At 41.0% G+C, this 1,153,433-nt stretch overlaps 3 protein-coding genes, 3 long non-coding RNA genes and 1 other non-coding gene across 8 annotated transcripts; 2 read left to right on the forward strand and 5 right to left on the reverse strand.

Annotated features, from left to right (window-relative positions):
* Nucleotides 1-42,560: 42,560 nt before the first annotated feature.
* On the forward strand, nucleotides 42,561-45,080 carry LOC133829222 (uncharacterized). Its single transcript, XR_009891626.1, has 3 exons — nucleotides 42,561-42,623; nucleotides 42,725-42,755; nucleotides 45,014-45,080. It is a non-coding gene; the product is annotated as an uncharacterized LOC133829222 (long non-coding RNA).
* A 247,816-nt stretch (nucleotides 45,081-292,896) lies between these two features.
* Nucleotides 292,897-293,867, forward strand: LOC133832600 (uncharacterized). The gene is made up of 2 exons (XM_062262919.1): nucleotides 292,897-293,235; nucleotides 293,406-293,867. Exons 1-2 carry the CDS (start codon nucleotides 292,897-292,899, stop codon nucleotides 293,865-293,867), a joined length of 801 nt encoding a protein of 266 aa, XP_062118903.1.
* A 355,247-nt stretch (nucleotides 293,868-649,114) lies between these two features.
* LOC133829223 (uncharacterized) lies at nucleotides 649,115-652,013 on the reverse strand. The gene is made up of 3 exons (XR_009891627.1): nucleotides 651,949-652,013; nucleotides 651,061-651,127; nucleotides 649,115-649,370 (listed from the first exon to the last, which is right to left on the reverse strand). It is a non-coding gene; the product is annotated as an uncharacterized LOC133829223 (long non-coding RNA).
* A 171-nt stretch (nucleotides 652,014-652,184) lies between these two features.
* On the reverse strand, nucleotides 652,185-655,075 carry LOC133829224 (ribosome biogenesis protein BOP1 homolog). Its single transcript, XM_062259075.1, has 5 exons — nucleotides 654,991-655,075; nucleotides 654,409-654,510; nucleotides 654,045-654,201; nucleotides 652,925-653,058; nucleotides 652,185-652,282 (listed from the first exon to the last, which is right to left on the reverse strand). The coding sequence occupies exons 1-5, from the start codon at nucleotides 655,051-655,053 to the stop codon at nucleotides 652,223-652,225; spliced, it is 516 nt and encodes a 171-aa protein (XP_062115059.1). The 5' UTR covers nucleotides 655,054-655,075; the 3' UTR covers nucleotides 652,185-652,222.
* A 95,947-nt stretch (nucleotides 655,076-751,022) lies between these two features.
* LOC133832601 (uncharacterized) lies at nucleotides 751,023-755,279 on the reverse strand. Its single transcript, XM_062262920.1, has 7 exons — nucleotides 755,248-755,279; nucleotides 753,602-755,153; nucleotides 752,877-753,505; nucleotides 752,512-752,796; nucleotides 752,327-752,432; nucleotides 751,800-752,236; nucleotides 751,023-751,482 (listed from the first exon to the last, which is right to left on the reverse strand). The coding sequence occupies exons 1-7, from the start codon at nucleotides 755,277-755,279 to the stop codon at nucleotides 751,023-751,025; spliced, it is 3,501 nt and encodes a 1,166-aa protein (XP_062118904.1).
* Nucleotides 755,280-1,077,861: 322,582 nt separating this feature from the next.
* LOC133833575 (small nucleolar RNA R71) lies at nucleotides 1,077,862-1,077,967 on the reverse strand. The gene has a single exon (XR_009892948.1). It is a non-coding gene; the product is annotated as a small nucleolar RNA R71 (small nucleolar RNA).
* Nucleotides 1,077,968-1,133,802: 55,835 nt separating this feature from the next.
* On the reverse strand, nucleotides 1,133,803-1,135,835 carry LOC133829225 (uncharacterized). Of its 2 annotated transcripts, XR_009891629.1 has the most exons (3): nucleotides 1,135,780-1,135,835; nucleotides 1,134,393-1,134,507; nucleotides 1,133,803-1,134,131 (listed from the first exon to the last, which is right to left on the reverse strand). It is a non-coding gene; the product is annotated as an uncharacterized LOC133829225 (long non-coding RNA). The 2 variants fall into 2 exon arrangements; XR_009891628.1 differs by lacking the exon at nucleotides 1,135,780-1,135,835 and having other exon boundaries at nucleotides 1,134,393-1,134,841.
* Nucleotides 1,135,836-1,153,433: the final 17,598 nt, after the last annotated feature.

The following is a 1,153,433-nucleotide window of genomic DNA, read 5'->3' on the forward strand; positions in this document are numbered from 1 at the left end:
TAAGCTTTAAGCCACCTTCGTCCACTTCCTCCCACGATTCAAGAAGCTATAAAGAGTTACAAACATGGTTGGTCGATCGAGAATCAATAATCCAAACAGATTTATCATTCTCTAAAACACATGTTTCTAAGATAAATGAACTATAATCATTACCTTTGTTTTTCGCTGCTAGAAACTTGGGGCAATCTCGTTTCCAATGCCCCTTCTCTTTGCAGTGAAAACATTTATCTTTACCGTTCTTGTTTTTCATGTTCTCCCCCTTAGGTGTCTGTGCACATGGTTGTGCACTCGTCTTTGCAGCCTTTGCAGGCTTGGGGTTGTTGTTTTGTCCACCTTTCCTCTTGTTTCAAGCTTTCGAAGACAAAGCTGGGTTAGCTTCATCCTTAGCTAGATCAACAGCAACATCAGTGGTCTTATTTTCTCCTCCTCTACTAGGTCCACCCATGATAGCCTCAAAATTCTGAAGCTCATTCATGAGCTGCGTCAGACCATAGTTGAGTTGATCATGAACGTGCAGACACAGTGCCATCCGAGAATTCACGGTACCATCACGTACGTGTGGAGACGGTGTTATCCAAGCATTTACGGTGCTATCAAGAACGTGCGGAGACGATGCTCGTTCTGGGGATTCCTCAATCATGACGAACTCGGAGTTGACACCAATCAACTTTTTCTAGTGAGTTTCTCCATCGAAAGTTGAGAAAGGATGGGAGTATACACAGACACTACTTAACTTAAAACTACAAATTATCAATAAAATAGAAATCAATCACATTTGCTCAATAAAACTTCTATTCACACAAATTTCAAGAAATAGCACAATATATACCAAAATATGTAAGATATGAGAAAAAAATACCAAAATAATCATATCTCTATTTCTTTAGGTTTTTAACTAATCTATGATATCCTTGTTCCAGTTGGCGAGAGTCAAAAATACCACTAGTTAAATAGAGTTGTAAACTCATTTAATAATGGACACCACTATTAACAACCTACTATTCGATCAAAATAAGAAAACAAAATCTCTTATTTTATGAGCTAGACCCACGATTTCAATAATCATAGATTTAGTTCTAGTAGTCACCGTAGGGGTGAGTCTAGATGAATTTGACCTATAATTATCTATCTTTTGAAATCTAACCTTGTCAAAATAACTAATGAACACCTTCCGTAGGGGGACGAATCAAAGCGCCTCGAGGCCCCATTAAGCTATTGACTATGTTAAACCAACAGTGGAGATCGAATAAAATTCTTAAAATAAGCTCATTTTAAAATTAAAAAATAGTATTTTTATTATTTATTTTTAGAAAATTAATGACTATGGTTTTCCAAAAAAATAAACAGATTAAAATTTTTAAAACCAAAGTCCTATAATTTCATAGTAATTCTAAAGTATCACATTGAAACAAATTCAATTAATTTAGAATTAATTTGTTGCTAATCAATATTTAGGTTTAACTAATATAATGAAACTATACAATTAAGTGCAACTCAAGTAAATGAGCCTTAACAATTGGGCTTGTATGGAGGAGGGCTAAGTCCAGTATGTCGTTCCTACTACAAAGGCCCCCTATCTTCCATAAAAGGTCTAAAAGACAGGAATTTAAACCTTCATTTTATTAATTGTTATTAATTGATTAGGCCCACTATAGTCATGCAAAGCAAATAGGCCTTCACAAGTGGAATCACCCACAAGAGAGGAATTTAAACTTTACATTTTCTAATGGGCCAAAATAAAACCTATCATTTTATGAATATTTTATTTGGAAAAATACCATATATCTAGCAAACATATGAGCCGCTATATGCATCTAAGCTCAATTGCAAAAATACCACAATTTATTTTTGATTTGCAAAAATACCACAATTAATTATCTATATTTTATAAAAAAAATTAATTAATTAAATTTTTACAAAAAATAAGTCAATTTAAATGAAATTTAACAACAATTAACAATAGTTAATTTAAATTTCATTTATCAATAATCAACTTGGTTTTAGGTTAATTTGAAAAAAAATATATTAATTTAATTTAAATAGGATTCATCAACAATTAACCAAAGTTAATTTAAATCCCATTTATTAAAAAAATATTTTATTAATTGGCTGAAAAAAATTATATTTTTCAAAATTTAACCAATTTTAAATTTTAAAATCAATATCTTAACTATTTTCCAAAAATATCTTGTGTTGTTACAACTATTAGCTAATATTTTAATCATTTAAAAATAAAATAAAATATAAATAGTTATAACAATCCTAAAATATCTCAAAATAGTTAAATCAATTTAAATATCCATAGAAATATCTAACTAATAATATTCAAATTTCAAATAATTTAAATATTAAAAACTATAGAATAAAAAGATATTTATATTTTCAAATAAAGATTTAATTAAAAAAATAAAAAAGTTAAATGAAAATATCTTAAATATCTGATATCATAATTCTAATATTTTAATATATTAAAATATTTAAAATTAAGTTGTTAGTCTATTTTTAAATTTGAATTTAATTCTTTCTAGAAAATACCTAATTATTTATATCTCAACTAACAAAAATATCTTATTTAAAAAAAAAAATTAAATGACAAAACAAAAAGATTATAAATAATAAATTTCAACAATTTTAATTATTTTTTTTAATTTAAAAAAAAAATTGGATGAATAGTACACACGGTACTGTTCACAGGTTCCTGTTCATCGCGTGGCGTGCGCGTACACATGGGGAGCCAGGCTAATTTTTTTCCAAATTTTTTTTTGAGCAATTTTTCAAACCAAAACCATTATCTAATTAATTTTTAACATGTTTTACACAAAATAAAGCATATATAAAAATTAATAGCATAGAAAACACAACAAAATAATCTAAAAATTGCTAAAAATCACATAAAATCAATATGCTTCATAAAAACATGAAAATCCATCCAATTATTCAAATACATCAAATAATGCAATTTTATTCATGTTCATGCATGAAAATAAAGATTAACAAAGGCTCTGAGGCCAGTTGTTAAAAAAAGCTTATGCAGGATCTTTATTTATTTTCATGAATATCTAATATTAAACAAATTAATACGAGACAGCCTAAAACATGTTTCTAAAATTGAATTCAAAGATAAACAAAGAATAGAATACTTACAGTATACGCGGTGGAATGAAAGAGTCCTTCCTTCAGTTTCTCTAACTCTTGTATCCTCTCTGTCGCAGAGTATTATTAAGAAACTGAACCGATCTTCTATTTTCTTCACAATCTTCCAATGTATCCTTAGAACCACCTAGACTAGTGTGGGCAATTCTCAACACATGAGATAGACACAGAGAGAAGAAGAGAAAATAACAAAGAGGCTTAGAAAAGGGCTTGTGTATAGAGGGAATCTAAAACAATCACAAAATCTGACTTGTGACTTATCTTTTGACTTCTCTCTAAGCACTCCTTTTATAGACTTAATTAGGCCATTTAAATTAATTAAAAAAATCAATAAAATAATAGCCATTTTGAAGCCCTAGGACAAAATTATCATGGGCTATAGGCCCGTGAAATTTCCCATTTGATTATAAGCCCATTGGACTTAAAATCAAGGCCTTTATTATTTTCTATTGATTTATTTAATTAAATAATTCTTTAAATCATTTATCAAATTAATTATTTATAATTTAAACCTTGATTTAAATTTATTTATTAATTTAGATACCAATTTATCTTAATTAATAAATCTGCCATAATTTCTCTTTTCTTCTCAAAATTACACAACTCTGTGAAACTATCCAAAATTGACATGGTCCACTTTGATAATTCTAATTGATGATTAAATCAATTAATTGAGACTATCTAGATGATTTTATCTAAGGTACAATGGGGACCATGGGCCTATGAAATCAAGCTCCAATCAGTTATCATAAATCTAACACATAAATTTACTAACTTATTAATTCCTCGTTACTCAACTATAGACTCGGAATTACACTCTTGAATTCATAGAACGCTCTATACAAATATAGATATGCTATTTATTATCCATTGTTACAACCATAATTGTCACTCAATTCCATATAGACGGTCTACAATGAGATAGGACTAAAATACCGTTTTACCCCTCATTGTATTTTATCCTTAAAACACTTAGTTCCCTGTAAATGATATTTCAGTAAACTAATCTAATTACTGAAATGAGATCTCTATCATTTAACTCCTTGAATCAAACTAAAAGGAAACCATTGTTTCACTTCTTCATCAGAAGCTATAGATGTTCTTATCTATGATTAACACTCCCACTCAATTATACTACCGAGTTCCCAAGATGTAAGTATGGGCTAGTCCGTAGGGTAAGCTGGTAACGAATAAGTCAAAGAACTCAAATAATACAATCAGTTAGAATACTAACCACTCAGAATTGAGATTGAATTGACCTATGGTCAACTATATGATATGACTAGAATAGATAATAATGGTATGTGTTATCCCCAAAAATTGGAGATCGATGACGTGGCAGTAGAGGTGGCAAGTGGCAGTACATTGTCCGTAAAGAGACACATTAATAAGTCAATAAGTATATTGGCTCCTCAGAGTTGTGATAAAGTGACTTTGCTTAGGAGTAGCTCAGTAAACCATGTTAGACCAGAGATGTGTCATGCTAGACCAGTGTGCCATGTTAGACCAGAGATGTGGCATGCTAGACCAGTGTGCCATGTTAGATCAGAGACATGGCATGCTAGACCAGAGTGCCATGTTAGACGAGAGATATGGCATGCTAGACCAGAGTGCCATGTTAGACGAGAGATATGGCATGCTTGACTAGAGTGCCATGTTAGATGAGAGATATGGCATGCTAGACCAGAGTGCCATGTTAGACCAGAGACATGGCATGCTAGACCAGAGTGCCATGTTAGACGAGAGACATGGCATGCTAGACCAGAGTGCCATGTTAGACCAGCAAGTGCATGTCCTACCAGCAAGTGCATGTCCGACCAGTAGAGGTATGGCCGACCAGAAGGTGATATTCATCAACTAGGTAGTGCAGACTACGTCAAGATTCCCAGAAACAGCTTCAACAAGAATCGGTCTTGGCATACGCGGGCATCTCTCATTCTTCCCAAAAATTGGTTGTTCTGTTATAGTTTGAATATTTTTGTAATTTAGATATAATAAATATAATGAAATATCCCAATTCTAGGGGAGAGCAGATATAGGATCCTAAGCCTATAAATATATGGCTTATGGGATTAGAAAGGGCTTCTTCTTCTTTTTGGGGACTTTTGGAAATTTTGGGTCTGAACTTTCTAGAGAGAGAAAGTGCTTGTATCTGAAAAGAATTCTTGTATTCTTGTAATCTATACTGAAGAAACTCAGTTGGCTCAGTTCATCTGATCTTGAGTACATATCTATAATCACAACTCTAAGTGGATTAGGCTATTACCAACATATTGGGGCTGAACCACTATAAAAATTGCATGCGTTATTTACTTTCTTTATAAAACCGTCTATGTCGTTTAATTTCTCTTGAAGGTTTTATCGTTTTTGATGTTCTCACGTCGTTGGCCAAAAACGCGGTACACAGTATGTTTACTTATCTTATCAACTGTCAATATCGGTCATGTCCGATGTAACATACACATCTGATCTTATCTACTTTGCTAATGTTCTGGAAAGAACATAACACTGTAATGTGTAAGTAGATCATATCGTAGATTGGCAAGTCAGTGTAAATCCTGTGCACTGACTAATCTTAGGACTAACTTATTTTGAACATATAATCATATTTATATTCCACTGTGATTACGTCACTATAAATAAGATTAGCTATATGCTCAGGATTTAATAGAAGTTTATATTAAACAAATAATCATGAAAATAAAACATGTGAGCAAAGTGATTAACCAAGTCAAAAAGTGATTTCTATTCTTTTATTGATAATAAAATGAGATTACAAAGAATTTGGGTTTTAATTAGGACATAAAACCCCAACAAACTAGACATCAAAATGAAGCGCCCTCAAGGCCAGATAACCATCGCGCCTGGGGTGCACAGAGATGATGAAGAATTTGACCATGATTCGCCCTTCACAAGGGAGATCCAGGCTGAGCAAATCCCCGCCAACCTCAGAGAGCCTCGCATGACTCCATACGAGGGTACTATGGACCCAAAGTAACACTTAGACTACTTCAATAACTTGACCAGGTTAAGAGGGGTCAGCAGTAGATTCAAATGTCATTTCTTTGTTGTTACACTTAAAGGTGTCGCATACAAGTGGTTCAAGAGGTTAAGGCCAGGAACAATCAAGTCATGGTAGCAATTCTTTGTCCAATTACCAGCCTCGCTAACATTAAGCAAGTCAAAAATGAAAGTTTGAAGAACTATATCCATAGGTTCAATATAGATGCAACAAAGGTGGGAAGTTTAACCAAAGCGAAGCTCAAGATGGTTATGGGGTAACATGCTGAAAAGAGAAGTTTCAAATTTAGATGATTTCTTCGAAAGAGCACGGAAGTACATACTTGTGGAAGAGGGCCATAAGAACTCGCATGTTAAAAAAAGAGAACCTTCCTTCAGTCGCCCTACAACCAATACGTCTGAAGATTCCATATAGAAGGGGACGCAGTGCTAGAGGGGACACTGACCAAGTTTATAATTGGATAAGGACCATCTAGGCATAAAAGTCCCAACTCGAGGGCAGATCACTTCAAAAATTGTAAAAAGGTCTCAAAGTAGACGCTTGCAAAAAGGGTCTCAAAGTAGACGCTTGCAAAAATGGCCTAAAAGTAGACGCTTGCAAAAAGAGTCTCAAAATAGATGCTTACCAAAAAGGGTTTCAAAGAAGACGCTTGCAAAAAGGGTCTCGAAGAAGATGCCTGCAAAAATAGTACTATGCCTAATGACGAGAAGGACGCTTCTTGCAAGAAATAATAAGCATGTGGAAAAGTATGTAAAAGGATAACTAGAACCCAAGGGGTCAATATATCCTTATAGATACAATCAAGGTGCACCAAAGAGAGATCTACCGAACCCCCTTTCGCGTTGGTTCCAAAGGACCTCGAGCATGATAAATACAAAAAAATAAAATAATAATAATAATAAAAAGAATAATAAAAAGGAAGAAAAGATTCTACAAGAACGCCTAAACGCCCCCTATAGACTGGGAGGCAAGTGTGGATGCCAAAAATCCAACAAAGAAAAAATCTATTGTCCCTGGTTGGAGCACAGGGATAACAGTCACTTAGCATGTTACTGGGCTCGTGCCCATAGGTCTCATGAGACCACGTTTTGGCCAAAACTCTTCAAGCCCTGTAAGTCTCTGCCTTTCTGGAAACTAAGTAACCTTATGCGAAGGAACCACGCACCATTACGCCTGGCGATACCCGCATGCTCAACGAGATCATCCCGCCTCACATGCAGCCAGGAGGGCCTCACGCGCACGCTGGTGGCCTAGTACACATGCTGCTATCTTCGCCAGGAGGGCCTCACGCGCGCGCTGGTGTCTCGGCCAGGAGGGCCTCATGCAAGAGCTAGTTTCTAGGCCAGGAGGGCCTCGCGTGCACACCGGTGTCTCGGCTAGGAGGGCCTCGCGTGGGTGCTCCAGCCGCCCATGCACCTCTCCTCGCCCGCCTCAATGGAGACCCCATGGTCCTACACATCTATGGGTCTCGCCCGAGTGCCGTCTCACATGAGTGTTCCAGCCACCTCGCGCCTCATGTAGCCGCGGCCCCCGTCTCCCGCTTAGGTGATGCGCACCTATGGACCTCGCCCAAGAACCATCTCGCACATGCGTCTCACGGAACCCAAGCAACTTTGGCTTGATGGTCTGGTTGCCTCCGTCTCGCGCTTAGGTGATGCGCATCTACAGACCGCGCCCATCAGGGCCTCACGCCCCTCAGTGCCTCGTGCCCATCAGCGCCTCATGCCCCTAAACGCTTCACGCCCATGAGGGCCTCGCGCCCTTCAATGCCTCGTGCCCCTCAACGTCTCGCACCCCTCAACGCCTCGTGCCCATCAGCGCCTCGCGCCCCTCAGAGCCTCGCGCCCATCAGGGCCTCGTGCTCATCAGGGGTGTCGTGAGGGCCTTCCCTCACAGGCATCTTCGAACCATGTCATCCGAGGCAGCGCATAAGGGTTTCAATACATTAAGCTCGTGGGAATAAGGTGCCTTGTGAGAGTAAAAACTCACATATGACTCATAGAGCTAGTACAGGTGTGAAATACACCTACTAACCAAGAGGAATTAGAGTACGGATACGACGTCCATGCAAGACAAGTAGTGGCATTACAAAAATGGAAGATGGTGAGGACTCCCTCAGCACACTTATGAGGTTTGTGCCTAACAAGTAGTGGAGGCATAATATGGTACCAAGACAGGAGTACTTTTGCAGGCCCCTGACACGTACTAGAGCAGACCACCACTTCTTCAACACCACTACGACCTGTGCCACAACCCTGATAGTGTACCTATGTACCATCTTGTCCCTTGGGACCACAATGTACCAGGAGCAATTAGAGCTCCAATATAAATAGACTTTCACCCCTCCAGCAAAGGGGTTGAAAAACTAATTGTATACTCAGGCTATTGAGCAATATATAAAGGATTACTCCATTGTTGATATGTGTTTTACCTTTTCTTAAGCTTATTCTAAGTTCTTATCTAAATATAAATATCTCCATAGTTATCTTTCAGTTTTCCAATCTAATTTTGTTGACGAGATTTCACCGTCAACAGATGGCACAGGCGAAACTGAAGGAACTGAAGATACAGTTACAAGAACTTCTTGATTTAGGGTTCATCAGGCCTAGTTACTCGCCATGGGTTGCTCCGGTTTTGTTTGTGAAGAAGAAGGATGAGACTCTGAGCATGTGTATAGACTACAAGGAATTGAACAAGTTGACCATCTAGAATAAGTACCCTCTACCAAGAATCGACGACTTATTTGATCAACTGTAGGGAAAGACAGTGTTCTTGAAGATTGATCTTCGATCAGGTTATCACCAGCTGAGGATCAAGGATGAGGATATACCGAAGGTGGCCTTCCAAATGAGGTATGGGCATTATGAGTTTCTGGTCATGTCGTTTGGTTTGACCAATGCTCTAGCACCCTTCATGGACCTAATGAACAGGATATTCAAGGACTTCTTGGATCAGTTAGTGATTGTCTTCTTCAAAGACATCTTAGTGTACTCCAGTTCAGAGGTAGAGCACAAGCGACATCTGTGACAGGTCTTGCAGAGATTAAGAGAGCACAGGTTGTACGCCAAGTTTAAGAAGTATGAGTTTTGAATACCATAAGTGGCATTCCTTGGACATATTGTTGGTGAGGATGGGATTAAGGTTGATCCATCTAAAGGGGAGGCGGCTAGAGATTGGCTGAGGCCAAGGAACACCTCAGAGGTTAGGAGTTTCCTCAGGTTAGCAGGTTATTATAGACGGTTTGTGGATGGGTTCTCGAAGATTACTTCATGATTTTGTGTGATTAAATGGTTTTATTCATGATTTTGTGGCATACGTGATTATATGGTTATATGGATATGTGATATGCATGTATATGAGTATTAGATATGCATGTGGGCCCTTTTAGCTTATAAGGGCATATTTGTAATTTTGGCCCGTTGAGGGCATAAATGTGATAAATTGTTGAGACCACATTATTATGTGGATATATTTGCAGTACATAGCTCAAGACGGTCCTAGTGAGCGGATTGGCCAAATAGACACGGTAGGGATTTATACCGGCTTGGGGGAGCCTGGGTGTATTTTTGGGAATTTAGAAAATATATTTGGGATTATTAGACATTGGATAAAAAATTGGAAGTTAATTTGAGGACGAGAGTCATTGGTAAATGTTAGGAGCATTGGAGGAATTAGCGGGAACTGGGGAGAAATGACCCATTTCCCTTAAAATAATTAAATAATTTTGGATTATATGGAGGGGCATAAAGGTCATTTCATATGTAAGGGATATACTCAGAATTATTATAACAAAACAAAAGAAAGAAGAAGCCTCCTGCTCATTCTCTCTCTCTCTCACTCTCCCTTATTTAACATTGAAGCTAAGGAAAAGGGCAGAAGGAATTCAGACTTAAGGCTGGAGTTTTCGAAGGGAATTCAACTGGGAAAAAGCTAGGAATTGAAGCTGGAATTGGTGTGGTTTCAGTCATAGTTGAGGTATGGTTTCAATTTTAAATTTCACTGTGTAGGGCAGAGTAGTTTGAGGCTTGGACCATGTGTTTATCATGGAATTTTTATGGGAATTTAGATAAATTGAAGCTCTGGAACTATGGGTTTTAAGCTCAAAATTTGGAGGTTGAAGTTTGTGAGAAGTTAGTCATAATTGAGGTAAAATTCGAATTTCCTACCTTTTAATTGTTGGATGGATTTTGATAGAGTTTATTGGGTGATAATAGGTAATGAATTGGGATAATGACTTTGGTTTTGTTGCTAAGGTTTTAGGGATTAAAAATGGGAGTTATGGTCTGGAATGCGTAGCTGATTTGGTATTGATTTGAAGGGATTTGCAGGGAAAAATTCTGGGTCAACGTTGGTGTTCTTGGCTGAGGAGAAGGAGGAGGCCATGTCGCGGGCAGCCTCCCCTTTTGGCTGGGTTCCTTCCTCTCTGACTTGGGGGCAGGTCGCGACCCGCCTGTGGATTTTATCCTTAGAATTATTTCTATAATTGGTAAGGCTCGGGGTTCGAACCTAGGTGCTCGGGACAATTTCTACTACCCTGTTTAGTAGAAATTGAGTTCCCGGAGGCTAGTTTCTGTCTCCTAGGTGTTTTATTTTTTATTGGAAGTTGATGGATACCCATTGGCCCTAGTGGCTATGTTTATCGCCAAGGCTCGGGCCTGAGGTTCGTGCTCGAAACCATTTCTCTTTCTCCGCTCGGATTTAAAGGTAAGAAAACTGCACCCTTTGTGTGGCTGTGTTGGGACTGAGATTCCCTATATTTGAATAAAAATTATGCATGATTATTATATGCCATGTTAGCATGAAATAAACGACCTAAGAGAGTCGAGACTGATATTTTCACACAGGACGTGGCTCGCCCATTAAGAGCTGAGGTCAGCTAGGTAATCACTGAACTCGGCCTAAGCGAGCTGGAGTCAGTGGGTTAAATAGAGGGCACGGCCTAAGGGCGTCGACCCTGAGAATTCTATGATGAGTATTAATATGTTTGCCATTGCTAATCTGTTGCTTGTAATTTGTTAAATATTGGGATGAATGGCTTGTGAATCATTGATGGTCCTCCCTAATTAGGTGACAGTTATCACATGCTAAATAATTGATTAACTATTTTTATTGATCATTTGATTGTTATTATTTATTATGCTTTGCTATATGGTTTTCTTGCTGGGCCTTTGCTCACAGGTGCTACGTGGTGCAGGTAAAGGCAAGGGTAAGATGGATCAACCATGAGTTGGAGAGCTTTGTGGGCAAGGTGTACATTGTTAGCTGCTCATCCGCCACGACTGAGGGATTTTACAAGGAAAGAAAACCTAAAATGTGTAATTTTCCATTAGAGTGGTCTTTGCTTGTATTTGGATCCCATGTACTAAACTTTTATTTAAAAAAAAATTATCGGTTTATGTCCAAAATCTTTTAACCCAAACTTTTTTATGACTTTAGGAGCATGTTAACAACTAAACAACTTAATTAGCAAGTCTTGCACTACTTTAAACACACAGTGTATCGGTCTTGTTTACCCAGGGCAATACAACAACTATCTAACACTCTGCGATAATATTTCTATTCTAGATGAATAGGGACGTGAGATATTTTCTTTATGTCATGATTAGGGAAGCATGGTGCAGTGTTATTTAGTAATATAAGATCAGGGTTGGATCACCTTCTAAAGTCACAACTCTCTATTCCTCTATAGGATAACTATTTGAGACTCTAGCAGTAGTATTTGTTAGAACAATGACTAGGGTAGGTTGGACAGGTTTCTAGTTCATAATAAGGTCTACTTATAGCAATGTTATCTAGTAATAATTTCTCACGATAGCACCCTGTTCAAAATTCACTACTAGATTCTAGTGATAGTATTGGTTTACTAGGATACGTTGGAACGGTTCACTATGACATAGTTAGGTGTGCTTAGTGCAATTTTATCTAGTAATATTAGCTCAAGACCGGATGCCCTTCTAAAGTCTATATTATACCATCAAAAAATGTATTGTACAACTATTCGAGACTCTATGATACTATTTGTCATCTAGGAGAATTGGGACGTAAGATTTTTTCCTTATCTCAAGATTAGGGATGCTTGCAGCAGCTTTATTTAGAAATATAAGATCAGAATTGGATCATCTTCTAAAGTCACAACTCTGTATTCCTCTAGCGGTAGTGTTTGTTAGCATGGTGACTGCAGTAGGTTCAACCATTTCTAGATCATAATTAGGTTTTCTTAGTGCAATGTTATATAGTAATAATTTTTCGCGATTGGACCCCCTTCTAAATTCACTGCTATGTCTTACTCTCTAGGACAATTATCTGAGACTCTAGCGGAAGTATGGGTTTACGAGGGTATGTTGGAACAATTCATTATGTCTTATTTAGGGATGTTTAGTGCAACATTATCTATATATATTTTATCGGGATCAGATGCCCTACTAAAGTCTATATTTTATAACATAAAAACATAATGTACAACTATCTAAGACTCTATGACACTATTTGTGTTCTAGGTGAATAGGGATGTAAGATTTTTTCCTTATGTCATGATTAGGGATGCTTGGTGCAATGTAATTTAGTAATATAAGATCAGGATTCGATCACCTTCTCAAGTTACAACTCTATATTTCTCTATAGGATAACTATTTGGGACACCAGCGGTAGTATTTGTTAGCACGGTGACTGGGGTTGGTTGGACCGATTTTTAGTTCATAATTAGGTCTGCTTAGGACTATGTTATCGAGCAATATTTTCTCGCGACTGGACCCCCTTCTAAATTCACTATTGTCTTTTACTCTCTTAGGCAACTATCTGAGACTCTAGCAATCGTATTGGTTTACCAGGGTAGGACATAATTAAGTATGGTTAGTGCAATATTATCTAGTAATATCAGGACAGGACCGAATCACCTTCAAAAGTCTATATTGTATAATCTCAAACCCTATTGTACAGCTATTCAAGACTCTGTGATACTATTTGTGTTCTAGGTGAATAGGGACGTGAGATTTTTTCCTTATGTCAAAATTAGGGATGCTAGGTGCAATGTTATTGTAACGACCCAAATTTACTAATAAGGCTTAAGGCCTTGATTAGTGTACCGGGAGGGCATAACTGGAATATATGTGACTTAATGACTTAAAGTATGTTATATGATTAATTGAATATTTGAGATGCATGACTATGTGTATAAGTATGCATGTAGGCCCTGATTAGGTTAGAATGGCATAATCGTAATTTTGGCCCGTTGAGGGCATAAATGTACATATATGTGATAAATTGTTGAGACCACATTATTATGTGTATATATTTGTGATCTGTGATTCGAGACGATCCTAGTGAGCAGGTTAGCGAAAAAGTCACGGTGGGGATTTATACCCGGCCCGGGGCGAGCCTGGGGCTATAAATGGGAATTTAGAGAGTATATTGGGGTCTATTTTGATATTGAGGAATATAATTGGTGATTAATTAGGTATCGGGAAGTAAGCGGAAAATATAAGAGAAACTTGAGGAATTAGCGGGAATCGGGGTTCAATTCCACCACTCCGTTTGGTGGAATTAGAGCTTCCCGAGGGCTCAGGATTGGTCCCGAGGTTAGGTTTTGGACTTGAGGTTTGATGATGGTTCAGACCTATGGTTGTGACCAGGTGCGAGCTAGGGTTCAAGAGGGATCGTGCTCAAGAATCAAAGTAAACAAAGCCAGTAAATTTAAAGGTAAGAAAACTGCACCCGGTTATATGTTTGTGATGGGACTAAGTGCTCCCGATATCTATATAATGTCAATGATGGTATTATGCCATGGGACAAGTGATAAACAGCCTAAGAGTGCCGTACACATTAATTGCGCATAGGGCGCGGCTTGGCCACTGGTAGCCAAGGACAGCTTTATATTCACTGAGCTCTGTTTAAGCAGGCCGGAGTCAGTGTGATAAACAAAGGGTGTGACCTAAGGGCGCTAACCCTTGTTATCATTTGTAAATTGGTGATTGATATGAGTTAACATGTTTAGTTTGTTGAATACTTGATTATCATGAATGCTTATACGATTGAGAACATGCCTATGTGATATGAGATATTGGATTGTCTGTTAATTGCTTGTGCTCTGTTATTGTGTTTTCTTGCTGGGCCTTGGCTCACTTGTGCTACGTGGTGCAGGTAAAGGCAAAGGTAAGTTGGACCAACCCTGAGGTGGAGGGCAGCGGGGCAGAATGTACATAGTCAGCCGTTCAGTCACCATGGCCGAGGAGTGAATCAGGACAGGGATTGCTTAACTGTCCATTTTGCCTCAGTATGGCTAATATTGTAATCAAATCTTGAATCTTTTGCAAATGGTTTTAATTCTATTGATATAGGGATCCCGTGCAAACAGAGAACATTTTATTTATAAGAAATACTGTTTTCGAGACCAAATCTTTTAACCTTAGTTCCACAATAGTTTCAATAACACGTTTTCAACTTAACGACTTTATTATCAAGTCTAGTACTTTTGTAAACACACAGTGTAATGGTCTTGGCTATCCATGGTGTTACAGTTATTTAGTAATATAAGATCAGGATTTGATCACCATCTAAAGTCACAACTCTGTATTCCTCTATATGATAACTATTTGGGACACTAGCTGTAGTATTTGTTAGCACGGTGAGTGGGGTATGTTGGACCGGGTTTTAGTTCATAATTAGGTCTGCTTAGAGCAATGTTATCTAGTAATATTTTCTCATGATCGGACCCCATTCTAAATTCACTACTATGTCTTACTCTCTAGGACAACTATGTGAGATTCTAGCGATACTATTTGTTTACTAGGGTATGTTGGAATGATTCATTTTGACATAATTAGGTATGCTTAGTGCAATGTTATCAAGTAATATTTGCTCAGGACCGGATCCCCTTCCAAAGTCCATATTGTATAATCTTAAAACGTATTGTACAACTATCCGAGACTCTGCAATACTATTTGTATTGCAGGAGAATTGGGACGTGAGATTTTTTCCTTATGTCAAGATTAGAGATACTTGGTGAAATGTTATTTAATAATATAAGATCAGGATTTGATCACCTTCTAAAGTCAAAACTCTGTATTCCTCTATAGGATAATTATTTGGGACTCTAGCGGTAGTATTTGTTAGCATGGTGACTGCGGTAGGTTGGACCAATTTCTAGTTCATAATTAGGTTTTCTTAGTGCAATGTTATATAGTAATAATTTTTCGCAATCGGACCCCCTTCTAAATTCACTGCTATGTCTTACTCTCTAGGACAACTATCCGAGTCTCTAGCAGAAGTATTGGTTTACGAGGGTAAGTTCGAACGATTCATTATGTCTTAATTAGGTACTTAGGGCAATGTTATTAATATTTTCTCGGGATCAGATCCCATTCTAAAGTCTATATTGTATAACCTAAAAATGTATTGTACAACTATCTGAGACTCTGCGACACTATTTGTGTTCTAGGTGAATAGGGACGTGAGATTTTTTCCTTATGTCATGATTGGGGATGCTTGGTGCAATGTAATTTAGTAATATAAGATTAGTATTGGTTTACAAGGGTAAGTTGGAACGATTCATTATGTATTAATTAGGTATGCTTAGGGAAATGTTATCTATTAATATTTTCTCGGGATCAGATCCTCTTCTAAAATCTATATTGTATAACCTAAAAATGTACTGTACAACTATCTGAGACTCTGCGACACTATTTGTGTTCTAGGTGAATATGGACATGAGATTTTTTCCTTATGTCATGATTAGTGATGCTTGGTGCATTTTTATTTAGTAAGAAAGATCTTTTGTAATATACGATCTGGATTGGATAGCCTTTTATACTCACAACTATGTATTGCTGTATAGGATAACTATTTGAGATTGTAAAGGTTGTATTGGTAATTACGGCGACTAGGGTTGGTTGGAACAGATTTCTAGGTCATAATTAGGTCTCCCTTGTGCAATGTTATCAAGAAATATTTTTTCGGGATTGATCCCCTTCTTAATTCACTACTACGCCTTACTCACTAGAGCAACTATCTGAGACTGTTGCGGTAGTATTGTTTGACAAGTGTATGTTGGGACGGTTCATTTTGTCCTAATTAGGTATGCTTAGTGCAATAATATCAACTAATATTCGCTCATGACCTAATCCCCTTCTACAGTCTCTATTGTATCAACTAAATACGTATTGTACAACTATCTGTGACTCTGAGTTACTATTTGTGTTTTCTAGGTGAATAGGGACATGAGATTTTTTTTCATTATTTCATGATTGCAGATGCTTGGTGTAATGTAATTTCGTAATAAAAGATCTGGAATTGATAACCTTCTAAAGTTGCAACTCTGTATTCCTCTATAGGATAACTATTTGAGGCTCTACCGTCAGTATTTGTTAGCACATTGACTAGGATAGGTTGGTCTAGTTTCTAGTTCACAATTAGCTCTACTTAGAGCAATGTTATCTAGTAATATTTTTTTGCAATCGGACCCCCTCCGAAATTTACTACTATGTCTAACTCTCTAGGAATCCTATCTGAGACTCAAGCAGTAGTATTGGCAAACTAGGGTACATTGGAATGGTTCATTATGTAGTAATTAGGTATTCTTAGTGTAAATTTATCTAGTAATATTAGTACGGGTCTGGATCCCCTTCTAAAGTCTCTATTGTATCAACTGAAAAACCTGTCGTACCACTATCCGAGACTCTGGGATGCTATTTTTGTTCTTGGTGAATAGGAATGTGAGAACTTTTCCTTATGTCTTGATTAGGTATTCTTGGTGCAATCTCATATAACAATTACAATTTTAGTAAACTAAGATCAAAATTGGGTAACCTTCTGTAGTAACAACTCTGTATTACTATATAGGATAACTATTTCAGACTCTAGCGGTAGTTTTGGTTATCTTGGTGATTAGGGGAGGTTGGAATGGTTTGTTAGGTCATGATTAGGTCTCCTTAGTGAAATTTTATCTAGTAATAATTTTTTGGGATCAGATCCCCTTCTCAATCACTAATATTCCTTACTCTCTTGGGTAATTGTCTGGGACTGTTGCGGTAGTACTATTTCACTAGTGTACATTGGAACGATTCATTATGTCATAGTTAGGTTTGCTTAGTGCAATGTTATCTAGTAATATAAGCTCAGGACTGGATCCCCTTCTAAAAACTATATTGTCTAACCTGAAAACGTATTGTATTGTACATCTATCAGAGACTCTGCAATACTAATTGTGTTCAAGGTGAATAGAGACGTGAGATTTGTCCTTGTGTCATGATTAGGGATGCTTGGCGCAATGTTATTCAGTAATATAAGATCAAGATTGGATCACCTTTTAAAGTCAAAACTCTGTATTCTTCTATAGGATAACAATTTGAGCCACTAGCGGTAGTATTTGTTAGCACGGTGATTGGGGTAGGTTCGACCGATTTCTAGTTCATAATTAGGTCTAGTTAGAGCAATGTTATCTAGTAATATTTTCTCGCAATCGAACCCCTTCTAAATTCACTACTATGTCTTACTCTCTAAGACAATTATCTGAGACTCTAGCGATAGTATTGGTTTACTAGGGTATGTTGGAACGATTCATTATGTCATAATTAGGTATGCTTAGTGCAAGCCTTCCAAGTCTTAACTTCAGTTATACTTAGCATAAAAGAATCGTATACATCCTTTTCCCTCAGCCAAAACCATCTATACCACTGCCAAAAGACTACCTTAGCCCTCCACTAATATCCCTTCCTAAGTAAACCTCAAGGGCATATTTGTCCTTTTACTAGCTTTACAATTCTACCACTTCTCCAACAAAACCTGTTACTCTCTATGGTTACTAACAGTTACACAAGTTACCAAATCACCAGTTACCATTATCTAGCTTCCTAGGACCGTCTCGGCACGTGCATCACATTGATATCACCACAACCACATGGTACAATTCACATAGCATAATTATCACATAACATAACACACATAGTCATATATCATACTTAAAATCTTAATCATGCATCTTAATCATTAAAATCACACATATTTCCCGTTATGCCCTCCGGGCACACTAATCAAGGCCCTTAAGCCTAATTAGTGAATTTGGGTTGTTACAACTATCCCCTCCTAATGAGAATTTCGTCCTCGAAATTTACCTGAACAATTCGGGATACTGATCCCGCATCGCTGACTCAAGCTCCCAAGTCGCCTCCTCAACCTTACTATTCCTCCACAACACTTTAACCAAAGGAATTGTCTTGTTCCGCAACACCTTATCTTTCCGGTCCAAGATCTGAACTGGTTGCTCTTCATAAGCCAAATCTGCTTGCAACTCCAAATCTTCATGCCTCAATACATGAGTCACATCTGAGACATACTTCCGGAGCATGGAGACATGGAACACATCGTGAACTCCAGACAACGATGGCGGAAAAGCTAACCTGTAAGCCACCTGACCAATCCTTTCCAAGATCTCGAATGGTCCAATGAATCTAGGGCTTAGCTTGCCCTTCTTTCCAAACCTCCTCACCCCTCGCAGAGGTGAAACTCGAAGAAAGACGTGTTCCCCAACCTAAAACTCCACGTCCCTACGCATAGGATCAGCGTAGCTCTTCTGCCTACTCTGAGACGTGAGCATCCTAGCCCGGATCTTCTCTTTGGCCTCACTTGTCTTCTATACCATATCCGGCCCCAAATACCTCCTCTCACCCATCTCATCCCAATGAATGGGTGATCTACACTTCCTCCCATATAGCATCTCATAGGGAGCCACTCCAATCGTTGACTGATAACTGTTGTTGTACGAGAATTCAATCAACGGAAGGTACATACTCCATGAACCCTCAAAATCAATCACACAGATCCTGAGCATATCCTCCAATACCTGGATCGTCCTCTCAGACTGTCCATCAGTCTGAGGATGAAAGGCTGCACTAAACTTCAACTGAGTTCCCAAAGCTTTCTGCAGGCCACCCTAAAACTTAGAACTAAAAATAGGATCCCGGTCTGACACTATAGACTTAGGAACCCCATGGAGACGTACGATCTCCCTCACATACAACTCAGCATACTGATCCACAGTATATGTTGACCGCACTGGAAGGAAATGAGCTGACTTGGTGTATCTATCTACTATCACCCACACCGAGTCATGAAGTCCAACTGTCCTGGGTAAACCTCCTACAAAATCCATGGTAATGTCCTCCCATTTCCATTCAGGAATACCCAATGGCTGAAGCAACCCTGCTGGTCGCTGATGCTCAGCCTTCACCTGCTGACAGGTCAAACATCTAGCAACGTACTCCACCACATCCTTCTTCATCTCGGGCCACCAATACAAAGTCCGTAGATCCTGATACATCTTCGTGGTACCCGGATGAAGTGAGTACGATGTCGTATGAGATTCATCTAGTATCTCCCGTCTGATCCCCTCATCAGCTGGAACACAAATCCTTCCCTGATACCAAAGTAAACCAACCTCAGAAACAGAATAGTCCTTAGCTACTCCAGCTAAGACATCCTCTCTAACCCTCTGCAACTGAATTTCCATCCACTGCCCCTCTCTGACCCGCTCTAGCAGGGTCGACTACAGAGTAATATTAGCCAACCGGCCCACCACCAACTCTATCCCTGCTCTAACCATCTCATCAGCTAGCTTTCTTGAAATCTGAACAGAACTATACAACCGACCCGGACCCCTGCGGCTCAATGCATCAGCCACCACATTGGATTTCCCTGGATGATAAAGAATATCACAATCATAATCCTTTACCAGCTCCAGCCAACGCCTTTGTCTCATATTCAGGTCCTTCTGTGTAAAGAAATACTTCAAGCTCTTATGGTCAGTGTACACCTCGCACTTCTCCCCATAAAGATAATGCCGCCAAATCTTCAAGGCAAAAACCCTTGCTGCCAACTCCAGGTCATGAGTAGGATACCGCTGTTCATACTCCTTCAGCTGTCGTGACGCATAGGCTATAACCTTCTCATTCTGCATCAATACACAGCCTAAGCCCAACCTCGACGCATCACAGTATACCACAAACTTTCCTTCCCCCGAAGGAAGACTCAACACTGGCGCTGTAATAAGTCGTCGCTTCAACTCCTGAAAACAGTCTTCACACTTGTCTGACCAGATAAACTTCAAATTCTTTCTTGTCAATTCTGTCACGGGTGCTGCTATCTTCGAGAAGCCATCTACAAACCGCCTGTAGTACCCTGCTAATCCCAGAAAACTACGCACCTCCGAGGCATTCCTTGGCCTCGGCCAATCTCTAACTGCCTCTATCTTAGACGGATCAAACTTAATCCCATCTGCACCTACAATGTGTCCAAGGAATGTCACTTCAGGTAACCAGAACTCACACTTCTTAAACTTAGCGTACAACTGATGTTCTCTCAACCTCTGAAGAACCTGTCGGAGATGAAACTCGTCCTCTGTCTCTGAACTAGAATACACTAAGATGTCATTGATAAAGACTATAACGAACTGATTCAGGAAATCCTTGAACACCCTATTCATTAAGTCCATAAAGGCTGCTGGGGCATTGGTCAAACCAAAAGACATGACCAAGAACTCGTAGTGCCCATACCGTGTCCGGAAGGCCGTCTTAGGTATGTCCTCATCCTTGATCCTCAGCTGGTGATAACCAGATCGAAGATCAATCTTTGAGAATACCGTCTTACCCTGCAGCTGATCGAACAAGTCATCAATCCTTGGTAGGGGATACTTATTCTTAATTGTTAACTTGTTCAATTCTCGGTAGTCAATACACATCCTCAGAGTCCCGTCCTTCTTCTTAACGAACAAAACTGGAGCACCCCACGGCGAGTAGCTAGGTCTAATAAACCCCAAATCCAGAAGCTCCTGCAACTATATCTTTAACTCTTTCAATTCCGCTGGTGCCATTCTATATGGTGCCCTCGACACTGGCTCCGTCCCTGGTGCCAACTCAATAACAAACTGAATCTCCCTACGCGGCGGCAACCCAGGCAAATCCTCAGGGAAAACATCCAAGAACTCACAAACCAATCTGGTGTCCTCTGGTCCAACTGGTGCGACTCCGGTGGTATCCACCACACTACCCAAAAAGCCTATACATCCAACCTGTAATAGATCTCTGGCCCTCAATGCAGATATCCTGGGTACGCGGGGTCCATGCACCGCTCCCACAAAAACAAAGGGATCCTCGCCCTCTGGCTCAAAGGTTACCATCTTCTTCCTACAGTCAATGGTAGCTCCATACCTAACCAACCAATCCATACCTAGAATCATATCAAAGTCCTCCATACTCAACTCAATCAAGTCTACTGCTAACTCCCTACCATCAACTAACACTGGCAGTGCTCTAATCCACCTCCTAGATACTACCAGTTCTGCTGTAGGTAATATAGTTCCAAATCCTGAAGCACTATACTCACTAGGTCTACACAGTCTATCAATCACCTTATCCGATACAAATGAATGCGTAGCACCAGAATCAATCAAAACAGTAAAGGGAGTGCCAACACTAGAAAGCTAAGCTGTCACTACCGAGGGACTAGCCTCGGCCTCTGCCTGCATCAGCATGAACACTCGTGCTGGAGTCAAGCTGTCCACCTTTCCTGTCTCCCCCTTCTTCACCGTCGGGCAATCCTTCCTGAGGTGTCCCACCACCCCGCACACATAGCAGGCCTTAGCCCAACACTCGCCCGAATGGCGTCTCTTGCACCTCGTGCACTCTGGATAAGTCCTCCATGAATCTCCGCTTCCCTGACGGCCACCCTGAGTACCCCGACCTCCCCTATCAACCTAGAAGCGATTGGAGCAACAGGAGTCTTTCTTTTCAAATCACTGGAGCCTCCGCCCCTACCAGAACCAGAGTATGGAGGCACCGCCCTGCGGCCCTCCCTTCTTGCAACACTATCCCTCCATATCCTATTCTCCGCTTCCTCAGCGGTAAGAGCCCTCTCCACAGCCTGGGCATAACTAGTCACTCCAGGAACTGTGGTAATTCTTACATCTCGGGCTATCATTACATTCAGCCCTCTAACAAATCTGTCTAGCCTGGCTGCATCAGTAGGAACAAGATCTGGTGCGAACTTTGCAAGTCTATCGAACTTCAAGGCATATTCTGTAATTGTCATACTGCCCTGAACCAGCCCCACGAACTCATTCACTTTCGCTGCCCTGATGAAAACGTTATAATACTTCTGATTGAACAAATCCTTAAACCCTTCCCAAGTCAATGTAGCAACCTCTCTAGTCTGTGATGCCACCTCCCACCAGATTCGGGCATCATCTCGCAGCATGTAAGTGGCACAGTCCTTCCACTCTCATAAAATCAAGTATGGTAGTGATCAAAGTCATCCACTGTTCAGCTTTAAGTGGATCTGGACCACCCTCAAAAATCGGGGGTTGTTGCTTCCTGAACCGCTCATACAACGGTTCCATCCTGTTCCCAACATCAACTGGCTATACCACAGGTACCAGTGCCGATGGCACAACAGGGGCAACACTCCCAGATGAAGCCTGCTGCAGAATTCAGATCTGTTCGTCTTGGCTCTGAAGCCTAGCTTGCATTTCTGCCATTAACTGCTGCCAGTTCTCAGGGACTGGCGGAGGGGTCGGGCCCTAGTCATCATCTCTAGCCCCTGACCTGCCGGATAGTCGTGTGGATTTCCTTGAACGCATAACTATTCAAGTCAATCTGCAATCAACGACTCGACAATTAGGCTATGATGCAAGGTAATAATCTTTCCATAATCCATCACTGAAACTCCACTCATTCACAAGCAATCAAAGTATAGCAATTTATCCAGATATTCATCCACATGCACAGCAATGCTAGTAAGCACGCCTCAACAACATCATGCAATAGTCAAGGGCCAGGCCCTATCAATATCTCATGCTCCCTATTCATCGAATAGATATCAACAATCATATCTCACTCAAATCATTTAAGCACATAATCATGCATACACAATTACCAAATCCTGAGTTGAGCTTGTCTCCCGCGGTGAATGTACATATCCAGCCAGTCTTCAGGACCCATAAACCGAGGACGCTCTGATACCAAGTTGTAACGCCCTGGATAACGAAGACCGTTACACTGTGTGTTTATAGAGTGCCAGACTTGCTAATCAAGTCATTTAAGTAAAATCGTGTCATTGAAACTGTAAAGGAACTAGGGTTAAAAGCGTTTTGGTCTCAAAAGCCACATTTTCATTAAAAAGTATTATCTGTTACATGGGATCTCAAAAATATTATGTTCAAAGACCGTTTACAAAAGACTGAGGGTTTATGTACAACAACCGGCCATACTAAGGCAAAACAAGCAGTTAGGCGATCCCTGCCCTGGTCCACTCCTCGACTGTGGCGGTCGAACCGCTGGCTATGTACATTCCACCTCGGAGCTCTCCACCTCAGGCTTGGTCCAGCTTTCCCTTGCCTTTACCTGCACCACGTAGCACCCGTGTGCCAAGGCCCAGCAAGAAAACACAACAACAACAGAGCATAAACAATTAGCAGACAAGTCAATATCTCACATTGCATCACATAAACTCAGACATATCATCAGTCAGTATAATCAAGTATTCCACATACTAGGCATATAAGTTCATAACATACACAGTTTACAAATGATAACTAGGGCTGGCGCCCTCAGGCTGCTCCCTCCGTTATCCCGTTGTTCTTGGCTACCAGTGGTCAATCCGCGCCCTATGCGCTAAAATCATGTACGGTACCCTTAAACCGCTTTTACATGTCCCATGGTGTGATACCAACATTGACACGATGCAACTTTCGGGAGCACTTAGTCCCATCACAATCATACAACCGGGTGCAGTTTTCTTACCTTTCAATTCACTAGTTTCCGATGCCATGAAGCCGCAAGCACGGTCCTTTACCCCGAGTGTAACTCCCCAAACTCCAGGGACCGTTACGATGTGCCTTGTAAACAGTGCTAAACTCGCTAATCGAGTCATTTGGCCAAAATGTGTAACTAAGTATGATTAGCGGTTTAGGATTTAAACATTTTGGTTAAGATGTAACGTTTCACTAGAACGTTTAATATATACATTGGGATCCCGGAAATAAAGTTTCAGAGTTTATTACAGAAAATATTTACAACAGGCCGTACTAAGCGGCAAAACAGGGTTCAACCCTAGTTCCACTTTAAACCTCGGCCGTGGCGGTCGAGCAGCTGCACATGTACACATCATCACCTAAGCTCTCCAACTCAAGGATGGTCCAGCTTCCTCTTGCCTTTACCTGCACCACGTAGCACCCGTGAGCCGAAGCCCAGCAAGAAAACACAGTAAAGCATGATATAATATCAACAACGATCATAATAACCATTCAGGACTATCAGTCCAAGCAAATAGGTGACAATAGCTAAAAGTCACAATAATGAGCATCGCTCTTTCTAGCCATGTGACGATAGGGTCACCAGGGCTCAACTGATAAGTGATCCTTTCGTATCTTTGATTAGGACAGGTGCATGGTGAATGGTCACCAACATAACCTTCCTCCCAACCCTAGAGTCTTGCCATGGACAACGTCCCTTGGCCGTATGACAAACACTCACCGGGGTCATATACCTTGGCCATAAACATCTGGTCGTAGACCAGGCAAGCGCTTATCAGTTCTTCGACCTTAGGGTGGGTCTGGCATTAATGCCATAGAGCCATTCAATGCATGATCATCGACCTTAGGGTCGGTCTAGCATTAATGCCATAGAGCCATTCAATGCATAATCATCGACCTTAAGGTCGGTCCCTGACTAGTCAGTGTCGATCACAAGTAAGACATGCCACCAATTACATATTTCATGTTCCATATCCATAAACGAGGTATTTAGCATGCTTACCAAACAGGTATTAGTGCTATTAGGGCCATGCATAAACACAGAGGCTCAAGCTCTGGACAATATCGTACTCAGTATATAAAGCATGTCCCAATCACATGTTTCTCATGCATCATATGCAATATATCTAGCAATCCATCATGCACCAATAACAGCCATGCATGTCATGTTTAATAGTCAACCAACATGCATCAAGAATAGCCATGCATGTCATACATAATAATCAACCGACATGCATCAATGAGAACCACACATGTCATACTCATTAATCAACTAACATGCATCATAACAGCCATGCATGTCACATATACACAGGGTGCAGTTTTCTTACCTCAAGTTCAAGCGAGAAATATGATAAAGACGACCCCTGAGAACGATCGGTCTTTAGTTCCTTAGCGGTTACCTAATCACAACCAATTATAACCTCCATTAAAGAGAATCCACAATAATAGGGTCTTAACCTAAGCACCATCCTCGGGACCTCGAAAACATGCCCACACGGTGTGTAGAATCGATCCCGGGCCTTAAGGATTGAAACCCCAAGTCAAAAACCCCTAAAAACACTCAAAACGGGGTTTGGAAGGAACAGGGTAGCGCTACAGCGCTCAACCCCTAGCGCTACACCGCTAAACACAGAACCGCCCAAGTGCCAGAAACCCTCCTGAGGAGCGCTAGAGCGCCCTAGGGTGGGTGCTGTAGCGCTACCTCCAGCCCAAAACATCCCTGAACCGACCTTCTTCATCTTCTTCGATTCTAACTCGATTTCCAAGCTTCCAAAGCCTATTCTTGATGCCAAATAAACCCAAAAACCATCCCAACACACCCCAAACATCACAAGCATGGGAACCCTAGCCAAAACTCCCAACAAAAACCATGAATTCACCCTAAACATTTCAGCTGCAAAACAAAACCAAAACAGAGCAAACCAGAGAAACTATGGTTAGAAACTTACCCAAAGCTTGGCTTATGATTGTCTTCAATAGTGGAACACACTCCCAAACTCCCAAGGCTTGCTTCCCAAGCTAGAATCCTCAAAATTGGTTCAAAAACCACAAAGAACAGTGAAAAGAACAAGGTACGGGAGAACTCTAACATATACTCTGTTTTCCAACATTTTCTTCAGCCAACAAAGGTTATATCTATCCTAGGGGTGAAATGTCCATTTTACCCCTAGGTCAATTAATGGTTTCTAAAGACTCCCAAGGGCATTTTTGGTACTTCCCTCCTAACTCGTTAATCATAATTAACGCTCTCCAATTCCCGCTATTCTCAAAAATCATAAACACCAATAATTCACAACCCGTTACCCTTTATCTCCCGGTAACGCTCTAATCATTAAAATCACCCCGAGACTCAACCCAAGTCCCGTCACTTAAACCTGTTGTGACTAAACCACTAATCAATAATCTACGATCGTCTCATGTCGAACAGCTCGAACAAACCCACATCATAATGTGGTCTCAACATATATCATCGACATGCATACAATTAACATTATATCATAATATAATTCTCATAAACATGCATAAACACATTTAACAGTGTAATTAAACAATTATGGCCCTCCCGGCCTACTAATCCAGCCGTTAAACCTCATTAGGGAATTTGGGGCATTACACCGAGCCTCTCCAAAGACCTAATCACAACACAAATGAAACATCCTTTGTCACTAACCAATCCAAAACCACTTCCCGGAACCAATCCCACACTCTCGAAATTCCCCAAATCTCTAAAACAATGCACCAAAGACATCCCCCGAACCCTCGGAGCAAAGGCTCAAAATTTCAAAATCCCATGTCCTGAAATTGGCCTAGCGCTGCGGCGCAGCCCTATAGGGCCGCAGCGCCCAGCAAGTCAGAGAACACACACCACCAAGAAACAGCCTTGCGCCGCGGCGCTCCTTCGCGAGCCCAGAATTCTGGGTTTTTCCCCTGCGTTTTCCCGAACCCAAATCACCCCAAACTTATACCTAAGCCTCAAAACCAACTCAAAACCCCAAATAAACCTTTCAACAACCTACAAACATAGTAATCCAGCTCAGTTATACAACTAATCATAGAATTCACACTTAAATTTCAGACTCAAACACTTAAACCAAAACTTGAGAAAAGTACAAACTAGACCTTTAAATCCCTAAATCATAACAGCTATGAGATTACAAACATGTTTAATACCCTTACCTCAATCAGAAATTCAACTTGAGCTTCCTCCAATCCAAGCTTTAAACTGAGTTTCCCCTTGACAAACCAGCTGAGTTTTTCATGCAAAACAAGCCATGGCAATCTTCAATTCCTTCCAAAATCAATTCAGAACTTAACAAAAAAGGGACCAAATCCTTACCTCAGTATAAACCTTGATATGTGCTTGATTCCACACCCTTAAGCCCTTCACTAGCCTCAAAGAACACAGCTCAACTCCTCTTCCACTTTGCCTTCTAGGTTCTTGATTCTCCCTTTCCTTCTTGATATTTCTAGCCTTCCAAGTCTTAACTTCAGTTATACTTAGCATAAAAGAATCGTATACATCATTTTCCCTCAGCCAAAACCATCTATACCACTGCCAAAAGAATACCTTAGCCCTCCACTAATATCCCTTCCTAACTAAACCTCAAGGGCATATTTGTCCTTTTACTAGCATTACAATTCTACCACTTCTCCAACAAAACCTGTTACTCTCTATGGTTACTAACAGTTACACAAGTTACCAAATCACCAGTTACCATTATCTAGCTTCCTAGGACCGTCTCGGCACGTGCATCACATTGATATCACCACACCCACATGGTACAATTCACATAGCATAATTATCACATAACATAACACACATAGTCATATATCATACATCAAATCATAATCATGCATCTTAATCATTAAAATCACACATAGTTCCCGTTATGCCCTCCAGGCACACTAATCAAGGCCCTTAAGCCTAATTAGTGAATTTGGGTCGTTACATAGGTATTCTTAGTATATTATTATCTAGTAATATTAGCTCGGGACCGGATCCCCATCTAAAGTATATATTGTATGACCTAAAAATGTATTGTACTACTATCCAAGACTCTGCGATACTATTTATGTGTAACACCCTGGATAGCCAAGACCGTTACACAGTGTATTTATAAAAGTGCTAAACTTGCTAATCAAGTCATTTAATTAAGAACGTGTTACTAAAACTATAATGGAACTAGGGTTAAAATATTTTTGTCTTAAAAATCACCTTTCTCAGAAAGAAACATTACTTCTTTACACGGGATCACAAAAATATTAAGATTAAAACCATTTACAAAAGATTCAAGAACTAAATACAATATTATCCATACTAAGGCAAAATAGACAGTTCAGCGATCCCTGTCCTGATCCACTCCTCGGCCAAAGCGACCGAATAACTGACTATGTACATTCAGCCCTACAGCTCTCCATCTCAAGACTGGTTCAACTTGCCTTTGCCTTTACCTGCACCACATAGCACCCGTGAGCCAAGGCCCAGCAAGAGAACACAATAACAGAGCATAAGCAATCAATAGACAATCCAATATCTCATATTGCATAACATATTCTCAACCATATAAACATTCAGAATAATCAAGTATTCAGCATACTAAACATATCAACTCATATCATACACCAAATCACAAGTGCTAACTAGGGTTAGCACCCTCAGGCTGCACCCTCCGTTATCCCACTGACTCCGGCTCACTTAAACCGAGCTCAGTGAATATTAATCTGTCCTCGGCTACCAGTGCCAAGCCGCGCCCTGTGCGCAAATATTGTGTATGGCACCCTTAGGCCGCTATCACATGTCCCATGGCATAATACCATCATTGGCATTATATAGATATTGGGAGCTCTTAGTCCCATCACATCACAAACATATAACCGGGTGCAGTTTTCTTACCTTTGGATTTGTTAGCCTTGATCACTTTGATCCTTGAGAAAACCTAGCCACAATCATAGACCAAAGTCATAACCAACTCTCAAGTCCGTAACCTAGCCTCAGAACCTATCCCGAGCCCTCGGGAAGTCCTAGTTCCACCAAACAAGGTGGTGGAATCGAACCCCGAACCTTTGAAAATAACCCTAAAACCCCTTTCTGGAAATAGGGTAGCACTACATCGCTCTAAGGAGGGTGCTACAACGCTACAAGCAGAACCAAAATCCCCCAGAATGCATGGCGTAGCGCTACATCGCCCAAAGGCTAGTGCTGTAGCGCTAGTCACAGACAGCCAATGCAGCACTTTTCCTTCCTGCGATTTCCCCGAGCCAACCCTTACCAGAACTCTTCCAATTCTCAACCAAACTTAAAAACAAGCTTATTAACACACTCCACTCATCCCAAGCATCCCAAATACTCAAAACCCAATCACATGCATCCCTAATCTCAAAATTCACCATAGTTGCTCATAGACTTCTGAAACTCAGCAAAGACAATCAAACCTTCAAAGTTTAAAGCTTAGAATTTTATACCTTTGATGGAAATTCGATCTTAAGTTGCCTCTAGACCTCCTTAGCTTGCTCTTCCTCAATCCTTAGCTCCAACTTCCCTAGAATTCCCCACCAATTCAGCTAAGATACCTTAGTTAAAAATCAAAACCAGAACTGAAGAAACTTCAAAGTCTTACCTATAGTGGAAGGTTTGTTCTTGCTAAACCCTTGCCAACTCTTCAAGCCTAACTCAGAAACCTTATGGCTCAGCTTGACCTAGCTCTCCTCTGAATTTTTCTCCAAGATCCCTCAAGAAAATGGTGGAAAATGCCCAAACCAACCTTGCCTTCCTTCCTTTCTTTCTCTTTCTTTTCTTTCCTTCTTTTTCCTTCTTGTCAGACTTCTATTGTATTCTACAAACTCCACAGAGCATCAAGCCTCAGTAATACCTTTCTCTAAAAATTCAAATGACCATAATGCCCTCCCACTTAATTCTAAATCCTTTAATCCACTTAGGGGCATTGTAGTCATTTTACCCAATACTCGCTAATTCCTCGAGTGTCTCTAACATTTTCCGCTTACTTCCCGATACCTAATTAATCACCAATTATATTCCTCATTATCAAAATTAACCTTAATATATTCTCTAAATTCCCATTTATACCCCCAGGTTCGCCCCGAGCCGGGTAGAAATCCCTGCCGTGAATTTTTCGCTAATCTGCTCACTAGGATCATCTCGAGTCACAGATCACAGATATATCCACATAATAATGTGGTCTCAACAATTATCGCATATATATTACGATTATGCCCTTCTAACCTAATCAGGGCCTACATGCATACTAATACACATAGTCATGCATCTCAAATATTCAAATAGTCATATAACATGCTTTAAATCATTAAATCACATATATTCCAATTATGCCCTCCCCGCACACTAATCTAGGCCCTGAAGCCTCATTAGTAAATTTGGGTCGTTACAACTATCCCCTCCTAATGAGAATTTCATCCTTGAAATTTACCTGAATAACTCGGGATACATATCCCGCATCGCTGTCTCAAGCTCCCAGGTCGCTTCCTAGACCTTAGTATTCCTCCACAACACTTTAACAAGAGGAATCGTCTTATTCCGTAATATTTTATCTTTTCGTTCCAAGATCTGAACCGGTTGCTCTTCATAAGATAAATCTGTCTGTAATTCCAAGTCTTCATACCTTAACACATGAGTCACATCTGAGACGTACTTTCGGAGCATAGAAACATGGAATACGTCACCACGATGGTGGCAAGGCCAACCTGTACGCCACTTGACCAATCCTTTCCAGGATCTCAAATGGTCCAATGAATTTAGGGCTTAGCTTGCCCTTCTTTCCAAACATCCTCACCCCTCGCAATGGTGAAACTTGGAGAAACACGTGGTCCCCAACCTGGAACTCCACGTCCCTACGCATAGGATCAGCTTAGCTTTTCTGTCTGCTCTGAGAGGCGAGCATCCTAGCTCGGATCTTCTCTATAGCTTCACTTGTCCTCTGAACAATGTCTGGCCCCAAATATCTCCTCTCATCCATCTCGTCCCAATGAATGGGTGACCTACACTTCCTCCCGTACAACATCTCATAGGGAGCCACTCCAATCGTTGACTGATAACTATTATTATATGAAAATTCAATCAACGGAAGATACTTACTCCATGAACCCTCAAAGTTGATCACACACGCTCTGAGCATATCCTCCAACACCTGAATCGTCCACTCAGACTGTCCGTCAGTCTGAGGATAAAAAGTTGTAATGAACTTCAACTGAGTCCCCAAAGCCTTCTGCAGACCACCCCAAAACTTAGGAGTGAAGATAGGATCCCGGTCTGGCACTATAGACTTAGGAACCCCATGGAGACGTACGATCTCCCTCACATACAACTCTGCATACTGATCCATAGTATATGTCGATCTCACTGGAAAAAAATGGGCCGACTTGGTTTACCTGTCTACTATCACCCACATCGAGTCATGAAGCCCCACTATCCTAGGTAAACCTCCCACAAAATTCATAGTGATGTCCTCCCATTTCAACTTAGGAATACCCAAAGGCTGAAGCAACCCTGCTGGTCGCTGATGCTCAGCTTTCACCTGCTGACAGGTTAAACATCTGGCAACGTACTCCACCACATCCTTCTTCTTCCCGGGCCACCAATATAAGGTCCGTAAATCTTGGTACATCTTTGTGGTACCCGGATGAAGTGAGTACGGCGTTGTATGAGACTCATCTAGTATCTCTCGTCTGATCCCCTCATCAGCTGGAACACATATACGTCCCTGATACCGAAGTAAACCAACATCAGAAGAAAAATAATCCTTAGCTATTCCCGCTAAGACATCCTCCCTAATCCTCTGTAACTGAGCATCTGCCAACTGTCCCCCTCTTATCCGCTCTAGCAGAGTCGACTGCAGAGTAATATTGTCCAACTGGCCTATCACCAACTCTATCCCTGCTCTGACCATCTCATCAGCTAACTCTCTTGAGATCTGAATGGAGCTATATAACTGACCTGGACCTCTGCGGGTCAATGCATCTGCCACCACATTGGCTTTCCCCAGATGGTAAAGAATGTCACATTCAGAGTCCTTTACCAACTCCAACCAACGCCTCTGTCTCATGTTCAGGTCCTTCTGTGTAAAGAAATACTTCAGACTCTTATGGTCAGTATATACCTCGCACTTCTCCCCATACAAATAATGTCGTCAATTCTTCAATGCAAATACCACCGCTGCTAGCTCCAAATCATGGGTAGGATACCGCTGCTCATACTCCTTTAGCTGTCGTGATGCATAAGCTATAGCCTTCTCATTTTGCATCAACACACAGCCTAAACCCAACCTCGATGCATCGCAGTACACAATAAACTTCCCTTCCCCCAAAGGAAGACTGAACACTGGCGCTGTAATAAGCCGTCGCTTCAGCTCTTAAAAACTGTCTTCGCACTTGTCTGACCAGAATAAACTTCAGATTCTTCCGTGTCAATTCCGTCATCGGTGCTGCTATCTTCGAGAAGCCCTCCACAAACCGTCTGTAGTAACCCGCCAAACCAAGAAAACTCTGCACCTCCGAGGCGTTCCTTGGCCTCGGCCAATCCCTAATTGCCTATAACTTAGATGGATCTACCTTAATCCAATCTGCACCCACAATATGTCCAAGGAATGTCACCTCTGGTAAGAAAAATTCACATTTCTTAAACTTGACGTACAAATGATGCTCCCTCAACCTCTGAAAAACCTGTCGAACATGTAGTTCATGCTCTGTCTATGAATTGGAATACACCAAGATGTCGTCAATGAAGACAATAGCAAATTGATCCACAAAATCCTTAAACATCCTGTTCATTAGATCCATAAAGGCTGCTGGGGCGTTGGTCAAACCAAACGACATGACCAGAAACTCATAGTGCCCATACCGCGTTCGGAAGGCCGTCTTAGGTATGTCCTCATCCTTGCTCCTCAGCTGGTGATAACCAGATCGAAGATCAATATTTGAAAACACCGTCTTACCCTACAGCTGATCGAACAAGTCATCAATCCTTGGTAGGGGATACTTATTCTTGATAGTCAACTTGTTCAATTCCCAGTAGTCTATGCACATCCTCAAAGTCCCGTCCTTCTTCTCCACAAACAAAACTGGAGCACCCCATGGCGAGTAACTAGGCCTGATGAACCCCAAATCCAGAAGCTCTTGTAGCTGTATCTTCAATTCTTTCAGTTCCGCCGGTGCCATCCTATATGGTGCCCTCGACACTGGCTCTATCCCTGGTGCAACGTCAATGACAAACTGAATCTCTCTACGCGGTGGCAACCCTGGAAAATCCTCAAGAAACACATCCAAGAACTCGCAAACCAGTTTGGTCTCCTCCGGCCCTACTGGTGAAACTCTAGTGGTATCCACCACACTAGCCAGGAAACCTATACATCCACCCTGTAACAAGTTTCTGGCTCTCAACGCCGATATCATGGGCACGCGGGGTCCATGCACCAATCCCACAAAAATAAAGGGATCCTCGCCCTCTGGCTCAAAAGTCACCATCTTCTTCCTGCAGTCAATGGTGGCCCCATATCTAACCAACCAATCCATACCTAGAATCATATCAAAGTCCTCCATACTCAACTCAATCAAGTCTACTGCTAACTCCCTACCATCAACTATCACTGGCAGTGCTCTAATCCACCTCCTAGATACTACCAGTTCCCCTGTAGGCAAAATAGTCCCAAACCGAGAAACACAATACTCACTAGGTCTACACAATCTATCAATCACCTTACTAGAAACAAATGAGTGTGTAGTACCAGAGTCAATCAATATAGTAAAAGGAGTGCCAGCACTAGAGAGCTGACCTGTCACTACCGAGGGACTAGCCTCGGCCTGCATCGGGGTGAACAATCGAGCTAGAGTCAAGCTGTCCACCTTCCCTGTATCTCCCTTCTTCACTGTCGGACAATCTTTCTTGAGGTGTCCCACCACCCCGCACACATAACAGGCCTTAGCCCGACACTCGCCCGAATGGTATCTCCTGCACCTCGTCCACTCAGGATAAGTTCTCCATGTTTTACCGCCTCCCTGACGGCCTCCCTGAGTACCCCAACCTCTCCTTTAAGGACCAGGGGCGATCGAAGCATCAGGAGTCTTCCTCTTCAAATCACTGGGGCCTCTGCCCCTACTAGAACCAGAATACGGAGGCACCACCCTGCGGCCCTCCCTCCTCACTTCACTCTCTCTCCATATCTTATTCTCCGCTTCCTCAGTAGTGAGAGCCTTCTCTACAGCCTGGGCATAAGTTGTCCCTCCAGGAACTGTTGTAATCCTCACATCTCGGGCATTCATAGCACTAAGCCTTCTAATGAATCTGTCCTGCCTAGCTGCATCAGTAGGCACAAGATCTGGTGTGAACTTTGCAAGTCTGTCAAACTTCAGGGGATACTCTGTAACTGTCATGCTGCCCTGAACTAACCCCACAAACTCATTTATCTTTGCTGCCCTGATGGCAACATTATAATACTTCTGACTAAACAAGTCCTTAAATCTTTCCCAAGTCAAAGCAGTAACATCCCTAGTCTGTGATGCTTCCTCCCACCAGATTGGGCATCCTCTCTCAACATATATGTGGCACAGGCCACTCTGTCATGTCCTTCTACCCTCATAAAATCAAGAATGGTAGTAATCATGGTCATCCACTGCTCAGCCTTCAGTGGATCTGGTCCTCCCTCAAAGATTGGGGGCTATTGTTTCCTGAACCGCTCATACAACGGTTCCTACTTATTACCAACCTCAACTGGCTGCACTACAGGTACCACTACAGGTGGCACAATAAGGGTAACACTCCCAGATAGAGCCTGGTGCCACAGAATTCGAATCTGTTCATCAGTTGCTGCCAATTCTCAGGGACTGGCGGAGGGGTCTGGCCCTGATCATCATCTCTAGTCTCAGACATACAGGCTAGTCGCGTAGATTTTCTTGGACGCATACTTTTCCAAGTCAATCTGCAATCAACGACTCGACAATCAGACTATGATGACAGGGTAATAATCCTTTCATGATCCATCACTAGAACTCCAATCATTCGCAAGCAGTCAAGATATAGCAATTTATCCAAATATCAATCCACACCCATAGCAGTGTTGATAAGCATGCCTCAATAACATCATGCAATATTCAAGGGCCAGGCCCTATTAGTATCTCATGCTCCCTATACATCAAACAGATATATATAGTCATATCTCATTCAAATCATTTAAGCACATAATCATGTATACACAATTACCAAGCATGTCTCTCGCGGCGAACGTACATGTCCAGCCAGTCTTCAGGAACCCATAAACCTAGGATGCTCTGATACCAAGTTGTAACGCCCTGAATAGCCAAGACCGTTACACTATGTGTTTATAAAAGTGCTAGACTTGCTAATCAAGTCATTTAATAAAGAACGTGTTACTGAAACTATAATGGAACTAGGGTTAAAATATTTTGGTCTTAAAAATCACATTTCTCATAAAGAAAAATTTCCTGTTTACACGGGATCCCAAAAACATTAAGATTAAAACAATTTACAAAAGATTCAAGAACTAAATACAATATTAGCCATACTAAGGCAAAACAGACAGTTCAGCGATCCCTGTCTTGATCCACTCCTCAGCCAAAGCGACCGTACATCTGACTATGTACATTCAACCCTGCAACTCTCCATCTCAGGACTTGTTCAACTTGCCTTTGCCTTTACTTGCACCACGTAGCACCCGTGAGCCAAGGCCCAGCAAGAAAAAACATTAACAGAGCATAAGCAATCAACAAACAATCCAATATCTCATATTGCATAACATATTCTCAACCATATAAACATTCGGAATAATCAAGTATTCAGCGTACTAAACATATCAACTCATATCAAACACCAAATCACAAGTGATAACTAGGGTTAACGCCCTCAGGCTGCACCCTCCATTATCCCACTGACTCTGGCCCACTTAAACCGAGCTTAGGGAATATTAAGCTGTCCTCGGCTACCAGTGGCCAAGCAACGCCCTGTGCGCAAATATTGTGTACGACAGCCTTAGGCCGCCAACATATGTCCCATGGCATAATACCATCATTGATATTATATAGATATCGGGAGCTCTTAGTCCCATCACATCACAAACATATAACCGGGTGCAGTTTTCTTACCTTTTGATTTGTTAGCCTTGATCACTGTGATCCTTGAAAACGATCCTTCCCAAGCCCTAGCGCGAACCTAGCCACAATCATAGACCAAAGTCATAACCAACTCAAGTCCATAACCTAGCCTTGGAACCTATCCCGAGCCCTCGGGAAGTCCTAGTTCCACCAAACAAGGTGGTGGAATCGAACCCCGAACCCTTGGTGAAAAACCCTTGAAAATAACCCTAAAACCCCTTTCTGGAAATAGGGTAGCGCTACATCGCTCTAAGGAGGGCGCTATAGCGCTACAAGCAGAACCAAAATCCCCCAGAATGCATGGCCTAGCGCTACAGCGCCCAAAGGCTAGGGCTGTAGCGCTAGTCACAGACAGCCAACGCAACACTTTTCCTTCCTGCGATTTCCCCGAGCCATCCCTTACCCAAACTCTTCCAATTCTCAACCAAACTTAAAAACAAGCTTATTAACACACTCCACTCATCCCAAGCATCCCAAATACTCAAAAGCCAATCACATGCATCCCTAATCTCAAAATTCACCATAGTTTCTCATAGACTTCTGAAACTCAGCAAAGACAATCAAACCTTCAAAGTTTAAAGGTTAGAATTTTATACCTTTGATGGAAATTAGACCTTAAGGTGCCTTTACACCTCCTTAGCTTTCTCTTCCTCAATCCTTAGCTCCAACTTCCCTAGAATTCCCCACCAATTCAGCTTAGATACCTTAGTTAAAAATCAAAACCAGAACTGAAGAAACTTCAAAGTCTTACCTCAAGTGGAAGGTTTGTTCTTGCTAAACCCTTGCCAAATCTTCAAGCCTAACTCAGAAACCTTATGGCTCAGCTTGACCTAGCTCTCCTCTTAATTTTGCTCCAAGAACCCTCAAGAAAATGGTGGAAAATGCCCAAACCGACCTTGCCTTCCTTCCCTTCTTTTCAGACTTCTATTGTATTCTACAAACTCCACTGGCATAAAGCCTCAGTAATACCTATCTCTAAATAGTCAAATAACCATAATGCCCTCCCACTTAATTCTAATCCACTTAGGGGCATTGTAGTCATTTTATCCAATACCCACTAATTCCTTGAGTGTCTCTAACATTTTCCGCTTACTTCCCGATACCTAATTAATAACCAATTATATTCCTCATTATCAAAATTAACCTCAATATATTCTCTAAATTCCCATTTATACCCCCAGGCTCGCCCCGAGTAGGGTATAAATCCCCGCCGTGACTTTTTCGCTAATCTGCTCACTAGGATCGTCTCGAGTCACAGATCACAGATATATCAACATAATAATGTGGTCTCAACAATTATCGCATATATATACAGTTATGCCCACAACGGGCCAAAATTACGATTATACCCTTCTAACCTAATCAGGGCCTACATGCATACTAATACACATAATCATGCATCTCAAATATTCAAATAGTCATATAACATTCTTTAAATCATTAAATCACATATATTCCAATTATGCCCTCCCAACACACTAATCTAGGCCCTTAAGCATCATTAGTCAATTTGGGTCGTTACATTATGTTCTAGGTGAATAAGGACGAGAGATTTTTTCCTTATGTCATGATTTGGGATGCTTGGTGCAATGTTATTTAGTAATATAAGATCAGGATTGGATAACTTTCTAAAGTCTCAATTCTTTATTCCTCAATAAGATAACTATTTGAGACTCTAGCAGTAGTATTTGTTAGCACGGTGACTGGGGTAGGTTGGACCAGTTTCTAGTTCAAAATTAGGTTTTGCTTAGTGTAGTGTTATATAGTAATAATATTTTGCGATCGGACCCCCTTCTAAATTCACTATTATGTCTTACTCTCTAGGATAACTATATAAGATTGTAGAGGTAGTATTGGTTTACAAGGGTAAGTTGGAACGATTCATTATATCATAATTAGGTATGCTTAGTGCAATGTTATCTATTAATATTTTTTCGGGATCGGATCCCCATCAAAAGTCTCTATTGTATCAAATGGAAACCTATTGTACAACTATTCGAGACTCTGCAAAACTATTTTCTTTCTAGGTGAATAGGGACGTGAGAAATTTTCCTTATGTAATGATTAGGTATGCTTGTTGCAATGTTATTTAGTAATTAAGATCTTTAGTAATATACGATCGGGATTGGATAATCTTCCATAGTCACAACTCTGTATTATTCTATAGCACTACAACAATTTTGACTATAGATTACGGTAAAAAATGACATATATTAAAAAGTGTTATTAATGGACAAATTAAGAAAAATACGCTTTTTTTTCAGAGACAATTTAGGCGCCAACTATTTCATTTGCCGCCTAATGAAAATTCTATCTATCCCATTTGCCTCCTCTGCCCTCTCTTTCACACTCACTCCATCGACTCTCTTTTCCCTCACGGCATCTCTCTTGCTGGAAGTAAGAACCCAAGAGTCTCCTGCCTATGGAAAGAACCCCTTCATTCCATCTGAACCTCTTTCCCCTTTCCCTCTTTCTCTCTTCAATTTCGAATGTGTGCTCCTCTCAGATATTAGGGTTTTTTCTTTCCCTCTTTCCTCTTCAAAACCTCACAATCGAAACTAAAGATATTATATTTCCTAAAATTTGCCCACTTGTTGCTGCTCCATAAACCCCCATGCACTAGCACCAACTTTCGACATCTTCTTTGGATGGGTAAGTTTCTACACTTTTAGTTTCAGATTTTTGGCAATTTCTCCCTTACGTTGCTATGTATCTATATCATATAAATATATATATATAAACTGACTCCGTAGCCTCCACCACTTCGACAACGGCGACAACGGAACCCCCAGAAGAGGCCAAAGAGACACTGCAGACAAAGCTTGAGTCCGAGAAGCCTGCTCCGATTTCTTCCAGGGTATCTTTTTTCTTCGTTATCTGTTATCTATATTCAGCAGTATTTTTGTAAGTATCTATTTCAAGATTTTTTTTTTTTTGTGTTGCTTCAATGGAATTATGGACTTAGCAAAACAAATTTCTACTTTTGTTATTCCTTATGGTATGTTCAAAACGTGATTTTAAGAACGAAAGGGAAAAGCAAGATTTTTGTTATTCCTTATTTTTCTCTCTAAAACCTAGTCTCTCATTCTCTCTATCTCTCTATCACAGTCTCTCGGCTCTCTCTCCCTCATGCCTATACTATCTAGTTTGAATATAAAACCATGAGTAAGCCTACTGAAACATTTTAGTCTCTCGTCACTCTCTTCTGTTGAGTCGCTGAAGCATTATTGACAATGCCCCTGCTGAAGCAAGAACCCGAGCAACCCAGCTGCTCAAGAAGCCGTACTTCTCTGTGAGTTTTCTTTTCCTTTTATTTTTTTAGATTTCAGTTTAATATCAAGAAAACATTTGAATAAATCAATACATCTATTTGTTTGTGTTGGAATTGTCTACCTCTTTTATTGTTTGAATCTTGTAATCGATCCCTATGTGTCAGAGCAACTTAACATTTTGATTTTGGGATTGGGGTCGTGAGTTATTCTCTCTACTGTCTGGTGTTGTTTTCTAGTTTGCTGGTGTAGTTTTCCTTTTAACAGGGGTATGCATTGTTGTAGGCATTGTGAACACCAATATAGAAAATTATTGAGGTGGGATCTGCTTAATGTTTGTTTTCCAATTGAACAGTTCAATCTTCATATGTTTAATTTTTTTTGAGTTATGTGATTGTTGAATTTTTTTTTTTTTTAGTTATGTGTTGCATATTTAGAGTGCTTTTCTAGTAAAATGAACTGTACTGAACTTAGAGACAAAACATTTGGTATAGGTGCTGCTTAGAGATCCATTCGATGACAATGTAATCCCCATTGTAGAGGAACTTCAAAGACGTTTACCTTTAACAAGCGTCAGTCCTAAAGGCCATGGTGAAGAAGAAGAGAAAGCCTCAGGGGTAAGAGATGAAACTGAAACCAGCGAAGAAAATGGTAAGCCAATCCATAACAAAATTATGGTTTTATGCTTAGTAAAATACAAATATACTGATAATACATATTGATATACATTCACTGTATTCTCTTAATGGCAGCAAGTTGTTTGACAAGTTTGATTTTATTTGCACTGTATTCTCTTTTCTTATTTATAGCTTTGGTAAGTTATAGTTTATATGATAGTTATGGGATTGGCTTTGCATTCACTTGTTATATTATTTATTTATTTTAGTTTTCATCTTGCAGTTGTTCCCAAGCTTTGTTGGAATCTTCATTTTGTTTTCTATTATGCTTATTTATATTTGGATTTCTGAATTCTGTTTTGTTCATGTTGATTATAGTCAGTAATGATTTGGATTCACACAACCGTAGTTGCTGATATATTAATTAAGATGTGGATTCATATATAGAAATTGGCATATATTTTAGAAAGGATATGATCTTATTCTTAATAGTGCCTACCCTAAAGTGAGAAGCTTTTTCAATAACCTCTATTAAAACCTAACAAATCAGTGTAGATAAAATTAGATTATCACCCCCCACTAACACATCCTTCTCTGGGTGTCAAACTGGAAGTACAAACTAGAATTTGAACACTAAACTCTAAATGTGAATTAGTTGTAGCTTTAATAGATCTTTATGCTACTTAAATTCTTCCATGTACAGTTTTGAGATATTGTTGCTCATGTTGGTCTAATATATATGCTCATGCTTAATGATTTTTGTTGAATTTGATGTTTGTGGTTATTTTTTATTTAAGATATATATTGGTTTCTTTAACTTTTATTTTGCTTGAATGCATTTTTAATTGAAATCAAAAGTAATTTACTACCCATTGATTCCCATGGTCTTCTAAAGTAGCATCTTTCTGATTATAATGTATTGTATATATATATTTATATGTTTGGTTGGTTTATCATTTGCATTTTAATTTGGAGAAGCTTTTTTCGGTCATGCTTTGTTGAAAACTTAACGAAATTGACTACCACATCTTTTTAGGCTTTGGTATTTAGCTGCTATAGTTCAAAACAAGATAGTCAAGTTATATCTTATGCTCTTTGTAGTTCAGTCCAACAAGTAATCAATGCTCTATATTTTTTTTAAGGTGCAACCTGTTGGCATAATCCTTTTTGTTGCTATCATGACTACACTAGGCATGATTCTATAGCTTGATTTCTTATAAGTTTTTCACCATGTCATTTTGACTACTGATAGCAAAACAATTTTCTTGCAATTTTAGATACAATGATTTTGAAATTCTTTTTTTTTATTATTTTTTTCTACTTTTGAAATGGCATGTTGCTTGCAAAATCTTAGGAGCGACAGACTTTTCTAGTTTAATCAATGGCGGTCCCTATTTTTTAGATTGCAACATTTAAGTGATGAGTATTTCCTTCTGTTATGGTGTATTCAGTATTTCCATCTGTTTTCTGTTAATTTTGTTTGCTTGTAGGGTTTGTTTTTGTTTACAGCTTGCCTGCAGCTACATTTTGATCTCTGTTTTAGGCTCTTGTTAGTGGTATTTTTTATGCTCTGCAGCTAGTTTTGTTTTCTGTTTTGTTTTATGTTTTTATGCTCTACATTTTGATCACATGCTTTTAACCTTGGAAAAATGGCACTACTAAATTTCTTTTTATTTAAGTCTTTTAACTCTAAGGCTAAAATGGTAGCTACAAAGGGGATACCTCCCAAAGACTAGGAGCCTAAGACAATTGGCATCTAATTATGTATCTGAGCTCTATTTATATGATCTTGTTTACTTTCTGACCTTAAATTGAACCTAATTGTTTCTAGATTTTAATCTACATGCTCCTTTCATTATTGACCCCTTTTCATGTGTTTTGCAGAATGAGAAATTGATTATGTGAGGGTTTTGAATGGAGCCCTTCCAAATGATATGGGAGTTTTAGGCTGGTGTTTTATTCCAATTGATTTCAGTGCAAGGTTTTTCCACTTTAAATTTTAGAGGTTTTTGAGTAGTAAAATCGTGGAGCAAATATATTTTCCCTCATATTGCTTCTTTGAAAGATGAACTTGAGTGTTGCTTTGTCTTGCATTGGTGTTTGGACTTGTGAATGATGATAAACTGTAATAAACTTTTTTAATGGACTGAAGGTTTCATTAGCAGTAGGAGGTTTTGAAGATAGTATAACTTGTAGCTCTTCTGCTGTCATGATGAATTTTTAGAGAATAGTATATCATCACATCACATGTTTTCCAAATTTTCATCAAATTACTCAATAATACATAATTAATAAACCCTGCATACATAGTCACTTAAAGATAATTGCAAGTTCTATACTATATTTTCTTTGTTCTACATGTCTTTCCGATTACTCAATGAAAATAAAGCTTCATTATTATTTCTCTATCTCATTTTAATGCTCTTTCATTACATGGTATCACCTCTCTTTTCATTAGATCTTTCCATATTTGACTTATTTAGTGAATTATTTGTTTACTTTTGTGTGTGTCTGTCTCTGTCAGTGTTGGATTGATTGTCTTCTGATTGTTGCCTTATCCAAAATATAGGTTTAGCTATCTGAGCAGGGAGTACAAATATTTCTTTTGGGAAGACAATCTAAATCTCAAGGTATATCATTTAGCTCTTTTCGATTAGCTCAATAAATGATCTGTTTTGTGTGTTGCTTTAGTTTAGAATTAACTTTAATTAGTTGGCTCATGTTTCTCAAGGCAATGGAAAGCTCTGGTGAGAAATTTATAGGTGAACATGACTTCCAAAATTTCTGTAAGATGGATGCACTAAATGTGCACACCTGCATGCGTTGTGACAAGTCATTTGAAATTGCTCCTTGTGATGTGAGGTTAACATTGGTAGATTAATTCTCTGTCATTCATGTTGAAATTCAATAGTTAAACCTGACCTTTCTTGCCTAGGTTATAATTATCGTTGTACTTATTGATTTATTCTACTTGTTTTAATGTTCATCTAAATTTATGATCATTAGATAATCTTAACCATCTGTACTTTCTGATTTATTCTACTTGTTTTGATTTTCATTAGTATTTATGATAATTAGATGGTGTTTAACATAGAATGGTTTCTTCTTTGAAAGTGATGCAATCATGTTTAACAAAAACTGGTGGTTAACCTCCCACAAGTAAAACATGTAACTGAGGGTGCAAGAACTATGTGTGAGAACTATAAATAACAGTGGTCAAAGCTGAGTAGAAAATAGTAGTAGTAGCTTCTAAAGTTTGCGATTGTAGCTCTAGAGACATACCTATATTCTGGGTTTCACAAGCACCAGCTAGGGAGCATACTTGTGATAAAAGCATGGTTCCCTGACTGCAAGTGCAAGTTGCTGAATGAACTTGTCTTAATGGTATTTAAGTGTCATCAATTGAACTGATTACTGTCATATTAAATAGTGTACAACAGAAATTCAAAGTTTTTACATCAATTAGATTTTACTTTTGAATTCTCAAACCTTTTTCTAATGTCACTTGATCACTTTTGCTGTTCGATACTCATGTAAATTTGCTTCCAATTTTTTTTAACGAAAGAGGGGGAGGAGGAGTGTGTGTGTACATGAGGGGGTTTACCTTCTAGAATGAACAAAATTTATCTACCATCTGTTCTTTTAAAATAATGTTTGAGTATTGCTGAACTTTTTTAGGTTTCAAGGAAACCATATTTGGGAAATTAAAATCAAAGGTAGTGCTTTCTTGTGGCACCAGGTCCGATGCATGGTTACAGTACTATTAATGATTGGCCAAGGTTTTGAATCTTCTGATGTGTGTATCACTTGTCCTTTTAATTGATTTGTTTTCAAATTTTGTTAACTTTGCTTTTTTGAGTAGTTATTATTGTCCAAAGGAATAGTCTTAGCTTTAGAATAGAAGTTAATTATTTCTTAATAGTAGCATATATAAAAGCTACTATGTACAGTTTTGCAAGCAACGTTTTCATTCAATACATAATTTTTCTTCGCTTCTTAATACTGGTTTCTCTAACTAATACAATATATGTTTGTTCATTTATAGGCCTGACTAATCAATCTAATAAATCAAACGGACATTTGATAATTCATTGTGTTATTTTGTTTAAGGAATATTGTTGAGTGATAGTCTTTATAATGTGTTTATGATTTATAAATGCTTTAGTGATTCTTGTAAAGCATTGGATTGGTAGCTAATTGCAAGAGGTATGTTATATTTGATTTATTTTTTTTAATTTTCAATATTTTATAATTTTTAATAGAATTTGTATAACTTTAGTAGAGTTTGAATATCTTAGATATTCATCCGTAGTGAAGTATGTTCTGGGAATTCTGTGTTCTGCGGTGATAACGGAAGGTTGAAAACTTGCATGTGTTAGTAAAGTACGTTATGAGAATTCTGTGTGCTGCGGTGATATATGGATGAAAACCTGTTTGTTGTTTGATTTGTTTGAATTGTTTGTGTTGATTGTGACAGATGGCTAGGCTAGTAAATTAGGGAATATGTTGTCGATTTTTAGTAGATTTTTTATACATAGTTTTGTTTTGTATGCTTATTTTATTTTCATCATTTGTATCTTTTATTAAAACAGATAGGCACAATATGGAAAAGGAATGGATGTTAGCCAATAGGTTGTCAGTGGAATATATAAAATTGGTCGATGAGTTTCTTAAATTTAGTTTGGATCATGCCAAAGATCTAATTCTAGTTCATGTGTCTATGCTATTGGGTTTTCTTTATAAATTAGTTGTTGTATTGTATATATATATTTATATGTTTGGTTGGTGTTTCATTTGCATTTTCATTTCATAATCATAAAGTGTTTGAGCTAACTTTTCTAATGAGTATTTTACCAAGCATAAATCTTCAATCTTTCATGCCTATGTGCTATAGTTAGTGTCATTGCATGGCCATCTTATAAAGTCATAATGAGATTATTTTAACTTTCTTTCTTTTTCTACTCTTTTAGTTTACTATTAACTCTAAGTTTAAGCATTAATTATTTAAACTCTTGTGAAGCTAAGCAAATCAACCTCACAACAAAGTCAAGTGCACAATGGAATGGATGATGAATTGGAGGGTGGAGCAAGATTTATGGTTTACTTTTTTTGTATTTTGTTATGTTTCTCTTTTTTACTTTTGAAGCAAAAGATGTGAAGACTATAGAATTTTATTATGTATGCTTTCAAACTCAAGTTAGAACTAAGAACTTTTGAAGTGGACAGTGTCATCATGGTTTGAAGTAGTTTGTCTTCAAATGTAAAAATACTCATGGTTTATCATATATATTGAATATTTTAGATTTTTGATCTATTTAATATTGCACTTGTGATCAATTGTGATTTTTTTAATCAAAATACAATAATAAAAACTTTTTACATCAATTAAAAATGCATACTACAAAATAACAAAATGTTATTACTGGGAGAATTTACAATAATTATGGTTGTTTTGTATAATATATTATAATTGGGACAAAAAGTTATGATTTATATAATAGAATGAATTAAAAACGTTATAAAATGATCAAATATAACAATTTTCACAACAGTTGGAAAGTGTTATGCATAAAGTGTTATGAAGATTAAACTTCAAATTTATAACCCAATACTCAAAATGAATGTTATTATTTGAATATTATAGCCACTAAAAATGTGTTATTGAATAGTTTAAGATAACATCGAACATAACATTCGAATAGTGTTATAGAAAAGACAGGACTTTTAATAACAGGGGCTATGTTAGCGTTTTCAGAAGCGTTATCAATACTCCCGATTAGCAGTTTTTAAGTGTTATGAATACTATTTTTTCTTGTAGTGTAGTATAACTATTTGAGACTCTAGTAGTAGTATATGTTATCACAGTAACAAGGGTAGGTTGGAAAAGTTTTCTAGGTCATAATTAGGTCTCCTTTGTCCAATGTCATCTAGTAATATTTTTTCGGGATCGATCCCCTTCTTTATTCACTACTTTGCCTTACTCACTAGAGTAACTATTTGAGACTATTGCAGTAGGATTGTTGGACTAGTGTACGTTGGAATGGTTCACTATGTCATAATTAGGTATGCTTAGAGCAATAATATCTAGTAATTTTTTCTTATGACCTGATCCCTTTCTAAAGTCTCTATTGTATCAACTGAAAATGTATTTTAAAACTATCCTAGACTATGAGATACTATTTATGCTCTAGGTGAATAGGGACATGAGATTTTTTCCATATTTCTTGAATACAGATGCTTGGGGCAATATTATTTAGTAGTATAAGATCAAGATTAGATAACCTTGAAAAGTCACAACTTTGTATTCCTCTATAGGATAACTATTTAAGACTCTAGCAGTGGTATTTGTTAGCACGATGTCTAGGGTAGGTTGGAAAAGTTTCTAGTTCATAATTTGGTCTACTTTGTACAATGTTATCTAGTAATATTTTTTCACGATCGAACCCCTTCTAAATTCATTGTTATGTATTCCTCTCTAGGAGAACTATTTGAGACTCTAGCGTTAGTATTGGTTTACTTGGGTACATTGGAATGATTCATTATGTCATATGTAGGTATGCTTAGTGCATTGTTATCTAGTAACATTAGCTCAGGACCGAATCCTCTTCTAAAGTCTCTATTGCATCAACTGAAAACGTATTGTACTACTATCCGATACTGTGCGATAATATTTGTTCTAGGAGAATAGGGATGTGAGAAATTTTCCTTATGTCATGATTAGTTATGCTTGGTGCAATATTTTTTAGTAATTAAGATCAGCAGTAATAGAAGATTCGGATTGGATCACCTTCTAAAGTCACAACTCTGTTAGCATGGTGACTAGGGTAGGTTGGAATAGTTTTCTAGTTCATAATTAGGTCTACTTAGTGCAATGTTATCTAGTAATATTTTTTCGCAATCGGACCCCCTTCTAAATTCACTACTATGTCTTAATCTCTAGGACAACTATTTGAGAGTCTAGTGGTAATATTGGTTTACTATGGTACGTTGGAACAATTCATTGTGTCATAAATAGGTATGGCTAGTGCAATGTTATCTAGTAATATTAGCTTGGGACTGTATCCCCTTCTAAAGTCTCTATTCTATCAACAAAAACTTTGTGTACACCTATTCGAGTCTCTACGATACTATTTTTGTTCTAGGAGAATAGGGAAGATATTTAAAAAATTAATTAATTTTTATTAAAACCTAAATAAATTTTGAGAATTTTATAAAACAACCAAAATATAATATTAATTTAAGTTTTTTAATAAAAAATTAAGTTTAAAAGTTTTTTACAACCTTTTTTATAACTAAAAAATAAAAAAATTAAATAATCATATTAATGGAAATTAGGATTGATAGCTTTTCCATGTAACATCCTGTATTTTGAACACCAATAGTAGACAGTTGAAGCCGATGTAGAATTATGTAAAATATTATTTCGATAAATAATATTATGTGAAATTATGCTATTTTGTGAATTTTATAGGCTTGGTGCTAATTTTATAAAGGGTTTAGGCCTATGCAAAAAAAAATTGGTGTTGGACTGAGTGGAAAACCCTAATAACGAAAATATATCAAATTAGGTAAAATGAGGAATACTATAGCATAAAATATTTGGCAAGTGGGATAGTATAGTCGAGCCACTAAATTTAAAAAAAAAAATTGATTGAGGATTTAATTCCAATCTACCGGAAATAAGAATGAAAATTCTTGCCCGAGCCACTAAGGGTATTTTGGTCAATTTGAGTAAATTACAATAATTATGTGTTATGTGACAAAATTAATTTTTTGGTCACATTTACTTTATATTAGCCTGGAGATATTTAAAAACTATAGGGTAAAAATTTGGTTAAATTTGGTGAGTGAAATTACCAAAGGGTCCTTGAGTGCATTAGAAGTGAGTTAAGAGGGGCAAGGGCATTTTAGTCATTTCCAAAGGTGGAGAGAGGGTGTGATGGGTGTCTAGGCTATGCCCTAGTGTACTCAAGTGTCTATGACACCTAGCCTAGGAAGAGTTAGAGGCTTACCCACCGATTGGCTAAAACCACAATCATTTTCCCTCTTACACATCCAATCACTATTTTTCTTAATTACTTTTCTTTTTCCTCAAAGAAACAAAAAGGAACTCTCTCCATTTCCCTCCCAAAATCGAAGCTTGCTCCCTCTTCCCTCCATTTCTGCCATTTTCTCTCTCTAAGGAGCAAGAGCACTCTTTCCCCATTGAAGAAGAGGAGAAGCCCAAGAGCACACTAAGGAAGAGCAAGTTCAAACCCTACTCTTTTTCTTTCTCCTCTCTTCTTCTTCAAATCAGAAACCCTAAGGGGTGGATATGCATGCATGTGATTCAAATGGCCACACATGGCATGGATCTTGTATTCTAATGTAACGCCCTACTTCCTTAGAGCCATTACTAAGTGAGTTTAAAACGTGCTTTTAACTCGCTAATCGAGGTTTGAAGGAAAACGTGAAATCAAATCATAAACAGACACATAAACTTTGAAAATAACTCCATTTATTGAAAATCATAAAACGTTTAAGACTCGGGATCCCAAAATACTGTTTATAAATATTTACAACTCAAAACATACTTAAAGTCGACTATACAACAAAATAGGGTATTTTACAAGCAACTTCCAAAAATGCCCCTGGCCGTGGCAGCCAGGCAGTATTTTGGGATCATGGTCAGTTGACTTTCTCTTTGCCCTTACCTGCACCACACAGCACCCGTGAGCCGAAGCCCAGCAAGAAAACTCCAAATAAATATATAACATATGCATATAAACCACTCAACATATAACAAATTCGCCAACAAGCTAAACACATACGGCCAAGCCGTCCTAGGCGCTTTACCAGGCCCTGGGTTGCGGTCTACACCGTAAGGATATCCCAGGTATCCTTTAGGGTCTTACCCTGGAAACTCGCACTTCGCGTGCTAAACGCTGCTCCCGGCCCCATGCCGTTCCCGGCCTTCACCATTCCTGGCCCTAACCGATCATTCACATATATGCATACACATCATAATTAAAACGTATCTTAAACATGTACTAACAGAATCAATGGGCAACACAAAACACATAATCATATAGGGTTGCGCCCTGCAACACAACTATGGGGCCTTGCCCTGCTCTATGGGTACAACAGCTTTCTTATCTGTGTCCCGAGCTTCTTGAGCACTGAACCCTCGAGCACGGTCCTCTAATGCGAGCCTCACTAAGAATCTAGTCACAACACATAAATAACACTCCCATTACTAATAAATTCAAAAACATCTTCTGGAACCAATCTCGAGCTCTCGCGACCTCCCAGATCCCCACACAAGGTGGCGGAAGCGTCCCTTGAGCCCCATGGGCAAAACCCTAAAAACTAAAATTTCCCCTGGCCAGAAATGGCCTAGCACCGCAGCGCTAGCCCTTAAGGGCCGCGGTACCCAGCGTGGCTCCCCTCCCTGATGCAACCTAGCGCCGCAGCGCAGAAGAATAGGGTCGCGACACCCCTAGTAAAAATTTATTAACCAATGTTTTTTTTTTCAAAATGCGATGTCTCAAAAAACTAACACGAACTCAATTTTAATTAAAAGTCCAGGATACAACCAGGACCAAAAAAAGGAAGTTAGTAAAAATTGATTAACCAAGGGATTTTAATAAAATACAATAGCTGCCAAAAAATCTAAAGCGAAGTAAGTTTTAATTAAAAATTCTGGAGACAACCAGGTCCAAAACCTGAAAGTTAGTAAAAATTGATTAACCAGTGTTTTTTCTAAAAAATGCGAGGTGTGAAAAAACTAACACGAACTAAGTTTTAAATAAAAGTCCTGGATACCACTATGTCCAAAACATGGAAGTCAGTAAAAATTGATTAACCAAGTGTTCTTCTAAAAAACACGAGGTGTCAAAAAAACTAACGCGAACTAAGTTTTAATAAAAAATCCTAGATACAACCATGTCCGAAACTTGAAAGTTAGTAAATTCTGATTAACCAATGTTTTTTTTAAAAAACGCGAGGAGTGAAAAAACTAACACGAACCCAATTTTAATTAAATGTCCTGGATACAACTAGGTCCAAAACATGGAAGTTAGTAAATATTAATTAACCAAGTGATTTTTCTAAAAAACACGAGCTGTCAAAAAATCTAAAGCGAAGCAAGTTTTAATTAAAAATTCTGGAGACAACCAAGTCCAAAACCTGAAAGTTGGTAAAAATTAATTAACCAGTGTTTTTTCTAAGAAAACGTGAGGTTTCAAAAAATTAACACGAACTAAGTTTGAATTAAAAGTCATGGATAAAAGTCATGGAAAAAATTATCAAAAGTTTTTTCTAAAAAACGCGAGGTGTCAAAAAACTAACACTTACTAAGTTCTAATTAAAAGTCCTAGATACAACCAAGTCCAAAACATGGAAGTCAGTAAAAATTGATTAACCAAGTGTTTTTTCTAAAAAACACGAGGTATCAAAAATACTTACGCGAACTAAGTTTTTATTAAAAATCATGGATACAACCAGGTCAAAAACTTGGAAGGTAGTAAAAATTGATTAAGGCGAGGAGTGAAAAGACTATAACGAACGAAGTTTTAATTAAATGTCTTGGATACAACCAGGTCCAAAACATGGAAGTTAGTAATATTTGATTAACCAGTGTTTTTTCTAAAAAATGAGAGGAGTCAACAAACTAACACAAACTAAGTTTTAATTAAAAGTCCAGGAAACAACCAGGTCAAAAACATGGATGTTAGTAAAAATTGAATACCCAGTGATTTTTATAAAAAACGTGAGGTGTCAAAAAGCAAACACGAACTAAGTTTTAATTAAAAGTCCTAGATACAACCAATTCCAAAACATGGAAGTTAGTAAAAATTGATTAACCAAGTGTTTTTTCTAAAAAACACGAGGTGTTAAAAATACTTACACGAACTAAGTTTTAATTAAAAGTCCTAGATACAACCAAGTCTAAAACATGGAAGTTAGTAAAAATTGATTAACCAAGTGATTTTTCTAAAAAACACGAGGTTTCAAAAAAACTAACGCGAACTAAGTTTTAATTAAAAATCCTAGATACAACCAGGTCCAAAACTTGGAAGTTAGTAAAAATTGATTAAGGCGAGGAGTCAAAAAACTAACACGAACGAAGTTTTAATTAAATGTCTGGGATATAACCTGGTCCAAAACATGGAAGTTAGTAAATATTGATTAACCAGTGTTTTTTCTAAAAAAATGCGAGGATTCAAAAAATTAACACAAACTAAATTTTAATTAAAAGTCCTGGATACAACCATGCCCAAAACATGGAAGTTAGTAAAAATTGATTACCCAGTGATTTTTCTACAAAATGCGAGGTGTCAAAAAACTAACACGGACAAGGTTTTAATTAAAAGTCTTGGAGACAACTATGTCCAAAACATGGAAGTCAGTCAAAATTGATTAACAAAGTATTTTTCTAAAAAACACGAGGTGTCTAAAATACTTACGCGAACTAAGTTTTAATTAAAAATCTTCGATACCACCAAGTCCAAAACTTGGATGTTTGTAAAAATTGATTAAGGCGAGGAGTCAAAAAACTAACACGAACGAGGTTTTAATTAAATGTCTGGGATACAACCTGGTCCAATACACGGAAGTTAGTAAACATTGATTAACCAGTGTTTTTTCTAAAAAATGCAAGGAGTCAAAAAACTAACACGAACTAAGTTTTAATTAAAAGTCCTGGATACAACCATGTCCAAAACATGGAAGTTAGTAAAAATTGATTAACCAGTGATTTTTCTAAAAAATGCGAGGTGTCAAAAAACTAACATGAACTAAGTTTTAATTAAAAGTCCTGGATACAACTATGTCCAAAACATGGAAGTAAGTAAATATTGATTAACCAAGTGTTTTTCTAAAAAACACGAGGAGTGAAAAAAACTAACGGGAACTATGTTTTAATAAGTATTCCTGGATACAACCTAGTCCGAAACTTGGAGGTTAGTAAAAATTGATTAAGTTGAGGTGTCAAAAAACTAACACGAACTAAGTTTTAATTAAATGTCTTGGATACAACAGGGTCCAAAACATGGTAGTTAGTAAAAATTGATTAACCAATGTTTTTTCTAAAAAATGCGAGGTGTCAAAATACTAACACGAACTAAGTTTTAATTAGAAGTCATGTATACAACCAGGTCCAAAACATGGAAGTTAGTAAAAATTGATTAATCAGTGTTTTTTCTAAAAAACGTGAGGATTCAAAAACTAAACGAACTAAGTTTTAATTAAAAGTCGTGGATATAACAGGGTCCAAAACATGGAGGTTAGTAAAAATTGATTAACCAATGTCTTTTCTATAAAACGCGATGTGTCAGAAAACTAACATGAACTAAGTTTTAATGAAAAGTCCTAGATACAACCATGTCCAAAACATGGAAGTTAGTAAAAATTGATTGACCAAGTGTTTTTTCTAAAAAACACGAGGTGTCAAAAAACTTACACGAACAATGTTCTAATTAAAAGTCCTAGATACAACCAAGTCCAAAACTTGGAAGTTAGTGAAAATTGATTAAGGCGAGGAGTCAAAAAACTAACACGAACGAAGTTTTAATTAAATGTCTGGGATACAGCGTGGTCCAAAACATGGAAGTTAGAAAATATTGATTAACCAGTGTTTTTTCTAAAAAAATGCGAGGAGTCAAAAAATTAACACAAACTAAATTTTAATTAAATGTCCTGGATACAACCATGTCCAAAACATGGAAGTTAGTAAAAATTGATTAACCAGTGATTTTTCTAAAAAATACGAGGTGTCGAAATACTAACACGAACTAGGTTTTAATTAAAAGTCCTGGAGACAACTATGTCCAAAACATGGAAGTCAGTAAAAATTGATTAACCAAGTGTTTTTCTAAAAGACATGAGATGTCAAAAAAACTTACGCGAACTAAGTTTTAATTAAAAATCCTGGATACCAGTAGGTACATACCATGGAAGTTAGTAAAAATTGATTAAGGCGAGGAGTCAAAACACTAACACGAACGAAGTTTTAATTATATGTCTGGGGTACAACTTGGTCCAAAACACGGAAGTAATTAAAAATTGATTAACCAGTGTTTTTTCTAAAAAATGCGAGGAGTCAAAAAACTAACACGAACTAAGTTTTAATTAAAAGTCATGGATACAACCATGTCCAAAACATGGAAGTTAGTAATAATTGATTAACCAGTGTTTTTTCAAAAAAATGCGAGGTGTCAAAAAACTAACCCGAACTAAGTTTTAATTAAAAGTCCTGGATACAAGTATGTCCGAACACATGGAAGTAAGTAAATATTGATTAACCAAGTGTTCTTAGAAAATACACGAGGAGTGAAAAAAACTAACGCGAACTAAGTTTCAATAAATATTCCTGGATACAACCTGGTCCGAAACTTGGTGGTTAGTAAAAATTAATTAAGGCGAGGTGTTAAAAAACTAATACGAACAAAGTTTTAATTAAATGTCTTGGATACAACCAGGTCCAAACTATGGAAGTTAGTAAAAATTGATTAACCAATGTTTTTTCTAAAATATGCGAGATGTCACAATACTAACACGAACTAAGTTTTATATAGAAGTCCTGGATACAACCTGGTCCAAAACATGGAAGTTAGTGAAAATTGATTAACCAGTGTTTTTTCTAAAAAACGTGAGGTTTCAAAAAACTAAAAGAACTAAGTTTTAATTAAAAGTCCTGGATACAACGGGGTCCAAAACATGGAGGTTAGTAAAAATTGATTAACCAATGTCTTTTCTAAAAAACGCGATGTGTCAAAAAAACTTACGCGAACTAAGTTTTAATTAAAAATCTTGGATACCACCAAGTCCAAAACTTGGATGTTTGTAAAAATTGATTAAGGCGAGGAGTCAAAAAACTAACACGAACGAGGTTTTAATTAAATGTCTGGGATACAACCTGGTCCAATACACGGAAGTTAGTAAACATTGATTAACCAGTGTTTTTTCTAAAAAATGCAAGGAGTCAAAAAACTAACACGAACTAAGTTTTAATTAAAAGTCCTGGATACAACCATGTCCAAAACATGGAAGTTAGTAAAAATTGATTAACCAGTGATTTTTCTAAAAAATGCGAGGTGTCAAAAAACTAACACGAACTAAGTTTTCATTAAAAGTCCTGGATACAACTATGTCCAAAACATGGAAGTAAGTAAATATTGATTAACCAAGTGTTTTTCTAAAAAACACGAGGAGTGAAAAAAACTAACGGGAACTATGTTTTAATAAGTATTCCTGGATACAACCTAGTCCGAAACTTGGAGGTTAGTAAAAATTGATTAAGTTGAGGTGTCAAAAAACTAACACGAACTAAGTTTTAATTAAATGTCTTGGATACAACAGGGTCCAAAACATGGTAGTTAGTAAAAATTGATTAACCAATGTTTTTTCTAAAAAATGCGAGGTGTCAAAATACTAACACGAACTAAGTTTTAATTAGAAGTCATGTATACAACCAGGTCCAAAACATGGAAGTTAGTAAAAATTGATTAATCAGTGTTTTTTCTAAAAAACGTGAGGATTCAAAAACTAAACGAACTAAGTTTTAATTAAAAGTCGTGGATATAACAGGGTCCAAAACATGGAGGTTAGTAAAAATTGATTAACCAATGTCTTTTCTATAAAACGCGATGTGTCAGAAAACTAACATGAACTAAGTTTTAATGAAAAGTCCTAGATACAACCATGTCCAAAACATGGAAGTTAGTAAAAATTGATTGACCAAGTGTTTTTTCTAAAAAACACGAGGTGTCAAAAAACTTACACGAACTATGTTCTAATTAAAAGTCCTAGATACAACCAAGTCCAAAACATGGAAGTTAGTGAAAATTGATTAAGGCGAGGAGTCAAAAAACTAACACGAACGAAGTTTTAATTAAATGTCTGGGATACAGCGTGGTCCAAAACATGGAAGTTAGAAAATATTATTAACCAGTGTTTTTTCTAAAAAAATGCGAGGAGTCAAAAAATTAACACAAACTAAATTTTAATTAAATGTCCTGGATACAACCATGTCCAAAACATGGAAGTTAGTAAAAATTGATTAACCAGTGATTTTTCTAAAAAATACGAGGTGTCGAAATACTAACACGAACTAGGTTTTAATTAAAAGTCCTGGAGACAACTATGTCCAAAACATGGAAGTCAGTAAAAATTGATTAACCAAGTGTTTTTCTAAAAGACATGAGATGTCAAAAAAACTTACGCGAACTAAGTTTTAATTAAAAATCCTGGATACCAGTAGGTACATACCATGGAAGTTAGTAAAAATTGATTAAGGCGAGGAGTCAAAACACTAACACGAACGAAGTTTTAATTATATGTCTGGGGTACAACTTGGTCCAAAACACGGAAGTAATTAAAAATTGATTAACCAGTGTTTTTTCTAAAAAATGCGAGGAGTCAAAAAACTAACACGAACTAAGTTTTAATTAAAAGTCATGGATACAACCATGTCCAAAACATGGAAGTTAGTAATAATTGATTAACCAGTGTTTTTTCAAAAAAATGCGAGGTGTCAAAAAACTAACCCGAACTAAGTTTTAATTAAAAGTCCTGGATACAAGTATGTCCGAACACATGGAAGTAAGTAAATATTGATTAACCAAGTGTTCTTAGAAAATACACGAGGAGTGAAAAAAACTAACGCGAACTAAGTTTCAATAAATATTCCTGGATACAACCTGGTCCGAAACTTGGTGGTTAGTAAAAATTAATTAAGGCGAGGTGTCAAAAAACTAATACGAACTAAGTTTTAATTAAATGTCTTGGATACAACCAGGTCCAAACTATGGAAGTTAGTAAAAATTGATTAACCAATGTTTTTTCTAAAATATGCGAGATGTCACAATACTAACACGAACTAAGTTTTATATAGAAGTCCTGGATACAACCTGGTCCAAAACATGGAAGTTAGTGAAAATTGATTAACCAGTGTTTTTTCTAAAAAACGTGAGGTTTCAAAAAACTAAAAGAACTAAGTTTTAATTAAAAGTCCTGGATACAACGGGGTCCAAAACATGGAGGTTAGTAAAAATTGATTAACCAATGTCTTTTCTAAAAAACGCGATGTGTCAAAAAAACTTACGCGAACTAAGTTTTAATTAAAAATCTTGGATACCACCAAGTCCAAAACTTGGATGTTTGTAAAAATTGATTAAGGCGAGGAGTCAAAAAACTAACACGAACGAGGTTTTAATTAAATGTCTGGGATACAACCTGGTCCAATACACGGAAGTTAGTAAACATTGATTAACCAGTGTTTTTTCTAAAAAATGCAAGGAGTCAAAAAACTTACACGAACTAAGTTTTAATTAAAAGTCCTGGATACAACCATGTCCAAAACATGGAAGTTAGTAAAAATTGATTAACCAGTGATTTTTCTAAAAAATGCGAGGTGTCAAAAAACTAACACGAACTAAGTTTTAATTAAAAGTCCTGGATACAACTATGTCCAAAACATGGAAGTGAGTAAATATTGATTAACCAAGTGTTTTTCTAAAAAACACGAGGAGTGAAAAAAACTAACGGGAACTATGTTTTAATAAGTATTCCTGGATACAACCTAGTCCGAAACTTGGAGGTTAGTAAAAATTGATTAAGTTGAGGTGTCAAAAAACTAACACGAACTAAGTTTTAATTAAATGTCTTGGATACAACAGGGTCCAAAACATGGTAGTTAGTAAAAATTGATTAACCAATGTTTTTTCTAAAAAATGCGAGGTGTCAAAATACTAACACGAACTAAGTTTTAATTAGAAGTCATGTATACAACCAGGTCCAAAACATGGAAGTTAGTAAAAATTGATTAATCAGTGTTTTTTCTAAAAAACGTGAGGATTCAAAAACTAAACGAACTAAGTTTTAATTAAAAGTCGTGGATATAACAATGTCCAAAACATGGAGGTTAGTAAAAATTGATTAACCAATGTCTTTTCTATAAAACGCGATGTGTCAGAAACATGGAAGTTAGTAAAATTTGATTAACCAGTGTTTTTCTAAAAAATGCGAGGAGTCAAAAAACTAACACGAACTAAGTTTTAATTAAAAGTCCTGGATAAAACCAGGTCCAAAACATGGAAGTTAGTAAAAATTGATTAACAATTGATTTTTCGAAAACACGCGAGGTGTCAACAAGCTAACACGAACTAAGTTTTAATTAAAAGTCCTAGATACAACCAAATCCAAAACATGGAAGTTAGTAAAAATTGATTAACCAAGTGTTTTTTCTATAAAGCACGAGGTTTCCAAAAAACTTAGGTGAACTAAGTTTTAATTAAAAATCCTGGATACAACCAGGTCCAAAACTCGGAAGTTAGTAAAAATTGATTAAGGCGAGGAGTCAAAAAACTAACACGAACGTATTTTTAATTAAATGTCTGGGATACAACCAGGTCCAAATCATGGAAGTTAGTAAACATTGATTAACCTGTGTTTTTTCTAAAAACTGCGAGAAGTCAAAAAACTAACATTAACTAAGTTTTAATTAAAAGTCCTGGATACAACTGTAGAGTCCAAGAACTTTACATAGCTAGTTAGATAGTAGTATTATAGTATTAATAGTATTATCTTTATGACTGTGGATTTTTGGTTCAGACCGGGAATTATTTGGACACTCATAGTAGTACTTGTAGATTTTTTGAGCTCAACCTATAGTTTAAGAAAATTAATGTTAACCTAAGGTTTGATTAATATGGCTGATATTGAGGATAATATTTATTATACTATAAGGTTTAGATAAGAACCAATAGGATTTTAAGCACATGTTATGTATGGGTGATTAAGGATTAAGTATTTTGAGGATTAAATTTAATAAGGGTAAAGTTTGAATGCTCTAAGGTCAGTCAACAACTTTGAATACGTTTGAGGGCTTAGTCAAGGCTGTTTACTCAATTTGAATTAAGCTAAAAATGTGTAATTTCGTGTCTAAATAATCAGCGAATGCCGATATATCGCAGCTATAGGGGGCGATATATCGCAGCACGTAGATACGGAAAACACGAAACGATGCACGTTTGCCTCGGGCATAATGGTCCCGGCGATATATCGCCTATAGGGGGCGATATATCGCCTCCTTCAGCTTATTTTGAAAAGTTTTGAAATTGTTTTCCATTCAGCCCTTCAACCTCTTGATAAGTCCAGCACCTTTTTGAGCGAGTCTTCAGCCTCTGCTAAACAACAATTCAAATTATTTTCACCTAAAAAGCCATTATTTTTATTCAAGTAAAATTAAGATCCTTCATTCCTAAACTCTATAAATAGGACCTAGTACCCATCCATTATTCATCTTTTGCTCTAAGTTCAGAGGCTGCAAGTTGCTAGGTGAGTGTGAGAGTGTAAACACTTGGGTGGGAAATCATAAGCTTGATCATCATAAGCTTATCAAACACTTGGGGAAGTAAGGTTTCATTGTATTTCGGTTCGAGATTTAGATTGGTCTTACAAGTCTTCAAGGTAACCCAAACTCTAGTTCGTTTATGTACTTTTTCTTTAAAAGTTCTCATAGTCTTCTACTTATTCTAACCTTATTCTTATTTTGGTTAGGAAATCTAAGCACTCGCACATAAGTTTTTGGTATGTATTTTCTTAATGGTTTAGTCCTTCCATTCCTTTCATTTCTCTTCTTCACTATACTCACTCTTTTTCAAATGGTTCTTAGGAGTGTTCCAAAGTCCCACCTCTGTCCTCTTATCCCGGTATTTTGGTAAGGAAAATAGGATAGAATTCATATGTTATATGTTTTATATGTGTTATTTTATGTTTTTATGATATGAAATGTGTTATGATATGTATGTATGTAGGCTTGGGCATATGACCCATATGACTAACAAGACCTCAAATAGATTATGGGCATATGACCTACTTAGCTAGTAGGACCCCACTAATCTAATGGGCATATGACTTGTTTGGTCTATGGGACCCCAAGTAATAATGGCCATTATAGTATGTGTATGATATAAGTGTTATGTTATGTTTTTATGTTTCTTATGAAATTTATGTATATGAACTATGTGTTAGATTTTCCTTGCTGGGCATTAGGCTCATTCCTTTTTGTTTATATGTGCAGGAAAATAGCTATAGTGGCGGGTAAGGTTCGTGGATGCTTGGGGAATGTGTATCGGTGATGAATGGATTCAAGGAGTCGAGAGTTCGATTTCGAGGATGTAGTCTTTTATTTAAGGTATATGTGTAATTTTTCCGCACCTATTTATCTAATTCCTTTTCATTTCAATTAAGTTATGTTTTCTTTTTAAAACAATGGGATCCCATATCCTGCTTTGAGTTATGTAAGTTTAAACATTGGTTTTTTACAAGTTTTTAATAAAGTATGAAGTTATGGTATTTTCACTTGTAAGTTTTATTAACGATTAGGGTCTATGTATAGTTTTCGTTAATGGTCCAAAGTCTAGAGTAGTTGGGTCATTACAACAACCAGGTCCAAAACATGGAAGTTAGTAAAAATTGATTAACCAGTGATTTTTCTAAAAAATGCGAGGTGTCAAAAAACTAACACGAACTAAGTTTTAATTGAAAGTCCTGGAGACAACTATGTCCAAAACATGGAAGTTAGAAAAAATTGATTAAGGCGAGGAGTCAAAAAACTAACACGAACGAAGTTTTGAATTAAATGTCTGGGATACAACCTGGTCCAAAACATGGAAGTTAGTAAATATTGATTAACTAGTGTTTTTTCTAAAAAAATGCGAGGAGTCAAAAAATTATTCTAGACTCTTGGACCATTAACGAAACTATACATACAAATTCTTACTAAAACTTACATTTGCGAAAATACCATAACTTTTTTAGAAAACTTGTAGAAATAAGAGTTACTTACATAAAAACCAAGAAGGATATGGGATCCCATTGTTTGAAAAACAAAACATAACATGATTTATAAAATAAAGGGATTACATAGTAAGTGCGGAAAATACATATAAAGACCACAAACAAATGACTACATCCTCGAATTCGAACTCTCGACTCCTTGACTCCATTCATCATCGATACACAATCTCCAAGCATCCACGAACCTTACCGCCACTAATAGCTATTTTCCTGCACATTTAAACAAAAAGGAATGAGCCTAATGCCCAGTAAGGAAAAATCTAACACATACTTTCACATACATAAATTTCATAATAAACATAAAGACATATCATAACACTTATTACATACACATACTATAATGGCCATTATTACTTGGGGTCCCATAGACTAAACAAGCCATATGCCCATGAGATTAGCGGGGTCCTACTTGCTAAGTAGGTCATATGCCCATAATCTATTTGGGGTCTTGTTAGTCATATGGGTCATATGCCCAAGCCTACAAACATACATATTCATAATATATTTTATAACATATTTCATAACATAAGATAACACAAGCATATAACATATAGATTCTATCTTATTTTTCCTTACCAAAGTTACCGGGATATGAGGACAGAGTTGGGACTTTTGGAGTACTCCTAAAACCATAAATAACAGGGTGAGTAGATTTGAAGAAAAAGAAAGGAATGGAAGGACTAAACCTTTGAGAAACATACTTACCAAAACTTATGTGCTCAAGAACTTAAATTTCCTAACCAAAATAATGATTAAGGTTAGAGGCTAAGTAGAAGACTATGAGAACTTAAAAGAAAAGTACAGAAATGAACTAGAGTTTTGGGTTACCTTGAAGACTTGTAAGACCAATCTACACCTCAAACCAAAATACTATGAAACCTTACTTCCCAAAGTGTTTGATAAGCTTATGGTGATCAAGCTTATGATTCCCCAACCCAGGTGTTTACACTCTCACACTAACTTAGCACTTGCAGCCTCTGAACTTAGAGTAAAAGGTGAATAATGGCTGGGTACTAGGTCCTATTTACAGAGTTTAGGAATGAAAGGATCTAAATTTGACTTGAATAAAAATAATAGCTTTTTAGGTGAAAATAATTTGAATAATCGTTCAGCAGAGGCTGAAGACTTGTTCAAAAGGTGCTGAACTTATCAAGAGGTTGAATGGCTGAAAGGAAAAAGAATTCAAAAAATTTTGAAATATATTGAAGGAGGCGATATATCGCCCCCTGTAGGCGATATATCGCCTGGGCCAGTATGCCTGAGGCAGTCGTGCATCGTCTCATGTTTTCCGTATCTACGTGCTGCGATATATCGCCCCCTATAGCTGCAATATATCGGCACACGCTGATTAATTAAACACGAAATTACACATTTTTAGCTAAGTTTGAATGGAGTAAACAGCCTTGACTAAGCCCTCAACGTATTCCAAGCTGTTGAGTGACCTTATAGCATTCAAACTTTTACCCTTATTAAATTAAATCCTCAAAATACTTAATCCTTAATCAACCATTCATAACATGTGCTTAAAATCCTATTGGTCCTTATCTAAACCTTATAGTATAATAAATATTATCCTTAATATCAGTCATATAATCAAACCTTAGGTTAACATTAATATTCTTAAACTATAGGTTAAACTTAGAAAATCTATAAGTACTACTATGAGTGTCCAAATAATTCCCCGTCTGAACAAAAAATCCACAGTTACAAAGATAATACTATACATACTATAATACTACTAAATAATTAGCCAAGTAAAGTTCTTGGACTCTACAGGATACAACCATGTCCAAAACATGGAAATTAGTAAAAATTGATAAACCAGTGATTTTTCGAAAAAATGCGAGGAGTCAAAAAACTAACACGAACTAAGTTTTAATTAAAATTCCGGGATACAACCAAGTCCAAAACATGGAAGTTAGTAAAAATTGATTAACCAGTGATTTTTCTAAAAAATGCGAGGAGTCAAAAAACTAACACGAACTAAGTTTTAATTAAAAGTCCGCGATACAACCAAGTCCAAACACATGGAAGTTAGTAGAAATTGATCAGCCAGTGATTTTTCAAAAAAACACAAGGTGTCAAAAAACTAACACGAACTAAGTTTTAATTAAATGTCCTAGATACAACCAAGTCCAAAACATGGAAGTTAGTAAAAATTGATTAACCAAGTGTTTTTTCTAAAACACACGAGGTATCAAAAAAACTTACTCGAACTAAGTTTTAATTAAAAATCCTGAATACAACCAGGTCCAAAACATGGAAGTTAGTAAAATTTGATTAACCAGTGTATTTTCTAAAAAACGCGAGGAGTCAAAAAACTAACACGAACTAAGTTTTAATTAAAAGTCCTGGATACAACTAGGTCCAAAACATTGAAGTTAGTAAAAATTGATTAACCAGTGTTTTTTCTAAAAAGCGCGAGGTGTCAGAAAACAAACTCGGACTATGTTTTAATTAAAAGTCATAGATACAACCAAGTCCAAAACATGGAAGTTAGTAAAAATTGATTAAGCAAGTGTTTTTTCTAAAAAACACGAGGTGTCAAAAAAACTTATGCGAACTATGTTTTAATTAAAAATCGTCGACACAACCAGGTCAAAAACTTGTAAGTCAGTAAAAATTGATTAAGGAGAGGAGTCAAAAAACTAACACGAACGAAGTTTTAATTAAATGTCCGGGATACAACCTGGTCAAAAACATGGACGTTAGTAAAAATTGATTAACTAGTGTTATTTCTAAAAAATGCGAGGAGTCAAAAAACTAACACGAACAAAGTTTTAATTAAAAGTCCTGGATACAACCATGTCCAAAACATGGAAGTTAGTAAAAATTGATTAACCAGTGATTTTTCTAAAAAATGCGAGGAGTCAAAAAACTAACACGAACTAAGTTTTAATTAAAAGTCCGGGATACAACCAAGTCCAAAACATGGAAGTTAGTAGAAATTGATTAACCAGTGATTTTTCAAAAAAACGCAAGGTGTCAAAAAACTAACACGAACTATGTTTTAATTAAATGTCCTAGATACAACCAAGTCCAAAACATGGAAGTTAGTAAAAATTGATTAACCAAGTGTTTTTTCCAAAACACACGAGGTATCAAAAAAACTTACGCGAACTAAGTTTTAATTAAAAATCCTGGATACTACCAGGTCCAAAACATGGAAGTTAGTAAAAATTGATGAAGGCGAGGAGTCGAAAAACTAACACAAACGAAGTTTTAATTAAATGTCTTGGATACAACCAGGTCCAAAACATGGAAGTTAGTAAAATTTGATTAACCAATGTATTTTCTACAAAATGCGAGGAGTCAAAAAACAAACCCGAACTAAGTTTTAATTAAAAGTCGTGGATACAACTAGTTCCAAAACATTGAAGTTAGAAAAAGTTGATTAACCAGTGTTTTTTCTAAAAAGCGCGAGGTGTCAGAAAACAAACTCGGACTAAGTTTTAATTAAAAGTCATAGATACAACCAAGTCCAAAACATGGAAGTTAGTAAAAATGGATTAACCAAGTGTTTTTTCTAAAACAACACGAGGTGTCAAAAAAACTTACGCGAACTAAATTTTAATAAAAAATCCTGGATACAACCAAGTCCAAAACTTGGAAGTTAGTAAAAATTGATTAAGGCGAGGAGTTAAAAATCTAACACGAACGCAGTTTTAATTAAATGTCTGGGATACAACCTGATCCAAATCATGGAAGTTAGTAAAAATTTATTAACCAGTGTTTTTTCTAAAAAATGCGAGGTGTCAAAAAACTAACACGAACTAAGTTTTAATTAAAAATCCTGGATACAACTATGTCCAAAACATGGAAGTCCGTAAAAATTGATTAACCAAGTGTTTTTCTAAAAAATACGAGGTGTGAAAAAAACTAACACGAACTAAGTTTTAATAAAAATTCATGGATATAACCAGGTCCGATACTTGGAGGATAGTAAAAATTGATTAAGGCATGGTGTCAAAAAACTAACATGAACTAAGTTTTAATTAATTGTCTTGGATACAACCAGGTCCAAAACATGGAAGTTAGTAAAAATTGATTAAACAAAGTTTTTTCTAATAAATGCGAGGTGTCAAAATACTAACACGAACTAAGTTTTAATTAGAAGTCCTGGATACAACCAGGTCCAAAACATGGAAGTTAGTAAAAATTGATTAACAAGTGTTTTTTCTAAAATACGTGAGGTTTCAAAAAATTAACACGAACTAAGTTTTAATTAAAAGTCCTGGATACAACGAGGTCCAAAACATGGAAGTTAGTAAAAATTGATTAACCAATGTTTTTTCTAAAAAACGCGATGTGTCAAAAAACTAACACGTACTAAGCTTTAATGAAAAGTCCTAGATACAAACAAGTCGAAAACATGTAAGTTAGTAAAAATTGATTAACCAAGTGTTTTTTCTAAAAAACAAGAGGTGTCAAAAAAACTTACGCGAACAAAGTTTTAATTAAAAATCCTGGATACAACCAGGTCCAAAACATGGAAGTTAGTAAAAACTGATTAAGGCGAGAAGTCAAAAAACTAACATGAACGAAATTTTAAATAAATGTCTTGGATACAACCAGGTCCAAAACATGGTAGTTAGTAAAATTTGATTAACCAGTGTTTTTTCTAAAAAATGCGAGAAGTCAAAAAGCTAACACGAACTATGTTTTAATTAAAAGTCCTACATAAAACCAGGTCCAAAACATGGAACTTAGTAAATATTGATTAACCAGTGATTTTTCTAAAAAGCGCGAGGAGTCAAAAAACTAACACGAACTAAGTTTTAATTAAAAGTCCTAGACACAACCAAGTCCAAAACATAGAAGATAGTTGTAGAGTCCAAGAACTTTACTTAGCTAAGATAGATAATAGTATGATAGTATTTATAGCATTATCTTTGTAACTGTGGATTTTTGGTTCAGACCGGGAATTATTTGGACACTCATAGTAGTACTTATAGATTTTCTAAGTTTAATCTATAGTTTAAGAATATTAAGTATAACCTAAGGTTTGATTAATGTGACTGATATTAAGGATTATATTTATTATATTATAAGGTTTAGACATCAACCAATAGGATTTTAAGCACATGTTATGAATGGTGATTAAGGATTAAGTATTTTTGAGGATTAAATTAAATAAGGCTAAAGTTTGAATGTTATAGGGTCAGTCAGCAGCTTTGAATACGTTGAAGGCTTAGTCAAGGCTGTTTACTCCATTCAAACTTAGCTAAAAATGTGTAATTTCGTGTTTAAATATTCAGCGTGTGCCGATAGATCACAGCTATAGGGGCGATATATCGCAGCACGTAGATACGGAAAACACGAGACGATGCACGGTCGCCTCGGGCATACTGGCCCAGGCGATATATCACCTACAGGGGGCGATATATCGCCTCCTTCAGCATAAATTCAAACTCTTTTGAATTCATTTCCTTTCAGCCATTCAAACTCCTTCAACAGTCCAGCATCTTTTGAACGAGTCTTCAGCCTCTGCTGAACGATTATTCAAATGATTTTCACCTAAAAAGCCATTATTTTTATTCAAGTAAAATCAAGATACTTTCATTCCCAAACTCTATAAATAGGACCTAGGACCCAGCCATTATTCACCTTTTACTCTAAGTTCAGAAGCTGCTAGTGCTAAGTGAGTGTGAGATTGTAAACACCTGGGTTGTGAAATCATAAGCTTATCAAACACTTTGGGAAGTGAGATTCTATAGTATTTCGGTTGTGGTGTAGATCTATCTTACAAGTCTTTGAGGTAACCAAAACTCTAGTTCATTTCTGTATTATGTTATTTTCTTCCTCATAGTCTTCTACTTAATCTCTAACCTTAATCTTCATTTTGGTTAGGGGATCTAAGTTCTTGAAGCACATAAGTTTGGTAAGTGTGACTTTCAATGGTTTAGTCTTTCCATCCTTTTCATTTCATCTCCTTTCTTCTTTAGACTCACTCTTTCTTATGGTTTTAGGAGTGTTCCAAAAGTCCCAACTCAGTCCATTATATCCCGGTAACTTTGGTAAGGAAAATAGGCTAGAATCTATATGTTTATGTTTATGTTATCTTATGTGTTATGTTATGATATGTTATGAATATGTTATGATTGTGTATGTGTAATGACCCACTACTCTAGACTATTTGGACCATTAACGAAACTATACATAAAACTTACATTTTTACGAAAATACCATAATTTATTGAGTAACTTGCAAAATAAGAGTTATTTACAAATAAACAGAATACTAAGAAGGATTATGGGATCCCATTGTTTTTAAAACAAAAGATGATTTAAAATAAAAGACATTACATAATTGGTGCGGAAAATACACATAAAAACATAAAATGAGACTACATCCTCGAATCGAATAACGCTCGGCCCCTTGACTCTCAATTCACCATCGATACACATCCTCTAAGCGTCACAAATCTTACCGCCTCTAAAGCTTATTTTCCTGCACATAAAACAGAAAGGAATGAGCCTAATGCCCAGCAAGGAAAATCTAACACATAGTCATACACATAATTTCATAAGAAACATAAAGACTTAACATAATACATATAACATACACTTATTATAATGGCCATTATTACTTGGGGTCCCATAGACTAAACAAGCATATGCCCATGGAATTAGTGGGGTCCTACTAGCTAAGTAGGTCATATGCCCATAACCCATTTGGGGTCTTGTTAGCCATATGGGTCATATGCCCAAGCCTACAAACATACATACATATCATAACACATTTAATAACATAAAACATATAGATAACATAAGCACATAACATATTGATTCTAGCCTATTTTCCTTACCAAAGTTACCGGGATATGTGGACTGAGTTGGGACTTTTTGGAACACTCCTAAAACCATAAGAAAGAGTGAGTCTAAAGGAAGGAGATGAAATGAAAGAGATGGAAAGACTAAACCATTTGAGAAACATGCTTACCGAAACTTATGTGCTCAAGAACTTAGATTCCCTAACCAAAATGAAGATTAAGGTTAGAGATGGAGTAGAAGACTATGAGAAAATAACATAATACAGAAAGGAACTAGAGTTTTGGTTACCTCAAAGACTTGAAAGACCAATCTATACCTCCACCGAAATACTATAGAACTCGCTTCCCAAAGTGTTTGATAAGCTGATGATGTTTAAGCTTATAGTTTTCTCAAACCAGGTGTTTACACTCTCACACTCACTTAACACTAGCAGCTTCTGAACTTAGAGCAAATGGTGAATAATGGCTGGGTACTAGGTCCTGTTGAAGGATTTTGAATGGCTGAAAGGAAATGAATTCAAAAACGTTTGAAAACATACTAGAGGAGGCGATATATCGCCCCCTGTAGGCGATATATCGCCTGGGCCAGTATGCCCGAGGCGACCGTGCATCGTTTCGTGTTTTCCGTATTTACGTGCTGCGATATATCGCCCCCTATAGCTGCGATATATCGGCACACGCTGAATAATTAAACACGAAATTACACATTTTTAGCTAAGTTTGAATGGAGTAAACAACCTTGACTAAGCCCTCAACGTATTCAAAGCTGCTGACTGACCCTATAACATTCAAACTTTACCCTTATTTAATTTAATCCTCCAAAATACTTAATCCTTAATTACCATTCATAACATGTGCTTAAAATCCTATTGGTTGATGTCTAAACCTTATAATATAATAAATATAATCCTTAATATCAGTCACATTAATCAAACCTTAGGTTATACTTAATATTCTTAAACTATAGGTTAAACTTAGAAAATCTATAAGTACTACTATGAGTGTCCAAATAATTCCCGGTCTGAACCAAAAATCCACAGTTACAAAGATAATACTAAACATACTATAATACTACTAACAATTAGCTAAGTAAAGTTCTTGGACTCTACAATTCTCCCCTACTAAAACGAATTTCGTCCTCGAAATTTACTTACCAAATAACTCTGGATACCGGCCTTGCATGTCCTCCTCCAACTCCCACGTTGCCTCACGTTCAAAACTATTGCTCCTTAGGACTTTGACTATAGGAAAGCTCTTGGACCGTAACTGCTTCATCCCTCTATCTAGGATGCTAACCGGTCGTTCCTCGTAACTTAAGTCTTTCTGGAACGCTATGGTATCGTACTTGAGGACGTGAGATGGGTCTGACACATATTTGCGTAGCATCGAAATGTGGAAGACGTTGTGACTATCGGCTAGTGCTGGCGGTAGGGCTAGTCTATACGCAACTGGCCCCACTTTGTCCAATATCTCAAAAGGACCTATGAATCGGGGACTGAGGTTGCCTTTCTTCCCGAACCGCTTGACACCCTTCATAGGAGATATCTTCAGGAAGACTTGATCTCCAACTTGGAACTCCACATCGCGTCGCTTGGTATCCGCATAGCTTTTCTGACGGCTTTGAGCAGCAAGCATGCGCAGTCTAATAAGCGCTACTTCTTCTTGAGCTTGTCTAACTGCTTCGGGCCCTAGAAGCTGCCTTTCTCCTACCTCGTCCCAGTGCAATGGTGATCGGCACCTTCTTCCATACAGCAACTCATAAGGTGCCATCCCGATTGTTGACGGGTAGTTGTTGTTGTACGAGAACTCGATCAGCGGCAAGTACTTTTTCCACGATCCTCCAAAATCAAGCACACATGCGCGTAGCATATCCTCTAAAATCTGAATCGTTCGCTCGGACTGCCCATCTGTCTGAGGATGGAAAGCTGTACTAAGACTTAACTTAGTACCCATGGCTTGCAGTAAGCTTCTCCAAAATCTTGACGTAAACATTGATCCTCTATCTGATACTATCGTCTTGGGGATTCCATGCAATCGTACAATCTCTTGGATGTAGATGTCTGCATATTGGTCTGCCGTATAAGAAGTCTTAATAGGCAGAAAATGAGCCGACTTGGTTAGTCTATCTATGACTATCCAAGCAGAATCATGCTTCTTATTCGTCTTTGGCAGACCCATCACGAAGTCCATGGCTATGTCGTCCCACTTCCATTCCGGTATGCTAAGCGATTGCAATAATCCTGCAGGCCGCTGATGCTCCGCCTTCACTTGCTGGCATACCAGACACTTAGATACATACTCCGCTATGTCCTTCTTCATCCCTGGCCACCAATAGACTGCCTTGATGTCATGAGTCATCTTGGTAGACACTGGATGAACCGAGTATGGGGTGCTGTGCGCTTCTTCTAGGATCGTCTTCTTAATACTTTGATCATCTGGCACGCATACCCGATCCTTATATCTCAATAAACCTTGACTGGATATTGAGAAATCTATAGTCTTGCCTTCTCTGACTGCATCCATGTGTGTTGCTAGTGTGCTATCATGTCTCTGACCAATCTGTATGTCCTCTAGCAGATTCGATTGGATAGACAAGTTAGCCAGCTTGCCTACAACCACTTCTATTCCGGCACTGATAAGCTCCTGCTGTAGCGGCTTTTCTATTCCGGATAAGGCTGCTAAGTACCAAAATTTTTTCGGCTAAGTGCATCGGCAACTACGTTTGCCTTCCCCGGGTGGTATAGGATTTCGCAGTCGTAATCCTTTACTAATTCCAACCACCGGCGCTGCCTCATGTTAAGCTCCTTCTGAGTAAAGAAGTATTTTAAACTTTTGTGGTTCGTATAAATCGCGCACCGTTCTCCGTAAAGGTAATGGCGCCAGATTTTTAACGCAAAGACCACCGCTGCCAACTCCATATCGTGAGTTGGATAGCGTTGTTCATACTTCTTTAACTGACGTGAGGCGTAGGCTATCACCTTGTCATTTTGCATCAGTACGCATCCCAATCCTAACTTTGATGCATCACAGTAGACAACGAACTTGTCGTTGGGTGTTGGGACACTAAGTACTGGTGTTGAGCAAAGCTTATCCTTAAGCAACTGGAAGCTTTCCTCACACTTATCACTCCAGTTAAAAAATTTTTGCTTCCGGGTCAGGTTGGTGAGTGGAGTGGCTATCTTAGAAAAGCCCTCTACAAACTTTCTATAGTAACCTGCTAGCCCTAAGAATCTTCTTACTTCTGACGCGTTCTTTGGCCTAGGCCAATCCTTCACGGCCTTTACCTTCGATGGATCTACTGCAACTCCGTCTTTCGATATGATGTGCCCGAGGAACGCCACTTGCGAGAGCCAAAACTCGCATTTCTTGAACTTCGCGTAGAGTTGGTGCTCCTTCAATCGCGTCAAAATCATCCTCAAGTGTTCCTCGTGCTCCACTTCATCCTTGGAGTAAATTAAAATGTCGTCAATGAACACAACGACGAATTTATCCAAGTAGTCTTTGAAGACCCTATTCATCAAGTCCATAAACGCGGCTGGCGCGTTAGTAAGACCAAAAGACATAACAAAGAACTCGTAATGTCCATAACGAGTCCTAAAGGCTGTCTTAGGGATATCTTCTCCCTTTACCTTGAGCTGATGATACCCGGACCGTAGATTGATCTTAGAAAATACAGTCGCACCTCGGAGTTGATCAAACAAATCGTCTATCCGAGGTAGCGGGTACTTGTTCTTGATCGTTACTTTGTTCAGCTCACGATAGTCTATGCACATCCGCATACTCCCGTCGTTCTTCTTCATGAATAGTACCGGAGCTCCCCATGGTGAATGGCTTGGCCTAATGAAACCCAAGTCTAGGAGTTCTTGTAGCTGCGTCTTTAACTCCTTGAGTTCCGTAGGTGCCATCCGGTTTGGTGCCTTAGAGATAGGCTCGGTGCCTTGTACTAATTCTATCGTGAAGTCTATTTCTCGATTTGGCGGCAATCCTGGCAAGTCATCGGGAAAAACTTCTGGAAATTCTTGTATAACCCGAACATCTCCAACTTTAAGTGATGTCTCCTTCTCCACATTCGTGATGCTGGCTAAGAATGCTTGACATCCTTTCTCCATCATTTTCTGAGATTTGAGAGATGACACTAACGGGGTGCGTAGTCCTGAAGCTTGTCCCATGAAGCACAGTTTCTGGCCGTCAGAAGTCTCGAACACCACCTTCTTGCGTTTGCAGTCGATCGTTGCGCCATGCCGTGCTAGCCAATCCATGCCTAGTATGACGTCGAAGTCTTTGATCACCAGCTCTATCAGGTCTCCTTCTACTTCCTTGTCCTCAATCTTGATTGGTACGCCTCGTACAATTCGTGATGATAGAACTACTTTGCCCGAAGGCAACTCGGTTGCAATCCTAGTTTTAAATCTTTCACTAGGTTTGTCTAGTTTATCTATCATTCCTAACGAAATATACGAATGGGTGGCTCCCGAATCAAATAATACATGACATAAATTATTGAGGATGGAAACCTGACCTGTGACCACCTTGTTGCTAGCATCCGCCTCTCCTTGGGTTAAAGCAAAAACCCGAGCAGGAACCATCTTTTCGTCCTTCTTCCCTTCTGGCTTTTGCTGAGGACAGTCTCTTTTAAGATGCTTTTCTTGACCACAGTTGAAACACTCCTTGGTGTTGGCGCGGCATTCTCCAGGATGCTTCTTCTGACATTTGGCACATGGCGGATATTCCACGTAGCTCGACCTATTTCCCCCATTATTTGGTCGTGCCCTTTTATTGTTGTCGGCTTGCTTGTTGTCAGGATGCCTTCTCTTCTGTCCGTTACCGTTGTTGTTGGACTGATTGTTGCCGCTATTGCTAGGCTGATTGTTGTTCCGACTGGCCTGAGGTTGGCTCTGCTGTCTGGGTTCAGGCTTGCTTGCTTCTTCTTTGCCCACGTTGGCCTGCAACCTTTCTACTTCAATTGCCGTCTCTAGAACGTCGGCATATGAAGTGTTTCCCGGGTTTGCTAGTTTCACGCCCATCTCGATCTTTGGTCGGAGTCCTCTCATGAATTTGTTCACCCTCAGATAATCGGTTGGAACTAACTCTGCCACGAACTTGGCTAAGCGGTCAAACTGACTAGCATATTCTGCCACTACTAAATTCCCTTGCTTCAGATTGGTGAACTCCTCAACTCTCGTAGCAAGTACCGCTGAATTGTAGTACTTCTTGTGGAAGAGCTCCACAAATCGGGTCCACGTCATGGTGGTAGCATCGTGGGATTGCTGGACCAAATCCCACCATATCCTGGCATCTTTCTTGAGTAAAGACGAGACGCAGGATATGCCATCAGCATTACTGAGGTTCATGTGGGCTAGGATCGGCTCCACATTCCTTAGCCATTCTTCTGCTTCAAAGGGGTCCGTAGTCCCTTCGAAGTTCGGAGCGTGCTGCTTGCGGAACCTCTCGTACACTGGCTCCATGTGCTGTACAGGATGTGGAGCGTAATTCGTCATAGGCCATCCCCCATATGGACCAACTTGTTGGGGTGCTGGGGCCATTGGCTGTGGCTGTGGCTGCGGCTGTGGCGGAGGCTGAGGCTGAGATTGAGCCTGCTGGCGTTGTTGCTGTAGAAGTTCCTCGACTTGTTGTCGCAGTCTGGCAATCTCTGCAGTGTTGTCGACTGGCTGTGCCGGCGCGTTGCGGCGAGCAGTAGCACGCACTCCCCTTCGGCGAACGGTAGGGACCGCATTGGTCGCTGGACCATCGTTGGAGGCGTTTCCATTGGTGCGTGCAGATCTTCAGAGAGACATCGTAGTAGAGTTCTAACAGTTGAAAGAAACATGTTAGAACTTTTCGTACTAGGCTCTAAGGCAGAAACTTATTCTAAAACAAACATATCTTGGGCCTATTTATTATGACTTCTTATGAAAAATTATATAGGTCTTTATTTATTTTTTAGAGTGGGTTTCTCTACTTAGAAAAACAAGTCATCTTTATTTTCTAAGTGTGTTTCTAATCATCCTATATGACTTAATTCTCAGGCTCGAAACTTATCTTTGTTCCAAAGTTAACCATATTGAGGGAGGGCTGGGATCAGTAAAATCGTTCCCACTACTAAGGCCCCCTAATCTCAATAAGGAAACCGGGTTCATTGATTTGTATCCACCCTCACCGAACTTAGTCATTATTCATTTTATTTAGTATTTATTATGATTGCGAAAATAGAATCAAACTCACACATGATATTCAAATAGCATGTTTATTCATTTGGAAAACAATTTCACTTATTACAATCAAAAGTAAATAAAACAAATAAAAACTACTAATCTAAAAATCGGGATCTTCTACATCCGATCCGTCATCTAGCATATCATCATCTATTTGTTCATAATCATCATTGTCATGAGCATCAAAACGTCCTATAGGAAGGTTGGTGAGAATCCTATTCTTTTGCTCATTGGTGAACTGAAACTCAATTTTTGAGGTGAACCTAACTAAGAGGAAATAGTATCTCATTGCTAAGGGTAGTTCATCCTCCTCATGCATCTCTTCCCATATCTCTTCTAATGCTGCTATTACAGAATGAAAATCTTTAAACAACCAAATTACTAATACATATTGCTTGGTTGATCTTAGCATTATTTGTTTAGCCTCTTGAAGGCCACCTATCTCTTGGTGAAACAAAAGCAACCTTCGAGTAATCCTTTCTAGGGCTCCTACGGTGTTTCTTGGCTCCCTTATTCTTTTTAAGGCCTTAATGGCTCGGATATCTTGGTAGGTTAAAGCTCCGTTCATTCTTAACTGAAACATAAACACTAAAGTTGTTAGATATACACATAAGTAATGTAACTTGTAACTTAAACACTTACTTGGCGGTCCGATTCGGAGCTTTGAGCATGTGTATCGAGGAGAACTTCATGCGAAGGAACCGTTGTTCTCTAATACCAACTGTAATGACCCACTACTCTAGACTATTTGGACCATTAACGAAACTATACATAAAACTTACATTTTTACGAAAATACCATAATTTATTGAGTAACTTGCAAAATAAGAGTTATTTACAAATAAACAGAATACTAAGAAGGATTATGGGATCCCATTGTTTTTAAAAACAAAAGATGATTTAAAATAAAAGACATTACATAATTGGTGCGGAAAATACACATAAAATCATAAAAACATAAAATAAGACTACATCCTCGAATCGAATAACGCTCGGCCCCTTGACTCCATTCACCATCGATACATATCCTCTAAGCGTCACGAATCTTACCGCCTCTAAAGCTTATTTTCCTGCACATAAAACAGAAAGGAATGAGCCTAATGCCCAGCAAGGAAAATCTAACACATAGTCATACACATAATTTCATAAGAAACATAAAGACTTAACATAATACATATAACATACACTTATTATAATGGCCATTATTACTTGGGGTCCCATAGACTAAACAAGCATATGCCCATGGAATTAGTGGGGTCCTACTAGCTAAGTAGGTCATATGCCCATAACCCATTTGGGGTCTTGTTAGCCATATGGGTCATATGCCCAAGCCTACAAACATACATACATATCATAACACATTTAATAACATAAAACATATAGATAACATAAGCACATAACATATTGATTCTAGCCTATTTTCCTTACCAAAGTTACCGGGATATGTGGACTGAGTTGGGACTTTTTGGAACACTCCTAAAACCATAAGAAAGAGTGAGTCTAAAGAAAGGAGATGAAATGAAAGAGATGGAACGACTAAACCATTTGAGAAACATGCTTACCGAACTTATGTGCTCAAGAACTTAGATTCCCTAACCAAAATGAAGATTAAGGTTAGAGATTGAGTAGAAGACTATGAGAAAGAAAATAACATAATACAGAAAGGAACTAGAGTTTTGGTTACCTCAAAGACTTGAAAGACCAATCTACACCTCCACTGAAATACTATAGAACTCACTTCCCAAAGTGTTTGATAAGCTTATGATGTTTAAGCTTATAGTTTTTCCCAAACCAGGTGTTTACACTCTCACACTCACTTAACACTAGCAGCTTCTGAACTTAGAGCAAATGGTGAATAATGGCTGGGTACTAGGTCCTATTTATAGAGTTTGGGAATGAAAATATCTTGATTTTACTTGAATAAAAATAATGGCTTTTTAGGTGAAAATCATTTGAATAATCGTTCAGCAGAGGCTGAAGACTCATTCAAAAGATGCTGGACTGTTGAAGGAGTTTGAATGGCTGAAAAGAAATGAATTCAAAAATGTTTGAAAACATACTGGAGGAGGCGATATATCGCCCCCTGTAGGCGATATATCGCCTGGGCCAGTATGTCCGAGGCGACCGTGCATCGTTTCGTGTTTTCCGTATTTACATGCTGCGATATATCGCCCCCTATAGCTGCGATATATCGGCACACGCTGAATAATTAAACACGAAATTACACATTTTTAGCTAAGTTTGAATGGAGTAAACAGCCTTGACTAAGCCCTCAACGTATTCAAAGCTGCTGACTGACCCTATAACATTCAAACTTTACCCTTATTTAATTTAATCCTAAAAAATACTTAATCCTTAATCACCATTCATTACATGTGCTTAAAATCCTATTGGTTGATGTCTAAACCTTGTAATATAATAAATATAATCCTTAATATCAGTCACATTAATCAAACCTTAGTTTATACTTAATATTCTTAAACTATAGATTAAACTTAGAAAATCTATAAGTACTACTACGAGTGTCCAAATAATTCCCGGTCTGAACCAAAAATCCATGGTAACAAAGATAACACTAAACATACTATAATACTACTAAACAATTAGCTAAGTAAAGTTCTTGGACTCTACAGTATGTTTGTAGGCTTGGGCTTATGCCCTATTTGGCTAACAAAACCCCAAAAAGATTGTGGGCATATGCCTATTTAGCTGGTAGGACCCCACTAATCTCATGGGCATAAGCTTGTTTAGTCTATGGGACCCCAAGTAATAATGGCCATTATAATAAGTGTTTTATGTGTAATGATATGTCTTTACGTTCATTATGAAATTTATGTGTATGACTATGTTTTAGATTTTCCTTGCTGGGCATTAGGCTTATTCCTTTCTGTTTTATGTGCAGGAAAATAAGCTTTAGAGGCGGTAAGATTCGTGACGCTTAGAGGATGTGTATCGATGGTGAATGGAGTCAAGGAGTCGAGCGTTATTCGATTCGAGGATGTAGTCTTGTTTATGTTTTTATGGTTTTAAATGTATTTTCCGCATTTTCTATGTAACTCTTTTCACTTAAGTTATTTTCGTTTTAATGACTATGGGTACCCATATCCTACTAAATTTTATGAAAGTAACCTTTGTTTCTACAAGTTTATAATAAATTATGGTATTTTCGCAAATGTATGTTTTAGTAAGACTTTGTATGTATTGTTCGATAATGGTCCAAAAGTCTAGATTAGTGGGTCATTACAGTTGGTATCAGAGCAACGGTTCCTTTGGATGAAGTTCTCCTCGATACACACGCTCGAAGCTCCGAATCTGACCGCCAAGTAAGTGTTTAAGTTACAAGTTACTTTGCCTATGTGTATAGCTAACAACTTTAGTGTTTATGTTTCAGTTAAGAATGAACGGAGCTTTAACCTACCAAGATATCCGAGCCATTAAGGCTTTAAAAAGAATAATGGAGCCAAGAGACACTGTAGGAGCACTAGAAAGGATCACTCGGAGATTGATCTTGTTCCACAATGAGATAGGTCACCTTCAAGAATCTAGGCAAATTATGATGAGAGCTGCAGAACAATATGTCCTAGTAATTAGGCTTTTAAAAGATTTTCCTTCAGCAATTTTAACTTTAGAAGAAATATGGGAGAATATAAATAATGATGATGACTTACAAGCAGCCCTAAGATATTATTCTCTCATACTTAAGTTCACCTATGATTTAGAGTTTCAATTCACTACTGAGCAACAACATAGGATCTTCTTGAATCTTCCCCGAGGAAATTTTGAGGCTCAAGACAATGATGATTATAAGGAGATAGATGACGATATGCTAGATGAAGGATCGGATGTAGAAGATCCCGATTTTTTAAAATAGTTAGTTTTTGTTTTATTTATTTCTTTGTTCTATGATTGTAATAAGTGAAAATTATTTTTCCAAATTAATTTCATGTTATTTTATTTTCATGTATGAGTTTGATTATATTTTCACAATCATAACAAGTAATAAATAAAATGAATAATGACTAAGTTCAGTGAGGGTTGATACAAATCAATGAACCAAGTTTCCTTATTGAGAGTTAGGGGGCCTTAGTAGTGGGAACGATTTACTGATCCCAGCCCTCCCTCAATATGGTTAACTTTGGAACAAAGATAAGTTTCGAGCCTGAGAATTAAGTCATATAGGATGAGTAGAAACACACTTAGAAAATAAAGATGACTTGTTTTTCTAAGTAGAGAAACCCACTCTAAAAAATAAATAAAGACCTATATAATTTTTCATAAGAAGTCATAATAAATAGGCCCAAGATATGTTTGTTTTAGAATAAGTTTCTGCCTTAGAGCCTATTAGGGTAAGTTCTAACAAGTTCTCGACTGTTAGAACTTTTGGTGAAGATGTCGCTTTGAAGATCTGCACGCACCAACAGAAACGCCTCCAACGTTGTTCCAACGACCAATGATGCCCTCCAGTTCGCAGAAGAGGAGTGCGTGCTACTACTAGCCGCAACGCGCCGACACCGCCAGCTGACAACACCGCGGAAATCTCTAGACGGCGATAAAAAGTCGAGGAACTCATGCAGCAACAACGTCAACAAGCGCAGACTCAGCCTCAGCCTCCGCCACAACCGCAGCCGCAGCTACAACAAATGGCCCTAGCACCCCAACAAGTTGGTCCATATGGGGGATGGCCAGTGACGAACTACGCGCCACATCCAGTACCGAATATGGAGTCAGTGTATGAGAGGTTCCGCAAGCAGCATGCTCCAAACTTCGAAGGGACTATAGACCCCTTTGAGGCAGAAGAGTGGCTAAGGAATGTGAAGCCAATTCTTACGCACATGAATCTCAGTAATGCAGACCGCATATCCTGCGTCTCGTCATTACTCAAGAAGGATGCCAAAATATGGTGGGACTTAGTTCACCAGACTAACGATGTCACCACCATGATATGGACAAGATTTGTGGAGCCGTTCCACAAGAAGTATTACACCTCGGCAGTCATCGCTAATGGTAGAAGAATATGCTCGTCAGTTCAACAGATTAGTCAAGTTTGCACCAGAGTTGGTCCCAACCGACTTTATGAGGTTGACCAAGTTCGTCAGAGGACTTAGACCAAAGATGGAATTAGGGGTTAAGCTAGCAGACCTGGGAACTACAACCTATGCCAATATTCTAGACACGGCAATAAAAGTAAAAAGGATTCAGAGGAATGTTAGTGAGGAGAAGAGGGACTAAACGATGGTTCCAGACCAAAGTCTTTGCCTTGACTCAAGGAGGAACCCATGCTAGTATCGAGCATTTACAGGTCAGATCCTATCCTCGATAGTATATGTTCTAGTATCGGTTGATTGGTAGCAGTATACTCGTATATCTCGTTAGGAATGATAGAAAAACTAGACAAACCTAGTGAAAGATTTAGAACTAGGTTTGTAACCGAGTTGCCTTCGGGCAAAGTAGTTCTATCATCACGAATAGTACGAGGTGTACCGATCAAGATATACGAGTATAAGAAAGGATGTCAAGTGTTCTTAGCCAGCATCACGAACGTGGAAAGGGAGACGCCACTTAAGGATGGAGATGTTCGAGTTATACAAGAATTTCCAGAGGTATTTCCCGATGACATGCCAGGATTGCCACCAACTCGAGAGATAGACTTCACGATAGAATTAGTACCAGGCACCAAACCTATCTCTAAGGCACCATACCGGATGGCACCTATGGAACTCAAGGAGTTAAAGACGCAGCTACAAGAACTCCTAGACTTAGGCCAAGCCATTCACCATGGGGAGCTCCGGTACTATTCGTGAAGAAGAAGGACGGAAGTATGCGGATGTGCATAGACTATCATGAGCTGAAAAAAGTAACGATTAAGAACAAGTACCCGCTACCTCGGATCGACGATATGTTTGATCGACTCCGAAGCGCGACGGTATTATCAAAAATTGATCTACGGTCTGGGTATCTTCAGCTCAAGGTAAAGGGAGAAGATATTCCTAAGACAGCCTTTAGGACTCGTTATGGACATTACGAGTTCTTGGTTATGTCTTTTGGTCTTACTAACGCGCCAGCCGCGTTTATGGACTTAATGAATAGGGTCTTCAAAGACTATTTGGATAAATTCGTCGTTGTGTTCATCGACGACATTTTAATTTACTCCAAAAACGAAGTAGAGCACGAGGAACACTTAAGGTTGATTTTGACGCGATTGAAGAAGCATAAACTTTACGCCAAGTTCAAGAAATGCGAATTTTGGCTTTCGCAAGTGGCGTTCCTCGGGCACATCATATCAAAAGACGGAGTTGCAGTAGATCCATCGAAGGTAGAGGCCGTAAAGGATTGGCCTAGGCCAAAGAATGCGTCAGAAGTAAGAAGCTTCTTAGGGCTAGCAAGTTATTATAGAAATTTTGTAGAGGGCTTTTCTAAGATAGCCACTCCACTCACCAACCTGACCCGGAAGCAACAAAAGTTTAACTGGAATGATAAGTGTGAGGAAAGCTTCCAGTTGCTTAAGGATAAGCTTTGCTCAACACCAGTACTTAGTGTCCCAACACCCAACGACAAGTTCGTTGTCTTCTGTGATGCATCAAAGTTAGGATTGGGATGCGTACTGATGCAAAATGACAAGGTGATAGCCTACGCCTCACGTCAGTTAAAGGAGTATGAACAACGCTATCCAACTCACGATATGGAGTTGGCAGCGGTGGTCTTTGCGTTAAAAATCTGGCGCCATTATCTTTACAGAGAACGGTGCGAGATTTATACGGACCACAAGAGTTTAAAATACTTCTTTACGCAGAAGGAGCTCAACATGAGACAGCGCAGGTGGTTGGAGTTAGTGAAGGATTACGACTGCGAAATCCTATACCACCCGGGAAAGGCAAATGTAGTTGCCGATGCACTCAGCCGGAAAAGCTATGGGAATTTAGCAGCCTTATCCGGAATTGAAAAGCCGCTACAGCAAGAGCTTATCAGTGCCGGAATAGAAGTGATTGTAGGCAAGCTGGCTAACGTGTCTATCCAATCGAATCTGCTAGAGGACATACGAATTGGTCAGGGACATGACGACACACTAGCAGCACACATGGATGCAGTCAGAGAAGGGAAGAATACCGATTTCTCAATATCTAGCCAAGGCTTATTGAGATATAATGATCGGGTATGCGTGCCAGACGATCAAAGTATTTAGAAGACGATCATAGATGAAGCGCATAATACCCCGTACTCAGTTCATCCAGGGTCTACCAAGATGACTCATGACATTAAGGCAGTCTATTGGTGGCCAGGGATGAAGAAGGAGATAGCGGAGTATGTATTTAAGTGTCTGGTATGCCAACAAGTGAAAGCGGAGCATCAACGGCCTGCAGGTTTATTGCAACCGCTTAGCGTACCAGAATGGAAGTGGGATGATTTAGCCATGGATTTTGTCACGGGGCTACCAAAGACGAACAAGCAGCATGATTCCGCTTGGATAGTCATAGATAGACTAACCAAGTCGGCTCATTTTCTGCCTATTAAGACTTCATATACGGCAGACCAATATGCAGACATCTACATCCAAGAGATTGTACGGTTGCATGGAATCCCCAAGACGATAGTGTCAGATAGGGGATTAGTATTTACGTCAAGATTTTGGAGAAGCTTACAGCAAGCTATGGGTACTAAATTAAGCCTTAGTACAGCTTTCCATCCTCAGATCGATGGGCAGTCCGAGCGTACGATTCATATTTTAGAGGATATGCTACGCGCATGTGTACTTGATTTCGGAGGATCGTGGAACAAGTACTTACCACTGATCGAGTTCTCGTACAACAACAGCTACCAGTCAACGATCGGAATGGCACCTTATGAGTTGGTATATGGACGAAGGTACCGATCCCCGTTGCACTAGGACGAGGTAGGAGAAAGGCAGCTTCTAAGGCCCGAAGCTGTTAGACAAGCTCAAGAAGCAGTAACGCTTATTGGACAGCGTATGCTGGCTGCTCAAAGCCATCAGAAAGGATATGCGGATACCAAGTGACGCGATGTGGAATTCCATGTTGGAGATCAAGATATCTCCTATAAAAAAAAATGACAAGCGGTTCGGAAAGAAAGGCAAGCTTAGTCCCCGATTCATAGGTCCTTTTAGATATTGGATGAAGTGGGAACAGTTGCGTATAGACTAGCCCTACCACCAGCACTAGCCTATAGTCACAACGTCTTCCACATCTCGATGTTACGCAAATATGTGTCAGACCCATCTCACGTCCTCAAGTACGATACGATAGCGCTCCAGAAAGACTTAAGTTACGAGGAACGACTGGTTAGCATCCTAGATAGAGGGATGAAGCAGTTATGGTCCAAGAGCTTTCCTATAGTCAAAGTCCTATGGAGCAATAGTTCTGAATGCGAGGCAACGTGGGAGTTGGAGGAGGACATGCAAGGCCGGAATCCGGAGATATTTGATAAGTAAATTTCGAGGACGAAATTCTTTTTAGTAGGGGAGAATTTTAGAGTCCAAGAACTTTACTTAGCCAAGATAGATAAGAGTATGATAGTATTTATAGCATTATCTTTGTAACTGTGGATTTTTGGTTCAGACCGGGAATTATTTGGACGCTCATAGTAGTACTTATAGATTTTCTAAGTTTAATCTATAATTTAAGAATATTAAGTATAACCTAAGGTTTGATTAATGTGACTGATATTAAGGATTATATTTATTATATTATAAGGTTTAGACATCAACCAATAGGATTTTAAGCACATGTTATGAATGGTGATTAAGGATTAAGTATTTTTGAAGATTAAATTAAATAAGGCTAAAGTTTGAATGTTATAGGGTCAGTCAGCAGCTTTGAATACGTTGAAGGCTTAGTCAAGGCTGTTTACTCCATTCAAACTTAGCTAAAAATGTGTAATTTCGTGTTTAAATATTCAGCGTGTGCCGATATATCGCAGCTATAGGGGCGATATATCGCAGCACGTAGATACGGAAAACACGAGACGATGCACGGTCGCCTCGGGCATACTGGCCCAGGCGATATATCGCCTCCTTCAGCATAAATTCAAACTCTTTTGAATTCATTTCCTTTCAGCCATTCAAACTCCTTCAACAGTCCAGCATCTTTTGAACGAGTCTTCAGCCTTTGCTGAACGATTATTCAAATGATTTTCACCTAAAAGGACATTATTTTTATTCAAGTAAAATCAAGATACTTTCATTCCCAAACTCTATAAATAGGACCTAGTACCCAGCCATTATTCACCTTTTACTCTATGTCCAGAAGCTGCTAGTGCTAAGTGAGTGTGAGAGTGTAAACACCTGGGTTGGGAAATCATAAGCTTAAACATCATAAGCTTATCAAACACTTTGGGAAGTGAGATTCTATAGTATTTTGGTTGTGGTGTAGATCTATCTTACAAGTCTTTGAGGTAACCAAAACTCTAGTTCATTTCTGTATTATGTTATTTTCTTCCTCATAGTCTTCTACTCAATCTCTAACCTTAATCTTCATTTTGGTTAGGGGATCTAAGTTCTTGAAGCACATAAGTTTGGTAAGTGTGACTTTCAATGGTTTAGTCTTTCCATCCCTTTCATTTCATCTCCTTTCTTCTTTAGACTCACTCTTTCTTATGGTTTTAGGAGTGTTCCAAAAGTCCCAACTCAGTCCATTATATCCCGGTAACTTTGGTAAGGAAAATAGGCTAGAATCTATATGTTTATGTTTATGTTATCTTATGTGTTATGTTATGATATGTTATGAATATGTTATGATTGTGTATGTTTGTAGGCTTGGGCTTATGCCCTATTTGACTAACAAGACCCCAAAAAGATTGTGGGCATATGCCTATTTAGCTGGTAGGACCCCACTAATCTCATGGGCATAAGCTTGTTTAGTCTATGGGACCCCAAGTAATAATGGCCATTATAATAAGTGTATTATGTGTTATGATATGTCTTTACGTTCATTATGAAATTTATGTGTATGACTATGTGTTAGATTTTCCTTGCTGGGCATTAGGCTCATTCCTTTCTGTTTTATGTGCAGGAAAATAAGCTTTAGAGGCGGTAAGATTCGTGACGCTTAGAGGATGTGCATCGATGGTGAATGGAGTCAAGGAGCCGAGCTTTATTCGATTCGAGGATGTAGTCTTGTTTATGTTTTTATGGTTTTAAATGTATTTTCCGCATTTTCTATGTAACTCTTTTCACTTAAGTTATTTTCGTTTTAAAGACAATGGGTAACCATATCCTACTAAATTTTATGAAAGTAACCTTTGTTTCTACAAGTTTATAATAAATTATGGTATTTTCGCAAATGTATGTTTTAGTAAGACTTTGTATGTATAGTTCGATAATGGTCAAAGAGTCTAGATTAGTGGGTCATTACAATAGTAAATATTGATTAACCAAGGGTGTTTTCTAAAAAACACCTGGTTTTAAAAAAACTTACGAGAACTAAGTTTTAATTAAAAATCCTGGATACAACCAGGTCCAAAACACGGAAGTTAGTAAAATTTGATTAAGGCGAGGAGTAAAAAAACTAACACGAACGAAGTTTTAATTAAATGTCATGGATACAACCAGGTCCAAAACATGGAAGTTAGTAAATTTGATTAACCAGTGTATTTTCTAAAAAACGCGAGGAGTAAAAAAACTAACACGAACTAAGTTTTAATTAAAAGTCCTGGATACAACCAAGTCCAAAACATTGAAGTTAGTAAAAATTGATTAACCAGTGTTTTTTCTAAAAAGCACGAGGTGTCAAAAAGCAAACTCGGACTAAGTTTTAATTAAAAGTCCTAGAAACAACCAAGTACAAAATATGGAAGTTGGTAAATATTAATTAACCATGTGTTTTTTCTAAAAAACACGTGGTGTCAAAAAAAACTTACGCAAACTAAGTTTTAAATAAAAATCCTGGATACAACCAGGTCCAAAACACGGAAGTTAATAAAAATTGATTAAGGCGAGGAGTCAAAAAACTAACACGAACGAAGTTTTAATTAAATGTCTAGGATACAACCAGGTCCAAAACATGGAAGTTAGTAAACATGGATTAACCAGTGTTTTTTCTAAAAACTACTAGGAGTCAAAAAACTAACCTGAACTAAGTTTTAATTAAAAGTCCTGGATACAACCAGGTCCAAAACATGGAAGTTAGTAAAAATAGATTAACTAGTAATTTCTCAAAAAAATGCGAGATGTCAAAAAACTAACCTGAACTAAGTTTTAATTAAAAGTCCTGGATACAACTATGTCCAAAACATGGAAGTCAGTAAAAATTGATTAACCAAGTGTTTTTCTAAAAAACACGAGGTGTCAAAAAAACTAACGCGAACTAAGTTTTAATAAATATTCCTGGATACAACCAGGTCCGAAACTTGGAGGTTAGTAATAATTGATTTGGGCGAGGTGTCAAAAAACTAACACGAACTAAGTTTTAATTAAATGTCTTTGATACAACCAGTTCCAATACATGGAAGTTAGTAAAAATTTATTAACCAATGTTTTTTTTTCAAAACGCGCTGTGTCAAAAAACTAACACGAACTCAATTTTAATTCAAAGTCCTGGATACAACTAGGACCAAAATAAGGAAGTTAGTAAAAATTGAATAACCAAGGGATTTTTATAAAATACACGAGCTGTCAAAAAATTTATAGCGAGGTAAGTTTTAATAAAAAATTATGAAGACAATCAGGTCCAAAACATGAAAGTTAGTAAAAATTGATTAACCAGTGTTATTTCTAAAAAACGTGAGGTTTCAAAAAAGTAACACGCCCTAAGTTTTAATTTAAAGTCCTGGATACAACGAGGTCCAAAACATGGAAGTTAGAAAAAATTGATTAACCAAAGTATTTTCTAAAAAGCGTGAGGTGTCAAAAAACTAAACGAACTAAGTTTTAATGAAAAGTCCAAGATACAACCAAGTCCAAAACATGGAAGTTAGTAAAAATAGATTAACCAAGTGTTTTTTCTAAAACACACGAGGTGTCAAAAAAACTTAGGCGAACTAATGTTTAATTAAAAATCCTGGATACAACCAGGTCCAAAACATGGAAGTTAGTGAAAATTGATTAAGGCGAGGAGTCAGAAAACTAACACGAACGAAGTTTTAATTAAATGTATTGGATACAACCTGGTCCAAAACATGGAAGTTAGTAAAATTTGATTAACCAGTGTATTTTCTAAAAAACTCGAGGAGTAAAAAAACTAACACGAACTAAGTTTTAATTAAAAGTCCAGGATACAACCAGGTCCAAAACATTGAAGTTAGTAAAAATTTATTAACCAGTGTTTTTTCCAAAGAGCGCGAGGTGTCAAAAAACAAACTCGGACTTAGTTTTAATTAAAAGTGCTATAAACAACCAAGTCCAAAATATGGGAGTTAGTAAAAATAGATTAACCAAGTGTTTTTTCTAAAAAACTTTAGGTGTTAAAAAAACTTACGCGAACTAAGTTTTAATTAAAAATTCTCGATACAACCAGGTCCAAAACTTGGAAGGTAGTAAAAATTGATTATGGCGAGGAGTCAAAAAAATAACAAGAACGAAGTGTTAATTAAATGTCTTGGATACAACCAGGTCCAAAACATGGAAGTTAGTAAAATTTGATTCACCGGTGTTTTTTCTAAAAAATGCGAGGAGTCAAAAAACTAACACGAACTAAGTTTTAATTAAATGTCATGGATACAACTAGGTCCAAAACATGGAAGTTAGTAAAAATTGATTAACCAGTGATTTTTCTAAAAAACGCGAGGAGTCAAAAAACTAACACGAACTAAGTTTTAATTAAAAGTCCTGGATACAACTATGTCCAAAACAAGGAAGTCAGTAAAAATTGATTAACCAAATGTTTTTCTAAAAACACGAGGTGTCAAAAAAATAACTGGATCAAAGTTTTAATAAAAATTCTTGGATACAACCAGGTCCGAACCTTGGAGGTTATTAAAAATTGTTTAAGCCGAGGTGTCAAAAAACTAACAGGAACTAAGTTTTAATAAAATGTCTTGGATACAACCAGGTCCAAAACATTGAAGTTAGTAAAAATTGCATAACAAATGTTTTTTTATAAAAACGCGAGGAGTCAAAAAACTAACACGGACTCAATTTTAATTAAAAGTCCTGGATAAAATTAGGTCCAGAACATAGTAGTTAGTAAAAATTTGTTAACCAAGTGATTTTTCTAAAAAACACGATGTGTCAAAAAAACTAACACGAACTAAGTTTTAATTAAATGTCATAGATACAACCAGGTCCAAAACATGAAAGTTAGTAAATATTGATTAACCAAGTGTTTTTTCTAACATACACGAGGTTTGAAAAAAACTAACGCGAACTAAGTTTTAATTAAAAATCCGGGAAACAACCAGGACCTAAACGTGATAGTTAGTAAAAATTGATTAAGGCGAGGTGTCAATAAACTGACACGAACTAAGTTTTTATTAAATGTCTTGGATACATCCAGGTACAAAACATGGAAGTTAGTAAAAATTGATTAACCAGTGTTTTTTCTAAAAAAAACGCGAGGATTCAAAAAACTAACACGAACTAAGTTTTAATTAAATGTCCTAGAGACAACCAGGTCAAAAACATGGAAATTAGTAAATATTGATTTACCAAGTGTTTTTTGTAAAAAAACACGAGTTGTCAAAAATACTAACGCGAACTATGTTTTAATTAATAATCCTGTATACAACCAGGTCCCAATCTTGGAAGTTAGTAAAAATTGATTATGGTGAGGTGTCAAAAATATAACAGGAACTAAGTTTTAATTAAATGTCTTGGATACAACCAGGTCCAAAACATGGAAGTTAGTAAAAGTTGATTAACCAATGTTTTTTCTAAAAAATGAGAGGTGTCAAAATACTAACACGGACTAAGTTTTAATGAGAAGTCCTGGGTAAAACCAGGTCCAAAACATGGAAGTTAGTAAGAATTGATTAACCAGTGTTTTTTCTAAAAAACGTGAGGTTTGAAAAAACTAACACGAACTAAGATATAATTAAAAGTCCTGGATACAACGAGGTCCAAAACGTGGAAGTTAGTAAAAAATGATTAACCTATGTTTTTTCTAAAAAACGCGATTTGTTAAAAAACTAACACGAACTAAGTTTTAATGAAAAGTCCTAGATACAACCAAGTCCAAAACATGGAAGTTAGTAAAAATTGATTAACAAAGTGTTTTTTCTAAAACACACGAGGTGTCAAAAAAACTTACACGAACTAAGTTTTAATTAAAAATCCTGGATACAACCAGGTCCAAAACTTGGAAGTTAGTAAAAATTGATTAAGGCGAGGTGTCAAAAAACTAACACGAATGAAGTTTTAATTAAATGTCTTGGATACAACCAGGTCCAAAACATGGAAGTTAGTAAAATTTGATTTACCATTGTTTTTTCTAAAAAATGAGAGGAGTCAAAAAACTAACACGAACTAAGTTTTAATTAAATGTCCTTGATACAACCAGGTGCAAAACATGGAAGTTAGTAAAAATTTATTAACCAGTGATTTTTCTAAAAAACGTGAGGAGTCAAAAAACTAACACGAACAAAGTTTTAATTAACAGTCCTGGATACAACTATGTCAAAAACATGGAAGTCAGTAAAAATTGATTAACCAATTGTTTTTCTAAATAACACGAGTTGTCAAAAAAATAACTCGAACTAAGTTTTAATAAAAATTCCTGGATACAACCAGGTCCGAAACATGGAGCTTAATAAAAATTGATTATGGCGAGGTATCAAAAAATTAACACGAACTAGGTGTTTATTAAATTTCTTTGATACAACCAGGTCCAATACATGGAAGTTAGCAAAAATTTATTAACCAATGTTTCTTTTTCAAAAGGCGATGTTTCAAAAAACTAACACGAACTATATTTTAATGAAAAGTCCTGGATACAACCCGGACCAAATTAAGGAAGTTAGTAAAAATTGATTAACCAAGGGATTTTTATAAAATACACGAGCTGTCAAAAAATCTAAAGCGAAGTAAGTTTTAATTAAAAATTATGGAGACAACCATGTCCAAAACATGAAAGTTATTAATACTTGATTAACCAGTGTTTTTTCTAACAAATGTGCGGTTTCAAAAAACTAACACGAACTAAGTTTTAATTAAAATTCCTGGATACAACGAGGTCCAAAACATGGAAGTTAGTAAAAATTGATTAACCTATGTTTTTTCTAAAAACCCGAGGTGTCAAAAAACTAACATGAACTAAGTTTCAATTAAAAGTCCTAGAAACAACCAAGTCCAAAATATGGAAGTTAGTAAATATTGATCAACCAAGTGTTTTTTCTAAAAAACACGTGGTGTCAAAAAAACTTATGCGAACTATGTTTTAATTAAAACTCCTGCATACAACCAGGTCCAAAACTTGGAAGTTAGTAAAAATTGATTAAGGCGAGGAGTCAAAAAGCTAACACGAACGAATTTTTAGTTAAATGTCTTGGATACAAACAGGTCCAAACACATGGAAGTTAGTAAAATATGATTCATGTAGAGTCCAAGAACTTTACTTAGCTAGTTAGATAGTAGTATTATAGTATTTATAGCATTATCTTTGTAACTGTGGATTTTTGGTTCAGACCGGGAATTATTTGGACACTCATAGTAGTACTTATAGATTTTCTAAGTTTAACCTATAGTTTAAGAATATTAATGTTAACCTAAGGTTTGATTATATGACTGATATTAAGGATAATATTTATTATACTATAAGGTTTAGATAAGGACCAATAGAATAGGATTTTAAGCACATGTTATGAATGGGTGATTAATGATTAAGTATTTTGAGGATTTAATTTAATAAGGAGTAAAGTTTGAATGCTATAAGGTCAGTCAGCAGCTTTGAATACGTTGAGGGCTTAGTCAAGGATGTTTACTCCATTCAAACTTAGCTAAAAATGTGTAATTTCGTGTTTAATTAATCAGCGTGTGCCGATATATCGCAGCTATAGGGGGCTATATATCGCAGCACGTAGATACGGAAAACATGAGACGATGCACCACTGCCTCGGGCATACTGGCCCAGGCGATATATCGCCTACAGGGGGCGATATATCGCCTCCTTCAGTATATTTCAAAAGTTTTTGAATTCTTTTTCCTTTCAGCCATTCAACCTCTTGATAAGTTCAGCACCTTTTGAACGAGTCTTCCGCCTCTGCTGAACGATTATTCAAATTCTTTTCACCTAAAAAGCTATTATTTTTATTCAAGTAAAATTTAGATCCTTTCATTCCTAAACTCTATAAATAGGACCTAGTACCCAGCCATTATTCACCTTTTACTCTAAGTTTAGAGGCTGGAAGTGCTAAGTGAGTTTGAGAGTGTAAACACCTGGGTTGGGGAATCATAAGCTTGATCACCATAAGCTTATCAAACACTTTGGGAAGTAAGGTTTCATAGTATTTCGGTTTGAGGTGTAGATTGGTCTTACAAGTCTTCAAGGTAACCCAAAACTCTAGTTCAATTCTGTATTTTTTCTTTTAAGTTCTTTTAAGTTCTCATAATCTTCTACTCAGCCTCTAACCTTAATCTTTATTTTGGTTAGGAAATCTAAGTTCTTGAGCACATAAGTTTTGGTAAGTATGTGTCTCAATGGTTTAGTCTTCCCATTCCTTTTCATCTCTTTTTCTTCATTAGACTCACTCTTTTTCATAATGGTTATTAGGAGTGTTCCAAAGTTCCAACGCTGTCCACATATTCCGGTAACTTTGGTAAGGAAAATAGGATAGAAATGCATATGTTATATGTTCTATATGTTATCTTATGTTTCTTGTGTTATGATAAGTGTTATGAAATATGTATGTTTGTAGGCTTGGGCATATGACCCATATGACTAACAAGACCCCAAATAGATTATGGGCATATGACCTACTTTGCTAGTAGGACCCCACTAATCTCATGGGCATATGACTTGTTTAGTCTATGGGACCCCAAGTAATAATGGCCATTATAGTATGTGTATGTAATAAGTGTTATGTTATGTCTTTACATTTCTTATGAAATTTATGTTTATGACTATGTGTTAGATTTTCCTTGCTGGGCATTAGGCTCATTCCTTTTTGTTTTATGTGCAGGAAAATAGCTTTAGAGGCGGTAAGATTCGTGGACGCTTAGAGAATGTGTATCGATGATGAATGGAGTCAAGGAGTCGAGAGTATGATTTCGAGGATGTAGTGTAATGACCCACTAATCTAGACTAATTGGACCATTATCGAAACTATACATAAAAACTTACATTTTACGAAAATACCATAATTTATTGAGTAACTTGAAAATAAGAGTTATTTACAAAGAAACAGAATACTAAGAAGGATTTTGGGATCCCATTGTCTTTTAAACAAAACAAGATTTAAAATAAAAGACATTTCGTAATAATGCGGAAAATACACATAAAAACCATAAAAACATAAAAGGAGACTATATCCTCGAATCGAATAACGCTCGGCCCCTTGACTCCATTCATCATCGATACACATTCTCCAAGCGTCACGAATCTTTCCGCCTCTAAACTTATTTTCCTGCACATAAACAGAAAGGAGTGAGCCTAATGCCCAGTAAGGAAAATCTAACACAAAGTCACATACACAATTTCATAAGAAAACATAAAGACTTAACATAATACATATAACATACACTTATTATAATGGCCATTATTACTTGGGGTCCCATAGACTAAACAAGCATATGCCCATGGGGTTAATGGGGTCCTACTAGCTAAGTAGGTCATATGCCCATAACCCATTTGGGGTCTTGTTAGTCATATGGGTCATATGCCCAAGCCTACATACACATATACATATCATAACACTTTTAATAACATAAACATATAGATAACATAAGCACATAACATATTAATTCTAGCCTATTTTCCTTACCAAAGTTACCGGGATAAAATGGACTGAGTTAGGACTTTTGGAACACTCCTAAAACCACAATGAACAAGGGTGAGTCTAAAGAAAGGAGATGAAATGAAAGAGAATAGGAAGACTAAACCATTAAACGAAAATATGCTTACCACCACTTAAGTGCTTAAGAACTTGGATTCCCTAACCAAAAATAAGAATAAGGTTAGGGGACTGAGTAGAAGGTTTTGAGAAAAGAAATAACATAGAATACAGAAAGGACTAGAGTTTTGGGTTTACCTCAAAGATTGCAAGATCAATCTAACATCCACCGAAATACTATAGCACTCACTTACTTCCCAAGTGTTTGATAAGCTTATGATGTTTAAGCTTATAGTTTTTCCCCAAACCAAGTGTTTACACTCTCTCACTCACTTAACACTAGCAGCCTCTGAACTTAGAGCAAATGGTGAATAATGGCTGGGTACTAGGTCCTATTTATAGAGTTTGGGAATGAAAATATCTTGATTTTACTTGAATAAAAATAATGGCTTTTTAGGTGAAAATCATTTGAATAATCGTTTAGCAGAGGCTGAAGACTCGTTCAGAAGATGCTGGACTGTTGAAGGAGTTTGAATGGCTGAAGGGAAAAGAATTCAAATGTATTTGAATTCATGCTGGTGGAGGCGATATATCGCCCCCTATAGGCGATATATCGCCTGGACCTTTGTTTCCGAGGCGACCGTGCATCGATTCGTGTTTTCCGTATCTACGTGCTGCGACATATCGCCCCCTATAGCTGCGATATATCGGCATACGCAGAATATTTAAACACGAATTTACACATTTTTAGCTAAGTTTGAATGGATTAAACAGCCTTGACTAAGCCCTCAACGTGCTCAAAGCTGCTGACTGACCCTATACATTCAAACTTTTACCCTTATTTAATTTAATCCTCAAAAATACTTAATACTTAATTACCATTCAAAACATGTGCTTAAAATCCTATTGGTTGATGTCTAAACCTTATAATATAATAATATAATCCTTAATATCAGACACATTAATCAAACCTTAGGTTATACTTAATATTCTTAAACTATAGGTTAAACTTAGAAAATCTATAAGTACTACTATGAGTGTCCAAATAACTCCCGGTCTGAACCAAAAATCCAAAGTAACAATGATAACGCTAAACATACTATAATACTACTAAATAATTAGCTAAGTAAAGTTCTTGGACTCTACAATTCTCCCCTACTAAAAAGAATTTCGTCCTCGAAATTTACTTACCAAATAACTCCGGATACCGGCTCTGCATGTCCTCTTCCAACTCCCACGTTGCCTCGCGTTCAGAACTATTGCTCCATAGGACTTTAACTATAGGAAAGCTCTTGGACCGTAACTGCTTCATCCCCCTATCTAGGATGCTAACCGGTCGTTCCTCGTAACTTAAGTCTTTCTGGAGTGCTATGGTATCGTACTTGAGGACGTGAGATGGGTCTGACACATACTTGCGTAACATCGAGATGTGGAAGACGTTGTGACTATCGGCTAGTGCTGGCGGTAGGGCTAGTCTATACGCAACTGGTCCCACTTTGTCCAATATCTCAAAAGGACCTAAGAATCGGGGACTGAGCTTGCCTTTCTTCCCGAACCGCTTGACACCCTTCATAGGAGATATCTTCAGGAAGACTTGATCTCCAACTTGGAACTCCACATCGCGTCTCTTGGTATCTGCATAGCTTTTCTGTCGGCTTTGAGCAGCAAGCATACGCTGTCTAATAAGCGTTACTGCTTCTTGAGCTTGCCTAACAGCTTCGGGCCCTAGAAGCTGCCTTTCTCCTACCTCGTCCCAGGGCAACGGTGATCGGCACCTTCTTCCATATAGCAACTCATAAGGTGCCATCTCGATCGTCGACTGGTAGCTATTGTTGTACGAGAACTCGATCAGCGGTAAGTACTTGTTCCACGATCCTCCGAAGTCAAGTACACATGCGCGTAGCATATCCTCTAAAATCTGAATCGTACGCTCTGACTGCCCATCTGTCTGAGGATGGAAAGCTGTACTAAGACTTAACTTAGTACCCATGGCTTGCTGTAAGCTTCTCCAAAATCTTGACGTAAACACTGATCCTCTATCTGATACTATCGTCTTGGGGATTCCATGCAATCGTACAATCTCTTGTATGTAGATGTCTGCATATTGGTCTGCCGTATAAGAAGTCTTAACAGGCAGAAAATGAGCCGACTTGGTTAGTCTATCTATGACTATCCAAGCAGAATCATGCTGCTTATTTGTCTTTGGCAGACCCGTCACGAAGTCCATGGCTATATCGTCCCACTTCCACTCCGGTATGCTAAGCGGTTGCAATAATCCTGCAGGCCGCTGATGCTCCGCCTTCACTTGCTGGCATACCAGACACTTAGATACATATTCCGCTATGTCCTTCTTCATCCCTGGCCACCAATAGACTGCCTTGATGTCATGAGTCATCTTGGTAGACCCTGGATGAACCGAGTATGGGGTGTTGTGCGCTTCTTCTAGGATCGTCTTCTTAATACTTTGATCGTCTGGCACACATACCCGATCCTTATATCTCAATAAACCTTGACTGGATATTGAGAAATCTGTAGTCTTGCCTTCTCTGACTGCATCCATGTGCGTTGCTAGTGAATCATCATGTCTCTGACCATTCCGTATGTCTTCTAGCATATTCGATTGGATAGACAAGTTAGCCAACTTGCCTACAACCACTTCTATTCCGGCACTGATAAGCTCCTGCTGTAGTGGCTTTTCTATTCCGGATAAGGCTGCTAAGTTCCCATAACTTTTTCGGCTAAGTGCATCGGCAACTACGTTTGCCTTCCCCGGGTGGTATAGGATTTCGCAGTCGTAATCCTTTACTAATTCCAACCACCGGCGCTGCCTCATGTTAAGCTCCTTCTGAGTGAAGAAGTATTTTAAACTTTTGTGGTCCGTATAAATCTCGCACCGTTCTCCGTAAAGATAATGGCGCCAGATTTTTAACGCAAAGACCACCGCTGCCAACTCCATATCGTGAGTTGGATAGCGTTGTTCATACTCCTTTAACTGACGTAACGCGTAGGCTATCACCTTGTCATTTTGCATCAGTACGCATCCCAATCCTAACTTTGATGCATCACAGTAGACAACGAACTTGTCGTTGGGTGTTGGGACACTAAGTACTGGTGTTGAGCAAAGCTTATCCTTAAGCAACTGGAAGCTTTCCTCACACTTATCATTCCAGTTAAACTTTTGTTGCTTCCGGGTCAGGTTGGTGAGTGGAGTGGCTATTTTAGAAAAGCCCTCTACAAACTTTCTATAGTAACCTGCTAGCCCTAAGAAGCTTCTTACTTCCGACGCGTTCTTTGGTCTAGGCCAATCTTTCACGGCCTCTACCTTCGATGGATCTACTGCAACTCCGTCTTTCGATATGATGTGCCCGAGGAACGCCACTTGTGAGAGCCAAAACTCGCATTTCTTGAACTTCGCGTAGAGTTGGTGCTCCTTCAATCGCGTCAAAATTATCCTCAAGTGTTCCTCGTGCTCCACTTCATCCTTGGAGTAAATTAAAATGTCGTCGATGAACACAACGACGAATTTATCCAAGTAGTCCTTGAAGACCCTATTCATTAAGTCCATAAACGCGGCTGGCGCGTTAGTAAGACCAAAAGACATAACCAAGAACTCGTAATGTCCATAACGAGTCCTAAAGGCTGTCTTAGGAATATCTTCCCCCTTTACCTTGAGCTGATGATACCCGGACCGTAAATCGATCTTAGAGAATACAGTCGCGCCTCGGAGTTGATCAAACAAATCATCAATCCGAGGTAGTGGGTATTTGTTCTTAATCGTTACTTTATTCAGCTCACGGTAGTCTATGCACATGCGCATACTTCCGTCCTTCTTTTTCACGAATAGTACCGGAGCTCCCCATGGTGAATGGCTTGGCCTAATGAAACCCAAGTCTAGGAGTTCTTGTAGCTGCGTCTTTAACTCCTTGAGTTCCGTAGGTGCCATCCGGTATGGTGCCTTAGAGATAGGCTCGGTGCCCGGTACTAATTCTATCGTGAAGTCTATTTCTCTAGTTGGCGGCAATCCTGGCAAGTCATCGGGGAAAACTTCTGGAAATTCTTGTATGACTCGAACATCTCCAACTTTGAGTGATGTCTCCTTCTCCACATTCGTGATGTTGGCTAAGAATGCTTGACATCCTTTCTCCATCATTCTCTGAGCTTTGAGAGATGATACTAACGGTGTGCGTAGTCCTGAAGCTTGTCCCATGAAGCACAGTTTCTGGCCGTCAGGAGTATCGAATGTCACCTTCTTGCGTCTGCAGTCGATCGTTGCGCCATGCCGTGCTAGCCAATCCATGCCTAGTATGACGTCGAAGTCTTTGATCACCAGCTCTATCAGGTCTCCTTCTAGTTCCTTGTCCTCAATCTTGATTGGTACGCCTCGTACAATTCGTGATGATAGAACTACTTTGCCCGAAGGCAACTCGGTTGCAAACCTAGTTCTAAATCTTTCACTAGGTTTGTCTAGTTTATCTATCATTCCTAACGAAATATACGAATGGGTGGCTCCCGAATCAAATAATACATGACATAATTTATTGAGGATGGAAACCTGACCTGTGACCACCTTGTTGCTAGCATCCGCCTCTCCTTGGGTTAAAGCAAAAACCCGAGCAGGAACCATCTTTTCGTCCTTCTTTCCTTCCGGCTTTTGCTGAGGACAGTCTCTTTTACGATGCCCTTCTTGACCACAGTTGAAACACTCCTTGGTGTTGGCACGGCATTCTCCAGGATGCTTCTTCTGACATTTGGCACATGGCGGGTATTCCACGTAGCCCGACCTATTTCCCCCATTACTTGGTCGTGCCCTTTTATTGTTGTCGGCTTGCTTGTTGTCAGGATGCCTTCTCTTCTGTCCGTTACCGTTGTTGTTGGACTGACTGTTGCTGGACTGATTGTTGTTCCGACTGGCCTGAGGTTGGCTCTGCTGCCTAGGTTCCGGCTTGCTGGCTTCTTCTTTGCTCACGTTGGCTTGCAACCTTTCTACTTCAATTGCCGTCTCAAGAACGTCGGCATATGAAGTGTTTCCCGGGTTTGCTAGTTTAACCCCCATCTCGATCTTCGGGCGAAGTCCTCTAACAAACTTGTTCACCCTTAGATAGTCGGTTGGAACCAACTCTGCTGCGAACTTTGCTAAGCGATCGAACTGACGAGCATATTCCGCCACTGTTAAGTTCCCTTGCTTCAGATTGGTGAACTCCTCAACTCTCGTAGCAAGCACTGCTGAATTGTAGTACTTCTTGTGGAAGAGCTCCACAAATCGGGTCCACGTCATAGTGGCAGCATCGTGGGATTGCTGGACCAAATCCCACCATATCCTGGCATCTTTCTTGAGTAAAGATGAGACGCAGGCTATGCGGTCAGCATTATTGAGGTTCATGTGGGCTAGGATCGGCTCCACATTCCTTAGCCATTCTTCTGCTTCAAAGGGGTCCGTAGTCCCTTCGAAGTTCGGAGCGTGCTGCTTGCGGAACCTCTCGTACACTGGCTCCATGTGCTGAACAGGATAAGGAGCGTAGTTCGTCATAGGCCATCCCCCATACGGACCAACTTGTTGGGGTGCTGGGGCCATTGGCTGTGGCTGCGGCTGCGGCTGTGGCGGAGGCTGAGGCTGAGATGGAGCCTGTTGGCGTTGTTGCTGCAGAAGTTCCTCGACTTGCTGTCGTAGTCTGGCAATCTCTGCAGTGTTGTCAGCTGGCTGTGCCGGTGCGTTGCGGCGAGCAGTAACACGTACTCTCCTTCGGCGAACGGTAGGGACCGCATTGGTCGCTGGAACATCGTTGGAAGCGTTCCCGTTGGTGCGAGCAGATCTTCGGAGAGACATCGTAGCAGAGTTCTAACAGTTAAAAGAAACATGTTAGAACTTTTTTCCTAATAGGCTCTAAGGCAAAAACTTATTCTAAAACAAACATATCTCGGACCTATTTATTATGACTTTTTATGAAAAATTATATAGGTCTTTATTTATTATTAGAGTGGGTTTCTATACTTAGAAAAACAAGTCATATTTATTTTCTAAGTGTGTTTCTAATCATCCTATATGACTTAATTCTCAGGCTCGAAACTTATCTTTGTTCCAAAGTTAACCATATTGAGGGAGGGCTGGGATCAGTAAAATCGTTCCCACTACTAAGGCCCCCTAACTCTCAACAAGGAAACCAGGTTCATTGATTCGTATCCACCCTCACCGAACTCAGTCATTATTCATTTTATTTAGTATTTATTATGATTGTGAAAAAAAAATTTCAAACTCACACATGATATTCAAATAGCATGTTTATTCATTTGGAAAACAATTTCACTTATTACAATCATAACATAAAAGTAAATAAAACAAATAAAAACTACTAATCTAAAAATCGGGATCTTCTACATCTGATCCGTCATCTAACATATCATCATCTATAGCCTCATAGTCATCATTATCATGAGCATCAAAATGCCCTCTAGGAAGGTTTGTGAGAATCCTATTCTTTTGCTCCTTGGTGAATTGAAATTCAAATTTTGCGGTGAACCTAACTAAGAGGAAATAGTATCTCATTGCTAATGGTGATTCATCCTCATCATTCATTTCTTCCCATATTTCTTCTAAGGCTGCTATTACAGGATGGAAATCTTTAAACAACCTAATCACTAATACATATTGTTCTGTTGATCTTAGCATTATTTGTTTAGCCTCTTGAAGGCCACCTATTGCTTGGTGAAACAAAAGCAACCTTCGTGTAATCCTTTCTAAGGCTCCTACGGTGTTTCTTGGCTCCCTTATTCTTTTTAAGGCCTTAATGGCTCGGATATCTTGGTAGGTTAAAGCTCCATTCATTTTTAACTGAAACATAAACACTAAAGTTGTTAGCTATACACATAGACAAAGTAACTTGTAACTTGTAACTTAAACACTTACTTGGCGGTCCGATTCGGAGCTTTGAGCATGTGTATCGAGGAGAACTTCATGCGAAGGAACCGTTTGCTCTGATACCAACTGTAATGACCCACTAATCTAGACTAATTGGACCATTATCGAAACTATACATAAAAACTTACATTTTACGAAAATACCATAATTTATTGAGTAACTTGAAAATAAGAGTTATTTACAAAGAAACAGAATACTAAGAAGGATTTTGGGATCCCATTGTCTTTAAAACAAAACAAGATTTAAAATAAAAGACATTTCGTAATAATGCGGAAAATACACATAAAAACCATAAAAACATAAAAGGAGACTATATCCTCGAATCGAATAACGCTCGGCCCCTTGACTCCATTCATCATCGATACACATTCTCCAAGCGTCACGAATCTTTCCGCCTCTAAACTTATTTTCCTGCACATAAACAGAAAGGAGTGAGCCTAATGCCCAGTAAGGAAAATCTAACACAAAGTCACATACACAATTTCATAAGAAAACATAAAGACTTAACATAATACATATAACATACACTTATTATAATGGCCATTATTACTTGGGGTCCCATAGACTAAACAAGCATATGCCCATGGGGTTAATGGGGTCCTACTAGCTAAGTAGGTCATATGCCCATAACCCATTTGGGGTCTTGTTAGTCATATGGGTCATATGCCCAAGCCTACATACACATATACATATCATAACACTTTTAATAACATAAACATATAGATAACATAAGCACATAACATATTAATTCTAGCCTATTTTCCTTACCAAAGTTACCGGGATAAAATGGACTGAGTTAGGACTTTTGGAACACTCCTAAAACCACAATGAACAAGGGTGAGTCTAAAGAAAGGAGGTGAAATGAAAGAGAATAGGAAGACTAAACCATTAAACGAAAATATGCTTACCACCACTTAAGTGCTTAAGAACTTGGATTCCCTAACCAAAAATAAGAATAAGGTTAGGGGACTGAGTAGAAGGTTTTGAGAAAAGAAATAACATAGAATACAGAAAGGACTAGAGTTTTGGGTTTACCTCAAAGATTGCAAGATCAATCTAACATCCACCGAAATACTATAGCACTCACTTACTTCCCAAGTGTTTGATAAGCTTATGATGTTTAAGCTTATAGTTTTTCCCCAAACCAAGTGTTTACACTCTCTCACTCACTTAACACTAGCAGCCTCTGAACTTAGAGCAAATGGTGAATAATGGCTGGGTACTAGGTCCTATTTATAGAGTTTGGGAATGAAAATATCTTGATTTTACTTGAATAAAAATAATGGCTTTTTAGGTGAAAATCATTTGAATAATCGTTCAGCAGAGGCTGAAGACTCGTTCAGAAGATGCTGGACTGTTGAAGGAGTTTGAATGGCTGAAGGGAAAAGAATTCAAATGTATTTGAATTCATGCTGGTGGAGGCGATATATCGCCCCCTATAGGCGATATATCGCCTGGACCTTTGTTTCCGAGGCGACCGTGCATCGATTCGTGTTTTCCGTATCTACGTGCTGCGACATATCGCCCCCTATAGCTGCGATATATCGGCATACGCAGAATATTTAAACACGAATTTACACATTTTTAGCTAAGTTTGAATGGATTAAACAGCCTTGACTAAGCCCTCAACGTGCTCAAAGCTGCTGACTGACCCTATACATTCAAACTTTTACCCTTATTTAATTTAATCCTCAAAAATACTTAATACTTAATTACCATTCAAAACATGTGCTTAAAATCCTATTGGTTGATGTCTAAACCTTATAATATAATAATATAATCCTTAATATCAGACACATTAATCAAACCTTAGGTTATACTTAATATTCTTAAACTATAGGTTAAACTTAGAAAATCTATAAGTACTACTATGAGTGTCCAAATAACTCCCGGTCTGAACCAAAAATCCAAAGTAACAATGATAACGCTAAACATACTATAATACTACTAAATAATTAGCTAAGTAAAGTTCTTGGACTCTACATGTAGTCATTTGTTTATGGTCTTTATATGTATTTTCCGCACTTACTATGTAATCCCTTTATTTTATAAATAATGTTATGTTTTGTTTTTCAAACAATGGGATCCCATATCCTTCTTGGTATTTATGTAGGTTACTCTTATTTCTATAAGTTTTCTAATAAAATTATGGTATTTTCGCAAATGTAAGTTTTAGTAAGAATTTGTATGTATAGTTTCGTTAATGGTCCAAGAGTCTAGAATAGTTGGGTCATTACAATTCACCAGTGTATTTTCTAAAAAATACGAGGAGTCAAAAAACTAACACGGACTAAGTTTTAATTAAAAGTCTAGGATAAAACTAGGTCCAAAACATGAAAGTTAGTAAAAATTGATTAACCAGTGATTTTTCTAAAAAACGCGAGGTGTCAAAAAACTAAAACGAACTAAGTTTTAATTAAAAGAACAAGATACAACCAAGTCCAAAACATGGAAGTTAGAAAAAATTGATTAACCAAGTGTTTTCTAAAAAACACGAGGTGTCAAAAAAACTAACGCGAACAAAGTTTTAATAAAAATTACTGGATACAACCAGGTCCGAAACTTGGAGGTTAGTAAAAATTGATTAAGGCGAGGTGTCCAAAAACTAACAGGAACTATGTTTTAATAAAATGTCTTGGATACAACCAACTCCAAAACATGGAAGTTAGTAAAAATTAAATAATCAATGTTTTTTTATAAAAACGCAAGGTGTACAAAACTAACATGAACTCAATTTTAATTAAAAGTCCTGGATAGAATCAGGTCCAAAACATAGAAGTTAGTAAAAATTTGTTATCCTAGTGATTTTTCAAAAAAACACGATGTGCCAAAAAAACTAACATGAACTAAGTTTTAATTAAATGTCCTATATACTATCAGGTCCAAAACATGGAAGTAAGTAAATATTGATTAACCAAGTGTTTTTCTAACATACACGAGGTGTGAAAAAAATTAACGCGAACTAAGTTTTAATTAAAAATCATGGATACAACCAGGACCTAAACGTGGGAGTTAGTAAAAAATGATTAAGGCGAGGTGTCAATAAACTAACACGAACTAAGTTTTTATTAAATGTCTTCGATACAACCAGGTACAAAACATGGAAGTTAGTAAAAATTGATTAACCAGTGTTTTTTCTAAAAAACGCGAGGCGTCAAAAAACTAACACGAACTAAGTTTTAATTAAAACTCCTAGATACAACCAGGTCCAAAACATGGAAATTATTAAAAATTGATTTACCAAGTGTTTTATGTAAAAAAACACGAGTTGTCAAAAATACTAACGCGAACTATGTTTTAATTAAAAATCCTGGATACAACCAGGTCCGATACTTGGAAGTTAGTAAAAACTGATTAAGGTGAGGTGTCAAAAAACTAACACGAACTAAGTTTTAAGTAAATGTCTTGGATACAACCAGGTCCAAAACATGGAAGTTAGTAAAAGTTGATTAATTTTTTCTAAAAAATGAGAGGTGTCAAAATACTAACACGAACTAAGTTTTAATTAGAAGTCCTGGATAATACCTGGTCCAAAACATGGAAGTTAGTAAAAATTGATTAACTAGTGTTTTTTCTAAAAAACGTGAGGTTTAAAAAAACTAACACGAACTAAGATTTAATTAAAAGTCCTGGATACAACGAGGTCCAAAACATGGAAGTTAGTAAAAAATGATTAACCTATGTTTTTTCTAAAAACCGGAGGTGTGAAAAAACTAACAAGAACTAAGTATCAATTAAAAGTCCTAGATACAACCAAGTCCAAAACATAGAAGTTAGTAAAAATTGAGTAACCAAGTGCTTTTTCTAAAAAACACGAGGTGTCAAAAAAACTTAGGCGAACTATGTTTTAATTAAAAATCCTAGATACAACCAGGTCCAAAACTTGGAAGATAGTAAAAATTGATTAAGGCGAGGACTCAAAAAGCTAACACGAACGAATTTTTAATTAAATGTCTAGGATACAAACAAGTCCAAAACATGGAAGTTAGTAAAATAGGATTCACAAATGTTTTTTCAAAAAAATGCGAGGAGTCAAAAAACTAACACGAACTAAGATTTAATTAAAAGTCTGGGATAAAACTAGGTCCAAAACTTGGAAGTTAGTAAAAATTGATTAACCAGAGATTTTTCTAAAAAACGCCAGGTGTCAAAAAACTAACACGAACTAAGTTTTAATTAAAAGAACTAGATACAACCAAGTCCAAACCATGGAAATTAGTAAAAATAGATTAACCAAGTGTTTTTCTAAAAAACACGAGGTGTCAAAAAAACTAACGCGAACTAAATTTTAATTAAAAATCCTGGATACAACCAGGTCCAAAACATGGAAGTTAGTAAAAATTGTTTAAGGCGAGGAGTCAAAAAGATAACACGAACGAATTTTTAATTAAATGTCTTGGATACAAACAGGTCCAAAACATGGAAGTTAGTAAAATATGATTCACCAGTGTTTTTTCTAAAAAATGCGAGGAGTCAAAAAACTAACACGAACTAAGTTTTAATTAAAAGTCCGGGATAAAACTACGTCCAAAACATGGAACTTAGTAAAAATTGATTAACCAGAGATTTTTCTAAAAAAGGCGAGGTGTCAAAAAACTAACACGAACTAAGTTTTAATTAAAAGAACTAGATAAAATCAAGTCCAAAACATGGAAGTTAATAAAAATTGATTAACCAAGTGTTTTTTTAAAACACACGAGGTGTCAAAAAATCTAACGCGAACAAAGTTGTAATAAAAATTCCAGGATACAACCAGGTCCGAAACTTGGAGGTTAGAAAAAATTGATTAAGGCGCGGTGTAAAAAAACTAACAGAAACTAAGTTTTAATAAAATGTCTTGGATAGAACCAGGTCCAGAACATGGAAGTTAGTAAAAATTGAATGACCAATGTTTTTTTATAAAGACGCTAGGTGTCAAAAAACTAACCTGAACTCAATTTTAATTAAAAGTCCTGGATAGAATCAGGTCCAAAACATAGAAGTTAGTAAAAATTTGTTAACCAAGTGATTTTTCACAAAAACTCGATGTGTCAAACAAACTAACACGAACTAAGTTTTAATTAAATGTCCTTGATACAACCAGGTCGAAAACATGGAAGTTAGTAAATATTTATTAACCAAGTGTTTTTTCTAACATACACGAGGTGTGAAAAAAACTAACGCGAACTAAGTTTTAATTAAAAATCCTGGCTACAACCAAGACCTAAACGTGGGAGTTAGTAAAAATTGATTGAGGCGAGGTGTCAATAAACTAACACGAACTAAGTTTTTAATAAATGTCTTGGATACATACAGGTACAAAACATGGAAGTTAGTAAAAATTGATTAACCAGTGTTTTTTCTAAAAAAAACGCGAGGATTCAAAAAACTAACACGAACTAAGTTTTAATTAAATGTCCTAGAGACAACCAGGTCAAAAACATGGAAATTAGTAAATATTGATTTACCAAGTGTTTTTTGTAAAAAAACACGAGTTGTCAAAAATACTAACGCGAACTATGTTTTAATTAATAATCCTGTATACAACCAGGTCCCAATCTTGGAAGTTAGTAAAAATTGATTATGGTGAGGTGTCAAAAATATAACAGGAACTAAGTTTTAATTAAATGTCTTGGATACTACCAGGTCCAAAACATGGAAGTTAGTAAAAGTTGATTAACCAATGTTTTTTCTAAAAAATGAGAGGTGTCAAAATACTAACACGGACTAAGTTTTAATGAGAAGTCCTGGGTAAAACCAGGTCCAAAACATGGAAGTTAGTAAGAATTGATTAACCAGTGTTTTTTCTAAAAAACGTGAGGTTTGAAAAAACTAACACGAACTAAGATATAATTAAAAGTCCTGGATACAACGAGGTCCAAAACGTGGAAGTTAGTAAAAAATGATTAACCTATGTTTTTTCTATAAACCGGAGGTGTGAAAAAACTAACAAACACTAAGTATCAATTAAAAGTCCTTGATACAACCAAGTCCAAAACATAGAAGTTAGTAAAAATTGAGTAACCAAGTGCTTTTTCTAAAAAACACGAGGTGTCAAAAAAACTTAGGCGAACTATGTTTTAATTAAAAATCCTGGATACAACCAGGTCCAAAACTTGGAAGATAGTAAAAATTGATTAAGGCGAGGACTCAAAAAGCTAACACGAAGAATTTTTAATTAAATGTCTAGGATACAAACAAGTCCAAAACATGGAAGTTAGTAAAATAGGATTCACAAATGTTTTTTCAAAAAAATGCGAGGAGTCAGAAAACTAACACGAACTAAGTTTTAATTAAAAGTCTGGGATAAAACTAGGTCCAAAACATGGAAGTTAGTAAAAATTGATTAACCAGAGATTTTTCTAAAAAACGCGAGGTGTCAAAAAACTAACACGAACTAAGTTTTAATTAAAAGAACTAGATACAAACAAGTCCAAACCATGGAAATTAGTAAAAATAGATTAACCAAGTGTTTTTCTAAAAAACACGAGGTGTCAAAAAAACTAACGCGAACTAAATTTTAATTAAAAATCCTGGATACAACCAGGTCCAAAACATGGAAGTTAGTAAAAATTGTTTAAGGCGAGGAGTCAAAAAGATAACACGAACGAATTTTTAATTAAATGTCTTGGATAACAACAGGTCCAAAACATGGAAGTTAGTAAAATATGATTCACCAGTGTTTTTTCTAAAAAATGCGAGGAGTCAAAAAACTAACACGAACTAAGTTTTAATTAAAAGTCCGGGATAAAACTACGTCCAAAACATGGAAGTTAGTAAAAATTGATTAACCAGAGATTTTTCTAAAAAAGGCGAGGTGTCAAAAAACTAACACGAACTAAGTTTTAATTAAAAGAACTAGATAAAATCAAGTCCAAAACATGGAAGTTAATAAAAATTGATTAACCAAGTGTTTTTTTAAAACACACGAGGTGTCAAAAAATCTAACGCGAACAAAGTTATAATAAAAATTCCAGGATACAACCAGGTCCGAAACTTGGAGGTTAGAAAAAATTGATTAAGGCGCGGTGTAAAAAAACTAACAGAAACTAAGTTTTAATAAAATGTCTTGGATAGAACCAGGTCCAGAACATGGAAGTTAGTAAAAATTGAATGACCAATGTTTTTTTATAAAGACGCGAGGTGTCAAAAAACTAACATGAACTCAATTTTAATTAAAAGTCCTGGATAGAATCAGGTCCAAAACATAGAAGTTAGTAAAAATTTGTTAACCAAGTGATTTTTCACAAAAACTCGATGTGTCAAACAAACTAACTCGAACTAAGTTTTAATTAAATGTCCTTGATACAACCAGGTCGAAAACATGGAAGTTAGTAAATATTTATTAACCAAGTGTTTTTTCTAACATACACGAGGTGTGAAAAAAACTAACGCGAACTAAGTTTTAATTAAAAATCCTGGCTACAACCAAGACCTAAACGTGGGAGTTAGTAAAAATTGATTGAGGCGAGGTGTCAATAAACTAACACGAACTAAGTTTTTATTAAATGTCTTGGATACATACAGGTACAAAACATGGAAGTTAGTAAAAATTGATTAACCAGTGTTTTTTCTAAAAAAAACGCGAGGATTCAAAAAACTAACACGAACTAAGTTTTAATTAAATGTCCTAGAGACAACCAGGTCAAAAACATGGAAATTAGTAAATATTGATTTACCAAGTGTTTTTTGTAAAAAAACACGAGTTGTCAAAAATACTAACGCGAACTATGTTTTAATTAATAATCCTGTATACAACCAGGTCCGAATCTTGGAAGTTAGTAAAAATTGATTATGGTGAGGTGTCAAAAATATAACAGGAACTAAGTTTTAATTAAATGTCTTGGATACAACCAGGTCCAAAACATGGAAGTTAGTAAAAGTTGATTAACCAATGTTTTTTCTAAAAAATGATAGGTGTCAAAATACTAACACGGACTAAGTTTTAATGAGAAGTCCTGGGTAAAACCAGGTCCAAAACATGGAAGTTAGTAAGAATTGATTAACCAGTGTTTTTTCTAAAATACGTGAGGTTTGAAAAAACTAACACGAACTAAGATATAATTAAAAGTCCTGGATACAACGAGGTCCAAAACGTGGAAGTTAGTAAAAAATGATTAACCTATGTTTTTTCTAAAACACACGAGGTGTCAAAAAAACATAAGCGAACTAAGTTTTAATAAAAAATCTTGGATACAACCAGGTCCATACTTGAAAGTTAGTAAAAATTGATTAAGGCGAGGAGTCAAAAAATGAACACGAACGAAGTTTTAATTAAATGTCTGGGATACAACCAGGTCCAAAACATGGAAGTTAATAAAATTTGATTGTAGAGTCCAAGAACTTTACTTATCTAATTGTTTAGTAGTATTATAGTATGTTTAGTGTTATCTTTGTTACCATGGATTTTTGGTTCAGACCGGGAATTATTTGGACACTCGTAGTAGTACTTATAGATTTTCTTAGTTTAACCTATAGTTTAAGAATATTAAGTATAACCTAAGGTATGATTAATGTGACTGATATTAAGGATTATATTTATTATATTATAAGGTTTAGACATCAACCAATAGGATTTTAAGCACATGTTATGAATGGTAATTAAGGATTAAGTATTTTGGAGGATTAAATTAAATAAGGGTAAAGTTTGAATGTTATAGGCTCAGTCAGCAGCTTTGAATACGTTGAGGGCTTAGTCAAGGCTGTTTACTCCATTCAAACTTAGATAAAAATGTGTAATTTCATGTTTAATTATTCAGCATGTGCCGATATATCGCAGCTATAGGGGGCGATATATCGCAGCACGTAAATACGGAAAACATGAAACGATGCACGGTCGCCTTGGGCATACTGGCCCAGGCGATATATCGCCTACAGGGGGCGATATATCGCCTCCTCCAGTATGTTTTCAAATGTTTTTGAATTCTTTTCCTTTCAGCCATTCAAATTCCTTCAACAGTCCAGCATCTTTTGAACGAGTCTTCAACCTCTGCTGAACGATTTTTCAAATGATTTTCACCTAAAAAGCCATTATTTTTATTCAAGTAAAATCAAGATATTTTCATTCCCAAACTCTATAAATAGGACCTAGTACCCAGCCATTATTCACCATTTGCTCTAAGTTCAGAAGCTGCTAGTGTTAAGTGAGTGTGAGAGTGTAAACACCTGGTTTGGGAAAACTATAAGCTTAAACATCATAAGCTTATCAAACACTTTGGGAAGTGAGTTCTATAGTATTTCAGTGGAGGTGTAGATTGGTCTTTCAAGTCTTTGAGGTAACCAAAACTCTATTTCCTTTCTGTATTTCATGTTATTTCCTTTCTCAAAACCTTCTACTCAGTCCCCTAACCTCATTCTTATTTTGGTTAGGGAATCCAAGTTCTTAAGCATATAAGTCGGTAAGTATGTTTTTTTATGGTTTAGTCTTTCCATCCTTTTCATTTCTTCTTCTTCTTTCAACTCACTCTTGTTCATTATGGTTTTAGGAGTGTTCCAAAAGTCCCAACTCAGTCCATTAAATCCCGGTAACTTTGGTAAGGAAAATAGGCTAGAATCAATATGTAATGTGCTTATGTTATCTATATGTTTTATGTTATAAAATGTGTTATGATATGTATGTTTGTTTGTAGGCTTGGGCATATGACCCATATGACTAACAAGACCCCAAATGGGTTATGGGCATATGACCTACTTAGCTAGTAGGACCCCACTAATACCATGGGCATATGCTTGTTTAGTCTATGGGACCCCAAGTAATAATGGCCATTATAATAAGTGTATGTTATATGTATTATGTTAAGTCTTTATGTTTCTTATGAAATTATGTGTATGACTATGTGTTAGATTTTCCTTGCTGGGCATTAGGCTCATTCCTTTCTGTTTTATGTGCAGGAAAATAAGCTTTAGAGGCGGTAAGATTCGTGACGCTTGGAGGATGTGTATCGATGGTGAATGGAGTCAAGGGGCTGAGCGTTATTCGATTCGAGGATGTAGTCTCATTTTATGTTTTTATGATTTTATGTGTATTTTCCGCACCAATTATGTAATGTCTTTTATTTTAAATCATCTTTTGTTTTTAAAAAAAATGGGATCCCATAATCCTTCTTAGTATTCTGTTTATTTGTAAATAACTCTTATTTTGCAAGTTACTCAATAAATTATGGTATTTTCGTAAAAATGTAAGTTTTATGTATAGTTTCGTTAATGGTCCAAATAGTCTAGAGTAGTGGGTCATTACAGTTGGTATCAGAGAAACGGTTCCTTCGCATGAAGTTCTCCTCGATACACATGCTCAAAGCTCCAAATCGGACCGCCAATTAAGTGTTTAAGTTACAAGTTACAAGTTACATTGTCTATGTGTATAGCTAACAACTCTAGTGTTTATGTTTCAGTTAAGAATGAAAGGAGCCTGAACCTACCAAGATATCCGAGCCATTAAGGCCTTAAAAAGAATAAGGGAGCTAAGAAACACCGTAGGAGCCCCAGAAAGGATTACTCGAAGGTTGCTTTTGTTTCACCAAGCGATAGGTGGCCTTCAAGAGGCTAAACAAATAATGCTAAGATCAACCGAGCAATATGTATTAGTAATTAGGTTGTTTAAAGATTTTCATTCTGTAATAGCAGCATTAGAAGAGATATGGGAAGAGATGCATGAGGAGGATGAACTACCCTTAGCAATGAGATACTATTTCCTCTTAGTTAGGTTCACCTCAAAAATTGAGTTTCAGTTCACCAATGAGCAAAAGAATAGGATTCTCACCAACCTTCCTATAGGACGTTTTGATGCTCATGACAATGATGATTATGAACAAATAGATGATGATATGCTAGATGACGGATCGGATGTAGAAGATCCCGATTTTTAGATTAGTAGTTTTTATTTGTTTTATTTACTTTTGATTGTAATAAGTGAAATTGTTTTCCAAATGAATAAACATGCTATTTGAATATCATGTGTGAGTTTGATTCTATTTTCGCAATCATAATAAATACTAAATAAAATGAATAATGACTAAGTTCGGTGAGGGTGGATACAAATCAATGAACCTGGTTTCCTTATTGAGAGTTAGGGGGCCTTAGTAGTGGGAACGATTTTACTGATCCCAGCCCTCCCTCAATATGGTTAACTTTGGAACAAAGATAAGTTTCGAGCCTGAGAATTAAGTCATATAGGATGATTAGAAACACACTTAGAAAATAAAGATGACTTGTTTTTCTAAGTATAGAAACCCGCTCTAATAATAAATAAAGACCTATATAATTTTTCATAAGAAGTCATAATAAATAGGTCCGAGTTATGTTTGTTTTAGAATAAGTTTTTTCCTTAGAGCCTATTAGGAAAAGTTCTAACATATTTCTTTCAACTGTTAAAACTCTGCTACGATGTCTCTCCGAAGATCTGCACGCACCAATGGAAACGCCTCCAACGATGTTCCAGCGACCAATGCGGTCCCTACAGTTCGCCGAAGGGGAGTGCGTGCTACTGCTCGCCGCAACGCGCCAGCACAGCCAGCTGACAACACTGCAGAGATTGCCAGACTGCGACAACAAGTCGAGGAACTTCTGCAGCAACAACGCCAACAGGCTCAATCTCAGCCTCAGCCTCAGCCACAGCCGCAGCCGCAGCCGCAGCCACAGCCAATGGCCCCAGCACCCCAACAAGTTGGTCCATATGGGGGATGGCCTATGACGAACTGCGCTCCATATCCTGTACAGCACATGGAGCCAATGTACGAGAGGTTCCGCAAGCAGCACGCTCCGAACTTCGAAGGGACTACGGACCCCTTTGAAGCAGAAGAATGGCTAAGGAATGTGGAGCCGATACTAGCCCACATGAACCTCAGTAATGCTGACCGCATATCCTGCGTCTCGTCTTTACTCAAGAAAGATGCCAGGATATGGTGGGATTTGGTCCAGCAATCCCACGATGCTGCCACCATGACATGGACCCGATTTGTGGAGCTCTTCCACAAGAAATACTACAATTCAGCGGTGCTTGCTACGAGAGTTGAGGAGTTCACCAATCTGAAGCAAGGGAATTTAACAGTGGCGGAATATGCTCGTCAGTTTGACCGCTTAGCCAAGTTCGCGGCAGAGTTAGTTCCAACCGATTATTGGAGGGTGAACAAATTCGTGAGAGGACTCCGAACAAAGATCGAGATGGGGGTGAAACTAGAAAACCCAGGAAACACTTCATATGCCGACGTTCTTGAGATGGCAATTGAAGTAGAAAGGTTGCAAGCCAACGTGAGCAAAGAAGAAGCTAGCAAGCCTGAACCCAGACAGCAGAGCCAACCTCAGGCCAGTCGGAACAACAATCAGCCTAGCAATAGCGGCAACAATCATTCCAACAACAACGGTAACGGACAGAAGAGAAGGCATCCTGACAACAAGCAAGCCGACAACAGTAAAAGGGCACGACCAAATAATGGGGGAAATAGGTCGAGCTACGTGGAATATCCGCCATGTGCCAAATGTCAGAAGAAGCACCCTAGAGAATGCCGCGCCAACACCAAGGAGTGTTTCAACTGTGGTCAAGAAGGGCATCGTAAAAGAGACTGTCCTCAGCAAAAGCCAGAAGGGAAGAAGGACGAAAAGATGGTTCCTGCTCGGGTTTTTCCTTTAACCCAAGGAGAGGCGGATGCTAGCAACAAGGTGGTCACAGGTCAGGTTTCCATCCTCAATATTTTATATCATTATTTGATTCGGGAGCCACTCATTCGTATATTTCGTTAGGAATGATAGATAAACTAGACAAACCTAGTGAAAGATTTAGAACTAGGTTTGCAACCGAGTTGCCTTATGTCATACTAGGCATGGATTGGCTAGCACGGCATGGCGCAACGATCGACTGCGGACGCAAGAAGGTGATGTTCGAGACTCCTGACGGCCAGAAACTGTGCTTCATGGGACAAGCTTCAGGACTACGCACCCCGTTAGTATCATCTCTCAAAGCTCAGAGAATGATGGAGAAAGGATGTCAAGAATTCTTAGCCAACATCACGAATGTGGAGAAGGAGACATCACTTAAGGTTGGAGATGTTCGAGTCATACAAGGATTTCCAGAAGTATTTCCCGATGACTTGCCAGGATTGCCGCCAACTAGAGAAATAGACTTCACGATAGAATTAGTACCGGGCACCGAGCCTATCTCTAAGGCACCATACCGGATGGCACCTACGGAACTCAAGGAGTTAAAGACACAGCTACAAGAACTCCTAGACTTGGGTTTCATTAGGCCAAGCCATTCACCATGGGGAGCTCCGGTACTATTCGTGAAGAAGAAGGACGGAAGTATGCGCATGTGCATAGACTACCGTGAGCTGAATAAAGTAACAATTAAGAACAAATACCCGTTACCTCGGATTGATGATTTGTTTGATCAACTCTGAGGCGCGACTGTATTTTCTAAGATCGATCTACGGTCCGGGTATCATCAGCTCAAGGTAAAGGGGGAAGATATTCCTAAGACAGCCTTTAAGACTCGTTATGGACATTACGAGTTCTTGGTTATGTCTTTTGGTCTTACTAACGCGCCAGTCGCGTTTATGGACTTGATGAATAGGGTCTTCAAAGACTACTTGGATAAATTCGTCGTTGTGTTCATCGACGACATTTTAATTTACTCCAAGGATGAAGTGGAGCACGGGGAAAACTTGAGGATGATTTTGACGCGATTGAAGGAGCACCAACTCTACGCGAAGTTCAAGAAATGCGAGTTTTGGCACTCGCAAGTGGCGTTCCTCGGGCACATCATATCGAAAGACAGAGTTGCAGTAGATCCATCGAAGGTAGAGGCCGTGAAGGATTGGCCAAGGCCAAAGAACGCGTCAGAAGTAAGAAGCGTCTTAGGGCTAGCAGGTTACTATAGAAAGTTTGTAGAGGGATTTTCTAAGATAGCCACTCCACTCACCAACCTGACCCGAAAGCAACAAAAGTTTAACTGGAGTGATAAGTGTGAGGAAAGCTTCCAGTTGCTTAAGGATAAGCTTTGCTCAACACCAGTACTTAGTGTCCCAACACCCAACGACAAGTTCGTTGTCTACTGTGATGCATCAAAGTTAGGATTGGGATGCGTACTGATGCAAAATGACAAGGTGATAGCCTACGCCTCACGTCAGTTAAAGGAGTATCGACAATGCTATCCTACTCACGATATGGAGTTGGCAGCGGTGGTCTTTGCGTTAAAAATCTTGCGCCATTATCTTTACGGAGAACGGTGCGAGATTTAGACGGACCACAAAAGTTTAAAATACTTCTTTACTCAGAAGGAGCTTAACATGAGGCAGCGCCGGTGGTTGGAATTAGTAAAGGATTACGACTGCGAAATCCTATACCACCCGGGGAAGGCAAACGTAGTTGCCGATGCTCTTAGCCGAAAAATTTATGGGAACTTAGCAGCCTTATCCGGAATAGAAAAGCCGCTACAGCAGGAGCTTATCAGTGCCGGAATAGAAGTGGTTGTAGGCAAGCTGGCTAACTTGTCTATCCAATCGAATCTGCTAGAGGACATACGGATTGGTCAGAGACATGATAGCACACTAGCAACACACATGGATGCAGTCAGAGAAGGCAAGACTACAGATTTCTCAATATCCAGTCAAGGTTTATTGAGATATAAGGATTAGGTATGCGTGCCGGACGATCAAAGTATTAAGAAGACGATCCTAGAAGAAGCGCACAGCACCCCATACTCGATTCATCCAGGGTCTACCAAGATGACTCATGACATCAAGGCAGTCTATTGGTGGCCAGGTATGAAGAAGGACATAGCAGAGTATGTATCTAAGTGTCTGGTATGCCAGCAAGTGAAGGTAGAGCATCAGTGGCCTGTAGGATTATTGCAACCGCTTAGCATACCGGAATGGAAGTGGGATTATATAGCCATGGACTTCGTGACGGGTCTGCCAAAGACGAATAAGCAGCATGATTCTGCTTGGATAGTCATAGATAGACTAACCAAGTCAGCTCATTTTCTGCTTGTTAAGACTTCTTATACGGCAGACCAATATGCAGACATCTACATCCAAGAGATTGTACGATTGCATGGAATCCCCAAGACGATAGTATCAGATAGAGGATCAGTGTTTACGTCAAGATTTTGGAGAAGCTTATAGCAAGCCATGGGTACTAAGTTAAGTCTTAGTACAGCTATCCATCCTCAGATTTTAGAGGATATGCTACGCGCATGTGTACTTGACTTCGGAGGATCGTGGAACAAGTACTTACCACTGATCGAGTTCTCGTACAACAACAGCTACCAGTCGACGATCGAGATGGCACCTTATGAGTTGCTATATGGAAGAAGGTGCCGATCACCGTTGCATTGGGACGAGGTAGGAGAAAGGCAGCTTCTAGGGCCCGAAGCTGTTAGGCAAGCTCAAGAAGTAGTAACGTTTATTAGACAGCGTATGCTTGCTGCTCAAAGCCGTCAGAAGAGCTATGCGGATACCAAGCGACGCGATGTGGAGTTCCAAGTTGGAGATCAAGTCTTCCTGAAGATATCTCCTATGAAGGGTGTCAAGCGGTTCGAGAAGAAAGGCAAGCTCAGTCCCCGATTCATAGGTCCTTTTGAAATATTGGACATAGTGGGACCAGTTGCGTATAGACTAGCCCTACCGCCAGCACTAGCCGATAGTCAAAACATCTTCCACATTTTGATGCTACGCAAATATGTGTCAGACCCATCTCACGTCCTCAAGTACGATACCATAGCGCTCCAGAAAGACTTAAGTTACGAGGAACGACCGGTTAGCATCCTAGATAGAGGGATGAAGCACTTACGGTCCAAGAGCTTTCCTATAGTCAAAGTCCTATGGAGCAATAGTTCTGAATGCGAGGCAACGTGGGAGTTGGAAGAGGACATGCAGAGCCGGTATCCGGAGTTATTTGGTAAGTAAATTTCGAGGACGAAATTCTCTTTAGTAGGGGAGAATTGTAGAGTCCAAGAACTTTACTTAGCTAATTGTTTAGTAGTATTATAGTATGTTTAGTGTTATCTTTGTTACCATGGATTTTTGGTTCAGACCGGGAATTATTTGGACACTCGTAGTAGTACTTATAGATTTTCTAAGTTTAACCTATAGTTTAAGAATATTAAGTATAACCTAAGGTTTGATTAATGTGACTGATATTAAGGATTATATTTATTATATTATAAGGTTTAGACATCAACCAATAGGATTTTAAGCACATGTTATGAATGGTAATTAAGGATTAAGTATTTTGGAAGATTAAATTAAATAAGGGTAAAGTTTGAATGTTATAGGGTCAGTCAGCAGCTTTGAATACGTTGAGGGCTTAGTCAAGGCTGTTTACTCCATTCAAACTTAGCTAAAAATGTGTAATTTCGTGTTTAATTATTCAGCATGTGCCGAGATATCGCAGCTATAGGGGGCGATATATCGCAGCACGTAAATACGGAAAACACGAAACGATGCACGGTCGCCTCGGGCATACTGGCCCAGGCGATATATCGCCTACAGGGGGCGATATATCGCCTCCTCCAGTATGTTTTCAAATGTTTTTGAATTCTTTTCCTTTCAGCCATTCAAATTCCTTCAACAGTCCAGCATCTTTTGAACGAGTCTTCAGCCTCTGCTGAACGATTTTTCAAATGATTTTCACCTAAAATGCCATTATTTTTATTAAAGTAAAATCAAGATATTTTCATTTCCAAACTCTATAAATAGGACCTAGTACCCAGCCATTTTTCACCATTTGCTCTAAGTTCAGAAGCTGCTAGTGTTAAGTGAGTGTGAGAGTGTAAACACCTGGTTTGGGAAAACTATAAGCTTAAACATCATAAGCTTATCAAACACTTTGGGAAGTGAGTTCTATAGTATTTCAGTGGAGGTGTAGATTGGTCTTTCATGTCTTTGAGGTAACCAAAACTCTAGTTCCTTTCTGTATTTCATGTTATTTCCTTTCTCAAAACCTTCTACTCAGTCCCCTAACCTCATTCTTATTTCGGTTAGGGAATCCAAGTTCTTAAGCATATAAGTCGGTAAGTATGTTTTTTTATGGTTTAGTCTTTCCATCCTTTTCATTTCTTCTTCTTCTTTCAACTCACTCTTGTTCATTATGGTTTTAGGAGTGTTCCAAAAGTCCCAACTCAGTCCATTATATCCCGGTAACTTTGGTAAGGAAAATAGGCTAGAATCAATATGTAATGTGCTAATGTTATCTATGTGTTTTATGTTATTAAATGTGTTATGATATGTATGTATGTTTGTAGGCTTGGGCATATGACCCATATGACTAACAAGACCCCAAATGGGTTATGGGCATATGACCTACTTAGCTAGTAGGACCCCACTAATCCCATGGGCATATGCTTGTTTAGTCTATGGGACCCCAAGTAATAATGGCCATTATAATAAGTGTATGTTATATGTATTATGTTAAGTCTTTATGTTTCTTATGAAATTATGTGTATGACTATGTGTTAGATTTTCTTTGCTGGGCATTAGGCTCATTCCTTTCTATTTTATGTGCAGGAAAATAAGCTTTAGAGGCGGTAAGATTCGTGACGCTTGGAGGATGTGTATCGATGGTGAATGGAGTCAAGGGGCTGAGCGTTATACGATTCGAGGATGTAGTCTCATTTTATGTTTTTATGATTTTATGTGTATTTTCCGCACCAATTATGTAATGTCTTTTATTTTAAATCATCTTTTGTTTTTAAAAAAAATGGGATCCCATAATCCTTCTTAGTATTCTGATTATTTGTAAATAACTCTTATTTTGCAAGTTACTCAATAAATTATGGTATTTTCGTAAAAATGTAAGTTTTATGTATAGTTTCGTTAATGGTCCAAATAGTCTAGAGTAGTGGGTCATTACATTGATTTACCAGTGTTTTTTCTAAAAAATGCGAGGAGTCAAAAAACTAACACGAACTAAGTTTTAATTAAATGTCCTGGAAACAACCAGGTCCAAAACATGGAAGTTAGTAAAAATTGATTAACCAGTGATTTTTCGAAAAAACGCGAGGAGTCAAAAAACTAACACAAACAAAGTTTTAATTAACAGTGGTGGATACAACTATGTTCAATACATGGAAGTCAGTAAAAATTGATTAACCAAATGTTTTTCTAAAAAAGGCGAGGTGTCAAAAAAATAACTCGAACTAAGTTTTAATAAAAATTCCTGGATACAACCAGGTCCGAAACATGGAGGTTCGAAAAAATTGATTATGGCGAGGTGTCAAAAAATTAACACGAACTAGGTGTTAATTAAATGTCTTTGATACAACCAGGTACAATACATGGAAGTTAGCAAAAATTTATTAACCAATGTTTCTTTTTCAAAACGCGATGTGTCTTTAAAAACAAAACATGATTTAAATGAAAAGAATTACATAAGAAATGCGGAAAATACATATAAAACCATAAAAAGGTAAAATGAGACTACATCCTCGAATCGAATAACGCTTGGCCCCTTGACTCCATTTACCATCGATACACATCCTCTAAGCGTCACGAATCTTACCGCCTCTAAAGCTTATTTTCCTGCACATAAAACAGAAAGGAATGAGCCTAATGCCCAGCAAGGAAAATCTAACACATAGTCATAAACATAAATTTCATAATAAACGTAAAGACATATCATAACACTTAATATATACACTTATTATAATGGCCATTATTACTTGGGGTCCCATAGACTAAACAAGCTTATGCCCATGAGATTAGTGGGGTCCTACTAACTAAGTAGGCATATGCCCATAATCTTTTTAGGGTCTTGTTAGTCAAATAGGGCATAAGCCCAAGCCTACAAACATACACATTCATAACATATTCATAACATATCATATTTCATAACATAACACATAAGATAACATAAGCAATACACATATAGATTCTATCCTATTTTCCTTACCAAAGTTACCGGGATATGATGGACTGAGTTGGGACTTTTGGAACACTCCTAAAACCATATGAGAAAGAGTGAGTCTTATGAAGATGAAGAAATGAACATGAATAGGAAGACTAAACCATTGAGAAATATGCTTACCGAAACTTATGTGCTTAAGAACATGGATTCCCTAACAAAAATAAGAATGAGGTTAGGGGACTGAGTAGAAGGCTTTGAGAAAGAAAATAACATGAAAAAAATGAAATAGAGTTTCGGGTTTACCTCAAAGACTTGCAAGACCAATCTAACCACAACCGAAATACTAAAGAACCTTACTTCCCAAAGTGTTTGATAAGCTAAAGATGATTAAGCTTATGACTTTCCCACCCAAGTGTTTAACTCTCACACTCTCCTAGCACTTGCAGCTTCTGAACTTAGAGCAAAAGGGGAATAATGGCTGGGTACTAGGTCCTATTTATAGAGTTTGGGAATGAAAGTATCTTGATTTTACTTGAATAAAAATAATGACTTTTTAGATGAAAATAATTTGAATAATCGTTCAGCAGAGGCTGAAGACTCGTTCAAAAGATGCTGGACTTATGAAGGAGTTTGAATGGCTGAAAGGAAAAGAATTCAAAATCGTTTGAACATATGCTGAAGGAGGCGATATATCGCCCCCTGTAGGCGATATATCGCCTGGGCCAGTATGCCCGAGGCGACCGTGCATCGTTTCGTGTTTTCCGTATCTACGTGCTGCGACATATCGCCCCCTATAGCTGCGATATATCGGCACACGCTGAATATTTAAACACGAAATTACACAATTTTAGCTAAGTTTGAATGGAGTAAACAGCCTTGACTAAGCTCTCAACGTATTCAAAGTTGCTGACTGACCCTATAACATTCAAACTTTACTCCTTATTAAATTTAATCCTCAAAAATACTTAATCCTTAATCACCATTCATAACATGTGCTTAAAATCCTATTGGTTGATATCTAAACCTTATAGTACAATAAATATAATCCTTAATATCAGTCATATTAATCAACCTTAGGTTAACATTAATATTCTTAAACTATAGGTTAAACTTAGAAAATCTACAAGTACTACTATGAGTGTCCAAATAATTCCCGGTCTGAACCAAAAATCCACAGTTACAAAGATAATACTATAATACTACTAAACAATTAGCTAAGTAAAGTTCTTGGACTCTACATACAACGAGGTCCAAAACATGGAAGTTAGTAAAAATTGATTAACCTATGTTTTTTCTAAAAACCCGAGGTGTCAAAAAACTAACATGAACTAAGTTACAATTAAAAGTCCTAGACACAACCAAGTCCAAACCATGGAAATTAGTAAAAATTGATTAATTAAGTGTTTTTTCTAAAAAACACGAGGTGTCAAAAAAACTTACGCCAACTATGTTTTAATTAAAAATCCTGGATACAACCAGGTCCAAAACTTGGAAGTTAGTAAAAATTGAGTAAGGTGACGAGTCAAAAAGCTAACACGAACGAATTTTTAATTAAATGTCTTGGAAACAAACAGGTCCAAAACATGGAAGTTAGTAAAATATGATTCACCAGTGTTTTTTCTAAAAAATGCGAGGAGTCAAAAAACTAACACGAACTAAGTTTTAATTAAAATTCCGGGATAAAACTAGGTCCAAAACTTGGAAGTTAGTAAAAATTGATTAACTAGTGATTTTTCTAAAAAACGCGAGGTGTCAAAAAACTACCACGAACTAAGTTTTAATTAAAAGTCTTAGATACAACCAGGTCCAAAACATGGAAATTAGTAAAAATTGATTTACCAAGTGTTTTTTTAAAAAAAACACGAGTTGTCAAAAATACTAACGCGAACTAAGTTTTAACAAAAATCCCTGGAAACAACCAGGTCCGATACTTGGAAGTTAGTAAAAACTGATTAAGGTGAGGTGTCACAACACTAACACGAACTAAGTTTTAATTAAATGTCTTGGATACAACCAGGTCCAAAACATGGAAGTTAGTAAAAGTTGATTAATTTTTTCTAAAAAATGCGAGGTGTCAAAATACTAACATGAACTAAGTTTTAATTAGAAGCCCTGGATAATACCAGGTCCAAAACATGGAAGTTAGTAAAAATTGATTAACCAGTGTTTTTTCTACAAAACGTGAGGTTTGAAAAAACTAACACGAACTAAGATTTAATAAAAAGTCCTGGATACAACGAGGTCCAAAACATGGAAGTTAATAAAAATTGATTAAGGCGAGGAGTCAAAAAGGAAACACGAACGAATTTTTAATTAAATGTCTTGGATACAAACAGGTCCTAAACATGCAAGTTAGTACAAAAAATGCGAGGAGACAAAAAACTAACACGAACTATGTTTTAATTAAAAGTCAGGGATAAAACTAGGTCCAAAACATGGAAGTTAGTAAAAATTGATTAACCAGTGATTTTTCTAAAAAACGCGAGGTGTCAAAAAACTAACACGAACTAAGTTTTAATTAAAAGAACTAGATACAACCAAGTCCAAAACATGGAAGTTAGTAAAAATAGATTAACCAAGTGTTTTTCTAAAAAACACGAGGTGTCAAAAAAACTAACGCGAACTAAGTTTTAATTAAAAATCCTGGATACAACCAGGTCCAAAACTTGGAAGTTAGTAAAAATTAATTAAGGCGAGGAGTCACAAAGATAACACGAATGAATTTTTAATTAAATGTCTAGGATACAAACAGGTCCAAAACATGGAAGTTAGTAAAATATGATTCACCAATGTTTTTTCTAAAAAATGCGAGGAGTCAAAAAACTAACATGAACTAAGTTTTAATTAAAAGTCCGGGATAAAACTAGGTCCAAAACATGGAAGTTAGTAAAAATTGATTAACCCGAGATTTTTCTAAAAAACGCGAGGTGTCGAAAAACAAACACGAACTAAGTTTTAATTAAAAGAACTAGATACAACCAAGTCCAAAACATGGAAGTTAATAAAAATTGATTAACCAAGTGTATTTTTAAAACACACGTGGTGTCAAAAAAACTAACGCGAACAAAGTTGTAATAAAAGTTCCTGGATACAACCAGGTCCGAAACTTGGAGGTTAGTAAAAATTGATTAAAGCGAGGTGTCGAAAAACTAACAGGAACTAAGTTTTAATAAAATGTCTTGGATACAACCAGGTCCAAAACATGGAAGTTAGTAAAAATTGAATAACCAATGTTTTTTTATAAAAACGCGAGGTGTCAATAAACTAACACCAACTCAATTTTAATTAAAAGTCCTGGATAGAATCATGTCCAAAATATAGAAGTTAGTAAAAATTTGTTAACCAAGTGATTTTTCTAAAAAACACGATGTGTGAAAAAAACTAACACGAACTAAGTTTTAATTAAATGTCCTTGATACAAGCAGGTCCAAAACATGGAAGTTAGGAAATATGGATTAACCAAGTGTTTTTTCTAACATACACGAGGTGTGAAAAAAACTAACGCGAACTAAGTTTTAATTAAAAATCCTGGATACAACGAGGACCTAAACTTGTAGGGTAGTAAAAATTGATTATGGCGAGGTGTCAAAAAATTTACACGAACTAAGTGCTAATTAAATGTCCTTTATACAACCAGGTCCAGCACATGGACGTTAGCAAAAATTTATTAGCCAATGTTTTTTTTTTCAAAACGCGATGTGTCAAAAAACTTACTCGAACTCAATTTTAATTAAAAGTCCTGGATACAACCCGGACCAAATTAAGGAAGTTAGTAAAAATTGATTAACCAAGGGATTTTTATAAAATACACGAGCTATCAAAAAATCTAAAGCGAAATAAGTTTTAATTAAAAATTATGGAGACAACCAGGTCCAAAACATGAAAGTTATTAAAAATTGATTAACCAATGTTTTTTCTGAAAAAACGTGCTGTTTCAAAAAACTAACACGAACTAAGTTTTAATTAAAATTCCTGGATACAACGAGGTCCAAAACATGGAAGTTAGTAAAAATTGATTAACCTATGTTTTTTCTAAAACCCAAGGTGTCAAAACACTAACATGAACTAAGTTTCAATTAAAAGTCCTAGATACAACCAAGTCCAAAACATGGAAATTAGTAAAAATTGATTAACCAAGTGTTTTTTCTAAAAAATACGAGGTGTTAAAAAAACTTAGGCGAACTAAGTCTTAGTTAAATATCTTGGATACAAACAGGTCCAAAACATGGAAGTTAGTAAAATATGATTCACCAGTGTTTTTTCTAAAAAATGCGAGGAGTCAAAAATCTAACATGTGCTAAGTTTTAATTAAAAGTCCGGGATAAAACTAGGTCCAAAACATGGAAGGTTGTAAAAATTGATTAACTAGTGATTTTTCTAAAAAACGCGAGGTGTCAAAAAACTAACACGAACTAAGTTTAAATTAAAAGAACTAGATACAACCAAGTCCAAAACATGGAAGTTATTAAAAATTTATTAACCAAGTGTTTTTCTAAAAAACATGAAGTGTCAAAAAAACTAACGCGAACAAAGTTTTAATAAAAATTACTGGAAACAACCATGTCCGAAATTTGGAGGTTAGTAAAAATTGATTAAGGCTAGGTGTCAAAAAACTAACAGGAACTATGTTTTAATAAAATGTCTTGGATACAACCAGGTACAAAACATGGAAGTTAGTAAAAATTGATTAACCAGTGTTTTTTCTAAAAAACGCGAGGTGGCAAAAAACTAACACGAACTAAGTTTTAATTAAAAGTCCTAGATACAACCAGGTCCAAAACATGGAAGTTAGTAAATATTGATTAACCAAGTGTTTTTTCTAACATACACGAGGTGTGAAAAAAACTAACGCGAACTAAGTTTTAATTAAAAATCCTGGATACAACCAGGACCTAAACGTGGGAGTTTGTAAAAATTGATTAAGGCGAGGTGTCAACAAACTAACACGAACTAAGTTTTTATTAAATGTCTTGGATACAACCAGGTACAAACACATGGTAGTTTGTAAAAATTGATTAGCGAGTGTTTTTTCTAAAAAACGTGAGGTGGCAAAAAACTAACACGAACTAAGTTTTAATTAAAAGTCCTAGATACAACCAGGTCCAAAATATGAAAATTAGTAAAAATTGATTTACCAAGTGTTTTTTGTAATAAAACACGAGTTGTCAAAAATACTAACGCGAACTAAGTTTTAATTAAAAATCCTGGATACAACCAGGTCCGATACTTGGAAGTTTGTAAAAACTGATTAAGGTGAGGTGTCAAAAAACTAACACAAACTAAGTTTTAATTAAATGTCTTGGATACAACCAGGTCCAAAACATGGAAGTTAGTAAAAGTTCATTAATTTTTTCTAAAAAATGCAAGGTGTAAAAATACTAACACGAACTAAGTTTTAATTAGAAGTCCTGAATAATACCAAGTCCAAAACATGGAAGTTAGTAAAGATTGATTAACCAGTGTTTTTTCTAAATAACGTGAGGTTTGAAAAAACTAACACGAACTAAGATTTAATTAAAAGTCCTGGATACAACGAGGTCCAAAACATGGAAGTTAGTAAAAATGTATTAACCTATGTTTTTTCTAAAAACCCAAGGTGTCAAAAAACTAACATGAACTATGTTTCAATTAAAAGTCCTAGATACAACAAAGTCCAAAACATGGAAGTTAGTAAAAGTTGATTAACCAAGTGTTTTTTCTAAAAAACACGAGGTGTCAAAAAAACTTACGCGAACTAAGTTTTAATTAAAAATCCTGGATACAACCAGGTCCAAAACTTGGAAGTTAGTAAAAATTGATAATGGCGAGGAGTCAAAAGGCTAAAACGAACGAATTTTTAATTAAATGTCTTGGATACAAACAGGTTCAAAACATGGAAGTTAGTAAAATATGATTCACCAGTGTTTTTTCTAAAAAATGCGAGGAGCCAAAAAACTAACACGAACTAAGTTTTAATTAAAAGTCTGGGATAAAACTATGTCCAAAACATGGAAGTTAGTAAAAATTGATTAACCAGTGATTTTTCTAAAACCGCGAGGTGTCAAAAAACTAACATGTAACGACCCAAATTCACTAATAAGGCTTAAGGGTCTTGATTAGTGTGCCTGGAGGGCGTAATGGAGATTATGTGTGATTTTGATGATTTAGATGCATGATTATGATTTAAAGCATGTTGTATGACTATGTGTATTATGTTATGTGATAATTATGCTATGTGATTTGTACCGCGTGGGTGTGGTGGTATCAATGTGACGCATGTGTCGAGACGGTCCTAGAAAGCTAGATAATGGTAACTGGTGATTTGGTAACTTGTGTAACTGTTAGTAACCATAGAGAGTAACAAGTTTTGTTGGAAAAGTGGTAGAACTGTAAAGTAAGTAAAAGACAAGTGTGCCCTTGAGGTATAGTTAGAAAAGGATATTTGAGGAGAGCTAAAATGGTCTTTTGGCAGTGGTATAGATGTCTTTGGCTGAGGGAAAAGGATATATACAATTCTTTTATGCTAAGTATAACTGAAGTTAAGACTTGGAAGGCTAGAAGGATCAAGAAGTGAAGGGAGAATCAAGAACCTAGAAAGCAAAGTGGAGGAGGAGTTGAACTGTGATCTTTGAGGCTAGTAAAGGGCTTAAGGGTGTGGAATCAAGCATATATCAAGGTTTATACTGAGGTAAGGACTTGGTCCCTGTTTTGTTAAGTTCTGAATTTGGTTTTTGAAAGAATTAAAAGATAGCCATGGCTTGTCTTGCATGGAATTCAGCTGGTTTGTCAAGGTGGAATTTAGCTCAAAGCTTGGATTGGAGGAAGCTCAAGTCGAATTTCTGATTGAGGTAAGGGTATTAAACATGTTTGCAATCTCGTAGCTGTTATGGTTTAGGGATTTAGAGGTGTGGTTTGTACTTTTCCTAAGTTTTAGTTTAAGTGTTAGAGTTTGAAACTTAAGTGTGAATTCAGAGAATAATTGTGTAATTGAGTTAGATTATGATGGTTATAGGTTGGGGTATGACCTATTTGGGGTTTTGAGTTGGTTTTGGGGCTTAGGTATAAGGTTGGGATGATTTGGAGTGATTTGGGTTGGGGAAAAACGCAGGGGAAAAACCCAGATTTCTAGGCTCGCGAAGAAGCGCCGCGGCGCGAGGCTGTTTCTGGGCAGAGTAGGTTCCCTGACTTGCTAGGCGCCGCGGCTCAAACTTGCTGGGCGCCGCGGCCCTACAGGGCTGCGCCGCGGCGGTAGGCCAATTTCAGGACATGGGATTTTGCAATTTTGAGCCTTTGCTCCGGGGGTTCGGGGGATGTCTTCGGGGCATTCTTTTAGGGATTTGGGGGATTCCGAGAGTGTGGGATTGGTTCCGGGAAGTAGTTTTGGGATTGATTAGTGACAAAGGATGTTTCATTTGTGTTGTGACTAGGTCTTTGGAGAGGCTCGGGGTAGAGGACCGTGCTCATGGCTTCGTGGCATCGAAAACTAGTGAATTGAAAGGTAAGGAAACTGCACCCGGTTGTATGATTATGATGGGACTAAGTGATCCCGAAAGTTATATCGTGTCATTGTTGGTATTACGCCATGGGACATGTAAAGGCGGTCTAAGAGTGTTGTACATGATTTAAGCGCACAGAGCGCGAATTGGCCACTGGGAGCCAAGAACTTCAGGATAACAGAGGGAGCAGCCTGAGGGCGCTAGCCCTGGTTATCGTTTGTGAATTGTCAATGTTATGAACTGAAATGCCTAGTATGTGGAATACTTGATTATATTGGCTGATGATATATCTGAGTTTATGTGGTGCAATGTGAGTTATTGACTCGTCTATTAATTGTTCATGCTCTACTGTTGTTGTGTTTTCTTGTTGGGCCTTGGCTCACGGGCGCTACGTGGTGCACGTAAAGGCAAGGGCAAGCTGGACCAAGCCTGAGGTGGAGAGCTCCGAGGAGGAATGTACATAGCCAGCAGTTCGACCGCCGCGGTCGTGGAGTGGACCAGGACAGGGATCATTTAACTGCTGGTTTTGCCTTAGTAAGGCCGATCGCTGTAAATAAACCTTGAGTCTTTTGTAAAAGGTCTTTGAACTTAATATTTTTGGGATCCCATGTAACAGATGAAACTTTTTAATGAAAATGTGGCTTTTGAGACCAAACCGCTTTTAAGCCTAATTCCTTTATAGTTTTATCAAGACGATTTTATTTACATGACTTGTTTAGCAAGTCTGGCACTATATAAACACACAGTGTAACAAAACTTGGAAGTTAGTAAAAATTGATTAAGGCGAGGAGTCAAAAAGAAAACACGAACGAATTCTTAATTAAATGTCTTGGATACAAACAGGTCCAAAACATCGAAGTTAGTAAAATATGATTCACCAGTGTTTTTTCTAAAAAATGCGAGGAGTCAAAAAACTAACACGAACTAAGTTTTAATTAAAAGTTCGGGAAAAAACTAGGTCCAAAACATGGAAGTTAGTAAAAATAGATTAACCAGAGATTTTTCTAAAAAACGCAAGGTGTCAAAAAACCAACACGAACTAAGTTTTAATTAAAAGAACTAGATACAAACAAGTCCAAAACATGGAAGTTAGTAAAAATTGATTAACCAAGGGTTTTTTTAAAAAACACGAGTAGTCAAAAAAACTAACACGAACAAAGTTGTAATAAAAATTCCTGGATACAACCAGGTCCGAAACTTGGAGGTTAGTAAAAATAGATTAAGGAGAGGTGTCAAAAAACAAACAGGAACTAAATTTTAATAAAATGTCTTGGATAGAACCAGGTCCAAAACATTGAAGTTAGTAAAAATTGAATAACCAATGTTTTTTTATAAAAACGCGTGTTGTCAAAAAACTAACATGAACTCAATTTTATCTAAAAGTCCTGGATAGAATAATGTCCAAAACATAGAAGTTAGTAAAAATTTGTTAATCTAGCGATTTTTCTAAAAAACACGATGTGCCAAAAAAAACTAACACGAACTAAGTTTTAATTAAATGTCCTAGATACTACCAGGTCCAAAACATGGAAGTAAGTAAATAATGATTGACCAAGTGTTTTTTCTAACATACACGAGGTGTGAAAAAAACAAACGCGAACTAAGTTTTAATTAAAAATCCTGGATACAACCAGGACCTAAACGTGGGAGTTAGTAAAAATTGATTAAGGCGAAGTGTCAATAAACTAACACGAACTAAGTTTTTATTAAATGTCTTGGATACAACCAGGTACAAAACATGGAGGTTATTAAAAATTGATTAACCAGTGTTTTTTCTAAAAAACGCGAGGTGTCAAAAAACTAACATGAACTAAGTTTTAATTAAAAGTCCTAGATAAAACCAGGTCCAAAACATGGAAATTAGTAAAAATTGATTTACCATGTGTATTTTGTAAAAAAACACGAGTTGTCAAAAATACTAACGCGAACTAAGTTTTAATTAAAAATCCTGGATACAACCAGGTCCGATACTTGGAAGTTAGTAAAAACTGATTAAGGTGAGGTATCAAAAAACTAACACGAACTAAGTTTTAATTAAATGTCTAGGATACAACCAGGTCCAAAACATGGAAGTTAGTAAAAGTTGATTAATTTTTTCTAAAAAATGCGAGGTGTCAAAATACTTATACGAACTAAGTTTTAATTAGAAGTCCTGGATAATACCAGGTCCAAAACATGAAATTTAGTAAAAATTGATTAACAAGTGTTTTTTATAAAAAACGTGAGGTTTGAAAAAACTAAAACGAACTAAGATTTAATTAAAAGTCCTGGATACAACGAGGTCCAAAACATGGAAGTTAGTAAAAATTGATTAACCTATGTTTTTTCTAAAAACCGGAGGTGTCAAAAAACTAACATGAACTAAGTTTCAATTAAAAGTCCTAGATACAACCAAGTCCAAAACATGGAAGTTAGTAAAAATTGATTGACCAAGTGTTTTTTCTAAAAAACACGAGGTGTCAAAAAAACTTACGCGAACCAAGGTTTAATTAAAAATCCTGGATACAACCAGGTCCAAAACTTGGAAGTTAGTAAAAATTGATTATGGCGAGGAGTCAAAAAGCTAACACGAACGAATTTTTAATTAAATGTCTTGGACACAAACAGATCCAAAACATGGAAGTTAGTAAAATATGATTCACCAGTGTTTTGTCTAAAAAATGCGAGGTGTCAAAAAACTAACACAAACTAAGTTTTAATTAAAAGACCGGGATAAAACTAGGTCCAAAACATAGAAGTTAGTAAAAATTGATTAACCAGTGGTTTTTCTAAAAAACGTGAGGTGTCCAAAAGCTAACACGAACTAAGATTTAATTAAAAGTACTAGATACAACCATGTCCAAAACATGGAAGTTATTAAAAATAGATTAACCAAGTGTTTTTCTAAAAAACACGAGGTGTCAAAAAAACATACGCGAACTAAGTTTTAATTAAAAATCCTGGATACAACCAGGTCCAAAACTTGGAAGTTAGTAAAAATTGATTAAGGCGAGGAGTCAAAAAGATAACACGAACGAATTCTTAATTAAATGTCTTGGATACAAACAGGTCCAAAACATCGAAGTTAGTAAAATATGATTCACCAGTGTTTTTTCTAAAAAATGCGAGGTGTCAAAAAACTAACACAAACTAAGTTTTAATTAAAAGACCGGGATAAAACTAGGTCCAAAACATGGAAGTTAGTAAAAATTGATTAACCAGTGATTTTTCTAAAAAACGCGAGGTGTCAAAAAACTAACACAAACTAAGATTTAATTAAAAGTACTAGATACAACCAAGTCCAAAACATGGAAGTTAGTAAAAATAGATTAACCAGTGTTTTTTCTAAAAAACGTGAGGTTTGAAAAAACTAAAACGAACTAAGATTTAATTAAAAGTCCTGGATACAACGAGGTCCTAAACATGGAAGTTAGTAAAAATTGATTAACCAATGTTTTTTCTAAAAACCGGAGGTGTCAAAATACTACCACGAACTAAGTTTCAATTAAAAGTCCTAGATACAACCAAGTCCAAAACATGGAAGTTAGTAAAAATTTATTAACCAAGTGTTTTTTCTAAAAAACACGAGGTTTCAAAAAAACTTACGCGAACTAAGTTTTAATTAAAAATCCTGGATACAACCAGGTCCAAAACATGGAAGTTAGTAAAAATTGATTATGGCGAGGAGTCAAAAAGCTAACACAAAAGAATTTTTAATTAAATGTCTTGGACACAAACAGATCCAAAACATGGAAGTTAGTAAAATATGATTCACCAGTGTTTTGTCTAAAAAGTGCAAGGTGTCAAAAAACTAACACAAACTAAGTTTTAATTAAAAGACCGGGACAAAACTAGGTCCAAAACATAGAAGTTAGTAAAAATTGATTAACCAGTGATTTTTCTAAAAAACGTGAGGTGTCAAAAAACTAACACGAACTAAGATTTAATTAAAAGTACTAGATACAACCAAGTCGAAAACATGGAAGTTATTAAAAATAGATTAACCAAGTGTTTTTCTAAAAAACACGAGGTGTCAAAAAAACATTCGCGAACTAAGTTTTAATTAAAAATCCTGGATACAACCAGGTCCAAAACTTGGAAGATAGTAAAAATTGATTAAGGCGAGGAGTCAAAAAGATAACACGAACGAATTCTTAATTAAATGTCTTGGATACAAACAGGTCCAAAACATCGAAGTTAGTAAAATATGATTCACCAGTGTTTTTTCTAAAAAATGCGAGGTGTCAAAAAACTAACACAAACTAAGTTTTAATTAAAAGACCGGGAGAAAACTAGGTCAAAAACATGGAAGTTAGTAAAAATTGATTAACCAGTGATTTTTCTAAAAAACGCGAGGTGTCAAAAAATTAACACGAACTAAGATTTAATTAAAAGTACTAGATACAACCAAGTCCAAAACATGGAAGTAAGTAAAAATAGATTAACCAGTGTTTTTTCTAAAAAACGTGAGGTTTGAAAAAACTAAAACGAACTTAGATTTAATTAAAAGTCCTGGATACAACGAGGTCCAAAACATGGAAGTTAGTAACAATTGATTAACCTATGTTTTTTCTAAAAACCGGAGGTGTCAAAAAACAAACACGAACTAAGTCTCAATTAAAAGTCCTAGATACAACCAAGTCCAAAACATGGAAGTTAGTAAAAATTGATTAACCAAGTGTTTTTTCTAAAAAACACGAGGTGTCAAAAAAACTTACGCGAACTAAGTTTTAATTAAAAATCCTGGATACAACCAGGTCCAAAACTTGGAAGTTAGTAAAAATTGATTATGGCGAGGAGTCAAAAAGCTGACACGAACAAATTTTTAATTAAATGTCTTGGACACAAACAGATCCAAAACATCGAAGTTAGTAAAATATGATTCACCAGTGTTTTGTCTAAAAAATGCGAGGTGTCAAAAAACTAACACAAACTAAGTTTTAAATAAAAGACCGGGACAAAACTAGGTCCAAAACATAGAAGTTAGTAAAAATTGATTAACCAGTGATTTTTCTAAAAAACGTGAGGTGTCAAAAAACTAACACGAACTAGGATTTAATTAAAAGTACTAGATACAACCAAGTCCAAAACATGGAAGTTATTAAAAATAGATTAACCAAGTGTTTTTCTAAAAAACACGAGGTGTCAAAAAAACATTCGCGAACTAAGTTTTAATTAAAAATCCTGGATACAACCAGGTCCAAAACTTGGAAGTTAGTAAAAATTGATTAAGGCGAGGAGTCAAAAAGATAACACGAACGAATTCTTAATTAAATGTCTTGGATACAAACAGGTCCAAAACATCGAAGTTAGTAAAATATGATTCACCAGTGTTTTTTCTAAAAAATGCGAGGTGTCAAAAAACTAACACAAACTAAGTTTTAATTAAAAGACCGGGATAAAACAAGGTCCAAAACATGGAAGTTAGTAAAAATTGATTAACCAGTGATTTTTCTAAAAAACGCGAGGTGTCAAAAAACTAACACGAACTAAGATTTAATTAAAAGTACTAGATACAACCAAGTCCAAAACATGGAAGTTAGTAAAAATAGATTAACCAGTGTTTTTTCTAAAAAACGTGAGGTTTGAAAAAACTAAAACGAACTAAGATTTAATTAATAGTCCTGGATACAACGAGGTCCAAAAATGGAAGTTAGTAAAAATTGATTAACCTATGTTTTTTCTAAAAACCGGAGGTGTCAAAAAACTAACACGAACTAAGTTTCAATTAAAAGTCCTAGATACAACCAAGTCCAAAACATGGAAGTTAGTAAAAACTGATTAACCAAGTGTTTTTTCTAAAAAACACGAGGTGTCAAAAAAACTTAAGCGAACTAAGTTTTAATTAAAAATCCTGGATACAACCAGGTCCAAAACTTGGAAGATAGTAAAAATTGATTAAGGCGAGGAGTCAAAAAGATAACACGAACGAATTCTTAATTAAATGTCTTGGATACAAACAGGTCCAAAACATCGAAGTTAGTAAAATATGATTCACCAGTGTTTTTTCTAAAAAATGCGAGGTGTCAAAAAACTAACACAAACTAAGTTTTAATTAAAAGACCGGGAGAAAACTAGGTCAAAAACATGGAAGTTAGTAAAAATTGATTAACCAGTGATTTTTCTAAAAAACGCGAGGTGTCAAAAAACTAACACGAACTAAGATTTAATTAAAAGTACTAGATACAACCAAGTCCAAAACATGGAAGTAAGTAAAAATAGATTAACCAGTGTTTTTTCTAAAAAACGTGAGGTTTGAAAAAACTAAAACGAACTTAGATTTAATTAAAAGTCCTGGATACAACGAGGTCCAAAACATGGAAGTTAGTAACAATTGATTAACCTATGTTTTTTCTAAAAACCGGAGGTGTCAAAAAACAAACACGAACTAAGTCTCAATTAAAAGTCCTAGATACAACCAAGTCCAAAACATGGAAGTTAGTAAAAATTGATTAACCAAGTGTTTTTTCTAAAAAAACACGAGGTGTCAAAAAAACTTACGCGAACTAAGTTTTAATTAAAAATCCTGGATACAACCAGGTCCAAAACATGGAAGTTAGTAAAAATTGATTAAGGCGAGGAGTCAAAAAGATAACACGAACGAATTCTTAATTAAATGTCTTGGATACAAACAGGTCCAAAACATCGAAGTTAGTAAAATATGATTCACCAGTGTTTTTTCTAAAAAATGCGAGGTGTCAAAAAACTAACACAAACTAAGTTTTAATTAAAAGACCGGGATAAAACTAGGTCCAAAACATGGAAGTTAGTAAAAATTGATTAACCAGGGATTTATCTAAAAAACGCGAGGTGTCAAAAAACTAACACGAACTAAGATTTAATTAAAAGTACTAGATACAACCAAGTCCAAAACATGGAAGTTTGTAAAAATAGATTAACCAGTGTTTTTTCTAAAAAACGTGAGGTTTGAAAAAACTAACACAAACTAAGTTTTAATTAAAAGACCGGGACAAAACTTGGTCCAAAACATAGAAGTTAGTAAAAATTGATTAACCAGTGATTTTTCTAAAAAACGTGAGGTGTCAAAAAACTAACACGAACTGAGATTTAATTAAAAGTACTAGATACAACCAAGTCCAAAACATGGAAGTTATTAAAAATAGATTAACCAAGTGTTTTTCTAAAAAACACGAGGTGTCAAAAAAACATTCGCGAACTAAGTTTTAATTAAAAATCCTGGATACAACCAGGTCCAAAACTTGGAAGTTAGTAAAAATTGATTAAGGCGAGGAGTCAAAAAGATAACACGAACGAATTCTTAATTAAATGTCTTGGATACAAACAGGTCCAAAACATCGAAGTTAGTAAAATATGATTCACCAGTGTTTTTTCTAAAAAATGCGAGGTGTCAAAAAACTAACACAAACTAAGTTTTAATTAAAAGACCGGGATAAAACTAGGTCCAAAACAGGGAAGTTACTAAAAATTGATTAACCAGCGATTTTTCTAAAAAACGCGAGGTGTCAAAAAACTAACACGAACTAGGATTTAATTAAAAGTACTAGATACAACCAAGTCCAAAACATGGAAGTTAGTAAAAATAGATTAACCAGTGTTTTTTCTAAAAAAACGTGAGGTTTGAAAAAACTAAAACGAACTAAGATTTAATTAAAAGTCCTGGATACAACGAGGTCCAAAACATGGAAATTAGTAAAAATTGATTAACCTATGTTTTTTCTAAAAACCGAAGGTGTCAAAAAACTAAGACGAACTAAGTTTCAATTAAAAGTCCTAGATACAACCTAGTCCAAAACATGGAAGTTAGTAAAAATTGATTAACCAAGTGTTTTTTCTAAAAAACACGAGGTGTCAAAAAAACTTACGCGAACTAAGTTTTAATTAAAAATCCTGGATACAACCAGGTCCAAAACATGGAAGTTAGTAAAAATTGATTATGGCGAGGAGTCAAAAAGCTAACACGAACGAATTTTTAATTAAATGTCTTGGACACAAACAGATCCAAAACACAGAATTTAGTAAAATATGATTCACCAGTGTTTTGTCTAAAAAATGCGAGGTGTCAAAAAATTAACACAAACTAAATTTTAATTAAAAGACCGGGATACAACTAGGTCCTAAACATAGAAGTTAGTAAAAATTGATTAACGAGTGATTTTTCTAAAAAACGTGAGGTGTCAAAAAACTAACACAAACTAAGATTTAATTAAAAGTACTAGATACAACCAAGTCCAAAACATGGAAGTTATTAAAAATAGATTAACCAAGTGTTTTTCTAAAAAACACGAGGTGTCAAAAAAACATACGCGAACTAAGTTTTAATTAAAAATCCTGGATACAACCAGGTCCAAAACTTGGAAGTTAGTAAAAATTGATTAAGGCGAGGAGTCAAAAAGATAACACGAACGAATTCTTAATTAAATGTCTTGGATACAAACAGGTCCAAAACATCGAAGTTAGTAAAATATGATTCACCAGTGTTTTTTCTAAAAAATGCGAGGTGTCAAAAAACTAACACAAACTAAGTTTTAATTAAAAGACCGGGATAAAACTAGGTCCAAAACATGGAAGTTAGTAAAAATTGATTAACCAGGGATTTTTCTAAAAAACGCAAGGTGTCAAAAAACCAACACGAACTAAGTTTTAATTAAAAGAACTAGATACAAACAAGTCCAAAACATGGAAGTTAGTAAAAATTGATTAACCAAGGGTTTTTTTAAAAAACACGAGTAGTCAAAAAAACTAACACGAACAAAGTTGTAATAAAAATTCCTGGATACAACCAGGTCCGAAACTTGGAGGTTAGTAAAAATAGATTAAGGAGAGGTGTCAAAAAACTAACAGGAACTAAATTTTAATAAAATGTCTTGGATAGAACCAGGTCCAAAACATTGAAGTTAGTAAAAATTGAATAACCAATGTTTTTTTATAAAAACGCGTGTTGTCAAAAAACTAACATGAACTCAATTTTATCTAAAAGTCCTGGATAGAATAAGGTCCAAAACATAGAAGTTAGTAAAAATTTGTTAATCTAGCGATTTTTCTAAAAAACACGATGTGCCAAAAAAAACTAACACGAACTAAGTTTTAATTAAATGTCCTAGATACTACCAGGTCCAAAACATGGAAGTAAGTAAATAATGATTGACCAAGTGTTTTTTCTAACATACACGAGGTGTGAAAAAAACAAACGCGAACTAAGTTTTAATTAAAAATCCTGGATACAACCAGGACCTAAACGTGGGAGTTAGTAAAAATTGATTAAGGCGAAGTGTCAATAAACTAACACGAACTAAGTTTTTATTAAATGTCTTGGATACAACCAGGTACAAAACATGGAGGTTATTAAAAATTGATTAACCAGTGTTTTTTCTAAAAAACGCGAGGTGTCAAAAAACTAACATGAACTAAGTTTTAATTAAAAGTCCTAGATAAAACCAGGTCCAAAACATGGAAATTAGTAAAAATTGATTTACCATGTGTATTTTGTAAAAAAACACGAGTTGTCAAAAATACTAACGCGAACTAAGTTTTAATTAAAAATCCTGGATACAACCAGGTCCGATACTTGGAAGTTAGTAAAAACTGATTAAGGTGAGGTATCAAAAAACTAACACGAACTAAGTTTTAATTAAATGTCTAGGATACAACCAGGTCCAAAACATGGAAGTTAGTAAAAGTTGATTAATTTTTTCTAAAAAATGCGAGGTGTCAAAATACTTATACGAACTAAGTTTTAATTAGAAGTCCTGGATAATACCAGGTCCAAAACATGAAATTTAGTAAAAATTGATTAACAAGTGTTTTTTATAAAAAACGTGAGGTTTGAAAAAACTAAAACGAACTAAGATTTAATTAAAAGTCCTGGATACAACGAGGTCCAAAACATGGAAGTTAGTAAAAATTGATTAACCTATGTTTTTTCTAAAAACCGGAGGTGTCAAAAAACTAACATGAACTAAGTTTCAATTAAAAGTCCTAGATACAACCAAGTCCAAAACATGGAAGTTAGTAAAAATTGATTGACCAAGTGTTTTTTCTAAAAAACACGAGGTGTCAAAAAAACTTACGCGAACCAAGGTTTAATTAAAAATCCTGGATACAACCAGGTCCAAAACTTGGAAGTTAGTAAAAATTGATTATGGCGAGGAGTCAAAAAGCTAACACGAACGAATTTTTAATTAAATGTCTTGGACACAAACAGATCCAAAACATGGAAGTTAGTAAAATATGATTCACCAGTGTTTTGTCTAAAAAATGCGAGGTGTCAAAAAACTAACACAAACTAAGTTTTAATTAAAAGACCGGGATAAAACTAGGTCCAAAACATAGACGTTAGTAAAAATTGATTAACCAGTGGTTTTTCTAAAAAACGTGAGGTGTCCAAAAGCTAACACGAACTAAGATTTAATTAAAAGTACTAGATACAACCATGTCCAAAACATGGAAGTTATTAAAAATAGATTAACCAAGTGTTTTTCTAAAAAACACGAGGTGTCAAAAAAACATACGCGAACTAAGTTTTAATTAAAAATCCTGGATACAACCAGGTCCAAAACTTGGAAGTTAGTAAAAATTGATTAAGGCGAGGAGTCAAAAAGATAACACGAACGAATTCTTAATTAAATGTCTTGGATACAAACAGGTCCAAAACATCGAAGTTAGTAAAATATGATTCACCAGTGTTTTTTCTAAAAAATGCGAGGTGTCAAAAAACTAACACAAACTAAGTTTTAATTAAAAGACCGGGATAAAACTAGGTCCAAAACATGGAAGTTAGTAAAAATTGATTAACCAGTGATTTTTCTAAAAAACGCGAGGTGTCAAAAAACTAACACAAACTAAGATTTAATTAAAAGTACTAGATACAACCAAGTCCAAAACATGGAAGTTAGTAAAAATAGATTAACCAGTGTTTTTTCTAAAAAACGTGAGGTTTGAAAAAACTAAAACGAACTAAGATTTAATTAAAAGTCCTGGATACAACGAGGTCCTAAACATGGAAGTTAGTAAAAATTGATTAACCTATGTTTTTTCTAAAAACCGGAGGTGTCAAAATACTACCACGAACTAAGTTTCAATTAAAAGTCCTAGATACAACCAAGTCCAAAACATGGAAGTTAGTAAAAATTTATTAACCAAGTGTTTTTTCTAAAAAACACGAGGTTTCAAAAAAACTTACGCGAACTAAGTTTTAATTAAAAATCCTGGATACAACCAGGTCCAAAACATGGAAGTTAGTAAAAATTGATTATGGCGAGGAGTCAAAAAGCTAACACAAAAGAATTTTTAATTAAATTTCTTGGACACAAACAGATCCAAAACATGGAAGTTAGTAAAATATGATTCACCAGTGTTTTGTCTAAAAAGTGCAAGGTGTCAAAAAACTAACACAAACTAAGTTTTAATTAAAAGACCGGGACAAAACTAGGTCCAAAACATAGAAGTTAGTAAAAATTGATTAACCAGTGATTTTTCTAAAAAACGTGAGGTGTCAAAAAACTAACACGAACTAAGATTTAATTAAAAGTACTAGATACAACCAAGTCCAAAACATGGAAGTTAGTAAAAATAGATTAACCAGTGTTTTTTCTAAAAAACGTGAGGTTTGAAAAAACTAAAACGAACTAAGATTTAATTAATAGTCCTGGATACAACGAGGTCCAAAAATGGAAGTTAGTAAAAATTGATTAACCTATGTTTTTTCTAAAAACCGGAGGTGTCAAAAAACTAACACGAACTAAGTTTCAATTAAAAGTCCTAGATACAACCAAGTCCAAAACATGGAAGTTAGTAAAAACTGATTAACCAAGTGTTTTTTCTAAAAAACACGAGGTGTCAAAAAAACTTAAGCGAACTAAGTTTTAATTAAAAATCCTGGATACAACCAGGTCCAAAACTTGGAAGATAGTAAAAATTGATTAAGGCGAGGAGTCAAAAAGATAACACGAACGAATTCTTAATTAAATGTCTTGGATACAAACAGGTCCAAAACATCGAAGTTAGTAAAATATGATTCACCAGTGTTTTTTCTAAAAAATGCGAGGTGTCAAAAAACTAACACAAACTAAGTTTTAATTAAAAGACCGGGAGAAAACTAGGTCAAAAACATGGAAGTTAGTAAAAATTGATTAACCAGTGATTTTTCTAAAAAACGCGAGGTGTCAAAAAATTAACACGAACTAAGATTTAATTAAAAGTACTAGATACAACCAAGTCCAAAACATGGAAGTAAGTAAAAATAGATTAACCAGTGTTTTTTCTAAAAAACGTGAGGTTTGAAAAAACTAAAACGAACTTAGATTTAATTAAAAGTCCTGGATACAACGAGGTCCAAAACATGGAAGTTAGTAACAATTGATTAACCTATGTTTTTTCTAAAAACCGGAGGTGTCAAAAAACAAACACGAACTAAGTCTCAATTAAAAGTCCTAGATACAACCAAGTCCAAAACATGGAAGTTAGTAAAAATTGATTAACCAAGTGTTTTTTCTAAAAAACACGAGGTGTCAAAAAAACTTACGCGAACTAAGTTTTAATTAAAAATCCTGGATACAACCAGGTCCAAAACTTGGAAGTTAGTAAAAATTGATTATGGCGAGGAGTCAAAAAGCTGACACGAACAAATTTTTAATTAAATGTCTTGGACACAAACAGATCCAAAACATCGAAGTTAGTAAAATATGATTCACCAGTGTTTTGTCTAAAAAATGCGAGGTGTCAAAAAACTAACACAAACTAAGTTTTAAATAAAAGACCGGGACAAAACTAGGTCCAAAACATAGAAGTTAGTAAAAATTGATTAACCAGTGATTTTTCTAAAAAACGTGAGGTGTCAAAAAACTAACACGAACTAGGATTTAATTAAAAGTACTAGATACAACCAAGTCCAAAACATGGAAGTTATTAAAAATAGATTAACCAAGTGTTTTTCTAAAAAACACGAGGTGTCAAAAAAACATTCGCGAACTAAGTTTTAATTAAAAATCCTGGATACAACCAGGTCCAAAACTTGGAAGTTAGTAAAAATTGATTAAGGCGAGGAGTCAAAAAGATAACACGAACGAATTCTTAATTAAATGTCTTGGATACAAACAGGTCCAAAACATCGAAGTTAGTAAAATATGATTCACCAGTGTTTTTTCTAAAAAATGCGAGGTGTCAAAAAACTAACACAAAATAAGTTTTAATTAAAAGACCGGGATAAAACAAGGTCCAAAACATGGAAGTTAGTAAAAATTGATTAACCAGTGATTTTTCTAAAAAACGCGAGGTGTCAAAAAACTAACACGAACTAAGATTTAATTAAAAGTACTAGATACAACCAAGTCCAAAACATGGAAGTTAGTAAAAATAGATTAACCAGTGTTTTTTCTAAAAAACGTGAGGTTTGAAAAACTAAAACGAACTAAGATTTAATTAATAGTCCTGGATACAACGAGGTCCAAAAATGGAAGTTAGTAAAAATTGATTAACCTATGTTTTTTCTAAAAACCGGAGGTGTCAAAAAACTAACACGAACTAAGTTTCAATTAAAAGTCCTAGATACAACCAAGTCCAAAACATGGAAGTTAGTAAAAACTGATTAACCAAGTGTTTTTTCTAAAAAACACGAGGTGTCAAAAAAACTTAAGCGAACTAAGTTTTAATTAAAAATCCTGGATACAACCAGGTCCAAAACTTGGAAGATAGTAAAAATTGATTAAGGCGAGGAGTCAAAAAGATAACACGAACGAATTCTTAATTAAATGTCTTGGATACAAACAGGTCCAAAACATCGAAGTTAGTAAAATATGATTCACCAGTGTTTTTTCTAAAAAATGCGAGGTGTCAAAAAACTAACACAAACTAAGTTTTAATTAAAAGACCGGGAGAAAACTAGGTCAAAAACATGGAAGTTAGTAAAAATTGATTAACCAGTGATTTTTCTAAAAAACGCGAGGTGTCAAAAAACTAACACGAACTAAGATTTAATTAAAAGTACTAGATACAACCAAGTCCAAAACATGGAAGTAAGTAAAAATAGATTAACCAGTGTTTTTTCTAAAAAACGTGAGGTTTGAAAAAACTAAAACGAACTTAGATTTAATTAAAAGTCCTGGATACAACGAGGTCCAAAACATGGAAGTTAGTAACAATTGATTAACCTATGTTTTTTCTAAAAACCGGAGGTGTCAAAAAACAAACACGAACTAAGTCTCAATTAAAAGTCCTAGATACAACCAAGTCCAAAACATGGAAGTTAGTAAAAATTGATTAACCAAGTGTTTTTTCTAAAAAAACACGAGGTGTCAAAAAAACTTACGCGAACTAAGTTTTAATTAAAAATCCTGGATACAACCAGGTCCAAAACTTGGAAGTTAGTAAAAATTGATTAAGGCGAGGAGTCAAAAAGATAACACGAACGAATTCTTAATTAAATGTCTTGGATACAAACAGGTCCAAAACATCGAAGTTAGTAAAATATGATTCACCAGTGTTTTTTCTAAAAAATGCGAGGTGTCAAAAAACTAACACAAACTAAGTTTTAATTAAAAGACCGGGATAAAACTAGGTCCAAAACATGGAAGTTAGTAAAAATTGATTAACCAGGGATTTATCTAAAAAACGCGAGGTGTCAAAAAACTAACACGAACTAAGATTTAATTAAAAGTACTAGATACAACCAAGTCCAAAACATGGAAGTTTGTAAAAATAGATTAACCAGTGTTTTTTCTAAAAAACGTGAGGTTTGAAAAAACTAACACAAACTAAGTTTTAATTAAAAGACCGGGACAAAACTAGGTCCAAAACATAGAAGTTAGTAAAAATTGATTAACCAGTGATTTTTCTAAAAAACGTGAGGTGTCAAAAAACTAACACGAACTGAGATTTAATTAAAAGTACTAGATACAACCAAGTCCAAAACATGGAAGTTATTAAAAATAGATTAACCAAGTGTTTTTCTAAAAAACACGAGGTGTCAAAAAAACATTCGCGAACTAAGTTTTAATTAAAAATCCTGGATACAACCAGGTCCAAAACTTGGAAGTTAGTAAAAATTGATTAAGGCGAGGAGTCAAAAAGATAACACGAACGAATTCTTAATTAAATGTCTTGGATACAAACAGGTCCAAAACATCGAAGTTAGTAAAATATGATTCACCAGTGTTTTTTCTAAAAAATGCGAGGTGTCAAAAAACTAACACAAACTAAGTTTTAATTAAAAGACCGGGATAAAACTAGGTCCAAAACAGGGAAGTTAGTAAAAATTGATTAACCAGCGATTTTTCTAAAAAACGCGAGGTGTCAAAAAACTAACACGAACTAGGATTTAATTAAAAGTACTAGATACAACCAAGTCCAAAACATGGAAGTTAGTAAAAATAGATTAACCAGTGTTTTTTCTAAAAAAACGTGAGGTTTGAAAAAACTAAAACGAACTAAGATTTAATTAAAAGTCCTGGATACAACGAGGTCCAAAACATGGAAATTAGTAAAAATTGATTAACCTATGTTTTTTCTAAAAACCGAAGGTGTCAAAAAACTAAGACGAACTAAGTTTCAATTAAAAGTCCTAGATACAACCTAGTCCAAAACATGGAAGTTAGTAAAAATTGATTAACCAAGTGTTTTTTCTAAAAAACACGAGGTGTCAAAAAAACTTACGCGAACTAAGTTTTAATTAAAAATCCTGGATACAACCAGGTCCAAAACATGGAAGTTAGTAAAAATTGATTATGGCGAGGAGTCAAAAAGCTAACACGAACGAATTTTTAATTAAATGTCTTGGACACAAACAGATCCAAAACACAGAATTTAGTAAAATATGATTCACCAGTGTTTTGTCTGAAAAATGCGAGGTGTCAAAAAATTAACACAAACTAAATTTTAATTAAAAGACCGGGATACAACTAGGTCCTAAACATAGAAGTTAGTAAAAATTGATTAACGAGTGATTTTTCTAAAAAACGTGAGGTGTCAAAAAACTAACACAAACTAAGATTTAATTAAAAGTACTAGATACAACCAAGTCCAAAACATGGAAGTTATTAAAAATAGATTAACCAAGTGTTTTTCTAAAAAACACGAGGTGTCAAAAAAACATACGCGAACTAAGTTTTAATTAAAAATCCTGGATACAACCAGGTCCAAAACTTGGAAGTTAGTAAAAATTGATTAAGGCGAGGAGTCAAAAAGATAACACGAACGAATTCTTAATTAAATGTCTTGGATACAAACAGGTCCAAAACATCGAAGTTAGTAAAATATGATTCACCAGTGTTTTTTCTAAAAAATGCGAGGTGTCAAAAAACTAACACAAACTAAGTTTTAATTAAAAGACCGGGATAAAACTAGGTCCAAAACATGGAAGTTAGTAAAAATTGATTAACCAGGGATTTATCTAAAAAACGCGAGGTGTCAAAAAACTAACACGAACTAAGATTTAATTAAAAGTACTAGATACAACCCAGTCCAAAACATGGAAGTTAGTAAAAATAGATTCACCAGTGTTTTTTCTAAAAAACGTGAGGTTTGAAAAAACTAAAACGAACTAAGATTTAATTAAAAGTCCTGGATACAACGAGGTCCAAAACATGGAAGTTAGTAAAAATTGATTAACCTATGTTTTTTCTAAAAACCGGAGGTGTCAAAAAATTAACACGAACTAAGATTTAATTAAAAGTACTAGATACAACCAAGTCCAAAACATGGAAGTTATTAAAAATAGATTAACCAAGTGTTTTTCTAAAAAACACGAGGTGTCAAAAAAACATACGCGAACTAAGTTTTAATTAAAAATCCTGGATACAACCAGGTCCAAAACTTGGAAGTTAGTAAAAATTGATTAAGGCGAGGAGTCAAAAAGATAACACGAACGAATTCTTAATTAAATGTCTTGTATACAAACAGGTCCAAAACATCGAAGTTAGTAAAATATGATTCACCAGTATTTTTTCTAAAAAATGCGAGGTGTCAAAAAACTAACACAAACTAAGTTTTAATTAAAAGACCGGGATAAAACTAGGTCCAAAACATGGAAGTTAGTAAAAATTGATTAACCAGTGATTTTTCTAAAAAACGCGAGGTGTCAAAAAACTAACACGAACTAAGATTTAATTAAAAGTACTAGATACAACCAAGTCCAAAACATGGAAGTTAGTAAAAATAGATTAACCAGTGTTTTTTCTAAAAAAACGTGAGGTTTGAAAAAACTAAAACGAACTAAGATTTAATTAAAAGTCCTGGATACAACGAGGTCCAAAACATGGAAGTTAGTAAAAATTGATTAACCTATGTTTTTTCTAAAAACCGGAGGTGTCAAAAAATTAACACGAACTAAGATTTAATTAAAAGTACTAGATACAACCAAGTCCAAAACATGGAAGTTATTAAAAATAGATTAACCAAGTGTTTTTCTAAAAAACACGAGGTGTCAAAAAAACATACGCGAACTAAGTTTTAATTAAAAATCCTGGATACAACCAGGTCCAAAACTTGGAAGTTAGTAAAAATTGATTAAGGCGAGGAGTCAAAAAGATAACAAGAACGAATTCTTAATTAAATGTCTTGGATACAAACAGGTCCAAAACATCGAAGTTAGTAAAATATGATTCACCAGTGTTTTTTCTAAAAAATGCGAGGTGTCAAAAAACTAACACAAACTAAGTTTTAATTAAAAGACCGGGATAAAACTAGGTCCAAAACATGGAAGTTAGTAAAAATTGATTAACCAGTGATTTTTCTAAAAAACGCAAGGTGTCAAAAATCTAACACGAACTAAGATTTAATTAAAAGTACTAGATACAACCAAGTCCAAAACATGGAAGTTAGTAAAAATAGATTAACCAGTGTTTTTTCTAAAAAACGTGAGGTTTGAAAAAACTAAAACGAACTAAGATTTAATTAAAAGTCCTGGATACAACGAGGTCCAAAACATGGAAGTTAGTAAAAATTGATTAACCTATGTTTTTTCTAAAAACCGGAGGTGTCAAAAAATTAACACGAACTAAGATTTAATTAAAAGTACTAGATACAACCAAGTCCAAAACATGGAAGTTATTAAAAATAGATTAACCAAGTGTTTTTCTAAAAAACACGAGGTGTCAAAAAAACATACGCGAACTAAGTTTTAATTAAAAATCCTGGATACAACCATGTCAAAAACTTGGAAGTTAGTAAAAATTGATTAAGGCGAGGAGTCAAAAAGATAACACGAACGAATTCTTAATTAAATGTCTTGGACACAAACAGGTCCAAAACATCGAAGTTAGTAAAATATGATTCACCAGTGTTTTTTCTAAAAAATGCGAGGTGTCAAAAAACTAACACAAACTAAGTTTTAATTAAATGACCGGGATAAAACTAGGTCCAAAACATGGAAGTTAGTAAAAATTGATTAACCAGTGATTTTTCTAAAAAACGCGAGGTGTCAAAAAACTAACACGAACTAAGATTTAATTAAAAGTACAAGATACAACCAAGTCCAAAACATGGAAGTTAGTAAAAATAGATTAACCAGTGTTTTTTCTAAAAAACGTGAGGTTTGAAAAAACTAAAACGAACTAAGATTTAATTAAAAGTCCTGGATACAACGAGGTCCAAAACATGGAAGTTAGTAAAAATTGATTAACCTATGTTTTTTCTAAAAACCGGAGGTGTCAAAAAATTAACACGAACTAAGATTTAATTAAAAGTACTAGATACAACCAAGTCCAAAACATGGAAGTTATTAAAAATAGATTAACCAAGTGTTTTTCTAAAAAACACGAGGTGTCAAAAAAACATACGCGAACTAAGTTTTAATTAAAAATCCTGGATACAACCAGGTCAAAAACTTGGAAGTTAGTAAAAATTGATTAAGGCGAGGAGTCAAAAATATAACACGAACGAATTCTTAATTAAATGTCTTGGATACAAACAGGTCCAAAACATCGAAGTTAGTAAAATATGATTCACCAGTGTTTTTTCTAAAAAATGCGAGGTGTCAAAAAACCAACACGAACTAAGTTTTAATTAAAAGAACTAGATACAAACAAGTCCAAAACATGGAAGTTAGTAAAAATTGATTAACCAAGTGTTTTTTTAAAATACACGAGGTCTCAAAAAAATTAACACGAACTAAGATTTAATTAAAAGTACTAGATACAACCAAGTCCAAAACATGGAAGTTAGTAAAAATAGATTAACCAGTGTTTTTTCTAAAAAACGTGAGGTTTGAAAAAACTAAAACGAACTAAGATTTAATTAAAAGTCCTGGATACAACGAGGTCCAAAACATGGAAGTTAGTAAAAATTGATTAACCTATGTTTTTTCTAAAAACCGAAGGTGTCAAAAAATTAACACGAACTAAGATTTAATTAAAAGTACTAGATACAACCAAGTCCAAAACATGGAAGTTATTAAAAATAGATTAACCAAGTGTTTTTCTAAAAAACACGAGGTGTCAAAAAAACATACGCGAACTAAGTTTTAATTAAAAATCCTGGATACAACCAGGTCAAAAACTTGGAAGTTAGTAAAAATTTAATAAGGCGAGGAGTCAAAAAGATAACACGAACGAATTCTTAATTAAATGTCTTGGACACAAACAGGTCCAAAACATCGAAGTTAGTAAAATATGATTCACCAGTGTTTTTTCTAAAAAATGCGAGGTGTCAAAAAACTAACACAAACTAAGTTTTAATTAAAAGACCGGGATAAAACTAGGTCCAAAACATGGAAGTTAGTAAAAATTGATTAACCAGTGATTTTTCTAAAAAACGCGAGGTGTCAAAAAACTAACACGAACTAAGATTTAATTAAAAGTACTAGATACAACCAAGTCCAAAACATGGAAGTTAGTAAAAATAGATTAACCAGTGTTTTTTCTAAAAAACGTGAGGTTTGAAAAAACTAAAACGAACTAAGATTTAATTAAAAGTCCTGGATACAACGAGGTCCAAAACATGGAAGTTAGTAAAAATTGATTAACCTATGTTTTTTCTAAAAACCGGAGGTGTCAAAAAATTAACACGAACTAAGATTTAATTAAAAGTACTAGATACAACCAAGTCCAAAACATGGAAGTTATTAAAAATAGATTAACCAAGTGTTTTTCTAAAAAACACGAGGTGTCAAAAAAACATACGCGAACTAAGTTTTAATTAAAAATCCTGGATACAATCAGGTCAAAAACTTGGAAGTTAGTAAAAATTGATTAAGGCGAGGAGTCAAAAAGATAACACGAACGAATTCTTAATTAAATGTCTTGGATACAAACAGGTCCAAAACATCGAAGTAAGTAAAATATGATTCACCAGTGTTTTTTCTAAAAAATGCGAGGTGTCAAAAAACCAACACGAACTAAGTTTTAATTAAAAGAACTAGATACAAACAAGTCCAAAACATGGAAGTTAGTAAAAATTGATTAACCAAGTGTTTTTTTAAAATACACGAGGTCTCAAAAAAATTAACACGAACTAAGATTTAATTAAAAGTACTAGATACAACCAAGTCCAAAACATGGAAGTTAGTAAAAATAGATTAACCAGTGTTTTTTCTAAAAAACGTGAGGTTTGAAAAAACTAAAACGAACTAAGATTTAATTAAAAGTCCTGGATACAACGAGGTCCAAAACATGGAAGTTAGTAAAAATTGATTAACCTATGTTTTTTCTAAAAACCGGAGGTGTCAAAAAATTAACACGAACTAAGATTTAATTAAAAGTACTAGATACAACCAAGTCCAAAACATGGAAGTTATTAAAAATAGATTAACCAAGTGTTTTTCTAAAAAACACGAGGTGTCAAAAAAACATACGCGAACTAAGTTTTAATTAAAAATCCTGGATACAACCAGGTCAAAAACTTGGAAGTTAGTAAAAATTGATTAAGGCGAGGAGTCAAAAAGATAACACGAACGAATTCTTAATTAAATGTCTTGGATACAAACAGGTCCAAAACATCGAAGTAAGTAAAATATGATTCACCAGTGTTTTTTCTAAAAAATGCGAGGTGTCAAAAAACCAACACGAACTAAGTTTTAATTAAAAGAACTAGATACAAACAAGTCCAAAACATGGAAGTTAGTAAAAATTGATTAACCAAGTGTTTTTTTAAAATACACGAGGTCTCAAAAAAATTAACACGAACTAAGATTTAATTAAAAGTACTAGATACAACCAAGTCCAAAACATGGAAGTTAGTAAAAATAGATTAACCAGTGTTTTTTCTAAAAAACGTGAGGTTTGAAAAAACTAAAACGAACTAAGATTTAATTAAAAGTCCTGGATACAACGAGGTCCAAAACATGGAAGTTAGTAAAAATTGATTAACCTATGTTTTTTCTAAAAACCGGAGGTGTCAAAAAATTAACACGAACTAAGATTTAATTAAAAGTACTAGATACAACCAAGTCCAAAACATGGAAGTTATTAAAAATAGATTAACCAAGTGTTTTTCTAAAAAACACGAGGTGTCAAAAAAACATACGCGAACTAAGTTTTAATTAAAAATCCTGGATACAACCAGGTCAAAAACTTGGAAGTTAGTAAAAATTGATTAAGGCGAGGAGTCAAAAAGATAACACGAACGAATTCTTAATTAAATGTCTTGGATACAAACAGGTCCAAAACATCGAAGTTAGTAAAATATGATTCACCAGTGTTTTTTCTAAAAAATGCGAGGTGTCAAAAAACCAACACGAACTAAGTTTTAATTAAAAGAACTAGATACAAACAAGTCCAAAACATGGAAGTTAGTAAAAATTGATTAACCAAGTGTTTTTTTAAAATACACGAGGTCTCAAAAAAATTAACACGAACAAAGTTGTGATAAAAATTCTGGGTAACAACCAGGTCCGAAACTTGGAGGTTAGTAAAAATTGATTAAGGCGAGGCGTCAAAAATCTAACAGGAACTAAGTTTTAATAAAATGTCTTGGATAGAACCAGGTCCAAAACATGGAAGTTAGTAAAAATTGAATAACCAATGTTTTTTTATAAAAACGCGAGGGGTCAAAAAACTAACACGAACTCAATTTTAATTAAAAGTCTTGGATAGAATCATGTCCAAAACATAGAAGTTAGTAAAAATTTGTTAACCAAGTGATTTTTCTAAAAAACACGATGTGTCAAAAAAACTAAGATGAACTATGTTTTAATTAAATGTCGTAGATACAACCCGGTCCAAAACATGGAAGTTAGTAAATATTGATTAACCAAGTGTTTTTTCTAACATACACGAGTTGTGAAAAAAATTAACGCGAACAAAGTTTTAATTAAAAATCCTGGATACAACCAGGACCTAATCGTGGGAGTTAGTAAAAATTGATTAAGGCGAGGTGTCAATAAACTAACACGAACTAAGTTTTTATTAAATGTCTTGGATACAACCTGGTACAAAACATGGAAGTTAGTAAAAATGGATTAACCAGTGTTTTTTCTAAAAAACGCGAGACGTCAAAATACTTACAAGAACTAAGTTTTAATTAAAAGTCTTAGATACAACCAGGTCCAAAACATGGAAATTAGTAAAAATTGATTTACCAAGTGTTTTTTGTAAAATAACACGAGTTGTCAAAAATACTAACGCGAACTAAATTTTAATTAAAAGTCCGGGATAAAACTAGGTCCTAAACATGGAAGTTAGTAAAAATTGATTAACCAGAGACTTTTCTAAAAAACGCGACGTGTCAAAAAACTAACACGAACTATGTTTTAATTAAAAGAACTAGATACAAACAAGTCCAACACATGGAAGTTAGTAAAAATTGATTAACCAAGTGTTTTTTTAAAAAACACGAGGTGTCAATAAAACTAACACGAACATAGTGGTAATAAAAATTCCTGGATACAACCAGGTCCGAAACTTGGAGTTTAGTAAAAATTGATTAAGGCGAGGTGTAAAAAAACTAACAGAAACTAAGTATTAATAAAATGTCTTGGATAGAACCAGGTCCAAAACATGGAAGTTAGTAAAAATTGAATAACCAATGTTTTTTTATAAAAACGCGAGGTGTCAAAAAACTAACACGAACTCAATTTTAATTAAAAGTCCTCGATAGAATCATGTCCAAAACATAGAAGTTAGTAAAAATTTGTTAACCTAGTAATTTTTCTAAAAAACACGATGTGCGAAAAATACTAACACGAACTAAGTTTTTATTAAATGTCCTAGATACTACCAGGTCCAAAACATGGAAGTAAGTAAATATTGATTAACCAAGTGTTTTTTCTAACATACACGAGGTGTGAAAAAAACTAAGGCGAACTAAGTTTTAATTAAAAATCCTGGATACAACCAGGACCTAAACGTGGGAGTTAGTAAAAATTGATTAAGGCGAGGTGTCAATAAACTAACATGAACTAAGTTTTTATTAAATGTCTTTGATACAACCAGGTACAAAACATGGAAGTTAGTAAAAATTGATTAACCAGTGTTTTTTCTAAAAAACGCGAGGTGTCAAAAAACTAACACGAACTAAGTTTTAATTAAAAGTGCTAGATAAAACCAGGTCCAAAACATGGAAATTAGTAAAAATTGATTTACCAAGTGTATTTTGTAAAAAAACACGAGTTGTCAAAAATACTAATGCGAACTAAGTTTTAATTAAAAATTCTGGATACAACCCGGTCCGAAACTTGGAAGTTAGTAAAAATTGGTTAATGTGAGGTGTCAAAAACTAACACGAACTAAGTTTTAATTAAATGTCTTGGATACAACCAGGTCCAAAACATGGAAGTTAGTAAAAGTTGATTAACCAATGTTTTTTCTAAAAAATGCGGGTTGTCAAAATACTAACATGAACTAAGTTTTAATTAGAAGTCTTGCAAAAAACCATGTCCAAAACATGGATGTTAGTAAAAATTGATTAACCAGTGTTTTTTCTAAAATACGTGAGGTTTGAAAAAACTAACACGAACTAATATTTAATTAAAAGCCCTGGAAACAACGAGGTCCAAAACATGGAAGTTAGTAAAAATTGATTTACTAATGTTTTTTCTAAAAAACGCGATGTGTTAAAAAACTAACATGAACTAAGTATTAATGAAAAGTCCTAGATACAACCAAGTCCATAACATGGAAGTTAGTAAAAATTGATTAACCAAGTGTTTTTTCTCAAACACACGAGGTGTCTAAAAAACTTACACGAACTAAGTTTTAATTAAAAGTCCTGGATACAACCAGTTCCAAACCTTGGAAGTTAGTAAAAATTGATTAAGGCGAGGAGTCAAAAAGCTAACACGAACGAAGCTTTAATTAAATGTTTGGGATACAAGCTGGTCCAAAACATGGAAGTTAATAAAATATGATTTACCAGTATTTTTTTTATAAAATGCGAGGAGTCAAAAAACTAACACGAACTAAGTTTTAATTAAATGTCCTGGATACAACCAGGTCCAAAACATGGAAGTTAGTAAAAATTGATGAACCAGTGATTTTTCTAAAAAACGCGAGGACTCGAAAAACTAACACGAACTAAGTTTTAATTAAATGTCTGGGATAAAACTAGGTCCAAAACAAGGAAGTTAGTAAAAATTGATTAACCAGTTATTTTTCTAAAAAACGCGAGGTGTCAAAGAACTAACACGAACTAAGTTTTAATTAAAAGAACTAGATACAACCATGTCCAAAACATGGAAGTTGGTAAAAATTGATTAACCAAGTGTTTTTCTAAAAACCAGGAGGTGTCAAAAAAACTAACGCGAACAAAGTTTTAATAAAAATTACTGGATACAACCAGGTCCGAAACTTGGAGGTTAGTAAAAATTGATTAAGGCGAGGTGTCCAAAAACTAACAGGAACTATGTTTTAATAAAATGTCTTGGATACAACCAGGTCCAAAACATGGAAGTTAGTAAAATGTAAATAATCAATGTTTTTTTATAAAAACGCAAGGTGTACAAAACTAACATGAACTCAATTTTCATTAAAAGTCCTGGATAGAATCAGGTCCAAAACATAGAAGTTAGTAAAAATTTGTTATCCTAGTGATTTTTCTAAAAAACACGATGTGCCAAAAAAACTAACATGAACTAAGTTTTCACTAAATGTCCTATATACTACCAGGTCCAAAACATGGAAGTAAGTAAATATTGATTAACCAAGTGTTTTTTCTAACATACACGAGGTGTGAAAAAAACTAATGCGAACTAAGTTTTAATTAAAAATCCTGGATACAACCAGGACCTAAACGTGGGAGTTAGTAAAAATTCATTAAGGCGAGGTGTCAATAAACTAACACGAACTAAGTTTTTATTAAATGTCTTTGATACAACCAGGTACAAAACATGGAAGTTAGTAAAAATTGATTAACCAGTGTTTTTTCTAAAAAATGCGAGGTGTCAAAAAACTAACACGAACTAAGTTTTAATTAAAAGTCCTAGATACAACCAGGTCCAAAACATGGAAATTATTAAAAATTGATTTACCAAGTGTTTTTTGGAAAAAAACACGAGTTGTCAAAAATACTAACACGAACTAAGTTTTAATTAAAAATCCCGGATACAACCAGATCTGATACTTGGAAGTTAGTAAAAATTGATGAATGTGAGGTGTCGAAAAACTAACACGAACTAAGTTTTAATTAAATATCTTGGATACAACCAGGTCCAAAACATGGAAGTTAGTAAAAGTTGATTAATTTTATCTAAAAAATGCGAGGTGTCAAAATACTTACACGAACTAAGTTTTAATTAGAAGTCCTGGATAATACCATGTCCAAAACATGAAAGTTACTACAAATTGATTAACTAGTGTTTTTTCTAATAAACGTGAGGTTTGAAAAAACTAACACGAACTAAGATTTAATTAAAGGTTCTGGATACAACGAGGTCCAAAACATGGAAGTTAGTAAAAATTGATTAACCTATGTTTTTTCTAAAAACCCGAGGTGTCAAAAAACTAACATGAACTAAGTTCTAATTAAAAGTCCTAGATACAACCAAGTCCAAAACATGGAAGTTAGTAAAAATTGAATAACCAAGTGTTTTTTCTAAAAAACACGAGGTGTCAAAAAACTAACATGAACTAAGTTTTAATTAAAAATCCTGGATACAACCACGTCCAAAACTTGGGAGTTAGTAAAAATTGATTATGGCGAGGAGTCAAAAAGCTAACACAAACGAATTTTTAATTAAATGTCTTGGATACAAACAGGTCCAAAACATGGAAGTTAGTAAAATATGATTCACCAATGTTTTTTCTAAAAAATGCGAGGAGTCAAAAAACTAACACGAACTAAGTTTTAATTAAAAGATTGGGATAAAACAAGGTCCAAAACATGGAAGTTAGTAAAAATTGATTAACCAGTGATTTTTCTAAAAAATACGAGGTGTCAAAAAACTAACACGAACTATGTTTTAATTAAAAGAACTAGATACAACCAAGTCCAAAACATGGAAGTTAGTAAAAATAGATTAACCAAGTGTTTTTCTAAAAAACACAAGGTGTCAAAAAAACTAACGCGAACAAAGTTTCTAATAAATTGTCTTGGGTACAACCAGGTCAAAAACATGGAAGTTAGGAAAAATTGATTAACCAAAGTTTTTTTTATAAAAACGCGAGGTGTCAAAATACTAACACGAACTCAATTTTAATTAAAAGTCCTGGATAGAACCAGGTCCAAAACATAGAAGTTAGTAGAAATTTGTTAACCAAGTGATTTACCTAAAAAACACGATGTGTCAAAAAAACTAACACGAACTAAGTTTTAATTAAAAGTCCTAGATACAACCAGGTCCAAAACATGGAAGTTAGTAATTATTGATTAACCAATTGTTTTTTCTAACATACACGAGGTGTAAAAAAAACTTACGCGAACTAAGTTTTAATTAAAAATCTTGGATACAACCATGTCCTAAACATAGGAGTTAGTAAAAATTGATTAAGGCGAGGTGTCAATAAATTAACACGAACTAAGTTTTTATTAAATGTCTTGGATACAACAAGGTACAAAACATGGAAGTTAGTAAAAATTGATTAACCTGTGTTTTTTCTAAAAAAACGCGAGGTGTCAAAAAACTAACACGAACTACGTTTTAATTAAAAGTCCTAGATACAACCAGGTCCAAATCATGGAAGTTTGTAGAAATTGATTAACCAAGTGTTTTTTCTAAAAATACACGATTTGTCAAAAATACTAACGCGAACAATGTTTTAATAAAAAATCCTGGATACAACCAGGTCCGAAACTTGGAAGTTAGTAAAAATGTATTAAGGTTAGGTGTCAAAAATCTAACACGAACTAAATTTAGTTAAATGTCTTAGATACAACCAGGTCCAAAACATGGAAGTTAGTAAAAATTGATTAACCAATGTTTTTTCTAAAAAATGCGAGGTGTCAAAATACTAACACAAACTAAATTTTAATTAGAAGTCCTGGATACCACCAGGTCTAGAACATGGAAGTTAGTAAAAATTGATTAACCAGTGTTTTTTCTAAAAAACGCGAGGTTTCAAAAAACTAACACGAACTAAGTTTTATTTGAAATTCCTGGATACAACGAGGTCCAAAACATGGAAGTTAGTAAAAATTGATTAACCAATGTTTTTTCTAAACAACGCGATGTGTCAAAAAACTAACACGAACTAAGTTTTAATGAAAAGTCCTAGATACTACGAGTTCGAAACATGGAAGTAAGTAAAAATTGATTAACGAAGTGTTTTTTCTAAAATACACGAGCTGTCAAAAAAACTTACGCGAACTAAGTTTTAATTAAAAATCCTGGATACAACCAGGTCCAAAAGTTGGAAGTTAGTAAAAATTGATTAAGGAGAGGACTCAAAATACTAACACGAACGAAGTTTTAATTAAATGTCTTGGATACAACCAAGGCTAAAACATGGAAGTGAGTAAAATTTGATTAACCAGTGATTTTTCTAAAAAACGCGAGGTGTCAAAAAACTAACACGAACTAAGTTGTAATTAACAGCCCTATGTAATGACCCAACTACTCTAGACTTTTGGACCATTAACGAAACTATACTTACAAACCCTTAATAAAACTTACATTGCGAAAATACCATAACTTTTTTAGAAAACTTGTAGAAATAAGAGTTACTTACTATTGACGGTAAGAACTCGTCAACGATTGATGGTTAGAAAACTTCAATCTCTATACTATAGAAAGATTTGAATTAGATAGAAGGAAGTGTAATCAGCAGAAGAAAACTCAGGCAACAATGAAAACCAGAAACATATATTTCTTCAGTCTCATTCATACACTCAGTTTTCCAACCCCTTAGCCTGAGGGGTTGGGGCCTATTTATAGGGGGGCTCTATTGGCCCTGGATACAAATAAGTCCCAAACGACAGGGACGTACACAGGTACTCTGATAGTGTAGTGGCTCAGGGCGTAGTGGTGTCTACCCTGATGATGTCAGAGTTATGGCCTAGGAAATAGTACTGTCGGTTCTGGCGTATGGTCGGGGGTGTCCAAGTGGTACCACTACTCTTCGTACAGGTCCGTACCGCCACTACTCTTCAGATGCAGATCACAGGGTCATGCCTCTGCTCTTCACAACCGTACGCCCCGTGTCACCGCATGTGTTCCGTACTCGGTCGTCCTCATCAATCCCCGTTCAATGCTCCATGTTCGTTTGTCATATCAATAAGGTTCCTCCAAGTGGTCCCCATGCCTATGTCAAGGAGGCTTCAACCTATGCGTGTCCTGAGAAGCCAAGGCACCAGGGGTCAGGGCCAGCTTATGCAGGTCACATTGACACGAGGCTCGCAGCATGGGGACCATAACAAGGTCACACCCTCGCATAGCGAGGGTACCTCGCGTAGCGAGGCTGGTCCTTTTCCCTCGGGTGTAGGCATGGCTCGGGGTACGGGCGCCACAACAAGGCAGCACCCTCGCATAGCGAGGCTGCCTCTCCTCTCACCGGGTGCAGGCGTCGCGAGGCTATTGCCACGGATGCCACAACAAAGCCTCACCCTCGCATAGTGAGAGTGCCTCGCGTACCAAGGCTGACCTTCTTCTCCTGAGTGCAGGCGAGGCTCAATGCCTGATGGAACGGGGTGCACGCGGACGACCAGCTGGGGACCCTCGCATAGCGAGGGTGATGTTTGGATTGGCAAGCGGCCGAAGGCCCTCGCCTAGTGAGGGTTACTCTCTTATCACCATCATGTGACGCCCTTTTAGGATGTCTCGTAGTATAGAGCTTCACTCGTGAATAGAATTCACAAGGAAAAATTTCCACATTTACACTTCCCCCCGAGTCTATAAGTACACTTTCAAGTGTGGTTGTAGACTTTCTCCATTTCTTTTGCTTGACATGCACGACCAACCTTGGGGGGCTTAGCCTTAGAAATTTTCCAACGTCGCTCGAAGAAGCATGAGGTGAGGTTTGGAGTCGTGTTTCTTTTTAGTGTCCAAAGAAACACAATTGCCACCTAACACTTGGGGGATCCATGAAAGTTCCTAAGATTGCATAAGGACCAATCATCCTCCATCGCGGATCCCAAGGTTACCCATACTCTTGATCTCCACCATTCATAGGGAAATAGATCCAATGGCTAGGGAGCATTAACTTTCCCTATAAATACTCCAAGGCTTGCCTAGCCTAGTGGCATGCTCTCCAACTTATCTTCAAGAGTTCAACGGTTCCATCCTCCTCCAAAGCATTCTTGAGGTACCCTTTATTTTATTTTTTTTGGTTATTCATTTTCTTTTTCTCCTTTTTTTTTTACATAAATGTTTTTTGTTTCCTTTTCTTCTCTAGCTTCGTGGTGACGCTGGGCATTCCCTTGCTCCAACGGTCTTGCTCCTGCTCCTTCGCAAGTCTACCCTTGCGCCCCCTCAGATCCGTATTCCCACAGGTATGTCCCCTTCATCTCTTCTCCTTTTTGTTTTGCAATGATTACGCGAGGGTAGAATTGATGGTTGCACGACACTCATTCTTCAAGGTTTAACATTTTCTTCGCATAACCTTTCCAGTACCTATACACAGGCCCTTTTCTTATACCCTCACACTCGTGTTGTAGATATAGAGTCGCCCTTATGCGTACACGCCCTCGTGTCTTAACTTGTCCATGGCGTCTAGGAGATGTCCCGAAGGTCCGTCTAATGTTGAATTTATTGAGTTGTCCTCCTCCGACTCGTGGGTCGACGCACGTAAACCCTCTAACCGCGAGGGTGTGCGGGCGCTCTACCTCAGGAGACTATCTTACCTCAGACATAAGGCGTACTGTCTGGAGAGGGAGCTAGAATCCCATCCCGGGGACGCGGATTCTGATCTCTCCCCCCGGCAAGCGACATACATTTCCCAACTACAATCAATCTTCCATGATTGCCTTTCCGAAATTGCTTGCCTAGAAGAAAACTTGCCCCCTGAGCCTTTTTCCATTATTCATGACGAGTCTCCTGATTATGGGGATTCTTCTTTTGAAGGCGGTAGTCGTGAATTGGTTGAACCAGAGTTCCTTTCCATGGTGCTGCCCGTGCTCCCTCTCCTATCCTATGTCTTGTGCCCTAGGGTCAAGCAAAGATGTGGGGGATCTTCTAGGACCCTAAGAAAGTCTGTTTCTCATAAACTTCCTATTTTTGTCCAGGTACCCGAGATGTCGAAGAGAGCCTTGGACACTTCTGATGAAACCGGCAGGTCTACCGTTACCCTGAAGAAACTGGGCAACATTCTGAAAGCCCATAAGTTACCCTTGAACCTCAAGTTCGTTATACCAGAGCGCAAGGAACGCGCGTCCGCACCGCCAAAGGGGTTCGTGGCATTCAGCGATTCCATAATCCGATCTGGTGGAGCTCTGCCACTCCACTCTTTCTTCATCAAAGTGCTGGACTACTTTGAATTGGCGCCACTACAATTGTCCCCCAACTCCTGGGTGATGCTCAGCTGTCTATATGTGTTGTACCATCAGGTGTACTCTAGGGGGCCTTCAACAAGCGAGGTTCATTACTTCTTCACCCTGAGGGAGAACACATCGGCCCCCGGGTTATACCAACTCCAGAAAGTCGCAGCCCTTAAAGGGAGTTCCCTCTTCGAGGGATCTATTTCCAATAGGGGGGCGTGGAAGTCAAGCTACTTCTATACTTATAGTGGGCAGACCCGATACTCTAGCTTCAACATCCCACGTAAGGCTATCCTCACCTTGATCCCATATATCATAAATTTCTCTTATTATTCGAATTCTCTCTTTTTTTTTTATAGTTCTTCTGTCTGTGGTTATTTCCTTTCGTTTGATGGCAGGTCTCTTAGGGGTTGTTGGTTCCGACTTGAAACGGTCGGCTCATGACCGAGTAATACAAATCTAGGCCATGTCGAGGGCATGCAAGCACGCCAGCACCCTTTTCACAGAGAGCAATCTCCACTTGTACGGGCTGCTGACCCCGGACCAGAAAGTTACCTTATGCTCCATTTCCTCTGAATCTAAGGATCCACGCCCGGCGTCACTTGACCGTGCGCCACCTGTCCCTGCGGGTCCATGCCTTACGTCACCCGACTCTGTTGATCCACCCCCAGCGGCCTTGTACTCGAGAGTCCGTGGGTATATGGTCACAATGAAAGGAATTATGATGAAGCAGCCGATAGGGATTATGTCTATTCCCGGGTGACCATATGGACGTTGAGGAGACCGTGGTGTCTGAGAACTACTCCTGCTTGTACTCTGTTGCTGGCAGGGCTAAGGGTGTAGCCGATGACGGTCATATCGGCGGTGCTACCTCTCGGATGTCGCCGTTAACGCCTGGCGGTGAGTTTGCCTTCGATGCCCCTGCCCCTTGCCCCTCCGTGCCTAGGAGGAATTTTGTCATTCCTTCTTTCGATAGGGCTCCTTCACCCCCGAGGAGGCATCCTAGGTGGGCATCCACAGGCGTCTCTTTACCCCAGGAGACGACTCCGCACTCCTCTGCTCCCCGCACCACTGCAGATGGGTCGGGGCCTGCTCGGTCCCCCTCCTTGCCAAAGCGGGCCTCGGCAGGTACTCACGCCTCTCCCGGCCCAGCTCATGTTTCTATTCCTGAAGATCATCCTCTGGCGAGCCAATATGGGGAAGCCATGAGCCATCACTTGGGGAACTTTCCCAAAGGTGAATGGGGGATGCTGCACGATGTCCCTGAGGCTCAGCTAAAGAACGCCTACATGCGAGCCTCCCTGCAGGTAACTGTCGTGATACTTGGTTTATTCATTTATGCTGGCCATATATATACTTTTTATATTATTTCTGGTATTTCGTCTAACCCTTGAGGCTTTGCTTTATATCCTTGCCCTCACTCAGGCTTCCATTTTGAACCATCGACTGCTCGCCTCCCACTCTTCATCGGCCCAACGGTTGCAACACGAGCTTAAGGAGGCACTGGGGAACCTATCGGTGGCTCAGACTGCAAAGGATGCCTTGTTAAGTCAACTGGCCGAGGCGGTATGCCAGAGGGATACCGCCTTGGCCCGGGCTGCATCAACCTCTTATGCCAACATTCAGCTAGAGGCTACCATCCAAACTCTGAACGAGAGGATTGCTGTGCTTGAAGTTGAGCTTATGACCGCTGAGGATTGCATAATCGAGAAAACGTTGCATGCTGTCTGGAGGACTAACCCCGCCGTTGATTTATCTTCTTTTGGGGATTATGCCGTCGAGAGGATTTCTAAGTGGCAGGGTCGAGGTGGAGATTTGTAGGTCCCCTTGTACTCAGTCTATGCATGCTTTGGCTGTGTAATCCCTCGCACCACTTCTTCTCTTTTTCTCTTTCTTTTTTTTTATCAAACTTAAGGGGCTCTGGCAAGTCCCTCTTATTACTATTGTTCGTGGGCTATATGTTTTTCTTTGATTTGATGAAGATAATCTTTCTGGTGCACCTTGATTATACTTGTAAGGACACGTTAACCCGTTGGGTTTTTGGGGTCCTTTTATGTTCTTTGCACGCGCTTATTACTTTTTTGCGAGAAGCGTCCTTCTCGTCCTTATACATAGTACTATTTTTTTTCCAAGGGTCCCTTGTAAGACCCTTTTTGGGCTAGCCGGCTTAATGGCCGATCTAGACTTATCGGGTGATTCCCTCCTTACAGCCTCACCTCTTGGGGTGTCGGCCTTTCATTGGAGGTCATCCTTTTAAACTGCTCCCTTGATATTCATAAGGGTAGCTAATCCTTTTGAATATAAGAGATTTTTTTTTTGTTTACTTTTGTCGTCCTACCCCCCCAAGTACCTGGTGAGATTTATCTTGGCGGGGACTTTAGTTGATGCTTGCACAAAGAAGTAAATAACATACGAAGTGGAAAACAGTTTCATTCATAGTAGTCAGATTACAACGATATATAAATAGAGAAAAGGCTTACATCTACTTGGGAGGTTATCTAGGTAACCTCTTTGATTCTCGTCTACTAAAATAGCCTGCAACAAACTAAACACAGCTACTACCTGCATCAGGCGTAGGAGTCTTACTACTAGTCTTACCCGGTTGGGCCCTTCACGATTCTGGGGTCTAGTTCCTGTGGGTCTGTGCCCCCATGCACCACCATCGCCATCAGTTCTCGCAGTTTCACAGGAGTGTGAAGGGTGGTGTTATAACACTCTCTAGCCTCTCTTTGTTCTCCCTTCATGCCTGCTATCCCACCAAGAGTTGGGAACTTGACGGTGAGGTGATATATTGAAGTGATTGCTTTAAATTCTCTTAGGGATGGCCTCCCCAATACCGCATTGAAAGCCGAAGCACAATCTACTACGACAAAGTTTGCCATGATCGTGGTCTGTCGGGGTTGTTCTCCCATGGTGAGTGCTAATTCGATCACCCCTAAAGGTTGTATCGAGTCCCCCGCGAACCCGTATAAGGAGGATTGACAAGGCTTCAAGTGCCTGATGCCCAAGCCCATCTTCTCCAAGGCGGGGCGATATAAGATATCTATGGAACTTCCATTGTCTACGAGGACCCGATGCACCCACAGGTTGGCCAACTGAATTGTCAACACCAAAGGATCATTATGGGGAAAGTACACCCCTCGTACATCCTCCTCTGTAAAAGTGATTGAGTCATTTTCTCCTTTAAAGCTTTTCGGGGGGCGCTGTTCCAGACTCATGACACAGGGTGGTGGACTTCGCCTGGCTTCTCTAGCGTACCTATCTCGTCCTTTCCGGGAGTCTCCCCCAAGCCCCGGACCTCCAAAAATAGTTCTCACTTCTCCCTGGATCTCCGGAGCTTCTCTTTGCGTCTTAGATATTACTGGTTCGTCCTCCGACTTCGGCCTTTCTCTCCTGACATATCGGCCTAGGTGCCCCCTGCGGATGAGCTCCTCAATTTCTTCTTTCAAATGAATACACTCTAATGTGGTGTGACCAATATCCTTGTGGTATTGACAGTATCTATTAGGATCCCTCTGGGACCGATCCTTCCTCATTGGTGGGGGCTTCTTGAAGGGAACCCGCCTCTCGTTGGTGAGGTAGATATGCTCCCTTTTATCCGTCAGGTCCGTATAGAAGGTATAAGCCATTTGCCTAGGGTCGCTTCCCCGCATGGGCTTTCTATGTTGATCATCCCTCGGCCCTTCGTACGCCCTCTTCTTCTTTGCACCATTCGACCCTTCATTAGTTGGGGACTTTGCAGGGGACTCACACTTTCCCGCCTTTAAGTTCGCGTGGCCATCCTCTACACGAATATTCTTCTGCGCTCTCTCGTAGAAGTCATCTAGGTCTGTGACTTCCCTTTTGAGCATATTATCGCACAATTTGCTTCCTGGAAGCACCCCGACAGTGATGGCCATTTTTAACTCTCTGCAGGTCAAGCTCCCCACTTTGGATGCTTCCATGTTGAACCTGTGGATGTAGCTTTTTAGACTCTCATTTTCGCCCTATTTTACATTGGCGAGGCTGGTGCCCGGCATAGTATAATCACGCACGGCATGATGTTGTTGGGGAAACTCATCTGAAATCTGTTGCCAAGACCTGACAGATCCCGGTCGAAGTCTCTTAAACCATTTGTATGCGGGTCCTTTCAGCGTGACTGCGAAACAGTGGCATCTAGCCCCGCTACTTATCCCCCTTAACTTCATCAAGTCATTGAATGCGTCTAGGTGGTATTTGGGGTCGGTGCTTCCTTCATACGGGGTCATATGAGGCTCCTTGAAGTTGGCTGGGAGTCGGATGGCTTGGATCTCTTTGGTGAAGGGTGATTCATAGTCGAACTCCTCCTCAAGGCTTTTCCCTCCAGACGCGGTGGAAATCTTACTCCGCAGGCTCTTCATCTCTGTATCGAGGTACTGCCTCCTCTTCTTCAGGGAGTCTCTCAACATGGACGGGTAGACACCTTCCTTTCCTTCGCCGTCCCGGGGGACAGTAGGAGGGGTAGTCCTCTTATCCGCCCTCTTCTTGTTGAACTCCTCTTGTAGATCCGAGGGCGTCCTCTTTGAGGTGACCTCGATGTCGTTGCGAGAGCCACCATTGTTCCCTTGCCTTGGCCCCTGGGGTGGCCTCGACGGTCCGGGACGCTCATGCGGCTTCTCCCTGGGGGTGTTACTGGTGGAGTGTCTGGTCCTCCCGTCGTCTACTGGGACAGTGGTTTCCTGACCCTTCTCTTTCCTCTTGGGCAGGGTCACGTTCGACTTACCTTGCAACAGGGCATTCAGCACCTCCTGCATGTTCTCCAGGGTAGTCTCCAGTCTTTGGTTTTTACAGTGCAATTCACGAATCTCCTCTTCGTAGAAACGAGATTTGGAACTCGAGCTCACGGAATGGACCCGCGGTTGCTTATCATGTCTACGCATCGAGGGGCCCGGGTCTTGCTGGCCGAAGTTCGGTACCTGTGGTGGTTTGGGAGGAGGGAACTCGTTGGCATTCCCGGGTGGTGCAGTAGTTGTCCTTGGAGGATTTTCACCGGGCGGGATGGTCGGTGACGAGGCCTCCCAGTCATTCTCGTGAACCTCAGGGTCCCTTGAGGGCTCTACGTCTCGGGGTGGAGGTGGATCCTTCGTGGAGGCCTTCAGCTGGACTCCGGTAAGGTGGACCTCCACATCTCGAGGCTCCCTGAGTCAATTCGAACGTCATGGCATTTCTCCTTGCCGGAAGTAATGGCAGAACAGTAGCTTGGTGCTTACTTTCCCACAGACGGCGCCAAACTGTTGACGGTAAGAACTCGTCAACGATTGATGGTTAGAAAACTTCAATCTCTATACTATAGAAAGCTTTGAATTAGATAGAAGGAACTCTAATCAGCAGAAGAAAACACAGGCAACAATGAAAACCAGAAACATTTATTTCTTCAGTCTCTTTCATACACACAGTTTTCCAACCCCTTAGCCTGAGGGGTTGGGGCCTATTTATAGGGGGGCCCTAATGGCCCTGAATACAAATAAGTCCCAAACGACAGGGACGTACACAGGTACTCTGATAGTGTAGTGGCTCAGGGTGTAGTGGTGTCTACCCTGATGGTGTCAGAGTTGTGGCCTAGGATATAGTACTGTCGGTTCTGGCGTATGGTCGGGGGTGTCCAAGTGGTACCACTACTCTTCTTACAGGTCCATACCACCACTACTCCTCAAATGCAGATCACAGGGTCATGCCTCTGTTCTTCACAACCGCACGCCCCATGTCAGCGCACATGTTCCGTACTCGGTCGTCCTCATCAATCCCCGTTCAATGCCCCATGTTCGTTTGTCATATCAATAAGGTTCCTCCAAGTGGTCCCCATGCCTATGTCAAGGAGGCTTCAACCTATGCGTGTCCTGAGAAGCCAAGGCGCCAGGGGTCATTGCAAACTTATTCACGTCACATGGAATCAAGGCTCACAGCATGGGGACCGTAGCAAGGCCACACCCTCGCATAGCGAGGGTACCTCGCGTAGCGAGGCTGGTCCTTTTCCCTCGGGTGTAGGCATGGCTCGGGGTATGGGCGCCGCAACAAGGCAGCACCCTCGCATAGCGAGGCTGCCTCTCCTCTCCCCGGGTGCAGGCGTCGCGTGGCTAGGGGCACGGATGCCACAACAAAGCCTCACCCTCGCATAGCGAGAGTGCTTCGCGTAGCGAGGTTGACCTTCTTCTCCCGATTGCAGGCGAGGCTCGATGCCTGATGGAACGGGCGCACGCGGACGACCAGCTGGGTACCCTCGCATAGCGAGGGTGATGTTTGGATTGGCAAGTGGCCGAAGGCCCTCGCCTAGTGAGGGTGGCTCTCTTATCACCATCATGTTACGCCCTTTTAGGATGTCTCGTAGTATAGAGCTTCACTCATGAATAGAATTCACAAGGAAAAATTTCCACATTTACACTTACATAAAATATCAAGTAGGATATGGGATCCCATTGTCTTAAAAACAAAACATAATTTAAAATAAAAGGAGTTACATAGCAAGTGCGGAAAAATACATGCAAAACCATAAAACAAGATTACATCCTCGAAAATCGAACTCTCGACTCCTTGAATCCATTCACCACCGATACACATTCCCCAAGCATCCACGAACCTTACCGCCACTATAGCTATTTTCCTGCACATATAAACAAAAAAAGGAATGAGCCTAATGCCCAGCAAGGAAAAATCTAACACATAGTTCATATACATAAACTTCATAAGAAACATAAAAACTTAACATAACATTATACTTATATCATACACATACTATAATGGCCATTATTACTTGGGGTCCCATAGACTAAACAAGTCATATGCCCATGAGACTAATGGGGTCCTACTAGCTAAGTAGGTCATATGCCCATAATCTATTTGGGGTCTTGTTAATCATATGGGTCATATGCCCAAGCCTACAAACATACATATCATAACATAAGAAACATAAGATAACATATGGATTTCTATCCTATTTTCCTTACCAAAATACCCGGATAAGAGGACAGCGCTGGGACTTTGGAACACCCCTAATAACCATTATGAAAGGGTGAGTCTAATGAAGAAAAGGAAATGAAAGGAATGGAAGGAATGGAAGGACTAAACTATTGAGAAACATACTTACCAAAAACTTACGTGCAAGCTCTTAGATTTCCTAACCAAAATAAAGATTAAGGTTAGAAGGCTGAGTAGAAGACTATGAGAAAGAAAATAACATAATACCAATGAACTAAGGTGTAGAAATACCTTGAAGACTTGTAAGACCAATCTAAACCTCAACCGAAATACTATGAAACCTTACTTCCCCAAGTGTTTGATAAGCTTATGATGATCAAGCTTATGATTTCCCCACCCAAGTTTTTAACTCTCACACTCACCTAGCAACTTGCAGCCTCTGAACTTAGAGGAAAAGATGAATAATGGCTGGGTACTAGGTCCTATTTATAGAGTTTAGGAATGAAAGGATCTTAATTTCACTTGAATAAAAATAATGGCTTTTTAGGTGAAAATAATTTGAATAATCGTTCAGCACAGGCTGAAGACTCGTTCCAAAAGGTGCTGGACTTATCAATAGGTTGAATGGCTGAATGGAAAAAGAATTCAAAAACTTTCAAAATAAGCTGAGAGGGGCGATATATCGCCTGGGCCAGTATGCCCGAGGCAGTCGTGCATCGTTTCGTGTTTTCCATATCTACGTGCTGCGATATATCGCCCCCTATAGTTGCGATATATCGGCACACGCTGATTATTTAAACACGAAATTACACATTTTTAGCTAAGTTTGAATGGAGTAAACAGCCTTGACTAAGCCCTTAAACGTATTCAAAGCTGCTGACTGACCTTAGAGCATTCAAACTTTACCCTTATTAAATTTAATCCCCAAAATACTTAATCCTTAATCACCCATTCATAACATGTGCTTAAAATATTATTGGTCGTTATCTAAACCTTATAGTATAATAAATATTATCCCTAATATAAGTCATATTAATCAAACCTTAGGTTAAAATTAATATTCTTAAACTATAGGTTAAACTTAGAAAATCTACAAGTACTACTATGAGTGTCCAAATAATTCCCGGTCTGAACCAAAAATCCACAGTCATAAAGATAATACTACAAATACTATAATACTACTATCTAACTAGCTAAGTAAAGTTCTTGGACTCTACAATTCTCCCCTATTAAAAAGAATTTCGTCCTCGAAATTTACTTACCAAATAACTCCGGATACCGGCCTTGCATGTCCTCCTCCAACTCCCACGTTGCCTCTCGTTCAGAACTGTTACTCCATAGGACTTTGACTATAGGAAAGCTCTTGGACCGTAACTACTTCATCCCTCTATCTAGGATGCTAACCGGTCGTTCCTCGTAACTTAAGTCTTTCTGGAGTTCTATTGTATCGTACATGAGGACGTGAGATGGGTCTGACACATATTTGCGTAGCATTGAAATGTGGAACACATTGTGACTATCGGCTAGTGTTGGCGGTACGGCTAGTCTATACGCAACTGGTCCCACTTTGTCCAATATCTCAAAAGGACCTATGAATCGGGGACTAAGCTTGCCTTTCTTCCCGAATCGCTTGACACCTTTCATAGGAGATATCTTCAGGAAGACTTGATCTCCCACTTGGAATTCCACATCGCGTTGCTTGGCATCCGCATAGCTTTTCTGACGGCTTTGAGCAGCAAGCATACGCTGTTTAATAAGCGTTACTTCTACTTTAGCTTGTCTAACAGCTTCAGGCCCTAGAAGCTGCCTTTCTCCTACCTCGTCCAGTGAAATGGTGATCGGCACCTTCTTCCATATAGCAACTCATAAGGTGCCATCCCGATCGTCGACTGGTAGCTGTTGTTGTAGGAAAACTCGATCAGCAGCAAGTACTTATTCCATGATCCTCCGAAATCAAGTACACACGCGCGTAGCATATCCTCTAAAATCTGAATCGTACGCTCGGACTGCCCATCTGTCTGAGGATGAAAAGCTGTACTAAGGCTTAACTTAGTACCCATAGCTTGCTGTAAGCTTCCCCAAAATCTCGATGTAAACACCGATCCTCTATCTGACACTATCGTCTTGGGGATTCCATGCAATCGTACTATCTCTTGGATGTAGACGTCTGCATATTGGTCTGCCGTGTATGAAGTCTTAACAGGCAGAAAATGAGCCGACTTGGATAGTCTATCTATTACTATCCGAGCGGAATCATGCTGCTTATTCGTCTTTGGCAGACCTGTCACGAAGTCCATGGCTATATCGTCCCACTTCCATTCTGGTACGCTAAGCGGTTGCAATAAACCTGCAGGCCGCTGATGCTCCGCTTTCACTTGCTGGCATACAAGACACTTAGACACAAACTCTGCTATGTCCTTCTTCATTCCTGGCCACCAGTAGATTTCCTTGATGTCATGAGTCATCTTGGTAGACCCTGGATGAACTGAGTACGGGGTGCTGTGCGCTTCTTCTAGAATCGTCTTCTTAATACTTTGATCATTTGGCATGCATACTCGATCCTTATATCTCAATAAGCCTTGGCTAGATATTGAGAAATCTGTAGTCTTGCCTTCTCTGACTGCATCCATATGTGCTGCTAGCGTGTCATCATGTCTCTGACCAATCCGTATGTCCTCTAGCAGATTCGATTGGATAGACAAGTTAGCCAGCTTGCCTATAACTACTTCTATTCCGGCACTGATCAGCTCCTGTTGTAGCGGCTTTTCTATTCCAGCTAAAGCTGCTAAATTCCCATAACTTTTCCTGCTAAGTGCATCGGCAACTACGTTCGCCTTCCCCAGGTGGTATAGGATTTTGCAGTCGTAATCCTTTACTAACTCCAACCACCTGCGCTGCCTCATGTTGAGCTCCTTCTGAGTAAAGAAGTACTTTAAACTCTTGTGGTCCGTATAAATCTCACACCGTTCTCCGTAAAGATAATGGCGCCAAATTTTTAATGCAAAGACCACCGCTGCCAACTCCATATCGTGAGTTGGATAGCGCTGTTCGTACTCCTTTAACTGTCGTGAGGCATAGGCTATCACTTTGTCATTTTGCATCAGTACGCAACCCAATCCTTGCTTCGATGCATCGCAGTAGACAATGAACTTATCGTTGGGTGTCGGTACGCTGAGTACTGGTGTTGAGCAAAGCTTATCCTTAAGCAATTGGAAGCTTTCTTCACACTTATCATTCCAGTTAAACTTTTGCTGCTTCTGGGTCAGGTTGGTGAGCAGAGTGGCTATCTTAGAAAAGCCCTCTACAAACTTCCTATAATAACCTGCTAACCCTAGGAAGCTTCTTACTTCAGATGCGTTCTTTGGTCTGGGCCAATCCTTCACGGCCTCTACCTTTAATGGGTCTACTGCAACTCCATCTTTCGATATAATGTGCCCGAGGAACGCCACTTGCGAAAGCCAAAATTCGCATTTCTTGAACTTTGCGTAGAGTTCATGCTCCTTCAACCGCGTCAAAATCGTCCTCAAATGTTCCTCGTGCTCTACTTCATTCTTGGAGTATATTAAAATGTCGTCGATAAACACAACGACGAATTTATCCAAGTAGTCTTTGAAGACCCTATTCATTAAGTCCATAAACGCGGCTGGTGCATTAGTAAGACCAAAAGACATAACCAAGAACTCGTAATGTCCATAACGAGTCCTAAAGGCTGTCTTAGGAATATCTTCTCCCTTTACCTTGAGCTAATGATACCCGGACCGTAAATCGATCTTTGAAAATATAGTCGCGCCTCGAAGTTGATCAAACAAATCGTCGATCCGAGGTAGCGGGTACTTGTTCTTAATCGTTACTTTGTTCAGCTCACGATAGTCTATGCACATCCGCATACTTCCTTCCTTCTTCTTCACGAATAGTACCGGAGCTCCCCATGGTGAATGGCTTGGCCTAATAAAACCCAAGTCTAGGAGTTCTTATAGCTGCGTCTTTAACTCCTTGAGTTCTGTAGGTGCCATCCGGTATGGTGCCTTAGAGATAGGCTCGGTGCCTGGTACTAATTCTATCGTGAAGTCTATTTCTCGAGTTGGCGGCAATCCTGGCAAGTCATCGGAAAATACTTCTGGAAATTCTTGTATAACTCAAACATCTCCAAGCTTGAGTAGTGTCTCCCTTTCCACATTTGTGATGCTAGCAAGGAACGCTTGACATCCTTTCTCCATCATTCTCTGAGCTTTGAGAGATGACACTAATGGGGTACGCAATCCTGAAGCTTGTCCCATGAAGCATAATTTCTGGCCGTCAGGAGTCTCGAACATCACCTTCTTGCGTTTGCAGTCGATGGTTGCGCCATGCCGTGCTAGCCAATCCATGCCTAGTATTACGTTGAAGTCCTTGATCACCAGTTCTATCAGGTCTCCTTCTAGTTCTTTGTCCTCAATCTTGATTGGTACGCCTTGTACTATCCGTGATGATAGAACTACTTTGCCCGAAGGCAACTCGGTTACAAACCTAGTTCTAAATCTTTCACTAGGTTTGTCTAGTTTTTCTATCATTCCTAACGAGATATACGAATGAGTGGCTCCCGAATCAAATAATACATAGCATAAATTATTGAGGATAGAAACCTGACCTGTGACCACCTTGTTGCTAGCATCAACCTCTCCTTGGGTTAAAGCAAAAACCCTAGCAGGAACCATCTTTTTGTCCTTCTTCCCTTCTTGCTTTTGCTAAGGACAATCTCTTTTACGATGCCCTTCTTGACCACAGTTTAAACACTCCTTGGTGTTTGCGCGGCATTCTCCAGGATGCTTCTTCTGACACTTAGAACATGGCGGGTATTCCACGTAGCTCGGCCTATTTCCCCCATTATTTGTACGTGCCCTTTTATCGCTGTCGAACTTCTTGTTATCCGGATGCCATCTTTTCTGGCCGTTACCATTGTTGCTGGACTGATTGTTGCCGCTATGGTTGTTGTTGTTCTGACTGGCCTGAGGTTGGCTCTGCTGTCTAGGTTCAGGTTTACTGGCTTCTTCTTTGTTTACATTGGCCTGCAACCTTTCTACTTCGATTGCCGTCTCAAGAACGTCGGCATATGTAGTGTTTCCCGAGTTTTCTAGCTTAACCCCCATCTTGATCTTCGGGCGAAGTCCTCTAACAAACTTGTTCACCCTCAGAAAATCGGTTGGAACCATCTCCGATGAAAAATTTGTTAAGCGGTTGAACTGATGAGCATACTCTGCCACCGATAAATTACCTTGCTTCAAGTTGGCAAAATCCTCAACTCTTGAAGCGAGTACAGCTGAGTTGTAGTACTTTTTGTGGAAGAGTTCCACAAATCGGGTCCATGTCATGGTGGCGACATCATGCGATTGCTGGACCAAGTCCCACCATATCCTGGCATCCTTCTTGAGTAAAGATGAGACGCAGGATATGCGGTCCGCATTACCGAGATTCATGTGCGTCAGAATCGACTCCACATTCCTTAGCCACTCTTCTGCCTCAAAGGGGTCTGTAGTTCCTTCGAAGTTTGGAGCGTGCTGCTTGCGGAACCTCTCATACACTGGCTCCATGTTTTGTACTGGATACGGCGCGTAGTTCGTCATAGGCCATCCCCCATATGGACCCACATGTTGGGGTGCTGGGGCCATTTGCTGTGGCTGCGGCTGCGGCTGCGGCAGAGGCTGAGTTTGAGCCTGTTGGCGTTGTGGCTGCAAAAGTTCCTCGACTTGCTGTCGCAGTCTAGCGATCTCCACAGTGTTGTCAGCTGGTGGTGCCAGCGCGTTGCGGCGGGCAGTAGCACGCACTCCCCTTCGTCGAACTGGAGGGACTTCATTGGTTGCTGGGACGGCGTTGGAAGCGTTTCCGTTGGTGCGTGCAGATCTTCGAAGCGACATCGTAGCAGAGTTCTAACCATTGAAAGAAACATGTTAGAACTTTACCTAATAGGCTCTAAGGAAAAAACTTATTCTAAGCAAACATATCTCGGACCTATTTATTATGACTTCTTATGAAAAGTTATATAAGTCTTTATTTATTATTTAGAGTGGGTTTCTATACTTAGAAAAACAAGTCATCTTTATTTTCTAAGTGTGTTTCTAATCATCCTATATGACTTAATTCTCAGGCTCGAAACTTATCTTTGTTCCAAAGTTAACCATATTGAGGGAGGGCTGGGATCAGCAAAATCGTTCCCACTACTATGGCCCCCTAACTCTCAATAAGGAAACTTGGTTCATTGATTTGTATCCACCCTCACCGAACTTAGTCATTATTCATTTTATTTATTACTTATTATGATTGCGAAAATAAAATCAAACTCATACATGATAATAAAATAGCATGTTATTCATTTGGAAAAAATAATTTTCACTTATTACAATCACAAAATAAAGAAAGAAATAAAACAAACAATGAAAACTACTATTCTAAAAATCGGGATCTTCTACATCCGATCCTTCATCTAGCATATCATCATCTATCTCCTCATAATCATCATTGTCATGTACATCAAAATGTCCTCTAGGAAGGATTGTGAGAATCCTATGTTTTTGCTCAAAATGTCATCATTGCAGTGAACCTAACTAAGAGGAAATAATAACGCATTGCTAATGGCAGTTCATCCTCATCATTCATTGTTTCCCATATTTCTTCTAAGGCTGCTATTACAGGATGGAAATCTTTAAATAGCCTAATTATTAATACATATTGTTCCGTTGATCTTAACATTATTTGCTTAGACTCTTGAAGGTGACCTTTCTCTTGGTGGAACAAAAGCAGTCTTCGTGTGATTCTTTCTAGTGCTCCTACAGTGTTTCTTGGCTCCCTTATTCTTTTTAAGGCCTTAATGGCTCAGATATCTTGATAGGTTAGAGCTCCATTCATACTTAACTGAAAACATAAACACTAAAATTGTTAGCTATACACATAAGCGAAATAACTTATAACTTAAATACTTACTTGGCGGTCAGATTCAGAGATTTTGAGTGTGTGTATCGAGGAGAACTTCATTCGAAGGAACCGTTGCTCTGATACCAACTGTAATGACCCAACTACTCTAGAGTTTTGGACCATTAACGAAACTATACATACAAACCCTTAATAAAACTTACATTGCGAAAATACCATAACTTTATTAGAAAACTTGTAGATATAAGAGTTACTTACATAAAATATCAAGTAGGATATAGGATCCCATTGTCTTAAAAACAAAACATAATTTAAAATAAAAGGAGTTACATAGCAAGTGCGGAAAAATACATGTAAAACCATAAAACAAGACTACATGCTCGAAAATCGAACTCTCGACTCCTTGAATCCATTCACCACCGATACACATTCCCCAAGCATCCACGAACCTTACCGCCACTATAGCTATTTTCCTGCACATATAAACAAAAAAAGGAATGAGCCTAATGCCCAGCAAGGAAAAATCTAACACATAGTTCATATACATAAACTTCATAAGAAACAAAAAAACTTAACATAACATTATACTTATATCATACACATACTATAATGGCCATTATTACTTGGGGTCCCATAGACTAAACAATGGCATTTTAGGAATGAAAGGATCATAATTTCACTTGAATAAAAATAATGGCTTTTTAGGTGAAAGTAATTTGAATAATCGTTCAGCAGAGGCTGAAGACTCGTTCAAAAAGGTGCTGGACTTATCAATAGGTTGAATGGCTGAATGGAAAAAGAATTCAAAAACTTTCAAAATAAGCTGAGAGGGGCGATATATCGCCCCCTGTAGGCGATATATCGCCTGGGCCAGTATGCCCGAGGCAGTCGTGCATCGTTTCGTGTTTTCCGTATCTACGTGCCGCGATATATCGCCCCCTATAGCTGCGATATATCGGCACACGCTGATTATTTAAACACGAAATTACACATTTTTAGCTAAGTTTGAATGGAGTAAACAGCCTTGACTAAGCCCTTAAACGTATTCAAAGCTGCTGACTGTCCTTAGAGCATTCAAACTTTACCCTTATTAAATTTAATCCCCAAAATACTTAATCCTTAATCACCCATTCATAACATGTGCTTAAAATCTTATTGGTCCTTATCTAAACCTTATAGTATAATAAATATTATCCCTAATATAAGTCATATTAATCAAACCTTAGGTTAAAATTAATATTCTTAAACTATAGATTAAACTTAGAAAATCTACAAGTACTACTATGAGTGTCCAAATAATTCCCGGTCTAAACCAAAAATCCAGAGTAACAAAGATAATACTATAAATACTATAATACTACTATCTAACTAGCTAAGTAAAGTTCTTGGACTCTACATCCTAGATACAACCTAGTCCAAAACATGGAAGTTCGTAAAAATAGATTTACCAGTGGCTTTTCTAAAAAATGCGAGGTGTCAAAAAACTAACATGAACTAAGTTTTAATTAAATGTCTTTGATACAACCAGGCCCAATACATGGAAGTTAGAAAAAATTTATTAACCAATGTTTTTTTTTCAAAACGCGATGTGTCAACAAACTAACACGAACTCAAATTTAATTAAAAGTCCTGCATACAACCAGTACCAAAATCTGGAAGTTAGTAAAAATTGATTAACCAAGGGATTTTTATAAAATACACAAGCTGTCAAAAAATCAAAAGCGAAGTAAGTTTTAATTAAAAATTCTGGAGACAACCAGGTCCAAAACATGAAAGTTAGTAAAAATTGATTAACCAGTATTTTTTCTAAAAAACGTGAGGTATCAAAAAACTAACACGAACTAAGTTTTAATTAAAATTCCTGGATACAACGAGGTCCATAACATGGAAGTTAGTAAAAATTGATTAACCAATGTTTTTTCTAAAAAACGCGAGGTGTCAAAAAACTAACACGAACTAAGTTTTAATTAAAAGTCCTAGATACATCCAAGTCCAAAACATGGATGTTAGTAAAAATTGATTAACCAAGTGTTTTTTCCAAAAAATGAGAGGTGTCAAAAAAACTTACGCGAACTAAGTTTTAATTAAAAATCGTGGATACAACCAGGTCTAAAACGTGGAAGTTAGTAAAAAATGATTAAGGCGAGGAGTCAAAAAACTAACACGAACGAAGTTTTAATTAAATGTCTGGGATACAACCAGGTCCAAAACATGGAAGTTAGTAGAAATTGATTAACCAGTGTTTTTTCTAAAAAATGCGAGGAGTCTAAAAACTAACACGAACTAAGTTTTAATTAAAAGTCTTGGATACAACTGTGTCGAAAACAAGGAAGTTCGTAAAAATTGATTAACCAGTGATTTTTCTAAAAAATGCGAGGTGTCAAAAAACTAACACGAACTAAGTTTTAATTAAAAGTACTGGATACAACGAGGTCCGAAACTTGGAGATTAGTAAAAATTGATTATGGCGAGGTGTCAAAAAACTAACACGAACTAAGTTTTAATTAAAAATCCTTGATACAACAAGGTCCGAAACTTGGAAGTTAGTAAAAATTGATTAGGATGAGGTGTCAAAAAACAAACACGAACTAAGTTTTAATTAAATGTCTTGGATACAACCAGGTCCAAAACATGGAAGTTAGTAAAAATTGATTAACCAATGTTTTTTTATAAAAACGCGAGGTGTCAAAAAACTAACACGAATTCAATTTTAATTAAAAATCCTGGATAGAACCAGGTCCAAAACATGGAAGTTAGTAAAAATTTGTTAACCAAGTGATATTTTTAAAAAACACGATGTGTCGAAAAAACTAACACGAACTAAGTGTTAATTAAATGTCCTAGTAACAACAAGGCCCAAAACATGGAAGTAAGTAAATATTGATTAACCAAGTGTTTTTTCTAACATACACGAGGTGTAAAAAAAACTAACGCGAACTAAGTTCTAATTAAAAATTCTTGATACAACAAGGTCCGAAACTTGGAAGTTAGTAAAAATTGATTAGGATGAGGTGTCAAAAAACGAACACGAACTAAGTTTTAATTAAATGTCTTGGATACAACCAGGTCCAAAACAAGGAAGTTAGTAAAAATTGATTAACCAATGTTTTTTCTAAAAAATGCGAGGTGTCAAAATACTAACACGAACTAAGTTTTAATTAGAAGTCCTGGATACCACCAGGTCCAAAACATGGAAGTTAGTAAAAATTGATTAACCAGTGTTTTTTTTCTAAATAACGTGAGGTTTCAAAAAACTAACACGAACTAAGTTTTAATTAAAAGTCCTGGATACAACGAGGTCCAAAACATGGAAGTTAGTAAAAATTGATTAACCAATGTTTTTTCTAAAAAACGCGATGTGTCAAAAGACTAACACGAACTAAGTTTCAATGAAAAGTCCTAGATACAACCAAGTCCAAAACATGGAAGTTAGTAAAAATTGATTAACCAAGTGTTTTTTCTAAAATACACAAGGTATCAAAAAACCTAACGCGAACTAAGTTTTAATAAAAATTCCTCGATACTACCAGGACCGAAACTTGGAGGTTAGTAAAAATTGATTAAGGCGAGGTGTCAATAAACTAACACGAACTAAGTTTTTATTAAATGTCTTGGATACAACCATGTCCAAAACATGGAAGTTAGTAAAAATTTATTAACCAATGTTTTTTTATAAAAACGCGAGGGGTCAAAATACTAACAGGAACTCAATTTAAATTAAAAGTCCTGGATAGAACCAGGTCCAAAACAAGGAAGTTAGTAAAATTTTATTAACCAAGTGATTCTTCCAAAAAACGCGATGTGTCAAAAAAACTAACACGAACTAAGTTTTAATTAAAATTCCTAGATACAACCTGGTCCAAAACATGGAAGTTAGTAAATATTGATTAACCAAGTGTTTTTTCTAACATACACGAGGTGTAAAAAAACTAACGCGAACTAAGTTTTAATTAAAAATCCTGGATACAACCAGGTCCTAAACATGGGAGTAAGTAAAAATTGATTAAGGTGAGGTGTCAAAAAACAAACACGAACTAAGTTTTAATTAAATGTCTTGGATACAACCAGGTCCAAAACAAGGAAGTTAGTAAAAATTGATTAACCAATGTTTTTTCTAAAAAATGCGAGGTGTCAAAATACTAACACGAACTAAGTTTTGATTAGAAGTCCTGGATACCACCAGGTCCAAAACATGGAAGTTAGTAAAAATAGATTAACCAGTGTTTTTTTTCTAAATAACGTGAAGTTTCAAAAAACTAACACGAACTAAGTTTTAATTGAAAGTCCTGTATACAACGAGGTCCAAAACATGGAAGTTAGTAAAAATTAATTAACCAATGTTTTTTCCAAAAAACGCGATGTGTCAAAAAACTAACACGAACTAAGTTTCAATGAAAAGTCCTAGATACAACCAAGTGCAAAACATGGAAGTTAGTAAAAATTGATTAACCAAGTGTTTTTTCTAAAATACACAAGGTGTCAAAAAAACTAACGCGAACTAAGTTTTAATAAAAATTCCTGGACACATCCAGGTCCGAAACTTGGAGGTTAGTAAAAATGGATTAAGGCGAGGTGTCAAAAAACTAACACGAAGTAAGTTTTTATTAAATGTCTTGGATACAACCACGTCCAAAACATGGAAGTTAGTAAAAATTGATTAACCAATGTTTTTTCTAAAAAATGCGAGGTGTCAAAATTCTAACACGAACTAAGTTTTAATTAGAAGTCCTGGATACCACCAGGTCCAAAACATGGAAGTTAGTAAAAATTTGTCAACCAAGTGATTCTTCCAAAAAACGCGATGTGTCAAAAAAACTAACACGAACTAAGTTTTAATTAAAATTCCTAGATACAACCCGGTCCAAAACATGGAAGTTAGTAAATATTGATTAACCAAGTGTTTTTTCTAACATACACGAGGAGTAAAAAAAATAACGCGAACTAAGTTTAAATTAAAAATCCTGGATACAACCAGGTCCTAAACATGGGAGTTAGTAAAAATTGATTAAGGTGAGGTGTCAAAAAACTAACACGAACTAAGTTTTAATTAAATGTCTTCGATACAACCAGGTCCAAAACATGGAAGTTAGTAAAAATTGATTAACCAATGTTTTTTCTAAAAAATGCGAGGTGTCAAAATACTAACACGAACTAAGTTTTAATTAGAAGTCCTGGATACAACTAGGTCCAAACACATGGAAGTTAGTAAAAATTGATTAACCAGTGTTTTTTCTAAAAAACGTGTGGTTTAAAAAATCTAACACGAACTAAATTTTAATTAAATGTCCTGTATACAACGAGGTCCAAAACATTGAAGTTAGTAAAAATTGATTAACCAATGTTTTTTCTAAAAAATGCGATGTGTCAAAAAACTAACGCGAACTAAGTTTTAATAAAAATTCCTGGATACAACCAGGTCCGAAACTTGGACGTTAGTAAAAATTGATTATGTAGAGGTGTCAAAAAACTAACGCGAACTAAGTTTTAATTAAATGTCTTGGATACAACCTGGTCCAAAACATGGAAGTTAGTAAAAATTGATTAACCAATGTTTTTTTATAAAAACGCGAGGTGTCAAAAAACTAACACGAACTCAATTTTAATTAAAAGTTCTAGATAGAACCTAGTCCAAAACATGGAAGTTAGTAAAAATTGGTTAACCAAGTGATTTTTATAAAAAGCACGATGTGTCAAAAAAACTAACACAAACTAAGTTTTAATTAGAAGTCCTAGATACAACCAGGTCTAAAACATGGATGTCAGTAAATATTGATTAAGCAAGTGTTTTTTCTAACATACACGGTGTGTAAAAATAACTAACGCGAACTAAGTTTTAATTAAAAATCATGGATACAGTCCGGTCCTAAACTTCGGATTTAGTAAAAATTGATCAAGGCGAGGTGTCAATAAACTAACACGAACTAAGTTTTTATTAAATGTCTTGGATACAACGAGGTCCAAAACATGGAAGTTAGTAAAAATTGATTAACCAGTGTTTTTTCTAAAAAACGCGAGGTGTCATAAAATTAACACGAACTAACTTTTAATTAAATGTCCTAGATACAACCGGGTCCAAGGCCTGATACCTAACATGTAGGATATAAATCAACGTCAATTTTGGTGACAACCAAAATGAATATATGTACCTCAACCTAAGAATCGTTTCCTGTCTCGAGCAAAATAACCTCGTACTAAGCATATTGGAATTATAAATAAACTATCTCGAGGAAAATATCCTCGTACTAAGCCAAAAATGGCAAATGTTTACAACAAAAAAGTGTAAAAATAAACAAAGGAAAGAGAAAATTAATGTAACGCCCTACCTCCTTAGAGTCGTTACTAAGTGAGTTTAAAAACGTCCTTTCATCTCGCTAATCGAGGTTTTAGATCAAACAGTGTAATTAAGCTATAAACAGAGGAAAAACTTCAGAAATAGTAATTTCCATAGAAAATCATAAAAGGTTTACACTTGGGATCCCAAAATACAGTTTAGAAATGTTTACAACATATTAACTAAACCAAGTCGACTAGACTACAAAATCAGAGTTTATTTACAAGCATCTCCCAAAATCCTCTGGCCGTGATAGCCGGGCTGGCCAAACATTTACACGCCGCCTCACGCCTGCCGTACTCATGGTTGGTTGATCTTCTCTTTACCCTTACCTGCACCAGAGAGCATCTGTGAGCCGAAGCCCAGCAAGAGAACCCACACACAAATATCATATGCAACACATATATCACGCATACAAATAGGCCACCTATTGGCTAAACACATACCGCCTAGCCGTCCCAGGCGTTTACCAAGCCCTAGGTCTGCAGACCATTCCGTGAGGATATCCCTGGTATCCTTCTAGGGACTCGCCCTGGAAACTCGCACTGCACGTGCTTAACGCTACTCCCGGCCCCTTACCGTTCTCGGCCTTGCACTCAACATGCCCAATGCCGTTTTCGGCCCTTCGCTGTTCTCGGTCTACACCGTTCCCGGCTCAAGCCGACCATTCACATCATAATACACATAGCATAACAAGCAAGTATAGAATTCTAGCATAATCAGATAAAGGGCAACGCCCTACAGTTCTAACATATTGGGCTCTGCCCTGCATGTCAATCCATTCAAACACACTGGGCTCCGCCCTGCATATCAGTCCATTCAAACACATTGGGCTCAGCCCTACACACAAGCTCTATGGGAACAAGGGTTCTCTTACCTGAGTTCTGAGCTTTGTAAGCACCGATGCCCCGAGCACATCCCTCCAACGTGAACCTCGCCGAAATCCTAGTCACAACACATTAACAATGTCCATCCATCAAATTCTAATCCAACAAATAACTTAGAGCCATAACCCTAACCTCCGGGTCCTTGAATTCTATCAATCCGGGTGATAAAATCCATCCCGAGCTTTACCCCTTTAGTTCCCAAGCCTAAAATACCCTTAAAACTCAAACTGGCACAAAGGGCCACGACTCTACCCTCAAGCGCTGCGGCTAGCCTCAAAACAGAGGTTAGCATCCCATTGACACCCACATGGGCCGCGGCGTGCCCACCAATCGCCGCGGCGCGCTTGAATCCTCTCGGCCTCCCATGGCCGCGCGCGCACGGGCCGCAGCCCTCACCACCGAACCCAGAATTTCTATCACTTTCTTGCATTTTTCCTCAAGCTAGCACACTTAAACTTGTCTACAAGCTCAGATAATTAACACAATCACTTCAGCTCAATCACAGCAACAAAACCCCATTGAATCCTACTCCAAAGCTCAACTAAAGCACTTAAAACAGATCAAACTCAACCAACATGCAACTCTTACAAACCAGCAGCAAATTTAAACATAATCCTATAATTAAAAATTACCCCTTGCTGAACTCAATCCTTGAAGTTGATCCTCAATTCCCCAAGCTTCAAGCTCCCAAGTTTCCTCAGCCCAAATCCTTGCTTAAGGTAGCTTACACCAAATTCCCTTGAGTTGTTTCTTAGAGAGTGAAAAAAAAAAGATGAAAATGGTAAGAGATGCTATCCTTAGCTGAAAACAGAAATATATATGTCGGTTTCCCAAAGCTTCTAATTAATTCCCCCTTTTTGTTTTATTCAGCTTAAGTCTATGTGGTTACCTCAAGGCTCGGGGTACCGAAACGTCCCCGAGGGCAAAATGGTAAATTTCCCCAATATTCCCGCCTAGACATTCTATCCTCAAATATATCTCCAAATATTTATTTTCATGTCCCGATAATCCCATAACACACCTAGTACTCAAATTACCCCTCGACTCGTCCCGAGTCCGAATCTCAACCCCGTTGTGACCCTCTGGCTAAGCGCTCCCCAGGACTTTCTCGGATCGTGCTGCACAGACATATCACACATATGACATTTATCACATTCATGCCCCTAATATCCAGACAGGGCCCACATGCACATTTAACTCACTAAACACACATCACTATCATATACTCACATTAATTCATCCATTAACATATTAAAGCATATTAAGTCATTTATTGCCCTCCAGGCACACTAATCAAGGCCCCAAGCCCGATCAGCAAATTCTGGTCGTTACAATTATCCCCTCCTTAAGGAAATTTCGTCCTCGAAATTACTTGAACATCTCGGGATACCACTCCCTCATCACTGACTCAAATTCTCATGTCGCCTCCTCCACCTTGCCGTTTCTCTATAGCACTTTTCACTAAGGTGATGGTCTTGCTCCGCAAGACTTTGTACTATCCCCTCCTTAATATAATTTCATCCTTGAAATTTACTGAGCACATTAGGCTGTATTCCTCATACCTCTGATGACAATTCCCAAGTTCCAATGCATTTACCCTTAATCATTAATAATACCCATGCGCGAGTACAATCTTGTTCCACAAGATCTTGTCTGATAACCATACTTTCTTTAACTTTTACTTATACATTAAATCTACAGAATTCCAGTGTCTGCTTGGTTCAAAACAATCTCTTCGTTGATTAATCTTAATGCCAAAATACTTATGAATCATCATCCTTACCAGGATAAGATCAACTTATAGGCCCACGGCCAAATCCTTAGTATGACTTTAGGACTCTTGTCGATCCCTTTTTCTTTCCTTACTATCATACTCTTCCTCGCTGCTTAACTTGGAGGGATATACAACTCCCATTCTAGAACCCCGTACTCCAAAGTTAACAGTTTACAGTTCCTATAAAATTTCAGATAGGCAGACATCCCCCGCCCTAAGAATTCCAACATCCTCTTTGCTTTTCCTCAGAATTATTACTGAACCGCAGTGTCCACTTACTCTTAATTATTTGCTTTTATCTTACCAAGTCTTATGCCTTGTCACCTTAGCTGTACTCCAGCATCCAATACTGTGACTGTCTCATCAAAGAATACACCTCCTTTGATATTCTAAAAGTTGCACATTCAATGCTTAAACCCTTAACATAATTGTTAAGCCCTCAGATTGATATCCTTTCTGCAATCAATCAGTAATTGCAGATTACTACTCTGTTGTCTTCGATCTCAGGTCCCTTTCCATAACTTAGAAACCATAGGGTCTCAATTCATCATTACCAATGCCCTATTTCATTACCAATTTATACAAACCAAAGTATGCTATCTTATTCAGCTGAGTTACAACTCTTCCCCTGATCCATCACCTTATTTACAGTCCAATGTGATCCATTCTTATGATCCATCATCGCATTACTTTACTTTTCAATATTCGAGTGTCCCAGGTTCTACCATCAACTAAAACCTCCCAGTACCACAAACCCTAGGAGGTGAAACAACACCCACTTATAATTCCCATCTCCATACCAAATTCTCTTTGGACCATTCATCTGGTTCTTGTACCTTATCCTGTATAATGCTCGTAGGGTTCTTCCCTGTTTCCACAAAACCAAAGCACCGGGTTCCATTATCCAAAGAAAACATATGTGTCCATCACCACACACTAGCACTATACCAATTTCAATTGTTATCCTGTCGAATCCATTGTAACCTGTGGCGCTCTTCTAACTGACACACACCTTCCAAGTGAGAGATCCACCTCATATTAAATCTCGTCCTTGCACAGTCGAAGACTTATAACATCAACCTTCCATCTGCTGTGTTTCACTAAATTTCAGTCTCAAGATTATCTTTCTTACTAACAATCCAACACTCAAGTACCTTATGCTATGCATAACTGTCAACTCAACGTTCCAAGTATATCAACCATGTTTCAATCTTTCACCTCCCGCGAGGTTCAACCTAACCTCGTGCCAATCTGTGCCTGGGTGTGCCCAACCTGTGGTGCACCCCCACAATTCCATACACTCATCATAGATCAGATCCTTTATGCTATCCCTTAATACTTAACCATAACACACACATATATCTGCATCACCAGATACCAATCAACTCTTACCTTGTCTTCTGAATTCTGATTTGACACCATTCATTCTGTCTAGCCTCAAGTTTTACTGTTCTTCCCATCTCTGATGTAGTTGTCTGCGGAGACACTTATGCAATAGATGACGCGCTTGCCATTCTTGTTATGCTTTCTATTCTTCAGACGCTCTTCATTAACTTCTTCGTGACTTCAGATCAAATCTTCTCATACCTGTTCTTTCTTCTTATAGCTCTACTCTAAGTACTTCCAACGAAACCCAAACTGACACTTCGTAGAATCTTACCTGTGACCCTGCTTCCTCGGTACTAACGTCTTTAGCATAATAGTCATTTGCTCTCCATTTCCGTCTGGGAGTAGTCCATATATACTGCTTGTGCACTTGAAGGGGACTTGCCCATACCGTTATAATATTCTCTACTTAAGAACTTACCTGTGCTGCTATAGCTTGAACCATTTTAGAATCATTGTTACCAACTCCGTACACCTTACTCAGTACAAAATAAAAACTCCTGAATTGTTTCTTTCCTTGATTTCCAGCTGGTAATAATCAGGTCGTAGATCAACTCCTGGAGGCATTGTCCCATCTTGTACCCAATATCAGACTTTTCATTCTTAACCGTTGATGCCAACAATTCTCGCCATATAATACTCTGACTACTCCAAGGACAAATTTCTTTAATTGCTTCAGGTAATTCTTTCTGTCAGCCAGTGCCATCTTCCACAACATTCCTGATGCCAAATCTACCTGTAGCCCGACTCTGTAATAACCCCAGTCTTTCCTTATATACCTATACAAGTTCCCCACTCATTAGCTCAGTTTCTGTAATGACCCACTAATCTAGACTAATTGGACCATTATCGAAACTATACATAAAACTTACATTTTTACGAAAATACCATAATTTATTGAGTAACTTGAAAATAAGAGTTATTTACAAAGAAACAGAATACTAAGAAGGATTTTGGGATCCCATTGTCTTTAAAACAAAACAAGATTTAAAATAAAAGACATTACATAATAATGCGGAAAATACACATAAAAACCATAAAAACATAAAAGGAGACTATGTCCTCGAATCGAATAACACTCGGCCCCTTGACTCCACTCATCATCGATACACATTCTCCAAGCGTCACGAATCTTTCCGCCTCTAAACTTATTTTCCTGCACATAAACAGAAAGGAGTGAGCCTAATGCCCAGTAAGGAAAATCTAACACAAAGTCACATACATAATTTCATAAGAAAACATAAAGACTTATCATAACACATATAACATACACTTATTATAATGGCCATTATTACTTGGGGTCCCATAGGCTAAACAAGCATATGCCCATGGGGTTAATGGGGTCCTACTAGCTAAGTAGGTCATATGCCCATAACCCATTTGGGGTCTTGTTAGTCATATGGGTCATATGCCCAAGCCTACAAACATACACATATATCATAACACTTTTAATAACATAAAACATATAGATAACATAATCACATAACATGTTAATTCTAGCCTATTTTCCTTACCAAAGTTACCGGGATTATGGACTGAGTTGGGACTTTTGGAACACTCCTAAAACCATAAGAAAGAGTGAGTCTAAGAAAGGAGATGAAATGAAAGAGATGGAAAGACTAAACCATAAAAAAAACATACTTACCGACTTATATGCTTAAGAGCTTGGATTCCCTAACCAAAATAAGAATAAGGTTAGGGGACTGAGTAGAAGGTTTTGAGAAAGGAAATAACATAAAATACAGAAAGGAACTAGAGTTTTGGGTTTACCTCAAAGATTGCAAGATCAATCTAACATCCACCGAAATACTATAGCACTCACTTACTTCCCAAAGTGTTTGATAAGCTTATGATGTTTAAGCTTATAGTTTTTCCCCAAACCAAGTGTCTACACTCTTACACTCACTTAACACTAGCAGCCTCTGAACTTAGAGCAAATGGTGAATAATGGCTGGGTACTAGGTCCTATTTATAGAGTTTGGGAATGAAAATATCTTGATTTTACTTGAATAAAAATAATGGCTTTTTATGTGAAAATCATTTGAATAATCGTTCAGCAGAGGCTGAAGACTCGTTCAGAAGATGCTGGACTGTTGAAGGAGTTTGAATGGCTGAAGGGAAAAGAATTCAAATGTATTTGAATTCATGCTGGTGGAGGCGATATATCGCCCCCTATAGGCGATATATCGCCTGGACCTTTGTTCCCGAGGCGACCGTGCATCGATTCGTGTTTTTCGTATCTACGTGCTACGACATATCGCCCCCTATAGCTGCGATATATCGGCATACGCTGAATATTTAAACACGAATTTACACATTTTTAGCTGAGTTTGAATGGAGTAAACAGCCTTGACTAAGCCCTCAACGTGCTCAAAGCTGCTGACTGACCCTATACATTCAAACTTTTACCCTTATTTAATTTAATCCTCAAAAATACTTAATCCTTAATTACCATTCAAAACATTTGCTTAAAAATCCTATTGGTTGATGTCTAAACCTTATAATATAATAATATAATCCTTAATATCAGACACATTAATCAAAACTTAGGTTATACTTAATATTCTTAAACTATAGGTTAAACTTAGAAAATCTATAAGTACTACTATGAGTGTCCAAATAACTCCCGGTCTGAACCAAAAATCCAAAGTAACAATGATAACACTAAACATACTATAATACTACTAAACAATTAGCTAAGTAAAGTTCTTGGACTCTACAGTTTCCATTCAATCTAATTAAAATACTTGAAATGATATCCCTTACAATCCATGGCTGTCTCTTAACAGATCCACTTTCACTCTGCCTCATGTTGAGACTTCCTTAAGACAAACTCTATTGTTCTCACTATGAACTTCTTAATTACTTGTATCCCAATTCATCTGCCAGAAGTTCCTTATTTCTCCTCAATAAATGCTCTTATCCTTAGCTTCTCACATAGCACCCTTGAGGCAAACTCTCTATGTATAACTCCCTCTCAGAACATTCTCAACACTGAGTTCCTACAGCTCGTTACATGACTAAAACATAAAACATCCGGTTAAATACTCATCTTCGAGGAATCGGCCTCGAACTTCGAGTGTAACGAGGCATTCTAGTCTTTCGTTCCCTCACTATGGAAAATCCATCCTAACATACCAAATTATTTCATTTAGAAGTTGTGCCCTCACCCGACATCCTCTTAGGTGGCATCCTCTCCCTCAGGTGCATACTAAATAACCTCCCTGGTTCCTATCACCATCTTGATAACTACCTTTTCAATCACAAATTAGGTGCCCTAGCACTGTCTGGGGTCCTTCTACCTCAAAAACTAAGAATTTGTCCTTACTGAATTCTACCAATAGAAGCACTGTCTTTCACATCCCTTGCCCCGTAGCACTCATGCTCTTTACCTTATTCCACAGATCTCAAATAACATGACTCTCTCCGCTACTCAAATACCACCGAAGATCTAATACACTGGAGCAGCCCTGACACCCTGAACCATTCCAAAATTTAATCCCTACACGGGTCATTATTTCCAACCACCACCATTAGCATAAATTTCCAAAGTAAGATACCCAACTCCTAACACCCACTAACACAGGCTGTCATTGTCTTATCATTCCAAATCAAGCTCACAGATTTATTAATCTCCTCGTCCTTATAACTTCTTTTATTGAATCCCCATTTGAGTTCTTTCCAACCCATCATGCCAATATCTCAACCTGAACACCACTTTCTAGTGTCCTCCTATCACAAGTACTTAGAACAATCCTTTAGTTATGACCTTTCACCTCTATATAACCCAGAATGAAGTTAACTTTGTCCATCCACTAAACAATTCCTAGGCAATCCAAACTTTCCTCTCCAACCAGAGGTTAACGCCTCTTAAGCCTTCCAGTTACTATTATTTACCTGTCTGTATCCTTATACCGTATCGATACCATTTACTCATATGCTAGCGGAGATCTCCGGACTTTCAGGGTAGATGGAGATTTCCATCGCCAATTATCATCTGCAACTCTCCTTTGTTACGATGCCAGGTCTACTTAACCATCCCAGATGCAAACCATCTGAGTTCATCCGCCACCGCTGACTAAACTTCTCTACCTTGAGGTTCACACTCCGAACCAAACCACATCCAGGTCCAAAAATCACAATATTCATACACACATAATGCATATCAAGCCAAATCCACAATACCATACATTTAGCTAGCCAATTAAACCACAACTAAGTATACTCATGTTTCATTATGCCTCCTATAGGCCAATAAACAGATTTTACATATGGATTCAGTTTAGGCAGTTAACCACACACACTCAACATGCAAACCATTCTCCCAACATTCATCCACATGCATTAGCAACGCTATTCAGCACACTTCAATCTCTTCATGCAATAATCAAGGGCCAGGCCCTATCAGTATCTCATGCATATGTTAATTCATTCATCATGCTCTATATATGAAATAAGCACGCAAACAGGGCATTCAAATACTTATTCATACATATTAACCAATCTTACCAACCAACCCTGAGTTAAGCCTGTCACTGACTGCATGTGTACATGTTTTGTCAATCTCCAGAACCAATAACCTTCGCTCGCTCTGATACCAAGTTGTAATGCCCTACCTCCTTAGAGTCGTTACTAAGTGAGTTTAAAAACGTGCTTTCATCTCGCTAATCGAGGTTTTTGATCAAACAGTGTAGTTAAGCTATAAATAGAGGAAAAACCTTAGAAATAGTAATTTCCATAAAAAATCATAAAAGGTTTACACTTGGGATCCCAAAATACAGTTTAGAAATGTTTACAACATATTAACTAAACCAAGTCGACTAGACGACAAAATCAGAGTTTATTTACAAGCATCTCCCAAAATCCTCTGACCGTGACAGCCGGGCTGGCCAAACATGTACACACTGCCTCACGCCTGCCATACTCATGGTTGGTTGATCTTCTCTTTACCCTTACCTGCACCAGAGAGCATCTGTGAGCCGAAGCCCAGCAAGAGAACCCACACAAAAATATCATATGCAACACATATATCACACATAAAAATAGGCCACCAATAGGCTAAACACATACGACCTAGCCGTCCCAGGCGTTTACCAAGCCCTGGGTCTGCGGACCACATCGTGAGGATATCCCAGGTATCCTTCTAGGGACTCGCCCTGGCAACTCGCACTCCATGTGCTTAACGCTGCTCCTGACCCCTTGCCATTCTCGGCCTTGCACTCAATGTGCCCAATGCCGTTTCCGGCCCTTCATCGTTCTCGGCCTACACCATTCCCGGCTCAAGCCGACCATTCACATCATAATACACATAGCATAACAAACAAGTATAGAATTCTAGCATAATCAGATAAAGGGCTACGCCCCGCAATTCTAACATATTGGGCTCGACCCTGCATGTCAATCCATTCAAACACACTGTGTAATGCCCTGGATAGCCAAGACCGTTACAATGTGTGTTTATAAAGTGCCAGAATTGCTAATTAAGTCACTTGATTAAAATTGTGTTACTAAAACTGTAGAGGAACTAGGGTTAAAAATGGTTTGGTCTCAAAAGCCACATTTTCATTAAGAAACATTATCCTTTACACGGGATCCCAAAAAGATACAAGTTTAAAGTTCGTTTACAAAAGTTATAAGGTTCATATATGATAACAAGCCATGCTAAGGCAAAACAGATAGTTAGGCAGTCCCTGTCCTGATCCACTCCTCGACCATGGTGGTCGAACAGCTGGCTATGTACATTCCACCTCGGAGCTCTCCATCTCAGGCTTGGTCCAATCTGCCTTTGCCTTTACCTACAGCACGTAGCACCCGTGAGCCAAGGCCCAGCAAGAAAACACAACAATAGAGCATAAGCAATCAACAAGCAAATCCATATCTCACATAGCATCACAAGTTCTCAAACTTATAATCATTCAGTATGACCAAGTATTCAGCACACTAAGCATATCAATTCATATCATTGCACAAATGATAACTAGGGCTAGCGCTCTCAAGCTGCTCCCTCCGTTATCCCACTGACTCCGGCCCGCTTAAGCCGAGCTCAGTGAATATTCTCGGCTACCAGTGGCCAAGCCGCGCCCTATGCGCAAATACTATGTACAACACTCTTAGGCCACTTTACATGTCCCATGGCGTAATACCATCATTGACACGATACAATTTTCGGGAGCACTTAGTCCCATCACAAACATATAATCGGGTGCAGTTTTCTTACCTTCCAATTTACTAGCTTTGATCCCTTGACTCCTTGAGCACGATCCCCCTCGAGCCCTAGCGCTCACCTAATCACAATCATGGGCCAAAGTCATTATCAATACTCAAGTTGAAAACCTAGCCTCGGGGCCAATCCCGAGCCCCCGGGAAGTCCTAGTTCCACCAAACAAGGTGGTGGAATCAAACCCCAAACCCTAGGTCAAAAGCCCTTGCAAATAACCCTAAAATCCCCTTCAGAAGGCAGGGTAGCGCAACAGCGCTCATGGGAGGGCGCTACAGCGCTACAAACAGAAGCAAAACCCCACCAGCAAACTTGGCCTAGCGCTAGCCTTTGGGCACTGTAGCGCTAGTCACAGACTGGCCAACACCAGTTTTTCCCTTCTGAATTTTCTCGAACCAACCTCAACCAAAACTCCTCCAAATCCTTCCCAAACCCAAAAACAACCTTATGACCATACTCCACTCATCCCAAGCACCACAAATACCTAGAACTCAAGCACATGCATCCCCAAACTCAAAATTCACCATAGCCACTCCTAAGCACTAAAACTCAGCAGGAACCAGCTGAACAACAAAGTTGGAGTTTAGAATTTATACCTCTGGTGGAATTTCGACCTCAAGGTGCCTCTAGACTTTCTTGGCTTGCTCCTCCTCAGCCTTAGGCCTGAATTTCCCTAAAGTTCCATCCAATTCAACTTAAACACCATAGCTCAAAAACCAGAAACAGAAACTGAAGAACTCGAAAGTCTTACCTCAAGTGTTGATGAACCCTTGCTAAACCTCTGCCAATTTCCCACACTTAGCTTAGAATCCTTGATGCTTAGTTTATCCCAGCTCTCCTCTGAGCTTTACTCCAGAAATCCTCAAGTAACAGGTGAAGGAAATATAAACCGACTTAGAGAACTCTCTCTGCTTTTCTCTCTTTCTTTTCCCTTCCTTTTCCTTCTTTTTCAGACTTCTACATTTCTCTACATGTCCCACTAACATAAAGCCTCAGCATATCTATTCTTTACATGCCAAATGACCCTAATGCCCTCCCCTTTATTTCTAATCCTTTAGTCTACTTAAGGGCATTTTAGTCATTTTACCCAATTCCCGCTAACTTCTCGAGTGTCTCTAATATTTCCCGCTTAATTCCCAATACCTAATTAATCACCAATAATATTCCTAAATGTCAAGATAGACTCCAGTATATTCGCTAAATTCCCATTTATACCCCTAAGCTCACCCCGAGCCGGGTATAAATCCCCGCCATGAATTTTTCGCTACTTTGCTCACTATGATCATCTCGAGTCACAGATCACAGATATATCCACATAATAATGTGTTCTCGACAATTATCACATATATCAAAGCAGTTATGCCCATAATGGCCAAAATTACGATTATGCCCTTCTAACCTAGTCAGGGCCTACATGCATACTAATACACATAGTCATGCATCTCAAATATTCAATTAGTCATATAACATGCTTTAAATCATAATCATGCATCTTAATCATTAAAATCACACATAATTCCCATTATGCCCTTTAGGCACACTAATCAAGGCCCTTCAGCCTCATTAGCAAATTTGGGTCGTTACACACTAGGCTCAACCCTGCATATCAGTCCATTCAAACACATTGGGCTCAGCCCTGCACACAAGTTCTATGGGAACAAGGGTTCTCTTACCTGAGTTCCGAGCTTTCTGAGCACCAATGCCCCGAGCACAGTCCTCCAACGTGAGCCTCGCCGAAACCCTAGTCACAACACATTAATAATGTCCATCCATCAAATTCTAATCTAACAAATAACTTAGAGCCATAACCCTAACCTCTGGGTCCTTGAATTCTATCAATCCGGGTGATAAAATCCATCCCGAGCTTTACCCCTTGAGTTCCCAAGCCTAAAATACCCTTAAAACTCAAACTGGCATAAAGGGTCGTGGCTCTACACTCAAGCGCCGCGGCGAGCCTCAAAATAGAGGCTAGCATCCCACTGACACCCAAACAGGCCGCGGCGCGCCCACCAATCACCGTGGCGCACTTGAATCCTCTCGGCCTCCAATGGCCGCGCGCACACGGGCCGCGGCACGCCCCTCCTAGGGCTACGGCCCTCACCACCGAACCCGGAATTTCTATCACTTTCTTGCAGTTTTCCTCAAGCTAGCACACTTAATGCTTGTCTACAAGCTCAGATAATTAACACAATCACTTCAGCTCAATCACAGCACCAAAACCCCATTGAATCCTACTCCAAAGCTCAACTAAAGCACTTAAAACAGATCAAACTCAACCAACATGCAACTCTTACAAACCAGCAGCAAATTTAAGCATAATCCTATAATTAAAACTTACCCCTTGCTGAACTCAATCCTTGAAGTTGATCCTCAATTCCCCAAGCTTCAAGCTCCCAAGTTTCCTCAGCCCAAATCCTTGCTTAAGCTAGCTTACACCAAATTCCCTTGAGTTGTTTCTTAGAGAGTGAAAAAAAAAGATGAAAATGGTAAGAGATGCTATCCTTAGCTGAAAACAGAAATATATGTCACCTCGGACTAAGCGCTCCCCAAGACTTTCTCGGATCGTGCTGCACAGACATATCACACATATGACATTTATCACATTCATGCCCCTAATATCAAGACGGGACCCACATACACATTTAACTCACTAAACATGCATCACTATCATATACTCACATTAATTCACCCATTAACATATTAAAGCATATTAAGTCATTTATTGCCCTCCAGGCACACTAATCAAGGCCCCAAGCCCGATTAGCAAATTCGGGTTGTTACAATTAAGCCCCTCCATGGTGCTCTGAGGATGTCACCTTCTTGGTCTCCTGCCCGCCAGCGATGGAGGCTTCCCGCATCTCGGACTGCTCTTGCTGTGCTTGGGCCTTGAACTTCTCAAGGTAGAGATCTGACATGCCAAATTGAAAAAAGGAGAAGCTGCCTTCTTGGTTAAAGTCCCAACAATGATAGAGCATGCTCTCCATGGAGGATATTGAGGCCACCTTTTTCCTGTTTAGTGACAGCCTCCGCCTCCAACTGCTTGGCCTTAACCTCCACGAGCTATGCCTGCATGGTAGCCAGGGAAGCCTTTGCAGCCTGCTCGCCTTCTTGGGCCGCCGTCAGGGCAGCTTTGGCGTTTAATTCGCCTTGTTGAGTAGCTGTGAGGGTAGCTTGGGTAGCAAACATGGCGGTCTGAGCTTACTAGAGCTCGGTATTAAGCTCTTCATTCCTGGCCCTGGCTCAAGTTATGTTGCGATGTTGAGCCAAGACCGCCTGCAAAAAGTAAGAAAGCAGTTAGGCACATACTAGGATAAGATCCAAAGAATATATTAAGTCAAGGAAAGGCAGCTTACTGTGAGGTTCATCCCAAGCGCGGATTCCATGACATTCTCCGGGCTCCTTACCTCAATCTCCCTCAGGTCCGTCGGTGTGGCTTTATAAATGTGCTCCACCGTGTGGTTCGCCGTCTCATAGATAGTCCCCCGAAAAGTGTCTAGAATTTTCTCCAGGTCCTGAGCATTGGCCGGGATGTGTACGGTGGTGGCCAGGATGATCGGAGCTAGGGGATCAACTGGTGCTGTCTTGTCCCGGGCAGGATCGGAAGGAAACCGGGGAGGAGATGGAGGTGGACCCATTTTGTATTGAGTAGCAGCAGCTAAAGCTGTCGAGCTCTAGTCTTTCCCCTTAGCCGGGGATTTAGAGGTCGTTCCTGCCACGGGTGACACTTTCTTGGATAAGAACCAAGGTTTCTTTACAGTCGGCCCCGAGCTGGATTTCCCCTCCTGGAACATTGCGTGAATGTCGGGAATCCCTTGTTGTGCCATCTCCTCACCTGAAAAAGAATGGGAAGTACGTAAGTATGCGTATAAATTCCTTAGTGTACAAAAGAATGTATATGCAATATAATAAGAAGTCCTACCCTCCGATCTGGAGGAGGAGTCTATTGCCACGACCTCCGGCCTTGGAACCGCTATAGGAGAAGGGGAACCTAAATCTATAACTTCTTGGATTAGAGGAGGTTCGGGCTCAGATTCTACCTCGGGGCTGGATTCCTCTACATATTGCCTAAGTCCAGGGGCAAGGACACCTTGGAGATGGAAAGGCCATGACCTAAGGTTGGTCCCATACTCTTCGAAAAGGGCCAACCTAAAGGAGAGGGTGTTGTCTACAACAATAGTGCCCCTAGGATGGCCCATGTTGTGGTGAACCACTAAGTGATCCATCCACTGAAGCAAAGTTATATTACGGTCAAGGTCATTAGGGTGGCGGTCCACAAGCTGGTTTGGGTTAAATCTAACTAGCCTAAGGTCAGCGTAACCCTATCTAAATCCCTAAAGGGGTATGGGTTAACTTGGCCGGAGGGACTGGCTGCTGCCCCCGATGAAGCTCATCCCACGTCTGGGTCTCGAGCTGCCTCAGGAGCTTGCCTCTTTCGCACGAGCGGCACCTCAACCTCTTCTTGCTCTTTATCATCATCGGCCTTAGCACCCCCATCGGGGATGGACGCTAGCTCGCGGGCGCCCCGGTCATTAGCCCGAGTCCTCCTCAAGGCCAAGGTCTGGCCTACAGCAATCAACTTACATGCCAGCATCATGTCATTAGACATGAGCTGACAGTAATCCTTCTCTCTAGATGGAAGCCCTACCAAAGTGTCGCATTGACCACCAAGGGTCACTGATTTGGCCGTCCTTGCAAAAATGTCTGCACGAAGATACTCCAGTCAGTAACACGCGAGAAGACTAAGTATGAAAAGAATAATTAAGCCTGCTATGAAAGGAAAGAAGACTTACGAGGATGTTTGAAATATCGGTGTTTGCAGTTGTGAAACCCATTCAACATAAAGAACTGGTCTTTAAAGTAGTTGTGGTGGCTGGGCAGCTCTATGACTGCGAGTGTGTTCGGGAATCATGGGGAAGGAAGGTCCCTGCCTTTAGATGCTCATCACTCCAGGTCACAAAGTAATATTGGAGTGGGGCGCAGCTCCGTTCCCCTTCAAGTGGAGGTTGAGCAATTAAGACGCCAGTCCCGACCTCGATGTTGTGGGACAGTATAATGTTGTTGACCCTCCCTTGGGTCGTGATCTTGGAGGCTATCCTCTCCGTCTCTAAGAAGGCATAAGGTGCGACTACGACCTCCTCCTCCACCACGGGGCCTAACTGAAGGATAGGGGATTCTGGAACGACCTCCTTTCCCTTGCTAGCTTGCTGGGATGATTAGCTAGCTACATTCTTCTTGGACGCGCCTTTCTTGGGTGCCATTAGCTCAACTATCGAACAAAGAACGATGGAACTCTTAGTGGGCGACCTAGAATTTTTATATAGGCAAGAAATATCAAAGAAAGGCTTAGGATTCTAACACGTGAGCTGATGCAATCTCAGTTCACGATGTGGTGCCATGCGCTACCTATGCTACGCACCTAGGTTTCCTAATAAACCCCTGATATTTGGGGATCCGTATGTTAGACAGTCAGACCACTACTTTCCTTGGCGGGGCAGTTTGGGCTAGTACCACCCTAGAATTGTAGCCCCTAAGCAAACTAGCGTCGAACCCTAAAAAACCTTTCATCTTCTATAAGCCGAATGGGTATTTCCTAAAATTATCGAGAAATCACCCAAAAATTACCTAGTTTATGAACATCACGATCGTCAAGTCATTTTAGGGCCTACTCAACAAACCTAAATCAAAACCTATGTACCAGAAATGTTTAGAAGCAACCTAATGTTAACGACGATGAAGTGCATATCGCCATGATAAAAAAAAAAGGAGAAACACGCGAAAACAAGAAAAATAGAAAACTTATAGTGTATTCTTCGACGAAAGGAATGTGCAACGTAGAAGGAGAGTTCCTGGAAAGATCCTTAGTGACTGGGTTTCTGAAGGTTTTGGTGGCAGACTTCTGGAATTTTATGAGGATAGGAAGAAGGGTTTTTGAAGTACAGAAGAGAGAAAATGAGGAAAAGTTTCGAATGAAAGGTGATGAACACTGAAAAATTGCCAGCCCTATTTATACGTAATAGGCATAAAGAAACGTGGACCGTCCGATAAAGCTAATGCGAGATACGAGGGTCATGTTTCACAAGATTAAATGGTGATAAAAAGGTGGCTAGGCTAACTAAGAATATTACTAAAGGATATACCAATTGTTATTTCCTCTGCGAAGGCAGTGCGACTCCCCAGGTATTAACACGAGTTGAGGAGTACAAAGCATTAAGACATGAGCTGGAGATGCATATGAAGCACACCGTCCTTGAGGCGAGCTGAAGTTATGTTCAGGTCAGGGTATGCTATAGATCTGCCATTTCTAGGAACTTTTATAAACCAGAATACGTTATATATAAACGTGTGTTATCAGACATCACATGTCCGATTATCCTTGAATTCTCGGACATGTAATATAAACGTGCGTGATTAGACATCACATGCCTGATTACGCCAGACGACCCATGATCATTTATACCTAATGATTAGACTATACCATAATGTAAATTATAATATTCATCATTTATTTAAGACAAGTGATGGGAAGGATTTGTATTCATGTGATGACCCCGACCCCTATCCTGGGATGGTTCTTCTATAAATACCAAGACCTTGGATAGGGTAGGGGTTGGCTTCTTTCTCTATATTGCAATACTCTGCAAAAATATGGAGAGAGATATACCGTAATAATATCGACTCTTGGAATAGGAGGATTTTAGACTAGGGGGATATTTCATTTCTAACATCCCTAAGTGTTATTTTCCTAATTAATGTTTATCCTTAAGCATTAATTTGTTCCAGCTAATTTTGTAATACACTATTGGCGAAAAAACTGCGTCAACAACAACTATCCCCTCCTTACAGAAATTTTGTCCTCAAAATTTATCTGAAATGCTCGGAATAAGAATTCTGCACAACTGATTCCAGTTTCATAGGTTGTCCCCTCGACCTCACTGTCTCTATAACATGCCTGAATCCAAGGTATAACTTACTTCCTCAGAACCTTATTCTTTTTGTTAAAATCTGAACTGGCTACTCCTAAAAGGATAACTTAGCCTCAATCTCCAGATTCTCATAACTTAACACATGAGTGTCATCTAACCCATCCTCTACATAGAAACATAAAATACATTGTATACAGCTAACAGTGCCAAAGATAAGGCCAATCCAAAGTCAACCTGATTGATCCTATTCTAAACTCAAACGGTCATAACAATCTTGGGCTCAACTTGCCCTTCTCTCCTCACCCCTTTTGATGGTGATACTTTAAGGAAGATACAATCTTCTACTTGGAACTCCTTGTTCCTGCTTTTCAATTCAATAAAAGTTTTCCATTTATTCTGAGAAGTGAGCATCCAAGCTCTATCCTCTAATAATCTCAATGGTCCCTTGAACTACCTTAGGATCCAGACATAACATCTCACCCATCTCATTCCAATGAATGGGTGATAAACATTCTCTATCATACATCATCTCATAGAGTGCCCCTCTCATACTGCATAACTCTCTCTGATTTACCATGAACCTGAGGATAATGAACTGTACTAAATTCCATCTATATGTTCATGGCCTTCTGCCACCCTCCCCAAGACTTGGAAGTAAAAATTGAGTCCTCATCTGATAAGATAGACCTTAAATTACATGAAGGCGCACTATCTCTCTCACATAGAGATATGAATATTGATCACTTTGTTACTTGTCCTTACTGATAGAAGTGATCTCACTTCAAATACTGGTCCATAATGACCCCAAACCAATTCACGCTGTCCCACTAACTTGGGCAATCCCACTGCGAAACCCATCGCGATGCTTTCTTATTTTAATTATAAAATACTCAAAGGCTACAACAACCTTACTAGTTTCTGATACTTTATCTTGACCTGCTAACAGGTTAAGAACTTTGCCACGTATACCATTATGTCCCTCTCCATCTCAGGCCATCAATATAAAACCTTCAAACACCGGTACACTGTCAAGATGCCTAAATGAAGAGAATATGAGAGTAGCATGAGATTCATCCAGAATCTCCCCATTTAATCTCAGTTTCCATCAAATCCAAAGTCTGACCCATATACCATAATAAACTCATATCTGACACTGTATAATTCTTAGCTAATCTAGCTAAGACATTCACCTCAATTCAGCAATCTGTGGTTCACTTAAATGTCTTTCCATTGATCATTTCCAAAATAATAATTTCAAAAGTAAAAATGGCCACTTGGCCCACCAGGAACTCTATTTTAGTTCTAGTAAGATCCTTTAACCAACATGATGCATAGGCAATTCCTTTTCCCTGTCACTGAGGTGTTAAAACAACCTGCAAACTGATTCTGATCTTTAAGAAGACTCTGAACTTTTTCCCAAAAGACATATAATGTCCTGCCCATCCAAGGAAACTCCTGCCCTCTGAGGCGTTCCTTGACCTTGAAAAATCTTCGCAGAGAATATACCACAATAACATCATTCAAGACGATCATAAATCCAATTCAAATTATCCTTGAATACTTTTTTCATCCGATTTATAAAACAGCTTGGCATCAACCAAATTCTCAAAACATACTCAGCACTCCTAGTGCCCTCATCTAATATAACAACAATCTTCTGTGTATCCTTCTACTTGATCTTCAGCTGGTACTAACCAGATCAAAGATCCACCTTGGAAAATACCAATTATCCAATAATTGAGCCTTAAGTTCTTACGACTTTGCTGAAGTCATTCAATGCAGTGCCCTAGATTTGATTCCATCACTGGCACGACCTAAGAGGTATCCACCACACTAGCTAGGATTATTATGCATCCTCCTGCAATAGATCTCTAGCTCTTAGTACTGATGTCGTCAACATACAAGATTCATGCACAGTGCAAACTACCACAAGGCTTCTCCACTGTCAAGCTCAAGAGTTACTATCCTTTCCTTGCAATCTATCATTGCCCCACACTTACTTAACCAATCCATATCCTGGATCATACTGAAGTCAATCATAACCAACTTATCAAACCAACTAATGAGTCCTTTCCACAATAATCCACCTCATCTCTTAAATCAGCAATACAATAATACATTCCCATCACCACACAACCATGTCATCTACATAACAACTCTATGTTTCTCTATATGCAACAAACAAAGAAACTACATGGCACCAAAACCAGTCAGCAAAATACAAAATCTGTAATGACCCAAAATTACTAATAAGGCTTAAGGGCCATGATTAGTGTGCCGGGAGGGCACACTTGGAAGTTATGTGGATTAATGGTGAAAATGTATGATTATGTGAAAAGCATGCTTACATGATTATTTGGATAAATGTGATGCATGACTATGTGTATTAGTTTGCATGTAGGCCCTGATTATGTTATAAGGGTTTATTTGTAAGTTTGGCCCGTCGAGGGCATAAATGTAAATATTTGTGACAAAATGTTGAGACAACATTATTATGTGGACATATTTGTAGCTTGTGACTCAAGGCAATCCTAGTGAGCGGTTTAGCAAAAAAGTTACAGTGGGGATTTATAACTAGCTCGTGGGAGTCCAACGGTATTTCTGGAAATTGGAGGAGTATATTGAAGATTATTTGTTATTGAGAAAAATAATTGGTGATTTGTTTGTTGTTGGGATATAAGCGATAATTATTAGGGACACTCGAGGAATTAGGGGAATTGGGAGAAAATGACTAAAATGCCCTTGGTGTGGTTTAAGGCGTAGGAATTAATAGGAGGGAAAAGTGGTCATTTGACTGAAAAGATATAAGTGTTATGTTGTCTTTTTAGCTTTACTAGACACTGTAGAAAGTTTCAGAAGTTAAAACAAAGAGAAGAGAAGGAAAGAAAGAAGGAAAAACAGGGGACTTCCTCTCCCTATTGGTTTGGCCATTTTTTTAACCATTCTTTGTGGGTTTTGGAGCTGGAATCTCAAAGTAAACTCAGGCTAGAACTTAGGGCTAAAGACCTTGGTGAAGCTAAAAGAGTTAGCAGGGATTAGCCACTCAATTGAGGTAAGTTTCAAGATTTCTGATGAGTTTTTATGAGTTTTTATTGAGGTGATTTCTAAGCTTGAGTTTTGAATGGAATTAAGGGAAATAAGCTTGAGGAGTTGAAGGGCTTGAGGCTGGAAGGATAATAGAGATAACCTAGGGTCAAAATTCTCCAAGGTAGGTAACAAATTCTGGCTTTGAAGTTCTATGTCTCTGAGTTTCTGGTAGAATTCTTGTGTTCTTGGGTTAATTGTTTGTCTTCTTAGTTTGATGATGGATGTGGTTAAGTCTTGTGTTATTGGGTTGTGTGGGGGTGAGACATAGGTCATGATAGACTCAATTTGGTGTGTAGTTGAGGTTTGGAAGGGTTCCAAGGGGTTTTGGTTCGAGGAAAATCGAAGGAGGAAAAACAGGGTGTTGCTGGTCTGTGACAAGTACTGTAGCGATAGCCCTTGGGCACTACAGCGCTAGGCTTGGGTTTCCTGGTGCCTTTGGCTCTGCTTGTAGTGCTATAGCGCCCTCTTTGAAGCGTTGTAGTGCTACTCTGTCTCCAGAAGTGGGTTTTTGGGTTATTTCTTAGGGTTTTCGCCCGGGGGCTCTGAGTTTGATTCCACCACCCTGTTTGGTGGAATTAGAGCTTTCCAAGGGCTCGGGATTGGTCCCGAGGTTAGGTTTTGGTATTGAGGTTTAGTGATGGTTTTAATTTGTGGCTGTGACTAGGTGTATGCCAGGGCTCGGACGGGATCATGCTTGAGAGTTGACTTCATTGAACAAGCTAGCAGAGTCAAAGGTAAGAAACTACACCCGGTTATGTTTTAATGAATGGACCAAGAGCTCCCTATATCTGTATAATGTCACAGATGGTATTAGGCCATGGTACATGTGATAAACATCCTAAGAGTGCCGAAATCAATATTTGCGCACAGGGCGCGGGTCCGCCACTGGTAGTTGAGGGCAGCTTAATATTCACTGAGCTCAGTTTAAGTGAGCCGGAGTAAGTGGGCTAAATATGGGGTGCGACCTAAGGGTGTCAACTCTGATTAATATGTGAATAGATTATTAATGTTAAATGATGAACTTGGTATGCTGAATGCCTTATTATATAGCTATTGTGGATTATTGAGCATTTGTTTATGCATATGAGTTATTTGATTGTTGATTTGTAAACTAACTGCTTAGTGGTTATGCTCTGTTATCTGGTTTTTTGCTGGGCCTTGGCTCACGGGTGCTACGTGGTGCAGGTAAAGGCAAGGGCAGGGTGGACCAGTCCTGAGTTGGAGTGCTTTGGGATTGAATGTGCATAGTTAGCTGATTGGCCACCACGATCGAGGAGTGACACAGGACAGGAAAAAAAATAAATGTCTGTTTTCCCCTTAGAGCGGCTGGTGGCTGTACTTTTGTTCAAATATATGAAAAAAGCAACTTTTGTGGCCAAACTCTTTTAACCCTAGCTCAATTATAGTTTCAGTAACACATTTTTTTAACTAAATGACTTGATTAGCAAGTCTTGTACTTTCATAAACACACAGTGTAACGATCTTGGCTATCCAGGGCGTTACCTTGGTATCAGAGCATCCTAGGTTTCAGGGTTCCTGAAGACTAGCTGGACATGTACATTCGGCCTGAAAGACAAGCTCGACTCAGGGTTTGGTAATTGTGTATACAGGACTATATGTTTAAATGATCTGGAAAGGAATATGAATGTTGATATATGTATGATTAATAGGAAACATGAGATACTGATAAGGCCTGGCCCTTGAATATTGTGTGATGAGATTAAAGCGTGATGACTCGCATTGCTATTGCATGTGAATGAATATTTGGATAATGGTTTGCATACTGAGTGTACGTGGGTAACTGCTTGAATTGAATTCATATGCCATATATGTTTATTGGCTTATTGGAAGCATGACGAAACGTGAGTATACTTGGTTGTGATAATATTCGGTAGCCAAATGTATAGTATTGTGGATTTGTGTTTAATATGCTTTATGTGTGCATGATAATTGTGGTTATTTGGACCTTGTTGTGGAGTGGTTCGAGGTGTGAACCTCAGGGCTGAGGAATTTAGTCAACAGTGGTGAATGAACTCAAATTGTTTGTGCCTAGAATGGTTAAGTGAACTTGGCATTGTTTCATAGGGGGATTGTAGATGGTAGTTGGACTTGGAAACCTCCATATGCTCTTGAAAGCCGCAGTAGATGATCGCTAGTATGTGAGTGATTTGTTGGGTTTAATAGTTTAGACTAGATGGAAGAATAGTGGACTTCTCTAGGGGAAAGAGCTTATTTGCATGCTTTGACAGTGAGGCTACCAGTGTTGGTTTGATGTGAGGGTATAGATAGATAAGGGTATTATATGGAAGGCCTAAAAGGCGTTATCCTCTAGTTTTGAGGAAAGTTTTGATTGCCTAGAAATTGGTCGATGGATGGGCAAAGTTAATTCCATCCTCAGTTATATGAAGATGAGAGGTCATGACTAAAGGGTTGTATTGAGTATTTGTGACAGAAGGATGCCTGTAAATGGTACCCGGGCTGAGACATTGGCATGATGGGTTGGAAATAGCTCAGATGGTGAATTGATAAAAGTGGTTATAAAGACATGGATTGAGTTGTGGGGACCGGTAGGCTTATAAGCTTTGTTTGGAATGATAAGGTAACAACAGTGTATGTCAATGAGTTTTGTGTGTTGGGTAGTTCATTTTGAGAAATTGATATAGGCGGATGTGGTTGGAAATGATGACCCATTTAAGGATTAAACTCTGGAATGGTCCAGAGCATTTGGGCCGCACCGATGTAAGAAATTATCACTTATATTTAGGTAGCAGAGAGGGCCATGTTATTTGAGATCTTTGAAATGAGGTATAGAGCATGAGGGCCATAGATGCAAATGGTAATGTTTTTATTGGTGAAGTTCAGTAAGGATAGATTCTTGGTAATCGAAGCAAAAGAACCCCAGTCAGTTCTATGGCTCTAGGTTTTGTCAGGAAGGGGAAATCTGATTTGCAAGATAGTTGTTGGGATAGTGATGGGAACCAGTGAGGTTATTTATTATGCACCAGAGGCAGGAGATGCCACCTGGGGGGATTTCAGGTGAGGGCACATCTTTTAACATAGAATGATTCAATATGTTAAGATGGATTCCCATGGATAGAGAATGGAAGACTGGAATGCCTTGTTACATTTGAAGCCGAGGCTAGTTCCTCGGAGCTGATCAGTTAACTGGAGAGTTTACGTTTTAGGTTATATAACGAGCAGGAAGAGTTCGGTGATGAGAATGTCTCAAGAAAGATTCAGATATAGAGAATATGCCTCAAGGTACTTTGCGAGGGGCCTGAAATATTAAGAGGAATTGGAAACTTTTGGGAGAGGAATTGGGACATAAGTAATAGAGAGGTTCGTGGTAAGAACAATAGAGCTCGTCATATGGAAGCCTTGACGTGAGTCAGAGTGAGAGTTAATTTGTTAAGAAGCAACCATGGATAGTAGGGAATATCATTTGGGAGTACTTTTGTTGGACTGAATTGAAACTAAGCTGACTGGTAGGGATTCAGATAGGTATACAAGGAAGGATTGGGTACGCTTCAGAACTCGGCTACAGATAGGTTCGGTATCAGGGACATTGTGGAAGGTGACAATGGTTGCCAGGAAGAATTACTGAAGCTGTCAAAGAAGTTTGAACTCGGGTTGGATCAGCTAGAGCATCGTATTGCGGAAATTGCTAGCATCGTCTGTTAAGGATAAAGAGTTTAGATGCCTGGTTACAAGAGGAGAAAATGTCTTCAGGAATTGATCTACGATCTGGTTATTACAAGCTGAGGATCAAGGTAAGAGACATTTCAGGAATCACAACTTGTACCGGGTAGGGTGTGATGAATTGGTAACAAAAGTTCTTAATTGATTCAAGTGCTTGCAACTCAAGTAAGTTCTACAAGCAAAAAATATAGGAACAGTATGAATAAGTCTCCTTCAGGGTTCATTGGTGGTATACGAGGTTATTCTCCAGTTAGAAGTGGAATACGAACAACTACCATGCTAATGATGTTAGTACTAAGGAAGCAGGGTTACAGGTAAAGCTCCATGAAGTATCAGCATGGTCTCATCAGGGGTATTCAGAATAATGCTATAAGAAGAATAGGGAACAGGTATGAAGAGGTTTGATCTGAAGCCACAGAGAGGTACTGAAGAACGTCTAAAGGATAGGGAGCACAACAAGACTGATAAACGCGTCATCTACTAAATAAGTATCATTGCCGGCAGCTACACCAGAGATTAGAAAGACAGTAAAACTTGAAGTTAAACTGAATGGATAGTATCAGATCGGAGGTTCAGAAGATAGAATAAGAATTGATTATCGCTTGGTGAGGTTGGTATAGGCGTGTATGGTTGAATACAGAAGGGTGGCATAAAGGACCTAACTTTTGATAAAGACATGAAATTGTGAAGGTTGCAACACAGGTTGAGGCACGCCCAAGCACAGACTGACGAGAGAACGGTTCGAGCCTCGTGGGAGGAGAAAGAACGGGAGCATTGTCGATACTCATAGTATGTTGAGTTAGAAATGTATGCATAGAGTAAGGTATTTGAACATTTGATCATTTGTAAGGAAGTTAACCTTAAGACCAAGATTTGGTGAAATGTAGTGAATGGGTGGATTGTTGGTGTTTGGAATCCTTGACCGCGCGAGGAAAAGATCTAAACGGAGGAAGATCTTTTATTTGAGAAGTGTGTGTCAATTAAAAGAACACCATAGATTACAATGGAGTGGACAAGGTAACTACTGGGATTGGTATAACGTTAGTGTATGGTGATGAACAGGTATGTATTCTCTGGACAATGGAATCCAAAGTGTTGGTATTGGTGGAGACAGGAAAGAACCTTGTCTAGGCAACACAAGGATAGGATGAGAGATCTGACGGAAATTTGGCCTGGAGATGAGAATTCTAAATGGATATCGTTCCATCTCCTAGGGTATGTTGTATTGGGAAATATAAATGAATGACAGAATATAGCATACTTGGATATTGAAAGGTAAAGTGATATGGTGGTGGATCATAGCAATGGACCACACATTAGATTATAAGTAAGGTGATTGGACAGGGAATGTTAGAACTCAGCTGAATGGGTTAATGAAGTTGGTTTAGCTGAACTAGTAATGGGCAGAACATTGATGGTACTAAGTTGAGACCCTATAATTTTTCTAAGTTTTGGAAAGGAACTAGAGAACAAAGAGAATAGAGTGGAAACCTGAAATTATCGGTTGATTGCAGATGGAATAGTAATCTGAAAGCTTAGCAGTTATCTTAAGGAATTAAGTGTTGAGTATGCGAATACTTGAGATATTAAGGAAAGCGTAATCCTTGATGAGTTAGTCATGATGATGAATACTGGCGTACAACTAAGTTGATACAGAATAGGACATGGTAAGATAAAAAGCAAGGAGTACTATGCAAAGTAAAGAAGTGAAGGATAGTGGATACTACGATTTAGTATTAGTTCAGGGAGAAACTAAAGAGGTTGTTGGAATTCTTAAGGCAGGAGTGTCTGCCTATCTAAAAGGATATAAGAACTTGTAAATTGTTAATTTTGGAATACAAAGTTGTAGGATGAGAGATTTGTATCTCTCGAGGTAAGTGTAGAAAAGGAAAAGTATGATATTCAGAGAAAGAAAAGGGGAAGTTTTGACTTCCGACTCGGCAGAAATCCTGAAGTTGTACCAAGGGTTAAGCCGGGGGCCCATATACTGATCTTGCCCTGGTAGGGGTGATGACTCATAGGTATTTCTGGTATCAAGAATAAGAAAATGAAGTGATCGTTGTGAACTAAGCAGACCCTGGAGTTTCAGCAGGTTTGTGGTTCAAGCGGGGGTTAACAAAAGTATGACAATTACACAAGATCTTGTGGAACAAGATTGTTACTCTCGTAGGAGGGTATTGAGGAGTACACGTAAATGTGTTGGACCTTGAGATTTATGGCCAGAAGAACAAGGTTTACTATCTGATATGTTTGAATAAATTTCGAGGACGAAATTATTATAAGGAGGGGATAGTTGTAACGACCCAAAATTACTAATAAGGCTTAAGGGCCTTGATTAGTGTGCTGGGAGGGAACAATTGGAAGTTATGTGAATTAATGGTGAAAATGTATGATTATGTGAAAAGCATGCTTATATGATTATTTGGATAAATGTGATGCATGACTAAGTGTATTAGCATGCATGTAGGCCCTGATTAGGTTATAAGGGTATATTTGTAATTTTGGCCCGTTGAGGGCATAAATATAAATATTTGTGACAAAATGTTGAGACCACATTATTATGTGGATATATTTGTAGCTTGTGACTCGAGGCGGTCCTAGTGAGCGGTTTAGCAGAAAAGTCATAGTGGAAATTTTTAACCGACTCGTGGGAGTCCGGGGGTATTTTTGGAAATTTGAGGAGTATATGGAGATTATTTGATATTGAGAAAAATAATTGGTGATTTGTTAGGTGTTGGGATTTAAGAGGTAATTATTAGGGACACTCGAGGAATTAGCGGGAATTGGGAGAAAATGACTAAAATGCCCTTGGTGTGGTTTAAGGCGTAGGAATTAATAGGAGGGAAAAGTGGTCATTTGACTGAAAAGATATAAGTGTTATGTTGTCTTTTTTAGCTTTACTAGACGCTGTAGAAAGTTTCAGAAGTTAAAACAAAGAGAAGAGAAGGAAAGAAAGAAGGAAAAATAGGGGACTTCCTCTCCCTATTGGTTTGGCCATTTTTTTAACCATTCTTTGTGGGTTTTGGAGCTGGAATCTCAGAGTAAGCTCAGGCTAGTACTTAGGGCTAAAGACCTTGGTGAAGCTAAAAGAGTTAGCAGGGATTAGCCACTCAATTGAGGTAAGTTTCAAGATTTCTGATGAGTTTTTCTGAGTTTTTATTAAGGTGATTTCTAAGCTTGAGTTTTGAATGGAATTAAGGGAAATAAGCCTGAGCAGTTGAAGGGCTTGAGGCTGGAAGGATACTAGATATAAGCTAGGGTCGAAATTCTCCATGGAAGGTAACAAATTCAGGCTTTGATGTTCTAAGTTTCTGAGTTTTTGGTTGAATTCTTGAGTTCTTGGGTTAATTATTTGTCTTCCCAGTTTGATGATGAATGTGGTTAAGTCTTGTGTTATTGGGTTGTGTGGGGTGAGATATAGGTGATGATAGACTAAATTTGGTGCGTAGTTGAGGTTTGGAAGGGTTTCAAGGGGTTTTGGTTTGAGGAAAATCGTAGGAGGAAAAACAGGGTGTCGCTGGTCTGTGACTAGCACTGTAACACTAGCCCTTGGGCACTACAGTGCTAAGCTTGGGTTTCCTGGCGCCTTTGGCTCTGCTTGTAGCACTAGAGCACCCTCTTTGAAGTGCTGTAGTGCTACCCTATCTCCAGAAGTGGGTTTTTGGGTTATTTCTTAGGGTTTTCGCCCGGGGGCTCTGAGTTTGATTCCACGGCTCCGTTTTGTGGAATTAGGGCTTCCCAAGGGCTCAGGATTGGTCTCAAGGTTAAGTTTTGGTATTGAGGTTTAGTGATGGTTTTAATTTTGGGCTGTGACTAGGTCTATGCCAGGGCTCGGACGGGATCGTGCTGGAGATTTGACTTCATTGAACAAGCTAGCCGAATCAAAGGTAAGAAACTGCACCCGGTTATGTGTTAATGAGGAGACTAAGAGTTCCCTATATCTTTATAATGTCACAGATGTTATTATGCCATCGAACATGTGATAAACGGCCTAGGAGTGCTGAAATCAATATTTGCGCACAAGGCGTGGCTCGGCCACTGGTAGCTGAGGACATCTTAATATTCACTGAGCTCGGTTTAAGTGGGCCGGAGTCAGTGGGCTAAATATGGGGTGCGACCTAAGGGTGTCGACTCTAATTAATATGTGAATTGATTATTAATGTTAAATGATGAACTTGGTATGCTAAATGCCTGATTATATAGCTGTTGTGGATTGTTGAGCATTTGTTTATGCGTATGAGTTGTTTGATTGTTGATTTGTAAACTAACTGCTTAGTGGTTATGCTCTGTTATCTGGTTTCTTGCTGGGCCTTGGCTCACGGGTGCTACGTGGTGTAGGTAAAGGCAAAGGCAGGGTGGACCAGTCCTGAGTTGGAGAGCTTTGGGGTTGAATGTGCATAGTCAGCTGATTGGCCGCCACGGTAGAGGAGTGACACAAGACGGGAAAAACCTAAATTTCAGTTTTGCCCTTAGAGAGGCTGGTAGCTATACCTTTTTTCTAAATTTTGAAAACGGTCTTTTAAACGTTATTACATTTGGGATCCCGTGTACTAAAATGTCAAATATATGAAAAGCAACTTTTGTGGCCAAACTCTTTTAACCCTAGCTTAATTATAGTTTCAGTAACACGTTTTTTTTAACTAAATGACATGATTAGCAAGTCTTGTACTTTCATAAACACATAGTGTAACGGTCTAGGCTATCCAGGGCGTTACAAAATTAGAACTAGAAAGCTAACCTGCCACCCCTGAGGAACTAGTCTCAGTCTCAGTCTCAAACTCTGAGTGCATCGGAATGAACACTCGAGCTGGAGTCGAGCTGTCCATCCCATTTTTCTCACCCTTCCTTCGTCTTGGGCAATCCTTCTTGAAATGCCCAACCATGTCACATAAGAAACATGCCTTTGCTCGGCATTCTCCCAAATGACACCTCTTGCACCGAGCACATATTGGATAAGTCTTCAAGTTTTCATGCTTGCTTGCTCCAATAAATGGAGGCATCACTGCTTGAGCTCCATGCTCTTCGACACTCTCCTGCCCAATCTGATTTCCTGTGCTCTCAATAGCAAGAGCCTTCCCTACCACCTAAGTGTAGGTAGATATTTCATGCACTGGGCCAACTCTAATGCCCTGTGCTATCCTGGAATTCAATCCCTGAATAAACTTTTTCTTTCGAGCTGCATCTGTGGGTACCATGTCAACAGCAAACTTGGACAACCCATCAAATCTGCTAACATACTCAGTTATTGTTTCATTGCCCTGAACCATGTTCACAATCTCATTCATCTTTGCAGTCTAGGCCACATCACATTAATACCTTTCATTGAATAGTTGCCTAAATTCTTTCCAATCCATCACAGCTATGTCTCGCATCTGGGATATTACTTCCCACCATGTCCGGGCATCATCCTGCAATACATATGTAGCACAGATCACCCTATCATGACCTACCAGTCCCATACTTTCAAGAATGGAAGTGATCATGCCCATCCATTGCTTAGGTCTGAATGGATCTAGGCCTCCCTCAAAGACAGGAGGGTAATACTTTTGGAATCTTCCACAGAGAAATTCCCATCTGTTCTTAACCCCAGGCTGAGCAAAAACTGGTGCCACTCCTGGTATAGCAAAGGAAGAGGTGCCCCCGACAGATTCCATTGTTGCTTCAAACACCTGATCTCTTCCTCCTGCCTCTACAATCTTAATTGCACATCTGTAAGCACATGCTACAAATTATTAGGGGCAGATGAAGAACTCAACTGCTAGCTAAAACTCCTAGCCTCTGTATAACCACCATCAGGCCTCATTATCTTCCTTGAACACATACCTGCTGGTTGAATCTACCGTCAATAAATTGACCCATTGAACATGATGAGCATATCAAGAGCATTCCCCACGGGTCAATCTTACCACACTCCATTCACAAATCACTGTAGTGCTAAAAACATGACCATGACATTCAGACATCAATCATAATCCCTGCTCTTCTAACATTCACACCATGCCTCCAACTCCAGCTTGCAAATATCACATTTATATATATTCATGGAGCAGGTAGTCATATAGTCAAGAGACTGGCTCTAACAAAATCTCATGCTTTTTAATACAATATGCAGGTAAAGCATTTACATTCTATTTAAGCGGTTAAACACATAACTAGAGAAATAGTTACTATTCCCTGAGTGAAGATATCTTTAGTGACGAGTGTACATGCCCAGCTTGTCCTCAGGAACCCTTAACCTTGGTTCGCTTTGATACCAAGTTGTAACGCCCTAAACTCCAGGGACCGTTACGGTGTGCATTTTAAACAGTGCTAAACTCGCTAATCGAGTCATTTGGCCATAATCGTGTAACTAAGTATGATTAGCAGTTTTGGGTTAAATTTTTTTATTAAGATATAACGTTTCACTAAAACGTTTACTATATAAAATGGGATCCAAAAAATATAATTTAAAGGTTAATTACAAGAAAATATTTACGACCAGTCAATCTAAGCGGCAAAATAGGGTTTAACCCTAGTTCCTCTCTCAACCCTCGGCCGTGGCGATCGAGCAACCGCATATGTACACATCGTCACCTAAGCTCTTCAACTCAAGGATGGTCCAACTTTCTTTTGCCTTTACCTGCACCACATAGCACTCGTGAGCCGAAGCCCAGCAAGAAAGCTCAATATGCTCATGAACAGTAATAACATGTCGTCAAATCATAATGTGCATGCCTAGCAATATTAGCCTTAATCACGCATGCAAACAAGTTCTGATAATGACGGGAGATTCATGATGAGCAATCTTGCCCTGCTGAATAGATGACTATCAAGTCAATCGCAATCATATGAGTGATTTAACACTTTGTGGTTCCATTAACCACAATGAGTGACTAACGAGCAAGTCACTACGGGGCTCAGCACCCACAGCCATGTGACTGATGATCATTATAATCATACAGAGCTTATAGCCCTAAACAGATGAGTGAATATCACTTCGAGGTTCTATTTAACCATAACGAGTGACTAACGAGCAAGTCACTATGGGGCTCAACACCCACAACCATGTGACGACGCAGTTAGTGACTGATGGGTAGTAACTATGGGCTTAGCACCCATAGCCAAGTGATAAAAAAGTCACATGGGCCTTCTGGCCCTGGCTCTAATCAAATGAGTGACTGATGGGTAACTCACTACAGGCCCAGCACCCAGAGCCATGAGACGAAGTAGTCACTTAGGCTCTCTGGCCCTGGCTCTAATTGACTAGCCATAGGCTAGACAAGCACTTTTAGTTTTCATCGAACTTGAGGTCGGTCCAACATTAATGCTCATTTGAGTCATTAAATGTAGATGTCAATTAGATTTATTCTTTGTCGGCTTGTGTTAAACACACTACGACCATTCTTGACTTCTTAGTCAATACTAGGTGACCAGTTCTCAGTACTACTACCGAACTTGACTAGTGAGCCACAACTTCACAGTTAATACTAACACCATTGCCAATTCTGACTATTTAGTCAGTGCCACGAATAAGTAAGCAATGCTACCAGGCATATATCATATGTCAAATATCCAAATGTAGGGCATTCAGCATGCTTACTTAACAGTTGTTAGCATAATTATGATCATGCATAAACACAGAGACTCAAGCTCTGATCAATCTCATATTCAACATTCATGGCATGCCCTAATCACATGTTTTTCATGCATCACATGTATCACATACTAGGTGCAGTTTTGTTACCTCTGGTTCGAGCGAGAAATAGTAAATGAGCGACCCTTGAGAAAGATCGATCCTTTGATTCATTAACGGTCACCTAGTCATAACCAAATATGGGATTCCATTAATAAAATCAGTCAATAAAAGTTTCCCAGACCAAGACCTAGCCTCCGAGACATCGAATCCTACTAAACCGGGATGTAGAAACGATCCTGAGGCCTAAGGTTTGAGTTCCCATGAAAAAACACATTTCTGGCCGCGACCCTACATCCACCATGTCACGGCCCGCCTCCCAAACAGAGGCGCCAGCCTCAAGCTCCTGCACCCTATGTCGCGGCATTACCTCCCAAGCGCCGCGGCATTGCCTGGCCATCAGCCAAAAACCCCTGTTTTCTCCCATCAAAACCTCATTTTTTCCTTATTTTAATCCTTACAAAACTTACTCATACATCTCCTAATCCAAACCAAGCATATCCACAACACAATCAACATTTCCACAACGAAACCCAAGCTAACATTCTCAAGAACCCCCATGAATTCTCAACTAATCACTTCAAAATTCTCAACTGAAAACTAATAGAAATACAAGGTATAACCAGAATTTCATGGCTGAATTCTTCCCTCAATCTTGAATTGAGTCCTCTTCAATGGTTGAACTAAAGTGTAGAACCTCACGCCTTGATTCCTACACTTGAATCCTCAAACTTAGCTTCAAAATTCCAAAGGGAAGGAAGAGGAAGAGATGATCGAGAAGAGGGAGAGAGGATGATAATGATCCTTTGTTTCTAAGGTTACCTTCAGCTGAGAGAAAAGGTGACTAAGTCACTGATTTTGGTCCAAAATGACCATTATGCCCCTAGGGTCGAAACACTCTCCCACAACCCATTAAGGGCAAAATAGTCCTTTCACCACTTATCCTGCTAATCATAATTAACGTCCTCCAATTCCCATTATTCTCAATATTCCCAAATGCTAATAAATCATATCCCATTACCTTTTAATTCCCGACAATGTTCTAATCCTCAAATTACCCTGAGACTCACCCCGAGCCCCTAAACTAACACCGTTATGACCAGACCCATAACTTGCATTCAAAGATCGTCTCATGCTGAATGGCTCGAACAAATCCACATATAATGTGGTATTATTCATAATTCACCAACATGCATGAAAATGCACAATTACGCCCTCAACAGGCCAAATTACCAAAATGCCCTTATAATTAAAAATGGACCCATATGCATGCAGTTATCATCATACCATAATATAATTCACATAAACATGCCATAATTCACTTATGGCCCTCCTGGCCTCCTAATAAGGTCCTAAACCTTATTAGGGATTTTGGGGCATTACAACTAACTATAAGAATATGTCATAGTTTATTCCTAGTCACTATGTGGTTTCACTACGGTGTTATCTAAGCGTGAATGCTCGCTTTTGGATAGAAGGTTTCCACAAGCAAGTGCTAAGGAATCTAGGTAAGGCAACTTATGATCTGTTTGGCAATAACACGTTAATGACTAGTTTAGATAACTGAGTTATTAGTTAATAATATTAACTAGTCCTACAAGGTTTACTCAAGACCATGGTCTCAGAGAATTCACATACACATGACTAAGGTATGCAGTCCGACTAGCTACCGTGACAACTATGAACTCCGGCTAGCCATCGGGGAACTATGTGAGAAACCAGTTTGCCACCGATGCTTGTGTGGCCAAAGTCAGTTGGCCATCATGATATGTAAGAAGTCCGGTTTGCCACAGATGCTTGTGTGGCTAAAGTCAGTTGGCCATCGCGATATGTAAGAAGTTCGTTTCTCCAATGATGCATGTGTGGCTAAAGTCGGTTGGCCATCTTGATATGTAAGAAGTCTGACTTAACACCCGTTACATAAAATTTAGTTAAACTCCATGACACGTAAGTAAATTAATTTTGAAATCAAATCTTTATGGCTAAGAAAGTATGTCGAATTCCTCTTGGAATCTGGGTAACCGGTGTAACTAGTTTACAATCGTCGACGAAATGGTGAGATATGCTAAGATATGTTGAGATATGTTAAGCTATGTTGAAGGTTCCTCCGGAACCCTAATTATGTATTATATGATACGAATGACTAAGTAAGTATGTGTGTTATGATACAACTGAGTAAGTAAGTATGCATGCTGCCTATTAAGACTGTATGTATGCTCTGGGATTTTGTATGTGCAGGTGTACCTTCAGGGTATAAATTTTTGTTATGAGGCATGACCATAAGTTTTTCAGGACGTTCGCACGTTCTTAAATTTTATGTTATGGTTCGGTTTCATCAAAATCCTATTCTTGGTAGATTATCTTCCTAGTTACAGTTAGTTAAGTTCTTGCTCTTTTTATGTGGTTATGTTTGTTAAGTTGTTCTTACTAAGCATTTTGCTTACCTAGTTGTTTCGTGTTGTAGGTAAGCTCAAAGGCAAAGTTGATCAGTGAGTGCTGGAGTTTATTTGGAAGGATGTACATGTGGACCAACCTTTTGGGAATTTACGTTTTGGGGATTAGAACCCATATGATAACTAATAGTTTATTTTGGCTCGTTGAATGTTTTAAAATTATGACACTGTAATTCACTTTTAAGTGTGCGCATACTTTCGAACTGTTGTATGTTTGAAAAGTTTTTTTTATATGGATCTTCTCTAAAGCTGGGCGATACAAGATGTCTATGGAGCTTCCATTATCCACCAAGACCCGGTGCACCCTCATGTTACAAAGCTGGACAGTCAACACCAAGGGATCATTATGAGGGAAATGCACACCCCGTACGTCTTCTTCGATGAAGGTTATCGATTCGTTCTCCCCCTTAAAACTCTTCGGGGGGCGCTGCTCCAAAATTAAGATGCATGGCGGTGGACTTTGCCTGGCTTCCCTGATATATTTGTCTCGCCCCTTCCTTGATTCACCTCCAAACCCTGGCCTTCCGAAGATGGTCCTAACTTCTCCTTGCACCTCTGGGACTAACTCTCGTGCCCGTGTTGAGGATTCTCCTTCTTTCGGCCTTTGCTTTTCCTTGCGGATGTATCGACCCAAATGTCCCCTACAACCTAAACCCAACCTCGATGTATCGCAATACACCACAAACTTCCCTTCCCTCGAAGGAAGACTCAACACAGGCACAAAAATAAGTCGTTGCTTCAGCTCTTGGAAACTGTCCTCACACTTGTCTGACAAAATAAACTTCAAATTCTTCTGTGTCAATTCTGTCATTGGTGCCGTTATCTTCAAAAAACCTTCCACAAACCGTCTATAATAACACGCTAAACAAAGAAAACTCCGCACCTCCGAGGCGTTCCTTGACCTCGGCCAAGCCCTAACTGCCTCTACCTTAGACGGATCCACCATAACCCCATCTGTGCCCACGATATGTCCAAGGAATGTCACTTCTGGTAGCCAAAATTCACATTTCTTGAACTTGGCATACAACTGACGCTCCCTCAAGCTTTAAAGAACCTGTCAAAGATGAAGCTCGTGCTCTGCCTCTGAACTGGAGTACACTAAAATGTCATCGATGAAGACAATAACGAACTGATCCAGAAAGTCCTTGAACACCCTGTTCATTAGATCCATGAACACTGCTGGGGCATTGGTCAAACCAAATGACATGACCAGAAACTCATAGTGCCCGTACCTCGTTCGGAAGGCCGTCTTCGGAATATCCTCGTCCTTGATCCTCAACTGGTGATAACCAGATCGAAGATCCATCTTCGAGAACGCCGTCTTACCCTGCAGCTGATCAAACAAGTGGTCAATCCTTGGTAGGGGGTACTTATTCTTGATTTTCAACTTGTTCAAGTCCCTGTAGTCTATACACATTCTCAATGTCCCGCCCTTCTTCTTCACAAATAGAACTGGAGCACCCCACGGCGAGTAACTAGGCCCGAAGAACCCCAAATCTAGAAGCTCCTGCAACTCTATCTCTAATTCTTTCAGTTCTGCTGGTGCCATCCTATATGGTGCCCTTGATACTGGCTCTGTCCCTGGCGCCAACTCAATCACAAGCTGAATCTCTCTACGTGGCGGCAATCCAGGCAAGTCCTCAGGAAACACATCTAAGAACTCGCAATCCAATCTAGTCTCTTCCGGTCTTGCTGGTGAAACCCTGGTGGTATCCACCACACTAGCCATAAAACCTATACACCCTCCTTGTAACAGATCTCTGGCTCTCAGTGCCGATATCCTGGGTACGCGGGGTCCATGCACCACTCCCACAAAAACGAAAGGATCCTCACCCACTGGCTAAAAACTAACCATCTTCTTCCTGTAGTCAATGGTAGCTCCATATCTAATCAGTTAATCCGTACCCAAAATCATATCAAAGTCCTCCATACTTAACTCAATCAAATCTATTGACAACCCTCTACCATCAACTATCACTGGCAGTGCTCTAATCCATCTCCTAGATACTACCAGTTCCCTTGTAGGCAAAATAGTCCCAAACCCTAAAGTACAATACTCACTAGGTCTACATAGTCTATCAATCACCCTACTAGAAACAAATGAATTTGTAGCACCAGAGTCAATCAACAAAGTAAAAGGAGTGCCAGCGCTAGAATGTTGACTTGTCACTACCGAGGGGCTAGCCTCAGCCTCCACCTGCGTCAGGGTGAACACTCGAGCTGGAGTCAAGCTGTCCACCTTCCCCGCATCTCCCTTTTTCACTGTCAGGCAATCCTTCTTGAGGTGTCCCACCACCCCCGCACACATAACAGGCCTTAGCCCAACATTCGCCCGAATGGCATCTTCTGCACCTTGTGCACTCAGGATAAGTCCTTCATGTATCACCGCCTCCCTAACGGCCACCCTGAGCAACCCGACCTCTCCTATCAGGACCAGGAATGGTTGAAGCATCAAGGGCCTTTCTCTTCAAATCATTGGGGCCTCCGCCCCTACCAGAACCAGAATATGGAGGCACCGCCCTGCGGCCCTCCCATCTCGCTGCACTCTCTCTCCATATCTTATTTTTTCCGCTTCCTCAGCGGTAAGAGCCTTCTCCATAGCCTGGGCATAAGTGGTCCCTCCAGGTACTGTTGTAATTCTCACATCTCGGGCTATCATAGCATTCAGCCCTCTGATAAATCTGTCCTGCCTAGCTGCGTTGGTAGGCACAAGGTCTGGTGCAAATTTTGCAAGTCTGTCAAACTTCATGGCATATTCTGTAACAGTCATGCTGCCCTGAACCAGCCCCACGAACTCATTTACTTTCGCTGTCTTGATGGCAACATTATAGTACTTCTGACTAAATAAGTCCTTGAATCCTTCCTAGTTCAAAGCTGTAACATCTCTGGTCTGTGATGCCACCTCCCACCAGATTCGGGCATCCTCTCTCAGCATATATTTGGCATAGGACACTCTGTCATGTCCCTCTACCCTCATAAATTTCAGAATGGTAGTAATCATAGTCATCCACTGTTCAGCTTTCAGTGGATCAGGTCCTCCTTAAAAAATCGGGGGCTGTTGTTTCCTGAACCGCTCATACAATGGTTCCCACTTGTCCCCAACCTCAACTTGCTATATAACTGGTACCACTACTGGTGGCACAATGGGGGCAACACTCCCTGATGGAGCCTGCTACCGCAGAATTCAGATCTGCTCATCTTGGCTCTGTAGCCGAGCCTGCATGTCTGCCATAAGCTGCTGCCAGTTCTCAGGGACTGGCGGAGGTGTCTGGCCCTAATCATCATCTCTAGTCCCAGACCTGGCGGTTAGTCGTGTAGATTTTCTTGGACGCATAATTATCCAAGTCAATCTGCAAGCAACGACTCGGCAATCAGACTATGATGACAGGGTAATAATCCTTTCATGATCCATCACTGGAACTCCAATCATTCACAAACAATCAATTTATAGCAATTTATCCAAATATTCATCCATGTTTTCATTCACATACATAACAGTGCTGATAAGCACGCCTCAATATCATCATGCAATAGTCAAGGGCCAGGCCCTATCAGTATCTCATGCTCCCTATTAATCAAGCAGATATCAACAATCATATCTCATTCAAATCATTTAAACACATAGTCATGTATACACAATTTATGATACCCTGAGTCGAGCTTGGATTTTGTGGCCAATGTACCTGTCCAGCCAGTCTTCAGGAACCCTTAAACCAAGGATGCTTTGTTACCAAGTCGTAATGCCCTGGATAACCAAAACCGTTACACTGTGTGTTTATAAAGGTGCAAGACCTGCTAATCAAGTCATTTAATTAAAAACGTGTTTCTAAAACTATAGTTGAACTAGGGTTAAAAGATTTTGGTCTCAAAAGCTGCATTTCTTATAATACTCAATTTCTATTTACATAGGATCCCAAAAATAATAAGTTAAAAACTGTTTACAAAAGATTCAAGATCTAAATGCAGAGATTGGCCATACTAAGGCAAAACAGACAATTAAGCATATCCCGTCCTGCTCCACTCCTCAGCTGTGGCGGCCGAACAGCTGACTATGTACATTCAACCCCGCAGCCCTCCATCTTAGGATTGGTCCAACTTGCTTTTGCCTTTACCTGCACCACGTAGCACCCGTGAGCCAAGGCCCAGCAAGAAAACACAATAACAAAGCACAATCAATCAACAGACAATCAGATATCACATACTGCATAAGCATGTACTTGGTTAGTTTAAGCATTCATGATAATCAAGTATTCATCATACCAAGTATATCAATTCATATCAATAATCAGTCCTCATATGATAACTAGGGTTAACGCCCTTAAGCCACACCCTCTATTTGTCCCACTGACTCCGGCCCACTTAAACCGAGCTCAGCGAATATTAAGTTGTCCTCGGCTACCAGTGGCCGAGCCGCGCCCTATGCGCAAGTATAATTTATGGCACCCTTAGGTCGTTTATCACATGTCCCATTGTGTAATACCATATGTGACATTATACAGATATCGGGAGCACTTTTTCCCATCATAAACACATAACCGGGTGCAGTTTTCTTACCTTTGGATTTGCTAGCTTTGTTTGATTTGATCATCAAGCACGGTCCCTCTTGAGCCCTAGCGCACACCTAGTCACAACCATAGATCAAAATGATCACCAAACCTCAAGTCCAAAACCTATCCTCTGGACCAATCCCGAGCCCTCGGGAAGCTCTAATTCCACCAAATGGAGTGGTTGAATCAAACCCCGAACCCCCGGGCAAAAACCCTTTTCTGGAATAGAGTTGCGCTATAGTGCTCTTTAGAGGGCGCTACAGCGCTACAAACAGAACAAAAAACACCTCAGAACACTTGGCCTAGCGCTACAGTGCCGAAAGGCTAGCACTGTAGCGCTAGTCACAGAACAGCACCCCTGCAATTTTTCCCTCCTTCGATTTTCCCGAGCCAAACCTTACCAAAAATTTTCCAAACTTCAACCAAACTTAAAAACAAGCTTATCAACATCCTCCACTCATCCCAAGCATCCCAAATACAGATAACCCAATCACATGCATCCCTAAACATAGAATTCACCATTGCAGGATCCAAAACTCAGAAACTTAATAAAACCGCAGAAATCACAAAGCTTAAGCTTGAGTTCCTTACCTCTGATGATGAGCTTAGCCTAGGTTGTGTCCCACTCTTGCTTAGCCTTCTCCTCCTCAAGTCTTTATCCTTAACTCCCTAGAATTGCCACAGAATTTTGCTTAGGAAAAACCATCTCAACATCAATACTAGAAACTGAAAACTACCCTAAACCTTACGTCAAATAAATGGATTGCCCTTGCCAAATCCTTGCTAATTCCTCAGGCAAGACCAAGGACTCTAGCATCAAGCTTTACTCTGACTTTCCCTGAGTTTTTGCTCCAAAAACCTCAAGAATTGATTGAGAAGAGCCTAAACCGATGGACAGAAAAACAGACTTCTAATTCCCTTTATTTCCTTCCTTTCCTTTCTTTTCTTTCCTTCATAATTCCAGCCCCTTCTACAAATTCCATTAAGTATAAAACCTTAGTAATACCTATCCTTTATAAGCTAAATGACCACAATACCCTCCCATAATTTCCTGAGCCTTTTAATCCACCTAGGGGCATTTTGGTCATTTCACCCGATTCCCGCTAATTCCTCGCGTGTCTCTGATATTTACCACTTACTTCCCAACACCTAAATAATCACCAATTACATTCCTTAATGTCAAAGTTGACCCCAATATACTCTCCAAATTCCCATAAATACCCCAGGCTCGTCCCGAGCCAGGTATAAATCCCCGCCGTGACTTTTTCGCTGAACCGCTTACTAGGATCGTCTCGAGTCACATATTACAAATATATCCACATAATAATGTGGTCCCGACAATTTATCACAAATATATACAGTTATGCCCTCAACAAGCCAGAATCACGATTATGCCCTTCTAACCTAATCAGGGCCTACATGCATACTAATACACATAGTCATGCATCACAATTATTCAAATAATCATATATCATGCGTTTAATCATTAAATCACATATAATCCAATTATTCCCTCCCAGCACACTGATCAAGGCCCTTAAGCCTTATTAGTAAATTTGGGTTGTTACAATGAGGCTCCTTGAAGTTGGCTGGGAACTAGATCGCTTAGATTTCCATAGTGAAGGGAGATTCGTAATCGAACTCATCGTCAACGACTTGCCTTCAAGATGAAGTGATTATCTTGCTCCGGAGGATCCTCATTTCTGTGTCTGGGTCCCGTCTCCTCCTGTTAAAGGACTCTCTCAAAGTGGACGTGTTAGCCTTTCCCTTCCCTTTGTCTTCCCGAGGTGCCATAGGAGGTGTAGTCCTTTTGTTCGTCCTTTTCTTATTAAGATCTTCCCTTAAGTCTGAGGGTGTTTTCCTTGAAGTGACTTCGACTTCATTACGAGGGTCAGCGTTGTTCTTCTGCTCTGGCCCCTGAGGCTTTTTCGGTGGTCTGGGACGTTCACGCTGCATCGTCCGGGGGCTATTACTGGTGGAGAGTCGAGTTCTCTTGTCGTCCACTAGGACTGTGGTTTATATCCCCCCCCCCCCCCCCCCCCCCCCTTGGCCTCTCTCTTTTTGCCTTGGAAAAGATATGCTTGATTTCCCCTGTAGCAAGCCATTCAATACCTCTTGCATATTCTCCAAGGTGGTTTCTAGCCTTTGGTTCTTTCTGTGTAATTCGCGTATCTCCTCTTCATAAAATTGAGATCTAGAGCTCGAGCTTATGGAATGGACTCGGGGATTCTTGTCAGGCCTATGCGTTGATGGGCCCAGATCTTGTCGGTCGGAGTTCGGCACTTGTGGCGGGTTTTGGGGCCGGAACTCTCCAGCATCTCTTGCCGGTGCGGCCGCTGATCTCGAACAGTTCTCATCAGGTGGGACATCCGGGGACGAGGCCTCCCTTCCATCCTCAGGAACCCCGAGCTCCTTTGGTGCATTCACATTTTCAGGTGGCGAAGGATTCTCCATGGAGGCCTTGAGCTGATCTCCATCGAGGTGGACCTCAACCTCCCATGGTTCTCTCAACCGCTTAGAGCATCTCGACATCTTTTCTATCGGAATCAGTAGAAGAACAGTGGCTTGGCACTTATCCTTCTCATAGACGGTGCCAAACTGTTGATGGCAGAAACTCATCAACGAAATATGGATGGAAAACTGATAGAATTAATCAGAACTTAATGAATGCAAAAGAACTTGTAGAAATTTGGAGAAAAATTGCAAGTGTACAACAGAAGGAAAACTCGTGAATGGCTCTTAGAATAGTCTGATATTACAAGAATTTTCCAACCACTGAGTTGGAGAGGTGAAGATCCATTTATAGTGGGGCACTAATGGCTCATGATACATTGTGGCCCCAGGGGACAAGATTGTACGTATGTATATTATCAGGGTCGTGGTACAGGTCATAGTGGTGCAGATGGTTGTGGTGTCAGCTTCAGTACATGGTTAGAGTCTGTGGGAGTGCCTCCACTTTAGTACTTGAATGTGCCTCCACTACTTTCTTAGTACGAGTGTCAGAGATTGGCTGGAGAGGACCACACCAGGTACCTCACTCATACGACCACTACTTGCCGGCCGTGTATATTAGGATCAGTCATCTGAGGTCTTAAGGGTCGTACCTCGTACATGCTTTGTATCTGTACGATATTTTTGAATTATACATAGGTTTTTACCTTTAGATATTGAAGTCTTTATGGGTCCTCTTAGGAGACATGGTCCAAAGGTGCACGGCGCGAGGCGCATCCTGAAGGATGCACGGGGCGTTGGCATGAGGTGACTGGTGCGTGGTGCATGGCGCGAGGCGCATCCTAACGCGTACATGGGCGGTTGGCACGAGATGGTGTCCTTGGCCCGTTGCGTGAGGGTCTTCCGTGTGGTGCTAGAGAGATGGGGTCACAAGGCAACTAAGAGTAGCGAGGCAGATGCGGGTGGCGCGTGGCGATACCTCGCAAGGCACTTGTATGGAATGTCGCGTGAGGCACGAGGCATGTGCTGGTGGCTTGAGGCACCTGGCTGTGCGGGGGCATGACATCTCGCGAGGCGCCTGGTGCGAGGCAGTGTTAGGAGTGTGTCCTAAAAGCATGTAAAGACATTTGTTTTTTTGTGAATAAATAAATACAACGATTTATTATTATTGTTATATTTAGATTGTTAAATTATTGTTTGAATAATTTTGTAAATATCAGAAAAATTCCATATTCATTATTAAGGATGTGATCTTGTATTAGTACGAGAGAATTAAGATCACATGAATGAATAAAAACAGTCAACAACAACAAATTAAAGATATGGAATTCTTTAATTGGAGTAGTAAATACGGTTTACTGAGTATCATAATGATACAAATAATCTAGATTCGGATTATTGATGTGGAAAGACATCTCGGTAAAGGTGCTTTATATAATATGATTACATATGACATGGATCGATATGAATTAAAGTCTTTATCCAAAAACCATTTAACAATAAAGACTTGTAATTCATATCATAACTGATGATCATTTATAGATCAACCTAAATCCTGATTGTTCATGAACTCCTGTTCATGTTTATTAAATCTTTTGATTAATTTGTTAAGGTCTCTTCAAAGAATGAGGATAATGACTTTTGTTTTGGAGATTTAATATCCTGGATGGCTAGGAACATGTATCAACAATACGGAATCTAATCTTTCCTAACAGATCGTATATTAGTTCCCTTAAGGGTTAATTCTGGAATTAAATGATTTTGAGCCCAAATCTATAATTAGATTATAGAATAATTATTCACTAGTGAATTAATGGTACTTAAGGAATAAGAAGCAAATTAGAAAGGTAAAATGGTAATTCTTCCATTCTAATTTATGAACTAATTAATTAGAGGGTTGAACTATTGTAAGATGGTTATATCAATGGACTACTTAAGAAAAGATTTTTGTAAAAGTATATCTATAACATAAAGAGTGCAATTCTTAATTTATAGTGGAGTAATATAAGAATTAATAAATTAACTATTATAATTAAAGAGTTTAATTATTTAGTTTATTTATTGGAGCTTAATGTTATAGGTGCATAGTCCCTAAAATGGCTCAAACAAACACTGACAAAGGTAAACACAAAAGTGGGCAAAAAGGACTTATGTGATAAGTAAAATATTTTTCTATGTATCAAACATAATTATTGCTTAATTATGTGTAATTAATTAATTAAGAATTAATTAATTATTTGATTTAACAAAAATATAATTAATTTTGAATTAATTTATTTTGATATTTTTGGTATTTAAATAATAATAAAGATTGAGAAAAATCACATGCCATCACTGGCATGTGGTACACGTGTAGCACAGTGCATAGTCACTGTGCGACACGCATAAGAGACCGTGTTCAGTTTCTTGGTTCCACAATTTTAGTTATTTAAATATTAAATAAATAATGAGATATTTTATTATGATTAAAATATTATTATTTAAACAAAAATCTGATAACCGATCAATTATTTTGAATTTGTTTAAAGTAACAAATATTTTAATATATTGGATATATTAAATATAGGATATCAGTTTTACAGAACATAACTTTATAGGGATAGAAAAATATGTAGAAATCTCTCTCAGAGAAAGAGAACAGTGACACAAACAAAAGTCACTATTCTTCACAAAACCTAGGTCGAAACTTTATCAGATCTCATGTGTTGAGATAAATAGCTTTTTTCCTATTGTTTGTATAGCGAGCCCACACTCGTTCTTTGTGTGCTGAGAACATTTTGGAAGATCATGGTGTGAGATCTCAAGGATTTAGCCATACAAAAAAATAGCAGCAAGGAAGGACCTGAGGTAATTTTTCTATTCATGTCTTTGATTCAATATATATATATGCATGTGAAGAAGTAGATCTTGAAATCTTATGGGATTAAACTAACAATTTGATAGTTGTTCCGCTGTGCATAATCTCTGATTTGATCAATAAAAACCAACAAATGGTACCAGAGCCATCTTCACATATATATGTATTGAATCTGTGTGGGTTTACTTTTATGCATTTATTTATTTTGATTAATGAATGGATGGCTTAATATGATTGAATGAATGGGAATGTTGAATCGTTAATTGTATGGTGTTTTTTGGGTTAGGATTTGTTTATGATTAGATTATTGTGTAAGCCATTAAAGGGCATAGGATTTATGTAATTTTACTTGGTTTTTGACACCATAAAATTGTAATTCTGATCACACAAAAGTCAGAACGGAGCCCGGGATTCAGAATTCAGCCACCGATCCTCCGAGGCCGACCTCCGAGCCGCTGCCGGGACGTCGTACGGACGGGTCCGTACGGTTCCGTACAGTCCAGCCTGGCAGCCCTGTTTGACGCCATGTGTCCCCGCCTGACTAGTCCATAATTTTTTTTATTTTTTTTCTGAAATTAATCTGTTATTTTTTAAAATTTTAAAATGTTTAAATATCCTATTTTTGAAATTTGATATTTAAATAATGAGATATTTTTGTTCTCTTAACAAACTTTTTTCAATATCTTATTTACTTTTTTTTTCTTTTCAAAATAACAGATTTTAATTTAAATTCATTTCAGTTTTAATTAAAAAGAAAAATAAAAATAATGATTATTTAAAAGTTTGTTTTAATTAATCAAAATAATTAGAAAATTGTTTTCTTATTATTATTCTAGACCAACAACGACACATATCCTACCGACAAAGTAAAGAAGCCCGATGGAGATCAAGGTGGTTTTATTTTATTTATTTTAATTTTATAAAGTGGTTGTAAAATTAGAAATACCCAAAAGCACCCGGTTCAACATTTATTGTTTATTTATTTATTTAAATAATTATTTTCATGTGGTTAATGTGATTGATAACGTGTTCATGCATTGTATGCCATACATAAAAAACCCACATAGTCATAATCATGCATCTTATTAGTAGAAACATGATTATTAGGATTGTCCTATATGTTTATATGAATTGATTTGTGAAATCAATTGCATGTAAATTACTTAGTTTTATTTTTAAAACTTGGTAAAATATCACACCAAATTTTAAGTCTTTATGATTTTATTTCTTTAAACCAACTTTATTTTAAAAGTGTTTTTTAATAAAGATTAGATGAACATGATTGGTAATTTAAAATTTGATATGGACATAGAAACTCGCTTTCTTTCCAATTTTAATTATGTTCATAAGGTTTAAGGATGTTATAATTAATTTGGAATTAATTAAGTTAAAAACACTTATTTCAAAATAGTGCGTGGGAGAGGGTTGATATCTAAAACATAACCCATGGTCTCCATTATTAATATAACACTGTGAGATATGAATAGCGCCTCGCGACGACTTTGTTTTCATCCCCCTAAGGAAGGTGTCTGGACATATCAACAGCAATGTTGTATTTCTTACATAGATAGGAACTAATGATGTATTTTAGGCTTGACCGACCCTAAGTCGGCATGTCCTAAGTTAATTCATGTACTCCGAAATAATGGGTTACACTCACAAAGTTATGATTAAGCTCGTGCAGTTGATAATCATAACTTGACCAAACTAAGCGGTAATTTAATGTTTAAAAAAGAAAATAAAGAGTTATTTTAAGTTTTAAACAATAAACATAAGAATGTCTTATAAATTCTCTAAAATTAATTTGACCGACCCTAAGGCGGCACTTTAATTGTTCGAAAATTTTATTGTGGAAATTAATCTTTATTTTTTGTGTTTTAATTGTACTCATGCATCACGTTTAATTTATGAAAACTTTGATATTTATTATTCTAAATATAATAATATTTATTTGTACTTATTTATTACCAGCAAAATGTCTATTGGTGAATTACACACTGATGTCTTTCTCAAATCCTTGGTTTTTGAACCTGAAAATATGCAACACTGGTTTCGAGGTATGTTGACTATTTTTTCTTATAAGAAGATGATGTCAACTGTCTGTGAAAAACCTCCAACAGAACCACCTCTGGCTACTAGCTATGAAGCAGAAGAAAAATATGCAAATTGGATGAAATCCGATCGGTTGGCACGTTATTGCATGCTTTCAACCATGCCTGATGACACAAAGGAAAAATATATATACTATGACTCAGCACATGAGATGTGGCGAGCAATGACAGAGGAAGTCTATGCTGAGTGTCATTGTTTATATCAAACGGAAAAGGTAAATAAGATATACATATATTTTTCAACTATGAATAGTAGATTCAAACACTATGAATATAAGATTCAAATTTTTGGATAGTAGATTCAAAAATATATGCCACTAATCTATTTTTCTTTTGTCTTTCCTTTTGTAGAATCAGAACCCTGAAAAGGAGGAAGAGACTGATGAGGATTTTGGTAGCAAGTAAGGAGCTGGAGAAGTTGGAGAGCAGTAGTTTTATTTAGTAATTTTATTGTTAGTTGAACAATTTAAATTTCTTTATTTTGTTTTAGAAATTTTAGATTTCTTTGAACAAAGAAAACTACAGTTTAGAAATTTAGTTTATTGTTAGTAATCTTGATTATTAATGTTTGGAAATTTATTTCTATTTTTGCATAATATTTATTTCCTTATTAATAAAATAGTTATTATTTAAAGAAATTATCTATTTACTTGTTATGCAAATGCTTTGGGATAAACAAAGTTTACATACTTATAATGAATGACAATTTTTTAATTATTCTGAATTATTTAACACAACAAATCCTAGATCTATTTAACTGATTCTAATAGTGAGACATATCTGTGGCACTTGAGATTTGACCATATTGGCCTAAACAGAATAAATAGGCTTGTAAAGGATAGTCCTTTAACATAACTATCTATTGGATCTCTCCCTGTTTGTAAATCCTGTCTAGAAAACAAAATGACTAAGAGACTTTTCTCTGATACAGGTTCAAGAGCCACAGAACCACTTCAGCTAGTACATATGGATGTTGCAATTCACTTAATGTACAAGCAAGAGGAGGTTGTCAATATTTCGTCACTTTAATTGACGATTATTCAAGATATGGTTACTTATAATTAATGCAAAGAAAATCTGAAACTTTTGGAAAGTTCAAAGAATTTCAAGCAGAGGATAAAAACACAATTAGGTAAATCACTTAAAAGCACTTCGATCTGATCGAGGAAGAGAGTACTTGGACTGTGAATTCAAGAACTATCAACGTGAGCATGGCATTCAATTCAAACTCACTACACCTGAAACAACACAGTAAAATGATGTTTCAGAAAGTAGGCACATAACGTTATTAGATATGGTTAGATGAATGATGAGTTTCTCATCATTACCACTGTCATTCAGGGGCTATATGATTCAATGTGTTCTATACACATTGAATGATGTTCAACCTAAGTCTATCCAAAAGACATCCATAGAATTATGGAATGGTTGTAAACTTAGTTTAAACCATTTTAGAATTTGGGGGTGTCATGCATGCATGCTTAAAAGGAAGACCAGGAAGTTGGAAACGCGCTCTGAAGTGTGTATGTTTGTGGGATATTCCAAAGAGACAAGAAGTGGAATTTTTGATAGTCCTAAAAGAAAATAAAACATTTGTATTGACAAATGCAACTTTTCTTGAATATGATTATGTTAGTAACCACAAACCTCGCAGTAAGGTTGTACTGGAGGAGATGGTCTCAAATAAAGTCACAAAGTCACCAGCAGCAATTAATGATAAATCAACCGAAGAAACCAGAATTCCTGAAAAGGAAAAACCAGTGCAACGTCATAGTGGGAGGATTGTGAGACAACCTATTCGCTACGAACATGAGGCACACGTTCTTGTATCAGATACTGAAAAGGACGATCCATTGACTTTTAAAGAAGCAATGGAAGACCCTGATGTTGATAAGTGGCAAGAAGCCATGAATAAAGAAATGGAATCAATGTATTCCAATTCAGTCTGGGAACTTGTAGATCTGCCTGACAATGTTAATGCCATTGGATGCAAATGGATCTACAAGAAGAAAAGGGGTGCAGATGGAAAGTGTACGCCCTGATTTTCCCATGGGCTGGTTAGCGAGCTTAGCTGCGGCCTAATCATGGTTATCTCGTGGACATCCCCAAAACTGGAGCAGCCATCATAAGATCGTACCTCCTTAGCTCAAGGTAACCCAAGGGTTCACCAAGATCGCCTGAGAACTGAGTCTAGACTCTTAAGGCCGAAGGTCGAGTTAAGTATCTAGCTTGTGGTACGAGCTGGAGTTAGAGGCTATAACCCTTTGTAAAGTCAACACACGCAAGGTAAACTTGCATATATCAGACATCACGTGTCTGATATGCCCTTGACTTCTCGGACACGCAGCAGGAACGTGCGTATTCAGACACCCACGACTGGGTTGGGCCGTGCGGCCCATTATCTCCTTACCTATTGATTTGACCACACTTATGTGGCAGGTTTAGGAATTAATCATGAATGTAACAGAGTTGATACGATAGGTAAGAAGGTCACGGGATGACCTTCTTACCAACTCCCAGGTGCCATCTTCTATAAATATGGAGACCCTGGAATTAAATAAGGGTTGGATTCTCTCTTGTAAGAAATTACCTGTAATCGTATACCCAGAATATAGCAATAATATTGACTAGTGGAGTAGAAGGATTTTAACCTTTGAACCACTTAAAAAATGTGTCTTGAGTCACCATTTAATTTCCTAAGATCATATATCTGTTTCGGTTCAACCTAAGCACTAATCCCTTTCTCTTCTTTTCTTAATTACCTGTTGGTGAAGAACCGCGTCAACAATTTGGTTATTTCATTGAGAGCAAATTCGATTAGTGTTGTCGCAAACATCCAACTATGGTGACTACTCGATCCAGGCACGTTAACGAGGCAGAACAGCATGATGGGCATGAGGCTCATCATACTGCCATCCCTGGTGAACAAGTTCCTGAAGCCCAGCAGCAGCCAGGAAAGCAGCCGGCGGGCCAAGATGACACCGGAAGTTCAGCGCCCTGGCCACCTAATCCAAACCCGTGTTAATACACTGCGGTGGAGATCGAGAATGCTCAGTTGAGGAGCCAGCTAGCAATAGCTAGCCAACAGATCAAGGATGCGCTGGCCCGACTACCCCCTCTCACAACCGACGCTAACGTCGGAGAGAGGCAAGGCGAGGCTCCTAAGTCTTGCCGGGGTAACCGGTCCAGGCATGGGCGCTCAGACAGATTTCCGACAGCCAACTCCACTCCTTCATCACACCATCGAGAGGCAAGCTTCGAAGAAGTGCCTGGAGCCAGGCAACAGCAATACAGTCGTTCGGTCAGAACGTCGACTCCTAACTCCCAACCATCCTCAAGAGCGCCAAGGGGAGCTCGAGGAAATTCTCGAAGGAGATCCGGGGAGGGCTCGCAGCATCAGCCCATCCCCAACAACCGTCCTGCGCCTCGTCCAGATCGCCAGGCTCAGGACCGTCCGAGATATTCCAGCCTACTGAAGTAGTAGGAGGAACCGGCCGTCAGATGGATCTTCCCAGCGTAGCAGGGCGCCGAGGGAAAGCTCCGATCCTCACCACCAGGGGTGGACTCCAAGCCTGTCTAGCAGGAACCACTGGACCGGCAGTCGCCGGAGCGATCTCTCTGGGGGAGACCTGCGTCAGCGTTTGAGTTCGGCACAAAGTCATCAAACCAACCAGGGAGGCGACCTGCGAGATCGCCTTAACTCTCGTAGAGGGGAGCGAGCAGGAGGAGATAGCCACGCTCGCTCAGGGGGGGGGCCTGTCCGAAGTACGTAACGGAGGGAATGCCCCAAATATGTACAATGGGTCCGGAGCTGTTGAACAGCCCCGGAATAACCAAGGGCATCAGGACCAAACCCTCGAGTGTCTGGCTCAGATGGAGGAGCTGATGAGGAAGCTCCTGTCAAAAAAAGAAAAAGATGAATATGATTTAGGGGACGAGACGGAGCTCTTCGCCCCCAGCATAGCAGCAACGGCGTACCCACCTGGTTTCTGTATGCCGCACTTGTCTAAATTCAATGGAGACGGAGACCCGTCGGATCACCTAGGGATGTTTAACACACTGATGATGACCCACAACATTGGCCCCGAGCTGAGGTGTCTAATCTTTCCCTCCACACTGACTGGACCTGCCAGGCAGTGGTTCAAGCAAGGTAAAAGACTGTCAATCAGCTCCTGGAAGACTTTCTCGGCAGATTTCAAAAGGGCATTCTGAGCCTCCCTGGCTGCCCGCGTTCAGGCCGACTCTTTGGCTAACGTGAGGCAATAGTCCGGCGAAACTCTGAAGGCCTACCTGAGCAGATTTGCGAACATCGATACTCGGGCCAGAGACGCGAATGATAGCTCCAACTCATGGCCATGAGAACTGGAATCCTCGTCGGAGGGGATCTCTGGAAAGACATACAAAGAAAGGGAGTCAGGTCGGTTAATGAATTCCTTAACAGGGCCCAGGAATGGATAAACTTGGAGGAAGCCGAAGCCTCAGCTGCAGGAACCAGCCAGGTCCCTGATCAGCCCGCTGGAGTGGGGACGGAGGTCGTGGCAGCGACCCAAAACGTCACACAGAACAACCAGGTCGGTGGAGGCAAAAGAAAGGGGAATGGTGAAGGCAGCCACCACGGCCAAAAGAAGAATAAGTCCGTAGACAAGTTTTTGCCCATCTACGCTACTTACACAGAGCTCACCCAGTCTAGGGAGAACATTTTCCTAGCTAACTCTACTCGCCTCCCCTGGAAGAGGCCCGAGCCGTTGAAGCACCAAAAGGGGAAGAGAGACACCTCCAAGTTTTGCCGCTTTCACAACGATGTTGGCCACAGCACCGATGATTGTAGGCATCTAAAGGATGAGATCGAGACTCTCATCCGAGCCGGCCCCTTGGCTCAATACGCGCGGAATAGAGTCCCAGCAGGTCGACCCGCTCCAGAAGTCCCGGCCAGTCAGCCCGGGTCTCGTATAGATCAGGACGTCCCTCCTCCCTTGGTTGAAGGGGAGATATCCACCATCTCTGGAGGACCGCATTTGGCTGACACGAGCAGGGGCACCCAGAAGAGATACGTGAACGAACTGAAGGCGCATAACGGATTAGAGTTCATCCTGGAGCAACGCCTGCCAAAGCAGCAGCGATTAGAGGAGCAACCGATCATTTTTACAGAGGAAGATGCAGGCCATGTATAGTTCCCTCACAATGACCCTTTGGTCATGGCAATTCAGCTCGACAATCGGAGAGTGAGAAGGGTGCTGATCGACAACGGGAGCTTGGTGAACTTCCTATTCCGATCCACGTTAGAGAAAATGGGTTTGACCGTCGCCGAGCTGAAGGCGACCTCCATGATGTTAAATGGTTTTTCGGGAGAAGGATCGGCGGCCATAGGGACAATCGAGTTGGTGATCACCTTGGGAGAAGGACCTCGAAGTGTCTCGAAACTCCTCGAGTTCGTGGTCATTGACTGCATCGCTGCGTACAATGCGATTTTGGGATGACCTACGCTCATGGCATTTGAGGCCGTCACTTCCATTCGCCACCTCGCGATGAAATTCCCTACTTCCACGAGAATATGCACTCTCCATGGCGATCAGCTCGCTGCCAGGGAATGCTACAGTATTTCCATGAAGGGAAAATCTAAACCCGGGCAGCTGGCAATGGCTATCCAAAGTGGTGAAGAGGAATCTCAGGAACCCTTAGCTGATCCTGAGATTGAAAAACCTCAAAGCGCCGAAGGGGAAAATGTCGTCTTAAGTGAGGATATTGACCCCTGAATAGGCGAGGACAGATCCGAGCTCCAGGCTATTGAGGAGCTCGAGGAAGTGAACATTGATCTGCAGAATCCATCACGGATGATCAAGCTCGGGAAAAACCTCTGCAGCAAGAGGAAAGCGGAGCTGATCAGATTTCTGCGGGATAACCAGGACGTGTTTGCGTGGTCCCATGAGGACATGGTGAGAATCAGCCTGAGTGTCATCATGCATACACTTCATCTGGATAAAAGCATTCTCGCCAAGTCCCAGAAGCAAAGACGCCTAGGAACAACTCGGGCTGAAGCCTTGGAGGAAGAGGTGGCCCGGCTAAAAAAATGTGGCTTTATCCGTGAAGCCAAGTTTCCAACATGGGTTGCCAACCCCGTGCTGGTCCCGAAGCCCAATGGAAAATGGCGGACCTGCATAGACTTCTCCGACCTGAATAAAGCCTACCCCAAGGATTGTTTTCCACTGCCAAGGATTGACCAGTTGGTAGATGCCACGGTGGGGCACGAGCTCATGTCCTTTATGGATGCGTACTCAGGCTACAATCAGATCGCCATGAATCCGGCAGATCAAGAGCATACCAGTTTTATGACCCCAACTAATGTTTATTGTTACAAGGTCATGATGTTCGGGCTGAAGAACGCCGGAGCTACCTACCAAAGGTTAGTCAATAGAATGTTCGCGGACCAGATCGGAAAAAACATGGAAGTGTACATTGATGACATGCTAGTCAAGTCAAAGACTGCCAATGACCATGTTTCTGACCTGGAAGAATGTTTTAAGATACTACGGGAATATGGCATGAGGCTTAATCCACAGAAGTGCACTTTTGATGTCGCGTTAGGGAAATTCCTGGGGTTCATCGTCAATACCTGAGGAATTGAGGCAAACCCCAACAAGATCAGATCACTGCTCGAGCTTCCCTCGCCCAGGTCGCGAAAAGATGTCCAAGGCCTGACAGGAAGAGTGGCAGCCCTCAATCAGTTTATTTCCAAGTCCACCGATAAGTGTTTGCCATTCTACAACCTGCTTCGAGGAAACAAGAAGTTCGAATGGACAGAAGAGTGCGAAAGCGCATTCCTCGACCTGAAGGCACATCTGGCCGAGCCGCCCATGCTATCCAAACCAAAGGCAGGAGAGCCTCTTTTTCTCTACCTAGCTGTCACGGAGGATGCAGCTAGTGCTGTATTGGTACGAGAAGAAGACCGAGTTCAGAGACCAATCTACTACATCATCAAGAGACTTCTCGGAGCTGAATCCCGGTACCCGTTGATGGAGAAATTGGTGTTCTGCCTCATCACGGCCTCTCGAAAGCTCAGACCGTACTTCCAGTCCCACTCGATACACGTCATGACCGATCAGCCTTTAAGGCAGGTTTTGCAAGAACCTGAAGCATCGGGACGTTTGTTAAAGTGGGCAATTGAACTCAGTCAGTTCGAGATTCTGCACACTCCGCGAACTGCTATAAAAAGTTAGGCCCTGGCTGATTTTATGGCAGAGTGCACGGGATTCCAGGAGGATCTCGTAGAAAACTCACCCCAGGTCACCTCGCCCCAGGCATCGTGGAGGATCTTTATGGATGATTCATCCAACGAGAACGACTCCAGAGCTAGAATCATTTTGATATCCCCCGAGGGACATAGATTCCACTCGGCACTGAGATTCGGATTCAAGACCTCCAACAACAAGGCCGAATACGAAGCTTTGCTGGCCGGGCTGAGGATAGCCCAAGAGTTGAAGGCGAGCTCCGTCCAGTGCTTCAGTGACTCCCAGCTCGTGGTAAATCAGGTTCTGGGCGAATATCAAGCACGGGGACCAAAGATGGCCGCCTATCTGGCAAAGGTAAAAGTTGAGTTGTCCACGTTTGAGCGAGGTTCGATTGAATAGATAACTCGGGAGCAGAACGCTAACGCAGATGCTCTTGCCAAGCTCGCCACCTCTAGGGAAACGGAGACCTTGGGGTTAGTACCAATAGAATTACTGGAGAAACCAAGCATAGAAGATGTCGGGACGGAGGTCGAGATGATCGATGCCAGGCCGACCTGGATGACCCCCATCCTTGAGTATCTCGTCGAGGGAAAGCTGCCTGAGGGGCGTAATGATGCACGACAGGTCCTGTACCAAGCCCCAAGGTATACGATGGTGGACGAGGTGCTATTCCAACGTGGGCACTCCCTACCTCACCTCCGATGTGTTCTTCCAGGCGAAACAAAGGCCATCCTGCAGGAAGTGCATGAGGGTTTTTGCGGAGATCACGCTGAGGGGCAGAGCTTGGCCTTAAAGGTCCTAAGGCAAGGATATTACTGGACCACTCTGTCCAAAGACTTGATCTCATACGTGAAGAAATGTGACAAGTGCCAACGATTCGCTGCAGTTGCCCGAGCTCCTCCAGTCGAGCTGAAGATGATCTCGTCCCCATGGCCGTTCGCAGTTTGGGGGATCGACTTGGTAGGCGCCCTCCCTACTGGAATCGCCGGGGTCCGTTACGCCGTGGTGGCCATCGACTACTTTACGAAGTGGGCTGAAGCAGAACCTCTAGCGATGATAACATCCAAAAAAGTTCTTGACTTCGTGGTTAAAAGCATTGTTTGCCGATTCGGCCTGCCCAAGAAGATCATTTCCGATAACGACACTTAGTTCGACAGCGACCTCTTCACTGAGTTTTGTGAAAGGTATGGAATTGTGAAAAGTTTCTCCTTCGTGGCCTATCCTCAAGCGAATGGCCAGGTCGAAGCTTTCAACAAGACTCTAAAGGCGAGCCTCAAGAAGAGATTAGATGAAGCGAAGGGGGTCTGGCCGGAACAGCTCCCCCAGGTCCTATGGGCATACCGGACCTTGCATAGGACTCCTACGGGTCATACTCCTTTTTCCCTAACCTTTGGGAGTGAGGCAGTCCTCCCCGTGAAGGTTAAGGTGCTTTCGCATAGGGTCCAATCTTACGACCAGGACCATAACCACGAGCTACTGTGCAATTCCCTCGACTTAGTTGATGAAAGGCGGGAAGATTCGCAACTCCAGCTCGCCCATTACAACAGAAGGTCACTCGCTATTTCAACTCCAAAGTCAAAAAGCGCGCTTTCAGCGTTGGCGACCTGGTCCTAAGGAGAGTCTTCTTAGCCGGTAAGGACCCCAAAGATGGAGTCTTGGGACCAAATTGGGAAGGACCATATAAAGTCATCGAGGTCATTAAGGAGGGACTTATAAGTTAGCTCGGCATGATGGAGGGGCAGTCCCGCGGACTTGGAACACCATCCATTTAAAGAAATACTATCAATGATTCACTTGTAAGGCCTAGAAGGCCATTTTTTATGTATAAGCAATGAGAATCAGCTTTTTGTTTATATTTGTACATGTTTTCAAGTGTAATCTAAAGTAACCATGAAAGACCCTTTCCCAGTTACTTGGGGGGCATATGGTACCTGGATATAACCAGGTCTCCTTAATGACTTAGAAGTTGATTCATATCAATTGACCGTTGTTTTTCTTAAAAACGTGAGATATTGATAAGGATTAACGCTAACTAAGTCCTTTCCTGGATGTAACCGGGTCATAAAACTTAGAAGTTGATTTAAATCTATTGATCGTTGTTCTTCCTAAAGAGCTCGAGATATGGATAAAAGTTAACGCGAACTAAGTTTTCAAATTAAGTTCCTGGATATAACCGGGTCATAATACTTAGAAGTTGATTTAAATCTATTGATTGTTGTTCTTCCTAAAGAGCTCAAGATATGGATAAAAGTTAAAGCGAACTAAGTTTTCAAATTAAGTTCCTGGATATAACTAGGTCATAAAACTAAGAAGTTGATTTAAATCTATTGATCGTTATTCTTCCTAAAGAGCTCTAGATATGGATAAAGATTAACGCGAACTAAGTTTTTCAAAGATTGTAACCAAAATGCATAGGGGCAAGAAAGAGGATCAATTAAAAACAAAATTGAGTGAAATTGTCTCGAGGTGGAAACACCTCATGCAAAGGTTACACAAAAAATATTAAAAAATAGTGAAGGAAAGGGCACAAGAGAAGAACGCCCTAAGCCCCGGCCTCGGAGGGCGCTTCTTTATCAAGGCGAGCTTGGAACTTTACCCGCAAGCGCTCCCAAAGGCTCGCTGACAGGAAGGAGAAGTCAGCGTCCGGGTTGTAGGCCCAGTAATGGTAGAACAGGTCTTCCAAGGCTTTTTCCGATGCTGTCTACTCGGCCTCCAGGGCGGCCTTGGCCTCAGCCTTCGCGGCATCTAGATCTGTCCATGAGGTGGCGAGGGCGGTCTCGAGCTCTTGGACCTTCGAGCGGGTCTTTTCCAACTCGGCTTGCGAGGCCACCAAGGCATCCTTAGCCGCCTGCAGAGTGGTCTGGTGCTCGCTCCTCATATCCTCGAGCTGAGTTTTGGTCCTGGCGATGCTCCGGTAAAGAGCAACGACGCCCTATGAGAGATGAGGGATAATTGCCTTAGAAAAAAAATTAATAAAAAAAAAATAGGGCAAAGTGTAATAATAAAAAGCCATAAAAGGGTAAGTCAGCTTACCGTTAGGATCATGCCCATTGAAGACTCCATCACGCCCACCGGGCTCATTGTCTCGATGGCACGAAGCTCCTTCTCGGTGAACTTGTATATGTGGCTGACGGCGTAGTTCTTCGACTCATACACCGTTCCCTGGAAGGCCTCTGGGATCTTCTCCAGGTCCTAGGGATTGACTGGGATGCGTACCTCGGAGGGCACAATCGTCGAAGCCCCGAGCTTCGTTCCTGCATCCCGGGCAGCGGCCGGAGCTCGCGGAGGGGGTGGGGGCATATTGCTTCCCCCTGCAGCGGAAGGGACCGCTCCCATGACCTGGGCAGCCGGGGCTTGCTCCTTCTCCTTTGTAGGGGCCTTGGTGGGAGTCCCGGCGTCGTGCTTGGACGTCCGGAGCCTTTTCATTCTTGGCCCAGCGGCCCCAGCTGGGGGATTCCCCCCGGCGAACGCACCTCACAGGCTCTCCTCGGGCTGAGACATCTCTTCTGCCAAAACAAAAACATGGTTAGTACAAGAGTTGGCAATCATACAGAAACAAAAACAAAGGGGTAAAGAGAGAAATTCTAGTATATATATACTAAAAGGGATCCTACCCCTCGGGCTAGAAGAACCTATGGTTACGACCATCGGCTCCGGAGCTCCCCCAGGAGAATCTAAGTCTATTATCTCCCGAGCTGGTGAAAGTTCTGGATCTGACTTTGGTTCCGGGCTAGATTCTTCTACATATTGCCTAAGCCCCGGAGCTACGGCACCCCTTCGGAGTGATGGCCATGACCAAAGGTTTGTCCCATACTCCTCAAATAGGATCGACCTAAAGGCTAGGGTGTTATCTACTACTACGGTACTCCTAGGCCGGCTATCTTGGTAGTCCAGCACAAGCCGATCGACACAGTGGAGAAGGGTTGTGTTCAGGTCCGGATCACTTCGGTGACGATGGACGAGCTGCCTAGGGTTGAACCTAGCTAGTCGGGGGTCTACTGTGGCCCTATGTAAACTCCTAAACAAGTAAGGGTTACCTTGGCCAGAAGGACCCGTGGCTGCTCCGGACTGGATCCTCTCCTCTCCCGTCCTCTGGGCGACCTCCAAAGCCAGCTTCCTGTTCCTCACGAGCGGTACTTCGTCATCCTCGTCCTCCTCATCTTCATCTCCCACGACCTCCTCCATGATGATGGGTCTAGTGTCGCGAGCTGGGGGAAGCCCCCGGGGCCTCCTTAGGTTCAAAGTCTGATTTGGGAAAATTAGCTTGCAGGCTACCATCGTCTCGTCTGTTACGAGCACGCGATAATCCTTCTCACTGGGGGGTAAGCCCGCCAGTGTCTCGTACGGGGCCCCGAGGGTTACAGATTTCTCTGTCCTCGCGAAGATGGTTGCAGGATTAATCTAAGTGAGAAAGGAATACAGGAGGAGCTAAACGATACTTAACTTAGGAGCTAAGGATGAAAAACACTTACGAGGACGATTGAAGTAGTGGAGCTCGCAATTTCTGAACCCCGTCGACATGAAGAATGGATCCTTTAAGTCATTGGGGTGGCTGGGCAGCTCGATGACCGCAGCCGTATTGGGAAATCGGGTTAGGTAGTAAAACCCGTCGCCTCGCCCCCGCTGATCCGGGCTGGCCTTGAGGCAGAAGAAGTACAAAATGTCCGCTGGAGTGGGAACCTCCCACTCGTGGTTCAAAAATAAATATCTCAACCCCGCCAACAACCGATAAGAGTTGGGGGGGAGCTGAAATGGGGCCAACTTCACATAATTTAGGAAGTCAGCAAAATACTGGTCCAGCGGGAGGAATGCCCCCGCCTTGAAATGCTCGCCGCTCCAGACCGCGAATTCCTCGTCGAACGGCGCGCAGCTCCGCTCACCTTCCGCGGAAGGTCGGGCAGTCACTGACGCTCTCCCCAGCCTGATGTTGTGGGAGAGGAATAGCTTGTTGATCTTCGTCTGGTTGGTAATCTTTGAGACGATCCTCTCTGCCTCGAAAAATGGATCAGGAGCCACCTCGAGCTCCTGCTCCACTGCCGGGCCAAAGTTGGGGATCGGGGTGTCTGGCATCACCGCCTTTCCTTTGTCTTGCTGGGAGGCCGAGCTACCGACGGTCTTCTTTGGAGCGTTCCTCTTCGGTGCCATCTGGTTGCCTAGCGAACAAAAGCAAATATTTCAGAAAAGGCGACCCAAGCGTGAGGAAAAATCAAATGTTCTTTGCACGAGCTGAGGTAAGCCGAGCTCGTGGAGAGTGAGACCACGCGGTTCTATGAACACGCGGCTGTGCTCCCAACAGATCCCCGATTACTCAGAATTCGTGTGTCAGGAGGGTCAGGATAGAATTTTCCTTGGGGGGAAAGTTTCAGTAGGCAAAGAGGGCAAAACCGCCTGTGAAGCGTGTCCCCTAAGCTACCTGGTTTTGCACCCAAAATTCCAAAACTCCTACCCAGAAATTTTCCCTAGAAAATGCATCCTGTAAACCGTACTCCAAAACGATTTCCTACAGCAAAAATACCCTAACCTAAAAGGCTTTCACCCTTCATACCCACAAAAACCAGTAAACCCTTGCATGTGGCTACAGTAAATATTTACCTAAGCTACAGTGAAAAATATTTTCAAAACACGCATGGTCAGGGGACTTACAGAGTGTTTGGTTGGGAGGTGGATGAAGGTATTGCCTAGGTGGGAGCTTCGCCGGAGTGTGTGTTTCCAAAAATTGGAAGGAGTCCTCACGCCAGAGCTTCTTGAACGCTGAAAATGGCAGTCGGCAAGAAGAGGGTTTTTCTTCTGAGATGAAGAGAGATAAAGGAGAGGAGTTCTGAGAAATTTCAAATGAAAGGGTGGCCCATGCGTAGGGTAGCCACCCCTTTTATATACGTGAAGGGTCACGTAAAGAGGGGCCATTGGATGGCCCTGATGTGGGATCCAAGGCCCTCCACTCGAAATACGAAACGACGGCTGGGCATAGGCTAGACCATTAAATGCGGTTCTCGGAAGATGTACCGTCACCAACCATGATGTTTCACGTATCAGGCGCCTACGTAAAGTATGGAATGTGGAGAGTTCATGGGGAAGCCTAAAAGTCCCTACTGTGGCCTTGTACGACGTCGTTTGCCACGAGTAGGGGCTTAGGGGGCAGATGTACGCCCTGATTTTCCCACGGGCTGGTTAGCGAGCTGAGCTGCGGCCTAATCATGGTTATCTCGTGGACATCCCCAAAACCGGAGCTGCCATCATAAGATCATACCTCCTTAGCTCGAGGTAACCCCAGGGTTCACCAAGATCGCCTGAGAACTGAGTCCGGACTCTGAAGGCCGAAGGTCGAGTTAAGTATCTAGCTCGTGGTACGAGCTGGAGTTGGAGGCTATGACCCTTTGTAAAGTCAACACACGCAAGGTAAACGTGCATATATCAGACATCACGTGTCTAATATGCCCCTGACTTCTCGGACACGCAGCAGGAACGTGCGTATTCAGACACCCACGACTGGGTTGGGCCATGCGGCCCATTATCTCCTTACCTATTGATTTGACCACACTTATGTGGCAGGTTTAGGAATTAATCATAAATGTCACAGAGTTGATACGATAGGTAAGAAGGTCACGGGATGACCTTCTTACCAACTCCCAGGTGCCTTCTCCTATAAATATGGAGACCCTGGGATTAAATAAGGGTTGGATTCTCTCTTGTAAGAAATACCCTGTAATCGTATACCCAGAATATAGCAATAATATTGACTAGTGGAGTAGAAGGATTTTAACCTTTGAACCACTTAAAAAATGTGTCTTGAGTCACCATTTCATTTCCTAAGATCATATATCTGTTTCGGTTCAACCTAAGCTCTAATCCCTTTCTCTTCTTTTCTTAATTACCTGTTGGCGAAGAACCGCGTCAACAGAAAGGTAGAGACCTATAAAGCAAGGCTTGTGGCCAAAGGCTACACACAGAGAGAGGGTGTGAAGTACGAAGAAACATTTTCTCCTGTGGCCATGCTTAAGTCCATTCGCATACTCTTATCCATAGCTACCATCTATAATTATGAGATATGGAAAATGGACGTCAAGACAACTTTTTTGAATGGCCACCTTGATAAAACCATTTATATGGAACAACCAGAAGGGTTGAAACAAGCATCAAGATCTTGGAACTTAACATTTGATGAAACTATTAAAACATATGGTTTCGAACAAAATGTTGACGAGGCATGTGTTTATAAATACATCAAAGGAAAAATTGTGGTTTTCTTAGTTCTTTACGTTGATGATATCCTACTCATTGGGAATGATGTAGAGACATTATCAAATGTAAAGAAATGGTTGGCTGACAAATTCTAAATGAAAGATTTGGGAAAAGCGAGCTATGTTCAAGCATTAAAATTCTAAGAGACAGAAAGAACAAGCTCCTAGCACTTTCACAAGAAAAGTATTTTGATAAAGTGCTTGAAAGATTCTCTATGGAGAATTCCAAAAAGGGTCAATTGTCGACCAGACATGGAATTACTCTTTGCAAAGATTAGTGTCCAAAGACACCAAAAGAGCAAGAGGATATGAGAAAATATCCCTATGCATCAGTTGTAGGGAGCCTAATGTATGCAATGTTATGTACTAGACCTGATGTTTACCGAGTTTTTCGGAAACGAATAACTAACAGAATAATAAAAAGATAAGAACTGTAGAAATACTGAAATGTAACTAAACAAACAGTGTTTTTACGTGGTTCAGGCGTTAACAAGCCCTAGTCCACGAGTCGATGTTATTATACTTGGAAAAGATTACAGTAAGATGGCTGGTGCATAAGAACTTCACACACTCACAATGTTTCTCTCGGGTTCTCTTGAAGAAGATGAAGCTAGAGAGATTTTGGTAGAGTTTTTGCTATCTGATCTCCCCCTCCTCCTTCTTGTAAAAGGAAGGAGTCTTTATAGCTAGGGTTTCGGATTAGGGTTTTTCTCTACGTACATGAGTCTTAATTACACCAGCCATAAATAGGGGATACAATTACTGTAGTAGCATGGCTACCAGACTCTATGTGGGTATATTTACGTGAAAGTATGGGGAACACACAAAGTCAGCCGTCTTTTCCAAGTTGTCAGCGGAACAGTAGGCGAAAAGGTACCCTTAGGCGTGCTGGGATGTGTGCGGCTTTGACCTGACGGGCGTGTCAGGCGGGATCCTGTGTCAGACGGATATCATTCCAAATATGCCTTCTCCCGGACTCGACCGTTCGGTTTTGTTCTGTGCGGGGCACGGAACTGTTTCCGCGGAGACCACTCGAAGAGCCTCTCCTGGAAGGGGCCTCCCCGAGGGGTATCCTTCGGGAGTCCGGGAGAGTTGACGAGTTTCCGTGTTGTGCTTGTTTGGAAGAGTAATCCGGATACTAGACAGGAGAGGCGAAGCCTTTCTGTCCATCCGCGAGCTCTGGTCACCCTCTGTGAAAGACATCGATAATTCTGCTTCCCCGAGGTCATCAATCTAAACGCTATCCGGAAATCTGGATAACATTTACCCCCCAAGGTCGCGGAGCTTTGAGAGATCCGGGAGCTTGTACAATCGGTTTCTTAGACTAGGCGAGGGGGCACCTTCTGTGTTCCCGGAAGGGTTCCTTTTTCCCGCCTGAGTATTAGTATGAAAGAGAAAAAGGAATTTCTTCTGTTTGAGATCAAGTACTCAAGTGCGGCAAGGATCACGTGTCATTCTGGGAATGGTTCTGCGACCAAGACGTGTGCGTGAGGCGACTGGTTGAGGATGCGTGCGTCAGTCATCTGACTATTTGACGGTTTTTAATGGTACTCAGGGCCCGAGGTGGTGTAATGATGGGAAATAAATACTTTATTCCCATCCGAGGAGTCATAAATAGGATCGTCGCTTCCTCTCCAGCCGTTGGATCTGACGCACAGGGAATGGGAAGATCGGGACCGTCCACTCGAGGAATTCGAAACGGCTTCTTCCCTGCTATAAAAACGAGGGAAAGGACCTTTCTTCCTCTTTACGCTTTCAGATTCTCCATTTTTAGGATTTTCAGATTTCCAAACCTTCGAACTCTCAGGCTTCCCAGCTTACGTTCTTCCGAACTTGCCATTTCTTTTGGTAAGTATCTGGAAACTTTTCTTTTTGATTTGGCAGTGGGTTTATTCCCCGAAGTTCCTGGTTTGAATCGCCGTTCATCTTTGCAGCTTTTACTTCTCGCGATCGTGCTGTGCAGTGATCCAGTTACTCCTTCAACTTCCACCTACCCGAATATCAGTAAGTATTTCTACTTTGCTCTTTCCTCCCAAACCTTAGGTTGTTGGTAGTTGTTAGAGTAGAGGTTTCTGCCATTATTGCTTATGTGCATGTGTGAATAGGGCTTTGGTAGGCATGTGATTGATTTTGAGTCGATAAGTAGCCTTTTCTGCGTGTTTTGGCGATTTGCGTTTGGAAAGTCGTCCCTTGTTTTGCTGTTTTAGGGCATAAGCATGAACGCCTTTAGGGTGTCTTTCTCTGGAAAAACACTTCTTTTGGTGGGCTTAGGCTCGGGGTCTGAGTCTGGTTCCTTGCTGTCCTTCGGGTGGCATGGTGCCAATCCCTCGGCAAGCTCGGTGGGAGCCTCTCCAAGCAGATTTCGGGGAGGGTCTCCCCGACGCCTTTGATACCACTAGGGTATGACAAGGGTGCTGACTGCTTAGAGTGTTTTCTTCTTTCTTTTCTTTTGTCCAGTGACGAACATCTCGAAGGAACAACTCCTTGCTGCGGGGGAGGCTGAATCTGCCCAAGAGAAGGGCTCTCCTATCGCTGGTGGAAAGGGGAAAGGAAAGGCGAAAGCGGTCGCGGCTAGCCCACCAACCTCCAATAGTTCCATCTGGGAGATGGACCAAAAACCGAACCTTTTCAGGAATTATGGCATGCTGGAGCTGTATTCCTCTGAGGCAGGCCTGAAGAACATCCCAGGTCTGATGTGGCACCGTCTGTCGGTGCTGGGCGAGTCAGCTAGCCAGAGCCACGAGGGCTTTGGTGCCTGGAGTTGGGCACACATAGTGTGCGGAGCGCACTTGCCCCTAAGGAGTTACTTCGCCAATTTCTGTGTGAAGGCGGGGATTGCCCCCTTCCAGTTAATTCCTCCCAGCTACAAGCTCTTAGCGGGGTGGTTCATCTTTTGCAAGTCCCGGAGACTGGAAGCTCCTACCCCGGAGGAGGTGCTGTACTTTTATGGGTTGAAGTCTCAGCCTATGAGGGGTCACTCAGACAAGGTGGGGTTTTACAGGCTAGAAAGGCACCCGGATGTGATGTGCCCCACTTGTCATACCGCGAGGGTTCCAGACCTCCGGGAATACTGGTTCCTGACGACTGGCTTCCCGCTAAAGAGGGTGCCAGCTCTATCTTTGGATTTCAAAATCCCTGGTAAGTGTTTCCTCTTTTCCTTTTCAACTTTGTTTCTTTGTGTTTGATTTGCCTTTTGGGAGGATCTCTAACGCTTGTATTTGATTTTTGCAGAAGTCGTTCCGCGGACACCTCGCTGCGTGGAGATGATAAGGAGGTCCAAGTTCTACGAAGGGCTTTCTGAGGAAGAGTTGAGAGTGGAGGGACTTGTGACCTCCGAATCGTTGAGGGAGTATGGGTTACTCGCCTCCTTCCAAAATATCGAGCCAGTAAGTGGTAGGGGGCAGACTCAGGTGTCGGCTGACATCCGGGAGCAGATTGCCCTGGAGCTGTCTAAGGTGATCACCCAAGCCGCTCGGGACGAAAATACTCTATCTCCTAGTTGGGCGGAGAGGTTCCCCGACCCCCAGCCGGAGGGAGAGGAGATCGAGGCTCGCCACGCCGCGGCTTACCCTAACGAAGGGCTCCGGGGGCTAGTTCCTCCGGGAGAGGTAAGACTAGTTTTCGATTGATCCACACCCCCAGCCTGTCTGAAGTTTCCCAAACCTCTCAGATGGGGTTTGATCCTCGTTTCCTTAGGCTAGATCCGCGTAGGATACCTTTCGACAGGTACTGTGATAGGGTAGATGAGCTCCTCTGGTGTCTGAGTGATGGTAGTCTGCCAGAAGGTGTCATCATGGTTGACCCTTCTTCTCTCAGCATGTTCTTCCCGGACTTCAAGGAGTACGGGAGCTTCCTGGAGCAGGAAGCGATGTTTTGTTTTGCTCGGGGAAGGCCATCCACGTTTCTCGTGCATGGTCGTCCCTTTCAAACTTTTCTTTTTCTTGTTTCTTGTTCCCTGCTGGCGGGCTTGCTTGTACTTTTATGTTGCTGATTGTCTTGTCTTCCGCTTATCTTCTTTCTCATTTCTTGTTGGTTCGTTAACCTTGCTTTGTACGTTTCTTGCAGAGTATCCCGAAGCCAAGATGTTGGGGAGGGTTACTTTGCTTATTAAGAAGGCTGCCACCAGCCAAGACCCGCCCACGGGGAAAGGACGGAAGACCAAGGCTGGTAGGGGAGGTAAGGCTGCCTCCCCCAAGAAGACAAGTGGCGAGGCGCAAGCGTCTCCGAGGGTAGAGAAGTCCCCTGCTGAAGGGCCTTCCGAGACTATGATGGTCTCGAGTAGCAGTAGCGACGGGGAAGGGCTTGTGTTCCCCGTGAGGACAACTGGGGTGAGCAAGCGTCCCGGAGAAGATGCTGAGGGTGCTAAGAACAAACGCCTTAGACACTCTTCTCCCGGTCGAAGGCAACAACAACAGCAACGACAGCAATCACAACTACAACAACAGCAGCATTAGGAACAAGAGAGACAATCACCAACGTCGCAGCAGCAGCAACAGCAACATCCAAACCAGCAGCAGCAACAAGGGCAATTACTTCTGCTACCGCAGCAGCAAAAGCAACAGACCGGGGCCTTAATACCCCGGCTGCCTCCTCCTCCAGCCCAAAGGGGGTCCACCCTTCCGGGGTCTCCGTCTTCTCAGACAACCAATCTTCCCCTGCCTGGCCTGAAGTTCCACTTTCCGCGGAAGCCGACCAGTTTTCCTGCTGCCCTCCTGGAGGGTGTAAGACGGGCCGATAGTTTTTTGAAGAGGCGGCTAGAGGCGGAGAAGGCCGTTACTCAGGGAAGGGCAGATAACTTGTCTGCCGTGAAGAGGGCTGAGCTGGCCGAGGGGGTGAGATCTCCTCACCCGGCCGGAGCGGTTCTGGATGGTCCAGCCTTGGAGAAGAGGCTGGTGCCTAGGCTCGGACGTGCATTGGCGCCGTTCGGAGCTGAGATGATGGAGGACATGGCCCTGAGCTTATGCGAGCTCAATTCTGAGAAATGGGCCATCAGCAGCAGCAAGGATCCGCTGTTGCTGACACACGCTGTGAAGCAGCAACTGTCCGGGGTAAGCCGTCAGTTGTCATTTTTTTTTTTTGGGACCATCTGTCTTTTGGTCCTGCTTTAGCTCATTCTGTTGTCTTTCCTTGCAGGCCTCTATGATCGCGGAACGCTCGTTCCGGGAGGTTGGTGCAGCTCTGGTTCAGCTGGAGGAGAGCCAACTGGCTCGCCAGGCCTTGGAAGCGGAGAAACAGAAACTGACCCAACAGGCCTTGGGGGCTTCGGAGAAGATTGATCAGGCCCGGCGCACGGCTGAAGAAGAGGCGGAGAAGAAATATCTTGCCAAATATCAAGAGTACCGGGCCAAGGCAGAGAATGAGTTTAGACAGCGGTCGGATGGGATTAAGACCGAAAACTCCAAGCTCCGGGAAGAGCTGTCCCAAGCCAAGGTGGAGAAAGATACCCTGGAAGCCCGCTTGCAATCAAAGAACGATCTCCTCCTTAAGCGGCAAGAGGAATATTCCACTCTTCAGAGTAAGCTGCACGACGAGGAGCAACTCCATAAGAGGAGCAGGGATCTCGTGTCTATGCTTCAGTTGGGGCTTGCCGAGAAGGATAAAGAGATCGGGGCTTTGCAATTCACTGCCAGGGGGCATGTGACCGAGAAGCAATCCGTGCTGAACCAAAATAGGGAGCAGCGCAAGGCGATTGATTCTCTTAAGGGGGAGCGGGATGCGTCCAAGGCCGAAATGGAAAAATTGAGGGCCCAACTAACTGCCGCGGAAGCACAGCTGGCAACCTCCGAGGCGGAGCGGTTGAAGGAGAAGGAGGATGCTGAGGTGATACTGAACAGGACTATTAATATATCGCATGTGGTCCTCATGCATCAACTCTGGAAAGTGAACCCGGAGGTGTTAGGCTATCTGGGAGATGATGCCGAAGCCATGAGGGAGAAGCTACTCGTGTGGGATCAGGGCCCAGAGGCGTACGTCCAAACTTATAACATTGACGATCGTGCTGAAGCTCCTGAGGCGGGAGATCCCGGAGAGGCGGGGACCTCTGAACCTTCTCATGACCAAATTCCTCCTTCCAATGAGCCGACTCCGCCAGCCTCAGCTGAAACAGATGCCCCCGAAGCTGCGGTCGTGGACGCTGTAGTTACCCCCAATGCTTGAAGGGGTTTTATCTTTAATTGTTTTTCATTTTGAGTTTTTCATTGCGGACAATTTTGCCATAATCATAGCATTCTCCTTTCTTTTTCTGCCGAGTTCTTTATTTATCTTTGCGCTTAGGGTAGACATTTATACGGTAGAAACTGTTGTAGGGGCGTATGGGGTTTTGGTTCCAACGGCCAAAACTTATGCACTTCCCAGTTGAAGCTTTAACGGATGATGTCTTTCCCCACGTAGTTTCTAGGTTACGAAGGTTTTCTGGTTCCAACGGCCAGGCTCCTTTCACCGTACTTTATCTTTCCTGAGGCAAATAGCCAATCCCGGGACTTGTAGTTATACTGTTCGCTGGGATTGCTAAGGTGAGTCGTTCTATTGTTTGGAACGGGAGTTCTTTTGGTGAGCGTCGCTAGACTTAAGGTTAAATCTTTGCGAAGCAAAACTAACTGTTGTTGCGAACCTCATGGTGGCTGGCTTCAGGGACCTGGCATGGAGCCCTGCGAGGCTAGATCCGCGCGAAGCAAAGCTTTAGAGCGCTCGCGGATCTCGCCATCTTTTGCCTTGCGGGATCCAGAGCTGGAGCATGCGAAGCAAAGCTTTGCAGCGCTCGCGGATCTTGCCATCTTTTGCCTTGCGGGACCCGGAGCTGGAGCTTGCAAAGCAAAGCTCTTCAGCGCTCGTGGATCTTGCCATCTTTCGCCTTGCGGGACCCGGAGCTGGAGCTTGCGAAGCAAAGCTCTACAGAGCTCGCGGAGAATTCTGCAAAGGACTTGTCAAGGAGCTGGGGGTGTTTTGGCGTAGCTCTATGAACGTGCCTCAACCCCCAGTCCCGTCCATCGCTGGGCTACACAAGAGATAATTCTCATGATACATAATGGCAGGCATTTCTGTGGCAATTTTCACTTAAGCACATAATGCACATATGACACGTAATGCAAGCATGTTCATGGCAACAAATAAACCTAAGCTTAACAATTAGAGCAAAACAATTTAAAAACTTCAAACACAATGCTAGCACATAAGTGGTGTTCTGTGTACGTTTTGTTCAAGGGGCGTATGGCTAAGCCTTAGCCATGTATACCCCCCAAGTGAGCGTGGGGTCCGGACGTCTCCGGACCGCGTGGTCGCTTGTTAAAACGCAGCTTTGAACATAGGGATAAAAAGTGCAGTAAAAGCGGAGTGAATCCCTCCGTGTTTCATTAAAATAGCCTGCTAGGCGCTAGTTTTACAACAGGGAGGATTATTTCCACATTTTTCACTTTTGTTATTTTCACCAAGGACTTCCGACTGGATGGTCCGGGGCTTACTGGTAGTAACGGCGGAGGTGCTCCGCGTTCCAGGCGCGCGGGACTTTAGATCCGTCGAGTCTCTTTAAGTGATACGTCCCATGGCCCACTTTTTCTTGGACTTCGTAGGGGCCTTCCCAGTTGGGTCCGAGGACTCCTACTCCCGGATCCTGCGTAGCAGGAAATACTCTCCGTAGGACAAGGTCCCCAACTTCGAATGCACGGCTCTGGACTCTCGTGTTAAAGTGTCGGGCTATCTTGCCTTGGTACATTTTTAGTTGGACCTGCGACTGCTCCCGGAGCTCTTCGATCATGTCTAAGGACTCCTGGAGGAGGGCATGGTTCCGGGTAGGATCGTAGGTGTCTTGCCTGTGAGAGGGGATCATAGCTTCTACTGGGATGACGGCCTCGCAACCGAAGGTCATGGAATAAGGCGTGTGCCCCGTCGAAGTTCTCTCTGTTGTGCGATAAGCCCAAAGTACTCGCGGAAGTTCTTCCGGCCAGTGAGCCTTGCAGGCTTGGAGTTTTTTCTTCAACGTGGTCTTTAATATTTTGTTTACAGCTTCCACTTGTCCATTAGCCTGGGGTCTGGCGACTGCGGAAAAGCTTTTGATAATTCCATGCGAAGCACAGAAGTTCGTGAAGTGTTCACTGTCAAACTGCTTTCCGTTGTCGGACACAATTTTCCGTGGAAGCCCAAAACGACACACTATATTCCTGATGACAAAATCCAGTGCTTTTTTAGATGTGACCGTGTTCATAGGTTCAGCTTCAGCCCATTTGGTGAAGTAGTCTACCGCGACTATGGCGTACTTCACTCCACCCTTTCCAGTGGGGAGGGAACCTACTAGGTCAATGCCCCAAACGGCGAACGGCCAGGGGCTGGTCATTAGGGTAATTTCCGTAGGCTGCGCTCGCGGAACCTTGGCGTACCTCTGGCACTGCTCACACTTCCTGACATAATCCACACAATCCTTCTTCATGGTGGGCCAGAAGTATCCTTGTCGAAGGATTTTTTTGGAGAGGCTCAGCCCGGAGGTATGATCGCCACAGAAGCCTCCGTGAATCTCATGGATGATGGTGCTGACTTCGGTTCCGGCAACACACCTAAGGAAGGGTATGGACAACCCCCTGCGGTAAAGCTTTCCATCCATAACCACGTATCGGGGAGCTTGATACTGGAGCTTCCTTGCGTCAGCTTTATCGGTGGGGAGTTCTCCGGTGGTGAGAAATCTGAGGATGGGTCCTATCCAGGAGTGGGAATGGTCGATGATGGCGTTTATCCTTCGCGTCTCAGTACTGGGGGCTTCTAAGTGCCCGATGGGGACTAAGCCATACTGTTCAATCTCCGGGTCCGTTGCAAGCTTGGCCAGCGTGTCCGCAAGTGAGTTCTGGTCCCGGGGGACCTGGCGGATTTTGTAGCCTTTGAAATGCTGCAGTAGGTCGCGGGAGAGAGACACGTAGGCAGCCATCCTTTCGCCTTTCGTCTGGTATTCCCCGGATATTTGGTTTACCACAAGTAGGGAGTCGCTGTACACTTCGATTTTTTGGGCTCCGACTTCTCTGGCCAGTCGTAACCCAGCTAACATGGCTTCGTGTTCTGCCTCATTGTTGGATGCTGGGAATGTGAAACGGATGGCGCTCTGGAGCTGATGCCCTTGGGGAGATATTAGGATAACCCCCGCTCCAGCTCCTTTTTCATTTGAGGCTCCGTCTACGTAGACCTTCCAGGTGGGAAGTTCCGGGACAGGATCTTCTGGGAGGTCATTCATTCCCGAGCACTCCACAATAAAGTCCGCGAGAGCTTGACCTTTTATGGAAACACGCGGTTGGTAGTGGACGTCGAACTGGCTTAGTTCCATGGCCCACTTAAGCAATCTGCCAGAAGACTCGGGCTTCTGCAGGACTTGTCGGAGAGGGTGGTTGGTGAGTACTTTGATGGTGTGCGCCTGGAAATATGGCCTCAGCTTCCGTGAAGCGATCAGCAAGCAGAGGGAGAGTTTCTCGATCATCGAATATCTGGACTCGGCGTCCAATAACCTCTTGCTTACGTAATACACAGGGAGCTGGATACGGCCATCTTCCCGGACGAGAGCGGCACTTACTGCGTGCTCAGTCACAGCTAGGTATAAGAACAACGCCTCTCCTTCGACCGGCTTGGACAGAATGGGGGCTCGGGTTAAATGTTCTTTGAGGTGTTGGAAGGCCGCTTCGCATTCGGGGGTCCACTCGAACTTCTTGTTCCCTCGCAGAACATTGAAGAAGGGGATACACTTGTCGGTGGCCTTGGATACGAAGCGACTGAGAGCAGCTATCCTTCCGGTAACGCTCTGGACATCCTTATGCTTCCGGGGGGAAGGCATATCTATGAACGCCTTTATTTTTTCAGGGTTGGCTTCCACGCCGCGGGAGCTGACAATAAAACCGAGGAACTTTCCAGACGAGACCCCGAAAGTACATTTCTTTGGATTTAGTTTCATCCCGTACTTTCGGATCACGGCGAAAGCTTCCTCAAGGTCTTTACTGTGGTCCCCGGAGGTCTTGGATTTTACCAACATGTCGTCCACGTACACCTCCATGTTCCTCCCCAGTTGGTCCTTGAACATTCTGTTTACCAGACGCTGGTAAGTCGCCCCAGCATTCTTCAAACCGAAAGGCATGACCACGTAACAGTAGACACCCTTATCCGTGAGGAAGCTGGTGTGTTCCTGGTCCGCGACATGCATCTTGATCTGGTTGTATCCGGAGTACGCATCCATGAAGGATAAGAGTTCGTACCCGGAAGTAGCGTCCACCATCTGATCGATTCGCGGGAGAGGGAAACAATCTTTCGGGCAGGCCCTGTTTAGGTCCGTGAAGTCAATGCACATTCTCCAGGACCCATCGGGTTTCGGGACCAGAACTGGGTTGGCCAACCACACGGGATAGTGCGACTCCTGGAGAAAGCCTATGGACATCAATTTGTCCACTTCAGCTTTGACGGCTTCGGCTCTCACTGGGTCCAGCGGCCTCCTCTTTTGGCGAATTGGAGTTGCAGCTGGGTCTATGTTGAGTGCGTGGCACGCAACATTGGGATTAATCCCCGTCATATCAGCGTGGCACCATGCCAGGATATCCTGATTATCCTTCACAGTGGCCACGATCTTATCTCGAACGGCCGACGGCAGGTTTTTCCCCACCTGAATGACCTTGGTGGGTTCTCCCGGATTGAGGATCACCTCTTCGACTTCCTCCATCGGCTCTATTGCTTTCTCGATTCCCACTCTTGGGTCGAGTTCGTCAAAGTATGCCTCCTGAGCATCCCTAGTTTCTGGCAATACTTCCGCCAAAGGAATGGCAGCAAACGTCTCTCGGACCGTGTAGACGGCTCGGACGGAGACGTTATAACAGCTCCGTGCACTTCTCTGGTCTCCTCGGAGGGTGCCAATACGCCCATCGTCGCAGGGAAACTTCAAGCATAAGTGACGTATCGAGGTTATGGCCCCACAATCGATCAGGACCGGTCGGCCTAAGATGGCATTATACGCCGTGGGGCAGTCGACCACCACGAATGTGCTATGCTTGAAGGCACAAGCGTCGCTTTCTCCTCTGAGGGTGACCGGAAGTTGAATTTTGCCTAATGGCATGAGTGCGTCCCCATTGAAACCTTGAAGCTGGATGGGGCATGGGGCCAGGTCCGTCTCGGTCAATCCGATCGCGTGGAAGGCCGCTTTGAAGAGGATGTTCACGGAGCTTCCGTTATCGATCAAGACCCGTGAGACCTTCTTATTGGCAATCTGGGCTTCCACCACGAGGGGATCGTTGTGGGGGAAGTGCACATGTCGAGCATCGTCCTCCGTGAAGGTGATGGGAAGATCCATCATTCGGGGACGTTGAGCAGGTGATTGGACCAAGGCGCACATCTCCTCGGCGTGCTCTAACTCCCTCAAGTACCTCTTCTGGGAATTGCGGGTGCTTCCGGCAAGGTGTGGTCCTCCGGAAATGGTGGCGACGTGTCCGTCAACGGGTGGCGGAGCAAGGCCGGGCGGATATGGGTTGCCTGGCCCTGGAGCCAACAAGGCAATGGGCGCCGGAGCAGGTGGAGGAGGAAGTGCTGGGAACTGAGACCCGGGAGCTTGGGGGTGACCGGCTCCAGGAGCGCTAGCGGCCCCCCTCTGTCCCGGTGAATATGCAGCTCCGTGAACTACCCCCTGTCCGGGATAGATTATGGGTATTCTCACCCACTGACCGAGGTGTCCCGCTCTTGCCAGGGACTCGATCTCATCCTTCAGCTGAAGGCACTCATTCGTGGTGTGCCCCACGTCTCCGTGGAACTCACACCTCTTATTGGAGTCTCGCGGACGCCTTCCTCCGTGAGACACTTTCGGGGGCTTCCTGTAGTTGACCATATTACAGGTCGCCCGATAGACATTCTCTCGCGAGTCTATCAAACTGGTATATTCCGTGAACTTGGGCTCATAATCCTTTCGGGGTTTCTTTGAATGGTCTCCCCGGTTGGAGTTTTTTCCGCTTCGTTTGCTCCGCGATTGGCTCAAACTTCGTTCCGGGGCTTCCGCTTGCGGCTGCGGCATGCTAGGAGCGATACTACATCCGGTTTGTACCGCTCCATACCCAGAGAAATGGGTTTGACCCGGCGTCTGAGCAGACGCGGAAGGCCCATACACACTCGGAGTGAATCGGGCTCCTGGAAGCGTGAGGACTGGTGCGGGAGCTTGCGAAGCAAAGCTCGGCGCAGTCACGGAAGGGGTTGGAGCCGGGGGAACTCCAAAGGCTTGCTGGTAGGCATCCTCAAGGTTGATGATTCCCTGAGCTTTTGACATGAATTCGGACAGGGTTTCTGCCCGTCTCCTTTGCATTTCCCCCCATAGCAGGGAGCCGACAGTAAGGCCCGATTGAAGGGCGATCAGCTTCATGTCATCGCTGACCTTGGTTTTTGCAGCAGCTTCCATCATTCTCTGAATGAAAGCTTTGAGGTTCTCAGTGGGTTGCTGTTTGATGTTGGTTAAGGAACCAACCTCCATGTCGTGGTCGCGGGCAGCAATAAACTGCCTCCTAAACGCGGACTGTAGCTCCTTCCAACTGTGGATTGATCTGGGAGCTAATCTTTTCCACCAGTCCTCCGCAGACTTGGTAAGGGTGAGTGAGAAGCACATGCATTTGGCGTCCTCACTGACGCGCGCCACTTGCATCATTTTATTGTATTTAGCTAGGTGGGTACGCGGGTCTGTCCTCCCATCATATAATTCTATGTGAGGCATTTTGAAGTTATCCGGGAGGGACGTTTCCGCGATCCTCCTAATACATGGTTCCGGGTCTTCCTCCTCAGAATCTGACAGGGCCCCACTTTGCTTCCGGACCAGCTTGGTCAAGGCAGCAATCTGTTCCTCGAGCCTCTTCGTATCACTTTCCGGGAGGTCACGTCCCCGGAGCTTGTCATTAATATGATTTCGGAGGTCATCTCCGCGAGGCCGGGCTTTTTCCCCTTTGGCCTTCTCATACTTGGCCTCCAACCTTCTTCTTAGGTCCACCGTGGACCAGCTATCTTCGGAGTGCGAGTTCGCAGCCCGACCGTCCTGATTGACGGAATCATTGGGGCGGTTGTTCCTTCCCCTAGGCCTGGGTGCCTTAGCACCGGGCCCTTTAGGCACAGAGTGCCCCCTTGGGGCTGAAGGGCGTCTGGGCTTAGGAGCGCCAGAGACCTTCTGCGCGCGGGGGGGGCAGTCGGCCTGGTGATTCACGCCTTTAGGAGGTGCAGGGGCGTCAGCGCGCACAGGCTCTCCAACTTTTTCTTTGCCCTTGTTAGGGGCGGCTTTGGATGGTCCAGCAGCGGCTGGATCCGGCATGGGGGCATCAGCACCACCTCGAACAGAGGTATCCTCGTCCGAGTCGCCTAGATCTCCGAACTTACTTTGGAGGCGTTCCATCATGCGTTGCATTCTTTCGGAGACGCGCTCCTGCTCAGCAAGCTTGGCCTTAGTGGCCACCAGTTCTTCGGCTACTTGGACCAGTTCTGGGTCCTTCTCATAGTAGCAGCCGTCCTTGTAATAACCGTCTTGGACATACTCTTCTTCGTCTTCTAAGTATGTTGTATCTTCGGTACTGACCTGATCCTGGCGGGATGTCGGGTCTTCACCTCGGTAGTCTAAGGGTTCGCTCTGCACCACATCTTCCATCACGGTATCGGGGTTGACCGTAGCATTTTTGTCAACAGCAGATTTTCGCGTAGTCACCATCTCTTTAGTACGAAGTGAATACAAAAAACGTACACAGAAAAAGGGCTGACTAACAACTTCCTACAGCTCTCAATGAAAGCACCAAAATGTTTACCGAGTTTTTTGGAAACGAATAACTAACAGAATAATAAAAAGATAAGAACTGTAGAAATACTGAAATGTAACTAAACAAACAGTGTTTTTACGTGGTTCAGGCGTTAACAAGCCCTAGTCCACGAGTCGATGTTATTATACTTGGAAAAGATTACAGTAAGATGGCTGGTGCATAAGAACTTCACACACTCACAATGTTTCTCTCGGGTTCTCTTGAAGAAGATGAAGCTAGAGAGATTTTGGTAGAGTTTTTGCTATCTGATCTCCCCCTCCTCCTTCTTGTAAAAGGAAGGAGTCTTTATAGCTAGGGTTTCAGATTAGGGTTTTTCTCTACGTACATGAGTCTTAATTACACCAGCCATAAATAGGGGATACAATTACTGTAGTAGCATGGCTACCAGACTCTATGTGGGTATATTTACGTGAAAGTATGGGGAACACACAAAGTCAGCCGTCTTTTCCAAGTTGTCAGCGGAACAGTAGGCGAAAAGGTACCCTTAGGCGTGCTGGGATGTGTGCGGCTTTGACCTGACGGGTGTGTCAGGCGGGATCCTGTGTCAGACGGATATCATTCCAAATATGCCTTCTCCCGGACTCGACCGTTCGGTTTTGTTCTGTGCGGGGCACGGAACTGTTTCCGCGGAGACCACTCGAAGAGCCTCTCCTGGAAGGGGCCTCCCCGAGGGGTATCCTTCGGGAGTCCGGGAGAGTTGACGAGTTTCCGTGTTGTGCTTGTTTGGAAGAGTAATCCGGATACTAGACAGGAGAGGCGAAGCCTTTCTGTCCATCCGCGAGCTCTGGTCACCCTCTGTGAAAGACATCGATAATTCTGCTTCCCCGAGGTCATCAATCTAAACGCTATCCAGAAATCTGGATAACACCTGACATATGTTATGCAGTAGGGATTGTAAGTTAGTATCAATAAAATCCAGGTTTGGAACACTGGATTGCGGTGAAACATATTCTCAAGTATCTCAGGAGAACGAGAGACTATATGCTAGTATATTCGGGTAGTGACCTCGAACCTACTGGATACAGTGACTCAGATTTTCAATTTGACAAGGATAGTAGAAAGTATACTTCTGGGTCAGTATTCACTCTTGGTGGTCGAGCAGTTGTCTGGAGAAGCATTAAGCAATCCAGTATAGCTGATTCAACCATGGAAGATGAATACATCGCAACTTGTGAAGCAGCTAAGGAAGTAGTTTGGTTGAAAAAGTTCTACACAGATTTGGAAGTAGTTCCAGAAATGGAGAAACCACTTGTTCTTTACTGTGACAACAGGGGAGAAGTGGACAATTCTAAAGAACCAAGAAGCCACAAGAGGGGAAAGCATATAGATCGCAAATACCACTTAGTCAGAGAAATCGTACATAGAGGAGATGTGACCAATCTGAAAATTGCATCACAACACAACCTGGCAGACCCATTCACGAAGATGCTTCAAGCAAAGCAATTCGACGGTCATGTATGTAATATGGGATTAAGAGAAATGCCTCACTTGCTTTAAGTACAAGTGGGAGTTTGTTAGGAGTGTGTCCTATAAGCATGTAAAGACATTTGTTTTTCTGTGAATAAATAAATACAACGGTTTTTTATTATAGTTGTATTTAGATTGTTAAATTATTGTTTGTATAATTTTGTAAATATCAGAAAAATTCCATATTCATTATTGAGGATGTGACCTTGTATTAGTACGAGAGAATTAAGATCACATAAATGAATAAAAATAGTCAACAACAACAAATTAAAGTTATGGAATTCTTTAATTGGAGTTGTAAGTACGGTTTACTGAGTATCATAATGATACCAATAATCTAGATTCAGATTATTGATGTGGAAAGACATCTCGGTAAAGGTGCTTTATATAATATGATTATATATGACATGGACCGATATGAATTAAAGTCTTTATACAAAAACCATTTAACAATAAAGACTTGTAATTCATATCATAACTGATGATCAATTATAGATCAACCTAAATCCTGAGTGTTCATGAACTCCTGTTCATGTTTATTAAATCTTTTGATTCATTCGTTAAGGTCTCTTCAAAGAATGAGGCTAATGACTTTTGTTTTGGAGATTTAATATCATGGATGGCTGGGAACATGTATCAACAATACAGAATCTAATCTTACGTAACAGATCGTATATTAGTTCCCTTAAGGGTTAATTCTGGAACTGAATGATTTTTAGCTCAAATCTATAATTAGATTATAGATTAATTATTCACTAGTGAATTAATGGTACTTAAGTAATAAAAAGTAAAGTATAAAGGTAAAATGGTAATTCTTCCATTCTAATTTATGAACTAATTAATTAGAGGGTTGAACTATTGTAAGATGGTTATATCAATGGACGACTTAAGAAAAGATTTCTGTAAAAGTATATCTATAACATAAAGAGTGCAACTCTGAATTTATAGTGGAGTAATATCAGAATTAATAAATTAACTATTATAATTAAAGAGTTTAATTATTTAGTTTATTTATTGGAGCTTAATGTTATAGGTCCATTGTCCCCAAAATGGCTCAAACAAACACTGACAAAGGTAAACACAAAAATGGGCTAAAAGGACTTATGTGATAAGTAAAATATTTTTCTATGTATCAAACATAATTATTGCATAATTATGTGTAATTAATTAATTAAGAATTAAATAATTATTTGATTTAACAAAAATATAATTAATTTTGAATTAATTTATTTTGGGATTTTTGGTATTTAAATAATAATAAAGATTGGGAAAAATCACATGCCATCACTGGCATGTGGTACACGTGTAGCACAGTGCACAGTCATTATGCTACATGCAAAAGAGACTGTGTTCAGTTTCTTGGTTCCACAATTTTAGTTATTTAAATATTAAATAAATAATAAGATATTTTGATATGATTAAAATATTATTATTTAAACAAAAATCTGATAACTGATAAGTTATTTTTAATTTGTTTAAAATAACAAATATTTTAATATATTGCATATATTAAATATAGGATATCATTTTTACAGAACGTAACTTTTCAAGTATAGAAAAATATGTAGAAATCTCTCTCAGAGAAAGAGAACAGTGACACAAACAAAAGTCACTATTCTTCACAAAACCTAGGTCCAAACTTTATCAGATCTCATGTGTTGAGAACATCTGATAAATAGTCTTTTGCCTATTGTTTGTATAGCGAGCCCACACTCGTTCTTTTTGTGCTGAGAACATTTTGGAAGATCTTGGTGTATGATCTCAAGGATTTAGCCATACAAAAATATAGCAGCCAGGAGGGACCTGAGGTAATTTTTCTATTAAAGTCTTTGATTCAATATATATGGATGTGAAGAAGTAGATCTAGAAATCTTATGGGATTAAACTAACAATTTGATTATTGTTCAGCTGCGCATAATCTCTGATTTGATCAATAAAACCCAACAGGTAGGTGGCGCGAGGCGCGTGGGTGCGCGGGGGCATGACGTCTCGGAAGGTGCCTGGTTGCGCGGGGGCATGAGGTCTCGCGAGGCGCCTGGTGCGCGGCAGGTGGCGCGAGATGCCTGGGTGCGCGGGGGCATGATGTCTCACGAGACGCTTGGGTGCGCGGGGGCATGATGTCTCACGAGACGCTTGGGTGCGTGGGGGCGTGATGTCTCGCAAGGCGCCTAGTGCGAGGCAGGTGGCGCAAAGTGCCTGGGTGCGCGGCATGTTGCGCGAGGCACTTGGGTTGCGCGTGCAACATGGGTGCACTGTATCTTGGCGCTTGGGCGTAGTAGTGCGTGTCTAGGTAGGTGAGGCAATCATGGCTTCTAAGCACCCAAGAGGACTTTTGAATCAACTGCGAAACAAGTGCCTTGTAGGACCACTCATGTGAAACGAGTTTGTTAGGCATGACGCAAGGCCGAAACGGTGGTAATGCTACGACAATGTTTGATGCCCTTTTCACTAAGACAGTGCTCCAATAGACCAATGAGTTGTTGGTCATGGTGGCTGTGGACCTTCATAGAACCATAAACACGAGATGTGGGTCTTTCACCGTCGTGGAATTTTTAGCATCCACAATATATATAGACTATATATGATATTATATGATAATATTAAGTGAATATCAGAAAATTCCAAAGTTATCTACGTGGTCTTAATCTCATAAAAGTATGGGAGGATCGAGATTAAGATAATAAACTTAAATAGTTTGCAGTAAAATAATGTTATGGAATATTTAGACTAATAACTGCTAGTACGGTCCTCTAGTATTATGAATACATTTGACCTAGATCCGGGTTACTAGTGCATTAGGAGAATTTTGTGGAGGTACTTTGCATGCTAAGAGTATGTAGACTGGACCAGATGTGATTTATTAATACTTGTTTAAACACCGTTTCATAGTATTAATCAAACACATCAAATGATGATCATATACAGGATGATCATAATCCTGAGGTTACTATGAAGTCCAATATTTGTCATCCGGTCCTTTGATTCATGCGTTAAGGTTTGTAAGAGTGATCATGCTAAGAACAATTGTTTTGGGTACTCAGTGATGTATATGGCTAAGGACATAGTTTAACAGATATGGAATCTACACCTTCCCATAGGTTGAATAATGGTTCCCTATTGGTTTCACTTTTGGAACTGAAAAAGGTTATCAGCACCCACGTTGCAAACTTGTTGTCACACAACCTTCACTAGTAATGTCAATGGTACTCTAGGAACAAGATATAGTTTAAAGGGTAAAAAGGTAATTTTATTCCCTTTTAATTATGAATCATTAATAGAGGATTAACGCTGTATGTAATGATTATATCCATGGACACTTTATTCTTAATAAATTACTCAGTAAATATATGTCTATAATTATCAAGATTTCAATCTCATATTTTTAGTCGAGTAATCATGAGATTAATAAATATGATTATTTATGTGATTAATAATGTAATATTTATTGAAGCATGATATTATAGGTCCATAAGTCCCCTGGGTGGCTCTATCAACACCATATCAAGGTGTTGACACTCGTTTTGGTCAACTAACACGGAGTCAAATGCTTGATGTGATAGAAAGTATTGAAATAAATCTAATGGAAAGGAAAGTAAACGACACAACAAATTATAGCGGTTCGGCCCCATGAATTGGTAATGACCTACGTCCACTTAAGCTATTATTGATCTTGATTCTCAAAGGAGTGATCAAAGAACTAGGGTTCCTCAAGTTTCACAAGCCTTAGAGGGACGATTAATACAACCAAAAGATAATAGCTAAAATTCTCTCCTAAGCATAAAACAAAATCAACCAAAAAATCCCTCCCTTGAGCTATTTCTTCTCTATTTATAGGCTCAAGGAGGATTACATGAATTAGTTACAGATATTCTTTCCTAAATAATCAGATCATCAGGTATCATGGGAGATAATCTCGGATATGATTACAATTGTACGAGATTATCTCAAAATATACGGAGTACACGACCAAGCTGGTCATATATAAAACCCAAATGCTGTGTCAGGGGAATCTCCCTGGTCGATGGTCGAACAGAACCTCTACTAGGTGTCAGCCACGTGTTAAAAATGTTTTCCACATCATCTGCACCTGCTTTTTGGATAACATTTGCCCCCCAAGTTTATTTATTACGACTAGCAATAAATAAACTTTTAGGAAAATGACCCTTCGATTACCCCACCAAATCTGTCAGAGTAGTTCGTGCCTCCTCGGAAAAAGTGACCTACCCACGTCCAATCAAACCTTTTACGGCTATCACTCTTCCCTACGCCTCGAAAAAGGGGAACTTATGATTAGCTCTTTTTTCATATCTCAGACAATATATATATAGCTTCCAGAATTTCCTTTTCACCTTTTACAAGCTATTTTTCTGTCAAGAACTCTTCCAAGAACCCCTAAGTCAGAACCCAGAATTTCTTTGAAGGCCATCCTTCGTCGTTCTAGGAATCTGCTGTTCGCACACCTACACTTGAACTTTCTCCAGGACTTCACAATCTTCGTATAGGTAAGCTTCAGAACTTTTGCACCCTTTACTTTGTTGTGCATGCCTATTTAAACTAGTTTTTTAAGTTCTGATATTGCTCTGTGTTCTTGGGTAGAGATGCATGAAAATAGGGCATTTTTCGAGTGATGCTAGATATGGTAGTGTATATTTGCCTTTCAGGGGTTATGAATCAATTTGATAGTCGAGATCACAAATTTAGGACGTAAAATCGAAGTAAAAATTCGATTTTTAGGCTAGTTGAAAAACTGGGTTTTTCCCGCCCTTGCTGAAGTTGAAAAAGCTTTTTCAGAAAAAAAAATTTGCTTTCACTTTTTGATCTGTATTTCAAACTGTTTGTATGAAAATTTTAGTTTTCGTTAGAATGCTGCTGTACAAAAGTTAGTCTTTTATACACGAGCAGCATTATTCTAACCGACTTTTTAGGCTCTCCATCCTCACCTCCCCCTTTTTCTGTTCACGGCTTTTAATGCCAGATTTGTGGAGAAGTGAGAGGCCAATAGACGACGATCTACTTGCACAGCTGCTCGAGGGCGAAGAACAGCCAGCCCAATGCATCCACGAGATTCCTTTCTCTAGAATTTCTCCTCCCAGACCTCAACCAACACTAGTTAGAATGGGTCGTGTTAAGTCCACTGCCCAAAACAAGAAAAAACCAGACAACCCTTCAAATCCTCCAGCTCAGCTGACTCACAGGCTGGGGCTCCTTCGACCAGTGGTCGAAAAAATATTGTTCCTGACCCTCACATCCAAGTTAGGGCCCGTCCTCGGCATTCAGTTCTTCCCGACGTCGAGTGGTATCTTTCCCCACTTAACCAAGTAACCCCTAGGATGCTAGCCAACTACTTCAGAAAGTACGACCTTTCTGGGGTAACCCTGAAAATTCCTACTACGGATGAGCGGGCGAACTTGCTTGGAGGCATTTACAGCACCTGGTCGAGGTATCACATAGAGGCTAGGGCTACCCTTCCTCTCCATCCATTCTTCCAGGGGGTGGCGAACTACTTTGGAGTCGCCCCCTTCCAAATTACACCAAATGGATATAGAATGCTTGCTGCGCTCTATATCCTTTATAACCATAAGCAATGGCCAGATCCTTCCCCCTATGAGGTCAATTACCTCTTTGATCTTAAGTCCAACCCCCAACAATCTGGTACGGGGTTCTTCCATTTTTGTCACCAGGAGACCAACCGAACCTTCCTGAGTGACACCACCCACATTTCCAACGTTGGGAAATACAATCAGGAGTATTTCCTCACGCCTAACATGGTCACGAATAACCTAGCCTTCGCTCGAGGAGGTAAAAGTCTTTTTCCATTGGTCGCTATTTTTACTTAGCAATTTTCCTTGCATTTTTCTGAAACTTCTTGTGTTTTTCAGGCCCATGGTTACGACCAGACCCAACACCAGACATGGTGTTGAGGTCTGCCATGTTGGCCAGCATGATGGACGTTGAGAAGAGCGTCAAGTCCCTGGTCACTGAGGCCAACTTGAGGCTAGCTGGCCTCCTGGCCCCTCACCAGTATGTGAGGGAACCCGTGGCAGGAAGTGCCACTGCCGAGGAAAATCCTGAGCAGCAACCACCAGTGTCTCCTCCTCGACGGAGATCGACTGGAATTACAATCAGCGAATCTGTTGGCATTCCCCAGTAGAAAGGTCTTCTGCCCCCCAAGGAAAGGGAAAACAAAAGGCAGCCAAGACTGTCATAGACTTAGACGATTCCTCTGACGAAAACGATATAGTTATTTTACTTTTAGATAACTTGCCAATTCGCTGTCTTTTATTCGACGGGGACGACAATTTTACATATGCTCCAAACCTAGGGCCAGACTTCTTCATGCCAGCGAGTGAGTGTATGACTAGTAGAGTTAATAGTATAGCGACCAGTAGTAATAGCTCGGGTATTTGACTTTGTAATTTTCTTTATTTCTTTTCTGATACAACATAACTTGTCATCTATTTTTGGCTTACTGACCGCATGTTTACCTCTTTTGCAGAAATGGCTTCTGCAAACGTCTTTGATCTCTATAGCACTCAGTAGGAAGAAGAAGTTCCCTTGGTTCGAAAGAAGAAATTGACCAGGAAACATGGCGGGGTGCCCAGTCAGATGCATTCGGCCAACAAGAACTGAGCCACTGATCCTTCGAAGGATGGGCCCTCTGGTCAAACATCTGCCTAGCCTCCTACTCCTCTCGAGAAGGAAATTTTGCCTCCACCTGCTCCTGCTGCCACGACTCCTTCACCTCCGGCCCCTGCTGAACTGGTTCAACAAGCTGAGGGTGTTCCCCCTAGGGCTAAACTATCGGGCCGCTCCCTAAGGTCGGCCAAGGATCGCCTTGCTCACATTCTTAAGCATGACCGCTGCAAAGAGGCCATGGCTGAAGTAGAAATGATGGGGGTCGAACAAATCCTCAATAGAGCCCTCAATGAAGAGGCCAGTGTAAGTAATCTTCCTTCTCTTTTGTGCTCATGGTCTTGATTTTCCTTTTGAAGTCAGTCTAACTCTTATTTTTTTATTGCAGGCAATGCTGACCATGACGGCTGCTCGTGCCCGCGCGGGTGCAAGTGTCGAGCAGTCCCGTGCTAGGGAGTCGAAGCTAATGGAGGATCTTCAAGCCGCGGAGGCAAGGCAGGCGGGAGAGCTGGAGGTGGTGACCCAGCAGAAGGATTCTTTGGCTGTAGATCTGGTGGAGAAACAGGCCTCTTTGGAAAATGCTAGAAAACAGAGAGATGAATACCAGGAGGCCAGCCGAATCCACTGGCGTAAAGTCAAGAAGCTCTAGGAGGAAAATCTTGCGAAGGACAAGAGCATCACCATCCTCAAGAGCCAAGTGGAGCACCTCAAGCTCACGAACGCCAAGGACCTAGAGAGGTACAAGAATGCGACACTTCGATGTTTCTACGACTTCTGGAAACATAATCAAAGTGCCAATTTCGGCTACCTTCCAGAGGATGCCAGGAAAGCCGAGATGGCTTGCTATGCTGCTCGACTGGCTGCCGAAGAAAGGGCCAGAGTTCCTACCTCCCCTGAGATTTCACTGGCCACAGGGATGGATGGAGGGGAAGCCGCAGAAGATGCAGTTAACCAAGATGCTCCCCAAGATTCTCCCGCTGCTGCTTAGCTTGTTTTCTTTTTACTTCTTTTATTTTCTTTTTCTTACATGACCCACCAGTCGTGATGTTAAGACAATATTTATTTTCTTATTGCTGCATGGGCAGCTTTTCCTTTTAACTGAACATTTACATCCGAGTAGTACTCCTCGCGATGTAAAAGGATTCCTTTGATATTATAATATTTTTTCTTTATTATAGCATCTATTCGTATGACCGAACTTAGCATAGTACTTTGGCTTGATTTAACAAAATATAAAATTTGAAAAATACTCTAAGTACCGTAACATGCTTTCACTAATTTTGCTCATGTGTTTACATACCTCTTGGTATGCTTTGCTTTCTATGTACCTTATATGCCCCCCAAGTGATATAGGAGCTTTAGGTCCTTGGTCACTTGCCTTGAACATAACCTGTACAAACATTACTGCTTGATATAAAATGTAAAACCTATAATACAGCAAAACAACACATGTAATGAACAAATGGACTAAACATAATCTGTACGAACATTACTGCTTGGCAAGAATGACTGGTTGCACACAGTCCCTTATAATTCTTATATTTAAATGGACTAAACATGTCTTTACGAGTGATCATTGAAAGATCTTACACTTATAAGCGATTAGCCATATAACATGACTAACCCTTTTTGAAACTTGTAAAAAGTAAAAATTAATACAAGTCAGTCCTTTAAGAAGGATTGTTTACTGATAATACTTGCACAAGTATTCTCCATTCCAATAATGCGGAATGAGATCTCCATTTAAGCGTGCAAGTTTGTAAGTGCCTGGATGAAGGACTTCTTCAATCTGGTAAGGTCCTTCCCAGTTTGGTCCGAGTACTCCAGCAGCTTGGTCGCGGGTGTTTAAGAAAACTCTTCGAAGTACTAAGTCTCCGACGTTGAACTTTCTTTCTTTTACTTTGGAGTTAAAATATCGAGCGACCTTTTGCTGGTACGCAGCTACTAGGAGTTGGGCTTTCTCTCATTTCTCCTTGATCAGGTCTAGGGACTCCATCAACAGTTGGCTATTTTGGTCTTGGTCGTATGTGATTCTGCGATGCGAGGGCGGATCTAACTCAACAGGCAACATAGCTTCATACCCGTATGCTAAGGAAAATCTGGTATGACCTGTTTCTGTTCGGTGAGAAGTTCTATATGACCAGAGGACTTCAGGCAGCTGCTCTGGCCATGCTCCTTTAGCTTCCTCGAGCCTTTTCTTCAGGGTATCTTTCAATGTCTTATTTACTACTTCGACTTGCCCATTTGCTTGCGGATGAGCAACTGAAGAAAAGCTCCTAATGATACCATGCCTTTCGCAGAAGTCTGTGAACATGTCACTATCAAACTGGGTTCCATTGTCTGAGACAATCTTTCTTGGCAATCCATATCGACAGACAATGTTCTTGATGACAAAATCAAGTACTTTCTTTGTCGTTATGGTTGCGAGTAGTTCAGCCTCGGCCCATTTGGTGAAGTAGCCGACCGCCACCACTACGTATTTCACCCTACCTTTTCCTATCGGCAAGGACTCGATTAAATCTATACCCCATACTGCGAAGGGCCATGGACTTTGCATTTGCTTTAACTCATTAGGATCTGCCCGTGGGATCTTGGAAAACCTCTGACACTTATCACATTTTCGCACAAACTCCATCGAGTCTTCGATGATTGTCGGCCAGAAATAACCCTGCCTTAGAATCTTCTTTGATAAGCTCTACCCCCCAGCGTGGTCTCCACAGAAGCCTTCATGTACTTTCTTCATCAGCTCTTTAGCCTTTTCTGGTGTAACACACCTGAGCAGTGGCATTGAGTATCCACTTCGGTATAGAATACCATCGACCAGGATATACCTAACAACCTATCTCTGAAGGGTCCTGGCTTTGTTTCTATCTGCTGGTAGTATACCGCTCGTGAGATACCCCAAGTATGGTGCCATCCATGTATCTGCTAACCGAACCTCCATATTGGTTTCGTCTGCTCGTATGCTTGGCGCGTGTAGCCGTTCAACTAGCACTATATTCAAAGTGTCAGCATCCTTTGCACTCGCGAGTTTGGCTAAGGCATCTGCATTGGAATTCTGATCTCGAGGTATTTGCTGGAGGGTATATTTTTCAAATTGTGCCAACAGATCTTTTGTTTTGTTCACATAGGCCACCATTTTTAGGCCTCGCGCTTGATACTCCCCTAAGACCTGATTCACTACCAGCTGTGAATCACTGTAAATATCCAACACTTTTATATTCATGTCTTTGGCTAACTTTAACCCGGTGAGTAGGGCTTCATACTCAGCTTCGTCATTCGAAGCGGTGAAATCAAACGTAATTGCACAGTGAAATCGATGACCTTCTGGCGTTATCAATATCACTCCTGGTCCTGCGTGAGATTCGTTGGATGATCCATCTGTGAATAGCTTCCACGAAGGAGCTTCAACTTGAGGCTCAGGCGCACTAGGCTTTTCACCCTGTTTGCTGTCTGGGAGTTCAGTGAATTCAGCAATGAAATCAGCCAAGACTTGTCCTTTTAGCGGAATTGTAATTTTGGCAATTTTGGGCACAATTGTATTGATATCTGTGATCTGTGACTCGAGACGATCCTAGAATGAGCGGATTAGCGGAAAAGTCAAAGCGGGAATTTATACTCGGCTTGGGTTAAGCCTGGGAGTTTAAATGGGAATTTAGAGAATATTTATTGAGGTTAATTTTTGTGATGAGGAATATGTATATATATAGTTGGTGATTAATCAGTATTGGGAAGCAAGCGGGAAATTATTAGAGACACTCGAGGAATTAGCGGGAATTGGGTAAAATGACTAAAGTGGTCCTACATGGATAGAAGGGTGTAGAATTAATAGGGAGGGCATTTTGTTCAATAGGCTTATTAGAGATAAGTTTATTTAAGCTTTATAATTAGTGGGATTGGTAGAAAAGAGTTATAAGGCTGTAGAAAAGAAAGTAAAAGGAAGAAAAAGAAAAGAGAGAAAAACAGAGGGGTTTTGTCTCAAAGGGATCGGTTTGTGGTTCTCCCACCATTTCCCTACCTTTTTCTTGGAGTTAAGCTCAGAGGAGAGCTAGGGTAGGCCGAGCATCAAGGATCCTAAGCTAGACTTGAAGATTGGCAAGGGATTATCAAGAACACATCAAAAATTGAGGTAAGTTTTTAGAAATTTCAGTTTTAGGGTTTGACTGGTTTGAGCTGTGTATTTAAGCTGAATTGATGGGGATTTTAGGGGAATTCAGGCCAAGGTTAAGGAGGAGCAAGCTAAGGAGGTCTAGGGTTGAACTCATGGTCGAATTTCCATCCTCGGTATGAATTCTAAGTCTTTAACTTCGATGTTTGACTGAATTTCTAGGTTCAGGGTTAACTATGTTTGACTTTGAGATTTGGGTTGCATGAGCTTGGGTTATGAGTTCTTGGGATCCTTGGGATTAGTGGGAAGTGTTTATAAGTTTGTTTTTGGGTTTGGGAAAGATTTGGACAAGTTTGGGGTTGAATTGGTTGAAAGAAATCGCAGAAAATGAAATTGGGTGTTGCCTGTCTGCAACTAGCGCTACAGCGCTAGTCCTTGGGCGCTGTAGCGCTAGGCCCTATTTCTGGGGAAATTCGGTTCTGCTTGTAGCGCTATAGCGCCCTCTTTTGAGCGATGTAGCGCTACCCTGTTCCCAGAAAGGGGTTTTTGGGTTATTTTGAGGGATTTTTGACCTAGGGTTCGGGGTTCGATTCCACCACCTTGTTTTGTGGATCTAGGACTTCTCGGGGGGCTCGGGATTGGTCCCGAGGCTAGGTTTTGGACTTGAGGTTTGGTGATGACTTTGACCTATGAATTTTGTTTATGTGAGCGCTAGGGCTCGAGTGGGATCGTGCTCGAGGAGTCAAGTGATCAAAGCTATCGAATTGAAAGGTAAGAAAACTGTAGCGCTCGAGAACAGGGCGTGGGCCCATAGTGTTATTGCAGGGCATGGCCCTAGATTGTATTACATGCTAAGATATAACCTTATTTGAATTATTATATGTTTTAAGGATTATTTCGAATTGTACGATATGTGTAATTATAGTGAAATGAACGGCTAAGGCCGAGAGCAGTAAGGTCGAGAGCGGCGAATGCCGGGAACGGCAGTGGGGCCGGAAGTAACACTTAGCACATGGAGTGCTTATAGTCTGGGTAGGACCCAATGGATACATGGGGTATCCTTATGGTGAGGATCGAGACCCCAGGCTTTGGTTAGGCTTTTGGGGCGGCATGGCCGTGTTTGCTTAGGCTGATGGTTGACCTGTTTATCTGTGGATTATATTTTAACTATATAATATGCATATGCTATATACTTTTTGAGTTTTCTTGCTGGGCTTCAGCTCACGGGTGCTCCGTGTTGCAGGTAAAGGCAAAGAAAAAGTCAACCAGCCATGAGTATGGAGAGCGTGGGGGCGGCGCGTACATATTCATCCTGCCCGGCTGCTTTGGTTGGGGGCATTTTTGAATATGGCTATATTAACTTGTTCTTTTGATAGTTAACCAAGTGTAAATCTATTTTTGAGTTGTAAATATTTTGTAAACCTTATTTTTGGGATCCCAGATGTTTGGTACTTAACGTTTTCAATGAAACTAAGCATTTTCAAAGATTACAGCCTTAAATTCTGGTTTAGTCACACTTTTGGTTTTAGAAACCTCGTAGAGTCAGTTAGTTGCAAAATTTCCGTTTTAAACTCACTTAGTAACGGCTCTAAGGTAGTAGGGCGTTACACATCACGTGTCGGATATATCCCTGAATTCTCGGACACGCAGCATAAATGTGCGTGTTCAAGCACCCACGACTGGGTTGAGCTGTGCGACCCATTATCCCCCTTACCTATTGATTAGACCACACTTCATTTTTTAGGTTTTAGGAATTCATCATGAATGTCACAGAAGTGACATGATGGGTAAGAAGGTAACGGGATGACCCCCCTTGCCAACCCCAGGTGCCCTCTCATATAAATATGGAGACCCTGGGAGTCACAAAGGGTTGGATTCTATTGTGTAAAGAAGTATCCTGTAAAGAATAGCAGAAAGATAGAAATAATATTGGCTGGTGGAGTAGAAGGATTTTAACCTTTGAACCACCTAAAAAGATATTTGTGTCACCATTTTATTTTAAGATCATTCGTCTGTTACAGTTCATTACTTAGCATTAATCGCATTCTCTTATTCTATTAATTATCTATTGGCGAAGAACCGCGTCAACAGTTTGGTGCTTTCATTGAGAGCTTGTTAGATTGGTGCTGTCGCAAATACCCAACCATGGTGGTAACTCGCTCACGTCATGGTAACGAGGCGGACCAACGTGATGGGCAGGAGGCCCATCATGCCGCCATCTCCGATGATCAGAACCCCGAGGTTCAACAGCGGCTGGGCAAGCAGCCAATAGGCGAAGATGACACTGGAAGTTCGGCTCCCCAACCACCTAATCCGTACCTAGATTTGTACACGGCGGTAGAAATGGAGAATACACAGTTGAGGAGTCAGCTAGCGAAAGCTAACGAGCAGATTCAAGAGGTTTTGGCCCGACTACCCCCTCTTACAACCAACACTAACGTCGGAAAGAGGCAAGGCGAGACTCGTAAGTTCCACCGGGGTAATCGGTCCAGGCCTAGCCAGTCAGCCAGACCCCCGATGTCAAACTCTACTCCCACATCGCACCACCGGGAGACCACTTTTGAAGAACAACCTAGGGCCAAGCAACAGTACAGCTGATCGGTTCGAACTTCAACTCCCAGCTCACTTCTGCCCTTGACCGCTCCCAGGAGGGCTCGAGGGAATTCGTGAAGAAGATCCGAGGAGGGCTCACAGCGATAGCCCCCCCTGCCAGCCATCTTGCGCCCTGCTCAGACCGCCGAGCACAGGATCTGGAGGTTGGTAGATGTAACACCCTACTACCTTAGGTCCGCTACTTAGTGAGTTTAAGACAGAAATCGTGCTTTTGACTGACTCTAGGTGGTTTCTAAAACCAAAAGTGTGAATAAATCAAAGTTTAAGGCTGTACTCTTTTAAAATGTTTAACTTCATTGAAAGCGTTAAGTATAAAACATCTGGGATCCCAAAACAAGGTTTACAAAATATTTCCAATTCAAAAATAGATTTACACTTGATCAACTATCAAAAGAATGGTAAATACAGCCATATACAAAAATGCCCCCAACCAAAGCAGTCGGGTAGGCCGAACATGTACGCGCCGCCCCCACGCTCTCCATTCTCATGGCCGGTTGACTGACTCCTTGCTTTTACCTGCCACACGGAGCACCCGTGAGCCGAAGCCCAGCAAGAAAACCCAAATAGTACATAACATATGCAAATAATATAGCTGGCCTAATTTACTGATAAATAGGAAAACCATCAGTTTAAACAAGCACGGCCATGCCGCCCCAGAGGCCTAACCAAAGCTTGGGGTCTCGGTCCTCACCGTAGGATAACTAATGTATCCCTTGGGTCCCACCCTGGCTATAGCATCCCATGTGCTGAGTGTTACTTCCGGCCCTAAGGCCGTACCCGGCCTTAGCCGTTCATTTCAACACAATCGCACGTATAATACATTTCAAGATAATCATTCAAGCATATAATAATTCATCTAAAGTTAAACAATTACACATAACACAATCTAGGGCCATGCCCTGCAATCACACAGTGGGCCCATGCCCTATTCTCGGGTGTTACGGTTTCTTACCTGTATCCCGAGCTTTCCCAATGCACGAAGGTCACAAGCACGGTCCTCTAGCACGAGCCTTTCCGAATCCTAGTCACAACACACATAAAACACTTTTAATACTAACCAAACCCAAAACCACTTCCCGGGACCAATCCTGTACTCCCGGGACCTCTAAATCCATAAAACAACACATCGGAACCATCCCCCGTGTCCCCGGGCAAAAGCCCTAAAAACCGAACGTTTGGGCTGCCAAAATGGCCTAGGGCCGCGGCACTCCCACCAAGGGCCGCGGCGCCCAGAAACTTGGCCCTCATCCTGAAGCATCCTCGCGCCGCGGCGCCCAAGAACAGGGCCGCGGCGCTCCATCGCGAACCCAGAATTTTTGGGTTTTCCCCTGCGTTTTTCCCGAGCTTCAACCTCTCCAAATCACCCCAAACCATTACCTAAACCCCAAAATCAAATCAAAACCTCACATGAACCATCTAACAACCTATTGATACTAGAATCAAGAGCAAAACACCATCACACCCAAAAATCCACCCCCTTGATTCTAAATTCAGCAACCTAAACCAAAACTTTAAAAATGCTTACTTATGCTTTAAATTCCTCAAATCAAATCAGAAACCAAACTTTAAATGTGTAAAAGATCCTTACCACAAATGGAGAATCCACCCAAGGCTTCCTTGATCTCCTCCTAGACTCCCACTTCAGCCCCTTCTCTTCTTCTTCTTGCCCTAACCCTCCTTTCTTCTTCTTTTTCTTCTCTTCCAATTTTATCAAAACACCCAAATGCCCAAAGCCCAAATCGTGCCCCCCTATAACCCAGCTAAAAGTTGTCTATTACCCTTGCCAAAAGACCAATTTACCCCTTCCCAATAACCCTTCCTAACTAAACCTTTAAGGGCACTTAAGTCCTTTCACTTCTATTTCATTTCTACCATTTTCTATCTAAAACTTGTTACTCACAGCAGTTACAAATGGTTACCCAGGTTACTCAATCGCCAAAACTATAACCATTAGTTCTCACTTCAACTTACGAAATTCCCAAAGTACCCCTAGGCTCCTCCCAAGCTGGGTATAAAATCCCGTTGTGACTTTTAGACTAATTGGCTCACTAGGACCGTCTCGATGCGTGCATCCTGATAAAAACACCACACCCACATGGCACAAATCACATAATACAATTATCACAGTTATGCCCTAAAATGGCCAGATTACAATTATGCTCTTTTTAAGACAATCGGGTCTACATGCATACTAATTCACATAGTCATGCATCTCAAATAATCAAATAGTCATATAACGTGCATTAAATCATAATCATGCATAAAACTCGTTAAAGACACACACAAAATCCCATTATGCCCTTAAGCCTTAATAGTGAATTTTGGGTCGTTACAACTATCCCCTCCTCATGAAAATTTCGTCCTCGAAATTTACCTGAACAACTTGGGATACCGCTCCCGCATATCCGACTCCAGTTCCCATGTCGCCTCTTCAACCTTGCTATTCCTCCACAATATTTTAACCAAGGCGATGGTCTTGCTCCTCAAGACCTTGTCCTTTCTATGAAGGACCTGAACAGGCTTTTCTTCGTATGATAAATCTCGATCCAACTCCAAATTCTCATAACTCAACACATGAGTAGTGTCCGACACGTACTTCCGGAGCATGGATACATGAAACATGTCATGAACCCCGGATAGAGCTGAAGGCATTGCTAACCTGTAAGCCACCTCCCCAACTCGCTCTAGAACCTCAAATGGCCCAACAAACCTGGGACTCAGCTTGCTCCGAACGCCAAATCGTTTTACTCCTCTCAGGATTGAAACCCTGAGGAATACATGTTCACCAACCTGAAATTCCACGCTCCTGCGTTTCTGATCTGAATAACTCTTCTGGCGACTCTGGGAGGCGAGCATACGGGCTCTAATTTTCTCAAGTGCCTCATTGGTCCTCTGAACCATCTCAGGACCTAAATACCTTCTCTCACCTGCCTCATCCCAGTGAATCGGCGATCTGCACTTCCTCCCATACAGCATCTCATATGGAGCTACTCCGATAGTCGCCTGATAACTATTATTGTACGAGAATTCAATCAGGGGGAGATACCTACTCCAAGATCCCTCCAAACCCAACACACAAGCTCGTAACATGTCCTCCAGTATCTGAATGGTCCTCTCAGACTGTCCGTCCATCTAAGGATGATAAGTGGTACTAAACCGAAGCTGCGTGCCCATTGCCTTCTGTAGGCTCTTCCAAAACTTGGAAGTGAAAGTGGGGTCTCTATCGGATACTATTGACCTCGGAGCCCCATGAAGTCGAACAATGTCCTTTACATAAAGCTCTGCATACTGCTCCACAGTATAAGTCGTCTTCACAGGTAAGAAGTGGGTGGACTTAGTATACCTGTCCACAATCACCCACACTGAGTCATGCTGACCCACGGTCTTCGGCAATCCAACCACAAAGTCCATGGAAATATCTTACCATTTCCACTCGGGAATCCCTAGAGGCTGTAATAATCCTGCTGGCCTCTTATGTTCCGCCTTAATCTGCTGACAGGTTAAGCATCTAGCCACATAGTCCACCACGTCCCTCTTCATGCCTGACCACCAATACAAAACCTTCAAGTCATGGTACATCTTCGTAGAACCTGGGTGCAAGGAGTAGGGAGTGGTATGAGACTCGTCCAGAATCTCTCGCCGAATGTCTGGATCAATCGGAACACAAATCCGTCCTTTGTACTTCAACAAACCCATCTCAGAAATAGAGAAGTCCTTAGCTGCTCCAATTAGGACATTCTCTCTACGTTCAACTAACTGGGGGTCCCTTCCTTGTGCTTCCTTAATCCTCTCAAGGAGCGTTGACTGAAGAGTAATGTTGGCTAACCTACCAACCACTAACTCTATACCTGCTCGGGTCATCTCTCCAGCTAGTCTGTCAGATATCTGTCTCGAACTATACAACTGTCCTGGGCCCCTCCGGCTCAATGCATCAGCCACTACATTAGCCTTCCCAGGATGATATAGGATATCACAATCGTAATCCTTTACCAACTCTAGCCACCATCTCTGGCGCATATTCAAGTCCTTCTGGGTAAAGACATACTTTAAACTTTTGTGATCAGTGTATATCTCGCATCTCTCCCCATACAGATAGTGTCTCCAAACCTTAAGTGTGAATACCACCGCAGCTAACTCCAGGTCATGCGTGGGATATCTCTGCTCGTACTCCTTTAATTGCCTTGATGCATATGCTATCACTTTCCCAGCCTGCATCAACACGCACCCCAGACCCTGTCTAGAAGCGTCACAGTAGACCATAAACTTCTCACCATCTGTTGGCAGGCTCAGCACTGGTGCAGTAATCAACCGCCGCTTCAGTTCTTTAAATCTATTCTCACATCGATCTGTCCACACATACTTGGTCTTCTTCCTTGTCAATTCTGTCAATGGAGTAGCAATTCTGGAGAACCCCTCTACAAACCGCCGATAGTAACCTGCTAGTCCAAGGAAACTTCTAACTTCGGGAACACTACTGGGTCTAGGCCAATCTCTCACTGCTTCCGTCTTGCTTGGATCGACCAGTAATCCATCCTTACTGATAATATGGCCTAGAAATGAAACTTGCGATAACCAGAACTCGCATTTGCTAAACTTAGCATATAACTTATGCTCTCTTAATCGCTGCAACACCAGGCGCAGATGATGCTCATGCTCTGTCTCTGTCTGGGAGTATACTAGGATATCATCAATAAATACAATCACAAACTTATCCAAATAGTCCTTGAAAATTCTGTTCATCAAATCCATAAAATGTTGCTGGGGCATTGGTTAATCCAAAGGACATAACCAGAAACTCATAATGCCCATACCGTATCCGAAAAGCAGTCTTTGGCACGTCCTCTTCTTTGATCCTCAACTGATAGTAGCCTGATCGGAGATCAATCTTCGAAAACACTGTACTCCCTTGAAGCTGATCAAATAAATCGTCGATCCTAGGCAATGGGTACTTGTTCTTGATGGTCAACTTATTCAACTCTCTGTAGTCAATGCACATCCGGAGCGATCCATCCTTTTTCTTAACAAATAATACTGGAGCACCCCACGGCGAGAAACTTGGTCTGACAAACCCCAAATCAAGTAGTTCCTGCAGCTGAATCTTCGATTCCTTTAATTCTTCCGGAGCCATTCTGTAAGGTGCCTTGGATACTGGCTCTGCTCCCGGAGCCAACTCTATGACGAACTCAATCTCCCGCTGTGGCAGCAACCCCGGCAGATCTGCTGGAAACAAGTCTGGAAACTCACAGACCAATCTGGTTTCATTCGGTCCCACTGCTGCCACCTTGGAGGAATCTACTATACTCGCTAGGAATCCTATGCAACCCTCCTGCATCAGGTCTCTAGCCTTTAGTGCTGAGATCAGAGGCACCCGCGGTCCATTCACCGTTCCCACGAACACAAAGGATGCCTCGCCCTCCGGTTCAAAGGTCACCATTCGTCGCCTACAATCAATTGTTGCTCCATACCGCGTCAACCAATCCATTCCAAGTATTATATCAAAATCGTCCATATCTAGTTCAATCAGGTCAACAAACAATTCTCTACCGTCTACTACTACTGGTAATGCTCTAACCCACCTCCTAGAGACTACCAGTTCTCCTGTAGGCAATATAGTCTGAAAACCCCTAGCATACAAAATACTAGGTCTACAAAGCTGATCAATCACCCTAGCAGAAACAAATGAATGCGTAGCACCAGAATCAATCAATGCAGTAAACAAGGATCCATTGCTAAAAATCTGACCTGTGACCACTGAGGGACTGGCCTCTGCCTCAGTCTGAGTCAAGGTGAAAACCCTAGCAGGAGCGAGGCTGTCTCCCTGCCTTGGCTCCTCCTTCTTAGCCTGCGGGCAATCTTTCTTCAAGTGACTGGTGCTCCCACAAACAAAGCATGCCCTGGTCCGGCACTCGCCCTTATGCCGTCGCCTGCATCGAGGACACATCGGAAGGCTTCTCCAGCTGTCATTTCCGCCTTGGCGGCCACCCACAGAACCACGAACCCTCCTGTCAGAACCATAAGGAGCAAATGAGTCTGGTACTCTCCTCTTCTGCTCACTGGGGCCGCTGCCCCGACTAGGCCCGGAAGAAGAAGGCACTACCCTCTTGGTATCGCGCATAGCAGCGCTATCCTTCCAGATCTGATTCTCAGCCCTCTCACCAGTGAGGGCTTTTTCTACCACTTGCGCATAGGTAGTCTCTGGAGTCATTGTAATACTCACGTCGCGGGCGATCATTACGTTCAATCCCCGTATAAACCTGTCCCTTCTGGTCGCATCAGTTGGCACTAGCTCTGGCGCAAACTTCGCCAATCTATCAAATACCAGGGCGTACTCGGTGACGGATAACCTGCACTGAGTCAGGTTGTTGAACTCATCCGCCTTCGCAGCTCGAACGGCTACGCTGTAGTATTTCTCGTTAAAAATGCTCTTGAATTCCTCCCAAGTCATAGTTGTAGTATCCCTTCGTTGCCTTACAACATCCCACCATATTCGTGCATCATTTCTAAGCATATAACTGGCACAATCAACCCTATCCTTTCCTTCAACCCTCATGAAGTCCAGGATCACAGACATTGTACTCATCCACTGCTCAGCCTGCAGTGGGTCTGCTCCGCCCTCAAAGGTAGGAGGTTGCTGTTTTCTGAATCTTTCATACAGAGGTTCCAACCTGTTCTTAGTCACAGGTTGCACCAGAGCTGGTGCTACACTCGGCTGTAGTGGTATCACAGTGGCTGGTGGAGGAGCTGGTTGCCTCAACTGACTAAGCTCTTCCTCTGTTTTCTTCAACCTAGCCTCCATCTCGGCTAAAATCTGTTGCCAGTTCTGAGGAGCAGGTGGAGGGTCCTGCCCCTGGTTGTCATCCTCGGCCTGAATGCCGCGGAGTCTCGATGATTGGCGAGGCATTACAACTAAATGCCAGCAATCAGTGACACTGCTCATCATGCATGATAACAAGGTCCAATTTCCACCTCTCAATCTCAACAACAACCATGATCAATCAACCAAAATGACATACAAATATCATGCAGCATACAACGGGCCTTGCCCTGGAATCATGCATATGTTATTTCAATCATCATGCTCATAACAATCTAGGCAGGCACACAAAGCATTAAACACATATTCATGAATATATCAATCGACCATACCAATCAACCCTGAGTCGAGCTTTTCAATGGCAGCGTGCGTACATGTTCGGTCAATCTCCAGAACCAATAAACCTTGGCTCGCTCTGATACCAAGTTGTAACGCCCTACTACCTTAGGGCCACTACTTAGTGAGTTTAAGACAGAAATCGTGCTTTTGACTGACTCTAGGTGGTTTCTAAAACAAAAAGTGTGAATAAATAAAAGTTTAAGGCTGTACTCTTTTAAAATGTTTAACTTCATTGAAAGCGTTAAGTATAAAACATCTGGGATCCCAAAACAAGGTTTACAAAATATTTCCAATTCAAAAATAGATTTACACTTGATCAACTATCAAAAGAATGGTAAATACAGCCATATACAAAAATGTCCCCAACCAAAGCAGTCGGGCAGGCCGAACATGCACGCGCCGCCCCCACGTTCTCCATACTCATGCCCGGTTGTCTGACTCCTTGCTTTTACCTGCCACACGGAGCACCCGTGAGCCGAAGCCCAGCAAGAAAACCCAAATAGTACATAACATATGCAAATAATATAGCTGGCCTAATTTACTGATAAATAGGAAAACCATCAGATTAAACAAGCACGGCCATGCCGCCCCAGAGGCCTAACCAAAGCTTGGGGTCTCGGTCCTCACCGTAGGATAACTAATGTATCCCTTGGGTCCCACCCTGGCTATAGCATCCCATGTGCTGAGTGTTACTTCCGGCCCCAAGGACGTACCCGGCCTTAGCCGTTCATTTCATTACAATCTCACGTATAATACATTTCAAGATAATCATTCAAGCATATAATAATTCATCTAAAGTTAAACAATTGCACATAACACAATCTAGGGCCATGCCCTGCAATCACACAGTGGGCCCATGCCCTATTCTCGGGTGTTACGGTTTTCTTACCTGTATCCTGAGCTTTCCTAATGTACCAAGGTCACAAGCACGGTCCTCTAGCATTAGCCTTTCCGAATCCTAGTCACAACACATATAAAACACTTTTAATACTAACCAAACCCAAAACCACTTCCCGGGACCAATCTCGTACTCCCGGGACCTCTAAATCCATAAAACAACACATCGGAACCATCCCCCGTGTCCCCGGGCAAAAGCCCTAAAAATTGAACTTTTGGGCTGCCAAAATGGCCTAGGGCCGCGGCACTCCCACCAAGGGCCACGGTGCCCAGCAGCCTAGCCCCCATCCTGAAGCATCCTCGCACCGCGGCGCCCAAGAACAGGGCCGCAGCGCTCCATCGCGAACCCAGAATTTCTCGGTTTTCCCCTGCGTTTTTCCCGAGCTTCAACCTCTCCAAATCACCCCAAACCATTACCTAAACCCCAAAATCAAATCAAAACCTCACATGAACCATCTAACAACCTATTGATACTAGAATCAAGAGCAAAACACCATCACACCCAAAAATCCACCCCCTTGATTCTAAATTCAGCAACCTAAACCAAAACTTTAAAAATGCTTACTTATGCTTTAAATTCCTCAAACCAAATCAGAAACCAAACTTTAAATGTGTAAAAGATCCTTACCACAAATGGAGAATCCACCCAAGGCTTCCTTGATCTCCTCCTAGACTCCCACTTCAGCCCCTTCTCTTCTTCTTCTTGCCCTAACCCTCCTTTCTTCTTCTTTTTCTTCTCTTCCAATTTTATCAAAACACCCAAATGCCCAATGCCCAAACCGTGCCCCCCTATAACCCAGCTGAAATTTGTCTATTACCCTTGCCAAAAGACCAATTTACCCCTTCCCAATAACCCTTCCTAACTAAACCTTCAAGGGCACTTAAGTCCTTTCACTTCTATTTCATTTCTACCATTTTCTATCTAAAACTTGTTACTCACAGCAGTTACAAATGGTTACCCAGGTTACTCAATCGCCAAAACTATAACCATTAGTTCTCACTTCAACTTACGAAATTCCCAAAGTACCCCTAGGCTCCTCCCGAGCCGGGTATAAAATCCCGTTGTGACTTTTAGAATAATTGGCTCACTAGGACCGTCTCGATGCGTGCATCCTGATAAAAACACCACACTCACATGGCACAAATCACATAATACAATTATCACAGTTATGCCCTAAAATGGCCAGATTACAATTATGCTCTTTTTAAGACAATCGGGTCTACATGCATACTAATTCACATAGTCATGCATCTCAAATAATCAAATAGTCATATAACGTGCATTAAATCATAATCATGCATAAAACTCGTTAAAGACACACACAAAATCCCATTATGCCCTCCAGGCACACTACTCAAGGCCCTTAAGCCTTAATAGTGAATTTGGGGTCGTTACAGTAGAGCCGAGCGGCCGCGACCTAATCTGATCCGCCCTGACAGGACCAGAATTGCATACCTGGTCAGGCATCCTCCTTCACCGATAAGATACCCGTCTCCTCCTCGGCTAGTCCGAGATATTCCATCTCATGGGAGCAGTAGGAGGAATCCACCTTCTGCAGGACCTTCCCATCGTAGCAGGGCGCCCAGAGAAGTCCCGGATCCTCATCCCTAGAGGCAGGCTCCAAGCTTCTGAAATGGGAGCTATTGGACCGGAAGCCGTCGAAGTGACCTTTCTAGCGGAGACCTGCGCCAACGCTTGTCCTCAAGCCACCTCGAGGGACGACCTCCGAGATCGTCTAAACTCTCAAAGAGGTAACCCGGTGGGAAACGGCAGCCGTGCTCGTCCAAGGGAAGACCTGTCTAAGGTATGTGACAGTAGGAACGTCCCATATAATCTATCTCAAGATAGGAGGGACAATAACTCGCCAAATGCGTACAATGGATCCGGAGCTGTGGATTAGCCCCGGAACAACCAAGGAAGTCAGGACGAAACCCTTGAGCGCCTGGCTCAGATGGAGGAATTGATGAGGAAGCTCCTGTCAGAAAAAGAAAAAGACAAATATGATTCAGGGGACGAACTTGAGCTCTTCGCCCCCAGCATAGCAGCAACGGCGTATCCACCTGGATTCCGTATGCCGTACTTGTCCAAATTCGACGGAGACGGGGATCTGTCAGATCATCTGGGTATGTTCAATACCCTGATGATGGCCGACAACATTGTTCCCGAGTTGAGGTGTCTAATATTACCCTCCACCTTGACTGGGCCGGCCAGACAGTGGTTGAAACAGAGTAAGAAACAGTCAATTAGCTCGTTGAAAACTTTCTCTGCTCACTTCAAGAGAGCATTCCGAGCCTCCCAGGCTGCCCGTGTCAAGGCCGACACCCTGGCAAACGTGAGGCAGTAACCCGACGAGCCTCTGAAGGCTTACCTGAGCAGATTCGCGAATGTCGCTGCTCGGGTCAGAGACGCAGATGACAGCTCCAAGCTCATGGCTTTGAGGACTAGAATCCTCGTCGGAAGGGGACTCTGGAAAGAAATACAAAGGAAGGGAGTCAGCACCTTAAAGGAATTCCTAAATAGATCCCAGGGATGGATCAACCTGGAAGAGGCGCAAGCCTCAGCCGCAGGAACCAGCCAGGTCCCTGAACAGCCCGCTGGAGTGGGAACGGAGGTCACGACAGCGACCCAGACCGTTACACAGAATAACCAGTTTGCTGGAGGCAAGAGAAAGGGGAGCGGCAAGGGCAACTAGCACGGCACAAAGAAGAACAAGTCCACATAAAAGTTTAAGTCGGTGTACGCGACTTATACCGACCTCACCCACTCTAGGGAGAACATCTTCCTAGCAAATTCTGCTCACCTCGCCTGGAAGAAGCCGGAGCCAGTAAAGCACCAGAAGGGTAAGCGAGACCCTTCCAAGTTTTGTCGGTTCCACAACGACATTGGCCACAATACCGATGATTATAGGCACCTATAGGATGAGATTGAAATTCTCATCAGAGCTGGACCCTTGGCTCAATATGCGCAGAATAGAGTTCCCGCAGCCCGTCCATCTCCGGAAGTCCTGGTCAGTCAGCCTGGATCTCGGGTAGATCAGGACGTCCCTCCTCCCATGATAGGAGGAGAGATCTCCACGATCATTGGAGGTCCTCATTTGGCTGGCATGAGCAGAGGTGCCCAAAAGAGGTATGTCAACGAACATAAAGCTCATAATGGAGTGGAGTTCATCCCCGAGCAGCATCTACCAAAGCAGCAACGATTGGAGAGGCAACCAATCATTTTTACTGAAGAAGATGCCAGCCACGTCCAGTTCCCTCATAACGACCCTCTGGTCATAGCAGTGCAACTCGCTAATCGAAGAGTTAGGAGAGTGCTGGTCGATAATGGGAGCTCAGTAAACCTACTGTTCCGGTCCACGCTGGAGAAGAAGGGTTTGTCTATCACCGAGCTGAAGGTAACCTCCATGATGCTTTATGGTTTCTCTGGAGAAGGATCAATGGCAATAGGGACGATTGAGCTAGTGATCACCTTGGGAGAAGGACCTTGGACAGTCACGAAACTCCTCAAGTTTGTAGTCATTGACTGTTCCACCGCATACAATGCCATTTTGGGTCGACCTACACTTATAGCTTTTGAAGCCGTTACCTCCATCCGCCACCTCGCGCTAAAAATCCTCTCTTTGACGGGGATATGCACGGTCCGTGGCGATCAACTTGTTGCCAGGGAATGCTACAACATTTCCATGATGGGAAAGGTAAAACCTGGGTAGTTAATGATGACCGTCCAGAGTGGAGATGAGGAATCTCAAGAAACTTTGCCTAATCCTGAGATTGAAAAACCTCAGAGTGCCGAAGGGGAAAATATCATCTTAAGTGATGATATTGACCACAGAATAGGCGAGGATAAGTCAGAGCTCCAAGCTATCGAAGAGCTCGAGGAGGTAAATATCGATCCACAGAATCCCTCGCGGATGGTTAAGCTTGGGGAAAACCTCTGTGGCGAGAGGAAGGCGGAGCTGATCAAGTTCCTGCAGGAGAACCTGGACGTGTTCGCATGGTCTCACGAGGACATGGTGGGAATCAGCCCGAGTGTCATCATGCATACCCTCCATTTGGATAAGAGAGTGCCAGCGAAATCCCAGAAACAGAGGCGCCTAGGAACAACCTGAGCTGAAGCCCTAGAAGAGGAAGTAGCCCGGCTTAAAGAGTGCAGCTTTATCCGCGAAGCTATGTTCCCAGTCTGGGTCGCTAATCCTGTGTTGGTCCCAAATCCCAATGGGAAGTGGCGGACCTGCATCGACTTCTCCGATCTAAACAAAGCTTGCCCCAAAGACTATTTTCCCTTGCCAAGGATCGACCAATTGGTAGACGCCACGGCGGGGCACGAGCTCATGTCCTTTATGGATGCGTACTCGGGCTATAATCAAATCGTCATGAATCCAGTGGACCAGGAGTACACTAGCTTCATGACCCCAACTAACGTCTATTGTTACAAGGTCATCCCGTTCGGGCTGAAGAACGCTGGGGCTACATACCAGAGATTGGTAAACAAGATGTTTTCCAACCAGATCGGGAAGAACATGGAAGTGTACGTTGATGACATGTTGGTCAAGTTGAAAACTATCGATAACCATGTTTCTGACCTGGGAGAATGGTTTAAGATACTGTGAGAGTACGGCATGAGGCTTAACCCGTAGAAGTGCACTTTTGGGGTCGCATCTGGAAAATTCCTGGGTTTCATTGTCAATACCAGAGGAATCGAGGCAAACCCTGATAAGATCAGGTCGTTGCTCGAGCTGCCCTCACCCCGGTCGCGAAAAGACGTTCAAGGCCTGACAGGAAGGGTGGCGGCCCTCAATCGGTTTATTTCTAAATCCACCGACAAGTGCCTCCCATTCTAAAACCTGCTCCGGGGGAATAAGAAGTTTGAATGGATAGAGGAGTGCGAACGTGCCTTCCTCGACATGAAAGCACATCTAGCTGAGCAGCCCGTATTGTCCAAACCCACGGCAGGAGAGCCTCTTTTCCTTTACCTAGCTGTCACAAAAGATGAAGTTAGTGCCGTATTGGTCCGAGAAGAAGACCGGGTTCAAAAGCCAGTCTATTACATCAACAAGAGGCTTCTTGGGGCTTAGTCCTGATACCCGTTGATGGAGAAGATGACATTCTGTCTTATCACGGCCTCTCGAAAACTCAGGTCGTATTTCCAGTCCCACTCAATACATGTCATAACCGATCAAACTTTAAGGCAGGTTTTGCAAAAACCTGAAGCATCGGGACGTCTGTTGAAGTGGGCTATTGAGCTTAGCCAGTTCGAGGTTTTGTACACTCCGCGAACTGCAATAAAAAGCCAGGCCCTGGCTGATTTTGTGGTAGAATGCACAGGATTCTGAGAAGATCCTATGGAAGATTCACCCCAGGCCACCTCAATCCAGGTGTCATGGAAGGTCTTTGTAGATGGCTCATCTAACAAGAATGGCTCCGAGGCTGGAATCATTTTGATATCCCTAGAAGGACATAGATTCCACTCGGTGTTAAGATTCGGATTCAAGGCATCCAACAACGAGGCCGAATATGAAGCTTTATTGGCCGGGCTAAAGGTGGCCCAGGAGCTGAAGGCCAGCTCCGTTCAGTGCTACAGCGATTCCCAGCTCGTGGTAAACCAGGTGGTAGGTGAATTCCAAGCACGGGGAACCAAGATGGCTTCTTACCTGGCCAAGATAAAAGTCGAGCTGTCTACATTGGAACGGGGCTCAATCGAGCAGATACCTCGGGTGCAGAATGCCCACACAGACGCCCTTGCAAAGCTCGCTACCTCTGGAGAGACGGAGACTTTGGGGTTAGTACCGGTAGAGTTCTTGGAGAAACCAAGCATAGAAGTCGGGGCGGAGGTCGAGATTATCGACTCCAGACCGACCTAGATGACCCCCATCCTCGAATATCTCACCGAAGGGAAGTTACCTGAAGAGCGTAATGACGCAAGGCAGGTACTTTACCAGGCTCAAAGGTATACAGTGGTAGATGGGATGCTGTACCGATGTGGGCACTCTCTACCCCTCCTACGATGTGTTCTGTCAGGCGAAGTGAAGACCATTTTACAAGAAGTGCATGAGGGTTTTTGCGGAGATCACACTGGGGTGCAAAGCTTGGCCCTGAAGGTCTTAAGGCAAGGATATTACTGGCCCACTCTGACGAAGGACTTGATCTCTTACATCAAGAAATGTGACAAGTGCCAGCGATTTGCCACAGTTGCCCGAGCTCCCCCAGTTGAGCTAAAGATGATCTCGTCCCCGTGGCCATTCTCGATCTGGGGAATCGACTTGGTTGGCACCCTCCCTACTAGAAAGGGAGGGGTCCATTACGCAGTGGTGGCTATCGACTATTTCACCAAGTGGGCAGAGGCAGAACCCTTGAAAACAATCACTTCAAAGAGAGTCCTCGACTTTGTGGTCAAAAGCATTATCTGTCGGTTCGGGCTGCCAAAGAAGATCATATCAGACAATGGAATGCAGTTCGACAGTGACCTCTTCACCGAATTCTGTGAGAGGCACGACATTGTAAAAAGCTTCTCCTCCGTGGCCTATCCCCAGGAAAATGGGCAGGTTAAGGCCATCAATAAGACGTTAAAGGCGAGCCTTAAGAAGAGATTGGAAGAAACCAAGGGAGTCTGGTCAGAACAGCTCCCCCAGGTACTGTGGGCATACCAGACCTCGCATCGAACTCCGACAGGTCATACTCCTTTCTCCCTAGCTTTTGGGAGTGAGGCAGTCCTTCCTATCGAGGTTAAGGTAGCCTCGCATAGAGTCCAGGCATATGACCAAGAACGTAATCACGAATTGCTCTGCGCGTCCCTCGACTTGATTGATGTAAGATAAGAAGATTCACAGCTCCAGTTCGCGCATTACCAGTTAATAATCACTCGTTATTTCAACTCAAAGGTCAGAAAACGTGCCTTTAGCATTGGCGACCTGGTCCTCAGGAGAGTCTTCTTAGCCAGTAAAGATCCCAAAGATGGAGTGTTGGGACCAAACTGGGAAGGGCTATATCAAATAATCGAGGTCATAAAGGAAGGAACCTACAAGTTAGCTCGGCTTAATGGAGAAGCAGTCCCATGAACTTGGAACGCAATCCATCTGAAGAAATATTATCAGTAATACCCCTGTAAGGCTGAACCAGAAAGGCCATCTTTTGTTTATTAAGCAATGAGAATTAAATCTTTTTTCATTATTGTGTATGTTTCTAGATGTAATCTCAAGTAACCACGAAAGACCCTTTCCTAATTACTCGGGGGGCATATGGCGCCTGGATACAACCAGGTTACCTTAAAGACTTAGAAGTTAATTCAAATCAATTGATCTATTTTTTTCTTAAAAAGCACGAGATATTGATAAAGGATTGACGCAAACTAACTTTTCAAATTAACGTCCTAGATGTAACTAGGTCCTAAAACTTAGAAGTTAATTCAAATTGATTGATCGGTGTTTTTCTTAAAAAGCACAAGATATTAATCAAGAAATAACGCGAACTAAGTTTACTAAATAACATCCTGGATGTAACCAGGTCCTAAAACTTAGAAGTTAATTCAAATTGATTAATCGTTGTTTTTCTTAAAAAGCACAAGATATTAATAAAAAATTAACGCGAACTAATTTTTTAAATTAATGTCCAGGATACAACCAGGGCTTATCTTAGAAGTTGGTTCAAAATTGATTAGCATGTTTTTTCTTAGAAAAGCATAAAAAGTCAATCACAGCACCAACAGAAACTAAGAGTATTAAAAGAGAAATGAGATAGAGGCAAAAGGATGTAAATCAATTAAGAATAAAGTTGATAAAACCAATTGTCTCGAGGTTAGAAAACCTCATAATACAAAGTTACAAAAAAAAATGTTTGAATGGTAAAAAGAGAAGAGAAGTCCTAGGCCCCGCCAGGCTGCTCCGATGAGGTCACCATCTCGCTCTCCTGCTCGGAGGCTGTGGAAGTCTCCCCGGTCTCGGAAGGTGCCTCTTTCTAAAGACGAGCTTTGAACTTCTCCAGGAAGGACTCCCATGCATCTGACCCCAGAAAAGAGAAGTCACCATCTGGGTTGAAGACCCGACAGTGGTACAGCATAGCCTCCATGGTAGAGCTGGAAGCTGCCCTCTCCGTCGCCAGGGCGGCCTTGGCCTCCTCGGACTCAGCTTTCGCGGTGTCCAGTGCGGCCCGAGCAGCCCTGGCCTCCTCGATCTCAGTTCTCGCAGCGACTAGGGCAGCCTTGGTAGCCTCGGCCTCCTGCAGCTTAGGTCGAGATGCGTCCAGCTCAGCCTGCACGGTCGTCAAGGCATCCTTGGCATCCTGTTCCTGCTTTTGGGCAGTATTAAGGGTGGCCAAAGCAGTCTGATGCTCGCCCCTCATATCCTCGAGCCTGGCCCTAGATCGGGATATGCTCCGGTGGAGAGCCAAGGCACCCTGCAAGACCAAAAGATAATAAGGCAACTGCCTTAGGGAAAAAAAAACAACAAACATGTGATGCATACGAGCAAGGAATACAAATGGCAATGCGAACTTACCGTGAGATCCATCCCCAGCGAAGACTCCATCACATTCTCCAGGCTCCTTGTCTCAATCGCCCGCAAGTCCCTCTCGGCAGCATTGTAATAATGGTCCACGGTGTAGCTCGCCGTCTCGTAGACCGTCCCCCGAAAGACATTGAGGATCTTCTCCAAAGCCCAAGGATTCACCGGAATGCGCACCTCGGGGGTTGAGGTCGACAAGGTCCCGGGGGGCACCTCCATTTCCTGAACAGAGGCAGGAGCTCGCGGAGGAGGCGGGGGCATCTTCTCCTTTGCAGGAGGGGGTGGAGGCACTTTTTCCTGAGCCGTTGGGGCCTGGTTTTTCCCCTTTGTAGGGGACTTGGAAGTAGTCCTGATGGCTTTCTTCGCCAGCCAGAGCTTTTTTACCATGGGCCCGGAGGCCCCGGAGGAGGGTTTCCCTCAAGGGAACATAACTCGCAAATCGTTGCTCCCGGACTGAGATATCTCCTTTGTAGAAGAAAAGACAAAGCATTAATATACATGTAGAAATATTTGGGCAAAACAAAAAAAATAAAAGGGAAAAGCAAAGCTCAAGTATGTATTGAAAGGGACCCTACCCTCCGAGCTAGAGGAGGAATCTATAGTCACGACCACCGGCCCCGGAGCTGCAGTAGGGGAGTCTAAGATAACGACTTCACGGGCTGGAAGAGGCTCTGGGTCCGAATCTGGCTCAGGACTAGACTCTTCTACGTACTGCCTAAGACCCGGAGCTACCACACCCTCCCGGAGGGAGGGCTACGACCGAAGGTTGGTCCCGTACTCCTCAAAAAAGGCCGACCTAAATGCTAGGGTATTATCTACGACTACAGTACCCCTAGGGTGGCTCATGTCATACCCCAGCACGAGCTGGTCGACGCATTGGAGTAAGGTCATGTCACGGTCCGGGTCATTTCAATGGCGGTGAACGGGCTGGCTGGGATTGAACCTAGCTAGCCGAAGATCTGCGGTGGCCCTATCTAACTCCCTAAATAGATAAGGATTACCTTGGCTGGAGGGGCCGACTACTGCCCCGGAATGGGCCCTCTCCACGTTCGCTTCTTGGGCGACCTCCAACGGCCGCTTCCGCCATACGAGGGGCACCTCGTCCTCCTCGTCCTCTTCCTCTCTCGAGGCCTCCTCCTCGGGGACGGGCGCCATCTCGCGAGCTGGAGGGAGCCCCTGTGGTCTCCTTAAGGCCAAAGTCTGGCGTGGAGAGATTAGCTTGCACGCCAGCATCGTCTCGTCGGACACGAGATGGCAAAAGTTCTTTTCGCTTGGGGGCAGCCCCGCCAATGTCTCGTATTGACCCTCGAGGGTCACAGACTTGGCCGTCCTCGCGAAAATGGCTGCATGATGGTTTCTAAGTCAGGAACTAATAAAAGAAGCTATTCAGTAATAAACCTATGAGCTAAGAGTAAAAGATACTTACGAGGGCGGTTGAAATAGTGGTGTTCCCAGTAGCGAAACCCCTTGGACATAAAGAACTAGTCTTTAAAGTCCTTGGGGTGGCTGGGCAGCTCAATGACCGGTGCCGTGTTTGGAAAACGGGTCAGATAGTAGAACCCGTCGCCTCGCCCCTGTTGCTCCGGGTTGGCCTTGAGGCAAAAGAAGTACAGGATATCCGCCGGTGTGGGGACCTCCAATTCCTGCTTTAGGAATAGGTATTTCATCCCCGCTAACAAGCGATATGAGTTAGGGGGAACTGAAAAGGAGCCAGCTTCACGTAATTAAGAAAATCCACGAAGTACTGGTCCAGCGGAAGGAAGGCCCCAGCCTTGACATGCTTGTCGCTCCAAGCGGTGCACTCCTCGTCGAGCGGCGCGCAGCTCCACTCACCTTCAAGGGGAGGTTGGGCGTTTAGGGTGCCCCTCCCAATCTCGATGTTGTGGGAAAGGAATATCTTATTCACTTTCCCCTGGGAGTTGACCTTCGAGACGATCCTCTCGGCCACGAAGAAAGCGTCATGCCCCACCTCGAGCTCTTGCTCCACGGCTGGACCAAAAACGGGGATTGGAGAGTCCGTGACCACCTCCTTTCCTTTGGCTTGCTGAGAAGACGAGCTGCCAGCAGTCTTCTTGGGGACGTTCTTCTTTGGTCCCATTTGGTCGCCTAACGAACAAAAGAAGAAAATTTAGAAAGGACGACCTATGCATAAGAAAGAATCTAACGCAAAGTGTTTCCTTTACACGGGCTGAGTTAATCTCAGCCCGTGGAGAGTGAGACCACGCGGTTCTATGAACACGCGCTTGTGCTCCCAACGGATCCCCGATTACTCGGAATCCGTGTGTCAGGAGGGTCAGGTTAAAAGTTTTCCTTGGAAGGAAAGTTTCAGTAGGAAAACAGTGCAAAACCGCCTGTGAAGCGTGTCCCCTAAGCTACCCGGTTTTGCACCCTAAAAGCTAGTTATTTCAAACAAGCATACAAAAATTCTACCCAGAAAATTTCCCCAGAAAGTGTACCCTTTGAGTCGTACTCCTTAATGGTTTTTTCTACGGTCCATTCCCTAGAATAAAAACCTATGCCTATCGTACCCACAAAAAACCAGCAAAATACTGCATGCGGCTACAGAAACAATTTACCTAAGCAACAGTGAAGAAGAAATTTAAAGCATGTACAAGCGGAGAACTTACATAATATTTTGCTGTGATGAGGCTGAAAGGGTCGTCTGGGTTGGAGTCCTGCTGAAATTTCTGGTGCCAAAGCCTCAAAGGAGCTCTCGTACCTGAACTTCTAGAATGCTGGGAATAGTAACTGGAAGAAAGAAAGGGTTTTTTGAGACTGAGAAGATGAAGAAATGAGAAAACTTTCAAATAAATGGGTGGCCCATGCGAAAGGTGGCCACCCCTTTTATATACGTAAGAGGCCAAATGAGGAGGGCTGTTGGACTACCTCTAGGATATGAGGATCACTACTGGAAAGGCGAAACGACGGTCGGGTATAGGCTAGGACATTTAATGCGGTTCTCGGAAGGCGTACCATCACCAACCATAATGCTCCACGTACTCGACGCCTACATAATGGGCGGAATGTGAAGAGTCCACAGAGAAGCCTGGAAAGCCCCACAATGGCCCCAGGTGACGTCATGTGCCACGAGCAGAGACTTGGGGGGCAAATGTACGACCTACTATTTTATTATATAGCCTAACTCTAGTTTGTAATCCTTAAATGCTAAAAGTTTGAGACAAAGTGATTTCTTGTTGAGTATGGGAGAAAGGATAGCGAAGTGATGTAATTTGATGGGATTCCAATGGAATGGTTAAGGCTATTGTAACTTGTGTTTTAGGACTTTCTTAAGGGTGTTAGGAGTTCTAGAAGTTTTAAAGGAGTTTGCATAGAGTCTGTACGCCCTAATTATCCACGGGCTATTAGCAAGCTGAGAAATGGCATAGTTACCTCAGCCACGAGGATGCCACGTACCCAGAGCTTTTGTTACCAGGTCCCACCTCTTTAGCTTGAGGTAACCAAAGGCTTACTAAGGTTACAAAGGAGTCGGGTCAGAAGTATGGACACCGCGGGCTAAGAAGACATCCAGCTCGAGGTACGAGCTTGAGTTGGATCTATGTCCCCTTATAAAGTCTACCACGCAATGTAAATGTGCATATATCAGACATCACATGTCTGATATATCCCTGAATTCTCGGACACGCAGCATAAACGTGCATGTTCAAGCACCCACGACTGGGTTGGGCTGTGCGGCCCATTATCCCTCTTACCTATTGATTAGACCACACTTGATTTGTCAGGTTTTAGGAATTAATCATGAATGTCACAGAAGTGACATGATGGGTAAGATGGTCACAGGATGACCCCCCTTGCCAACACCCAGGTGCCCTCTCCTATAAATATGGAGACCCTGGGAGTTGCAAAGGGTTGGATTCTATTGTGTAAAGAAGTATCCTGTAAAGAATACCAGAAAGATAGCAATAATATTGGCTGGTGGAGTAGAAGGATTTTAACCTTTGAACCACCTAAAAAGATATTCGTGTCACCATTTTATTTTAAGATCATTCATTTGTTACGGTTCATTACTTAGCACTAATCCCATTCTCTTATTCTATTAATTATTTGTTGGCGAAGAACCGCGTCAACAGAGTCTAATATGATTTATTGTCTCCAGGTTCAAGTTTCTGTGTTGTTTGGATTAGGACATTCTAAAGGACACTTGAATGGAACAATGAACGTGTTTTGGAGTGTTGCTGGACTTGAGGTAAGAAATGTTGTGTCTCTAACACAAGGTGTGCATTGAAGGGATAAATGTGATGAATATGTGATATAATTATATATATGTATGTTTATGTTTATGATTTTGTCATGTATGTTATGACTTTACATGTATTGCATGTTTACGTACATTATTGTATTCTTACGTTGATATGGGTGCTTTAATATACTTTAGGAAATTCACTATAAAGTATGTTTATGTTGTGAAATTTTTTGGTTTCTGGTGGTCTTGACCGAGTTGTGCGCTCTTGAACAATAAGATTCGATATAGTTTTTAATTCTTATGAGTAATAGGTTATGTTTCATAGTAGTTTTACTGGTGTTTTATTATAGAAAGAATTATAACTTGCTTAAATGGATTGGGCATTTATGATATGTTTTATTTAGTCTATTATTGGTGTGGAATTGAGTTAGGGGTCAAAAATTGCGAATCTCGTTTGACCTTGTCGACCGACTTGCGATAAAAAAATTCAGGAAACTATAATTTGTAATTTATGCATAACTATATGCTTGGGTATCAGATTTTGATCATTTTTGTATGGTTGGAAAGATTATTTAAAGTCCTACTATTTTATTATATAACCTAACTCTCGTTTGGAATCCTTAAATGCTAAATTTTTTTGACACAATGATTGTAGCATCTCAGAATTTTACCTAGCTAGATAGTAGTAGTAATAGTAGTAGCTTGTAGTATTTTAGTTTTTGTGGATATTGGTTCAAGCCAGGATTTAGTTGGAAACTTGTAGAAATAGTTATGGATTTTATAAGTTTAACCTATTGTTTAGAAATATTAATTATAACATAACGTTTGATTAGTATACCTGGTCCTAGAAATATTATTTATTACAACCTAAGGTTTAGATATAACTAATAAGAACGCGACACTTGTCACAAGCATGTTTATTTAGTATTTAAGCATTTTAGATGAATAAATTAATAAAAGATAAATCTAGAAGCTATAGAACCTTCCAGCAGCTGTTAGGATTACGTTTTACTCAGTCAAAGTTTTTTCAACAAACTTTAAATATGTTGAAAGTGTTCAAAAACATGTTTAAAAAAATCGTATGCCGATATATTGCAGCTATAGTGCTGATACATCACCTACGAAAGATATAGAAAACACGTAGACTGCGCACGAACGAAACGACGGAGGCTCGGGGCATAGGTATAGGCGATATATCACCTAGGGTAGGGCAATATGTCGCCCTTAGGTTTGATTTTTGAAACTCCGTGGAATCTGAGCTTAAAACAACCCTCAACCACTTGGACTTGCTCTAAACGTTTTTGATCGAGTTCTGGGCATCTGTTGAAACGAAAATTCAAATTTATTCAATTATTATTCATTTTAATATGGGTTAGTTTCACTCCTTGAACACTATAAATAGGACCTAGCACTCATCCATTTCATTCATTACTCAAGAATTCTTAAGAGGCTCCAAGCTGCTAAGTTTATTCAAGAGAGAAAACACTAGGGTTTTGAGCTTGAAAAGCTTTCCAATCTAAGCTTTATAAACACTTGGGAAGTAAGATAGAGTGTTATTTCAGTATCAAGGTGTTGATCAAAGTTCTAGTCCATTCAAGTTATTCTTATCCTCATATTTAGTTCCTTATATTTCGTTTATTTTCTTTCAGATCCTAACTCATTATTATGGCTTTTGGTTAGGTGTTTAAGTTCTTGAAACATAAGGTTCTTCGGTAAGTTTCTATCTTGATGGTTTAGATCTCTTTTCCATCTCCATTTCTTTAGAAACTCATGGTTCTTATTGTTGATTTTAGGAGTTTTCCAATCCCGTTCTTGTCTCAAATATCCTAGTTTTTGGTAAGGAAAATAGGTTAGATTATATGTGTTATGATATGTTTATATGCTATGATATGTTATGGTTTATATGTGTTATGATATGTTTATATCCTAGTTTAGAGTTATGATCTACCCTACCTCGATTGGTAGAAGGAGGATCTAGATGGGTTATCATATACTATTTTGTGATCTAACCTTCCTAAATTAGTAGACTGAGGACCTAGATGGTTTTATCACATGCTACGGTAATGAGTTAATAGCCGTTAATATTGTAGTCCTATATGATATACGTTTTTACGTCATATGTTTTATGATATAGTCTTATGATTTATGATATATGTTTTTAGTAGATTTTCCTTGCTGGGCATTTGGCTCATTCCTTTTATTTTAGATGGTGTAGGAAAATGAGCTTAGAAGGTGCGATGGATTCTTGCAGCTTGGCATGTGTACTAGGGATGGACAGAATGAATGGACTGCTAGAAGATAGAGGATGAAGCTATTTTAAGTGTTTAAATTTATGTATTTATTTTCCGCATATAATTTTGGATAATTAATTAAATATTATGTTTTCTTTATATTAAACAATGGGATCCCATGCCGTATTTTGGAATTTTTTTATAATAAAGATTTTATTATTTTATGCATGTCTTTCAAAATAGTAGCTATGTCTTAGTAGTTTTTAATGGTCTGAAGTCATAGAATTAGTCAGGGCATTACAGTGATTTCTTGTTGAGTATGGGAAAAAGGATAACGAAGTGTTGTAATTTCATGGGATTCTGAATGAATGGTTTAAGACCTTTGTAATTTGTGTTTTAGGAAATTCTTAAGGGTGTTAGGAGTTCTAAAAATTTTAAGGGAGTTTCCGAGTCTAATATGATTTATTGTCTCTGGATTCAGGCTTCTGTGTTGTTTTGATTAGGACATTCTAAAGGACACTTGAATAGAACAATGAACGTTTTTTGGGGTGTTGTTGGGCCTGTGGTAAGAAATGCAGTGTCTCTAACATAAGGTGTGCATTGAAGGGAAAAATGTTATGTATATGTGATATAATTATGTATATGTATAGTTATGTTTATGATTTTGTCATGTATGTTATGACTTTATGTGTATTGCATGTTTACGTGCATTGTTGCATTCTTACGTTTTTATGTGTGTGTTAATATACTTTAGCGAATTTTCTATGAAGTATGTTTATGTTATGACATTGTTTCGTGTCTGGTGGTCTTGAACGAGTTGTGCGCGCTTGAACAATAGGTTATGTTTCTTAGTAGTTTAATGATGTTTTATAATAGAAAGAATTATAGCTGGTTAAATGGATTAGATGTTCATGATAGGGTTTATTTAGTCTATAATTGGTGTCGAATTGAGTTAGGGGTGAAAAATTGTGAATCTCGTTTGACCTTGTCGACCGGCTTGCTATAAGAAAATTCGAGAAACTAGATTTTGTAATTTATGCATAACAATTTGCTCGGGTATAAGCTTTTGACCTTCTTTATATTGTTGGAAATGTTATTTAAAGACCTTATATTTTATTGTATAGCCTAACTCTTGTCATGAATCCTTAAATGCTAAATGTTTGAGACAAAGTGATTTCTCGTTGAGTAAGGGAAAAAGAATAGCGAAGAGTTGTAATTTGATGGGATTCCAATGGACTGCTTTAGGGTCTTTGTAATTTGAGTTTTAGGACTTTCTTAAAGCCGTTTGGTGTTCTAGAAAGTTTAAGGGAGTATGCGTAGAGTCTAATATTGAAACGCCCCAAATTTTCTAATAAGGCTTAGTGCTTTGATTTCATTGTATTACTACTTGATTGACTGTGATATATGTGTGTATCAGTATATGATTGCTTGAGTTATGATATCATATGATTAGATATGCATGGTTAGGTGGATTAAATATGAATCTGGGTCCTTTCTAGTTAATAACGGTATGTTTGCAATTTTAGTCCTTTGAGGGCATAAATGTAATTATATGTGTGTTATGCTTGAGACCACTGCATTATGGAGATATATTTGAGATGTGTGGACCGAGGCAGTCCTAGGGAGCAGATATGCAGAATAGTCACAACGATGTCAAATACCCGGCTAGGGGTGAGCCTAGGGGTATTTTGGCTAGCTGGGTATTTTGGGGAGTTAGTATGTGTTTGGGATTTACCGAATAACGAATATCTATTTAGCGATTTTTTGGGTATGTCGGGATTAATTGGAGATTTATAGAACTACTTGAGGAATTAGCGGAAATGTGGTAAATGACGTTTTCGCCCTTAGGGCCGTTGAAGGGAAACATTTTGATAAGGGACATTTTAGTGTTTTTTGCAAAGGGATAGACTTAGACCTTAGGAGTCTAGAACTAAGGAGAAGAAATTTAGTCTCTGAACCCATTTCTTCTTCTCTCTCTCGTGTAACACTCTCTCACTCTAAGGCTTGGAAGTTTTGTTAAACTGGTGATGAATTGGCTTAGGAATTGAGGATTTGAAGCTTGGGAACTGAGGAATTGATGCTAATTTGATTGGGGATTTAACTCAGTGGTCGGAATCCTTTCTAAGGTAAGCTTTACAACTAGATTTCTCTGTGAATTTCTCTTGCTAGGTTTTAACTAAGATTTTTTCTAGCCTAGGTTGTTAAGATTTGATGGGGTTCTTCGTTAGTTTTTTGGGTATTAATGCTGCTTATGCTGTGTGATTGGAAATTCAAGGTTTAGGTGTTGATTTGGGTGAATTTCAGTGGAATTGGCTTGAGAAAATGTAGGTGAGTTATGGGTTTTGAGCTCAAGCCGCGACCTGTGGGTGTTAGAGAGCCCTGGTGGTTCTATGAAGTTGCCCAAGTGCTGTGGCGCAGGTTAGGGTGCACTGTGGTCGTGTTCCCCAGGTGAGAGCCTCGAGCTCTCCCACTTGTAGAGGGTCGCGGGGCCTCTGGGGAGGGAGGTGTCTCAAATAGAAAATAACGACCAATTATGATTTTTAGGCCTGGGAACTCAAGCTTAAGGGCTTGGGATGGATTCTACTACCCACTTTAGTAGAATTTGAGCTCTTGGAGGCTAGTATATTATTCTTAAGTGTTTAATTGGAATAGGTTTTGATGGTTATTTATTATATTTACGTTGAGACTAGGTTTTACCACTAAGTATCGGGTTTAGGGATCGTGCTCGGGATTGCACTATACAGTTAGCTCGAGACTCAGGTGTAATGCCCTACTACCCTAGAGCCTTTACCATGTGATTTTAAAAGGTGCCATTAGCTGGCTAATCGAGCTATTATACTGAAAAGTGTGGTTAAATCAAAAGAAAGACCTGTTTAATGAAAATTAAGTATCAAAGAGTTGGTCATTTGTTAAAGTTATAAAAGTGTAACATTGGGATCCCAAAATACTGTTTTGAAATATATTTACAATCCAAAAATATTAGTACAGTTGACCTAAGTGACAAAATCGAACGTTTACAACGTGTCTCTTGAACCTCGAATTAGTCAACGACACGGAGTGAAGTAAAATGATAGAAAATGAGATGAAATCAAGATGAAAAGATATATGACACAAAAGATTTATAGTGGTTTGGACCCAATAAAATGGTAACAACCTACATCCACTTAGTGTTCTTATTGATGAATAATTCCAAAAATGGTGATCAATGAACTAGGGTTCACAAGTTTCACAAGCTTTTGGATGAATACAATTATGGTGGATAAAAACACTCTATTTCTCTCTTAGAATTCTGAAGATCCAAAATTTCCAAAAGTCATTTCTCTTGAGCCCTTTGTTTCTTATTTATAGGCTCAAGGAGTTCTACATGGGACAATGGGCCTTAATTACATTTAATATGGACGTATCTAAATAATAATGGAAATTACAATTAATACGTAATTACAAGATTACAAAGAGAAAGAAATAAGTGAAAATATGCAACTAGACTGGTCGCCCATAATTATGATGTCTGATGAGCATATGATCTTCGGGTCGATGGTCGAACAGATTATACTCACTTAAACTGCCACGTGCATCGCACGTGTAGGCCAATCCTGCCACATCATCAGGAAGTCTGTTTTTGGGTAGACATTTTCCTCCCAACTTTATTTTACTGCGACCATCATAAAGCAAAATTAACCGACCGACCTTCCGTCTGACCTGTCACATCTGTCAGCACCTTTTCGAAAAAGGTAGCTAATTATGGCCGTTGCAGTTTCCCAAAAGCATTTTGACGGCTAACACGTTTGCCCACGTTTTGAAAACTCACTCCCATCATTACTTCTTTTACAGTGCCACGATCAGTATAAATAACTCTCCCTGCTCTCTTTTTACGTTTCTCCACTCTTATTTTCCTCAAGACTCTTAAGAACAAAGCAAGATCAACTTAGAAAAAACTTGGCAATCCGAGTTATGTTTCTCCAACCGCTTGTATTAAGGCTCGCGACCCCACTTCAATATTTCATTCAAGTAAGTTTCTTGATCTTCTTTGTTTCTGATATGCCATGCAACATTCATTTCTCTAGTTTTTTGATATTCGGTGCTTTGAGTTTCTGAATGTTCTTGAGAAAAAATTATTTTGGGGTAATTGGGCTTGTAGGCAGTATGATAGGATAGGAGTTTAACTTAGCAAAAACACTAAATGAGGCTTAGGAATTGGCCTTGGATGTAGGAATATTGATTTAGAGAGCAAAATCGAAGTAAAAATTCAATTTTTATGCATTCAGAAAAATCTGGGTTTTCCCCGCCTATTTTCATATTCGAAAAGTTTCCTTGAAAAAGCTTTTCAATTCTTCTTTTTAATCCATTTTCCAAACTGTTCGAATGTTTTTAGTGTTCACGTTAGAATGCTGCTGGTCGTATGAAAGCTTATCTTTTATACATGAGCAACGTTATCCCAGCATTTCCACTTCTTCTATCTGTTGGCCGTAGATTCTCATCTCCCCTTTTCTGTTCTCATATTTTCATGTACGCTCCTTGGGGAGGTGAGAGGCTGATTGACAATGACTTGCTCGCGCTACTGTTCGAGGATCAAGAACACCCATCCCTATCATTTTTAGAAGTTCCTTTTCTCAACACAACTAACCAAACAAACCCCCGATTCAACGAATATGGGTCGCGTGAAGTATACTGCGTGTAGAAAGAAGAGAACAGCTAATTCTTCTTCTAACTAGCCTGCCCCTCGCACTGAGGACCCTTCTATAAATCCCTAGCCTATAAACATTGTACCACCCAAAATCCAAAATAAAGCCCAACCTCGCAACGACCTTAGGCTAGAGGTCAAATGGTATGTTGCACCTCTAGCATTGTCTCTACTAGGATGGTAACTAACTATCTCAAGAAGTACGGTCTTCCTGGGATAACCCTCATCAAACCTTCATTCGACCAAAGGGAAAACGTGCCTAGGGGCGCCTTCACCGCCTGGTCGAGGTACCATATCGAGGCAGGAGCAATCTTTCCTCTGCAAAAATTCTTTCAAGGGGTGGCCAAATATTTTGAGGTCGACCCTTTTCAAATTTCCCCCAACGGATATAGAGTACTATTTGCACTCTATATCCTTTATAACCATAAGAAGTGGCCAGTACCAACACCACATGAGATCAACTACTTGTTCGATCTCAAATTCGACCCTAACCACAACAACACGGGGTTCTTGCACTTCTACCACCAGGAATCTGCTCGCACCATCTTAAGCGACATTACCTAAAAGCCCAATGTAGGGAAGTATTTCCAGGAATACTTTCTTACAACAGATCTGGTCACTGATAATCTGGCCTTCACCCGAGGAGGTAAATTTTTTTACTCACTGATTGTTTAATTTCTTCTAGCTTTTCTATACTATCTTTAGAACTTTAGTGTTGTTTAGGTCCATGGTACTGACTAGTCCCTACTCCAGAGATGGAGTTAAGGGCAGTTGCCTTGGCCAATATGATGGACATCAAAAAAAGCGTCAAGGAGTTGGTCACGGAGAGCAACTAAAGGCTGGTCGGCCTTGTGGCACCTCACTAGGATGTGAGGGAGTCCACAACAGGGAGTGCTACTGGAGGAGAGATCCTCGAGCAGCACCAGGATGTGTCACAGCCCTCGAAGAGGCGGGCAACAGGAGTGACCATCAGGGAACCTTCTAGCATTCCACGAGCTGCTGCAATTTTGAACCAATGGGGGAAAGGCAAGCAGAAAATTCCAGAACACCCCGACCCCATACTCGAGTCATCTGATGAGAATGGTACTGGCTTCTTAGTCTTAGATAGTTTTCCCATTCCCTGTCATTTATAAAACGGGGACGGCAAATTTAAATATGCGATCAGTAGTATAAATTCAGACTACTTAGAATTTTTCTTACTCTTATTTCCTTCCTTTAGTAAGTATCTCAATTTATATTGCCTGATTGTTTGTTTATATCATGCAGTCATGCCTTCCAATGACGCATTTGACCTGTACAGCCAACCTAAAACCATTGCTCCTGCGAGCAGAAAGAAGGGCAACAGGCGGCATCCTACGGAAAGCAGTAGCGACCCTCAAAAGAAAATGGCTCGGACTGAGGATCCTCCTGGACCTGTACCTTCCAAGGAAACTACTCCTCCTCCAGCTCCCATCGACCAGACTCTTCCACCAGCTCCCGTCGACCCAACTCCTCCCGCTCCTGTCAACCCAATGCCTCCTGACCAATCAGGCAAAACTCAGGCCGAGGCTGTTCCAAGCACAGCCTACAACTCGACCAATGAGAAATTGAAGAAGCTATCAAGACAGGTACAGTCGGGAAGCCTTCAGTAATGTCTCCACCATGAAGGTCAAGCAGATTCTCAGACGCTGGCTGAATGAAATTCGCAATGAAAGTTGCTATTTTTTTACTGTGTCTTAGTTGTCTATCTCGCCCTTTTCATTTACACTAACAACTTTTCTTTTTTCTCTGATCGCAGGTAGTTTTGACCCTGAGTACAGGCTGGCATCCCTTGGAGGAGTCGTCTGCCAAGCAAGCTGAAGAAATTAGAGATGTCGAGGGAAGACTTACCGAGCAGCTCAAAGCAGTGGAGGGAAGACTTGCCGAGCAGCTCAAAGCTGCCGACGATAGACACGCCCAACTGGTCGAGGAGCTAAGAGTAGTTGAGGAGATAAATGCCCAACTGGGTGAGGAGCTGAAGCAACATAAGGAGACTTTGGTCAAAGTCATTGAGTCAAAAGAGAGGTACAAGGAGTCTTCAGTGTTGAACTTCAAAGAGGCCTCCAAACTCCAAGACGAACTGGCGATCAACCAGAAAGAAACTGCTGAGCTGGAGGAGCGAGTTAAATTGCTTGAAGAAACCAACACTAGTGATTTGGAGCGGTTCAAGGGAGCAACTTCAACTGCTCTTATATGTTCTGGAAATAGAACCGCGAGGTGAACTTTGATTATTTACAAAAGTGTATGAAGCAGGCTGAGCTGGCAAAATGCATTGCTCGCCTTGAAGAGGAGGATAAATTCAGGCATCCCCCGAGATCTCTTTGGCGACGAATATTGACGGCATCGACGAGGACGCTGGGACCTCCATCGACTAGCAGCCCGAAGAAGATCCTCCTGCTGCTCCACAATTTTATCTATTTTATTTTAATTTGTAACTAGGACACACGAACCATGGTTCGTGATGTCAAGACAATTTTTTGCTGCATAGGCAGCTTTCCTTTTAATTAACAATTACATCCGAGCAGTAACTGCTCACGGTGTAAAACATTTTACTTTAATATTATAATATTTGCAATTTATTATAACATCTATTTGCATGACTAAACTTAGGATAACACTTTGACTTGATTTGACAAAATTTAAACAAATTTTTTAAAAATACTCTAAGTACCGTAGTATGCTTTCCCTAATTTTCCTCGTGTGTTTACATATACTTGTTGATATGCTTTGCTTGCTTAGTACCTTATATGGCCCCCAAGGGATCGAGGAGCTTAATTTCCTCGGTCACTTGCCAAGACCTGGACTTGTTCGAACATTACCGCTCGTAATAGAGACTTGTAAAAAATGATAATATAGCAAAACATCACATATAATGAGCAAATAGTTGTAATAAATACAATAATTGGCAAGAATAACTGGCTTTGCACAGTTTCTTTTATTTCTCGTAGTAAATGGACAATTGTGTCTGTACGAGTGATCGAAAAATTGATCTTACACTTATAAGCGACTAGTCATATGACTGACTAACCCTTGTTCATAAACTTGTAAAAAGTGAAATTAATACAAGCCAATTCTTTAAAAAGAATTGTTTTATTGATAATACTTGCGCAGGTGTTCTCCATTCCAATAGCGAGGAATGAGATCTCCACTTAAGCGAGCAAGTTTATAGGTGCCTGGTTGGAAGACTTCTTCAATTTGATACGAACCTTCCCAGTTAGGTCGAAACACTCCAGCAGCTTGATCGCGAGTGTTAAGAAAAACTCTTCTAAGTACCAAATCTCCCACATTAAATTTTCTTTAGCGTACTATAGAGTTGAAATACCGAGCGACCTTTTGTTGGTAAGCTGCTACTCAAAGTTAAGCTTGGTCGCGCCTTTCATCGACCAAATCCAAAGATTCCGTCAACAATTGACTATTCACACTCAGATCATATGCCAACCTTCTATGCGATGGTGGATCCAATTCAATAGTAAACATGGCTTCATATCCATAGGCCAATGAAAATGGAGTATGGCTTGTTGCTGTTCGATAGGACGTTCTATACGACCAAAGGACTTTGGGTAATTGTTCTGGCCATGCCCCCTTCGATTCATCAAGGTATCCTTTAGTGTCTTGTTGATATCTTCAACCTATCCATTTCCCTACGGATGAGCTACTGAAAAAAAAAACTCTGGATAATCTCATGCCTTTCGCAAAAATCCGTCAACATATTGCTGTCAAATTTTGTGCCGTTATCTGAGGCAATCTTTCTTGGTAATCCATAGTGACACACAATGTTCTTAACCACAAAATCTAGCACCTTCTTGGTCGTTATTGTTGCAAGCGGCTCAACTTTGACCCACTTTGTGAAGTAGTCAACACCAACAACATCATACTTGACGTTGCCTTTTCCCGTGGGTAAAGATCCAATCAAATCTATTCCCCACACTCCGAATGGCAACAGGCTTTGCATCTGTTTTAGCTCATTAGGGGCTGCTCGCGGTATCTTGGAGGACCTTTGGAACTTGTCACACTTCCGAACAAAATCCACAAAGTCCTCATTCATCGTTGGCCAGAAGTATCCTTGCCATAGGATCTTTTTTGATAAACTCTGACCCCCAACATGATCTCCGCAGAAGCCTTCATGGACTTCTTGCATAAATTATTTGGCCTTTTCCTTTGAAACACACCTTAGAAATGGCATTGAGTACCCTCTCCTGTACAAAATTCCATCGACCAGAATGAATTGAGATGACTGTTTCTTGAGGGTTCTTGCTTTGTTTCTGTTCACCGGCAGCCCTCCATGCTCTAAGTATTCAATGAAGTGTGTCATCCATGTGTCTGTTGCTATGATTACCAAGGAAGACTCTTCTTCTTGAATGGTCGGTGCAGACAAATGTTCAATAGGTACTATATTCAAGGTGTCAGCATCCTTCACGCTTGCTAACTTGTCAAAAGCATCAGCGTTTGAGTTCTGGTCGCGAGGTACTTGCTGAAGAGTTTATTTTTTGAACTATGCCAATAAGCCCTTTGCTTTGTTCAAATAAACAACCATCTTAAGACCCCGGGCTTGATATTCTCCAATAATTTGATTAACCACTAACTGGGAGTCACTGTAGACTTCGAGTGACTTTATATCCATGTCCTTGGCTAATCTTAATCCTATGAGCAGAGCTTCGTATTCGGCTTCGTTATTGGACGTTGTGAAGTTGAATCTGATTGCACAGTGGAATCGATGTCCTTCGGGCGTGAATAAGATCAAACCTACTCCAGCATTGTGCTCGTTGGTAGAGGATTCCACGAACAATTTCCAGGATGGAGTTTGGCTTTGGAGTTCAGGCTCTTCTATCGGTTTGGTATCCTGAAGCCCAGTGGCTTCTGGTTTCTACAGGACTTGCCATAGTGGTTGTTCGGTGCGTACTACGATGGGGTAAACTTGGAAGTATGGTCGTAGTTTTCTGGAGGTTAAAATCAAGCAATAGGCCAATTTCTCAATGAGCGGATATCCTAGTTCTGCTCCTATTAGCCTCTTGCTTATATAATACACATCTTTTTGAACATGTTCCTCCTCTCTGATCAGGACAACACTAGCAGCATACTCGGTGATCACCAAATAGATGAACAAAGTATCTTTCTCGACCAGTTTGGACAAAATCGGTGGTTGCGACATATGAGACTTTAGAGCCTAGAAAGCCTGCTCGCACTCTTCCGTCCACTTGAATTTCTTATTGCCCCTAAGCATATTAAAAAATGGAACGCATTTGCCTGTTGATTTGGAAACGAATCTACTCAAAACGGCAATCCTCCCGAATAGACTTTGAACATCTTTAATTTTAGCTAGCGACTTCATCTCGATTAGGGCCTTGATCTTCTCGGGATTAGCTTCGATACCTCGCGAGTTCACTATGAATCCCAAAAATTCCCCCGATCAACTTTTTGAACATGTGATTGACTAGTCATTGGTAAGTCGCACAATCGTTTTTCAAACGGAAGGGCATTACTTTGTAATAGTAAAGCCCTGTATTAGTTCGAAAGCTAGTGTGATCCTCATCAGGTGGGTCCATACTGATCTGATTGTATCTAGAGTATGCATCCATGAATGATAGGATCTCATGCCATGAAGTGGCATCGATCAGCTGGTCGATCTTAGGTAATGGGAAACAATCCTTTGGGCAGGCTTTATTGAGGTTTGTGAAATCCACGTATGTCCTCCACTTGCCATTTGACTTGGGAACCAGCACGAGATTAGAGACCCAAGATTGATAAAATGCTACCATGATGAATCCGTTCTCCTTTAGCTTCTCAACCTCCTATTTTAACGCTTTTGATCTATCTTTGTCGAGCAGCCTCCTTTTTTGTTGTACTGGTGGAAAATTTTTAGCTATGTTTAAGACATGGCTGATAACTGCTGGGTCAATCCCAACCATATCCTTATGCGACCAGGCAAATACTTCCTGGTTCTCCTTTAAAAATTCCACCAGTTTTTTCTTTGTTGTTGTCTCTAAGTTTTTACCAACTTTCACAACCCTGGTCGGATCTGCCTGATCAAGTTAGACCTCATCGAGGTCCTCAACTGGTCCTATGTCTTCTTCAAAATCCCCAAAGCGAGGATCTAAATCTTTATCCTCACTTTGGGCAACACCCTATTTGGTGACCTGCTCACCTGATTGGGCTTGTACTTCAATGGCCAATGGCAACCCTTTCTCATCTCTTTCTCTTGATCCACCCCTTTTTGCCTTGGTAATCGAGGAATTATTGCATTCCCACACTTCTCGTTGGTTTCCCAACATGCATCTTACCCCTGCGTCGGTCGGAAACTTCATGGCCAGGTACCAGACCAAGGTCACGGCTCGTAGGTCGACTAGAATAAGCCTTCTAATCACAACATTATATGCAAAAGGATAACCACCTACTTTAAAAGTAGTGAGTAATGTCATATTCATAGGTGCAGTTCCTGCTGTGACTGGAAGCCTGATCGACCCCATTGGCTCCAAATCCTTCACTGACAACTTCATCCTCTCCAGCAAAGACTTGTACAAAATGTTTACTAAGGGTCCTTTATCCACTAACACCTGCTTAACAATAATATTGGTAATCTGGACGTCCACGACTAGAGGATATGAATGGGGGCACTGGACATGGTGGGCGTCAAGCTCAGAGAAAGTTATCAGTTCTTCCTCTGTTTGAGATTTTTTGAGAGTTCTCTCCTCTACGTTCAACAATTCAATGTCCTGGTCGTGACGTAAGGGTCGGTCATATTGCTCCCTTGCCTTCCCACTATCTCCTGCCAGGTGTGGGCCGCCACAGATGGTCAGCAATGTACCCGCCATTGGAGGTGGCTGTAAAGGGGGAAACCCTTGGCGTACAGGTGCCTACTCGTTGCCACCTTGATCCTCTCACTGGGAACGTCCAGTGGCTCATACATATCTTCTCAGGTGTCCTTTCCTGATAAGGAACTCAATCTCATCTTTAACCTAGTTGCATTCGTTGGTGTCATGACCATAGTCGTTGTGAAAATGACAAAACTTGGTTGTATGTCTTTTGGAGATATCTTTCCTGATTAGCGCTGGTCGCTTGTAAGGGACAGTGGTGTTGGTAGCCTGGTACACTTCTGCTCTGCTTTCGACTAGGGTTGTGTAATTAGTAAACCTTTGCTAGTATCTATTACTTTTAGGACGCTTATTCTCAGATGTTGACGACTCATGGTTCACCTTTTTCCCTCTGTTTTTCCTATTATTTTTGCTGTTTCCATTGGGATTCCCAGACCCACTGCCGGCTTTGGTGGGATCTTCTTCGAACCCTGATCATCTGCAAGAGTTTTCCCTACATTAGCAATGGCCTCTTTGAGTTTGATGTACCGATCCGCTGGGTCCAGAAACTCTTGGGTGCTCTTTACCTAGTTCTTCCTCATACTGTTCCAGAGGGACGAATGCCGCCATACTCCAGCAGTAAGTGCCATCATCTTCCCCTCATCACCAACTGTCTTAGCCCCAGCAATGGCTTGCATAAAATGCTAGACATACTCTTTCAACGATTTACCCTCCTTCTGACGTATCTCGACTAGTTGGTTGGCTTCGGTTGGATGTACTCGACCAGCGTAAAACTGCCTATAAAAATCTTTCACGAACATTTCCCAAGACATTATGCTAGCAGGAGGGAATTTGAAAAACCACTCCTGAGCAGTATCAGAAAAGGTGGTCGGAAAGATTCTGCATCGAGCGTCATCTGACACCTTCTGGATGTCAATTTATATTTGAATTTATTCACATGAGATACTGGGTCTCCAAAGCCATAGAGGTTGGGTATGAAGGCCATCTTAAATTTGGATGGGGTTTTGGCCATTGCTATTCTTTGTATGAACAGAGTGCCTTTTCTCCAATCATACTCAATGTGGGATGTTCAGCTCCCCACTAACTGCTAGACGGCCTGATTCAGTGCATCAAGTTGGGCCTATACAACATTTGGTAGTATAGGGGCAATCGATGCTGGAGGGTCATACTCGCTGTGCCTTTCCCGCTTGTCATTGAGTACGTCCCTCAAATCATCATCCCTACGCCTTTGCTCGCTAGTGCCTAGTCGATCAAAGAAGTTAGGTTGCCAAGGCTGCCCCCCAAGCATTCTGGCTTGTTGGCTAATTTTCTCTTGGTGGAGGATTACGTTCCCCACCCCTATCTCCTTGCCCTCGATCAACATTTCCTCAGCCGGAATCCGCCTCATTATAGTCATGGCTTCCCTAAAATGTGACCGACTATGGTGCGACCTGGTGATCGCGCTATTTCCCCCTCCCCTCACTGGCACGTCTTGTCCGTCAGGTGGAGGCCTGCATTGGTCGGTGGGTCCTCGGGCATTATTATGATGTGGGGGGCCCTTGACCACAGAGACTGACTAGACCTGTCTCCTGCCAGCAGAAGGACGTTGTCCACTGCTCGATGGATTTGGCTCCTCTACAGTTTCGCGTCTAGGGCTTCTGGGAGGCTACCCAGCCCTATTCTGCCTTTGTTGCTGCAGTATCTCGACCATCATGAAAAGGAGGTTGCTGCTCCGGCCTCTGAGTTCTTTCTAGTGGAGGCGTTTCCGTTGGTGCATGCAGATCTTCAGAGCGACATCGTAGCAGAGTTCTAACAGTTAAAAGAAACATGTTAGAACTTTACCTAATAGGCTCTAAGGCAAAAACTTATTCTAAAACAAACATATCTCAGACCTATTTATTATGACTTCTTATGAAAAATTATATAGGTCTTTATTTATTATTAGAGTGGGTTTCTATACTTAGAAAAACAAGTCATCTTTATTTTCTAAGTGTGTTTCTAATCATCCTATATGACTTAATTCTCAAGCTCGAAACTTATCTTTGTTCCAAAGTTAACCATATTGAGGGAGGGCTGGGATCAGTAAAATCGTTCCCACTACTAAGGCCCCCTAACTCTCAATAAGGAAACTTGGTTCATTGATTTGTATCCACCCTCACCGAACTTAGTCATTATTCATTTTATTTAGTATTTATTATGATTGCGAAAATAGAATCAAACTCACACATGATATTCAAATAGCATGTTATTCATTTGGAAAAACAATTTTCACTTATTACAATCATAACATAAAAAGTAAATAAAACAAATAAAAACTACTAATCTAAAAATCGGGATCTTCTACATCCGATCCGTCATCTAGCATATCATCATCTATTTGTTCATAATCATCATTGTCATGATCATCAAAATGCCCTCTAGGAAGGTTTGTGAGAATCATATTCTTTTGCTCATTGGTGAACTGAAACTCAATTTTTGCGGTGAACCTAACTAAGAGGAAATAGTATCTCATCGCTAATGGTAGTTCATTCTCATCATTCATTTCTTCCCATATTTCTTCTAAAGCTGCTATTACAGGATGGAAATCTTTAAACAACCTAATTACTAATACATATTGTTCCGTTGATCTTAGCATTATTTGCTTAGCCTCTTGAAGGCCACCTATCTCTTGGTGAAATAAAAGCAACCTTTGAGTGATCCTTTCTAGTGCTCCTACAATGTTTCTTGGCTCCCTTATTCTTTTTAAAGCCTTAATGGCTCGGATATCTTGGTAGGTTAAAGCTCCGTTCATTCTTAACTGAAAACATAAACACTAAAGGTGTTAGCTATACACATAAGTAACATAACTAGTAACTTAAACACTTACTTGGCGGTCAGATTCGGAGCTTTGAGCGTGTGTATCGAGGAGAACTTCATGCGAAGGAACCGTTGCTCTGATACCAACTGTTATGACCCACTAATCTAGACTTTTGGACCATTAATGAAACTATACATACAAAACCTTAATAGAACTTACATTTGCGAAAATACCATAATTTATTAGAAACTTGTAGGAACAAAGGTTACTTTCATAAAATATATAGGATATGGGTACCCATTGTCTTTAAAACAAAAATAACTTAAAATGAAAAGAGTTACATAGAAAATGCGGAAAATACATGTAAAACCATAAAAAACAAAAGAAGACTACATCCTCAAATCGAATAACGCTCGGCCCCTTGACTCCATTCACCATCGATACACATCCTCTAAGCGTCCACGAATCTTACCGCCTCTTAAAGCTATTTTCCTGCACATAAAACAAAAAGGAATGAGCCTAATGCCCAGCAAGGAAAATCTAACACATAGTCATAAACATAAATTTCATAATAAACGTAAAGACATATCATAACACTTAATACATACACTTATTATAATGGCCATTATTACTTGGGGTCCCACAGACTAAACAAGCTTATGCCCATGAGATTAGTGGGGTCCTACTAGCTAAGTAGGTCATATGCCCATAATCTATTTGGGGACTTGTTAGTCAAATAGGGCATATGCCCAAGCCTACAAACATACACATTTCATAACATATTTCATAACATAACACATAAGATAATATAATCATAAACATATAGATTCTACCCTATTTTCCTTACCAAAGTTACCGGGATATGTTGGACTGAGTTGGGACTTTTGGAACACTCCTAAAACCATATGAGAAAGAGTGAGTTTTATGAAGAAGAAGAAATGAAAATGAATAGGAAGACTAACCCATTGAGAAACATGCTTACCGGAACTTATGTGCTTAAGAACTTGGATTTCCTAACCAAAATAAGAATGAGGTTAGGAAACTGAGTAGAAGGCTATGAGAAAGAAAATAACATAAAACAATGAGCTAGAAATTTGGGTTTACCTCAAAGACTTGCAAGATCAATCTACACCACAACCGAAATACTAAAGAATCTTACTTCCCAAAGTGTTTGATAAGCTTATGATGTTTAAGCTTATGATTTTCCCACCCAAGTGTTTAACTCTCACACTCTCCTAGCACTTGCAACTTCTGAACTTAGAGTAAAAGGTGAATAATGGCTGGGTACTAGGTCCTATTTATAGAGTTTGGGAATGAATGTATCTTGATTTTACTTGAATAAAAATAATGGCTATTTAGGTGAAAATAATTTGAATAATCGTTCAGCAGAGGCTGAAGACTCGTTCAAAAGATGCTGGACTTATGAAGGAGTTTGAATGGCTGAAAGGAAAAGAATTCAAAAGTGTTTGAAAACATGCTGGTGGAGGCGATATATCGCCCCCTGTAGGCGATATATCGCCTGGACCACTGTTCCCGAGGCGACCGTGCATCGATTCGTGTTTTCCGTATCTACGTGCTGCGACATATCGCCCCCTATAGCTGCGATATATCGGCACACGTTGAATATTTAAACACGAAATTACACATTTTTAGCTAAGTTTGAATGGAGTAAACAGCCTTGACTAAGCCCTCAACGTATTCAAAGCTGCTGACTGACCCTATAGCATTCAAACTTTACTCCTTATTAAATTTAATCCTCAAAAATACTTAATCCTTAATCACCATTCATAACATGTGCTTAAAATCCTATTGGTTGATATCTAAACCTTATAGTATAATAAATATAATCCTTAATATCAGTCATATTAATCAACCTTAGGTTAAAATTAATATTCTTAAACTATTGGTTAAACTTAGAAAATCTATAAGTACTACTATGATTGTCCAAATAATTCCCGGTCTGAACCAAAAATCCACAGTCACAAAGATAACACTAAACATACTATAATACTACTAAACAATTAGCTAAGTAAAGTTCTTGGACTCTACAATTCTCCCCTACTAAAAAGAATTTCGACCTCGAAATTTACTTACCAAATAACTCCGGATACCGGTTCTGCATGTCCTCCTCTAACTCCCACGTTGCCTCGTGTTCAGAACTATTACTCCATAAGACTTTGACTATAGGAAAGCTCTTGGACCGTAACTGCTTCATCCCTCTATCTAGGATGTTAATTGGTCGTTCCTCGTAACTTAAGTCCTTCTGGAGCGCTATCGTATCGTACTTGAGGACGTGAGATGGGTCTGACACATATTTGCGTAGCATCGAAATGTGGAAGACGTTGTGACTATCAGCTAGTGCTGGTGGTAGGGCTAGTCTATACGCAACTGGTCCCACTTTGTCCAATATCTCAAAAGGACCTAAGAATCGGGGACTAAGTTTGCCTTTCTTCCCGAACCGCTTGACACCTTTCATAGGAGATATCTTCAGGAAGACTTGATCTCCAACTTGGAACTCCACATCGCGTCGCTTGGTATCCGCATAGCTTTTCTGTCGGCTTTGAGCAGCAAGCATACGCTGTCTAATAAGCGCTACTGCTGCTTGAGCTTGTCTAACAGCTTCGGGCCCTAGAAGCTGCCTTTCTCCTACCTCGTCCCAGTGTAACGGTGATCGGCACCTTCTTCCATATAGCATCTCATAAGGTGCCATCTCGATTGTTGACTGGTAGTTGTTGTTGTACGAGAACTCGATCAGCGGCAAGTACTTGTTCCATGATCCTCCGAAATCAAGTATACACGCGCGTAGCATATCTTCTAAGATCTGAATCGTACGCTCGGACTGCCCATCTGTCTGAGGATGGAAAGCTATACTAAGACTTAACTTAGTACCCGTGGCTTGCTGTAAGCTTCTCCAAAATCTTGACGTAAACACCAATCCTCTATCTGACACTATCGTCTTGGGGATTCCATGCAATCGCACAATCTCTTGGACGTAGATGTCTGCATATCGGTCTGCCGTGTATGTAGTTTTAACAGGCAGGAAATGAGCCGACTTGGTTAGTCTATCGATTATTATCCAAGCAGAATCATGCTGCTTGTTCGTCTTTGGCAGACCCGTCACGAAATCCATGGCTATGTCGTCCCACTTCTATTCTGGCACGCTAAGTGGTTGCAATAAGCCTGCAGGGCCTTGATGCTCCGCTTTCACTTGCTGGCATACCAGACACTTAGATACATATTCCGCTATGTCCTTCTTCATCCCTGGCCACCAATAGATTGCCTTGATGTCATGAGTCATCTTGATAGACCCTGGATGAACTGAGTACGGGGTGTTGTGCGCTTCTTCTAAAATCGTCTTCTTAATACCTTGATCATTCGGCACGCATACCCAATCCTTATATCTCAATAAGCCTTGGCTAGATATTGAGAAATCGGTAGTCTTGCCTTCTCTGACTGCATCTATGTGTGCTGCTAGTGATTCATCATGTCTCTGAGCAATCCGTATGTCTTCTAGCAGATTCGATTGGATAGACAAGTTAGCCAGCTTGCCTACAATCACTTCAATTCCGGCACTGATAAGCTCCTGCTGCAGCGGCTTTTCTATTCCGGATAAGGCTGCTAAATTCCCATAGCTTTTCCTACTAAGCGCATCGGCAACTACGTTCGCCTTCCCTGGGTGGTATAGGATTTCGCAGTCGTAATCCTTTACTAACTCCAACCACCTGCGCTGCCTCATGTTGAGCTCCTTCTGCGTAAAGAAGTATTTTAAACTCTTGTGGTCCGTATAAATCTCGCACCGTTCTCCGTAAAAATAATGGCGCCAGATTTTTAACGCAAAGACCACCGCTGCCAACTCCATATCATGAGTTGGATAGCGTTGTTCATACTCCTTTAACTGAGTAAATTTCTTGGACTCTACACCTTTAGGGCAGCAGTGGCGACCCTCCATCGATGATCCATGTTGGTCTACCTCTCATTTAGTTCTTGGCGTTGCCTATCAATTTCTCTCTACTGCAATGCCATCGTTTCAGCCACATTTTCTTGATTATCCCTCAGATTGGCCAACTCTTCCTGCAACACAATCAGTGTCATCCTCAAGGTCTTAGAATCCATTTTCTCCTCTTCGAACTCCACTTTTGCCTCATCCTTAGCCACATTTTGTGGAGGAGGCTGAGATGGTGCAGCAGCAAAGGTTTGTCCAGTCTTTCTAGCCGTTTTCTCCATTTGATCTTTTTGAAAGTCTTGAGTTCAACTCTCAATAAATGCACCAAAATGTTGACCCTCAAATTTGTCAACGACACGGAGTCAGGGAAAATGATAGAAAATGAGATGAAATCAAGGTGAAAAGATAAACGACACTAAATATTTATAGTGGTTCGGCCCAAATAAAATGGTAACAACCTACATTCACTTAGTGTTCTTACTGATGTATAATTCCAAGAACTGTGATCAATGAACTAGGGTTCACGAGTTTCACAAGATTTTGGCTGAATACAATTATGGTGGATAAAAATACGCTATTTCTCTCTTAGAATTCTGAAGTTCCAAAAAATCCAAAAGTCCTTTCCCTTGAGCCCTTTGATTCATATTTATAGGTTCAAGGAGTTCTACATGGGCCAATGAGCCTTAATTACATTTAATACAAACGTATCTAAATAATAATGGAAATTACAATTAATACGTAATTACAAGATTACATAGAGAAAGAAATAATTGAAAATATCCGACCCACGTGTAGGCCAATCCAGCCACGTCATCAGGTAGTCCGTTTTTGGGTAAACAGTGTCCCACAAAACAACCCCAGCCATGGCGGCCAGGTAGGTCAAACATGTACGTATCACTCCATGCCCTACAACTCATGGTTGATCGATCATTTCCTTGCCCTAACCTGTACCACAGAGCACCTGTGAGCCGAAGCCCAACAAGAAAATTTCACAGCACAACATATATTAATTTACTATAATAAATGGTTAAATAATTACACACGTCAAATAATCTACAAGTTTCTATATGAACTATCAACAACACAATAGCATAACAGCACAACAGCACAACGGCACCACAACACCATAACCGCCTCTACTGATCAGGGTGCATTATCAGGCACCATGTCCGCTGTAATGCCCCGAATTCTCCGATGTGGTTTAATGGTGGGATTAGTAGGCTGGGAGGGCCATACTTGTTTAATTATGCCATTAAATGATATTATGCATGTATATGTGAATTATATTAAAATATGATGTTAAATGCATGCATGTGGGTCCACATTTTTAATTACAGGGGTGTGATGGTAATTTGGCCCGTTGAGGGTATAATTGTTTAGTTGTATGCATGTCAATGATATGTGTTGAGACCACATTATAATGTGGGTTGGTTCGAGCTATTCGGCATGAGAAGATCTTGGATTATTGATTAGCGGTTTAGTCACAACAGGTTTAAGACCGGGGCTTGGGTTGAGTCTCAGGGTGATTTTAATGATTAGAGCGTTATCGAGTATTAAAGGGTAACGGGACGTGAATTATTGGTGTTCGGGATTATCGAGAATAGCGGGAATTGGAGAGCGGTAATTATGATTAACGAGATAGGAGGAAAGTACCAAATATGCCCTTGGGAGCCTTTAGAAACTATTAATTGACCTAGGGGTAAAATGGAAATTTCACCCCTAGGATAGATATATCCTTTGATAGCTGAAAGAAGGAAGTAAAAACAGAGTAAGTTTTTGAGTTCTCCCGTACCTTCTTCTCTTCACCTTTCTTTTTCAATTTTGAGGATTCAAGCTTGGGAAGCAAGCCTTGGGAGTTTGGGAGTGTGTTCCACCATTGAAGAGCATCTCTGGTTTGGGTAAGTTTTGGGTAAGTTTTTAACCATAGATATCTCTGGTTTGCCCTATTTTGGTTTTGTTTTGTAGTTGAGATTTCTAGGGTGAATTCTTGGTTTTGTTGGGAGTTTTGGCTAGGGTTCCCATGCTTGTGATGTTTGGGGTGTGTTAGGATGGTTTTTGGGTTCATTTTGCATCAAGAATGGGATTTGGAAGCTTGGGAATCAAGTTAGAATCGAAGGAGTTGAAGAAGGTCGGTTCAGGGCAGTGCTGGTTTGGAGGTAGCGCTATAGCGCCCACCCTAGGGCACTACAGCGCTCCTCAGGAGACTTTTTGGCATGTTGGTGGTTCTGAGTATAGTGCTTGTGCACTAGGGGTTGAGCGCTGTAGCACTACCCTGTTCCTTCTATGTCCTGTTTTGAGTGTTTTTAAGGGTTTTTGACTTGGGGTTTCAATCCTTAAGGCCCGGGATCAAATCTACTCACCGTGTGGGCATGCTTCGAGGTCCCGAGAGTGGTGCTTAGGTTAAGACCCTACAGGTTAAGTCCTATAGCGCTACCCTATTCCTTTTAAGGGTTTTTGACTTGGGGTTTCAATCCACTGCTTGATAAATGTGGACATGGATTGCATATTAAATGCTAGTAAATATTGATTATCTGTATGTCGTACTGACTTATTAGTCAAAATCGGCAACGGTGTTAGATCCATCTGTGACCCTGTGATTTATTAGTCAAGTTCACAATGAGTTGAACACTGGTCGTGTTTTACTGACCTAAGAGTCAGAAATGGCATAGCGTCATGAACGCCGAGCCAAATGAAGATTAGATCTAATCGATATCAGAGTTGAATGAATCATATGGGGTATTAATGCTGGACCAACCAGAAGGTTGATGAAAATTATAAGCGCTTGGCTAGTCTAAGACTAGTTATTCAGAGCCAGGGCATATGGCCCCAGTGACTGCTTGTCACATGGCTAGCGAACATTGTTCCATAGTTATGACTCTAGAGTCATGAGGAAGGTTATGTTGGTGAGTAATCACCATGCACCTATCCTGTTAAAGCTAGTGAAATGCTCACTTAATAGTTAAGCCCTGGTGATCCTATCGTCACATGGCTAAAGGGTGCCGTCCCCATATTAGTGACTTTTGCGACTGTCACCTATTTGTTTGGACTGTTGGTCCTGGATGATTATTACGATCATTGTTGATATTATATCATGCTTTATTGTATTTTCTTGCTGGGCCTTGGCTCATGGGTGCTATGTGGTGCAGGTAAAGGGAAAGAAAAGCTCACCCAGCCTTGAGTGGAGAGCTTAGGTGGTGATGTGTACATATGCGGCCGCTTGATCACCACGGCCAAGGCATTCTCAGAGGAACTAGGGGGTTTACCCTATTTTTGCTGCTTAGGTCGGCGGGGTTGTAAATTTGAAATAGTAATGACCATTTTGTACTGAGAACAACTTGTAAATGTTTTGATTAGCTCTGCAGAGCAGTTTGTAATGAAAACATCCATTCCTTTTTATTAGTTTTCTACCTTAACCTGTTAATCATACTTAGAGCATGTTTTTAACCAAAGGACTCGCGTAGCGGGTCAAATTTCTGATTCATCGATCACCGTAATTGTTCTGGGGTAACCAGGGCGTTACATCCGCGGTCTTAACCGAGCGGGTGAGTATCGCACCCTATGAGGGTCTCGCCCGGGGAGTATCGCACTATGTCCTTCTAATAACACAGACACTCCTGCATTAACGATCCTTAATAATTTCACTACTCCTCCGAACCATTTCTGAACCAGGATACTTCTTGCCCTTGGGTTTATTTTTCGGAAAAAGCACTTCTCGTTCCCTTTCCACAATATTCCACTTAGAGCCATTTCATGACCCTTTTCCTAGAACCTGGTTAACTAAAGGTCTAAATCTGACACTATCAACTTTGGTGTCGAGTAAGACAAACGGCCTCCTTCCGCACACACTCCCTCTTTTGATATCTCACTCACACCAACCATGGTGTGTTAACCCAATAGGTCAAATCACCACTATTGCAACCACTCACCTCATCTACATTCTGAGGTGATCCACTCTTAGGGTACATAACTACATTCCTCCATACCAACTTCACGAGACCCTAGACTCATAATAACCCTTGTGGTTTCTTATTATCATTTCTCATTTATTAAACGAATAGGTTGCTCGCCTCCCAGTATACGTACTGCAATCTTAACGCTCATTCAAACTTCTTGGATACAATAATCGTAAGGGGTAACCTAAGGCTCGTCCGGCATCTTCCCCTCAATGCCACCACTCTACAGATCTTACATAACGATCCAAAGTTTGCTAATAGGGTTTAGTGCCTTGGTTAGCGTGCTGGGAGTGCATAAGTGGATATATGTATGGTTAATTGGTTAAATGCGTGACTATATGGCATGCATGACTAATATGATTGTATGAATATGTTATATTCATGTGTATGAGTTTTAAATATGCTTGTTGGCCCTTTTCTGTTTACAAGGGCATATTTGTAATGTGGTCCGTTGAGAGCATAAATGTGATTTTATGTGATAAATTGTTGAGACCACGTTATTACGTGGGTATATTTGTAGGATATGGCTCGAGACCGTCCTAGTGAGTGGATAAGCGAAACAGTCACAGCGAGGTTTAATACCCTGCTTGGGGGGAGCCTAGGGGTATTTTTAGGAATTTAGCGAATATTTTTGGATTTATTATATATTGAATAAGTATTTGATAATTAATTATATGTGACGGGGTTAATTGGTTTATAGTACGAACACTTGAGGAATTAGTAGAAATTGGGGAAAATGATTGTTATACCCTTATGGGCAAGGAAGAGTTGAATTAGTCTAAGGGGAAATTTAGTCTTTTTAGGGGTTAAAGGATATACTCTGTGGGGACTCTAGACTTTGCCAGAAACCACCCTAAGAGTTCTGAAAACTCAGCTTTCTCTCTCTCTCCCTCATATACGATTTCCCTACCTCTCTCTTGCCCTTGAAGTAATATTGAGGAACTGCTGCATTGAACCAGTGTATTTAACTGGGAAACTTGGGAATTTAAGCTCAAAGATTGAAGGTTTGAAGCTGAGGGTTTAGCTACCATTGAGGTAACAGATTTGTCTAACTTTAGTTAGGAATTCAGGTCATATGATCAATTGGTCTAGGTTCTTAAGTAAATAGTTAATTTATGATTTGGGATGGTAAGTTCATAAGGATTTTGGGTGTTTTTATGCTTAAGGTGTGTTACTAAGAGTTCTAGACTCGTATATGAACTTGATTTTGGCTAGAATACATGTTAAGGTTGGAGTTCTGGATTGGAAATTGGGGGAAACATGCTGGAAACCCATGGATTTCTGGGTAAAGGGAAGGGGTGTAACGTCATGCTTTTTCGGGTACCTTTAAACGACTCGGGTCGGGATTTCTCCCCCGGGTTAAGAATATTATTTTAAATAATATTATATTTTGTTTGGAAGTATTCCATAAGTTATTGCTAGCCAAAATATGAATTTTGTGATTTTAAAAGTCAAGATAAGACTTTCGGTCCTGGACCGACACAAAAACCCTACTCGGGTAAGAATCTCGGAAAATAAAATGAAAAATCATGGCAATTATATTTTGGGCATAAAATACATTCATAAAAGTTAAAGTTTGGTCAAAAATAATAAACCTAAAAGAAAATGGAAATTTTAAGGCATTTTGTGTTAAATGCCTAATTTTACCGAAATGGGGAATTTTATTCCATGAATGGACCTTAGGTTAAATTTTATTATGTGATTAATTAAATTAAATGTGAGAGACATTTAATTTAATTAATTAATGTTAAGTTTGGTGATTAAAACTTAATAAGAGTGAAAAAGGTGTCAAAAGCCAATTTGGACTTTTCTTGTTATGAAACATTTATTAACCTTTATAAAAAAAATATTATATATAACATAGATAAAATGAAAAGGGTGGCCGGCCATGTGGTAATTTTAAAGTTGTGTGAACCCAATTTTATAAAATTTAAATCCCATTTAATTAAGAAGTCAAGTGGGCAAGTGGGTAGAAAAGCACTCAAGTGTTTTGTGATATTTTGAAGAGTATTGTGAGCTATTCTAACCCCCAAAACCGATCCCCACACTCTCCCAATCACTCTCATCTGATTTTTGAAGACCCTCTCAAGTTTTCTCTCAATATTCAACCTCAAGAACACCAAGGAAACTTGGAGGCTAAGTCTTGGTCTAGGGAGGGTTTTCCCTAAGGTAAAGTTTCATTAATCTAGACTTTTGTAAAGTTGTAAGCATAGAGTTTCAAATAGCTAATTAACTATGTTGTTGGGGGAAGTTGGTTAGGGTTTTTGAAAGGTTTTGAAGGAGTCAAAGCTAATAGGAAGGTCCAAACCTTAAGCAAGAACACCAAAAAGGTAAAAAGTTTACTTTTGATGATTTTGTTGTAGGGTTTTTAGTTTTAAGCATTATTTTGTATATTTAATGCTTAAAGTTTCTTGTTCGTGATGTAATAAGGTTATAGTAGTTGTTTAATAATTTTTATGATGCATGTGTATTGATTTTTGAAAATGGGAACCAAAACCTCCAAGGGTTTTGTAGGATACCCTAAAACAAAACATGTTTTGAGCTGTGACTTCCAAGGGATCAAGCAGCCACTGTATATTGTTTTTGTAAAATTAAATTGTACTGTGATGTTGTTGAGATTGAGTACATAAAATTGAGCTTTTGAAACACTAAAAAATGTTTAGAAATGAGTAAGTTATGCTATTTCAAAGTTTAGATAAAAAACTGTTTTTTTCGTATTCTTATTTTCGGAACCAAGTTTGGACAGCCACTGTATAGGGAAAATGAATCCAGTTTTTTCTAAACTTTTGTGGACATATTTCTGGCATAACCTATTATTCCACTGTAAAATTTGGTAAGAAAATATTGAACGGTTTGAAAGTTATTAACTGTCAAAGTTTGGAAAAAATAAGGACTTGAAAATAAGGTCATTTTTACCTCATTGTTGGAAAATGATTTCACCAATAAAAAATGCTCATTTTGACCTAAGATTTTACAAAGACCTAAATGGCATAACAAAAATAGAATTGGGAAATTTTGGTAACAATTGGGTAAGTAAATTTCAAGTTATGAGCTAACGAAGAATGTAGTTAAAAATGTGAAAAATAGGCTTTTCACACTTAGTGTAAAAATGAGATTTTGGAACATAAGGTAAAAAGTAAAATTTTGCTTATTTCAAGATATAAATTGATAAGTCTTGAAAACATATTTTCACTAATATTACCCCTTTGATTTTAAATGAATTATTTTTATTAAAGAGTTTTTATTCTTTTTAAAAATAAGAGATTTAATTTATTAATAGTTAATAAATTAAAAGAGGGTTTAAAACCCTATATTTTGAGAAAATAATTAAATGAATTAATTTTCTAGTAAGTAAAATTGATTAATTGAATTTGGAAAAATAATTAGTCAAGATGGGAAATTTTTAACGGTTTTCCTAATTAAGACAAATTAGGCAATTTTCTTAAAACGGTTTTTAGATATTAAAACCATAAGAAAAATAAAAGGAAAATTTTAAGAGTTTATTTTCTTTAAAAATAATTAAGGAATTTATTAGTATTTTCTGGATATAATACCGGCTAAAATCTTTCACATTTTTACCGACTAGTCGAAAGTGCGGTTTAATAGCGATATCTTGAAAGAATAAGATTTTTAGTGAATTGTGGGAAAATACCATTGTGATACCCGAGCCTAGGTATCGAGACCTTAGGATAGGTCTCCCCGAGACTTAGGGTTTAGTCTCGAATATTTTGTATGAATTTCCTTAATAGGTTTAAAACCAAATAAGGATTATAAATCCTTACAAATGACTTTTATTAAAATGACCAAACTGCCCAAAATAATAATAATGAATTATGAGTGCCATAATTAATCCGAGTATACTGTATGGATAACTACAGTATTGGATAAGCATAACTAGACTGAGCGTTGGAGGGTGAAAACCTGCTGAGCGCTAAGGACTCCAAGTAAGTCAACTTATATTGTATGGCTGCAACATGAAATGATTATTGTCTTGTATGTTAGTGTAGGGATACATGCACATATATAGACTGTCATAGAAAGTTGCTTAGAGACGTTAGTCTAGTGAGTGCTGATTTAGAAAATATGAACGGTAGATGTCCGTCATATCCTAGACAGTTGATCCCCGTCACACTGCTTGATTTTATTTATGTCCGGTTCATTATCGCGACAAGTGGCCATGAGATGAGGATAAGCTGGTTAAACCTAGGGGCGTCAAAATAAATGGGACCTAGGGGCCCTCATGCTTACTTAATCATTGGACGATTAGAATCCGAGCAACTGCTCTGATAAGTTATTCCCGGATAGCAGCCGAGAATATTGGCCATTCAGTGAGAGTGCCTAGAGATACTAGGGGTTGCCAAGAGTGAGTGAGGCTGAACACCCTAGGGGCAACTGCTCACCAGCACCACTGATTAACATAGAAGTCTCTGTAAAACTGTGTAAATTGGATTACACTCTTGGATAAGTAGCGATGCCCTAGGTAACACGATAGTTACCCTTGATGAGAATATTTATTGGCTAGATCTTAGTGTGGAGACTCGATTCTCTTTTACAGATTAGCAATTATGTTGGAGGGCGCGTTACACCTGAATTGTTGGAAATTGTCGAGCGTTGGTCTCGAATTATATTACGATATAATATATCTGCTTGCTCTGGGATTTTCTGAGTGCAGGGACATAATTGTTGATAAGATATAGTTGTGATATAATATATCTGCTTGCTCTGGGATTTTCTGAGTGCAGGGATATAATTGTTGATAAGATATAGTTGTGATATAATATATCTGCTTGTTCGGGGATTTTTCTGAGTGCAGGATTTTTATCTAGTTATGAATTAATTTATCCTTGGTTATCAGGCATGACCATAAGTTTGCCAGGATGCTTTAGCATTGTTGAAATTGATTGTGTAGGGTCCGGATGGGTCCGAAACCCTAATTCTCTACATGCTTTGTTTGAAAGTTGATCTTACTAAGCGTTTTCGCTTACCTAGTTGTTTCATGTTGTAGGTAAGGGCAAGGGCAAGGCTGAGCAGTGAGCACTGGAGTCTTCCTTGCAAATGTACATGTGGACTGACCTTTCGGGAAGCGGTTTTATTTTTGGAAATGTTGTGTAATTTTCCCAAACTAGGCTCACTCTACTCTTTATAAAACATGTTTGTAACTAAATGTTAAGTATGACCATACGACTTTTTAAAAAGTTTTTTTTTACTATGGGTTTTTGAGACATTTTGTTAAATGAAAACATTTATATTTCCGCATTATCGAGTCTTGAAAATCTGGGTCGTTACAGGGGGGTGGGGGGGGGGGGGGGGGGCGCTGCAACCCAGCTCATGAGCATCACGGTCTGCATGCCCAAAATGCCCTGGGAGGGCTCTCTGTTTTAAGGGCACGCTACGACTCTAGGGGGCAAGTCGTGGCCCGCCTCCCCTAGATGCATGGGGGCCTTGCCTCTGACTTGAGGCGTATCGTGAACCTTAGGGCTAGGTCAGGGCCTGCCTAGGGAACTTGGGCCTAGGTTAGCTTTTACGCTTGGGAAAGCTCGGGGGTTCGAACCTAAGCACCCGTGGTGATTTCTACTACCCAGTTTAGTAGAATTCAAAGTCCTAGAGGCTAGGTATTGTTTCCTAAACATTTATTTGAGATTTGAATTGATAGTTACCAATTGATACTGTGACTAGGTTTATCGCTAAGGCTCAAGACTGAGGATCATGCTCTGGACCGTTATTATTTCTTTGCTCAGGATTCAAGGTAAGAAAACTGCACCCATGTGGTCGTGTTTGGGACTATGGTTTGTATCTGGAGATATGCATTACGTAACTGTAATAAATGAAATAAATAAAGAAACTATTCTAATCTAAAAGTCAGGATCTTCTACATCTGACCCTTCATCTAACATATCATCATCTATGTAACGACCCAAAATTACTAATAAGGCTTTAAGGGCCTTGATTAGTGTGGTGGGAGGGCATAATTGGAAGCTATGTGAATTACTGTTAACATTGCATGTTTATGAGTATTAGATTAGCATGCGGGCCCTATTTAGCTTGTAAGGGCATAATTGTAATTTTGGCCCGTTAGGGCATAAATGTGATTATTTGTGATAAACTGTTGAGACCACATTATTATGTGTATATATATTTGCAGCATACGGCACAAAGCGATCCTATGGAGCATGTTAGCGAGAAAGTCACAACGGGACCCGATACCCCACTCGGGGTGAGTCAAGGGGTATTTTGGGTAATAGACATTTCTTTGGGTTATTGAGTTATGAAAATGAATAATTGGAGATATATTTGAGTTTAGGAATCTTAGGAGGCAATACTGGGGAAATTCACCATTTTGCCCTCGGGGATATTTTTGGTACCCCGAGCCTTGGGATTAACATAAGAGGCTTAAGTTAGATAAGGCAAAAAGGCAAAGAAATGAATAGAAGGCTGCCTGAACCTACTTCCTCTTTCTCTTTCTCTTTCCTCTCAAGAGGTTCTTCCAAGCTAGCCATGGAAACCAAGGGAACTTGGGCTAGAAACTCAGGGATTTGAGCTAAGAATCTTGGGGAGTATTTCAGTAGAAAATTAGAGGTTCAAGCAGGAATTTAGGTAAGCATTGAATTATGAATTCTATAGCTTTGGCTGGGTTCTTAATATTGATGATTGATTTGAGGCTAGGAACTTGGGGATTAGCTCTGAAACTACTAGGTGGGTTTGTTCTTCAGAATAGGTAAGCTTTTAATTATTGTTTAGCACTTGAATTCTGTGAATTGCTAGATGTTTTAGGAGGTTTATTAGCTTTTGGGTTTCAAGGATTGAAGTGTGATTTGGATGAGTCTCTAGGCTAGTTTTCCTATGGGTTTTGCTACTGGAAGTATATTAGAACTGTTGTGATAATTAAAATATGTTATAGGGATGATTTTTGGTTAGTTTGGTAGAGATTTGGTGGATGAAAATGGATTTTTTTTGGGTTCGAAGGGGTTAGGCCGCGTCTTAGTTCTTTGTGTGCTACAGCCCTCTAGAACAGAGGTATACCAAGAAGGAGGGCAGGTCGTGGCATGGGAAACTTAGGGCCGTGGCTCGTGTGTATTGTTTGGGGAGGCTAGGCCTCTGGTAGGGGGCGGGCCGCAGCATGGAGGGCCTAGGGCCGCGACTCTTAAAGGCATTTTTGTCCTTGAGGAGGTTTAAGGTGTAGGAACTTAACCTAGGGTGCTTGGGATCGAGTCCACTGCCGTGCTTGGTGGAACTTGATGTCTCGATGGCTAGAACTTGGTCTGGAAACCTTTATTCACTTGTTATTGATGGAATCCTTTATCATGGTTGTAACTAGGTTAATGCTAGGGCTCGGGGCAGGATCGTGCTCGAGGGTCGTCTTTCTCAATCAAAGTACTCGAAAATTTAAGGTAAGAAACTACACCAGGTTATATGGTTATGTTGGGATTAAGAGTTCCCTATAATTGTATGTGATCTCATATGATGGTATTATGCCATGGGCACTTGACATGAACGCCCTGTGAGTGCCGGAATCTAAATTTGCGCACAGGACGCGGCTTGGCCACTTGTAGTCGAGGACATCTTAATAATCACTGATTTCAGTTTAAGCGGACCGGAGTTAGTGGATTGAACAGTGGGCTTGGCCTAAGCGAGCCAAAGACAGTGGATTAAACACAGGGTGCGGCCTAAGAGCGTCGACCGTAGTTATTGCATGACATGTGTGTTGTTGTTAATTTGATGTATATGATATGCTGAATATCTGGATGTTAACTCATTGGCTTATTGACAGTTATCCTTGATTAAGTGAATGCTATGGCTTGCTGGATAATTGATTAATGTCTTGTAAATCACTTAGTTATACTCTATGAACTATTTGGTTATCAATATTAATTGTGATATGATGTTATAGTTTTCTTGCTGGGCCTCGGCTCATGGGTGCTACGTGGTGCAGGTAAAGGCAAGGGTAAGATGAATCGACCATGGGTGGGAGAGCTCTGGGGGCGATATTGTAACGACCCAAATTTCCTAATAAGGTTTAGGACCTTGATTAGGAGGCCGGGAGTGTAACGACCCAAATCCGCTAATAAGGCTTGAGGACCTTGATTAGAGTGACAGGAGGGCATGATGGGATTTATGTGTGATTTTAATGATTTAAATGCATGGTTATGATTTAAAGCATGTTATATGACCATTTGTTTATCTGAGATGCATGACTATGTATGTTAGTATGCATGTAGGCCCGGATCGTGTTAGAAGGGCATAATTGTAATTTTGGCCGTGTTGGGCATAACTGCATTGATATGTGATGATTGTTGAGACCACAGTGGTATGTGGGTGTATCAGTGGTTTGTGACTTGAGGCGATCCTAGTGAGCAGGCTAGCGGAAAGTCTTAGCGGGAATTTATACCCGGCTCGGGGCGAGCCTGGGGGTATGAACAGGAATTCAGAGAAATAGATTGAGATTTATTTTGATGATGGGGAATATTTATTTGGTGGTTTATCAGGTGTTGGAAAGCAACGGGAAAATATTAGCGACACTTGAGGATTAGCGGGAATTGGGTAAATGACTAAAATGGCCCTACTTGGATAAAAGGGGTTTAGAATTAATAGGGAGGGCATTTTGGTCAATTGGCTTTTGAAGATAGAATAAATGAGGTTTTATACACTTAGTGGATTTTGTAGAATAGAGTAAAGGGCTGAAAAAGAAAGGAAAAAGGAAAGAAAGAAAAGAGAGAAAACTGATGGGTTTCCTAAGGGATCGGTTTGGGGGTTCTAGCACCTCTTCTCTTCAAATTTCTTGGGGCAAAGCTTAGTGGAGAGCAAGGATAGGCTGAGCATCAAGGATCTTGGGTTAGACTTGAAGATTTGGCAAGAACACATCAATGTTTGAGGTAAGTTTTAGAGTTTTCAGTTTTGGGTTTTAACTGGTTTGGGCTGTGTATCTAAGCTGGATTGATGGGAATCTTAGGGGATTTCTGGGCAAGCTTTGAGGGAGAGCAAGCTAAGGAGGCCTAGGGTTGAATCAAGGTCGAAATTTGCAGCAATGGTATGATTTCTAAGACTCTATCTTTGTGGTTTGCATGAATTTCTGGTTTAGGGTTGTTCATGGTAGATTTTGAGATTTGGGTTGAATGTGCTTGGGTTTTGAGTTCTTGGGATGCTTGGGATGAGTGTGAGATGTTTATAAGCTTGATTTTGGGCTTGGAAAAGGTTTGGACAAGTTTGGGATTGAATTGGTTGAAGGAAATCGCAGAAATGCGATTTTGGGTTTTCTGGGCTGCAACTAGCGCTACAGCGCTAGTCAGTGGGCGTTGTAGCGCTAGTCCCTGTTTCTGGGGGGTGCATTCTGCTTGTAGCGCTACAGCGCCCTCTTTAGAGCGCTGTAGCGCTGCACTGTTCACAGAGGGGAATTTTTGAGTTTTGATGAGGGATTTTTACCTAGGGTTCGGGGCTTGATTCCGCCACTTTGTTTTGGGGATTTAGGACTTCCCGGGGGCTCGGGATTGGTCCCGAGGCTAGGTATTCGGACTTGGGGTTCGGTGTTGACTTTGACCTATGTTTGTGCCTAGGTGTGCGCTAAGGCTCGAGTGGGATCGTGCTCAAGGAGTCAGGTGATTTTAACTATCGAATTGTCAGGTAAGAAAACTATAACACCCGTAGGATAGGGCGTGGGCCCATAGTGTGATTGCCGGGCATGGCCCTATATTGCATGTTGCATGATGAGATGATTGCCGGGCATGGCCCTATATTGCATTACATGTTAGGGTGTAGACTTAAATGAATTAATATTTATTGAAATGTTGTTGTGTTATGCTATATGTGTGATTATAGTAAATTGAACGGCAAGGGCCGAGAACGGCGTAGGCCGGGTACGGCAGTGGGGCCGGAAGTAACACCTAGCACATGGGATGCTATAGTCAGGGCGGGGCCCGGTGGATACATGAGTTATTCTTACGGTGAGAACCGGTACCCCAGGGCTTTGGTAAGGTTTCTGGGGCGGCATGGCCGTGTTTGCTTAGTCTAATGGTTGACTTGTTTTCTGTGGATTATCTGTTATGATTTACTGTATATTTGCATATGTTATGTTCTGCATGAGTTTTCTTGCCGGGCTTCGGCTCACGGGTGCTCTGTGTTGCAGGTAAGGGCAATGGCTGAGTCAACCAACCATGAGTACGGAGAGCGTGAAGCGACGCGTACATGTTTGGCATGCCCGACTGCTTTGGTTGGGGGTTTATTTGAAAATGGCTGTAATAATCTATGATTTTTATGATTTATCAACTGTAAACTTATTTCAAGATGTAATTAGTTTTCAAACCTTATTTTGGGATCCCAAATGTTTAATACTAGCAGTTTTAAATGAAACGACGCATTTTCTAAGATTACAGCCTTAAATTTTAATTAGTCACACTTTTGTCTCAAAACCTCGGTTAGCGAGTTCATTGCACACTGTTTTGTCTTAAAAATCACTTAGTAACTGCTCTAAGGATGTAGGGCGTTACAGGGAGGGCCATAATTGATTTACTGTGTTATTATATGATTATATGCATGATTATGTAGGTCATATTATTATATGATGATAAAGGCATGCATGGGACTATATACTCTGTTGTGAGGGAATTATGGTAATTTGGCTCATTGAGATCGTAATTGTGTATTTGTGTGTATATTGGTAAGCTAATGTTGAGACCACATTATCATGTGGATATATCAGTGATCTGTGACTCGAGACGATCCTAGTGAACAGATTAGCGAAAAAGTCATGGCGGGGATTTATACCCGGTTCGAGGTGCGCCTGGGGGTATAAAGGAGGATTTAGTAAGCATATTGGGGACTATTTTGACATTGAGGAATATTATTGGTAGTTAATTAGGTATTGGGTAGTAAACGGTGAATATTAGAGACACTCGAGGAGTTAGCAGGAATTGGGATGAAATGACTAAAATGCCCTTAAGTGGACTAAAAGGTTAGAAATAAAAGGGAGGGCATTAAGGTCATTTGGCTTTTTAAAGATGGGTATTACTGAGGTTTTGTGTTAGTGGAAGTGGTAGAATACTTCAGAAGTCTGAAGAAGGAAAAGAAAGAAAAGAGAAAGGAGAGGAAAACAGAGAGTTTTCTCTTGGGTTGGTTTGTGGTTCTCTCACCACTTTTCTGGGGTTTTCTTGGAGCAAAGCTCAGAGGAGAGCTAGGTTAGGCTAAGCATCAAGAATCCTAAGCTAGGAATGGAGAAGTGGCAGAGGATTAGCATGAACACCCTAACAATTGAGGTAAGGTTCTATAGAGTTCTTCAGTTTCTGGTTTTGGTTTTGAACTATGGTTCTTAAGTTTAATCTGATGGGGACTTTAGGGAATTCAGGACAAAGGGTGAGGAAAAGAAAGCTAGGGAGGTGTAGAGGTTGTCTTAAAATCTAACTCCATTAAAGGTATGAATACTAAGCCTCTAACTCTGATGTTTTGACTGGTTTTGCTGAGTTTCTGAGCTTAGGGACAACTATGGTGAATTTTTTGATTAGAGATGCATGTGATTGGGTTTTGAGTTTTTGGGGTGCTTGGGATGAGTGGAGTATGTTTATAAGGTTGTTTTTGAGGTTGGCAAAGGTTAGGAGAAGTTTTGGTTGAGTTTGGTTCGAGGAAATCGTAGGAAGAGAAATTTGGAGTTGGCCTGCCTGTGACTAGTGCTACAGCACTAGCCTTTGGGCGCTGTAGCGCTAGGCCATGTATGCTGAGAGGATTTTTGCTTCTGTTTGTAGCGCTGTAGCGCCCTCCTAAGAGCGTTGTAGTGCTGCCCTGTTTTCAGAAAGGGATTTTAGGGTTATTTGCAAGGGTTTTTGACCAATGGTTTGGGGTTTGGTTCCACCACCTTGTTTGGTGGAACTAGAACTTCCCGGGGGCTCGGGATTGGTCCCGAGGCTAGGTTTTGGACTTGAGGTTTGATGATGAATTTGACCTATGATTGTGTTTAGGTGAGCGCTAGGGCTCGAGAGGGATCGTGCTCAAGGAGTCAAGTGATCAAAGCTAGCAAATCGAAAGGTAAGAAAGCTGCACCTGAATATGTGGTTAGGTTGGGACTAAGTGATTCCCTATGTATGTATGCATTGTTATGTGGATGTGATTAACCATGTGGACACGATGGGACTAAGAGCTCCCTATATTTGTATATCATGTCATGAGATGGTATTATTATGCCATGGGACATGCGATAATCGGCCTAAGAGTGTCGGAATCAATATTTGTGTACTGAGGCGCGGCTCAGCCACTGGTAGCTGAGGCAGCTTATGTATCACTGAGCTCGATTAAGCGGGCCGGAGTCAGTGAGTATTACACTGGGGGCGGCCCAAGAGAGCTAAAGACAGTGTGTTAAATGGAGGGTGCGACTAAGGGCGCTAACCCTGAATATCATTCAATGATGTGATAAACTGTTGATTATGATCGTGAATATTATGTTATGAAGATGATTTGTTGGCTGTCTGGATGACAAACTGTTAATCTGATGTGTGTTATCACTGATTGGATAAATGCTATGAAACGCTAAATTCCTGGTTGTGCATTGTGGGATATTTGGTAAATGATGTTGAACTTGTTATGTTATTATGCTTTCTTGCTGGGCCTCGGCTCACTGGTGCTACGTGGTGTAGGTAAAGGCGAGGGTAGGCTGAGTCAACCATGAGTTGGAGAGCTCTTGGGGCAAGGTGTACATTGTCAGCTGCTCGGCCGCCACGGTCGAGGAATTATACAGGGACGGAAACCTAAAATGTATATTTTTCCATTAGAGTGGCTTGAATTATTTGTAACTCTTGGAATTTGTTGTAACCAAGACGTTTAAACCCTGTTTTGAGTTTCCTTGTATTAAACTGTCATTTTTAATGAAAATAGCCTATTTGTGACCAAAATCTTTTATTCCTAATCTGTTGATGACACTGAATTCACACTTTGTTTAAATGACTTGATTAGCAAGTCTTGCACTATTTAAAACACACAGTGTAACGGTCTTGGTTATCCAGGGCGTTACAGATATGTACATTGTCAGTTGCTCGGCCGGTACGGTCGAGGGATTGTACAGGGAAGGAAACCTAAAATGTGTATTTTTCCATTAGAGTGGCTTTGATTATTTATAACATTTGAAAATCTTGTAAATATGTCATTTAAACCCTGTTTTGGGATCCCATGTACCAAACATTTATTTTATTGGAAATTATTCGTTTATAAAGAAAATCTTTTAAACCTAACCTGTTTTTGTCTTGAGATTCACATTTTTACTTAAATGACTTGGTTAGCAAGTCTCGCACTATTTTAAATACACAGTGTAACAGTCTTGGTTATCCAGGGCGTTACAATCTATCTCCTCATAATCATCATTATCTTGAGCCTCAAAATTTCCTCTAGGAAGATTCATAAAGATTCTATGTTTTTGCTTATTTGTGAATTGGAATTCCATCTTAGAGGTGAACCTAAGTATGAGAAAATAATATCTCATAGCTACTAGTAATTCATCTTCATCATCTATAGTCTCCCATATTTCTTCTAAAGCTGCAATTACATTAGGATAATCTTTAAAAGGTCTAATCACTAAAACATATTGCTCTGTTGCTCTCATCATGATTTGCTTAGTTGTTTGGAGGTGACCCATCTCATTGTGGAATAAGAGTAATCTCCGAGTGATTCTTTCTAGCACTCCTACTGTATTTCTTGGCTCTCTAATTCTTTTCAAGGCCTTAATGGCTAGGATATCCTCATAGGTTAAGGCTCCATCCATTCTTAACTGAAAACATAAGACTGAAACGTTAGCTAAACACATAAACTTAACAACTATAACATAAACACTTACATTGACGGTTAGATTCAGAGCTTGATCGTGTGTATCAAGGAGAACTTCATGCAAATGGACCGTTGCTCTAATACCAACTGTAATGAACCAAATATTTCTAAGATCTTGGACCATTATGAAACTACTACACATAGCTACTTTATCAGATAAAACATACATATGAAATAATCATAATTTTATTGAAACTCTAAAATAATATTGTATCAATAACATAAAGTGTAAAATAAAATGTGATATGGTATGGGATCCCATTGTTTACAAAACATAAAACATAATTTTAAATACTAATTGCGGAATTACAAAAGAACATGATTCAAAAGACTAAAAGAAACGTCATCGTCGATCGACACACAGTCCATTCGTTCCATTCATCCTCAACACACAAGCCAAGCTACGAAGAATCCTTCCGTCATCCATATCATTTTCCTACATCACACTAAAAGTAAAGGAGTGAGCCTAATGCCCAATAAGGAAAATCTACTGACAATCATAATTCATAAGCATAAGACTACACTATAAAACATATGACTATCAAAAAAACATATATCATATAAGACTACAATGGCCATCATACTTCTTGGAGGCTCTGATCAAATGCTTGAAGAATGAAGAAAATGGCTGAGTATTAGGTCCTATTTATAGAGTTTAAGAAGTGAAACTAACCCCTTTTAATTTGAATAAATAAATGATTATAAAATGAAAAAGATTTGAATTTTCGTTCGATTGACACCCAGAAGTCGGTCAAAATCATTCAAAGGCAGGTTCAAGTGGTTAAGGCTATTTTTAAAATTTGAAAAGTCAAACTTTCAAATGTATACTCATGGAGCCGATATATCGCCTCCCCCTATTTTCCCGAGGCTTGTTCGATCGTTTGTGCAAAGTTGACGTGTTTTCTGTATCTTCTGTAGGCGATTTATCGACCCCTATGTTGCGATATATCGGCATATGTAGATATATTAAACACGTATTTGGACTTTTTCAACATTATTTGAATTGGTTAAACAGCTCTGACTGAGTCATAATACGATCCTAATAGCTGCTTGAAGGTTATAGAGCTTCTACATCTTTCTTTTATTAAATCTATTTGTGGATGCCAAAAATCCACCAAAGAAAAAAAATCTATAGTCCCTGGTTGGAGGACAGGGATAACAGTCACTTGGTCATGTCACTAGGTTTGTGCCCATAGGTCTCATGAGACCACGTTCTAGCCAAAACTCTTAAAACCTCGTAAGTCTCTACCTTTCAGGAGACTAAGTCACCTTATGCCAAGGAACCACGAACCATTACGCCTGGCGAGACCCGCATGCTCAACAGGACCATCCTGCCTCACATGCGGCCAAGGAACCTCGCACACTGATGCCTCGGCCAGGAGGGCCTCACGTGCACGATGGTGGCCTCGCACACATGCTGGTGTCTTAGCCAGGAGGGCCTCGCGCGCACATCGGTGTCTCAGCTAGGAGGGCCTTGCGCGGGTGCTCCAGCCGTCCATGCACCTTGCCTTGCCTGCCTCAATGGAGACCCCATGGTCTCGCCTAGGTGTCATCTCGTGCGAGTGTTCTAGCCACCTCGTGCCTTATGTAGCTGCGGCCCCCGTCTCACGCTTAGGTGATGCCCACCTACGGACCGCGCCCAGGCACCATCTCGCACATGCGTCTCGTAGCAGCCAAGCAACGTTGGCTCGATGGTCTCATGGCCTCCGTCTCACGCTTAGGTGATGCCCACCTATGGACTGTGCCCATCAGCACCTCGTGCCCCTCAGTGCCTCACACCCCTCATTGCCTTGCGCCCATCAGCGCCTCGTGTCCCTCAGTGCCTCGCGCCCATCAGTGCCTCGTGCCCATTAGCGCCTCACTCCCATCAGTGCCTCGTGCCCATCAGGGCCTCGCACCCATCAGTTCCTCATGCCCCTCAATGCCTCATGCCCATCAGGGCCTCACACCCCTCAGTGCCTTGTGCCCCTCAGTGCCTCGCGCCAATCAGGGCCTCGCACCCATCTGCGCCTCACGCCCCTCAGCGCCTCGTGCCCCTCAGGGCCTCGAGCCCATCAGGGGTGTCGCGAGGGCCTTCCCTCACAGGCATCTTGAAACCATGTCATCTGAGGCAGCGCATAAGTGTTTCAATACATTATGCTCATGGGAATAAGATGCCTTGTGAGAGTAAGAACTCACGTATGACTCAAAGAGCTAGTACAGGTACGAAATGCACCTACTAACCAAGAGGAATTAGAGTACGGATATGATGTCAACGCCAGACAAGTAGTGGCAGTACAAGAATGGTAGATGGTGAGGACTCCCTCAGCACACTTATGAGGTCCTTACCCGACAAGTAGTGGAGGCATAATATGGTACCAAGATAAGAGTACTTTTGCAGGCCCCTGACAAGTACTAGAGTCGACCACCAGTCCTTCAACACCACTACGACTTGTGCCACAACCCCGACAGTGTACCTATGTACTATCTTGTCCCTTAGGACCACGATGTACGAGGAGCCATTAGAGCTTCAATATAAATAGACTTTCACCCCTCCAGCAAAGGGGTTGGAAAAATCATTGTACACTAAGGCTATTGTGCAATATACAAAGGCTTACTCCATTATTGATCTATGTTTTACCTTTCCTTAAGCTTATTCTATGTTCTTATCCAAATCTAAATATCTCCATAATTTGACGAGATTTCACCGTCAACACTATTCATCAAAATACTTAATTTCCTTAATAATCATGATTATGATAAGTGTCACGCTCATATTGGTTTTATCTAAACCTTAGGTTATAATAAATAATATCTCTATGACCAGCAATATTAATCAAACCTTATATTATAATTAATATTCTTAAACTATAGGTTAAACTTATAAAATCCATAACTGTTGCTATGAGTTTCCAACTAAGTCCCGACTTGAACCAAAATCCACGATAACTAACATACTACTAACCTATACTAACTACTACTACTATCTTGCTAGCTAAGTAAATATTTTGGGACTCTACAATTTTGGAGGTTGTAAATTATCACTTATACCCTATTTTTTGGATCCCATGTATTAACCATCTGTTTTAATGAAAATTAACCATTTATGATCAAAATCTTTTAACCCTAACCTGATGATTGACTTTAGGATCACATTTTTTGTTCAAATGACTTGAGTAGAAAGTCTTTCACTATTTCAAACACACAGTGTAACTGTCTCGGTTATCCAAGGCGTTACATCTTAGCCCCTCTATATCGAAGTTCTAGGATTCATAATCATGCCTACAAGATCTTCTTTCTATGTTTCATTCCTCATAAAGGTGTATCCGCCAGTTATCAACCACATGTTCCAAACCAATTCTGGTCATTACTTCATTCTAAATGTAATACATTACTGTCAACTTAATGTTCCACGCAGAGCATTTATGTACTTATTCCACTTACCACCATAAATCAGGAACAACCATTTTTTTTCTACACACGAGCGCACCCTAATTCTTGATGTACCGCACAAATATTCCACGTTCTAACCAAGGACAATGTCCTTTGCATCGTTTTCCTGTACCAGTCCATCACGTGCGTATTCTATTACCATGGCATGTAAATAAATCTTTACTTCGACTTCTAAAAATTTGGCACATAGTTATCCATTCAGTTAAACTTTAGGTTATTATGTTACTTCACTCAAGGTATGGCTGTCCTTGAAGATGCTTCAAGAAGTTGCCAATGTGTCCAATTTGTTTCACTGTGCTTCTCGCCCCTAAGTTGTTCCTTTAGCGATTTTCTTATCATTTCCATCTTAATTACCTCATATATGATCCCATTACTTCCCATAGCATTACCTTGAATGTCCTCTGGAGAAATTAGAACTTGTCCCTCTTAGAACCTTACTTGTAACCATGATCACTTAGCCATGGTACTATCAATGAAGTTGTTATTTGCTTCCTACTTCTAACTGGGAGTTCTCTGAAACTTCCTTCATCAATCTTAATACAACTTGCCCATACCATCCCTTTACTCTTTGCTTGTTGAACATACCTTGGCCGCTGAAGCATTGGTTTGTTTAAGCCTTCACTAATAATCCATCACATCCTACTTATTGCAAGAAGTAATTTGTAAAATGTCTCTTTCCTTGATCCTCAGCGGGTAATAACCACATTGAGGGTCAATTCTTTGGCAATGATCCTACATTCTTGAAAAACAGTGTTGATGTGTCCCATGATGAGATGCTTTGTCTGATCAATCCTCATGTCAAATGTCATTCTTCCTAGTGTCCCTGATAGCAATTCTATACCTGCCTTAATCCCATTACACACTCATTCCCTTGACGAGACAGCAATCCTCATGAATCCTCGCACCCCATCTGAAACCTTACTGGCTGATCCAGCTCTTCATCGGGTCTAACTGATATAACCTTAGTGGTACCCTTCACAGTAGCTAGGCATCCCGTAACTGCAACCGGGTCCTTTCTTTTAAAACCCAAAAGTCACCATCATTCCTCACTGTAGCGTCCTAAATTTGCTAATAAGGCTTAGGGGTTTGATTAGCGTGCCTGGAGGGCAATAAGTGATTTATTATATTAATATTTGAATTCGATGACCATGTGAATAGAAATTGATACGAACCACACCAACGATTGTGGTGAAACCCGACACCAAATATGGCAGCCACCAAGAACACACGAATCTGGAATGATGAACCGCGACCCAATGCTTAGCCAAGCACGAACCTTGGTATAAGGAACACGCCACAAACGGTGATGGGAATCCGTTTGATAAGTCAGATTGAATGCCACAAGGAATACCCTTGATAAGTTCGAATAGTCTCTTCAAGAACTCAAGAAGAAAACCTCTCAATTTTCATTTCATCAAAATCTTCCATGCCAAACGTTTACAAGGCCTAATATAGCCGAAAATTACATCAAAGACAAGCCCCTTTGTCTTCCTAATGAAAACCCTAACAAGCACAATAGAAAGACTCTTGGACTCTCACAAGTCAAATGTTTGACTTTCACAAAAACAAAGACTAAATAAAAACGTGATTAAGTGACTGATTAAAATAAAAATACAAGATGCCAAAATCCAATAAGACTCATTACAAGAAGCTAAATATTGATCGAGCTCCTAAACTGAGTCTACTTTGATGAGCAGTAAAAGTCTTTGTTCTCCTTCAGTGTTGACCACGGTCTCCTCCTGTTTTTAGGACTCTGTGGACTAGGTTGTTAAGTTCTTCTTTGAATCTCTTGGTTCACACCCTCGTCACCGAACCAACTAGAACTTGACTTGGATCTTTAGTCTTGGTGTCCTCATCATTCCTCCCCTCTTGAGAAATATTTGACCTCAAATCGTCGCCTGCATCAAAAGGACTCAAATCAGAAACATTAAAAGTAGCACTAACAGTATACTCACCTGGTAAATTGAGTCTGTAGGCATTGTCACTGATCCTTTCTAGCACTTGAAACGGCCCATCTCCTCGAGGTAGAAATTTGGAACGTCTTTGTGCTGGGAATCGCTCTTTCCTCATGTGTAACCATACCCAATCACCGGGCTCAAAAACCTGCTTGTGACGACCCTTGTTAGCATCAAGTTGGTTAGTGTTTAAAAGAGCCTCCTTGTACATGAGTAAAATCATTGGCTGTTTTGTACGCAATGCTCGCTTAACCTCACTTTTTTTTGCATAAAAACTATTTTGTTTTCTCTCTAATTTTCCCTCATTGATCGAACTCTTCTCTTTCTATTCTCTCTCGCTTGATTCGACCCTTTTCTCTCTTTGTCTCTCTTTTTTCTCACTCTCATTCATTTTTTCACTCTCCTTCTTTTGCTCACTCAATTTTTGCAACCTCACTTGGTCTTCATATACGTGCTTTGGCGTCAATGGAGCTAGAGTGATTGTTCGTTGACGGAACGTGAATGAGTACTTGTTGGTGAAGCCATCATGCTGGACTCGCCGATCAAATAGCCAAGGCCTTCCTAGAAGGAGGTGTCCAACTTGCATTGGAACCACATCGCACAATACCTCATCCTCATATTTGCCAATTCGAAATGACACCAGAACTTGTTTTGTAACCCTCACTTCACCACTATCATTCAATCACTGTAACTTGTATGGACGAGGATGTTTAAGCGTTGGGAGCCCCAGCTTCTCAACCATGGAAGAACTAGCAACGTTAGTACAAATACCTCCATCAATAATCACACTACATACCTTGTCTTTCATATGACAACGAGTGTGAAAGATGTTCTCCCGCTGCACCTCTTCTTCCTCTTCTTTTGCTTGCAAATTTAAGGCTCGTCGTGTGACTAGTGCAAGCATCTCACCAGATTCTACCCCAAACTCCTCACCACCCATAGAAGCGTCCTCCAATGGTGGCATGTCATCAAGATCATCTTCTTCTTCGAAATCTATCTCTCCATTATCCCGAATTACCATAACTCGCTTGTTTGGGCATTGTCTAGCTATGTGACCTCTCCCCTTACATTTAAAACACTTAATCTCACTAGAACAGGACGAAGTAGGGGCTGTTCTACCTTGATAGGCTGTGGTTGTGGTGGCTAGTTTTGGCTCGGTTATAGGCTTGGGCGTGAAAGGGTTTTCTTCCTTCTTTGGATAGTTCAACCGCCAAGGTGTTGCACTTGAATTTTGTGGGATTTGTCTCGGATTTGAACTTGTACTACCCCTCTTGAGCTGCCTCTCAACTTTCATTGCCATATGCACCAAATCATCCAATTCCACATAATGGTGTAGCTCAACTGTATTAGCAATCTCTTGGTTCAATCCATTAAAAAACCTTGCCATTGTCGCCTCCCGATCTTCTTCCACACTGGCTCTAATCATAGCCATGTCTATCTCTTTGTAATACTCATCAACACTCTTGGAACCTTGACGAAGACCTTGCAACTTAAGGTATAGATCCCGATAGTAATGAGCTAGTACAAAACGTCGCCTCATCACCCTCTTCATACCATCCCAAGTCTCAATAGGACGATCTCCATTTCGCCTCCTGTTGATGCACAACTGATCCCACCAAACAACAGCATAATCAGTAAATTCAATTGCAGCAAGTTTTACCTTCTTCACTTCGGAGTAGTTGTGACAATAAAAAACGAACTCCATCTTCTTTTCCCACTCAAGGTATGCCTCGGGATCACTCTTCCCTTGAAATGCGGGGATTCTCATCTTAATATTTCCCAAATTATTGTCTACCCAGTTCCTAGCTTCTCTATCTCGGCCATACCTCCTATGGTTACCCTCTGACATCCTATCATATTCTTCCTCTAAATCGCCCCCATCAAACTCTCTTTCACCCTCAACATCCCGTTGTTGCACCCTGTTCCTCTGTGCCCTCCATTGCGTTCCCTCTTCTACCCTATCCAACCTCTCATGATTCTGCTCACACTCCGCCCTCATCATCCTTTGTATCTCCCCAATTATTGCTTGCATTTGTAGATTCGGATCCTCAAGTGGCGGAATATCATTGCTTGCATTTTTCTCTAGATTTTGTGCCATGATGGAAATCTGCAAAATAAGGTTAGAATAATATGGAGAAAAGACCTCACCACACTCCCTCACGTGTTTCACTCGAACAATATTACACTCAAATCCCCTCGTGTTTCACTCAATTTCAAAGGCTTTTAACCTCAAATAGGCTCACACCTCTGCCTTGTTCCACTCGCATTCTTCTTTAAGTTCTTTCAAAACTAATCACACAATATCATGGAGGATTCAAGTAGTAAATAAAACCAGAACAAACCAAAAGAACATAGAAAAATTGATGATTTTTGATACACTTGCGTGAGGAGTTGGCAAAAGAACCTCTAGGACATATGGAACTGATGATTTTTTATTTTTTATTTTTTTGGGTTCGGATCCTCTTGATTTTTCTTCTTCTTTCTTTTTTTTTTTTTTTTGATTTCTCAAACGCAGGTACAAGACACAAGAAAAACATATCAGACTTGGATTCGAAAACAAAACAACTCGGATTTCACAAAAGAGCAAGAGAATCTCAATGCAAATTTAGATTTTCACAATGAAAACAAGAGAAACTCACTGTCAATTCAGATTGCAAAATAAGTACAAGAGAAAGCTCAATGCCAATTCGGATTGCACAATAAGAACAAGAGAAAACTCAATGCCAATTCAGATTGCACAATAAGAACAAGAGAAAACTCAATGCCAATTCAGATTGCACAATAAGAACAAGAGAAAACTCAATGCCAATTCGGATTACACAATAAGAACAAGAGAAAACTCAATGCCAATTCAGATTACATAATAAGAACAAGAGAAACCGAAAGCACATTCGGATTTCACAACAAAACAAGAGGAACTCAATGAAAATTCGGTTTTTGACAATAAGAACCCTAATTCACGAATTCAGAAACAAAAAGAAAACAAATTAGGGGAAATTTCAGAAACCCTAATTCAATTGCACGATTTAAACAATGAAACGAAAAAAGAAAAACAAGGAAACAAATGAAATAAGGAAATCAACAAGCTCTAGAATAGTTTCGGAGTTCACAACAATTAAGGGAAACAAGGAAACAATTGAAACAAGGAAACAAATGAAATGAGGAAATTAACAAGCTCTAGAATAGTTTCGGATTTCACAACGAAACAAGGAAAAAGAAATCAAAACACGACTAGATGATGATTTTTTCTTTTTTTCAAAAAAACCTAATATAGAAACACGAATTGAAAGAAAAACACAAAGGAAAGGATAGGCCAAACCGGATGATCCTAAGCTCTGATACCAACTGATACAAACCATACCAACGATTGTGGTGAAACCCGACACCAAATATGGCAGCCACCAAGAACACACGAATCTGGAATGATGAACCGCGACCCAATGCTTAGCCAAGCACGAACCTTGGTATAAGGAACACGCCACAAACGGTGATGGGAATCCGTTTGATAAGTCAGATTGAACGCCACAAGGAATACCCTTGATAAGTTCGAATAGTCTCTTCAAGAACTCAAGAAGAAAACCTCTCAATTTTCATTTCATCAAAATCTGCCATGCCAAACGTTTACAAGGCCTAATATAGCCGAAAATTACATCAAAGACAAGCCCCTTTGTCTTCCTAATGAAAACCCTAACAAGCACAATAGAAAGACTCTTGGACTCTCACAAGTCAAATGTTTGACTTTCACAAAAACAAAGACTAAATAAAAACGTGATTAAGTGACTGATTAAAATAAAAATACAAGATGCCAAAATCCAATAAGACTCATTACAAGAAGCTAAATATTGATCGAGCTCCTAAACTGAGTCTACTTTGATGAGCAGTAAAAGTCTTTGTTCTCCTTCAGTGTTGACCACGGTCTCCTCCTGTTTTTAGGACTCTGTGGACTAGGTTGTTAAGTTCTTCTTTGAATCTCTTGGTTCACACCCTCGTCACCGAACCAACTAGAACTTGACGTGGATCTTTAGTCTTGGTGTCCTCATCAGAAATGCATATTTAGGTGAATTAAATATGCATGTGTAGGTGAATTAAATATGCATGTGGGTCCCATTTGCTTTATTAGGGGCATGTTTGTAATTTTAGCCCGTTGTGGGCCATAAATGCAATATTTTTTAATATTGTGATCTTTACCACGTGTGAGTGGTGATATATTTGTGATGCACGATCTGAGACAGTCCTCGAGAACGGTTTAGCTAGGAAGTCACAACAGGACCCAATACCCGACTCGGGGCAAGTCAAGGGATATTTTAGGTATCAGACATTTTACTAGGTTATCGGGTTATGTAAATAAATTTTTTGAGATATATTGGAAGTAGAACGTTTAGGAGGGAATATCTGGGAAATTTACCATTTTACCCTCGGGGACGTTTTTGGTACCCCGAGCCTTGGAGGTAACTTAAGTGACTTAGGCTAAGTAAGACAAAGCACATAAACACTTAAAATTTTCCCAAACCGACCCTATCTCCCTATAACTTGGTTTCTCTCTCTTTGGGAGCTTGAAGGCTGAAGAAAGTTCTAGGGGAATTAAGCAAGGAATTCAAAAATATAAGGCTTGGATTGTGGGAGGAGTGTAGAGTCCAAGAACTTTACTTAGCTAATTGTTAGTAGTATTATAGTATGTTTAGTGTTATCTTTGTTACTATGGATTTTTGGTTCAGACCGGGAATTATTTGGACACTCATAGTAGTACTTATAGATTTTCTAAGTTTAACCTATAGTTTAAGAATATTAAGTATAACCTAAGGTTTGATTAATGTGACTGATATTAAGGATTATATTATTATATTATAAGGTTTAGACATGAACCAATAGGATTTTAAGCACATGTTTTGAATGGTAATTAAGGATTAAGTATTTTTGAGGATTAAATTAAATAAGGGTAAAGTTTGAATGTTATAGGGTCAGTCAGCAGCTTTGAGTACGTTGAGGGCTTAGTCAAGGCTGTTTACTCCATTCAAACTTAGCTAAAAATGTGTAATTTCGTGTTTAAATATTCAGCGTATGCCGATATATCGCAGCTATAGGGGGCGATATATCGCAGCACGTAGATACGGAAAACACGAATCGATGCACGGTCGCCTCGGGAACAAAGGTCTAGGCGATATATCGCCTATAGGGGGCGATATATCGCCTCCACCAGCATGTTTTCAAATACTTTTGAATTCTTTTCCTTTCAGCCATTCAAACTCCTTCAACAGTCCAGCATCTTCTGAACGAGTCTTCAGCCTCTGCTGAACGATTATTCAAATGATTTTCACCTAAAAAGCCATTATTTTTATTCAAGTAAAATCAAGATATTTTCATTCCCAAACTCTATAAATAGGACCTAGTACCCAGCCATTATTCACCATTTGCTCTAAGTTCAGAAGCTGCTAGTGTTAAGTGAGTGTGAGAGTGTAAACACTTGGTTTGGGGGAAAAACTATAAGCTTAAACATCATAAGCTTATCAAACACTTTGGGAAGTGAGTTCTATAGTATTTCGGTGAATGTTAGATTGATCTTGCAAATCTTTGAGGTAAACCCAAAACTCTAGTTCCTTTCTGTATTTTATGTTATTTTCCTTTCTCAAAACCTTCTACTCAGTCCCCTAACCTTATTCTTATTTTGGTTAGGGAATCCAAGCTCTTAAGCATATAAGTCGGTAAGTATGTTTTTTTTTTTTGGTTTAGTCTTTCCATCTCTTTCATTTCATCTCCTTTCTTAGACTCACTCTTTCTTATGGTTTTAGGAGTGTTCCAAAAGTCCCAACTCAGTCCATAATCCCGGTAACTTTGGTAAGGAAAATAGGCTAGAATCTATATGTTTATGATTATGCTATTTTATGTGTTATGTTTTCATATGTTATATGTTACTGATGTGTATGTTGTAGGCTTGGGCATATGCCCTATTTGACTAACAAGACCCCAAAAAGATTGTGGGCATAAGCCTATTTAGCTGGTAGGACCCCACTAATCTCATGGGCATAAGCTTGTTTAGTCTATGGGACCCCAAGTAATAATGGCCATTATAATAAGTGAATTATGTGTTATGATATGTCTTTACGTTATTATGAAATTATGTTTATGTTTATGACTATGTGTTAGATTTTCCTTGCTGGGCATTAGGCTCACTCCTTTCTGTTTATGTGCAGGAAATAAGCTTTAGAGGCGTTAAGATTCGTGACGCTTGGAGGATGTGTATCGATGATGAATGGAGTCAAGGGGTCGAGCGTTAATCGATTCGAGGATGTAGTTTCGGTTTTATGTCTTTTTATATGTATTTTCCGCACTAATTATGTAATGTTTTATTATTTTAAATTATGTTTTTGTTTTAAAGACAATGGGATCCCATATCCGTTTTGGTATTTACTTTGTAAATAACTCTTATTTTGCAAGTTATTCAATAAATTATGGTATTTTCGTAAAAATGTAAGTTTTATGTATAGTTTCGATAATGGTCCAATTAGTCTAGATTAGTGGGTCATTACAGTTGGTATCAGAGCAACGGTTCCTTCGCATGAAGGTCTCCTCGATACACATGCTCAAAGCTCCGAATCGAACCGCCAAGTAAGTGTTTAAGTTACAAGTTACAAGTTACTTTGTCTATGTGTATAGCTAACAACTTTAGTGTTTATGTTTCAGTTAAAAATGAATGGAGCTTTAACCTACCAAGATATCCGAGCCATTAAGGCCTTAAAAAGAATAAGGGAGCCAAGAAACACCGTAGGAGCCCTAGAAAGGATTACTCGAAGGTTGCTTTTGTTTCACCAAGCGATAGGTGGCCTTCAAGAGGATAAACAAATAATGCTAAGATCAACGGAACAATATGTATTAGTGATTAGGTTGTTTAAAGATTTCCATCCTGTAATAGCAGCCTTAGAAGAAATATGGGAAGAAATGCGTGAGGAGGATGAACTACCCTTAGCAATGAGATACTACTTCCTCTTAGTTAGGTTTACCGCGAAATCTGAGTTTCAATTCACCAATGAGCAAAAGAATAGGATTCTCACCAACCTACCTGTAGGACGTTTCGATGCTCATGATAATGATGATTATGAGCAAATAGATGATGATATGCTAGATGACGGATCGGATGTAGAAGATCCCGATTTTTAGATTAGTAGTTTTTATTTGTTTTATTTACTTTTATGTTATGATTGTAATAAGTGAAATTGTTTTCCAAATGAATAACATGCTATTTGAATATCATGTGTGAGTTCGATTTTTTTTTACAATCATAATGAATACTAAATAAAATGAATAATGACTAAGTTCGGTGAGGGTGGATACGAATCAATGAACCTGGTTTCCTTATTGAGAGTTAGGGGGCCTTAGTAGTGGGAACGATTTTACTGATCCCAGCCCTCCCTCAATATGGTTAACTTTGGAACAAAGATAAGTTTCGAGCCTGAGAATTAAGTCATATAGGATGATTAGAAACACACTTAGAAAATAAAGATGACTTGTTTTTCTAAGTATAGAAACCCGCTCTAATAATAAATAAAGACCTATATAATTTTTTTCATAAGAAGTCATAATAAATAGGTCCGAGATATGTTTGTTTAGAATAAGTTTTTGCCTTAGAGCCTATTAGGAAAAATTTCTAACATGTTTCTTTTAACTGCTAGAACTCTGCTACGATGTCTCTCCGAAGATCTGCTCGCACCAACGGGAACGCTTCCAACGATGTTCCAGCGACCAATGCGGTCCCTACCGTTCGCCGAAGGAGAGTGCGTGTTACTGCTCGCCGCAACGCGCCGGCACAGCCAGCTGACAACACTGCAGAGATTGCCAGACTGCGACAACAAGTCGAGGAACTTCTGCAGCAACAACGCCAACAGGCTCAATCTCAGCCTCAGCCTCCGCCACAGCCACAGCCGCAGCCGCAGCCAATGGCCCCAGCACCCCAACAAGTTGGTCCATATGGGGGATGGCCTATGACGAACTACGCTCCATATCCTGTACAGCACATGGAGCCAGTGTACGAGAGGTTCCACAAGCAGCACGCTCCGAACTTCGAAGGGACTACGGACCCCTTTGAAGCAGAAGAATGGCTAAGGAATGTGGAGCCGATCTTAGCCCACATGAACCTCAGTAATGCTGACCGCATATCCTGCGTCTCATCTTTACTCAAGAAAGATGCTAGGATATGGTGGGATTTGGTCCAGCAATCCCACGATGCTTCCACTATGACGTGGACCCGATTTGTGGAGCTCTTCCACAAGAAGTACTACAATTCAGCAGTGCTTTCTACGAGAGTTGAGGAGTTCACCAATCTGAAGCAAGGGAATTTAACAGTGGCGGAATATGCTCGTCAGTTCGATCGCTTAGCCAAGTTCGCAGCAGAGTTGGTTCCAACCGACTATCTAAGGGTGAACAAGTTTGTTAGAGGACTTCGCCCGAAGATCGAGATGGGGGTGAAGTTAGCAAACCCGGGAAACACTTCATATGCCGACATTCTTGAGACGGCAATTGAAGTAGAAAGGTTGCAAGCCAACGTGAGCAAAGAAGAAGCCAGCAAGCCGGAACCTAGACAGCAGACCCAACCTCAGACCAGTCGGAATAACAATCAGTCCAGCAACAGTCAGTCCAACAACAACGGTAACGGACAGAAGAGAAGGCATCCTGACAACAAGCAAGTCGACAACAATAAAAGGGCACGGCCAAATAATGGGGGAAATAAGTCGAACTACGTGGAATACCCGTCCTGTGCCAAATGTCAGAAGAAGCACCCCAGAGAATGCCGTGCCAACACCAAGGAGTGTTTCAATTGTGGTCAAGAGGGGCATCGCAAGAAAGACTGTCCTCAGCAAAAGCCGGAAGGAAGGAAGGACGAAAAGATGGTTCCTGCTCGGGTTTTTGCTTTAACCCAAGGAGAGGCGGATGCTAGCAACAAGGTGATCACAGGTCAGGTTTCCATCCTCAATAAATTGTGTCATGTATTATTAGATTCGGGAGCCACCCATTCGTATATTTCGTTAGGAATGATAGATAAACTAGACAAACCTAGTGAAAGATTTAGAACTAGGTTTGCAACCGAGTTGCCTTCGGGCAAAGCAATTCTATCATCACAAATTGTACGAGGCATACCAATCAAGATTGAGGACAAGGAACTAGAAGGAGACCTGATAGAGTTGGTGATCAAAGATGTAACGACCCAAATTCGCTAATAAGGCTTAAGGGCCTTGATTAGTGTGCCAGGAGGGCAGGTTGGGATTTATGTGTGCTTTTATGAATTAAATGCATGATTATGATTTAAAGCATGTTATTTGGCTATTTGTTTAACTGAGATGCATGGCTATGTTTACTAGTATGCATGTAGGCCCGGATCGTGTTAGAAGGGCATAATTGTAATTTTGGCCATGTTGGGCATAACTGTATTGATATGTGATAACTGTATTCTGTGAATTGTACCACGTGGGTGTGGTTGTATTATTGTGATGCACGTGCCGAGACGGTTCTAGAGAGCTAGTTAACTCAAGAGTCACAACGGGATTTCTATACCCGGCTCGGGAGGAGCCTAGGGGTACCTCGGGAATTTTATGGTTAAGTTGAGATTTAGCGGGTAATGGTTATTGGAGATTTAGTAACCTGGGTAACCATTAGTTACTGCTGAGAGTAACAAGTTTTAGAAAGAAAATGGTAGAAATGAAATAGAAATGAAAAGACTTAAGTACCCTTGAGGTTTAGGTGGGAAAGGATAGCCAAGGAGGGGCAAAATGGTCATTTGGTTGGGAATTAGATAAATGGCAGCAGGTTTTATGGGGTAGACGGTTTGGGGCTTAACCATTTTGGTCTTGATAGTGTTTGAAGAGAAGAGAAAAGAGAGGGAAAAGCTAGGGCATGAGGAAGAAGAAGAAGAAGAAGAGAAGGAGAAGTTGGAGACCTAGGAGATGAAGGAAGCTTAGGGATGGATTCTCCATATGAGGTAAGGAATTTTATACACATTTAAGGCTTGATTATGTTATGGGTTAAGAATTTGAGCATGGGTTAAGTTTGATGTTTGAGTTTTTATTTTTTTCTGAAATTGAAATCAAGGATGTGGATTTTGGGGATTTGATTGGGTGTTTAGATGTTTTGGTGATGTTTATGGGTTGTTGGATGGTTTATTTGGAGTCTTGAGTTGGTTTTGGGGCTTGGGTGTGAGTTTGGGTTGATTTGGTAAGGTTTTAGCTCGGAGAAAACGCAGGAGAAAACCCAGAATTCTGGGTCTGCGAAGGCATGCCGCGACACAGGTTTTTCGTGCCGCGGCAAGGGAGCCTCTGACTGATGGGTGCCGCGGCACAAGGATGTGGTGCCGCGGCACAAGGCTAATTTCAGGGCATCATTTTTAGGCAATTTTAGGCCTTTGCTCCGGGGGTTCGGGGGATGCCTCCGGGGTGTTGTTCTAAGGTTTTAGGGGTCCCGAGAGTGCGGGATTGGTCCCGGAAAGTGGTTTTGGGTTGATTAGTAATGAGGGATGTTTCTTGTGTGTTGTGACTAGGTTCTTTGAGAGGCTCGTGCTAGAGGACCGTGCTCGCGGCTTTAGTGCATCAGGAGGCTCGGAATGCAGGTAAGAAAACTATAGCACCCGAGAATAGGGCATGGCCCCAGATTGTATTATGTGCAAATGTTTAACCTTAAATGAATCATGATGTGTGTGAATGGTTATTTCGAATGTACTATATGTGTGATTATGATGAAATGAACGGCCGTGGGCCGAGTACAGCGTAGGCCGGGGCGGCCGTGGGCCGAGTACGGCGTAAGCCAGGGCGGCCGTGGGCCGAAAGTAACACCTAGCACATGGGATGCTATAGTCAGGGCGGGGCCCGGTGGATACATGTGTTATGCTATATTCAGGGTGGGACCCAAGGGATACATGAGTTATCCTCGCGGTGAGAACCGATACCCCAGGGCTTTGGTAAGGTCTCTGGGGCGGCATGGCCGTGTTTGCTTAGTCTAATGGTTGACTTGTTTATTTGAGGATTATCTGTTATGATAAACTGTATACATTGCATATGTTATGTTCTGCATGAGTTTTCTTGCTGGGCTTCGGCTCACGGGTGCTCTGTGTTGCAGGTAGGGCAATGACTGAGTCAACCAACCATGAGTACGGAGAGCGTGAAGCGACGCGTACATGTTTGGCCTGCCCGACTGCTTTGGTTGGGGGTTTATTCAAAAATGGCTGTAATAACCTATGATTTTATGATTTCTCAACTGTAACCTTATTTCAAGATGTAATTAGTTTTCAAACCTTATTTTGGGATCCCAAATGTATAATAATAGAAGTTTTAATGAAACGACGCATTTTCAGAGATTACAGCCTTAACTTTTAACTAGTCATACTTTTGTTTCAAAACCTCGGTTAGCGAGTTCATTGCACATTGTTTTGTCTTAAAAACTCACTTAGTAACGGCTCTAAGGAAGTAGGGCGTTACAAAAGACTTCGACGTCATACTAGGCATGGATTGGCTAGCACGGCATGGCGCAACGATCGACTGCAGACGCAAGAAGGTGACATTCGATACTCCTGACGGCCAGAAACTGTGCTTCATGGGACAAGCTTCGGGACTACGCACCCCGTTAGTGTCATCTCTCAAAGCTCAGAAAATGATGGAGAAAGGATGTCAAGCGTTCTTAGCTAGCATCACGAATATGGAGAAGGAGACATCACTTAAAGTGGGAGATGTTCGGATTATACAAGTTTTTCCAGAAGTTTTCCCCGATGACTTGCTAGAATTGCCGCCAACTAGAGAAATAGACTTCACGATAGAATTAGTACCTGGCACCGAGCCTATCTCTAAGGCACCATACCGGATGGCACCTACGGAACTCAAGGAGTTAAAGACGCAGCTACAAGAACTCCTAGACTTGGGTTTCATTAGGACAAGCCATTCACCATGGGGAGCTCCGGTACTATTCGTGAAGAAGAAGGACGGAAGTATGCGCATGTGCATAGACTACTGTGAGCTGAATAAAGTAACAATTAAAAACAAATACCCGCTACCTCGGATCGATGATTTGTTTGATCAACTCCGAGGCGCGACTGTATTTTCTAAGATCGATTTACGGTCCGGGTATCATCAGCTCAAGGTAAAGGGAGAAGATATCCCTAAGACAGCCTTTAGGACTCGTTATGGACATTACGAGTTCTTGGTTATGTCTTTTGGTCTTACTAACGCGCCAGCCGCGTTTATGGACTTAATAAATAGGTTCTTCAAAGACTACTTGGATAAATTCGTCGTTGTGTTCATCGACGACATTTTAATTTACTCCAAGGATGAAGTGGAGCACGAGGAGCACTTGAGGATGATTTTGACCCGATTGAAGGAGCACCAACTCTACGCGATGTTCAAGAAATGCGAGTTTTGGCTCTCACAAGTGGCGTTCCTCGGGCACATTATATCGAAAGACGGAGTTGGAGTAGATCCATCGAAGGTAGAGGCCGTGAAGGATTGGCCTAGACCAAAGAACGCGTCGGAAGTAAGAAGCTTCTTAGGGCTAGCAGGTTACTATAGAAAGTTTGTAGAGGGCTTTTCTAAGATAGCCACTCCACTCACCAACCTGACCCGGAAGCAACAAAAGTTTAACTGGAATGATAAGTGTGAGGAAAGCTTCCAGTTGCTTAAGGATAAGCTTTGCTCAACCCCAGTACTTAGTGTCCCAACACCCAACGACAAGTTCGTTGTCTACTGTGATGCATCAAAGTTAGGATTGGGATGCGTACTGATGCAAAATGATAAGGTGATAGCCTACGCCTCACGTCAGTTAAAGGAGTATGAACAACGCTATGCAACTCACGATATGGAGTTGGCAGCGGTGGTCTTTGCGTTAAAAATCTGGCGCCATTATCTTTACGGAGAACGGTGCGAGATTTATACGGACCACAAAAGTTTAAAATACTTCTTCACTCAGAAGGAGCTTAACATGAGGCAGCGCCGGTGGTTGGAATTAGTAAAGGATTACGACTGCGAAATCCTTTACCACCCAGGGAAAGCGAATGTAGTTGCCGATGCACTTAGCCGAAAAAGTTATGGGAACTTAGCATCCTTATCCGGAATAGAAAAGCCACTACAACAGGAGCTTATCAGTGCCGGAATAGAAGTGGTTGTAGGCAAGCTGGCTAACTTGTCTATCCAATCGAATCTGCTAGAAGACATACGGAATGGTCAGAGACATGATGATTCGCTAGCAACGCACATGGATGCAGTCAGAGAAGGCAAGAATACAGATTTCTCAATATCCAGTCAAGGTTTATTGAGATATAAGGATCGGGTATGCGTGCCAGACGATCAAAGTATTAAGAAGACGATCCTAGAAGAAGCGCACAGCACCCCATACTCGGTTCATCCAGGGTCTACCAAGATGACTCATGACATCAAGACAGTCTATTGGTGGCCAGGGATGAAGAAGGACATAGCGGAGTATGTATCTAAGTGTCTGGTATGCCAGCAAGTGAAGGCGGAGCATCAGCGGCCTGCAGGATTATTGCAACCGCTTAGCATACCGGAGTGGAAGTGGGACGATATAGCCATGGACTTCGTGTCGGGTCTGCCAAAGACAAATAAGCAGCATGATTCTGGTTGGATAGTCATAGATAGAATAACCAAGTCGGCTCATTTTCTGCCTGTTAAGACTTCTTATACGGCAGACCAATATGCAGACATCTACATCCAAGAGATTGTAGGATTGCATGGAATCCCCAAGACGATAGTATCAGATAGAGGATCAGTGTTTACGTCAAGATTTTGGAGAAGCTTACAGCAAGCCATGGGTACTAAGTTAAGTCTTAGTACAGCTTTCCATCCTCAGACAGATGGGCAGTCAGAGCGTACGATTCAGATCTTAGAGGATATGCTACGCGCATGTGTACTTGACTTTGGACGATCGTGGAACAAGTACTTACCGCTGATCGAGTTCTCGTACAACAACAGCTACCAGTCGACGATCAAGATGGCACCTTATGAGTTGCTATATGGAAGAAGGTGCTGATCACCGTTGCACTGGGACGAGGTAGGAGAAAGGCAGCTTCTAGGGTCCGAAGCTGTTAGGCAAGCTCAAGAAGCAGTAACGCTTATTAGACAGAGTATGCTTGCTGCTCAAAGCCGTCAGAAGTGCTATGAGAATACCAAGCGACGCGATGTGGAGTTCCAAGTTGGAGATCAAGTCTTCCTGAAGATATCTCCTATGAAGGGTGTCAAGCGGTTCGGGAAGAAAGGCAAGCTCAGTCCCCGATTCATAGGTCCTTTTGAGATATTGGACAAAGTGGGACCAGTTGCGTATAGACTAGCCCTACCGCCAGCACTAGCCGATAGTCACAACATCTTCCACATTTCGATGCTACGCAAATATGTGTCAGACACATCTCACGTCCTCAAGTATGATACCATAGCGCTCCAGAAAGACTTAAGTTACGAGGAACGACCGGTTAGCATCCTAGATAGGGGGATGAAGCAGTTACGGTCTAAGAGCTTTCCTATAGTTAAAGTCCTATGGAGCAATAGTTCAGAACGCGAGGCAACGTGGGAGTTGGAAGAGGACATGCAGAGCCGGTATCCAGAGTTATTTGGTAAGTAAATTTCGAGGACGAAATTCTTTTTAGTAGGGGAGAATTGTAGAGTCCAAGAACTTTACTTAGCTAATTGTTAGTAGTATTATAGTATGTTTAGTGTTATCTTTGTTACTATGGATTTTTGGTTAAGACCGGGAATTATTTGGACACTCATAGTAGTACTTATAGATTTTCTAAGTTTAACCTATAGTTTAAGAATATTAAGTATAACCTAAGGTTTGATTAATGTGACTGATATTAAGGATTATATTATTATATTATAAGGTTTAGACATCAACCAATAGGATTTTAAGCACATGTTTTGAATGGTAATTAAGGATTAAGTATTTTTGAGCATTAAATTAAATAAGGGTAAAGTTTGAATGTTATAGGGTCAGTCAGCAACTTTGAGTACGTTGAGGGCTTAGTCAAGGCTGTTTACTCCATTCAAACTTAGCTAAAAATGTGTAATTTCGTGTTTAAATATTCAGCGTATGCCGATATATCGCAGCTATAGGGGGCGATATATCGCAGCACGTAGATACGGAAAACACGAATCGATGCACGGTCGCCTCGGGAACAAAGGTCCAGGCGATATATCGCCTATAGGGGGCGATATATCGCCTCCACCAGCATGTTTTCAAATACTTTTGAATTCTTTTCCTTTCAGCCATTCAAACTCCTTCAACAGTCCAGCATCTTCTGAACGAGTCTTCAGCCTCTGCTGAACGATTATTCAAATGATTTTCACCTAAAAAGCCATTATTTTTATTCAAGTAAAATCAAGATATTTTCATTCCCAAACTCTATAAATAGGACCTAGTACCCAGCCATTATTCACCATTTGCTCTAAGTTCAGAAGCTGCTAGTGTTAAGTGAGTGTGAGAGTGTAAACACTTGGTTTGGGGGAAAAACTATAAGCTTAAACATCATAAGCTTATCAAACACTTTGGGAAGTGAGTTCTATAGTATTTCGGTGAATGTTAGATTGATCTTGCAAATCTTTGAGGTAAACCCAAAACTCTAGTTCCTTTCTGTATTTTATGTTATTTTCCTTTCTCAAAACCTTCTACTCAGTCCCCTAACCTTATTCTTATTTTGGTTAGGGAATCCAAGCTCTTAAGCATATAAGTCGGTAAGTATGTTTTTTTTTTTTGGTTTAGTCTTTCCATCTCTTTCATTTCATCTCCTTTCTTAGACTCACTCTTTCTTATGGTTTTAGGAGTGTTCCAAAAGTCCCAACTCAGTCCATAATCCCAGTAACTTTGGTAAGGAAAATAGGCTAGAATCTATATGTTTATGATTATGCTATTTTATGTGTTATGTTTTCATATGTTATATGTTACTGATGTGTATGTTGTAGGCTTGGGCATATGCCCTATTTGACTAACAAGACCCCAAAAAGATTGTGGGCATAAGCCTATTTAGCTGGTAGGACCCCACTAATCTCATGGGCATAAGCTTGTTTAGTCTATGGGACCCCAAGTAATAATGGCCATTATAATAAGTGAATTATGTGTTATGATATGTCTTTACATTTATGAAATTATGTTTATGTTTATGACTATGTGTTAGATTTTCCTTGCTGGGCATTAGGCTCACTCCTTTCTGTTTATGTGCAGGAAATAAGCTTTAGAGGCGGTAAGATTCGTGACGCTTGGAGGATGTGTATCGATGATGAATGGAGTCAAGGGGCCGAGCGTTAATCGATTCGAGGATGTAGTTTCAGTTTTATGTCTTTTTATATGTATTTTCCGCACTAATTATGTAATGTTTTATTATTTTAAATTATGTTTTTGTTTTAAAGACAATGGGATCCCATATCCGTTTTGGTATTTACTTTGTAAATAACTCTTATTTTGCAAGTTATTCAATAAATTATGGTATTTTCGTAAAAATGTAAGTTTTATGTATAGTTTCGATAATGGTCCAATTAGTCTAGATTAGTGGGTCATTACAAGGAGTAAGCTTAGGAAGTTGAAGAGCAAGTGTGGCCTGAATTCATCCTTGATGTAAGAATCCTAGCATTAAATTTTTTGAGCTGATGTTGAGTTTTGTTTGAATTTTAAGTTTATGCATGTAAGCTGAATGGTGGATCACTCTTGGTTATTTGGGTGAGTTTTGGGATTAGTTTTTGTTAGGTTTTGCTGCTGGGACCATTCTTGAACTACTGTGACGATTAAATTGAGTTGTGGGTTAAATTGGCTGGGTTTTGGTTGTTAAAATGGGGGATTTTCTGGGTTCGAAGGGGGTTGGGTCGCGGCTCTGTTCTTGGTGAAGGGCGGGTCACGGCGCCCCTATGGTAGGTCCATCGCGCGCGTTTGCAGAAAGGGGAGGCTGAGCCTCTGGTTGAGGCGGGCCGTGGGACAAGGCCTTGGGGCCGTAACTCTTAAGGTGTTTTTGGACCCCGAGGAGGTTTTTGGCTCGGGAATCCAAAAGTTAAGGCTCGGGATGGATTTTATCACCCGAATTGATAGAATTCAAGGTCCCGGGGACTAGAATTTCATTCCAAACTTATTTAATGGATTAGAACTTGATGGATGGATTTTTTTGATACGTTATGACTAGGTTTTCAGCGAGGTTTTGACTAGGGACTGCGCTCAGGATATCGGTGCTCGGGAAGCTTGGGACACAGGTAAGAAAACTGTTGTACCCGTAGAGCAGGGCGTGGCCTATAGTTTGTATTGTAGAGTATGACCCTATGTGATTGTGTTGCAAGGCGTAGCCCTATTGTGTTATGTATTTGTTGAATATATGATATGTCTTGCATATCTGTGAATGAACAGCGAAGGCCGGGAACGGCGAAAGCCAAGAATGGCAGGAAGCCGAGTACGGCAAGGGGCCGGGAACAGCGTTGACCACGTGGAGTGCGAGGCCGAGTACGGCAAGGGCTGGGAGCAGCGTTAAGCAGGCGGAGTGTAAGTTGCTATGGCGAGACCCTTCTCGGATGCCTGAGTCATCCTCACGGTGTAGACCACAAACCAAGGGCCTGGTAAAGCGCCTGGGACGCATTGTCGCTATGAGTTTAGCTATTCGGCTGCTTTGTTATATGCTGCTTTATAGCAATGCACATGTTAATTATTTGTGTTGAGTTTTCTTGTTGGGCTTCGGCTCATGGGTGCTCTATGGTGCAGGTAAGAGCAAGGGAAAGGTCAACCAACCATGAGTATGGAGAGCGTGAAGTGGCGTGTACATGTTCGGCCTGTCTGGCTGTCACAGCCAGGGGTATTTTTCGGAGATGTTATGTCTTAATCCAAATTTCTTCGACTTTAATAATATTTTGAGTTCTAATTATTTCTAACAATATTTTGGGATACAAAATGGTTAACGCTATATATTTTCAATGAATGGTTACATTATCGAATTATATGACTTTTATTACAGTTTAGCCACATTTTTAACCTAAAACCTCGATTAGCGAATTAATTGCACGTTTAAAACTCACTTAGTAACGACTCTAAGGAAGTAGGGCATTACACTCACAATCCATGGTTGTCCCTTATTTGACAGAAAAATACACACTCAGGATTACATTAACATCCTCATAAAACCAAGTTAATCAATTATTGTTGCTAACTTTCTACTAGAAATACCTTGACCTGTCTCCTAGAAATTACCAATTTTCCTAGGTAGATGCTTAAAATCTCAAGCCCCATGTCACGACAATCATATAGCATGTGACACATATCTATGTCTGTTTTAAGAGGTACGTAGCACAAAACTTAACCAGCTCAATTTATAAAATGAACAAGAACTACAAAGCCAACTGGTCGCCTCCGAGGAACTAGCCTTGGCTTTGACTGTTTCGAGACGGATACTCGAACTGGGGCAGAGCAATTTGTACTCTTTAGCACTTCTGTCTTTGACTGTATGAAATTCCTTTTGATATGCCCTACTATTCTGCATAGAAGAATTGCCTCCACTCGACATTCTCCCTGATGGCATCTCCTGCACCTGGCGGATACTGGATAACTCCTCGAGACCTCATCGTCGTCCGAATAGCAGTCCTAAATACCATGACCCCTCCTGTCAGGCCCAGGAGTAGTAGAACTATCAGGGGTCTTTCTTTTCTGGTTAATGGTCCTCTGCCTCTGTCTGATCCCACAAATGAGAGTACCATCGCCTGAGCTTCCCGCCTAACAACACTCTTACTCTAGGTCTCATCTCTTGCATCCTTTATAACAAGGGCCATCCCTTCTGCCCAACCGTAGGTAACAATCTCGTACACTACAGCGGTCATAACGCTCCTGGCCATCCCAGAGTTCAGTGCTCAAGTGAATCGCTCATTCGGGGCCACATCCTCTAGTACCAAATTTAACGCGGATTTGGCTGATCTATAAAACTCACTGACATACTCTATCGCTATCTTACTACCTTGAACTGAGTTCATAAACTCATTATTATTGCCTTCTATTGAACCATTGCCTTAATTCTTCCCAACCCATCATGACAACATTCTGGGTCTGGAATACAACTTACCACCATGTTCAGGAATAAGTATGCAGGCATCACCGTGTCAACTATGCAGGATCAGTATCTCAAGTTATTTAGGTAAATATCGAGGATGAAATTTTCAGTAGGGGGGATAGTTGTAAAAACCCAAAAATGCTAACAGGGTTTAGTGCCTTGATTAGTGTGTCGGGAGGGCATAATTGGATATATGTGTTATTAATTGATTAAATGTGTGACTATGTGGCATGCATGATTTATATTATAATATGAATATATTTATATGCATGGGTTATGGGTATTACATATGCATGTAGGCCCGTTCTTGTTTATATAGGGCATATTTGTAATTTTGGACCGTTGTGGGCATAAATGTGATTATATGTGTTAAATGGTTGGGACCACATTATTATGTGGACATATATTTTTAGTATACGGCTCGAGGCGATCCTAATGAAGGGATTAGAGAAATAGTCACAGCAGGGTTTTGTAACGTCCCACGTCACTATGGCTGCTTCCTAATGAATTGCCCTGCAAACCAACACGAGTCTTTCCAGGGGGCTTTGTCTTCACTCGCACACTTCCAGGGAGAACTTCCGAGGAGGTCACCAATCATGAGACTAATCCAGATCAAGCATGCTTGACATTGGAGTTCTCGAGTGATGGCCTACCGAAAAGAAGATGTATCTTGTTGGCATAGGTAGTACCCATCAATACATTTAAGCATTCTTCAACTGTGTAGACCCATACCTACACAGTCTTAGAATCATCACACTTGACCTTCCCCAAGCGATGTGGGATTGCACAGCTTTTACCCGATCTTCCCCCATGCGGATCACGGGATTCTGACTATCATAATCACCCTCCCTTAAGGGTCCGACGTCCTCATTAGCCATACATCGACCTAGGTCAAGGCTCTGATACCATTTGTAATGCCACACGTCACTATGGCTGGTTCCTAGAATGACGACTGGCCCTAGAAACCAACACGAGTCTTTCCAGCATGCTTTGTCCTCACCCGCAAGCTTCCTGGGAAAACTTCCAAGGAGGTCACCCATCATGAGACTACTCCAAGTCTAGCACGCTTAACTTTGGAGTTCTTAAGTGATGGGCTACCAAAAAAAAAGAAGCATCTTGTTGCCATAGGTAGTATCCATCAATCCATTTAAGCCTTCTTCAAATGTGTAGTCCGATACCTACACAATCTTAGAATCATCACTCTTGACCTTCCCAAGCGATGTGGGATTGCACAACTTTTACCCGAACTTTCCCACTACGAGTCACAGGAGTATGACTGTCACAGTTTTAATACCCGGATCGGGGTGAGCCTAGGGGTATTTTGGGATGTTTAACGTATATTTGGGATTTATCAAGTAACTGGTAAGTATTTGGTAATTAGTTGGGCATGTCGGGATTAATTGGGAAATTGTAGGATGACTCAAGGATTGAGCAGGAATTGGGGGTAATGACCATTTTGCCCTTATGGGTAACAAAGGGGCTGACTTAGTGTAAGGGGTATTTTGGTCTTTATAGTTAAGGATATGGTCAAATGGGCATTAGGAATTAACTAGACCCATCAGAAACTTTCTCAGAACACTCTTTCTCTCTCTTACTCTCACATTCTCCCTCTCCCTCTCTTGTGCCTTGAAAGCTTTGAAGATGTTGAAGGAAAAGCCAAGGAATTAAGCTGGGAAATCTGGGAAATTAAGTTAGGAACAATCAAGGAATTACCGAGGATTAAAGCTATTAACTGAGGTAATATTTTAGATCCTAATCTGTTGAATTTCTAGTTGGGTTTTGAGCATGAATAGGAATGCTTGAGGGAGTGTCTGAATTTGGGATTTAAGGAAGTTTGAACTAGTTTTTTAGGCTATTGGTGTTGTTTGTAAGGTAATATTGAGAGTTCTGGACTAATATTGTCTTCGGAATATATTTAAGGTTGAATTCTTAGGCTTTGAGTTGAGGAAAAATGTAGAAGTAGTTGAGATTTTTGGGTTTGTCGGAGTGCGCCGCGACCTAGTTCATGGGCGCTGCAACCCGCGTGACCAAAAATCCCTAGGGGGGCTTGCCGTTTCATGGGCGCACTGCGGCTCTATAGGGTGATTCACAACCTGCCAACCCCATGGAGCTTGGGGCTGGCGCCTCTGATTTGGGGCACACCATGACCCTTAGGGCCAAGTCACGGCCTACCAAGACAACCTTAGCCAAAATAGGTCTTAAGGCTCAAGGACTTAAACCTAAGCGACCGAGATGAATTCTACTACCCAATTTAGTAGAATTCAAGGTCACGGTGGCTTGTATTTTATTCCAAAGCATTTAATTGGCTTAGATTTTAAAAGTTATCCATCGTCGCTTGTGACTAGGGTTACCGTTAAGGCTCGAGATTGAGTATCCTGCTTGAGACCGCTCCACATCCACCACTCAGGACTCAAGGTAAGAAAACTGCACCCGATTTGTGAAAGGGACTTTGATTCTCCTATATGTGAATATATGCAAGGTTATAAATGTATTTGTGATTGGAAATATCTAGATTGGCAGGTTAGCTTGTACTGACTTCGATTGAGTGTTCCACAACCTATATGTTTGTTATGTTTGATATGAAAGTCCACCTAAGGGAGCCGGGAGTGATGTTAAGTGTACTGAATGCAGCTTGGCCTGAGAAAGCCAGGATCAACTTAATAACTAAAGGGCTTGGCCTAGGGGTGCTGGCCCCTAATTAATTGTATTGAGATTAAATTATATGTTTGGATTAAATTTTTATTACCTCCTAGCTTAGTACTTGTACTTTGTTGCAGATTGAACTGGTTGATCTAAGTTTACTATTCACTCTTTTGTTATCTATGCTTGTTGAATTTGGTTTTCCTGCTGAGACTTGACTCACGGGTGCTACGTGGTGTAGCTAAAGGCAAGGGAAAGCTGGACCCGTCATGAATTGGAGAGCTTTGGGGGCGGGGTGTACCTCGGCAACTACTTGACCGTAACGATCGAGGGATTTACAGGGACTAGAGCCAAAAATTTTATTTTGCCATTTAGACTGGCTGCAGTCACTACTACAAAAAAGGCTTTTCACTGCGGTTTTTTTACTCAATACACTGCGGTTTTCGAGAGTATTGAAAAGCGCAGTGTATTCGACCGCAGAGAAAAGTGGTATGCCAACCGCAGAGAAAAGTGTCACTTTTCTCTACGGTTGTAGTAAGCCAACCGTAGAGAAAGATGTACTTTTCTCCGCGGTTTTTTTAAAACAACCGCTGAGAAAGAAAGACTTTTCTCCGCGGTTTTATTGAAAAAACCGCAGAGAAAAGTAGTGTAATTTTTTAAAATTTTGACGAAGCATAACTTTGTGCTCAGTTCTCTGTTTTTGGTGTTTTTTTTTTTTAACTTGGGTATTTTTTCGAGATCTATCTAGCTGCATACAAAAGAAACCTGAAAACCTGAAAAAAAAAACAAAATTTTCAGGTTTTGTCACCGAAATATCTGAAGAAAAAAAATTCAGCAACCAAATTAATGATTTATGAAAAACCTCTCAAAATTTTGATTTCTATTTGTCTATTTCACATAAAATAAACTCTAAAAGTAATGATGAAAAAAAAACTATACAAACAAAGATATATAGATCATTACCTATTTTGAAGCTCAAGAACACAATGCATGCCCAAAAATACAGTGAAAATGGACAATTTTTCGACCAAATCCTAACCATTTTAACTACCAAAAACCTGAAAATAGAAAAATATTAAGCATCAACTTCAGTTTTTAACTAAGATTTAGCTAAAAAAGATGAAAAAAAAAATAGTAAGATGAAGGTTGAAAGACGTACCGCCGCTGTTGAAGAAGTTTTTTTTGCGAAATGAAGTAGGTTTACGAACCCTGTGGGGAAGAATGAGTTTATATATAGGTCTGGAACCTTTTCTCCGCGGTTTTCTTAAGAAAACCGCAAAGAAATAAAGACTTTTCTCCGCGGTTTTATTGAAAAAACCGCAGAGAAAAGTAGTGTAATTTTTCAAAACTTTTACCAAGCATAACTTTTTGCTCGGTTGTCCGTTTTGATTGTTTTTTTTGTAACTTTGATATTTTTTCGAGATCTATCCAAAGAAAATAGTCTTTTCTTTGGATAGATCTCGAAAAAATATCAAAGTTAAAAAAAAACAGTCAAAATGGACAACCGAGCACAAAGTTATGCTTGGTAAAAGTTTTGAAAAATTACACTACTTTTCTCTGTGGTTTTTTCAATAAAACCATGGAGAAAAGTCTTTATTTCTCTGCGGTTTTCTTAAGAAAACCGCGGAGAAAAGTAGTGCAACTTTTCTCTGCGTTTTTCTCCCACTTTTCCTACTTTACATTGCGTTTTTAAAAAAAACCGCAGTAACAAAGTTCCTAAGTGTCCTCCAATCCTTTTCTCTGCGCTTTTTATTTTAGATTGAAAAAAAAGCGCAGAGAAACCCTATATTTGTAGTAGTGAGTTATATTTACTTATGAGGGTTGTAACCACCTTGTAAATATTTTTTTTTTGGGATCTCGTGTATCAAACTCTTATTTTAATGAAAGTCTACCATTTTATGATAAAAACCTTTTAACCCAAACTTGTTAGTTCACTTTAGAAACATGTTTATGTTCAAACAACTTGATTAGCAAGTCTTCCACTATTTCAAACACATAGTCTAGCGGTCTTGGCTATCTTGGGTGTTACATGTGTGTTGTTTGGATTAGGACATTATAAAAGATACTTGAATGGAACAATGAACGTGTTTTAGATTGTTGCCAGACCACAGGTAAGAAGAGCGATCACTCTAACAGAAGGTGTGCATTGAAGGCAAAAATGTTATGTATATGTCATATATTTATGTATATGTATTGTTATGTTTATGATTTTTTCATGTAGGTTATGAATTTATGCGTATTGCATGTTTACGTACGTTGTTGCATACTTTCATTGATGCCATTGTGTGAATATACTTTAGCAAATTTTCTATGAAGTATATTTATGTTATGACATTTTTTGGTATCTGGTGGTCTTGAAGGAGCAGTGCGGTCTTGAACAATAACATCCGGTAAAATCTCTAATTCTTATGAGTAACAGGTTATGTTTCTTAGTAGTTTTACTGGTGTTTTATAATAGAAATAATTATAGGTTACTTAAATGGATTATACATGCATGATAGGCTATATATTTTGTGTAATTGAGTTAGAATTATTGTGGATGAAGTGAGGATCTATTTGGAGTAAAAAATTGTGAATCTCGTATGACCTTGTCAACTGGAGTGCGATATAAAAATTCGGGAAAATCGTTTTTGTAATTTATGCATAAATATTTGCTAGGGTATCAAATTTCACGTTCTTTATGTGGTTGGATAGATTATTTAAAGACCTACTATTTTATTGTATAGCCTAACTCTTGTTTGGAATCGTAAAATGCTAAAAGATTGAGAGAAAGTGATTTCTTGTAGAATAAGGGTAAAAGGATAGCGAAGAGTTGTAAATTGATGGGATTATGATTGAATGGTTAAAGGCCTTTGTAATTGGAGTTATAGGACTTTATTAAGGATGTTAGATGTTCTAGAAAGTTAAAGGAAGTTTGCATAGAGTCTAAAGGACACTTGAATGGAACAATGAACGTGTTTTGGAGTGTTGCTAGACCTGAGGTAAGAAGAGCGATGTAGTGTCCCAGAATATTTACTTAGCTAGCTAGATAGTAGTAGTAGTAGCAGTAGTAGTAGTAGTAGTAGTAGTAGTAGTAACTAGTAGTAGTTTGTAGTATGTTAGTTTCCGTGGATTTTGGTTGAAGTCGGGACTTAGTTGGAAACTTATAGCAACAGTTATGGATTTTATAAGTTTAGCCTATAGTTTAGAAATATTAATTATAACAAAAGGTTTGATTAATATTGCTGGTCCTAGAAATATTATTTATTATAACCTAAGGTTTAGATAGAATTTATAAGAGCATGACACTGGTCATAATCATGTTTATTAAGGACTTAAGTATTTTTTATGAATAGTTTAATTAAAAGAAAGATCTAGAAGCTCTAGAACCTTCAAGAAACTATTAGGATTACATTTAGACTTACTCAAAGTAGTTTTATCAATTCAAAATATGCTAAAAAAGTGCTAATACGTGTTTGATATATCAACGTATGCCGATATATCGCAGCTATAGGGGCCGATATATCCTCTACGAAAGATACGGAAAACACGTGGACTTTGGACGAACGATCGAACGGGGCTCGGGAAAATGGTGTAGGCGATATATCGCCCAGGGTAGGTGATATATCACCCTGGGAATGTATTTTTGAATTTTCAGGATTTTTCAATTTTAAAAAGAGCCTTAACCACTTGGACCTACCAATGAACGATTTTAACCGATTTCTGGACGTCTACTGAATGAAAATTCAAATATTTTTCATTTTATATTCATTTATTTATTCAAATTTAAAGGGGTTAGTTTCACTCCTTGAACTCTATAAATAGGACCTAGTACTCAGCCATTTTCTTCATTCTTCAAGCAATCTTCAAAGCCTCTAAGTTGCTAGTGTTACTATAGAGAGAAACACTTGGGTTTTTGGGTTAAAAACTTTCTCATTCTAAGCTTTTCTAAACACTTGGGAAGTGAGATATAGTGAGATTTCGATATCAAACTTTAGGTCAATTTATAAGATCATTCAAGGTATTCTTATCCCTAAGCTCAGTTCTTTATGGTTCTTTAGTTTTCATTTATTTCCATTTCAGATCCTAACTCTTGTTTATGATTCTTGGTTAGGTGTATAAGTTTCTTGAAACTGAAGGTTCTTTTTGGTAAGTTTCTTCTTAACGGTTTAGTTCTCTTTTCATCTTCATTCTTTAGAAATACTCATGGTTTTTGCTGTTGGTTTTTAGGAGTGTTCCAATCTCGTTCTTATTCTCAAATATCTCAGTTTTTGGTAAGGATAATAGGATAGATTTTATGTGTTTATACGATTATGTTATGATATGTTTTATGCTATAATATGTATATGTAAATATATGTTTTGTAGTCCTTGGGCATATGACTTTCTTAGAAAGCAAGCCCCAAGAATATGTTTTATAGTCGCTTGGGCATATGACATGCTTAGATAGCAAGCCCCTAGAATTTTTATCATTTTCATGGTTTAGAGTTATGATTTACCCTACCTCGATTAGATGACAGAGGACCTAGATCGGTTATCATATACTACCATGTGATCTAACCTACCTCAATTAGTAGACAGAGGACCTAGACAGTTTATCACATGCCAGGTTAATGAGTTAATGGCCATTAATATTGTAGTCTTATATGATATATGTTTTTATAGTCATATGTTTTATAGTATATGTATATGATATAGTCTCATGTATATGATTTATGTTGTTAGTAGATTTTTCTTGCTGGGCATTAGGCTCATTCCTTTATTTTTAGCTTGATGCAGGGAAATGATTATGGAAGGTGGAAAGATTCATGGCAGCTTGGCTTATGTGTTGAGGATGAATGGACTGCGTGACGATCGAGGATGACGTTATTCTTAAATCTTTTTAATTATGTTTTTATGTATTTCCACATTTAGTATTTAAACAATTAATGTTTATGTTTTATGTTTTATAAACAATGGGATCCCATACCATATCACATTTTATTTTTTATATTTTTACCTTATCTTGTATTGGTATAATATTTTGTGTTTTAAATAAAGTTATGTTATTTCTTATGTATGTTTCCCAAAATAGTAGCTATGTCTAGTACGATTAAATGTCCAAAGTCTTAAAAATAGTTGGGTCATTAAAGTTGGTATCAGAGCAAAGGCTCATATGCATGAAGTTCTCCTTGATACACACGCACAACCTCTGAATCTAACCGCCAATGTAAGTGTTTATGTTTATTATGGTTATGTTTATGTTATAGCTAACGTTTTAGCCGTTATGTTTTCAGTTAAGAATGGATGGAGCCTTGACCTATGAGAATATCTATGTTGTTAAGGCATGAAAAAGGATTAGAGAACCAAAGAATACAGTAGGAGTGTTACAAAGAATCATTAAGAGATTAATCTTATTCCATAAGGAGATAGTTCATCTTTAGACTACTAAGAAAATCATGATGAGAGCCATGGAGCAATATGTCTTAGTAGTTAGGCTTTTAAAAAAATTTCCTTCTGTAATTTCAACTTTAGAAGAAGTATGGGCGACTATAAATGATGATGATGAATTATCGGTAGCCATGAGATATTATTTTCTGATACTTACATTCACCTCTAAGTTGGAATTTCAATTCACAAATGAGTAAAAACATAGAATCTTTATGAATCTTCCCATAGGAAATTTTGAGGCTCAAGATAATGATGATTATGAGGAGATAGATGATGATATGTTAGATGAAGGGTCAGATGTAGGAGATGCTGATTTTTATATTCACCCTAGTTATATTAGTTTATTTATTTATTTAAATATTTTGCATTTATGATTGTATTTACTGAAAACCTTTTTCCAAATGAATCTTATTGGTATTTGAATGACATGTATGAGTTCGATTTTTTTTTACAATCATAATAAATAATCTATTTAATGAATAATGACCAAGTTCGGTGAGGGTGGATACAAATCAATGGATCGGGTTCTATATTGAGAGTTAGAGGGGGCCATAGTAGTGGGAACGATTTTACTGATCCCAGCCTTCCCTCAATATGGTTACCTTTGGAACAACAACAAGTTTCGAGCCTGAGAATTAAGTCATATAGGATTATTATAAACAGACATAGAAAGTAATAAAGATGGCTTATTTTTCTAAGTATAGAAACACACCCTAATTATAAAGATGGCTTACATAATTTCTTTCTCATAAGCAATCATAACTAATTGGTCCGAGTTATGTTTGCTTACACTAAGTTTTGCTGTAGAGCCTATTAGGGTAAGTTTCGACATGTTTTTCTTGACCGTTAGAACTTTGCTGAAGATGTCGCTTAGAAGGTCTACACGCACAAATGCCAATGGCTCCAGCGCTGCTCATGAGACTAGTGAAGTCCCTCTAGTTTGCTAAAGGGGAACGTGTGCTACCAATATTGCTGCTAACGGAAGTGCACTGCCGCCTCCAGTTGAAAACACCACTGAATTTGTCCGACTACAGCAACAAGTGGAACAATTGCTGCAGTAGCAATGAAAATAGGCTCAGCCGCAGCCACAGACTCAGACTCAGCCCCAGCCTCAGCCACAACAGAAGCCTCAGCCAGCGGTTCAAGCACCCCCACAAGTAGGTCCTTATGGGGGATGGCCAATGGCAAACTATGCGCCCTACCCAGCTCAGTACATGGAGCCAATCAACGAGTGGTTCAGTAAGCAACACGCTCCCAACTTTGAAGGGACAACCGACCCTTTCGAGGCAAAAGAATGGCTCAGGAATGTAGATCCGATACTAGCACACATGAACCCCAGCAATGCGGATCGTATATCCTGAGGTTCGTCTCTTCTAAAGAAGGATGCTAGAATATAATGGGATTTAGTACAGCAAACTCATGATGTCGCCACCATGACATGGACTAGATTTGTGGAGCTCTTTCCCAAGAAATATTACAACTTGGCAGTCATCGCTACGAGGGTAGAAGAATTCACCTATCTGAAGCAGGGCAACTTATCGGTAGCAGAGTATTCTTGACAATTCGACCGACTAGCCAAGTTTGCACCAGAGCTGGTCCGAACTGATTTCCTGAGGGTTATGAAGTTCGTTAGAGGACTCAGACCAAAGATTGAGCTAGGAATCAAGCTAGCAAATCCTGGAACCACTTCTTATTCTGATGCTCTAGAAACGGCTACATAAGTGGAAAGGCCTTAGGCGAATGTTAGTAACGAAGAGGCCAGCAAGCTTGAACCTAAACAGAAGAATCAACCTCAAAACTGTCGGAACCACAAAAACAGCCATCAACATAGCAACAATAATGGTTAGAGGAGACGACATCCTGATAGTAAGTAGTCCGACAATGATAAAAGAACACAGAAAAATAATGGGGGCAATAGGTCAGGTTATGTAGAATACATGCAGTGCTCTAAGAGCCAAAAGAAACGTCCTGGTGAATGTTGTACAAACACTAAGGGATGTTACAATTGTGGTCAGCAAGGTCATCGGAAGAAAGAATGTCCACAGCTCAAGCAAGAGGAGAAAAGTGACAACAAGATGGTTCCTGCCAGAGTAATTGCCTTGACACAGGGAGAAGCTGAAGCTAGTAACAAAGTGGTCATAGGTTAGATTCCTATCCTCGATAATATATGTTGAGTATTATTTGATTTGGGAGCAACACGCTCGTATATCTCGTTAGGAATGATAAAGAAATTAGACAACCCCTGTGAAAGATTTAGAACTAGGTTTGTGACAGAATTGCCTTCGGGAAAAGTAGTCCTATCATCACGGATAGTACGAGGCGTACCGATCATAATTGAGGAAGTGGAACTAGAAGGAGACCTGATAGGGCTAGAGATTAAAGACATCGACGTAATACTAGGCATAGATTGGCTAGCAAGGCATGGCACAACCATCAACTACAAACGTAAGCAAGTGACGTTCGAGACTCCTGACGGTTAGAGACTATGTTTTATGGGAAAAGTTTTAGGACTACGTACGCTGCTCATTTCATCTCTCAAAGCTCAAAGATTGATATAAAAAGGATGTCATGCATTCTTAGCAAGAATCACAGATGTGGTAAAGGAAACACCACTAAAGGTTGGAGACGTCCGCATTATAAAGGAATTCCCATAAGTATTTCTTGAAAACTTACCATGGTTGCCGCCGACTCAGGAAATTGACTTCATAATCGAGCTAGTACCGGGCACTGAGCCTATCTCAAAGGCACCATACCGGATGGCACCTACCGAACTCAAGGAGTTGAAGAAGCAGCTACAAGAACTCTTGGACTTGGGTTTCATTATACCAAGCCATTCGACATGGGGAGCCCCGGTTCTATTTGTGAAGAAGAAGGAAGGAAACATGCGGATGTGTATAGATTACCGCGAGCTGAATAAGGTGACAATTAAGAATAAGTACCTGTACTCCAAGGAAGAAGTCGAACATGAGGAACATTTAAGAATGACCATGTTGCGACTGAAAGAGCATCAACTTTATGCCAAGTTCAAGAAGTGCAAATTTTGGCTTTCGCAAGTAGCATTCCTCGGCCACATAGTATCAAAGATGGAGTTGCAGTAGACCAAACTAAGGTAGAGGCTGTAAAGGATTGGCCAAGACCTAAGAATTCATCAGAGGTTAAAAGTTTTCTCGGGCTAGCAGGCTATTATCTGAGGTTTGTAGAAGGCTTTTACAAGATAGCCACTCTACTTACCAACCTGACTCGGAAACAACAAAGGTTCAACTGGATGAATAAGTGTGAAGAGAGTTTCTAGTTACTTAAGGATAAGTTATACTCAACACCATTACTTTGTGTACCAACACCCAACGACAAGTTTGTAGTCTACTGTGATGCGTCGAAGCAAGGTTTGGGTTGTGTGCTGATGCAGAATGACAAAGTGATAGCCTATGCCTCAAGGCAGCTAAAGGAATACGAGCAATGCTATCCAACGCAAGATATCGAGTTGGCAGCAGTGGTCTTCGCATTGAAAATCTGTCACCACGATCTTTATGGAGAACGATGTGAGATTTATATGGACCACAAAAGCTTAAAGTATTTCTTCACGCAAAAGGAGCTCAACATGAGGCAGCGCAGATGGTTAGAATTAGTAAAGGATTATGACTGTGAAATCCTATACCACCTGGGAAAAGCAAATGTAGTGGCTGATGCGCTAAGTAGGAAAAGTTATAGAAATCTAGGAGCGTTAGCCAGAATAGAAAAGTCACTTTAGCAGGAGTTGATCAATGCCGGAATAGAAGTAGTCATTAGTAAACTAGCTAACTTGTCCATCCATTCATGTCTGTTAGAAGATATACGGACCAGGCAAGGGCATGATGATACATTAGCATCTCACATAGTTGCAGTCAAAGAAGGCAAGGCCACAAATTTCTCAATATCAGGACAGGGGATCTTTAGATATAAAGGACGGGTATGCGTGCCGAATGATCATGGAATTAAGATAAAGATTTTAGAAGAAGCGCACAATACCCCATACTCAGTTCACCCAAGGTCGACCAAGATGACTAACAACCTTAAGGAATTGTATTGGTGGCCAGGAATGAAGAAAGATGTAGCAGAATATGTGTCTAAATGCTTAGTATGCCAGCAAGTGAAAGCAGAACACCAGCGGCCTACAGGCTTATTGTAATCGCTTAGTATTCCAGAATGGAAGTGGGAAGACATAACCATGGATTTGGTGACAGGACTACCACAAAGAGATAAGCAGCACGACTCGGCTTGGGTAGTAGTAGATAGACTAACCAAGTCAGCTCACTTCCCGCCTATCAAGACTACGTACACAGCAGATCAATACGCAGAAGTTTATATCCGAGAAATAGTATGACTGCATGGAATCCCTAAGACCATATTATGCGATAGAGGATTGGTGTTTACATCAAGATTTTGGGTAGCTTGCAGCAAGCTATGGGTACCAAGTTAAGTCTTGGTAGGACATTTCATCCTCAGACCGACGGTCAGTCCGAGCGTACCATTCAGATTTTAGAGGATATGTTGCGCGCTTGTGTACTTGACTTTGGTGGATCATAGAGTAAGTATTTGCGACTGATAGAATTCTCCTACAATAATGGCTACCAGTAAACGATCGGGATGGCACCCTATGAGATACTTTATGGAAGGAGATGTTGATCGCCATTACATTGGGACGAGGTAGGAGAAAGGCAACTTCTTGGACTGAAGCTGTTAAAGAGGCTTAGGATGCAGTAGCGCTGATTAGAAAGCATATGCTTGCTGCTCAGAATTGACTATAAAGTTATGCGGATGCCAAGTGGCGTGATGTGGAATTCAAAGTCGGAGATCAAGTCTTCTTAAAGATATCTCCTATGAAAGGTTTGAAGCGGTTTAGGAAGAAAGGCAAATTTAGTCCCTGATTTATAGGTCCTTTTCAGACATTGGACAAGGTGGGAACAGTTTCATTTAGATTAGCCTTACCGCCAGCTCTAGCAGATAGCCACAATGTGTTCCATTTCTCGATGTTGCGTACATATGTGTAAAACCCATCTCACGTCCTTAAGTACAATATGATAGCACTCTAAAAAAACGATAGCACTCTAAAAAACTTGAGTTACGAGCAATGACCGGTTAGAATCCTAGACAGAGGGATGAAGGAATTACGATCTAAGAGTTTTCAGATAGTCAAGATCTAATGGAGTAATAGTTCTGAATGGGAGACAATGTGGGAGTTGGAGGAAGACATGTTAGCACCGTATCCGGGATTGTTTGGTAAGTAAATTTTGCGGACGAAATTTTTTTAAGTAGGGGAGAATTGTAGTGCCCCATAATATTTACTTAGCTAGCTAGATAGTAGTAGTAGTAGTTTTTAGTATGTTAGTTGTCGTGGATTTTGGTTCAAGCCGAGACTTAGTTGGAAACTCAAATCAACAGTTATGGATTTTATAAGTTTAGCCTATAGTTTAAAAATATTAATTATAACATAAGGTTTTATTAATATTGCTCATCCTATAAATATTATTTATTATAACCTAAGGTTTAGATAGAATTTATAAGAGCATGACACTTGTCATAATCATGTTTACTAAGGATTTAAGTATTTTTGATGAACTGTTTAATTAAAAGAAAGATCTAGAAGCTCTAGAACCTTCCAGAAACTATTAGGATTACGTTTAGACTTAGTCAAAGTTGTTTTATCAATTCAAAATATGCTAAAAAAGTGCTAATATGTGTTTGATATATCAACGTATGCCGATATATCGCAGCTATAGGGGACGATATAATACCTATGGAAGATACGAAAAACACGTTGACTTTTCACGAACAATCGACGGGGCTTGGGAAAATGTTCTAGGCGATATATCGCTCAGGGTAAGCGATATATTGCCCCTGGGAATGTATTTTTGAATTTTGAGGATTTTTCAATTTAAAACTAGCCTTAACCACTTGGACTTGCCATTGACGATTTTGATCGAGTTCTAGGCGTCTGTTGAACGAAAATTGAAATCTTTTTCATTTTATATTCATTTTTTTATTCAAATTAAAAGGGGTTAGTTTCACTCCTTAAACTCTATATATAGGACCTAGTACTCAGCCATTTTCTTAATTCTTCAAGCAATCTTTAGAGCCTCTAAGTTGCTAGTGTTACTCTAAAGAGAAACACTTGGGTTTTTGGGTTAAAAGCTTTATCATTCTAAGCTTTTCTAAACACTTGGGAAGTGAGATATAGTGAGATTTTGGTATCGAACTTTAGGTTAATTCATAAGATCATTCAAGGTATTCTTATCCCTAAGTTCAGTTCTTTATGGTTCTTTTGTTTTCATTTATTTCCATTTCAGATCCTAACTCTTGTTTATGATTCTTGGTTAGGTGTATAAGTATCTGGAAACTTAAGGTTCTTTTTGGTAAGTTTCTTCTTGATGGTTTAGTTCTCTTTTCATCTTCATTCTTTAGAAATACTCACGGTTTTTGCTGTTGGGTTTTAGGAGTGCTCCAATCTCGTTCTTGTTCTCAAATATCTCGGTTTTTGGTAAGGAAAATATGATAGATTTTATGTGCTTATATGTTTATGTTATGATATGTTTTATGCTATAATATGTATATGTATAAATATGTTTTGTACTCCTTGGGCATATGACTTCCTTAGATAGCACACCCCAAGAATATGTTTTATAGTCACTTGCTCGTATGACTTGCTTAGATAGCAAGCCCCTAGAATTTTTATCATTTTCATGGTTTAGAGTTATGATTTACCCTACCTCGATTAGAAGATAGAGGACCTAGATCGGTTATCATATACTACCATGTGATCTAACCTACCTCGATTAGTAGACAGAGGACCTAGACGGTTTATCACATGCCAAGTTAATGAGTTAATGGCCATTAATATTGTAGTCCTATATGATATATGTTTTTATAGTCATATGCTTTATAGTATATGTATATGATATAGTCTTATGTTTAAGATTTATGTTGTTAGTAGATTTTCCTTGCTGGGCATTAGGCTCATTCCTTTATTTTTAGCTTGATGCAGGGAAATGATTATGGAAGGCGGAAAGATTCATGGCAGCTTGGCTTATGTGTTGAGGATGAATGGATTGAATGGACTACATGACGATCGAGGATGACATTATTTTTAAGTCTTTTGAATTATGTTTTTATGTATTTCTGCATTTAGTATTTAAACAATTAAAGTTTTTGTTTATTGTTTTATAAACAATGGGATCCCATACCATATCACATTTTTTTTTTATATTTTTACCGTATCTTGAATTGGTACAATATTTAGGGTTTCAAATGAAGTTATGTTATTTCTTATGTATGTTTCCCAAAATAGTAGCTATGTCAAGTTGTTTTAATGGTCCAAAGTCTTAGAAATAGTCAGGTCATTACAAGAGATCACCTTAACACAAGATGTGATGTGACATCCAAAACTTGCTAATAAGGCTTAGTGTCTTGATTAGTGTGTCGGGAGATCATAATTGGATATATGTGTGAGATGAATTGATTAAATGTGTGATTATGTAGCATATATTATTTATATGGTAATATTAATATTTGTGCATGTTCATGTGTATTAAATATTTTTATGGGCCCGTTTTTGTTAATAAGGGCCCTATTTGTAATTTTGACCCGTTGAGGGTATAAAAGTGATTATATGGGTTAAATGATTGAGACCACATGATTATGTAGATATATTTGCAATTTTAGGCCTCAGGCAATCCTAGGGAGCTGATTAGCAGAATAGTCACAACAGGGTCCAATCCCCAGCTTGGGATGGGCCTAGGGGTATTTTTGGGACTTAATGCGTACTTGGTACCCAACAGGTAGTTATTTGGTGATTATTCAGGCACATTGGGAATAATTAGGAGTTTATAGGATCACTTGAGGGTTAGCGGGAAATGACGGGTTCGCCCTTAAAGGCAATAAGAGGCTAAGGATATGTTTAGGGGAATTTATGTCTTTTCTATTAAGAGATAGGCTTTGGAAAGTATACAGGAAGTGACTGGAAACACAAAAGCACTAAGGGTTCTCTCTCTCATGTTTACCCTCTTGCTCACTCTCTTTGGGGAATTTTGGAAAGTTGAAAAACAAGAACACTGATACTCTAAAATTTGGGGCTAGAACTTAGGAATCAAGCTAGGAGCAAGATTGGAGTTAGCTCAAAGGTCAAAATCTTATCTAAGGTGAGCTCTACAACTTTCTTTCTCTGTGAATTTCCATTGTTAGTATAGGTTTTGACTGAGTTGTGTTAGCCTTGGTTGTTAAGATTTGATAAGGATTTTAGTTAGATTTTTAGGTGATTGTATTGCTCTGAGTGTGTTGTTGAGGTGTAGAGGTTCAATTATGGCTTTGATGCATGTTTGGGTTGGATTTTGATGATTTGCACAGGGTTGTGCCACGGCGCAACTCTTGAGAACTTTGAAGGCTAAAGGTTTCACTTAACCACCTTAGCGTCGTGGTGCTGGAGAGGGCGCACCGCAGCGCGTGTCCATGGTTTTGCCTTAGAAAGCTCTTTGACTTGTAGAGGGTCGTAGCACCCCAGAGGAGGGTAATGGCTCAAATAGGAAATATTTCGCAGGTAGAGATTTTAGGCTCGGGAAATCAAAACTAATTGCTCGGGAAGGATTCTACTACCCGAATTAGTAGAATTCGAGGTCCTAGAGTCTAGTATATTAGTATGAAACTTTTATTGGATTTAGGTTTTAGTAGTTATTTATTATTACTTTGTGACTAGGTTTACCATTAAGCCTCGACATTAGGGATCGTGCTCAAGAACATCTTACACCTTCAGCTCGGGACTCGAGGTAAGAAAACTGCACCCAGATTGTAATTTAGGCTTGGACTCCAGTTAATGAGTATGGATAAATATATATGTGGGATTGTGATTATATTTATAGTTGAGAATATCTGATAGGCATGTTGATTTATGTTGCAACCGAATGCGTGATCTGCAATACATCTGTTTGTTTATGTTTCATTTAAACGTCCGACCTAGGGAGCCGGGGTTGATGTTAAGCGTGTGGAACACAACTTGGCCTAAGCGAGCTAGGGTTAGCTATACAACCAGAGGACTCAGCCTAAGGGTGCCAGGATTGATTGTTAATAAGTAAACAGAGGTGTCGTAGACACTTAACTAATAGTGTTGAACGCTGTGATTGAATTATATGTTGAATTGAGCAAACAATTACTTCTTGGCTGATTGCTTACGATTTGTTACTAATAAGTTGAACGATTTAAGTTTACTATTTTCATACTATTGTTCATTTGTGTTGTTAATAAAGTTTTCTTGCTGAGCCTTGGCTCACAGGTGCTATGTGGTGCAGCTAAGGGAAAGGGAAAGCCGGACCAGTCGTGAGTGTAACGCCCTGCATTTCGGGTACCTTTAAATGACTCGGGTCGGTATTTTTTTCCTCGAGTTAAGAATATTATTTTAAATAATATTATATTTGTTTGGTATTTATTTCCATTAGTTATTGCTAGACAAATTATGAAGTTTGTGATTAAAAGTCAAGATGAGACTTTTGGTCTTGGACCGACACAAAAACCCTAATCGGATAAAAATATCAGAAAATAAAATGGAAAACTATGGAAAGTATATTTTGGGCATAAAATACATTCATAAAAATTAAAGTTTGGTAAAAAAATAATATACTTAAGAGGAAATGAAAATTTTAGGGCATTTTGTGTTAAATGCGTAATTTTACCGAATAGGGGAATTTTATTCTATAAATGGACCTTAGTTTAAATTGTATTGTTTGATTTATTAAATTAAATGTGAGAGACATTTAATTTAACTATTATGTGTTAAGTCTCATTTTTTTTTAAAAAACTTTATAAGAGTTAAAAAGGTCATAGAAAGTCATTTTTGGATTTTTGGAAAAAAAGACAAATTCTTAGGTGTTGACTGCGTTTTTAGCCAACGACGTGAGCACATCAATAACGACAAGCCTTCAAGAGAAATCAAAACGACAACAAACGGTATAAACAAGAAAAGTAAAGAACACAGGAGATTTTTATAGTGGTTCAGCCCCGATTGTCGGTAATAGCGTAATCCACTTAGAGTTGTGATTTATAAATCTATACTCAAGATTAGATGGACTATGCCCACTGAGTTTCTTCAGTATAAATTGTGAAAATACAAGAATTCTCTCTAATTTCAGTACTTTCTCTCTCTAGAATAGACAGACCCAATTTTCTCTCTCTAGAATGAAGAAGCCGAAGAAGCCCTCTCTCATCTCATAAGCTCTCTATTTATAGAGATGGGATCCTCAACTGATATCCCCTTATAATAGGGATATTTTATTATATTTATTACATTTATATTACAAATAAACATTCAAAATTCAAAATGTAACAAACTACCCATTTGTGTGAAGAATGAGAGATTCCCGCGCATGTTGTTGAAGTTGTGTCTGACTTAGTCTCCTCTAGCTAGTTGGTCCACCTCCTACTCACTACCCATGCAAGTGCTGGTTGAACATGCATGGTGGTTGGAGATGCACTTCTCTGCTCTAACATGCACTCTCCTCTAGCATGCCATGTTCCTCCTTGAACCAATCTCCTTGGCTTCTCCTCGGACCAAGGTGGTCCGAGGCAACCTCCTTGGCACCTCACCTTGAACAACATTGAGGGAACCCCACCTTGGACAACATTGAGGGAACCCCACCTTGGACAACATTGAGGGAACCCCACCTTGGACAACATTGAGGGAACCTCACCTTGGACAACATTGAGGGAACCTCACCTTGGACAACATTGAGGGAACCTCACCTTGGACAACATTGAGGCAACCTCACCTTGAACACATTGAGGGAACCTCCTTTAGCATCTCCCAAACATGTCCGATCGAACATTGTATAGACTTTCCTTATGAAAGTCTAAGTTTCCATTCTCTTGCATGAGACTCCTCCTCCTTAGCTATTTACCTTGGACACGTTCGAGCCAACACTTAGAAAACCTTGGGAGGCTTACCTCCTACACACCCTTGGGGTCTCCTAGGACCACCCTCCTTGGGGTCTCCTAGGACCATTCCCCTTAACTCTCCTAGAATGCACCTTCCTATTTTTTGGGTATAACATTTGCCCCCCAAGTTTATTATACGATTTCCCTCGTATGATAAACTTTTCTTCTAGCAAAATGTTCTCGAGGTCATCCCAAAGCTCCTATCTGGTTGATAACTTTCACGTAAACTCCCATGACAGAACTTGTCTTGAACTTTCCTTGTGATTTCTTCAAACTCTATTTTCTTGATGTAATGAAAATATAAGCTCCCTTTTGTATATGTTGCAAAATCATCATGGTATAGAGATAGGTCGTTGAATATCCTCGATTTGGTTGCGCTAGGATTAGAAAATATAAGCTCCCTTTTTTTTAGCATTGTGATCCGATCGGATGCTAGGACTAGGGCCCTTGAACAAGATTGTCCGATCGGACACATGCATTAGGCTCCTTGGACATGCTCGGCTTGCACCATGCAAAACATGGTCTCCTTGGATGTGATCCGATCGGACGTGAACACTCTTCTTGGCATCTTCAACCATGTCCGATCGGACAATGCACTCTTGGCCCAAAACTAACTCCATCTTTTGGCTTGTATGGGACTTCTCCTCTGACTTGCTCCGAGCCAACAATTTTGGAACACATGCATGGTCTCCTCAGACATGGTCCGATCGGAGCTTTCATGACATGGTCCGATCGGACAAAGTTTGACCAAGGCAACGTCCAGCCTTCCTTCACGCGAGCCCAGCGTGAATTCCCCCAGGATGTCCGATCGGGCATGGGAGTTTAAGGGGGTTCAAAGTCTGCTGCCAAGTCGGGCATTTCAATGCAAAGATAGGTAAGTGTGGTCCGATTGGACTACACAATTGCCTAAAGTTTTCAATGCCCGATCGGAAGTGATCACTCGCCTCGTTCAAAGAAATGCATGCCTCAAGCTTTAACAACAGCCCACCATCTCTGATCGGATGCAGCCTAGTTGTTCGGACACCAACACTTAGACGCACACGGGCCTACCTGAACACTTATGGCATCCGCTTTGGCTCTCCTCGGACATTTCCGAGCCACATATTTTTGGAAGCTCACCTCGGTCATGTCCGAGCCACACACCTTGGAAGCTCAAACTAAGGTCCGATCGGACTCTTTGTGGCTTCTCCTTGGACCATGTGATCTGAACTAATCTCCTTGAAGCTCACCTCGGATAGGTCCGAGCCAAGCACTAGGATCCTCCATCCATGTCCGATCGGACATTGCGTGACCTCGGCCAAAATCTAAGTCCTTTGGCGTGGTCCGAGCCATCTTTTTCTTGCCATCTCCTCGGACCAAAATGGTCCAAGGCACCTCTCCCATGGCATGTCCGATCGGACATGACACCCTTCTCCTCGGACCAAAGTGGTTCGAGCCTATCTCTTTCAAGCAAGGTCCGATCGGACCCTTGGCACACATGGGTGAGCTTCTCTCGAACTTGTCCGATCGGAGCTTTCCATTTAGGGACTCCTTAAGTTAAGGTCCGAGCCAAGTATTTTGGAGCTCACCAAGCTTAAGTCTGAGCCAATTCCTTGGCACACATGCATGGCTCTCCTCGGACATAGTCCGATCGGAGATATTCAACATGGTCCGATCGGAGATATTCAACATGGCCTTCATGACCTTTCCTTGAACCAAGGTCCAAGCCAATGTCTTGGCTTCTCCTCGGACATGGCCCGAGCCAAGCATTTGGCTCCTCCATCAAGGTCCGATCGGGTACTTTGTCTCCTCTTGGTCGGATGTAGCACCTTAGGCACAAAATTTCTGGGCCTAGATCTTTGGACATAGGCGAGATGCTCCTTGGATCAACATGTATCCGATCGACCATCTCAAGGTATGCTTGGACACTACATTTTTCAAACACTTTAAGCACATGTATTGATCGTGAGCATTGACAAACAGGCATAAGCCATGTTGACATGAATGCAAGGCAATGCATGGAACAGTAGCCAGCCTTCCAAGCATTCCTTCTCCGATCGGACATAGGCAGCATCACCATTTGGACGCTTCTCCTTGGAACTAAACACATCTCCTCAGACGAATGCCCCCCACTCCGATCGGATATAATGTAGCTTCCAACCACTCAAGCGTGTTTCTCCTCCTCAGATGCAGTACCTTAGGCACCAATATTTCTGGGCCTAGATCCTTGGACGTAGGCGTGATGCTCCTTGGATCAACATGCATCCGATCGGCCATCTCAAGGTATGCTTGGACACCACATTTTTATGCATTTGCTTGGGCACTCTTCAGTACATTTAGGAAAAACCATCAAAGCACCTTGTTCGACCCTCCCAAATTTATTTTGAGAGATTGATTTTTCTCAATAAATCTTGGTGAAGACTTGACTTCTCCTCCCAAGGACAAATTTTCACCATGTAGCATTTATTTTGCATGTATTTGTTTGATTCACTCCAGGAAAGTTGATCGATGATACATGCTTAGCCGACCAGGGAAGTTGTATTTGCTCTCTTGAGCAAGAAAACTTTACACCTGATGAGCTAAACTTGTAGCTGTTGGCATTTATACTTTACTTCTCTTTATTAACTTAAAACATTCTAAGTCTCCTCTAGACTTAAAAAGTTATAAGTTTTTTGTGAAGAGTAAAGTCACTCTGGTGTATGCCTTATATTTTCGCATGAGTACTTAGTTTTCTAACTTAGAAATTTTAGACATTTCATAAGTCCATGCTAAGTATACTTTCTCACACTCTTATTGCTCTAACATTTTATGAGCATGATTTTTATGGTCACACGAATATCTGCTCCTAACTTGAGATTTTTTAAAAAATTCCAAGTTACTTAAGCTTTGCCAAGCAAGTTAGCTTAATGGCCTTTTTGGACTTCGAAAATTTACAAGTCAGCCTAAAAACGGATATATTACCTCGTGCTCTTATTGCCTGTGTTAAGTTATATACCAGCATACCCCATGTGCCCCCCAGGTGATTGGAGGTTGAAAGATCCTTAGTCACTTGCTACCTGACTAAATCTGTTCGAGCAGTTAACTACTCGTGAAACACATAGAATATATGGAAAATACTCAAGCAGTTGAACACTGCTTGAACATATCGACCAGTTGAACACTGCTCGGATAATTAACACACATGCATATTTGTAGCAAGAATCGACCACGCTGCGCGTAGTCTCTTTTATTACTCGTAAATTAAAATGACAAAACATGTCTAACAATGAGTCTTAAACAACCAAAATTGTTCAAAATAAAATGATTGGTTAGCAAATAACCAGTTCATACACCAAACTTAAACAACAAGTCCAAAAAACTCGAAATCAAGCTACCACTCTGAAAGCGGTATTTAAAAATAATATCTCCTTCGATGCTCTATGTGCACGCCACTCCAGTGATTCCTGCTCCTAGCATTCCTCCTTAGCATACTCCTCCTCTTGCTTCGTTGCTCTCCTCAGCTATGGGTGGACCTCCACATATAATGTCCACGGTGAAGTCCACAGGTCCAGGCTGCAAGGGTGGTGATCTTTGTCGCTTGAATCCGGAGTTGCTTCTACCTCCTTCTCCTTGGGGTGTCTCTGCTCGGTACTTCTTCAACTTGCCCGACTGGAGAAGAAATTCTATCTCGTCCTTGAGGTGGTTGCATTTATCCGTGTCGTGACCATAATCTTCATGGAAGCGACAATACTTGTTCATGTCTCTCTTCCTCATCTCTCTTCTGATGGGTGGAGGCTTCTTGTAAGGAACCTCCTCTTGACTAGCAAGATATATCTCTGCTCTACTGGTTGAGAGAGTGGTGTAGTTGGTAAATTGAGGCTCGTACTTGGTTGGTTTTTCACTTGAACTCAACTTTGTTTTCTTTTCCTCATGGTGGTCAGACCCATTATTTCCACGCTTCTTTCCACCATCACTAGGAGAGTCAATTGGTCTGCTTGGGTTGTTTATGCCATTCTCCCCTTTCTCTATCGCATCATCCAAATTCATATATTTTTCCGCCCGGTCAAGAAATTGTTGAAGTGTTGAGATTGGATGGCGATGGATGCTGTCCCATAGAGGACTCCGATAAATTATCCCAGCAGATATAGCAACCATCTTCCCCTCGTCTCCTACAGCGGTTGCTCTATTGGCTTCTCTCATGAACCTCTGTATATAGCTTTTTAGAGACTCATCTTTTCTTTGTTTGATATCTGCCAAGTCGTTGGCATAAACTGGTGGAGTCCGGGCAGTGCTAAATTGTCTACAAAACTCCTTCCTGAATGACTCCCAAGAGGTAATGGAGTTTGGTTTAAACCTCCAATACCACTCTTGGGCAGTGTCCGTCAAGGTGGTGGGGAAGACTCTACACCGATAGTCATCACTCACCCCGAGTAGTTCCATGTGGTCCTCAAACTTCCCAACATGTCTTATCGGGTCTGCCTTTTCGGTATAAATTGGCAGTACCGGTGCTTTGTACTTTGCTGGTGGTTGGGCTGCTCTTATTCGAGCAGAGAACGGGCTGCCACTCCGGTAGTCTATCGGATCTATCTCGGAAGGTCGCTTCGACAAACCTTGCACTGCAGCTGCTAGCATGTCAAGCTGGGATTGGATAGCTGGTGCAACTGATGAGGTTCCAAGGTTTTGACCGCCTGGTCGGGCATTACCATCTGGCACGCCACCATCAAGTATTTCTAATTGACTGGTAGGACGGTCCAGATTTTGCCCTTTGACCGGGACGGTCCTCCTCTTGTTGGTGATAACGTCCCTCAGATCCTTCTGAGAAGCATGCTCTCCTACCCGATCAAACACCGTACTCTTCGATTTCCCAGTGGGCTTACTACGTGGGACTTCATCTCTCCTGCTACGCCGCTGGTTGGGGTGCAATGGAGGCTTCTTGGCACGCTCTGGTCAGTGTTCTCCTCCTTGTGGGTTGTGGCCCTCCTTTTCCTTGGATTGGCTGGTTGGATGACTATCAGCCTTATCCCCACCATGCCCATCTTTGAACTGAGAGGTCCTCTTCTCTCTAGGAGCTTTATTTTGCTCCTTCCCAGGTGGAGTCTTTTTACTGCCCGAAAGGTGACTTCTGGAGGGGGTTCTAGAGTGCTCCCCTTGGGTTGAGGTAGTGTGCGATCGAACTCCATCTCCCTCACTAGGTGGGTTATTATCACCCCTCCTTGGTCTATCATTACTCCTACCACCAGCTTCTGTGGTCCTTGCTCCGGGAGGGGGTCCTCCTCGTACTGCAGCTTGAGCATTGGCTTGGGCCAACTGGGTAGCTGCTTCCAAAGCAAGAGTTGCTTCACGATGTTTCCGATTGACCTCCTCCTGTTATTGTTTGAGCTCCTCACTCCTGGCCTCCATATCACGCCTTTGCTGCTCTAACGCAGCTCTTTGCCTGGCCATCTCTTTAGCAAACTCCTCCTGCCTGGCGTGGAGTTGTGCCATCTCCTCTTGGAAGGCCCCCATGGTCTCCTGGAGCTCTTCAACTTCTGGAGTCACTTCCTCGAGCACGACTCTAGGCTCATTCTCAGGGTCTTGTGGGCTAGGACCTTCAGATCTAGGATGCTCCTTAAAGGTGCTTGTCTTGTTGGAGGCAGCGGTGGTGTTCTTAGGCGCCATCTTGCTTCAGGGACCGTCTGTTCTTCTCTTCAGGCTCTCAATGAAAGCACCAAAATGTTGACTGCGTTTTTAGCCAACGACGTGAGCACGTCAATAACGACAAGCCTTCAAGAGAAATCAAAACGACAACAAACGGTATAAACAAGAAAAGTAAAGAACACAGGAGATTTTTATAGTGGTTCAGCCCCGATTGTCGGTAATAGCGTAATCCACTTAGAGTTGTGATTTATAAATCTATACTCAAGATTAGATGGACTATGCCCACTGAGTTTCTTCAGTATAAATTGTGAAAATACAAGAATTCTCTCTAATTTCAGTACTTTCTCTCTCTAGAATAGACAGACCCAATTTTCTCTCTCTAGAATGAAGAAGCCGAAGAAGTCCTCTCTCATCTCATAAGCTCTCTATTTATAGAGATGGGATCCTCAACTGATATCCCCTTATAATAGGGATATTTTATTATATTTATTACATTTATATTACAAATAAACATTCAAAATTCAAAATGTAACAAACTCCCCATTTGTGGGAAGAATGAGAGATTCCCGCGCATGTTGTTGAAGTTGTGTCTGACTTAGTCTCCTCTAGCTAGTTGGTCCACCTCCTACTCACTACCCATGCAAGTGCTGGTTGAACATGCATGGTGGTAGGATATGCATGGTGGTAGGTTGAACGTGCATGGTGGTAGGAGATGCACTTCTCTCCTCTAACATGCACTCTCCTCTAGCATGCCATGTTCCTCCTTGAACCAATCTCCTTGGCTTCTCCTCGGACCAAGGTGGTCCGAGGCAACCTCCTTGGCACCTCACCTTGAACAACATTGAGGGAACCCCACCTTGGACAACATTGAGGGAACCCCACCTTGGACAACATTGAGGGAACCCCACCTTGGACAACATTGAGGGAACCTCACCTTGGACAACATTGAGGGAACCTCACCTTGGACAACATTGAGGGAACCTCACCTTGGACAACATTGAGGCAACCTCACCTTGAACACATTGAGGGAACCTCCTTTAGCATCTCCCAAACATGTCCGATCGAACATTGTATAGACTTTCCTTATGAAAGTCTAAGTTTCCATTCTCTTGCATGAGACTCCTCCTCCTTAGCTATTTACCTTGGACACGTTCGAGCCAACACTTAGAAAACCTTGGGAGGCTTACCTCCTACACACCCTTGGGGTCTCCTAGGACCACCCTCCTTGGGGTCTCCTAGGACCATTCCCCTTAACTCTCCTAGAATGCACCTTCCTATTTTTTGGGTCTCCTAGGACCATTCCCCTTACCGAATAAGGGAATTTTATTCTATAAATGGACCTTAGTTTAAATTGTATTGTTTGATTTATTAAATTAAATGTGAGAGACATTTAATTTAACTATTATGTGTTAAGTCTCATTTTTTTTAAAAAAACTTTATAAGAGTTAAAAAGGTCATAGAAAGTCATTTTTGGATTTTTGGAAAAAAAGACAAATTCTTAGGAAATGTTTATTAACTTTTATATAAAAAAATATATATAAATGCATATATAGAAAGAGGTGGCGGGCCATGTGAGGATATTAATTGTGTAGACAAAATTAATTAAGTTTTAAATAACATTTAAATTAGGGTTAATGACACAAAGTGATAAAGGTAAAAACACTTAAGTGTTTTAGATATTTTAGAGTTGTCTATGTTCTTCCAACAACCCCAATACCGCCCCCCCTTCTCTCATATCACTCTCATCTTGTTCAAAAATTCTCTCTCAAGTTTTCTCATCATTTTCAAGTACCAAGAAAACTCAGAATGCTTGGAAGCTTAAGCTTAGGTCTCGGAAGAGTGTTTTCCTACCGTAAAAGTTTCAAAACCTTGACTTTTATAGAGTTTTTAACCATGGATCCTTCAATAACTAACTATATATGTTGTTGGGGGAGATTTTTTAAGGTTTTGAAAGAGTCTCTCAAGTCTTGAAGGATCAGTATTCTTTATTCTTGGTTAGGCATATAAGTTCTTTGAACTTCAGGTTCTTGTTGGTAAGTATCTTTTCGATTATTTAGTCCGACAATGTTAAAGGGGAATGGACAAATAATGGAGGCAGTAGGTCAAGTTATGTAGAATACCCGCAATGTGTTAAGTGTTAGAAGAAACATCCTGGTGAATGTCGTGCAAACACCAAAAGATGCTTCAACTGTGGTCAAGAAGGCCACCAAAAGAGGCAGTGTCCCCAGCTCAAGATAGATGGGAAAAAGGAAGACAAGATGGTTCCTGCCAGGGTATTCGCCTTAACCCAAGGAAAGGCTGATGCTAGCAATAAGGTGGTCACAGGTTAGGTTTCTATTCTCAATAATATATGTTATGTATTATTTGATTCGGGAGCCACTCATTCGTATATCTCGTTGGCAATGATAGAAAAACTAGACAAACCTTGTGAAAGATTTAGAACTAGGTTTGTTACTGAGTTGCCTTCGGGCAAAGTAGTTCTATCATCACGGATAGTACGAGGCGTACCGATCAAGATTGAGGACGTAGAACTAGAAGGAGACCTGATATAACTGGAGATCAAGGACTTCGACGTGATACTAGGTATGGACTGGCTAGCAAAGCATGGCGCGGCCATCGACTGCAAACGCAAGAAGGTGATGTTTGAGACTCCTGACGGCCAGAAATTATGCTTCATGGGACAAGTTTCAGGACTACGTACACCGCTATATCATCTCTCAAAGCCCAAAGAATGATAGAAAAAGGGTTTCAATCATTCTTAGCCAGCATCACGGATGTGGTAAAGGAAACAACACTTAAGGTTGGAGACATCCGCATTGTAAGAGAATTCCCAGAAGTATTTTCCGATAACTTGCCAGGGTTACCGCCGACTCCGGATATTGACTTCATGATTGAATTAGTACCGGGCACCAAGCCTATATCCAAGACACCATACCCGATGTCACCTACAGAACTCAAGGAGTTAAATACGCAGCTGCAAGAACTCCTAGACTTGGGTGATATTAGGCAAAGCCATTTGTCATGGGGAGCACCGGTTCTATTTGTGAAGAAAAAGGACGGAAGTATGCGAATGTGCATAGACTACTGCGAGTTGAATAAGGTAACAATCAATAATAAGTACCCGCTACCCTAAATTGATGAATTGTTTGATCAACTCCGAGGTGCGACCGTATTTTCAAAGATTAATTTACGGTCCGGGTACCATCAGCTCAAGGTGCGGGGAGAGGATATTTCTAAGACAGCTTTTAGGACTCGTTATGGGCATTACCAGTTCTTGGTTATGTCTTTTGGTCTTAACAACGCACCAGCCGCTTTTATGGACTTGATGAATAGGGTCTTCAAGGACTACTTTGATAAATTTGTCGTAGTGTTCATCGACAACATCTTAGTATAATCCAAAGATGAAGTTGAGCACGAGGAACATTTAAGGTTGATATTGTCACGACTAAAGGAGCATTAACTCTACGCCATGTTCAAGAAATGTGAGTTTTGGCTTTCGCAAGTGGCGTTCCTCGGGCACATTATATCCAAGGACGGAGTTGCAGTAGACCCATCAAAGGTAGAGGCCGTGAAGGATTGGCCAAGACCATAGAAGGCATCCGAAGTAAGGAGCTTTCTCGGATTAGCAGGTTATTATAGTAGGTTTGTAGAGGGCTTTTCTAAGACAGCCACTCCACTCACCAACCTGACCCAGAAACAACAAAGATTCAACTGGAATGATAGATGTGAAGAAAACTTCTAGTTGCTTAAGGACAAGCTGTGCTCAGCACAAGTACTCTGTGTCCCAACACCCAATGATAACTTCGTAGTCTACTGCGATGCGTAGAAGCAAGGGTTGGGTTGCGTGCTGATGCAGAATGACAAAGTGATAGCCTACGCCTCAAGGCAGCTAAAGGAGTACGAGCAACGCTACCCAACTCACGATATGGAGTTGGCAGCAGTGGTCTTTGCATTGAAAATCTGGCGCCATTATCTTTACAGAGAACGGTGCGAGATTTATACGGACCACAAAAGTTTAAAGTAGTTATTTACTCAGAAGGAGCTCAACATGAGGCAGTGCAGGTGGTTAGAGCTAGTAAAGGATTACGACTGTGAAATCCTATACCACCCGGGAAAGGCAAACGTAGTTGCCAATGTGCTAAGTAGGAAGAGTTATGGAAGTTTAACAGCACTAGCAGGAATAGAAAAGCCGCTACAGCAAGCGCTGATCAGTGCCGGAATAGAAATAGTTTTCGGTAAGCTAGCTAATTTTTCTATCCAGTCAAATCTGCTAGAAGATATACGAATTGGGCAAGGGCATGACGACACACTAGCGACACATATGGATGCAGTTAGAGAAGGCAAGGCCAGAGATTTCTCAATATCTGTTCAAGGGTTATTAAGATATAAGGATCTGGTATGCGTGCCGAATGATCAAAGGATTAAGATGGCAGTTCTATACGAAGCGCACAGTACCCCGTACTCAGTTCTCCCAGGGTCGACCAAGATGACTCACGGCATCAAGGCAATCTATTGGTGGCCAGGGATGAAGAAGGACATAACATAATTTGTGTCTAAGTGTCTCGTATGCTAGCAAGTGAAAGCAGAACATCAGTGGCTTGCAGGCTTATTTCATCTGCTTAGCGTACCAAAATGGAAATGGGACGATATAGCTATGGATTTCGTGATGGGTTTGCCACGAACAAACAGGCATCATGATTCAGCTTGGGTAGTAATAGATAGACTAACCAAGTCTGCTCATTTCCTGCCTGTTAAGACTTCGTACAATGCGGACCAATATGCAGACATCTATGTCAAAGAGATAGTACGGTTGCATGGAATCCCCAAGACTATAGTGTCGGATAGAGGATCTGTGTTTACATCGAGATTTTGGGGAAGTTTACAGCAAGCCATGGGTACTAAGTTAAGTCTTAGTACAACATTTCATCATCAGACAGATAGGCAATCCGAGCGTACGATACAGATTTTAGAGGATATGCTACGCGCTAGTGTACTTGATTTCGAAGGATCATGGAATAAGTACTTGCCGTTGATAGAGTTCTCCTACAACAATAGCTACCAATCAACGATCGGCATGGCACCTTATGAATTTCTTTATGGAAGAAGGTGCCAATTACCGTTGCATTGGGACAAAGTAGAAGAAAGGTAGCTTCTAGTTCCCGAAGTTGTTAGAAAAGCTCAAGAAGCAATAGCGCTAATTAGATAGCATATGCTTGCTGCTCAAAGCTGTCAGATAATCTATGTAGATGCCAAGCGACGTGATGTGGAATTCAAAGTCGGAGATTAAGTCTTCCTGAAGATATCTCCTATGAAAGGTGTGAAGCTGTTTGGGAAGAAAGTGAAGCTTAGCCCCGTTTTATAGGTCCTTTTGAGATATTGGACAAAGTGGGAGAAGTTGTGTAACGACCCGAATTTTCTAATCAGGCTTAGGGCCTTGATTAGTGTGCCTGGAGGGCAATAAGTGGTTTAAATATGCTTGAATGTGAATCTATGTGCTTATATGATTATGGTGCATGTTTAATTGAGTTAAATGTGATAAATGGAATATATGTGGTATATATGTGATATGTCTGTACAGCACGATCCGAGACAGTCCTGGGGAGCAGTTAGCCCGAGAGTCACAACGGGGTTGAGATCTGGACTAGGGGCGAGTCGAGGGGTAATTCTGGTATTAGTTGAGTTACGGGGTTATCTGGACATATATTTGGAGATATATTCAAGGATAGAATGTCTAGGTGGGAATATTTGGGGAATTTACCATTTTGCCCTCGGAGACGTTTTGGTACCCCGAGCCTTGAGGTAATGTAACGACCCAAATTCACTAATAAGGCTTAAGGGCCTTGATTAGTGTGCCAGGAGGGCATTACTGGAGTAATTGTGATTTAATGAGTAATTATATGTTTAATGATGCTTGTATGATAATTGATTATATTATATGATGATATGATATATATATATATGTTTGAGATATATGTGAGAACCACATTATGATGTGGATAATTCTGCAGCCGGCGACTCGAGGCGATCCTAGGGTTAGGTAGCAGGAAAAGTCACAACGGGGCATTATAATTGACTTTGGACAAGTCAGGGGTATGTTAGGTATCGGGTAGTGATTTAGACTATCGGGTGATAAAAATAAATAATTGGAGATATATCTGAGGTTAGGATGTCTAGGCGGGATTATTGGGGGATTTTACCGTTTTGGCCTCGGGGACGTTTCCGGCACCCCGAGCCTTGGGATTAACTTAAAGGATAAGTTAGACTTAAGGAAGTCTTTAGAAGAAAACACAAACCGACTAAGTATACTTCTCTCAGCTCACTTACACGCTCAAAGGAAACCAAAGGAAGGAAAAACACAGAAAAACAAAGGAAAAACTACTGAGTTTGAGAGGGAACTGCTGGGATTGAGCTGTGTCTTTGGGAATTGAAGGAAGTAATCTGGAGGATTAGCTCAGGAACTGATCAAGGTCTGAGATAGAGCTAAGGTAAGTTCTGAATTTTCGTTTTTGGGGTTAGGAACTTAAAGAAATGACTGAGTTTTAAATGGTTATGGTTTTGACATTCAAGGTGGAAATTGAGGCTAGGGACTTTGAAGATAGGTCAGGGGATTCTTGGAAAATCGATTCTACAACTGAGGTAAGGTTTAAATTACAGTTTGATGGTTGAATTTGAGAGTTATCATGGCTGGTTTTGAGTTCTATGGGTTGAAATTTCAGAAGTTGGAATTGGGGTTTTGGTGAGTCTTAGGCTGGATTTTTGGTTGGATTGTGTTGTCTAAATCATTCTTATGTTGTTATTATTAATTGGTTTTGGTTTGGGGGCTTTGGGATAGCTTTAGGTGAGGTTTGGAGATTGAAAATGGTGATTTTTTCTGGGTTCGAAGGGTTGGGCCGCGGCATGGTTCTTGGTGAGCCGCGGCCCTTCAAGGGGTGTTGCATGCTAAGAAAGAAGGGCGGGCCGCGGCATGGTCCAAGCAATGCCGCGGCCCTTACCTGTTTTTGTGCCTGGGATGGCTCTGTTTGGGGGCCATGCCGCGGCATGGGTGGCCTATGCCGGGGCGCTTAAGGGATTTTGGGATTTTGAGATTTTAGGCTTTGAAATTTAACCTAAGGTGCTCGGGGTTGAGTCTTTTACTATATTTGGTGAAGTTCAATGTTCCGAGTACTAGAACTTGGCTTGGGAACTCATTTAAGGTTGTTAATGGTGTCTTCCTTCATGGTTGTGACTAGGTACTGAGCTAGGGCTTGAGGATCGGATCGCGCTCAAGGAGTATCGCCCGTAACTAACTCATTTGAAAGCTAAAGGTAAGAAAACCGCACCCGAATATATGGTTGTGAATGGGACTAAGTGCTCCCGAGAGTTGTATTGTGTCATCGTTGGTATTATGCCAAGGGACACGTATAAGCGGTCTAAGAGTACCGTTCATAATTTTAGCGCACGGGGCGCGAATTGGCCACCGGGAGCCAGAAACATTAGGATAACAGAGGGAGCAGCCTGTGGGCGCTAGCCCTGGTTATCGTCTGTGCATTATGTTTTATGAGATGAAATCCTTAGTAGGTGGTATGCTTGAATGATGATATACTTGGAATTTATGAGATGCTATATGAGTAAATGACTTGATTGCTAATTGTTAATGCTCTGTCATTGCTGTGTTTTCTTGCTGGGCCTTGGCTCACGGGTGCTTCGTGGTGCAGGTAAGGGCAAGGGCAAGCTGGACCAAGCCTGAGGTGGAGAGCTCCGAGGTGTAATGTACATAGCCAGCCGTTCGATCACCATGGTCGAGGAGTGTGTCAGGACAGAGACTACCTAACTGCTCATTTTGCCTTAGTACGGCCGCTAATGTATTTAAACCATGTAAATTTTGTAAATGACCTTTGAAACTGTCATTTTCGGGATCCCATGTAATGAAACAATGTTTAGTAATGAAAATGTAACTTTTGAGACCAAAACACTTTTAACCCTAGTTCCTCTACTGTTTCAGTAACACGTTTTACTTTAACGACTTGGTTAGCAAGTCTGGCACTTTATAAACACACAGTGTAACGGTCTTGGCTATCCAGGGCGTTACAACTTGGTATCAGAGCGTCCTAGGTTTATGGGTCCTGAAGACTGGCTGGGTATGTACATTCGCTGCGGGAGACAAGCTCAACTCAGGGTTTGGTAACTGTATATGCTTGATTATGTGTTTAAATGATTTGAGTGAGATATGAATGTTGATATCTGTCTGATGAATAGGGAGCATGAGATTCTGATAGGGCCTGGCCCTTGACTATTGCATGATGTTATTGAGGCGTGCTTATTAGCATTATGGTGCATGTGGATGAATATCTGGATAAATTGTTATACTTGCTTGCTTGTGTATGATTGGAGTTTCGGTGGTGGATTGTGGAGAGATTATCACCCTGTCATCTTAGCCTAATTGCCGAGTCGTTGTTTGCAGATTGACTTGAATAGATATGCGTTCAAGGAAATCTACTCGACAAGCCGGCAGGTCTAGGGCTAGAGAGGATGACCAGGGCCCAACCCCTTCGCCAGTCCCTGAGAACTGGCAGCAGTTAATGGCAGAAATGCAAGCTAGGCTTCAGAGCCAAGAGGAACTGATCAGAATTCTGCAGCAGGCTCCATCTGGGAGTGTTGCCCCTGCTGGGCCACCGGCACTGGTACCTGTGGTACAGCCGGTGGATGTTGGTAATAAAGTGGAACCGTTGTATGAGCGGTTCAGGAAACAGCAGCCCCCGATCTTTGAAGGTGGACCAGATCCACTAAAAGCTGAGCAGTGGATGACTCTGATCACCACCATACTTGATTTTATGAAAGTAGAAGGTCATGACAGGGTGGACTGTGCCACCTATATGTTGAGAGAGGATGCCCTAATCTGGTGGGAGGTGGCGTCACAGACTAGAAATGTTGCTGCAATGACATGGGAGGAGTTTAAAGATTTGTTCAATCAGAAGTACTATAATGTTGCCGTCAGAGTAGCAAAGGTGAATGAGTTTGTGGGCCTTGTTCAGGGCAGTTTGACTGTTACGGAGTATGCCTTGAAATTTGATAGACTTGCAAAGTTTGCACCGGATCTTGTTCCTACCGATGCGACCAGGTTAGACAGATTTTTTGGAGGGCTAAATGTCATGATAGCCCGGGATGTAAGGATTACTACAGTTCCTGGGGTGACCACCTATGCCCAGGCTGTGGAAAGGGCTCTGACTGCTGAGGAAGCAGAGAATAGGATTTGGAGGGATAGTGCAGCAAGAAGGGAGGGCCGTAGGCCGGTGCCTCCATATTCTGGTTCTAGTAGAGGTGGAGGTATCAGTGATTTGAAGAGAAAGACGCCTGAAGCCCCAATTGCTCCTAGGTTTGATAGAGGAGGTAGGGGTATTCAGGGGGGCCGTCGGGGGGGCGGCGATTCGTGGAGGACTTACCCGGAATGCACAAGGTGCAGGAGACGCCATTTGGGTGAGGGTCAGGCTAAGGCCTGTTATGTATGCGGGGTGGTGGGACACCTCAGAAAAGATTGCCCAACGGTAAAGAAGGGCGAGGCAGGGAAGGTGGACAGCTTGACTCCAGCTCGAGTGTTCACTTTGACGCAGGCAGAGGCCGAGGCTAGTCCCTCGGTAGTGACAGGTCAGCTTTCTAGTGCTGGCACTTCTTTTACTGTTTTGATTGATTCTGGTGCTACGCATTCATTTGTTTCTGATAGGGTGATTGATAGATTGTGTAGACCTAGTGAGGTTAGAGCTTCAGGGTTTGGGACTATATTGCCTACGGGAGAGCTAGTGGTGTCTAGGAGATGGGTTAGGGCACTGCCAGTGTTAGTTGATGGTAGAGAGTTGTCAGTGGACTTGATTGAGTTGAGTATGGAGGACTTTGACATGATCTTAGGTATGGATTGGCTGGTTAGATATGGAGCTACCATTGACTGTAGGAAGAAGATGGTAACCTTTGAGCCAGAGGGCGAGGATCCCTTTGTTTTTGTGGGAGCGGTGCATGGACCCCGCGTACCCAGGATATCTGCACTGAGGGCCAGAGATCTATTGCGGGGTGGATGTATAGGCTTTCTGGCTAGTGTGGTGGATACCACCAAAGTTACACCACTTGGACCGGAGGACACCAGATTGGTTTGTGAGTTCTTGGATGTGTTTCCTGAGGATTTGCCTGGGTTGCCGCCGCGTAGGGAGATTCAGTTTGTTATTGAGTTGGCACCAGGGACGGAGCCAGTGTCGAGAGCACCATATAGGATGGCACCGGCGGAACTGAAAGAGTTAAAGATACAGCTGCAGGAACTTCTGGATATAGGGTTCATCAGACCTAGCTACTCGCCATGGGGTGCACCAGTTTTGTTTGTTAAGAAGAAGGACGGGACTTTGAGAATGTGTATTGACTATCGAGAATTGAACAAGCTAACAATTAAGAATAAGTATCCCCTACCAAGGATTGATGACTTGTTTGACCAACTGCAGGGTAAGACGGTGTTCTCGAAGATTGATCTTCGATCTGGTTATCACCAGCTGAGGATCAAGGATGAGGACATACCTAAGACGGCCTTTCGAACACGATATGGGCATTATGAGTTCTTGGTCATGTCTTTTGGTTTGACCAATGCTCCAGCAGCCTTTATGGATTTAATGAACAGGGTGTTCAAGGATTTTCTAGATCAGTTTGTTATAGTTTTCATCGACGACATTTTGGTGTATTCCAGTTCAGAGGCAGAGCACGAGTTTCATCTCCGACAGGTTCTTTAGAGGTTGAGGGAGCATCAGTTGTATGCTAAGTTTAAGAAGTGTGAGTTTTGGTTACCTGAAGTGACATTCCTTGGACACATTGTAGGTGCAGATGGGATTAAGGTGGATCCGTCTAAGATAGAGGCAGTTAGAGATTGGCCGAGACCAAGGAACGCCTCAGAGGTGCGGAGTTTTCTTGGGTTAGCAGGTTACTATAGGCGGTTTGTAGAGGGTTTCTCAAAGATAGCAGCACCGATGACAGAATTGACAAGAAAGAATTTGAAGTTTATCTGGTCAGATAAGTGTGAAGACAGTTTTCAGGAATTGAAGCGACGACTTATTACAGCGCCAGTGTTGAGTCTGCCTTTGGGGGAAGGGAAGTTTGTTGTTTATTGTGATGCATCGAGGTTAGGCTTAGGCTGTGTGTTGATGCAGAATGAGAAGGTTATAGCTTATGCATCACGACAGCTGAAGGAGTATGAACAGCGGTATCCTACTCATGATCTGGAGTTGGCAGCAGTGGTTTTTGCCTTGAAGATTTGGCGGCATTATCATTATGGGGAGAAGTGCGAGGTATACACTGACCATAAGAGCTTGAAGTATTTCTTTACACAGAAGGATCTGAATATGAGACAGAGGCGTTGGCTGGAGCTGGTAAAGGATTACGATTGTGATATTCTTTACCATCCAGGGAAAGCCAATGTGGTGGCTGATGCTTTGAGCCGCAGAGGTCCAGGTCAGTTATATAGCGCAGTTCAGATCTCGAGAGAGTTGGCTAATGAGATGATTAGAGCAGGAATAGAATTGGTTGTGGGCCGGTTGGCTAATATTACTCTGCAGTCGACCCTGCTAGAGCGGATCAGAGAGGGGCAGTTGACAGACACTCAGTTACAGAGGGTTAGGGAGGATGCCTTAGCAGGAATAGCTAAGGACTTTTCTGTTTCAGAGGTTGGTTTACTTCGGTATCAGGGGCGGATTTGTGTTCCAGCTGATGAGGGGATCAGACGGGAGATACTAGATGAGTCTCATACGACGCCGTACTCGCTTCATCCGGGTACCACAAAAATGTACCAGGATCTACGGACTTTGTATTGGTGGCCCGGGATGAAGAAGGATGTGGTAGAGTACGTTGCCAGATGCTTAACCTGTAAACAGGTGAAAGCTGAGCATCAGCGACCAGCAGGGTTGCTTCAGCCTTTGGGTATTCCTGAGTGGAAGTGGGAAGATATCACTATGGATTTCGTAGGAGGTTTACCCAGGACAGTGGGATTTCATGACTCGGTGTGGGTGATAGTGGATAGATACACCAAGTCAGCCCATTTCCTTCCAGTTAGGTCAACTTATACTGTGGATCAGTACGCTGAGCTGTATGTGAAAGAGATTGTACGTCTCCATGGGGTTCCTAAGTCTATTGTGTCAGACCGGGATCCTATCTTCACTTCCAAGTTTTGGGGTGGTTTGCAGAAAGCTATGGGAACTCAGTTGAAGTTCAGTACAGCCTTCCATCCTCAGACTGATGGACAGTCTGAGAGGACGATCCAGGTGTTGGAGGATATGCTCAGAGCATGTGTAATTGATTTTGAGGGTTCATGGAGTAAGTACCTTCCGTTGATTGAATTTTCATACAACAATAGTTATCAGTCAACGATTGGAGTGGCTCCCTATGAGATGCTTTATGGGAGGAAGTGTAGATCACCCATTCATTGGGATGAGATGGGTGAGAGGAGATACTTGGGGCCAGATATGGTTCAGAGGACAGGTGAGGCCATAGAGAAGATTCGGGCTAGGATGCTCGCATCCCAGAGTAGGCAGAAGAGCTACGCTGATCCTAAGCGTAGGGACGTGGAGTTTCAGGTTGGTGACCACGTCTTTCTTCGAGTTTCACCTCTGCGAGGGGTGAGGAGGTTTGGTAAGAAGGGCAAGCTAAGCCCTAGATTCATTGGACCATTCGAGATCCTGGAAAGGATTGGTCAGGTGGCTTACAGGTTAGCTTTGCCACCATCATTGTCTGGAGTTCATGATGTGTTCCATGTCTCCATGCTTCGAAAGTATGTCTCAGATGTGACTCATGTGTTGAGGTATGAAGATCTAGAGTTGCAGGCAGATCTGGCTTATGAGGAGCAACCAGTTCAGATCTTGGATCGAAAAGACAAAGGTGTTGCGGAATAAGACGATTCCTTAAGTTAAAGTGCTGTGGAGAAACAGTAAGGTTGAGGAGGCGACCTGGGAGCTTGAGACAACTATGCGGGATCAGTATCCGGAGTTGTTCAGGTAAATTTCGAGGACGAAATTCTCATTAGGAGGGGATAGTTGCAACGACCCAAATTCACTAATAAGGCTTAAGGGCCTTGATTAGTGTGCCAGGAGGGCATTACTGGAGTAATTGTGATTTAATGAGTAATTATATGTTTAATGATGCTTGTATGATAATTGATTATATTATATGATGATATGATATATATATATGTTTGAGATATATGTGAGAACCACATTATGATGTGGATAATTCTGCAGCCGGCGACTCGAGGCGATCCTAGGGTTAGGTAGCAGGAAAAGTCACAACGGGGCATTATAATTGACTTTGGACAAGTCAGGGGTATGTTAGGTATCGGGTAGTGATTTAGACTATCGGGTGATAAAAATAAATAATTGGAGATATATCTGAGGTTAGGATGTCTAGGCGGGATTATTTGGGGATTTTACCGTTTTGGCCTCGGGGACGTTTCCGGCACCCCGAGCCTTGGGACTAACTTAAAGGATAAGTTAGACTTAAGGAAGTCTTTAGAAGAAAACACAAACCGACTAAGTATACTTCTCTCAGCTCACTTACACGCTCAAAGGAAACCAAAGGAAGGAAAAACACAGAAAAACAAAGGAAAAACTACTGAGTTTGAGAGGGAACTGCTGGGATTGAGCTGTGTCTTTGGGAATTGAAGGAAGTAATCTGGAGGATTAGCTCAGGAACTGATCAAGGTCTGAGATAGAGCTAAGGTAAGTTCTGAATTTTCGTTTTTGGGGTTAGGAACTTAAAGAAATGACTGAGTTTTAAATGGTTATGGTTTTGACATTCAAGGTGGAAATTGAGGCTAGGGACTTTGAAGATAGGTCAGGGGATTCTTGGAAAATCGATTCTACAACTGAGGTAAGGTTTAAATTACAGTTTGATGGTTGAATTTGAGAGTTATCATGGCTGGTTTTGAGTTCTATGGGTTGAAATTTCAGAAGTTGGAATTGGGGTTTTGGTGAGTCTTAGGCTGGATTTTTGGTTGGATTGTGTTGTCTAAATCATTCTTATGTTGTTATTATTAATTGGTTTTGGTTTGGGGGCTTTGGGATAGCTTTAGGTGAGGTTTGGAGATTGAAAATGGTGATTTTTTCTGGGTTCGAAGGGTCGGGCCGCGGCATGGTTCTTGGTGAGCCGCGGCCCTTCAAGGGGTGTTGCATGCTGAGAAAGAAGGGCGGGCCGCGGCATGGTCCAAGCAATGCCGCGGCCCTTACCTGTTTTTGTGCCTGGGATGGCTCTGTTTGGGGGCCATGCCGCGGCATGGGTGGCCTATGCCGGGGCGCTTAAGGGATTTTGGGATTTTGAGATTTTAGGCTTTGAAATTTAACCTAAGGTGCTCGGGGTTGAGTCTTTTACTATATTTGGTGAAGTTCAATGTTCCGAGTACTAGAACTTGGCTTGGGAACTCATTTAAGGTTGTTAATGGTGTCTTCCTTCATGGTTGTGACTAGGTACTGAGCTAGGGCTTGAGGATCGGATCGCGCTCAAGGAGTATCGCCCGTAACTAACTCATTTGAAAGCTAAAGGTAAGAAAACCGCACTCGAATATATGGTTGTGAATGGGACTAAGTGCTCCCGAGAGTTGTATTGTGTCATCGTTGGTATTATGCCAAGGGACACGTATAAGCAGTCTAAGAGTACCGTTCATAATTTTAGCGCACGGGGCGCGAATTGGCCACCGGGAGCCAGAAACATTAGGATAACAGAGGGAGCAGCCTGTGGGCGCTAGCCCTGGTTATCGTCTGTGCATTATGTTTTATGAGATGAAATCCTTAGTAGGTGGTATGCTTGAATGATGATATACTTGGAATTTATGAGATGCTATATGAGTAAATGACTTGATTGCTAATTGTTAATGCTCTGTCATTGCTGTGTTTTCTTGCTGGGCCTTGGCTCACGGGTGCTTCGTGGTGCAGGTAAGGGCAAGGGCAAGCTGGACCAAGCCTGAGGTGGAGAGCTCCGAGGTGTAATGTACATAGCCAGCCGTTCGATCACCATGGTCGAGGAGTGTGTCAGGACAGAGACTACCTAACTGCTCATTTTGCCTTAGTACGGCCGCTAATGTATTTAAACCTTGTAAATTTTGTAAATGACCTTTGAAACTGTCATTTTCGGGATCCCATGTAATGAAACAATGTTTAGTAATGAAAATGTAACTTTTGAGACCAAAACACTTTTAACCCTAGTTCCTCTACTGTTTCAGTAACACGTTTTACTTTAACGACTTGGTTAGCAAGTCTGGCACTTTATAAACACACAGTGTAACGGTCTTGGCTATCCAGGGCGTTACAGGTAACCTTTAGACTTAAGTCATATAAAACAAATAAATGTGTGGAACTGTTTAGAAACCTTGAGAAACCGACCATATTCTTCCTTGAACTGAGAATTGCTTAGGAAATTGAAGGGATTCAGCTGGGAAACTCTAGGGGCTTAAAGCTTTGGAGATTGAGGATCATAGTTATGGGATTAAACTAGCCAGGTAAGCTTTAAAGTCTTTCATTTTTCTGTTGGTTTAGAGGTTTGCATGTGGATATGCTAGCTTGATCTTTCTGTATTTTAGCTAAGTTATGGAGCATGCTTTGATGAGGTTTTGAGATGTTGTTTCTGTACTGGAGTAATTGTGTTGGGTATCTAGGAGTTTTGGGTTGGTTTTGGTGGTAATTGGCATGAAGAAGGGATGAAAAGTTGATGGAAATTCTGGGTTTGTTGTTGGTGTCGCGGCCCTAGGAGGGGTGTGCCGCGGCCCGCATGCGCGCACAGCCTCGGAAGGTTGAAGAAACTCGAGCGCGCCGCGACGCTTGCAGGGCGCGCCGCGGCCCGCGTGTTGGTCAGTGGGAAGCTAGCCTCTGTTTTGAGGCTAGCCGCGGCTCTAGGGGGAGGGGTCGCGACCCTTAGTGACAGTAGGGATTTTCATGATATTTTTGATCTAAGAACTTAAAGGGGAAGGCTCGGGATGGATTTTATCACCCGGAGTGATAGAACTCAAGATCCCGGAGGCTAGGGTTACGATTTGAGGTTGTTTGTTAAGTTGGAGTTTAATGGTCGAATATTGTTATGTGTTGTGACTAGGTCTTCGGCGAGGCTCGCGGTAGTGGACTGTGCTCGGGGCATCGGTGCTCAGGAAGCTCGGAACTCAGGTAAGAAAACCCCTGTTTCCATGGAGCTTGTGTGCAGGCCTGAGCCCAATGTGTTGAATTGAAATGATATGCAGGGCCGAGCCCTATATGCTGGAATTGTAGTGTGTAGTTCTTTATCTGTTTGTGCTTGAATACTTTACTTGTTGACATATCATGTTTGTTAATATGTTGATGAACGGCGTGGGGCCGGGAACGGCATCAGGCACGTTGAGTGCAAGGCCGAGAACGGCAAAGGGCCGAGAGCAGCGTTGAGCACGAGGGGTGCGAGTTGCCAGGGTGAGTCCCTAAAAGGATACCTGGGATATCCTCAAGGCGTGGTCCGCGAACCCGGGGCCTTGGTAAATGCCTGAACGGCTAGGCCGTATGTGTTTAGCCGTTGATGGCCTGCTTGTGTGTTTGATCCATGTATTGCGTATGTTATCTATTTTGGGTTTTCTTGCTGGGCCTCGGCTCACAGATGCTCTGTGGTGCAGGTAAGGGTAAAGAGAAGATCAACCAACCATGAGCACAGCTGGCGTGAGGCGGCGTGTACATGTTCGGCCAGCCTGGCTGCCACAGCTAAGGGGTTTTGAGAGGTGTTTGTCAGGGAACCTAGGTTTTGTCGTCTAGTCGACTCTGATCAGTTTTGTGTTATAAATATTTTCTAAACTTTGTTTTGGGATGCCAAGTGTAAACTTTTATGACTAGCAAAGAAATCTATTTTCTCTAATGTTTTCTTTTAATTATGGCTTAGTTACACGTTTTTTATTTAAAACCTCGATTAGCAAGTTGAGGCACGATTTTAAACACACTTGGTAACGGCTCTGAGGGAGTAGGGCGTTACAACTTGCATATAGACTAGCCCTACTACCAGCCCTAGCAGATAGCCACAACGTGTTCCACATCTCAATGCTATGCAAGTATGTGTCAGACCTATCTCACGTCCTCAAGTACGATACAATAGCACTTCAGAAAGACTTGAGTTATGAGGAACAACCGGTTAGCATCCTAGATAGAGGGATGAAGCAGTTACAGTCCAAGAATATTCCAATAGTCAAAGTCCTACGGAGTAATAGTTCTGAACGAGAGGCGACGTGGGAGTTGGAGGAGGACATGCAAGGCCGGTATCCAGAATTGTTTGGTAAGTAAATTTTGAGGACAAAATTCTTTTTAGTAGGGGAGAATTGTAGAGTCCAAGAACTTTACTTAGCTAGTTAGATAGTAGTAGTAATAGTAATAGCTAGTGGTAGCTGTAGTATGTTTATTACTGTGGATTTTGGTTCAAGCCGGGACTTAGTTGGACACTCATAGCAACACTTGTAGATTTTATAAGTTTAACCTATAGTTTAAGAATATTAATATAACCTAAGGTTTGATTAATATGACTGATTATGAAGATGATAATTATTATACTATAAGGTTTAGATAGACCCAATAAGATATTAACACTTGTCATGTGTATGTTTAATGAAAAATTAAGTATTTTTGAGGAATAGTTTATTAAGAGTAATATTTGAAAATCCTAGAGTCTGCCAGCAGCTTTGAAATCATTAAAGGACTTAGTCAAGGATGTTTACTCAATTCAAATTAGGCTGTGGTGCATGGTTTTTGATTGATTTTGAAACCGAGGTCATTTTAATCCTTAACCTCTTGATAAGACCAAAATCTTTTTCACCGAGTCTTCAGCCTCTGCTGAACGATTATTCAAATGTTTTTAATTTAAAAGCCATTATTTTATTCAAGCTAAATGAAGATCTTTTCATTCTTGAACTCTAAAAATAGGACCTAGTACCCAGCCATTTCTTCATTCATCAAGCTGAGTTCAGAGCCTCCAAGCTGCTAGGTTTACTTTGGAGTGCTAAACGCTTGGGTTGGGCTTATAAGCTTAAGCATTATAAGCTTAATAAACACTTGGGAAGTAAGGATCATAGTATATTTCAGTTTCGAGGTATATTTCGGGTATAGAAATTTCAAAGGTATCCCTATTCTTAGTTCCTTTCTGTATTGTTAAGTTCTTATAGTTTTTCTCTACTCAAATCCTAACTCAATATTCTTTATTCTTGGTTCGGCATCTAAGTTCTTTGAACTTGAGGTTCTTGTTGGTAAGTATCTTTTCAATGATGTAGTTCATTCTTTTCATCTTTTTCTTTTAGAATACTAACCTTTCTCCATTATGGTTTGTAGGAGTGTTCCAAAGTACCGATCTTGTTCTCACATTCCAATTTTTGGTAAGGAAAATAGGGTAGATTTGTATGCTTTTATGTTGTTGATATATGTTTATGTTATAAGTACGTTTTCAGTTCTTTTAGTATATGAATTGTTTAGATAATAATCACATAATTTGTTTAGATAACAAATATATAAAAAGTACCAATTGTAGATTCCTTGGGCATATGATTGTTTAGATAACGAGCCCCACAAATTTATGTGACATGTTTAGATAACTAGCCCTGTAAATTTATGGGCATATGATTGCTTAGCTAGCAAGTCCCAAGAAGTATGAAGGACATTGTAATAGATGTTGTATTTATATAGTCATATGATTATAGTTTACAGTATATAGTTTATAGTTTATAGTTTATAGCTTATAGTTTATAGTTTATAGTTTATAGTTTATAGTTTATGTGTATGTATATGTTTCATGCTTGTAGTAGATTTTCCTTGTTGAGCATTAGGCTCATTCCTTTATGTTTTATATGTGCAAGAAAATAGTTATAGTCGCGGGAAGGTTCTTCGCAGCTTAGGGATGTGTATTGAGGGAGAATGGAATTGATGGACTGCGCAAACAATTCGAGGAAGAAGTTGTTTAAGTCTTTCAATCACATTTTTATGTATTTTTCCGCATCTGATTTGTAACGAATTTTAAGATCTAAGTCATGTTTTCTTTTATTTTCAAAACAATGGGATCCCATACCTTACTCTAAATTTTATGTTAACCTTTATTTTATAGTTTTAATAAAGTTATGACTATTTCGTATATATGTTTTTCTTAAGATTAGTATTTATGTATAGTAGTTAAATAATGGTCCAAAGTCTATAATAGTTGGGTCGTTACATTTTTGCCCGGGGGCTCGGGGTTTGATTCCACCACCCCGTTTGGTGGAATTAGGGCTTTCCGAGGGCTCGAGATTGGTCCCTAGGTTTGGTTTTGGAATTGAAGTTTAGTAATGGTTCTAATTTTTGGCTGTGACTTGGTGTACGCTAGGGCTCGGACGAGATTGTGCTTGAAGGTCGATTTCACTAATGAAAGCTTTTGGAATCAAAGGTAAGAAATTGCACCCAGTTATGGGAATATATTGGGACTAAGAGCTCCCTATATTTGTATGCAATGTCATGAGATGGCATTATGCCATGGGGACATGTGATAAACGACCTATGGTAGTTGAGGTTAAATACATAATCATTGAGCTCGGCCTAAGTGAGACGGAGACGATGAGATAATCAGAGGGTGCGGCCTAAGGGTGTCGACCATGGACTTTGGTGTGTTATGCTTATTGTTGTCTAAACTGTTGAGTGTGACGAGTTTATTATCTGAATAACTGATTGTTGGCTTGTTGATTTTTATCACTATTTATGTGAGCTGTATGACTTGTGTATATCTGATTGATGATTCGTATATTGTCTATGCTATGTATTATAGTTTTCTTTTTGGGCCTCGACTCACGGGTGCTACGTGGTGTAGGTAAAGACAAGGGCAAGGTGTACGAGTCTTGAGTTGGAAAGCTTTGAGGTTGAATGTACATAGTCAGCTGATAGGCCGCCACGACCAAGGAGTGGTATAGGATAGGAGAAGCCTAAATGTCTCTTTTGCCCGCAGTACATGTTTATAACCTAGAATGTTTGTAAACTGTCTTTTAAACTCTATTTCTTTTGGGATCCCATCTTCGAAATGTTTATCTAAATGAAATGCACCTTTTATGACCAAACTCTTTTAACCCTAGTTCAATTATAGTTTCCATAACATGTTTTTAATTAAATGATTTGATTAGCAAGTCTTGCACCTTTATAAACACGCAGTGTAACGGTCTTGGCTACCCAGGGCGTTACATAATGGAGGACATAACTACATATATTTATAATATCAATGGACTACTAGAGAAAACTTTGTAAATATAATTCTATAAATACTTAAAGTGCATTTACATATTTATAGTGGAGCAATCATGGAATTAATAAATACCATTATTTTGAAAACTATAGGTTAAAATTAATATTCATCTTGTTTCGAATAATATAAAGAGAGATAATAATAAATATCTTATTTATAATATGATATTTATTTATTTATTTTAAAACTGATATTTTAAGATAAAGTTAATTTTGAATTAACTGATATTTATGTTGGAATAAATATATTGTCTTAAAAGTTGATTAAATAAACAAATGAGAAAATTAGGGCAACCCTAATAAGGTTGGGCGAAACACATTGTACAGTATAGTGTGTGGCGCCTAGCGTCAGGGATTTTTATCCCTGGGATTTAATTTTGAATTTCAAATAAATATGTTTATTCAGTTTGTTTACCGAGTTTTTCGGAAACGAATACAAACAGAATAATAAAAAGATAAGAACTGTAGAAATACTAAGATGTAACCAAACAAACAGTGTTTTTACGTGGTTCAGGCGTTAACGAGCCCTAGTCCACGAGTCGATGTTATTATACTTGGAAAGGATTACAGTAAGATGGCTGGTGTACAAGAACTTCACACACTCACAATGTTTCTCTCGGGTTCTCTTGAAGAAGAAGAAGCTAGAGAGATTTTAGCAGAGTTCTTGCTATGTGATTTGTTGGCCGTCCCTCTTCTTGTAAAATGAAGGGGTCTTTATAGCTAGGGTTTCGGATTAGGGTTTTTCTCTACGTCTATGAGTCTTAATTACACCAGCCATAAATAGGGGATACAATTACTGTAGTAGCATGGCTACAAAACTCTATGTGGGTATATTTACGTGAAAGTATGGGGAACACACAAAGTCAGCCGTCTTTTCCAAGTTGTCAGCGGAACAGTAGGCGAAAAGGTACCCTTAGGCGTGCTGGGATGTGTGCGGCTTTGACCTGACGGGCGTGTTAGGTGGGATCCTGTGTCAGGCGGATATCGTTCCAAATATGCCTCCTCCAGGACTCGACCGTTTGGTTTTGTTCCGTGCGAGGCACGGAACTGTTTCCGCGGAGACCACTCGAAGAGCTTCTCCTGGAAGGGGCTTCCCCGAAGGATACCCCTTCGGGAGTCCGGGAGAGTTGACGAGTTTCCGTGTTGTGTTTGCTTGGAAGAGTAATCCGGACACTAAACAGGAGAGGCGAAGCCTTTCTGTCCATCCGCGAGCTCTGGTCACCTACCGTGAAAGACATCGATAATTCTTCTTCCCCGAGGACATCAATCTAAACGCTATCCGGAAATCTGGATAACATTTACCCCCCAAGGTCACGGAGCTTTGAGAGATCCGGGAGCTTGTACAGTCCTCCGGGTATTTCGGTCTCTTAGATTAGGCGAGGGGTCACCTTCTGCGTTCCCGGAAGGGTTCCTTTTTCCCGCCTGAGTGTTAGTATGAAAAAGAAAGGGAATTTCTTCTGTTTGAACTCAAGTACTCTAGTGCGGCAAGGACCACGTGTCATTCTGGGAATGGTTCTGCGACCAAGACGTGTGCGTGAGGCGACTGGTTGAGTAGGCATGCGTTAGTCATCTGAGTAATGATTTGACGGTTTTTAATGGTACTCCGGGCCCGAGGTGGTGTAATGATGGGAAATAAATACTTTATTCCCATCCGAGGAGTCATAAATAGGATCGTCGCTTCATCTCCAGCCGTTGGATCTGATGCACACGGAATGGGAAGATCGGGACCGTCCATTTGAGGAATTCGAAACGACTTCTTCCCTGCTATAAAAACGAGGGAAAGGACCTTTCTTCCTCTTTACGCTTTCAAATTCTCTATCTTTCAGATTTTCATATTTCCAAACCTTCGAACTCTCAGGCTTCCCAGCTTCCGTTCCTCCGAACTTGCCGCTTCTTTTGGTAAGGATCTGGAAACTATTTCTTTTGATTTGGCAGTGGGTTTATTCGCCGAAGTTCCTGGTTTGAATCGCCGTTTGTCTTTGCAGCTTTTACTTCTCGCGATCGTGCTGTGCAGTGATCCAGTTACTCCTTCAACCTCCAACTACCCGAATATCAGTAAGTATTTCTACTTTGCTCTTTCCTCCCAAACCTTAGGTTGTTGGTAGTTGTTAGAGTAGAGGTTTCTGCCATTATCGCTTATGTGCATGCGTGAATAGGGCTTTGGTAGGCATGTGATTGATGTGAGTCGATAAGTAGCCTTTTTTTGCATGCTTTGGCGATTTGCGTTTGGAAAGTTGTTCCTTGTTTTGCTGTTTTAGGGCATAAGCATGAACACCTTTAGGGTGTCTTTCTCTGGAAAAACACTTCTTTTGGTGGGCTTAGGCTCGGAGTCTGAGTCTGGTTCCTTGCTGCCCTTCGGGTGGCATGGTGCCAATCCCTCGGTAAGCTCGGTGGGAGCCTCTCCAAGCAGTTTTCGGGGAGGGTCTCCCCGACGCCTTTGATACCACTAGGGTATGACAAGGGTGCTGACTGCTTAGAGTGTTTTCTTCTTTCTTTCTTTTGTCCAGTGACGAACATCTCAAAGGAACAACTCCTTGCTGTGGGGGAGGCTGATTCTGCCCAAGAGAAGGGCACTCCTGTCGCTGGTGCAAAGGGGAAAGGAAAGGCGAAAGTGGTCGCGGCTAGCCCACCGACCTCCAATAGTTCCATCTGGGAGATGGACCAAAAGCCGAACCTTTTCAGGAATTATGGCATGCTGGAGCTGTATTCCTCCGAGGCAGGCCTGAAGAACATCCCAGGTCTGATGTGGCACCGTCTGTCGGTGCTGGGCGAGTCAGCTAGCCAGAGTCACGAGGGCTTTGGTGCCTGGAGCTGGGCACACATAGTGTGTGGGGCGCACTTGCCCCTAAGGAGTTACTTCGCCAATTTCTGTGTTAAGGCGGGGATTGCCCCCTTCCAGTTGATTCCTCCCAGCTACAAGCTCCTCGCAGGGTGGTTCATCTTTTGCAAGTCCCGGAAACTGGAAGCTCCTACCCCGGAGGAGGTGCTGTACTTCTACGGGTTGAAGTCTCAGCCTATGAGGGGTCATTCAGACAAGGTGGGGTTTTACAGGGTGGAAAGGCACCCGGACGTGATGTGCCCCACTTGTCATACCGCGAGGGTTCCAGACCTCCGGGAATACTGGTTCCTGACGACTGGCTTCCCGCTGAAGAGGGTGCCAGCCCTATCTTTGGACTTCAAAATCCCTGGTAAGTGCTCCTTCCTCTCCATTTCAACTTTGTTTCTTTGCGTTTGATTTGCCTTTTGGGAGGATCTCTAATGCTTGTATTTGAATTTTGCAGAAGTCGTTCCGCGGACACCTCGCTGCGCGGAGATGATAAGGAGGTCCAAGTTCTACGAAGGGCTTTCTGAGGAAGAGTTGAAAGTGGAGGGACTTGTGACCTCCGAATCGTTGAGGGAGTATGGGCTACTCGCCTCTTTCCAAAACATCGAGCCAGTGAGTGGCAGGGGGCAAAGTCAGGTGTCAGCCGACATCCGGGAGCAGATTTCCCTGGAGCTGTCCAAGGTGATCACCCAAGCTGCCCGGGACGAAAATACTTTATCTCCTAGTTGGGCGGAGAGATTCCCCGACCCCCAGCCGGAGGAAGAGGAGATCAAGGCTCGCCATGCCGCGGCTTACCCTAACGAAGGGGCTCCGGGGGCTAGTACCTCCGGAAGAGGTAAGACTAGTTTTCCATTGATCCACACCCCCAGCCTGTCTGAGGTTTCCCAGACCTCTCAGATGGGGTTTGATCCCCGTTTCCTTAGGCTAGATCCGCATAGGATACCCTTCGACAGATATTGCGATAGGGTAGATGAGCTCCTCGGGTGTCTGAGTGACGGTAGTCTGCCAGAAGATGTCATCATGGTTGACCCTTCTTCCCTCAGCATGTCATTCCCGGACTTCAAGGAGTACGGGAGCTTCCTGGAGCAGGAAGCGGTGTTTTGTTTTGCTCGGGGAAGGCCATCCACGTTTCTCGTGCATGGTCGTCCCTTTCAAACTTTTCTTTTTCTTGTTTCTTGTTCCCTGCTGGCGGGCTTGCTTGTGCTTTTATGTTGTTGATTGTCTTGTCTTCCGCTTATCTTCTTTCTCATTGCTTGTTGGTTCGTTAACCTTGCTTTGTACGTTTCTTGCAGAGTATCCAGAAGCCATGATGTTGGGGAGGGTTACTTTGCTCATTAAGAAGGCTGCCACCAGCCAAGACCCGTCCACGGGGAAAGTACGGAAGACCAAGGCTGGTAGGGGAGGTAAAGCTGCCTCCCCCAAGAAGACAAGTGGCGAGGCGCAAGCGTCTTCGAGGGTAGAGAAGTCTCCTGCTGACGGGCCTTCCGAGACTATGATGGTCTCGAGTAGCAGCAGCGACGGGGAAGGGCTTGTGTTCCCCGTGAGGACAACTGGGGTGAGCAAGCGTCCCGGAGAAGATGCTGAGGGCGCTAAGAACAAACGCCTTAGACACTCTTCTCCTGGTCGAAGGCAACAACAACAGCAACGACAGCAACCACAACTACAACAACAGCAGCAACAAGAACAACAAAGACAATCACCAACGTCACAGTAGCAGCAACAACAACATCCAAACCAGCAGCAGCAACAAGGGCAATTACTTCTGCTGCCGCAGCAACAAAAGCAACAGACCGGGGCCTTAATACCCCGTCTGCCTCCTCCTCCAGCCCAAAGGGGGTCCACCCTTCTGGGGTCTCCTTCTTCTCAGACAACCAACCTTCCTCTGCCTGTCCTGAAGTTCCACTTCCCGCGGAAGCCAACCAGTTTCCCCGCTGCCCTCCTGGAGGGTGTAAGACGGGCCGATAGTTTTTTGAAGAGGCGGTTAGAGGCGGAGAAGGCTGTTACTCAGGGAAGGGCAGATAACTTGTCTGCCGTGAAGAGAGCTGAGCTGGCCGAGGGGGTGAGATCCCTTCACCCGGCCGGAGCGGTTTTGGATGGTCCAGCCTTGGAGAAGAGGCTGGTGCCTAGGCTCGGACGTGCATTGGCGCCGTTCGGAGCTGAGATGATGGAGGACATGGCCCTGAGCTTGTGCGAGCTCAATTCTAAGAAATGGGCCATCAGTAGCAGTAAGGATCCACTGTTGCTGACACACGCTGTGCAGCAGCAACTGTCCGGGGTAAGCCGTCAGTTGTTGTTTTTTGGTATCATCTGTCTTTTGGTCCGGCTTTAGCTCATTCTGTTGTCTTTCCTTGCAGGCCTCTATGATCGCGGAACGCTCGTTCCGGGAGGTTGGTGCAGTTCTGGTTCAACTGGAGGAGAGCCAGCTGGCTCGCCAGGCCTTGGAGGCGGAGAAGCAGAAACTGACCCAACAGGCCTTGGAGGCTTCGGAGAAGATTGATCAGGCCCGGCGCACGGCTGAGGAAGAGGCGGACAAGAAATATCTTGCCAAATACCAAGAGTACCGGGCCAAGGCAGAGAATGAGTTTAAACAGCGGTCGGATGGGATGAAGGCCAAAAACTCCAAGCTCCGGGAAGAGCTGTCCCAAGCTAGGGTGGAGAAGGATACCTTGGATGCTCGCTTGCAATCAAAAAATGATCTCTTCCTTAAGCAGCAAGAGGAATATTCCACTCTTCAGAGTAAGCTGCACGAGGAGGAGCAACTCCATAAGAGGAGCAGGGATCTCGTGTCTATGCTGCAGTTGGGGCTCGCCGAGAAGGATAAAGAGATCGGGGCCTTGCAATTCACTGCCAGGGGGCATGTGACCGAGAAGCAATCCGTGCTGAGCCAAAATAGGGAGCAGCGCAAGGAGATTGATTCTCTTAAGGGGGAGCGCAAAGAAAAATTGAGGGCTCAACTAACTGTCGCGGAGGCACAGCTGGCAACCTCCGAGGCGGAGCGCTTGAAGGAGAAGGAGGATGCTGAGGTGATACTGAACAGGACGATTAATATATCGCATGTGGTCCTCATGCATCAACTCTGGAAAGTGAACCCGGAGGTATTAGGCTATCTGGGAGATGATGCCGAAGCCATGAGGGAGAAGCTACTCGTGTGGGATAAAGGCCCAGAGGCGTACGTCCAAACTTACAACATTGACGAACGTGCTGGAGCTCCTGAGGTGGGAGATCCCGGAGAGGCGGGGACCTCTGAACCTTCTCATGACAAAGTTCCGCCTTCCAATGAGCCGACTCCGCCAGCCTCAGTTGAAGCCGATGCCCCCGAAGCCGCGGTCGTGGAAGCTGCAGTTACCCCCAATGCTTGAAGGGGTTTTATCTTTAATTTATTTTTCATTTTGAGTTTTTCATTGCGGACATATTTGCCATAATTATAGCATTCTCCTTTCTTTTCTGCCGAGTTCTTTATTTATCTTTACGCTTAGGGTAGACTTTTATACGGTAGAAACTGTTGTAGGGGCGTATGAGGTTTTGGTTCCAACGGCCAAAACCTATGCACTTCCCACTTGAAGCTCTAACGGATGATGTCTTTTCCCATGTAGTTTCTAGGTTACGAAGGTTTCCTGGTTCCAACGGCCAGGTTCCTTTCACCGTATTTTAGCTTTCCTAAGGCAAATAGCCAATCCCGGGACTTGAAGTTATACTGTTCGCTGGGATTGCTAAGGTGAGCCGTTCCATGGTTTGGAACGGGAGTTCTTCTAGTGAGCGTCGCTAGACTTAAGGTTAGATCTTTGCGAAGCAAAACTAACTGTTGTTGCGAACCTCATGGTGGCTGACTTCAGGGACCTGGCATGGAGCCCTGCGAGGCAAGGCTCGTTGTTGTCGGGGAAATCGCCACGCCCACCAGGTGTGATCCCGGACCAGGGGCTTTGCGAAGCAAGGCCTGCTCCTGGAGCTGAGACTTGCAATGGTCGAGGAGCTCGCCATGCACTATTTTGTGAGATCCGGAGCTGGAGCCTGCGAAGCAAGGCTTAAAACGGTCGCGGATCTTGTCATCTTTCGCCTTGCGGGACCCGGAGCTGGAGCTTGCGAAGCAGAGCTCTACAGTGATCACGGATCTTGCCATCTTTCGCCTTGCGGGACTCGGAGCTGGAGCTTGCGAAGCAGAGCTCTACAGTGATCACGGATCTTGCCATCTTTCGCCTTGCGGGATCCGGAGCTGGAGCTTGCGAAGCAGAGCTCTACAGTGATCACGGATCTTGCCATCTTTCGCCTTGCGGGATCCGGAGCTGGAGGTTGTGAAGCAGAGCTCTACAGTGATCACGGATCTTGCCATCTTTCGCCTTGCGGGATCCGGAGCTGGAGCTTGCGAAGCAGAGCTCTACAGTGATCACAGATCTTGCCATCTTTCGCCTTGCGGAACCCGGAGCTGGAGCTTGCGAAGCAAAGCTCTACAGCGATCGCGGAGTATTCTGCAAAGGACTTGTCAGGGAGTTGGGGGTGTTTTGGCGTAGCTCTATGAACGTGCCTCAACCCCCAGTCCTGTCCATCGCTGGGCTACACAGGAGATAATTTTCATGATACATACTGGCAGGCATTTCCATGGCAATTTTCACATAAACACATAATGCACATATGACACGTAATGCAAGCATGTTCATGGCAACAAATAAACCTAAGCTTAACAATTTAAACATTTCAAACAATTTAAAATTTTCAAACATAATGCTAGCACATAAGTGGTGTTCTGGGTACGTTTTGTTCAAGGGGCGTATGGCTATGCCTTAGCCATGTATACCCCCCCAAGTGAGCGTGGGGTCCGGACGTCTCCGGACCGCGTGGTCACTTGTTTAAACGCAGCTTTGAACACAGGGATAAAAAGTGCAGTAAAAGCGTAGTGAATCTCTCCGTGTTTCATTAAATTAGCCTGCTAGGCGTGAGTTTTACAACAGGGAGGATTATTTCCACATTTTTCACTTTTGCTAATTTCACCAAGGACTTCCGACTGGATGGTCCGGGGCCTACTGGTAGTAACGGCGGAGGTGCTCCGCGTTCCAGGCGCGCGGGACTTTAGATCCGTCGAGTCTCTTTAAGTGATACGTCCCATGGCCCACTTTTTCTTGGACTTCGTAGGGGCCTTCCCAGTTGGGTCCGAGGACTCCTACTCCCGGATCCTGCGTAGCAGGAAATACTCTCCGTAGGACAAGATCCCCAACTTCGAATGTACGGCTCTTGACTCTCGTGTTAAAGTGTCGGGCTATCTTGCCTTGGTACATTTTTAGTTGGACCTGCGACTGCTCCCGGAGCTCTTCGATCATGTCCAAGGACTCCTGGAGAAGGGCATGGTTCCGGGTAGGGTCGTAGGTATCTTGCCTGTGAGAGGGGATCATAGTTTCTACTGGGATGACGGCCTCGCAACCGAAGGTCATGGAATAAGGCGTGTGCCCCGTCGAAGTTCTCTCTGTTGTGCGATAGGCCCAAAGTACTCGCGGAAATTCTTCCGGCCAGTGAGCCTTGCAGGCTTGGATTTTTTTCTTCAACGTGGTCTTTAATATTTTGTTTACAGCTTCCACTTGCCCATTAGCCTGGGGTCTGGCGACTGCGGAAAAGCTTTTGATAATTCCATGCGAAGCACAGAAGTTCGTGAAGTGTTCACTGTCAAATTGCTTTCCGTTGTCGGACACAATTTTTCGTGGAAGCCCAAAACGACACACTATATTCCTGATGACAAAGTCCAGTGCTTTTTTAGATGTGACCGTGTTCATAGGTTCAGCTTCAGCCCATTTGGTGAAGTAGTCTACCGCAACTATGGCATACTTCACTCCACCCTTTCCAGTTGGGAGGGAACCTACTAGGTCAATGCCCCAAACGGCGAACGACCAGGGGCTGGTCATTAGGGTAATTTCTGTAGGCGGCGCTCGCGGAACCTTGGCGTACCTCTGGCACTGCTCACATTTCCTGACATAATCCACACAATCCTTCTTCATGGTGGGCCAGAAGTATCTTTGTCGAAGGATCTTTTAGGAGAGGCTCAGCCCGGAGGTATGATCGCCACAGAAGCCTCCGTGAACCTCATGGATGATGGTGCTGACTTCGGTTCCGGCAACACACCTAAGGAAGGGTATGGACAACCCCCTGCGGTAAAGCTTTCCATCCATAACCACGTATCGGGGAGCTTGATATTGGAGCTTCCTTGCGTCAGCTTTATCAGTGGGGAGCTCTCCGGTGGTGAGAAATCTGAGGATGGGTCCTATCCAGGAGTGGGAATGGTCGATGATGGCGTTTATCCTTCGTGTCTCAGTACTGGGGGCTTCTAAGTGCCCGATGGGGACTAAGCCATACTGTTCAATCTCCGGGTCCGTCGCAAGCTTGGCCAGCGTGTCCGCGAGTGAGTTCTGGTCCCGGGGGACCTGGCGGATTTGGTAGCCTTTGAAATGCTGCAGTAGATCGCGGGAGAGAGACACGTAGGCAGCCATTCATTCGCCTTTCGTCTGGTATTCCCCGGATATTTGGTTTACCACAAGTAGGGAGTCGCTGTATACTTCGATTTTTTGGGCTCCGACTTCTCTGGCCAGTCGTAATCCAGCTAACATGGCTTCGTGTTCTGCCTCGTTGTTGGATGCTGGGAATGCGAAACGGATGGCGCTCTGGAGCTGATGCCCTTGGGGAGATATTAGGATGACCCCTGCTCCAGATCCTTTTTCATTTGAGGCTCCGTCTACATAGACCTTCCATGTGGGAAGTTCCGGGACAGGATCTTCCGGGAGGTCATTCATTCCCGAGCATTCCACAATAAAGTCTGCGAGAGCTTGACCTTTTATGGAAACACGTGGTTGGTAGTGGACGTCGAACTGGCTCAGTTCCATAGCCCACTTAAGCAATCTTCCAGAAGACTCGGGCTTCTGCAAGACTTGTCGGAGAGGGTGATTGGTGAGTACTTTGATGGTGTGCGCCTGGAAATATGGCCTCAGCTTCCGCGAAGCAATTAGCAAGCAGAGGGAGAGTTTTTCGATCATTGAATATCTGGACTCGGCGTCCAATAACCTCTTGCTTACGTAATACACAGGGAGCTGGATACGGCCATCTTCCCGGACGAGAGCGGCACTCACTGCGTGCTCAGTCACAGCTAAGTATAAGAACAACGCCTCTCCTTCGACAGGTTTGGACAGAATGGGAGCTCGGGTTAAATGTTCTTTGAGGTGTTGGAAGGCTGCTTCGCATTCGGGGGTCCACTCGAACTTCTTGTTTCCTCGCAACACATTGAAGAAGGGGATACACTTGTCAGTGGCCTTGGATACGAAGTGGCTGAGAGCAGCTATCCTTCCGGTAACGCTCTGGACATCCTTATGTTTCCGTGGGGAAGGCATATCTATGAACGCCTTTATTTTCTCAGGGTTGGCTTCCACTCCGCGGGAGCTGACAATGAAACCGAGGAACTTCCCAGACGAGACCCCGAAAGTACATTTCTTTGGATTCAGTTTCATCCCGTACTTTCGGATCATGGCGAAAGCTTCCTCAAGGTCGTCACTGTGGTCCCCGGAGGTCTTGGACTTTACCAACATGTCGTCCACGTACACCTCCATGTTCCTCCCCAGTTGGTCCTTGAACATTCTGTTTACTAGACGCTGGTACGTCGCCCCAGCATTCTTCAAACCGAAAGGCATGACCACGTAACAGTAGACACCCTTGTCCGTGAGGAAGCTGGTGTGTTCCTGGTCCGCGACATGCATCTTGATCTGGTTGTATCCGGAGTACGCATCCATGAAGGATAAGAGTTCGTACCCGGAAGTAGCGTCTACCATCTGATCGATTCGCGGAAGAGGGAAACAATCTTTCGGGCAGGCCTTGTTTAGGTCCGTGAAGTCAATGCACATTCTCCAGGACCCATCGGGTTTCGGGACCAGAACTGGGTTGGCCAACCACACGGGATAGTGCGACTCCTGGAGAAAACCTATGGACATCAACTTGTCCACTTCAGCTTTGACGGCTTCGGCCCTCACTGGGTCCAACGGCCTCCTCTTTTGGCGAATTGGAGTTGCAGATGGGTCTATGTTGAGTGCGTGGCACGCAACATTGGGATTAATCCCCGTCATATCAGCGTGGCACCATGCCAGGATATCCTGATTATCCTTCACAGTGGCCACAATCTTATCTCGAATGGCCGACGGCAGGTTTTTCCCCACCTGAATGACTTTGGTGGGTTCTCCCGGGTTGAGGATCACCTCTTCGACTTCCTCCATCGGCTCTATTGCTTTCTCGATTCCCACTCTTGGGTCGAGTTCGTCAAAGTATGCCTCCTGAGCACCCCCAGTTTCTGGTAATTCTTCCGCCAAAGGAATGGCAGCAAACGTCTCTTGGACCGTGTAGACGGATCGGACGGAGACGTTATAACAGCTCCGTGCACTTCGTTGGTCTCCTCGGAGGGTGCCAATACGCCCATCGTCGCATGGAAACTGCAAACATAAGTGGCGTATCGAGGTTATGGCCCCACAATCGATTAGGACCGGTCGGCCTAAGATGGCATTATACGCCGTGGGGCAGTCGACCACCACGAATGTGCTATGCTTGAAGGCACAAGTGTCGCTTTCTCCTCTGAGGGTGACTGGAAGTTGAATTTTGCCTAATGGCATGAGTGCGTCCCCATTGAACCCTTGAAGCTGGATGGGGCATGGGGCCAAGTCTGTCTCGATTAATCCGATCGCGTGGAAGGCCGCTTTGAAGAGGATGTTTACGGAGCTTCCGTTAAAGACCAAGATCCGTGAGACCTTCTTATTGGCAATCTGGGCTTCCACCACGAGGGGATCGTTGTGGGGGAAGTGCACATGTCGAGCGTCGTCCTCCGTGAAGGTGATGGGAAGATCCATCATTCGGGGACGTTGAGCAGGTGATTGAACCAAGGCGCACATCTCCCCGGTGTGTTCTAACTCCCTCAAGTACCTCTTCTGGGAGTTGCGGGTGCTTTCGGCAAGGTGCGGTCCTCCGGAAATGGTGGCTACGTGTCCGTCAACGGGTGGCGGAGCAAGGCCGGGCGGGTATGGGTTGCCAGGCCCTGGAGCCAACAAGGCAATGGGTGCCGGAGCGGCTGGAGCAGGAAGCGCTGGGAACTGAGACCCGGGAGCTTGGGGGTGACCGGCTCCAAGAGCGCTAGCGGTCCCCCTCTGTCCCGGGCAATATGCAGCTCCGTGAACTACCCCCTGTCCGGGATAGATAATGGGTATCCTCACCCACTGACCGAGGTGTCCCGCTCTTGCCAGGGACTCGATCTCATCCTTCAGCTGAAGGCACTCGTTCGTGGTGTGCCCCACATCTCCGTGGAACTCACACCTTTTATTGGAGTCTCGCGGACGCCTTCCTCCGTGAGACACTTTAGGGGGCTTCCTGTAGTTGACCATATTACAGGTCGCCCAATAGACATTCTCTCGCGAGTCTATCAAAATGGTATATTCCGTGAACTTGGGCTCATAGTCCTTCCGGGGCTTCTTTGAATGGTCTCCCCGGTTGGAGTTTCTTCCGCTTCGTTTGCTCCGCGATTGGCTCAAATTTCGTTCTGGGGCTTCCGCTTGCGGCTGCGGCATGCCAGGAGCGATACTACATCCGGTTTGTACAGCTCTGTACCCAGAGAAATGGGTTTGACTCGGCGTCTGAGCAGACGCGGAAGGCCCATACACACTTGGAGTGAATTGGGCTCCTGGAAGCGTGAGGGCTGGTGCGGGAGCTTGCGAAGCAAAGCTCGGTGCAGTCACGGAAGGCGTTGGAGCTGGGGGAACTCCAAAGGCCTGCTGGTAGGCATCCTCAAGGTTGATGATTCCCTGAGCCTTTGACATGAATTCGGACAGCGTTTCTGCCCGTCTCCTCTGCATTTCCCCCCATAGCAGGGAGCCGACAGTAAGGCCCGATTGAAGGGCGATCAGCTTCATCTCATCGCTGACCTTGGTCTTTGCAGCAGCTTCCATCATTCTCTGAATGAAAGCTTTGAGGTTCTCAGTGGGTTGCTGCTTGATGTTGGTTAAGGAACCAACCTCCATGTCGTGGTCGCGGGCAGCAATAAACTGCCTCCTGAACGCGGACTGTAGCTCCTTCCAACTGTGGATTGATCCGGTAGATAATCTTTTCCACCAGTCCTCCGCGGACTTGGTAAGGGTGAGTGAGAAGCACATGCATTTGGAGTCCTCGCTGACACGCGCCACTTGCATCATTTTGTTGTATTTAGCTAGGTGGGTACGCGGGTCTGTCCTCCCATCATATAATTCTATGTGGGGCATTTTGAAGTTATCCGGGAGGGACGTTTCCGCGATCCTCCGAATACATGGTTCCGGGTCTTCCTCCTCAGGGTCTGACAGGGCCCCACTTTGCTTCCGGACCAGCTTGGTCAAGGCAGCAATCTGTTCCTCGAGCCTCTTCGTATCACTCTCCGGGAGGTCACGTCCCCGGAGCTTGTCATTAATATGATTTCGGAGGTCATCTCCGCGAGGCCGGGCCTTTTCTCCTTTGGCCTTTTCATACTTGGCCTCCAACCTTCTTCTTAGGTCCACCGTGGACCAGCTATCTTCGGAGTGCGAGTTCGCAGCCCGACCGTCCTGGTTGACGGAATCACTGGGGCGGTTGTTCCTTCCCCTAGGCCTGGGTGCCTTAGCACCGGGCCCTTTATGCACGGAGTGCCCCCTTGGGGCTGAAGGACGTCTGGGCTTAGGAGCGCCAGAGACCTTCTGCGCGCGGGGGGGGCAGTCGGCCTTGTGATTCACGCCTTTAGGAGGTGCAGGGGCATCAGCGCGTACAGGCTCTCCGACTTTTTCTTTGCCCTTGTTAGGGGCGGCTTTGGATGGTCCAGCAGCGGCTGGATCCGGCATAGCGGCATCAGAGGCGTCCTCGTCCGAGTCGCCTAGGTCTCCGAACTTGCTTTGGAGGCGCTCCATCATGCGCTGCATTTTTTCGGAGAGGCGCTCCTGCTCAGCAAGCTTGGCTTTGGTGACCTCCAGTTCTTCGACTACTTGGACCAGTTCTGGGTCCTTCTCATAGTAGCAGCCGTCCTTGTAATAACCGTCTTGGACATACTCTTCTTCGTCTTCTAAGTATGTTGTATCTTCGGTACTGACCCGATCCTGGCGGGATGTCGGGTCTTCACCTTGGTAGTCCAAGGGTTCGCTTTGCACCACATCTTCCATCGCAGTATCGGGGTTGACCGTAGCATTTTTGTCAACAGCGGATTTTCTCGTAGTCACCATCTCTTTAGCACGAAGTGAATACAAAAAACGTATACAGAAAAAGAGCTGACTAACAACTTCCTACAGCTCTCAATGAAAGCACCAAAATGTTTACCGAGTTTTTCAGAAACGAATACAAACAGAATAATAAAAAGATAAGAACTGTAGAAATACTAAGATGTAACCAAACAAACAGTGTTTTTACGTGGTTCAGGCGTTAACGAGCCCTAGTCCACGAGTCTATGTTATTATACTTGGAAAGGATTACAGTAAGATGGCTGGTGTACAAGAACTTCACACACTCACAATGTTTCTCTCGGGTTCTCTTGAAGAAGAAGAAGCTAGAGAGATTTTAGCAGAGTTCTTGCTATGTGATTTGTTGGCCGTCCCTCTTCTTGTAAAATGAAGGGGTCTTTATAGCTAGGGTTTCAGATTAGGGTTTTTCTCTACGTCTATGAGTCTTAATTACACCAGCCATAAATAGGGGATACAATTACTGTAGTAGCATGGCTACAAAACTCTATGTGGGTATATTTACGTAAAAGTATGGGGAACACACAAAGTCAGCCGTCTTTTCCAAGTTGTCAGCGGAACAGTAGGCGAAAAGGTACCCTTAGGCGTGCTGGGATGTGTGCGGCTTTGACCTGACGGGCGTGTCAGGCGGGATCCTGTGTCAGGCGGATATCGTTCCAAATATGCCTCCTCCAGGACTCGACCGTTTGGTTTTGTTCCGTGCGTGGCACGGAACTGTTTCCGCGGAGACCACTCGAAGAGCTTCTCCTGGAAGGGGCTTCCCCGAAGGATACCCCTTCGGGAGTCCGGGAGAGTTGACGAGTTTCCGTGTTGTGTTTGCTTGGAAGAGTAATCCGGACACTAAACAGGAGAGGCGAAGCCTTTCTGTCCATCCGCGAGCTCTGGTCACCTACCGTGAAAGACATCGATAATTCTTCTTCCCCGAGGACATCAATCTAAACGCTATCCAGAAATCTGGATAACACAGTTATTTAATTGTTCTTTTAAAATATGATTTAAATAGATAATTAAATGAAAATATCTAATAAGTTTTAATTAAATAAATAATTTTTAATTAGATTAAATATCTTTATAAATTTGATATACGGTATTTTTCAGATGGATAATTAATTATCAGATTTTCTCTCTAAAGCGATAGTTTTCTCTTATCCTCAAAACTATTCTAAACATTCTCTCTGTCAAAACTCTCTAGATCTCAGGTGTTGAGGTACATCTAGGGAGTCACATAAATCAACATTTTGAATCCTACGTGCCCACACACGTCCTTGTGTGTTTGAGGATTGGTCTACAAGATCAAGGTGTGAGATCTAAGAACACTAGATAGGAAGATCGTTGATTTATACAAAGAGACTCAAGGAAACTTGATAGGCTAAAAGAGGTAACCCCTGATCTATTTGTTTGTGATTTAATATTTATTTATGTATATGATCCTGACAGGTATTAATATTTATTAAAATGGGTCCATATATTCCGCTGCGTACCATTAATTTGATCATTTAATATCAACATTTGCCGCATAGGCTGGATTAAGTTGTAATTCTTTTGAGAGTTTTAAAAGCCTTGTAAAAACTCTATTTTGGGATCCCATGTGTAAACTTAAACCTTTTAATGAAAACAGCTATTTCTATGATCAAAATCTTTTAACCCTAACATGTTAACTAACCTTAGTAACACGTTTAAGTCCAAATGACTTGATTAGCAAGTCCTGCACTATTTTAAAATACAGAGTGTAATGATCTTGGCTATCCAGAGCATTACATGTTTATTGAAGGAAAAAATGTTATGTATATGTGATATAATTATGTATATGTATTGTTATGTTTATGATTTTGCCATGTATGTGATGACTTTATGTGTATTGCATGTTTACATACGTTGTTGCATTCTTACGTTGTTATGGGTGTGTGAATAATCTTTGGCAAAGTTGCTATGAAGTATGTTTATGTTATGACATTGTTTGGTATCGTATGGTCTTGAAAGAGGCATGCAGGCTTGAAGAACAAGATCCGGTAAAATCTCTAATGCTTTTGAGTAATAGGTTAAGTTTCATAGTAGTTTTACTTGTGTTTTATAATAGAAAGAATTATAGGCTGCTTAAATGGATTTTACATGCATGATAGCCTTTATTTTTTCTATAATTGGTGTGGAATTGAGTTAACAGGGTTGAGGATGAAGTGAGGATCGATTTGGGGTCAAAAATCGCGAATCTCGTTTGACCTTGTCGACTGACATCAATAAGTAAATTCGGGAAACTAGTTTTATTAATTTATGCATAACTTTTTACTCCAGTCTCAGTTTTTGACCTTCTTTATATGGTTGAAAAGATTATTTAAAGACCTACAATTTTATACTCTAGTTTGGAATTCTTAAATGATAGAAGTTTGAGACAAAGTGATTTCTTGTTGAGTAAGGGAAAAAGGAAACTGAAAAGTTGTAATTTGATGGGATTCCGATGGCATGGTTTAGGGCCTTTGTAATTGGAGATTTAGGACACTTTTAAGGCTATTAGATGTTTAAGAAATTTCAAGGGAGTTTGTGTAGGGTCTAATATCATTTATCGTCCCTAGGTTCAAGATTTTGTGTTATTTTGATTAGGGTTTTCTAAAGGACACTTGAATGGAACAAGGAACATGTTTTGGAGTGTTGCTGGACCTGAGGTAAGATGAGCGGTCACTCTAACACATGGTGTGCATTGAAGGAAAAAATGTTATGTATATGTGATATAACTATATATATGTATGGTTATGTGGTTATGATTTTGTCATGTATGTTAAGACTTTATGAGTATTGCATGTTTATGTAAGTTGTTACATGCTTACGTTTATATGGGTGTGTGAATATACTTTAGTGCAGTTTCTATGACCTATGTTGTTGATTTGGAATTTTTAGTGTCTTGTCGTCAAGAAGGAGTGTGGAGGCTTGAACTATAAGATCTGGTAAAATCTCTAATTCTTATGAGTAATCAGTTATGTTTCTTAATAGTTTTACTGGTCTTTAAGAGTAGAAAGAATTATAAGTTGTTTAAATGGATTAGGCATTCATGATAGACTTTATTTAGGGATCTATACAATTATATACCTATAATATAAAATAATTACAAAAGTAATATACCTGAATTTGAATTTTTCCCAAAATCCCTGTTTTCCCATTTCTCTGGGTTTGAAAAAGTAACATTTTTGTTACTTAAAATGTTAATAAGTTACGAGGTAGTTACTTTTTTCACCATTTTTATACCTCTTTTTTCAACTTTTCTTTATTTTCTTTTTGTTTTTTTCGTGGTATGGGCCCCCTCTCTCTCTCTCTCTCTCTCCACTATACTCTTTTTTTTTTATTAATTTCTTACATTCTCTCTTATATTTAATTTTAAAAAAAAAATTCGGCCACACCGCTTTTGACTCAAAAGTGGTATAGCCTTACTCTATTTTATTAGGGTTTATACTGTAACGCCCTGGATAGCCAGGACCGCTACACTGTGTGTTTATAAAGTGCCAGACTCGCAAATCAAGTCATTAAAGTAAAAACGTGTTATTGAAACAGTAGAGGAACTAGGGTTAAAAGCGTTTTGGTCTCAAAAGATACATTTTCACTGCTAAACATTGTTTATGTACATGGGATCCCAAAAATGACAGTTTAAAAGCCACACTACAAAAATTACAAAGTTTATATACATTGACAGCCATACTAAGGCAAAATGAGCAGTTAGGTGATCTCCGTCCTGACACACTCCTCGATCGTGGTGATCGAACGGCTGGCTATGTACATTTCACCTCAGAGCTCTCCACCTCAGGCCTGGTCCAACTTGCCCTTGCCTTTACCTGCACCACGTAGCACCCGTGAGCCAAGGCCCAGCAAGAACACACATCAATAATAGAGCATGCACATTTAGCTGTCAAGTCAATCTTACATATAGCATCTCATAAACTTAAGCATATCAATAGTCAAGTATCTCATATACAGAGTATATCAATAGTCAAGTATCTCATATACAAAGTATATCAATAGTCAAGTATCTCATATACAAAGCATATCAGCTCATAACACAATATACAGACGATAACCAGGGCTAGCGCTCACAAGCTGCTCCCTCTGTTATCCTTTCGTTTCTGGCTCCCAGTGGCCAATTCGCGTCCCATGCGCTAAATTCATGAACGGTACTCTTAGACCGCTTACACGTGTCCCTTGGCATAATACCAACGATGACACAAAACAATTCTCGGGAGCACTTAGTCCCATCACAATCATACTTTCGGGTGCAGTGTTCTTACCTTTCAATTCGCTGGTTTCCGATATCACGTAGCCACAAGCACGGTCCTCTATCCCGAGCTTCTCCAAAGTCCTAATCAAACACAAATATAATATTCCTTGTCATTAACCAATCCAAGACTACCTTCCCGATACCTAATCCACACTCTCGGAACCCCCAAAACCCTAGAACAACATCCCGGAGACATCTCCCGAACCCCCGGAGCAAAGGTCAAAAATTGCAAAATATCACTCCCTGAAATTTGCCTTGTGCCGCGGCACCCAACACCAGAGACCCCTAGGCCGCGGCAAGCAAAAGCTGTGCCGCGGCACACCATCGCAGACCCAGATTTCTGGGTTTTCCTTCGCGTTTTTCCCGAGCCTAACTCACTCCAACTCACCCCAAACTCCATCCTAAGTCCCAAAATCAACTCTAAACCCTTAATAAACCTCACAACAACCCAAAAACATCATGCCCAAGCTCACTCACACCTTCAATCCTAAAATCCACTCTTGAATTTCACACTTAACAACTCAAACCAGAAAATTAAGAACAGCTTGAACTCAAACACAAACCACACTCCAAACTCCCTATACCTTAACAGAAACAAGCCTAATAATCACACAGAAACCTTACCTTAAGTGATAGGTTCAACCTCCAGCTCTTGACCTTCTTCCCCCTTGGTTTCCAAATTCTGAAATTACATAAAACCAGCCACCAACTTATCTCAATTCACCTTCCTTAACTAAAATTCAGACTTAAAACTTGGATATAGCATAATCAAAATCTTACCTCTGAGTTTTCTTGGCCTAAACTTGGTTGATAACTTCAGACATCCCTTGATTCTCCTTCCAAGAGTCTAGATTTCTGCTTCTCCTTTCTATCTCCTGTTTGTTCTAATTCTAGGTTTCCACCATTCAGCATAAACCCCTCTCCAAAATATTATACGTATATGTTATTCCCTCAGCTCAAACTCATCTATTTACTACCAAATTACCATTTTAACCCTCCATTAATATCACTTACTAACTAGACCTCAAGGGCTTATTTGTCCTTTCCCTAACTTTGCAATTCTACCACTTTCCCAAAGAAACCTGTTACTCTCTATAGTTACTAACAGTTACGCAGGTTACCAAATCACCAGTTACCATTATCTAGTTTCCTAGGACCGTCTTGGCACGTGCATCACATTTGTATCACAGCACCCACACAGTACAATTCACATATCATAATTATCACATAATATAATTCACATATCATATAACATGCTTAAAATCATAATCATCACACATAATTCTCATCATGCCCTCCTGGCACACTAATCAAGGCCCTTAAGCCTTATTAGTGAATTTGGGTCGTTACATATACATTTTTGGATCTTGTGTTTTGTCTCATTACCTGTTTGGACAATGTATTTTGACAAATTTCTTTTTGGACCCTATGTTTTGTAAAATGGTTCAAATAGAACCTTAAACCTGATTTTGGTCAAAATTTTCTCAATTGAAATCACAAAAAATTCACTAAACTAACAATTCAGAACAAAAAAAAATCATTCTGCTTAAAAATTGTGTTGTTATATTAAATTTTTCCTTCATAAAAATTGAGTTTTGGGACCTATTTGAACAATTACAATATAAAGGGTCTAAAAATTATTTTTTTAAAACATAGGGTCCAAACAGACAATCAAAAAAAAAATACAGGGTCCAAAAAAGTATAAACCCATTTTATTATTCAAATACCTACTATTTTATTGTATAGCCTTACTCTAGATTGGAATCCCTAAATTCATATACTTTGAGACAAAGTTATTTTTTGTTGAGTAAGGGAAAACGGATAGCCAATAGTTGTAATTTGATGGGCTTCGATGGAATGGCTTAGGGCCTTTGTAATTGGAGTTGTAGTACTTTCCTAAGGATGTTAGGTGTTCTAGAATGTATAAGGGAGTTTTCATAGAGTATAATATGATTTATTATCTCTAGGTTCAATCTTCTACATTGTTTGGATTAGGACTTTCTAAAGGACACTTGATGGGAAGAATGAACGTGTTTTGGAGTGTTGTTGGACCTGAGCTAAGAAGAGCGGTTACTCTAACACAAGGTGTGCAATGAACACAAACAATTTTAGTATATATGATATAATTATGTATATGTATGGTTAAGATTATGATTATTTCTTGTATATTATTACTTTATCAGTATTGCATGTTTATGTACGTTATTGCATGCTTACGTTTATATGGGTGTGTTAATATACTTTTGCAAAGTTGCTATGAAGTATGTTTATGTTTTGATATTGTTTGGTGTCTGGTGGTCTAGAAGGAGGTGTGCAGCCTTGAACAACAAGATCTTGTAAAATCTCTAATTATTTTGAGTAATAGGTTATGCTTCATAGTAGTTTTACTGGTGTTTTACAAAAGAAAGAATTATAGGTTGCTTATATGGTTGAAATGCTAATTTACATACCTATTAATTTTTTGAATACACTAACTCTATTTTGGAATCCTTAAATTCTAAGAATTTGAGACAAATTAATTTCTTGTTGAGTAAGGGAAAAATGATACCGAAGATTTGTGATTTGATAAGATTAGGATGGAATGGTTTATGGCCTTTGTAATTTGAGTTCTAGGGATTTCTTAAGGTTGTTCGGTGATATAGAAAGTATAAGGGAGCTTTCATAATGTCTAATATGATTTATTATCTCTAGGTTCAAGCTTATGCATTGTTTGGATTAGGACACTCTAAAGGAAACTTGAATGGAACAAGGAACGTGTTTTGGATTGTGTCTAAAGTTGTGGTAAGAAGAGTGATCACTCTAACATAAGGTGTGCATTCAAGGAAAAAATGTTATGTATATGTGATATAATTTTGTAAAAGTATGTTTATGTTTATGCTTTTATCATGTATGTTATGACTTTTTGTGTATTGCATGTTCACGTACGTTGTTCCATTCTTACATTAATATGGGTGTGTGAATATACTTTAGCAAAGTTTCTATCAAGTATATTTACGTTATGACATTGTTTGGTTTTTGGAAGTCAAGACGGAGTTTTGTAGGCTTGAACAATAAGATCCACTAAAATCTCTAATTATTTTGAGTAATAGGTCATTTTTCTTAGTAGTTTTACTAGTGTTTTATAATAGAAAAAATTATATGTTTCTTTAATGAATCAGACATTCATTATAGGTTGTATTTTGTCTACAATTGGTGTGGAATTGAGATAGGAGGGTTGTGGATGAAGGGAGGATCACTTTGGGGTCGAAAATCGCGACTCTCGTTTGACCTTGTCGACTGGCTTGCGATAAAAAAATTTGAAAAACTAGTTTTTAGAATTTATGCATAACTATTTGTTGGTATATCAAATTTTGACATTGTTTATGTAGTTAGAAAGATTATTTAAAGACCTACTATTTTATTGTATAGCCTAACTCTAGTTTGAAATGCTTCAATTCTAAAAGATTGAGACAAAGTAATTTCTTGTTGGGTACGGTAAAAAGAAAAGGGAAGAGTAGTAATTTGATTGGATTCTAATTGGATTGTTTACGACCATTGTAATTGGTGTTTTAGGACTTTCTTAAGGCTGTTAGGTGTTCCAGAAAGTATAAGGGAGTTCTCATAGAGTCTAATATGATTTATTGTCTCTAGGTTCAATCTTCTGCGTTATTTGAATTAGGACATTCTAAAGGACACTTGAATTGAACAAGGAATATCTTTTGGCGTGTTGCTGGACCAGAGTTAAGAACAACGATCTCTCAAACACAAGGTGTGCATTGAAGGAAAAAATGTTATGTATATGTCATATAATTTTGTATATGCAAAGTAATGTTTACGATATTTCATAATAAGGGTTAGGACCTTGATTAGGAGGCTGGGAGGGCCATAATTGAATTATGATGCTATTTAATGATCATATGCACGTTTATGTGAATTATATTATTATATGATGGTAAATGCATGCATATGGGAGTATTTATAATTATGAGGGCATTTTGGTAATTTGGCCGCTGTGGGCATAATTGGGTATTTTGGTGCATGTTTGTGATTAATTAACATAGCCACATTATAAGGTGGATTAGTTCAAGATATTCGACATGAGATGATCATGAAATGCAAGTGTTCGGTCTAATCATAACGGGTGTAAGTTCGAGGCTCGGGGTGAGTCTCGGGGTGAATTTAATGATTAGAGCATTACCAGGAATTAAAGGGTAATGGGATATGGATTATTGGTGTTTAAGGTTATTGAGAATAGTGGGAATTGGAGGGTGTTAATTGTGACTAATGAAATAGGTGCGAAAGGACGGTTTTGCCCTTGGTTTCATTTTATACCTAAGGGCATTTAGGTCTTTTCACCCTAAGAGATTGATATAAGCCATTAAGGCTGTGGAAAGAAGAGGTAAAAATAGAGCTTCCTTTCTCTTCTCTCCCGATAGTTTTCTCCTCCATTTTCTCTTTGGTTTTTCAAGCTTCTTTTGTGGAATTAAGCCAAGGAACCAAGCTTTGCCAAGTTAGGATTATGTTCCACAATTGAAGAGGGTTTGTTGCTGAGATTGAGGTGAGTTTCTAGCCACTAGAACTCTTGATTTTGCTCTGTTTTCTTAGTTAAGTTTTAGCTGGTTTTTGGGTTGGAAACTTGGGAATTGGTTGGAGTTTTGGCTAGGTTTCATGGGGTTGTGGTCCCTAGGACATGTGGAGGTGGTATTTGGGTTCATTTGTGACTTAATTTTTTGTTTGGAAGCTTTTCGATTGGGTTATAGATGGTGGAATCGAAGGAAGAGAATTCTGGGATTTTACTGGCTGAAGGTAGCGCTACAGCGCCCAGTGTAGAGCGCTACAGCGCTACCTGCAGGGAGTGAAGGGCAGTTGTGGTTCTGTCTTGAGTGCTGGGGTGCTAGAAGGGCAGCGCTGTAGCGCTACCCTATTCCTTCAAAATCCTGTGTTTGGGTGTTTTTAAGGGTTTTTGGCTCGGGGTTTCAATCCTTAAGGCCCGGGATCGATTATACTCACCGCATGGGCATGTTTCGAGGTCCCGAGAGTGGGGTTTAGTTTAAGACCCTATCTTTGGTAATTTTCATTAATTGCAGGTTGTTTTGGTTATGACTAGGTGTCCGCTAAAGGATTAAGGCTTGATCATTCTCAAGGGTCGTTCTTGTTCTAACTCTCGCTCGAACTCTGTGTATATGTGACATGCATGGTTATTATTGGTGCATGTTGGATTATTAAATGTGGCATGCATGATTATTGTTGAGGCATGTCAAGTGGTTGAATATGATGCATGAGATGCACGAGAAACATGTGATTAGGGCATGCTATGATTATTGAATATGAGAATGTTCAGAGCTTGAGCCTCTGTGTTTATGCATGGTCCTAATTGCACTAGTACTTGTTAAGTAAGCATGCTGAATGCCTTGTATATGGATATTGGATATGTGATATATGTTTGGTGGCATGGCTTACTTGCGTGTGGCACTGACTTATTAGTCAGAATCAGCAATGGTGTTGGATCCATCTGTGAAGCTGTGATTTACTAGTCAAGTTCACAATGGGTTGAACACTTGTCGTGTTTTACTGACCTAAGAGTCAGAAATGGTATAGCATCATGAACGACGAGCCAAATGAAGATTAGATCTAATCGATATCAGCGTTGAATGGCTCTATGGCATTAATGCTGGACCGACCCTAAGGTCGATGAACATATAAGCGCTTGTCTAGTCTAAGACTAGTTATTCAGAGCCAGGGCATATGGCCCCGGTGACTGTTTATCACATGGCTAGGGAACGCTGTTCTAGGGTTATGACTCTATGGTCATGAGGAGGGTTATGTTGGTGACTATTCACCATACACCTATCCTGGTCAAACTTATAAAAGGTTCACTTATCAGTTAAGCCCGAGTGACCCTATCGTCACATGGCTATAGGGGGCTGTACCCGCTTTTGTGACTTTTGCAACTGTCACCTATTTGTTTGGGCTAAGAGTCCTGGATGATTATTATGATCATTGGTTGGTGTATTATACTCAACATTGCATTTCTATATTGGGACTAAGAGTCCTGGATGATTATTACGATCATTGTTGATATTATACCATGCTTTATTGTGTTTTCTTGCTGGGCTTCGGCTCACGAGTGCTATGTGGTGCAGGTAAAGTCAAAAGAAAGCTGGACCATCCTTGAGTTGGAGAGCTTAGGTGATGAGGTGTACATATGTAGCTGCTCGACCACCACGGCCGAGGTTTAAAGAGGAACTAGAGTTAAACCCTTTTTTGCCGCGTAGAACGACCTGTTGTAAATATTTTCTTGTAGCAGACTCTGAAATTATAATTTTGGGATCCCAACATATATATTATACATTCTAATGAAACGTTATATCTTATCAAAAAATTTAATCCCTAAACCTCTAATCATACTTAGTACACGATTTTGGCCAAATGACTCGATTAGCGAGTTTAGCACTATTTAGAAGGCACACCGTAACGGTCCCTGGAGTTTAGGGCGTTACAGCATTGAAGGAAAAAATGTTATGCATAAGTAATATAATTATGTATATGCATGTTTATGTTTTTTATTTTTTTATGTATCTTATCACTTTATGCATATTGCATGTTTACGTACGTGTTGCATTCTTACGTTGAAATGGGTTTGTGAATATACTTTAGAAAAGTTGTTATGAAGTATGTTTATGTTTTGACATTGTTTGGTGTCTAGTTGTCAAGAAGGAGTTCTGCAGGCTGGAACTACAAGATCCGGTAAAATCTCTAATTCTTTTGAGTAATAGGTTATATTTGATAGTAGTTTTACTGGTGTTTTATAATAGAAAGAAATATATGTCGCTTAAATGGACTATAAATGCATGATAGGCTGTATTTAGTCTATAATTAGTGTAGAATTGAGTTGGGAGGATTAAGGATGAAGTAAGGATCTATTTGGGGTCAAAAATCGTGAATATCGTTGGACATTGTCGATCTGCATGATATAAGAAAATTTGGGGAGCTGGTTTTAGTAATTTATTCATAACTCTTTACTCGGTTGTTAGATTTTGACCTACTTTATAAATTTGAAAAACTTATTTAAATACCTACTATTTTATTGAATACCCTAAAACTAGTTTTGAATCCTTAAATTCTAAAAGTTTGAGACAAATTGATTTCTATTTTAGTAAGGGAAAAAGGATAGCGAAGAATTGTGATTTGATGGGATTCAGATGGAATGATTTATGGAATTTGTATTTGAATTATTAGGACTTTCTTAAAACTGGTAGGTGATCTAGAAAGTATAACGGAGTTTTCATAGAGTCTAATATGATATATTGTCTCTAGGTTCAAGCTTATGCGTAGTTTGGATTAGGACTTTCTAAAGGACACTTGAATGAAACAAGGAACGTGTTTTGGAATGTTGCTAGACCTAAGGTAAGAAGTACGGTCACCCTAACACAAGGTGTCCATTGAAGGAAAAAATGTTATGTACATGCGATATAATTATGTATATGTATGGTTATGTTTATGATTTTGTCATGTATGTGATGACTTTATGTGTATTGCGTATTTATGTACGATGGTGCATTCTTACATTGATAAATGTGTGAGAATATACTATAGCAAAGTTTCTATGAAGTATGTTTATGTTACAACATTGTTTGGTGTCTGGAGCTGTAGAAGTAGTTGTGCAGGCTTGAACAATATGCTCTAGTAAAATCTCTAATTCTTTCGAGTAATACGTCATGTTTCTTAGTAGTTTACTGGTGTTTTATAATAGAAAGAATTATAGGATTCTTAAATGGATTAGACATTCATTATAGGTTATATTTTGTCTACACAGTACTACAAATATAGGCTTTCACTGTGCTTTTTTTCAGCCTTAAATAAAAAAGTGGAGACAAAAGTAGTAATTGTGGAAAAAACCGCGGAGAAAAGTCCCTTTCCCCATATACTCGACCCTCGACCCTTCACTCTCCTCATTTCCATCATTTTCGTCGCGTGCGAGAACGGAAAACCCATCATCCCCAGCCATGGTAATGACCATCTTCACCATTTTTATGTGTGTTTTTTTTTAATATCCACATTAATGCTTTAAATCATGTATATATTCATAAAAATGATTTATTTTGAAGTTTTAGGGAAAAAATAAATAAATTTTGTGTGAATTTAATTGGGTTTAAATGTATTTTTATAGGTTGGATTTTTTTTGCAATTTTTAGACATTTTTTAATGTTTGTGGAGGATTAGAAGATATTTTCATGCTTCTAAACAAGTATTGATCTCTTGAAGTTGACTTTGTTTTTTTTTTAATATTACGGATTTTGGGATATTAATACCTACTGTATTTGTATTTTCATAATGTTAATATTAACTATGTTAATGATTTACAATATATTGTTTTTTACATAATTTTTTATATTATAATATTACTTTTTACATATCTTTTTATACTATTTACATAATGAATTTTTTAAGTTAATTTTTGTTAATTATTTTAGGATGTATCACTAATTTTACAATTATGGTTTAGTAAATTTAATTTTAGTTGTATAACTAATTTATAAGAAAGTTAGTTGTTAAAATTCTAGTTTACTTGTTTTAATTTAATAAATTGTTTTCAATACTCTAATTCATATCGATTAACATATTTACTAATCATTGTTTCAACTTTTATTCAAGGAAATACTTGTTTGAAATTGAAGTGTATCTGTTGAAATTATTGAAGATTAATTTTGAAGGTGAGTAATAATTACTACCGTTTTATATTTCTTTTTGATATTATACAAACTATTGATATAGGAGTTTGAATATATTAGATATTCATCCGTAGAGAATTAGGTTCTGAGATAAAATTGTGTGCTACGGAGACAACAGAAGGTTGAGAACATGTGTGTCTTAGTGAAGTAGGTTCTGCGAATTATGTGTGCTGCGATGGTTTATGGACGAAATTATCCATGTGTTGTGTTTGTTTGAATTGAATTTATAGAAAGTAATATTTTGGGATATACTATAGAAACAAAGGAAACTTTGCCCAATATTACTAAAGATTAATATATTTATTGAAATTATGCATGACAGATTTAAGAAAGAAGTCTTTAACTTAAAAGTTGTGTTGTTGTGGACTGTTAACGATTTTCCGGCATATGATAATATTTCTGAGTTAAGCACAAAAGGTTACTAGTGATGTCCAATGTGTTGCACTAACACATGAGCTCTGTAGCGTTTCAGAATTTTACTTAGTTAGATAGTAGTACCTTGTGCGGTAGTATTTTAGTTTTCGTGGTTATTTGTTCAAGCCGGGATTTATTTGGAAACTCATAGAGATAGTTTAGAAATATTAATTTTATCATAAGGTTTAATTATTGAAGCTGGTCCCGAAAATATTTTTTATTATAACCTAACGTTTAGATAGAATAATTAAGAATGTGACATTTGTCACATGTATGTTTATTATGGACTTAAGGATATTAGAAGAATAAATGAATCAAGGATACACCTACGAAGTCTAGAACCTTCCCCCAGATGTTAGGATCTCGTATTACTCAGTCGACTTCACCTATAATTGATATGGAAAATACGTCGACTTCACACGAACGAAACCACGGAGGCTCGTGAATATGGGGCATGCGATATATTGCCTACAGGGGGCGATATATCATCTCCCTCAAACATTTCTGAAAATCCGTGGAATCCGAGCTAGAAACAGCCCTCAACAACTTGGATTTGCTCTTGAACGATTTTGACATGTAGAGTCGCAGAACTTTACTTAGCTATTTAGATAGTATTAGTAGTAGTAGTAGTAGTAGTAGTAGCTTGTAGTAGTTATTGTATGACAGTGACTGTGGATTTTGGTTCAAGCCGGGATATAGTTGAACACTCGTAGCAACACTTATAGATTTTTTAAGTTTAACCTATAGTTTAAGAATATTCATTATGTAACGTCCTACGTTTTCGGGTACCTTTAAACGACTCGGGTCGGGATTTCTCCCCCGGGTTAAGAATATTATTTTAAATAATATTATATTTTGTTTGTAGGTATTCCATGAGTTATTGCTAGCCAAAATATGAATTTTGTGATTTTAAAAGTCAAGATAAGACTTTCGGTCCTAGACCGACACAAAAACCCTGATCGGGTAAAAATCTCGGAAAATAAAATGAAAAATCATGGCAATTATATTTTGGGCATAAAATACATTCATAAAAGTTAAAGTTTGGTAAAAAATAATAAACCTAAAAGAAAATGGAAATTTTAGGGCATTTTGTGTTAAATGCCTAATTTTGCCGAAATGGGGAATTTTATTCCATGAATGGATCTTAGGTTAAATTTTATTTTGTGATTAATTAAATTAAAAATGAGAGACATTTAATTTAATTAATTAATATTAAGTTTGGGGATAAAAAGTTAATGAGAGTGAAAAAGGTGTAGAAAGTCAAATTGAGTTTTTCTTCTTATGATATAATTGTTCACCATTAAATATATATATATAAAACATAGAAAAATTGAAATGGTGGCCGGCCATGTGACTCTTTTTAAAGATGTGAACAAAAAAATAATTGAGTTTAAATCCCATTTAATTAAAGGTTTGGGATAATGTCAAGTGGGCAAGTGGGAGTAAAGCACTTGAGTGTTTTTTTTAGGAATTTTAGAGTGTGATAAACTCTTCCAACCCTCCCCAACCGACCACACCACTCTCTCTCATTCACTCATCTGATTTTTGAAGACCTCTCAAAGTGTTCTCTCCATTTTTCAACCCCAAGAACACCAAGGAAACTTGGAGGCTAAGTCTTGGTCTAGGAAGTATTTTCCCTAAGGTAAAGCTTCACTAATCTAGGCTTTTGTAAAATTTTAAGCATAGAGTTTCAAATAGCTAATTAACTATGTTGTTGGGGGAAATTGGTTAGGGTTTTTGAAAGGTTTTGGAGGATTCAAAGCTTATAGGAAGGTCCAAACCTTAAGCAAGAACACCAAAGAGGTAAAAAGTTTACTTTTTATGATTTTGTTGTAGGGTTTTTAGTTTTAAGCATTATTTTGTATATCTAATGCTTAAAGTTTCTTGTTGGTGATGTAATAAGGTTATGGTAGTTGTTTAATAATTTTTATGATGCATGTGTATTGATTTTTGAAAATGGGAACCAAAACCCCCAAGGGTTTTGTAGGATACCCTAAAACAAAACATGTTTTGAGCTGTGACTTCCAAGGGGTCAAGCAGCAACTGTATATTGGTTTTGTAAAATTAAATTTTACTGTGATGTTGTTGAGATTGAGTACATAAAATTGAGCTTTTGCAACACTAAAAAATGTTTAGAAATGAGTAAGTTATGCTATTTCAAAGTTTAGGTAAAAAAACAGTTTTTTCGTATTCTTATTTTCGGAACCAAGTTTGGACAGCCACTGTATAAGGCAAATGAACCCAGTTTTTTCTAAAATTTTGTGTACATATTTCTGGCATAACCTATTATTCCACTGTAAAATTTGGTAAGAAAATATTGAACGGTTTGAAAGTTATTAACTGTCAAAGTTTGGAAAAAATAAGGACTTGAAAATAAGGTCATTTTTACTTCATTGTTGGAAAATGATTTCACCAATAAAAAATGCTCATTTTGACCTAAGATTTTACAAAGACCTAAATGGCATAACAAAAATGGAATTGGGAAATTTTGGTAACAATTGGGTAAGTAAATTTCAAGTTATGAACTAACGAAGTATGTAGTTAAAAATGTGAAAAATAGGCTTTCCACACTTAGTGTAAAAATGATATTTTGGAACATAAGGTAAAAAGTAAAATTTTGCTTATTTCAAGATATAAATTGGTAAGTCTTGAAATCATATTTTCACTAAAATTACCCCTTTGAGTTTAAATGAATTATTTTTATTAAAGAGTTTTTATTCTTTCTAAAAATAAGAGATTTAATTTATTAATAGTTAATAAATTAAAAGAGGGTTTAAAACCTTATATTTTGAGAAAATAATTAAATGAATTATTTTTCTAGTAAGTAAAATTGATTGATTGATTTTGGAAAGTTAATTAGACAAGATGAGAAATTTATAACGGTTTTCCTAATTAAGACAAATTAGGCAATTTTCTTAAATCAGTTTTTAGATATTAAAACCTTACGAAAAATAAAAGGAAAATTTAAAGAGTTTATTTTCTTTAAAAATAATTAAGGAACTTATTTGTATTTTCTGGATATAATATGATACGAACCACGCCAACAAGTGTGACGAAACCCGACACCAAATATGGAACAGCCACCAAGAACACACGTGATTGGAATGGAACCGCGACCCAATGCTTAGCCAAGCACGAACGTTGGTATGAGGAAGATGCCACAAACGGGGATGGAATCCGTTTGATAAGTCAGGATGAACGCCACAAGGAAATGAGGACACCAAGACCCAAGTATCAAGTCAAGTTCCAGTTGGTCCAGTGACGAGGGCACGAGCCAAGAGATTCAAGGAAGAACTTAACAGCCTAGTCCACAAAGTCCTAAAACAAGAGGAGACCGTGGTCAACATTGAAGGAGAACAAAGACTTGTCTTACTCATCAAAGTTGACTGAGTTTAGGAGCTTAATGAGTCTTTTTATTTTTAGTCACGTTTTTTAGTCTTTGTTTATTTTGTGATAAGTCAAACATTTGACTTGTGTGAGTCCAATAGTCCTTTTGTCTTTAATTTTCGGTTTTCATGAGGAAGACAAAAGGCTTGTCTTTAATTTCGGTTTTCATTAGGAAGACAAAGGGGCTGTCCTTAATTTTTCGGTTTCATTAGGAAGACCAAGGGTCTTGTTTTCATGTAATTTTCGTCCTTATAAGGACTGCCAAAACAATGTGAAAAATCAGATTATGTTGAATGAAATTGTGAGTTTATTTCTTCTTGAGTTCTTGAAGAAACTTTTGAACTTATCAAGGAGATTCCTTGTGGCGTTCATCCTGACTTATCAAACGGATTCCATCCCCGTTTGTGGCGTCTTCCTCATACCAAGGTTCGTGCTTGGCTAAGCATTGGGTCGCGGTTCCATTCCAATCACGTGTGTTCTTGGTGGCTGTTCCATATTTGGTGTCGGGTTTCGTCACACTTGTTGGCGTGGTTCGTATCATAATACTGGCTAAAATCTTACATATTTTAACCGACTAGTCGAAAGTGCGGGTTAATAGCGATACCTTGAAAGAATAAGATTTTTAGCGGGTTGTGGGGAAATACCATTGTGATACCCGAGCCTAGGTATCTAGACCTTAGGATAGGTCTCCCCGAGACTTAGGGTTTAGTCTCGAATATTTTGTATGACTTTCCTTAATAGGTTTAAAACCAAATAAGGATTATAAATCCTTACAAATGACTTTTATTAAAATGACCAAACTGCCCAAAATAATAGTAATGAATTATGAGTGCCATAATTAATCCGAGTATACTGTATGGATAACTACAGTATTGGCTAAGCGTAACTGGACTGAACGTTGGAGGGTGAAAACCTGCTGAACGCTAAGGACTCCAAGTAAGTCAACTTATATTGTATGGCTGCAACATGAAATGATTATTGTCTTGTATGTTAGTATAGGGATACATGCATATATATAGGCTGTCATAGAAAGTTGCTTAGAGACGTTAGTCTAGTGAGTGCTGATTTAGAAAATATGAACGGTAGAAGTCCGTCATATCCTAGACGGTTGATCCCCGTCACACTGCTTGATTTTATTTATGTCCGGTTCATTACCGCGACGAGTGGCCATGAGATGAGGATAAGCTGGTTAAACCTAGGGGCGCCAAGATAAATGAGACCTAGGGGCCCTCATGCTTACTTAATCATTGGACGGTTAGAATCCGAGCAAGTGCTCTGATAAGTTATTCCCGGATAGCAGCTGTGGATATTGGCCATTCAGTGAGAGTGCCTAGAGATACTAGGGGTTGCCAAGATTGAGTGAGGCTGAGCACCCCAGGGGCAACTGCTCACCAGCACCACTGATTAACATAGAAGTCTTCGTAAAACCGTGTAAATTGGATTACACTCTTGAATATGTAGCGATGCCCTAAGTAACACGATAGTTACCCTTGATGAGAATATTTATTGGCTAGATCTTAGTGTGGAGACTCGGTTCTCTTTTACAGATTAGCAATTATGTTGGAGGGCGCGTTACGCATGAATTGTTGGAAATTGTCGAGCGTTGGTCTCGAATTATGTTGTGATATAATATATCTGCTTGCTCTGGGATTTTCGAAGTGCAGGGATATAATTGTTGATAAGATATAGTTGTGATATAATATATCTGCTTGCTCTGGGATTTTTCTAAGTGCAGGATTTTTATCTGGATATGAATTAATTTATCCTTGGTTATCAGGCATGACCATAAGTTTGCCAGGACGCTTTAGCGTTCTTGAAATTGATTGTGTAGGGTCCGGAACCCTAATTCTCTTCATGCTTTGTTTGAAAGTTGATCTTACTAAGCGTTTTCGCTTACCTAGTTGTTTCATGTTGTAGGTAAGAGCAAGGGCAAGGCAGAGCAGTGAGCGCTGGAGTCTTCCTTGCAAATGTACATGTGGACCGACCTTTTGGGAAGCCGTTTTATTTTTCGAAATGTTGTGTAATTTTCCTAAACTAGGTTCACTATACTCTTTATAAAACATGTTTGTAACTAAATGTTAAGTATGGCCATACGACTTTTTAAAAAGTTTTTTTTCTATGGGTTTTTGAGACATTTTGTTAAATGAAAACATTTATATTTCTGCATTATCGAGTCTTGAAAATCCGGGTCGTTACACATTATAACATAAGGTTTGATTAATATAGATGATTATAAAGCTGTTATTTATTGTACTATAAGGTTTAGATAGAATTAACAAGATCATGACACTTTTCGTGTGCATGCTTATTTAGGGATTTAATTATACTTTAAATAAAAGAAAGTTCAAGAAAGCTCTAGATCTTCCAAGACCATTAAGAGCATAACATTTGTCACAATCTGGTTTATTTGAGGATTTAAGCATTTTAAGTGGATAATTCAAAAATAGAAGTTTCTAAAAGCTCTAGACTCTTCCAGAACTTGCTGGAATCTCGTATTATTCAGTCAAACCTTATTAATCAATTCAAATTATGCTGAAAAAGTGCAATTACGTGTTTAATATATTCATGTATGCCGATATATCGCAGCATAGGAGCCGATGTGTTGCAACATGGGGAATACAAAAAACATGTCAACTTCGCATAAACGAAACAACGACCACTCGGGACATAGGGCCAGGTGATATATCGCCTATGATGGGCGATATATCGGCCCTAGGGCCACAGTTCAAACGTTGTTGAAACCGAGCTTGATTCATTCTCTAACCTCTTGACTAGCCTCTGAACGTTTTGGCCGAGTCTTCAGCACCTGTTGAACGTATATTCAAATATTTTTCAATTAATACTTATTATTTTTATTCAAGCAAAAAGGAGAAAGTTCAATCCTCAAACTCTATAAACAGGACCTAGTACCCAGCCATTTTTTCTCATTCCTCAAGCTATGTTTATAGCCTTCAAGCTGCTAGGGTTACTATAGAGTGATAAACACGTGGGTTAGGACAAAATCTTTATCATCTTAAGCTTTATAAACACTTAGGAAGTGAGATAAGTAGTGTGTTTTCAATATCGAGGTGTAGTTCGGTGCTAGTACATTCAAATGTATTACTAATCTTAAGTTCATTTCTGTATGGTTCCTTAGTTTCCTTTAGTTTTCTTTACTCAAATCCTAACTCATTGTTTCCATTCTTGGTTAGGTATTTAAGTTCTTTGAACTTAAGGTTTCTTTTCGATAAGTTTCTTCTTGGTGGTTTAGTTCATTTCTTTATCATCTCTTTCTTTAGAAATACTCACATTCTTATTGTTGGTTTTAGGAGTGTTCCAAATCCTGTCCTTGTTCTCTAATATCTCGGTATTGGTAAGGAAAATAGGATAGATTTTGTATGCTTTTATGTATGATATGTTTTATTTTTGTTAGCATATAAATTTTTTAGATAACAATCAAATAATTTGTTTAGATAACAAATATATAACTTGTTTAGATAATAAGTCCCAATAATTTATATGACTTGTTTAGACAACTAACCCAGTAAATTTATTGGCATATGATTGCTTAGCTAACAAGCCCCAAGAAGTATGATGGCCATTGTAATGCATGTTTTATAGTCATATGTTTTGTAGTCTTATGTTTATGTTTAATGATATATGTGCTAGTAGATTTTCCTTGCTGGGCATTAGGCTCATTCCTTAATTTTTATGTATGCAAAAAAATAATTATGGCGGCGGAAGGATTCTTGACAACTTGGTTTGTGTATTAAGGATGAAGGGATCTGATGGACTACGTGAACGATTCGAGGATTATTTTTAGTTTCTTTAAATTATGTTTTCATGTATTTTCCGCATTTAGCTTTGTAAACAATTTCCTTTATTTTAAAGTTATGTTTTATTTTTAAACAATGGGATCCCATACCCCACGTTTATGTATTTCAATAAAGTTGTGAATATTTCTTATGTGTGTTTGCTCAAAAATACTAGCTAAGTCTAGTAGTTTTTGTAATGCCCCAAAGTTCCTAATAAGGGTTAGGACCTCGATTAGGAGGCTGGGAGGGCCATAATTGATTTATTATGCTACTCAATGATTATATGCATGTTAATGTGAATTATATTATAATATGATGTTATATACATGCATGTGGGTCCACAACTGTTTATCAAACTGTTTTGGCAATTTGGGCCGTTTAGAGCATAATTGTGTATTTGGGTGCATTTTGTGATTCGTGAATGAGATCCCATCATTATGGAGATATGTTCAAGCCTTTCGGCATGAGATGATCATGAAATGCAAGTGTTCGGTCTAGTCATAACGGGTTTAAGTTCGGGGCTCGGGGTGAGTCTCGGGGTGGTTTTAATGATTAGAACATTACCGAGAATTAAAGGGTAATGGGATATGGATTACTGGTGTTTGAGAATAGCGGGAATTGGAGGGTGTTAATTATGATTAACGAAATAGGTGCGAAAGGACGATTTTGCCCTTGGTGGCTGTTAAGGTTTTATTTTAGACTTAAGGGCATTTAGGTCTTTTCACCCTTAGAGATTGATATAAGCCATTAAGGTTGTAGAAGAGTAGCAAAAACAGAGTATCATTTCTCATTCTCTACCGATAGGTTATCTCCCTCATTTTTCTCTGGATTTTCAAGCATTGTTTGAGGAATCAAGCCAAGGACCCAAGCTAGGATAAGCTAGGGTTATGCTCCACCATTGAAGAGGGTGTGTTGCTGAGATTGAGGTGAGTTTTTAGCCATTAGAACTTTTGGTTTTTGCTCTGTTTTCTTAGTTAAGTTCCAGCTGGTTTTTGGGTTTGAAGTGGGGAATTGATTGGAGTTTTCGCTAGGGTTCTTGGGGTTGTGATGCTTGGGACATGTGAGGATGGTATTTGGGTTCATTTGGGACTGAATTTGATGTTTGGAAGCTTTTGATTTTGGTTGGACATGGTAGAATCGAAGGAGGAGATTTCTAGGCTGAAGCTGGCTGAAGGTAGCGCTACAGCGCCCAGTGTAGGGCGCTACAGCGCTACCTGCAGAGGAGGCTAGGGCAGTTTGGTTCTAAGTAGAGCACTGGGGCGCTAGGAGGGCAACGCTGTAGCGCTACCTTGTTTCTTCAAAACACCGTTTTAAGTGTTTTTAAGGGTTTTTGGCTCGGGGTTTCAATCCTTAAGGCCCGGGATCGAATCTATTCACCGTGTGGGCATGTTTCGAGGTCCCAAGAGTGGGGTTTAGAACAAGACCCTATCATTGTTGATTTTCATTAATTGGAGATTATATTTGGTTATGACTAGGTGACTGCTGAAGGATTAAGGATCAATCGTTCTCAAGGGTCGTTCTTGTTATAATTCTCGCTCGAACCAGAGGTAAGAAAACTGCACCCCATGTGTGACATGCATGGTTATTTTTTATGCATGATGGATGTTTAAATGTAAACATTGATAGCATATTGAATTGTTGGCAATCTTGCTCATTTGCATATGGTTATTATTGAGGCATCCTGGATGATTAAGCGTGATGCATGTGATGAACGAGAAACATGTGATTAGGGCATGCCATGAGTATTGACTATGAGATTGGTCAGAGCTTGAGTCTCTGTGTTTGTGCATGAGCATTATTATGCTAGCAATTGTTAAGTAAGCATGCTGAATGCCCCATCTTTGGATGTTTGACATATGATATATGCCTAGTAGCATTGCTTACTTGTGCATGGTTGTAACGACCCAAAATCGCTAATAAGGCTTAGGGGCCTTGATTAGTGTGCCAGGAGGGCATTAATGGAATAATTGTGATTTAAATGAGTAATTATATGTTTAGTAATGTTTATATGATAAATTGATGATATCATGTGATATGTATATATATGTGACAAACATGAGAACCACATTATTATGTGGTAGGTTTGTAGGGCATGACTCAAGACGATCCTAGGGTCAGATAGCGGGGGAAAAGTCACAACGGGGCTTAAGATGAGACTTTGGACAAGTCAGGGGTATTTTGGGTATCAGGTAGCGATTTGGACTATCGGGTCATGGAAATAAATATATGGAGATATATTTGAGGTTAGGATGTCTAGGCGGGAATATTGGGGGATTTTACCGTTTTGGCCTCGGGGACGGTTCCTGCACCCCGAGCCTTGGGGTTAATTTAGCAATAAGATAAACTTAAAGAAAATTTTAGAAGGAAAGGATAAACCAACCAAAACACTTTCTCCTCAGCTCACTCTCTCAAGAAAAACAAAGGGAAGAAGAAACACTGAAATTCTAAGGGGAAATCATCTGAAGTTTAGTGAGATTCAAGAGTAAATCTTGAGGCTTAGCTCAGTAAGTAGACCAGGACTGAATCAAGAATAAGTTAAGGGTTTAATCCATCTGTTTTCTTGAAATTCAACCTTAAGTTTCAGCTGGATTATTAGGGGTATTGCTCAATTAATGATTAGGGTGGATTTGAGCAGGGGAAATCCTTGGAATCAGCTGAGTTGTGGCTAAGGGAGGAGTTCAATCAAGAAGGTAAACTTTGTTTTATAAATTGGTGAATGAGTTTGAGTCTTGACTGGTTGAAACATGGTGTTTGTGTTCATAGAGTCTCAAGGATTGGAGGTGAATCTTCTATGGTTTATTGAGCTGGAATTTCTGTTGAAATTGTGTAGCATGAGTTGGGGATATGTTGGGTGTTGGAGTGGAAAGCTTAGGGGTTGTTTTTGGTTGGGGTTTTTGGCTTTAAAATGATGGGTTTTCTGGGCATGAAGGGGAGGGCCGCAGCTCTGTTCTAGAGCACTGCGGCCCTAGGATGAAAAAGGGCCAAGGAGGCTTGGCCATGGGAGGGCGCTGCGGCACCCAAGGCAAGGGCCGCGGTGCGTGTCTTGTTCAGGATAGGCTTGGTTCTGTTTTGAGGCTAGGGTCGCGGCTAAGCTCTAAGGGCCGCAGCCCTTGGTTGCACACATGTGTTTTTGAGGGTTTTAGGTAGGGGAAAATGGTCTAGTATGCTCGGGATTGGTTTCACCACCGTGCTTGGTGGAATTCAGATTCACGAGATGTTAGTTTTTTAACCGAAAACCTATATTTGAGTGTTAATGGAACCCTATACTTTGGTTGTGACTAGGTGATAAAGGCCTAGGCTTGGGAACGGATCGTGCTTGAGGGGCGTTGCTCGTAATTCAATAACAGTACAGACTAAAGGTAAGAAAACTGCACCTGATTGAATATATGTGACGGGACTAAGGGCTCCCTATTGTAAACGCTTGACAAGATGGTATTATGCCATGCAAGCCAATTAGTGAACCTACGGCCTAAGGGTGCCAAGGGTTTCACTAGCGCACAGGGCGCGGCTCGGCCACTGGTAGCCGAGGACAGGTTATTATGCACTGAGCTCGGTTTAAACGGGCCGGAGTCAGTGGGTTAAACAGAGGGTGCGGCCTAAGTCGTCGGCCTTGAATATTATGTGATACGTGTGTTATATGTGATAGATTGTATCTTGAATTTGATTGTATGTGCTGAATATCTGTTGTGGATTATCTGATGGGAATACATGAATAATGAGTTAATTGTCTGTTATCATTGATTGAGTTGTATAATATGTTTTCTTGCTGGGCCTTGGCTCACGGGTGCTACGTGGTGCAGGTAAAGGCAAGGGCAAGTTAGATCAGCCCTGATTGGAGAGCTCAGCCAGCAAAATGTACATAGCCAGGATCTCGACCGCCACGGTTGAGGTCTAGGCAAGGACGTGAAACCTGAAGACTGTCTGTTTTGCCTTAGTATGGCTAGTGAGTACTCATGTACTTTTGGGAGTCTGTAAACTTATTCTAACTTTGTTTTCTTATGGGATCCCATGTTTACTACAGTTTAAATATATGAAATGAGTCTTTTGAGACCAAAACCTTATTAACACTAGCTCTCACACGTTTAGTGACACGTTTTTAAAATAATGACTTGATAAGCGAGTCCTGCACCTTTATAAGTACACAATGTAACGGTCTTGGCTATCCAGGACGTTACAATGGTACTAACTCATTAGTCAGAATTGGCAAAGGTGTTAGTATCAACTGTGAAGCTATGACTCATTAGTCAGGTTCGGCAGTGGTACTGGGCATTGGTCACACGGTGCTAACTCATAAGTCAAGACGGCCTTAGCGTGTTGAACGCAAGCCAATAAAGATTAGATATAATCGACATCTGCATTGAATGACTCAAATGAGAATTGTTGCCGGACCGACCTCAAGTTCGATGAATATTAAAAGCGCTTGTCTAGCCTAAGGCTAGAAATTTAGAGCCAGATCCGGAAAGGCTAAGGTGACCCACTGGTCACATGGCTAGGAGGGTATGGGACCTCCAGAGCGTGGCTCATTAGTCACCTATATAGAGCGTGGCCCATTAGTCACCTATCCAGAGCGTGGCTCATTAGTCACCTGTCCAGAGCGTGGCTCATTAGTCACCTATCCAGAGCGTGGCTCATTAGTCACCTATCCAGAGTGTGGCTCATTAGTCACCTATCCAGAGCGTGGCTCATTAGTCACCTAACCAGAGTATGGCTCATTAGTCACCTAACCAGAGCGTGACTGATCAGTCACCTGTCCAGACTATGACTCATTAGTCACCTCTTCACCCGATGGCTAGTGACTTAATCATCAGTCACTCATCTTTTTAGAGCTATAAGCTCTGTGTGATGTAATGACATCATTTGATAATATTTTCATGAGCATATTCATGTTTTCTTGCTAGGCTTCGGCTCATGGGTGCTTTGTGGTGCAGGTAAAGGCAAAAGAAAGTTGGACCATCCTTAAGTTGAAGAGCTTAGGTGATGATGTGTACATATGCAGCTGCTCGACCAATACATGCCCGAGGTTTGAAAGAGGAACTAGGTTTGAAGCCTGTTTTGCCACTTAGATCGGCCTGTTGTAAATATTTTCTTGTAATAGACCTTTAAATTATATTTTTGGGATCCCAATGTATATAGTAAACATTCTAATAAAATGTTATATCTTAACCAAAATTTTTAATCCCTAAACCGCTAATCTCACTTAATTACACGTTTATGGCCAAATGACTCGTTTAGCGAGTTTAGAACTGTTTGCAATGTGCACTGTAACGGTCCCTGGAGTTGGGGCGTTAAAATTTTGGTATCAGAGTGTGCCAAGGTTTATGTGTTCTTGAAGACAAGCTGGGCATGTACACTCATCACTGAAGATAGCTTCACTCAAGGAATGGTAACTATTTCTGTAGTTATGTGTTTAACTACTTAAATAGATTGTAAATGCTTTACCTGCACATTGTATTAGGGAGCATGAGATTCTGATAGATCTTGGCTCTTGACTATATGATTATATGCTCCGTGAATATATCTATGAACATGATCATTTGATTACCTGCTCCATGGTTACATAATTATGATATTTGCATGCTGGAGTTGAGGCATTGTGTGAATGTTGGAAGAGCAGGGATTTTGATTGATGTATGAATGCCATGGGAATGTTAATAGCACTGCAGTGATTTGTGAATGTTGTGTGGTAAGATTGATCCCATGGGGGAGAACTCTGGTATGCTCATCATGTTTAATGGGCCAAGTTATTGACTGTAGAGCAGGTTTATAGCCAAGGCAGATAATGAGGCCTGGTGGTGGTTGTTGAGAGGCTGGGAGTTTTAGCCAGGGGTTGAGTTCTACATCTGCTCCTATGAATTTTCAGCAGATGTTCACAAATTTGCAATCGAGATTGCAGAGGCATGAGGAAGAGATCAGGTGTTTGAGGCAACAACAGAATATGTTGGGGAGCACCTCTTCCTATGTTGTGCTAGGAGTGGCACCAGTTTTGGCTCAGCCTAGGGTTGAGAGAAAATGGGAATTCCTCTGTGGAAGATTCTAGGATTATTACCCTCCAGTCTTCAAGGGAAGCCTAGATCCATTCGGAACTGAGCAATGGATGGGCATGATCAGTTCCATTCTTGACAGTATGGGGCTGCTAGGTAATGATATGGTGATCTGTGCTACCTTTGTATTGCGAGATGATGCCCAGACGTGGTGGGAAGTGATATCCCAGACACGAGACACAGCTGTGATGGATTGGAAAGAATTTAGGCAGCTGTTCAACCAAAGGTACTATTGTGATGCAGCTAAGACTGCTGAGATGAATGAGTTTTTGAATCTCGTTCAAGGAAAGGCATCAGTAACCGAGTATGTTAGCAGATATAATGGGTTGACCAAGTTTGCTTTAGACATGGTACCCACAGATGTAGCTCGGAAGGAAACGTTTGTTCAAGGATTGAATCCTGGAATAGCTCAGGGCATTAGAGTTGCCCCAGTGCATGAAGTCTCTACCTATGTTCAGGTGGTAGAGAAGGCTCTTGCTATTGAGAGCATTAGAGATGATAAGAAGAGTGCCACGGAGCATGGAGCTCAGATAGTGGTATCTCCACTTATTGGAGCAAGCAAGAAGAAAAGCTGGAAGCCTTACCCAGAATGCGCTCGGTGCAAGAGGCATCATTTGGGAGAATGTCAAGCAAGGTCATGTTACTCATGTGGAATGGTTGGACATTTCAAGAAGGATTGCCCAAGGCTAAGAGAACATGAACAAAAGGGGATAAACAGCTCGACTCCAGCTCGAGTGTTTATTCTAAGGCAGTCAGAGTCTGAAACTGAGACTAGCTCCTCAGGAGTGGCAGGTCAGTTTTCTAGTTCTGAGTTTCGAGTTATGCTAATTGGTTTTGGTGCCATGTTGTTCCTTTTTTTGTTGCATATAGAGAGGCATAAAGTTGATATGTTGATCGCATGGTCATGTCGTGATGGAAAGATGATACTATATTGGTGACTTAAAGAAATAAGTGGGGTTGTGATAAAAAGGACTCCTCAATGGTTTGGAAAAAGCTGGTTATGACTGGATTTGGTTTGATCTGAGATATGGATAAGTTAAGTAAGTATGGGGAAATTTTAAATGGTAAGGAAAGAATAGTATTTCTTGGGCTTGTGAGTGGAAAGCCTTGTGGCAGTTGGAGCTCGGCATAGACTTGGTATGCTGATGACATCTGTATTGAGAGCTAGATTTTTATGACGGAGAGATGCATAGAACTCTTAGCTAGTGTGATGGATACCACTTAGATTGTGCCAGTGGGATCAGGACAAGCTGGACTAGTCTGTGAGTTCCTGAATGTCTTTTTAGGGGATTAGCCAGGGTTTCTGTAATGAAGAGATAAAATGGTAGTTTGATTAGTGCCAGGGATAGAGTTGAATTGAGGGCATTGTATTGAATGGCTTAGTAGACTTGTAAAAATTTCAGGCTTAGATATTGAGTGAGATGGAATTCTCAAAAGTTGATCTTTGATCTGGTTAGTACCAGTTAGGGATCAGGGGAAAAGAGTATGCAAAAGACTGTGTTTATATCAGATAAGAGCACTAGGAAGTGTTGGATTATATTTTAAGAATTTGATTAATGTCAAATTGTTTTGATGAATAAGATGAACAAAGCATTCAAAGGATCATTTGAATGGGATTTGTGATCGTCTTGGACGATGGTATTGTGGTATATTCTTGGTTGGAGAATTACCAGGGTTAAGGAATGTCTTAGAAGGCAGGAGTGTCCTTGGACGGGCATGGTATTATATGTGTTTTATTGAAAGAGTTCTGAGTTTCTTTTTACAGATCAGAATCAATTGATAGGTTGTTATGACACCTCAGTGATACGAAGAAATGATTGATTATGCAACATGTTGTTTAAAAGGATTTGACTAGAACTAGAGTAGGGTTCTGGTGGGCCAAATGGCCAGTTTTGTGCTTGAGATTACTATCTCAGAGAAGATCAAAAAGGAAGAATGACTAAGTGAACCACAGATAGGAAAGGTTGAGTGGGAAGTCTTAGCTGGATTAGCTAAGGGTGATACAGCGTCAAGTATGAATTTACTGTGATATAAGGATCAGATTTGGGATCCGATGGACATTGGGATTAATGGGAGATTCTGGATGAATCTCATCTTACTTTCTTTTTCTCTTCATTCAGGCATCATGTCAGTATACCAGAGTATGAAAGCTTTATGGTGATGGCCTGAGATGGAGAGGAGCATAATGGAGTGCGTGATAAAGTTCTTAACCTGTTAGCAGGTCAAGACAGGGTATCAGGAATCAGCAAGGTCATTGCAGCCTTTGAGTATTTTGTAATGAAAATAAGAAAGCATCGTTATAGGTTTCGCGGTGGGGCAGCTCAGGAAAGTGGATCAGCGAGATTGATTTGGGCCATTGTGGGTTAATGTTTAAAGTGAACCATTTCTATCAGTAAGATATGTAACACAGCGGACCAGTATTCAGATCTCTATGTGAAAGAGATAGTGCGCCTTCATGAAATTTAAGGTCTATCTTATCAAATGAAGACTCTATTGTTACTTCCAGGTTATGGAAGGGTGAGGGGAAGGCGATGTATATGTAGATGGGATTCAGTACAATTGATTATTCTCAGGCTGATTATAATCAAAGGGAGAATTGCCCAGAGTTGAAAAGGTACCTTATGAGATAAGGTATGGTAGAACATGTTCGTCACCCATTCATTCAAATGAGATGGGTGAGATTTTATATCTGGATCATGAGATGGTTGAGGGGACAATTGAGATTATTAGAGGTTAGAGCTTGGATGCTCACTTCTCATAGTGAATGGAAAAGAGTTACTGAATTGAAAGGAGGGAACCTGGAGTTCCAGATAAAAGTTGTGTCTTCTTAAAAGAATCACCATGGAAAGGGGTGATGAGTTAAGGGCAAGTTGAGCTCTAGAAAAAAAAATTACAATAGTTTGAGTCCTGGATAGGACTGGTCAGGTTGACTTGATTCGATCTTATTTTTGGCACTGTCAGTTGTGAACAGTGTATTTTGTATTTACATGCTGAGGACATGGGTTAAAAGAAACTCATGAGTTAAGTTACAAGAATCGGGGGGATTGAGGCTAAGTTATCATATAAAGAATAGCCAGTCCAGACATGAGACAGAAAGAATAAGATTCTGAGGAACAAAGTGTACCTTGAGTAAAGGTAATGTTACAGAACAGTGAGGTCGAGGGAGTTGTAATATCAATCAGTTGTGCGGAATTGATATTCTGGCGGTTCAAATAAATTTCGAGGACGAAATTCCTGTAAGGAGGGGATAGTTGTAATGCCCCAAAGTTCCTAATAAGGGTTAGGCCCTTGGTTAGGAGGCCAGGAGGGCCATAATTGATTTATTATGCTACTCAATGATTATATGCATGTTTATGTGAATTATATTATAATATGATGTTATATACATGCATGTGGGTCCACAACTGTTTATCAAACTGTTTTGGCAATTTGGGCCGTTTAGAGCATAATTGTGTATTTTGGTGCATTTTGTGATTCGTGAATGAGATCCCATCATTATGGAGATATGTTCGAGCCTTTCGGCATGAGACAATCATGAAATGAAAGTGTTCGGTCTAGTCATAACGGGTTTAAGTTCGGGGCTCGGGGTGAGTCTCGGGGTGGTTTTAATGATTAGAACATTACGGGGAATTAAATGGTAATGGGATATGGATTACTGGTGTTTGAGAATATTGAGAATAGCAGGAATTGGAGGGTGTTAATTATGATTAACGAAATAGGTGCGAAAGGATGGTTTTGCCCTTGGTGGCTGTTAAGGTTTTATTTTAGACTTAAGGGCATTTAGGTCTTTCACCCTTAGAGATTGATATAAGCCATTAAGGTTGTAGAAGAGTAGCAAAAACAGAGTATCCTTTCTCCTTCTCTCCCGATAGGTTATCTCCCTCATTTCTCTCTGGATTTTCAAGCTTCGTTTGAAGAATCAAGCCAAGGACCCAAGCTGGGATAAGCTAGGGTTATTGTTCACCATTGAAGAGGGTGTGTTGCTGAGATTGAGGTGAGTTTTTAGCCATTAGAACTTTTGGTTTTTGCTCTGTTTTCTTAGTTAAGTTCCAGCTGGTTTTTGGGTTTGAAGTGGGGAATTGATTGGAGTTTTCGCTAGGGTTCTTGGGGTTGTGATGCTTGGGACATGTGAGGATGGTATTTGGGTTCATTTGGGACTGAATTTGATGTTTGGAAGCTTTTGATTTTGGTTGGAAATGGTAGAATCGAAGGAGGATATTTCTAGGTTGAAGCTGGCTGAAGGTAGCGCTACAGCGCTCAGTGTAGGGCGCTACAGCGCTACCTGCAGAGGAGGCTAGGGCGGTTTGGTTCTGAGTAGAGCGCTGGGGCACTAGAAGGGCAGTGCTGTAGCACTACCCTGTTTCTTCAAAACCCCGTTTTAAGTGTTTTTAAGGGTTTTTGGCTCGGGGTTTCAATCCTTAAGTCCCGGGATCGAATCTACTCACCGTGTGGACATGTTTCGAGGTCCCGAAAGTGGGGTTTAGACCAAGACCCTATCATTGTTGATTTTCATTAATTGGAGATTATATTTGGTTATGACTAGGTGACCGCTGAAGGATTAAGGATCGATCGTTCTCAAGGGTCGTTCTTGTTCTAATTCTCGCTCGAACCAGAGGTAAGAAAACTGCACCTCATGTGTGACATGCATGGTTATTTTTTATGCATGTTGGATGTATCAATGTATACATTGATAGCATATTGATTGCTTGGCATTCTTGCTCATTTGCAACCTTAGAAGATATATGCGAGACGATAGATGATGAAGATGAATTACTGGTAGTTATGAGATATTATTTTCTCATACATAGGTTCACCTCTAAGATGGAGTTCCAATTCACAAATGAGCAAAAACATAGAATCTTCCTCGAGGGCATTTTGAGGCTCAAGATAATGATGACAATGAAGAGATAAACGATGATATGTTAGATGAAGGATCAGATGTAGAAGATCCTGATTTTTAGAATAGATTAGTTTCTTTATTTATTCTATTATTATTTATTTTCTTTTATGATTATACTTAGTGAAAACTGTTTTTCCAAATAAATATCAATGTTATTATGATGACATGTATGAGTTTAATTTTTCTTTTACAATCATAATAAATAATAAATTTAATAAATAATGACCAAGTTCGGTGAGGGTGGATACAAGTCAATGGACCAGGTTCCATATTGAGAGTTAGGGGGCCATAGTAGTTGGAACGATTCTACTGATCCCAGCCCTCCATCAATATGGTTAACTTTGGAACAACGACCAGTTTTGAGCCATAGAATTTAGTCATATAGGATGATTAGAAAAAAAACTTAGTAAATTATAAAGATGTCTTATTTTTCTATGTATAGAAACACACCCTAATAAAAAGAAGGCTTATATAATTCTTTTCATAAGAAATCATAAATTAAGTAGGTCCGAGATATGTTTCCTTAGATGAAGTTTTTTCCTTAGAGCCTATTAGGGTAAATTTATAACATGTTTCTCTCAACTGTTAGAACTCCACTGAAGATGTCGCTCAGAAGGTTTGCTCACACCAATGTCAATGCCTCCAACGCTGCTCCTAAAAGCAATGAAGGCCCCCCAGTTCGCAGAAAGGGAGTGCGTGCTACTGCCAACCGAAGTGCGTCGCCGCCGCCATCGCCACCAGTTGACAACAATGCGGAAATTTCCAGACTACGACAGCAAGTTGAGGAACTACTACAGCAACAGCGACAACAGGCTCAGCCTCAGACTCAGCCCCTGCCTCCGCCTCAACCACAACCACAACAAATGGCTCTAGCACCCCAACTTGTTAGTCCATATGGGGGATGCCCAATGGCGAACTATGCGCCATACTCAGCTCAGCAAATGGAGCCAATTTATGAGCGATTTTGTAAGCAACACTCTCGAAACTTTGAAGGGACAACAGACCCCTTTGAGGCGGAAGAATGGCTCAAAAATGTGGAGCCGATCCTAGCACACATGAATCTCGGCAACGCGGACCGCATATCCTTCGTTACGTCTTTGCTTAAGAAAGATGCTACAATATGGTGGGACTTAGTTCAGCAGACTCACGATCTCGCCACAATGACTTGGACCAGATTTGAAGAGCTGTTCCACAAAAGGTACTACAATTCTACAATCATCGCTTCAAGGGTCAAGAAGTTCGCTAGTCTGAAGCAAGGGAACTTATAAGTAGCAGAATATGCTCGGGAGTTTGACCGATTAGCCAAGTTTGCACCAGAAATGGTTCCAACTGACTTTTTGAGGGTGACCAAGTTTGTTAGAGGACATCGACCAAATATTGAGCTAGGGGTTAAGTTATAAAACCCAGGAAATACTACCTATGCCGATGTTCTAGAAACGACAATAGAAGTAGAAGGCTTCAGGCAAATGTTAGCAAAGAGGAGGCCAATAAGCCTGAGCCTAAACAGCTGAGTCAACCTCGGAATGGTTGGAACAAAAACCATAACAACAACAACAATCAGTCTAGCAACAATAATGGTCCGAAAAGAAAGCATCCTGACAACAAGCAATCTAACAATGATAAAAGGGCACAGACGAACAATGGAGGTAATCAGACGGGTTATGTAGAATACCCAAAATGTGCTATGTGCCATAAGAAACATCCTGGTGAGTGTCGTGCAAACACCAAGGGATGCTTCAACTGTGGTCAGGAAGGTCACCAAAAGAGGCAGTGTCCCCAGCTCAAGCCAGAAGGAAAAAGGGAAAACAAGATGGTTCCTCCCAGGGTTTTTGCCTTAACCCAAGGAGAAGCTGACACTAGCAATAAAGTAGTTACAGGTCAGGTTTCTATCCTCAATAATGTATGTTCTGTATTATTTGATTCTGGAGCCACTCATTTGTATATCTCGTTAAGAATGATAGAGAAATTAGACAAACCTTATGAAAGATTTAGAACTAGGTTTGTAACAGAGTTGCCTTCGGGAAAAGTAGTCCTATCATCACAGATAGTACGAGGCGTATCGATCAAGATTAAGGAAGTAGAATAGAAGGAGACCTGATAGAAGTGGAGATCAAACACTTCGACGTGATACTAGGCATGGACTAGCTAGCAAGGCATGGCACAACCATTGACTGCAAACGCAAGAAGGTGACATTCTACACTCCTGACGGCCAGAGATTATGCTTTATGGGACAAGTTTCAGGATTACGCACACCACTTATATCATCTCTCAAAGCTCAAAGGATGATAGAAAAAGGATGTCAAGCATTCTTAGCCAGTGTCACGAATGTGGTAAAGGAAACACCACTAAAGGTTGGAGACGTCCACATTGTAAAGGAATTTCCAAAAGTATTTCCCGAAGACTTACTAGGGTTGTCGTCGACTCAGGAAATTGACTTCACAATTTAATTAGTACCGGGCATCGAGCCTATCTCAAAGGCACCATACTAGATGGCACCTACCGAGCTCAAGAAGTTGAAGATGCAGGTACAAGAACTCGTAGACTTGGGTTTCATTAAACCGAGTCATTGGTCATGGGGAGCACTAGTTCTATTTGTGAAGAAAAAGGACGGAAGCATGCGGATGTGCATAGATTACCGCGAGCTGAATAAGGTGATGATTAAGAATAAGTACCCGCTACCTTGGATTGACGACTTGTTTGATCAACTCCGTGGAGCGACCGTGTTCTCAAAGATCGATTTACGATCTGGGTATCATCAGCTCAAGGTATAGGAAGACGATATTCCTGAGACAGCTTTTAGAACACGTTATAGGCCTTACGAGTTTTTAGTTATGTATTTCAGTCTTACCAATGCTCCAGCCACGTTTATGGATTTAATGAATAGGGTCTTTAAGTACTACATGGATAAATTCTTCGTAGTATTCATCAATGACATTTTGGTGTACTCAAAGGACGAAGTCGAGCACGAAAAACATATAAGGTTGATCCTGTTACGAGTAAAGGAGCATCAACTTTATGCCAAGTTGAAGAAGTTCAAATTTTGGCTTTCGCAAGTAGCATTCTTCGGGCACATAGTATCCAAGGAAGGAGTTGATGTAGACCAATCTAAGGTAGAGGCTGTGAAGGATTGGCCAAGACCAAAGAACGCATCAGAGGTAAGAAGCTTTCTGGGATTAGCAGGTTATTATTGGAGGTTTGTAGAGGGCTTTTCTAAGATAGCCACTTCGCTCACCAACATGAACCGGAAGCAACAAAGGTTCAATTGGACTGATATGTGTGAAGAGAGCTTCCAGTTGCTTAAGGATAAACTATGCTCAGCAGCAGTACTTTATGTACCGACACCTAACGACAAGCTTGTATTCTACTATGATGCGTCAAAGCAAGGGTTGGGTTGTATGTTGATGTAGAATGATAAGGTGATAGCCTACGCCTCAAGGAAACTTAAGGAATACAAGCAGTGCTATCCAACACATGATATGGAGTTGGCAGCAGGTGCTTTGAGTTAAAAATCTAGTGCCATTATCTTTACGGAGATCGGTGTGAGATTTATACGGACCACAAAAGCTTAAAGTATTTCTTCACTCAGAGGGAGCTCAACATGAGGCAGTGTAGGAGGTTAGAACTAGTGAAAGATTATGACTGTGAAATCCTATACCACTAGGGAAAGGAAAACGTAGTTGCTGATGCGCCTAGTAGGAAGAGTTATGGAATTCTAGCAGCACTAGCTGGAATAGAAATGCTGCTACAGCAGGAGTTGATCAGTGCTGGAATAGATGTAGTCATCATTAAGCTGGCTAACTTGTCTATCCAGTCAAGTCTGTTAGAAGAAATACGGATTGGACAAGGGCATGATGACACATTAGTAGCACTGATGGATGTAGTTAGGGAAGGTAAGGCCACAAGTTTCTCTATATCAGGGCAAGGGTTATTGAGATATAAGGATCGGGTATGCGTGCCGAATGATAAAGTGGTTAAGATAAAGATCTTAGAAGAAGCACACACTACCCCATACTCAGTTCACCCAGGGTCGACCAAGATGACTCACGACATTAAGGCAATATATTGGTGGCCAGGAATGAAGAAAGATATAGAGGAATTTGTGTCTAAATGTTTAGTATGCCAGCAAGTGAAAGCAGAACATCAGCAGCCTGTAGGCTTATTACAACCACTTAGCAATCCATAATGGAAATGGGATGATATAGCCATGTATTTCGTGACAGGTTTGCCATGAACAAGTAAGTAGCATGATTCGGCTTGGTTTGTAGTAGATAGACTAACCAAGTCTGCTCATTTCATGCTTGTTATGACTTCATATACAACAGACCAATACGCAGACCTTTATGTCCAAGAAATAGTACGGCTACATGGAATCCCTAAGACAATAGTATCCGATAGAGGATCGGTGTTTACATCGAGATTTTGGGGAAGGTTGCAACAAGCCATGGTGTTGACGGTGAAATCTCGTCAACCAAATTAGATCGGAAAACTCAAAGGTAAGTCTGGTGATATTTATATATAGGAACTTTAGGATAAACTTTAAGGACAAGTAGAAACAGATCAACAATGGAGCAAGCCTCTGTATATTTCTCAATAGCCTCTGCATACAATGAATTCTCCAACCCCCTTTTTCAGGTGGAAATAGAGTTCATTTTATAGTAGGCTCTAAAGGCCCTAGGTACATGAGGGTCCAGGGGACCAAATGGTACATGAGTACACTAGTAGGAGAGTGGTTCCAAGGGTAGTGGTGTCGGCTCCCGTACATGGTCAGAATCCGTGGGGATGTCTCCATTGCCTACTGAGTACGAGTGTCAGGGGTTGTCTGGCGTGGACCGTAGCGAGTACTTTGCTTGTACGGCCACTACTTGTTTGACATGGGCCTTGTCTCCATACTTTACTTCCTTTTTAGTGTGTAGGTGCGCTCCGTACCCCTCCTGCCTTCGCATCAAATCGCTGTGAAGCCTTCCCTTAAGCCGTTGACCTTACATCCTATGAGTCCCGCAGTAAGAGAGGCGTCCCGTAGAGCGCATCCCTGTGTTAGTTGATAGTCTCATTCACAAGACCAATAACCCGTGGTTCCCATGTGCATGAGGCCGCGAGACCACCAAGGACGAGGCTGTCCTGCTGCCAAATATTCTTCTCGCGGCATATACCCAAATGCGTGAAGTGAGGCAGGGTCGCTTGGGGGCTCTGTGATGGAAGCCGAGATGAGGCGTTGGGCACCTCCCGGGTGTGAGGTGCGCCTAATAGGTGTTAGGCGCCGTTGACGCGCGACCCGTTGCACTTGGCGTCTCCTAGGGACGAGGCACTCCGTCTAGGCACAAGATGCCCACCCTAGATGCGAGGCACCCCTCGTAGGCGCGAGGCGCCGTTGATGTGCGACCTGTTGCACGTGGTGTCTCCTACGGGCAAGGTGCCTCACCCAGGCGTATGGTACCAGTGACGCGAGGTAGGGGACTTGCAAGAGATGGTGTGAGGCTGGCCCTCGAGGGACGTGCATGCGCCGAGGTAGGCGCGAGGCAGGCACGAGGCATGGGCCTCGCGAGGGGGTTGCGCAGCTGCAATGCGCAAGCCGCTTCGCTGGGCACGCTGAGGATGGTATGAGGCAGGCGCGAGGCAGGGGCCTCGCGAGGGGGCTGCACAGCTGCAACGCGCGAGCCGCTTCGCTGGGCGCGCCGAGGATGGTGCGAGGCAGGCACGAGGCAGGGGCCTTGCGAGGGCGGTGTGCAGCTGCGACGCACGAGCCACCTCATTGGTTGCGTCGAGGGTGGTGCGAGGCTGGGCCTCACGAGACGCACATGCCCAGGTGATGCCGAGGGGTGATGCGAGGCCATTGCAAGAGGACAGTGGCCAGAGCATCCTGTGGCTCAGTCATGCACTTAGGCCTTTATGTGACCTTAGCATACGCCTTGGATCTTTTACAAGCATGGAATATTGAGCATCCAGAAAGGCCATACTTCACGGCTCACTAGGTGATGCTTCCCTTGGGACAATCTCCCGGTTTCACAAGACTTATAGGTCTGAGCCTGATAATGTGACTAAGTGACCTTTAGCCTTGTATTTTTACCATGTACTGGGGATTTTTTTCTGGGAGGATTTTTGGCATCCAAACTTGCCCCCCAGTCTATAGGGAGGCCTTTAGGCGCTCTTATAGACTCTTCTCTTTCTTTTTATTTTCTATTCTATTTTATCTTTTTTTTTTTTGTATTTTTCATGCTCGAGGTCCTTTGGAGCCCACACGAAAGGGGGTTCAGTAGGTATCTCTTTGGTGCACCTTGATTGTATCTATAAGGATATATTGACCCCTTGGGTTCGAGTTATCCTTTTGCATACTTTTGCGCGCGCTTATTATTTTTTGCAAGAAGCGTCCTTCTCGTCATTAGGCATAGTACGATTTTTGCAAGCGTCTTCTTTGAGACCCTTTTCGGAAACGTCTTCTTTGAGACCCTTTTCGGAAGCGTCTTCTTTGAGACCCTTTTTGTAAGCGTCTTCTTTGAGACCCTTTTTGGAAGCGTCCACTTTGAGACCCTTTTTGCAGGCATCTACTTTTGAGACCCTCTTTGCAAGCATCTACTTTGGAGACCCTTTTTGCAGGCATCTACTTTTGAGACCCTTCTTGCAAGCGTCTACTTTTGAGACCCTTTTTGCAGGCATCTACTTTTGAGACCCTTTTTGCAAGCGTCTACTTTTGAGACCCTTTTTTGCAAGCGTCTACCGTTGAGACCCTTTTTGCAAGCGTCTACTTTGGAGACCCTTTTTGGAGGCATCTACTTTTGAGACCTCTTTTGCAAGCGTCTACTTTTGAGACCCTTTTTGAAATTTTTGAGGTGACCTCCCCCCGAGTCGGGACTTTCATGGCTAGAGGGTCTTCGTTCAATCTCAAACTCGTTCAGCAGCCCCTCTAGCGCGACGCCCCCTTCTATATGGAATCTCCAGATATGTTAGTAGTAGGGCAACTGGAGGAAGGCTCGCTTTCTTCCACATAGAAGTTCTTATGGCCCTCTTCCACACGTATGTACTTCTGTGCTCTTTCGAAGAAGTCATCCAAATTTGTAACTTCTCTTTTGAGCATGCTCCCCCACAACTTGCTTCCTAGACAAACTCTGGCTGTAATAGCCATTTTGTGCTCCGCTTTGGTTAAACCTCCCACCTTTGTTGCTTCTATACTGAACCTATGGATGTAGTCCTTCAGACTTTCATTCTCGCCTTGTTTTATGTTAGCGAGGCCGGTAGTTGGCATGACATAATCACACGCTGCATGGCATTGTTGAAGAAATTCATCAGAGAATTGTTGCCATGACTCAATTGTCCCTGGCCTTAACCTCTTGAACCACTTGTACGCCACTCCTTTAAGTGTAACGACGAAGCAATGGTACTTTGCCCTGTTTTTGAACCCTCTTAACCTCATCAAGTTATTGAAGGAGTCTAAATGATATTTTGGGTCAATAGCACCCTCGTATGAAGTCATACGAGGCTCTCTGAAGCCAGTGGGCATTCGCTCAGCCTGAATCTCCCTTGTGAAGGGTGAATCACGGTCAAATTCTTCGTCATCCATGTGCCCCCCAAGTGCAGTGGTGATCTTGCCTCGAGGGCTTCGCATTTTGGTGTCTAGTCCCCTCCTCTTTTTGCATAAGGAGTTTTGCAGGTTCTCGGGCTGATCCCTTGCCTTGGTTGTGTCCCTCGGGGGAACCGCGGCGGGTACGTCTCTTACTTCTGACCTCTCTCCATGGGGCTCTTTTCTTAGGCCAGGGGGTGCTTCTTTTGAGGGGACTTCGGCCTCGTTCTTACGACCATCACCTTCCCTCCGCCTTTGCTCCGGGGGACATTTCGTTGGCCTAGGTCCCCCCTGGTACTTTGTCTGGGGGTTTTACTGGTGGAAAGTTGGGTTCCCCCATCGTCTACAGGGACAATGCTTTCCCCTTTTTCATGCTCCTTCCCTTTACGCTTAGGGAGGGGTATGCTTGACTTCCATTGCAGTAGGTCGTTTAAAACCTCCTGCATGTTCTCTATCATGGTTTCCAGCCTTCGAGTCTTTTTATGCACCTCATGAATCTCGTCCTTGTAAAGGCGCGTCCTTGAGCTGGAACTTACCGAGCGTACCCCGGGACCCTTGCCTGGCTAGTGCATCGAGGGATCGAGGTCCTGGTGGCCTGAGCGTGGGGTCAACCGGGGCTGGTTAAGTGGATACACTAGTGGCTCTGAATGACCTCCGTCGGGCTGGATAGCTGAGGACGATGCTTCCCTCTCCTCCTCTGGGGGAAGAGGTTCTTCTGGTCCACCTCCATGCTCAGGCGGAGGGGGGTTTTTCTTGGAAGCCCTCAGCTCTATTTCGTCTCGGCGAACCTCAACCTCTTGTATTTTCCATAGGCGTTTTGAACGCCTTAGAATCTTTCTTTGTTGGAAGTGATGGAAGAACACTGGCTTGATGCTTGTTCTTCCCACAGACGGCGCCAAACTGTTGACGGCGAAATCTCGTCAACCAAATTAGATCGGAAAACTCAAAGGTAAGTCTGGTGATATTTATATAAGAACTTTAGGATAAACTTTAAGGACAAGTAGAAACAGATCAACAATGGAGCAAGCCTCTGTATATTTCTCAATAGCCTCTGCATACAATGAATTCTCCAACCCCCTTTTTCAGGTGGAAACAAAGTTCATTTTATAGTAGGCTCTAAAGGCCCTGGGTACATGAGGGTCTAGGGGACCAGATGGTACATGAGTACACTAGCAGGAGAGTGGTTCCAAGGGTAGTGGTGTCAGCTCCCATACATGGTCAGAATCTATGGGGATGTCTCCACTACCTACTGAGTACGAGTGTCAGGGGTTGTCTGGCGTGGACCGTAGCGAGTACTTTGCTTGTATGGCCACTACTTGTCTGAGATGGGCCTTGTCTCCGTACTTTACATCCTTTTAGTGTGTAGGTGCGCTCCGTACCCCTCCTGCCTTCGCATCAGATCGCTGTGAAGCCTACCCTTAAGTCGTTGACCTTACATCCTATGAGTCCCGCAGGAAGAGAGGCCTCCCGTAGAGGGCATCCCTGCGTTAGTCGATAGTCTCATTCACAAGACCAATGCCCCGTAGTTCCCATGCGCATGGGGCCGCGAGTCCACCAAGGACGAGCCTGTCCTGCTGCCCAATATTCTTCTCGCGGCATATACCCAGATGCGTGAAGTGAGGAAGGGTCGCTTGGGGGCTCTGTGATGCAAGCTGAGATGAGGCGTTGGGCACCTCCCAGGCGTGAGGTGCGCCTGATAGGTGTTAGGCACCGTTGGCGCGCAACCCGTTGCACTTGGCATCTCCTAGGGACGAGGCGCTCCGTCTAGGCACAAGATGCCCACTCTAGATGTGAGGCACCCCTCGTAGGCGCGAGGCACCGTTGACGTGCGACCCATTGCATGTGGTGTCTCCTAGGGGCAAGGCGCTCCCCCAAGGCGTATGGTATCGGTGACGTGAGGCAGGGGCCTTGCGAGAGGTGGTGCGAGGCTGGCCCTCACGGGACGCGCATGCGCCGAGGCAGGTGCGAGGCAGGCACGAGGCAGGGGCCTTGCGAGGGGGGTGCACGTCTGCAACGCGCGAGCCGCTTCGTTGGGCGCGCCAAGGATGGTGCGAGGCAGGCGCGAGGCAGGGGCCTCACGAGGGTGGTGTGCAGCTGTGACGTGCGAGCCCCCTCGTTTGGTGCGCCGAGGGTGGTGCGAGGCTGGGCCTCGCGAGACGCACATGCCCAGGTGATGCCGAGGGGTGATGGGAGGCCGTTGCAAGAGAATAGTGGCCCGAGCATCCCGTGGCTCAGTCATGCACTTAGGCCTTTATGTGACCTTAGCATGCGCCTTGGATCTTTTACAATCATGGAATATTGAGCAACCAAAAAGGCCATACTTCACGGCTCACTAGGTGATGCTTCCCTTGGGACAATCTCCCAGTTTCACAAGACTTATAGGTTTGAGCCTGATAATGTGACTAAGTGACCTTTAGCCTTGTATTTTCACCATGTACTGGAAAATTTTTTCTGGGTGGATTTTTGGCATCCACACATGGGTACTATGTTAAATCTTTGTATGACATTTAATCCTCAGAAAGACGATCAGTCCGAGCATACCGTACAGATTTTAGAAGATATAATGTGCGCTTGTGTACTTGACTTCGAAGGATCATGGAGTAAGTATTTGCCACTGATAGAATTCTCCTACAAAAATAGCTACCAGTCAACGATCGGGATGGTGCCTTACGAGTTACTTTATGGAAGAAGGTGCCGATCAAATTGGGATGAAGTAGGAGAAAGGAAACTTCTTGGTCCCGAAGCTATTAGAAAAGTTCAGTAATCATTAGCACTTATTATAAATTGTATGGCACTGCTCAAAGCCATCATAAAAGTTATGCGGATGCCAAGCGGCATGATGTGGAATTCAATGTCGGAGATCAAGTCTTCCTAAAGATATCTCCTATGAAAGGTGTGAAGCGGTTTGGGAAGAAATGAAAGCTTAGCCCCCAGTTTATATGTCCTTTCGAGATATTGGACAAAGTGGGAGCAGTTGCATATACATTAGCCCTACCGCCAGCTCTAGTAGAGAGCCACAATGTATTCAACATCTCGATACTACGAAAGTATGCGTTAGACCCATCTCACATCCTCAAGTACGATACGATAGCACTCTAGAAAGACTTAAGTTATGAGGAACAACCGGTTAGCATCCTAGATAGAGGGATGAAGTAGTTACGGTCCAAGAGTATTACGATAGTCAATGTCCTACGGAGTAATAGTTCTGAACGGGAGACAACGTGGGAGTTGGAGGAAGACATGTTAGCACGGTATCCGAAATTTTTTGGTACGTAAATTTTGTGGACGAAATTGTTTGGTACGTAAGTAGGGGAGAAATGTAGAGTCCCAAAACTTTACTTAGCTAGTTAGATAGTAGTAGGAGTAGTGGTAGCTAGTAGTATTAATAGTATGCTAGTTACTGTGGATTTTGGTTCAAGCCGGGACTTAGTTGAACACTCGTAGCAACACTTATAGATTTTATAAGTTTAACCTATAGTTTAAGACTATTAATTATAGCATAAGGTTTGATTAATATAGCTGATTATGAAGATGTTATTTATTATACTATAAGGTTTAGATAGAATTAATAAGATCATGACACTTGTCGTGTGCATGTTTATTTAAGGATTTAATTATAGTTTAAATAAAAGAAAGTTCAAGAAAGCTCTAGAATCTTGCAAGACCATTAAGAGCATGGCATTTGTCACAATCTTGTTTATTTGAGGATTTAAGCATTTTAAGTGGATAATTCAAAATTAGAAGTTTCTAAAAGCTCTAGACTCTTCCAGAACTTGCTGGAATCTCGTATTACTCAGTCAAACCTTATTAATCAACTCAAATTATGCTGAAAAAGTGCAATTACGTGTTTAATATATTCATGTATGTCGATATATCGCAGCATAGGAGCCGATGTATTGCCACATGGGGAATACAAAAAACATGTCATCTTCGCATAAACGAAACAACGACCACTTGGGACATAGGGCTAGGTGATATATCGCCTATGATGGGCGATATATTGGCCCTAGGGCCATAGTTCAAACGTTGTTGAAACCGAGCTTGATTCATTCCCTAACCTCTTGACTAGCCTCTGAATGTTTTGGCCGAGTCTTCAGCACCTGTTGAACGTATATTCAAATATTTTTCAATTAATACTCATTATTTTTATTCAAGCTAAAAGGAGATAGTTCACTCTTGGAACTCTAGAAATAGGACCTAGTACCCAGCCATTTTTTCTCATTCCTCAAGTTGTGTTCAGAGCCTTCAAGCTGCTAGGGTTACTATAGAGTGATAAACAGGTGGGTTGGGACAAAAGCTTTATCATCTTAAGCTTTATAAACACTTGGGAAGTGAGATAAGTAGTATGTTTTCAATATCGAGGTGTAGTTCAGTGCTAGTATATTCAAAGGTATTCCTAATGTTAAGTTCATTTCTGTAAGGTTCCTTAGTTTCCTTTAGTTTTCTTTACTCAAATCCTAACTCGTTGTTTCCATTCTAGGTTTTGTATTTAAGTTCTTTGAACTTAAGGTTTCTTTTCAGTAAGTTTCATCTTGGTGGTTTAGTTCATTTATTTATCATCACTTTCCTTAGAAATACTTACATTCTTATTGTTGGTTTTAGGAGTGTTCCAAATCTCGTCCTTGTTCTCAAATATCCCGGTATTGGTAAGGAAAATAGGATAGATTTTTTATGCTTTTATGTTTTGATATATGCTATGATTTATGTATGATATGTTTTAGTTTTGTTAGCATATAAATTGTTTAGATAACAATCACACAATTTGTTTAGATAACAATCACACAATTTGTTTAGATAACAAATATATTACTTATTTAGATAACAAGTCCCAATAATTTATTCCTTGGGCATATGATTGTTTAGATAACGAGCCCCATAAATTTATATGACTTATTTAGATAACTAAGCCCCGCAAATTTATGGGCATATGATTGCTTAGCTAGCAATCCCCAAGAAGTATGATGGCCATTGTAATGCATGTTTTATAGTCATATGTTTTGTAGTCTTATGTTTATGTTTTATGATATATGTGCTAGTAGATTTTCCTTGCTGGGCATTAGGCTCATTCCTTTATTTTTATGTATGCAGGAAAATAGTTATGGTGGTGGAAGGATTCTTGGTAATTTGGTTTATGTATTAAGGATGAAGGGATTCGATGGACTGCTTGTACGATTCGAGGACGACGTTATTTTTAGTCTCTTCAAATTATGTTTTCATGTATTTTCTGCATTTAGCTTTGTAAACAATTTCCTTTAGTTTAAAGTTATGTTTTATTTTAAAACATTGGGATCCCATATCTCGCATTTATGTATTTCAATATTGACTTTGAAGTTTTCAATAAAGTTGTGAATATTTCTTATATATGTTTTCTCAAAAATAGTAGCAAAGTCTAGTAGTTTTAATTGTCCAAGGTCTTAGAATTAGTTGGGTCATTACATGACCGAGTTTAGGCATCTGTTGAGCAGACAATCCAATTTTTATTTATTTTAATGGGAGTTAGTTTCAATCCTTGAACTCTATAAATAAGATCCTTCACTCAACCATTTGCATCATAATTCAAACACTTCTCAGAGCATCCAAGCTATAAATTTCGTTCTACAAAGAAAACTAGGGTTTTGGGGTTATAATCTTTAAAAGCTAAGCTTTTCTAAACACTTGGGAAGTAAGCTAGAGTGTGATTTTGGTATTGAGGTGTAGATCGATGTTCTAAGCTATCTAAGGTACTTTTATCCTCGTGTTTAGTTCATCACAGTTCCACTTATTATTTTCCTTTACTTCAAATCCTAACTTGTTATAATGGCATTTGTTTAGGTTTTTGATTTCTTTGAAAGTTATGGTGTTCAATAAGTTCTATTCTTGATGATTTAGATCTTCTTTTCAATAGGAAACTTATGGTTTTACTGTTTGGTTTTAGAAGTTTCTAATCCCGCGGTTGTCTCCAATACCTTGGTTTTGGCAATTACTGTAGAATTGAGTTAGGAGGGTTGAGGATGAAGTAAGAATATATTTGAGGTCAAAAATCGCGAATCTCGTTTGACCTTGTCGAACTACTTGCAATAAGAAAATTTGGGAAAATTGTTTTGGTGATATATGCAACTCTTTACTCGGTTATTAGTTTTTGACCTTCTTTATAAGGTTGAAAAGCTTATTTAAATACCAACTATTTTATTGTATACCCTAACTCTAATTTGGAGTCCTTAAATATTAGAAGTTTGAGAAAAAGTAATTTCTTTTTGAGTAAGGTAAATTGGATAACGAAGATTTGTGATTTGATGGGATTCGGATGAAATGGTTTATGGCCTTTGTAATTGGAGTTTTAGGACTTTCTCAAGGCTGTTAGGTGATCTAGAAAGTATACGAGAGTTTTCATAGAATCTAATATGATTTATTGTCTCTAGGTTCAAGCTTATGCGTTGTTTGGATTAGGACTTTCTAAAGGATAACTGAATGGAACAAGGAACGCATTTTGGAGTGCTGTTGGACCTAAGGTAAGAAGAGCAGTCACTCAAACACAAGGTGTACATAGAAGGCAAAAGTGTTTGATATATGTGATATAATTTTGTATATCTATATTTATGTTTATGATTTTCCATGGAGGTTATGACTGTATGCGTATTGCATGTTGACGTACGTTGTTGCATTCTTACGTTGATATGGGTTAGTGCATATACTTTAGCAAAGTTGCTATGAATTATTTTTATGTTACAACATTGTTTGGTGTCTGGTGATCCAGAAGGAGTTGTGAAGGCTTGAATGATAAGGTCTGGTAAATTCTTTAATTATTTTGAGTAATAGGTCATGTTTCTTCGTAGTTTTATTCATGTTTTATAATACAAAGAATTATAGGTTTCTTAAATTAATTAGACATTCATTGTAGACTGTATTTTGTCTAAAATTGGTGTTGAATTGAGTTAAAACGGTTGTGGATGAAGTGAGTATCAATTTGGGATCAAAAATTGCTAATCTCATTTTACCTTGTCATCCGGCTTGCGATACCAAAATTTGGGATACTAGTTTTTTGAATTTATGCATAACTATTTGCTCGGGTATCAACTTTTGATATTCTTTATATTGTTGGAAAGATTATTTAAATATGTACTATTTTATTGTATAGCCTAACTCTAGTTTGGAATCCTAAAATTCTAAAATTTTGAGACAAAGTTATTTCTTGTTAAGGGAAAAAGGATAGCGAAGAGTTATAATTTGATGGAGTTCTTATAGAATTGTTTAGGGTCTTTGTAATTGGAGTTTTCGAACTTTCTTAAGGATGATAGGTGTTTTAGAACATATAAGGGAGTGTTCATAGAGTATAATATGATTTGTTGTCTCTAGGTTCAATCTTCTACATTGTTTGCATTTGGACTTCAAAAGGACACTTGAATGGAACAAGGAGCGTGTTTTGGAGTGTTGCTAGACCTGAGGTAAGAAGAGCGGTCACTAAAACACAAGGTGTGAATTAAAGGAAAAAATCTTATGTATATGTATATTTATGTTTATGATTTTTCCATGTATGTTATTACTTTATTCGTATTACATGTTTACATACTTTGTTGCATTCTTACGTTGATATGGGTGTGTTAATATACTATAGAAAAGTTGCTATAAAGTCTGTTTATGTTATGACATTGTTTTGTGTCTGGTGGTCTAGAAGGAGTTGGGGAGGCTTTAACCACAAGATCCGGTAAAATCTCTTGTTCTTATGAGTAATAGGTTTTGTTTCTTAGTAGTTTTATTGGTGTTTTATAATAGAAAGAATTATAGGTTGCTTAAATGGATTATACATTCATGTTAGGCTGTATTTATTCTATAATAGGAGTTGAATTTAATTTGGAGGATTGCGGATGAAGTGAGGATCGATTTGGGGTCAAAAATAGCGAATCTCATTTGTCCTTCACTCCAAGAAAAAACAATATTCATAACACTTAAAAAATCCTAACCGGGAGTATTGATAACGCTTCCGAAAACGCTAACATAGGCCCTGTAATTAAAAGTCCTGTCTTTTCTATAACAGTATTCGAATGTTCTATTCAATGTTATCTTAAACTATTCAATAACACATTTTTAGTTGCTATAATATTCAAATGATAACATTTAGTTAGAGTCTTTGGTTATAAATTTGAACTTTAATCTTATACTTTTTGCATAACACTTTTCAACTGTTACATTTGATTATTTTGATAGCATTTTAGTTTGTTATATTATATAAATCATAATGATTTGCTACGCTTATTATATGTTTCTAAATCATAACATATTAAAAGTCGAGTAATAAAATTTTGTTACTTTAGTCTGGATAATATATTTTTAATTTTATTGTGATAACGATACTTATAAGTTTTTTTTAATTAAAAGATTTTCAATATTGTATTTTGATAAAAAAAAAATCAAAATTAATCATAAAATGCAATACTCAATAGATTGATAAACCAAAAGTATTACATTAAACAATAACTAATTCAAACCATGAATATGTCTACTTCATTAGATCTTAGTTCTAGCTCAAGTTTGAAAGCATAACATAATAAAGTTTTATAATCTTGAACATTTTTTACTTCCAAAATGAAAAACAGAAACATTACAAGATACACAAAAGTAAACCATGCATGAAACTTGCTCCATCCTTCAATTCATCATCCTTTGTGCACTTGTATTTGTTGTGAGTCCATTTGTTTAGCTCCAACAAAATTTAAATAATTAATGCTTCAACTTAAAGTTAATAGTAAACTAAAAGATTACATAAAAAAAGTTAATTACCTAATTATGACTTTATCTACTGGCCGTGCAATTATACTACCAATAGATTCTTCTATAGTAGACATAACTGTTGAAGGCCTCCACAGAAATTCATCATTCTTTCTCACAAGATCTATCCCCACTTTCATAGCACTAGGCCCAAGAGGAACATGGTGAACCTCATCCTTTGGGTCTCTTGAAATAAAATAGCATTCTGCAATAATTTCTCCAGATCAAATCCAATCTAATATTTTGCATTTGGAGCCAAATGCATGGTTCATGACACTCTAACAATATATCAATAAAACAAATTCAGCAGCAGTAAATAATTTTATATTGAATATTATATGTTTTAAATTTTATCATTTTCACATAATTAGTATCATAATTACCTGAGTGGAATGAATATGAGAATTTGATTGAACATTGGCATTTGATTGCTCCTCACTCTGAGCAGATGTATTTTATTTACAAGTAAGATAGCAAGACATGAATTCAACATCAAAATTAAAAATAAAAAAAAAAAGTAAAGACTAACCTAAAAATTAAACATGAATCTTAGTTATTATTGCAATTCAGCCACATGAAAATATCCCAAAAAAATTAAACAATGAACATAACCTTACAACTAATTAAGCCACATGAAAATTTAAAAAAAAAATGTAATTCAATCTACACTAACTCAGCCACAATACTTTTAATCACTTTCTCTTATTTTGGAGTACCAAAAAATAAATAATCTAAGTAAATAATTATAAATGACACTTCAATATAGTTTCAGCATCAAAATACTTACTTGATTTTTCATTAAAGAAACAATGAGTTGCTCCATGTGTTGCATTTTATCTTTCAACTCTTTGCATTGACCTTCTATCATCATCATATGGTCATCTCTTTCTGACACAATTTGCAACTTTGATCGAGTAACACCTCTTCCAAAAGCTCTCATGTATGTATTTTTTTCAGGACCAAGGACTTTTGTGAGGATGTCTTCATTAACACTTGTAGTTGAAGACATAGCAGGATCTTTCTTATATTCTTCAACCAAATCCTTCAAAAATAAATAGTATCAATAAATGTGTTCAAAAAAATGAGTAAGTTAAAACTAAAGTCACATGATTTTGAAAGGGAAAGGTGTATACAAAAGCTTCAGCCTCTTCTGAATTTACTAGTTCACAATTTTTCTTCTTATGTGCTTTGGTCCAAACATCAACTCTAGAAGGTGGTGTTTTGGTTTCACTATAGTTCATCTATCAAAATAAGAAAATAAGTTAAAAAAATCTAAACCAAATTCTATAATAAAACTACTGTAAATATATTTTGCTTTATCAATTCATCAATCAATCTTGCATAACCTTTACGACTACAAGTGTAGGGTAGTTGCTTTTTCTGTATTTCTCACTTCTAGCCTAAGAATATAAAGTTAATAGAGACATTAAACTATAAATTTCATTCATAAATATATTTGGTTATAAGATGTTAAGAATAAAATACCTTAAACTCAGCACTACTTTTTTTCCTAAACAAAACTTTTCCACTCATTCATTGATTTTATATTATCAGGTTTTAGTTTCAATCTTGCTTCTTCATTTGGTGCCTTTGTTATTTTAGTAACTATCCTTGATTTTGAAGCTCTCTAAAGATCTGTCGTACTTTTGAATATATAACCCTTTTGCCAATCATTGTCAACCTTATATCTTGCCTAGTAAAAATAATGATAGGTTAGTATTAATGTAAATGCATTTCAACAAATTTCATGTTCGTAAATTTAAATAATATATTTATATTGATTTAAATATATACCTGAATATATTTCCATAAGACCTCTTTCATTCCTAGAGGAATCTTCCTCCAATATTTTATCGTTACTAGTACACTTTCTCTTACAAGTGCACCCAAAAATTAAGACAAAGATATTGATGCTGCACCTATTAGTTGTCCCTTTGAATTACACTTAACTTCCAAACGACCATCACCATCTATTGCAATAGACTTCCTTTTACTAGGGCCTCTAGTTCTCTTTTGGGTAATAGGAGTAACAACTTATTCAGGTAGTTCTTGTTCGTGTGGCAGGTTCTCAATAATTGTTTCATTTGGGTTTTCAGGGAATTTTAGGCGCTGTGATTTGTATGAGTTTCAAGTATTGGTTTGGTTTTTATCTTTTACCTTGAAGGACTAATTTCTACTTCAACCACTGTTTTTAGAGATCCCCTAGTGTTCGCGGCCGATGAAGCTAAGAATGGAGAAATTAGGTCAATAGTAAGTGGTCTCACTATTTTTTCAAGAGAGTCTATTGGTTGTTCAACCTCAAATAGATTTTTAATAGATCTCCTTGTCACAGGGGAGATGGGTACTTCTTCTTCATCAGAAGAGTCATCTCTTACTATCATTCTACGTCGTGTCTTTTCTTTTAGAGACACATCCTTAGTATATCTTTCTTCAACAACCTTATCCATTTCCAAATTTAGTCTAAAGCTCTTCTTTTTTTCATTGAGGAGTTTAACTAATTTTCCTGTAGGTATATGCTTTGGTCTCTTTCGTTTTGTAGATGGAGGTGGCATATCTTGTACTTGGAAAATTCTTTGACTAGTTTCTGATCAACCATTTCTATAATTAGTATGAATTTTGATGATTCACAAAAGATGATCATATATAACAACAATATATTATCAATTTTCACACAAAAAAACTTATAATAAAAGTCTGAAAGAAAGAAATAAACAGTCATTCTTCGTAGCAAAAACATAAAAATTCTAAGTGTATGACAAAAATAAACACTATCATTCTTGGCAGCAAAAAAAAATAACTCAAAACCAACCAATTAATGAGTTGAAGTATATTCATGTGATTAAAAAATAAAGTATCAATATATTCAGTAGAACATTACACATCAGCCAAGACTTAAATATAAACATGTTAGCACCTAACTAACCTTGCTCCAATCCTTAGTCTAAGTGTAATATAGAATGAAACATTATCATTCTTTGCAGCAAAAAAATAATGACACATAACCAGCCAACCAATAAGATAATGTGAATTCATGTTATTAAAAAATATAGATAGAAAATTCACATAGCAATAATATAAACAGAAATTTCCAGTGGTTACAACTTTACATGTCAAGTGCAACATCTTCTACAATTTACAAAAAACGCAACAATAATTAAACTAATATACCCTCACAATCATCTCTAACATATTGATCATCTTCCACTACATTATATAACCTAGATTCAGTAACTTCATACATTATAGGCTTGAATTCCTACTCATCATAATTTTGCATGTCATAAAAACCTCTAGGAGGTGCCCTAATTACCACATACCAAATGGAAGAATCATGTTCTCTTGAGTAGAAGACCTGTTTAGCTTGTGAGGCTAAATTAAAGGGTCTCTACCAACAGACTATTGACTTTGGTGTAGATTAACTAAAGTAAGACTATCCTCCACCCTAACACCATTAGGGACATTTGCCCAATCACATTTGAAAACTGGAATATGAACTATGAAGTAATCTAACAAGATTATCTCCCTAATAACCCCATAGTATGAAACTAAATTAGGAACTTGAGATACATCTTTGGCACTAGACCTACACATAGTTGTTGCTTCAATTGACACCACTATTCTATGTGGACTTTTGAATGTCATGTATATGGAATCTTTGACCATTGATAATATATCCAGTGTAAGAAGCAGCATGTTTTCTGGGTCCATATGCTAGCCATTTCAACAAATCAGTTTCATCACAACTTGAGGAATGCAGAGGAACCTATAAAAATAATATTATGGCATTGTTAATTTTCTGAATGATATTTAAAACAACTGATACGAACCAGTTAGTTTGCAATTAATTTACCTTTTCCTTCATCCATGTTAAAAGAGTTTGTATATGTTTCTTCCAAAGTAATCCACTATTTCTCTCATATATTTTGTTTGTTTTTTTCAACTCATCTAGGTGAATCCTAATTTATAGGACCAATGAGTTAGTATTACTACATTTTTTATATAAAAAATAATAATTTCTAATATCACACACTTACTCTAGAAAAGGCTCCACCATAGATGAATTTAACAGAATGTATCGATGTGCAATTTCTAACAACTCATTTGTCAATATTATTTCTTTCCTCCTAGAAATTGGAAAACCTTCAAGTATCACATCATTTGACCACTCTTCATTTTGACCTTCTTTTGTGTTTAGTTGAATTGAATGGACAGTGAATTCCTTATAAAAGCTCACACACTCATCTACAAGATAACACTCCGCAATACAACCTTCAGGCCTTACTCGATTTCTAACATAATCTTTCAATATCTTCATGCGTCTATTAATCACACAATTGTTCATCATTAATAGAATGTCCATGTAAACTAATAGGAATAAAAAAAACAATTAAGTTTTAGTGATTCAACTCTCAAATGGATACATCCATCAAAATTGGACTGGTCCACATAGTCGTGCTTCTCGTCCGATGTGAACCACTAAGTGAATTATGAAATCAAAAAATGATGGTGGAAAGAATCTCTATAGTAAGCATAAAGTTTCAATAACATCATTTTCTAATGCCATTATGCTTTCTCTATCAAGAACACGTTGACATATTCAATTAAAGAACAAGCATAATCTTATTATAGCATCTCTTGGACCCATTGGCATCAATCCTTTTATAGCCACCAATAGCAATTGTTGCATCAAAATGTGGCAATCGTGTGACTTAAGGGCCATGATCTTGCATTGTTCCATTGAAACAAAATTGCGAATATTTGAGCTATATCCATCAGGTACTTTCAATGAGAACAACTTTTTACAAAATAATTCTTTCTACTCAAGCTTTGAAAGTGTGTTTAAAGCTACAGGAAGATAGGTTTTAGTCCTCTTCTCTTGTGGGTGTAATGCACTCCTAATACCCATATGTTTCAAATCGAAGTGAGCTTTTAGTCCATCTAGCAATGTATTACAGATGCTTTCACAAACATTTTTCTCTATGTGCATCACATCCAAATTGTGACAAACATAAAATTCCTAAAAAAATTGCAAAAGAAATAACTAATGAAATTCCTCCAAAGACAATAATTTACACAAATATCTTTTATAGGAATAGTAAGAATGTGCTAACCTTCAAAAAAGGTAACTGAAAAAATATGGATCGCTTTTTCCACATTTCTTTTGAATCATCTTGTTTCCTTTTCTTTAAAGTGGTTTTTTTCCCAAACATTCACAAAAATTTTAAGGTGTTTAGTAATAGTAGTCCCATTCATGATTCTTGGCAGATTTCCATGTTCTTCTTCTCCATCAAACCAACTTTTTTTACTCCGAAATGGATGGTCTTCTTGAAGAAATTTCCGATGACCTCGATATGAAAACTTCCCGCTATGTTTTAGCCACTTTGAATGAGTACCATAACCACATAAGGGACAACTGAAGAAATCTTGGATTGTTCACATCAAAATAGCCTGCAACTTGAAATTTGTATTGTCCGATGCATCATGAGCATCAACTCCCTCATTCCATAATTGTTGATCATTGATTTGGCCAACGACACAGAGTCAAATAAATGACAAAGAACAAAAGAAACCAAGAAGAGAATCAAACGGAAAGAAAATGACACAAGTGATTTATAGTAGTTCGGTCCCAATTGGATGGTAATGACCTACGTCCACTTAGTGTTCTTATTGATATTGAACCCCAAGAATGTGATCAAAGAACTAGGGTTCTTAAGTTTCACAAGCCTTGGAAGAATTACAATTTCGGTGGATAATTACACTATGCTTTTCTCTCTTTCAATACACGGATCAAAAGTTCCCATGTCAAAAGTCCCTTCCTTGAGCCCTCCTCTTCTTATTTATAGGCTCAAGAGGGTTACATGGGTCGATGGGCCTTTATTACAATTAATATCAGCATATCAAGGTAATAAAAGGAAACATTACAAATGTAATTATTACAAGATTGCGTATCCCAAAGGAAGTAAATGAGAGTATGCGACCAGACTGGTCGCACCTCATCAAGAGACTTGATGAATCAATAATGATCTAGTCGATGGTCGAATAGAATCCCTTCACTCAGAACTGCCACGTGTAATAAAATCTTGCCATGTCATCAGGAGCCATTTTTGGGTAAACATTTGCCCCCCAAGTTTATTTTACTGCGACCAGCATAAAGTAAACTTAGGAGCCCGACCCTTCGCATGCCCCATCAAATTTGTGAGAGCCATTCATGCCTTCTCGAAAAAGGAAACTAATCATGTGTTTTCGGTTTCCCAAAAGTTGTCTGATGGCTATTGCACTTACCCATGCCTTGGAAAGTTACCCCTCATGATTACCTCGGTAACTGCTCCTCAACTAATATAAATAATCCCTCAAAGTCATTTCTCACTTTTTACATTTTACCTTTATCCTCAAGAACACCGAAGAACAAGGCGTAATATCTTGAGAAGCTCAGACGATCATTGACTATTCACGAAGTTCTTGCCCAGCAAAATCGACTTAGCGTCATAGAACTTTACTCCATCCTCTATACACGTAAGTTTCTTGAATTTTTCAGTTGTTGAGAAGCCATGCAATATCTGTTTTACCTCCATTTTAGATTCTGAATTTCTGAGTTCTTGAATATTTTTCGACTGTTCTTGAAAAATTTGTTTTCGGGGTAAAGAGGGCACGTAGATTTGAGCTGGAAATAATACTTGGCAGGGGTTAAGGATCTGTTTGGTAGTTAGGATAATAAATTTAGGGCGTAAAATTGAAGTAAAAATTCGATTTTTAAGATTGTAGAAAAACTGGGTTTTTCCCGCCCCTTCAGAGTTCTAAAAAGTTTCTCCTGAAAAAACTTTGTACTTCTGCTTTTTGATCCATTTTCCAAACTGTTCGCATATGATTTAGTGTTTTTGTCAAAATGCTACTGGTCGTATAAAAGCTTAACTTTTATACACGAGCAACGTTATTCCAACTCTTTGCACCTCTTGGTATTTTGGGCCGTAGATTCTCATCTCCCCTTCTCTGTTCGCAGACTTCATGCACGATCCGTGGGAAGGTGAGAGGCCAATTGACGACGACATGGTCGCTCAGCTGCTCGAAGACGAAGAATAACCGTTGTTGCTAATTCGAGAAATTCCTATCTCTCGCAACCCTTCACATAATCCCCGACCAGTCCGCAAAATATGGGCCGAGTAAAATCGACTGCCCAGAAAAAGAAATCAACAAACCATTCAAAAAATCAGCCTTCTCCTCGGGCTGAAATTCCTTCGACAAGCGGTCGAGCCGAAAATACTCATCCTGAAATCCAAACACAAGCCCAACCTTTTCTTCCATCATCTTATCTCTTTATCTGATCGTACGAAACGCTGACTATGACTCCTGCCTGACGCCGCATGCTAGCCACAAAACTTCAATAGTTTCAGACTACCCTGACCAAAGCCCATGAAGACAAAGAGGAGTTTAGGGAGTGTGCTAAACTTAACTTTCAGGAGGCCAAACAACTTGAGGCTGAGCTAATCGCAAGCAAAAAGTAGACTGAGGAGCTGGAGGGGCGTGTCAAGGAGCATAATGAGACCAATGCCAGCAACTTGGAGAGGTAAAGGGGAGCCACCCTCCAATGCTTTTATGAGTTTTGGAAGCACAACCGTGGGGCAAACTTCAATTATATTTTTGAGGGCCTGCCTCCCCAGAAGAGAGAGCCAACATTCCTGCCTCCCCAGAAATCTCCCTAGCCACAGGAATTGAAGGCGCAGAAAATGAAGTTGGAACCACCGTCGACTAGGAAAATCCTCAAGACCCTACTGCCTCATACTATTTTTGTTTTTCTTTAATTTTTTCTTGTAGTCAAGACAATTTATATTTTTATTGCTGCACGAGCAACTTTTCCTTTTAACAGACAATTACATCCGAGCAGTAACCACTCGCGGTGTAAAGAATTTCATTTTTGATATTATAATATTTGCATTCTATTATAACATCTATTCGCATGACCGAACATAGCATAGTGCTTTGGTTTGATTTAACAAAATAACAAAATTTTGAAAAATACTCTAAGTACCATAGCATGCTTTCACTTATTTTGCTCATGTGTTTACATACCTTTTGATATGCTTTGCTTACTAGATACCTTATATGCCCCCCAAGTGATTGAGGAGCTTTAGCTCCTCGGTCACTTGCCTTGACTAGGACCTATTCGAACATTCCTGCTCGGAATAAGTACTCGTAAAAAATTATTATATAGCAAAACAACACACGTAATGAGAAAATACTTGTAATAAATACAATAGTTGGCAAGATTGACTGGTTGCGCACAGTCCCTTTTTTTCTCGTAATAAATGGACAAATCGTGTATATACGAGTGATCACTAAAATGATCTTACACTTATAAGCGATCAGTCACAAAATTGACTATCCCTTGTTCATAAACTTGTAAAAAGTAAAATTAATACAAGCCAATTTCTTAAGAAAAATTGTTTATTGATAGTACTTGCGTAGGTGCTCTCCATTCCAATAGCGAGGAATGAGATCTCCATTTAAGCGAGCAAGTTTGTAAGTGCCTGGATGGAGGACTTCTTCAATTCGGTAGGGTCCTTCCTAGTTAGGTCTGCGTACTCCAGCAGCTTGGTCGTGGGTGTTAAGGAAGTCTATTTTGAGTACTAGATTTCCCACATTGAATTTCCTTTCTCCTACTTTAGAATTGAAATACCAGGTGACCTTTTGCTGGTGAGCTGCTACTCGGAGTTGGGCTTGCTTGCGCCGTTCCTCGACCAAATCCAAAGACTCCATCAATTACTGGCTATTGGTGTCTTGATCATATGCTATCCGTCTATGCGATGGCGGATCTAATTCAACAGGCAGCATAGCCTCATATCCATAAGCTAGGGAAAATGGAGTATGGCCCATTGTTGTTCGATGGGATGTTCTGTACGACCAGAGGACTTCAGGCAACTGCTCTGGCCATGCCCCCTTTGTTTCCTCAAGCCTTTTCTTCAGAGTATCCTTCAGTGTTTTATTAATAGCCTCGACTTACCCGTTTGCCTATAGGTGAGCAACTAAAGAGAAGATTTTGATAATTCCATGCCGCTCGCAAAAATCCGTGAACAGATCACTATCAAACTGCGTGCTGTTGTCTGAGACAATTTTTCTTGGGAATCCATAGCGACACACAATGTTCTTGACCACAAAATCCAACACTTTCTTGGTCGTTATGGTTGCGAGTGGCTTAGCTTCGGCCCACTTTGTGAAGTAATCAACAGACACCATGGCGTATTTGACGCCTCCTTTCCTTGTGGGCAAGGATCCAATTAGGTCTATACCCCACACTGCGAATGGCCGCAGACTTTGCATCTGCTTTAGCTCATTAGGGGCTGCTCACGGAATCTTAGAGAATCTCTGCCACTTGTTACATTTTCGAAAAAATTCCATCGAGTCTCCGTTCATTGTTGGCTAGAAGTATCCTTGTCTTAAGATCTTTTTCGATAAACTCTGCCCCCCAGCGTGGTCCCCTCAAAATCCTTCATGGACCTCTCTCATAAATTCTTTGGCCTTTTCTTTAAAAATACACCTAAGGAGTGGCATAAAGTATCCACTTCGGTACAAAATTCCATCGACCAGGATGAACCTAGCAGCCTACCGCTGAAGAGTCCTGGCTTTGTTTCTGTCCGTCGATAACACACCATGCGTCAAGTACTCCATGAAAGGTGTCATCCATGTATCTGCCGCCTGAATCACCAGAGAGGTTTCTTCTACTTGGATGCTTGGTGCGGACAGCCGTTCAATAGATACTATATTCAGTGTGTCAGCATCCTTGGCACTTGCTAACTTGGTAAAAGCATCAGCGTTCGAGTTTTGATCGCGAGGTACTTCCTGAAGAGTATAGCTTTCAAACTGGACCAACAAATCTTTCGCTTTATTCAAGTAGGAAACCATCTTTAGACCTCGTGCCTGATATTCTCAAATGATCTGATTAACCACCAACTAAGAGTCACTGTAGATTTCAAGTGACTTTATGTTCATGTCTCTGGCTAACCGTAATCCTGCGAGCAGTGCTTCATACTCTACTTCGTTGTTGGATGCCATGAAGTTGAATCTGATTGCACAGTCGAATCAATGTCCTTCAGGTGTCACTAAAATCACTCTGTCTCTTGCGTGGTGCTCATTAGCAGAACCATCTGTAAACAACTTCCAAGAGGGAGTTTGGCTTTAATGTTCAGGCTCTTCTGCCTGCTCACTGTCTGAAAGCCCAGTGAGCTCTGCAACGAAGTCGGCTAGAGCTTGTCCTTTTACGGCTGCTCGTGGTAAGTAAGAGATTTTAAACCGCCAAAGTTCCACAACCCACTTTAATGATCGGCCTACAACTTCTAGCTTCTGCAGAACTTGTCGTAGAGGCTGGTCGGTTAAAACTGTGATTGGCTGAGCTTGGATGTATGGCCGCAACTTTCTAGAGGATAAAATCAAACAATAGGCTAATTTTTCAATAGGAGGGCACCGCAGCTCTGCTCCTAATAGCAATCTTCGATCTCATGAATGACAAGCTGGTCGATTCTAGGGAGTGGGAAACAATCTTTAGGGCAAGCTTTATTAAGGTCTGTAAAATCCACGCATGTTTCTCCATTTTCCATTTGGCTTTGGAAATAATATGGGATTAGAGACCCACAATGGATAAAACGTTACCCTCATGAATCCGTTCTCCTCTAGCTTCTCGACTTCTTTCTTTAAAGCTTTTTATCTATCTTTGTCGAGCAGCCTTCTTTTTTTTGTACTGGTGGAAAACTTTTGTCTATGTTCAGGACATGGCTGATAATAGCTGGGTCAATACCAAACATGTCTTTATGTGACCATGCAAAGACTTACTGGTTCTTCATCAGAAATTCCACCAGCTTCTGTTTAGTTGCAGTCTCTAAGTTTTTACCAAATTTCACAACCCTGGTTGAATCTATGTCATTAAGTTGGAGCTCTTCAAGGTCCTCGATAGGTCCTACTTCTTCATCAAAATCCCTAAAGTGAGGATCCAAATCCCAATCCTCACTTTGGGCAACACCCTATTTGGTGACACAATCACCTGATTGGGCTTGTACTTCATTGGCCGTCTGCAACTCTTTTCCGGTGGCTTCTCTCGATCCACCTTTCTTTACCTTAGATATCGAGGAGTTGTAGCACTCCCTTGCTTCTCGTTGATTTTCCAATACGCATCCTACCCTTGCGTCGGTTGGGAATTTCATGGCAAGGCGCCAAACTGAGGTATCTGCTCGCAGGACGACGAGAATAGGCCTTCCAATTACAACATTGTACGCGGAAGGACAATCAACTACTATAAAAGTTGTGAGTAACGCTGTTTGCAGGTGCAATTCCTGCTATAACAGGGAGCCTAATTGACCCCGTTGGCACGAGTCTTCGCCAAAAAAACCATATATGGTTTGGTTGCACTGCTCTAAGTCCTTGATAGACAACTTCATCCTCTCCAGTGAAGACTTATTAAATATGTTGATTGAGCTCCCCGTGTCAACCAACAACCTCTTAACCATCATGTTGTCAATCTGGATGTCAACGACCAGTGGATCCAAGTGTGGGAATTGTACGTGTTGAGCATCGTCTTCAGAGAAGGTTATCAACTCCTCCTCCGTTCGAGCTTTTTACGGTGCTCGATCCTCCACACTCATCATCTCGATGTCCTGGTCGTGGTGTAAGGTCCGAGCGTACTGCTCCATTGCTTTCCCACTCTCTCTTGCAAGGTGTGGGCCGCTACAGATGGTGAGTAACATACCTGCCACAGGAGCTGGCTGTAAAGGTTGCGAGCATTGGTGTGCTGGTGCTTACTCGTTGCCCCCTTGAGCCTCTCGCTGAGATCCTCCTGAGGCTCGTACGTATCTCCTTAGGTGTCCCTGTCTGATGAGGAACTCAATCTCATTCTTCAACTGGTTACACTCGTTGGTGTCATGTCCATAGTCGTTGTGAAAATGACAAGATTTTGTTGTATCTCTCTTTGAGATATCCTTCCTTTGGTCGCTTATAAGGGACAGTGGAGTTGGTTGCTTGGTAGACCTCTGCCCTGCTTTCGACAAGGGTCGTATAATTGGTGAATCTCGTCTTGTACCTATTGCCTTTAGGATATTTATTTTCAGACATTGATGGCTCATTGTTCGCCTTTTTTCCACTATGTTTATCATTCCCGTTCCTATTGCCTTTGTCGTTGCCATTGGGTTTATCCGACCTGTTGGTGGCTTTGGCAGGATCTTCCTTTGGTCCTTTATCCTTCGCAGGCGATTTCCCCTCGTTGGCAATCGCGTCCTCGAACTTGATGTATCGATCAAGAAACTCCTGGGTACTCTTTACTCCATTCTTTCATAGGCTATTCTAGAAGGGACAATGGCGCCTTACCCCAGCAGTTAGGGCCATCATTTTTCCCTCGTCGCCCACTGTTTCCAGCAGCCGCTCGCATAAAACGTAGGACATATTCCTTCAAGGGCTCTCCATCCTTTGTCGTATCTCGACTAGCTGGTTGGCCTTGGTGGGGTGAACACGACCTAGGTAGAATGGTCGGTAAAATTCCTTCACAAACATTTCCCATGATACTATACCAACAAGAGGGAATTTAAAGAACCACTTCTGTGCGGTGTCAGATATGGTGGCGGGGAAGATTCTATAGCGGGCATTGTTCGACCCCTTCTGAATATCCATTTGTATCTCAAACTTGTTTACATGAGATACTAGGTCCCCATACCCATCGAAGTTGGGTAACACTGGAATTTTGAAATTTTTGGGGGTCTCAGCCACAACTATTCTTTGTACGAACGAAGAACCTTTCTTCAATTCATACTCGATGTGGGATGTCCGGTTTCCCACCAGCTACTGGACAGCTTGATTCAGTGCATCAATTTGAGCCTGAATAGCGTATGGGATCACCAGGGCGACAGGTACCGGCGGAGCATAATCATCGTGCCTCTCACGCCTGTCGTTGAGCACAACCCTCAGGTCGTCATCTCTGCACCTTTGCTCGCTAGCGCCCAGCCAGTCAAAGACGTTATACTGTCTGGGCTATCCCCCAACATTCTGGCTTGTAGGCCTATTTTCTCTTGGTGGGGGATTCCTATCCCCACCTCTTTCCTCATGCCTTCAACCAGCATTCTTCTTGCCAGAATCGACCTCATTATAGTCATGGCTGTCCCTAAACTACGACCGACTATAGCGCAACCGGCTGCTCACGTTGTTTCCTCCTCTAGCTGGCATTTCTCGAGCGTGAGGGGGAGGCCTACATTGGTCGGTGGGTCCCTGTGCATTATTATGCCGTGGGGAGCCTGACTCATTGTGCCTTTTGTTAGCAGAAAGGTGTTTCCCCCTGCTCGGTAGATTTGGTTCATCGACCCCTGGGCGTCTAGGGCTTCAAGGAGGCTGCCCGACCCTATTCTGCCCATGGCGCTGGGGATTACATCGACCAGCTTGATAAGGTGGCTGCTGCTCAGGATCCAGAATTGGGACATCTTGTTGAGTAACAAGCGGTTGCTCCGGCCATTGAGGGCTTGTTGGCTGAATCGGAGGAGTCGGATTTGGGGCCCATTGCGGTGGTGCATTTGGTGGCTGATCCGGTTGAGAAGCTTGCGTAGCCTGTCCCCTAGCCAACTGAATGGCTGCTTCTAAAGAGGCTGTTGCATCTCTCTGTCGGCGGTCCATATCTGCCTGCCGCTCATTCAACTTTTGATGCTGACACTCAATCTCCCTCTGTTGTTGCGTTGGCGTCTCCGCCGCATTCTCTTGCTTGGCCCTTAGATTGCCCAACTCGTCTTGCAACATATTTAGTGTTGTCCTCAATGTTTCTGAGTCCATTTCCTCCTCCTCAAAATCCAAGTGTTGCTCATCTTCAGCCACATTTGGAGGAGGAGGCTCAATGGATGCGGCGCCAGAAGTCTGTCCAGCTCTCTTGGATGTCTTCGCCATTTGATCTTCTTAAAGTTCTTGAGTTCAACTCTCAATTAAAGCACCAAAATGTTGACCCTAGATTTGTCCAATGACACAGAGTCAAATAAATGACAAAGAACAAAAGAAAGCAAGAAGAGAATCAAACGGAAAGAAAATGACACAAGTGATTTATAGTGGTTCGGTCCCAATTGGATGGTAATGACCTATGTCCACTTAGTGTTCTTATTGATATTGAACCCCAAGAATGTGATCAAAGAACTAGGGTTCTTGAGTTTCACAAGACTTGGAAAAATTACAATTTCGGTGGATAATTACACTATATTTTTCTCTCTCAATACACGGATCAAAAGTTCCCAGGTCAAAAGTCCCTTCCTTAAGCCCTCCTCTTCTTATTTATAGGCTCAAGAGGGTTACATGGGTCGATGGGTCTTAATTACAATTAATATCAGCATATCAAGGTAATAAAAGGAAACATTATAAATGTAATTATTACAAGATTGCGTATCCCAAAGGAAGTAAGTGAGAGTATGCGACCAGATTGGTCGCACCTCATCAAGAGACTTGACGAGTCAATAATTATCTGGTCGATGGTTGAACAGAATCCCTTCACTCAGAACTGCCACGTGCCAGCCACGTGTAAGAAAATCTCGCCACGTCATCTAGAGCCATTTTTGGGTAAACAATAATAATTTCAAGTCCTCTACGAGAGGTTCTATGTATATATTAATATCATTCCTAGGTTGTTTAGGTCCTAAAAGTAACATTGATAATAATATATTCTCCTATTTCATGCATAACCACAGGGGTAAGTTGTACATGTCCAACTATACAGGCCAAACACTATACTTAGAACTCAAATTACTAAATGGGTTAAATCCATTTCTGGAAAGGCCAAGTCTAATATTTCTCTCTTCATTTGAAAATGATTGCCATTTATCATTGACTAGCTCCCATGCTGCTGAATCCACTGGGTGACGCATTTTTCCATCGCAACTTTTATTGTTGTGATGCCATCTTAATTCCATTGAAATTCTTTTAGACATGAACATACATTTCAACCTAGGGATTATAGGAAAGTACCTTAAAACTTTTGATGGGACACCATGTCGAACCTTTTTAGTCAGTTTATCTGACATCCAACATGAAGTTCCACATGTTGCACATTCTTGCAAGTTTTCTTTATCTTTTCTAAACAAACAGATGTCATTAACACATGCATGAATCCTTTCATATCCTAAATCAAATAAGCAAAGAAATTTTTGAACCTTGTACATAGACTTCGGGATCATATTATCTAAAGGAAGCATATCATTCAAAAGTCTTAACAATTCATCAAAACTTTTGTCCGACCATCCATTAGTAGTTTTAAGCTTATACAATGAAACAATTGATGATAACTTAGTATATTTAGTGCATTGGATATAAAGGAGTGTCTGCATCTTCTATTTTTTCCATAAAAGTATCATCATGACCTTCTACATGACTTTCAAAATCACAACCATCAATAATTGTAGCCCTAAACAAGTTGTAAGAACCAAAGATTTCCATTGTCTCTATATCATCATCTCTTGATAATTCTTCCACATGATGAAACTAGATTTTGTATGTTGGATCAATCCAATAAATGACTAAGTGTTCATACAAGATGCTAATACATTGGTGAATTAAGTTTCGACAAACATTGCATGGACACAATAACTTTTCTGGATAACCAGCCAACTTTTCTGCCATTTCTACAAAATTCTTAGCGCCTTCTCTTTACTCATCCGAGGCTCTACAATTCAAAGACAAGTTAATATTTATAACATATTAGTAGGAAATATAGTAAGTTCCTAATTTTACTAATCTGGCACTAATTATATCCCTAATTCTTATTACATATTGAAGCGTAGCCACTTTTTATCCAACATGATCACCAACTTAATTGTCCTGTTCTAACCAACAAAAAGTAAAATTTTGATAATACTATGTAATGGTAAATACATAATTGTATCAACCAAAATATAATTAAATTGTTTATAAACCTAGAAAGTACACTTCAAAGAGTAGCTCACTTCCATTTTAACATAAATAAACAAAAATACAAAATATATTTATATTAATGGACTCAGCGAGCAGAAAGAAAGAGTTTATATATATGATATATATAATTTGGTTTCACAAATTCTCAATACCATGTTTGCTTGGCTTCATCTATACATGGTTTAAAAAAATGTTCGAAACTTACGTTTCGAAACTCGTTCCGTACTAAGGCGCCAAGAAAAAGTATCGAAACTCACATTTTTCAAATTTTATTCAAAACTTACGCCTCAGTACCTTTACGTTTCAAAACTCATACGGCATACGCCTCAGTCATATATTCATTTTCAAGTCATAGATCAACAAATAGTTTTATTTTTTATGTATGTTTTCTTTCCTATATTGGTGTATATATATATACATTATTTATAAAACATATATAATATGTTTGCTAGCTGATCTACTTTTATGTCTTATATTATACTTTTTTTTCATCCTCATATATAATTTTTCTAGAGATATGTTTTAGAAATATACATCATTAAGGCTTCTCCGTATGATGTCTCATATAAATATTTGCTAGCTATTTTTTTTTAAGTTTCTCCTATTTATATTTTTTTTCATAACAGTTACATATTATACTACTATTTTTTTTATAATTTTTTTAATTATCTTATGCCTTAACAGATTTGTGCTACCATGGTGAAAAGTAGTTATGCAAGACTTGAATTTTAGGGTTTAAAAGACTCGACTTAGGACTAAAATACTATACCTGCATTTCGCCTCAGTTGAGGAAAATGCCTCAGTTCTATATCAAATCAGAAAAAATTCCAGCCATATTTATTAACCAACCATCTACCATTATCAATTCAAAATATTCAAACAACACACAAGTTTTCTTCCTTATCTCTCCACAACACACAAATTTCTCAGATCTTACTTCACTAAGACACAAGTTCTCAACCTTCTGTTATCACTGCAACACACAATAATAATCTCAGGACCTACTTAACTATGGATAAATATCTAAGATATTCAAACTCCTCTAACATTTTAAAAATATTTTAACAAAAATAAAAGAGAACATACCTCTTGCAAACTGTTGTAAATACAGTTTCCTTCCAATTTGAAATCAAATGAAGCCACTAATGAAAGGAAGATTACATCCCAATTAATAAACTATCAACATCATTGGACCTTTATTTAGGAATCATAATTAAAAAAAATTACAACTCTTACAACCAAGAAACTATCCAAACACACTACAGAGTCCTTGGAATCTAGAGCTCACAAAAGAAAAAGAACAACAAACTCTTAAATACAACAACAAGAGGCAGCAAAAGCAGCTGACAAACCAGAAAAATTAATAGCAAAGGCCAACAATAATGCAACAGTTTGAAATAAAACCAACAATAAAAAGAAAAGCATACACAACACACATAGAAAGAACAAAAAACCAAAAATAGTTTGTATTCCAGTTTACAAATAACTACAAGCAATGAATCAGTTTAATTGAGAAATATACTATTGAACAAACTAGTGCAAAAAACAAAAGCTTTTAAGTCCAAATGACAATGAAATATCATATCATCTCTAACATCTAAATAATTTATTTGGATCTAGTCTAGTATGAAAAGAAATCATTAAAGCATCTTTCCAAAAAGGTCCTGCCCTAGGAATAAAACAAAAATATTTCAAACTTAATAGAAGACAATGTTTTTTGTGATAGTTCTAAAACATAAAATGAAAACAGAAAGATAAAAACTTAGGGCCGAGAAACTAAATATAATGATAATGGAAAAATAAAACAAACAATTCTTCTCACCAAACCATTTCTTTTTAAGAGGCATTAGCAAGTAGGAAACAATATTAAAACTTTAACATGTTAAAGCAAAAAAAGAATAACTTTTTTATGTGGAAACTTTTTCTTTCCCTCCTAATATCCAAGATTCAAACAAAGAGCTAGAGTGTTTGGGAAAATCAAGTCTGTGGCCAAAGTTACTGTTTTAGCAATTTCATGGTTCCTTCACACGATCAACAATGTTTGGGCTACTGTTCGCTTTGACTATTGTATTATTGACCAGTTACTTTTACTTTTTGTATATGCAGCTTATGCAAGTATCTAATGGTGGCATCAGGTAGGGCTTCAATTTTAATTCTTCGCTCAAAAGTTGATAAAATTATCAAGGTATTTCATATCTCTGTATAGTCATCGAAGTCTGATCCTATGTTAGGCTTGGGCCTTTCAGGATCATGTCCAATTTTCGGTGTTCACATAAGGATTCGAAACAAGAGTTAGGCTATACAATCAAATAGTAGGTCTTTAAATAATCTTTCCAACCATATAAAGAATGTCAAAATCTGATACCCAAGCAAATAGCTATATATAAATTACAAAAAATAGTTTCCCAAATTCTCTTATCGCAAGCTGGTTGACAAGGTCAAACGAGATTCGCTATTTTTTACTACAAATCGATCCTCACCACATCCACAACCGTCAAAACTAAATTCCACACAATTTATAGAATAAATACAACCTATAATGCATTTATAATCCATTGAAGCAACCTATAATTCTTTCTATTATAAAACACTAATAAAACTACGAAGAAACAAAACCTATTACTGAGAAGAACTAGAGTTTTTACAGGATCTTATTGTTCATGCCTCCCTAACTCCTTCTAGACAACTAGATACCAAACAATGTCATAACATCAACATACTTTATAACAACTTTGCTAAAGTATATTCTCACACCCATATCAACGTAAGAACGCAACAAAGTACGTAAACATGCAATATGCATAAAGACATAACATACATGGGAAAATCATAAACATAAAAATATATATACTTAATTATATCACATATACATAACATTTTTTCCATTAATTCACACCTTGTGTTTGAGTGACCGGTCTTCTTAGCTCAGGTCCAGCAACACTCCAAAACATGTTCCTTGTTCCTTAAAAGTGTCCTTTATAAAGTCCAAATGCAAACAACGCAGAAGATTCAACCTAGAGACAATAAATAATATTATACTCTATGAACACTCCCTTATACTTTCTAAAACTCCTAACATCCTTAAGAAAGTTCTAAAACTCCAATTACATAAACCCAAAGCAATTCTATAAGAATTCCATCAAATTATAACTCTTCATTATACTTTTTCCCTTACTCAACAAGAAATAAATTTGTCTCAAACTTTTAGAATTTAAGGATTCCAAACAAGAGTTAGGCTATACAATAAAATAGTAGGTCTTTAATAATCTTTCCATCAATATAAATAATGTAAAAATCTGATAACAAAGAAAATAGTTATGCATAAATTCAAAAACTAGTTTCCCAGATTTTATAATCGCAAGCTGGACGACAAGGTCAAACAAGATTCGAGATTGTTTACCCCAAATCGATCCTCACATCATCTACAACCCTCCTAACTCAATTCCACACCAATTTTAGAGAAAATACAATCTATAATGAATGTCAAATCCATTTAAGAAACCTATAATTCATTAATTTTTAAAACACCAATAAAACTACGAAGAAACAAGACCTATTACTCAAATGATATAGAGAATTTACAGGAACTTATCATTCGTACCTGCACAACTCCTTCTAGACCATCAGACACCAAACAATGTCATAACATACACATACTTCATAGAAATTTTGCTAAAGTATATACACAAACCCTATCAAAGTAAGAATTCAACAACGTACATAAACATGCTATACGCATAAAGTCATAACATACATGGAAAAATCATAAACATAAATATACATATACACAATTATATCGCATATACCTAACCCTTTTGCCTTCAATTCAAACCTTGTGTTTGAGTGACCGCTCTTTTTACCTTAGGTCAAGCAACACTCCAAAACGCGTTCCATGTTCCATTCAAATGTCCTTTAGAAAGTCCTAATCTAAACAATGCAGATGATTGAACCTAGAGGCACTAAATCCTTTTTGAATCTATGAAAACTCATTTATACTTTCTACATAACCTAAAGCCTTAAGAAAGTCCTAAAACTCCAATTACAATGGCCCTAAACCTTTCCATCAGAATCCCATCAAATTATAACTCTTCACTATCTTTTTTCCCTTACTAAACCAGATATCACTTTGTCTCATACTTTTAGAATTTATGGATTCCAAACCAGAGTTAGGCTATACAATAAAATAGTAATTCTGTAAATAATCTTTCCAACCATATAAACAATGTCAAAATTTGATACCCAAGCAAATAGTTATGCATATATTCCAAAAACCAGTTTCCCAAAGTTTCTTATCGCACGACGATCGACAAGCACTACAAAATTTCAAAAGTGTTATTGTTTGGTGTAAATAAAAAATGACACGGACATATAAATTTTAGTGAAATTATTAGGCGCCAAAATGAAATAGTAGGCACGTACTATTTTCAGATTACTTCTCCGTATCTTTTGGTTTTTGACATTTCCATCTACCCTCTTTCTTTCTCTTATTTCTCGAATCTTGGCTTTTCCTCTTTTGCACTTTATTTTTCTCCTTCTCCGTCATGGTCTTGGCTGTCTCTGTGCTCCAGCTTCCATGGGCTTGGTTAAGATGGTGAAGGCTTAAAAACATCATTGTGTCTTTCATCACTCTGCTTTCTGATTTCTCACTTCGCTTACTCACTCAAAGCCCTCCGCCCTCCAATTCGCAGCACTTGGGTTCCTGCTCTCCGTGGGTGAGGAGTCTATGTTCGCAGGTGCTGTCTTACATTGGGGTCATCTGTCGTGCCATTTTTCTGGGCCATTGGGTTCATGTGAGGTGGCGTGGGAAAGGGTTTCTTTTTCTCAATCATCTCATATGTTTTATTTAAGAGTCATGCTTAAAAATTTATTGTGGATTACATGATTCCTCTGATATGTCTACAAATTAGTTTATGAATTTTGACCTATATCGAATTTGTTCATGAAATTGTTTAAAAATCATGCTTTATAGTTTAATTAAATGCTTGTTCTCTTTGTTTTATATACCAGTTGATGAAATATGTCGGTTATGTGTCAATATCTTTGTCTGTGAGTATGTATATGTCTCTGTATGCATGTGTGAATATATATCTGTCTCTGAAATTTTCCATTATAAATCAGACGATGATGCTTGTTTTAAAAAATTAGTAGAAGAAGTATGTGTGTATATGCCTCTATGTGTATATATGTCTATTTACTAACTCAGGTAGCTGGAATTTATATATATATTTGGTTTATGTCTTGTTTATTTCTCTAAATTGGTATATTTTTCTTACATTTTTTGAGATTTTTTATTTTATTTCTTAATCATTGAGTTGTTATAATATATGGCTTCAATGTATTCTAGTTTCTTGCTTGACCTTTTATTTTCTTGATTTATTTATTTCCTTCTAGCTTTTCCTTTATTCTGAAGTTGTTTAGAGAGCAATATAAGGGAATTATTTTCTAAGTAGTTGCAAAGAGCAACAATAGAAATAGAAAACAAATTATGAAAGCAGGGCATAAAAAACAACTAGATTATTCTTTTTACTGCAATATGTGGAAACTTTTCGTTTGAGCAGTAGTTTTTATTCCCCTCCCCCATACGTTATTCTCATAATAGAGGGGATTTAGAGCAATGATTCGTAATCCAACTCTTCAAAATAAAGCCAAAACTTACCCATTGGTTTGTTACAATGCCCCAACACTAGTACTTTCTCTCTCATTCATCACCACTGTCCTACCTTTGTATAACTTCTTTGAGTTATTTTCATTATCTTTTTAAATGGAGGGGTTACTTACAAAGGAAGGGATCAGATTGCTTGTGATGAAATCTATCATGAAATATATGTCAACATTCTACTTATCATCCCTCACAATTTTATCCACTTCCATAGGATGTTACTTTTACATGCCTAACCTACTAATCAATAGTCTTATTACCATTTTTAATTTGTATTTTAGAATTTTAATTTGTGCATAAGCTTTTTTTTTTTTTAAAAAAAGCAGGCATGTACTTTCTTATAGGCCTCTAATGGCCACTGGTCTTAAGTAAAATCCAAACCTAATAGTCTAGCTTCCTAAAAATATTTTGGCAAAACTTTGGTAACTGTAAAAGGCTAGGAAGAATCTATAAGTATAATATATCTTTCCATTCTAAATTTTAATTAATTCAACTTGGTTTTGTAATATGTAACACATCAGGAAGCTCACATAGAAATATGAAAATCATAACTGTAATTGACAAAAATAAACAAATTTATGTTGTAGAATTGGTGTTAGGGGAGACACCTTTCCACCAGCTTCATGAACACATGTAATATGTAACACACCAGGAAGCCCAACGCGACGCCCAAGCACACTTCGCCTCGTGCCACCAGCTGCGTGCTCCAAATGAGGGCCTCGCGCACCCAGCAGGGTGCTCCAAATGAGGGCCTCGTGCCACAAGACGCATGCTCCAAATGAGGGTCTCGCGCCACCAGCCTCGTGCTCCAAATGAGGACCTCGAGCCACCAGCCGTGTGCTCCACATGAGGGCCTCGTGCCACCAGCCGCGTGCCCCACATGAGGGCTTCGCGCCACCAGCCGCGTGCTCAACATGAGGGCCTTGCGCCACCAACCATGTGCTGCAAATGAGGGCCTCGCGCCACCAACCGTGTAATGCCCTACTTACTTAGAGTTGTTACTAAGTGAGTTTAAAACGTGCATTTAACTCGCTAATCGAGGTTTTAAGGCAAGAGTCGGAATAAACCATAATCAGAGTCATAAAATTTGAAAAAAAATCTATTAACTGAAAAACATAAAACGTTTAACATTTGGGATCCCAAAATACTGTTTAGAAATATTTACAACTCAAAAATATAGTCAGAGTCGGCTAAACGACAAAATCTAGGTTCAGTACAATCATCTCCCAAAATGCCCCTGGTCGTGGCAAACAGGCAGGCCAAACATGTACGCGCCGCTTCATACTCTCCGTACTCAGGGTTGGTCAACTTTTCCCTTGCACTTACCTGCACCACAGAGCACCTGTGAGCCAGAGCCCAGCAAGAAAACCCTCACAAGCAGATAACTTCTGCAAATCAAACACTTATCATATAAACATGCCATCAATAGGCTATACACATACGACCATGCCGTCCCAGGTGCTTTACCAGGCCCTGGGTTCGCGGTCCACACCGTAAGGATATCCCATGTATCCTTTCGGGTCTCGTCCTAGCAACTCACACTCCGCGTGCTAAACGCTACTCCTGGCCCCTTTCCGCACTTGACCCTGCACTCCACGTGCTTAACGCCGTTCTCGGCCCCTTGCCGTTCCCAGCCTTGCCGACATTGGCCTGCGCCGTTCCCGGCTCTTGCCGAACATTCACACATATGCATACATATCATAATAAAGCAAATACCAAACATGAATAAACTCAATCAAAGGGCTAGGCCCTGCAACACAATCATATAGGGCCCTGCCCTGCATACAAGCTCTATGGAAAAAATAGGTTTCTTACCTGTGTCGTGAGCTTCCCAAGCACCGCGATCACGAGCACAGTCCTCTAACCCGAACCTTGAAGAAATCCTAGTCACAACACATGAACCATAATCAACAATCATGTTCTAATCCATTAAATAGTTTCAAGTCATAATTCTAACCTCCAGAACCTTGGTTTCTACCAAACTGGGTAGTAGGAACTTTCCCGAGCCATAACCTTCAAGTTCCCGAGCTAAAAACCCTCATTTTTCCAAAAATCCACATTTGGGCCGCGACTCAGCCTCCCTTAAGCGCCGCGGTGCGCCCCTACACAGAGACAAAATTGCCTCATATCTGCCAGCCTAGGACCATGGCGCCCAAACCTTGCGCCGCAGCGCCTGGGAAATTCCCTCGAAGACCACTAACCTAAAAACGCAAGCAGGCCGCGGCGTGAGCCCGAAACCCAGAATTCCCATGCAAACTTTTCAAGCTAACTCCCCTAAAATCATTCAAAACACACCCCCAACAATAGAATTGAATCCCATAATCACGCCAATACACTTTAGGCAGCACATAAACTCAAAGAAACCCGCCAAAATCCTACTCTAACTCAAGTCCAATTATCTAAGCTTTAACCCCTCAAACTTCAGCAAAACAGAGGAAAATTAAACAGAATTCAAGCTTATATTCTTACCTCAAGAACAATTTGACTCTCAGCTATCTTTAACCTTGCTCCTTGCTTTGATTTCCCCAATTTGCAGCCTGAAATCCAAAGTTTTCCCCTCAAAATTCCCTTGGCAAGTTTGAGAGAAAAAAAGAAAAAGAGAAGAGAAAGAGTTTGGGTCGGTTCCTCTAAAAACTCTGAACATATCCTTAGTTTATTTTATTTAACTTAGTCTCTAAGGTTACCTCAAAGGCTCGGGGTACCGAAAACGCCCCCGAGGGAAATATGGTAATTTTCCCTAATATTCCCTCCTAAACATTCTAACCTCAAATATATCTCCAAATATTTATTTCCATAACCAGATAACCCCATAAAACATCTAATACCCGAATTACCCCTCGACTCGCCCCGAGTCGGATTCTCAACCCCGTTGTGACTTTCTGGCTGATAGTTCCCAAGGACTGTCTCGGATCGTGCTACACATATATATCACGAGTATATCACATTTACCACATTTATCACATTTATGCCCTAATTGGGCTAAAATTACAAGCATGCCCCTAATAACCAGACGAGGCCCACATGCATTTTTAATTCACCTAAACATGCATTTCTAATCACATACTCATCAAATTCGCATATAATGATAATAAATCACTTATTGCCCTCCAGGCACACTAATCAAGGCCCTAAGCCTTATTAGCAAATTTGGGGCGCTACAAGCCGCGTGCACCACATGAGGGCCTCGCGCCACCAGTTACATGCTCCACATGAGGGCCTCGCCCCACCAGCTGCGTGCTCCAAATGAGGGCCTCGCTCCCCTAGCCGTGTCCTCCAAATGAAGGCCTCCCGCCACTAGCCGCATGCTCCAAATGAGGGCCTCGCACCACCAGCCGTGTGCTCCAAATGAGGGCCTCGTGCCACCAGTCGCGTGCTCCAGATGCGGGCCTCGCACTACTAGCCGTGTGCTGCACATTAGGGCCTCGCGCCACCAGCCGCGTGCTCCACATGAGGGCCTCGCGCCACCAGCCGTGTGCTCCAAATGACGGCCTCGCGCCACCAGCCGCATGCTCCACATGAAGGCCTTCTGCCACCAGCTGTGTGTTCCAAATGAGGGCTTCGCGCCACCAGCTGTGTGTTCCAAATGAGGGCCTCGTGCCACCTGTTGCATGCTCCACACTAGGACCTTACGCCACCAGCCGCATGCTCCAAATGATGGCCTCGTGCACCATCCCATATTGCAAGACCAAGCCTCGCTATCCTCACCCAAGTACCCAAGGATGCGAACCGTCTCGCATCTCACAAGGCCACTCCTCAGTTGCGACTAGGTGCCCAGGCCCATGCACCGTCTCACGAGGCCACGCCTCTATGATATAAGTGTATGCCCTACTCAAGAGGCCTCCTCTATTTTCTACGGAAGGTGTCATCAGCGGGCCGCGACTCCCACATTCTTATCTCACTCAAGGCTATAGATCTTCTTATATTTAGCAAAGTAAAAAGGGGCTTGGAACAAGGGTGTATCTTTGATATACGAGGGCAACCTTCAGGTATAAATTACGCGTACAGGAGCAAGTTGTACGACCATGGGGAGCACAGGAGCGTAACGCTGACATCCGTCTCTGCCAAGTAGTGGAAGTACGAGGAGTGGTGACATGGCCTGTATGTCTCTGACCATATATTAGAGACGACACCACGAACACCTGTCCCACTACATTTGGTGCCACTTCTCTGACACCCGTACTAAATAAGCAGTGAAGGCATCCCCACAGACCCTGTCTATGTACCAGAGCAGACACCACAACCTTCTGCACCACTACTACCTGTGCCACCACACTGGTGATGAACCCATGTACCATATGGTCCCTCGGGACCACAATGTATCATCATACATTGGAGCTTCACTATAAATTGAACCTGACCCCTTCCAAGCTGAGGGACTCCTTGAATATGGGGCGACAAGAGATAGACACAAAGATGAGGAGCCTTCGGAGCAAGATCACCACAACGTCTGGGGGAACATTACCGATGAAGATTTTGACTACAAATCACCTTTCACACGAGAAATCCAATTGGAACGACTCTAGGCTAACTTTAAAGAACCTCATATGACCCCTTATGAGGGAAATACGGACCCTAAATACCATCTAGACACATTCAATGACCTAATGAAGTTGAGAGGAATTAATAGCAGGACCAAGTACCACTACTTCGCTGTCACGTTAAAAGAACCTGCTTACAAATGGTTCAAAAGACTCTGACCAGGGTCTATTAGGTCATGGAAACAATTTTCTAACGAGTTTCTCCAACAACATCATGTCGTACGCGATTATACCCTACTCGGCACTAGCCTCGCTAATATAAAGCAAGGTGAAGGAGCGAGCTTCAAGAGCTACATCCATAGGTTCAACATGGAGGCAACTAAAGTGGGATGCCTAACCAGGGGAGAACTCAAGATGGCGATCTCGGCCGCAGTGCTCCCAGGAAGTAAGCTTTGGGATAACACAGTCAAAAGGGAGGTCACAGACTTAGACGATTTCTACGAATGGTCACAAAAGTACATTCGTGTCGAAGACGGTCATGAGAACTTGAAGGCATCACGTGTCAAGCATCCTGCCCCTGGAAGTTCGAATGACAAAAAAATTAAAAGGGTATACGAGGGCCTAAGAGATGAACACCAGATGAAGCACAAACACGGAGGTAACCCTAGGAAAACATCCCACTCCTTCTACACTGACCTGACACATACTAGGGAGCATATCTTCATAGCAAATGAGAATCAGGTCCCCTTCAGGAGACCCCCACCAATGAAGAGAGATTGGTCAAAGAGAGACCCTGGAAAGTATTGTTAGTATCATAAAGACATTGGCCACACCACTGCGGAATGCACCCATTTAAATGTGGAAATAAAGGAACTCATACGCAGGGGCACTTGGGAAGATACGTCTGATGAGAAAATGAAAGACCTGGTGATAGACCACCCTCACCACGAGCGCGAGATGTGGCCCCAGAAGTGCAAGGAGAGGTGAGAATGATCTTTGGAGGACCAGGATTCAAAGGAGAATCGAGAAAAGGGTGAGATAGGTACGCCAAGGAAGCCAGACGAAGCCCACCCTTGTTGTTGACTATTCCGCTTGCAAACATGATGGTACAACGGGTCCTAGTGGACAACGGAAACTCTGTAGACATCCTATATTACCCGACCTTAGAGAAGATGGGACTGTGTATCAGAAACCTAAAGTCCTGTAACACCTCCCTGTATGGGTTTATAGGAGACTCGATACATCCTCTAGGTGCAATCGAGTTAGCCCTCACTATGGGAGAGCCGCCCAGACAGACCACTGTGATGACAAACTTTTTCGTAGTAAGCTGCTCCTCGGCCTTCAACATGGTATTATGGAGACCCTCCCTAAGAGAATTGAAGGCAGTAACCCATGTATACCACTTGTCCATAAAATTCCCAACTCCTGGGGGGTGGCGAGCACGAAAGGGGAACAGAACGAAGCAAGGGAATGTTATAACATGTCCCTTCGCACAGCCATGAGACCGCCAGAACTTATGGCGATGGTAGTGCATGGGAGCACATACCCGAGATAGTTCAACCCCAAAATCACCGTGAAGATCAGAACCGATGGTTAAAGCTCCGCTTTTAGTATGATCACCAAAAGGGTTACCACAATTAGCCCCGCTCAACAACTACGAATTAGAGGGGTAACTTAGATGCCCTGATATGTAGAGAGAACATTGTACTCTCCTTATTTTTAATGAATATGTTTCTTATTGACATGTCACACTCCTCATTTACGTGAACATGTATCTAACTCTTGTGTACCTATCACCAATTGGAATTATCAAAGTGCATGAGCAAAATGATCAAAATGCCCGACGAGATAAATCTCGCCAACCACTTGGGGAGGAGAGTACACAACCAAAAAGGGTCCTAAAAGAGACCCTTATAAAAAATATATATAAAAGGAAGAAAATCTTGTAAGGCATCTCTCGAGTTCACAAGGATTAGCTACCCTTATGAACATCAAGAGGGTCAAAAGGTCCTACAAGAAGAGCCTCCTAATAAAGGCTGATACCTCCATGAGAGGAAAAGCCTCCTAACAAAGGTTGATGCCTCCATGAGAGGAAAGACCTCAGGAAGAGCATCCACCAATAAGCCTACAACAGCCACCAAGTCGTCTAGCCAAAAAGAGTCCTAAAAGAGCCCTTGCCAAAATAGTACTATGCATAATGACGAGAAGAATGCTTCTCGTAAGAGATAATAAGCGCGCGCAAGAATATATAAAGGATGGCTAGAACCCAAAGGGTCAACATATCCTTTAAATACAATCAAGGTACACCAAAGACAAACCTATCAAAACCCTTTTTGCGGGCTCAAAAGGACCTCAAACATAGAGGGAAAAAAGCAAATGATCGCATATATATATAAAATATATATAGTGATGATGAACAAACAAAGAATCCAAAATAAGAAAAAAGAGAGAGGAAATGAAGACCTTAAAACCACCAAGATAAGAAGATAAAATGTAAATATTGTGCTTGAGATGAAGGTCTACTTATAAGATCCATAAGCTCATCTTAGCCATTGGATTTGATGCCTGATCAATGGTCCAAAGGGGGCTTGGCACTTGCCTTGGGATCTGCAAGCTAATACCTCGCAGACATCCCGAATGCATCGCAGCTTGAAGTCTACAAGAGAGCCTAATGACTCTCGTAGACTGGGGGGAAAGTGTAAACACCGAAAATTGGACATGATCCTGAAAGGACCAAGCCTCGCACAGGGTCTTTGCGAGACTAACCTGTTGTGCCATTAGCCGCGTGCTCCAAATGAGGGTCTCGCGCCACCAGCCGCGTGCTCCAAATCAATGCCTCGAGCCACCAGCTGTGTGCTCCAAATGAGGGCCTCGCACCACCAGCAGCGTGCTCCAAATGAGGGCCTCGCGCCACTAGCCGCATGCTCCTCATGAGGGCCTCGCGCCACCAGCCGTGTGCTCCACATGAAGGCCTCGCGCCACCAGCTGCATTCTCCAAATGAGGGCCTCGCACCACAAGACGCATGCTCCACATGAAGGCCTCGCACCACCAGCCGCATGCTCCACATAAAGGCCTCGGGCTACTAGCCACGTGCTCCAAATGAGGGCCTCGCCCAACCAATCATGTGCTCCAAATGAGGGCCTCATGCCACCATCCGCATGCTCCAAATGAGGGCCTTGTGCCTCCAGTCGCGTGCTCCAAATGAGGGCCTCACGCCACCATCCGTGTGCTCCAGATGAGGGACTCACACCACCAGCCACGTGCTCCACATGAGGGTCGCGCGCCACCAAGCACGTGCTCCACATGAGGACCTGGCGCCACCAGCCGCGTGCTCCAAATGAGGGCCTCACACCACTAACTGCGTGCTCCAAATGAGGATCTCATGCCACCAGCCGCGTGTTCCACATGAGAACCTCGTGCGACCAACTGCATGCTCCAAATGAGGGCCTCCCACACCATCCCATCTCACGATACCTCCTCCAAGTACCCAGGGACACACACCGTCTCACGTCTCGCAAGGCCATGCCTCGGCCGAGCCTAGATGCCCAAGCCCATGCACCTTCTCCCAAGGCGACGCCTCTATGATATAAGTATATGCCCCGTTGAAGAGGCCCTCCTCTATTTTCTAAGGAAGGTGTCACCAGCGAGGCGCGACTCCCACATGTTTATCTCACTCAAGGCTATAGATCTTCTTATATTTAGCAAAGTAAAAAAGGGCTTGGATCAAGGGTGTATCTTCGATATACGAGGGCAACCTTCAGGTATAAAGTACGCGTACGGGAACAGGTTGTACGACCATGGGGAGCATAGGAGTGTAACGCTGACATCCATCTTTGCCAAGTAGTGGAAGTATGAGGGGTGGTGACATGGCCTGCATGTCCTGACCATATATAAGAGTCGATACCACAACCACCAGTGCCACTACGTCTGGTGACACTTCTCTAACACTTCTCCTCCCTCAGTGATGGTGGGTGTAGGGATTTCTTCAGTTACGTTGCGTCTGTTAGTCACAATGTCTGTCTCTTCAAAATTTTCTTCAAGATCTAAATGAAAGCACTGAAATGTTGACTACCTTTTTTTGCTATCAACTAATTAACCAAAAATCTCAAAGAAATGCAAGAAAGAACACAGGGATTTATGTAGTTCAGTTTATTAGTTAACCCTAGTCCACAAGTCACTTGTATTAGGATTTGAGGAGCTTGGGGGTTTCCAGCTCTATGGAGTTCAGGCAGTGTTTAACAATGCTCTGAATGCAAAATAAGGGAGTCAAATCGGTCTCCTTTTACAATGTGTGGCCTAGACCTATTTATAGATTGTTGAGGATAATTAATTTCATTGATGGGGATTTATTACAAACATTTTCCCTTAATGAGGTATTAATTAATAATAAATATACATTCCCTTAGTTAAGGAGCTAGTGGGCCTAGGCATATCAAAGTTGGCCCATTTATGAGGTTACAGCCCACAACTTTTTGGGACAACACGTCCTTGACAATGTCATGGGGTAGCTGCACCTTTTTTGTGTTAGGAAGTATTGTGGGACATCTGCTTGTCACTTGTACGGATTCGACACCACGACTTTGGTAACGATAAAATGGCAGAAAAATGCTTCTGCTCCATGTTCCCTGTACTTGACACTTGGCGCTCTTCTCCAGGCTCGAGGGACAATTCCCACATGCCTGGGTGACTTGAATGGAAAGGACATGAGGGACGTCATAACTATAGTTGTGACGCCCTACTTCCTTAGAGCCGTTACCAAGTGAGTTTAAAAACGTGCATTCAACTCGCTAATCGAGGTTTTAGGTCAAATAGTGTAATTAAGCCATAAACAGAGGAAAGAAAACTTTAGAAATAATTCCATTTCATTGAAAATCATAAAAGTTTGACACCTGGGATCCCAAAATACAGTTTAGAAACATTTACATCATATAAATTGAACCAAGTCGACTAAACGACAAAATCTAAGTTTATTTACAATCATCTCCCAAAAATCTTCTAGCTGTGGCAGCCAGGCTGGCCCAACATGTACACGTCGCCTCATGCCTGCCACACTCATAGTCAGTTGTCTTTCTCCTTACCCTTACCTGCACCACAGATCATCTGTGAGCCGAAGCCCAGCAAGAAAACCCACAAACAGAAAACATATGCAACACATATATCAAGCATATAAGCAGGCCACCAATGGGCTAAACACATACGGCCTAGCCGTCCCAGGCATTTACCAAGCCCTGGGTTCGTGGTCCACACCGTGAGGATATCCCAGGTATCCTTTTAGGGACTCGCCCTGGCAACTCGCACTCCACGTGCTCAACGCTGCTCCCGGCCCCTTGCCATACTCGGCCTTGCACCCAACGTGCCTAATGTCGTTCCCGGCCCTTTGACGTTCCCGCTCCCTGCCAACCTCGGCCTACAGCGTTCCCAGCGCTTGCCAATCGTTCACATTATTGCACTCAGAGCATAATAAACAAGTACAGAATACTAGCAAATACAATCAAAGGGCTACGCCCTGCAATTCAATTCTATTCAAACACATTAGGCTCAGCCCTGCATACAAACTCTATGGGAACAAGGGTTTTCTTACCTGAGTCCCCAGCTTTCCGAGCACCGATGTCCCGAGCACAATCCTCTAACTTGAGCCTCGCTAAAACCCTAGTCACAACACATTATCAATATCCATCCATCAAGTTCTAATTCATTAAATAACTTCAATCTTTAACTCTAACCTCCGGGACCTTGAATTCTATCAATCCGGGTGATAAAATCCATCCCGAGCCTTAACCATTGAGTTCCCAAGCCTAAACACCCTTAAAAACACAAACTGGCACTAAGAGCCACGGCCCTGCCCACAAGCGTTCTGGCTAGCACCTCACTGACACCCACACGGGCCGCGGCGCGCATGAACTTCTCGGCTTCCCATGGCCGGGCGCGCACACGGGCTGCGGCATGCCCATCCTAGGGCCGCGACCCTCACCTCCAAACCCAGTTTTCTTCACCATATTTCTACACCTTTCCTCAAGCCAATTCACCCAAAACATAGCTAACAATCCAAGATAATCAACACAATCATTCTAGCTCAATATCAGCATCAAAACCCATTAAAAACCTACTTCAAAACTCAACTAAAATACCCAAAAACAGATCAAGCTTAACTAACATGCAAACTCTAACAAACCAACAACAATTCTAAACATAATCTTTATAATTAAAGCTTACCTTTGCAGAGCTCAGTCCCTGAGTTTGATCCTTAATCCTTAATCTTTTAGCTCCGAAGTTTTCTCAGCCCAATTCCTTGCTTTAGCTAGCTTACACCAGAATTTCCTTGAGTTTGTCTCAGGGAGTGAAAGAGAGAAAGAGAAAAGAACTATCTTCACCTGGGAGGAAGTAAGTGTCATTTTCTTAAGTTTCTAAATGCTTCCTTCCTTTGTTTTATTTAACTTAGTCTATGTGGTTACCTCAAGGCTCGGGGTACCAAAATGTCCCCGAGGGAAAAATGGTAAATTTCCCAAATATTTCCTCCTAGACATTCTAACCTCAAATATATCTCCAAATATTTTTTTTCATAACCGGATAACCCCATAATATATCCAATACCAAAATTACCCCTCGACTCACCCCGAGTCGGAATCTCAACCCCGTTGTGACTTTCTGGCTAACCGCTCCCCAAGACTGTCTCGGATCGTGTTGCACAGACATATCTCAAATATATAACAGTTATCACATTGATACCCCTATTTTCCAGACGGGGCCCACATGCACATTTAACTCAACTAAACATGCATCATTATCATATATTCACATTAATTCATATATTAACATAATAATCCATTTATTGCCCTCCAGGCACACTAATCAAGGCTCTAAGCCATATTAGCAAATTCGGATCGTTACAACTATCCCCTCCTTACAGAAATTTCGTCCTTGAAATTACCTGAAAAACTCGGGGTACTGCTCCCTCATCTCTGACTCAAGTTCCCATGTCGCCTCCTCAACCTTGTTGTTTCTCCACAGCACTTTCACTAAGGCGATGGTCTTGCTCCGCAAGACTTTATCTTTTCGGTCAAGAATCTGAACCGGCTTCTCCTCATAGGAAAAATCCTGATCAAGCTCCAGATTCTCAAAACATAGGACATGCATTGAATCTGACATATACTTCCGGAGCATGGATACATGGAAAACATCATGAACCCCTGATAAAGCTGGAGGCATCGCTAGTCTGTAAGCTACCTCTCCAACCCATTCCAGAACCTCAAAGGGGCCAACAAACCTAGGGCTCAACTTGCCCCAAACACCAAAATGTTTCACACCTTTCATGGGTGAAACCCTAAGGAACACATGATCACCAACCTTAAATTCTACGCTCCTGCGTTTCAAGTCTAAATAACTTTTCTTTCAACTCTAGGAGGCGAGCATACGCGCTCTAATCCTCTCAATTGCCTCATTGGTCCTCTGAACCATCTCAGGACCCAGATATCTCCTCTCACCTGTCTCATCCCAATGAACAGGTGATCTGCACTTTCTTCCATAAAGCATCTCGTATGGAGCCACTCCGATGGTTGCCTGATAACTGTTGTTGTATGAGAACTCGATCAAAGGGAGATACTTACTCCACGATCCCCCAAAATCAAGCACACAAGCTCGCAGCATATCCTCAAATATCTTAATCGTCCTCTCAGACTACCCATCCATCTGAGGATGATAAGCGGTACTAAACCGTAACTGCGTGCCCATAGCCTTCAGCAGACTCTCCCAAAACTTGGAGGTGAAGGTGGGGTCTCTGTCGAATACTATCGACCTCGGAGCCCCATGAAGTCGAACAATCTCCTTCACATATAACTCAACATACTGCTCCACAGTATAAGTTGTCCTAACAGGAAAAAAGTGGGCGGACTTGGTATACCTATCCATAATCACCCACACCGAGTCATGCTGTCCCATAGTTCTCGGTAAACCAACCACAAAGTCCATAGTAATATCTTCCCACTTCCATTTTGGGATCCCCAGAGGCAGCAACAACCCTACTGGCCTCTGGTGCTCAGCCTTAACTTGCTGGAAAGTTAAGCACTTAGCCACATAATCCACCACATCCCTCTTCATGCCCGACCACTAATATAGAGCTCTCAAGTCCTGGTACATCTTCGTCATGCCTGGGTGCAAGGAGTAAAGAGTGGTATGTGATTCATCTAAGATCTCTCGCTGGAAATCAGAATCCATCGGAACGCAAATCCGACCCTTGTACTTTAGTAACCCCATCTCTGAATTGGAAAAGTCCTTAGTCGCTCCGACTAAGGCACTCTCCCTAGGACCTCTCAACTGGGAATCTTTCCCCTGCGCGTCCTTGATCCTCTCAAGGAGTGTAGACTGAAGAGTGATGTCGGCCAACTGACCAACCACCAACTCTATAACTACTCTGGTCATCTCCTCAGCTAGCTTGTCCGATATCTGCCTTGAACTGAACATCTGTCCTTTGCCCTTCCGACTCAATGCATCAGCCACTACATTAGCCTTCCCAAGATGGTATTGGATATCGCAATCATAATCCTTAACCAACTCCAGCCACCGCCTCTGGCGCATATTCAGATCCTTCTGAGTAAAGAAATACTTTAGGCTCTTATGGTCGGTGTATATCTCGCACCTCTCACCATAAAGATAATGCCTCCAAATCTTAAGTGCAAACACCACCGCTGTCAACTCCAGGTCATGCGTAGGATATCTCTGCTCGTATTCCTTCAACTGCCTCGATGCTAGGCTATCACTTTACCAGCTTGCATCAGCACGCACCCCAAACCCTGTCTAGATGCAACACAGTAAACCACAAACTTTTCATTCTCTGTTGGCAAGCTTAACACTGGCGCGGTGATCAGTCGCCGCTTCAACTCCTTAAAACTGTTCTAACATCTATCCATCCAGACATACCTTGTCTTCTTCTTTGTCATCTCTGTCAATGGCATAGGTATTCTAGAGAACCACTTAACAAACTGCCGATAATACCCTGCTAAACCCAAAAAGCTTCTCACTTCAGGAACATTGCTCGGTCTAGGCCAATCTCTGACCGCCTCAATCTTACTTGGGTCAACCAGAATCCCCTCCTTACTGACGATATGACCCAAAAATGTAACTTGTGGCAACCAGAACTCACACTTACTAAACTTAGCATATAACTTATGCTCTCTCAACCGCTGTAAAACCAACCACAGATGTTGCGCGTGCTCTGTCTCTGACCGGGAGTACACTAGGATGTCGTCGATGAATACAATCACAAACTTGTCCAGATAATCCTTGAAAACCCTATTCATCATGTCCATAAAGGTTGCTGGGGCATTGGTTAATCCAAAGGATATAACCCGAAATTCATAGTGTCCATACCTCGTTCGGAAAGCGATCTTTGGTATGTCCTCCTCTTTAATCCTTAACTGATGGTAACCTGACCGAAGATCTATCTTGGAAAACACTGTTCTTCCCTGTAGCTGATCAAACAAATTGTCGATCCTAGGCAGTGGGTACTTGTTCTTAATGGTTAACTTGTTCAGCTCCCTATAATCAATACACATCCTAAGGGACCCATCCTTCTTCTTAACGAACAACACTGTAGCACCCCATGGCGAGAAACTCGGTCTGATGAACCCCAAATCAAGTAACTCCTGCAACTGAATCTTCAACTCCTTTAACTCAGTTGGAGCCATTCTATAAGGTATCCTTGATAATGGCTCTACCAATGGTATCAACTCTATACCAAAGTCAACCTCCCGCTGCGGCGGCAACCCTGGCAAATCTGCTGGAAACTCACGAACCAATCTAGTCTCACCCGGTCAAACCGACACCACCCTAGAGGTATCCACAACACTCGCTAGGAATCCTATGCAACCTTCTTGCATCAAGTCTCTAGCTCTCAAGGATGAAATCATCGGTACACGCGGTCCACTAACTGATCCCACAAACACAAAGGGCACCTCTCCTTCTGGTTCAAAAGTCACCATTCTGCGCTTACAGTAAATTGTAGCCCCATATTATAACCAATTAATTCCTAAAATCATATCAAAATCATCCATCTCTAGCTCAATCAAATCAACAGACAGTTCCTTACCATCGACCTCTACTGGCAATGTTCTAATCCACTTCCTAGAGACTACCAATTCTCCTGTTGGCAACAAAGTCTGAAATCACCTAGCATACACACCACTAGGTCTACAAAGCAGATCTATCACTCTAGCATATACAAATGAATGGGTAGCCCCTGAATCAAACAATGCAGTATACAAAGAACCAGCACTAGAGATCTGACCTGTCACAACTGAGGGGCTAGCCTCCGCCTCAGTCTGTGTCAAAGTGAATACCCTGGCAGGAGCAAGACTGTCACTCGGCTTCTGCTCCTCCTTCTTAACTTGAGGGAAATCCCTTTTCAGATGACTGGCACTTCCATAAACGAAACAAGCCCTGATCCTGCACTCACCCTGGTGTCGTTGCCTGCACCGCAGACACACTGGAAAACTCCTCCAGTTGTCACTGCCACCCGGACGGCCAGTGGAAGCACCCCGTGCCCTCCTATCTAAACTTGGAGGAACAAAGGAATCTGGAGCCTTCCTCTTCTGCTCACTAGAACCTCCACCATGACTGAATCCAACAAAAGGAGGCACTGTCCTCCTGGCATCACGCCTAACAACGCTATCCTTCCAAATCTGATCTTCGGCCCTCTCAGCAGTAAGGGCCTTGTCCACCACCTGGCCATAAATAGTAGTCTCTGGATCCAGGGTAATATTCACATCATGGACAATCATAACATTCAACCCCCGCACGAACCTATTCCTTCTTGCCGCATCGGTCGGCACTAAATCTGGCGCAAACTTCGTCAAACTATCAAACTTTATAGCATACTCCGTCATTGTCGATCGATTCTGAGTTAGGTTGATAAACTCATCAACCTTCGCAGCTCGAACTGCCACACTGTAATACTTCTCATTAAACAATTTTCTAAATTCTTCCCAGGTCATCACTGATACATCCCTTCTCTGAACCACCACATCCCACCAAATGCGGGCATCCTCTCTAAACATGTAGCCGTCACAGGCTACCCTCTTATTCCCCTGAACTCTCATAAAATCCAGAATTGAGGAAGTCATATTCATCCACTGCTCTGCCCTCAGTGGGTCTGATCCACCCTCGAAGGTGGGAGGAGGCTGCTTCCTGAACCTCTCATACAAAGGTTCCCACTTATTCTCCTCAGTAGACTGCACTGACACTAGTGCTGGAACTTGCTGCACTGGCAACCCAGTAACCTGAGGTGGGGCCTGCTGCCTCAACTCCCGCAACTCTTCCTCTGTTCGCGGTAGTATTGTTTCCATCTAGGCAAACATCTCTTGCCAATTCTGTGGGGCAGGTGGAGGGTCCTGACCCTAGTTGTCATCATCGCCCCTACTGTCGCGGAGTCTAGCTGATTGTCAAGGCATCTCAACAAATATGCCTGCAACCAACGACGCCGCTCATCAGGCATGATAACATTATCCAAAACCACCTCCCAAACACATCAGTCATCCACAAATAATAACTAGTATAACATATAACACACAACGGGCCATGCCTTAGCATCATGCATATGTTAACTCATTCATCATGCTCTATATAAGATAAGCAGGCAAACAGGGGATTCAAACACATATTCAAACATATTAACCAATCTTACCAACCAACCCTAAGTTGAGACTGTCATTGACAGCGAGTGTACATGTTAGCTCAATCTCCAGATCTAATAACCTTGGCTCGCTCTGATACCAAATTTTAACGCCCTACTTCCTTAGAGCCGTTACCAAGTGAGTTTAAAAACGTGCATTCAACTCGCTAATCGAGGTTTTAGGTCAAATAGTGTAATTAAGCCATAAACAGAGGAAAGAAAACTTTAGAAATAATTCCATTTCATTGAAAATCATTAAAGTTTGACACCTAGGATCCCAAAATACAGTTTAGAAACATTTACATCATATAAATTGAACCAAGTCGACTAAACGAAAAAATCTAAGTTTATTTACAATCATCTCCCAAAAATCTTCTGGTTGTGGCAGCCAGGCTGGCCCAACATGTACATGCCGCCTCACGCCTGCCACGCTCATTGTCGGTTGGCTTCCTCCTTACCCTTACCTACACCACAAAGCATCTGTGAGCTGAAGCCCAGCAAGAAAACCCACAAATAGATAATATATGCAACACATATATCAAGCATATAAACAAGCCACCAATGGGCTAAACACATACGGCCTAGCCATCCCAGGCATTTACCAAGCCTTGGGTTCGCGGTCCATACCGTGAGGATATCCTAGGTATCCTTTTAGGGACTCGCCCTGGCAACTCGCACTCCACGTGCTCAACGCTGCTCCCGGCCCCTTGCCGTACTTGGCCTTGCACCCAACGTGCCTAATGCCGTTCCTGGCCCCCTGCCGACCTCGGCCTACACTGTTCCTGGCTCTTGCCGATCGTTAACATAATTGCACTCAGAGCATAATAAAAAAGTATAGAATACTAGCAAATACAATGAAAGGGCTACGCCCTGCAATTCAAACACGTTGGGCTCATCCCTGCATACCAATTCTATTCAAACACATTGGGCTCAGCCCTGCATAAAAGCTCTATGGGAACAAGGGCTTTCTTACCAACACGGGCCACGGCGAGCACACCAAGCGCCTCGGCGCGCATGAACTTCTCGGCCTCCCATGGCCGCGCGTGCACAAGGGTCGCGACATGCCCATCCTAGGGCCGCGGCCCTCACCTCCAAACCCAGTTTTCTTCACCATCTTTCAACACCTTTCCTCAAGCCAATTCACCCAAAACTTAGCTAACAATCCTAGATAATCAACACAATCATTCCAGCTCAATATCAGCATCAAAACCCATTAAAAACCTACTCCAAAACTCAACTAAAATACCCAAAAACATATCAAGCTTAACTAACATGCAAACTCTAACAAACCAGCAGCAATTCTAAACACAATCTTTATAATTAAAGCTTACCTTTGCAGAGCTTAGTCCCTGAGTTTGATCCTTAATCCTCAAGATTTTAGCTCCTAAGTTTTCTCAGCCCAATTCCTTGCTTTAGCTAGCTTACACCAGAATTTCCTTGAGTTTGTCTTAGGGAGTGAAAGAGAGAAAGAGATAAGAATTATCTTCAGCTGGGAGGAAGGAAGTGTCGGTTTCTTAAGTTTCTAAATGTTTCCTTCCTTTGTTTTATTTAACTTAGTCTATGTGGTTACCTCAAGGCTCGGGGTACCAAAATGTCCCCGAGGGCAAAATGGTAAATTTTCCAAGTATTTCCTCCTAGACATTCTAACCTCAAATATATCTCCAAATATTTATTTTCATAACCTGATAACCTAATAATATATCCAATACCCAAATTACCCCTCGACTCACCCCGAGTTGGAATCTCAACCCCGTTGTGACTTTCTGGCTAACCGCTCCCCAGGATTGTCTCGGATCGTGCTGCACAGACATATCTCAAATATGTAACAGTTATCACATTTATACCCCTAATATCCAGACGAGGCCCACATGCACATTTAACTCAACTAAACATGCATCATTATCATATATTCACATTAATTCATATATTAACATAATAATCCATTTATTGCCCTCCAGGCACACTAATCCAGGCTCTAAGTCCTATTAGCAAATTTGGGTCGTTACAATATTCCTTGGGACGTAGTCCTCTTTAAGGACATTCTTTTCTGGAGACGGTGCAGGATAAATACTGATGAAGTCAACCCTGTGAAGAGCTCACAGGGCTTCATTATAATATGTAAATCTTAATTACTCTTGTAACATCCTACTACCCTAGAGTCGTTACCATGTGATTTTGAAATGTGCCATTAACTTACTAATTGAGGTATTAGACCAAAATGTTTGATTAACTAAAATAAAGACTCATTAGCATAAAAATTCTATATAAAAGTTTGGACATTCATTTAAATCATAAAAGTGTTACATTGGAATCCAAAAACATTGTTATAAAATATATGTTCAGTTTCAAGCTTAGAGTGGCAAAAAAAAACAATGAGTTGTGGGATGGGCATGTTGGTGGATCCGTATTTATGTTAATGTACTTCCTAATGATATGGGCTGTCAAGCATTCGAAATACGTCAGGGTTGTAAATGACTGCTTCATACCCACCTACACTTGCACTTGTGTCGTAGCTCGTCTGAGAGCTAGATTTACAACTCAAAAGTTAGTGTGCAGTCGACCTAAGCAACAAAATAAAACGATTATTGCACGTTCCTCAAAACTACCCCCAACTGTGGCGCCTAGGTAAGCCAAACATATATGGGATGCTCCATGCCCTCAAACTCATGCTTGGTCGGCCTTTCCTTTGTGCTTACCTACACCATAGAGCACCCGTGAGCCATGACCCAGCAAGAAAACTCCACAAACATAGCATATAACATTTTATCTCATTAAACCCATAACTTAAACAGGCATAGCAGACAATTCACATAATTGCCTAAGCCGATCAAGGTGCGTTACCAGGCACCAGGTTCAAAGTCTTCACCAAGCAGGTGAATACAGTTGCCTAGATGGCCATGCCATGGCGGCATGTATTCAGCATGCTTGTTGCCATTTTCAGCCCTCAGTGATCCCGGCCTATGCTGATAAGTGACAAACACATAAACATGACACAACAATTATAGACATTCAAATACAATACTAAACACAGATAATCGGCCCATGCCCTACTCTACGGGCACAAAAAGTTTTCTTACCTAAGTACCGAGCTGACAATGCAAGGCAATCCCAAACACGATCCCTAATTCGGAGCCTTAGCTGTAAAACCTACTCACAATGTAATAATAAATAACCATCACAATCTATATCAATTTAAAGCCTTCAAATTAATAAACTAGCCTCCGGGACCTCAATTTCTACTAAACTGGGTAGTAGGATCCTTCCTGAGCGTCTAATTTGAGTTTCTAATCCCAAAACACCTAATTGTAAACTATTTTCTATTTGAGCCGCGGCCCTCCTCTGGGCGGCGCGACCCTCTACAAGTCATAGAGCTCAAGGCTCTCACCTGGGGAACACGTGCCATGACGCACCCAAACCTACACCACGGATCCTGGGCGATTTGATTGACCCCCTAGGCCTTATGGGTTCATGCGGGCCGCGGCATGACCCTGCGAACCCAGAAACTTTAGCAATTTCCCTGCATTTTCTCGAGCCAAATCCACTGAAATTCACCCAAACCAATACCTAAACCAAGAATTGAGTCTAGAACTTATATCAACACAACATAACCAGTATAATTACCCCCAAAATACTCAATATTCTCACCAAAAATCCCTAAAATAAAGCAGAAAATCACAGAGAAATCGCTAATAAGGCTTAAAGGCCTTGATTAGCATGCCGAGAGGATAGAATTGGTATATGAATGTTAAAATAGTTAAATGCATGATTATGTACAAGCATAATTACTGTGATTATATGGATATATTATATTCATGTTTATGAGTATTAAATATGCATGTGGGCACCCTTCTGTCTTATAGGGGCATAATTGTAATTTTGGCCCGTTGAGGGCAAAAATATGATTATATGTGATAAATTGTTGAGATCACATTATTATGTGGATATATTTGCAGTATATGGCTCGAGACGATCCTAGTGAGCGAATTAGCAAAATAGTCACAGCGGCGTTTAATACCTAGCTCGGGGGAAGCCTAGGGGTATTTTTGGGAATTTTGAGGAACATTGGGGAATTATAGATATTGAATAAGTATTTGGTGATTAATTGGACATGACGTGGTTTTTTAGTTAATAGTAGGAACACTTGAAGGATTTGCTAGAACTGGGGAGAACAGACCATTTTACCCCTAGAGTATTAAGGGATGACATTTTGGGCTTTTTTTAAATAGGGGATAATTCAGTAACATCCTAAGGAACAACTAGAAGGCTTTGGAAGACTCTTAACCTCACACTTTTTCCATCTCGGGATTTTCTTCCTCTCTCTCTCTTGTGATACAAGTTTGGGCAGTTGAAAGAAGTGAAGGGGAAAGGCTTAGGATCAAGCTGGATTTGGGCTGGTTCAAGTTGAGGAAAAGCTAAGATAAAGACAATCAAAGGTTTTTGGGGAGTTTATATCACACATTAAAGTAAGATTCCAACTTTTATTCACTGAATTGAGCTGAGCAGTGGTGATGCATAGAGCATGTGTAGAATTCTGGGTTTTGATTGAATTTAGGTTTATAGAATTGGTTGACTGAGGTTTCTAAGTGATCAATTGTAAGCAATTTCAGTAGAGTTTGTTGGGCTATATTGTGCCTAAAATATGTCTATTAAGGTCTTAAATTCATAGCTAACTTGGTTTAATTGGGAAGTTTGTTAAGGTGAAGTTCTGGGAAAATTAGTTGGGAAGAATGTTGAAGAAACCCAAAAAATTAATGGCACAAGGGGGTGCATTGCGGCCCTCATGCCCAGAACGCCTGGGAATGCTCTCTAACCATTGGGCACACCGCAGACCTAGGGGGAAAGTCGCGGCCTACCTCCCCTGAGGCTTGGGGTTTTTGGTCTCTGACATGGGGGCGTGCCTCGACCCTTAGGGACAAGGCGCGACCCGCCTGGGGTTTTTTCCGTAGGATAGTTTCTAAAATTGGTGAGGCTCTAGGGCTCGAACCTAGGCACCCGAGACAATTTCTACTACTCTCTTTGGTAGAAATTGAGGTCCCAAAGTCTGGTTTTTGTTTCCTAAGTATTTATTTGGATTAGAAGTTGATGATTACCCATTGGCCACTATGACTAGGTTGATCGCCAAGGCATAAATGTGATTATATATGATAAGTTTTTCAGAGCACATTATTATGTGGATATATTTGCAGTATATGGCTCGAGACGATCCTAGTGAGCGATTTAGCAAAATAGTCACAGTGGGGTTTAATACCCAGCTCGGGGGAAGCCTAGGGGTATATTTGGGAATTTAGAGGATATTTTGGGAATTATAGATACTGAATAAGTATTTGGTGATTAATTGGACATGACGAGGTTAATTAGTTCATACTATGAACACTTGAGGGACTAGCAAGAACTGGGAGAAAAGACCATTTACCCCTAGAGTATTAAGGGGCTAAGTAGTTTAAGGGAGAAAATTTTGGTCTTTTGATAAATAGTAGATAAATTCAGTAACATCCTACGGAATAACTAGAAGGCTTTGGAAGACTCTCATCCTCACTCTCTCTCCATCTCATGATTTTCTTCCTCTCTCTCTCTCTCTTGTGATTGAAGTTTGGGCAGCTGAAAGAAGTGAACGGGAAAGGCATGGGATTAAGCTGGATTTGGGCTGGTTTAAGCCGAGGAAAGGCTAAGATAAAGACAATCAAAGGTTTCTGGGGATTTTAGATCACACATTCAGGTAAGATTCCAACTTTTGTTCACAAAATTGAGTTGAGTAGTGGTGATGCTTAGAAAATATGTAGAATTTTGGGTTTTGATTGAATTTAGGTTATAGATTGAGGTTTCTAAGTGATGAATTGTGAGCAATTTCAGTAGATTTTACTAGGTTATATTGTGCCTAAAATATGTGAGTTAAGGTCTTAAATTCATTTCTAACTTGGTTAAATTGGGAGGTTTGTTAAGGTGAAGTTTAGGGAAAATTAGCTGGGAAGAATGTTGTAGAAACCCAAAAAATTCTGGGCACAAGGGGGTGCACCACGACCCACCTCGAGGGTGTCGTGGCCCATGCCCAGAACGATTAGGAATGCTCTCTAACCTGGGGCGCGTCGCTGCCCAAGGGGGCAAGTCGCGACCCCCCTCCCCTAAGGCTTGGATTTTTTCTCTCTGACTTGGGGGCGCGCCGCGACCCTTAGGGTTAAGTCACGGTACGCCTGGAGGTGTTTGCCTTAGGATAGTTTCTAAAATTGGTGAGGCTCGGGGGCTCGAACCTAGGTAGTTGGGAAAATTTCTACTACCCGGTTTGGTAGATACTGCTCACTATGACAAGGTTGATGTTTACCCATTGGCCACTATGACAAGGTTTATAACCAAGGATCTGTATCCTCCGCTTGGAATTCAATGTAAGAGAACTGCACCCTTGTGTGGTTCTGAACAGGATTGAGATTTCTAGTTATTGATTGTCTGTACTATGTGTTATATAAGAATGATCGACCTAAGGGAGCTGGGGCTGAAGGTAAGCGTATTGAGCACGGTCGGACCTAAGCAAGCCAGGGCCAGCTAGGTCAACACGGGGCTCGACCTAAGTGTGCCAACCCTGAGTATTTGAGAAGTTGAGTTTATATGTTAATCATGGATTGCTTGTATTTTCACACTCTATTTTATGTTTAAATGAGATAAGTTTGATTGAATATTATTATTGCTACACGTGTTTGTTTTTTTTTTGGTTTTGTTGTTGGGCTTTGGCTCACGGGTTCTACGTGGTGCATGTAAAGTAAAGGATAAGCTGGACCAACCATGAGTTGGAGAGCTTTGTGGGAAAGGTGTACATTTTCAGTTGCTCGCCTGCCACGGTCGAGGGAAAGTACCGGAACAGAGCCTAAAACTTGTATTTTTCCATTAGAGTTGTAACACCTTGGATAACCAAGGCCGTTACACAGTTTGATTATAAATGTGGAAGGCTTGTTAATCAAGTCATATAGTTGAAAACGTGATTCTAAAGTCATAATCAGGTTAGGGTTAAAAGATTTTGGTCATTGTTGACGGTAAGAACTCATCAACGATTGATGGTTAGAAAACTTTGATCTCTATACTATAGGAAGCTATGAATCGGATAGAAAGAACTCTAAACAACAGGAGAAAACTTAGGCAACCATGAATACCAGAAACATATATTTCTTAAGTCTCGTTTTTACATTCAGTTTTCCAACCCCTTAGCCTGAGGGGTTGGAGTCTATTTATATGGGGGGGCTCTATTGGCCCTGGATACAAACAAGTCCCAGACCACAGGGACGTACATAGGTACTCTGATAATGCAGTGGCTCAGGGCGTAGTGGTGTCTACCCTGATGGTGTCAGAGTCGTGGCCTAGGACATAGTACTGTCGGCTCTGGCGTGTGGTCGGGGGTGTCCAAGTGGTACCACTACTCTTCGTACAGGTCCGTACCGCCACTACTCCTTAGATGCAGATCATAGGGTCGTGCCTCTATTCTTTCCATAACCATACACCTCGTGTCAGCGCACGTGTTCCGTACTCGGTCGTCCTCATCAATTCCCGTTCAATGCTCCATGTTCGTTTCGCATATCAACAAGGTTCCCCCAAGTGATCTCGTGCCTATGCCAAGGAGGCTTCAACCTATGCATGTCCTGAGAAGTCAAGGTGCCAAAGGTCAGGGCCGACCTATGCGGATCGCATAGACACGAGGCTAGCAGCAAGAGCGCCGTGGCAAGGCCACACCCTCGCATAGCGAGTGTACCTCGCATAGCGAGGCTGGCCCTTTTTCCTCAGGTATGGGCATGGCACGGGCGTCGCAACAAGGTAGCACCCTTGCATAGCGAGGCTGCCTCTCCTCCTTCCAGGTGCAGCGTCGCGAGGCTAGGAGCACGGATGCCACAACAAAGCCCCCACCCTCGCATAGCGAGGCTGACATTCCTCCTCCGAGTGTAGGCGAGGCTTGATGCCCGATGGAACGGGGCGCATGCGGACGACCAGTTGGGGACCCTCGCATAGCGAGGGTGAAGTTCGGATGGGCAAGTGGCCGAGGGCCCTCACCTAGTGAAGGTGTCTTGTAGTATAGAGCTTCATCCGTGAATAGAATTCTCAAGGAGAAATTTCCACATTTACAGTCATAAATAAATAAATTTCTTTTAAATAAACGTTTGATACATGGGATCCCAAAAACAGGGTTTGAAGGGCAGTTTACAAAATTACAAAGGTTATCTACAACCACAAGCCACTCTAATGGAAAAATAGGCATTTTAGGTTCTCCTGTCCCTGTACTAACCCTCGGCCATGGCGACCGAGCAGCTGAGTATGTACATTCTGACCAAAGCACCAAAAATCTACTCCAATTATCAATCAAACAAAAAATTGAGTCCATGAATCACTATATCTCATCAAACACAACTTAATAACGCCCAAAATCTAGCTAAGAACCTCACCAAACACACAAATTGAAACTGAACTTGAAGCTCAAGAACACCTACTGAAAACCAGAAAACCCAGAAATCAAGGGCAGAAATTGTTACCTCAGCTGGATGAATCTGACCCTAGGTTGTCTTCAGTTTGATTCCCAACTTTAATTCTTCCAATTCCCAAACTCAAATCCTTAAACTTCCATCCAAAATCCAAACTCAGAAATCAACCTCAACCAAACTCAGCAAACTCAAAAACCTTAAACCTTACCTCAACTTAGGAGCTTAATTCAAGCTGAAGTCCTTCAGTTACTCCAAAGAACAAAGCCCCAAAGCCTAACCTAGACTACTCTTGAATTCTTAGCTTCAAAATCCACAAGGGAGAGTGAGAGAGGGAGATGGGTGAGCAGAGAGAATGAGATGAGAACTTTTCCTTCTTTCCTTCCTTAGATCATTCTGAATTCCTGTCTGTTTTTTGCTAACACAAGACTGAGTATATCCTTAGATTTTGGAAAGACCATTTTGCCCTTCCAAAATAAAACTAACCTTTAACTTAATCTAGGGATATAATAGTCATTTGTTCCTAATTCCTACTAATTTCTCGAGTGTTCCTAATATTTACCAAGGTCTAATAATCTCCAATATATTTTCTAAATTCCCGAAAATATCTCAGGCTCCCCTGAGCCGGGTATAAATCTCCACCGTGTTTATTTCGCCAATCCGTTCACTAGGAACGCCTCATGCCGAATAATCCAAATACATCCACATAATAATGTGGTATCACATATATATTGACATTTATGCCCTCAATAGACCAAAATTACAAATATTCCCTTATAAGCTAAACAAGGCCCACATGAATATCTAATACTCATAAACATGCATTTCACATATCCATATAATCATATAATCACGCATATCATCTAATCATGCATTTAATCATTAAATCACACATAAACCAATTATACCCCCTTGGCACGCTAATAACTTAAGTGGCAAACCAATTTCACATATCCGAATCATGCTGCTTACTTGTTCATGGCAAACCCATCACGAAATCCATGGCTATATCATCCCATTTCCATTATGGAATGCTAAGTGGTTGCAATAAGCCTGCAGGCCGCTGATGTTTTCCTTTCACTTGCTGGCATATTAAACATTTAGACACAAATTCCTCTATATCTTTCTTCATTCCTGGCCACTTGTATATTGCCTTAATGTCGTGAGTCATCTTGGTCGACCCTGGGTGAACTGAGTATGGGGTATTGTGCGCTTCTTTTAAAATATTCATCTTAATTCCATGATCATTCTGCACGCATAATCGACACTTATATCTCAAAAACCCTTGTCTTGAGATCGATAAATTTGTGGCATTGCCTTCTTTAACTTCATCCATATGTGCTACTAATGTATCATCATGCCTTTGCCCGATCCGTATATCTTCTAACAAACTTGACTGGATGGACAAGTTAGCCAGTTTACCAATGACTACTTCTATTCCAGCATTAATCAGCTCATACTGTAGCAGATTTTCTATTCAAGCTAACGTTGCTAGACCTCCATAACTTTTCCTACTTAGCGCATCAGCAACTACGTTTGCCTTTCCCGGGTGGTATAGAATTTCACAGTCATAATCCTTTACTAGTTCTAACCACCTGTGCTACCTCATGTTGAGCTCCTTCTGCATGAAGAAATACTTTAAGCTTTTCTGGTCCGTATAAATCTCACACCGTTCTCCATAAAGATAATGGCGCCTGATTTTCAACGCAAGGACCACCGCTGCCAACTCCATGTCGTGTGTTGGATAGTGTTGCTCGTATTCCTTCAGTTTCCTTGAGGCATAGGCTATTACCTTGTCATTCTACATCAGCACATCACCCATCCCTTGCTTCAACGCATCGCAATAGACTACAAACTTATCATTGGGTGTCGGTACACAAAGTACTGGTGCTGAGCATAGCTTATCCTTAAGCAATTGGAGGCTCTCTTCACACTTATCCGTCTAGTTGAACCTTGGCTGTTTCCGGGTTAGGTTGGTAAACGGAGTGGCTATCTTAGAAAAGCCCTCTACGAACCTCCAATAATAACCTGCTAGTCCCAGAAAACTTCTTACCTTTGACGCGTTTTTTGGTCTTGGCCAATCCTTCACAGCCTCTACTTTAGATGGGTCTACAGTAACTCCTTCCTTGGATACTATGTGCCCGAGGAACGCTACTTGCGAAAGACAAAATTCGCATCTTGTAAACTTGGCGTAAAGTAACAAGGTCATCCGTAAATGTTCCTCGTGCTCAGCTTCATCCTTTGAGTACACCAAGACATCGTCGATGAATACTACGACAAATTTGTCCAAAAGACCCTATTCATTAAATTATAAATGCGGCTAGAGCGTTGGTAAGACCAAAAGACATAACTAGAAACTTGTAATGTCCATAACGAGTTCTAAAGCGATCTTGGGAACATCCTCTTCCTATACCTTGAGCTGGTGATACTCAGACCATAGATCAATCTTTGAAAACATAGTTTCCCCTCGAAGTTGATCAAACAAGTTGTCAATTCGGGGTAGCGGGTACTTATCCTTAATTGTCACCTTATACAGCTCATCGAAATCTATGCACATCTGCATACTTTCGTCCTTCTTCCTCACAAATAGAATCGGTGCTCATCATGGTGAATGGCTTGGTCTAATGAAACCCAAGTCTAAGAGTTCTTGTAGCTGCATCTTTAACTCCTTAAGTTCGATCGGTGCCATCTGGTATGGTGCCTTTGAAATAAGCTCGGTGCCCGGTACTTGTTCGATTGTGAAGTCTATTTCCCGTGTCAGTGGCAACCCTGGAAAATCGTCAGAAAATACTTTTGGGAATTCCTTTATAATGCGGACGTCTCCAACCTTTAGTGGTGTTTCCTTTACCACATCCGTGACGCTGGCTAAGAATGCATGACATCTTTTTTTTTCTATCATCCTCTGAGCTTTGAGAGATGAAATAAGCGGTGTACGTAGTCCTGAAACCATAAAGCATAGTCTCTGACCGTCAGGAGTTTCGAACATCGCTTTCTTTGTGTCTATAGTCGATGGTTGCGCCATGCCTTGCTAGCCAATCCATGCCCAGTATCACATTAAAGTCTTTGATATCTAGTTCTATCAAGTCTCCTTCTAGTTCTACATCCTCGATTTTGATCGGCACACCTTGTACTATTCGTGATGATAGAACTACTTCACTCGAAGGTAATTCTGTTACAAACCTAGTTCTACAAGGTTTTTCTAATTTCTCTATCATTCCTAATGAGAAATACAAGTGAGTGGCTCCAGAATCAAATAATACATAACATATATTATTGAGGATAGGATTCTAACCTGTAACTACTTTATTGCTAGCGTCAGCTTCTCCTTGGCTTAAGGCAAATACCCTGGCAGGAACCATCTTGCTGTCCCTCTTCTCCTCTGGCTTGAGTTGGGGACATTCCCTCCTTTGGTGACCCTCCTCACCACAGTTGAAGCATCCTTTGGTGTTTGTATGACACTCACCAAGATGTTTCTTTTGGCACTTAGGACATTGCGGGTATTCTACATAACTTGACCTATTATCTCCATTGTTCGTCCATGCCCTTTTATCGTTATCGAACTGCTTGTTGTCAAGATGCTTTCTTTTCTGACCATTATTGTTGCTGGACTGATTTTTGTTGTTATTGTGGTTGTTGTTCTGACCAGTCTGAGGTTGACTCTGCTGTTTAGGCTCAAGCTTACTGGCCTTCTCTTTACTAACATTCTCCTGAATCCTTTCTACTTCTATTGCCGTTTCTAGGACATCGGCATAGGTAGTATTTCCCGAGTTCGCAAACTTAATCCCTAGCTCAATCTTTGGCCGAAGTCCTCTAATGAACTTGGTCACCCTTAGAAAGTCAGCTGGAATAATTTCTGGTGCAAACTTTGTTAATCGGTCAAACTTCCGAGCATACTCTGCTACTGATAAATTCCCTTGCTTCAGACTAGCGAATGCCTCGACCCTTGAAGCGATGACTGCCGAATTGTAGTACTTTTCATGGAATAACTCCACAAATCTAGTCCAAGTCATGGTGGCGACATCGTGAGTCTGTTGAACTAAGTCCCACCATATTCTAGCATCATTCTTGAGCAGAGATGAAACGCAGGATATGCGGTCCGCGTTGCCGAGATTCATTTGCGCTAGGATCAGCTCCACATTTCTGAGCCATTCTTCTGCCTCGAAGGGATCTGCTGTCCCTTCAAAGTTCAGAGTGTGTTGCTGACGAAGCATGTTTAGGTAGTATAAATATGCATGTGGCCCCGTTTGCATGTTAGGGGTAAATTGGTAATTTTAGCCCGCTGAGGGCATAAATGTGATAATTGTATTATGTGATTAGTACCACATGAGTGTGGTGATATTAACGTGATGCACATGCCGAGACGGTCCTATGGAGCTAGTTAACTTAAAAGTCACAACGGGATTTTAATACCCGGCTCGGGAGGAGCCTAGGGGTATTTTGGGAATCTCACAAATTTGAGAATTAGAGGTTATTGGTGTTTGAGTAACCTGAGTAACTATTAGTAACTACTGAGAGTAACAAGTTTAGATGGGAAAATGGTAGAATTGTAATATAGGTGAAAGGACAAGAGTGCCCTTGAGGTTTAGTTAGGAAGGATATTTATGGAAGGGTAGAATAGTCATTTGGCTAAGGATAGATAAGGTTCAGCTGAAGGGAAGGATGGTTCACGTATAACACTTGGTCACATATTGGTTTATGCTGAAAATTGGAAGAAAAGGCTAGAAAGAAAGGGAAGCAAGAAGGAGGGCTGAAACTTGAGACCTAGGAGGAAATTCAAGGGGTTTGAGGCAACCAAAATCAAGTTTAAGCTAGGATTGTTCAGAGGTAAGAGTTATGCTCTGTTTTTGCTTAAATTTAAGTTTGATTTACAGAGATTAAGTTTGGGAAACCTGAAGGAAATATGGCTGGTTTTACTTGGAATTCAGTTAGGATAATCTAGAAGAAAGAGGTTGGAGGCTGGAATTGAGAAGAGTTCAAGCCAGATTCTTGATTGAGGTAAGAGTTCTAACATGTTTAAATTCTCATATCTGATGTGGTTTAAGATTTTAGAGGCATGACTTATAGTTTTCAAGCTCTGGTTTAAGTCTTGGAAGCCATGGTTTAAGTTTTTGGAATTTGAAACTCAAGATTGGATTTTGAGTGTGGTTGTGTAATTGAGTTTGTTTTTGATGTTTGTAGGTTGTTAAAGGGTTTAATTGGGGTTTTAAATTTATTTTGGGGCTTAGGTACTTGTTTGGGTTGAATTGAAGTTGTTTTGGCTCGGGAAAAATGTATGAGAAAACGCAGAAATCTGGGTTCGCGTAGAGGCATTGCGGCCCTGTTTTTTGGTGCCGCGGCGTAGGCTTGCATCAGGATCAGGGGAGGCTTCTGGGCGCCGTGGCCCTTGATAGGAGTGCCGCGGCCCTAGGCTATTTTTGACAGCCAAATATTTCATTTTTAGGGCTTTTGATCGAGGGCTCGGGGATGGTTCCAATACATTTTTTTAGGGAATTAAAGGTCCCGAGAGTACGGGATTGGTCCCGGGAAGTGGTTTTTGGATTGGTTAGTATTAAAAGTGTTATATATGTGTTGTGACTAGGATTTTCGAGAGGCTCATGATAGAGGACCATGCTTGTGACCTTGGTGCATCAGAAAGCTCTGGATACAGGTAAGAAAACTGTAACATCCGTAGAGCAGGGCATGGGCCCATAGTGTTGTTGTAGGGCACGACCCTAGATTGTATTATTGCTAGGATGTAGCTTTAAATGAATTATTATATGTTTGATTGTTGTTTGAGAATGCTATATGTGGTTATAGCAGAATGAACGGAAAAGGAGCCGGGAGCGTCAAAGGGTTGAGAGCGGCGAAGGCCGAGAACGGCAGTGGGGCCAGGAATATCACTTAGCACATGGAGTGCTTGTGGTTAGGGTGAGACCCCAATGCATACATGGGATATCCTTACTGTGTGGACCGAGAACCCAGGCTTTGCTATCGCTTCTGGGACGGCATGGACGTATATGTGTTTAAATCTTATGGACTGTCTGATTAGATATCAGTTACCTACTATAGTGATTGTATGATATGCATATGTTATGTGTTGTATGAGTTTTCTTGCTGGGCTTCGGCTCATGGGTGCTTTGTATTGCAGGTAAGGGCAAAGAGAAAGTCAACCAACCATGAGTACGGAGAGTGTTGGGGCGATGCGTACATGTTTGGTCTACCCGACTGCTTTGGTTGGGGGCATTTTGAGAAATGGCTGTATTAAACTATGTTTTTGATAATTTTTCATCTGTAAACCTATTTTGAATTGTAAATATTTTACAAACCTCACTTTGGGATCCCGAATGTTAAACTCTTAAACTTTTAACGAAATAGAGTACTTTTAAAGATTACAGCCTAGATTCCTATTTAATCACACTTTTATTATTAAAACCTCATCTAGCGACCTAATTGCACATTTTAAACTCACTTAGTAACGACTCTAAGGTGGTAGGGCGTTACAACTTGGTATCAGAGCGAGCCAAGGTTTATTGGTTCTGGAGATTGACCGAACATGTATGCACACTGCCATTGAAAAGCTCGACTCAGGGTTGATTGGTATGGTTGATTAATGTATTTGAATATGTGTTTTAATGCCTTGTTTGCCTGCTTAGTTTATAAAGAGCATGATGAGTGAAATAACATATGCATGATGTCAGGGTAAGGCCCGTTGCGTGTTATATGCTATTTGTATTTTATCCGGATTGTTGATTTTGGTTGGTTGTTGGGAATGGGAGGTGGAATTGGATTTTGTTATCATGCCTGTAATCAGTGACACCGCTCATCAGTTGTAATGCCTCGGCAATCATCTAGACTCCGCGGCAGCAGAGCCGAGGATGACAATCAGGGTCAGGACCCTCCACCTGCCCCACAGAACTAGCAACAGATATTGGCCGAAATGGAGGCTAAACTGTAGAGAACAGAGGAAGAACTTCATCAGATGATGCAATAGGCCCCTCCACAGGTCACAGGGTTACCGATTCCGCAGAATGTGGTGCTAGTGTCGGTTCAGCCTGTGATTGAGAATAGGTGGGAACCCTTGTACGAAAGATTCAAGAAGCAATAACCTCCTACCTTTGAGGGTGGATCAGACCCACTGCGGGCCGAACAGTGGATGAACATGATTTCCTTGATCTTAGACTTTATGAGGGTCGAAGGAAGTGAAAGGGTAGCCTGTGCTAGCTACATGCTTAGGGAGGATGCCCGCATCTGGTGGGATGTAGTGAGTCAGCAGAGGAATGTCATAGTTATGACCTGGCAATAATTTAAGAGTATCTTTAACGAGAAATACTACAGCATAGCAGTTCGAGCTACGAAGGTTGATGAGTTTATCAACCTGACTCAGAACAGGTTATCAGTTACTGAGTATGCCCTGAGATTCGACAGACTGGCGAAGTTTGCCCCAGACTTAGTGTCGATGGATGCGGCCAGGAGAGATAGATTCATACGGGGGTTGAATGTGATGATCGCCCGTGATGTGAATATTACGTTGATTCCAAAGACTAGTACTTATGCTCAAGCAGTGGATAAGGCCCTTACTATAGAGAGGGCTGAGGATCAGATATGGAAGGACAGCGCTATTAGGTGCGATGCCAGGAGGACGGTGCCTCCTTTTGTTGGGTCTAGTCGGGGCAGTGGCCCCAGTGAGCAGAAAAGAAGGGTTCCAGATTCATTTGTTCCTCCTAGTTCTGATAGGAGGGTACAAGGTTCTATTGGTGGCCGTAAGGGCGGTGGTGACAACTGGAGGAGTTTTCCAGTGTGTCCTCGGTGCAGGCGACGACATCAAGGCGAGTGCTGAGTTAGGGCATGTTTTATCTGTGGGAGTGCCAACCATCTGAATAAAGACTGCCCACAAGCTAAGAAAGAAGAGCCAAAGAAGGGAGATAGTATCGCTCCCGCCAGGGTATTCGCTTTGACTCAGACTGAGGCGGAGGCTAGTCCCTCAGTTGTGACAGGTCAGATGTCTAGCGCTGGTTCTTTGTTGACTGCATTGATTGATTTAGGGGCTACCCACTCATTTGTATCTGCTAGGGTGATTGACCAACTTTGTAAATCTAGTATTGTGTATGCTAGGGGTTTTCAGACTTTGTTGCCAACAGGAGAACTGGTAGTCTCGAGGAGATGGGTTAGAGCATTACTAGTAGAGATAGATGGTAGAGAATTGTTTGTTGATCTGGTTGAATTAGACATGGATGACTTTGATATGATATTAGGGATAGATTGGTTAATGAGGTATGGAGCAACGATTGATTGCAGGCGCCGTATGGTGACTTTTGAACCGGAGGGCGTGGTACCTTTTGTGTTCGTGGGGATGGTAAATGGACCACGAGTGCCTATGATTTCGACACTGAAGGCTAGAGATTGGATGCAGGAAGGCTGCATGGGATTCCTATCGAGTGTTGTAGATACCTCTAAGGTGATGACAGTGGGACCGAATGAAACCAGATTGGTATGTGAGTTTCCAGACTTATTTCCAGCGGACCTGCTGGGGTTGCCGCCACAGCGAGAGATTGAGTTCGTCATAGAGTTGGCACCAGGGGTGGAGCCAGTTTTCAGGGCACCCTATAGAATGGCTCTGACAGAATTAAAAGAATTGAAGATTCAGTTACAGGAGTTATTGGATTTGGGGTTCATTAGACCGAGTTTTTCACCATGGGGTGCTCCAGTGCTATTTTTTAAGAAGAAGGATGGGTCGCTTAGGATGTTCATTGATTACAGGGAGTTAAATAAGCTGACCATTAAGAATAAGTATCCACTGCCTAGGATTGATGATTTATTTGATCAGCTTCAGGGGAGTACGGTGTTTTCAAAGATCGATCTTCGGTCAGGCTATCATCAGTTGAGAATTAAAGAGGAGGACATACCAAGACAGCTTTTCGGACAAGGTACGGGCATTATGAATTTCTGGTTATGTTCTTTGGATTAACCAATGCCCCAGCAGCTTTCATGGATATGATGAATAGAATTTTCAAGGACTATCTGGATAAGTTTGTGATTATATTTATTGATGATATACTAGTATACTCCTAGTCAGAGAAAGAGCATGAGCATCATCTGCGCCTGGTGTTACAGCAATTGAGGGAGCACAAGTTATATGCTAAGTTTAGCAAGTGCGAGTTCTGGTTACCGCAGGTTACATTTCTGGGCCATATTGTTAGTAAGGAGGGGATACTGGTTGACCCAAGTAAGACAGAGGCAGTGAGAGATTGGCCTAGACTGAGCAGTGTTCATGAGGTCAGAAGTTTTCTTGGGTTGGTAGGTTATTACCGGCGATTTGTAGAGGGGTTCTCCAGAATTGCTACTCCATCGACAGAGTTGACAAGAAAGAAGACCAAGTATGTATGGACAGATCGGTGTGAGAACAGTTTCAAGGAGTTGAAGCGGCAATTGATTATTGCACCAGTGTTGAGTCTGCCGACAGACAATGAGAAGTTTGTGGTCTACTGTGACGCTTCTAGACAGGGTTTGGGATGTGTGTTGGTGAAAGCTGGGAAAGTAATAGCTTATGCATCAAGGCAGTTAAAGGAGTATGAGCAGAGATATCCCACGCATGATCTGGAGTTAGCTGCGGTGGTATTCGCACTTAAGGTTTGGAGGCATTATCTGTATGGTGAAAAGTGCGAGATATATACTGACCACAAGAGTTTAAAGTATTTCTTTACTCAGAAAGACTTGAATATGCGCCAAAGACGGTGGCTAGAACTAGTAAATGATTACGATTGTGACATCCTGTATCATCCTGGGAAGGCTAATGTGGTGGCTGATGCATTGAGCCGGAAGGGCCCAGGACATTTGTTTAGTTCGAGGCAGATATCAGACAGATTAGCTGAGGAGATGACCAGAGCAGGTATAGAGTTAGTGGTTGGTAGGTTATCCAACATAACTCTTCAGTCAACGCTCCTTGAGAGGATCAAGGAAGCACAGGGAAAGGATTCCCAGTTAGCTGAACATAGAGAGAGTGTCCTAGCTGGAACGACCAAGGACTTCTCTATCTTTGAGATAGGTTTATTGAGATACAAAGGATGGATTTTTGTGTTCTGATTGATCCAGATATTCGATGGGAGATTCTAGATGAGTCTCACACCACTCCCTACTCTCTACACCCAGGTACTACGAAGATGTACCAAGATTTGAAAGTTTTGTACTGGTGGTCAGGCATGAAGAGGGATGTGGTAGATTATGTGGCAAGGTGCCTAACTTGTCAGCAGGTCAAGGCTGAACATCAGAGGCCAGCAAGATTATTGCAGCCTCTAGGGATTCCCAAGTGGAAATGGGAAGATATTACCATGGACTTTGTGGTTGGATTGCTGAAGACCGTGGGTCAGCATTACTCGGTGTGGGTGATTGTAGACAGGTATACTAAGTCCGCCCACTTTTTACTTGTGAGAACAACTTATACTGTGGAGCATTATGCTGAGCTTTATGTAAAGGGAATTGTTCGACTTCATGGGGCTCCGAGGTCGATAGTATCTGACAGGGACCCCACCTTCACCTCCAAGTTTTGGGAGAGCCTGCAGAAGGCAATGGGCACACAGCTACGGTTCAGTACCGCTTATCATCCTCAGACAGATGGGTAGTCTGAGAGGACGATTCAGATATTGGAGGATATGTTACGAGCCTGTGTGTTGGACTTTGGGGGATCTTGGAGTAAGTATCTCCCATTGATTGAGTTCTCGTATAACAATAGCTATCAGGTGACTATCGGAGTTGCTCCGTATGAGAAGCTATATGGGAGAAAGTGTAGATCACCGATACATTGGGATGAGACCGGTGAGAGAAGATATTTAGGTCCTGAGATGGTTCAGAGGACCAATGAGGCAATCGAGAAGATTAGAGCTTGAATGCTCGCCTCCCAGAGTCGCCAGAAGAGTTACTCAGATCTGAAACGCAGGAACATGGAGTTTCAGGTTGGTGATCATGTATTCCTCAGGGTTTCACCCCTGAGAGGAGTGAAACGATTCGGTGTTCGGGGCAAGCTGTGTCCCAGGTTTGTTGGCCCCTTCGAGGTTCTGGAACGAGTTGGAGAAGTGACTTACAAGTTAACAATGCCTCCAGCTCTATCAGGGGTTCATGACGTGTTTCATGTGTCCATGCTTTGGAAATATGTGTCGGAAATTACTCATGTGTTGAGTTATGAGAACTTGGAGTTGGATCAAGATTTGTCATACGAGGATAAGCCTGTTCAAATCCTTGATAGAAAGGATAAAGTCTTGCGGAGCAAGACCATCGCCTTGGTCAAAGTGCTGTGGAGAAACAGCAAAGTTGAAGAGGCGACGTGGGAGCTTGAGTCTGACATGCGGAAGTGGCATCCCGAGTTGTTCAGGTAATTTCGAGGATGAAATTCTTGTAAGGAGGGGATAATTGTAACACCCCAAGTAGCTAATAAGGTTTAGGACCTTGATTAGCGTGCCTGGAGGGCAATAAGTGAATTAATATGATAATATATGAATTTGAATGAATATGTGATTAGAAAGCATGTTTAGATGGTATAAATATGCATGTGGGCCTCGTTTGCATGTTAGGGGTAAATTGGTAATTTTAGCCCGCTAAGGGCATAAATGTGATAATTGTATTATGTGATTTGTACCACGTGAGTGTGGTGATATTAACGTGATGCACGTGCCGAGACGGTCCTATAGAGCTAGTTAACTTAAAAGTCACAACGGGATTTTAATACCCGGCTTGGGAGGAGCCTAGGGGTATTTTGGGAATCTCGCAAATTTGAGAATTAGAGGTTATTGGTGTTTGAGTAACCTGAGTAACTATTAGTAACTGCTGAGAGTAACAAGTTTAGATGGGAAAATGGTAGAATTGTAATATAGGTGAAAGGACAAGAGTGCCCTTGAGGTTTAGTTAGGAAGGATATTTATGGAAGGGTAGAATAGTCATTTGGCTAAGGATAGATAAGTTTCAGCTGAAGGGAAGGAAGGTTCACGTACAACACTTGGTCACATATTGGTTTATGCTGAAAATTGGAAGAAAAGGCTAGAAAGAAAGGGAAGCAAGAAGGAGGGCTGAAACTTAAGACCTAGGAGGAAATTGAAGGGGTTTGAGGCAACCAAAATCAAGTTTAAGCTAGGATTTTTCAGAGGTAAGAGTTATGCTTTGTTTTTGCTTAAATTTAGGTTTGATTTACAGAGATTAAGTGTGGGAAACCTAAAGGAAATATGGCTGGTTTTACTTGGAATTCAGTTAGAATAATCAAGAGGAAAGAGGTTGGAGGCTGCAATTGAGAAGAGTTCAAGCCAGATTCTTGATTGAGGTAAGAGTTCTAACATGTTTAAATTCTCGTATCTGATTAGGTTTAAGATTTTAGAGGCATGAATTATAGTTTTCAAGCTCTGGTTTAAGTCTTGGAAGCCATGGTTTAAGTTTCAGGAATTTGAAACTCAAGATTGGATTTTGAGTGTGGTTGTGTAATTGAGTTTGTTTTTGATGTTGGTAGGTTGTTAAAGGGTTCAATTGGGGTTTTAAATTTATTTTGGGGCTTAGGTACTTGTTTGGGTTGAATTGGAGTTGTTTTGGCTCGGGAAAAATGGATGAGAAAACCCAGAAATTTAGGTTCACGTAGGGGCGTCGCGGCCCTGTTTTTTGGTGCCGCGGCGCAGGCTTGCATCAGGATCAGGGGAGGCTTCTGGACGCCGCGGCCCTAGGCTATTTTTGACTGCCAAATATTGCATTTTTAGGGCTTTTTCCCGAGGGCTCGGGGATGGTTCCAATACATTATTTTAGGGAATTAGAGGTCCCGAGAGTACAGGATTGGTCCCGAGAAGTGGTTTTGGGATTGGTTAGTATTAAAAGTGTTTTATATGTGTTGTGACTAGGATTTTAGAGAGGCTCGTGATAGAGGACCGTGCTTATGACCTTGGTGCATCAGAAAGCTCTGGATACAGGTAAGAAAACTGTAACACCCGTAGAGCAGGGCATGGGCCCATAGTGTTGCAGGGCACGACCCTAGATTGTATTATTGCTAGGATGTAGCTTTAAATGAATTATTATATGTTTGATTATTGTTTGAGAATGATATATGTGGTTATAGCAGAATGAACGGCAAAGGGACGAGAACGGCGAAGGCCGAGAACGACAGTGGGGGCGGGAATATCACTTAGCACATAGAGTGCATGTGGTTAGGGTGATACCCCAATGCATACATGGGATATCCTTATGGTGTGGACCGAGAACCCAGGCTTTGGTAACGCTTCTGGGATGGAATGGCCGTATTTGTGTTTAAATCTTATGGGCTGTCTGATTAGATATCAGTTACCTGTTATAGTGATTGTATGATATGCATATGTTATGTGCTGTATGAGTTTTCTTGCTGGGCTTCGGCTCACGGGTGCTCTGTGTTGCAGGTAAGGGCAAAGAGAAAGTCAACCAGCCATGATTACAGAGAGTGTGGGGGCGGCGCGTACATGTTTGGCCTGCCCGACTGCTTTGGTTGGGAGCATTTTGAGAAATGGCTGTATTAAACTATGTTTTTGATAATTAGTCATCTGTAAACCTATTTTTAATTGTAAATATTTTACAAACCTCACTTTGAGATCCCGAATGTTAAACTCTTAAACTTTTAATGAAATAGAGTACTTTTAAAGATTACAAGCTAGATTCCTATTTAATCACACTTTTATTATTAAAACCTCGTCTTGCGAGCTAATTGCACATTTTAAACACACTTAGTAATGGCTCTAAGGTGGTAGGGCGTTACAACAACGGGATTTGGAACACTCCTAGAACCAACAATAAAAGTGGTGAGTATTTCTAAAGATAAGAGATGATAAAGAATAGAACTAAACCATCAAGATGAAACTTACCAAAAGGAAACCTTAAGTTCAAAGAACTTAAATACCTAACCAAGAATGGAAAACAACGAGTTAGGATTTGAGTAAAGAAAACTAAAGGAAACTAAAGAACCATACAGAAATGAACTGAAAATTAGGAATACCTTTGAATGTACTAGAACCGAACTACACCTTGATATTGAAAACACACTATTTATCTCACTTCCCAAGTGTTTATAATGCTTAAGATGATAAAGCTTTTATCCCAACCAATGTGCTTATCACTCTATAGTAACCCTAGCAGCTTGAAGGCTCTGAACACAGATTGAAGAATGAGAAAAAGGGTTGGGTACTAGGTCCTATTTTTAGAGTTCAAGGAGTGAAACTACCTCCTTTTAGTTTGAATAAAAATAATGAATATTAATTAAAAAAATATTTGAATATTCATTCAATAGATGCTGAAGACTTGGTCAAAATGTTCAGAGGCTAGTCAAGAGGTTAATGAATGAATCAAGCTCAGTTTCTACAACATTTTAAAAAAGTGGTCCTAGGGCCGATATATCGCCTGGCCCTATCTCCAGAGTGCTCGTGGTTTCGAACTTGTGAATTTGACGTGTTTGGGGGCCATGCCACGGCATAGGAGGCTTGAGCCGCAACCCTTAAGGAAATTTGGGTTTTTGGGATTTTAAGCATGGGAATTTAACCTAGGGTGCTCGAGATCGAATCTATTATCGTGCTTGGTGGATTTCGATATTCCGGAGACTAGAACCTTGTCTAGAAGCCCTTTTTACAATCATTAATTGTATCCCTTATCTTGGTTGTGGCTCGGTATAAGCTAGGGGCTCAGGAAACAGATCGTGCTCAAGAGGCATCTCGCGTAACTAGTACACTTGGTAACTAAAGGTAAGAAAACTGCACCCAGTTGTGAATTTATAATGGGACTAAGAGTTCCCTATCTTGTATGCTTTATTAAGGGTGGTATTATGCCATGTGAATAGTAGACAAATAGCCTAAGAGTGCCAGAGTTTACATTGGTGCACAGAGCGCGGCTCAGCCACTGGTAGCTGAGGACAGCTTATTATTCACTGAGCTCAGTTTAAGCGGACCAGAGTCAATGGGATGAAACAGAGGGTGTGACCTAAAGGAGTCGACCCTAATTATCATTTGATTGATTGTCTTCATTGATTGATGAATTTTTTGTGATTGATTAGTTGAGTGTTGGTTTGTTGATTCTCTGATTATGTTTGTGGATTATATGACCAACATGTTATGTTAACTATATGAACATGCACTAAAGATTATTCAACTATTATCATTGTTGCACTATAATGTTATGTTTTCTTGCTGGGCCTTGGCTCACGGGAGCTACGTGGTGCAGGTAAAGGCAAGGGCAAACTTGATCAGCCCTAAATCGGAGAGCCCTGAAGGCAGAATGTACATGAACAGCTACTCGACCGCCACGGTTGAGGGGAGACAGGAACAGGAGAACCACAAACGTCTGTTTTTCCCTTAGGGTGGCTAGAGGTTGTTTGTACTTTGGAAATTTTGTAAAATGACATTTTAAACGCTGTTCCTTTTGGGATCCCATGTGTAAAAATGTTTGGTTATAAGAAATGTATCTTTTGAGACCAAAATCTTTTAACCCTAACACATTAATGGTTTCAGTGACACATTTTTAACTAAATGCTTGATTACCAAGTCCTACACCTTTATAAGTACACAATGTAGCGGTCTTGGCTATCCAAGGAGTTACATGGGTTCTTATGCTCCTATTTACACAGGTATCCAGGTAACTTGGAGTATGATTCCTCAGGTGTCCCTCTGACATACATAAGAGCCTTTTCTCTGCATCTCCACGCCTTCTCATAGCTCATTTCGACCCCAAAATGGTGCTTCATGTCCTCCCTTATGTTGTTTGCCATGTACCGAGTACCATCGGTAGCAAATTTCCTCTTGATTAGGTGCCCAACAACCCACGGTGATGCTTGACGGTGGTCTTTATCTCGAATTTCTTGTGAGCAAGTGTGTACTTCGTTGTATACAGTAATCTCGAACATTTCAGGTCGCATTTTTTTCTTACCCCTCAATCTCCAACCACAATCAGGATCCTTGCAGGTAATGTACCACACATCAGTCCCAGATTTCTTCACCATAAACTCAAAATTATTCTTCATTGTAAATATGAATGCTTTGGTTTTCAATTCAAGCTTGTTCTGAAAGAACTTGCCAAGGTTCAATTCTCCTGAAGCTTTGCTGGTTAAGGAATGATGTTAATGTGCGGCCTCTATATCCTTTTTGGTGAACATGGGAGCACTCCATGTTCTACGATCTTCACCTAAGTCCAATGGAGAACTCCATCTAAAACTATCATCGAATCTACTTGGACCTAGACGACTACTGCTGGTCCCCGTGTTTGCCGATATTCTATTCTGCGCTCCTCAGCTACCATAAAGTATGAAATCTGTGTTGGCAAATCTGCCCCAATATCTGGCCCACCAAGATCTGTTGCATCAGCAACAGGATCATCATGGACATAAGGATCATACCATAGGGATCGTACTCCGCTGTGTCATGCAAATATGAAGGATCTCTAACTGGGATATCATCATGGACTATGTGTAACGCCCTACTACCTTAGAGCCGTTACTAAGTGAGTTTAAAACGGAAATTGTGCATTTAATTGACTAAAAGTGGTTTCTAAAACCAAAAGTGTGATTAAACCAGAGTTTCAGGCTGTACTCTTTTTTAAAATGTTTAACTTCATTGAAAGCGTTAAGTATAAAACATCTGGGATCCCAAATAAGGTTTACAAAATGTTTACAACTCAAAAATAGATTTACACCAGGTTATCTTTCAAAAGAATGGATCAATACAGCCATTTACAAAATGCCCCCAACCAAAGCAGTCGGGCAGGCCGAACATGTACGCGCCGCCCCCACGCTCTCCATACTCATGGCCGGTTGACTAACTCCTTGCTTTTACCTGCCACACGGAGCACCCGTGAGCCGAAGCCCAGCAAGAAAACCCAAATAGCACATAACATATGCAAATAATATCACTGGCATAATTCACTGATAAATAGGAAATCATTTATTAAACAAGCACGGCCATGCCGCCCCAGAGGCCTTACCAAAGCTTGGGGTCTCGGTCATTACCGTAGGATAACCCATGTATCCCTTGGGTCCCACCCGGGCTATAGCATCCCATTTGCTGAGCGTTACTTCCGGCCCCGCTGCCGTACCCGGCCTACGCCGCTCTCGGCCTTAGCCGTTCATTCCATTACAATCACACATATAATACATTCAGAAATAACCATCCAAGCATACAATAATTTATCTAAGATTACACATTCGCACACAATACAATCTAGGGTCGTGCCCTACAATCACACAATGGGCCCATGCCCTATTCTCGAGTGTTACGGTTTTCTTACCTGTATCCCTTGCTTTCCGATGCACCACGGTCACGAGCACGGTCCACTAGCACGAGCCTCCCCGAAATCCTAGTCACAACACACATGAAACACTTTTAATACTAACCGAGCCCAAAACCACTTCCCGGGACCAATCCCGTACTCCCGGGACCTCTAAAACCTTAAAACAACACCCCGGAGACATCCCCCGAACCCCCGGAGCTAAGGCCTAAAATTGCCAAAAAAGCTATCCTGAAAATGGCCTTGTGCCGCGGCACCCAGCAGTCAGGGACTCCACGCCGCGGCACACAAAAACCGTGCCGCAGCACGCCTTCGCAACCCAGAATTCTGGGTTTTTCCTTCGCGTTTTCCCGAGCTTCAACCTCTCCAAATCACCCCAAACCAATACCAAAACCCCAAAACTCAAATCCAAACTTCATATGAACAATCTATCAACCTATAGACACTAGAATCAAGATCAAAACATCAACACACCCAAGATCCACACCTTTGATCTCCAATTCGGCAACTCAAACCAAAACCCATGAAAATCTTAACTCAAGCATTAAATTCCTCAAATCAACACAGAAAACAAACTTAAACATGCATAAGGTCCTTACCTCAAGAGTAGAATCCACCCTAAAAGTTTCCTTGATCTCCTCCCAAGCTCCCACTTCAGCCCCTTCTACACCTCTTCTTCTTTCTTCTTCTTGCCCTAGCCTTTCTCTCCTCTTCTTTTCCTTCTCTTCTAATTTTATCAAAGCCTCAAGTGACCCAATGCCCAAACCGTACACCCCATATACCCAGCTGAAACTTGTCTATTTGCCTTGCCAAAAGACAAATTTACCCCTTCCTAATAATCCCTCCTAACTAACCTTCAAGGGCACTTAAGTCTTTACACTTCTATTTCAATTCTATCACTTTTTATCTTAAAACTTGTTACCCAAAGCAGTTACTAACGGTTACCCAGGTTACCCAATAACAAATAACTAACCACTCATCCTCAACTCAACTTATAAGATTCCCGAAGTACTCCCAGGCTCCTCCCGAGCCGGGTACAACATCCCGTTGTGACTTTTAGACTAAATGGCTCACTAGGACCGTCTCGATGCGTGCATCCTGATAAAAACACCACCTCACATGGCACAACTCACATAGTACAATTATCACAGTTATGCCCTATCATGGCCAAATTACAATCATGCTCATTCTAAGACAATCAGGTCTACATGCATACTAATTCACATAGTCATGCATCTCAAATAATCAATTAGTCATATAACGTGCATTAAATGATAATCATGCATAAAACTCAATAGAAACACACACCAAATCCCATCATGCCCTCCAGGCACACTACTCCAGGCCCTTAAGCCTTAATACTGAATTTGGGGTCGTTACAACTATCCCCTCCTCATGAAAATTTCGTCCTCGAAATTTACCTGAACAACTCGGGATACCGCTCCCGCATATCCGACTTCAGTTCCCATGTCGCCTCTTCGACCTTGCTATTCCTCCACATTATTTTAACCAAGGCGATGGTCTTGCTCCTCAAGACTTTGTCCTTTCTGTCAAGGATCTGAACAGGCTTTTCTTCATATGATAAATCCCAGTCCAACTCCAAGTTCTCATAGCTCAACACATGAGTAGTGTCCGATACATACTTCCGGAGCATGGATACATGAAACACGTCATGAACCCCTGATAGAGCTGGAGGCATTGCTAACCTGTAAGCCACCTCCCCAACTCGTTCCAGAACCTCAAATGGACCAACAAACCTGGGACTCAGCTTGCCCCGAACGCCAAATCGTTTTCCTCCTCTCAGGGGTGAAACCTTGAGGAATACATGATCACCAACCCGAAATTCCACGCTCCTGCGTTTCTGATCTGAATAACTCTTCTGGCGACTCTGGGAGGCGAGCTTACGAGCTCTAATCTTCTTAAGTGCCTCATTGGTCCTCTGAACCATCTCAGGACCCAAATACCTTCTCTCACCTGCCTCATCCCAGTGAATCGGTGATCTGCACTTTCTTCCATACAACATCTCATACGGAGCCACTCCGATCGTCGCCTGATAACTGTTATTGTACGAGAACTCAATCAGAGGGAGATACCTACTCCAAGATCCCTCGAAATCCAACACATAAGCTCGTAACATGTCCTCCAGTATCTGAATTGTCCTCTCAGACTGTCCATCCGTCTGAGGATGATAAGCGGTACTGAACCGGAGCTGCGTGCCCATAGCCTTCTGCAGGCTCTTCCAAAACTTGGAAGTGAAAGTGGGGTCTCTGTCGGATACTATCGACCTCGGAGCCCCATGAAGTCGAACAATCTCCTTTACATAAAGCTCTGCATACTGATCCACAGTATAAGTCGTCTTCACAGGTAAGAAGTGGGCGGACTTCGTATTCCTGTCCACAATCACCCACACCGAGTCATGCTGACCCACGGTCTTTGGCAATCCTACCACAAAGTCCATGGCAATATCTTCCCATTTCCACTCGGGAATCCCTAGAGGCTGTAATAATCCTGGTGGCCTCTGATGTTCTTCCTTAATCTGCTGACAGGTTAAGCATCTAGCCACATAGTCCACCACGTCCCTCTTCATGCCTGACCACCAATACAAAACCTTCAGGTCATGGTACATCTTCGTAGAACCTGGGTGCAAAGAGTAGGGAGTGGTATGAGACTCGTCCAGAATCTCTCGCCGAATAACTGGATCAATCGGAACACAAATCCGTCCTTTGTACTTCATTAGGCCCATCTCAGAGATAGAGAAGTCCTTGACTGCTCCAGTTAGGACATTCTCTCTACGTTCAACTAACTGGGGATCCATTCCCTGTGCTTCCTTAATCCTCTCAAGGAGCGTTGACTGAAGAGTAATGTTGGCTAACCTACCAACCACTAACTCTATACCTGCTCTAGTCATCTCTCCAGCTAATCTGTCAGATATCTGCCTCGAACTATATAGCTGCCCTGGGCCCCTCCGGCTCAATGCATCAACCACTGCATTGGCCTTCCCAGGATGGTACAGGATATCACAATCGTAATCCTCTACCAGCTCTAGCCACCGTCTCTGGCGCATATTCAAGTCCTTCTGGGTAAAGAAATACTTTAGACTTTTGTGATGAGTGTATATCTCGCACCTTTCTCCATACAGATAGTGTCTCCAAACCTTAAGTGCGAATACCACTGCCGCTAACTCCAGGTCGTGCGTGGGATATCTCTGCTCGTACTCCTTTAATTGCCTTGATGCGTACGCTATCACTTTCCCAGCCTGCATCAACACGCATCCCAGACCCTGTCTAGAAGTGTCACAGTAGACCACAAACTTCTCATCATTTGTTGGCAGGCTCAGCACTGGTGCAGTAATCAACCGTCGCTTTAACTCTTTAAAGCTGTTCTCGCATCGATCTGTCGACACATACTTGTTCTTCTTCCTTGTCAATTCTGTCAACGGAGTAGCAATTCTGGAGAACCCCTCTACAAACCTTCGGTAGTAACCTGCTAGTCCAAGGAAACTTCTAACTTCAGGAACACTGCTGGGTCTAGGCCAATCTCTCACTGCTTCCGTCTTGCTTGGGTCGACCAGTAACCCATCCTTACTAATAATATGGCCTAGGAATGAAACTTGCGATAACCAGAACTCGCACTTGCTAAACTTGGCATATAGCTTATGCTCTCTTAACCGCTGCAACACTAGACGCAGATGATGCTCATGCTCTGTCTCTGACTCGGAGTATACTAGGATATCGTCAATAAATACAATCACGAACTTATCCAGGTAATCCTTGAAAATTCTATTCATCAAATTCATAAATGCCGCCGGGGCATTGGTTAACCCAAAGGACATAACCAGAAATTCATAATGCCCATACCGCGTCCGAAAAGCAGTCTTTGGTACGTCCTCCTCTTTGATCCTCAACTGATAGTAGCCTGATCGGAGATCAATCTTCGAAAACACTGTACTCCCTTGAAGCTGATCAAATAAATCGTCGATCCTAGGCAATGGATACTTGTTCTTGATGGTCAACTTATTCAACTCCCTGTAGTCTATGCACATCCGGAGCGATCCATCCTTTTTCTTAACAAATAAAACTGGAGCACCCCAAGGCGAGAAACTTGGTCTGACAAACCCCAAATCAAGTAGTTCCTGCAACTGAATCTTCAACTCCTTTAATTCTGCCGGAGCCATTCTATAAGGTGCCTTGGATACTGGCTCTGCTCCCGGAGCCAACTCTATGCCAAACTCAATCTCCCGCTGTGGCGGCAATCCCGGCAGATCTGATGGAAACAAGTCTGGAAACTCACAGACCACTCTAGTTTCATTCGGTCCCACTGTCGCCACCTTAGAGGAATCCACTATACTCGCTAGGAATCCTATGCAACCCTCCTGCATCAGGTCTCTAGCCTTTAGTGCCGAGATCACAGGCACCCGCGGTCCATCCACCGATCCCACGAACACAAAGGGTGCCTCGCCCTCCGGTTCAAAGGTCACCATTCGTCGCCTACAATCAATTGTTGCTCCATACCGCGTCAACCAATCCATCCCTAGTATTATGTCAAAATCGTCCATATCTAGTTCAATTAGGTCAACAAACAATTCTCTACCGTCTACCACTACTGGTAAGGCTCTAACCCACCTCCTAGAGACTACCAGCTCTCCTGTAGGCGATATAGTCTGAAAACCCCTAGCATACAAAATACTAGGTCTACAAAGCTGATCAATCACCCTAGCAGCAACAAATGAGTGCGTAGCACCAGAATCAATCAATGCAGTAAACAAGGATCCAGCGCTAAAAATCTGACCTGTGACCACTGAAGGACTGGCCTCAGCCTCAGTCTGAGTCAAGGTGAAAACCCTAGCAGGTGCGAGGCTGTCTCCCTGCCTAGGCTCCTCCTTCTTAGCCTGCGGGAAATCTTTCTTCAAGTGACTGGTGCTCCCACAAACAAAGCATGCCCTGGTCCGGCACTTGCCCTGATGGCGTCGCCTGCATCGAGGACACATCGGAAGGCTTCTCCAGCTGTCATTTCCGCCCTGGCGGCCACCCACAGAACTGCGAACCCTCCGGTCAGAACCATAAGGAGAAAATGAGTCTGGTACTCTCCTCTTCTGCTCACTGGGGCCACTTCCCAGACTAGGCCCAGAAGAAGAAGGCACTACTCTCCTGGTATCACGCCTAGCAGCGCCATCCTTCCAGATCTGATCCTCAGCCCTCTCAGCAGTGAGGGCCTTGTCTACCACTTGTGCATAGGTAGACTCTGGAGTCATTGTGATACTCACGTCACGGGCGATCATTACATTTAATCCCCGTATAAATCTGTCCCTTCTGGCCGCATCAGTGGGCACTAGCTCTGGCGCAAACTTCGCCAATCTGTCGAATACCAGGGCATACTCGGTGACGGATAACCTGCACTGAGTCAGGTTGTTGAACTCATCCGCCTTCGCAGCTCGAATGGCTACGCTGTAGTATTTCTCGTTAAAAATGCTCTTGAATTCTTCCCAAGTCATAGTTGCAGTATCCCTTCGCTGCCCAACCACCTCCCACCAAATACGTGCATCATTTCTAAGCATGTAACTGGCACAATCAACCCTATCCCTTCCTTCAACCCTCATGAAGGTAGGGGGTTGCTGTTTTCTAAATCTTTCATACAGAGGTTCCAACCTGTTCCCAGTCACAGGTTGAACCGGAGCTGGTACCACACCAGGCGGTGGTGGTATCACAGTGGCTGGTGGAGGAGCTGGTTGCCTCAACTGACTAAGCTCTTCCTCTGTTTTCTTCAACCTAGCCTCCATCTCTGCAAAAATCTGTTGCCAGTTCTGAGGAGCAGGTGGAGGGTCCTGCCCCTGGTTATCATCCTCGGCCTGAATGCCGCGGAGTCTCGATGATTGACGAGGCATTGCAACTAAATGCCTGCAATCAGTGACACCGCTCATTAGGCATGATAACAAGGACCAATTTCCACCTCTCAATCTCAACAACAACCAAGATCAATCGACCAAAATGACACACAAATATCATGCAGCATACAACGGGCCTTGCCCTGGCATCATGCATATGTTATTTCAATCATCATGCTCATAATAATTTAGGCAGGCACACAAAGCATTAAACACATATTCATGAATATATCAATCGACCATACCAAACCACCCTGAGTCGAGCTTTTCAATGGCAGCGTGCGTACATGTTCGGTCAATCTCCAGAACCAATAAACCTTGGCTCACTCTGATACCAAGTTGTAACGCCCTACTACCTTAGAGCCATTACTAAGTGAGTTTAAAATGGAAACTGTGCATTTAATTGGCTCAAAGTGGTTTCTAAAACCAAATGTGTGATTAAACCAGAGTTTAAGGCTATACTCTTTTTTAAAATGTTTAACTTCATTGAAAGCGTTAAGTATAAAACATCTGGGATCCCAAATAAGGTTTAAAAAATGTTTACAACTCAAAAATAGATTTACACCAGGTTATCTTTCAAAAGAATGGATCAATACAGCCATTTACAAAATGCCCCCAACCAAAGCAGTCCGGCAGGCCGAACATGTACGCGCCACCACCACGCTCTCCATACTCATGGCCGGTTGACTGACTCCTTGCTTTTACCTGCCACACGAAGAACCTGTGAGCTGAAGCCCAGCAAGAAAACCCAAATAGCACATAACATATGCAAATAATATCACTGGCATAATTCACTGATAAATAGGAAATCATTTATTAAACAAGCACGGCCATGCCGCCCCAGAGGCCTTACCAAAGCTTGGGGTCTCGGTCATTACCGTAGGATAACCCATGTATCCCTTGGGTCCCACCCTGGCTATAGCATCCCATGTGCTGAGCGTTACTTCCGGCCCCGCTGCCATACCCGGCCTACGCCGCTCTCGGCCTTAGCCGTTCATTCCATTACAATCACACATATAATACATTCAGAAATAACCATCCAAGCATACAATAATTTATCTAAGATTACACATTCGCACACAATACAATCTAGGGTCGTGCCCTACAATCACACAATGGGCCCATGCCCTATTCTCGAGTGTTACGGTTTTCTTACCTGTATCCCTTGCTTTCCGATGCACCACGGTCACGAGCACGGTCCACTAGCACGAGCCTCCCCGAAATCCTAGTCACAACACACATGAAACACTTTTAATACTAACCAAGCCCAAAACCACTTCCCGGGACCAATCCCGTACTCCCGAGACCTCTAAAACCTTAAAACAACACCCCGGAGACATCCCCCGAACCCCCGGAGCTAAGGCCTAAAATTGCCAAAAAAGCTATCCTGAAAATGGCCTTGTGCCGCGGCACCCAGCAGTCAGGGACTCCACGCCGCGGCACACAAAAACCGTGCCGCAGCACGCCTTCGCAACCCAGAATTCTGGGTTTTTCCTTCGCGTTTTCCCGAGCTTCAACCTCTCCAAATCACCCCAAACCAATACCAAAACCCCAAAACTCAAATCCAAACTTCATATGAACAATCTATCAACCTATAGACACTAGAATCAAGATCAAAACATCAACACACCCAAGATCCACACCTTTGATCTCCAATTCAGCAACTCAAACCAAAACCCATGAAAATCTTAACTCAAGCATTAAATTCCTCAAATCAACACAGAAAACAAACTTAAACATGCATAAGGTCCTTACCTCAAGAGTAGAATCCACCCTAAAAGTTTCCTTGATCTCCTCCCAAGCTCCCACTTCAGCCCCTTCTACACCTCTTCTTCTTTCTTCTTCTTGCCCTAGCCTTTCTCTCCTCTTCTTTTCCTTCTCTTCTAATTTTATCAAAGCCTCAAGTGACCCAATGCCCAAACCGTACACCCCATATACCCAGCTGAAACTTGTCTATTTGCCTTGCCAAAAGAACAATTTACCCCTTCCTAATAATCCCTCCTAACTAACCTTCAAGGGCACTTAAGTCTTTACACTTCTATTTCAATTCTATCACTTTTTATCTTAAAACTTGTTACCCAAAGCAGTTACTAACGGTTACCCAGGTTACCCAATAACCAATAACTAACCACTCATCCTCAACTCAACTTATAAGATTCCCGAAGTACCCCCAGGCTCCTCCCGAGCCGGGTACAACATCCCGTTGTGACTTTTAGACTAAATGGCTCACTAGGACCGTCTCGATGCGTGCATCCTGATAAAAACACCACCTCACATGGCACAACTCACATAGTACAATTATCACAGTTATGCCCTATCATGGCCAGATTACAATCATGCTCATTCTAAGACAATCAGGTCTACATGCATACTAATTCACATAGTCATGCATCTCAAATAATCAATTAGTCATATAACGTGCATTAAATGATAATCATGCATAAAACTCAATAGAAACACACACGAAATCCCATCATGCCCTCCAGGCACATTACTCCAGGCCCTTAAGCCTTAATACTGAATTTGGGGTCGTTACACTATGACATCTGGATTTGTCTCGGGAACAAATGGTATAACCTCAGTTTGAGTTCCTTTGAAACCATGACATGGAGGAGAATTGTTCTCTTCAAATCAAACTTCTTTATTAATGATGGGAGAGGCTGATGCATTTCTTATACCTCCCTTCTTAATCAATGTCACACATAAAGGAATCAACTTCTCTACAGATTTCAATGCTAACCCAATAAATGCGCGCACATGCCTATCATTTTTTATAACGATAGGTTTGACGGATTGTGATAGGCATGTGTATGGGACTTCAATTTTCAAGTCATGCACACATTTATCCACTTCAAGCTCATCATACAGAATGTCAAGCAGTTGCTCATACGTCACACCCTTCTCCAAAGGCAAAACTTGATTTTCAGCATCCTGGAAAATCCAATCCTTATTTTCCAATTCCCAAATACCATTGAATGCAACAAATATGGAAACAGATGAATCTGTATCAAAAAGACAAAAAAATAGGTCAAAGATTAAAACTATAACATCAAACACTAAAAAAATTGATTCATATTGAGGTCAAACTATCAAACTATCGAGGTCAACCCATCGAGTCCAATCTAGTTCAATTGAGGCATACACTACATAAATTATGTTTTATGCCTCAATCTAGGTCCATCGAGGACCATCGAGGTACCCATCGAAGACCATCAAGTCTCATCGAGGTAGCCATTTCCCCCCTGATGTGAGGATTTTATCGAGGTCCATCGAGGACCATCGAGTCTCATCGAAGCATATCGAGGTAGAAAAATAATATAAACATATGAGGGTTTATCAAGGTCCATCGAGGACCATTGAGTCCTATTGAGGCAGACAAAAACCCAGAAAAAAAAACCAAGAAAGGAACGAAAATCCATTCCGACAGTGAAAAATTACAATAAAGCATGAAGGCATACACAGATCTGTTCGAAATAGCAAAATCAATGTTGATAAAAAAGTTTCCTCATTACGTATAACAAATATATACTTACCTATACGATTTTTATCCGAAATCCAAACCGAAGTCCTTGCTTTGAAAGGATTCACAACTTGCCCTGAAATCCAAGCTTGAAAATTTGTATAGATTAAGCTGCCTTTTTTTTTTGTGTACGAGAGTTTGAGAGATAGAGAGGGAAAACGTGAGAGATAGAGAGGAAGACGACAACGGGAGAAAAAGAGAGGGAAATTTATGATAGGGGCATTTTTGGGAATCCAAAATATACTAGAATAAAAATGTGATGTTATTTTAGCTTGGTATAATTTTATTATACTGTACCATTTAAAGCATCACTAGTCAAATTTCCCTTTTAAAATATCAAAATTTATATTAATATAATTATTAAATATCTAGTCTTGTATTAAATATTATTATAATAATAATATTTACACTCATATTATATATAATTATTAAATATCTAGTTTTGTATTATAGATTATTATAATTAGAAAAAAATTAGGATTATATATTATATATTATTATCATAATATTATTTTATAATATTTAAATTTATATTAATATAATTATTAAATATCTAGTCTTGTAATATATATTATTATTCTTGTCTATGTTTTTACCCAAGAACACGTGATCACCCAAGTATGACACGTGTCTCTTTTTTATGAGGCAATGCCCAAAGGATATGACTTGAGGAGGTAAGTCCGATAGTTGGAGGTCAACCTCCTTGGATAATGAGAGGGCGTCGAAATCTCTCTTGGCCCATGCCCCGAGAGCTATGAATGTCTTCATAAGGTTACATCTCGGGGATGCTTGGTAGTCCACGTTTTTTCCTGGCCGTCAGTTATATTCCGCGCCGTGGACATAGTCCTCAGAATCTCAAGGATAGGCCCGGTGTCAGCCAATGCGAACTAGCTGCCTCAAAGGAAGACCTAACAACCTTTTTTGGCCGATTTTCCAACAGTGTTGTCGATGGTACGACTCGACAACTCACACTCCCACTACGCCATCTGACACGGAAGTAAGTACAGCATGCCCTGATAGTCCCAGGGGCATGTTCCCCATAAAGTGGTTATCTTTCTGTAGTGGGCCCCGCAAATCTTGCTTAGGTCGTGGTCTCTATTCAATGCAGCCCAATGCATTGAAGTGTATTAATTACTGATTGTAACAACCCGAAATTGCTAATAAGGCTTAAGGGCCTTGATTAGCGTGCCAGGAGGGCATAATTGGTTTATGTATGATTTAAATGATTTAATGCATGATTATGTGATGAGCATGCTTAGATGCGTGATTATGAGAATTAGTATGCATGTAGGCCCTGTGTAGAATATTAGGGCATATTTATAATTTTTGCCCGTTGAGGGTATAAATGTGATAAATTGTGGAGACCACATTATTATGTGGATATGTTTGTAGTATGCGACTTGAGGCGGTCCTAGGGAGCTAGTTAGCGGGAAAGTCACAACGGTTGCCAATACTTGGCTCGGGTCGAGTTAAGGGGTATTTTGGGTATTAGATGGTTGTCTAGGTTATCAGGTTATGAAATTAAATATTTGGAGATATATTTGAGGATAGGAAGCCTAGGTGAGAATACTGGGGAATTTTACCATTTTTTCCCTCGGGAACGTTTTGGTACCCCGAGCCTCGGGATTGACTTAATTAACTAAAGTTAGACCAAGTAAAGTTGAGAAAATGGTAGAAGAAACCTAAACCGACCCTCTCTTTCTCTCAGTTTTTTCACTCTTCTTTCCTCTCTTTTTCGCTCAAGGGAAACCATTGGAACTTAAGGAAATTCAGCTGGAAATTCAGTGAATTGAGCTGAAGTTTTGGAAGATTAATTTAGTATTTAGCTAAGGAGTTCAACCAGGATTGAGGTAAGACTTGAATCACACTCTTGGTTATTTAAATTCTGTGGTTTTGATTAAGTTCTAAAAGGTTTTTGAGTTTTGAAATTGAATACTGAATTGAAGCTAGGAACTTGGGAGTTAGCTCAGAAATTTCTTGGAGAATTGGTGCTTTAGTGGAGGTAAGCTCGAATTTATGATCTAATGTCTAAATTTTGGTGTTTTCTTGAGTGGTTTTGATGTTTTTAAGCTTTTGGGTTTTAGAGATTGAAGTGGGATTTTGATGAGTTTCTAGGCTAAGTTTTTGCTGGATTATGTTGCTGGAAACATGTTAGAAGTTTTGTGATAATTGAGTTGTGAAATTGGGATGGTTTTGGGTCGTTTTGAGTGAGGTTTCAATGTTGAAAATGGTAGTTTTTCTGGGTTTGAGGGGCTGGGCCGCAGCTCTGTTCTAGAGTGTCGCGGCCCTACGGAGCAAGGAAGAGCCAGGAAGGCTTTGAGGTAAGGGAGCACCGCGGCGCCACAGGGGTAGGGCCGCGTCATGTGTCTGTGTTAAGGGAGGCCTAGCCTCTGTTTTAGGGGGCGAGCCGCGGCATGGGTCTTAAGGGTCGCAGCCCTTAGGGGCACTTTTGGCCTTTTGGAGGTTTTAAGTGCGGGAACCTTGTCTAGGATGCTCGGGATCGATTCTACTACCTTGTTTGGTGTAATTCGATGTCCCTGAAGCTAGAACTTTAATTGGAAATCTTTTTACAATTGTTAATGGAATCCCTTGTCTTGGTTGTGACTATGTAAAAGCTAGGGCTCGGGAAACGGATTACGCTCGAAGGGCATTTCTTGTGATCTGAACACTTGGAAATTAAAGTTAAGAAAACTGCACCCGGTTGTATGTTTATAAGGGACTAAGGGTTCCCTATTCTTGTATGTGTTATGAAAGTTGGTATTATGTCATGAGAATAGTAAACCAATGACCTAAGAGTACCGGGGTTTACATTTGCACACAGGGTGGGGCTCAGCCACTGGTAGCTGAGGACAGCTTAATATTGATTAAGCTTGGTTTAAGCGAACCAGAGTCAGTGGGGTAAACAGAGGGTGCAACCTAAGGGCGTCGACCTCATTTATTGTGTAATATGATTGTTATTGTTAACTGTTGAATATGAATTTCTGAATGGCTAGGCAGTAGCTTATGGATTCATGATCATGTCTGTGACTTATGTGATTATCAGGAACTATTAAGTGTTTAAACATGCTTTAAGAGTTATATGATTATTATCAGTGCTTGTGCTATGATGTCATGTTTTCTTGCTGGGCCTTGGCTCACGGGTGCTACGTGGTGCAGGTAAAGGCAAGGGTAAGCTTGACCATCCCTGATTGGAGAGCTTTGAAGGCAGAATGTACATGACTAGCTGCTCAGCCGCCACGGTTGAGGAAGGGACAGGAACAGGAGGATCATAAATGCCTATTTTGCCCTTAGAGTGGCAAACAGTGGTTTATACCTTGAAATTTTGTAAACTGACTTTCAAATGTTGTTTCTTTTGGGATCCCTTGTACAAAAATGTTTAATTTTATGAAATGTGTCTTTTATGACAAAAACCTTTTTAAACCCTAGTTCATGAGCTGCGTTAATGACACATTTTCAACTTAATGACTTGATTAGCAAGTCCTGCACCTTTATAAATATACAGTGTAATAGTCTTGGCTATCTAGGGCGTTACACTGATGATTAACAGTAATGACTCCAGCCTTTATAAATAGGGTTGGGAGTCTCATTGTAAAGGGTCGGTCTTCAATAGAGAGAAAACTACTTGTACTCAGAGCAATCTAAACACTCCCTGAGAATACACCATTGAAACTTGCAATCCTCTTAATACTAGAGACTCGTGGACTAAGGATCTTTTATAACCTGAACCACGTAAAAATCCTTGTGTTCATACAATTTATTTATTTAATCTCTCTTATGAAGGTTGATAGCGAAAAAGGCACTCAACAATTATAATAATGATATTTTATAACAATTGAATTTGCATTAATATAATTATTAAATATGTAGTCTTATATTAATTATTTTTATAATATTTAAATTTATATTATACTAATTATTAAATATCTATTTTTAATTAGTTTTAAATATACATTCTGTTAAATATTTAGAATATTCTGTTAAAGTTAACAAAAAAAAAAACCATTAACACAAAGAATTTTCATTATCTACACACAATTTTTATATAAAGAGATAAAGATATGGTGCAGTCTAGTTTTAAAATTAATTATTTTTTTCTAATTTCCTTTTTGCAAAAATACCAATGAATTTCCAAAAAAAAAATTCTAAATTAAAATTATGAATTTAGAAAGTTTATTTGATAAAATTAAAAAATTTTAATTTAAAGAAATTTAAGCCAACAAAAAGTTATATATAAATATATATTGTTTAATTAATTTCTTGAACAATTAAACTAAGTAATTCCTCATTAAAAAAAGCTAGACATTACAATAAGAAATTATGCATATTTATGCTAAACACGCTATATGAAAAAATAAATAATTAATAATAAAAAGAGAAAAAATTAAATTTAAGCACATAAATATGTTTCAATTATAGTTTTGAAAACATATATATTTAATAAAGTTATATTTAAATAGTTTAATATGCGAGGAGAAATTATTATGACTCATTGATTACTTTTTAATTTTTTATAAAATTTATTACCATATTTAGATAACTTTAAAATTAACGGTATTAGAAAAAAAAAAGTATTAAATCTAATGAAAATAAACTAATTTTTGTTAAGCTCACATTTATAATATATAAAAATATATATGTATAAACAAATAAATTAAATTGTGAACTTTAATATGAGTTTAGACACATATGGTATATATAGCTATATAGGTAGTAACTATTAAGAGTGTACCTATATATATATATATCTATATAAAAAGTGTGTATATAACTGAAATTCTTAGTTTTAATGGTTTTCTATATTTTCTTCGTTAACTTTAACGAAATATTTCTTCTATTTAACAGAATATTCTTATATTTAACGGTAGATTGCAAACATGACTTAAACTTAAATAAAATTTAATAAATAATTAATTACAAAATCAAAATAACATATTTTTGAGATATTTTACAATGATAATTATTTAAAAATAATAAAATCATATATTTAATAACTTAAATAACATATAATTAAACGTAAACTTAATATTATATTAAATATATAATATATAATATTTTGTTGTCACTGCCAAATTAAAAATTTAGGACAAACATAAACTTAAAAATAAATAATTAATTAATTAAAATAAAATATTTTTAAGGTATTTTATGATAATTTATATAATTAAATCATATTTATTTGAAAATAATAAATGCATACATATAATTTTTTTATCTTATAAATTTGTGTGATATTTGATTTTTTATCATGTGATTGAAGCTCTTTTTCTTCATCAAATTCACTAATGGACATTGTGAGTTACATTAGAAACTAAAAAATATTTGATGCATGTATATTACTGAACACACTATGATTTTTCTATTCTTATTTTATTTATATTATTAATTTCTTTTTAAATATTATCGTATTTTATATATATATATATCATGTAGCCATGTAAATATATATCTATGTAAACGTTGTGTTTTGATATCATATACGTAGAGATTAATAATACAAATATTTATATATACTATAGAACTATAATTAATTCTATTATATATATATATATTTAAAAAAACAGTGAACCAGATTTTTTTTTAAATTATAAACAATGTTTACAACTTTAAAACTAAGCAAACGTGCATAGCACGTTGCTTCCACCTTATATATATATATATATATCTTCTATATAATAAGTATGTAGATAACCGAAATTCTTCGTTTCAACGGTTTTTTATTTTATTTTTCCATTAACATTAACAAAAAATTCTTATATTTAACAGAATATTCTTATATTTAACGATAGATTGTAAACATAACTTAAACTTAAATAAAATTAAATAAATAAATAATTAAACAAATTAAAATAGCATATTTTTGAGATATTTTACAATAATGATCATTTAAAAATAATAAAACCATATATTTTATAACTTAAATCAAATTTAGTTAATTAAAACAAATATAAATATAAACAAAAATAAATTAATTAATTAATTAAAAAAATGATATTGTTAAGATATTTTATGATAATATAAATAAATCATATTTATTTAAAAATAATAAAAGCATACACCATTTTTTTTTATTTTAAAAATTTGTGTGATATAGTTTGTTTTTTTATGTGATTTGAGCCACTGCAAGAAAAAATGCTTTTAATAACACCAAAAATGAATTATCAAAACATACCATAGCACTTTTGATGTGTTCAGACCGGCTATGTTATCGTAGGTCATGGTACTTTACATAATACTTTATCATTGTTATACAGATGTGTTATTATACTGTCAACGATAACACACTTTCTGTGTTATTTTAATAAATAGATAAGTGTTTAGTTATATTATTTATAGTTGATTATATAACACATTTCAATACTTATAAATTTGTGTTATACTACACTTTAGTATAACACATTTTTTGTATTATACTACACTGTAGGATAACACATTATTTGTGTTATATAATGAAGTTTGCATAACAAAATTCTTTACATAAAAAGTGTTATTGTAATAGATATTATAACACAATTTTCGTATTATTTTAATATTTAGATAAGTTTAAATTCTCATTATATATTCATTTATATAACACTAATTTATTCTATTATATTTTAATTTTTTTTATATAATTAAAATTAGCTTTCGAATATATACTAGCATCATCAAAAGAACTTGACTTTCAAATAACAAAAAGTAAAAACATTCAACATTGTATTAACAATCCACAAATTAGTTTAAAACATTCAACACTGTCATGAACAACAAAATGTTCTTTAAGTATTCAAGTAGTATGAAATATTCAATATATTGAAAAGTTACTACTTTCAGCACAAAATATTCTCCCCTGACAGTGCATGTACGCCTAAGCTCCTAGTATTTGCCAAATTAAAAAACAACAGTTGCAATGACTATACAGTTGCAAAGAATGGGTAGTAATCCGAGACACATTACATATATTAGCCACGTCCTCGACAGATTCCATGTCTCATGCCACCAAAACGTGAACTGAGACAACAAAACTCCACTGTCGAGAGAAGCAACACAATGAAAAGCTTTATTGTTATGTTAACCTCTGTAGTTGATGGCTTGAAGTCACACAGTACCCGAAGGCCAGAACCTGATGTTTTCAACAAATGTATGCAAACAGATAAGTTGAGGCTTTTACGTGCAGATCTCAAAAGAATCAGAAAGTAATATGTCTCAAATGAACCAGTAGCAAAATACACCAAAGCCAATAACAAAATACATATTCTATGCCATTGAACCAGTAGCAAAATGCACCAAAGATGTTAAAGAAAAAAAAATAAAAAAACTGTCAAAATGCACCAAATGACAAGGAAATCTCAAAATACGGACACAAAAACATGTTTAAAACTATTTCTAAATCATGCATACTTATAGTTACTTCAAGGATAGTTCAATTATGTTTACATCAGAAGTTGCCTAGTCTTTAGTAGAAATATCACCCAAAAATGTTTCTCTCATTAAATTAATCAAAGAGTTTCAAGGCAAACGAATGAAACAGACACAAAAACAAAGCAAGTTATAGACAAAATTATGGACTGTCCAATACGCAAAAATAGAACTTATATATATATATATATATGAGACTGAAGGGTATTCGAAAATCATAAAAGGTTGTAGCATATTCAACAGTTATAAATAATACCCTTTTATTAACTAGTCTATTCACCTAATCTTATGCAAGCAAGTTTCACAAGACTAAATCTTGCAGGTTGGTATATGTAGGCAAGACCATCATGGATTTTTTTAAATAACAAATTACCAATTACCACTATATAGTAGGCAAGACCTTTCAATTCTACACCAATATTGAAGAACATAATTTTATCAACTATACTATAAATGAGAATTGGTATATGTATATTAACATTCTGATTTCTTCATATGCACATAAAACTACAAAACATTGAAAAGTTGCCATGCTAAAAAATTTTTAGTTCTTGCACTCAAATCACACATGATGAACAAACTCCAACAACAATCAGTATAACCTTATTAATTTTCAATTCTGGTTGTATAAACCTGAAACAAAGATCTCTTAACTTGGTGTTTCCAACTAAAAAGTGAATCAACTACTAGAGAAATATTCCCTCCTTGATATCTCACAACAGAATCCTCAACTTTGACAAGTCATCGAAATTACTGCTAAAGAACTTTTTAATAACAACTTCATTTTCATTTTCAAGAATGTTAGACAAAATAATATAGTAAGCACTTCTCATAATCATGCATTATGAAAACTTATATTTGTTGTAGTGAGTCCAACATAATCAAATCCCAACAAACAATAAACTATGTTCTCATCATAAAAAAAAAAACAAAATAAAGTATGTCAAAATGATTTTTATATTGTTTTTTCTTTATAGTTTTATTATTTACTTTTTCACTAAAATTTCAATTCCAACCCGAAATGATGGACCATTAAAAAAACATAGATTTAATTCACAATCAAAGTGAAATATTAATAATGTTATGTGTAAAAATTGATAGTAATATATCAATAATACAAAATTTTCTACAACATTCCTTAATAATCTTAACAAGTTACTTTTCTCAACTGAGCAAAACTGGGACAAAAAAAGTTGTCTATAGAAATTGAAATTGGGAGAGAAATAATAGTACCTGCATGTAAACATTGAGGCCTAGATTCTCAAAGCTCCTTTAAAACCCAACAAACAATATATTAAATCTCTTGATTGCATAGATACAAAAACAGCATTAAAAAATCCAAAAGGTTAAGTTGATATACAATAAGGTAGTATGTACTACTTAACAATACCAAACAATGTAATTAAAGTTCCTATTAATTACTACATTGAGTTAACAATTTTGACTAATTCTATATAAATATATCTTGCATTATACACAAAGCCATGTCCTAAAGTTGCTAAGACTAATAAGTATTAGTTGACTGTAATGACCCACTACTCTAGACTATTTGGACCATTAACGAATCTATACATAACACTTACATTTTTGCGGAAATACCATAATTTTATTGAAACTTGTGGAAACAAAGGTTACTTTCATAAAATAAGTAGGATATGGGTACCCATTGTCTTTAAAACAAAAATAACTTAAAAACTAAAAAGAGTTACATAGAAAATGCGGAAAATACATTTAAAACCATAAAAGCATAAACAAGACTACATCCTCGAATCGAATAACGCTCGGCCCCTTGACTCCATTCACCATCGATACACATTCTCCAAGCGTCACGAATCTTACCGCCTCTAAAGCTTATTTCCTGCACATAAACAGAAAGGAGTGAGCCTAATGCCCAGCAAGGAAAATCTAACACATAGTCATAAACATAAACATAATTTCATAATAACGTAAAGACATATCATAACACATAATTCACTTATTATAATGGCCATTATTACTTGGGGTCCCATAGACTAAACAAGCATATGCCCATGGGATTAGTGGGGTCCTACTAGCTAAGTAGGTCATATGCCCATAACCCATTTGGGGTCTTGTTAGTCATATGGGTCATATGCCCAAGCCTACAAACATACACATATACATATCATAACACTTTTAATAACATAAATCATATAGATAACATAAGCACATAACATGTTGATTCTAGCCTATTTTCCTTACCAAAGTTACCGGGATTATGGACTGAGTTGGGACTTTTGGAACACTCCTAAAACCATAAGAAAGAGTGAGTCTAAAGAAAGGAGATGAAATGAAAGAGATGGAAAGACTAAACCATAAAACATACTTACCAACTTATATGCTTAAGAGCTTGGATTCCCTAACCAAAATAAGAATAAGGTTAGGGGACTGAGTAGAAGGTTTTGAGAAAGGAAATAACATAAAATACAGAAAGGAACTAGAGTTTTGGGTTTACCTCAAAGATTGCAAGATCAATCTAACCTTCACCGAAATACTATAGAACTCACTTCCCAAAGTGTTTGATAAGCTTATGATGTTTAATCTTATAGTTTTTCCCCAAACCAAGTGTTTACACTCTCACACTCACTTAACACTAGCAGCTTCTGAACTTAGAGCAAATGGTGAATAATGGCTGGGTACTAGGTCCTATTTATAGAGTTTGGGAATGAAAATATCTTGATTTTACTTGAATAAAAATAATGGCTTTTTAGGTGAAAATCATTTGAATAATCGTTCAACAGAGGCTGAAGACTCGTTCACAAGATGCTGGACTGTTGAAGGAGTTTGAATGGCTGAAAGGAAATGAATTCAAAAGAGTTTGAATCCATGCTGAAGGAGGCGATATATTGCCCCCTGTAGGCGATATATCGCCTGGGCCAGTATGCCCGAGGCGACCGTGCATCGTTTCGTGTTTTCCGTATCTACGTGCTGCGACATATCGCCCCCTATAGCTGCGATATATCGGCACACGCTGAATATTTAAACACGAAATTACACATTTTTAGCTAAGTTTGAATGGAGTAAACAGCCTTGACTAAGCCCTCAACGTACTCAAAGCTGCTGACTGACCCTATAACATTCAAACTTTACTCCTTATTATATTTAATCCTCAAAAATCTTAATCCTTAATTACCATTCAAAACATGTGCTTAAAATCCTATTGGTTGATGTCTAAACCTTATAATATAATAATATAATCCTTAATATCAGTCACATTAATCAAACCTTAGGTTATACTTAATATTCTTAAACTATAGGTTAAACTTAGAAAATCTATAAGTACTACTATGAGTGTCCAAATAACTCCCGGTCTGAACCAAAAATCCAAAGTAACAAAGATAATGCTATAAATACTATCATACTACTATCTATCTTAGCTAAGTAAAGTTCTTGGACTCTACAATTCTCCCCTACTAAAAAGAATTTCGTCCTCGAAATTTACTTATCACATAACTCCGGATACCGGCCTTGCATGTCCTCCTCCAACTCCCACATTGCCTCGCATTCAGAACTATTGCTCCATAGGACTTTGACTATAGGAAAGCTCTTGGACCGTAACTGCTTCATCCCTCTATCTAGGATGCTAACCGGTCGTTCCTCGTAACTTAAGTCTTTCTGGAGCGCTATGGTATCGTACTTGAGGACGTGAGATGGGTCTGACACATATTTGCGTAACATCGAGATGTGGAAGACGTTGTGACTATCGGCTAATGCTGGCGGTAGGGCTAGTCTATACGCAACTATTCCCACTTTGTCCAATATCTAAAAGGACCTATGAATCGGTGACTAAGCTTGCCCTTCTTTCCGAACCGCTTGACACTTTTCATAGGAGATATCTTGATCTCCAACTTGGAATTCCACATCGCGTCGCTTGGTATCCGCATAGCTTTTCTGACGGCTTTGAGCAGCCAGCATACGCTGTCTAATAAGCGTTACTGCTTCTTGAACTTGTCTAATAGCTTCGGGCCCTAGAAGCTTCCTTTCTCCTACCTCGTCCCAGTGCAACGGTGATTGGCACCTTCGTCCAAATAGCAACTCATAAGGTGCCATTCCGATCGTTGAATGGTAGCTGTTGTTGTACGAGAACTCGATCAGTGGTAAGTACTTGTTCCACGATCCTCCGAAATCAAGTATACACGCGCGTAGCATATCCTCTAAGATCTGAATCGTACGCTCAAACTGCCCATCTTTCTGAGGATGGAAAGTTGTACTAAGGCTTAACTTAGTACCCATATCTTTCTGTAAGTTTCTCCAAAATCTTGACGTAAATACTGATCCTCTATCTGATACTATCGTCTTGGGGATTCCATGCAATCGTACAATCTCTTGGATGTAGATTACTGCATATTGGTCTGCCGTATAAGAAGTCTTAATAGGAAGAAAATGAGCCGACTTGGTTAGTCTATCTATGACTATCCAAGCAGAATCATGCTGCTTATTCGTCTTTGGCAGACCCGTCACGAAGTCCATGGCTATATCGTCCCAGTTCCATTCTGGTACGCTAAGCGGTTGCAATAAACCTGCAGGCCGCTGATGCTCCGCTTTCACTTGTTGGCATACCAGACATTTATATACATACTCCACTATCTCCTTCTTCATCCCTAGCCACCAATAGACTGCCTTGTTGTCATGAGTCATCTTGGTAGACCCTGGATGAACTGGGTACGGGGTATTGTGCGCTTCTTCTAGAATCGTCCTCTTAATACTTCGATCACCTGGCACGCATACCCGATCCTTATATCTCAATAATCCTTGACTGGATATTGAGAAATCCGTAGTCTTGCCTTCTCTGACTGCATCCGTGTGTGTTGCTAGTGTGCTATCATGCCTCTGACCAATCCGTATGTCCTCTAGCAGATTCGATTGGATAGACAAGTTAGCCAGCTTGCCTACAACCACTTCTATTCCGGCACTGATAAGCTCCTGCTATAGTGGCTTTTCTATTCCGGATAAGGCTGCTAAGTTCCCATAACTTTTCCTACTAAGTGCATTGGCAACTACGTTTGCCTTTCCTTGGTGGTCTAGGATTTCGCAGTCGTAATCCTTGACTAATTCTATCCACCTGCGTTGCCTCATGTTGAGCTCCTTCTGTGTAAAGAAGTATTTTAAACTCTTGTGGTCCGTATAAATCTCGCACTGTCCTCCGTAAAGATAATGGTGCCAGATTTGCAACGACCACCGCTGCCAACTCCATATCGTGAGTTGGATAGCGTTGTTCATACTCCTTCAACTGACGTGAGGCGTAGGCTATCACTTTGTCATTTTTGCATCAACACGCTTCCCAATCCTAGCTTTGATGCATCGCTTTAGACAACGAACTTATCGTCGGGTGTTGGTACACTAAGTACTGGTGTTGAGCAAGGCTTATCTTTAAGTAACTGGGAGCTTTCTTCACACTTATCGTTCCAGTTAAACTTTTGTTGCTTCCGGGTCAGGTTGGTGTGTGGAGTGGCTATCTTAGAAAAAGCCCTCTACAACTTTCTATAGTAACCTGCTAGCCCTAAGAAGCTTCTTATTTCTGACGCGTTCTTTGGTCTAGGCCAATCATTCACGGCCTCTACCTTCGATGGATCTACTGCAACTCCGTCTTTCGATATGATGTGCCCGAGGAACGCCACTTGCGAAAGCCAAAATTCGCATTTCTTGAACTTGGCGTAAAGTTTATGCTCCTTCAATCGTGTCGAATTCATCCTAAAATGTTCCTTGTGCCCTACTTCATCCTTGGAGTATACTAAGATATCGTCGATGAACACAACGACGATTTTATCCAAGTAGTCCTTGAAGACCCTATTCATTAAGTCCATAAACGCGGCTGGCGCGTTAGTAAGACCAAAAGACATAACCAAGAACTCGTAATGTCCATAACGAGTCCTAAAGGCTGTCTTAGGGATATCTTCTCCCTTTTCCTTGAGCTGATGATACCCGGACCGTAGATCGATCTTAGAAAATACAGTTGCGCCTCGGAGTTGATCAAACAAATCATCAATCCGAGGTAGCGGGTATTTGTTCTTAATTACTTTATTCAGCTCTCGGTAGTCTATGCACATGCGCATACTTCCGTCCTTCTTCTTCACGAATAGTACCGGAGCCCCCCATGGTGAATGGCTTGGCCTAATGAAACCCAAGTCTAGGAGTTCTTGTAGCTGCGTCTTTAACTCCTTGAGTTCCGTAGGTGCCATCCGGTATGGTGCCTTAGAGATAGGCTCGGTGCCTGGTACTAATTCTATCGTGAAGTCTATTTCTCTAGTTGGCGGCAATCCTGGCAAGTCATCGGGAAATACTTCTGGAAATTCTTGTATGACTCGAACATCTCCAACTTTGAGTGATGTCTCCTTCTCCACATTCGTGATGTTGGCTAAGAACGCTTGACATCCTTTCTCTATCCTTCTCTGAGCTTTGAGAGGTGACACTAACTGTGTGCGTAGTCCTAAAGCTTGTCCTATGAAGCACAGTTTCTGGCCTTCAGGAGTCTCGAACATCACCTTCTTGCGTTTGCTGTCGATCGTTGCGCCATGCCGTGCTAGCCGATCCATGCCTAGTATTACGTCGAAGTCTTTGATCACTAGCTCCATCAGGTCTCCTTCTAGTTCTATGTCCTCAATCTTGATCGGTACGCCTCGTACTATTCGTGATGATAGAACTACTTTGCCCGAAGGCAACTCGGTCACAAACCTAGTTCTAAATCTTTCACTAGGTTTGTCTAGTTTTTCTATCATTCCTAACGAGATCTACGAGTATACAGCTACCAATCAAGTGATACTAGAACATATACTATCGAGGATAGGATCTGACCTGTAAATCCTTGTTACTAGCATGGGTTCCTCCTTGGGTCAATGCAAAGACTTTGGTCTGGAACCATCGTTTAATCCTTCTTCTCCTCACTAACATTCATCAGAAACATTTCTACTTCGATTGCCGTTTCTAGAACATTGGCATAGGTAGTGGTTCCCAGGTTTTCTAACTTAACCCCTAATTCCATCTTTGGTCTAAGTCCTCTGACGGACTTGGTCAACCTCGTAAAGTCGGTTGGGACCAACTCTGGTGCAAACTTGACTAATCTGTTGACCTGACGAGCATATTCTTCTATCATTAGCGATGACTGCCGAGGTGTAATAATTCTTGTGGAACGGCTCCACAAATCTTGTCCATATCATGGTGGTGACATCGTTAGTCTGCTGAACTAAGTCCCACCATATTCTGGCATCCTTCCTGAGTAATGACGAGACGCAGGATATGCGGTCCGTATTACTGAGGTTCATGTGCGTAAGAATTGGCTTCACATTCCTTAGCCACTCTTCTGCCTCAAAGGGGTCTATAGTCCCTTCGAAGTTTGGAGCGTGCTGCTTGCGGAACCTTTCATACACTGACTCCATATTCGGTACTGGATGTGGCGCGTAGTTCGTCACTGGGCATCCCCCATATGGACCAACTTGTTGGGGTGCTAGGGCCATTTGTTGTAGCTGCGGTTGCGGTTGCGGCGGAGGCTGAGGCTGAGTCTGCGCCTGTTGACGTTGTTGCTGCAAGAGTTCCTCGACTTGTTGTCGCCGTCTAGCGATTTCCGCGGTGTTGTCAGCTGACGGTGTCGGCGCGTTGCGGCTAGTAGTAGTACGCACTCCTCTTCTGCGAACTGGATGGCATCATTGATCGTTGGAACAACGTTGGAGGCGTTTCCGTTGGTGCGTGCAGATCTTCGGAGCGACATCTTCACCAAAAGTTCTAACAGTCGAGAACTTGTTAGAACTTACCCTAATAGGCTCTAAGGCAAAAACTTATTCTAAAACAAACATATCTCGGACCTATTTATTATGACTTCTTATGAAAAATTATATAAGTCTTTATTTATTATTAGAGTGGGTTTCTATACTTAGAAAAACAAGTCATCTTTATTTTCTAGGTGTGTTTCTAATCATCCTATATGACTTAATTCTCAGGCTCGAAACTTATCTTTGTTCCAAAGTTAACCATATTGAGGGAGGGCTGGGATCAGTAAAATCGTTCCCACTACTAAGGCCCCCTAACTCTCAATAAAGAAACTTGGTTCATTGATTTGTATCCACCCTCACTGAACTTAGTCATTATTTATTTTATTTATTACTTATTATGATTGCGAAAATAGAATCAAACTCATACATGATGAAATAACATGAAATTAATTTGGAAAAATAATTTTCACTTATTACAATCATAAAACAAAGAAATAAACAAAACAAACAATGAAAAACTAGCTATTCTAAAAATCGGGATCTTCTACATCCGATCCTTCATCTAGCATATCATTATCTATCTCCTTATAATCATCATTGTCTTGAGCCTCAAAATTTCCTCGGGGAAGATTCAAGAAGATCCTATGTTGTTGCTCATTAGTGAATTGAAACTCTAAATCATAGGTGAACTTAAGTATGAGAGAATAATATCTTAGGGCTGCTTGTAAGTCATCATCATTATTTATATTCTCCCATATTTCTTCTAAAGTTAAAATTGCTGAAGGAAAATCTTTTAAAAGCCTAATTACTAGGACATATTGTTCTGCAGCTCTCATCATGATTTTCTTAGACTCTTGAAGGTGACCTATCTCTTTGTGGAACAAGATCAATCTTCGAGTGATCTTTTCTAGCACTCCTACGGTGTTTCTTGGCTCCCTTATTCTTTTTAAAGCCTTAATGGCTCGGATATCCTCATTGCTTAAAGTTCCGTTCATTCTTAACTGAAACATAAACACTAAAGTCGTTAGCTATACACATAGACAAAGTAACTTGTAACTTGTAACTTAAACACTTACTTGGCGGTTCGATTCGGAGCTTTGAGCATGTGTATCGAGGAGAACTTCATGCGAAGGAACCGTTTGCTCTGATACCAACTGTAATGACCCACTACTCTAGACTATTTGGACCATTAACGAATCTATACATAACACTTACATTTTTGCGGAAATACCATAATTTTATTGAAACTTGTGGAAACAAAGGTTACTTTCATAAAATAAGTAGGATATGGGTACCCATTGTCTTTAAAACAAAAATAACTTAAAAACTAAAAAGAGTTACATAGAAAATGCGGAAAATACATTTAAAACCATAAAAGCATAAACAAGACTACATCCTCGAATCGAATAACGCTCGGCCCCTTGACTCCATTCACCATCGATACACATTCTCCAAGCGTCACGAATCTTACCGCCTCTAAAGCTTATTTCCTGCACATAAACAGAAAGGAGTGAGCCTAATGCCCAGCAAGGAAAATCTAACACATAGTCATAAACATAAACATAATTTCATAATAACGTAAAGACATATCATAACACATAATTCACTTATTATAATGGCCATTATTACTTGGGGTCCCATAGACTAAACAAGCATATGCCCATGGGATTAGTGGGGTCCTACTAGCTAAGTAGGTCATATGCCCATAACCCATTTGGGGTCTTGTTAGTCATATGGGTCATATGCCCAAGCCTACAAACATACACATATACATATCATAACACTTTTAATAACATAAATCATATAGATAACATAAGCACATAACATGTTGATTCTAGCCTATTTTCCTTACCAAAGTTACCGGGATTATGGACTGAGTTGGGACTTTTGGAACACTCCTAAAACCATAAGAAAGAGTGAGTCTAAAGAAAGGAGATGAAATGAAAGAGATGGAAAGACTAAACCATAAAACATACTTACCAACTTATATGCTTAAGAGCTTGGATTCCCTAACCAAAATAAGAATAAGGTTAAGGGACTGAGTAGAAGGTTTTGAGAAAGGAAATAACATAAAATACAGAAAGGAACTAGAGTTTTGGGTTTACCTCAAAGATTGCAAGATCAATCTAACCTTCACCGAAATACTATAGAACTCACTTCCCAAAGTGTTTGATAAGCTTATGATGTTTAAGCTTATAGTTTTTCCCCAAACCAAGTGTTTACACTCTCACACTCACTTAACACTAGCAGCTTCTGAACTTAGAGCAAATGGTGAATAATGGCTGGGTACTAGGTCCTATTTATAGAGTTTGGGAATGAAAATATCTTGATTTTACTTGAATAAAAATAATGGCTTTTTAGGTGAAAATCATTTGAATAATCGTTCAACAGAGGCTGAAGACTCGTTCACAAGATGCTGGACTGTTGAAGGAGTTTGAATGGCTGAAAGGAAATGAATTCAAAAGAGTTTGAATCCATGCTGAAGGAGGCGATATATCGCCCCCTGTAGGCGATATATCGCCTGGGCCAGTATGCCCGAGGCGACCGTGCATCGTTTCGTGTTTTCCGTATCTACGTGCTGCGACATATCGCCCCCTATAGCTGCGATATATCGGCACACGCTAAATATTTAAACACGAAATTACACATTTTTAGCTAAGTTTGAATGGAGTAAACAGCCTTGACTAAGCCCTCAACGTACTCAAAGCTGCTGACTGACCCTATAACATTCAAACTTTACTCCTTATTATATTTAATCCTCAAAAATCTTAATCCTTAATTACCATTCAAAACATGTGCTTAAAATCCTATTGGTTGATGTCTAAACCTTATAATATAATAATATAATCCTTAATATCAGTCACATTAATCAAACCTTAGGTTATACTTAATATTCTTAAACTATAGGTTAAACTTAGAAAATCTATAAGTACTACTATGAGTGTCCAAATAACTCCCGGTCTGAACCAAAAATCCAAAGTAACAAAGATAATGCTATAAATACTATCATACTACTATCTATCTTAGCTAAGTAAAGTTCTTGGACTCTACATTGACTTTGAATAATTACCAGCCAAACTAAAAGCAAACACCCCTTAATTTTTTGTTCTTGGCAAACACATAAAGAAGAAGAAAGCAATGTATCCCAGTAGAATGCAGTCTTACAACTCCATTTTGAAGTTATGACTCAGGACAAATAATGATACAAAGAACAGTGCTCATTTGCATTAATTAATTCCTTGAAGTAGCAAAACCAACCTGACAGTTAGATCCAAACAAGACATCAGATAGAAAATTTGACTTAAGGAAACAAAAAATATCATCAATTGACAAAGCTCTAATGTGTCATCATTTGCACATCATAGTGAGCTCATGAAGAATGATTTTGATGGCATTCTTGTTTTGAAGAATGCTTTTGATAATCATTTCTCCATCACTTTCACAACACTAGTTATGCATGACTAATGTACAGGCAATAATGGTATAGTTGGAGTTAGATTCAGGTTTTAAAAAATCATTGATGCATATGTCAAATATTGCAGAAAATGGAGATGCATTAAATCAATCCAATACAATATCTAATACCATTATTACATAAATTACAGACAGATGTACAAAAGGTGGTTAAGTTAACTAGAGAATGAGATGAAGGCCCAAGAAAAAGAATATACATGATAATCCCCCAATCATTTACATTCAAAAGCAAAACTCTCTTTTGTCCTGCAACATTAACTCCATTCTCAAATAAAAGAGAAAAAAAGAACACTTAGAAAAAATAGAGAACGTATTGATAATTTAACTTATGGTATAAGGAATTGATCACCATACTATTATAACAACATTTATAAAACAAAAAGTCCTTCATAGCCATAGATTTGTCATAAATCATACACACATCTTCCACTAATCAAACTTAAAAAATCCATCCTCATTATTTACAAATCAACCATTTAATCATATATGGAAGACTAAGTAAAATTAAACAAAAACCTAAATCTTCTACATCTTACAATGAAATAATAATTTAAACTTATCAGTAGAAACTCACCTAGCATGAATAATCTTCCACTTGTTTTCTTTGGCTGAGAAATAATTGTATGCGATTGAACATGCTATTTTGCTTAGCCAAAAAGATTCTTTTTTTTTTTGCATAATTATCAACTGTATTAAGATGAAAGTATGAGAACTCAGCCCTGCTTTATCAAGGTGAGCATTACATAACTATCTTTATCAGCTTTCTTTGTTTAATATAAAACTGCATTTTAATTCTTTTTGCTCATTCTAATCTCATGGCTTGCTAAACTTCTATGGTGTATAATTCGTTAAACTTCTTCATGAACAGAAGTTTCATGAAATTATACACCATAGAAGAATTCTACTATCATTTCAACTGGTTCCTAAATAATCTGAATTATAAATTTAGTACTATAGTTCTGAGAGATGGAAATTAAGAGCTAGAGAATCAAGTACACCTTGCTAATTTTTATTTTCTCACCATAAAATGTTATGATTCAATTGTTGAGATGTATGAAATTATATACATATGTTATCGATCAAGCACAAGCATCAAAACATGAATAAAAATGGAAAACAGATAGAAAGCAATGATAATCGTTGGATATCTGTCTATATACTTCCCAATATTTGGTAGATAACAAGAGTGTATATAACCTCAGCCTTTCAGACAAACATCTTGTTTGAGTAATGAAGTCACAAAATTCTCTACTGAATATATTTATTTTATCGTAGTTCAAAAAAAAAAGTTTGAGTTCATGTAATCTCCTAGGTCTTTAAAAAATGTTTGTTATGACCCACATCTCTCTCTTTTTTTTTTTTTAATTACTTTCACTGAGACAACATTCAATGAAAGAAAAGACAATAAACATTGCAAACGTATAACCTAAAACAAATTTTGTTAAAAAAAATCAACAAAGAAAGTCATGAATAGCCGAACGAAAGCATAGCAATCAACCTTAAAAATGGCAAAAATATGGTATAAAGGGAAATGAAAAAGGACACCTGAGAGATAATTTGTTTTGTTGAATTCTAAGATTATTTGAATAACTTAGTTTATAGTTAGCTTTATAAATAGATCTCTTTTCTTTTCTCATTTTGAATATGCATATAATTAAATAATAACAATTACTTCTTTCATTAAGAAATCATCTCTTTTAGTTTCGGACCATCCTATTATTTCATATTCTATCAAATTTTTCCAGCAAAAGAAAAAAAAAGCATAACACACCAACAATCATTGGTGTTCAGAAAGAGAGCATTTCATCAATGAAATAAACTTATTAGAAAAGTTATGGATGTATAAATATAAAATATATATATATAAATTATGCATTGATTTATTAACTAGTATTGTAAGCTAAATAACACATATATGTAACACAGATACGAATTATGAACTAACAAATAGACTAAACAATTATTTTGATAGAAATATAATACTTACCCCTTTTTTTCAACTCATAAATGATTAATGCCATAACCTCGCAAGGAGACAGCAACTCCAAAGCATTGTCGAACAAAACAGACCCCTGAGAGTATTAGCAGGAAGAACCACAAAGAAATTTTCCAAATTAGCGTCCTCACATAGTCCCTAAAGAACTAGAGAAAAGAAATGGACATACCATGATACATACCAGTAGTGCTGCTTACTGCATTCAATATCAACCTGTTTTATATGAAGATCAGATGGTTTTTGTCCGGTTACATTAAAAAAACAGGCAAAAGTCATTATGAACTAATTTCAAACAATTAATACTCAGAACATCAGCAAAGCAATTACCATAACTGGCACTACCTCTTATTCTTGCTTCTATTTCTAGTTCATCATTCTGGTCTTTGTTTATTTATTTCAACACAGGAAGAAGCATACAAATCAAATAATGGAAACACAATATCACTTCAACTTCATGTTTATCCCCCAAGAAGTCCTAAAAAATAAGGTATTTGTACAAAGTTTACCATCCCAATTTAATTCATAATATTGGTAATCCAGATGACAAACCAGGCAACAATAATGTCAGACTCAAACCTTACTTTCACTGTCTTTAGATGGATTTTCCAAGCAGTCCTTACAAGTACAAATTTTGCGACAAACTGGACATGCACCTTTGACTTCTTGTGAGTTGAAGTATCTAAGATTTGAAACATCGTAATTATTAGTATCCCTTATCAAGTAATCTGACCATAGAGTTCATACCAATGCGCTATGGAAGACTTTAGGCAAAATCAAACATACTGACTATTGGAGTACAGAGGTCTATAATATACAAATATCCTAAACAAAGACTAAGTAATTAAAACCTTGCACTTTGACAAGAACCGGATTGTGCAGCTTTGAATCCCTCGTTTTTTTTTTCTCCAGTTCATTATAAATGGGCAGAAGAAAATATGAATATATATCACTGTCCACTCACCAAAATAGAAGAATAACATAAATATACTACTCTATCGAAAATGTTGATAGAGAAGAAGGAATTCAATATTTCTCCCTTAATATTTTCACACATTGTAGTTTTTCTCTCTTCTTTGTTTTTGTTTTGTGTGTGTATGTTTTAAGAAGCACAGGACGTTATTTATAAAAATATGATAAGATATCATCCAAATTACAAACTAGTAAGCTATTTAAGATCAACGTTTTATCATGAATATGATAAGATATAGCTCTTGAATAAATATGCTCTAAACGATGTTGCCCAACCCTTGTTAAACTATAAATGTCTCATTAGATGACTTGCTTTAATAGATTTTAAAAGGAAAAAGCTCAAAAAGTAAGAAGAAATAACAAAAAAACAGGGTGATAATATCAGATGTACTAAAATGTTGAATGCAGTAATTTCCCTATACTGTTTCGTACCGAAGCGGATATAGAAGCATAATGAAAATAGTTTTTTATCATGAATTGAAAGAATCCGAGAACAAAAAATGTGTTTTTGGCAACTCGAACATTTGATTAGAATCCGAGAGCCGCTTCTTTGACACCAATGGCACCTCTTCTTCCTCTTATCCCTACCCAAGTTCCCCACATTTCGAGCACAGGGCAATACCTTCACAATTAAAATCACAAACCAAATCGATTAAAATGGAATCATTAAACACCAAATTTTGGAATAAAAAGAAAACTACTAACAGAAAAGGTAATCCTAGGTCACCTGCAATTTACCACAAGGCAATGCCTCAATGTTCTTAGATTGAAACCGTCGTTGTTGAACCGGCCGGAGCTAGATAGTCTCACGCAAGGAAGAAGAAGGATTTTGCCGCACACAGGGAAGAGGAGAAGAAGAGTTGGCCTCCGGTGTCGTCGTTCCTCTCTGGTGTCGTGTGAGGGCTTGGGCCCGCGTGGTCAAAGCTTCGACGGCCTCGGAAGATCCCTAGCCTGTGCGTGTAGGGGAAGGTAGCGGTTGGTCTCCATAAAGACAAAGGTGAGAGAGAAAGAGTGAAGGAGAGAGGTCTGGTGGGAGAAAGAGATCCGAGAGAGGAGAGAGAATGATGAGGAAAAAGGAGAAGGAATTAAAGGAAAGGAATTGGGTCTCTCGGGTCTCACAAATTTTCAGGTCTCACAAATGAAAAAAAATGCTAAGTGGCGGATGGTGTAATTATTACTGCCCTTTTTTCATAAAGTGGCCCCAATATAGTACTCTAGCATAATACTTTTTGAGTAGTATTATATTCATGTGTTATGGAAATGAGTATTTGGTGTAGTGAGCTCTTTCCCTTCATCAAATTCACCAAAGGATATTGTGAGATACATTAGAAACTAAAAATAGTTAATGTATGTATATTACAGTTTACGTACACTATGACTTAATATAGTCGTATATTATTTCTATTATTAATTTTTTTTTAAATATTATTATATTATATATATATCATGTAGCCATATAAATATATTCCTAGCATTGTGTTTAAACGTCATATATGTAGAGATTATTAATATAAATATTTATATATATTATAAGATTATAATTCATTCTATAATATATATATATATTTAAAAATAAATAGTGATAGATAGTATTTATAATTTTAAAACTAAGGAAACGTACATATTACTTCAACCTAGTATAAATAGATATATAGATATATAGGATTTATGATTTGGAGATAGAAAATATGATCTGTGCTGCTAGTTCAAGTTGCCACATATAAACAAGGTTATATATTTACGTGAGATTACGATGAGAAGCCAATTATATATATATATATATATATATATATATTATACAACCTTCATAATATAACGATCAGTCATCACATGATAATCACAATTCACAAACAATGTACGTAAGGTGATTATTAGACGTGGTAAACTCATCGACTGTCTTTGACGATGGCTTATTAATGGTGCATAAACTTTTTTGCATGCTTTATATTGTATAAATATATATTGTTCTTATGTATTATCTTCTTTTTCATACATACTTTATATGTATGCAATTTTCTATAAGATAAATTCCATTTAAAATTTATTTTCTTGTTAGGTTCGGGTTAAGACATCACCCATATGAAACTACTAATTGCAGTAATTAAGTACTGCACAAAGACCATATCATCATCTATATATAAATTTAATATTAAAAGAAAACTAGAAAGTTCTGATCAAGTTCATCATTAATTTCTTGTGGTGGTCCAAGATAGCCTGCAAGCTTTTTCGTATACCACAAATTCAATGGGAAAGAAACAAAAATAAGAATATGAATTGAGTGATCATAAGAAAGCGTCATAGAAATATATCTCAGGCTATCAACAATAAATTCACCAAGAAACTCTAATTAGTATATATTCACTGTATATACTTTTTTAGTGGGAAGTTAATATATATACATATTCTAATCGCAAGTCTTGATTTCATATATACAAAGCGGTTTCATCACATTGGAATTTTTTAGAAGTATATGCAAATTGTCTAGTATTCATGTATATCGTTCTTTATTGGAATTTTTGAGAAGTATATGCGTATTTCATCAATATTCTCTAATTGAGTTTCCATTTTTTAACTACTTTAGAGAGTTGTCCATCAATATTCATAATAACCGGGCCAGCTATTCTCATAAAGCAATTTATTCTTGCTATTTCGATCTTTCATTAATTACACTGAATTTCAACCATAACTGAAGAGAAATACAGACTAAATATTACAATGTTTGGAATTAATCAATTCCCAGTTTGAAAAGAAAAACTGGCAAGATTAATTAAGGGAATTAGTATCCAAAAAAAACAAATAACAGTGATCTTGTAATTGTAAATCACAATAACTTCTTTCCCCCTAATAAGCCAATAAGATCTGGTTGAGCCAATTGATACATGTAATTGGTGAGTTAGTTAAGTTATAAAGTATGAAACTTTTTATCGATTAATAAATTATAAATACACAATAATACAAAAACAATTAGTTATATATAAACAACAACTGTAACCTTTTGAAAAATCCTTCTCCCACTTTCGATGATTCTCATAAAAATAAAATCAATTGACTTTTCAAAGTATACCGAAAACGTTGGATAACACAAACATCAATGAAATAAACAAATGAGACAGTTATACACGAAAATGATCAAGAAATGAAATATAGATCTACATCCGTCCTAATTCAATTAACTAACTAGCAATTATAAGTACTAACGATTACCTTCATATGGTGTTTGTAGATCCGATACACTAATAATAATTAAGCTGCAAAAGACAGCATAATATGTGGATGTGAAACAAAATTATCGTAAAAGGACTTATTTTGTAAAGTCTGAAGTTATATATATATATATATATCTATATCTATATCTATATACATATATATGTTTAAATAGAGGAAGAGAAAGAGAGATTTTAATCTATTGTAAGTGTGTGTAAGAATGAGATTCATAGAAAGGATAAAGAAGTTGGGCAGAGAGACTGAAGGTGATGACAGAAGCATAGAGAGCACAAACGAGTGAGATGCAGCTCGAAATTATTGGCTTTTTTTTGGTTGCATATCATCATCTGTGCTCTCTATCTTCTGTCAACAGCGTCAAACCAATGGCTCTCGTTCCCCTACAATTTTATCTCCTTCAAATGATTAAAGAAGATACCAATAATGAAACTTTATTATAAGACCTCCAAATATAGATATTATTGTAAGAGAGAGATCTAGCGAGAGGGAGAGGATGAGCTAGCTTGCTATAATAGAGTGCAATCAATTGGCCTCTATTTATAGGAAAGGAAAGATACCCAGTACTCACTGAAAAGAATGGTAAAAAGTGTGTGTGTGAGCGAGAGAGAGGGATAAAGGTACCTCTACTTATCATGTACTATACAATAATGACTTTCTCATGTACTACATATTTTTTCTGTAACCGTTTTTCACGAGATAAAAAATCTCATACATATAGGACACTTCTCCTTTGTTAATATTCCAACAAACACCTAAACAGATACGTACTCCAAATCCATGCATACCATTTCAAATCACACAAAAAATCATTCCATATTTTTCTCTTTCTATCCCCATTCTTTAGGACTCAAGATATTCAGGTTAAAAAATATCATAAATTCAGTTGAATGAGTCAGAAATCTCAATGCTTTATTGTGTGATCTATCTAATTATTACTGTTATCTCCAAGGGCAGATATGGTCCTTGTGAATAGGGATTTTCTACAATCTTCTGGAGCTCATTATTTATTTTCAGTAGAAAAGGAAAGTTATGTAAATATATATATATATACTAGACACATGCAATGTGCAACACGTTTGCTTAGTTTTATTTATAAAATTTATTAATTATTTTTATTAAATTTATATTAATATGATATAAATTTGAAATAAATATTCTATTTTAATTAAATAATTTATTTATTTTTGTTTAAGTTTATGTTTGTTCTAATTTTTTATTTTGGGAGTGACAATAAGATGTTATATATTATATGTTTAATGTAATATTAAATATTATAGGTGGATTTTAAATTTAAGTTTTTTGCTAGTTTTTTTAAAAAGAAAGCAATTTGTTGCTAATTCATATTAAATTATACTATATGTTTAATATGATATTATTCTAATAAGTGAGTTTAAGTTTAATTAAATTTTATTTAAGTTATAAAAATTATCATTTGATTATTTTTAAATAATTATCATGGTAAAATATGTTAAAAATATCATATTTTAATTTGTTCAATTATTTATTATTTTTTAATAATTATCATTGTAAAATATATCAAAAATATCTAATTTTAATTTATTTATTTTATTTTATTTAAGTTAAGTGTTTAGAAACTATAGTTAAATATGAATAAGAATATCCTGTTCCGTTAAAGTTAACATTAAAAAAATAAAAAACCATTAAAACTAATAATTTCATTATCTACTCACTTATTATAATAATGAGATATATATTTATATACTAGATACAAACAATGTGAAATATGCACGTTTGTTTAGTTTTATTTATAGAATTTATTAATTATTTTTATTAAATTTATATTAATGTCATATAAATGTCAAATAAATATCCTATTTTAATTAAATAATTTATTTATTTTTATTTAAGTTTACGTTTGTTATAATTTTTGAATTTAGGAGTGATAACAATAGATTATATATTATATGTTTAATGTAATATTAAATATTATACATTGAATTTTAAATTTAAGTTTATTGCTAGTTTTTATAAAAAAGTAATTTATTACTAATTGACAGTAGATTATATTATATGTTTAATATGATATTATCCTAATAAGTGATTTTAAGTTTAATTAAATTTTATTTAAGTTATAGAACGTATGATTTTATTATTTTTTAATAATTTTTATTGTAAAATATCTTTAAAATATTATATTTTAATTTGTTTAATTATTTATTATTTTAAAATAATTATTATGGTAAAATATCTCAAAAATATTATATTTTAATTTTTTTAATTATTTATTATTTTTTAATAATTATTATTGTAAAATATTTCAAAAACATCTTATTTTAATTTTTTTAATTATTTATTTTATTTTATTTAAATTTAAGAGTTTACAAATTACCATTAAATATAAAAATATTCTGTTAAATATAAAAATATTCCGTTAAAGTTAACATTAATAAATAAAAAAAATCAAGATTTTTCATTATCTACACACTTATTATATAGAAAAGATGTAATACAGTATCAGTTTATAATTACTTGGTCACATGTACACATATAGTCATATATTTGCTAAGTTGTTATGCTTCGCATCTTGCTGACCCACGAAGATATGGGGCCAATAGTTGAGGATCGACCAGCTTTCAAGTGGTTGAAATATTTTCAAGTGGTTGGGTAAACAGTTAAGCAAAATCTTTAATTGATCTATAATTCTTTATACTAATGTAGACAAAACTAATTAATCAGTATGTTTCCCTACACGTTTAAGAAAATCTAGCCAATAGGGTAACATGTGTTGGAATTTATCATGATCAAAGAAAAAGACATTTTTGAATTTATTCTCTATCCAAGGCAAGAACCTTGAGAAAAGACACCCTCCACTACAATTGAATCCCAGCCACATATATAACACTATTGGCTATACCTAAAACAGTAGGCAGATGCAGTCTAATCTGTGGTGGGCCAGTCAACATTATCTAATGCCTGATATTGGGCGAAGACTTACATTGGAATTAAACTGTATACGATTAACATTTGTATTGATTATATTACCATTAATTTCAATAATTTCATAAAAAACCGTTAAGATGACACGAACATGAAACAAAGAAAATTAAGCTAAAAAATGCACTTCCTAAATATTTAATATCTGTTAAGAGTTCCACGTTAAAAAAATAAAAAACTTTATTTATAAATTTATAAGAATATATGTCATTCAATAATTGTAAAAACAGGATTATTAAAATTAATATTTAATATAATTCAAAATTAAATAATATTCTATTTCAATATCATTTATCTCATTGTTTATTTATTATTCCGTAACTTATTAGATAAAATCTCAACTGACTCCTAATATCAGCTCATGAACAAAGGGACCTCGTGAGAGGATCTTCATCATCGCGCAAGGCGATCCATCATAAGCGAAGAGAACAAAGAGATTTACAAGGATCCCTTCATGTAAATCGCACAACCCATGAGAGAAGAAGGAGATGTCCTCGCAAAGGGATTTAGAATGTATGCAGTTGTTTGAAAAGCATGATAGGGGCGTCGATGAGTAATTGAACATTAATCTCATCATGGCTAGCAAAGTCCAATTCCTCCTTTCAACAACACCGTTTTGTTGCAGAGTACTTGGTCCAGTGAGCTGTGAAAAACTTCTGTACTCTATCAAGAAATCTTCAAGTTCCTTGTTAAGATATTCCCTGTCCCAATCTAATCGTAGCATTTTAAGGGTTTTGTGTAACTAATTTTCATCTTCGGCTTGAAATTATTTAAACTTTTAAAATATTTTTTATTTCCTTTGCATAGGGTATAGGTAATCGTATCTTGAGTAGTCAACAATGAAAGTGACATAATACTCATAACCACCTCGAGCTTGTACATTCATTGGACCACAAATGTCAATGAGAATTAACTTGAGAGTTTCTTTGGCTGTAACACCTTTAGAGGAGAAATGTCTTTTGGTCATTTTTCCTTCTAAACATAGAATCGCAAAGTGGCAGAGTTTCAACCTCTAACTCACTTAAAGGTTCGTCCTTAACTAGCCTTTGAATCCTATCTAAGTTAATATATGACCTAGTCTTAGGGGCCAAAGATATGTATCGTCTTGAGGTACTCTTTGTTATTTAGGCTTTGGTTGTTAAGATCTAAACATTTCAGTATTGAGTAGTTGTGAAGACTTTTAAGATCTTATCACATATAAACCTTCCTCTAGATTTTTGTTACAAACATGTGAATCATTCCTTGAAATACTAATACAATTGTTATTGAAATAAATAGAATAGCATTGTGCTAAACATTTTGAAACAGAAAATAAATTCATTTTGAGATTAGGAATAAAATAGATTATTTTTAGAGATAAGAATTTATTTTCAATAAAATAATTTTTCTCTTCTCCCACTGGCTGAAAAAAAAGCCCAAGTCGCCACTCTCCGTGTGAAGTCTCATTCTTTGAGATCTCTCAAAGAGCTATGCATTTGCAAATCAGAACAAACATGATTAGTGTCTCCTAAATCAACTATCCAGGTATAACAATTATTTTCCACTAAGCAAGCCTCAGTGTTAGCTAAATCAGATTTCCTTTCCTTTTTGTTCTTCAACTCCTTGAGGTTTCTTTTACAGTTTCTCTTGCTATACCCATCTATAAAGCAATGGTAACAATTCCCATTGTAGTTGGAGTGAGCAACTTCTTTGCCCTTGCTTTTGTTAATGCTAGACTTATGAGTTGTGTACTCAGTCATTGGCAATAGATTCTTGTTACTTTTCCATCTTTTAATATAACCAATTATTTTTTCATTAGCAAGAATGGACATGTGAGAGTTATTAGGAACAATTCCTAGTGCACAGTGAAAATTGGTAATTGTAGTATTGTATACACCAAATTTTTTTATATAAACAAGTTTATATGAGGATCCTTTAATATGCAATATGTTACTCAATTTACATAATATGTATATGTAAAAAATAGGGTTTATACTTTTTTGGACCTTGTGTTTTGTCCCATTACCTGTTTGGACCATGTGTTTTGACAAATTCCTTTTTGGACCATGTGTTTTGTAAAATGGTACAAATAGACCCCTAAACCAAATTTTGATGAAGAAAACAGTGAATATAACAACACAGTCGTTCAACAAAATGATTTTATTTTTATTTTAAATTGTTAATTTAGTTAATTATCTGTAATTTTAGCTCATAAAATTTTGACCAAAATCAAGTTTAGGGTTCTATTTGAACCATTTTACAAAAAACAGGTCCAAAATGTCATTTATCAAAACATAAGGTCCAAGCAGATAATTGGACAAAACACAGTATCGAAAAAGGTATAAACCCTAAAAAATAATATGAAATGATTTACCTCTTGTAGCCTATCAAGAATCCTTGAATATTTTTTGTATATATTTCGATCTTCCTATCCTCGCTAGAGTACTCACACCTAGATCTTCCAAGACGTTCTCTAAACCTTAAGATGTGGGTGGGCACATAGAGAACAAGAATCAATTTTGTGAATAAAAAATTTTCTCAAGACATGAGACTCTTGATTATAGGCTAGAGAGAAAGGATTTTCTTTTGTCAAAAAGATGATAGTTTTTCTTTTAGTAAAAACTTGTTGTTTCTATTTTCTATCTGTTATCCAGATTTCTGGATAGCGTTTAGATGGATATCCTCGGGGAAGCAGAATTATCAAAGTCTTTCATGGAAAGTGACCAGAGCTCGCGGATGGACAGAAAGGCTTCGCCTCTCCCTTTTAGTGTCCGGCTTACTCTTTCAAGCAAACGCGACACGGAAGCTCGTCAACTCTCCCGGACTCCCGAAGGGATATCCTTCGGGGAAGCTCCTTCCAGGAGGAGCTCTTCGGGTTGCCTTCGCGGAAACAGTTCCGTGCCACGCACGGAACAAGACCAAGCGGTCGAGTCATGGAGGAGGTATATTTGGAATGATATCCACCTGACACAGGATCCCGCCTGACACGCCCGACAGGTCAAGGCCGCACACGTCCCAGCACGCCTAAGGGTACCTTTTCGCCTACTGTTCCGCTGACAACTTGGAAAAGACGGCTGACTTTGTGTATTCCCCATACTTTCACGTAAATATACCCACGTAGAGTTTTGTAGCCATGCTACTACAGTAATTGTATCCCCTATTTGTGGCTGGTGTAATTAAGACTCATGTGAGTAGAGAAAAACCCTAATCCAAAACCCTAGCTATAAATACCCCCTCATTTTACGATAGAGGGGACGGCCAAAAAATCACATAGCAAGAACTCTACTAAAATCTCTCTAGCTTCATCTTCTTCAAGAGAACCCGAGAGAAACACTGTGAGTGTGTGAAGTTCTTGTACACCAGCCATCTTACTGTAATTCTTTACAAGTATAATTACATCGACTCGTGGACTAGGGCTTGTTAACGCCTGAACCACGTAAAAACACTGTTTGTTTAGTTACATTTCTGCACTTCTACAGTTCTTATCTTTTTATTATTCTGTTTGTATTCGTTTCCGAAAAACTCGGTAAACACTGTCATATAGCATATATAGACATTATTATCATAATAATAATAATAATCATAATGATAATGATAAAAACAAAGTTCCATTATAAAACCCCTTTTAAAATATTTTATTAATTAATTAAAAATTAAATAAAAAACCAATAACTGATCTCATCAGTAGTGCTTTACGCATAGAATAGTCCAACCCCTATGTGTGTGGCACTATCCTTGAAAATGAGATTTGAATTTTCATGTATTTTTATTTTAATTAATTAAAAATTAGAAATTCAAATAAGGTATCATCTTTCTAAGGAAAAGATAACAACTTAAATTTCAAAATTCAAAATTCAAAATTTGAACTTCCATTATCATCTTATTATTAATTAAATAAATTTAATATTCAAAACAAAATTTGACTATCCATATTTACCTATTCACACTTAAATAAAACAATTGACTAAAATCAATTTCTTTTATTTCTACTCAATTTCTAAAATTGCACAAATGCAATAATAAACTGTGCAACTTCAATTATCACATAAGTGCACATTTAACCCAAAGAATAAATATTCTATCAAATAGCCCATTCACAGTTTGACCATTGTATCAACTCTTACCTTAAATAGTGTTGATAGAGCCGCCCCAGGAACCTATGGACCAATAATTCCAAGCTCCAATAAAGAAAATATTATTAACCAAACCTCTTTCATTTGATAATTATATTCATTAGTCTCATGATTATTCCACTATAAATATGAGACTGAACTCTTGAGAATTAAAGACATATATTTATTGAGTACATTATTGTAACCATAAAGTGTCCATTGATATAATCATTACATACAAATTAATCATCTATTGATGATTCATAATTAAGTGGGAATAAAATTACCGTTTCACCCTTTTAATTATATCTTCATTCCTAGTGTACCATCGACAGTACTAGTTAAGGTTAATTCATAATCTGATTATGAATTTGACATCAATAACCTCTACAATTCCAAAAGCCAACCCAATATGGAATCATCATTCAATCTATAAGAAGGTATAGATTTCATGTCTGTTAAGCTATGTCCTCAGCCATATACATCATTGAGTCCCCAAAACAATAGTTCTTAGCCTGATCATTCTAACAAACTGTAACACATGAATCAAAGGATCAAATGACATATATAGGAGTTCATAGTAACTTCAGGATTAAGATAAGTTTGTATATGATCATTAGTTGACGTGTTTTATGATACTACGAAACAGTATTTAAGCAAGTATTATTAAATCACATCTGGTCCAGTTCTACATACTGTCATCATGCAAAGCATCTCCACTAAAGTGTCCCACTACAGTAGTAACCCAGATCTAGGTCACATGTATTCACAATACTAATGGACCATACTAGCAGTAATTTATCTCAAGATTCCATAAATTTATTTTACTAGCGAACTATTTAAGTTCATTATCTCTATCTCGATCCTCTCATACCAATATGAGATTGAGACCACATAGTTGAACTTGGGAATTTTCTGATATTGTCTTAATATTATTAACAATAATATAGTACATAAGCTACATATATACAATAATTTAATTCCATTCATCCATTTATTTCATTAAAACTATTGTCAACTACAACTGCTTTAAGGGCACAATTCCCAGCAATCTCCCACTTGCACTAAAGCAAATGAGACATTTCCCTTAACCCCATGCTTCATACATGACCCTAAAAAGATTTAATAGATAAAGTATTTGTCAACGAATCTGCAAGATTATCTTCAGAGGAAATCTTCAAGACAACAACATCTCCTCGGTTGAATATCTCTCGGATCAAGTGATATTTCCTCTCAACGTGCTTTCCCCTCTTGTGACTTTTGGGTTCCTTTGAATTAGCTACTACCCCATTGTTATCATAGTACAGAAAAAGTGGATGATCCATGCCTGGAACAACTTCCAGATCAATATAGAACTTCTTAAGCCACACCGCCTTTTAAGCTGCTTCCCAAGCTGCTATGTATTCGGCGTCCATAGTGGAGTCTGCAATACTGGATTGTTTAATACTTCTCCAAACTACAACAACTCATCCAAGGGTGAAAAATGATATAGATGTCGACTTTCGACTATCTTTGTCTGCTTGAAAATTATAATCAACATATCCAGTGGGGTTCAGGTCTCCAGCTGAATACACAGGCATGTAATCTCTAGTATGTCTAAGATACTTGAGAATATTCTTTACTGTTGTCCAATGACTCAATCCAGGATTGGATTGATAACTGCTGACTATCCCTACTTCATAACAGATGTCAGGTTTGGTGCATAACATTCCATACATTAGACTGCCTACTATAGAGGCATAGGGATATTGTCTCATGTCCTCTTCCTCTTGAGTTGTTTGTGGACATTGTTCTATAGAAAATTTAACTCGTGATCGGGTAGGCATAATGCCTTTCTTGGAGTTTTGCATGCCAAAGTGTTCTAGAACTTTATCAATATAAGTTGCTTGAAACAGTGTCATAAATTTGTTCTTTCGATCTCTATAGATCTGAATTCCCAAAACATATTTGGCTTCTCGCAGATCTTTCATTTGGAATTTCTCAGTGTACGTCCTAAAATTCAGCACGAGTCTTTTAGTCAGCTTGGATATAGCTGGCTAGCCAAGAACTATAACAGATGAATCACCAGTCCATATTTCCTCTGTAAAGGCAATGCGATTCCCCAAGTAAATAACACGAGCTGGTGGAATACAAAGCCATATGCACGAACTGGAAACACTTATGAAGCATAGCATCAGAGACACCGGCTGATGCTATATTCAGCTCAGGGTTCGCCAGAGATCTGCCGCTCCCCTGGATCTTTACAAACCTGGGTACGTTATATAGACGTGCGTGGTCAGACATTACATGTCCACAAATCCCTGAAATCCCAGACATGTAATATAATCGTGCATGGTCAGACATCACATGTCCGATTATCCCTGAAGACCATGATCAGTTTTACCTAATGATTAGACCATACCTTAGGATAAAAGTTAATATTTATCATTAGTGTGAGACAGGTCACACGAGGGATTTGAATTCACGTGATGGCCCCAATGCCTATCCAGGGATTTTCTCTATAAATACTAAGACCTAGGATAGGGAGAGGGGGCTGTTGTTTCTATAATGCAAAAACTCTCTCAAAATTCAGAGAGACAAATAGTAATAATACAAACTCGTAGACTAGGGGGATTTTAACCTCCGACCCATGTAAAAAGACAACTGTTCTTAATATTTCTTTTCTAGTGTCTATAAGTATCATTCTCATTGCGGTTTATCATTAAGCACTAATCCATCCCAGCAATTTTTTCATAATTCATTGTTCGCGAAAAACCGAGTCAACAGATTGGTGATTTCATTGATAGTTGCAGATTAGTGTTGTTGTAAAAGATTTAGATCAAAGTTCATCCTGGTGGTTACTCGCTTGAGACACGGTAATGGAATGGATCAGCATGGTGGGCAGAAGGCTCACCATACCACTGTTTCTGATGAACAAAACCCTGAAATCCAGCAACGGTCGGGAAAACAACTGATGGGCCGCGACGACATCGGGAGTTCAGTGTCATTGTCACCGAATCTGAACTCGGATTACTTGACTACGATAGAGTTAGAGAACATGCAGTTAAGGAGCCATTTAAGCAATGAAAACAAGAAAATCGAGGAGGTTTTGGCTCGGTTACACCTTCTTGCAACTGACGTTAATGTCAGAAAGAGGCAAGGTGGAACTCATAAGTCCCGCTGGGATAGTCGACCTAGACTAAGCCGATCGGTTTGGACCTCGACCCCAGGTTTAGTACCACCGTCGAATGCGCCTAGAAGCACCCATGGCAACCCCCGCAGATGGTATAGGGAAAAATTGCAAAGACAACATGGTCAAGTCGACCCCCCTGTGTCACGATCAGATCGCCAGACACAGAGAGTCAGAAATGGCGGAGCAGAGTGACAACGGGCTAATTTGGTCTGTCTTGATGAAACAAGAATTGCCTCGCCCGTTAGGCATCCCCCGTCGCCCATAAGGCATTGACGAGATATGAATTGCCTCTAAGTTTCTCTAATGGACGTTATTGGACTGAGGGTCGTCGAAGTGGTAGGTCTAACGCAGATTTGAGAAATTAGCTGAGTTCGGTTCAGAGCCCTCGAGTCGATCCACAGACCGATCTATGAGATCGCCTGAATTCACAAAGGAGAAATCCAGCTTGCGATGGAGTCAGTGGCAATCACCACGAGAAAGGTCCTTCCAAAGTACGTGATAATGGGAATGTCCCACCAAACAAAGCTCGAACTTGGAGGGACAATAACCCGCCGAATGCGTATGACCAAATGGGAACTGTTGAACAGTCCCATAACAACTAGTGACCCAAGGACCAAATCCTAAAGGTTAGCCCAGATGGAGGAGCTGATGAAAAGACTCCTATCAGAGAAGGAAAAAGATGAATATGACTCAGGGGATGAGCTCGAACTTTTCTCCCCTAACATCGCAGCAACAACATATTTGCCATGTTTCAGGATGTCCCATTCGTCAAAATTCGATGGAGATCCGTCCCACCACTTGGGAATGTTCAACACCCTGATGATGGCCCACAATATTGGACTTGAGTTGAGGTGCCTGGCATTCCCCTCGACTCTGATCAGGTCGGCTAGGCAATGGTTCAAGCAATACAAAAAGCATTATGTCAGCTCGTGGAAGAGTTTCTCCGCTAATTTCAAGAGGGAGTTCCAGGCTTCTCAGGTGGCTCGCATCATGGGGACTCCCTCGCAAATGTAAAGCAGCAGCCCGGGGAGCCTCTGAAGGCTTATCTGAGTAGGTTGCCAATATTGTTATGCGAGCTAGAGACGCGGACGAAAGTTCTAGGCTCATGGCGATGACAACAGGAATTCTTGTTGGGGGCGACCTATGGAAGGAAATCCAAAGAAAGGGGGTCAACACCGTGGATGTGTTCCTGAACAAAGCTCAAAGGTGGATCAACTTGGAAGTGGCACGAGCTTCGCTTGCAGGAACCAGCCAAGTCCCTACCCAGCCCATTGGAGCGGTAACGGATGTTGTAGCTACGGCTCAAACCGTTACCTAGAATAACCAAGGGGGAGGTAACAAGAGGAAGGGGAATGGTGAGGGTGGCCAGAGCACTTTTAAGAGGAACAAGCTCATGGAGAAGTTTAAGCCGATCTATACGACTTATGTCAACCTCACAGATACTAGAGAGTGCATTTTCTTGGCGAACTCTGCTCGCCTTCCATGGAAAAAGCCAGAGCCTTTAAAAAATCAAAGGGCGAAGAGAGATCCTTCAAAATTTTGTCGATTCCACAATGACACTAGTCACAACACTGATGATTGCAGGCACTTGAAGGATGAGATCGAGACACTCATCAGGGCTGGACCTTTGGCTTAGTATGCCCGAAATTGAATAATTCTCGGTCAACTCGGGGGACAAAACATTCCATCAGCTCCAGAGGCCCCAGCAAATCAGACCGGAGCTCAGGTGAATCAGGATACCCCTCCTCCGATAACAAGGGGAGAGATAATAACCATCTCCGGAGGCCCTCATCTGGCCGACAAGACCAGTGGGCCCTAGAAGAGGTATATGAATGAGCTGAGGTCTCACAACAGAGTTAAGTTTGTCCCGGAGTAGCGTTTATCCAAGCAACAGCGATTGGAGAAACAACCAATCAGTTTTACCGAAGAAGATGCTAGCCATGTCCAATTCCTGCATAACGATCCACTAGTCATAACTGTTCAGCTCGCCAACTAGAGGGTTAGGAGGACACTAGTGGATAATGGAAGTTCTATGCACTACAAGAAAAAACAGTATTCATAACACTTAAAAAACTGCTAACCGGGAGTATTGATAACGCTTCTGAAAATGCTAATGTAGCCCCTGTTATTAAAAGTCCTGTCTTTTCTATAACAGTATTCGAATGTTATGTTCGATGTTATCTTAAACTATTCAATAACACATTTTTAGTTGCTATAATATTCAAATAATAACATTTAGTTAGAGTATTTGGTTATGAATTTGAAGTTTAATATTATACTTTTTGCATAACACTTTTCAACTGTTACATTTGATTATTTTGATAACGTTTTTAGTTTGTTATATTATATAAATCATAACAATTTGTTACGCTTATAATATGTTTCTAAATCATAACATATTAAGGTTTTTTATTGCGATAAGAGTACTTATAAGTTTTTTTTTAATTAAAAGATTTTCATTATTGTATTTTGATAAAAAAAAAATTAAAATTAATCATAAAATGTAATTATCAATATATTGATAAACCATAAGTATTACATTAAACAATAACTAATTCAAACTATGAATGTGTCTATTTCATGAGATATTTTTGAAAGCATAACACAATAAAGTTTGTTAAACAATTTTTACTTCAAAAATGAAAAACAAAAACATTACAAGATACACAAAAGTAAACCATGCATGAAACTTGCTCCATCCTTCAATTCATCATCCTTTGTGCACTTGTCTGGAAGACAAAATTCTCACATTCTATGATATCCCTTTAGGTCTGGTTGACAAGTCCTGGAAGTGATCTGAACCTAAAATAGCACATATGGACATTAGACACATATTATTTCCCTTAAAACCAAATAGATTATTACATAGATATGCATGAACATCAGATGAGATGAACCTCATACCACTAGCTATTTTGCACAGCTTAATGATTATATGTGCTAAAGACAAAAAAAAAATGGAGATGCTTAAAAATTAACAAAGACCTGTAAAAGATTTCATTAACCCACTTGGAATCCAAACTAACATGTATTTAGCCCAGGTAATGAATGAATGCTATATTATAATTTTTACAGACTTATAATACCTCACCAACATTCATTGCTTCATCTATTAATGCAGCCACTGTAAACACAACTCCTAACAAACCCTCAACAGCCAGAGTTATTGCATGGGCTTCACTAGCAACTAAGACTGTAACAAACCCATGGACAAGGCAAGCCAAGATGACAACCCAAGCAGTAACAAGTCCCTGAAATGCCAGAAAATCAACTACCAAAGAAATATCAAAATATAAATAAGCATAATAGAAAACAAAATGAAGATTCAAACAAAGCTTGGGAACATCTGCAAAATGAAAACTAAAATAAATAAATAATATAACAAGTGAATGTAAATCCAATCCCATAACTATCATATAAACTATAACTTACCAAAGCTATAAATAAGAAAAAAGAATACAGTGCAAATAAAATCAAACTTGTCAAACAACTTGCTGCCATTAAGACATTATAGTTTTTGAGATAGTAGGGAGCAATGAAGACATAAAGTGTTTCATAACTTTCTTCATAAAGCAAGGCAAAGGCTTGATACATTACAAACATAATCAAGCAAAGTTTTTTTTTTCAAATAATAAAAAAACAGCTATATGTCCTTTACTGATATTAAAACAAGGAAATACAAATCAATGCAACTTAATCTTAACTAGAGTTTATAAGAGCAAGCATATTCCTACTGAATTCTCAATAACTTAGTAATATAATCAGAATTTGGTATTATTCCATTGTATGCACTACTAGGAAACAAGATCTTAATCATATTAAGTCACACAATAGCCAACACATATATTAACATCAAAATAAAATAATTATAATAAAATCAATGATATTACCTCAAGATCTTAATCATATTAAGTCACACAATAGCAGAGTGAAAAGAGCTTACCCCACAGCTCAACAACATATTCCAATTTCTAAAAACAAAATCTGAAATAGAATTGAATAGAGAGAAGTTAGGGCAAGAGATTGAAATAAAATAGAAAGATTCAGATTTTACCCAAAATTGCAGAAAAAAAAGATGAGAGACTTGGATTTCTAAGAGAAAAATCTAAAATGACAGAGAGTAATCTATATTCATAATTCTACTTTGGTTAGGAGTGCCCAGCAAGAGTAATAGTTGCACACTTAATTGCTACATTGTACCTATAAAGATGAAATGATAAAAGAAAAATTATGCCAGGCATAAAGAGTATAAGCAAGGGAAAATGATTTCACAGCACAATAAGATTAAAACAAGAGGAATTATGTATATGTATAGGACAGTGGTGATGAATGAGAGAGAAAGTACGAGTGCTGGGGCATTGTAACTAACTAATGGGGAAGTTTTGGTTTTATTTTGAAGCGGTGGATTACCAATCACTGCTCTAAATCCCCTCTATTATGAGAATAACGTATGGGGTAGGGGAATAAAAACTACTGCTCAATCGAAAAGTTTCCACATATTGCAGTAAAAAGAATCATCTAGTTGTTTTTTATGCCCTGTTTTCTTAATTTGTTTTCTATTTCTATTGTTGCTCTTTGCAACTACTTAGAAAATAATTCCCTTATATTGCTCTCTAAACAACTTCAGAATAAAGAAAAAGCTAGAAGGAATCAAATAACTCAAGAAAATAAAAGGCCAAACAAGAAACTAGAATACACTCAAGCCATATATTATAACAACTCAATGACTAAGAAACAAAATAAAATAACTCAAAAAATATACCAATTCAGAGAAATAAACAAGAGATAACCACTATAAATTCCAGCTACCTAAGTTAGCAAATAGACATATATACACATTCATCAAATTAAACTACAACAATCATAAAAAGCACAACCTTTTATTTACTCTCTTGCTAACTAAACTATGAAAAAGAAACAACAAGGTTTGCACATGAAACAAAGAAAGTTCAAAGAAAAGTCCAGAAAAAAGAGTTTACAGTATGAATGCAGTCCAAATGGAGTGACTAATAAACCTCTTTTAATATGTGGATGGAAAGAGAGGCATACTTGGTTTCAAATATGTATCCAAGGAAAAAGAGTCAATTCTAGAGTTGTCTGATTATTTTGTAGGCAACCCTGTATTAACACAAGTAATTAAGTAAAAAATTTCAACACTCAATAGCTTTGCAAGTTGCAATGGCCACAATTAGCAAAAAATCACTAGTTTCCATATATCTCAAGTTCACATGTTGTGCTTACTTCAAAACTAAGAGAACAAAACTAACAATTGTATTAATGTTAATCAATGCAACTATTTTAATAGTAAATTTTAATATATTAATACGCTAATAACAAAAATCGGCCTTTAATACATTTTCATTTATAAGGGTTGTCGCTCTTTAACTTTCATCCCGCTTGTTTATGCTAAACTTGGTAGGAGAAGGGAGAAAAAGTATATTCTGTTAAAAAAAACAGTTTCATAGCTTAAGTTGCTGTTTATTTTCAAATAAAAGGAAACTAAAAATAAAAAATAATAACTGGTAAAAAAATATAGTGGAATGGTTATATTTACAGCCTCTAGAGACAAAGTACTGACCTGAGTTTCTCCATTGGAAGACAGCCCAAAATCAATGGGCCTGACCTCTCAACTTAAGAAATATAAGCCATTAAACCTACCCAGGATTATGCCTCCCCCAGAGTAGTGATACGTTTTTGGGCATTAACATCAACACAGCCAGCTATCTTTCCAACTTTGGCATTAAGATTGCCTTTCACTTGCTCTTTTCTCCTGCAACAGTGTGTTAATAATTAGAGCAAAACCCAAACAAGCAATTTGATTTTAGAGATAAGAAGCAACAAACACACATGACTTCTGACATATTGGCAAGATTGTTATAATCCCAGAACCTACATCAGGAGGCACATTACTGATAAACAAACCGTATAAGCCCATGCCAAAGATCAACATGACAGTCCCAGCAAGATAAACATCTGTGTCATTGGATTACATTATTAGCAAAAGAAGCTCGTAATGAGAAAAAGATAAGACCAGAAAACAAGGGAATGAGACAGTTTTCTGTTCAAATATTAGTCCTCAAATAAACCATTTGGATCAATAGAGTGGCACAATTACATTGTTTTTTAGCTCTGTAATAATCAGTTGTAACAAGTCTTGGGAGTTTTAATAGTGAGAAAGAGTGAAAGAAGATAAGCCAGGGCTGAGAGGGTGTTTTCTCGAAAGGGCTTCCAAAGGATACTCTTCTTAGTGTGTTTCTCAAGCTTGTATTGAATGAAGTTGTAACTGTGTAATTGATAGTGGAGAAGGAAACAAACATCTTTGCATTTTTTTCTCTGTTGTTTCTTTCTTGTTCATTTGCTTGTGTGTGTGTGTTTTAGTACATAATTGCATACACATTGAGAGAAGGAAAGAACTGTTGAAAAGTTACCAATTGCTTCAACTAGCCGCATAACCATTTGTCCAGCGTGAATCCCTTTAACACAGCTACTCCAGTAAACTTTATATGCATCAACAATATAAATGCAACCCTACAAAGATTGAATTTAGTCTGAGTATTCATGTACTATATATAGTACCAAATACACTTATGTTCATCACTATAACTTATAATTAAATATAACTAAAATGAATTGAATAATGGCGATGGTATTTCAATAATTTTGTAGAGAAGAGAAATTACATTGAGAAAGCACAAGAGGGAACCAGCCAATGAACCTGCAACTACGAAAAGTGCCAAAAATCAGAAGTCGAAAATCACTTGCCCAACAACAAAAGAGTCATAAATTCTTTTCATTTTCAACATGGTTCATAACCCATTTGAGTATACTATTTTCTAGTTTTATTTCCAAAGATTCAAGCTTTAATTATCATGACAATCGACTAAAATTTAAACAATTTCATAATTGCCAAACCCAAATCTCATAATTTCATTTTAGTTTCTTCCACATGTAGTAGTGACCCTTCACTACAAAACCCCCAAAAGAACTTAACTTTAGACAGTGATTGAAGTTTTGAGCTAGCTAACCCTTTCAATGTTGGATTCAGTGGATCAGAAAATTCAAAGAAGAGGCCTGGCGCTGGAGTTGGCGAAAGTGTAATTGAAGCTGGAATTGGGCTGTTTGGGAGAGGAGTGTGAAGAAGCAGAGGATACATGAATGGGGTCAACAATTGGGGTTATGTTTGTGTTTGAGGTTGATTTTGATTCTGGAGAAGAAGAAAGGCTGAGAGAAGAAGTCATCGGTGAAAAAGTATTCAATAATTATAGAATTAAATGAATTTTTTATCAAGTAAATTGAATGCAATATGCAATTTTTTAGCAGAGTCAGGAGAACTACAAGATTGAGCTCTGATTTTTTTGGGGATAAGTACTCATGGCCATTGTTTTAAGCTGTCAGGACCACATTACAATATGCAAACAAAAACAAATTATAAACACACAAAAGGCACCAACAATTATGTTATTAAAATAATAAGTTACCATCAATTAGAAGCTGCATGAACAAGACAAACAAAATTCAAGAAACATATCATGTATAGCTAGATGCATATTACCATATAACATGCACCCAAATGCATATTACCATATATAATACTTGGCTTTTATTGATTTTGTTTTTCTCAGTAAAAGGAAAAGAAAACTGTGACTACACTTTGTTCATGGAAATTGTTACGTACATGGAAATTGAATAGAGTACTGCATAAAAATAATTTATTACACTCAAAAAGCAACAAAACCATAAATAAGATAAAACTTCACTTCTTAATTAGCTAGCATATATGGAGTTAACAGTGTTCATAGAACAGCAAACAAGTGGCCACAGTACTCTAAATTTCAAACATATGGTTCCAATTCTATGCGAGGCAAAGAATTCAAGATGAAAAAATAAATATAAAAAGTAACAATGAATTTATAATAGCTAATACAATGCTACTGGAATATAACTAATAAAATAGAAGAACAAATTTACTAAACATAAAAATGAAAGGATCAAGCAGAGTACACACCTTTGTTTCTTTCTGAAGAGACATGAAAGAAGTGACAAGAGACTTTGCATTTGGTCTCTCACGTGCTTCATACTGCAAACAGCGGGAAGCTAAACGCACAAGTTCAGTTCCATCATCATTTGAAAAATTACCCTCTAGAGCAGAATCCATAAGCATCAGAAAATTCTTGCCACGAATTAGATCAAATGCCTGCAAACAATATAAACCAACAATGTTGATCCAACTTATTATCCAGTTAAAACCAGAGATATGTGCTTATGAACTGATGTACATATATTTACTAGTAGTAGTAAGAATAAAGTGTGAACTCACATGACTAGGGGTATATGTTTTCCACTCAGAAGATCCAGCAACAACATTCCAAAATGATAGTTTGGGATTGCCATCCTGATAATTGATTACAGCCAACTCAATAGTAAATTATTTTAATTAAAAGTGTTAAATAAAAATAAAAACTATATATCAAGGAAACCATTGTTACCTGATCAAATAAAACCCTGCAGGCATTGAGATTGTGATACAATGCACGCCCTTTGCTGCCATAGTACTCCAGAGCTTGTGTCAGATGCAAAGCCACCCTCAATCTCATGGCTCATTTCACTGGTTGAGCATCCCCTATAACAGTGCAATCATAAGAAACAAACTATCCAAAAAAAATCACAAAATCATTCTTAGCTAAATTCAATTCAATTGAGTCGTGAATGAACATTAGAGGTTTATTTGACAGAAGAAATATCAATTCATAAGCACTACTTTCCATCAATAGCAGTTCCAAAATGATAAACAAGCAAGTACTTGGGCAATCAAGGCAATTAAATACCAATATTATATTTGGAAAGACAACCAAAAAAAAAATTACTTTTTGATTCATAATTGAGTTGCCTAGACATAATTAAGGAATTCATCACACCACAAAATCAATATGAGAAATGAAAAAATAAAATTAGGAATTTTGAAATCTTAAATTTCATGGCAAACAAACAACAATCAATTTCACAAAAAATAAGAATCATCAATTTAGAATTAACAAGCAAAACTTAAAAAAATACACGAAAGAAAATACTTGAGAAAAGCTATACAAAATATGCTGTGAAAAATTGGGCCCTCTTAAGAGAAGCTACATAAACATTCAGCACATACATTGAATATAATAACTTCAGCATTGAGCCTAGGAAAGTTGTGTATGTTCATGCAAAAACCAATAAATCAGATAAACTCAGACTGCTAGCTCGTTGTGTAAGTTATTTTAACTAAACAAAAAGACAAAACAAATAAACTCTTACTGCTAGATCATTTGCAAAAATCAAATAATGTTTGCATTAGATGTCAAAAGGATTTTAGATCAAGGTTATATGTACAGAGAAGATTCACTTCATCATGGTGAGCTCTAGATTTTATAAGTGTGTCCATTTCTATTAATAAATCAAGTTCAAACACACACTCAATTGAAATTTGTAATGTGTCTTGACAAAAATTGATTGGCTCGGACAATATTCAATGCAACAACATATTTTTCTGATTTATAATACTTCACAGCATTATCGTTTACTAATTTGAAATGAAACTTACAACAAATTTTTCTGATTTACTAATTGGGAGCATAAGCACATTGGTCCATTTAAGATGTATATTTTACATGATAAATCAGTAATGTAGATAATACTAATCAAAGGGAACATACATACCCAACGTGTAACATTCTCAATAGAGTCCACCATGCAGTGAGCAATATCATAAATTAGATAGACCATCAATTATATTAAAAACCAGTACAAATATTAACAAGATTAAACCTGAACTAAAGGGGAAAGGGCTTACCTTCATCAGTTGCAGCAAAAGAAACTATAAAAAACAAAAGCAATAGCACAAACCAAAGAAATAACCTTTAATAAAAACCAACAAATTAAAGCCCACTTAAAGGATCTTAAAGAACAATACGAATTGAGTGAGCACACAAAAATGTAGAACCATAGAGTCTACTTCAAACCTAGAACCCCAAATCTTTTTTTTTTTTTTATTTATTTTTCCTTCAAATGCAAACCCCAAAACTGAAAAAATAAGAACCAATCCTAACCAATAAACTAAATCAATTTCACATAACACAACCAGACCTAAGCCAAAAATTGGTAGAAAAATATTAACAAAAATCATAACCTCTTTGTCAATGTCGAAGGAGAAATAAACATTACCCTTTTTATTTTGCTATTCTTCAACGAGGGAAAAGAGTGAGAGAAAGTTCAAAAAGAAAAAAGCATATGCAAAATAATCTAATGAGCCGCAAGTCATCTCTTTTGCCAAACAAATTGAAACAAAGAATGAAAAAATCACTTTCTAAATCAAAGAAAGACTCACCTCAACTACTGCGTGGAAGACATCAGCCCTGAAAAAAATCCCACCGACCCTCCAAAAATGGCGACCTGATTAGCTTGAACAAGTAAAAATCCCATAAATTGAAGCTTGGAAAAACCCCCAGAATCGTTAAACTGAATAAATAACTAATCCCAAATTAAAAGCTCAAATGCTAGGTCTTATCAACTACAATACACAAATTCTTAAAACTTGAGACTCACAGCAAGAAGAAGGGATTCTTTAGCGGTTAGCCTCTCCATTTCTTGGGCGTAAGCAGCTGGAGCTCCTCCCTGTACAGCCTGCTGGACCATTGCTCTGCAAGTCAATCTCTGTCGGAGTCGGCGAAACATGGGAAGGAAAGTTGTGGTAGATGAGACGGAGGAAGACAACAAACAACAAGAACAGATTGTAGAGACAACAGATAGCTGGTACAAGACTGTGGTAGACCCACGAGTCAAGCCACGCCGTAGACCCACCGCCGCAAGCACCGTCACACCCACGAGCCAGCCATGCCGTAGACCCAAGAGTCGAGCCTCCCTGTCACACGACCCAAGCCGCAGGCCCCATCACCTTGTTACACACCTGCAACAAATAGAGAGAAAGAAAGAAAGATTGAACGAGTGAGAGAGAGAGAGAGTTACTGAGTGTGAGAGAAAAACAGAGGAGGCGTGTAGAGTAATTAGGGATTCAACCTTAGAGATTGCTTTTGTGTTTCATTTGGCGCCTGTGTATTTCATTTACCGCCCATTTTCTGTGTCTTTTTCTATTACCATGCGACAATAACACTTATTAAAATATGCTATATTTTAATGTAATATATGGGCATAACTGTTGTAGTGATGAACCTACTATTCAGGTCCACATTAGAAAAAATGGGATTGTCTGTAACTGAGCTGAAAGCGACCTCCATGATGCTATATGGGTTCTCCGGTGAGGGATCAGAAACTATTGGAACAATCGAGTTAGTGATAACCTTGGGTGAAGGACCATGAACTGTTTCCAAGCTTCTCAAGTTTGTGGTCGTCGATTGTCTGATTGCGTACAATGCAATCTAGGGTCGACATACGTTGATGGCGTTCGAAGCCATAACATCTGTCCGCCACCTTGTGATCAAGTTCCCCTCATCTATGGGAATATGTACTATCTGAGGCAACCATATTGCTGCTAAAAAATGCTACAACATTTCCATGAAGGGAAAATCACAACCTGGGCAGTAAACGATGGCCATACAGGACAGGAAGCCCAGGGAGTAAGGGTTGGTCCTGGAACGGAAGAACCTCAGCAAGCCAGTGGTGGGGGTATTACTCCAAGTGATGATATTGACTTGCGGGTGGGCGAAGACAAATCTGAGCTTCAAGCTATTGAAGAACTCGAAGAGGTAAACATCGATCTCAGAGATGCTTCAAGAATCGTTAAACTCGGGAAAAATCTTGACGATGAGAGGAAGGCGGAGCTGATAAAATTTTTACAAGAAAATCTAGATGTATTCGCCTGGTCTCATGAAGACATGGTAGGGATAAGCCCGAGTGTGATCATGCACACCCTGAACTTGGATAAAAGCGTGCCTGCAAAATCCCAAAAGCAGAGGCATCTGGGTACAACCCGAGTTGAGGCCCTGGAAGAAGAAGTAGCTCAACTATTAAAATGTGGATTTATTCGTGAGGCTAAATATCTTATTTGTGTCGTAAATCCTATCCTGGTCCCAAAGCCAAATGGAAAATGGCGGATTTGCATCGATTTCTCCAACCTAAACAAAGCTTGTCCCAAGGATTGCTTCCCATTGCCAAGGATTTATTAGTTGGTGGACGCCACTACAGGCATGTCCTTAATGGATGCGTATTCTAGGTATAACCAGATCGCAATGAACCCCACAGACCAGGAGCATACTAGCTTTATGACTCCAACGAATGTTTACTGTTAGAAAGTTATGGCCTTTGGGATAAAGAACGCTTGAGCTACCTACCAGTGATTGGTCAACAGAATGTTCGCTGATCAGATCGTGAAAAACATGGAAGTGTATGTTGATGATATGCTAGTCAAATCTAAGACTGCCGATAACCATGTTCTCGATCTGAAGGAATGTTTTGAGATCTTAAGGAGATATAACATGAGGTTGAATCCCCAGAAGTGTACTTTCGGAGTGGCATTAGGAAAATTTCTCGGATTTATAGTCAACACAAGGGGGATAGAGGCAAACCAAGACAAAATCATATCGTTATTAGAAATGCCTTCGCCCAGGTTGCATAAAGATGTCTAGAGTCTAATTGGAAGAGTGGCAGCCCTTAATCGGTTCATTTTTAAATCCACTAACAAGTGCCTACCATTCTATAACCTGCTCCAAGGAAATAAGAAGTTTGATTAGATCGAGTAGTGCGAATTGGTATTTCTCGATCTAAAAACATATTTGGCCAAGCCGCCAGTATTGTCTAAACTAGTAGTGGGGGAGCCTCTTTTCCTTTATTTATCTGTTACGGAAAATGCAGCCAGTGTCGTGCTTGTCCGGGAAGAGGACCGGGTTCAAATACCGGTATATTATATAAGCAAAAGACTTCTCGGAGATGAATTGCGGTATCCCTTAATAGAAAAGATGGCGTTCTGCCTTATACTAGCCTCCAGGAAGCTTAGCCGTACTTCCAATCCCATTCAATCCACGTCATGAACGACCAACCTCTAAGGCAAGTATTGCAGAAACCTAAAACATCGGGACGTCTCTTAAAATTGGCAATGAAACTCAGCCAGTTCAAAATACTGTACATACCACAAACTACGATCAAAAGCCATGCCCTGGCTGAATGCACTGGATTTGAGGAGGAGCTTTTGAGAGAACTGGTACAGGCGTTGTGGCGAATATTCGTGGACGGTTCGTCTAACGAGAATGGGTCTGGAGCTGGGATCATATTGATCTCTCTAGAAGGACATTGATTCCACTCCGTGCTACGGTTTGGGTTTGAAGCAACGAACAACGAAGCTGAATACGAAGCTTTGTTGGCTGGGCTTAGAGTGGCAAAGGAATTGAAGGCCAGGGCCGTCCAGTGCTATAGCGATTCCTAGCTTGTGGTAAATCAAGTGTCAGGAGAATACCAAGCCCGGGGGGCCAAGATTGCGGCTTACCTAGCCAAAGTGAAGAAAGATCTATCAATATTTGAATATGGCCTAGTCGAGCAGATCCCTCGCGAGCAGAACGCCAACGCTGATGTTTTGGCGAAACTCGCTACCTCCAAAGAAGTCGAGACTTTGAGCATAGTACTGGTGGAATTCTTGGAGAGCACAAGTGTGGCAAGAAGCATGATGGAGGTCAAGATGATCGACACTAGGCTGACCTAGATGACCCCCATAGTAGAGTATCTTACGATAGGGAAGTTGCCTGATGAATGAAAATACACGAGAAGGATACTCTATCAAGCTCCAAGGTATGTAATCGTTGTACCAACATGGCCATTCCTTGTGTCTTCTACGATGTGTTCTGCCAGAGGAGGCCGAAACTATTTTATAGAAGGTGCATGAAGGCTTCTGTGGGGATCATGCTGGGGGGAAAAACTTGGCCTTAAAAATGTTAAGGAAGGGATATTATTGGCCCACTTTAGCAAAGGATTCCATCTCTTATGTCCGAAAGTGCGACAAGTGCCAGCAAAGGAGTTCTGCCCGCGGTAAAAGGAGGAGTTCGCTATGCGGTGGTAGCCATCGATTATTTCATGAAGTGGGCGGAAGTGGAGCCCCTGGTAACAATCACCTCAAAGAGAGTCCTTGACTATGTAATCAAGAATATTGTTTGTTGGTTTAGAATGCCAAGAAAGATTGTATAAGAATATGGAATCCAGTTCGATAGCGATCTCTTCATCGAATTTTGTGAGAGGCACAACATAGTTAAAAGTTTCTCTTCGGTTGCCTACCCACAATCCAATGGGTAGGTCGAATTTTAAGAAATGGCTAAATGAGGCCAAGGGAGTTTGGCTTGAGCAGCTCCTGCAGGTACTATGGGCGTACCAGACCTCCCACCGAACTTTTACGGGGCACACCCCTTTGTCCCTGACTTTCGGAAGTGAGGCCGTCCTTTCGGTCGAAACAAAGATAACCACGCACAGACTCCAGACCTTAAACTAGGAGCAGAACGATGAGTTGCTCAGTGCGTCTCTCAACCTAATTGATGAAAATGAGAGGATTCGCACCTACAGCTCACACATTACCAGCAAAAAAATCACTCGTTATTTTAATTCCAAGGTCAGGAGGTGTATCTTTGGTTTGGGCGACCTGGTACTTCGAAGGGTCTTTTTGGTAAACAAGGACCCTAACGATGGTTCCTTAGGTCCAAGCTGGGAAGGGCCCTATCAAATAGTGGAGGTCGTACATGAGGGAACCTTCAAATTAGCTCAAATTAATGGAGAAACAGTCCCACAGACCTGGAATGCTATGCACCTAAGGAAATATTATCAATGATGATACCACCCGTCTATGTAAGGCTTAGTTATAAAATTCATTTGATTAAGAAATAAAGGAATTGTCATGTACTTCTTGTCTTTCATATAGTTTCAATTATGTATTAGTTCGTATGATAATGTTTGTCCAAAGCAACCAAGAAAGTTCACTTTTTGATTACTTAGGGGGCATACAACCCGGGAAGGATTGAAACTTGGAAGCTAGCGAAATTGATTAACCGATGTTTTCTTTTAAGGGAACACGAGGTGTCGATATATCTAGCATGAACCAAGTTCCAAATCATTAAAAATCTTGGACATAACCAGGTACAAAACTATCTTGGATACAACTAGGTCCAAAACATGGAAGTTAGTAAAATTGATTAACCAATGTCTTTTCTAAAAAACACAAGGTGTCAATAAACCTAACACGAACTAAGTTTTAATTAAAAATACTGGACATGACCAGGCCCACGACTTAGAAGTTAGCAAAATTGAAGATCCGATGGCTTCCTCAGAAGCTCGGGATAACAATAAAACCTAACAAGAACTATGTTTGGAATATTCAAAATCTCGGACATAACCGGGTCCAAGGCCTGATACTTAACAGGTAGGATATAAATCAACATTAATTTTTGTAGTAACCAAAATTAAAATATCTATCCCGATCCAAAAGTCATTTCTTAAGATTTTGAATGTACAAGTCATAAACATAAGAAACAAGGAAAAGACAGATAGATAAAAAGTAGGTATTCGAATTAGAAATAAATTGTCTCAAGGAAAATAACCTCACACCGGGCCAAATGCCAAAAGTTTACACAAAAATAAAAATGAATGAAGAAAAAGAAAATTAAGACCCTTCAGGGCGCTCTGAGGATGTAACGACCCAAAATTGCTAATAAGGCTTAAGGCCTTGATTAGTGTGTCGCGAGGGCATACTTGGTATTCATGTGAATAAATGAGTAAATTCATGGTTTTATGTCGTGCATGATTAAATGAGTATATGGATATGATTAGATGCATGTTTATGAGTATTGAATATGCATGTGGGCCCTATTCTGTTTTAAGGGCATGTTTGTAATTTTGGCCTGTTGAGGGCATAAATGTAGTTATTTGCAATAAATTGTTGAGACCACATTATTATGTGGATATATATTTGTAGCTTGTGACTCGAGGCGATCCTAGCAAGCGGTTTGGTAGAAAATTCACGGCGGGAATTTATACCCAGCTCGGGGGAGCCAAGGGGTATTCCTGGGAGCTTGGGAAATATATTGGAGATTATTAGGCATATGGGAATATAATTGGCAATTAATTAGATGACAATAATTAAGGTGTAAATATTTGGGACACACGAGGAGTCAGCGGGAAACGGGAACAAATGAGCAAAATGCCCTTAGAGTGTTTTAGAAGGCTTGATTTAAATGGGAGGGTAAAACAGACTTTTTCCTATTAAGAGATATACTTGTGATATCTGATTATTTGGAGTTAGTGGGAGTTGTAGAAGATTATAGAATCAGAAGGAAATAAGAGGAGAAGGAAAAACATAGACCTCTTTCCTCCATTCGGTTGGCCATCTCTCCACCATTTCTTGTGGCTGTTGGAGCTGGAAACTTAGGGAAAAGGCTAAGCAAGGTATTGGGGGATTTGATTCTTGGAGGTGGTTGAGAAGCTAACTAGAAATAACAGCTAATTAAGGTAAGGATTGAGGGTTTTAACTGAATTTTCCTGGGTGTGTTAGGTTGAATTCTGATTTTGGGTTATTGATTGAAACTAAGGGCTTGAACTTGGGGATTTGAGGAGCTAAAGTTTGGAAGAGCATCTAAGACAACCTAGGGTTGAATTCACCCAATTAAGCTGACCAATTCTAACTTTGAAGTTCTGGGTTTCTGGTTTTCTCTGGTGCTCTTAAGTTCTTGGGCTCAAGAGTGAATTCTATGTTTGGTAATGTTTTGGCTGAGCTTTGATGTTGATGAGTTGTCTTGGTTTGGTTATAGTGGGTTGTAAGGTCAATTTTTGGGTTGGGTAAGTTTTGGAGAGGTTTGGTAGAGCTTTGGCTCGGGGAAAGTTTGAAGGTAAAACCCAGAAAGTGGGCTGTGCTGGTTGTAGAGCAGTTGTGATAGCAGTAGGGTGCTACAGCACTACACTTCGTGTTCTGGGGGAATTTTTCTCTATATGTAGCGCTGTAGTGCCCTCCTTAGGGCGATGTAGCGCTACCCTGTCTCCAGAAGTTGGTCTTTTAGTTATTTCTTAGGGTTTTCGCCCGGGGGCTTGGGTTTGATTCCACCACCCCGTTTGGTGGAATTAGGGCTTCCCAATGGCTCGGGATTGGTCCCAAGGCTAGGTTTTGGAATTGATGTTTAGTGATGGTTCTAATTTATGGCTGTGACTAGGTGCATGCTAAGGCTCGGACGGGATCATGCTTGAAGGTCAATTTTGCTAATCAAAGCTATCTAAATCTAAGGTAAGAAAACTGCACCCGGTTAGGTGGTTAAGTTGGGATTAAGAGTTCCCTATTTTTGTATATAATGTAATGAGGGGGTATTACGCCATGGGGACATGATAAATGGCCTAAGAGTGCCAGGATCAATATTTGTGCACAGGGCGCGGCTCAGCCACTAGTAGCTGAGGACAACTTATTTATCACCGCGCTTGGTTAAGCTGTCCGGAGTAAGTCGGTATGACACTGGGGGCGGCCTAAGTGAGCCGAAGATAGTGGGTTTGTCAGAGGGTGCCAACCGTGAATATTGTATAATGGTTGCAATAACTGTTGTTTATGAATATGATATGTTGATTAGATGGATGAATTATTGTTCACTTGTTGATTGTTATCACTGGTCAGTTGAATATTATGAATTGCTGAATACTTGGTTATGCTTTGTGGAATATTTGGTTATTGATATTTATCATGCTAAGATATTATGTTTTCTTGCTGGGCCTCGGCTCACGGGTGCTTCGTGGTGTAGGTTAAGGTAAGGGTTTGGTGGTTTGGCCATGAGTTGGAGATCTCTAGGGGCGAGGTACACATTGTCAGCTGCTCAACCGCCACGGTCGAGGGTTTGTACAGGGACGGAAACCTAAAATGTATATTTTGCCTTTAGAGTGGGCACGATTGTTTATAACTTTTGGAATTTCTGTAAATTTGTCTTTTAAACCCTGTTTTGGGATCCCATGTACTAAACAAACATTTTATATGGAAATTATCTGTTTATGACCAAAATTTTTTAAATTTTAGCTAATTAGAACTTTAAGACCACGTTTTCAACTATATGACTTGGTTAGCAAGTCTTGCACCTTTATAATCACGCAGGTGCACTTTCCACTAAAGACAAGCTTGACTTAGGGTTTCGTAGATGGAATATATGAGATTACATGCTTAAGTGTTTGAATGGAATATGAATGCATTAATTTTATGATTAATAGGGAGCATGAGATTCTGATAGGGCCTAGCCCTTGACTGCTGTGTGGTGATATTGAGGCATGCTTATTAGCATTGCTATTACATGTGGATGAATGTTTGGATAATGATTTGTATATTGAATACATGTGGTTAATTGTCTAAATTGAATTTAAATGTTTTATTTATTTATTAGTATATGGAAAGCATGATGAACATGATTATGGTTAGTAGCAATGAATTTGTTAGCTAATGCATAATAGCGTGGATTAGTGTTTGTTAAGCTTTATGTGTTCATGGTCATTGTTATTGTTAGGACCTGCCCGTGGGATGGTTCTGGATATTAACATCAGAGCTGAGGGGTTAGTCAGTAATGGCGGATAAATTCGGACTGTTTGTGCTCGAAATGGTTAAATGGACTTGGAGATGATATGGTAGGGATTGGAACCCTCCATCTGCCCTGAAGGTTGCAGCAAATGTTCAATGGTATGGGGGTAAGCTGTGAGGTCCGATAAAGGAGACTAGATAGGTGAAACAGCGGGTTCCTCCAGGGAAAGAGTTGCTTTGTATAGTGTAACAGCAGGGGTATCAGTGTTGGTTAACTTAAAGGTATAGACGGTCAGAAGTGCTATTGGGAAGGCTTTAGAGGCATTACTTCCTGGTTATGAGGAAGTTTTGGATGTGCCTGGAAATTGATTAAAGGGTGAGTATAGTTAATCCCATCCTTGTTTACATGAAGGTGATAGGACGTGAAAGAATAGTGGCGCTAAGTGGTTGTGACAGAATAGTACTTTGACCCAAGATGTCGTTATAAAGGGTTGAGAGGAATTTAGGCAGTAATTCAACAAAGAGGTTATAAAGATGTAGTATGAGCTACTGAGGCTTATAAGTTTATGAACTTAATTGAGAATGGTAAGGCAACGACAACGTATGTCAATGAGCTAGTAGGTTGGTCGATTCTTTTGGGAAACTGAGATAAGCGGATGTAGCTTGAGATGACGAATCATTTAAGGAATAAGCTCTGGGATGACCCAGGGCATCAGGGCCACTCCGGTGCATGAGGTTTTCATTGGTGCCTGGGCAGCAGGGACGACCATGGTATCTGAGATATAAGGAATGAAGTATCAAGTGTGAGTATCGGAGGACAGGAAATGTGGATGATGGTGTTTTCATTGGTGGAGCTTTGTCAAGGTAGATATTCAGTAATCAGAATAATAGAACCTCTGACGGTTCTTTGTCTTTTGGTTTTGACAGGAAGGGGTATAGTTTACAGGATAGCAATCAGGATAGTGATAAGGTTTAGTGAAGATTAATCAGTATGCACCAGATGCAGGAGACACCAACTGGAAAGATACCAGATAAGGGCACATTACCTATATGAAATGGTTTAGTACGTTAGGGTTGATTGGGGATTGCCCAGTATTAGAGAATGGAAGACTCGAATTTCTTGCTATATTCGAAGCCCGAGGCTAGTTCCTCGGAGGTGACCGGTTGACCTGATAATCCTTGTTCTTGGTTACATAATGGGCTGAAAGAGTTCGATGTTGCGTATCTTCCAGGAATGATGCCTATATGAAGAACATGCCTCAAGGTTTTCATACAAGTGGCTGGAGATATTAGTGTTTGTTGGGAATGAATTAGAAGCTTCTAAGAGAAGAGTGGAAATGCGACTGATAAAGAGGTTTATAGTGAAAGCGATTGAGCCTACCATAAGAGAGCCTTGTTATGAGCCTGAGTGAGAGCTAATTTGTTAAGAGACAACCATGAATTGCGAGGGACATTATTTGAAGTATATAAGTTGGATTGAATAGAAACTGAAGTAATCAGAAGGAATTCAGATGGGTATGTAAGGAGTTGTTGTGTACGCTTCAAGAGTCAGCTATGGGAAGATTCAGTATTAGGGACAGTGTGAAGAATGGTATTAGGCTGGCATAAAGAATTACTAGTTCAGCGAAGGGAGTATCTGGCTTAGGGATGAATTAGACAAAGCGTCGTACCGTGGAATTTGCTATTATACTCTTTTAAGAATGAAGAGTTTAAATGCCCGGTTACAAGACAAGACAATGTCTTCAGGAATTGATCTTCAATCTGGTTATTACCAGCTGAGGATCAAGGAAAGAAACATTTCAGGAATTATCAGTTGTACCAAGTGGGGTGTGATGGATTACTAGTAAAGATTATTGACTGACGTAAGCTTCAAAAACACAGGTAAGTTTAACAAGTAGAGAATATAGGAAGGATATGAATAAGTCACATCCAGGTTCGTTAAGGATGCATTGAACTACTTTTCAGCTAGAAGCAGAATGCGAACGACTATTATAATGACGATACTAAGACTGAAGAAGCAGGGTAACGGATAAGGCTCCAGAAGGTGTCGGTTTCAATCTCCCCAAGGGTATTCAAGGTTGTGCAACAGGAAGAGATGGGATCAGGTATGAAAGGGTTCAGTTTGAAGCCACAGAGAGATTAATGAAGAATGTCTGAAGGATAAGAAGCACAATGACACTGGTGAACATGTCGTCTACTACATAAGTATCTTTGGAGGACAGCCGTATAAGAGATTAAAACGACAATAGAACCTAAGGGTAGACTGAAGGGATAACCTTGCATCAGATTTTCAAAAGACAGAATTAGGATTGGTTAACACCTCGTAGTGTAGAAGTCCATGTGTAATGGATGGTTACAGAAGGATAGTATGAAGGACCTTAACTTTGTTTTAGGGTCATGAAGTTGTAAGCGGTGCATCAAGTTGAGGCGTGCCCAGATATGGTTTAAAGGGATGACAGCTTGAACCTCACGGTAGGTGATAAAATGGGATGTGGTTGGTGTACAGAGAGTATTCAGTTGATAGTGAGGGTAGAGCGTAAGAGATTTGAGCGCTTGGTTATTTGTAAAGGAATAATCCTAAGACCAGGATCAGGTGAAACTTATTGGGGATGGTCTCTGTCGGTTGGACAGGACGCCATGGGTTACAGCTAGGTCAGATGAAATAACAATGGGGATTGGTATGGTACTGGTGATGGGTTGTGGATAGGTATATGTCTCGATGGACAAAGAAGTTCAGGAAAAGGGTTATATGAGAATGGTTAAGAAACCTACCATTGTGATATGAGTTGAGAAATGAAAATCGGGTGAGTGGTCTGATGGAACCCAATGTTGAGGTGAAGATCCTAGAGGTGTGAGATTTATTGCCTAATAGATGTTCGAATAAATTTCGAAGACGAAACTGTTATAAGGAGGGGATAGTTGTAACGACCCAAAATTTCTAATAAGGCTTAAGGCCTTAATTAGTGTGATGGGAGGGCATAATTGGTATTCATGTGAATAAATGATTAAATGCATGGTTTTATGGCGTGCATGATTAAATGAGTATATGGATATGATTAGATGCATGTTTATGGGTATTGAATGTGCATGTGGGCCCTATTCTGTTTTAAGGGCATGTTTTAATTTTGGCCCGTTGAGGGCATAAATGTAGTTATTTGCGATAAATTTTTGAGACCACATTATTATGTGGATATATATATTTGTAGTTTGTGACTCGAGGCAATCCTAGCAAGCGGTTTGGCAGAAAATTCACGGAGGAAATTTATACCCGGCTCGGGGGAGCCTGGGGGTATTACTGGGAGCTTGGGACATATATTGGAGATTATTAGGCATTTGGGAATATAATTGGCGATTAATTAGATTACAAGAATTAAGTGGTAAATATTAGGGACACACGAGGAGTTAGCGGGAATCGGGAACAAATGACCAAAATGCCCTTAGAGTGTTTTAGAAGGCTTGATTTAAATGGGAGGGTAAAAGAGACTTTTGCCTATTAATAGATATACTTGTGATATCTGATTATTTGGAGTTAGTGGGAGTTGTAGAAGATTATAGAATCAGAAGGAAATAAGAGGAGAAGGAAAAACATAGACCTCTTTCCTCCTTCATTCGGCTGGCCATCTCTCCACCATTTCTTGTGGCTGTTGGAGCTGGAAACTCAGGGAAAAGGCTAAGCAAGGTATTGGGGGCTTTGATTCTTGGAGGTGGTTGAGAAGCTAACTAGAAATAGCAGCTAATTAAGGTAAGGATTGAGGGTTTTAAATGAATTTTCCTGGGTGTGTTATGTTGAATTCTGATTTTGGGTTATTGATTGAAACAAAGGGCTTCAACGTGGGGATTTGAGGAGCTAAAGCTTGGAAGAGCATCTAAGACAGCCTAGGGTTGAATTCACCCAGCTGAGGTACCCAATTCTAACTTTGAAGTTTAGGGTTTCTTGTTTTCTATAGTGTTCTTGAGTTCTTGGGCTCAAGAGTGATTTCTGTGTTTGATAATGTTTTGGCTGAGCTTTTGATGTGGATGGGTTGTCTTGGTTGGGTTATAGTGGGTTGTAAGGTCAATTTGGAGGTTGGGTAAGTTTTGGAGTGGTTTGGTAGAGCTTTGGCTCAGGGAAAGTTTGAAGGAAAAACGCAGAAAGTGGGTTGTGCTGGTTGTAGTGCTGTAGCGCTTGCAATAGGGCGCTACAGCGCTACACTTCGTGTTCTGGGGGAATTTTTCTCTGTTTGTAGCGCTGTAGCACCCTCCTTAGGGCGTTGTAGCACTACCCTGTCGTCAGAAGTGGGTTTTTGAGTAATTTCTTAGGGATTTTTCCCGGGGGCTCGGGGTTTGATTCCACAACCCCGTTTGGTAGAATTAGGGCTTCCTGAGGGCTCGGGATTGGTACAGAGGCAAGGTTTTGGAATTGAAGTGTAGTGATGGTTCTAATTTGTGGATGTGACTAGGTGTACGCTAAGGTTCGGACAAGATCGTGCTTGAAGGTCAATTTCGCTTATCAAAGCTATCAGAATCTAAGGTAAGAAAACTACACCCGGTTAGGCAGTTAAGTTGGGACTAAGAGTTTCCTATTTTTGTTTATAATTTCATGAGGTGGTATTACGCTACGGGGACATATGATAAATGACCTAAGAATGCCAGAATCAATAATTGCACACAGGGCATGGCTCAGCCACTGGTAGCTGAGGACAGTTTATTTATCACTGAGCTCGGTTAAGCTGGCCAGAGTCAATGGGTATGACACTGGGGGCGGCCTAAGTGAGTCAAAGACAGTGGGTTTGTCAGAGGGTGCCAACCTTGAATATTGTGTAATGGTTGCAATAACTATTGGTTATGAATATGATATGTTGATTAGATGGATGACAAATTGTTCACTTGTTGATTGTTATCACTGGATAGGTGAATATTATGAATTGCTGAATACTTGGTTATGCTTTGTGCAATATTTGGTTATGTTTTCTTGTTGGGCCTCGGCTCACGGGTGCTTCGTGGTGCAGGTTAAGGCAAGGGTTTGGTGGTTTGGCCATGAGTTGGAGAACACTGGGGGCGAGGTGTACATTGTCAGCTGCTCGACTCCCACGGTCGAGGGTTTGTACAGGGAGGGAAACCTAAAATGTATATTTTGCCTTTAGAGTGGCCACGATTGTTTATAACTTTTGGAATTTCTGTAAATATCTCTTTTAAACCCTATTTTGGGATTCCATGTACTAAACAAACATTTTATATGGAAATTATCTATTTATGACCAAAACCTTTTAAATTTTACCTAATTAGAACTTTAAGACCACGTTTTCAATTATATGACTTGGTTAGCAAGTCGTGCACCTTTATAATCACACAGTGTAATGGTCTTGGCTATCCAGGGCGTTACAGAGGATGTCACCTCCTCGATCTCCTGCTCGCCAGCGGTGGAGGCCTGCCTGGTCTCGGATTGCCCCTGTTGAATCTGATCCTTGAACTTCTTGAGGTAGGGATCCCATACTTCGGACGCTAGGAAGGAGAAGTTGCCATCCTCGTTGAATGCCCAGCAGTGGTATATCATGCTTTCCATGGAGGATAGAGATGTTGCCTTTGCCTCCTTAGTAGCAGTCTCGGTCTCCAACTGCTTGGCTTTGGTCTTCGCGAGCTCAGTTTGAAGAGCAGCCTTTGCAGCATGCTCGCCCTCTTGAGATGCTGCAAGAGCAGCCTTGGCGTCTAGCTCGCCTTGTTGAGCAGTTGTAAGGGCAGTCTGGGCGGCAGCCAAGGCTGTTTGAGCTGCCTGCAGCTTGGTCCGAAGCTCTTCATTCCTGGCCCTGGCCCGAGCTATGCTACGGTGCTGAGCCAAGACCGCCTGCAAAAAGTAAGGAAGCAAGTTAGACACGCGCTGGGATAAAATCAAAAGAATATGTTTGGCTAAGGAAATTTTCCTTACTGTAAGGTTCATCCCCATGTGGACTCCATGACATTCTTCGGGCTTCTCTCCTCGATCACCCTCAGGTCCTTCAGATTGGCCTTGTAAAAATGCTCCACCGTATGCTTAGCCGTCTCGTAGAGAGTCCCCCGAAAGGTGTCAGGGATCTTCTCCAGGTCCTGGGCACTGATCGGAATACGTATGGTGGCAGTGGGGGATCAGCTTGTGCTGCCTGATCCCGAGCAGAGGCGGGTGGAAACCGAGGAGGAGGCGAAGGCGGACCCCTTTTCTCCTGAGCAACAGCAACTGGAGCTGTCGAGCTCTTGCCTTTCCCCTTAGCCGGGGATTTGGAGGTTGTCCCTGCCGCAGGGGGCACTTTCTTTGCTGTAAACCGGGGCTTCTTTATGAGTGGCCCTGAGCTGGATTTTCCCTCCTGAAAAATCGAGTTGATGTCTAGAACCCCTGGTTGTGCAATCTCCTCGCCTGGAAAAGAGTGGGAAGGACATTAATATACATAGAAAGCCATCAGTATATATAAAAAGTGTCTACATGTATAAGATATAACAAAAAGTCCTACCCTTCGAGCTAGAGGATGCGTCTATTGCCACGACCTCCGGCCTTGGAACCGCTATAGGAGAGGGGGAGCCTAAGTCTACAACTTCTTGGATTACGGGGGGTTCAGGCTCAGGTTCTATCTTGGGGCTGGACTTCTCTACGTATTGCCGAAGTCCAGGGGCAAGGATAACCTGGAGCAAAAAGGGCCACGACCTAAGGTTGGTTCCATACTCTTCAGAAAAGACCGACCTAAAGGATAGGGTATTTTCTACAACTACGGTGCCTTTAGGATGGCCCATGTCATGATGTAACACTAAATGATTCACGCACTAAAGCAGGGTTATGTTATGGTCTGGATCATTGGGGAGACGATGGACGAGCTGGTTTGGATTAAACCTGACTAACCTAAGGTCGCCGACAGCCCTATCTAAGTCCCTATATGGGTATGGGTTACCTTGGTCGGAGGGGCCGGCTGCTGCCCTCGATGAAGCTCACTCTACATCAGGGTTCTGAGCAGCCTCGGGAGGTCGCCTCTTCTGGACGAGAGGTACCTTGTCTTCTTCTTGCTCCCCATCTTCATCAGCCTCAGCACCCCCTTCGGGGATAGGCGAGAGCTCGCAGACTACCAGGAAGTTAACCCGTGTTCTTCTCAAGGCTAGAGTCTGGCATTCAGTGATTAACTTGCATGCCAACATCGTCTCGTTAGACATGAGCTGTCGGTAATCCTTCTCACTAGGCGAAAGCCTCGATAGAGTATCATACTACCCCGAGGGTCACAGATTTGACCGTCCTCACAAAAATTGCTGCATGAAAATACTACTCAGTTAGTATACATGTGGGAGATAACTCCAGATACAAATTGAATAATTTCACGAGCTAAGAAAGGAAAGAAAACTTACGAGGATGATTGAAGTAGCGATGTTTGCAGTTGCGGAACCCATTCGACATAAAGAATTAATCTTTATAATCGTTGGGATGGCTGGGGAGCTCGATGACCGAGGGTGAGTTCGGGGATCAGGTCAAATAATAAAACCCGTCACCTCGCCCTCGTTGTTCCGGGCTGGCCTTGAGGCAGAAGAAGTAAAGGATGTCTGCCAAGGTGGGGACCTCCCACTCGTGCTTCAGGAAAAGATACTTCAACCCCACCAGCAGTCGATACGAGTTCGGGGGGAGATGAAACGGTGCCAACTTCACGTAATTGAGGAAGTCAGCAAAATATTGATCAAGGGGAAGGAAGGCCCCTGCCTTTAAGTGCTCATCACTCCAGGCCAAAAATTCATCCTAGAGTGGCGCGTAGCTCCGTTCCCCTTCGTATGGAGGTCGAGCAATGAGGACGCCAGTCCCGACCTCAATGTTGTGGGACAGCATTATCTTGTTGACCCTTCCTTGGGTCGTAATTTTGGAGACAATTCTCTCTGCCTCGAAGAATGCGTCAGGTCCGACCACGACCTCCTCCTACACCACGGGGCCAAACTAAGGGATAGGGGATTCGGAGACAACCTCTTTTCCTTTGTTGGCTCATTGAGACGATGAGCCAGCTGCACTTTACTTGGGAACGCTCTTCTCGGGCTCCATTAGATCGCCTGGCAAACAAGAACTATGGAATACTTAGTACGCGACCTTGAATTTTTATAAAAGCAAGAAAGCATGAAGGAAGGCTGAGGCTTTTAATGAACGAGTTGAGGTAATCTTAGCCCGCGGCGTGATGCCACGCGCTACCTACGCTACGCGCCTAGGTTTCCCAGCAGACCCCTGGCGTTTAGGGATCCGTGTGTCATAAAATCTGACCAATATTGTCCTTGGGGTGCAATTTACAGAAAAGCCACAAAGGAAAGCGTGATCCGTAAGCAACCAAAATTTTGAACCCTAACTTATCATCTTCTATGCACCAAATGGGTATTTCCTAAAAGCTACCCAAAAAATTTCCCATGCCATAAGGGTCGCAATATTAGGAGAAGTTCAAAATCTATATATAATCCTAAGGTTGAAACTTATGTGCCAGAAAAACAAGAAGGAACCCTAATATCGTCTATGGCGAAGCATAAAGAAATATGGCAAGAAAAATGTAGAAATTTATAAAGAAAATACCCATAAGGAATGTTATGAATTATAGTAAGATCGTTGATCCAAGAGATGTACTTCGTACGGTTTGGAAAACTCACTCCCGGGTAGCTGAACGGCCGGGTCTTCGGAAGTTTCTGGGCACAGGGGATTTTGGAAAGCATTTATTTTCTCTAGAAAGGAAGAGGGTATGAAAACACAGAAGAAAGAAGATGAGAAAAAATTTCAAATGAAAGGTGGTGAATTGTGAAATTAATCTGTCCTTTTTTATACGTAAAAGGCATAAAACAACATGGACCATTTGATCAAACCAGTCCAAGATCTGAGGATATTGTTTCGAAAGATGAAACGGTGACAAAAGGTTGGCCAGGCCATTAATGCAGCCCTCGAAACCCAAATAGACACCAATAGTGGTGTTCCACGTGTCTAGCACTCGAGTAATGGGCAAGCCTAGATAATCACGATGGAAGTTTAAAAGTCCATGCCATGTAAGTTAAAAGATGACGTCATAGAACACGAGCAAGGACTTGGGGGGCAAATGTATGTCCTAAAATTCAGCACGCGTCTTTTAGTCAGCTCAGATACACCTGGCTAGCCCATAACTATAATAGATGATCCACTAGTCCATATTTCCTCTGTAAAGGCAGCTCGATTCCCCAGGTAAATAGCATGAGCTGATGGAATACAAAGCCATATGCACGAATTGTAAACACTTTTGAAGCATAGCATCCGAGACACGGGCTGGTGCTATATTCATCTCGGGGTACGCCAGAGATCTGCTACTCTCCTAGATCTTTATAAACCTGGGTACGTTATATAGACGTGTGTTCTCAGACATTACATGTCCGCAAATCCATGAAATCCCGGACACGTAATATAATCGTGCATGGTTAGACATCACATGTCTGATTATCCCTAAAGACCCATGATCAATTTTACCTAATGATTAGACCATACCTTAGGATAAATTGTAATATTTATCATTAGTGTGAGACAAGTCACACGAGGGATTTGAATTCACATGATGGCCCCAATGTCTATCCAAGGATTTTCTCTATAAATACTAAGACTCGGCTATTGTTTCTGTAATGTAAAATCTCTGTCAAAATTCAGAGAGACAAATAGTAATAATACAGACTCGTGGACTAGGGTGATTTTAACCTCCAAACCACGTAAAAAGACGAGTGTTCTTAATATTTTTTTTTCTAGTGTTTATAAGTATCATTCTCATTGCGTTTTATCATTAAGCACTAATCCATCCCAGCTATTGTTTCATAATTCACTGTGGGCGAAAAATCGCGTCAACACTCAGCTAACCATTTCTTTACTTTTGATAATATTTCTATGTCATTCCCAATGAGTAGAATATCTTCAACGTAAAGAACGAGGAATACCACATTCTTATCTTTGATTTGTTTGTAAACACAATGTTCATCAACGTTTTGATTGTTTCATCAAATCTAAGATTCCAAGATCTCGAAGCTTGTTTAAGTCCATAAATAAACTTAAGATGCTTGCAAAAAAATTTCTCTTGACCTTTAACTTCGACCACTTCTAGTTGAGATATGTAAATGGTTTCGTCAAGATAGCCATTCAGAAAAGTTGTTTTAACGTCCATTTGACAAATCTCCTAATCCATGCAGGCAGCTATGGATAAGAGTATCGTGATAGATTTGAGCATGGCCACCGGTGAAATTTTTTCTTCATAATCAACTCCTTCTTTCTGTGTGTAGCCCTTTGCCACTATCCTTGCTTTGAAAGTCTCTACTTTCCCATCTGCTCGTCACTTTTTCTTGAATATCCATTTGCAACCAATAGGTTTAACATTCTCAGGTGGATCTTGAAGAGTCTAGGCATAATTCGAATACATTGATTCCATTTCAAGGTCCATGACATTTAGCTATTTTTCTTTGTCAGAATCTTCCATTGCATCTCTATAAGTCAATGGATCATCTTTTTTTGTGTCAGATACAAGCATCTGAACTTCATGTTCATAGCGTACTGGTTGTTTTTCAACCCTCCCACTACGACGAATCTCTCTATTCTTCTGACTAGAACTGGCAATATCCTCTAGTCATTTTTCTCTTGCCATTGCTGCTGATTGGTCTTGTTTATTTAAGACCAATTCCTCAAGTATGACTTTATTTTAAGGTTTGTTGTTATTTATATAGTCATGGTCTAGAAAAGTTGCATTTCTAGATACAAACATTTTTTTATCTTTAGGACTATAAATTATACCACCTTTTGTTTCTTTGGAATATCATACAAACATGCACACTTCAGTAGTGATTCCAACTTCCCAGTCTTTCATTTAAGCACGTGTGTAAGACAACCCCATATATGGAAGGGGCGTAAACTAGGTTTAGTACCATTCCATAATTCCAATGTTGTATTCTGAATAGACTTAGATGGAACAACATTGAGTATGTATAGAGAAAATTTTATTGCATAACCCCAGAATGTCAAAGGCAATGATGAGAAACTAATCATCAATCAAACCGTATCCAATAAGGTTTTGTTCTACCTTTGTGAAACACCATTTTGTTGTGGTGTTCTAGGTGCAGTGAGTTAGGATTGAATTCCATGCTCACGCAAATGGTCCTCAAATTCATAATCTAAGTAATCTGTACCTCGATCTGATCTAAGTACTTTTAGTGATTTACCTAATTGATTTTCAGCTTCTGCTCAGATTTCTCTAAGCTTATCATAGGTTTCTGATTTCCTTTGCATTAAGTAAAGGTAAACATATCTTGAATACTCATTAATGAAAGTGACGAAATATTCATAACCTCCTCTAGCTTGGACATTTAGTGGACCACAAATGTCCATATGTAGAAGTTGAAGTGGTTCTGTGGCTCTTGAAACTTTAGCAGAGAAAGGTCTCTTGGTTATTTTTCCTTCCAGGCAGGATTCATAAATTGGGAGAGAACCAATAGATTGGTCTCTTAAAGGACCAACCTTTGTAAGTATGTTAATCCTGTCTAGACCAATATGACCCAATCTCAAATGCCACAGATATGTTTCACTATCGGAATATGCCTTTAGTCTTATAACAGATCTGGGATTTGCAGTTTAAATAATTCAAAATTATAAACATGCTCGACATTTGACTCTAACTTGTAAAGTCCACATTCAGACTTTGTAGAAAAATATTAAAACTATATTTTGAAATAACAATCGAATTATTATTTAAAGAAATATTCAAACCCTGTTCATGCAATTTTGATAAGGAATCCAATTTCTAGTAAATCTAGGTATAAAATAAACATTGTCTAAGAAATAAATTTATTATTACAAAAAACTAGGCGAGCTTTTCCAACTTCAGATGTCGATATCTCCTGTCCACTTTCAACTCTCATGGTCACCTCTCCATGAGCCAGCTTCCTCAAAGTACTAAGACTCTGTGAATAAAAACAAACATGATTAGTGGCTCCAGAATCAACTATCCAAGATGAAAAATCACCTTCCGCTAAACAAGATTCTAGAACAAGCAATTCAAATTTACCCTTCTTATTGTCTTTCAGTTTAGCCAGGTACTTAGGACAATTCCTTTTCCAATGACCATCAACTCCACAATGAAAGCATTTTCCTTTCGATGCCTTCCTTTTAGAGTTCTTTGCAGAATTATTCTTCTTGGAAGACTTATTGGTCTTCTCTGGTTGTTTGTCCCTTTTCATGTCATTTCCTTTGCCACCCTTCCTTTTCTTTGAAATACCATTTGAAGAGGAAGGTTTGGATTCAACAACATTTGCCTTCTCAACTTTAGTGCAAATTTTGTTTAGAGATTCAAAAGTTTGCAACTCATTCAGCAATTGGGTCATGTTGTACTCCAACTTGTTCATAACATAGTTGGTAGTGAATGACGCAAGAGCTTGTGTGAGATATTCAAGTATCACACTTACTCGAGTTCTCTCATCAATGGTCGCACCATAAATTTTTGCATCGTGTAATATGTTGATCATGTCTAGGACATGTTCTCTGACAGAAACATTTTTCTTCATTTTAATATTCATGAAGCTTCTAGTAGCATCATGTGTGCACTTATCATATTGCTGGCCAAACATGCCTTGTAGAGATTCCTAGATCTCATAGGTTGTTTCAATAATTTCAAACTTCATTCTCAGCACATCGCTCATACTAGAAAGCATATAACATTTGGCCTTTTTGTTAGATAAGATCCAATTATCATACTTCTCTCTAGTAGTTTAGCAGCAGTGTGAGCAGGAACCTCAAGACATTTCTCATTAAGAACAAACATGTGGTTTTCACATATAAAAACAATGTTCATGTTTGATTTCCATTTCATGTAGTTATCACCAGTCAATTTTTCATTAACAAGTAAAGCAGTTATAGGGTTTGGATTGGACATATTGTTGAAAATTAAATAAATAAGATATCTTAATCTTTAAAAATTTGGGCATAGTTTCCTCTGTTTCTATAGCATATCTCAGATTATTACTACCTATAAATTCAATTCAAACAAACACAACAATCAACATGCATAATATTGTCCATAAACAACCACAGCAAAAAAAAATTCATAGAACCTACTTTACTAAGACACACATGTTCTCAAACTTCTGTTATCTCCACAACACACATTTTTATCTTACAACCTACTTCTCTACGGATGAATATCTAATATATTCAAAGTCCTCTAACATTAGTTTGTATAATATCAAAAAGAAAAATAAAACAATAAGTAGTAATTATTACTCAACTTCAAAATTAATCTTCAACAATTTTAACACATACACTTCAAATTCAAACAAGTATTTCCTACTATAAACGTTTAAACAATGATTAGTAAATATGGTAATTGGTATGATTTAGAGTACTCAAAATTATTTATTAAATTAAAACAAGTAAACTTAAATTTTAACTAGTAACTTTCTAATAAATTAGTTAAACCACTAAAATTAATGGTAAATTAATAATAAATTTGCATTCATAACACAATTAACATAAATAACTTAAAAAAAAATTGTTATGTAAATAATATAAATAATTATATAAAGACAATATTATAATATAATTTTTTTGTAAAAATCAATATATTGTAAATAATTAATATTAACATTATGAAAAAACAAATACATTAGGTATTAATATCCAAAAATCGGAAATATTACAAGAAACAAAATAGTCAAGTTTAAGAGATCAATACATGTTTTGAAGCCTGAAAATGTCTTCTAATCCTCCACAAACATTAAAAAACGTCCAAAAATTAAAAAAAAAAACCCATTTAACCCACTCAAATTTTCTTCATTTTTTCCTAAAACTTAAAAATAAATCATTGTTATGAAATTATACATGATTTAAAGCATTAATGTGGAAAAAAACACATAAAAAGGGTGAAGATGGTGATTACTGTGGCTGTGGATGATAGGGTTTATGTTCTCGCGCGTGACTAGATTGATGGAAATGAGGAGAGTAAAGGGTTGGGGTCGAGTATATGGGGAAGGGGACTTTTCTCCGTGATTATTTTAAAAAAAACCACAAAGAAAAGTCTCCATGGTTATTTTGAAAACACCACCGAGAAAAGTCTCCGCCTCCCCATTCAAACATTTTCTCTGCGCTTTTTATATAAGGTTGAAAAAAAGCATAGAGAAAGCCTATATTTGTAGTAGTCTAACCTTAATGCATCTGCCCTATGAGTTCGGTCATATCCTTAGTAACTCCTTTGCTGTGTCTCGTTCAGCACACTAACAACCTACTGCTTTTCATACAACATAAAAGCAGATATACAACAACTCATATCATAACATAGAAGCTCATACTTTTCACAACATATTAGCTTACCATAACTCATACTTTTCATAATACAATAGCTTACCATAGCTAATACTTTTAATAACACAACAACTCTTGTGACATATTAGTTCATACTTTTAATAACATAATTTATAGAAATTATAGCTAACTTCCTTATCTCAAGTGCAAGCAAAATAAAGTGCAAGGTACTTCAAAACGAGCACAATAAAACGTTCGCCCTAAAATCATGTAAGATTACTGTTGTCGAGGTTTTTCGCCAACAGTGTATTGAAAAATTAAAAAGGAAGATTAGTGCTGAATTATAAACCGTAATGAAATAATTAACACTCTCTCGAACACACACAACTTTTACGTGGTTCGGTGGGTAAAATCCATCTGGTCCACGATTCAATATTATTAGTTTTCTCACTCAATTTCTGCAGAGTTTTGGTAATACAAAAATGGCCACCCCCTTCCCTGTCCATTATTCCTAGTATTTATAGGGGAATTTCATGGACAAGTTTGGGTAACCATGTGAATAAATATGGTATCTATTTAATACAGATCATTCCTATTTACATTGGGATATGATTTGATAACAGAATAGAATATACATTTATTATCTTGGATAATAAATGATAGATATGTGATACAGTCTGGTCATTAATGAGCATATAAGGAGTCTCCAAATCTCTATGGATCCTCCACTATGCGTCCTGTCCAAATTTCCACGAGTTGGATATGTCACCAGAGCTCGTGTTCAACGAATATCTGAACCCTAGCTCGTAGTAAGCTTAGAGCGCCCAAAATTGAATCAGGTTATCATAAGTCTCGAACTCAATTGTTATCCTAAGAGGTGGTCTGATAATAACCTATGTACCGTCCTGTCCAGGTCCCAAACTCGAGTTGTTCACATCACTGTTAGCCAGGTATTCTACTTTGCTATTTTTCCACATATTCATTTGTCAGTTGTACCCTAGCTGAGTAATCGAACTCGTGCTAATTTCAGGGTACAACATTTTCCCTCCAAGATCATGCTCGTGCTTGATGTTATCACTTTTAGACATGCACAGTAGGGGATATTAGGCTTCTACTATGTAAAACTGTGCTTGCGCACTACTCAAGTACTGGACAAGTGGCTGCCCGCAATTGGCATCCATTCGGGTTTCGGGGACTGTGACAACTGTCCTATCAACTTTTTGTGGTTGTATGGATCATTTAATCTATGCCTTTGGATCTTCAGCTAACCCAATCAGATTGCCCTAATTAATTCTTGTAGTTTACGTATAAATAGGGTGATCAAGCCTGAACCTTACAACCTTTGCATTCAAAACTTTCCTTACAAAAACAAAGTTCCCCTTTTTCTCTCAAACTCTTACCAAAAACCTTCATTGCCTTTCAGACTTTCAGATGCTTTCAAGGAGCTTCATGTGGACATATCAACATCCTCTTTGAACGAATGTATAATCTGTAAGCATTTCCTCAACTGGTTAGAATTTTTTCAATTCTTTAATTTCTAGTGAGGTTTTTACTTCGAAAATGTTCTTTGCTCAATATGGTTTAGGCTATGTGTGAGGGTAGATAGGAAATAGGGTTCAGTTTAGGCTAAATGAATGAAATCAGACTTCTTTAGAAATAAGGTACTAAAAAAATTGGGAAAATTTCTGGGTTTTTTTGAGAAAATTCTAATGGTAAATCAGTTTGTATACCTATTTGGGGCATAGAAGTCGAAGGGGTTTTTGGTTTAATTCTAGCTAGCTTAAAGGATACAATTCCTTAAGCAGTTTTGCATTAAACCGCTCTCAAAAGAAATAGTAGTGGGTCTGACAGATCTAACAGAGGAATCCCAAAGTATCTGAGAATTTTAAGAAATCGAGGCATGTGGCCTAGGACCACGCGTGAAACCACGCATTGAGGCTAGAACACAACTTAACTCATATAATTTTTCAAATCTCAAAAGTAAACCATTTAAACCTTTGGACATCCATACCTCCACAACCGTAGCTAGAAACAATCTCAGGTTCGCCAACTAATAGGCCGCTTTGTCGTCAGGCAATCTGAAACATGGCACCCGCAAAGAAGAATGTCGCGAGTTCTTCTGCTCAGAACCAAAATAAAGGTAAGCAGTTTACCTCTAAGTCTTCCATCCCTCACTTCATCCCAACGCGTTCTTTGAGACAGAGCACATAGTCTCCCGGATAACTACTTAGGGGAAAGTGAACATATCCTGCTGAGTCACAGGATTGAGATGGGAGTTGATGGTCTTATTGCCTGACCTGTGCTGGAGGGAGAGTGGAGCTGTGGCCCTCTCCAAGATAACTGCGGGGCTTGGAGTGATGAGTAGCTGAAGGCCGGTGCCTTTCTCTCATTGGACTAGTATTTTGTAGACTTTTTGAACTACGTCAAACTGCTCCATTCCAGCTCCCCCCAAACACATACATGATTTTGGCGAGGTTAAAGTATTTGTTTCTGAGGCATGAGTGAGAGGTCCCCAGTCTAACAAACATTATGGATTTCTTTTGGCTCAAGGCTAGTCCTGACCAGAAGGGGCGAGGTGATGGTTTTTACTACCTCACTCGTTTCCCAAAATTTGCCTCCGTCATCGACCTCCCCAACAACCCAAATGACTATAAAGATTTATTCTGTATGTAAAATGGGTTCAAGAACTTCAACCATCGATACTTTATCCATCCTCGAAAGTCTTCCATCTAGGTGAATTTAGTACGTGAACTTTTTATCACTTGTGCACTAAATATATATTTTTTAAAGATTTTGACAGAGTTCCCTCTTTGTGCAGTAATATTCGCGAGGACAAAGCGGTTTGTTACCCTCGGGGGTCAGTACGAGACCCTATATAGTCTTCCTCCTGGGGAGAAAGACTATCGTCTGATTGTGAACAATGCCACGATGGTTACTTGCAATCAGATCAGCAAAGACCAGATGTTAGCTCTGATGACCCGAGCTCCTCTTCCCGTCATCTCTGAGCTCCCCCTTCTCAAGAGGCCTTGCCATCCAGTAAGGACGCCTAGGAGGAACAAAACATAGCACTGCTGGTGTGAAAAGGGCAAGCTCCTAAAGATAATCAGGGGCCTGATCCTGAGCGAGCCGCATCTGGGGCAGTAGCCGGCCCCTCAGGCAAAGGTAACCCATACCCTTATAGAGAGTTAGACTGGGCTACTGCTAGTTATAGGCTAATTCAATTCAACCCTAACCAGCTTGTTAGTCATCACCCTACTGACCCAGACCTAAACACAACCCTCCTCTAATGAGTGGACCATTTGGTTGTACGCTATGATCATAGCTACCCCAATGGTACCATCGTAGTTGACAACACTTTTCATTTTAGATCCACAATTTTTTTTAAATATGGGACAAACCATAGGTCTTGGCCTTCCCTGCTTTAGGGCGTGTATGCCTCTGGCTTTATGCAGTACGTAGATGAGTCTAGCCTCGAGGAAGGACCTGAACCCCCTAGGATCCAAGAGGTCATAGCTTCAGATTCTCCCCTACCTCCATTAATCCCAGAGTTAGAGGTTGTGCCGAGCCCGGCCAATAGCCCCGAGTTGATCACAATAGATTCCTACCCAAGCTCGGAGGGTAGGGTTCTTGCTTTTCATCTTGTGTTTACAATACTTTTAAATAATTATTTCTATAAAATGATTCCTCATCTCGCTCTTTTTCAAGTGAAGAGATGGATCTGCAAAGAGCTCCGGATTTGAGGGGTGCTTTCATGGCCGGCGGGCCGGAGCTGGTCCCGTGGTAAAGAGGCCTTGGGTTGCTAAGAAAATAGCTCCGAAGACGGGAGCTATGACCAAATCTCCGTCTAAGGACAAGGATGCCAACATCGCCCGAGAGCAACCACCAAGAGAACTTCCCTCAGCTCCGGTAACAACAGTTACTATTCAACAAGATCCTCTTCCACCTCCTCGACACATACCTCCCTCGAATCCCCAAGTGATCTAAGGTGAAGCTCCCAATGTCCAGATCCCGGTCAAGCCACACAACCTGGACAAGATAATCGAGGCATTCTGGGGTAATGTGTATGAGACGACAAGTGATATGGTCGGCCATGTTTATAGAGCTAGCGCCAGAGACTTAAGAGCCATTGAGGAGCACAGTTCTGAGGACGACCTCGAATCCACCATGGGGATGAACCTTACTGTGAGTCCCTTTCACTCTTTTAACCTTTTCTTTTTCTTTAGGTTTTTTTTAAACTATTCTTGACTTGCTTCATTCTTCTGTAGTTTGTTCAGGCCCAATATCGAGGCATAGCTCGCGTTAAAGCCAGGCAAGAGGAACTCCGAGATGCCCTGGGTGCCGCTCAAGAGAGTGAGCAATCCGCCAAATCTGCCCTGATTTCTTCTCAGGAGGACGAGAGGCCTGCAAAGGCTGCCCTGTCCTCCTCTCAGGCTCAAGTTGTGGAGGTGAGCCGTCACACGGATCAGCTTAAGGCCGAAACTGAAGAGCTCGAGAAGAAGCTGATTGAGGTCGAGGCCAAGGCCAAGGAGGAAGCTGCAGTGTCCTCATCTCAAATGGAGGAGATGATTTACCGGTTCTAGGCCTTCTACTAGGATGGGAACTTCTTTTTCATACAGCCTGAGCTATGGGATCCATATCTTGCTCTGTTCAAGATTCGATCTCACAGGAACTCTCGGAGATTGGTGAAACTTCCGAAGCTGCAGAGGGGGATGGTGAGGAGGTGACCTCGTTGAAGCGTGCTGACAGAGCTCAGTGATTTTATTTCACCCTTTGTATTATTATTATTAATTTTTTTATTCTAAACTTTTATAATAGTCCCTTAGGACCGAAACAATTGCCTTCGGGCTTAGGTCGAGGTTTTTTCTCTCCGGGATGACAATACATTTTTTACTATACACCTAACTTGTGATCTATTTTTGTTTCCCTCAATTTATTATATTCTCATGTTTATGAATCCTTAGTGTAATGACCCAAATTCGCTAACAAGGCTTAAGGGCCTTGATTAGTGTGCCTGGAGGGCATAATGGGAATTATGTGTGATTTTAATGAGTAAAATGCATGATTAATGACTTAAAGCATGTTACGTGACTATTTCAATATTTGAGATGCATGACTATGTGTATTAGTATGCATGTAGGCCGTGATTAGGTTAGAAGGGCATAATTGTAATTTTCGCCCGTTGTGGGCATAACTGTATATATATGTGATAATTGTTGAGACCACATTATTACGTGGATATATCTGTGATCTGTGACTCGAGACGATCCTAGTGAGCAGAATACCGAAAAAGTCATGGCGGGGATTTATACCCGGCTCGGGGTGAGCCTGGGTGTATAAATGGGAATTTAGTGAGTATATTGGAGTCTATTTTGACATCGAGGAATATAATTGGTGATTAATTAAGTATTGGGAAGTAAGCGGGAAATATTAGAGACACTCGAGGAAATTAGCGGGAAGTGGGTAAAATGACCAAAATGCCCCTAAGTGGATTAAAGGTTTAAAATTAAAAGGGAGGGCATAATGGTCATTTGGATTTTTAGAGATAGGTATTACTGAGGCTTTATGCTCACTGGAGTTTGTAGAATGTAATAGAAGTTTGAAAAGAAAAGAAGGAGAAGAAAGGAAAAGAAAGGGAAGAAAACAGAGCTGTTTTCCTAGGAGTTGGTTGGTGATCTCCTTCACCATTTTTAAGCGTTTTCTTGGAGAAAAACTCATAGGAGAGCTAGGTTAGGCTGAGAAATAGGAATCGTGAGCTAGGCTTGAAGATTTGGAAGAGCTTAGCAAGAACACACCATCACTTGAGGTAAAATTTTGTAGTTCCTTTAGTTCTAGTTTTGGTTTTTAGCTAAGGTACTTAAGTTGAGTTGATGGGGACTTCTAGGGAAGTTGGAACCAAGGGTTGAGGAAGAGCAAGCTAAGGAGGTCAAATTTCCATCAAATGTATAAATTCTGAGCTTTTAAACTTTGAAGTTATGACTGTCTTGCTGAGTTTCTGAAGTTTATGAGCAACTATAGTGAATTTATAGATTAGGGATGCATGTGATTGGGTTTTGAGTATTTGGGATGCTTGGGATGAGTGGAGTGTGTTAATAAGCTTGTTTTTTAGTTTGGTGAAGGGTTGGAGAAGTTTTGATCAAGTTTGGCTCGAGAAAAATCGCAGGAAGGGACAATGGGATGTTGGCTATCTGTGACTAGCGCTACACCGCTAGCCTTTGGGCGCTGTAGCGCTAGGCCATGCTTTCTGGGGGATTTTGGTTCTGCTTGTAGCGCTGTAGCGCCCTCCTTAGAGCGCTGTAGCACTGCCCTATTTCCAGAAAGGGATTTTAGGGTTATTTACAAGGGTTTTTGACCAAGGGTTCGGGGTTCGATTCCACCACCCTGTTTGGTGGAATTAGGACTTCCCGGGGGCTCGGGATTGGTCCCGAGACTAGGTTTTGGATTTGAGGTTTGGTGATGACTTTGATCTACGGTTGTGATTAGGTGAGCGCTAAGGCTCGAGAGGGATCGTGCTCAAGGAGTCAAGTGATCAAAGCTAGCGAATCTAAAGGTAAGAAAACTGCACCCAGTTTATGTGTTTGTGATGGGACTAAGTGCTCCTGATATCTGTATAATGTCAATGATGGTATTACGCCATGGGACATGTCATAGCAGCCTAAGGGTTCCGTACAAAATATTTGCACACAGGGCGCGGCTTGGCCACTAGTAGCCGAGGACAGCTTAAATATTCACTGAACTCGATTTAAGCGGGCCGGAGTAAGTGGGATAACGGAGGGTGCGGCCTGAGGGTGCTAATCCTAGTTATCATTTGTAAATTGATATATGACATGAGTTGATATGTTAATATGCTGAATACTTGGTTAATCTGAATGTTTATATGATTGAGAACATGTTTATGCAATGTGAGATATTGGATTATCCGTTGATTGCTTATGCTCTGTTATTGTGTTTTCTTGCTGGGCCTTGGCTCACGGGTGCTATGTGGTGCAGGTAAAGGCAAAGGCAAGTTAGACCAGTCCTGAGATGGAGAGCTGCGGGGATAAATGTACATAGCCGGCTGTTCGGTCGCCATGGCCGAGGAGTGGATCAGGACAGAGATTGCCTGACTGTCTGTTTTGCCTTATTATGGCTAATACTGTATTTAGTTCTTGAATCTTTTGTAAATGGTTTTAATCTTAACATTTTTGGGATCCCGTGTAAACAGGAAATGTTTCGTATAAGAAATGAGACTTTTGAGACCAAAACATTTTAACCCTAGTTCCTTTATCGTTTCAGTACACGTTCTTAATTAAACGACTTGATTAGTAAGTCTAGCACTTTTATAAACACATAGTGTAACGGTCTTGGTTATCCAGGGCGTTACACATAGACTCTTGTACATTTAAAATCTTAGGGATTGACATTTAGATCGAGAAAGATTTTATCGATATCTTAGTTGTATCAAAGATTTTTCTTGCTTATTTGTGTCATACCTGTTAAGAATCAGGCCTAGGACCTGGTTATGTCTAGGGTTTTTAATAGACTTAAATAGCATTATACATGTTAGAAATCAGGCCTCGGACTTGGTTATATCCAGGGATTTAAATAAACTTAATAGCATTATACCTGTTAAAAATTATGCCTCAGAGCTAGCTATTTCTAGGGTTTTAGTGATTTCTCAAACTTAGTTCACATTAGGTTTATTGAAAACTCGAGCTTTAAAATACTGTTGAATAATCAATTTCTCCAAACTCCTAAGTTTTTAATCCTTATCCTTATCCGAGTAGGTTGAACTTTCTCAAAAACTCTCCTCGGTTATGTGCCCCCCAAGGAACCAGAATGTATAGACGTTCTTGGTTGCTTTTACAACATGAGCTCGTAATAATAAAACAAAGAAGTATTTATTTAATATTCCAACTGTTATTGAATTGAAGTGTCATTTATAAATAAGCCTTACATAAATGGTAATACTTTTTAAAATGGAGGGCATTCCAGGTCTGTGGGATTATTTCCCCATTTAGCCGGGCTAGCTTAAAAGTTCATTCGCGTAGGACCTCTATGATCTGATACGGTCCTTCCCAGTTCAAGCCTAACACACCATCCTTGGGATCATTATTCACCAAAAAGATCCTTCGGAGGACCAGATCACCTAATTCGAGTCTGTGTCCCTTGACCGTGGAATTGAAATAACGAGTGATCTTTTGTTGATAATGGGCGAGCTGTAACTACAATGCCTCTCATTTTTCTTCTATCAGATCGAGGGATGCCCTAGGGAGAAAATTAGCGGAATAGTCACAACAGGGTCAAATACTTGGCTTGGGGTGATTCTAGGGGTATTTTGAGAACTTGGCATGTGCCTGAAGTTTACCGGGTAACAGATAAGTATTAGTAATTATTTGGGTATGTCGGGATTAAATGTGGATTTATAGGACACTCGAGGAATTATCCGGATGTGGCAAGGACGACTTTGCCCTTGGTGATACTAGGAAGCTAGGGCTGGTCTTGGGGATAAAGTGGTCATTTTATAGCTGGGGGGATGGACTTGGTTTTGGCCTAAGTCTCTAGACACTACAAGAAATTAGGTTTTTAGCTACAAAAGTTTTAGCTACCAAATATTTTTGGTAGCAGTTAATTATCATTTGCTACTAAATTTTGGTAGCAAAATGATTTAGTAGTAAATTCTAATCATATAATACAAAATATTACTGCTACAATATATTTTGTTAGCATATTTATATTTTCAGCTACCAATGTTCTTTGGTAGGTAATATTGTTGGCGCCAATGAATAAATTTGCCACTAAATTTTGGTAGCAAAATGATTTAGTGGCAAATTATAATTAAATGATACTAAATACGTCTGCTACCAAAATATTTGGTAGAATATTTATATTGTCAGCTACCAATATTTTTTGGTAGCTAATATTAAATATTAGCACCAACTTTAAAATTGATGCATTTTATATGATTTTATCTTTGTTTTTTTCCCATTTAGTGATCAATTCTTTGGTAGTACAAATAAATTTATTGCTTCTAAATTATATCATATTTTGGCACTAGCAAATAAAATATTTCTAGTAGTAGTATTTTTGCTACAAAAGTATTGGTAGAGAAAGTACACAATAAAAATTATAATGTAAAAAATATATAAGAATACCAAAATTAAAGTAATTAAATCTAGAATTGTGTTATGGACTCTCAACAAATTAATAATATTTTAATTCGTAAAATAATTTTATTTTTTAAAAAATAAAATCAAGGTAAATAAAACCAACTAAATGTATATGGACAAAATCAAAAGATAAAATTAAAAATATCATAAGTACAATAACAAACTCGAAGGAAAATAAAAGTAAAAAACTACATAAGTCATGTATAGGGATGTGTCGACGCAGTTTTTGGCCAACAGATAATTATACGAATAAATAGGATGGATTAGTGCTAATTAGTGAACCGTAATATGAAAATAGTTTACTTCTAGACTTGGGAAATTAATAACATGGGAAGGTGATCACTCCTTTCTTTTTAGGTGGTTCGAAGGTTAAAATCCCTCTAGTCCACCAATCGATATTATTGATATCTCTTTACTATTCCTTACAGAGTGTTTCTTTACAAAAAAAATATGCCAACCCCTTGCAATGCCCAGGGTCTTGGTATTTATAGGGAGAGGATACCTGGGTTGGCAAAGGGGATCATCCCCTGATCTCTTTATCCTTCAGGTCATCTCTGTGATACTGATGATTAATTCCTAAAACCTGATAGTGAAGTGTTGTCTAATCAATAGGTATGGAGGGATAATGGGTCGCATGGCCCAAACCAGTCGTGGGATGTCTTAATACGAACATTTATACTGTGTGCCCGAGAATCCAGAAATGGAATAGACACATGATGTCTTATATATGCACGTTTACGTTGCGTGGTTATCTTTACAATGGTTTGGGTGTCAGACTTGTGTCGCGTCACGAGCTTGATGCAGCGCCAGCTCGTGATATCCATACCGCTGATCCGCTGCCTTTGAGTGAACTGCTAACTCTCTAATCAGCTCGGACTGGACAGGTGGAAACCTGTAATAACAGTTCCGGGCGGACAATTTACACATGGCGGATCGAAATAGGCCATTTTCCAGCTCGCCGATAGCTCGCAGATATTTAGGGCTTACATTTGCCCCCCAAGCCCCTGCTCATGAGGGAGCTGGCCTTCAGCTCCTGGGCCACCCTTAGTCCAGCCAACAAAGCTTCATATTCGGCCTCGTTGTTGGATGCTTTGAATCCGAATCGGAACGCGGAGTGGAAATGATGCCCTTTCGGGGATATCAAGATGACTCCAGCTCTAGATCCGTTCTCGTTAGACGAGCCATCTACAAAGACTTTCCACGAGGCTCGAACCAGTTCTTCTCAGAATCCCGTGCACTTTGCCACAAAATCAGCTAGAGCTTGGCTTTTCACTGCAGTTCACGGCGTGTACAGTATCTCAAATTGGCTGAGCTCGATAGCCCATTTCAACAGACGCCCCGATGCCTCAGGTTTCTGCAAAACCTACCTTAAAGGTTGATCAGTTATGGCGTGGATTGAATGGGACTGGAAATATGACCTGAGCTTTTGGGAGGCCGTAAAAAGGCAGCAAGCCATTTTCTTCATCAATGGGTATCGGGATTCAGCTCTGAGAAGCCTCTTGCTAATGTAATAGACTGGCTTCTGAGACTGGTCTTCTTCCCGGACCAGTACTGCGCTAGCCGCATCTTCCGTGACAGCCAGGTAAAGGAAAAGAGGCTCTCCTATTGTTGGTTTGGACAACACGGGCCGCTCGGCTAAATGTGCTTTCAGGTCGAGGATGCCACGTTCGCATTCTTCGGTCCACTGAAAATTTTTATTTCCCTGGAGTAGGTTGTAGAATGGCAAACACTTGTCGGTAGATTTGGAAATGAACCGATTAAGGGCAGCCACCCTTCCTGTCAGACATTGGACGTCTTTTCGCGAACGGGGTGATGGCATCTTGAGTAGCGACCTGATTTTATCGGGGTTCGCCTCTATTCCTCTGGTGTTGACTATGAAACCCAGAAACATTCCTGACGCAACACCAAAAGTGCACTTTTGAGGATTTAGCCTCATGCTGTACTCTCTTAAAATCTTAAAACATTCCTTCAGATCAGAGACATTGTTATCGGCAGTTTTTGACTTGACAAACATGTCGTCAACATACAATTCCATGTTTTTTCCGATCTCATTGGTAAACATCCTATTGACCAACCTCTGCTATGTAGCTCCTGCATTTTTTAGCCCGAAGGGCATGACCTTGTAGCAATAAACGTTAGTTGAGATCATGAAGCTAGTGTGTTCCTGGTCTGCCGGGTTCATGGAGATCTGGTTATAGCTCGAGTATGCATCCATAAAAGACATGAGCTCGTGCCCCGCCGTGGCATCTACCAATTGATCAATCCTTGGCAAAGGGAAGCAAACTTTGGGGCAGGCTTTATTTAGATCGGAAAAGTTGATGCAGGTCCGCCACCTCCTATTGGGCTTTGGGACCAACACAGGATTGGCGACCCAGATCGGGTACTTCGCCTCACGAATAAAGCCGCACTTCAAGAGCCTGGCTACTTCCTCCTCTAGGGCATCAACTCGGGTCGTGCCCAGGCGCCTTTGTTTCTAGGACTTCGCCGGCACGTTCTTATCCAAGTTGAGGGTGAGCATGATGACGCCCGAGCTGACCCCTATCATGTCCTTATGGGACCAGGCGAACACATCTAGATTCTCTCGTAGAAATATCAGCAGCTCCGTCTTTCTTCTACTGCACAGGTTTTTTCCGAGCTTCGCCACCTTCGGGGGTCTTGTGGGTCGATGCTCACATCCTCAAGCTCTTTGATGGCCTGGAGCTCGGATCTATCCTCGCCTATCCTGGGGTCAATATCATCATTCAAGATGATACCCTCCCCATTGGCATTCTGAGGATTTTCTATCTCCAGAGTAAGTCCTACTTCCTGAGATTCCTCGTCCCCGACCTGAATGGTCATCGTCTGCTGCCCGGGTCATGACTTTCCCTTCATGGAAATGCTATAGCATTCCCTAGCAGCGAGCTGATCACCTCGGACCGTGCATATCCTCGTGGAGGATGGGAATTTGACTGCGAGATGGCAGATGGAGGTTATAGCCTCAAATACTATAAACATAGGCCGACCCAAAATAGCGTTGGAGGCGATGGGACAATCGATGACTACGAATTCGAGGAGCTTAGAGACAGTCCGGGGCCACTCTCCTAAGGTATTTACCAGCTTGATTATTCCTATCCCTGCCAACCCTTCTCCAAAAAATCCATACAGCATCATGGAGGTGCCCTTCAACTCGATGACAGATAACCCCATCTTCTCCAGCGTAGACCGGAACAGCAGGTTCACCGAACTCCAATTATCAACCAGTATCCTCCTAACTCTCTGGTTGGCGAGCTGGGCGGTTATGACCAGAGGATCGTTATGGAGGAATTGGACGTGACTAGCATCCTCCTCAGTAAAGATGATTGGTTGCCTCTCCAGTCATTGCTGTTTGGGTATATGCTGCTCCGGGACGAATTCCACTCCATTATGAGCCTTCAATTCATTGACATATCTCTTCTAGGCACCTCTGCTCGTGCCGGCCAAATGGGGGCCACCAAAGATTGTGGATATCTCTCCCCCTATCACAGGAGGAGAGGTATCCTACTTTATCTGGGGCTCGAGTTGATTTATCGGAGCTTCTGGGGCCGGCTGACTGGTGGGAACTCTGTTTCATGCGTACTGAGCCAAAGGTTCGGCTCTGATGAGTGTCTCGATCTCATCCTTTAAATGCCTACAATCGTTAGTGTTGTGGCCAATGTCGTTGTGGAATCGAAAGAACTTGGAAGGGTCCCTTTTGGCCTTCTGGTGCTTCAAAGGCTCTAGTTTCTTCCAGGGGAGGCGGGCAGAGTTGGCTAGGAAAATGTGTTCCCTAGTGTTTGTCAGCTCGGTATAAGTCGCGTAGATTGGCTTAAATTTTTCCAAGGGCTTGTTCTTCTTCAGACTGTTCTGGCTGCCCTCGTTGCTCCCTTTTCTCTTGCCTCCACCTTCTTGGTTATTCTGTGTAAGTATTTGAGTCATTTTCATGACATCCGTTCCAACTCCAACGAGTTGATCAGGGGCTTGGCTGGTTCCCGCGACCGACGCTCGCGCCTCTTCCAGGTTTATCCATCCCTGGGCCTTATTCAGGAATTCATCAACGGTGCTAACACCTTTTCTCTGTATCTCTTTCCATAGTCCGCCTCCAACGAGGAGTCCAGTCCTCAAGGCCATAAGCTTGCAACTATCATCTGCGTCCCTGGCTCGAGTCGTGACATTTGCGAACCTGCTCAGGTAAGCTTTCAAGGGTTCCTCGGGCTACTGCTTCACGTTTGTCAGGGTGTCACCTTTGATGCGGGCAACTTGAGAAGCTTGGAATGCCCTCTTGAAGTCAGCAGAAAAGGTTTTCCACGAGCTGATGGATTGCTTTTTACACTGCTTGAACCATTGCTTGGCCGACCCAGTCAAGGTGGAAGGAAATATCAAACACCTTAGCTCGGGGCTGATGTTGTGGGCCATCATCAAGGTGTTGAACATACCCAAATGATCCGACGGGTCTCCGTCTCCATCGAACTTAGAAAAGTGGGGCGTCCGAAAACCTGGTGGATACATCGTGGCTGCTATGCTGGGGGCGAAGAGCTCGAATTCGTCCCCCAAGTCATATTCATCTTTTTCCTTATCTGACAAGAGCTTCTTCATCAGCTCCTCCATCTGAGCTAAACACTCTAGGGTTTGGTCCTTACTTCCTTGGTTGTTCTGGGGCTGTCAAACAGCTCCAGTTCCATTGTTAGCGTTATGCGGGTTATTGTCCCTCCAAGCTCGAGCTTGGTTAGGTGGGACACTCCCACTGTCACGTACTTCCGGAAGACCATCCCCTCGGTGAGCATGATTACCATTGCTAGCCGGATCTCCCCTCTGTGAGTTGAGGCGATCTCGAAGGTCGGCCCGAGGGGTGGCCCGAGGGCTTTGTGTCGAACTCAAGCGATTATGCAGGTCTTCACTGGACCTGCCACTTCTGTGGCTCCCGGTCCAGTAACTCCCATTTGAAAAGCTCGGAGCCTGCTGCTGAGGGTGAGGATCCGGGACTTCCCCACGCATCCGAAGGACTGACGGAAGGAGGATTTCTGCTGCTGTTCCCATGAGCTAGAATGTCCTAAACTGGATGGGGAGGAGATGGGTATCTTATTGGCGACGGGGGATGCCTAACTGGTGACGTGATCCTAGTCCCGTCCGGGAAGATCAAGTTAGGTCGCGGCTGCTCCACTCTACCATCCTCCGCATCCTGCGTTCGGCGGTCTGACCATGGTGCAGGATAGCTTCCCGGAGCAGGTTGTCTTCGTGAGTCCTCCCCAGATCTCCTCCGCGAGCTTCCTCGGGCCCTTCTTGGTGCGTTCGATGGTGGAACCAAGCTATGAGTTGAGGTTCAGACTGATCGGCTGAGTTGCTGATTGGCCCTAGGAAACTCCTCAAATACAGTTTCCTGGTGGTGGTGTGACGCGGGGGTAGAACTCGGAGTCGAGGCTCTGATTGATCGGCTGGGCCTGGACCAGTTATCCCGGCGGGACTTATGAGTCCCACTTTGCCTCTTTTTGACGTTAGCGTCGATCGTAAGAGGGGGTAACCGAGCCAAGACTTCTTCGATTTGCTTGTTTTCTCTTGACAGCTGACTCCTCAACTGTATGTTCTCCATTTCTATCGCAGTTAGGAAATATGGGTTCGGATTTGGCGGGCGGGGTGCCGAACTCTCGGTGTCGCCCTGACCCATAGGCTGCTTTCCTAGTTGCTACTGGATCTCGGGGTTTTGTTCATTGGATATGGCAGCATGGTGGGCCTCCTGCCCATCATGTTGATCCGCCTCATTACCATGTCTCGAACGAGTAACCACCATGATCAAGTTTTTGCGATAGCACCAATGTAAATCCTCTCAATGAAAGCACCAAATTGTTGACGCTGTTTTCGCCAACAGATAATTATACGAATAAACAGGATGGATTAGTGCTAATTAGTGAACCGTAATATGAAAATAGTTTACTTCTAAACTTGCGAAATTCATAACATGGGAAGGTGATCACTCCTTTCTTTTTAGGTGGTTCGAAGGTTAAAATTCCTCTAGTCCACCAATCGATATTATTGATATCTCTTGACTATTCCTTATAGAGTGTTTCTTTACAAAAGAAAATATGCCAACCCCTTGCAATGCCCAGGGCCTTGGTATTTATAGGGAGAGGATACCTGGGTTGGCGAAGGGGGTCATCCCTTGATCTCTTTACCCTTCACGTCATCTCTGTGATACTGATGATTAATTCCTAAACCCTGACAGTGAAGTGTGGTCTAATCAATAGTTGAGGAGGGATAATAGGTCGCATGGCCCAAACCAGTCGTGGGATGTCTGAATACGCACGTTTATACTGCGTGCCCGAGAATTCAGGAATGGAATAGACACGTGATGTCTGATATATGCAAGTTTACATTGCGTGGTTATCTTTACAAGGGTTTGGGTGTCAGACTTTTGTCGCATCATGAGCTTGATGCAGCGCCAGCTCATGATATCCATACCGCTGTCCCGCTACCTTCGAGTGAACTGCTAACTCTCTAATCAGCTCGGACTAGACAGGTGGAAACTCATAATAACATCTCCGGGCGGACGATTTACACGTGGTGGATCGAATTAGGCCCTTTTCCAGCTCACCGATAGCTCGTGGATATTTAGGGCGTATAGGATGCATATAACTATCATAAAATAAAGATATTGTATTGAACCTATGGCAAGCCTCAGTAACAAAATGCAAAAAGGAAAATCCAATGGGAAAAAGCTTCTTGGGGGAAAAAAGAGCATTGTGACTATAAAGCCATTCAAAATAAATAAAAAACCAGAACAACAAAACTCTTTGGGTAAACTTTTGAAAATGAAACAATTAGAGAAGGAACTATAGTATTGCTCATTGGAATTAGTCAACCAATTCTATGAATTTGTCAGCCCACTCCACTCGAATTTGATCAATATTTTGTTTTGTGTAATCTTTCATCTTCTCATTGCACTGTAATAAACAAATGTAAGTAATAATGAATATTAGTCAATTGTATAATATAATAACAAAATATTCTATTTCAGTAGTATATATATACATCTTACATGAGTAGTTAACCAATTGATAGGTCTAGAATCCATGCAAAAGTCATGCATATATCTCATTACATAATATCCACACTCAATATTTGATTGTTGTTAAGGACATTGCACAAATTCATAAAATGTAAATGACAAGATAAAAAGACTTTGATAATTTAAATTTTCAATACAATATTGTATTGTAATATTTTAAAGTAATTATCAAATGTAATATATATTATGTGATATTATCTTATAACTTACCTTTATAGATTTCCATGTAATACCAGACTCTTTTGGTTGCCTATTTTTGGAGGTATTATAGTAATCAAAGCCCCAATAAACAAATGAAATATTTAATAATAAATTTTAAGTAAAAATTAAATAAGACTAATCCATAGCACTATTTAACTTACATTTCCATTAGACTTTTAATTTCGTTACATGGGGGTAGTCTAATTGGATCAAGCCAATAACATGTATAACGCAATGGATCAATTATTACTAGCATCCAATGATATTTGCTGACCATAAAATGCGATATTGTATATAAATTAAAATATTGATAGTGTAATTAGTTAAATAAATAAATCTTACCCAATATGAATAGGAAGCAAACAAAATTGTCATGTTTCTGTGTCTTCCAAGCGATTTGCCATTGATATTGCCTTTTGTGTTTGACACGAATCCAAAGCCAAACATGGATGAAAGAAATGAAAATATTGTGCTCGATTTGATTTTTCGAACTTTCGATGTAAGATCCTAAATATTACAATTGAATTTCTAAGGAAAATAATGTTATTTTGTGCATGCGAATTATGTGAAAGGTATTTCCTTTTTACCTGATCCAAAATGTTATACAAGGAGCTCCAATCTCTATCATGGTACCAAGGTAAATCACATCTTCAGGTGAAATAAATAAGTATTGATCACTATCCAAAATTTATGGGTCCATGGCAATACGAAATGTGTGTGAAGGTTCATAAAGTCGAACAACTAGTAATACAGCTTTTACACTCTTCGGAGCATCCTTGGGCATCTCAAATTGAATTGGAGATTTTTGCACTTCCTTTAAACTTGAGGAGGATGTACTGAGAATTTGTGAAGAAGAAGGTTGATCTTTTCCTTTACATGGCTCCAGTTGCGGTGAAAGGATATGTTATTTATTCTGAAACAAAAGATAAAATTAATAATTGATTAGATAAAAACATCATAAATTATATGTAATATTGGATTTAAAATTTAAAATTTAATGAAACCATTGATGGAGGAGGTTGTATTTGTGACTCTAATGCTCTTTGTTCTAATAATCGACTTTGTTGTGATTTGTAGAACTTCTCCGTATTCTCTTGAACAATTCTTGCAATGTTGTTATTTTGTTCATTTTTAAGATCTTCAACGATTTTCTCTAATTTCTTCAAACGTTCATCTTCAATCTCTTCACGTTTGGATGATAACTGGGTTGACATCTTCTTTCCAGGTATAGGACCAAAACCTCGTAACCAACCATATTTTTCTTCGCCTAAAATTTGCCTATATATAGCACCCTCATCCACTACTAGTAACAATCCATCTTCAAATTGAATGAGTTTCTCTTTTCGTAACTCTACCATTTCCTTCTACAATAATAGCAAAATAATAGTGTACTAGTTTTACAAAAGTTAGAAGGTAAAAATCCATAATTTTTAAAAGTCGAACATACATATTTGTCCTTGGCTATTCTGTGGGTCCACTCATTCTCAATTGTACAATGAGTTTTTCGAAACATTTCAATCTCTCCAAACTTCATTGTTTCTTGTTGTACTTTGTCATCCATTGTTAGTTTTGATTTCGGTAATGCTTTTAAATAATTAATAACATTAAATATAATAAAATTACAATGATATTTTGTCAAAAATATGTTTACCACCTCATGTAAATACTGAATAAATGACTTAGTTCCACCAGAATCCATAAAAGAAACACTTGATCTATTTTTTGACCCTGCAATTGACTTTTTCTACAAAATACTTTTCATGTGTGTTTTAAGAATTAAAAATTATGAAATGTGTACAAATTCAAGAAAGATATAATACCTTCCATTCTTCATTAGAGAAGCATTCATTGTACATCCATTCCCAATCTTCGTCTCTTAGCACCAACTCCACAGGACGATTTTCTAAATGATTTTTACCTTCTTTGATGATATTTTTGTATTGTGTATGAAAATTGTTACGATAGTCTTTATAGCGCTTTGAACAATAGTGATTGCATATAGTTTCTAGATATAGATCTTTTTTAAAATCCATTCCGAATACGTCCTACAAAAAGAATTTAAGAAAATATATAAATTATTAAAAATTATAAAATAAATTGTTTTTATGTAAAAATAATATTATAAAATACATGTACTAACATAAACATACCATGATACGAGCATATACAACTTTCTTATCTTCCGGGGGAATTTTGGCCCTGCCACAATACTGAAGTGGAGCATGATGGTGTACTTTTACACCAATAGTGTTCGCAAATGTACTGGCATGTGTCCCATGAACTCGAAGTTCACCTTTTTTATAGGAAATCCTTAACTTACTTGTATCATCCTTTAATAAACGTCTGACACCATCCCCACGAGTAGGGCAACGAGTTCTCTTCTTTGATTCTGTACAATAATTATAATATTACTTGTAATCAAAACTATTTTCATAAATTTTTAATGTATATATTATCACAAGTCATACATGAACACTTTGTACCTTCTAAGGATTCATGTGTTTCATCATTTAGTGGTATTGCTGATTCATCATTTGGAGAACATGACAATGGAGAAGGAGACTGTGTAGATGATTAAGAGTTAATATGCGTCCTCTTACGACCAAACAACCTTCTACTAGTTAATGGTGGATCAAGAGACTTCTTATATGACATGATTAAAGAGCTAAGAATATGTAATTAGTATTAGCACATAATAATTTTTCATAATAAAAAATTTACAAAAAAATAATAATAATAACACACTTTATGATTAATCACTTTCGTCAGTCAAAATTGTTTCTTCGGAATCATTAAGTAAAGCTTCTTCATCAGTGTCATCATTTTTTATTTTGTTTTGAACTTGATCATTATGATCTATTAGAAGATCATTGAACAATCCACCATCACATTCTATATCTGCAATATCACCTCGAATAAGATTTGTAGCACTTGTCGTTGAATCAAAATTTATGTCAATGTCATTCGACGATTCTTCTTGATATGTTTCAGAATTAATGATAGTAGGATCTTCATCATCAACTTCACCATCCTCTAGATTTAATGGTATGTCCCAGATGTGCCGATGATTTACTTTCTGCACCACTTTCCAATCTTTATTTTTTTTAAGGTCGTCCAAATAAAATCCTGAACTTACTTTATTGGCAATAACAAATGGTTCATCTTCAAACCATTCTGAGCTGATGTTTATACTAGTAAAATGATATTCAATGTACATTCTATTTTCACTTTCGTTGGCATTGTACCAAGAAAATTTGAACAATATAACTTTGTTCCAATATAGGTAATGCAATTCCCAAATTTCATCTATGACACCGTAAAAATCAAATATTTTTCCATCATATTCAGCTTCAACCTTAATACCATAGTTTTGAGTTAAACATTTTTCATCTCGACTTTTTGTATGGTATCGAACTCAATTAACAATACAACTAGCATATGTACAACCAAATAATTTAGTTGCATTGCAATTGCATACAAATCTTCTTGTGCTTCACCGGAAGATGTTTCATTCATTTTTTTTATCTGTGATCACAATAACATATTGTAAATGTAAAATGAAGGCGCATAATAAATTTAAAATATCAAACTGAGATATTTTAAACTTACTTTATTTTCAAACCAAGTTGAAAATTCATTCTTTTGCACTTGATCAATATCCAAAATTCATTTTGATTGTAAGAATAATCTATGTGCACTGTTTTCATAATAAGCACTTGAAAGATTAATTTTATGCTAAAACATAAATGTGTTAGAATTAGGAAAATAAAAAGCAATGAACTTACGTTAATTATGGTTCTAACTCAGAACAATTATTTAAAAGGTACCATTGTACTTGGTTTCATTTATCTTGAGTCAATGTGATAGTTGATTGTCTTCCAAATGGTCTTGTAGGCACATTGAATATAGATAGGGTAGATTGTTTTCTAAATGTAATGCCTCAATAATAACGTATCCTTCAGTAATGGAACCTTCAGGTCAGGCTTTGTTCTTTACATATTTTTTCAAATGACCTAATTCCCTAAAAACTACTATGTTCTTAATAAACAATAATAAAAATATTGTCTTCAATGATTACAAAATAATTTAAGTTGTAATTTATATTACCTTTATAGAAGGTGCACCGCAAGATGTATCATCACATCGAAGAAAGCAGGAGGAAAAATACTTTCTAATTTACATAGCGTGAACACAATGCCCTCTTCCAATTCATCTAAGTCTTTCACATATAATGTCCTCGCACATAGCTTTTTGAAGAATAACGACAACTAAACAATTACATCCATCACATTCTTTTTCAAATATGGACTTAGTCTAATAGGTAACAACCTCTGTAATAAGATATGGCAATCATGACTTTTCAACCCAAATAATTTCCCATCCTTCATGTTAACATTTCGAGAAATATTTCCTGCATATTCATCAGGAAATTTTACAGACTTTATAAACGTACAAAATTCATGTCGTTCGTTTGCTGATAACGTATAACATGCTACTGGTTTCAACTAGTTATTCCCCTTCTTTTTCATGTGTAGCTGCTTACGAATATTTAAGTCTTGTAAATCAAGTTTTGCATTTTCAGTATCTTTAGACTTCCCATCAATACTAAATATTGTACCAACCACACTATCACATATATTTTTCTCAATATGCATCACATCTAAGTTATGTCTTAGTTTTAATTTAGGCTAATATTCTAACTCCCAAAATATACTTTTTTGCTTCCAGTTCGTTTTGCTTTCATAACATGCATCATTAATTTGCTGCTTATTGTCCTTAATGATCTTATAATTTTTACCTGGCCTACATTTCCACACACCTTTTAATTTATCTAAGATTTCATCTCTTGTTAAAATTATTGGAAGTAGATGTCTTTCAGTTGTACCATCATACTCTCTATCATTATCCCATTCGTGATTCAGAAAAAAATATCGACGATGACCCATAAAACATATTTTTCTTCTTATTCGAAAGGAAGATGTGTCATCCTGACAAACATGACAAGCCTTATACCCTTGAGTGCTATACCCAGATACAGTACCATTTGTTGGAAAATTATTTATCGTCCACAATACTGTAGCACGCATGGTAAAATATTCTTTATTGATAATATCAAAAGTACGTACACCATTTTCCCATAGTTCCTTAAGCTCATTGATCAAAGGTTCTAAATAGACATCTATGTCTTTACCTGGAGCACGACGTCCTAGAATTAGTAATGCCATCATTAAGAATTCTCATTTCATACATCTCCATGGTGGCATGTTATATGGCATTAGCAACACTGACCAAATGCTATATGTTGACGCGGTTCTTCGGCAACAGATAATTAAGAGAAGAAGAGAAAGAGATTAATACTTAAAAGTAGAACCGTCACAGATATGAAATCTTTGTGGAAAGAACTAGGTGACTCCAGACCCGTTTTTAAGTGGTTCGAAGGTTAAAATCCTTCTACTCCACTAGTCAATATTATTGATATTCTCTGGGTAATTGGTTTACAAAGTATATAGTTCTTAAAAGACTATTTTTCCAACCCCTATCAACTCCCAGGGTCTCCATATTTATAGGAGAAGGCACCTGGAAGTTGGTAGGGAGGTCATCCCGTGACCTTACCATTTGTCATATCAAGTCTGTGATATTCATGATTAATTCCTAAACCTGACACACAAGTGTGGTCTAATCAGTATGGAAGGAGATAATGGGCCGCACGGCCCAAATCGTCCGTGGGTGTCTGAATACGCACGTTCCTGCTGCGTGTCCGAGAAGTCAGGGGGATATCGAACACGTGATGGCAGGAATATGCACGTTTATCTTGCGTGTTGACTTCCCATAGGGTCAGAGCTTCCTGAGAAGCTCGTTGCTGGAGCAATTCATAACCCGAGCTTATCCGTCCGTGGACGCCGGATATTATTCCCAGCTCCTGGTGCAACAAGTGCGAGCTGAAAACAGGACCCCCTCGAGCTAGAAAGGGCCCGTCCTGGAAATAGAGCCTCTGGCCTGTGGGAACCTCGGACTAAATCATGTTTAGTCCGAGGCTCGTCCTGCTAAACAGCCCGTGGGAAACCCAGGGCGTACATCTGCCCCCCAAGCTCCTGCTCGTGGTCCATGACGTCAGATATGGGAGACCACAGTAGGGGCTTTTAGACTTCTTCCACAACCCTTCGCATTCCATGCCTTTCGCAGGCGTCTGATACGTGGAACGCCGTGGGTGGCGACGGTACACTCTACGAGAACCGCATTAAATGGCCTAGCCTACTGTCCAGCCGTCGTTTCACATTTCGAGTGGAGGGTCTCCCAAGGGCCTTTTACACGTGATCTTTCCCGTGTATAAAAAGGGGTGGTCATCCCATGCACGGGCCACCTTACCATTCAAAACCTCTCAAATTTCCTTCTTTTCTCTGACCTTCCGAAGAACAAAACCCTCATTTCCATTGCTCTCATCTTCTTCGTTCACGAAGCTTAAGCGTACGAGTTCCTTCAAAACCTTGGAGACCACTGTGCCAACGAAGCTCCTACCAGCGCAGCAACCTCGCTCACCATCTAACCATATACTGTAAGTCTTCTGTCCCTGTTTATTTTTGAAAGCATTCCACTGTAGCTTAGGTAAAATTTTTTTTACTGTAGCCACATGCAGAGGTTTTCTGGGTCGCGCGGATATGGAGTGTGACAGCCCTTCTTAGATTAGGGCACACTTGCCATGGGACATCGTCTTGGAATATGGGTTCCATGGTTCTTTCCTAGGAACAATTTCTGGGTAGGATCCTTAGGAATTTTGGGTGCAAAAACCGGGTAGCTTAGGGAATACGCCTTAAAAGCAGTTTTGCCACGCCTTGCCTGTTGAAACTTTCCCCCCAAGGCAATTTTTTACTCTGAGTCCTCTGACACACGAATTCCGAGTAATCTGGGATCTGTTGAGGGCATAGGCGCGTGTTCCTTGGAACGCGTGGCACCACTCTCCACGGGCTGGGCTTACCCCAGCTCGTGTACTTAATACTTGCTTCACTCTCCTGCTTGGGTCGCCTTTTCTAAAGTGTTTTCTTTTGTTCGATAGGCGACCAGATGGCTCCAAAGAGAAATCTGCCACAGAAGAATGTGGGAAGTTCGTCCTCCCAGCAGGATAAAGGAAAGGCGGTGGTGACCAGCTCGCCAATTCCTCACTTTGGGCCGGCGGTGGAGAAGCAAGCCGAGGTGGCCCCTGACGCGTTTTTCGAGGCGAAGAGAATCGTCTCGAAGATAACCAGCCAGGCAAAGATCAGCAAAATCTTCCTCAACCACAACATTCCTCTGGGGATGACCTCCGTGATCGCCCGACCTGCTGCGGATGGGGAGCGGAGCTGCGCGCTGCTCGACGAGTCGTTCCCGGCCTGGAGCGGTGAACACTTCAAGGCAGGGGCCTTCCTCCCCCTGGACCAGTATTTTGCTGATTTTCTGAACTATGTGGGGTTGGCCCCATTTCAGCTCCCCCCCAACTCATACCGTCTGCTGGCGGGATTGAGGTATTTGTTCCAAAAGCATGAGTGGGAGGTCCCCACTCCTGCTGATATTCTATATTTCTTTTGCCTAAAAGCCAGCCCGGACCAGCGGGGGCGAGGCGACGGGTTCTATTACTTAACCCGCTTCCCTAACACAGCAGCAGTGATCGAGCTGCCGAGCCATCCAAACGACTTCAAAGACCAGTTTTTTATGTCAACTGGGTTCCGAAACTGCGATCATCACTATTTCAACCGTCCTCGTAAGTGATCCTTGATTTAGCTCGCCTTTTAATGGTTGTCTTATTTTAGCTCGTCCCTTACTCCACTTCTGATTTCAACCAACCTTGCAGCCATCTACGCGAGGACCAAAAAGTCTGTGACCCTCGGGGGTCAATACGATACACTGGCGAACTTGCCCCCCAGTGAGAAAGACTACCACGCGCTCGTAACGGACGAGACGATGGTATTCTGCAAGCTGATTTTCCCAAATCAGACTTTGAATTTGAAAAGGCCCCGGGGGCCTCCCCCAGCTCGCGACAACAGACCGATCGTCGCGGAGGAGGTCGCAGACGACGAAGGCGAGGAAGAAGGTGTGGAAGTTCCTCTGGTGATGAACAGGAAGAGGACCTTGGAAGTCGCCCAGGGGATGAGCGAGGAGAGGGCCCAATCCGGAGCAGCCGCGGGTCCTTCCGGTCAAGGTAACTCTTACTTATTTAAGAACGTAGATAGGGCCACTGCAGACCCCCGGCTGGTTAGGTTCAACCCTAGGCAGCTCGTCCATCGTCACTCAAGGAATCCGGACCTGGACACGCTCTTGCTCCATTGCGTTGACCAGCTCGTGCTGGACAACCAAGAGAGTCGGCCTAAGGGTACCGTAGTAGTAGATAATACCCTAGCCTTTAGGTCGGTCATTTTTTAGGAGTACGGGACCAACTTACGCACGTGGCCTGCGCTCCAGAGGGGCATCTATGCTCCGGGGATTAGGCAGTACGGAGAAGAGTCCAGCCCCGAGTCAGAACCGGACCTAGAACCTTCGCCAGTTCGTGAGATAATCGTCCTAGGCTCTTCCAGCTCGGGGGGTAGGGCTCCCTTAGTATTTGCTTTCTTATTGCCTTTGGACCTTTTGTCTTTATTTCTGCATGATTGCTACCTTGTAATAACCATGTTTTTTGTTCTTGGCAGAAGAGATGTCTCAGCCCGGGAATAGTCTGCGGGGCGTTGTGTTCGGTGGGAATCCCCCAGCAGGGCCGAGGTTAAAGAGGCTTCGCGAGTCCAAGAGCTCGGCTGGGGCCTCCACCAAATCCCCGGCTAAGGAGAAGGAGAAAGCCCCGCCATCCCAGGTCGCGGGGGCGAACCTCCCTGTCGCCAGGACAGGGCTCATGCACCCGCCACCCCAACGATCTCCACTGGCCGCCCAGGACGGGATAATAGAGGTCGGGAATCTGGCCGCGGCAGCCTCGGACGTGCGTATCCCAGTCGACCCCCGGGCTCTGGAGAAGATGCCCGAAGCATTCCGGGGTACGGTGTATGATTCGGCTAGCTACGCCGTCAGCCATTTCTACAATATCAGGGAGAAGGAGCTCCTGGCCATCGAAACAACGAGCCCGATCCGAGTTATAGAGTCTGCGATGGACATGACCTTAACGGTAAAGTACCCCCTTCTTTTAAGGATTTAACACTCACACGCCGCCTTTTTCCTTCCAGTTTGTTAATTTATCATTCTTTTCTTGCAGGGCATTGCTGCCGCCTACAGAGGCATTGTTAGGACCAAGGCCCAGCTCGAGGGTTTGGAAGCTGATCGCCAGACCGCCCTCCAGGAGTCTCAGGAGGTGAGAGACGCTCTGGCGGCCTCTAAAGCCGAGCTAGAGAAGATCCGCTCCGAGAACCAAGAGCTTAAAAAATCCCTGGCCGCATTCGAGCTAGAGAAGATCCGCTCCGAGAACCAAGAGCTTAAAAACTCCCTGGCCGCATCGCGGACAGATCTTGAGGCGGCGAAGGCCAAAGCCCAGGCCTCCCAGGGCGCCCTGAAAGACGAGCGGGTCGTATCAGAGCAGTCCTTACAAGACCTGTTCTATCACTTCTGGTCCCACAATCCGGACGCGGACTTTTTTTTCATGCCGCCGGACCTCTGGGCATTCTTGTTGCCGCAGCTTCAAGCCCGCCTGAATAAGGAGGTTCCTCCATCGGAGACTGGAGAGGCCTCTGCCGCGGCGGAGCAGGATGAGACCGCGACCTCCAAAGGGCCAACTGATGGGGCTTAGGACACTTCTCGTTTAAGTATTTTGAACTCTTTCTATTGTAATTCTCTTTTTTATGTGAGGCGTTTCCGCCTCGAGACAATTTGCTCAGCCAGTTTTACATATATATTTTTATGCATTTGGTCACAATTCATCTCTTTATTTTTATGAACTTAGTTCGAGTTAACTTTATCCGTATCCCGGGCTCTTTAAAGAAGATCCGCGTTCAACAAATTTTAGTTCACTTGTAAGTTTTCTGACCTGGTTAAGACCAGGAACTTATTTTGAAAAAACTTAGTTCGCGTCAACTTTTATCCGTATCCCGGGCTCTTTAAAGAAGAACCACGGTCAACAAATTTTAGTTAACTTCTAAGTTTTGTGACCTGGTTAAGACCAGGAACTTATTTTGAAAAAACTTAGTTCGCGTCAACTTTTATCCGTATCCCGGGATCTTTAAAGAAGAACCATGGTCAACAAATTTTAGTTAACTTCTAAGTTTTATGACCTGGTTAAGACCAGGAACTTATTTTGAAAAAACTTAGTTCGCGTCAACTTTTATCCGTATCCCGGGATCTTTAAAGAAGAACCACGGTCAACAAATTTTAGTTAACTTCTAAGTTTTATGGCCTGGTTAAGACCAGGAACTTATTTTGAAAAAACTTAGTTCGCGTCAACTTTTATCCGTATCCCGGGCTCTTTAAAGAAGAACCACGGTCAACAAATTTTAGTTAACTTCTAAGTTTTATGACCTGGTTAAGACGAGGATAGGACTTAGTTTGTGATAACTCTTATCCGTAGATAAAAATTAACACCTAAGTCGTTAAGGAGACCTGGATATATCCAGGTACCATATGCCCCCCAAGTAACTGGGAAAGGGTCTTTCGTTGTTACTTTAAAATTACACTTGCAAATAACGAGAAACATTTGATTTTTATTTATACATGGAAGGTGACCTTCTAGGCCTTACAAATGGCTCATTGATAATATTTCTTTAGGTGGATAGCATTCCAAGTCCGCGGGACCGCCCCTCCACCAAGTCGAGCTAACTTATAAGTTCCCTCTTTGATGACTTCGATGACCTGGTATGGTCCTTCCCAGCTTGGTCCCAAAACCCCATCTTTGGGATCTTTCCCGGCCAGGAAAACTCTCCTCAAGACCAAATCACCGACGCTAAAGGGACGTCTTTTGACCTTATTGTTGAAGTAGCGAGTGATTTTCTGTTGATAACAGGCGAGCTGGAGTTGTGAATCCTCTCGCCTTTCATCCACTAAGTCTAAGGAGTGGCATAGGAGCTCGTGGTTCCCGTCTTGGTCGTAGGACCAGACCCTGTGCGACAGGTCCTTCACCTCCACGGGGAGGACTGCTTCACTTCCAAAGGTTAGGGAGAAAGGAGTGTGACCCGTGGGAGTCCGATGTGAGGTCCTATAGGCCCACAGAACTTGGGGGAGCTGTTCTGGCCAGATCCCCTTTGCCTCATCTAGCCTCTTCTTGAGGCTTGCCTTCAGAGTTTTATTGACAGCCTCGACCTGGCCGTTCGCCTGGGGATAGGCCACGGACGAGAAGCTTTTCACAATTCCGTGCCTTTCGCAAAATTCGGTGAACAGGTCGCTGTCAAATTGAGTGCCATTGTCGGAGACGATCTTTTTGGGTAGGCCAAATCAACATATGATGCTTTTAACCACGAAGTCTAGCACCTTTTTCGATGTTATTGTCGCCAACGGCTCTGCTTCGGCCCACTTGGTGAAGTAGTCAATGGCTACCACGGCGTAACGGACCCCGCCTTTTCCGGTGGGCAGGCTTAAAAGACTATTTTTCCAACCCCTATCAACTCCCAGGGTCTCCATATTTATAAGAGAAGGCACTTGGAAGTTGGTAGGGAGGTCATCCCGTGACCTTACCATTTGTCATATCAAGTTGATTAATTCCTAATATTGACTAGTGGAGTAGAAGGATTTTAACCTTCGAACCACTTAAAAACGGGTCTGGAGTCACCTAGTTCTTTCCACAAAGATTTCATATCTGTGACGGTTCTACTCTTAAGTACTAATCTCTTTCTCTTCTTCTCTTAATTATCTGTTGCCGAAGAACCGCGTCAACAGTTTGGTGCTTTCATTGAGAGAAAGTCCGATTAGTACTACCACAAACATACAACTATGGTGACCACTCGATCCAAACATGGCAACGAGACAGAACAGCATGATGGGCAGGAGGCCCGCCATGTTGCCCTCCCTGATGAGCAAGTTCCTGAAGTCCAGCAGAGGCCAGGAAAGCAGCCGGCCGGCCAAGACGACACTGGTAGTTCGGCGCCCCGACCGCCTAATCCCAATCCATGTTATTACACTGCGGTGGAGATGGAGAATGCTCAGCTGAGGAGCCAGCTAGCAGCAGCTGGTCAGCAAATCCAGGATATTCTGAGTCGACTACCCCCTCTCACAACCAACGGTAACGTTGGAGAGAGGCAAGGCGAGGCTCCTAAGTCTCGCCGGAGTAATCGATCCAGGCATAGCCGTTCGGGTAGACTCCCTGCAGCCAACTCCACCCCTTCACCGCACCATCAAGAGGCGAACTTCAGGGAAATGCCTCAGACCGAACAGCAGCAGTACAGCCGTTCGATTAGGACATCAACCCCTAGCTCTCAGCCTTCCTCAAGGACGCCCAGAAGAGATCGAGGAAGTTCCCAAAGGAGGGCTGAGGGGATCCGGAGACGTCAGCCCGTCCCCGAAGAACGTCCAGTTCCTCGTCCAGCTCGCCCAGCGCGAAACCAGCAAGCTGGCAGGGCCGAGAGGCCCCCACCAAATTTAGTCCGTCCGGACGGCACTAGGATCGCCTCTCCGGTCAGGCATCCTCCTTCTCCCATCAGATACCTGTCTCCTCAGCCCGTCCGAGACATCCCGACCTACGGAAAGAGTAGGAGAGACCCGCCATCGGCCGGGCCTTCCCAGCGCAGCAGGGTGTCTGGGGAAGGATCAGGTCGGAGCCGCCAAAGACGCACCTCGAGCCTGTCCAGCAGGAGTCACTGGACCGGTAGTGCACGGAGTGATCTTTCGGAAGGAGACCTGCGACAGCGACTAAGTTCAGCACAAAGTCACCATGCTACCCAGGGAGGCGACCTTCGAGATCGCCTCAACTCTCACAGAGTGGATCGAGTTAGGGATGGTAGCCAGGCCCGCTCAGTTGGGGTCCGATCCGAAGTACTTAATGGCGGGAATGCCCCAAATAACCTATCTCAAGATAGGAGGGGCAACAACCCGCCTAATATGTACAACGGGTCCGGAGCTGTTGAACAGCCCCGGAATAACCCAGGATCTCAAGACAAAACCCTAGAGCGCTTAACTCAAATGGAGGAGCTGATGAAGAAGCTCCTGTCGGAGAAAGAAAAAGACGAATATGATTCAGGGGATGAGATGGAACTCTTCGCCCCCAACATAGCAGCAACGGCATACCCTTCTGGCTTTAGTATGCCTCACTTGTCAAAGTTCAACGGGGATGGAGACCCATCTGACCACTTAGGGATGTTCAACACCCTAATGATGGCTCATAACATCGGGCCAGAGCTTCGTTGCTTGATCTTTCCTTCCACCCTAACTGGACCTGCCAGGCAGTGGTTCAAACAAAGTAAAAGTCAGTCAATCAGCTCCTGGAAGACCTTTTCGGCTGACTTCAAGAGGGCATTCCGCGCCTCTCAGGCCGCCAGGGTCCAGGCCGACTCCCTAGCTAACGTGAGACAGCAACCTGGAGAGACGCTAAAAGCCTACTTGAGCAGATTTGTAAATGTCGCTGCTTGAGCCAGAGACGCCGACGACAGCTCCAAACTCATGGCTATGAGGACCGGGATCCTAGTAGGCGGAGATCTGTGGAAGGATATTCAAAGGAGGGGGGTCAGCTCAGTTAGTGAATTCCTTAATAGAGCCCAAGAGTGGATAAACTTGGAAGAAGCTGAAGCTTCAGCCGCGGGGACCAGCCAGGTCCTCGAGAAGCCCGCTGGGACGGGAACAGAGATCATAGTAGCGACTCCCGACGTCACGCAGAGTAACCAGCCCGGTGGCGGCAAAAGAAAAGGAAATGGCGAAAACAGCCAGCATGGTCAAAAGAAGAATAAGTCCATGGATAAATTCAAGCCCGTGTTCACAACGTATACCGAGCTCACCCAAACCAGAGAGAATATTTTCCTGGCCAACGCTACGCGAGTCCCCTGGAAAAGACCGGAGCCAATAAAGCACCCTAAGGGAAAGAGAGACGCTTCCAAATTCTGCCATTTTCATAACGACGTCGGGCACAATACCGACGATTGCAGGCACCTCAAAGATGAAATCGAGACTCTCATCCGAGCAGGTCCGTTGGCGCAATACTCGCGGAACAGGGTCCCGACAAGTCGACCCGCTCCGGAGATCCCACCCAGTCAACCTGGACCTCGGGTAGATCAGGACGTCCTTCCCCCCGTGGTCGAGGGAGAGATTTCCACCATCTCTGGAGGACCACACATGGCTGGCACGAGCAAAGGCGCCCAGAAGAGGTATGTGAATGAGTTGAAGGCCCACAATGGAGGGGAGTTCGTCCCAGAACAGCGTCAATCAAAACAACAAAGATTAGAGAAACAACCGATCACTTTCACGGAGGAAGACGCGAGCCATGTCCAATTCCCTCATAACGATCCCTTGGTCGTAGCAGTCCAGCTCGCCAACCGGAGAGTAAGGAGAGTGTTAGTGGACAATGGGAGCTCGGTGAACCTCCTATTTCGTTCCACCTTAGAAAAAATGGGTCTGACCGTCTCCGAGCTGAAGGCAACCTCGATGATGCTATATGGTTTTTCAAGAGAAGGGTCAGCAGCGATAGGAACGATTGAGCTGGTGATCACCCTAGGAGACTAGTCCCGAACAGTGTCCAAACTACTCGAATTCGTAGTCATTGACTGCTCCGCTGCCTACAATGCAATTTTGGGCCGACCTACGCTCGTTGCTTTCGAAGCTATCACGTCCGTCCGGCACCTCGCCATGAAGTTCCCTACTTCAACAGGGGTCTGCACTATCAAGGGCGATCAGCTCGCTGCCAGGGAATGCTACAGCATTTCTATGAAGGGAAAATCTAAACCCAGGCAGGTGACGATGGCCATTCAGGATGAAGAGGAATCATAGGGACCCAAGGCGGCTCCTGAGATTGAAAAACCTCGGGTTTCCGAAGACGAAAAGCTCGCCCTAAGCGAGGACATTGACCCCCGAGTAGGCGAGGACAGGTCCGAGCTCCAAGCTATTGAAGATCTCGAGGAGGTAGGCATCGATGAACAAAACCCGTCACGGACGGTTAAGCTCGGAAAGAACCTCTGCGATAGAAGAAAGGCGGAACTGACTGCGTTTCTGAAAAAGAACCTGGACGTATTCGCATGGTCGCACGAGGACATGATAGGGATCAGTCCGAGCGTAATCATGCACACGCTCCACCTAGACAAAAGCGGCCCTGCCAAGTCTCAAAAGAAGAGGCGTTTAGGGACAACCCGAGCCGAAGCCCTTGAAGAAGAAGTGGCCCGGCTCAAAAAATGTGGCTTTATCCGCGAAGCCAGATTTCCCATTTGGGTTGCCAATCCCGTGTTTGTTCCAAAGCCCAATGGGAAGTGGCGGACCTGTATCGATTTTTCCGACCTGCATAAAGCCTGCCCCAAGGATTGCTTTCCATTGCCGAGGATCGATCAACTAGTCGATGCCACGGCGGGGAACGAGCTCATGTCTTTCATGGACGCGTACTCGGGCTACAATCAGATCGCGATGAATCCAGCAGACCAGGATCATACCAGCTTCATGACCCCGACTAATGTCTATTGCTATAAGGTCATGCCGTTCGGTCTTAAGAATGCCGGAGCTACCTACCAAAGGCTGGTAAATAGAATGTTCGCGGATCAGATCGGGAAAAACATGGAAGTGTACATCAATGATATGCTTTTCAAGTCAAAGATTGCCAGCAACCACGTCACCGATCTGGAAGAATGCTTTAACATACTGCGAGAATATGGCATGAGGCTCAATCCTCAGAAGTGCACTTTCGGTGTCGCATCGGGGAAATTCTTGGGTTTCATAGTCAATACCCGAGGAATCGAGGCAAACCCCAACAAGATCAGGTCACTGCTCGAGCTTCCTTCCCCCAGGTCGTGGAAAGATGTCCAAGGCCTCACAGGAAGAGTGGCAGCACTGAACCGGTTCATTTCCAAATCGACCGACAAGTGTTTGCCCTTCTACAACCTGCTCCGGGGAAACAAGAAGTTCGAATGGACAGTGGAGTGTGAAAGCGCATTCCTCGACCTAAAAACGCACCTGGCTGAGCCACCTGTGCTGTCAAAGCCCAAGGTAGGAGAACCTTTTTTCCTCTACATGGCCGTCACTGAGGACGCAGCTAGTGCTGTTCTAGTGCGAGAAGAGGACCAGGCTCAGAAACCGGTTTATTACATCAGCAAGAGACTCCTCGGAGCTGAGTCAAGGTACCCATTGATGGAAAAACTGGCGTTCTGCCTAATCACGGCCTCGCGAAAACTCAGGCCATACTTCCAGTCCCACTCTGTACACGTCATGACCGATCAGCCTCTAAGGCAGGTTTTGCAAAAGCCTGAAGCTTCGGGACGCTTGCTAAAGTGGGCGGTCGAACTCAGTCAGTTCGAGATTTTCTATACTCCCCGAACTACCATAAAAAGTCAAGCCTTGGCCGACTTCGTGGCAGAATGCGCGGGATTCCATGAGATCCCATCAGAAGACTCACCTCAGGCCGCCTCCTCAAGATCATCGTGGAAGATCTTCGTTGATGGCTCATCTAACGAGAACGGCTCCGGGGCCGGAATCATTCTGATATCCCCAGAGGGGCATAGATTCCACTCGGCGCTGAGGTTCGGGTTCAAGGCGTCTAACAACGAGGCAGAGTACGAGGCCTTGTTAGCTGGACTTAGGATAGCTAGCGAGCTAAAGGCAAGCTTTGTCCAATGCTTCAGCGACTCCCAGCTCGTGGTGAATCAGGTTCTAGGCGAGTATCAGGCGCGGGGTCCCAAGATGGCCTCCTATTTGGCTAAGGTAAAATCCGAACTGTCTACGTTTGGGCAAGGGTCGATCGAACAGATACCTCGGGAGTAGAACGCCAACGCAGATGCTCTCGCCAAGCTCGCCACCCACGGCGTTCCACGTATCAGACGCCTGCGAAAAGCATGGAATGCGAAGGGTTGTGGGAGAAGTCTAAAAGCCCCTACTGTGGTCTCCCATATCTGACGTCACGGACCACGAGCAGGAGCTTGGGGGGCAGATGTACGCCCTGGTTTTCCCACAGGCTGTTTAGCAGGACGAGCCTCGGACTAAACATGATTTAGTCCGAGGCTCCCACAGGCCAGAGGCTCTATTTCCAGGACGGGCCCTTTCTAGCTCGAGGGAGTCCTGTTCCCAGCTCGCACTTGTTGCACCAGGAGCTGGGAATAACATCCGGCGACCTCGGACGGATGAGCTCGGGTTATGAATTGCTCCAGTAACGAGCTTCTCAGGAAGCTCTGACCCTATGGGAAGTCAACACGCAAGATAAACGTGCATAGTCCTGCCATCACGTGTCCGATATCCCCCTGACTTCTCGGACACGCAGCAGGAACGTGCGTATTCAGACACCCACGGACGAGTTGGGCCGTGCGGCCCATTATCTCCTTCCATACTGATTAGACCACACTTGTGTGTCAGGTTTAGGAATTAATCATGAATATCACAGACTTGATATGACAAATGGTAAGGTCACGGGATGACCTCCCTACCAACTTCCAGGTGCCTTCTCCTATAAATATGGAGACCCTGGGAGTTGATAGGGGTTGGAAAAATAGTCTTTTAAGAACTATATTACTTTGTAAACCAATTACCCAGAGAATATCAATAATATTGACTAGTGGAGTAGAAGGATTTTAACCTTCGAACCACTTAAAAACGGGTCTGGAGTCACCTAGTTCTTTCCACAAAGATTTCATATCTGTGACGGTTCTACTCTTAAGTACTAATCTCTTTCTCTTCTTCTCTTAATTATCTGTTGCCGAAGAACCGCGTCAACACCACCAAACTATGTAATATATATATATGGAAATTAATAACTATAATATTTATATATTTATTAATATATACAAATTATATATTATTAATATATATCCAATTTGTTATTCAAAATAACCTAATTATTAATATTATATGATGATAATAATATCTTCTAAATTTTGTCTACCTAGCTTATTTAATTTTTATTAATTTAAATATATATAAATAATTTTTTTGTACCTAAGTTATAAATTTTTAGTTATTAATATTTTGTAGTATAAATTTTGGATAGATTTTAAGAATTACATATTATTTTGTCAAACCAAAAAAAAAAAACAGCTGAAGCCCAATCAAACCCTAGCTATCAACAAACCCTCCTATAAATATATATCTTTCAAAAAATACCCTTAACCTAACCTAGATTTCATTTCAAAACCTATCCTAGCCGCCACCCCCAAAACTCAACACCACCATCTTCGTCAGCTCCATCTCCGCCTCCCTCACGCGCGACCCCGAAGCCAGGTGACCCAAACCCAGACGTGATCCTAACTTAGCCCTCTCCATCTTCGTCAGCTCCATCCCTGCCTCCCTCGCGCACGACCCCAAAGTCAGGTGACCCGAACCCAGACGTGATCCCAACTTAGCCCTCACCACCATCTGACCACCCTTGCGCCACCTCACCTCGCCTGTTCCTACACAAAACCTAAACCCCACTACTCACAGCCACTCTGATCTTTGGCTCAGATGAAGTGTTTCTTTTTCTCTTTCTTGGAAGAGCAAAAATTCTTTTCTTTGCTTATAATCTACGTTGGTTTCGAGGTAACATGATAGTGGAGCAATCTTTTGCTTGTGAAATGTGAGGGTTTTCTTGATTTAGAAACTGTTAAAGTTTTTTATTTTTCTTTTCTATGATCTTTCGATGGCAATTAAGTAGCTTAGATCTAAGCTGTTGAGAAGATTTTGAACTTGATTCTTATGCATAATTAAGTTCAAAATCTTGGGTTGTTAATGGAAATGTGTAATATATCCCATTGGATTTTTTGTATTATTATTCTGTAGAACAATGCTGTTGTTTTAGTTTGCAATATGTTTAAGTTTTGTTGTTTATTTCACTAATTCTAATTGCATGTTTGTTATGTTTTGTTCATGAGTTCTTGGGGTAGCAATATACGCTAAGGATGAAAAGGTAAGTTTATAAATGCCTAGGTTTCTAGTGGAACTGATGTTCCGTATGGCATTTTGGTGTGGTCAACAGGGGTTGGACCAACAGACTTTGTGAAATCACTTCATCATCCCAACTCCCCTAGTGGAAGGTACTAATAATATGTACCATAAATCCTCTTGTTACTATACATTCTTTCACTTTTACTTCTGGTTACATGTAATATGTAAATAAGAATGTTACTAACTCATTAATGTATATTGAGTCTTAAAGGATTGGTGTGGACGAATAGTTGAGGGTACCTTCTACGGAAGATGTGTTTGCACTCGGAGACTGTGCTGGTTTTCTTGAATAGAAGGGAAGGTTAGTACTTCCAACTTTAGCTCAGGTTATGAGTCTTATCTCCCCCTCTAAATAAATCTAATTGCTATAACTATTGTATTTTGACTTTTGGGTTTGGAAATTTTTGAAAAATGCTCTCTTAAAAAATGTTAAATATGTGTTAACACTTATCATTAAGTTCGGATGATTTTGAATATCCATTATGTTGAAATTAAAAAAGACTACCTTTTTACATTGACACAACCCTTTATTCAGAAGTTGACACATTTCATAACTTGTGCCGGAAAAACATTAAACAACAAGAGACTCAAAACTTGAATGAAGGATGCATATGTATCATTGTAAGACCAAATTTCAAGAATCATTATACTATAATCCAAGGCTTAAGATTTAACCAGTATCACATTGTTTTCATCTGAATAGGTTGTAGAACGCCAGGGAAAATTTCTAGTGGAGTTGTGTAACAAGATTGGGAAGCAGAATGGTGGCAAGGCCTTCTCAGCCAGTGACATCCCATTTGGGGACCCTTTTGTGTACAAACACCTTGGAAGTATGGCCACGGTTAGAAGATATAAGGCTCTGGTTGATATACGACAATCTAATGCAATCTCATTAATCTTCATAGAGTATGTATTGTGTCATTTAAAGAGGGTTTTTGCCTTAATTTATATGGCAATGCCTATTATGTATACAAAAATTTAACAGCTACAAAACATAATCTTGTGGAACTTGTGTGTTTAGATAGTTGAAGCTAATAATTTTCCTTCATACTACAATAGAAAGCACCCTAGGCTGTTTCACAAGCAAAGAAACCTGTTGTAGTGGTTGTTCCTCTACAATATAGTATATTGTATTATTTTATATATTCTGGTTTGAATTTATATATTTTGGTTGATATATAATCTTGGGTACTAAATTTTTATCATTTTAATTACCCTCATACTGTCGTTTCTGCTGCCAAAAAGGTTCAGCCATCTAACAAAACTGAGGAGATTTCAGAAGAGATGGACTCTGATGAAAGCCCAAATGAATCTGAAGAAGATCTTCAAGCAAAAAAGGGAAAATCAAGCAAAAAAGGGAAAAGCTTACAGGTATATGTATCAATCTTAAAATCTTATTGATGCTTGTAGGTTTCTTCATAGTTCTCTATCTACTATTTTATTGTTTTGTTATTTTATATTTTGTGTTTGGTTTTTAGTTTTAAACTTTATTATCATAACAATTAATGGTTTTATTTCTTTATGATTGTAGGTTTCCTTCATAGTTCTCTATCTAGTATTTTATTGTTTTGTTATTTTATATTTTCTGTTCCGTTTTTAGTTTTAAAATTTATTATCATAACAATTAATGATTTTATTTATCTGATTGTTTTACTATTTTTAATAAACTAAATTCATAAACTAATAACATCTAAAATATTTTTACTCACATAGCATAATATAGTAATTCATAACTAAATTTGTATTAGCATAATATAGTAATTCATAACCATTTATTGGATCTCTCCCTATTTATGAATCCTGTCTAGAAAACAAAATGACCAAGAGACCTTTCTTTGCTAAAAGGTTCAAGAGCCACAGAACCACTTCATCTAGTACACATGGATGTTAGCAATCCACTTAATGTACAAGCAAGAGGAGGTTGTGAATATTTCATCATTTTCATTAACGATTATTCAAGATATGGTCACCTATACTTAATGCAAAGAAAATCCGATACTTTTAGAAAGTTCAAAAATTTCAAGCAGAGGCTGAAAAGCAATTAGGTAAATCACTAAAAAGCACTTCAATCTGATCGAGGAAGAGAGTACTTGGACTGTGAATTCAAGAACCATCAACATGAGCATGGCATTCAATTCCAACTCACTACACCTGAAACAACACAGTAAAATGATGTTTCAGAAAGTCGGAATAGAACGTTACTAGATATGGTTAGATGAATGACGAGTTTCTCATCATTACCACTATCATTCAGGGGCTATGCAATTCAATGTGTTCTATACATATTAAAAGATGCTCCACCTAAGTCTATCCAAAAGACACCCATAGAATTATGGAATGGTTGTAAACCTGGTCTACACCATTTTAGAATTTGAGGGTGTCGTGCATACGTGCTTAATAGGAAGACCGAGAAGTTGGAAACGTGCTCTGAAGTATGTATGTCTGTGGGATATTCCAAAGAGACTAGAGGAAAGAATTTACTATAGTCCAAAAGAAAATAAAACATTTGTATTGACAAATGCAAATTTTCTTGAATATGACTATGTTAATAACCACCAACCTCGCAGTAAGATTGTACTGGAGGAGATGGTCTCAAATAAAGTCGCAAAGTCACGAGCAATAACCAATGAAAAATGGCAAGAGGAAACTGCTAGTTCTAGTAAGAATAGTAGAGAACTTCATCGTAGTGGGAGGGTTAGTAAGTAACCCACATACTGTGAACACGAAGTTCAAATGCTTGTGTTTGACACAAACAAAGACGATCCATTGACATTTGAAAATGCAATGAATCATTCTGACAAGGAAAAATGGCAAGAAGCCATGAACCAAGAAATGGAATCGATGTATTCCAATTCTGTCTGGGTTCTTGAAAATCCACCTGAGAATATCAAACCCATTGGTTGCAAGTAGATGTTCAAGAAGAAAAGAGGAGCGAATGGGAAAGTAGAGACTTTCAAAGCAAGACTTGTAGCCAAAGGTTACACACAAAAAGAAGGGGTTGACTATGAAGAAACCTTTTCTCCTGTAAGAGGGGTTGACTATGAAGAAACCTTTTCTCCATTAGCCATGCTAAAATCCATTTGTATACTCTTGTCCATAGATGCGTGCATGGATTATGAGATTTGGCAAATGGATGTCAAAACAACTTTTCTGAATAGCTACCTTGACGAAACCATTTACATGTCTCGACCAGAAGGGTTCGAATTAAAAGATCAAGAGCGAAAGGTTTGCAAGCTTCTTAGGTCCATTCATGGACTCAAACAAGCTTTTAGATCTTGGAATCTTAGATTTGATGACACAAGAAAAACATTTGGTTGTTGAACAAAAATGTTGATGATCCTTGTGTCAATAAACAAATCAAAGATGTTATAGTAGTATTCCTCGTTCTTTATGTTGATGATATCCTACTCATTGGGAATGATGTAGAGACATTATCAAATGTAAAGAACTGGTTAGTTGAACAATTCCAAATGTAAGATTTGGGAGAAGCCAAGTATATTCTGGGCATTAAGATTCTTAGAGATAGACAGAACAAAACTTTGGCACTGTCTCAAGCAACTTATTTTGATAAGCTGCTACAACGCTTTAATAAGCAAAACTCCAATAAGGGTGATATGCCAACCCAATCTGGAGTATTCCTTTCCAAGAAGTAGTGTCTCAAAAACACCTCAGGAAAAGGAAGACATGAGACAGTATCCCTATGCCTCAGCAGTAGGCAGTCTAATGTACACCATGTTATGTACAAGACCTGACATTTGTTATGCAGTAGGGATAGTCAGCCGTTATCAATCCAATCCTGGATTGAGTCATTGGATTACAGTGATGAGTATTCTCAAGTATCTTAAGAATACTAAAGAAACTATATGCTAGTATATTCAGGTGGAGACCTGAACCCCATTGGTTACACTGATTCTGATTTTAAATCAGAAAGAGATAGTTATAAATTGACTTCTAGATCAGTGTTTATTCTTGGAGGAGGAGCATTAGTCTGGAAAAGCATTAAGCAAACCAGCATTGCAGACTACACCATGGAAGCCGAGTATATAGCGGCTTGTGAAGAAGCTAAGGAGGCTCTGTGACTCAAAAGGTTCTACTCCGATCTGAAAGTTGTTCCAGAAGTGGAGAAACCACTTGTTCTTTACTGTGACAACAGTAGAGCAATGGTCAATTCTAAAGAACCAAGAAGCCACAAGAGGGGAAAGCATATAGAGCACAAATACCAGTTAGTTAAAGAAATCATACATAGAGGAGATGTAACGCCCTGGATAGCCAAGACCGTTACACTGTGTGTTTATAAAGTGCCAGACTTGCTAACCAAGCCATTAAAGTAAAAACGTGTTACTGAAACAGTAAAGGAACTAGGGTTAAGAGTGTTTTGGTCTCAAAATTTACATTTTCATTACTAAACACTGTTTCGTTACATGGGATCCCAAAAATGACAGTTTCAAAGGTCATTTACAAAATTTACAAGGTTTAACTACATTAGCGGCCGTACTAAGGAAAAATGAGCAGTTAGGTAATCTCTGTCCTAACACACTCCTCGATCATGGTGATCGAACGGCTGGCTATGCACATTACACCTCGGACCTCTCCACCTCAGGCCTGGTCCATCTTGCCCTTGCCCTTACCTGCACCACGAAGCACCCGTGAGCCAAGGCCCAGCAAGAAAACACAGCAATAACAGAGCATGAAGAACTAGCAATCAAGTCATTTATTCATATAGCATCTCATAAATTTCAAGTATAACATAATTCAAGCATACCACATACTAAGGATTTCATCTCATAAAACATAATGCACAGACGATAACCAGGGCTAGCGCCCACAGGCTGCTCCCTCTGTTATCCTAATGTTTCTGGCTCCCAGTGGCCAATTCGCGCCCCGTGCGCTAAAATCATGAACGGTACTCTTAGACTGCTTATACGTGTCCCTTGGCATAATACCAACGATGACACAATACAACTCTCGGGAGCACTTAGTCCCATTCACAACCATATATTCGGGTGCGGTTTTCTTACCTTTCAATTCACTGGTTTTCGATGCCACGTAGCCGCAAGCACGGTCCTCTACCCTGAGCCTCTACAAAGTCCTAATCACAACACAAATAATATTCTTTGTCATTAACCAATCCAAGACTACCTTCCCGGTACCTAACCCACACTCTCGGAACCCCCAAAACCTTAGAACAACACCCCGGAGACATCCCCCGAACCCCCGGGGCAAAGGCCTAAAATTGTCAAAAAATAACACCCTGAAATTAGCCTTGTGCCGCGGCACCACATCCTTGTGCCGCGGCACCCACCAGTCAGAGCCTCCAAGCCGCGGCACATAAAACCCGTGCCGCGGCACGCCTTCGTAGCCCAGAATTCTGGGTTTTTCCTTCGCATTTTCCCGAGCTCCAACCTCTCCAATTCACCCCAAACTCCATCCAAAGTCCCAAAATCAACTCTAAACCTCTAACAAACCTCACAACAAACCAAAGACATCATGCCCAAGCTCACTCGCACCTTCAATCCTAAAATTCACTCTTGAATTTCACACTTAACAACTAAAACCAGAAAAATTATGAACGGCTTGAACTCAAACACAACCCACACTTCAAACTCCCCATACCTTAACAAAAACAAGCCTAATAAACATACAGAGACCTTACCTTAAGTGATGGGTTCAACCTCCAGCTCTTGACCTCCTTCCCCCTTGATTCCCAATTCTGAAATTACATAAAACCAGCCACCAACTTGCCTCAATTCACCTTCCTTAACTAAAATTCAGACTTAAAACTTGGATATAGCATAATCAAAATCTTACCTCTGAGTATTCTTGGTCTAAGCCTGCTTGAAAACTTCAATCACTCTTGATTCTCCTTCCAAAAGTTAAATTCAGTCTCTCCCTTCTTCCTCTTAAGTTTGCTCCTCCTCTAGGTTTCTAATTTCAGCATAAACCCATCTCCCCAAATATTATACGTATATGATATTCCCCCTTCAGTTGATAATTATCCATCCTACCAAATGTCTACTCTACCCTTCCACTAATACCCCTTCCTAACTTAACCTCAAGGCCATACTTGTCTTTTCACCAGCTTTGCAATTCTACCACTTTCCCATAAAACCTGTTACTCTCTATGGTTACTAACAGTTACGCAGGTTACCAAATCACCAGTTACCACTATCTAGTTTCCTAGGACCGTCTCGGCACGTGCGTCACGCTGGTATCACAGAACCCACGCGGTACAATTCACACATCATAATTATCACATAATATAATTCACATAATCGTATAACATGCCTAAATCATTATCATGCATCTTAATCATAAAAATCACACATAATTCCCATCATGCCCTTCCGGCATTCTAATCAAGGCCCTTAAGCCTTAATAGTGAATTTGGGTCGTTACAGGAGATGTATTCATTCTGAAGTTGTATCAGAACAAATCCTCACAGACCCGTTTACGAAGACGCTTCCAGCAAAGCAATTCAAGTGTCATGTACGTAATATGGGATTGAGAGAAATGCCTCACTTGCTTTAAGTACAAGTGGGAGATTGTTAGGAGTGTGTCCTAAAAGCATGAAAAGACATTTGTTTTTTCTGTGAATAAATAAATACATTGGTTTATTATTATTGTCATATTTAGATTGTTAAATTATTGTTTGAATAATTTTGTAAATATCAGAAAAATTCCATATTCATTATTGAGGATGTGATCTTGTATTAGTACGAGAGAATTAAGATCACAATAACAAATTAAAGTTATGGAATTCTTTAATTGGAGTTGTAAGTACGGTTTACTAAGTATCATAATGATACAAATAATCTAGATTCGGATTATTGATGTGGTAAGACATCTCGGTAAAGGTGCTTTATATAATATGATTATATATGACATGGACCGATATGAATTAAAGTCTTTATCCAAAAACCATTTAACAATAAAGACTTGTAATTCATATCATAACTGATGATCATTTATAGATCAACCTAAATCCTGAGTGTTCATGAACTCCTGTTCATGTTTATTAAATCTTTTGATTCATTCGTTAAGGTCTCTTCAAAGAATGAGGCTAATGACTTTTGTTTTGGAGATTTAATATCATGGATGGCTGGGAACATGTATCAACAATAAGGAATCTAATCTTTCCTAACAGATCGTATATTAGTTCCCTTAAGGGTTAATTCTGGAACTGAATGATTTTGAGCTCAAATCTATAATTAGATTATAGATTAATTATTCACTAGTGAATTAATGGTACTTAAGGAATAAGAAGTAAATTAGAAAGGTTAAATGGTAATTCTCCCATTCTAATTTATGAACTAATTAATTAGAGGGTTGAACTATTGTAAGATGGTTATATCAATGGACGACTTAAGAAAACGATTTCTGTAAAAGTATATCTATAACATAAAGAGTGCAGTTATGAATTTATAGTGGAGTAATATCAGAATTAATAAATTAACTATTATAATTAAAGAGTTTAATTATTTAGTTTCAATTTATTGGAGCTTAATGTTATAGGTCCATGGTCCCCAGAATGACTCAAACAATCACTGTCAAAGGCAAATACAAAAATGGGCAAAAACGACTTATGTGATAAGTAAAATATTTTTCTATGTATCAAACATAATTATTGTTTAATTATGTGTAATTAATTAATTAAGAATTAATTAATTATTTGATTTAACAAAAATATAATTAATTTTGAATTAATTTATTTTTGGAATTTTTGGTATTTAAATAATAATAAAATTGGGAAAAATTACATGCCTGCACATGCATGTGGTACACGTGTGGCACAGTGCACAGGCACTGCGCTACACGCATAAGAGATAGACTTGGTCTCTTGATTCCATAATTTTAGTTATTTAAATATTAAATAAATAATGAGATATTTTGATTTGATATAAATATTATTATTTAAACAAAAATCTGATAACTGATCAGTTTTTTTGAATTTGTTTAAAATAACAAATATTTTAATATATTGGATATTATTAAATATGGGATATCAGTTTTCACAGAACGTAAGTTTTCAGGGATAGAAAAATATCTAGGATTCTCTCAGAGAAAAAGATTAGTGACAAAAACAAAGGTCATTGTTCTTCACAAAACCTAGGTCCAAACTTTATTAGATCTCATGTGTTGAGAATATCTGATAAATAGTTATTGCCTATTATTTGTATAGCGAGCCCACACTCGTTCTTTGGGTGACTGAGAACATTTTGGAAGATCTTGGTGTGAGATCTCAAGGATTCAGCCATACGAAAAGATAGCAGCAAGGAAGGACCTGAGGTAATGTTTCTATTCTTGTCCTTAATTCAATATATATATATGAGTGTGAAGAAGTAGATCTAGAAACCTTATGGGATTAATCTGACAATTTGATTGTTGTTCCGCTGCGCATAATCTCTGATTTGATCAATAAAAACCAACAATAATACTCGATAAGAGTATCACGACTGGTAGGCTAGGTTTTCGACTGCAGATAGATTTGGAAGTTTTGTATCCAAGGTAGTCAACTGGATCAGGCAGTGTTAATGATGGCAGCTGAGGCCAAAATCATTTGTCGCCCCTGGGATTGGTGGCAGGTGTTTGCTGGCATGCAAGCAGGATTGTAAAGGCAAGTGGAAGAGATTAGGTGATTGAGACAGTTGGTTCCATCTAGGAACGCTGCTTTGTGAGAGTTGGCAACAATGACACTAGTTACGACTTAACCTGAGGGTGGAAACAGATGAGAATTATTATATTTAAGATTATGGAAATGTAATCCTCCATTTTCTGAGGGAGTTTGGGACCCGTACATAATTGAACATTAGACAGAAATGGTTAGCTCCGTCCTAAGCTATATAGGAGTGAAAGGAAAATATAGAGTTTCCTGTGCCACAAATGTGTTGCGGGAGGATGCACGAACCTGGTGGGAAGTTGTATCCCAGACCCGGAATATTGTCATGGTGGGTTGGAAGGAGTCTCAGACTATGGTTTAATGAGAGGCCTTACTGTGACACAGTTTGAATTACAAAGATCGGAGAGTTTATGAACTCGATTCAGGATGGTAAGATAGTGACAGAGTATGTCAGTGATCTTGGTGGATCGGCTAAATTTGCATTTGATTTGGTACCAACAGATGTGGCCTGGAAGAAGCGGTCCATTAGAGGATTGAACCCTGGGTTGACTCATAATGTTAGGATTTCTCCAGTGTAGGAGATTGTTACTTATTCTTGGGCAGAAAGGATCGACCTTGTAATAGAGGACGTAGAAGACGAGACATGAAGTAAGTGTGTTGTTGGGTGGAAATCTCTGGTAATGGTATCCCCATTTGCGGGATCAGGTAAGGGCAGCGGCCCAGTAACCAGGAAAGAAAGACTCTTGATAGTTCTATTACTCCTGGTCTTGATAGGAGAGTTCATAGTATCCAGGATGGCCGCTAGAACGACGATGAGGTTTTGAGAAGTTATTTAGTGCGCGCTAGGTGCAGGAGACGTCATGTGGGAGAATGCCGAGTAAAGGCATGTGTTTAATGAAGAATGGTGGGGCACATCAAGAGGAATTTCCCGAAATCAAAGACGAGAGGACCAGAGAGTACAGGTAGCCTACCCCAGTTTGAATGACTGTCTCGATACGGTGAAAGCCCGAGGCTAGCCCCTCAGAGGTGATGGTTGGATTTCTTGTTCTTCTTCCTATTTATAAATTGGGCTGATTGAGTTTGGTGCTACATACCTCTCAGGAGAGAAATTGACATGTGGCACATGCTAATGGTTGTCACGCCACGGGGCTTGAGATTTTAGCATCTATCTTAGAAAATTGGTAGTAATTGATTGAGTTGGTTCTATGAGGTATATGAGGTGATCAAGAGTGTGGATTTGTTGATCAAATAAGGGACAACTATGGACTGTAACATAAGATGGTGACTTCTGAGGTTAAAAGGAAAGGACCCAGTTGCAGTTACAGGGTGCCTAGATGTTGAGGAAGATACGACTGAGGTTATATCAGTTAGACCAGATGAACACTGGATCAACTGGTAAGGTTCCAGATGGGTTCACAAGGATTCGTTGGAATAATTGTCACATCTAGGGAATTGAGTGTGCTATGGTATTAAAGCAGAGATACAGTCGATATCAGGGAGATTATGAAGAATGACACTAGCTCAGCAGAAAGAATTAAAGGTTCATTTGAAGAAGTATTTGACTTGAGGGTTGATCAAACAAAACATCTTGTCATTGGACATGCCAACACTGTTTTCCGAGAACGAAGTATTCATTGCCAACACTGTTTGGACGCTTGGTCATTTTACCTTCCAAACAAGATTTGCAAACAAGTAAGTCACTCATTGTGAGTTCCTTCAAAGGCACAGCCGTTATAAGTGTTTTTAATCCTATCATAGTAAATATGACCAAGGAAAAGATGCCAAAGGTATGTCATGTGATCATTATCGATCTTCTGTCGTTTGGCGGTTCTAGGATTAGCTACCTTAAACAATTTGTTGTTAAGCACGATTGATTCATTAGGTCACAAAATATACAAGTCATTTTCCATACATCCAACACACAATTCACATTCATTAACTGAAATAGATATATTAAAATTTTTGAAAGTAATAGAAAATTGTTGTTGAAGTAATTAAGAAACTGAAACTAAATTCCTACGAAAGTTCGGAATAAAATAAACATCATCCAACAACATAAATTTTTTTCCAAAATTTAAACGGGTTTGTCCCTTCGCTTTGACCTCCACGAATTAAACATTTCCAACTCTAAGCTTTAACTCGCCCTCCTTCACCACTTTCCAGTTGCTAAGTAGCTGCAAAAAAATACACACATGATTAGTGGATCCTGAATCAACTATCCTAACAGAAGAATCATCCTATAAAACAAATGCATCCAAGACTAATAAATTATTATTACCTTTTCCAGTTGCCTTGAAGGCGGGGCAATTTCGCTTCCAATGCCCCTCCTCCTTGCAGTGGAAACACTGTCCTTTAGCCTTCTTGCTAGTTGGCTTTGCTCCAGCAGACTTTTCAGTTGTCGGTGCCTTTCCAGTTGCTTGCTTCTTAGCCTTCTTTTTGTCCTTCCATGCCTTTCTCTTCTTGCTCTTCGAGGAAGAGGCTAGGTTAGCCTCACCTTGAGCACCCCCAGTAGTATTAGCCTTCTTCTCAGGTCCGTTACTCGGTCCACCATTTATTCCTTACTACATCTGGAGTTCATTCAATAACTGAGTCATTCCATAGTCCAACTTGTTAAGAAAATAGTTCGTGGTGAACGGCATGGAAGAGTAGCAGCCCTTAATCGGTTCATTTCTAAATCCATTGACAAGTGCTTGCCATTCTGTAACCTGCTCCGAGGAAATAAGAAGATTGAATTGACCGAGGAGTGCGAACAGGCATTTCTCGATCTAAAAACACATTTTGCTGAGCCACTAGTATTGTCTAAACCAGTAGCGGGGGAGCCTCTTTTCCTTTATTTGGCTGTTACGAAAACTACAGCCATCACCGTGCTGGTCCGGAAAGAGGACGAGGTTAAAAAACCGGTATATTATATAAGCAAAAGACTCCACGGAGCTGAATCGCAGTATCCCTTAATGGAAAAGGTGGCATTCTGCCTTATTCTAGCCTCCAGGAAGCTTAGGCCCTACTTCCAATCCCATTCAATCCACGTCATGACCGATCAACCTTTAAGGCAGGTATTGCAGAAACCTGAAGCATCGGGACGTCTCTTAAAATGGGCAATCAAACTCAGCCAGTTCGAAATTCTGTACATACCACGGACTATGATCAAAAGCCAAGCCCTGGCTGATTTCATGGCTGAATGCACCGGATTCCAGGAGGAGCTTTTGAGAAAACAAGTACAGGCGTTGTGGAGAATATTCGTGGATGGTTCATCTAACGAGAACAGGTCTGGAGCTGGGATCATTTTGATCTCTCCAAAAGGGCATCGATTCCACTCCACGCTACGGTTTGGGTTCGAGGCATCCAAAACCTAAGCCAAATACGAAGCTTTATTTGCTGGGCTTAGAGTGGCAAAGGTGTTGAAGGTCAGGGCCATCCAGTGCTATGAAATTCCCAGCTCGTGGTAAACTAAGTGTCAGGGGAATATCAAGCGCAGTGGGCTAAGATGGTGGCTTATCTAGCCAAAGTGAAGAAAGAGCTATCAGAATTTGAATATGGCCTAGTGGAGCAGATCCCTCGCGAGCAGAACGCCAACGCTGATGCTTTGGGAGACTCACTACCTCCAAGGAAGCCGAGACTCTGAGCATAGTAACGGTGGAATTCTTGGAGAGCCCAAACATTGTTGGATGAACGATGGAGGTCAAGATGATCGACGTTAGGCCGACTTGGATGACTCCCATAATAAGATATCTTACAATAAGAAAGTTGCCTGATGAACGAAAAGATGCGACAAGGATACTCTATCAAGCTCCAAGATATGTGATCGTGGATGGAGTGTTGTACCGACGTGGCCATTCCTTGCCTCTTCTACTATGTGTTCTACCAGAGGAGGCCAAAACTATTTTTAAGGAGGTGCATGAAGGTTTTTGTGTGGGTGATGTTGGGGGGCAAAAGATGGCCTTAAAAATATTAAGGCAGGGATATATTTGGCCCACTTTATCAAAGGATTCCATCTCCTACGTCTAAAAGTGGGAAAAATGCCATCAGTTTGCCACAGTCACACGAACTCCACCAGTCGAGCTGAAAATTATCTCATCCCCATGGCCATTTGCGGTATGGGGAATCGATTTAATAGGAGCCCTGCCCACAGGAAAAGGAGGAGTTCGCTATGCGGTGGTAGCCATTGATTATTTCACGAAGTGGGCAGAAGTCGAGCCCCTACCAACAATCACCTCAAAAAGAGTCCTCGACTTTGTAGTCAAGAGTATTGTGTGCCAATTCAGACTGCCCAAGAAGATTGTATCGGATAATAGAACTAAGTTTGATAGCGATCACTTCACCGAGGTCTGTGATAGGCACATCATAATTAAAAGCTTATCTTCGGTTGCCTACCCGCAAGTGAATGGGCAGTTCGAGGCTTAAATAAGACCCTCAAAGTAAGCCTTAAGAAAAGGCTAGACGAGACCAAGGGAGTCTGGCCTGAGCAGCTCTGGCAGGTACTATGGGCGTACCGGACCTCCTGCCAAACTTCTACGGGGCACATCCCTTTCTCCCTGACTTTCGGAAGTGAGGCCGTCCTTCCCGTTCAAACGAAGATAGCCACACATAGACTCCAGACCTTCAACCAGGAGTGGAATGATGAGTTGCTCAGTGCGTCTGTTGACCTAATTGATGAAAAACGAGATGATTCGTAGCTACAACTCGCACATTACCAGAAAAAAATCACTCGTTATTTTAATTCAAAGGTCAGGAGGCGTATTTTTTGTTTGGGCGACCTGGTGCTCCGAAGGGTGTTTTTGGCAAGCAAGGACCCCAAAGATGGTGCCTTGGGTCTGAGCTGGGAAGGACCCTATCAAATAGTGGAGGTCGTACATGAGGGAACCTTCAAATTAGCTAGATTTAATGGAGAAACAGTCCCACAGACCTGGAATGCTATGCACCTAAAGAAGTATTATCAATGATGATACAATTCGTCTATGTAAGGCTTGGTTATAAAAGCCGTTTGATTAAGAAATAAAAGAATCATTGTGTTTCTTGTCTTTCATATAGTTTCGTTTGTGTATTATTTCGTGTGGTAACGTTTATCCAAAGCAACCATGAAAGTTCACTTTCTGATTGCTTGGGGGGCATACAACCCGAGAAGGATTGAAACTCAAAAGCTAGTAGAATTGATTAACCGATGTTTTATTTTTAAGGAAACATGAGGTGTTGATAATTCTAGCACGAACCGAGTTCTAAACCATTAAAAATCCTGGATATAACCAAGTACAAAAATATCCTGGATACAACTAGGTCTAAAACTTGGACGTTAGTAAAATTGATTAACCAATGTTTTTTCTAAGAAAGAAGAGGTAGCAATAAACCTAGCACGAACTAAGTTTTAATTAAGTATCCTGGATACAACAAGGTCTGAAACTTGGAAGTTAGTAAAATTGATTAATCAATGTTTTTTCTAAAAAACATGAGTTTTCAATCAGACTAGCACGAACTAAGTTTCGAATAAAAATATTTGACATGACCAGGCCCGAGACTTAGAAGTTAGCAAAATTGAAGATCCGATGGCTTCCTCAGAAGCTCGAGATAACAATAAAACCTAACATAAACTAAGTTCAGAATATTCAAAATCCCGGATGTAACCGGGGCCAAGGCCTGATACTTAACAGGTAGGATATAAATCAACATTAATTTTGGTCGTAACCAAAGTTAAAATATCTATCCCGATCTTAAAGTCGTTTCCTAAGATTTTGAATGTACAAGTCATAAACATAAGAAAAAAATCAAGGAAAAGATAGAAAAAAAAAAGTAGGTATTCAAATTAGGCATAAATTGTCTCGAGGAAAATAACCTCACAATGGGCCAAATGGCAAAAGTTTACACACAAAATAAATATGAATAAAAAGACAAAAGAAAAATAAGACCCTTGAGGGCGCTCTGAGGACGTCACCTCCTCGATCTCCTACTCGCCAGCAGTCGAGGCCTCCCCAGTCTTGGGCTAATCTTGTTGAATCTGAGCCTTGAACTTCTCGAGGTAGGGATCCCACACCTCGGAGGCTAGGAAGGAGAAGTTGCCATCCAGATTGAAGGCCCAGCAGTAGTACAGCATACTCTCCATGGCGGTTAAAGAGGCCACCTTCTGCTCCTTGGCAGTAGTCTCAGCCTCCAATTGTTTGGCTGTGGCCTCCACGAGCTCGATTTGCAAAGCAGCCAAGGCAGCCTTCTCACCCTCTTGAGATGCTACAAGAGCAACTTTGGCATCCAGCTCGCCTTGTTGAGCAGTTGTAAGGGCAGTCTAGGTAGCAGTCAAGGTTGTCTGAGCAGCCTGGAGCTCGATCTGAAGCTCTTCACTCCTAGGCCTAGCCCGAGCTACGCTCCAGTGCTGAGCCAAGACAGCCTGCAAAAATTAAGGATGCAAGTTAGACACGTGCTGGGATAAAATCAAAAGATTATGTTTAGCTAAGGAAAATTGGCTTATGGTAAGGTTCATCCCCACTGTGGACTCCATGACGTTCTCTGGGCTCCTCTCCTCGATCACCGTCAGGTCCTTTGGATTGCCCTTGTAAAAATGCTCCACGGTATGGTTTGTCGTTTCATAGAGAGTCCCCCGAAAGGTGTCCGGGATCTTCTCCTGGTCTTGGGCATTGACTGGGATACATACGATGGCAGCAGGGATGATAGGCGCTGGGGGATCAGCTTGTGCCACCTGATCCCGAGCAGAGGAGGATAGAAATTAAGGAGGAGGCAAAGGCAGTCCTCTTTTCTCCTGAGCAGCAGTGGTTGGAGCCATCTTCCCCTTAGTTGGGGATTTGGATGTTGTCCCTGTCGCAGGTGGCACCATCTTACCTCTAAATCGGGGCTTCTTTATTACTGACCCCGAGCCGGAGTTTCCCTCTTGGAAAATAGTGCAGATATCGGGAACCCTTGTTCTGCCATCTCCTTGCTTGAAAAAGAGTGGAAGGACGTTAATACACATACAAAATCATCAGTTTACATAAAAAATATATATGATATAACAAAAAGTCCTACCCTCTGAGCTAGAGGAGGAGTCTATTGCCACGACCTCTAGCCTCGGAACCGCTATAGGAGAGGGAGAGCCTAAGTCTACAACTTCTTGGATTAAGGGAGGTTCCAGATCAAGTTCTATCTCAGGGCTAGACTCCTATACATATTGTCTAAGTCCAGGAGCAAGGATACCCTAGAGCAGGGAGGGCCATGACCTAAGGTTTGTTCCATACTCTTCATAGAAGACCGACCTAAAGGATAGGGTGTTGTTTACTACTACGGTGCCTCTAGGATGGCCCATGTCATGACGTAACAGTAAATGATCCACGCACTCAAGTAGGGTTATGTTACGATCGGGGTCATTTGGGTTAAACCTAACTAACCTAAGGTCGGCGACAACCATATCTAAATCCCTAAAGGGGTATGTGTTACCTTAGCCGGAGGGGCCGACTGCTGCCCTCGATGAAGCTCGCTCTACATCAGGGTCTTGGGCAGCCTCGGGACCTCACCTCTTCCGCACGAGGGGTACCTCATCTTCTTCTTGATCCTCACCTTCATCGGCCTCTGCACCCCCTTCGGGGATAGGCGGGAGCTCGCGGGCCACTAGGAAGTTAGCCCGTGTTCTTCTCAAGGCCAGAGTCTGGCCTTCAGTGATCAACTTACATACCAACACTATGTCGTTGGACATGAGCTGGTGGTACCCCTTCTCGCTAGGCGAAAGCCTTGATAGAGTGTCATACTGACCCCCAAGGGTCGCGGATTTGGCCGTCCTCAATTAGTATACAAACAAGAGATAACTCCAGATACAAAGGGAATAATTTCACGAGCTAAGAAAGGGTAGAAAACTTACGAGGATGATTGAAGTAGCGATGTTCGCAGTTACGGAACCCATTTGACATAAAAAATTGATATTTATAATCGTTGGGATTGGCTAGGGCGCTCGATGAACGAGGGCGAGTTTGGGAATCGGGTCAAATAATAAACCTGTCACCTCGCCCTCGTTGATCTTGGCTGGCATTGATGCGGAAAAAGTAGAGAATATCCGCCGGGGTGGGGACCTCCCACTCGTGCCTTAGGAAAAGATACTTCAACCCCGCCAACAGCCGATATGAGTTTGGGGGGAGCTGAAACGGCGCCAACTTCACGAAATTGAGGAAGTCCGCGAAGTATTGGTCGAGAGGAAGAAAGGCCCCTGCCTTTAGGTGCTTATCACTCCAGGCTGCAAAGTCGTCTTGGAGTGGCACGCAGCTCCGCTCTCCTTCATATGGGGGTCGGGCAATGAGAACGCCAAAATCGACCTTGATATTATGGGACAACATAATCTTGTTGACCCTTCCTTGGGTCATAATCTTGGATACAATTCTCTCTGCCTCGAAGAACCCGTCAGGCCCGACCACGACCTCCTCCTCCACCACGGGACCAAACTGAGGGATAGGAGATTCAGAGGCGACCTCTTTTCCCTTATTGGCTCGTTAAGATGATGATCCAACTGCATTCTTCTTGGATGCGCCTTTCTTGGGTGCCATTAGATTTCCTATCCAACAGGAGCGATAGAACTCTTAGTAGGCGACTTATAATTTTTATAAAGGCAAGAAAGCACAAAGGAAGGCTGAGGGTTTGAATGCATGAGCTGAAGTAATCTCAGCTTGCAGTGTGATGCCACGCACTACCTAGCCTACGCGCCTAGGTTTCCCAACAGACCCCTGATGTTTAGGCATCCATGTGTTAGAAAATCAAGCCACTATTCTCCTTGGGGGGCAGTTTAGAGCAAATCCACCCAAGAATCCTAACCTCTAAGCAACCTGGTTTCGAACCCTAAAAACTTTTCATCTTCTATATCTTGAATGGGTATTTCCTAAAATTCACCATAAATTGCCTAGGTTTACCCAGAAATTACCCAGTTTTATGAATATCACAGTTCTAGAGATATTTTACGACCTACCTAGTAAACCTAAGTCAAAGCCTATGTGCCAAAAACACTTGAAGAATAACCTAATGTTGACTACGGTGAAGTGCGAATGAGCATGATAAAAAAAACAAAAACAACATAGAAACCAGTAAAGGAGAAATTTCTTCAAAACCAAAAGACTTATAGTGTGTTCTTAAATAAAAGAAGTAGACTTTGCATGGGAGAGCTCCTGGAAGACTCTTGAGTAACTGTGTCTCGGAGGGTTTTTGCAACAGATGGCTTTTAGATTTTTCTGAGAAGGAAGAAGGGTTTGGAAATGCAGAAGATAGGAGATGTAGGAAGATTTCAGATGAAAGGTGGTTAAACCATGAAATTGCCAACCTTATTTATATGTAAAATCCATAAAACAACGTGGACCGTCCTATCAAACTAGTGCAAGATCCGAGGATAGTGTTTCAAAAGACGAAACGGTGGCAAAAAGTTGGCTAGACCATTAATGCAATCCTCGAAACCCAAACAGACGCCAATAACGGCGTTCCATGTGTCCAGTATTCAAGTAATGGGAAAACCTGGATAATCGCGGCAGAAGTTCAAAAGTCCCCGCCGTGTAAGTCAGAAAATGATGTCATAGAACACGAGCAGGGACTTGGGAGGCAAATGTACGTCCTAAAATTCAGCACGAGGTTTTTAGTCAGCTCGGATACAGCTGGCTAGCCCAGAACAACAAGAGATGATCCACAAATCCATATTTCCTCTGTGAAGGCAACATGATTCCCCAGGTCAATATCATGACACTACAAGAAAAAACAGTATTCATAACACTTAAAAACTGCTAACCGGGACTATTGATAACACTTCTGAAAATGCTAACATAGCCCCTGTTATTAAAAGTCCAGTGTTTTCTATAACAGTATTTGAATGTTATGTTCGGTGTTATCTTAAACTATTCAATAACACATTTTTAGGTGCTATAATATTCAAATAATAACATTTAGATAGAGTTTTTGGTTATAAATTTGAAGTTTAATCTTATACTTTTTTCATAACACTTTTCAACTGTTACATTTGATTATTTTGATAACATTTTTAGTTTGTTATATTATATAAATCATAGCAATTTGTTACGCTTATAATATGTTTCTAAATCATAACATATTAAGGTTTTTTATTGTGATAAGAGTACTTATAAGTTTTTTTTTTAATTAAAAGATTTTCATTATTGTATTTTGATAAAAAAAATCAAAATTAATCATAAAATGTAATTCTCAATATATTGATAAACCATAAGTATTACATTAAACAATAACTAATTCAAACTATGAATGTGTCTATTTCATGAAATCTTAGTTCTAACTTAAGTTTGAAAGCATAACATAATAAAGTTTCTAGAACATTTTTTACTTCAAAAATGAAAAACAAAAACATTACAAGATACACAAAAGTAAATCATGCATGAAACTTGCTCCATCCTTCAATTCATCATCCTTTGTGCACTTGTCTAGAAGACAAAATTCTCACATTCTATGATATCCCTTTGGGTCTGGTTGACATGACAAGTCCTGGAACCTAAAATAGCACATATGGACATTAGACATATATTATTTCCCTTAAAACCAAATAGATTATTACATAAATATGCATGAACATCGGATGAGATGAACCTCATACCACTAGCTATTTTGCACAGTTTAATGATTATATGTGCTAAAGACAAAAAAAAATGGAGATGCTTAAAAATTAACAAAGACCTGTAAAAGATTTCATTAACCCACTTGGAATCCAAACTAACATGTATTTAGCCCAGGTAATGAATGAATGCTATACTATAATTTTTACAGACTTATAATACCTCACCAACATTCATTGCTTCATCTGTTAATTCAGCCACTCTAAACACAACTCCTAACAAACCCTCAACAGCCAGAGTTATTGCATGAGCTTCACTAGCAACTAAGACTGTAACAAACCCATGGACAAGGCAAGCCAAGATGACAACCCAAGCAGTAACAAGTTCCTGAAATGCCAGAAAATCTATTAGCAAAGAAATATCAAAACATAAATAAGCATAATAGAAAACAAAATGAAGATTCAAACAAAGCTTGGGAACATCTGCAAGATGAAAACTAAAATAAATAAATAATATAACAAGTGAATGCAAATCCAATCCCATAACTAACATATAAACTATAACTTACCAAAGCTATAAATAAGAAAAGAGAATATAGTGCAAATAAAATCAAACTTGTCAAACAACTTGCTGCCATTAAGACATTATAGTTTTTCAGACAGTAGGGAGCAATGAAGACATAAAGTATTTCATAACTTTCTTCATAAAGCAAGGCAAAGGCTTGATACATTACAAACATAATCAAGCAAAGTTTTTTTTTTCAAATAATAAAAAAAACAGCTATATGTCCTTTACTGATATTAAAACGATGAAATACAAATCAATGCAACTTAATCTTAACTAGAGTTTATAAGAGCAAGCATATTCCTACTGAATTCTCAATAACTTAGTAATATAATCAGAATTTGGTATTATTCCATTGTATGCACTACTAGGAAACAAGATCTTAATCATATTAAGTCACACAATAGCCAACACATATATTAACATCAAAATAAAATAATTATAATAAAATTAATGATATTACCTCAAGATCTTAATCATATTAAGTCACACAATAGCAGAGTGAAAAGAGCTTACCCCACAGCTCAACAATATTTTCCAATTTCTAAAAACAAAATCTGAAATAGAATTGAATAGAATCTAAAATAGAAAGATTCAGATTTTACCCAAAATTGCAGAAAAAAAAAGATGAGAGACTTGGATTTCTAAGAGAAAAATCTAAAATGACAGAGAGTAATCTATATTCATAATTCTACTTTGGTTAGGAGTGCCCAGCAAGAGTAATAGTTGCATACTTAATTGCTACATTGTACCTACAGAGATGAAATGATAAAAGAAAAATTATGCCAGGCATAAAGAGTATAAGCAAGGGAAAATGATTTCACAGCACAATAAGATTAAAACAAGAGGAATTATGTATATGTATAGGACAGTGGTGATGAATGAGAGAGAAAGTACGAGTGCTAGGGCATTGTAACTAACTAATGGGGAAGTTTTGGTTTTATTTTGAAGCAGTGGATTACCAATCACTGTAAAAATAATCATCTAGTTGTTTTTTATGCCCTGTTTTCTTAATTTGTTTTCTATTTCTATTGTTGCTCTTTGCAACTACTTAGAAAATAATTCCCTTATATTGCTCTCTAAACAAGTTAAGAATAAAGGAAAAGCTAGAAGATATCAAATAACTCAAGAAAATAAAAGGCCAAACAAGAAACTAGAATACACTCAAGCCATATATTATAACAACTCAATGACTAAGAAACAAAATAAAATAACTCAAAAAATATACCAATACAGAGAAATAAACAAGAGATAACCACTATAAATTCCAGCTACCTGAGTTAGCAAATAGACATATATACACATTCATCAAATTAAACTACAACAATCATAAAAAGCACAACCTTTTATTTACTCTCTTGCTAACTAAACTATGAAAAAGAAACAACAAGGTTTGTACATGAAACAAAGAAAGTTCAAAGAAAAGTCCAGAAAAAAGAGTTAATAGTATGAATGCAGTCCCAATGGAGTGACTAATAAACCTTTTAATATGTGGACGGAAAGAGAGGCATACTTGGTTTCAAATATGTATCCAAGGAAAAAGAGTCCATTCCAGAGTTGTCATTATTTTGTAGGCAACCCTGTATTAACACAAGTAATTAAGTCAAAAATTTCAACACTCAATAGCTTTGCAAGTTGCAATGGCCACAATTAGAAAAAAATCACTAGTTTCCATATATCTCAAGTTCACATGTTGTGCTTACTTCAAAACTAAGAGAACAAAACTAACAATTGTATTAATGTTAATCAATGCAACTATTTTAATAGCAAAAAATCACTAGTTTCCATCCCGCTTGTTTATGCTAAAATTGGTAGGAGAAGGGAGAAAAAGTATATTCTGTTAAAAAAAAACAGTTTCATAGCTTAAGTTGCTGTTTATTTTCAAATAAAGGGAAACTAAAAACAAAAAATAATAACTGGTAAAAAAATATAGTGGAATGGCTATATTTACAGCCTCTAGAGAATCCCTTTATAACCCATTTGAGTATACTAATTTATGATACATAAGGAAAACAAACACCAACGCAAATCCCTAGCAAAGAATGCAAAAATTACATTATTAATTGAGGTCATTAGAACTCCAGTTGTAACATGGTAATAGTTGACATCCATTGAAATTCAGAAAAGTTTGACTGTTAGTGACATTCAAAAGGCAAAGATAAGTGATGAGCATGGACCGTATCAAATTAAAGGTTCAAGTTTATTTGTCTATTTTGAATTATGATAATATGGAACGTAGCTTCTACAATTCAAACTATGGTGCCAAATTATTTAAAGAACCACATGTATCGGCCACTTAAAAAAAAATCTGCATTAACAAAATTGGTCTTTTCCTAATTCAAATCCCAAGTTATTGTACCACCTGTTTATTATTATTATTGTTGTTGTTGAATGAACATACCTCATCACTCTTTGTAGAACGAGATGGAGGGACTGGAACAGGAATCTTGGGTGGTGGATGACTACTTGCAAGGACAGCTACAGAGCTCAAAAAAAAACTTGGACTTTTTTTTTTCGAGGATTCACAGGATACAAATTATTTTTGGGGGCAAGATAAATATATAAAATTGTGTGTGTGTATGGGATTTAAATTGATTCTGATAAAAAAAAAATACACACATACAAGTTGCACACACATCTATAAGTTTATATAGATGAAAATAAATTAGCATAATCTACCCGTTAATCATTAGGACAACTCTGTTTCCTCTCGTAATCGGAACATAGTTGGTCTCCTGCAAACAACAATATTTGGACAATGTGCGATTGGATATCTTGTAAGATGAAATTCAAAATGTTTTCACTATAAGCTCAGCAATGCCTAATATCTAAAGGGAGTGAGAGACTTGAGCAAAAAAAAAAATAAAGGGAGTGCAAGAAAAAATTATAATTTCTTTTAATATCAGGGGGATACTTTTAGAAGAGAGCTGGGAATGGGAGAAAAAAAAATAGAGGGTGTAACATTACCCACCATAAATGTTTTTTGCTATTTTTCTAAATAACAAAGCTAAATATGTTAGTAGAATATAGAAAATGGAACACAGGAACTGAAACAAATATGGAATTGAATCCAAAATATGTTGCAGATTCATGTGTCTTTCAATTTCCATTTACCATTACTAAAAAGGCTACCAAACTAACACCCCCTGTAATCTTAGCATCTCCCCTTCCCTCCAAAACCTTTTAAGAAATCAAATACCAAACCCACCTTCTCAACATCAATTTTTATAACAAGTTTCTTGCCATTATTCTATAATCACCTGACACTTCATTATTTTAATGGCTGATAATTGATCACAGCCAACTCAATAGTAAATTATTTTAATTAAAAGTGTTAAATAAAAATAAAAACTATATATCAAAGAAACCATTGTTACCTGATCAAATAAAACCCTGTAGGCATTGAGATCGTGATACAATGCACGCCCTTTGCTGCTACAGTACTCCAGAGCTTGTGTCAGATGCAAAGCCACCCTCAATCTCATGGCCCATTTCACTGGTTGAGCATCCCCTATAACAGTGCAATCATAAGAAACAAACTATCCAAAAAAAAGCACAAAATCATTCTTAGCTAAATTCAATTCAATTGAGTCGTGAATGAACATTAGAGGTTTATTTGAGAGAAGAAATATCAATTCATAAGCACTACTTTCCATCAATAGCACTTCCAAAATGATAAACAAGCAAGTACTTGGGCAATCAAGGCAATTAAATACCAATATTATATTTGGAAAGACAACCAAAAAAAAAATTACTTTTTGATTCATAATTGAGTTGCCTAGACATAATTAAGGAATTCATCACAGCACAACATCAATATGAGAAATGAAAAAATAAAATTAGGAATTTTGAAATCTTAAATTTCATGGCAAACAAACAACAATCAATTTCACAAAAAATAAGAATCATCAATTCAGAATTAACAAACTAAACTTAAAAAAATACATGAAAGAAAATACTTGAGAAAAGCTATACAAAATATGCTGTGAAAAATTGGGCCCTCTTAAGAGAAGCTACATAAACATTCAGCACATACATTGAATATAATAACTTCAGCATTGAGCCTAGGAAAGTTGTGTATGTGCATGCAAAAACCAATAAATCACATAAACTCAGACTGCTAGATCGTTGTGTAAGTTATTTTAACTAAACAAAAAGACAAAACAAATAAACTTACTGCTAGATCATTTGCAAAAATCAAATAATGTTTGCATTAGATATCAAAAGGATTTTAGATCAAGGTTATATGTTTGCCAATGTTAAGTCAAATCGTCAGCTGCTTTACTATCTAATAAATCAGGCAAAAGGTCAATACATATACGAAATGATAAGCATTAATCTCTTCTTGTGTAGGGATATATTCTTTAGAGGGATTGTATGACTCTTCGTGACCTAAAAGAGGGGAAATTTTAACAAAAATTTAATAAAGAAAATTATGAAAAAAAGGGCTAAATCCTATGTTGATTTTCATTCCAGAAAACAGGTGATCAGTTGTACCTGTCAATTTCGGCTTCGGCGCAGGAATATAAGCTAAATGCCCAGACTTTTCGTTAGAGTTGGATTCATCTCCCCACAAGAGGTAGACAGATGGTTCTTCTTTAGGCTCATCAAATTTAATCAACCCCTTACAAATAGCCCGACAATAGCGAACAACCTGTAGATACAGCAAAAGTGCAAGGCCTGAATAATTAAACTCATGTTTGAAATTCCTTCTATTGTTCTATCTCAGCAACCAGTAGGTGAAATGAAAGCTCAGAATGAAAACATAACATAAATTTCATTCATTACATTAGAGATAAAAGAAAATACTAAAAAATTTACCAACTTCTATATAGAAACAGTGAAGTTGACAATAGCATACCATTTTATCTTCGCTCTTTGAACGAGTGAAGCATCTCTTGGGTTCAGGTGCATTTGAAAGGGGATGTTTAGCACCATCCCATTTGAACCAGTCAACATAAGGCTGCATTTGAAACACAGATAATTGTATGTGAAAAGAATCTTACAAACAATTGACCAATAAAATGGACAGCTAAATATATACATACCGCATATATACATCAAATTGTAGTATAAGTTCTCATGTGTGCATGACTTAAGAAATCAGATATTAAATTTTGCAATTACATAATTTAGGCTTTTGTCTTTCAAGTGTATACACAAACTTTTCAAGAAATTCATACAAAAGTTAATCATATACAAAAACTTGTCAAACCTTGTTGGCTGCCATAATAAACATATTAATGAATTGAAAATTTATAACTGTCCTAAATAACTTCTATCTCGCACTACAACTTGATTCATTCCAATAATCTCCTTGTAGTCCATAAAAGTGATTTAAATATTAAGATTTCAACTTGCCATTAGTTCTGTACAAAAGTGTTACAATTTTAAGCAGAAAGCACATTACTTTATTTGAGTTCTTGAAAGATAGAAGCCATACCACTCCAGAAAAGATTAAGAAGGCATATATATAACCAACCCAAGTTGGATCGCCTCGTTGCATGGACTGCAGATCGGAACAAGATAAATAGAAAGTCCATGATTCAAATTCAAAAACTACACTCTACAATGCATAAAACAAATTTAATGGTAAAAGTGGATTGAAACAGGTTTCATTTCACATTGAGCTAATTTATTGTTGCTATGTCGAATATATAGCTTCTATAATGAACATACTAAATCTTTCTCGTTATTGCAGTAAAAATGTCAAAAATCATTAGCTTCAGATTCCAACCATAACCTTTTCTCACTGCAAACTTGGGCTAATAACAATGGTATCAGTGCTCAAATCATCTTTAAACCATATGAAGTATTAAGACTTTGGGAAGATTAATAAACATGGCCAAGTTAGTATATTCTCATCTTTCAAAATTAGAAGCTTCTGATTTTAACATTATTAACACAAAATAAAGATGCCATTTTTTTCTCCTTTTATTATTAACACAAAGTAATTTTGAACTTCATGCCTATACAAACCAAAATACAGAGAAAATGGGTCAAAGAGGGTTGGTCAACATAGAAGAAATTGGAATATGGAATGTCACAGATCAAATGGGAAATATAACCCTGACAAATTTTCTTTGACAAAGTCCAACGCAACCAAAACTCTCCTGAAAGATAACCCAAAACAATATATTGAAAACAACAAGACTATTATTTCTTTATAACAGAAACAAGTACAAATTGTAACACAAAAAAAAAAAACCATATAACAGTTAATCATCAAGACCAAAAACAGAGATAACCACGGCTAAGAAAAGAGATTATGCACATCATAGCAGGCAGCAATGGACGAAACTGGTATGGGTGCTCATCACTACTTGAATTAACTTCTTATGAGTGAGCAAAGTTCAGTAACTTGTAATTTGAGTTGACAACTCAAGTAGTGTTTAGCATCATATGTTAGTTTATAATTGCTTATTATTATTATGGGCACATGATATACATTGACCTAAACTGGTATGGGTAAACTTTGAATTATTACTGCATGTGAAAAATATTAACAAAAATCATAAACTCTTTGTCAATGTCGAAGGAGAAATAAAGATTACCCTTTTTATTTTGCTTTTCTTCAACGAGGGAAAAGAGTGAGAGAAAGATCAAAAAGAAAAAAAGCATATGCAAAATAATCTAATGAGCTGCAAGTCATCTCTTTTGCCAAACAAATTGAAACAAAGAATGAAAAAATCGCTTTCTAAATCAAAGAAAGACTCACCTCAACTACTGCGTGGAAGACATCAGCCCTGAAAAAAATCCCACCGACCCTCCAAGAATGGCGACCTGATTAGCTTGAACAAGTAAAACTCCCATAAAAATTGAAGATTGGAAAAACCCCCAGAATCCTTAAACTGAATAAATAAATAATCTCAAATTCAAAGCTCAAATGCTAGGTCTTATCAACTACAATACACAAATTCTTAAAACTTGAGACTCACAGCAAGAAGAAGGGATTCTTTAGCGGTTAGCCTCTCCATTTCTTGGGCGTAAGCAGCTGGAGCTCCTCCCTGTACAGCCTGCTGGACCATTGCTCTGCAAGTCAATCTCCGTCGAAGTCGGCAAAACATGGGGAGGGAAGTTGTGGTAGATGAGACGAAGGAAGACAGCCACGCCGTAGACCCAAGAGTTGAGCCTCCCTGTCACACGACCCAAGCCGCAGGCCCCATCACCTTGTTACACACCTTGCAACAAACAGAGAGAAAGAAAGAAAGATTGAACGAGTGAGAGAGAGAGAGAGAGAGTTACTGAGTGTGAGAGAGAAACAGAGGAGGCGTGTAGAGTAATTAGGGATTCAACCTTAGAGATTACTTTTGTTGCTTTTGTGTTTCATTTGGCGCCTGTGTATTTCATTTACCGCCCATTTTCCGTCTTTTTCTATTACCATGCGACAATAACACTTATTAAAATATGCTATATTTTAATGTATATATGGGCATAATTGTTGTAGTGTGAGCTAGTGAATATAAAACAATAAGCATGAGCCGGAAACAGTTATGAAGCATAGCATCCGAGACATGAGCTGACGCTACATTCAGCATGGGGTACGATAGAGATCTACCATTTCCCTAAATCTTTGTAAACATGGGTACGTTATATAGACGTGCGTGGATAGACATTTCATGTCTGTATATCCCTGAAATCCCGGACACGTAATATAATTGTTCATGATCAGACATCACATGTCCGATTATCCCTGATGACCCATGATCAGTTTCACCTAATGATTAGACCATACCTTAATATAAATTGTAATATTTATATTTAGTGTGAGGCAGGTCACACGAGGGATTTAGATTCACGTGATGACCCCAATGCCTATCCAAGGATTTTCTCTATAAATACTAAGGCCTTTGATAAGGATAAGGGGGTTGTTTTTCTCTGTAATGCAAAAGCTCTGTCAAAATTGGGAGAGAGATAAACAGTAATAATACAGACTCGTGGACTAGGGGGATTTTAACCTCCGAACCACGTAAAAAGGGACGAGTGTTCTCCATATTTCATTCCTAGTGTTTTTAAGTATCATTTTCTTATCATAGTTTACCATTAAGCACTAATCCATCCTAGCTATTTTCGTCATTCACTGTTGGCGAAAAACCGCGTCAACAATAAGTAAATACTAAAAACTTATCTTTCTATTTCTTAGGTTTTTTAACTAGCCATGAACCTATGTGTCCCGGTGGCGAGAGTCACAAATATTCACTTAGTCAAATAGAGACTTAATAAAACATCCTAGACTTTTATTAATAACCTTCTGTAGGGAGAGATGAAATCAAAGCGCCATTAGGCCCCACTAAACCCTTACCTAGTTAAATCAATGGTGGAGATCGAATTCAAAATTTTAAAAATGCATTATTTTATTTTTCTCGACTTAGTATTTTATTCTTTTGAAAATTACCAACTTGGGTTTGCAAAATTATTAAAATAATCAATAAACCATAGTTTATAACTTTCCCATTAATTCTAAAAATACCCTTTGAAAATTAATCAAAAATTACAATTAATTTGTTTCTATTCAATTATTAGGTCCAATTAAGAAGAATAACCTAATACAATTATGTCCATCTTAGGTAAATGAGCCTTAACAATTCGAGCTTGCATAGAGGAGAGTTGGGTTCAGTATGTCGGACCCACTACTAAGGCTCCCTGACTTCCACACAAAGCCAAAAAATACAGGAATTTGAACCTTCGTTTTATTAATTGTTATTCAATTGATTAAGCCCAATATATTAATGGAAAGCATATCGGCCTTCACAAGTGGAACCACCCACAAGAGATGAATTTAAACTTTACATGTTCAATTGGGCCTAAATAAAACCTAATATTTTATGAAAGTTTTATTTGAGTTTTCCCATATTTTTCTAAACAAAAAAAATGGGTCGTCATTATACTTAATAATAATGATGCTAGATATGTTAATTTTCTTATTAATTGGATGGGCCTAACATGAAAACCTATATGACATGTTACACAACTTTATGCATCATTACATTTATTACAAAAATAAATAAATCAATTGGTAAAATAAATAAATCAATCAATATCTAAAACAATTAAGTGCGTTATCAAAATTAATTAATTACCATAAGGTTTTTTCCAATTGAAAACATATCACATCATTAATTAAACATAAAATTAATTTAATTGTTACTAAAGAAAATATCTTAAATTTTAAAAATTAGATACTTAGATATTTCTTTAGCACACCAAAAATAAATAAAAAATCATAACTAACTTTTATATTATATATATAAATATATATAAACATATATAAGTTTTAATATATATGTTTTTTTAAATAATATTTATACATATATATATATTTCAAACCGTATAAAACAAAGTTTTTAAGATATATATTTTTTATTTTTTATACGTAAACCCTCACTAGGGTTTATATATATATACATATATATCATCCATAATAAAATTTAGCAGCCGCCAACTACAAAAAAAATTGTGCAATTTTTCAATGAGCATTTTACCAAGCAACAATTAAGATCTCAAAATGCATGAAAAATATGACAACTTAAATTAGCAATATGACACATAAACATTCAAAACATTCATATCAAATTTCATGTGCCATCCAATTAAACTTTTAAAATTTAACATGTCATCAAACAAATATAATAATACATTCTTAACATCTAGATCTAGACAACCTAGGCTCTGAGGTCAATTGTAGGATCTTAGAATTTAAATCTAGATGCATGCTTCCTATTATTTTTCCAAACAGATAATAGAAACATAGAATAACGTGAAATACATAGGAACACCAGATTTGTAAATTAACATAAACACAAAGATGTAGAAACTTAAGAATACATAGCGGAACTTGAACAACTCCTTCCTTCAATCTCTCTAACCCTTGATTCCTTTCTGTAGCACAATATTATCAAAAGATTGAACTAGATCAGCAACACAATCTTCCTCACCAAGCCTTTGATCAATCTAGAACTAGTGTGGGCTGGTTCTCAACACATGAGATAGAGATATAGAAGAGAAGAAGAGATAGTGGCTAAGAAAGGATAAGAGTGTCTAGGTTTTCACTTACCCAATGAATCAACTGACACTAACTTCCTTATGAAAACCCTAGATATCATATTCATTATATAGACAACTTAATGTGCTTTATATAAATTTAATTAAAATAATAAACAAAAATGATAAAAGTCTTGGGCTCCCACAAATGGACTTGGCCCAATACCTATATTTTTTATTTAAATCCCAATTAGGCCTAAATTCGAAACCTTTTATATATTTATTTTTTAATTAATTAATTAAATCCTTACACAAATTAACTAATTATAATTTGAAACTTGATTTAATATTATTTATCTATATTGACACCAATTTATCAATATTAATAAATTTACCCAAAGTTTATCTTTTATTCTCTAAATCTCATATCTTTGTAAATTTTCCAAAATGGACCTAGTCATTTTAAAAAAATCCTAATTGATAATTAAATCAATTAATTGAGACATTCTAGATGATTTACATAAAGGTGATACAGGGACCATAGATCCATGAAATCAAGCTCCAATAAGTTACCGTGAATTTATTTACGAATAATTTCACTACCTTATTTATTCCTCACGACTCCACTATAGACTTAGAATTGAACTCTTGAATTCATAGAACATATTTTCCAAACCATAAATATGTTATCCATTTTTATAACCATTACAGTTAGTCAATCTATCGATGACTTTGTAACGAGTTGGGTGAAAATTGCCGTTTTAGCCCTCATTAGTATTTCATCCTTAACTCCCAGTATGTTCCCTATAAATGATTTTTCCTTGAACTTAATCATAGAAATGAGATCTCAATCACTTAAACTTTAGAACAAATCAATTAAGGAAATCATCTTTTCACTTCTCATACAGATGTTATACATTTATTATCTATGAATAATACTCCCACTCAATTACACTACTAAATCTTCAAGATGTTAGTATGGGCTAGACCGTAGGGTAAGCTGGTAACGAACAAGTGAAAATATTTAAATAATATAATTAGGAGAATATTATCACTCAGAATTAAGATTGACTTAACCTATCGTTAATATTTTGACATTGATTAGATTCAATAATAACGATACTTATTTATTAATCAATAATCAATATCGGTCCAAGTCTGATGTAACCATATACATCTGATCATATCGACTTAGTCAATGCCTTGGACAACACATCACACCCCTAATGTCTAAGTAGATCATCTCGTAGATTTCCTAATCAGTGAAAATCCAATGCACTTATCTAATATTAGGACTTGTTCTTTTGAACATATAATTATGACTATAATTCACTATGACCTAGTCACTATAATTGTAATTATCCATATGTTCGGGATTTTATGAATGTTTGTATTAATTGAATAAACATGTAATAAAACAAGCAAACAATTTTGTTGAATAAACAAAATCATTTCTACTTCTTTTACTGATAATAATAACGTGTTACATAAGAAATATTGTTTTATTAAGAGCATAAGACCAAACAGGTTATAGGTAGGTTCCAAGAGGGACAAGTTCTGATTTCTCCAGAAGACATTCAAAGTCATGCTATGGGAGGTAATGGGATCACGTATGAGGTAGTTAAGATGGAAGCCGTAAGGAAATTGCTAAAGGAACGCCTTGCGGGCGAGAAGCACAGTGAAACCAACGAGACACATCGGCTACTACTTGAGGCATCTTCGAGGACAAGCATACTTTGATTGAAGTAACATGAGGACATAATGTTTGTCTTAATGGATGGTTATATACCGGATCTTCAGAAGTTATAATGAAGATTGATTGGCATGTCATGGTATTATAGTTTTTATGTACGGACTGGTACAGGAGAATGATGCGAGAGACACCGTCCTTGCTTAGAATGTGGAATTACGGTGCAATATGTTATGAATTAGGATGTGCCCATGTGTAGATTTGAAATGGAAGCTGTTCATGCTTCATGATGGAAAGAGAAGTAAGAACATAGATGCTCGACATGGGACTCAAATGTTCTACTTTTGATGTTGAGTTGATACTAATGCCAGTTAGCCACTATTAAAATGAAGCAATGACCAGGTTCTGGAAAAAGGGTCGAAGAGTGACTGTGAGTAGGATAATGTGAGATAGGGAATGAGAAGTTCTTATTCCAGAAAATGAACCCAAGGGACAAGAATATCCATGTTCAAAAATGACTCAAAGGACAAGTGAAATTATTAAGAACATTGAGGGCAGGAGTTTCAGCGTTGTTACAAGGACATAAGTGTTCACAAGTCTTGACATGGGAACGTGGAGTTCTAGGATTGGGGGCTTTGTGTCCTCCGTGTATTATGAACTAACAAGGATATGATAGTTTGGAATGGAAATAGGAGTTTGACTCTAGAGTTGACATATGTTTGTGAGATCCTAATAGGGATTAGGGCAGGGGCCTATAGTTTGGCCTTACCCCAGTATGGATAGAGGCATACAAGGGGTTACTATTTCCAATGTTGAAGAAAAGGGTGACAAGTACAACCCCTGATTGGGTGAGAAGACCCTGGAAAATTTAGTGGAAATTACTATGTAATGAAAAGCAAGTGAAATTCTGGATAAAAGAGAGGAAGTCTTACAGATTAAGACTATCGTACTTGTGAACGTGTTGCAAGCAGTGACACAGTAAAGGATATGATTCTGGGATTATAGTCAGGTTAGCGTGATTGGTATCCCGAGGTATTTGAATAAATTTCGACGATGAAATTCTGATAAGGAGGGGATAGTTGTAAAGTCTCGAATTTGATATTAAGGCGGAGTGTCTTGACTACAGTGCCTGAAAGGCCTAATTTGGATTTAATGAGCGAGTAATGGATTTTATGCATGATGACGTGCTATAAGTGAATTATGTGGTAATGTGATTAGACATGCACGTCTGTGTGTTTTAAATATGCATGTTGGCCCAATTCTGTGAATAGGGGCGTGTTTGTAATTTAGGTCATTGAGGGAATATATGTAATTATGCATGTGTTATGAGTAAGACCCTAGTGTTATGGGTATATATTTGAGATGTGTGGTCCGAGACGATCCTAGGGAGCAGAAAAGCGGAATAGTCACAACGGGGAAAATACTCGGCTCAAGGTGAGCCTAAGAGGATTTTGAGAACTTGGCATGTGTTTTGGGTTCACCGGGTAACAGGTAATTATTAGTAATTATTGGGTATGTTGGGATTAAATGTTGATTTATAGGACACTCGAGTAAGTAGCGGTATGTGGCGAGGACGACTTAAGCTAGGGTTGGTCTTGGGTGTAAAGTGGTCATTTTATAGCTGGGGGGATGGACTTGGTTTTGGCCTAAGTCTCTAGCACTAACCATAAAATAGGGGAGAGCACAACATACACACTCTCAACTTCCTTCTCTCTCTTGGTGCATTCTCTCTCTAAGGGCTTGGAAATTTTGTGGAAATTTTGGGAGAACTCTTCGGGAAATTGGCTGAAGGCTTGAAGGAATTGAAGCTTGGAATAATTGGGGCATATCTAAGAGTCGAATTCCTTAATTGAGGTAAGGTTATTACCATGTTTCCTTTGGTCAATTCTGTGGAGAATGAAGATTAGCTAAGTTTTAGGCTTAAGTTGAATTTGGTTTGAATTGGGTGATTTAGCTAGCTTTCTAAGGTGTTGGCATTGTCTAAGTGGTGGAGTTATTGAGGGACTCAATTATGGCTGTTTACCGAGTTTTTCGGAAACGAATAACTAACAGAATAATAAAAAGATAAGAACTGTAGAAATACTGAAATGTAACTAAACAAACAGTGTTTTTACGTGGTTCAGGCGTTAACAAGCCCTAGTCCACGAGTCGATGTTATTATACTTGGAAAAGATTACAGTAAGATGGCTGGTGCATAAGAACTTCACACGCTCACAATGTTTCTCTCGGGTTCTCTTGAAGAAGATGAAGCTAGAGAGATTTTAGTAGAGTTTTTGCTATATGATTTGTTCGTCCCTCCTCTTGTAAAATGAAGGGGTCTTTATAGCTAGGGTTTTGGATTAGGGTTTTTCTCTACGTACATGAGTTTTAATTACACCAGCCATAAATAGGGATACAATTACTGTAGTAGCATGGCTACAAGACTCTATGTGGGTATATTTACGTGAAAGTATGGGGAACACACAAAGTCAGCCGTCTTTTCCAAGTTGTCAGCGGAACAGTAGGCGAAAAGGTACCCTTAGGCGTGCTGGGATGTGTGCGGCTTTGACCTGACGGGCGTGTCAGGCGGGATCCTGTGTCAGGCGGATATCATTCCAAATATGCCTCCTCCAGGACTCGACCGTTTGGCTTTGTTCCGTGCGAGGCACGGAACTGCTTCCGCGGAGACCACTCGAAGAGCTTCTCCTGGAAGGAGCTTCCCCGATGGATACTCCTTCGGGAGCTCCGGGAGAGTTAACGAGTTTCCGTATGGTGTTTGCTTGGAAGAGTAATCCGGACACCAAGCGGGAGAGGTGAAGCCTTTCTGTATATCCGCGAGCTCTGGTCACCTATCGTGAAAGACATCGATAATTCTGTTTCCCCGAGGCCATCAATCTAAACGCTATCCGGAAATCTGGATAACATTTACCCCCCAAGGTCACGGAGCTTTGAGGGATCCGGGAGCTTGTACAATCGGTTTCTTAGATTAGGCGAGGGGGCACCTTCTGTGTTCCCGGAAGGGTTCCTTTTTCCCGCCTGAGTGTTAGTATGGAAAAGAAAGAGAATTTCTTCTGTTTGAGATCAAGTACTCAAGTGCGGCAAGGACCACGTGTCATTCTGGGAATGGTTCTGCGACCAAGACGTGTGCGTGAGGCGACTGGTTGAGTATGCGTGCGTCAGTCATCTAACTAACGATTTGACGGTTTTTAATGGTACTCCGGGCCCGAGGTGGTGTAATGATGGGAAATAAATACTTTATTCCCATCCGAGGAGTCATAAATAGGATCGTCGCTTCCTCTCCAGCCGTTGGATCTGATGCACACGGAATGGGAAGATCGGGACCGTCCACTTGAGGAATTCGAAACGGCCTCTTCCCTGCTATAAAAACGAGGGAAAGGACCTTTCTTCCTCTTTACGCTTTTAGATTCTCCATCTTTAGGATTTTCAGATTTCCAAACCTTCGAACTCTCAGGCTTCCCAGCTTACGTTCCCCCGAACTTGCCATTTCTTTTGGTAAGTATCTGGAAACTTTTCTTTTTGATTTGGCAGTGGGTTTATTCCCGAAGTTCCTGGTTTGAATCGCCGTTCGTCTTTGCAGCTTTTACTTCTCGCGATCGTGCTGTGCAGTGATCCAGTTACTCCCTCAACCTCCAACTACCCGAACATCAGTAAGTATTTCTACTTTGCTCTTTCCTCCCAAACCTTAGGTTGTTGGTAGTTGTTAGAGTAGAGGTTTCTGCCATTATTGCTTATGTGCATTTGTGAATAGGGCTTTGGTAGGCATGTGATTGATTGTGAGTCGATAAGTAGCCTTTTCTGCATGTTTTGGCGATTTGCGTTTGGAAAGTCGTCCCGTGTTTTGCTGTTTTAGGGCATAAGCATGAACGCCTTTAGGGTGTCTTTCTCTGGAAAAACACTTCTTTTGGTGGGCTTAGGCTCGGGGTCTGAGTCTGGTTCCTTGCTGTCCTTCGGGTGGCATGGTGCCAATCCCTCGGTAAGCTCGGTGGGAGCCTCTCCAAGCAGTTTTCGAGGAGGGTCTCCCCGACGCCTTTGATACCACTAGGGTATGACAAGGGTGCTGACTGCTTAGAGTGTTTTCTTCTTTCTTTTCTTTTGTCCAGTGACGAACATCTCGAAGGAACAACTCCTTGCTGCGGGGGAGGCTGATTCTGCCCAAGAGAAGGGCTCTCCTGTCGCTGGTGGAAAGGGGAAAGGAAAAGCGAAAGCGGTCGTGGCTAGCCCACCAACCTCCAATAGTTCCATCTGGGAGATGGACCAAAAACCGAACCTTTTCAGGAATTATGGCATGCTAGAGCTGTATTCCTCTGAGGCAGGCCTGAAGAACATCCCAGGTCTGATGTGGCACCGTCTGTCGGTGCTGGGCGAGTCAGCTAGCCAGAGCCACGAGGGCTTTGGTGCCTGGAGTTGGGCACACATAGTGTGCGGAGCGCACTTGCCCCTAAGGAGTTACTTCGCCAATTTCTGTGTGAAGGCGGGGATTGCCCCCTTCCAGTTAATTCCTCCCAGTTACAAGCTCTTAGCGGGGTGGTTCATCTTTTGCAAGTCCCGGAGACTAGAAGCTCCTACCCCGGAGGAGGTGCTGTACTTTTATGGGTTGAAGTCTCAGCCTATGAGGGGTCACTCAGACAAGGTGGGGTTTTACAGGCTAGAAAGGCACCCGGATGTGATGTGCCCCACTTGTCATACCGCGAGGGTTCCAGACCTCCGGGAATACTGGTTCCTGACGACTGGCTTCCCGCTGAAGAGGGTGCCAGCTCTATCTTTGGATTTCAAAATCCCTGGTAAGTGTTTCCTCTTTTCCTTTTCAACTTTGTTTCTTTGTGTTTGATTTGCCTTTTGGGAGGATCTCTAATGCTTGTATTTGATTTTTGCAGAAGTCGTTCCGCGGACACCTCGCTGCGCGGAGATGATAAGGAGGTCCAAGTTCTACGAAGGGCTTTCCGAGGAAGAGTTGAGAGTGGAGGGACTTGTGACCTCCGAATCGTTGAGGGAGTATGGGTTACTCGCCTCCTTCCAAAATATCGAGCCAGTAAGTGGTAGGGGGCAGACTCAGGTGTCGGCTGACATCCGGGAGCAGATTGCCCTGGAGCTGTCTAAGGTGATCACCCAAGCCGCTCGGGACGAAAATACTCTATCTCCTAGTTGGGCGGAGAGGTTCCCCGACCCCCAGCCGGAGGGAGAGGAGATCGAGGCTCGCCACGCCGCGGCTTACCCTAACGAAGGGGCTCCGGGGGCTAGTTCCTCCGGGAGAGGTAAGACTAGTTTTCGATTGATCCACACCCCCAGCCTGTCTGAAGTTTCCCAAACCTCTCAGATGGGGTTTGATCCTCGTTTCCTTAGGCTAGATCCGCGTAGGATACCTTTCGACAGGTACTGTGATAGGGTAGATGAGCTCCTCTGGTGTCTGAGTGATGGTAGTCTGCCAGAAGGTGTCATCATGGTTGACCCTTCTTCTCTCAGCATGTTCTTCCCGGACTTCAAGGAGTACGGGAGCTTCCTGGAGCAGGAAGCGATGTTTTGTTTTGCTCGGGGAAGGCCATCCACGTTTCTCGTGCATGGTCGTCCCTTTCAAACTTTTCTTTTTCTTGTTTCTTGTTCCCTGCTGGCGGGCTTGCTTGTACTTTTATGTTGCTGATTGTCTTGTCTTCCGCTTATCTTCTTTCTCATTTCTTGTTGGTTCGTTAACCTTGCTTTGTACGTTTCTTGCAGAGTATCCCGAAGCCAAGATGTTGGGGAGGGTTACTTTGCTTATTAAGAAGGCTGCCACCAGCCAGGACCCGCCCACGGGGAAAGGACGGAAGCCCAAGGCTGGTAGGGGAGGTAAGGCTGCCTCCCCCAAGAAGACAAGTGGCGAGGCGCAAGCGTCTCCGAGGGTAGAGAAGTCCCCTGCTGAAGGGCCTTCCGAGACTATGATGGTCTCGAGTAGCAGTAGCGACGGGGAAGGGCTTGTGTTCCCCGTGAGGACAACTGGGGTGAGCAAGCGTCCCGGAGGAGATGCTGAGGGTGCTAAGAACAAACGCCTTAGACACTCTTCTCCCGGTCGAAGGCAACAACAACAGCAACGACAACAATCACAACTACAACAACAGCAGCAACAGGAACAAGAGAGACAATCACCAACGCCGCAGCAGCAGCAACAGCAACATCCAAACCAGCAGCAGCAACAAGGGCAATTACTTCTGCTACCGCAGCAGCAAAAGCAACAGACCGGGGCCTTAATACCCCGGCTGCCTCCTCCTCCAGTCCAAAGGGGGTCCACCCTTCCGGGGTCTCCGTCTTCTCAGACAACCAATCTTCCCCTGCCTGGCCTGAAGTTCCACTTTCCGCGGAAGCCGACCAGTTTTCCCGCTGCCCTCCTGGAGGGTGTAAGACGGGCCGATAGTTTTTTGAAGAGGCGGCTAGAGGCGGAGAAGGCCGTTACTCAGGGAAGGGCAGATAACTTGTCTGCCGTGAAGAGGGCTGAGCTGGCCGAGGGGGTGAGATCTCCTCACCCGGCCGGAGCGGTTCTGGATGGTCCAGCCTTGGAGAAGAGGCTGGTGCCTAGGCTTGGACGTGCATTGGCGCCGTTCGGAGCTGAGATGATGGAGGACATGGCCCTGAGCTTATGCGAGCTCAATTCTGAGAAATGGGCCATCAGTAGCAGCAAGGATCCGCTGTTGCTGACACACGCTGTGAAGCAGCAACTGTCCGGGGTAAGCCGTCAGTTGTTATTTTTTGGGATCACCTCTCTTTTGGTCCGGCTTTAGCTCATTCGGTTGTCTTTCCTTGCAGGCCTCTATGATCGCGGAACGCTCGTTCCGGGAGGTTGGTGCAGCTCTGGTTCAGCTGGAGGAGAGCCAGCTGGCTCGCCAGGCCTTGGAGGCGGAGAAACAGAAGCTGACCCAACAGGCCTTGGGGGCTTCGGAGAAGATTGATCAGGCCCGGCGCACGGCTGAAGAAGAGGCGGAGAAGAAATATCTTGCCAAATATCAAGAGTACCGGGCCAAGGCAGAGAATGAGTTTAGACAGCGGTCGGATGGGATTAAGACCGAAAACTCCAAGCTCCGGGAAGAGCTGTCCCAAGCCAAGGTGGAGAAAGATACCCTGGAAGCCCGCTTGCAATCAAAGAACGATCTCCTCCTTAAGTGGCAAGAGGAATATTCCACTCTTCAGAGTAAGCTGCACGACGAGGAGCAACTCCATAAGAGGAGCAGGGATCTCGTGTCTATGCTTCAGTTGGGGCTCGCCGAGAAGGATAAAGAGATCGGGGCTTTGCAATTCACTGCCAGGGGGCATGTGACCGAGAAGCAATCCGTGCTGAACCAAAATAGGGAGCAGCGCAAGGCGATTGATTCTCTTAAGGGGGAGCGGGATGCCTCCAAGGCCGAAATGGAAAAATTGAGGGCCCAACTAACTGCCGCGGAAGCACAGCTGGCAACCTCCGAGGCGGAGCGGTTGAAGGAGAAGGAGGATGCTGAGGTGATACTGAACAGGACTATTAATATATCGCATGTGGTCCTCATGCATCAACTCTGGAAAGTGAACCCGGAGGTGTTAGGCTATCTGGGAGATGATGCCGAAGCCATGAGGGAGAAGCTACTCGTGTGGGATCAGGGCCCAGAGGCGTATGTCCAAACTTATAACATTGACGATCGTGCTGAAGCTCCTGAGGCGGGATATCCCGGAGAGGCGGGGACTTCTGAACCTTCTCATGACCAAATTCCTCCTTCCAATGAGCCGACTCCGCCAGCCTCAGCTGAAACAGATGCCCCCGAAGCTGCGGTCGTGGACGCTGTAGTTACCCCCAATGCTTGAAGGGGTTTTATCTTTAATTATTTTTCATTTTGAGTTTTTCATTGCGGACATTTTTACCATAATCATAGCATTCTCCTTTCTTTTCTGCCGAGTTCTTTATTTATCCTTGCGCTTAGGGTAGACATTTATACGGTAGAAACTGTTGTAGGGGCGTATGGGGTTTTGGTTCCAACGGCCAAAACCTATGCACTTCCCACTTGAAGCTTTAACGGATGATGTCTTTTTCCCATGTAGTTTCTAGGTTACGAAGGTTTCCTGGTTCCAACGGCCAGGCTCCTTTCACCGTACTTTATCTTTCCTGAGGCAAATAGCCAATCCAGGGACTTGTAGTTATACTGTTCGCTGGGATTGCTAAGGTGAGTCGTTCCATTGTTTGGAACGGGAGTTCTTTTGGTGAGCGTCGCTAGACTTAAGGTTAGATCTTTGCGAAGCAAAACTAACTGTTGTTGCGAACCTCATTGTGGCTGACTTCAGGGACCTGGCATGGAGCCCTGCGAGGCAAGGCTTATTGCTGTTGGGGAAATCGCCACGCCCACCAGGTGTGATCCTGGAGCAGGGGCTTTGCGAAGCAAAGCCGGCTGTGAGTGGGGGGATCAAGTATGTCTGCTTCTGGAGCTGAAACTTGCAATGGCCATGGAGCTTGCCATGCATTATTTTGTGAGATCCGGAGTTGGAGCCTGCGAAGCAAGGCTTACAACCGTCGCGGATCTTGCCATCTTTCGCCTCGCTGGACCCGGAGCTGGAGCTTGCGAAGCAACGCTCTACAGCGCTCGCGGATCTTGCCATCTTTCGCCTTGCGGGATCCGGAGCTGGAGCTTGCGAAGCAAAGCTCTACAGCGCTCGCGGATCTTGCCATCTTTCGCCTTGCGGGACCCGGAGCTGGAGCTTGCGAAGCAAAGCTCTACAGCGATCGCGGAGAATTCTGCAAAGGACTTGTCAGGGAGTTGGGGGTGTTTTGGCGTAGCTCTATGAACGTGCCTCGACCCCCAGTCCCGTCCATCGCTGGGCTACACAGGAGATAATACTTATGATACATAATGGCAGGCATTTCCATGGCAATTTTCACATAAGCACATATGACACGTAATGCAAGCATGTTCATGGCAACAAATAAACCTAAGCTCAACAATTTAAACATTTCAAACAATTTAAAAATTTCAAACACAATGCTAGCACATAAGTGGTGTTCTGTGTACGTTTTGTTCAAGGGGCGTATGGTTATGCCTTAGCCATGTATACCCCCCAAGTGAGCGTGGGGTCCGGACGTCTCCGGACCGCGTGGTCACTTGTTAAAACGCAGCTTTGAACACAGGGATAAAAAGTGCAGTAAAAGCGGAGTGAATCTCTCCGTGTTTCATTGAATTAGCCTGCTAGGCGTGAGTTTTACAACAGGGAGGATTATTTCCACATTTTTCACTTTTGTTATTTTCACCAAGGACTTCCGACTGGATGGTCCGGGGCCTACTGGTAGTAACGGCGGAGGTGCTCCGCGTTCCAGGCGCGCGGGACTTTAGATCCGTCGAGTCTCTTTAAGTGATACGTCCCATGGCCCACTTTTTGTTGGACTTCGTAGGGGCCTTCCCAGTTGGGTCCGAGGACTCCTACTCCCGGGTCCTGCGTAGCAGGAAATACTCTCCGTAGGACAAGATCTCCAACTTCGAATGTACGGCTCTGGACTCTCATGTTAAAGTGTCGGGCTATTTTGCCTTGGTACATTTTTAGTTGGACCTGCGACTGCTCCCGGAGCTCCTCGATCATGTCCAAGGACTCCTGGAGGAGGGCATGGTTCCGGGTAGGATCGTAGGTGTCTTGCCTGTGAGAGGGGATCAAAGCTTCTACTGGGATGACGGCCTCGCAACCGAAGGTCATGGAATAAGGCGTGTGCCCCGTCGAAGTTCTCTCTGTTGTGCGATAAGCCCAAAGTACTCGCGGAAGTTCTTCCGGCCAGTGAGCCTTGCAGGCTTGGAGTTTTTTCTTCAACGTGGTCTTTAATATTTTGTTTACAGCTTCCACTTGTCCATTAGCCTGTGGTCTGGCGACTGCGGAAAAGCTTTTGATAATTCCATGCGAAGCACAGAAGTTCGTGAAGTGTTCACTGTCAAACTGCTTTCCGTTGTCGGACACAATTTTCCGTGGAAGCCCAAAACGACACACTATATTCCTGATGACAAAATCCAGTGCTTTTTTAGATGTGACCGTGTTCATAGGTTCAGCTTCAGCCCATTTGGTGAAGTAGTCTACCGCGACTATGGCGTACTTCACTCCACCCTTTCCAGTGGGGAGGGAACCTACTAGGTCAATGCCCCAAACGGCGAACGGCCAGGGGCTGGTCATTAGGGTAATTTCCGTAGGCGGCGCTCGCGGAACCTTGGCTTACCTCTGGCACTGCTCACACTTCCTGACATAATCCACACAATCCTTCTTCATGGTGGGCCAGAAGTATCCTTGTCGAAGGATTTTTTTGGAGAGGCTCAGCCCGGAGGTATGATCGCCACAGAAGCCTCCGTGAATCTCATGGATGATGGTGCTGACTTCGGTTCCGGCAACACACCTAAGGAAGGGTATGGACAACCCCCTGCGGTAAAGCTTTCCATCCATAACCACGTATCGGGGAGCTTGATACTGGAGCTTCCTTGCGTCCGCTTTATCGGTGGGGAGTTCTCCGGTGGTGAGAAATCTGAGGATGGGTCCTATCCAGGAGTGGGAATGGTCGATGATGGCGTTTATCCTTCGCGTCTCAGTACTGGGGGCTTCTAAGTGCCCGATGGGGACTAAGCCATACTGTTCAATCTCCGGGTCCGTTGCAAGCTTGGCCAGCGTGTCCGCAAGTGAGTTCTGGTCCCGGGGGACCTGGCGGATTTTGTAGCCTTTGAAATGCTGCAGTAGGCCGCGGGAGAGAGACACGTAGGCAGCCATCCTTTCGCCTTTCGTCTGGTATTCCCCGGATATTTGGTTTACCACAAGCAGGGAGTCGCTGTACACTTCGATTTTTTGGGCTCCGACTTCTCTGGCCAGTCGTAACCCAGCTAACATGGCTTCGTGTTCTGCCTCGTTGTTGGATGCTGGGAATGCGAAACGGAGGGCGCTCTGGAGCTGATGCCCTTGGGGAGATATTAGGATAACCCCCGCTCCAGCTCCTTTTTCATTTGAGGCTCCGTCTACGTAGACCTTCCAGGTGGGAAGTTCCGGGACAGGATCTTCTGGGAGGTCATTCATTCCCGAGCACTCCACAATAAAGTCCACGAGAGCTTGACCTTTTATGGAAACACGCGGTTGGTAGTGGACGTCGAACTGGCTTAGTTCCATGGCCCACTTAAGCAATCTGCCAGAAGACTCGGGCTTCTGCAGGACTTGTCGGAGAGGGTGGTTGGTGAGTACTTTGATGGTGTGCGCCTGGAAATATGGCCTCAGCTTCCGTGAAGCGATCAGCAAGCAGAGGGAGAGTTTCTCGATCATCGAATATCTGGACTCAGTGTCCAATAACCTCTTGCTTACGTAATACACAGGGAGCTGGATACGGCCATCTTCCCGGACGAGAGCGGCACTTACTGCGTGCTCAGTCACAGCTAGGTACAAGAACAACGCCTCTCCTTCGACCGGTTTGGACAAAATGGGGGCTCAGGTTAAATGTTCTTTGAGGTGTTGGAAGGCCGCTTCGCATTCGGGGGTCCACTCGAACTTCTTGTTCCCTCGCAGAACATTGAAGAAGGGGATACACTTGTCGGTGGCCTTGGATACGAAGCGACTGAGAGCAGCTATCCTTCCGGTAACGCTCTGGACATCCTTATGCTTCCGGGGGGAAGGCATATCTATGAACGCCTTTATTTTTTCAGGGTTGGCTTCCACGCCGCGGGAGCTGACAATAAAACCGAGGAACTTTCCAGACGAGACCCCGAAAGTACATTTCTTTGGATTTAGCTTCATCCCGTACTTTCGGATCACGGCGAAAGCTTCCTCAAGGTCGTTACTGTGGTCCCCGGAGGTCTTGGACTTTACCAACATGTCGTCCACGTACACCTCCATGTTCCTCCCCAGTTGGTCCTTGAACATTCTGTTTACCAGACGCTGGTAAGTCGCCCCAGCATTCTTCAAACCGAAAGGCATGACCACGTAACAGTAGACACCCTTATCCGTGAGGAAGCTGGTGTGTTCCTGGTCCGCGACATGCATCTTGATCTGGTTGTATCCGGAGTACGCATCCATGAAGGATAAGAGTTCGTACCCGGAAGTAGCGTCCACCATCTGATCGATTCGCGGGAGAGGGAAACAATCTTTCGGGCAGGCCCTGTTTAGGTCCGTGAAGTCAATGCACATTCTCCAGGACCCATCGGGTTTCGGGACCAGAACTGGGTTGGCCAACCACACGGGATAGTGCGACTCCTGGAGAAAGCCTATGGACATCAATTTGTCCACTTCAGCTTTGACGGCTTCGGCTCTCACTGGGTCCAGCGGCCTCCTCTTTTGGCGAATTGGAGTTGCAGCTGGGTCTATGTTGAGTGCGTGGCACGCAACATTGGGATTAATCCCTGTCATATCAGCGTGGCACCATGCCAGGATATCCTGATTATCCTTCACAGTGGCCACGATCTTATCTCGAACGGCCGACGGCAGGTTTTTCCCCACCTGAATGACCTTGGTGGGTTCTTCCGGATTGAGGATCACCTCTTCGACTTCCTCCATCGGCTCTATTTCTTTCTCGATTCCCACTCTTGGGTCGAGTTCGTCAAAGTATGCCTCCTGAGCATCCCTAGTTTCTGGCAATACTTCCGCCAAAGGAATGGCAGCAAACGTCTCTCGGACCGTGTAGACGGCTCGGACGGAGACGTTATAACAGCTCCGTGCACTTCTCTGGTCTCCTCGGAGGGTGCCAATACGCCCATCGTCGCAGGGAAACTTCAAGCATAAGTGACGTATCGAGGTTATGGCCCCACAATCGATCAGGACCGGTCGGCCTAAGATGGCATTATACGCCGTGGGGCAGTCGACCACCACGAATGTGCTATGCTTGAAGGCACAAGCGTCGCTTTCTCCTCTGAGGGTGACCGGAAGTTGAATTTTGCCTAATGGCATGAGTGCGTCCCCATTGAAACCTTGAAGCTGGATGGGGCATGGGGCCAGGTCCGTCTCGGTCAATCCGATCGCGTGGAAGGCCGCTTTGAAGAGGATGTTCACGGAGCTTCCGTTATCGATCAAGATCCGTGAGACCTTCTTATTGGCAATCTGGGCTTCCACTACGAGGGGATCGTTGTGGGGGAAGTGCACATGTCGAGCATCGTCCTCCGTGAAGGTGATGGGAAGATCCATCATTCGGGGACGTTGAGCAGGTGATTGGACCAAAGCGCACATCTCCTCGGCGTGCTCTAACTCCTTCAAGTACCTCTTCTGGGAGTTGCGGGTACTTCCGGCAAGGTGTGGTCCTCCGGAAATGGTGGCGACGTGTCCGTCAACGGGTGGCGGAGCAAGGCCGGGTGGATATGGGTTGCCTGGTCCTGGAGCCAACAAGGCAATGGGCGCCGGAGCGGGTGGAGCAGGAAGTGCTGGGAACTGAGACCCGGGAGCTTGGGGGTGACCGGCTCCAGGTGCGCTAGCGGCCCCCCTCTGTCCCGGGGAATATGCAGCTCCGTGAACCACCCCCTGTCCGGGATAGATTATGGGTATTCTCACCCACTGACCGAGGTGTCCCGCTCTTGCCAGGGACTCGATCTCATCCTTCAGCTGAAGGCACTCATTCGTGGTGTGCCCCACGTCTCCGTGGAACTCACACCTCTTATTGGAGTCTCGCGGACGCCTTCCTCCGTGAGACACTTTCGGGGGCTTCCTGTAGTTGACCATATTACAGGTCGCCCGATAGACATTCTCTCGCGAGTCTATTAAACTGGTATATTCCGTGAACTTGGGCTCATAATCCTTTCGGGGTTTCTTTGAATGGTCTCCCCGGTTGGAGTTTTTTCCGCTTCGTTTGCTCCGCGATTGGCTCAAACTTCGTTCCGGGGCTTCCGCTTGCGGCTGCGGCATGCTAGGAGCGATACTACATCCGGTTTGTACCGCTCCATACCCAGAGAAATGTGTTTGACCCGGTGTCTGAACAGACGCGGAAGGCCCATACACACTCGGAGTGAATCGGGCTCCTGGAAGCGTGAGGACTGGTGCGGGAGCTTGCGAAGCAAAGCTCGGCGCAGTCACGGAAGGGGTTGGAGCCGGGGGAACTCCAAAGGCTTGCTGGTAGGCATCCTCAAGGTTGATGATTCCCTGAGCTTTTGACATGAATTCGGACAGGGTTTCTGCCCGTCTCCTTTGCATTTCCCCCCATAGCAGGGAGCCGACAGTAAGGCCCGATTGAAGGGCGATCAGCTTCATGTCATCGCTGACCTTGGTTTTTGCAGCAGCTTCCATCATTCTCTGAATGAAAGCTTTGAGGTTCTCAGTGGGTTGCTGTTTGATGTTGGTTAAGGAACCAACCTCCATGTCGTGGTCGCGGGCAGCAATAAACTACCTCCTAAACGCGGACTGTAGCTCCTTCCAACTGTGGATTGATCCGGGAGCTAATCTTTTCCACCAGTCCTCCGCAGACTTGGTAAGGGTGAGTGAGAAGCACATGCATTTGGCGTCCTCACTGACGCGCGCCACTTGCATCATTTTATTGTATTTAGCTAGGTGGGTACGCGGGTCTGTCCTCCCATCATATAATTCTATGTGAGGCATTTTGAAGTTATCCGGGAGGGACGCTTCCGCGATCCTCCTAATACATGGTTCCGGGTCTTCCTCCTCAGAATCTGACAGGGCCCCACTTTGCTTCCGGACCAGCTTGGTCAAGGCAGCAATCTGTTCCTCGAGCCTCTTCGTATCACTTTCCGGGAGGTCACGTCCCCGGAGCTTGTCATTAATATGATTTCGGAGGTCATCTCCGCGAGGCCGGGCTTTTTCCCCTTTGGCCTTCTCATACTTGGCCTCCAACCTTCTTCTTAGGTCCACCGTGGACCAGCTATCTTCGGAGTGCGAGTTCGCAGCCCGACCGTCCTGATTGACGGAATCACTGGGGCGGTTGTTCCTTCCCCTAGGCCTGGGTGCCTTAGCACCGGGCCCTTTAGGCACAGAGTGCCCCCTTGGGGCTGAAGGGCGTCTGGGCTTAGGAGCGCCAGAGACCTTCTGCGCGCGGGGGGGGCAGTCGGCCTGGTGATTCACGCCTTTAGGAGGTGCAGGGGCGTCAGCGCGCACAGGCTCTCCCACTTTTTCTTTGCCCTTGTTAGGGGCGGCTTTGGATGGTCCAGCAGCGGCTGGATCCGGCATGGGGGCATCAGCACCACCTCGAACAGAGGTATCCTCGTCCGAGTCGCCTAGATCTCCGAACCTACTTTGGAGGCGTTCCATCATGCGTTGCATTCTTTCGGAGACGCGCTCCTGCTCAGCAAGCTTGGCCTTAGTGGCCACCAGTTCTTCGGCTACTTGGACCAGTTCTGGGTCCTTCTCATAGTAGCAGCCGTCCTTGTAATAACCGTCTTGGACATACTCTTCTTCGTCTTCTAAGTATGTTGTATCTTCGGTACTGACCTGATCCTGGCGGGATGTCGGGTCTTCACCTTGGTAGTCTAAGGGTTCGCTTTGCACCACATCTTCCATCACGGTATCGGGGTTGACCGTAGCATTTTTGTCAACAGCGGATTTTCTCGTAGTCACCATCTCTTTAGCACGAAGTGAATACAAAAAACGTACACAGAAAAAGAGCTGACTAACAACTTCCTACCGCTCTCAATGAAAGCACCAAAATGTTTACCGAGTTTTTCGGAAACGAATAACTAACAGAATAATAAAAAGATAAGAACTGTAGAAATACTGAAATGTAACTAAACAAACAGTGTTTTTACGTGGTTCAGGCGTTAACAAGCCCTAGTCCACGAGTCGATGTTATTATACTTGGAAAAGATTACAGTAAGATGGCTGGTGCATAAGAACTTCACACGCTCACAATGTTTCTCTCGGGTTCTCTTGAAGAAGATGAAGCTAGAGAGATTTTAGTAGAGTTTTTGCTATATGATTTGTTCGTCCCTCCTCTTGTAAAATGAAGGGGTCTTTATAGCTAGGGTTTTGGATTAGGGTTTTTCTCTACGTACATGAGTTTTAATTACACCAGCCATAAATAGGGATACAATTACTGTAGTAGCATGGCTACAAGACTCTATGTGGGTATATTTACGTGAAAGTATGGGGAACACACAAAGTCAGCCGTCTTTTCCAAGTTGTCAGCGGAACAGTAGGCGAAAAGGTACCCTTAGGCGTGCTGGGATGTGTGCGGCTTTGACCTGACGGGCGTGTCAGGCGGGATCCTGTGTCAGGCGGATATCATTCCAAATATGCCTCCTCCAGGACTCGACCGTTTGGCTTTGTTCCGTGCGAGGCACGGAACTGCTTCCGCGGAGACCACTCGAAGAGCTTCTCCTGGAAGGAGCTTCCCCGATGGATACTCCTTCGGGAGCTCCGGGAGAGTTGACGAGTTTCCGTATGGTGTTTGCTTGGAAGAGTAATCCGGACACCAAGCGGGAGAGGTGAAGCCTTTCTGTATATCCGCGAGCTCTGGTCACCTATCGTGAAAGACATCGATAATTCTGTTTCCCCGAGGCCATCAATCTAAACGCTATCCGGAAATCTGGATAACAATGGCATTAGAGTATGTTTATATTGAATTTCAGGAAGTTTAGCTCGTGAAAGATGGAAGGATTTCTCGGTTTGCAGGTCCGAGCTGCGACCTTGTTCTTCAGGCGCCGTGACCCTCATGAACAAAAAGGCTGGGAGCCTCTAATTTTTCCTAGGCGTCGTGGTGCGCCTTAGCTTGTGCCGCAACATGTGTTCCCAAAACGTGAGAGCAATGCTCTCTGACTTGAGCACGCCGCGACCCTTTTGGACTGGGCCACGACTCAAATAGGAAATTTTGGCCAAATGAAGGTTTTTGGCTCGGTAACCCAAATGTTGAGGCTCTGTAAGGATCTACTACCCGATTTAGTGGAATTTGAGGTCCCGGGGGTAGTATGTTATTTCAAAGGCTATTAATTGATTTATATCATGATGGATATTTATTAATACGTTGTGATTAGGGCTTACTGCTCAGGCTCAGGATAGCTTTGGGTTGTCAGCTCGAGACACCAGGTAAGAGAACTGTTTGTACTCGTAGGGTAGGGCGTGGCCCTAATGCTTATGTTTAATATGCGTTTAAATATATGTGAATATTATGTTATGTGATGCATGTTTGTGAGTGAATGACGAAGGTCTGGAATTACAAGAAGTCAGGTACGGCAAGGGTCTAGGATCGACATTAAGCATGCTTAATGCAATCCGCTAGGGCGAATCTCTCAAGGGTGCTATACACACCCATTCGGGTAGGACCGCACACTTGGTGCTTGGTAACGCACCCCGATTAGCGGAGGCCGTTGCTGTTGTAACGACCCAAATTTACTAATAAGGCTTAAGGGCCTTGATTAGTGTGCCGAGAGGGCATAGCTAGATTATATGTGATTTAATGATTAAAAGCATGTTATATGATTATTTGAATATCTGTGATGCATGACTATGTGTATTAGTATGCATGTAGGCCCTGATTAGGTTAGAAGGACATATTCGTAATTTTGGCCCGTTGAGGGCATAAATGTAAATAACTATGATAATTGTTGAGACCACATTATTATGTGGATATATTTGTAACTTGTGACTCGAGGTGATCCTAGTGAGTGGTTTAACGAAAAAGTCACGGCGAGGATTTATACCCGGCTCGGGGCGAGCGTGGGGGTATTTCTGGGAACTTAGGAAATATATTGGAGTCTATTTTGATATTGAGGAATATAATTGGTGATTAGTTAGGTGTCGGGAAGTAAGCGGTAAATATTAGAGACATTCGAGGAATTAGCTGGAATTGGGCATAATGATTAAAATGCCCTTAGGAAGTTTAAAAGCTTAGTTTTAAATGGGAGGGAAAATTGGTCATTTGAGTTAAAAGCAGGGATAAGTATTATTAACCTTTATACCTTAGTGGATTGTGTAGAAAGTGTTGAAAGTATGAAGAAAAGAAAAGAAAGAAAAGAAGGAAAAAGAAATAAGGGAAAAAACATGAGTCTTCTCTCTTGCACCGTTTGGGCTTCTCTTCACCATTTCTCTGGAAATTTGGAGCTAAAATTTAGAGGAGGTTTAGGTTGAGACTCAACACTAGGATCCTTGATTTGGCTTGGGAATTAGCAGAAGTTATTCATCATTTGAGGTAAGGCTTTGAGGTTGACATTTAGTTCTTGGTTTGATATTGAATTGGTTTTCTAAGCTGGGTTTCTGTGGGAATTCTAGGGAATTAAACCTAAGGGTTTGAGGAGGTAAAGGCTAAGGAAGTGTGGAAGACAACCTAGGTTGAGCTCATCCATCAAAGGTAAGAAACTCTAGCTTTAGCTTCTGTGATTTCTACTGTTCTGTTGAGTTTTTGAGCTCTAAGTTTAGCCATGGTGATTTTTGTATTTTGTGGTGCATGTGAATGGATTTTATATTGTTAGGTCATTTGGGGTGAGTTGGAGATGTTGGGAGGCTTGTTTTGAAGTTTGGTTAATTTTTGGAAAGGTTTGGCGCGGGGAAATTCGATGGAAGAAAGCCTGTGTAGGGCAGTGCTGTGACTAGCATTGTAGCGCTAGTCATTCGGCGCTACAGCACTAGGCCCTAAAGTTCTAGAGCTTTTTGGCTCTGCTTATAGCACTATAGCGCTCTCCTTAGGGAGCTGTAGCGCTACCCTATTCCCAGAAGGGGATTTTAGGGTTATTCCTTAGGGTTTTTGGCCGGGGGCTCAAGGTTTGATTCCACCACCCCGTTTGGTGGAATTAAGGCATTCGAGGGCTCGGGATTGGTCCCGATGCTAGGTTTGAATTTGGAATTTGAAGTTGGTTCTAACTTGTGACCGTGACTAGGTGTATGCTAGGGCTCAGACGGGATCGTGCTTGAGGGTTGAATTGAACAAAGCTATCAGAATCTAAAGGTAAGAAAACTGCACCCAGTTATGTGATTGTGTTGGGACTAAGAGCTCCCTATATTTCTATAATGTCATAGATGGTATTATGCCATGGGACATGTGATAAACGACCTAAGAGTGTCGTAGTCAATATTTACGCACAGGGCGCGGCTCGGCCACTGGTAGCTGAGGACAGCTTAATATTCACTGAGCTCGGTTTAAGCGGGCTGGAGTCAGTGGGATAAACAGAGGGTGCGGCCTAAGGCCATTAACCCTGTTATCATGTGTAAATTGTTTATTAATATGAAATGATGTGCTTGGAATGCTGAATACTTGAATAATGTGAATGTTTCAACTGTTGAGTGTATGACTATACTGCATAAGTTATCGGGTTGTTTGATTGATGATTGTGCTCTGTTGTTGTGTTTTCTTGCTGGGCCTTGGCTCACGGGTGCTACGTGGTGCAGGTAAAGGCAAAGGCAAGGTGGACCAGTCCTGAGATGGAGAGCTTTGGGGCTGAATGTACATAGTCAGCCGATCGGCCGCCACGGTCGAGGAGTGGTACAGGACAAGAAAAGCCTAATTGTCTGTTTTTCCTTAGAGTGGCAAGAACTATATTTTAATCCTGAAATTTTGTAAACTGTCTTTTAACTATACTACTTCTGGGATCCCATGTAAAGAAAATGTTTGATTATAAGTAATTAAACTTTTGAGACCAAAATCTTATAACCCTAGTTCAGCTATAGTTTCAGTAACACATTTCTAATTAAATGACTTGATTAGCAAGTCTTGCACCTTTATAAACACACAGTGTAACGGTCATGATTATCCAGGGCGTTACAGCTGTGGTATTCTGTTGTTGTAGTATTTAGATGCCGTGTTTAATAAGTTCAATTTTAATCATATATTTTTAATTTCTTTAGGCTTAGAAATTGTTAATTTTTAGTCATTTTAATAATTTTAATTTTGTTTGTGGTATTTTGTGATTTCTAGTTTAAAAGAACTTTAAGAGTAAAAATGCACATTTATTAATATAAAAATAAAATAATTTTGAATCAATATTACTGACATTAATTAAATATATTATTTATATATAAATATTTAATTTTGATTTCATTTATTTGGTTTTATAGGAAATTGTGTATTTTTATGAAGAAAATAAAGTATTGAAATCTGAACTAGAGTGTGACACAAAGCTGGAGCTGACACTTCACGAGAAATTTTGAGACTGTTCCAGCCCTATTTTGAAAATTCTTCAAGAAATGGAAGTTGTAGATATTTTTCTAAGCTTTGCAAAACATATTGAATCGTCTAAATCGAAATTATATCAAGGGAGATAGGCGAAAATACGATTAGTTGCATAGGAAAATTCAATTTCTTGAGGAATACAAAAATATTAGATTCCAACTCCAATTTTGCAACCAACAAGAAGATATTATTACTCCAAATTCAAAACTTGGAGATATCAAAATAATATTAAAAGAAAATTAATGTCTATTAGTTTTAGTTTAAGTTTAAGTTTTAAATTTTAAATTTTATTTTGATTAGTTTTTGTTAGTATGAGACTATTTTGGTGTGTCTCTATTTGAAAACACACGCTCTATTCTCTATTTTAGAGAGAAATTCTCTTCTACTTTTTTCTTTTAGTAATTTTAGTTTTTATTTATTGTTGTGCTTATTGTTAAGGGTGATTTCAACACCCTAAATATGATTTCTTGGTTTTAATAATTTTCATTGATCTTCTATTCCCTTATATTAAATTGCTTCTATTTTTCTATTTGAATGTCATGGATCTTGTAAAATCTTGTTTAGATGGCCAATAATTAGGATCATTCATTGTTCTACTATCATCTTAGGATTTCTATTCTCCTAATAGTTTATGATTCTAAGTAGAGTGATAAGTTGCAATTAAGGTATTGTGACAAGTATTTTAATTGTGATGAAAAATAGAACCTAGGTTAAATAAATTGCATGCTTAATGAATTTATTGCCTAGATTAACTTGTTTCCACAGAGTGTAATGCTTTTCCTAGGTTAAATAGATCACATGCTTAATGGGTTTATTGCTTGGTAAAAATGGTTAATTAAGAGCACTTAGCTTTAATTAATTATAATAGGGAAATTGGGATAATTGACTGCTTAAGTGTTATCTGCGGGGTTAATAGTTATCTACGGAATTGATAACTTCATTTTAATGTCATTTTAGAATGTTTTTTTGTGGTTATCTTGTGTCTTTATGTGTGTTTTGTGCAAGATTACGCTTTTTTTTGTCTTTGTTGTAGGATGGTGCGGTGAATCACGAGAAAAATGTAAAAAGAAGTGAAAATGGAGGAAAAACGATGCTTTTGGCGATTGTTGGACTCAAAATGATGCTAAGGACGATTAAAAGTCAGTTTTTGATGAAGAGACGAGTCGAAAGACTTAAATTGAGAAAAACAATGGAATTAGAGTCGGGACTTGGGCTTACAAGTCGCAACTCAAGGCAAGTCAGAAATGCGTGGATTATGGAGGCAATTATAGTCGCGACTTGGGCTCACAAGTCACGACTCAAGGTGAAATCAGAGGCTCAACTAAGGGAAAATGTAGCGACCCAAATTCACTAATAAGGCTTAAGGGCCTTGATTAGTGTGCCTGGAGGGCATAATGGGAATTATGTGTGGTTTTAAGGATTAAGATGCTTGATTATGATTTAAAGCATGTTATATGATTATTTGAATATTTGAGATGCATGATTGTGTGTATTAGTATGCATATAGGCCCTGATTAGGTTAGAAGGGCATAATCGTAATTTTGGCCATTATGGGCATAACTGCTTTGATATATATGATAATTGTCGAGACCACATTATTATGTGGATATATCTGTGATCTGTGACTCGAGACAATCCTAGTGAGCAAAGTAGCGAAAAAGCCATGGCGGGGATTTATACCCGGCTCGGTGTGAGCTTAGGGGTATAAATGGGAATTTAGTAAATATACTGGAGTTTATCTTGACATTGAGGAATGTTATTGGTGATTAATTAGGTATCGGGAGTTAAGCGAGAAATATTAGAGACACCCGAGGAGTTAGCGGGAATTGGGGTAAAATGACTAAAATGCCCCTAAGTGGATTAAAGGGCTTAGTCTTAATAGGGAGGGCATAATAGTCATTTGGCTTATAGAAGTTAAGTATTACAAAGGCTTTATGTTAGTGGGAATTGTAGAGAAGTGTGGAAGTCTGAAAAAGAAGGAAAGGAAGGGAAAAGAAAGAGAGAAAAACAGAGGGAGTTCTCTAAGTCGGTTTATCTTCCTTCATCTGTTTCTTGAGGATTTCTGGAGTAAAGCTCAGAGGAGAGCTGGGATAAACTAAGCATCAAGGATCCAAACCTAGGATTGAGAAATTGGCAGAGGTTTAGCAAGGATTCATCAGCACTTGAGGTAAGACTTTAGAGTTCTTCAGTTTCAGTTTCTGGATTTTGAGCTATGGAGTTTAAGTTGAATTGGATGGAACTTTAGGGAATTCATGCCTAAGGCCGAGGAGGAGCAAGCCAAGGAAGTCTAGAGGCACCTTGAGGTCGAAATTTCACCAGAGGTATAAATTCTAAACCCCAACTTTGTTGTTCAGCTGGTTTCTGCTGAGTTTTAGTGTTTAGGAGTGACTATGGTGAATTTTGAGTTTGGGGATGCATGTGCTTGAGTTTTAGGTATTTGGGGTGCTCGGGATGAGTGGAGTATGGTCATAAGGTTGTTTTTAAGGTTGGGGAATATTTGGAAGAGTCTTGGTTGAGGTTGGCTTGAGGAAATCGCAGAAGGAAAAAATTGGTGTTGGCCAGTCTGTAACTAGCGCTAGCCTTTGGGCGCTGTAGCGCTAGGCCAAGTTTGCTGATGGGGTTTTGCTTCTGTTTGTAGCGTTGTAGCGCCCTCCCATGAGCACTGTAGCGCTACCCTGACTTCTGTAGGGGATTTTAGGGTTATTTGCAAGGGTTTTTGACCTAGGGTTTGGGGTTTGATTCCACCACCTTGCTTGGTGGAACTAGGACTTCTCGGAGACTCAGGATTGGCCCCGAGGCTAGGTTTTGAACTTGAGGATTGATAATGACTTTGGTCCATGATTGTGTCTAGGTGAGCGCTAGGGCTCGAGGGGGATCGTGCTCAAGGAGTCGAGGGATCAAAGCTAATGAATTGAAAGGTAAGAAAACTGCACCCGATTATATGTTTGTGATGGGACTAAGTGCTCCCGAGAATTGTATCGTGTCAATGATGGTATTACGCCATGGGACATGTAAAAGCGGCCTAAGAATGCCGTACATAATACTTGCGCATAGGGCGCGGGTTGGCCACTGGTAACCGAGGACAGCTTAACATTCACTGAGTTCGGCTTAAGCGGGCCGGAGTCAGTGGGATAACGGGGGGAGCAGCCTGAGAGCGCTAGCCCTAGTTCTCATTTGTGCAGTGATATGAGATATGAATTGATATGCTTAGTGTGTTGAATACTTGGTCATACTGAATGATTATATGTTTGAGAACTTGAGGTGCAATGTGAGATATGGATTTGTCTGTTGATTGCTTATGCTCTATTGTTGTGTTTTCTTGCTGGGCCTTAGCTCACGGGTGCTACGTGGTGCATGTAAGGGCAAAGGCAGATTGGACCAAGCCTGAGATGGAGAGCTCCGTGGTGGAATGTACATAGCCCGTTGTTCGATCGCCATGGTCGAGGAGTGGATCAGAACAGGGAATACTTAATTGTCTGTTTTGCTTTAATATGGCCTGATATTTTGTATAAACCTCGTGTCTTTTGTAAACAGTCTTTAAACTTAATAATTTTGGGATCCCGTGTAAACAGATGATGGTTCTTAATGAAAATGTGGCTTTTGAGACCAAACCATTTTTAACCCTAGTTTCTTTATAGTTTCAGTAACACAATCTTAATTAAATAACTTGATTAGGAAGTCTGACACTTTATAAACACACAGTGTAACGGTCTTGGCTATCCAGGGCGTTACAACTTGGTATCAGAGCGTCCTAGGTTTATGGGTCCTGAAGACTAGCTGGATATGTACATTCGCCGCGAGAGACAAGCTCAACTCAGGGTTTGGTAATTGTGTATATATGATTATGTGTTTAAGTGATTTGAGTGAGATATGATTGTCGATATCTGTTTGATGAATAGGGAGCATGAGATACTGATAGGGCCTGGCCCTTGACTATTGCATGATGTTATTGAGGCTTGCTTATTAGCACCGCTATGCATGTGAATGAATATCTGGATAAATTGCTATACTTTGATTGCTTGTGAATAGTTGAAGTTCCAGTGATGGATTATGAAAGGATTATTACCCTATCATCATAGCCTAATTGCTGAGTCATTGATTGCAGATTGACTTGAATAGTTATGCGTTCAAGGAAATCCACACGACTAGCCGGCAGGTTTGGGGCTAGAGATGATGACTAGGGCTTGACCCCTCCGCCAGTCCCTGAGAACTGGCAGCAGTTGATGGCTGACATGCAGGCCCAATTTTAGAGCCAAGATGAACAGATTCGAATTCTGCAGCAGGCTCCATCTGGGAGTGTTGCCCTTGTTGTGCCACCGGCAATGGTACCTGTGGTACAGCCAGTTGATGTTGGGAACAAATGGGAACCATTGTATGAGTGGTTCAGAAAGCAACAGCCCCCGATCATTAAGGGTGGACCAGATCCACTGAAAGCTGAGCATTGGATGACTATGATCAATACTATACTTGAATTATGAGAGTGGAAGGACATGACAGGGTGGCCTGTGCCACTTATATGCTGAGGGAGGATGCCCGAATCTGGTGGGAGGTGGCATCACAGACCAGAGATGTTGCTGCATTGACTTGGGAAGGGTTTAAGGACCTGTTTAATCAGAAGTATTATAATGTTGCCATTCGGGCAGCGAAAGTGAATGAGTTCGTGGGACTGGTTCAGGGCAGTATGACAGTTACAGAATATGCCTTGAAGTTTGACAGACCTGCGAAGTTCGCACCAGATCTTGTGCCTACTGATGCAGCTAGGCAGGACAGATTTACCAGAGGGCTTAATGCTATGATAGCCCGAGATGTAAGAATTACCACAATTCCTGGAGGGACTACTGATGCCCAGACTGTGGAGAAGGCTCTTACCGCTGAGGAAGCGGAGAATAAGATGTGGAGGGAGAGTGCTGTGAGAAGGGAGGGCCGCAAGGCGGTGCCTCCATATTCTGGTTCTGGTAGGGGCAGAGGCCCCAGTGATTTGAAGAGGAAGACTCCTGATGCTTCGATCGCTCCTGGTCCTGATAGTTGAGGACGGGGTACTCAGGGTGGCCGTCAGGGAGGCGGTGATTCATGGAGGACTTATCCAGAGTGCACGAGGTGCCATCCGGGCGAGTGTCAGGCCAAGGCCTGCTATGTGTGTGGGGTGGTGGGACACCTCAGGAAGGATTGCCCGACAGTGAAGAAGGGAGATACAAGAAATGTGGACAGCTTGACTCCAGCTCGAGTGTTCACCCTGACGCAGGCGGAGGCTGAGGCTAGTCCCTCGGTAGTGACAGGTCAACTTTCTAGTGCTGGCATTCCTTTTACTGTGTTGATTGACTCTGGTGCTACGCATTCATTTGTATCTGATAAGGTGATTGATAGGCTGTGTAGACCTAGTGAGTATAGTGCTTAAGGGTTTGGGACTATATTGCCTACATGAGAATTGGTAGTATCTAGGAGGTGGATTAGAGCACTGCCTGTAACGACCCAAATTCACTAATAAGGCTTAAGGGCCTTGATTAGTGTGCCAGGAGGGCATTACTGGAGTAATTGTGATTTAATGAGTAATTATATGTTTAATGATGCTTGTATGATAATTGATTATATTATATGATGATATGATATATATATGTTTGAGATATATGTGAGAACCACATTATGATGTGGATAATTCTGCAGCCGGCGACTCGAGGCGATCCTAGGGCTAGGTAGCAGGAAAAGTCACAACGGGGCATTATAATTGACTTTGGACAAGTCAGGGGTATTTTAGGTATCGGGTAGTGATTTAGACTATCGGGTGATAAAAATAAATAATTGGAGATATATCTGAGGTTAGGATGTCTAGGCGGGATTATTGGGGGATTTTACCGTTTTGGCCTCGGGGACGTTTCCGGCACCCCGAGCCTTGGGATTAACTTAAAGGATAAGTTAGACTTAAGGAAGTCTTTAGAAGAAAACACAAACCGACTAAGTATACTTCTCTCAGCTCACTTACACGCTCAAAGGGAATCAAAGGAAAGGAATAACACAAAAAAACAAAGGGAAAAACTTTTGAGTTTGAGAGGGAACTGCTGGGATTGAGCTGTGTCTTTGGGAATTGAAGGAAGTAATCTGGAGGATTAGCTCAGGAACTGATCAAGGTCTGAGATAGAGCTAAGGTAAGTTCTGAATTTTCGTTTTTGGGGTTAGGAACTTAAAGAAATGACTGAGTTTTAAATGGTTATGGTTTTGACATTCAAGGTGGAAATTGAGGCTAGGGACTTTGAAGATAGGTCAGGGGATTCTTGGAAAATCGATTCTACAACTGAGGTAAGGTTTAAATTACAGTTTGATGGTTGAATTTGAGAGTTATCATGGCTGGTTTTGAGTTCTATGGGTTGAAATTTCAGAAGTTGGAATTGGGGTTTTGGTGAGTCTTAGGCTGGATTGTGTTGTCTAGATCATTCTTATGTTGTTATTATTAATTGGTTTTGGTTTGGGGGCTTTGGGATAGCTTTAGGTGAGGTTTGGAGATTGAAAATGGTGATTTTTCTGGGTTCGAAGGGTCGGGCCGCGGCATGGTCCAAGCAATGCTGCGGCCCTTACCTGTTTTTGTGCCTGGGATGGCTCTGTTTGGGGGCCATGCCGCGGCATGGGTGGCCTATGCCGGGGCGCTTAAGGGATTTTGGGATTTTGAGATTTTAGGCTTGGAAATTTAACCTAAGGTGCTCGGGGTTGAGTCTTTTACTATATTTGGTGAAGTTCAATGTTCCGAGTACTAGAACTTGGCTTGGGAACTCATTTAAGGTTGTTAATGGTGTCTTCCTTCATGGTTGTGACTAGGTACTGAGCTAGGGATTGAGGATCGGATCGCGCTCAAGGAGTATCGCCCGTAACTAACTCATTTGAAAGCTAAAGGTAAGAAAACCGCACCCGAATATATGGTTGTGAATGGGACTAAGTGCTCCCGAGAGTTGTATTGTGTCATCGTTGGTATTATGCCAAGGGACACGTATAAGCGGTCTAAGAGTACCGTTCATAATTTTAGCGCACGGGGCGCGAATTGGCCACTGGGAGCCAGAAACATTTGATAACAGAGGGAGCAGCCTGTGGGCGCTAGCCCTGGTTATCGTCTGTGCATTATGTTTTATGAGATGAAATCCTTAGTATGTGGTATGCTTGAATGATGATATACTTGAAATTTATGAGAGGCTATATGAGTAAATGACTTGATCGCTAATTGTTAATGCTCTGTCATTGCTGTGTTTTCTTGCTGGGCCTTGGCTCACGGGTGCTTCGTGGTGCAGGTAAGGGCAAGGGCAAGCTGGACCAAGCCTGAGGTGGAGAGCTCCGAGGTGTAATGTACATAGCCAGCCGTTCGATCACCATGGTCGAGGAGTGTGTCAGGACAGAGACTACCTAACTGCTCATTTTGCCTTAGTACGGCCGCTAATGTATTTAAACCTTGTAAATTTTGTAAATGACCTTTGAAACTGTCATTTTCGGGATCCCATGTAATGAAACAATGTTTAGTAATGAAAATGTAACTTTTGAGACCAAAACACTTTTAACCCTAGTTCCTCTACTGTTTCAGTAACACGTTCTACTTTAATGACTTGGTTAGCAAGTCTGGCACTTTATAATCACACAGTGTAACGGTCTTGGATATCCAGGGCGTTACACTGCCAGTGTTAGTTGATGGTAGGGACTTGACAGTAGACTTGATTGAGTTGAGTATGGGGGATTTTAACATGATTCTAGGTATCGACTGGCTGGTTAGATATGGAGCTACCATTGACTGTAGGAAGAAGATGGTTACCTTTGAGCCAGAGGGCGAGGATCCCTTTGTTTTTGTGGGAGCGGTGCATGGACCCCGCGTACCCAGGATATCTGCATTAAGAGCCAGAGACTTGTTACAGGGCGGTTGTATAGGTTTTCTAGATAGTGTGGTGGACACCACCAGGGTTTCACCAGTAGGACCGGAGGAGACTAGATTGGTTTGCGAGTTCTTGGATGTGTTTCCTGAGGATTTGCCTGGGTTGCCGCCACGTAGAGAAATTCAGTTCGTTATTGGGTTGGTGTTGACGGTGAAATCTCGTCAACGAAATTAGATCGGAAAACTCAAAGATAAGTCGAGTGAGGTTTTTGTAAGAACTAAGAATACACTTTAAGAAAAAGTAGACACAGATAAATGATGGAGCAAATCCTGGTATATTTCTCAATAGCCTCTCCTTACAATGAATTTTCCAACCCCTTTTCAGGTGGTCTTAGGGTTCCTTTTATAGTAGGCTCTAATGGCCTTAGATACATAGTGGTCCAGGGGACCAAGTGGTACATACGTACTGTGTCAGGGGAGTGGCTTCAGAGGTTGCGGTCGTACACCCCGTACAGAAGCAGGTGTCAGGAGGATGTCTCCACTACTTGTCGGTACCCATGTCTAATGCGTGGTGGCAGGCGTAGTGGCGTAGGAGGTAGTGGTGTCGGCTCTGACCCATGGCCGTAGACGTACGGACCATAACTCCTATTCTTGCATAACCACTCCTGGCATTCCCACTACTTGTCTGGTAAGGGTACTATATCCGTACTCTGACTTCTTTAGGTTTGTAGGCAAATTCCATATTCATGCATGTACCTTGCCCTTTGTGAGTAACCTTGCCCTTTGTGAGTATTCTCACCTCCAAGGCCATGGGCGAGGCCATGGGCGAGGCCATGGGAGAGGCCATGGGAGAGGCCATGGGAGAGGCCATGGGAGAGGCCATGGGCGAGGCCATGGGAGAGGCCATGGGCGAGGCCATGGGAGAGGCCATGGGCTAGGCCATGGACGAGGCCATGGTCGAGGCCATGGGAGAGGCCATGGGCAAGGCCATACCTCATTGCGAGCCCCTGGTGCGCGCGGGGCGCGAGGCCCCTGGTGCGCGCGGGGCGCGAGGCGCATGGGCGCAGGGCGCGAGGCCCCTGGTACGCGCGGGGCGCGAGGCGCATGGGCGCGAGGCCCTTGGTGCGCGCGGGGCGCGAGGCCCCTGGCGCGCGCGGGGCGCGAGGCCCCTGGCGCGCGCGGGGCGCGAGGCCCCTGGTACGCGCGGGGCGCGAGGCCCCTGATGCGCGCGGGCGCGAGGCGCATGGGCGCGCGAGGCGCATGGGCGCGCGGGGCGCGAGGCCCCTGGTGCGCGTGGGGCACGAGGCGCATGGGCGCGCGGGGCGGGAGGCCCCTGGTGCGCGCGGAGCGCGAGGCGCATGCGCGGGCGCGAGACCCCTGGTGCGCGCGGGGCGCGAGGCGCATGGGCGCGCGGGCGCGAGGCCCTTGGTGCGCGCGGGGCGCGAGGCGCATGGGCGCGCGGGGCGCGAGGCCCCTAGTGCGCGTGGGGCGCGAGGCCCCTGATGCGCGCGGGCGCGAGGCCCCTGGTGCGCGCGGGGCGCGAGGCGCATGGGCGCGAGGCCCCTGGTGCGCGCGGGGCGCGAGGCGCATGCCTTGATGAGACATGGGATACATCCTAGGTGCGAAACGTCTTCTTGGCGTGAGGTCCTTTGTGTTGGACACCTCGGGGCAAGGCTAGGCGCATGAGGTGTTGGCATGCGCGGGGTGATGCTGGAGTGGTGTTCGCGAGGCTGGGGCCTTAACTTCGAGGGGCACGGATAAGGGCCATGTGTGCTTGACAAACACGTCTAACAAGGTGATGCAGCTTGGAGGCCTGGAATGACCTCATGAGGCCTAGGGCTCTGCGAGTTTCTAACACTTCGATGGCCTATAATTACCTTCTGCCTTCATTGCGTACTTGGCGCCCTTGGTGCCCCTTAGCTATTTACTTCTTTAAGGGACTATAAACTTCTTTTGTGTGTTTTTCTTATTTGGTGGATTTTCGGCATCCACAGTTGGCGCTAGGGATAGAGCCAGTGTCGAGGGCACCATATAGAATGGCACGGGAGGAACTGAAAGAGTTAAAGATATAGCTGCAAGAGCTTCTGGATTTGGGGTTCATCAGACCTAGTTACTCGCCATGGGGTGCTCCAGTTTTGTTTGTTAAGAAGAAGGACAGGACTTTGAGGATGTGTATTGACTATCGAGAATTGAATAAGTTAACCATTAAGAATAAGTACCCCCTACCAAGGATTGATGACTTGTTCGATCAGCTGTAGGGTAAGACGGTGTTCTCAAAGATTGATCTTCGATCTAGTTATCACCAACTGAGGATCAAGGATGAGGACATACCTAAGACGGCCTTTCGAACGCGGTATGGGCACTATGAGTTCTTGGTCATGTCTTTTGGTTTGACCAATGCCCCAGCAGCCTTTATGGATCTAATGAACAGGGTGTTCAAGGATTTTCTGGATCAGTTCGTTATTGTCTTCATCGATGACATCTTGGTGTATTCTAGTTCAGAGGCAGAGCACGAATTTCATCTTCGACAGGTTCTTCAGAGGTTGAGAGGGCATCAGTTGTACGCTATGTTTAAGAAGTGTGAGTTCTGGTTACCATAAGTGACATTCCTTGGACATATCGTAGATGCAGATGGGATTAAGGTTGATCCATCGAAGATAGAGGCAGTTAGGGATTGGCCGAGGCCAAGGAATGCCTCGGAGGTGCGGAGTTTTCTTGGTCTGGCAGGTTACTATAGACGGTTTGTAGAGGGCTTTTCGAAGATAGCATCACCGATGACAGAATTGATGAGGAAGAATCTGAAGTTTATCTGGTCGGACAAGTGTGAAGACAGTTTCCAGGAGTTGAAGCGACGACTTATCACAGCGCCAGTGTTGAGTCTTCCTTCAGGGGAAGGGACATTTGTTGTCTATTGTGATGCATCGAGGTTGGGCTTAGGATGTGTGTTGATGCGGAATGAGAAGGTTATAGCTTATGCATCACGATAGCTGAAGGAGTATGAGCAACGGTATCCTACTCATGACTTGGAGCTGGCAGCAGTGGTTTTTGCACTAAAGATTTGGCGACATTATCTATATGGGGAGAAGTGCGAGGTATATACTAACCATAAGAGCCTGGAGTATTTCTTTACACAGAAGGACCTGAATATGAGACAGAGGCGTTGGCTGGAGTTGGTAAAGGATTATGATTGTGATATTCTTTACCATCCAGGGAAAGCCAATGTGGTGGCGGATGCATTGAGCCGCAGAGGTCCAGGTCAGTTGTATAGTTCTGTTCAGATTTCAAGGGAGTTGGCTAATGAGATGGTTAGAGCAGGGATAGAGTTGGTGGTGGGCCGGTTGGCTAATATTACTCTGCAGTCGACCCTACTAGAGCGAATCGGAGAAGGGCAGTTGGTAGACGCTCAGTTACAGAGGGTTAAAGAGGATGTCTTAGCGGGAGTAGCTAAGGACTATCCTGTTTCTGAGATTGGTTTACTTCGGTATCAGGGACGGATTTGTGTTCCAGCTGATGAGGGGATCAGACGAGAGATACTAGATGAGTCTCATACGACACCGTACTCACTTCATCCAGGTACCACAAAGATGTATCAGGATCTACGGACGTTGTATTGGTGGCCTGGGATGAAGAAGGATGTGGTAGAGTACGTTGCCAGATGCTTAACCTGTCAGCAGGTGAAAGTTGAGCATCAGCGACCAGCAGGGTTGCTTCAGCCTTTGGGTATTCCTGAATGGAAATGGGAAGACATTACCATGGATTTTGAGGGTGGTTTACCCAGGACAGTAGGACTTCATGACTCGATGTGGGTGATATTGGATCGATACACCAAGTCAGCCCATTTCCTTCCAGTGAGGTCAACATATACTGTGGATCAGTATGCTGAGTTGTATGTGAGGGAGATTGTACATCTCCATGGGGTTCATAAGTCTATAGTGTCAGACCGGGATCCTATTTTCACTTCCAAGTTTTTGGGTGGTTTGCAGAAAGCTTTGGGGAATCAGTTGAAGTTCAGTACAGCCTTTAATCCTCAGACTGATGGACAATCTGAGAGGATGATCCAGGTATTGGAGGATATGCTCAGAGCATGTGTGATTGATTTTGAGGGTTCACGGAATAAGTATATTCCGTTGATTGAATTTTCATATAACAATAGTTATCAGTAAACGATTGGAGTGGCTCCCTACGAGATGTTATATGGGAGGAAGTGTAGATCACCCATTCATTGGGATGAGATGGGTGAGAAGAAATATTTGGGGCCAGATATGGTTCAGAAGACAAGTGAGGCCATAGAGAAGATACGGGCTAGGATGCTCGCATCTTAGAGTAGGCAAAAAAGCTACGCTGATCCTAAGCGTAGGGATGTGGAGTTCCAAGTTGGGGACCACATCTTTCTCCGAGTTTCACCATTGCGAGGGGTGAGGAGGTTTGGAAAGAAGGGAAAGCTAAGCCCTAGATTCATTGGACCATTCGAGATCCTGGAAAGGATTGGTCAGGTGGCTTACATGTTAGCTTTGCCGCCATCGTTGTCTGGAGTTCATGACGTGTTCCGTATCTCCATGCTTCGGAATTATGTCTCGGATGCGACTCATGTGTTGAGGTATGAAGATTTGGAGTTACAAGCAGATTTAGCTTACGAAGAGCAACCAGTTTAGATCTTGGATCGGAAAGATAAAGTATTGCGGAATAAGACAATTCCTCTAGTTAAGGTGCTGTGGAGGAATAGTAAGGTCGAGGAGGCGATCTGGGAGCTTGAGACAGCGATGCGGGATCAGTATCCCGAGTTGTTCAGGTAAATTTCGAGGACAAAATTCCAATTAGGAGGGGATAGTTGTAACGATCGAAATTCACTAATAAGGATTAAGGGCCTTGATTAGTGTGCCTGGAGGGCATAATGGGAATTATGTGTGGTTTTAATGATTAAGATGCATGATTATGATTTAAAGCATGTTATATGATTATTTGAATATTTGAGATGCATGACTGTGTGTATTAGTATGCATATAGGCCCTGATTAGGTTAGAAGGGCATAATCGTAATTTTGGCCATTATGGGCATAACTGCTTTGATATATGTGATAATTGTCGAGACCACATTATTATGTGGATATATCTGTGATCTGTGACTCGAGACGATCCTAGTGAGCAAAGTAGCGAAAAGGCCATGGCGGGGATTTATACCCGGCTCGGTGTGAGCTTAGGGGTATAAATGGGAATTTAGAAAATAAACTGGAGTTTATCTTGACATTGAAGAATGTTATTGGTGCTTAATTAGGTATCGGGAGTTAAGCGAGAAATATTAGAGACACTCGAGGAATTAGCGGGAATTGGGGTAAAATGACTAAAATGCCCTTAAGTGGATTAAAGGGTTTAGACTTAATAGGGAGGGCATAATAGTCATTTGTCTTACAGAAGTTAAGTATTACCAAGGCTTTATGTTAGTGGGAATTGTAGAGAAGTGTGGAAGTCTGAAAAAGAAGGAAAAGGAAGGAAAAAGAAAGAGAGAAAAACAGAGGGAGTTCTCTAAGTCGGTTTATATTTCCTTCATCTGTTTCTTGAGGATTTTCTGGAGTAAAGCTCAGAGGAGAGCTGGGATAAACTAAGCATCAAGGATCCAAACCTAGGATTGAGAAATTGGCAGAGGTTTAACAAGGATTCATCAGCACTTGAGGTAAGACTTTAGAGTTCTTCAGTTTCAGTTTCTGGATTTTGAGCTATGGAGTTTAAGTTGAATTGGATGGAACTTGAGGGAATTCAGGCCTAAGGTTGAGGAGGAGCAAGCCAAGGAAGTCTTGAGGCACCTTGAGGTCGAAATTTCACCAGAGGTATAAATTCTAAACTCCAACTTTGTTGTTCAGCTGGTCTCTGCTGAGTTTTAGTGTTTAGGAGTGGCTATGGTGAATTTTGAGTTTGGGGATGCATGTGCTTGAGTTCTAGGTATTTGGGGTTCTTGGGATGAGTGGAGTATGGTCATAAGGTTGTTTTTGAGGTTGGGGAAGATTTGGAAGTGTTTTGGTTGAGGTTGGCTTGAGGAAATCGCATAAGGAAAAAACTGGTGTTGGCCAGTCTGTGACTAGCGCTAGCCTTTGGGCGCTGTAGCGCTAGGCCAAGTTTGCTGATGGGGTTTTGCTTCTGTTTGTAGCGCTGTAGCGCCCTCCCATGAGCGATGTAGTGCTACCCTGCCTTCTGAAGGGGATTTTAGGGTTATTTGCAAGGGCTTTTGACCTAGGGTTTGGGGTTTGATTCCACCACCTTGCTTGGTGGAACTAGGACTTCCCGGGGGCTCGGGATTGGCCCCGAGGCTAGGTTTTGAACTTGAGGATTGATAATGACTTTGGCCCATGATTGTGTTTAGGTGAGTGCTAGGGCTCGAGGGGGATCGTGCTCAAGGAGTCGAGGGATCAACGCTAGTGAATTGAAAGGTAAGAAAACTGCACCCGATTATATGTTTGTGATGGGACTAAGTGCTCTCGAGAATTGTATCGTGTCAATGATGGTATTACGCCATGGGACATGTAAAAGGGGCCTAAGAGTGCCGTACATAATACTTGCGCATATGGCGCGGGTTGGCCATTGGTAGCTGAGGACAGCTTAACATTCACTGAGCTCGGCTTAAGCGGGCCGGAGTCAGTGGGATAACGGAGGGAGCAGCCTGAGAGCGCTAGCCCTAGTTCTCATTTTTGTTGTGATATGTGATATGAATTGATATGCTTAGTGTGTTGAATACTTGGTCATACTGAATGATTATATGTTTGAGAACTTGTGGTGCAATGTGAGATATGGATTTGTCTGTTGATTGCTTATGCTCTGTTGTTGTGTTTTCTTGCTGGGCCTTGGCTCACGGGTGCTACGTGGTGCAGGTAAGGGCAAAGGCAGATTGGACCAAGCCTGAGATGGAGAGCTCCGAGGTGGAATGTACATAGCCCGCTGTTCGATCGCCATGGTCGAGGAGTGGATCAGGACAGGGATTACCTAATTGTCTGTTTTGCCTTAATATGGCCTGATATTGTGTATAAACCTCGTGTCTTTTGTAAACAGTCTTTAAACTTAATATTTTTGGGATCCCGTGTAAACAGATGATGGTTCTTAATGAAAATGTGGCTTTTGAGACCAAACCATTTTTAACCCTAGTTCCTTTATAGTTTCAGTAACACAATCGTAATTAAATGACTTGATTAGCAGGTCTGGCACTTTATAAACACACAGTGTAACGGTCTTGGCTATCCAGGGCGTTACAGAAAAAGTGGACACGGGCCATGACTTCATGATGCTTGAGTCACGGCGCCTGAGGACTTACACAGAATCGAAAGGCTTCAAAAATAGACACGGGTCGTGACGCGACCTGCATATGAAAAACATAACTTATGTTATTTATTTATTTTTAGTATAAATTTGTATTTATGTTTTAATTAGGTCATTTTTAATTAAGCTTTTAGAGACTAATTTTGATTCTTAGATTAGTGATTCTTCATTTTTCTTTCTTCTTTAAGTTTGTGAATCTTATGTTTTTGAATTATTATTTTGTTGATTTAGTCATGCCTGATATGAACTAAATAATTTTATCCAGGGTGTCATGTAGTCACTTGGATTTCTGTCTAATTTAATTATGATGTTCTATTGATTTTTCTTCTCTATTCTAATCTATATAATTTGTATTTATTGATAGTAAATATCTGATCAATATTTTCTTGATTTATGATTAGATGTGTAAGAGTGGATGATTGGAGGTTTAGCCAATGGGTGAGGTAGCCTCTTACTCTTCCAAGGGTAGGTATCATAGACACTTAAGTACACTAGAGCATAGCCTAGCAAGCCATCACACTCTCTCTCCTCCTTTAGATATGACTAAAATGCCCTTGCCCCTTTTAACTATCTTCTAATGCACTTAAGGGCCCTTTGGTAATTTCACTCTCCAAATTTAACCAAATTTTTACCCTATAGTTTTCAAATATCTCCAAGCTAAATTAAAATAAATGTGATCAAAAATAAATTTTGTTACATAACACATAATTTTTGTAATTTATCTCAAATTGACCTAAATGCCCTTAGAGGCTCAGGCAAGAATTTTCATTATTAATCCCGGTATATTGAAATTAAATCCTCAATCAATTTTTCTTAAATTTACTGGCTCGACTATACAATCTCAATTGCCAAATATTTTTATGCGATAGTGTTATCCAAAAAATTGGGATTGATGACGTGGCAAGTAATCCCTGGACACGTGGCTGACACCTGGAAGAGCTCTGCTAGTGTATCAACCAGAAGACACATTATAAGCAGGAGACGGCCCAATCTTACCTACGACTAGTCTGGTCGTAGGTTCCGCATACAATGTAATATTACTATAAAGATCTTTGTAAATCCCGAATTTAACTCACACAATCTCCTGAGTATCCGATTATTTAGGAGAGAATATCGGCAACAAAATCATGTAATCCCCCTTGAGCCTATAAATAGAAAAAGATAGCTCAAGGGAGGGACTTTTGGCTTTTGAATTATTTGAGACTAGAATAATTCTCCTTGGAATATTGTATTGTTCTTCAGAGGTTAGTGAAACTCATTGAACCCTTGTTCTTTGATCACTCCTTTGATTCTTATATCAATAACAGTCTAAGTGGATGTAGGTCATTACCAGATCCTGGGGCTGAACCACTATAAAATATCGTGTTCTTATTACTTTTTGCCATTCGATTCTTGTCAACACATTCATTCACATCAAGCATATTCTGACTCCGTGTAAGTTGACCAAAATCTGGGTCAACATTCTCGTGCTCTCATTGAGAGCTTGATTTATCATTGTTGAGAAAATCAATGGCGAAAACTGCAAGGAAAACTGGACAGGCGGCTACTGCGGCACTGTCAAACCCGCCACCTCCTCCTCCTCCTGCAAGCGTGGCTCAGGATGAGCCACATTTAGATTTTGAGGAGGAAGAAATGGATGATGCGACGCTGAAGAGTACTCTGGGAGCGCTGCAAGAAGAGCTGGCTAATCTGAAAGCCAGTAAAGAGACAGCTGCCGAGGTTATGTCACGGCAGCAGCAGGAGATTGAACGGAAGCGCACGGAGTTAAGCGAAAGGCAGGCGGAGACGGACCGCCGCCAGAGCGAAGCCATGGCAGCCCTCGAGGCAGCCTTGCAACTGGCTAGGAATCAGGCCACACCTGTTTCGCAGCCTGACCAACCTGTCAATGGGCCACCCCAGAGGGGTCCAAATCCTAGCCCACCAATCCAGCCCTCGAGTCCACAAAGGCCCGAGCAGCCTCAGGTGCCCCATGATGATGTCTCGATGGACCCTGAGGCACAGCCTCCATCCCAGGCTGGTCGCGGCAATCCCCCGCAACAGAGGCAGAATAGGGCTAAGCATCAGCCTCGTAGTCCTAGACATCATAGGGGCGATGAGCCAAACCTACCGAACAGAGGTCAGTATCCCCCTGGTAACAGGAGGAACTCAGAGTTAGGCTCTGCGGTCTAGGGTCCCCCGCGGCATGATAATGCCCAGGGACATAACGACCAGCGCATGCCACCCTCTAACGCTCGGGACGCTTCAGCCAGGAATGGAAATCGAGGGAATAGTCAATCCCACCATAGCCAATCGAGGTTTAGAGATGGCCATGGATATAATGAGGCCGACTCAGGAAAGGGAAACGCTGGCCAAAGGAATGAAGAAAGAGGTAAAGGTGGGAGCCAGGTACCTCAAGATGACCAACCCAATAGACGGGATGCTGGGGGGCAGCCCAGGCAAAATAATGTCTTCAACTGGCTCGGGGGTAGCGAGCAGTGGAGAAGAGACGAGGATTTGCGAGACGTACTCAACGATCGCCGTGAGTGGCATGGCGAGAACGTCCCCCCAGCAACAGAGGCCACTACGATTCCTGACACTGTACAGGCCCAGATAGATGCCCTCAACCAGGTAGTGCAACAGATGGTCAGGGGAAGGACATCTTATATCGACCACGATAGCAGGAAAGGCACTCCTTTCGTACAGAGGATAGCTAATGCAGAAACTCAAAGCAAGTTCAAAATGCCTACACTTCCAAAGTTTGACGGGTATGGAGACCCAGTGTCTCATGTCAATAAGTTTGAAATACAAATGGACATTCAGAAAGTGTCCGAAGACGCTCGGTGCAGGATCTTCCGTGCAACACTTTCTGAAGCCGCGCAGGAATGGTTTTTTAAGTTCCCACTCGCAAGCATAGTTTCCTGGGAAATGTTCGTAAGAGAGTTTTACGGACAGTTCTATGTAGGTCGTGTGCATCCGACCGAAGCAAACCAGCCGGTTGAAATTCGCCAGCAGGATGGAGAATCAGTGAAGGACTACATCCAGCGCTTTATGCGAGCAGTAGCTCGAGAAAAAATAGTGGGAGACGAAGGCAAAATGATGGCCATAACCGCAGGGGTTAGGCGTCGCTCCCCTCTCTGGAAAAGCCTTCGAAAGGAAGGAGTAAGAACTACCCAGGAATTCCTGGACCGAGCTGATCGTTACATCAAGCTCGAAGATGCCATTGCCGACAATGGAAAGCCTTCTAACAAGGATAAGAAAGCAGCCGATCCCGCCAAAGCCACCAATGGGTCCAAACCTAACGACAATGGCAAAGGCAATGGGAACGGCAACGACAATGGCAAGAATGGTGGAAAACGGCTGTATAACGAGCCTTCCACCTCCGACAATAAACGAGCGAAGGGTAACCATTATGAACCTCGGTTCACTAACTACACTGCCCTCGTTGAGTCTCGGGGAGAGGTTTATCAGGCCACAAGCTCTAGTGTGCCTCATAAAAAACCTGGCCCCATTCGAAAGGTTATTTCGAAGAGGGACACTACCAAGTTCTGTCGTTACCATAATGACTACGGACATTACACCAACGAATGCAACAAGTTGAAAGACCAAATCGAGTTCCTTATTAGACAAGGAAACTTGAGGAGATACGTACGGGCCTCGGGAAATTCCCAACGAGAAGCTCCGGGAAATTCCCAACGAGAAGCAGGCTCCCACGCGCCAAAGCTCGCCACCCTTACAGCCTGCCCCCGTGAATGGCACACTCTTAACCATCTATGGAGGCCCGCACCTCCCGGGAAATAGCGGAAAGGCCAGGGAACGATATGCTCGGACCTTGCGCCACGACCAGGACATCGAGATGATGACTTTTGAGGACCGTGCACCAAAAAAGGCTCGGTCAGACGAAGGCGAAATATCCTTCTCTAATGGCGATGCCCAACACATCCGATTCCCATATTCCGATCCGCTGGTTGTGGACATCCAAATGGCCAACATGATGGTGAAAAGAGTGCTGGTCGATACAGGAAGTTCGATGAAGATCCTGTATAAGTCTTCGCTGGAACGCATGAAGCTGTCTGTTAAGGACCTGGAGCCCTGCAACCAAACGATATACGGCTTCTCTCGGGAAGGACTCGCCCCCACCGAATTGATCAGACTACCAGTGACGACAGGTACAGCGCCTGCTACAAGGACATTACTCGCCACTTTCGTAGTGGTCGATTGTCCTTCGGCGTACAATGCCGTCATTGGGAGGCCTATACTAGTTGATCTACGGGCCGTCATCTCTATGTGGCACTTAGCCATGAAGCTCCCAATGTACGCAGGAGTAGGACGCGTGTTGGGAAACTCGAGGGAAGCCAGGGAGTGCTATAACGCCTCAATAACGAAGGCGAAAAAAGGAACATCAAAGAGCACTACCTCAGATAGGTTGCAGATGGCGGTTGATACACAAACCCAATCCGGTGATGAAGTCACCAAATAGGGTGTTGCCCACAGTGAGGATAGAGACTTAGATCCTAGCTTTGGGGATTTTGAAGAAAACGTTGGACCCGTCGAGGACCTGGAAGAGGTCCAACTCGACGAAAAAGACCCGACCAGAGTCGTAAAGGTCAGGAAGAACCTAGAGCCCACCACGAAGCACGCACTGGTGGAATTTTTGCGGAAGAACCAGGAGGTTTTTGCCTGGTCACACAAAGACATGGCTGGGATAGATCCTGCAGTTATCAGCCATGTCCTGAATATAGACAAGACTTTTCCACCCGTGCAACAAAAGAGAAGGCTGCTCGATAAGGATAGATCGCGAGCCTTAAAAGAAGAAGTTGAAAGATTGAAGGAGAATGGGTTCATCAGGGTGGCATTTTATCCATCGTGGGTCTCCAATCCAGTGCTGGTTCCCAAGCCTAACGGCAAATGGCGAACCTGCGTGGATTTTACAGACCTCAATAAAGCCTACCCAAAGGACTGCTTCCCACTCCCAAGAATTGACCTGCTGGTCGATACAACTGCAGGGCACGAGATCCTCTCGTTCATGGATGCATATTCGGGCTATAACCAGATTAGCATGCATCCCCCCGACGAGGATCATACCAGCTTTCGGACCGATACGGGCTTATACTGTTACAAAGTCATGCCCTTCGGACTGAAAAACGCAGGTGCGACTTACCAACGGCTAGTCAACCACATGTTTAAGGAGCTGATCGGAGTAAACATGGAGGTATACATGGACGACATGCTGGTAAAGTCTAAAAAGGCAGAAGGACATGTAAGGGATTTACAAGAGTGCTTTGATGTATTGAACAAATACCAAATGAAGTTAAATCCCCTTAAATGTTCCTTCGGAGTTGGATTAGAGAAGTTTTTGGGGTTCATTGTAAATTCAAGAGGAATCGAGGCCAACCCCGACAAGATAAAGGCCTTGATCGACATGAAATCGCCAGAAAGGATCAAAGATGTACAAAGTTTAACCGGGAGAATCGCAGCCCTAAGTAGATTTATTTCAAAGTCAATAGACAAGTGCGTCCCTTTCTTCAATCTACTTAGGGGAAATAAGAAGTTTGAATGGACAGGAAACTGTGAACAGGCATTCCAGGCCTTGAAAACTCATATGGCACAGCCTCCCATCTTATCAAAGCCAATCGAAGGAGAAACTTTGTTTATTTACCTGGCAATTACTGAAGTTACTGCTAGCGCGGTGCTGGTGCGAAAAGACGAAGGCGTGCAGAAAGCAGTCTACTATGTTAGCAAGAGACTGATCGGGGCAGAATTGAGATATCCACCAATTGAAAGGTTAGAATATTACTTAATCCTAGCCTCTAGAAAGTTACGCCCCTACTTTCAAGCCCATCCTATCACAGTTTTAACTGACCAGCCCCTTCGGCAAGTCCTCCAAAAACCAGAAGCGGCTGGACAATTATAAAAACGGGCAGTCGAACTAGGGCAGTTCGATATAACTTATTCACCGCGAGCAGCAGTCAAGGGACAAGTCTTGGCCGATCTTATTGCAGAGTTCACCGAACTCCCAGACAGCGAGCAATGCAAACAGCCAAGTGCGCCTGAGCCCCTAGAGAAAGCTCCTTCGTGGAAGTTATTCACGGATGGTTCGTCTAACGAATCCCACGCAGGAGCGGGAGTGATATTGATAATGCTGGAAGGGCATCGATTTCACTGCGCCATTAGGTTCGACTTCACCGCATCAAATAATGAAGTCGAATATGAAGCACTCCTCGCTGGATTGAGAATGGAAAAAGACATGAGCATAAAGACGCTTGATATTTACAGTGATTCACAGCTGGTGGTGAATCAAGTTCTAGGAGAATATCAAGGACGAGGCTTAAAAATGGTGGCCTACTTGAATAAAACAAAACACCTGCTAGTCCAGTTCATGGAGTACACCCTCCAGCAAATACCGCGGGATCAGAATTCAAACGCCGATGCCTTAGCAAAACTCGCAAAGGATGCTGACACTTTGAACATTGTGCCAGTAGAAAGACTGAGTGAGCCAAGCATACAAGCGGTCGAGACCAATATGGAGATTCGAATGAAGGATACGTAGATGGCACCTTACTTGGAGTATCTGACGAATGGTGTGCTACCGATAGATAGAAACAAAGACCGAACTCTACAAAGGCGAGCCACTAGGTACATACTGGTCGGTGGTATTATGTACCAAAGAGGATATTCAATGCCACTACTCAGATGCGTTACACCAGAAAAAGCTAAGGAACTCATGAAAGAGGTGCATGAAGGCTTCTGCGGGGATCACGCTGGGGGGCAGAGTTTGGCAAAGAAGATTCTGAGGCAAGGCTACTTCTGGCCAACTATGAAAGAGGATTCGATGGAGTTTGTACGAAGATGCAATAAATGTCAAAGATTTTCCAAGATTCCACGAGCAGCTCCAAACGAATTGAAACAGATGCAAAGCCCATGCCCTTTTGCGGTCTGAGGGATAGATTTGATTGGATCACTACCTACGGGAAAAGGAGGAGTAAAGCACGCAGTCGTGGCAGTTGATTACTTCACTAAATGGGCCGAAGCTGAACCACTCGCAACCATAACGACCAAGAAAGTTCTTGACTTTTTCATCAAGAACATTGTTTGCCGCTATGGTTTGCCCCGAAAGATAGTTTCAGACAACGGAACCCAATTTGACAGTGACTTATTCACCGACTTCTGCGAAAGGCATGGAATTATTAAAAGCTTTTCTTCAGTTGCGCATCCCCAAGAAAACGGGCAGGTCGAAGCCGTGAATAAAACTCTTAAATATACCCTGAAAAAGAGGCTTGAAGATGCTAAAGGGGCATGGCCAGAGCAGCTACCTGAAGTCCTTTGGTCGTATAGAAAATCTCACCGAACAGCGACAGGTCATACCCCATTTTCCTTGGCCTACGGATATGAAGCTATGTTACCTGTCGAGTTAGATCCCCCCTCACATCGACGCCTAACATACGACCAGGACCAGAACAGCCAACTAATGATGGAGTCCCTAGACTCAATTGACGAGATACGGGAGAAGGCCCAACTCCGAGTTGCTTCTTACCAGCAAAAAGTCGCCCGGTACTTTAACTCCAAAGTTAAAGAAAGAAAATTCAACGTCGGTGACTTGGTGCTACGAAGAGTTTTCTTAAATACCCGCGACCCCACTGCTGGAGTACTCGGACCTCATTGGGAAGGACCTTACCAGATCGAAGAAGTCCTTCATCCGGGCACCTACAAACTTGCACGCCTAAATGGAGATCTCGTTCCACGTTATTGGAATGGAGAACACCTGCACAAGTATTATCAGTGAACAATCCTTTTTAAAGGACTGGCTTGTATTAAATTTTAATTTTTACAAGTTTTGCAAAGAGGGTTAGCCACGTTGTATGGCTAATCGCTCGTATATGTAAGATTCTATTTTAGAATCACTCGTAAAGACATATTTAGTCCATTTTTAATACGAGATTATAAGGGACTGTGCGCAGCCAGTCATTCTTGCCAACCTTTGTAGATTTATATTTACAAGTATTTGTTCATTACGTGTGTTGTTTTGCTGTATTACAAGTATTACTTTTTCTCCCGAGTAGAAATGTTCGAACAGGTCATGGTCAAGGCAAGTGACCAAGGACCTAAAGCTCCTCGATCACTTGGGGGGCATATAAGGCGCATCGATAGCAAAGCGTACCATGAGGTATGTAAACACATGAACAAAATGAGTGAAAGCATGCTAAGGTACTTAGAGTATTTTTTCAAAATTTATATTTTGTTAAATCAAGCCAAAGTACTATGCTAAGTTCGGTCAACGGACAAATGTTATAATAAATGAAAGTGTTATAGCATCATGAAGCAATCTTTTACACCGCAAGCATCACTGCTTGGATGTAACTGTTCAAATAAAAGGAAAAGTTTGCTGCCCATGCAGCAAATTCAAAAAAGGTATTGTCTTTACATCACGACCCGTGGGTCGTGTAATCAAAAGAAAGAAAAAATAATAAAGCTCAAGAGGCATTGGGAGCAGGAGGGTCTTTATTAACATTCTGATTGGTCGCGTCCTCAACGACTCCTTCTTCCTCTGCACCGACAATGCTTGGGGAAGCAGGGATCCTTGCTCTGGCCTCCTCTTCAGCCAGTTGAGCAGTGCAGCAAGCCAGCTCAGCAGTCCTAACATCTTCTGAAAGATAGCTGAAGTCGGCGCCTTGATTGTGTTTCCAGAAGTTGTAAAAACACCGGAGCGTCGTCTTCTTATACCTTTCCAGATTCTTGGAGTTGTCAAGCTTTAGCTGCTCCACTTAGCTCTCAAGAGTAGCGCTGGCCTCGTCCTTGGACTTGAGCTTCTCACCTAGTCTCTTGCATTCCCAAAATTGGACTCGGTTGGCCTCCTGATACTCCTCCCTCTGCTTCCTTATAGCTGCCTTCGAAGCTTCAGCCTTTGATACCTTTGTCACCGCAGCATCCCTCTGCTGAACGATCACATCCAACTCCTTTGCATGCCTGGCCTCTGCAGCCGAGAGTTCCTCGACCGCTTTCACCTGGTGCCTCTCGATAGCCATTGTCCGAGCCTGTTCGATGGTGGCTTGGGTACGGGTACGAGCAGCAGTTGCAGATAGCAAAGCTTGAGGACAGAAGATAAAGTTAGAACCTATTGCAAAGAATAAAAGACTAAGGCCAAAATGAAATAAAGAAGCACTTACGCTGGCTATTTCATTCAGGGTCCTGTTCAGAATTTGGTCGACCGCCATACTCTCTGCCTCAACCATTGCATCCCTGATGCAGTCATTCTTCATGATGTGCGCCAAGAGGTCTTTGGCTGATAGTAGGGCACGACTCGAGAGTTTGGCCCCAAGAGTTTCTTCCCGCTTGTTATGTTTCCTGTTGGGCGCAGCCGGAGGAGGGTTCATCAGAGCAGGAGGAGGCTATATCGTCCCACTTCCATTCTGGTACTCTAAGCGGTTGCAATAAACCTGTAGGGCGCTGATGCTTCGTTTTCACTTGCTGTCATACCAGACACTTAGATACATACTCTTCTATGTCCCTCTTCATCCCTGGCCACCAATAGATTTCTTTGATCATCTTGGTAGACCCTGGATGAACTGAGTACGGGGTGTTGTGCGCTTCTTCCAGAATCTTCTTCTTAATACTTTGATCATTTGGCACGCACACCTGATCGTTATATCTCAATAAGCCTTTGCTAGATATTGAGAAATCGATATTCTTTCCTTCTCTGACTGCTTCCATATGTGCTGCTAGCGATTCATCATGTCTCTGACCAATCCGTATGTCCTCTAGCAGATTCGATTGGATAGACAAGTTAGCCAGCTTGCCTATAACTACTTCTATTCCGGCACTAATCAGCTCCTGCTGTAGCGGCTTTTCTATTCCGACTAAAGCTGCTAAATTCCCATAACTTTTCCTACTAAGTGCATCGGCAACTACGTTCGCCTTCCCCGGGTGGTATAGGATTTCGCAGTCGTAATCCTTTACTAACTACAACCACCGGCGCTGCCTCATGTTAAGCTCCTTCTGAGTAAAGAAGTACTTTAAACTTTTGTGGTCCGTATAAATCTCGCACCGTTCTCCGTAAAGATAATGCCCCCAGATTTTTAACGCAAAGACCACTGCTGCCAACTCCATATCGTGAGTTGGATAGCGTTGCTCATACTCCTTTAATTGACGTGAGGCATAGGCTATCACCTTGTCATTTTGCATCAGCACGCATCCCAATCCTAACTTTGATGCATCGCAGTAGACAACGAACTTATCGTTGGGTGTCGGTACACTGAGTACTGGTGTTGAGCAAAGCTTATCCTTAAGCAATTGAAAGCTTTCCTCACACTTATCATTCCAGTTAAACTTTTGTTGCTTCAGGGTCAGGTTGGTGAGCGGAGTGGCTATCTTAAAAAAGCCCTGTACAAACTTCCTATAATAACCTGCTAACCCTAGGAAGCTTCTTACTTCAGATGCGTTCTTTGGTCTGGGCCAATCCTTCACGGCCTCTATTTTTTATGGGTCTACTGCAACTCCGTCTTTTGATATGATGTGCCCGAGGAACGCACTTGCGAAAGCCAAAACTCGCATTTCTTGAACTTTGCGTAGAGTTGATGCTCCTTTAATAGCGTCAAAATCATCCTCAAATGTTCCTCGTGCTCTACTTCATCCTTGGAGTATATTAAAATGTCGTCGATAAACACAACAACGAATTTATCCAAGTAGTCTTTGAAGACCCTATTCATTAAGTCCATAAACGCGGCTGGTGCGTTAGTAAGACCAAAAGACATAACCAGGAACTCGTAATGTCCATAACGAGTCCTAAACACTGTCTTAGGAATATCTTCTCCCTTTACTTTGAGCTGATGATACCCGGACCGTAAATCGATCTTTGAAAATACAGTCGCGCCTCAGAGTTGATCAAACAAATCATCAATCCGAGGTAGCGGGTACTTGTTCTTAATCGTTACTTTGTTCAGCTCACGATAGTCTATGCACATCCGCATACTTCCATCCTTCTTCTTCACGAATAGTACCGGAGCTCCCCATGGTGAATGGCTTGGCCTAATAAAACCCAAGTCTAGGAGTTCTTGTAGCTGCGTCTTTAACTCCTTGAGTTCCGTAGGTACCATCCGGTATGGTGCCTTAGAGATAGGCTCGGTGCCTAGTACTAATTCTATCGTGAAGTCTATTTCTCGAGTTGGCGGCAATCTTGGCAAGTCATCGGGAAAAACCTCTGGAAATTCTTGTATAACTCGGACATCTCCAATCTTAAGTGGCGTCTCCCTTTCCACGTTCATGATGCTGGCTAAGATGCTTGACATCCTTTCTCCATCATTCTCTGAGCTTTGAGAGATGATACTAACGGGGTGCGTAATCCTGAAGCTTGTCCCATGAAGCATAGTCTCTGACCGTCAGGAGTCTCGAACATCACCTTCTTGCGTTTATAGTCGATGGTTGCGCCATGCCGTGCTAGCCAATCCATGCCTATTATTACGTCGAAGTCCTTGATCACTAGCTTTATCAGGTCTCCTTCTAGTTCTATGTCCTCAATCTTGATCAGTACGCCTTGTACTATCCGTGATGATAGAACTACTTTGCCCGAAGGCAACTCAGTTACAAACCTAGCTCTAAATCTTTCACAAGGTTTGTCTAGTTTTTCTATCATTCCTAACGAGATATACGAGTATATTGCTACCAAATCAAGCGATACTAGAACATATACTATCGAGGATAGGATCTGACCTGTAAATGCTTGTTACTAGCATGGGTTCCTCCCTGGGTCAAGGCAAAGACTTTTGGTCTGGAACCATTGCTTAATCCCTCTTCTCTTCACTAACATTCATCTGAATCCTTTTTACTTCTATTGCCGTTTCTAGAACATTGGCATAGGTGGTATTTCCCGTGTTTGCTAGATTAACCCCTAATTCAGTCTTTGGTCTAAGTCCTCTAACGAACTTGGTCACCCTTATAATGTCAGTTGGAACAAACTCTGGTGCAAACTTGGCTAATCTGTCGAACTGACGAGCATATTCTTCTACCATTAGCAATGACTGCCGAGGTGTAATAGTTCTTGTGGAACAGCTCCACAAATCTTGTCCGTATCATGGTGGCAACATCGTTAGTCTGCTGAACTAAGTCCCACCATATTCTGGCATCCTTCTTGAGTAATGACGAGACGCAGGATATGCGGTCCGCATTACTGAGATTTATGTGCGTCAGAATCGGCTCCACGTTCCTTAGCCACTCTTCTGCCTCAAAGGGGTCTGTAGTCCCTTCGATGTTGGAGCGTGCTGCTTGCATAACCTCTCATACACTAGCTCCATGTTCGGTACTGGATACGGCGCGTAATTCGTCATTGGCCATCCCCCATATGGACCAACTTGTTTGGGTGCTGGGGCCATTTGCTGTCGCTGCGGCTGCGGCTGCGGCGGAGGCTGAGGCTGAGTCTGTGCCTGTTGGCGGTGTTGCTGCAGAAATTCCTCGACTTGTTCTCGTAGTTTGGCGATCTCTGCAGTGTTGTCAGCTTGTGGTTCCGGCGTGTTGTGGCTAGTAGTAGCACACACTCCTCTTTTGCGAACTGGAGGGGCATCATTGGTCGTTGGAACAACGTTGGAGGTGTTTCCGTTGGTGCGTGCAAATCTTCGGAGCGACATCTTCTACAAAGTTCTAACAGTTGAGAACCTGTTAGAACTTACCCTAATAGGCTCTAAGGCAAAACTTATTCTAAAACAAACATAACTCGGACCTATTTATTATGAATTTTTATGAAAAATTATATAAGTCTTTATTTATATTTAGAGTGGGTTTCTATACTTAGAAAAACAAGTCATCTTTATTTTCTAAGTGTGGTTCTAATCATCCTATATGACTTAATCCTCAGGCTCGAAACTTATCTTTGTTCCAAAGTTAACCATATTGAGGGAGGGCTGGGATCAGTAAAATCGTTCCCACTACTATGGCCCCCTAACTCTCAATAAGGAAACTTGGTTCATTTATTTGTATCCACCCTCACCGAACTTAGTCATTATTCATTTTATTTATTACTTATTATGATTGCGAAAATAAAATCAAACTCATACATGAGAATAAAATAACATGTTATTCATTTGGAAAAACAGTTTTCACTTATTACAATCATAAAATAAAGAAATAAATAAAACAAACAAACAAACAAATGAAAACTACTATTCTAAAAATCGGGATCTTCTACATCTGATCCTTCATCTAGCATATCGTCATCTATCTCCTCATAATCATCATTGTCTTGAGCCTCAAAATTTCCTCGGGGAAGATTCAAGAAGATCCTATGTTGTTGTTCATTAGTGAATTGAAACTCTAAATCATAGGTGAACTTAAGTATGAGAGAATAATATCTTAGGGCTACTTGTAAGTCATCATCATTATTTATAGTCTCCCATATTTCTTCTAAAGTTAAAATTACTGAAGGAAAATCTTTTAAAAGCCTAATTACTAGGGCATATTGTTCTGCAGCTCTCATCATGATTTGCTTAGACTCTTGAAGGTGACCTATCTCTTTGTGGAACAAGATCAATCTCCGAGTGATTTTCTCTAGTGTTCCTACGGTGTTCCTTGGCTCCCTTATTCTTTTTAAAGCCTTAATGGCTCGGATATCCTCATTGCTTAATGCTCCGTTCATACTTAACTGAAAACATAAACACTAAAATTATTAGGTATACACATAAAATAACTATAACTTAAATACTTACTTGGCGGTCAGATTCGGAGCTTTTGAGTGTGTGTATCGAGGAGAACTTCATGCGAAGGAACCGTTTCTCTGATACTAACTGCAATGACCCACTACTCTAGACTTTTGGACCATTAACGAAACTATACATACAAATCCTTAATAAAACTTACATTTGCGAAAATACCATAACTTTATTAGGAAACTTGTAAAAATAAGAGTTACTTTCATAAAATAAGTAGGATATGGGATCCCATTGTCTTAAAAACAAAACATAATTTAAAATAAAAAGGAGTTACATAGAAAGTGCGGAAAAATACATATAAAACCATATAAAGGTAAAACAGGACTACATCCTCTAAAATCAAACTCTCGACTCCTTGACTCTATTCACCACCGATACACATTCCCCAAGCATCCACGAATCTTACCGCCACTATAGCTATTTCCCTGCACATATAAACATAAAAGGAATGAGCATAATGCCCAGCAAGGAAAATCTAACACATAGTTCATATACATAAATTTCATAAGAAACATAAAGACATAACATAACTCTTTATCATACACATACTATAATGGCCATTATTAGTTGGGGTCCCATAGACTAAACAAGTCATATGCCCATGAGATTAGTGGGGTCCTACTAGCTAAGTAGGTCATATGCCCATAATCTATTTGGGGTCTTGTTAGTCATATGGGTCATATGCCCAAGCCTACAAACATACATATCATAACACATTTTATAACATATTACATAGCATAAAACATAAGATAACATAAGCATATAACATATAGATTCTATCCTATTTTCCTTACCAAAGTTACCGGGATAAGAGGACAGCGTTGGGACTTTTGGAACACTCCTAAAACCAAATATAACAGGGTGAGTAGATTTGAAGAAAAAGAAATGAAAGGAATGGAAGGACTAAACCATTGAGAAACATACTTACCAAAACCTTTTTACTCAAGAGCTTAGATTTCCTAACCAAAATAAAAATTAAGGTTAGAGGCTGAGTAGAAGACTATGAGAACTTAAAAGAACAAGTACAGAAATGAACTAGAGTTTTGGATTACCTTGAAGACTTGTAAGACCAATCTACACCTCAAACCGAAATACTATAAAACCTTACTTCCCAAAGTGTTTGATAAGCTTATGATTCCCCAACCCAGGTGTTTACACTTTCACACTCACTTAGCACTTGCAGCCTCTGAACTTAGAGCAAAAGATGAATAATGGCTGGGTAATAGGTCCTATTTATAGTGTTTAGGAATGAAAGGATCTTAATTTTACTTGAATAAAAATAATAGCATTTTAGGTGAAAATAATTTGAATAATCGTTCAGCAGAGGCTGAAGACTCGTTCAAAAGGTACTGGACTTATCAAGAGGTTGAATGGCTGAAAGGAAAAAGAATTCAAAAACTTTTGAAATATACTGAAGGAGGCGATATATCGCCCCCTGTAGGCGATATATCGCCTGGGCCAGTATGCCCGAGGCTGTCGTGCATCGTCTCGTGTTTTCCGTATCTACGTGCTGCGATATATCGCCCCCTATAGCTGCGATATATCGGCACACGCTGATTAATTAAACACGAAATTACACATTTTTAGCTAAGCTTGAATGGAGTAAATATCCTTGACTAAGCCCTCAACGTATTCAAAGTTGCTGACTGACCTTATAGCATTCAAACTTTACCCCTTATTAAATTAAATCCTCAAAATACTTAATCCTTAATCACCCATTCATAACATATGCTTAAAATCCTATTGGTTTTTATCTAAACCTTATAGTATAATAAATATTATCCTTAATATCAGTCATATTAATCAAACCTTAGGTTAAAATTAATATTCTTAAACTATAGGTTAAACTTAGAAAATCTATAAGTACTACTATGAGTGTCCAAATAATTCCCGATCTGAACCAAAAATCCACAGTTTCAAAGATAATGCTATAAATACTAAAATACTACTATCTAACTAGCTAAGTAAAGTTCTTGGACTCTACAAGAACGTTCAGTTTGTCTCCTGGTGACAAAGATGGAAGAAGCCCGTCCCATACTGTTGTGGGTTGGACTTATGGTCAAAGAGATAATTGACCTCATGGGGGGTAGGCTCTGGCCAATTTTTAAGTTTGTACAGGTTATAGAGTGCGGCCAGCATTCTATATCCATTTGGAGTATTCTGGAAGGGGGCGACATCGAAATAATCGGCCATCCCCTGATAAAAAGGATGTAGAGGGAGGCTAGCCCCCGCCTCTATGTGATACCGAGACCAAGCACTGTATAAACCTTTGGGGAGGTTAGGCCTTTGGTCTGCAGAAGGAATTTTGAGGTTGACTCCTGTGAGAGGTTACTTCCTAAGATAGTTGGCAAGCATCCTAGGAGTCACAAGGCTGGTCGGGGAGATATACCACTCGACATCAGGCAGATTCTGATGGCGAGGGCGGGCTCTAGTTTGGATGTTAGGGTCAGGAGCAGGATTGTTTCAGCCACTGGTCGAAGGAACCCTAGCCTGTGAATCAGGCTGGATAGGATGGTTTGGACTATCGTCGGACTCAGGTCTTTTCTTGCCTACGGATTTGGAACGAGCCATTTGAGGAGGAGAAGGACGAGGTCTGGACGAGGATCGAGAAAAAGGAATCTCGTGGATTCGGTCGGCCGGTTGTTCTTCGCCTTCGAGCAACTGGGCGAGAAGATCGTCGTCGATGGGCCGTTCACCTCCCCACAAATCTGGCATCAAAGTCTGCAAACAGAAGAATGGGGAGGTGAGGTTAGAGAATTTTTAAAGGCTTTTTAGAATAGCGCTGGTCGAGTATAAAAGTCAAGCTTTTATACAACAGCATTCTAACAAAAAAATCTAAATCCTTCTACACGAACAGTTTGAGAAACGGATCAAAGGGTGAAAGTAAAAAGTTTTTTTTAAGAAAAGCTTTTTCAACTCCCCTTAGGGCGGGAAAAACCTATTTTCCAACTAGCCTAAAGATCGAATTTTTACTTCGAATTTTCGCCTACAAGACATTCTACTCACAAGCATCTCAAACCAGAAGATAATGAACTCAAACAGTCAACATACAGAAGCATGCATTATGAAAATTTGAAGCATAAGGATTCAAAAACTTACCAAGAAAATGGTCGTGGAGATTGGAAAAGAGTTCAGAAATCAAGGAACTCTCGGACTGAGTCTTGAAAATGCAGAAGAACTGTCTCCGGAGAAGATTAAAGTTCTGGGTTTTAGGGTTTCTTGAGAAGGCAATGGCATGCGTAAAAAGAAAAATGGAAGTTTGGAGATGTTATATAAGTTTGTCTGTGGCATTAAAAAGGTGTAATCATCAGTTTCCCTTTTTCGAAGTATGGGGAAGCGGAATAGCCGTCAAATTATTACTGGGGAACCGAAAAGTCATGATTAGACAGGAGTAGGTTGCTTTTTCCAAGAACACACGAAGGGTTCTAACACGTATGGCGGGGTTACCGAAGGGTCGTTCGCTCAAAAGTTTATTTATTGCTCGTAATAAATAAACTTGGGGGGCAAATGTTATCCAAAAAATTGGGATTGATGACGTGGCAAGTAATCCCTGGACACGTGGCTGACACCTGGAAGAGCTCTGCTAGTGTATCGACGAGAAGACACATTATAAGCAGGAGACGGCCCAATCTTACCTACGACCAGTCTGGTCGTAGGTTCCGCATACAATATAATATTACTATAAAGATCTTTGGAAATCCCGAATTTAACTCACACAATCTCCTAAGTATCCGATTATTTAGGAGAGAATATCGGCAACAAAATAATGTAATCCCTCATGAGCCTATAAATAGAAAAAGATAGCTCAAGGGAGGGACTTTTGGCTTTTGAATTATTTGAGACTAGAATAATTCTCCTTGGAATATTGTATTGTTCTTCAAAGGTTAGTGAAACTCATTGAACCCTTGTTCTTTGATCACGCCTTTGATTCTTATATCAATAACAGTCTAAGTGGACGTAGGTCATTACCAGATCCTGGGGCCGAACCACTATAAAATATCGTGTTCTTATTACTTTTTGCCATTCGATTCTTGTCAACACATTCATTCACATCAAGCATATTCTGACTCCGTGTCAGTTGACCAAAATCTGGGTCAACAGATAGTATTCCTCATTTTACTTAATCATAGATTTTTCCATTATTAGGGTTTGCCACTTAGTCCAAGACCAATTTTATTTGCATAGGCCTAAACCCTTTATCAAATTAGCACAATGACTATAAAATTCACGAAATAACATAATTTCACATAGTATTATTTATCAAAATAATATTTCACAAAATTTATTCACCGACTCCAACTGGCTACTAAAAGTGTTCAAAATACGGGATGTTACATAATTCAAATTAAAAGTGATCAGAAATTTACATTTAATTATTTATTTAAATCATATTCAAAAAATTAATTAAATAAATGATTAAACAAAAGTATTTGAAATTCAAAATTCAAATCTCAGGGATAATAATCCCTAAGTTAGGCGCCACAAACTGTGCTGCATAGTGTGTGTCGCCCAACCTAATCAAGGTTTCCCTGATTTTCTCATTTGTTTGTTTAATCAATCTTTAAGACAATATATTTATTCTAATATAAATATCAGTTAATTCAAAATTAAATTTATCTTAAAATATCAGTTTTAAATTAAATAAATAAATATCATATTGTAAATAAGATATTTATTATTCTCTCTCTTCATATTAATCAAAACAAGATTAATATTAATTTTAACCTATAATACGACAAAGGAGACATGACCTGGGGACCATGGATCTATAATACGAAGCTCCAACAAACCAGATTATTAATAAAACTCTTTAATCTAATAATCTTATTTATTAATTTAGTGATTACTCCACTATAAATATGGAATTGCACTCTAAGTATTTATCGAATTATATTTACAGAGTTTTCTCTTGTAGTCCACTGATATAATAATTATATGTAGTTATGTCCTCCACTATTGGTTCATTAATTAGACCTGGTCTAAATTACTGTTTTACCCTTCTAACAGCCTCTTGATCATTAAGTACCATTAATTCACTAATGAATAATTAATCTATAATCTAATTATAGATTTGAGCTTAATAACTAGTAAGTTCTAGAGTTAACCGTTAAGGGAACCAATGTTCATTCCGTTAGGAAAGCATGGATTCAATTATTGTAATTCATGTTCCCAGCCATCCATGATATTGAATCACCAAAACAAATGTCATTAGCCTCATTATTCTAAGAGACTTTAATGAGTGAAACAAAAGATCCAATAAATATAAAACAAGAGTTCATGAATACTTATGATTTAGACTGATCTACAAATGATCATCTATTATGATAAGAATTAAATATTTACGTCGAACTACAAGTTTATAAAGATAATTAATTCTCATCAGTCCTGTCATATATAATCTCTATTATATACAACACCATTAATAAGATTTCTATCCACATCAGGAATCCGAATTTAGATTACTCGCATCTCGTATGCTTAGCAAACTATACTAGCAACCATTCATTAAAGGTTCCATACTGTAATATGTTACTAACTATTTTATTCATTATATATGATCTTAATTCTCTCGTACTAATACAAGATCACATTCTCATTAATGAATAGGGAATCTTCTTGATATAATTATATAATCAATTCAAACAATAATTATAACATTAAAATATAATAAAATTGTCCTTTTATTTAAAACCAACAAAGTGTCTTTACATGCTTTTAGAGCATCAATCCTAACAATCTCCCAGTTGCCCTCAAAGCAAGTGAGGCATCTCCCTTAATCCCATATTGCGCACGTGACCCATGAATGTCATTCAAGGAAGTGTCTCGATAAACTTGCAAACCAGGTTCTATTATGACGCTATCTTCATAACAGTCACATCACATCAATGTATAATCTGTCTTACCAGATGGTATTTCCTTTGTATATGCTTTCCTCTCTTGTAATAAACTCCATGGAGGCTTGAGCTCATTCCCTGAGCCCTAGGGAGGCATAAGCTCACCCCGCAAGCTCTAGGGAGGCTTGAACTCCCCCCCCCCCAAGCCCTAGGGAGGCTTGAGCTCGCCCGCCAAGATCTATGGATTCTTGAGCTCGCCCACCCAAGCCCTAGGGAGGCTAGAGCTAACCCTCAAGAGGCTTGAGCTCGCCCAGAAGGCCTAGGCAGGCTTGAACTTTCCCCCTGAGCTATAGGAAGGCTTGTGCTCGCCCCACACTCCAAAAAGCTGCAAGTTTAATCCCTGAGACTTTTCCTATCTCTTGGGACTCCTATTGGGTGCTTTACTTGATGTTGAATTTTGACATCCACACTTGCCCCTTTGTCTATGAGAGTCCTTTAGGCAATCTTGTAGACTCCTTTTGTGCCATCTTTATGACATGCAAGGTATAAGTGTGCTTCTCTATTTATGAGTTTTTTAAAAGCTTACTTCATGAGTGTTGACCCTCAGTACCCCCATGGGTACAATTTGTGTACACAACGTCGGGCCACACGACTGAGCTAGAGGCAGACTACCCAGAGGGGCCCAAGAAGTATCGTCTAGCCATGCTGAGCCCTCATGTGGTGCTCTTAAGGCATTGCCCTGGGTGGTTTGTGTGCATCAAGTGGTTGTCAGATTTTAAAGTGATGAGTGCTTTAACAATTCATTATTGTAGTCCTTTCATCTTGTTGGCTTCTTCTTTATTATCAATAGGTGGAATCGATCGTGAAGTCTACCAGTACTTGCTCGTTGATTGATTCCTTTGAAGTATAAGTGATGTCGACAAAAGATTTATCTTTGGCAGGCGTAGAGAATGATCGTCTTACTATTAAGATTTAGGGACTTGAGACGCTACTTATTGAGGCCACACAAAAAATAGGAGCAGCTGTAAAGAAGACTTCCTGTCCGTCTTAGAGTAAGAATAGGGCAGAAGGTAAAGTTCTTATATGGTGTTGGAAACCGAATCTTGGCTCCGACTTCTCCTCATTTGGAGACCAGAATGATGCTAAGGCTATCAAATGGAGTGCTCGCGGCGGGAAACTATGATGTTTTTTCCTGCCCCATCTTTTGCTCCCATGTGTGGGGATCTTCTTTCTTTTACTTTGATTTGGTTGTAATGCTACTTCACTTATTTTGCTCCAGTCCCCTTGTTTTCTTCATGAGGAACAAGTCCTGCTATGTCTAATACTTATTTTGTGATAAAACATTATCATTTCTTTTTATGCACGTAGACTTCTTATTAGCACCTTTTTATTTTGAAAGGGTTCCCTTTGGGACCTCTCTTCTACATGTGATTCATGTCTGTTGGTGCACCTTGACTACTTGTAAGGATATGTTGACCCTTTCAATTCTCGCAATCCTTTTATATATTTTTGCTTGAGTATTTTATTTTTTTCGAGAAGCGTTATACTAGTAATTATGCATAGTACTATTTTTCCAAGCATGTTCTTTGAGACTCTTTTTGCAAGTGTCTTCTTTAAGGCCATTTTCACAAGTGTCTTCTTTGAGACCCTTTTCGGGCTAGGTGACTTTGGTCGGCCTAGGATGATTATGAGTACCATTTTTGGTCCTTGAGGTGATCTCCCCTTGGGTTAGGACCTTCATAGGGAAATGGTACTTGTGAAACCTCGCCAGCACCTATTTTTGAGGCCCTTTTATTAATTGCGATGGCGGTTTGTTTTTTTCAAAGACCTCCTTCAAGGCCCTTTTTCCCTTGGTAAGGCGACTTGATCAATCTAGACTTAGGGATCTCTTAGGGCTCCCATTTTTCTTTTGCGACATGGTCCCTTTGTATGATAGGTGTGTTTGTGAGGATGTCACTTTTGAGGGACCTTTTGACTTTCTTAGAGTCTTTAAGGGTATCTAATCTTTATATATTCAAATGTTATCTTATAAGGTTCTCCACTCATATATACATATTATAAGTATTTTTATATATATCTCATGAGGCCAGACACTTGTTTTGCACTTGGCCAGGCGCCTATTGAGGCTCGCGAGGCTAGGCACCTACTTTGCACATGGCTAGGTGCCTCTTGAGGCTCGCAAGGATAGTCACCTACTTCACACATGGCTAGGTGCCTGTTGAGGCTCTCGAGGCTAGGCACCTATTTCGTACATGGCTGGGTGCCTGTTGAGGTTGGGTCTAATACGTCCCAAGTGGTTGATGGGTACTATCTTGCCAAGCACTTTGTTTTTTGTTCTCTCCCATACGCTTTGACAATTTCAACTTATAATGGCAGTATTTGGGTCCTATAAGTATCCTTGGAGATGAAAGATGTAATATAAGATAGGTGCTTGTCATTAGTAATAGTAGACAACATGCAAGGGTAGGCACAATGTCATTGTCATATTACGTCTAGGAGTCATCTTGGAGACCTCTTTTGATCCTATCACGATAAATTGCAACTATGGGAAGCAAACTATGGTGAAACTTTTGATTCCTTACGAGACATAATTAAAATTAAGAAAAACTACTACTACTACTTTATTGAGGCCAATTGAGATGACTACTTTGGTTCCTAAGCAACTCAAATAAAAGGAGTCTTATCGGAGGTTGTCCTTCATGAATCCAACATGCTTCTCCATGAAGCCTTCTTGTAGACCTATTCCAATCATCAACTTGATCAGTGACTTCTCTATCACAATGATCTCTTCTACACGGAGTCTTCGGACGTTGGTAAAAGGGTGATTGGAGGAAGGTTTGCTTTCCCCAACATGCAAGTTCTTATGGCCCTGTTCCACATTACTTTTGTCCACTTTTGAGGAATTTTTCTAAGTTTGTAACCTCCCTCTTAAGCGTGTAATCCCATAACTTGCTTCCTGGATGAACTTCAACTATGATAGCCATCTTGAGCTTCGCTTTAGTTGTACTTCAAAGCTTAGTTGCTTCCATATTTAATCTGTGGATATAGCTCTTCAGGATTCCACTCTCACCTTGTTTTATTTTATTGAGGCTGGTACTCATCATAACATAATCACGAATCGCATGGTGCTGCTGAAGAAATTTGCCAGAGAACTGCTGCCATGACCTGATTGCTCTTTGTCTTAACCACGCAACATCGTAGAGTATAACGGCGAAGCAATGGCACATTTGCCTACTATTGACTCCCCTTAACTTTATCAAGTCATTGAAGTTATCTAAGTGATACTTTGGGTCCATATTGCCCTCGTACAGAGTCATGTGAGGCTCTTTAAAGTTGGTGGGGAGTTGCTAACCTGAATCTCCCTTGTGAAGGGTGACTCGTGGTCGGATTCATTGTCACCATTGTGGCCCCAAGGTGTAGTGACTATCTTTCTTCAAAGGCTTTTAATTTCAGTGTCAAGTTCCCCCCTCTTTTTGTTTAAGAAGTCTCATGGGTTCTCAGGGTGAACCCTTGCTTTGGTTGTGTCCCTCGGGGGAGCTGTAGGCCGTGTGGTTTTTTCCTCGGACCCTCTCTTGTTAAATTTATCCCTCAAGTCAGGTGAAGCTCTTTTGGAGGTAGCCTTAGGTTCCCTCCTCCAGTAGGTGGGATTCACACCACATTTTTCCATTTGTGTATAATCTTATTTGCGTCTTTGGTGAGGGGTATTACTAGTGGAGAGTTGAGTTTTGCCACTATCCACATGTATGCTGGTTTCTCCTTGTACATGTTCTTTCTCTCTATGCTGGGGAAGGGGCATATTTGACATCCCTTGTAGCAGGTCATTCAGTACCTCCTGCATGCCCTCTATCGTGGCTTCGAACCTTTGACTATTTTTATGTGCAAATCGCCTATCTCATCCTCGTAAAAATGAGTTCTGGAGCTAGAGCTCATTGAGTGCACCCCCAGATTGTTGTAGGACCTGTGCGAAGAGGAGCTTGGATCTTGGTGGCCGAAGCACAGTGCACTCAATGGTCGAGAAGGAAGGTGCGTACTCAGGCCACCCATGCAGGCGGTAGATGGTTCAGGATGACCTCCATTAGGTTGGACAGCTGGGAATGATGCCTACTTCTCCTCTCCAGAAGCTGGATGTTCCTCCGGTATACCTCCATCCTTAGGAGGTGGAAGGTCTCTTCCGGAGGATCTTATTTGGTCTCCGTCAAGGTTGGTCTTAGTATCCTAAGATTCCCATAGGCATCTTGAACTCCTTGGCACTTCTTCTTATTGGAATTGATGGAAAAACAATGACTTGATACTAGTCCTTCCCATAAATTTCGTCAAACGGTTGATGGTAAGAACTCGTCAACCAAGTTAGATTGGAAAACTTATGATCCTAAAAGTAAATGAAAAGCTATGAAGAAACTTAGAATACCTTAGGATAGCTATCTGAACTTAGAATCATGTTGTACTGTGAAAATGGAGAGAATATTCATATCACTCATGAATTTCTAGTTACAATGCATAATTTTTTGACCCCTTTCTTAGTTGAAGGAAGGTCTTATTTATAAAGGAACTCTAATGGATCTTAGTACAAAAATGATGCCAAGGTGATAGGGCACCACAAAGGATCATGAAGCTGGCGTTTGTGGTGTCGGGTTCGAGGCCTGTCGGGCTTGACATTTGTTGAAGGCATGGGAGGAGGTGTGCCTCTTAGTACTTTGTACAACCTTACTTATGTATGGCCACTACTCTTCTGATGCTCATGTCTAGTTTGTACTTCGTACTACTCGGGCCTCTTTCGTACATCCACTTTACCCATGCCTTAATAACTCCTTGAGAGGTTGAGTGCAATACATTTATAGCTCAAGGTCGAGGAGGAACTTTGTTGTAACACCACAACTTCCCTAATATGGCTCAGAGCCTTTATTAGGGGGCTAGGAGGGCAATAATTGAGTTAATTATGTGTTTATGTGTTATGAGCATATTATTATGTAAATTGTGTGAATTGTATTATGATATGATTACAATTGCTTGTCTAAGTGTATTAAATATGCATGTGAGCCCGTTTCTTATTAGAAGGGCATTTTTTGTAATTTTGACCTGGTGAGGGTATAAGAGTAAATATGTGTGATTTATAATTGTGATCACATTATTTTTTGGATATATTTTAGTTACTCAGCACGAGGCGATACTAGTGAGCAAGTTAGCGGAAAAGCCAGTATTTGGTAAAATATCCGACTCGGGGTGAGCTTAGGGGTATTTTGGTATGTTGCTAAATTGTTTAAGGAATTATTGAGTAACAGGAATTAATTGATGAATATATGGTTTAACAGATTTATTTGGGATTATGTGGGGTAATTTGAGATTAGCGGGAATTATGCCAAAAGTCTAATTTTCCCTTGGGAGTAACCTTTGAAATTAAATGGGGCAAGGGGCAATGTGGTCATTTGACCATAGTAGATAGCAATAGGCAGCTCAACACGTAGTCACCTTCAAGCACTTTCTATTTGGTTTTTGGAGCATTTTGGAAGAGCACTAAAGGTACTCCAAAGCTAGGTCAAGCTTGGATTCTTGGTGAAGATTTAAGGGCATTCTTGTGGATTAGCATCTTTTGATTGGGACAAGAGGTTACTAAGATCATCATCAACCCAAGGAATTCAAAATTTCGGTTGTAAGACTCATGTTCTTGGGCATTCTAATGGTGTTCTTTGGTTTTCTAGCTTTGATTTTTAGTTTTGAGTTTTATGGTTGAGTTGTGGTGAGATGATTGTTAGGTTTGGTATATTTGAGATTTGGGGTCTCGAGTTGAAGGGCGCGACCGCACCAGGGGTTGGCATGACCATGCCAATGCCTTAGGCCTGGGTGCTCGGGAAATAAGTTTGAGAGCCTGCTTGGGGGCTCGGGGGATATTTTAGCGCCCTGTTAACTGGGAAAAATGACTTTTGGAGTTAGAGTTCAGATTGGAACTCGATATCTCAGGTTGATTCCTGATGAATGTATACTTGTATAGTGACTAGGATTTCTGCAAGGTTTGGGTCAGGGATAACACCCAGGGTCGTTTGTTTATTAGCACAAAGCTTGAGGTAAGAAAACAACACCCGATGTGTGAGATACATGATTAGGAAGTGGCCAGATTTTTTAATGTAAATATGATTAGGGCTTGGTCTAGTTGTTAAATTTGATATGATTAGGGCTTGGGCCCTTGTAAATGTTCATAATTATAATTATTCATGTGGATACTTGATTATAAGTGTACTGGAATGTGCTGCATTTGTTTATATCATTATTCATGATTGGAAGCTCGACTTATAAGTCGTAATCGACACTATGCTTGTCGAACGCAGGCCGCTATGGCTAGGTGTAACGACCCAAAATCACTAAAAAGTCCTAAGGCCCTTGATTAGTGTGCCAGGAGGACATAACTGGTTTATATGTGATTTAAATGATTAAATGCATGATTATGTGATAAGCGTGCTTATATGATTATATGGATATGTGATATGCATGTTTATGAGTATTAGATATGCATGTGGGCCTTATTTAGCTTATAGGGTCATATTTGTCATTTTGGCTCGTTGAGGGCATAGATGTGATTATTTGTGGTAAATTGTTGAGACCACATTATTATGTGGATGTATTTGCAGCTTATGGCTCTAGACGATCCTAGTGAGCGGTTTGGCAAAATAGTCACGGCGGGGATTTATACCCGGCTCGGGGGAGCCTGTGGGTATTTCTTGGAATTTAGGGAATATATTAGAGATTTTTAGACATTGGGGAAAAATAATTGGTTATTAATTAGATGACGGGATTTAAGTGGTAAATAATAGGGACACATGAGGAATTAGTGGGAATTGGGAGCAAATGACCAAAATACCCTTAGATTGATTAAAAGATTTCATTTTTAGTTGGGAGGGTAAAAGGGTCTTTTGATTATTAAGGGGGATAACTGATATACTATGTTCATTTAGACTTTAGTGGAAAGTAGTAGAAGTGTTAGAAGTTGTGAAGGAAAAAGGAAGGAAAATAAAGACACTCAACTCACCATCTCTCTCCCACATGATTTGTTCTCTCTCTCACCCTCTCTGGCAGATTTTGAAGCTGAGAACTTAAGAGGAGTCTAGGATAGGCTTTGGGGCTTTGGTCCTCGGAATAGCTAAGGAGTTCAGCTGGAATTAGCTTCAAAATTATGGTAAGGTCTAAAGTTATGTCCGACTTTGCTGAGTTTCGTTGAGGTTGATCTCTTAATTTTGATTTTTGGATGGGAATTTAAGAACTTAAGCTTGGGGATTGGAGGAACTAATGTTTGGAAGGGAATTGAAGGCAACCTAGGGTCGGATTCACTCAGTTGTGGTAGTAATTTCTGATCTTGATTATCTGGGTTTTCTAGTTTTCTGATGAAGTTCTTGAGCTTCAAGCTCAATTTTGGTTTTCTATGCTTGATGATGCTATTAGATAAGTTTTAGATGTTGTTATGTGGTTTTGGGTTAGATATAGTGAGCTATAGATTTAATTTTGAGTTTGATTGAGGTTTGGGTTAGATGTTTGGAGTTTTGGCTTGGGGAACATCGATGGAAAAACCCATAAATTTTGCATGTTCGGGTTGCAGCGCTATAGCGCTAAGCTAGGAGCGCTAGGTTGTGCTCCTGGGGGGCTAGGTTTCTATCTGTAGCGCCCTCCTGTAGAGCTGTAGCACTACCCTGCCTCCACAACTTGGGTTTTGGGAATTCTTTTAGTGTTTTAGATTAGGGCTCGGGGGTCGATTCCACCATCCCATTTGGTGGAATTGGGCTTCCAGAGAGCTTGGGATTGGTCCCGTAGTTGGGTTATGGAATTGAAATTTAATAAGGGTTGTATTTTACAGTTGTGACTAGGTGTACTCTAGGGCTTGGATGGGATCATGCTCGAAGGTCGTTTCAATTAGCTAAAGCACTCGGAATCAAAAGTAAGAAAACTGCACCTGTGTGTGATTGTTGGGACTAAGGGCTCCCTATATTTGAATGTAACTATTGTATGATTATGAGATGCCATCAGAGCATGAAATAAACGGCCTAAGAGTGCTAGAATTAATATTTGCGCACAAGACGCGACTTGGCCATTGGTAGCCGAGGACAGCTTATAAAGCACTTGGCTCGGCCTAAGTGAGCTGGAGACAGTAGGTTAAATGGAAGGTGTGACCTAAGGGAGCCGACCATGAGTATTGTATGATGAATATTGATATGTTATTATTGTTGTCTGATGATTATAACTTGTTTAATGTTGGGATGATTGGTTTACGAATAATCATTTGACCTCTCTGAGTAAATGACTGTTATGGCATGCTGATTACCTGGTTCACAACCTTGTGGATTATTTATTAGAATGTATCGTTTATGCTCTGCGTTGTAGCTTTCTTGCTGGGCTTTGGCTCACGGGTGCTACGTGGTGCAGGTAAAGGCAAGGGCAAGGTGGACCAGTCCTGAGTTGGAGAGCTCTGGGGCAGAATCTACATGGTCAGCTGCTCGGCTGCCACAACCGAGGGATGGAATAGGGACAAGAGAACCTAAAGTGCCTATTTTGCCATTAGAGTGGCTTGTGGTTGTACATAAACTTTGAAATTTTGTAAATTGTCCTTTAAAACCTGTTTTTGGGATCCTATGTACTAAACATTTATTTAAATGAGAAATTTCCTGTTTATGACCAAAACCTTTTAACCCTAACCAGATTGTGACTTTAGGATCACGTTTTCAACTATATGACTTTATTAACAAGTCTTGCACATTTATAATCACACCGTGTAATGGCCTTGGTTATCTAGGGTGTTATAACTTGGTATCAGAGCGTCCTAGGTTTAAGGGTTCCTGAAGACTGGCTAGACATGTACATTCGCCGCGAAAGACAAGCTTGACTCACAGTTTGGTAATTGTGTATACATGTTTATATGCTTAAGTGATTGGAAAGAACCATGATTGTTGTTATATGTTTCATTAATAGGAGCATGAGATACTGATAGGGCCTAGCCCTTGACTACTATGTGATGATATTGAGGCAAGCTTATTAGCATTGATGTTGCATGTGGATGAATATTTGGATGAACTGTTATATCTTGATTGCTTGTGATTTGTTGTGTTCCAATTGTGGATAATGGAAGGATTATTAACCTGTCATCATAGTTTGATCGCCGAGTCGTTGATTGCAGATTAACTTGGATAGCTGTGCGTCCAAGATGATCTACACGACTAGTCGGCACTAGGTCTGAGACTAGAGAAGATGACCAAGGCCAGAACCCTTCGTCAGTCCCTGAGAACTGGTAGCAGATTAGGGCAGACATGCAAGCCCGGCTTCAGAGACAAGAAGAGCAGATCCGTCTACTGAGACAGTAGGCTCCATCAGGGAGTGTTGCACCTATTGTGCCACCTGTAGTGGCACCAGTTGTTCAGCCATTGGAAGTTGGGAACAGATGGGAGTTGTTGTATGAGCGGTTCAGGAGACATCATCCTCCAACTTTTGAGGGGGGACTAGATCCACTGAAGGCTGAACAGTGGATGAGTATGATTACCCCTATCTTGGAATTCATGAGGGTAGGGGGTCATGAGAGGGTAGCTTGTGCCACATATATGCTAAGAGAGGATGCCCGCATATTGTGGAAAGTGGCATCACAGATCAGGCATGTAACTACTCTGGGTTAGGATGGATTCAAGGATTTGTTCAGTCAAAAGTATTACAATGTTGTCGTCAAGGAAGCGAAAGTAAATGAATTTGTGGGAATGGTGCAGGGCAATATGACAATTACAAAATATTCCCTGAAATTTAACAGACTTGCGAAGTTCGCACCAGACTTTGTGCCTACTGATGCAGCTAGGCAGGACAGATTTGTCAGGGGACTTAATGCTATGATAGCCCGAGATGTGAGAATCAGAACAGTGCCAACCGACCCACCACCAATTCTATCCTTGCTCTGGACATCTCTTCTACCAACTCTCTCGATATTTGAGTAGAACTAAACGACTTCCCGGGCCTCTCCGGTTCAATGCATCTGCCACTACATTGGCTTTTCCTGGGTGGTAAAGAATGTCACAATCATAGTCCTTTCCTTCTGTGTGAAGAAGTACTTCAAACTCTTGTGATTGGTGTATATCTCGCACTTCTCTCCATACAAATAATTCTGCCACACCTTCAGTGCGAACACCACAGCTGCCAATTCTAAATCATGGGTAGGGTACTACTGCTCATACTCCTTCAGCTGTCATGATGCATAAGCTATAATCTTCTCATTCATCATCAACACACAACCAAAACCCAACCTGGACGTATCACAATATACAACAAACTTCAATTCCTGAAAGCTATTCTCACACCTGTCTGACCAAACGAAATTCAAATTCTTCCATGTGAATTCTATCATTGGTGTGGCAATCTTCGAGAACCCTTCCAAAAATTGTCTGTAGTAACCTGCTAATCCAAGGAAACTTCTAACCTCTTAGGCGTTCCTTGGCTTCGGCCAATCTCTCACTGCCTCCACCTTAGATGGATCCACCCTTATCCCATCCTTACCAACAATATGTCCAAGGAATGTCACTTCTGGTGGCCAAAACTCATACTTCTTAAATTTGGCGTACAACTGGTGCTCTCTTAATCTCTACAAGACATGTTGAATATGTTGCTCGTGCTCTGCCTCTAAACTGGAGTACGCTAGGATGTCGTCAATGAAGAAAATCACAAACTAAGCCAAGAAGTCCTTGAACACCCTGTTCATTAGGTCCATAAAGGCTGCTGGGGCATTGGTCATACCAAATTACATAACCAAAAATTCATAGTGCCCATACCTTATCCTTGATCCTCAGCTGGTGATAACCAGATTGAAGATCAATATTTGAGAACACTGTCTTTCCCTGCAATTGGTCAAACAAGTCGTCGATCCTTGGTAGAGGGTACTTATTCTTGATGGTCAACTTGTTGAACTTTCTATAGTCTATACACATCCTCAGAGTCCCGTCCTTCTTCTTCACAAACAAAACCGGAGCACCCCATGGCAAGTAGCTAGGCCTGATAAACCCAAAATCCATAAGCTCCTATAGTTGTATCTTCAATTCATTGAGTTCTGCTTGTGCCATTAAATACGGTGCCCACGACACTAGCTCAGTTCCCGACGCCAACTCAATGACGAATTGAATCTCCTTGTTTGGCGGCAGCCCTTGTAAATCCTCAAGGAACACATCCAAGAACTCCTGAACTAATCTGGTCTCTCTCGGCCTTATTTGCAACACTCTGGTAGTATCCACCACAATAACCAGAAAACCTATACACCCTCCTTGTAATAGGTCCTTAGCTCTCAGTGCTGATATCAACGGTATGCAGGGTCCACATACCGCACCCGCGAAAACAAAGGGATCCTCTCCCTCGGGCTCAAAAGTCACCATCTTCTTCCTGCAATCAATGCTTTCCCCATATCTGACCAGCCAATCCATTCCTAGAATCATGTCAAAGTCCTCCATACCTAACTCAATCAAGTCTACTGACAACTCCCTATAATCAACCACCACTAGCAATGCTCTAATCCATATCCTCGAAACTACTAGTTCTCCTGTAGGAAAAATAGTCCCGAACCCTACTGTACAGTACTCACTAGGTCTAAAAAATCTATCAATAACCTTACTAGAAACAAATGAATGCGTAGCACCAAAGTCAATTAATAAAGTTAAAGAAGAGCCAGCGTTAGAAAGGTGACCTTTCACAACCAAGGGACTAGCCTCAGCCTCTGCCTGCATCAAGGTGAACACTCGAGCTGGAGTCAAGCTGTCCACCTTCCATACTTCTCCTTTCTTCATTGTCAGGCAGTCCTTCTTGAGGTGTCCCACCACCCTGCACACATAATAGGCCTTGGCCCGACATTCGCCTTGATGGTGTCTTCTGCACCTCATGCACTCTGGGTAGCTCTTCCATGTGTCACCGCCTCCCTGGCAGTCCCCCTGAACACCTTTACCCCTCCTATCAGGGCCACCAGAGGTCGAAGTGTCAGGGGTCTTCCTCTTCAAATCACTGGGGCCTCCATCTCGCAGTGTTCGCCCTCCAAATCTTATTCTCTGCTTCCTCAGCAGTAAGAGCCTTCTCAACCGCTTGGGCATAAGTCGTCCCCCCATGTACTGTTGTAATTCTCACATCTCGGGCTATCATAGCACTAAGCCCTCTGATAAACCTGTCCTGCCTAGCTGTGTCAGTAGGCACTAGACCTGGTGCGAACTTTGCATGTCTGTCAAAGTTCAGGGTGTACTCTGTAACTGTCATGTTGCCTGCACCAACGCCACAAATTCATTCACTTTCGTTGCCCTAACGACAATGTTATAATACTTCTAACTGAACAAATCCTTGAATCCATCCCATCCCAAAGTAGTAACATCTCTAGTCTGTGATGCCACTTCCCACCAAATGCGGGCATCCTCTCTCAGCATATATGTGGCACAAGCCACCCAGTCATAACCTTCTACCCTCATGAAATCTAGGAAAGCGGTAATCATACTCATCCACTGTTCGCCCTTCAGTGGATCTGGTCCTCCCTCGGAGGTTGGAGGATGCTGTCTCCTAAATAGCTCATACAGTGGCTACCAAATGTTCCTAACTTCCCGTGTCTATAAAACTTGTGCCACAGCAGGTGGCATAATAGTTGCAGCACTCCATGACGGAGCCTACTGTCTCAAAAGACAGATCTGTTCTTCTTGGATCTAATGTTGAGCTTGCATGTCTGCCAATATCTGCTGCCAATTCTTAGGGACTCGTAGAGGGTTCTGGCACTAGTCATCATCTTTAGCCTTAGACCTAGTGCCGACTAGTCATATAGATCACCTTGGACGCATAGCTATCCAAGTTAATCTGCAATCAATGACTCGGTAGTAAGACTATGATGATAAGGTAACAATCTTTCCATTATCCATCATTGGAACACAACCAATCACAACCAATGAAGATATACTATTATCCAATTATTCATCAACATACAATAGCAATGCTAATAAGCACGCCTCAAAATCATCACACAGCAGTCAAGGGCCAGGCCCAATCAGTATCTCATGCTCCGTATTAATCAAACAGATAAAAGCATTCATAGTCCTTTCAAACACTTAAGCATATAACACATGCATATATAATTAGCAAACCTTGAGTTGAGCTTAACTTTAGCGACGAATGTACATGTCCAGCCAGTCTTCAGGAACCCTTAAACCTAGACCGCTCTGATACCAAGTTGTAACGCCCTATATAATGAAGACCGTTACACTATGTCTTTATAATCGTGCAAGACTCACTAATCAAGTCATTTAGTTGAAAACATGAATCTAAAGTCATAATCGAGTTAGGGTTAAAATATTTTGTTCATAAATAGATAAATTTTTATTTTAATAAACGTTTGGTACATGGGATCCCAAAAACAGGGTTAAAGGACAATTTACAAAATTTTAAAAATTAATATACAATCATAAGCCACTCTAATGGCAAAATACGCATTTTAGGTTATCCTGTCCCTGTACTATCCCTCGGCCGTGGGGAACGAGCAGCTTACTATGTACATCCCACCCCTAGAGCTCTCCAAATCAGGATTTGTCCACCCTACCCTTGCCTTTACCTACACCACGTAGCACCCATGAGCCAAGGACCAGCAAGAAAACCATAAAGCATAGCACAGACAATACAGACAATCAAATAATCCATAAACATAGTTAACCAATTATTTAGCATGTCATAACGGTCATCTATTCAGAGAGGACAATTAATTTATTCACAAGTCATTCATCCAGTATTTAACAAGCTATAAGCACCAGATTACCAATCGTAAACATATAAATACTCATCAAACAATACTCAGGGTTGACCCCCTTAGGCCGCACCCTCTATTTAACCCATTGACTCTGGCTCGCTTAGGCCGAGCTTAGTGATTATTTTGCTAACCTCAACTCTCAATGGCCGAGCCACGTCCTATTTGCAAATATCAGTTTCGACACTCTTAGGCTGTTTGTTTCATGCTCACATGGCATATGATAATCATACATCATTTGTATTCAAGTACAGTGAACCCCAGTCCCAATACAACCACACAAAGGGTGAAGTTTTCTTAACTTTAATTCTGAGCAGAGAAGGTGAAATGGTTTCGAGTACGATCCTTAGCCCCGAGCCTTGGCGATAAACCTAGTCACAAGGGTCAATGGTAACCTTCCACTTCCAATCGAAATAAAATACCTAGGAGATAGAAACTAGCCTCTGGGACCTCTAATTCCACCGAATGAGGGGGTGAAATCGTCCCGCAAGCCCTTGAGCAAAAACCCTAAAAAGTACAAAAAAAATCAAGTTTTGAAAGCTGAGTAGCACTACAGCACTACCTATTGGGCGCTACAGAGCTAGAGCCAGAGACTCTAGCCCCCAAAATCGCAACCTAGCACTGTAGTGCTCTCAACCTAGCACTACAATGCTGATACCAGAGTTTCAAATTTATGGGTTTTGTCTTCGAATTTCCCCGAGCTAAAGCTCCAAAAATTCAACCCTCAAAACCTCCAAACCCAAAATTAACCACAGAAATACACTCTACTCATCAAAGGCAGCAAAATCTAACCAAGTTTTTCACAAAAACTCCAACAAATCTCCAACAATTCTCTTCAATTCAACACTACACCAGCCACAAATTCAAGAGAAAACTACTTATTTTAAACACCAAAAACCTCAGCAATAATTCATCACTTGAATACTCAGAATTCTATTTAACAACCCAATAAAACTCAAAGTTGAAAACAACAATCCTTACCTCAATTATGATTGAGTTCCTCCTTGTTTTCCAGCTCCAACTCCCACCTAGGAACCCCCTAGCTTTCCTTCTGCTTTCCTTCAAAGAACGCCACCCAAAGCCCAAGCTTATGCCCATTTTGTTCATCTTAGCTTCAATGTTCAACAAGGGAGAATGAGAAAGAGGGAGTATGTGAGAGAGATGAGGGAGTTTTCCAATTTATTCCTTCTGTTTCTTGTTTCCTCTAGAGCCTAAATCCTGAGTATATCCTTAGATTTTAAGAAAAGTCTATTTTTCCCTCCCATATAAATCTTAGTTCCTTAATTAATCTATGGGTAAAGTGGTCATTCTCCCCAATTCCTGCTAATTCCTCAAATGTTTCCCCTATTTTTTAGATAATCCTGTCATCCAATTAATTTTCAATTATTCATCCAATGTCTAATAATCCCCGATATATTTTCTAAATTCCCAAAAATACACCCAGGCTCCCCATCGAGCCGGGTATAAATCCCCAATGTGACTATTTCGCCAATTTGCTCACTAGGACCGTCTCGAGCCATATATTGCAAATATATCCACATAATAATGTGGTCTCAACAATTAATCGCATATAATCACAATTATGCCATCAACGGGCCAAAATTAAAAATATGCCATTAAAAGCTAAATAGGGCTCACATGGATATTTAATACTCATAAACATGCATTTCATATAACCATATAATCATGTATTTAATATTTAAATCACACATAAGCCAATTATGTCCTCCCGACACGCTAATTAAAGCCCTTAAGCCTTATTAGTGATTTTGGATCATTACATAAGGCCTACCCGATCGGTTAGGCATGGGTTTTGACCAGCCAAGGCAAACCTGATTTGCCACAAGCATAATTTCAAGCAGCTCAGACGTGCTCCGAGAAGCCAAGGAATCCGATCTGAGAAAGCCAGTCCAAACATTGAATTTGTTTAAAAAAAAAAGTAAAAAGTTTCATCACTCGGCAAGCATAAGTTCACTAAAAAACGTGGGGCACAAACATGTTTTCCTATTCATGGAGTACTGTTGACGCGGTTCTTCACCAACAGGTAATTAAGAGAAGAAGAGAAAGGGATTAGTGCAAAAAATGAACCGAAACATATATATTATCTTAGGAAATGGAAAGGTGACTTAAGACACGGTTTTTGAGTGGTTCAAAGGTTAAAATCCTTCTACTCCACTAGTCAATATTATTGCTCTATTCTGGGTATACGATTACAGGATATTTCTTACAAGAGATAATCCAACCTCTATCAACTCCCAGGGTCTCCATATTTATAGGAGAAGTCACCTGGGAGTTGGTAAGAAGGTCATCCCGTGACCTTCTTACCTATCATATCAACTCTGTGACATTCATGATTAATTCCTAAACCTGACACATAAGTGTGGTCAAATCACTAGGTAAGGAGATAATGGGCCGCACGGCCCAACCCAGTCGTGGGTGTCTGGATACGCACGTTCCTGCTGCTTTTCCGAGAAGTCAGGGGCACATCAGACACGTGATGTCTGATATATGAACGTTTATCTTGCGTGTGTTGACTTCACAAAGGGTCATAGCCTCCATACCCAGATCTTAGGCAATCTTGGCGAAACCTTGGGTTACCTCGAGCTAATGAGTTACGACCTTATGACGGAAGCTCCGGTCTTGGGGATGTCCACGAGATAATCATGATTAGGTCGCAGCTCAGCCCGCTAATCAGCCCGTGGGAAAATCAGGGCGTACATCTGCCCCCCAAGCCCCTGCTCGTGGTATACCACATCGTATAAGACCACAGTAGGGGCTTTTAGGCTTCCCCATGAACTCTTCATATTCCACCTCTTACGCAGGCGCCTGATACGTGGAACATCGTGGTTGGTGACGGTACGTCTTATGAGAACCGCATTTAATGGCTTAGCCTATGCCCAGCCGTCGTTTCGTATTTCGAGTGGAGGGCCTTGGATCCCTCATCAGGGCCATCCAACGGCCCTCTACACGTGACCCTTCACGTATATAAAAAGGGGTGGCCACCCTACGCATGGGCCACCCTTTCATTTGAAATTCCTCAGAACTTCTCTCCTTATTCTCTCTTCATCTCAGAAAAAACCCTCTTCTCTGTGACTGCTACACTCAGCATTCAAGAAGCTCAGAGGTAAGGATTTCTTCAAAGCTTTGGAAGCCAATACTCCGATGAAGCTTTCACCTAGGCAATACCTTCATCCACCTCCCAGTCAAACACTGTAAGTTTCCTGACCATGTGCGTTTTGAAAATATATTTCACTGTAGCTTAGGTAAATATTTTACTGTAGCCGCATGCAAGGCTAGGGTATTTTTGCTGTATGAAATCACTTAAGAGTATTGTTTACAGGATGCTTTTTCTGGGGACGATTTCTGGGTAGGATTTTTGACATACTTTGGGTGCAAAACTGGGTAGCTTAGGGGACACGCCTCACAGGCGGTTTTGCCAATCTTGCCTATCGAAACTTTCCCCCCAAGGCAAATTTTACCCTGACCCTCCTGACACACGAATTCCGAGTAATCGGGGATCTATTGGGAGCACAGGCACGTGTTCATTGAACCGCGTGGTCCCACACTCCACGGGCTGGGCTTACCTCAGCTCGTGCAAATAACACTTTGCTTATTCCTCATGCTTGGGTCTCCCTTTCTGAAATTTTTTCTTTTGTTTGTTAGGCGACCAGATGGCACCGAAAAGGAACGCTCCCAAGAAAACCGTCAGCAGCTCGGCCCCATAGCAAGACAAAGGAAAGGCGGCGATGCCGGACTCTCCAATCCCCAACTTTGGGCCGGTGGTGGAGCAGGAGGTCGAGGTCGCCCCCGATCCCTTCTTTGAGGCGGAGAGGATCGTTTCTAAGGTCATCGACCAGGCGAAGATCAACAAAATCTTTCTCTCCCACAACATCGCCCTGGGAAGAACATTCGTGGTGGCCCGGCTTCCCTTGAAAGGCGAGTGGAGCTGCGCGCCGCTCGACGAGGTATTCGCGGCATGGAGCGGCGAGCATTTCAAGGCGGGGGCATTCCTCCCGCTGGACCAGTATTTCGCAGACATCCTCAATTATGTGAGGTTGGCCCCATTTCAGCTCCCCCCCAACTCTTATCAGTTGTTGGCGGGGTTGAGATATTTATTTTTGAAGCACGAGTGGGAGGTCCCCACTCCAGCGGACATTTTATACTTTTTCTGCCTCAAGGCCAGCCCGGATCAGCGGGGGCGAGGCGACGGGTTCTACTACTTAACCCGATTCCCCAATACGGCTGCGGTCATCGAGCTGCCCAGCCACCCCAACGACTTCAAGGATCAATTCTTCATGTCGACGCGGTTCAGGAACTGCGAGCTCCACTACTTCAACCGTCCTCGTAAGTGTTCTCCATCCTTAGCTTGTAAGTTAAGTGTCGTTTTAGCTCCTCCCGTACCCCTTTCTGACTTAGACTAATTCTGCAGCCATCTTCAGGAGGATAGAGAAATTTGTGACCCTCGGGGCCCAATACGGACGCTGGCGGGCTTTCCCCCCAGCAAGAAAGATTATCGCGTGCTCGTAACAGAGGATATGATGATAGCCTGCAAGCTGATTTTCCCAAATCAGACTTTAAACCTCAGGAGGCCCCGGGGGCTTCCCCCAGCTTGCGACACCAGGCCCATCATCGTGGAGGAGGTCGCGGGAGACGAAGACGAGGAGGACGAGGGCAACGAAGTTCCCCTCGTGAGGAATAGGAAGCGGGCCTTGGAGGTCGCCCAGAGGACGAGCGAGGAGAGGACCCAAACCGGAGCAGCCGCGGGTCCTTCTGGCCAAGGTAACTCTTACATGTTTAGGAGTCTAGATAGGGCCACAGTAGACCCTCGGCTGTCTAGGTTCAATCCTAGGCAGCTCGTTCATCATCACCAAAATGATCCGGACCTGAATACCACCCTGCTCCATTGTGTTGACCGGCTTGTGCTGGACTACTAAGATAGCCGGCCTAGGGGTACCATAGTAGTAGATAACACCCTAGCCTTTAGGTCGATCCTATTCGAGGAGTATGGGACCAACCTTCGTACATGGCCATCACTCCGGAGGGGTGTTGTAGCTCTGGGGCTTAGGCAATATGTAGAGGAATCTAGCCCTGAGTCAGACTCGGACCCAGAACTTGCGCCAGCTCGGGAAGTAATCGACTTAGATTCTTCTTCTAGCTCGGGGGGTAGGATTCCCTTAGTATTCATATACTTTGTCTTTACCCCTTTGTTTTTGTATTTATATGGTTGCTAACTCGTACTAACCATGTTTTTGTTTTGACAGAAGAGCTGTCTCAGCCCGAGGAGAGCCTGCGAGGTGCGGTCTTCGGGGGGAACCCCTCAGCATGGCCAAGAATGAAAAGGCTCCGAACGTCCAAGAACACTGCTGGGGTTCCCACCCAGTCTCCGGCTAAGGAGAAGGAGCAAACCCCGGCTGCACAGGTCGCGAGAGCGATTCTTCCCGATGCAGGGGGAAGCAACATGCCTACACCCCCTCCGCGAGCTCCAGCCGCCGCCCGGGACGCAGGAATGGAGCCCGTGACTTTGGTGGCTGTACCCTCCGACGTACGCATCCCAGTCAATCCCCAGGACCTGGAGAAGATCCCCGAGGCCTTCCGAGGAACGGTGTATGAGTCGACGAACTACGCCGTAAGCCACATATACAAGTTCACCGAGAAGGAGCTCCGGGCCATCGAGACACTGAGCCCGGTGGGCGTGCTAGAGTCTTCATTGGGCATGGCCATGACGGTAAGCAAACTTACTTTTTTGTGGTTTTTATCATTACACTTTGTGTAACGCCCTACTACCTTAGAGCCGTTACTTAGTGAGTTTAAATTAGAAATCGTGCTTTTGACTGACTCTAAGTGGTTTCTAAAACCAAAAGTGTGGATAAATCAGAACTTAAGGCTGTACTCTTTGAAAATGTTTAACTTCATTAAAACGTTAAATATAAAACATCTGGGATCCCAAAATAAGGTTTACAAAATATTTACAACTCAAAAAAATAGGTTTACACTTGATCAGTTATCAAAAAATGATTTAATACAGCCATATACAAAATGCCCCCAACCAAAGCAGTCGGGCAGGCCGAACATGTACGCGCCGCCCCCACGCTCTCCATACTCATGGCCGGTTGACTGACTCCTTGCTTTTACCTGCCACACAGAGCACCCGTGAGCCGAAGCCCAGCAAGAAAACCCAAATAGCACATAACATATGCAAATAATATCGCTGGCATAATTCGCTGATAAATAAGAAAATCATCAATTTAAACAAGCACGGCCATGCCGCCCCAGAGGCCTTACCAAAGCTTGGGGTCTCGGTCATTACCGTAGGATAACTCATGTGTCCCTTGGGTCCCACCCTCGCTTTAGCATCCCATGTGCTGAGCGTTGCTTCTGGCCCCACTGCCGTACCCGGCCCTTGCCGCTCTCGGCCTTGCCGTTCATTCAATTACAATCACACGTATCATACATTATGAAATAATCATTCAAACATACAATAGTTTATCTAAGATTACACATTTGCACACAATACAAGTTAGGGCCGTGCCCAACCATCACACAGTGGGGCCATGCCCTAAACTCGGGTGTTACAGTTTTCTTACCTTTAGATTCAGTAGCCTTGATCAACCGGACTCCTTGAGCACGATCCTACCCGAGCCCTAGCGCTTACCTAAGCAAAATCCACAAGCCAAAGTTATCACCAATCCTCAAGTCCAAAACCTAGCCTCGGGACTAATCCCGAGCCCCCGGGAAGTCCTAGATCCCCAAAACAAAGTGGCAGAATCGAGCCCCGAACCCTAGGTCAAAATCCCTTCACAAAAGCCCAAAAATCCCCTCTGTGAACAGTGCAGCGCTACAGCGCTCAAAAGGTAGCGCTGTAGCGCTACAAGCAGAACCACCCTCACCAGACAGGGGCTAGCGCTACAGCGCCCCCTGCATAGCGCTGTAGCGCTAGCTGCAGCAGACCAAAACTGAAAATCGCATCTTGCGATTTTCTTCCCCCATTTCGACCCCAAACTTGCCCAACTCTTTCTCAAGCCCAAAAACAAACTTATACACACCACACACTCATCCCAAGCACCCCATGAACTCAATCCCAAGCTCAAGCAACCCACAATTCAAAATCTAACCCAATGAACCCAAAAACCAGAAAATCACTCAAACAACAAGGATAGGGTCTTAGAAATCATACCGTGGGTGGAATTTCGACCCTGAACTGAACCTAGACCTCCTTGGCTTGCACCTTCACAACCTTGACCTGTTTTCCCCCAAAAACCCCATCCATTTAGCTCAAAAACACAGTTCAAAACCAGAAAAACCCTAAAACCGAAAACCTCAAGAACTTACCTCAAATCTCTGATTTGATCTTGCTAATCCCTTGCAAATCCACAACCCTAGCTTACCACTGAGCTTCACCTCAAGAAAAATCAAAGAAAAAGGGTGGGAGAACCACAAACCAAATCTTCAAAGCCAACCCTTCAGCTTTCCCTCACTTTATTTTCTCTTCTTTCTTTCTTTCTTTTCAGCCTATAATTTTTTCTACTAAATCCACTAAGTATAAAGGCCTTCTTTATTTTATCTCTTGCAAGCCTAATGACCAAAATACCCTCTCTTACCAATTCTAAGCCTTTATGTCCATAAAGGGCATTTTAGTCATATTACCCAAATTCCCACTAATTCCTCAAGTGTTCCTAATAATTCCCGTTCGCTACCCAATACCTAATAAATCACCAAATGTATTCCCAAATTCCCGATTAACTCCCCAGGCTTAACCCAAGCCTGGTACAGGTTCCCGCTTTGACTTTCTGCTAACCCGCTCGTTCTAGGATCGTCTCGAGTCATAGATCACAGGTATCAACATAGTCATGCCCAACATGGCCAAATTACAAATATGCTCAATCAGGTCTACATGCATATTAATTCACATAATCATGCACCACAATTAATCACATAATCATAAAACGTGCACTAAATCATAATCATGCATAAAACCCATTAAAGACCCACACAGAATTCCATTATGCCCTCCAGGCACGCTATCTCAGGCCCTAAGCCTTAATACCGAATTTGGGGTCGTTACAACTATCCCCTCCTCATGAAAATTTCGTCCTCGAAATTTACCTGAACAACTCGGGATACCGCTCCCGCATATCCGATTCCAGTTCCCATGTCGCCTCTTCGACCTTGCTATTCCTCCACAATACTTTAACCAAGGTGATTGTCTTGCTCCTCAAGACCTTGTCCTTCCTATCAAGGATCTGAACAGGCTTTTCTTCGTACGATAGATCCCGATCCAACTCCAAGTTCTCATAGCTCAACACATGAGTAGTGTCCGAAACATACTTCCGGAGCATGGATACATGAAACACGTCATGAACCCCTGATAGAGCTGGAGGCATTGCTAACCGGTAAGCCACCTCCCCAACTCGTTCCAGAACCTCAAATGGACCAACAAACCTGGGACTCAGCTTGCCTCGAACGCCAAATCGTTTTACTCCTCTCAGGGGTGAAACCCTGAGGAATACATGATCACCAACCTGAAATTCCACGCTCCTGCGTTTCCGGTCTGAATAACTCTTCTGGCGACTCTGGGAGGCGAGCATACGATCTCTAATCTTTTCAAGTGCCTCATTGGTCCTCTGAACCATCTCAGGACCTAAATACCTTCTCTCCCCTGCCTCCTCCCAGTGAATCGGTGATCTGCACTTTCTCCCATACAGCATCTCATACGGAGCCACTCCGATAGTCGCCTGATAACTATTATTGTACGAGAACTCAATCAGAGGGAGATACTTACTCCAAGATCCCTCAAAATCCAACACACACGCTCGTAACATGTCCTCCAGTATCTGAATTGTCCTCTCAGACTGCCCATCCGTCTGAGGATGATAAGCGGTACTAAACCGGAGCTGCGTGCCCATAGCCTTCTGCAGGCTCTTCCAAAACTTGGAAGTGAAAGTGGGGTCTCTGTCGGATACTATTGACCTCGGAGCCCCATGAAGTCGAACAATCTCCTTTACATACAGCTCAGCATACTGATCCACAGTATAAGACGTCTTCACAGGTAAGAAGTGGGCGGACTTCGTATACCTGTCCACAATCACCCATACCGAGTTATGCTGACCCACGGTCTTTGGCAATCCTACCACAAAGTCCATGGCAATATCTTCCCATTTCCACTCGGGAATCCCTAGAGGCTGTAATAATCCTGCTGGCCTCTGATGTTCTGCCTTAATTTGCTGACAGGTTAGGCATCTAGCCACATAGTCCACCACGTCCCTCTTCATGCCTGACCACCAATACAAAACCTTCAGGTCATGGTACATCTTCGTAGAACCTGGGTGTAAAGAGTAGGGAGTGGTATGAGACTCGTCCAGAATCTCTCGCCGAATGTCCGGATCAATCGGAACGCAAATCCGACCTTTGTACTTCAACAAACCCATCTCAGAAATAGAGAAGTCCTTAGCTGCTCCCGTTAGGACATTCTCCCTACATTCAACTAACTGGGGGTCCTTTCCCTGTGCTTCCTTAATCTTCTCGAGGAGCGTTGACTGAAGAGTAATGTTGGCTAACCTGCCAACCACTAGCTCTATACCTGCTCTGGTCATCTCTCCTGCTAGTCTGTCAGATATCTGCCTCGAACTATACAACTGTCCTGGGCCCCTCCGGCTCAATGCATCAGCCACTACATTAGCCTTCCCAGGATGGTACAGGATATCACAATCGTAATCCTTTACCAGCTCTAGCCACCGTCTCTGGCGCATATTCAAGTCCTTATGGGTAAAGAAATACATTAGACTTTTGTGATCAGTGTATATCTCGCACCTCTCTCCATACAGATAGTGTCTCCAAATCTTAAGTGCGATAACCACCGCAGCTAACTCCAGGTCATGCGTGGGATATCTCTGCTCGTACTCCTTTAATTTCCTTGATGCGTACGCTATCACTTTCCCAGCCTGCATCAACACGCATCCCAGACCCTGTCTAGAAGCATCACAGTAGACCACAAACTTCTCATCGTCTGTTGGCAGGCTCAGCACTGGTGCAGTAATCAACCGCCGCTTCAACTCTTTAAAGCTATTCTCACATCGATCTGTCCACACATACTTGGTCTTCTTCCTTGTCAATTCTGTCAATGGAGTAGCAATCCTGGAGAACCCCTCTACAAATCGCCTGTAGTAACCTGCTAGCCCAAGGAAACTTCTAACTTCAGGAACATTGCTGGGTCTAGGCCAATCTCTTACTGCTTCCGTCTTGCTTGGGTCGACCAGTAACCCATCCTTACTAATAATATGGCCTAGAAATGAAACTTGCGATAACCAAAACTCGCATTTGCTAAACTTAGCATATAACTTATGCTCTCTTAACCGCTGCAACACCAGGCGCAGATGATGCTCATGCTCTGTCTCTGACTGGGAGTATACCAGGATATCATCAATAAACACAATCACGAACTTGTCCAGGTAATCCTTGAAAATTCTGTTCATCAAATCCATAAATGCCGCCGGGGCATTGGTTAACCCAAAGGACATAACCAAAAATTCATAATGCCCATACCGTGTCCGAAATGCAGTCTTTGGTATGTCCTCTTCTCTGATCCTCAACTGATAATAGCCTGATCGGAGATCAATCTTCGAAAATACTATACTCCCCTGAAGCTGATCAAATAAATCGTCGATCCTAGGCAATGGGTACTTGTTCTTGATGGTCAACTTATTCAACTCCCTGTAATCGATGCACATCCTGAGCGATCCATCCTTCTTCTTAAAAAATAAAACTGGAGCACCCCATGGCGAGAAACTCGGTCTGACAAACCCCAAATCCAATAGTTCCTGCAGTTGAATCTTCAATTCCTTTAATTCTGCCGGAGCCATTCTGTAAGGTGCCTTGGATACTGGCTCTGCTCCCGGAGCCAACTCTATGACGAACTCAATCTCCCGCTGTGGCGGCAACCCCGGCAGATCCGCTTGAAACAAGTCTGGAAACTCGCAGACAACTCTGGTTTCATTCGGTCCCACTGCCGCCGCCTTGGAGGAATCTACTATACTAGCTAGGAATCCTATGCAACCCTCCTGCATCAGGTCACTAGCCTTTAGTGCCGAGATCATAGGTACCCGCGGTCCATCCACCGTTCCCACGAACACAAAGGGTGCCTCGCCCTCCGGTTCAAAGGTCACCATTCGTCGCCTACAATCAATGGCTGCTCCATACCGCGTCAACCAATCCATCCCTAATATTATATCAAAATCGTCCATATCTAGTTCAATCAAGTCAACAAACAATTCTCTACCGTCTACCACTACTGGTAAGGCTCTAACCCACCTCCTAGAGACTACCAGCTCTCCTGTAGGCAATATAGTCTGAAAAACCCTAGCATACAAAATACTAGGTCTACACAGCTGATCAATTACCCCAGCAGAAACAAATGAGTGCGTAGCACCAGAATCAATCAATGTAGTAAACAAGGATCCAGCGCTAAAAATCTGACCTGTGACCACTGAAGGACTGGCCTCAGCCTCAGTCTGAGTCAAGGTGAAAACCCTAGCAGGTGCGAGGCTGTCTCCCTGCCTAGGCTCCTCCTTCTTAGCCTGCGGGCAATCTTTCTTCAAGTGACTGGTGCTCCCACAAACAAAGCATGCCCTGGTCCGGCACTCGCCCTGATGGCGTCGCCTGCATCGAGGACACATCGGAAGGCTTCTCCAGCTGTCATTTCCGCTCTGGCGGCCGCCCACAGAACCGCGAACCCTCCGGTCAGAACCATAAGGAGTAAATGAGTCGGGTACTCTCCTCTTCTGCTCACTGGGGCCGCTACCCCGACTAGGCCCAGAAGAAGAAGGCACTACTCTCCTGGTATCACGCCTAGCAGTGCCCTCCTTCCAGATCTGATCCTCAGCCCTCTCAGAAGTGAGGGCCTTGTCTACCACTTGTGCATAGGTAGACTCTGGAGTCATTGTGATACTCACGTCACGGGCGATCATTACATTTAATCCCCGTATAAATCTGTCCCTTCTGGACGCATCAGTCAGCACTAGCTCTGGCGCAAACTTCGCCAATTTGTCGAATACCAGGGCGTACTCGGTGACGGATAACCTGCACTGCGTCAGGTTGTTGAACTCATCCGCCTTCGCAGCTCGGACGGCTACGCTGTAGTATTTCTCGTTAAAAATTCCCTTGAACTCTTCCCAAGTCATAGTAGTAGTATCCCTTCGCTGCCCTACTACCTCCCACCATATTCGTGCATCATGTCTAAGCATATAACTGGCACAATCAACCCTATCCCTTCCTTCAACCCTCATGAAGTCCAGGATTACCGACATTGTACTCATCCACTGCTCAGCCTGCAGTGGGTCTGCTCCCCCCTCAAAGGTAGGAGGCTGTTGTTTTCTGAATCTTTCATATAGAGGTTCCAACCTGTTCCCAGTCACAGGTTGAACCGGTTCCGAGTCACAGGTTGAACCGGAGCCGGTACCACACTAGGCGGTGGTATCACAGGGGCCGATGGAGGAGCTGGTTGCCTGTACTGACTAAGCTCATCCTCTGTTTTCTTCAACCCAGCCTCCATCTCTGCTAAGATCTGATGCCAGTTTTGAGGAGCAGGTGGAGGGTCCTACCCCTGGTTATCATCCTCGGCCTGAATGTCGCGGAGTCTCGATGATTGGCGAGGCATTGCACTAAATGCCTGCAATCAGTGACACCTCTCATTAGGCATGATGACAAGGTCCAATTTCCACCTCTCAATCTCAACAACAACCATGATAAATCGACCAAAATGACATACAATTATCATACAGCATACAACGGGCCTTGCCCTAGCATCATGCATATGTTATTACAATCATCATGCTCCTAATAATTCAAGCAGGCATACAAAGCATTCAATCACATATTCAAGAATATATCAATCGACCATACCAAACCACCCTGAGTCGAGCTTTTCAATGGCAGCGTGCGTACATGTTCGGTCAATCTCCAGAACCAATAAACCTTGGCTCGCTCTGATACCAAGTTCCAACGCCCTACTACCTTAGAGCCGTTACTTAGTGAGTTTCAATTAGAAATCGTGCTTTTGACTGACTCTAAGTGGTTTCTAAAACCAAAAGTGTGGATAAATCAGAACTTAAGGCTGTACTCTTTGAAAATGTTTAACTTCATTAAAACGTTAAATATAAAACATCTGGGATCCCAAAATAAGGTTTACAAAATATTTACAACTCAAAAAAATAAGTTTACACTTGATCAGTTATCAAAAAATGATTTAATACAGCCATATACAAAATGCCCCCAACCAAAGCAGTCGGGCAGGCCGAACATGTACGCGCCGCCCCCACGCTCTCCATACTCATGGCCGGTTGACTGACTCCTTGCTTTTACCTGCCACACGGAGCACCTGTGAGCCGAAGCCCAGCAAGAAAACCCAAATAGCACATAACATATGCAAATAATATCGCTGGCATAATTCGCTGATAAATAAGAAAATCATCAATTTAAACAAGCACGGCCATGCCGCCCCAGAGGCCTTACCAAAGCTTGGGGTCTCGGTCATTACCGTAGGATAACTCATGTGTCCCTTGGGTCCCACCCTCGCTTTAGCATCCCATGTGCTGAGCGTTGCTTTCGGCCCCACTGCCGTACCCGGCCCTTGCCGCTCTCGGCCTTGCCGTTCATTCAATTACAATCACACGTATCATACATTATGAAATAATCATTCAAACATACAATAGTTTATCTAAGATTACACATTTGCACACAATACAAGTTAGGGCCGTGCCCAACCATCACACAGTGGGGCCATGCCCTAAACTCGGGTGTTACAGTTTTCTTACCTTTAGATTCAGTAGCCTTGATCAACCGGACTCCTTGAGCACGATCCTACCCGAGCCCTAGCGATTACCTAAGAAAAATCCACAAGCCAAAGTTATCACCAATCCTCAAGTCCAAAACCTAGCCTCGGGACTAATCCCGAGCCCCCGGGAAGTCCTAGATCCCCAAAACAAAGTGGCGGAATCGAGCCCCGAACCCTAGGTCAAAATCCCTTCACAAAAGCCCAAAAATCCCCTCTGTGAACAGTGCAGCGCTACAGCGCTCAAAAGGTAGCGCTGTAGCGCTACAAGCAGAACCACCCTCACCAGACAGGGGCTAGCGCTACAGCGCCCCCTGCCTAGCGCTGTACAGCTAGCTGCAGCAGACCAAAACTGAAAATCGCATCTTGCGATTTTCTTCCCCCATTTCGACCCCAAACTTTCCCAACTCTTTCTCAAGCCCAAAAACAAACTTATACACACCACACACTCATCCCAAGCACCCCATGAACTCAATCCCAAGCTCAAGCAACCCACAATTCAAAATCTAACCCAATGAACCCAAAAACCAGAAAATCACTCAAACAACAAGGATAGGGTCTTAGAAATCATACCGTGGGTGGAATTTCGACCTTGAACTGAACCTAGACCTCCTTGGCTTGCACCTTCACAACCTTGACCTGTTTTCCCCCAAAAACCCCATCCATTTAGCTCAAAAACACAGTTCAAAACCAGAAAAACCCTAAAACCGAAAACCTCAAGAACTTACCTCAAATCTCTGATTTGATCTTGCTAATCCCTTGCAAATCCACAACCCTAGCTTACCACTGAGCTTCACCTCAAGAAAAGTCAAAGAAAAAGGGTGGGAGAACCACAAACCAAATCTTCAAAGCCAACCCTTCAGCTTTCCCTCACTTTCTTTTCTCTTCTTTCTTTCTTTCTTTTCAGCCTATAATTTTCTCTACTAAATCCACTAAGTATAAAGGCCTTCTTTATTTTATCTCTTGCAAGCCTAATGACCAAAATACCCTCTCTTACCAATTCTAAGCCTTTATGTCCATAAAGGGCATTTTAGTCATATTACCCAAATTCCCACTAATTCCTCAAGTGTTCCTAATAATTCTCGTTCGCTACCCAATACCTAATAAATCACTAAATGTATTCCCAAATTCCCGATTAACTCCCCAGGCTTAACCCAAGCCTGGAACAGGTTCCCGCTTTGACTTTCTGCTAACCCGCTCGTTCTAGGATCGTCTCGAGTCATAGATCACAGGTATCAACATAGTCATGCCCAACATGGCCAAATTACAAATATGCTCAATCAGGTCTACATGCATATTAATTCACATAATCATGCACCACAATTAATCACATAATCATAAAACGTGCACTAAATCATAATCATGCATAAAACCCATTAAAGACCCACACAGAATTCCATTATGCCCTCCAGGCACGCTATCTCAGGCCCTAAGCCTTAATACCGAATTTGGGGTCGTTACACTTTGCTCTGCTTTTCCTTCCCTTTTTTCTAAGGCAATTGTCTTTTCAACTTCGCAGAGCACCGTTGCCCTTCATCGGAGCATCGTCGGGACCAAAACTCAGCTCGAGGACATGAGGAGCGAGCACCATACTACCCTGCAGGCGGCCAAGGATGCCTTCGCGGCCTCGTAGGTCGAGTTGGAGAAAATCCTCTCGAAGGTCCAAGAGCTCGAGACCTCTCTCGCCACCTCGCGGACTGACCTAGATGCCGCAAAGACTGAGGTCCAGGTCGCCCAGGCTGCCTTAGAGGCCGAGCGAACAACTTCGGAAAAGTCCATGGAAGATCTGTTCTACCATTGCTGGGTCTACAATCCAGATGCAGACTTCTCCTTCATGTCAGCGAGCCTCTGGGAGCGCTTGCTGGTGAAGTTCCAAGCTCGCCTTGATAAAGAGGCGCCCTTGGAGACCGGGGATGGTTCTGGCGCAGCTGAGCAAGGCGAGACGGCGACCTCCAAGGGGCCACCTGGCGAAGCTTAGGGAGTTTCTTTTCTTGTGCCCTTCAATATTTTTAATTAATTTTTTTGTAACGTTTGCATGAGGTGCTTTCACCTCGAGACAATTTGATTTAATGCTTTCAATTGGTCCTCCTTTTTTTTTTCTTTACGCGCTTTGGTTACAATTTCTTGAAAAACTTAGTTCGTGCTAACTTTTAACCATATCTCGAGCTCTTCAGGAAGAACAACGATCAATAGATTTAAATCAACTTCTAAGTTTTATGACCTGGTTAGGACCAGGAACTTATTTTGAAAACTTAGTTCGTGTTAACTTTTATCAATATCTCGAGCTCCTTAGGAAGAACACCGATCAATAGATTTAAATCATCTTCTAAGTTTTATGACCTGGTTAGGACCAGGAACTTATTTTGAAAACTTAGTTCGTGTTAACTTTTATCCATATCTCGAGCTCTTTAAGAAGAACACCGATCAATAGATTTAAATCAAATTCTAAATTTTATGACCTGGTTAGGACCAGGAACTTATTTTGAAAACTTAGTTCGTGTTAACTTTTACCCATATCTTGAGCTCTTTAAGAAGAACAACGATCACTACACTACAAGAAAAACTGCATTCCATAGCATTTTTAAAACGCTGTCTTTAACAAACGATAGCGTTATTACAAACGCTATATTATCCCATGTTATTAAAAGTCTGGACCTTTTCATAGCGTTTTTAAATTGTGATGTAAAAATGCTGTTGAAAGATATATAATAGCGTTTTAAAAATATAATTAGATGTCAGTCATAGCGTTTTATGTATGTAGTCATTGATTATGTTAAATTGAAAATACTTACTTTTAATAGCGTTTTTCAAACGTTATGCAGAAATGATGTTGAAAGGTATACAATAGCGTTTTTAAAATGTAATTAGTTATCAACCATAGTGTTTTTTGTTTGTAGTATTATTTACTTTTAATAGCGTTTTTAAAACGTTATGTGAAGATATACAATAGCGTTTTTAAAATGCAATTAATTATAAGTCGTAGCGTTTTATGTTTGTAGTCGTACTTACTGTGAATAGCGTTTTTAAATTGTTATGTAAAGATATACAATAGCGTTTTAAGAATGTAATTAGTTATCAGTCGTAGCGTTTTATGTTTGTAATTACCCTTGCTTTAATAGCATTTTCCAAACATTATGTAAAGATATGTAATAGCATTTTGAAAATGTAATTAGTAATCAGACATAGCGTTTTTTGTTTGTAATCATCCTTACTTTTAATAGCGTTTCTTTATTGTTATCATTAATCATTGTCATATGAACAATTTCATGGCATAACAAAAACTTTTATATTTTTCTATCTTTTAACATATGAATAATTGCAACAAATGATAAACATATAACACGTTAAAAATTATACCTTAACATAAATTCAAATATTCTTAATATGTTCGCTACATAAAGCTAAAATATCAATATCCCAAAAGTACGAGTATATTGCAAGACAAAATACATAAGCAAAAGTTTTAAAACAAACTGATTCATAATTTGTTGATCATGGGCGTCCCTCCAAAATATTACACTTCATTCATTAGTTGTGCACCTGTAAGAGTGAAAAATATATAAAATTAAGAAAACAATGTAGCCAAAATAGTTGAAAACACATGTTCATTCATTAGTTAATGTTATGCAAAGATACGTACCAAAGATATCTACCAAGAAACAATTGAATTTCATCCATTATGTTCATTTCCTATATATTTTGATGATATAATTAGTTACTACAGCTGATTTGTTGTACTATTTATAAATCATTTTTAAGTTGCATGAAATTTTACCTCATTGTAACTTTATTAGAAGGCCAAGCAACAGTGCAACCAACCGCTTCTTCAATTGTACTCATATGTGATGTTGGTCTCCATAAATATGCAGTAGGTTTCTTAGCAACATCAACCCAAACTCTCATTGCATTAGGCCCAAGACGAAGATGATGCACCTCACATAAAGGATCACTAGAAGACCATCGACCTTCTGCAACAATTTCTCCACTTCCATTCCAATCAAGTAAATTGCAAGCATTGTTTTCAGGAGTGAACTTCAGATTATTAACACTCTGTTACATGATAAAACATATATTTATTTATAGATAATATTGATACTTAAAAAATTAAAAGTGAAATGATAGGTAGTAATTAAAATTGTAGTTACCATAGGAGAAGGCATGTGTGACTCCTCTTCACTTGGTTGAGTAAACCCCTACAAGTTTGAGAATAATTTAGTCATTTATAATTTTCAATGAATAGAGTAAAATAAACAGAAGTCAATTAATTTAATTTACCTGAATGTTTACACTTTTTGCAATAGTATTAATAAGATTCATCATCTCAGACATTTTATTCTTCATCTCAGATTGACTTGATTCCAATTGTGAAATATGGTCATCTCTTGCTCTTAGAATAGCTAACTTTGTATTAGTTACTCCCCTCCCATTAGCTAATGATCTACCATTCTTGTCAGGACCAAATATGATAGTGAGAGCATCTTGTACAGTATTCTGTGTTGTGCATGAATCTGGTTTTTCATTTGCAAGAACTTGTAGCTTCTCCTATAAATCATTTCAAGTTGACTGTTAAATAAGTCTATGTGCATACAAATACATATGTTTCTACAAACAAAGGGTAAATTACTTACAATAACTTCAGCAGCTTGTGCATTCACAGGTTCACCATTCTTCTTTGTGAGTGTCTTTAAGAAAGCTTGAACTCTTGTTACAGGTTTTGAGCTTTCCCTACTCTGTATCCAAGTACATTTTTCAGAAAGAGAACATATATTTTCTTATGTTTAGCTACCAAAAATATTTATTAAATTTTTACCATGTCATCCATTGTTCGAGCATATCCTCTCCTGCTGCATGTATGTGGGAGTTGTTTCTTCCTCATCTCTTTAAACTTATTGCTAATCGCCTAAAATAAATAAGAAATGAACCAGCGATTGAACATACAGAATACCAAACACTCCAGCAGTAAAACAAAAAAACTAAACCAGTATTCTAGCAATAAAACAGTAAACACAGTACACATAATAGTTTTTCAACAATAAAACAGTAACTATGGCAGCAAAGAAAAGAGTATGTAATAAACACTCCAACAGTAAACACTCTAGCAGCAAAAGAAACATACAGAACCAGTATTCCAGCAATGAAATAGTAAACACAGTACAACTCCTCCTGAACAGGGATGGGATGGTTGGTGGACTGTGAATGGTGATAATAGTGTCTCTTGAATAGCTTTGTCAAATAAATTTAGAAACACATTTTCAAGAAGAGAATTGGAAAAAAATAAATCATTTAAAGTACAAAAGTTTCATGAAAACAGGGCAGCAACTGCTCACATAATTTGAATACAATTAAGCCAATTGTAAATTTGGAATCTGAAATTTGTTTGTGGTTGCAAGAGTTCAAATTTAGAGCATAAAGATATTCTAAAAACTAACCATAATTGTAGTCTCAATGCAGCTCTTGAGGCCAATAGAGTTTACCTTTCATATGTGCATATCAAGCCAAGACAATCTAATGTTGCTAAGATTATGCAGAAACTACTAAGGATTTCTATTGCCTTAATTTGATCAGACCTGAAATAGTTTTAATTGACTGATATAGCATAATGCATTGTTCTAGAATAAGAATATTATATACTCCATAACACCAAGGAAAAAATATCTTACTTATCCAATCTCTTGATAAACATTTTCACCTAACCAGATATTGAACTGGGTTTTGTTTTCTCTGTCAAAGCCTAAAAAAAAGAACCCTTATCTGGATCATCAACTAAGCCATGACAAAAGAAACTACACCCTTGGTTGACTTGCTCTTTTTTATTATTTTGTCTGTTATACTTTTACATCAAATTCATTCCTAACAAGTTCAAAAATAAAAAAATTAGCATAACAACCTCTTAAACTATTTGATTTAGTAAATTAGTTCCTAAATTATAAAATATAACAATTAAGTTCCTGAATATGATTATTTTTACTGATTGATTGTATTGCATTACCAAATTGATTTATATGTTAAATGAAACTGTTAACAGGCCTCATATGATATATCTTTTTCTGTTTTTGTTAAATTAAGTTTAAATGTGTGAAATGAGTGATTCTGTAAGAGAAGATGTAAATGGATCGAATCTCTCAAGGAATTTAAGAAGTAATCCCAATCCAACGTCCCTATGACTTATATACAATAAGATGGAGTGGAGTAGCATAAAAAAAAAGAAAAGACCAACAGTGGTAAGTCAATTTCTAACTGCCAGACATGTCTTCTTATTGTTTATTCTATTTATGCATATATAAAAAGAACTAACTAATTGCTAATAACAGAGTATCATTCATGTGCTTAGAAATTTTAATTTTTTTATAGACATATGACAGATCTTTTCTTCTCTTTCTCTCTATAGATATATATTCATAAGGAAATTAGTCTAAACTGCATACCAATATAAAACTTTAAACTAATTAATATATATATATATATATCCACATATGTATGATAATATCAATAAAGCTAAACATATTTAAAATTAGATTATATAAACACTTGTGATAATGAATAAAGTATTAAATTCTAATAATCGAATCCAAGAATAATCATAGAACCATCATTGATAAATTTATTTCTAAAATTTCTACAATTCTTTCATACACGAAAGGCATCCATACATATATATAGATATATCTACTGATCTACATTTATAGGATGTAATAAAGAACTTTAGCTATTTATCCATACCAAAAGCATTAAAACTATAATTCATCAATATCAGAGATGTAACAACTAAGTAAGCAATGAGTGTTTTTTTTTTCTCAATCTTTCTCCTGATAATAAACCAAACTGAAATAAGTATGGTACCCAATTTATTTGTAATAAGCAGAATCTATATAATACATATATTGAAATTTTGGTTACCTGAAATTGTTTATTGGTTTTTTCACGCACAAATACTCTCCATTCAGTTTCTGATTTGATATTATCAGGCTTTAATTTTAGTCGTTCTTGTTCATTTGGTAGCTCGTTCAGCTTAGTAACTACCCTGGACTTGGAAGATCTCCACAGGTCTCCCATTACTTTCATACACCAGTCTCGTTCCCAATCTTTGTCCACCTTATACCTTGTCTGCATTCACATTAAATATTAATTTATGAGTATTCACCTAAAAATTTACCTTTTAACACATGAATAAATATAAGTTTAGAACCTGGATTGTTGACCACAAAATATCTTTCATTGATTTTGGAACCTTTCGCCAATCAGCTATTGTGTATGGTACAAGTTCCCTTACAAGAGGACCTATAAATGATGAAAGACTAACCGAGCCTTCCCCTACAGCTTGTCCTCTTGCATTAAACCTTACAGTAATACGACCATCAGGTTGGAGAGCAATACCTTTCAGCTTTGTTGGGCCTCTTTTTCTTTTGTTTTGAGTGACATGCTCTGTAGAGTTAACTAGAAATTCTTCCTGATTATTATTGAGAGGCACATCTTCTTCATGAGCAATAGATTGGCGATGGGAGGACCTTGTATTAGCAGCAGGAGAACCTTTGGTTGATGGCCTAATCAACCTAGACTTGGGTGACTCGTTCATCATAGTTTCTTAATTCTTTTGTGGAGTGTTAAAATCATCTTCAAAATCATTGTCAACAAAATGGCGCAGAGATCTTCTTGTTTTGTTCAGGTTGTGGAGTGGAGATGTTGCTTGGGTTCTACCTAACGCAGTTGCTCGTTGTGGGGACATGTTTTCATCTTCGTTGTCATCCTCATTTGTTGGATTTATACCAAACGCTGCTTCATAAGATCTTTTAGATGCAGGTGGTGAATCCATTACAACTTTAGTAGAGGATGCAAAACGAAGCTTCGATTTCTTCTTCTCTGCCAACTTTCCAAACTTAGCTGCTAATTGCCTCCTCTTTTCTGCCACAATTGCTTTCAAAGCACCAGGTTGCAAGTGAACTTGAGTTGAAGGTGATCCAACCTCCTTTTCATTGACCAAACCTCCATCCTTTTCATTGACTACACTTCCATCCTGCTTCTTTTTTCTAGTCTCCATATTGTACCTGTATAAGATTAAGAGATTAAGAGATTTAGTTAAAAGTAATTTGAAATATGCACTAAATTTGCATCATACAAAAACATGTATTTTAAATATGACAATCACAATGCTCAAGTTAAGGAAACAATTTTTAAAGCAGTTCAAGAAACTTAATAAGTACAATAATAAAAAAAAATCATAAAAAAGTAATGACTAAACATTTTATGATTAATAAGAAAATGTTGTACTTTTTAACTTTGAGCAATCGAATTCTCATCATGTTGGTCATCATATATTTCTGATTCGTAGTGTCCTCTTGGTGGAGCCTTTAACACAATATACCAATTTGAATTTTCATTCTCCCTTGCGTAAAATATCTGTTTAGCTTGTGAAGCAAGTATGAATGGTTCTCTAATAAACTCTTTTTGTCCTTGGTGTAGATTTACAAGAGTATACCAATCAACCTTCTTTACACCCTTGCCAACATGTGCCCAATTGCACCTAAATAAAGGGATATGAAAACTGTAATAGTCCAAGAGTATAATCTGATTAATTAACCCATAATATCCTACAACATCAGCCAATTGTGCATCATCTTTAGCACTAGATCTACACATTGTTGTTGCTTCCATATAAACACCACTATTTTGTGTCGTTCTCTCTGCATCCTTAGTATGAAATCGCTGCCCATTAATAACATATCCCTTATAGGATATGACTGCTTTACGAGGACCATGTGCTAATCTTGATAACATAGCATCAAATTCTGCAGTAGAAAACTACAGAAGGAAACATTTTTATCACATAATTTAATCGTAATTTCAGATTAATACAAATTTGATGCTATGTTAAAAATTATTGGCCCATACCTTTTCTTCTAACCACAAGGGAAAAAGCTCAGTATGTTGTTTCCAAAGTAGAGTGTGATTGGTTCTTAAAGTATTGTTATTCTTTTTTAGTTCTTGTAGATGCATCCTATATTTTAAAAAAAAATTAATCACCATCAATAATTAAGCGACAGTGAAATTAGAAGATAATAAGTTTATCCACTCACTCTAAATATTGCTCTGTGACAGCTAAATTGAATAATACATAGCGATGTGAACTAGCTAGATCCTTATCATTTAGTGTAACAGTTACACCACGATGAAGTGGACGACCTTCAAGTATCACATCACTATCATTATATTCGTCACGTCCAATGAAGGAACCTTTGTCATTAGATTGTTTCAAAAATGATGCACAAAAGCGCATTGACTCATCAGCAAGGTAACGTTCAGCAATAGATGCTTCGGGATGTGTAGGTTGCATCACATACCCTTTAAGTAACTTCATATATCTACAAATAAAGAAGGAACCTTCCTCATTAGTTAAGGGAAATTCATGTTATACTATTGAAAGGTTACTAAAAATATTTACCTTTCAAAGTGATACATCCATCGAAATTGAACAAGACCACATAATAACACTTCTCGTCCAAGGTGAACAACTAAATGTACCATAGAATCGAAGAATGAAGGAGGAAAATATCTTTCAAACATCCAAATTGTTTCAACTACTTCTGCTTCCAATTCTATGATTTCTTTTACGTCAACCACATGTTGGCATAATCCATTAAAAAATTTGCTAAGTCTTATAATTGCCTCTCTTGGACCATCCTCCATCAATCCTCGAATGGCCACTACCAGCAATTGTTGCATTAAGACATGGAAATCATGAGACTTAAGCCCCATCAACTTACGTTCCTCAACTACTACACAGTTACTAATGTTTGAGCTATAACCATCAGGTAACTTTAAATCAAATAACCTTTGGCAAAACATTGTCTTCTCTGATCTAGAAAGTGTGTAAGATGCTGCTGGAAGTCGTATAATCCCATCTTTCTCCACCGGATGCAAGGCCTTCTTGATACCCAAATCCTTTAAATCCAATCGAGCATTAAGATGATCTTTGGATTTTCCATTCAAGCCCAACAATGTGCTAATAATACTATCACACACATTTTTTTCTATATGCATAACATCCAAATTATGACGAACTAACAAAACCTACAAAGATTAAAGACACATCATCAACAAATTGAAGTTACATTTTATAAGCTTAAACTTTCAATTTTAAATAACTTCAAAATATATTAAACTAACCTCCCAATATGGTAGATTGAAAAATATAGATTTCTTCTTCCACATTCCTTCCACCTTATTATCCCGACTCCTTTTTTTGGGATTCATATTTTTTCCAAAATCGTTGGTAATTTGATTTAATTCTTCAACAATTTCACTACCACTCAAAACTTTAGGGGGGCCTCTTTCTTCTGTAGCTCCATTGAACCATGCTTTCTTAGACCGATATGGATGATCAAACGGGAGAAATCTCCTAGTATTTTGGTATGAAATTTTTTTACTATGTTTCAGCCTAGTTGCACATGTATCATTACCACAAATCGGGCAAGCTGTCTTGCCTTTGGTTGTACACCCAGCAAGATTTCCATATGCAGGAAAATCGTTTATTGTCCACAACAACATTGCCTTCAAATTGAAGAAGCTTTTGTCGAATGCATCATAAGTATGCACTCCATTATTCCACAATTTGTTTAAGTCTTCAATAAGAGGCTCCAAATAAATATCAATATCGTTTCCAGGTTGTTTACGACCTGGAATCAATAATGACAAAAATGTATTTTCGTCCCTCATGCACAACCAAGGTGGTAAATTATAGATAACAAGCATCACTGGCCAACAACTATAAGTGGAGCTTAGACTTTTATAGGGGTTAATTCCATCAGCAGCTAGTCCGAGCCTAAGGTTGCGTGGTTCAAGATTAAACTCTGGCCATCTTTCATTAATGGAATCCCAAGCAGGTGTATCCACTGGATGTCGCATCTTCCCATCAATACTTTTATGAGTGAAATGCCACCTTAAGTTTTCAGCCATTTCTTTTGATCTAAACAATCTTTTCACTCGGGGTATTATCGGAAAATACCTCAAAACTTTGGCAGCCTCACCAACTTTAACATTCTTTGTGTGTTTATCAACTTTCCATCTAGAAACACTACACTTTGGACAAACATCCATTTTAGCCTTCTCCTTTCTAAATAAGCAACAATCATTAATACAAGCATCAATCTTTTCATATTTCAAATCGAAATTTCTCAAAAATTTCCTAACTGAGTACATGGAATCAGGAAGTACATTGTTTTTGGGAAACATATCACAAAGGAGTTCTAATAGTCTAGTAAAACTTTTGTCTGTCCAACCATTCAGATTCTTCAACCTATATAAACCTACAATTGATGAAAGTTTTGTGTATTTCTCACACCCTTCATATAAAGGAGTTTCCGCATCCTCCAACTTCTTTTGAAGATCTTCGTTAACAAATTCATCATCTTCACCACCTCCACAACCTATATTATTGTCCACATCATCCATGGCAGCAGTCGTGTATAAATCAAATGCATCCATATCATTCGAAACTTCGTCAACTTGAGTATCAATGGGTTGCTCTCCATTGTGAACCCAAATACGATAAGTTGGATCCATTCCGGTTATAACTAAGTGCTCAAAAACATCATCAACACAATGATGATTTAAGTTTCGACACTTCTTACAAGGACAGATAATTTTATTTGGAAAACCATAATTTCTTTCTACCATTTTCACAAAGTCCCATGCCGCATCCGTGTACTCTTTTGTAGCTCTACATATTTTTTTAAATAAAAGAGATTAACCTTAATATATTTTCTTAGGCCTTCAATATTACTTGAAATTTAAAGTTATTTTTGAAATAATACCTGTTTAGTTTCACCCAATTTTTGTTCAACATTTTCTTCACTTAGCTGCTATCTAAGCTAGCTATATAAGTCCTAGTCTTCTTCATAATAAAAAAAAAAAAAAACAATATCAGATCAAGAGAAAAAAGGACAAAGATATCTAGTTGTTTATAAATTTAATTATATGTGAGGAGTGTGACATATATAGGCAAAGATACTTTGCCTTATAGGATTCATACTTTATCAATTGTTCAATAAAGAATATGAGATCAAGTTCGAAATTGGAGTAGAGACAAAGATCACAGTGATCTTTGTTCTTCAACCAATATAATTCTTGTGTTGGTTTCATTATTTCTTTTCTTCTTCTCTATTTAGTTTTCTGAGCTATATTCATTTTGGTTCACTTCTGTTTTTACTAACATTACATTCTACACTCTACACATTTATTTAAATGTGCCATTGAATATGTTGTTCTAGTTTTGAGAAAGAGTTTCCTTTTAACTACTGACTTTGTTTTTTGATCATGAGTATAACATTTAGAACAAGAGATAATACCAATACAAACAATAAATTTAGTTCAAGTTTGATTTAAACAGAATAACAAACAAATAAGATCATTCAATCTCTATAAGCATATAAGCCCATTAAGGATTAAACCTGATGCTCTACAGAAATGTCTTCTCTCTCTCTCTTTAACCTAAGGTAGAAATGTCTTCTCTCTTTATCCGAAGGAAAAGTACCTGCAACAATGCACAATATGTTTCAATAGGATTAAAAAAAATATGAGGAACAAGTTTGAGAGAATACAATAATGAGCAAAGGAGAGAGTTATTGTGCAAACATTAAAACAATTAATAGACAAACGAAACCAAATATCTTTAATGGAAATAAAAATTATTTTCACTTTCTTATATTTAATATAACTTGTAAATACTATAGATAAGAAAATGAAATTCAACACAAATCAACCAAAGACAACAAGTAGCTAACATTCTTTCAATACATATAAATACACAGATATAATAAACCCAACAACTATTTTTTTTAGGAAGACTAGTAAATAGTAAAGAGAGAGAGAAACAATTTAGTGCCCATCAAGTGTTCTTGTATCAAAGTTGGTAGATAACTTTAAGATGGAAGAACAACTTTAAGTTTTCTGAATCCAATCATAGTTTTGATTTGTTTTCTTTAATTAGTACCATATAATTCACTCCAAGTAGAATGAAATAGCTCACTTTACCTTTATATTTGGATATTAAATAGAACTCATCATAGAGTATATGACAAAAATAGAGCAAACTCATATAAGAAAGTAGATAATATGCCAATATTTTTTTAGTTAGTTTACATACAAAGTATTGGCTTATAAATGTATAAATCAAAATCAAAAGAACAAAAAACAAGTAAAATATTTGTAAACAGCCCAGAAATTGTCTATTTGATAAAAAATAATTGAGAACAAATAAATAATCCCATCATTTCATCACGAGAGAAACCTCTAAGAAACCAACTCCACCAAAAATTGACTTAATTTCTTTTCACCTACGAGAATCTCAGCTCAGTACATTATTAAAATTTCTTGAAAACCCAAATGCTGATATACATAAATTAGATTAATCAAAACATATATATGGAAATTAAAGAGTAACATTAGATACCTGATAGAGATGAAATGCGGAGAACCAACGAAGAGAATTTAGGGGGTGAAGTTTTCTTTCTTTCTTTCCTTTCCGTTTTTCCTTTCCTTTTTTCCTGAGAATTCAGGGGAAAAAAAAAAGAGTATGAAGAGAAAGCACTGTATTTGGGTTTATGATGGGAAGTGGGAACACTGAGCAATCACTAGAGAGTTTTTCAGGAACCAAGTCAGATAGCAGTGAGTGTGAAGAGGATGCAATATTTCGTAACTGTTTTTATTCGTATCTATTAGATTTTGCTGATTTTTTGTTTGTATTCTACAATTGACTTAATTGGGTAGTTAATAAAATTTATATAGATCTGGCTCCCCATTCCCCATAGTCTGTCTCACCAAATCATACCAGAGAGAATTTTGGTTCAGAATTTATTTTATTGGGTCTAAAATCTGGACTTGATTTCGAAATTCTGACAGGATGATTTACTTATTTGTATGTAAACTCATACTCTGACGTAGAAAATAGGTGAATTTTTACTTTTTAAATTTTAGGTGGATTGGAGATCTAGACATATATGTAATTAAGATAGTGGGGTTGTTGAAAATATATAGAAGTTTCCAGGATTTTGATGAGGTATAAGGGTGTGGCTCTTCTAGTAATTGGGAATTTTAGCTGTGGGTTCATTTCAAATTTTATAGAAATTACTTGACCTGTGCGTTGTGGTGCCTAGTTGAGCTTGTTAGTGATATAAGGTTGTAAATTTTCTATCCTCTCCACGAATAAAAGCCGGGTATGTCTGTACTAAGATTACCTACCTTTAGTTGATTAAGAATGGCCAACACCAATTTCATTATTAGCCTGAAACTGGAACTAGATGATTGACCTTTGAGAATCGGACAAATGTTAAAACTATCTAATTACTGTCATTTTGAAATTTTCTTATTAGGCATCAACTGTGGAGAGGATAATGAAGAATGTGGTAATTCCTGCTAACACAGCTAAACAGCAAGCACAACTACAAACTAATGCTAAATGTTAGCAATAATTAAAAATGATGCACAAGAACACAGAAATACCAATCAAACAGTCGAATGCTAAAGTATTGCTACAACAATTATCTCAGCATAACAGAAAAGAAAATAAAGCAAGAAACACAAACAGTTTTATACTGGTTCGGCCAAATGGTAGTTCCTACTTCCAGTTTCTCCCCTTTATTGATCTTGATACAATGTGTATACAACTCTTGATTACAGCAGCTCAATCTCTGAATGATCAAAACACCATGATCATGAACAAATACAAAAAAATACTCTCGGGAAAACTTTTGCCTCTCAAAACACTTGAGAACAAGAAAAGTGATTCTTGTTCAGACTTTAATCTCCTTAGCTATGATTCAATATGAATCAATCTCACTAACTCATCATACTCTGTACTCCAAAGAGTTCTAACCATCGGTTTAAATAGAGAGAAAAAGACTAATCTAACCCGAGACTATTAACTAACTTAACCACCTTAACTATATTAACATTAACTTTTATATAGTTAAGACTTCTTGTTTCTTTTATGTGGATTACAAATACCACAAAGAATTTATGGCTTGAGATAACTAAGTTGAGGCGATCTTTGGAAGAATCCAGGTATACCCTTTACCATTCAATTACTAAAGAGAAAACTACAACATTTTTAAAAACAATTCTATCTGTTCACATCTTTCTATGCCCCTTGGAGTTTCTTTTTGGTGTTTTCTATTACTTAACATCAGCACTATGCCCAGGTCAGAAACCGATTGCAGAGTCTTACAGAGAAACAAGCTCAAATTATTGAAGAAAACAAGTTATACATCAAGGAGTTAGAGGAAAGACAGAGAATTGTTTTTAAAAATGAGTTTAATGTATACAATTAGAAGAAACAAAAATGCATGCACTTACTTGCTGGGTAGAGGTGTACTTCGGAGCTGCTTGATTAACTGAGAGAGAGTGATCGGACGGGAGAGGCACCGACTGAGAGAACCGAGAGAGACCCTTGGCTGTGCTGACTGAGAGAACCGAGATGCGGGTGGGAGAGGCGCTGGGTTCGTCTGGGTTCCTCTGAGAGAGATTCACAGTGAGCGGGTGGGAGAGGCACTGGGTTCGTCGGCGCTGGGTTCGTCTGGGTTCGTCTGAGAGTGATTTACAGTGAGCGGGTGGGAGAGGCACTGGGTTCGTCTGGGTTCCTCTGAGAGAGGGATTCACAGTGAGTGGGTGGGAGAGGCGAGTTCGTCTGGGTTCCTTTGAGAGAGAGATGGATTATGCTATGGAGTGAAAATGGAGAAAATGGGAGAGACGGGTAACGTGGTAAGAGAGAGACAGACGGGAATGAGGGAGGGGAAATGGGTTTTTCTTTGTCTTTTCCTTTTTCAATTAAGTTGTTTTGACAAAAAAAAAGAACAACAATAAGCGCCAATAATGAAATAATACTCCCGCCAATTAAATGAACAGTGTGCTGTATAGATTATACAACTTTTTAATAGCGTTTTTTTAATAATGTCCAAATGCAATGCTATTAATGAAGCTTTTTCTTGTAGTGATAGATTTAAATCATCTTCTAAGTTTTATGATCCGGTTATGACCAGGAACTTATTTTGAAAACTTAGTTCGTGTTAACATTTATCCATATCTCGAGCTCTTTAAGAAGAACAACGATCAATAGATTTAAATCAACTTCTAAGTTTTATGACCCTGTTATGACCAGGATAGGACTTAGTTAGCGTTTAATCCTAATCAATATCTCGCGTTTTTTAAGAAAAACAAAGGTCAATCGATATGAATCAACTTCAAAGTCATTAATGAGACCTGGTTATATCCAAGCACCATATGCCCCCCAAGTAACTGGGAAAGGGTCTTTTGTGGTTACTTTAGATTATACTTGCCAACATGTACAAAAAGCTGATTTTCATTCATACATAAAAAATGGCCTTCCAAGCCTTACAAGTGAATCATTGATAATATTTCTTTAGGTGGATGGCGTTCCAAGTCCGCGGCACCGCCCCTCCATCAAGTCGAGCTAACTTATAAGTTCCCTCCTTGATGATTTCGATGACCTGGTATGGTCCTTCCCAGTTTGGTCCCAAAACTCCATCTTTGGGATCTTTCCCGGCCAGGAAAACTCTCCTTAGGACCAAGTCACCAATGCTAAAGGCGCGTTTTTTGACTTTGGTGTTAAAGTAGCGAGTGATTTTCTGCTGATAATGGGCGAGCTGGAGTTGCGAATCCTCTCGCCTTTCATCATCTAGATCGAGGGAATTACACAGGAGCTCGTGGTTTCGATCTTGGTCGTAAGACTGGAATCTATGCGAAAGCACCTTAATTTCCACGGGGAGGACTGCCTCACTCCCAAAGGTTAGGGAAAAGGGAGTATGACCCGTAGGAGTCCGGTGCGAGGTCCGGTATGCCCATAGGACCTTGGGGAGTTGTTCTGGCATGACCCCCTTTGCTTCGTCTAATCTCTTCTTGAGGCTCATCTTTAGGGTCTTGTTGACGGCTTCGACCTGGCCATTCGCCTGAGGATAGGCCACGGAGGATAAACTTTTCACAATTTCGTGCCTTTCGCAAAACTCGGTGAACAGGTCGCTGTCGAACTGAGTGCCGTTATCAGAAACGATCTTCTTGGGCAGGCCGAATCGACAGATAATGCTTTAAACAACAAAGTCAAGCACTTTCTTGGAAGTTATCATCGCCAGGGGTTCTGCCTCAGCCCACTTTGTAAAGTAGTCGATGGCTACCACGACGTAACGGACCCTGCCTTTTCCAGTGGGGAGGGCGCCAACCAAGTCTATCCCCCAAACGGCAAACGGCCATGGGGACAAGATCATTTTTAGCTCGACTGGAGGAGTTCGGGCCACTGCGGCGAACCGCTAGCATTTGTCGCACTTCTTCACGTATGTGATCGAGTCTTTGGACAGAGTTGGCCAGTAATATCCTTCCCATAAGACCTTTAAGGCCAAGCTTTACCCCCTAGTGTGGTCCCCGCAAAATCCTTCGTGCACTTCTTGAAGGATGGCCTTTGCTTCGCCTGGAAGAACACACCGGAGGAGAGGTAGGGAGTGCCCACGTCGGTAGAACACCCCATCGACTATCGTATACCTAGGAGCTTGGTACAGAACTCGTCGTGCATCGTTACGTCCTTCAGGCAGCTTGCCGTCGCCGAGATATTCAAGGATGGGGGTCATCTAGGTCGGCCTGCCATCGATCATCTCGACCTCCGTCCTGACATCTTCTACGCTTGGTTTCTCCAAGAATTCGACTAGTACTAGCCCCAAGGTCTCCGTTTCCCCAGAGGTGGCGAGCTTGGCAAGAGCGTCTGCGTTAGCGTTCTGCTCCCGAGGTACTTGTTTGATCGAGCCTCGCTCAAACGAAGACAGCTCAACTTTTACCTTTGCCAGATAGGTGGCCATCTTGGGTCCCCATGCCTGATACTCACCCAGGAACTGATTGACCACGAGCTGGGAGTCACTGAAGCACTGGACAGAGCTCGCCTTCAACTCCTGGGCTATCCTTAGTCCCGCCAGTAGAGCTTCGTATTCGGCCTTGTTGTTGGAGGCTTTGAATCTGAATCTCAGTGCCGAGTGGAATCTATGTCCCTCGGGGGATATAAAAATGATTCCAGCTCCGGAGCCGTTCTCGTTGGATGAACCATCTACAAAGACCCTCCACGAAGCCAGAGGCGAGCTGATTTGGGGTGAGTTTTCTGCGGGATCTTCTTGGAATCCTATGCATTCTGCCATAAAATTGGCCAGGGCCTGACCTTTTATAGCAGTTCGCGGAGTGTACAAAATCTCGAACTAACTGAGTTCAATGGCCCACTTTAACAAACGTTTCGATGCTTCAGGATTTTGCAAAACCTGCCTTAAAGGTTGATCGGTCATGACGTGAATCAGGTGGGACTGGAAGTACGACCTGAGCTTTCGTGAAGCCGTGATAAGGCAGAATGCCAATTTCTCCATCAGCGGGTATCGGGATTCAGCCCCGAGAAGTCTCTTGCTGATGTAGTAGACTGGCTTCTGCACTTGGTCCTCTTTTCGTACCAGTACGGCACTAGCTGCGTCCTCAGTAACAGCCAGGTAGAGGAAAAGAGGCTCTCCTTCCATGGGCTTGGATAGCACGGGCGGTTCAGCGAGATGTGCCTTCAGGTCGAGGAATGCGCTTTCGAACTCTACTGACCATTCAAACTTCTTGTTTCCTCTGAGCAGGTTGTAGAAGGGCAAACACTTATCGGCGGACTTGGAAATAAACCAGTTGAGGGCTGCCACTCTTCCTGTCAGGCCTTGGACATCTTTTCGCGACCTGGGTGAGGGAAGCTCGAGGAGCGATCTGATCTTGTCAGGGTTTGCTTCGATTCCCCGGGTATTGACTATGAACCCTTGGAATTTCCCTGACGCGACTCCGAAAGTACATTTCTGTGGATTGAGCCTCATGCCATATTCCCATAGTATCCTAAAACATTCTTCCAGGTTGGAAACATGGTTATCGGCAGTCTTTGACTTGACTAGCATGTCATCAACGTACACTTCCATGTTTTTTCCGATCTGGTCAGCGAACATTCTATTTACTAGCCTTTGGTAGGTAGCTCCGACGTTCTTCAGACCGAATGGCATGACCTTGTAACAATAGATGTTAGTCGGGGTCATGAAGCTGGTGTGTTCCTGGTCCGCCGGATTCATCGCGATTTGATTGTAGCCTGAGTAGGCGTCCATAAATGACATGAGCTCGTGCCCCGCCGTGGCGTCCACCAACTGATCAATCCTTCGCAATGGAAAGCAATCCTTAGGGCGGGCTTTATTCAGGTCAGAGAAGTCGATGCAGGTCCGCCATTTCTTGTTAGGTTTTGGGACCAGCACGGGGTTGGCAACCCATATTGGGAACTTGGCCTCATGGATAAAGCCGCATTTCTTGAGCCGGGCTACCTCTTCTTCTAGGGCATCAGCCCGGGTTGTCCCTAAACGTCTTTGCTTCTGAGACTTGGTAGGAACGCTTTTATCTAGATGAAATGTATGCATGATGACAATCGGGCTGATCCCCACCATGTCCTCGTGGGACCAGGCAAACACGTCCAGGTTATCCCGCAGAAACTTAGTCAGCTCCGCCTTTCTCTTGATACAAAGGTTTTTCCCGAGCTTGACCATCCGTGAAGGATTCTGCGGATCAATGTTCACTTCCTTGAGTTCCTCAATCGCCTGGAGTTCGGATCTGTCCTCCCCTATTCGGGGGTGAATATCCTCACTTAAGACGACATTTTTCCCCTCGGCGCTTTGAGGTTTTTCAATCTTAGGATTTGCTAAGGGTTCCTGAGATTCCTCTTCACCTTGAATGGCCATTGCCAGCTGCCCGGGTTTTGATTTTCCCTTCATGGAAATGCTGTAGCAATCCCTGGCAGTGAGCTGATCGCCATGGACAGTGAAAATTCCCGTCGAAGTAGGGAATTTCATCGCGAGGTGGCGAATGGACGTGACGGCCTCGAAAGCTATGAGCGTAGGTCGTCCCAAAATGGCGTTGTAGGCAGCGGAGCAGTCAATGACCATGAACTCGAGGAGTTTGGAGACTGTCCGAGATCCTTCACCTAGGGTGATCACCAGCTCAATCGTCCCTATCGCTGCTGATCCTTCTCCCGAAAAACCATACAACATCATGGAGGTTGCCTTCAGTTCGGCGACAGTCAAACCCATCTTCTCTAAGGTGGATCGAAATAGGAGATTCACCGAACTCCCGTTGTCTATCGGTACCCTCCTCACCCTCTGGTTGGCGAGCTGGACTGCTACGACCAGGGGATCATTGTGAGGGAACTGGACATGGCCCGCATCTTCCTCCGTAAAAATGATTGGTTGCCTCTCCAATCGCTGCTGCTTTGATTGACGCTGCTCCGAGACAAACTCCACTCTGTTAAGAGCCTTTAGTTCGTTCACGTATCTCTTCTGGGCGCCTCTGCTCATGCCGGCCATGTGCGGACCTCCAGAGATGGTGGATATCTCTCTTCCTACCACAGGAGGAGGAACATCTTCGTCTACCCAAGTCCCGGGCTGACTGGCCGGGATTTCTGGATCAGGTCGGCTTGCTGGAACCCTGTTCCGTGCGTATTGAGCCAAGGGGCCGGCTCGAAAGAGAGTCTCGATCTCATCCTTTAGATGTCTACAATCCTCGGTATTGTGGCCGACATCGTTATGAAAACAGAAAAACTTGGAAGTGTCTCTCTTCCCCTTGTGGTGCTTCAATGGCTCCGGCCTCTTCCAGGGGACTTGAGTAGAGTTGTCTAGGAAGATATTCTCCCTAGACTGGGTGAGCTCGATATAAGTCGCGAAGACGAGCTTAAACTTGTCTATGGACTTATTCTTCTTTTGACCGTGTTGGCTGCCTTCACCATTCCCCTTTCTTTTGCCTCCTCCGAGCTGGTTGTTCTGTGTGACGTTTTGGGTCGCGGCCACGACCTCCGTCCCCACTCCAGCGGGCTACTCAGGGACCTGGATGGTTCCTGCAGCAGAAGCTTCGGCTTCTTCCAAGTTGATCCATTCTTGGGCTCTGTTAAGGAATTCGTTAACTGAGCTGACTCCCTTCCTTTGTATATCCTTCCAGAGATCTCCTCCGATGAGGATTCCAGTTCTCATGGCCATGAGCTTGGAGCTATCATCCGCATCGCTAGCTCGAGCAGCAACGTTCGCAAACCTGCTCAGGTAGGCCTTCAGAGTCTCACCGGGCTGCTGCCTCACGTTAGCCAGGGAGTCAGCCTGATCACGGGCGGCCTGGGCAGCTCGGAATGCCCTTTTGAAATCAGCTGAGAAGGTCTTCCAGGAACTAATTGACTGTTTTTTACCTTGTTTGAACCACTGCCTGGCAGGTCCAGTAAGTGTGGAAGGAAAGATTAAACATCTCAGCTCTGGGCCGATGTTGTGAGCCATCATCAAGGTGTTGAACATTCCTAGATGATCCGACGGGTCTCCGTCTCCATTGAACTTTGACAGGTGCGGCATACGGAAGCCAGGCGGGTACGCCGTTGCTGCTATACTGGGGGCGAAGAGCTCCATCTCGTCCCCTGAATCGTACTCATCTTTTTCCTTTTCCGTCAGGAGCTTCCTCATCAGCTCCTCCATCTGAGTTAGGCATTCGAGGGTTTGGTCCTGGTGTCCTTGGTTATTTCGGGGCTATTCAACAGCTCCGGATCCATTGTACATATTTGGTGGGTTATTGCCCCTCCTATCTTGAGATAGGTTATTTGGGGCATTCCCTCCGTTACGTACTTCGGACAGGGCTCCCCCTGAGCGAGCGTGGCTATCTCCTCCCACCTGCTCCCCTCTATGGGAGTTGAGGCGATCTCGAAGGTCGCCTCCTTGGGAGACTCGAGGACTTTGCACCGAACTCAAACGCTGGCGCAGGTCTCCCCGGAGAGATCACTCCAGCGACTGCCGGTCCAGCAGCTTCTGCTAAATAGGCTCAGAGTCCGCCTTTGGTGGTGAGGACCTTGGCTTTCCCCTGGTGCCCTGCTACGCCGGGAAGGTCCAGCTGATGGCGGCTCTCTCCTGCTACTCCCGTAGGCCAGAATATCTCGAACGGGTCGAGGAGGAGATGGATATCTGATCGGAGACAGAGGATGCCTGACTGGAGAGTTGATCCTAGTTCCGTCAGGTCGGATTAGATTCGGTGGGAGCCTTTCATCCCTGCCAACCCGCTGATCTCGCGCCTGGCGATTTGGACGAGGCACAAGACGGTTGTTGGGGATGGACTGATGCTGTGAGCCCTCCCTGAATCTCCTTCGGGAATTTCCTCGAGCTTTTCGGGGCGCGCTCAAGGATGGTTGGGAGCTAGGAGTCGATGTTCTGACTGAATGGTTGTATTGTTGTTGTTCGGCTCTAGGCATTCCTCTGAAGTCTGCCTCTCGATGGTGGGATGAAGGAGTGGAGTTGGGCGTCGGAAGTCTATCTGAATGGCTACGCCTGGACCGATTACCCCGGCGAGACTTAGAAGCCTCGCCTTGCCTCTCTCCGACGTTAACATCCTTGATCTGCTGACTAGCTATTGCTAGCTGGCACCTCAGCTGAGCATTCTCCATTTCCACCGCAGTGCAATAACATGGGTTCGGGTTAGGCGGCCGAGGTGCCGAACTTCCAGTATCATCTTGGCCCGTCGGCTGTTTTCCTGGCCGTTGCTGAACTTCAGGAACTTGTTCACCAGGGGCGGCAGTATGATGAGTCTCTTGCCCATCATGTTGCTCTGCCTCATTACCGTGTCTGGATCGAGTTGTCACCATAGTCGGATGTTTGCGACAGCACTGAATCGGACTTGCTCTCAATGAAAGCACCAAACTGTTGACGCGGTTCTTCGCCAACAGGTAATTAAGAGAAGAAGAAAAAGGGATTAGTGCTAATAATGAACCGAAACAGATATATTATCTTAGGAAATGGAAAGGTGACTCAAGACACGGTTTTTGAGTGGTTCAAAGGTTAAAATCCTTCTACTCCACTAGTCAATATTATTGCTCTATTCTGGGTATACGATTACAGGATATTTCTTACAAGAGATAATCCAACCTCTATCAACTCCCAGGGTCTCCATATTTATAAGAGAAGTCACCTGGGAGTTAGTAAGAAGGTCATCCCGTGACCTTCTTACCTATCATATCAACTCTGTGACATTCATGATTAATTCCTAAACCTGACACATAAGTGTGGTCAAATCACTAGGTAAGGAGATAATGGGCCGCACGGCCCAACCCAGTCGTGGGTGTCTGAATACGCACGTTCCTGCTGCTTGTCCGAGAAGTCAGGGGCACATCAGACACGTGATGTCTGATATATGCACGTTTATCTTGCGTGTGTTGACTTCACAAAGGGTCATAGCCTCCATACCCAGCTCATACCACGAGCTGGATACTTAACTTGACCTTCAGCCTTTAGAGTCCGGACTCAGATCTTAGGCAATCTTGCCGAAACCTTGGGTTACCTCGAGCTAATGAGGTACGACCTTATGACGGAAGCTCCGGTCTTGGGGATGTCCACGAGATAATCATGATTAGGTCGCAGCTCAACCCGTGGGAAAATGAGGGCGTACAAGTACATTGACAAGATCAAAAAGGGAATTTCAAAAAGTTTCAAGAAAACTAGAAGTCATACAAACCCATGAACCCAAATATGAAATGGAGGATGGGGAACTACTTTTTCTTCAAAATTTCATGAAATTGGAGGCAAAATTGACTTACCCAAGGCCTAAACTACATCAAAACAGCCACAAAATGCACTATTCAACAAAGATTCATCACAAAATTCCAAGCAGAGCACATCAAATGTGGGTTTCGAGACTCACATATTCTATCCAAAATTTGTGTAGAATTTTAATGCCTCAAAATGTTTAAAAGTGAAGTTAAAGAAGAAGAAACTTACCCAAGTGGATGGAAGAGCCTTTGATTTCTTGAAAGAAATATTGATTTGTTCGAAGGAAGTGGAGCACTCTTGGAACTTTGGGGGAGAATCACCTAAGATGAGAAGAATTTCTTTTTGTGATGTATTATTTCTTTCTTGTAAGGGATAGGCATGCGTGGGCCTATTTAAAGGGAAAGGAGGAACTTTTCATTTACCGTAAAAACTCTTAGTATTCTCTTTCCCACAATTGGGAACTGATAAGTGCCATTTTTATGGCCTAAAAAGTTTAGTTGTCGGTTTACTTGAAAAGGCGGAAGTGTTGACTGTGAATTTAGCCAACGACGTAAGAACGTCAACTACGACAACCTTCAAGAGAATTATAAACGACAACAGACAATTTTTTATGAATGAAAGTAAATAACACGAGGTTTTTATAGTGGTTCAGCCCCGATGATCGGTAATAGCCTAATCCACTTAGAGATTTTATTACTGTATTCACACTCAAGATCAGATGAACCAGAGTCAACTGAGTTTCTTCAGTGCAAATATTCCAGAATACAAAAAAGGGTTTCTCTCAAGAACAACACACTTTCTCTCTCTAGAATACAGATTCACTCTCAAATTTCCCAAAAAAAGTCCTTTTACGATCCTCCCAAGTCTCTATTTATAGACCTGGATTCTCAACTGATATCCCCTTTAGATAGGGATATTCCATTATTTACCTAATATTTATATTACAAAATAAACATTCAAAATATAACTGATCCCTAATTTCAAGTGAGGATTGAGTGATTCCCGGATGCTTGGACCAATTCTCACTGAAGTAGTTTTGGGCAGTTTGACGTAGCTTCTCATGCATGCTGACTATTCTTCAAGCTTTACGTAGGTCAAAGGTGGTATGTGCATGGCTCTCCTTGGACCAAAGGTCAGGTACATTCGAGGTATACTCCTCCATTGTGTCCGATCGGACACAATGGTTGTCTTCTTTGGCTTAAGGTGGTTCAAACCACCCTATTTGACTCCTTCAATCAAGGTCCGATCGAACCTTGCACTTTGCTCCTCGGACCTAGGTGGTCCGAGCCATCTTCTTCCTAGCATCTCCTCGGACCAAAATGGTCCAAAGCACTCCTTCAGGCGTCTTGTGCGATCGGGGGAGGCGTCTTGTGCGATCGGGCACAATGCCCCTCTACTTGGACCTAAATGGTCCAAGCTTCCTTCGTTTAACCAAGGTCCGATCGGACCTTGGTCCTTTCTCTTCGGACCTAGGTGGTCTGAGCCACCACTTACCTCTCCTTGGATCAAAATGGTCCAAGGTACCTCATAAGTAGCATGTCCGATCGGGCACACATTCCTTCTCCTCGGACCAACATGGTCCGAGCTTTCCCTCGTGCACCCAATGTTCGATCGGGCATTGGACTCTTCCTTCACATATCACCACTTTGGATCCAAACAACCCAAGGTCTCTCCCACGAACATGTCCGATCGGGTGCAGTTGTCTCCTTGGACCTAAATGGTCCAAGGTACCCAAAAGCACCATGTCTGATCGGACACAACTTCCTTCTCCTCGCACTAAAGTGGTCCGAGCCTCCTTCGTTCAACCCATGCTCGATCGGGCATTGGACTTCTCTCCTCGGACGAAGGTGGTCTGAGCCATCACTTACATCTCCTTGGACCAAAATGGTCCAAGGTACCTCCTCTATGAGCATGTCCGATCGGACATAGCTCTCTTTTTCAACCAAAGCTCGATCGAGCATAGTCATCTCCTTGGTCCGAAATGGTCCAAGGTAAACTTTTCCTCACCTCATTCAAGCCCAAGTGCACTTCTTCCACATCATACCCGATCGGTCACTATGTGGCCTTTTCCTTTGAGTAAAACCTGAGTCTTGGTCATTCTCTTTGAACTCATTCGAGCCAAGCTTAACAAGAGGTCCCCTAAGCTTAGGTCCGATCGGACCTACTGCTTTTATATCTTGAACCAAAATTCATACCTCCCCTTCAATTTCTTGGACTTGGCACTAATTGAATTCTAAGGATATTTAAACTGAGGTCTGAGCCAAGAAACCCCCAGTCCACATACTCTCTTCGATCGGGCATATTGTATTGACTATCTTTCCAATTCTTTAAGTGACATATTGGGCCATTATTAAGCCAGATCACCTCACTGAGTCATGCCATGTGTCAATTTTATTGCCACGTCATTCTTTTCAAATTTTGGGGATAACATTTGCCCCCCAAGTTTATTATATGATTTATTCACGTAATAAACTTTTTCTCCGGCTGACGTCATTAAAAAAAAATATAACTGTTCATCTTCATGCAGCAGACCCACGATCACTGCAAAAATCCACCCATGATCGTGGAGGAAAAATAATCCCAGAATACCAAAGGTCCAAAAGTAAATGAAAAACCCACTTTTTTCCCTTTAAATATCCCCACTCTACACTCTCTTCTTCACATATACAAAAATCACTCTAAAAACCCTCCATATTCTCTCTTGGCCGAAACCCTCTCAAGGATTCCCCATCTTGCCGATTTCACAAGCTTCAAAGGGAGCTCTTCATCTTCAAGCATCCTCCAAGCAAACTCAAAGTTCTCCAACCTTGGGTAAGCCTCCTTTCTCCATGCCTCTTAGATTGCTACATTTTTTTTTCAGAAATTCTAAAAAAAATGCCATGGCCGAATATGCTTGTGCCTTGAATGTTCTTGAAGTTCTTGAATATGTTTTGTTCAATGAGTTTGCTTGTTGTCTTGATGAGGTTTGTGGCATGGGTAACCCGAATTTTCCCCTAATTTCTTAGGAATTTCAAGACATTTTTGATATTTTGGCATAAACATGAATATGGGTTTTGAGGGTTTTGATAGTGTAATGGGTTTTTGAGAACATGAAGAAAACCTTTCATTTTCATGTTTTGATCTTGTTTTTTGTTTGTGTAAATGATGGAATGTGTTTGAGGCTAGGGATTTTTAGGGCTGTCTATTTGGTTCGGATTCAGGGTAGGCAAAGTATGCCATTTAGGGACCATTTTTTACCTAGTTTTGCCCAGAAATTCTGGGCATAAGCGTGTGGTCCGATCGGACCACACTTTGTCTTCATCGTGAGCCCATACTCGATCGGGGATGTTGAAGTATGGTCGAGCTTGAGGCGTGCGTCTCTTCTGAACGAGGTGAGATAACCACCTCCGATCGGGCTCTGAGATGCTTCAGATAAGCGTGTGGTCCGATCGGACCACACGCTACTCCCTTTGCTTTTAACTGCCCAGATTTTTAATAGCTAATTCATTACCTCCCTAGACACCTATGCCCGATCGAACCTGACTTGTTGCTGCTGGCTAGAAGCTTTGGAGGCACGAGGTACACCAGGCGAACTCTCAGGACCTGGGTGCACATCTTCTCCTCGGGCACGCTACGCCCGATCGGACATCCTGGGGACTTCGCGTGAGGCTCGTGCGGTGGCGAGGCAGGACGTCTCCTGGCCAGACTGTGTCCGATCGGACCAGTTTTATTTTGGTCAGAGTTTGCGTGGATACATGGTTCCTTGACCCATGAGCTTTGAACGCCTCCTTGGGCATGCCCCGTCCGATCAGGTGTGTCACAGGCGTTGGTTAGGCTCGCACGGAGGTAGGTTCGAATGCTAAATTATCCCTTAGAATAATCACATGGTCCGATCGGGCTTCTCAAATTTCCTTGGCTTATACGCCCTTATGGTCATGCCCACTTAATGGGTCTAAGCATCCGATCGGAGGTATAAGACCATTCTTTTGAGCCTAGGATGTGGTCCGATCGGACCACACCTAATTTCTTAGACCTTGGCCTCTTTCTTTCCAAATGCATAACCAACCTTTTGTGTTACTTACATGCATAAGGTACTTAGCCTTATAGGAAAATCCCAAAAATGCCTCCTTCTACAAAGTTTAATAAGTTCAATACTTTAAGTACTTTTTAGGCACTTTTGAGCATTAAAATTATTTTTTCCATATGCGTTATATTTTTATAACTTAGACAAAATTTTCCAAGTATAAAAATAACTCTTATTTTTGATGAATTTTTTCTGTATGGTTACTCACCTCCCCATTTTTTATTCATTTTTGTAGATGAATCGCTCTGACTATAGGGGAGGTGACAATCATACGGACTCCGAATCATCTGCCCCGCAAACAATTGAGACTCCCTTGAATAGCGATTCCTCACCAGGTTCGTCTACTGGTTACACTCCAGAGGATCGTCTTCGCCGTTTCAAGCAGATCCTCCCTCGCTCAGCCTTATATCTTCTCCACGAGGAACAGTTCCTTCGACAGGCTTCGTAGTCGACAATGAGGGTGAAGCAATCTAACAGGCTTCCTCAGGAACACGACCCGCAGGTTGCCCGCAGAGCAGTACAGAAGGTGGTAAAGCGCAATCAAACCCGCACTACCACAACTTCCAGAAAGCCTTCTCTGAAATTTGCTACCGCGATCCAGGATTTGGCTGTCCAGAAGCCACGTGATGAGGGAGAAGAAGAACCCTCCTGGTTCGTTGCCGAAGCTTCAAAACTTAGTCCCGCGCTATTCCAGAAACACATTGAAGCTTTAGGCTTGAGCGGGGCAAACGTGACGTGTCCGGGCTCGCATCAAAGAGCCAATAGGCCTGGGGGAAGGTACTGCGCCTGGTCCAGGCATCATGTGCAGGCTGGAGCAACACTCCCGCTGCACATCTATTTCCGGTCTGTAGCAGACTACTTCAACGTTTCCCCATTTCAGATCACACCGAACGGGATCCAGGCACTCTCTGCGCTGTACATCCTTTACTTCCTGCATGGTTCGGACAAACCCACCCCTCATGAGGTGCATTACCTGTTTGATCTTCGGACCAATCCTTCCCACAACAACTCAGGCTTCTTCCACTTCTATCACAGGCACAGGGGGATTACATATCTCAACTGCATCTCCCACAAATCAAACGCCGGGAAGTATCATAAGGAATACTTCCTCACATTGGATATTGAGGCCAACAACTTGGCTTTTACGCGCTCGGGTCCATTTGAGCGACCATTTCCTACTGAAGAGATGTTTAGGCGTGCCAAAAAGTTGGCTAACATGAGTCTTAAAGAGAAGGATGTGAAAAGGTTGGTCACGCTGGACCTTCTCCAGATGGTGGGTCTGGTGCCATGTGAGCAGGATCTGGATCTGGCGGTGGAAAGTACCACCGGGGAGAATGACACGCCTGGTCAGTCTAATGAGGGCACGGAGCAAATGACTGATCGGCCCTCTCCTGGGCCTTCTCCGCTTTCCCGTAGACCTGGCGACCTAGTCATTAGAGCGCCTGATCCTCAGCGCAGATCTACTGTTCCCACTCATCCTGGGAAAGGAAAAGCTATCCAGGTTGATGGGGAACTTAGCTCATCCTCGGACGACGAGGATGAGTTCCTTGATCAAATCCTCAACGCAGGTAACACATGTCTAGTGTAAATAGGAATATTTTCGATAATCGGTAATTAGAGAATAACACAATTGTAGCATACACTTGTACACGTTTCATTATGTTTATTTCTCTAACAATCTTGTTTTTTCATCCTTTGCAAATTCAGACATGTTCAGAGATTGCGTTGCTTCAAAGAGGAAAACTGGTGATGGAAGTGGCTCTATGCCTCCATAGAAGATTCAGAAGGTAGCACCGCCAAGTCAAGGGAGGCAACCTGGGGGACCGACTACACTTCCGCCATTGACCCCCTCTTCCCTTCCTCCTTCTGCGAGCCTAACTCCTACTCACCAGGGTAGTTCGATCGAGCTTTTTCGTACTGTTAGCGACCTGGGCAAGGGGCTTCTTGAGGATATTGGCCGTGATGCATCGACGCTTCAAAGCCTAGACTCCTACCCTCGAATTAGTGTCGAAGTTGTCTTGAAGAGAGGACTCGCTCAATTGATGAAGGTAAGCATTTTTTCTTGAGACACTTTGTTATTAGTATTTTTACTTGTACTAACCTTTTGTCTTCCATGCAGTCACTTGTCACCATTGGTCATGCTCAGCTTCGAGCCGTAGACTACAAGGAGTTGATCAAGGTGCAGGACGATCAACTGGTGGAGGCCAAGTCCAAGCTGGAGCAAGCAGAGAGAACTGTAGCTGAACGGGACGAGTCTCTCAAAAAGCAGGCTCAAAACAATGCTTCCTTGACAACTCAATTGGAGAAGCAATCCCTCGATATTAAAGAGTTAGTTCGAGACAATGAGAGGTTGATCAGCGAGAACGAAGAGCTGAAGCAAGAAAAAGAGCTTGACTTGATTCGCTTTGAGGAGGCCAGTTTTGACTGCTTTTATAAGGTCTGGAAGCTGAACAAGCCTCTTAATCTTGATTGTTTCTCCAAGGAGGCCCAGGCAGAGGATCTTGCCAGATGTGAAGCAAGGGCCGCTGAAGAAGCTGCCAATCCTCCTGCACTCACCCCCGCCTGCTCTGCTATATCATTTCGAGCGAGAGGAGCAGCTGATGCAGAGGAGGGAGTCGATCAACCCTCTAGAGGAGCTCGCCTGTGACTCCCTCTCGTAGTTCATCACAGTCTACTTTACTTTGTATTTTGTTGCTCGAACTAGTGAGCTATTTTGACATTTAGCACTTTACTCTTTCCTTGTTGACAATTTCAAACTTTTAAGTTTTTATTGTGCATAGCAAAGTTTTTAGATGCCTTTAGTTTCACATGAGAATTTAGTTTTTTAACTTAGAAATTTTTACCATTCCATAAGTTCACACTAAATATACTTTCTCATGCTCTTATTGCTCTAACTTTTTATGAGCATAAATTTCTTATTACACGAATATCAGTTTCTAACTTAAAATTTGAAAAATTCTAAGTTACTTAAGCTTTGTAAAACAAGTTAGCTTAACGGCTATTTTAGACTTCTAAACTTACAAGTCAGCCCAAAAACAAACATATTTGCTCGTGCTCTTATTGCCTGTGTTGAAATACATACTAGTATACCCTATGTGCCCCCCAAGTGATTAAGGGTTGATAAATCCTTGATCACTTACTACTTGATCGAATTTGTTCGAGTAGTTACTACTCGCGAAACACATAAAATATACGAACATATATCAGTAGTTGACCACTACAAAATATTATTTAAACGTTGGTCCTTCATGTTATGATACGACCAGTTGAACACCGTCCAGTATATATTTACACTTAGTTTTTAGAAGACCTGTTTTGTTTAAATCATTATGACAGTTGAACACTGCCAAGCAAAAATAATCAACACATATGCAAAGTTTGTAGCAAGGTGCGACCATGCTGCGCGTGGTCTCTTTTATTACTCGTAATAATAAATGACATAACGTGTCTAACAACGAGTTCCAAAAAAAATAACATTGTTAAAAAATAATGTGACTGGGTAGCAAATAACCAGTTCACAAACAAAAACATAAATACCAAGTTAAGCACTTGATACAAAGCTGCTACTCTGCAAGTAGTATTTATTGATAATATTTTCTCAAGTGCTCGCCATTCCAGTAGTTTCTGATCAGCTCCCCATTCAATCGAGCAAGCTTGTAAGTGCCGGGCGGTAAGACTTGTTCAATTTGATACGGGCCTTCCCAGTTTGGTCCTAGCACACCAGCTGCTGGGTCTCTAACAAATACCTTCCTTAGGACCAAATCTCCAACCTGGAACTTTCGGTCCTGTACTCTGGAATTGAAGTAGCGTGCCACTTTTTGCTGATGAGCTGCTACTCTGAGGCTTGCTTCCTCTCTCCTCTCTTCGAGGAAGTCCAATGATTCTGCCAACAACCGATGGTTCTCCTCTTGGTTGTAAACGGTCCTTCTATGAGAGGGTGGGTCTATCTCCACAGGTAACATGGCTTCATACCCATATGCTAAAGAGAATGGGGTATGGCCAGTTGCCGTCCGAGCGATAGTCCTATATGACCAAAGGACCTCTGGTAACTCATCTGCCCAAGCACCCTTAGCTTGCTCCAGGCGCTTCTTTAAAGTGTCCTTCAATGTTTTGTTCACCGCTTCAACCTGCCCATTGGCTTGAGGATGGGCAACCGAGGAGAAACTTTTGGTGATGCCATGCCGAGTGCAAAAATCGGTAAATATGTCGCTATCAAACTGAGTGCCATTGTCAGACACTATTTTCTTAGGTAGACCATAACGACATATTATGTTTTTAACTACAAAATCTAATACTTTCTTCGATGTGATCGTGGCTAATGGCTCGGCTTCAGTCCATTTAGTAAAATAATCTACCGCGACCACTGCGAACTGCACTCCTCCCTTTCCTTTGGGTAACTTTCCGATCAGATCAATGCCCCACACTGCAAAAGGCCACGGACTTTGCATTTGCTTCAAAAGATTTGGGGGTGCTCTGGGTACTTTAGAAAATCTTTGGCACTTGTCACATCTTTTCACATATTCCATAGAGTCCTCGTTCATAGTAGGCCAGAAAAATCCTTGCCTTAAGATCTTTTTAGTTAGACTCTGCCCCCCAGCATGATCTCCACAAAACCCCTCATGCACCTCAGCTAATAAATTTTTTGACTGGTCGGGAGTTATGCACCTGAGGAGAGGTAAGGAGTATCCTCTCCTATATAACACTCCATCCACCATGGTGTATCTAGCAGCTTGCCTCATAACTTTCCTTGCTTCATTACGACCATCTGGGAGTGTCCCTTGTTCAAGGTAAGCAATGATAGGAGTCATCCAGGTGTCGACTATCGTAATCGGCATGGCCTCTTGTCTATCAATGCTTGGCTCTGCCAAGTCTCTACTGGAACTATATTCAGTGTTTCGGCATCTTTCGCACTTGCAAGCTTTGCTAGAGCATCAGCATTGGAATTCTGCTCCCTTGGTACTAGTTTGATGGTATACTCCTCGAACTGGGCTAGTAAATCTTTAGTTTTGTTTAGGTATGCCACCATGCGTAGGCCCCTTGCCTAATACTCCCCCAATACTTGATAAACCACCAATTTAGAATCACTATTTATCTCCACCGATCGGGCACGCACATCTTTAGCTAATCGCAAGCCTGCTAAGAGGGCCTCATACTCCGCTTAGTTATTAGAAGCATTAAATCCGAATCTTAGTGCGCAATGAATTCGGTGCTTCTCTGGTGTGACTAGTATAATCCCAGCTCCTGAATGGTGCTCGTTCGACGATCCATCAACGAAAAGTTGCCAAGCAGGAATTCCTTCTTTTAACCCAGTAACATTCTCCTGCTGGTCAGGGACCTCAACGATTCCGGTACACTCAGCTATGAAATCTGCCAAGGCTTGACCTTTAATAGCAGTCCTTGGTTGGTACTTGATTTCAAACTGGCCTAGCTCGACCGCCCATTTAAGTAGCCGACCAGACGACTCCAGCTTTTGCAAAACTTGGCGAAGAGGCTGGTCAGTGAGGACCTTGATGGGGTGTGCTTGGAAATACGGCCTCAACTTTCGTGATGCAAGTACCAAGCAGTAAGCCAACTTCTCAATCATGGGATATCAGGACTCCGCTCCTATCAAACGTTTGCTAACGTAATACACTGGATGCTGCACCTTATCCTCCTCACGTACTAAGGCAGCGCTAACAGCGTGTTCCGTGACTGCTAGATATATAAATAGGTCCTCTCCATCAACTGGCTTAGAAAGAACAGGAGGTTGAGCCAAATGTTCCTTTATCGCTTGGAAAGCTTGTTCACACTCTGCGGTCCACTCGAACTTCTTGCCTCCTTTAAGCAGGTTAAAAAGGGGGACGCACTTGTCCGTTGATTTTGAAACGAACCTGCTTAGAGCCGAAATCCGCCCAGTCAAGCTTTGCACCTCCTTAATTCTTGTCGGAGACTTCATCTCTATGAGGGCCTTGATCATTTCTGGGTTTGCCTCTATTCCTCGGGAGTTGACAATAAACCCAAGGAATTTCCCAGAACCCACTCCAAATGAACACTTGAGGGGGTTTAACTTCATGTTATACTTCCTCAAGATTGCAAAGCACTCCTCTAAGTCTCCCATGTGCCCCCCAGCTTCCTTCGACTTCACCAGCATATCATCTACGTATACTTCCATGCTCTTGCCGATTAAAGTCACGAAACATGCCATTCACCAAGCGCTGGTAGGTAGCTCCTGCATTCTTTAACCCGAAGGGCATCACTCTATAGCAATAGAGCCCTATATCCATTCGGAAGCTGGTATGCTCTTCATTAGGAGGATGCATGCTGATTTGGTTGTATCCCGAATATGCGTCCATGAAGGACAAGGTCTCGTGACCTGAGGTTGCATCCACCAACTGATCTATTCTCGGTAAAGGAAAACAATCCTTCGGGCACGCTTTGTTTAGATCAGTAAAATCTACACAAGTCCTCCACTTTCCATTGGGTTTAGGCACCAAGACTGGGTTTGAAACCCAAGCTGGATAGTATTCCTCTCTAATAAACCCATTCTCCTTCAACCGCTCTACCTCCTCCTTAAGAGCCTTTGCTCGATCCTTGTCAAGCAACCTCCTCTTCTGTTGTACCGCTGGATACCTTTCATCCACGTTAGCACGTGGCTGATCATAGTTGGTGAGATACCCACCATATCCTTGTGAGACCAGGCGAAGACATCTTGATTCCTTCGCAAGAACTCTATCAGCTGTACTCTCACCTCAGTTTTTAACTTCTTCCCAATCTTGACCCCTCTTGTCGGGTCATTCTTATCTATAGGGACCTCCTCTAACTCCTCAGACGGTCCCACATCACTCTCATAATCCCCAAAGCGAGGATCAATATCTCTTCCCTCGCTTTGGGCAACGCCCTATTTGGTGACTTCATCACTTGATGGGGTCTTATGCTCTTTCAAACTAGGAGTGCTCTCCTGGCCACACTGCTCCAACACTTCTTCATCATTTACTACTACAAGATTATGGTCTACATCCATCTCATCCACTTCCTCTCTTTCAACGCATACAATCATGTTGTTCTCCCTGGCACCTTTCTTTGCCTTAGCTATGGAGGCATTATAACACTCCCTAGCTTCCCTTTGGTCTCCTTGGACACAGCCTATGCCAGCGCTGGTTGGGAACTTCATAGAGAGGTGCCAAATTGAAACTACCGCATGCAAGTTGGTGAGTAGTGGTCGACCAATAACCACATTGTAGGCAGACGGGCAGTCAACAATCAAAAATTCAGTCATCACGGTTTCATGCTTGGGAGCTTCCCCCGTGGTGACTGGTAACTTTATTGTTCCAGCTGGTGATAGTCCCTCTCCAGTAAACCCATAAATGACGTGAGAGCATGGCTTCAAGTCATTGATGGATAGCTTCATTTTTTCAAAAGAGGACTTATAAATAATGTTTACGGAGCTTCCCGTATCAACCAGACATCTTTTCACCTTCATGTTAGCTATTTGTACTGTCACTACAAGAGGGTCATTGTGAGGATACCTCACGTGTTTAGCATCCTCCTCAGTGAAAGTGAGGGACTCACTTTCATACCTTGGGTTCTTTGATGGTCTCTCCTCCACCGTCATAACCTCGGATGTGGACGCTGCCTCCAACTCATGACGAAGGGTGCGAGCATATCTTTCCCTCGCCTTGTTGCTATCACCAGCGAGATGTGGTCCTCCACATATTGTATCTAACGTGAAGTCCACAGGTTCAGGTTGCAAAGGTGGGGACCGTTGCCGCTTGAAACCAGGATTATTGCTGCTCCCGTCTCCTTGGGTCTTCTCTGCCTTATACTTTTTTAGTTTCCCCGAGCGGAGGAGAAACTCTATCTCATCCTTAAGGTGATTACACTCGTTCGTATCGTGACCATAGTCTCCATGGAAACGACAGAACTTGTTCTTATCCCTCTTGCTCATTTCCTTTTTGATTGGAGGGGGTCTTCGGTAAGGGACCTCCTGATGGCTGGCTAGATAGATCTCCGCTCGGGTTGCCGAAAGAGTAGTGTAGTTGGTGAATCGAGGTTCATACTTCGTAGGTTTGTCATTCGACCCAGACTTAGCTTTTTTCTCACTGCGGCGGTCAACCCGTTATTCCCACGTTTCTTACTACCGCCTTGATCATTCCCGCTATCCTTTGGAGTATCCTCAGATCCACTTGGGTTGTTCAACCCGTTTTCTCCTTTCTCAATGGCACCATCCAACTTCATGTATTTATCTGCCCGGTCCAAAAACTGTTGTAAAGTTGAAATCGGATGGCGGTGAATGCTGTCCCACAAAGGACTTCGATAAATAATACCCGAGGAGATTGCAACCATCTTCCCTTCATCTCCAACCGGGGTAGCCCGATTGGCCTCTCTCATAAACCTTTGAATGTAGTTCTTGAGAGACTCATCCTTACCCTGCCTAATATCCACCAAGTGGTTGGCATAAACAGGAGGGGTTCGGGCAGTACTGAACTGCCTGCAGAACTCCTTCCTAAAGCTCTCCCAAGAGGTGATTGAGTCGGGTTTGAACTTCCAATACCACTCCTGGGCAGTGTCTGACAAGGTGGTGGGGAAGACTCTGCAGCGGTAGTCATCACTCACCCCAAGCAGCTCCATCTGATCTTCGAACTTTCCAACGTGTCTCACCGGGTCTGCCTTTTCTGTATAAACTGGCAACACCGGCGCTTTGTATTTCCTTGGTGGTTGGGCCGCTCTTATTCTGGCACAAAAAGGGCTACCACTTCTGTGGTCTACTGGATCAATAACCGGTTGTTTTGATAAACTTTGTACTACCGCCGTCAAAGCATCAAGTTGGGCTTGGATGGCTGGGGCCACTGCCGGGGATGCACCTTCGGGACCGCTTGGTCGGGCACTCCTATCCGGCGTATCCACGTCGAGTAATTCTACTCGACTGGTAGGACGGATTAGCTCCTGCCCTTCGACCGGAGCAGTCCTCCTTCTGTCATCAATGACGTCCCTTAGGTCCTTCTGAGCAGTGTTCTTTCCCAACCGGTCAAACACCGTACTCCGAGTTTTTTCGGAGGGCCTACTAGGTGGAGCGTGCTCCTTGCCATTACACTGGTTGGGATGCCGTGGTGGCTTCCCTATTTGAGCTGGTTGATCATCTCCTCCTCGTCGGTTATTATTCTTCTCCTTCGACTGGTTGGTGTGGTAACTGTCACCTTCATCACGCCCATGTCCATCTTTGAAGTGGGAAGTCTCCTTGCCACGAGGAGCTTTGTTGTGCCCCTGCTCAGAAGGTGTTTTCTTACTGCCAGACTTATGACTTCCTGACCTGGAAGTCCCCGATCTGTGGCTCCTTGAGGGGGTCTTAGAATTCCCCCTTTGGGTAGAGGCAGTGCGCGATCGTACTCCCTCCTCCTCATGACCAGGTGGGTTACCTCCACCCCTACCTGGTCTATCAGCTTTCTTATGACCAGCCTCTGTGGTCCTTGCTTCTGGGGTGGGTATCACCCCAGGCTCAGCTTGAGCATTAGCTCGGGTCAATTGCGTAGCTGCCTCCAGAGCAAGCGCAGCTTTGCGATGTCGCCTGTCGGCCTCCTCCTGCTGTCGACGGATCTCCTCGCTCCTAGCGTCCATTTCTCGCCTCTGCTTGACCATTTCCTCAGCAAAGGCCTCCTGCCTAGCATTGAACTGAGCTAGCTCCTCCTGGAATGCGCTCATAGTCTCCTGGAGCTCCTCTACTTTTGGAACTGCATCCTCGAGCACAACTCTAGGCTCGTTCTCACGATCTTGAACGCTGGGACCTTTCGATCTAGCATGCTCCCTGGAGGTGCTTACCCTCTTGGAGGCCGCGGTGGTGTTCTTGGGCACCATAATGCTTCAGGGACTGTCTGTCTTCTCTTCAGGCTCTCAATGAAAGCACCAAAATGTTGACTGTGAATTTAGCCAACGACGTAAGAACGTCAACTACGACAACCTTCAAGAGAATTATAAACGGCAACAGACAGTTTTTTATGAATGAAAGTAAATAACACGAGGTTTTTATAGTGGTTCAGCCCCGATGATCGGTAATAGCCTAATCCACTTAGAGATTTTATTACTGTATTCACACTCAAGATCAGATGAACCAGAGTCAACTGAGTTTCTTCAGTGCAAATATTCCAGAATACAAAAAAGGGTTTCTCTCAAGAACAACACACTTTCTCTCTCTAGAATACAGATTCACTCTCAAATTTCCCAAAAAAAGTCCTCTTACGATCCTCCCAAGTCTCTATTTATAGACCTGGATTCTCAACTGATATCCCCTTTAGATAGGGATATTCCATTATTTACCTAATATTTATATTACAAAATAAACATTCAAAATATAACTGATCCCTAATTTCAAGTGAGGATTGAGTGATTCCCGGATGCTTGGACCAATTCTCACTGAAGTAGTTTTGGGCAGTTTGACGTAGCTTCTCATGCATGCTGACTATTCTTCAAGCTTTACATAGGTCAAAGGTGGTATGTGCATGGCTCTCCTTGGACCAAAGATCAGGTACATTCGAGTTATACTCCTCCATTGTGTCCGATCGGACACAATGGTTGTCTTCTTTGGCTTAAGGTGGTTCAAACCACCCTATTTGACTCCTTCAATCAGGGTCCGATCGGACCTTGCACTTTGCTCCTCGGACCTAGGTGGTCCGAGCCATCTTCTTCCTAGCATCTCCTCAGACCAAAATGGTCCAAAGCACTCCTTCAGGCGTCTTGTGCGATCGCGGGAGGCGTCTTGTGTGATCGGGCACAATGCCCCTCTACTTGGACCCAAGCTTCCTTCATTTAACCAAGGTCTGATCGGACCTTGGTCCTTTCTCTTCGGACCTAGGTGGTCTGAGCCACCACTTACCTCTCCTTGGATCAAAATGGTCCAAGGTACCTCATAAGTACCATGTCCGATCGGGCACACATTCCTTTTCCTCGGACCAACATGGTCCGAGCTTTCCCTCGTGCACCCAATGTTCGATCGGGCATTGGACTCTTCCTTCACATATCACCCCTTTGGATCCAAACAACCCAAGGTCTCTCCCACGAACATGTCCGATCGGGTGCAGTGGTCTCCTTGGACGTAAATGGTCCAAGGTACCCAAAAGCACCATGCCTGATCGGACACAACTTCCTTCTCCTCGCACTAAAGTGGTCCGAGCCTCCTTCGTTCAACCCATGCTCGATCGGGCATTGGACTTCTCTCTTCGGACGAAGGTGGTCCGAGCCATCACTTACATCTCCTTGGACCAAAATGGTCCAAGGTACCTCCTCTATGAGCATGTCCGATTGGACATAGCTCTCTTTTTCAACCAAAGCTCGATCGAGCATAGTCATCTCCTTGGTCTGAAATGGTCCAAGGTAAACTTTTCCTCACCTCATTCAAGCCCAAGTGCACTTCTTCCACATCATACCCGATCGGTCACTATGTGGCCTTTTCCTTTGAGTAAAACATGAGTCTTGGTCATTCTCTTTGAAATCATTCGAGCCAAGCTTAACAAGAGGTCCCCTAAGCTTAGGTCCGATCGGACCTACTGCTTTTATATCTTGAACCAAAATTCATACCTCCCCTTCAATTTCTTGGACTTGGCACCAATTGAATTCTAAGGATATTTTAACTGAGGTCTGAGCCAAGCAACCCCCAGTCCAAATACTCTCTTCGATCGGGCGTATTGTATTGACTATCTGTCCAATTCCTTAAGTGACATATTGGACCATTATTAAGCTAGATCACCTCACTGAGTCATGCCATGTGTCAATTTTATTGCCACGTCATTCTTTTCAAATTTTTGGGATAACAGGAAGGATATAGAGAGTCATTTTTTGGAATTGTGGGACACAGAGAATATTAAAGTTACTAGTGAGTCACCACGTGGAGGCAACTGCTACGATATTCTCTAAATTTCTGATTGGCTATGCAATTTCTAGATATTTAACTGGTCAAACTTTTCTTATTTGTGAAAGTTACTAATCGGAGGAAGTTTTTTTACTACCTCAAAAACATTTTTCTAGAGAAAAAGTTTATCATACGAGTAAATCATATAATAAACTTGGGGGGCAAATGTTATCCCCAAAATTTCAGTTCGATGATGTGGCAATCAGAAGTAATAGGTGGCAGTTCATGATCGTCAAGTGGATCATCAAGTGGCACATTAATGGTCAATAAATGTGTTGGGCATGAGAACTGCAAAGGTTAGAAAATGACCTACAGAGTTTTGATATCACTAGTCGGAAGATGGTTTTACCTGGTCAGGAAATAATTCACCCAACCAAATAGGAATTTAACTCGTCAGGAGGGAGTCTTGCCCGACTAGAAACATCAAGAGGGGTGTTTGTGCAACTAGGAAAGGGTTTAACTGGTTAGGAAACAATTTACCCGATCGGATAAGAATTTTTTCTGGTCAGGAGGGAGTCTTACTGTGACGCCCTGGATAGCCAGGACCACTACACTGTGTACTTATAAAGGTCCAGGACTTGCTAATCAAGTCATCAATTTAAAAAAGTGTCAGTAAATATGTATGAGCTAGAGTTAAAAAGGTTTTGGTCTCAAAAGTTTCACTTTATATAATTAAGCAATTTAATACATGGGATCCCAAAAAGAAATAAAGTTTAAAAGTTGGTTTACAGAATTCCCAAAATACAGACAACCATAAGCCATACTAAGGCAAAATAGACATTTCTGGTTCTTGCGCCCCTGCCTAAACCCCAACCGTGGCGGTTGAGCAGCTGGTCATGTACATTCGGCCTATTGAGCTCTCCAAGTCAGGGCTGATCAAGCTTTCCCTTGCCTTTACCTGCACCACGTTGCACCTGTGAGCCAAGGCCCAACAAGAAAACATAAGGAGCAACACAAACAATAATAACAAATAGTCAATTCTTTAAGCACGATCATCCTTCAAATAACCCACATTAACCATTCAGCATATACTCAGAATCAAGGATGCAACTAATCACACATAACATTCAAGTCTCATGATAACCAGGTCACATAATAATCAGGGCCGACAACTTAGGCCGCACCCTCTGTTTATCCCACTGACTCCGGCCTGCTTAAACCGAGCTCAGTGCATATTAAGCTGTCCTCGACTACCAGTGGCCAAGCCGCGCCCTGTGCGCTAGTGTAACCCTTGGCACTCTAAGGCTGTTGATTCACTATTTAGTTTACGTGGCATAATACCATCCTTTCAAGAAGACACATTAGGGAACCCTTAGTCCCATTACAGATATACAACTAGTTGTAGTTTGCATACCTTTAGTTTTTACGTTCACTGATTACAAGCGACGATCCTTGAGCACGATCCGTTCCCGAGCCCTAGCTTAATCACCTAGTCACAACCAACGTAATGGATTCCATTAATATTCAAACAATGGTTTCCGGATACAAAACTAGCTTCCGGGACATCGAATTCCACCAAGCACGGTGGCAAAATCGATCCCGAGCAGCCTAGACTACATTCCCGTGCCTAAAATCCCCAAATGTTTAAGTGTACCCGTAAGGGCTGCGGCCCTTGAAACCTAGCCGCGGCCCTGCCCTAAAACAGAGCCAAGGCCATCCCTGGAAGCAAACACGCATCGCAACCCTGCCCTTGGGCGCTGCGTCGCTTCCCTATAGCCGAGCCTCCCTGACTCATTTGCATCCTAGGGCCGCAGCGCTCTAGAACAGAGCTGCGGCCCTTCCCTTCATGCCCAGAAAATCCACCATTTCCAACATCTAAACCTTATCCAAAACCATCCCAAAGCTCCCTAATTCAAAACCCATCAATCACAAAACTTTTAGCATGACTCTAACAACATAACTCAACAAAAATCCAGCCTAAAAACCTATTATAATCCCATTTTTAATTTCTGAAACTCAAGAACTTAAACCACCAAAACTAGTCATGCAAAACTAGAATTTAAACTTCCAAATCACAAATTTGAGCTTACCGCTTCTGCTGAACAACTTCCTTGACAAATTCCTGAGCTAAAACCTAAGTTCTCAGCTTCAATTCAACCCTTAAACAACAAAATCAAAAATACTTTAATACTTAGCCAAAAACTCAGAATCCTAACCCCAAAAACACAATTCAATTCTCACCTTAGCCTTGGTTGAGTGTTCCTTGGATAATTCTTGAGCTAATCTTCCAAATCCCCACTTCAATCCTCTGAATTCCCAGCTCAATTCCCCGAATTTCCAGTGTTTTGTGCTTTCTCCTTGAAAGAGAGAGAGAGAAAGAAGAAGTCAGTCTATTTTTTTTCCACTAGCTTCTGTTTTAGCTAAGTCTAAATTTGGTTACTTAGGTCAATCCCGAGGATCGGAGTGCCAGAAACGTCCCCGAGGGCAAAACGGTAAAATTCCCCAATATTCCCGCCTAGACTTCCTAACCTCAAATATATCTCCATATATTTATTTCCATAAACTGATAGTCTAAATAACTACCTGATTCCTAAAATACCCCTGACTTATCCAAAGTCAAATATTAAGCCTCGTTGTGACCCTTTCCCGCTATCTAGCTCCCTAGGATTGCCTCAGTCGTACTCTGCAAACCTGCCCACATGATAATGTGGTTCTCACAAATACTATATATATATATCACATTTACATTCATATAATCTTACAAGCATCTTTTTATCATATAATTATGCATTTAAATCAATAAACTCATTCAAATCACTTATAGCTCATTTATGCCCTCCCGGCACACTAATCAAGGCCCTTATGCCTTAATAACAAATTTGGGGTCTTTACAACTATCCTCTCCTAATGAGAATTTCGTCCTCAAAATTTACCTGAATAGCTCAGGATATTGATCCCGCATCGCTGTCTCCAACTCCCAGGTCGCTTCCTCGACCTTGCTATTTCTCCGCAACACCTTAACTAACGAAATTGTCTTATTCCGTAAGACTTTGTCCTTCTGATCCAAAATCTGGACTAGTCCCTCTTCATAGGACAAATCTGTTTGTAACTCTAAGTCCGCATACCTCAGTACATGCGTTGTATCTGAAACATACTTTCCCAACGTGGAGACATGGAATACATCGTGAACCCCTGACAGCGACGGTGGCAAGGCAAACCTATAAGCCACCTGTCCAATCCTCTCCAAGATCTCAAAAGGTCCAACAAACCGAGGCCTTAGCTTGTCCTTCACTCCAAATCTCCTTACCCCTCTCAATGGTGAGACTCACAGAAACACGTGGTCCCCAACCTGGAACTCCACATTCCTCCACTTAGGATCAGTGTAGCTTTTCTGTCTACTCTGCGAAGCAAGCATTCTAGCTCGAATCTTCTCAGTAGCCTCATTAGTCTTCTGAACCATATCTAGTCCTCAGTACCTCCTCTCACCCATCTCATCCCAATGTATTGTTGACCTACATTGGGATGAGTACTTACTCCAATCAATGGTAAGTACTTACTCCAAGATCCCTCGAATTCAATCACACACGCCCTAAGCATGTCCTCCAATACTTGAATCGTCCTCTCAGACTGTCGATCAGTCTGAGGGTGAAAAGTTGTGCTAAATTTCAACTAAGTCCCCATAGCTCTCTACAGAGCTCAATAAAACTTAGAGGTAAAGATGGGCTCTCGGTCAGACACAATAGACTTTGGAACCCCATGGAGATGAACTATCTCCCTCACATACAACTCTACATACTGTTCCACTGTATAGGTTGATTTCACTAGTAGAAAATGAGCTGACTTGGTGTATCTGTCTACTATCACCCACACTGAGTCACAAAATCCCACTGTCCTGGGGAGTCCTCCCACAAAATCTATCACGATGTCCTCAGACTTCCATTCTGGGATACCCAAAGGCTGAAGCAACCTGCTGGTTACTGATGCTCAACCTTTACCTGCTGACATGTCAAAAATCTAGACACATACTCTACCACATCCTTCTTCATTCCGGGCCACCAGTATAATATCCGTAGATCCTGATACATCTTCGTGGTACCCGGATGAAGCGAGTATGGCGTAGTGTGAGACTCATCCAGTATCTCCCGTCTGATCCCCTCATCTGCTGGAACACAAATCCGCCCCTAATATCGAAGCGTACCAGTCTTAGAGACAGAATAATCCTTAGTTGTCCCCGCTAAAACATGCTGCCTAACTTCGTGCAACTACGCATCCAACATCTGTCCCTCCTTAACCCTCTCCAGCAGGGTCGACTCGAAGGTAATATTAGCTAACTGGCCCACCACCAATTCTATTCTTGCTCTGGTCATTTCATCAGCTAACTCCCTCGACATCTGGGTGAAGCTATACAACTGCCTTGGGCCCCTCTGGCTCAATGCATTTGCCACCACGTTGGCTTTCCTTGGGTGATAAAGGATATCACAGTCATAATCCTTAACCAGCTCCAACCAATGCCTCTATCTCATGTTCAGATCTTTCTGAGTGAAGAAATATTTCAAACTCTTGTGGTCAATGTATATCTCGCACTTCTCCCCATACTGATAATGCCGCCAAACCTTTAGTGCGAATACCCCTGCCGCCAGTTCCAAATCATGAGTAGGATATCGCTGCTCATACTCCTTCAGCTACCAAGATGCATAGGCTATAACTTACTCATTCTACATCAGCACGCAGCATAAACCCATCCTCGATGCATCACAGTAAACCACAAACTTTCCTTCCTCCGAAGGAAGACTCAGCATAGGTACAGAAATAAGCCGTCGCTTCAACTCTTGAAAACTGTTCTCACACTTCTCTGACCAAACAAACTTTTGATTCTTCCTCGTCAACTCTGTCATTGGTGAAGAAATCTTTGAAAACCCCTCTACAAACTGTCTGTAATAACCTGCCAACCCAAGGAAACTCCGCACCTCCGAGGCGTTCCTTGGCCTCGGCCAATCCCTTGCTGCTTCCACTTTGGAAGAATCTACCTTAATCCCTTATGCTCCAACTATATGCCCAAGAAAAGTCACTTCTGACAACAAAAACTCACACTTCTTAAACTTGGCATACAACTGATGCTCCCTTAACCTCTGTAAAACCTGTCAAAGATGCTGCTCATGCTCTGCCTCTGAACTGGACTATACCAAGATGTCATCGATGAAGACAATGATGAACTGATCCAAGAAGTCCTTAAACACCCTGTTCATCAAATCCATAAAAGTTGCCGGGGCATTGGTTAAACCGAAAGACATTACCAAGAACTCATAGTGCCCATATCGCGTCCAGAAGGTCGTCTTCGGTATATCCTCATCTTTGATCCTTAGCTGGTGATAACCAGATCGTAGATCAATCTTTGAGAACACCGTCTTTCCCTGCAGCTGATCGAACAAGTCATCAATCCTTGGTAGAGGGTACTTATTCTTTACGGTCAACTTGTTTAATTCTCGATAGTCTATGCACATCCTCAACGTCCCATCCTTCTTCTTAACAAATAACACTGGAGCACCCCATGGAGAGTAACTAGGTCTGATGAACCCCAAATCCAAAAGTTCCTGTAACTGTATCTTTAATTCCTTCAACTCCGCTGGAGCAATCCTATATGGTTTCCTTGATACTAGTTCTGTCCCCGGTGCTAACTCAATCTCAAACTGAATCTCCCTGCGTGACGGCAACCGTGGTAGATCCTCAGGAAATACGTCCAAGAACTCACACACCAACCTAGTCTCTCCCGACCCTGTTGGCATAATCCTAGTAGTATCCACTACACTGGTCAGAAAACATATGCATCCTCCTTGTAACAAGTCTCTGGCTCTCAACGCTGAAATCATGGGTACGCAAAGTCCACATACCGTACCCACAAAAACAAAAGGATCCTCCCCCTGGGGCTCAAAAGTCACCATCTTCTTCGTGCAGTCAATAGTAGCCCCATATCTGACTAACCAGTCCATCCCCAGAATCATGTCAAAATCCTCCATGTCTAACTATATCAAATCCACCGAATGTTCCCTACTATCCACCATCACTGGCAGTGCCCTAATCCATCTCCTAGAAACTACCAGTTCCCCTGTAGAAAATAATATCCCAAACCCTGCAGTCCGATATTCACTAGGTCTACACAATCTATCAATCACTCTACTAGAAACAAAGGAATGTGTAGCACTAGAATCAATCAATACAGTAAAAGGAGAGCCAGCGCTAAAAAGCTGACCTATCACTACCGAGGGACTAGCCTCGGCCTCTGCCTGAGTCAAGGTGAATACTTGAGCTGGAGTCAAGCTATCCACCTTCCCTGATTTACCTTTCTTCACTGTTGGGCAGTCCTTCCTGAGATGCCCTACTATTCCACACACGAAGCAAGTCTTGGCCCGACACTCGCCCAAATGATGTCTTCTACACCTCGGGCACTCCGGATAGGTCCGCCATGCCTCATCGCAACCCTAGGAGTTGAAGCACCATTTTATTAGCGCTCCAGTCTTGAGTTTTACAATAGATCAGGAGAGTTTCATGGTTTATTGCAATGCCTCAACACAAGTGATAGGTTGTGTCGTTATGCAGGCAGGGAAGGTGATTGCTTATGCATCACCTCAGTTGAAAGAATATGAACAGAGGTACCCTACGCTTGATCTATAGTTAGCAGTTGTGGTCTTTACGTTAATTGTATGGAGGCATTACCTTTATGGTGAGAAGTGCATGATATACACTGACCGCAAGAGTCTAAAGTACTTATTTACACAAAAGGATTTGAATATGAGGTAGAGGCGTTGGTTACAACTTGTTAAGGATTAAGACTATGAAATCCTTTATCATTCGGGTTAAGCCAACATGGTGGCAAATCTCTTAAGTCAGAAAGGTCTGGAGAAATTATAGAGTTCGAGGCAAATATCCAAGAATTGGCAGAGGATATGACTAGAGAAGGGATAGAGTTAGTGGTGGGCCAATCAGCCACAACTGATGAATATTAGAGGGGAAGTCATAGTTGGAGTAGCTAGGGACTATACAATATCAGATATGGGTTTAGTGAGATATAAAGGTCAGATCTGTGTTTCGATGAATACTGTCATCAGACGGGAGATTCTGGATGAATATCACAATACCCCTTACTCTTTGCATCTAGGCACCACAAAGATGTATCATGATCTGAAGACTTTATGTTGGTGGCCTGGGATTAAGAGGGATGTAACTGAGTATGTGGCTAAGTGCCTGACGTGTCAACAGGTCAAGGCAAAACATCATAGACCAGCGAGGCTATTAAAGCCTTTGGATATCCAAGAGTTGAATTGGGAGGATATCACAATGTATTTTGTGGTTGGGTTTCCCAGGACCGTGGGTCAGCATGATTCGATGTGGGTTATTGTAGACTGATACACCAAATCAACTCACTCTCAACCAGTGAGGATGACTTATATAGTCGCCCAGTATGCAGATCTCTACATGAGAGAGACAGTACATCTTCATGGGGCTCTGAAGTCGATTGTGTCAGATCGGGACCCCACATTTTCTTCCAAGTGTTGGGGAAGTGTATAGAAAGCTATGGGTACATAGTTGAAATTTAGTAAAGCTTATCATCCTTAGACAGATGGTCAATATGAAAGGACAATTCAGATATTGGAAGACATGCTTTGAGAATGTGTTTTGGACTTCGAAGGGTCCTAGAGTAAGTATTTGCCTCTGATAGAGTTTTCTTACAATAACATTGTTGACGCGGTTCTTCGGCAACAGATAATTAAGAGAAGAAGAGAAAGAGATTAGTACTAAAAGTAGAACCGTCACAGATATGAAATCTTTGGGGGAAGAACTAGGTGACTTGAGACACATTTTTAAGTGGTTCGAAGGTTAAAATCCTTCTACTCCACTAGTAAATATTATTGATATTCTCTGGGTAATTGGTTTACAAAGTATATAGTTCTTAAAAGACTATTTTTCCAACCCCTATCAACTCCCAGGGTCTCCATATTTATAGGAGAAGGCACCTGGAAGTTGGTAGGGAGGTCATCCCGTGACCTTACCATTTGTCATATCAAGTCTGTGATATTCATGATTAATTCCTAAACATGACACACAAGTGTGGTCTAATCAGTATGGAAGGAGATATTGGGCCGCAAGGCCCAACTCGTCCGTGGGTGTCTGAATACGCACGTTCCTGCTGCGTGTCCGAGAAGTCAGGGGGATATCGGACACGTGATGGCAGGAATATGCACGTTTATCTTGCGTGTTGACTTCCCATAAGGTCAGAGCTTCCTGAGAAGCTCACTACCGGAGCAATCCATAACCCGAGCTTATCCGTCAGTGGTCGCCGGATGTTATTCCCAGCTCCTGGTGCAACAAGAGCGAGCTGGAAACAGGACCCCCTCGAGCTAGAAAGGGCCCGTCCTGGAAATAGAGCCTCTGGCCTGTGGGAGCCTCGGACTAAATAATGTTTAGTCCGAGGCTCGTCCTGCTAAACAGCCCGTGGGAAAACCAGGGCGTACATCTGCCCCCCAAGCTCCTGCTCGTGGTCCATGACGTCAGATATGGGAGACCACAGTAGGGGCTTTTAGACTTCTCCCACAACCCTTCGCATTCCATGCTTTTCGCAGGCGTCTGATACGTGGAACGCCGTGGTTGGCGACGGTACACTCTACGAGAACCGCATTATATGGCCTAGCCTACTGTCCAGCCGTCGTTTCACATTTCGAGTGGAGGGTCTCCCAAGGGCCTTTTACACGTGATCCTTCCCATGTATAAAAAGGGGTGGTCATCCCACGCACGGGCCACCTTACCATTCAAAACCTCTCAAATTTCCTTCTTTTCTCTTTGACCTTCCGAAGAACAAAAACCCTCATTTCCATTGCTCTCATCTTCTCCGTTCACGAAGCTTAAGCGTACGAGTTCCTTCAAAACCTTGGAGACCACTGTGCCAACGAAGCTCCTACCAGTGCAGTAACCTCGCTCACCATCTAACCATATACTGTAAGTCTTCTGTCCCTGTTTATTTTTGAAAGCATGCCACTGTAGCTTAGGTAAAAAATTTCTACTGTAGCCACATGCATAGGTTTTCTGGGTCGCGCGGATATGGAGGGTGACAGCCCTTCTTAGATTAGGGCACACTTGCCATGGGACATCGTCTTAGAATATGGGTTCCATGGTTCTTTCTTAGGAACAATTTCTGGGTAGGATCCTTTGGAATTTTGGATGCAAAAACCGGGTAGCTTAGGGAATACGCCTTAAAAGCGGTTTTGCCACGCCTTGCCTGTTGAAACTTTCCCCTCAAGGCAATATTTTACTCTGAGTCCTCTGACACACGAATTCCGAGTAATCAGGGATCTGTTGAGGGCATAGGCGCGTGTTCCTTGGAATGCGTGGCACCACTCTCCACGGGCTGGGCTTACCCCAGCTCGTGTACATAATACTTGCTTCGCTCTCCTGCTTGGGTCGCCTTTTCTAAAGTGTTTTCTTTTGTTCGATAGGCGACCAGATGGCTCCAAAGAGAAATCCGCCACAGAAGAATGTGGGAAGTTCATCCTCCCAGCAGGATAAAGGAAAGGCGGTGGTGACCAGCTCGCCAATTCCTCACTTTGGGCCGGCGGTGGAGAAGCAAGCCGAGGTGGCTCCTGACGCGTTTTTCGAGGCGGAGAGAATCGTCTCGAAGATAACCGACCAGGCAAAGATCACCAAAATCTTCCTCAACCACAACATTCCCCTGGGGGTGGCCTCCGTGATCGCCCGACCTGCTGCGGATGGGGAGCGGAGCTGCACGCCGCTCGACGAGTCGTTCGCGGCCTGGAGCGGAGAACACTTCAAGGCAGGGGCCTTCCTCCCCCTTGATCAGTATTTTGCTGATTTTCTGAACTATGTGGGGTTGGCCCCATTTCAGCTCCCCCCCAACTCATACCGTCTGCTGGCGGGATTGAGGTATTTGTTCCAAAAGCATGAGTGGGAGGTCCCCACTCCTGCTGATATTCTATATTTCTTTTGCCTCAAAGCCAGCCCGGACCAGCGGGGGCGAGGCGACGGGTTCTATTACTTAACCCGCTTCCCTAACACAGCAGCAGTGATCGAGCTCCCGAGCCATCCAAACGACTTCAAAGACCAGTTTTTTATGTCAACTGGGTTCCGAAACTGTGATCATCACTATTTCAACCGTCCTCGTAAGTGATCCTTGATTTAGCTCGCCTTTTAAAGGTTATCTTATTTTAGCTCGTCCCTTATTCCACTTCTGACTTCAACCAACCTTGCAGCCATCTATGCGAGGACAGAAAAGTCTGTGACCCTCGGGGGTCAATACGATACACTGGCGAACTTGCCCCCCAGTGAGAAAGACTACCGCGTGCTCGTGACGGACGAGACGATGGTATTCTGCAAGCTGATTTTCCCAAATCAGACTTTGAATTTGAAAAGGCCCCGGGGGCCTCCCCCAGCTCGGGTCAACAGACCGATCGTCGCGGAGGAGGTCGCAGACGACGAAGGCGAGGAAGAAGGTGAGGAAGTTCCTCTAATGATGAACAGGAAGAGGACCTTGGAGGTCGCCCAGGGGATGAGCGAGGAGAAGGCCCAATCCGGAGCAGCCGCGGGTCCTTCCGGTCAAGGTAACTCTTACTTATTTAAGAACGTAGATAGGGCCACTGCAGACCCCCGGCTGGTTAGGTTCAACCCTAGGCAGCTCGTCCATCGTCACTCAAGGAATCTGGACCTGGACACGCTCCTGCTCCACTGCGTTGACCAGCTCGTGCTGGACAACCAAGATAGTCGGCCTAAGGGTACCGTAGTAGTAGATAATACCCTAGCCTTTAGGTCGATCATTTTTGAGGAGTACGGGACCAACTTACGCACGTGGCCTGCGCTCCAGAGGGGCATCTATGCTCCGGGGATTAGGCAGTACGTAGAAGAGTCCAGCCCCAATTCAGAACCGGACCTAGAACCTTCGCTAGTTCGCGAGATAATCGTCCTAGGCTCTTCCAGCTCGCGGGGTAGGGCTCCCTTAGTATTTGCTTTCTTATTGCCTTTGGACCTTTTGTCTTTATTTCTGCATGATTGCTACCTTGTAATAACCATGTTTTTTGTTCTTGGCAGAAGAGATGTCTCAGCCCGGGAATAGTCTACGGGGCGTTGTGTTCGGTGGGAATCCCCCAGCAGGGTCGAGGTTAAAGAGGCTTCGCGAGTCCAAGAGCTCGGCTGGGGCCTCCACCAAATCCACAGCTAAGGAGAAGGAGAAAGCCCCACCATCCCAGGTCGCGGGGGCGAACCTCCCTGTCGCCAGGACAGGGCTCATGCACCCGCCACCCCAACCATCTGCACTGGCCGGCCAGGACGGGGTAATAGAGGTCGGGAATCTGACCGCGGCAGCCCCGGACGTGCGTATCCGGGGTCGACCCCCTGGCTCTGGAGAAGATGCCCGAAGCATTCCGGGGTACGGTGTATGAGTCGGCTAGCTACGCCGTCAGCCATTTCTACAATATCCGGGAGAAGGAGCTCCGGGCCATCGAAACAACAAGCCCGGTCCGAGTTGTAGAGTCTGCGATGGATATGACCTTAACGGTAAAGTGCCCCCTTCTTTTAAGGCTTTAACACTCACACGCCGCCTTTTTCCTTCCAGTTTGTTAATTTATCATTCTTTTCTTGCAGGGCATGGCTGCCGCCTACAGAGGCATTGTTAGGACCAAGGCCCAGCTCGAGGGTTTGGAAGCTGATCACCAGACCGCCCTCCAGGAGTCTCAGGAGGCGAGAGACGCTCTGGCAGCCTCTAAAGCCGAGCTAGAGAAGATCCGCTCCGAGAACCTAGAGCTTAAAAACTCCCTGGCCGCGTCCGAGCTAGAGAAGATCCGCTCCGAGAACCAAGAGCTTAAAAATGCCCTGGCCGCATCGCGGACAGATCTTGAGGCGGCGAAGGCCGAAGCCCAGGCCTCCCAGGCCGCCCTGAAAGACGAGCGGGTCGTATCGGAGCAGTCCTTACAAGACCTGTTCTATCACTGCTGGTCCCACAATCCGGACGCGGACTTTTCTTTCATGCCGCCGGACCTCTGGGCATTCTTGTTGCCGCAGCTTCAAGCTCGCCTGAATAAGGAGGTTCCTCCATCGGAGACTGGAGAGGCCTCTGCCGCGGCGGAGCAGGATGAGACCGCGACCTCCAAAGGGCCAACTGATGGGGCTTAGGACACTTCTCGTTTAAGTATTTTGAACTCTTTTTATTGTAATTTTCTTTTTTATGTGAGGCGTTTCCGCCTCGAGACAATTTGCTCAGCCAGTTTTACATATATATTTTTATGCATTTGGTCACAATTCATCTCTTTATTTTTATGAACTTAGTTCGAGTTAACTTTATCCATATCCCGGGCTCTTTAAAGAAGATCCGCGTTCAATAAATTTTAGTTCACTTCTAAGTTTTGCGACCTGGTTAAGACCAGGAACTTATTTTCAAAAAACTTAGTTCGCGTCAACTTTTATCCGTATCCCGGGCTCTTTAAAGAAGAACCACGGTCAACAAATTTTAGTTAACTTCTAAGTTTTATGACCTGGTTAAGACCAGGAACTTATTTTGAAAAAAAAAAAACTTAGTTCTCGTCAACTTTTATCCGTATCCCGGGCTCTTTAAAGAAGAACCACGGTCAACAAATTTTAGTTAACTTCTAAGTTTTATGACCTGGTTAAGACCAGGAACTTATTTTGAAAAAACTTAGTTCGCACCAACTTTTATCCGTGTCCCGGGCTCTTTAAAGAAGAACCACGGTCAACAAATTTTAGTTAACTTCTAAGTTTTCTGACCTGGTTAAGACCAGGATAGGACTTAGTTTGTGATAACTCTTATCCGTAGATAAAAATTAACACCTAAGTCGTTAAGGAGACCTGGATATATCCAGGTACCATATGCCCCCCAAGTAACTGGGGAAGGGTCTTTCGTTGTTACTTTAAAAATACACTTGCAAATAACGAGAAACATTTGATTTTTATTTATACATGGAAGGTGACCCTCTAGGCCTTACAAATGGCTCATTGATAATATTTCTTTAGGTGGATAGCATTCCATGTCCGCGGGACCGCCCCTCCACCAAGTCGAGCTAACTTATAAGTTCCTTCTTTGATGACTTCGATGACCTGGTATGGTCCTTCCCAGCTTGGTCCCAAAACCCCATCTTTGGGATCTTTCCCAGCCAGGAAAACTCTCCTCAAGACCAAATCACCGACGCTAAAGGCACGTCTTTTGACCTTAGTGTTGAAGTAGCGAGTGATTTTCTGTTGATAATGGGCGAGCTGGAGTTGTGAATCCTCTCGCCTTTCATCCATTAAGTCTAAGGAGTGGCATAGGAGCTCGTGGTTCCCGTCTTGGTCGTAGGACCGGACCCTGTGCGACAGGACCTTCACCTCCACGGGGAGGACTGCTTCACTTCCAAAGGTTAGGGAGAAAGGAGTGTGACCCGTGGGAGTCCGATGTGAGGTCCTATAGGCCCACAAAACTTGGGGGAGCTGTTCTGGCCAGATCCCCTTTGCCTCATCTAGCCTCTTCTTGAGGCTTGCCTTCAGAGTTTTATTGACAGCCTCGACCTGGCCGTTCGCCTGGGGATAGGCCACGGACGAGAAACTTTTCACAATTCCGTGCCTTTCGCAAAATTCGGTGAACAGGTCGCTGTCAAATTGAATGCCATTGTCGGAGAAGATCTTTTTGGGTAGGCCAAATTGACATATGATGCTTTTAACCACGAAGTCTAGCACCTTTTTCGATGTTATTGTCGCCAACGACTCTGCTTCGGCCCACTTGGTGAAGTAATCAATGGCTACCACGGCGTAACGGACCCCGCCTTTTCCGGTGGGCAGGGCGCCTATTAGATCTATCCCCCAAATGGCGAAGTGCCAGGGAGACGAAATCATTTTTAGCTCGGTCGGAGGAGCTCGTGCAACCGCGGAGAACCGCTGACACTTGTCGCACTTTTTTACATATGAGATCGAGTCTTTGGATAGAGTCGGCCAGTAATAACCTTGCCGAAGGATCTTCAAGGCCAGGCTTTGCCCCCTAGCGTGATCTCCGCAGAACCCGCCATGAACTTCTTGCAGGATGGCCTTCGCCTCACTTGGAAGAACGCACCGGAGGAGAGGTAAGGAATGCCCACGTCGGTACAACACCCCCTCGACTAGCGTATACCTCGGAGCTTGATAAAGGACTCATCGTGCGTCGTTGCGCCCTTCGGGTAACTTGCCCTCGACGAGGTACTCAACAATGGGAGTCATCCAGGTCGGCCTGATGTCAATCATTTCAATATCTGCTCGATCTCCGTCTATGCTGGGTTTCTCCAAGAACTCAACTGGCACCAACCCCAGGGTTTCTGTCTCTCCCGAGGTGGCGAGCTTGGCGAGAGCATCTGCGTTGGCGTTCTGCTCCCGAGGTATCTGTTCGATCGATCCTTGCCCAAACGTAGACAGTTCGGATTTTACCTTAGCCAAATAGGAGGCCGTCTTGGGACCCCGCGCCTGATACTCGCCTAGAACGTGATTCACCACGAGCTGGGAGTCGCTGAAGCATTGGACAGAGCTTGCCTTTAGCTCGCTAGCTATCCAAAGTCCAGCTAACAAGGCCTCGTACTCTGCCTCGTTGTTAGACACCTTGAACCCGAACCTCAGCGCCGAGTGGAATCTATGCCCCTCTAGGGATATCAGAATGATTCCGGCCCCGGAGCCGTTCTCGTTAGATGAGCCATCAACGAAGATCTTCCACGAGGAACTTGAGGAGGCGACCTGAGGTGAGTCTTCTGATGGGATCTCATGGAATCCCGCGCATTCTGCCACGAAGTCGGCCAAGGCTTGACTTTTTATGGTAGTTCGGGGAGTATAGAAAATCTCGAACTGACTGAGTTCGACCGCCCACTTTAGCAAGCGTCCCGAGGCTTCAGGCTTTTGCAAAACCTGCCTTAGAGGCTGATCGGTCATGACGTGTACAGAGTGGGACTGGAAGTATGGCCTGAGTTTTCGCGAGGCCGTGATTAGGCAGAACGCCAGTTTTTCCATCAATGGGTACCTTGACTCAGCTCCGAGGAGTCTCTTACTGATGTAATAAACCAGTTTCTGAGCCTGGTCCTCTTCTCACACCAGAACAGCACTAGCTGCGTCCTCAGTGACGGCCATGTAGAGGAAAAGAGGTTCTCCTACCTTAGGCTTTGACAACACAGGCGGCTCAGCCAGGTGCGTTTTTAGGTCGAGGAATGCGCTTTCACACTCTACTGTCCATTCAAACTTCTTGTTTCCATGGAGCAGGTTGTAGAAGGGCAAACACTTGTCGGTCGATTTGGAAATGAACCGGTTCAGTGCTGCCACTCTTCCTGTGAGGCCTTGGACATCTTTCCACGACCTGGGGGAAGGAAGCTCGAGCAGTGACCTGATCTTGTTGGGGTTTGCCTCGATTCCTCGGGTATTGACTATGAAACCCAAGAATTTCCCCGATGCGACACCGAAAGTGCACTTCTGAGGATTGAGCCTCATGCCATATTCTCGCAGTATGTTAAAGCATTCTTCCAGATCCTTCTACTGATCTAGAAGAACTAGGTGACTTGAGACACATTTTTAAGTGGTTCGAAGGTTAAAATCCTTCTACTCCACTAGTCAATATTATTGATATTCTCTGGGTAATTGCTTTACAAAGTATATAGTTCTTAAAAGACTATTTTTCCAACCCCTATCAACTCCCAGGGTCTCCATATTTATAGGAGAAGGCACCTGGAAGTTGGTAGGGAGGTCATCCCGTGACCTTACCATTTGTCATATCAAGTCTGTGATATTCATGATTAATTCCTAAACCTGACACACAAGTGTGGTCTAATCAGTATGGAAGGAGATATTGGGCCGCACGGCCCAACTCGTCCGTGGGTGTCTGAATACGCACGTTCTTGCTGCGTGTCCGAGAAGTCAGGGGGATATCGGACACTTGATGGCAGGAATATGCACGTTTATCTTGCGTGTTGACTTCCCATAAGGTCAGAGCTTCCTGAGAAGCTCGCTACCGGAGCAATCCATAACCCGAGCTTATCCGTCAGTGGTCGCCGGATGTTATTCCCAGCTCCTGGTGCGACAAGAGCGAGCTGGAAACAGGACCCCCTCGAGCTAGAAAGGGCCCGTCCTGGAAATAGAGCCTCTGGCCTGTGGGAGCCTCGGACTAAATCATGTTTAGTCCGAGGCTCGTCCTGCTAAACAGCCCGTGGGAAAACCAGAGCGTACAAACATCTATCAGGCAACCATTGGATTGGCTCCTTATGACCAATGAGGCTATTGAATTAAAATACTTTGGTATTGAAGCAGGTCATAGGACCAATGAGGCTATTGAAAACATGAGAGCTCTGATGCTCGCATCACAGAGTAGCCAGAAAAGCTATTCAGATCCGTAGTGCAAGAACGTAGAGTTCCATGTGGGAGACTATGTCTTCCTTAGAGTTTCACTACTGAAAGAGGTGAAAAGATCTGAGAAGAAGGGCAAGTTAAGCCATAAATTTGTAGGACCATTTGAGATCCAAGAGAGGATTGGTCAGGTGGCCAATAGATTGGCCTTACCTCTAGCATTTTCGGTCGTGCATAATGTATATAATATTTCGACAATGCAAAAGGAAGTGTCTGATGAGGCTCAGGTATAGAGTTATGAAGATCAGAAGCTATAGGAAGACTTATCTTAGTAGGAGCAGCCAGTCTAGATATTAGACAAGAAGCATAAGTTCCTGAGGAATAAAACCATACATTTGGTTAAGGTTGGAGGAACAACAAGTTTGAGGAGGTGACCTGGGAATTGGAGTCAAATATGTTTGATCAGTATCCCGAGTTGTTCGGGTAAAATTTCAACGACTGAAATTCTGTAAGGATGGGATAATATTATTACCACAGCTTCCCTAATATGACTTAGTGCCTTGATTAGGGGCCAGGAGGGAAATAATTGAGTTGATTATGTGTTATGAGCATATTATTATGTAAATTGTGAGAATTTTATTATGATATGATTATGCTTGCATGTGTTGAGTGTATTAAATACGCATGTAGGCCCGTTTCGTATTAGAAGGGCATTTTAATAATTTTGACTCGTTGAGGGTATAAGTGTAAATATGTGTAAATATTTTTATGTGGATATATTTGAGTTACCCGACATGAGGAGATCCCAGTGAGCAAGTTAGTAGAAAAGTCGCAAAAGGGTAAGATACCCGACTCGGGGCGAGCTTAGGGGTATTTTGGTAATTTGGTAAATTGCCGGAAATTATTGAGTAATGGAAATTAATTGATGAATATTCAGTTTGATAGATTTATTTGGGATTATGTGGGGTAATTTGAGATTAGCAAGAATTATGCAAAAAGACCAATTTTCCCTTGGGAGTAACCTTTGAGGTTAAATGTGGCTAGGGCAATGTGGTCATTTGACCACATTAGATAGCAATAGGCAGCTAAATACTTAGTCATGTTCAAGCAATTTCTATTAGGTTTTTGGAGCATTTTGGAAGAGCATTCAAGGTATTGCAAAGTTAGGCCAGGCTTGGATTCTTGGTGACGATTGAAGGGGATTCTTATAGATTAGAACCTTTGGATTGTGCCTAGAGGTTACTAGGATCATTATCAACCCAAGGAATTCGAAATTTCAGAGGTAAGACTCCTGTTTTTGGGCATTCTAATGGTGTTCTTGGGTTTTCTAACTTTTATTTTTAGATTTGAGTTTTATGGTTGTGCCTTGGTGAGATGAGTGTTGGGATTTGTATATGTGAACTTTTGGGTTTGTTTTGTTGTCAAATTTCAACTGGAATATTGTTCCTTAGGTCGAAATTTGGTCTGGTTGGGCGGAGAAATCGTGAGTTTGGAAATTGGTAAGAACACATGTTCTAGGCCGTTTTTGGATTTCTGGCAACCTAGGGCGACCGCGCTAGTGTCCTAGAAAGGGGAAATTGAGGGGTATGACTGCGCTAGGGGTTGGTACGACACGGCAATGCCCTGGAAACCCCAAATTTTATGTGGGCGCAACCATGCTAGGTGCCCTAAAAAATGGTTTAGCTGAATTTTAAGAGTAAGGTCCAGGGGCTCGAAAATTCAGTATGAGAGCTTGCTTTGGGATTTGTGTGACATTTTATCGCCCCGTTAACTGGGAACAATGGTTTTGAGAGTTAGATTTCAGATTGGAACTCTGGATTTTGTGTTCATTCCTAATGAATGTATACTTGTATTGTGACTAGGATTTCTGCAAGTCTCAGATCAGTGATAGTGCTCATGGTCGTTTCTATATTCGTACGAAGCTCGACGTAAGAAAACAACACCTTATGCGTGAGATACATGATTGGGGCTTGGCCCGGTTGCTAGATATAAATTAGCATGATTATAATTATGTCTGTGGATATTTGATTTAGTGTACTGGAATGCTCTGGCTTTTTTTATATGATTATTCCTGATTGGAAGCTCGAATCATACGCCGTGGTCGGCACTATGCGTGCCAAATGCAGGCCGCTATGGCTAGGCCACCCTGGGAGTATATTACGTACTTGTTTGGCTCAGATGCCACTTAAATAAATAGAAGTGCGATATGCACTTGTACGACTATGTGATCGCATACTTGTATAATGTGTGTGTCTGGATATAGTGATTACTACTAAGCATGCTTTTTATTTTTTGTTTACTGTCATAATCTGTTTAATTAATTTTTCTTGCTGAGCCTTCTCTGACGGGTGCTATATGGTGCAAGTAAGGGTACGGAGAAGCTTGGCCAACCATGAGTGGAGAGTGTTAGGGGCGGTGTGTACATATGCAGTCTGCTCGACCGCCATGGTCGAGATATTGAAGATGAACTATGGTTGGACCCTGTTTTGCCACTGAGGTCAGATTATTTTGTAATCCTTGAGTTGTAAATGACTTTTAAACTTCTATTTTGGGTTCCCATGTAAAGACTAAAACTTTTAATGGAAATATTTATTTCTTTGACCAAAATTTTTAATACATGAGAGATTAGTTACTTAATCATATGTTTTAGTCCAAATTACTCGTTTAGCATGTCTAGCACTATTTTAATCACACGTCGTAACGGTCCCTGATTAGTATTCCAAGTATGTTGAGGCCCTCCAAATCATCTCCTTGTCTTCTAGGGAGTCTTTTACACATTTCATGGTCTTGTGAGGGGTTGAACATGTTCTTGGGCTTTAGGGTGGCCCTGAGATTACCCCCTAAACTTGCCCCTCTGCTGAGCTCGCTCCCAAGGTTACCCTCTAGGCGAGCTTGCCCCTTGAGCTCGGCCCTGGGTTCTAGAGGGTGTGAGCTTGGTCCTCATGTCTCCTCAATTTCTTTAAAGAAACTCTTGGTCATTAGCATCTTGTTTGGCTTCTCTTGTCATTTCTCCATTCTCACATTGGTTTCTTAGGAAACAATAAACTCCATGGATTCTTGAGCTCGCCCCCAAGCTCTAGGGAGGCTCGAGCTCGCTCCCAAGCTCTAGGGAGGCTCAAGCTTGCCCCCAAGCTCTAGGCAGGCTAGAGCTCACCCCCCAAGTCCTAGGGAGGCTTGAGCTCGCCCTCCAAGCTCTACGAAGGCTTGAGCTCACCGCCCAACCCCTAGAGAGGCTTGAGCTCGCCCCCAAAGCTCTAGGGAGGCTTGTGCTCCCCTCCCAAGCCCTAGGGAGGCTTGAGCTCACCTCCCAAGCCCTAGGGAGGCTTGAGCTCGCCCCCAAGCTCTAGGGAGGCTTGTGTTCGCTCCACACTATGGGAAGGTGCGAGTTTGATCACCTGGGCTTTCCTTATCTCTTGGGACTCCTCTGAGGTGCTTTACTTGATGTGGAATTTTCATGTCCATAGAAGGGATTATAGCCAAACTACCCCCATCTTTGAGATGCTATAGGAAGAAGATTCTCCATAAGAATGAAGATATATATTTTGAAGAAATCTTAAAACACCTAAATATTGAAGAGGAGTTTCGGTCTAGAGACAAGAATATGGAAGAGACCAATGTTGGGACATCAAAGGATAATGCCATAGAAAAACCCTCTCAATCCAAAGGGAATACTCACAAGAAATCGCAATCAAAGAAAGATACTCATCTACCTCCAAGAAAGAATGAAGGGCAATTCAAGGGTGTGAGAAGCCTTTGTTTTGTTTGTGGCAAGAGTGGTCACATGGCTAGAGAATGCAAGTATTGAAAATACCCATAACCATGGATCCAAAGTCAACACAACCGAAGATGAGTAAGGTGAAACTTTGAGTGAGGTGAATTCAATCCAAGGAAAGGTGTAAGGGTGGTTGTATGACTCTTGTGTTGCAATTCATGTAACCTATGATAGAAATGTCTTCAAGACCTTTGAGGAATCAAAGGGCGGGCATGAGATCCAAATGGGGAAAGAGAAAAGGTCTAAGGTGTTGACCAAGGGGAATATTGATCTTTACTTCACATTTGGAAAGTATGTTCTCTTGACCAATGTGTTGTATGTTCCAAATATGAGTAGGAACCTTGTGAATGGGCATATGTTGAAAAAACTGGGCATCAAAGTGGTGGGAAAAGGGTATGCTTGTGATGGGATGATAAAATTGTGTACCAAAGACAATGGTTTTGATACTAATGCATACTCATCTTCCTATTATGTGGTTGGTTTTGATTTTATTACTTTGTGGCATAATAGACTTGCTCATATAGGAGTTATCAAATGTGATTTAATTCTATGCAATGATGTTGAGAATCATAAATGTGCATTATGTGCAAAATCCAAGCTGGTAAAGAGGCATTTTCCTAGTGTTGAAAGGAAAACTAACTTGTTAGATTTGACACATAGAGATTTGTGTGAATTAAATGGAATAATTAGTAGAGGACATTGGCATTTTATAACCATTATTGATGATTGTTCTAGATTCACATATGTATACTTTCTCAACAATTAGGATGAGGCCTTTAGCATGTTTAAAACCTAAAAAGTCGAAGTTAAAAATCAATTGGAAAAGATAATAAATGTTATTAGAAGTGATAGGGGCAATGAATAATTTTCCAATGAGTTTTATGTGTTTTGCAAGTTGCATGGTATAATACATGAGTGTACAACTCCTTATACTCCCCAACAAAATTGTATAGCAGAAAGAAAGAATAGGACTTATGTTTAAATGATTAATACTATGCTATTACATGTGAATTTGAGTTTTGCGTTACGAGGAGAAGCCTTGCTCACCGCTTGTCATATTCTAAAATGGATTCCTCTAAGGAAGAATCAAATTTCACCTTATGATATATGGAAAGGAATGATGCCCAACCTACGGTATCTCAAAGTGTGGGTGTGTCTTGCTTATTGCAAGAGGACAAAGCCTAAATGGACCAAGTTGGGTCCAAGGGCCATCAAATGTGTGTTTGTAGGCTATGTGTAATGCCTTACTACCTTAGAACCATGTTATTTTAGAATGTGCCATTAGCTCGCTAGTCGAGGTTTTAGACCGAAAAGTGTGACTAAATTGGAATAAGGACTCATTTAAAGAAAATAAAGTATAAAAGGTTTGGACATCTATTAAAATTATAAAAGTGATACAATAGGATCCCAAATATTGTTTCAAAATATATTTACAATTCAAATTATGGTACAATCGATCTAAGCGATAAAATCAAATGTCTATAACATGTCCCTCAAAACAACCCCAGCTGTGGTGGCCAGGTAGGCCGTACATGTACGCACCGCTCCATGCTCTCCAACTCATACTTGGTCAGCATTTCCATTGCCCTTACCTGCACCATAGAGTACCCGGGAGCCAAGGCCCAGCAAGAAAACTCCACATATAGCATATGACAACTAAATTCAGTATATGCACAACTTTAATTAGATAACAGACTATTCACATAACGGACTATGCCAATCTAGGTGCTTTACCAAGCACTGGGTTCACGGTCTTCATCGAACGGTATAGCACAACACCCTAGATGCCCATGTAATGGCGGCTTGCATTCAGCATGCTTGTTGCCATTTGGCCTGCATTCAATATGCTTATCGTTGTTCCCTGCCTTCACTGATCTCGGCCTTTGCCGATCCCAACCTTCGCCGATCAATCATAACCATACAAACATACAAAACAACTAAAAATATTAACACATAAAAATAAACACAAATAATTGGCTCAGTCCATGCCATACGGACATAAACAATTTTCTTGTGTCTTGAGATGAATGTCTAGTGTGATCCTGAGCACGATCCCCTAATCCTGAGCCATGGCTGTAAAGCCTAGTCACAACGCAATTATAATAAACGTCCATAAAGACCTAAACCAATTAAGAATTTCATAATAGCATACTTTCTTTTGGGACCTCGAATCTACTAAACTGGGTAGTAGAATCCTTCCCGATCCCTCCAGGTAGGATTCCCGAGCTTAAAACTCTATTTTGGCCATTATTACTTATTTGAGGCACTACCCAGGCCCTTAGGGCCCTGGCGTGTTACAATTCAGGGAGCCTTAGGGCTCTCTTCTAAGGGACACAGGCCGCGACGCGCCCTACTTGTGCCGTTGCACCTGTGCAAAATTTCAAAGGCTCCCAGCCTCTTCACACACACGTGCTGCGGCACCTGAAGAACAAGGCAAAGGCTCGAGCCCAGAATCCATAAATCTTCATGCATTTCTCCAAGATGAACTCACTAAAATTCACCCAAATCATACATTAAACCTAGAATTTAGTCTAGAATTCATATAAGAGAAACAACAGTAGTATTAACACCCAAAAACTCAACTAAAATCTCACCACAACTTAAGCTTAAACACATGAGTTGAAAACCCCAAAACACTCAAAGTAAACCAAAAAATTCATAAAGAAAACTTGTTCCAAACCTTACCTCAGTTATGCTTCTGACCTTAAGCTAGATCCCAATCACTTCAAGCATCAAGTTCTTCAAATCCTCAGCCAATCTCCCCAAGAATTCACCAAAAACCTCCAAGCCTAGTAAGAGAGAGTGAGCATCGAGAGAGAGAGAGAGAATTGCTAAGAGAGAGTTGTGTTTTGCTTCCTAAGTGTTCTGCTCGTATCTAGGGCCTACCCCATGTCTATCTCTAGTTTCCAAAATGACTAAGCTACCCGTAGATAAATTCATAGCCACTTAATTCCTCTAAGGGAAATCCTGTTATTTTCCAAATTCCTACTAATTCCTCAAATAGTCCTATAAATCCCCATTTAATCCAGACATACCCAAATAATCGTGAAATGTCTACCCGAACACGTGCTACATTCCGAAAATACCCCTAGACTCACACCGAGCTAGGTATTTGACACCATTGCGACTATTCCGCTATTCTACTCCCTAGAACCATCTTAGACAATACTGTGTTCTTAAGAACAATACACACACATAATCACATTTACAACCTCAATGGGCCAAAATTACAAATATGCCCATATTAACAATAATGGGGCGACATGCATTTCTAGTCGTATAATAATTAATACAAGAAATCACATACTGATACACATATATCACAATTAACCATGTAATAACATAATGAAACCAATTATTTCCCTCTCGGCACTCTAATCAAGGCACTAAGCCTTATTAGCAAGTTTGGGACGTTACAACTATCCCCTCCTTACAGAAATTTTGTCCTCGAAATTTACCTAAATAACTCAGGATATCGATCCCGCATATCAAACTCAATCTCCCAAGTTGCCTCTTCTATCTTCGTGTTTCTCCACAACGCTTTCACCAAGGCAGTGGTCTTGTTCCGCAATACTTTCTCTTTCCGGTCTAGGATCGGAATTGGCCTCTCCTCATAAGACAATTCTTGATCCAGCTCCAGGTTTTCATAACACAACACATGTGCAGAATGTGATAGATACATCTGGAGCATGGACACATGAAACACGTTGTGAACCCCTGATAACTCTAGAGGCATACCCAATCTGTAGGCTACCTCTCCAACTTGTTCCAGAACCTAAGAGTGGCCAACAAACCTACGCTTAACTTTCCTTTCACTCCAAATTGTTTCACCCTCTCAAAGGAGAAACAATGAAAAACACATGATCAACGACTTGAAACTTTACACTCCTGCATTTCAAGCCTGAGTAACTCTTCTGTCAACACTAGGAGGCAAGCATTTGAGCTAAAATCTTTTCAATTGCCTCATTGATCCTCTGAATGACCTCAGGAACAAAGTTCTTTCTCTCACCCATATCATCTCAATGAATGGGTGATCTGCACTTCCTCCAATACAACATCTCATATGGAGCTACTATGATAGTTTCCTGATAGCTATTATTATAAGAAAACTCAATCAAAGGGAGATACCTACTCCAAGATCCACCAAAATCCAGCACACAGGCCCGTAACATATCCTCCAATTTATGAATTGTCCACTCAGACTGTTGATCCATCTGAGGATTATAAGTGGTACTACACTGCAACTCCGTGCCCATAGCCTCCTGCATGCTTTCCCAAAACTTAGAGGTGAAGATAGGGTTCCTGTCAGATACTATCGACCTCGGAGCCCCATGGAGTCCCCAAATTTCCATTACATACAACACATCTTATTGCTCAACTGTATAAGTCATTTTAAAAGGAAAAAAGTAGGTTGATTTGGGGTACCTGTCAACAATCACCTAAACAAAATCATATTACCCCACCATCTTCAACAATCCAACAACAATGTCCATGGTGATATCCTCCCACTTCAACTTTGGAATCCCTAAAGGCTGCAGCAACCCTGCTGCCCTTTGATGTTCAGCCTTCACTATGTTTTTCTTCATCCTTGGCCACCAATACAGAGTCCTCATGTCTTGGTACATCTTGGTCGCATCCGGATGTAGGGAATAAGGAGTGGTGTGCGACTCATCTAGAATCTCTTGCCTAATACCAAAATCCGTTGGAATGCAAATCTGCCCTTTATATATCGAAAGATCAATCTCAAAAATAGAAAAGTCTCTAGCCCCTCCGGCTAATACATCCTTACTGTATTTCCTCAACTCAGGATCCTCCTTCTGTGTTTCTCTAATCCTCTCAAGAAGTATGGACTGAAGAGTAATATTGGCCAGCTAACCAACTACCAACTAAATTCTTGCTCTCGTAATCTCTTCATCTAGCTTTTCCGATATCTGTCTTGAACTGAACAACTGTCTTGGGCCCTTCTGACTCAGTGCATCGGCCACCACGTTGGCCTTTCCTGAATGATACAAGATTTTGCAATCGTAGTCCTTCACCAACTCCAACCAACATCTTAGATGCATATTCAGATCATTCTAAGTAAATAAATACATTAAACTTTAATGGTCAGTGTATATTTTGCACTTCACCCCATACAAGTAATGCCTCCATTCCTTCAGTGCGAATACAACCACTGCCAGTTCTAACACATGAGTGGGATACCTCTACTCATAGTCCTTCAGATGTCTCAATGCGTAGGCTATTACCTTCCCAACTTTCATCAATACACACTTCAAACCCTCCCTCGAAGCGTCGCAGTAGATCATAAACTTTTCTTTGTCTGATGGAAGACTCAGTACTGGAGTAGTGATCAGTTGCCGCTTCAACTCCTTAAAACTATTTTCATATATATTTCACTAGATATACTTGGTCTTCTTACGCGTGAGCTCATTAAACGGTGTGGCCATTCTGGAGAATCCCTTAACAAACCATCGATACTATCCTGCTAATCCCAAGAAGGTCCTAACCTCTGGTGCACTGCTCGGCCTAGGCCAATCTCTCACTACCTCTATCCTAGTTGGGTCCACCAGAATCCCCTCCTTACTCACAATGAGGCCCAGAAATGTTACTTGGGGCAACAAAAACTCACATTTCATGAACTTAGCATATGGCCTATGCTCCCTCAGTCAATGTAGTACCAAAGAGAGATGTTGCACATGCTCTATCTCTTACTGGGAGTACACCAGTATATCATCGATGAATATGATCACGAATTTATTGAAGTAATCCATGAAGACCCTATTTATCCAGTCCATAATGGCTGCTGGGGCATTGGTTTTTCCAAAGGACATGACTAGGAATTCATAATGTCCATACCTGGTATGGAATGAAGTCTTTGGTATGTCCTCCTTTTTAATCCTTACATGATGGTAGCCAGACCGAAGGTCAATCTTAGAGAACACCATCTTCCCTTGTAGCTGAGCAAAGATGTCGTCAATCCTGGGCAATGGATACTTATTCTTGATAGTCAACTTATTCAACTCTCGGTAGTCGATGCACATCGTTAAGGATCCATCCTTCTTCATGACGAACAACACTGGAGCACCCCATGGCAAAAAGTTGGGTCTGATGAATCCTAGATCCAGTAACTTGTGCAACTAAATCTCCAATTCCTTCAACTCTGCTGGAGCCATTCAGTAAGGTGTCCTCAATACTGGCTCCACCATTGGCACCAACTCTATAACGAACTCAAACTCTTAGTGTGGTGGCAACCCTGGCAGGTCTGCAGGGAATACATCAGGAAACTCACACACTAGCATGGTCTCATCCGGTCCTATTGAAACGATCCTAGAGGTATCCACTATGTTTGCTAGGCATCCTATGCAATCTTCTTACAATAGGTCTCTACCCTTCAGTGCAGAGATCGTAGGCACTTGTGGTCCGTTCACTGTCCCCACAAACACAAAGGGTTCCTCCCCTTCCTGTTCAAAAGTTACTGTCTGTCGCTTGCACTCTATCGTCGCCCCATACTTTGACAACCAGTCCATCCACTGAATCATGTCAAAGTCATCCATTACCAGTTCAATAAGATCCACCGAAAACTCCCTATTGTTTTCTCAACTAGTAATGCTCTAACCCATCTCCTAGAGACTACTAGTTCCCAGTTGGCACTCCCACATATAAAGCATGCTCTGACTCTACACTCCCCCAGATGTCGTTGCTTGCACCGTGGAGACTCTGGGAAGCTTCTAGAGGTCTCTCCCCCGACCTGACGGCAGCACATCAGGCCCGATAATAACACCCAAAAACTGCCTCCCAGTTCAATCAATCAACCACAAATATCAAATCAACACAATGTACGCATGGCATAAGCACATAACAATCAAAGGGGCCATTCCCTGGCATCATATATACATATATATATTTATCATGCTCTATCTATATTAACCAGGAAAATAGGGCAACTCAGACAAGCAATTAAAAAGGTAATTCACTTAATACCAACCAACCCTGAGTCGAGCTTGTCTCTGGCAGCGAGTGTACATGTTCGGTCGATAGGAAGGATACTACTACCTGATTTAGTAAAATTTGATGTCCCGAAGGCTAGTATTTTAATCTAATGTTGTTAATTGGTTATAGACTAATGGATATCTATTTATTATGTCGTCTTGACAAGGTTTTTGGTCAAAGCTCGGGTTTAAAGGTTAGTGATCAGGATCGCGTTAATCCGTCAGCTCGGGACACAAGTATGAAAATTGTTTGTGCCTGTAGAACAGGGCATGACCCTATTGTTTGTGTTTAATATATGTGTGAATATTTGCGAATTCAATTGTGTGTTGTTCATGCTTATGAATGAATGACAAAGGGCGAGAATGCTGAAGGCCGAGAACGATGAAGGCTAGGAACGGCAAGGGCCAGGATAAGCGTTGAGCATACTGAGTGCAGCTGTAACGCCCTAGATAGCCAAGATCATTATAATGTGTGTTTATAAAGGTGCAAGACTTGCTAATCAAGTCATTTAGTTAGAAACGTGTTACCGAAACTATAATTGAACTAGGGTTAAAAGATTTTGGTCACAAAAGTTACATTTCATATAATCAAACATTTTTGTACATGGGATCCCAAAAGTAATAATGTTTAAAAGAAAGTTTATAAAATTTCAAGATAAAAGTACAGCTACTAGCCACTCTAAGGGAAAAACAAACATTTAGGATTTTCCCATCCTGTACCACTCCTCGGTCGTGGCGGCCGATCAGCTGACTATGTACATTCAACCCCAAAGCTCTCCAACTCAGGACTAGTCCACTTTGCCTCTGCCTTTACCTGGACCACGTAGCACCCGTGAGCCGCGGCGCAGCAAGAAACCAGATAATTAATAGCATAAACAACAACCAACAGACAGATAATTCACAAATCATCAATCAGATATACAACAGATCATACTGCTTACATAAACAATGATACCAACCTACAATTCATTAATTAATTATTCAGATTACAAACTCGTCACAATCATTAGTTTAAAAAACAATAAACATATCACACCCAAATCTAGGGTCGAAGCCCTTAGGCCGCACCCTCTGATTATCCCATTGACTTCGGCTCGCTTAGGCCGTGCTAAAAGATTATGTACTTAACCTCAGCTACAAGTGGTCGAGCCACGCCCTATGCACAAATATTGATTCCGGCACTCTTAGGCCGTTTATCATGGCATAATACCATCTCATGAAATCACATACAAATATAGGGAACCCTTAGTCCCAATACAATCACATAACTGGGTGGAGTTTCTTACCTTTGATTCCAAGCACTTTGCATAGTTGAAATATCCTCGAGCACAATCCCGTCCAAGCCCTAGCGTACACCTAGTCACAAAGGTAACATGGAACCCTCATTAACATTCAATTCTGTAACCTAACCTCGGGACCATTCCCAAGCCCTTCGGAAGCCTAATTCCACCAAATGGGGTGGTGGAATCGACCCCCGAGAACCCAAGCCAAAACCCTATTATGGAGGCAGGGTAGCCCTACAACACCACAAGGCAGATGCTACAACACTACAAATAGAAGCAAAAACGCCCAGAAAAGTGAGGCCGAGTGCTGTAGTGCCCTAAAGCTAGCGCTACAACGCTACTCACAGCACCAGAACACCCTGAGTTTTCTCCTTCAAATTTCCCCAAGCCAAAACTCCCTAAAACCCCTCCAAACCTCAACCACACTTCAAATGGAGCCTACCATCCACTACATCTCATCCCACATGGCCCAACAACATCAAATTTGGCCACATGCACCATCAAGCATAGAAAACAAGAATTGGGCTTAAAGCTTAAGAACTTCATCAGCAAAAACAAGAAACTACCCAGAAATTTAAATGATCAAGCTTAGAATTCCTTACCTTTAATGGAGAATCTGACCCTAGGTTTCCCTTAGTACCCTTCTAGCCTCTAGGTCCTCAATTCCCAAAACTCAAATCCTTGAATTCCCATCCAAAAACTCAAATTCAGAAACAACTCAACAAAGTCAGAAAATTCAAACCAAACTCTTTAAGCTTTACTTTAATTGAACTTTAATTCCAGCAGAACTTCCTAGCTTCACTAAGGACCCAAGTTCCAAGCCCTAGCCTAAGCCTCCTCTGAGTTACAGCTTCAAATTCCAGAAGAAACAGTGAAGGGAGAGGAAACCGTGAGAGAGAATGGGATATAGGTTAGGAACTCTGTTTTTCCTTCTTTCTTTCTTCCTTTTTCTTTCTTTCTGCTTCTCACACATTCTACAAATTCCACTAAGGCTAAATGGCAGAACAACACTTATCCTCCTTAAACCATCCAAAAGACCATTTTTCCTCCCATTAAAACCTAAGCCTTTAAACATTCCAAGGGCATTTTGGTAATTTATTCTCGCTAATTCCTCAAGTGTCCCTAATAATTACCGCTTAAACCTCATCGCTTAACTAATCACTAATTATTTTCCTCAATGTCAAATAGTCTCCAATATATGTCCCAAATTCCTAGAAATACCCCAAGCTCCACCGTGACTTTTTCGCTAAACCGCTCACTAGGATCGCCTCGAGTCACCGGCTGCAAATATATCCACATAATAATGTGGACTCGGAAATTTATCACAAATAATCATGTTTATGCCCTCAATGGGCCAAAATTACAAATATGCCCTTATAAGCTAAGCAGGGCCTACATGCATACTAATACTCATAATCATGAATCTCATATATCCATATAATCATATAAGCATGCTTATAACATAATCATGAATTTAACCATTTAAATCACACATAAACCAATTATGCCCTCCTGGCACACTAATCAAAGCCCTTAAGCTTATTAGTAATTTTGGATCATTACAGCAGGCCGCTAGGGCGAGATGATCCAGGGTGCAGTATCCACCTGCTCGGTGAAGATCGCGAAACCAGTGCCTGGTAAAGCACTTGGGTTAGCATAGTGTGACAGTCATAATCCCGTGATCCGTAAGGGGAAAGACCGGGTAAGCTGTGCAATCCCACACCGCCTGGGGAAGGTCAAGTGTAATGATTCTAAGACTGTGTAGGTATGGGACTACACAGTTGAAGAGGGCTTAAATGGATTGATGGGTACTACCTATATCAGGAAGATGCACCTTCCTGATATAGGTAGTACCCATCAATCCATTTAAGCCCTCTTCAACTGTGTTGTCCCATACCTACACAGTCTTAGAATCATTACACTTGACCTTCCCCAGGCGGTGTGGGATTGCACAGCTTACCCGGTCTTTCCCCTTACGGATCACGGGATTATGACTGTCACAATCACCCCCCCTTACGGGCCCGACGTCCCCGTCGGCCACACTTCCGGCTGGGCCAAGGCTCTGATACCATTATGTGACTCCCCACGTCACTATGGCTGCTTTCTGGAATGACGACTGGCCCTACAAACCAAGACAAGTCTTTCCAGCGTGCTTTGTCCTCACCCTCAAAGATCGGGGGCTGCTGCTTCCTGAACCGCTCATACAACGGTTCCACTTTATTGCCAACCTCAACAGGCTGTACCACAGGTACCAGTGCCGGTGGCCCAGCAGGGGCAACACTCCCAGATGGAGCTTGCTGCAACATTCTAATCAACTCATCTTGGCTCTGAAGCCTAGCTTGCATTTCTGCCATTAACTGCTGCCAGTTCTCAGGGACTGGCGGAGGGGTTGGGCCCTGATCATCCTCTCTAGCTCCAGACCTGCTGGCTTGTCGTGTAGATTTCCTTGAACGCATATCTATTCAAGTCAATCTGCAAACAACGACTCGGCAATTAGGCTAAGATGACAGGGTGATAATCTCTCCACAATCCACCACCGAAACTCCAATCATTCACAAGCAAGCAAGTATAACAATTTATCCAGATATTCATCCACATACACAGCAATGCTAATAAGCACGCCTCAATAACATCATGCAACAGTCAAGGGCCAGGCTCTATCAGAATCTCATGCTCCCTATTCATCAAACAGATATCAACATTCATATCTCACTCAAATCACTTAAACACATAATCATGCATATACAGTTACCAAACCCTGAGTTGAGCTTGTCTCCCGCAGCGAATGTACATACCCAGCCAGTCTTCAGGACCCATAAACCTAGGATGCTCTGATACCAAGTTGTAACGCCCTGGATAGCCAAGACCGTTACACTGTGTGTTTATAAAGTGCCAGACTTGCTAACCAAGTCATTAAAGTAAAAACGTGTTACTGAAACAGTAAAGGAACTAGGGTTAAAAGTGTTTTGGTCTCAAAATTTACATTTTCATTACTAAACACTGTTTCGTTACATGGGATCCCAAAAATGACAGTTTCAAAGGTCATTTAGAAAATTTACAAGGTTTAACTACATTAGCGGCCGTACTAAGGCAAAATGAGCAGTTAGGTAATCTCTGTCCTGACACACTCCTCGATCATGGTGATCGAACGGCTGGCTATGCACATTACACCTCGGAGCTCTCCACCTCAGGCCTAGTCCAGCTTGCCCTTGCCCTTACCTGCACCACGAAGCACCCGTGAGCCAAGGCCCAGCAAGAAAACACAGCAATAACAGAGCATGAACAACTAGCAATCAAGTCATTTACTCATATAGCATCTCATAAATTTCAAGTATAACATCATTCAAGCATACCACATACTAAGGATTTCATCTCATAAAACATAATGCACAGACGATAACCAGGGCTAGCACCCACAGGCTGCTCCCTCTGTTATCCTAATGTTTCTGGCTCCTAGTGGCCAATTCGCGCCCCGTGCGCTAAAATCATGAACGGTACTCTTAGACCGCTTATACGTGTCCCTTGGCATAATACCAACGATGACACAATACAACTCACGGGAGCACTTAGTCCCATTCACAACCATATATTCGGGTGCGGTTTTCTTACCTTTCAATTCACTGGTTTTCGATGCCACGTAGCCGCAAGCACGGTCCTCTACCCCGAGCCTCTCCAAAGTCCTAATCACAACACAAATAATATTCTTTGTCATTAACCAATCCAAGACTACCTTCCCGGTACCTAACCCACACTCTCGGAACCCCCAAAACCTTAGAACAACACCCCGGAGACATCCCCCGAACCCCCGGGGCAAAGGCCTAAAATTGTCAAAAAATAACACCCTAAAATTAGCCTTGTGCTGCGGCACCACATCCTTGTGCCGCCGCACCCACCAGTCAGAGCCTCCAAGCCGCGGCACACAAAACCCGTGCCGCGGCACGCCTTCGCAGCCCAGAATTCTGGGTTTTTCCTTCGCATTTTCCCGAGCTCCAACCTCTCAAATTCACCCCAAACTCCATCCTAAGTCCCAAAATCAACTCTAAACCTCTAACAAACCTCACAACAAACCAAAGACATCATGCCCAAGCTCACTCACACCTTCAATCCTAAAATTCACTCTTGAATTTCACACTTAACAACTCAAACCAGAAAAATTATGAACGTCTTGAACTCAAACACAACCCACACTTCAAACTCCCCATACCTTAACAAAAACAAGCCTAATAAACATACAGAGACCTTACCTTAAGTGATGGGTTCAACCTCCAGCTCTTGACCTCCTTCCCCCTTGATTCCCAATTCTGAAATTACATAAAACCAGCCACCAACTTGCCTCAATTCACCTTCCTTAACTAAAATTCAGACTTAAAACTTGGATATAGCATAATCAAAATCTTACCTCTGAGTATTCTTGGTCTAAGCCTGCTTGACAACTTCAATCACTCTTGATTCTCCTTCCAAAAGTTAAATTCAGTCTCTCCCTTCTTCCTCTTAAGTTTGCTCCTCCTCTAGGTTTCTAATTTCAGCATAAACCCATCTCCCCAAATATTATACGTATATGATATTCCCCCTTCAGCTGATAATTATCCATCCTACCAAATGTCTACTCTACCCTTCCACTAATACCCCTTCCTAAATTAACCTCAAGGCCATACTTGTCTTTTCACCAGCTTTGCAATTCTACCACTTTCCCATAAAACCTGTTACTCTCTATGGTTACTAACAGTTACGCAGGTTACCAAATCACCAGTTACCACTATCTAGTTTCCTAGGACCGTCTCGGCACGTGCATCACGCTGGTATCACAGAACCCACGCGGTACAATTCACACATCATAATTATCACATAATATAATTCACATAATCGTATAACATGCCTAAATCATTATCATGCATCTTAATCATAAAAATCACACATAATTCCCATCATGCCCTTCCGGCATTCTAATCAAGGCCCTTAAGCCTTAATAGTGAATTTGGGTCGTTACACATAGTCTGCTATATGTTTATTCTGTTGTCTGTTGAACTGTTTAATTCTTTAATTGAATTATGATATAGTGTGCGTTGAGTATTCTTAGTGAACTTCGGCTCACGGGTGCACTATGGTGCAGGTAAGGGCAATGGAAAGGTCGACCAACAATGTGTTGGAAAGCGTTGAGCGACGTGTACATGTTCGTCCTACCTGGCTACCACAGCCAGGGTTAATTTAAGGAATATGTTGTAATGACTTGCTTTGTCTCTTAGGTTGATTGTAATCTTATTTTGAGATGTAAAACATTTTCAAACAGTGTTTTGGGATCCCAAATGTATAACTTTTATGATTTTTATGAATGTCCAATCTTTTATATTAATATTGTCAAATGAGTTTTCATTTCAATTTAATCACACTTTTAACCTAAATCATCGATTAGCGAGCTAATGGCACATTTATAAATCACATGGTAATTGCTCTAAGGTATTAGGGCATTACAACTTAGTATCAGAGCTAGGTTTAGTGTTCCTGGAGATTGATCGAACATGTACGCTCGCTGCCAGTGACAAGCTTGTCTCAGGGTTGGTCGGTATTTAATATACTATATGCTTAACTGCTTGCTTAAGTTGCCCTATTTTCCTAAATGTATAAATAGATCATGATGAATGTGTTTATATGCATGATGCCACCGAACTACCCTTGATTTTTATAAGCATGTGTTGTGATATATTGATGGGACTGGGACGTGGATTTTTGGATGTTGTTATCATGCCTGATATGTAGAGTCATTGATTGCAGGAATATTGCAGTTATGCCTCGGTGATCGATCAAACTTCGCGGCAATAGTGCCGAGGATGACAACCAGGGTTAGGTGCATTCACTTGCCCCACACGATTGGCAATAGTTATTTGTCCAAATGGAAGCCAGACTTGAACGAACAGAAGATGAGGTCCAAGAGTTGAGGCAACAGGCCCTTCCATGGGTTATTGGGTTATAGATTCCACCGGTTGTGGCACCTGTGCCAACCCAACCTGTAATGGAAAACAAGTGGGAAAATTATATCAGATTTTTAGGAAGCAACATTCTCCCACCATCGAAGGTGGCCCAGACCCACTACGAGAAGATAGTGGATGAATATGATTTCTTCCATCCTAGATTTCATGAGGGTGGAAGGGAATGAGAGAGTGGCCTACGCCAACTACATGTTGAGAATAGAGAGATGTGGCAGTCATAACCTGGGAAGAATTTAGGGACATCTTCAACGAGAAATATTACAGTGTTTCATTCCGCACTGCAAATGTAGACGACTCTCTCAACCTGACTCAGAACTAGCTGACGGTTAAGAAATATTATAGTGCCTACTGATATGTCACGGAGGGATCAATTTGTGCTGTGATTGAACATCATGATCCCCCTCACGTCAAGATAACATTGGATCTGAGCACTACCACGTATGCACAGGTATTTGAGAAGGCCCTTACTGGTGAGGGGGCCGAGGATCAAATATGGTGAGTGGGCGTCGCTAGGCATGACGCTCGATGGACGGTGCCTCCTTTCACTGGTTCTAACAAGGGTAGTGGCCCCAGTGAATAGAAGAGAAAGGCGACAGATTCTTTTGTTCCTCCTGGTTCAGTTAGAAGGGCTCGGAGTGCTTTTACTGGCCTTCAGGGCGAGGGCGATAACTTGAGGAGTTTCTCAGAGTATCCTTGTTGTAGGCGATGACATCCGGGAGAGTGAAAATTCAAAGCCTGCTTTACTTGTGGGAGTATTTGTCATATATGGAAGGATTGTCCACAAGCCATAAAATAAGAGCTGAAGAAGAGTGACAACCTCACTCCAGTCAGAGTATTCTCCTTGACCCAGAGTAAGGCTACTCCCTCGGTCATGACAGGTCAGATTTCTAGTGTCGGTTCATCATTTACTGCGTTGATTGACTCAAGAGCTACTCATTCATTTGTATCTTCTAGAGTGATTGATCGTTTGTTTATACCTAGTGATTTATATGGTACGGGATTCAAGAATTTGTTGCCAATAGGGGAGCTTGTAGTCTATAGGAGATGGGTTAGGGCATTACAGTAGGGAGTTGTCTGTGGATTTGATTGAATTTGCAATGGATGACTTTGATATAATTCTAAGGATTGATTGGTTATCAAAGTATGGGGCGATAGTATACTACAAGCGAATATTAGTGACTTTTGAACTGGAAGGGGAGGTACCTTTGTAGTTGTGGGGAAAGTGAGTGGACCACATGTAACGACCCAAAATCGCTAATAAGGCTTAAGGGCCTTGATTAGCGTGCCAGGAGGGCATGATGGGATTTATGTGTGACTTTGATGAGTTAAATGCATGATTATGATTTAAAGCATGTTATATGACTATTTGTTTATCTGAGATGCATGACTATGTATATTAGTATGCATGTAGGCCCGGATCGTGTTAGAAGGGCATAATTGTAATTTTAGCCCGCTGAGGGCATATATGTGATAATTGTATTCTGTGAATTGTACCACGTGAGTGTGGTGTTATTATTGTGATGCACGTGCCGAGACGGTCCTAGAGAGCTAGTTTACTCAAAAGTCACAGCGGGATTTTATTCCCGGCTCGAGAGGAGCCTAGGGGTACCTTGGGAATTTTATGGTTAAGTTGAGATTTAGCGGGTAATGGTTATTGGAGATTTAGTAACCTGGGTAACCATTAGTTACTGGTGAGAGTAACAAGTTCTAGATAGAAAATGGTAGAAATGAAATATTAGTGAAAGGATTAGAGTACCCTTGAGGGCTTAGTTGGGAAAGGATCATTTGGAGGGGTAGCATGGTCATTTGGCAAGGGGTTTAGACAAGTTTCAGCTGGGATTATAGGGTACACGGTTTGGGCATTTGGTTTATTTGATGGCTTTGTTAAAAATAAAGAGAAGGAAAGTTAGGGCAATGAGAAGAAGAAGAAGAAGAGAAAAATGGGCTGAAGTGGGAGTTTAGGAGGAGATCAAGGAGGCTTTTGGGTGAATTCTTCATTCAAGGTAAGGATTTTATATACACTTAAGACTTGGTTTCTGTTTTGATTTGAGAAATATAAAGTTTGAGTTATGTTTTTAAAGTTTTGGGTGGAGTTGCTGAAATTAGGAATCAATGGGTGGATCTTTGGGTGTGATGGTGTTTTGGTCTTGATTCTAGTATCTATGGGTGTTTAGATGGTCCATTTGAGGTTTTGATTTGATTTTGGGGTTGAGGTATTTGTTTGGGGTGATTTGGAGAGGTTGAGGCTCGGGAAAAACGCATGGGAAAACCCAGAAATCTGGGTTCGCGTATGAGCGCCGCGACCCTGTTCTTGGGCGCCGCGGCGCGAGGTTGCATCAGGAGAGGGGTAGGTCGCTGGGCGCCGCGGCCCTTGAGGGGAGTGCCACGGCCCTAGGCCATTTTGGCAAGCAAAATTCTGGTTTGTAGGGCTTTTGCCCGGGGACTCGGGGGATGGTTCCGGTGTATTGTTTTAGGGAATTAGAGGTCCCGAGAGTGCGGGATTGGTCCCGGGAAGTGGTTATGAATTGATTAGTATTAAAGGATGTTTTATGTGTGTTGTGACTAGGCTATTGGAGAGGCTCATGCTAGAGGACTGTGCTCGCGGCTTGAGTGCATCAGGAGGCTCGAAATACAGGTAAGAAAATCGTAACACCCGAGAATAGGGCATGGCCCCACTATGTGATTGCAGGGCATGGCCCCAGATTGTATTATGTGCAAATGTTTAACCTTAAATGAATCATGATGTGTGTGAATGATTATTTCGAATGTACTATATGTGTGATTATACTAAATTGAACGGCAAGGGCCGAGAGCGGCGTAGGCCGGGTGCGGCAGCGGGGCCGAAAGTAACACTCAGCACATGGGATTCTTATATTCAGGGTGGGACCCAAGGCACATGGGATGCTTATATTCAGGGTGGGACCCAAGGGATACATGATTTATCCTCGTGGTGAGAACCGAAACCCCAGGCTTTGGTAAGGCCTCTGGGGGCGGCATGGCCGTGCTTGTTTATTATGATGGTTTTTCCTATTTATCAGTGAATTATGCCAGCTATATGAATTGCATATGCTATGTATTATTTGGGTTTTCTTGCTGGGCTTCGGCTCACGGGTGCTCTGTGTTGCAGGTAAGGGCAATGACTAAGTCAACCAACCATGAGTACGGAGAGCGTGAAGCGACGCGTACATGTTTGGCCTGCCCGACTTCTTTGGTTGGGGGTTTATTCAAAAATGGCTGTAATAATCTATGATTTTATAACTGATCAATTGTAAACCTATTTTGAGATGTAAATAGTTTTCAAACCTTATTTTGGGATCCCAAATGTTTAATACTAGAAGTTTTATTGAAACGATGCATTTTTCTAAGATTACAGCCTTAACTTTTAATTAGTCACACTTTTGTTTAAAAACCTCGGTTAGCGAGTTCATTGCACACTGTTTTGTCTTAAAACTCACTTAGTAACGGCTCTAAGGAAGTAGGGCGTTACACCACAAGTACCTATGATCTCTACATTGAAGGCTAGAGACCTAATGTAAGAAGGTTGCATAGGATTCCTAGCAAACATAGCGAATACCTCAAGGATTGTTTCAAATGGACCAGGTGAGAATAGATTAGTATGTGAGTTTCCTGATGTATTCCCAGTAGACTTAACATGGTTGCCACCACACCCAGAGATTGAGTTCATCATAGAGTTGGCGCCAAGGACGGAGCCAGTATCTTGGACACCTTATAGAATGCTTCTAGCAGAGTTGAGGGAATTGAAGATTCAGTTGTAGGAGTTACTGGATATAGGATTCATCAGACCTAGTTTTTTCCATGGGGTGCTCCAGTGTTGTTCGTCAAGAAGAAAGATGGAACATTAAGGATGTCCATCGACTACATGGAGTTGAATAAGTTGACCATTAAGAATAAATACCCACTGCCCAGGATCAATGACTTGTTTGTCCAACCACAAGAGAAGACAGTGTTTTCCAAGATTGACTTTTGGTCTGGCTACCATCAGTTAAGGATTAAAGAGGACATACCAAAGACTGTACTCCGTAGGAGGTATGGGCATTTTGAATTCCTGACCATGTCCTTTGGATTAACAAATTCTTCAACAACCTTTATGGACTTGATGAATAGGGTGTTCAAGGTTAATTTAGCCAAATTTGTGATCGTATTCATCGACAATATACTGGAGTACTCCAAGTCAGTGATAGAGCACAAGGAAGATCTTTGCTTGGTACAACAGCAGGTTAGAAAGCATAGGTTAAATGCTAAGTTCAGCAAGTGTCAGTTTTGGTTACCTTAAGTAACATTTCTAGGCCACATTGTGTGTAAGGAGGGGATTTTGGTGGACCCAAGCAAGATTGAGGCAGTGAGAGATTTTGTAACGCCCTACTACCTTAGAGTCATTACTAAGTGAGTTTAGAATGTGCAATTAACTCGCTAGACGAGGTATTAAGACAAAAGTGTAGCTAAACCATAAACAAAAGTCATACAATTTGAAAATATAATCCTACATTGAAAATTATAAAGCAATATACATTTGGGATTCCAAAATACTGTTTAGAAATGTTAACAACTCAAAATTATGATTAAAGTCAACTAAATGACAAAACAAGGTTTAATACAAACATCTTCCAAAAATACCCCTAGCTGTGGCAGCCAGGTAGGCCAAACATGTACACATTGCTTCACGCTCTCCATATTCATGGTCGGTCGACTTTCCCTTTGCTCTTACCTGCACCATAGAGCACCCATGAGCCGAAGCCCTGCAAGAAAACTCCACACAAGCAAATAAACTTACGCATATCTATCAATCAACATATGATAAAACTACAAATAGGCTAAGCATATAATGGCCATGTCATCCAATGCGCTTTACAAGGCCCTGGGTTCGTAGTCTACACCGTGAGGATATCCCAGGTATCCTATAGGATCACACCCTGGCAACTCACACTTCGCATGCTTAACGCTGCTCTTGGCCCCTTGCCGTAATCGGCCTTACCGTTCTCAGCCTTTGCCGTTCCCGACTGTTGCCGTTCATTCACATATATGCACACATAGTATAACTACACAAATACTTAAACACGTATAAACATAATCAATGGGGCTACACCCTACAATACAATGATATAGGGTCATTCCCTGCAACACAAACTATAGGGCCTCGCCCTGCTCTACGAGGACAATAGTTTTCTTACCTGTGTCCCGAGCTTTCTGAGCACCGATCTCCTGAGCATAGTCCCCTAGTCCATCCATCAATTTCTAATATATTAAATAACTTTGGGTTATAATTCTAGTCTCTAGGACCTTCAAATCCATCAATCCGGGTGATAAAATCCATCCCGAGCCTTAACTTTTGGATTCCTAAGCCTAAAACCTGCTTGGGGTCCAAAAACCCACTAAGCGCTGTAGCCCCATGGACCCATGTCGCGGCCTGCCTCAACCAGAAACCCCAACCCTCAAAATCAACCTATGCGCATCGCGGCCCAATCCTTGGTCTGCCGCGGCCCGCCCTTCTTCTTGGCCTCCCAAGTGTTTTAGAGGGTCGCGGCTCAGCAAGAACAATGCCGCGGCCCGACCCTTTGAACCCAAAAATATCCTCCACTTTCTCTACCAAATCCAAGCCAATTTACCCCAAAATCATACCAACAACCCAACTTAATCACCACAGAAGCTTTACTATAGTTTCAGCAGCAAAACCTAATAAGAATTAATGCCAAACCTCATCTAAAACCCAAGAGTGATTCTCCACCTAGCTCACATGCACAACCTTGAAACACCAGCATAATTTCAACATAATTTAGACAATTAGGACCTAGAATTCTTACCTCAACTGATAACTTGGCTCTAAGCTAATCCTCAATCACAACCAGCTTCAACTCCCTTGAAAAGCAAGCCAAAATTCTCCTATAGATCAAAGTCTCCAAGCTTCCAAAGAGAGAGAACTCCAAGATAGAGAGAGAGAGTTGGTTTCTCTAAGGTTCTGAATGTTTCTTGGTTTTTTTTTACATAACTTAAGTCTCTAAGGTTATCTCAAAGGGTCGGGGTACCAAAAACGTCCCCGAGGCCAAAATGGTAAATTTCCTCGATATTCCCTCCTAAACGCTCTAACTTCAAATATATCTTGAAATATTTATTTTCATTACCGGATAACCCCATAAACTATCTAATGCCCGAAATACACCTTGACTCGCCTCAATTCGGGTATTCGACCCTGTTGTGCCTTTCTAGCTAATCCGCTCCCTAGGACTGTCTCGGATTGTGCAACACAAATATATCACAATATTCAGAATTATTACATTTATGCCCTTAGTGGGCTAAAATTACAGACATGCCCCTAATAATCAAATGGGGCCCACATACATATTTAATTCACCTAAACAGGCATTTCTAATCACATACTCATTAAATTCACATATTAAAATAATAAATCACTTATTGCCCTCCAGGCATGCGAATCAAGGCCCTAAGCCTTATTAGCAAATTTGGGACACTACAGATTGGCCCAGGCCGAGCAGTGTACCAGAGGTTAGGAGTTTCTTAGGATTAGTAGGTGCTCAGGATTGCATTAATATGTCAGCTCAAAATGCAAGTATGAAAACTGTTTATGCCAGTAGAACACGGCATGGCCCTATTGTTTGTTTTTAATATATGTGTGAATTTCTATGAATGCAATTATATGTTGTGAATTATTATGAATGATCGGTGAAAGCCATGTATGGCAAGGGCCTGATCGGCGTTGAGCATGCTGAGTGCAAGCCACAATGGAGAGACCCTCAGGGTGTAGTATCCACCCGCTCTGTCAAGATTGCGAACCCAGTGCTTGGTAAAGCACCTAGGTCGACATAGGCCGCTATATGTTTATTCTACTGACCTGTTGAACTGCTTAATTGTGTAATTGAATTACAATATATTATGCGTTGAGTTTTCTTCCTGGGATTTGGCTCACGGGTGCTCTATGGTACAGGTACATGTTCGCCTTACTTGGTTGCCATGATGAGGGATATTTTAAGGAATATGTTGTAATGACTTGCTTTGTCACTTAGGTCGACTGTATTCATATTTTGAGTTGTAAAACAATTTCAAACATTGTTTTGGGATTCCAAATGTATAACTTTTATGATTTTAATGAATGTCCAATATTTTATAATTAAAGTCGTCAAGTGAGTTTTTATTTCAATTTAATAACACTTTTATCCTAAAACCTGGATTGGCGAGCTAAGGGCACATTTATAAATCACATGGTAATGGCTCTAAGGTAGTAGGGTGTTACAAATTAGAAATCTACCTATGATCAAGAGGGCCCTTGTCATTGAGGGTATTGGAAATGAGATATGGAGGAATAGCACCGAAGAGCACAGAGCTTAGGCAGTGATACCCATGTTTATTGGACTAGGTATGGGTGACGACACCAATGATCAGAATGAAAGGTTACCGATATATTTAGTACCCCTAAGCTGGAAGAGGGGTTCTTAAATGCTTGGATAGGCTAGCAAGGCGAGGGTGAGGATTGGAAACATTACCCACAATGTGCTCAGTGCAGGGGGGGCCATCTGGGAGAATGCCAAGCAAGGGATTGTTTCTTATGTGGGATGATTGGGCAACTCAGGAGGGATTTCCCAAGGCTGAGGATGAAATAATCTAAGAGAGCAGGCAGCTTGACTCCTACTCTAGTGTTCGCTCTGACGTAATTAGAGACTGAGGCGGGTCCCTCAATAATTACAAGCCAGCCTCCTAGTTCTGATTCTTATGATATGTTGATTGGTTCTTGTGCCATGTTTTTATTTGTTTGTTTTGTTCCATTCGGTAGAGGTATAGACTCAGTATGTAGACTACGTGATTATGTTGTGCTAAAAATTTGGAACCCTATCCCTACTGAGGAATTGGTAACTTTTTAAGAGAGGTCAGATCATTACCAGTGACACTGGATGGTAGAGAGTGTTGGTTGACTTGATAGAGTAGGTTATGACGGACTTTGTTATGATCTTGGGTATGGAATGGTTAGCCAAATGTAGGGCAACAATAGATTGCAAGTGAAAGATGGTAACCTTTGAGCATGAGGGTAAGGATCCCTTGTATTTGCTGGCAATATGCATGGACATCGTATACCTGTGATATCTATACATAGAGCTAGAGACCTATGCAGCAAGGGATGCATAGGATCCTTAGCTAGTGTGGTGGATACCACTCTGGTCATGCCTGTGGGACTAGGATAGACATGATTAGTCTATAAGTTCCTGAATGAGTTTCTAAAGGATCTGCCAGGGTTACCTCCACGCAGGGAGATAGAGTTTGTGATTTAATTGGCACCAGAGATAGAGCCAGTGTCTAGGGCACCTTATAGGAAGGCTCCAACGGAGCTGAAGGAATTAAAGGTTCAGTTACATGCATTACTAGACTTATGTTTTATCAGGCCCAATTTCCCGCCATAGCACGTACTAGTTCTCTTCGTGAAAAAGAAAGATTGTTCTCTTAGAATGTGTATCGATTATAGAGAACTAAACAAGTTGACTATCAAGAACAGGTATCCTTTACCAAGGATTGATGATATGTTTGATCAATTACAGGGTAGTATGGTATCCTCCAAGATAGATCTTTGATCTGGTTATCCCAAGCTGAGGATCAAGGAGGAGGATATATCGAAGACAAATTTTCACATCTGGTACGGGCATTATGAGTTTTTGGTGATGTCATTTGCACTAAATAATGCCCCAGGAACATTTAAAGATCTAATGAACAGGGTGTTCAAAGATTACCTGTGTTGGTTTCTGATAGTCTTTATCGATTAAATATTGGTATACTCTCAGTCTGAGATAGAGCACAAGCAACATATGATATTAGTACTACAAAGACTGAGAGAGCACATGTTGTATTCGAAGTTCAAGAAGTGCGAGTTTTGGGTTGCCACAGGTGACATTCTAGGTCACATAGTCAGTAAGGATGGAATTATGGTGGATCCAGCAAAGATTGAGGCAGTCAGAGATTGGCCAAGGCCGAAGGATGCTTTAGAGATCAGTAGTTTCTTAGGATAGACAAGTTATTGTAGACGCTTTGTGGAGGGGTTTTCCAAGATTGCATCACCATTGACAGAGTTGTCATGCAAGAATCAGAGGTTCATATGGTGAAATAGGTGTGAGGAAAAGTTTGTGATTTATTTTGATGCCTCGAGGTAGGGCCTGGGTTGTGTCCTTATGTAGACAGAAAAAGTGATTGTCTGTGCATAACGTCAACTAAAAGAGTTTGAGCAGAGGTACTCCAGACATGATCTAGAATTTACAGCAATGGTACAATGTGAGACAGATATCTACAGAGTTAGCGGAGGATATGACCAGAGCCGAAATAGAGTTACTGGTGGGCTAGCTGGCCAACATTACGCTTCAGCCCACTCTTCTAGAGAAGATCAAGAGAAATAGTTGAGTGACCCACAATTAGGAAATATTAGAGAGAATTTCCTAGCTAGAGTAGCTAAGGACTATACAATATCAGACATTGATTTATTGAGAAACAAGGATCGGATCTGCATTTCAATGGACATTGGGATCGAAAGAGAGATTCTGGATGAATCTCGAACTACCCCTTATTCTCTATATCCAGGCACCACGAAGATGTACCAAGATCTAAAAGCCTTATATCGGTGGCCTGGGATGAAGAGGGATGTCACTGAGTACGTGGCGATGGGCTTGACCTATCAACATGTCAAGCAGAACATCAGAGACCAACAGGGCTATTACAGCCTCTGGATATCCCAAAGTGGAAATGGGAGGACACCACCATAGATTTCGTGGTACGATTGCCCAAAATAGTGGGTCAGCACGATTCAGTCTGGGTCATCGTGGATTGGTACACGAAATTAACTCACTTTCTACCAGTGAGGACAAAATTATAAGGTTCACCAGCTCACTTTCTATGTGAGGGAGATAGTTCACCTTCGTGGGACTCCGATATCTGTCGTGGCTGATAGTGTCCCTATCTTTACTTCCCAATTTTGGGGAAAGTTTACAGAGGGCGATGGGTACACAGCCAAAGTTCAGTACATATTATAACCCTCAAACTGATGGTTGGTCTGAGAGGATTATCCAGATGTTGGTAGACATGCTGAGATCATGTGTAATGGACTTTGAGGGGTCTTAGAGTAAACATTTATCTCTAATAGAGTTTTCCTATAATAAAAGCTACCAGTCGACTACTGGGGTAGCACGTTATGAGATATTGTATGGTAGGAAGTGCAGATAACCTATTAACTGGGATGAGATGGTGAAGAGGAAGTATTTGGGTACTGAGGTAGTTCAGAGGAACACTAAGGCTATTGAAAAGATTCGAGCTCGGATGCTCGTATCTAAGAGTAAACAGGAGAGTTATTCAGACCCAAAGCAGAGGAACATGGAGTTCTAGGTGGAAGACTATGTCTTCTATAGGGCTTCACCACTATGATGGGTAAAGAGATTTGGGAAGAAAGGCAAGTTGAGCTTTAGGTTTGTTGAACCATTTAAGATCCTAGAGGGGATCGGTCAGATGACCTATAGGATGGCCTTACCCCCGGCACTATTTAGTGTGCATATGAGGAAGTATGAATCAGATGGGACTCATGTATTTAGCTACGAGGATCTAGAACTGGAGACAAATTTTTCCTTTGAGGAGCAACCAATTCAGATTTTAGACAGGAAGGACAAGCTCCTAATGAACAAGACTATACCTTTAGCTAAGGTATTATAGAGGAATAGCAGGGTCGAGGAGACATCCTAAAAATTAGAGCTAGATATGCGGGATCTGTATCCTGAGTTCTTCAAGTAAAATTTCGAGGACGAAATTCCCATAAGGAGGGGATATTTTGAACGTCCCAAATTACCTTAATAAGGCGTAGGGACTTAATTAGTTGGCCAGGATAGAAATTTATGGAAATTATGTGCTTATGTGATATATATGTGTATCTTTTATGATTATGTGAGTTATAATATAATGATTTAATTTGCATGTTTAGGTGTATTAAATATGCATGTGGGCCCATTTCTGATTAAAAGTGAAAATTTCGTAATTTGGCCCATTATGGGTATATTTGGCATATAAGTGATATATGTGTGAGACCACATTATTATGTGGATATATTTGGGTTACTCGGCACGAGACAATCCTAGGGAGAAAGTTAGCCAAAAATTCACAACGAGACCTAATACCCGACTCGGGGCGAGTCAAAGGGTATTTTTTGTATCTAGAACATTACTGGGTTATCGTGTAGAAGGAATTAATATTTGAGGATATATCTGAAGTTAGTAAGATTACGAGGGAATATCGGGGATTTCAACCATTTTTCCCTCAGGGATGTTTTTGGGACCTTGAGCCTCGGGATTTGCTTAAGGTTACTTGAACCTTAAGTAAACCACACAAAATACAAAACACTTAAACTCTCATTAACTCTTTCTCTTCCGATCGACTCTCTCTCTCTCTCTCTCTGAATTTTTTTGGATTTATTGAGGAAACTAAAGAGAATAAAGGCTACAAATTTGGGAAATTGAAAGCTTGAATCTAGGATTGGATTAGCTGTAGCTAGGAGGATTTCATTCACATTTAAGGTGAGCCATAGACCATGCTTTCTATTGAATTCTGTTTTGGTTTGGTTGTTTTTGATCTTTGAGGCTCAAGGTTATAAATTTGAGTTTTGGGTGGAGTTTTGAGTGTGTTGTGCTGGGGTCTTGTTGCTGATATTATGCTGACGTTGTTCTACGGATTGAATTATGGTTATAGAAATTATTTGGGAGGATCTTGATGGGTTTTTGGCTAAGGAAAAACAGGGGAATTCTGGGTTTGTAGGGTTCGGCTGCGGCCCTGTTCTTGGGGCACCGCGAGCCATGTTAACCCAGAACCAGGTGGGGTTTCTGTCTCAGAGGCACGCTGTGACTCTTAGGGGCAAGTCGTGGCCCGTGTCTGGATTTCCAAACAGAGGGCCTTTTCTTCTGGGAAGCACGCCTCGACCCTTAGGGGCACGTCGTGGCCCACCTGGGCAACTTTTGCCAACTTAGGTCTTTAGAACTAAGAACTCAAACCTAAGGGCACGAGATCGATTCTACTTCCCGGTTTAGTAGAATTTGACATCGCGGACACTAGGACTCGGTCCAGTAGCCTTTAATCGCTCATTATTGATGGGATTCATTATTCTGGTTGTGACTAGGTTATCGCTAGGGAATCGGAACCGAGATCGTGCTCGAGGGTCATTTTTGATAAACAGTACACTCAGACTTGAGGTAAGAAAACTGCACCCAATACGTGATTTATGTGTTAGGGCTTGGCCCGATTGTTAGATATGCTTACGGTTAGGGCTTGGGCCCCTATAAATGATCATGATTGTATGTAATTAGGGCTTAGCCCCGTTAAGGAACATGGTCATTAATGTGCTTTTGTTTAATTGGTTAAGAAATATGATTAATATGTATACTTACTTGTATTATTTGAACTATGCTTAACGGTATTTGATTATCTGGCTGTTAATTATAATTATGAATAGGTCTTAAGCCCCAATAAGAATGAACATGATTGTGAATATGTCTATGGTTGGTTATGCAGAGGATAGGAGACGGGCCCCAGGGGTGACTCATTAGTCCCAGATCCAAGGGCGTTGTGCCTAAGTATATCTTATTAACAACTTATTCAGGGCAGAGGGCCCCCATTATGACATGGTAGTAATTTATTTGTAATTGTATGCATGCATGAGTAGGGTATTACTGTTGGGCATGCTCGCTATGCATCTAGAATCTGTATTTACTGTTCACGCATATGTTTAAGTTTTATTGCTGAGCCTTGGCTCACGGGTGCTATGTGGTGCAGGTAAGGGCAAGGGAAAGCTGCACAAGCCATAAGCTGAGAGAGCTTCGGTGGCGGTGTGTACATATGCGGCTGCTCAACCCCCACGGTCAGGGTTATCTTGGAGGAACTAGGGTTGTATCCCATATTTTGCCGCTTAGGTTGGCTGGTTGTAAGTTTTGAATCGTAGTAGACCTTTTGATCCGTAGGTTTATATCCCATGTATGAACACAAATGTTTTTAATGAAATGTCAACGTTTCCTTTTGACTAAAAATTTAACCCTAACCCTTGTCATTAACCTCAGTTACACATTTATAACCAAAGGACTTGGTTAGCAAGACTAACACTATTTAAAGTACACAGTGTAATGGTCCTTGATTAGGAGGACGTTACAAGTGCTTTACCGAGCACTGGGTTCGCAGTCTTCACCCACCGGCTGAGCACAACACCTTAGATGGCCATGCCATGGGACCTTGCATTCAGCATGCTTTTTTTCGTTCGGCCTGCATTAAGCATGCTAACTGTCGTTCCAGTCTTCATCAATTCTGGCCTTCGCCGATCAATCATAACCATGTAAACATAGCATAAGAACTACAAATATTCACAAATAATAATAAACTCAAATAATCGGGCCATGCCATCCTAAGCATACCATGCTAACTATCTAGTGTGATCCTGAGCACGATCCCCTAATCTCGAGCCTCGGCAGTAAAGCCTGCTCACACTACAATAATAAGAAATGTCTATCAAGCCTTAAACAAATTAAGAACTATAAAATAGTATGGTAGCCTTTGGAACCTCAAATTATACTAAACCAGGTAGTAGAATCCCTCCTGAGCCTTCAAGTTTGGGTTCCCAAGCTTAAACCTCGGGTTTGGCCATTATTCCCTATTTGAGTCGGGACCCAACCCCTTAGGGTTATGGTGCTCTACAAGTTAGAGAGCCTTGGGCCTCTACTTTGGTAGAAATGGGCCACGATACGCCTTACTTGTGCCGCAATGCCCACGCAAAATTTTAGACACTCCCCAGCCTCTTCGCACACACGGGTCGCGGCTTAAGCCCAAAACCCTGAAATCTTCATTAATTTCTGTAATGCCCCAAATTTCCTAATAAGGTCTAGGACCTTGATTAGGAGGCCGGGAGGGCCATAATTGCTTTACTATGCTATTTAATGATATTATGCATGTTTAGGTGTATTAAATATGCATGTGAACCCATTTGTGAGTAATTGGGTGATTTTCATATTTTGGCCATTTCGGGCATTTTTAGCATATATGTGAAATGGGCGTGGTGCTTTGTTATTATCTGGTTATGCCAGGGTTACCCAGCACAAGACGATCCTAGGAGGTAAGCTAGTGGGAAAGTCACAACGGGATTTAAGCTTGACTTGGAGTAAGTCAAGGGGTATTTATAGCATTACCGGGTTATTGGGTAATGGGAATTAGTATTTGGTGATAAATTGGGAGTTAGTAAGACCAGGGGGAAATTCTGGAAGTTTTGACTATAATGTCCACGGGGGTGTTTTCGGGACCCCGAACATTAGGTTTTATTGGAAGCTACTTAAGTTTGAAGTAACCTTTTAAGAAAAATAAAAAGAACGACCTGTACGTTCTCTCTCCCTAAAGTTCCCTAAAGTTCCCGATCGCATTTTCGAAGGTATCTTGAGTTCTAGGACTCGGAATCAAGCGAGGATTGAGGCATAGCAATCCTAAGGAGAATTAGAAGCTTATTAGCCGGAGGATTTAGTTGGAAACAACTAAATCGGAGGTAATTCAAGTTTAAGTTTTAAGTTTTTAAAACTTTTTAAGCTTGAATTGGACTTTGTGAATCGGTGGGTTTTTAGGTTGTTTGAACCTTGGGTTTTGGTGGTTTTGGACCATTGGGGAGTTTGGGAACTTTGATTTAATGAGTTGGGAATGTTTAGAAATGTTTTTGGGAGGTTTTAAAAGGTTAAAACGAAGGGAAAATGGCTGCCCCGAAGTTGGGCCGCGGCCCTGTTCTTGGGCGCCGCGGCCCTTGCTCGATGAAGCAGGTGCCCCAGTTTTGCCTTGCTGGGCGCCGCGGCCCTTGGTGTTGGGCACCGCGGCGCTTGCTTCTGGTAGTGCTGGGGGCCGCGCCTCAGGGTGCCAGGGTCGCGGCTCAGGCAGGCTTTTGAGCCCGTTTGGGTATTTTGACCCCGGAAACATGGTTTTGGGCCTCAGGATCATTCCTACTACCCGGATTAGTGAGGATTGATGTCTTGGAGGCTAAGTGTTAGTTCAAGGGTTGGTTTTAGAACTTGAACTCATTGGATCACCATTTGTGGTTGTGACTAGGTTAACACTAGAGGCTTGGATCAGGATCGTGCTTGTGGCTTATTTGTTGGTAACCTGTGCTTGGACCTAAGGTAAGAAAACTGCACCCCATATGTGACATGCATGGTTATGCTTGATGCATGTTGAATGTTTAAATGTAAACATTGGTAGCATAATGAATGGTTGGCAATCTTGCCCATTTGCATACGATTGTTGTTGAGGCATGTTGGATGATTAAATGTGATGCATGTGATGCACGAGAAACATGTGATTAGGGCATGCCATGAATGATGAATATGAGATTGGTCAGAGCTTGAGTCTCTGAGTTTGTGCATGAGCCTGATAGAACTGGTGATCAAAAACTTTGACGTGATTTTAGGCATGGATTGGCTAGCACGGCATGGCGCAACCATCGACTGCAAACGCAAGAAGGTGATGTTCGAGACTCCTGACGGCCAGAGATTATGCTTCATGGGACAAGCTTCAGGATTACGTACCCCATTGGTATCATGTCTCAAAGCTCAAAGAATGATGGAAAAGGGATGTCAAGCGTTCTTAGCCAGCATCACGAATGTGGAAAGGGAGACACCACTTAAGGTTAGAGATGTCCGTGTTATACAAGAATTTCCAGAGGTATTTCCCGATGACTTGCCAGGATTGCCGCCAACTCGGGAAAGAGATTTCACGATAGAATTAGTACCGGGCACCGAGCGTATCTCTAAGGCGCCATACCGGATGGAACCTACAGAACTCAAGGAGTTAAAGACGTAGCTACAAGAACTCCTAGACTTGGGTTTTATTAGGCCGAGCCATTCGCCATGGGGAGCTCCAGTACTATTCGTGAAGAAGAAGGACAGAAGTATGAGGATGTGCATAGACTATCGTGAGCTGAACAAAGTAATGATAAAGAACAAGTACCCGCTACCTCGGATCGACGATTTGTTTGATCAACTCCGAGGCGCGACTGTATTTTCAAAGATCGATTTACGGTCCGGGTATCATCAGCTCAAGGTAAAGGGAGAAGATATTCCTAAGACAGCCTTTAGGACTCGTTATGGACATTACGAGTTCTTGGTTATGTCTTTTGGTCTTACTAACACACCAGCCGTGTTTATGGACTTAATGAATAGGGTCTTCAAGGATTACTTAGATAAATTTGTCGTTGTGTTCATCGACGACATTTTGATATACTCCAAGGATGAAGTAGAGCATGAGGAACATTTAAGGTTGATTTTGACGCGATTAAAGGAGCATCAACTCTACGCCAAGTTCAAGAAATGCGAATTTTGGCTTTCGCAAGTGGCGTTCCTCGGGCACATTATATCGAAAGAAGGAGTTGCAGTAGACCCATCAAAGGTAGAGGCCGTGAAGGATTGGCCCAGACCAAAGAACGCATCTGAAGTAAGAAGTTTTCTAGGGTTAGCAGGTTATTATAGGAAGTTTGTAAAGGGCTTTTCAAAGATAGCCACTCCGCTCACCAACCTGACTTGGAAACAACAAAAATTTAACTAGAATGATAAGTGTGAAGAAAGCTTCCAGTTGCTTAAGGATAAGCTTTGCTCAGCACCAGTACTTAGTGTACCAACACCCAATGATAATTTCGTAGTCTACTACGATGCATCAAAGCAAGGATTAGGTTGCGTGCTGATGCAAAATGACAAGGTGATAGCCTACGCCTCACGACAATTAAAGGAGTACGAGCAGCGCTATCCAACTCACGATATGGAGTTGGCAGCGGTGGTGTTTGCGTTAAAAATCTGGCGCCATTATCTTTACGGAGAATGGTGCGAGATTTATACAGACCACAAGAGTTTAAAGTACTTCTTTACTCAAAAGGAACTCAACATGAGGCAGCACAGGTGGTTGGAGTTAGTAAAGGATTACGACTGCAAATTTCTATACCATCCAGGAAAGGCGAACGTAGTTGCCAATGCGCTTAGTAGGAAAAGTTATGGGAATTTAGGAGCTTTATCCGGAATAGAAAAGCCGCTACAGCAGGAGCTGATCAGTGCCGGAATAGAAGTAGTTATAGGCAAGCTGGCTAATTTGTCTATCCAATCGAATCTGCTAGAGGACATACGAATTGGTCAGAGACATGATGACACACTGGCAGCACATATGGATGCAGTCAGAGAAGGCAAAGCTACAGATTTCTCAATATCTAGCCAAGGTTTATTGAGATATAATGATCGGGTATGCGTGCAAAATGATCAAGGTAATAAGAAGACGATTCTAGAAGAAGCGCACAATACCCCGTTCTCAGTTCACCCAGGGTCTACCAAGATGACTCATGATGTTAAGGCAGTATATTGGTGGCCAGGGATGAAGGAGGACATAGCAGAGTTTGTATCTAAGTGTCTTATATGCCAGCAAGTGAAAGCAGAGCATTAGTGGCCTGCAGGCTTATTGCAACCGCTTAGCGTACCAGAATGGAAGTGGGACGATATAGCTATGGACTTCGTGACGGGTTTGCCAAGGATGAATAAGCAGCATGATTCCGCTTGGATAGTATTAGATAGACTAACCAAGTCGACTCATTTCCTGCCTGTTAAGACTTCATACACGGTAGACCAATACGCAGACATCTCCATCCAAGAGATTGTACGGTTGCATGGAATCCCCAAGACAATAGTGTCAGATAGAGGATCAGTGTTTAAGTCGAGATTTTGGGGAAGTTTACAGCAAGCTATGGGTACTAAGTTAAGTCTTAGTACAGCTTTTCATCCTCAGACAGATGGGCAGTCCGAGCGTACGATTCAGATTTTAGAGGATATGCTACGCGCGTGTGTACTTGATTTCAGAGGTTCATGGAATAAGTACTTCCCGTTGATAGAGTTCTCCTACAACAACAGCAACCAGTCAACGATCGGGATGGCACCTTATGAGTTGCTATATGGAAGAAGGTGCCGATCACCGTTACACTAGGACGAGGTAGGAGAAAGGCAGCTTCTAGGGCTCGAAGTTGTTAGACAACCTCAAGAAGAAGTAGCGCTTATTAGACAGCGTATGCTTGCTGCTCAAAGCCGTCAGAAAAGATATGCGGATGCCAAGTGATGCGATGTGGAATTCCAAGTTGGAGATCAAGTCTTCCTAAAGATATCTCCTATGAAAGGTGTCAAGCGGTTTGGGAAGAAAGGCAAGCTTAGTCCCCGATTCATAGGTCCTTTTTAGATATTGGACAAAGTGGGGGCAGTTGCGTATAGACTAGCCCTACCTCCTGCACTAGCCGATAGTCACAACGTGTTTCACATCTCAATGCTACGCAAATATGTGTCAGACCCATCTCACGTCCTCAAGTACGATACGATAGCACTCCAGAAAGACTTAAGTAACGAGGAATGAACAGTTAGCATCCTAGATAGGGCATGAAGCAGTTACGGTTCAAGAGCTTTCCTATAGTCAAAGTCCTATGGAGTAATAGTTCTGAACGAGAGGCAACGTGGGAAATGGAGGAGGACATGCAAGGCTGGTATCCGAAATTATTTGGTAAGTAAATTTTGAGGAAGAAATTCTTTCTAGTAGGGGAGAATTGTAGAGTCCAAGAACTTTACTTAGCTAAGTAGATAGTAGTATAATAGTAATAATAGTATTATCTTTATGACTGTGGATTTTGGTTCAGACCGGGATTTATTTGGACACTCATAGTAGTACTTATAGATTTTCTAAGTTTAACCTATAGTTTAGGAATATTAGTTTTAACCTAAGGTTTGATTAATATGACTGATATTGAGGATAATATTTAGTATACTATAAGGTTTAAATAAGAACCAATAGGATAATAGCACATGTTATGTATGGGTTTATTAATGATTAAGTATTTTGAGGATTAAATTTATTAATGTTAAAATTTGAATACTCTAAGGTCAGTCAGCAGCTTTGAAAACGTTGGAGGGCTTAGTCAAGGCTGTTTACTCAATTTAAATTAAGCTAAAAATGTGTAATTTCGTGTTTAAATAATCAGTGTATGCCGATATATCGCTGCTATAGGGGGCGATATATCGCAGCACGAAGATACGAAAAAAACGAAACATTGCACGATTGCCTCGGGCATACTGGCCCAGGCGATATATCGCCTACAGGGAGCGATATATCGCCCCTCTCAGCATAATTTGAAAGTTTTTGAAATCGTTCTCCATTCAAACCTTCAACCTCTTGATAAGTCCAGCACCTTTGTGAACGAGTCTTCAGCCTCTACTGAACGATAATTCAAATTATTTTCACTTAAAAAGCCATTATTTTTATTCAAGTTAAATGAGATCTATTCATTCCTAAAATCTATAAATAGGACCTAGTACTCAGCCATTTATTCATCTTTTACTCTAAGTTCAGAGGCTGCAAGTTGCTAAGTGAGTGTGAGAGTGTAAACACTTGGGTTGGGAATTATAAGCTTGATCATCATAAGCTTATCAAACACTTGGGAAGTAAGGTTTTATAGCATTTCAGTTCAAGGTTTAGATTGGTCTTACAAGTCTTCAAGGTATTTCCACACTCCAGTTCAATTGGTATTATTTTATTTAAGTTCACATAGTCTTCTACTCAGCCTTCTAACCTTATTCTTATTTTGGTTAGGAAATCTAAGTTCTTGAGCACAAGGTTTTGGTAAGTATATTTTAATAGTATAGTTCCTTCATCTCTTTCATCTCTTTTTCTTCAATAGACTCACCCTTTCATAAATGGTTTTTAGGAGTGTTCCAAAGTCCCAACTCTGTCCTCATATCCAAGTATTTTGGTAAGGAAAATAGGATAGAATTTATATGTTATATGCTTGTTTATGTTATCTTATGATTTTATGTTATGATAGGTATGATTGTAGACTTGGGCATATGACCCATATGACTAACAAGCCCCAAATAGATTATGGGCATATGAATTGCTTAGCTAGCAAGACCCCACTAATCTATTGGGCATATGACTTGTTTAGTTTATGGGACCCCAAGTAATAATGGCCATTATAATGTATGTGACATAAGTGTTATAGTATGTTTTATGTTACCTTATGAATTTTATGCTTTATGTTATAGTATGTTTTATGTTTTATGAATTTTATGTGACATAAGTGTTATAGTGTTATAGTATGTTTTATGTTACCTTATGAATTTTATGTGTATTGTTATGTGTTAGATTTTCCTTGCTAGGCATTAGGCTCACTCCTTTTTGTTTATATGTGCAGGAAAATAGTCTTAGAGGCGGGAAAGATTCTTGGAGGCTTGGGGAATGTGTATTGAGGCGGAATGGATTCAAGGAGTCGAGAGTTTCGGTTTCGAGGATGTAGTTTTTGTTTTCTTATGGTTTTTATATGTATCTTTCCGCATTTTATTATGTAATCTCTTTTTAATTACCATTATGTTATGTTTTTTTTTTAAAACAATGGGATCCCATATCCTACTTGAGATTTTATGTAAGTCTAACATTTGTTTTTACAAGTTTTTAATAAAGTTATGATCTTTTTACTTGTAAGTTTTGATAAAGATTAGTGTCTATGTATAGTTTTCGTTAATGGTCCAAGGTCTAGGGTAGTTGGGTCATTACACCTCTTTCTTGAAGACTTAGGCAACTTTTGAAAATTTTGGTGTTGGGGCTTTGAGTTTGAAGCTAGAGACATTGGAGAACAAGTTGAGGGTGTGGGAAATCTAGATTCAGCTCAAAATTCCCACTGAGGTAAGATTCAAGAAAGTGTGATGACTAAAATCCTTAGTTTATCTCAAGTATTTTGAGGTTCTAAATTTAGGCGTTTGAGCTTAGGTTGTGGTAATTTTGTGGTGGATTTTTGGGTAGTTATAATGCCTAGGTTGTGTGGTTTAGAGTCTTGGACTCAATTCTTGTTTTTGTGTATGGTTGCAATGACATTCTGCAGAAATTGGCTTGGTGAAAACGCAGAAAGAAGCTGGGTTTTCTGGGTTTGTGGGGCGCCACGACCCTGTTCATGGGAGCCGCAACCCGCTTGGCAACAGGAGCCTCAGGGTTTTCTGTCTCTTGGGCGCGCCATGACCCTTAGGCCAAGTTGCAGCACGCATGTTTGTAGAGGTTTAGGTTGGCGCCTCTTACTAGGGGGCGCGTCCCAACCCTCAAGGCTAGGTCGCAGCTCGCCTAGGTAGCCTTAGCCAAATTAGGCTTTTCGGCTCAGGGATCTAAACCTAAGCGCTTGGGACGATTTCTACTACTCGGTTTAGTAGAAATCAAGGTCCCGGAGGCTCGTATTTCATTCGAAAGGTTTTTAATTGGTTTTGGATTTTAATTGTTATCCACTATCGCATTGTACGCCCTGGATTTCCCACGAGCTATTTAGCAGATTGAGCCTCGGACTAATCACGTTTAGTCCGAGGCTCCCGCAGGCCGGAGGCCCTATTTCCAAGACGGACCCTTATCAGCTCGCATTTGTGGCATAGGAGCTGAGAGTGACATCCAAAGGCCACGGGCGGAGCAGCTCAGGTTGCGAACTTCTCAGGTCACGAGCTTCTCAGGAAGCTTTGACCCTATGGGAAGTCAACATGCAAGATAAATGTGCATATTCCTGCCATCACGTGCCTGATATCCCCCTGACTTCTCGGACACACAGCAGGAACGTGCGTATTCAGACACCCATAGACGGGTTGGGCCGTGCGGCCCATTATCTTCTTCCATGCTGATTAGACCACACTTGTGTGTCAGGTTTAGGAAATAATCATGAATGTCACAGATTTGATATGACAAATGGTAAGGTCACGGGATGACCTCCCTACCAACCCCCAGGTGCCTTCTCCTATAAATAAGGAGACCCTGGGAGTTGATAGGGGTTGGAAGAAATAGTCTTTAAAGAACTATATACTTTGTAAACCAAATACCCAGAGAATATCAATAATATTGACTAGTGGAGTAGAAGGATTTTAACCTTCGAACCACTTAAAAACGTGTCTTGAGTCACCTAGTTCTTGCACAAAGATTTCATATCTGTGACGGTTCTACTTTTAGTACTAATCTCTTTCTCTTCTTCTCTTAATTACCTGTTGCCGAAGAACTGCGTCAACAGTTTGGTGCTTTCATTGAGAGCAAGTCCGATTAGTACTACCACAAACATACAGCTATGGTGACCACTCGATCCAGGCATGGCAACGAGACAGAGCAGCGTGATGGGCAGGAGGCCCACCATGTTGCCCTCCCTGATGAGCAAGTTCCTGAAGTCCAGCAGAGGCCAGGGAAGCAGCCGGCGGTCCAAGACGACACTGGTAGTTCAGCGCCCCGGCCGCCTAATCCGAATCCATGTTATTACACTGCGGTGGAGATGGAGAATGCTCAGCTGAGGAGCCAGTTAGCAGCAGCTGGTCAGCAACTCCAGGACATTCTGAGCCGACTACCCCCTCTCACAACCAACGGTAACGTTGGGGAGAGGCAAGGCGAGGCTCCTAAGTCTCGCCGGAGTATTCAAATCTTGTTTTCTTTGTTTGATGGTGCATGTGGCTATGTTTTGGGATTTTGGGTTATGTGGGGTGAGATATAGATGATGGTAGGCTCAATTTGGTGTGTGGTTGAGGTTCTGAGGGGTTTTGGAGAGTTTTGGCTCGAGGAATATCGAAGGAGAAAACTCAGGGGTGTGCTAGTGTTGTAACTAGCACTGTAGCACTAGCCTTTGGGCGCTACATCGCTAGGCCTGAGTTTCTAGGGGCTTTGTGGCTCTGCGTGTAGCGCTGTAGTGCCCACTCTATTTCTAGAAGTGGGTTTTTGGGTTATTTCTTAGGCTTTTTTGCTCGAGGGCTCGGGGTTAGATTCCACCACCCCGATTGGTGGAATTAGGGCTTCCCGAGGGCTCGGGATTGTTCCCGAGGTTAGGTTATGGAATTGAAGTTTAGTGATGGTTCTAATTCATGGCTGTGACTAGGTGTATGCTAGGGCTCGGACAGGATCGTGCTTGTGGGACGGTTTCACTAATCAAGCTATCAGAATCTAAAGGTAAGAAACTGCACCTGGTTATGTGTTAATGTTGGGACTAAGAGCTCCCTATATGTGATGTCATGAGATGGTATTATGCCATGGGACATGTGATAAACATCCTAAGAGTGCCAGAATCAATATTTGCGCACAAGGCGCGGCTCGGCCACTGGTAGCTAAGGACAACTTAATATTAACTGAGCTCGGTTTAAGTGGGCTAGAGTCAGTGGGATAAATAGGGGATGCGACCTAAGGGCGTCGACCCTGATTAATATGTGAATTGGTTATTAATGTTAATTTGATGAACTTGGTATGCTGAATGCCTGATTATGTGAATATTATGGATTGCTGAATGTATGACTATGCTTTATGAGTTATCTGATTGATTGATTGATTGATGATTATGCTCTGTTATCTGGTTTCTTGCTAGGCCTCAGATCACGGGTGCTTCGTGGTGCAGGTAAAGGTAAGAGCAAGGTGGACCAGACCTGAGTTGGAGAGCATCAGGGGCTGAATGTACATAGTCAGCTGATCGGCCGCCACGGCTGAGGAGTGATACAGGACGGGAGAAGCCTAAATGTTTGTTTTTGCCCTTAGAGTGGCCAGTACATGTTTATAACCTGGAATTTTTGTAAACTGTCTTTTAAACTCTATTTCTATTGGAATCCCATGTACAAAATGTTAAATTATATGAAATGTAACTTTTGTAACCAAAATCTTTTAACCCTAGTTCAATTATAGTTTCAGTAACACGTTTCTAACTAAATGACTGCATTAGCAAGTCTTGCACCTTTATAAACACACAGTTTAATGGTCTTGGCTATCCAGGGCGCTACAGCGTGATTCTGGAATCATCTAACATATGTATCACGGAGTTTAACCAGACTCTTATGTCGAAGGTTTTAAACCGAACGTCTTACTTACATGTCACGAAGTTTGACCAGACTCTTATGTCGTGGGTGTTAAACTAGACCTCTTACTTTCATGTCGCATAATTTAACTGGATTCTTATGTTGTGGGTGTTAAAATGGACGTTTTACTTATAACGGTCACCAACTAAGCTTACTTACGAAGTCACCGGAGGCGTCTGATGCATGCTTACTTACTTATCGGAAGCTGCCAAGTTCTTACTTACTTGAGACAGGTACAAGCCGAATATCATAATCATAACTGCTGACCATACTGACGAGTATGTTAACCTCCTTACGACAACGATCTTAAGTAACCTTCTAGAACTAGTTTTTGACTGTGTACTTGGGTCTTAAATTAAAAATAATCATGTCATGTTATTGCCAAACATTCATAAGTTGTCTTACCAGTTGTCCTTAGCAGATAGGTGTCATTCTTGAGTCCATAAATGAGCTCTCCCGTGCAAATAACATTGTAATAGAATTCATACACTTAATTAGAATAATTATGGCATTTGATTAATTATGTTTCAAGTCTTTACGTTGAGCAATTAGGGAGGAACTTAACTTAACTAATTTTCAATACTTTAAAAGCATTTGTTCTCAAATCTTTAAGCTTAGACTAAACCCTTGAATTTATAGCCTTATCACATTTTTCATAAAAACATGCCTACAAATAAAAGTGCGAGAAATTTGGAAATAAATTCCCAATTGCATGAAGAGACCACATTCTCAAGCCTAAAGAAAGCTTCCATTACCGTTTTCTTATTTTCCTTATAAAATAAAAGTATTAAACGTTATCTCCCAATTTATTAAAATTGTAAAGGAAAAGTTCTGAAATTAGAATTACCATGGTTGAAAAATAGATTTTTATTATGCTAATCTATTAATTTAAAAAGTTAAATTTTCTGTAAATTAAGAAACCCATACATTTTATTATCCAAAACGATTTTATGTTCTCAAATAAACAAATTTTAGTCCTAATTGATAATTATTTTTTGTGAAAAAATAAAGTCTTAACTCACACAAGGTACTATCTTAAGAATTTTCAATAAAATATAAAACCTCATTATATTTTAAGCTACTTAAATCTTAACCCTTAATTCATAGAAATTTATCTTCAATTTACTTTAAGAAAAAAAACATTATTTTACTAGTGAATTATGACTTAAACTTTAAAAATCAAATCTGTCCAAAACATAACTTTATTAGACAAGATTTTTAGAAAAATCAAAACTCACAATCTATGGGGTATTTCTTAGTCAAATATTGCAGGGCTTTAATTTAATTAATATAAAAAGAGTCTAAATAAATAAATCAACTAAAAATATTGATTTTAAACGTGCCAAACCATTGTTCAAACATGCACTCTTCAAATAGTTAGTTTTTCACTCCAACTTGCACATCAATCACAAAAAGCTTATAACTTGACTTAGACATAACGTTTTTGAGTGTTTCAAAATGATAAAATCAAGTATTCTTCCTAAATAATAAAATTCTTAAAGTTACATTTGAAAAGTTGACCAATAACCTACTGTTTGGCTTCTTGGAAGCCACAATAAATACATCATCTTGGCAACAAAAAGGTTTGAGCATCTAAGTTAGAAAATTCATAACTCCCAACTATATTCAATTTTTAAAAACTGTTTCATAGGTTAAATATTAAAAATGTTTGTCATAAACTCAGTATTAAAACTGCCACTCAACAATTCAGATTGCACATGTAATCCAAAAATGCTCATTAATTGAGTTATACAAAACGTCTTTTAGTGGTTCAAAAGCCTAAAATCTGGCAGATTTTACTCTTCCCATTGCAAAATTAGGGTTTGACGCATTGGAATTCACCCATAAAATTTGACAGCAAGAAATTTTTATAATCTTCCTATGGAAACTTTGGATTTCCACTAAAAGATCATCATAACACAAATGCATGCATTATCTAATGTTATCACACAACTTATTGCAACATAAAAAAGTGATCAAAACCTTCCATGCATCTCAAAAACACAAATCGGAAGCTTAAACATAAACTATAACCAACACACAAGATCTTTACCTTTTGACATTCAAGGTTTCGATTCTTTTGGGTCCTTGAGAATTTTGACCCACTCCTCTATCCTCTTAACACCTTATGTAACGCCCTAGATAGCCAAGACCGCTACACTGTGTGATTATAAAGGTGTGAGACTTGCTAATCAAGTCATTTAATCAAAACGTGTCATTAGTTAAAGTGTTCTAGGGCTAAAAGAGATTTTGGCCTGAAAAGACACATTTTATAGACTATAAACAACTTTACAGAAGGGATCCCCAAAAGTACAATGTTTAAAAGTTGGTTTACAAAATTCAACAGTTAAAAGTAAACTTTAGCCATACTAAGGCAAGATACAATGTTCTGGTCCTCTCATCCCTATAATCTCCTCAACCGTGGCGATTGAGCGGCCTGACATGTACATTCACCCTGCAGAGCTCTCCAATCAAGGTTGATCAATCTTGCCCTTACCTTTACCTGCACCATGCAACACCCGTGAGCCCAGGCCCAGCAATAAAACAACATACATAGCATATACAATATTATCAAACAAGTATTCTAATAAGCATGTTCAGATGTTCAATCCATAGCATATAAGCATACCTCAAGGTACAAATAACGTCATCTATACTTAGAATATTCAACAATCTCACTAATCACATTCATTGCCAAGTATAATAATCAATTAACTACAATACTAGGGCCGACACCTTAGGTCGCTCCCTCTATTTAACCCACTAACTCTGACCCGCTTAAACCGAGTTCAGTGCATAATAAGCTATCCTCGGATACTAGTGTCCGAGCCGTACCAATTGCACAAGTTAACCATGGGACACTTAGGCCGTTGGTTTACAATTTACATGGAATAATACCATTCTTTCAATCATATATATCAGGGAGCCCTTAGTCCCATTCAAATATCCAACCGAGTGTAGTTTTCTTACCTTTGGCTTCTAGATGAATTAGTTACAGGCGATACTCCTTGAGCGCGATCCGATCCCCGAGCCCTAGCTTAGCACCTAGTCACAACCATGATGAAGGATACCATTAACAATCTTAAATGAGTTTCTAAACCAAGTTCTAGTCCTCGGAACATTGAACTTCACCAAATATGGTAAAAGTCTCAACCCTGAGCACCCTAGGTTAAATTCCCAAGCCTAAAATCACAAAATCCCTTAAGGGCCCCGGCATAGGCCATCAATGCCGCGGCATGGCCCCAAACAGATCCCACTTAATGCACAAAAATAGGTAAGGGCCACGACATTGCTTGGACCATGCCGTGGCCCACCCTCCTTCCTCAGCATGCATCAGTTTCGAAGGGCCGCGGCTCACCAAGAACTATGCCGCGGCCCGACCCTTCGAACCCAGAAAAACCCACCATTTTCAACCTCCAAACCTCACCTTAAGCCATCCCAATGCTCCCAACTCAAAACCAATCAATAACAACATCATTAGAATGATTTAAACAACACAAGTCCACCAAAAATCCAGCCTAGCACTCACCAAAATCCCAATTCCACTTTCTGAAATTTCAAACCTGAAAACTCAAAACCAGCAATGGAAATACTAAAATTCAACCATCAAACCTTGGATTAAAGCTTACCTCAACTACAGAATCACTTCTCCAAGAGTTCCCTGACCTAACTTCAAAGATTCCATCCTCAAATCCAACCTTGAATACCAAAACCACAACCATTAAAAACTCAGCCATTTTCTCAAAATTCCCAACCATAGAAACGAAAATCAATGCTTACCTTGGCTCTAGTTTAGTCCTTGATTAGTTCTTGAGCTCAACCTCTAATTCAGCCCCTTAATTCCCCAAAGATTCAGCTTGATTCTAGTAATTCCTCCTCAAATTTCAGTGTTGTTCTTCCTTAGGAGAGAGAAAAGAGAGAAAGAGTTGAGAAAGAGTCGGTCTAATTTCTGTCTAGTGTTTTCTATGTCTTTCGAAGTATATCCTTAGGTTATTAGACTAATCCCAAAGCTTGGGGTGCCGAAAACGTCCTCGAGGGCAAAACGGTAAAATCCCCCAATAATCCCGCCTAGACATCCTAACCTCAAATATATCTCCAATTATTTATTTTCACCAGCCGATAGTCTAAATCACTACCCGATACCTAAAATACTCCTTGACTTGTCCAAAGTCAATTATAATGCCTCGTTGTGACTTTTCCCGCTATCTAGCCCTAGGATCGCCTCGAGTCTCCGGCTGCATATTTATCCACATAATAATGTGGTTCTCACTATACAACATATTTATATCACATTATCATCGATTATCATATAATATCATTTAAGCACTATCAATCACATAATATCACATCCAAATAAAATACTATTCACTCTAATCCCACTTATGCCCTCCCGGCACACTAATCAAGGCCCTTAAGCCTTATTAGCAAATTTGGGTCGTTACACCTTAACCCTCATCCCAAACTCACATTGATCAGATTCAAACCAATCTTAGAATAAAGAAGGAAATGGAGAAATTTTGAAACCCTAAAGCTTTCCTTTAAATATTAGAATATGGCTTGCATGAACAAGCTTTTAGCTCCTCTTCCCACTGTAAATGGATTCCTACTCTTTCAATATACATGATCTGAGTTATATTCAACTCCAACTTAAAAATACAAAATCAGAAAGCACCCAAGGGTGATCAACCAAGAGAAGGGAAAAAGAGCAAGAATGTTTATGAGAAACTTACCTCTTTGATGAGCTCAAGCTGTGAGGTGCTCTAATGGAGTTCTTGTGAGGAGAGAGGGAGATTTCTAGTTCATGTTTTCTAGAGTGATGGAAAAGCTTTCTTGCTAAAATTTTGAAGAGAAAGAAGAAAAAAATGAAAGATGAGAGAGAGAAAGAGGATATGCGTGTAGAGAGGAAAAGATAGAGGAGGAATGAGTTGTTGGTTTCACTCTTAGAGAGTTTGGTGTAAGACTTGAAGTGAAAATAGGAATATAATGACTCTCTAACAACTCACATGCCAGCCAACCCCGCTAAAAGACACTTATGCTCTCCTAATCTCTTTTATTTTTAAATAAAGCTATTATTGCCTAAGGCTAGAATGGTACTTTTTTGTAAAAATGTAATTTCCTATTGTTTTCAACTAAAGGAACTTATGATTTTTAATTTAATTGAATGTCATACAAAGAATATTTGATGACATTAGTCTTACAAAAATTAATATTACATAATTTGACTCATGTAATTTCTTTTGGTCATAATTCAGCCTTAAGTTGGATTAAGTATTTTGTCATAGCTTGCACATATTGAATTTTCCTAGAAAATTCATTAAGAGTATCTATTTTTTTCTTTTTCATAAATATTTTATGCTCAACATAATTTTTACCCGATTAGGGATTTTAACTTGGTCCCCGACCACAGTCTTAGTTTGATTGCATAACCAAAATTATTATATAATAACCAATATTTAAACACATAACGTACATAAAAGGCATACTATATTTCTTACAAGTATCAAAATACATTGAAATAAAATTTCAGAGAATAAAATTTCCCGTAAACCCGAATTTTACCTGGTGCCCTAAATGCGGGGCATCACAATTACTACAATTTGTACAAGTTTCATCCTCGAAACTTAAAACAATCGCAGGTATAATTATTTCATCTTCCCCTCGGTTTCATAGGTTGGTTCTTTTACTCCGTGGTTGCACCACTATACCTTAACCAAAGAAATAGTCTTATTGCGTAACACCTTATCTTTCTGATCCAAAAGCATAATCAGCATTTCCTCCTAACTGAGTACATGAGATGGATCTTCCTAATATTTCCTTAACATACATACGTGAAATACGTCATGCACTTGAGCCAAAGCGGGTGGAAAAGAAAATTGGTAAGCTACTTCTCTGGTTCTTTCCAGTATTTCGAATGATCCAAAATTTATGGGACTTAGTTTCCTTTCCTTCCAAACCATAAGGCTCCCCTTATAATGGGGTTACCTTCAAGAATTTTGTATCTCCAACCTTAAACACTAAAGGTCTTCTATGGCGATCTGCATATTTGCGCTGTTGGTCAACTGAGGTTTGAAATCTTTCCCGTATCTTCTTGATGTCCTCCGTAACATGATCGACTTCATCCGATCATAAGAATTGTCTCTCACCCACTCCGTGCCAATGAATTCGACATAAAAAATTTATCCCATACAAGGCGTCATATGGTGCAATCTTAATGGAGTCATGATAACTAGTTTATAAGGAAACTCCATCACTGGAATCATTGCATTCCACGATCTTGAAAAATTGAGCACAGTAGCTCTTATCATATCTTCCAACATCTGAATAGTTTGTTAACTTTGACCATCTGTTTGGGGATGAAAGGTAGTACTAAACTTAAGGTGGGTCTCCAAACCTTCTTGCATCCTTTTCCAAAATACCAAAGTAAACCTTCCATCTCGGTCTGATACTATAGATGTGGGTAATCCAAGTAATCGCACAATCCCTGTAATATAGAAATCTGCTACTTTATCCATAGTGTATGTAATCTTTATTTGTAGGAAGTGTGCCGACTTGGTCAGTCTTTCAACAATAACCCAAATGGTATCTTCCTCCTTTTGGGTCATGGGTAGTACGATGATAATGTCCATCGTGACCATCTCCCATTTCCATATTGGAATCTCTAATAGTTGTAGCAACCCCGCTGGTCGTTGATGCTTTGCCTTTGTTTGTTGTCAAGTTAGGCAATGCGCCACATATTCTGCAACTTCTTTCTTCATTTTTGGCCACCAAAAGTACTTTTTATGATCCTGGTACGTCACCGTTGTGCCAGGGTTCATTGTGTAGGGGGCATCATGAGTTTCATAGAAGATTTGGTTCTTGATTTATGCATCACTAAGAACACAAATCCTTCCTCTGATTTGTGGAATCCAGTGGCATACCCTTCTTCACTTCATGTTTGATTTTCTCATACCAGGGCTCCAATAGTTTCCCTCCTTGTATGGCTTCCATAATGGTGGGTTGCACTGAAAGGTATGCTAATCTTCCTACTACACTACAACAAAATAGGGGTTTTATGACTTTATTTGGGAGACATTGAAAGTCTACAATGTCTCCCAGTTGGGAAGATGTTGTAGGCAGGGCCATTGTAGGTATAGGTCTCACGTCTCCCATTGGGAGAGGTGGGAGACTTCCCACGTCTCCCATCTCTCCCAAAGGGAGACATTGAAAGTCTCGCAGATTAAAAAAAAAAAATTAAATAAATTTGTAATCAATATTATTTAAATTTGTTTTAATAATTAATTAAATTGAAATGATTTTAATATTAATTTAATAATTAATTAAATTTAAATCAATTTAATATTAATTTAAATTAAAATTGACAAAATTAATAAAATAAAAATATGCAAGAAACACAAAATTTGTTAGACATATACAAGAAATACAATATTTGTTAGACATATTCAAAATTAACAAATATTGCATTGTGTATGAAGAATGAGGTAAAAATTAAAAAAATCAAATATAATATTTGTTAGACATATTCAAAATTAACAAATATTGCATTTATGTATGAAGAAAGAGGTAAAAAATAAAATCACCTATCAACGAGGTCGGTTACTTTGGATTATTGGTAACATATATGTCGCTCATTCTTGTCGCAACTCATCAATTTATGCCTCTATATATGCTATACTTGTTAGCTGCAAAAAATATAAAGTAAAATATATTAATTAATTATTTGATTACATTTATATATATGGTTTCAAAAATAATTTGTAAATTTTAATTAATAATACCATTCTCAAGTAATGTCTGGGACTCACATCTTCAATCAAATCCTTCAACATCCTCATTATGTAGTATCCACATGCCACATTGTCCGGTTGGTGTGGACACTAATTATTTAAAAGTATCAGTAATTCATTATTAAATTGAAACTTGTAAAAAAATGCATACATATTATTCTACTTAATAATTATAAAAGTTAAAAAATTTAAGTTGTAATTACTTACCTCAGGTTGCTTAATGCGTAGAGTATCAGGGATCTCGACATCAGGAAGATTCTTAGAGAAAAAAAGATTGAAAGCGTTGACGATCACTGATACAATCTCCTCATGGTTATTCAGATCTGAATTCACCGGATCACAACAATAAACATCATATGCATACGGTGCCAAAATAAGCAACATCCAATGTTCACTACATAAGAAAAACAAAAAAATTATAACTCAAATGTTAAACAAAGAAAGTATTGATATGGGTCAGAAAAATGACAACTTTTTAAACTTACCCATGGCTCCAAGGGACAAGCATAACTTGTTCTTTTGATTTTATGTCATTGCATCGTCTGAACAGATTTTGAACACGATCGTCAAATGAACTCCCTTGAGTGGCTACAATATTAGGATTGACAAATAAAAACTTATTTTGGCGACCTTGTTGTACCACACATCTATAAATGAACCTAATACAATAATATTAAAATTTTTATATGATTGAATAAATCAAATTAGAAAATTAAATGAACGAACTATGTGAGATGATGATATATACCTCATGTAGCTAACGACCACTGCTTGTCCAATCTTCTCCTTTCGAGCAAACTGAAGTATGTCATTCTTAAATATATAACAGTGAGACATATCCTGATCAAAAACTTCAGACTCTATGCCTAGATTGACACACTCGCCATCAGCACAATGAGATACGATATTTTGTAATCGTTCCAATGGAGTGTGGGGCAATTGTGTTGGAGGAGTTTGTGGTCGTCTTCTTTCTCGTGGTTGTTGTGTTGATGGAGCTTTTGGTCGTTGTGATCTAGTCCTACTTGTTGAGGGAGCCTGTATACAACAATATCAACAATTAAAAAGAATGCAAACAAATAAATATAGAATTGTAAAGATAATTATGTAAAAATTTGGCATCACCTCATGATATATATCTTCAGATATAATGAACAAATCCTTAGGCCACGTTGTTGGCGTCCCAATGGCTTGAGCAACTATGTACATGTCCAAATCAGGTTATGCAAAAGGGAGAGGACAGGTTGGCTTAATAATGCTAGTAATCATAACTTGGTAGTTGTTTCCTGCCTCTCTTTCAATGAGTTTACCTGATGCAACAACGTTTGAAATTGAACCAATTGCTAATTTCCATGCTCGACCCTGCGCAAGAAACATATTATATACAAATAAGCATGTTGAAACAGTAAAGAAATTTATCTGGTTTCAAAATATTCAAGAAAGTTTAATTACCTCTTGCAAAAGCGGATGTAGTGCAATAATTTGTTCTTCTGCTTGAGGCACTAGTGGGTCAGGAGTATAGTAGGATGCATGTGCTGGTGGCACCGGTGGGTCGGGCACATAGTATGATGTTGGTGCTGGTGGGACTCCAACGTTGGATCCCAACCCACTCTGTTGGGCCATGAATTTTCTCAAGTGCTCATCTTGTTGCTGAAGGCGCTCTTCTAAACGTTGTGCTTGTTGACGATGCTCTTTTTCTTGTTTTCAAAATCTTTCTTTAAACTCCTTTCTAATGTCATCATTCGAAGAAGAGGCTTTCGATTTATTTTTCATTGAGGTACGTGTTGGAGTATTCCAGTATACTGTGTGGGACACACCGTGTCCTCCAGCCCTAACACGTCCTCGGGGCTCAGGAGTGCCCAATGCCCTCGTCAGCACATCATCAGGGCCATCAGGTGCCCATTTACCCTCAGCTTGGAGTTGTCGGTAATGATCTTGTGAAACAATATTCACAGAAAGTTATATATAGAAGCTAATATATATTTTTGATATATCAACATTATTAAATATGAACACTTACAATATTGTTTGGAATCTCAGAGGCCTCTCAAATTAGCTCTCCTTTTGCATTCTGACAACCTATGCTCCACAAGTCTGCCCTGTCAAGTTCAGTCAAACTTTTCCCACTTTGTTCCATTAACATCTCTTCAATACACACATAGCCTCCTCTAGAGAGGTTGTGATTGTATTTATTCAATGCTCGATAATTTTGCATCTCTTCTCTCTTTCTATGCCACTGAGAGTTAATCTTGAGTTCACAAACTTTAACCATTCATCTGGAGTTATGACATTTTCAAATCCAAGTGGAATAGCTGGCGGGAACTCATTTGGGAATTTTTTCATACCGTCATACACGTGTACCCTTGTGAGATTAGTCTTCCAATTTCGGAAGTACTTTCTCGCATCCATCAACATTTTTTCTTATGTTTGGGGTCCAAATCATAAGTTTTCTACAAGTTTGAAAGTAATAAGAATCATATTATCAAAACAATATATATTTTAAAAACATTAAATGAATTATAATTAATAAAATCATACCTTCATTGTATCCCATATTATATTTTTATCCACCATACTAACATCGTTCCAAGTGTTAGTGTTGATGGACACAGTGGCTCGAACAATAGCTCCAAGTTGTGATGAAACATTGCTTCTACTCTCACCAACTATTTGACCATACTCGTTGTATTCAACAAGTGTAAGATGTCCTTCACTACTTTTTTTGGTGTTTTTAGGCATCCATGTATGTCCTCTCATAGTTTTTTGTTCTTGTTCCACTGGCTGAGAATGAGGGCGATGCTCCCCCTCATCAGAACTACCACCAAAAAGATAACCCTCCATCTGTAAAACATAATTATAATTATTATAACAATTTTGGAACCTCATAATCATAAAAAAAATTTATACAAACATTTCAATTAAAGATGAAACAAAAATATGAAACTACAAATTTCACATATCATAAACTGTTGACGGTGAAATCTCGTCAACGATATAAGGTTAAAAAACTAAGACTATATTGCCAAAGGTATCTCAGAAGAAGATGGAGAAAACTTAAATGAGCAAAAAATGTAGAACTGCAATGGAGTCGAAATTGTATATTACTTAACGGCCTTAGCATACAATAAATTTTCCAACCCCCTTTCAGGTGGAGTTAGAGTTCATTTTATAGTAGGCTCTAATGGCCCTGGGTACATGGTGGTCCAGGGGACCAGATGGTACGTGAGTACACTAGCAGGAGAGTGGTCCCTGGGGTAGTGGTGTCAGCGCTGGTACATGGTCAGAGTTCGTGGGCGCACCTCAACTTTTGTACCTGGTCATGACTCCACTACTTGCCTTGTACGGGTGTCAAAGACATGGTGGTGGTGTCGCGATTCCCCGTACTGTTCCCAACCATTACTATTTGTCAGGTACAGGTGTCAGGCCTGTCCCTTGATCCTTGCAGGCATGTATGTACCCCTTTAGAGGTACCTTGTTCGTATTCTTTTTATCTCTTGTGGGCCACCTTGAACACTGGCATCATGCGCGCGAGGCCTTTGGACGAGACCCACTGGGGCAAGGCCGCCATATATGTGTGAGCCTTTGGACGAGGCCCTTTGGGGCGAGGCCACTAGGTGTGCTTAGTCCTTGGGCGAGGCCCTTTGGGGCGAGGCAACTAGGCGTGCTTAGTCCTTGGGCGAGGCCCTTTGGTGCGAGGCCACTAGGAACGCGTGGCCCTTGGGCAAGGCCCTTTGGGGCGAGGCCATTAGATGTGTGTGGCTCTTGGGCGAGGCCACTAGATATGCGTAGTCCTTGGGTGAGGCCACTAGGCACGCGTGGCCCTTGGGCGAGGCCCTTGGGAGCGAGGCCACCCTATGCATGCATGATCCTTGGGTGAGGCCACCCTGCGCGCGGATCAGGTCGTGTCGTGCGGAAAGCGCGTGCGGATCCTGGTGGTGTCGCGCGGTCAGCACGCGCGGGTCTTTGGTGGATCGCGAGGGGCTCTTGGCAATTATTTTGGGTCTCGTACAAGTACCATATTTTTTGCATCCACACTTTGTTTGTCCGTGGCTAGCGAGGGTAAACCTCCATTTTTTTCTTGGTGGATTTTTGGCATCCACACTTGCCCCCCAGTCTATAGGGAGGCCTTTAGGCATTCTTGTAGACTCTTCTCTTCCTTTTTATTTTTTATCGTATACATATGTTTTTTTTTTTTTTTGTATTTTTCATGGTCGAGGTCCTTTGGAGCCCACGCAAATGGGGGTTCGATAGGTCTCACTTTGGTGCACCTTGGTTGTATCTATAAGGATATGTTGACCCTTTGGGTTCTAGCTATCCTTTTATCTATTTTTGCGCGCGCTTATTATATCTTGCGAGAAGCGTCCTTCTCGTCATTAGGCATAGTACTATTTTTGCAAGCGTCTTCTTTGAGACCCTTTTCGGAAGCATCTACTTCGAGACCCTTTTTACTAGCGTCTACTTTGGAGACCCTTTTCTCAAGCGTCTATTTTTGGAGACCCTTTTCTCAAGCGTCTACTTTTGAGACCCTTTTCTCAAACGTCTACTTTGGAGACCCTTTTCCCAAGCATCTATTTTTGAGGTGATCTCACCTCGAGTTGGGACTTTCATGGCTAGATGGTCTTCGTTCAATCTCAAACTTGGCCAGCGACCCCTCTAGCACGACGCCCCCTTCTATATGGAATCTTCAGACGTATTGGTAGCAGGGCAACTGGAGGAAGGTTCGCTATCTTCCACATAAAAGTTCTTATGGCCCTCTTCCACACGTATGTACTTCTGGGCTCTCTCTCGAAGTCATCCAAATTCGTAACTTCTCTTTTGAGCATGTTCCCCCACAACTTGCTTCCTGGACGAACTCCAGCTGTAATAGTCATCTTGTGCTCCGCTTTGGTTAAACCTCCCACCTTTGTTGCTTCTATAATGAACCTATGGATGTAGTCCTTCAGACTTTCATTCTCGCCTTGTTTTATGTTAGCGAGGCTAGTAGTTGGCGTGACGTAATCACACGCTGCATGGTGTTGCTGAAGAAATTCATCAGAGAATTGTTGCCATGACTCAACTATTCCTAGCCTTAACCTCTTGAACCACTTGTACGCCACTCCTTTAAGTGTAACGACAAAGCAATGACACTTTGCCCTGTTGTTGACCCCTCTTAACCTCATCAAGTTATTGAAGGAGTCTAAGTGATATTTTGGCTCTGTAGTACCCCCGTACAGAGTCACGCGAGGCTCTCTAAAGCCAGTGGGCATTTGCTCAGCCTGGATCTCCCTTGTGAAGGGTGAATCACGGTCGAATTCTTCGCATCCATGTGCCCCCTAAGTGCAGTGGTGATCTTGTCTCGAGGGCTTTGCATTTTGGTGTCTAGCCCCCTCCTCTTTTTGCATAAGGAGTTTTGCGGGTTCTCGGGCTGATCCCTTGCATTGGTTGTGTCTATCGGGGGAACCGCGGGGGGTACGCCTCTTACTTCTAACCTCTCCCCATGGAGCTCTTTTCTTAGGCCAGGGGGTGCCTCTTTTGAGGGGACTTCAGCCTCGTTCTTACGACCATCACCTTCCCTCCGCCTTTGCTCCTGGGGACATTTTGTTGGCCTAGGTCCCCCCTGGTACTTTGTCTGGGGGGTTTTACTGGTGGAAAGTTAGGTTCCCCCATCGTCTACAGGGACAGTGCTTTCCCTTTTTTTATGCTCCTTCCCTTTACGCTTAGGGAGGGGTATGCTTGACTTCCCTTGCAGTAGGTCGTTTAAAACCTCCTGCTTGTTCTCTATCGTGGTTTCCAGCCTTCGAGTCTTTTTATGCAACTAGTGAATCTCATCCTTGTAGACGCGCGTCCTTGAGCTGGAACTTACCGAGCGTACCCCGGGACCCTTGCCTGGCCAGTGCGTCGAGGGACCGGGGTCCTGGTGGCCTGAGCGTGGGGTCAACCGGGGCCGGTTAAGTGGATACAATAGTGGCTCTGAATGAACTCCATCGAGCTGGATAGTTGGGGACGATGCTTCCCTCTCCTCCCCTGGGGGAAGAGGTTCTTCCGGTCCACCTCCATGCTTGGGCGGAGGGGGGTCTTTCTTGGAAGCCCTCCGCCCTACTTCGTCTCGGCGAACCTCAACCTCTTGTAGTTGTCGTAGGCATTTTGAACGTCTTAGCATCTTTCTTTGTTGGAAGTGGTGGAAGAACATTGGCTTAATGCTTGTTCTTCCCACAGACGGCGCCAAACTGTTGACGATGAAATCTCGTCAACGATATAAGGTTAGAAAACTAAGACTATATTGCCAAAGGTATCTCAGAAGAAGATGGAGAAAACTTAAATGAGTAAAAATATAGAACTGCAATGGAGTTGAAATTGTATATTACTTAACAGCCATAGCATACAATCAATTTTCCAACCCCCTTTCAAGTGGAGTTAGAGTTCATTTTATAGTAGCCTCTAATGACCCTGGGTACATGGTGGTCCAGGGCACCAGATGGTACGTGAGTACACTAGCAGGAGAGTGGTCCTTTGGGTAATGGTGTCAGCGCTGGTACATGGTCAGAGTTCGTGGGTGCACCTCAGCTTTTGTACTTGATCATTACTCCACTACTTGCCTTGTACGGGTGACAGAGATGTGGTGGTGGTGTCGCCATTCCCCGTATGATTCCCAACCGCCACTATTTGTCGGGTACAGGTGTCAGGCCTGTCCCTTGATCCTTGCAGGCATGTACGTACCTCTTTAGAGGTACCTTGTTCGTATTCTTTTTGTCTCTTGTGGGCCACCTTGAACACTGGCATCATGCGCGCGTGGCCTTCGGACGAGACCCATTGGGGCGAGGCCGCCATATACGCGTGACCCTTTGGACGAGGCCCTTTGGGGCGAGGCCACTAGGCGTGCTTAGTCCTTGGGCGAGGCCCTTTGGGGTGAGGCAACTAGGCATGCGTAGTCCTTGGGCGAGGCCCTTTGGTGCGAGGCCACTAGGCACGCGTGGCCCTTGGGCGAAGCCCTTTGGTGCGAGGCCACTCGGCACGCGTGGCCCTTGGGCGAGGCCCTTTGGGGCGAGGCCATTAGACGTGCGTGGCCCTTGGGCGAGGGCACTAGGCATGCGTAGTCCTTGGGCGAGGCCCTTGGGGGCAAGGCCACTAGCCATGCATGGCCCTTGGGTGAGGCCCTTGGGGGCTAGGCCACCCTGCGCTCGGATCAGGTGGTGTCGTGTGGCCAGCGCGCGCGGATCCAGGTGGTGTTGCGCGGTCAGCGCGCGTGGAGAAGGGGCGTCGCGCGGGCAACGCGCGCACGAAGCAGGGGCGTCGCGCGGTCATCGCCCGTGGAGTAGGGGCGTCGCACGGTCAGCGTGCGCGGGTCTTTGGTGGCACACGAGGGGCTCTTGGCACTTGTTTTGGGTCTCCTATAAGTACCAGATTTTTAGCATCCACACTTGGTTTGCCCGTGGCTAGCGAGGGTAAACCTCCATTTTTTTCTTGGTGGATTTTTGGCATCCACATAAACATATCAAATTCGTTAAATGGTACCTCAAGACCCATTATCATCAACCCATAATCCTTCACCATTTTCACGGAAACAAATACAATCATCATCAACTTCATCATTATCTTCTAGTGCGGTGAATGTGACAAGTTCTTCTTCGAGAGGTATATCATGTAAATCACCATCTTTAATGTTCCATTCTCTTGTTTGCGTTGGAAGAACAATTGACCATTGGTTTTCTGAAAGATCATTCACATAAAATACTTTTTTGGCTTGTGAAGCTAATATAAATCGGTCAAATTTGTGCGCAATTCGTTTTAGATTAACTAGTGTGAAACCATATTCTTCATATATTATGCCGCTGTCACTTTTCACCCAATCACAAAAGAAAACAGGTACTCGAGTTGTGATATAATCTAACTCCCAAATTTCATTAACTACTCCATAAAAATTCATATCACATTCAACTGGATTTTTATCTTTTGCGCTAGAGACTTGCACAATTTTTGCAACAAGGCTAACACCACTATGTTGTATGTTTCTGTTGTTATCGCGATCCCTAGTGTTAAATAGAGTACCATTAATCATGTATGATGAAAACTTGATGACATTAACAGAAGGTCCTCGAGAAATCCACTTAGCGATGTCTGAAACCTTATTTGATGTGTTTTGTAATTCTGCCACAACCTATTAAATCAAAATACCAAAAATAAATCACTAAAAACAACCAACCATGTCATCTTGTAATTACCAATTAATGACAACTTTCCATAATCAACACAATATACCTTTTGTTCTATCCAACTACTAAAAGTTCGATAATGTTCGTCTTGTAACCATTTTGAGTTCCTTGACTTTGATGGAAATTTGGTCTTTATCCAATTAAAATGTTCCCTACAATTATACATATATGTTGTTAAACAACTGAACATACAAAATTACACAACTTAAACTAAAAGTATTATATGAATATAACTCACTTGATATAAGGTTGAATTTCATTTATATTCTTCAATACAAGACGATGCGCTTCATCTAGTATATCTCGACATACTGTGCATACAACGCTACCACGACGACTCTGAATCTCAACATTTTCAACATCATTTAACCCAATTCTTTGTACACCAGTCAGGTATTCAGAACAAAATTCAACTGCCTCTTCTGCAATATAGCATTCGACGATGCATCATTCTGGCCGACTTATATTCCTAACATACCCCTTAAGAATCTTCATATATCTCTCAAATGGATACATCCATCTTAAATAAACTGGACCACAATACTTAGTTCTCTAAGCAAGTGAACTGTCAGATGGATTATTATATCAAAAAATGCCGGCAGGAAATATTTCTCCAACTCACACAGTACCTCATCAATTTCATCTATTAACTTAGGTAACTTAAGTGGATCAATCACCTTACAACACAATGACTTGAAAAACAAGCATAACCTTGTGATTACATCTCGAACCTTCCTAGGCAACACAGATCGAATGGCCACTGGTAGTAAATGCTGCATTAGAATATGACAATCCTGAGATTTCATACCAGTCAGAATACAACTTTTCATGTCGACCAATGACCTTATATTTGAGGAATATCCGTCTGGAACTTTTATATTAAACAAAGATCTACAAATTTCCATTCTTTCCTCTTTAGTAGGAGTGTAAGCAACAGGAGGTAAATATGTTCGTCTCTTATCTGGTTTTGGAGTTAATTCATCCCTTATACCCATTGCAACCAAGTCTTGTCTAGCCTTAACTCCATCCTTAGTTTTCCCAGGAATATTCATCAAAGTGCCAATCAAACTATCACATACATTTTTCTCTATGTGCATAACATCTAAATTATGGCATATAAGTAAGAAAGGCCAATATTCAAGTTTGAAGAAAACAGATTTCTTTTTATAACACCCTTTTGGTTCCTCCACAACCTTAGCCTTACGACTACGTTTCATCTTTGTAGGTGTATGAACTTTAGGCTTCCCTAACTTGAACACAATTTTAGACATCTTCTCAAGTACTTGGATCCCATTCAATGGCTCAGGAGCCTCCTCAAACTCTTGTTTACCATTCAATGCCTTCTTCCATGTTAGAAGTTTATGCGTATTAGGCAAGAACTTCCTACGTCCCATATAACATATTTTCCGAGAGTGTTTCAAGTATTCAGAACATGTTTTTTCTTCACAAATGGGGAAAGCCTTATATCCATTCACACTAAACCCAGATAAGTTTCCATAAGCATGAAAGTCATTAGTTGTCCATAATAAGACCGCTCTAAGATTAAATTCTTCCTGCCTATACAAATCATAAACTTTAACCCCTTCATCCCAAAAAGTTTTCAAGTCATCTATAAGAGGAGCTAGATAGACGTCAATGTCATTACCAGGTTGTTTAGGTCCTGATATCAACAAGGTCAAAAGCATAAACTTTCTCTTCATACACAACCATGGGGGTAGATTGTAAATAACAAGCATAACAGGCCAACAACTATACTCACTACTAAGAGATGCGTGTGGATTAAACCCGTCAGTCGAAAGACCTAGACGAATATTATGAGATTCATTTCCAAAAGAAGGCCACTTCAAATCAACTATTTTCCAAGCTAGGGTGTCAGCTGGATGTCTTAATTTACCATCCTTTATTCTTTCATTAGCATGCCACGACAAACTTTTAGCATGTTCGACATTTCTAAACAATCGGATGAAACGAGGAATTGGCGAAAGGTACCACAAAAATTTGGCAGGTACTCCTTCCTTGACATCATCACCATTTCTTTTCTTTTTCCATCGTGACTCACCACAAGTAGGACACGATTTTGGGTCTGCAAAGCTATTTCAATATAATATGCAATCATTAGGACATGCATGAATTTTTTCGTACTGCATGCCTAATGAGCATAACATCTTTTTTGCCTCATAAAATGAAATTGGAATTTCATTATCTTCGGGAAAAACGCCTTCAAAAAACTAAATAAATTAGTAATGCTTTTATCACTCCAGCCATGTTTAGCTTTTAGATTGCACAACCTAAGAAGCGCAGATAATTTTATAATTCTTGTACAACCAGGGTAAATTGGTTTCTCAGCATCATTAAGGAGTGTCTCAAACTTATTTGGGTCTACTCCTGATCCAAAATGTGTGTCGTCAATCATTTCATCTAATGGATCCCAGTTCTCCTCTACTATATTTCTCCTCACTCCTTTTTGTCTACTTGGCAGAGTTGGAGCAATATGAGCTATCCCCCCATGGTAATACCAAATTGTGTAACTCTTGTCGATCCCATTGAAATATAAGTGTTCTGTAATATTTTTAAGATCCATCTTTTTAACATTTGCACACTTAAGACATGGACAATAAGTAAAATTTGGGTCTTTCACATTTTCCGAACAAAACCTTAAGAACAAATCGACCCCGTTCCTATATTCCGCACATAAACTATTCGTTGACATCCACTGTTTATCCATATATTCTCCTATGTCTATCAAAACGAAAAGAAACGTCACTAAATAAGCACTTGATAAAATTGGATGTCTATATAAAACTAATCGTTTATTATCCTAAATAAAATCGGGCAGCATTTCCCCTATAATAGTGACCTAATCATCTGCATGTGAATAGAAAAACAAACAATTCAAACAACATACAATAAGTTTCTTCCTTATAGGATGTCTATATAAAACTAATTGTTTATTATCCTAGATAAAATCGGGCAGCATTTCCCCTATAATAGTGACCTAACCATCTGCATGTTTATACAAAAACAAACAATTCAAACAACATCCAATAAGTTTCTTCCTTATAGCTCCGCAGCATACAACCAAATTTCTCATAACCTACTTCACTAAAACACACAAGTTCTCAACCTTTCGTTATCACCGCAGGACACAATTTTAATCTCAGAACCTACTTCACTATGGATGAATATTTAAGATATTCAAACTCCTCTAACATTTGTTTAATAATATTAAAAGTAGAAGTAAGAGAATATATATTTACCTCTTGCAATTAATTATCCAAAAGCTAGCAAAATTACTTCACGTAGTAATCGAATTCGCTATTAAATCCACAAACCAATATAATTAAATTAATAAATAATAAATAAAATATCACTAAATATCTAGCAATATATAACTTATTATTGTAATTTTAGAAACTTAATTACCTCAAATGTGTGATTGATATAGAAATTTTGATGCAAAATACTCTCTAAAATCTCACCACGAAAATCACAACCTACGAAATTAAATTAATTAATATGTTAAACATTACTAATCAAATATCACTAAATATCTAATAATAGTAAATGATTGGAAAACAAATTAAAAAAACTCCAATGTGCCACTAATTATAACCTAAACAAAAAATCAATAAAAAATTTCATAACCTAAAAACTTAATAATGACATGCTCTAAAAAAAAAAAACTCAATCTTTAAATTAAAAAAAAAACTAAAAATCATAAATCTATAAAAAAATTCCATGAAAAAACTAAAAATTCCTACAATGTATATAAAAAAATGCATAAAAATATAAAACTAACACAAAATCATGTATATTACCCATCCTAATGCTAAACCTATTATTTTTTTTTCAAAATAATTAACTAAAAATCAAGAAAATTTTAAAAATATCTTACCTCTTAAATCCTAAAAACACAGTTGGCTCTCCTTTTTGCTCTCTGGTTTTCCCGCATAAGTGAGGAAGATGAAGCACGTTTGGGTATATATGCTAGGGGTACATCCAACGTCTCCCACTGGGAGACGTGGGACACGTGGCACGTCTCCCAGTGGGAGACGTTGGATGTACCCCTGGCCACTTTTCCAGCCTATTTTCAACGTCTTCCACCATTTTTAATGTCTTCCAATTGTAGTCATTAATAAAAACTTTCAATGTCTTACACCATTAGACATTTAAAACCCTTGATAAGTTTTAATGTCTTACACCAATGGTGTAAGACATTGTAGGGAGTCATTGTATATCAAATTTGTTGTAGTGCTATCACTTCGAGATCCAGTGCTGAGATGTCAATTTGCAACTTTGACGACATTTCTTGTACACTCATCATGTACGCCATCGGTTGTCAAATCAGAGCACCTGCCACCTTATTGGCCTTTTTGGGATGACACATAATATCGCAATCATAATCATTGAATTATTCTAACCATCAGTGTTGCCTCATGTTTAGTTCCTTTTGAGTGAAGAAGTACTTCAGGCTCTTGTGATTGGTGTAAATATCATAGTGTACCCCATAGAGATAATGCCTCCATATTTTTCAGTGCGAACACCATAATAGCTCATTCTAGGCCATGTGGTGGGTAGTTCTTTGTAGAGTCCAAGAACTTTACTTAGCTAGTTAGATAGTAGTATTATAGTATTTATAGTATTATCTTTTTAACTATGGATTTTTGGTTCAGACCGGGAATTATTTGGACACTCATAGTAGTACTTGTAGATTTTCTAAGTTTAACCCATAGTTTAAGAATATTAATTTTAACCTAAAGTTTGATTAATATGACTGATATTAAGGATAATATTTATTATACTATAAGGTTTAGAAAAGAACCAATAGGATTTTAAGCACATGTTATGTATGGGTGATTAAGGAATAAGTATTTTGAGGATTAAATTTAATAAGGTTAAAGTTTGAATGCTCTAAGGTCAGTCAGCAGCTTTGAACACGTTTGAGGGCTTAGTCAAGGCTGTTTACTCCATTCAAACTTAGCTAAAAATGTGTAATTTCGTGTTTAAATAATCAGCGAATACCGATATATGGCAGCTATAGGGGACGATATATCGCAGCTATATGGGGCGATATATCGCAGCACGTAGATACGGAAAACACGAAACGATGCACGACTGCCTCGAGCATACTGGCCCAGGCGATATATCGCCTAAAGGGGGCGATATATCGCCCCTCTCGTCTTATTTTGAAAGTTTTTGAATTCTTTTTCCATTCAGACATTCAACCTCTTGATAAGTCCAACACCTTTCTGAACGAGTCTTCAGCCTCTGCTGAACGATTATTCAAATTATTTTCACCTAAAAAGCCATTATTTTTATTCAAGTTAAATTAAGATCCTTTCATTCCTAAATTCTATAAATAGGACCTAGTACCCAGCCATTATTCACCTTTTTCTCTAAGTTCAGAGGCTCCAAGTTGCTAGGTGAGTGTGAGAGTTAAACACTTGGGTGAGGAAATCATAAGCTTGATCATCATAAGCTTATCAAACACTTGGGGAAGTAAGGTTTCATAGTATTTCGGTTGAGGTTTAGATTGATCTTACAATTCTTCAAGGTATTTCCACACTCTAGTTCATTGGTATTATGTCATTTTCTTTCTCATAGTCTTCTACTCAGTCTTCTAACCTTATTCTTATTTTGGTTAGGAAATCTAAGAACTTGCACATAAGTTTTTGGTAAGTATTTTTCTCAATGGTTTAGTCCTTCCATTTCCTTTCATTTCTCTTCTTCTCTATACTCACTCTTTTTCAAATGATTCTTAGGAGTGTTCCAAGTCCCAACTCTGTCCTCTTATCCCAGTAATTTTGGTAAGGAAAATAGGATAGAAATTCATATGTTATATGTTTTATATGTTATCTTATGTTTCTTATGTTATGATAAGTGTTATGATATGTATGTTTGTAGGCTTGGGCATATGACCCATATGACTAACAAGACCCCAAATAGATTATGGGCATATGACCTGCTTAGCTAGTAGGACCCCACTAATCTCATGGGCATATGACTTTTTTAGTCTATGGGACCCCAAGTAATAATGGCCATTATAGTATGTGTATGACATAAGTGTAATGTTATGTTATGTTATGTTTTTATGTTTCTTATGAAAGTTATGTATATGAACTATGTGTTAGATTTTCCTTGCTGGGCATTAGGCTCATTCCTTTTTGTTTATATGTGCAGGAAAATAGCTATAGTGGCGGTAAGGTTCGTGGATGCTTGGGGATTGTGTATCGGTGATGAATGGATTCAAGGAGTCGAGAGTTCGATTTCGAGGATGTAGTCTTTTATTTATGGTTTATGTGTATTTTTTTCGCACCTATTTATGTAATCTCTTTTTATTTCAATTAAACTATGTTTTCTTTTTAAAACAATGGGATCCCATATCCTGCTTTGAATTATGTAAGTTTTAACTCTTATTTTTACAAGTTTCTTAATAAAGTTATGGTATTTTCGCAATGTAAGTTTTATTAAGGATTAGTATGTATAGTTTCGTTAATGGTCCAAAAGTCTAGAGTAGTTGGGTCATTACATTCTTCTCGTAATTTTTTAGCTGTTGCAAGGCGTAAGCGATCACCTTGCCATGTTGCATCAGAACTGCCCCCATTCCTTGTCTTAAGGCATCATTGTAAATTGTGTATCCCTTAATCCCGCTAGGGATAGTTAACATCGGGGCGGTGGTCAGTCTCATTTTCAGCTCTTTGAAACTCCTTTCACATTGCTCAGTCCATATGAACTTAGCATTATTTTACAGGTAAGGGCGGTCATGAGTGTAGCTCTCTACAAGAATCCTTCTACAAAACACCTATAATTCCCTGCTAACCCGAAGAAAATCCAACCTCCTAATGATTTTTTGGGGGTTTCCACCGACTCACTGCCTCCATCTTGGTTGGATCCATGGATATCCCTTCGTTTGACACCACATGACCCAAGAAGCTTACTTTTTTCTGCCAAAATTCACACTTGGAGAATTTAGCATTAAGCTTATGTTCCTTAAAACACTGGAGGACCATTTCTAGATGCACCGCATGTTCCTCTTGGTTCTTATCCATAATGTGAGCTAGATATCCAAGACTTCCATCCTCAAATATCTTACTTGCCTTCATTGCTTAGACCATGGAAACTTCTTCTCTTTGGACATTCCTCAAAAAGTGTACGGTTCCTTGCCTGACGGATGAAAGTCCACTTTCCTCTTATTGCAAGTGACCACTGCGCCATACATAGATAGCCAATCCATACCAAAATTACGTCGTACTTGCATTGGTTCGATACTAATAGATCAACTCTTAGTTCACGATCAACTACCCTAATTGGTACAACTCTAAGCCAAAACTGAACCATCATATCATCCCTTGAATGCAATGGTACACTACAAGTATTGTTTAGATTCACACGCTCCATCTAGTTCTTAATGCAGGTAATATCTATAAACGAATGTGATGCCCAAATATCAATTAATGAACATACAGAGGTTCAGGCGATAAACCTCCAATGGCCTGACTCTATTGTCGCCTTATGTGAGTGCATAAACAAGTGGTAATGCTCCTATCCACCTTTGCTTACCATTCCCATCATTCCTACTCAAGTTTTGGTGTCCCTTGGAGAAGTGTCCCGACTTGGCAGAACTATAACACCCAATTTCATTACGTTTGCCTTGATCGCATCAATTGCACATCTTGCAAGTTAGCGAGTACTCAAACTCAAGATTGGATGCTTTTTGGGATTAGCTTATCCCTAGTTAGCGAAGCCTCATTTCTTCTTGTTATTGCCACAATTGGCTAACTTCAAGCGACCTTGATTACTTTGTCTCCTTGAGTCTTAAGTTGTCCTTGAAACCTCCCATGTTTTAGTTCCAATGATATTTGAACTGCCTACGGCTACTGTTGTCGCTAGTGACCTCGTTAATATTTTATGATTCTTTCTTCTCTAATCCAGCTCGTCACTCTTTGTTAATAGCATGCTCTGCAACACGTGCATCAGATTCTGGACCAAATCTTCCAAGAGACCACAAATTTCACTATATTCCTTTATAGTCAGTACATAAACTTACACATCTTAGATGACTCGGTTCCTATTAGGTCATATGCAAACCTGAACAACTAGTCAAATCTCTAAACTTTTACAACATGATCAACGATCTTTAATTTAAGTTTGTAACCGCAACCACCTCACTCTAGCGAGTTGTCATATCATCTGCATCTCCTTTCCTTTTCATTCCAAGAGCCTCTTCTTTTCACTACTCATCATAATTATTTTAGCTATTCTGCTAGTCTGGATGTTCGCCTTACAGCGTGGATTTGATTTTCCATCAGTCCGTCCTACTTGAGATAATACCCCCAAAATCTTATCCCCAAGCGCTATAGTCCTAGTAGACATAGCATTAGCTACTACGATGTACTCCTATACTTTAATAGGGAGTAAATCGTGGGATACCCACATAAGAATAGAAACTATAATGGGTTTTTTAGACAAAGCATAAATTTAACATAAGCATCCAATCACAAAAACCAAGAAAGCCCATATTTAGAATACGTAGTTTTTGAACTCGATGCCACACCGCCACTAGGTTTCCTACTTAAATCTACCCTAACCGTGATAAAAACATAGCGGAAGGGTAAAAGTAAACATAGCCTTCTATACATAAGGTTTTAACATTGGGAAATTACCATCCTAAGTTAAAGGAGTATGTCCTATCTGTATTGGTATCCTCATCGGTGACCTCAGGTATCTCACAGACAATGCCATCTTCATCTGTCTTTTTTTCTGGATCCTCATTAGGATCCTCTTCTGTATATTCTTTAGGATCTTCTTCCTCGTAGTGTTCATTGAATTCCATATCTTCACCATTTTTCTGGCCTTTCCCATCTTCTACCCTAACAGGGTTCTCCGCAATTGCTTGATTCAATGTCACCACCTGATGCTCCCTTTCATTTGCTGCGACCTCCGCCTGAGCATTCCATGCTCAAAAGAATCTTTGACATCTGATGTATCCGCTTGACCTCTCCACATGTCGTCCAAAGTAACACTCCATGGATAACTGAAAGGAAGGCCACTCTATGTATGCTAGAAAAATGTGATACCTACAAAGAGCTCCGTCCATCAGACATAGGACAGTTAACCTAATCAAAAAGTTCGGGGATGTACCAATTTCCTTGAAGATAAGGGCCATGGAGCATGTAAAAGACCAGACATCTTAAGCGTATTCGCCCACCTCTTTGGCGTATATACGAGGACACATGTGGTCGTATGACACGTAAATATTGATCCTCTACTCCAAGGTGTACTTTGTGGGTGGGTTGACTAATATAAGTTTTTTTTAACTCAGGGAGGTCAGGCATTTAACATACAATTTATAGGATTAAAGTAGGTAAAACAACATACATAAATACAAAAATAATACAAGAAATGCAATACTTACAGTAAGTGTCGGTCTATCGTTGCCAATGTACATGTTAGTTTTTTATAGAACTGGCTCAACTCGAGCTCTAATACCAATTGTAATGACCTAGTAAAAACAACAAACATAATTGCGAAAAACATACATCCTTTGTAGAAAACATCTTACTTTTGTTTAATTGAAAGACCCAAAGAGCCGTATAAGAAAAACTTTTAAATACTTAGCATGGAAGCATGCATATGCTTAAAGTAAGATTACAGTATTTGAAACTATAAAACAACCTAAACATAAACGACATAAAGTTTTACACAACTTAAAATTTGACAAAAGCGTAGCGACATCCATAGTCGGGCCACATGTACATTCTACATGAGAGACTCCAACTCTCACACGTTGTAAAATTAAGGTATGACTCATTGGAAGTCACCCATAAAATCTAGCAGCAAGAAATTTTTATAAAGTTCCTCTAAAACATTGGATTTCTACTAAAAGATCTACATAGCACACATGCATGCATCATCACATGAGATCACACACCTTATTACAACATAGGCAAGTAATCAAAACCTTCCATGCATCTCAAAAACACAAATCGGAAGATTAAACATAAACTATTACCAAAACACAAGATTTTTACCTTTGATATTTTAGGTTTAGTTTCTCTTGGGTCCTCGAGCTTTTTGACCCACTCCTCTATCCTCTTAGCACCTTAACACTCATCCAAAAGTCCCCATGATCATATTCAAACCAATCTTAAAATAATGAAGGAAATGGAGAGATTTTGAAACCCTAAAGCTTACCTTTAAATATTTGAATAAGGCTTGCATGCACAAACTTTTTGTTACTCTTCCCACTTGAAATGGATTCATACTCTTTCAACATACATTGTCTGAGTTAGATAGAGCTCTAACTCAATAATATGAAATGACAAAACACCCAATGGTGCTCATCCAAGAGAAGGGCAAAAGAGCAAGAATGTTCATGAGAAACTTACCACTTTGATGAGCTCAAGCTTGGAGGTGCTCTAATGGAGTTCTCGTGAGGAGAGACGGAGATTTCTTGTTCACATTTTCTACTGAAATGGGAGAGATTTCTTGCTGAAATGTTGATGAGAAAGAAAAAAAATGAAAAAGGAGAGAGAGAGAGAAAGAGGTCAGGCGTGTAAAGAGGAAAAGAAAGAGGAAGAATGAGTTGTTGGTTTTGCTCTTAGAGAATTTAGTTTAAGACTTGACGTGACAATAGGAATATGATGACTCTCCTACCACTCACATGTCAGCCGACCCCTCTAAAAGACAATTATGCCCTCCTATTTTCTTTTATTTTTTTAATAAAGCTACTTATTCCCCAAGACTAGAATTGTACTTTTTGTAAAAATGTAATTTCCTAAAGTTTTCAACTAATGGAACTTAGGATTTTTAATTTAATTGAATGTCATACGACAAATATTTGACGACATTAGTCTTACAAAAATAAATTGTACATAATTTTACTTATGTAATTTCTTTTGGTCTTAATTCCATCTTAAGTAGGATTAAGTATTTTCCCATAGCTTGGAGATATTGTTTTTTTTTCAGAATTATTTTATGCTCAACTTAATTTTCCTTCCGTCATAATTATTGGAGAATATTTTAAATCCGAAATTTTCACCCGATTAGGTATTTTGACTCGGTCCGCGATCACGGTCTAAGATTTATTCCATAACCAAACTTATTATATAATAACCAATATTTAAACACATAACGTACATACAAGGAATACCATATTTCTTACTAGTATCAAAATACTTAGAAATAAAAATTTTGAGCATAAAATTTCCGGTAAACTCGAATTTTACATGGTGCCTTAAATGCGGGGCATTACAATTTCCATAGAGAATGCTAGGAGTAGAGATTTTTTGACAACAAATCTTCATTTGTGTCAAGCCTTGCCACTTTTGTGTTTCTCGTAAAATCATAACTTGTAATTTTATGTTCGTATGGTTTGTTCTTCAAGGAACGTCAACTCTAAAGTCTTATATCATTGTGTTTATGTAATTTGTGTTTAACTATTCTCAAAGTTTGACTTACTTGTATCTTTTGTCTTGAGTTGTATCAAACAAAAGGTTATCTATAGCCTAATGCCAACAGATTCTTATTATTTTGGTGGTGTAATCTTATAGTCTCCCAACATTAAAATTCTCTATTATTTGAGATACATCATCATGAAAGAATCATCTTCGATTTTGGCTTTGAAATTTATGCAATAAGACTTTGTTAGATTGGATACATTTGATGGAACTGACTTTTTTTGTTGGCAAGACAATATTAGATTTTTGCTAACCACTCTCAAGGAGTTCTACTTCCTAGACAAGGATCTAAAGCCCATCTCCCTAAGGAGGATGACACTAAATAAGTCATCAAAGAATGGAAGAAAGGTAAGAAGATTAACTTAAATGTAGGGGTCACATTCTCAATGCTCTCTCGTACCGGTTGTATGATCTCTAGACAAATACAAAGACCACTAAGGAGATTCGGGAAGCATTGGAGAATATGTACAAAACAAAAGAAGAATGTACAAAATATTCCATATCACTCATTATGTGGAATTTAAGTTTTATGATATGAAACTCCTTTTACCACAAATTCATGAATTAAAAATTGTTGTGAATAAGCTATCTACCCTAAATATTGTATTGCTAGAAAATTTCCTTGTTTGTACGATTATATCCAAGTTTTATCCTTCTTGTAGATAAGAGCATGGAACAGTCTAATGGAGAGACTTCTAAAGCCAATGTAGTGGTTAAACCTCCCAACAATAATGATGTCAAATAAATTGGGAAGAATAAAGGCAAGGGTACAAACCCTTGGGGTCCCAAGAATAATGAAGGTCATTTCAAGAGTTCCAAAGGACCTTGCTTTGTGTGTGGCAAGAGTTGCCATTTTGCAAGGGATTGTAGGTTCAAGAGGAACCACAATAATGTGGCAAGGGTAATTTCAACCGAAGAAGAGTTAGTGGCAACATTAATTTGGATTAATACCATCATGGATGGGTAAATGGATGGTGGTATGATACTTGTGCTACAATCCATGTTACTTATCATAGATCTTTATTCAAGACCTTTGAAACATCAAAGGAAGGGCATGAAATCAAAATGGGCAATGAGAAGATGTCCATGTTTGAAGTCAAGGGAACAATTGATCTATTCTTCACTTCAATCAAGAAGGTTCTAATCATCAATGTTTTGTATGTACAAAAATGACTAGAAACCTTGAGTGTAGCAATTTTCTTAGCAAATTAGAAATCAAGGTTGTGATAGATTCTAGCAAGCTTAGTTTGTCTAAGGGGAGCATTTTTGTGGAGAAGAGTATGCTTGTGATAGCATGTTTAAACTTTCTACCTAAATTGATGATGTGAACAAATAAAGCTTCTAGTTCCTCTTTTTATATGCTTGACTCAAACTCTAATACTTTGTGCCATATTAGACATGCACATATACGCTTTAGCAAAGGTAAAAGAGAAATTAAATGTGGATTGATTACTTGCGATAATGTTGAGCATGAAAAATGTGAACTATGTGCAAAGTCTAAAATGGCGAAGAAACATTTTCCTAGTGTTAAGCAAACATTCTAAATTGTTAGATTTGATACATAGTTATTTATGTGAACTTAATAGCATGTTGACTAGAGGAGGAAGTACATATTTTATCACTTTCATATATTATTGATCTATGTTCACATATGTATATTTTCTTAAAAACATTAATTGGAAAGGAAAATAAAAGTGCTTAGAAGTTATAGGGTTGATGAATATTTCTCAGATGACTGTAACATGTTTTGTAAAAAGCATAGAATAATACATGAATGTACCACCCTATATACTCGACAACAAAATGATATAGTCGAAAGGAAAAATAGAACATTTCTTCAAATGATTAATGTTATGCTATTACATTCAAAATTGAATTATAATTTTTTAGGGTAATTTAACGACCCAAAATCACTAATAAGGGTTAAGGCCTTGATTAACGTGCCGGGAGAGCATTATTGGTATATGTGTGATTTAATGGTTTAATGCTGACTATGTGGCATGCATGACTAATATGAATATATGACTATGTGACATGCATCTTTGTGAGTATTAGATATGCATGTTAGCTCTTTTTAGCTTATAAGGGCATATTTGTAAATTTGGCCCGTTGAGGGTATAAATGTGATTATATGTGATAAATTGTTAAGACCACATTATTATGTGGATATATCTTTAGCACGTGGCTCGAAATGGTCCTAGTGAGTGGATTAGCGAAATAGTCACAGCGGGGATTAATATCTGGCTCGGGAGTGACCTAGGGGTAGTTTTGGGAATTTAGAGAGTATCTTGGGAATTATTAGATACTGAGTAAATGAAAGGTAATTAATTGGATGACGGGAATAATTGGTAGATAGTAGGAACATTTGAGGAATTAGCGAGAACTAGGGGAGAATGACAATTTTACCTCTAGGGACAACTTGAGGATTAGTAAACCTAGAAGGGCAAAATAGTCTGTTGAATGATCAAAGGATACGCTCAGAAATCACTTGGAATTAAGGCAGAGGAAAGTAGAAACATCTCAAACCCTCGCATCTCTCTCTCACAGTTTTATTTCCTCTCTGACTCTCTCATGTACCTTAAAGCTAAGGAAGGAAAAAAATAAGGCAGAAGCTTAGGCTTCAAGTTGGATTCTTTGAAGAAAATTTGAGGAGATTAAGCAAGGAATTAAAGTTGAAACTTGGGAGGATTCAGCCACTGTTGAGGTAAGCTCTAGCCTTTTAATTTGTTGAAGAACTTAGTTCAATAGGGTGGTGTTAGAGCTGAGTAGTTTTCAAGGTTGGAACATGTATTAATTCTGGGTGCTTGGGTATAAGTTAGTTGATGAATTACTGGAAGTTTGAGTAGAGTTTCTATGTTTTTGCAAGCTTAGAATTTATGGTCTGAGTCTTGGTTTTTCCCTGGTAATTTAGTTGGAAGTGGGAGTGTGATGGGTTTGAAACCTTGTAGTTCTTGGCTGGAAAAGGGTTGGAGAAAACCCATAATTTTTTATGCTCGAAGGGGGCGTGCTGCGACCCGACCCTGGGGCGCCATGACGCGTGTGGCCTGTTTAGCCTGGGTTACTCTCTAAGATGGGGGCGTACCACGACCCACTAAGGCAAGTCGCAGCCCGCCTCCCCTCTGGCTTGGGTACTTGCTCTCTAACTTGGGGGCAAGTCACGACCCACTAAGCCATGTCACGACCCAGCCCTAGGGCGCCACGACCCGCTCGGGACAATTTCTACTACCCAGTTTAGTAGAAATTGAGGTCCCGGAATCTAGTTTGTGTCTCCTAAGTATTTATTTGGATTGGAAGTTAACAATTACCTATTGGAAACTGTGACTGGGTATATCGTCAAGGCTCGGGGTTAAGGATCGTGCTCTGAACTATTTCATTATTCCTGTTCAGAACTAAATGTAAGAAAACTACACCATTGTGTGGCTATGTTGGGAGTGAGATTCCCTGTATTTGAATACATATGCTGTACAACTGTGATAATGCCATGTGAGCATGAAATGAATGGCCTAAGAGTGTCGGGGCTAACAATTTGTGCACAGGACGCGGCTCGGCTGCTGTGAGCTGGGGTCAGCTAGATAAACACTGGACTAAACCTAAGCGAACCGGAGTTAGTGGGTTAAACAGAAGGTGCAGCCTTAGGGCATCGACCCTGAGTATTATATATTAATTGTGATAAACTATTGAATATAGATATTTATTGTTGTTAGCTTGATGCTATAGCTTGTTGAAAATCTAGTTAACTGTCTTGTGAGTTATGTGATTATCATCATTGATTATGTTATGCTGTTATGGTTTTCTTGATGGGCCTCGGCTCACAGGTGGTACGTGGTGCAGGTAAAGGGAAGGGTAAGATGGATCAACCATGAGTTGGAGAGCTCTGGGGGCGAGGTGTACATTGTCTGTTGCTCGTCCGCCATGACCAAGGGATTGTACAGGGACAGAAACATAAAATGTGTATTTTGCCATTAGAGTGGCCTATGATTGTATATAACTTTCGAGAGTTTGTAAATTGTCTAATAAACCCTGTTTTTGCGATCCCATGTACCAAACATCTATTTTAATGAAAATTAACCATTTATGATCAAAATCTTTTAACCCTAACTTGATTATGACTTTAGGATCACACTTTTATTCAAATGACTTGATTAGCAAGTCTTGCACTATTTCAAATACACAGTGTAATGGTTTTTATTATCCAGGGTGTTACAGTGAAGCTCTGCTAGTAGGATGTCATATTTTAAATCATATTCCCATGAAGAAAAATAATATATCTCTATAATAGTTGTGGAAAGGAAAGAAACCAAATATTGGTTATCATAAAGTGTGGGGGTGACTTGCTTATTACAAGAGCACGATTCCTAAAAAGACATAGTTGACTCCAAGGGATATAAGATTTGCATTTGTGGGCTATGCCTCAAATTTAAAAGCTTACAGATTTTTAGACTTGGAGTCTAATGTGATAATTGAATTAAGAGAGATTGAGTTTTTTTAGAGCATGTCATTTGATGAAAGCAAGTCAAAAAAATCCTACAATGTATATAAAAAATGATTTTTAAATTTTCTTGATTTTTAGTTAATTATTTTGAAAAAAAATAACAGGTTTAGCATTAGGATGGGTAATATACATGATTTTGTGTTAGTTTTACATTTTTATGTATTTTTTTATATACATTGTAGGATTTTTTATTTTTTTCAAGGAATTTTTTTATAGATTTATGATTTTTAGTTTTTTTTTTTAATTTAAAGATTGAGTTTTTTTTTTTAGAGCATGTCATTATTAAGTTTTTAGGTTATGAAATTTTTTATTGATTTTTTGTTTAGGTTATAATTAGTGGCACATTGGAGTTTTTTTTATTTGTTTTATAATCATTTACTATTATTAGATATTTAGTGATATTTGATTAGTAATGTTTAACATATTAATTAATTTAATTTCGTAGGTTGTGATTTTGGTGGTGAGATTTTAGAGAGTATTTTGCATCAAAATTTCTATATCAATCACACATTTGAAGTAATTAAGTTTCTAAAATTACAATAATAAGTTATATATTGCTAGATATTTAGTGATATTTTATTAATTTAATTATATTGGTTTGTGGATTTAATAGCGAATTCGATTACTACGTGAAGTAATTTTGCTAGCTTTTGGATTATTAATTGCAAGAGGTAAATATATATTCTCTTACTTCTACTTTTAATATTATTAAACAAATGTTAGAGGAGTTTGAATATCTTAAATATTCATCCACAGTGAAGTAGGTTCTGAGATTAAAATTGTGTCCTGCGGTGATAACGAAAGGTTGAGAACTTGTGTGTTTTAGTGAAGTAGGTTATGAGAAATTTGGTTGTATGTTGCGAAGCTATAAGGAAGAAACTTATTGTATGTTGTTTGAATTGTTTGTTTTTGTATAAACATGCAGATGGTTAGGTCACTATTATAGGGAAAGTGGTGCCCGATTTTATCTAGGATAATAAACAATTAGTTTTATATAATGTGATAGTTGAAAACACATTGAACTTGAGATCTTTTATCTATGACGAATATGGAACCAACCTTAGGACTTGGCCTTCTCTAATCTAGGGAGTATTTGCTCCTGGGTTTAGGCAGTATGTAAACGAATCCAGCCCCGAGGAGGGACCTGAAACCCCTAGGATCATAGAGATTGTATCCTTAGATTCCCCCTCCCCTCCATTAATCCCAGAGCCGGTGGTCTTCCTTAGCCTAGTTCATACGCCCGAGTTGGTGGTAATAGATTCCTCCCCCAGCCTGAAGGGTAGGATCTTTATTCCCCCCCCCCCCCCCTTCTTTTTATATCTTTGAAACTTTACTTTTGTGAATTAACTCCCTTTTGTTCTTTTCAGGTGAAGAGATGGAATCGATAGGAGCTCCTAACATAAGGACTACCTTTCAGGCTAAAAGGTCCAGAATGGGCCCCGTCGTGAAGAGGCCCAAGGTGATGAAGAAGGCCAATCCCAAAACGGGGGATACTACCGATTGAGCCACAGGACTTGGAAAAGATCCCGGAGGCCTTTTGTGGTATAGTGTATGAGACAGGGAATCAAATGGTTGGCCATGCATATAAAGCTAGTGCAAGGGATCTGAGGGCCATAGAGGAGCGCAGCTTGGCGGATGTCCTCGAATCTGCCATGGGGATGAACCTCATCGTGAGTCCTTCTCCACATCTGATTCTTTTATGTTTACTATTTTTTTGAACTTGTTTTGTTATTATGTAGTCCTTCCTGGCCCAATATCGAAGCATAGCTCGTGTTAAGGCAATAAACGAAGGGATCCGAGCCGAGCTGGCCATTACCAAGGACACCCTGAATGTTGCTCAGGAAAGTGGGCATGTCCCCAAAGCTGCCTTGACAGTTGCTCAGAAGAATGAGCATGCTACTAAGACTGCTCTTATCTCTTCCCAAGAAGGCGAGCAGGCTGCAAAAACTGCATTGTCCGCCTCCCAAGCTCAGGTTGTAGAGGTAAACCACCATGCTGAATAACTTCAGGTAGAGAATGGAGAGCTCAAACCAAAGCTACTTGAGGTCTAAGTTAAAGCCAAGGAGGAAGCGGCATTGTCATCATCAACCATGGAGGAAATGCTTTACCAAGGAGGAAGCGGCATTTCTAGGCTTTCAACTAGTTCGGAAACTTCTCCTCCATGGAGCTCGGGCTGTGGGATCCATACCTTGCTAAATTCAAGCCTCGACTTTTGCAAGAAACATCAGAGGCTAGTGAGGCTTCCAGAGCAATGGAGGGAGATGGTGAGGAGGTTACTTCGGCGGGGCAAGCTGACGGAGCCCAATGATCTCATTTATGATATTCTTTTGTAATCATTTTCTAACAATCCCTTGGGATAAAAACAATTGCCTCCAAGCTTAGCTCGAGGATTTCTTTTGAATATACATATGACTTGTAATCTATTTGTCTTCTCCACTATTCTCATGCTTATGAATTCTTAGACTTTTGCACATTCGAAATCTTAAGAATCGTCTTTAGATCGAGGTAGATTATTTCAATCTTGGGTGTGTCCAAGGTTCTGCTCGCTTATTTGCATTGTACCTGTTAAGAATCAGGCCTTAGACCTGGTTATGTCCAGGGTTTTTTATAAACTTAATAGCGCTATACCTGTTGAGAATCAGGCCCCGAACCTGTTTATATCCAGGGTTTTAGATGACCTAAAGTTAGTTCACGCTAGGTTAATTGAAAACTCAGGCTTTAAAAATCCTTTGAATAATCAACTTTTTCCAGCTTCTATGTTTCGGACCCGATTATATCCAAGGTTTTAGATGAATTAAAGCTTAGTTTGTGCTAGGTTTATTGAAAATTCATGTTTTAAAAAACCATTGAATAATTAATTTTTCCAAGCTTCTAAGTTTTTAATCTTATCCGAGTAGGCTTGATTTTGTTCTTTTATAATAAAAAACTCACCAACCTCGGTTATTTACCCCCCAAGCAACTAGAATGTATAAACTTTCCTGGTTGTTTTACAATTATGAGAACACGACCTTTTAATAAAAAAACTACGAAGTGGTTACTTAAACATCCATATGTTGTTTAATTGAAATGACTTTTATAAACAAGCCTTACATTGATTATAGTACTATTGGTAATACTTTTTCAAGTGAAGAGCATTCCAAGTCCGTGGGACCAATTCCCCATTCAGCCGAGCTAGGTTAAAAGTTCCCTCGCGTAAGACCTCTTCAATCTAGTATGGTCCTTCCCAATTCGGGCCTAACACACCATCCTTAGGGTCTTTATTTGCCAAAAAGACCCTTAGGAGTACCAGGTCGCCTAATCCCAGTCTACGCCCCTGACTTTTGAATTAAAATGGCGAGTGATCTTTTCTTGATAATGGGTGAGCTATAATTGCGATTCCTCTCCTTTTTCTTCGATCAGATTAAGAGATGCATTAAGTAGCCTTTTATTCTGCTCTTGATCAAATATCCTTTGCCTGTGAGTAGTTACCATTGCTTCAATTGGAAGCATGGCCTCGCTTCCGAAAGTTAGGGAAAATGGAGTGTGCCCCATGGAGGTTCTGTGACAAGTTTGATAGGCCCAGAGTACTTGCTGGAGTTATTCAGGACATAATACTTTGGCTTCGTCCAACCTCTTCTTCAGGCTCACCTTAGGGGTCTTATTCACAGCCTCAACTTGCGCGTTAGCTTGTGGGTATGCTACCGATGAGAAACTCTTTGTTATGTCGTATCTTTCACAAAAGTTTATGAAGAGATCACTATGGAAATGTGTCCCATTATCTGACACGATCTTCTTAGGGAGTCCAAATAAACAAATGATACTTTTTATAATAAAATTCATAACTTTCTTTGAAGTGATGGTTGCAAGAGGTTCTGCTTCATCCCACTTTGTGAAATAATCGATTGCCACTATCGCATATCGAATTCCACCTCTTCCCATTCGTAGGGAACCTAACAGATCAATTCCCCATGCTGCAAATGGCCATGGAGAGGTAATCATTGTTAGCTTGACTGGATCAGCTCAGGCAACTATGGCGAAACGCTGGCATTTCTAACACTTATGGACATACGAGATTGAATCTTTCATTAAAGTGGGCCAAAAATAGCCCTCTTTCAGTACCTTTAGTGCCAGGTTTTTCCCCCGGCATGATCTCCACAAAAACCTTCGTGTATTTCTTTCAAAATGGTTTTTGCTTCCTCGGGCAAACACATCGCGGAGAGGCAATGAATGGCCATGTCGATATAAGGTTTCGTCGACTATTACATACCTTGGAGATTGATAGAGTATTTTTCTCGCGTCTTTCTATCATCAGGTAACTTTCCAGTTGCGAGATACTCCATTATAGGAGTCATCCAGGTCAGTCTTGCATCAATCATTCCGACCTCCATTGCTTCTCTTATTACACTTGGGCTCTCCAAGAACTCCACTGACACTACATGTAATGTTTCAGCCACTTTTGTGGTAGCAAGTCGTGCCAAAGCGTCAGCGTTAGAATTATGCTCGCGGGGTATCTGTTAGAGCTGTACTCAAATTCAGAAAGTTCCCCCTTTACCTTAGCTAGGTAGGCCGCCACCTTGATGCCTCGAGCTTGCTATTCTCCCAATACCTGATTCACCATGAGCTGGGAAACACTATAGCACTGGACGACTTTCGCATTCAACTCTCTTTACACCCCCAGTCCTGCAAACAAGACTTCATATTTTGCTTTGTTATTGCATGCCTCAAATCTGAATCTCAGAGTTTTATGGAACCTATGCCCTTCTAGTGAGATTATGATGATCCCAACTCCTGATCCGTTCACGTTTAGCGATCCATCAACGAAGATTTTCCATAACTCCTGCACCGACTCACTCAAGAGATCTTCTTGAGAACTGGTGCATTCTGCCATAAAATCAGCAAGGGCCTGACTCTTGATTGAGGTCTGTGGCATGTAATATATTTCAAACTGGCTAAGTTCGATGGCCCATTTCAGAAGACATCCTGATGTATTAGGCTTTTGTAAAACCTTCCTTAAAGGTTTGTCGGTGAAGACGTTGATAGAATGGGACGGGAAGAATGGTCGGAGCTTCCTGGAAGCCAATATTAGATAGAATGCCAACTTCTCTATCAGTGGATATCATGACTCGACTACCAAAAGTCTCTTCCTCACATAATATACTAGTTTCTGAGTACGGTCTTCTTCTCAAACTAACACGACACTGACTGCATTCTTTGTCATGGCCAGATAAAGGAATAAAGACTCGTCCAGACATTGGTTCAGATAGTACCGGGGGCTCGGCAAGATGCATTTTTAGGACGTGGAATGCTCGTTCACACTCCTTGGTCCACTCAAATTTATTGTTTCCTTTGAGTAAGTTATAGAATGGCAAACACTTATCAGTTGATTTTGAAATGAAGTGATTCAAAGCCACCACCCTTCCAGTTAGGCTTTGCACTTGTTTACGCAACCTGGGTGCAGGCATTTCTAACAATGATCTAATTTTTTTCATATTTGCCTCTATTCCCCTCGTGTTGACTATGAACCCCAGAATCTTTCCAGATGCCACCCCGAAAGTGCATTTCTGGGGATTCAACTTCATGTCATACCTCCTTAATATTCCAAAACACTCTTCCAGATCGGATAAATTGTTTTTGGCAGTCTTTGACTTGACAAGCATGTCATCGACATACACTTCCATATTTTTTCTAAACTAGTTAGCGAACATCTTGTTAAACAAGCGTTGGTACGTGGCCTCGGCATTCATCAATCCGAATGGCATAACTTTGTAGCAATATATGTTATGCTTGGTCATGAAACTATTACACTCCTAGTCTGCACAATTCATCGTGATCTAGTTATATCTAGATCACGTGTCCATGAAAGACATGAGCTCGTGACCTTCCATGGCATCTACCAAATGGTCAATCCTTGGCAGCGGGAAACAGTCCTTGGGACAAGCTTTGTTTATTTCAGAGAAGTCGATACAGGTTCTCCACTTCCCGTTCGACTTTGGGACTAGCACGGGATTGGTAACCCAGATCAGTTATTTTGCTACCCGTATAAACCCGCATTTTAGTAACCGAGCTGCTTCTTCCTCGAGGGATTCAACTCGGACCATTCCCAAACGTCTTCGTTATTGGGATTTCACAGGCACATTCTTGTCCAAATTTAAGGTATGCATTATTATATCTAGACTGATTCCCCACCATATCTTCATGTGACCAAGTGAAGACATCCAGGTTTTCTTGTAAAAAATCGAGCACCTCCTTCTTTCTTTTAACGTCAAGATTCCTTCCAATCTTTACGACTCTTAAAGCTTCTTTGGGATCGATGTTTACTTCCTTGAGCTATTCTATGGTTTTAAGCTCTGATCTATCTTTGCCTACCCTCAAGTCAATGTCGTCACGATGGGCGACCTTACTAACCTCTTTCTGCTGAGGTTCTTCCATCCCATGAGTAACTTCTACTTCCTGGAACTCCTCCTCTCCGTAACTTATGACCATCGTTTGTTGGCCAGGTTGTGATTTTCCCTTTGTAGAAATGCTATACCATTCCCTAATAGTGAGTTGATCGCCTTTAATAATACATATCCCTGTAGGTGAGGATAATTTCATTGCCATGTGGTAGATAGAGGTTATGGCTTCAATTTCCATTAGCGCAAGTCAGCCTACAATCGAATTGTATGCAACTAGACAATCGATTACCACGAACTCGAGTAATTTGGAAATAGTTCGTGACTCTTCTCCCAATGTCACCACAAGTTCGATCGTCCCAATGGCTGCTGACCCTTCTCCCGAAACTCGTATAGAGTCATCGAGGTCGCCTTCAAATCAGTTACGGATAACCCCATTTTTTCCAGGGTGGTCCTGAAAAGTAGATTTACAGAACTCCCGTTGTCCACTAGTGTTCGTCGAACCCTTCAGTTTGTGAGCTGAACGGTTACCACCAGCGGATCATTATGTAGGAATTGGATGTGGCTAGCATCCTCTGTTGTGAAAATGATAGGTTTCTTTTCCAATCACTGCTATTTCGATAACCGTTGCTCCAGGACAAACTCCATCCTGTTATTGGACTTTAGTTCGTTAATGTACCTCTTTTGGGCCCCGCTGCTTGTGCCCACCAAATGAGGTCCTCCCACAATAGTGGTTATGTTTCCCCCTACTATCGGAGGAGGTTCGACCTGACTTGCCTTAGCCTCATCTTGGCCTATCGAAACATCAAGGATTGACCTAGGGTTCTGCCCGGCGAGCTGACTAGGGACTACCCGATTTTGGGCGTACTAGGCCAACAATCCAGCTCTGATGAGAGTTTCGATTTCATCCTTCAGCTGCTCATAGTCATCAGTGTTATGACCGATGTTGTTATGGAATCAGCAAAATTTTGAGGAATCTCTCTACGCCCTCTGTTTCCTCAAAGGTTCTGGCTTCTTCCATGGAAGGCGATTAAAATTCGCCAAGAAAATTTGCTCTCAGGTGTCTGTTAGGTCAGTATAAGAAGCATAAACAGGTTTGAATTTTTCCCCGGACTTATTTTTCTTCGTCCTGCTCTTGTCGCCCTCACCATTCCCCTTCCTTTTATTATTCTGCCCTTGGTTATTTTGGGCAACGACTTGAGCCGTAGCTGCAACATCTGTTATCGCTCCAATGGGTTGGACAAGGGTCTAGCTGGCTCCTGCGACAGAAGCTCATGCCTCCTCCAGGTTTATCCACTCTTGAGATCAAGCCAAGAATTTTTCTATGCTCTTAACTCCTTTTCTTTGGAGTTCCTGCCATAAGTCTCCCCCGACAAGGATTCCCATCTCAATGCCATGAGCTTGGAACTATCATCAGCATCCCTAGCTCGTGCAACAACTTTGGCAAATCGGCTTAGATATGCCTTCAGTGTCTCACCAGGTTACTGCTTCACGTTGGCCAAAGAATCAGCCTCAACCCAAGCTGCCTGTGAGGCTCAAAATGATTTTTTGAAATCGGAAGAAAATTTATTCCACGAGCTTATGGAATGCCTTTTGTATTGCTTAAACCAATGCCTGGTAGGACCGACTAGAGTTGCAGGGAATAGAATACTATTAGGAAAACTTATACATGATCTTTATTTGTTTTCATGTAGATCTAATATTAAACAAGTTAATATGAGACAACCTAGAACATGTTTTTGAAATTGAATTCAAAGAGAAATAAGGATAAGAACACTTACATTACACGCAGTGGAATAATATAGTCCTTCCTTCAGTTTCTCTAACCCTTGTATCCTTTTTGTCGTAGAGTATTACCAAGAAACTGAATCGATTTTCAATTTTCTTCACAATCTTCCAAAGTATGCTTGGAAGAACAATAAGGCAATTCTCAACACATGAGATAGATATAGAGAGAAGAACAATAAGGCTTACAAAAGGACTTATGTTTAGAGAGAATCTAAAGCATATCATAAAACCAGTATTTGTCATCTGAAATCTGACTTGTGTTTTCAACTCTCTCTTAGAATTCCTTTTATAGACTCAATTAGGTCATTTATTTAATTAATACTCAATAAAATAATAGCCAATTAACAGCCCTAAGTCGAAATTACCATGGGCTTTAGGCATGTAAAATTTCTCATTTTCTATTGATTTAAATAATTAAATAATTATTTAAATACTTTATCAAATTAATTATTTATAATTTGAACCTTGATTTAAACATTTTTATTAATTTAGATACCAATTTATCTTAATTAATAAATTTACCCTAATTTTTCTTTTCTTCTCAAAATTACATAACTTTGTGAAACTATCCAAAATTGTCCTGGTCAACTTTGATAATTAAATCAATTAATTGAGACTATCTAGATAATCTTATCAAAGGTACAGTGGAGACCATGGGCCTAACAAATAAATTTACTAACTTATTAATTCCTCGTGACTCCACTATAGAATCAGAATTGCACTCTTGAATTCATAGAACGCTCTATATAACAAATATAGATACGTTATTAATTATCCATTGTTACAACCATAATTGTCACTCGATCCTCTATAGACGGTCTACAATGAGATAGGACTAAAATATCGTTTTACCCCTCATTGTATTTTATCCTTAAAACACTTAGTTCCTTGTAAATGATATTTTAGTAAACTAATATTAATAACTGAAATAAGATCTTTATCATTTAACACCTTGAACCAAACTAAAAGGAAACCATCATTTCAATTCGTCATCAGAAGTTATAGATGTTCATATCTTTGACTAACACTCCCACTCAATTATACCACCGAGTTCCCAAGATGTAAGTATGGGTTAGTCCGTAGGGTAAGCTGGTAACGAACAAGTCAAAGAACTTAAATAATACAATCAAGTTAGAATACTAACCACTCAAAATTGAGATTGATTTGATCTAAGATGAACTATATGAAATGACTATAATAGATAATAACAGTATGTTTACTTATCCTATCAACTGTCAATATCGGTCCATTCCGATGTAACAAATACATCCTGTAACGACCCAAAATCACTAAAAAGGCTTAAGGGCCTTGATTAGTGTGCCGGGAGGGCATAATTGGTTTATGTGTGAATTTATTAACTTAATACATGATTATATGATAAGCATGCTAGTATGTTTATAAGAATGTAAATGTGATTATGTGCTATATTTGTGAGAACCATATTATTATGTGGGTAAATCTACTGCATGCGACTTGAGGTGATCCCAGGGAGCTAGCTAGCAGGAAAGTCACAACGGGACTTAATACTTGACTTTGGTCAAGTCAAGGGTATTTCAGGTATTGGATGGTTATTTAGGTTATCGGGTTATGGAAATAAATAATTGGAGGTATATTTGAGATTAGGAAGTCTAGGTGGGAATATTGGGGAATTTTACCATTTTGCCCTCGGGGACGTTTCCGGCACCCCGAGCCTCGTTATTGACTTAATTACCTAAGGATAGATTATGTAAAACATAGAACTCGGTAGAACCATAAAGAACCGACCCTTCCTCCTCTTCTCTTTCTCTCTCGGAGGAAATCACTAGAACCTAAGAAAAAATTAGCTGGAAACTCTGTGAATTGGGCTGGAGTTTTGAGGGATTAGCTCAGTTTTAGATAAGGGATTCAACCAGGACTGAGGTAAGGATTAAATCACACTTTCTGTTGTTAAAATTTTATGATTTTGGTTAAGTTCTAAGAGGTTTTTGGGTTTTGAAATTGAATTGAAGCTAGGAACTTGGGAGGTAGCTCAGAAATTGGTTAGAGAATTGATTCTGCATTGGTGGTAAGCTCCAATTCATGTTGTAATGATTGAATTCTGAGTTTTATGACTAGTTTTAGTGTTCTTGAGTGTGAGAGTTTCATAAATCAAAGTGGTGTTTTGATGAGTTTTTAGATTGGGTTTATGCTGGCTTAAGCTTCTGATATCGTGCATGAATGCTGGTGATAGTGGTGGGATGTAATTTGGATGGCTTTGAATAGTTTTGAGTGAGGTTTGAGAGTTAAAAATGGAGATTTTTCTGGGTTTGAAGGGGTCGGGCTGCGGCATAGTTCTTTGTGAGCCACGACCCTCTAAAGCTGATGCATGCTGAGGAAGGAGGGAGGGCCGCGGCATGGGGCTTGTAGGGCCGCGACCCATGTCTGGTTCTGAGTGTGGTTGGGCACTATTTGGGGGCCATGCCGCGGCATGGCTTGGTTGAGCTGTAGCCCTTAAGGGAATTTGGGATTTTAATTATGGGAATTTAACCTAGGGTGCTTGGGATCGAATCTACTACTGTGCTTGGTGGATTTCGATGTTACGGAGTTAGAACTTTTTCTAGAAGCCCTTCTTTACAATTATTGATGGTATTCCTTATCTTGGTTGTGACTAGGAACTATGCTAGGGCTCGGGAATCATATCGTGCTCAAGAGGCATCGCTTGGGATCAGTGCACTTGGAAACTAAATGAAAGAAAACTGCACCCGTTTGTTGATTTATAATGGGACCAAGGGTTCCCTACTTTGTATGCTTTGTGAAGGATGGTATTATGCCATATAAATTGTAAACAAACGGCCTAAGAGTGCCGATGTTTACACTAGTGCACAGGGTACGGCTTGGCCACTGGTAGCTGAGGACAGCTTATTATGCACTGAGCTCGGTTTAGGCAGGCCAAAGTCAATGGGATAAATAGAGGGTGCGACATAAGGTGTCGACCCTGATTACCATATGATTTCATTATTATTATTGATTGGTGGATTGTTATGTTGTGTAGCTGGGTGTTAGCTGAATCTTTGGTTGAATATTCATGCTTTGTGATTATTGTTGTATGTTAAGTGTATAAACATGCTTAAGAGGGTTATCGAAATGTTATTGTTGTTTGTTATATAATGTGATATGTTTTCTTGCTGAGCCTTGGCTCACGGGTGCTTCGTGGTGCAGGTAAAGGCAAGGGCAAGCTTAATCAGCCCTGATTTGGAGAGCTTTGAGAGCAGAATGTACATGATCAGCCGCTCAGCAACCACGGTTGAGAGGGAGACAGGAATAGGAGAACCCAAAACGTCTGTTTTGCCCTTAGAGTGGCAAATGGTTGTTTGAACTCTGGAAATTTTGTAAACTGACTTTTGAAGGTTGTTCTTTTTTTTTGGGATCCCATGTGTAAAAGTGTTTAATTATATGAAATGTATCTTTTAAAGACCAAAACCTTTTAACCCTAGCACATTAATTGTTTCAGTGGCACGCTTTTAACTAAATGGCTTGATTAGCAAGTCCTGCTCCTTTATAAATACACAGTGTAGCGGTCTTGGCTATCCAGGGCATTACACATCCAATCTTCTCTACTTTGCTAATGTTCTGGAAAGAACATAACACTACAATGTGTAAGTAGATCATATCATGAATTGGTAAGTCAGTGTAAATCATGTGCACTGACTAATCTTAGGACTAAGTTATTTTGAACATATAATCATATTTATATTCCACTACGATTACGTCACGAAAAATATGATTAGCTATATGCTCGGGATTTAATCGAAGTTTATATTAAACAAATAATCATGAAAATAAAACATGCGAGCAAAGTGATTGACCAAGTCAAAAAATGATTTCTATTTTTTGAATGATAATAAATGAGATTACAAAGAAAGTGGGTTTTAATTAGGGCATAAAACCCTAACAGATACACCTTAGATCAAGCCCGACATTGTGGGCCATCATCATGGTGATAAACATTCTGAGGTGATTGGACGAATCTCCATTTCCATCAAATTTTGCATATAGGGCATCCTTAAACCCATAGGATACGTTGCTGCCGCAATGTTTGGAGCGAAAGGCTCGAGCTCTTCGTTTGAGTCGCAATCATCCTCTTCTTTTCCAGATAAAAGTCTTTTCATTTGCTCTTCCATTATTGCTAGTCTCTCGAGGGTTTGGTCCCTAGTCCCTAGGTTAACTGGGGGCTGCTCAACATCTCCTATCCTATCGTACGCGTTTGAGGGGTTATTGTCCCTCCATGTGGCATTCCCATTGTCGCGTACTATGGATAGACCTCCTTCGTGTCGAGTATAGCTAACACCTTCATCCCAAGCTGGATACCTTCTCTGCAAGTTTAGATGCAGGTCGGGTTGTGGGTCATACTGAGGGCTTTGCGCTAAAATCAAATGATTTCTTAGGTCGCTATTGGACCTACCGCTACAATGACTGTCGGTCCAGTAACTTCCATTTGTGAAGCTTAAAGGTGACGGAGGATGCCTTATTGGTGAGGCTATCCTTTTTCTGTCAAGACGGACTAGATTAGCTCGTCTCAGTTCCATTCCAACGTCCCTAGGTCTCGGTGCCTAGTGATCCGATAGCGGTACAGAAGGATTTGGTGGAGCATTATGCCTTCGTGAGCCTGTCCCAGACCCTCCTCGCAGATTGTCATGGACATTCCTGGGGGTCTGTGAAGAAGGTACCGAACTTGGGGTTGCAGTCCTAACTGACCGACTGACATGCTGTGTAACTCCCTACTCCCTTAGAGCCGTTACCAAGTGAGTTTTAAGACAAAACAGTGTGGGCCCATGCCCTATCCTATGGGTGCTATAGTTTTCTTACCTTTCAATTTGATTGCTTTCAACACTTGACTCCTTGAGCACGATCCCACTCGAGCCTTAGCGTACACCTAAACACAGCCATAGGTCAAAGTCAACACCGAACTCCAAGTCCGAAAACCTAGCCTCGGGACCAATCCCGAGCCCCCCGGGAAGTCCTAGATCCACAAAACAAGGTGGCGGAGTTGAACCCCGAACCCTAGGTCAAAATCCCTCACAAATAGCCCAAAAACCCCATTCTGGGCGCAGGGTAGCGCTACAGCACTCAAAAGAGAGCTATAGCGCTACAAGCAGAATCAGCACCACCCCAGAAAGAAGGCCTAGCGCTACAGTGCCCAAAGACTAGCGCTGTAGCGCTAGTTGCAGGCAGGCAACACCAGAAATCGTTTTCTGCGATTTCTTTCAACCAAACTCAACCCAAACTTCCCCAAATCTTTACCAAACTCAAAATCAAGCTTATAAACACTCTCCACTCATCCCAAGCATCTCAAATCCTCAAAACCCAAGCACATTCATCCCGAATCTCAAAATTCACCATGATCAACTCTAAACCCAGAAATTCAGTCAAACAACAAGGTTAAAGGCTTAGAATTCATAAGGTTGATGCAATTTCGATCTTGATTCATTCCCTAGACCTTCATAGCTTTCTCATCCTCAAAGCTTGCCCAGAAATTCCTTAAAATTTCCATCATCTCAGCTCAAAACACAGCTCAAACCAGCCAAACCCTATAAAACCGAAATCTTTAAAAACTTACCTCAAAAGTTAATGTGATCTTGCTAATCCTTGCCAAATCTTCAAGTCCAACTTAAGATCCTTGATGCTCAGCCTATCCTAGCACTCCACTGAGCTTTGCCCCAAGAATTTTGAAGAGAAGAGGTGCTAGAACCCCAAACCGATCCTTTGGAAAACCCCTCTGTTTTTCTCTCTTTTCTTTTCTTCCTTTTTCTTTCTTTTCCACAGCCTTTACACTTTTCCTAACAATCCCACTAAGTATATAAAGCCCCAATAATCAATCTCTAAAAATCCAATTGACCAAAATGCCCTCCCTATTAATTCTAGACTCTTTTGTCCAAGTAGGGCCATTTTAGTCATTTTACCCAATTCCCGCTAATCCTCAAGTGTCTCTAATATTTTCCTGTTGCTTTCCAATACCTGATAAATCACCAAATATGTATTCCTTACTATCAAAATTAACCTCAATATATTCTCTAAATTCCTGCTTATACCCCCAGGCTTAACCCAAGCCGGGTATAAATTCTTCCTTGACTTTCCGCTAATCCGCTCACTGGGATCGTCTAGAGTCACAAGTCACAGATACATCCACATACCAATGTGGTCTCAACCATCATCATATAATAATACAGTTATGCCCCAAAATGGCCAAAATTACAATTATGCCCTTCTAACACAATCAAGGCCTACATGCATACTAATACACATAGTCATGCATCTCAAATATTTAAATAGTCATATAACATGCTTTAAATCATAATCATGCATAAAACTCATTAAAATCAAACATAAAGTCCATCATGCCATCCAGGCACACTAATCAAGGCCCTTAAGCCTTAATAGCAATTTTGGGTCGTTACAACTATCCCCTCCTCATAAAAATTTCGTCCTCGAAATTTACCCAAACACATCAGTCAGTAAACCCGCAACTCTGACCATAATTTCCAAGGTCCAACGCCTTTACTTTACTTTTCAATAACACTATTACAAGAGTAACAATCTTGCCCCTCAAGACCTTGTCTAATAGCCATACTCTCGTTAGCCCTTCAATTACGCCGCAACCCTGCTGAAACTTCAGAGTCTGCTTAAATTACAATGATTACCTCGCTGCCTAAATCCCATTTCAAGAGATACTCATAAGTCATCACCCCTACCAGGTGGAATCAACTTGTAGGCCCCGCTGCCTAACCCTTGGTACAACTTCAGAATCTATGTTGGATTAAGAGTCAGAACTCTCCCTTCTTTCTCTGAACACCATACAAATCCTCGTCTGTTATTACGTAGAGATACAAATCTTTCCTTCCGGAACTTTATTTTCCTTAGAGTTTAACAATTTACAAGCTCTTCATTCCTTCAAATAGGCAGACACTCCTGCCTTAAGTGTTTCAACAACCTCTTTTGACTTTCATTCTGAATCAATGCCAAACCGTAGTGTTCACTACCTTTCACCCCTCACCATGACCTGTGTCGTGTTACATTAACAAGACGCCAGTAACTGCCACCACGACTAACTTACCAGGGATTACACTTCCCTTAATACCTCAAGTATTCGCCTACTCAGCGCTCAATTCTTTAAGATATCTGATAAACTTTCAAACTGCCATTCCACTTGCAATCAACTGATAGTTCCAGGTTCCCACTCTGTTCTTTTCGTTCTCTAGATCCATTCCAAATTTAAAACGCTATAGGGTCTCAATTCAGTATCATCGATGTTTTACCCTGATACCAGTTCACCTGAACCAACTACATTAACTCAAACAACCGAGTCAAAACTTTTCATGTCCAAACACCTTACTTAAGGTCTATTTTGGTCTATCCCCACGATAAACCACCACATCACCTAACCCCTCAGGGTCCAAAGGAAAACTCTAGATTATGCCATCCGCTCCACCCTCCCGGTACTACGTACCCTAGGAGGTGGAATTATATCCATTCAGAATTCTCATTCATAAACCAAATTCAAATGGGATCCTTCGCTCGATCCTGGTATCCTAACTTGTACCACTTTGGCAGGGTTCTTCCCTGCTTCAACCAAAGCCAACTCTTCGGATTCCATAGTTCAATGACGCTCACCTGCTAATCATTACCTACTAACGTTATGCCAATCTCAGTGGTTGCCTTGTCCACTCCATTACAATCTATGGCGTTAACCCCTGGCTGACACACGCCTCACAGTTAGGAGTTCCGCCTCCAATTAAACTTCCCCTCGCTCAATCGAGGATTTCAAACACCGATCACCCATCTGCTACTTTTCACCACATCTGGGTCTCAACGCTATCTTTCTTACTACTATCCAATACTCAAGTACCTTATGATATTCATAACTGTCAACTTAACGCTCCAAGTATATTAACCATGTTCATTCTTTCACCTCCCGCAAGGTTCGATCCATCCTTACGTCCATTTATTCCTGGGCGTGCCCAACTCGTGATGCACTCCCACATTCCCACATCCTTACCATAGATCAGGTCCTTTCTGCCATCACTCTTTACTTAACCATAACACACATATTCCAGCATCACCAGATACCAATCAATTCTTACCTTGTCTTCCGAATTTCTTTCTGATTTGACACCACTCAGTCCGTCTAACCTCAAGTTTTACAGTTCTCCTCATCTCTGATGTAGTTGTCTCCGGAGATACTTATGCGATAGATGACGCACTTACTAGTCTTGTTATGCTTTCTACTCTTCAGATATTCTTCATTAACTTCTTTGTGGCTTTAGATCAATTCTCCTTACCTGTCCTTTCTTCTTGTAGCTCTACTCTGAGTACTCCTAACGAAACCCAAACTGATTTTCCGTAGAACCTTACCTGTGACTCTGCCTTCTGGGTGCAAACGTCTTCAGCATAATCGTTTGCTCACCATTTCCGTCTGGGAGTAATCCACATACCTTGCTCATGAGTTTGAAGGGGACTTGCCCATACCGTTCCCGCATTCTCTGCCTATAGAACTTACCTGTGCTGCTGTAGCTTGAACCATTCTAGAATATTTGTTACCAACCTCAAACTTTTATTCCTTACCGACAATGCTAACAATCCCTGCAGTATAATGCTCTGGCTACTCCAGGGTCAAATTCCTTTGATTATTTCAGTAGACTTTCTTTCAGCCAATACTGTCTCTTACAATGTTCTTGATACCAATCCTATCTGTAGTCCGACCTTGAAGTACCCCCAAATCTTTCTTTATATACCCACATAATTTTCCCACTGGCCAGCTCAGTTTCCACTCAGTCTCATAAACATACTCCGGATGATGTCCTTTACAATCCATGGTTATCTCTTAACCGATTAACCTTCTCACTGTGACTCATGCTGAGGCTCCCATGAGACAATTTCTGTTGTTATCACTATGAACTTCTTGATCACTTGCATCCCAATTCTTCTGCCAGAAGTTTCTAATTCCCTCTCAATAGGTGTTACTATCATCAGCCTCTCGAATAGCACCTTTGAGGCAACCTCTCTATGTCCATCTCCCTCTCGGTACATTCTCAACACCGAGTTCTTCCAGTTCGTTACATGACCCAAGCATAAACCAGACAGTTAATACTCATCCTCGAGGAATCAGCCTCGAACTTTGAATGTATCGATGCATTCTAGTTCTCTGTTCCCTCACCATGGGAAATCCATCCTAACGTATCGAGTCATTTTATGTAGAAGTCATGCCCTTACCTGACCTCCTCTCAGGTGGCATCCTCTCCCTCATGTGCATACCAAATAACTTTCCTGGTTCCTGTCACCATCTTGATAACTACCTTTTTAATTAGGCTTCTTTCCAATCTCAATTTAGGTGCCCAAGCACTGTCTGGGGTCCTTCTACCTTAACAATTGAGAATCCGTCCTTACTGCGTTCTACCAATAAAAGTACCATCTTATCAATCAGACTTTTCCCCCATCTTGGGAAAAGCAGAAGCCACAGAACTATCCGGGGTTCTTTTAACTCGATTATCACGAATTTATCTTTACTAACTCCATCAAAGGAAGCACTGCCATTGCGGCTCTATCATTCATGCTCTATACATCAACCATCAGTTCCTCGAACAACATGGCCCTCTCTGCCATCCACATACAGACGATAAATACACTCATCCGAGAGGCACAAATATCTTTGACTATTCCAGATTTCAAATCCTTAAATGGGTCGCCATCAATTCCAGATACATCCATCAGTATAAATTTCCGAAATGAATTACCCAATTCACCAAACCCATTGATTTACACGGATGCCACTATATCATTCCAAACCAATCTTACAAGGTCTCCGCTCTCCACAGTTCAGATCATTCCTTTATAACCTCTACTATCAATTCAATCATCTAGGTTCTTTCCAACCCATTATGCCTATGCCTCAGCCCAAGTGCCGTTCCCAGGCATCTCTCTGCCTCAACATTTAACACAACCCTCTAATCAGGATCTCTCATCCTTTTAACCAAGGGTGGAATTAACTTTGCCCATCTATTGATAAATTCCTCGTCAGCCCGAACCCTCCTCAAAACCAGAGGATAACACCCTTTAAGCCTTTCATAAGATACCCTTATCTGTCCATACTCTCACAGTAAACCAACACTGGTAACCTCACTGTTAAAACCTCGAAATCAGCTATTTTCCCAGAGAAATCCAATGTTCTTCTGTTCCATCTCAACTAATAAACTCCACAGCTAACTCACACACTAGTGACCCTCTACTGCTGCTTTCAGGGATAAATGGAGATCTCAACTCCAACTTATATCTAAAATCCCCTTTTTCTACACAATATCAGGTCCACATAACCCTTCTAGGAACAACCAATTCGAGTTCATCTGTCACAACTGACCAAACTCCTCCGCCTTGTGGTTCACACTCTGAACCAATCCACAACTAGGTCCAAATAACCATAGTTATCAAGCACACATAAAGCATATATAGGCCAAATTCACAATAATAACCATTTAGCTACCAGATTTTGACATCATCAAGTATACCCAGGTCTCACCATGCTTCATACGAGCCAATAAACATATATTACATATGAATCCAATTTAAACAATTAACCACATAAACTCAATATGAGAATCATTATCCCAATATTCATCCACATGCATAACAATATTATTAAGCACACTTTAATCTCAACATGCAATAGCCAAGGGCCCAACCCTAACAGTATCTCATGCATATGTCAACTCATTCAACATGCTCCATATCAACAAGCAGGAAAACAGGGCATTAAACACATATTCAGGCATATCAATCATTAATACCAACCAACCCTGAGTCGAGCTTGTCAATGACAGCGAGCGTACATGTTCGGTCGTTCTCCAGAACCAATAAAACTTGGCTCGCTCTGATACCAAGTTGTAACACCCTACTCCCTTAGAGCCGTTACCAAGTGAGTTTTAAGACAAAATAGTGTGCAATGAACTCGCTAACCGAGGTTTTTCAAATGAAAGTGTGACTAATAAAAAGTTAAGGTTGTTGTTATCCAATAAATTAGCATTGGTGACATGGCAAATAATCTCTTGACACGTGTCTGATACCTGGAAGCATCTGCTAGAGTATGGACCAGGAGACACAGTAGAAGCAGGGCAAGCCTGTCTTACCCGCGACCAGTCTGGTTGATAGTTCCGCATACAAGGCAACATTTATGGGAAGATCTTTATGAATCCCGAATTTATCTCATACAATCTTCTGGATACCCGATTATTCAGGGAAGAATATCTGTAACAATCTCTTATAACCCTCCTTGAGCCTATAAATAGCAAGAGATAGCTCAAAGGAGGGGACCTCTCTCACTTTTTAGTCATTCAAAACTATAAATTTGTATTGTTCTTGAGAAGAAGGTGAAACTCATTGAACCCTGGTTCCTTGATCATCCTTCTGATTTTACAGTAATATTATTCTAAGTGGACGTAGGTCATTACCAAAACCTGGGGCCGAACCACTATAAATTATTGTGTCCTCTTTACATTTTCCATTGCGTTCTTCTCCATACATCCGTCCATATCAATCACGTTTTGACTCCGTGTCAGTTGGCCAAATCTTGGGTCAACATTCTGGTGCTTTCATTGAGAGATTGATTTGTTGCTGTTAAGAAAACCAATGGCGAAAGCAGGAAGGAAATCTAGGCAGGCAACTGCCGCTGCACCGTCGAACCCACCACCTCCTCCTCCCCCTGCAAGCATGGCGGAAGATAAGCCACAACTAGATTTTGAAGAGGAGGAAATGGACGATGCGACGCTGAAGAGCACCCTGGGCGCGTTGTAGGAAGAATTGGCTAGTCTGAGGGCCAATCAAGAGACTGCCGCAGAAGTTATGGTGCGGCAACTGCAGGAGATTGATCGACAGCATGCGGAATTGAGCGAGAGACAGGCGGAGGTGGATCGCCGCCAGACTGAAGCCATGGCCGCCCTCGAAGCAGCCTTGCTGTTGGCTAGAAATCAGGCCGCACCTACCTCGCAGCCTGACCAACCCACGAATGGTCCACCCCAGAAGGGTCCTAATCCTAGCCCACCAGTTCAGCCTTCAAGTCCGCAAAGGCCCAAGCAGCCTCAGATGCCCCATGACGATGTCCCGTTGGACCCTGAGGCAAATCCACCATCCCAAGCTGCTCGGGGTAATCCCCCGCAGCAAAGGCAGAATAGGACCGAGCGTCAGCCTCATAGTCCTAGGCGCCATGAGAATGACAGGCCAAACCAAGCGAACAGAGGTCACTACCCTCCTGGTAACAGGAGGGACTCAGAGCTAGGCTCTGCGGTCCGTGGAACCCCACGGCATAACGATGCATGGGGACACCGCGACCAGCGCAGGCCACCCTCTAACGCTCGGGACGTTTCTGCCAGAGACGGGAATAGAGGGAACAGTCAGTCTCACCACAGCCAGTCAAGGTTCAGAGATGGCCATGGGTACAATGAGGCCGACTCAGGCAAGGGAAATGCTGGTGGGAGGAATGGAGAAAGAGGTAAAGGCAGGAGCCAAATACCTCAAGGTGACCAGCCAAATAGACAAGATGCTGGGGGGTAGCCCAGACAAAATAATGTCTTCAACCGGCTCGGAGGTAGCGAGCAGCGAAGAAGAGAGGAGGACCTGAGAGATGTACTCAACGATCGTCGAGAAAGGCACGGCGAGAACATCCCCCCAGCCACAGAAGCCACCGCAATTCCTACCGCAGTGCAAGCCCAGATAGACGCACTCAATCAAGCTGTGCAGCAGTTGGTCGGAGGAAGAACTTCCTATATCGACCACGACAGGAGAAAGGGTACTCCTTTCGTCCAGAGGATAGCTAACGTCGAAACACCCAGCATGTTCAAAATGCCTATGCTCCCGAACTTTGATGGATATGGGGACCCAGTCTCGCATGTGAATAAATTTGAGATTCAGATGGACATTCAGAAAGTGTCCGAAGACGCTCGGAGTGGTTCTTCCCTGCAACACTTTCTAAAGCGGCGCAGGAGTGGTTCTTTAAGTTCCCCCCTGCAAGCATAGTTTCTTGGGAAATGTTCGTAAGGGAGTTCTACGGACAGTTCTATGCGGGTCGTGTGCACCCAACCGAAGCAAACCAGCTGGTCGAGATTCGCCAGCAGGACGGAGAGTCAGTGAAGGATTACGTCCAGCGCTTTATGCGAGCGGCAGCTGGAGCAAAAACAGTAGGAGACGAAGGCAAGATGATGGCCATTACCGCAGGGGTAAAGCGTTGCTCTCCCCTCTGGAAGATTCTCCGAAAGGAAGGAGTTAAAACAACCCAGGAGTTCCTGGACCGAGCTGATCGATACATCAAGCTCGAGGAAGCCATTGCTGACGATGGAAAACCCTCAAACAAGGGTAAGAAGGCCGCCGAACCTGCCAAAGCCGCCCATGGTTCCAAACCTAATGGCAACGACAAAGGCCACGGAAACGGCAACAGTAATGGCAAAAATGGTGGGAAACGGCCGTATAACGAGCTTTCCACCTCCGACAACAAACGAGCCAAGGGTAATCGTTATGAACCTAGGTTCACTAACTACACTGCCCTCGTCGAGTCTCGGGGAGAGGTTTATCAGGCCACAAGCTCTAGTGTGCCTTACAAGAAACCGGGACCCATTCGAAAAGACATTTCGAAAAGAGACACCACCAAGTTCTGTCGTTACCATAACGACTACGGACACGACACTAATGAATGCAACTAGTTAAAAGACAAAATCGAGTTCCTTATTAGACAAGGACACTTGAGAAGATACGTACGGGCCTCGGGAACTTCCCAACGAGAAGCTCCAGGTGGCAACGAGCAGGCGTCTACATGCCAACGCTCGCTCACATTACAGCCTGCCCCCGTGGCCGAAACACTCTTAACCATCTGTGGAGGCCCGCACCTCGCGGGAAATAGCGGAAAGGCCAGAGAACGATACGCTCGAACTCTTCTTCACGACCAGGACATCGAGATGATGACTGTGGAGGACTGTGCATAGAAAAAGGCTCGCTCAGAAAAAGGTGAGATAACTTTCTCTGATAGCGATTCCCAACACGTTCGGTACCCACATTCCGATCTGCTGGTCGTGGACATCGAAATGGCCAATATGATGGTAAAAAGGGTACTCGTCGATACAGGAAGTTCAGTGAACATCCTGTATAAATCAACAGTGGAGCGCATGAAGTTGTTCGTAAAAGACTTGGAGCCCTGCAATCAAACCATATACGGCTTCTCTGGAGAAGGACTCGCCCCTGCCGGAATGATCAAGCTTCCAGTAACGACGGGTACAGTGCTCGCAACAAGGACATTACTCACCACTTTTGTAGTGGTCGATTGCCCTTCGGCATACAACGCCGTTATTGGAAGGCCCATACTGGTTGATCTACGGGCCGTCATCTCTATGTGGCACCTAGCCATGAAATTCCCGACGGACGCGGGGGTAGGACGCGTCTTAGGAAACCAAAGGGAAGCCAGGGAGTGCTACAATGCCTCGGTCACAAAGGCGAAAAGTGGGACATCGAGGAGCACTACCCCAGATCGATTGCAGATGGCAATAGGCACGCAAGCCCAATCCGGTGGTGAAGTCACCAAATAGGGTGTTGCCCAAAGTGAGGATGGAGATTTGGATCCTCGCTTTGGGCATTTTGAAGAAAATGTTGGACCCGTCGAGGACCTGGAGGAGGTCCAACTAGACAAAAAAGACCCAACCAGAGTCGTAAAAGTTGGGAAAAACTTAGAGCCTACTATAAAGCTAGCACTGGTGGAATTCTTGCAAAAGAACCAGGAGGTTTTTGCCTGGACGCACAAAGACATGGTTGGAATAGATCCTGCAGTAATCAGTCATGTCCTAAACATAGATAAAACCTTTCCACCCATGCAACAAAAGAGAAGGCTGCTCGATAAAGAAAGATCAAGGGCCTTGAAAGAAGAAGTCGAAAGGCTCAAGGAGAACGGGTTTATCAGGGTAGCGTTTTATCCATCATGGGTCTCCAATCCGGTGCTGGTCCCCAAGCCTAACGGCAAATGGCGGACCTGTGTGGATTTTACGGACTTCAATAAAGCTTGCCCAAAGGACTGCTTCCCGTTCCCATGAATCGACCAGCTGGTCGATGTGACTGCAGGACATGAGATCCTCTCGTTCATGGATGCATATTCAGGCTACAACCAGATCAGCATGTATCCCCCTGACGAGGATCACACCAGCTTTCGGACCGATACTGGCTTATACTGTTACAGAGTGATGCCCTTCGGGCTGAAAAACGCATGTGCGACTTACCAACGGCTAGTCAACCACATGTTTAAGGAGCTGATCGGTGTAAACATGGAGGTATATGTGGATGACATGCTGGTAAAGTCTAAGAAGGCAGAAGGACATGTGAGGGATTTGCAAAAATGCTTTAATGTGGTAGACAAGTACTGGATGAAGTTGAATCCCCTCAAGTGTTCCTTTGGAGTCGGATCAGGGAAGTTTTTGGGTTTTATAGTGAATTCAAGAGGAATCGAGGCCAACCCTGACAAGATAAGGGCCCTGATCGACATGAAGTTGCCAGAAAGGATTAAGGATGTACAAAGTTTAACTGGGAGGATCGCGGCCCTGAGTAGATTTTTCTCGAAATCAACTGACAAGTGTGTCCCATTCTTCAATCTACTCAGGGGGAATAAGAAGTTTGAATGGACGGGGGACTGCGAACAAGAATTCCAGGCCTTAAAAACTCATATGGCGCAACCTCCCATCTTATCAAAACTAATCGAAGGAGAAACTTTGTATATTTATCTGGCAATTACCGAAGTTGCTGCTAGTGCGGTACTAGTACGGGAGGAAGAAGGCGTACAGAAAGCAGTCTATTATGTCAGCAAAAGGTTGATCGGTGCGGAATTAAGATATCCGCCAATCGAAAGATTAGCATATTGCTTAATTCTAGCCTCCAGGAAGTTGCGTCCTTACTTCCAAGCCCATCCTATCACAGTTCTAACCGACCAGCCCCTTCGGCAGGTCCTCCAAAAACCTGAGGCGGCTAGAAGGTTGATAAAATGGGCAGTTGAACTAGGGCAGTTCGATGTAACTTATTCACCGCGGGCAGCGATCAAAGGACAAGTTTTGGCCGATCTTGTCGCGGAGTTCACCGAACTCCCAGGTAGTGAGCAGAACGAACAGCCTGAAGCACCCATGCCTCAAGACAAAACTCCTTCGTGGAAGCTATTCACGGATGGTTCATCCAACGAATCCCACGCTGGAGCAGGAGTGATATTGATAACGCCAGAGGGGCATCGATTTCACTGCGCAATCAGGTTCGACTTTGCAGCATCAAACAATGAAGCGGAATACGAAGCGCTCCTAGCTGGATTGAGAATGGCCAAAGATATGAACATAAAGAAGCTTGATATTTACAGTGACTCTCAGCTAGTCGTAAATCAAATCCTAGGAGAATATCATGCGCGAGGATTAAAGATGATGGCTACCTGAATAAAATGAAGGATTTGCTAGCCCAGTTTACAAAGTACACCCTCCAGCAAATCCCGCGAGACCAAAATTCGAATGCAGACGCCTTAGCTAAACTCGCGAGCGCGAAGGATGCTGACACTTTGAACATTGTGCCAGTAGAAAGTTTAAGCAAGCCAAGTATACAAGCAACTGAGTCCAGTATGGAAATTCGAATGGAAGATACATGGATGGCGCCTTACTTGGAGTATCTGACAAATGGTGCACTACCAACAGATAGAAATAAAGCCAGGACTCTGCAAAGGCGAGCCGCTAGGTACATACTAGTCGATGGTATTATGTATCGAAGAGGATATTCTATGCCACTACTCAGGTGCGTTACACCAGAAAAAGCTAAGGAACTCATGAAGGAGGTGCATGAAGGCTTCTGCGGAGATCATGCTGGGGGGCAAAGTTTGGCCAAAAAGGTTCTAAGATAAGGTTACTTCTGGCCAACAATGAACGAGGATTAAATGGATTATGTACGAAGATGCGACAAATGTCAGAGGTTCTCCAAGATCCCACGAGCAGCTCCGAATGAACTAAAACAGATGCAGAGCCCATGGCCCTTCGCAGTGTGGGGGATAGATTTGATTGGATCCCTGCCATTAGGGAAAGGAGGAGTAAGGTACGCAGTCGATTACTTCACAAAATGGGCCGAAGCTGAACCACTCGCAACCATCACGACCAAAAAAGTTCTCGACTTCGTTATCAAGAACATTGTATGCCGGTATGGATTGCCCAGGAAGATAGTTTCAAACAACGGGACCCAATTTGACAGTGATTTATTCACCGATTTTTGCGAAAGGCATGGAGTCATTAAAAATTTTTCTTCAGTTGCACATCCCCAAGCGAATGGGCAAGTCGAAGCCCTAAATAAAACTCTTAAGGACACCTTGAAGAAAAGACTTGAAGAAGCCAAAGGAGCGTGGCCAGAACAACTGCCTGAAGTCCTCTGGTCGTATAGAACATCCCACCGAACAGCAACAGGGCATACCCCATTTTCCCTAGCTTATGGATATGAAGCCATGTTACCTGTCGAGTTAAATCCCCCGTCACATCGGCGTCTGACTTACGACCAGGACGTGAACAGCCAGCTGATGATGGAGTCCCTAGACTCGATTGACGAGATGCGAGAAAAATCTCAACTCCGAGTTGCTGCCTACCAGCAAAAAGTCGCTCGGTACTTTAACTCCAAAGTTAAAGAAAGAAAATTCAACGTCGGAGATTTGGTGCTACGACGGGTTTTCTTAAATACCCGCGACCCCACTGCTGGAGTGCTCGGACTTAACCGGGAAGGACCTTACCAGATTGAAGAAGTCCTTCACCCAGGCACCTACAAACTTGCACGCTTAAATGGAGATCTCGTTCCGCGCTATTGGAATGGAGAACACCTATGCAAGTATTATCAATGAACAGCCCTTCTTAAAGGACTGGCTTGTTTAAATTTCTCTTTTTAATTTTTACAAGTTTTGCAAAGAGGGTTAGCCACGCTGTATGGCTAACTGCTCGTATATGTAAGATTCTATTTCAGAATCACTCGTAAAGACATGTTTAGTCCATTTTTAATACGAGATTATAAGTGACTGTGCTCAGCCAGTCATTCTTGCCAACCTTTGTGAATTTATATTTACAAGTATTTGTTCATTACGTGTGTTGTTTTGCTGTATTACAAGTATCAGTTTTACTACGAATAGGAACGTTCGAGCAGGTTATGGTTAAGGCAAGTGACCAAGGACCTAAAGCTCCTCGATCACTTGGGGGGCATATAAGGCACATCGATAGCAAAGCATACTTCTCAAGGTATGTAAACACATGAACAAAATAAGTGAAAGCATGCTACAGTACTTAGAGTATTTTTCAAAATTTATGTTTGATAAATCATGGCAAAGTACTATGCTAAGTTTGGTCATACGGACAAATGTTATAAATATTATAACATCAAGATTTAAGCTTAGGTGTAACTGTTCAAAGTAAAAAGATTTGCTGCCCGTCCAGCAAAATTTAAAAAAGAAACTACTGTCTTTACATCATGACCCTTGGGTCGTATATCCAAAAAAAAAAAAAAATAAACAAATGAGAAGAATTCAAGAGGCATTCGGGGCTGGAGGATCCTGGGTAGCATCCTGGTTAGTCACGTCCTCAATAGCATCTTCTTCTTCCAAACCAGCGACGCTTGGAGTGGCAGGGGTCGCAACTCTTGCTTCCTCTTCGGCCAGTTGGGCAGCACATCGGGCCAGCTCCGCAGTTCTGACTTCCTCTGAAAGGTAGCTAAAGTCAGCACCCTGATTATGTTTCCAGAAATTGTAGAAACATCGGAGTGTTGTCCTCTTATACTTTTCCAGATTCTTGGAGTTGTCAAGCTCCAACTGCTTCACTTTTCCCTCGAGGGAGAGAATAGCCTCATCCTTGGTCTTGAGTACCTCCCCCAGATGCTTGATTTCGCGGAGATGGGTTTTGTTGAACTCCCGGTACTCTTGCCTTAACTTGACCACTGCTTCCTTCGCAGCTTTAGCCTCGGACAGCTTAGTCACCGCTGCATCCCTCTCTCAGATCATCGCCTCCAACTCCTTAGCATGCTTAGCCTCAGCAGCCAAAAGTTCCTCGGCCGCCTTCACCTGATACCTCTCGATGGCTTTTGCCTCGGCCTGCTCGATGTAAGCCTGGGCTCGAGTACGAGCAGCAATGGCAGAAAGTAAGGCTTGTGCACGAAGAAGGAGTTAGAACTTATCACAAGGACTAAAAAACTAAAGACTCGAAGAATAAAGAAACACTTAAGCTGGAGATTTCGTTCAAAGCCCTGTTCATGATCTGGTCGACTGGCAGCTCTTCAGTTTGAACCATTGCGACCCTAACACGCTCCCCTTTGCCAATGCGATCGAGGCGGTCCCTGGCGGATCGGATGGCACGGCTCATGAGTCTGGCCCCATGAGCCTCTTCACGAGAAAGATGCTCCCTGGCAGGCGCAGCTGGAGGATTCAGCCGAACAGGAGTAGTTTGCTGTTCAGAAGGAGCTGGAGGAGGAGTAGGAGTTCGCCCAGTCGGCGCAGGACTTTGCCCAGTATGTGTACCTTGAGGAGGATCTTCTGGTCGACCCTTCTTGGCTGGAGGGCCTCGACTGGATTCACCAGTTCTCTTCTTAGGCTTCCGTTGGAGTTGAGGAACTTCCTCTTCCTCCTCGGCCTGGTACATGTCGAAAATGTTGGGAGTTGACATATCTGCATGAAGATAAACACAGCAAGTTTATAAAAAAGAGGCAGGTGAGAGTAAGTTAGACAATTGAAAGGAGGTAACAAAGTAAATACCCGAGCTACAACTACTGGTCGCTACACTACTGACTCTATTAGTCATACACTCATTATCTGGCATGAAGAAGTTTGACCCTAAGTTTGGAGCATATGTAATGTTACCATCCCCGTCAAACAAGTGACAGGGAATCGGTAAACCATTTAAAAGCGAAATAACTTTACCATTATCGTTGGAAGATTCTCCCAAGTCAACAATGGGTTCTTTGGCCTTTTCTTTCCCCTTGCCTTGGGGAGCAGAAGGCCTTTCTGCGGAAGGGCTACCCGTGGGTTCCCTGATTGTAACTCCTGTTGGCCTCCTCCTAGGAGGAGGCACAGGAGGATGCTGCTTGGGAACCCCCTCGGCAGTGGCTTCGTCCGCCACGGTCCCTCTATTTTCATGGCGAGGAGCCAGGAGGCCAGATGACCTTAAGTATTTTTCGAGTGTCAGGGTCTTGACACATTTTGCTGCATCAGACGTCCTGGCCAGAGTGTTAGACCTCGACACCATGTTTGGTGTTGGGGTCGGACGTAACCAAGGGCCTGAAAAACAGATTAAGTTTAAGAAAAGATGAAAGGAAACACTTTATGTGAAAGCATCGACCAGACGAAGACAAGTTTATACCTCCTCTCGCGAAGGCCAAGTTGTCACTGGTAATGTCCGGAGTAAAGAAGTACTCCTTGTTGTAGTGCCCCACATTTGATATATGGGTAGTACCACTCAAGAACGTCCGACCGGTCTCCTGGTGGCAGAAATGAAAAAAGCCCGTCCCGTTGTGCTGTGGGTTGGACTTGAGGTCAAAAAGATAGTTGACCTCGTGGGGTGAAGGTTCTGGCCATTTGTTAAGTTTGTACAGAACATAGAGTGTGGCCAGCATTCTATATCCGTTTAGGGTTATTTGGAATGGAGCGACGCCGAAATAATTGGCCACCCCCACAAAGAACGGAAGAAGAGGGAGATAAGCTCCCGACTCGATGTGATACCGAGACCAGGCGCTGTTCGTCCCTCCTAGACGGTTAGCCCTCTGGTTCGCGGTGGGACGAATAATGGTTACCCTCGTAAGGGGGAATTTCCTGAAGCAGTTGGCAACCATTCGAAGCGTCACCGAACTGGCTGGGGGAGTATACCACTCGACATCAGGCGGATTCCGATGACGAGGACGAGCCCTAGTTTGGATATTAGGGTCAGGAACAAGATTTTCTCGACCGCTGGTCGAAGGAACCCTAGCCTGCGAATCAGGCTGGGCAGGATGAGTAGGGTTACTTTCAGACTCAGGCCTTTTCTTGCCAGAAGACTTGGAGCGAGCCATTGGAGAGGAAGGATGTGGTCTGGAAGAGGGTCGCGAGAAAGGGATCTCGTGGACACGTACAGCTAGTTGTTCTTCCCCCTCGAGCAGCTGGGCAAGAAGGTCGTCGTCGATGGGTCTTTCACCTCCCCACAAATCTGGCATTAAAGTCTGCAAACAGAAGAATGGGGAGGTGAGGAAATAGAACTCTAAAAGGCTTGATAGAATAACGCTGGTCGAGTATAAAAGTTAGGCTTTTATACAACAGCATTCTATCAAAAAGCTAGTTTTTCTACACGAACAGTTTGAAAAGTGGATCAAAGGGTGAAAGTAAAAAGTTTTTCTGTAAAAGCTTTTTCAACTCCCCTTAGGGCGGGAAAAATTTATTTTTCAACTGGCTTAAAAATCGAAATGTTACTTCGGTTTTACGTCCTAAAAAGCATGATCCTGGGTTTTTAAACTAACTTGTAACTCTACTACGCCTACAAAAAATTCTGTCTACAAGCATTTTAAACCAGAAACAGAAAGACTTAAACAGTACACCACCAGAAGCATGCATCACGAGAAAAGTTGAAGCATGGGGTTTCGAAAACTTACCAAGAAAAGTGATCGTGAAGGGGGGAGAAAGGTCTTCAGAGATTAAAAAGTCCGCGGTCTGAGTCTTGGAAGTGCAAGAAAATGGTCTCCGGAGAAGGTTAAAGCTCAGGTCTTTAGGGTTTTCTGCAAAGATAATGGCGTGCGTAAAAAGAAGGAAGAGGCTTCGACGGTCTTATATAAGTTTGTCTCCGATATTAAAAAAGTGTAATCATTAGTTTTCCTTTTTCAAAGTATGGGGAAACGTGATGGCCGTCGAAATTGTTTCTGTGGAACTGAAAAGGCATGATTAGACAGAAGTGGGTTGCTTTTCTCGAGAGCACACGAAGGGTTCTGACACGTCAGGAAGGGTTACTGAAGAGTCGTTCATTCAAAGTTTATTTACTGTTCGTAGTAAACAAACTTTGGGGGGCAAATGTTATCCAATAAATTAGCATTGGTGACATGGAAAATAATCTCTTGACACGTGTCTGATACCTGGAAGCATCTGCTAGAGTATCGACCAGGAGACACAGTAGAAGCAGGGCAAGCCTGTCTTACCCGCGACCAGTCTGGTCGATAGTTCCGCATGCAAGGCAACATTTATGGGAAGATCTTTATGAATCCCGAATTTATCTCATACAATCTTCTGGATACCCGATTATTCAGGGAAGAATATCTGTAACAATCTCTTATAACCCTCCTTGAACCTATAAATAGCAAGAGATAGCTCAAAGGAGGGGACCTCTCTCACTTTTTAGTCATTCAAAACTATAGTAATTTTCCAAGTAAATTTGTATTGTTCTTGAGAAGAAGGTGAAACTCATTGAACCCTGGTTCCTTGATCATCCTTCTGATTTTACAGTAATATTATTCTAAGTGGACGTAGGTCATTACCAAATCCTGGGGCCGAACCACTATAAATTATTGTGTCCTCTTTACATTTGCCATTGCGTTCTTCTCCATACATCTGTCCATATCAATCACGTTTTGACTCCGTGTCAGTTGGCCAAATCTTGGGTCAACAGCTGTAATCTTTGAAAATGCGTTGTTTCATTTAAAAACTTCTAGTATTAAACATTTGGGATCCCAAAATAAGGTTTGAAAACTATTTACATCTTAAAATAAGTTTACAGTTGATTAATTATAAAAATCAGAGATTATTACAGCCATTTCTCGAATAAACCCACAACCAAAGCAGTCGGGCAGGCCAAACATGTACGCGTCGCTTCACGCTCTCCGTACTCATGGTTGGTTGACTCAACCTATGCCCTTACCTGAAACATAGAGCACCCGTGAGCCGAAGCCCAGCAAGAAAACTCATGCAGTACATAACATATGAAAATTATACAGTTAATCATATCAGATAGTCCACAGATAAATAGGTCAACCATTAGACTAAGCAAACGCGGCCATGCCGCCTCAAAAGCCTTACCAAAGCCTGGGGTCTCAGTCCTCAACGTAAGGATATCACATGTATCCACTGGGTCCTACCCTGACTATAAGCATCCCATGTGCTAAGTATTACTTCCGGCCCCACTGCCGTTCTCGGCTCCGTTGCCGTTTCATTCCACTATAATCACATATAGCATAACTCAAACAACATTCAAACAATTATCAATTCATTTAAGTCTGCACCCTAACATGTAATGCAATATAGGGCCATGCCCCGCAATCACACTATGGGCCCATGCCCTATCCTATGGGTGCTATAGTTTTCTTACCTTTCAATTCGATTGCTTTCAACACTTGACTCCTTCAGCACGATCCCACTCGAGCCTTAGCTCACACCTAAACACAGCCATAGGTCAAAGTCAACACCGAAACCCAAGTCTGAAAACCTAGCCTCGGGACCAATCCCGAGCCCCCCGGGAAGTCCTAGATCCATAAAACAAGGTGGCCGAGTCGAACCCCGAACCCTAGGTCAAAATCCCTCAAAAATAGCCCAAAAACCCCATTCTGGGTGCAGGGTAGCGCTACAACGCTCAAAAGAGAGCACTTTAGCGCTACAAGCAGAATCAGCACCACTCCAGAAAGAAGGCCTAGCGCTACAGCCCCCAAAGACTAGCGCTGTAGCGCTAGTTGCTGGCAGGCAACACCAGAAATCGTTTTCTGCAATTTCTTTCAACCAAACTCAACCCAAACTTCCCCAAATCTTTACCAAACTCAAAATCAAGCTTATAAACACTCTCCACTCATCCCAAGCATCTCAAATCCTCAAAACCCAAGCACATTCATCCCGAATCTCAAAATTCACCATGATCAACCCTAAACCCAGAAATTCAGTCAAACAACAAGGATAAAGGCTTAGAATTCATAACGTTGATGCAATTTCGATCTTGATTCATTCCCTATAACTTCATAGCTTTCTCATCCTCAAAGCTTGCCTAGAAATTCCCTAAAATTTCCATCATCTCAGCTCAAAACACAGCTCAAACCAGCCAAACCCTTAAAACCGAAATCTTTAAAAACTTACCTCAAAAGTTAATGTGATCTTGCTAATCCTTACCAAATCTTCAAGTCCAACTTAAGATCCTTGATGCTCAGCCTATCCTAGCACTCCACTGAGCTTTGCCCCAAGAATTTTGAAGAGAAGAGGTGCTAGAACCCCAAACCGATCCTTTGGAAAACCCCTCTGTTTTTCTCTCTTTTCTTTTCTTCCTTTTTCTTTCTTTTCCACAGCCTTTACACTTTTCCTAACAATCCCACTAAGTATATAAAGCCCCAATAATGAATCTCTAAAAAGCCAATTGACCAAAATGCCCTCCCTATTAATTCTAGACTATTTTGTCCAAGTAGGGCCATTTTAGTCATTTTACCCAATTCCCGCTAATCCTCAAGTGTCTCTAATATTTTCCCGTTGCTTTCCAATACCTGATAAATCACCAAATATGTATTCCTTACTATCAAAATTAACCTCAATATATTCTCTAAATTCCTGCTTATACCCCCAAGCTTAACCCAAGCCGGGTATAAATTCTTCCTTGACTTTCCGCTAATCCGCTCACTGGGATCGTCTCGAGTCACAAGTCACAGATACATCCACATACCAATGTGGTCTCAACCATCATCATATAATAATACAGTTATGCCCCAAAATGGCCAAAATTACAATTATGCCCTTCTAACACAATCAAGGCCTACATGCATACTAATACACATAGTCATGCATCTCAAATATTCAAATAGTCATATAACACGCTTTAAATCATAATCATGCATAAAACTCATTAAAATCAAACATAAAGTCCATCGTGCCCTCCAGGCACACTAATCAAGGCCCTTAAGCCTTAATAGCAATTTTGGGTCGTTACATGCTGACCACCCTTGTCATGGTCACTGGGTCGAGCACTCTCGCCCCGCAGGCACAGAACTTGGAGTGGCGATCCTGACAGATTGATTTGTTTTGGATCGATTATTCTCGTTGGCCTTATGAGACCCACTTCGCCTCTTTTCGACATTAACGTAGGTTGCAAGAGGGGGTAACCGAGCCAAAGCTTCCTCAATCGGATTGTTTTCCCTAGCGAGATGGCTCCTCAGCTACATGTTTACCATTTCGATGGCCGTTGGATAATCTAGATCAGGATTTAGCGATAACGGCGCCGAACTCCCAGTATCATCCTAATCTTCCAATTGCTTTCCTAGACGCTGTTGAACATCCAGTCCCCTTTCATCGGGAATGCCGATATGATGGGCTCCTGCCCACCGGGCCATTTTGTCTCATTATCGTGCATTGAGAAATTGACCACCATGAGGAAAAATGAACTCGGACTTGTGTAGCACTAATTTGCTCTCAATGAAAGCACCAAATTGTTGATGCGGTTTTTCGCCAAAGAGAAATTAAGAAGTAAAATGGCAAGATTAGTGCTTAGTAATAAACCATAATGAAATAACAAGAACTCACTCAAAAGCACTGCACTTTTACGTGGTTCAGTGGTTAAAATCCACCTAGTCCACGAGTCAATATTACTATTTTTTCTCTTTCTATTTTGGTAGAGTTTCAGTAATACATAATAAAATGTTCCCCTTTCCTATCCAATATTCCCATTATTAATAGGGAAATTCCATGGATAGGTTTGGGTCACTGTGTAAACGAAATGCGTGATTACACATACGATATATAATTAATATAGATTATTCCACTTTACATTTGGGATATGATCAGATAACATAATAAAATCATTCCTGCTATCTTGGGTAATAAATGACATAAATATTATGCAGCCTGGTCATTAATGAACGTATAAAGAATCCCCGAGTCTCTTGGGATCCTTTAGCATGCACTATATCTGGGTCCTCTCAAGTTGAACATCACACACGAGCTCAATCTTGACAACTATCTGAGTCCTAGCTCATAATGATCCAGGAGTCCCAATATCGAGTCTGACCACCATGAACCTAGAGCTTCTCAAGTGGTTAATGATTAGGTATTCTACTTGGTTATCTTTTCCACGTATTTACCTACCAGCTATACCTGATCTGAGTGAGTGAACTCATGCTAAAATTAGGGTACAACATAATGTATATTGATTTTGTAAAAATAAATTGTACTATGATGTTTTTGTGATGGAATACATGAATTTGAGCTTTTGAAACACTAAAAAACGATTAGAAATGAGTTAGTTATGCTATTTCAAAGTTTAGGTAAAAATAATTTTTTTTTCGTATTCTTAAATTCGGGAACAAGTTTGGACAGCCACTTCATAAGGAAAAATGAATCTAGTTTTTGCTAAAATTTGGTGGACACGTTCTTGGAATAACCAAGTATTCCACTGTAAAATTTAGTAAAAAAACACAGAACTGTTTGAGAGTTATTAATTGCCAAATTTTGGAAAAAATAAGGACTTGAAAATAAGGTCATTTTTACCTCAATGTTTGGAAAATATTTTCACCAATAAAAATTGCTCCTTTTGACCTAAGATTTTACAAATACGTAAATGGCATACCAAATACTGAATTGGGAAATTTTTGAACAATTGGGCAAGTAAATTTCAAGTTATGACCTAACAAAGTATGTAGTTAAAAATGTGAAAAATGAGGTCTTCACACTTAGTGTAAAAATGAAATTTTGGAACTTAAGAAAAAAAATACATTATTGTGCATATTGCAAGATAAAGACGTGGTAACTCTTCAAAGCAATTATTAACGATTTTCCCTAATTAAGCTAGAATTAGGCTATTTTCTTAAAACGATTTTTAGAGATTAAAACCTTAAGAAAAATAACAGGAAAATTAAGAGATTATTTTCTTGAAAAATAATTGAGGAATTTAATTAGTATTTTCTGGATATAATATCGGCTAAAATCTTTTATATATTTAACCGACTTGTTGAAAGTAAGGGTTAATAGCAGAACTTTTAAAGAATAAGATTTTAGCGAATTGTGGGAAAATACTATTGCAATATCCGAGCCTAGGTATGGAGACCATAGGATAGGTCTCCTCGAGACTTAGGGTTTAGTCTCAAATTTTTTTGTATGAATTCTTGAATGGGTATCTTTAATCCTTACAAATGATTTTGAAAATGATCAAAATGCCCAAAATAATAATAATGAATTATGAATGCCATAATTAATCCAAGTGTACTGTATGGATAAGTACTGTATTGGCTAAGCGTAACTGGACTATAAGTTGGAGGGTGAAATCCTGCTGAGAGCTAAGGACTCCAAGTAAGTCAACTTCTATTGTTTGGCTACAACATGAAACAACTGGTGTAATGTATGTTTGTATTAAATATTAAGTATGGCCATATGAATTTTAAAATGTTTTTTTATACGTGTTTTTGAGACATTTTTTTACATGAAAACGTGTATATTTACCCATTATCGAGTCTTAAAAATTCGGGACATTACATAAACAAATTCAGGTGTGTTGAAAGTGTGCAAAAACGTGTTGATATATAAGCTTGTTTTTTTTTCTTTATGATCTTATATAATAACAATGGAATCTCGTATTTTTTTATTTTCTATAATAAAGTTCTATCATTTTATGTATGTATTCGAAAATAATAGTTATTTCTTAGTAGTTTTAATGGTCTGAGGTCTTTAAGTTTGTCGAGTCGTTACAGTTGGTATCAAAGCCACAGTTCATATGCATGAAGTTCTCCTTGATACAAACGCATTAGCTTCGGATCTGACCGCCAATGTAAGTGTTTATGTTATGAATTTTATGTTTATGTTAAAAGCTAACGTTTTAGTCATTTTGTTTTCAGTGATGTCATTGAAAAGGTTTAGAGAGCTAAGGGTTATAGAGCCAAAGGTTACAAAAGGAGTGCTAGAAAGAATCACTCAAAGATTTGTGATTTTCACAAGGAGATAGTTCACCTTCAAATCACTAGGAAAATTATGATGAGAGCCATGGAACAATATGTTCTTGTAATTAGGATTTTTTAAGGATTTTCCTTCTATGGTTTCCAATTTGGAAGTATTATGGGAAACTATAGATAATGATGATGATTTACCGATAGCCTTAAGATATTATTTTCTTATACTTAGGTTTCCAATTTCTCAAATTCACCAATGAAAAAAAGAATCATATCCTAATGAATATTCCCCGTGGTAGTTTTGAGGCTTACCATATTGATGATTATGAGGAAATAACTGTTGATATGCTAGATGAAGGGTCAGATGTAGAAGATCCTTATTTTTAGAAATTTTACCCTAGTTATTATTCGTATAGTTTCTTTATTTATTTTGAATGATTATTTTATTAAGTGAAAATATTTTTAGAAATGAATAAAGTTGTTATTTTTGAATGGCATGTTTGAATTGGAATTATTTTTGGTCTTTGAAATCATAATTAACATAGAACAAATTCAATAAATAATGATTGAGTATGATGAGGGTGATACAATTCAATGAACCGGGTTCTGTATTGAGAGTTTAGGGGGCCATAGTAGTGGGAACGATTTTACTGATCTCAGCCCTCCCTCAATATTGTTAACATTGGAACAGCGACAAGTTTCGAGCATGAGAATTAAGTCATATATTGTAGCATCCCAAATTTGCTAATAAGGCTTAGGGCCTTGATTTGCGTGCCTGGAGGGCTATAAGTGATTTAATATGTTAATGTGTGAATTTGATGAATATGTGATTAGAAATGCATGTTTAGGTAAATTAAATATGCATGTAGGTCTCGTTTGATTATTATGGGCATGTTTGTAATTTTAGCCTATTGAGGATAAAAATGTAATAATTGTGAATATTGCTATATATTTGGGATATATCTGTGTTGCATGATATGAGACAGTCCTAAGAAGTGGATTAGCTAGAAATTCACAACGAGTTCGAATACCCGACTCAGGGCGAGTCGAGGGGTATTTCGGGCATTAGACGTTTTATTGGGTTATCGAGTTATGAAAATAAATATTTGGAGATAAATTTGAGGGTAGAACAATTAGGAGGGAATATTGGGGAAATTTACCATTTTCCCCTCGGGGACGTTTTTGGTACCCCGAGCCTTTGGGGAAACCTTAAAAACATAAGTTAAATAAAACAAAATTGAGGAAGCACTGAGGAACCAAGGAACTGACCCAAAACTCTCTTCTCTCTTTCTTATTTTCTCTCAACCTTACCAAGGGAAACTTGGAGGAGATTAAGCTAGGAAATTCAGAACATAAGGCTGGAGCTTGGGGGGATTTAAGCTTAGAGCTTAGGAGATTAACTCAGAGAATCAATTAAGTAAAGGTAAGCTCTTAACTTGATGAATTATGTTGAATTTCTATTGATATTTCAGAATTATGCATGTGAGCTAAGTGAGGAATCATTCTTGAGTTTTAGATGAGGTTTGTGGTTAATTCTTGTTAGGTTTTGTTGCTGAGACTGAAGTAGAACTTCTGCGATGAATGATTTGGATTTTTGGGTCGATTTTGGGGTAAATTGGATTGGGTTTGGTGGAGAAAATGGAGTATTTTTCTGGGTTCGAAGGGTCAGGCCGCGGCATTGTTCTTGCTGAGCCGCGACCCTCTAGAGCATTTTGGTGGCCAGGAAGAAGGGCGGGCCGCAGCACACCCTAGCTTGGGCCGCGGCGCATATGCCCTGTTTTGGGGAATGGGGCTTCTGGTTGAGGCGAGCCGCGACACTTAGTGTGTTTTTGGACTTGAAGGAGGTTTTAGGCTCGACAATCTAAAAGTTAAGGTTCAGGATGGATTTTATCACCCAGATTGATAGAATTCAAGGTCCCGGAGACTAGAATTATGACTCAAAGTAATTTAATGGATATGAACTTGATGGATGGATATTGTTGATGCATTGTGACTAGGTTTTCAGTGAGACTCGGACTAAGGGACTGTGCTCGGGACATCGGTGCTTCGAAAGCTCTGGACACAGGTAAGAAAACTGTTGTACCCATATAGCAGGGGGAGGCCCTATATCTTGTGTTGTAGGGCACGACCCTATGTGATTGTGTTGCAGGGCATAGCCTCATTGATTCTGTTTATACATGTTTAAGTATTTGTTTAGTTATGCTATGTGTGCATAATAGTGAATAAACGGCAAGACTTGGGAACGACGAAGGCTAGAATGGTGAGGGCCAGGAACGGTGAAGGCCGAGAACGGCAAGGCCGAGTACAGCAAGGCCGAGTACGGCAAGGGGCCGAGACCAGAATTTAGCATACATAGTGCGAGTTTCCAGGGCGAGACCTTATATACCTGGGATATCCTCACGGTGTAGACCGCGAACCCAGAGCCTGGTAAAGCACCTGGGACGGCATGGCCGTATGTGTTTAGCTTGTTGGTCGTTTGATTATATGTTGAATGAAAGATATGCATATGTTATTTGTTTATGTGAGTTATCTTGCTAGGCTTCGGCTCACGGGTGCTCTTTGGTGCAGGTAAGGGCAAGGGGAAAGTCAACCAACCATGAGTACGGAGAGCGTGAAGCGACGCGTACATGTTTAGCCTGCCTGGCTGCCACGACTAGGGATGTTTTTGGGAGACGTTTGTATTAAACTTAATTTTGTCATTTAGTCGACTTTAATTATATTTTTGTGTTTTAAATATTTCTGAAACAGTATTTTGGGATCCCAAATGTTTAACACTTTATAATATTTAATGAATAGATTTATTTTCTCAAACTATATGACTTTGTTTATGGTTTAGCTACACTTTTGTCTTAAAACCTCGGTTAGCGAGTTAATTGCACGTTTCAAACTCACTTAGTAATGACTCTAAGGAGGTAGGGCATTACATATATGGTGGTTAGAAACAGACTTAGAAAATAATAAAGGTGGCTTAATAGTGTAAGTATTGAAACGTACACTAAAATAATAAAGATGACTTACATAATTTTTCATAAGAAATCATAATTGATAGGTCTGAGTTATGTTTTCTTAGAATAAGTTTTTTCCTTAGAAACTATTAGGGTAAGTTCTAACATGTTTTCTCAACTGTTAGAACTTTGCAGAAGATGTCCCTTTGAAGGTCTGCACGCACGAATGACAATGCTCCTAGCACTGCAAATGAGACTCACGAGGCCCCTCGAGTCCGAAGAAGGGGAACGCGTGCTACCATTGCTATTGCTAATAAAAACGCACCATCTCCAGTTGACAACAATGCTGAAATTATCCGATTATGGGAACAAGTAGAAGAACTATTCCAACAACAACGACAATAGCGTCAGCCCCAGCCACAGCCTTAGCCCCAGCCTCAGCCGCAACCTCAGCCAGAGACTAAAGCACTCTAGCAAGTGCGGAATGTGGGATATCCAAATGGGGGATGGCTGATGAAAAATTATGCCACTTATCTAGTTCAGTACATAGAGCCAGTCTATTAGCGTTTCCAGAAGTAGCACGCTCCAAATTTTGAAGGGACAACAGACCCCTTTAAGGTTGAAGAATGGCTCAGGAATGTAGAGTCGATTCTGGCACACATGAACCTCAACATTGCAGATCGTATATCCTGTGTTTCTTCTCTACTGAAAAAGGATGCCATAATTTGGTGGGATTTGGTACAACAAACTCATGATATCACCACCATGACTTGGGCCAGATTTGTGGAGCTATTTCACAAAAAGTACTACAACTCGACAGTCATGACTATGAGGGTAAAAGAGTTTGCCAATCTAAAACAAGGCAATTTTTCGATAGTTGAGTATGCTCGATAATTTGATCGGCTAGCCAAGTTTGCACAAGAGTTGGTCCCGAACGACAACTGGAGGGTTACCAAGTTCACCAGGGGATTCAGATCCAAGATTGAATTAGGGGTCAAGCTTGCAAACCCTGGAACCACTTCTTACGCCAATGTTCTAGAAACGACAATAGAGGTGGAAAGGCTCTAAGAAAATGTTGGCAAGGAGGAGGCAAGCAAGTCTAAAACAAAGCAACAGAATTAGACTTAGAATGTTCGAAACCACAACAACAACCAGCATAGGGTTATGTGGAATACCCTTAGTGCTCCAAATGCCAGAAATGGCATACTGGGAGTTTCGTGCAAATAGTAAGGGTTGCTACAATTGTGGCCAGGAAGGTCATCGAAAAATAGATTGCCCATAGCTCAAAACAGAAGAAAAGAAGGACAACAAGATGGTTCCAGCATGAGTCTTCACCTAGACCCAGGGAGAAGCTGAAAGTAGTAAAAGGTGGTCACATGTTAGCTTCCTATCCTCGATAATATATGTTCAGTATAGTTTGATTCGGGAGCAACACACTTGTTTATCTAGCTAGGAGTGACAGAGAAATTAGAAAAATCTTTTGAAAGATTTAGAACTAGGTTTGTTACAAAACTACCTTTGGGCAAAACTTTCCTATCATCACGAATAATACGAGGAGTACCGATCAAAGTTGAGGGCACAGAGCTAGAGATCAAGGGCGTTGACGTAATACTGGGCATTGAATGGCTAGCAAAAAATGGCGCAACCATTAACTGTAGATGCAAGCAAGTGTCATTCGAAACCCCTGAAGGTTAGAAACTTTGTTTCATGGAAAAGGTTTCAGGACTACGGAAACTGATTATCTCATCTCTCAAAGCTTAGAGGATGATAGAGAATGGATGTCAAGCATTCTTAGTAAGCATCACGGAAGTGGCATAGGAAACACCATTAAAGGTTGGAGACGTTCGCATTATAAAGGAATTTCCAGAGATATTTCCTAATGACTTACCAGGGTTACCACCTACTCGGGAAATTGACTTCATAATTGAACTTGTATCGGGAACTGAGCCTATTTCAAAGGCACCATACTAGATGGCACCTACCGAACTCATGGAGTTGAAAATTTAGTTACCAGAACTCTTAGACTTGGGATTCATCAGACTGAGCCATTCTCTATGGGGGGGCAACGATTCTATTTGTGAAGAAGAATGATGGAAGCATGCAGATATGTATCGATTACAATGTGTTGAACAAGGTGAAAATTAAGAATAAGTACCTGCTACCCCAGATCGATGACTTATTTTATCAACTTCGAGGAAAGACTGTATATTCAAAGATTGATCTACGGTCCGGTTATCATGAGGTATAGGTAAGGAAAGAAGATATACCAAAGACAACTTTTAGGAATCGATACAGACATTATGAGTTCCTAGTTATGTCTTTTGTTTTTACCAATGCTCCAGCCACATTTATGGACTTAATGAATTGGGTCTTGAAGGATTACTTTGACAAATTCTTCGTGGTATTCGTTGACAATATATTGGTGTACTTTAAGGATGATGTCAAGCATGAGGAACACTTAACACTAACCATGTTGCAACTAAAGGAGCATCAACTTTATGCTAAGTTTAAGAAATGTGAATTTTGGTTATAACAAGTAGTGCTCCTTGGCCACATAGTATCCAAGGATGGACTCATAGTAGACCAAACTAAGGTAGAGGCTGTGAAGGATTGGCCAAGACCTAAGAATACGTCAGAGGTTATAAGTTTTCTCGGGCTAACTGGCTATTGCCGGAGATTTGTAGAAGGATTTTCTAAGATAGCCACTTCGCTTACCAACCTGACCCAAAAACAACAAAAGTTCAGCTGGACGGATAAATGTCAAGAGAGTTTCCAGTTGCTCAAATATATATTATGTTTAGCATCAGTGCTTTGGGTATCGACACCCAACGACAAGTTTGTAGTATACTGTGATCCGTCCAAGCAATTTTTAGGCTATGTACTGAAAAATGATAAGGTGATTGCCTACACCTCAAGGAAGCTGAAGGAATATGAGCAACGCTATCCAACACACGCTATAGAGTTAGCGGCGCTGGTCTTCTTACTAAAAATCTGGTGCCACTATCTTTATGGAGAGCGGTGTGAGATTTATATGGACCACAAGAGCTTAAAATATTTCTTCATGCAAAAGGAGCTCATCATGAGAAAGCGCATGTGGTTGGAACTAGTAAAGTCGGAAGAGTTACGAAAATCTGGTAGCATTATTCGAAACTGAAAAGCTGCTTAGCAAGAGCTGATTAGATTCAAGCTGATAAATCTAACATCTACAACTAATTACTTACCTGGCTTGCCAAGACCAAAGAGAATAACAAATTTAAGAAGCCCAACGACTGGAAATCGAAGGTTGACAGAGAGATAGAGAAAGACGAGAGAGAGAGAGTGAGGAGTTCGGAGACCGTACGACCAAGCCGAAGAAATGGGTCTCTTCTTTGTGTCGATATGTTGAAGGAAATGGGCAGAAATGTTGAAGGAAAGCTCAGAAATGGGGGTCTCGGGATTCTCAAGTCTCAGAAATGAAAAAAAGTTTCTAAGTGGCTTGATGTGAATATATTACCGCCCTTTTTACATAAAAAGTTGCCCAATATAATACTCTGCAATAATACTTTTCTATTAGTATTATATTGATGTGTTATGGAAATGGGTATTTGGTGTAGTGCTTAGCGAGTATTATAATGCATGGTTTGGGACTATACTGCCTACCGGGGAATTGGTGGATTCTAGGAGATGGATTAGGGCACTGCCATGATGGTTGATGGTAGGGAACTATCAGTAGACTCTATTGAATTAGGTATGGAGGATTTTGACATGATTCTAGGGATGGATTGGCTGGTCAGATATGGGGCTACCAATGATTGTAGGAAGAAGATGGTGACTTTTAAGCCTGAGGGAGAGGATCCCTTTGTTTTCGTGGGTGCGGTACATGGACCCCGCATACCTATGATATCAGCATTGAGAGCTAGAGATCTATTACAGGGAGGTTGTATAGGTTTCCTAGCTAGTGTGGTGGATACTACAAGAGTTTTGCCAACAGGGCCGGGAGAGACCAGATTCGTTCATGAGCTCTTGGACATGTTCCTTGAGGATTTGCTAGGGCTTCTGCCCCATAGGGAGATTCAGTTCGTCATTGAGTTAGCACCAGGGATAGAGCTAGTGTCAAGGGCACAATATAAGATGGCTCTGGAAGAACTGAAAGAATTGAAGATATAGTTGCAAGAACTTCTTGATTTGGGTTTATCAAGCCTAGCTACTCGTCATGTGGTGCTCCGGTTTTGTTTTTGAACAAGAAGGACGGGAATCTGAGGATGTGTATAGACTACAGGGAGTTATATAAGTTGACCATCAAGAATAAGTACCCCTTACCAAGGAGCAATGACTTGTTGGATCAGCTGCAGGGAAAGATGGTGTTCTCGAAGATTGATCTTCGATCTGGTTATCACCAGCTGAGGTTCAAGGACGAGGATATACTGAAGATGGCCTTCTGAAAGAGGTATGGGCATTATGAGTTACTAGTCATGGCGCTTGGTTTGACCAATGCCCCAACAACATTTATGGACTTGATGAACAGAGTATTCAAGGAATTCTTGGACCAGTTTGTGATTGTCTTCTAGTGTACTCCAGTTCAGAGGAAGAGCATGAACAACACCTCTGACAAGTCTTGCAGAGATTGAGAAAGCATCGGTTGTACGCCAAGTTTAAGAAGTATGAGTTTTGGCAATGGTGGAGGCAGTGAGAGATTGGCCAAGGCCAATGAACGCCTCAAAGGATAGGAGCTTCCTTCGATTACTGGGTTATTACAGGTGGTTTTGGAAGGTTCTCGAAGATTGCTGCACCGATGATAGAATTGACACGGAAGAATCTGAGGTTCATCTGGTCATACAAGTGTGAGAATAGCTTCCAGGAATTGAAGCGACGACTGATTGCGACACCAGTTTTGAGTCTCCCTTCAGAGGAAGGAAAGTTTGTGGTATAATGTGATGCATCGAGACTAGGACTGGGCTGTGTGTTGATGCAAAATGAGAAGGTTATAGCTTATGCATCACGGTAGCTGAAGGAGTATGAGCAGCCGTACCCTACCCATGATCTAGAATTAGCAGCGGTGGTATTCGCACTAAAGGTATGGCAACATTATTTGTATGGGGAGAAGTTCGAGATATACACCGATCACAAGAGTTTGAAGTATTTCTTCACCTAGAAGGATCTGAACATGAGGCAGAGGTGTTGGCTGGAGTTGGTGAAGGACCATGGGATTCCCAAGTCTATAGTATCAGACTGGGATCCTATCCTTACCTCCAAGTTTTGGAGTGGTTTACAGAAGCCTATGACGACCCAGCTGAAGTTCAGTACGACCTTTCATCCTCAGAGTGATGGACAGTCTGAGAGGACGATTTAGGTATTGGAAGACATGCGCAGAGCATGTGTGATAGACTTCGAGGGATCTTGGAGTAAGTATCTCTCGTTGATTGAGTTTTCATATAAAAATAGTTATCAATCAACGGCTGGAGTAGCTCCATACGACATGTTATATGGGAGGAGGTGTAGATCGCCCATCCAATGAGATGAGATGGGTGAGAGTAAGTATTTGGGACAGGACATGGTTCGGAAGACTAATGAGGCTATCGAGAAGATTCAAGCTTGAATGCTAACTATGCAGAGCAGACATAAAAGTTACGCTGATCCTAAGCGTAGGGACGTGGAGTTTCAGGTGGGGACCACATGTTTCTACGAGTCTCACCACTGCGAGGGGTGAGAAGGTTTGGGAAAAAGGGCAAGCTGAGCCCTAGATTTATTGGACCTTTTGAGATCCTGGAGAGGATCGGGTTGGTGACCTATAGATTGGCACTGCCACCATTGTTGTCAGGAGTTCATGACGTATTCCACATTTATATGCTTCGAAAGTACGTCTCAGATACAACTCATGTGTTGAAGTACGAGGAATTATAATTACAGACAGATTTGTCTTATGAGGAGCGACCAGTACAAGTCTTGGACAGGAAAGACAAGGTTCTACGAAACAAGACGATTCCTCTAGTTAAAGTGTTATGGAGGAATTGCAAGGCTGAGGAAGCGACCTGAGAGCTTGAGTCAACGATGCGGGATTAGTATCCCAAGTTATTCAAGTAAATTTCAAGGACAAAATTCTCAGTAGGAGGTGATAGTTGTAATGAACCAAAATCACTAATAAGGCTCAAAGGCCTTAATTAGCTTGCCGGGATGGCATAATTGGTATATGTGTGATTTAATGGTTTAATGCATGATTATGCGGCATGCATGATTAATATGATTATATGACTACTTGTGTAACGCCCGACTTCCTTAGAGCCGTTACTAAGTGAGTTTAAAACATGCATCTAACTCGCAAATCGAGGTTTTAAGACAAATGTGTAAGTAAACCATAAACAGGGTCATAAGCTTTGAAAATAATTCCATTTACTGAAAATCATAAAGCGTTTAAAGTTTGGGATCCCCAAAGCACTCTTTAGAAATGTTTTCAACACATAAATACAAGTAGAGTTGACTAGACGACAAAATCTATGTTTAGTACAATCATCTACCAAAATACCCCTGGCCGTGGCAGCCAGGAAAGCCAAACATGTATGCGCCACTTCACGCTCTCCTTACTCATGGTTGGTCGACTTTTCCCTTGCCCATACCTGCACCATAGAGCACCCGTGAGCCGAAGCCCAGCAAGAAAACCCTCACAAGTAGATAACATATGCATATCAAACACTTAGCATATAAATAGGCCATCAATAGGCTATACATACACGACCATGCTGTCCCAGGTGCTTTACCAGGCCCTGACATTTCGCACTCCGCATGCTAAACGCTGCTCTCAGCCCCTTGCCGCACTCGGCCTTGCACTCACGTGCTTAACGCCGTTCCCGGCCCCTTGCTGTTCCCGGCCTTGCCAACTTCGGCCTGCGTCGTTCCTGGCTCTTGCCGAACATTCACACATATGCATACATAGCATAATAAAGCAAATACCAAACATGAATAAACTCAATCAAAGGGCTATGCCGTGCAACCCAATCATATAGGGCCCTGCCCTGCATACAAGCTCTACGGGAACAGTAGTTTTCTTACCTGTTTCCGGAGCTTTCCAAGCACCAATGTCTCGAGCATAGTCCCCTAATCCGAGCCTCACTGAAACCCTAGTCACAACGCATTAACAATGTTCATCCATCAAGTTCTAATCCATGAAATAACTTCGAGCCATAATTCTAATCTTCGGGACCTTGAGTTCTATCAATCCGGGTGATAAAATCCACCCCGAGCCTTAACCTTTGAGTTCGCAAGCCGTGGCCCTCCCTCCTTCCTAGCAACCATTGTGCTTCAGAGGGTCGCGGCTCAGCAAGAACAATGTCGCGGCCTGACCCTTCGAACCCAGAAAAATCCTCCATTCTTGCCACGAAAACCCAGTCAATTTATCCCAAAATCCACCCAACAATCCCATTCAACCATCGCAACATTTCCACAGTGATCCCAGCAACAAAGCCCAACAAAACTAACCCCAAAAATTCACCCCAAAAAATCAAGATCAATTCACCACTTTACTCACATGCAACACTAAAATATCAGCAGCAAACCAACATAATTCATCTAGTTAAAGGCTTACTTTTGCTTAATTAAATCTCTGAGCTAACCTTCTTAGTTCCAAGCTTCAATCCCCCAATGCTCTGGCCTTGAATCCTGAGTTTCCTAGCTTAATCTCCTCAAAGTTTCCCTTAGTATGGTTTAGAAAAGAATAGAGGAAAAGAAGAAGAGGCTTAGGTCGGTTTCTCCAAGTTTCTAAGTGTTCTTGATTTCTGATTTATTTAACTTAGGTCTTTAAGGTTACCTCAAGGCCTGGGGTGCCAAAAACGTCCCCAAGGGCAAAATGGTAAATTTCCCCAATATTCCCTCCTAAAAATTCTAACTTCAAATATATCTCTAAATATTTATTTCCATAACCCGATAACCCCATAAAACATCAAATACCCGAAATACCCCTCGACTCGCCCCAAGTCGGATTCTCAACCCCGTTGTGACTTTCTGGCTAACAGCTCCCAAGGACTGTCTCGCATCGTGCTACACAGACATATCACAAGTATATCGCATTTATCTCATTTATCACATTTATGCCCTCAACGAGCTAAAATTACAAACATGCCCGTAACAATCAAACGAGGCCCACATGCATATTTAATTCAACTAAACATGCATCTCGAATCATATATTCACATAAATTCACATATTATAACAATAAATCACTTATTGCCCTCCATGCACGCTAATCAAGGCCCTAAGCCTTATTAGCAAATTTGGATTGTTATAACTATCCCCTCCTTACAGCAATTTCGTCCTCAAAATTACCTGAACAACTCGGGATACCGCTCCCGCATCTCTGATTCAAGTTCCCATGTCGCCTCCTCAACCTTGTTGTACCTCCACAACACTTTCACCAAGGCGATGGTCTTGCTCCGCAAGACTTTATTCTCATAACTTATAGGCCAAATCCTGATCCAGCTCCAAATTCTCATAAATCAGAACATGCGTCGAATCTGACACATACTTTTCGGAGCATGGACACATGAAAAATATCATGAACCCCTGACAAAGCTGGAGGCATCGCCAGTTTGTAAGCTACTTCTCCAACCCGTTCCAGAATCTCGAAGTGGCCAACAAACCTAGGGCTCAGCTTGCCCCGAACGCCAACTCATTTCACTCCCATCAAAGGTGAAACCCTAAGAAACATATGGTCACTAACCTGAAATTCCACGCTCCTGCGTTTCAGGTCTGAATAACTCTTCTGGCGACTCTGGGTGGCGAGCATTCATGCCCTAATCTTCTCAATCCCCTCATTGGTCCTCTGAACCATCTCAGGACCCAAATAACTCCTCTCACTTGTCTCCTCCCAATGGATAGGTGATCTACACTTCCTTCCATAAAGTATCTCATACGGAGCCACTCCGATAGTCACCTGATAACTGTTGTTGTACGAGAACTTAATCAAAGGGAGATACTTACTCCAAGATCCCCCAAAATCTAGCACACAGGCTCGCAACATATCCTCCAGTATCTAAATCATCCTCTCAGGCTGTCATCTGTCTGAGGATGATAAGCGGTACAAAACCGAAACTGCGTGCCCATAGCCTTCTGCAGACTCTCCCAAAACTTGGAAGTGAAGGTGGGGTCCCAATCGGATACTATCGACCTCGGAGGCCCATGAAGTCGAACAATTTCCTTCACATATAACTCAGCATACTGCTCCACAGTATAAGTCGTTCAGACAGGTAAGAAGTGGGCAGACTTGGTATACCTATCAACAATCACCCACACCGATTCATGTTGTCCCACAGTCCTCAGCAAACCAACCACGAAGTACATGGTGATGTCTTCCCACTTCCATTCTGGAATCCCAAGAGGCTGCAGCAACCCTGCTGGCCTCTAATATTCAGCCTTGACTTACTAACAAGTTATGCACTTGGCCACATAATCCACCAAATCCATCTTCATGCCTGACCACCAATACAAAACTCTCAAATCCTAGCCCATCTTCGTCATACCTGGACGCAGGGAATAGGGAGTGGTATGCGATTCATCTAAGATCTCCCGCCGGATATCATAATCCATCAGAACGCAGATCCGACCCTTGTACTTTAGTTACCCTATCTATGAAATAGAAAAGTCCTTAGCTGCTCCAACTAAGACGTTCTCTTTGTGATCTCTCAACTGGGAATCTTTCCCCTGCGCCTCCTTGATCCTTTCAAGGAATGTAGACTGAAGAGTGATATTGGATAACTGGCCAACCACCAACTCTATACCCGCTCTAGTCATCTCCTCAGCTAGCTTATCAGATATCTATCTCGAACTGAACAACTGTCTTGGGCCTTTCTGACTCAATGCATCAGCCACTACATTAGCCTTCCCAAGATGGTATAGGATATCACAATCATAATCCTTAACCAACTCTAGCCACCGTCTCTTGCGCATATTCAGATCCTTCTGAGTAAAGAAGTACTTCAAGCTCTTATGGTCGGTGTATATCTCGCACTTCTCACCATATAGATAATGTCTACAAATCTTAAGTGCGAATACAACCGCTGCCAACTCCAGATCATGCGTGGGATATCTCTGCTCATACTCCTTTAACTATCTCGATGCATAGGCTATCACCTTACCAGCTTGCATCAGTACACACCCTAAATTGTGTCTTGATGCATCATAATAAACCACAAACTTCACATTATCTGTCGGCAGACTCAACACTAGCGCGGTGATCAGTCGTCGCTTCAACTCTTTGAAACTGTTCTCACATCTGTGTGTCCAAACGTACTTTGTCTTTTTCTTTGTCAATTCTATCAATGACAAAGCTATCCTGGAGAATCCCTCCACAAACTGCCGATAATATCCTGCCAATCCAAGAAAACTCCTCACTTCAGGAACATTGCTCGGTCTAGGCCAATCTCCCACTACCTCAATCTTACTTGGGTCAACCAGAATCCCCCCCTTACAGACGATAGGGCCCAAAAATTTAACTTGCGGTAACCAGAACTCGCACTTACTGAACTTATCATATAACCTATGCTCCCTTAACCGCTGCAATACCAGACGTAGATGCTGCTCATGTTCTGTCTTTGACTAAGAGTACACCAAAATATCATCGATGAATACAATCACAAACTTGTCCAAATAATCCCTGAAAACCCTATTTATCATATCCATAAAAGTGGCTGGGGCATTGGTTAATCCAAAGGACATAACCAGGAATTCATAGTGTCCACACCTCATTCGGAAAGTAGTCTTTGGTATGTCCTCCTCTTTAATCCTTAACTGGTGGTAACCTGATCAGAGGTCTATCTTGGAAAACACTGTTCTTCCCTGTAACTGATCAAATAAATCGTCGATCCTAGGCAGTGGATACTTATTCTTAATGGCTAACTTATTCAGCTCTCTATAGTCAATACACATCCTAAGAGATCCATCCTTCTTACTAGAGCACCCCATGGCGAGAAACTCGTTCTGATGAATCCCAAATCAAGTAACTCCTGCAACTAAATCTTCAACTCTGCCGAAGCCATTCTGTAAGGTGTCCTAGATACTGGCTCCACCCCTGGCACCAACTCTATAACAAAATCAATCTCCCTCTACGGCGGCAACCCTGGCAGATTTGCTGGAAATGAATCTGGAAACTCACACACCAATCTAGCCTCACCCGGTCCAACCGACACAACCCTAGAGGTATCCACAACATTCGCTAGGAATCCTATGCAACCTTCCTGCATCAGGTATCTAGCATTCAGTACTGAAATCATAGGTATTCGCGGTCCACCAACTGTCCCCACAAATACAAAGGGTATCTCCCCTTCTGGTTCAAAGGTCACCATCCTACGCTTACAGTAAATCGTCATCCCATACTTCGATAGCAAATCCATCCCCAGGACCATATTGAAGTCATCCATCACAAGCTCAATGAAATAAGCAAACAATCCCCTACCATCTACCCCTACTCGTAAAGCTTTATTCCACCTCCTAGAGACTACCAGTTCCCCAGTCAGCAACAAAGTCTGAAAACCCCTAGCATACAAAATACTAGGTCTACACAGCCGATCTATCACTCTAGCAGACCCAAACGAATGAGTAGCTCCTGAATCAAACAATGCATTATAAGAAGAACCAGCACTAGAAATTTGACCTATCACAACTGAGGGGCTAGCCTCCGCCTCAGTCTGAGTCAAAGTAAATACTCTGGCAGGAGTGAGACTGTCGCTCTTCTTCGGCTCCTCTTTCCTGACTTGTGGGCAGTCCTTCTTCAGATGGTTGGCACTCCCACAAATAAAGCAGGCCCTAATCCTACACTCACCCTGGTGTCTTCGTCTGCACCATGGACACACTGGAAAGCTCCTCCAGTTGTCACTTCCGCCCTGTCGGCCAGTAAAAGCACCCCGTGCCCTCCTATCTGAACTAGGAGGAGCAAAGGAATCTAGGGCCTTCCTCTTCTGCTCACTGGAGCCACTACACCGATTGGATCAAATAAAAGGAGATACTGTCCTCCTAGCATCGCGCCTAACAGCCCTCTCTTTCCAAATCTGGTCCTCGGCCCCCTCAGTTGTAAGGGCTTTATCCACAACCTGGGCATAGGTAGTAGTCTCTGGATCCAAAGTGATCTTCACATCACGGGCGATCATAATGTTCAATCTTCATACAAATATGTCTCTTCTTGCCGCATCAGTCGGCACTAAATTTGGAGCAAACTTCACCAACCGATCAAATCTCAGAGCATACTCAGTAACTGTCAACCGATTCTGAGTCAGGTTAATGAACTCGTCAACCTTCGCAGCTCAGACTGCTACACTGTAGTATATCTCATTGATGATATATCTAAACTCTTCCCAAGACATAACAGACACATTCCTCCACTGAACTACTCCATCCCACCAGATACAGGCATCTTCTCTGAACATGTAGCTAGCACAAGCTACCCTCTCATTCCCCTCAACCCTCATAAAATCCAGAATTGAGGAAATCATATTCATCCACTGCTCTGCCCGCAGTGGGTCTGATCCACCCTCTAAGGAGGGAGGATGTTGCTTCCTGAACCCTCTCATATAAAGGTGCCCACCTATTCTCCACAACAGGTTGAACCGACACTGGCGCCACAACGTGCTGAACTGGCAACACAACGTGCTGAACTGGCAACCCAGTGACCTGTTGAGGGGCTTGCTGCCTCAACTGTTGAAGTTCCTCCTCTGTTCCTTGCAGTCTTGCTTCCATTTCGGCGAACATCTCTTGCCAATTCTTTGGGGCAGGTGAAGGGTCCTGACCCTGGTTATCATCCTCGGCCCTACTGCCGCAGAGTCTAGATGATTGTCGAGGCATCTCAACAAATATGTCTGCAATCAACGACGCCGCGCATCAAGCATGATAACAACATCAAAAACCACCTCCCAATTCATGTCAGCCAACCCATAAACAACAATCCACATAACATACAGATAACATATAACACAAAATGGGTCATGCCCTGGCATCATGCATATGTTAACTATTCATGATGCTCAATATAAAGTAAGCAGGAAAATAGGACATTCAAGCACCTATTCAAGCATATTAGTCAATCATACCAACCAACCCTGAGTCAATCTTGTCACTGACAGCGAGCGTACATGCTCAGTCAATCTCAAGAAACCATAATCCTTGGCTCGCTCTGATACCAAGTTGTAACGCCCTACTTCCTTAGAGTCATTACTAAGTGAGTTTAAAACGTGCATCTAACTCACTAATCGAGGTTTTAAGACAAACGTGTAATTAAACCATACACAGGGTCATAAACTTTTAAAATAATTCCATTTACTAAAAATCATAAAGCGTTTAACATTTAGGATCCCCAAAACATTGATTAGAAATGTTTTCAACACATAAATACAAGCAAAGTCAATTAGATGACAAAATCTAAGTTTAGTACAATCATCTCCCAAAATACCCCTGGTCGTGGCAGCCAGGCAGGCCAAACATGTACGCGTCGCTTCACGCTCTCCGTACTCATGGTTGGTTGACTTTTCCCTTGCCCTTACTTGCATCATAGAGCACCTGTGAGCCGAAGCCCAGCGAGAAAACCCTCACAAGTAGATAACATATGCATATCAAACACTTAGGATATAAACATGACATCAATAGGCTATACATATATGGTCATTTCGTCCCAGGTGCTTTACCAAGCCCTGGGTTCGCGGTCAATACCGTGAGGATATCCCAGGTATCCTTTAGGGTATCGGCCTGGCAACTCGCACTTCGCGTGCTAAACGCTGCTCTCGGCCCCCTGCCACACTCGGCCTTGATCTCCACGTGTTTAACGCCGTTCTTGGCCCCTTGCCGTTCCCAGCCTTGTCGACTTCGGCCTGCGCCGTTCCTGGCTATTTTCGAATATTCACACATATGCATACATAACATAATAAAGCAAATACAAAACATGAATAAACTCAATCAAAGGGCTACGCCCTGCAACATAATCATATAGGGCCCTGCCCTGCATACAAGCTCTACTGGAACAGTAGTTTTCTTTCCTGTGTCCCGAGCATAGTCCCCTAATCCGAGCCTTGCCGAAACCCTAGTCACAACGCATTAACAATGTTCATCCATCAAGTTTAATCCATTAAATAACTTCAAGCCATAATTATAATCTTTGGGACCTTGAATTCTATCAATCCGGGTGATAAAATCCATCCCTAGCCTTAACCTTTGAGTTCCCAAGCCTAAACACACTTTAAAGCTCAAAATTTCACTAAGAGGCGCGGCCCCATTAGGCCATGCCGCAGCCCGACCAAAAAACAGAGAGCAACCCCAAATCAGGGCAGGCGCGCCGCGACCCTAGCTAGGGCATGCCGCTGTCCGCCCTCCTTTCTGGCCGCCAATGTGCTTTAGAGGGCCGCGGCTCCGCAAGAACAATGCCGCGACCCAACCCTTTGAACCCGGAAAAATCCTCCATTTGTGCCACAAAAACCCAGTCATTTTATTCCAAAATCAACCCAACAATCCCATTCAACCATCACAACATTTCTAGAGTGATCCCAGCAACAAAACCCAACAAAACTAACCCCAAAAACTCACCCAAACAATCAAGAGAAATTCACCACTTTACTCACATGCAACACTAAAATATCAGCAGAAAACCAACATAATTCATCTAGGTAAAGGGTTACTTTTGCTTAATTAAATCTCTGAGCTAACCTTCTTAGTTCCAAGCTTCAATCCCCCAATGCTCCAACCTTGAATCCTGAGTTTCCTAGCTTAATCTCCTAAAAGTTTCCCTTAGTATGGTTTAGAGAAGAAGAGAGAAAAAGAAGAAGAGGCTTGGGTCGATTTCTCTATGTTTCTAAGTGTTTCTTGATTTCTGTTTTATTTAACTTAGGTCTTTAAGGTTACCTCAAGGCTCGAGGTGCCAAAAACGTCCCCGAGGGCAAAATGGTAAATTTCCCCAATATTCCCTCCTAAACATTCTAACCTTAAATATATCTCCAAATATTTATTACCATAACCCGATAACCCCATAAAACATCTAATACCCGAAAATACCCCTCGACTCGCCCCGAGTCGGATTCTTAACCCCGTTGTGCCTTTCTGGCTAACAGCTCCCAAGGACTATCTCGGATCGTGCTACATAGATATATCACAAGTATATCACATTTATCTCATTTATCACATTTATGCCCTCAACGGCCTAAAATTACAAACATGCCCGTAACAACCAAATGGGGCCCACATGCATATTTAATTGAACTAAACATGCATCTCTAATGACATATTCACATAAATTTACATATTATAACAATAATTCACTTATTGCCCTCCAGGCACGCTAATCAAGGCCCTAAGCCTTATTAGCAAATTTGGGTCGTTACAACGTGAAATGCATGTTTGTGAGTATTAGATATGCATGTGGGCCCTTTATAGCTTATAAGGGCATAGATGTAATTTTGTCCCATTGTCGGCATAAATGTGATTATATGTGATATGTTGTTGAGACCACATTATTATGTGGATACATATACAGCATATGGCTTGAGACGGTCCTAGTGAGCGGATTGGCGAAATAGTCACAGTGGGGTTTAATACCCGGCTCGGGGAAAGCGTGAGGATATTTTTGGGAATTTAGAAAATATCTTGGGAATTATTTGACATTGAATAGATAATTGGTAATTAATTGGATGATGGGATTAGTGGTTAGATATTAGGAATATTTGAGGAATTAGCGGGAACAGGGGGGGAAATGACCACTTTACCACTAGGGACAATTTGACGACTGGCTAAATTTGAAGGGCAGATTGGTCATTGTGTGTGGTTAAGGGTAGGGTCAGACAAACTCTTTGGGCATTCAGAATATACTAGACCTATGAGGAAGACCCCAATTTCATTTACTCTCTATCACACTTTCACTCTTGAAGAACTTGAAGGAGTTGAAGCTAAGGGAAGGAAAAAGGCTGCAGAACTTAGGCTTGAAGCTGGGAATTTGATTGGTTTAGCCTGGGTCAAGCTGAGGAAAGGCTAGCTTAAAGATATTAAGTGAATTCTGAGCAGTTTAGGTCACCATTTCAAGTAAGGTTCAACTTTATTTTACTGATTTGAGCTCAGTAGTTTTGAAGCCTAGAACATGTGTTAATTCTGGGTTCTTGGGTATAAGTTAGTTGATCAATTTCTTGAAGTTTGAGTAGAATTTCTATGTTCTATTCTACTTAGAATTAATGGTTTGAGTCTTGGTTTTGCCCTGGTGATTTAGTTGGAAGTGGCAGTGTAATGGGTTTGAAACCTTGTGGTTCTTGGCTTGAACGGGGCGCGCCGTGACCCAGGCTTGTGGCATCATGGCATGTGTGGTCATTTTGCCCTGGGATGCTCTCTGAGATGGGGGCGCACCATGACCAACTAGACCAAGTCGCGGCCCGCCTCCCCTTTGTGTTGGGTCCTTGCTCTCTGACTTGAGGGCAAGTTGGGACCCACTAAGCCAAGTCGTGACCTGCCTAGGGATTTTAGCCTTAGAATTATTTCTAGAATTGGTAAGACTCTGGGGTTCGAACCTAGGTGCTCGGGACAATTTCTACTACCTGGTTTTGTAGAAATTAAGGTATCGGAGGCCAGTTTCTGTCTCCTAAGTATTTATTTGGATTGGAAGTACACAATTACCCATTAGACACTATGACTAGGTTTGTCACCAAGGCTCGAGACTGAGGATCGTGCTCAGGGCCATTCCATTATCTCTGTTCGGAATTAAAGGTAAGAAAATTGCACCCTTGTTTGGCTATGTTGGGACTGAGATTCCCTGTATTTGAATACATATGTTGTGTGATTGTGATAATGCCATGTGAGCATGAAATAAACGGCCTAAATGAGCATGGGCTGATAATTTTCTAACAGGAAGCGGCTTGGCCACTTTGAGCCGGGGTCAGCAAGATAAACATTAGGCTCGACCTAAGTGAGCTAAAGTCAATGGGTTAAACAGAGGGTACAGCCTAAGGTTGACGACCTTGAGTATTGTGTATAGATTGAGATAAACTGTTGAATATAAATGTTTATTGTTGTCAGCTTGATGCTATGGCTTATTGAATATCTAGTTAATTGTCTTGTGAGTTGTGTGATTATCATCATTGATTATGTTACGTTGTTATGGTTTCTTGTTGGGCCTCAACTCGCGGGTGCTACGTGATGCAGGTAAAGGCAAGGGTAAGATGGATCAACCATGAGTTGGAGAGATCTAGGGCGAGGTGTACATTGTCAGCTGCTCATCCGCCATGGCCGAGGGATTGTACAAGGACAGAAACCTAAGATGTGTATTTTTCCATTAGAGTGGCCTCTGATTGTATATAACTTTCGAGAGTTTCTAAATTTTTTTTTAAACCCTATTTTTGGGATCCCATGTAGCAAACATCTATTTTAATAAGAAAACTAACCGTTTATGACTTTAGGATCACATGTAGCAAACATCAAAATCTTTTAACCCTATCATGATTATAACTTTAGGATCACATTTTTATTCAACTGACTTGATTAGCAAGTCTTGCACTATTTCAAATACATAGTGTAACTGTCTTGGTTATCCAGGGCGTTACAAAAACACTAGGGATTTGGAGTTAAAAGATTTCAAATCTAAGCTTTTCTAAACACTTGGGAAGTAAGCTAAAGTGTGATTTCATTATTGAGATGTAGATCTAAGTTCTATGCTGTCTTAGGTACTTTTTTATCATCAAGTTGAGTTCATTGCTATTCCTCTTATTCTCTTCTTTTTCTTCAAATCCTAACTTGTTATTGTACGTCCTGGTTTTCCCACGGGCTGTTAGCAAGCTGAGATACGGCCTAATCATGTCTACCATGTGGACATCCCCAAGACCGAAGCTGCCACATGAAAGATCCTACCTCCCCAACTCAAGGTAACCTAAGGGTTCGCCAAGATTAGACTGAGTTTGGACTTTGAAGGCCAAAGGTCGGGGGAAGCATCTAGCTCGTGGTGCGAGCTAGAGTTGGAGGCTGTGACCTTTTATAAAGTCAACCACGCAAGGTAAATGTGCATATATCAGACATCACGTGTCTGATATATCCCTGACTTCTTGGACAAGCAGCATGAACGTGCGCATTCTGGCACCCACGACTGGGTTGGGCCGTGAGGCCCATTATCCCCCTTACCTATTGATTAGACCACACTTCATGTGTCAGGTTTTAGGAATTAACCATGAATGTCACAGAGTTGACATGATAGGTAAGAAGGTCACTGGATGACCTTCTTACCAACTCCCAGGTGCCCTCTCCGAGGTTTAGAATTAGTCGGGTCATTACATTTGGTACTATAGACCACAGTTCACATGCATGAAGTTCTCCTTGATACACACGCACAAGCTCCAGATCTAACCGCCAATGTAAGTGTTTATGTTATGAATAGTATGTTTATGTTAATAGCTAATGCTTTAGTCATTATGTTTTCAATTAAGAATGGATGGACCCTTGACTTATCATGATATTCGAGCCATTAAGGCATTGAAAAGGATTAGAGAGTCAAGGAATACATTAGGAGTGCTAGAAAGAATCACTCAAAGATTGATCTTATTTCACAAGGAGATAGTCCACCTTCAGACTACTAAGCATATTATGACTAGAGCTACGGAACAATATATCCTAGTAACTAGGCATTTTAAGGATTTTCCTTTTGTAGTTTCAAAATATATCCTAGTAATTAGGCTCAAGCACCCCAACAAGTAGGTCCATATGGGGGATGGCCAATGGAGAACTATGTGCCTTATCCAGCTCAGTACATAGAGCCAGTCTATGAGAGTTTCCATAAGTTGCACGCTCCAAACTTTGAAGGGACCACCGACCCCTTCCAGGTGGAAGAATGGCTCAGGAATTTAGAGTTGATAGTTGCACACATGAACCTCGGCAACGATGAGCGCATATCTTGCGTTTCGTCTCTTCTGAAGAAGGATGCCAGAATCAGGTGTGATAGAGTACAGCAAACTCACGAAGTTGTCACCATGACATTGACTAGATTTGTGCAGCTCTTTTACAAGAAGTACTACAACTCAACAGTCATTGCTACGAGGGTTGAAGAGTTCACCAGTCTGAAGCGGGGCAACTTAACGGTAGTCAAGCATGCTCGATAGTTCGATCTACTAGACAAGTTCACGCTAGAGTTGGTCCCAACTGATTTCGTGAGGGTCACCATGTTCACTAGGGGACTCAGACCAAAGATTGAGCTAGGAGTCAAGCTAGAAAATCCTGGAACCACTTCTTATGCCGTTGCTTTAGAAACGACTATAGAAATGGAAAGGCTTTAGGAAAATTTTAGTAAGGTGGAAGCCAGCAAGTCTGAACCTAAACAACAGAATCACACGCAGAATGGTCGGAACCACAACTACATCCACCAGCACAACAGTAATGGCCAGATGAGGAAGCATCTTGATAGTAAGAAGGTTGATCGTGACAAAAGAGCACAGAATAACAATGGAAATAATAGGTCGGGATATGTAGAATACTCGTAATGCTCCAAATGCTAGATAAGACATCCTAGGGAGTGTCGTGCAAACACCAAGGACTGTTAAAATTTTGGCCACGAAAGTCATCGGAAAAGGAATGTCCACAACTCAAACAAGAAGAAAAGAGGGACAACAAAATGGTTCCAGCCACAGTCTTTGCCTTTACCTAGGGAGCAGCCGAAGCTAGTAACATAGTAGTCACAGGTCAGATTCATATCCTCGATAATATATGTTCAGTATTGTTTGATTCATAAGCAACACACTCGTATATCTTGTTAGTTGTAATAGAGATATAAGACAAACCTTGTGAAATATTTAGAACTAGGTTTGTGACAGAATTGCCTTAGGGTGAAATAGTTCTATCATCACGAATAATACGAGGAGTACAGATCAAAATCGAGGGCATAGAACTAGAAGGAGACTTGATGGAGCTAGAGATCAAGGACTTCAATGTAATACTGTGCATGGATTGGCTAGCAAAGCATGGCGCAACCATCCATTGTAGACACAAGCAAGTGATGTTCGAAACTCCTGACGGTCAGAAACTATGCTTTATGGGAAAGGTTTCAGGACTACGGACACCGCTTATCTCATCTCTCAAAGCTTAAAGGATGATAAAGAAAGGATGTCACGCATTCTTAGCCAGAGTTACAGATGTGGTATAGGAAACACCACTAAAGGTTGGAGATGTCCACATTATAAAGGAATTTTCAGAGATATTTCCTGATGACTTACTAGGGTTACCCCCTACTCGGGAAATTTCCTTCGCAATCAAACTAGCATCGGGTACTGAGCGTATCTCTAAGGCACCATACCGAATGGACCTACCGAACTCAAGGATTTGAAAACGCAGTTACAAGAACTCTTAGACTTGGGTTTCAGTATACCAAGCCATTTGCAATGGGGAGCACCGATTCTATTTGTGAAAAGGAAGGATGGAAGTATGCGGATGTGTATAGATTACCGCGAGCTGAACAAGGTGACGATTAGGAACAAGTACCTGCTACCCCGGATCGACGACTTGTTTGATCAACTCCAAGGAGTTTTCTAAGATTGATCTATGGTCCAGTTATCACCAGCTCATGGTATGGGAAGAAGATATACGAAAGACAACTTTTAGAACTAGATATGGACATTATGAGTTTCTAGTTATGTCTTTTGGTCTAACCAACACTACAGCTGCATTTATGGACTTAATGAATCGGGTCTTCAAGGATTACTTGGATAAATTCATCGTAGTGTTCATTGACCATATTTTGGTGTACTCCAAGGATGAAGTCGAGCACAAGGAACATTTAAGATTGACCATGTTGCAACTAAAGGAACATCAACTTTACACCAAGTTCAAGAAGTGTTAATTTTTGCTATCGCAAGTGGTATTCCTCGGCCACATAGTATCCAAAGACAGAGTTGTTGTAGACCCAGCTAAGGTAGAGGCTGTGAAGGATTGGCCAAGACCTAAGAATGCGTTAGAAGTTAGAAGTTTTCACGAGCTAGTAGGCTATTATCAAAGATTTGTGGAAGGCTTTTCTAAGATAGCCACTCCGCTTACCAACCTGACCCTGAAACAACAAATGTTCAACTGAACGGATATATGTGAATAGAGCTTCCATTTGTTCAAGGATAAGCTATGCTCAGCACCAGTACTTCATGTACCGACACCCAGTGACAAGTTTTTAGTATACTGTGATGCGTTGAAGCAAGGTTTGAGTTGTGTGCTGATGCAAAAGGACAAAGCGATAGCCTACGCCTCAAGGCAGCTGAAGGAATATGAGCAACGCTACCCAACACACAATATGGACTTGGCAGTGGTGGTCTTCGCATTGAAAATATGGCGCCACTATCTTTATGGAGAACAGTGTGATATTTATACGGACCACAGGAGCTTAAAGTATTTCTTCACACATAACGAGCTCAACATGAGGAAGCACACGTGGTTAGAACTAGTAAAGGATGATGACTGTTAAATCCTATACCACCCAGGGAAAGCAAACGTAGTTGTAGATGCGCTAAGCTTGAAAAGTTGTGGAAATCTAGCAACATTATCTGGAATAGAAAAGTCGCTCCAACAAGAGCTGATTAATGCAAGAATAGAAGTAGTTATTGGTAAACTGGCTAACTTGTCCATCTAGTCATGTCTATTAGAAGAAATACGGATCGGGCAAGGGAATGATGACACGTTAGTATCACATATGGCTGCAGTCAAAGAAGACAAGACTAAAGATTTCTCTATATCAGCATAGAGGTTCTTGAGATATAAGGACAGGGTATGCGTGCCGAATGATCATGGAATTAAGATTAGGATTTTAGAAGAGGCACACACTACCCCGTACGCAGTTCACCCGAGGTCGACCAAGATGACTCACGACCTTAAGGCACTATACTGGTGGCTGGGAATGTAGAAAGACGTAGCAGAGTATGTGTCCAAAGGCCTTATATGCTAGCAAGTAAAAGTGGAACATCAGAGACCTGCAGGCATATTGCAACAACATAGTATTCCGGAATGGAAGTCGGACGATAAAGCCATGGACTTTGTGATAGGATTACCACGGACAAATAAGCAGCACCACTCGGCTTGGGTAGTGGTAGATAGACTCACCAAGTTTGCTCAATTCCTGCCTAGCAAGACTACGTACACTGCTGACAAGTATGCATACATTTATGTTCGGGAAATAGTACGATTGCATAGAATCCCTAAGACCATAGTATCAGATAGAGGATTAGTGTTTACATTGAGATTTTGGGGAAGCTTGCAACAAGCCATGGGTACCAAGTTAAGTCTTAGTACGACATTTCATCGGTCAGTCCGGGCGTACCATACAGATTTTAGAAGATATGTTGCACGCTTGTGTACTAGACTTCAAATGATTATGGAGTAAGTATTTGCCACTTATAGAATTCTCCTACAATAATTGCTACCAGGGAACGATCGGTATGGCACCTTCTGAGTTACTTTATGGAATGAAGTGTCGATCATTGTTACATTGCGACAAGGTAGGACAAAGACAACTTCTTGGACCCGAAGCTGTTAGAGAAGCTCAAGATGTAGTGGTGCTGATTAGAAAGTGCATGTTCGCTGCTCAGAGCTAACAGAAAAGTTATGCGGATGCCAAGCGACCAGATGTGGAATTCAAAGTCAAAGATCAAGTCTTCATAAAGATATCTCCTATGAAAGGAGTGAAGCGGTTTGGAAGAAAGGCAAACTTAGTCCCTGGTTTATAGGTCCTTTTGAGATATTGGACAAGGTGGGAACAGTTGCATATAGATTAGCCCTATCGCCAGCTCTAGTAGATAGGCACAATGTGTTTCTTATCTTGATGTTGGGTAGATATGTGTCAGCATCCTAGAGAAGGGGATGAAGGAATTACGGTCTAAGAATATTCCAATAGTTAAGGTCCTATGGAATAATAGTTCAGAACAGGAGGCAACGCGGGAGTTGGAGGAACGCATCCTAGGACCATATGTGGAATTTTTCGGTAAGTAAATTTCAGGGATGAAATTATTTTAAGTAGGGGAGAATAGTAGCATCTCAGAATTTTACTTAGCTAGATAGTAGTAGTAGTAGTAGTAGTAGTAGTAGTAGTAGTAGTAGTAGTAGTAGTAGTAGTAGTAGTAGTAGTAGTAATTTTTAGTATGTTAGTATTTTTGTATATTGGTTCAAGCTGGGATATTTTTTGGAAACTCATAGAAATAGTTATGGATTTTATAAGTTTAACCTATAGTTTAGAAATGTTAATTATAACTTAAGGTTTTTCGGTAACTTTCTATTTTGATGGTTTAGTTCTCTTTTTCATCTCCTTTTCTTTAGAAACTCGTGGTTTTTATTGTTGGTTTTAGGAGTGTTCCAATCCCATTCTTGTCTCCATATCCCAGTTTTTTGGTAATGAAAATAGGTTACATATATATGTTATGATATGTTTATTGTATATGATATGATATGTTATATGTATGAATATGTTTTCTAGTCACTTGGGGCTTATAATTGCTTAGATAGTAAACCCCAAGGTTTTATTATTATCGTGGTTTAGAGTTATCATTTACCCTACCTCGATTAGTACACTGAGGACCTAGATGGGTTATCATATACTACTTTGTGATCTAACCTACCTCGATTAGTAGACTGAGGACCTAGATGGTTTTATCACAAGCTACGACAATGAGTTAATGGCCATTAATATTGTAGTCCTATATGATATACGTTTTTACGTCATATGTTTCATAGTATATGTTTTATGATATAGTATTAGGAAGTATGATATATGTTTTTAGTAGATTTTCCTTGTTGGGCATTAGGCTCATTCCTTTTATTTTTGATGGTGCTAGAAAATAAACTTGAAAGGCGGGATGGATTCGTGGTAGCTTGGCATGTGTAATGGGGATGGATTGATTGAATGGACTGATGGAAGATCGAGGATGAGGTTATTTCAAGTCTTTTACTTTATGATTTTATGTATTTCCGCACTTAGTATTTAAACAATTAATTAAATTTTATGTTTATGTTTTATGTTTAATGTATTAAACAATGGGATCCTATACCATATTTTGTATTCCGTATAGTATTTTGGATATTAAATAAGGTTCTATTATTTTAAGTATATATGTATTCCAAAATAGTAGCTATGTCTTAGTAGTTTTTAATGGTCCGAGGTCTAGAATTAGTCGAGTCATTACAATTTGAAGGAAACCATGATTTTGTATCACTTCGCTTTTAGGAAACCTATTAGTAACCTTGTTGGGCTGATGAATTTCGTTTGGAATATTATTTTGATTAATAATATTTTCTTGAGAAGAAAATTTCATTTTCTTAGAGATAGCCAATGTGTGAAATGTGTTGTTTTGTTCAAAGCAATAATTTCACTCTTAAATGGAAATGAAAACCCTAACTACGTAAATTCTCGGATAAAATGATATTGGAATTTAATAATTATGGAAAAATAATAGTGGGCCAAAAATTTGTTTGTATGTTTTATTCTACGATCAAGAAAGTAACATTCTTGTAAAAAGAATTTTAAAACTGCATTTTTTGTAAAAAAAAAATGTTTAGTTAGCCAAAAATATAAATTTTGGAAATGAATTCCATAGGCTATAATAGAAAGGAGTGTGACCACTTCAATTAAATGAGAAGAAATATTTAATTTAATTACCCTAAGTTAAAAATTTAATTTTGTGAGGTAAGAAAATTTTGGGAAAAAAATTACCACTTGGATAATTATTTATGTTAAATTTTTAAGTGTGTCATTAAGTAAAAAATTTAGCACTATGCGGCCAACCATTTAGACGGGCATCATGTCATTTCACAAAATTATTAAGCATAGGTATTTAAGTCAAAAATTAGGATAAATCTGGCATTTGTGCTTTTCTCTTTCTCTCTGAAGAAAACAAAACTCTCCTCATTCTCTCTATCCCTTTGGCTGAAATCTCTATCGCTTTCTCTCTAGAAATTTTTGTAACAACCCTCAAAACATACAAGACTAAAATCATGCGGATATTTAACCTTTTTCCTTTTAACTCATTGTACCGAAAATCCAAAAAAAAAAACTTTTAAAAAGGACGTGTGCGCAAACTTTTAGTTTAGCAAACAAAATTACAACTACACTTTTACAGAGTTATAGCAAAACAAATGTCATAAAAGAAATAACAAGCTCCCAACTTTTCTTTTCAAAATGGTGTGCCATCAAAAACCTCCCCATGTTGTACCACCCGCTAGCAGACTCTGGCTCTCAGTACTCCACTCTGCTTTCGCACATACCTACAACATAAAACAACTAGGTAAGCGAAAATGCTTAGTAAGAATAGCCCTGTACACAAATATACTAAACCTAGTAATAGGTTGCCCTATTGTAGGTATCACTACAGAACATTAAGGTATTGTATAAATTCCAACCCTATTATACAATTCTCAAATAATAGCCAAACCAGAATCAATTACATTGATTGTACCTAACAAACAACGTTACACATATCATGATAACCTGCACTTAGAAAATCCCAGAACATTCAAGATATATAACACATATCATAACTAATCAATAGATTAACAGCAAGGGACCTAGTCCTCAACCTGGTTCTAGCATTTATGTCCTGGCTCCAACTTGGACTATATTACCATTGTCCTTGCTCCAACCAGGACTTTATACTTACCATGTCCTGGCTCCAACCTAGAAAATTTTACCTTGCCTGACTCCATCCTCGACTATATACTTACCATGTCCTGGCTCCAACCAGGATTATTTTACGCTAGGGTTCTGGTTCCAACCCGATCCTACTTACCATTTAGCCGCAGAATGCAAAAGCATTGCAAGAGGAGGCATTAAGCATATCCTAGTCTTAATGACCCAAACAACAGTATTGTAATCTATTACTATAAGCACATACTAGTAGATTAATGTTGTAGCCAAGAAAGAGAAATGTTGACTTACTTGGAATCCTTAGCTCCCAGCTGGATCTTTAACACCGCTATTCATTTTCCCTTTTGCGGTTATGATAATTAATACATTGTTCTCGGATCAAACTATGGCATACTTTTATAGGTAATATTCTATGATAGCTACATGAAATAAAGTTCTCTTAGAGACTTTGCACTATAGCCTCTTATACACCTTACAGTGTATGAGGTTGGATTCCGTTTAAGTTTTTACAGTAACATAAGAAAATCAGCCTCACCGCAACACGCTGTCTGTGTCATGCATCTTAATATTCTTTAATTAAAGAACTCCCTTTCAGATAACACATATTTTGGTTATAGGAGAAGGAGTTTTACTCAACTGCTATCCATAGAAAAATAACAATTTGTCGTCCTCTTACAAAAGTTTACCGTTTTCTATCACTTACCAAAATACAACTTTTTGACATTTTACGAATAATATATGACAATGTTATCCCGTTCTCGTAAAGATTCTACAAAACCCAACTCCCATTCTTGCCATTTTTATCCATAACCGAGGATCTCTTTTTACGTTATATTTTAAAAGAATGGCGACTGGACCCCTAACTTAAAAATGGTAAAAATCAAATTTTAATTTAACTCAAACTGATTGGGATTGGTCTCCAAATCCTTAGTTATCTTTACAAAGGGGTAAAGTTTCCTTTTAGAACTTTTTGCCCTAAGTTATGTAACGACCCGAAAATCACTAATAAGGCTTAAGGGCCTTGATTAGTATGTCGGGAGGGCATAATTGGTTTATGTGTGAATTAAGTAGTTTAATGCATGATTCTGTGATAAGCATGCTTGTATGATCATATGAATATATGAAATGCATGTCTACGAGTATTAGTATGCATGTAGGGCCTGTTTAGCTTAAAGGGGTATATTTGTAATTTTAGACCATTGAGGGCATAAATGCGATTATATGTTATAATTGTTAGGACCACATTATTATGTGGATATATTTACAACATGCGACTTGAGGCGATCCTAGGGAGTGAGCTAGCGGGAAAGTCACAACAGGACCCAATACATGGCATGGGGCGAGTCAAGGAGTATTTTGTGTATTAGATGATTATCTGAGTTATCGAAATAAATAATTAGAGATAAATTTGTTGTTAGGAAGCCTAGGTGGGAATACTGGGGGAATTTTACCATTTTTCCCTCGGGGACATTTTTGGTACCCCAAGCCTCGGGATTGACTTAATCAATTAAGGATAGAATAAACAAAACTTTGAAAGTAGAAGAACAAGGCCAAACCGACCCTTTTCTCTATTCTCTCTCTCACTCAAGGGAAACTACAGAAACTAATGAATTTTGGCTAAAAAATTAGTGAATTGATTTGAGGTTTTGGAAGATTAATCAAGTAGAAGCTAAGGAATTTAACCAGGAACTAAGGTAAGTCTTGAATTTTATTTTTGGTCATTTGATTATGTAGCTTTGGGGCTAGATTCAAAGAGTTCTTGGGTTATGAATTTAAAGGTTGAATTAAGGCAGAAGACTTGGGAGTTAGCTCAGCAATTTCTTGGAGGATTGGTTCTTCAGGGAAGGTAAGCTTCAATTTGTTGTTTAATGTTTGAATTCTGGAGTTTTCTTGGCTGGGTTTTGGTGTTCTTGAGCTTATGAGTTTCAGAGATTAAAATGTTGTTTTGATGAGTTTCTAGACTAGGTTTTTGCTGGGTTATGTTGCTGAAAACATGTTAGAATGTTTGTGATAACTGGATTGTATCATTAGGATGGTTTTGGGTGGATTTGAGTGAGGTTTGAGTGTAAAAAATGGTGGATTTTCTGGGTTCGAAGGGGTCAGGCTGCGACATAGTTCTTGGTGTGTCGCTTCCTTTTGAAGCAGATAGGAGCTGAGGAAGGAGGGCAGGGCACGACATGGTGAATGCTGGGCCGCGGCCTGTGTCTGTTTTCGGGTGAGGCTGAGCCTCTGGTTAGGGGCGGGCCGCGACTTAGGAAGCTTGGGTTGCGGCTCTTAAGGGCGTTTTTGGCCGTTTGGAGTTTTTAAGCGCAGGAACCTAATCTAGGGTGCTCGGGATCGATCCCAGTACCGTGTTTGGTGGAATTCGATGTCCCAGTGGCTAGAACTTTATCTGGAAACATTTTTACAATTATTAATTAAATCCCTTATCTTGGTTGTGACTAGGTATAAGCTAGGGCTCGGGAAACAGATTGTGCTCAAAGGGAATCTCTCATAATCAGAACACTTGGAAGTTAAAGGTAAGAAAACTGCACCCGGTTGTGAGTTTATAATGGGACTAAGGTTCCCTATTATTGTATGCATTATAAAAGTTGGTATTATGCCATGAGAATATTAAACCAACAGTCTAAGAGTGCCAGAGTTTACATTAGTGCATAGGGCGTGGCTTAGCCATTGGTAGCTGAGGACAACTTAATATTCACTGTGCTTGGTTTAAGCGGACCAGAGTCAGTGGGGTAAACAGAGGGTGCGACCTAAGGGCATCGACTCTGATTATTGTGTGATCTAATTATCATTGTTAACTGTTGAATATGATGTGCTGAATAGCTAAGTATTAGCTTGTGATTCATGGTTATGTCTATGAGTTATGTGACTAATATGGACTGCTATGTGTATGAACATGCTTTAAGAGTTATATGATTATTATCAATGTTTGAGCTATGATGTTATGTTTTCTTGCGGGGCCTTGGCTCATGGGTGCTACATGGTGTAGGTAAAGGCAAGGGTAAGCTTGATCAGCCCTGATTCGGGGAGTTGTGAAGGCAGAATGTACATGACTAGCCGCTCGACCGCCACGTTTGAGGAGGAGACAGGAACAAGAGGACCATAAATGTCTGTTTTGTCCTTAGCGTGGCTAGCAGTTGTTAATTCCTTGAAATTTTGTGAAAAGACTTTCAAACGTTGTTTCTTTTGGGGATCCCTTGTGCAAAACATTTTATTATATGAAATGTATCTTTTATGACCAAAACCCTTTTTAACCCTAGTTCATCAATGGCTTTAGTGACACGTTTTCAACTAAATGACTTGATTAGCAAGTTTCGTACCTTTATAAATACACAGTGTAACGGTCTTGGCTACCCAGGGCATTATAGTTTAGATTTGGGCAGAAACTTTTAAACTATGGTTAACGTGTTCTGTGTTGAAAGGATGGGAACTAGGCCAAAGCCTCGCATCACAACTTGTTTTAGGTTAAGAGAACTAACCTCCTAAAAATCAATTTTTTGTAAAGGTTCGAAATTACTACCTTTTAGCTTTTAGGGCAAATTTAGAAAAATTATTTCTCTTAAACCGACACATTTTTCTTCAAAATTTTTCAGAAGTTCTTATAATAATTCTCCTCAAAATTTCATAGTTTTTTGGATGGCAAAACTCATTAAAATTAGTAAATAAATCTGGGTAGTACCTGGTGCCCAGAAGTTTTTCCCAGATTTTAAGGTAACTTTGAAAATTCACTTCTCTTACATCGTAGCCCAATTCTTTTTAAAATTTTACAGGGATTTTATTCATGTCTATATTAGCTTCCTTAAAAATTTCATAATTTTTGGAATAAAAAAACTCATTAAATGTTTAAAGAAATCTGGGCAGTGCCTGCTACCCAGAAGTTTTGTGTCTAGATTCTATGGAAAAGTTTGAGATATCATATCTTTTATATCTTAAAATATTTTTCTCTTAACATTTACAGTGACCCTTATACCAAATTTCATAACATTTTGAATAGTAAAACTTGTTCAAAAGTCAAAACAATCTGGGCAGTGCATGCTACCCAAAAATAATCCAAATTTACATCAAAATGCCAAAACGTTCATAACTTTTGTTTAAAAATACCTTTTTACAATTTTCCAAAGCCTATCATCAAGTAATCACAAGAAACTATACTACTATATTTATATTTTTCACAGACAGAGGCAGTAGAGTGCGATCTGACTCGTTTAATGCCAGACTATGAATTTTTTGGCAACATGCGTTTTTACACAACCTAACTTCAATAAAAATTTCTATCATAACTCTAGCCACATGCATGCATGAAAATTATCATACCACAAATAAATCTTAAACTTAAGCATAAAATAAGCTCATAAACTATTAAAACACCCTATACAACCAGATCTACAATAATCACCACAAAATATAAATAACTCAACCAAAGATTCTACCTTTTGAAGTCTTAGCTTGGAGATGTGTTCCTTAGCGCTGCAAGACCTTCCATTAGTGCTCTAAAATCTTAAAACTGAGCCCCAAGTTCCACATGAAAATTTTTAAGAAATGGATTAGGGTAGATAGCTTAGATGAGAAGGAAAACATGCAAACTACCAAGATTCCTTACCATGCCTCCACTAGATCACCAAAGTGCTATCTCCTTGAAGTACTACCCGCACAAGCCTCTCTTGAACCCTAGAATACAATATCAAAGCAATGCATGGCTATTAGATCACATGCATGCAACATAAACCCTTATGGTTTCTGGTTTTAAGAGGAAGTGAGGAGAAAAATAGAGTAGGGTTCGGAACTTACTCTTCCTTAGTGTGTTCTTGAGCTTCACCCCTTCTTCAATGAGGAAAGAGTGCTCTTGCTCTTGATGAGAAAATGGCAGCAGTGGAGTGTAGAGAGAGACTAGGGCTTCAGTTTTGGGGAGAGAGAATGGAGAGAGCTATTTTCTTGAGGAAAAAGAAAATTATAAAAAGATAATGATTGGATGTGTAAGAGGGAAATGATTGGGTTTAGCCTATGGGTGGGAAAGGCTCTTACTCTTCCTAGGGTAGGTGTCCAAGGATCTTGAGAGCCCTAGGCATAGCCCTTGCCTCCCATCCCTCTCTATCTCCTCCCTTGGAAAAGACCTTTATGCCCTTTCTCATCCTTACTTCTCTTCTTAGACACTCAATGGCCTTTTGGTAATTTTACTTATCTAAAATTTCCTAAATTTTACCCTGTAACTTTTAAATATCTCCAAACTTACTCAAGCCTGGTTGATTGGAATTCAAACCTTAATCAATTTTTCTTAAACTTATTGGCTCGACTATAAAGTCTCAGTTGCCAGACAAAATTAATATTTTTATGCCATAGTACTTCCTATTTTATTTAATCTGAGATTTTTCTCCCATTATGGTTTATTCCTTGGTCTGAGACCAATATTTATTTGCGTAAAGCTAGATCCATTACTGAATCAGTATAGTGGCAATAAAATTCACTAATCATCCCAAATTCATATAATATAATTCATCAAAATAATATTTCACTGAATTCTTCACCGGCTCTAGCCGGCTACTAACAAGTGTTCAAAACACGGAATGTTACAATACCTACAATTTATAAAAGTTTTGTCCCTAAAACTCAAAACAGATGGAGATACTGCTCCCGTATCTCAGCTTCCATCTCCCAGGTCGCCTCTTCAATGTCGTTGTTACACCACTGTACCTTTACCAAAAGTATTGTTTTGTTTCTTAACACCTTATCTTTTCGATCCAAAATCAGAATCGGTTTTTCCTCATAGTTTAGATGAGGATTTATGCTAAGTTCATCGTAACTTAGCACATGAGTGGGGTTGTTCACATACTTCCTTAAGGTTGACACATGTAGTACATTACGATCTATAGAGGTTTGTAACCTCTCATGAATCGACCTAATGTCCTCCGTAGCTTGGTCCACCTCCTCTTATCCCAACAATCTACTCACAATTCTCATGCCAGTGGATTGGAGATTGGCACTTTCTTCCATATAGTCCCTAATACAGAGCCATTTTTATCGAGTCATGATAGCTATTGTTGTAGGCGAACTCAATTAATGGAAGTTTTAAACTAGACAAATCTTTAAAATCCAGCACGCAAGCTCTCAACATATCTTCAAAGGTCTAAATTATTCGTTCACTTTGGCCATCCGTCTGTGGGTGGAATGCAGTACTAAACTTGAGTTTATTTTCCGATCTAATTCGTATTGTCTTCCAGAATGCGGAGGTAAATTTCATGTCTCAATCAGACAATATAGAGATGGGAATCCCTTGTAATCACACTATCTCAGCAATGTATAAGTCTACCAACACCATCTGTTGTCTTAATGCGTGTGAAATAATTGGATTTTGTCAGTCTATCCACAATAACCCTGATTACATCATGCCCCTTCAAAGTGTGTGGTAATCCAGTAACAAAGTTCGTGGTGACCATTTTCCATTTAAACTCAGGGATCTCTAGCAGTTGCAATAACCCTCCAAGTCACTGATACTTCTCCTTGGTTTGCTAACATGTCAAATAGTGTGCCATATATTCTGCTACATCTCTCTTCACTACTACTAATATAGGCTTTCTCTGCAGTTTTTTTCTACAATAAACAAAAAGCGCAGAGAAAATGTTTGGAAGAGTCAAAAATATTATATTTAATGTTCGCGCCCTACTTTACTGCGGTTTTTAAAAAAATGCAGTGAAAAGTTTGAAGTGGGACACTTTTCTATGTGGTTTTGGGTATAAAACCGCAGAGAAAAGTGCAAGATTTCTATCAACTCAGGTGATTGGAGGAAGGTTCCACAAGATTTGAAAGACGGTCTATGGGAGGATATTATTGTAAGAAATTATCATTATGATATTGATTTATTTCTGTGTGATATCCAAATTTAATAATTACTTTTCTTAATTATATTCTCAGGGTGGTCACAACATTCCTTAAACCTTCAAACGTGAGATTTTGAAAAAAGCTGGTCAAATAATGAGAGATTTTAAAAGTGAACTCACTACCAAGTACATCAACCCTTTGGCTGAAATGGGTATGATGGAAGAACTCAAATTTCCCCCAAAGAAGTATAGCGATATAATTGACGAGAGAGAATGGTTAAAATTTGTATCTGGTCATCTAAGTCCAAAGTTTCAAAAAGAGCATCAAGAACAAAAAGCACGTGCATTACTAATGAAGTCAAGGCATCGAACCTCTCGTAGAGGAATGGCTAATGTAAGAGAAGATTTGGTAAGTATAATTGATATTAAATTTTAAATAATGGTTGATATTATCGCAACATATAACTATAATTTTCTTGTACATTGCAGAAAAAAGAATGAAACATTCAAAATCCAGAGAGGTATCAAGTTTGGCTTAGATCGTGTGAAAAAATAAAGTTCTTGTGACAAAGCTAGACCAACAGATTGCCAAAAAGATAGTTTGTTTTCTAAGGTTTTATAATCAATATTTTTTTTTATTTATATAAACTAATTTAACCTAAAAATATCTTGAGTAGGAGGACGTAAAAGAAAAATTGAGTCGTGGCGAAATTACAGCTCAAGGTCGAGATGGCATCTTGACTCAAGCATTAGCGACACCAAAACACCAAGGTCGTGTTCGAGCTGGCGGGTATGATACTTTATAATAGTTGTTTTCTTTTAAGAATTATTTAGATTGGCTTATTGGTGGACTTTATTGATTATTTTGTAGGTTCACTGTGACCGTTTCCAAAATGTTTGGAAAAAAAACATAAAGCAATGACTGCCAAAGAGGAGATTGCTCGGCTAAAAGATGAGATTGAAGAGCTAAAAATACATAAATTTAGGACAGAAGAAGAATTAGCTCAAAATGAGGAATATAATGAGGAAAACGATGAGTGTGGATACTATAATGAAGGACAATTTGATGAGGGACAATATTATGAGAATACAAATGATGAGGTACAATATTATGAGAATACAAGTGATGAAGTCTATCGACCTGCCCCCAACGCAGATGATCATTTTCATCAAACCGAAGATTATCATTTTGATGAAGATGATGGATCATCAATTTATGATTCTCCGCCACCTCTGAGCTATGAAGTTCATTTGTGTTATGATAATATTGATAATGTAGTGGCTAAGGGTGTAATCATTGTACAAAACATGGGTAGCCAAATTACCATCCATGGAAATGTACTTGATGATTCAGTTGCGAGGGTTTGGCTTATAGATGTCTGAATATATTAGATATTCATCATTAGTTAAGTAAGTTCTGAGATGAAATTGTGTGTTGCTGAGATAACAGAAGATTGAGAACATGTGTGTCTCAGTGAAGTAGTTTCTGCGAATTTTGTGTGTTGCGGTGGCTTATGGTTGAGAACATGCATGTTGTTTGTTGTATGTTTTGTTTGAATTGAATTTATAGGTACTAATAATTTTGGATATGCTATAGAAACAGAGGAAACTCTGCCCAATTTTTTTTTTGACGATATTAATTTATTAATTGAAAATGTAATATGAATGATTGATTCTACAGATGCATTTGGGAAAGCATGCACCCAAATTCATGACAATTATACAATTTTTTTGACACCAAACATCTTTCTATTGGCAATGATTAAAGTAAAAATTATACGGTGGATCTTATAGCCAAATGGATGATGACTATGGATAGACTGGGCAAAATATATTTCATTCCTTGGATTGTTGAGTAAGAACGAACTACTTAAATATTATCACTACTATGGTTGAATTTTAATTTTATAATAATTATAATTTATTATTGTTTTAGTCGACATTGGATGTTGGTGCTCGTGATGATGCGGGGGATGACCATAATTTTGGACCCTTTAAAAAATCATAAATTTCCACCAATAATTAAGGAGGCTATGGAAAAGTAAGTTCTTCAATTTTAATGTATGCATTGTTAATTTTTAAAAGTTGAGAGTATAATATGTATTTAATTAATTTTATTTTTTGTAGAGCATATGCACAATGTTTCGAAAATGAATACATCGGTACATTTACAAAATTGATGAGATGTTCTTGTCCAAAACAACCTGAATGTCATGAATGTGGTTATTATGTACTAAGATACATTTATGATCTTGTAAATGCACCGAATCCGGCAGAAGTTTTCAAGAAAAAAGTATGTTATCTTTCAAAATATTTTTTTTGCTTAAGAAAAACTAGATATAATATTTAAATATCTAATCTATATTAATTTTTCAATTTTGCAGTGGTTTGACGAAAAGGAATATAATGTCAAAGAGGATCTACAACCACTACAAAGTGATTGGTTAGCAAGATTGATGCCATTTATTTATGAAATCTAAGTTTTCATATGCATGTAAGATTAAAGTGCTAACTTATATTGGTTAGAAAGATTAAAGTCATTGATTGATTACTAGTCAGTTATTTTGTATTAGTTACGAAATGTCTATATAATAATTTAACAAATTATGTTATACTATTGAAAAGAATTATATATAATTAAAATTGAAAATTAATTTTTTTTATTAAAAAGGCTAGGTTATAATTATAAAAATATATATAATCAGAATTCAAAATAATTATATAAAATTGAAATTGAAATTTTTTTTTTATGAAAACCCACTTTTCTCTGCGGTTGGCTTATCACAACCGCAGAGAAAAGTGTGGCTTTTCTCCGCGATTTGTGTACCACCTTTCTCTACAATCGAATACACTGCGCTTTTCAATACTCTTGAAAATCATAGTGTATTAAGTAAAAAAACCACAGAGAAAAGCATTTTTTGTAGTAGTGCTTCATTCCTACCCACCAAAAATATACTTTGAGATCCTGATACATCTTAGTGGTTCCCCAGTGCATAGCGTAAGGAGTATTATGAGCCTTATAAAAGATTTATTCTTGATCTCTTATCATCAGGCATGCATAATCTACATTTGAAACCTAACACTCCATCCTCCAAGATGTGAAACCCTGGTCGCATATCTTTGATAGTCTCATGCACCAGTGGTTGGATCCACAGATCTGGGAGCTGTCCCCCTTGGATTGCTTTCATGATCGTGGGTTGCATAGATAACTTTGCCAATTTTCCACTTCTAGCTCCAAATCCAATTTGGATATATTGATTTGTAGTTCTTGGGGTATTTCCTTCACCGCCATTGGCTACCGACTCCATGCCTCATATACTTTATTAGCCTTGCCTTGGTGAAACAGTATATCGCTATCGTAATCGTTAAACGATTATAACAACCTTCGTTATCTCATGTTTAACTCTTTATGGGTGAAGAAATATTTTAGACTCTTGTGATTCGTGTATATATCAAAGTGTATCCAATAGAGATAGGGTCTTCAAATCTTCAATGTGAACACTACCGCTGCTAACTCCAAGTCGTGAGTTGGATAGTTTTTCTCGTAATTTTTTAGTTGTCGGAAGGCATATGCAATCACCTTCCCGTGTTGCATTAATACGACTCTGAGTCCTTGACCTGAGGCATCGCTATAAATAGCCTATCCCTCAGTACACATTGGAATAGTAACTATGGGAGCAGTCGTTAATCTGGTTTTTAAATCTTGAAAATTCTCTTCACACTTGTCTGTCCATTCAAACTTGATGTTCTTCTAGGTCAGTGCGGTCATAGGCATCGTTATTTTGGAGAAACCCTTCACAAACCGCCTATAATACCCTGCCAAACCCAATAAACTACAAACTTCTTATGCATTCTTCGGGGCCTTCCATTGCTTTACCACTTCCATTTTGGCTGAATTGACATAAAATCCATCTCTTGATACCACGTGGCCCATGAAACTTACTTGAGTCAGCCAAAATTCTCACTTGGAGAATTTGGCATACAAATTTTTCTTGCGTAATCGTTATAATATCAGCTCCAGGTGCTTGGCGTGTTCTTCCTGGTTTTGTGAGTATACAAGTATATTGTCTATAAGGACAGGTAGGTTTTGCCTGCTAAATTGTTCTGAGATCGGTTTCGACGGTTTTGTTAATGATGCATCTGCTGGTGGATTTTCTCCTACCACTAGGTCTTCTTGCACCAGGAATTTCTATTCTTCAGGAACGTCTTCCCGGGGTGCTGGGGGCGCGAGTTTATGTGGTGCTTCCGAGAATCTCTGCATCAATGTCTCGAATATCAAAGCATTTTCTACACTCTGTTCATGCACCGTCATTCTCAAATCCACTATTTGAGTTGCAAGATTTGGTTCCGACTATGCACTTTGTCCTCGGCCTCTCCCTCGGCCTCAACCCCTTCCTTTTCCTTGTCCATGACCTGCCTCTTGGTCAACGACAACTCTTTCGACTAAGTCTGGTGGGTTAACAACTTAACCTCCCCTGGCTTGGGTGTTAGGCACCATCGTGAATTTCTATACAACGATATATAGTAGGGAACACTACAAGAAAAAATAGTATTCATAACACTTAAAAACTGCTAACCGGAAGTATTCATAACACTTCTCAAAACGCTAACATAGCCCCTGTTATTAAAAGTCTCGTCTTTTCTATAACAGTTTTTGAATGTTATGTTCGATGTTATCTTAAAGTATTCAATAACACATTTTTTGTTGCTATCATATTAAAATAATAACGTTTAGTTAAGAGTAATTGGTTATAAATTTGAAGTTTAATCTTAAACTTTTTGCATAACACTTTTCAACTGTTATAATTGATTATTTTGATAGCATTTTTAGGTTGTTATATTATATAAATCATAACGTTTTGTTACACTTACAATATGTATCCAAAACAGCCATAAATGTCATATTAAATGTCTAGTAATAAAATTTTGTTATTTTAGTCTAGATAATAAATTTTTAATGGTGTTGTGTAAGGATAATCATAAGTTTTTTTTTTTTTGATAACCGTGGGTATCAGGGGCCCCACCCCCACTAATCCCACGAGGCCCTGGTGCTTTCAGCCGGAGACATGCCCCCAAGTGGCACCAATTGGTGCGATCAGTCAGAGGCGCCCCAGTGGCCCCCTGAGGTTAAATGACTCCGTGGGGAATCGAACCTGTGGCGGATAAGGCCCTCAAGTTCGCCCTTACCACTGAGCCACCCCTTGGGGTTATCATAAGTTTTTTTTTAAAATGTAAAGGTTTTTATTATCATATTTGGATAAAAAAAATATCAAAATTAATCACAAAATGTAATATTAAATAGATTGATAAACCATAAGTATTACATTAAACAAGAACTAATTCAAACCATGACTATAGCTACTTCATGAAATCTTAGTTCTAACTTAAGTTTGAAAGCATACATAATAAAGTTCTATAATCTTGAACATCTTTTACTTCAAAAATGAAAAACAAAAACATAACAAGATACACAAAAAGTAAACCATGAAATTTGCTCCATCCTTCAATTCATCATCCATTGTGCACTTGTCTTTGTTGTGGGTTGATTTACTTAGCTACATAAGAATTTAAATAATTAGTCAGTCATAACCAAAAATCCTCTATGAACAATTATATAAATATCATCCAATGAAGAAGAGTGATATTGGTTCATTATCAGTGGTTCAGTGGAAATAGATATTAAAGATGATAGGATCATATACAGTTGCTTTACCACCATGGACTGTCTTGACTCTTGAGACCAATTTTATCCCCATCTAAGCCTTTCAATGAATACTAATAATAGCCAAGTAGAAAATAAAATGCAGAGAACACCTCTTTGATTAAACAGACCAACAATCAAATTCAACAAGAGTGGGATGGAGTGAAGAAAACAGAAGCCCTTAGATGGTTTAGCAGCAAAAACTCATATCAAAACAAATGTAGATTACTTTATTTATTATCACCTATTAGAACAGTTCATGTATATGCATAGCTAAGAAAATACATTATATATTATCTTAATCAATAAAGAAAATTAGTAGAACAAGAAACCTTATGACTACAATTAAAACGTAACTGAACATGTTATATATAGAAATATAACAATTCAATGCAGCAATTATATACAATCACTATTGTAAACATCAATCATAACTCAGATAACTACAACTGAAGTCCTCAACCTTAAGAGGAATAATCTCAACACATTGCATCAACTTATAAAAAAGAAAATGCTAACATTACTTGTACACGTATATTCCATAAAAAATTAAAAAAAAAGGCACATGGGATAAGAATAAACCACCACCCAAAAAAATGAAAAGGTAACAAATGCAACGATCAAATTTAACAATCACAGTAACATTACTAAAGATAATGAGAGCTATATATATGCATGTATACAAATATATACCTTTCTAAATTCGTCCCAAAGCTTGTAGAAGTTGGCATTATGAGGGCCATGAACATTTTAGCAAAGCTCATGAAGCATGGTATCAAGAGTTTGATCAAAAGGGAAGAAATCCCAGTCTCTATTCGGCCTTCTAAGCCTTATCTTTACTTGAAGACCTCCTCCTACATTCAGTCTCGGAAGAGACAGATTTTTTGGGCTGTTGTTCATACTTGTATATAAAACCCAGGAAAAGCAAATTGTTATAACAAAAATGAAACTTTTTACCAAAATAAGCTCCAAAAAAACTTACTAGCGAAAAAGACAACAATATACTAGACCTCAAAAAGAAGCTTGACACGCCATTTGTGGTTACACATAATGGGTTGGATCTGTTTGGCCACATTTTCAAGAATCTTCCAAGCTTTTTCCACCCCTGACTTCTTCAAGGCTTTAATTTCGCAAACCTTGTGAAGATCACATTCATCTCTCTGAATACCAAAACAAAATAAAAATAAAAAATCCACCTATAAACCAAAATTAAAAGAAGCTTTTGATGTTCAGAAAAGCATCAAGAAAAGATGGAAATCAAATCAAAAAATGTATTTTAATCCTAAATCAAAGATCAGTACAGTAAAGAGTTTATACTGTTCTTATTTCACGTACTTTTTTCCTTTCTGTTCAGACATCAAAACTTTGCTGCACAAATAGAAAGAATCAATTTTTATGTCTTAAAAAGAAGGGTCAATATCACAAATGTTCTTTGACAATGTAAGTTGCATTGAACAGGTTTAACTCAAGGTTTCACGTATATTACTTCAAGAGTCAATCAAATTCCAGTTAATTACTTTGTATCACTCAAGATTTCACAGGTTGGCTAAAATGTAAGGAGGTCACCAACTATATCATTAATCAACATAAATAATGGAAAATCCATATAAAAATTATTTTATTAAATAAAATTATAATAATAATAAATTAAAAGAAAGAAAAGGAAAGAAGAAACTGGCACAGTTGGTGTCCTTATTTCTACTTCTTGGAAAGTAAGCAAAGACATAAATAACTTCAATACAGAGACAAGGCTATAAGATTGAAGCCAAAGGGATCAACTACAAGATTCAAACAGAAAACACATCAGAGAAATCAAGTGCTTGGTCCAGAACCATAATAGTCACCTAAAGTAATTGAAAATTTGTTCAATAAAGGAGGCAGGCAAGTGTTAAAAGGGTTAAGCTATTAAGATATAAAGCTTGGAGTACAGTACGTAATCTCATGTGTCCCCACTTTTTTATATTATTTCCCGTTTGATATTCAGGGACAGATGCAATTAACCTCACCTGAAAGCAAGGAAGGTATTTCCCATACAGCCAACAAAATTGCATTAGACATAAAAAAAAATAATGTACAAATGAAGGGGACAGCAACCATACCTCTGCATTGCTGTAATCAAACTTCTTAAAAAATGATGAATTGATTGTGAAACTTCCGAGAGTTGGCAAATTAACAGAGAACTCACGCCACTATAATCATCAAATAACAAATAAAGATTTCATATAATTGATGTGGACTGACTCAAAAGCAACTTCACCAATGTTGACATATGACCATATCGCATAAATGAGCTATATTCTCATTACATTTGTCACTGAAGAAGCAGAGTTTCTATATAGGTTATGAATTCTTTAACCCTCTAACATAAAGCTCTTTAATGTGAATAAAATCATACCTAGGTATGTCAAGAAATGTATCAAAATAAGTTGTCTTCTCACATTTAGATGAAATAATGAAACAGCTGATTAAAATAGCTATATAAAAACAGAGCAACACTCAAGTTCATCTTTCAAAGAAGCAATATGAGAGCAAATATATTTTCTCCACAATTTTACTACTCAAAAACCTCTAAAATTTACAATGGAAAAACCTTGCACTGAAATCAATTGGAACAGAATACCAGCCTAAATCTCCCATATCATTTGGAAGGGCTCCATTCAAAACCCTCACATAATCAATTTCTCCTTCTACAAAACACATGAAAAGCGGTAAATAATGAAAGGAGCATGTAGATTAAAATCTAGAAACAATTAGGTTGAATTTAAGGTCAGAAAGTAAACAAGATCATATAAATAGAGCTCAGATCATAATTAAAGCTATGCTATAATGTAATAATAAGAACCTACTTACTAAGTTATTTTCCCCTTGCATCCGTCATCCCACTATTCTTCTCATCCTTAGTCTATTAGCCAATGTCATGACTAACAAAATCATTTTGGTGGAGCCATATTCTAAAGCCCAAGAATAGTTAGGAGAGAATAAACAAAATAGTAAATATGTAGTAGGCAACAAAGTCAACAAGATACTCAAAAGAAATGTGAATGTATATATATAACAATTACTTCTCAAAATTTTAGATATCTCTTTTTCATTCTCTGAACAATATCCAACTTTATCATTTGATACTATCTATATTTTGTTCATGCTCTCCTATCCTATATCAAACAATTTGACCAACTTCTAAAAAAACTGAGTTAAATACGTACCATGTTGAGCAATTTGAGATAAATAGTTGGGCCAAAAGGCAATGATTAATTGAGTATTTCAGGCAAAAAGGGAAGTAATAAAATAGAATAACAAATTTATGAAACATGAAACTTTTAAATTCTCATTTCATTTCTTTCACTACTGTGATAAGAAAAAAATTACTATATTTAAAATATCATATGATAAAAACTTATAGAAAAGGATGAGGGGGGAGGATTTCACACCTTAATCACCATGATTTATTTGTTCCACATTAGGGAATCAAATACTAACTTTATTTCATGGAAAAACAAAGCCATACTCATCAAATTCAAATATTAGATAGGACATTGCATAATAGAATAGTACCAATGCAAATGCACAAAGCATTCAGATATATAATTAGATGCCAACTGTCTTAGGCTCCTAGTCTTTGGGAGGTATCCCCTTTCTAGCTACCATTTTAGCTTAAAAGTTAAAAGACTTAAATAAAAAGAAATTTAGTAGTGCTATTTTTCAAAGGTTTAAAGCATCAACACATGTGATCAATAATTCTATTTACACTCAAAGTGATATTTTGAAAGATTAAAACAAAATCCCTTTTAATTGTACTATAGTCAATTGAGTATATAAAATAACAAAAATTCTAATAATGTAGAAGAATACAAAACAGAAAACAAAACTAGTTGCAGAGAATAAACGGAAGAAGAAAAAAACCAGAACTGTATTATTTTTCTTCAAACTCAATCTTAAACTGAATCAAAACAAAATTCAAAACAATTACCATACCCAGAAAATCCATTTGTTGCAGTACAACCTCATCGAAGTCGAACCCGTCACACCCACGAGGAAGCCACCTTGTAGAACCCACGAGTTGAGTCTCCCTGTCACACGCCTCAAGCTGCAAGAGGCCACCACCCTAGAGCACACCTGCAACAAATAGAGAGAAAGGTTGAAAGAGAGAATATCTCAAAGAGAGAAAGAGAGAGCAAGATGGAAAGAGTTACCATCGCTGAAGAATGATGTTGCCGTAAAGTCCTAGCCCGAAGCCCATCGCTGAGACATAAAAGCCCCTGTACCCTTCCATTCATCAGTCGGCCATGCGAGAGAGAAAGAGAGAGAGAAAGAGAGAAACCGAGGGGAGAGGCGTGAGGTGAGAAGGTTAAGGCAGAGAGAACCCATTTCAGAGAGAGAGAGACCGAGGGGAGATACTCGGTTTTGCTTTCGTTTTATGATTTTAGAGAATGAAGATTAGGGAAAAAGTAAAGGCGGGTGTTTTAACAAAATTTCATTTACCGCCACTTTTTTCACTTCCGTGTTTTATTCTATTGGGCTAATCATCAATAATAACGCTTTTCAAATTGTGTAATATTTTATTGTAATATTTAGTCAAATTTGTTGTAGTGGAAGAATGCTAACCTAGCATTAAATGAGCATACAAGTTTTTCTCATACACAAGAAAGAAGAACCATAATGATTTAACTCAAAGCAGCTAGTCATAACATCTAGAGATATAACCTGGCAATACCAAAATATCATTAAAGATCATGCTATAAGATTTTAGTTAGTATAATGATAAATACAAAAAGAAGAGAACCCTAGCTACACACATCGGGTTTCTACATCTGCCTACTACATCTGCACAAAAGTCCTACAACCTAGTAGGTGTTCCAAGTCTTTTCAAAAAGTATAAACAAGACCCTTACAGCAAAACCTAATATACCCTATCTATCAGCATATCCAGCTCTGTGTCGGAATCCTCATTTGACTGCTCGGGATCCTCCTCTGATTCTACTGCCCTGCCTCAAGGTATGCTATCAACCATTGAGATAGGCCAATCCTTTGCCCAAACACTAGCCAGATCTGCATACGGAATTCATCTCACGTGTCACAGACCAGCCACTAACATCTATGATGAAACCATATTCGTGCCAAGCCTCTTAAACAAGTGCCGGCATATCGCACTCTCCATCGTACGGCTGTGTTCACCATATTGAAGACTTCTGTCATGTAATGTGTCCATTGCCAAATGACATGTCGATGTCGTTGATCGTAGTCAGAGCATCGAGGATTATCGTTGTTAAAGAGTCTATAGTAATCGATCCTAGGCGTAAGGATCATTGGTAGGTTCTCTATCACAGGGTCACTGATCTTAGGTATATTAGCCATAAACTACAATTTATATAATCGAGGTAAATAAAAAAAACAAAGGAAACAGATTGAAAAGACAATACTTACAGTGAGTGCCGGTCTATCTTGTAGAATGTACATGTGGGTTTGTCTATAGAATCGACCAACACGAGCTCTAATACCACTTGTAACGACCCTCAGAACATATAAGAAATAAAAAAAATCCATAAAAAAAAATTTTAAAAAGGCCGTGTGCGCACACTTATAATTTAGTAAATAGAATTACAAATACTCTTTTATAGAGTTATAACAAAACAAATTTCATAAAAGAAATAACAAGCTCCCAACTTTTATTTTCAAAATTGTGTGCCATCAAAAACCTCCCCAGGTCGGGCCACATGTACATATCCGCTAGCAAACTCCGGCTCTCACTACTCCACTCTGCTTTTGCACTTACCTACAACATAAAACAACTAGGTAAGCGAAAATGCTTAGTAAGAATAACCCTGCACACAAATATACTAAACCCTGTAACAGGTTACCCTAAGGTAGGTATCACTAAAGATTTTTAAGGTATTGGATAAACTCCATCCCTATTATACAATTCTCAAATAATAGCCAAACCAGAATTAAATACATTGATTGTACCTAACAAACACTGTTACAGATATCATGATAACTGGCACTCAGAAAATCCCAGAACATTAAAGATATATAACACATAACATAACTAAATCAATAGATTAACAACAAGGGATCTGGGCCTCAACCCAGTTCAATTATTTAGGTCCTTTCTCCAACTTGAAATATATTACCATTGTCCTGGTTCCTACCAGGACTATATTTTTACCTTGTCCTGGATCCAACCCAAACTATATTACCATTGTCCTGGCTCCAACCCGGACGGTATACTTACCATGTTATGGCTCCAACCCAGACTATTTTATCTTGTCTTGACTCGAACCTGGCTTATATTACCATTGCCTTAACTCCAACCCGGACTGTATACTTACCATGTCCTAACTCGAACCTAGACTATTTATTGCAAGTGTTTTGGCTCCAACCCAAGCCTACTTACCAGTTAGCCACATAATACTAAAGCATTGCAAGAGTAGGCATTAAGCATACCCTAGTCTTAATGACCCAAAAAAAACTAGTGTAATCTACTACTACAAGCACACACCAGTATATTCATGTGGTAGCCAAGAAAGAGAAATGCTAACTTACTTGGAGTCCTTAGCTCCCTACTAGATCTTTAACCCCGCTATTTGTTTTCCCTTTCGCAGTTACTGTAATTAATATAGTGTACTCGGAATAAACTATGGCATACTCTTATAGCTAATATTCAATGATAGTTACATGCAATATACTATATACTATATCCTCTTATACACCTTACAGTTTATAAGGCTGGATTCCATTTTAGTTTTTACAGTAACATGAGAAATTCAGCCTCATCGTAACATGCTCTCTGTGCCGTGCATCTTAATATTGTTTATCTAAATAACTCTCTTATCAAATAACTCGTATTTTGGTTATAGGAAAAGGAGTTTTACTCAACTCCTATCCTTAGAAAAATACAAACTTGTCGCCCTATTACAAAAGTTTACCATTTTCTATCATTTAAGAAATACCACTTTTTACCCTTTATAAATAATATATGACAATGTTATTCCATTCTCATAAAGATTCTACAAAACCCAACTCCTACTCTTGCCATTTTTATCCATAACCTAGGATCTCTTTTTACGTTATCTTTTAAAGAAGGACAATTGGACCTTTAACTTAAAAATGATAACAATCAACTTTTAATTTAACTCAAACTGATTTGGGATTGGTTAAGTCTCCAAATCCTTAGTTAACTTTAAAAAGGATTATTTCTTTTAATTTCCAAAACTTTACTTCCATTATTTAACTTAAGGGGTAAAGTCTCATTTTTAAACATTTTTCCCTAAGTTGAGTTTTGTGTCATATGGATGATAAATAGGAGAAATCCTCACGTCAAAACATGTTTTAGGTTAAGGGAACTAAGCTCCCAAAAATTATTTTTCATTAAGGTTCGAAATTACTGCCTTTTAGTTTTCAACGCAAACTTAAAAAAAAAATTCTCTTAAACCGTGACACATTTTTCTTGAAACTTTTACAGAAGTCCTTATACACATCTTAACTATTTCCCCTCAAAGTTTCATCATTTTTGGGGTGAAAAAACTCTTTCAAATTTGTACAGAAGTTTTTCCCAGATTTTAAGGTAAATTTGAATAGTCACTCCTCTTACATCGTATCCATTTCTTTCTAAAATTTTACAAGGATCTTTATACATGTCTAAGTTAGCATCCTTAAAAATTTCATAACTTTTTAAGTAATAAAACTAATCAAAATGTTTAAAATAATCTGGACAGTGCTTCAAAAGGAACTATGCAACTATACAAATATTTTTCACAGGAAAAGGGTATGCTTAATGCCTATTATTGCAATGCTTTTTCATTATGCAACTAGATGGTAAGTAGGTTTGGGTTGAAGCCAGAACCCTAACGTAAAATAGTCCCGGTTGGAGCCGGAACATGGTAAGTATATAGTCCGAGTTGGAACCAGGACATGTTTAACATATAGTCTGGGTCGGAGCCAGGAAAATTGTAATATGGTCCAGGTTGGAACCAGGAAAATGGTAATCTAGTCAGAGTTGGAGCCAGAACATAAATGCTGGAACGGGTTTAGGCCAGATCCCTTGCTGTTAATCTATTGATTAATTATGATATGTGTTATATATCTTGAATGTTCTGGGATTTTCTGAGTGCGGGTTATCATGATATGTGTAATGTTTTTTGTTACGTACAATCAATTTATTTGATTCTGGCTTGGCTATTATTGGAGAATTGTATGATATGGTTGGAATTTGTCCAATACCCTAACGATCAGTAGTGATACCTATCTTAGGGCAATGTGTTACTAGGTGTAGTATATTTGTGTGCAAGGATATTCTTAATAAGTATTTTTGCTTACCTAGTTGTTTCATGTTGTAGGTAAGTGCAATTGCAAAGTGGAGCAGTGAACGTCGGAGTCCGCTTTTGGATATGTACATGTGGCCCGACCTGGACAGTATTTTTGATGGAACACCAAACCGTTTCACTCCTCTCAAGGGTGAAACTCTGAGAAATACATGGTCACTGACTTGAAACTCTATGCTCTTTCTTGTCAAGTCTGAGTAACTCTTTTGGCGACTCTGGGAGGTGAGCATTCGAGCTCTAATATTTTCAATCGCCTCATTGGTCCTCTTAACAACCTCAGGACCAAGACATCTTCTCTCACCTGTCTCATCCCAAGGAACAGGTGATCTGCACTTCCTCTCATATAACATCACATACGGAGCCACTCCAATAGTCGCCTGATAACTGTTATTATACAAAAACTCAATCAAAGGGAGATACTTACTCCAAGATCCCCAAAATCTAGCACACATGCTCGTAGCATATCCTCTAGTATCTGAATCCTCCTCTCAGACTGTCCATTTGCCTGTGGATGATAAGCGATACTAAACCACAACTGAGTGCCCATAGCCTTCTACAGGCTCTCCCAAAACTTGGAGGTGAAGGTGGGGTCTCTGTCAGATACTATCAACCTCAAGGCCCCATGAAGTCATACAATTTCCTCCACATACAATTCAGGATAATTCTCTATAGTATAAGTCATCCTCACAGGCAAAAAGTGGGCAGATTTAGTATAGTTATCCACAATCACCTACACGGAATCATGTTGTCCCATGGTCTTCAGCAATCCAATACGAAGTCAATGGTGATATCCTCCCGTTCCCACTCTGGAATCCCTAAAGGCTGTAATAACCATGCTGGCCTCTAATGTTCTGCCTTTACCTGTTGGCAAGTCAAACATTTGGCCACATAATCTACCACATCCTTCTTCATCCCCGACCACCAATACAAAGTTCTCAAATCTTGGTACATCTTCATCGTACTCGAACGTAAAGAATAGGGGGTGGTATGAGACTCATCCAGTATCTCTCGCCAAATACCTGAATCCATTAGAACACAAATATGGCCCTTATACTTCAGTAGTCCCATCTCTGAAATAGAGAAGTCGTTAGCCACTCCGGCTAAGACGCTCTCTTTGTGCTCTATCAATTGGGGATCCTCCCCCTATGCCTCCTTGATCCTCTCAAGGAGCGTAGATTGAAGAGTGATGTTGGCTAACTGACCAACTACCAACTCTATACCCGCTTTGGTCATCTCCTCAGCTAACTTATCTGATATCTGTCTTGAACTGAACAATTGCACTGGGCCTTTCCGACTTAGTGCATCGGCCACTACATTGGCCTTCCATGGATGATATAGAATATCACAATCATAATCTTTTACCAATTCCTGCCAATGTCTCTGGCACATATTCAGATCATTGTGAGTAAAGAAGTACTTCAAACTCTTATGGTCGGTGTATATTTCACACTTCTCAACATATAAATAATGTCTCCAAAACTTAAGTGCAAATACCACCGCCGCCAATTCCAGATCATGTGTAGGATATTTCTGCTCATACTCCTTCAACTATCTCGACGCATAGGCTAATACCTTTCCAACCTGCATCAGTACACACCCTAAACCCTATATGGAAGCATCACAATAAACTACAAACTTCCCATTGTCTGATGGAAGACTAAATACTGGAGCGGTGATCAGTCGCCGCTTCAATTCCTAGAAACTGTTCTCACAGCTTTCTGTCCACACATACTTAGTCTTATTTCGCCTCAATTCGGTCAATGGTGTGGCTATCCTAGAGAACCCCTCGATGAACCGCCGATAGTACCCTGTCAGTCCTAGAAAGATTTTAACTTCTGGTACACTGCTAGGCCTAGGCCAATCTCTCACTGCCTCAATGTTGCTTGGGCCAACCAGAATCACAACCTTACTAACAATGTGACCTCTTCTACTTTGTTGTTCCTCCACAACACTTTTACTAGGGTGATGGCCTTCCTCCACAGAATCTGAACTGGCTTCTCCTTATATGATAGAGATTCTGGTCCATCTCCAAGTTCTCATAACTCAACATATGTGTGGAATCTGATACATACTTCTGGAGCATGGATACATGAAATACATTGTGAACCCCTAATAGAGATGGAGGCATTACCAATATGTAAGCTACCTCTCCAAACCATTCCAGAATCTCAAAGGGGCCAACAAACCTAGGGCTCAGCTTGCCCCGAACACCAAACCGTTTCACTCCTCTCAAGGGTGAAACTCTGAGAAATACATGGTCACTGACTTGAAACTCTATGCTCTTTCTTGTCAAGTCTGAGTAACTCTTTTGGCGACTCTGGGAGGTGAGCATTCGAGCTCTAATATTTTCAATCGCCTCATTGGTCCTCTTAACAACCTCAGGACCAAGACATCTTCTCTCACCTGTCTCATCCCAAGGAACAGGTGATCTGCACTTCCTCTCATATAACATCACATACGGAGCCACTCCAATAGTCGCCTGATAACTGTTATTATACAAAAACTCAATCAAAGGGAGATACTTACTCCAAGATCCCCAAAATCTAGCACACATGCTCGTAGCATATCCTCTAGTATCTGAATCCTCCTCTCAGACTGTCCATTTGCCTGTGGATGATAAGCGATACTAAACCACAACTGAGTGCCCATAGCCTTCTACAGGCTCTCCCAAAACTTGGAGGTGAAGGTGGGGTCTCTGTCAGATACTATCAACCTCAAGGCCCCATGAAGTCATACAATTTCCTCCACATACAATTCAGGATAATTCTCTATAGTATAAGTCATCCTCACAGGCAAAAAGTGGGCAGATTTAGTATAGTTATCCACAATCACCTACACGGAATCATGTTGTCCCATGGTCTTCAGCAATCCAATACGAAGTCAATGGTGATATCCTCCCGTTCCCACTCTGGAATCCCTAAAGGCTGTAATAACCATGCTGGCCTCTAATGTTCTGCCTTTACCTGTTGGCAAGTCAAACATTTGGCCACATAATCTACCACATCCTTCTTCATCCCCGACCACCAATACAAAGTTCTCAAATCTTGGTACATCTTCATCGTACTCGAACGTAAAGAATAGGGGGTGGTATGAGACTCATCCAGTATCTCTCGCCAAATACCTGAATCCATTAGAACACAAATATGGCCCTTATACTTCAGTAGTCCCATCTCTGAAATAGAGAAGTCGTTAGCCACTCCGGCTAAGACGCTCTCTTTGTGCTCTATCAATTGGGGATCCTCCCCCTATGCCTCCTTGATCCTCTCAAGGAGCGTAGATTGAAGAGTGATGTTGGCTAACTGACCAACTACCAACTCTATACCCGCTTTGGTCATCTCCTCAGCTAACTTATCTGATATCTGTCTTGAACTGAACAATTGCACTGGGCCTTTCCGACTTAGTGCATCGGCCACTACATTGGCCTTCCATGGATGATATAGAATATCACAATCATAATCTTTTACCAATTCCTGCCAATGTCTCTGGCACATATTCAGATCATTGTGAGTAAAGAAGTACTTCAAACTCTTATGGTCGGTGTATATTTCACACTTCTCAACATATAAATAATGTCTCCAAAACTTAAGTGCAAATACCACCGCCGCCAATTCCAGATCATGTGTAGGATATTTCTGCTCATACTCCTTCAACTATCTCGACGCATAGGCTAATACCTTTCCAACCTGCATCAGTACACACCCTAAACCCTATATGGAAGCATCACAATAAACTACAAACTTCCCATTGTCTGATGGAAGACTAAATACTGGAGCGGTGATCAGTCGCCGCTTCAATTCCTAGAAACTGTTCTCACAGCTTTCTGTCCACACATACTTAGTCTTATTTCGCCTCAATTCGGTCAATGGTGTGGCTATCCTAGAGAACCCCTCGATGAACCGCCGATAGTACCCTGTCAGTCCTAGAAAGATTTTAACTTCTGGTACACTGCTAGGCCTAGGCCAATCTCTCACTGCCTCAATGTTGCTTGGGCCAACCAGAATCACAACCTTACTAACAATGTGACCTAGAAATGTTACTTGCAGTAGCCAAAACTTACTGGGAGTACACCAGTATGTCATCAATGAATACGATCACAAACTTGCCCAAATAGTCCTTGAAGATCTTATTCATCAATTCCACGAAGGCTGCTAGAGCGTTGGTTAATCCAAAGGACATAACCATGAATTCATAGTGTCCATACCTCATGCGGAAAGCAGTCTTGGTATGTCCTTCTCTTTAATCCTTAACTGGTTGTAGCCTGACTGAAGATCAATCTTAGAGAACTTGTTCAGCTCCCTGTAGTCAATACACATTCTTAAAGATCCATCCTTCTTCTTGACGAACCACACTGGAGCACCCCATGGCAAAATACTCGATTTCATGAACCCTAAATCCAGTAACTCTTGCAACTGAATCTTCAGTTCCTTCAACTCTGCTGGAGCCATTCTATAAGGTGTCCTAGATTCTGGCTCCGCCCCTGGCACCAACTCTATAACAAACTAGATGTAACGACCCAAAATCACTAATAAGGCTTAAGGGCCTTGATTAGTGTGCCAGGAGGGCAGGTTGGGATTTATGTGTGATTTTAATGAGTTAAATGCATGGTTATGATTTAAAGCATGTTATATGACTATTTGTTTATCTGAGATGCATGACTATGTATATTAGTATGCATGTAGGCCCGGATCGTGTTAGAAGGGCATATTGTAATTTTGGCCATGTTGGGCATAACTGTTTTGATATGTGATGATTGTTGAGACCACAGTGGTATGTGGGTGTATCTGTCATTTGTGACTCGAGACGATCACAGTGAGCAGGCTAGCGGAGAAGTCATAGCGGGAATTTATACCCGGCTCGGGGCGAGCCTGGGGGTATGAACAGGGATTTAGAGAATAGATTGAGATTTATTTTGATGATGGGGAATAATTATTTGGTGATTTATCAGGTATTGGAAAGCAACGGGAAAATATTAGAGACACTTGAGGATTAGCGGGAATTGGGTAAATGACTAAAATGGCCCTACTTGGATAAAAGGGTTTGGAATTAATAGGGAGGACATTTTGGTCAATTGGCTTTTAAAGATAGATTAAATGAGGCTTTATACACTTAGTGGATTTTGTAGAATAGAGGGAAGGCTGAAAAATAAAGGAAAAAGGAAAGAAAGAAAAGAGGGAAAACTGATGGGTTTTCCAAGGGATCGGTTTGGGGTTCTAGCACCTCTTCTCTTCAAATTTCTTGGGGCAAAGCCTAGTGGAGAGCAAGGATAGGCTGAGCATCAAGGATCTTGGGTTAGACTTGAAGGATTAGCAAGAACACATCAACTTTTGGAGGTAAGTTTTTAGAGTTTTCAGTTTTAGGGCTTTACGGGTTTTGAGCTATGTTTTGAGCTAAATGAATGAGACTTTTTGGGAAAACAGGCCAAGCTTTGATGATGAACAAGCTAAGGAGGTCTAGGGTTGAATCAAGGTTGAAATTTGCATCATTGGTAAGAATTCTAAGCCTTTAACTTTGTTGTTGATTGAATTTCTGGGTTTAGGGTTGTTCATGGTGAATTTTGAGATTTGGGTTGAATGTGATTGGGTTTTGAGTTCTTGGGATGCTTGGGAGGAGTGTGAGTTGTGTATAAGCTTGATTTTGAGTTTGGTAAAGATTTGGGGAAGTTTGGTTTGAGTTTGGTTGAAAGAAATCGCAGAAAACGATTTCTGGTGTTCCCTGCCTGCAACTAGCGCTACAGCGCTAGTCTTTGGGCGCTATAGCGCTAGGCCTTCTTTCTGGGGTGGTGCTGATCCTGCTTGTAGCGCCATAGCACTCTCTATTGAGCGCTGTAGCGCTACCCTGCGCCCAGAATGGGGTTTTTGGCCTATTTGTGAGGGATTTTGACCTAGGGTTCGGGGTTCGACTCCGCCACCTTGTTTTATGGATCTGGGACTTCCCGGGGGTTCGGGATTGGTCCCGAGGCTAAGTTTTCGGACTTGGGGTTCGGTGTTGACTTTGACCTATGTTTGTGCCTAGGTGTGCGCTAAGGCTCGAGGGGGATCGTGCTCAAGGAGTCAGGTGATCTAAGCTATTGAAGGGAAAGGTAAGAAAATTATAACACCCGTAGGATGGGGCATGGGCCCATAGTGTGATTGCGGGTCACGACCCTATATTGCATGTTGCATGATGAGATGATTGCCGGGCATGGCCCTATATTGCATTACATGTTAGGGTGCAGATTTAATTGAATTGGCATTTGTTTGAATGTTGCTTGATTTATGCTATATATGGTTATAATGAAATGAACGGCAAGGGCCGAGTGCGGCGTAGGTCGGGTACGGCAGCGGAGCCGGAAGTAACACTTAGCACATGGGATGCTTATAGTCAGGGCAGGGCCCGGTGGATACATGTGTTATCCTTACGGTGAGAACCGATACCCCAGGCTTCGGTAAGGCTTCTGGGGCGGCATGGCCGTGTTTGTTTAGTCTAATGGTTGACTTGTTTATCTGTGGATTATCTGATATGATAAATTGTATAAATTGCATATGTTATGTTCTGCATGAGTTTTCTTGCTGGGCTTCGGCTCATCGGTGCTCTGTGTTGCAGGTAAGGGCAATGGCTGAGTCAACCAACCATGAGTACGGAGAGCGTGAAGCGACGTGTACATGTTTGGCCTGCCCGACTGCTTTGGTTGGGGGTTTATTTGAAAATGGCTTTAATAATCTATGATTTTATGATCAATCAACTGTAAACTTATTTCAAGATGTAAATATTTTTCAAACCTTATTTTGGGATCCCAAATGGTTAATACTAGAAGTTTTAAATGAAACGATGCATTTTCAAAGATTACAGCCTTAAATTTTAATTAGTCACACTTTTGTTTCAAAACCTCGGTTAGCGAGTTCATTGCACATTGTTTTGGTCTTAAAAACTCACTTAGTAACTGCTCTAAGGAAGTAGGCCGTTACAACTTGGTATCAGAGCGAGCCAAGGTTTATTTGTTCTGGAGATCGACCGAACATGTACGCTCGCTGTCAGTGACAAGCTCGACTCAGGGTTGGTTGGTATGATTAATTGACATGTCTAAATATATGTTTGAATGCCCTGTTTGCCTTCTTATTTATATGGAGCGTGAGGAATGAAATGACATATGCATGAGATGCTGTTGGGCTGGGCCCTTGATTATTGCATGTTGGGATTGATGCATGCTGAATAATACTATTATGCATATGGATGAATATTGGCACAATGGTTCGCATATTGGGTGTATGTGGGTAATTTTCTGAATTAAATTCACATGTTATATCTGTTTATTGGCTTGTATGAAGCATGATGAGTGTGGATATACTTAGTGGTGATAAAATTTGGTAGCTAAATGTATATCATTGTGGATTTGGCCTAGTATATGCTTGTGTGTGCATTATACCTGTGGATATTTGGATCTAGTTGTGGGTTGGTTCAGGGGATGAACCTCAGAGTTCAGGAGTTGGTCAGTTTTGACAGATGAACTCGAGTTGTTGGTTCCTAGAAGGGTAGTGGACCTGATATTGGGTTGAAAGGGGGATTCTAGATAAGTTGGAGTTGAGAGCTCCAGTTATCCCTGAAAGCAGGCGCAGAGGGTCACTAGTGTGTGAGTAAGCTGCGGAGTTTGTTAGTTGAGATGGGATAGAAGAACAGCGGATTTTCTCTGGGGAATAGCTGATTTAGATGTTTCGACAGTAAGGTTACCGGTGATGGTTTACTGTGAGGTATGGACAGAAAAAGGTTTTAAATGAAAGGCTTAAAGGGTGTTATCCTCGGGTTTTGAGGAGAGTTCGGACTGACAAGGAAATTATCAATAGACGGGCAGAGATAATTCCACCCTTGGTTAAGAGGATGAGAGATCCTGATTAGAGGGATGTGTTAAATGTTAGGGCAGGGAGATGCCTGGAAATGGTACTCGGGCTGAGGTACTGGCTTAATGGGTTGGGAAGGACCTAGATGATGAATGGTTAGAAGAGATTTCAAAGACATGATTTGAACTGTGGAGACTGGTGGACTTATAAGTTCGGTTTGGACTGTTGGGGGTAACGACAGCGTAATTCAATGGGTTTGGTGAAGCGAGTAATTCATTTCAGGAAGTTATACTGATGGATGTATCTGGAATTGATGACGACCCATTTAAGGATTTGAGATCTGGATTAGTCTAAGGTATTTGGGCCGCCCTGATGTAAAGATTTATCGTCTGTACGTGGATGGCAGAGAGAGCCATGTGGTTCGAGGAACTGATGGTTGATGGTTAGAGCATGAGTGCTAGAGCCGCAAGGGCAGTGCTTCCTTTGATGGAATTAGTAAAGATAGATTCGTGATAATCAAGTTGAAAGAACCCCGGTTAGTTCTGTGGCTTCTGGTTTTGCCAAGAAAGGGGGAAAAGTCTGATTGATAAGATGGTACTTTTATTGTTAGAATGCCGCAAGGAAGGATTCTCAATTTTTTAGGTAGAAGGACTCCAGACAGTGCTTGGGCACCTAATTTGAGATTGGAAAGAAGCCTGATTGAAAAGGTAGTCATCGAGATGGTGACAGGAACCAGGAGGTTATTTGGTATGCACATGAGAGAAAGGATGCCACCTGAGAGGAGGTCAGGTGAGGGCATGACTTCTACGTAGAATGACTCGAGATGTTAGGATGGATTTCCCATGGTGCGGGAAACGGAGAACTGGAATGCGTCGATACATTCAGAGTTCGAGGCTGAGTCCTCAAGGAGGAGTATTTAACCGACGAGCTTATGCTTTGGGGCATGTAACGAACTGGAAGAACTCGGTGTTGAGAATGTTCCGAGAGGGAGATGGACATAGAGAGGTTGCCTCAAAGGTGTTATTTAGGAGGCTGAGGATAGTAATGCTTATTGAGAAGAAATTTGAAACTCTGGCAGATGGATTGTAGAGGATATCATTTGGAGTACGTAAAGGAGACTGAGTGGGAACTGGGCTGACCAGTGGAAAAATTATGTGGGTATGAAAAGGAAGACTCAGGAGTATTTCAAGGTTAGACTACAGATAGGATTGGTATAAAGAATGTTGTAAAAGACAGTTTTGGCCGACAAAAAGTCTAGGGAAGCAATCGAAAGAATTAACCCTGGTGTAGCCAATGTGTTATACTGCGGGGATTGTTAGCATCGTTGAGTTAGAACGAAAGTACAATGTTGGGTACAAGAAAGGACGACGTCTCCAAGAGTGATCTATGACCTGGTTATTACCAGTTGGAAACCAAGGATAGAGACATTTCGGGAATTTGTCTAGTTTGCACCAGGTAGGGTGTGAGGGGTTGGTAACAAAGACTCTAGAATGGTTCAAGCTGCAGCAGCACAGGTAAGTTCTTTAAGCTGAGAATGCGTGAACGGTATGGGCAAGTCCCTTCAAGCTCACGAGCAGTGCATGTGGATTACTCCCAGATGGAAATGGTGAGCAATTGACTATGCAAAAGACATTTGTACCCAGAAGGCGGAGTCTCAGGTAAGGTTCTACGAAATGTTAGTTTGTGTGTCGTCAGAAGTACTCAGATTAGAGCTACAAGAAGAAAGGACAGGTAAGAGAAGAATTGATATGAAGCCACAAAGAAGCTAATGATGGTTATCTGAAGAATTTAAGGCATAACAAGACTGGTAAGCGCGTCATCTATTGCACAAGCACCTCCGGAGACAACTACAGCAGAGATGAGGAGAACAGTAATACTTGAGGTTAGATGGACTGAGTGGCGTCAAATCAGAAAGAAATTCAGAAGACAAGGTAAGATTGTTTAGTATCTGGTAATTCTGGAATTTGTGTGTGTTAAGGTTAAGTAAAGAGTGATTGCATAAAGGACCTGATCTATGGTAAGGACATGGAGGTGGGGGAGTGTACCATGATTTAGGCACGCCCAGGAATAAATTGACGCGAGGATGGATCGAACCTTGCGGGAGGTGAAAGAATGAACGTGGTTGATGCACTTGGAACGTTAAGTCGACTGTTGTGCAGGGCATAAGGTACTTGAGTATTGGGTATTAGGAAGAAAGATAACATTGAGACCCAGATGCGGTGAAAAGTAACAGACGGATGATCAGTGTTTGAAATCCTCGATTGAGCGAGGGGAGATATATTGGGAGGTGGAACTCCTAGCTGTGAGGCATGTGTCAGTCAAGGAATAACGCCATAGATTGTAATGGAGGATACAAGGCAACGACTGAGGTTGACGTAACGTTGGCAGGTATGATTAGCTGGTGAGCGTCACTGAGCTATGGAATCCAAAGTGTCGGCTTTGGTTGAAACAGGAAAGGACCCTGCTAGGGTGGTACAAGTTGGGATACCAGGGATGGATGAGGGATCCAATTAGATTTGGCTTTTGAATGAGAATTCTGAATGGATATCATTCCACCTCCTTGGGTACGCCGTACCAGGAGGGTCGAGCGGGTGACAGAATCTAGTGTTTTCCTTTGGACCCTGAGGGGTTAGGTGATGTGGTGCTGTATCGTGGGAATAGACCACAATAGACCTTAAGTAAGGCGTTTGGACATGGAAAGTTTTAACTCGGTTGTTTGAGTTAATGTTGTTGGGTCAAGTGAAATGGTTTCAGGGTAAAACGTCGATGATACTGAATTGAGACCCTATAGTATTTTAAATTTTGGAATGGATCTAGAGAACGAAAAAGGACAGAGTGGGAACCTGGAATCTTCAGTTGATTGCAAGTGGAATGGCAGTCTGAAAGTTTATCGGATATCTTAAGGAATTGAGCGCTGGGTAGGCCAATACTTGAGGTATTAAGGGAAGTGTAATCCCTGGTAAGTTGGTCGTGGTGGCAGTTGCTGGTGTCTGGTTAATGTAACGCGACGTAGAACATGAATAGAGGTGAAGGATGGTGAATACTACGGTTTGGATTTAGTTCAGAAAGAAAGCCAGAGAGGTTGTTGGAATTCTTAAGACAGGAGTGTCTGCCTATCTGAAAGAATAAAGAGCTGGTAAATTGTTAAGTTATGAGGAAGTAAAGTTCCGGAAGGAAAGAGTTGCGTCTCTGCGTAATAACAGACGTGGATCTGAAAGGTGTTCAGAGAAAGAAGGGAGAGTTCTGACAATTGATTCAACGAAAAATTCTGAAGTTGTACTAAGGGTTAGGCCAGTGGGGCCTACAAGCTGATCCCACCTAGTAGAGGTGATGATTTTGAGTATCTCGAGAATCAGGAATAAGACAATGAATTGGTCATTGTAATCTAGGCAGACCCTGGGCTTCGGCAGGGTTGCAGTGTTAACAAGGGGCTATCGAGAGTATGGCTATTAGACAAAATCTTGAGGGGCAAGATTGTCACTCTGGTAAGAGTGTTGTAGAAAAGTAAAGTAAAGGCGGTGGACCTTGGGATTCAGGGTCAGAGTTGCGGGTTTACGGACTGATGTGTTGGATAAATTTCGAGGACGAAATTTTTATGAGGAGGGGATAGTTGTAACGACCCAAAATCACTAATAAGGCTTAAGGGCCTTGATTAGTGTGCCAGGAGGGCAGGTTGGGATTTATGTGTGATTTCAATGAGTTAAATGCATGGTTATGATTTAAAGCATGTTATATGACTATTTGTTTATCTGAGATGCATGACTATGTATATTAGTATGCATGTAGGCCCGGATCGTGTTAGAAGGGCATATTGTAATTTTGGCCATGTTGGGCATAACTGTTTTGATATGTGATGATTGTTGAGACCACAGTGGTATGTGGGTGTATCTGTCATTTGTGACTCGAGACGATCCCAGTGAGCAGGCTAGCGGAGAAGTCATAGCGGGAATTTATACCCGGCTTGGGGCGAGCCTCGGGGTATGAACAGGGATTCTGAGAATAGATTGAGATTTATTTTGATGATGGGGAATAATTATTTGGTGATTTATCAGGTATTGGAAAGCAACGGGAAAATATTAGAGACACTTGAGGATTAGCGGGAATTGGGTAAATGACTAAAATGGCCCTACTTGGATAAAAGGGTTTGGAATTAATAGGGAGGGCATTTTGGTCAATTGGCTTTTAAAGATAGATTAAATGAGGCTTTATACACTTAGTGGATTTTGTAGAATAGAGGGAAGGCTGAAAAAGAAAGGAAAAAGGAAAGAAAGAAAAGAGGGAAAACTGATGGGTTTTCCAAGGGATCGGTTTGGGGTTCTAGCACCTCTTCTCTTCAAATTTCTTGGGGCAAAGCCTAGTGGAGAGCAAGGATAGGCTGAGCATCAAGGATCTTGGGTTAGACTTGAAGGATTAGCAAGAACACATCAACTTTTGGAGGTAAGTTTTTAGAGTTTTCAGTTTTAGGGCTTTACGGGTTTTGAGCTATGTTTTGAGCTAAATGAATGGGACTTTTGGGGAAAACAGGCCAAGCTTTGATGATGAACAAGCTAAGGAGGTCTAGGGTTGAATCAAGGTTGAAATTTGCATCATTGGTAAGAATTCTAAGCCTTTAACTTTGTTGTTGATTGAATTTCTGGGTTTAGGGTTGTTCATGGTGAATTTTGAGATTTGGGTTGAATGTGATTGGGTTTTGAGTTCTTGGGATGCTTGGGAGGAGTGTGAGTTGTGTATAAGCTTGATTTTGAGTTTGGTAAAGATTTGGGGAAGTTTGGTTTGAGTTTGGTTGAAAGAAATCGCAGAAAACGATTTCTGGTGTTCCCTGCCTGCAACTAGCGCTACAGCGCTAGTCTTTGGGCGCTATAGCGCTAGGCCTTCTTTCTGGGGTGGTGCTGATCCTGCTTGTAGCGCCATAGCACTCTCTATTGAGCGCTGTAGCGCTACCCTGCGCCCAGAATGGGGTTTTTGGCCTATTTGTGAGGGATTTTGACCTAGGGTTCGGGGTTCGACTCCGCCACCTTGTTTTATGGATCTGGGACTTCCCGGGGGTTCGGGATTGGTCCCGAGGCTAAGTTTTCGGACTTGGGGTTCGGTGTTGACTTTGACCTATGTTTGTGCCTAGGTGTGCGCTAAGGCTCGAGGGGGATCGTGCTCAAGGAGTCAGGTGATCTAAGCTATTGAAGGGAAAGGTAAGAAAATTATAACACCCGTAGGATGGGGCATGGGCCCATAGTGTGATTGCGGGTCACGACCCTATATTGCATGTTGCATGATGAGATGATTGCCGGGCATGGCCCTATATTGCATTACATGTTAGGGTGCAGATTTAATTGAATTGGCATTTGTTTGAATGTTGCTTGATTTATGCTATATATGGTTATAATGAAATGAACGGCAAGGGTCGAGTGCGGCGTAGGTCGGGTACGGCAGCGGAGCCGGAAGTAACACTTAGCACATGGGATGCTTATAGTCAGGGCAGGGCCCGGTGGATACATGTGTTATCCTTACGGTGAGAACCGATACCCCAGGCTTCGGTAAGGCTTCTGGGGCGGCATGGCCGTGTTTGTTTAGTCTAATGGTTGACTTGTTTATCTGTGGATTATCTGATATGATAAATTGTATAAATTGCATATGTTATGTTATGCATGAGTTTTCTTGCTGGGCTTCGGCTCATCGGTGCTCTGTGATGCAGGTAAGGGCAATGGCTGAGTCAACCAACCATGAGTACGGAGAGCGTGAAGCGAAGCGTACATGTTTGGCCTGCCCGACTGCTTTGGTTGGGGGTTTATTTGAAAATGGCTGTAATAATCTATGATTTTATGATCAATCAACTGTAAACTTATTTCAAGATGTAAATAGTTTTCAAACCTTATTTTGGGATCCCAAATGGTTAATACTAGAAGTTTTAAATGAAACGACGCATTTTCAAAGATTACAGCCTTAAATTTTAATTAGTCACACTTTTGTTTCAAAACCTCGGTTAGCGAGTTCATTGCACACTGGTTTGGTCTTAAAAACTCACTTAGTAACGGCTCTAAGGAAGTAGGGCGTTACACTCGATCTCCCACTGTGGCGGCAACCCTGGCAAGTCTAGGGGAACAAATCTAGAAATTCACATACCAGTCTGGTCTCACTCGGCCCATCCGCCACATCTCTAGATGTATCCACAACGTTCGCTAGGAATCCTATGCAACCCTCCTACATCAGGTGCCTAGCCTTCAATGATGAAATCATAGGTACTCGCAATCCACTCACTATCCCCATGAATACAAAGGGTACCTCCCCTTCCGGTTCAAAAGTCACCATCCTGAGCTTGTAGCCAAACGTTTGTAATGACCCAACTACTCTAGACTTTTGACCATTAATGAAAACTACACATAGACCCTATTCCTTAACAAAACTTACAAGTGAAATGATCATAACTTTATTAAAACTTGTAAAAACAAATGTTAAACTTACATAAAATCTCAAGTAGGATATGGGATCCCATTGTTTTAAAAACAAATCATAACATAATGGTAATTACAAAGAGATTACATAAATAAGTGCGGAAAAATACACATAAAACCATAAGTAAAGACTTCATCCTCGAATAAACTCTCAGCTCTTTGAATCCATTCTGCCTCAATACACATTCCCCAAGCTTCCAAGAACCTTTCCCGCCACTAAAGCTAATTTCCTGCACATATAAACATAAAAGGAGTGAGCCTAATGCCCAGCAAGGAAAATCTAACATATAACCATATACATAAAATTCATAATGTAACATAAAACATATCATAACACTTATGTCACATACATACTATAATGGCCATTATTACTTGGGGTCCCATAAACTAAACAAGTCATATGCCCATTAGATTAATGGGGCTTGCTAGCTAAGAAAGTCATATGCCCATAATCTATTTGGGGCTTGTTAGTTGTACGGGTCATATGCCCAAGTGTACAAGCATACTTAACATAACATTTTACATAACACATATTCATAAGATAAGATATAAAATCATATAACACATAAATCCTATCCTATTTTCCTTACAAAAATAACCGGGATATGAGAACTGATTTCGGACCTTGGAACACTCCTAAAAACCATTTATAATAGGGTGAGTATATTGAAGAAAAGGGATGAAAGTGATGAAGGAACTATACTAAAATATACTTACCAAAAAACTTATGCTCAAGAACTTAGATTTCCTAACCAAGAATAGGAATAAGGTTAGAATACTGAGTAGAAGACTATGAGAACTTAAAGAAAATAATACCAATTGAACTAGAGTTTGGAAATACCTTGAAGACTTATATGACCAATCTAAACCTTGAACCAAAATGTGAATAAACCTTACTTCCCAAGTGTTTGGTAAGCTTATAGTGATTAAGCTTATGATCCCCAACCCAAGTGTTTGCACTCTCACAATAACCTAGCAACTTGCAGCCTCTGAACTTAGCTTGAAGAATGAATAAATGGCTGGGCACTTGGTCCTATTTATAGAGTTTAGGAATGAAAAGATCTTCATTTAACTTGAATAAAAATAATGGATTTTTAAGTGAAAAGCATTTGAATTATCGTTCAGCAGAGGCTGAAGACTCGTTTAGAAAGATGCTGGACTTATCAAGAGGTTAAGGATTTGAATGAGAACGTTTTTGAAAACTTTCAAAAACACACTGAAGGAGGCGATATATCGCCCCCTGTAGGCGATATATCGCCTGGGCCATTATGCCTGAGGCAATCGTGCAACGTTTCGTGTTTTTCGTATCTTCGTACTGCGATATATCGCCTCCTATAGCTGCGATATATCGGCATACGTTGAATATTTAAACACGAAATTACACATTTTTAGCTTAATTTTAATTTAGTAAACAACCTTGACTAAGCCCTTTAACGTTTTCAAAGCTGCTGACTGACTCTAGGGTATTCAAATTTTATCCTTAATAAATTTATTCCTCAAAATAATTAATCATTATTAAACCTATACATGACATGTGCTATTATCTTATTGGGTCTTATTTAAACCTTATAGTATACTAAATATTATCCTCAATAACTGTCATATTAATCAAACCTTAGGTTAAAATTAATATTCCTAAACTATAGATTAAACTTAGAAAATCTACAAGTACTACTATGAGTGTCCAAATAAATCCCGGTCTGAACCAATAAATCCACAGTCATAACAATAATACAACTATTACTATTATACTACTATCTAACTAGCTAAGTAAAGTTCTTTGGACTCTACAATTCTCCCCTACTAAAAAGAACTTCGTTCTCAAAATTTACTTACCAAATAACTCCGGATACCGGCCTTGCATGTCCTCCTCCAACTCCCATGTTGCCTCTCATTCAGAACTATTACTCCATAGGATTTTTACTATAGGAAAGCTCTTGGACTGTAACTGCTTCACCCCCTTATCCAGGATGCTAATCGGTCGTTCCTCGTAACTTAAGTCTTTTTGGAGTGCTATCGTATCATACTTGAGGACGTGAGATGAGTCTGGCACATATTTGCGTAGCATCGAAATGTGGAATACGTTGTGACTATCGGCTAGTGCTGGCCGTAGGGCTAGTCTATACGCAATTGCTCCCACTTTGTCCAATATCTCAAAAGGACCTATGAATCGGGGACTAATCTTGCCTTTCTTCCCAAACCACTTTACACCTTTCATAAGAGATATCTTGAGGAAGACTTGATCTCCAACTTGGAATTCCACATCATGTTGCTTGGCATTCGCATAGCTTTTCTGACAGCTTTGAGTAGCAAGCATACGCTGTCTAATAAGCGCTACTGCTTCTTGAGCTTGTCTAACAGCTTCGGGACCTAGTAGCTGCCTTTCTCCTACCTCGTCCTAATGCAACGGTGATCGACACCTTCTTCCATACAGCAATTCATAAGGTGCCATCCCGATCGTTGACTGGTAGCTGTTGTTGTAGGAGAATTCATAAGTACTTATTCCATGATCCTCTGAAATCAAGTACACACGCGCGTAGCATATCCTCTAAAATCTGAATCGTATGCTCGGACTGTCCGTCTGTCTGAGGGTGAAAAGCTGTACTAAGACTTAGCTTAGTACCCATAGCTTGCTGTAAACTACCCCAAAATCTTGATGTAAACACCGACCCTCTATCTTACATTATTGTCATGGGAATTCCATGCAACCGTACTATTTCTTGGATATAGATGTCTGCGTATTGGTCTGCCGTTTATGAAGTCTTAACAGGCAGGAAATGAGCCGACTTGGTTAGTCTATCTATTATTATCCAAGCAGAATCATGCTACTTATTCGTCCTTGGCAAACCCGTCACGAAGTCCATAGCTATATCGTCCCACTTCCATTCTGGTACGCTAAGCAGTTACAATAAACCTGCAGGCCGCTGATGCTCTGCTTTCACTTGCTGGCATACAAGACACTTAGACACAAACTCTGCTATGTCCTTCTTCATTCCTGGCCACCAATATACTGCCTTAACATCATGAGTCATCTTGGTTGACCCTGGGTGAACTGAGTATGGGGTACTGTGTGCTTCTTCCAGAATCGTCTTCTTAATACTTTGATCATTTGGCACGCATACCTTATCCTTATATCTCAATAAACCTTGGCTAGATATTGAGAAATCTGTAGCTTTGCCTTCTCTGACTGCATCCATATGTGCTGCTAGTGTATCGTCATGTACCTGATCAATCCGTATATCCTCTAGCAGATTCGATTGGATAGACAAGTTAGCTAGCTTGCCTACAACTACCTCTATTTTGGCACTGATAAGCTCCTGCTGTAGCGGCTTTTCTATTCCGGCTAAAGCTGCTAAATTTCCATAACTTTTCCTACTAAGCGCATCGGCAACTACGTTCGCCTTCCCTGGGTGGTATAGGATTTCGCAGTCGTAATCCTTTACTAACTCCAACCACCTGCGCTGCCTCATGTTGAGCTCCTTTTGAGTAAAGAAGTACTTTAAACTCTTGTGGTCCGTATAAATCTTGCACCGTTCTCCGTAAAGATAATGGCGCCAGATTTTTAATGCAAAGACCACTGCTGCCAACTCCATATCGTGAGTTGGATAGCGCTGCTCGTACATCTTCAATTGTTGTGAGGCGTAGGCTATCACCTTGTCATTTTGCATCAGCACGCAACCCAATCCTTGCTTTGATGCATCGCAGTAGACTACGAACTTATCGTTGGGTGTCGGTACATAGAGTACTGGTGCTTAGTAAAGCTTATCCTTGAGCAACTGGAAGCTTTCTTCACAATTATCATTCTAGTTAAATCTTTGTTGTTTCCGGGTCAGGTTGGTGAGGGGAGTGACTATCTTTGAAAAGCCCTCTACAAACTTCCTATAATAACCTGCTAACCCTAGAAAGCTTCTTACTTCAGATGCGTTCTTTGGTCTGGGCCAATCCTTCACGGCCTCTACCTTTGATGGGTCTACTGCAACTCTATCTTTCGATATAATGTGCCCGAGGAACGCCACTTGCGAAAGCCAAAACTCGCATTTCTTGAACTTTTCTTAGAGTTGATGCTCCTTCAATTGCGTCAAAATCAACCTCAAATTTTCCTCGTGTTCTACTTCATCCTTGGAGTATACTAAGATATCATCGATGAACACAACAACGAATTTATCTAAGTAATCCTTGAAGACCCTATTCATTAAGTCCATAAATGCGGCTGGTGCGTTAGTAAGACCAAAGGACATAACCAAGAACTCGTAATTTCCATAATGAGTCCTAAAGGCTGTCTTAGGAATATCTTCTCCCTTTACCTTGAGCTGATTATACCCGGACCGTAAATCGATCTTTGAAAATACAATCGCGCCTCGGAGTTGATCAAACAAGTCGTCAATCTGAGGTAGCGGGTATTTGTTCTTAATCGTTACCTTGTTAAGCTCGTGATAGTCTATACACATCTGCATACTTCCGTCCTTTTTCTTCACGAATAGTACCGAAGCTCCCCATGGCGAATGGCTTGGCCTAATAAAACCCAAGTCTAGGAGTTCTTGTAGCTGGGTCTTTAACTCCTTGAGTTTCGTATGTGCCATCCAGTATGGTGCCTTAGAGATAGGCTCGGTGCCTGGTACTAATTCTATCGTGAAGTCTATTTCCCGAGTTGGTGGCAATCCTGGCAAGTCATCGGGAAATACCTCTGGAAATTCTCGTATAACACGGACATCTCCAACCTTAAGTGGTGTCTCCCTTTCCACATTTGTGATGCTGGCTAAGAACGCTTGACATCCTTTCTCCATCATTCTCTGAGCTTTGAGAGATGATACTAACGGGGTGCGTAATCCTGAAGCTTGTCCCATGAAGCATAGTCTCTGTCCGTCAGGAGTCTCGAACATTACCTTCTTGCATTTGCAGTCGATGGTTGTGCCATGCCGTGCTAGCCAATCCATGCCTAGTATTATGTCGAAGTCCTTGATCACTAGTTCTATTAGGTCTCCTTCTAGTTCTATGTCCTCAATCTTGATCGGTATGCCTCGTACTATCCGTGATGATAGAACTACTTTGCCCGAAGGAAACTCGGTCATAAACCTAGTTCTAAATCTTTCACAAGGTTTGTCTAGTTTTTCTATTATTCCTAACGAGATATACGAATGAGTGGCTCCCGAATCAAATAATACAGAACATAAGTTATTGAGGATAGAAACCTGACCTGTGACCACCTTATTGCTAGTATCAGCCTGTCCTTGGGTTAAGGTAAAAACCCTAGCAGGAACCATCTTGTCGTCTTTCTTCCCTTCTGGCTTGCACTGGGGGCAATCTCTTTTCTGAAGCCCTTCCTGACCACAGTTAAAACATTCTTTGGTGTTTCCGCGGCATTCTCTAGGATGTTTCTTCTAAAACTTAGCCCATGGCAGGTATTCCACATAACCCGACCTATTTCCCCCATTATTCGTTCGTGCCCTCTTATCACTGTCGAATTGCTTGTTATCCAGATGCCGTCTTTTCTGGCTATTACCATTGTTGCCAGACTGATTGTTGCCATTATGGTTGTTGTTCCAACTGGTCTGAGGTTGACTCTGCTGTCTAGGTTCAGGCTTACTGGCTTCCTCTTTACTTACATTAGCCTGCAACCTCTCTACTTCTATTGCTGTCTCAAGAACGTCGGCATATGTAGTATTCCCTGGGTTTGCTAGCTTAACCCCCATCTCTATCTTCGATCGAAGTCCTCTAACAAACTTGTTTATCCTCAGAAAATTGGTTGGAACCATTTCAGATGCGAACTTAGCTAAGCGGGCGAACTGACGAGCATACTCTGCTACTGATAAATTACCCTGCTTCAAGTTGGCGAACTCCTCAACTCTCGTAGCGAGTACAGCCGAATTGTAGTACTTCTTGTGGAAGAGCTCCACAAATCGAGTCCATGTCATGGTGGCAACATCATGGGATTGTTGGACCAAGTCCCACCATATCCTGGCATCCTTCTTGAGCAATGACGAGACGCAGGATATGCGGTCCGCATTTCTGAGATTCATGTGTGTCAGAATTGGGTCCACATTCCTTAGCCACTCATCTGCGTCAAAGGGGTCTGTAGTCCCTTCGAAGTTTGGAGCGTGCTGCTTGCGGAACCTCTCATACACTGGCTCCATGTGTTGTACTGGATACGGCGCGTAATTCGTCACTGGCCATCCCCCATATGGACCAACTTGTTGGGGTGCTGAGGCCATTTGCTGTGGCTGCGGCTGCGGTGGAGGCTGAGGCTGAGTTTGAGTCTGAGCCTGTTAGAGTTTTTGCTGCAAAAGTTCCTCGACTTGTTGTCATAGTCTGGCGATCTCCGCAGTGTTGTCAGCTGGCGGTGCCGGCGCGTTGCAGCTAGTAGTAGCACGCACTCCCCTTCTGCGAACTGGTGGGGCATCATTGTTTGCTGGAATAGCGTTGGAGGCTTTTTCGTTGGTGCGTTCAGATCTTCGGAGTGACATCGTAGTAGAGTTCTAACAGTTGAAAGGAACATGTTAGAACTTTACCTAATAGGCTCTAAGGCAAAAACTTATTCTAAAACAAACATATCTCGGACCTATTTATTATGACTTCTTATGAAAAATTATATAAGTCTTTATTTATTATTTAGAGTGGGTTTCTATACTTAGAAAAACAAGCTATCTTTATTTCCTAAGTCTATTTCTAATTATCCTATATGACTTAATTCTCAGGCTCGAAACTTATCTTTATTCCAAAGTTAACCATATTGAGGGAGGGCTGGAAAACATAACATAATGGTAATTAAAAAGAGATTACATAAATAAGTGCGGAAAAATACACATAAAACCATAAGTAAAGACTTCATCCTCGAATCGAAACTCTCGGCTCTTTGAATCCATTCTGCCTCAATACACATTCCCCAAGCTTCCAAGAACCTTTCCCGCCAATAAAGCTATTTTCCTTCACATATAAACATAAAAAGATTAAGCTTAATGCCCAGCAAGGAAAATTTAACATATAACCATATACATAAAATTCATAATGTAACATAAAACATATCATAACACTTATGTCACATACATACTATAATGGCCATTATTACTTGGGGTCCCATAAACTAAACAAGTCATATGCCCATTAGATTAATGGGGCTTGCTAGCTAAGAAAGTCATATGCCCATAATCTATTTGGGGCTTGTTAGTTGTACGGGTCATATGCCCAAGTCTACAAGCATACTTAACATAACATTTCACATAACACATATTCATAAGATAAGATATAAAATCATATAACACATAAATCCTATCCTATTTTCCTTACAAAAATAACCGGGATATGAGAACTGATTTCGGACCTTGGAACACTCCTAAAAATCATTTATAATAGGGTTAGTATATTGAAGAAAAGGGATGAAAGTGATGAAGGAACTATACTAAAATATACTTACCAAAAACCTTGTGCTCAAGAACTTAGAATTCCTAACCAAGAATAGGAGTAAGGTTAGAATACTGAGTAGAAGACTATGAGAACTTAAAGAAAATAATACCAATTGAACTAGAGTTTGGAAATACCTTGAAGACTTATATGACCAATCTAAACCTTGAACCGAAATGTTAATAAACCTTACTTCCCAAGTGTTTTGTAAGCTTATAGTGATTAAGCTTATGATCCCCAACCCAAGTGTTTACACTCTCACAATAACCTAGCAACTTGCAGCCTCTGAACTTAGCTTGAAGAATGAATAAATTGCAGGGCACTTGGTCCTATTTATAGAGTTTAGGAATGAAAAGATCTTCATTTAACTTGAATAAAAATAATGGATTTTTAAGTGAAAAACATTTGAATTATCGTTCAGCAGAGGCTGAAGACTCGTTCAGAAAGATGCTGGACTTATCAAGAGGTTAAGGATTTGAATGAGAACGTTTTTGAAAACTTTCAAAAACACACTGAAGGAGGCGATATATCGCCCCCTGTAGGCGATATATCGCCTGGGCCATTATGCCCGAGGCAATCGTGCAACGTTTCGTGTTTTTCGTATCTTCGTACTCCGATATATCGGCATACGCTGAATATTTAAACACGAAATTACACATTTTTAGCTTAATTTGAATTGAGTAAACATCCTTGACTAAGCCCTTTAATGTTTTCAAAGTTGCTTACTGACTCTAGGGTATTGAAATTTTAACCTTAATAAATTTATTCCTCAAAATACTTAATCAGTATTAAACCTATACATGACATGTGTTATTATCTTATTGGGTCTTATCTAAACCTTATAGTATACTAAATATTATCCTCAATAACAGTCATATTAATCAAACCTTAGGTTAAAATTAATATTCCTAAACTATAGGTTAAACTTAGAAAATGTACAAGTACTACTATGAGTGTCCAAATAAATCCGGGTCTGAACCAATAAATCCACAGTCATAACAATAATACTAATATTACTATTTTACTTCTATCTAACTAGCTAAGTAAAGTTCTTTGGACTCTACAATTCTCCCCTACTAAAAAGAACTTCGTTCTCAAAATTTACTTAGCTAGTTCATTGCCCCCTACTTCGATAACCCAGCCATCCCCAAGATCATATCGAAGTCATCCATTTCTAACTCAATCAGATCAATAAACAACTCTCTACTATCTTTCTCTACTAGAAATGCTCTAAGCCATCTCCTAGAGACTACCCATTCCCCAGTCGACAAAAAATTTAGAAATACCCTAGCATACCAATCACTAGGTCTACGTAGCTGATCTATCACTCTAGTAGAAACAAATGAATGAGTAGCCCCCGAATCAATCAATGCAGTAAAAGAATAACTAGCACTAGAAATGAGGACTGTAACAACCGAGTGGCTAGCCTCAGCCTCAATCTTATTCAAGGTAAACACTCTGGCAGGAGTGAGAATCTTGCTCTACTTCAGCTCTTCCTTCCTGGCATGAGGGCAATCTCTCCTCAAATGACTGGTACACCCTCAAGCAAAGTAGGCCATGATCCTACACTCTCCTTGATGTCATCGTCTGCACTGAGGACACACTAGGAAACTCCTCCACTTGTCTCCCCATCCCTGACGGCCACTGAAAGCACTCTGTGCCCACCTATTCGAGCTAGGAGGAACGAAAGAGTCTGGGGCCTTTCTCTTCTACTCACTAGGGCCACTACCCCGACTAGATCAGGTGAAAGGAGGCACCATCCTCCGAGCATCACGCCTAGCAGTGCCCTCTCTCCATATGTGATCCTTGGCCCCCTCAGATGTAAGGGACTTATCCATTACATGTGCATAAGGGATAGTCCCCGGATCCAAGGTTATCTTAACATCATGGATGATCATAACATTTAATATCCGCACAAACTAATCCCTCCGTGCCATATCAGTCGGCACTAGATCCGATGATAACTTTGCCAATCGGTCAAATCTTAAGGCATACAGAGTAACTGTCATACAGTTTTGTGTTAGGTTGGTAAACTCATCAACCTTCGTAGTTTGGACTGCGACACTGTAATATTTTTCGTTAAAGGTTATCCTAAACATTTCCAGGTCATAACCGCAACGTTCCTTCTTTGAGTCACCACATCCCACCAGATGCGGGCATCCTCTCTAAACATGTAGCTGGCACAAGCTACCCTCTCATTCCCCTCCACTGTCATGAAATGCTGGATGGAAGAAATCATATTCATCCACTGCTCTGCCCGCAGTGGGTCTGGTCCACCGTCGAAGGTGGGAGGATGCTGCTTCCTAAACCTCTCATACAAAGGTGCCCATCTATTTTCAACAACAGGCTGGGCTGGCAATGGTGCCACAACCTGTGGAACCTACAACCAAATGCCCTGAGGAGGGGCATAGTGCCTCAACTTTTGAAGCACTTCTTCTGTTCGGTGAATTCTAGCTTCCATCTCAGCAGATAACAGTTGCCAATTCGGTGGGGCAAGTGGAGGGTCCTAACAATGGTTATCATCCTCGGCCCTATTGCCACAGAGTCTGATTGATCGCTGAGGCATTATAACAATATGCCTGCAATCAATGACGCTGCTTATCAGGCATGATAACTATATCCAAAACCACCTCCCAATTTGCATCAACCAACCACAATCAGCAATCCACATAACACAAATAGCATACAACAATCAAGGGGCCATGCCCTAGCATCATGCATATGTCAATTCATTCATCATGCTCTATTTGAAATATTCAAGCAAACAAGGCATTTTAACAAACAATCAAGCATATAATTCAAAAATTACCAACCAACCCTGAGTCGAACTTGTCACTGGCCGCGAGCGTACATGTTCGGTCAATCTTCGAAAACCATATACCTTGGCTCGCTCTGATACCAAGTTATAATGCCCTAATTCCTTAGAGTCGTTTCTATGTGAGTTTCAAATGTGCCATTAACTCATTAATTGAGGTTTTAGGTTAAACGTGTAGCTAAACTTTGTTGAAGGTCGTTTGAATGCTTTAAATATAAAAATGTGTGCATTCATTGAAAATACTAAAAATTAAACAGTTGGGATACCAAAATACTGTTTAGAAAATATTTACAACTCAAAATACATTTAGGATAATACATAACATTTTCTTGAAAATAACCCCGGCAATGGCAGTCAAGTAGGCCGAACATGTACCCATCGCTCCACGCTCTCCATACTCATGGTTGGTCTACTTTTCCCTTGCCTCTACCTGCACCATAGAGCACCCGTGAGCCGAAGCCCAACAAGGAAACTCAACACAAAACAAATAACATATGCATATCTATCACCAGCTTATTACAAAACAGCCAATAGGCTAAACATATAGTGGTCATGCCGTCACAGGCGCTTTACCAGGCCCTGGGTTCGCGGTCTTCACAAAGAGGATGACTCTAGCATCGTAGGAGGGTCTCGCCCTAATGGTTGCATTCCGCGTGCTTAACGTCGTTCCCGGACCCTTGCCGTACTCGGCTCTACACTCTGCGTGCTCAATGTCATTCCTGGCCCCTTGCCGCACTTGGCTTCCTGCCGTTCTCGGCCTTTGCCATTTTCGCCGTCGTCGTTCCCAGCCATCGCCGTTCATTCATCAATATGCACTACATAGAATAATATCAACTAATATTAAAACATATACTAAACATAAAGAATAGGGATATGCCCTGCAATCCAATCAATAAAGCCATGCCCTAAAATACAAACAATAGGGCCACGCCCTACTCTACGAGTACAACAGTTTTCTTACCTGTGTCCCAAGCTTCCTGAGCACCGCAATCCTGAGCTTGCGGCACGCCTGGGCAGATAGAGACTTCCAGCCTCCTCGACACACACGAGCCACGGCGCCTGAAGAACAGGGTTGCGGCTCAAGCCCGAAACCAAGAAAATCACCATTTTCTCTACACATTTCTCCGATCCTAATCCATAAATTCTTACTCAAAACTCCAATCAAACCTAGCACAAAGTTTTAATTACTTATTAATATACACTAGATATCACAGAAAATCCATAAACAATCCCACTTTTAAACTTAAAACCATTGTCAAGAAAACCTAAGATCCTAACATAATCTAGAAAAATTTCAACAGCAAGATTCAATTAAGGACCTTACCTCTACACTTAAATTAGGTCCTGAACTGATTCCCTGTGTTTTTAAGAATCCCAATCCACCAATTTTCTAGCCCAATTCTTTAAGGTTTCATCAAATTCTCAAGCACGATGAGAGAGGGAGAGAACCAAGAGATAGAGAGAGAGAGAGAGAGAGAGAATGAGTCTTCTTCTGTTTTGTTCCAGTGACTTCCCAAGACTACTAAGCCTACTATGAACTATGTAATACCCCTGCCAAAAGACCAAATTTCCCTTTAAGCTTATCTTTAAACCTTAAATGACCCAAGGGCAATTCCATCATTTTCCAAATCCCGCTAATTCCTCAAGTGTTCCTATAAATCCCCATTTAATCCCAACATGTCCAAATCATTACTTTTCTAGTACCTGTTACTCCATAAATTCTAAACACATATAACATTCCCAAAATACCCTTAGGCTCCTCCCGAGCCGGGTATTTGACCCCGTGGTGACTTTCTCACCAAGCTGCTATCTAGGACCATCTCGGATTGTGCATCACAAATATATCACCACTCACGGTGGTATCATTCACAATATACACAAATATTTCATTCATGCCCTCAATGGGCAAAATTTTCAAATATGCCCCTAATAGCCAAATGGGGCCCACATGCATATTTAATTCACCTAAACATGCATTTCTAATCACATAATCATCAAATTCACATATTAAAATAATTAAATAAATTATTTCCCTCCAGGCACGCTAATCAAGTCCCTAAGCCTGATTACCAAATTTGGGACGCTACAGGATATCTTTTACTTCTCCCAATGGGAGACGTTGAAAGTGCACCTACGATGACTCCACTTCTAACGTCACCCCTCGCGGGAGACATTGTAGACTTTAATGTCTCCCCATTGAAGTCATAACACTCTTATATTGTTGTAGTGGCAGCTTCAAAAGTGTGAGGACGATAATACCCTTAGTGGGTATTTGATTGTGACCTTAATGCCCAAAGTGTGAGGATTGCCCGTACGTAGCAAAAGACAATTGGTAAGTCAGTGTGTGATTTACATGTCTACAACATGAATTAACTAGTGTATTGCTTGCTGGAAGTAGCGCTTATACACTAGTAAGAGATAGGTCTCATTTAGAGGCAATGGCTAGGTGGTGCTTACGCTCCACATGAGATTTAAACGTGGATGGTATCCACCTGTTCTTATAAAGTACATACAGTTTTTGCCTTTCTAATAGTTGTGCAAAAGGTTTTGACTTTTATATTATTGCCTATTTCATGTGTATGTGGATGGTATCAACTTATAAAATTAATGTGCAGACGGTTTATGCCTATCTAATGAGCATGTGAATGATACCCACCTATTGTCATATAGTGCGGACAGTTTTCACCTATTCAATCATTTTGTAACCGGTTCTTGCCTTTCACATTATTGGCTGGGTTAGCTACCATGACAATTGGATAGGAGGTATGTAGGCCAAGTAAACCTAGAAGTCTCCAGAAATCGGTATGGATCCATCAACCCCATATGTAATAGTATGAATACCCTACATAACCATTGGTTAATGTAGATGCTCAGTATTCTGCGCCCATAAAAGAACCAAGCCCCACGAGACAGCCCCGCGAGACAGCCCCGCGTGCCCAAGCTCACACCCCAGCAGCATCGGCCTCATGTGGCCTCGCGTCCGAAGTAGCCTCGGCCTCGCGTCCGAGTGAGGCCCCACCTCCTCCTGATGCGCGCCCGCCTCGCGTCCGAGCGAGGCCCTTGATGCGCACACCCGTCTTGCGTTCGAGCGAGGCCCCTGATGCGCGCGCCCACCTTGCGTCCGAGCGAGCCCCCGCCTTGCGTCTGAGCGAGGCCCCTGGTGCGCACCCGCCTCGCGTCCGAGCGAGACCCCTGATGCGCGCCCCGCCTCGCGTCCGAGCGAGGCCCCTGATGCGCGCGCCTACCTCGCGTCCGAGCGAGGCCCTTGATGTGCGCCCCAACATCGCGTCCAGGCCCGCGTGGCCTCACTGGAGCACCCTCGGCGTCGCGCCCCGGCACCGTCACCTCACACCTCAGCAGACGTTCGGCCTCGCGCCCCGAGCGAACCACACCATCACATGGCCATGCGAGAGGAGGAGGGCCTCGTGAGTAGCTAGGGAGCTGCTCCATCAATAGGCCTTCCAAGGGGGCCTCACGAAGGAATAGGAGCCACACCACCTGGTGGCCACGCGAGTGAAGCCATGCACCAAGGAGGCCGCCCCACCAAGGGGGTCGCAAGGAAGGCGTCTCGCCACGCATCCTTAGACATCTGTCAAGGCCACATGCCTCTGGCCTAGGCTCGTGGGTGACCTCGGGGTGCTTCAGGCTTCTCGTGCAAAGGACCCGAGATCCCCACCTCACGCCATGACCATTACACGCACCAAGGGTCCCATTCCTTACACCTTGAGACCCCTATGTTTAGAGGCTCCAGTACGAGTCGAATGGAACATACTTGTACGATCTAGTACTGAGTACAGACACCTGTACCAGTGGGAGAGTGGGAGTGTTGGAATAAGAGTGATGGCCCATACGTCTACGGCCAGGAGTCAGAGTCGACACCACTACCACCTGCGCCACTATGCTTGTCACCACTCATCAGACATGGTTACGGACAAGTAGTGGAGGCATCCTCCTGACACCTGCCCCTGTACTGGATGTACGACCACAACCTCTGAAGCCACTCTCTTGACAGAGTACTTATGTACCCCTTTGGTCCCCAGGACCACCATGTACCCAGGGCCATTAGAGCCTACTATAAAATGAACTCTAACCCCACCGGAAGGGGGGTTGGAAAATTTACTGTAGCAAAGGCTTGAGAGTGAATGAAAGATTGATTTCCCCATTGTTATTCTGTCATTGTTCTTGAATTATTACCTAGATTTCTACAACTTTTTTATTGACGATCCTTACTTGATAATTTTTTTCACTCAACTTAGTTGACGAGTTCTCACCGTCAACAGTTAACCTTAAGAAGGATTTATGATTTCGAATATCTGCGTGAAGACTTGAGTCTCTATTGTTGTTTGAGTTTAGATACTAGGGAATACTTTGGGAAACTCCTAAGTTGGCTTATTATTATTGGATATTATTTTTACTTCTACTCTAGTATGGATTTTATGCAGGGTTTATAATTTTCGGTTTCTGCTTAAGGTGTTGCCATGCCACTATGACGCTTAGGCATTTTTTAATTATTTGATTAGGGCAAGGATTTATCCGGAACTGTATATGTGTTAAGATATCTGTTATGCAGACAATGATAGTAAGACATTGTTCTTGTTGTTGTTTTCTACTTCGTGTTGTTAGAATGATTTACTAAACGTTATCGCTTACCTAGTTATTCATGTTGTAGGTAAGGGCAAAGAAAAGTTGGGACAGTGAGCATCGGGGTGTGCTTGTGAAGTTATAGATGTGGCCCAACCTTTGAGGAGTCTGCACTTTTGAAATGTTAATTTTACTTATGTTTAAAAAAAATTTGTTTACTATAGTACTCTTAAGCTTCAAATGTAAATATTTTCAGTGTGTGCACACATTATATTTAAAAAAAATTGTATGGATTTTTTAGATCTTATAAATAGTAGGAATGGGTTAATTTTTGTTCAATTAGTGTTAGTATTTTTGGGTCTTTACAAGTTGTATCAAAGCTCGAGTTGAGCCAATTCTGTTGACAAACCCACATAGACATTCTGCAAGGTAGACGTGCACTCACTGTAAGTATTGGCTTTAAAATTATTTTAGCTTGTTTTTTCCTTATTTCTGACCTAATTTCTATAAATTATAGGTTGAGAGGGCAGACCAACTTGATGTATTACATCCTAAGATATATGACCCACATGTCATATACACTCTAGAGAAAAGGATTCTAATTTATGAGTCCTTACAGAGGATGGGACCGCAACAGTTCAACGGAGCAGAGCGATACCCGTCCGACGTGTGGGCATGGAATTATTGCATGGATCATATCCTTAGTGTGAGTCACACCCTGCCGAATTTTTGGTGAGATTGGCTAGTTTGCATCTGTGAAGCGAAAAATTTTGGTGGTTCTAGTTCCGACACGAGGACCTGGATACCGTCTCATGGATTTAGTTCTAGATTTCCATTGAGTTTAATTTCTGGCCACTTCACAGTCAATCACTGTGGTATCAAGGATACCAAAGGGAGCTGGTGGCACGTAATCGCGAAGAAATCAAGGAGGCACCAAAGGGGGCAGCCACTACAATAGCTCCGAATGGGGAGGTGATGAAGGAGGACCCCAAGGAGGATCTAGTCTAGGACTTGGAGGGAAATATGGATAAGGAGATTGATTCCGACATAGAGATCATAGTCTGAGTAGAAAGATAGACTATATACTTTGGGCTAGTAACTATATATATATGTATATTTTTATCACTAGTTTATAGAACCCATATATGATAGAGTTAAGTTTTGTAAATTGTTAAGATAACTAAGCTCAACTAACCTATACCCTAAGGCTGATTTCGGTCTATGTTTTATTCTTATCTTGTATGTGATATGTTTTATGTACTTAATTTTTAAATTAAGTAACTATTTATGTCGTTACTATTCCCATAATGGCTGGACACGTACAAGAGATGGAGAATGCTCTAGACGAGTGGAGAACTCTACCAACAAAAGATAGCAAACGAAAGGCTAATCCTGAAGTCCCTTAAGCTGAAATGTTCCAAACACTATTGCAGTAACTTTCGAGAGCACCAAATAATGCTAAAAACAACCAAGTACCACCTACTGTCGAGGTAAAAAATCGTGAACCACAAGCCGAGGCCGAACAAGGTAACTTGCCTGCCGCGGTACCAATGGCAGTTCAGCCAAAACTGCCAAAACCCATCTTAGAAAGGTTCAGGAAATAGAACCCACCAATCTTTAAAGGGACTACTGACCCCATGGTGGCAGAAGAATGGATAAATATTATGGAATGAATCTTTGAATTCATAGATGTTCCTAAAGGGGAGAAGGTAGTATGTGTGGTGTATATACATAGGAAGGATGCTCGTATTTGGTGGGATGAAACCATGAGGAATCATAATACAACATAAATAGAGTTTTCATAGACTACGAAGTAGTTGAATTCTGTTATCGAAAGCATGGAGTAATGAATTTGCAAGAATATGGTCAAATGTTTGACCAACTCTCGAGGTTTGTTCCGGATTTAATCGATATCAAGGTGAACGAAGTGAGGATGTTTATGAAGGATTTACGATGGAATATTGTACAATTTGTTGATAAAGGGAGAACAAGCCAAGATAACTACGAAGAGAGGGTGGAGCGAGATATCCGCCAAGATTCGTGGCTAGTATAAGTGATTTAAGATCCCCAAAGGATTGAGGATAAAAAATATACTCCAACTAATCAGGGCCAGTTTCAGGCAAATAGAAATGGATGGAGGGAAAGATTCACTCACAAGTTCAAGGTGGAACGAACAAGGGGGAACATACAAGGTGGTTTAAGAACAAACAACAAGAGGAAGGCCTGTTTGTACTAAATGCAACCGATGTCATCTGGGTGATTTCATTTCCAATGCAATTTTTACATGCGGAGGGCTCAGACATTTTGCTCAGGATTGCCCAAGTTCAGTTCAGAAGAGTGGAAATGGTCAGCATAAGCAAATTGGGTTTGCACGCGGGTCTTTGCTCTCACTCAAGGTGATAAGGGAGTTGGATCGTCGGAAATGGTGGCAAGTGAGATTTCTATCGCACAAATTTCAGCTTATGCATTGATAGAAACAAGTGCATCACATTCTTTCATATTTGCTTCCACTGTGAAGAAAATAGATATAAGTCCTTAGCCTATGTATAATATGTGTGTAGTATCCTTACCTTTAGGAGAGGATATGCTAGTGCGATCATGGGTTAGAGCCATACAAATCTGTGTAGAAGGACGCAAACTAATAGTTGACCTTTTAGTTTTGGATTTACATGAGTATGATGTCATATTTTTTGTGGATTTGTTGACCAAATACGGGGTTGTTATCAACTGCAAGGGCAAAAAGTGGTATTCACTATTGTAGGCAAGCAGCCGTTCAAATTCATGTCCCGAGAAAAGAAATGGCCAATGATCTCAGCAATGAAGGTTAGAAGGATGCTTGATGACAGTTGCATTGGATACATTACAAGTATCGTAGACAAAGAAAAAGAGATAAAGTTGTGACCGACCGACGTAATAGTTGTATGCAAATTCCGTATAGTATTTTTCGGATCTTTAGGGATACCACCAAATCAAGAATTCGTATTTGAGATAGAGCTAATTCCAGGAAAAAAATTGATGTTAAAGTACCATACAGGATGGCACGAGCTGAACCCAAAGACCTACAAGCGTAATTACAGGAGTTCTTAGACAAGAAGTTCATTATACCAATTCATTCTCCATGTGGAGCTCCAGTTCTGTTTGTAAAGAAAGAAATACGGTTCAATGATAATGTGTATTGATTACCGGGAGTTTAACAAGGTGACCATCAAGAACTGATATCCTTTACCCAGAATCGAAGATTTGTTCGATCAATTACATGGATCATCAGTATTCGCTAAGAGCGATCTCCAACCAGGTCATCACCAACTAAATGTGAAAGAGTTAGACATTTCGAAGAAGGCTTTCCGAACATGTTATTGCCAATATGAGTTCATAGTGATGTCCTTTGGACTCACCAACGCATTTGCATTATTTATGTACTTAATGAATAGGATGTTCAGCGAATACTTCGATAACTTTGTTATCGTTATCATAGACAACATCCTTATTTGTTCAAGGAGTGAGGACGAGCATGCGAAACACTTAGAAATTGTTTTGGAGCACCTGTAAGAGAAGAAATTGTATGCAAAGTTCTCGAAGTGCGAATTTTGGCTGGAGAAAGTGAGTTTTCTTGGACACATAGTGTCAAGAGATGGAATTTTAGTAGATTCAACCAAGATTGAATGTAAAAATTAATGGAAACACTCGAAGAACGCACATGAGATTCAAAGTTTTCTGGGGTTAGTAAGTTATTATAGGAAATTTGTTTAAGGGTTTTCCAAAATAGCAACACAAATGACTACTCTTACCCATAAGTAAATTAAATTTTAATGGACAGACAAGTGCGAACAATGTTGAAAACTGCTCCAATATTGACTATCCCTAACGATACTAAGGGATATGTCATTTACAGATATGCATCATGACAAGGGTTAGGGGCAGTAATAATGCAGCATGAAAAAATCATATCATATGCCTCCTAACAATTGAAGAATTATAAGAAGAATTACCCTACGTACGATCTGGAGTTAGCAGCGGTGGTGTTTGTACTCAACATCTTGAGGCACTATTTATACGAAATCCACTGTGATATCTTCACTGATTAGAAGAGCCTTAAATATTTCTTCACTCATAATGAATTAAATATGAGATGGTGCCGATGGTTGAAATTGTTTAATGATTATGACTACGACATCCTATACCACCTGGGAAAAGCGAATAAGGTGTGTTGACGGTAAGAACTCATCAATGAAATATGGATGGAAAACTCAAAAACTCAAATCAATATCTAATGAAAACAAATGAACTTATAGAAAATTGAAGCAAAATTTCATGTAGAAAATAGAAAGAAAACTCGTATTTTTCTCTTAGATTAATCTGATCTTACAGGAATTTTCCAACCCGTTTGTTTGAGGGGTCAGGATCAATTTATAGTGAAGCTCTAATGGCTTATGAAACATTGTGGTCCTGGGGGACCATATGGTTCATTGGTACATCGTCAGTGAGGTGGCACAGGTAGTAGTGGTGCAGAAGGACGTGGTGTCATCTCTGGTACATTGTCAAGGTCCACGGGGATGCCTCCACTACTTATTTAGTACAAGTGTCAGAGAAGTGGCACCAGACGTAGTGGCACAGGTGGTTCTGGTGTCGACTCTGATATATGGTCAGAGACATGCAGGCCATTCACCAATCCTCATAGTTCCACCACTTGCAATAGATGGATGTCAGGGTTACGACTCTGTGCTCCCCATGGTCGTACAACCTGTTCCCGTACGCAGACCTTGTACCTGAATGTAACGCCCTGGATAGCCAAGACAGTTACACTGTGTGTTTATAACGTGCTAGACTTGCTAATCAAGTCATTTAATTAAAAACGTGTTAATTAAACTATAAAGGAACTAGGGTTAAAACGTTTTGGTCTCAAAAATCACATTTTCATAAAGAAACATTTCTTGCTTACACGGGATCCCAAAAATGTTAAGTTTGAAACTGTTTACAAAAGATTCAAGGACTAAATACAGTATCAGCCATAATAAGGTGTTGACCCTGATTTTGGTCAACTGACACGGAGTCAAACTTGCTTGATGTGGACAAACACGTTGGAAATAATGTGATGGCGAAATGATAAAGAACACAAGGGTTTATAGTGGTTCGGCCCCAGAATCTGGTAATAACCTACGTCCACATGAATTGTTATTGATATAGGATTCAAGGGAGTGATCAAAGAACTAGGGTTCAATGAGTTTCAACAACCTCTGAAGATAAGTACAATATATCAAATAGGATAACTCTAATCTCTAATGATTCGAAAGCAATAAAGAAGAAGAAGATCCCTTTCCCTTGAGCCCCCTTTCTCTATTTATAGGCTCAAGGAGGATTTACATTTTTTTGTTACAGATATGATTTCCTAAATAGTCGGATACTCAGGAAATCATGGGAGATATTTTCGGATACCATCATAACGGCATAAGATATTTTCCGCGTATATCGTTCGTATGACCAGGCTGGTCGTATGAAGAGATCGAACATCGTGACACTAGATGTATTCTTGGTCGATAGTCAAACATGAATTCTGCCAGATGTTATCCACGTGTACTAAATATTTGCCATGTCATCCATGCTTGTTTTTTGGATAACAATTTCCCCCCAAGTTTGTTTAGTGCGACCAGCAATAAAGAAACTTTAAGGAAGCAACCGTTCATATCCCCACGATGCCTGTCAGCATCCCCGTGCGTTTTTGAAAATCGTGACATAATTATGTCTAATCAAGCCTTTTCAGTTTTCAAGAAACAAATTGAAGGCTTATGCACTTCCCCACGTTTCGATAATTAAAAAATATTGATTGTTACTTTTTAGCCATACCTGGTCTCCATAAATACCTCATTTTTCTCTCAAAAAGGTTTTTCTTACCGTCTTTGCCAAGAACTTCAAGAACTTTGCCTTCAGAGTTTTGAAACCAGACAGTCGCCTAGCTGAGGATCTTCTTGACTCGAACTTTTTCATCCTCTTCCGAACCTCCTTTTTTGCTCAGGTAATCACTGTCTTTCTAAATTTATGCCATGCACGCCATTTCTATGCTCTGTGATTTTTGTGTTCTCAAATAGGGTTTCACGAGGATTTTTTTTCTTTTGCATAAACCTTCCATTGTTGAGTAATATGGCATCTTTATGCTTTGTCTAGGTTAGGACTTAGTTTGATAGTAAGGATCATAGGCTTAGGGCGTAAGATTGACATAAAAATTCAACCTTTAAGCTAAGTGAAAAAACTGTGTTTTTTCTCGCCCTTTAGGAGTCGAAGCAGTTCTCTTTCAGAAAACGGTTTATTTCCTCTTTGATCCATTTTTCTAACTATTAGTGCCGAATCTTAGTGTAGGAGTAGGATACTGCTGGTTTTTTAGACGCGAGCAACGTTATCCAAATCTTCCACACTACTTCGCAAATTGTGTCTTATCTCCACCATTGTCTGTTTGAAGTTCTTATGCAACACCCTTGGGGAGGAGAAAGACCTATTGAAGACGATCTCTTGGCCCAACTACTCGAAGGCGAAGAGAACCCATCTACCTTGATACAGGAAATCCCTTTTTCTCGCCCTAGTTCAAACAGTCCTCCAGTCCCCAACCAAAGAATGGCCCGAACAAAAACAAAAGCTCGAAAAAGGAATAACCCTAACTCTTCAGACCAGCCATCTAATGATGCCCCTTGACCAGTGGTCGAGGTGAATTTGCTCCAGAGACCGATGTCCAAAGGCGTGCCCACCCCCGCCATGTCGACCAGCCAGACGTGGCGTGGCACGTCGTTCCTCAAAGTACAGTGACACTGCGAATGATTGCCAACTATCGAAACAGATAAAATCTGACGGGTGTGACCTTAGTCAAACCATCTATCGACCAGTGCGCCAACCTTCCAGGCGGGGCCTACAACGCCTAGTCGAGGTTCCACATTGAGGCAGGTGCCACCCTGCCTTTCCACTCGTTTTTTTAGGGGGTGGTTAATTACTTCGGAGTAGCCCCCTTTCAAATCACTCCGAACAGATATAGAATGCTGGCCGCACTCTATATCCTTTATAAGCTCAAAAGATGGCCAGTACCTTCCCCCCATGAGGTCAATTTTCTCTTTGACCTTAAATCCAACCCCAACCAAGATGGTATGGGTTTTTTTCACTTCTGCCATCAGGAGTCCGGACGCACTTTTTTGTCCGATACCACCCATATTTCTAATGTGGGGAAGTATCACCACGAATACTTCCTCACACCTGACCTTGCTGCGGACAACCTGACTTTCATCCGAGGAGGTAAAAATTCTTACGCGAGCAACTTCTTTACTTAGTGTCTTTCTATCATAATATCTTGACATCTATCATGTTCCAGGCTCGTGGCTACGTCCAACCCCTACTCCAGGTATGGAGTCAAGGGAAACACTCTTAGCCAGCATGCCAAATGCTGATAAGAGTGTAAAAAACCTAGTCAACAAGGCCAACCTTAGACTGGTCGGCCTTTGGGGATCTCAATCTGCGACGAACGAACCCTCAGTGGGCGATGTTCAAGCTGATGCGGAACCCGAACAGGAACCCGAGAAGCAATCTCAGGTGCCTCCTCAGAGGCGGCCAACTGGGGTTACGATCAGGGAACCTGCCGTCCCCCCCCCCCCCCAAGCAGAGGAACCTTCAGCCCCCAAGGGCAAGGGAAAACAAAAGGTTGTCGAGCCTACCGAACTTTCTGACGATTCGTCGGATGTAAACGATACAATAATCTCACTTTTAAATAATTTGCGAATTCCCTCTCATCTATTTGATGGGGATGGCAACTTTAGATATGCTCCCTCTTTAAACTCAGATTTCTTCCATGAACTAGGCAGTTCAGTAAATATTGCTACGACCAGTAGTTGTAGCTCGGGTACTTTGCTTGTAATCCTTTTACTTTTATCTCTATTCTCCCTATGGTCACTTAATCTCACTGCTCGAGTTGTTTCCTTTTGTGCAGGTATCGACTCTGGAGATGTCTTCGCTCATTACGAGGCCACCGCTGCTTCTTCTGTCCCGAAGAAGGATAGCAAGAGGGCTCGAGGGGAATGCAGCAAGACCCCCTCGAAGAAGGCTTGAATAAAAGATACTCCACCTGCCGTCCCTTCTAGGGAAAACATGACACCTCCGCCCCCCACCGAACAGTCGACGCCCACGCCTGAGAATCCACAGCCCTCCTCTAGGGCCGCTGGCAAGGAGACTTTGGACAACCTGTCTGAAGGCTCCCTGTCTAGCCTCGTGCTCGGGTCAGCCAGGGAAAGGATATACAAGCTCTCGAAGCACAGACGTAGCCAGGCCACCATCAATGAAACTGCCTCAATGGAGGTCGACCAAATCATCAACAGAGGGTTGAATGAGATAGTCAGCGTAAGTCTTCTGCTGTTTCATCATTTATGTCTGACTTCTTTTCCTTACTTTTTCATTTTTTGTCTTCAAGGGCTGCTGTCTTTAACTGCTAGCTGGCACCGTGCTAGAGCATTGGTTTCCCGTGGACAGAACTTCAACTCCCAACTTGCTCAGGCTAAGCAAGCACTTTAGGATGAGAAGAAAAAGTTGCTCGAGGAGAACAAGGAGTTGTCCAAGCTAAATGAACAGCTGTGCGAGGACCAAGCCACTCTCACCCAGGAGCTTCAGGACAGCCAAGGGGCCTTGAAGAAAGCCAACGAGGAGTGGCATAAATGGAGGGAAATTTCTGTACTTATCACCCAAGAGTGTAAACAGCTCAAACTCGATCTGACCGCAAGCAGGGATGAGGCGAAGAAGCTTGAAGAGCGGGTGCGGGAGCTCGAGCGGCGAGTGCAGGAGGTTGAGGAGGAAGGGGTCGTGAACTTGAAGAAGTATAAGGAGGCCACCCTCCTCTGCTTTTATGACTTCTGGAAGCACAACCAGGAGGCCAACTTCAACTATCTTTCCGAGCGGTTGAAGAGAAATTTGATGGCGTAGTGCGCCACCCGGTTGGAGGAAGAGGAGAAGGCTAAGGCTAAGGCTCCTGCTACCAATGCTGAAGCTGGTCCTCCTGCCGACCAGGGCACTCCCCCAAATCCTCAAGATCCTCCTGCCTAGTAAAATTTTTCTTTTATTTTGCTTTTATGGCCCACGGGTCTGTTTGTAAAGACAATTTATTTTTATTGCTGCAAGGGCAGCTTTTTTACTTATAACTAAACAATTGCATCCGAGCAATACTGCTCGTGGTGCAAAATCTTTTTACTTTTAATTGAACAATTACATCCGAGCGATACTGCTCGCGGTGTAAAAGATTTCCTTATTGATATTATAATTTCTTTTATTATAATATCTGTTTGCATGACCGAACTTATCATAGTACTTTGGTTTGATTTAACAAAACATAAATTTTGAAAAATACTCTAAGTACCGTAGCATGCTTTCACTCATCTTGTTCATGTATTTACATACCCTTTGGTATGCTTTGCTATCGATGTACCTTATGTTCCCCCTAAGTGATCGAGGAGTTTTAGGTCCTTGGTCACTTGCCTTGACCACAACCTGTGCGAACATTACTACTCGATAGTAAACAACATAATACAACAAAAAAACACACGTAATGAACAAATACTTGTAAAAATAAATTTACAAAGTTTGGCAAGAATGACTGGCTGCGCACAGTCCCTTATAATCTCGTATTAAAAATGGACTAATTATGTCTTTACAAGTGATCTTAAAAAGATCTTACATTGTAAGCGATTAGCCATACAACGTGGCTAACCCTTTTTCAAAACTTGTAAATAGTAAAAATTAATACAAGCAAGTCCTTTAGGAAGGACTGTTCACTGATAATACTTGCGCAGGTGTTCTCCATTCCAATAGCGTGGAACGAGATCTCCATTTAAGCGTGCAAGTTTGTAGGTGCCCGGATGGACTTCTCCAATCTGGTAAGGTCCTTCCCAATTTGGTCCAAGTACTCCAGCAGTGGGGTCGTGGGTATTTAAGAAAACTCGTCGTAGCACCAAGTCACCGACGTTGAATTTCCTTTCTTTCACCTTTGAGTTAAAGTACCGGGCGACCTTTTGCTGGTACGCAGCAACTCAGATTTGGGATTTTTCTCGTATTTCTTCAATTGAATCTAGGGACTCCATCATCAGTTGGCTATTCTGGCTCTGGTCGTATGTAATGCGTCGATGTGAGGGGGGATCTAATTCGGCAGGTAACATGGCTTCATATTCGTATGCTAAGGAAAACGGGGTGTGACCCATCACTGTTCGATGAGAAGTTCTATACGACTAGAGGACTTCAGGCAGCTGTTCTGGCCATGCTCCTTTAGCGTCTTCCAGACTTTTCTTCAGGGTGTCCTTAAGTGTTTTATTCACTGCTTTGACCTGTCCGTTTTCTTGTGGATGCGCGACTGAAGAAAAGCTTTTGATAATCCCGTGCCTTTTGCAGAAGTCTGTGAATAAGTCACTGTCAAACTGGGTTCCGTTGTCTGAGACGATCTTTCGAGGCAAACCATATCAGCAAACAATGTTCTTGATGACAAAGTCAAGAACTTTCTTGGTCGTTATGGTAGCTAGTGGTTCAGCTTCGGCCCATTTGTTGAAGTAGTCGACTGCTACAACTGCATACTTCACTCCGCCTTTTCCCATTGGCAGGGTTCCAATCAAGTCTATACCCCATATTGCAAAAGGCCAACGACTCTGCATTTGTTTTAACTCGTTTGGAGATGCACGTGGGATTTTGGAAAATCTTTGACACTTATCGCACTTCCGCACAAATTCCATTGAATCTTCGTTCATAGTCGGCCAGAAATAGCCTTGCCTTAGAATCTTTTTCGCCAAACTTTGCCCCCCAGCGTGATCTCCGCAGAAGCCTTCATGTACTTCCTTCATTAGCTCCTTAGCTTTCTCTGGTGTAATACATCTGAGCAGTGGCATGGAATATCCCCTTCGGTATAGAACATTATCGACCAGTATATATCTAGCAGCCTGCCTTTGAAGAGCTCTGGCCGTGTTTCTATCTGCTGGTAGTACACCATTTGTCAGATACTCCAAGTAAGGCGCCATCCATGTATCCTCCATTCAGATTTCCATACTGGTTTCATTTGCTCGTATGCTTGGCTCGCTCAATCTTTCTACTGGCACAATATTCAAAGTGTCAGCATCTTTTGCGCTCGCGAGTTTGGCTAAGGCATCTACATTCGAATTCTGATCCCGGGGGATTTGCTGGAGGGTATACTTCGTGAATTGGGCTAACAGGTCTTTAGTTTTGTTCAAGTAGGCCACCATTTTCAGGCCTGGTGCGTGATATTTTCCTAGGACTTGATTCACTACCAGCTGTGAATCACTGTAAATATCCAGCACCTTTATGCTCATGTCTTTTGCCATTCTTAATCCAACGAGGAGTGCTTTGTATTCGGCTTCATTATTCGACGTTGTGAAGTCGAACCTAATGGCGCAGTGAAATCGATGCCTTTCTGTCATTATCAAGATAACTCCTGCTCCTGCGTGAGATTCGTTTGATGACCCATCTGTGAATAACTTCCATGAGGGAGCTTCATCTTGAGGCTCAGGCGCTCTAGGCTTTTCGCACTACTCTCTATCTGAGAGTTTGGTGAACTCTGCAATAAGATCAGCCAAGACTTGTCCTTTTACTGCTGCTCGCGGTGAATACGAAATATCAAACTGCCCCAGTTTGACTGCCCATTTTATTAAACGCCCAGTCGCCTCTGGTTTTTGGAGGACATGCCGAAGGGGCTGGTCAGTTAAGACTGTAATGGGATGGGCTTGGAATTAAGGACGTAGCTTCCTTGAATCCAAGATTAAATAGTATGCTAACCTCTCGATGGGGGAATACCTCAGTTCTGCTCCGATTAGCCGCTTGCTTACATAGTAAACCGCTTTTTGTACGCCTTCTTCCTCTCATACTAGTACCGCACTAGTAGCAACTTCAGTGATCGCCAAGTAAATGAACAAAGTTTCTCCTTCGATAGGCTTTGATAAAATAGGAGGTTGTGCCATATGGGCTTTCAAGGCCTGAAAAGCTTGCTCGCAGTCTCCTATCCATTCAAATTTCTTGTTGCCCCTAAGTAGATTGAAGAAAGGGACGCACTTATTCGTTGACTTTGAAATAAATCTACTTAGGGCAGCAATCCTCCCAGTTAAACTTTGTACATCTTTCATCCTCTCTGGCGATTTCATGTCGATCAGGGTCATTAACTTCTCAGGGTTGGCCTCGATTCCTCTTGAATTAACAATGAACCCCAAAAACATCCCTGATCCAACTCCGAAGGAACATTTGAGAGGATTTAGTTTCATCTAGTACTTGTTCAATACATCGAAACACTCTTGCAAATCCTTCACATGTCCTTCTGCCTTTTTCGACTTTACTAGCATGTCGTCCACATATACCTCCATGTTTACTCCGATCAATTCTTTAAACATGTGGTTAACCAACCGCTGGTAAGTCGTACCTGCGTTTTTCAGTCCGAAGGGCATTACTTTATAACAGTATAACCCCGTATCGGTCCAAAAGCTAGTGTGATCCTCGTCAGGGGGATGCATGCTGATCTGATTGTAGCCTGAGTATGCATCCATGAAAGAGAGGATCTCGTGTCCTACAGTAGCATCGACCAACTGGTCGATCCTTGGGAGTGGGAAGCAATCCTTCAGGCAGGCTTTATTGAGGTCTGTAAAATCCACACAGGTTCGCCATTTGCCGTTAGGCTTGGGAACCAGCACTGGATTGGAGACCCACGATGGATAAAATGCCACCCTGATGAACCCATTCTCCTTTAATCTCTCAACTTCTTCTCTTAAGGTTTTCGACTGTTCCTTATCGAGCAGCCTTCTTTTCTGTTGCACGGGTGGAAAACTCTTGTCTATGTTCAAGACATGGCTGATAACTTCAAGGTCTATCCCAGCCATGTCTTTGTGCGACCAGGCAAAGACTTCCTCGTTTTTTCGCAAAAACTCCACCAGTGCATGCTTCGTGGTTGGTTCTAGGTTTTTCCCGACCTTCACGACTCTGGTTGGGTCTTTCTTGTCAAGTTGGACCTCTTCCAGGTCCTCGATGGGTCCAACGTTTTCTTCAAAATCCCCAAAGCGAGGATCTAAATCCCTATCCTCACTTTGGGCAACACCCTATTTGGTGACTTCGTCACCGGATTGAGCTTGTGTATCAATTGCCATCTGCAACCTATCTGCGGGAGTGCTCTTTGACGTTCCCTTCTTTGCCTTCGTGACTGAGGCGTTGTAGCACTCCCTAGCCTCCCTCTGGTTTCCCAACACGCGTCCTACCCCTGCGTCTGTTGGGAATTTCAAGGCTAAGTGCCACATAGAGGTGACGGCCCGTAGATCAACCAGTATAGGCCTCCCAATGACGGCATTGTATGTCGATGGACAATCGACTGCTATAAAAGTAGCGAGTAATGTCCTGGTAGCAGGCGCTGTACCAGAGAAGGTTATTTGGGCATCGCTATCAGAGAAGGTTATTTCGCCCTCTTCTGATCGAGCCTTTTTCAGCGCGCGGTCATCCACAATCATCATCTCGATGCCCTGGTCGTGGTGCAGAGTCCGAGCATATCGTTCTCTGGCCTTTCCGCTGTTTCCCGCGAGGTGCGGGCCTCCACAGATGGTTAATAATGTGCCAATTACTGGGTCAGGCTGCAAAGGTGGCGAGCGTTGGCGTGTGGGTTCTTGCTCGTTGCCACTTGGAGCTTCTAGTTGGGAATTTCCTGAGGCCCGTATATATCTTCTCAAATGTCCTTGTCTAATAAAGAACTCGATCTCATCCTTCAACTGGTTGCATTCGTTGGTATCATGTCCGTAGTCGTTATGATAACAACAGAACTTGGTGGTGTCTCTACTTGAAATATCTTTTCGAGTGGGAGCAGGTTTCTTATAAGGCACGCTGGAACTCGTGGCCTTATAAACCTCTCCCAGAGATTCAATAAGGGCAGTATAGTTAGTGAACCGAGGTTCATAACAGTTACCCTTGGCTCGCTTCTTGTCAGAGGTGGAAGGCTCATTGTGTGGCCGTTTCCCCCCATTCTTGCCATTGCCGTTGCCGTTCTTGTTGCCTTTGTCATTGTCATTGGGCTTGGACCCATTGGCGGCTTTGGCGGGCTCAGCGGTCCCCTTATCCTTGCCTGGGGGCTTTCCTTTGTTGGCTATGGCATCTTCGAGCTTGATGTAGCGATCAGCTCGATCCAAGAATTCCTGGATAGTTCTAACCCCATGTTTTCGGAGGCTTTCCCAGAGAGGCGTGCATCGCTTAACCCCTGCGGTTATGGCCATCATTTTTCCTTCGTCTCCCACTATTTTTGCTCCAGCAGCTGCTTGCAGAAAGTGCTGGACGTAGTCCTTCAGTGGTTCTCCATCTTGCTGGCGTATTTCAACCAGCTGGTTTGCCTCAGTCAAGTGCACACAACCCGCATAGAACTGTCCATAAAACTCATTTACGAACATTTCCCAAGAAACTATACTTGCAGGAGGGAATTTAAAAAACCACTCCTGTGCGGCATCAGAAAGTGTTGCAGGGAAGATCCTGCACCGAGCATCCTCGGACACTTTCTAAATGTCCATTTGTATCTCAAACTTGTTGACGTGAGACACTGGGTCACCATAGCCATCAAAGTTTGGAAGCGTAGGCATTTTAAACTTGCTAGGAGTTTCTGCCATAGCTATCCTGGTTGAGGGCATCTATCTGGGCCTGCACAGCGCCAGGAATCGCCGTGGCCTCTGGTGCTGGGGGGATGTACTCGTCGTGCCGCTCGCGACGATCGTTGAGTACATCTCTTAAGTCCTCGTCTCTCCTCCGCTGCTCGCTAGATCCGAGCCGGTAGAAGACGTTATTTTTCTTGGGCTGCCCCCTAGCATCCCGTCTGTCGGGTTGGTCATCCTGAGGTGGCTGGCTCCTGCCTCCACCTCTTTCTTCATTCCTCCGACCAGCATTCCCTTTGCCTGAGTCGGCCTCATTATAACCTTGGCCATCTCTGAATCTTGATTGGCTATGGTGGGATCGACTGTTCCCTCGATTGCCTTCCCGGTCTGGCACCTCCCAAGCATTAGAGGGTGGTCTGCGTTGGTCGTTAGGTCCCCGTTCATTATCATGCCGTGGGGGGCCTCGGACCGCGGAGCCTAACTCTGAGTTCCTCCTGTTACCTGGAAGATGCTGTCCTCTGCTCGGAAGTTTTGGCTCGTCGCCCCTATGGCGTCTAGGACTGCGAGGCTGCTGCCCGGTCCAATTCTGCCTCTGTTGCGGGGGATTACCGTGACCAGTTTGGGATGGATGCTGTGCTTCAGGGTCTCCTATCGGGACATCGTCCTAAGGCGCCGGTGGCTGCTCGGGCCTTTGTGGGCACGAGGGTTGGATAGGCGGGCTAGGATTGGGTCCCGTGTGGGGTGGCCCATTCTTGGGTTGATCAGGCTGTGAGGCAGATGCAGCCTGATTCCTAGCCAATTGCAAGGTTGCCTCGAGGGCTGCCATGGCCTCCCTCTGGCGACGGTCCATCTCCGCCTGCCTATCACTCAGCTCCAAGCACTGCCATTCAATTTCTTGTTGCTGCCGCGCCATGATTTCAGCAGCACTTTCTTGGCCGGCCCTCAGATTGGCCAGCTCCTCATGTAATGCCCCTAGGGTACTCTTCAGCGTCGCGTAGTCCATTTCTTCCTCATCAAATTCCAAATGTGGCTCATCCTCAGCCACGTTGGGAGGAGGAGGAGGCGGGTTAGACGGTGCTGCGACGGCCGCCTGTCCAGTTTTCCTGGTAGTTTTCGACATTGATCTTTCAACGATAATGTATCAAGCTCTCAATGAAAGCACCAAAATTTTGACTCTGATTTTGGTCAACTGACACGGAGTCAAACTTGCTTGATGTGGACAAACATGTTGGAAAGAATGTGATGGCGAAATGATAAAGAACACAAGGGTTTATAGTGGTTCGGCCCCAGAATCTGGTAATAACCTACGTCCACTTGAATTGTTATTGATATAGGATTCAAGGGAGTGATCAAAGAACTAGGGTTCAATGAGTTTCAAGAACCTCTGAAGATAAATACAATATATCAAATAGGATAACTCTAATCTCTAATGATTCGAAAGCAAGAAAGAAGAAGAAGATCCCTTTCCCTTGAGCCCCCTTTCTCTATTTATAGGCTCAAGGAGGATTTACATTTTTTTGTTACAGATATGATTTCCTAAATAGTCGGATACTCAGGAAATCATGGGAGATAATTTCGGATACCATCATAACGGCATAAGATCTTTTCTGCGTATATCGTTCGTACGACCAGGCTGGTCGTATGAAGAGATCGAAAATCGTGACACTAGATGTATTCTTGGTCGATAGTTAAGCATGAATTCTGCCAGATGTTAGACACGTGTACTAAATATTTGCCATGTCATCCATGCTTGTTTTTTGGATAACATAAGGCAAAACAGACAAATAGAAAATCACTGTCCCGATCCACTCCTCGGCCTTGGCGACCGAATAGCTGGAAATGTACATTCCACCCTGCAGCCCTCCATCTCAGGATTGGTCCAACTTGCCTTTGCCTTTACCTGCACCACGTAGTACCCGTGAGCTAAGGCCCAGCAAGAAGACACAACAACACAACATAAGCAATCAACATAAGCAATTCTATTTTTCCTTCCTTTCTTTTCCTTCTTTTCTTTCTTCAGACTTCTATATTATTCTACAATTCTCACTAAGTATAAAATGCCCTCCCTTTTCATTCTAACCCTTTAATCCACTTAGGGACATTTTAGCCATTTTACCCAATTCCCGCTAATTCCTCGAGTGTCTCTAATATTTTCCACTTACCTCTGGATACCTAATTAATCACTAACTATATTCCTCAATGTCAAAATAGACCCCACTATACTAACTAAATTCCCATTTATACCCCTAGACTCACCCCGAGCCGGGTATAAATCCCCGCCATGACTTTTCCGCTAAACTGCTCACTAGGATCGTCTCGAGTCACAGATCACAGATATATCTACATAATAATGTGGTCTCAACAATTATCTCATATATGTACACAGTTATGCCCATAATGGCCAAAATTACAATTATGCCCTTCTAACCTAATCAGGGCCTACATGCATACTCATACACATAATCATGCATCTCAAATATTCAAATAGTCATACAACATGCTTTAAATCATAATCATGCATTTTACTCATTAAAGTCACACATAATTCCCATTATGCCCTCCAGGCACACTAATCAAGGCCCTTAAGCCTTATTAGCGAATTTGGGTCATTACAACTATCCCCTCCTAATGAGAATTTTGTCCTCAAAATTTACCTGCATAACTCGGGATACTGATCCCGCATCGTTGTCTCAAGCTCCCAGGTCGCCTCTTCGACCTTACTATTCCTCCACAGCACTTTAACAAGAGGAATCGTCTTATTCCGCAATACTTTATCTTTCTGATCCAAGATCTGAACCGGTTGCTCTTCATAAGCCAAATCTGTCTGTAACTCCAAGTCTTCATACCTTAACACATGAGTCATGTAACGCCCTACTACCTTAGAGCCGTTACTAAGTGAGTTTAAAACAGAAATTGTGCATTTAATTGACCCAAAGTGGTTTCTAAAACCAAAAGTGTGATTAAACCAGAGTTTAAGGCTGTATTCTTTTAAAATGTTTAACTTCATTGAAAGCGTTAAATATAAAACATCTGGGATCCCAAAATAAGGTTTACAAAATATTTACAACTCAAAATAGGTTTACACTTGATCAGCTATCAAAAGAATGGTTAAATACAGCCATATACAAAATGCCCCCAACCAAAGCAGTCGGGCAGGCCGAACATGTACGCGCCGCCCCCACGCTCTCCATACTCATGGCCGGTTGACTGACTCCTTGCTTTTACCTGCCACACGGAGCACCCGTGAGCCGAAGCCCAGCAAGAAAACCCAAATAACACATAACATATGCAAATCATATAGCTGACATAATTCACTGATAAATAGGAAAAACCATCATAATAAACAAGTACGGCCATGCCGCCCCAGAGGCCTTACTAAAGCCTGGGGTTTCGGTTCTCACCGCGAGGATAACTCATGTATCCCTTGGGTCCCACCCTGAATATATAAGCATCCCATGTGCTGAGTGTTACTTTCGGCCCCACGGCCGTACCCGGCCTATGCCGCTCTCGGCCCATGCCGTTCATTACATTATAATCACACATATAGCACATTCGAAATAATCATTCACACACATCATGATTCATTTAAGATTAAACATTTGCACATAATACAATCTCGGGCCATGCCCTACAATCACACAGTGGGGGCCATGCCCTATCCTCGGGTGTTATGGTTTTCTTACCTGTATCCAGAGCTTTCCAATGCACCACGGTCACGAGCACGGTCCACTAGCCCGAGCCTCCCTGAAATCCTAGTCACAACACACAAAAGACACTTTTAACCACCTTAAATGAGCTTCCAGGCCAAGTTCTAGTACTCGGAACGTTGAAATTCACCAAACATGGTAAAAGACTCAACCCCGAGCACCCTAGGTTAAATTCCCAAGCCTAAAATCCTAAAATCCCAAAATCCCTTAAGCGCCGCGGCATAGGCCACCCATGCCGCGGCATGGCCCCCAAACAGAACCCTCAAAGGCCCAAAAACAGGTAAAGGCCGCGGCATTGCTTGGGCCATGCCGCGGCCCGCCCTTCTCCATCAGCATACAACTTCTTCGAAGGGCCGCGGCTCACCAAGAACCATGCCGCGGGCCGACCCTTCGAACCCAGAAAAACCCACCATTTTACTCTCTAAACCTCACCTTAAACCATCCCAAACACACATCTCAACCACAAAACTCAATTCCAAACTTCATATGAACAATCTAACAACCTATAGACACTAGAATCAAGATCAAAACATCAACACACCCAAGATCCACACCTTTGTTCTTAAATTTCAGCAACTAACCCATAACTTAATAATGCTTAGCTTAGGCATTAAATTCCTCAAATCAAAACAAAACCCAAACTTAAATGTGTATAAAAACCCTTACCTCAAATGGAGAATCCACACAAAGCTTCCTTGATCTCCTCCTAGACTCCCACTTCTCCTTCTCTTCTTCTTCTTGCCCTAACCTTTCTTTCTTCTTCTTTTTCCTTTCTTCTAATTTTATCAAAACACCCAAATGCCCAATGCCCCAAACCGTGCCCCCCTATATCCCAACTGCCTTTTGTCTATGACCCTTGCCAAAAGACCATTTTACCCCTTCTTAATAATCCTTCCTAACTAAACCTTCAAGAGCACTTAAGTCTTTACACTTCTATTTCAATTCTATCACTTTCTATCTTAAAACTTGTTACCCACAACAGTTACAAATGGTTACCCAAGTTACCCAATTACCAGTAACTAACCACTCATTCTCAACTCAACTTATAAGATTCCCGAAGTACCCCTAGGCTCCTCCCGAGCCGGGTACAACCTCCCGTTGTGACTTTTAGACTAGTTGGCTCACTAGGACCGTCTCGATGCGTGCATCCTGATAATAACACCACACTCACATGGCACAATTCACATAGTACAATTATTGCAGTTATGCCCTAACATGGCCAGATTACAATCATGCTCATTCTAAGACAATCAGGTCTACATGCATACTAACTCACATAGTCATGCATCTCAAATAATCAAATAGTCATATAACGTGCAATAAGTCATAATCACGCATTAAACTCAAAAAAGTCGCACACAAAGTCCCATTATGCCCTCCAGGCACACTTCTCCAGGCCCTTAAGCCTAAACACTGAATTTGGGTCGTTACAAGTCACATCTGAGACGTACTTCCAAAGCATAGAAACATGGAATACGCCATGAACTCCTGACAACGATGGCGGCAAAACTAACCTGTAAGCCACCTGACCAATCCTTTCCAGGATCTCAAAAGGTCCAATTAATCTAGGGCTTAGCTTGCCCTTCTTTCCAAACCTTCTCACCCCTCGCAATGGTGAAACTCGGAGAAAGACGTGGTCTCCAACCTGGAACTCCACGTTCCTACGCTTAGGATCAGTGTAGCTTTTTTGTCTGCTCTGAGAAGCGAGCATTCTAGCCCAGATCTTCTCTATAGCTTCACTTGTCCTCTGGACCATATCTGGCCCCAAATATCTCCTCTCACCCATCTCATCCCAATGAATGGGTGATCTACACTTCCTCCCATATAACATCTCATAGGGAGCCACCCCAATCGTTGATTGATAACTATTGTTATACGAAAATTCAATCAACGGAAGATACTTACTCCATGAACCCTCAAAATCAATCACACATGCTCTGAGCATATCCTCTAATACCTGGATCGTCCTCTCAGACTGTCCATCAGTCTGAGGATGAAAGGCTGTACTTAACTTCAACTAAGTCCCCAAAGCTTTCTGCAAACCACCCCAACACATGGAAGTGAAAATAGGATCCCGGTCTGACACTATAGACTTAGGAACCCCATGGAGACGTACGATCTCCCTCACATACAACTCAGCATACTGATCCACAGTGTCTGTCGACCTCACTGGAAGAAAATGGGCTGACTTGGTGTATCTATCCACTATCACCCACACCGAGTCATGAAGTCCTACTGTCCTGGGTAAACCTCCTAAAAAATCCATAGTAATGTCCTCCCATTTCCATTCAGGAATACCCAAAGGCTGAAGCAACCCTGTTGGTCGCTGATGCTCAGCTTTCACCTGCTGATAGGTTAAGCATCTAGCAACGTACTCTACCACATCCTTCTTCATCCTGGGCCACCAATATAAAGTCCGTAGATCCTGATACATCTTCGTGGTACCCGGATGAAGTGAGTACGGCGTCGTATGAGATTCATCTAGTATCTCTCGTCTGATCCCCTCATCATCTGGAACACATATCCGTCCCCGATACCGAAGTAATCCAACCTCAGAAACAGAATAGTCCTTAGCTACTCCCGCTAAGAAATCCTCTCTAACCCTCTGTAACTGAGCATCTATCAACTGCCCTTCTCTGATCTGCTCTAGCAGGGTCGACTGCAGAGTAATATTGCCCAACCGGCCTACCACCAACTCTATCCCCGCTTTGGCCATCTCATCTGCTAACTCCCTTGACATATGAACAGAACTATACAACTGACCTGGACCTCTGCGGCTCAATGCATCTGCCACCACATTGGCTTTTCCTGGATGGTAAAGAATATCACAATCATAATCCTTTACCAACTCCAGCCAATGCCTCTGTCTCATGTTCTGGTCCTTTTATGTAAAAAAATACTTCAGACTCTTATGGTCAGTGTATACCTCGTACTTCACTCCATACAGATAGTGTCGCCAAATCTTCATTGCGAATACCACCGCTGCTAACTCCAAATCATGGGTAGGATACCGTTGCTCATATTCCTTCAGCTGCCGTGATGCATAAGCTATAACCTTCTCATTCTGCATTAACACACAGCCTAAACCCAACCTCGATGCATCGCAGTAAACAACAAACTTCCCTTCCCCCGAAGGAAGACTCAACACTAGCGCTATAATAAGTCATCACTTCAACTCTTTAAAGCTATCTTCACACTTGTCTGACCAGATAAACTTCAGATTCTTCCTTGTCAATTCTGTCATCGGTGCTGCTATCTTCGAGAAGCCCTCTACAAACCGTCTGTAGTAACCTGCCAAACCAAGAAAATTCCGCACCTCCGAGGCGTTCCTTGGCCTCGGCCAATCCCTAACTGCCTCCACCTTAGATGGATCCACCTTAATCCCATCTGCACCTACGATATGTCCAAGGAATGTCACTTCGGGTAACCAAAATTTACACTTCTTAAACTTGGCGTACAACTGATGCTCCCTCAACCTCTGAAGAACTTGTCGAAGATGAAGCTCGTGCTCTGCCTCTGAGCTGGAATACACCAAGATGTCGTCGATGAAGACAATAACGAACATATCTAGGAAATCCTTGAACACCCTGTTCATTAGATCCATAAAGGCTACTGGGGCATTGGTCAAACCAAATGACATGACCAAGAACTCATAGTGCCTGTACTGCGTTCGGAAGGTCGTCTTAGGTATGTCCTCATCCTTGATCTTTAGCTGGTGATAACCAAATCGAAGATCAATCTTTGAGAACACTGTCCTACCCTGTAGCTGATCGAACAAGTCATCAATCCTTGGTAGGGGATACTTATTCTTAATAGTCAACTTGTTCAATTCTCAGTAGTCTACGCACATTCTCAGAGTCCCATCCTTCTTCTTTACAAACAAAACCGGAGCACCCCATGGTGAGTAACTAGGTCTGATGAACCCCAAATCCAGAAGCTCCTGCAGCTGTATCTTTAACTCTTTCAGTTCTGCCGGTGCCATCCTATATGGTGCCCTCGACACTGGCTCTGTCCCCGGCGCTAACTCAATGATAAACTGAGTCTCTCTACGTGGCGGTAACCCAGGTAAATCCTTAGGAAACACATCCAGGAACTCACAAACCAATCTGGTCTCCTCCGGACCTACTGGTGAAACTCTGGGGGTATCCACCACACTAGCTAGAAAGCCTATACATCCACTCTGTAACAAGTCTCTGACTCTCAATGCAGATATCCTGGGTACGTGGGGTCCATGCACCGCTCCCACAAAGACAAAGGGATCCTCGCCCTCTGGCTCAAAAGTCACCATCCTCTTCCTACAGTCAATGGTAGCCCCATACCTAACCAACCAGTCCATACCTAGAATCATATCAAAGTCCTCCATACTCAATTCCATCAAGTCCATTGACAACTCCCTACCATCAACTATCACTGGCAGTGCTCTAATCCACCTCCTAAATACTACCAGTTCTCCTGTAGGCAAAATAGTCCCAAACCCCGAAGTACTATACTCACTAGGTCTGCACAATCTGTCAATCACCTTATCAGATACAAACGAATGCGTAGCACCGGAATCAATCAAAACAGTAAAAGGAGAACCAGCGCTAGAAAGCTGACCTGTCACTACCGAGGGACTAGCCTCGGCCTTTGCCTGCGTCAGGGTGACCACTCGAGCTAGAGTCAAGGTGTCCACCCTCCCTGTCTCTCCCTTCTTCACTGATGGGCAATCCTTCCTGAGGTGTCTGACCACCCCGCACACATAGCAGGCCTTAGCTCGACACTCGCCCGGATGGCATCTCCTGCACCTCGTGCACTCCGGATAGGTCCTCCATGAATCACCGCCTCCCTGACGGCCACTCTGAGTACCCCGACCTCTCCTATCAGGGCCAGGAGCGATCGAAGCCTCATGGGTCTTTCTTTTTAGATCACTGGGGCCTCCGCCCCTACCTGAACCATAATATGGAGGCACTGCCCTGCAGCCCTCCCTCCTCACAGCACTCTCTCTCCATATCTCGTTCTCCGCTTCCTCAGCAGTAAGAGCGTTCTCCAAAGCTTGGGCATAAGTTGTCCCTCCAGGAACTGTGGTAATTCTCACATCTCAGGCTATCATAGCATTCAGCCCTCTAATAAATCTGTCCTGCCTAGCTGCGTCAGTAGGCACAAGATCTGGTGCAAATTTCGCAAGTCTGTCAAACTTCAAGGAATATTCTGTAACTATCATACTGCCCTGAATCAGCCCGACGAACTCATTTATCTTTGCTGCCCTGATGGAACCATTATAATACTTCTGACTAAACAAATCCTTAAACCCTTCCCAAGTCAATGCAGCAACATCTCTGGTCTGTGATGCCACCTACCACCAGATTCGGGCATCCTCCCTCAGCATATAAGTGGCACAGGCCACTCTGTCATGTCCTTCCACCCTCATGAAATCAAGAATGGTAGTAATCATAGTCATCCACTGCTCAGCCTTCAGTTGATCTGGTCCTCCCTCAAAGACCGGGGGTTATTGCTTCCTGAACCACTCATACAATGGTTCCCACTTGTTCCCAACCTCAACTGGCTGCACTACCAGTACCACTGCAGGTGGCACAACAGGGGCAACACTCCCAGATGGAGCCTGCTGCCGTAGAATTCGAATCTGTTCATCTTGGTTCTGAAGCCGAGCCTGCATGTTTGCCATTAACTGCTGCCAGTTCTTAGGGACTGGCGGAGGGGTCTGGCCCTGATCACCATCTCTAGCCCCAGACCTGCCGGCTAGTCGCGTAGATTTTCTTGAACGCATAACTATTCAAGTCAATCTGCAATCAACGACTCGGCAATTAGGCTATGATGACAGGGTAATAATCCTTTTATGATCCATCACTGGAACTCCAATCATTCACAAATAATCAAAATATAGCAATTTATCCAGACATTCATTCACATACAAAGCAATGCTAATAAGCACGCCTAAATAGCATCATGCAATAGTCATGGGCCAGGCCCTATCAGTTTCTCATGCTCCCTATTCATCAAACAGATACCAACAATCATATCTCACTCAAATCATTTAAACACATAATCAAGTATACACAATTACCAAACCCTGAGATGAGCTTGTTTCTCGCGGCGAATGTACATTTCCAGCCAGTCTTCAGGACCCATAAACCTAGGATGCTCTGATACCAAGTTGTAACGCCCTGGATAGCCAAGACCGTTACACTGTGTGTTTATATAGTGATAGACTTGCTAATCAAGTCATTTAATTAAAAACTTGTTAATGAAACTATAAAGGAACTAGGGTTAAAACGTTTTGGTCTCAAAAGTCACATTTTCATAAAGAAACATTTCTTGCTTACACGGGATCCCAAAAATGTTAAGTTTGAAACTCTTTACAAAAGATTCAAGGACTAAATATAGTATCAGCCATAATAAGACAAAACATAAAAATAGGCAATCACTGTCCCGATCCACTCCTCGCCCAGGGCGACCGAACAGCTGGCTATGTACATTCCACTCCGCAGCCCTCCATCTCAGGATTGGTCCAACTTGCCTTTGCCTTTACCTGCACCACGTAGCACCCGTGAGCCAAGGCCCAGCAAGAAGTCACAACAACAGAGCATATGCAATCAACAGACAATTCATTATATCAGATAGCATCACATATTCTTAATCATATCATTATTCAGAATAGTCAAGTATTCTGCATACTAAACATATCATTTCACACCAAATCACATATGATAACTAGGGTTAGCACCCTCAGGCCATACCCTCCGTTATCCCACTAACTTCGGCCTGCTTAAACCGAGCTCAGTGAATATTTTGCTGTCCTCGGTTACCAGTGGCCAAGCTGCGCCCTGTGATTAAATATTGTGTACGGCACCCTTAAGCCGCTATCACATGTCCCATGGCATAGTACCATCATTGACATAATACAAATATCGGGAGCACTTAGTCCCATCACAAACATATAACCAGGTGCAGTTTTCTTACCTTTCGATTCGCTAGCTTTGATTACTTGACTCTTTGAGCACGATCCCTCTCGAGTCGTAGCGCTCACCTAAACACAATCATAGGTCAAAGTCATCACCAAACCTCAAGTCCAAAACCTAGCCTTGGGACCAATCCCGAGCCCCCGAGAAGTCCTAGTTCCACCAAACAAGGTGGTGGAATCGAACCCTGAACCCTTGGTCAAAAACCCTTGTAAATAACCCTAAAATCCCTTTCTGGAAACAGGGCAGCGCTATAAGCAGAAGAAAAATCCCCCAGAAAGCATGCCTAGCGCTACAACACCCAAAGGCTAGCGTTGTAGCGCTAGTCACAAACAGCCAACCTCCCAATTTCCTTTCCTGTGATTTCCTCAAACCAAAATCACCCAAAACTTCTCCAAACCTTCACCAAACTCAAAAACAAGTTTATTAACACATTCCACTCATCCCAACCACCCCAAATACTCTAAACCCAAGCACATGCATCCCTAATCTCAAAATCCACCATAGCCACTTCTAGACGTCAAAACTCAGCAGAAAACAGTCAAAACATCAAATTTAAAAGCTCAGAGTTTATACCTTTGATGGAAATTCAACATCAAGTTGCCTCTAGACCTCCTTGGATTGCTCTTCCACAACCCTTGGCTCCAACTTCCCTAGAATTCCCCATCAACTCAGCTTAGACACCTTAGTTAAGAATCAAAACCAGAACTAATGGAGCTATAAAGTCTTACCTCAAGTATATGGCCTATCCTTGCTAAACCCTTACCAAATCTTCAAGCTTAGCTCAGAAACCTTATGGCTTAGTTGACCTAGCTCTCCTTTGAATTTTGCTCCAAGAAGAATGAAGAGAAATGGTGAGAGAACCACAAACCGACCCTAGGAAAAGCTATTCTATTTTTCCTTCCTTTCTTTTCCTTCTTTTCTTTCATCAGACTTCTATATTATTCTACGATTCCCACTAATTATAAAGCCCTCACTTACTTATCTCTGAGAAGCCAATTGACCAAAATGCCCTCCCTTTTAATTCTAACCCTTTAATCCACTTAGGGCATTTTAGTCATTTTACCCAATGCCCGCTAATTCCTCGAGTGTCTCTAATATTTTCCACTTACCTCCTGATACCTAATTAATCACCAACTATATTCCTCAATGTCAAAATAGACTCCACTATACTCACTAAATTCCCATTTATACCCAGACTCACCCTGAGCCGGGTATAAATCCCCGCCATGACTTTTCCGCTAAACCACTCACTAGGATCGTCTCGAGTCACAGATCACAGATATATCCACATAATAATGTGGTCTCAACAATTATCTCATATATGTAAACAGTTATTCCCATAATGGCCAAAAATACGATTATGCCCTTCTAACCTAATCATGGCCTACATGCATACTAATACACATAGTCAGGCATCTCAAATATTCAAATAGTCATACAACATTCTTTAAATCATAATCATGCATTTTACTCATTAAAGTCACACATAATTCCCATTATGCCCTCCAGGCACACTAATCAAGGCCCTTAAGCCTTATTAGCGAATTTGGGTCGTTACACTGAAGGTTTCCCTTGTATATCCAAGATACACCCTTGTTCCAAGCCCCTTTTTACTTTGCTAAATATAAGAGGATATATAGGCCTGGTTTAGATAAGCATATGGGAGTCACGGCCCACTGGTGATGACTTCCTTAGAAAATAGAGGACGACCTCTTCAGCAAGGTACATACTTATATCATAGAGGTGTGGTGCGTGGGCCTAGGCACCTAGGCGCGGTCAAGGCATGGCCTTGCAAAATGCGAGAAGGTGTGCGCCCTTGGGGACATGGGCGAGACTTGTGAGGCATGGCCTCGTGAGATGGGATGATGAATGAGGCCCTCTTACGAATCATGCGAGCAAGGCACATGGCTGGTGGCATGAGGCCCTCATTTGGAGCATGCGAGTGAGGCCCTCATTTGGAGAATGCGAGCAAGGCACACAACTGGTGGCGCGAGGCCCTCATATGGAGCACACGAGTGAGGCACGCGATTGGTGGCACGAGGCCCTCATTTGGAGCATGCAAGTGAGGCACGTGGCTTGTGGCTCGAGGACCTCATTTGGAGCATGGGAGCGAGGCATGCGACTAGTGGCGCGAGGCCCTCATTTGGAGCATGCGAGCAAGGCATGCAGCTGGTGGCGCGAGGCCCTCATTTGGAACACGCGAGAGAGGCACATGGCTGGTAGTGCGAGGCCCTCATTTGGAGCACGCGAGCGAGGCACGTGATTGGTGGCATGAGGCCTCCCTCCGAGGCACGGTCCTGGGCACGTGAGGCGAAGTGTACTTGGGCTTCACGTGGGGTGAGACAGGTCAATCTCGCGAAGACCTTGTGTGAGGCTTGGGTTTTTAGGATCATGTCCAATTTGCGGTGTTTACACTTGCCCCCCAGTCTACGAGAGAGTCTTCAAGCTGTCTAGTAGACTTGAAGGCGCGATGCATTTGGGATGCCCGCGAGGTATTATCTTGTGGATCCCAAGGTAAGTGCCAAGCCCCTTTTGGACCATTGATCAGGCATCAAAGCCAATGGCTAAGACGATCTTATGGATCTTATAAGTAGACCTTCATCTCAAGCACAATATTTACATTTTTTCTTCTTAGCTTGGTGGTTTTAAGGTCTTCATTTCCTCTCTCTTTTTTCTTGTTTTGGATTCTTTGTTTGCACATCATCACTATTTCTTTATATATATAAATATATGCGATCATTTGCTTTTGTCCCTCTATGTTTGAGGTCCTTTGAGCCCAGAAAAAGGGGTTCAATATGTCTCTCTTTGGTGCACCTTGATTGTATTTATAAGGATATGTTGACCCTTTGGGTTTTAGCCATCCTTTTATATATTTTTGCGCGCGTTTATTATTTCTTGCGAGATGCGTCCTTCTCGTCATTATGCATAGTACTATTTTTGCAACGGTCTCTTCTAGGACCTTCTTTCTCTAGACGACTTGGTGGCCACTCTAGGCTTATTCGTGGATGCTCTTCATGAGACCTTTCCTCTCATGGGGGCATAAGCCTTTATTAGGAGGCTCTTCCTGAGGCCTTTCCTCTCGTGGAGGCATCAGCCGTTATTAGGAGGCTCTTCCTGAGGCCTTTCCTCTCGTGGAGGTATCAACCTTTCTTGTAGGACCTTTTGACCCTCTTGATGTTCACAAGGGTAGCTAATTCTTGTGAACTTGAGAGATTCCCTGCAAGGTTTTCTTCATTATTTTCTTTTAGGGAACGTCTCTTTTAGGAAATTTTTGGATGTGTACTCTGCCCACCAAGTGGTTGGCGAGATTTATCTCGTCAGCACTTTGATTATTTTGCTCATGCGCTTTGATAATTCCATTTGGTGATCGGTACACAAGAGTTAGATATGTACTCACATAAATGAGGAGTTTGACAGTCCAATAAGAAACATATTCATTAAAAATAAGGAGAGTAGATAGGTATTTGTGGCGACAATGTTCTTACTACATATCAGAGCATCTAAGTTACCCCTCTAATTCATCACTGTTGGGGGGTTAACTATGGTGACCCTTTTGATTTATCATACTAAAAGTGGAGCTTTACCCGATGTTCCCTCTCATGCTCATAGGCACAACCATCGATTCTGATCTCCTCCATGACTCCGGGGTTGAACTCTCTCATGTTTGTGCTCCCATGCATTACCATCACCATGAGTTCTGGCGGTCACATGGATGTGCGAAGGGACATGTTATAACATTCCCTGGTTTCTTTCTGTTCCTCTTTCACACTCAATATTCCCCCAGGAGTTGGGAATTTTATGGCCAAGTGGAATACTAAGGTTATCGCCTTCAATTCTCTCAGGGAGGGTCTCCCTAATACCGAGTTGAAGGCCGAGGAATTGCTCACTATGACAAAGTTTGTCATTACAGTGGTCTGTCTGGGCGGCTCTCCCATGGTGAGAGCTAACTTGATTGTGCCCAGGGGTTGTATCGAGTCTCCTGTAAACCCATATTGGAAGGTGTTACATGGCTTTAGGTTCCTGATACCCAGTCCCATCTTCTTTAAGGCCAGGCGATATAGGATGTCTACGGAGCTTCCATTGTCCACCATAACCCAATGTACCTTCATGTTTGCAAGCTGAACAGTCAACACCAAGGGGTCATTGTGAGGGAAATGCACACCCCGCGCGTCTATTTCGCTGAAGGTTACTGGGTCATTTTCCCCTTTAATGTTTTTCGAGGGTCGTTGTTCTAGGCTTAGCATGCATGAGGGTAGGCTTCGTCTGGCTTCCTTGGCGTACCATTCTCGCCCTTTTCTCGATTCTCCTCTGAATCTTGGTCCTCCGAAGATCGTCCTCACCTCTCCTTGCACTACTGGGTCTACATCTCGCGCTCGTGGCGAGGGTGCTCTATCATCTGGTCTTTCATTATCTCTTCAGACGTATCTACCTAAGTGCCCCCTGCATATGAGTTTCTCTATTTCCACTTTTAAATGAGTGCATTATGAGATCGTGTGTCCAATCTCTTTATGATACTGGCAATACTTTCCGAGGTCTCTCTTTGACCAATCTCTCTTCATTGGTGGGGGCCACCTGAAGGGGACCTGATTCTTGTTGGCTATGAAGATATGCTCCGTAGTATGCATCAGGTCGGTGTAGAAGGTGTGGGATGTTTGCCTAGGGTGGCCTCTGTGTTTGTGCTTCCTCTGGTGGTCGTTTCTTGGGCCTTCATATAACCTTTTCATTTTCTCTTCATTCAAACTTTCAGGGATTGAGTGTTGGACAAGTGATGCCTGCAAGTTCTCATGGCCGTCTTCGACACGAATGTACTTTTGTGCCCACTCGTAGAAATCGTCTAAGTCTGTGACCTCCCTTTTGAGCATGTTATCCCAAAGCTTACTACTTGGGCACACTCCGGCCGTGATCGCCATCTTGAGTTCTCCCCTGGTCAGGCTTCCCACGGATGTAGCTCTTCAAGCTCTCTCATTCACCTTGCTTTATATTAGCGAGGCTAGTGCCAGGTAGGGCATAATCGCGTACAACATGATGTTGTTGGAGAAACTTGTCGGAAAATTGTTGCCATGACCTAATAGATCCAGGTCGGAGTCTTTTGAACCATTTGTAAGCAGGTCCTTTTAACATGACAGCAAAGCAGTGGCACCTGGCCCTGCTATTAATTCCTCTTAGCTTCATTAGGTCATTGAATGCGTCTAGATGGTATTTGGGTCCGTATTTCTCTCATAAGGGGTCGTATGAGGTTCTTTAAAGTTAGCCGAGAGTCGTTCCAGCTGGATTTCTCGTGTGAAGGGTGACTCGTAGTCAAACTCTTCATCAATAATGTGCCCTCCAAACACCGTGACGATCTTGCTTCGAAGGCTCCTCATCTCGGTGTCTGGCTCTTTTTGCCTCATATTCAAGGAGTCCCTCAACTCGGTAGGGTTGACCTTTCTCTTTTCTTTACCCTTCGGAGAGGCCAGAGGAGGTGTTGTCCTTACTTCCGACCTCTTTCTATTGAGCTTTTCTCTTAGGTCAGGTGGCACCTCTTTAAAGGTGACCTTAGCTTCATTAGGAGGGTTAGCGTTGTTCTTTTGCTCTAGCCTCTGGGGCTGCTTCGCCTTCCCAGGATGTTCATGCTGCTTTGCCCGAGGGGTATTACTAGTGGAGAGTTGAGTCCTCCCATCATCCATAATGACCGTTGTTTCTCCACCCTTTGGGCCTTTTTCCTTTTGTCTAGGAAGGGTCATGCTTGATTTTCCTTGTAGCAGGTCCTTCAACACCTCTTGCATATTTTCTAAGGTGGTTTCTAGCCTTAGGTTATTTCGGTGTAACTTGCGTATCTCCTATTCGTAGAATTGAGACCTAAAGCTCGAGCTTATAGAATGCACTCGGTGACTCTTGTCCGACCTCTGTGTTGTTGGACCCAGATCTTGCCGGCAGGAGTACAGCACCCATGGTGGCCTTGGTGTGGAAGCTTTCCGGCATCTCTAGGTGGAGCAACCGCGGATCACGGATGATTCTCATCAGGCTGGATAGCTGGGGATGAAGCCTCATTTTCATCCCCAGGAACTAGGGGCTCCTTTGGGGCATCCACACTTTTGGGTGGTGGAGGATTCTTCATGGAGGCTTTCAGCTGATCTCCGTCAAGGTGGACCTCCACCTCTCGTGGCTCTCTCAGTCGCTTAGAACGTCTTGGCATCTTTTCCTGCTAAAATAAATGGAAGAACAGTGGCTTAGAACTTATCCTTCCCACAGACAGTGCCAAACTGTTGATGGTAAGAACTCGTCAACGAAATACGGATGGAAAACTCAAAAGCTTAAATCAATATCTAATGAACACAAATGAACTTATAGAAACTTGAAGGAAAATTGTAAGTAGGAAATAGAAACAAAACTCGTATTTTGCTCTTAGATTAATCTGATCTTACAATAATTTTCCAACCCCTTTGTTTGAGGGGTCAGGATCAATTTATAGTGAAGCTCTAATGGCTTATGATACATTGTGGTCCCGGGGGACCATATGGTACATGGGTACATCGTCAGTGTGGTGGCAGAGGTTGAAGTGGTGCAGAAGGTCGTGGTGTCGGCTCTGGTACATAGTCAGGGTCCGTGGGGATGCCTCCACTACTTATTTAGTACGAGTGTTAGAGATGTGGCACCAGATGTAGTGGCACAAGTGGTTGTGCTGTTGCTCTGATATATGGTCAGAGACATGTAGGCCATGTCACCACTCCTCGTACTTCAACCACTTGCCATAGATGGATGTCAGGGTTATGCCTCTATGCACCCCATGGTTGTACAACCTATTCTCGTACATGTACCTTGTACCTGAAGGTTGCCCTTGTATAATCAAGATACACCCTTATTCCAAACCCCTTTTTACTATGCTAAATATAACAGGATTTATAGCCATTAGTGAGATGAGCATGTGGGTGTCGCGCCTCGCTCGTGACACCATCCTTATAAATTAGAGGAGGGCCTCTTGAGTGGGGCATATACTTATATCATAGAGGCGTGGCCTCGCGAGATGGTGTGTGGGCCTAGGCACCTAGGTGCGGTCGAGGTGTGGCCTTGCGAAACGCAAGAGGGTACGTGTCCCTGGGCACTTGGGCGAGGCCTCCGAGGCGTGGCCTCGCGAGATGGGATGGTGCACGAGGTCCTACTGCGAAGCATGCGAGCAAGGCACATTGCTTGTTGCACGAGGCCCTCATTTGGAGAACATGAGCGAGGCACGCGACTGATGGCGTGAGACCCTCATTTGGAGCACGCGAGCGAGGCACGTGGCTGGCTATTGGTGTGAGGCCCTCATGTGGAGCACGCAAACAAGGCACGTGGCTGGTGGCACGAGGCCCTCATTTGGAGCACGCGAGCTAGGCATGCGGCTGGTGGCACGAGGCCCTCATTTGGAGCACGCGAGCGAGGCACGTAGCTGGTGGCGTGAGGCCGTCATGTGTAGCACTTGAGTGAGGCACGCGGCTTGTAACGACCCAAAATTACTAATAAGGCTTAAGGGCCTTGATTAGTGTGCTGGGAGGGCATAACTGAATTATGTGTGATTTAAATGGTTAAATTCATGATTGTGTGATAAGCATGCCTATATGATTATTTGGATATATGAGATGCATGATTATGAGTATTAGTACGCATGTAGGCCCTGATTAGGTTATAAGGGTATGTTCATACTTTTTCGCCCATTGAGGGCATAAATATAAATATTTGTAATAAATTGTTGAGACCACATTATTATGAGGATATAGCTGTAGCTTGTGACTCGAGGCGATCCTAGTAGCAGTTTAGCGAAAAAATCACTGTGGGATTTATACCCGACTCGCGGTGAGGGTACTTTTGGGAATATGGGAAATATGTTGGAGGCTATTTGATATTGAGGAAAATAATTGGTGATTAGTAAGGTGTCAGGACATAAGCGGTAATTATTAGGGACACTCGAGGAATTAGCGGGAATTGGGAGCAATGACCAAAATACCCTTAGAATGTCTTAAAGGTTTAGTTATAATTGGGAGGGAAATATGGTCATTTGACTTTAAAGGGATAAGTGATATTTTTCCTTTATGACATAGTGGGAAGTGTAGAAATTGATAGAAGCTGAAAGAAAAAGGGAAAGAGACTGAAGGAAAGAAGGAAGGAAAAACAGAACTGCTAAGCTAACCCTTTTCTCTCATTCGATTGACCATTCTTCTTCATTTCTGGAGGATTTTCTAATGCTGTAACTCAATGGGAACTTAAGCTAGATTTGGGACCTTGGTTCTTGAGGTGATCAAGTGGGTTAGTTGCAGTTAATTCCCAAATAAAGGTAAGGTTTAAAGTTTGGTCTGCGTTTTTCTAGTTTTGATGAGTTCTGTTTGAATTGAATTTTGGATGGGAATTCTAGGGAATTAAGCTTGAGGAATTGATGAGCTAAAGTCTGGAAGGATATTAAGTGCAACCTAGGGTCGAATTCCCCATCGAAGGTAAGAAATTCTGAGCTTGAATATCTAAATTGATGGGTTAGTTCTGGTTTCTGGTGGTGAGTTTTTGAGTTCAATTCTTGATTTCCTTGTTTGACGGTGCATGTGGCTAATTTTTAGGTTGTTGGGTTATGTGGGGTGAGATATAGATGATGGTAGGCTCAATTTGGTGTGTGGTTGAGGTTTAGAGGGGTTTTGGAGAGTTTTGGTTCGAGGAAAATCGAAGGAAGAAAAACATGGTGCTGAAGGTTCTGTGACTAGCGCTGTAGCGCTAGCCTTTTGGCTCTATAGTGCTAGGCTTGGTTTTTTCTCGGGCTTTTGGCTCTGCTTGTAGTGTTGTAGTACCCACTCTATGGCGCTATAGTGCTACCCTGCCTTCAGAAGTGGATTTTTGGGTTATTTCTTAGAGTTTTTCCCCGGGGGCTCAGGTTTTGATTCCACCACCCCGTTTGGTGGAATTAGGGTTTCCCGAGGCTTGGGATTAGTCCTGAGGTTAGGTTATGGAATTGGAGTTTAGTGGTTGTTCTAATTTAAGGTTGTGACTAGGTGTACGCTAGGGCTCGGACGAGATCGTGCTTGAGGGTTGGTTTCACTAATCAAGCTATCGTAATCTAAAGGTAAGAAACTGCACCCGGTTATGTGTTTGTATTAGGACCAAGAGCTCCCTATATTCGTATGTGATTTCATGAGATGGTATTATGCCATGGGACATGTGATAAATGGCCTAAGCGTGCCGAAATCAATATTTGCGCACAGGGCGCAACTCAGCCACTGGTAGCTAAGGACAACTTAATATTCACTAAGCTCGGTTTAAGCGTGCCAGAGGCTGTGGGATATATAGGGGATGCGACCTAAGGGCGTTGACCCTGGTTAATATATGAATTTTTTATTAATGTTAATTTGATGAACTTGGTATGCTGAATGCATGATTATGTGAATATTATGGATTACTGAATATATGACTATACTCTATGAGTTATCTGATTGGTTGATTGATGATTATACTTTGTTATCTGGTTTTCTTGCTGGGCCTTGGCTCACGGGTGCTATGTGGTGCAGGTAAAGGCAAGGGCAAGGTGGACCAGTCCTGAGTTAGAGAGCTTTGAGGCTAAATGTACATAGTTAGTTGATCGGCCGCCACGGCCGAGGAGTGATACAAGACGAGAGAAGCCTAAATGTCTGTTTATCCCTTAGAGTGGCCAGTACATGTTTATAAGTTGGAATTTTTGTAAACTATCTTTTAAACTCTATTTCTTTTGGGATCCCATGTGCAAAATGTTAAATTATATGAAATGTAACTTTTGTATCCAAAATCCTTTAACACTAGCTCAATTATAGTTTTAGTAGCACGTTTCTAACTAAATGACTTGATTAGAAAGTCTTGGACCTTTATAAACACATAGTGTAACGGTCCTGGCTATCCAGGGCATACACCGCTGGTGGTACGAGGCCCTCATTTGGAGCACGCGAGTGAGGCATGCGGCTGGTGGCGCGAGGCCCTCATTTGTAGTGCGCGAGCGAGGCACATAGCTGGTGGTATGAGGCCCTCATTTGGAGCACGCGAGGGAGGCACGCGGCTGGTGCCACGAGGCACTCATTTGGAGCATGTGAGCGAGGCACGTGGCTGGTGGTGCGAGGCCTCCCTTCGAGGAATGGGCCTGGGCACGCGAGGCGAAGTGTGCTTCGACTTCAAGAGGGGTGAGACGGATCAGTCTCGCGAAGACCTTGTGTGAGGCTTGGGCATTTTAGGATCATGTCCAATTTGCGGTGTTCACAAGGTGGCATATGCCTTGAGTACAAACAACCATTATGGAGGTTGTTCGATAGTTAATTTAAATTTAGAGATAATGATTATTAGCCAGTTAACAAATCTCTCGGTACAAACAACCATTATGGAGGCTGTTCCAGGAGGACAACTTGTTGACCCATGGCTGTAAAGGCTTGTTCATCAGGTGAAGAATGATATTGTAGTATCCCGAAACTCATAATATAATTAGTGCTTTGATTAGTGTGTCGAAAGGGCACATGGGATAATTATGTGAATTAATTGATTTATATGATTATATTGTTGAGTACGCGTGATTATGTGTATTAAATGTGTTTAAAGACCTATTTTTGTTCAAGAGGGGTATTTTCATAATTTTGAGCCGTTGGCGGTATATTTGTAATTATTATGTGCTATGTGCTTGAGACCACATTATTATGTGGATATGTATCTGTGATTTTCGGCATGCATGGATCTTTTCGAGCGGTTAAGCAAAACAGTTAAAACAAGGATAAACACCTGGTTCAGGTCGAACCTAGGAGTATTATGGGAATTTTTAGTAAATAAAGTGAATTGGGAAAAAATAATTTTGTTTGGTGGATTAGTGATTAAATTGGGAATTTGAGGTACAATTTTAGGTTTAATGGGAGTTTAGGAAAATGACTAAAATTCACTTGGTTGTGGTTAAAAGGGCATATGGTTGGGACAATGCTTGAACTAAGGGCCAAAGGGTGGAATTTTATGGAAATTCTTATAGAATTGGGGAGCTAAAGGAGCGAGCAGCTGTGAATCATCCTTAAACAAGCCAGAAGTTTCAAAATTCGGGGAGGTAAGCATCTTTTCATGTTTTCCTTGTTGTTCTTTAGAGTTTTTGAGTTATGTTGGGAAATTTTGAGATTTAAGCTTGAATTGGTGTGTAATGGATGATGGGTCACTTATTTGTAATCGGTTTTATGCTTGGAATTGTTTGAATTCATGTTTGGGGTTAAATTGGGTTAGATTTGAGCTTACCTCATGTATGCATTTCCATTGAAGCAAGATTCGCTCTCTTACTTCAGCAGCGTCACGGCCCTTAAGGAGGGCATCGCGACTCAAAATGAGTTTCTTTTTGGCACCAAGGCCCCAACGCTTTTTTAGGTCACAGTTTTCAGGTTTCGTATTTAGACCATAAATTTTGACCCCGATGTCCGAATTTGATTCTTCACACAATTGGAAAACTTGTGAAAAGATTTACAGTTCTAGAACCTATGCCAGGTTTAGTTGTGATTATTTTGCAGTCAAAAGTATAAACTGTTGACAGTGAGAATTCGTCAAAAAATCAAGGTCAACAAACTTGAAGACTTGACAAGAACCATAAGAACTTAAAAGAACTTGTAGAAACTTAGTGAAAAATTGCGAAAGAACAATGGAAGAAAACTTGTATATTGCTCTCAGAATTTTTTGGTGTTACAAGAATTTTCCAACCACCCACTAATGACGAAGTGAGGTCCTATTTATAGGTGAGATCTAATGGCCTTCGGTACATTGTGGTCCCGTAGGGACAAAGGGGAGCATATCCAAGCTGCAACTATACGTGGTACAGGTGATAGTGGTGTTGGAGGAGTGGTGGTCGGCTCTAATATGTGTCAGAGGCCTAGTTGTACCTCCATCACTTGTCTGATACAAATTTTAAAAGTATGTTGGAGGTGGCTCTGCCATGTACCATCTTTGTATTGCAACTATTTTTCTGGCATGGACACCATATCCGCGCTTTTCCTTCTTTTGGTTAATACATATGTTCCCTACCCATACATGTACCATGTGCTATGCTGATGGCGCCTACCTTAGAAAATAGGGCAGGGCCCCCATCATTGAGGACAACGATCCAAAGAGTTTTAAGGAATGATCACCATGTAAGGTGGTTTAGGGATGCCAAGTGGAAAGGGGATCGATGTGCTCGTGTCATAACCACCTAGAGGCGAGAAACCTATAGCCATATCACACCACTCTGGGCATGAAGCGCTCTCTGACCGTGAGGTGCGAGGCCCGAGGAATGTGCTGGCTACGAGATGCGAGGCCCCTCGGTTGACAGGGCCTGCTAGGCGCAAGGCGTGAGGTGCTTGCTGGGCACGAGGCCCCTACCCGATATGAAGCGACTCCTAGGCACGAGGCCCCTTGGTTGACTGGGCTTGTTGGGCGCGAGGTGGTATTGGACCTCTTTATTTTGGTGGTGTGACAAAACACACTTTGGAGGTTGTGATCCTCGTTATTTTATGGGATTGAATGTGAGCCTATCATTTGGCCTTGCGAATACCAATGTGACTATAAGGCTTCATTCTTTACCATGGATCAAATATTGGATTCAAGGGCTAGGATGAGTTTGAGATTTTTGTAAATTGGCCTTCTTTTTTAAGACACTTTTTATACTCTCATATCACTTAGTTTGGTGGTGCCTTAGTCTATAAAACATCAAGAGGTGGGTTGTAACGACCCAAAAATTACTAATAAGGCTTAAGGGCCTTCATTAGTGTGCCAGGAGGGCATAATTGGTTTATGTGTGATTTAAATGATTAAATGCATGATTATGTGATAAGCATGCTTACATGATTATATGGATATATGAGATGCATGATTATGAGTATTAGTATGCATGTAGGCCCTGTCTAGATTATAAGGGCATATTTGTAATTTTGGCTCGTTGAGGGCATAGATGTAATTATTTGCGATTAATTGTTGAGACCACATTATTATGTGGATATATTTGTAGATTGTGGCTCGAAGCGATCGTAGTGAGCGGTTTAGAAAAATAGTCGCAGCGGGGGTTTATACCCGACTCGGGGGAGCCTAGGATATTTATGGGAACATGGGAAAATATATTTCTGTTAATTAGGCATTAGGGAAAATAATTGGTGATTAATTAGATGACGGGATTTAAGTGGTAAATATTAAGAACACTTGAGGAGTTAGCAGGAATTGGGGACAAATGACCAAAATGCCCCTAGAATGACTAAAAGGCTTGGATTTAAATGGGAGGGTAAAAGAGTCTTTTTCCTATTAGGAGATATACTTGTTATATCTGATGTTTTTAGTGGATGTTGTAGAAAGTAATAGAAAAAGAAGGCAAGAAAAGGAAAGGAAGAAATCAGAGTATCAAACCTATCTCTCTCTCTCTCGAGAATTGTTGCTTCTCTCTCCCTCTCTTGTGAATTTGAAGCTCGGAACTCAGGGAGGTTAGGCTAGGTCTTGGGGACTTTGATCCTTGGAAGTGGCTGAGAAGCTTAACTAGAAATAGTAGCTAATTAAGGTAAGGTTTAAAGGTTTAAAGTGAATTTTTTCTGGGTTTGTTGAGGTTGAATTCTAATTTTAGATTGTGGATGGAAACTAAGGACTTAAGCTTGGGGAGTTGAGGAACTAAAGGCTGGAAGGGCATAGAAGGCAACCTAAGGTCGAATTGTCCCATTAGAGGTAACAATTTCTGGCTTTGAAGTTTTAAATTTGTAGGTTTTCTGGTTAAGTTCTTGAGCTTCAAGCTCAATCTTGGTATTCTATGGTTGATGGTGCATGTGGCCAAGTTTGATGTTGTTGGGCCATGTTGGATGAGATGTAGTGGATGGTAGGCTTAATTTGAAGTCCGGTTGAGGTTTGGAGGGGATTTATTGAGTTTTGGCTCGGGGAAAAACTCAGAGGGTTGCTGGTGCTATTTGTAGCGGTGTAGCGCTAGCACTAGAGTACTACAGTGCTATGCTTGGCTTTCTGGGGGGCGTTTGTCTCTGCTTGTAGCGCTGTAGAGCCCACCTTCTCGTGTTGTAGCGCTACCCTGCCTCCAGAAATGGGTTTTGGGTATTTTTCTTAGGGTTTTTGCTTGGGGGCTCGAGGGTCGATTCCACCACCCCGTTTGGTGGAAGTGAGGCTTCCTGAGGGCTCGGGACTGGTCCCAAAGTTAGGTTACGAAATTGATTGTTAATGAGGGTTCTATTTTATGGTTGTGACTAGGTGTATGCTAGGGCTCGGACGAGATTGTGCTCGAGGATTATTTTTATTAACCAAAGCGCTCGGAATCAAAGGTAAGAAAACTGCGCTTGGTTATGTGGTTATGTTGGAGCTAAGAGTTCTCTATACTTGCATGTGATGTCATATGATGGTATTATGCCACGGGGACATGAGATAAACGACCTAAGAGTGTCGGAATCTATATTTGCGTACAGGATGCTTCTCGACAACTGGTAGCTAAGGTTAAATATATAATCACTGAGCTCGGCCTAAGCGAGTCGGAGTCAGTGGAATAATCAGAGGGTGCGACCTAAGGGTGTCAACCCTGGATATTATGTGATATGTTTATTGCTTTTAATCTGATGATTATGGCATGTTTATTATATGGATGACTGATTATTGGTTTGCAGATTGTTATCATTAACAATATGAACCATGTGACTTTCTGAGTATTTGATTGGTGATTTGTGAATTATCTGTCTGTTGATTGTTGCTTACGCAATGCATTATGTTTTCTTGCTGGGCCTTGGCTCACTGGTGGAACATGGTGCAGGTAAAGGCAAGGGTAAGGTGGACCAGTCTTGAGTTGGAGAGCTCTGGGGCCAAATGTACATAGTCAGTTGTTCGGCTGCCACGGCCAAGGAAAGATACAGGGACAGTAGAACCTAAAGTGCCTAATTTTCCATTACAGTGGCTTGTGGTTGTACATAAACTTAGAAACTTTTGTAAATTTTCCTTTAAAACTTGTTTTGGGATCCCATGTATTAAACGTTTATTTTTTTATGAGAAACATCCTGTTCATGACCAAAATATTTTAACCCTAGTTCAAATATGGTTTAGTGTCACATTTTTCAATTAAATGGCTTGATTAGCAAGTCTTGCACCTTTATAAATACAGAGTGTAACACAGAGCACCTTTATCCCCCACAAGAGTACTTTATTTTTCGTTTCTTTTTTTTTTTTGTTTTTTGGAATAAATATATATAGCTATACATATATTCACTTAGGTACTAAAAAAGGGTCTCTTTCTATAACGCCCTACTACCTTAGAGCCGTCACTAAGTGAGTTTAAAATGTGCAATTATCTCGCTCTGCGAGGTTTTGGTAATAAAAGTGTGATTAAATAGAAATCTAGGCTGTAATCTTTGAAAATCCCTTAATTATTTGAAAATATCAAGTGTCTTACATTTGGGATCCCAGAACTTTGTTTATAAAATATTTACAACTCAAAAAATGTTTATAGGTAATTAACCATCAGAATTAGGGTCTATACAGCCATTTCTCAAAAATACCCCCAACCAAAGTGGTCGGGCAGGCCAAACATGTACGCGCCGCCCCCACGCTCTCCATACTCATGGCTGGTTGACTTTCTCCTTGCCCTTACCTGCAACACAGAGCACCCGTGAGCCGAAGCCCAGCAAGAAAGCTCATACAACAAATAACATACGCATAACATATAACCATTATGTCAGATAATCCACAGACAAACAGATAGTCTATAAGACTTAAGCACATATACGGCCATGCCGTCCCAGAAGCGGTACCAAAGCCTGGGTTCTCGATCCACATCGTAAGGATATCCCATGTATCCATTGGGGTCTCACCCTAACCATAAGCACTCCATGTGCTAAATGATATTCCCGGCCCCACTGCCGTTCTTGGCCTTCGCCGTTCTCGGTCCTTCGCCGTTCCCGGCTCCTTTGCCGTTCATTATGCTATAACCACATATAGCATTCTCAAACAACAATCAAACATGTAATAATTCATTTAAGGCTACACCCTAACAATAATACAATTTAGGGCCGTGCCCTGCAACAACACTATGGGCCCATGCCCTGCTCTACGGGTGTTACAGTTTTCTTACCTGTATCCCGAGCTTCACAATGCATCAAGGTCACGAGCACGGTCCTCTATCCTGAGCCTCTCTAGAAACCTAGTCACAACATATATCTTTAGTACTAACCAATCCAAAACCACCCCTCGGGGCTAATCTCATACTCTTGGAATCCCCAAATTCCTAAAACAATGTATCGGAACCATCCCTCGAGCCCTCGGAGCAAATGCCCAAAAATGCGAAATTTCCTATCTTGAAAATAGCCTAGCACAGCGGCGCCCAGCAAGTCAGAGAGTATCCCCTAACCCTGAAGCAGCCTCGCGCCGCGGTGCCAAAGAACAGGGCCGCGGCGCCCCTTCACGAACCCAGAAATCTGGCTTTTCCCGTGCGTTTTTTCCCAATCCAAAACACCTCCAACTCAACCCAAACACATACCTAAACCCCAAAACCAATTTAAAACCCCAAATAAACCATCTAACAACATTTATACATAAAAAAACAAACTCAATTACACAGTCACACTCAAAATCCACTCTTGAGTTTCAAATTTCAGAAGTTCAAACCATGGCTTTTCAAACATAATCCAAAGCCTAAAAACTGCAAACCAAACTTCTAAAATCTTAAACCACACTAGGTACGAAATTTGAACATGCTAAGAATTCATACCTCAATCAAAACTCAGCTTGAACTCTTCTCAACTCCAGCTTCAAGCCTCTTTCCTTTTAATTATCCTAACTGAATTTCCAAGTAAAACCAGCCATATTTCCTTCAGGTTCCCACACTTAATCTTTGTAAATTCAAGCATAATTTCAACAAAAACAGAGCACAAATTCTTACCTTTGATCAATCCTTGCTCAAATTCGAATTTGGTTGCCTCAAACTCCCTTAATTCTCTCCTAGGTTTCAAGAATTCAGTTCTCCTCTTCTTCTCCTCTTTTCCTCTAGCTTTTCCCCCAATTTCATCATAAACCAATTTCTAGCTAAGTGTTATACGTGAATCCCCTTTTCCCACAGCTAAAGTTTATCTAAACCTTTGCCAAAAGCCCATTTTACCCCTCATAGAAATCCTTTCCTAACTAAACCTCAAGGCTCTTTTTGTCATTTCATTTCTATTACTATTCTACCATTTTCCCAGCACAACTTGTTACTCTCAGCAGTTACTCATGGTTACTCAATCACCAATAACCATTAACCACTAACCACTAATTCTCAATTCAACTTACGAAATTCCCCAAAGTACCGCTAGGCTCCTCCCGAGCCGGGTATAAAATCCCGTTGTGACTTTTAAGTTGACTAGCTCTCTAGGACCGTCTCGGCACGTGCATCACATTAATATCACCACACTCATGTGGTACAAATCACATAATACAATTATCACATTTATGCCCTCAGCGAGCTAAAATTACCAATTTACCCCTAACATGCAAACGAGGCCCACATGCATATTTATACCACCTAAACATGCATTCTAATAACATATTCATTCGAATTCATATATTATCATGTTAATTCACTTATTTCCCTCTAGGCACGCTAATCAAGGTCCTAAACCTTATTAGCAACTTGGGATGTTACACTTTCTACCCCCTTTTTTTTGTAGTCGTGTGATGCATGGTATCAAGGTACCGGTGGTGCGTGTAGGTGTTCGGTGCGAGGAGACGAGGTAGTAATTGTGGTGGGCATACCTAGTGATTATAAGCCTCCGGTAATAGTCCTTTTTCTATTTGAGATATTCCTTTAGCATTTTAATGCTTGGAGGGTTTAAGTTACCATTTAGGAGTGGTGTTGTTTTGGCGCCACTACCCCCTCACGTGTAGCTCAATGCTAGCATTTATTAGCATGTTCGCCTCAGGCACACACTACCGCACCAAATAGTTTGCCCCCATTTTATGCATAAGTGCCTAGGGATTTTAAACCTGCTCTTTTGTATCTTGGAGCACCTCAAATAGTGCACACTGATTTGCACCTGTGCTATTCATGAGACATCATTCCATGGCTTTCGATGGGTCATCTAGCAGACCTCCTGTTGTTGTACTGATAGAGCTATCTTTGCTGAATTCAGAGCCTTCTATAGATAACCCACACCATGTGCACGAGATCTTAAGGAAGGCCTGTATGTATCATTTGGAGAGATTAACCAACCTTAGGAAAACAATTTGGGGTTTCGAAAGTGAAATAGACTTTGTCTCGAGGGGTCAGGGGGGATGCTTCTTCTAGGGACCCAGATGACTACATTTGTAACGACCCAAATTCACTATTAAGGCTTAAGGGCCTTGATTAGAATGCTGGAAGGGCATGATGGGAATTATGTGTAATTTTTATGATTAAGATGCATAAAAATGATTTAGGCATGTTATACGATTATGTGAATTATATTATGTGATAATTATGATGTGTGAATTGTACCGCGTGGGTTCTGTGATACCAGCGTGATGCACGTGCCGAGACGGTCCTAGGAAACTAGATAGTGGTAACTGGTGATTTGGTAACCTGCGTAACTGTTAGTAACCATAGAGAGTAACAGGTTTTATGGGAAAGTGGTAGAATTGCAAAGCTGGTGAAAAGACAAGTATGGCCTTGAGGTTAAGTTAGGAAGGGGTATTAGTGGAAGGGTAGAGTAGACATTTGGTAGGATGGATAATTATCAGCTGAAGGGGGAATATCATATACGTATAATATTTGGGGAGATGGGTTTATGCTGAAATTAGAAACCTAGAGGAGGAGCAAACTTAAGAGGAAGAAGGGAGAGACTGAATTTAACTTTTGGAAGGAGAATCAAGAGTGATTGAAGTTGTCAAGCAGGCTTAGACCAAGAATACTCAGAGGTAAGATTTTGATTATGCTATATCCAAGTTTTAAGTCTGAATTTTAGTTAAGGAAGGTGAATTGAGGCAAGTTGGTGGCTGGTTTTATGTAATTTTAGAATTGGGAATCAAGGGGGAAGGAGGTCAAGAGCTGGAGGTTGAACCCATCACTTAAGGTAAGGTCTCTGTATGTTTATTAGGCTTGTTTTTGTTAAGGTATGGGGAGTTTGAAGTGTGGGTTGTGTTTGAGTTCAAGCCGTTCATAATTTTTCTTGTTTGAGTTGTTAAGTGTGAAATTCAAGAGTGAATTTTAGGATTGAAGGTGTGAGTGAGCTTGGGCATGATGTCTTTGGTTTGTTGTGAGGTTTGTTAGAGGTTTAGAGTTGATTTTGGGACTTAGGATGGAGTTTGGGGTGAATTGGAGAGGTTGGAGCTCGGGAAAATGCGAAGGAAAAACCCAGAATTCTGGGCTGCGAAGGCGTGCCGCGGCACGGGTTTTGTGTGCCGCGGCTTGGAGGCTCTGACTGGTGGGTGCCGCGGCACAAGGATGTGGTGCCGCGGCACAAGGCTAATTTCAGGGTGTTATTTTTTGACAATTTTAGGCCTTTGCCCCGGGGGTTCGGGGGATGTCTCCGGGGTGTTGTTCTAAGGTTTTGGGGGTTCCGAGAGTGTGGGTTAGGTACCGGGAAGGTAGTCTTGGATTGGTTAATGACAAAGAATATTATTTGTGTTGTGATTAGGACTTTGGAGAGGCTCGGGGTAAAGGACCATGCTTGCAGCTACGTGGCATCGAAAACCAGTGAATTGAAAGGTAAGAAAACCGCACCCGAATATATGGTTGTGAATGGGACTAAGTGCTCCTGAGAGTTGTATTGTGTCATCGTTGGTATTATGCCAAGGGACACGTATAAGCGGTCTAAGAGTACCGTTCATGATTTTAGCGCACGGGGCGCGAATTGGCCACTGAGAGCCAGAAACATTAGGATAACAGAGGGAGCAGCCTGTGGGCGCTAGCCCTGGTTATCGTCTGTGCATTATGTTTTATGAGATGAAATCCTTAGTATGTGGTATGCTTGAATGATGTTATACTTGAAATTTATGAGATGCTATATGAGTAAATGACTTGATTCCTAGTTGTTCATGCTCTGTTATTGCTGTGTTTTCTTGCTGGGCCTTGGCTCACGGGTGCTTCGTGGTGCAGGTAAGGGCAAGGGCAAGCTGGACCAGGCCTGAGGTGGAGAGCTCCAAGGTGTAATGTGCATAGCCAGCCGTTCGATCACCATGATCGAGGAGTGTGTCAGGACAGAGATTACCTAACTGCTCATTTTGCCTTAGTACGGCCGCTAATGTAGTTAAACCTTGTAAATTTTGTAAATGACCTTTGAAACTGTCATTTTTGGCATCCCATGTAACGAAACAGTGTTTAGTAATGAAAATGTAAATTTTGAGACCAAAACACTTTTAACCCTAGTTCCTTTACTGTTTCAGTAACACGTTTTTACTTTAATGACTTGGTTAGCAAGTCTGGCACTTTATAAACACACAGTGTAACGGTCTTGGCTATCCAGGGCGTTACAACATTACTAGTCTTAGATCAAGCCTTCTGAACTTACAAATGGAGCTGACGTTTATGGAAGAGAACCCTGCGCCTGAACCTCCACCTCCTGGCTCTCCTCTTTATGATGAAGCTTTGTATAGTGATTTCAAATCCACCTATACTTCCACCTCAAACACCTAGGTGGAAAACTCTCGTGGTCAAAAAGCAGCGGGGGTGTAAATGGAAGATAAAATGTCTTGTACTGACGTAGCCCTATTCTTTTGGTCTTGCAAATATGTCAAGGAGGGGTCGTCGAAACGTGGTGCTCGAGAGGCCAGACTCTGGTCCTCTTCTAGCGGCTTCCCTTGTCTCACATATGTCAAAGAATAAGTTAATGAAACTAATGGAGAAATACAACATAAGTGGTGAGTTCCAATGCTACGTGACCACTTATAACTGTCGAGCTCATGAGCCACCCCCTGGTTCTATAGCGTTTAGTGAGCATATACTGAAGGCAGTAGGGATGATTCCTCTCCATCCGTTCTTTGAAGAAGTACTCAAGTACTTTGGGCATGCACCACTTTAGCTGGCGCCAAATAGTTTGTCGACTCTTAGTTGCCTATACATGGCATAAATGAGATGCATGGGTCATGCTCCTACAGAGAAGGAGGTGCATTTCATGTACAATTTCATTCCGGCTCCTAAGTCAAAGGGATTTTATTTTATGTAGAAAACTAATACTCAAGCTTTGTTGATCGAGGGTGGCATCTTCAATCCTGGCTCATGGATATAGGATTTCTTCTTCGTCAAGGGTTGTCTCTCAGTTCATGAACGTTTTCGCACCTCTCTGAGTAAGCATCATTATGACCCTGCCCTGAATTTGTTTAGAGTTAAATGTCTTTACTCTAAAACAGCATATGTTGCGTTTGTTGTCTGTAATTGTTTGTGATTGATCATCTAGGTGTCTGTAATCGGCAATAATCATGTGGAATGTAGGTAGTTATGGCAGGGCCACTATGGGGGTGCAGTATGCACCTATTCAGCATTGGTCGTATACTTTTTCATAAGTTAATATGAGATTGTTTATGATTTGTGAGGCATATATTTGATGTTAATGCTTAATTGAATACTTGTTTGCCTAGTTGAGTTTTCTTGTTGAGCCTTCACTCATGGGTCTACTTGTAACGCCTACCACCTTAGAGTCGTTACTAAGTGAGTTTAGAATGTGTAATTAACTCACTAAGCGAGGTTTTTAGAACAAAAGTGTGATTTAAACAAAAAGACAAGGCTGTAACCTTTAAAAGTACTCTATTTCATTAAAAGTTCAAGAGTTTAACATTCAGGATCCCAAAACAAGGTTTGTAAACTATTTTTCAAAATAAATACACAGTGGATAGATTATCAAAAACAGAGTTTAGTAGACCAATTCTCAAAAATGCCCCCAACCAAAGCAGTCGGGCAGGCCAGACATGTACGCGCTGCCATCACGCCCTCCGTACTCATGGCTGGTTGACTTTCTCTTTGCCCTTACCTACAACACAGAGCACCCGTGAGCCGAAACCCAGCAAGAAAACTCAAACAGTACATAACATATGCATAATATACAGTCACTACAACAAATAGCTCGTAATTAGTCAGACAGTCCATATAATCAAACACATATACAGCCATGCCGTCCCAGAGGCGTTACCAAGGCCTGGGATCTCGGTCTATACCGTAAGGATATCCCATGTATCCACTGGGGTCTCACCCTAACCACAAGCACTCCATGTGTTAAGTGGTATTCTCGGCCCCACTGCCGTTCTCAGCCTTCGCCGTTCCCGGCCCTTCGCCGTTCCCGGCCCTTCGCCGTTCATTCTGCTATTTCCACATTTAGCATTCTCAAATAACAATCAAATATATAATCATTCATGTAATGCTACATCCTAGAAATAATACAATCTAGGGCCGCGCCCTACAACAGAACTATGGGCCCAAGCCCTGCTCCACGGGTGCTACAGTTTTCTTACCTGTACCCTGAGCCTTTTGATGGACCAAGGTCACGAGCACGGTCCTCTATCCCGAGCCTCTCCGAAAACCTAGTCACAACACATATAAAACACTTTTAATACTAACCAATCCCAAAACCACTTCCCGAAACCAATCCCGTACTCTCGGGAGCCCTAATTCCCTAAAACAATGCATTGGAGCCATCCCCGAGTCCCCGGGCAAAAGCCTTAAAAATGCAATTTTTTTGGCTGTCAAAAATGGCCTAGGGCCGTGGCACTCCCTTCAAGGGCTGCGGCGCTCAGCAGCTTTCCCTCATCCTGATGTAACCTCACCCCGCGGCGCCCAAGAACAGGGCTGCGGCGCTCCTTCGGGAACCCAGATTTTTGGGTTTCCCCTGCGTTTTTTCCAAGCTATAACCACCCCAAATCATCCCAAACAAGTACCTAAGCCCCAAGACCAATTCATAACCCCAAATAAACCATCTATCAACCTATAAACACCACCAAAAAACTCAAACACACAATCACACCCAACATTCACACTTGAGTTTCAAATTTCAAACACTTAAACCTATAGACCAGAAACTTACACCAAAGCTTGAGAAACTTAAACCATGCTTCCAAATTCTTAAACCATATCAGATACGAAAATTCAAAGATGTTTTAAACTCTTACCTCAGTCAATAACTCAGCTTGAACTCCCTCCAATCCCAGCTTTAAACCAAATTCCTCTTGATAAACTAGCTGAATTTTCCAAACCAAACCAGCCATACTTCCTTTAAATTCCACACTTAATCTCTGAAAATCAAACTTATATTTAAACAAAAACAGAACATAACTCTTACCTCTAAATAATCCTAGCTTGAACTTGACTTTGGTTGCCTCAAACCCCTTGATTCTCCTCCTAGGTTTTAAGTTCAACTTTCTCTTTTCTTCTAACTAAGTGTTATACGTGATCACCCTTTTCCCTTCAGCTGAAGCTATCTATCCCTTGCCAAATGACTATTCTACCCTTCCATAAATATCCCTTCCTAACTAAACCTCAAGGTCACTTTTGTCAACTCATCTCTATTGCAATTCTACCATTTTCCTATCACAACTTGTTACTCCCAGCAGTTACCTATGGTTACTCAAGTCACTCAATTACCAATTACCATTAACTCACAAAACTCAATTTACCCAAATCCCCATAATACCCCTAGGCTCCTCCCGAGCCGGGTATCTAATCCTATTGTGACTTTTGAGTTATCTAGCTCTCTAAGACCGTCTCAGCACGTGCATCACATTAATATCACCACACTCATGTGGCACAAATCACACAATACAATTATCACATTTATGCCCTCAACGGGCTAAAATTACCAATTTACCCCTATCATACAAACGGGGCCCACATGCATATTTATACCACCTAAACTTGCATTCTAATCACATATTCATTTAAATTCATATATTATCATATTAATTCACTTATTGCCCTCCAGGCATGCTAATCAAGGTCCTAAACCTTATTAGCAACTTAGGGTGTTACAATTATCCCCTCCTTACAAGAATTTCGTCCTCGAAATTACCTAAACAACTCTCGATGCCTCTCCCGCATATCAGACTCAAGTTCCCACGTCGCCTCTTCAACCTTGCTATTTCTCCACAGCACTTTAACTAAGGCAATGGTCTTGCTCCGCAAGACTTTGTCCTTTCTATCAAGGATTTGTACAGGCTTGTCCTCGTATGATAAATCCTGATCCAACTCCAAGTTCTCATAGCTCAACACATGAGTAGTATCTGATACATATTTCTGAAGCATGGATGCATGAAACACATCATGAACCCCTGACAAAGCTGGAGGCATCGCTAACCTGTAAGCTACCTCACCAACTCGTTCCAGAACCTCAAAGGGGCCAACAAACCTGGGACTCAGCTTGCCCCGAACACTGAATCGTTTCACTCCTCTCAGGGGTGAAACCCTGAGGAACACATGATCGCCGACTTGAAACTCCACATTCCTGCGTCTCAGATATGAGTAACTCTTCTGACGACTCTGGGAGGCGAGCATACGAGCTCTAATCTTTTCAATTGCCTCATTGGTCCTCTGAACCATCTCAGGACATAGATATCTTCTCTCACCTGTCTCATCCCAGTGTATCGGTGACCTGCACTTCCTTCCATACATCATCTCATACACAGCCACTCCGATGGTCGCTTGATAGCTATTATTGTACGAAAACTCAATTAATGGGAGATACTTACTCCAAGATCCCCCAAAATCTAACACACAGGCTCGAAGCATGTCTTCCAGTATCTGAATCGTCCTCTCAGACTGCCCATCTGTCTAAGGATGGTAAGCGGTACTGAACCGTAGCTGTGTGCCCATTGCCTTCTGCAGGCTCTCCCAAAACTTGGAGGTGAATGTGGGGTCTCTGTCTTATACTATCGACCTCGGAGCCCCATGAAGTTGGACAATTTCCTTTACATAAAGCTTAGCATGCTGCTCCACAGTATAAGTTGTTTTCACAGGTAAAAAGTGGGCGGACTTAGTATACCTGTCTACAATTACCCACAACGAATCATGTTGACCCACGGTCTTCGGTAATCCAACCACAAAGTCCATCGCAATATCCTCCCCTTTCCACTCAGGAATCCCTAGAGGCTGCAGCAACCCTGCTGGCCTTTGATGTTCAGCCTTAATTTGTTAACAAGTTAGGCCCCTTGCCACATAGTCAACCACATCCCTCTTCATGCCTGACCACCAGTACAAAACTTTCAAGTCTTGGTACATCTTCGTAGTACCCGGGTGTAGAGAGTAGGGAGTGGTGTGAGCCTCATATAGAATCTCTCGTCGAATATCTGAATCAATCGGAACACAAATCCATCCTTTGTATCTCAACAAGCCCATCTCTGAGATAGAGAAGTCCTTAATCGTTTAAGCTAGGGCATTCTCCCTACGCTCAACTAACTGGGGATCATTTCCCTATGCTTCCTTAATCCTCTCAAGGAGCGTGGACTGGAGAGTTATGTTGGCTAACCTACCAACCACTAACTCTATACCTAGCCATCTCCTCAGCCAGTCTGTCTGATATCTGTCTTGAACTATAAAACTGACCTGGGCCCTTCCGGCTCAATGCATCAGCCACAACATTAGCCTTTCCAGGATGATATAAAATGTCACAATCGTAATCCTTTACCAACTCTAGCCACCGCCTTTGGCTCATATTAAGATCTTTCTGAGTAAAGAAATACTTTAAACTCTTGTGATCAGTGTATATCTCGCACTTTTCACCATACAGATAATGCCTCCACACCTTAAGCGCGAATACCACTGCAGGCAACTCCAGGTCATGCGTGGGATATCTCTTCTCGTACTCCTTTAACTGCCTTGATGCATAAGCTATTACTTTCCCAGCTTGCATCAACACACATCCCAAACCCTGTCTAGAAGCGTCACAATAGACCACAAACTTTTCATTATCTGTCGGCAGGCTCAGCACTGGTGCAGTAATCAATTGCCGCTTATACTCCTTAAAGCTATTCTCACACCGATCTGTCCACACATACTTAGTCTTCTTTCTTGTCAACTCTGTCAATGGAGTAGCAATTCTGGAGAATCCCTCTACAAACCGTCGGTAGTACCCTGCTAATCCGAGAAAACTTCTGACTTCAGGAACACTGCTCGGTTAAGGCCAATCTCTCACTGCCTCTATCTTACTTGGGTCCACCAGTATCCCCTCCTTAATAACAATATGACCCAAGAATGTAACTTGCAGTAACCAAAACTCACACTTGCTAAACTTAGCATATAGCTTGTGCTCTCTCAGCCGCTGCAACACCTGGCGTAGATGATGCTCATGTTCTGTCTCTGACTGAGAATACACCAGTATATCATCGATGAACACAATTACAAACTTATCCAGGTAGTCCTTGAAAATTCTATTCATCATATCCATGAAAGCTGCTAGGGGCATTGGTTAATCCAAAGGACATAACCAGAAATTCATAATGCCCGTACCTTGTCCGAAAAGTTGTCTTCGGTATGTCCTCGTCCTTAATTCTCAGCTGATGATAGCCCGACCGAAGATCGATCTTTGAGAACACCGTACTCCCTTGAAGCTGATCAAATAAATCATCAATCCTAGGCAGTGGATACTTATTCTTAATGGTCAGCTTATTCAACTCCCTGTAATCAATGCACATCCTAAGCGACCCATCCTTCTTCTTAACAAATAGCACTGGAGCACCCCATGGCGAGAAACTCGGTCTAATGAACCCCAAATCCAATAACTCCTGTAACTGAATCTTCAATTCTTTCAACTCTGCCAGAGCCATTCTATAAGGTGCCCTGGAAACTGGCTCCACCCCCGGTGCCAACTCTATAACGAACTTAATCTCCCGCTGTGGTAGCAACCCCGGCAAGTCCGCTGGAAATAAGTCTGGAAACTCACATACCAATCTGGTTTCATTCGGTCCCACTGTCACCACCTTAGAAGTATCTACAACACTCGCTAGGAATCCTATGCAGCCCTCCTGCATCAGGTCTCCAGCCTTCAGTGCTGAAATCATAGGCATTCACGGTCCACTCACCGTCCCCACAAATACAAAAGGTACCTCACCTTCCGGTTCAAAAGTCACCATGTGCCGCTTGCAATCAATCATTTCTCCATACCTCATTAACCAATCCATCCCTAATATCATATCAAAATCATCCATATCTAATTCAACCAGATCAACAAACAGCTCCCTACCATCTACCTCTACTGGTAATGCTCTAACCCATCTCCTAGAGACTACCAGTTCTCCTGTTGGCAACAAAGTCTGAAAATTCCTAGCATACACAATACTAGGTGTACAAAGCTGATCTATCACCCTAGCAGATACAAATGAGTGGGTAGCCCCTGAATCAATCAATGCAGTATACAATGAACCAGCGCTAGAGATCTGACCTGTCACAACTGAGGGACTAGCCTCCACCTCAGTCTGAGTCAAAGCGAACACCCTGGCGAGAGCGAGACTGTCTCCCAACTTTGGCTATTCCTTTTTAACTTCTGGGCAGTCTTTCTTCAGATGGTTGGCACTCCCACAGACAAAACATGCCCTAACCCGACATTCACCCTGATGTCGTCGCCTGCACCGAGGACACACTGGAAAACTCCTCCAGTTGTCACCACTGCCCTGACGGCCACCAACATAACCCCGCACTCTCCTATCAGAACTAGAAGGAGTAAATGAATATGTAACCCTTCTTTTCTGCTCACTGGGGCCACTGCCCCGACTAGACCCAACAAAAGGAGGCACCGTCCTCCTGGCATCACGCCTAAAAGTGCTGTCCTTCCATATCTAATCCTCAGCCCTCTCTGTAGTAAGGGCCTTATCCACCGTTTGGGCATAAGTAGTAGTCTCTGGAATCAATGTAATATTCACATCACGGTCGATCATCACATTCAGCCCCCGTATGAATCTATCTCTCCTGGCCGCATCTGTCGGCACTAGGTTTGGCGTAAAGTTTGTCAGTCTGTCGAATCTCAGGGCATACTCAGTAACTGATATTCTATTCTGAGTCAGGTTGATAAACTCATCAACCTTCGCAGCTCAAATTGCTACGCTGTAGTATTTCTCATTGAAGACACTCTTAAATTCTTCCCATGTCATGACTGCATCATTCCTCCGCTGTCTCACCACATCCCACCAGATGTGGGCATTGTCCCTAAGCATGTAGCTAGCACAAGATACCCTTTCACTTCCTTCGACCCTCATAAAGTCCAAGATCAAAGAAATCATGTTCATCCACTGCTCTGCCTGCAGTGGGTTTGATCCACCCTCAAAGGTAGGAGGTTGTTGCTTCCTGAATCTTTCGTACAAGGGTTCCCACCTATTCTCAGTCACAGGCTGAACCGGCACTGGTGGCACATTCTGATGTATCGGCAATCCTGTAACCTGTGGAGAGGCTTGTTGCCTCATCTGACAGAGTTCTTCCTCTGTTCTCTGCAGTCTAGCCTCCATTTCATCCAATATCTGCTGCCAGTTCTATGGAGCAGGTGGAGGGTCCTGAACCTGATTTTCATCCTCGGCTCTACTGCTGCGGAGTCTAGATGATTGCCGGGGCATTAGAACTATATGCCTGCAATCAGTGACATTGCTCATCAGGCATGATAACAAAATCCAGTTCGACCTCCCATTCTTAACAATAAACCAAAATCAATAATCCAAATATAATACAAATAGCATATAACACACAATGGGCCTTGCCCTGGCATCATGCATATGTTATTTCACTTAACATGCTCTCTATAAACTAAGCAGGCAGACAGGACAACCAAGCACATATTCAACATAATAATCAACCATACCAATCAACCCTGAGTCGAGCTTTTCAATGGCAGCGTGCGTACATGTTCGGTCAATCTCCAGAACAAATAAACCTTGGCTCACTCCGATACCAAGTTGTAACGCCCTACCACCTTAGAGTTGTTACTAAGTGAGTTTAGAATGTGCAATTAACTCGCTAAGTGAGGTTTTTAGAAAAAAAGTGTGATTTAAACAAAAAAACAAGGCTGTAACCTTTAAAAGTACTCTATTTCATTAAAAGTTCAAGAGTTTAACATTCGGGATCCCAAAACAAGGTGTGTAAACTATTTACAACTCAAAATAAATACACAATGGACAGATTATCAAAAACAAAGTTTAGTAAAGCCAATTCTCAAAAATTCCCCCAACCAAAGCAGTCGGGCAGGCCAAACATGTACGGGCGGCCCCCACGCCCTCCATACTCATGGCTGGTTGACTTTCTCTTTGCCCTTACCTGCAACACAGAGCACCCGTGAGCCAAAGCCCAGCAAGAAAACTCAAACAGTACATAACATATGCATAATATACAGTCACTACAACAAATAGCTCGTAATTAGTCAGACAGTCCATATAATCAAACACATATACAGCCATGCCATCCCAGAGGCGTTACCAAGGCCTGGGATCTCGGTCTATACCGTAAGGATATCCCATGTATCCACTGGGGTCTCACTCTAACCATGAGAACTCCATGTGCTAAGTGGTATTCTCGGCCCCACTGCCGTTCTCGGCCCTTCGCCATTCCCGGCCCTTCGTCGTTCATTCTGCTAATTCCACATTTAGCATTCTCAAATAACAATCAAATATATAATCATTCGTGTAATGCTACATCCTAGAAATAATACAATCTAGGGCCGCGCCCTGCAACACAACTATGGGCCCAAGCCCTGCTCCACGGGTGCTATAGTTTTCTTACCTGTACCCCAAGCCTTTCAATGCACCAAGGTCACGAGCACGGTCCTCTATCCCGAGCCTCTCCGAAAACCTAGTCACAACACATATAAAACACTTTTAATATTAACCAATCCCAAAACCACTTCCTAGAACCAATCCCAAAACCACTTCCCGGAACCAATCCCGTACTCTCGGGACCCTTAATTCCCTAAAACAATGCATTAGAGCCATCCCCCGAGTCCCCGAACGCGTTATGGGCATTATGAGCTCTTGGTCATGTCTTTTGGTTTGATCAATGCCCCAGTAGCTTTTATGGATCTGATGAACATGGTGTTCAAGGACTTTTTGGACCAGTTCATCATTGTCTTCATTGACGACATCTTGGTATACTCCGGTTCAGAGGTGGAACATGAGCAGTATCTCCGACAAGTTTTATAGAGGTTAAGGGAGCATCAGTTGTACGCCAAGTTTAAGAAGTGTGAGTTTTGGCTACCAGAGGTGACTTTTCTTGGACATATAGTTGGGGCAGAAGGGATTAAGGTGGATCCGTCCAAGGTAGAAGCGGTTAGAGATTGGCCGAAGCCGAGAAATGCCTCAGAGGTGCGGAGTTTCCTTGGGTTGGCTGGTTACTACAGGCGGTTTGTAGAAGGTTTCTCGAAGATCTCTTCACCAATGATAGAATTGACAAGGAAGAATCAGAAGTTCATTTGGTCAAAGAAGTGTGAGAATAGCTTCCAGGAATTGAAGCGACGGCTCATCTCCGCGCCTGTGTTGAGTCTTCCTTCATAGGAAGGGAATTTTGTGGTTTATTGTGATGCATGAAGGTTGGGCTTAGGCTGTGTGCTGATGCAGAATGAGAAAGTTATAGCCTATGCATCTCGACAGCTGAAGGAGTATGAGCAGAGGTATCCGACTCATGATTTGGAGTTAGCGGCAGTGGTATTTGCACTGAAGGTGTGGCGTCATTATCTGTATGGAGAGAAGTGCGAGATCTACAACGATCATAAGAGTCTGAAGTATTTCTTCACGCAGAAAGATCTGAATATGAGACAGAGACATTGGTTGGAGTTGGTTAAGAATTATGATTGTGATATCCTTTACCACCCTGGGAAAGCCAATGTGGTGGCAGATGCGTTGAGCCGGAGGGGCCCAGGACAGTTGTAGAGTTATACTCAGATCTCGAGAGAATTTGCTGATGAGATGGTCAGGGCAAAGATAGAACTAGTGGTGGGCCAATTAGCCAATATCACCTTGCAGTCGACCCTATTAGAGCGGGTCAAGGAGGGTCAGTTGACAGACGTGCAGTTGCAAGATAGTAGGCAGCATGCCTTAGCGGGGACAGCTAAGGATTATTCAGTTTCAGAGACAGGTTTGCTTCGATATCAGGGATGGATATGTATTCCGGCGGATGAAGGGATTAGGCGTGAGATATTGGATGAGTCCCACACTATGCCGTACTCACTTCATCTGGGAACCACGAAGATGTATCAAGATCTACGGATGTTAAACGGGTGGCCCGGGATGAAGATGGATGTAGTTGAGTATGTATCTAGATGTTTAACCTGTCAGCAGGTTAAGACTGAGCATCAGCAACAGCGGGATTGATGCAGCCTTTGGGTATTCCAAAGTGGAAATGGGAGGATATTACGATGGATTTCATGGGGGGGATTACCCAGGACAGCTGGACTTCATGACTCATTGTGGGTGATAGTGGACAGGTACACTAAGTCAGCTCATTTTCTACCAGTGAGGTCAACTTATATCGTGGAACAGTACGCAGAGTTGTATGTGAGGGAGATAGTTTGTCTCCATGGGGTTCCAAAGTCTATTGTGTCTGATCGAGACACTATCTTTACCTCTAAATTATTGGGAGCTCTGTAGAGAGCCATGAGAACTCAGTTGAAGTTTAGCACAGCTTTTCATCCTCAGACTGATGGACAGTCTGAGAGGCTGATTCAGGTATTAGAGGACATGCTTAGAGCATGTGTGATTGACTTTGAGGGTTCGTGGAGTAAGTATCTTCCACTGATTGAGTTTTCATATAACAACAGTTATCAGTCCACGATTGGAGTAGCACCTTATGAGATGTTATATGGAAGGAAGTGTAGATCGCCTATTCACTGGGATGAGGTGGGTGAGAGAAGATATTTGGGGCCAGATATGGTTCAGAAGACTAGTGAGGCCATTGAGAAGATTCGATCTAGGATGCTTGCCTCGCGCAGAGTAGACAGAAGAGCTACGCTGATCCTAAGCTTAGGAGCGTGGAGTTCCAGGTTGGGGACCATGTGTTTCTGCGAGTTTCACCATTGAGGGGTGTGAGGAGGTTTGGAGTGAAGGGCAAGCTGAGCCCTCGGTTCGTTGGACCTTTTGAGATTCTAGAGAGGGTTGGGCAGGTGGCTTATAGGCTGGCCTTGCCACCGTCCTTATCAGGAGTTCATAATGTGTTCCATGTCTCTATGTTGCGAAAATATGTTTCTGATACAACACATGTGTTGAGGTATGAATACTTAGAGCTGCAGACAGACTTGTCCTATGAAGAGAGACCAGTTCAGATTTTGGATCGGAAGGATAAAGTTCTGCAGAATAAGACAATTCTGTTAGTGAAAGTCTTATGGAGGAATAACAAGGTCGAAGAAGCGACTTGGGAGCTAGAGATGGCGATGCGGGATCAGTATCCCGAGTTATTCAGGTAAATTTTGAGGACGAAATTCTCATTAGGAGGGGATAGTTGTAACGACCCAAATTCGCTAATAAGGCTTAAGGGTCTTGATTAGTGTGTCAGGAGGGCATTAATGGAATAATTGTGATTCAATGAGTAATTATATGTTTAATAAAGTTTATATGATAATTGATTATATTATGTGATATATGTGAGAACCACATTATTATGTGGACAGGTTCGCAGAGCATGACTCAAGACGATTCTAGGGTCAGATAGCGGGAAAAGTCACAACAGGGCTTAAGATATGACTTTGGATCAGTCGGGGGTACTTTTAGATAGCGGGTAGCGATTTGGATTATCGGGCCATGAAAATAAATATATGGAGATATATTTGAGGTTAGAATGTCTAGGTGGGAATATTGGGGGATTTTACCATTTTGGCCTCGGGGACGGTACCGGCAGCCCGAGCCTTGGGATTAACTTAACAGATAAGTTAGACATAGAGAAGCTTTTAGAAGAAAAACACAAACCGACCTAAACTTAGTCTCAGCTCTCTTTCACGCTTAAGGGGAAACCACACAGAAAAACTAAGGGGAACAAGCTGAAATCTCTGGAATTTGTGGTGAGGATTTGGAGGTTTAGCTCAAGAGTACATCAAGAACTAAAACAGGGATTAAGGTAAGCATCTAACTCTACTTTCTGTGGTTGAATTCTGGGTTCTAGCTGGGTTTTGGTTAAGTGCTGAAACAAGTATAGTTTTGGTGTTTTAAGGCAGAATTAAGAAGGAAGTTTGGGAATTTAACTTGGTTATAGCTTGGTGAAGTGATTCAACAGCAAAGGTAAGTCTCAACTCCTGGTTTAGAGGCTTTAAATTGGGTTTGTGTGGCTGGTTTGAGTGTTTATAGCACTTGGGTTTCAGAAATTGAAAGGAGGAGATTAGAGTGTGCTAGGCTATTTTTTCTTGGGAGTTATGTTGTTTAGATCATGCTAAAGAAGTTGGGAACTAACTGATTAGGAGTTGGGAAGCTTTGGGGTGCTTTAAGGTGAGGTTTCAGACTTACAAATGGTGTAAATTCTGGGTTCAAAGGGAAGGGTCGCGGCTCTGTCCTAGAGCGTTGCGGCCCTAGCATGCAAAAGAGCCAAGAAGGCTCAGCCAAGGGAGAGTGCCGCGGCGCCCAAGGCAAGGGCCACGGCGTGTGTGTGGTTTAGTGTGGGGGTTGGTTCTGTTTTGGGGAAGGGTCGTGGCTAAGCTTTAGGGGCCGCAGCCCTTGGTTGCACACATGAGTTTTTTAGGGTTTTAGGCACAGGAAAGTGGTCTAGTGTGCTCGGGTTTGGTTTCACCACCGTGCTTAGTGGAATTTGGAATCCCGGGAGTTAGTTTTGTAATTGGAAACCTATATTGGAGAATTAATGGAACCCTAAACTTTGGTTGTGACTAGGTGACAAAGACTTAGGCTCGGGAACAGATCGTTCTTGAGAGGCGTTGCTCGTAATTCAATAATCGCACAGACTAAAGGTAAGAAAACTGCACCTGATTGATTATATGAGATGGGACTAAGGGCTCCCTAATGTAAATGCTTGAGAAGATGGTATTATGCCATGCAAGCCATTTAGTGAACCAATAGCCTAAGGGTGCCAAGGGTTTCACTAGCGCACTGGGCGCGGCTCGGCCACTGGTAGCCAAGGACAGCTTATTATGCACTGAGCTCGGTTTAAGCAGGCAGAAATCAGTGGGTTAAACAGAGGGTGCGGCCTAAGTCGTCGGCCCTGAATATTATGTGATATGAATATTATATGTGGTAGAATATATCTTGAATTTGGTTGTATATGCTGAATACCTGTTGAGAATTATCTGATGGGAATACATGCATATTGAATTATTTGTCTGTTATTATTGTTTGAGTTGTTTGTGATGTTTTCTTGCTGGGCTTTGGCTCATGGGTGCTACGTGGTGCAGGTAAAGGCAAGAGCAAGTTAGATCAACCCTGATTGGAGAGCTCAGCGAGCAGGATGTACATAGCTAGGCGCTCGGCCACCACAGTTGAGATCTAAGCAAGGACATGGTACCTAAAGACTGTCTGCTTTGCCTTAGTATGGTTAGTTGATATACATGTATTTTTTTGGGAGACTGTAAAATTGTTCTAACTTTGTTTTCATATGGGATCCCATGTTTACTACAGTTTAAATATATGAAATGAGTCTTTTGAGACCAAAACCTTTTTAACCTTAGCTTTTACATGTTTAGTGACACGTTTTCAAATTAAAGACTTGATTAGCAAGTCCTGCACCTTTATAAGTACACAGTGTAACGGTCCTGGCAATCCAGGGCGTTACAACCATGGTCTACTCTTAATTGCACTTTTGAGTACAAATGACTCTCTTAATGAGTTAAGAACTATTTTAACACAAAGTGTAATAGTCCTACATTATTAGAGCGTTACAACTTCGTATCATAGTTCAAAAGGCCTTATGGTTCCTGCAGAAGTGTTGAATATGTACGCTTGCTGCTAAAGACAAGCTCGACTCACGGTTTGGTAACTAATGAGTTGAATATGTGTTTAACTGCTTAAGGGTGCTTTATACTTTATCTTCGTGCTAGAATAGGGAGCAATGAATTATACTGATAGGGCTTGGCCCTTGAGTGCTATGCGAATTTGAAAAGACATGTTTATTAGCATTTATGTTGTATGTGAAAATTGTAGAAATGCTTATGAGAATTATCATTACATGTGTTGCTTAACTGTTCGGTTATGGACTATGGGATGGTTTTTGGACATCGTTATCATTGCATGATAAGTCGAGTCTTTGGTTGCAGATATACTTGAGAAGTCATGTCTTCAAGGAGATCAATGTGACTAGTTGGCACTGATATCAAGGCTATAGATGATAATTTGGGTCAGATCCTCCACCTGCTCCTCAGAATTGGCAAGAAATGTTTAAAAAACTGCAAGCAAGACTTCTAAGGTAGGAAGAAAATATTAGACAACTCAGACAGTAGGTTTTGCCAAGGAATGGTGCCTCGCCTGCACCACCTGTAGAGGTACCAATTTTGGGACAACCAGACGTCAAAAGCAGATGGGAACCGTTATATGAGATGTTCAAGAAACAACGCACTCCAACTTTTGAGGTAGGCCCATATCCACTAAAGGCTGAGCAGTCGATGAGCATGATCACCTCTATCCTTCACTTCATGAGGGTGGTAGGTAATGACTGGGTGGCCTGTGCCAGGTATATGAAGCAGGATGATGCCCAAATTTGTTAGGAGGTAGTCTCCTGGACCCAAAATGTAGCTGTGATGAACTAGGAGGAGTTAAGAAGTTGTTTCATGATAATTACTACAATGATGCAGTTTGAACTACAAAGATGGATGAGTTTGTGAATTTGGTTCAGGGTGACATGTCACTGACATAGTACGCTCTGAAGTTTGATAGGTTGGCCAAGGTCACCTATGACTTGGTGCCAACGGATGTAACTAGGAAGGAACGGTTTTTTCGTGGGATAAACACTATGACAGCCCATCATGTCAAAATTACATATGTCCATGGATTGACCACTTATGCTTGGGTAGTAGAGAAGGCTCTTACTGCTGAGTGTACTGCCAGGCACAAACCCCGGAGGGTGGTAACTCTCTCTATTGCTTCTGGTAGGGGCAGAGGCCCTAGTGACACAGGAGAAAGGTCGCAGATATATTTGGTGCCCGTAGTCTAGAAAGGAGATTTCGGGGTGGTCAGGGTGGCAATCAAGGCGAAAGTGAAATCTAGAAGAACTACTCGGACTGTGCCAGGTTCAGGAGTTATCACTTGAGAGAATGTCGTGCAAAGGCATGCTTCCTATGTGGTGTGGTTTGACATCTTAAGAAGGACTGACCTCAGTTGAAAAAGGAGAAACCAAAGTGGGGTGGCAACTTGGTTCCATTTTGAGTGCTCACCTTGACATAGTCAGAGACTGAGGCTAGTCACTCGGTAGTGACAAGTCAGATTTCTAGAGCTTGCTCCTCTTATACTATGTTGATTGACTTTAGTGCTACACATTCTTTTGTATCAAGTAGGGTGATAAACAAACGTTGTATACCTTGTCATTTGTATGCTTTGAGATTTGGAATGGTGTTGCCTCATTGGGAATTGGTAGTCTCTAGAAGATGAGTCACATCACTAACAATAAAGGTAGATAGTAGGGAGTTGTCTATGGATTTGATTGAATTGACGATGGAGGATTTTGATATGATTCTAGTTATGGATTGGTTGGCTAAGTATAGGGCAACCATAGATTGTAAAATAAGAATTGTGATCTACGAGTTTTTCAATGTGTTTTCAGAGGATCTACCGAGATTGCGCAGTATGTGAAGATTGAGTTTGTTATTGAGTTGGCACTAGGAACAGAAAAAGTATCTAGGGAACCATATAGAATGGCACCAGGTGGAATAAAAGAATTGAAGGTTCAGTTGCAGGAACTGCTTGATTTGGGATTCATCAGACCTAGTTTCTCCCTCTGGGGTGCACCAGATTTTTTTTGTGAAGAAGAAGGATGGAATGTTGAGGATGTGTATTAACTACCTTGAACTGAATAAAATGGCAATGAAGAACAAGCATCCACTGCCAAGGATTGACGACTTGTTTGACTAGTTGCAAGGTAAGATGGTTTTTTCAAAGATTGATCTTTGAGGTGGTTATCACCAGTTGAGGATCAAGGAGGAGGATATTGCGAAGACAATCGTTTGCATAAGGTATGGACATTATGAGTTTTTGTTATGTCTGTTGGACAAACCAATGCCCTAGCAGCATTCATGGATCTAATTAACAGGGTATTCAATGACTATCTGGACATGTTCATGATTGTGTTCATCAATGACATTCTTATTTACTCCCAGTTAGAGACAAAACACAAGCAACATCTTCATTTGGTATTACAGTGGTTGAGAGAACACAAACTACATGTCAAGTTCCAGATGTGGGAGTTCTTATTACCTCAAGTGACATTTATTTGTCATATTGTCAATAAATACAAGACTATGGTCGAACTGACCAAGGTAGAGGCGGTGAAAGATTTGCCAAGACTATGGTGGCTTCAGAGATTAGAAGTATCCTCGGTTTGGTGGGATACTATTAATGTTTTGTTGAATGGTTCTCCAGGATTGGAATTGTAACGACCTGGTTAGCCAAGACCGCTACACTTTGTACTTATAAAGGTGAAAGACTTGCTAATCAAGTCATTAGTTTTAAAACGTGTCACTAAACATGTATGTTCTAGGGTTTGAAAGATTTTGGTTTCAAAAGTTTCATTTTATACAATTAAACTGTTATTTACACGGGATCCCAAAAGAAACAAAGTTAAAAGTAGGTTTACAGACTCCCAAAAGTACATGAGTAATCATTAGCCATACTAAGGCAAAATAGATAGTCTTTGGGTCTCGCGTCCCTGCCTAAACCTCAACCGTGGCGGCTGAGTGGCTGGCCATGTACATTTCACTCGCTGGGCTCTCCAATCAAGGCTGATCCAACTTGCCCTTGCCTTTACCTGCACCACGTACCACCTGTGAGCCAAGGCCCAGCAAGAAAACATGAAATGCAAGACGATCAATGATATCAGATAGTAAAATTCACCAAGCATGAACTTTCATCAAATAATCCACATAATATTATTCAGCAAATATTCAGAGTCATGGATGCAATCAAACATTTATATCACATAATAATCAGGGCCGACAACTTAGGCCGCACCCTCTGTTTATCCCATTGACTCCAGCCCGCTTAAACCGAGCTCAGTGCATATTAAGCTGTCCTCGGCTACCAGTGGCGAGCCGCGACCTGTGCGCTAGTGTAACCCTTGGCACCCTTAGGCCGTTGGTTTACTAAATGGCTTGCATGGCATAATACCATCTTTTCAAGCATTCACGATAGGGAACCCTTAGTCCCGTCTCATATATTTAACCAAGTGCATTTTTCTTACCTTTAATCTTTGTTGTAATTAGTTACGAGCAACACTCCTCAGGCACGATCCGTTCCCTAGCCTAAGCTTTCATCACCAAGTCACAATCAAAGTGTAAGGTTCCATTAATATCCAAATATAGATTTTCAGGTTCAAAACTAACTTCGGGGAAATCGAATCCCGCCAAGCATGGTGGCAAAAACGATCCTGAACATTATAGACCACATTCCCATGCCTAAAATCCCTATAAGTTCATGTGCATAACTATGGGCTGCAGCCCTTGAAGCTTAGCCGCGGCCCTAGCCTCAAACAGAGTGAAGGACCACCCCTGAAAAAGGACACGCGCCATGGCCCTTGCCTTGGGCGCTGCGGCGCTCACCTTTGGCGGAGCCCTCTTGGCTCATTTCCATCCTATGGCCGCAGTGCTCTAGAACTGAGCTGCGACCCTTCCCTTTGAACCCAGAATTCCCACCATTTCTAGGCTTAAAACCTTAGCCAAAACCACCCTTAAGCTTCCTACTTTAACACCCAACAATTCCAACACTTTTAGCATGACTTAAAAAACATAATTCCACAGAAAACACAGCCTAACATACACTAGAATTCTCTTTTCAATTTCTGAAACTCAAGAGCTATAAACACTCAAACCAGTCATTAAAACCCAAATTAAAACTTCTAAATCATAAGTTGAGACTTACCTCTTCTGTTGGACCACTTCACCAAGCCAAAACCAAGTTAATTCCCAAGCTTCCCTCCTTAATTTTGTCTTTAAACATCAAAACCATATTTACCTCAAAACCTAACCAAAACTCAGAATTTCTAACCACAGAAAATGGAATTGAGTGCTTACCTTAGCCCTGATTTAGTTCTTGATCAATTCCTGAGCTAAGCCTCCAAATCCCCACCTCAATTCTCAGAAATTCCCAGCTTGATTCACCAAATTCTCAATGGTTGCCTCTTTCTGTTTCCTTGAATGAGAGAGTAAAGAGAAGGGTTGAGAAAGAGTCGGTCTAATATTTCTGTCTACTATTTTCCTTAAGTTTGTCTTACTTGTTAAGTTAATCCCAAAGCTCGGGGTGCTGGAACTGTCCCCGAGGGAAAAATGGTAAAATCCCCCAATATTCCCGCCTAGACTTCCTAACCTCAAATATATCTCCATATATTTATTTTCATAACCCGATAGTCTAAATAACTACCCAATACCCTAAATACCCCTGACTTATCCAAAGTCAGCCGCTAAGCCCTGTTGTGACTTTTTTCCCGCTAACTAGCTCTAGGATCGCCTTCAGTTGTGCTCTACAGATCTATCTACCCACATAATAATGTGGTTCTCACAATTACCATATGCACTTACCACATTAAAGCCAATATAATCACACAAGCATCATTAACCATATAATCATGCATTTAAATCAATAAAGTCATGCAAATCATATTTAACCCAGTAATGCCCTCACGGCACACTAATCAAGGCCCTTAAGCCTCATTAGTGAATTTCGGGTCGTTACAACTATCCCCTCCTAATGAGAATTTCGTCCTCGAAATTTACCTGAATTGCTCGGGATACTGATCCTGCATCGCTGTCTCTAACTCCCAGGTCGCTTCCTCGACCTTGCTGTTTCTCCATAATACTTTCACTAACGGAATTGTCTTATTTCGTAAGACTTTATCTTTCTGATCCACAATCTGAACTGGTCGCTCCTCATAGGACAAGTCTGTCTGCAATTCTAAGTCCTCATACTTCAAAACATGTGTCATATCAGAAACATACTTCTGCAGCATGGAAACATGAAACACATTATGAACTCCTGATAGCGACTGTGGCAAGGCCAACCTATAAGCCACCTGTCCAATCCTCTCTAGGATCTAAAAAGGTCCAACATACCGAGGGCTCAACTTGCCCTTCACTCCAAACCTCCTCACACCTCTCAATGGTGAAACTCGCAGAAACACGTGGTCCCCAACCTGGAACTCCACGTTCTTACGCTTAGGGTCAGCGTAGATTTTCTGCCTACTCTGCGAGGCAAGCATTCTTGCTTGAATCTTCTCAACAGCCTCATTGGTCTTCTGAACCATGTCTGGCCCTAAGTACCTCCTCTCACCCATCTCATCCCAGTGTATGGTTGACCTACATTGGGATGATTACTTACTCCAATCAATGGTAAGTACCTACTCGAAGACCCCTCGAATTCAATCACACACGCCCTAAGCATGTCCTCCAATACTTGAATCGTCCTCTCAGACTGTCCATCAGTCTGAGGGTGAAAAGCTGTGCTAAATTTCAACTGAGTCCCCATAGCTCTCTGCAGAGCTCCATAAAACTTAGAGGTAAAGAAGGGCTCTCGATCAGATACAATAGACTTTGGAACCCCATGGAGACGAACTATCTCCCTCACATACAGCTCTGCATATTGTTCCACTGAATAAGTCGACCTCACTGGCAGAAAATGAGCTGACTTGGTATATCTATCCACTATCACCCACACCGAGTCACGAAGTCCAACTGTCCTGGGTAATCCTCCTACGAAATCCATTGTAATATCCTCCCATTTCCACTCTAGGATACCCAAAGGCTGAAGCAATCCCACTGGTCACTGATGCTCAGCCTTAACCTGCTGACAAGTCAAACATCTAGGCACATACTCTACCACATCCTTCTTCACCCCGGGCCACCAATACAATGACCGCAGATCCTGATACATCTTCGTGGTACCCGGATGAAGTGAGTATGGCGTAGTGTGTGATTCATCTAGTATCTCTCGTCTGATCCCCTCATCTGCCGGAACACAAATCCATCCCTGATATCGAAGCAAACCTGTCTCAAAAACTGAATAACCATTAGTTGTTCCCACTAAGACATGCTGCCTAGCTTCCTGCAACTGCGCATCAACCAACTGACCTTCCTTGACCCGCTCTAACAGGGTTGACTGCAAAGTAATATTAGCTAACCGGCCTACCACCAGTTCTATACTCGCCCTAGCCATCTCATCAGCTAATTCCCTCGAGATCTGGGTGGAACTATACAACTGTCCTGGGCCCCTCCAGCTCAATGCATCTACCACCACGTTGGCTTTCCCAGGGTGGTAAAGGATGTCAAAGTCATAATCCTTAACCAACTCCAGCCAACGTCTCTGCCGCATATTCAAATCCTTCTGGGTAAAGAAATACTTCAGACTCTTATGATCAGTGTATATCTCGCACTACTCCCCATACAGATAGTGACGCCACACCTTGAATGCGAAAACCACTGCTGCTAACTCCAAATCATGAGTCGGATACTGCTGCTCATATTCCTTTAGCTGCCGAGATACATAGGCTATAACTTTCTCATTCTGCATCAGCACGTAGCCTAGTCCCATCCTCGATGCATCACAGTAGACCACAAAGTTTCCTTCCTCTGAAAGAGGACTCAACACGGGTGCAGAGATAAGTCGTCGCTTCAACTCTTGGAAATTGTTCTCACACTTCTCTGACCAAACGAACTTCTGATTCTTCCTGTCAACTCTGTCATCGGTGAAGAAATCTTTGAGAACCCCTCTACAAACCTCCTATAGTAAACGACCAACCCAAGGAAGCTTCGTACCTCCGAGGCGTTCCTCGGCCTCGGCCAATCGCTAACTGCTTCTACCTTGGACGGATCCACCTTAATCCCTTATGCCCCTACTATGTGTCCAATGAAAGTCACCTCTCGTAACCAAAATTCACACTTCTTAAACTTAGCGTACAATTGATGCTCTCTCAACCTCTGCAAAACCTGTCGGAAATGCTGCTCGTGCTCTGCCTCTAAACTGGAGTATACCAAAATGTCGTCGATTAAGACAATGACGAACTAATCCAAGAAGTCCTTGAACACCCTATTCATTAAGTCCATGAAGGCTGCTGGGGCATTGGTCAGACCAAAAGACATGACCAAGAACTCATAATGTCCATATCGTGTCCGGAAGGCCGTCTTCGGTATATCCTCATCCTTGATCCTCACCTAGTGATAACCAGATCGAAGATCAATCTTTGAGAACACCGTCTTTCCCTACAGCTGATCGAACAAGTCATCAATCCTTGGTAGAGGGTACTTATTCTTAATAGTCAACTTGTTCAATTCTCTGTAACCTATGCACATCCTCAAGGTCCCATCATTCTTCTTAACAAACAACACTGGAGCGCCGCATGGAGATTAGCTAGGCCTGATGAATCCCAAATCCAGAAGTTCTTGCAACTGTATCTTAAAATCTTTCAGTTGCTGGCGCCATTCTGTACGGTGTTCTAGATACTGGTTCTGTCCCCGGTGCTAACTCAATCTCAAATCGAATCTCCCTGCGCGGCAGAAACCCTGGCAGATCCTCAGGAAATACATCTAAGAACTCACACACCAATCTGGTCTTTCCGTGCACTGCTGGCATAACTCTAGCGGTATCCACCACTCTGGCCAGAAAACCTATGCATCTCCCTTGCAACAAGTCTCTAGCTCTGAATGCTGAAATCATAGGTACGCGGGGTCCAGACACCGCACCAACAAAGACAAAAGGGTCCTCATCCTCAGGCTCAAAAGTAACCATCTTCTTCCTACAGTCAATTGTAGCTCCATACCTGGCCAACCAATCCGTCCCTAAGATCATATCAAAATCGTCCATATCTAGCTCAATCAGATCCACTGAAAGTTCCCTACTATCAACCACCACTAGCAGTGCCCTAATCCATCTCCTAGAAACTACCAGTTCCCCTGTAGGCAATAAAGTCCCAAAACCTGCAGTCCGATACTCGCTAGGTCTACACAATCTATCAATCACCCTACTAGAAACAAAAGAATGCGTAGCACTAGAATCAATCAATACTGTAAAAGGAAAACCAACACTAGAAAGCTGATCTGTCACTACCGAAGGACTAGCCTCAGCCCCTGCCTGGGTCAAGGTGAATACTCGAGTTGGAGTCAAGCTATCAACCTTTCCTACTTCACCTTTCTTCACCGTTGGGCAGTCTTTCCTAAGATGCCGTACTGTCCCACACACAAAACATGCCTTGACCCGACACTCGCCCAAATGGCATCTTCTACACCTTGGGCACTCTGGACAGGTCCGCCATGCCTCACCGTCACCCTGACGGCCACCCTGACCACCCCGACCCCTCCTATCAAGATCAGCAGCGGTCGAAGTGTCAGGAGCCTTTCCCTTGAAGTCACTGGGGCCTCCACCCCTACCTGTCCCTGAATAAGGAGGCACCGCTTTGCGGCCCTCACGCCTCACTACACTCTCCCTCCATATCTTGTTCTCCGCTTCCTCCGCGGTAAGAGATTTCTCAACGGCCTGGGCATAAGTTATTCCTCCAGGTACCGTTGTAATCCTGACATCTCGGGCTATCATAGCATTAAGCTCCCTGATAAATCGATCTTGCCTAGCAACATCAGTAGGCACAAGATCTGGTGCAAACCTCGCAAGCCTATCAAACTTTAGGGCATATTCAGTAACAGTCATATTGCCCTGCACAAGACTCACGAACTCATTAACCTTTGCTGCTCTGACAGCAACATTGTAGTACTTCTGACTAAACAAATCTCTGAAACCTTCCCAACTCAAACTAGTAACATCCCTGGTCTGCGATGCCACTTCCCACCAGATGCGGGCATCCTCTCTCAACATATAAGTGGCACAGACCACTCTATCATGCCCCTCTATCCTCATAAAATCCAAAATTACAGTGATCATAGTTAGCCATTGCTTGACTTTCAATGGATCCGGTCCACCCTCAAAAATTGGGGGTTGCTGCTTCATGAACCGCTCATATAACGGCTCCCATCTGTTACCATCCACCCCAAACTGCACAACCGGTACCACTACAAATGGTACAATAGGGGCAACACTCCCTGATGGAGCCTGTTGACGCAGGATGCGAATTTGTTCACCCTAACTCTTTAATCGAGCCTGCATGTCTGCCATTAACTACTGCCAGTTCTTAGGGAATGGCGGAGGATTCTGGCTCTGATAATCACTCGCAGTCCCGGACCTAGTGCCGGCAAGTCGTGTAGATTTTCTTGGACGCATAGCTATCCAAGTCAATCTGCAAATAACGACTCGGCAGTCAGACCACGATGACAGGGTAAAAACTTCTCCAAGATTCATCAATAGAGCATAACCAACCACACAACATATAAGCATCCATTCTCATGCACTGGCTGCTAATAAGCACGCCTCCAATCTCGTTACACAATAACTATAAAACATGCATTCACCCATGCACAATATACAATTAGTAATCCATATATTCATTTACATGCACGACAATGCTAATAAACATGCCTAATATTTTCACACAACAGTCAAGGGCCAGGCCCTATCTGTGTCTCATGCTTCCTAATAATCCATTAAATAACAGCAGTCATAGCTCATTTTAGGCACATAAGCACATAAACACATATACACATTACCAAACCCTGATTTGAGCTTGTCTCAAGTAGCGAATGTACATGCCCCGCCTGTCTTGAGGAACTCTTAAACCTAGGACGCTCTGATACCAAGCTGTAATGCCCTGGTTAGCCAGGACCACTACACTGTGTACTTATAAAGGTGCAAGACTTGCTAATCAAGTCATTAGTTTTAAAACGTGTCACTAAACATGTATGTGTTGGGGTTTAAAAGAGTTTGGTTTCAAAAGTTTCATTTTATATAATTACATGAGTAATCATTAGCCATACTAAGGCAAAATAGACAGCCTTTGGGTCTCGCGTCCCTGCCTAAACCTCAACCGTGGTGGCTGAGTAGCTGGCCATGTACATTCCACTCGCTGAGCTCTCCAATCAAGGCTGATCCAACTTGCCCTTTCCTTTACCTGCACCACATAGCACCCATGAACCAAGGCCCAGCAAAAAAACATGAAATGCAACATGATCAATAATATCCGATAGTAAAATTTACCAAGCATGAACTTTCATCAAATAATCCACATAATATTATTCAGCATATATTCAGAGTCATGGATAGAATCAAACACTTATAACATTTATATCCCATAATAATCAGGGCCGACAACTTAGGTCGCGCCCTCTGTTTATCCCACTGACTCCGGCCCCTTAAACCGAGCTCAGTGCATAATAAGCTATCTTCGGCTACCAGTGGCTGAGCCACGCCCTGTGCGCTAGTGTAACCCTTGGCACCCTTAGGCCGTTGGTTCACTAAATGGCTTACATGGTATGGTACAATCTTTTCAAGCATTCACGATAGGGAATCCTTAGTCCTGTCTCATATATTTAACCAGGTGCAGTTTTCTTACCTTTAATCTTTGCTGTAATTAGTTACGAGCTACACTCCTCAGGCACGATCCGTTCCCGAGCCTAAGCTTTTATCACCTAGTCACAATCAATGTATAAGGTTCCATTAATATCCACATATAGATTTTTAGGTTCAAAACTAACTTCCGGGAAATCGAATCCCGCCAAGCATGGTGGCGAAAACGATCCCGAACATTATAGACCACATTCCCATGCCTAAAATCCCTAAAAGTTCAAGTGCATAACTAATGGCTGCTGCCCTTGAAGCTTAGTCGTGGCCCTAGCCTCAAACAAAGTGAAGGACCACCCCTGAAAGAGGACACGCGTCGCGGCGCTCACCTTTGGCGGAGCCCTCTTGGCTCATTTCCATCCTAGGGCCGCAGCTCTCTAGAACTGAGTCGCGAGCCTTCCCTTCGAACCCATAATTCCCACCATTTCTAGGCTTGAAACCTTAGCCAAAACCACCCTTAAGCTTCATACTTCAACACCCAACAATCCCAACACTTTTAGCATGACTTAAAAAACATAATTCCACAGAAAACACAGCCTAACATACACTAGAATTCTCTTTTCAATTTATGAAACTCAAGAGCTATAAACACTCAAACCAGTCATTCAAACCCAGATTAAAACTTCTAAATCATAAGTTGAGACATACCTCTTCTGCTGGACCACTTCACCACGCCAAAACCAAGTTAATTCCCAAGCTTCCCTCCTTAATTCTGTCTTTAAGTATCAAAACCATATTTACCTCAACACCCAACCAAAACTCAGAATTTCTAACCACAGAAAAGGGAATTAAGTGCTTACCTTAGCCTTGATTTAGTTCTTGATTAATTCCTGAGCTAAGCCTCCAAATCCCCACCTCAATTCTTTGAAATTCCTAGCTTGATTCACCAAATTCTCAATGGTTTCCTCTTTGTGTTTCCTTGAATGAGAGAGTAAAGAGAAGGGCTGAGAAAGAGTCAGTCTAATATTTCTATCTACTATTTTCCTTAAGTTTGCTTACTTGTTAAGTTAATCCCAAAGCTCGGGGTGCCGGAACCATCCCCTAGGGCAAAATGGTAAAATCCCCCAATATTCCCGCCTTCATAACCCGATAGTCTCAATAACTACCCAATACCCTAAATACCCCTGACTTATCCAAAGTCAGCCGCTAAGCCCCGTTGTGACTTTTTTCCCGCTAACTAGCTCTAGGATCACCTTGAGTCGTGCTCTGTAGATCTACCCACATAATAATGTGGTTCTCACAATTACCATATACACTTATCACATTAAAGCCAATATAATCACACAAGCATCGTTAACCATATAATCATGCATTTAAATCAATAAAGTCATGCAAATCATATTTAACCCAGTAATGCCCCCCTAGCACACTAATCAAGGCCCTTAAGCCTCATTAGCGAATTTGGGGTCGTTACAGGAATGCCTATGAAATTCTTTATCATCTGGGGAAATCCAATGTGGTCGCAGATGCTTTGAGCCACAGAGGTCCAAGACAGTTGTGTAGCTCGAAGCATATATCAGTGAAGTTGGTAGAGAACATGACCAAAGTCGGTAAAGCTTGTTGTAGGCCAGTTCGCCAACATTATTCTCAATTAGTGAAGCATCAAGAGGATGTCCTAGTTGGAGTTGCTGAGGACTTTACTAAGGATGAGATTAGTATATTGAAGTACAAAAATCAGATATGTATTTCGATGAATGTTGGTGTAACAACCCAAAACCACTAATAAGGCTTAAGGGCCTTCATTAGCATGTCGGGAGGGCATAATTAGTATATGTGCGATTAAATGGTTAAAATGCATGATTATGTGGCATGCATGATTAATATGATTATATGGATATATTATAGGCATGTTTATGAGTAGTAGATATGCATGTGGGCGCTTTATCGCTTATAAGGGCATATTTGTAATATTGGCTCATTCAGTGCATCAATGTGATTATTTGTGATGAATTGTTGAGACCACATTATTATGTGGATATATTTGCAGCATATGGCTCGAGACGGTCCTAGTGAGTAACAAAATAGTCACAGCAAGGTTTAATACCTGGCTCAAGGGGAATTTAGGGGATTTAGAGAACATTGTGGAATTTATAGATATTGAATAAATACTTGGTAATTAATTGGATATGACAGGATTAATTGGTGAATATTAGGAACATTAGAGGAATTAGCGGGAAACTGGGGAAATTACCCTTAGAACAATTAAAGGGCTAAGTGATTAGTGCTCAAAAATATCATTTTATTAGTCTTAAAAGTGTAAAATTAATTAAGTTTTAATTAATATTTTCACGGATTTATTGTCATATATTTTATATTTGAAAATATTAATTTTAATTTAATTTGTGTTTAATTTTCAAGAAATAAAATATGTTTTTGACACAAAGAAAAAGAAATGAGAAAGAAAGAATTAAAATTGAAGAAATCATGAAGAAAATGATATTTTTTGAAGGAGAAATAGGCCCAAAATCAAGCCCAAAATGGAGCCAGTCGCCAGCCAGCCGCCACTGCCACGTCTTACACGATCTGCCCCCTGACGCGTGTCTGACGCGCCTGCCATGCTCCCCCGTGCCCGACAACTTCTCTACAGACTGACGCGCTGCCACGCTGACAGCTGCCACCTGACGCGCCTGACAAGCCAACCGAATTTCGCCACCTGTCCTTGTTGTCAGCCTTTGTCTCCCACGGCTGAGCACCAATTTCCCCACTTTGCACCTATTTTTCAGCCATTTCCCCATTATTTTATACACGATTTTTACACATTTTTTAACTCTATTTACACTATAAATAGAGGACCAAATGTAGGAAAATGATAGCAGATTGTGTAAGGTAGAATAGAGAGTATTGGAGAGAAAAACACTTATTTTTCATATTTTTCTTTTACATTTTTGTGAGTGAAAACAATGCCTATCCAGATGTCCGGATAGCGTTTAGATTGATGTCCTCGGGGAAGAAGAATTGTCGATGTTTTTCACGGTAGGTGACCAGAGCTTGCGGATGGACAGAAAGGCTTCGCCTCTCCCGTTTAGTGTCCGGATTACTCTTCCAAGCAAACACAACACGGAAACTCGTCAACTCTCCCGGACTCCCGAAGGGGTATCCTTCGGGGAAGCCCCTTCCAGGAGAAGCTCTTCGAGTGGTCTCCGCGGAAAAAGTTCCGTGCCTCGCACGGAACAAAACCAAACGGTCGAGTCCTGGAGGAGGCATATTTGGAATGATATCCACCTGACACAGGATCCCGCCTGACACGCCCGTCAGGTCAAAGCCGCACACATCCCAGCACGCCTAAGGGTACCTTTTCGCCTACTGTTCCGCTGACAACTTGGAGAAGACGGCTGACTTTGTGTGTTCCCCATACTTTCACGTAAATATACCCACATAGAGTCTTGTAACCATGCTACTACAGTAATTGTATCCCCTATTTATGGCTGGTGTAATTAAGACTCATGTAGGTAGAGAAAAACCCTAATCCGAAACCCTAGCTATAAAGACCCCTTCATTTTACAAGAAGAGGGACGGCCAACAAATCGCATAGCAAGAACTCTGCTAAAATCTCTCCAGCTTCTTCTTCTTTAAGAGAACCCGAGAGAAACATTTTGAGTGTGTGAAGTTCTTGTACACCAGCCATCTTACTGTAATCCTTTCCAAGTATAATAACATCGACTCGTGGATTTGGGCTCGTTAACGCCTGAACCACGTAAAAACACTGTTTGTTTAGTTACATTTCAGCACTTCTACAGTTCTTATCTTTTTATTATTCTGTTTGTATTCGTTTCCGAAAAACTCAGTAAACATTTTGGTGCTTTCATTGAGAGCTGTAGGAAGTTGTTAGTCAGCTCTTTTTCTGTATACGTTTTTTGTATTCACTTCGTGCTAAAGAGATGGTGACTACGAGAAAATCCGCTGTTGAAAAAAATGCTACGATCAACCCCGATACTGCGATGGAAGATGTGGTGCAAAGCGAACCCTTGAACTACCAAGGTGAAGACCCGACATCCCGCCAGGATCGGGTCAGTACCGAAGATACGACATACTTAGAAGACGAAGAAGAGTATGTCCAAGACGGTTATTACAAGGACGGCTGCTACTATGAGAAGGACCCAGAACTGGTCCAAGTAGCCGAAGAACTGGAGGTCACCAAAGCCAAGCTTGCTGAGCAGGAGCGCCTCAACGAAAAAATGCAGCGCATGATGGAGCGCCTCCAAAGCAAGTTCGGAGACCTAGGCGACTCGGACGAGGACGCCTCTGTTTTAGGTGGTGCTGATGCCGCTATGCCGGATCCAGCCGCTGCTGGACCATCCAAAGCCGCCCCTAACAAGGGCAAAGAAAAAGTCGGAGAGCCTGTACGCGCTGACGCCCCTGCACCTCCTAAAGGCGTGAATCACAAGGACGACTGCCCCCCCCCCCCCCCCGCGCGCAGAAGGTCTCTGGCGCTCCTAAGCCCAGACGTCCTTCAGCCCCAAGGGGGCACTCCGTGCCTAAAGGGCCCGGTGCTAAGGCACCCAGGCCTAGGGGAAGGAACAACCGCCCCAGTGATTCCGTTAACCAGGACGGTCGGGCTGCGAACTCGCACTCCGAAGATAGCTGGTCCACGGTGGACCTAAGAAGAAGGTTGGAGGCCAAGTATGAAAAGGCCAAAGGAGAAAAGGCCCGGCCTCGCGGAGATGACCTCCGAAATCATATTAATGACAAGCTCCGGGGACGTGACCTCCCGGAGAGTGATACGAAGAGGCTCGAGGAACAGATTGCTGCCTTGACCAAGCTGGTCCGAAAGCAAAGTGGGGCCCTGTCAGACTCTAAGGAGGAAGACCCGGAACCATGTATTCGGAGGATCGCGGAAACATCCCTCCCGGATAACTTCAATATGCCCCACATAGAATTATATGATGGGAGGACAGACCCGCGTACCCACCTAGCTAAATACAACAAAATGATGCAAGTGGCGCGTGTCAGTGAGGACGCCAAATGCATGTGCTTCTCACTCACCCTTACCAAGTCCGCGGAGGACTGGTGGAAAAGATTAGCTCCCGGATCAATCCACAGTTGGAAGGAGCTACAGTCCGCGTTCAGGAGGCAGTTTATTGCTGCCCGCGACCACGACATGGAGGTTGGTTCCTTAACCAACATCAAGCAGCAACCCACTGAGAACCTCAAAGCTTTCATTCAGAGAATGATGGAAGCTGCTGCAAAGACCAAGGTCAGCGATGACATGAAGCTGATCGCCCTTCAATCGGGCCTTACTGTCGGCTCCCTGCTATGGGGGGAAATGCAGAGGAGACGGGCAGAAACGCTGTCCGAATTCATGTCAAAGGCTCAGGGAATCATCAACCTTGAGGATGCCTACCAGCAGGCCTTTGGAGTTCCCCCAGCTCCAACGCCTTCCGTGACTGCGCCGAGCTTTGCTTCGCAAGCTCCCGCACCAGCCCTCACGCTTCCAGGAGCCCAATTCACTCCAAGTGTGTATGGGCCTTCCGCGTCTGCTCAGACGCCGAGTCAAACCCATTTCTCTGGGTATGGAGCTGTACAAACCGGATGTAGTATCGCTCCTGGCATGCCGCAGCCGCAAGCGGAAGCCCCAGAACGAAATTTGAGCCAATCGCGGAGCAAACGAAGCGGAAGAAACTCCAACCGGGGAGACCATTCAAAGAAGCCCCGGAAGGACTATGAGCCCAAGTTCACGGAATATACCAGTTTGATAGACTCGCGAGAGAATGTCTATCGGGCGACCTGTAATATGGTCAACTACAGGAAGCCCCCGAAAGTGTCTCACGGAGGAAGGCGTCTGCGAGACTCCAATAAAAGGTGTGAGTTCCACGGAGACGTGGGGCACACCACAAACGAGTGCCTTCAGCTGAAGGATGAGATCGAGTCCCTGGCAAGAGCGGGACACCTCGGTCAGTGGGTGAGGATACCCATTATCTATCCCGGACAGGGGGTAGTTCATGGAGCTGCATATTCCCCGGGACAGAGGGGGACCGCTAGCGCTCCTGGAGCCGGTCACCCCCAAGCTCCCGGGTCTCAGTTCCCAGCGCTTCCTGCTTCAGCCGCTCTGGCACCCATTGCCTTGTTGGCTCCAGGGCTTGGCAACCCATACCCGCCCAGCCTTGCTCCGCCACCCGTTGACGAACACGTAGCCACCATTTCCGGAGGACCGCACCTTGCCGGAAGCACCCGCAACTCCCAGAAGAGGTACTTGAGGGAGTTAGAACACACCGGGGAGATGTACGCCTTGGTTCAATCACCTGCTCAACGTCCCCGAATGATGGACCTTCCCATCACCTTCACGGAGGACGATGCTCGACATGTGCACTTCCCCCACAACGATCCCCTCGTGGTGGAAGCCCAGATTGCCAATAAGAAGGTCTCACGGATCTTGGTCGATAACGGAAGCTCCGTAAACATCCTCTTCAAAGCGGCCTTCCACACGATCGGATTAACCGAAACAGACCTGGCCCCATGCCCCATCCAGCTTCAAGGGTTCAATGGGGACGCACTCATGCCATTAGGCAAAATTCAACTTCCAGTCACCCTCAGAGGAGAAAGCGACGCTTGTGCCTTCAAGCATAGCACATTCGTGGTGGTCGACTGCCCCACGGCGTATAATGCCATCTTAGGCCGACCGGTCCTAATCGATTGTGGGGCCATAACCTCGATACGCCACTTATGTTTGAAGTTTCCATGCGACGATGGGCGTATTGGCACCCTCCGAGGAGACCAACGAAGTGCACGGAGCTGTTATAACGTCTCCGTTCGATCCGTCTACACGGTCCAAGAGACGTTTGCTGCCATTCCTTTGGCAGAAGAATTACTAGAAACTGGGGGCGCTCAGGAGGCATACTTTGACGAACTCGACCCAAGAGTGGGAATCGAGAAAGCAATAGAGCCGATGGAGGAAGTCGAAGAGGTGATCCTCAACCCGGGAGAACCCACCAAAGTCATTCAGGTGGGGAAAAACCTGCCGTCGGCCATTCGAGAAAAGATCGTGGCCACTGTGAAGGATAATCAGGATATCCTGGCATGGTGCCACGCTGATATGACGGGGATTAATCCCAATGTTGCGTGCCACGCACTCAACATAGATCCATCTGCAACTCCAATTCGCCAAAAGAGGAGGCCGTTGGACCCAGTGAGGGTCGAAGCCGTCAAAGCTGAAGTGGACAAGTTGATGTCCATAGGCTTTCTCCACGAGTCGCACTATCCCGTGTGGTTGGCCAACCCAGTTCTGGTCCCGAAACCCGATGGGTCCTGGAGAATGTGCATTGACTTCACGGACCTAAACAAGGCCTGCCCGAAAGATTGTTTCCCTCTTCCGCGAATCGATCAGATGGTAGACGCTACTTCCGGGTACAAACTCTTATCCTTCATGGATGCATACTCCGGATACAACCAGATCAAGATGCATGTCGCGGACCAGGAACACACCAGCTTCCTCACGGACAAGGGTGTCTACTGTTACGTGGTCATGCCTTTCGGTTTGAAGAATGCTGGGGCGACGTACCAGCGTCTAGTAAACAGAATGTTCATGGACCAACTGGGGAGGAACATGCAGGTGTACGTGGACGACATGTTGGTAAAGTCCAAGACCTCCGGGGACCACAGTGACGACCTTGAGGAAGCTTTCGCCGTGATCCGAAAGTACGGGATGAAACTGAATCCAAAGAAATGTACTTTCGGGGTCTCGTCTGGGAAGTTCCTCGGTTTCATTGTCAGCTCCCGCGGAGTGGAAGCCAACCCTGAGAAAATAAAGGCGTTCATAGATATGCCTTCCCCCCGGAAACATAAGGATGTCCAGAGCGTTACCGGAAGGATAGCTGCTCTCAGCCGCTTCGTATCCAAGGCCACTGACAAGTGTATCCCCTTCTTCAATGTGTTGCGAGGAAACAAGAAGTTCGAGTGGACCCCCGAATGCGAAGCAGCCTTCCAACACCTCAAAGAACATTAACCCGAGCTCCCATTCTGTCCAAACCTGTCGAAGGAGAGGCGTTGTTCTTATACTTAGCTGTGACTGAGCACGCAGTGAGTGCCGCTCTCGTCCGGGAAGATGGCCGTATCCAGCTCCCTGTGTATTACGTAAGCAAGAGGTTATTGGACGCCGAGTCCAGATATTCAATGATCGAAAAACTCTCCCTCTGCTTGCTAATTGCTTCGCGGAAGCTGAGGCCATATTTCCAGGCGCACACCATCAAAGTACTCACCAATCACCCTCTCCGACAAGTCTTGCAGAAGCCCGAGTCTTCTGGCAGATTGCTTAAGTGGGCTATGGAACTGAGCCAGTTCGACGTCCACTACCAACCACGTGTTTCCATAAAAGGTCAAGCTCTCGCGGACTTTATTGTGGAATGCTCGGGAATGAATGACCTCCCAGAAGATCCTGTCCCGGAACTTCCCACATGGAAGGTCTATGTAGACGGAGCCTCAAATGAAAAAGGAGCTGGAGCAGGGGTCATCCTAATATCTCCCCAAGGGCATCAGCTCCAGAGCGCCATCCGTTTCGCGTTCCCAGCATCCAACAACGAGGCAGAACACGAAGCCATGTTAGCTGGATTACGACTGGCCAGAGAAGTCGGAGCCCAAAAAATCGAAGTATACAGCGACTCCCTACTTGTGGTAAACCAAATATCCGGGGAATACCAGACGAAAGGCGAAAGAATGGCTACCTACGTGTCTCTCTCCCGCGATCTACTGCAGCATTTCAAAGGCTACCAAATCTGCCAGGTCCCCCGGGACCAGAACTCACTCGCGGACACGCTGGCCAAGCTTGCGACGGACCCGGAAATTGAACAGTATGGCTTAGTCCCCATCGGGCACTTAGAAGCCCCCAGTACTGAGACACGAAGGATAAACGCCATCATCGACCATTCCCACTCCTGGATAGGACCCATCCTCAGATTTCTCACCACCGGAGAGCTCCCCACTGATAAAGCTGACGCAAGGAAGCTCCAATATCAAGCTCCCCGATACGTGGTTATGGATGGAAAGCTTTACCGCAGGGGGTTGTCCATACCCTTCCTTAGGTGTGTTGCCGGAACCGAAGTCTGCACCATCATCCATGAGGTTCACAGAGGCTTTTGTGGCGATCATACCTCCGGGCTGAGCCTCTCCAAAAAGATCCTTCGACAAGGATACTTCTGGCCCACCATGAAGAAGGATTGTGTGGATTATGTCAGGAAATGTGAGCAGTGCCAGAGGTACGCCAAGGTTCCGCGAGCGCCGCCTACAGAAATTACCCTAATGACCAGCCCCTGGCCGTTCGCCGTTTTGGGCATTGACCTAGTAGGTTCCCTCCCAACTGGAAAGGGTGGAGTGAAGTATGCCATAGTCGCGGTAGACTACTTCACCAAATGGGCTGAAGCTGAACCTATGAACACGGTCACATCTAAAAAAGCACTGGACTTTGTCATCAGGAATATAGTGTGTCGTTTTGGGCTTCCACGAAAAATTGTGTCCGACAACGGAAAGCAATTTGACAGTGAACACTTCACGAACTTCTGTGCTTCGCATGGAATTATCAAAAGCTTTTCCGCAGTCGCCAGACCCCAGGCTAATGGGCAAGTGGAAGCTGTAAACAAAATATTAAAGACCACGTTGAAGAAAAAACTCCAAGCCTGCAAGGCTCACTGGCCGGAAGAACTTCCGCGAGTACTTTGGGCCTATCGCACAACAGAGAGAACTTCGACGGGGCACACGCCTTATTCCATGACCTTCGGTTGCGAGGCCGTCATCCCAGTAGAAACTATGATCCCCTCTCACAGGCAAGATACCTACGACCCTACCCGGAACCATGCCCTTCTCCAGGAGTCCTTGGACATGATCGAAGAGCTCCGGGAGCAGTCGCAGGTCCAACTAAAAATGTACCAAGGCAAGATAGCCCGACACTTTAACACGAGAGTCAAGAGCCGTACATTCGAAGTTGGGGATCTTGTCCTACGGAGAGTATTTCCTGCTACGCAGGATCCGGGAGTAGGAGTCCTCGGACCCAACTGGGAAGGCCCCTACGAAGTCCAAGAAAAAGTGGGCCATGGGACGTATCACTTAAAGAGACTCGACGGATCTAAAGTCCCGCGCGCCTGGAACGCGGAGCACCTCCGCCGTTACTACCAGTAGGTCCCGGACCATCCAGTCGGAAGTCCTTGGTGAAATTAGCAAAAGTGAAAAATGTGGAAATAATCCTCCCTATTGTAAAACTCATGCATAGCAGGCTAATTTAATGAAACACGGAGAGATTCACTCCGCTTTTACTGCACTTTTTATCCCTGTGTTCAAAGCTGCGTTTAAACAAGTGACCACGCGGTCCGGAGACGTCCGGACCCCACGCTCACTTCGGGGGGTATACATGGCTAAGGCATAGCCATACGCCCCTTGAACAAAACGTACCCAGAACACCACTTATGTGCTAGCATTATGTTTGAAAATTTTAAATTGTTTGAAATGTTTAAATTGTTAAGCTTAGGTTTATTTGTTGCCATGAACATGCTTGCATTACGTGTCATATGTGCATTATGTGCTTATGTGAAAATTGCCATGGAAATGCCTGTCAGGATGTATCATGAAAATTATCTCCTGTGTAGCCCAGCGATGGACAGGACTGGGGGTTGAGGCACGTTCATAGAGCTACGCCAAAACACCCCCAACTCCCTGACAAATCCTTTGCAGAATACTCCGCGATCGCTGTAGAGCTTTGCTTAGCAAGCTCCAGCTCCGGGTCCCGCAAGGCGAAAGATGGCAAGATCCGCGATCGCTGTAGAGCTCTGCTTCGCAAGCTCCAGCTCCGGGTCCCGCAAGGCGAAAGATGGCAAGATCCGTGATCACTGTAGAGCTCTGCTTCGCAAGCTCCAGCTCCGGGTCCCGCAAGGCGAAAGATGACAAGATCCGCGACCGTTGTAAGCCTTGCTTCGCAGGCTCCAGCTCCGGATCCCACAAAATAATGCATGGCGAGCTCCTCGACCATTGCAAGTCTCAGCTCCAGGAGCAGACATGGTCGATCCCCCACTCACAGCAGGCCTTGCTTCGGAAAGCCCCTGGTCCGGGATCACACCTGGTGGGCGTGGCGATTTCCCCGACAGCAACGAGCCTTGCCTCGCAGGGCTCCATGCCAGGTCCCTGAAGTCAGCTACCATGAGGTTCGCAACAACAGTTAGTTTTGCTTCGCAAAGATCTAACCTTAAGTCTAGCAACGCTCACCAAAAGAACTCCCGTTCCAAACCATGGAACGGCTCACCTTAGCAATCCCAGCGAACAGTATAACTACAAGTCCCGGGATTGGCTATTTGCCTTAGGAAAGCTAAAATACGGTGAAAGGAACCTGGCCGTTGGAACCAGGAAACCTTCGTAACGTAGAAACTACGTGGGAAAAGACATCATCCGTTAGAGCTTCAAGTGGGAAGTGCATAGGTTTTGGCCGTTGGAACCAAAACCTCATACACCCCTACAACAGTTTCTACCGTATAAAAGTCTACCCTAAGCGCAAAGATAAATAAAGAACTCAGCAGAAAAGAAAGGAGAATGCTATAATTATGGAAAATATGTCCGCAATAAAAAACTCAAAATGAAAAATAAATTAAAGATAAAACCCCTTCAAGCATTGGGGTTAACTGCAGCTTCCACGACCGCGGCTTCGGGGGCATCGACTTCAACTGAAGCTGGCGGAGTCGGCTCATTGGAAGGCGGAACTTTGTCATGAGAAGGTTCAGAGGTCCCCGCCTCTCCGGGATCTCCCACCTCAGGAGCTCCAGCACGTTCGTCAATGTTGTAAGTTTGGACGTACGCCTCTGGGCCTTGATCCCACACGAGTAGCTTCTCCCTCATGGCTTCGGCATCATCTCCCAGATAGCCTAATACCTCCGGGTTCACTTTCCAAAGTTGATGCATGAGGACCACATGCGATATATTAATCGTCCTGTTCAGTATCACCTCAGCATCCTCCTTCTCCTTCAAGCGCTCCGCCTCGGAGGTTGCCAGCTGTGCCTCCGCGACAGTTAGTTGAGCCCTCAATTTTTCCATTTCGGCCTTGGAGGCATCACGCTCCCCCTTAAGAGAATCAATCTCCTTGCGCTGCTCCCTATTTTGGCTCAGCACGGATTGCTTCTCGGTCACATGCCCCCTGGCAGTGAATTGCAAGGCCCCGATCTCTTTATCCTTCTCGGCGAGCCCCAACTGCAGCATAGACACGAGATCCCTGCTCCTCTTATGGAGTTGCTCCTCCTCGTGCAGCTTACTCTGAAGAGTGGAATATTCCTCTTGCTGCTTAAGGAGGAGATCATTTTTTGATTGCAAGCGAGCTTCCAAGGTATCCTTCTCCACCCTGGCTTGGGACAACTCTTCCCGGAGCTTGGAGTTTTCGGCCTTCATCCCATCCGACCGCTGTTTAAACTCATTCTCTGCCTTGGCCCGGTACTCTTGGTATTTGGCAAGATATTTCTTGTCCGCCTCTTCCTCAACCGTGCGCCGAGCCTGATCAATCTTCTCCGAAGCCTCCAAGGCCTGTTGGGTCAGTTTTTGCTTCTCCGCCTCCAAGGCCTGGCGAACCAGCTGGCTCTCCTCCAGTTGAACCAGAACTGCACCAACCTCCCGGAACGAGCGTTTCGCGATCATAGAGGCCTGCAAGGAAAGACAACAGAATGAGCTAAAGCCGGACCAAAAGACAGATGATCCCAAAAAACAACAACTCACGGCTTACCCCGGACAGTTGCTGCTTCACAGCGTGTGTCAGCAACAGCGGATCCTTACTGCTACTGATGGCCCATTTCTCAGAATTGAGCTCGCACAAGCTCAGGGCCATGTCCTCCATCATCTCAGCTCCGAACGGCGCCAATGCACGTCCGAGCCTAGGCACCAGCCTCTTCTCCAAGGCTGGACCATCCAAAACCGCTCTGGCCGGGTGAAGGGATCTCACCCCCTCGGCCAGCTCAGCTCTCTTCACGGCAGACAAGTTATCTGCCCTTCCCTGAGTAACAGCCTTCTCCGCCTCTAACCGCCTCTTCAAAAAACTATCGGCCAGTCTTACACCCTCCAGGAGGGCAGCGGGGAAACTGGTTGGCTTCCGCGGGAAGTGGAACTTCAGGCCAGGCAGAGGAAGGTTGGTTGTCTGAGAAGAAGGAGACCCCGGAAGGGTGGACCCCATTTGGGCTGGAGGAGGAGGCAGACGGGGTATTAAGGCCCCGGTCTGTTGCTTTTGCTGCTGTGGCAGCAGAAGTAATTGCCCTTGTTGCTGCTGCTGGTTTGGATGTTGTTGTTGCTGCTGCTGTGACGTTGGTGATTGTCTCTGTTGTTCTTGTTCCTGCTGTTGTTGTAGTTGTGGTTGCTGTCGTTGCTGTTGTTGTTGCCTTCGACCAGGTGATTGTCTCGGAGACGCTTGCGCCTCGCCACTTGTCTTCTTGGGGGAGGCAGCTTTACCTCCCCTACCAGCCTTGGTCTTCCGTCCTTTCCCCGTGGACGGGTCTTGGATGGTGGCAGCCTTCTTAATGAGCAAAGTAACCCTCCCCAACATCTTGGCTTCTGGATACTCTGCAAGAAACGTACAAAGCAAGGTTAACGAACCAACAAGCAATGAGAAAAAAGATAAGCGGAAGACAAGGCAATCAACAACATAAAAGCACAAGCAAGCCCGCCAGCAGGGAACAAGAAACAAGAAAAAGAAAAGTTTGAAAGGGACGACCATGCACGAGAAACGTGGATGGCCTTCCCCGAGCAAAACAAAACACCGCTTCCTGCTCCAGGAAGCTCCCGTACTCCTTGAAGTCCAGGAATGACATGCTGAGGGAAGAAGGGTCAACCATGATGACACCTTCTGGCAGACTACCGTCACTCAGACACCCGAGGAGCTCATCTACCCTATCGCAATATCTGTCGAAGGGTATCCTATGCGGATCTAGCCTAAGGAAACGGGGATCAAACCCCATCTGAGAGGTCCGGGAAACCTCAGACAGGCTGGGGGTGTGGATCAATCGAAAACTAGTCTTACCTCTTCCGGAGGTACTAGCCCCCGGAGCCCCTTCGTTAGGGTAAGCCGCGGCGTGGCGAGCCTCGATCTCCTCTTCCTCCGGCTAGGGGTCGGGGAATCTCTCTGCCCAACTAGGAGATAAAGTATTTTCGTCCCGGGCTGCTTGGGTGATCACCTTGGACAGCTCCAGGGCAATCTGCTCCCGGATGTCGGCTGACACCTGACTTTGCCCCCTGCCACTCACTGGCTCGATGTTTTGGAAAGAGGCGAGTAGCCCATACTCCCTCAACGATTCGGAGGTCACAAGTCCCTCCACTTTCAACTCTTCCTCAGAAAGCCCTTCGTAGAACTTGGACCTCCTTATCATCTCCGCGCAGCGAGGTGTCTGCGGAACGACTTCTGCAAAAATCAAATACAAGCGTTAGAGATCCTCCCAAAAGGCAAATCAAGCGCAAAGAAACAAAGTTGAAAAGGAGAGGAAGGAGCACTTACCAGGGATTTTGAAGTCCAAAGATAGGGCTGGCACCCTCTTCAGCGGGAAGCCAGTGGTCAGGAACCAGTATTCCCGGAGGTCTGGAACCCTCACGGTATGACAAGTGGGGCACATCACGTCCGGGTGCCTTTCCAGCCTGTAAAACCCCACCTTGTCTGAATGACCCCTCATAGGCTGAGACTTCAACCCGTAGAAGTACAGCACCTCCTCCGGGGTAGGAGCTTCCAGTTTCCGGGACTTGCAAAAGATGAACCACCCCGTTAGGAGCTTGTAGCTGGGAGGAATCAGCTGGAAGGGGGCAATCCCCGCCTTCACACAGAAATTGGCGAAGTAACTCCTTAGGGGCAAGTGCGCCCCACACACTATGTGTGCCCAGCTCCAGGCACCAAAGCCCTCGTGACTCTGGCTAGCTGACTCGCCCAGCACCGACAGACGGTGCCACATCAGACCTGGGATGTTCTTCAGGCCTGCCTCGGAGGAATACAGCTCCAGCATGCCATAATTCCTGAAAAGGTTCGGCTTCTGGTCCATCTCCCAGATGGAACTATTGGAGGTCGGTGGGCTAGCCGCGACCACTTTCGCCTTTCCTTTCCCCTTTGCACCAGCGACAGGAGAGCCCTTCTCTTGGGCAGAATCAGCCTCCCCCATAGCAAGGAGTTGTTCCTTTGAGATGTTCGTCACTGGACAAAAGAAAGAAAGAAGAAAACACTCTAAGCAGTCAGCACCCTTGTCATACCCTAGTGGTATCAAAGGCATCAGGGAGACCCTCCCCGAAAACTGCTTGGAGAGGCTCCCACCGAGCTTACCAAGGGATTGGCACCATGCCACCCGAAAGGCAGCAAGGAACCGGACTCAGACTCCGAGCCTAAGCCCACCAAAAGAAGTGTTTTCCAGAGAAAGACACCCTAAAGGCGTTCATGCTTATGCCCTAAAACAGCAAAACAAGGAACGACTTTCCAAACGCAAATCACCAAAGCATGCAAAAAAGGCTACTTATCGACTCACATCAATCACATGCCTACCAAAGCCCTATTCACGCATGCACATAAGCGATAATGGCAGAAACCCCTACTCTAACAACTACCAACAACCTAAGGTTTGGGAAGAAAGAGCAAAGTAGAAATACTTACTGATATTCGAGTAGTTGGAGGTTGAAGGAGTAACTGGATCACTGCAAAGCACGATCGCGAGAAGTAAAAGCTGCAAAGACGAACGGCGATTCAAACCAGGAACTTCGGCGAATAAACCCACTGCCAAATCAAAAGAAAAGTTTCCAGATCCTTCCCTAGAGAAATGGCAAGTTCGGAGGAACAGAAGCTGGGAAGCCTGAGAGTTCAATGGTTTAGAAATCTGAAAATCTGAAAGATAGAGAATTTGAAAGCGTAAAGAGGAAGAAAGGTCCTTTCCCTCGTTTTTATAGCAGGGAGGAAGTCGTTTCGAATTCCTCAAATGGACGGTCCCGATCTCCCCATTCCGTGCGCATCAGATCCAACGGCTGGAGATGAAGCGACGATCCTATTTATGACTCCTCGGATGGGAATAAAGTATTTATTTCCCATCATTACACCACCTCGGGCCCAGAGTACCATTAAAAACCGTCAAATCATTACTCAGATGACTGACGCACGCATACTCAACCAGTCGCCTCACGCACACGTCTTGGTCGCAGAACCATTCCCAGCATGACACGTGGTCCTTGCCGCACTTGAATACTTGAGTTCAAATAGAAGAAATTCCCTTTCTTTTTCATACTAACACTCAGACAGGAAAAAGGAATCCTTCCGGGAACACCGAAGGTGGCCCCTCGCCTAATCTAAGAGACCGAAATACCCGGAAGACTGTACAAGCCCCCGGATCTCTCAAAGCTCCGTGGCCTTGGGGGGTAAATGTTATCCAGATGTCCGGATAGCGTTTAGATTGATGTCCTCGGGGAAGAATAATTGTCGATGTTTTTCACGGTAGGTGACCAGAGCTCGCGGATGGACAGAAAGGCTTCGCCTCTCCTGTTTAGTGTCCGGATTACTCTTCCAAGCAAACACAACACGGAAACTCGTCAACTCTCCCGGACTCCCGAAGGGGTATCCTTCGGGGAAGCCCCTTCCAGGAGAAGCTCTTCGAGTGGTCTCCGCGGAAAAAGTTCCGTGCCTCGCACGGAACAAAACCAAACGGTCGAGTCCTGGAGGAGGCATATTTGGAATGATATCCGCCTGACACAGGATCCCGCCTGACACGCCCGTCAGGTCAAAGCCACACACATCCTAGCACGCCTAAGGGTACCTTTTCACCTACTGTTCCGCTGACAACTTGGAGAAGACGGATGACTTTGTGTGTTCCCCATACTTTCACGTAAATATACCCACATAGAGTCTTGTAGCCATGCTACTACAGTAATTGTATCCCCTATTTATGGCTGGTGTAATTAAGACTCATGTAGTTAGAGAAAAACCCTAATCCGAAACCCTAGCTATAAAGACCCCTTCATTTTACAAGAAGAGGGACGGCCAACAAATCGCATAGCAAGAACTCTGCTAAAATCTCTCCAGCTTCTTCTTCAAGAGAACCCGAGAGAAACATTGTGAGTGTGTGAAGTTCTTGTACACCAGCCATCTTACTGTAATCCTTTCCAAGTATAATAACATCGACTCGTGGACTAGGGCTCGTTAACGCCTGAACCACGTAAAAACACTGTTTGTTTAGTTACATTTCAACACTTCTACAGTTCTTATCTTTTTATTATTCTGTTTGTATTCGTTTCCGAAAAACTCGGTAAACAGTAATTAATTGGATATGACAGGATTAATTGGTGAATATTAGGAACATTAGAGGAATTAGCGGGAAACTGGGGAAATTACCCTTAGAACAATTAAAGGGCTAAGTGATTAGTGCTCAAAAATATCATTTTATTAGTCTTAAAAGTGTAAAATTAATTAAGTTTTAATTAATATTTTCACGGATTTATTGTCATATATTTTATATTTGAAAATATTAATTTTAATATAATTTGTGTTTAATTTTCAAGAAATAAAATATGTTTTTGACACAAAGAAAAAGAAATGAGAAAGAAAGAATTAAAATTGAAGAAATCATGAAGAAAATGATATTTTTGAAGGAGAAATAGGCCCAAAATCAAGCCCAAAATGGAGCCAGTCGCCAGCCAGCCGCCACTGCCACGTCTTACACGATCTGCCCCCTGACGCGTGTCTGACGCGCCTGCCATGCTCCCCCGTGCCCGACAACTTCTCTACAGACTGACGCGCTGCCACGCTGACAGCTGCCACCTGACGCGCCTGACGAGCCAACCGAATTTCGCCACCTGTCCTTGTTGTCAGCCTTTGTCTCCCACGGCTGAGCACCAATTTCCCCACTTTGCACCTATTTTTCAGCCATTTCCCCATTATTTTATACACAATTTCTACACATTTTTTAACTCTATTTACACTATAAATAGAGGACCAAATGTAGGAAAATGATAGCAGATTGTGTAAGGGAGAATAGAGAGTATTGGAGAGAAAAACACTTATTTTTCATATTTTTCTTTTACATTTTTGTGAGTGAAAACAATGCCTATTTTAGGCTAAATTTTCTTGTGGAAAGGCTAGAGTGGAGTTCATGTGTTACATTATATTTTTAATATATTGATTCTTTATTTTGTTCTTCATTTCTATATATTTGTTACAATTAAATTTATTTTCTTCTAATTTTTGTTCTAAATTTATTATTATCTTTTACATAAGTCTAGTCATGCTCTTCTTATGTAATTTAGGTTTTTAATTTAATTTAGAATATTTGTTATATTATATGCTTTTTACTGCATTCTGCCAATGGTATTTTGTCGCTCTAAAGTGTATAATATGATAGGTTTTTAAAATTAGAAGTTAGTATAATTTAATTAAAGAACATATTTTAAGGTGAGCTTTATTATATATATTTTCCAACTATAATTAATGGTGTAGAATTATAGTTGAGTATAATGAATCAATTTTATTAAAATATATATATGTTTGCATGAATGAAACTTATGCCTTCCATACTTTCTTTCTGATTCTAATCCCTCGATTTTATTCATTTAATGTTTATATTCTTTTTCAAATTCACATTTTTCCAAAGTTTATTATTTTTAATTTACTAATCTTTCTTTTAATTTTGTACTTTACCTCTCTGTGGATACGACATAGCCCGATTACTACTGAGACCGCTTAGGAATTTATTGGGAGATATCAATTTTCGGCGCCGTTGCTGGGGAGGTAATTCTACAATTAAAGGTTTGCATAGTAAATTAATTTTTTTTCTATTTAAAAAAAAAGTAGTATAATTTTTAATTTCTCTTTTATTTTATTTTCCCTTTTTAATTTTTATTTTTATTTATTATTTTTTTTTATTTAATTTTATTTTTATGTTTAGAATTTATTTTCTAGATTTAGGTTTTTTTTTTTCCGAAAAAAGCATAAAATTTTAAATCATAAAATTTAAAAAAAAAAATTCAAATAAATTATTGAGAACATTTGTGTAATCGTGGAAATTAGTAAAAACCAAACTTGTTCTCTCTTAGAAAAATTGGTTCTTAAATAAGGCCTGTGTTAGCGTTACCCTCCAATCTTTTCTAAGAACCTCAGGGAGTTCTAGAAAAGCTCTTGGGCCTAAAGTGGTACCTTGGCAGCCTTTCCAATTGGCCTGGGAACATTTTTGTGTATTCTTACTACATTATTACACACTTGCGCTTATAATACTTACAAAATAAAAAATATATATTTATGCCACGAAACAGAGACACACTAGGGAGATTTGTGAGGCAACAAGTAGAAACTTTAGAATACTCTCCTAGTTTTCTTCCATTCGTTCAAACACTCCCGATTCACCGAGACTTCCCGAACCACCCACGATGGCTCATCAAGACGAAGTCCAACCAAGACCGCTACAGGATTATTTACATCCTACGCGTACAGCCACACCTTCGTGCATAATGTATCCCAACAATATGCCAAATTTCGATTTCAAACCCGGCATGATTAACCTCTTACCAACCTTCCATGGGTTGGAAAATGAGAGTCCGTACGTGCATATACGGGAATTCGAAGAGGTGGTGGCTACATTCAACAACCGAGCTGATGTCATCAACATTGTGAGATTGAAATTCTTTCCTTTCTCGCTTAAAGACAAAGCAAAAAGCTGGTTGTATTCCTTAAGGCCTAGATCAATCGGAACATGGGACGAAATGACAAAAGCATTCTTTGCCAAATATTTCCCGCCCCATAAGACTAGCAGCCTTAAGAGGCAAATTCTACCTTCATCCAGAAAGACCATGAAACTTTCCATCAGGTCTGGGAGAGGTTTAGAGATTTGATAAATCAATGCCCACATCATGGATACGAAAGCTGGCGTCTAATCAGCTATTTCTATGACGGTCTCACAACCGGACAAAGGCAATTCATACAAATGATGTGCAATGGCGAATTCCTTCAAAAAGATCCTGATGAAGCTTTCGAGTACCTCGACGATCTTGCTGAAAAATCCTACACATGGAATGGACCAAGTCCTATGGACAAGCCACAATCAACTGGAATCTACCAATTGAAGGAAGAGGATAATGTCAAAAGCCAAATTGAATCATTGAGACAACAATTCGAGGCTTTCAAATCTCAAGAAGGTAGAGGGATCCACATGGCTGCAAAAGTAGAGACACGAGATCCATGCTTCATCTGTGCAGGAACGGAACATCAACCGCAAGAGTGCCCAACTCTTAGTGAGTTAAGAGGAGGAAAAGAGTAACAATGCAATGCTTTAGGGGATTACAAGAAACCTTATAACCCTTTCTCAAACACTTACAATCCCGGTTGGCGCAACCATCCAAATTTCAGCTGGAAGGATTCGAACCAAGCATCTGGAAGCCAATGGAGGCCTGAGCAGCAACAACCACCAAAATCATACAATGCTCCTCAAAATATCTTGCAGTCAAGTAATTCTCTTGAGAGTACTTTGAAAATGCTTCCACAAACTCAAATAGCCTCAACTCAAGAGCTCAAAGCTTGTTTCACACAAATGGTAGAGGAAATGAAAGACATGAAAGTCCAAATGAAAAAGCTAAACACTACTTTGGCGATTCAAGAGCATGGGAAAATTCCTGCTCAACCTCTAATCCATCAAAAAGGGAAACACATGGCACAAACCTCCTCCTCTGCAGATACAAATTTGAAAGAGGTTAATGCCATCACTACTCGAAGTGGTCAAAGTACGGTTTCACCGTTAACTAAGACAACGAGTACATCAATGCCCGCTCCAGATGATGATGTGCCAATAAGCATTCCAGTAAAGGCACCCTTTCCTCAAGCTTTGAAATCCTCTGGAAAGGTACTGGAAAATCATGGTGAAATCCTAGACCTTTTAACACAAGTGAAGATCAACTTGCCATTGTTGCATGTGATCAAACAAGTGCCGGCTTATGCCAAGGTTATCAAGGATTTGTGCACCGTTAAAAGAAAGCACCATGTCAAGAAAACTGCATTCTTGGTAGAACAAGCTAGCGCGGTAATTGACTGCAAGACACCGCCTAAGTACAAAGATCCTAGTTGTCCCACCATCTCATGCCAAATAGGGGAACAGGAATTTGGTCAAGCACTTCTAGACTTAGGAGCAAGTGTAAATCTCATGACATATTCAATACACTTGCAATTAGGTCTAGGAGAACTCAAGCCCACATCTGTGGTGCTACAACTGGCTGATCGATCAGTTAAGAAACCTCAGGGAATAGTAGAAGATGTTCTTATTCAAATTGAAAAATTCTATTACCCTGTTGATTTTCTCATTTTGGACACTCAATCTGAAGTGAGTATAGAGTCCAAAATTCCCATCATTCTTGGTAGACCTTTCCTCGCAACAGCTAATGCACTCATTAACTGTAGGAATGGTCTCATGAAAATATCTTTCGGGAACATGACTCTAGAAGTGAATGTGTTCCACATCGGAAAACAACCACCTGACAACGATGAGTGTTTCTGATCCTATCTGATTGATACACTTATTTCGGAAGAGGTCGAATCGAAATACACATCTAATCATTTTAATCACCTCTTCCAAATTTCAGAAAGTTCTGAGCTCGATGAGTCTGCAATCAACCCTGAAATTGTCAAACACTCACAGGCTAAAAGAACCATGTTTTGGAATCTAATCTTTGAGGAACTCCCTCAAGATCGAGAAACACCAAAACCATCTATTGAACAAGCTCCTTAACCAAAGTTGGTACAACTTCCTGAGGGTCTTAAGCATGTTTTCCTGGGAGCTGACAACACTTTTCCTGTCATAATATCCTCCAAGTTCACCGCCACACAAGAGCGCCAACTCATCAATGTGTTGCAAGAACAAAGAGATGCATTAGGATGGATGATAGCTGACATCAAAGGTATTAGTCCATTAATTTGCTCTCATCACATTCAATTGGAAGACAGGGCTATACCACGTCGTGACCCTCAAAGAAGACTGAACCCAACGATGAAGGAAGTAGTTAAGACTGAAGTCTTAAAACTTCTTGATTTTGGCATAATCTATCCTGTTGCTGACAGTAAATGGGTCAGCCCAACTCAAGTTGTTCCCAAGAAATCTGGAGTAACAGTGGTACAAAATGAAAAAGGGGAACGTGTTCCTACTAAGGTCACAACTGGGTGGCGCATGTGCATTGATTATAGAAAGTTAAATGCAGCCACCCGCAAAGACCATTTTCCACTTCCATTCATCGATCAAATATTGGAACGTGTGGCAGGTCATCCTTTCTATAGCTTTCTCGATGGTTATTCAGGGTATTACCAAATCGAGATTGCCTTAGAAGATCAGGATAAGACAACATTCACTTGTCCTTTTGGTACTTTTGCCTTCCGGCGTATGCCATTTGGCCTGTGCAATGCTCCAGCCACTTTCCAGCGATGCATGATGAGCATATTTAGTGATATGATCGAGAAATGTATGGAAGTATTGATGGATGATTTGACAGTCTTTGGAGATTCCTTTGAATCAAGCCTTCTCAATTTGGAGTCTGTGCTTAAACGTTGCAAAGAGAAAGGCTTGGTACTCAACTGGGAAAAATGTCATTTCATGGTGCCATCAGGCATAGTCTTGGGGCATGTCGTGTCGGAACGAGGAATTGAGGTTGATCAATCAAAGATTGAACTCATATCAAAGCTGCCCACCCCCAAGACTATTAAAGACATTCGTTCTTTTCTTGGGCATGCAGGATTCTATAGGAGGTTCATACAAAACTTTTCGACAATTGCTCGCCCTTTGTCAAACCTCCTAGCAAAAGATGTTGTGTTCAGTTGGACACCTGAGTGTGAGGAATCTTTCCGAACACTCGTTGCAAAACTCACTTCTTCCCCTATCATTCAGCCAACAGATTGGAACTTACCGTTCGAAATCATGTGTGATGCTAGCAATTATGCTATAGGGGCTGTCTTAGGTAAAATAAGGGAAGGGAAGCCCTTCGTTGTCTATTACGCAAGTAGAACTCTTAACAGTGCTCAAATGAACTATTCTACCACTGAAAAAGAGTTACTTGATGTAGTATTCGCACTTGACAAGTTTCGTTCCTACCTGATTGGTTCACCTATCACAGTCTTCACGGACCATTCCGCCTTAAAATACCTCCTTTCCAAAAATGATGCTAAGGCGTGTTTAATTAGGTGGATCCTTCTGTTACAGGAATTTGATCTGACCATAAAAGACAAGAAAGGAGTTGAAAACGTGGTAGCGGACCACTTATGTCGTCTTGAATTTTCTAATTCTGCTGATGGCCCAGCCATTCGAGATGACTTCCCTCATGAACATCTCTTCATAGTCACTAAGTTGCCATGGTACGCTCATATCGTCAATTACTTAGTGACTGGCGAACTTCCAACTGCATGGAGTGCACAAGATAAACGTAAATTTTTGGTCAAGGTTCGTAACTTCTATTGGGACGACCCATATCTTTTCAAGTATTGCCCCGACCAAATTATGAGACGTTGCATTCCAGATGATGAAATTTTTAGTGTGCTGAACTTTTGTCATAATGAAGCTTGTGGTGGTCATTTTTCTATGAAAAAGACTGCTGCAAAAATCTTACAGTGTGGTCTTTATTGGCCCACTTTGTTCAAAGACACTTACAATTTTTGTCGGTCATGTGAAAGGTGTCAGAAATTAGGTACCCTACCCTGACGACATATGATGCCATTGAACCCAATTCTTGTAATAGAAATATTCGATTGTTGGGGGATAGACTTTATGGGACCATTTACACCTTCTTCTAGCTACCTTTACATTCTCCTCGCCATAGACTATGTCTCAAAATGGGTGGAAGCTGTGCCTTGTCGAAATAATGATAACACAACTGTTGTGAAATTCTTAAAGGAAAATGTGTTATCTAGGTTTGGCACACCACGCGCTATCATAAGTGATCAAGGCACCCATTTTTGCAACTACTCTTTCGAGACCTTAATGCAAAAATATGGTGTAATTCATAAGGTTGCATTGCCTTATCACCCACAGACAAATGGCCAAGCAGAGTTAGCCAATCAAGAAATTAAGCAAATTTTAGAAAAGACGGTTAATCCTGACCGCAAAGATTGGTCCTCACGACTTCTCGATGCTCTCTGGGCATACCGCAGTGCTTACAAAACTCAACTTGGTATGTCTCCTTATAGGCTAGTCTATGGTAAAGCCTGCCACCTTCCTGTTGAGCTGGAACACAAAGCTTATTGGGCAGTTGAAAGCCTAAATTTTGATCTCAAGGCGGCAGGACTCAATCGTAAGCTTCAGTTGTCAGAAATTGAAGAATTAAGAAACGATGATTACGACAACTTTAGGATCTACAAGGCTAAAATGAAAGCGGTTCATGACAAGCAGATCCTAAGAAAAGAATTTGAGCCAAACCAACGAGTGCATCTTTATGACTCTCGTCTGCATATCCACCCTGGCAAGCTGAGATCAAGGTGGACTGGCCCATATGTTGTGAAATCTGTGTTTCCCAACGGTGCTGTTGAGGTCATAGACCCAACTGATGGGAGAGAATTCAAAGTAAATGGCCAGCGACTGAAACACTACATAGAGAGGGTGATCCAGCATGAAGAAGTCACTCTCGTGGAACCGGTTTACCAAGTCTGAGTAGTGTTCCAAATTGTTTGTACATAGGTTTGTTTTCTGTTTATTTCCCTTTTGTCATTTTATTTTATTTGTTATCATTTTGTGTTTTCAGTTTTTCATGTTTTAGAGAATCAATATTCGCTCTACCACTCGACGCTCGCTATTTAGGTGTTCTCTTTCCCTGCTCTTTTACATTTATTATCTTTTGAGACATTGAGGACACTGTCAGATTTTGGTTGGGGGTGGTGAGCATATTCATGCACGTTCATGTTGATTTTTGTCATATTAATATTTTCACGGTCAAATTTATTTTAAAAGTACTTATTTATTTTTGCAAAATGTTACTTTTGAGTCAATTTATGTTATTTGTATTGTTAAGAGTTTCTCTAGAGTTACCTAATGCACATGCCAAATATTGTGGTAAGATGGTTGTTAGCACATATTAGCTTAGAAATTTTCCATGTTTAAGTAATTCATTCTTTTGTGTGAGAAGTGAGACTTGAGAAAACAACTTTAAATTTTTATTGATTCTTAGAAATGGTTATAATTATTTGGACAAGGTATTGCGGTATGAATGGATGATGTTTTAGGGATAATATTTTTTATAGACAAATCTCATTAGAGAGCCTTTTATTATGTTGTTCATGAAAAAGAAAATGAAAAAAAATATCGAAAAAAAGAAGAAGAAGAAAAGAAGAAAAAAAATAGAAAAAAAAAAAAAGGAGAAAGATACAAGAGCAATATTTCTATCATTTTCAATTATGTTGTCTCTTGTGTCAAAAAAATAAAATAAAAAATGTATGTTTATTAATTTCATGTTTTATTTTATGGCTCTTAGAATAAATGTAAAGATTGTCTATTTAACTTAAAATCCCGAAAAACTGGTTTTGTGGTACTCTTTATGGTGGTTGTCCAAATAGTTTATATCCTATCTTCGTTTCAATAATTATTTAAGAGTTTTTCCTAAATATATACCCATTTGATGAGTGCTTACTTATTTTCCAACTCCATGAGTAAAACCCTTAAACTTTAAATATTTTCAATTACATGAGAGGTTAATGGAGTTGAGACTTTTACTTGGCATAATTTCAAAAGCTTTATGTGCTATGGTTTGCGGTAAGAAGGTTTAAGTTTGGTGCACACACTCACAACTCTAGATTTATTCGAAGTAATTTTGATAACTCTTGTTGACTTGTTACTAACATTTTGTGTTAATACTTAAGTTCTTTTTATAATTTTTGACCAGAAATATATCATGTTGACATTTCTTATTTCGCTTAAATTGCTACAGACTAGCAATAAGCTGGTTGGGGGTTGTGATTAGTGCTCAAAAATATCATTTTATTAGTCTTAAAAGTGTAAAATTAATTAATTTTTAATTAATATTTTCACGGATTTATTGTCATATATTTTTTATTTGAAAATATTAATTTTAATTTAATTTGTGTTTAATTTTCAGGAAATAAAATATATTTTTGACACAAAGAAAAAGAAATGAGAAAGAAAGAATTAAAATTGAAGAAATCATGAAGAAAATGATATTTTTGAAGGAGAAATAGGCCCAAAATGGAGCCAGCCGCCACTGCCACGTCTGACACGATCTGCCCCCTGACACGCGTCTGACGGGCCTGCCATGCTCCCCCGTGCCCGACAACTTCTCTGCAGACTGACGCGCTGCCACGTTGACAGCTACCACCTGACGCGCCTGACGAGCCAACCGAATTTCGCCACCTGTCCTTGTCGTCAGTCTTTGTCTCCCACGGCTGAGCACCAATTTCCTCACTTTGCACCTATTTTTTAGCCATTTCCCTATTATTTTATACACGATTTTTACACGTTTTTTAACTCTATTTACACTATAAATAGAGGACCAAATGTAGGGAAATGATAGCAGATTGTGTAAGGGAGAATAGAGAGTATTGGAGAGAAAAACACTTATTTTTCATATTTTTCTTTTACATTTTTGTGAGTGAAAACAATGCCTATTTTATGCTAAATTTTCTTGTGGAAAGGCTAGAGTGGAGTTCATGTGTTACATTATATTTTTAATATATTGATTCTTTATTTTGTTCTTCATTTCTATATATTTGTTACAATTAAATTTATTTTCTTCTAATTTTTGTTCTAAATTTATTATTACCTTTTACATAAGTCTAGTCATGCTCTTCTTATGTAATTTAGGTTTTTAATTTAATTTAGAATATTTGTTATATTATATGCTTTTTACTGCATTCTGCCAATGGTATTTTGTCGCTCTAAAGTATATAATATGATAGGTTTTTAAAATTAGAAGTTAGTATAATTTAATTAAAGAACATATTTTAAGTTGAGCTTTATTATATATATTTTCCAACTATAATTAATGGTGTAGAATTATAGTTGAGTATAATGAATCAATTTTATTAAAATATATATATTTTTCATGAATGAAACTTATGCCTTCCATACTTTCTTTCTAATTCTAATCCCTCAATTTTATTCATTTAATGTTAATAATCTTTTTCAAATTCACATTTTTCCAAAGTTTATTATTTTTAATTTACTGATCTTTCTTTTAATTTTGTACTTTACCTCTTTGTGGATACGACATAGCCCGATTACTACTGCGACCGCTTAGGAATTTATTGGGCGATATCACTAAGTAATATATGGGAGGGCAAAATAGTCTTTTTAGGGGCTAAATGATATATCTTCTTCGATCCTAGACTTAGCTAGAAATCACTTAGAACAATCAGCTCACCCTCATCTCTCTCTCACTCACGTTTCTCCCTCACTCTATCTAGGAAGAACTGAAAAAAAATTACTTGGATAATTGAAGGAGCATAAGCTGGGAAATTGAGTTGGAAATTGAAGGAAAACAGAGGAGGAAAAGCTAAGGGAAAATGCTGATTTTTGGCTAGGTTAGACTAAGGAATTAAGCTGAGTTTGAGCAAGGATATTGCTGGAAGAACTGGTCTAAAATTGGAGGTAAGAACTCTTGTTTTAACCTCTGAGTTCTACTGGGTTTGTGTTAAGAGTTTTGGTTGGCATGGGTGTGAATTTGATGATTGGTTTTGGGAATTATGATCAGTTGGTTTGGGTCCTTTAGTGATGAATACTGACATATTTGGGATAGTGATTTTGGTATAATTGCTAAGGTTTTGGTGTCCAAAATGGGTGATTTAATTCTGAACTCATAGCAGGGTTTAGTTCTAATTGGGAAGCTTATTAGGTTTGAGTTTTGAGGAAAATTCGCTGGGATAAATGAGATGAAAAACCCATAATTTCTGGGTTCGAAGGGGGCGTGCCGCGACCCAGCTCTAAGGCATCGCAGAACATGTGCCCTGTAGGCCCTGGTTGTGCTCTCGGGTTGGGGGCGCACTGCGACCCTAGGGGGCAAGTCACAGCCCGCCTCCCCTATTACTTGGGTTCTTGGTCTCTGACTCAGGGGTAAGTTGTGACCCTAAGGGCCAGGTCGTGGCCTGCCTAGAGCTTTTACCCTAGATTGGTTTCTAAGGTTGGTGAGGCTTGGGGGTTCGAACTTAAGCACTCGGAACAATTTCTACTACTCAGTTTAGTAGAAATTGTGGTCCCAGAAGCTAGATTTTATCTCCTAAATATTTATTAGGATTAGAAGTTGATAAATACCTATTGGCCACTATGACTAGGTTTATCGCCAAGGCTCAGGACTGAGGATCGTGCTCGAGACTGCTCTATTATCTCCGCTCAGAATTCAAGGTAAGAAAATTGTGCCTTGCGTCGTTATGAATGGCACTGAGATTCCCAATTATTGGTTGCTTGTGATATGTGTTTGTAAGATTAATTTGTTATATAAGAATGATCGAGTTAAGGGAGCCGGCGTAAATTGTAAGCATACTGAGCGCAGCCTAGCCTAAGTGAGTCGGGTTAGCTAGATCGACAGGGGGTTGGCCTAAGGGTGCCAACCCTGATCACTTGAGATTATGTGATTGCAATTGTTTAACTGAATATTTGTACTTTGTTTTATGATTATATGAGATAAGATTGGTTGAATATTCTTATTGTTACATGTGATTGTTGTTTCTATTTTCTTGTTGGGCCTTGGCTCACGGGTGCTACGTGGTGCATGTAAAGGCAAGGGTAAGCTGGATCAGCCATGAGTTGGAGAGATCAGCCTAAAACTTGCATTTTTCCATTAAAGTTGCCACTGAGTGTATATAACTTTTGAGAGTTTGTAAATTTTCTCTTTTTAACCTTGTTTTTGGGATCCCATGTACCAAACACTATTTTAATGAAAAATTAACCGTTTACGATCAATATCTGTTAACCCTAATCCGATTGTTGACCTTAGGATCACATTTTTAATCAAATGACTTGATTAGCAAGTCCTGAACTATTTTAACTACACAGTGTAACGGTCTTGGCTATCCAGGGCCTTACAGTTGGTATCAGGCGGCATATTCTAGATGAATCTAATAGCACTCCTTATTCATTGCATCCTGGCACCACAAAGATGTATTATGATTTGAAATCTTTATATTGGTTGCCAGGGATGAAGAAATAGGTTGTTGATTATGTGGCTAAGTGCCTAACTTGTGAGTACGTAAAGGCGGAACATCAGAGGCCAGCAAGGTTACTACAGCCTTTGAGTATCCTTGAACGGAAATGGGAAGACATCGCCATGGACTTTGTGGTTGGGACATCATGATTTTGTGTGGGTGATCGTGGATTGATATACGAAGTCAGCTCACTTCTTGCCTATGAGAATGAATTTCACTGTGGATCAGTACGCTGAACTGTATGTCCAGGAGATTGTACATCTCCATGGGGCTTCGAAGTCCATAGTGTAACATCCCAAAACTCCTAATAAGGTTTAGTACTTTGGCTTGTATGCCAAGAGGGGTACTTTGGTTAGTCCGTTTGGCTTGGGGTGAGCCAGTGGTTATTTTTGTAATTTCACATATTTTTGGAATTATTGATAAATGAATATTTTTGGGGAATATATTTGAATTTTGGGGGATTAGTGGATTAAATTGGAAATTTTAGGCAACATTTTAGGTTTAGTAGGAATTTTAGGCTAAAGACCATTTTTCCCTTGGGGTGATTTGAAGAAAAGTTCGGAAGGGAGGGTAAAATGGTCATCGGACCAAGGGAGTGGCAAAATTGGCTAAGTTTTGGCATCCATTCTTCTTACAAGTTCTAAGCACTCTCAATATTCTCTGGGTCATTTTCAAGAACTCTCTCAAGAACACCAAAAGCAAGGGCTAAGTCAAAGCTTGGATTTGATGGAAATTTCTAGGAGAATTGGAGGATTTGGGATGACTAGGAGACACACAACCATATCCACACCAGAGATTTTGGAAAATCCATAATCACTTAACTTTGAATTTCTCTTAAGCTTTCTTGTGTTCTTGGACTTTGAGGTATTTGAGTTTGGAAATTTGAATTTTGGGGACATAAGGCTACTTGGGCTGTAGAATTATCTTAATAAGTGGTTTATAAACTAAATTAAGGATTTGTTAGTAGCTAGGATTCTTGATTTGTGATTTCATTCTCAGATTTTGGGGAGAAAGTTTGAGTTTGTGACTCAAAAATGCAATTTGGTGTTCAAAGGTGTTTTGATGCGTTTTTGTGGTGTCTTGATGTAAGTTATGGCTTGTCTAAGTTATTTGAGGTGATTTGTGGTCAAAATTTGTTGGAAAAATATACTTAAACCGTGTTTTGAGTCTGGTTTTGTACGTGAAATTTCTAAGAATTGTTTAGGCAAGAACATCAAAATTTTGGGTTCGTTTTGGGTTTCTGGTGACCTAGCGCGACCGCGCTAGTGTATCATGTAGTATGGAATTTTAAGTTCAATTTTGGATTTCTAGGCCACAAGCGCCACTTCGCCAAGGTCAGGCATGATCTAGCTAGTGCCCTTCAAACCCAAATATTTATATGGGCTCGACTCCTCTAGGTGCCATGAATAGATGGTTTTTTATGATTTTTGGGCTATGGTACGGAGACTTTATGACTTGTATTGGAGGTCCACTTAGGGTCTCGGAGGATGGTTGTAACGACCCAAATTCGGTAATAAGGCTTAAGGGCCTTGATTAGTGTGCCTGGAGGGCATAATGGGAATTATGTGTGATTTTAATTATTAAGATACATGATTATGAGTTAAAGCATGTTATATGATTATTTGAGTATTTGAGGTGCATGACTATATGTATTAGTATGCGTGTAGGCCCTGATTAGGTTAGAAGGGCATAATCGTAATTTTGGCCATTATGGGCATAACTGTATTGATATGTGTGATGATTGTTGGGACCACATTATTATGTGGATATATCTGTGATCTGTGACTAGAGACGATCCTAGTGAGCAAAATAGCGGAAAAGTCATGGCGGGGATTTATACCCGGCTCGGGGTGAGCTTAGGGGTATAAATGGGAATTTAGCGAATATACTGGAGTCTCTTTTGACATTGAGGAATATTATTGGTGGTTAATTAGGTATTGGGAATTAAGCAGGAAATATTAGAGACAATCGAGGAGTTAGCGGGAATTGGGTAAAATGACTAAAATGCTCTTAAGTGGATTAAGGGTTAGAATTAATAGGGAGGGCATTAAGGTCATTTGGCTTTTAAAGATGGGTATTACTGAGGCTTTATGTTAGTGGGATTTGTAGAATATTATAGAAGTCTGAAAAAGAAGAAAAATGAAGGAAAAGAAAGAGAGAAAACAGAGGGAGTTTTCTGAGTCGGTTCAAGCTTCCTTCACCAATTTCTTGAGGATTTCTGGAGTAAAATTCAGAGAAGAGCTAGTCCAATTAAGCCACAAGGTTACTGAGCTAAGATTGAGGATTTGACAAGGGTTTAGCAAGGTTAGGCCATCACTTGAGGTAAGGTTTTTTAATCTCTTCAGTTGCTGGTTTGGTTTTTGTTTCTGGTTTTTGAGCTATGGTGCTTAGGTTGAATTGGATGGAACTTTAGGGAATTCATAGCAAAGGTTAAGGAGAAGCAAGCCAGGGAGACCTAGGGACAGCTTTTAACGCCCTGCATAGCCAAGACCGTTACACTGTGTACTTATAAAGGTGCAAGACTTGCTAATCAAGTCATTAATTTGAAATCGTGTCGCTAAACATGTAAGAGCTAAGGTTAAAAAGGTTTTGGTCTCAAAAGACTCATTTAGCATATATAAATTGTAGTAACATGGGATCCCATACAAAAACGAAGTTAAAGAAAGTTCACAGACTCCCAAAAATACATGAGGAACCACTAGCCATACTAAGGCCAAAACAGACAGTCTTCAGGTTCCATGTCCTTGCTTAGATCTCAACCGTGGCGGCCGAGCACCTGGCTATGTACATTCCGCTCGCTGAGTTCTCCAGTCAGGGCTGAACTAACCTGCCCTTGCCTTTACCGGCACCACGTAGCACCCGTGAGCCAAGGCCCAGCAAGAAAACATCACAGATAACTCAAACAACAATACAACAGACAAATAGCTCAGTAAGCATGTATACTTATCAGACATTCCACAACAGATAATCAGCATATACAATTCAATCCAAGACACATTCTATCTCATATAACATTCATATCACATAATATTCAGGGCCGACGACTTAGGCTGCACCCTATGTTTAACCCACTGACTCTGGCGCGCTTAAACCAAGCTCAGTGCATAATAAGTTGTCCTCAGATACCAGTGTTCGAGCCGTGCCCTGTGCGCTAGTGAGACCCTTGGCACCCTTAGGTCGTTGATTCACTAAATGGCTTGCATGGCATAATACCATCTTTTCAAGCTTCTACAATAGGGAGCCCTTAGTCCCGTCAGATATATTCAACCAGGTGCAGTTTTCTTACCTTTAGTCTGTACGGTTATCAAATTACGAGCAACGTCCCTCAAGCACGATTCGTTCCTGAGCCTAAGCTTTTATGACCTAGCCACAACCAAAGCATAGAGTTTCATAAATAATCAAATATAGGTTTCCAGTTACAAAACTAACTCCCGGGACTCCTAATTCCACCAAGCACGGTGGTGAAACTAAACCCGAACACCCAAGACCACTCTCCCATGCTTAAAACCCTCAAAATCCCAAGTGTGCAACCAAGGGCTGCGGCCCCCAAAGCCTAGCCGCAGCCCTTCCTCAAAATAGAGCCTACTCCCTTACTGAACCACACACGCACCGCGGCCCTTGCCTTGGGCGTCGCGGTGCACCCCCTTGGCCGAGCCCCCTTGGCTTCCTTGCATGCTAGGGCCGCAGCGCTCTAGAACAGAGCCACGACCCTCCCCTTCGAACCCAGATTTTACACCATTTCAAAGCTCAAAACCTCACCTTAAACCATCCCAAAACTCCCCATCACTTAACCAATTAATTCCCAACCTCTTTAGCATGATCTAAACAACATAACTCCCAAGAAAACAACAGCCTAACACACTGCAATCTCTTCCTTTCAATTTCTGAAACCCAAATGCTAAAACACACACAAACCAGCCATCAAACACAATCTAGAACCTCCAAACATGGAGTTAGAACTCACCTTTGCTGCAGAATCACTTCACCAAGCTGTAGCCAAGCTAGGTCCCCAAGTTCCCTTCTTTAATTCTGCCTTAAACACCAACACTACACTTGTTTCAACACTTAATCAAAGTCCAGAATTCTAACCACAGAGAAGAAAGTTAAGAGCTTACCTTAACCCTGTTTTGATGCTTGATAAATCCCTGAGCAAGACCTTCAATTCCTCACTACAAATCCCAGAATTTCCAGCTAGTTTCCCCTTTGATTTTCAGTGTTTTTCTTCCTTTGGTTTTCCCTTAAGTGTGAGAGAGAAAGCTAGATAAAGTCTTTAGTCGGTTTATTTTTTTTCTTCTAAAGGCTTCCTTAAGTCTAACTTATCTATTAAGTTAATCCCGAGGCTCGGGGTGCCGGAACCGTCCCCGAGGCCAAAATGGTAAAATCCCCGAATATTCCCGCCTAGACATCCTAACCTCAAATATATCTCCATATATTTATTTTCATGTCCCGATAGTCCAAATCGCTACCCGCTATCTGAAAATATCCCCGACCTCCCAAAAGTCATAACTTAAATCCCATTGTGACTTTTCCCGCTATCTGACCCTAGAATCGTCTTGAGTCGTGCTCAACGAACCTGTCCACATAATAATGTGGTTCTCACATATATCACATATCATATTGCCACATATTATAATCAATTATCATATAAACATTATTAGACATATAATTACTCATTAAATCACAGTTATTCCATTAATGCCCTCCTGGCACGCTAATCAAGGCCCTTAAGCCTTATTAGCGATTTTGGGTCGTTACAACTATCCCCTCCTAATGAGAATTTCGTCCCCGAAATTTACCTGAATAGCTCGGGATATTGATCCCACATTGCCGTCTTTAGCTCCCAGGTCGCTTCCTCGACCTTGCTATTCCTCCATAGTACTTTCACTAATGGAACCGTCTTATTCCGCAAAATTTTATCCTTCCGATCTAGAATCTGAACTGGTCTCTCCTCATAAGACAAGTCTGCCTGCACCTCCAAGTCCTCATGCCTCAACACATGTGTAGTATCAGAAACATACTTCCGCAACATAGAGACGTGAAACACGTTATGAACTCCCGATAAGGATGGTGGCAAGGCCAGCCTATAAGCCACCTGCCCAACCCTCTCTAGAATCTCAAAGGGTCCAACAAACCGAGGGCTCAGCTTGCCCTTCACCTTAAATCTCCTCACACCTCTCAACGGTGAAACTCGCAGAAACACGTGGTCCCCAACCTGGAACTCCACATTCCTACGCTTAGGGTTAGCATAGCTTTTCTGTCTACTCTGCGAGGCAAGCATTCTAGCTCAAATCTTTTCAATGGCCTCATTAGTCTTCTGAGCCATATCTGGCCCCAAATACCTTCTCTCACCCATCTCATCCCAGTGAATAGGCGATCTGCACTTTCTTCCGTATAACATTTCATAAGGAGCCACCCCAATCGCGGACTGATAACTGTTGTTATATGAAAACTCAACCAATGGAAGATACTTACTCCACGAACCCTCAAAGTCAATCACACATGCCCTAAGCATGTCCTCCAGTACCTGAATCGTCCTCTCAGACTGTCCATCAGTCTGAGGATGAAAAGTTGTGCTAAACTTCAACTGAGTCCCCATGGCTCTCTGCAGAGCTCCCCAGAACTTAGAGGTAAAGAAAGGGTCTCGATCAGATACAATAGACTTTGGAACCCCATGGAGACAAACTATCTCCCTCACATACAGCTCTGCATACTGCTCCACAGTATAAGTTGGCCTAACTGGTAGGAAATGAGCTGACTTGGTGTATCTATCCACTATCACCCACACCGAGTCATGAAGTCCAACTGTCCTAGGTAATCCGCCCACAAAATCCATCGTAATATCCTCTCACTTCCATTCTGGGATACCCAATGGCTGAAGCAATCCCGCTGGTCGCTAATGCTCAGCCTTAACCTGCTGACAGGTTAGACATCTAGATACATACTCTACTACATTCCTCTTCATCCCAGGCCACCAGTATAACGTCTGTAGATCCTGATACATCTTCGTGGTACCCAGATGAAGTGAGTATGGCATAGTGTGGGACTCATCCAATATCTCACGCCTAATCCTCTCATCTGCTGGAACACATATCCGTCCCTGATACCGGAGCAAACCTGTCTCTGAAACTGAATAATCCTTAGCTGTCCCCGCTAAGGCATGCTGCCTACTATCCTGCAACTTCTCATCCACCAACTGACCCTCCTTGATCCGCTCCAACAGGGTCGACTGCAAAGCGATATTGGCTAACTGGCCTACCACCAATTCTATCCTTGCCCTAACCATCTCATCAGCCAAAACTTTCGAGATCTGAATAGAACTATACAACTATCCTGGGCCCCTCCGGCTCAATGCAACTGCCACTACGTTGGCTTTCCCAGGGTGGTAAAGGATATCACAATCATAATCCTTAACCAACTCTAACCAAGGTCTCTGCCTCATATTTAGATCCTTCTACATGAAGAATTACTTCAGACTCTTATGATCATTGTAGATCTCGTACTTCTCTCCATACAAGTAATGACGCCACACCTTCAATGCAAACACAACTGCCGCTACCTCTGAATCATGAGTCGGATACCTCTGCTCATACTCCTTCAGTTGTCGAGAAGCATAGGCTATAACTTTCTCATTCTGCATCAGCACACAGCCTAAACCCAACCTCGATGCATCACAGTATACCACAAACTTCCCAACCTCCGAAGGAAGACTCAACACAGGCGCATAAATAAGCCATCGCTTCAATTCCTAAAAGTTGTTCTCACACTTCTCTGACCAGACGAACTTCTGATTCTTTCTTGGAAACTCTGTCATTGGCGAAGAGATCTTCGAGAACCCCTCTACAAACCGTTTGTAGTAGCCAGCCAATCCAAGGAAACTCCGCACCTCTGAGCCATTCCTCGGCCTCGGCCAATCTCTAACTGCTTCCACCTTGGACGGATCCACCTTAATCCCTTCTGTCCCGACTATATGCCCAAGAAAGGTCACCTCTGGTAGCCAGAACTCACATTTCTTAAACTTAGCATACAACTGATGCTCCCTTAACCTCTGCAAAACCTGCCGAAGGTGCTGCTCATGTTCTGCCTCTGAACTGGAGTATACCAAAATGTCGTCGATGAAGACGATAACGAACTGGTCCAAAAAGTCCTTGAACACCCTGTTCATCAGATCCATAAAAGCTGCTGGGGCATTAGTCAAACCAAAATACATGACCAAGAACTCATAATGCCCATAACGCGTCCGGAAAGCCGTCTTCGGTATATCCTCATCCTTGATCCTCAGCTGGTGATAACTAGATCAAAGATCAATCTTTGAGAACACAGTCTTACCTTGCAGCTGATCGAACAAGTCATCAATCCTTGGTAGAGGATACTTATTCTTAATAGTCAACTTGTTCAGTTCTCTGTAATTAATGCACATCCTCAAAGTCCTGTCCTTCTTCTTAACAAACAACACCGGTGTGCCCCATGGAGAGTAGCTAGGTCTGATAAACCCCAAATCCAGAAGTTCTTGCAACTGTATCTTCAACTCCTTCAGTTTTGCCAGTGCCATCCTATATGGTGTCCTAGACACTGGTTCTGTCCCCGGTGCCAACTCAATCTCAAACTGTATCTCCCTACGCGGGGGCAACCCTGGTAAGTCCTCAGGGAAGACATCCAGAAACTCACATACCAATCTGGTCTCACCCGGCCCCGCTGGCATAACCCTGGTGGTATCCACCACGCTAGCCAGAAAACCTATGCATCCTCCCTGCAACAAGTTCCTGGCTCTCAATGTTGAAATCATAGGTATGAGGGGTCCAGACACCGCACCCACAAAGACGAAAGGGTCCTCGCCCTCCGGCTCAAAAGTAACCATCATCTTCCTACAATCAATCATAGCCCCATACCTAGCCAGCCAATCCATGCCTAGAATCATATCAAAGTCTCCCAAATCTAATTCAATCAAATCCACCGAAAGTTCCCTACCATCAACCATCACTGGCAGTGCCCTAATCCACCTCCTAGAGACTACCAGCTCCCCTATAGGCAACAAAGTCCCAAACCCCGCAGTCCGATACTCACTAGGTCTACACAGTCTATCAATCACCCTACTAGAAACAAAAGAGTGCGTAGCACCAGAATCAATCAATACTGTAAAAGGAAAGCCAGCACTAGAAAGCTGACCTAGCACCACTGAGGGATTAGCCTCAGCCTCCACCTGAGTCAAGGTGAATACTCGAGCTGGAGTCAAGCTATCCACCTTTCCCACTTCACCTTTCTTCACCATTGGGCAGTCCTTCCTAAGATGCCCCACTGCTCCACAAACAAAACATGCCTTGGCCCGACACTCGCCCAGATGGCATCTTCTACACCTCGGACACTCTGGATAGGTCCTCCATGCCTCAGTGCCACCCTGACGGCCACTCTGACCACCCCGACCCCTCCTATCAGAACTAGGAGCAGCTGACGTGTCGGGAGTCTTCCTCTTGAAGTCACTGGGGCCTCCACCCCTTCCTGTCCCAGTCTTAGAGTAAGGAGGCACCGCCCTGCGGCCTTCATGCCTCACCGCGCTCTCCTACCATATCTTATTCTCCGCTTCCTCTCTGATAAGAGCCCTCTCAACGGCCTGGGCATAAGTTGTTCCTCTAGGTACCGTTGTAATCCTAACATCCCGGGCTATCATAGCATTAAGCCCCCTGACAAAACGATCTTGCCTAGCAGCATCAGTAGGCACAAGATCTGGTGCGAACTTTGCAAGCCTATCAAATTTCAGGGCATATTCAGTAACAGTCATACTGCCCTGTACCAAACTTACAAACTCATTGCCCTTTGCCGCCCTAACAGCAATGTTATAGTACTTCTGGCCAAACAAATCCTTGAAACCTTCCCAAGTCAGTGTAGCAACTTCTCTGGTCTGCGATGCCACCTCCCACCAAATACGGGCATCCTCCCTCAACATATAAGTGGCACAGGCCACTCTGTCCTGTCCCTCAATTCTCATGAAATCCAGAATCACTGTAATCATAGTTAGCCACTACTCGGCTTTCAATGGATCCGGTCCTCCCTCAAAGACTGAGGGTTGCTGCTTCCTGAACAGCTCATATAACGGTTCCCACTTGTTAACAACCTCCCCAAGCTGCACAGCTGGTACCACTGCAGGTGGTAACGAAGGGGCAGCACTCCCTGATGGAGCCTGCTGCTGCAGAATACGAATCTGTTCATCTTGGCTCTGTAATCGAGCCTGCATCTCAGCCACTAACTGCTGCCAGTTCTCAGGGACTGGCGGAGGTGTCTGGCCCTGGTCATTGCCCCTGGTCCCGGACCCAGCGCCGGCTAGTCATGAAGATTTCCTTGGACGCATAACTATCCAAGTCAATCTGCAAATATCGACTCGGCGGTCAGACCACAATGACAGGGTAAAAGCTTCTCCAAAACTCAACAATAGAACATAGTCAATCACAAGTAACCAACACATATAAGCATCCATGCACCATAAACAATTGGTCTCCATATTCTCATTTACATGCACGACAATGTTAATAAACATGCCTCAATATTTTCACACAGCAGTCAAGGGCCAGCCCCATCAGTATCTCATGCTTCCAAGCAATTCAGTGAATATGAGCATGCATAGCTCATCTCAGGCACATAAGCACATAAACACACATATACACATTACCAAACCCGGACTTGAGCTAGTCTCCAGCAGCGAATGCACATATCCAGGCAGTCTTAAGGAACCCTTAAACCTAGGACGCTATGATACCAAGTTGTAATGCCCTGGATAGCCAAGACTGTTACACTGTGTACTTATAAAGGTGCAAGACTTGCTAATCAAGTCATTAATTTGAAATCGTGTCGCTAAACATGTAAAAGCTAAGGTTAAAAAGGTTTTGGTCTTAAAAGACTCATTTAGCATATATAAACTGTAGTAACATGGGATCCCATACAAAAACGAAGTTAAAGAAAGTTTACAGACTCCCAAAAATACCTAAGGAACCCCTAGCCATACTAAGGCCAAAACAGACAGTCTTCAGGTTCCATGTCCTTGCTTAGCTCTCAACCGTGGCGGCCGAGCACCTGGCTATGTACATTCCGCTCGCTGAGCTCTCCAGTCAGGGCTGAACTAACTTGCCCTTGCCTTTACCTACACCACGTAGCACCCGTGAGCCAAGGCCCAGGAAGAAAACATCACAGATAACTCAAACAACAATACAACAGACAAATAGCTCAGTAAGCATGTATACTTATCAGACATTCCACAACAGATAATTAGCATATACAATTCAATCCAAGACACATTCTATCTCATATAACATTCATATCACATAATATTCAGGGCCGACGACTTAGGCCGCACCCTCTATTTAACCCACTGACTCTGGCCCGCTTAAACCAAGCTCAGTGCATAATTATCTGTCCTCGGATACCAGTGTCCGAGCCGCGCCCTGTGCGCTAGTGAGACCCTTGGCACCCTTAGGCCATTGGTTCACTAAATGGCTTGCATGGCATAATACCATCTTTTCAAGCTTCTACAATAGGGAGCCCTTAGTCCCGTCAGATATATTCAACCAAGTGCAGTTTTCTTACCTTTAGTCTGTACGGTTATCAAATTACGAGCAACGTCCCTCAAGTACGATTTGTTCCCGAGCCTAAGCTTTTATCACCTAGCCACAACCAAAGCATAGGGTTTCATAAATAATCAAATATAGGTTTCCAGTTACAAAACTAACTCCCAAGACTCCTAATTCCACCAAGCACGGTGGTGAAACTAAACCCGAGCACCCAAGACCACTCTCCCATGCTTAAAACCCTCAAAATCCTAAGTGTGCAACCAAGGGTTGCGGCCCCCAAAGCCTAGCCGCAGCCCTTCCTCAAAACAGAGCCTACTCCCTTACTGAACCACACACGCACCGCGGCCCTTGCCTTGGGCGCCGCGGTGTGCCCCCTTGGCCGAGCCCCCTTGGCTTCCTTGCATGCTAGGGCCGCAGCGCTCTAGAACAGAGCCACGACCCTCCCCTTCGAACCCAGATTTTACACCATTTCAAAGCTCAAAACCTCACCTTAAACCATCCCAAAACTCCCCAACACTTAACCAATTAATTCCCAACCTCTTTAGCATGATCTAAACAACATAACTCCCAAGAAAACAACAGCCTAACACACTGCAATCTCTTCCTTTCAATTTCTGAAACCCAAATGCTAAAACACACATATACCAGCCATCAAAGACAATCTAGAACCTCCAAACATGGAGTTAGAACTCACCTTTGCTGCAGAATCACTTCACCAAGCTGTAGCCAAGCTAGGTCCCCAAGTTCCCTTCTTTAATTCTGCCTTAAACACCAAGACTACACTTGTTTCAACACTTAATCAAAGTCTAGAATTCTAACCACAGAGAAGAAAGTTAAGAGCTTACCTTAACCCTGTTTTGATGCTTGATAAATCCCTGAGTTTGACCTTCAATTCCTCACTACAAATCCCAGAATTTCCAGCTAGTTTCCCCTTTGATTTTCTGTGTTTTTCTTCCTTTGGTTTTCCCTTAAGCGTGAGAGAGAAAGCTGAGATAAAGTCTTTAGTCAGTTTATTTTTTTCTTCTAAAGGCTTCCTTAAGTTTAACTTATCTATTAAGTTAATCCCGAGGCTCGGGGTGCCGGAACCGTCCCCGAGGCCAAAATGGTAAAATCCCCCAATATTCCCGCCTAGACATCCTAACCTCAAATATATCTCTATATATTTATTTTCATGTCATGATAGTCCAAATCGCTACCCGCTATCTAAAAATATCCCCGACTTCCCCAAAGTCATAACTTAAATCCCATTGTGACTTTTCCCGCTATCTAACCCTAGAATCGTCTTGAGTCATGCTCAACGGACCTATCCACATAATAATGTGGTTCTCACATATATCACATATCATATTGCCACATATTATAATCAATTATCATATAAACATTATTAGACATATAATTACTCATTAAATCACAGTTATTCCATTAATGCCCTCCTGGCACGCTAATCAAGGCCCTTAAGCCTTATTAGCGATTTTGGGTCGTTACACAGCTTGTGGTCGAAATCCTATCAAAGGTATGAAGTCTAAACTCTAACTTTGTTGTTCAGCTGGTTTTTACTGAGTTTAAGAGCTTAGGAGTGGCTATGGTGAATTCTGAGTTTGTGGATGCATGTGCTTGAGTTCTAGGTAGTTGGGGTGCTTGGGATGAGTGGAGTATGGTTATAAGGTCGTTTTTGAGTTTGGGAAAGAGTTGGAAGAGGTTTGGTTGAGGTTGGTTCGTGAAAATCACAGAAGAGGAAAATTGGAGCTGGTCTGCCTGTGACTAGGGCTACAGCGCTAGCCTTTAGGCGCTATAGCACTAAGCCATGGTGCTGAAGGGATTTTGGTCTCTGTTTTTAGCTCTGTAGCATCCTCCCATGAGCGCTATAGCGCTACCTTGCTTCCTGAAGGGGATTTTAGGGTTGTTTGCAAGGGTTTTTGACCTAAGATTTGGGGTATTGTTCCACCACCTTGTTTGGTGGAACTAGGACTTCCCGGGGGCTCGGGATTGGCCCCGAGGCTAGGTTTCGGACTTGAGGATTGATGATGACTTTGTCCATGATTGTGTTTAGGTGAGCGCTAGGGCTCGAGGGGGATTGTGCTCAAGGAGTCGAGGGATCAAAGCTAGAGAATTTAAAGGTAAGAAAACTGCACTCGATTATATGTTTGTGATGGGACTAAGTGCTCCCGAGAATTGTATCGTGTCAATAATGGTATTATGCCATGGGACATGTAAGGCGGCCTAAGAGTGCCGTACATAGTATTTGCGCACAGGGCGCGGCTAGGCCACTGGTAGCCGAGAATATTCACTGAGCTCGGCATAAGCGGGCCGGAGTCAGTGGGATAATGTAGGGAGCAGCCTGAGAGCGCTAGCCCTAGTTATCATTTGTGTAGTGATATGTGATGTGAATTGATATGCTTAGTATGTTGAATACTTGGTCATGCTGAATGAATACATGTTTGAGAACTTGTGAGGCAATGTGGGTTATGGATTTGTCTGTTGATTGCTTATGCTCTGTTGTTGTGTTTTCTTGCTGGGCCTTGGCTCACGGGTGCTACGTGGTGCAGGTAAAGGCAAAGGCAAGCTGGACCAAGCCTGAGGTGGAGAGCTCCGAGGTGGAATGTACATAGCAAGCCGTTCGATCATCATGGTGGAGGAGTGGATCAGGACAGGGATTACCTAACCGCTTGTTTTGCCTTAGTATGGCTGGTTCTTGTATCTGAATCTTATAACTTTTGTAAACAATCTTTAAACTTGTATTTTTGGGATCCCGTGTAAACAAATAATGTTTCTTAATGAAAATGTAGCTTTTTAGACCAAACCATTTTAAACCCTAGTTCCTTTATGGTTCCAGTAACACGATTTTATTTAAATGACTTGATTAGCAAGTCTGGCACTTTATAAACACACAGTGTAACGGTCTTGGCCATCCAGGGCGTTACAATGGTATTATCACCCCATTTATTGGAGTTAGAAGCTCTAAGATCTAGGGTTTGGATTGGATCTTAGGATCTAGATTTAATCCTAGATAAATGTATCATTTATGTTTTCACCAAGATTTCTACGAGGCACGGGAAAAGGATCACACTCGATGTTGTTTTAGCTTTTGCAGAGCACATGAAACGATTATATCGCATTGTCCCTGACATGAGAATGCGGTTATGACAAAGCCCTGCATCTATTTAGAGTTAAATATCTTTAATCAATAACAACATTTGTTGCATTTCTTGATTGTAATTGTTTGTTATTGATCGTCTAGGGGGTTGTAATCAGCGATAATCATGTGAAATGTAGGTCGTTATAGCAGGGCCACTATGAGGGTGAAGTATGCACCTATTTGGCATAGGCCATATTCCTGTTGATTAGTTAATCTAAGTTTTATATGATTTCTAAAGCATGTATTTTTTGTTAATGCTTAATTGAATACTTTTTTTCCTAGTTGGGTTTTCTTGCTGGGCCTTGGCTCACGGGTGCTTTGTAGTGCAAGTAAGGTCAACGCCAAATTGGACCCGACATGAGTTGTAGAGCTCTTATGGCGGCATGTACATACTCAACCTACATGGCTTCCACGACCGAGATTTATTTTAAGGGACTTATGATATAAGTCCACCTTGACTGTCTAGGTCGACTATTTTTCTAATCTCTTTATTATCATTGTATTTTTGTTTAAAAAATTTGGGATCCCTTGTATATTCAAACCTTTTAATGGAAAGTCTAATTCTTTTGACCAAAATGTTGTACCTTAACCATTGTCTAATCTTAATTACACTTTTGAGTCCAAATGGCTCGCTTAATGAGTTAAACACTATTTTAACACACAGTGTAACAGTCCTAGATTAGTAGGGCATTGCATAACCTCTAAATCTCATTACACTTGTGTGACTTTGGTCAAACCCGTAACATTTGATGCAATGTTTACTCTTTTACTGATAGAAAAGATATTGAGCACTGTGTACTGCTACTGAGTTTATGTACAAATATCTCTTGTTGATTGAATTGTAATATTGTCTAATTTTGTTATGGAATTTTTTTGGTTTCCCATATTCTTAGAACGTATTAGTATTCACATTTTGATGTTACAATTCATAGAAATTCTGAATCCTAAATCTGGTAAGACTAGTAATGTAATGTCCCAAATTACCTAATAAGGTTTAGGGCCTTGATTAGGGGGCCAATATTGTAAATTGTGAAGAATTATTTGAATATATGTGATTTAATTATGAAATATGTGTTTATCTTATATATATTCGTATCATTATATGATTATGTGAAGTATATTATAATATGAATAGATATGCATGTTTATGTGTATTAAATATGCATGTCGGGCAGTTTCTTATTAGAAGGGAAATTTTCATAAATTGACCCGGTACGGGTATAGTTGGAATATATGTGATATGTGTGTGAGACTACATTATTATGTGGTTATATTTTGGTTACTCAGCACGAGGCGATCCTAGGGAGCAAGTTAGCGCGAGAGTCACACGGGACTAAATACCCGACTCGGGGAAAGTGAAGGGGTATTTTGGGTATTTAGTGCATTGCCGAGATATCTGGTAATGGGAATAAATACTTGAGGATATATTCAGAGTTAGTGAGATTAGGATGGAATGTTGGGAATTTTGACCATTTTACCCTTGGGGGCGTTTTTGGTACCCCGAGCCTTGGGATTTGATTAAGGTTACATGAACCCTATGTAAATCGCACAAAATAGAAAATACAACATACAACTTTCTCAAACTCTCTTTCTCACTCGTGTACACTCTCTCTCTCCCTCTATCTAAGTTTTTGCTTGATTTTGGGGAAAACTAGTGGAATTCAAGCTTGGAATTGAAGGCTTGAGTCTAAGGTTGGATTAGTGGCAGCTAAGAGGACTCAATCTACATCTGAGGTAAGGTTAAAAACTTTGTTTTGATTAATTCTGCCATGTTTTTCTAGAGATCATGAAGTGTTCTTGAGCTTGTAGCTCAAGGAATTGAATTGGAGTTGTGTGGGGGTTTTGAGTGACCTTGAGGTTGGGTTTTGTTGCTGGAATATATGTTGATACTGTTTTGGGATTGAATTGTGTTTTGGTAATTGTGTGGGATGATTTTTGTGTAAGATTTGGACTGAGGAAAGAGTTGGAAATCTAGGTTCGTAGGGTCGCGCTGCGTCACTATTCTTGTATAGTCGCGACCTGCGTGAACCAAGGGCCATGGGGTGTTCTATTTTGCATAGGTGCGTCGTGACTCTTCAGGGTTGAGTCGTAGCATGTGTCCCTGGGTTTTGGTTGGAGGGGCTCTCTGACTTGAGGCGCGCAGTGACCCGTAAGGGTGTGCCATGACGCGCATAGAGGAAATTGGGCAGGATGGGTTTTGAGTGACAGGAACTAAAACTTAAGGGCTCGAGATCAATTCTACTACCCAGTTTATTAGAATTCAACGTCCTTGAGGCTCGGTCTGGATGCCTTTATTCTCTCGTTATTGACGTGATTTTATATTATGGTTGTGACTAGGTTACCGCTAGGGGCTCGGAACCAGGATCGTTCTCCAGGGTCGTTCTTATTATACGTTGCACTCGGACCTCAGGTAAGAAAACTACACCCAATATGTGATATATGTGGTTAGGGCTTGGCCTAGTTGTTAAAATATAATTATGAATAGGGCTCGGGCACCTGAGAATGAAGATGATTAAGATTATGCTTGAATGCTCTTTATCCCCATTAAGGAACATCGTCATTCCTGTGTTTTTATTTAATTGGATGAGATATATGATTAATTTGTATGCATATTTGTTTATCTAGTTGACTGAATATCTGGTTAAGGCATTGAATTATTAGTCAAGGGCGGCAATAGCGCGTTGTGCGCTGGTCGAGAGGCTTAGGCCTAATCATGGACATGCTATTATACTGGCCGACCCTATGGTCATTTGGAAAAAATATAGCGCTTGGTTAGCTCTATTGCTAGTTACTCAAAGCTAGGGAAAAGGGCCTCAGGTGACTATATGGTAACTTAGCTAGGGCATAGGGCCCCGGGCTGACTCTATGATAATCTATTCATGGCAGCAGGCCCCAGAATGATCCTATAATAATTTATTTGTAATTGTTTGCATCCATGAGTAGGTTACTATTGATGGGCATACTATATATGCATCTAGAATATGTATTTACTTTTCATGCACATGTTTAAGTTTTCTTGGGGAGCCTCGGCACATGGGTGCTATATGGTGAAGCTAAGGGGAAAGGGAAGCTAGAACAGAATGAGTTAAAGAGCTTCGACTTGGCTTGCATTTTGATTTGTATTTACCCTTTTAAACACATGTTTATATTATTTTCAGATCTCATGTATATACTAAACTTTGAAATGAAAAGTCAACATTTCCTTTTGGCCAAATTTTAACCCTAACCCTTGTCATTAACCTTAGTTACACGTTTATAACCAAGGGACTTGATTAGAAAGTCTGGCATTATTTAAAGTACAAAGCGTAACAGTCCTGGATTAGGAGGACGTTACAAATTGCTTCACAGTTCCAAGGTTTAAGGGTTTTCGAAGACTGGCTGGGCATGTACACTCATCCCTAAAGACAAGCTCGACTCAGTGTTTAGTAACTATATATGTGATTAATTGCTTGACTATTTAAATGAATGTATATGCCTTATCTGCATGCCTTATTAGGGAGCATGAGGTTAGTTGATAGGTCCATGCCCCTTGATTTTAATGTGCATTATAAAAAGATGCTTATTAGAACCATGATTGATTATAAATGTTAGATAGACACTTAGTAGCACTGTTAATTGCATATAAGCTAGGAAATGCTTATGAGAATTGTTAACACTTGTAGGGATTAAAGAACATGCTTATTATCATTGCTATAAATGTATAAATGCTTGAACATTCTTATTTGCATCGTTAATTGTTTATGAATGCAAGAACTGCTTATTATCATCTCTATTTAATGATGAATATCAGGAAGTGCTTATTAGAACCATGGTTGAATATATTATGTGTTGGCATGCATATTAGCATGGTATCTGTTTGTTTGTTCAGTCTTGGACTGGCAAGCGACAAGTGGTATAGTTATTACTTACCTAATAGCCGAATTGATGACTATAGAGTGGGATAGTTGTAAGTACACTTCCTCGCAGGTCAGAGAGGTTGGTTGGCCAAGAAATACAAGCCAGGGAAGAGAATGATCAGGGACAAGGCCCACCACCAACTCCAGAGAACTGGAAATAGGTACTTGCTGATATGCAAGCCAGGTTATAGAGGCAAGAAGATGAGATTCGCCTCTTGAGACAGCAACAAGTTCCAGCAGGCAACCTACAACCCGTAGTACCAATAGTAATACAACCAACGGTACCAGTAGTAGTACAACCCTAGGCAGTGGAAAATAGATGGGAACCCATGTATGAGATGCTCAGGAAATAACACACTCTGATTTTTAAGGGCAGCTCAAACATAGTAAAGGCTGAGTAGTGGATTTCAATGATAACTGCAATCTACGATTGTGGGACACCTGGAAAAAGGATTGCCCGAAAGCCAGGAAGGAAGAGGCCAAGAAGGTGGACAGCCTGACTCCAGCTTGGGTGTTCACCCTGACTCAAGCAGAGACTGAGTCTAGTCCCTCGGTCGTTTCAAGTCAGCTTTCTAGTGCTAGGACCTTTTATATTGTTTTGATTAATTCAGGCGCTACACATTCTTTTTTTGCAAGAAGGATTATTGATGGACTGTGTAGACCTTGTGGATTTTATCATATGGGGTTTGGTACTTTGTTGTCTACTGAGGAGTTAGTGGTTTACAAGAGAGGGGTAAGATCATTACCATTGAGAGTGGATGGTAGAGAGTTGTTAGTTGACTTGATAGAGTTGGTTATGACCGACTTTTATATGATCTTGGGTATGGATTGGTTAGCCAAAAAGAATCTGGTATCCCTTGAGCCTGAGGGTGAGGATCCATTTGTAATTGTTGGCACTGTGCATGGACCCCATATACCTATGATATCTGTACTTAGAGCTAGAGACCTATTTTACGGGGGATGCATAGGATTCTTAGCTACTGTGGTAAATACCACTCAGGTTATGCCAGTGGGACCACGACAAACCAGTTTGGTGTGTGAATTTTTGGATGTGTTTCCATAGGATCTGCCAAGGTTACCTCCACATAGGGAGATAGAGTTTGTGGTTGAGTTGGTACCGGGGATGGAAACAGTACCTAGGGTGTCATATAGAATGGATGCAGTAGAGTTGAAGGAACTAAAGGTTCAGTTACAGGAATTACTAGACTTGGGTTTTATTAGGCCCATTTTCTCTCCATGGGATGCACCAGTTCTCTTCGTGAAGAAGAAATATGGTTTTTGAGAATGTGTATCGATTATAGAGAACTAAATGAGTAAACCAGCAAGAGCAAGTAACCTCTGCAAGGGATTGATAATCTTTTTTATCAGTTACAAGGTAAGATGGTATTCTCCAAGATATATCTTCGATCTGGTTATCACCAGCTGAGGATAAAGGAGGAAAATATACCAAACACAGCTTTCGCACTAGGTATGGGCATGATGAGTTTCTAGAAATGTCATTTGGATTGACTAATGCCCCAGCAACATTTATGGATCTGACGAACAGAGTGTTCAAAGATTAGCTGGATTGGTTCATGATCATTTTTATCGAGGACATACTAGTATACTCTTAGTCATATTAGTACTACAAAGGCTGAGAGAGCACATGCTATTTGCAAAATTCAAGAACTGTGAGTTCTGGTTACCACAGGGGACTTTCTTAGGTCACATATTAAGTAAAGATGGAATTTTGGTGGATCCAACAAAGATTGAGGTAGTCAGAGATTGGTCAAGGCCAAAGACTCATTTAATTAGATTTATGTATAAAAGGATGGAAATTCATTTAAATCATAAAAGTGTTACATTGGGATCCCAAAATATTGTTTGAAAATATAATTACACTTAAAAAGTTAGCGTACAGTTGACCTAAGCGACAAAATCAAACATTTATAGCACGTTCCTCAAAATTACCCCAGCCTTGGCGTCCAGGTAGGCAAAACATGTATGCGTCGCTCCATGCCCTCCAACTCATGCTTGGTTGACTTTTCCATTGCCCTTACCTACACCATAGAGCACCCATTAGCCAAGGCCCAGCAAGATAACTCCAAAAACATAGCATATAAAAGTTCATTTCAATAAATGCATTATCTAAACATATACAACAGCCAATTCACATAGCGGCCTAAGCCGATCAAGGTGCGTAACCAAGCACCATGTTCACGGACTTCACTGAGCGGGTGAATACAACACCCTAGATGGCCATGCCATGGCAGTTTCCAATCAGCATGCATGTTCCCATTTCTATCCTTCGCTGATCTTTGGCTATGTCGATCCTGACCTTTATCGATTAGTCACAAACACATAAACATGACATAGTAATTAGAGACATCCAAACTCAAGGTTATCTAAGTCCCGAGCTGACAGTGCAAGGTTGTCTCGAGCACGATCCCTAATTATAAGCCTTAGCGGTAAAACATAGTCACATCGTTATAATAAATAACCATCACCATCTAAATCAATTAAAAGCCTTAAGAATAATAAACTAGCTTCCGTGACCTCGAATTCTACTAAATCGGGTAGTAGGCTCCCTTTCTAGCCTCTATGTTTAAATTCTCGAGTCCAAAACCCCTTATTGGCCACTATTTTATATTTGAGTCGCGAGCCTCCCCTGGGCGCTGCGACCCTCTACATGTCAGAGAGCTCGAGGCTCTCACCTCGAGTACATGGGCTGCGGCACGCCCTAACCTGCACTGCGGCGCCTGGGCGATTTCAGAGACCCCCTAGGCCTGATGGGTTCATGCATGCCACGACGCTCAAGAACAATGCCGCAATGCAACCTCACAAGCCATGAATTCCCCCTGCATTTTCTTGAGCCTATTCCACTAAAATTCATCTTAACTAACACCTAAACCAAGAATTGTGTCTAGAACTCATATCAGTACAACATAATCGTTATAATTAGCTTAAAAACTACTCCATACTCATACCAAAAAAACAAAAATCTAGACTAAGGTTTAAACCCCTTACCTTAGTGGTGATTTCATCCCTCAGCTAAATCCCCAACACTTCGAACTTCAAATCCCCAATTCCTGACCCAATTATCCAAGAGTTTTACAAAACTTCCAAGCCTTAGAGAGAGGGAGTGTTACGCGAGAGAGAGAGAGAGAGAGAGAGAGAGAGAGAAAGGGTCTGAGAGACTAATTTCCTTCTGCTTAGTTCTAGACTCCTAAGGTCTAAGCCTATCCCTTTGCAAAAGACTAAAATGTCCCTTATCCAAATGTTTCCCTTCAACGGCCCCAAGGGAAAAAAGGTCATTTACCACATGTCCTGCTAATCCTTATGTAATCCTATAAATCCCCAATTAATCCGAGCATACCCAAATAACCGCTAAATAACTACCTATTACTCGGTAAATCCCGAACACGCACTAACTCCCCAAAATACCCCTAGGCTCACCCCGAGCCGGGTATTTGACCCCGTTGTGACTATTCGGCTAATCCGCTCCATAGGACCTCCTTATAATACACATCTCAAATATATCTCCACAATACTGTGGTCTCAATCATAGCACACACATAAACATATGTATACCCCCAATAGGTCAAAATTTTCAAATATGTCCTTACTAAAAAGAACGGGCCCACATGCATATTTAATTCACCTAAAAATGCATATATGTTCACATTATAATATAAATCAAGCAATTAAGTAATATTTCACATGTATAGCAATTAATCACGTAATAATACAATTAAATCAATTATTGCCCTCCCGACATGTTAATCAAGGCATTAAGCCTTATTAGAAAATTTGGAGCGTTACACACATGACCTAGAACTTGCAGCTGTGGATTTTGCACTGAAGGTGTGGCGACACTACTTATACGGTGAGAAGTGTGAGATATACATTGATAACAAGAGTTTGAAATACTTCTTCACCTCGAAGGACTTGTGTAACATCCTGAATTTGCTATTAAGGCTGAGTGTGTAGATTACTGTGCCAAGAGGGAAAAATTGGATTTATATGTGGAATTAATTGGATATATGTCCAATTACGCAACATAAATTATTGATATGGTAATGGGAATATAAATGCATGTTTATTTGTTTTAAATATGCATGCGAGCCCATTTTTGTAAATTAGGGCATATTTGTAATTTTTGAATCGTTGAGGGTATTTTTGTATTATCCATGCATTATGACTGAGACCCCAGTGTTATGGGGATACATTTAAGATGTGTTGTCTGCGGCCATCCTAGTGAGCATATTAGTGGAATAGTCACAACAGGGTTAAATACCCTGGCTCAGAGTGAACCGAGGGGTATTATGGGAATCCTATTGAGTATTCGAGATTTATTGGGTAACATGTAGTTATTTGATGAATAATTGTGTATGTGGTGATGAATTCGAAATTTATAGAACTACTAGAGGATTAGGGGGAAATGTGGCAAATGACGGTATTGCCCTTGGGGGCGTTAAAGAGCAAGTATTGATCTAGGGGCACTTTGGTCCTTTAGGTGCAAAGGGATAACTTACAAAGCCTTGAGTAACAGTTAGATACCATCAAAAAGTACCAAGCACTCTCAGTTATTTGCTCTATCATGTTGCTCTCTCTCTCTCTCACCGTCTTTGGGAGGCTATGGGAAAATTAGAAGGGGAAGCACCAATCTCTGATTTTGGGGCAAGATTTTCTGAGGAGATTGAAGTTCAGGAGTGTAGGAAGCTTTAAAGCTTAAGGGAAAAGAAAGGATCAGCTCAACCAGAGGTAATATGAAATTATGTTATCAGATTTTTTCTAGTTTCTATGTTTTGAAAGTTCTTACTGCATTCTTAGTTCCAAGGAGGGATTTTGGTTAGGTTTTCAGATGATTGTTCTACTCTGAGTGTATTATGGAGGTGTAGAGGCTGAATTCTGGCTTTAGTATATGTTAAGGTGAATTCTGGTAATTTTTGCATGGGGAAAACACAGGAAAAGTTCTCAAAAATTCTAGGTTAGCAGGGTCGTGCTACGGCGCTGTTCTTGGAGCGCCACGACTCGCATGAACTTAGAGGCCTAATGGGTTCTGTAAACCGCCTTAGCGCTGTGGCGCGGCACGTGTCTAAGAAAATGAGTGCTTAGGCTCTCTGACTTGTAGAGGGCTGCGGCACTTGCTAGGAACGCCGCTACTCAAATAGACAACATGGACAAATTAAGGATTTTAATATCGGGAACTCAAACCTAAAGGCTTGGGAAGGATTCTACTACACGGTTTAGTATAATTTGAGATCTCGAAGCAAAGCCTCGAGAGCATGAGCCATGAAAGATTCTTTGCTCCTACAAAAGCAAAGGCTCGGAGGCCTGATATACAAAATATGATCAACAAAAAGGAGCAAATAGGGAGGGGATCCTCAACAACTGGAGACCTCCTTAGTGAACTCAATGAAGAGGACGAATTCTGGCAGTTCCCCGCAACCAGAACTCGCGACATTCGCATTATTTTCCATTATATTTTTATGCTCCTTAAAGATGGCCACCCCTTTGTTGTTATCACCAAGGAAACTGGAGTCAACAAAGAAGTTGGCCTTTCATACTGTGTAGTAGACGTCAGCAATAATGGATTTCACTTGGTTGCAAATAGACCTTATCTCCTTCATGATGCTTGCCTTGTTCAGCTGCTCTCAAGCAGACTCCTAAGAGAGTTATTTCCTCTCGGCCTACCACCGACACTCAACAATCTCAAACTTTAGGAGTCTTTTTGCATGGGAGGCTCAAATATCTTCTAATGTCTTGATCCTCCCTTCAAGGATGGTTAGTGCTTCCTTGCATTCCTTCGAGCTACTTCCTTATAGCCGTTACTAAGAGTGTTTAAAACGTGCAATTAACTCGCTAATCAAGGTTTTAGGTTAAAAGTGTAGCTAAACCATAATAAAAGTCAAACAATAAGAAAATATAATCATCCATTGAAAATTATAAAGCGATATAAATTTGGAATCCGAAAATACGGTTTAGAAATATTTACAACTAAAAAAGGTAATTAGGGTCGACTAAACGACAAAATAAAGTTTTGCAAACATCTCCCAAAATATACCCCTGGCCGTGATAGCCAGGCAGGCCAAACATGTACGCATCGCTTCACGCTCTCCGTACTCATGGTTGATCGACTTTTCCGTTGCCCTTACCTGCACCATAGAGCACCCGTGAGCCGAAGCCCAGCAATAAAACTCCACACAAGAAAATAACATATGCATAATCATCGATTAATACATAACAAAACTGCCAACAGGCAAAACACGTATGGCCATGCCATCCCAGGCGCTTTACCTGGCCCTAGGTTCGCGGTCTACACCAAGAGGATATCCAAGGTATCCTATAGGGGTCTCACCCTGGCAACTCAAACTCCGTGTGGTTAACGCTGCTCCCGACCCATTCTCGTACCCAGCCTTGCCGTTCTTCGCCTTCGTCGTTCTCAGCCTTCGCCGTTCCTGGCTCTTGCTGTTCATTCACATATATGTACACATAACATAGTTAAATAAATACTTAAACACGTATAAACATAATCAATGGGGCTACGCCCTGCAATACAATCATATAGGGCCGTGCCTTGCAACACAAGCTATAGAGCCTCGCCCTGCTCTATGGGTACAACAGTTTCTTACCTATGTCTCGAGCTCTCCAAGCACAGTCCCCTAGTCCAAGCATCGCTGGAAACCTAGTCACAACGTATCAACAACATCCATCGATCAAGTTCTAATCCATTAAATAACTTTGGTTCATAATTCTAGTTTCTGGGACCTCAAATTCTATCAATCCGGATGATAAAATCCATCCCGAGCCTTATAACCTCCTTGGGGTCCAAAAAGCCCCTAAGCTCCGCGGCCCCAAAACCCATGGCGCGGCCCCAAGCTCAACCAGAGGTTCAGCCTCATTTTTGCCTATATGCGCCGTGGCCCTGCCTGTAGGGCGCCGTGGCGCACCCCTACTTTTAGGCCTCCTAAATGTTCTAAACGGTCGCGGCTCAATAAGAACAATGTCATGGCCGAACCCATCGAACCCAGAAAAATCCTCCATTTTCTCTACCAAAACCAAGCCAACAATCAAATTCATTTATCACAGAAGTCCTTAAATAGTCTCAGTAACAAAACCTAACAAAATCCAACTTGAAAACGCATCATATCCCAATTCAAATCTCCAACTTTAAAACCGTAAGAAAACTAAAAAAAAACAGTCAATACTCACAGAATTAATTAGCTAAAATCACAATTTAATGCTTACCTTAGCCTCTGCTTGAATCCACAAATTGATACTGAACTAATCCCCAGGTTTTAGAGCTCCAACTCCTAGCTTAATCTTCTATGGTTTCCTTGGTGAAGTTTAGAGAAAGCAAGAGGGAGAGAAAAGAGGATAAGGTCTATTTAGAAAATTCTAAGTGTTTCTTATGTGTTGTCTCATCTAGCCTAAGCCACTTAAGTCACCTCCAAGGCTCGGGATACCAAATACGTCCCTGGGGGAAAAATGGTAAATTTCCCCAATATTCCCTCCTAAACGTTCTAACTTCATTTATATCTCCAAATATTTACTTTCATAACCCGATAACCTCATAAAATGTCTAATATCTGAAATACCCCTCGGCTCTCCCCGAGTCATGTATATGACGTCGTTGTGACTTTCTAGCTAAATCGCTCCTTAGGACTGTCTTGGATCGTGCATCTCAAATATATCACAAATATTACATTTATGCCCCCAACGAGCTAAAATCACAAACATGCCCCTAATAAACCAAACGAGGCCCACATGCATATTTAATTCACCTAAACATCCATCTCTAATCACATACTCATTAATCTCACAAATTAATACAATGAATCAATTATTACCCTCTAGGCACGCTAATCAAGGCCCTAAGCCTTACTAGAAAATTTGGGACGCTACAGCATCTTACATGAAAACAAGGCAGACTTGAAAGGGAAAAGTGGTACAAAAAAAAACCGATAAACGAATTGATGATGGTGCATACCAATATTGTATCCTACCGCTGAGCAACTTTTGGAGATTTATGGCTTACATTTTTTAATACAACACTAAATAATGGAAATTAATTCAATATTTTAAACCCTAGAGACTAATCAAGAACTATATTTAAAGTATGAATGCAAATCTTGACAATTAAAGAATAAATAATTAAATAATTATAACATGAATGTAGAAACATTTAATCACAATACACCCATGGATTTAATGATAGAATAACTCAAATTAGATCAAGAGAAAGAATAGACCTTTGTGGAGAAAACCAAGTAACAAAAAATCTTAATATTATGATTTTATGTGATTCATAAAATGGAACAAGGCTTGACACAAATGAAGATTCGTTGTCCAAAAATCTGTATTCTTAGCGCCCTCCTTGTGATTCCTTGAAGATACTACAATGTAATCTTCATGCAAGTCAAGCTTTCTTGATGAAGATCATGGAGAAAAATAGTAATCTTGATAGTTAGAGAGAGAGAGAGGTTTTAGAGAGAGAGAGAGAATGGTGAGTGATCAATTCTCCAAAAGCACAAGTGACCCCTATAAATAGTATAGGAACTTCATTAGACTCAACCAATGAGATTAGACTATTTTAAACTAAGTGTTGGAGCAAGAAATACATAATTGTATGGTCATGTACGGACTACTCATGCGATGTGTCTCCGGTACCCAGGCGATGCATCACCTAAAAGATGATACATTGCCACCATGTAGGCAATGAGTCGCTTGTGTAGTGATTCAAAGGACAAGCGACACATCGTGTTGCCTTTGGGAGGCAATGCAACGCGAGTCTCTCTGACTTGGCACCCCTGAACTTGTCTCAAAATATCCCCAAATACCTCCAAACATTTTGGGTACTCTTATTTACTCCAAAGAAATACTTTGGACCCAAAAAGATAATTTATAGATGCCTATACCACAAGCCAACTCTCACATGTTGACTATAGATAAAATGTTGTGGTTTTAGCACCTCTTCGTGCTTAACCAATTTCACTATATACTTAACCAATCATAATAGAAACAGTGATGGAAAGGAAGTTTTTCGACCCCATCTGCACAACCCACTAGAATGGAAGTTGTTTCATCACCTCACTCACTGCCTCGGGCATCTCCTAGACCAATGCAGCTACGTGAGCATTGTCCTGGAATAGGGTGCCCAACTAGGATTGAGTAACAGGTAGGGTGGCATCAGGAGCAAAGCGTGAACCCATCCTCCTTGTCCGGGTTAGACTTAAGGCATGATGACCCTCTTTGGACTCCTCATTACCTTGGTAAACTAGGTTGTTGTAGTAGTATAGGGTCGCAAAATGCTGAGCCAATTCTTTACTCTCCAAGTGCTCTGGAGCTATGTTAACGACAAGGAGGGGCTATCGCCTCCATCTCAAAGGGCAGACCTCTCCCCCACTTCCGTCAAGGGATGCACTTAGACAACTAATACTGCGGAACACTATGGGGAGTTATATGTAAGTGAGATCGTCTAATTACATGGAATTCCAATGTTTATAATCTTTGATAACGGTTCTGTGTTTACTTCAATGTTTTGGAAGAGTTTACAGCAAGCTATGGGGACAAAGCTTAAACTTAGTACAGCCTTCCATCCCCGAAACAGATGGCCAATCAAAGCGAAATATACAGATTCTAGAGAACATGTTGAGATATTGTGCACTCAATTTCTCCAGATCATGGAGTCGATACTTACCTCTAATAGAATACTCTTATAACAATAGTTACCATTCTACTATTGGTATGGCCCCGTATAAGATGCTATATGGATGTAAATGTCGAACTGCCCGACATTGGGATGAGGTGGGGAGAAATAGATTCTAGGTCTAGAAGTAGTGATAAAGGCCACTGAAGTGGTCGCCAAGATTAAGCAAAGGATGCTGACTGCTCAAAGTAAACAGAAAAGCTATGTAGATCTTAAGAGAAAAGAGTTACAATTTTCAGTAGGTGATCAGGTGTTTCTGAGAGTATCGCCTATGCAAGGGGATATGCGTTTTGGGAAAAAGGGAAAGATAATACCAAGGTATATAGGTCCATTTGAGATCCCTATCGCTTGGCTTTACCACTAGCATTCACTGAGACACATAATGTGTTCCATATTTTCATGTTGAGGAAGCATGTACCCGATCCCTTCCACGTGTTGAGTTATGAACTGTTGGAACTGAAGCAGGACCTGAGTTACGATGAGCAACCAGTGCAAGTCTTAGAGACAGGAGTCAAGGAACTAAGGTTGAAGAAGATTCCGCTAGTAAAGGTCCTGTGGAAGAATTGTTCAACTATAGAGGCAACCTGGGAGTTGGAGGAGGACATGAGGGAATGCTACCCTGAATTGTTTGGTAAGGAATAATTTTGAGGAAAAAATTCCTTTTAAGGATGGTAGATTGTAGTGATCCAATTTTTTTATTATTTTTTTTTTATTTAATTGTTTGAATTGTTTGTTTGATATGAATTAGGATTTAATTGATTTATTTTGAATAATTGTGTTACTTGTTTGTTTTATTATTAGTGTTACATTTTATTAGGTGTGACAAATTATGTGATTAGTATAGGTTACAATTTTTTATTTAAATGTGTGTGTGCCGAATTTGTAAGTGAGTGTGTGTGTGGATAATAGTTTTATTTATTTTTATTATTAAATTAAAAGGAAAAAAGAAAATGGGTTCTCATATTTGGGGATAATATGACAAGGCATATCTTTATATTGTGTTTACATTAGGATAGGGTATAGGTGAGGGGTAAGGAGTGGAATTTGTGGGATTGAAACATATTTTGTGGGATTGAAGCATATTTGGTGGGATAGGATTGGACCTTTCACACTTGGTTTCTTTCCTTAGGTTTAGGTCACTAGGTTATTATAAATAGAAGAACATAGAAGCCTTGGAGACCCTTTTAGTTGGTTGTCAAATTTGAGAGAGAAAGAAAAAGGAAGGGCACGAAAAAGAGAAGGAGGAAGAGGGAAAGAAAGAGAGGAAGGAGAAAAAGGAGGCTAGGGTTTCCAAATCTTAAGTATGCTTTAATCTTTGTGGTTTTTGATTCTCTTAGAATAGATCTTTCCCTCAATTCTAAGTATTCTTTCTTTTCTTGTCTTGTTTGGGTTCAAAAATTGTAGGTGCCCGAAGGTGTGCTCTTGCTTTTGAGTGTTGATCATAGTCAAGGAGGTAATGGAAAATCATACCCTTTTGATGTTTTTGTGATGATTTGCTATTTATGTATTGATATGTTGTTGGTTGTTTGGATGGCTTTGCCTCTATGTATTTTGATTGTTCTCCATGTTCTTATTTCTCCTAAATCCATAAATGATGTATCCTTGTAAGTGGCCAAGGGTTATGTAAGAGTATTTTCTATAAATGATTCACTATGAAGATTTGTATCCTTGTAAGTGGTCTATGCGTGTGTGGCTCTAAGATTGGGTGTGTGTTTATTTTGGCGTGTATGGATGTTTAGGCATGCATGAAGGAATTTTGAATATGCATAATGTATCAGTAAGTTATGAAAGATATAGGGTTATGTGTTACCATGTATATATACATTAAAAGTTGATGTCTTGGTGATAAAGGTTCATATTGGAATATTGTTATTCTTAGATCTTGATATTTTGGGAAATCAAAATGTAAATGTTGGAAATGTAATACATATTAGGGTTGTATTGGTGTTTGTGTATTCTTTATTATTTCTTTTAAGCTGTTAATTATGAGCATGTACATTTGTAATCATTTATGTATTATGCTGTGTGGAGAATTGGTTTTGGGTGTTTTATATGGTTTAGAATAGCTTGATTTTGGTGTTGTTAGTTTTGCATGCTAATTGTAATACTAAGATGTATGATTATGCTTATGTCGCAATTAGTATCATGTTTATGATTATGACTAAGTGTTGATAGTGATTGCTGTAAGAAAAGTATGTTAAGAATATATGAAAAATATCGCTTATGTTTGTATGTCTTATTTGTACTTCCTTCCTGTACTTTTAGCTCACCCCCTTACTTTCCCCCTTGCATGTAGACACTAGATAGACTTGTTTAGCACACATGGTGAGTTGAGTCAGTTTTCCATGAGTATGTATGTATGCTTCGGGGAGCCATTGAATGAGGAAATGATTCAGAACGTCGTAGTGCCTTGGAGTCTTTCTTATGTTAAATTATCAGTGGGATGTATTTTAGTTATTTTTAAAAGACTGCATAAAACTCTTTTTTGTTTTGAACATTGGATCCAAACTCTGCATGTATTTTCAATAAAGTCCCACTGTGTTTTTGGACAAAGTTATGAAATCTTTTGAGCTATTGTTAAAACTAGTATTTTAATAAAGATAGGCAAAGTTATGAAATCCAATGTTCCAAACCTGGATTTGATTGATAATGACTCACAATCCCTAATACATATCATATGTCATGTCAAGCCTAGTACACAACATATCATACATAAGACTCCCAATTGCCGCAACATAGGGATACTTTCTCATGCCCTCTTCCTCCATAGGTGTCTTTGGACATTTCTCTTTGGAAAGAGTAATTCCATGTCTGGTCGATAACTGACCTTTTTTGGAATTCTCCATAGAGAACCTTTCAAGCACCTTATCTATATAATTAGCTTGAGAAAAGTGTAATGTCCTGTGTTTCGGGTACCTATAAACGACTCGGGTCGGTATTGTTTTCCCCAAGTTAAGAATATTATTTTAAATAATATTATACTTTGTTTGGAATTTATTTCCATGAGTTATTTCAAGCCAAATTATGAATTTTGTGTTTAAAAGTCAAGACAAGACTTTCGGTCTTGGACCGACACAAAAACCCTGATGGAGTAAAAATCTTGGAAAATAAAATGAAAAACTATGGAAAATATATTTTGGGCATAAAATACATTCATAAAAATTATAGTTTGGTCAAAAAATAATAAACCTAAGGGAAAATGGAAATTTTAGGGCATTTTGTGTTAAATGCTTAATTGTACCGAATTGGGGAATTTTATTCCATGAATGGACCTTAGTTTAAAATTTCTTGTGTGATTAATTAAATTAAATGTGAGAGACATTTAATTTAATTATTATGTGTTAAGTTTTGTTTTTAAAACTTAATAAAAGTAAAAAGGGTTATAGGAAGTCAAATTGGATTTTTCTTCTTAGGAAATATTTATTAACCTTTATATATATATATATACAAAATGGTGGCCGGCCATGTGAAGGAATTAATTGGGATGACAAAATATTAATTAATTTTAATCTCATTTATTTAAGTATTAGGGTAAATAGGCAAGTGGGTAGTAAAACCCTCAAGTGGTTATAGTATATTATTAGAGTTGTATAAGCTCTTCCAACTCCCCAACCGACCCCACCCTCTCTCACTTGCGCTCTCATGTTTTTTGAAAACTCTCTGTCAAGTTTTCTCTCCATCTTCAACCTCAAGAACACTAAGAAGGCTTGGAAGCTAGGCTTTGGTCTAGAAAGTGTTTCCCTAAGGTAAAGTTTCAAAAAAAAAACACTTGACTTTGTAAAGTTTTAACCATAGGTTTTTAAATAGCTAACTATCTTTGTTGTTGGGGGAGTTGGTTAAGTTTTTGAAAGGGTTTAAAAGGAGCCAAAGCTAGTAGAAAGATCCAAACCTTAAGCAAGAACAACAAGAGGTAACAAGTTTACTTTTTATGGTTGTTATTATATGGTTTTTATTTTTAAGCATTATTTTTTATATTTAATGCTTAAAGTTTGTTATTTCCGTCTAAAATCTTTTATATATTTTACCGACTGTTGAAAGTACGGGTTAATAGTGGAACTTTTAAAGAAAAAAGTTTTTTAGCGAATTGTGGGAAAATACTATTGTGATACTCGAGCCTAGGTATTGAGACCATAGGGTAGGTCTACCCGAGACTTAGGGTTTTGTCTCAAATATTTTTGTATGAATTTCCTTAATGGGTTTAAAACCAAATAAGGATCTTTAATCCTTACTAATAATTTTAAAAATGACCAAACTGCCCAAAATATTAATAATGAATTATGAAGTGCCATAATTATCTCGAGTATACTGTATGGATAATTACAGTATTGGCTAATCATAATTGGATTATACATTGGAGGGTGAAATCTTACTGAGGGCAAAGGACTCCAAGTAAGTCAACTTATATTGTGTGGCTGCAAGATGCAACGACTATTGTATTGTATGTTAGTATAGGGACACATGCACATATATACAATGCCGTAAAAAGTTGCTTAGAGACGTTAGTCTAGTGAGTGCTGATTTAGAAAATATGAACGGTAGATATCCGTCTTATCCTACACCGCTAATCCCCGTCATACTGCTTGATTTGATTATGTCTAGTTCATTACCACAACGACTGTACAAGAGGTGATGATTGTTGGTTAAAACCTGGGGTGCCAAAATGAATGGGACCTAGGGGCCTTCATGCTTACTTAATCAGTGAACAGTTAGAACCCTAGCAAGTGCTCTGACAAGTTTTTCCCGGATAGTAGCTGTGAATATTGGCCATTCAATGAGAGTGCCTAGAGATACTAGGGGTTGGAAAGTTTGAGAGAGGCTAAACACCCTAGGGGCAACTGCTCACCAACACCACTGATTAACATAGAAGTCTCTATAAAATTGTGTAACTTTGATTACACTCTTGGATAAGTAGTGATGCCCTATGTAACTTGATGGTTACCCTTGTGAGGGATTTACTCTTGGATAAGTAGTGATGCCCTAGGTAACACGATAGTTACCCTTGATGGGGATATTTATTGGCTAGATCTTAGTGTCGAGACTCAATTCTCTCTTACAGATTAGCATTTATGTTGGAGGGTGTGTTACGCCCGAATTATTGGAAGTTGTCGAGCGTTGATCTCGAATTATATTATGATATATTATATCTGCTTGCTCTGGGATGTTCTGAGTGCAGGGATTTATTTGTTGATAAGAAATTGTTTTGATATAATATATCTGCTTGTTCTAGGATTTTCTGTGTGCGGGAATTTATCTGTTTATATGAAATAATTTGTCATTGGTTATCATGCATGACCATAAGTTTCCCAGGATGCTTTTGCGTTCTTGAAATTTATTTTGTAGGGTCTGGATGGATTCAGAACCCAAATTCTCTGCATGCTTTTGTTTTAAATTTGAACTTACTAAGCATTTTCGCTTACCTAGTTGTTTCCTATTGTAGGTAAGATCAAGGGCAAGGCAGAGCAGTGAGTGCTGGAGTCTACCTTGCGAATGTACATGTGGACTGACCTTTTGGGAAGCCGTTTTATTTTTGGAAATGTTGTGTTATTTTTGTAAACTAGGCTCACTCTACTCTTTATAAAATATGTTTGTATTAAATGTTAAGTATGGCCATACGACTTTTAAAAAGTTTTTTTTTATACGGATTTTTGAGACATTTGCTTAAATGAAAACAGTTATATTTTCGCATTATCAAGTCTTACAAAATCCAGGTTGTTAAAGAAAGTTCCAAGAGCTTGTTCTTCCTAACCTTCGGGATTTGGATTCCCATAACATAGCTCGCCTCGCCAAAATCTATCATTTGGAACTTATTGGCTAACCACCTCTTCGCGTTTGGCAGTGTCTCTACGTCATTACCAATGAGGAGAATGGCATCCACGTAAAGGACTAGAAAAACCTCCACTTTTCCTTTGATATATTTATATACACATGCTTCGTCAACATTCTTTTCAAAGCCATATGTTTTAATTGTTTCGTCAAAGGTGATATTCCAAGATCTAGATGATTGCTTTAATCCATAAATGGATTTCAACAACTTACACACCTTTTGATCTTCCCCATTCTTGATGAACCATTCTGGTTGTACCATATAGATACTTTCATCAAGATAGCCATTAAGGAAGGATGTATTGATTTCCATCTGCCATATCTCATAATCATATGTGGCATCTATGTATAAGAGGGTGTGAATGGATTTCAGCATGGCGACATGAGAAAATGTTTCTTCATATTCAACATCTTCTCTTTGAGTGTAGCCTCTGGCTGCTAGCCTTTCTTTAATAGTCTCCACTTGTAACGACCTAAAATCACTAATAAGGCTTAAGGGCCTTGATTAGTGTGCTGGGAGGGCACGATTGGATTATGTGTAAATTAAGTAGTTTAGTGCATGATTCTGTGATAAGCATGCTTGTATGGTTATATGAATGTATATGCGAAATGCATGTCTACAACTTTTAGTATGCATGTAGGCCCTGTTTAGCTTAAAGGGGTATATTTGTAATTTTAGCCCATCGAGGGCGTAAATGTGATTATATGTTATAATTGTGAGGACCACATTATTATCTGGGTAAATCTACAGCATGCGACTTGAGGCGATCCTAGGGAGCTAGTTAGCGGGAAAGTCACAACGGGACCTAATAGTTGACTTTGGGCAAGTCAAGGGGTATTTCGGGTATTAGATGGTTATTTGGGTTATCGGGTAATGGAAATAAATAATTGGAGATATATCTGAGGTTAGGAAGCTTAGGTAGGAATACTGGGGAATTTTACCATTTTGCCTTCGGGGACATTTTCGGTACCCCGAGCCTCGAGATTGACTTAATTGCTTAAGGATAGACTATGTAAAATCTAGAAAATGGTAGAACAAAAGCCAAACCGACCTTCCTTCCTCTTCTCTTTCTCTCTCAAAGGAAACCACAAGGAACCAAGAAGAACTTGGCTTGAACTCAGAGAATTGGAGCTGTGATTTAGGAGATTAGCTCAAGGATTATCTAAGGATTCAATCAAGAGTTAAGGTAAGCTATGAGTTTTATGCATGGTGGTTAAATTCTGTGATTATGGCTGAGTTCTAAAGTGTTTATGGGTTTTGGCATTAAAGGCTGAATTAAGGAAGAATGTTTGGGAGCTAGCTTAGTGAGTGTTTGGAGGATTGATTCTTTAGTGAAGGTAAGCTCCAATTTATGATATAGTGTTTGAATTCTGGGTTTTTCTGACTGGTTTTGGTGGTCTTGAGTGTGTGGGTTTCAGAAATTAAAGTGGTGTATTGATGAGCTTTTAGATTAGGTTTCTGTTGGCTTATGTTTCTGAAATCATGCAAGAATGTTTGTGATAATTGGAGTATATTATTGGGATGGTTATGGGTGGTTTTGAGTGAGGTTTGACTGTTAAAAATGGTGGTTTTTCTGGGTTCGAAGGGGTCAGGTCGTGGCATAGTTCTTGGTGTGCCACAGCCCTCTGAAGTTGATAGGTGGTGGAGATGGAGGGCGGGCCATGGCATGGGGTATGTAGGGTCACGGCCCGTGTTAGTTTTTGGACAAGGCTGAACCTCTAGTTGGGGCCATTCCGTGGCATAGGGAGCTTGAGTCGTGGCCCTTAAGGACATTTGTGGCCTTTTGGAGTTTTTAAGCGCGGGAACATAACCTAGGGTTCTTGGGATCGATTCAACTACCGTGTTTGGTGGAATTCGATGACCCGAAGGCTACATCCTTCTCCAAAAACCTTTTCACAATTCTTAATCGTATCACTTATCTTTGTTGTGACTAGGTATAAGCTAGGGGCTCGAGAAACGAATCATGCTCAAGAGGCATCTCACGTAACCAGTACATTTGGAAATTATAGGTAAGAAAACTGCACCTGGTTGTGAATTTATAATGGGACTAAGGGTTCCTTGTTTTGTATGCTTTATGAAGGATGGTATTATACCATGTGAATAACAAGCAAACAGCCTAAGAGTGCCAGAGTTTACATAGGCGCACAGGGCGCTGCTCAGCCACTGGTAGTTGAGGACAGCTTATTAATTACTAAGCTCGGTTTAAACAGACCGGAGTCAGTGGAGTAAATGGAGGGTGCGACCTAAGGGCGTTGACCCTACTTATCATGTGATTTGATTATTATTATTGATTCATGAACTTGTCATGCTAAATATTTGGATGTTGGTTTGTGGATTCTCTATTTATGTCTATGAACTTTATGATTAATGTGGATTGGTAAGTGTACGAACATGCTTAAAGAGTTATCTAATTGTTATCATTGTTTGTGATAAGATGTCATGTTTTCTTGCTGGGCCTTGGCTCACAGGTACTACGTGGTACAGGTAAAGGCAAGGGTAAGCTTGATCATCCCTGAGTCGGAGAGCTCTGGAGGCAGAATTTACATGATCAGCTGCTCAGCCACCACGGTTGAGGAGGAGACAGGAATAGGAGGGCCATAAATATCTATTTTTCCCTTAGAGTGGCTAGTGGTTGTTTGTACTCTGGAAATTTTGTAAACTAACTTTCAAACACTGTTTCTTTTGGGATCCCTTGTACAAAATGTTTAATTATATAAAATGTATCTTTTGTGACCAAAACCTATTAACCCTAGTTCATTAATGGTTTAAGTGACACATTTTTAACTAAAAGACTTGATTAGCAAGTCCTGCACCTTTATAAATACACAGTGTAGTGGTCTTGGCTATCCAGGTCGTTACACCTCTTGCCCATCTACACCTCTTTTCTTCTTGTATATCCTTTTACACCCAATGGCCCTGAAATCTTTGTGTGGGTCTAAAAGTTCCCAGACAAAATTAGAATACATGGATTCCATTTCTTGGTTCATGGCTTCTTTCCATTTCTTCTTTTCAAGATCATCCATAGCCTCTTTGAAAGTTAATGGATCATCTTTGTCTGTATCAGAAACAAGGACTTTTGCCTCATGTTTGTAGCGAACAAGTTGCCTCACAATCCTCCCACTACGATGTTATAGTTGGTTTCCTTTTCATGAATAGTGGTTTCCTTAGTTTGTCATTTGTCATTTAATGATGATGATGAAGGTGATGGAATCTTATCAGCTGTGAGTTCCTCCAATACTACCTTGCTTTGAGGTTTATAGTTATTCCTATAGTCATGTTTAAGGAGGGTTTCATTTGTTGAAACAAATACCTTTTGGTCCTTCGGACTATAAAAGTAACCACCTCTGGTTACTGGACCGTAGCCCACAAAAATGCATACTTCAAACCTTGAATCATGTTTCCCTAATTTAGGTCTAAGAATATGAGCAAGACAGCCCCAAATGCAAAAATGGTGCAAACTAGGTGTTTTTCCATTCCACAGTTCCACTGATTTTACTTATGGTCTTAGATGGGACCACATTCAAAATGTAAGACACCGTTTGAAGTGCATATCCCCAGAATGAGAGAGGAAGTGAAGGGAGCTTAACATAGACCTGACCATATCAACCAAGGTCTTGTTTATTCCTTTTGAAACACCATTTTGTTGTTGCGTTCCAGGTTTTGTGAGTTGGGATAGAATACCATGCTACAACATGAAATCTTTGAATTCTAAATCCAAATATTCACCACCTCGATCTGATTGAAGTGTTTTAAGAGTCTTACCTAATTACTTTCCACCCTCAACTTTGAATTCTTAAAACTTATCAAAGGTTTTAGATTTCCTAAGCATTAAGTAAGTATAACCATATCTTGAGCAATCGTCAATTAAAGTGGCGAAGTACTCATACCCACATCCTGCTTGTACATTGATTGGATCACAAACATTGATGTGTATAAGATCAAAAGTTACTTTAGCTCTATTTCCATTCACTGAGAAAGGACATTTGGTCGTTTTGCCTTCTAGACAAGATTCACAAACCAGAAGAGTTCCAACTCTTACTTCTCTCAAAGGTCCATCTTTTGTTAACCAGTTTATCATGTCTACTCCTATATGATCAAGTCTTAGATGCCAAAGATATTTGCCATCCACATTTGAAACTTTTTGTCTTTGGTTTCCTTGCGGTTTTCTACTTTAAATATTTCTGAGTTATTTAGCATTTTTTCATTAGGTTTGAGCATACACAGTTTGTTTGTATGTTCTGCTTGAAATTTTTTTATACCACTCATCAAAATAACAATCGCATTATTATTATAAGAAATATCGAAAAAATGTTAACGCAACATAGATAAAGAAACTAAGTTTCTAGAAAATCCAGGAATAAGACAAACATTGTTCAAAACAAGATAATTCTTCCCAAAATATAAACAGATAGTTCCCTTTGCTCTAGCTGAAACAAGCACTCCACTTCCAACTTGCATTGTCACCTCGCCATCAACTAGTTCCCCTAACGACTCAAGTATCTTCATAGAAGAACAAACATGGTTAGTGGTCCTGAATCTAAAACCTATGATGACATATCATCTTCCACTACACAAGCTTCAAGTACAAGAGAATCAAATTTACCTTTCTTTTCATCTTAGTGAGGTACCTATTAGAGTTTCTCTTTCAATGACCTTTAATTCCACAGTGGAAACATTTTCCTTTTGGTTCTTTCTTCTTGGAGTTATTGTCATTCTTGTTCTCCTATGCTTTAGGTGCCTTCTTGCCTTTGTTGGACTTCTTCTCCTTTCTCATGTCCTTTTCATTGTTCTTATTCCTCTTCTTGGTGTTATCCTTAGAGGTTGAAGGTTCCTCCACTACAACATTTGTCTCAGTCTCTTTGGTTATGGTTTTGTTAAGAGACTCAGATGCCTGCATTTCATTCAACAACTGGGTCATGTTCAATTCCAACTTATTCATAATATAGTTGGTCAAGAACACAAAGAAAGCAGGAGTGAGTGATTCAAGTATGATGCTTACTTGTGTACGCTCATCAATGACGACCCCATGTATTTCTGCTTCATGCATCACATTAATCATTCTCAAGACATGTTCATGCACATAAATACCTTCCTTCATCTTAGTAGTCATGTAGGATATATGTAATGACCCAACTACTCTAGACTTTAGACCATTACTAATTTCTATACTAATCTTACAAAAACATACATTTGAAATAACATATCTTTATTTCAAAACTGTAAGGTAAAGGTTTAAAACTATATAAAATTCATAAATAGGATATTGGGATCCCATTGTTTGAAACAAAACATAACTTTGACATAATGAAAACTTAATTAAAACTTATTACAACCAAATGCGGAAAAATACATAGAAAACCATAATTAAAGAGACTTCATCCTCGAATCGAACGCTCGGTCCATCGATTCCATCTCTCCTTAATACACATCCCCAAGCTTCCAAGAACCTTTCTCGCCACCAAGCTATTTTCCTGGACATATAAACATAAAGGAGTGAGCCTAATGCCCAGCAAGGAAAACCTAACATGTAAATCATATACATAAAATTCATAACACAACATATACTAAAACATATCATAAACATATGTCACACATACTATAATGGCCATTATTACTTGGGGCTCGTAAACTAAACAAGTCATATGCCCATTAGATTTGTGGGGCTTGCTAACTAAGCAAGTCATATGCCCATAAATTTGTTGGGGCTTGTTAGTTATACAAGTCATAAGCCCAAATCTACAACATACATAACATAACACATAAATCATAAGTTAACATAACACATAAATCATAAGATAACATATAGCATAACATATAATATCCTATCCTATTTTCCTTACCAAATATACCGGGATATGTGAACAAGTTTGGGACCTTGGGACACTCCTAAAAACCATCAAAACAAGGTGAGTATACTAATGAAAAAGGGATGAAAATAATGAAAGAACTATTCCATCGAAAGATACTTACCAAGAACCTTATGTTCAAGATCTTAGATTTCCTATCCAAGAATAAAGAATAAAGTTAGGATGTTGAGTAGAAAATTATAAGAACTTAAGGAAAACAATACCAAAATGAACTAGAGTTTGGAATACCTTGAATGCTTCTATGACCATTCTAAACCTTGAACCGAAATGTGCTTTAAACCTTACTTCCCATGTGTTTGGTACGCTTATAATCCCCAACCCAAGTGTTTAAGCACTCAAAAATAACCTAGTAGCTTGTAGCCTCTAAACTTAGCTTGATGAATGAATAAATGGCTGGGTACTAGGCCCTATTTATAGAGTTCAAGAATGAAAAGATCTTCATTTAACTTGAATAAAATAATGGCTTTTTAAGTGAAAAATATTTGAATTATCGTTCAGCAGAGGTTGAAGTCTCGGTCAGAAAGATGATGGACTTATCAAGAGGTTAAAGATTAAAATGAGAACGTTTTCAAAAACATTCACAAATTCATCAAAGGAGCCGATATATCGCCCCTAGTAGGCGATATATCGCCCCTAGTAGGCGATATATCGCCTGGGCCAGTATGCCCGAGGCTCGTCGAGGTGATCGTGCGAAGTTACGTGTTTTCGTATCCCCGTACTGCGATATATCGGCATACACTGAATATTTAAACACGAAATTGCACATTTTCAGCCTAATTTGAATTGAGTAAACAGCCTTGACTAAGTCCTCTAACGATTTCAAAGCTGCTGACAGACCCTAGGATATTCAAATATTTATCTTAATAAACTTAATCCTCAAAAATACTTCATTTTCATTAAACATACATATGACAAGTGTTACTATCTTATTGGGTCTATCTAAACCTTATAATATAATAAATATCACCATCAATATCACTCATATTAATCAAACCTTAGGTTAAAATTAATATTCTTAAACTATAGGTTAAACTTAGAAAATCTACAAGTGTTACTACGAGTGTCCAATTAAATCCTGGTCTGAACCAAAATCCACAGTCATAAAAATACTACTACTATTACTATTATTACTACTATCTAACTAGCTAAGTAAAGTTCTTGGACTCTACAATATAATATCATCATATCTACTTTGATTAGATTGCCACCCAAACATGGCTTGCATATATTCCATTATCTAAAAAGCAGTTTCCATGGGTTATTGCTTTGTTCTCAGAACATCATTCATTCTCACAAGCATGTAACACTTAGCCTTATTATTGGATTGAATCCAGGAGTCATATTTGTCCCAAATATTCTTCAGGGCATTGGCAACAGGCTCTTCATGTCCTCAGTCAAGACAAATTTATGGCTCTCAAAGATTAACATCAGATTCGGATTTGGTTTCCATATTATAAAATAATCGCCATTAAGTTTTTCAAGTGAAAGTAAAGCAGTTATTGGATTGCCACCGTTCGGCGTTACTAAAAGAAATAAAATACAATAATATTACTACTGGAAGAATATAAATTATTTGAAAAGTAAATATGATGCATGAATGCAACAATTAAAACACATAAACTAACATTTACTATTCCACGATAAAATTATCCAACAAATAAAGTGTTGCCTTAGGGTTGGTCAAGTTAAATTCAGATAGTTTATAAGATAATCTTGTCTTTATTATTTAAAACATAAAATAAGTCTTTATTTTCTCTTTTAAAAATAAAGTACTGCTTGTTTGGTCAAGAGGAAATTATCCACTGCAAAAGCTTAATTACATCTTTGTAAGTGTAACCCATTCTTTCAGAATTCATGACACAACTTAGAGAGTGCTGCCTTATAGTCGGTCAAGCCTAAAATACGTCACTCCTTCCTATCTTCGTATGAAGTCAACCTTGATATTAATATGTCTAGAAACATTCCCTAGGGGGACAGAAACAAAGCCGCCTTGAGGCCCTATTCCTATCTCACGGTGTTGTACAAATAATGGAGACCATAGGTCACATTGAGATGTTCATCTTGTACCACTTACTATTTTAGAAAAAAAAAAATTGTCTAATTAAACTAATCAATTAATTTCAAATTAATTACTATTTTATTAATAACCTATGAATGTAATTAATTACAAAATACATTTAATTATTAAAGAGTCTGTTTCTACAATTAATGTGATCTAGATAATTACCCATTACATTCATCTAACTTTACTAAATTTTTTTTTAAATAAAGTTGGTTATCTTAAAGGCCTATAATGATTATTGTCTTTGTTATTGTGTGAGTGGCAAAGTTTTAACTAATTTAATACTTAGTAGTTTACATGCAATTGATTTCTCAAAAATAATTCACATAAACGGTAACGACTATCCTAAATAATCATGTTTCTAAAAGATGCATGATTAATGAAAACTGTGGGGTTTCATGAATGACATGTAATTTACTAATGCATGATAATGTTGTCAATCAAACATAAATTAACATTTATTTAAATAAATATAATAAATAAACAATAAATGATGAACTGAGTACTATTGGGTATTTCTAAATTTACAACCTTTTAAAAAATAGAAATAAAATTACAAAATAGAATTTAAGTGGTTTTCAAGACTCCAAGAATGTTTCTCCTCTCTTTTAGGCTTTCTTGTTAATCATTAGGAATTTTTCAGGCCCAACTAATTAATTAGAAACTAACTTTCCAATTATTTCATTTAATTAAAACTAACTATTATTTAAATAGACATTTTTGTCATCTTTTTAATTTAGTTTAATTTAAATAATTAAATAATCAAATTCAAATAATTATTTAAACTTGAGATAAAATCTTAACCAAGTAAAAGATGGTTTATTTTTCTAATAAAAATAAAATAAGATAATTAGACTTTTAAATTCAAATAATTTAAAAAATAATTAAATAAAAGATTGTAGTACAAAAATTGGATCTAACTTGGGCACCAAGAATGGTGGCCTATGTAGCGTCCTAAATTTGCTAATAAGGCTTAGGGCCTTGATTAGTGTGCCTAGAGAGCAATAAGTGATTTATTATATTAATATGTGAATTTGATGAGTGTGTGATTAGAAATGCATGTTTAGGTGAAATAAATATGCATGTGGGCCCCATTTGGTTATTAGGGGCATGTTTGTAATTTTAGCCCATTGAGGGCATAAATGTAATACTTGTGAATATTGTGATCTTTACCACGTGCGAGTGGCGTTATATTTGTTAGGCGATCCGAGACAGTCCTAGGGAGCGGTTTAGCTAGGAAGTCACAATGGGACCCAATACTCGACTTGGGGCGAGTGAAGGGGTATTTCTAGCATTAGACATTACTGGGTTATTGGATTATGAAAATAAATTTTTGGAGATATATTTGAAGTTAGAACATTTAGAAGGGAATATTGGGGAAATTTACCATTTTTCCCTTGGGGACGTTTTTGGTACCCCGAGCCTTGGTGGTAACTTAAGTGACCTAGGTTGTGTAAGAAAAAACATAAGAAACACTTAGAAATTTTCCCAAACCGACCCTATCTCCCTATCATTCGATTTCTCTCTCTTTGGTTGCTTGAAGGCTGAAGCAAATTTTGAGAAAATTAAGCTAGGAATTCAGAACTCAAGGCTGGAGCTTGGGAGGCCTGTAGCTTGGAACTCACAAGAATAACTCAGAGACTTAATTAGGTTCAAAGGTAAGCTCTAAAATCTGGTGATCAATTGAATTTTGTTGAGTTTTGGTCAGAAATACAAGTTTATGCATGTGAGCTAAGTTGTGAATTACTCTTGGTTATTTAGGTGTGTTTTGGGATTAGTTTCTGTTGGGTAATGTTGTTGGGAACATAGTAGAACTGTTGTAATGATTAAAATGAGTTGTGGGATTGATTGTGGGTTAAATAGGCTGGGTTTTTGGTTGTGAAAATGGGGGATTTTTCTGGGTTCGAAGGGTCGGGTCACGGCATTGTTCTTGTTGAGTCGTGGCCCTCTAGAGCAGAAGGGAGGCCAGGAAGAGGGGCAGGTCGCGGCGCTCTATAGGTTGGGTCGTGGTGCGCATAGGAAAAAATTGGAGGCTGGGCATCTAGTTGAGGCGGGCCGCGACATAGGGCCTTGGGGCCGCGGCACTTAGTGGGCTATTGGACCCCGAAAAGGTTTTAGCTCGAGAATCCAAAAGTTAAGGCTCGGGATGGATTTTCTCACTCGGATTGGTAGAATTCAAGGTCCCAAAGACTATAATTATAACCCAAAGTTATTTAATGGATTAGAACTTGATGGATGGATGTTGTTGGCACGTTGTGACTAGGTTTTCAGCGAGGCTCAGACTAGGGGATTGTGCTCAAGATACCGGTGCTCGAAAAGCTTGGGACACAGGTAAGAAAACTGTTGTACCCGTAGAGCAGGGCATGGCCCTATAGTTTGTACTGCAGGGCACATCCCTATGTGATTGTGTCATAGGGCGTAGCCCTATTAAATATTTTTGTATTTGTTTAAGTATTTGTTAAGTTTAAGATATGTGTTGCATATCTATAAATGTACGGCAAGGGCCGGGAACGACGAAGGCCGAGTACGTCAAGGGGCCGGGAGGAACGTTAAGCAGGCGGAGTGCAAGTCGCTAGGGTGAGACCCTACTCGGATGCTTGGGAAATCCTCACAGTGGACACCGCGAACCTAGGGCCTAGGAAAACGCTTGGGACGGCATGGACGTTATGTGTTTAGCCTATTGGCGGCTTTGTTATATGCAGATTGTTAGTTATGCTTATGATGATTGCTTCTATGGAGTTTTCTTGCTGGGCTTCGGCTCACGGGTGCTCTATGGTGCAGGTAAGGGAAAGGGAAAGGTCAATCAACCATGAGTACGGAAAGTGTGAAGCGATGGGTACATGTTTGGCCTGCCTGGCTGCCATGGCCAGGGTATTTTTGGGAGATGATATGTATTAAACCTAATTTTGTTGTCTAGTCGACTTTAATCATATTTTGAGTTGAAAATATTTCTAAACAGTATTTTGGTATCCCCAAATGTATAACGCTTTTTAATTTCAATGAACGACTACACTTTCGAATTATATGATTTTTATTATAGTTTAGCTACACTTTTAACCTAAAACCTTGATTAGCGAGTTAATTGCACATTTTAAACTCACTTAGTAATGACTCTAAGGAAGTAGGGTGTTACATCCTAGATCACTACACTACTACAAAAAATGATTTTTAGGACTAGCATTGCGAGTCCTCTATTTGAGAGCCTTAAAAACTAAGGTTTTTTAGGACTCGCGTCGCGAGTTCTAAAAAATCTGGTTGAGTGCCTTTAATTAAGTTTTTAGGACTCGCAATGATGTTTTTAGGATTCGCAACGCGAGTCCTAAAAAATCTGGTTGAGTGCTTTAAGTAATTTTTTAGGACTCACTTTGCATACCCTTAAAAGAAAATTTTTTTTAAAAATACAGCTACAATTTTCATTTTGATTTAGAAAAAATATATCTCTTTGAGTGTCCAAAATGTATTATATATGTTAGATTTCTAAAATTTCGAAAGAAAATACAAAAAAATAATTTTTTATTAATTACTCAAAAATATCATTTCAGTATTTAGTCTACTCGGCTTACAAAATCATATTACATGATAGTTTATACTACAATCAAATTTTATCATCACAAAATATTAAACAAGAAATGAATACAATGTTAGTGAAATATATTTTTTATTCTAAAAACTTCAACTGTCAATGTTGTCTAGTATTGCGCCAAAGAAATGCATCTCAATAGACCTGCACATTATAAAAAAGTTCTTTAAATATAAATATATTATAATTCAAACTTATAAATAAGTAGACACACACAACAATTATAAAAATATATATATAATAAATGCGAGAATTAAACTATCATTATCATTATAGGTATTCATATAGTCAAGGAGCAAACAATATCTTGTTAGATAGTACTATTTCATAAAATGTTATTCATCCAGTACATAAATGGCAGAACAAACACCGTTGAAGGATCTTTCTAAGATTAATTTTCAGAATGTTATATTATAGGTATGATTCTAAAATCTCACGGACGGGGTTTATTCAGCAACCTGTTTTACTCATTTGGGAGAGAAAAGACGAGGATTTGATTCAAATTCTAGAAAGACCTATCCTGCACTTATAATCTCGAAAGCACAAATCTGTGATAACATTAGATCACATAGTTACTCTAAATCGGCTCTTTTGAAGCTCGGATTAAGAAAATTTTGTGATTAGTAGCAAAATTTAAATTCAACTTAATTATTAATTAGGCGGTCAAATGTTAAATATCCAGATCACAAATTTATCATTGTGGTAGCCATATTTTTCATATTTCCACACAAAACTAAGTACAAAAAAGACTATAGAAAATGGGACAACACATCCCCTAATTTACTAGCCTAGCCATATGTCACAATCAACACCAACATGTCAAACAAATCAAACAACACACAGGTTTTCATCCATATATCACCGCAGCACACAAAATTCTCATAACCAACTTCACTAAGACATGCAAGTTTTCAACCTTCCGTTATCACCACAGCACACAGAATTCCCAGAACCTACTTCACTACGGATGAATATCTAAGATATTCAAACTCCATTAAGTACAAAAATATTTGACAGATAGCCATAAATAAGAAGTCTTAACTCAACAAGGAAACTATTTTTTTATAATTCAAACTCAGATAAGCTCTAATAAAAATCTTTAAAATATATGAAAGTAAAACTACAATCAATTTCTAATTACATGAAACATGTTTGGTATTAATTACATGTTCTACACCTTGAACTGAGGACCTTAGCTAAATTGTCATGGACGTCCACAACATCCTATTAATAGTGGCACACGTGAGAAGTAAAGGCAGTGAGAATATTTACAAAAGCAATTCATAGTGCTTATAATAACAGACCAATTTCAAGCAAAAAAATATTCTAAATGTTATTGCTGCAGTGCAGGAATAAAATCCACAATAGCAAGAACTACTAAAAAAGACTCCAGCAATCAAAACCATCACACAAGAAAAAGAAACTCACAATTTATTCTTCCTTATGATACTACAACAAGTAGATGTAGCTGTTTTGCATATGTATATGTAGAAAGAAAAAATTCTACCACAGTACAACTTCTAGTTCTCGTGCTAGTCAAAATAATGAGTTAATGAAAGCATCAAAATATAACCATGGCATGGTCCAAGATATTCCTATATTAATTATTTATAATTACACTTATTAATTTAGAGATGAGTAGTCTGTAGACCACAACAATAATTAAGGTAAATCAAATCATAAAGATTAGTTAAATAATAATTGAGTTTTGAGTATAGCTTAGCTAAGCTAAGGAGGACTAAGTCCACTTAAGAAGCTATATGTGAATGTTTTACAGTAGTACTACTAGTTGTACATTTCAAGAAAAATAACATAATCCTCAGCTCTACAAATTCATGTTATACAGTTACAAAGGAAGCCAAGATATGAATAACAACTAACATTTTGTGCACACAAGTTTCAAATTTTGACTAATATACAGTATAAAGAGAACACTAATATGGCATGAAAAATATCACTCATAAAGCCTCCATAGGACATTCCTATCCTTGCCGACATAACTCACTTAAAAATAATAAAATTGTTAATAGAGATTGAGTGTACCAAACTTCAATGGCGTGAAGTTTGCATTCTTAGGCTTCACTTTATTTTACCAATCCTTATTTATATTCTACATTTAGGATTGACTAATTTCTAAAATTACATTCACATGAAGACAGATATTTCAGTACCAGATGTGTAGTAGAGTTGTGCTTAATTATACCTGTTCCATTTCCATACGAAAGATCTAATACTTTGAGCTTTGCTCTCAGAATTTGCATGATCACCACGAGTAATCCAAAATTCCCTTTCAGGTCTCCAATCTAAAAGTTTGCATTAAAATCAAATAAAGTTTGAAACTAATAAACATTAATTTGAAATCTAAGCTCAATTAATTAAACCATATTTTGTAATCTTACAACTCAGAAATTACTTTGGACACTTTAATTAATCTTTCTAAGCATTATTATTACAAGGGAGAGCCAATAATTTTGAAGAAAACTTTGATTTCATGAATATTCAATCACCTGACAACTTTAGCCTAAATGATGATTGAAAATTAATCAAATTCTTGTTATTATTACCTTCATGAATTTGGGAGCTCAAAAGTATTCTTCTTGTTGAAGACGTCAATATATATACTCATTAAATAAGTTTTTAGAATAATGAAGTCAATATATATACCCATCTCCATCAAACCTGCACACAGAGCAAAGGAAACAAAATCAGTGTCCAAATCTGACACCTAATATACAAGTTAGTTTCAAATGATCAAGATGACAACACTCAATTCAAGAAGACTTTATTTTTATATAAAATACAAGGTTGTTTATTCAGTTATTAGTCCTAGGTTTACTAATTTTAGTAAGTTTGGTTAAGTCCTATGTATAATAACCAGATCAGTTTCTTATCTGTAGACTAGCATTTTACATTATTCAAAGTAAGAAAATCATTGAGAGAGTTTTGAAAGCTCAAGACTTGTTGTTACTCTTTTCTCTTTTTTATTGCTTTCAGTAAAGTTAAATCTTTTGTTTCCAACTATCAAATAACCACCTAATAATAGTTTTACATCTGAACTAGTTTATTTATTTATTTATTCTGAAAAATTATTACGCTATGATTTTTCCAATAAGGAGGTTAAATGACAAAAAGAGAAATGTGACCCTTCGAAACAAAATAAACTAAGCTCAAAATCTATCAAAAAAATGGTTTTCACTACCTATAATTTGATTAATACAACTTATAAAATGATCAAAAGAAAAGATGTGTAGATACTAGTGATATCCAGCTAGTGGAGCAAACTTGAGACCACCTTGAAGAAACTCTCCATTTAAGCACTCCTGGATATGTATAGTATAGCATGTATATATACAGTATATACACACAAGTAGCTACCATGTTATATACTAAGAAAAAGCTCAATATAATAAAGAGAGGCCACGAAAGAGTTATATAATTATAAATATATATTATATTTAATCATCTAACAATAATAATAACAAAAGGCAGTAGTAATTTGAGCACACAAAAACTAGAATCACTCATAGTTTCATTAAATCATATTTTGTAGTTTCTTTGCATCAATTTCTCAAACACTTGAAGAGCATCAACCATTAGTTTAAGAGATCCATATGCCCGGTTTCCTTACACTACTTTCCAGCTCAAGACAAAAAACATCCAAAAGATAATATCAGAAACTAACCAGAAAATATCCTAAAGTTACAAGAAAATTTAAGATAAACAAGCAAAAATTTAAATCCCAAATTACACAGCCACCAAGCCAACGAATCCCAAATCTTAAAATACACCAAGCCAAAAAATTGGAATATATCAAAGCCTCCAAACAACTTCATACGAAACCTTACAAAACAGAATATATAGGCATTATAAATCTATTCATATATATAATATTATACATATATTTCTCAAATCTATATACATATGGAAAAAAAATTGTTAAAGAAAGCATACTTAGAGCAGAGACCACCGTCGCGACCCCTGCAAGGCCACCGCTCCACCAGCTGTGACAGATTGAGGGGCATACCTCAGATTGTTCAATGCCCCCACCGATGCGACCCCTGCGAGGCCATCACTCCACCAGCTGGAGGCTTCTGCTGGCGGCGGAGAACGACAACGAAGGGCTCGCCAGGCTGGAGTTTCAGCGGTGTCTGGTACTCCTGATCGGGTGTCTGCACGCCGGCGACCATCGGAGGGCAACCGTTCGTCCCTAGCAGAGCAGAGAGCATGTGAGAGAGAGAGATGGAGAAAGGCAAGTATGGATCGGGTAGGGTGGGAGAGAGAAAGGGGTTTTTGGCACTTATATTTTATTTATTTATTTATTTATTTTATAAATAAAAATAAGAGTATATTATTCACATAAAAAAAAATTATATTCCTAATATTATAAAAAATAATTTTACAAATCAAAATTATACAAATTCTCTTAAAACTTATAATAATTTTTACATAAAATAATTTTATGTTTTTTTACTTAACAATTTTAAGGACTTGCTTTGAGAGTCTCTAATATTCTTTTAGGACTCGCAAAGCGAGTCCTAAAAGAATATTAGAGACTCTCAAAACAAGTCCTTAAAATGGTTAAGTAAAACACTAATTTTTTAGCCCAAATTTTTTTAGGACTCGCATATTTTTTTAGGACACTCATTGCAAGTCCTAAATTGTGTCATTTCAGGACTCTCATTGAGAGTCCTAAAAACTCCATAAATATTTTTAAGGACTTCCATTTATGTGTGTGTCCTAAAAAAGTGTCCCGTAATGGGTATTTTGTAGTAGTGCTAGGGCCGTTGGCAAAAACGTAAGCCAAGGGGCTCATGTGCATGTGGATGGGTGGCTAATGCATGCAGCTGGGTACGAAAGCAGCAGGCGTAGAGGTTTGGATAGCAGGCAGAGGGACGCGGGCACACAGGCGCATGCTGGAGGTGGGGTTGCGGGGCCTGGGTGACACGCATAGAAGCAGAGCCTTGGGCTTGGTGTCGTGTGCGAGAGCATGGGCTTTCCTGAGTGCTTACATGTTGTTGGCTAGTCGCCGAACGTCTCCTGCCATGTGCCTCCAAGGTGCATGGCTCGAGTCCTTTCTTCTTCTTTTTCTTGTGTACAAATTTTCAGATCTCATATTTCAAAAATAAAATTACAAAAAATCCTATGCCCTTTATGGCCTACACAAGATCTAGAAATTCAATTTCCTAACCCAATAGCACCATATAATTAACGATCTATCATTCATAAAACATATCCATCCATTCAATATACATATCACCATACATATAACAAATGCCAAAACCCACAAAACATTTATTATAAATATATAAATTGTTCTGGTATCAATTGTTGTTATTAAAAGTATAAATCAGAGATACGCAGTAGAAATTGGATTTTGAAAAATTTATTAATATCAGTCATGATCATACATATATAGATATATTAAATCACATTCGAATAGATTAGATATTACATCTTGAAGCCTATATAGTATCGACGAATCTTTTTATATAAATCAACGTTCCTCCAATCCAGATTTTGAAAGCTCACACTTGTTGGGGTTTTATGCCCTAATTAAAATCCAATTTTTTTGTAATCTCATTTATTATCAATAAAAGAATAGAAATTATTTTTTGACTTAGTCAATCACTTTGTTCACATGTTTTATTTTTCATGATTATTTGTTTAATATAAACTTCTATTAAATCCCGAGCATATAGGTAATCGTATTTATAGTGACTTAATCACAGTGGAATATAAATATGATTATATGTTCAAAATAAGTTAGTCCTAAGATTAGTCAGTGCACAGGATTTACACTGACTTGCCAATCTATTATATGATCTACTTACACATTGTGGTGTTATGTTCTTTTAGAAACATTAGCAAAGTAGATAAGATCGGATGTATTTGTTACATCGGACAGGACCGATATTGACAGTTGATAAGATAAGTAAACATATTGTTATTATCTATTCTAGTCATATCATCTAGTTGACCATAGGTCAATTCAATCTCAATTCTGAGTGGTTAGTATTCTAACTGATTGTATTATTTGAGTTCTTTGACTTGTTCGTTACCAGCTTACCCTACGGACTTGCCCATACTTACATCTTGGGAACTCGGTAGTATAATTGAGTGGGAGTGTTAATCATAGATATGAACATCTATAGCTTCTGATGAAGAAGTGAAATGATGGTTTCCTTTTAGTTTGGTTCAAGGTGTTAAATGATAGAGATCTTATTTCAGTAATTAAATTAGTTTATTGAAATATCATTTACGAGGAACTAAGTGTTTTAAGGATTAAATACAATGAGGGGTAAAACGGTATTTTAGTCCCATCTCATTGTAGACCATCTATAGAAGATTGAATGACAATTATGGTTGTAACAATGGATAATTAATAGCATATCTATATTTGTTATAGAGCGTTCTATGAATTCAAGAGTGCAATTCCGAGTCTTTAGTGGAGTCACGAGGAATTAATAACTTATTGGAGCTTGATTTCATAGGCACATATAGGCACATGGTCCCCATTGTACCTTGGATAAAATCATCTAGATAGTCTCAATTAATTGATTTAATTATCAATTAGAATTATCAAAGTTGGATAGTTTCATAGAGTTATGTAATTTTGAGAAGAAAAGAGAAATTAGGGAATTTATTAATTAAGATAAATTGGTATCTAAATTGATAAATAAGTTAGGTTCAAATTATAAATAATTGATTTGATAAATGATTTAAATAATTATTTAATTAATTAATTCAATAAAAAATAATACAGGTCTTGATTTTAAGTCAATTGGGCATATGATCAAATGGGAAATTTCACAGGCCTAAAGCCCATGATAATTTCAACCTAGGGTTGTTAATTGGCTATTATTTTATTGATTTTTTAATTAAATTAAATGGCCTAATTGAGTCTATAAAAGGAGTGCTTAGAGAGAAGTCAAATACATATGTTTTTGACAAGTTCAGAAGTCATATTTTCTGATAAGCTTTAGATTCTCTCTAAACTCAAGTCATTTTCTAAGCCTTTTTGTTATTTTCTATTCTTCTCTCTATATCTATCTCATGCGTTGAGCATTGCCCACTCTAGTCTAGGTGATTCTAAGGATACTTTGGAAGACTGTGACAGAAAGGATACAAGGGTTAGAGAAACTGAAGGAAAGACTCATTCATTCCGATGCGTATACTGTAAGTATTCTTATCATTGTTTCTCTTTGAATTCAATTTTAGAAACATGTTCTAGGTTATCTCATATTAATTTGTTTAATATTAGATTTATATGAAAATAAATAAAGATCCTGCATAAGTTTCCCAACAACACTTTGATCTTCCAGACTATTCCTCATACACACAAGGACATGTGTGGGCAAGTATGATTTAAAGGTTCATTTAGGACTTTCTAGATGTACTGAACATATGAGATCTAGAGAGGTTTGATTGAGAAAAGATGTATTGAATAGTTTTTCAGATTTAGAAAAACTATCACCTTTTTTTCAAAGAGAGAGTCCGACAGTGAATGAAAACTCGTTACTTGAAAAGTGTAACGACCCTCAAAACATACAAGACCAAAGCATGTGTGTCACGACCCAAAATCGCTATTAAGACTTAAGGGCCTTGATTAGTGTGCCAGGAGGGCATGTTGGGATTTATGTGTGATTTTATGAGTTAAATGCATGGTTATGATTTAAAGCATGTTATTTGACTAATTGTTTATCTGAGATGCATGACTATGTGTATTAGCATGCATGTAGGCCCTGATTGTGTTTGAAGGGCATAATTGTAATATTAGCCCGCTGAGGGCATATATGTGATAATTGTATTCCGTGATTTGTACCACGTGAGTGTGGTGGTATTATTGTGATGCACATGCCGAGACGGTCCTAGAGAGCAAATTAACTTAAGAGTCACAATGCGATTTCTATACCCGGCTTGGGAGGAGCCTAGGGGTATTTCGGGGATTTCGTAACTTAGTCCTTGAGGGATTTTGGTAACTGGTAATTTGGTAACTTATGTGACTGTTAGTAACCATAGAGAGTAACAAGTTTAGATGGTAAAATGGTAGAATTGTAATGGATAGGAAATGACAAGTAAGCCCTTGAGGTTTAGTTAGGAAAGGATAGGTAAGGAGGGGCAAAATGGTCATTTGGCATGGGGTTTAGACATATTGCAGCTGGGTTATATGGGGTACTCGGTTTAGGCTTGGCCATTTGAGGGTTTTGTTAAAATTAAGAGAAGAAAATCTAGAAGAGAAGGAGAGGAAGAAAGGAGCTGAAAATTGGGTAATTTAGGAGAGGAATCAAGAGGTTTTGGCTTGAAGCTGGATTTGGAGAGGGCTCAAAGTTGAATTCTTGATTGAGGTAAGAGTTTTAAACATCCTTGGGTTTTCTTTTCTGTTGTGGTTTAAGATTTTGGAGCCATGGTTTAGGATTTTCAAGCTTGGGTTATGTTTTTGGCCTTTGGGTTTGAGTTTTCTGAAATTTGAAATCAAATGGGTGATTTTGAGTGTGATTGTGTTATTGAGTTGGGTTATGATGTTTATGGGTTGATGTATGGTCTACTTGGGGTTTTGATATGGTTTTGGGGCTTAGGTTTGAGTTTGGGATGATTTGGGATTGTTTTAGTTCGGGAAAAACGCAAGAGAAAACCCAGTTTTTCTGGGTTCACGAAGGAGCGCCGCGGCCCTGTTCTTGGGCGCCGCGGCGCGAAGCTGTTTTCAGTCAGGGGAGCTTTCTGACTTCGCTGGGCGCCGCGGCCCTTGCGGGTAGCGCCGCGGCCCTTGCGGGTAGCACCGCGGCGCTACGCCTTTTTCAGGATGGGAAATTTTGCATTTTTGGGCATTTGTTCCAGGGGCTCGGGGGATGTTTCCGATGGATTGTTTTAGGATTTTGGGAGTCCCGAGAGTGTGGGATTGGTCCCGGGAAGTGGTTATGAATTGATTAGTATTAAAGGATGTTTTATGTGTGTTGTGACTAGGCTATTGGAGAGGCTCGTGCTAGAGGACCGTGCTCGCGGCTTGAGTGCATCAGGAGGCTCGGAATACAGGTAAGAAAATCGTAACACCCGAGAATAGGGCATGGCCCCACTGTGTGATTGCAGGGCATGGCCCCAGATTGTATTATGTGCAAATGTTTAACCTTAAATGAATCATGATGTGTGTAAATGATTATTTCGAATGTACTATATGTGTGTGTACGCCCTGGATTTCCATTGCTCTCATCTTCTCCGTTCACGAAGCTTAAGCGTGCGAGTTCCTTCAAGGCCTTGGAGACTATTGTGCCAACGAAGCTCCTACCAGCGCAGCAACCTCGCTCACCATCCAACCCCATACTGTAAGTCTTCTGTCCCTGTTTATTTTTGAAAGCATGCCACTGTAGCCTAGGTAAAATTTTTTACTGTAGCCACATGCAGAGGTTTTCTGGGTCGCGCGGATATGGAGGGTGATGGCCCTTCTTTGATTAGGGCACACTTGCCATGGGACATCGCCTTAGAACATGGGTTCCATGATTCTCTCTTAGGAACAATTTCTGGGTAGGATCCGTAGGAACTTTGGGTGCAAAAACCGGGTAGCTTAGGGAATACGCCTTAAAAGCGGTTTTGCCACGCCTTGCCTGTTGAAACTTTCCCCCCAAGGCAAATTTTTATTTTATTTTATTTTTTTACTCTGAGCCATCTGACACACGAATTCCGAGTAATCTGGGATCTGTTGAGGGCATAGGCGCGTGTTCCTTGGAACGCGTGGCACCACTCTCCACGGGCTGGGCTTACCCCAGCTCGTGTACTTAATGCTTGCCTCACTTCTCCTGCTTGGGTCGCCTTTTCTAAAGTGTTTTCTTTTGTTCGATAGGCGACCAGATGGCTCCAAAGAGAAATCTGCCACAGAAGAATGTGGGAAGTTCGGCCTCCCAGAAGGATAAAGGAAAGGCGGTGGTGACCAGCTCGCCAATTCCTCACTTTGGACCGGCGGTGGAGAAGCAGGCTGAGGTGGCTCCTGACGCGTTTTTCGAAGCGGAGAGAATCGTCTCGAAGATAACCAGCCAGGCAAAGATCACCAAAATCTTCCTTAACCACAACATTCCTCTGGGGAAGACCTCCGTGATCGCCCGACCTGCTGCGGATGGGGAGAGGAGCTGCACGCCGCTCGACGAGTCGTTCGCGGCCTGGAGCGGGGAACACTTCAAGGCAGGGGCCTTCCTCCCCCTGGATCAGTATTTTGCTGATTTTTTGAACTACGTGGGGTTGGCCCCATTTCAGCTCCCCCCCAATTCCTATCGTCTGCTGGCGGGACTGAGGTATTTGTTCCAAAAGCATGAGTGGGAGGTCCCCACTCCTGCTGATATCTTATATTTCTTCTGCCTCAAAGCCAGCCCGGACCAGCGGGGGCGAGGCGACGGGTTCTATTACTTAACCCGCTTCCCTAACACAGCAGCAGTGATCGAGCTGCCGAGCCATCCAAACGACTTCAAAGACCAGTTTTTTATGTCTACTGGGTTCCAAAACTGCGATCATCATTATTTCAACCGCCCTCGTAAGTAGTCCTCCATTTAGCTCGCCTTTTAACGGTTATCTTATTTTAGCTCGTCCCTTATTCCAATTCTGATTTCAACCAACCTCGCAGCCATCTACTCGAGGACCGAAAAGTCCGTGACCCTCGGGGGTCAATACGACACACTGGCGAACCTGCCTCCCAGTGAGAAAGACTACTGCGTGCTCGTGACAGACGAGGCGATGGTATTCTGCAAGCTGATTTTCCCAAATCAGACTTTGAATTTGAAAAGGCCCCGGGGTCCTCCCCCAGCCCGCGACAACAGGCCGACCGTCGCGGAGGAGGTCGCAGATGACGAAGGCGAGGAAGAAGGTGAGGAAGTTCCTCTGGTGAGGAACAGGAAGAGGAGCTTGGAGGTCGCCCAGGGGATGATCGAGGAGAGGGCCCAATCCGGAGCAGCCGCGGGTCCTTCCGGTCAAGGTAACTTTTACTTATTTAAGAACGTAGATAGGGCCACTGCAGACCCCCGGCTGGTTAGGTTCAACCCTAGGCAGCTTGTCCATCGTCACCCAAGGAATCCGAACCTGGACACGCTTCTGCTCCACTGCGTTGACCAGCTCGTGCTGGACAACCAAGAGAGTCGGCCCAAGGGTACCGTAGTAGTAGATAATACCCTAGCCTTTAGGTCGGCCATTTTTGAGGAGTACGGGACCAATTTACGCACGTGGCCTGCGCTCCAGAGGGGCGTCTACGCTCCGGGGATTAGGCAGTACGTAGAAGAGTCCAGCCCCGATTCAGAACCGGACCTAGAACCTTCGCCAGTTCGTGAGATAATCGTCCTAGGCTCTTCCAGCTCGGGGGGTAGGGCTCCCTTAGTATTTGCTTTCTTATTGCCTTTATTTCTGTATGATTACTGATAACCGTGTTTTTTTCTCTTTGGCAGAAGAGATGTCTCAGCCCGGGAATAGTCTGCGGGGCGTTGTGTTTGGTGGGAATCCCCCAGCGGGGCCGAGGTTAAAGAGGCTTCGTGAGTCCAAGAGCTCGACCGGGGTCTCCACCAAATCCCCAGCTACGGAGAAGGAGAGAGACCCGTCATCCCAGGTCGCGGGGGCGAACCTCCCTGTCGCCAGGACAGGACTCATGCATCCGCCACCCCAACGATCTCCACTGGCCTCCCAGGACGGGGTAATAGAGGTCGGGAATCTGGCCACGGCAGCCCCGGACGTGCGTATCCCGGTCGACCCCCGGGCTCTGGAGAAGATGCCCGAAGCATTCCGGGGTACGGTGTACGAGTCGGCCAGCTACGCCGTCAGCCACTATTACAATATCAGGGAGAAGGAGCTCCGGGCCATCGAAACAACGAGCCCGGTCCGAGTTATAGAGTCCGCTATGGACATGACTTTAACGGTAAAGTGCCCCCTTCTTCTAAGGCTTTGACACTCACACGCCGCCTTTCTCCTTCCAGTTTGCTAATTTATCACTCTTTTCTTGCAGGGCATGGCTGCCGCCTATAGAGGCATCGTTAGGACCAAGGCCCAGCTCGAGGGTTTGGAAGCAGATCGCCAGACTGCCCTCCAGGAGTCTCAGGAGGCGAGAGATGCCTTGGCGGCCTCAAAAGCCGAGTTAGAGAAGGTCCGCTCGGAGAACCAAGAGCTTAAACGCTCCCTGGCCGCCTCCGAGCTAGAGAAGCTTCGCTCCGAGAACTTAGAGCTTAAAAACTCCCTGGCCGCATCGCGGGCAGACCTTGAGGTGGTGAAGGCTGAAGTCCAGACCTCCCAGGCCGCCCTGAAAGACGAGCGGGCCGTGTCGGAGCAGTCCTTACAGGACCTATTCTATCACTGCTGGTCCCACAATCCGGACGCGGACTTCTCCTTCATGCCGCCGGACCTCTGGGCATTCCTGTTGCCGCGGCTTCAAGCCCGCCTGAATAAGGAGGCTCCTCCATCGAAGACTGGAGAGGCCTCTGCCGCGGCGGAGCAGGGTGAGACCGCGACCTCCAAAGGGCCAGCTGATGGGGCTTAGGATGCCTCTTGTTTTCGTATTTTGAACACCTCTTTTTTTTTTATTGTAATTCTCTTTTTATGTGAGGCGTTTCCGCCTCGAGAAAATTTTCTCAACCAGTTTTACATATATTTTTATGCATTTGGTCATAATTTATCTCTTTATTTTTATGAACGTAGTTCGAGTTAACTTTATCCGTATCCCGGGCTCTTTAAATAAGATCCGCGTTCAACAAATTTTTAGTTCACTCCTAAGTTTTCTGACCTGGTTAAGACCAGGAACTTATTTTGAAACAACTTAGTTCGCGTCAACTTTTTATCCGTATCCCGGGCTCTTTAAAGAAGAACCTCGGTCAACAAATTTTAGCTAACTTCTAAGTTTTATGACCTGGTTAAGACCAGGAGCTTATTTTGAAAAAACTTAGATCGCGTCAACTTTTATCCGTATCCCGGGCTCTTTAAAGAAGAACCTCGGTCAACAAATCTTAGCTAACTTCTAAGTTTTATGACCTGGTTAAGACCAGGAACTTATTTTGAAAAAACTTAGTTCGCGTCAACTTTTATCCGTATCCCGGGCTCTTTAAAGAAGAACCTCGGTCAACAAATTTTAGCTAACTTCTAAGTTTTATGACCCGGTTAAGACCAGGAACTTATTTTGAAAAAACTCAGTTCGCGTCAACTTTTATCCGTATCCCGGGCTCTTTAAAGAAGAACCTCGGTCAACAAATTTTAGCTAACTTCTAAGTTTTATGACCCGGTTAAGACCAGGAACTTATTTTGAAAAAACTTAGTTCGCGTCAACTTTTATCCGTATCCCGGGCTCTTTAAAGAAGAACCTCGGTCAACAAATTTTAGCTAACTTCTAAGTTTTATGACCCGGTTAAGACCAGGAACTTATTTTGAAAAATCTCAGATCGCGTCAACTTTTATCCGTATCCCGGGCTCTTTAAAGAAGAACCTCGGTCAACAAATTTTTGTTAACTTCCAAGTTTTATGACCTGGTTAAGACCAGGATAGGACTTAGTTTGTGATAACTCTTATCCATAGATAAAAATTAACACCTAAGTCGTTAAGGAGACCTGGATATATCCGGGTACCATATGCCCCCCAAGTAACTGGGAAAGGGTCTTTCGTTGTTACTTTAAAATTACCCTTGCAAATAACGAGAAACATTTGATTTTTATTTATACATGGAAGGTGACCTTCTAGGTCTTACAAATGTTTATTGATAATATTTCTTTAGGTGGATTGCATTCCAAGTCCGCGGGACCGCCTCTCCACCAAGTCGAGCTAATTTATACGTCCCTTCTTTGATGACTTCGATGACCTGGTATGGTCCTTCCCAGCTTGGTCCCATTACCCCATCTTTGGGATCTTTCCCGGCCAGGAAAACTCTCCTCAAGACCAAATCGCCGACGCTAAAGGCACGTCTTTTGACCTTAGTGTTGAAGTAGCGAGTGATTTTCTGTTGATAATGGGCGAGCTGGAGTTGTGAATCCTCTCGCCTCTCATCCATCAAGTCTAAGGAGTGGCATAGGAGCTCGTGGTTCTTGTCTTGTTCGTAGGACCGGACCCTGTGCGACAGGACCTTTACCTCCACGGGGAGGACCGCTTCACTTCCAAAGGTTAGGGAGAAAGGAGTGTGACCCGTGGGAGTCCGATGTGAGGTCCTATAGGCCCACAGAACTTGGGGGAGCTATTCTGGCCAGATCCCCTTTGCCTCACCTAACCTCTTCTTGAGGCTTGCCTTCAGAGTTTTATTGACAGCTTCGACCTGGCCGTTCGCCTGGGGATAGGCCACGGATAAGAAACTTTTCACAATTTCGTTCTTTTCGCAAAATTCGGTGAACAGGTCGCTGTCAAATTGAGTGCCATTGTCGGAAACGATCTTTTTGGGTAGGCCGAACCGACAAACGATGCTTTTAACCACGAAGTCTAGCACCTTTTTCGACGTTATTGTCGCCAACGGCTCTGCTTCGGCCCACTTTGTGAAGTAGTCAATGGCTACCACGGCGTAACGGACCCCGCCCTTTCCGGTGGGTAGGGCGCCTATTAGATCTATGCCCCAAATGGCGAACGGCCAGGGAGACGATATCATTTTTAGCTCGGCCGGGGGTGCTCGTGCAACCGCGGCGAACCGCTGACATTTGTTGCACTTTTTTACGTATGAGATCGAGTCTTTGGACAGAGTCGGCCAGTAAAAACCCTGCCGAAGGATCTTCAAGGCCAGGCTTTGCCCCCCAGTGTGATCTCCGCAGAATCCGTCATGAACTTCCTGCAGGATGGCCTTCGCCTCACTTGGAAGAACACACCGGAGGAGAGGTAATGAATGCCCACGTCGGTACAACACCCCCTCGACTAGCGTATATCTCGGAGCTTGATAAAGGACTCGCCGTACGTCGTTGCGCCCTTCGGGTAACTTGCCCTCGACGAGGTACTCAACAATGGGAGTCATCCAGGTCGGCCTGATGTCAATCATCTCAATATCCGCTCGATCCCCGTCTATGCTTGGTTTGTCCAAGAACTCAATTGGTACCAACCCCAGGGTTTCTGCCTCCCCCGAGGTGGCGAGCTTGGCGAGAGCATCTGCATTGGCGTTCTGCTCCCGAGGTATCTGCTCGATCGACCCTTGCCTAAACGTAGACAATTCGGATTTTACCTTAGCCAAATAAGAGGCCATCTTGGGACCCCGCGCCTGATACTCGCCTAAGACCTGATTCACCACGAGCTGGGAGTCGCTGAAGCATTGGACAGAGCTTGCCTTTAGCTCGCTAGCTATCCTAAGTCTGGCTAACAAGGCCTCGTACTCTGCCTCGTTGTTGGATGCCTTGAACCCGAACCTCAGCGCCGAATGGAATCTATGTCCTTCTGGGGATATCAGAATGATTCCGGCCCCGGAGCCGTTCTCGTTGGATGAGCCATCAACGAAGATCCTCCACGATGAGCCTGAGGATGTGAGCTGCTGTGAATCTTCCGACGGGATCTCACGGAATCCCGCGCATTCTGCCACGAAGTCGGCCAAGGCTTGACTTTTTATGGTAGTTCGGGGAGTAAAGAAAATCTCGAACTGACTGAGTTCGACCGCCCACTTTAGCAAGCGTCCCGAGGCTTCAGGCTTTTGCAAAACCTGCCTTAGAGGCTGATCGGTCATGACGTGTACAGAGTAGGACTGGAAGTATGGCCTGAGTTTTCGCGAGGCCGTGATTAGGCAGAACGCCAGCTTTTCCATCAACGGGTACCTTGACTCAGCTCCGAGGAGTCTCTTGCTGATGTAATAAACCGGTTTCTGAGCCTGGTCCTCTTCTCGAACCAGAACGGCACTAGCTGCGTCCTCAGTCACGGCCATGTAGAGGAAAAGAGGTTCTCCTACCCTGGGCTTTGATAGCACAGGTGGCTCAGCTAGGTGCGTTTTTAGGTCGAGGAATGCGCCCTCGCACTCTACTGTCCATTCGAACTTCTTGTTTCCGCGGAGCAGGTTGTAGAAAGGCAGGCACTTGTCGGTCGATTTGGAAATGAACCGGTTCAGTGCCGCCACCCTTCCTGTGAGGCCTTGGACATCTTTCCGCGACCTGGGGGATGGAAGCTCGAGCAGTGACCTGATCTTGTCGGGATTTGCCTCGATTCCTCGGGTATTGACTATGAAACCCAAGAACTTCCCCGATGCGACACCGAAAGTGCATTTATGAGGATTGAGCCTCATGCCATATTCTCGCAGTATGTTAAAACATTCTTCCAGGTCGGCAACGTGGTTGCTGGCAATCTTAGACTTGACAAGCATATCATCGACGTACACTTCCATGTTCTTCCCGATCTGATCCGCGAACATTCTATTTACCAGCCTTTGGTAGGTTGCCCCGGCATTCTTAAGACCGAACGGCATGACCTTATAACAATAGACATTAGTCGGGGTCATGAAGCTGGTGTGATCTTGGTCTGCTGGGTTCATCGCGATCTGATTGTAGCCCGAGTACGCGTCCATGAAGGACATGAGCTCGTGCCCCGCCGTGGCATCCACCAGTTGATCGATCCTCGGCAACGGAAAGCAATCCTTGGGGCAGGCTTTATTCAGGTCGGAAAAATCAATACAGGTCCGCCACTTGCCATTGGGCTTTGGAACTAACACGGGATTGGCAACCCAAATGGGAAATCTGGCTTCGCGGATAAAGCCACATTTTTTTGAGCCGGGCCACTTCTTCTTCAAGGGCCTCGGCTCGGGTTGTCCCTAAACGCCTCTGCTTTTGAGACTTTGCAGGGACGCTTTTGTCTAGGTGGAGCGTGTGCATGATTATGCTCGGACTGATCCCTATCATGTCCTCGTGCGACCATGCGAATACGTCTAGGTTCTTTTTCAGAAACGCGGTCAGATCCGCCTTTCTTCTATCGCAGAGGTTCTTTCCAAGCTTCACCGTCCGTGAAGGATTTTGTTCATCGATGCCTACCTCCTCGAGATCTTCAATAGCTTGGAGCTCGGACCTGTCCTCGCCTACTCGGGGGTCAATGTCCTCGCTTAAGGCGAGCTTTTCGTCTTCGGAAACCCGAGGTTCTTTATTCTCAGGGGCCGCCTTGGGTCCCTGCGATTCCTCTTCATCCTGAATGGCCATCGCCACCTGCCCGGGTTTAGATTTTCCCTTCATGGAAATGCTATAGCATTCCCTGGCAGCGAGCTGATCGCCCTTGATAGTGCAGACCCCTGTCGAAGTAGGGAACTTCATGGCGAGGTGCCGGACGGATGTGATAGCTTCGAAAGCAACGAGCGTTGGTCGGCCCAAAATTGCATTGTAGGCAGCGGAGCAGTCAATGACTACGAATTCGAGCAGTTTGGACACTGTTCGGGACTCGTCGCCTAGGGTGATCACCAGCTCGATCGTTCCTATCGCTGCTGACCCTGCGCCTGAAAAACCATATAGCATCATCGAGGTTGCCTTTAGCTCGGAGACGGTCAGACCCATTTTTTCTAAGGTTGAACGGAATAGGAGATTCACCGAGCTCCCATTGTCCACTAACACCCTCCTTATTCTCCGGTTGGCGAGCTGGACTGCTACGACCAAGGGATCGTTATGAGGGAATTGGACATGGCCCGCGTCCTCCTCCGTGAAAGTGACTGGTTGTTTCTCTAATCTTTGTTGTTTTGATTGACGCTGTTCCGGGACAAACTCCCCTCCATTGTGGGCCTTCAACTCATTTATGTATCTCTTCTGGGAGCCTCTGCTCGTGCCAGCCATGTGTGTCCCTCCAGAGATGGTGGAAATCTCTCCCTCGACCACGGGGGGAGGGACGTCCTGATCTACCCGAGGTCCAGGTTGACTGGCTGGGATCTCCGGAGCGGGTCGACCTGTGGGGACCCTGTTCCGCGAGTATTGCGCCAACGGACCTGCTCGGATGAGAGTCTCAATTTCATCTTTGAGGTGCCTGCAGTCGTCGGTATTGTGCCCGAAGCGTCTCTCTTTCCCTTAGGGTGCTTTATTGGCTCCGGTCTTCTCCAGGGGACTCGCGTAGCGTTGGCCAGGAAAATATTCTATCTGGTTTGGGTGAGCTCGGTATACGCTGTGAACACGGGCTTGAATTTATCCACGGACTTATTCTTCCTTTGACCGTGCTGGACGTTTTCACCAATTCCTTTTCTTTTGCCGCCACCGGGCTGGTTACTCTGCGTGACGTCGGGAGTCGCTACTACGATCTCTGTTCCCGCCCCAGCGGGCTTCTCGAGGACCTGGCTGGTCCCCGCAGCTGAAGCTTCAGCTTCCTCCAAGTTTATCCATTCTTGGGCTCTGTTAAGGAATTCACTAACTGAGCTGACCCCCCTCCTTTGAATATCCTTCCATAGATCTCCGCCTACTAGGATCCCGGTCCTCATAGCCATGAGTTTGGAGCTGTCGTCAGCGTCTCTGGCTCGAGCAGCGACATTTGCAAATCTGCTCAAGTAGGCTTTTAGCGTTTCTCCAGGTTGCTGTCTCACGTTAGCTAGGGAGTCGGCCTGGACCCTGGCGGCCTGAGAGGCGCGGAATGCCCTCTTGAAGTCAGCCGAAAAGGTCTTCCAGGAGCTGATTGACTGCCTTTTACTTTGTTTGAACCACTGCCTGGCAGGTCCAGTTAGGGTGGAAGGGAAGATCAAGCAACGAAGCTCTGGCCCGATGTTATGAGCCATCATTAGGGTGTTGAACATCCCTAAGTGGTCACATGGGTCTCCATCCCCGTTGAACTTTGACAAGTGAGGCATACAAAAGCCAGAAGGGTATGCCGTTGCTGCTATGTTGGGGGCGAAGAGCTCCATCTCATCCCCTGAATCATATTCGTCTTTTTCTTTCTCTGACAGGAGCTTCTTCATCAGCTCCTCCATTTGAGTTAAGCGCTCTAGGGTTTTGTCCTGAGATCCTGGGTTATTCCGGGGCTGTTCAACAGCTCCGGACCCGTTGTACATATTAGGCGGGTTATTGCCCCTCCTATCTGGAGATAGGTCATTTGGGGCATTCCCGCCATTACGTACTTCGGATCGGACCCCAACTGAATGGGCCTGGCTACCATCCCTAACTGGGCCCTCTCTGTGAGAGTTGAGGCGATCTCGAAGGTCGCCTCCATGGGAATTATGGTGACTTTGTGCTGAACTTAGTCGCTGTCGCAGGTCCCCTCCCGAAAGATCACTCCGTGCGCTACCGGTCCAGTGACTCCTGCTGGACAGGCTCGATGTGCGTCTTTGGCGGCTCCGACCTGCTCCTCCTCCCGGCGCCCTGCTGCTGCGGGAAGGCCCGGCCGATGGCGGGTCTCTCCTACTATTTCCGTAGGTCGGGATGTCTTGGACGGGCTGAGGAGACGGGTATCTGATGGGAGAAGGAGGATGCCTGACCGGAGGGGCGATCCTAGTGCCGTCTGGACGGACTAAATTTGGTGGGGGCCTCTCGGCCCTGCCAGCTTGATGGTTTCGCGCTGGGCGATCTGGACGAGGAACTGGACGCTCTTCGGGGACGGGCTGACGTCTCCGGATCTCCTCGGCCCTCCTTTGGGAATTTCCCCTATCTCTTCTGGGTGTCCTCGAGGAAGGCTGAGAGCTAGGGGTTGATGTCCTAACCGAACGGCTGTACTGCTGCGGTTCGGTCTGAGGCATTTCCCTGAAGTTCGCCTCTTGATGGCGTGATGAAGGGGTGGAGTTGGCTGCAGGGAGTCTACCCGAACGGCTATGCCTGGATCGATTACTCCGGCGAGACTTAGGAGCCTCGCCTTGCCTCTCTCCAACGTTACCGTTGGTTGTGAGAGGGGGTAGTCGACTCAGAATATCCTGGATTTGCTGACCAGCTGCTGCTAGCTGGCTCCTCAGTTGAGCATTCTCCATCTCCACCGCAGTATAATAACCTGGATTCGGATTAGGCGGCCGGGGCGTCGAACTACCAGTGTCGTCTTGGCCGGCCGGCTGCTTTCCTGGCCTTTGCTGGACTTCAGGAACTTGCTCCTCGGGGAGGGCAACATGGCGGGCCTCCTGCCCATCATGCTGTTCTATCTCGTTGCCATGTTTGGATCGAGTGGTCACCATAGTTGTATGTTTGTGGTAGTACTAATTGGACTTGCTCTCAATGAAAGCACCAAACTGTTGACGCGGTTCTTCGGCAACAGGTAATTAAGAGAAGAAGAGAAAGAGATTAGTACTTAAAAGTAGAACCGCCGCAGATATGAAATCTTTGTGAAAAGAACTAGGTGACCTTAAACACGTTTTTAAGTGGTTCGAAGGTTAAAAATCCTTCTACTCCACTAGTCAATATTATTGATCTTTTCTGGGTAATTGGTTTACCAAATATATATAGTTCTTACAAGACTATTTTTTCCAACCCCTATCAATTCCCAGGGTCTCCATATTTATAGGAGAAGGCACCTGGAAATTGGTAGGGAGGTCATCCCGTGACCTTACCATTTGTCATATCAAGTCTGTGATATTCATGATTACTTCCTAAACCTGACACACAAGTGTGGTCTAATCAGTATGGAAGGAGATAATGGGCCGCACGGCCCAACCCGTCCGTGGGTGTCTGAATACGCACGTTCCTGCGGCGTGTCCGAGAAGTCAGGGGGATATCGGACACGTGATGGCAGGATTATGCACGTTTATCTTGCGTGTTGACTTCCCATAGGGTCAGAGCTTCCTGAGAAGCTCGCTACCGGAGCAATCCATAACCCGAGCTGATCCGTCAGTGGTCGCCGGATGTTGTTCCCAGCTCCTGGAACAACAAGAGGGAGCAGGAAACTCCATCCCCTCGAGCTAGGAAGGGCCCGTCCTGAAGATAAAGCCTCTGGACTGTGGGAGCCTCGGGCTAAATCATGTTTAGTCCGAGGATCGTCCTGCTAAACAGCCCGTGGGAAATCCAGGGCGTACATCTGCCCCCCAAGCTCCTGCTCGTGGTCCATGACGTCAGACATGGGAGACCACAGTAGGAGCTTGGGGGGCAGATGTACGCCCTGGATTTCCCACGGGCTGTTTAGCAGGAAGATCCTCGGACTAAACATGATTTAGCCCGAGGCTCCCACAGGCCAGAGGCTTTATCTTCAGGACGGGCCCTTCCTAGCTCGAGGGGATGGAGTTTCCTGCTCCCTCTTGTTGTTCCAGGAGCTGGGAACAACATCCGGCGACCACTGACTGATCAGCTCGGGTTATGGATTGCTCCGGTAGTGAGCTTCTCAGGAAGCTCTGACCCTATGGGAAGTCAACACGCAAGATAAACGTGCATAATCCTGCCATCACGTGTCCGATATCCCCCTGACTTCTCGGACACGCCGCCGGAACGTGCGTATTCAGACACCCACGGACGGGTTGGGCCGTGCGGCCCATTATCTCCTTCCATACTGATTAGACCACACTTGTGTGTCAGGTTTAGGAAGTAATCATGAATATCACAGACTTGATATGACAAATGGTAAGGTCACGGGATGACCTCCCTACCAATTTCCAGGTGCCTTCTCCTATAAATATGGAGACCCTGGGAATTGATAGGGGTTGGAAAAAATAGTCTTGTAAGAACTATATATATTTGGTAAACCAATTACCCAGAAAAGATCAATAATATTGACTAGTGGAGTAGAAGGATTTTTAACCTTCGAACCACTTAAAAACGTGTTTAAGGTCACCTAGTTCTTTTCACAAAGATTTCATATCT

The sequence above is a fragment of the Humulus lupulus genome, chromosome 4 (genome assembly GCF_963169125.1).
Source record: "Humulus lupulus chromosome 4, drHumLupu1.1, whole genome shotgun sequence".
Taxonomy (NCBI): Eukaryota; Viridiplantae; Streptophyta; class Magnoliopsida; order Rosales; family Cannabaceae; genus Humulus; species Humulus lupulus.

Bases quoted from the DNA above. Each gene is read 5' to 3' on its own strand.
- LOC133829224 (XM_062259075.1), bottom strand. From the start codon at position 655,053: ATGCAACGAGGCGATCCAACTTGGGTTGGTTATATATATGCCTTCTTA. The intron at 654,202-654,408 runs GTATGCTATTGT...CTGTATCTACAG, and splicing joins CAAAGAGCGAAGATAAAATG to GTTGTTCGCTATTGTCGGGC. The intron at 652,283-652,924 runs GTAACAATGGTT...TGTTGTTTGCAG, and splicing joins ACAGGGTTTTATTTGATCAG to GAGACCAACTATGTTCCGAT.
- LOC133832601 (XM_062262920.1), bottom strand. From the start codon at position 755,279: ATGTTGAACAAAAATTGGGTGAAACTAAACAG. The intron at 752,237-752,326 runs GTATGGGCCAAT...TTCCTTCTGTAG, and splicing joins CCTTGTGGTTAGAAGAAAAG to TTTTCTACTGCAGAATTTGA. The intron at 751,483-751,799 runs GTATATTGTGTT...AATCTTATACAG, and splicing joins GAGAATGAAAATTCAAATTG to GTACAATATGGAGACTAGAA.
- LOC133832600 (XM_062262919.1), top strand. From the start codon at position 292,897: ATGCCTTCCAATGACGCATTTGACCTGTACAGCCAACCTAAAACCATT. The intron at 293,236-293,405 runs GTACAGTCGGGA...CTCTGATCGCAG, and splicing joins TGAAGAAGCTATCAAGACAG to GTAGTTTTGACCCTGAGTAC.